Source organism: Leopardus geoffroyi, chromosome A1 (assembly GCF_018350155.1).
Source record: "Leopardus geoffroyi isolate Oge1 chromosome A1, O.geoffroyi_Oge1_pat1.0, whole genome shotgun sequence".
Classification (NCBI taxonomy): Eukaryota; Metazoa; Chordata; class Mammalia; order Carnivora; family Felidae; genus Leopardus; species Leopardus geoffroyi.
In genome coordinates this window covers 152,543,992-153,697,424 of record NC_059326.1, presented here as the reverse complement: position 1 = coordinate 153,697,424, position 1,153,433 = coordinate 152,543,992, and the positions used below count along the sequence as shown (strand labels likewise).

The window sequence follows — 1,153,433 nt, the reverse complement described above, 5'->3', positions numbered from 1 at the left end:
GAATATTAAGTTTCCCTACACGGACCACAATTCCAGTGTTTTAGTCCCAGATGGAAGTGGCCCGAGCATATAGTGACTATCAGTGCTGATACTGAAACAATTGGAGAAATTCTGAAGAATTTCTACCTTAGAGGAGGGCCTGCAGTTGCCATCACCCACAGCAACCAATCAGCTCCCACTAGAATCTGATAGTGTGGAATGCTTAAAATACCAACACTATAAAGGAAGCAACTTTGACTTCGAGTTGCAACTTGATTCATCAGACAATGGCAGGAGGAAGTACTGGGGTTAAAGGTGCTAAAATCAAAGAACGTTGAAGGAACACACACAACAGTCTGGCTTTTCTAGGACTCCTGTTTTCATTTCACTGACAGAGTTGTTCTCATTGGAGAAAAACTTCATAGGACTGAACAGTGCATCAAGATCATCCATGATCTTATAACAGAGTCACCCATCAAAGGATGTGCACAGCTTAACGATCCCAATTTTTATGATGAAACCTAGGATGGTTTTACAATTTTTGCTGACTGCCATAGACGTCCTGTGGGATTTCCCACGCAGGGGAAAGGCGGTTTTGACAGAATGCTTCCTGGTCAGGGTTGGTGTCCTATGCCTCCATCTAGAAGAGATTATGATGATGTCATCCCTCATCAAGGACCTCCTCAGTCTCTTCCTGAATGAGGTAGCCAGGGTTGAAGCAGAGCTCAGAATCTTCCTCTTCCTCCACTATCACCACCTAAAAGAGGAGATCTAATGGCCTAGGAGGACCTGGAGACCACTATAATGGGAATGTTGGTTTCAGTGCTGATGAAACTTAGAACTCTGTTGCACGGAGCCCATCAGAATGAAAGGTGGTTTATGAACCACAGGGTGGCTCTGGATAGGATTATTCCTATGTAGGGGTTGTGGCTCATATGGTTATCTTGGTGGACCTATTGTTACTACGCAAGTAACTATTCCCAAAGATTTGGCTGGATTATTGGCAAAGGCGGTCAGAGGATTAAACAAATCGTTGTGAGACAGGAGCTTCGATCAAAATTGAAGAACCTTTAGAAGGATCTGAAGATCACACCATTACAATTACAGGAACACAGGACCTGATACAAAATGCACAGTATTGGCAGAACAGCGTGAAGCAGTGTGCAGATGTGGAAGGATTCTGATGCAAGATATTTTTTCTTTTTTTATAGTGTGAAGCAGGATTCTAGAAAGTTCTTCTACAACTAGTGAAGAACTAGAGGAATCCTACATCTTGGTTTTTTTTTTTTTTCTATTTGTTTCTGTTTAAAAAGCCACCATTACTCTGCTTCATAGGTGTTCTGCGTTCGAGGTGCAGTGAAATCTTTGCTGTTCACCAGAAGAAATCTTTTAGGTTCTTAAAAAAAGGAAGGAGGCTGGGGAAGGGTGTGCAAAAATTAACATTAAAATTTTGAAAGAGCAGCACAGTGAATGAATTTTAATTTTTTCTCATTGTTGGTGGTTCTAAAGAAAAAAAAAACCACGTAATTATTGTGAACACTTTGCTTTGTGGTCATTGTAACATTTTGGGGAGTGAAACAGGGAGGAAAAGTAACAATAGTCCATATGTCCCTGGCATCTATTCACAGCAGTGTGCAGAATGTAATTCTCTTTTGTAAGAAATGTTCTGATTTTTTAAATAAATTTAGTGAACCTATTTTTGGTGTTCATTTTTTTAAGACTGTCATTTTTCAAATGGCTGGATTCCCCAACCCACCCCAAACTAAACACTAAGTTTTGAAACTAAACACTCTGTTTGATATAAATAAATACATTCTCTTCAACATAAGCATATCTTGGCAAATCTGTTTCTGGTGACTTCTTGATGATTTGAAAGTCCATTGCTTATGGGGCACCTGGGTGGCTCAGTTGGTTAAGCATCTGACTTCAGTTCAGGTCATGATCTCATGGCTTGTGAGTTCAAGCCCCATGTCAGGCTCTATGCTGATGGCTCAGACCCTGGAGCCTGCTTCAGATTCTGTCTCCATCTCTCTGCCCCTCTCCCACTCTCACACTGTCTCTCTCTCAAATATAAATAAACATTTAAAATTATTTGAAAAAAATTCGTTGCTTGAGAAGTAATTCTTTCATATACATTCATACTTATAGTAAGCTGGGGACATTGTTTTTGTTTTTGCAAATGCTTGTCCCTGCCCTGCAGCAGCTTTCGATGCTACTAACTGTGAAGGAGAACCAAAGTGAAGAGCAACTCCACAAATTCAGTAAAGGTATAGATATTTGCCAGAAGCCTAATGGCAGCAAGTTTTATTAATCAGAATAATACTTGGTTATGGAAGTGATTGATGCTAAATAAATGAGTTTTGTTACATAATTTTCTCACCTATAGTCAAACTGTCAGCCTGCTAGTGTTTTTTAAACTTTGTAAATATATATATATTTTTTCCCATTGTATTCAAATTGAAGTAAAAAGATGCGCCATTTCTTTGTGGTATATTGGATTTTATAGGAAATGTTTGTGAACAATTCAAAAAAATGATGAAAAAATTCCTGCAGATGTTTGGTGTAGTATCTTAGCATTTGCATTGATAGTAAAAAGTTCACTACCAAATAAATAAAACTCCCATAATGCTAGATTTGATGTGTGCCCAGTTTGAACAAGTTATGATTGACTACCTGTAAAATTTATTCTAACATTCCTCTTGTGAGGAAACATAGTAATCTTAAATGATACAGAAAAAAAAAGAGTGGACAAGAAGATAAGCTATATCTGCAGATGATATGACCCTGCATACAGAAAAAAATAATAGATCCACTAAAAATCGGCTAGAGGTAACAATCTCAGCAATGTTTCAGGATACAAAGTCAGTATACCACAAACAACTGTATTTCTATATGCTAGAAATAAAGAATTTGAAAATTAAATTATGAAAACAATGCCATTTAGCATAGTATAAAAAACCCTTAGGAATAAACTTAAAAAGTCCTTGATAGGAACTAAAAACTATAAAACACTGTGGAAAAAAATAAACAAGACCTAAATATATATGTGGAAATATGTATTACGACTATGTCACTCCCCAAATAGATCTAAAGATTCAATACAATCTCTATCAAATTCCCAGCTGATTTTTTTTCTTTACAGAAACTGACAAGCTGATCCTAAAGTTCATATGGAAATGCAAGGGATCCAGTACATGAGAGGGAAAATAAATTAGACTTCATCAAATTTTAAAGCTTTTATGCATGAAAAGACATGGCAATCCATTGAATGGGAGAAAATAATTGCAAACCACATATCTGGATTCAGTATCCAAAATACATAAGGAACTCTTTCAACCCAACAATAAATTGATAATATAATTTAAAAATGGGCAAAGGACTTGAATAAAAATTATTCCAAAAAAACACATTACAAATAGCCAATATGCCCATGAAAAGATGATCAACATCATCAGTCATTAGAAACATACAAATAAAAAACACAACAAGAGACCACTTCATACACACTAGAACATCTATTATCAAAAATCAAGTGTGGGATAAGATGTAGGGAAATTGAACTCCTCATACATTGCTGGTAGGAATGTAAAATGGTATAGCCAGGTTGAGAAACAGTTTGACAGTTCCTCAAAAAGCTGAACATATAGTTCCCACATGACCAAACAATTCTACTTCTAGGTAAATACCCAAGATAAATGGAAACATATGCCCACACAAAAACTTGTACAGGTATGTCTCTAACAGCCAATAGGTGGAAACAATCCTATTGTCTAACAATACATGAATAAACAAAATGTGATATATCCGTATAATGGAGTATTATTTAGCCATAAAAAAGAATCAAGGACTGGAGCACCTGGGTGTCTCAGTTGGTTAAGCATCCGACTTCGGCTCAGGTCATGATCTCACAGCTCATGAGTTCGAGCCCTGTGTCAGGCTCTGTGCTGACAGCTCAGAGCCTGGAGCCTGCTTTAGATTCTGTGTCTCCCTCTCTCTCTGTCCCTCCCCCACTCACTCTCTCTCTCACTCTCTCTCAGAAATAAAAAATAAACATAAAAAAAGAATTAGTTACTTATTCTTACTACAACATGGAAGAACATTGAAATCATTATGTTATGTGAAAGAAGCAGACACAAAAGGCCACATATGATTCCATCTGTATGAAATGTCCAAAATAGGGGTGACTGGGTGGCTCTGTCAGTTAAGCATCCAACTCTTGATTGTGGTTCAGTCATGATCTCACGGTCATGAGATGAAGCCCTGAATCAGGCTCCATGCTGAGCATGGAGACTGCTTAAGATTCTCTCTTCTTCTCCCTCTGCCCCTCCCTTGCTTGTGCTTTCTCTCAAAAAATAAAATGTCCAAAATAGTCACATTCATAAAAACAGAAGGCAGATTACCAGTTGCCAGTGCGGGGGCTGGAATGGGAGGAGAATGACTACTAGTGGCATCATGAAAACATCCTGGATTTAGACAATGGTGATGTTTATACAACTTTGTGAATAATACTGAGAAGCACGAAATTGTATACTTTAAAAGCGTAAATTTTATGGTGTATGATTTTTACCTAAGTAAAAGAAATTAAAGGCAAAAATTATGCTTTGTTGATACACAAACCACTGTGCACTCTACTGATTTGTCTGGGTTATCCAGGGGGCTCTCTGACCCAATATGTAGTTGCCCAAATTGCATACATTTCCTCAGTACAAGTTTACTCTTCTGCCTTCATAATTAGACACTTGATATGTTTTGAAAAATCAAGAATGATTCACGAAAGATCCTTGAAATTAATAAGTCAAGCTTCTGCTAGCTCTTTGCAAACCGGGTATCTGCTAGCTCTTGATAGTCTATGCCAATGTTCAGGGGTTTATAGTATATTCCTGCATGTGTACGTGCACAATTTCTTTCTCCAAAGGTCTTTCAGCTATTTTCAGAGAACTGAGCATGTTTCCAAATACCTAAGCCCTGTGATGTCCCTTAGAATCACCACCACACCTGCCCCTCCACATACTCCTTTCTCAGGGCTCCTGTATTCACTGTTGCCTCTGCCTGGAATGCTCTTCCCAAAGATACCCACAAGGCTTGCTACCTCCTTTCAACTGCTCAACTCTCAATCTCCTCTTTTTATGACCATCCCTTTTAAAAACAGAAACCCCATTATATTCTGTGCCCTTTTGGTTTCATTGTACTTTCCTAACTTTTATCTAACTGACTTAGAACACATATTCACACACCTACTTTCTCGTTTGTTAACTCTAAGTGATACACAGCAAAGTCCTTGTGTTTAGTCTCAGCATCTACAACTGTGCCTGGCATATAACGGATGCTCAAAAAATACTTGTTGAGGGGCACCTGGGGGGCTCAGTTGGTTAAGCCTCGAATTCAGCTCAGGTCATGACCTCATGGTTCGTGGGTTTGAGGCCCACTCAGGCTCTGTGCTGACAGCTCAGAGCCTGGAGCCTGCATCGGATTCTGTGTCTCCCTTTCTCTCTCTGCCCCTCCCCTGCTTGAGCTCGCTTGCTCCCTCTCTCTCTCTCTCTCAAAAAATAAATAATAAACATTTTAAAACATAAAAAAAATTGTGGAATGAATAACTGAAAATCTATCTTAACACAATCTTCAAAATAATTCTTATTACTTATCCATTGATATATTAAGAATTCTGTAGACAGACTTCCTTATCCTCCTGAAAAGGCATAAAACTGGTAATTACTTTTAGACTTCCTGTTTTCAAACCTGAGCCCTTCCTTCCTTTAAAAGAAGAGTTTGGGAGTTTTTGCCTCTCTAACAATAACTTTCCTAATCAAATGGTTAAGGGAAAAAAACTTAATAAAGCAACCCCAAGATTTCTAATATAATGTTCCCTATATACATTTATTGAAAAAGCACCAAACATAAGCACAAAACTTGATAAGCCAGGACAGTGTGTCTTTGGAGAAAATAGCATTTTCTGTAATCTTTCCCAGCATGTGTGTGAAAGATTAGAAAAGCAAACTACTAGTTTGGCTGACCACATGACAATATTCCTAAAAGTGCATCTCTAGAAAAGGGGAGACAGGCTTTCCTAAAAGAAACATGAGCATTTTATGCTAATATTCTGAACATGGATCTCCCTGTATAAGATGAATTCCCAGGGAATTGAATACAAACACATACATTAAGGGAAGCAGAGTAAAATGCACCATTGTATATATAGATTTCCAATCAGCAGAGAGGAATCTCTTATCTCTCAGCAGGAAATGTGTGAGATGAATTTCTCACTTAGCCAATTAATTTACACTTTAGTCACCAGTGCTGGAAGGTAGTTTGGCCGACTTAGTGGTCTAAAGCTAAAATGAGTAATAATAATTCACATTTATAAAGGGCTTCAGAATATTAATTATTTAATCCACATTATATTGCTGCATGATAATTCAGAATTATTGCTTGTGCTTTTTAGGCTGGAGAAACTGATCTAAATCAATTAAAATCCATGCTAAAAGCAGAGTTCCTGGCCTTCAAGTTGGTGCTCAGTCCATTTTGCCTTGCCACTCGGCCCTTTGGACTCTGTGATGGGTTAATTAACCTCTCTTGCTTTGAATTTGTCCATAAAATGGTGATAATAAGACTAACCTTACAGTAGTATATTGCACAAATTAATTGATTTTTGGAAAGCACTTCCAGATCTATGGAAGGAAAGTATTAGTTGTAAATATCTCAATTGATTTTAAATGATAAATGATCATTTTTCATATCATTTATCAACAGTGACAGAGATATTGAATAATATATAAAATGATGAAAAATTCTTTCCATCACTCAAAGAAAGGGTGCTTGAAACTCCCACCTCCATTCAACCAGCCATGAGTCATTCACTGGAAGAGAGGCTATGATTCATTCTTTCCACAACTACCCAGGCTAACGTGCATTTCCCAGTACAATGAGAATATTGTCTGTTCCTGACAATGTGATATCTCATTTATGGTTGTATTTTAAATATGTATACAGTATCTCAACTTCCTACACACTTCCATGCAGTTTGGAGTGTAAGTTGTCTGAGAAAAGGACACAATTTATTTGATTTATATTTTACAGTGCCCTGACCAGAGCTACAAAACATTTGTTTTAGCACTAATACCTTAAGTGTTACTATAAACTTGTTTACTTATAAACAAACATTACATGGTTTCAATGAAAATGCTATCAACATTGCAGATCTCAAAGAAGAATTATTTCATTTGTTTCTATTTTCTTAAACAAGTTTTTCTACATAATACTTCTATAAAAAGTGTTGAACTTGATTCTGGAAAAAAAAAAAAAACAACTAAGTTATTTCATCTTAAAACTACAAATAAATAAGTACTTCTTTTATTTCAGACATGACCCAAAGTTGAAGCTCAGAAGCTGTATAACCTAGAATTATATGGTGATAAAATGTTGGTGTTTAGTACAAGAAATGAAATACTAAACCTTAAAATGTATCTAACAGATGGTTTGTAGCTACCTTCAATCAAAACTTGATACCCATTGATTTTATTTCCCCAAAACAGGAAGACCAGTTCCCCTCTTAGTGATCTCTCTAATGTACAACTCTAAACCCAACACCCAGTCTCCACATTTCTCCCAGTTACAAGTATAGGGTTATGACAGCAAAATCTTTAATAAGGTACAAATTCCATTCAAATTCTGGCTTGAAAAGGAAAAAGCCATAATTGGAATGTGCCAAACAGATTCTACCTTTCCGTTAGTGTAGCCTCATAATACCAGTGCATCCTCTGTTGAAAACAAACCCTAAAATCTAAGGTCAACGAGGGTATCCCAAGTTTTGATATCTATGAGGATCCCATTTAATCTATTCATATCTCCTTTACAATAATCCTGATTACAGAGGTGTGTGTGTGTGTGTGTGCGTCTCCTATCTCAACCTACTTAGCAAACACACATCAACCTATTTGAAAAACAACAGAAATGCCCTGATTTTTAAGCTATACTGTTTCATCTCTTACATGCATTTACAAATTTTATTGCTACCTTATTTTATACACTAAGATAAAACTACTTATCCATTTAAGCTTTCACAAATGGTTAAACATCATTTATATGTGCTTTTTGGCATCACCTTTAAGCAAAGGAACTTTCCTATTCAGAGTCCTATTTAAAGTCAAGAATCAAGGAGATTAACGCAACAAATACAAATAATGGATGTAAATGAAGATTATTCTCAATTACCAACTTTGTGACAGTTTGCATAAAATTACTAACTAAAATATTTTCACAGGATTACTCAAAATATCTATTTAACTTAAACTCTTAAGGTTAGGGGCTCCTGGTGACTCAGTTGGTTAAACATACGACTTCAACTCAGGTCATGATCTCACGGTTTGTGGGTCTAAGCCCCACATTGGGCTCTCTGCTGACAGCACAGAGCCCGGAGCTTGCTTCAGATTCTGTGTCTCCCTCTCTCTCTGCCCCTCTCCCACTTGAATTCTATCTCTCAAAAATGAATAAACATTAAGAAAAGTTTTTTAATCTCAAGATAAACACCTACCAGGATGGTTATTATTTAAAGGGGAGGAAGGAGGAATATCATGTTTTGGCCAGGAGGTAGAAAAATTAGAACCCTCATGCATTGCTAGTGGAAATAGAAAATGGTACAGACACTGTGAAAAACAATTTGTCAGCTCCTGAAAAAGTTAAACATACAATTATATGATTCAACAATTCCAATCTTAGGTATATACTCAAAAGAATTCACAGCAAGGTATCTGATATGTGTGCCCCAATGTTCACAGCAGTATTATTCCCAGTAGCCCAAAAAGTCTCAATGTCCATCTCAATGTCCATGCCAATATCCACTAACAGATGAATGGATAAACAAAATACGGCATATACATACAATGAAATATTATTCAGTCATGAAAGGGAATAAAATTCTGAAATATGGATGAAACCTAAAAACATTATGCTAAGTGAAATAATCACATTAAATGAAATAAGCCAGACATAAAATGGCAGAAATTATGTCATTCCATGTATACGAGGTCTGTAGGATGGCAGAGTCATAGAGACAAAAAGCAAAATGGAGGTCATCAGGGGCTGGGCTAAGGGGGAGTTTATTATTTAATGGGGACAAGGTAAGTTGATCTGCTTAGGAAGATCAAAGGATTCTAGAAATGGATGGTAATGATGGATGCATGACACCGTGAATGTACTTAATGTCACTGAATTGTACACTTAAAAATTCTAAAATAAATTTTGGGTTATGTATATTTTACCACAAAAAAGGGGAAATAAAGAACACCTCAAAGCTGACTAGCAATCTTTTTGGTGTATTTGTTCAGAATTATTTGTTGTCACCTTAACCCATTATGTTTTTCATAGAAATTAGGGGTCTTAGTCCCAATACATGTAATATAAATGTGTATGTGTATATAAAATCCAATATCAGAAGATGGAAAAAGGCATGTGGCATTCTGATTTATGAGATGAGGGAGGAAACATAAAATTTACCTTTGTAATTTCACTGAAGTTTAGAGCAAAATATCCTTCTTGAGGTTTATTAAACTCTAATCATTTTCTTGAAAGATTAGCAGCAATTATCATTAAGGTTTAAGCATTTAACTGTGACTACTGCAATAAATCTTATTAAAATAACTGAAACATACTTTTTTCGCATGTGGCAACCTGTCTCTGAATCACAACCATCTGTAAGTGGTGATTGCCTGGTGCACACAGATGGGAGGAAAACAAGGATCAGGCTATACCATTCTTTCCTCATTGCTTGGTACCAAACAAACTGAAATCTGAGTCAGACTATTTGCATTTGAAAGATTATATGATCGCTGTAATTAACAAATACTTGCTAGCTTCCTGATATAAAAATGTGTGATAGGTACCCGATTGAAAATAATGCTTGAACTGTACAGCCTCTCTTTCTAATCTCTGACAGCCTATAAAAAAAATCAGACGTTAACAATAGAGGAGCAGGTTTCAAGTTTTTATAGCACACAATTCCTTTACAGATTTAAAATGACAGAAGAAGGGAACAGCATAATTTATTCTTTCTGGCTTGCGGCACAGAATCATGAAGGCTCTTGGTCCATAACTTCAGGGCTACGCTAAATTCCTGTCAGCCTAAATCAGTTACAAAGGTGAGCATCTGCCCTGCCTTGCTTTTCCTTCAAGGCAGGAAGAGACAGACCCATGTTATCACAAAGCCCAAATCATTAAGTAAGAAGAAAGGAAGCCAAAAATCAACAAGTTTAATGTCTTTCTATGTGTCTTTCTATGTGTCATTTTGGCTAATAACACTTACCCGTAATGTATTAAGAGTCAGAAAAGGCAAAGAGTTTTCAAGGCTGTGTAGTGACACAGAGCACTGAGTTTGGAGTTGAACAAGTCCTGCCTAGGACTGTGAGCTAATTAACCAACATTTACCAAGGCCAAATTACTTAAACTTTTATAGCCTCAGTTTCCCCATCTGTAAATTAGAAGAAACAAGATATTCACACACACACACACACACACACACACACACACGGTTCCTGTAAGGTCTGAGCAAGGAAATTTAAAAAGGTGCTTAGCACATTGGCAGGGAAACAATGCTTTTTTTGTGAAATGAATAAATACTATGTCTAGGGGTGATGATAAGTTACCATAACATCTAAGTGAGTAATTCTGTCAATGAGGTCTTTTTTGACCTTAACTTCAGATAATTTCTGACTGTGCCAAGAGCCCATTTCATAATTAAAACCATGGGCAGAGATAAAGTCAGATTGCCAGGGCCCAAATCCTGCTTCTTCCACTTAACTGCATGACTTTGGCAAGTTACTTGACTTCTCTGTGCTTTGCATTACATGTCTATAAAGTAGGGACAATAGTACTCCATTCAAAGTTTTGGGGGGAGGATTAAAAGGGTTAATATATTTAAGTAGTTTAGAACTGGGCCAGGCATCTATCACTGTCAATAAATATCAATTAGCCTCTATTTATATGTAAGCAGGTCCCTGGGTATATAATGAAGGACAGACGTAGTCCTTGACCTCATAGAGTTTACAGACTACTAGAAAGACAGACACTTTTAGAAAAATACAAAAACACATAACTCCAAGATGAAAGAAAGAAAGAAAGAAAGAAAGAAAGAAAGAAAGAAAGAAAGAAAGAGTATCTGAGTATGATTAGGGAATATCTCATAATATTTGAGCTAATTATTTCATGTCAAGTTCTTCATCTGGAAGATCTCAAAAATATTATGTACATGATAGCTATTGTGGGAAATACATAAGCATCATAACGTAAAGACCCTGGTAAAAGGAAAGCCTTGGTGCATGTCAGTTTCTTTCTTCCCTTTTCTCCATGGTATCTGATCGTTTAGATTAAGTACTTGCCTTTTTCACTGTTTGTCTGAAGATTATTATTATTATTATTATTATTGCAGGGAAAAGTTTCTTAACCTCAAATGACCTCATTCTTTGAGACGCCAGATGCTGAAGGATATTAAAATTATATTTAAAACAGTGCTACATTCAAATTAAGATGTATTTTCTGCTAGATTACATTTTTAAAAGACAGTCATCACATATTATATACACTTAGATATCAAATGACTGCATTTACATTTGAACCAAAATAAAAGATGAAAGTGGTTAATGAAGTTCTAATTCATTGCCTTGAATGTTTTTAGCCTACTACATCCAAATTATTTTTTAAATAACTACCACTAGAAAGGCTAATGCAGTGCAGATGACTCCCCAAATATTTGCAATAGGTCACGTGAACGCCGCCGCGGCATCTCAACAATTGACTATAATAGATTTAAGGGAGAATGATAGGCTGCCTTGACATTTAAATAGATAATATTTTCTATTAAATCTTTTTTAAAAAACCTTGATTAACACCAGAAATATTTCTCACTTTACCAAAAGAAACCCTCATTAAGGAAATTTTCACTGAGTTACATACAATATGCTCATCTGTGCACCATGAACTTGTTTTTACTCTATATTCAAAGCTGTATGTTTATTTCTCTGTTCTAGTTCAGTTCTAAAAGCCAAAAATATGAAACAGATGTGGTGACTTTCTGTGTACTGTGAAGCACAATTATGCTTCTTTGAATTGCTTAGGCTAAACAGTTGCCCTCCCTAGAGCATATCGAAACTGCTTGAGATTCTTTACAGCCAAGAATCCAGCTTGCTACCTGTCAGGAACTGGAATTGGCAGGCCACAGCTGGTTGATTGCACTGGATGCTCCCTTACTGTCCTCCCAACCAAAGTCTGTGAAACATAAAAAATATAGAGGAAAACTGCAGCTAAGTGGGTATGCTGTCTTCTCCTTAAGAAAAGATCAAGCTGTTTGATAGTGCATATCAAGGTCCACGTTATGTGGACCATTTAACAGCACTCAAAAAACAGTTTCGATTGTCCTGCTTCTGAGTTCATAGGCAACATGGGCAATAGCCAGGAGAAAATAAAGAAAACCTTCCCAATTATTTGTCACAGCCATGATGCCTTTAAACCTGTAGCTGCTAGATTAGCCTATGCATCAAAGTGCAAATGTTGATTTTTCTTTTGCTGAGAATAGTTTTAAAACATGTGGAAATTGCTATAATTGAAGGGAAAGCTTGAAACAAATGGTAATTTTTGTTCTCAAAAAGGAAACTTTCTTCAGGCTGTGGGAGGTGAGGAAAGGAAGTTTCCTTTTCTTCTAAAATGAGTGAATGCTGAAAATAATGGCATTCATAGACTTTTGCATTGATCTTGTCAGTGTACAACTTCAAAAAAGGTTTTAAAACAGAAGTTAGCAACAGACATATTGATATAGGAACATCGACAGAGGGCCATGCTCCTGGGGGGTCATAGGTTTGATATAAACAAGCAAATCAGCAGTCTCATAAATGTATGTTATTCCTCAAAAGGAACGATACATCACCATTCATTCATTCGGCACTCACTTATTCAATGGAGACCTGGGCATTACGCTGGATGCGGAGGATACTGAAATGAAAAGACTAAGAATGTGCTGCAAGATACGCATATGGAAAAGGGGGAAAGACATTTAAAAGACATGTGATAGACAAGTATTTTTACTACTAGTGAGGACTCATTTCCCCCTATATTAAGGCCTCTACATCTTGGGATAATAGAAATGAAGACACGGAAGGCAGAGACATTTGGCCTGTATCATCTTAGGAGTTTTTATTACCATTACCTAGGAATCAGGGCCATTGCAGACCAATGCTCAAATTACAATGACTTCTCTTATCAATTCCACCATACTCTCAACACACCCCTCATGTAAAGCTAAGAAGAGTGAGAGGTAACATTATCAGGATGGCTTGCCACCATTGCTCTTTAAACGGAGAGAGATCTGATCCTATATGGTCATTTTCAGTTTTATTGACATCTTATGATCCTTTCATCTACCTAGAAAAACAGAACAAAACTGGTACTCTTTCCCCCTCTAAATCTTTGCTGTGATCCAGCACTGTGCAGGCTATGGGCCCTGTATCCCATACCTACACTCCATCCTTTAGACTTTCTAGTGTCCTGGGTTCTTTTAAGAGAGGTTGTGTGACCATATTCACTCAAAAAGGATCAAGCGTCTTTAGAGAGTAAGAAACAATAAGGCACAATGCAGTGGCTGCCTCCCATGACCGAACATCACCTCCATCAATGAGGAGGATGCGTGTCATAATTCCCGGGAATGGGTTTTATATGGCTGTGATTCAAGCAGAGAATGGATTCATCTGAATGTTGGCTCTGCACTGTCTCAACAATTAGCCTTGGTGGGGCCAGAGGCTTTAGGGTATAGCCCAGAAAGACCAGTTCTAGAGCCTACCTCCACTCATCTCACTCAGAATTTTTCCTGTCTTAAATCTAAACCAATTCCTTGAACTCAGATGCAGATAATTTAATGCGTGTGTCCTGTATTCCACATCAAGGGACAAAGGAGAATATTCTTGGATGGAAAATCCTTCGTTTATGTAAACGAATCTTGAAGTGGTCAGTAGATCCAAATCAGTAAAACTGTAAAAGTATACTTGTTTAAAGTGACTTCTGTAAAAGAGTTCTAGTCTTAGAAGTAGGCTTACTGCACAACTAGTCTATTTCTACCAGTTGTGAGCAAAGAAACAATGACTCTTATATCAAAGCCACCTTGCCTTTAGATTCAGCAAAGGGTAGACAAAGTTTGCCTCAGTTCTTGGTCCACTACGTTAATATCACATCTTAACAAATTACAAATACTATAATTGCTGTGATCATAGTGTATGAAAAGTTCACCAGATCAAAGAGGAAAACATTACTCAAAGCAGCCAATAAAGTCCTTATCTAAGATGCTACACTAAAATGGAGACTTGAGTTTGCCAGGGACAAAAGCAGGCAGAGAGCACTGCAGATTGAGACAACAGCCTGTGCAAAAGCCCAGCAGTCTGAAAGCACATGAGAGCCTGGGACGTGTGAGTGACTGGGAATCAGGGAATGCAAGAGGTAAGGCATGTCAGCAGGCATGGGCATTGGAACTTCTCTCTCAGACCACGGAACATCATTTCATAATTTTAAGGAGTGGTGTAATGGGATCCGACAGTGAGCAGAGGTCGGAAGCACCATTTTCATTCCCAAGTGCCACCACAAATACTGCTCTGTGTGTATAAATATATAATCCTGTATGTGCATAATTTGCATCACAAGCTGTTAGGTGCATTTCTCTCAGAGAAGTTTGGAAACAGTAACTCATCAATTGAACAGACAAGGTAGAGAGACCATGGAAATATGCTGAATCGTTTCTACAGAAATCTCCAATTACAATGAACTTTAATTATTCAAAAATAAAATATGTTACTTAAATTCCAGGGATCTGAACTGCAGAACTATCCATGTCACCACCACATAAGCTATAAAGTATAGTGTTTTTAAAACACAAAAGGAAAGAAGTCTTTCGAATTGTAAAAATGTTAATTATTTAACATAATGTTTGCCACCCCCATAATAGTTTCTCCTAAAGTGTGTGGAATAATTTATATATAAATATGTAGATGTATACAAACTGAAATGCCAAACATTGAAAAGAAACTCAAATGAGTGGGTATTTACATATGGAATAGAGCTCATAAGAAACCGTGTTTTTGTGATAATGAGATGTTTTCCAAGCTCTCCTTCATTCTGGAAATTTACTCAGAGACAAGCCCATATATTCATAAGACAACAAAGAAATCAAAAAGGCAGACTTTGAAGCCTTAAAAGGTAAGATCTGACGTAAGAAATGGCCATTGTGCCATCTCAAATTCAGTGATGGGTCAAAGAGTGAAATGAAAATTCCCAAGCTAAAGAAGGGGGAAAATCCTTCAGCTAACCATTTCTGTAACTGACAGAGGAAAGATGCTCTTCCAAAGCCAGTGAAACTTTAAATGCATTTAATCATGTTTCCCCTGTTTGGTACATTCTGTAAGGATCGTTATCTATATACTCTCACAGGAAATAAACAGAGGAAAAGAAAATTTTCTCCCTAATATTTAGGAAATAGGTGCCAGGATTTATGATCCAAATAGAAAACAAGGTAATAAATGTGTCTTAAAATTTGTCTGAGGACTGCTTTGTTTTGAATTTTTAATTCAACACAATGGGGGCACCTGGGTGGCTCAGGGGATTAAGCATCCAACTCTTGATTTCAGCTCAGGTCATGATCTCAAGGTTTGGGAGATTGGGCTCTGAATGGAGCCTGCTTGGGATTCACTCTCCCTCTCTCTCTGCCCCTCTCTTCGTTCACGCACACACACATTCTGTCTCTCTCAAAATAAATGAGTGGACTTTAAAAAAAAATTCAGCACAATGTAATCAACTGCCTTGTTGGTAAGATAGAGCCTCCTCAAAGGGACATCGTTTTATATAAGGAAAACAAGACACATGGCTTTAAAGCCCTATGTTATTTCAACAAGAAAAGTAAGCATATCAATTACAAAACTATTACACTTCTCATCTAGAAGTTATATTCCAGTAATTGACTTAATTAGTCAAGCTTCTTTCCATTACAGAGGATAAAAACCAACTCAAACCAGCTTAAAACAAAAAGGGCATCTATTACCTAACACGGCGAAAGCATGTGCTGAATCCAGTTGCTCTAATGTGGATTCTAATCAGAGCCCTGTCTCTCTCTGTCTTAAGTCTATCTCCCTCTGTGTTGAATGTATTGTCAAATATGCCTTTCCTGAGAGGGGGTAAGGATAGCTACTAATAGCTGCAGGAAGACTTTCTACTGGTTTAGTAACCCAAAATAAAAGGGAGGGTCTTTCTCCCAAGAGTTTCTGCTAAAGACTCAAACTAACTTGGATCGAGTTGAGGAACATTCTCACCTCTGAATTGTTTGTTCCATCCAAGAAGGTGTGATACTCATTGGCAAAGCGTGGCCCACTCCTGGCACTATGGTGAGTTCAGTCCTTCTGGGTTATACTGACCAAGAATGAACAGTGGATAGTCCCCCCAAAGACATACTGAGTAGAAAAATACATATTTTGCATTCCACAGATAAAATATCATCATGGATTTCTGAGTTGTTTTGTACATGTATTTTTAATGAAACAACATTTCATAGTTTCAGTAAATTGTATTATCTGTAAGGACAGACACTCAACCATGTTTATGCCCTGGCTGATGCTCTAAAGCCAAGGGGAAATATGGCAATTCTCATTTGCTGACAAAATCAAGAGTGTTTCTTGGCCCCACAACAATTCCATGTACTTTGTTTCTTCCCTTCTATTTAGATTCAAGTAGCTTAAAGAATTCTTTCAGGAGCACCTGGGTGGCTCAGTTGCTTAGTATGTGACTTCAGCTCAGGTCATGATCTCACAGTTCGTGGGTTTGAGCCCCACGTTGGGCTCTCTGCTGTCAACAAAGAGCCCACTTTGGATCATCTGTCTGCCCCTCCCCCATGTGTGCACTCGCTCGTGCTCTCTCTCTCTCTCTCTCTGTCAAAAATAAATAATAAATAATTTTTTTATTATTTTAAAGACAGTCTGTTACACAGGAGCAGAAATAGGAGTTACATACAGGTAACTACATATAGGTATCCTGGAAATTGACATAGTAGCAGGGATGGTCATAAGAAGCCAGAGATAAAGCCCAGTAAGTAAAAAAACAGAAGCCCCAGGAAATCAATAAAGTCAGGAAGTAGGACTAGAAAGACAGGGTCCAGAATCTGGGAATTCAGAGGTTTAATAAGGACCATGGTAAGAATGGAAAAAAATGTGGTTCTAAAGAAGAGGATGTTTTTTGCAGTCTTTCAGAACTTCTGCTTAAAGCTGAATATTCAAAGACAAGTTCTCACCCACTAGAAATAGATTTCCATTCAGAAGTATCAATAGGGTTCCCCATGTGTGTTTTTATCCTATTTGAAGAAAAGGAAGAAGACTAGGGCTTTGTAAGCTTCAAATAGATGTGGCCAGGTGGCCTAAAAAGTCAATCCTAATCATGAACAATCATGAGATCATTGCCTCAAATTTTTTAAAAAATCTTTTAACACATTCCTATTTCTAGTATACCCAAAGATATGGCTGAAGGCCACACTGACTGATACTGCTTCAATCATAGGGAATGTAGCATGGCCAGGTTACTAGCAGATCTCCAATTGGCTCAACTGTGGGCTTCTCAATAATCACCCTCTCCAGGAGGATCAAGTGATTTGGGACAGATTCACAGTTTTATACTTTAGCACTGAATATTGTTGATTCATATATCCTAAATTAAGTGGGGGAAGTGAGCAAAGCTATAGTATTAAAATGTGAGAATTCTGTTTAATTCTCTATGTGAAAGCCTTGGGATAGCTGTACAATAACTATTAATGATGAGCTGATGACAATGTCAATTTAAGGTGGTTGATTAGTTTTGTAAATTTTCACTGGCTATAATGTTCCACGTACTGTGCTAAATGTTAACACAATACACATCAACAAAGAAATCATCAAATAATGTGATCACTGTTATTCACAAATTCATGAAAAAGCTCACATGGCTACAAGGGAGCATAGGAGAAATGTTGCTAACATTTGAACTAGATAGAAGGATGAGTAGGCATTTGTCCACTTGAAAACTTAAGAGAAGGGCATTGCTGGCAGAACAACACTCAAAGACACAAAGGGATAATATATTTGGTAAATAAAGAGTCCAGTGTTACTAGAGCACAAGCATGAGGCAACAGGTGACTCGTAATTTGACCCTTAACAGCATCTACAAGGAGCAATGTATACTAAAGGGTTTTTTTTTTAATTTTTTAAATTTATTTTTGAGAAAAGGAGAAAGGGAGTGGCCAGGGGAGGGGGAGAAAGAGGGAGGATGGAGGATCCGAAGCAGACTTCATGCTGACAGAAGACAGCCCAACGTGTGGCTCGAACTCACAAACATAAACTGTTAGCTCATGACCCGAGCCAAAATCAAGTCGGATGCTTCACCAGTTGAGCCACCCAGGCACTCCCAAAGTAATTTTGTTTGAAGTTTAAACTTAGTGAGTCATGATGTGTTTTCTTTAAAAAAGTGAAGATGATCTCGTCATATTTAGTCTTTGAGTAATACAGCTGTTCCACCTATGGGAAAGGAGGACCATAGGAGATAGGGAGATAGGTAGGAAGTAACTGGCCACACAAGGAATCATGAGACAGCAATAGAATGAAGAGAAACTGAATTAAAGAGATAGAATTAGTGGAATTTGGTGACCAATTTCAAATAACTATGGAAAGAGTGGAAATAATTGATAATATAGCAAAGACTTCTACCTTTGGAAGCTAAAAAAAAAAAATGAAACTACTAACTAAACTTAAGTTCTTAAAAAATGAAACATTATGTCTAAGACTAATCACTGTCCACCAAATCCATGCTCCCCTTTACCTAGGCATGCCAGTGGACTCCATTTTCCAAAGCCCTTTGCAGTTAACTGGATCTTAAAACCTCATCTATTAAGGTAATTAAAGATGGACTTAAAAATTTGAAGCTCAGGAGAAATATCAGGTGTGGAGATAGGACTGAGGACCAATACACTTAAGCCACAAAAATGAGTGGAGAACTCCCTTTAGACCACCATACCAGACTAATCCCTTACAAGGCACCAATATTATTTGATATTATTCCTCTAACATTAAACATAAGATTAAGAAACTTTGAAAATATAACTAAATACATAACACTGAAAAACAACAGCAAGGAAAAATCTAATAATACTGTTTATTATCTGTGATCAGATACAGGAAATACAAAGGACTAGACAGAAAGTAGCTCATGTTATTTTATTCCACTTTACAATCATGTAGCACATACGTACAGCTTATTTTCCCCGCTATGAGTACCTAGTAAATATAAAGCTCAGATACTGTTATATTTCTTTATATCTACCACTTTGCAAAACAATTTGAGGGATCCCAAACATTATATTCTGCAACATATGAAAACTTTACCCAACTGGTGAAGAGCTATATGTGGACCTATGTATAAACATATATGTAAATAGTGTAGAATTTACTCTATTTTTATATTTAAAATGGTTAGGATATACACTAATCTACTCTTTTACTCATCTGAGACCTGTGAACAGAAGGGGAAAATGGGAAAATACTGAAATGCAATCCTGAAAAAAAATGCCATTCTACTAACATTTAGAAATGTTTCCATTAATTTCCAGTAGGCATTAATTCTTAATTATAGGAATTAAAAATTCCTATCTTAGTCAAACTATAAAGATTAAATATTTTGTGTCCATGCAGCATTATTTTGTAGTATTACTTGATCTAAAAACTAAGTCTCCACCTGAAAAACTATTACTCCCAGAAAAACATTAACACTATACTAGGAATTGCTCCATGAAAATTCTAAGAATATAGGGGGGGAAATTACTGAGACTTTAGACAGTAATTCCCCTGCTTTTCCTTAGTTTCAGAGAGCCTACAGGCAAAAAATTATAAGGTGTCTGAATTATTTATCTTAAAACTTTAAAGGCATCTCCTATATTTTATAGACTTTGAATGGATCAGTGTCAACTACTAGAAATGTAGACTCAATGATCCTATAAGCCCAAATGGCCATTCTGTACCCAAATGAAAAATGCCACATGAGCCCTTTGGCCTTGGAGAATCTAACCCAGAACTGACTTATTTATGGGAACTATATGCTTTAGTCACTAATAAATCTTACAACCATAATCTATGAAGAAACAGATTTTCTTTATATTAAGTTATGGAAGTCAGCGATGGCTGTGAGGTGAGCTGCTTAGAAAGTAGTCTGTAAATCCAACTCTATTAGGTAAGACTTTTAAGAACATTTTCCTCTTAGCAACAGAAGGAACGGTACTTCGGTTTAGATTTTATTTCCTTATGGAACATATTCTAGTGGTAAAAATGACTGAATATTTTGTGACTCTGAAATGCATTAATTAAAACATAGTCTGTTCCTTAAGAACTCTAAATGTTTCTAAATTTGAGATGTACAACTGGGATATCCCAAACTGAGATTGTTTGAAGAGTAATTCCAAACGTTTCTGCAAAACTGATGCATGCACCTGCAGTATCTGTAGGACATGTGAATAACCTGAACATTATACCTACCTTCAGGCTCCAACCATTTAGACCCTAAAATTTAAGGTGCATTTAAACCCCCAAGGAAAGGCTTAACTTCATGGAAGGTACAATTTTATTGTTGACATCTTGTAAAAATTTTGGGTTTCTAGTTCAAGATGGCAGACTGTATACATTCAATGCCCCTCCCTCCTAGCATTACAGTAATAGAAATGAACAATAAGGACTATGCTGAGTAGTACTGAGACTGGGATAGGAGCCATCAGTGAACCAGAGAATTTTTGTAACCTAGAGGCAAAAATCAGATACTGCAGGCTGAAAAGCCACACAAGACTGCAGACAGGTGGAAGCTACTGTAATGGCAGAGTCCCAGAGGGGTGCCAGGTTTGGAATGAACAAGAACAGGGAATCGTAGAACTTGCAGGGCTATAATCCAGAAGTTGAAAGAAAGGTCTTTGCAAAGACCAGTCAAGTGAGCTCTTTTTTCATGCCTTTCTCTTCCTTTTCAGAGAGTATCAGGCAGCAGCATTTGCCCCAAGTTAATACCAGAGAAATGCTTTCTATACCAAGCGAAGGATCTTTTGGGGTGAGCTAAGATTCCAAGAAAGATGTACAGCAGAGATGGAGGTAAATCTGAACTCCATACGCAAGGCATATGGAGAGAAGAAACCATGTGAAGAGAAGCCAAATCTTTTGAAAGTAAAGAACTCTTTACTGCTGATAGATTTGTAATGCCCATGGAGCCTTTTTTGCAGGGTTCACGATTATTTGTGCTTTGTTTAGTGCCTAGCTTATTAAAAACATTTCTCTAAAGACAGATACCATATGTGTTCACTCTTATGTGGATCCTGAGAAACTTAACAGAAATCCATAGGGGAGGGGAAGGGAAAAAAAAAGAGGTTAGAGTGGAAGAGAGCCAAAGCATAAGAGACTCTTAAAAACTGAGAACAAACTGAGGGTTGATGGGGGGTAGGAGGGAGGGGAGGGTAGGTTATGGGTATTGAAGAGGGCATCTTTTGGGATGAGCACTGGGTGTTGTATGGAAACCAATTTGACAATAAATTTCATATATTAAAAAAATAAATAAAAACTTTGAAAAATAAATAAAAAAATAAAAACATTTCTCTAATATAAAACACTTTGCAAGCCAATTTTTCTCAAGCATTTTGACATTGGATCTGAATTTGATTAATTAAAATTCCTTTACAAATTTAAAATGCAATTACCAATGTAATATGACTAAACCTTTTACACACTTCAAATCCCTTAAACAAAGACGAACTTGCATAAACACAGTAATTATTAAACATACAACTTTACAATAAAAACAGTTACAAAATGCTAATGCCATTGGATGTAACTGCTCTCCTCTCCTGATCCCTCCACTTCTCTAGGTTTCAGTAATTCTATAAGATATTACTTATTTTAACTCCTAGGATTTTAATAAATTTTAAACCCACAAGTATAACAATACAGTTTTAGGCAAGACAAACTGTAGACCTAGATTGTCAACAGTTGACACTTGAGGTAGAACATAATGCCTGATGACACAGTTCAAAAAAGCATACCCAAGTCATTGATCACATAGTTGAACCCCATTTCCCAATGAAGTTCTTAAGACATTTGCCTTTCTCAGAAATAAGTTGTTCTTGAAGAGGTGCCTGGGTGGCTCAGTCAGTTAAGCAACCAACTCTTGATTTCGGTTCATGTTATGATCTCATGATTCATTGGGTCAAGCCCCGCATCAGGGTCTGCACTGACAGCATGGAGCCTGCTTGGGATTCCCTCTCTCTCTGCCCATCCCCCACTTGTGCACTCTTTCTCTCTCTCTTCAACAAATAGAATGTAAGTTCTGCTTACTTCATCATTTCTAAGACATTTCTTTTTCTTCCCCACATTTAACACCTTTAAAATGTGGGTACATCTTACAATGAAGGGAAACATCCAAGACCAACTGGGTCAACCAGGAGGAAGTTTAACAGTATTGTCACTGGTTGCTCATGTGTTTACTTGGTTGTTACCCCATGAAATAAGACTAGACAACAGCAAGCCTTTGACATTTCAGACAACAAAGTATTTAGGGATACTTTAAGGAAGAATTATCAGACTTGGATATTGACTGAAAATTTTCCATTGATAACCTGCTGTCAAAAACATGAAAAATCAGTATCAAAATTTGCTGAAGGAGTGTCATTGGCTTGGAAGAAAATCTCAGAATTAGTGTTGCATATTTCTAGAAAATACTGCATCACCAATTTTATGAATACTAAAAAAGATGAAATTAGGTAGAAGAACACAAACACTATTAATTTTGAGCCAATCAGTGGTTCAGAAGATTCAGAAATGTAAAAAAACTTTTAGTTATACCTTAACCAAGTATTTTGTTTACGTTTTCCTTTTTATGTGTGCACAGGATTAAAATTATGTCTAACCCAAGTCCAAATATTCTAAATGATAAGAAAGATCTTTGTTAGGATACAACTGGCAGTGATTATTTTTTTCCTGGTGGTAGAAAAAACAACGATGCACATTACACTCAAAAGAACCCTAGGTTTGGTGAGATACAGTTGGTATCATTTTAAGAAAACTTACCTGTTTTATCATTCTTGAAACACAATGTTCAACTCTCTCTCTTTTAAGTTTATTTATTTATTTTGAGAGAGAGATAAAGAGAGTATGTGAGCGGGGGAAGAGCAGAGAGGGAGAATCCCAAGCAGGCTCTGTGCTGTCAGTGCAGAGCCTGACGCAAGGCTCCAATTCACGAACCATGAGATCGTGGCCTGAACCAAAACAAAGAATGGGATGCTTAACCACTGAGCTACGCAGACACCCTTGAACTTTTTCTAATTAACATGTGTGACATCTGTAGTCTTGTCAAACTGGGCTCCTTATCTATGCAGTTACTCTAACCTTTCCCAAACTCTTTGTTATGATCCTGCTACATTCATTTTCCTCCCTTAATTGTAAGGCTCACTCGCCAGTATGATTCTCTTTCTTCATTACAGACAGAACAACTATATGTGATGGATCAAGTTGAACAAATAAAATTTAAAAATGACCCATGGGTGAAAAGAGGTAACTCTGGAAAAGAAGATATATAACAAAACGTGTAATTGGTTTTATCAGATTTGAGATAGCTACTATATCCACAAGGCAATACTAAGATGCTGTGGGCAAAAGGAGCAATCAAAGAACAAGAATCCTTATAAATTAAAAAATCAAAATGAAGATAACATGAATAAAAAAGAAGAAAATACTATTGATGAGTTGAGAAACTGAATAAAAGGGTTAAGAAATAGGCAACACTGGAAAGCAAATGAATGATCTGGAGGAAAAGTTCACAGAAAGTCTTTGAACATAGAAATAAAAAGCAAAAATAGAAAATATGAGAGAAAAGCTGAGATAAAATAAAATCATAAAATCTAATATACATCATATAACAATCAGAGAGAGAGAGAGAGAAACCAAAAAATCATAAGATAAAGATATTCTCAAGAAGATATATTTGAGCTGACGAAAGAAATGAGTCTTTAGGCTGATAGACCCTGACAGGCTGAATTTAAAATTTATATATAAATAAAATATAAAAACTTCATTCAGGCATATGTCAGAGAAATTTCAGAACTTTAAGAGGAAAAAAAATGAAGTTTACAGTCTTTGAAAGGAAAAAAATGTTATCTAAAGCAAAACCACTATTGGAGTTGTACTGTATTACTTTTTGGTTCTGAATGCTAGGCTAAATGAAAAAAAAAGTTCTAAGATTCTGAGATAAAAAAAATGTTTTCAGTCTAAAACCCTCTACAAAACTAGCAAACAACTATGAAAATAGACAGGAGACTTTTTCAGACATGCAAGGAGTCAAAACATTAACTTCACATGTAGCTTCTCTGAAGAAACTACTTAAAAGATTGGCAAATACTGTGAGATACTGATCCACCATCCAGTCTCTTCTTTATTAACAGATACCTATTTTATTAAGGGCGTCAATGCTGTAGCTCGTATTGGACACACTCAAAGTTAGATGTTAACAGAGACATCAGATGAGAATCCTGAGAACCCTCCTGAAAGACGTTAGGCTTAGCTTTAGGGAGCCTTTTTGCTCCCCCCTCCTCTGCTTTCTCCCAGCCTAAACTGTGGACAGTATGGAGTTTCAGTAAACATCTTAAAGAGGAGAACTTGACAGCAAAAAAGAATAATGTATATGTACATAATGTATATGTACAGTTTAATGAATCATAATGAAGTGTAATTCCACGTGCCCACTCACCATCCAGTTTAAGAATTAGAATATTACCATTAGAAATCTCTATATGAAAAAAAAAGCAATCTCTAATGATGTCCCTGGTCACATTTTTCTTCTTTCACAGAAATATTCAGCATTCTGAATTCCTATCAATTATTTCTTTACTTTTCCCTATAGTTTTATCACATATATGTATCCTTAAAATGTTTTATTTAGTCTTGTCTTTTTTCACATCATATAGTGTACATTCTCTAATGACTTAACATTCAGTCATCAACATATTCTTGAGAGTCATTCATGTTGACATGCACAAGCTGCAGGTAATTTATTTTTCACTGTTTTATAGGATTCCACTGTATGAACATACTCCACTTTATCCATTCTACTCTTGATAGAGACTTGGGTTGTGTTCAGTTATATTGTCGTTGTTGTTGCTCCTGCTGTTTGCTATTACAAACGACAGTGCTTTGAATATTCTTCCATCTTTATTCTGATGCTGATGTGTAAGAGTTCCTCTCTAAAGTCAGTCAGGTAAAATTGCTGAGTCATAAGATATACACATACTCCTCGTTACCCATAATGCTCTTTTCCAAACTGCACCAATTATACCCACTTAAGCAGTAGATGAGAGTGCTTAGTGCTCCACATCCTCTCCAAAACTTGCATTCTCTAATTTTAATCCACCTATGGTGGCTATAAAGTCATACCTCATTCAAGTTTTACTTTGCATTTCCTTGATTTTTAATGAGACTCTTAAGTATTTCACATTTTCATGGTTTATTTCTCTTTTTGCCTTCTGGGAAACATGTATTCAAGTGTGTTGTCCATCTTTAATTGGTTATCTATTTTTTATCCTCCTATATTCTGAAAACTAATATTTCAACCATATAGTTTCCCATACCTTCTCACAATTTGTAGCTTATCTTTTGACTCTATCTTTTGATGATGAAGTAATCTTACTAACATAGTTGAATATACCAACTCCAAAAACTCAAGGAATCTTAAATTTAAATTTTGTCGTGCAGGTAATTTTGGAAGGGTAATCATTGAAGTGTGAGAACAGAATGTATTTTTAGCTCAATCAATAATTTTTAAATATTTAGAAATACTGCATGTGGTCAAACTTTCCTGAGAGCAGGAGAATTTGCCTTGTAGGATGGAGTTTTGCAGCTCTCCCATCCTGCTTTTATCTTTTTTTTTTTCAACGTTTATTTATTTTTGGGACAGAGAGAGACAGAGCATGAACGGGGGAGGGGCAGAGAGAGAGGGAGACACAGAATCGGAAACAGGCTCCAGGCTCTGAGCCATCAGCCCAGAGCCTGACGCGGGGCTCGAACGCACGGACCGCGAGATCGTGACCTGGCTGAAGTCAGACGCTTAACTGACTGCGCCACCCAGGCACCCCACCTGCTTTTATCTTCTACTTCTCCTCCTCCTCCTCCTCCTCAACCAGGTTTAATGCTGACAAAAGCATCCTGTGCCTGGAGAATCTTAAAAAGGAGAGTTTCACCTAGAACAGCTCCATTATCAATCTGAGATTGTCTACTTTTCCAAAGTTTGCATTTACCCTCTGTGAGGAGCTTTCTATACTAAGACTCCCAACCATAGCACATAAGCAGACACACAGCAGCCAGACCAGTTCTCCTTTTGTCTTATAACTTTTTAAGTTTATTTATTTTAAGAGAGAGAGAAAGCACAAGGAGAGGAGGGTCAGAGAGAGAGAGAGAGAGAATCCCCAGCAGGTTCAGTGCTATCAGTGTGGAGCCGCATGGAGGGTTCAAACTTACAAATTGTGAGATCATGACCTGGGCTGAAATCAAGAGTTGAATACTTACCTACTAAGTCACTCAGACACCCCCAGACCAAAAGAATGATGGAAATCTCTTGCTCAAAACCTTCCAATGGTTTCCCATCATACCTAACATAATTAAAAGTTCCCTCCATGGCATCTAAACCCCATTTAATTTGTCCCCTGAGCACATTTCTGGTCTCTTAAAGTCCTACTATTCCCCTGTACTCACTCCACTCCAGGACACTGGCCTTTGTGAAATTCCCCAAAAATACTAGCTTTTTGCTGAAGAAACGTTGACTTGACCTTCCCTCTGCCTGGAGGTTTCCTCCTGAAGGTTCAGTTACAAGTTTCATTTTGGTTTCTACTTATCTTTCTGATAAAGGCCTTCCCTAACACTCTATCTAAAATAGATCATTTTGTGTATTTTATCTTTTATGGAATTTATCACTAATTCACATTTTATTACATATTTGTTCTTGTTTAATGACAATATCCCCTATTAAAACGTAAAATCTATGGGTCGCCTGGGTGGCTCAGTCGGTTGAGCATCCGACTTCAGCTTAGGCCATGCTCTTGCGGTTTGTGAGTTAGAGCCCTGCGTCGGGCTCTGTGTGGACAGCTCAGAGCCTGGAGCCTGCTTCGGATTCTGTGTCTCCTTCTCTCTCTTCCCATCCCCCACTTGTGGCTCTGTCTCTCTCAAAAATAAATAAATGTAAAAAATTTTTTCATAAAAAAAATAATAATAATTTTAAAATGTAAATTCTATGAAGACAGGTAATTCGCTTAGTTCGTATTTGTATCTCCTAAACCTAGAACATGCCTTTATATGGCTTCATGTAATAGGCACTCAATAAATAATTGTTAACTGAACATTTTATCCACTTAATTCTTAGTCACATATGTGCCCTCAGAGCAGAAAGATCTGGGTAACTCTTTGTTATCTACATCCATTACCATGAGCACATCCCTAGCTGTAAGTGTCAGATCCCCAGAAGCATTCCATTGAAAAATCCCAACATAAGGCTGAAGGCTCAAATATCTTGGTATCACAGGGCCCTACTGTGAGAGAATAGCAGCTCTCTTGATTTAATCAAATTCAACTTCAATAACAAGAATTAACTTCTGGTTGAGAGTTTAGGGGGTAACACACACACACACACACACACACACACTTTAAAAAGTATCTCTGAGTAAGATTAATCATAGACATTGGGGCAGGGTCAGAGAATGGTACCATTCCAGACTATCTGAATTATTTTATCCACATGCATGAATCACCATTGCAATTTAAAAAATAAACTTTACCAGAAGATAAAATATTTTTAATATCCTCTGAAAAAAATACATACTAATTTGTTAAAACCTACTCCTGTCCCTGACCACCACCACTTCCCTCTTACATGTAAAGGTAGCATCTCGTATCTTCAACAAAAGGGCTCTAACTCTCCAGAAATACAAGGGTTTATTTTTAGTTCATTATATCTCCCAAGGAAGTTTGAAATTTCTTATTATTTATCTTTCCTTCTTCTTACTGCAATATCAAATACTATGTATTTATGTACCTGCCTCTACTTTCAGACCATGCCTTCATAGACTATCTAATCAGAAAGTGCAAATATATCTTCGTTGTTAATTGCAAAGAGAAATCTAAATGAGCAATATATTCCAGGCACTTTGCATCTGATACTGTGGAACACAAGATTACAAGATTGACCATTAATGAAGGACAGTTACAAATTCACACAGCTATAAATCAACCCAAAAGAAAACAGAATAAGTTAATAATGATTGTAGAAATAATCATCTCTTCATGTGAGACATTATCTTAGTATTTCTAATAAATTTAATTTTTTAAAAGTACTTTATCCAATTTCTGCAAAAAATGAAATATACACAAGTATGTGTGTGTTTTTATGCAAATAAAGAGAAAGAGGATAGAAATTGTGCCCAAAAATTGTTGACAGTAAACTCCCTCAAGAGAAAAATGGAGGTGGGGGAAATAATAAAAGGAGGTTTCTAGATTTTCAAGACTATAGTTCTTTGTAGTTTGAGTTTTTAACAAAGAGATATATTTATGCTTTGTATAACGCGTGTATGTGTGTGTGTGTGTCTGTGTGTGTGTGTGTGTGTGTATCTGCGTGATATCAATGATTAGTATTTTTAAAGGGTTTCAGAACAATTAAAACTAAAATTTCCAAGGGTGCCTGAGTGGTTCAATGGGTTGAGCATCTAACTCTTAATTTTGGCTCAGGTCATGATCCCGAGTTGTGGGATCAAGCCCCTCATCAGGCTCCACACTGAGCATGGAGCCTGCTTGGGATTCTCTCTTGCTCCCTCTCCTTCTCTCCTCTGATTATGCATTTGCTTGCTCTCTCTCAGAATAATAATAAAAAAAACCTATAATTTTCAAAAAAAAAGCAAAAGAAATTATTTTAAGGTATTGAGAGCTTGGTATTTAAATGAAAAACATGGAAAATATATTTAACATTTAAAAATGAAACATTTCTTAAAATGAATGACCAATCTTCTAATTTTTATCTTTATACCCATATATCTACATTGATATAGGCCATAGCTAAATTGCAGGACACCCCTATTCCATTTTAACAATGAAAATAGTAAAACAAACCCGATTCCTATCATCTTATGATATTGCAATTCTTAGTCTATACACACTCAAGGAAGGGGGTTTGGGTAGAAGGAGGTAAATAAAATAAATTCACATACTCTTGACCTATTTCTAATATATTCATTTTTTTAGGGAAAAAAGGCATTTATCTCTTTTATCTTTTTAAATGGTGGAGAACTTTAACCACAATGATAGAAGTGCCTGGTTGGTTGCTTCCTTCCAAATCCATGACCCACTTCCTGAAACCTTGCTGATGGGCTCGCACATGAAACATTTCCCATCAGCAGTTTAAATTACCTTTCGGAATCTCCCCCATGTTTCAGAATCTTAGGATGAATAATTAATGCAACTGCACTCACAGACCTTTGTAATGAGCACATATTTTATAAGTAAATAACTAATGTCCAATACTGAATGAATACCAATGGAATAGAGATTTCTGGGAAGCAAGCTCAGTGTTTTGTGTGACACCTAAAATTGACACTGATAGGCCAATATTCACAAACTTCCACTTCTATTAGTTGGTTTTTAGACCCATTTACTCAGTGTGTCAGCTTAATTCTCATATTGGCAATTGAATGTTGTTTGTGGCTCATGAAAGAGAATGGAATTAGCTATATCATTTAACCACAGGAAGCCACAAATAATGTTAACTGATCAGCTGGCCATAAATTTATTCTTTTTAACTGTTGAATTATGCATTCAATTCTTTGCACCTGAAAGCAGTTTTCTTCTCCTTTCCTGTATTTGTGTCACTCTTTTCTACTTTGTGAATCATCTCCACATTTATAGATTATATTATGTGAATCAAAAGCTTGCATATATATATGTAATAGTTCAGCCTCATATGCCTGCATGACTTTGAAATATTTTTCCATTTAATTTAATATTTTCTTAAAAGCCAGACTTTATATAATCTAATTTAAAGGCCCTGAATTGCATAAAAGCACATAACAAAAAAAATATTTGTGGAATTACCATTTTCCCGGATAAATACCAAAAAACTATACTTCCTGAATTACATCTGTTTTTACAAGTTTAGTTTTCCTGAATCTACAGACTTTTTTCAGGTAAAATGATTTCAAACAGTGAGGAGGTTAAATTTTTTCTAGTCACTTAGGACACAGTTATGTCTCCTTTTCTGTTTGCTTTGAGAGAGTCTCAAACAAAAACAGGTAACTCTGACTTGTGTGAGAATATTCTCTCGTATTTTTATAGAAAATATTCATGAGGTGTACTAGCCTAAGGCAAAGGAAGGCTATTGATTAACATGAAAAAAAACTACCAGAAGGGTTAAAGCAACTAAAAGGAGCATACTGGGGTGAGACCTGGCTCAGTCTGGCACTGTCACAGAGAGAGCTTGGAGAAATCACTTCACTTCTCTGTTTCTCAGCTTTTTCGTGTGTAAATGGGAATAATAATTTCTCTCTCTTAGAGCTGTTCTCAAAATTAAACAATGTCTCTAATGTGCATGACACACAGTAAAGGCTCAATAAGCATAAGTTCTCTCCACAGCCTCTCCCATTCCTTTGTCCAATTATAACTATCACATCTAAAATTCTCAGAAACCAGGGCCCCTGAGTGGCTCAGTCAGTTAAGTGTCCAACTTCCGCTCAGGTCATGATCTCACAGTTCATGGCATCAGGCTCTGTGCTAACAACTCAGAGCCTGGAACCTGCTTCAGATTCTGTGTCTCTCTCTGTCTACCCCTCCCCCGCGCGCTCGCTCTCTCTCTCTCTCTCTCTCTCTCTCTAAATTAAAAATAAAAATTAAAAAAAAATTTAGGGGCGCCTGGGTGGCTCAGTCGGTTGAGTGTCCAACTTCAGCTCAGGTCATGATCTCATGGTTCGTGGGTTCGAGCGCCCTGTCGGGCTCTGTCCTCACAGCTCCGTGCTGACAGCTCAGGGCCTAGAGCCTGCTTCAGATTCTGTGTCTGCCTCTCTCTCTGCTCCTCCCCTTCTCACACTCTGTCTCTCTCTCAACAATAAATAAAGATTAAATTTTTTTTTTAATTTTTAAATAAAATTCCCAGATACCATCTCTCAGAAAGAATAGGGATGAATTCTAGTGTACAAAATCTGAATATTAAGGCAACCATGCTCCAATCACTCAGCTTCACCTTCTAACTCTACTCTTCCTTCATGACATTTATTACAGCTGAAATGAACTACTCTTACAACTACGTGTTTCATGTCTGCCCCTGTTAGGCTATGACTCCATGAGGACCATGACCATTTCTGTCTCCCATCAATGCAACCTCAGAATAGAGTTTTATGGGTGCTCACTGAATCAGTGAAGGCCCTAGTCTTTTCTTCCAGCAATAAGTGCCTTTTACCTAAATCACTGATGGCCACCACAGGCACAATTCATCATAGAAAACACAATTAAAAATAAAATTTCCAAGGGGTGCCTGGGTTGCTCAGTCAGTTAAGTGTCCAACTTCAGCTCAGGTCATGATCTCGGGGTCCATGAGTTTGAGCCCCAGGTCGGGATCTGTGCTGACAGCTGGAGATTCTGTGTCTTTAGATTCTGTCTCCCTCTCCCTCTGCCCCTTCCCTGCTCATGCTCTGTTTCTCTCAAAAATAAATTAATTTTTTTTAAAAAAATTTTAATGAAAATTAAAATTTCTAAGAAAAAAAAAATCCAACATGAATTTTTACCTATATATACTCAAAATAAAGTTCAACATTTCCATGTGTTTCAGATAGAATGTCTTTAAATGGCTTACTGTATCACATAAAATTGTTGGTCACTTCTCAAAAATATACTGATTCTATTTCAATTATTCTACAGCTATTCATACGTGTAGGTTTTGCCAAAAAGATCAATTGGCAATGATCTTCCTGGAAGAACATAAACATTATTCTTTGATTTGTTGCAGGAATAGTTACTTGCAGAACCTAAAGCTGCTTCAGACTTTACTTTAAAATTTTTTTAATGTTTATTTATTTCAGAGACAGAGAGACAGAGCACAAGCAGGGGAGGGGCAGAGAGAGCCAGAGACAGAATCTGAAACAGGCTTCAGGCTCTGAGCTGACAGCACAGAGCCTGACGTGGGGCTCGAACCCACGAACCATGAGATCATGACCTGAGCTGAAGTTGGCCACTCAACTAACTGAGCCACCACACTTTACTTTAAATTCAAATTTTACCTGAGACCTTTACTAAAGAAGGGGAAAAAAATTATTATTCCATTCTTTGAGTTGTCTGCCACTGCCATTATCTATATTAAACTAAATTTAATCCATTAAAAATAGTTTCAAAAATGATGACTCTTAAAAAAAACAGAAAACTAGTAAACAATTTTCACAGAGCCCACAGCAATGTGTTTTTTATTTTTACTGTATTTTAAGTGGAAATTCCAAAGCTGTGAGAGAAACCTTATACCAAGTTAGGTAAGGACCAAAGGGCTTGGCAGACTTTTGATGTATATAAAGGAATGACATGGAAAGATGTTTGTTGGAACAGCAATGGTGAAAACTGTTTAGTAAAGGGAATTCACAGCAGGAAGGCTTGCCAGAACTAGGTTTAAGGATGTGAATACTCAGGATAGGATTAATCTTAAATATTCCTTTAAGTCTTTTATTTATTAGGTATTTATATTTTGTCAGACACTTTATTAAGCATTTTATTTTTTTCCCTTTAATTATAACCAAAACCCAAAAGGTACCTAGGAATAAACCTTCCCAAAGAGGTCAAAGAGCTGTACGCTGAAAACTATAGAAAATTTATGAAAGACATTGAAGAAGACAAAAAGAAATGGAAAAATATTCCATGCTCATACTGTTAAAATATCTATACTACTCAAAGAAATCTACACATTCAGTGTAATCCCTATCAAAATAAAACTAGAATTTTTCACAGAGCTAGAACAAACCATTCTCAAATTTGTATGGAACCAGAAAAGACCCAGAATAGCCAAAGCAATCTTGAAAAAAAAACAAAAAACAAAAAAACAAAGCTGGAGGCATCATAATTCCAGACTTCATGCTGTATTACAAAGCTGTAATCATCCAAACAGTATGATCCTGGCACAAAAACAGACATACAGATCAATGGGAAAAAAAAGAGAACCCAGCAATGTACCCACAAATGTATGGCCAGTCTTCGACTAATCTTCAACAAAGCAGGAAAGAATAACCAATGGAAAAAGTTTCTTCAGCAAATGGTGTTGGGAAAACTGGACAGTGGCACGCAAAAAATTAAACTGGACCACTTTCTTAGACCATACACAAAAATAATTCAAAATAGATGAAAGACCTAAATGTAAGACAGAAAACCATCAAAATCCTAGAGGAGAAAACAGGTAGCAACCTCTTTGACCTCAGCCAGAGCTAGACATGTCTCTGGAGACAAGAGAAACAAAAGCAAAATTAAACTATTGGGACATCATTAACATAAAAAGCTTCTGAACAGCAAAGGAAACAATCAACAAAACTAAAAGGCAGCCTATGGAATGGAAGAAGATATTTGCAAATGACTTATCTGATAAAGGGTTAGTATGCAAAATCTATAAAGAACATATCAAACTGAACACCAAAAAACAAACAAACTAGTTAATAAACGGGTAGAAGAGGGGCACCTGGGTGGCCCGTTGGTTAAGCATCCAACTTCAGCTCAGGTCATGATCTCGCTGTCCATGAATTCAAGCCCCACATTGGGCTCTGTGCAGACACCTCAGAGCCCAGAGCCTCCTTTGGATTCTTTGTCTTCATCTCTCTCTACCCCTCCCCCACTCGTGATTTGTCTCTCTCTCTCTCTCTGTCTCTCAAAAATAAGTAAATGTTTAAAAAATTTTTTAAAAAAGAAAGAAATGGGTAGAAGACATGAATAGACAATTTTCCAAAGACATCCAGATGGCTAATAGACACATGAAGAAGATGCTCAACATCACTCATCATCAGGGAAATACAAATCAAAATCACAATGAGTACCATTTTATGCCTGTCAGAATGGCTAAAATTAACAATTCAAGAAACAACAGATGACGGGGAGAAGGGGGAGAGAGGGGAAAACTTTTATACTGTTAGAAAGAATGCAAACTGGTGCAGCCACTCTGGAGAATGGTATGGAGGTTCCTCAAAAAGTTAAAAATAGAACTACCCTACAACCCGGCCTTTGCACTACTAGGTAGTTATCCAAAAGATACAAAAATGCTAATTTGAAGGGGCACACGCTACACAATGTTTATAGCAGCACTGTCAACAATAGCTAAATTATGGAAAGAGCCCAAATGTCCCTCAGTGGAGGACTAGATAAAAGATGTAGCTCACACACACACACACACACACACACACACACACACACACACACAATGGAATATTACTCAGTGATCAAAAAGAGAGAAATCTTGCCATTTGCAACAATGTGGATGGAACTATAGTGTATTATGCCAAGTGAAATAAATCTAAGACAAATACTCATATGTGGAATTTAAGAAACAAAACAGATGAACATAGGGGGAAGAGAAATAAAACTAAAATAAGATAAAATAAGAGAGGGAGGCAAACCATAAGAGACTCTTAACTATAGAGAACAAAATGAGAGTTGCTCAGTGGGTGGGGGGATAGGTTAAGTTAAAGAGGGCACTTGTTGGGATGAGCATTGGGTGTTATATGTAAGTAATAAATTACTAATTTTTTTAATGTTTATTTACTTCTGAGAGATAGAGCATGTGCAGGGCGGGGCGGGGGCAGACAGAGAGGGAAAAACAGAAACCAAAGCAGGCTCCAGGCTCTGAGCTGTCAGGACAAAGCCCAACACGTGGCTCATACACACAAATCATGAGATCATGACCTGAGCCGAAGTCGGACGCTTAACCAACTAAGCCACCCAGGCACCCCAACCAAATTCTACTCCTGAAACCAATGCTACATTATATGTTAACTAACTTGAATTTAAATTTTAAAAAAAATCAGAAAAATAATAATTCCTATTTTAAAAAATGATTCCATAATTTAAGAATAATTATGCTTATTCTGTAGATGAGGAAATGGAGACCCTGTTAACAAAGTAAAATACCTGGGATCTTAAATGTACCTTTTCCCAAAACTTCTGGTTCTTAATCATTATGCTATGCTGACTATACAATCCTACGAGTTAGACAACCCCAAATTGAAATGCATTTCAATGGGGGAAACAATTTCAAAAGTACAAGTTCAAAAACTTCTGCTTATAAGTCACACAAATCTGGACACTTGTTGGGATGAGCACTGGGTGTTATGTGTAAGTGATGAATCACTAAATTCTATTCCTGAAATCATCATGACACTATATGTTAACTAATTTAGGTTTAAATTTTAAAAAATAATAAAAATAAGAAGTTTATTTATTTTGAGAGATAAAGAGACAAAGCATGAACAGGGGATTTTCTAAGATTTATTTAATTTATTGAAGAACCTAGCAGGATGGTAATGCTGATTCAAAGGACAGGGGGCCTCTGGGTGGCTCAGTTGGTTAAGCATCCGACTTCGACTCAGGCCATGATCTCATGGTTCGTCGGTTCGAGCCCTGCGTCAGGCTCTATGCTGACAGCTCAGAGCCTGGAGCCTACTTCAGATTCTGTGTCTCCTTCTCTTTCTCTGCCTCTCCCCTACTCGCACTCTATCTCTCAAAAATAAATAAAAACATTTTTTTAAAAATAAAATAAAATCTGAGCACAGGGAATCTTAGCACATACCCCTGATACACCTGCCTTCTATGATCCTACTAGGGTAGTTCAACAACCACAGCAAGCATGCTGGCAGATACTATAAGAAGTCTCTGAAGTCCCAAGGTCTACTAGATCTCCAAGGAGACCATGGCTTCTTTCTCCTAGAGGCAGATGGAAGCCAAAGGGGGGGGGAGGGGTAATCATAAAGAAAGAGAACAGCTTCTCTTCAAGGCCCAAGACAGAAACCTCAGTTTTGTTGGCTTTCCAAAGGGTTACAGCCAGCAAAAGTCAATGGAGACCATTAATCATCGAACAATAAGAGAAAGTTTCTCCTGGGCACTTGCTACATGGAATCCCTGGGTCATGAATACAATCCCATTTACCCCAGTTGTCCTAGAAGATAGCTAGTCACATGAAAAAACTAAATTGCTCACAGTCTCAGTAATAAGAAGACTGTTCTTACACCTTATAAATCTCAGAGCAGAGGGGTACCTGGGTGGCTAAGTCGGTTAAGTGCCTGACTTCAGCTCAGGTCATTATCTCAGGGTCCATGAGTTAGAGCCCTGCATCAGGCTCTGTGCTGACAGCTCAGAGCCTAGAGCCTGCTATGGATTGTGTGTCTCCCTCTCTCTCTGTCCCTCCCCCACTCACACTGTCTCTCTCAAATATAAATAAACATTAAAAATTTTTTTCTGGCTATTATATCTTCTAACATGTTATTATTTGTGTATATTAGGATCTTTCAACCTTGGCACTGCACTAATGACATTATGAGACAAGTAATTCTTTTTTTTTTGGGGGGGGGAGGCTATCTCATGCATTTTAAGATATTCAGCAGATCTCTGGCATCTACCCATTAGATGCTGGTATCACTACCATCCCCAGTCATGAAAACCCAAAATATTTCCAGACATGATCATATGTCACATAGGGCTGGGGGGGTGGGGGGTCAGTTAAGAAACACTGGCATATATGAAGGCTGTTGCTTTTTGTGTGCAAATTATGTATCTCACAATGAATCTGTCTGTGTCCTAAAACATTTCAGAAATAAGCCAAGAGTAAGGCAGGAGTCCAAAATATCATCTTTACTACTAGAAAAGTTATTACAGAACACAGCTCTTAACTATATGTTTTTGGGGCTTTCTAATGTTAAACCCTCAATTAGACATAGACCACTCGGTGCCCCCACCAAGTCACAGGTAGCAGAGGCAAACCACAGGCTCCCCCAGGTAAGACAGACAAGATCTGTGCTGCTTTCACAGGCTCTTTCCATTGAGAAAGTGGGGAGAGAGACGTTTCATTACTCAGTTTTTCCCTTAAAACTCCCCTAACAGATTAAGGGGGAAGAAGAAAAAAATCAAGAATAGGGAATAAATGTGCCCTTGAACATAAAGACATCACTCAGCATCTCTCCCAGTAATGACTGAGAATCAACAAAAGTGTCTCCTAGCTTCAGGAACAAGTCAACGGATTTCTCAGCCACCATCTTTGCCACCCATGCCCTCCACGAGAAGGCTGCTCTGTGGAAGACGGCTGTCACACTCCCAGCAGCCCAGACCCTCAGCATACTAACTTGCATTCTAGAGCTCAAAAGTGTATGATACTTTGTTTCCCAGCCTGTAAATGAGCCTAATTTTTCCCCAAAGTGTCACCACATCCCCATAACATGGTTCCTCATCTACTTCTCTCCTTGGGACTCAAAACCACTTCCATAAACCAGTCAGAGAAACAGGCTTCATTCCATCACTTGGTCCTCATCATCTTGGTCTCTTCTTTTTTGTTTCTTTTTTCCCCCAACTTGGTTTCTTCTTACCAAGAATCCATAAAGAATAACACTTCTTTGTCCCCCTTTAGTTACCAATCCTGCACCAGAAGCAGTAGGAATTTTCCAAATAAATGTCCCAAAGCATTAATACATCACCAATTCACAAACAACCAAATTCTGAATCTTGTTTTTACTATTTATGAAACACAACTACTTTCAAAAGTGTGCACTATTTAAAATTTGTCCTTAGTAATTCAACAGGAGTTATGAAGCATTTACCACCTGCAGGCATTACACCAGAACACTGATGACAAGACCTCCACTGACATGTATTCTGGAGTTAAAACCATTCTCTTGTGTATGTCTTGACACACGAGAATGGCACGTTTTAGAATCAGTATATATGTGCCTACCCACAATCCTATAAGATGCTGTTAGTATGTCAGGCCATTTGGCAACTCAGACTCCTTTTTATATGTTCTACCTCTCTGAAATTTAGAACTTTAACAGCTCACTATCTAAGCTTCAGGCAGACCAAATCACAGAAATAGCAATCAGAATTCTGGATAATGCCCTATCATCAAATTCCTGAAGAATTAAAGCCAACCTGCCACTTTGAGTTTCTGCCCATGGATGACTGGCAGGGATGGTGACCTTCTCTTCCCAAATCCGTCACTTTTAGAAATCATTAGACTGAAAGCACTCACCAGAAGCTTTATGTGGTAGCTTATAAATTACTTTAATATCATTTCCTTAAAACACATATCAAGCCCATGTATGTTAAATAATTTGAAACACACATATGTTTGGCTAGTAATACAACAAACATGAATTCACACAAAAAGAGAATAGAAGCTGTTCTACAAGTTAGGCCAACTTAGGCCCTGAGTTTCCTGGCAGTCACAGAAATAAAAGGAAAGATGATGAATCACTTATCTCTTACTGACCTTGAGGAATTTTCCTGTAAATATTTGTTAAGAACATTCAATTACATGAAAAGTGTACTCAGTTTGTCAGAGCAGGAGGCGGTGGCTGTGTTGGGCAGAGTGAGGAACAGTGGTGAAGGGTGTGGACAGGAGTAAAAGTATGTACTCAAGAAACAGTTCTGCAAAATATGCAGGACTGTTCTTTATAATAGCATTGCTTTAAATGGTAACAGCTAAGGGCTTTATTATTGTGTGCATTTGATGCAGTCTTCTTTTTAAATAATAATAGTGATTAAAGAGCCAGAGAAAATAATAATTTAAGTAGTCCTATATTTTTCAATATCAACCATTTCACCCATGCTTTTGGCAGGAGTGTGATGGTGATCATTTTAAGGCAGGGCTTTCAGATTAAGCCTGAGGAGGCAGAGAGAGGGTAGATATGGTTTCTGAAATTAATGAACCTGACTTGTGCTCTCAGCAAGGCAGAAGAGCATTCAAATTTTTGTGAAAGTGGCAACTTTAACTTTCTTCAAAAGCCCAGATATCTTGAAACCCCAGGGCTTCACACTCTTAAGCACGGAAGAAAAAAACTTTCAGGCCATAAAAAATAACTGTGGTGAGAATGGCCTTCTTTTTGCTCCATCAGAGTAAGTTGCTTCAGACTTGCCAGACTGAATTATTTTATTGGAACTGTAAGTGAACATCTAGAATGGTTTTGTTTGTTGTCTTGGTTTCACTGGTAGAGTAGAATCACTTAAGTAAGACACGTCTGTTCTCATTTTCGCCCTATCATTGCCTAATGAGACTGTGGATAGGTTTATAGCCTCTCTCATCTATAAAACAGGGATAATGATAGTTCCCACTACATGGAATTATATTAGGAGATGTGGCCACCAAACATGTCAACATCCTTATCCCTGATACACAAGACTATGTTACCTTATATGGACTTTTTAGAAGCAATTAAGTTAAGGACCTTGGCAAGTAGGGAGATTATCTCATAGTATCCAGGTGGATCCAAAGTAATTACAAGGGGTCCTTTAGAATCAAAGAAAGAGCTGTGACCATAGAATCACAATTCAGAGCGATGGAATCACTGGCTTTAAAGATGGAGAAAGAGGCCTGAAACCTGTTTGGACTTCTGACTTCCAATTACAAGATAATAAATTTGTTGGGTTTTTTTTTTTTTTTTTTAACAACTAAGTTTGTGGTAATTTGTTTGCATGAGCCATAAGAAACTAGTCTAGGGGCGCCTGGGTGGCTCAGTCGGTTGAGCGTCCGACTTCGGTTCAGGTCATGATCTCGCGGTTCGTGGGTTTGAGCTCCTCATAGGGCTCTGTGCTGACAGCTTAGAGCCTGGAGCCTGCCTCCAATTCTGTGTCTCCCTCTCTCTCTGTTCCTCCCCCCACTCGTGCTGTCTCTCTCTCTCTCCTTCAAAAATAAATAAAAACATAAAAAAAAACTAAAAAAAAAAAAAAGAAACTAGTCTAGAATTAAATGGAAAAATACATGTGAAATGTTAGTACAATGGTGGACACACTGAAGAACTCAGTAAATGCTATTAACATGATAAATGGATGATGATAGTGCCTATTTTTGTTCTGCTAATAATTTCCAGAAATTTTGACTATTAGGTTAAATTGCATGAAATTGCCAATATTTGATCATTTGACCTATAAAAATGATAATTTCATATGGCCCAACCAAACATTTCTAAGCTTACTATTGATTCAGGTGAATAAAAAAATCCATTAAAAGAAGATGCTTATCTCCTCAAAGTTTATCTTAATATCCCCGCTTAAATTACAACAACCTCTTGGCACAAAAACAGACACTCAGATCAATGGAACAGAATAGAGAACCCAGAAATGGACCCACAAATGTATGGCCAACTAATCTTTGATCAAGCAGGAAGGAATATTCAATGGAACGAAGACAGTCTCTTCAGCAAGTGGTGCTGGGAAAACTGGACAGCGACTTGCAGAAGAATGAACTTGGACAACTTTTTACACCATACACAAAAATAAACTCAAAATGGATTAAAGACCTCAATGTAAGACAGGAAGCCATCAAAATCCTCGAGGAGAAAGCAGGCAAAAACCTCTTTGATCTTGGCTGCAGCAACTTCTTACTCAACCCATCTCTGGACACAAGGGAAACAAAGGCAAAAGTGAAGTACTGGACTTCATCAAAATAAAAAGCTTCTGCACAGTGAAGGAAACAATCAGCAAAACTAAAAGGCAACCGACAGAATGGGACAAGATACTTGCAAACGACATATCAGTTAAAGGGTTAGTATCCAAAATCTATCAAGAATTTCTCAAACTAACACCCAAAAAACAAATAATCCAGTGAAGAAATGGGCAAAAGACATGAATACACACTTCTCCAAAGAAGACATCCAGATGGCCAACCAACACATGAAAAAATGCTCATCGCTCATCATCAGGGAAATACAAATCAAAACCACAATGAAATACCACCTCACACCTGTCAGAATGGCTAACATTAACAACTCAGGCAACAACAGATGTTGGTGAGGATGTGGAGAAAGAGGATCTCTTTTGCATTGTTTGTGGGAGTGCAAGCTGGTGCAGCCACTCTGGAAAACTGTATGGAGGTTCCTCAAAAAACTAAAAATAGAACTACCCTGCGACCCAGCAACTGCACTACTAGCTATGTATCCAAGAGATACAGGTATGCTGTTTTGAAGGGGCACATGCACCCCAATGTTAACATCAGCACTATCAACAATAATCAAAGTATGGAAAGAGCCAAAATGTCCATCCATGAATGAATGGATAAAGAAGATGTGGTGTGTATATATATATATATATATATACACACACATACATACACACACACACACACAATGCAGTATTACTCGGCAATCAAAAAGAATTAAATCTTGCCATTTGCAATTACATGGATGGAACTAGAGGGTATTATGCTAAGAGAAATTAGAGAAAGGAAAATATATGATCTTACTCATATGAGGACTTTACGTCACAGAACAGATGAACATAAGAGAAGGGAAGCAAAAAATAATATAAAAACAGGGAGGGGGACAAAACATGAGATACTCTTAAATATGGAAAACAGAGTGTTACTGAAGGGGTTGTGGGAGGGGGGATGGGCTAAATGGGTAAGGGGCATGAAGGAATCTACTCCTGAAATCAGTGTAGCACAATGTGCTAACCAATTTCGATGTAAATTAAAAAAAAATACAATTAAAAAAAACCTTCTATTAAATCAGTAGATGGGTGAAAAAAAAATTACAACAACCTCATGAGATTGTTACAAGGATGAAATGAAATATGTAAATAAGTAACAAGAGTACTAACAGTAAGCCTAAATACAGGTTAGCCATTATTATGCTTTAAAGCTAAGTTCCAGGAGAGCAGGGACTTTGTTTTATTCACTGCTATAACTTGTGCTCACGCAACAGGGTAGTTTTATAAAAAGTACTCATTAACTATCTTATGCAGTTTCTTGTAGTGCCTATCCAATATGCCTTTTTTGTTAGCATTGCCACGCTGTTAAAAAGTTTTTTGTCAATTGAAAATAGAACTACCCTATGACCCAGCATTAGCACTGCTAGGAATTTACCCAAGGGACACAGGAGTGCTGATGCAGAGGGGCATGTGTACCCCAGTGTTTATAGCAGCCCTTTAAACTAGCCAAATTATGGAAAGAGCCTAAATGTCCATCAACTGATGAATGGATAAAGAAAATGTGGTTTATATATACAATGGAATACTACTTGGCAATGAGAAAGAATGAAATCATGCCATTTGCAGCAATGTGGATGGAACTGGAAGGTATTATGCTGAGTGAAAAGGACAGATATCATATGTTTTCACTCATATGTGGATCTTGAGAAACTTAACAGAAGACCATGGGGAAAGGGAAGGGTAAAAAAATAGTTGCAAACAGAAAGGGAGGGAGGCAAACCACAAAACACTTTTAAATACAGAAAACAAACTGAGGGTGGGTGGGGGGTGGGGGAGAGGGGAAAGTGGGTGATGGGCATTGAGGAGGGCATTTGTTGGAATGAGCACTGGGTGTTGTATGTAAGCCAATTTGACAATAAATTATATTCATAAAAAATGAAATAAACATTAAAAAATTAAAATTAAAAAAAATAAAAATAAAAAGTTTTTGTTGGGGGCACCTGGGTGGCTCAGTCAGTTGAGCACCGAACTATTGATTTCAGCTCAGGTAATGATCCCAGGGTATAGGATCAAGCCTTGAGTCGGGCTCCATACTGAACTTGGAGACTACTGGTATTCTCTCTGTCTCCCTCTACCTCTCTCCCTACCCCTCTCAAATTCAAATAAAAAGTTTTTGTTGGATTAAAAATTATCACTTGGGTCACATTTGGTCTAGTATTCTGTTTCTCTTTGCATGACAATTTTTCTCCTTCTGTGTCTTACACATCATGTGTATTTTTTTATAGTACCTTACCACAGGGGCTTAAGAAAAATTGTTTTCAGGGGCACCTAGATGGCTCAAGTTGAAGTCGTCAGACTTCAGCTCAGGTCATGATCTTGCCTCGCCTTTAAGAGTTCAAGCCCCACATTGGGCTCTGTCTTGACAGCTCAGAGCCTAGAGCCTGTTTCAGATTCTGTGTCCACCCCCCTGCCTCTCTCTCTCTCTGTCCCTCCCCCCGCCACCTCAAAAATAAATAAACTTTAGAAAAAGAAAAAGAAAATTATTTTCACTGTTTTACTGACACAAATAACAATGTATTTTAACAAAGGTGTCTTCTTTCTGCCTCCATCCTGGTTAAATGAAATACAATAACCCACATCTGCTTCATTCATACCAGTGTGGAAATAAACCAGAAATCTAAAGGTACAAAAATACAGTAAGCATGTTATTGCCCACCAATACACAAATGCTCCCTCACACTTCCCTGCCCCCCTCTTGCTAGGTAATGCCACATGACCCATGGTTATGGGTCTGTGGAAGGAAATGGTAAAGTGGTATCTTCTGGACCAAAGCATTTCAAAAGCATTTCAAAGCATTTCAAAGCCCATACCGGACACCTCAACTCTCAACCTTCATCAAAGAAGCCACATATTTCAGCAGTGCAGCTTCAAGAAGCAGAGCCTCCTTGAGCTTGTGATGCTTTGCAACTGTGAGAAGCAATGCCACACACACTCTCATTAGGCTACTAGCATAAGCGAGAACTTAGTTTCACGTGTGGTAAGCCACTGAGATTTTTAACACTGTTACCTTAGGCCACTGTTATTTGAATAAAAAGAAAAATATGTATACTTAATAATGCAATGATCCAGATTATGAGTCGATTAGTAATTAGTTGTCCTTACTCTTATGAAAACAATTATTTTCAAAATAACTTTAAAGAAAGAAAGTTGGAGAGCAGATTGGAGATATACTGAAAAAGCAGGAGCCAACAAAAAAGCATTGGATAGCATAAATCAGACAACATCCATCAGAGATAAAGTTAGACAAAAAGTGAAATTTATGCCACTGGTTCAGACATAACACATAGAAAGAAACACTGTATTCTAGGTTTCATAATGCCAGAGAACACATCCCTTGTTCAACATTAATGGATACTGTATGTTATTATGTACTATTAATGCTCATGTTAGAATTATAGACAGATGTTCACCAGCTGACAATATAACTTTTGAGAATGTCAAATAGAGATCATGTGAAATACTAGACCATGAAAATGATACTCTTTATCAGTGATTCTCAAACTATAATGTGAATTAATATGAATCACCTAGAGATTGGGTGAAAAATGCAGATTCCTGAGCCCTGCCTCCAGCTATTCGTATACACTATGTCTAGAGAAATGCCACCCCACTGGCAATTTTAGCAAACATCCAGGTGACTCTGATGTAAGTGGTCCATTTACCAAAACTTTGAAAAAAGTATCCTTTACTAGGATTCCATTAGTAACTGGTTCCAACATAAGTGTAAAACATACTCTCTATACATACTCTGAGGCTTGCCCTTCCTCTTAAATTTGTTTTATTAGAATTAATTTTAATATTATGGGGCACCTGGGTGGCTCAGTCGGTTAAGCATTCAACTTCGGATCAGGTCATGATGTTGCGGTTTGTGAGTTCAAGCCCCGCGTCAGGCTCTGTGCTAACAGCTCAGAGCCTGGAGCCTGCTTCAGATTCTCTGTCTCCTCCTCTCTCTGCCCCTCTCATGCTCATGCTCTCTGTCTCTTAATAATAAACGTTTAAAAAAATTTTTTTAAAGAATTAATTTTAACATTATATTGGAGATATTTCTCTTTATATATATACATTTACATGTAATGTTTACATACATATATTTTTATATGTAACATTTATTTATATATTATAGTATTTATATATATCTATATTTTATATGTAACATATATAATGTTTTCTTACACTTTAACTGATCTCTACATATTTCTTCCAGTAGCTTGAATGTTTATTTGATTAAAACAATCAAAAACATTTTTCTAACAAGTACCTATTTCTAGAAGGATGGGGTTTCATGTTTACTATTAGTGATGGCATATTTTAAAGAGTTTTCTTATTATCTGTTCAATTAGAACAATTTATGAGGATTAAATGACATACCATATTTAAAATAATTAGAAGTGTGTTTAGAATATAATAAGCCTGAATAATACTAGATATTATTATTCACTAGAACATAAGTCTCATGAGAGTAGAGACTGCCTATGTTTTATCTACTGCTTTAACTTCTGCTCCAATACTTAGAGTACACTTGATAAATATCGGTTGGTTGGTTGGTTGGTTGGATGGATGGATGGATGAGTGGATGGATGAACGGGACTTTAACTATTCTTATTACTATCACCTACTTGGGTAGAAACCATTCAAAAGTTTGAGGGTTAAATCCTCACACCTGGTGCTATTTTTTTTTTTTTTTTTGGTTGTTTCACCATTTGTCTTCCCTTCCTTGCTCTCCTCACCCTTATCCTCACATTTTCACCACCCCAGCCAAGACACATAGTCCTTTTCATGCACTGTTTTCACAGGATGACGTTTCAGAGTTGCCTCCATCTAGACTTCCCTGAAGCGGAAAGACTATCATTGGAACCTGAGATGTTGCTCAGCGTCACAGAATGCACACACACAAGGCTAAGAACCAGTGGGTCCAGACGCTCAGCCTCAGGTGTGCCGGGAATCTGGAAGGTCATCCCGCACCTGTGTGGAGTTCAGCAGTCTCTAGTAGTGAACACACAATTGTAAGTAAGCCTACGAGTTCGGACTCACAGGATGCTCCTTAGACCATGAGCATATGGCAACCTGGGAGAATAATGGGCTGCCACAGCCAAACATCACCGAGTGTCAACAACCATCTCTGGGCTGCTGAGGAAATAACAAAGTTGTGCAGAACATTAGCTTAAATTTTTTCCAAGCTTCTATAGATGCCAGGCAGCTGGATTAAAAAAGATTTTGATTAAAAAATGTATAAGCCCTTCCAAAAAAAACCACATCAAATGCATACTATCAAAGGCTGCAACACTTCATCTAAAGAAATCTTGACTTGCTACACAAGTTACAACACATCTGCTAGTAATTATTACAATGATTTTATTCCCTAATTTTGAATAATGACCGTGTTCCTACCTTTTAAACCACACAGATATACATTGTACATGACATTAATGTTACATTTGTTTCTCATTATACGTGTTTCTCATTAACAACTAATTAGTCCTGATTTTCCCCCCTTAAATTACGTAGTATTAAAAGAAATAGACCTTAAAAAATGTCAACAGCAGTCAGAGTTAAGTCAATATTAAAGAAACAAACAGGGCTGACCTATAGTTAACCTTGCAAGCAAGAGTAAAAATTGACCAAATAGCATGTTTAAATTAACCAAAAAAGAGTGTGAAAAAAAAAAACAAAAAGAAAAACACGTTTCACACTACGTTTTCCGTTGTGGAGAAAAAAAAATGAAATACACTGCATTTGGGATGAAACTGGATTATATTAGATTTGAACCATGAAAATGTTTTTATCCTTCTTTCCTGAGTTGATGATCTGAACAATGTAGGTTTTTTAAACAAAGAAAAAAATTGCTTTCAAATTAATTATGCTGCAATTTTTAAATTTTAATATGTAAAATGTTATTTTTTATCTTTTTAATTCAAATATAATTAACATACAGCTTTATATTTCAGGTGTACAACAGAATGATTCCACAATTCCATGCTTTACTCTTAATGTTATATTTTAAAATGCTATTTTTGAACTCTAAAACATCGACTGCCAAACTAAAAATCCTAATCAAGTTAGACAATTTTAAACAATATGTTGGTATGATAAAACTGGAGAAAAAGTTTTTCTATTTTTCTTTGTCGTAAATTCTAAAATGTGTCACTTGTTAAAAATAAAGGTTATAATATTCATCCCCTATGCCTGACTATACTAAATTTTAAAATACTATCAGAACCCTGTGATGCCATGTCTAGCCCAGTAACAATTTTAAATAAATTTTAAAATTGTCCTAATTATTTGACTAGAAGCAGAATAGTTCTAATTACTTACCCAGCCAGCAACACGGCATCATGGGAAGAGACGTCTATAGTTGTACAGCTTCCTGTAGTGTGAGAAGGTACAGGATCCGCACGTCCCAGATTTTCCCTCCCCGTCAAGGGTTTATAGTAAAATAGTCCTGACATTGACGTCTCAAAGACCCAACAGCTAAAACCACCCTAACAAGGTATTAACACAGCAACATGCTCCATAAACTGTTACCACCTGGAATGGGGGGGAGAGAGGTGAGGCATGGGAGCAAGAGACTGAAGAAGTCATTTCACAGTTGGAAGGGACAGGAAACACAATAAGAAGTGAAAGAATATGAATTTAATGGGAGTTTTTTGTCTAATTGTTTTATTTGGGGAACGAAGTCAGATACAGAACAATGTTCAAGTAATGTATTAGCTACTCAAAGCATTTGGAGCTATTTTATATTTTCCCTTTCAGTGAATCACAATCTAGACCTGGGAAAAGTGCCTTTTTTTTTTCTGTTGTCTCAAAAAATTTTTGAAACTTCTTTCTTTAACAATATTCTCCAAAATGTTTTATGAAAACAAATAAAAAGGAGGAGGAGGAGAAAGAAGAAGGACTCCAGTATTCAAAACTTGAAGCAAATGAATTAAACAGATAAGGTAGTCTTAATTCTAACCATGACCTACACCAGTGTTTCTCAAACCGTAATAGAATCACCAGGTATGAGAATCACCTGGATATCTTGCTGCACTGCTACTTAGGATTCAGTAGGTCTGGAATGGGGTTTGAGTGACGTCTCAAAGGGTCCTCAGTGACGCTGATGCTGCTGGTCTGTGGGCCACGCTTTGAGCCACAATGACCTAGAGTTCCCTGAATGTTGACAGGAGTCTCTACTAGATGGATTCATTCCAACAGAAATTGTAATTGGTCTGTTTTACTCTAAGGTGTCTAAAGAAGACTTAAAAACAGGCTTTAAGGGCACCTGCGTGGCTCAGGCAGTTAAGCGTCTGAGTGTTGATTTTGGCTCAGGTCATGATCTCAACGTGAGATTGAGCCTCGTGTTGGGCTCCATGCTGGACGTGGAGGCTGCTTAAGCTTTTCTCTCCCTCTCCCTCTCCCTCTCCCTCCCCACTCACTCTCTCAAAAAAATAAAATAGCTGGCTGACTTTACTGTGTGATTTCTTAATTATTTCTCTTTTGTATACTATTGGTGATAGCTTTCATGTTTCCTGTATATTCTGCATATTGGTTATTTGATTATTGATAAAACATTCAAAACTTATTCCCTCTTATTTTAGAAGAAAGAAGGCAGTTTCAAGCTGACTGGTCAGATAATCAGGCTCGCTAACAAGCCAGCACCGGCCACACCTAAAAAAAGCAAAATGTTAGGGGGTCCTGGGTGGCTCAGTCAGTTAAGCCTCCAACTTCAGCTTAGGTCATGATCTCACAGTTCATGAGTTCGAGCTCCGCATCAGGCTCTGTGCTGACAGCTTAGAGCCTGGAGCCTGCTTCGAATTCTGTGTCTCCCTCTCTCTCTGTTCCTCCCCCACTCATGCTCTATCTCTCTCTCTCTCCTTCAAAAATAAAAACATAAAAAAAAGCAAAATGTTAGGTGAAATGACGTAGTCTCTAGGACTAAGAAAAAAAAGTGTATACTTATATGGCAGAAATCATATTTGGGGTGCTGATTCTTGTTCCTGCTAAATATCCCTGGGGTAAAAATACTGACAACAGCTAAATGCCAACATTCATTTACTCCAACCTTAAAAAAAAAAAAAAGAGAGAAGTTGCATAATTTGTATGTGTCATCTCTGTAGAACTTCTGTATGTAGACTATATGGAAGGAAAAGTTTTAATGTAGCCTTTCGGCGCAAAGTGAGGTTTTGCAAAAAGAGGGGAGGGATTAATCTGTATCTATATTAATCTATATTAATCTATTAATCTATATCTATAACTATACTAACCGATATCTAGATCTCAGGTATATTGGTTTCTTCCTATGTATGCTTGCAAAAAAGAAAACTCTGTGTAATAGCAAACTTGAACAATAGCCTTGATGAGAAGCCCTATTCTCATGTCCCGTGCAGTCCTAAAAACTCAGAACCGAAAGAAAGAAACTCCCCTACAGGCAGTAGGAAATGGATGGAACAACCAGCAGGTAGTAACAATTAAAAATTGGGAAACTCTCAAAAAAGGCTAATTCCACATGAATCCAAATATTCAGTCTTTTCACTGGGAATAAGTATCAACCCATGTGTTTGACCAGAAGTTGTAAAAACTAGCAGCTGGCCTAAATTAGTTTGTCAGCCAGTCATTTTGGTGTCACGTAGTCACAAATATGATATGAAAGGTAAATAGACGAAATAAACTATTGTTGTGTTTATCTTCTTTATTGTTATCAAAGGTTAATGAAAGATGCTATGAAAGAAAACCGATAAGAAAAGGATAAGACCACATGACAAACTAAATTTACAAGAGTGAATAAGGAGAAGAAAGCACTCACACTACTCATGTGGGCATGGCGAGCCATGAATACAGCAGAGAGGCCACTGCAATGGAAGTGTTCCACCAGCGAGCCAGACAGGTGAAGAGCAAAGAATAGCAGGAAATGGAAGGAAGGAGAGAAGGGACTCATGTATCTGAGCAGGGACAGAGCGATACTAACATTTTGAAATATTAAAAAATCAAATCAGGGGGCGCCTGGGTGGCTTGGTCGGTTAAGCCTCCGACTTCGGTTCAGGGCATGATCTCACGGTCCGTGAGTTCGAGCCCCACGTTGGGCTCTGTGCTGACGGCTCAGAGCCTGGAGCCTGTTTCAGATTCTGTGTCTCCCTCTCTCTCTGCTCCTCCCCTGTTCATGCTATGTCTCTCTCTGTCACAAAAATAAATAAACGTTTAAAAAAAAAAAAAAAGTGACTGCTTTCTAAAAAAAAAAAAAAATCAAATCAGAAATCCAAAATCCTGAATATTTTACCCTAAGTAAAATCTGTGTATTAATGCAAGGGCTATCACAGGGAAGGGGAAAAAATGAAGTTGGAGTCTTTTGAAAAATCTTCATCACATAATTTAGGCAATGAAATTCTGTGAAATTTAACAAAGCAAGTTATCTTTGAATAGCTGAGCTCCCTTTATTAAACTCACTGAAACTACAGAATCAAAAGAACATCTCACATGTATGTAAGTGATGAATCACTGAATTCTACTTATGAAACCAATATTGCATTGTATGTTAACTAACTAAAATATAGGCGGGGGAAGCGAACATCTCACAAACACCATATCACTCTGAAGATATGCTGTTCTCATAAATGTGGACAGCAGTAGTCACAGGACATGTCTAACATCTGCTTTCTTTTGATTAAAACCACAATTTAAAATACCATCTCAAATGGACAACCCAAAGACTAGGTCTAAAACTAAAATCCTACTTTGGGGTGAATGAATACATTTTTAAACCAAAATTAATTTAAAATATTAGCCCCAAACAGATACTTATTGAGAATCACTTTCTTTTTCTGCAATATAATGTTCTCCAAAGTAATGCAGTAGAATAAAAGATGTACTTAGGATAATATCATTCATTTTTTAACACCCCCCCCCTTTTAAATGTATCCTTCTTAATACTTTTTAATCCACTTATTCGCTGAAAAATAAATAAATGGGTGGAGGGTGCCGCAGGGGAGCACCAAGCAGTAATTTAATTTTAGTCTTACAGTGACATCTAGTGGTGAACACTGGGTAATCTATTGCAATTAAGTGTAAAAATAGAAATTGCTGTGTTGTAAATGAGAGGTTATTTCAATGAGTATCTCCCTATTTCTCCTATTTCTATGTAAGCATCCAAAGCCCTCACCTGACTCTGCTTCCACCACCCTGTGTGTGTGGTTTTTTAATTAAAAAAAATTTTTTTTAACATTTATTTATTTTTGACACAGAGAGAGACAGAGCATGAACGTGGAAGGCGCAGAGAGAGAGGGAGACACAGAATCGGAAGCAGGCTCCAGGCTCTGAGCCATCAGCCCAGAGCCCGACGCGGGGCTCGAACTCACGGACCGCGAGATCGTGACCTGAGCTGAAATCGGACGCTCAACCGACTGAGCCACCCAGGCGCCCCACCCTGTGTGTTCTTTAGGAGACTTAGTTTTCTATTGTGTTTAGTACCTGATGATTGGTTCGTCTCTCTTGCCTCTATGAGACAAATACAAGATCAAGGCTTGTGTTTGCTCTATTCACATTCTTTACCCATACCTTATGTTACAAATGTACAATGTGGGTGATTCATAATAAATATTCAACGTGCAGGAAAATTTTTTAAACACACAAGTGCACCAATCCTGCATAATAACAATCTCCTTTTGCCTTCTCCCTCCTCGTGAGCAACTGAGCAAACCTAAGGACAGATTCCTTAGCCTGTCTCTATTCAGCCTTTCTCTCCTTGGCTTCACCACACTGCAGAAGTTAAGAGCATGAAAACTGAAGTCAAGTAGATCTGCATGTTATTCCTATGTCTTAAATATTACCTGTGTGGTCAGAAAACACTGTTTAACCTTCATAGATTTCAGCTTCCTCATTGAAGAAACAAACTAGTCCCAACCTCATAGAGATTAAATTAAATGACGTATGAAAAGCACCATAAAGTTTGTGTTATATAAAGTGTTTAATATGTTTGGTAATTTGCTTTGGTAACCTTCTTCTACTAGATACACAACCAGCCAAATGTCTTCCCAATTCCCAAATATTCTGTGTATACTCCACGCCATGTAACTTTACCCATGCTGTTCCCTTTGCTTTTGGAATATTCCTTCAAGGGATAACTCAAGTGTATCTCCTTCATGAAGTTCCCTCAGTACTGCCTCTTCTGCTCTAATGTCTCCTTTCTCTGCTTTGGAGCAATGATTGAGTTCATGAAATGACTCATCTGGTTTCACTAATAACCCCTCCCCACCGGACTTTCAGATACTTTGAACAAGACTCCAAACCAGAGTAAGTCACTGAACAATTTCATGGAATAGGCACTCAGTAGTCACCAGCCTTTACAACCTTGACAATAGCTGGGAAGTGGATAAGTTCAGATGTGTAGCATTTCCTTAAGCAGAAATATAAATGCTAGCCTTCACTCCAGAGTCAGCTCACAGAGCCAGTTTTATTTGATGAAAATGGGATTTTCAAATAGTTGAGGGTAAATGAAGAATAGGGGCCTTCAAGTCATTATTGATGGAAGCTGGTCTCCCTGACTCCTTGTATCAGGTAGAGACCTCTGGTAGCACACCTCATCTCTTGCCCCATTTTCTTTCCATGAATCAGGAGTAACTGAAGCACTTGGTGGGTGGTGTTAATTTATGAAGATCTGTAAGGAATGAAGATCAGAGATTTTGGTTCCTGATGCCGCAAATCAATGCAAATCAGGGATCCAGGCAAATGGAACTCCCCTAAACACCGTCACTTTCCTCCCTTGAAGTGTGCTGTCCCACATGCTATAATCCAAAGCATGAAGGCAGATGTGGAGAAGCGTCAATGGATCATTTCTAAAGCACTTTCTCCAGGGGCGCCTGTGTGGCTCAGTCAATTAAGTGTCAGACTTTGGCTCAGATCATGATCTCCTGGCTTGTGACTTCGAGCCCCACACTAGGCTCTGTGCTGACAGCTCAGAGCCTGGAGCCTGCTTCAGATTCTGTGTCTCCTTTCTCTCTGCCCCTTCCCCGCTCGCTCTCTCAATCTCTCTCTCTCTCTCTCTCTCTCTCTCTCTCTCTCTCGACAATAAACATTAAAAAAACTTAAACCACTTTCTCCAAAAGCTTCATCTGGGGTTGGGGTGGAGGGGGGAAGCAATGTTTTTAAGTCTGTACTTTCTACCCAGTATCGAGCTCTCAACTAAACTCAGGCAAAGGAAGAGTATCAAATTAGCCTTTTTAAACCCTACCAAGTTGCATCCATGACTTTTACTCTTCTATTCTCCGCTTGCCCCAGACTTTTGAACAAAGTACGATGATTTTAAAGTATCTGTCCCTGTAATTGCATGACCCTGCCTTGCTCTCCTCACCCTATTCCCAGCCTCTCTGAATTCTAACAATTATAACCTGTCACATTGTAGTGCCCCCTCGCTCTGGCAAGAGAAAAGGTTTTGGTGCCAGCATTTAAGCAGGATGTAAGGAAGACCAGAGCCCTTTCTTAGAACTGGACTGGCAGAAAGGGGTTCTTACTAGGCTGAGTCTAGGAGGTAGGACTCTGGGGCTGCCAGCGGGCGTCTTCTCCATTATTTGAAAAGGGTTTCTATGCAGAACAAAGCCTATCAGAGACCAGCAGAGATAAAAGCTGGGTAGAAAAAGAGAGTCCAGAGGTTCTGAGACCCATTCCAGGATGTGGGGTTCTAGTTCCTTTCACTATTCCTTCAGGCATGTGAGCTATTCCAGCTGTAAGAGCTATCACATTTCCTTCCTGCTCCAAGTAATTTGAATTGAACTTTTTTCACAGATCCAAAAGAAACTTTAACAATTTTAGGATCTCATTATTAAAAGTTCTTTAAGGTCTATTATTATCACACACACACACACACACACACACACACACACACACACACCCTTTTCCTGAATTAGTTCAGCTGGTCTAATGCTTCAAACCTTCAGTTCCAGGAAGGCAGATGTTCTTACCTATAGAGGTAACTATTGTCCCATGACAAATGGAAGAGTATTTAATAGAGTGACACATGAGGAATTGCTACAAACTATCACAACTTTCCATTTAAAAACAGCCCCAAGAAAAGTTGGGAAACACATGATGTTTGTCATTAGTGTCCTAAAACTTCTTTCCAAATTCCTTTTTGTACTTTCAACAACGCGTCCTAGACATTGTGCCTCGACACATTCCTTAATATGTCTGGTTTTAAGAGCAGCTGTGGAATAACAAAATGACTACAAGACGTCTAGAACTCTCATCCTCAAAGTGTCCAGGAAGCTTAATAAAGCTAAAAGCAGAGAAGTCCTACTTTGAGTGAACCCTATCGAGAAAATTTATCTTCATAAAATGTCAGACACTTACTTTATTCAGGGAAACTGGAAGTCAGAGTTAATGGGGATACAGAGAAATTCTTCCTCCAAAGGTTCCTGGCCATGTCTGGGTTCCTTAGGCCTACACAGATGATAACAGGGCACTTGGCCTTGATTCCTCATAGAAGATTGAAGCCTCATTTATTTTTTAATTACCATAAACTAAGATTGCTTGTAATGGCTTTTAAATCTGTAAATTTTTATTTAAAAATGCTTAAATTTTGTTTAAAGATAGTAGTTTTGTATTGCCACCCACAGATCTCAGCAGAACAGGGTCCAGAGGGTTTATTCTGTTCTCAATGCTAGACTAGGCCCTTGGGAACTTCAAAAGACACAGGTCTCCCTCTGGTGGCTCAGAGTATGGAACAAATAAAGTCTAAGGCAGAGGTGAGAAACATGGGAGTCAGTCTATAGAAAATGCCAGGAGGCTGCCGTGTACAGGCTATACCCTGGGGAGGTGGTGCTGAAATCTGTCCTTTATTTCCCAAACAACCTGTGCATCCTGGCACCACTTTCTAATTGTCCCACCCAGTGGAGGATCCCTTTTGCAATCTGTCCAGGACAAAACGGGATATACTAAAGGACACCCTAGAAAATGACAGACCCAGTGTTTGAAGTTTCTGCTCTCAACGGTGCAAAGTTGCCGATGGAAGTGATTTGCTCATCAGCTGACCTTAAAATAGGGACAGTCTCCTGGATTATCACAAAGATCCTTTCAGAATAGCCCTGGTAAAAAAGAATCCTAGAGTTAAAAAGTCAGTGGGGAAAGTGGGAAATAACTTAGGTAAGTATAAGTAAGGTCATTAAAAACTTACATCTAGAAAATTCCAATGATCATATTTTCAATCAAGAGAAACTAGAAAAACATATATTATTTTCTAACTTGTGAAAACTTCATAGGCATGCATCATGTTTAGGTTTTTTCCTATGTATAAAATAATATACATTAGACATGCCATGGCTCAAGTCTTACCATATGTTAGCCAGTTTCTATGGTTAAAAAATCGACAAACTTATAAATCAGGGTTTTGTTTAGACGTTTATAGAGGACTAGCATGAATTCAATGAAGAACAAAGTATACACTGAACCTAAGTAGTAGAAATCCAAGGTGTATGAACTTAACCTATAGAACTGGGTCTATAGTTTTCTACACATATAGCTACTAATGTCTTCAATAAGTCTTACAAATTTAGTGAAAACACTGACACCATTACTATACATTATGTTTAGCCTCTTCTAATACATTTTGTATAGGATAGAGCTTAGTCTGTCAACTATTTCACAGTAGTATAATACAGCTACCTTCCCACCCATCCAGAAGTGACTACAGTAATGCACAGAGGGCTCTGAATTAACTCAGAACACTTGCTTCCTGACCCTATCCCCAGCTCAGCCCTGGATTGTTATACTATGATGAAAACAATATTCCTATACTCGTCTTCAGAGTAGAATGTGGCATAGGAGAATTAAAACATTAAAATCATTACAGATGGGAGTCTACAGTGACAATTAGGAAAAATATCATTCCCTTTCACTCAGGAAAATGTTTATAAAACTAAATATGCACCTTTGCTATGACCAGCCAGCCATTCCACTCCATAGTATATATGCAAGAGAAATGAAAACATACAACCACACAAAGACTTGTAGCGACTTCATTCATAATGGTCAAAACTGGAAACAGGTGTCCTTCAACAAAGGACAAACAAATTAGTCATTACATTTGAGGTAGTACTCAACAATAAAAATAAATGAGCCACAGATACTTATAACAATATGATGAAGTCTCAAAAACATGCTCAGTGAAAATCTTACAAAGAGTGCAGATATGAATGATGCCATTTTTATGAAGTTCTAGAACAACACAATTAATCCATCCTGAAAAAAATCAGAACAAGGTGGGTGGCTTGGGTGAGCCTGGGTGGCTCAGTCAGTCAAGCATCCAACTTCAGCACAGAGCCCACTTCAGATCCTCTGTCCCCCCTCTGTCCCTCTACCACGCGCTCTCTCTCTCTCTCTCTCTCTCTCAAAAGTAAGTAAACATTTAAAAAAAATCATAACAGTGGGGTACAAGCAGGGATTGCCTGGGAAAGGGTGCAAAGGAAATTTCTGCTGGGGTTACAAGGGAGTATACATTTGCCAAAATCATCAAATCGTAAACTTCAGAAGAGAATTCCACTATCTTTAATCATAACTGAAAAAAAAATACTAAATTCTAGCATGCATTATGTTAAAGTGCTTGGTTGATGAGGGATACTGATTGGAATCTATACCAGAAAATTTAATTTTGAAATGCATCAAAACATATAGGGTGGATTGATGTACGGATATAGTCTCAATTTTTAAAAGCAACAATTAATGGATATCAAGCATCCACATAAGTAAGCAATTAAAGAGGCAATTTTTAGTTCGAATTTCAGTATTCACCAATCCTATTTGCCCTGTACTGTTGACTGTTGGAACTGGGGAAAGTCTCAAATCATAGCCCACATCTTGTGTGAATACTAACATCCTCTCAAGAAGCTTCATACAGCATGTAAGTCGGTCCCCCAACACTCAAGAATAACCCTAGGTCAAGGAGAATGAAAACTTCCTCAGCTAATGCAGAATGAGAATTTATCAAACTAGAAAGAGCCTTTTTCAAATTCCAGACTTCTTTTAAGTTAGGATAAGATAGCCAAAGTCCCCGGAGTCCTTTAGAACTGATTCTTAAAACAAAGGTCTGGCTCATAAAAAATTATGAGCATATTAAGATGATCTTATTTATCTCCTTGGGAAGGCATAAGACTTCCCTCACAAATGCTAGCAATCCTGAACATTGGAAGGGCAATTTTAAGATCTCCTTTAGCATACACATCTCAACATCTGAAATTGTTTTTGTACACAGTGCATGATACAAAGTTCACATAGTTACAGGATCATCAGCTAACTCTCTTATTCTTTCTTTCATTTCACACAAATAAGGACTCCAAACTTTTCTTGACTTTGCCTTCTTTAGGATTTATTTTGTTCTAGAATTTAAAGAAGGACTGCTCAGAGAAAGACAAATACATGACTTCACTCATATGAGGACTTTAAGATACAAAACAGATGAACATAAGGGAAGAGAAGCAAAAATAATATAAAAACAGGGAGGGGGACAAAACAGAAGATACTCATAAATATGGAGAACCAACAGAGGGTTACTGGAGGGGTTGTGGGAGGGGGGATGGGCTAAATGGGTAAGGGCATGAAGGAACCTACTCCCAAAATCATTGTTGCACTATATGCTAACTTGGATGTAAATAAAAAAAAATTAAATTTTAAAAATAATAAATAAGTAAATAAATAAAAACTTAAAAAATAAAAAATAAATAAGGAAGGACTGCTGTGTCATACAGAATCCAAACAACCCCATCTGGTACTGTGAGTAAAATAATTTTGTGAACAAATAGAATTTGCCCTTGCATATGCCCTTGACCTGGAGTATTTCCCGCTTCTCCAAGGCAGAGCAGTATGGAAATGGCTGGGTTTTTCTCTATGCTAAACCCAAGTCCTTAAAAATGTGTCATAAGTCATCTCAATTCTCAGCAGTCCTTTTGTATGAGATGTGGACTAGGAAAGCTTCTTATCAAAAGGAACACAACCCTCCAATACAGACCACAATTCAGAATTTGTCCAAAAATAAGGATTTATTTTTGTAACTCCTAAGATGAACCCCAGATGAAGATCAGAAATAGAATTCTTTCTTTGCTACATGTTATTTTGCAGAATTGTTTATTCTGGCTCTGAAGGCTTTATCTCAAGGGAAAACAAAACCGAAAGTTAAAACAAAGTGGCAGGTGTGACTTTGATCGCTCTCACTGTTGGTCCTTCAGAGGTGGCTAAAATTGAAGAAGTGTCCCTGGCTTCAACTAATTGTCTCCTTCTTAACCTGCTCAACAGATATGTAATATTTCTCAGAGACTTCTTTTAAGATTTGATTTATTCAAAATACTCTTTAGCCTTTGATATTCAAGAAAATGACACTGATACAGAAAGCTCCATGTAAATCATCAGAGGGTCAGAGAACCTAGCTTCACACTAACCTTCCTTATCCTTGAATCAGAAAATGTTCCAAACATAAAACCTTTTTCACTTTTAATCCATGAATCTAGGCAAATGTGCATACCTAACTGTAAATTACTTGGATGCTGTCAGTGCCCCATTGCCCATGCAATTTTGAACCCCGAATGCTAGCCTCCTGCAATGAATTTTCCAGGACCAATTTTGATGGATATAAAACCTCCTTAATCAGATAACAAGGCTAATAACCCCTTTATTTAAGCATGAGTCTGAGAGTGTTATGTGTGGGGTGCAGAAGAGAAAGTTTCAGCAAAATAGAGTAGGCAGGGGCAAATAAAAGTCTATTCCCTTTTTTTTTTCACCATATCCCTTCTTTTAACTATTTAGAACTAACCAGCTCTGCAATCAAATCAAAACTCTCAAATGCCATAAGATTTTGCTGACTTGCTCTTCAAAAAGCACTTATTGAGCTCCTACTTTGTACCAGGGTTGGAAGAAACAATCACTTAAAATATGTGTATGGCCTTAAGAAATTATGATCACAGTGTCTGATTAGCCGGTAGAGCAAAACAAGGGACTTTGTTATTATCCTCTCTTGTGCTGAAATCTTCATGGTAAAAATAAATAGAAAAACATTTTGGTAAGACATCTCTAAATTCCCCTCTAGAGCTGAAATTCTGTGATCTTATAAATTGATTATATTTTCTTAGCTGTGTTAGATTTTTTGAAGTTGGAGGAAGAGTGAGAAGCCCAATTTAATATAGTTGAAGTTAGTTTGCCGTATGAAGAATAACAAACTAATAATAATAATAATCTCAACAGCTTTACTGTAGCAACCCAGCCCACTTTTAGTCTTCTGAAATGTCAAGTTCTAAATTCCTGATGGCTCCACTACTTTCTATTTCAGCTTCTGTAATATCTACTGCTCAATGACTTTGTTCTTATTTCAGTGGTTGGCTTTTGCATATGGCAGCTTTGGCAACATTATAGAGTCTACTAATCGCTTTCCTTTTGGGAGTCTCTATGCTTCTGAGTTGCTTTACCATTTGTGCGTCTCACCTTTGAATGCCTTCAGAAAGTCTAACAAGGTCCAGTCTCCTATCTCTTAGGCAGAATATCTCTCTTTCCTGAGGTTCTCATGCCTGACATACCTCCACACAGATCACTAGCCAGGATAGTGCTGCCTTTCTCTGCTGCAGGTGCTAATCCCTGGTCCAGATCAGCCGTGCTCCCAAACAAGGTCTCCCCTATGCCGGGCATAAGAAACTGGCTGTGCCTGTGTCCTTCAGAAACAAAATATGGAGACAGGTGGCGTTAAAACAATTACCTAATATACCTGGATGCTATAAATTTTCTCTGACTACACCTAGACCATCATCAATGTAATTCTCCTCTGGTATATACATCAGGATAAAATTCAGAAAATTTGGCTGAGCCATCTCTATAGCAATGGCAAAATAAGGAAGTCTTCATCTATAACTCAGAATACTGCCTCAAAAATGTTACATTTAAAAGCAGAAGTTAAAGGAAATAAAATTTTAAAACTCACATATTGCCTTTTCAAATTATAAGCTCAAAGTTATTAAGATAATAAAAATATAGACATGGCTTCTGATGAAAAACCTAAATGTTAAAAAAAATCTAGCCACAAAGATCAGAAACATTTATCAGAGGGGCTTATGTTTCTGATAAATATTTAAGTGTGTAAGGCAGAACCACTGAGAACAATAAATACTTTATAGCTGGCACTTTGTCAAACCTATAAGTGGCTCTGCCTTAGAATTTTACATCATCACTGAATTTACAGTCATTTGATAAGTGGAACAGGACAAGAATTACTTCTTTCTAAATCTAAACCAGGTAATAAATCTAACATCAGGATTCTTCTTATTGTCTGTTATCATCTGATGACAATGCCTTTTACCTTCATTGTCTTGGCAGAAATATGCTATGTAAAATTATAATGTCATATCACTCATAGTGATTTAACACTATCCAGCCCATACCATTTTAATCAATCAAAATTGTCGCTTTTTAGTGTAATGATTTTGTGGTGAATTCCCTGTGTTTAATATGATATACGGTCCTATCTACCCGTTGATTTACTATTCTCTTCCAAAGTCTAACAGCTCGGGAAGCTGTTCTTGCTTTTGGACATCTTTGGAATTAGCAAACAAGAATAATTTGTGGTAATAAAAATGCTAATTTACATGGCAATGAAAGCTGAAAAAAATATCTTAAGTGTTAGTAGCTGCAGCTACTTTTAAGTGCAAATAAAAGATGGCGTTGTGAAATAAAGTCACAGAAGACCTGGAGTTTTCCCTTCTGTATCCACATATGATCAAAGCATCTGTAATACCAAAACCACATACCTCAGTACATGATCATTCCTTCCATACAACCATGAAAAATCCGGAATACACAAAGTATTCCCCTTTATTAAATGCAAGCATACATTGCACAAATTTCTTTGTTCTTTAAAAAAAAATGGCAAGGTAGTTTAAAGTGATTTTATTAATATTTATAAATCTTTTCAACTCGACATAAGCTAATAAAAATCAACCCCAGCTCCTACTCCTCAACTATATTATGCATTTAGGATTGGCTACAATGCAGTAACAATCAACCACCAAATCTCAGTGGACAAAACTATAATTTCTGGCTCATGCTATGTTTCCCAAACAGATCCACAGACAGTCATTTAGGGACTCAGTGACTCAGGGACCCATGCTACAGACTCCACATAGGTCACCAGAGAGTCACTGAGGGAGCCCGGTTTATAGAGGTTCTCCCATCTTATGTGTGCACCATCTGGAATGTGTAGCCTCCTGAGACGCCACGGAAGGGAAAGAGAGAGCTGCAGGTCCCGAGCCAGTGATTACATGACAAAATTACAAGTCTCTTGTGCTCATAGCCCATTGGCCAGAACTAGTTACATGGCCCTTCCCAATTGCAAGGCTGAGGGAAAACATAATCCTTCTGTGTGCCTGGAAGGAGAAAAATATGATATGGATGAGCTTAAGAAGTCTAAAACTTACATATTTTTAAAGAACGAAAAATGTCCAAATTTATTACAGGCAACTCTCCTTGATTCTCCTTGTAGAATCTTGAATGCCACATTGCTTCCTCTGGAACTTACAATGTTATGCATTTACAGAGAAAGTGACCTGTATGACAATAAATAAGGTAAGGTTAACAACCGATTCTATTATTTAAGCTGCAATACGTATTTAAATAAGAGAAAGCAGATATTCTGCCTATAGGTTAAGCTAATGAAAGTGCTTGTCTTTAAATTGTTTAAACCTTATTCCATTTGGCAAAGTAATTAAAATAATTTAAAATAAAATGTTTCATTTTGGTGCCCAGTCATTCCAATTCTGGCTTGTTGAAGCATAAACGCAGATTTTAAGCACAAAAGTATTAATAAGTCTAAGATTCCAATATTTCCATTTAATAGCAGAGTGAGTTGAGCTTTTTCAAACTTGTTAAAGCTCCACACTGTTACCACGTCCACCAGCCAGACCAGGTGCTATTATTGTAGTTCCCAGTGGGCAGGATCAAGAGCTCCTGGGTTGAGCTGGTTGCCCAAGGCCCACCCAATGCTGATGGAGAGAGGAATATGAGAGCTCATTCATTCATTCAACAAAAAAACTATTGAATGTCTATGATGCACCAGGCATTTGCCATACTCTGAGAATACAGCAATAACTGAAATAAGCTAACCCTCCCCCCAAAAAAAAACTCTTCTTTCTTAGACTTCACATATTAGTGAGAGAGAAGGACAAACAAGATTAAGGGGAGCCATAGAACAAGCAAGCAAACAAATGAGAAAGATAATTCCATGTAATGATAAATGCTATGAAAATAAGTCAAATAAAAGGATAGAGACAGGAGTGGAGTTTGGAGTACTTTGGAGTAGGATAGAGACAGGAGTGGAGTTTGGAGTACTTTGGAGTAGATGGTCAGAAAAGATCTCTGAGGATATGACATTTGAGCTGAGAGAAGGAAGGTATGAAGGAGCCAGGACAGAAAACTTTGGGTTGAAGAAAACCTAAAGGCAAATCTTAAGGCAAGAAAAAGCTTGGCATAAGACAAGAAAACCACCAGCGTCACAGGGGTAGGAAATGAAGAAGACTGGTAGATGGGCCAAATCAAGACAGGATCAGAGAAAAATAAGAAAAGAGTCCCCAGATTTTCAAACCATTAATGTAGTGTAGAACAGAAAATTTCATGCAGTGATTAACAGTTGTTATTAAACAAGTTCAGTAGGGTTGCTAGGACAATGTAAAAACTCATCCTCCAATTCCAAAAAGCATTCTGTAAGAGGTTTAAGTAGTTAAAATCACTGAGTGATCAGAATAAACTTCAGGGCTGTAAAGGATTTGGAGAGTAAAAGACTGAGTCTGTCTTGAGAAATCTATAATTGAATGCAAAAAGCAGAGGATATGTCACTTAAAAATGAATCAAGGACTTTTGAAAACAAAATGTAACTAAGCGCAAATTAACATGAGACACATCATATCTCAAGTGCAAAAGCGAGAGTCAGAAACAAGTGAATTGGTAACAAAAAGAGAGTGAATTTTAGAGTTTTGAAGTAGAGGCCAGATAAAAGATTTGCTTCTGGAAGTCTTGAAAAGTATCAAAGACATACCATGCAGAGAAAAGTAAGTGTGCTAAGTGTGAAAAGATGTTAGTGTTTTGCCACATAACAAACCATCATCATAAAATCTAGTAGCTTAAGGCAATTTATTACACTCTCTCACAGTTCTACGAATTGACTGAGCTCTGCTGGTGGTGCTCGCTTGGGTTCTCCTATGCAACTGGAGTAAGACAACGGCTAAGGCTCAGCTGAGCTGCTCATTAAGATGGCAACTGATGCTGGCTCTTGGAGAGACCTCAGTTGGAGTGTTCACCTGGAGTGCCTACAAGTGTTCTTCCCATGTTGCTGGGCTTCATATAGCAGCAGCTAATTTCTAAAACAGAATGTCTCATAAGCGAGCATTACAATAGAACAAAGCAGAAGCAGTAAAGTGTATCACCTAGCCTCAGAAGTCCCATAAAGTCATTTTCATTTGCAGGGGTTCCAGGGTGACTCCGTCAGTTGAGTATCTGACTCCTGATTCCAGTTCAGGTCATGATCCCAGGGTTGAGGGATCGAGCCCCATGTTGGAGTCCATGCAGGCATGGAGACTGATTAAGATTTTCTCTGTCTCTCCTTCTGCCCCTCTACCCCACTCACATGCTCAATTTCTCTCTAAAACTTAAAAAAAATCATTTTCAGTGCAGTCTGTTGGTCAAAAAAAGCACTAAGTTCAGTCCAGATTCAAAGGGAAGGAAATTAGACTCTACTCTTTGACATAAGTAGGAGCATGTCTAATTGTGTAAAGAGGAACAGAATTCAGAAGAGTTTGTTTGTTTGTTTGTTTGTTTTACTATTTATCACAGTCTACCCTTGGGCCACCTAAATTCATGCCTCTCCCACTAACTCTCAACACTTCCAACATTTTTGTCCCATTGTATCATCAGGCTCAGACTCCAAGATCTTGTGGTCTGAGTCAGGTCCAGGTACAGTTGTGCTGTGTTTCCCTGGGTTTGGTTCCTCATGTATGGTTGCTGTCAATCTGAAGACTGTTAAAGAGACAAATGGCTGCCACCATATGCACCACACACAGTGATTAGAAAGCACAGAATAACTAAAATAGATACTCCCCTTCACAAATGGACAAAATGGGAAGCACACAGCAGGTCTGCATCAGTTTTGAAATCCATATGAGTGTGTTACCAGTTTCTTGTTAACAGTCATGCTTCCTGGGATTGTCTCACTGGAGCTTTGACTGCTCCTTCAAAGACGTTGGCTCTGCCCTCTGAATCATGCTATGCCCCTGAGAATAGCCATCCTTGTAACTAAGTAGTTATATTCAGCCTGGTTAAGGGAATAAAACCTTTTCATTTTATACTATCTCATCCTTCTCATACCAAGCTTATGTAATTCCTTTAAAAGCTTTGTGTGCTTCCTGTGTGTCAAATCATAATCCACTTCATTCAGCAAAAGTTATACTGCACTTTCTTTCCAAACAATACTGGGTCTAAGCAACAAGGTCCCGTGGGACAATGACATTAAGATACTTTGAAGCATTGTTGCCTGGTTGAAAATATCTAAGAGTCATACCCTTAAGATCCTTCAGGGCCTTTATTTTCTAGCAGAGAAAGCATACCAGAGTATTCTTAGAATACCTGGTAAGCACACTCTTAAGTTCTTCTCAGGTCACAACAAAGGGTCTCACAGGCATACTCTAGAGTTCTTCATTTGTACTAGCCTAGATTTGATCTTTGCTTGGATGTCAACACTGACTGAGAATCTTGCTGGGAGACACTGAAGATGAGAAACTATTTTTTTAACACAAGAAACCCTGAATACTATACATTTCCTCTAATTTTGCTTAAAAAGAATTCCTTAAATTCTCCCAATTCTATTCCAAACAGTTTCTTCTTGAGTTCATCTCTCTCTTCTCATTTTGTCTTTTCACAACAAAAATGCATACACACACAAAAACCTATTTGGCAATATCTAAGTCTATTCAGCCAGATTCATAAGTTCATTAGGTACATATATCAGAGCATAATAGCTACTGCTTCATTTTTGCCCCCCAAATCTCATTCATATATATTTCTCTTTTGGCAACCCTAATCCAAAACCACGCAGAGAAAAGAAAAGTGGGAAAGAGACCAAGAGTAGTTGACACAGTGCAAAACCATAGCAGTTACAGAAGCAGTAAAAATTATTTTCCTCCTTTTGCTATAAGCTTATCCCTTTTTTCCACAAACACTGTAAAAATTAAAAGAAAATATAAAAATCTTCATATTCCGTAACAAATTGTGATTTTATTTAACATGTCAATAACTTTAGGGAAGAAAAAACTATGAACAGTTGCTGCAATAGAGTCTCTTAGCATCTTCTTGTGCATATGGAAGACTCTTCCCCTTCCCTCTTCTTATCCCTCAGGTCTGACTGCCCTCCAGTCAGAAATCCTTCATTAGTTATTGTTCTGTTTATATAATCATAAAATGTGCTTTGCAAATGAAATTTAATCAAAACATAAAAGCAAAATGAAGCAAAAATCATGAGAAATTCAAAGCTGCAACATCCACTATTAACACTTTACTGCCCAGTGCCCACAATTATTTTAATGTGTACACACACACACACATACACACTTTTACATCCTTCAGGGTAATTTTTACTGTGAACTTTTATTAACTTTTTTATTAATTTTTTTAATTAACTTTTTATTAACTGCTTCTTTCTTGTATGTTTGTTTTTCTTGTCTTTGCTCTCTACCTTTCTTTAAATCATCATATCTCCACTGAGGTCATCAATGTTAGTAACCTAGAATTTAGTTTTTCTGTGGCTTTCACCCTGTGTGTGTGTGTGTGTGTGCGCGTGTGTGTGCGCGCGCGCACACGTGCACATATGTATGTGTGTATGTTCACATGACTTACCATGATTTATCTTTACTTTTGGAAAACCTCTCCAACTAGGTTCCTCGAAAAGTTGAAAATACAACTACCCCATAATCCAGCAATTGCACTACTAGGTATTTACCCAAAGGATACAAAAATATTAATTCAAAGGGATACATGCACCCCAGTATTTACAGCAGCATTATCTACAATAGCCAAATTATGGAAACAGCCCAAGTGCCCATTGACTGATAAATGGATAAAGAAGATATGGTACATAAACAATGGAATATTAGCCATAAAAAAAGAAATCTTGGCATTTGCAACAACACGAATGGAGCTAGAGAATTATGCTAAGCAAAATAAGTCAGTCAGAGAAAGGCAAATACCATATGATTTCACTCATGTGTAGAATTTAAGAAACAAAACAAATGAGCAAAGGAAAAGAAAGAGAGGGAGGCAAGCCATGAAATAGACTCTTAACCTTAGAGAACAAAATGATGGTTATCAGAGGGGAGGTCAGTGGGGGGAGAGTGAAATAAGTGATGGGGATTAAGGAGTGAACTTGTAATGGGCACTGGATATTATATGGAAGTGTTGAATCACCATAATGTACACCTGAAACTTATATTATACTGTATGTTAACTAAATGGAATTTAAATTTTAAAAAGAGCAAGAAGGGAAGGGAAGGGAAGGGAAGGGAAGGGAAGGGAAGGGAAGGGAAGGGAAGGGAGGAAGGAAGGCAGGAAGGCAGAAAGAAAGAAAGAAAGAAAGAAAGAAAGAAAGAAAGAAAGAAAGAAAGAAAGAAAGAGGAAGGAAGGAAAAAGGAAAGAAAGGAAAATAAAGGAAAAGAGAAAAGGAAAAGAAAAGAAAAGAGAAGAAAAGAAGGGAGAGAAGAAGGAAATCTCACCAACTTAACTGGTAGAAGGTAGAAAATTAACTTATTTCAATGAATTTGTAATGCATAAATCCTTACTCCTGTTGGGTTTTGTATCTTGTATATGATAAAAGGAATAAAAAGCCCATTTTTACACTCTTCCAAATGAATAGCTAATTGTATGAAAACCACTTACTACATAAAAAATTTGTTCCCATAAAATTTCCATATATTAAATCCCTTATATACTAACTTGAGCTTCTTTTTTTTTCCTTCCAGTATATATTTCTGGTACTATACTAATACCATATTGTTTATTAATAATAGATTAATATTTTAATATCTGTTAAAACAAATTTATTCCCACTGTTCATCTTTTACTAACATTTTTGGCTAACCATGTTGTTCATTCTTTCACATTTAAATGGTATCATTTTGTCCAAAGTGTTTTAAAAATATTGGGATTCTAGCTGGAGTTGTGTCAAGTGTATGTATGAATCTGGTATTACTGACGTTTTATATTATTGAGTCTTCCCAGCCAAGAGAATGGTGTCTTTCAGATTGGTTAAAGGATTTCAACAGATTTGATAGTTTTCTTCATGTAGGTATAGCTTCCTTCTTTATAAGTTTATCTCTAATATTTCATAGTTTTCCTACTTAATGTGGTAATGAAGAGCAAACAAGTCTAAGTCATAAACTGAATTTTTTAGCTCTTGGATAATTACCATGAGCCATGACCAAGTTCTTAAATGAGAATTATATTAAAGACCTAAGCTAGTGAGATCCCTGCATTAACAAAGACAAGATGACAGGACAATCACACTTGTTGACCCATTGCAACATCAGGCCAGCAAAAGGTACGAGCGAACCATAGCAAATCCACGGCCACTAACAGATACACACACACACACACACACACACACACACACACACACACACAAAGAGCATAGTATTTACCCCATGGGTTTGATTGGAACATTTTACAAGGAGTAATTTTATTTAAAAAAAAATATTACTTACATAGTTTAATGGTTTAAAATTAAAGGCTGACTATAAAATTTACATATTTACATTTCACACAATCTTCAGCAAACTGCCTCTGTCTTAATTAGAAATCACAAGTAACTTTAGTAATAAAAGAAAATGTTGGTTCTCCACCTTGGATATCAACTTCACAATTTTTAAAAATCTCATTCTAAAAGTCAAAAATGCAATCATTTTCACTTGGAAGATTCTATAATCAAGGATTAATACTAATCTTTTGAGAGACAGTCCAAATGGGAAGAACAATGCATGAATTTTACTGCCTGTTCTTTCTGGTAATTAGTCTGTAGCTATAATCATTTTGTCTTAATTTCAAGACACATACAAAAACAGATCAATTGGCTAGCTGAATAGTTTCAATCAAGATGTTTTTGATTTTCATGGTATCTAAATACCATCTTTTCTTTTGATATTTTATTATAGCATTTTAGAGTTAGGATGAACTTAAGAGTCTGTATCCCAGACATTTAAGTTCTACTTGATTTTATTATGTAGCTTTCCAATAAACATGCCATCCAACCAAAGTTGTATTAAGGAGCAGGAGCAGGTAGGCGCTGGACAGCCAGAATGCCAGTCTATAATGAACACCAAAAGTTCTTTAAATAAATTGAAAATATGGCACCAGTCAACAGAAGTTTTATACATTACTCCTTACATAACTGTCAAATTATTAGTGAATCCTGCTTCCATGTAGTTCCTCATTCCAAAAACATATTTTTTCTGGAATATATGTATATATTCAAAATATTTTTTCTGTATACTTCAACTCAGAAAAAATATATTAACATTATTCATAATCCCTACTGCCTTTAATGGAGAATGGATCCTTTCAATTGACAGATCTTTTAGTAGCTCTGTGAAAAAAAAAAAATCTCCCTCATTATAATAGCCTCAGACACACTTGAGGGAAATCTCATGTGGTAAACAGAGGCAGTGGTGAAATTCAAAATTTTTACTAACCAATATAGCAAAGACATCAGCTAACCAGAGTGTCTGTCTCAGGGAAAAAAAAAAAATTAAGACGACTATACATACGTCTATACCTTTCTCTCTCTAGATTAAACATTCTGGTGACTTTCAAAACGGACTTCTTTATCATGGTTTCAAATCCTCTCCTAGTGCGGGTCATTCTCTCCCTCTCCTCAAAGCCACAGCCCTCACTGGTGAAGACACATGTGCTCCCACCAACAGGAAACACAACTGCACTACCACCGAGATCTCCCCCAGTCTCTATACCATAATTTTTAAAGGGTTAAAAATTATCCCTTTTTGGCAGCTCATCATCCTATGGCTTTATGAGTTATATTTCTGTAAACAGTCTTTTAATATTACCTTATTACATTCAAAGTTTGTGTCAAAATACTTAATTAGAAAAACAGACACCTATTTGATGACTCTAAGAGGGAACCTGCCAAAGTCATTTTTCCCTCTATCCCGAAATACATGAATCAGAATACCCTTATGTGTAATATATTTATAACTGCTTAAATTAAAAATTGCTCAAAAGAAGCGTTTTTATACTTACCAATTTAATGAACACTTCCATAACTGTGAGAAGCATCTTTTATACCAATGTTTAATTCACACATCAGTAAGCACTAATGATAAGTGTATCACCATATCAACTTCTGGCAGTTAGGTATGTCAGTGACAGGCATCATAAAATTAAATAGATAACTAATATTCAAAGAGACTGCAATAAAAATATATTGTGGTAATTACCCATGTCGAAAGTGAAGAGTTTTAATCAAACCATTTTCTTGGGTGACCATATTTTCATTTAAATACGAGTTTAAGAAATCACAGAGAAAGTTGCTGCTTTCAACACCAAATGCAAGTCTAATTAGTGCCTTTTTACTGCAATTAATACTGCAGTTATACTCAGCATTCTTTACATCAGCAAAGATAAGTTCTTTCTGGTTTTTCTCTCTCCACCTCACTCTTTCCCTGTTAGGTTTCTGACTAATGTTTGGCAACAGAGAAGAGTGTTTATTTTGCTTGAAAACAAAACCGTTACCATTCCTAATGTCCCAGAGATTTCCTCATGACTAGACAGAATGGATATCTGAAGAGACTTCCAATTCCCTCTATTACTTATGTTGTTGCTTTTAACAGATTCTGAAAGATGCCATCAGTTTTGTATGATAGTAGCTTCCTACTGCAGGCTCATTGAAAACTTGCTCTCCATTAGAGCTCTATTTATGTGAGAATATAAACTTCCTTTTGTCCTCCTATTGAAACTGGATTTTCAGAAATAAACAGTTTTCTTTGAATAGTACTTCATAATTTTCTGGCTACATTTATATCCTCTGGTATTTGTGAGAGGTGATAATTATGAGCATTAAATCAATATGTACTAGTTTATTGAATTAACCAAGATGATAAAGAAGAATCTTTACTCATGCCCTAATACCATAAAATAGTATAACAAAAAGTATATTAGGGGTGCTTGGGTGGCTAACTTGGTTAAGCATCCGACTTTCAGTTTCACCTCAGGTCATGATCTGGTGGTTCATGAGTTTGAGCCCCACATTGGGCTCCATGCTGATAACTCAGAGTCTGCTTGTGATTTTCTCTCTCCCTCTCTCTCTCTCTCTGCCTCTCCCCTGCTGACTGACTCTCTCTCTCTCTCTCTCTCTCTCAAAATAAATACATAAACTTTTAAAAAATACATAATAGTAAAATGAAATAGCAATGGACTGGAAATGAGAAGACTTGAATTCGAATTCTGATGCCCCTACTTATTTTACAAGCTGTGGGATCATGTACAGAATTCTTAAACTCTATAAGCCTTCCTTTCATTATTTACAAAATGGTGGTGAATCTGTTGGCAACACTGGATGTAGCATGTGAGAGAAAACAGGAGGTCAAGGATGAGTAAACAAATTAAAGGATGATTTTGCTATTTATGAAGATAAGGACAATGGCAGGAAAACAAGGAAAAAATAGGGTTATTTTGATGTGTTAAATTTGAAACATCTATATTATACAAGCCAAGAGAGCAAGTAGGCAGTTCAATATACAAATCTAGAGTTCAAGGAAAGTATCTGAACCAAAGATACAAACGTTACTCATATATTAATAGTTACTTCCATTTACTATGCACCAAACAATGCAACAGATTCTATAGGTAAGTAATTTATTCCTCGAGACAAACTTGAGTTCACAATGAGTATTATTATCATAATTATTGTTATTTTCTAACACTTAACACATTATCTGGTTATGTATGTAAGCTACCAAAATGTTTCTTGAATGAATGTTCAGCTTACGGGTGAGGAATTCAAGACTCAGAAAAGAAACTTAACCACATCTAGTAAGTGGCAGAACCAGAATTTGAAATTAAATTTGTCTTGAGTAGACAGTGGGACGTCCGGCTTACAAGCCGTCACCTTCATTTCGCACACGTCAAAAGAGCAATTTTAAAATGGGCGATGTTGAGAAGGCAAGATGATTTTTGTTCAGAAGTGTGCCCAGTGCCATACCACGGAAAAGGGAGAGAAGCACAGTCTGGGACAAGCCTCCATGGTTTATTTGGGCAAAAGATAGGTCAGGCCCCTGGATTTTCGTACACAGGTGCCAACAAGAACAAAGGCATCACCTGGAGAGAGGAGACACCAATGGAGTATTTGGATAATCCCAGAAAGTACATCCCTGGAGTAAAAATGATCTTTGCTGGCAGTAAGAAGGCAAGGGAAAGAGCAGACTTGATAGCTTATCTCAAAAAAAAAAAAAAAAAGCTACTAAGGAGCAACAGTTGGCCTCTGCCTTATTTATTATAAAACAACAGCAACAAAAAAATGTCTGATGACTTCTTTCATGTGTCCTGTATTTGAATTGATCTCATACACCAGAATTCAGACCATGAACGGCTGAGAGAATACTTTTTTTGGACAGTGCTGATTTAAGTAATATTGGCTTGTAGTTAAAACATATGATCAGCTTTTTGAACTCTGATAGTGATTCTGGTTCAGCAGGTGCTGTCAGTGTTTTCCCCTTCTGAAGATACGACTGGAATTGATGAGCAACGTTCGGCTTTTCACACAGACGGTAAATGTCATCTCTAAACCTAGAGGAGATTAGTTTTATATTTAGATTTATATAAGTGGTTATATTAATGTATTTTAATACTGAGGAAATCCCTTCACTGTCTCAGAGAACAGCAAGACTCCGTTGTGTTTCAAGTTGCGTTTGTTAGCCTGTTAAAGGCAAGGGCTGATGATAAGCTGCCAATGTCCACTTTATCTTTTTGGTATTAACTATACCAGTTTAATTAAAATTCCCTACATCTAAAGAGTTGCCTTTTGCTTAATGAAAGGCATTTTAGTATGGTTTATGTACAATATTAAATACAGAATATTTAACATTTCTCACATTTTTATAGGTGATCTATAAGGTCAGATGTTTTTAAGATTCAGTGTGACAAGATACAGCAGCAAACTTGGCTTCCAAATGCTTTACTTAATCAGACCAAGTTATAATTCAGGATTGTCTTCTAAACACCTATTCAAAAACCCAATGGTAGAATGACCATATATGTATGACTGATAATAATGCTTTTGCCAACTCATCAGAAGGATTAAAATACAAAAGATACATCATCGGCACAAATTTGTAAATTATGTGAAAAGGCTTAGGATAATTAAAAACAAAATCACAGATCATTTAAAAAAAAGTTGTCTTCAATTCCAAATGATTATTCTTACCCTTACTGCAGAGGTCATATCAGCCACCAAGCAACTTCAGACTCACTAGTTTATTTAATGCACACAATAAACATTTCAGGTAGGGGCAGATGAGAGACCAACACTCAGAAGCTGAGTGGCTTGACAATGTTATGCATCTGTTCACTATGCCAGGACTCTCTATCACCCATAGCTAAAGATAATCACATAAGTTGACCATGAAAAACCTTCCAATATAAGGATACTTTGGCACACTGATTATAGAAAACCTTCTACTCCTTGCCTTTTTGAAGGCTGGTTCTGAGGTTTTAGTACGCACTATAGTCAATGAGACTTTAAAACATTTTATCATGTAAAATGTAGCAAAATAATCTATTACAATAACCATCTGTGATTTCTTTTGGCTTCTTTGAAGACCCAAAAAGAATGAGAGATGTTTTTCTCTTCCACCTACCAGACAGCAAATGGACATTAGAGTGCTGGAGGTCTGGAGATTCTCTTGCCAAAGGGGAAAGATAATGGGCTCCATTCAGAAATGCTTCTGCATAGGGGAGCCTGGGTGGCTCAGTCACTTAAGCTTCTGACTTCAGCTCAGGTCATGATCTCATGGCTCATGAGTTTGAGCTCCACCTCCGGTTCTCTGTGCTGACAGCTCAGAGCCTGGAGCCTGCTTTGGATTCTGTGTTTCCTTCTCTTTCTGTTCCTCCCCGGCTTGTACTCTGTCTCTCTCTCATTCTCTATAAATTAAACATACATTAAAAAAATTTTTTTCTGGCACAAAAACAGACACACAGACCAATGGAATAGAATAGAAACCCCAGAACTAGACCCACAAACGTATGGCCAACTCATCTTTGACAAAGCAGCAAAGAACATCCAATGGAAAAAAGACAGTCTCTTTAACAAATGGTGCTGGGAGAACTGGACAGCAACATGCAGAAGGTTGAAACTAGACCACTTTCTCACACCATTCACAAAAATAAACTCAAAATGGATAAAGGACCTGAATGTGAGACAGGAAACCATCAAAACCTTAGAGGAGAAAGCAGGAAAAGACCTCTCTGACCTCAGCCGTAGCAATCTCTTACTCGACACATCCCCAAAGGCAAGGGAATTAAAAGCAAAAGTGAATTACTGGGACCTTATGAAGATAAAAAGCTTCTGCACAGCAAAGGAAACAACCAACAAAACTAAAAGGCAACCAACGGAATGGGAAAAGATATTTGCAAATAGCATATCGGACAAAGGGCTAGTATCCAAAATCTATAAAGAGCTCACCAAACTCCACACCCGAAAAACAAATAACCCAGTGAGAAATGGGCAGAAAACATGAATAGACACTTCTCTAAAGAAGACATCCAGATGGCCAACAGGCACATGAAAAGATGCTCAACGTCGCTCCTCATCAGGGAAATACAAATCAAAACCACACTCAGATATCCCCTCACGCCAGTCAGAGTGGCCAAAATGAACAAATCAGGAGACTATAGATGCTGGCGAGGATGTGGAGAAACGGGAACCCTCTTGCACTGTTGGTGGGAATGCAAACTGGTGCAGCCACTCTGGAAAACAGCGTGGAGGTTCCTCAGAAAATTAAAAATAGACCTACCCTATGACCCAGCAGTAGCGCTGCTAGGAATTTACCCAAGGGATACAGGAGTACTGATGCATAGGGGCACTTGTATCCCAATGTTTATAGCAGCACTCTCAACAATAGCCAAATTGTGGAAAGAGCCTAAATGTCCATCAACTGATGAATGGATAAAGAAATTGTGGTTTATATACACAATGGAGTACTACATGGCAATGAGAAAGAACGAAATATGGCCCTTTGCAGCAACGTGGATAGAACTGGAGAGTGTGATGCTAAGTGAAATAAGCCATACAGAGAAAGACAGATACCATATGTTTTCACTCTTATGTGGATCCTGAGAAACTTAACAGAAACCCATGGGGGAGGGGAAGGAAAAAAAAAAAGAGGTTAGAGTGGGAGAGAGCTAAAGCATAAGAGACTCTTAAAAACTGAGAACAAACTGAGGGTTGATGGGGGGTGGGAGGGAAGGGAGGGTGGTTGATGGGTATTGAGGAGGGCACCTTTTGGGATGAGCACTGGGTGTTGTATGGAAACCAATTTGACAATAAATTTCATATATTGAAAAAAAAATTTTTTTTTTCAAAGAAATGCTTCTGCTTACAGAGGCCATAGACTCTGGTGAGGGGCCTAGGGATGACAGTTCTATCTGAGAGCATGAGGATATTTTCTCTGAGCCTGGAAAAATAAAAGGTATTGGGGATGTATAAGGTGTAGAGACCTCTCCTTTTTTGCACATAGTGCCTTGGATGAGGCGGAAGGTTTTGGAATGGACTTTGGGAGCTAAGTTAGTGGCTCTTCACTCTGCCTAGAACCTTCTCCCCCCAAATATTCATGTGGCTGGTTCCTCACTTTATCCAGTACTCTATTCACAGGTCATGAGCTTCTGAAAGGCCTTCCGGATCACTCAAAATTAGTCCCTCCTGACCTTCTCTCTTTTTTGTCCTTTATTACTTTCCAGTTCTAACGTCAACCTGAAATTTTATAACATACATGTTGTACCTATGTATTTATATATTTATTTATGTAGAGGCTTATTGTTCTTCTCCCCCACCAAAATTTATGCCCTTTGAAGGCAGGGATCTGGGGTTGTTTTTTTTTTTTTCAACATTGCATAATACACGGTAAGGTATCAATAAATACTTGTTATGTGATAAATTTACCATATACCTTGAAAGGACATGAAGCATTAAAATGTAATTTTTAGGGGCCCCCAAAATTTAAATTTTTGTAATTTTCAAATTTTTTATTAAAAATTGTGTGTGTGTGTGTGTGTGTTTCTTATACATGTTAGGTACAAAGAATAAAAAGAGCAACCACGTATCACTGAAGAATTGGCTGAAGACTTGGAACACTTCATTCTCTTCAAGGCCCCTTGTGAGCCCCTTCCTTATTCCACAGGGAATCACTGCCATGAATTTTTGTGTACTTTTCATCCACTTGCTTTTCTTTATAATTTTGAATGTTTATATCCCTTTAAAAATATTTTATTTTGTCTATTTTTAACTTTATATAAATGAATCATACCCTATGTATTTTCAACTTGTTTCTTTGCCTCAATATATTTGAAATGAACTCAGACTGCTGCTTTTAGCCATGGTCCCTTCAATTGTTTCTTCATTCCATTGTATGAAAAACAGCATAGTCATCGAGTGTTCTGTTGCAGGATGTTCACGTTTTTCCCAATTTTTTGTTATTACAGACAACATGACTATGAAATGCTTGTACACATCTCCCACACACATGTTCAAGAGTTTCTCTAATCTATATGCCATAGAGATGAATTTTGGCATTATAGGCACGTGTTTACTGAACTTCATAGGATAACACCAAATTATCTTCCAAAGTAGGTGTATGCAGAGCTATTGTTCAGCTAGTACACACCAATGTGGATTCGCCAGCTTTTAGAATATTGAAATAATTTCCACCCTTAAGAAATACTTGCTCCCCTGAGGGCCCCCTATAATTTCCATGACCATAGGATGACTAAACTATCTTGGTTTGCCTGGAGCTGAGAGGGTTTCTGAGACAAAGGATGTTCAGGGTTTTGTGTGTGTGTGTGTGTGTGTGTGTGTGTGTGTGTGTGTGTGTGTGTTTATTTGTTTGATTTTATGTTTATTTATTCTTAAGAGAGAGAGAGACAGAGTGAGCAGGGGAGGGGCAGAGAGAGAGGGAGACACAGAATCCGAAGCAGGCTCCAGGCTCTGAGCTGTCAGCACAGAACCCGACTCAGGGCTTGAACTCATTAGCTGTGAGATCATGACCTAGGCCAAAGTCAGATGCTTAACCGACTGAGCCACCTAGGTGTCTCAAGGATGTTCAGTTTTAAACCAGAAAAGTTCCCAGCAAACCGGGACAAGCTGGCTACCCTACCTAGGCCTCCTAGCCATCAAAGACCATCCTTCAATTCAATAACTAAAGGGTAATAATGCCTGACATTGGTTAAATATTATGACTGTTGTTTGTTGTTGCACCTTATACTCCCAATAACAGATTATGTGTTTCATTTCTCCCTCTCTTTGCCATCACCTGTTATAGTCCTAATGTTTCATTTTTATTATCCAGCAGTATAAAATATATTCTCATTTTAATATTTTCATTTTCTTAATGTGATGGATCATCTTTTCATAGGATAACTGGCTATTCATGTGTGTTTACAAAAGTGTTTCACCATGGCAGAGAGGGGCTGATATGACCAGGCTAAGTAAATGGCTCCAGGCTGTTCAAAAATTTCATTTTCAATAGTCTTTTAAAAACCAAAGCTTTGGAGGGGCTCCTGGGTGGCTCATTCAGTTGAGCATCGACCTCTAGATTTCAGCTCAGGTCATGATCCCAGGATCATGGAATCAAGCCTCACATCAAGCTCCATGCTGAGCGTGGAGCCTGCTTGAGATTCTCTCTCTTTCTCCCTCAGACTCTCTCTCTCTCTCTCTCTCTCTCCCTCTCTCTCTCTCTCTCTAAAAATAAAAACAAAATAAGAAATAAAAACCAAAGTTTTATAAAAATTCTCTGTCCCAGGCTTACCTAGAGTGACATGGCTCTGCATCTCCAAATTGGCCATAGTTTGCACCCTAAGCAACTATCACAATGGCAAAAAAAGGTAAACTGATAACCAAAAGCCCTTTCTTCCTTTTTTCACATTGTGTAGGCCACCTGAGCATCCTGTACCATAGTAAAAAAGAAGAGAGTGACAAATTATGGCTAATATTAAATACCTAGCCAAAGCAAGGTGGATAATTAATACATGGATTTTATTTTACTTAGAAACATACAGCAGTATGGTACTGTTGCTCCTTCATCTTGTGAGCCATATTTATACTCCCCGCACTAGACTCCTGTGACCACCAAAATAAACACAGTAGAGTCTGCTCTAAATGTGTAATCCATACAATTATATGTCCAAAGTCAGGATGATAACTAGTACAGTCTTGAAAGGAAAAGCAAATGTAAAGGCAGTCAGAGACTGAAAATGAAATACCATAGTTGGTCCTCTCATCTTTTAAAATGTTTTATGTCTTGAGGAAAGAGTTAGGCTCAAAGAAGGTAACTGAGAAGGCACCATGGAATTGCTGCAACCCATGTATGGTCTGAAAACAGTGACAAAACCTGGTTTAAAAAAATTTTGCCCAAGTTCCATGGCTGAAAGGAATAAAGCATGATTTTAACCTTGATAAACAATATTTCTGTGGCTTTTACGTCCTCTCAAATCATACATTCATGATCTGTTATACAGATCTTATATGTGACTTGTATAATAACAGATTTTTTGCTTGCTTTCATGATGTCCTATTTAAAAGAAAAAGAATTTCTTAGGCAATGTTTATAGTGCATTATTCACAATATTTTGGTACATAGATAGCGAGGGTGGAGGCAGTAACAGAGCTGGAGTAACAGAATAAGTGGCTCACAAAACTACTTAGAATAAGCTTACTCCTGAGTAACATAATTTAAGCTTGGAAAAGAACCATCCAACCCCAAATACCTCCTAACTCTTTGTTGCAATGCCTGGACCTCCATCATTTGATCCTAATCATTAGGCCTTGAAATTTTTCAACAAGAGTACCCTACATGTTTCTTTTTAAAGGCAACTATTTTCAGAATATGTAACTCAACAATAATACAGCAGGTGAGAAGGAAATGCCAAAGAAGCTGCATCATCCAACAGAGAAGTAAAGTTCTTATAATTCCTATAATGTTCCTTCTGCCCCTACTCAATGACCAAAGAAGTATGAAGGAATCAAAGGCAAGACCTATCTTCTTTACAGCCCACCCTGATCAATACTAATAATGAGTCATTTCCCTACCAGCCCCATTGCCACTTGTCATAGCCAAGTAATGATCTGTTCTTCACCACTGCATCTTAAGACCCCCAGAGGAGCCCCACCAGCATCCGACCATTCATTCACCAAGCCATGAAGATGGAACATCTGGCCTGCATGTTCTAGTTTGTAGGAAATCTTACACTGACTGTCTCATTTCATAAATACAACAAATGTGGGTTTTTTTTTTTTACTTTTTAAATATTATTTTTAAAATATACCTATTAACAGAAATAAAATATAAGGAAACAGTTAAGAATCAGAAAACTAGAGGGGTGCCGGGTGGCTCAGTTGGTTAAGCTACCGACTTCGGCTCAGGTCATGATCTCGCAGTTTGTGAGTTCGAGCCCCGTGTCAGGCTCTGTGCTGACAGCTCAGAGCCTGGAGCCTACTTCAGATTCTATGTCTCCCCCTCTCTCTATGCCTCCCCTGCTCACACTCTGTGTCTCTCTGTCTCTCAATAATAAATAAACATTAAAAAATTAAAAAAAAAAAAAGAATCAGAAAACTAGAATCAGAAAACGGTTAAGTGTCTGACTCTTGGTTTAGGCTCATGTCATGATCTCACGGCTTCATGGGTTTGAGCCCCCCATTGGGCTTTGCACTGGCAGCTTGGGATTCTCTCTCTTTCCCTGTCTTCCTGCACCTCCACCACTCATGCTGTCTCTGCCTCTCTCAAAATAAATAAACTTTTAAAAAAATACAAAGGAAAGAAAGAATTAGAAAACTACTTTTTCATTAAAACTTGAATTACTATTCATGCTGAACATCTGAAGAATTTTCATGACTAGCATGTAGCTCATTTACTATTCTGTTATTTTTATATGCCATATCTTTTCATTTAAAGAGCTAAATCCAAAGTCACTTGGAGCAGTAAGAGAAATAAGACAAATCTCTACACACATGTAAATATGGAAACTCATGTCTCAAAAGGAAACTCCTTTTCTCTTTAGATGGGCTTTACATGGGCTGATATTTGGGGGTGGGTCCGAGGCCTTTGGGAGGTAATTAAGTTTAGATGAGGTCATGAGGGTAGTGTCCTCATAATAGAATTAATGCTCATAGAAGAGAAGAGCATTCTCTCTGTGTCTTTCCATGTGCACACACTAAGGAGAAGCCGGGTAAGGACATAACCAGAAGACAGCCATGTGCAAACCAGAAAGGGGTCTCTAATCAGACACCAAATCTGCTGGTACCTTGACCTTGGACTTCTCAGCCCCAGACCTGTGAGAAATAATGCTTGTTGTTTCAGCCACCCAGTCTATGATATCTTGTTACAGCAGCCCAAGCTAACTAAGACACCATGTTATACAAAGGCAGGAGAATCGTGCAGTTACTAATATCTGTGGTTATACACACAGAGACACCTACACACACATAGGAAAATAAATGTCCCTCTATTTGAAGGGAAGAGATAAATCAGGCAATTTATAGTTTTTAAAATCAAAAGAATAAACAAAATCACATACATAGGATGAACACTCGGGGGGGGGGAATAAAGGATTTGGCATAAATATAATTAGTCATATCAGCAGAGAGAGGTACAGGTTGGTTTTAGTAAACACAGGGTGGTTTTTTAGTGGAAAGTAAATAAGTGTATTGAGGTACTGTACTAATCACATTTGTTCTAACATTGACCTTATAATAATTAAAAATTGATGCTTGCAACATAATACAGCTGTGCAATCATATTTAAACCTAATCATTTCATAGAGAGAGGAAAGTTGTACAAAAAGGTCAAAAACACTTTAATTTCATGACAGTAAATTTACTCTTTATTCCCAAAGTGAAAATGTCTAATTTCTAAAAGAGCAAACCAATAATTACTTATTATAAAGCTATTTTAGTCAATACTTAATTTCTCTATATTGATTACTGTTTAGACATTTAAAACGTACCCTACAGCAAGAATATGTGTTTACAATACTATTCTCTCTACTGATGTTTGTAAGTATTACAGGTATCGATTTAAGACATGTCTCAAAAATGCCAAACTTAATAGAATCATATAAAATGGAGTTTGATTCTTTCAAAACTGGAATTTAATTTTTAAATGTTTGAATAATAGTGTCCTTAAAGGTCTCTGTATCATGATCATTTCTTCCATTACATATTTTAATGACGAGTGCTCGATTAAACTGTGCGTTATAAATTCTGCCCCTCTCCCAAAAGTAATATGGAAAGAAAATATAAAAATGATCAACTCTACCACTCACAACTGGAACAAAATGTTTTCTCTTTATTTTATGTACTTCTGATTATAAAATAAGGACTGGGATATTATTCCCCCTTAACTTGCATTCTGTGTAACTTAGAGCTCTTTGCAATAAAACGAAATGATGCTTCATCAGGATGTTACTGGGAGTACCAAGGCAATTTACAAACTTTCTATCATTAAGTCTGAGAACATCACTGTGAGGCAGGTATTAATATAACACTTCTCTCTTGAGGAGTTCAATGCACTTTACATAACTTTACTTTATTAACTCTTCCTCGAGCTGGGCTAAAAGGCTAAGTAAGATACCTAACCATGCACCTCATATCCAATGTGTGCATAAAAATAGAGAAGACTCTATCTGGCAACATACTTTAAATTCGCTTTTACTTCTAATCTGAAATTACAATTTAAGATAAGGCCAATAGGATCACTCAATATATTTGGCTTTTGTTAATACTGATTTTTTTAACAGGTTTCAATTTCATAAATTTGAAGTCAGAGTTAAACACTTAAAAGATGATTAATCCTATTAATTCTTAAGCAGTAATTGTTTTGGAAGATGTATGAAATTCAAGGGTAACAGTCAACTTTTCCCTCTACTAAAATACATCAGAAATTACAAAAGCAGAATATGATCCTGCAGACAGTCATCACAACGTCTGTTAAGTAAATCTATGCCTTTCTTAGCAAGAGTGCAATGATGCACAAATACAGACACCCAGAAGACAGATATAAAGTGAAGGGTGGGGCGCCTGGGTGACTCAGTCGGTTGAGCATCCGACTTCGGCTCAGGTCATGATCTCACAGTTTGTGGGTTCGAGCCCTGCGTCCGGCTCTGTGCTGACAGCTCAGAGCCCGGAGCCTGCTTCCGATTCTGTGTCTCCCTCTCTCTCTGTCCCTCCCCCACTCACACTCTGTCTCTCTCTCCTTCAAAAATAAATAAACATTAAAAAAAAATTTAGGTGAAGGGTACAGAAATACTAATAATAGCTAATAGTGTTTACCAAGTGTCAGCCACTACTTTAATGAACCTACATGTATTAACCCATGTAATTCTCATAACAATTCCCTGAGGAAGGTAATTTTATCCCCATTTGATAGATGAGGAAACTGAGGCTCAGAAAGCTGAGGCTGCCCAAGATTATAAAGTTACTAAGTAGCAGAGCTGGGATACAACCCAGGAAATATGAAATACGGCCAATTATCTAGAAAGGAAGAAAGTTGTTCCCAGCGACCCAATCCATGGTATACCCTATCATAGTGTTCCAAGTCCATAATCTTTTTCCATCCAATTGCAACACTTCCCACCTTGAGGTCAACCTCACAATCAACATAGAACAAATGTTCGAGTTTGTGTATTGTGCTTTCAAAATAAGACACCGAGTATTTAGAAAAGGGTACAAGGAGACAGTATAGTATGATCAGGTGTACAGGACTTTAACAAGCTGCCATTAGATAATTTATTTCTACCCAAGCTTCATAAAATGGAGATCATGGAATTCGCTTCCTGATGCTATAGTCAGAATCAAACAGGTTAATATTAAGGGTTTAACACAGAGGCTCACATGTAGTAAGCACTAAGTAAGTGGTTGCTATTATATAAGTTACTATAAAATTATTCATGCCATTCTCAAAACCCTGAAATTCAGAACAATGAAATTTAGCCCATCACAATACTGGTGATAAATTGAACTTGAATGATTGTTTTATCAAATATATGTTCTAGGTATTATGAATGATCTTATTTAATCCTCAGAATAAACCTAAAATTGACATTGGTTATGTCCACTTTTTTTTAAATTTTTTTTTATGAGAGGGAGAGCATGAGTAGGGTAAAGGGGCAGAGAGAGAAGAGAGAGAATCTTAAGCAGGCTCCACATCCAGCGCAGTGCCTGATCTTATGACGGTGAGATCACGACCTGAGCCAAAATCAAGAGTCAGACACTTAACTGGATGAGCCACCCAGGTGGCCCATATGCCCACTTTCGATAGGAAAATAAGCTTAGAGATTTTACTTGCCAACTATCCTGACAGTAGTAATTAAATGATCAATCAATTACCTAGATGTTTCCCACAAAGCAGGATGAAAACAAATAAGCAGGGAGATTATTTGACAAACTCTTTCCTCTCAAAAAATAATGGAACTGAAAAAGTTCCTGGACTAAAGTTTCACCTTGTTTAGCTTCTCTATAATCAGAGTAAAGCTGCGCCCAAAGAGTAGTCAGAACAGAGATGATAAAGAGAAAAAACACTGCCCCAAAATATATCCTCCAGGCCCAGAACATACAAGGTGCTTCTGCTCCTTCCATCAGAGCCACCAAGGAAAACAGCAGGGGCCAAGGTTAGGGCTTTCACAGGGGACAGTGTTAGGGGAAGGCAGGCAAGAACTCTACGCTCAAGGGCTCAGGCCCCAGTCAAAGGGACTGGGACACTGTAAAGCAGATTTGCCTCAAATTAGCCTCCCCTGAACCCAAAGATCCTGTAGAAGTCTGCTTTTGGTCTAACTCATAGAAATCTGCAGAAAAAGAGAAGATACATTACATCAGTCTTTCTCTAACCTCCCTGAACCTTAACCTACCACTATTCTTTAAATTGGAAATGTCTTAGTTATGCAAAACAAAAATACCTCCTGCTGAATTAGGATACTATTCCCTTTCTCTTAATGCAAATAAAAAAGTTTTGTCATTTCCATAATATCTACTGTATACAGAAAGAAAATTATCATTTTCATTTAAAGAATATGATTCAGAACTGATTAAAATATATAATTTATTACTACAATGACTGAAAAAAGCTTGAAGTGAAGGAATGGAATTTCTTCTTTCATTGGCTAACATACAAGCCAATATGGAGGATATGGCACATATAATGTAATCAATATATAAAAACAGTCACAAGCATAATGACACAGGGTTCTCTTACACAAGTGTGAAAAAAAGTGAAAAATAATCAACCCATTGTCATCAAAACTTTAATTGAAAATATATCCATATTGGGGCACCTGGGTGGCTTGGTCAGTTGAGCGTCCGACTTCGGCTCAGGTCATGATCTCACGGTCCATGAGTACGAGCCCCGTGTCGGGCTCTGTGCTGACCGCTCAGAGCCTGGAGCCTGTTTCAGATTCTGTGTCTCCCTCTCTCTCTGCCCCTCCCCTGTTCATGCTCTGTCTCTCTCTGTCTCAAAAATAAATAAACGTTAAAAAAAATTAAAAATAAAAAAACAGAAAATATATCCATATTATCTCAAGAATCTCAAAGAGCTTGTGTTCCATTACCAACAGGGAGCATGCAACTTAACCATTTCTGCCACATTTAGAATATATGACCTCTCTCGATAACTCATTCAAACTTTTAATAATTGTCATATAAAAGTCAACCTTTTTTTTTTTTTTACCTATTTTCAGTCACTCATATGATATGACTGAAACACCTAGAATGATTGTGAGCGCAAACAAGGTACTCCAGAAACCCCTTGTTGATGCAATGGTGATTTTAGTCTATTTTCCTGTCCTCTGACCTTAGCGGAGACAGGAGAAATGCTTAGACAGAAACACTGTAGAGATAAGAGGAAGTTGATGAGGGACAAATGCAGAGTAGAACTGAGGAAAACAATGTGGAATGACTCACTGTGCCCTAGTACAGTATGATCCATTTCAGAAGACGCAGTCAGCCACCAACAAAATACGCATTGTAAAACAACACTCGCTAAAGCATACACTCAGAAAATCAACTACTTCACTGCTTTCCCACTCAATTCCATGCAAATAATTTCCAAACTATCAATCCCTTTCTAACCCTGACCACTTATGTAACTGTAGAGGTGTATTGGGTGATAAGATGGGATATTCTTTCTCCCCAATTCACTCTGTCCTTCCTCCATGGCTTTACTGCCAGCATGGAAGGCATCTTTGGTACAACCTAGTGAAAAGAATTGTTATGGGCTGCCGTCGTGACCCACTGTCATTTTAGTAGGAGAAGTAATCAAAATTAACAAGGAAAACTGTTTACTTGTCTTACAGATTCTTCAGTCTTTTGAATCTAACAACGTATAGAAAAGACCTGACAATGCTCACGCTGGAAGAAGTTACAGAAGCCTGGGGGAGAGGGGAGAGAACCCACTGGAAAAAGTGAAGTAAGCAACTGGGTAATAGTAGGACTCTCTGGTAATGGAACAGACTTGCCTGTTATCCCCTGCAACAAAGGATCCAACAAAGGGATTAAATTTGGATACCCTGAAAGCACCTCATACTTAAAATTTCTAAAATTAAATTTCCCCGAGAACCAGTTTCTGCTGACTTCCTTGTTTGTTAAGGGTACACTTGTTCTCTCAGGCTCCAAACATGAGTCATCCTGCCTCATTCCTCACCCACCCCCACCATATCTAATTAAACACTAACTTGGGTCTGTTTTTCTCTTCGGCACTTTTTTGCAACTTTCTGCTGCTTTCTTTTCCCATTGCTTCAACTCTAATTTAGTTTTGACCTCACACCTGACTCCCTGACTCTTCCAAACATTCTATCCAGCAGGTGGCTTCAGCTTTGAATTTGAGCTCTGCCTTGATTGGGTCACTATTCTTATCACAAATATTCTGGGGGCTCCTGGGGGGTTTAGTCAGTTAGGCATCTGACTTTTGATTTCGGCTCAGTTATGATCTCATGATTCATTGGTTCCAGCCCCTTAACAGGCTCCCTGCTGACAGTGGGGAGCCTGCTTGGGATTCTCTCTCTCTCTCCCTGTCTCTCTTCCCCTCAGCTCTCTGTCTCTCAAAATAAAGAATTAAACTTATTTTCTTGAAAAAAGTATTCCAGATCCCCCTTTGTCTGCTGTACAGATACTCCAAGCTACTTCCAAATGCACCCCGAACTGCCTTTCAGTCTTACTTTCTCCTGACTTTCTGGGCACCAGCCATGCTGGCTATAATTCTGTTCCCTACCACACTCTCCTGCCCTGACGCCCCACCGCCATTGCCTTCTCCTCTGTAATACAGTCTCCTAGCCCCAGCACATTCCAACCACACACACACACACACACACACACACACACACACACACACTTGTTTTGGTGTCAGCTCAGATGTCTTCCATCCCTGTTAAGTCTCACTTCACCTTCCCACAGATCCCCCAACAGAAGTTTTTCCTGCTACCTTCATTTTACAGCAAAACATATTGCTTCATACCATCGTTATTATTTTTATTCAAGGATCTCACTTTCCCTACTAGGCTATCTGCCCTTGAAAGGAAGAATCTTGTCTTGCTTGTCTTCTTATATCCCTCAGTGAATGGCATACTGCCCCTCACAGACAGAGGGTTCAGGAGCTATTGTATGTGAACAAATGCAGAAACAAAATGATTGCTCCATGTATTGTTTTCAAATAGTGCTTTTCAAGCTTTAGAGTGCCATGGAACTACCTGTGATGCTTATTCAGATATTCTGATTCAAAAGATCTGGTCTGAGAAGCAAGGATGTATATTTTAAATGCTTTTTAAACTAAAACTCCATTTGTTTCCATGGAAAAGGTGCTGTCTGTGCAATTTATAGTCTGAGATATTGAGATAGATCCCACACTAAACTATCATTCTAAAAAAAAAAAAAAGCTTTGTAAAACTGCACACCCCAAATCAACAAAACAATTGATGTGAAATAGTAGTAATAAACACAGATATCATCTGGGGTTAATACTGTTTTAAGGACCAATAATTAGGTCAAATAAATCAAGCAGGGTAATATTTCAGTTGATAGTTTCTACCGAAGATAATTTTTCATTCCAAGCAAAAAACTGTTCACAAATATTTACTATAATGCACTACCAAAAAGTGTACAAAAATAATAACCTCTTTCCTTACAGAAAGGGTTTTGGTTGGCAAAGAAATTTCGTTTCCCAAAAATTGAAAAAAAAGTGACTTTAAGACTATAGAATAATAGATAATAGAAAGGAAAAACCAAAATGATTATCCTTCTGTTTACAATAGAACAGAACCTTTACTTTGTCTATCTTCAGTCTAGCCTCATCTTGCTTTTTTGCAACCATTTCCCATGTGTGCCAAGTTTACTTGCACCTTGGATCCCCACCACACAATCAGAGTTCTTTAGCCTAGTTCAAGTTCTTAGGGAACTCCCTAGATCTTAGGGAAGACACCGTCCATGCAAGGTGAGTAAGTAAACAAAGAGAAAATTGGAATTTTTCCTTAAGAAGCCCAGGAATTCAGGAGCACCTGGGTGGCTCAGTCAGTTAAACGTCTGACTATTGATTTCAGTTCAGGTCATGATCTCAAGGTTACTTCCTGAGATCAAGCTCCGCATCCGGCTCTGCACTGACAGTGTGGAAACTGCTTAGGATTCTTTCCCTCCCTATCTCTCTGCACCTCCCCCTGTCGTGCGCGCGCTCTCTCTCTCTCTCTCTCAAAATAAAGTAAAAGAAAAGAAGAAGAAGAAGAAGAAGAAGAAGAAGAAGAAGAAGAAGAAGAAGCAGCCGCCGCCGCCGACATGGCCGTCCATGAATTCAGAAAAAACTATCTTTTCCGTAGAACTTAAGAGAGGGGCACCTGGGTGGCTAAGTTGGTTAAGTCTCCCACTCTTCATCTTAGCTCAGGTCATGATCTCATAGTCGTGAGTTTGAGCTACAAATTGAACCCCAAGTCCAGCTCCACATTGGGCTCTGTGCTGACAGTGCACAGCCTGATTGGGATTCTCTTTCCCTCCATCTCTTTGCCACTCCCCTGCTTGTGCTCTCTGCCTCTCAAAATAAACAAATAAAAAAAAAAAAGAGAGAGAACTTAGACAATATAAATTATATCTAATTATAAATTCTGACAATTTATATCCTATTACAGAAATTTTTTACAACTAATATAAAAAATGAATATTTTACCTTTAAAGCATTAATTCTAGTTCTAGAAATACAGCCAAAATAAATAATCATGCATGTAAAAATTTTGTGTATAAACTTTAATTATGATTTTTAATAGCAAAATAACTATAAATGTTAAAATTTTTTTAAATGATTAAATATACTATATTAATAAATCAGAATAGTATATAATCACTAAAAGTGCTGCTGTATAAATCTGCTCTATAAAATAATATATAAAAATTAGAAGCCAATTACAAAATACTATATAAAATATTATACCATTTTACAAGACCCATCCAATCATGGAAAATAAACACTAGAAAGACACTCACCAAAATGTCAGTCGTGGTTGTTTCTGGCTTTGCAGTTATTGTTTTTTTTTATTTTGTTCTTAACACTTTATTTTATACATTATAATAAATGCAGTATTTTTGTAACCAGTACACAAAGAAAGAAAAGTCTGGATTGTAGTGATAGCTGGGTCACCTTGACCAAATTGCTTAAGCTCACTCAGCCAGAGTTAGTTACTTCATCTAAAAAAGTGGGCCAATAATTGTACCAACTTTACAGGGTTGGGTAAAAATTGAAATAAGTGATATAATACATGTAAAATTCTTAGTACTGGAACATGAATAAATAGGAGTTTGAAAATACCAGTTAAAGGGATTGTATAGTAATTTCAAGTTTCCCCTCTTTTTTATTCTTAATCATTTTAACTATCAAGCCAATCTACCCTTGAGTTCAAACTCTCCTATATCAAATAATTGTCTCACTAACTTGTGGTGGTTTGTTGATCCAAAGAACATAACTATGGCTGTGGCCCAAGCTGGTATTTTCCACTAGCTGCATTACACACTGGTGATTTTAATAAATGGCCATAACAGCCAACAGGGGAAAGAAAAAAATTATCTTCCGAATCCATGCTCTTCGGGAATTCTATGAAGGAAACGCATAATTGCTAGAATTTGGCTGGCGTATTGAACCTGGCACGTTAAGAAAAGGCATGGGACTTCTAATGACAGAAAATGGTCCAGACTTCAGGTTTGTATGTCATCAAATAAAAATAAATCCTTTAAGCAAAGTACTCTAATGAACCCATGTTTTACTTCTGGGTACACTTTAGTCATTTTAACCGGAAAAATATATTGTTATTCTGCAGAATTATTATACTTTCATTTTTCTTGGATGTATGTATCACTGTTAATCAGGTAATAATCTGACTGAAAACATTCACAAGATCAGGCATACACTCCCTCCTTCCTTCCTCCATTCATTCACCCAACAAATACTTATCGGTTACTTACTATGAGACATTCATAATGTAGATAGTGAGGGCAGAAGGAAGATCTCTTCTCACAGAGCACAGAACACAGTGGGAAAAGATTATTCAAATGATTTCATGAAAATATGTCATAATAATGTAATTGATGCTACAAAGGAGAGGTGGTACAGTACCAGGTGAAGAGTACAGGGTGTGGAATTAGAAGCATCAAGCTGTTAAGATGCTGAGAGTTTTAGACCATGTAAGGAGGTTTCTCTCGTACCTCTCTCCTTCCCTCCCCTCCTTCCCTACCTCTCACTCTTGCCGTGTGTGTGTGTGTGTGTGTGTGTGTGTGTGTGTGTGTGTGTGTTGCCCATCATCCTGAATGCCCATCATAGACTATCTGTATGAATGCTTTAACTTTGTAAGTTGAAAATGTCAGAGGTGCACATTAGTTTGCCAGAGCTGTCATAGCAAAATGCCACAGACAGGGCACCTTAAACAACAGAATTTTTCTTCTCATAGTTCCAGAATGCTGGATGTCCAAGATCAAGGTGCTGGCAGGATTGGTTTCCTCTGAGGTCTCTCTCATTAGCTTGCAGAAATGGCTGATTTTTTGCTGCCTCTTCACATGGTTTTCCTCCTGTGCCTGCCACCCCTCATGTCACTGTCTCTTTTTGTGAGGACCCTTGGGGTGGATTAGGGCCCCACCCAAACACCTTCATTTTAACTCAATCACTTCTTTAGAAACCTTCCTTCTTTTTTAATTTTTTTTAACATTTATTCATTTTTGAGAGACAGAGAAAGACAGACTATGAGCGGGGAAGGGGAAGAAAGAGAGGGAGACACAGAATCTGAAGCAGGCTCCAGGCTCTGAGCTGTCAGCACAGAGCCTGACACGGGGCTCGAACTCACGAACCGCAAGATCAGAACCTGAACCGAAGTTGGACGCTCAACCGACTAAGCCACCCAGGGGCCCCTAGAAACCTTCTTTCTAAATACCATTATACTCTGAGGAATTGGGAGTTGGGATTTCAAAGTATGGATTTTACAGGGACGTGATTCAGCCCATAACAGGGTATTAGGGGACAGAGTTGCCACAAACAGTTATGACAGTTATATATACTGCACAACTCCAGGATGTGTCACCCACATCACAATTATAAATTTTTGTGTTTTTTATGGAAAATTTTCTCTCAGAAAGCTTTTTAATTGAAAACTTCCTGGAGGAAGATTTACCTTTTTCTGACTTTTGCAAAGGACCTCTTGGGCTAGCAGTGTTGCTCTGTGCTGGGAAACCCTTTTCTGGCCCCCGTTTGGCCCTCCCTCCATGCCTTCCTTGAAGAGTGATTTATTCTGAACGATTAATATGGAAGGAGCTCCATGAAGGTCCTATGTCTGCACTCCCATAATAGAGGCAATGTGGGGTAGGATTAAACAGACAACTTCTAGAATAACATGACCTGGGCTTAAAGACCAGTCCTACCAATGTACGACCATAGGCCTTATTTAACATACGTGTGCTTATGATTCCTCATGCATAAAAGTGGGAAATGTCTCTACTTTTTCGAGTTAGTGTAAGATTCCAAGATTACACCTATTATAAAGTGTAAGTGATTTATGAGAAGTGCTCCATGATTACAAATGCTTACAGTGGAGTTCTGGGCAGTGGTGATGGCTGCAAACAACATGACTATAGTTAATGCCACTGAACTGCACCCTTAAAAACCAGTTAAAACGGAAACTTTTCAGGTTATGCATATTTTACCACGACTTCTTTTTTCATGTCCACTGTGATTGTATGGTGAGAAAAAAGGGAAATTTTGCTACTGAAATACAAGGTTGTTTTGAGAATCAAGTAAGATACTGGAGTGCCTGGCACGTGGCAGAAACTTGATAAAAGTTAGTTCCCTTTTCCGTTAGTTCTGGATTGCAACTGCCCCTAATGGTAACAAGTCACCCAGAACGCTCTCTTTAGTTTCTACTTCCAGATAAAAAGGTTCTTCTGAGGGGAGAAAAAAATCTCCAACCCTTGTGATGTTTCTTGTCCTGATACTGCAGATGGTGGCAACGATCCCTCTGGAAGAAACCTTGCGGCTTGGCCTCTGTTATACTCAAATCTAACATCATAAATTATAAAGTATCATAGAAATGCTTGACACTATTCAAAGAAGACATGCCATTTACTATCCATTTTGGATAGGCAACTGTAACATTGGTTTCAAAGTAACAGATTTTTTTCAACGACAGCTCTAGGGAATTTATGTGACTCATGACAAAGTAATTCTGCAGGAGTTGAGGGATTAGAAAGTCATTAACTCTTTCTTCAGAGGAAAACCACAATAACCTACAAAGAAGGCATGAAAGATATAAATATGAATTTCATATTTAATACACAGCCAATAGTTTATTTTAAAAGATATATTCATCTTCACCTACTAATCATTCTCCTTGAATTTGACTATTTAAAAAAAAAATCAACATATTCTTGATTGCCTGAGTTTAAATAAATCATGCCATGATCCTGAGAACTTGGCAAGAACATCAATGATTTTACATCTGGTATCACACACCAGCTGCATGTTGAGGGAATGAAAAGCTTTTCTATTTCTTTACCTTGCTTCATTAGTGAGTATGTGGTGATGCATGCATTACCGCATGTATTCAGGCTCAGCTCCCCATATGGAGAGGCATCCAGCAAAGCCACAGAACCCAGGCATCATTTGCTATGATGTTGAATTTTCAAAAATACAAAGGTGGCATTTTTACTGAAATATTTTGATCTATAAATGGACATTTGTTTTTTATCAATAGGGCTACATAGTTAATGGATATTGGTAGAACCTGTTGCAAAAGTCTCTAATGGAGAAATAACTTTAGCTGTCACAGCTGAACATATGTACAGTATGGTACCCATCTTCAAATCATCATACAGCAAAAAAACAATAATTTCCTTGCCAAATCTACGTCCAACACATTTTCTACTTAGTTCTTGACAACTATACTACTTACTGGAAAAATATCTGCACTGCAAGCTCTGTGGTTATCCAATTAAAGAAATCTTTATGTGTCCTTATCCTCACCACAGTTACTTGCCTTATGTTTGCATATTGTAAGTTTAACAAACACTTGTTCTTATTATTTATCTATTGCTGTGCAACAAATTGCCCCAAAATTTAATAGCTTAAAACAACAATAATAGTTTATTATCTTTGGGTCAGGAAGTTAAGAGTGGCGTGGCTGGGCAATTATGGCTCAGAGTTTCACATGAGGTTACAGTCTAGGTGCCAGAACTGCATTTGTCCTAAGGTTTGACTGTGGCTGATGGATCCACTTCCAAGATGGCTCACTCAGGTGATTGGCAAGTTGTCGCTGACTCTTTTGGCAAGAGGCTATCGGTCCTGTCAATGTGGAACTCTCTAGAAAGTTCCTTAAATGTCCTCATGACATGACAGCTGAATTTGTCCAGAGTGACTGATCTGAGACCACATGGCAGAAGAGGCACTGTCTTTTACAACCTAGCCGTAAAAGTCACAATGCTGGCACTTCCATCACAGTCCATCACAGTCCATCACAGACAAACCAAACCCGGCACAGTATAGAAGGGGACTACACAAGGTCATGAATATCAAAAGTAAAAATCACTGAAGGCCATCTTGAAGGCTGGCTCCCACACTCCTAAATATTTTTTTTTTCAAATTTATAAGTTTTCATTGTACATATACTTTTGTTTGGCTGAAATCTGATTTTGCATATGTCCACTTTTCTGTCTTGTCAGAACATTAAAATAAAAGTAAAAACAGAGGTTCTCAACCATAATAACAATCTAAAAATTACAAACACATCCATATTTAAATAAAGAAAAAAACTGAGACATGCCTGGATGGCTCAGTTGGTTAAGCATCCGATGTCAGCTCAGGTCATGATTTCATGGTTTGTGAGTCTGAGCCCCACGTTGGGCTCTGTGCTGAAAGCTTAGAGTCTGGAGCCTACTTCAGATTCTGTGTCTCCCTCTCTCTCTGCCCCTCCACCACTCACACTCTGTCTCTCTCTCTCAAAAATAAAAACATTAAAAAAATTTTTTTAAGAAAAAAAAATTAATCTCATCTAACAGCGAAGCTATTTGTAATCCATTGAAAGCATTTACCTAAGAGTAAAACAAAAATCACTTTAAGTCATTGGTTAAACTTAGAGATCAGGAAATTATTTGGAGAGATTTTTCTGTTTTATCTTACTCGATATTCTGAGGTAATACCAATCATTAATCTCAAACTATTTTTTTAAATAAGATAAAGCTTCTGCATATGTTTTATCTTCTGAAAGTTTTTAATTAATGATACATTAAGGGAAGGGAATTATTTGTTTGGCTTTTTAAAGCAATGAAAAGGAAATATTCACGCAGAACTTATCACTAAGTTACTTGCAGAATCTTTAACTTGGTACCGACCTTATTCATTCAACAAATACGTCTGAGCACCTTTTGCTTTGAGATACTCTGGGGATATACAGAAATCTAAGCCACAGTCATTGCCCTCAAGAAGTTATACCTTGTTGGGTTGACAAGGTAGGTTTACACACCTTTTAATGCTAAACATTGTACAGTAATTTTCATAAGAGAGGGGGAAAGTGCAGTATGAGTTAGAAGAGGGAGAAATCAATTCTAATTGGCAAACCCAGAAAAGCATATGGAGTATTGGCATTCAAGGCAACTCTTGAAGGATGAGCAGCTTTTAACAGTGAGAGATAGTAGAGTGGTTACTACAATGAAAGGAGAAGCAAAATCAAAGTGTACATGGAGGAAATCATTAAGTTACTAACACACCTCGCCCTCCCCATTATAGGCAAATTCTCCCAATAGTCCCATATTCCATATTCCCACATTCTCCATATTTCAACTTGAGAAGCAAAGTAGATTCTGTTGCTCTAATGACTACATCCTAGTCCTCTTCGTCCTTCATCCAGTACAACATCATCATTACCTTCCACTGGCCTTTTGGTTCACATTTTCTGAGTCTAGTTTTCCTGACATTCCATCAGCACTATAATTTACACACTATACTTTCAATAAGCTCTTTTTTTATTTGTTTCAATTAACCAGTGAAGGCTTCTATGTAAGATTTAAAATTTAAACTATTCTGATACAGCTATTGTGTCAGATTGTATTTTCCAACAAGACCACAAAAATAGCCCGAGCTAAGGTCCCATTCTTAGCCACCATCTGAATGCCACCAAAAGACTGATCTCCAGTGGGAACTCCCTGGCTGAGCCCAGTCCACACCAGGTAATAATGAATGGACTGTTGTTGTTTTAAACCATTATGGCTTCGAGTGGTTTGCTTCAGAACAGTAAATATTAAGGAAAGATTCTGATACCCGGAAGCAGAGCACCGCTATAATAAAGTCCTAAGACATGTAGCATTATCGGTAGGACCAGATTGTGAGCAGAAAGTGGGATGACATTGAGAAGACTGTTAGTGGAAACTTAAAGAGCCTCCACAGAAGTATTAGGCTTCACGAAGGCTGTCAGCAAGGGCTCAGGCAAAGTAAGAAAAATGTCATTGGAAACAGAAAAGGCTCACTTGTTAAGCAGAGGCCCAAAGTATGGCAACACTGTTGCCTGTGGTCATGTGGAAGATGAGAAATGGACCTAATGAATTCCAAGATCTAGCTAAGGAGATTTTCAGGAAGTATAACAAAATCACCACCTGGCTTCTTCTCACTGCCGATGATAAAATGCCAAAGAAAGATAAGCTAAAGAATGAACTATTAAACAGAGGAGCCAAGACTTGCTACGCTTGAAAATAAAACTATTTCATACTCTCAGCCTATCTACACAGCAAATGATTCTAAAATTAAAAATAGTTTCATAAAAGCAGGGGTGGCACACACCTGGGTGGCTCAGTCGTTTAAGTGTCCGGACTCTTGATTTCAGCTCAGGTCATGATCTCATGGTTTGTGAGATTGAGCCCCGCCTGCAGGCTCCATGCTGACAGAGCAGAGCCTGCTTGGGATTCTCTCTCTCTGTCTCTCTCTCTCTTTCTCTTTCTCTCTCTCAAAAATAAATACACTTAAAAAAAAATAGTTTTGGGGCAGAGATGAAATCTAGTGCACTATCAGAAAAACAGTGTCTAAAAATGAAACTGAAGGCTTAATAAATTATTTGGTAGGATTTTAGAAAGATCTAATATAGTGCCTCACAGAACCTTCCAATCAGACCAGAAGCTCTTTAAGGATCTTCTCAGTAAAATAATAAGCCTTTAAGAATCTTACGGATGGTCATCCCACAGCAGTGTCATAGTGAGCCCAAGTTAGAGAAGTGCTTAGCTTGAAGAAATAAGATTACAAAGTGATACATTTATTTTTTTAATGTTTAGTTTTTTATTTTGAGAGAGAGAGACTGAGTAGGGGAGAGGAAGGGAGAGAGGGAGAGACAGAATCCTAAGCAGGCTCCGAGCTGTCAGCGCAGAGCCTGACGTGGGTCTTGAACTCACGAACTAGGAGATCAAGACCTGAGCCAAAACCAAGAGTCAGATGCTTAACTGACTGAGCCATCCAGGTGCCCCAAGTGATACATTTAAATACAAACACATTGTTTTTAAAAGAGTTATTCTGGTGGAACCACAGCCAACCTGTACTAAAAAGGACAAATACCAAATATTAAATAAAAAGAGGACTTTTTACTACTCTCTATATTACATGCAAAAAGCAGGCTGAGAAAGCTGCTTCATTGCAAACTCAGGATTTCTTTTTGGGAAAAAGACAAGGATGACTTTGAAGGCAGAACCAAAGGTCCAAAGGGTAGAGACAATAGCCATGACAAATACCCACCAAGCAGGTGGACTGAGCCCTAAGCCAAGCTCTGGAAACATAATTAGGGGAAAAAGAAGATTACCCACTCTCATTTAACAGTCCAGACATGAGCATTTCAAGGCCGGCAAAGTGGCTCTGCTTAAAAGGTTATCCAGGGATACAATCTTTTCATGCTGTTCCTCTTCCAGAAACCTCCTAGGGTTATCTTCATTGACAGAGTCAACACCACCATATTTACATTGTCACTTGCAGGAAGGGGGAGACAGAGCAGAATGGATGACAAAAAAAATTTCTTATTAAAATAGATTACAGAACTTCCACCCATTATTTCTCCTGTCCTCCCATTGGCCCAAACTTAGAGCCACCCTAGCTACAAGGAAGGCTAGAAAATATAAACTGTACTTGAGCAAATATATACTTAATTTTGGCACAAAAATTCTAAACATGCCCTGTGATCCCTGCTTCTTGGTATTCACACCCTTGTAAAATCTCCTCCTCTTGAGTGTGGGTGGGACCTGTAACTTGCTTCTAACCAATAAAATATGGTAAAGATAATGGGATGCACATGACCACATTATTTAAACCCATTAAGGCCATTCTGATAGGAGAATCTTTCCCTTGCTGTCTTCCAAGATGCAAGCGGCCATGTTGTGAGCTGCCATATAGAGAGTGCCACACAACAAGGAAGTGAGAGCAGTGCTTGTCCAACAGCCAGCATGGAAATGAATGCTGCCAACAACCCCAAAATCCTACAGGTCAAAAGACAGAGAGTAGTTCCACCCTTCAACAAGAGAGTAACAAAACACTGGTACCCAAAGGCAAACTTAAGGCAGTTAGTAAAAGACCACAATCACAGGGAACCAGCACTCAGTCTGCCCAGTGAGCCTAAGTCATAGAAGTCAAATTACAATTAGCAGGTGAGCATGTAATCAATATAAAAAAGCTATAGTATGAATCGAATGCTAACCAATGCCACAGTAACTTGTTGTGATGTGACCATGGCACAGTATGGACAGATAAACCCGCAAATCTGACTCCCCAGAACAAGAACTGGATGAACAATGTTAACGTTTTTTTCAGTGACTCTCTTCTGTTTGCTAGGTAAGCTGACCAACCTCTTTCTTTTCTGGATATTCTTGTAATCCAAACATGCCAGGTACGACCACAATGCAGTTATACACATTGTATGGATTGCACTGTATAGAGTGACCACATATAATCTGACAACATTGACTCTCATGTGAATTTAATATATTTGCATATTTATTATGAAATGTATCTGACAAGATGGAAATCATGTGTTTTGAGGAAAAGGTACCATTTTTGGTAGTTCACATAGAACTCAACAGAGGGTCTGAGCAACTGACTAATGAGAACATTTTCTAAAATGCATTCAAAATTTACTAAGTAGACATACTCTATCTGACAAAAAAGTATACTTACAACATTAAGGGAGGGGAACGAAGACAAACTTTTAGGGACGTGTCCCAATTGGATATTATCTTGCTTTCTAACTCTGAATCATATACTTTCTCATCAACCCTCAGCCTCAACTTGGGACCCCGCTCTGGTCCAAGGTCTCAAATACCCTCCTGAAGAATTTCTATCTATCCCCAAATATGAAAAGTCCCACACTACTGTCCTTTCCTGTGCCCCGTGAACTCTGATACCTCCAGTTTCCGTCTGATTTTAATGCTCATTTTTCTCTGCTCCAGTTTCTGCCTTCTCTGAAAAGAGCAGTGGACTTTGACCCCATGAGCACAAGGAAGAAAGTAGATGCCGTGATTCCATATCAATCTGTCTATACATAATAGCTGCAATATACTTCCTCCTGAATTATCTAAAGGCATACACACCACCTCCAACACCAAGCATATCAGTTCCCTAAGGTTTCCATGACAAATTACCACAAACTTAGCTGACTTAAAACAACAGAAATTTATTGTCTCACAGTTCTGGAGGCTAAAAGAAATTAAGGCAGCAGCATAGCCATGCTCTCTCCGAAAGTTCTGGGGAAGGATCCTTTCTTACGTCTTCCTAGAAATCACTCCGATTTCTGCTTCTATAATCACATGGCATTGTTCTGTGTCTGTGTCCTAATTTCCAACTTCTTATAAGGTCATCGGTCATTTGATTAGGGCCCAATGTAATCCATCTTAACTTGATCACATCTGCAAAGACTCTACTTCCAAATCAAGTCACATTCACGGATACTGGGGGTAAAGATTTGAACATCTTTGTGGGGACACAATTCAACCCATAACATCATCAAGGACTGATTTTCTTACATAGACAATGTAATCTAGTTTACCTGAGGAGAGTACACTCCTGCTATCAATGTGACTTAGACCCAACACCCAGCTAAATAATAACTTCAATTGATGGTGCTACAAAATTTACACCTTTTATAGGACTTGAGATGTTTTTTTGTCTGTATGTTTTTAACTGTCTAGCTCTCTGGAGCTGTTGAGTTTGCAACCTCTTGGATAGAGTCCAGTTTGTAGGCCTGGAACCAATCACACTTTTAAGGTGGCTATGTACATATCTGAAATATCCTCTTTTGTGTTGTTCTTAAATTTTAATTCTTAAAGGATAAATTTTATTTCAAACTTCTAAAGGAAATTACCTCATAATAACTGCCACATACTAACAACATGAGCTTTGTGTTGCTTTCTAGATTAATACATAATGGTTCAGTGGTGGAGGTTAATAGAGATGTAGATTTTACTAATTATGAAACAAATTTCTAACCATTAAAGTAATCTGAGGGGTGCCTGGGTGGCCAGTCAGTTAAGCATCTGACTCTTGACTTTGGCTCAGGTGATGATCTCATGGTTCATGAGTTCAAGCCCCACATCGGGTTTGCGCTGATAGTATAGAGTCTGCTTGGGATTCTCTTTCTCTCTCCTTTTCTCTCTGCCTCTCTCTCTCTCTCTCTCTCTCTCAAAGTTAAAAAAAAAAAAAGTAATCTGAAAAGGTACTGGAGACTGGTCTACAGTAGTGAGTAGTCTGCCCCATAGGTGTTTAGTCAGAGGGTCAACATGCTGTAGATTAAAGAGTGCACAGTGGCCAGCATATAGCAAGTACTCAATAAATAATAGCTGAAGCAGTAACAGAGAGAAGGTTCATCTGAGATCTCATCCAAATCTGAGACTGTCAGATTGTCTATTTAGAAGAAAGTTATAGTTGTATGTCTCAAGTAAATACCTATGCAAGGTAGCTATTATCATTCCCAATTTACAAGTGAAGAAATGAAGGCTCGGCCAGTTTATGTGATATATGGAAGGTCACACAGCTAATAAAATACAAAACCAAGACTCAATCCAAATCTGACTAGCTCTAAAGTCATATTTACCACTCATTACATTATTTCAAAGAACAAAATAACTGATTACCCTTCAGAGACATAATATTAAATGGATAATAACTTTCAAGTAAGGCCCAGACAAAGATGTCATCAAAGATACATATTTACATTTTTTACTTAAATCAAGGAGGTACTATTTCTCCTCTTTGAAGAGGTCTCATGAAGGAAAGGCATCAGATGACTAGATCAGAAGGGTATTTTACCTTTGCTGAGCTCCATCCTTCGGAACAAAACCCAAGAAAAAGTCTCACTGAGGCTTCCAGTGACCACTTTAAAGGAAGTTTGGAGCTATATACCAGAGATTACTGCTGGGAGAATTTGCAAACTTTGGAAAATTGTCCAGTTTATTTATCTCATTGAACTCTTTTTTCCAAAATGATTACTTGAAAACTCATAAAGAGAAAAGGACCGGGGTGCCTGTCTTAAGGCATATTAAAGAAAAGGGAGCTATGTTTTTGTTTTTTTGTTTTTTGTTTTTTTACCAACCATGCCACATGGAGAGAATAAAGACCTCTGATGACCCAGTTGGCAGTGGGAGGGTCTAAAAGAAAAGTTCAGTGTTAAGGGAACAAGTTAACTAAGGTAAGTGGCCAAACTATGTGGCAAAATAGAATTGAAACGACCTGGAGCTGATTGGAGCCTGTCTCAACAAACAGTAGAACACTGCACCATCTCCAGTGGGACACAGAGATGATTGACCAAATGACATGCACTCCAGTTGCTCCGTAGGAGTGGTTCTCAAAGTGTGGTTCCCAGGCCAAAACATTATCATCACCAGGGAGCTCATTTGATGTGCAAATGATGCAGCCCCATTCAGGACCTACTGAACCAAAAACTGGGGACAGGGCCCAGCCATCTGTATTTTAACAAGCCTCCAGGTGATTACAGTATCCGCTAAAGTTTGCAAACCACTAAGGAAGAAGATTTGGCTCATTATGGAATTTCACCTCAGGAGGTACTGTTCTCCTGATGCAAGGTAAAAACAAAAACAAGTTTATTAGGAAGTCACTGTGCTGAGAGAGCTAGACAAAATGATTCATTTCCTCAATATTCACCAACAGAAAGTATCACCAAAGAAGCAAGGCAAATAATTCATTGAACAATCATGAGTCATCACTCTCAATAACATCTATACCCTATGTATATTGCTGCACAATCCACATTTGTTTGCTGACAGTTTTACTTGTTAACCAAAACTCACTATAAATGATATAAAAATAGGACTTAAAATTAGTGAAACTTACCATATCAGTTAGCAATGAATTTGGCTGAAAACAACATATGCCTAAGATAAACACATATTATTCATTCCAGTCAGGCACATTAAAGAATAAAAAAAGAAAATTAAGAAAAAAAATCCAGACTGTGGTTATCAGTGAAGTATAAGGCACTGATGTCCCAAAATGAAAGGTTAAGTATTCAAATATACTCATGAACTTATTTCAAATGTGACAAATGCTACTGCTCAAGACACTGGTAAACATGTGTACATTCTAATGAGATGGAAAAATAAAGAAAAAACAGTACACATGTTCACACCCAAAACCATCTGAAACCATGATGTTTTGTTACCCAGATTGTGTTACATGAATTTTTTTATTTAAATTTTTCATAACAAATAACCAATGTCCTTATCATTATATCATATAGAGCCCAATTTGAAACTTTTTTCTTTCTTCAGACATTGAGTACCTCAGAAAAGGAAGAAATATTTTTAAACAAACATTTTTATTGAAGAAAAAGAAACACAAGGCCTCTCCCCATTAGTAGAAATAAATCCCATGAGGCTGCATAAAGGTAGCTAAGCCATAGATAAAAGCAGACTCCCGGCTGCAAAACATTACACAAATGTCAATGATGCTGGATTAATGCCAAAACTCCTCAGCAAGAGGTACTGACAGCATGAGTCACATAGCTTTGCACAGTGAGAGGGAAGAAGAGGCAGTCCTGGAATTCTATCTGCTATAACCATGGTAGGTGACAGCAGACATTCCTCATCTTCAAGTGCTTAAAATTTTTCTTTATTACAACAATGATAACTCAGAGAAGATACTAACGTTGGTGGGGAAGGTGGGGGGTGACACCAGAGCAGCAAATGGTTTCAATTTCGTTCATACATTTCTCTTTCCAACCTTGCTGTGTTCAGAGACACCTAATTACATCACCATATGTTTCGAAAAGAACATTTTTTCACTGCATCTAAAACAAACATATGGTGAAATGTTTTTTCAGTGTCATCTTTTAAATAAAGTGAAGAAGAATTGACATAGTATATAATACTTCTAATATACAAGAAGTTTGAAGACCTTTGAGATCTGACATCAGAATAGAAGGATTAATAATTTTCTTGACATATTTTTGCATGTTTGATTAATTAATTGGTGTCTTGAGACTATGTCATTTTATATCAAGATCTGAATGTACATGGGTTAATTTAGTAATGGAGATCATTTTAATTGGATTCAAAATTGGGGTATATGTCTCTGAGGATCTTAACTGGTCAGGGTAGTCAAAAGTATTAATTAATGCACTTCAGAATATTAACTTACTTTCTAACTGCTTTATGGTCCTCAGAAGTTCATAAAGTTTTTCTCTCAGCACCAACTTATTATGCCCATACATTTGGGTGTTATAAAAGGTTAGTCAAATGTAAAATGACAAAAAAAAAAGCAAAAATATGTTCATCATAGGCCTTCTGTTACTGATTTTTAAATTAGTTTACTAAAAATGTACTTGCAGCATCTGGAAGAAAGTCAACTGTGTGTTTCTTGGATAGCTAAATCTACTTTCTATCAAATAGCAATGCATCACCCAGCATTATCAAATTAAGCCATTTAAACAATGATTTTTGTCAATCTGTTTTGGAAATATATGTGTCAAAACACATGTCAAGTGGTTTGGAGGTCAGAAAACATGACAATTAGTTGTGGCTCTTCGAATGATTTTTGCAACTCTGACCAAGTTACCTGGTCTTTTTGTGTCAGGTGCCCTTATCTGTAAAATGCTGCTGCACTCTGACGCTGCCATGGTTCATTAGAGTCTGGGTATGTGAAGCCTGCAGAGGGAAGAGATTGGGCCTATTTGCTAACTCTCTTGTGCTTATTGAGATACTACCAATCACTTAAGGACACCAAGTACAAGGTATTGCACACCCTGCAGTTTGCAGACGTGAGGTTTAGAGAAATTCTGTAGCCATGTCAGTCCTAACAATAACCGGAAGCCAGCCTCACAGTGCTCCAATACACATCAGTGAATTCCAATTTATTCCAAGAAACCTCCTGAGGTAAGGCAAGTGGTCCAGGAATACCTTCCAGGCAACATGCAAGGGATGCTGGGCGTACCATGAGTCCTGCTCTATGAGAAAACAAAGCATAGTCCTTTATGCAAATTGTCCTCTGTTTTATATTCTTGTTGCATGGGTGAGTAAAGGCTCTTCATTATTATCTAGAACTAGAGGGAGACAAAGCCTCACCAGTATTTGACGCGACATATAAGGCCCTACATGGTTTGACCACCTGCTTACTCCTAATATCACCTACCTTGGCTAGCATTGGGGATCCCCTCACCCTCCATGCTCCAGTCAGAACAGCCATCTTGCCCTCTGCTTCAGGACCTTGGTACCTGAGGCTTCCTCTAGAAGGCTCCAATTACATGCTCCACAGGCTCCCACACAGTCTTGATCTAGTAACTCACTCAAATCTATTAAAGTATCACTTTCTCAGAGAACCCTTCCATGATCCCCAAGTCTAGATCAGATTTGTTTGTGATGGACGCTAAACAATGTGATCCTTTCCTTGACTTACCTACATTTGTAATTATGATTCATTGATGGGATTATTTCAGTAATGTGTGTCTCTACAACCCAATGGTAACATCCATGAGAGTGTATAGTTTGAGCCTTCTACTCACCAGTTCTGTCATTTAAGGTCATAGTTGCAAACATCGGAAACCAATTCTGAAAGATTTACAAGATGGTATAGATAGAGGTTAAAAACTTATGTCTAGCACCAAGCTCCCTGGGTTTGAATCCTGACTCTGCCATTTATTACTCTATGGCCTTGGACTCGTTCCTTAACCTCTGTGTGCTTCAGCTTTTTCATATGTAAAATGGGGATAATAAGAGAATCTACCTATTAGAACTGTAGTGAGGATTGAATGAGTTTATTCAGATAAAATGCTCAGTAAGAAGAGAACAAAGCAAATATTAAATACCCAATAAATTTAAGCCACTACTGTATAAGCAGAAAATAAAACGCATTAGTATTTATTTTAAGGGTTATTAATATAATAATTAAATACTGTCAAAAGGTTATTGGGTAATAGTCTATGATCCTGGAAAAGACAAAACCATAGGAATAGAAGACAGATTAGGGCTTGGGGTAGATGAAGAGTAACTACAAAGAAGTGGTATGAGGAATCTGAGGCATGATGGAACTATTCGATAGCATGACTGTGGTGGTGAGTCCATACTTCACACATCAGAATCCAGAGAAATGTCTACCATGAAGAGTGAATTTGTTGCATATGAATTTAAAAAATGAAGTTACTTGACAGCTCATATTTTTATCACTGCAATATTAGAGAACCAGACCTAGAGACTGAGCAAAAATTATTGAAAAGCAAGTCCACACTGAGAATCACAGCCCAAAGTAGTTCCATGGGGACAAGGTACCACCAGTGCTAGATGCTGGACACCAGAAGACACACTACCACTATCAAGTAGAGCAGGGAATGTGCTAAGCTCCACTGGGTCTCACTGCCCCCGTGTCCCTAACTGCCCTTGAAGACTGGATACTAAAACTTCCATGGCAACCACCGGCCAGCTGAGAGGATTTTCTGCCCTTACTTCTTGGGCCACTAGCTGCTGACTGAAAGTCACGGTGGGTGCAAAAAAATTAGCCAAGCCTAGATCACACAGACATATCTTAGCTGCAAGGGAGGATGGATACACGAGTGTCAGTTTCAGTTCTATAATTACAGGCAAGTGCCACCCCCAACCACATTAATAAGGTAGAAAATCATCCTGAACAGAGGGATGGGTTCAGATGCTGGGAATCCAAAATAAAAACTAATACAAAAGAAATAGGTCAATGATAGTTTTCAATAAACACTTGTTGAATCAGATTTATAACAGAGAGGTAAAATTAGGACTTTCAGAAAAGCAGTTCTTATTAACAAATAACTTAAGTGGTACCTAAGTTTTTCCTGTCCAATTTAAACATAAACCGGCATTTAACAGGAAGCAGTATGTTCTAGTGGAGAGGGAACCAGGCGACCAGAGATCTTGAATTCACAAACACCTTGACCCCCCTTAAGGCTTTATTCTCATCTCTACCAAACAAAGATTGTTTGATACTACACAAAATTGTTGTGATGCTGAAACAAGGGGAAAATGATGAAAGTTTTTAAAACTCTAAAATCCTACGTAAATTTATTAGGGAAAAAAATGGCACCTTTAAAATGATTTTAGTCTCTGTGTGCTGAAATGGTAAGGTCTCCAAGCTTTGTTTGCTGGAGAAGAAATCACTATCATTCTGCTCATATTTCCATGGCAGCCCACGGGACAGGGCACACTCCTCTGCCATGCTCCCAAGCCCCCTCTCCACCTGCTTCCCAGCCACTCTTCTGTGTCTCAGGAGAGGACGAATTGTTAGTGTCATCGGCCTCATTCCTGGATCAAATTTTACTGGTGGCAGGGCTACTACTCTTAAAAAGCTAGAAGACTTCCACTGGCTTTCTATCGCTTCCTGCTCCTATGCTGTCAGTTCACAGAGCAGAGCCTGGCTCAGGCACAGGCCAGCCATGCATATCCATGGACCAGCTAGGTAACAGGACTCAGACAGGAAGCAGGGAGCAAAAAGCCCTGCTTAGACTTCTTGGTCTCTCCCTCACAGACCACTGTCACTACATAAGGCAAACTTCCTTCTAAAGATAGGGGCACTTGCCCAGCTATCCTGTTTTAGAAGTCATTAACTGTAATTTGCTCCCCTCTTCCTCCCCTCCCCAATTGAGGTATCATTTCTTAGTCAAGAGTCCTTGAGACCACACCTGGAACTAATATAACGTTGTATGTTAATTATAGTGGGCTTAGGTAATCATCATCATCATCATCATCATCATCACCATCATCATCATCATCATCTCCAACTCAGAAAAAAAAGTCCTGGAGAGAAGGTGGATCAGTGGTGGGGTTTAGCATTAAAATTCCACCCAAAATAGCAACATTTTTTAGATGAAGAAAGGAAAGCTTTAGAACAATATCTATAATTCTGCTTCTGTCAAAGTTAAAATATCCCCAAACTCTTTGCATGTCCTTATATGATTATGAGAAGAATTTTGTAAAAAGTCAGGAAGGATGCAAACCAAACTCTAACCATGCCTGCCATTCAAGAGGAGAATGGGATGGAGAAAGAGAGGGAAAATGTGAAGAGAGATGTTGGCTTTTTCCTCTGTATAGTTCCGTATATTGTTACATTTTTACAATGAGCAGATATCCATATCTTATGTGTAAGGGTTTTAAAAGATAAGGTTTACTAGTTTTTAATACACAGAAAAATAACTTGCTATTGAATGTCAGAAATCTAAGAAACAACAAATCTTGTACACAAAGGATTTCCTTAAGCAAATGTACGGCCTTATCTAAAACACAATTTCTCCACCTACCCACCCCCCTGAAAAACCGTAAGAACTATAGGAATTTGTAAGAAAAGCCAGTAAAGATATGTTACAAAATAATTCCTATTTTAGGTTTTACCCTTGGTTTGCTTTACTTGCTGTCACTCTGTGTGGGCCTTTCCTAGAACCAGAGTGTCAAACAATAGCTATTTTGAGTGGTGGATGAAGGATTATGAATTCTCTAAGAACAAGAGAGGCCATAGTTTGCCAAAACAGGAAATGATGTTTGTCTTCTCTACCCAGGGGGTATTTGTACCTAATGCTACATACCAAATATATATACACATATATATACATATATATATATATGTATATGTATATATGTATATGTATATACACATATGTATATGTGTATATGTATATATGTATATGTATATATACATATGTATATGTATATATATTCTATATGTACATATATATATATTCTATATATACCTAGACACAGAGCACACATATGTACACATATATATTAATATAATTCACACAAAATGATACCTGACTCCTTGGCATCAACACAAATGTTGTAAACTAGGTAACAACATTTTAGATACCATTGATTGAAGACAATGCTGGCCAGTTAAATACGCTGTCATTTAACCTGTAACTTACTAGGTAGGTATAATGACCTGAACTATATCCCCCCCCCCCACCCCTTCATATGTTGAAGTCCTAACCCCCAGGATCTCAGAACATGACTCTATTTGAAGCTAGGGTCTAAAGTGGTTATTAAGGTAAAAATGAGGTCATGTGGGTGGGCCCTAATCCAATATGACTATTGTCCTTATAAAAAGAAGAGATAAGGACACACACATCGAAGCAATACCTTGTGAAGACACTGGAGGACAACAACCATCTTTTTTTTTTTTTTTAATGTTTATTTATTTTTTGAGAGACAGAGAGACAGAGTACGAGCAGGGGAGGGGCAGAGAGAGAGGGAGACACAGAATCTGAAGGAGGCTCCAGGCTCTGAGCTGACAGCACAGAGCCCCACATGGGGTTCAAACCCACAAACTGCAAGATCATGACCTAAGCCAAAGTTGGACGCTCAACCGACTGAGCCACCCAGGCACCTCGACAACAACCATCTTTAAGCCAAGGAGAAAGGCCTTACTTGGACTTCCAGCCTCTAGAATTGTGAAAATAAATTCCTGTTCTTTAAACACCCAGTCTACATAGTTTATTATGGCAGCTTTAGTAAACTAATACAGTAGGTTAGTTATTTTATCCTACTACCTGATTCTTCTGAGATTTACTCAAGTCCTGCTAGTGTAACGGATATCTGTTTTGGTAACAGTACCCTGTTCTTTCTAAGGGTTTCTATTCCATGGAGTCCTGAGAGGTCTACTACAACAAAGAGTAAGCACATGATCAAGACTATGCTATGTTAAAATTCCTCCCCACCGCAACTGGCCCAGGAAAGACTTCCAGCCCACGCTTTCAATCAGCCTTTCTCTCTTAGGATGTAAAACCTGAGTAGAGTCACACAAGGTGGAAGGACTTTGTCAACTCTAGTACCCTAAACAGACTTTCCATGAGTTTTTACCATAGAGATCCCTGAAGCCACCCTGGTTGTTGACCTTCCTAAGGCCTTACATTTTTAATTTTTTCTGTCTCTGACTCAATTCATTTCCATTTTTGGCCTAAGCTCACTAGACACAGTCTTAGTTCCTTAAAGCCAAAAACACCTCGGTGATACACATATTATTTTGTACAATGGAGTCTCTCACATGATAGTCTCTTAATAAATGGGATAATTGTATATTCTTGGGCTCCTTAAGGAAAAATGCTTAAAATATACTGCAAAATAGAACCCTTCATCACACCTATCCAATGTGACGATGCCATTTCACGGATGAGAAAGTCAAAGAACAGATGCTAACACACAAACAGACTTTTGCAACACATCAAACAGAACTTACTAAGAATATTAGGGGCAAAAAAAAACAACAACATGGAATTCTGCATTGAACTGCAGAAGTATACAATTTTCTCAACAACCAGGTACCTGTAGCACACTATGACACAGCTAATCACAAGCTGGTGAGTAAATGAGCTCCAGAGTTTTGCAATGATAACTTTGCCCTACTGAACTCTCACACAAAACCCAATGGTTTCTACAGAAAATCCACTTCATTACCAATCATTACTTAATATCATGACTTGGTAATACAATTTTAAGATCATTTTCAATAGTACTGTTTCCTGACATTCCTACACAAGTAATACGCAAAAAAGTTATATTTGCCAAAGCAGTGATTTACCACAGTGGAAACTACTTATTCTGCACTTATTACTTATATCACTTGCACTTTGTTGGCATAAAGTTTATAAAAAAAATACTCTCCCAATCCCCTATCATTTACAATTTTTAAATTGCCTAGATCCAGATAATACAATTAAATCTCTGAATTAACATAACCCTTTTCTGCTTAAATTTTAAAACATCAATATAGCTTTCATTTACTTTTCCATCCTCCTTCAATATTAGAAATTAAATTTCATTAGCTGGCTTTTTTTAAATACCTGGGAGATTTTTATTTGAGGTCTCTGCTTTTCCGTACCCAAAGAACTACTACAATACCTTTCAAAAGCTGCATAAGCCACAACTTAAACCGATTTGATCATTCATGAAACTGGTATCATGCACACTGCCAGCTTGCTACCTTGATTAGTAAGTATTAGGAATGACCTTTTTACATTCCAGGGAAGTAAATCACCTCCTGAGGTCGGTTAACTAATGGAATCAGCAGGAAAGCCTTATTATCATATCCTACACTTAAAGAAGTTTGCAGGTGTCCCCATTACTAGCTACTGAGCTAACAGTTATTTGCCCAACTGCAAATCTACAAATCAAACTCTCTCCTTTCCTCTCCCTCCCGCCTCTTTTCTCCCTCTCTCCCCTCTCATCACCTCTTCCCCCCCCCCCATGCCACCCCCTTTGGCTTCTGAATGTTTTCATTTCAATATTCTGGATCAGTCCATTTCAACTCAACTTAGCTTCCAAGTAGAGACAAACACAGGAAGAGAAAATGGCTATGACTTATGAGGTCCTAAAAGCCTCTGTGGTGCTTTTTCCTTTATGTAACAGTTAACAATGTCCCCAAATTCCCACACTAATTACCCCAGGAGAAGTTTAAGGCCTGGTATCTCCAGATCAACACTGTGAAAGTATACACAGCTGCAGTGGAAAGGTAGCACATGAATTGCCATTAACATGGTAGGCAATCATGTACTAGGGAAGAAAAACCCAAACAGTAAGCAGTATAGACAGACATTTAGCCCTGACATGAACCAGTCATCAATAGAACCACAGATTTAAAGACAGGAGTGAAGAAATAAGATAGTGTAAGGAAGTTATGATCTGGAAGGAGGTAAGGAAAAGTCTGCACACTACAGTAAACTGCCTCAGTGAGAATGACAGGGGCAGACTCATATTTGTATGGTCTGTAGAGTTACATATTTTTTTTTTCAAATGGCACAGAAGTATTTGTTTAGAATGAGAAAAGAAATAATGATGCATTCATTTTTAAAAGCTGACAAATATGACAGACTTTCAATATTGTTTTTCCACATTTTTAATCTGCATACTCCTTGACCACTTCTTCAAATGACAACAATTAAGTCATATTTTCTATAAAAAGAATACAAAATAATAATCTTCTAGCACAGTGGATAGATTTCAGGGTTGTTGTTTTGTTGTTGTTGTTTTTTTAAATCACTGCTGGATTCTAAAAGTTTCTTTTAATTTCACAATGCCTGATCTTTTTCTAATCCAACAAAGCCTCTGTCTTTTTCCTATATGATTAGTTTCTGGTTCTATACCTTTCAAACATTGTTTCTCACCACAGCCTACATACCTTCAGTGCCAAGAACACATTCACACCGCAACACGCTGCCCGGTCTCGCACCTTCAAATCCAGCTGCCACTGTCAGAAGCAGTTTTACACTTCTTATACAAGTAATACACTGTGTTTATGAGCTCCACGGTGAAACACAGAACACACATCAATTTTTGCATCATAAAATTTCTCTGTAACCAAGTTATGAGATACAGAAGCATTGAGAGTATCAGACAAATCTACACCCACTTTTAATTGTACATTAAATGGAGTAAAGAACATGAATTTGCTGATAATTTCCTCACCAGAGCACTTGCTTCTTGTGTGATTTGGCTTCCTTCCAGCCCTTTTTAGATAGTAATGCTGACCAAATTATCCTGTTATTCAGAAAACTCAATGAAACATTAGATCATATTTATTTCCAATAATTAAATTCATACCCAGCTGCCGAACAAGAAAAGCATTCTTTCTAACGCAAACCAAAATCAGTTTTTAAAAGACATTGGTCACAAAGAGTGCATGTAATGAACCAGAATATTCCACATTTAAAGCTACACATAGTCATGTAGACAACTATGGATTCATTAATTTGCAGGCAGTAAGGGGAAGTCCTATTCACATTATTCCATTCTTATAAAATGTAATGTTCTACCATAAACTAAACAGTTTACTAAAGAAGTGATAATCATCCCAGAGTGCCTAATATAGAAGCCCGATTTAAAAACCACAAAATAAAAACAATATTTCCATAGACTTAATTGAAAGCATCTATTCACCCTATTCGTAGGATAGCTATGAAATTTTTGATTTGTGTCACAATGACTTTATAAAATTAAAACGCTATATGGGTTTTTTACTCTGAATTTAATAATTTACTAAAATGGAAACCTAACAATACTTCTTTATCACTCATTTGGCCCTTTAGGAAATTCCCAGAGAAAAGAAAGCTTAGAAGTTCAAGACAAAATAAATATGTTTTAAAGCTTGCTTTAATTAAAAACAATCGTAAAATGTTAAAGACAGCTGTTTTCAATCATGGATGCATATTAGAATCACCTGGGGAGTTTTTAAAACAACTACTGTCCAGACCACACCCCAGAAAAATTAATTAGAAATTTCTGCATATAAGACCCAGGTACCAGTATTTGTAAAGTCCCAAGTGATTCTGGTATGTATTAAGAATTACAAACAATTGCTTTATAGGGACATCTGAGTGGTTCACTCAGTTAAACCTCCGACTCTTGATTTTGGTTCAGGTCACAATCTCATGTTTAGTGGGATCAATCCCCACGACCTGTTCTGCTGCGCTGACAGCACAGAGCCTGCTTGCGATTCTCTCTCCCTCTCTCCCCACCCCTACCCCTCCCTCAAAATAAATAAATAAACTTTAAAAAAAAGAACAATTGCTTTATACTATGTTATAATCAGCTGGCAGGCAAGAACAGACAACACATTTAAGAATATTTGCTATGATTTCATTCAGAGGGAAAAGCTATACAAAGTACCAAAGTGATTTGGTACCCAGCCTCTCCAGATGGCAAGAGGTCCTCAAAGCAGGAATAAGAAGGGTAAAGATTATTTCAATGTGGCTCTAAGACTTTTTGATAAGACTTCAGAAAAACTGACCTCTCCACTAGACAAGCAGGCTTCTATGATGAACATGGGCTTTGTCTCACATACCCTGACAGGCAGGCAGGCCAGGGAGGGACCTCTTACAGAGATTTGTGGATGTGGCTTTTATTTAATTGAATAAACCCCAACAAGATTTATAGAAAGCCCACAAAACTTTTAGAAAAATTGTACTAACAAAAGCACCCCCAACTTAGACTAAAGGGGATGAGGGAGAAGAGCCCATAGTGCTACCACTGTTCTACAGACGGTTGGGAGAGGGCTTCTCTGGCCACCGCCACACGGGCCATGGATGAGGAGGAATGACACAGAGGGAAGATCTGGTGCCCAGATAGATTTAAGAATTGTTACTGGTCAGAGTACGTTTCCTATCACTACCGTAAAAAGTTAGCGCACATTGTTTTTTAATGTTTATTTATTTTTGAGAGACAAAGAAAGAGCATAAGCAGAGGAGGGGCAGAGAGAGAGAGAAGGAGACACAGAATCTGAAGCAGCCTCCAGGCTCTGAGCCGTCAGCACAGAACCCAACATGGGCTCGAACTCAAGAGCCAGGAGATCATGACCTGAGCCAAAGTCAGACACTTAATCGACTGAGCCACCCAGGCGCTCCAAAAGTTAGCACACATTTAGTGGATAAACACAAATTTATGACCTTACAGTTCTCTGGATCAGAAACCCAGTATGAGCTTTACCAAAATAAAACCAAGCTTTCAGCAGGGCTCTGTTTCCTTCTAGTTCTGGTTACTGGCAAAATTCAGTACCCTAAGATTACAGGAATGAGTTCCCTATTTTCGTGCTGGCTGTAAATGGAAGGCCTAATCCAGCTTCTAGAGGTCATCACATTCCTTGGCTAATAGCCTCATTCTCCATCTTCAAAGCCAGCAGCAGCCTCTGGCTGGCTCACTTTTCTGTCTTCCTCTTCCACTTTTAAGGATTCAGGTTACTAGATTGGCCTACCTGGACAATCCAGAATAATCTTCCCATCTCAACTCCTTAACTTTAACATATCTGCAAACATTCCTTTTGTCATGTAAGGTAACAATACTCACAGGTTCTGGGAATTAAGATATGGACATCTTTGGGAGCCTTTTTTCTATGTACGTTGACCACTATTGATCACTAAGTGCTATAGGCTTTCTGTTGTCCTTTTGAATGGGAATGTCTACTTTGGTGATCCTATCTCTCTGTTCTACCAGGGTACATGTAAGGGTGGCAACAGGAAGGGCTGGCGTGGCAAAGAGGGACAGATAACTGCTCTTTTTAATGCACAAGTCTTCAGAGAAACTGGATCTGAACTCAAGGAGTTGTACCCAAACAACCTCAACCATGTATGAGGAGCCTCAGCCACATCTGGATCTGATTCAGATGAAGAGCTCTTTAATTTTGAACTGATGCTGTAGCAGAATAACATTTTGTAGGACCTTGGAATATTTTGCATGTGAGAGGGATATAAATAATCTGCAACCAGAAGGCAGCCTGTGGTAGACTGAAGATGACTGATATTTTTTGCTACTGCTCCCATGACAGGTGGAATCCACATCCCCTCCCTTTAAATCTTGTGACTGCTTTGACCAACAGAGTACGGCAGAACTGATGCAATATGACTTCCTCAGCTGATTATTGTGCCTGTCAATACCAATGCTCAAAAAACATGTGTCAAGTGAGTGGATAAACAAAAAGCCTACCCTTTGAAGAAGTCAAGGAAGAAGATTATCTTAAACATTAATAATTGTGTAAGGTCATATAACCACTTATTGGAGACTTATTATGTGCCAGGCAGTATGCTATGTGCTTTAAATCATGTATCATAATTTTATTATCTGCACTTGATAGATGAGAGCAGAGAGATTAAGAAATGTGAATATAATTACATGGTAAGTGGCTTCACAGGTATGCACACCTGGGTCCCTGTAATGCCAAGAGTCTCCTTCCTTTCTTTCCTTCTTTCCTCCTTTTTCTTTCTTTTCTTTTTCTTTCTTTCTTTCTTTCTTTCTTTCTTTCTTTCTTTCTATTTCTTTTCTTTTCTTTTTTCAATAGGGAGAGTGCGAGCAGGGGAGAAGAGCAGAGGGAGGGAGACAGAGAGAGAATCTCAAGCAGGCTCCAGGTCCAGCACAGAGCTTGATGCAGGGCTCGATCTCCCAACCCTGGGATCATGACCTGAGCCGAAACCAAGAGTTAAGACTCTAAACCAACTGAGCCACCCAGGTGCCCCTCTTTTATTTTTAAATTCCTATTACGTTATTCACATACATGGCAAAAACAAAACCACAAACAACACAAATCAGTGAAAAAGAGTGGAAACTATGTCTCCCTGTCATCACTAATCCTAGTCTCTATTCCTCTCCACAAAGAAAAGCACCACTGCTAGTTTCCTGTGTATCATCCTAAATATACACTAGGGCATTTTTTTTACACAAATGGTAGTATTTTTTTTTAATGTTTATTTTTATTTTTGAAAGAGAGGGAGTGCAAGCAGAGGAGATGCAGACAGTGGTGGTGGGGGTGTAAGGAGAGTAGAGAGGATCTGAAGCGGGCTCTGTGCTGACAGCAGAGAGCCTGATGTGGGTCTCAAACTCATGAACCACAATATTATGACCTGAGCCAAAGTTGGATGCTCAACTGAATGAGCCACCCAGGCACCCCACAACTGGTAGTATTTTAAACATAATAATTCAACTTTTTTTCATATAGCCATGTCTCCAAAATCTTTAAACAATATACTGCATCCACACACATACCTACAGAGGTAAAACCTGGGAATCTCAAAGTAATTTGAGGCAGTCTGTTTGTTTAGACAATAAAGCAATTCATGTGGCCAAAACAAGTATTTTATTCCTCCATTTTTTTTCAGATATTGAAAAAAATATCTTAAATATCTATTCCATACTTCATAATAGTTTAGGGGCATCAAGTAGTATGTTCATTAAGAAAATGAAAAAACATATGATGTAATTTAAATAGTAATATTAAAATTTTATTCAAGATATAGATGCCTATAGAATCTTGAACAAAGGATAAATGGAAGAGGTTTATGTCTGACACTATCTACTGATTTTTACTAACCACTAGGGAAATAATATGAGACATATATAAGGAAAACACATGGGCATTTTCCACAGAGTTAAGAAATATTTATTCTTAAACATCCTGTACCTATAGCTAATTATCATATGGAAAAAATTATCTTGGCCATCTTTTATGCTGTGTTTGTTTCCATCTATTATTGATGCAAAATAAAATTTGAGTGTTCTAAAGACATAGCAGAAAAGTTTTATTAGTAAAAAGAAGAAAATAAAAAATTCACAAAGGATGAAAGGAAGATTTTACAATATGAAAAATTAATTCAGTACTTCAAGAATAACTCCCCTGGAATAGGCATTTATATTGAAAAATATGAGAAAATTATCAAACTGCATCTTTCAGGATCAATTTGGCTGATAAATGTCACACATAATAAAACTATCAATTAATAAAACCTGTCTTTCCTTTAGAAGTAGGGAAACAAATGGCCCAAATGTTTGGTTGTAAATTTTTCATCACACCTGAGTAGCTTATACATCAAGGTGACACACTAAATAATAGATATACACAAATAATTCACATTTGTCTTAGTATGGATTTTGCCCAGAAACATACTCTGCATCAAGGATTCTCATGCAAGTAGCTCATTTGAGAAGAGATCCCAGGAAAAACAGTGGTGGGGTGGGAAGTCAGAGAGGGGTGTTTTATCAAGGCAGTTAGCACTGTGGGCAATCAGACTTGATAGCCCCTAAAAAAAAAAAAAACTCTGTTGGTGTTGAACATGCCTAACCTATCAGTATTTATCCACTAATTATCATGGTTGAGGACTGATCCCCAAAAGTGTTGATTGTGGACACTTTAGATCTGCTGAGAATACAGGCAAGGGTCCTCAGACCCAGAGAAACCCCTCAGTGACAAGGCCTTTGCACTACAGGGGTGGAACCTGAGGGAATATGAACAGTCTTGACTATAGTATTTTAAACCAGGGGCAGGCAAATGTTTTCTGTAAATGTCCAGAAGGTAAGTATTTCAGGCTTTGCAGGCCATTTGCAGCTGCTCAACTGTGCAGTTGTACCACAAAAGCAGTCATAGAGAATACACATACATAAACATGGCTGTGTATCAATAAAACTTTAGTTATAAGCACTGTCATTGGAATTTCATATAATTTTCATAGGTTACAAAATGTCACTCTTCTTTTAATTTTTTTCAGCCACTTAAAAACTCAAAAATTATTCTTAGTTTGCAGCTATACAAAACAGGTGGTAAGCTGTATTTGGCCCACTGGCCACAGTTTCCAACTCCTGTTTTAGCCTACAAAGATATTTACGGAACCTAAATAAAATCCCATGGGAGATAACATTCGATTTGTAAGAATATCATATAATATTTAATAACCAACCTAACATAAAAACTGTCCTAATGTTTTGAAAATAGTTTATTCCCATATTAGTTTATTGATCTACAATGAACTTACTAATGAGTTGTTAAAGGGAACATATGCATGAAAATCCACATGACATAAATGATCTCATGTTTGTTTAAAAGCAGAGAGGTCGGGGTGCTTGGGTAGCTCAGTCGATAAAGCTCAGGTCCAGCTCTCAAAGTTTGTGAGTTGGAGCCCCACACTGGGTTCTGTGCTGACAGCTCGGAGCCTAGAGCCTGCTTCAGATTCTGTGTCTCCCTCTCTCTCTGCCCCTCCCCCACCTCTCTCTCTCTCAAAAATAAATAAACATTAAAAATGTTTTAAATAAATAAAGTGGATAGTTCATCTAACCTGTTCTTTTAAGTCACAATCTTATATCTGATGACTGAAAAAGAAATATATATATATATACATATATATATATATTCCCTTATGACAGAGAGTTTTTCATCAGTCTTTAGTGCACTATATTAATCTTCATATTTAAATTAATTATGAAGTAGGGGCACCTGGGTGGCTCAGTCGGTTGGGCAGCCGACTTCGGCTCAGGTCATGATCTTGCGGTCCATGAGTTCGAGCCCCGTGTCGGGCTCTGTGCTGACAGCTCAGAGCCTGGAGCCTGTTTCAGATTCTGTGTCTCCCTCTCTCTGATCCTCCCCCGTTCATGCTCTGTCTCTTTCTCAAAAATAAATAAACGTTAAAAAATATTTAAATTAATTATGAAGTGTACATAACATAATCTAAATAAGCAAGTTCAGAATGTCATTTTATAGAAGGAACTTGGGTGAAATGCTTGGAAAGCAGGGCTAATCTTGGGCTCTGTTTGCATAAGAAGCATGTTATTTTTCTTTAGGTCACAAATTTGGGATTAATATATAGGACAGAGGGAAGAAATGCTGTATATCACAGAAAGGTATAAAATCTCCTCCTGAAAGTGTCTCTTTATGCCAACACTACACAAGGCAAAAGAGAGAACTTAAGTGCAAATCTTCCACACAAGGCATTTTAACTTGGGGAACCCATATGACGTCTCTGATCATCATTTATTTTTTAAAATAGTCATTAAACACCATAATGCAAAAAGCACCTTGCTTGATGCTGGAGTCAGTCAGATCCTGCTTTTTAAAGGCCAAATATTTAAAAGAAGATGTGGGGTATGAATATTACTGAGCCATAAAAATAACAAAAATCTTGCCATTTGCAATGACATGGATGAAGCTGGAGAGTACTGTGCTAAGTGAAATCAGTCAGTCAGAGAAAAACAAATACCACAGGATCTCACTCATATGTGGGATTTAAGAAACAGAACAAATGAGCAAAGGGAGGGAAAAAAGAGAGCGAGTGGAAAACCAAGAAACAGACTCTTAACTATAGAGAACTGATGGTTATCAGAGAGGGGAGGGGGATGGGTGAAACAGGTGATGAGAACTGAGGAGGGCACTTGTGATGGAGCACCAGGTGTCTTGTGGAAGTGTTGGATAACTATATTGCACACCTGAAACTTATATTACACTGTATTGTAACTAAGTGGCATTTAAATAAAAACTTAAAAAATAAATTTAAAAAATGAAAGTCCAATATTTAGTGGACAGATCACAATTCAATATCAGTGGTCAATTAAACATGTGCACAATGAAGTGTGGGAATCTCAGAAAAGAGAGTGACCGTCAAGCCTTACACTGAAAATATTTCAGCTAATTCCTAAAGGATAAGCATGGCAGGGCATGTTGTGAGAAAGAGTTTAGAATTTCTCCCGCAAACAAACAGATGAAAGTTCTCTGAGATGGACTGTGACAAGGAGCTATAGCATAGGCAGCAAGGGTATGATAAGGAATCAGATTGAGAGACATATCTGAGCTAACATTGGCTGTATTTCACTGATTAGATACAGGATGAAACAGAATAGTAGTGAGGACTCACACTGCTAGCAGATTTAGTGGACCAGGTGAACTGTGCTGACATCAACTGAGATATATTATATAGAATGAAAAGAATTTGTGAGAAAATCACAGTTTGCCTTTGAAAAAATGTTTAAGTTACCTGCATTATACCCAGAATACTCACAGTAACACTGCAGCCTAATATTAAAAGAAATGTCTGGGATAAAGGGTTAGATTTAGTAGTCTCTATTCCATGGAGAGCTGTAAGAGAAAATAAAAGAGGCTGAAGACAAAATTCTGGTAGACACAAAATAGTTCCTGTTTGTAAAATGGATATAATTGTGGGCTCCAGAGAAAGCATTCAGAATTCACAGGAATCCTTTAAGAGGTTCTGTTGAACATTATTTGTTGATTCAGCCAGTATCTATCATATTTGTTCTAAGTACCAAGCCCAGGGCTAGGTCTTCACAAGTTTGCAGCAATGAACTAGAAAGAGAAATTCAGTGAGTCATGGAACTTAGTCTATGTAAAGACACACTTAACAAGTAAACAAAGCAGTAAAATAAGTCCAGACTGTTTCAAGTACTAGGAAGAAAATGAACAGAGTACTATGATATAGAGAATAACAAGGGACATACTTTTTTTTTTTTAATTATGGCTTGTCAAGACCAAATTTTTCTGAGGAGTTTTCATTTAAGCTAATACCTGAAAGAAACAATGGAGGAAACATTCTAGGAAGATGATAGCAAGTACAAAATCCTTTTTTAAGGAAGAGCTTGATCCGTTCTCAAAACTACCAGAATGCCTGCATGACTAGCAAATGGGAAGCAAGATAGAAATAAAGATGGAGGCAGGGAACAGATCTTAAAAACTCAGGTAAAATATGAGGCTAAGATTTGAGAGAAGAAAGAAAGAAAGAAAGAAAGAAAGAAAGAAAGAAAGAAAGAAAGAAAGAAAGGGAAAAAGAAACAAAGAAGTTTTTTGATTTTATTAGCTATATTGATAGTTGTGTAATTTTCGGAGAAAATAAATACCCAAGAAAAGATACATTTGGGGCTAAAATCTAGAATTTTATTTGTACATATTAGTTTGAAGTATGTACAGGGTGCAAAGTGGGAATGTCAAAAAGGCATGCGGGTATACAAGTCTAGAGTTGAGAGGAAAGGTTTGACTGAAGAAATACTTTGGGGGTTATTTGTCCTATTTGTGATATTGTAAGGTATGAGAAGAAGTGAGGTTCTCCGAGAAGAAGGATACATCATTCAGTGAATGTTTGCTAAATGAATGAGTGAATAAATTTATATAGGTCTTTTAAATCAGGCAGATAAAGATTCAAATCTTGACTGTGCCACTTGTGAGTTGTGAAACATTGGATAAACAATTTAACCAAGCTAAGCACAATTTTCTCATCTGTAAATATGGAAACAATAAAAAATGCCTCACTTGGTCATTTTAGAAAGTTACACCTGTAACTTGTAAAACTTTTTACACGTGTAAAACATTAGCAAGTTACAGGTGTAAAGTAACATTTAGAAAGTTACAGGTGTAAACATCTAGAAAGTTACAGGTGTAAAGTGCCTAACAGTGCATGGCATATAACAAATTCTGATAAATGTTAACTCTTCACCACCTCACTTCCCCAATACCCCAATGTCATAGGTGAAACTTCTTACTGTATCTTTACCAAAGCCTTGTATGTGCCAAGCAGCAAATTATCTCCTCTCCCTTCTGCCTTTTTCTTCCTTCCTTCCTTCCTCTTTCCCTCTCTCTCTCTCTCCTTTCTCTTTCTCTTTTCTTTCTTTCTATTAAAACTCATTGAGCATCTACTTAACATTTAATGCTTCCTTTGGTTACTGAAGACACAGTAATGAACAAAAGTATGGTAGGAAAGAACACAAATGACTCTGCCTTTCACTGTCCCAAAAGTAAAATTAAATAAAATACCTACATACTCTAACAATGATAAAAGTCAGTCACTACAAAAGAAAAAGATCGAAAAAAATCTGTTAAATCAGTTTTTCTAGGATAACTTCATAAATGAGCAATTGCAATCACTCTGTTAAAATAAAGTTACCTTTCCCCCAAAACATTCACATTTGTGTCCTTAATGTCTTAGACTTAATTCCTGGGACAGTTAAAACTGAGTTGACACTGCCTAATATGAAGGGTGGCTGTAGGGAGTAAAGGAGACCACCTACCTAAAAGATCTTGCACAATGCTGAGTACAAAGGAGACACTAACAAAGTTATTTCCAGCTCCCTTCCCCTTTTTCTTAGTGTATTTAAAAAATTTCTGATATTAAACACACAAATACACACACACACACACACACACACACACACACACCTAGCTCAAACTTTTCTAGATCTGAAAAAATTAATTTAAATTTTATTGAACAGAGACAAATATGATTTATTTTTTGGAAATCTTTTATATTAAGAAAAAGGTGATCATTTTAACTGTGTAAGTCTCTCAAAACCAAGTATAAATATCAAAAACTCAGGACTGAAATTCTGTCATGTAACTAGTTTATACTGTACAGAAGTATGTCTTAATTTTATGTGCACAAGTTCTTTAAATTGCACTTGAAAAATTTTTACTTATTTAATTAATACTATTTATGAGCAAGTGTAAAGTTATTCACCGTATTTCTTGAAAAACAAGGTCACAAAAGGGAATCTGAAAAGCTGGTATTTGGCCAGCAGATGGCGCCAACCTCCCAAATATCTTTTGCTAGGCAAACAATACAGCATTCAAAAGTTAATTTAGAGCTCTGAGGTTAGTTGCTTCTTCTGTGTTTTTGTGGTATATGTACAACCATCCTAATTATTTCCTATGGGTCAAGACCCCTTTATGGGATTCTATCAGATTCCTGCTTTAGCTGTTCATATTTCTTTTTAAAAAAATTGTTTTAACATTTACTCATCTTTGAGAGACAGAGAGCAAGTGGGGGAGGAGCAGAGAGAGAGGGAGACACAGAATCTGAAGCAGGCTCTAGGCTCTGAGCTGTGTCAGCACAGAGCCCGATGCAAGACTCGAACTCACTCAAACTCACTGACTGTGAAATCAAGACCTGAGCTGAAGTAGGACACTTAACCGACTGAGCCACCCAGGTGCCCCATAGTTATTCATACTTTAATCTGTTGAGTTTTCAAGATACTTTTTCACTGCCAGAACTTTACCACATAGACTCGGTGAAGAATTTCTTCATTAAATGTTAGGCCATGAATGAAGTAAAAATTAAAAATGTTAAATAAAATTGCTCCCAGATGTTAAATTTTAGTTATTTTAAATCCACAGTAACATGATAGAAACTGATTCAAATCAGCTTTCTCAAAATCATTAAGGTTTGTAGTAGGAAGAGGAATTTTAGATGTATTAATGAGACTTGAAAATTTCATTCTTGAGGACTGCATAGCTGCTTCTTTTCAAAAGAGTTTAAACTTCCTATGTGTTTTAGTTTTCAACTTGCCAATTTCAATATACTCAGGTGTGTTTTTTAAATCTGTCCTACATGTTCCTGCATGTTGCTATGAGACTCTGAGTCTTTATTGTTGATCTCACTGAAAAGATTCAGGTTTGATTTTTAATTCCAGCATAATTAATATACAGTATTATATTCATTTCAGGTATACAATACAGTAATTCAACAATTCCATATAGTACTCAGTACTCACCAAGATAAGTGTACTCTTAATCTCCTTTACCTATCTCACCCATACCCCCATCCACCTCCCTTCCAGTAACCATCTGTTTATTCTCTATAGTTAGAAGTCTGCTTTTTTATTTGTCTCTTGTTATTCTTTTTGGTTTTTTTCTTAAATTCTACCTATGAATGAAATCACATGGTACTTACCTTTCTCTGACTGGTTTACTTCACTTAGTTCTATCCATAATACTCTCTAGCTCTATCCATGTTGTTGTAAATGGAAAGATATTTTATGACTGCATAATATTTCATTGCAGATAGATAGATAGATAGATAGATAGATAGATAGATAGATAGATCACCTCTTCTTTACCCGTTCATTATCTATCAATGGACATTTGGCTGCTTCCATAATTTGGCTACTGTAAAACTGCAATAAATGACGGGATGCATGTTTCCCTTTGAATTAGTGTTTTTCTATTCTTTGTGTAAATATCCAGTAGTGGGATTACTGGATCATAGGGCAGTTCTAGTTTTAATTTTTTGAGCAAACTCCACACTGTTTTCCAGAGTGGCTGCACCAGTTTGCATTCCTACCAACAATGCATAAGTGTTCCTATTTCTCCACATCCTCGCCAACACTTGTTGTTTCTTGTGTTTTTTACTTTAGTCATTCTGACAGGTATGAGGTGATATCTCATTGTAGTTTTGATTGGCATTTCCCTATGATGAGTGATATGAGCATCTTTTCATGTGTCTGTTGATCATCTGGATGTTTTCTTTGGAGCAATGTTTGTTCATGTCTTCTGTCCATTTTTAATTGGATTATTTGTCTTTTGGGTGTTGAGTTGTATAAGTTCTTCATATATTTGGAAACTAACTCTTTATCATATAGGTCACTTGCAAATATCTTCTCCCATTCAGTACACTGTCTTTCAGTTTTGTTGGTTGTTTCCTTCTTGTGCAGAAGCTTTTCATTTTGAATGGAGTCCCAAAATGTTTTATTTTTCCTTTTGTTTCCGTTGCCTCGGGGACACATCTAGAAAGATGCTGTTAGGATTGATGTCAGAGAAATTATTGACTATGCTCTCTTCTAGGATTTTAATGGTTTTAAGTCTCACATTTCGAACCTTAATCCATTTTGAGTTTATTTTTGCATCTAGTGTAAGAAAGTGATCCAGTTTCATTCTTTTGCATGTAGCTGTCCAGTTTTCCCAACACTATCTGTTGAAGAGACTGTTGTTTTCCCATTGCATATTTTTGCCTCCTTTGTCAAAGATTAAGTGACCATATAATTGCCGGTTTCTTTCTGGGCTATTATGTTCCATTGATCTTTATGTCCAGTTTTGTGCCAATACCATACTGTTTTGATTACTACAGCTTTGTACTATATCTTGAAATGTAGGATGGTGATACCTCCAGTTTTGCTCTTCTTCAATATTGCTTTGGCAACCTTTTGTGGCTTCATACAAATTCTAGGATTGTTTTAGTTCTGTGAAACATACTGTTGGTATTTTGATAGGGTTTTCTTTGGGTAGTATAGACACTTCAACAATATTTGTTCTTCCAAACCATGAGCATGGAATGTTTTTACATTTCTTTGCCTTTCAATTTCTTTCATCAGTGTTCTACAGTTTTCAGAGTACAGATCGTTAACCTCTTTGGTTAAGTTTATTGCTGGGTATTTTATTATTTTTGGTGCAATTGTAAATGGGATTGTTTTCTTAATTTCTCTTTCTGCTACTTCATTAGTAGTGTATAGAAATGCAATGCACTGATTTTGTTTTTTGTTTTTGTTTTGGGGGTTTTTTTGTACATTGATTTTGCATTCTGAGACTCTACTAAATTCATTTATCAGTTCTAATAATTTTTTGGTAGACTCTTCATGGTTTCTATATGTAGTATCATGTCATCTGCAAATACTGACAGTTTTGCTTCATCTTGCTGATCTGGATGGTTTTTCTTTTCTTGTTGCGGGATTGCTGTGGATAGGACTTCCAGTACTATGTTGAATAAAAGTATGAAGAGTGGACATCATTGTCTTATTCCTGACCTTAAAGGAAAAGCTCTCAGTTTTCCCCACTGAGTATGATATTAGCTGTGAGTTTTCCATATAAGGTGAAGATTCTTTATTTTTAAATGTAAAAAATAGCATATATTGAAATGGTGTGCATTTAAAATTTTAAATGAATTAAATTATGAATTTAATAAGGAAATAAAGAAAATTATAAATTTTTATCATTTTTTTTAATGAGGTTTGTATAGGTATCAATAGGTTATGCTTCTATAATCTACAATCTCCAAAATTTCAGTGGACTAAGAAACAAGGGTTTACTTCTCATGCACACTACAAGTCCATTGCAGGTTATTTGGGGTTCTTTCATACTACACTCATTTCAGGACCCAAGCTGAAGATCATTCACCAAGTGGAATATTCCTGGTCTCTATGGCACAGGAAAGAGGTAGTAAATCTACACTGGCTCAAAAGCTTCCAGCTGGAATTAACACATCATTTTCACTCACATCTAATTGGCCAAAAGAAGTCACATGCAAATACCTAAGACCTGGAGATCTGGAAAGCATTAAGCTAGAAATATATAGTGAAGAGTCACTATAATTCATAAATATTCAATCATTATACCCATATATATAACACATATTCAGGATTACTATAACATAAAACACTTTATATGAATTTTATGTCCTTACCACCAAATCCTCTTTGTATTAAAGGAAATGCAAAAAGTTCTTTCTTTTACAGACATTAAGGCTACCTAGAGAGAAAAAAAAAATATTTGAAAAAGAAAATTCTTATGCAACTAATGCCAGAGGTTTTAATAAATATTCTCATATGTGCAAAGGAAGATGGGTGAAGAGGTACAGGTGTTACATAAATAAGACGAACTGAAGGAGAGGAGGTTTGATCTTGGCATTACAGGAAGTGTGGAATTTGTAATGAAGTAACAGGAGAACACTAGAGACAACAGGAATGACTATGAGAAAAGACAGAGAAATGGGAAAAAACATGACTTTTGAGTATGCATTATGCAAAACAACTGAAATCATTATGTTTTCCTGAACTGCAAAAATGTGAAAAGAGAGAGCTAGAGAGAGAGAGAGAGAGAAAGAGACTGTGTGTGTGTTTCTGAGGTGGGGAGAAGTAGGAGGGGTAGGAAGAAGGCAGCCATAAAAGTTACCAACTTGTACTTTTCCCAAGAAAGATCTTTTTTAAAATTCTGTCATCAACTATCACTATTTTATGAAGAAATACATTTTACCAGAAAAAGCAGGAAAAAATCTCAAAAATTTACATTTGGATAATTTTAACTGCATATAATTCTAACCACATTATCCGTATTTTTATCATTTTACTGTGGTTGCTGAAAACTTTGTCACAAGCCAGCTTCTGTGAGTACTGGTCTAAAAAATGGACAGTCCAAATTGAAACTAATGACAAAGTAAGAACACCTTCAAAATGAAGCTGAGTGATTTCATCTGGCTGGCAATAAATAACTACTGGTTGTCTTTAAGTAGAGCACTAACCAAAATTGGGGAGTGGAGATGGAAGGGGGAGCTTAGAAGAGAGAACTTCCAAAATGACCTGTAGTAACCCAGAAAGTATAGGGATCTGGATTAGGAGGCAAACAGAGGAAAAGAAAAGGCAACAAAGATGAAAACCCAAGAAAAAAACCTTAAAAATAAGCTGATTCCCCTAAACCCCCATGCCCAGAAAAGTTAGTTTCGGGGTGTTATTTTTTTTTTCAATATATGAAATTTATTGTCAAATTGGTTTCCATACAACACCCAGTGCTCATCCCAAAAGGTGCCCTCCTCAATACCCATTCACCCACCCTCTCCTCCCTCCCACCCCCTATCAACCCTCAGTTTGTTCTCAGTTTTTAAGAGTCTCTTATGCTTTGGCTCTCTCCCACTCTAACCTCTTTTTTTTTTCCTTCCCCTCCCCCATGGGTTTCTGTTAAGTTTCTCAGGATCCACATAAGAGTGAAAACATATGGTATCTGTCTTTCTCTGTATGGCTTATTTCACTTAGCATCACACTCTCCAATTCCATCCACGTTGCTACAAAGGGCCATATTTCGTTCTTTCTCATTGCCATGTAGTACTCCATTGTGTATATAAACCACAATTTCTTTATCCATTCATCAGTTGATGGACATTTAGGCTCTTTCCATAATTTGGCTATTGTTGAGAGTGCTGCTATAAACACTGGGGTACAAGTGTCCCTATGCATTAGTACTCCTGTATCCCTTGGGTAAATTCCTAGCAGTGCTATTGCTGGGTCATAGGGTAGGTCTATTTTTAATTTTCTGAGGAACCTCCACACTGCTTTCCAGAGTGGCTGCACCAATTTGCATTCCCACCAACAGTGCAAGAGGGTTCCCGTTTCTCCACATCCTCGCCAGCATCTATAGTCTCCTGATTTGTTCATTTTGGCCACTCTGACTGGCGTGAGGGGATATCTGAGTGTGGTTTTGATTTGTATTTCCCTGATGAGGAGCGACGTTGAGCATCTTTTCATGTGCCTGTTGGCCATCTGGATGTCTTCTTTAGAGAAGTGTCTATTCGTGTTTTCTGCTCATTTCTTCACTGGGTTATTTGTTTTTCGGGTGTGGAGTTTGGTGAGCTCTTTATAGATTTTGGAGACTAGCCCTTTGTCCGATATGTCATTTGCAAATATCTTTTCCCATTCCGTTGGTTGCCTGTTAGTTTTGTTGGTTGTTTCCTTTGCTGTGCAGAAGCTTTTTATCTTCATAAGGTCCCAGTAATTCATTTTTGCTTTTAATTCCCTTGCCTTTGGGGATGTGTCGAGTAAGAGATTGCTACGGCTGAGGTCAGAGAGGTCTTTTCCTGCTTTCTCCTCTAAGGTTTTGATGGTTTCCTGTCTCACATTCAGGTCCTTTATCCATTTTGAGTTTATTTTTGTGAATGGTGTGAGAAAGTGGTCTAGTTTCAACCTTCTGCCTGTTGCTGTCCAGTTCTCCCAGCACCATTTGTTAAAGAGACTGTCTTTTTTCCATTGGATGTTCTTTCCTGCTTTGTCAAAGATGAGTTGGCCATACGTATGTGGGTCTAGTTCTGGGGTTTCTATTCTATTCCATTGGTCTATGTGTCTGTTTTTGTGCCAATACCATGCTGTCTTGATGATTACAGCTTTGTAGTAGAGGCTAAAGTCTGGGATTGTGATGCCTCCTGCTTTGGTCTTCGGGGTGTTTTTTTAATGATTTGTGTAACAGAGTCAAGTGCCTAACACATCAAAAAGCTCCATCCATCTTGAAAAAATGCTACATAAACAAAACTATAACTAGACAATGAGAAAGGAGAGTATTTCAACATCCTCCACGGGTGGGGCCTATCACTTAAACCTTCATCTAGCCCTCATTGGAGCCACCCAGGCACCCCTGAAAAAATAAAATCTTAAAACAATATAACCGTAGTGATTTTTTTCTGTTTTAATTGTAGAATATTTCAGGCCTATCACAACATATAGAGAGCAATAACAGAAATATCTAAGTACGTCTCTCCATGAGCTTAAAACAAAACAAAATCTAATTTGCTGTGCACTTCCATACACGTGCTAATCCTATCGTCTTCTTCTCATCCCAGAAATAAACAGTCTCAATTTGATATTTGTCATTATGATACTGCACAGTTGCTCTATATTTCATAATGTAAGCATCTATAAACAATGTGCAATATTGTTTAGTACAATTTAAAACTTCATACACATGGTATTCTATTGTACTATCCTTTCTCACTTTGTTACTCAACTTCATGTTAGGATTTAGCCACAGGTTGACACATACAACTATAGGTCATTCATATATTTTCCATCGCACGCTATTTGCTTATCCATTCTCCTATTGTTGGACAATTTGGTTTTTTTCTATACTTACATTATGAACAATGCTGCCATCAACCTTCTTGTCCCAATCCCCTCATATACACGTGCAAGACTTTGTCCAACCTCCACATCTTGATGCACACCCTCTCACCAGTAGTATTAGTTTTTGTAGATTCTCTCCCTCACCAAAACTTTTTATAAAATTTTCTGATTTTATGCCAGTCTGACAAATGTGAAATTGTGTTGCACTGAGGTTTTACTTTCCTTTTTCCTGGTTACAAATGAGATTAAGCATCTTTTTTTGTATCAATGGACACTCAGTTTTTGTCATATGTGAAATGCCTCTTCATAGCTTTGCCTGTTTCTCTACTGGGTTGCTGATTTCTTTAGTATTAATTTTGCAAGATTCTTTGTATATTTAGAATTATCACTTGAAAGTCAGTAATAAGCACTGCAAATATCTTCTTTCCATTTATGGCTCAAATTTTTACTTTTTACTGCTTTTTTCTAATGTACATAAGTACCAGGAATACCTACCAAGCAGCTTCATCTCTTTTGCTTTATGGCTTGTATTTTTTATATATTATGTCTTATTTAACATAACAATCACACCAAACTATGGAGAGAGCCCAAATGTCCATTCACTGATAAATGTACAGATATGTGTGTGTATACACACACACACATTGGAATATTACTCAGCCATCAAAAAAATTAAATCTTGCCATTTGCAACAACATAGATGGAGATGGAATGTATTATGCTAAGCAAAGTAAGTCAATCAGAGAAAGACAAATATCATATGATTTCACATATATGTGGAATTTAAGAAACAAAACAGATGAACATATGGGAAAGAGGGGAGAGAAGAAAGGGAAAAAACCACAAGAGACTCTTAATGATAGAGAACAAACAGGTTTGATGGAGGGAGGTGGTTGGGAGATGGGCTAGATGGGTGATGGGTACTAAGGAGGGCACTTGTGATGAGCATTGGGTGTTGTATATAAGTGATGTATCACTGTATTCTACTTCTGAAACCAATATTGTACTGTATATTAACTATTTTTAAAAAGAAAGAAAAGAACAATCACTATTATCAAGGCATAAAGAGATATTCTGAGCTTTCTATTATTTTTAAGCAGCAGAAAACTTTCAAAGAGCAAAGCTTTATCTAAATCTTTATCACTTATCTGAATTGTTTTTCTATAGGTGAATATAAATTTTAAGAAATTTTACAACTATGTGTTCAAAACATTGAGAAATGAAATTTATATAATAGGCCTATATTTTATCTTCACCAACTTAACCCCACAAATTTTAATATAAGACTGATTCTCAAAGAAATATTTCATATTCTTGGGGCGCCTGGCTGGCTCAGTCAGTAAAGCCTGTGACTCTTGATCTTGGGGCTGTGAGTTCAAGGCCCACATTGGGTGTAAAGATCACCCCAAAAAAAGATAAATAAACTTCAAAAAAAATATTTCATATGCTTATGATCATTTCAAGTCAAAACAATCAATTCAAGATTTTCCCCTTTCCTCTGGGATAGCAGTCAACATCATGAACCACTGTCAACAATGGTACAATTTGCTAAGAAAGAGAGAGAAGAAAGGAGAGGGGGAGAGAAAGAAAATGAGAGGGAGGTGGTGAACATGAGGAGAAGCCCCTCTGCCCCACACACACCACAGTTCAGTGCTCACCTTGTTTCTTGTCTCCCTGGTTCATCTGTTGTTTGCTTAGACTCTTTTTCCCATATGTCTTCTCAAATATGACAGCCCATTTGAGAGCCAACTTGCGTGATGATAAAGTGTGGTGCCTCTGTAGCTAGACCACTTTTGTTGAGCCCTGGCTCTGTCACTTTCTAGTTATGAGACCTTGGGCTTATGATTTAACCTCTGTCTGTACCAGTTTCCTCACAGGTAAAATGTAGATAAAAACAACTCCCACCTAGAGGTGCATGGGTGGCTCAGTGAGTTGAGCCTCCGACTTTGGCACAGGTCATGATCTCATGGTTTGTGAGTCTGAGCCCCACATCAGGCTCTCTGCTATCAGCAAAGAGCCCACTTTGGATCCTCTGCCCTCCTCTCTCTGCCCCTCTCCCACTCATGCTTTCTCTCAAAAATAAACAAACATTAAAAAAAATGACTACTACCTAACAGGGTTGTTGTGAAGAAAAAATGCATATAATTACTACTTCTAAGACACTTAAGAAGTATCATAAGTACCAAAATCAGAGATTTTATCATGACATACTAAGTATGTTTTCCCTCATCTCTCAAACGTAGAACTTGGCAAGATATTAGAATCTACAAGCTAATTTCTTTCTCCATCAAATGGAAAGTAACTTCCGTATTTGTTTAATTATTGTCTGACTTCCTAAAAAAAGTTGTCTGACTTCCTTTCTCTTCTTCTACTAGAACTCTCATTACATGTATCTAACTGCTTCCCTCAGATTCCCATCTCTTTATATTTTTACTCTGCCTTTAAGATACGTCTTGGCGTTGATTTCTATTTGACTATTCCAGATTTTAACTGTGTGCATCCTCTTTCCAAATTCCTCTAATAAATTATTTATTTGAATTTTTTGTCACAGAAATTCTCATTTATGCTGCATGTTTATTTCTTTGGGTTTATTTCCTTCTTACTTTTGAGTTCAGGATTTCCTTTGACTTCTCCAAAAAGCTCTATTACACTGATTATTCTGCCTGATCTTTCCCTCTCTGGCTTCTTGCCCCCTTGACGTACAATGTCATTTTTCTTTTGGCTCAGAGGGACTCAATTCTAGCTGGTAGAGAATGCTGCAGGTGAAAGGCTAAGCTCTCTCCTAGGCAGAGAAGCCGGCAAACTGCCATTGCCCAACTGAAGCACCTCAAGGAAGCTTCCATGTGATCTGTCCCTGCTGAATCCTCCAGCCTCAATGTCAGGGAAGACTCAGTCAGTCAGCCCATAAAACTTCTTCACTTTTCGGAAGCCAAGAAGACTGGATTTACTCCTGCTGAGCCTGTAATGACCTTGTCCCTCAGCGATCCAAAGTGTCCCCTGAATTCACTGCTTTCTGGTCCTCAGCTGCCTACTCATTCATTGGGCCTCACTCCTCACCTGCATTCATCTCTTAAGAATTTGGTTCAGGAGAAGCCCATAGACTGGAATTGGGAGTGGAAGTGAAGAAAGATGTTCTAATCACCCTCTTCCCAATATCTTTTTATGCAATTTATAAAACTAAAAGGAAAAAAGCTAGAAAAACACACAAATCACAAAAGTGTGCAAGATATCATTTTTATGGGTAGGCATATTATTTCCATAATTTCCAAATATTGTAAAACAAATATTTATCATTTAATAAGCAAGAAAGTTACATGTTATTATTCATCTTAAAGCCAACTGTTGGTCACTCTTATGCCATTTTAAAAGTCTAAGCTTTATTAATAATATAATTAATGATAATATAATTATAATAATATGTAATATTAATAATAATATAAATTCCAGCTAGTTAACATGCAGTGTAATATTAGTTTTAAGTGTACAATGTAGTGACTCAGCAGTTCCATACATCACCAGATGCTCATCACAACAAGTGTACTTCTTAATCGCCATCACCTATTTCTTACCCATCCCTCTACCCACCTCTCCTCTGGAAACCATCAGTTTGTTCTCTATAATTAAGAATGTGTTTCTTGATTTGTTTCCTTTTTTTTTTCTTTGCTCATTTGTCTTCTTTCTTAAATTCCACATATGAGTAAGATCATTGGTATTTGTCTTTCTCTGACTGACTTATTTACTCAGCATAATACTCTATAGTTCCATCCATGTGATTGCAAATGGCAAGATTTTGTGCTTTTTATGGCTGAATGTTTCATTGTATATATACCACATCTTCTTTATCTATTCATCTATTGATGAGCACTTCCATAATTTGGCTATTGTAAGCAATGGATCACTTTCATAATTTAGCAATGAAAATTTTCTATTTCAATATATGAAATAATATATTGAAAAAAATGGCTAAACATAACGATATTGAGCTCTATATATCCTTAACTTTGAACTTGTTCCTCTCAATTAAAAACTCCAGATGCATGATTGAAAAATTTAAAACAGTACAAAAGGTACACAGTGAAAATGAGGCTCAGGTCCCACCCAGAATCTCCCATCTCCCTCCCAAGTATTAACAGTTTCTTGAGTGTCAGTCCCCCCAAAAATTTATATATTAATACAAGCATATATGCACTTAAATATCCTTTTAAAAAATGCAAACATACATTACACAGTGTCTTGCACCTTACTTTTTTTTCAAGCAACAATTTATCTAGGCAATCATTTCATATTTTTTTATTTTCTGTGCAGTGTTCCATTTCTACACAATCATTAAATGGGTTTCATACATCACCGATCACCCATAAAGATAACTTTTTTAAAAAATAACAAGAGTTAACACTTGCAAAGCACTTACTATGTGTCAAGCACCTTCTATAAAATATGGATTATTATCTCCATTTTACTGATAAGGAACTGGGGTCCAGGTTTCACAGATAGGAGAGTCAGGATTCAGAAAAGATTTATTTTAATGTTTATTTACTTTGAGAGAGACAGAGAAAGCGAGAGCAGGGGAGGGGCAGAGAGACAGCACAAGAGAGAATCCCGAGAGGCTCCATGCTGTCAGCACACAGACCCACAAAGGGCTCGATCTCACTAACCATGAGACCATGACCTGAGCTGAAATCAAGAGTCAGAAGCTCAATGGACTGAGCCACCCAGGCACCCCCTGATTTTCAGCTTTATAACTTGAAAGTGTATTTAATTCAGTCATTATTATGCTTCTGTGAAGAAAAAAGATACCACAAAATGGTTCTATTTTACCAACTGCTACTATTCCTGGAATGATTTAGTTTTGCAGAATTCTTTTCCACTTCCACATGTCCTATCTTGCCTGATCTGCAATCAGCAGGACACTGGTACTGCCCTGCAGTGGACTCAACTGCTGAAGCTGAGCCTAGCAATACTTCCATTTCCTGGGCCATCTCCTTATGTGAAATCTTGATTTCCTATTCTCCAGCTCTGGAAACTCTTCAATCTCTTTCCTTTCCTTTTTTTTTTTTTTTTAATTTTTTTTAATGTTTAATTATTTTGAGACAGAGGGAGACAGAACATGAGTTGGGGAGGGGCATAGAGAGAGGGAGACACAGAATCCGAAACAGACTCCGGGCTCCGAGCTGTCAGCACAGAGCCCGATGTGGGGCTCGAACCCACCAACCATGAGATCATGACCCGAGCCAAAGTCGGACACTTAACCGACTGAGCTACCCAGGCACCCTTTTTTTTTTTTAAATCAATCTCTTTCCTTTCAACATAAGGTTAGAACACGCAGCTCTTCTTATAGGGTGGTAGGTACTAGACAAAGTTATCTGACTACAAGTGAAAGCAAATTTGGGTGGCCAGCATCTCTAGGCCATGTGCTTGTTTTCACTGTAATCTCTGGCTGCCTTGAGGAAAGAGCAGCAGAGCTGGTTCTGGTGGAGGGTCTGACAGTGGCTCTGGGGCCAGTGTGGCCTCAGGCAAAATGAAAGCCACCATTTCGTATTCCCCTTCCCAAAGGACACATCACTAATTGATCCCTGTACTCCAGGCTGCTGAGACCTATTCAGGATTCACAAGTGGCAGGCATTCCGAGTGACTACCAGCCAGGTTACACTATCCCCTCCCTGGTTGATGTTAAACCACAGATGAGGCAAGTTACATTCTTCCACAGTGACGTTACTTTCTCATTATATACGTAAAGTGGTTCAAATATTTTCTTCTTATTACCTCGCCTATTTTTTTTAACTTGAGTTTTGATAAGCATAATATTATTACTTTATTTTATTTAGGCCCCAGTCATAGACAATTTGTCTTTTTAATTATTTGATGCTGTTAAGTGTAATCTTACACTTTAGTTACTGTTTAGTTACTTAGTTTAGTTTAGTTACTGTTTAGTTACTGTTTAGTTACTGTTTAGTTAGTTACTTTAGTTACTGCATTACAGTTTAGTTACTGAGTTCTCATAGTTAATCCAAATAAATCTATTTAACTTGTCTGTGGTCAGGGCTTTGCTGATGACCGGCTTAATTTACCTGTGATCTCACTGGTAGAATTCTGTTCAAAGACGCACATTGGCAGGAATATCAAACGGTAGCTGCATTTGCTGTGAAATAATATTGTGCATTTTTATATCTTAGAAGGATAAAGTTTTTGTTTATTATAAGCATATAACTAACCATCCAACATACCCTAGATTCTGGACATGAGAGGATAACGTCTGAGCCTAAAAAGGTGAATGGAAATTTGTATTTCATTGTAACTGAAATGGAAACATGTCTATATAATTGGAGAATATTTATCAAGTTTTAGCAAAAGGATCATAGTCTAGAGGATCTTGGTTCATATAAGGCCCTAGTTTACCTCATAATGGTGTTGCTTCTGGAAGGCACTTGCCCAAAATATTAGCTCAGATTCTGACCCTGGGCAACAGTTGAAAGACCTTGGCTTTGGAATTAATCACTGCTCAGTGTCTTACTAGCTAAGACAGGTTATACTAATCCTTAAGTGCTTCAGTTTCCTCATCTGTAAGATGGAACTAATATCCCCTAACTTGCAAGGATGAAGTCATAAAGATTAGAAATAGATTTAAAAATTTAAGAGAATACTTTACTGGTTATTTACAGAGTTGTTGTTTCTGATGCCTTTATTAGAACTGAAGCTACAAAGACAGCGCTACACAGGCCTGCACCTGAGAAGTGGCCCCAGCACTAATTAGCAAGAAATCCATAGTGAATGGTTGCCCTCCTCTCTAGTTTGGATCTCTGACTTGGGCTCTCGGTCCCAGAAATTGGCATCTTCCTTCCAGGTAGAAATGCCTTCCCAGATGTTAACCTTTGGAATGTATACACAAAATATTTTTTTCCATTCTATCACCTAGGTGTCCATCGAAGCTTCCCTGTCACTCCAGACCCTGCAACTGCAAATGCTATCTTGGTACTTGATTCTCTTTGTAGCTTTTTCACTATTGACATTACACTCTAAGTATAGAAGTTAAATTGCTCATTATTTGACCCTAACGTTAAAAATACAAATTCCGAGGCGCCTGGGTGGCTCAGTCAGTTAAGCATCTGACTTCAGGTCAGGTCATGATCTTGCGGTTTCTGAGTTCAGGCCCCACGTCAGGCTTGGCCTCAGTGCTGACAGCTCAGAGCCTGCTGCTTCGAATTCTGTGTCTCCCTCTCTCTCTGTCCCTCCCCTGCTCATACTCTGTCTGTCTCTCTCTCTCTCTCAAAAATAAACATTAAAAAAAAAATTCCATGAAGGAAGGCAATTTGTCTCTTTCTTACCACTGGATCCTCAGTGCCTAGAACAGAGGCCAGAACATACAGTAAATTCAATAAATAAGTGTTAAGTGAATAAATCATCTATTTAAAAATTGTACTCTCTGTGCAGCTGAACATAAAACTCATTTATGATTCAAGAACTACTAAATAATTCACTTACAAAAAAATATTATTGGGCAATGTTGATTACACCAAAGATTTTGGATAGGAAATGGAGAAAGGATTTATACTGGCACTCCTCATTAAAATTGCTCAACCTCACTCATAACAACAACAAAAAAGCCTGAGTTGTTAGAGCCTATGAATAGTGAAGAGAACTTCTGCAGGAAATTATGGGAGAGAGAAGGGAGGTATCTGGCACAGGCCCAAGAAGACTGAGTTAAGTATTAATGTGGGAGAGGAGCAGTGATGGGAGATGTGTTACATAAAGGGGGTATCATTAAATATTTAAGGATAATGTGAAATACATTTCTCACTGTCAGAGAAGGGAATTAAAAATATGGAAAGGGAAATAACTAAAATGAATCATGTGATGTTGAGTAAGAAATGAAGTTATAGTATCAACTCATAGTTTTTAAAGTTTATTTATTTATTTTGAGAGAGAAAGAGAGCACGAGTGGGGAAGGGACAGAGAAAGAGATAGAGAGAGAGAGAATCCCAAGCAGGCTCCACACTGCCAGCACAGAGCCTGACACATGGCCTGATTCCACAAACTATGAAATCATGACCTGAGCCAAAATCAAGAGTCAGACACCCAACTGACTGACCCATCCAGGAGTCCCTCAACTCATAGTTTTTAATACAGAGAAAGGCAGGAAGTAAGGGAGGGAGGGAGGGAAGGAGGGCAGGAGGAAGGAATTGTTTATTAAGAGAGTCTAGGAACAAGACACCTCAAAAGCAAGGAACACACATAGCACCGTATCTTGGCTTCTAAATACCATTCTCCATGAAAAATGTCCTGAAGAAATGGATGACTCCAGGTCAGAGACAAGGAAAGTACAAGATGAGCCTGGAACATCTCTGAATGAGAAAGCAAGGAAGTGCTCACAGATGATGGAGAAAAGTCAAAAGAACAGAACAGCCAGCTTGAAGGAGCTCCCACTGACCAAATCTAGGACAATTTGATCATCAAAATAAATAATGATAGAAACAGACTATGACCTACTGAATATAATAGAAACCATGGGTCCACAATGACATTACTAAAAAGAAACAAATTGATAACATTGAAATTTTAACAATGAAGCTATATACATAATTTCAAAGTACTTTGTAAAACACTAATTACAAAAGGAAAAGACTAAATTTACAGTAGAGAAACTTGGCAGCCAACAATTTAATGAAGTGATCAGAATAACATCATCAGTAATGCACTAAATCAAAATTGTGAGTCACCTGATAGGTTGCAATGAGAGGAACACAGCATCATTTCTGTTATATTCCTGCCAAACATGTATAATCTGAATTGAGTCAAAAAGAAATGTCAGGCAAACCCAAATTGAGAGACATTTTACAAAATATCTGGCCTATAATCTTCAAAAGTATCAAGATCACAGAAGTGAAAGAAAGCAGAAGGAACCATTTCAAATTGGAAGATACTAAAGAGGACCAGCAGCTAAGTACAACACATGATTCTGGACTGTATACTTTTGCTATAAAGGACATCCTAGGAATAATGGACAAAACATGAATGGAGTCTGAGAATTAGACTGTACTAATGTATCAAAACTAATGCTCTCATATGGATGGTTTTATTTTGGTTACGCAGCAGAATGTCCTTGCTTGTAAGATATATACCCTACAGTATTCAGGAGTATAGGGTCATGATGTTGGTAACTTATTCTTAAATAGTTCAGTGGGGGCAGTGGGGAAGCATTCTTTACACTTGCTATTTTCCCCTAAATTTGAGATAGTCTGCAAATTTTCTTAAATTGAACTAAAAAAAAAAACAGTGCTAGAGCCAAGATGCCAATTGTCTCCTCTCAGGTTTGTGGAAATGTAAAAGCTTGACAATACATTGTGCTGGCAAAAATTTGAGAAAAGGGGGACTTATCTCTGTTGGGACTATAAATTGGTACAACTACTTAGGAGGGAAATGTAGTAATGTTTATCAAAACAACAATTACATATATCGTCTCCAACAATATCACTACTGGGAATTTATTCTATGGGTATACATACACTAATGCAAAGTAAGGTCTATATACATTTACATGTTGCAGTATTGTTATTAATGGAAACAATCACAAACAACCCAATGTCCATGAATAGGTTAAATTAATTATTGTTCTGTACCTTAATTTTTTTCTCTGTACTACATATTTTGGATATCTTTCCTATCAGTGCATAGTGAACATTGTAATTCTTTTACATTGTTCCAGAGTACTCCATTTAATCTATGTACCATAATTAATTTAATCTATTTATGGACACTGGGTCTCATAGAATAAATTCTCAGTAGTGGTATTTTTGGATAAGATACATGTAGCTATAGAGCTGTATTTTTTTTTCTTTTTCTTTTCTTTTTTGTTTTTTTTTCCTTTTCCTTTTTTTTTTTTAAGTTTTTAACTCCTGTTAGTTAACATACAGTGTTATATTACTGTATATCAGTAATCATATATCACTATGTGTTTATCACAACAAGTCCATTGACTGGACTCTCTTGCTCCCTTATTTTTTTTTTCCCTTTGCTTGTTTGTTTTGTTTCTCAAACTCCACATATGAGTAAGATCATATGGCATTTTATCTTTCTCTGACTGGCTTATTTCCCTTAGCATTATACTCTCTGGCTCCATCCATGTCCTTGCAAATGACAAGACTTCATTCTTTTTTATGGCTGAATAATATTCCTCTGTGTGTGTGTGTGTGTGTGTGTGTGTGTGTGTGTGTGTGTGTATCTCTGTCTCACATCTTTATCCATTCATCAGTTGGTGGATACTTGGGCTGATCCCTTATCTTGGTTATTGTAAATAACATTGCTATAAACACAGGGATGCATGTATGTATGAGGAACCTCCATACCACTTTCCACAGTGGCTGCACCAACTTGCATTCCCACCAACACCTGTTGTTTCTTGTGTTGTTGATTTTAGCCAATCTGACAGATGTGAAGTAGTATCTCAATGTGGTTTTGATTTGCATCTCCCTGATGATAAATGATGATGAACATCTTTTCATGTGTCTGTTGGCCAACTATGTCTTTTTTGGATATGCATTTATAATTTTTTGAATATTCTTTTTTTATTTTATTTTATAAAGACAGTAAGCAGAAAGGGGGGGAGAAGGAAAGAGAGAGAGAATCTTAAGCAGGCTCCACGCTCAAACTAGGGCTCCATCCCATGACCCTGGGATCATGACCTGAGCTGAAATCAAGAGCCGGATGCTGAACCGACTGAGCCACCCAGGTGCCCCTGCAATTGTAATTTTGATAAACATTATTACATTTCCCTCCTAAGGAGTTGTATTGATTTATACTTGAAACAGAAATGAATGAAAGTGCCTATATTCTCAAAGTTTTACCAACTCAGTGTATCATCAAACTACCCACCAGTAGCTTATCAAGTAATTTTTCTAAATACATTCTTTGCCCAAGAGAAACTTTAATGAATGAGATATCTTCCACCTCTTGAGGTATTCATTTACTCACTAGTGGTGCCCCTCTATCGACAAACATACCATTGTCTACCCTGTGACCTTTTTCTGCTCTTTGATTTTGGTGGGTCCTGATATACATGAGCCTCCATCCCCCTTATCTGATGTTGAACTAAGCAGCATCTATCTCTAAATAGGCAAAAGGCTCTGCCCAAATTTGGAGAAACATTTAAAACTAGTCAAAACTGAGGATTTTTGGCTCAAACTCAGGATGAGAAGGATAAACCCTGCCCAAATGGAATCTAGTTCTGATATATTTTCCCACCTTTCTAACTAAAGCCAAATGTTTGAATATTTCCTAAATTGCCTCTGAAATTCACTGCATTATTTTGCCTTTTAAAAGCAGACAAACTTACATTTTCATTATTAATAGATTTATTTTAACACATGCTTGTTTTTCAGTTTGTCATGGGGTGTTGTGAATCTCCACTGTGACAAGCCCAATGTGCTCTATTCTTTGGTGGACTGACATAAATCTGCCTGGGCTACACATGTACGAAAGAATTATGGGAGCTACAAGTGGTCAGAATGCCCACTGCCACAACTTTTTGCCATTATTTTGTTCCTTGACAATGATTCAAGGGAGCCAGGGAAAAGAATCCAGGATATTAGTGAACAGTTAACACCAAGAGGACAAAAAGTGAAATCTTCTGACTTGACTGTATTTCAAAATAATACTCCCAGTACCAAACATTTCAGTAGTGCATTTCAGAATCCACTATAGGTGTTAACCCATTTGATTTCTATAATTTCAGTGAATAATATTGATTCCCATTCTTTAAGTCAGGAAATGAAAACTCAGAGATGATAACGACATCTCCCCAAATCACACAGCTAGGAAGAAACAAGCCTATAAAGTACCTGAATTAGGCTAATCTTCAATGATCTCAGAGTAAATCTCTGTGATTATTAAGTTTAATAACTCTATCAGTAATGTATATTTCTAAATTCAAATGAGTTTAAAATTTCATGAGGCTATCTAATGCCTCAAGAACAGTGTCTACGGAGGCTGGGAATTCCAGAAAATAGGAGCTAAAAGGTTAATTTATTCTAACAGAAGGATGATTAACACAAGGTAAGATTACCTATCTCTAATTAACCTAGTCCATTATTGAGTTCTTAACAAGAAGGATATGGATAGCAGAAATGTCACTCAAAAAGAATTCAGCTGAGAAAGTCTGAAGACAGTACTGCTCTGGGAATGATAATCATTATACTTGTTAGCCATTGGGAATGCTTAAAACCATCTTAATGTTTAAGCCAGAACCTAAAATACTTCTTTATTCAAACCTCTCTGTTAAGGGGGCTATGAGGCATAAGATTAACAAGTAATCTTTGAAAAGGTCTCAAAGGAAAATATGTTTATTGTTTTTATTTTTTTTTTTTTATTTTTTTTTTTTTAAATTTTTTTTTCAACGTTTATTTATTTTTGGTACAGAGAGAGACAGAGCATGAACGGGGGATGGGCAGAGAGAGAGGGAGACACAGAATCGGAAACAGGCTCCAGGCTCCGAGCCATCAGCCCAGAGCCTGACGCGGGGCTCGAACTCACGGACGGCGAGATCGTGACCTGGCTGAAGTCGGACGCTTAACCGACTGCGCCACCCAGGCGCCCCTGTTTATTGTTTTTAAATAAACATCAGTCTTGCTTATTGTATTCAAAGCCCTACTAATAAAAAGTTAAACATTGTTACTAAGTGAGATATATTCTTGACTGATCAATGATTTAATAATAGGCCTAACTCCTCTCCCTCACTCTGACATCTATCTTACACCTGCTATATTCCAAGAGAAAGTCAGACAAAACACCTATAATATTTTCACTAATAATACTTCTGATGATCTTTGAAAATCAATGCTACTCTAAGCATACCTAACTTAAAATCTTAGGTACTGAAAAATTTGGTTTGCCATATCCTGTGGGTTAGTTTGTGTTTTGTTTTGTTTTGTTTTTCATTGTATAACACAATGTCATGTAAGAATGAAGTATATCATTTACTTTAGTTTTGTGCTATTATAATGGCATGTTAATGGGATTTTTCTTGTTGTCTTGGAATTGGTTATTCTAATTGAAACATGATGACAAAATTGTATAAGGATTCCATACTTTTAAAGGCCTCTCCAACCAATGGGGCCAAAAGTCTCCCTGAGGACTTACTCAGAGGCAAAGGAACCACCTCTCCCATTGCCAACCAGCATAACACCCCTAAGTGGGCAGAAAAATAGTTCCCCTCAACCCACCAGAAGTCAAGTAAAGAGGGAGTTTCAGTGAAATACAGAAAGTGATCACTGGCAAGGCAGAAAGCCTGACAGCCTACTAGTTAGCTAAATATTTAGAGTCAGGGAACTAGAGACCAACCTGAGCCTGCCTTCAAAGTGCAGTGAGCCCTATGAGGGAGTATGAGGGAGAATGTGACCTGTGTATTTTGGAACTTGGGAGCATATCTGAACACCAAGAACTGTGCCTCCTTCTTTTCTGGAGATTTTGAAGGAGGACTTGCTGACTGAGCCCAGGAGAATGGGACAAAAAGAGAGCACGTTATAGGGAAATTAGGAAAAAGGTGGAGGAAGTCTCCAACTTGATCCCAGTTTCTTTATCTATCAGAGAATGCAGAGGAGGACTTCCGGGTTTGACTCAATACAAAAGAATATAGAGAAGAGAGGAGAAAGCCCAGGCCCTAGAGTTACCTGACAGCTTGCTTTTTAAGGGGGGGGTAGATATGGACCAAAGGCAGGACTAAAGGAAGACATGGGTGCCTCCTCTGCCATATCCTCAGAGAGGTAGTGCACCAAGGTGAAGCTAAACAGCACTAAAAACTGCACAAACTTATGAGAAGATCATCACATCCTCAGTGACCACCAGCAGCAACAGAATCATGCACATTCTTGGGGGGAGGGGTACTTCCTCATCTTCAATAAGCAATCCTGGCCATCTCTTATATTCCTCCTCCACAACAAAGGAGTGAGATGCTATAGAGGGAAATGAGAGGATCATATTCGAATCAGATTTGAGCCTGGATTTTTACACTGGAGTGAAATTAGTTTGGATTTGCTTTGTTTTTTTTAATAACTGAAAGTGATGACAAAGATGCAGAATATGCTCAGGAAATTGTCTTGGGAGATTTCTACAAAGCACTACTGGGAATTGTGATCGGAGAAAAATAAAAACATTATTATGTTAATATCCACAAAGTAGAGTCTACTCAATAAAACTGTTTATACTAACATGCTGACTTTCTAAAGCAGGTTGGAAGGAGTTTTTGGGGGGAGGATGGGGGTCACACATCATCTCAAAAATAGTGGACAATAAAAAGAACAATAACAAAAAAATAAGTCAACTCTTACATGCAGGAATTAAGAAAGGAGACATTAAAAGAATAAAAAAATCATTCAGATTTGATTTTATTGTATAAGTTGAAGATCCCATACTTACTTGCTTATGTCTTTGTTAAAAGGAAACATTTTTAGTAAAAAATATCTTGGATTTGTATAAGACCTTTGAAAGTTTTCAAGATACTGGTTTGAGGGTTTTTTTGTTTTGTTTTGTTTTGTTGTTTTGATAGCATACAGTATAGTCTTAACTTCAGGAGTAGAAACCAGTTATTCATCACTTACATATGACATCCAGTGCTCATCCCAAAAAGTACCTTTCTTAATGCCCATCACCCATTTAACCCATCCCCCCACCTCCCCTCCAGCAACCCTCAGTTTTTTCTCTGTGTTTAAGAGTCTCTTACGGTTTGCCTCCCTCTCTGTTTTGAATTTTACCTTATGAGAAAAGACCAAAGTGTCATTATTCACTTTCATATCCAAGGTGTATGTAATGAACCTTAGAAAGTATTCAAACCATGATTTTCAAATCAATCTATCACCTTCTACCCACTTCTCCCTTCTGCTGTCTTATCTTCAATTCATTGAAGATTTGGGGGAGGGGGATAGTTTTAATTATTTTCATAAGATACGTGTATTATTTTTGTAATTAAAAAAATAAAACAATGATTAGCATTCTATTCATCATCTTCCTCTCCTATGTAATTATGCTTTATTCTATTTAACTAACAACTATTCATTTCAACATTCAACAATTATTTCCTTCAGATCAACCTCTCTAGCCGGTATCTTCAACTTATTTGCTCCATGTTTTTCTATTTAAATGTTTGCCCGATAAAAACTGCCTTCTCCACTCCTAGCACTGGGGCTAACGGTTGGTATCTCAACTCATTTTCGGTTTCGATTCTCAGATTTTCCATAACACTCAGAAATTTGTTTGTTTTGTTTTGTTTTTGCTCATTTCACTTTTTCATTCTCTACAGTGATTTCAGAACCCTCTCCACTGTCCTCAAACCTCCAACTAAATCTTAGCATGACTGCACAGAGAAAGTAAGAGCCATAAGATAGAAAGTCACTTCTCTTCCAGCCAGGAAACTCTCAAACCAACCTGCATTGAAGCTTTCTCCACTCCCAGTCTCTTGAAGTGGGAATTTGGTCTTTTCACATTCCTACAACTAATCCTGTCTCTTCTATATCTTTAAACTTGCCCTCAGATTGGCATCTTATCAAAAACAGGTCTTTCCTGGGGCACCTGGGTGGCGCAGTCGGTTAAGCGTCCGACTTCAGCCAGGTCACGATCTCGAGGTCCGTGAGTTCGAGCCCCGCGTCGGGCTCTGGGCTGATGGCTCAGAGCCTGGAGCCTGTTACCGATTCTGTGTCTCCCTCTCTCTCTGCCCCTCCCCCGTTCATGCTCTGTCTCTCTCTGTCCCCAAAAAACAAATAAATGTTGAAAAAAAAAAAAAATTTAAAAAAAAAAAAAAAAAAAACAGGTCTTTCCTGAATGAATAACCTTTTAGCTACCACCCTATCTTTTTCATTGACAGCTAAATTGAAATTGTTGCATATCTGCCCTGCTTGTGGAAGGGGCTGGGGGAGTAGGAACAGCATGGGAGTCAGAGCCCACCTCATAGAAGGTAAAGATGTCCTCACACAAAGATCAGTCTAGGGTAGAGAGGCCAAGCCTGAGTAGGATGAGGATTTGTCCATTTAGAGGGGCACAGTGTTGATGGCAGAGCCTGCACAGGGGAACAGTGCATCTACAGAGGCGAGGGGATGGCAGGAGAAAGGAGAGACTGATTACATACAGAAGGATAGGGCAAATAATCAGACCACTGGGAACCAGGTTTCTCAGCAGCAAGAAAGGGGGTTACATATATGAAAAGGGAGAAAAACAGAATAAATCCTGAAGAGATAGATTAAAACTAATAATATCAGTATGCATTCATGGTTTAATAGATAGATGGATAGATAAAATGCAAATATGTGGACATACATTAATATATACATGTGTCTATATCTTAGCTTTCTCTAATTGAGAAACTTTGAAGCACCATACTCCAAAAACAAAGAGCACACCTAGTGCCCAGACTTTGTTTTCTAAATGTTATTTTCCACTAAAAAGACTTGAGGCTAAAACGGCTAATTCCAGGACCAGGGTAGGGAAAGTACAAGGTGACCTTATTCTATCTTATGTCAGAAAGGAAGAAGTCAAAAAGTGACTTGAGATACGTCAAGAGAATACATAAACCACCTTCAAAGGGCTTCCATTAGCTAAACTGGGAACAGCTTGAACATCAAAATAAATGATAGTAAAGAATTAAGACCCATATTAATCACCAGTACTATAAATAAATAAATGAATAAATTGAAAGTTTCATAAGAAATGGGCTATTTGCAAAGTCTCAAAGAACTTCCTTACAAAGTACTTAACTAATTACCAAAGGAGGAAAAATTTTAAAAACTAAATAGTTGAGAATCCTGAAAGACACATTCTTAATCAAGTGACCATTAGTAATGGGACAAATCAAAATTGTGTGTCATCTGATAGGATTCACTAAGGAGAAAACAGCATTACCTTTGAGGCATTCCTGTCAAAATCTATTAATTCAGTCTTTTTCAACTGTACCACAGAACACACTATTTCCTCAACCCTCTCAAGAACAGTACATAATTAACACCATTCTAGATGTATTGAAAGAAGTTAATTTTTTCATACAATAGATGCCAATTGATGTTGGTATCTAACTCTCTCCAGTTGGAAAAGGCCCGGAGGTACATTCCATAAAATAACTGGTCAGTAATCTTTAAAATGTCAAGGTCACTAAAGACTAGAAAAGACTATTGCTGCTCTCAACTGAAAGACACTAAAGAAGTATTACAACTTTATGCAACAGGTGACTTTTAACTACAGCCTCCCATTCTAAAGGACAGTATTGAGACAAGTGGCAAACATGACTGGGATTTGAGGATTAGATGGTAATAACCCATGATTTGATTTTCACAGTTGTATTATGGCTATGTAGGCACATGTCCCTATTGGTAGAAAATACCTAGTAAAGTATTCAGGAGTGGTAGAGTATCATACTGGTAAATTACTTTCAAATGGTTCTGGGGGGAAATAATGGTTGTGTACATGCCTGCAAGTTTTTTTCTTTTTTTTTTTTTTTATTTGAAATTTGTTGTCAAATTGGTTTTGACAATTTGCTCATCCCAACAGGTACAGTCCTCAATGCCCATCATTTACTTTCCCCTCCCTCCCACCCCCCCATCAACCCTCAGTTTATTCATTTCTTGTTTCAAAATTTTAAAAATCAAAAAAATTAAAAATGAACAAAAATAAAACTGAACAAAAGTAAATTCATCATCATCTTCACTCCTCTGCACGTTCCTCATCTCAGCGAATGGCTCCACCATTCAGTCAGCAAGTTGCCTAATCCAGAAATCCAGGGTCATCCTTGACTTCCCTTCCCTTCACTAATATACACCCAATTAATGTGTCTCCCTCTGAACCCAGATCTAATCATGTACCAAGTTCTGGTGATTCTACATCCTAAATATCTCTTGAACTTAATCCATTTCCCTTTAGTCTCTCTAATACTATGGAATTCTGGCCACCATCCTACTCGACTGTATTACCAAAACAGCCTCTTAAAATAATCTACAAGCCTCCTCTAATCTATTTTCCAAGATCAGAGTTACTCTAAAACATAAATCTGTTCATGTTATTCCTCTTAAAAACTCTTCAATATTCCTTATTGCTTCTAGAATGAAAACCAAACTCCTTATACTGCCTTATATTTTGGTCTGCCCAGGATGATTTTTATTTCTATTGTACAAACACGGTTATTATTGGCCTCTCTTGCACTCTCAGTAGCGTCTCAACTAGGACAATGAATCATATGTTCTGGAAAGCTATAAAGTTCTGACAATTTGGTCTCTGTTTACTTCTCTAGATTGATCCTGACTTCTCTCTCATTTCTAGTAAATCTCAACTCTTCTGGGAAGGCTCTGCCTGAGCACTGGATCAGGATTCAGTACCTTTGCTAGACATTTCCTAATACTATGCAAGTCCTGTTAGCAACATGTATCTATTGCACACATATCCTTATTTAACTATTTGCTTATATTTCTCCTTAAATTGTAAATTCTGTAAAGGTAACTCTACCACTTGGGGGTGTGACCTTGAGCAAGTTACCAGATCTTTCTAAGCCTCAGTTTCCCCATCTTTAAAATGAGGATAATTGCATTATTATTATGATCAAATGATATAAAGCATGTAAAGGCTTAGCCCACCATACTCACCATTTTATGTTTTAAGAATTATGTAAATAGTCAAAAGCATTTTTTTCCCTCTAGAGCTCCTTAAAATTGTTTTCTTTTCATAACCAATCTTTTGATTTTTTTATGTATCCTACTTATCACACAGATAGACTGTTTCTTCTTAACATAAATCTAACAAGTCTCTTCATGATAGAGTTATTTCTCATTTTATTTATTTGCTTCTTTAAAAAAACGTATGTTCTGGGGTGCCTGGGTGGCTCACTTGGTTAAGCGTCTGACTCTTGGTTTCAGCTCAGGTCATGATCTCACAGTTTCATGAGTTCAAGCCCTAAATCGGGTTCTGTTCTGGCAGTGCAGTGCCAGCTTGGGATTCTCTCTCTCCCTTTCTCTCTCTGCCCCTCCCACACTCATGCTGTCTCTGTCTCTCTCTCTTAATAAATAAATAAACTTAAAAAAAAAAAAAAAGAAAAGGTATGTTCTAACAGAAAGTTATCTTGTGAGAAATGAGATAATACCAGAATCTATTAGCACTGCTCAGGCATGGAATATTTCTTTCCTCTCTGTCCTAGTGAGTAAGCACATATAAGTCCTCACAGGAAACTGAACACATACACTGTATGGTAAATATAGTATTATAAGAAAATATGCTTTTGAAATATTATAAAACAATGAAGGCCAAATACATAAATTCGTAGAAAACAGTGTTTCTATCATTTTAATAGTTGTTTTTTAACAACTAAACAATGTTTGGGAGAAAAAGCCCTATTGAAAAAAGAGTAATGATTCAATTAATTAATGGGCCCTACATTGACAGATTGAACACTGTATACCATACATTTAAAGCTCTTTTGAGTCCCATAATTGATATTGTGTTTCTTTTATAAATTTTAAACTAAAAGTTCTGGCTGCCAGAAATGAAAATTTAAAATTAATTACATGATTGCAATTTCTACTCACAGACCACACTCTTTCTCTAAATTTAACTATCATGTTGTACCTTTGTTAATTGTACAATTTTATCATTGATCTCCTTTGTTTAGTAAAATATGCAAGATAGCGGGGCACCTGGGTGGCTCAGTCAGTTAACCGTACAACTCTTGGCTTCAGCTCAGGTCATGATCTCACGGTTTGTGTGTTCAAGCCCCACATCAACCCCAGAATCGGGCTCCGTACTGACACTACAGAGCCTGCTTGGGATTCTCTGTCTCCCTCTCTCTGCCCCTCTTCCACCTGCTTTCTCTGTCTCTCTCTCAAAATAAATAAAACTAAATTTTAAAAAATATGCAAGATAATACATTAAACACATCCTCAGAGCTTTTCTTTCAATTATTAAAGGAAAATTAATTCACCATTCAGAAGTTAAATTTATACACATAAATTTAATCCACAGCCATTTAAGAAACAAAACAATCAAGCAAAGGTGAGAAAAAGAGAAAGGCAAACCAAGAAACAGACTCTTCACAGAGAACACACTGATGGTTACCATGTGGGAGGTGGGTAGGGCGAGGAGTTAAATAGGTGATGCGGATTAAGGAGGGCATTTGTGATGAGTACATAACTAGTGTTATGTGGAAGTCTTGAATCACTGTAACATACACCTGAAACTAATATTACAGTCTGTTAACTGACTGGTATTTGGATAAAAACTTTAAAAAAAATGTAATCCACAGCACTTACCATTGCTCATACTTTCTGCTCTCTTGTAAGAATCCAGAACGTTATATCTCATTTCCATTCATAAATCCACAAAGTTCTGTTTCTCCACAGCAAATATTGTAGTGTTTTCAATCTAAGTATTTCACTGTTTTTAAAAATAAAAAAATTTTTGAAAATATATGCAAAATAATTTTTAAATAATATATATTTTCATTTTTAATATTTTCTTTTTTTTTTTTTTAATGTTTATTTTTAAGACCGAGAGAGACAGAGCATGAACGGGGGAGGAGCAGAGAGAGAGAGGGAGACACAGAATCCGAAGCAGGCTCCAAGCTCTGAGCTGTCAGCACAGAGCCCGACGCAGGGCTCAAACTCATGGACCGTGAGATCATGACCTGAGCCAAAGTCGGATGCTTAACCGACTGAGCCACCCAGGTGCCCCAATATATTTTTTCAATGACCAGGTTTTCAAATACCTGACTGTCAAATTTACCAAACTTATAAATGAAAAGTGTTTGTCTTCAGAAATGTTTTTAGTGATTTTAATTTCTAAGATAGGTATCACCTACACATAATCTCAATATATATATAGCAAATAAAATATTACAAAATCAAGATCTTTGATTTCTATGACCTACTTGCAAATCTGTTCAAAATACTTCTATCAAATGGCAGATATGAAACTATATTAAAAATATAGATAAGCAAGTTTCATTTAAGTTTCCCATATTCTTATAGTCAGGTATTTTGCTCTCTGCTATGGCACACAACAGCATTTTTCCTAAGCAATCAAAAGCAAGCTGGAAGATTCTTTGTTCATTAATTGTAAATAATGTATCCAATAAAAGTAGAAAAATGCTGAAAAGTGATATATGTATTTTAATATGATTATTACTTTAAAACCATAAAACTTTACTTTAATAAAGGCAGTAATCTTTACTTTAATAAAGGCAGTTTACTTTAACTGGGATTGGACAATAAATACATCATGATGACGACCTTGAGGCAATCAGCACATACTTATAAAATGATGGTTTGACCTTATATCTTATTTTCTTTTAATTTTTAAATTTTTTTTAATGTTTATTTATTTTGAGATAGAGACACAGAGTGCGAGTGGGGGAGGGGCAGAGAGAGAGGGAGATATAGAATCCGAAGCGGGCTCCAGGCTCTGAGCCATCAGCACAGAGCCCAACACAGAGCTCAAACTCATTAGCTGTGAGATCATGACCTGAGGCAAAGTCAAAGGCTCAACCAACCGAGCCACCCAGCTGCCCCTGAACTTATATCTTATTTTTAATTCATCAGCCTCATGTGGTTTCATGTGGGTATCTAGAAAAACTTCCCATAAGATTCGACAATCTTTCAATGGAAAATTGCTTAAAGATAACATTCCTTTATCAACTTACCACATATCAGTACACAATTTATTAAGTGTGTATTATGTGCCAGGCACTATGCTAAGTACTGCAGATATAAAAATGATTAACACTTGAGCCCTAGATAAGAGTACCCCTGAGGAGCACCTGGATGGCTGAGACGATTAAGCCTCCGACTTCAGCTCAGGTCATGATCTCACAGTTCATGACTTCGAGTCCCATATCAGGCTCTGTGCTGACAGCTCAGAGCCTGGAGCCTGCTTCAGATTTGTCTCCCTCTTGCTCTGCCCTCCCCCACTCGCACTTTCCCTCTCATTCTCTCTCTCTCTCTCTCTCTCTGTCTCTCTCTCTTAGAAATAAAGAAACATAAGAAAAAAAAAAACTAAAAAAAAAGTGAGAGCATGGAGTATTATGGAAGAGACAGTAAAATAAACCACACAAAATATTGTTAAGAAACAAAGTTTTCAAAAGGTGTTGTGAGGGGCGCCTGAGTGGCTCAATAGGTTAAGCGTCAGACTTCAGCTCAGGTCATGATCTCACGGTTCATGAGTTTGAGCCCCACGTCGGGGCTCTGAGCTGACAGCTCAGAGCCTGGAGCCCACTTCAGATTCTGTGTCTCTCTCTCTCTGCCCCTCCGCTGCTTGCACTCTGTTTCTTGCATTGTCTCAAAAATAAGCATTAAAAGGTGTTGTGAACAAAAAGAGGAACGTATAATCCAAGCTAGGGAGGAGAGGATGGTTACAGAAGCCTTCTTGGAGGCTTACTGATAAATAAGTCTACTGCCTGGCTTTCAGCATGGCCTACTGATTAATAGAATTGATTCAAATCCTAGTACCATCTGTTACTAGTTGTGGGAGTATGGACAAGTTACTTCATTATTCCAAGCTGGTTTCCTTGTTTATAGGATGGATACAATAGTATTTACCTCATAGTGCTGTTAAGAGGACCAAATAAGATAATGAGCAGAAAGCACAGTGGCTGCCATAAAATATGCTAGTATTCTGATTGTTTTAACGGTGATCTCTTTCTCTCTCTCACACACACCCCTCACCTAGCAAAAAAGCTGGTGGTTTCTGGATTTCCTGGCCAATGTATGTATGTCCTATATACCTGTAAAAGAAAAACTTGTTTCATCCCACCTAGCCTGCCCCCCTGCCCCATTTTCAGTTATCAGACAGGCTTCCTGATCCCATGAAAAGTCTCCCTGACTTTCTTTAGTCATGCCTGTGCCATGTCCACTCTTTGAATGTGAGCCTGACCACTGAGAAATGTCTTGAGAAGACCGTAACTCTCCTGTCATCCTTCTCTGTCTCCATATCCTCCCAGAGACAGATCTCTTGCCCTTCACCCTCACACTACTCTCTGAAGATTTGGTGATTTTTTGGTGATTTTTGAAGAGTTCACTTACCAATGTTTTGGTGATTTTTCAAGAGTTCACTTAATTGGCTTTGTCCTCTTAACTATTGGCCACTGCTGTCTCCAAGCCAGCAACCAACACTTCATTTCATTTAGAGTGATCACTGCAGAGACAGAAAAAAATAATGTGATTAGAATACAAAATCATTGAAGTTCATGACAATAGAAAGGCTTGTGCTAGAAACAATAAGAGAATGACCATTTGTTCTTCTCATCTTATCCTTTTTAGGATCATGACTCTATTTGACAATCATTCCCCAGCCATTGGCCACTTATTTATCAAGCGACTCTTTCTAAAAGGTTCTTCTCTCCTTCCTCTTCATTTGCAGAAAAGCCTAAGGGGAGAGGTCAGGCTAAGTTCAGTATCTTCTTATATGTTTATCTTTCTAGAGCTTCTACCAAGTTTCACCAAAACAGATTGAAATAATACCAAAAGACAAAAATAAATGAAAAACTAGAGTTAAAAGGCTTCTCCCATTCAAGGGGCCCATTGGCAGAAATAAAGTATTCCTTATCTGTAAGAGTGTAAGAGATGATTTGGACATTAAAATTAGTAGGTAAAATTCAATCTACTTGAGCTTCCTAATTTTGTCTTTAACCTGTATGTTACAAAATTATTTTGACTTTACTAAAGCATTACTCCCAGTTTCTAAAGACAAAGATACACTGTATTATTTCAACTTGTAAATTACTCACTTTTTTTTTTTTTTTTTTTTTTGAGAGAGAGAGAGAGAGAGCATGAGAGCAGGAGCAGAGGAGAGGTTGAGAGAGAGAATCCCAAGCAGGCTCCACGCTAAGAACGGAGCTTCACACAGGGCTCAATCCAACTACCCTGGGATCATGACCTGAGCCACCCAGGTGCTCCAATTTGTAGATTATTCATGCTTTAATTCTGCTCCTCACTTCAGATGCTTTGTGCATCTTCACAACAGCATGTGTACCCCATATCCACAAAACTCTTCAAAGAGTTTTGAAGAGTTATATGTTTCAAAGAGATATATGTTTCAAAGTCTAAAATATTAAAGCATTAAGGTCCTACCAGACTCTCCACAGCAAAATAATTCGAAATTCATACACTCTACAAAAACCAATTATCAACTGACTATATCAATTACATATCAATTTTATATCAATTTGGGGCAGAAAATTTCAGTTCCCTCAAGTTTCCACTGAAATGCATTGATTTAAGTAGCTTATTCATAAACTAAAAGAAAAATGTTCATGTTACAAAAACAAAAAATATAAAACCAATTCCTGATTAAGCCACATGTGAATTTACTAAATCACAGATTAAATGTGTGATTTCAAAGCTTAGCTATCATGTAACTTGTTTCCTGACTCTGAAACAAAAGATCATTTGAAACACTTAGAGTTCCGGATGCAGCAAACTTTTAAACTGCCTTTCCTCCTTACAGCATTTCTCAACAAACTCTTCCTTCATCATGGCTACTTCTTCAATGGGATAACAAGTAAAATTCCTCAACAACAGGAAAAATAGTAACAGGAAAACTAAAATGATTCAAATGAATGAGAAGAAATAATTCTTTTTACAGTTTTTAAGTATGATAACATAATAATAAACAATAAATAAAACTAACCTTACATAACAGACCCTTGGAAAATGCTTCCATTAAACAGTATTGAAAAAATAGTGACAGTAAATAATAAGTTTCAAGTTTTAAAAATCATCAATAGGGGCATCTGGGTAGCCCAGTCGGTTGGGTGTACGACTTCGGCTCAGGTCATGATCTCGCGGTCCGTGGGTTCGAGCCCCACGTCAGGCTCTGTGCTGACAGCTCGGAGCCTGGAGCCTGTTTCAGAGTCTGTGTCTCCCTCTCTCTCTGCCCCTCCCCTGTTCATGCTCTGTCTTTCTCTGTCTCAAAAATAAATAAACGTTAAAAAAAAAAAAATCATCAACAATAAGGATCCTCTTCATCAACAGAAAAAATGGAGATGACTGGAAAGGCAATATTCTCTAAGTGAGATATCGAATATGAAATTCCATTTAGCAAAATATGAATTTGAGGTAAAAAAAAAACCTGAGAACTTGTTGCATTCACTTATACTTTCCAGTAAAACTCAGTAATCATCAGAAAATGTTAGCTATTATAATTAGATTTTTTTTACATTCATTACATAAAGTTGTGCCAGGTCAAAAGTCATAAAATAGTTCAAAAAAGAAACTTAGCATTTCTGATTCTCCCCATAGGCCCAATGCCACTCAAGCCTACATGAATAAACTTTACCAAGTCATCTAATTTAGCAGGACCTAAGTGTTACAAATTTATTCAAGAGATTTTCCCTTGGAGCCACTAATCAAATCTGTTGTCAGAGAATTCTAATTGATATGAATCATTGTGTTTACTTCACCAGCAATGCAATAATGCTTATTATTAATAATTCTTTATTAGTTGTATATCTAGATGGAAATGTAACAAAATGTTAACAGTGGTATATCTGGGTGGATAGAATTATGGATGACTTTACTGTAAATTAAAAAATCAAGGGGTACCTGGGTGGCTCAGTTGGTTAAGCACTGGATTCCTGATTTTGGTTCAGGTCAAGTTCTCATGGCTAGTGAGATAGAGCCCTGAGTTAGGCTTTGTGCTGATAGTGCAGAGCCTGCATAGCACAGAGCCTGCTTGGGGTTCTCTCTCTCTTCCTGTGCCCCTACCCAGCTCATGCTCGCTCTCTCTCTTTCCCTTTCTCTCTCTAAATAAATAACCTTTAAAAAAAAAACATACTTTAAAAAAAAAGACATCAAAAATAAAAGATCAACTGGTGTTCACATAACACATACTACATCTTAATGAGGAGCGAGAACAGAAATAGAAATTTGGAACTGAAATTTATGATGAAATTCAGAATACATCTGAATGTCTATTAAGTATGAAGAACATAAATACACCATCTAATTAACTATCAAATATAAAAAACTCACTTATTTTGCTAATAACATAGCAAATCTTGCCTCCAGTCTTTGCGCCAAAGTCATTGTATTTTGAGGATGTTAAAGAGTTAAGTCAGAGTCACAAAATCTTGAAATATGAAATTAAAACAAAAAGAAAACAAAAACCAAACACCCTTAGTTCTACACTACGTAAGACAATCAAGTGTTAGTTGAAATAAGGATTAAACATGGATTTCATTTTTTTTTTTTTTTTTTAAGAATAGGTCTGGCTCCTGGTGTGGTTTTTCTTACAATCATATATGAAAACTTTCTGTTGAGATGGCTTGGTGTTTTTTTTTTAATAATATTGAGCACTATGACACATTATGTAAAAATCTCCAGACCTGGCAGTAATTTTTACTTACCACATGAAAATATCTTGATAGTGATCATCATTTGTCAGTTTTAGATAGAGTTCTTGAGCTTGAGTTTAATCCTTTGTACAGTAAGGTGGAACAGCCATTGAATTTAAAATCCAAGGAACAAATACCATAAAGAGGGATTTCTACTTAAGCTCTGAAGAAGTTGTAAAAAGGGAAGGGGGAGCTAGTTATTCTGCCTACTTGGAATTTTATTCAGTTGTGCCCAACTGAGTCTAGTAGAGGGGTTAGAAGAAGGGAAAGGAGTTAACAGCAGTGAGATGTTGTTCTGGGCACAGAAAACAGCATGCAACTGCACACTGGCAACAGCGAGACAGGCTAACAAAGGGGACAGAAGATGCACTTGACAGGAGTATAGAGAGTCAGCAGAGGGGTAGGAGGAGAAGGCATACGAGACGTAGGCTGGAGTGCAGTAGGAAACAGCCTTAGTGGTAAAGATGAATACCTTAAACTTAATGCAAAATACAATAAGGGCCCAGTAAGACAAGTCCAGAAGACCAAGAAAACACCTAAAGTACAACATTTCAAGTTATCTCAAAGGCAGAGTTTTAGACAAGGAGTTTTGAAAAGGGGAGGTTACAAAAGCCACAAGAGAAAACATTTAGTCCAAAATTTAGTCAGTGTTTTTTTCCTTTTAGACACAAAAACAAAGGACATCTGGCTGGCTCAGTTGGAAGAGCATGAGACTCTTGATCTCTGGTTGTGAGTCTGAGCCCCATACTGGATGTAGAAATTACTTACATAAATAAATTTTTAAAAAACTGAAAACACAAACAGGAATTTAAAGGTGCCAGGGTTGTTTGTTTGTTGTTTGTTTGTTTCTGGTGTTTCCAGAGTTTGAACAAATAGGAGGAAGTAAACAAAATGAAGCAAGTAAACTCAAGTTTAGACACTTAAATAGTTATATGACCAAATCCAAATCAAAGAAAGGTGATAATTAGGATAAATGAGTAGAATCTTAAGTAAAAGTGACAGGGGATAAGAATTTCCTGGCAACGTGTCAATTAGTTTAAGAGGTGTTTAGGAAGTGTTTATGAAGACACAGAGAGAAAATAAAGAGAAACAGCAAAGTAAGTAATAAAGACAGTAATTTATAATATCCTAAAAGCTTCTAAGAGAAGGAATAATGCCCTATAGCCCCATGAATGAATCATTTAATGCGGTAAAACAATTTTCCAAACTACAAGTAAATCTCTTAGGGTTCTTTCTGATTAAATGCAATTCTAGTTCATTTAAAAAACTAATTCTTATTTTTTCAGATACAAGTTATATTACGACAAGAAAATTTTTACTTAAACTTCTGAACAATTTAACCATTGTTCACGAGCCCTGAGGTATTTAAAACAAATTTAGTAATGAAGGCCTCATTGTGTACTGCACTTTTAAATCCATTTCTTGCCCAATGTCATCTGAATGCTTCACAAGTATCATTTGACCCTAAAGCTGAGAAGCTGGCATTTTAGCAAATTCACCATTTTACCACTAGGTGGCAAAAAAACCCAAGTAGTATCTGTTACCAAAGCTAGTACAAAATTCCAAGTACTTGAACAACCAGAATGAATTTCCACCAGGTGTCAACCAAGAGGAAAAATAAGAAAAAAGGCTGTTTCCCACTTAGATACACAAATTCAGTTTTAAGCATAGCCATCTAAACTTTATTACAGATAAATGGCCTGCCCATTAACTCTCCAAATAATTTGTATATTTATATATAATGCTGAGGCCAAGATAACTACCTTGTCAACTAAAATCCAACAAAATTGTTCCTTCCCCAAAAAGCAAGAAAACAGTGACCAATGAGAATGGTCAAAAATCTTCCAGTGTATTTAATTATGAATATATAGTTCCAGATTCATATTTTTCCATCTACATTTCTCTTAGAAGCAGCTCTGTTGATTGCAAAAATCTAGAAAAGTTTATGCTGTTATGCCTTGAATCCCAGTGTGAGTTTATGAAAACATTGCCATTTGTTACCAAAATGTTCACAATATAAATTTACTTGTCTTTGATTAAGAGGATTACAATGTTGAACAGTCTAAGACCGTTGGACTTGTAAAAATTAATATGAGAACTTTACAAAATTAAGCTCTATTTATATACCACATCATGCTTTTTAAAAACCATTTTACAGGCTTCACTAATTTCTAACAGATTTTTGATTCTGTTGTGAACATGAGGTCAGTTAAAACACTATGTCATGTTGCCTCTTATAAAGTGGTACTTTTTAAGGCCAAACTCTATTTTTAATCCTCTGGACACAGGAGTTGTAATCATGTCATACCCTGCAAATCTAGCTGTAGGTGGTGTCTTTAAAAAGCCTCTTTTCTTCCTTCTAGGAAGTGGTCAGGCCTTTTCCCCCCTGGCGTCATCATGCAAACAACTTGGTTGCTTTTCGTTGCTATCTAATTAAGAGATGAAGAAAAAGCAGTCGAGGAGTAAGCAAAACCTATTGATTAAAAAAAGAAGAAAAAAAAAAACAAACTATTGATCATAGTTGCTCTTTCTTGCTCCTTCTGGTCTTCTCTTGTAAGGTTCCTTTGGCCTCGACTGAGTTCCCTTCCACTTCTGCCTACAACGCACTGGTCTTTTAAATAATCCAAGCCAAGAATGCTCTTGTCTACGAACATTGTTTCTTGTCTAGTTTTTATTACGTTTTCTTTTGAAATTCGTTAGATTATGCTCGGCAACCAGCCGCTTGCCCAACCGGTTTCTCCCCTTCCCCCATCTCTCTTCACACATCACTTTTTCCTCCCTCCATCCAAGTAGTGGGCAAAACCCTGCAGCGCCGGTAACGCTCGCTTCGGTCTGGTCACTCAGCAGTTTATCCCTACTTGGTTTTGCAAACATCTCCCCACCCGGCGCCTGTCCCCCAGTGCCCCACTCTTTCATTATCTATTAGAATGTGCTCGGTAAGGGGCTCCAGATAGCACGTCGAGGGTTTACGGTAGCCTGCCTACCAATAGGAGCCCACAATGAAGAGAAGTCAGGTTCAGCCTCCCGACAGCCCGTGTCTTCTTCCCTTAGCTGTACACCTACTGTACCCGCGAGCGAGCGAGGGAGCGAGCCGGGCGCGGGAGGGGACGCGCAGGGAGGGCGGACAGCAGCCGCGGCGTGCGCATGCGCACTGGGGTTGTTTTTCACAAAGCTGCTCTTAAAGTGAGCTGGCAGCCTCCAGCCGCCCGTCTTTGTAAGGAGACCACTGAGACTAGCAGAATCGTGGAGCAGCAGCCTCTGGGCTGCCCTGACTTTTTAAGAAATCTCAATGAACTATTTGTAAAGAATCACTGATCTTGCCTGCAAGCTTTTTGCACGGCAAAGACATCGATCAGTGTTAGGTGAAGATCACATTTTATATGTGATCTTGACTTTTTTTGTCTTACATTATATTTTTATAGATTTTGTTATAAACATGGTGCTGGGAAAGGTGAAGAGTTTGACAATAAGCTTTGACTGTCTTAATGACAGCAATGTCCCTGTGTATTCTAGTGGGGATACAGTCTCAGGAAGGGTGAATTTAGAAGTTACTGGGGAAATCAGAGTAAAATCTCTTAAAATTCATGCAAGAGGACATGCGAAAGTACGCTGGACCGAGTCAAGAAACGCCGGCTCCAATACTGCCTATACACAGAATTACACTGAAGAAGTAGAATATTTCAACCATAAAGACATCTTAATTGGACACGAAAGAGGTAAGTTTTTATATTATGCAGAAATCATTAGACCTTGATTTTCTTTGGAAAAGTACCTTTTCAATTTTCCTGAATTCGTGTTAGTTCTACTCCTGGCATAACACATAGCAGTTTGATAAAGATTAGCAAAGTTGGAAGATTGGGATTCTCCTTGACATTCATCGTGTGTTAAGCCGTAATGCATGCAGGCATCTGCAAAGTGACTGCAAACTGCACTTATTCAACTACCTCTGTCTATACCCGGCTTGGTCTGTGCCATACGCACTTGGAATACATTTCTATCTTACTTGTAAATTCTACTTAAATCTCATTCAATAATTTTACTAATAAGTTTTCAAATGAATTGCTAAAATCTGCAGTCCAATATTCGATTTTTTTCCCTTGTACTCTGCAACCTTAGATCTTAAAAAACTAAGCTTCAGTGAAGAAATGGAGTAACATTTTTAAGTGGGTAAATAGGTGGTTTTCATTTTTAGTATTGACACGCAAAATATTTTAAAGAATTGATCGTTGTTCTTTGATAAAGGATTTCTGTGGCTTATTTTGACATATGGCATCAACACCCCACGTGTTTTTTCCCTATTCTTTCCAGATCCTTTATAAATTTACATCAAGCATTCTCTATTTTAAAGGATAGTGTCTATCATTATGATAGGTTTCAAATCAGTTTTAGAAGCCATTTCGGGTCAGTAATTTTCTTTTCCGAGTATGATGCCTAACTTTGGAACGTGCATTCAATGAAACCGGTGCCAGTCAAATGGAATTGAAAAGTATTCGGCACATTGGATTTGATTTTTGGTTAGAAAGGGAAGATGAAGGGTTGTCAAGGGGAGAAGGGGTCCTAAGATTTCCAATCTATTGTTTAAGTGGTTACATTGTGGAAATATAGGAGACTCTAAGCTTGTTTTTCTAAGTTTCCACCCTTTGTTAGAAGCGGTTCAATCCTGTTTCGGACCAGTTCTGGGGGGTGGTGAGGAGGGGCGCTTGTTCTGCTCTCAGCAGATTGGTTACACGCGTCAGGTGGTGGCGATGACTTAATTCCTAGCCCAAGAAGAATATAATGTTAAAACTGGTTATGTAATTTTATGCTTCTCCTTTTTCATGCAGTATTTAGTTCAAATGTTGACGATTTTGAAAAAGTACAGGACATCTTTACCTTTTTTAATATTAAAAAATATACATCCTTGAGGAAGTGCTAATTGAACTAAGGCAAGTGTCGAAATGAAGGATGCTTGGGAGTTACAGCATTTAACTCATTTTTTTTTAATAGATTAAGATGAAATCAGTTCTTTGGTTGGGTTTTCACGGTTACACACAGGTCATTTGTATTCTGAAATAATTTCTAGTTAATCCTTCTGAGCAGTAAGACTGATGTTAAATGTAAATGCCTAATGACAGCTTTGGTATTTGTTGAGAAGCAGGCACACGAGTTTGTGTTTGAACCTTTCTGGACATTGCAGCTTTTTATCAAACGGTTAAGAAACAAAAGGTTTTTAAGGAGCTGAGGTTTGCAGTGGTATAAAAGTAGAATAACGACTTATGGGGGCAAACGCAGTTTGATTAGTTACTCGATGATTTCACGGTAAAGAAAACTATGTACCCCGTACCCCAACGAGATGCCCCTCAACCCCTGCAAGGCGCGGACGAGCTCTTAGCTGGAATAGTTTCAATGACTTAAAAGTGGGACCTCTCAAACTAGCCTGGTAACTGAGACCCCGCCCCGGGCGACCGGCGATAGGCGGAGCCGCGTTTGTTAGCCTGTTGCTAAGGCGATGCCAGGCTCTGATTGGATTGGGCGCGGGCGGGTGGGGAGAGTGGGCTCGCGCCGGTTGGGGCGAGGCTTGGAACCGGCGTGCGCCGGTAAAGGTCCCTCCAGAGTGGCCGCCCCCGCCCGTACGCGCATCCCTCCCCGAGCTTGTGGAGGCGCCGTGGTTCATGTCACGGAATGTTGTCGCCCCTCACCTCGGCTAGCTTGGGGACCCCGAAGAAAACGATCTTGGGTTTCAGCAGAGTAGAGAGGGAGAAGCTCCTGCTGGCCTTACAGGTGCCGAACGGCCCTGGGCGTAACTTCAGCTGACAATTCTATTCTGAAGGAACTTGGGTAGGCAGGGTTAGCAGGACCCCGTTTTCCTGTTCTCGGCTGGAAGATGTCAGCTGGCTTCTGGAAACGCTCATTCCCTGAGCTGAAACAAAGCGTGTTGTGGACCTATGCAGTCCCCAGACCGGCTACCTTGATTTGACCTGAGGGACAGACCGTAAAGGCTGGCCAGGAGGAAAGGGAAAAGTGCCACTGACAACGAAAGCTGGGGTCGGGGCCTTGGCGAGCATTCCCTGGCCCCTCCCCATTGTTTCCCGGGGACTATGCAGCCCTGCCCACCCCCACCCCGCCCCAGTTTCCCTCACCGCAACTGTAAAGGTGTCAGGGTGGCCCGAGCCAGATCGAACCGGTCACCGGCTGGGGCGTGTAAAGCGGAAGCGCCGCGGTGCGGTCGCCCCGCCCCCAGTCCAGCAGGGTAGGCTGCGCGAACGCGAGCGCGAGCGCCGCGCGACGTATGCCGTATGTATAGCGGGTCGCGCGGGCGGCGGCGGCGCGCGGGCGGGCCGGCTGGGATCTGCTCGCGCCGGTTTAGGCCGGTCCTCTCCTGCTCCGGTCTAGTTCTTGATTGACAGCCCGGCACTTGTTTACCACGGCGCGGCCGCCGCAGCTCGACTCAATGAGACTGCTGAGCTGGCACAAAAAGGGAGAGAGAAGGGAAGAAAAGGAGAGGGAGGCAAACTTTGGGCGCCTTCGAGGGGAGCGAGTGTACATGGCCCCCAACTCACCAGCCAATTTTCAGTGCTGAAATTCGTTCAGAGGATTTGCACAGGGGACGAGGAAAATAGTACTGAGATATGAGGGAATCATTGTGGGTTTTGAATAAAAGTATCCACATAGAGACGCGCTTTTTTCCTTTTCTCCCTTTGATGTAAGGGAAGCATCACATTTTTTGTGTACCTTCGATACTTTTTGGTGAGGGAAAGTTAAATGATTTTACCAATCTCGTCTCCTCTCGTGGTAAATGATGGTGTCTACACTAAAAAGTACGTTAATAATAAGACATTTATGTAATTATAATATTTAGAAGGCTAAGAAAAGTCATTTTAAGAATACAGAATCTCCGCCCGTGTTTTCATTAAGTATATTTATTATGGAGAAATTTTTAAAATAAGCTCTTTGGCCGAAAGAAATTGGTTATAAAATGAAAGGTCATTCATCTGGAAATTGGAAACAACCTAATTGGAGTTCATTTTTCAAGGATGTAGAACATGTTTCCCCGTAAGCAGGCAACCTTTAAAAGATCTTAAAGCTATTTAAGGGTTTTTTTAATATATGTATGCACATTTTTAGCTGTTGCTAGGGCAAACTGAGTGTGGTCATCGTTTTAGGGTCAATAAAGAATTTTTATTTTTAGCTTTGAAACTGACATTAAAATCACTGTTCCGTTTTTCTTTTTAACGTCAACATTTGACAAAGTTTTCTAATGGTTTTAGAATTATAACATTCATTTCATCTGTATCAAAACTGACAGACTTGAAAGGTTTACCCAGTTTTTATTATATGTCTCATAATAAGCTTAAACCATTGGAGACCAAGATAACAAACATCATAGTGTGAAATTTGAGCTCCTCCTCTTTTTGTTGAGCATGTACTGTATTGGATGCAGATCCTGTAGAGTTGGCTCATATACCATTAAAATACTTGCCTTTGGGGTAGAAGTGTTAATTATCCCCATCTTACAGATGAGGCAACTGAAGTCTCAGGATTTGTATTTCACCCAGGGGAAGTAACCAAAGTAAGAATTGGCATTAAGACCTCTCAGACTACAAAGCTTGTGGCCTTGTTATAGGAATATTTTTAAAGTTATGCCACTGTGAGGAGTGTGCAAAGGTTTAACGTCAAGCTTTTTCTTTTTCTGTTTGTTTTAAGATGATGATAATTCCGAAGAAGGCTTCAACACTATTCATTCAGGAAGGCATGAATATGCATTCAGCTTCGAGCTTCCACAGACGTAAGTATTGTAACAGGCATTCTTCATAAACCTCCATTCTTTTAAAATTAAAATTATTCTAAATTTAAATATTTTTAGTTTAAAAAAAAACCCTTTTCATTATTGAATGTTGCTAGAGGAAAACAATACACTGAAAGAAGTAGCTACTTTTTAATCTAGCTTGGCAAAATTATAGAAAGCAAAGCTCAATTCTTAGTACTTTGTCTCAAGATCTGTGAGGTTTTTAAAACTTGAATAGTATTTCACCTAACGTGAGTGAATTAGAAGATTCTGCTCAAATAGTAAGCATTTTATAAGTACTTTATTTATCATCAATTGGTACTAGCAGAAACATAGAACATATCAAGTCTTTTCTGCTAATGCTAACTAACAGCAGTAAATTAAAAAGATAAAAATAATTAGGAATAGATTAACTTTAGAAGTGATGTTCTTTAGATACGGATTCAGCTTCTGTGCAAAGAGCTGATTGAAAAGGTCCCAAAAGAGATACTGTATGATCTGAACTTAAAAGGAAACACCCATCATGTACCTAAATATAAGGCTTGAAATATAGTATGGAAGAAGAAAAGAAAGTGGTTTATTCTTAACATAAAAATAGATCATTAAAAAAAAATACTCCCCTCAATTTTTTAATATCTTTGATAATTCTAGTACTTGAGTTACATGCGAATAGTTCATAAATGGTATTTTTCAGAATATTCTATTTCCTCCATGCCCTAATCTACTTTTTAAGAGACATACTGCAAGTGTGAATATAATGCTAATACTGGGCCTGAATATTTTTCAGGGTGAAGGTAATTTAATATTTATATGTTTTTTAAAAATCTGTAAACCAAGGTCATTAACTTTTTTTAATGTTTATTTATTTATTTTGAGAGAAAAAGAGGGAGAGCAAATCCAAAGCAGGCTCTGCACTGTCAGCTCAGAGCCGGACATGGGGCTCAATTCCACAAACCGTGAGGTCTCGACCTGATCCAAAATCAAGAGTCAGATGTTTGACTGAGCCACCCAGGCACCCCAAATCAAGGTCATTTAAAATAAAGTCTGGAAGACTAACATAAATACTGCATTTTATTTTTCTGTGCTATACACATTAATACAGGAGTCTAAAATACAAAAATATCTGTAAAAACAACACTACTTCTCATGCTAATCTAAGTTAGCACTTTACCTTATACATAACTGAACCCTGGGCATTTTTCTAAGGAAATTATGAAAGAAGAAAAAAAAAAAAACTAAGCCTACCGAAATAAAACCTTCCACAATTAATAAAATTTGGGAGATTGAAAAACACTTCTGATTTTCTTGACACAGATTAACAGAAATGTTTCTTTTTCTTTTTAAACCTATAAAGTTAGAAAACCTGGCCAAAAAGAGTTAGAATATGAGTAAACTAGGAAATGGGAAACCAGCTTTTTAGAGTTTCAGTAGACCTATAAAATGCAAATTTTTTTAAATTATAACAAATGGCCTATGCCTTTTCTAAACCTTCTTAATTAGTTACTACAAAAAGAGATTTCTAGCCAGTGGGTAGAATTTCTTAATAGAAATACTTAAACCATTTTTAACTTCATTTTTAGATTATACTTTTGATCTTTCAAGAATTGTTCATTTCCAAACTTGCATAATTTTGCCACCAGTATTAAAAGTAGCTTCTTCTTACTTTAGAGGGATTGTATTCTTCTGGCTTTTTTAAGCAAAATTACTATATTAACTGTTAGCTATTGTCATTTGGAAAACAGAAGATTTTTTTTCCCCCAATGACTTATCCCTTTGGAAATTAAAAAAATTCTGTGTTTGATACCTCATTGATAATAAACAGTGCCCTGTAGTAACACTTCTATATGCTGACCTGCTGTATAATTATTAAAAAGAGGTATAAAATTAATATATTGAACTTTATATTCTGCACAGACCACTTGCTACCTCATTCGAAGGCCGACATGGCAGTGTGCGCTATTGGGTGAAAGCCGAATTGCACAGGCCTTGGCTTCTACCAGTAAAATTAAAGAAGGAATTTACAGTCTTTGAGCATATAGATATCAACACTCCTTCATTACTGGTAAGAATTGACTGAATTCTTCATTCTTGTTTTCAGCATATAAATATTAAAGAATAATCACCTAAACTATGCAATACGTAGAAATTTTAAATTGTGATTTATTTTAAAATTCATAACTATTTATTTTTTAATATTTATTTTAAAAATACAGTCAAGAGCACACAAATTAGCGAAAAGTATGCTCATATTTTCTGACGTAATAACTTCAGCATATGGTATGAAATAACTCTTACTCAAAAGATAACAATAACAAAAAATAGATCTGTTCCTTGGATAATTCTAGCAGAAGAGGAACAGTAGTATCAGTTATTATAAGACCATATCACTTACCATGAAAAGATCATAATCTAAAATTCGCATTGCATTCTTCCAACATAGGGATAGTTGTCAAATGTTGGGGAGATTTTGTCACTTTGATAAAAAAACAATTCCATTTTAAAAGCAATTCTTTTTAATTGCATTTTTCCACAAGATTCAAATTTGACTTTAAAAACTTTGTTTGGTTTAAACAAATGATAACATCTTTAAGCAAATAACATTAAAAATGAGAGTTTTCCTTTTTTTACATAATTGATTGTTACATTCTTAAAGAAAGATGTTAACATTTGGGATTATAACCAAACTGCTTTCTAAGCTGCCTTTTTTTTTTTAAAGGCAGTTTATGTGGAAAGGGTTTTTTTGTTTGTTTGGATGGTTAGTTTTTAATTACTGTATATGTAAAACTTTGTTTATGGAATGTGATGTTAAACCTTGTACCCCTTTTTTTAACTGAATGGAAATTTATATATAAACAAAAATAATTGTATAATTCAGGAGCCATCAGTTAGGTTTTTTTTGAAGTACATTTGGATACACTTAGAAAAAAAGCAACACTGCTTTTAATTTTAATTCTCCAAGAATTTGGGATTTTTATATTAAAACATTGTTACTGTCCCAATTTCATGCATTGATCTTTTTCTCCAAATTTATTTCTTACAGTCACCCCAAGCAGGCACAAAAGAAAAGACTCTCTGTTGCTGGTTCTGTACCTCAGGCCCAATATCCTTAAGTGCCAAAATCGAAAGGAAGGGCTATACCCCAGGTATGTATGAGATTGCTTCCCAAGGAAAACGATCCTTCATTTAGCTTTTATATATAAATTTATGGAATGTCTCTAAATGCAAACATAATATAGTATTCTTTAGTAAAGTAACTCAGTTTTCTTTCATATATTGGAATGTAGTGTCCATTTTTAAATAGCTACTGTAAATGAGTAGTTCTTTTTCATAATTCTAAATTACTTCCTGCTTTTGGGACAGTTTTTTGTCCATGTAGTCCATGTAGAGCAATGAACTTACATTTTAAGTTCTTAAGAATCTACATTTTGGGGTTTGTTTTACCTTTTTCTGCTTTTTTAACAGTAGATACATATTTTTTTTTCTCTAGGTGAATCAATTCAGATATTTGCTGAGATTGAAAACTGCTCTTCCCGAATGGTAGTGCCAAAGGCAGCCATTTACCAAACACAGGCCTTCTATGCCAAAGGGAAAATGAAGGAAGTAAAACAGCTTGTGGCTAACTTACGTGGGGAATCCTTATCATCTGGAAAGACAGATACCTGGAATGGAAAGTTGCTGAAAATTCCACCAGTTTCTCCCTCTATCCTCGACTGTAGCATAATTCGTGTGGAATATTCACTAATGGTATGTATAGAGTTAAGGGTTTGTTGTTGTTATTTAGTATTAAAGTCATGAGGATATTATTTTGTCTTATATCCAGGATTTGATTTTTATATTCCATATATGATATATAAAAATATATGTAAATACTAAGTTTGGTTTATAATTAATCGTTTACCTCACGTGTAAACGTACTATACAGTATTATACGTAACTAGAGAAATTTTTCTTGTACGTTTTACGTATATATAACTAAGAAACAAAGTAAATGAAGGCTTCAACATTAAGATAGGGTTATTAGTTTTTAAAAAAGAAATAATACTTGGAATTCTAAACCTAACATCTTTTTTCAATGTTTAGGTATATGTGGATATTCCTGGAGCTATGGATTTATTTCTTAATTTGCCACTTGTCATTGGTACCATTCCTCTACATCCATTTGGTAGCAGAACCTCAAGTGTAAGCAGTCAGTGTAGCATGAATATGAACTGGCTTGGTTTATCCCTACCTGAAAGACCTGAAGGTAATTTGATAATGCATGTTTAAGCTTAATCTCTTAATATTTTCAAGAACATAATTTTGCTTCTAATATTTTATAGATACACTTTTGTCTATACCTGCAGACAGTAGATGTGTCCCTAATGTTAGATTTAAAACCTATATCCCTGTAGTTTTGATCACAAAACAAAAAATTATTTTTTTTATCTTGACATTCTTTTTTAATATCTATTATTCTGTGTATTTTGACATGCATAAGAACATGCTGTTCGAATTGCGTGTATCTTTTTCCTTCAGCACCACCCAGCTATGCAGAAGTGGTAACAGAGGAACAAAGGCGGAACAATCTTGCACCAGTGAGTGCTTGTGATGACTTTGAGAGAGCGCTTCAAGGACCACTGTTTGCTTATATCCAGGAGTTTCGGTTCTTGCCTCCACCTCTTTATTCAGAGGTAATTAAGCACTAGCTCCTCAAGTATTAAATAGGCTAGCTCTCCTGGGAAATACTATTGTAGACTTTTTTAAAAACGTAGTTCAGTTTTGATTAGCATCATATTAATAAAAAAATAATTTGAAACAACAGGATTAAGCATTAAATTATGGTTGTCCAGATTTAAATAAGTTTCATTCTTAACTTTAATAAGTAGGACTCATATTATTGGGGAAACAGGGATAGTGATCCAGTCTCATGCTCACAGAATGTCAGTTAAAGGAATAATTCATTTTTTTAAGCTTATTTATATTTATTTTGAGAGAGAGAGCAAGCACATGCGGGGAAGGGGCAGAAAGAGAGCTTTACAGAGAATCCCAAGCAGGTTCTGCACTGTCCGCGCAGAGCCTGATACGGGGCTTGAACTCACAAACCATGACATCATGACCTGAGCCAAAATCAAGAGTCAGATGCTCAACAGACTGAGTCAACCAGGCACCCCAGGACTAATTCATATTTTAAGCATCAATAGAAGTGGCATTTTGCAACCATAAATTAATTCAGTGGTTTTAATTCATCTTACTCATCAGCCTTTTCAAGTTTAATTCTTGCATATTTTAACAGTCATAGGGGAAAAGAACATGTGCAAAAACATGTTAGACAAACATTTCTATTCATCTCCCATTGATGACCACCAAGCATGTAGGTGAATAAAACATGGCCCTTACTTGAGAGAAGCTCACAGACTAGTGAGAAGAACAAATTTAGAGATGAAATATTCCATAATAGTATGATAGGAATGCATGCAGTTGATTTGAGAACAGTTCATTAGGACTTGGGAATCAGGAAAGGCTTCCCTGAGAAGGTGATTATTAAGTCAGATCTTCAAAATAAGTAGTCCTCAAAAAGTAATATAGTCCAGGCAGGAAAAACAGCATGTGGAAGGCAAGGAGGCAGGGTAGAAAGCCAGCAATTTCGGGATACTTCAGAATATATCTTAATACATGTTTGAACAGGGGCGCCTGGGTGGCTTCGCTGACTTGGCTCAGGTCATGGTCTCACAGTTTGTGAGTTCGAGCCCCACGTCAGGCTCTGTGTTGACAGCTCAGCGCCTGGAGTCTGCTTCAGATTCTGTGTCTCCCTCTCTCTCTGCCCCTCCCTTGCTCATGCTCAGTCTCTGTCTCTCAAAAATAAATACACATTAAAAATTTTTTTAAAAATACATACATGTTTGAAGGGCTTTAAAGTTGCCCTTGATACCAGTATAATACCAAATAGTTTTGTAAATCACTGGAATCAACCTAATCCTTTTGGTTATCATAGTTTAGCAATTTTACTACATATTATTACTCTCAAATAAGACATAATGGGATTGTTTCACTCTGCAAGAAATTGCTCCTTTTCTCCCTTAACATCATTGCCAGAAGAGTGTGTTTTCCTTTGAATGTGGTTAATAGGAGATCCACTTTATTCATTGAAATGTAGAATATTTAGAATTTGTTTTTGTAAATTCTTATGGTTTTCTATCCTACTATTCTATTTCATAAAATTTCCCTTACAATGTTAAAAATGTTCTCCCACTTACAGATTTTATTACATTTTTACACTGATGTTTCTGTCTTAAGTCAGTCACTACTGATTTGATCTGAGGCCTTCTGGCTGTACAACAGGCATTTTAAAAGAATGACAATCTAAGCAATTTGTAGTAAAATTCTACTTCCTTCTTTTAAAGTGAACTAAGATAATTAAGGGAATTTAAAAACTTTTAAAACCCTAAATTGGTTCAAAGTGTGATTTAATTAATAGCCGCATGGGGGGAGGAGTTCTGGATTGTATTACAGTGATTTTTTTTTTGTCTCTTTTAAGTCATTAAAAGGTAGATGCTTTTTTTCCTCTAAAAATGTGTTTTACCTAAAGTTTCTAAGGCACTTTGGACTGTGCCACATTTAAATACAAGTAAAAATGGGTGTTGCCCAAACGATGTCTCACAAAAAGGAACGTATTAAAGGCAGCTATTTGCCTTCCTATGTCAATTCTCTTTCTAGCTGAGAAACAGCTGAAATATACTCACGTTGCTTAAATGTATGTGCATATGAAAGTCACTGTAGAAATAGAGAAGGTGGGAAGACTGTAGAGCATTTTGGGTTCAGCATTAGTTCTTGATACACTGTTTTTCTAGGCCCTCTGGGGTTTTACACAACTGCATTCTTCTCAAAGCCTAGAAAAGAGAGGAGTTGACTTTTTTGTAAAAGGATAAAAGGGATACTTCATAAAAGGAGATCATTGATATGAAGATGTTTTCCATTGTGTATTTGAGTCTTCGTTCCTACTAAGTGTGGAGTAAAACACCATTCTCTGATAAAATTTCACCATTACCTTCTGGAAAAGAGAACTATTTGGGCATACCTTTATAAATTTTATTATTAACCTAGTAATTAAATCTAAGACACTTTACAGATAATACTAGTATCCTTTCTTCCCTTAAATGCTGCGTATGTTCTTTGTGATTAAATTCCTCAGTGGTACTCAAAATGTTAGTCATTAGCTGCATTTTTACTAGACCTTATCAAATAACTATTTTTTTTTTCACTTTTCTTTTTAGATTGATCCAAATCCTGATCAGTCAGCAGATGATAGACCATCCTGCCCCTCTCGTTGAAGGAACTGTGTTAGATCAACTTGATGTGGGTTCTGAACTGTATCTCTTCCCAGCTGAGGACAGAGAAGTATCTTGGAGACACGTTTTCAGAGGAAGTGGAATTGCTTTTGCCCAGAAAAATGGCAGATACATGAAACAACCAGTGATCATGCTTTAGAAGCCTACAGCAACATTCTGGGACTGCTCCAACATGCTTGAAGATCTAAGCTTTTCTCCTTTAAAACAGGCACATATTAAGAGCAGTCTTCTTAGCCTATGGTCATACGTGTCAAGACACCACGTTGTAAAGAGGGATGATTTCCTTCTTTTGATTTGAAAATTTGCACATGCTCAATGCTTACATTGTGCAGTTCCGATGTCACTACAGCTTTTTTTTTTCCATTTATGCCAGACTCTTGATACTCTTTAAAAACTTGTTTGTGGTCAGCACAACAAGGAACAAAAGAAAGCTTTGAAAAAACTTTAACATGAAAAAAACGCACTGACTTTTTTTTTAATTTAATATAGCCTGGACTTTACCTGCGTATGCACATGCTCAGAAATGTCCTACTAGGCTGACCATGTATCACCTCTTCAGCTTGGATCCTATCGTGGATTTATTTACAAACATCAAATGCCTTCAAGCCAATCCTTCTTGCTGTATGTTTTGCAGCCTACTGTAGTAGATACGCAACAGATATGTGGGAAAAGAGATAAGAGGAGGAAGCTAATAAGAGACTTTGTCAAGATTGTATACCTTCTTGGTTTCTTTTAAGAATTTGTTGCCTTTCTACTATTACAGCAAAGCAGCATTTTGTTACTGACTGCCTAAAATCACTTAATCTCAGGTGAACGCATCACTTGCCAAACTGTTGGAATGCTATTTGTGTTTTGTTGCACTGTTGAGTTATTTTTTTGTTTTGTTTGTTTGGTTGGCTTTTTGGAGAGGGAAATTTGGAAAAGGGACATACACAAAAGTGATAACCCACCCACATTCCCTTTTTATCATTACATATAAGAAGAAACTAGCAGAGCTAAGAATGGAGTAAAGAAAGGCAGTATGGCAGGCACCAGCAAAGAGTTAAGGGCTTGTTGCTCTTAAAAATGATTGTTATTTTTATTATTTTAAGAGTATGAAAATTTTCCAGTCACTGGAAAGGAGGAGAAAGTGCATTTATTTTTGTACGGAGTTACTTAATTACCTCCAAAACACCTATGTTGGAAATCATTTTTGCTGGTGCAAAGTGTTTTAATGAGCAGGAATATGTACACACACACATACACACACACACACATACACATACATATTAGAGAGTTCAATTTATATATTTCGTGTCCTGCTCAAGCTTCTCAGAGCTTGAAAACCCAAGTTTATTCTAAAAGTGTATAACTTCAGAATTACAAGTATACTAGAATATGTGCTGGGATGATAACTGTTTTATATTTTTGTGGAGTTTTTTTTAATGAAAGTATTTTTTCCATTACCTAAAGAACATTTTGCTAAACATGAGAAACAACTCACTTTGAGTATATATAGATAAGAGCAACCACATCAGTAAATTATAGTTTATATTAAAGATAATTTACAGTTGGCTCATAACAAATATACCAGCATTCATGATGACACTTAAAAACTGCATTTTCCAAGGTACCAAGTTTACCGATCGTCTTACTTTGGAAGGAATTCAGCTCTGATGTTTTTAATGAAAATCAGCATCTCTGATATTGCAACATACGTGTGAAATGGGTGTTACATCTATCCTGCCGTTTAACCCCACAGTTAATAAAGTGGCTGAAAATAATAGTAACTCTGGCTTGGTGCTTGACCTGGTTAAATACTGTCTTAAAGCTTCATACAAAACAAATAGGCTTTTCCATAAGTGGCCTTTAAGAAAACATGGAAGACAATTCATGTTTGAAAAATGCTGACAGGGTGAAGAAAGCCCAGCGTAAAAATGAATCGCGTTTTAGGTGATTCAGTAAAGGGTTTGGGCTCCCGTAGCAAACTAATACTAGATAATAAGGAAATGGGGGTGAAATATTTTTTTATTGTTGTTAAATCATTTTGTGAATGTCCCCCTCAAAAGAAGCTAATGGAATATTTGGCATAAAGGGCATTTGGTGGTTTTATTTTTGTTTGGGGGGGGGGGGTGTCTGAAAATCCCTTTTCTTTTTTCTCTTATGTCTGACTAGGGAACAATTGTTGATATGCATAGCATTGGAATACTTATCATCATATACTCTTATAAATAACACATGAAACAAGAATGACCAATATTCTAATAATTGGCACTGGGTCACAAAATAAAATGTGATTAAATTTTGAATCTATAAAACTTTATCAAATAAAGTTTTATTTTCCCCATTAAAAGTTATTTCTTTACTTATTTAGAGGCATTACTTTACTCTTTTCTAAATATTGGTCAATTCCTGACATAAGATGTGAGGTTCACAGTTGTATTCCAGTATTCAAGATAGATTTCCTGATTTTTCAATTAGGAAAAGTAAAATCCAAAATGTTAGCAAAACAAAGTGCAATATTAAATGTTTGCTTTATAGATTATATTCTATGGCTGTTTGTAATTTCCCCTTTTTTTCCCCCTGTTTTATTTGGTGCTGAATATGTCCTTGTAGGCTCTGTTTTAAGAAAACAATATGTGGGAAATGATTTAATTTTTCCTATTGCTCTTCCTTGTGGAAAATAAAGTGTTTTGTTTTTTTCTTTTTTGTAAAATTGTTTGGAGATTTATTTCAATCTTAATCATGTTAGTAATTCGTCGTGCTTGCAAACATTAAGACTACAATTAAACCCTGTTTTAACCCATGCTAGGTAAGAATAGTTTCTAGATATCAAAGAAAATCACTGAAGACTTACAGGAATTTTTAATACTACTTATTAGTGTTTGCCTTAATAATTCACCAAGTTACGGATTTTTTTTTTTATGAAACATAAGTTTGTTAAATAATTTTAAGTTCTCTATATGAACCAAACTTAACCAGGTAAAGTAGTTTCACTTTGAGGTACCAATTCCCTCTTGCTGTGAAGTATCCAAGAGCACTTACATTTAAAAGGTGTATTAACTAACCTTACAAAAATATTTTTGCTAAATTTTAAAATAACAGTATTTTTCTTAATGTGTGAATTTTAGTGATTCATAACATTATAGGTACTTTGGGGATCACATTTAGAAAAAAAAACTTAAGTATTTATACATTTACAGATTAGCTATCAAGTTGTATATGATTGCCGCATATTCTCAAACATATACAGATAAAAAGTGTTTTACAAAGAAGCGTTTAGACATTATACATTTATAATCAATTTTATGGAAATAAGAGCAAGGAGCACCTAGGTGACTCAGTCAGCTAAGTATCCTACTCTTGATTTCAGCTCAGGTCATGATCTCATGGTTCATGGGCTCAAGCCCCAAGTCAGGCTCTGCACTGACAATGCCAAGCCTGCTTGGGATCCTCTCCCTCTTTCTGCCCCTCTGCACACTCTTTCTCTCTCTCTCTCTCTCTCTCTCTCTCTCTCTCTCAATCTCCTCTCAAAATAAATGAACATTAAAAAAAAAAACAACCCAATCTACACAATGTCTAGACAATAAGGAATAAAAATGACTGAGGAGAGAGGAATAATAGCATGAAAAAGAGAGTTCTATGTTTTGCTTTCTGTAACTTTAGATGTAGCCTTGAACAGGATGTGTGAATTTTGATGTCTTCATCCACAAAGTAGAAAGTAGCTATCCAAAGTCCCCTTCATCATTGAAGGCGCAAGGTTGTAATATATTTTTAGGTAAAGAAATAATGCTCTAAGTCCATTACAACACTGGAAGTTAACCATGTTGCTTCTAAATTTGCATTAGAATACTTTGAGGCTGAGTTAAGTACATGTCTCAAGTTATATACAATTCATTGACTGTTACTTGGCTTTGCTTTTGCATTGTCATCTATACTTAACCAAACCCTATCACTAATTAGGATTTACTGAATGACAAGCTCAGTATATTTATCAGGATTTTTTTACTGTAACAGTAAGAAACTCAGACTAGCTTAAGTGAAAAAACAAACAAACTGTATTAACCAGTAATTCCAAGGATGAACTATATATATTAAGCACATTTGGATCCAAAAATCCAAATAATGCTCTGGAGACACACTCTTGTCTCTCATCTCTGTTAACTTACCCTTTTTCATATTTGCCTTATTCTTTCATTTCAGATGGGCCAGGAAAGATGACCCCAGCTTCTATAGCTCCTGGAAGAAAAGCCATCTGGACTCTCCAAATCACTTGTTAAGGGCGATTCTGATTGGCCAATATCTGGGTCATGTCTCATGCCACATAGAATGGGTTTCCCAATAAAAAGAAATCTGTTTCCAGAAGAAAGGAGAAAAGAGGTTACTATATATTCTTGCTATTACAAGTGTCCAAACCAGCAGCAATGGCGTCACCTAGGAGTGCATTAGAAAAGCAGAATATCAAGGTCTACCCCAGAATACTGACCCAAAATTCCTGTTTACATGGTTCTCAGGTAATCTGTAAGTACAGTAAAATTTAAGAAGCTGTGTAGCGCACCAAAGAGACAAAGACAAAACAGGCAACTTTGTTTTCAGGAGTCCCAAGCTGTAACTGAGTTGAGGATTTGGAGTACTTGATAAGTGAAAAATAATTGTGGCATTTTAAATCTCAAAACCTGTTTATGGCTTGATATTTTTGAGATATAACTTTTTAACTATAATAATTGGTGGCAATTACACCTCCAGAATTCCTATATCAACAACAGTATTTCTCACAACATCCATATCTGAATGATGAAATATTTTGCCTTTTTATGTCTTGATTTCAAAATCAATAGGAGATACATTTTTCAATACATGAGAGAAAAACTTACTGATAAAATTAATTTGACTTAACTTACTGATAAAATTAATTTGACTTTTGAGGAACTAGTCTAAATAACCAGGAAATGCTGTGGTAAATACATGAATATGAAAAGATGACTTCAAATCCAAGACAGCTAGTAATATAGAAAGCGAAACACACCAGCCCAACTGGAAATAGAACCAGTATCACTGTCTTTACTGAATAGCACAAAACTAACATATAAGGACAAGAATATATTATTTTCAAACCAGCTTCACAGACACCAACTTTGGCAGATGGTGTCAAGATATTATAAAGCCAAAAAAGGGGGGAAACATTGCTTTAGAATAGGTTCTAGCATTTGTATGTTAAGGTGTATAGCCTAATGTGATTCAAGAGAACAAGTTTATGACATACTAGGAATTTCTGATACATTGTAGCTAATTCTAAGTAGAAATGGATTTTCCTACTTCTAAATTCAAGACTTACATAAGTTCTCAACATCAATTTCCAATCCAAACAAAATGATTATTACCTCTGGCACTGGTAGGTCTCTGGGAATGTTAATATATTAAGTTAAAATAGTGCATTAAAACATCTTGGTATAATTTAGAGATTTATTTACTAGTTACACAAAACAGTCTTACCAGTGAACAGAAGAATGTGAAAGATTAAAATACATTGTCCTAAGATGATAAATCTAACAGTTTCTTCTAACAACTGATGAAAGTCAAATTATTACATTCTTATTACTTTAGATGACATGAATTTTTGCCAAATGAAAAGCTATCTGATCCTTACTGAATATAGGAAAGTATATGAATTAGATCATCTTTTTCTAATGAATTAATAGTGTAACTAATGATAGAAATGCAAAAAAAAATTGTTAGAATAAGCATCCAGTTTCTGCTTTTTTTTTTAAGGAAATCAACATTTCTACCTTCTAGTGCAAGGCACACTTTTATAATGTACACATATACATGTGTACATTCTTAATAGGTCTGAATCCCAAAAGGTTAGTACTCAAGATGTTTAGATCAAAAGGAAAATAACAGGAAACTAAGATATAACACACTCATCATGTAAACAAACAGGATGCTAGCAGCCTACAAAAGTATATCCAGAGCCCACAACAACAAAATTGCACATGCATTCTTCCCCAAATTGTTAATTCCAAAATTAAAACAGCAAAGAAAAAAATGTTCACTCCGCTTACTATTCTTCCTCCTATGAGGAGAGTCAACTTTAGGAAACCCTTGTGAGGAACCAGCCATAACAGTGCATGCTGTGTAGAGAAGTAGTGGACAAATGCCTCAGACTGATAAGCTTTTATGAGTGCCTTGAGCAGACTGACCAGGAAAGCCCAATAAATTCCTTCATTACACTGTCCTCTGTATTAGTTTCCTACTGGCTGCCTTAACAAAGTACTTTAGACCAGGAGAGTTAAAACAACTAAACTTTGGGGTGTCTGGTTTAAGCATCCAACTATGGCTCAGGTCATGAACTCATTGTTTGTGAGTTCAAGCCCCATGTCGGGCTTTCTGCTGTCAGCACAGAACCCGTTTTGGATCCTGTGACACCCGCCCCCCTTGCCCTCCCCTGCTCATGTTCCCTCGCTCGCTCGCTCACTCTCAAAAATAAAATAAACATAATTAAAAAAAAAAAATTTATTCTCTCACAGTTCTGGTGGCTAGAAGTCCAAAATCATGGCAGGGCCATGTTCCTTCTCAAGTCTGGAGAGGCAGAGCTTTCCTTTTCTTGCTTCTGGTGGTGGCTGGCAATCTTTGGCAGTCCTTGCATTATAGATGCATCACTGGAATCTCTACCTCTTTATCTAATGTCCATCTTCTCCCACTGTATCTCTGTCTCTTCTGGCTTTCTCCTCTAAGTCTCTCCTCTTCTTATATAGACATAGTCATAATGGATTAAGGGCCCACCCTACTCCAATATGAGCTTATATTAACTATTTATATCTGCAATGACCCTGTTCCAAATAAAGTCATATTCTGAGATATTGGGGATTAGAGTTTCAACCAATCTTTTTGGGAGATGCAATTGAATGCATAGCAACTTCCTTTCCTCCAAAAGAGAAAACACGGTAACAATGTAGTACCTATAAGGAAAAGCTACCTATTTAGAGGAAATACAGTTAGCCATTATTCCTCACTTTATAGAGCAGATTTAGCCCTGAGCTGTAAAACCACTATAAATCAAAGGAAACATTCCCTCCCTCTCCCACCCCTTTTCCCTGATGAGATACTGTATCGGGTGAGCACTCATGTGGGAGACAAGGAAACTAAGTTCTGGTCCACAGACACTAAGTGGCTAAATGAACTTCAACAAGTCATCTGACTTTCCTGGGGTTCCATTTCCTATTTCCTAATTGAACAAACTCTAAAAAAAAAATAAACTCCTCTTGCAGCAATACCTTTCTATTCAGAGAACGTTATATAATTGAGTTAAAATACCGTAACCTTGTGCCCAGACTCTGGACTTCAAGACTTTATATTGTAAAACTTGTAATTTCCCTACATTTAAACCAACATGGTAGCTTAAAACTTAACACAACTGAGTTTCACTCTAGAAAAGAATGTATGTAAGCTGCTGTTTTATTTCAAAACAGTAAGAGCTCACCATATTCTTTTATAGCTAGCCATGATATCATCCAATATCCATGGTGTTTTAAAAAGTGCATTGTTGGGGTCCTGGCTGGCTCAGTCAGTTGAGCATCCCACTTCAGCTCAGGTCATAATCTCACGGTCCAAGAGTTCGAGTCCCACATCAGGCTTACTGCTATGATGTCAGAGCCCTCTTCAGATCTTCTGTCTGCCTCTCTCTCCGCCCCTCCCCGACTCATGATCTCCCAAAAATAAACATTATAAATAAATACATAGATATATTAAAAATAATAAATAAAATAAATAAATAGCGTATTATGTCAGGAATTAAGAATCCTAGACCCGCATCTTCCTCTAGGAAGCTGATCCCCTTGTACACATCAGTGACCTCTCTGGACCTCTGTTTCTTCAATCTTCACCATTTAGAATGAAACTTTACCATGGCTTCTGCAGTTTCTTCTAGTCAAATAGTCTACTAGGCTACCTCTTATTCAAAGGGATGACATTCATCTGAGACACTGCTTTTAGAATGCCATATAATCAAGCTATGGGCATACCTTGGAGATATTGCAGGTTCAGTTCCAGACCATATCAATAAGGTGAATATTGCAATAAAGCAAGTAAAATAAATTTTTTGGTTTCCTAGTGCATATAAAAGTTATATTTACACTACACTATAATCTATTAAGTATGCAAAGCATTGTGTCTAAAAAAAAAACCAATGTGTACACCTTAATGAAACAGTAATTTATTGCCAAAAAAAAAAGGTAACCATCATCTGAGCTTTAAGCAAGTAGTAATCTTTTTGCTGGAGGATGGGCTGATGGCTGCTGACCAATCAGGCTGGTGGTTGCTGAGATTGGGGTGGTTGTGATAAATTCCTTTTTCTTTTTTTCTTTTAATGTAAACTCTATGTCCAACATGGGACTCGAACTCACAAGAGTCACATGCTCTACCAACTGAGCCAGCCAAGCGCCCTTGGTTGTGGTAATTTCTTAAAATAAGACAGCAATGAAGTTTGCCACATCAACTGACTCTTCCTTTTATGAGTCATTTTTCTGTAGCATGTGAAGCTGTTTGATAACATTTTACCTATGGTAGAACAATCAAAATTGAAATCAATCCTCTCAAACACTGCCACTTCATCATCAACTAAGTTTACGTCATATTCTAAATCTCTTGTCATTTCAACAGTCTTCACAGCATCTTCACCAGAAACAAATTCCATCTCAAGAAACCATTTTCTTTGCTCATTCGCAAGAAGCAACTCCTCATCTGTTAAAGTTTGATAGTGATGCTGCAGCAATTCAGTCACATCTCCAGGCTCCACTTATAAATCTAGTTCTCCTGCTATTTCCACCACATCTGCAGTCACTTCCTCCACTGAAGTCTTGAACCTCTCGAAGTCATCCATGAGGGTTGGAATAACTTTTTTTTTTTTTTTTTCAATGTTTATTTATTTTTGGGACAGAGAGAGACAGAGCATGAACGGGGTAGGGGCAGAGAGAGAGGGAGACACAGAATCGGAAACAGGCTCCAGGCTCTGAGCCATCAGCCCAGAGCCTGACGCGGGGCTCGAACTCCCGGACCGCGAGATCGTGACCTGGCTGAAGTCGGACGCTTAACCGACTGCGCCACCCAGGCGCCCCTGGAATAACTTCTTACAAACTCCTGTTCCTGTTGATATTTTTACTTTTTCTCATGAATCACAAATGTTCTTAATAGTATCTAAAATGGTGATTTATTTCCAGAAGGTTTTCAATTGACTACCCAGATCCATCAGAGCAATCATTATCTTTAGTAGATACATACAGCGTAATGTATTTCTTTAATAACTAAGACTTGAAAGTTGGGGCTCCTGGCTGGCTTAGATGGCATGTGACTATTGATCTTGGGGTTGTAAGTTCAAGTCCCACATTGTGTATAGAGATAACTTAAAAATAAAATCCTAAAAAATAATAATACATCTTTGCATACACACACACACACACACATACACACACACACAATTACTTGAAAGCTCCACATGGTCAGCACAGAGTCCAATGAGGGGCTCAATCTCATGAACCATGAGATCATGACCTGAGCAGAAATCAAATGTCAGATGCTTAACCAATTGGGCCACTCAGGAGTCCCTGGAGTGGCACTTTTTAATTTGCTTCCAGAACTTTTTCTTTTCATTTACAACTTGGCTAACTGTTTAGCATAAGAGACCAATCTTTTGGCCTGTCTTGACTTTTGACATGCCTTCCTCACTAGGCTTATTTATTTCTAGTTTTTTATTTAAAGTGAGAGACCTGTAACTCTTTCATATGAACACTAAGAGGTCATTGTAGGGTCATTACTTGGCCTACTTTCAATAATGTTGTGTCTCAAGGAATAGGGAAGCCCGAGGAGAGGGAGAGGGAGAGGGACGGGGAACAGCCTGTCAGTGGAACAGTCAGAAGACACACAACATTTATCAATGAAGTTCACAGTCTTATAGGGGTGTGGTTCGTGTTGCTCCAAAAGAATTACAACAGCAACATGAAAAATTACTGATCACAGATCACCATAACAAATATGATAATAATGAAAAATTTTTCTGAGAATTACCAAAATGTGACACAGGGACAGTGAGCAAATGCTGTTGGAAAAATGGCCCCGATAACTTGCTCAACACAAGGTTGCCACCAACCTTCAATCTGTAAAAAACACAGTGTCCACAAAGTGCAATAAAGTGCAGTGTAATGAAATGAGGTGTGCCTATACGTAATTTGGGATTCATGTGGTTATTTAGGCAAAAATCTCTCTCTTACTTAAGGTAACTAAAATCTTCCCAATTCTAACATGAAGGTATGTATTTTTACCTATAGCATTGAACAACTGTAATATATACTCCTAATGCTAAGATATAGATCTAAAATATTTCATGACATGACTAGTAAATAAGGAATATATTTGGTTTTCTAAAACTTATCTAGCAAACATTAATCCACAGAGTAGCCAAGTCTTAGTTGGTATAAGGGTCAGAAGAGAGTAAAACTTCTAAGATCTGGCTCTTATTCAGGAGCAACTGCAAAGTCACCTGCCTGCTTACTTATGGGAAAGATACCAGTGACTCTGGTTTACATAAATGGAGGGAGGAAGATGGTAGGCAAGCTGAAACATTCCTTTGAAGGGAACTTGAATATTTCTCTGTTCACCTTAATGTTGTTTACTTCAAAGATAATCTCCAATTTAGTGTTAACACTAGATTCTCTCAAGACGAAAAAATGAACCTGGGATATTTCCATTTGGGACAAGGCTGCTAAGGTACACAGTAGAAAAACCTGGAGAAAAACAGCTGTATAAAGTTTGGACTACAATCCCCTCTTATTACATAGTGAAATTTTCTTCCAAAATACCCTGGGCTCAGCTCTAATGGAATACAACATAATAGAGTTTTGTTACCTTAGGGTATTATCTATACCATTCTATGCCTCTTTGACAGTTAGCTTTCTTGATTCAATAAAGAAGAAGAAAATTGGTCCAATTTAAGAAAAATCTATTAACTTGTTTAGTTCTCTAAGGTACTATTCTTCAGCACATTGAAGCACTCGCTAACAAAATAACATCATAGAAATCGAAAAGATCTGACCAGGTAGAACTGGGAGTATATATTCTTAAATTAGGAGAGAGAGTGTATGTCTGTCTGCCTTAATCTTCTTCCTCATAAGCCCATGTAGAGTGATTTGTGGAACTATGGCACATGTGTATTTTGCCTTGGCTTGTCATATAAAATACCATCCTATGAAGCTCCTATAATATGCCAGGTACTATGCAAGGTCTCTTCATGTACATCTACCTTATTGCTTATATGCTTACAGTCACTTTCAAAGACAGCTGTTACATGTATTTTTCAGTTGGGAAAACTGTTTTCAAAAACAGTTAAGCAACTGTCTCAAATCATACACCAGTCAAATTAAAGACTAACGATTCACATCCAGGACTATCTGGATTTAAAGTCCTGGTATTTTATGGATACCTGGCTAGCTCAGTTGAAAAAGCCCCGGACTCTTGATCTCAGGGTTGTGAGTTTGAGCCCTACATTGGGTGTAGAGATTACTGAAATAAATTTTTTTTACTATTTATTTTTGAGAGAGAGACACACACACAGAGTGAGTGGGGAAGGGGCTGAGAGAAAGGGAGACACAGAATCCAACGCAGGCTCCAGGCTCCAAGCTGTTAGCACAAGCCTGATACGGGGCTTGAACCCACGAGCCGTGAGATCATGATCTGAGCCAAAGTTGGTCACTTAACCAACTGAGCCACCCAGGCGCCCCTGAAATAAATGTTTAAAAGCTTAAATAAATAAAATCCTGGCATTTTATTATAACATTAAATATATTATTAAATATATTAAATGTATAATATGCATTTAAATTAAATATATTATTAACTCCTTATCTGACTCAATTCTTTGTCTTCAGAAAGCCCCAAGATAGCATAAAATTCATTGATCCACACCAGGACTCCACAAGAACTAGACATTAGAATGGCAAATACTGCTCGTAGAAGAGAAGAGGTTGGAGGATCTAAAATATTGGGTACAGTTGTGGGCAGCTCTGAGCTCCAAAGGGAGGAGTGAGAAATTCAAAGGCAGACCAACCACACGTTGTCTTCACAAAGGTAGACCCAACCGTTAGCTGCTAGTACAGGGAGAAAGGTCACTGAGAGCAGAACTGCCAAGAGAAAGCTGAGGTAGGCCCAGGAGAAAGGACCTGCTTCCAAAGGGAAAACTAGGTCATAGTGCAATGCTCTCCCAGGATCCCTGCCCACTGGGAATACCCCAGTGAAAGTACCTGGACTGGTATGACAGTCAGATGACTCCTCTGAAAACCGAGCTAATTAACCCCTTCATGTGATGGAAGGAATATTTCAGCTTATCATTTCTTCAGTGTATAAGTAATAAATGATGATCAAACAATCAATTAAATGGAAATGGGAAAGCTGCTGGACTTTAAAACATCTCTGACGCATAGTAGACATTGTGGATTTTAAACTTCTAACATTCATCCATTCTATCATCAACCAACAAATGATCATTTCACATGACACTTAGGTCTATGCATGCCCTGAGAAAATCAGAACTAAATCTATCAAAGTTTCAATAGTCTCACACCATCATGCCACTTGCTATTGCTAGATACTTCAGGGAAATGATGATTGTTAGCCCTTTTCTTTCCATCCATCTCTACATATTTTCTCAAAGAGATCATTCATTTCCTTAGCTTCAATTATCAACCCCATGATAAAAACTTTCTAAAAACTATTATTTCTAAAATAATTCTCATCCTTCTGCATGGACCCAATCCCACCCCCATAACTTCCCTCTTTATGGAATTTCTGGTCTCTGTTCAAAGTTCCATCCTCCTCACCCTTTCATTCCATGTCTCAGTTATGAAGTCCCCTCTATGCCAATCAGTTATGAAACTTTCTCAGTCTTTTCTGTAAGACCTCCATGGTACCTGGCCCTTTCCCTCAAGCCCCATTGCTACCCTCCTCATCTGGGTGTTTATCCTTTCACACACTTCATACTTCTTTCCACCAATTCCAAAATCCTAGCTTAAGCCTCAAATTCTCCATACAGTTTTTGGGCCATTCCAATCTTCAGTGATCCTGGCCACTCTGGAGTTCTCCCAGCATTACTCTACCTCACAGCATTTGTTCTAGTTTTTGATTGCCGCCCAGTGAATATTTCATCCCGCCCCACCCAACCCCCAACCATCACAATGCCCAGTCCACCTTGGACACAGAACTGATGCTCAAAAAATACTTGGGCAATGATTAACATCTCAACACTGCTATCTACTGAATAGCAGATAGCAGTGTTCCCCCCTCTAATTAATATGGTGAAGCCCTAATGCCCAATAGGACTATCTGAAGATAGGACCTTTAGATGGGAATTTAAGGTAAATGAGGTCAGAAGGGAGGTGTCCTAATCTGGTAGGAATATGGCCTTAGAAGAAGAGGATAAGAGAGTTCTCCTCCTGTTTGTCTCTCTGTCTTTCGCTGCCATGAGGACACAGCAGAAAGGCGGCCATCTGTAAGTCAGAAATAGAGCTCTCACCAGAACCCAGCCACACTGGCATCCTGATCTTGGACATGTCAGCCCCCAGAACTGTGGGAACATAAATATGTATTGTTTAAGGCTCCCAGTCTATAGTATTAAGGATTCATCCTCATAAAAGAAAAGAAGGACTACAACATGAAGTACTTTTTTTTTTCTATATGTGAGGTAGCAACTCAGAGGATGATCATACTTAACGAAGTTTCTTCCTAGCGGTGAAACTTCTAAAGAAGGTGTCTCTGTCCAGCTGTCTACATCTCCTTCAGTGTAATAATTTTCCCCACCGCACCCTTTTAGCCATGAGGTACGGATGAGCTAATAAAGAATAAGCCCTGGTTAGCTCAATCTTGTCACACTGGCCACATTTAAACATTTAAGGATGGGCAAATGACCCAGTGCTGACCAGAGATGTATATAAGACTTTTTTGAGGATTTCTGGGAAATTTCCTTGCTCTTACCAAAAAGTGATCCGGACAGATACTCTCTTTGTCACAGGAACTACTATATGTGGAATTGCTTCAGGTGTTTATTTACAGTGTAGGAAGCCAGGCTAAAAATGAAGCAGACAATCAAAGAGGGGCAGAGCTGAAAGACTCAATGGGAAATAGAATTGTAGTCTTGATCTGGTTATGCCTGAAGCCTGATCTCCCACTGCACTCTATTGAGCCAGTAAATTTCCTTCATTGCCAGTTTGAATCCGGTCTTCAATTACTCACAACCGGAAATATCTTTCTTATAGAAGGGAAAGCCAAGCTAAGCCCATTAAAATGAGGATATTATTATTCACAAGAGAGAATTCAGAACTTTTCATTCTTTGTGTCTCAATCTGACCCAATTCATACCTGAAATGCTTTCTAAGGACATTTGTAACTACTTTACAATACTGTATCTTTCTGTGAATGCTGGTCCATTCCACAGCCTAAGGCACTGTGAGTACACTAAATTGACATTACATTAATTTGTCCTCTCAGAACAACAAGCTAGAGCCTCTGATCGAATAGATAAAACAACAGAATAAACATTTGAAGATGCAATGCAAAGGCATATCTTTAGGAGGACCAAAACTCTACTAAGAAGAATTGAGGACTAATCATAAGACGACCGAAAAAAGCCTGGGTCCTACAAAAAAGCAGAAACAGAATCAGCAGTATAAAAACTGTGGAAGACAATGAAGTAGCAGGAGGTCCAGAGCCACATATTTTTGTTATGGTTGAGATAACACACTTTAGCTAAATTCTGTTTCTGGTTCCAAGCCTAATTTAAAAAAAAAAAAAAAAATCATTCTCAGTAGAAAAATTCAAAGAAGATCTAACAACCACAGATTAAGATCTATGAAGAAAAGTTTAAAGCCAGGATAATATAGCCCAGGGATCACAATACCAAATGCTTTCAGTGAGCGGGCAGGTACTGTGTATGAGCAGACTGTGTGTAGTGGGGAGTGGAGAGGACTGAGAATTAGTGCTCTGTTCAAAGTGCACAAGGGTTACTCCGCTTCAGTTGATTCCTGCCCTGTAGAAATATTAGCCTTGTGTTGTCAGATTTTCTATTTTTTTTCAAGAGGACCTGGAAATGTGAGGGTGCCTGGGTGGCTCTGTCGGTTAAATGTCCAACTCTTGATCTCAGCTTAGGGTCGTGGGTTCAAGGCCCACATTGAGCTCTGTGCTGGGCATGAAGCCTACTTAAAAGAAAGAGAAAGAGACAAAGAGAAATTGGAAATGTGGGTATATAGGGAGTATGTGTGTAAAATCAGCTAATCAGGAAAATAAAATAAAATAAAAAAACACTGCTCAGTCCAAAACAAGGAAAAAGAAAAAAGAAAGTCAGTGAGCCGTTTCTCTGAGCTATTCTGTAGAGAAGTCAACTTAAAGGTTTTTCCAGCTTTTTCTGACCACAACCTAAAATAAAAAATACATTTTATGTGGCAACCTAGAACAAATATACAAAATAAACATAACTGAATTAGAGAAAAAAAAGTTATTTTAAGGGTTGCACTTGATGGGGAACCTGGGTGGCTCAGTTGGTTAAGCATCCAACTCTTGATCTCGCCTCAGGTCATGATTTCACAGTTCATGAATTCAAGCCATACACCGGGATCCACACTGAGAGCACAAAGCCTACTTGGTATTCTCTCTCTCTCCCTTTCTCTTTGCCCTCCCACCTCTCTCTCTCTCTGAAAATAAATAAACTTTTAAAAAAAGGTTGTACTTGATATTTTTATTTAATTTTGTTTTATCTTATCTTATTGCATTATACTTTATTTTTTTAAAGCTGGTTGTGACTTATTAAATAGATTTTATAACTCATGAATAGATTATGATATAAAGTTTAAAAAACACTCCTATAAATTTTTCTTCAAATTCCTCTATGCATTTTTTAAATTTTTTTAGAGTTTATTAATTTATATGTGGGGAGAGAGGGCACAAACAGAAGGGCAGTAGAGAGGGAAGGAGAGAGAGAATTCCAAGCAAGCTCCAAGCCGTCAGCCCAGAGCCCAATGTAGGTCTTGATCTCATGAACCGTGAGATCATGACCTGAGCCTAAATCGAGACTGGGTGGGACTCTCAACCTACTGAGCCACCCAGGCCTCCCCCTTCTATATATTTTTTAAAATGTATCTTTCCTTCTCTTCAAAGAACAGCACAAGAAGGGATACAAACCTGTAAATGTTGCTTGAGGAGTGTAGGTCAGAAGAGATGACAGTAATAGCTACCAGGGGTTGAGCACTTTTCCAGGAGTATGGTTCAACCCATGTGCTCTAGGACCACCCTGCAGGATTCTAATCCCAGCATGGCCACCTACAAGCTGTGAAACCTTAGGCGAGTTACTTAACCACTCTGTGTCCAGTTTCCACATCTGTAAAAAGGAGATAACAATGATACAAATGCCTCATGAGGCTTTTGTGATGATTGCTGTAAACTTAAAGCTGTGCACGTATAAGACAATGTATCACACATAGCAAATACCATAGTAGAAGTGTTTGCCATTGTCATCAGTAGTACTTCATAGAAGTTATATTATTTAGCTTTCCAATAATCATCAGGAACAGTATAACAGAGCCGTTTAACAGTCCCATTTATAGCCGTTAAATAGTCCTGTTTATACTTCAACAAAGAAGTAGGTAGGAATGACTACCTTTTATTCAGGGCATCCATCCTTCATAGGTGACTCAGGGGTGAACCCTAGTTGGTAAGGTGATCACAATAAACCTTCTCCCTTTGTCGGTGATGGCTTAAGAAAGAGCATGTGAATTACTTCTGGCCAATGAACCACATGGCATCCAGGAAGTGTTTCTCCCTTAAAGTAAAATGGAAGGAGAAAACATCCTATCTTCTTCCGCTGCATGTTATTATGTCTAGATGTGATGCCAGAAAGGGCAGCATGCCTTTAGCAATCATGAGGGAAACCAGTAAAGAACAAAGGGAAAGGAACACTCGCGTATACAAGGAGGAAGGGCACCATCCCCATTACAGATGGGGAAGGTGAGGGATAAAATAGGTATAGGAAGTTTTCAAAAATGACACTCAGGGGGCGCCTGAGTGACTCAGTCGATTAATCTCATTTTCTCGGGGTCCGTGAGTTCAAGCCCCCCATAGGGCTCTGTGCTGACAGCTCAGAGCCTGGAGTCGGCTTTAGATTCTGCATCTCCCTCTCTCTCTGCCCCTCCCCCACTCATGCTCTGTCTTTCTCTCTCTCTCTCTCAAAATAAATAAACATTAAAAAAAATCACACTCACAAAGTTGTCCATTCTTTACCCATTATGCTACAACAGCCCTATCCTAAAGAACGTCAAATTTTTTTAGTTTATTTTTATTTATTTTGAGATAGAGATAGAGAGCTAACGGAGGAAGGGCGGAGAAAGAAGGGAGACAGAATCCCAAGAGGGCTCTACAATGATGGGCTCAGCGGACTCAGTGCAGAGCCTGATGCGGGACTTGAATTCACAAACCGTGATATCATGACCTGAGACAAAATCAAAAGTCTGACGCTTAACTAACTCAGCCACCCAGGTGTCCTGGAACACCATTTAAAAAAAAAGAAATGTTTATTTATTTTGAGAGAGAGAGAACAGAGGAGGAGCAGAGAGATAGGGAGAGAGACAATCAATCCCAAGCAGCCTCCACACTGTCAGTGCAGAGCCCGACACAGGACTTGATCCCACAACCATGACCCGAGGTGATATCAACAGCCGGATGCTCAAACGACTAAGTCATCCGGGTGCCCCAAAGAACATCATTTTTTGTTAAATGTCCTGAAGATATGGGAAACATTTCCAGAATCAGTTGTCCATCTCAAGACCTTTAAGGTTAGTTAACATGGTCATTTGTTAGGGGTAGGTAGGTTGTGATCCTGTCAATATGTACAGTATTGATATATTTACTTTATGCCATACTATGCTACTTAGTACATGTTGATTACTTTGCAGCTATTCTCTTCTTATTACATGTCTATAGATTAGTTTCTCTCTAACTAGGCTGTCGATTCCATAATTATTCTGATGAACAACCTTAAGCCAAGGTGTTATTGACCAATAATAGATTAACAAATCCCTGTTTCCAGACTATGTTTTTAACATGTGTCTTCACTAAGAGAATTTAAATACTCTGTAATTACAGAGACTCTGGCAGGGATATAAGACATATTAGGGGTGCAAAGTGACCATTTTGACCCCTAAAAATAACACCCCTTAATCAGCTGCCTTGGTCTCTGAGTCTGACATTTTTCTTCTAAAACCTAGCAGGCATAATATTCTCCATGGCAACCTCCCTTATTATTCCAGTGAACGCCAAGAATACCTAAATAAAAAAGTATTACATAGGCATGATGTTTAAGTACTAAGTCACAGGGCACCTGGGTGGCTCAGTCGGTTGAACGTCCAACTTCAGCTCAGGTCATGATCTCCCGGTTCACTGACAGCTCAGAGCCTGGAGCCTGCTTTGGCTTCTGTGCCTCCCTCTCTCTCTCTCTGCCCCTCCCCTGCTCACACTCTGTCAATCTCTCTCTCAAAAAATAAATAAACATTAAAATAAAATTCAAACAAAAAAAATGTACTAAGTCATTTCACAAAGCTAAAACAACCTCTTGGTTTTTTGAATCAATATTTTGATTCTAAGAAACACACTTTTATTTCACATTTTAACAAGTCTTAAATTGGTTAGTATCTTGCTACCTTTGTTGATTCCGGCTGGAATCATGATGCACTTGCTACTGACTGTACACAAACTTTTAGTTATTTCTGGAGGCAACACTGAAAACTCTAAACCCATGTCATCTTAGGACCCATTGTGTTGCACTTGTCCAAAAACCTTCTGATGATACCTTTTGGTAAGATGAAAAAAGCCACAGGGGCACCTGGGTGGCTCAGTCGGTTAAGTGCCTGACTCAGGTCATGATCTCACAGTTTGTGAGTTTGAGCCCCGTGTCGGGCTCTGTGCTGACAGCTCAGAGCCTGGAACCTGCTTCAGATCCTGTGTCTCCTTCTCTCTCTGCCCCTCCCCTGCTCACACTCTGTCTCTCTCTGTCTCCCAATAATAAATAAATTTTTAATAAAAAAATTTTTTAAAGATGAAAAAAGCCACAAGCATCAAAACTTATAAATAGTGTTAGAAGCTTGGGAGCAAAATGTAGAACAATCATAGTAAAGTTGTCTTTTTGAAAATGTTGCATTAACATCTATAGGCATTGATAAATGCAATTCAAGAGTAAATCTGAAAAGCTGGACTCCAAAGAAATTTTCAGAACACCCTAACTATTTGGTTTCTATTTTCCTTTTTCTATATACAAAAGTAAAATACAACAAAATGTATATCTAAGTCTAAAAGACCTCTTTCAAATGTCTTTAAGGTCGTGAATTTAAGCCCCACATTGGGCATAGAGTTTACTTAGTAATAATTTTTAAAAAGCCAACCTAAAAAACCACACATATCAAAAGAGAGCAATAATTCTACCTTATAAAAAGAACTAGGTCATAGTTTAACTGGCATCATTTTTTCTTTTTTTCTGTTTTTTTCTTAAGGTCATGTTTATTATTTCCAAATAAATATCCACATATTCTAACACCATTTATTTTTTAAAAAGCTATCCTTCATTGAATTACCTTAGTGTCTGTGTAAACAAACAAAAAAATCAATTGGTATTTTGAATGTGGGTCTATTTCTGGACTCTTAATCTTAGCCATTGACCTGATGTCTACATATATTTCTTTTTTTTTAAGTTTTTATTTTAATCACCCAGTGCTCATTACGTTAAACGCACTCCTTAATCCCCATCACTTATTTCACCCATCCCCCTACCCATTATTTTTTTTCTTTCTTAATGATATCTAAAATAATGGTGCATTTGCAAGTCAAAGACATCTTGAAGTCTATGAATATGTTATTCACAGAAGAGCAAACAGGATGAGAAAGGCTAAATGGCTTACACACACACACACACACACACACACACACAGTTTCCACAGGACTAGAAAATGCATCTTTTCCATGCACTGCAATATTTTGCCTCTCCTTTGATGAGTACCTGGGCATGAACTAGTTTCCTAAGGTTCTCTCTAATCCAAAGATTCAATTTGGAGAGTATATTTGCCACCCATAGACTGTTATGTGTATTGTTTCTATAAGACATAGTGCATATGAAATGGAAAATGACATGGCAGGGGTAGTTTTTTCTCTTAATGTAAATCACTCTGAAGGAAGAACTTGATTGTCCAGATTGTAGGCAGGGACTGCAGTCTGTAAGACACAGATTGTATATGTTAGAGGAAAAGCCACATTGCGCACACGTGCTCTGTCTGCTATGACACGTATGCTCCGTGGGGTCCTATCGGCCCCTGGAGAAAGTTGTGTGCTTTTGCTAGGCTGACGTGCAAAACACACAGTGCAAAATGTTCTGATGATCTGATGACTATGTTTCAGAGTTTAGCTTCAGTGATCAATTGTGTAAAGAACAGATCAAAATCTTCCAAGATCTTAAAATGTGAAAGTGCCTTAAGGGAATTCTAGTGTGATCCCACAGTGTTTGTTAGCTCAGATTCTTACGAGCTCCTGCTGGACTTGCAAGTAAACATTTCTCTGAAAGAAAAAATACCCTGAGGGAAAAGTTGGACACAATATTAAGAGTTCCTGGACTGTGTGATGGTGCTGAAGTACTTGGAGTTTAAGAGATGAGTCTAGCAAAGATTATATACCTCTTAGTCCACATGGAGAATGCAATGCTTTAAATTAAAAACAATAAATCTTCCTAAACTCCAGTTTTCTGCCAATAATGATCTGGAAACTGAAACACAGATCATTCATTTGAACAGATCTATGAAAGGGAAAGGACAAAATCCAAGAGAATTTTTCCTGTCATGAAGCCTTTGAGAGCAGTTTGCCAAAAGGACAGTTTCTGGTTACACTGACTATTGAAGTGGGGTCTGTAGGAAGTGGGGGCAGGGACAAGAGAAAGCCTCATGGATTGTAAAGAGACAAACAGATGGGCTCTCAATCAGACCAATGCCATTAACACCTTATTCTAATTTGATTTTACCTTCTTTTTTATTTATTTATTTATTTATTTTTAATGTTTTATTTATTTTTGAGACAGAGAGAGACAGAGTGTGAGTGGAGGAGGAGCAGAGAGAGAGGGAGACACAGAATCCAAAGCAGGCCCCAGGCTCCAAACTGTCAGGACAGAGCCTGACGCGGGGCTTGAACCCACAAACCTCGAGATCATGACCTGAGCCGAAGTCGGACGCTTAACCGACTGAGTCACCCAGCGCCCCTGATTTTACCTTCTTTAAAGCAAGTTATGAACTATTTAACAAACTAATTTAGGGTTAGATGTTGTGTCCACTGTGATCTCAGCAGCTAGTTGAATTTAGAGATTTTTAGATGATAATTTATTCAACACAATTTCTTGCCAGTTCTCAATTATAAAGTGTTCTGTGGAATCTCTAATAGCCTTAAATATGAATTATTTTTTGTGTGACTCTACAATATTCAGGCCCTGTACCAAAACATCAACTTAAGTTCTTTCATTTGTACCCCTCCTTCAAATAAAGTAATTTGGTACCTATACCAAAATAAATAAATTTTTTAAAAAATAAAATAAAATAAAATAAAATAAATAAAATAAAATAAAATAAAATAAAATAAAATAAAATAAAAAAGAGGCGGCTGCATGACTCAGTCAGTTAAGCATCTGACTCTTGGTTTCAGCTTAGGTCATGATCTTGCAGTTCATGGGATCGAGACCCGGTAGGGCTCCGTGCTGAGAGCTTGGGATTCTCTCTCTCCCTCTCTCTCTTCCCCTCACCTGATCTCTCTTTCTCTCCCAAAACAAATAAATAAACAAACTTTAAAAAAAATAAAATAAAAAACAAACTTAAAAATAAAATAAAGTAATTCAGGCCCTGTGTTCAAGAAGAGGAAAAAATAATCATCAGCCAAAACACTTCTAAGTTATTGTCAGTATTTGTTTGCAATTGGCCTACTTCCTCTTAAGGAAATGTTATATAAATAATCCGGAACATATCTCAGTTGTTCTGGGAGATTATGTCAGTTAAAAGAAGAAAACCTTGAGAAGTATCTTTTTATGAAGTTTAGGCAAAAAAAGTGTTTTTAGGAGTTCCTGGCTGGCTCAGTGGGTACACATGTAACTCTGGATCTCGGGGTTGTGGGTTTAAGCCCCACGTTGGGTGTAGAGATTACTTACAGATAAAATCTTTTTCTTTTTAAGGGTTTTTTGTTGATGTTGTTGTTGCTGTATTTTTCTTTCCTGTAGTGACAGAAGGCTTTTAGAAAGCATAGTTAAAAATAATGCAACATAAAATTTGATAATGGACAAAACCCCTTTTCTAAATCAGTTCCCTTTTCCCTTATTATCCATACAAATTGAAATTTTATTGTAGAATACTTCCAAAAGCATTCAGTTTTGCTGTGATTTTCGTCTCAATTATTTTCGGAGAAGCCAGTCTGGGAATTTTGAACATTTCTGAGATCAATTTCAAACAAATGAATATCTATGTTTCATAGAGACCAGTTTTCAAATGGGTCGATTTTGCATCTCCCCTACCCTTGCCAAACTCCAGGGGACATTTGGCCACGTCTGGATACAGTTTTGGTTGTTACAGCTGGGGGAGAGGCGGACGTGCTACTGGCATCTGGTGGGTTGAGGTCAGGGCAGCTGCTAACCATCTTACAACACAGAGCACAGCCGCTACAACACAGAATTATCCCATCCAAAATGTTCATAGTGCTGAGGTTGAGCAACCCTGATACAGACATATCTTTGTTTCTCTTTATTTGAAGAATGTGAAGATCTGTGTGCCCACAGATCTCTTGGGACACAATGTGGTGCACAGAAAGAGAAAACACTTTATCACACACACTTTCTGCCATGTGCACTGTTGGCACCCTAGACTATTCCACCATGAATTCTTGTTTGGACTTCAACGGCCTCCCCACTTCTGCTCCTTTTATTCCATTCCCTCCAGAAGCAGCCAGAGTTGCTTAAATGACAGGTGGTCTCCCTTGCCGTAGGCCACATTAAGGTCAATACCATCTGAGGCCCTGCAGGATCCCCCTCCTGCCTCCCTCTCTTGCTTAAGCCACACTGGCCTTTTAGCTGCTCCTTTGGCCCTCAGCCTTCCAGTTTTGTCCCCAGCCCTCTTTATTCCTTTTTATCTCACAGATCTAATCTCAGTTCCAGGAAGTCTTCTTTAATCCATCTGCACTAGATGAGCTCCATCTGCTAGAAACCCCACAGCCCCTCTGTACTTTTTTCTTCATAATCTTCATAATTTGCAGTATATGCTTGTGTATATTTTTTAATAACACCTATCTATCTATGCCAGTTGACTGTAAGTTTGTGAGTGCAGTCACTACTTAATTTGCTTGTTGTTACCTGGCCAAGGCCCAGCCCAGTACCTGATACAGGAGCTCAATTAAATGTTACTGAATGATTTTTTGCCTTCTAAGATAGTTGGTTGACACAACTGACAGGGTTGGAATAAATGTCTCTTATGTTTATCAATTTGCCAATATAATGCATCTACTTGATATGGAAGGGGAAACACTGAAAAGCATAGTTTACGTGAGAAGAACTTAAGTATTAAACTGCTTTGCAAGATAAAACAACAATTTACAAGGTTTGGAGACAGGGGTGACATGGGAGGGGCCAAAACTGGGGCCTTAAAAATATATAACTTGGGGCACCTGGGTGGCTCAGTTGGTTAAGCATCTGATTTTGGCTCAAGTCATGATCTCACAGTTAGTGACTTCAAGACCTGAGTTGAGCTCTCTGCTGTCAGCACAGAGCCTGCTTCAGAACCTCTGTCTTCCTCTATCTCTACCCTTCCCCCAAGCAGCTTGCTCTCTCTCTCTCTCTCTCTCTCTTTCAAAAATAAGTAAACATAAATATATATATACGTACATATATAAGTAGGGGCACCTGGGTGGCTCAGTCGGTTGAGCTAATGACTCTTGATTTCGGCTCAGCTTATATCTCATGGTTTGTGAGATCCGGTCTTGAATCAGGCTCCTCACTGACAGCACAGAGCCTGCTTGGGATTCTCTCTCTCCCTCTTTCTCTGCCTCTCCCCTACTCATGTGCTGTCTCTCAAAATAAATAAAAATAAAACTTAAAAAAGGTTATATATATATTTATATAGCTATGTATTTATATATAACTAGAAACAAGATGTTCAGGAGACATAGAAATTCTCTGATAGGAATTAACCGCTAGATTTTAGGAGTGATGGTAATGATGTTGAAGTTGTTTCCTGTACTGTGGAGCTCTGTAACCTTTTACTGTCAATACAAATTCCAATTCCAATAAAAATAAAATAAATAAATTTTTAATAAATATATACTTATATAGCTATATATTTATATATAACTAGAAACAATGTGTTCAGGGGACATAGAAATTCTCTGATAGGAATTAACTGCTAGATTTTAGGAGTGACGGTAATGATGTTGAAGTTGTTTCCTGTACTGTGGAGCTCTGTAACCTTTTACTGTTAATACAAATTCCAATTCCAATAAAAGCCTTTGTGCACTTGACCTTGTACCAGTGGTGCTTTGTGAAATGGGAATAATCCAGGTTGTGTCCAATGCTGGGAACAGGATGGAAAAAAGACATTGGAGAGGGGCAGAGTCTGAGATCTCAACAGAGAATAGAAAACTGGAGTAGAATGAAGAGAAACCTAAGCCCCTTGAGGATTACTAAAGACAATGAGATAGATGCTGAGTTTCCCCCATATTTGTATAAAGGGCTTGAGATGGATTTTCAATCCATTTTAGAGGTCTAGTTGCTCCTGAGCAAGTGACACCTTGGCACTGTGTCGTCTGGGTTACATAACAATGGAGAATGAAGAAAGACAGGGTTAAACTCAACAATATCTGTGTTTTCTTTTTTTTAGCATTTCCCCTCTTTATTCTAACATAATTAAAGGCTGAAGCATAAATCTGAGAATAACTGCTTTTGATATTAACATTTGAATGTGTGTACATTTCCTCTGGCATGTCCAAGTGTTATTTCTTTTGTTCCTTCAGCACTCCTCTGACAAACAGGCAAATGAAAATCATACGTAACCTTTATTCTGAAGTTCCCAGAAAGGTTTACAACTTCCTAACTAAAAGTTACCAAGTGACTCATTATGGAAAGAAATGGGAAAAAGAGTTGTGACTTCTTCACAGCTAATGTTTAAATAGTTCTGTTAGCTAACATACACAGCCAAGTTCTGTTTTTAAGTGCTTTCATACATGAATTCACTAAATCTTATCAACTCTATGAGGTAGGTACTACTGTTATCCCCATTTCACAGAGAAGTTAAGTGACTTACTCAAAGTCACATAGCTACTAAGTGGTGAGTCAAGATTAGAACTTAGGCAGTCAACCTCTGGAAGCTACACACTTAAGCAATGTGTATTCATGCCTCAATTTGATGAAGTTCATGCGGATCGGCTCTTGAACGTGGCACAGTGCTAGGTGAAACACAAGATGAAATCTCAGTTAGTGCTACTTCTGCCCTTCGTTTGCTCAATCCAGAGACGCATCCTTGAATTCTGTCTTTTTCTTACATCCCACATCTAATTTGTTGGGAAGCTGCCATGGCTAGGCCTTCAGAATATATCCAGACTACAACTGCTTCTCGTCATCTTCACTACTACGGCCCTGGTCTACTTAAATCACTGTCACCTCCTCACTGTCTCCCAACCATTTTCTGCACTGATCTCCCAACCATTTTCTCTGTTTCTAGCCTTGCCCTCTAGTAAGCTACTCTCAACACGACAGCCAGAGGGATCTTGCAAAAATAAAAGAGAGATCAGGGCACCTGGGTGGCTCAGTCAGTTAAGCATCCAGCTCTAGATTTTGGCTCAGGTCAAGATCTCACAGTTTGTGAGATCGAGTCCCACGTCGGGCTCTGCTCTGACAATGCAGAGCCTGTTTAGGATTCTCTCCCCCTCTCTCTGCCCTTCCCCTGGTTGTGCGTGTATGCTCTCTCACAAAAGAAATCAATAAACTAAAAAAAAAAAAAAAAAAAGGTGAGATCAAGTCAGTTCTCTGCTCCAACCCAGTTAACGGTTCCCCATTTCGTTCACAGGTTAAGTCAAGATTGTTATAGTGGTTTATGAGGGTCCATAGCCCCCAAGAGGAACAGGAACAATTGTAGAAAAATTACATGCAGGGAAATTTTGATTTTAGAACCTTTCATCCTCACTGTATGCTCAGCACATCCTTGAAAATGTTCTTCTCCCAGATAATCACTCCACTGAAGCCTTATATCCTTGGGATAACGCACAGAAACGCATTCAGGTGAGTGGTAGGAAGGACTCTGCCAGAAGGCATCACATTTGCTGTATGCTGGCTGTCCACGCCATCAGCACCGAAAGTGTGGTCCAGGACAAGATGCATCATGAAGCCTGGGACTCCAGCTATCCTTACTGAGTTAGAACCCCAGGAGAGAGGGCCAGGAGTTTATATTTTAGCTTGTTTCTGGTGTGTTCCTTAAATCACTCGATATTTAAAAACTACTATCTTAGTCTAGACTCTTCCTGATCTTTTTCCCAAGTCAAATTTGCCCTTCCCAATTCTCACTTTTTTGTGCCTGATTCTCTGCCACGGCTAATTTTCTGAGAGATATTTAGGCAATAATTATGGGTAATGTTTTAATGTGTTAATTCCCAAGATCTCCTCTCTGTAATTGCATTCAAAACCTTTCTGCAAACTTGAAAACTCCCTAACACCAGGAACTGTCTGCATCTTGCAGCCTTATAGGGAAAAGGATTTGTGACCACCTTTCTCCCACTCAAGGCAATTCTTGTTCTTTAATGTCCTGCCCTGGGTATGAGTTTGAGGGGAAGAATGCTTCTCTCCATGAGAAATTTTTCTTCTTTCAATGTCTTCTCATTTAAGTCATATATTTAGTAACAAAAATCATGTTCTTCTATACCCCATGTAGAGTTTATTTTACCACGTACCAGGTTGATCGAGACAAAACCAGGATAACCTTAGTTAGAGTGGCATAAATTATATTTGAACTTGATCCTTAATATTTGCTGAGTTATAGCAAATACTGACATAGGTAGGTACTTCTGGTATTTATAAGAATAAAGTGATTCTGAGAATTCCAATAGTCTTGTTTGGGTAGCATTCCACTACCTGGCAGGTTTGTTTGTTTTTTTTTAAGTTTATTTATTTTTGAGAGAGAGAGAGAGAGCAAGCGGGGTAGAGGCAGACAGGGAGGGAGACAGAGAATCCCAAGGAAGTTCCACACTCAGCACAGAGCCTGATGCTGGGCTCGATCCCACGAACCATGAGATCATGAGCTGAGCCACAACCAGGAGTTGGGTGCTTAACCGACTAAGCCACCCAGGTGCCCCTTTAAAAGATATTTTTAAAGCAAGACTTCAATATAAATACAGTTGATTCTCATTATTCAGGGTAGTTATATTCTATAAAGTTGCCATGAACACTGAATTAGTGAGCACTGAACCATTGCTTCTAGGGAAAATACAGTTAGGTTCCTGCAAGCCTTTGGTCGCAATATACATTTTTTTAAGTTTATTTATTTATTTTGAAAGACAGAGAAAGTGCGAGTGGGGGAGAGGCAGAGAGAGAGAAGAGAGTGAGAATCCCAAGCAGGCTCAGCACTAGTGCAAAGCCCATGCGGGGCCTGAACCCACAAACCATGAGATCATGACCTGAGCTAAAGTCGGACACTTTACTGACTGAGCCACACAGGCACCCCTGGTTGCAAAATTTTTGTCAACTGATCAATGCATAACTTTATTTACATATTTTCCATTGAAAGACAACTTATTTAATAATGTCATAGTCATCCACACTATAATTCATGCTTCCTTGAAGATTCTCGAACACATAAGACACATCATAGCCTTACAGCACTTAAAACCAGCACTTCAGTACTATTCTTGGGGGCTGTTTTAAACAGCAAAATCTCGGGGCGCCTGGGTGGCGCAGTCGGTTGAGCGTCCGACTTCAGCCAGGTCACGATCTCGCGGTCTGGGAGTTCGAGCCCGGCGTCAGACTCTGGGCTGATGGCTCAGAGCCTGGAGCCTGTTTCCGATTCTGTGTCTCCCTCTCTCTCTGCCCCTCCCCCGTTCATGCTCAGTCTCTCTCTGTCCCAAAAATAAATAAATGCTGAAAAAAGAATTTTTTTTTAAACAGCAAAATCTCAAAAAAAAAAAAAAAAGCACAAAAATGAGAAAAACATGGCACTAAATAGACTACAAAAACAGCATTTTACACTATAAGAGCTAAAATAAGAAGGTATAGTGTCACCTCGTTTGACTGTGGTTAGAAACATGCACTTCAGATAACTTGGTTTTCCATTCATTGCTCTGTGCATGCCCACGTCTGCAAACGATCATGGAAGTGTTGATTTTAATTTTATAAATAAATTGTAGAAGTCGGCAAAATCATAAATAGGGAATCCATGAATAAGAATTGACCATATTTTCAAGAATAAAACACTAATAATAATATACCTACCACTTACTAAAGACTTAATGTTGTGCCTAAGACACTTATTAACTTACTTAACTTAAAACAACCCAAATTTATAGCTGAAGAAATTGGGATTTAGTGAGATCATTAATTTTCTCAGATCACCACACTCTAAATATCAAAGCAAGACTCAAGAATTTGAGATTTACTTTAAGATGAGGCACCTGGCTGGCTCAGCCAGTAGAGCATACAACTCTTGATCTCAGGGTTATGAGTTTGAGCCCCACATTGTGTGTAGAGATTACCTTAAAAATAAATAAAGATTTTAAAAAATAATTAAATAAATAAATAATTTAAAAAAATATTTACTTTAAGACAACTTAAATATTTTAAGACATGAAACTACAAAAAGAAAGAAAGAAAGGAGAAAGAAAATAAATATCCCAAGACATACAAAGGTTTGTTTGGCCTTTTTTTTCTTTTTCCACATTTAAAATCTTAATTCAAACATTATTAGTCTGAATTTAATAGAAGGAATTTTTCTGACATTACTTTACATCAGTGGGAAAATCAAAGCACAAAGACATTAAATTACTAACCGAGCTCACAAATTCAATTTGTAAGAACAGGAGTTTCAACATCCAGGGGCACAGCCCAGGCATAATGACAATCATACTCTGTGGATACAAACAAATAGTACTTCTACTAAAATAAGTGCCATATGGATTAAATTTGAATTTGCCAAACTATTCCTAACTTCTTATTAAATTAGAGTGGCAACATTTTTCTGAGGATATTTGAAGGATCATTGTAGTCATAGCAGAACATAATCTTCACAATTTAGCACTTTTACTGTATCACAATATTAGATAATATATAATATTGTTAGTGAAAGAGGAAATTAAAAGTTTCACGAATTCCTCTCTCTGTGTCATTTCCATAGCACTTTGCAACAATCTCTATTTTACCACACACTGCATGGTACTATAATCATATGCTTCCATGTCTTTCTGTGCCACCACAATAGGAGTGCCTCAATGACTAGGACCCCATGTTATTATTCCCTTTTGCATTGTTTAGTATAGTACTTGCCTCAGGAGGTGCTCAGTGAAAGGTGAATGAATTTGTGAATGAATGGCTGGATGAATGAATTAATGATTAACTGAATGACGTTTGTCTATCATTATATATGAGGTCTTGAAGAATGAGACTGGGTCAACCGTTTCTTACTTGCGCTTTGTTCATACATTTAACATACTTGTTGAGCACTGCTATGTGCCAGCCACTGCACTAGGAGGGCATAGGAGATAACATAGTGCAAAAAATAAAAAAGGTCCCAGTCATAAGAAAATTAATATTTAATATCTTTAGTGGAGAAGAAGACACTAACTAAACACATAAATGACTTCATTTATAGTAAATAGTATAATGGAGGAAATAGTAAATAGTGTAATGGAGGAAAAACCCAACAAGGTCATGTGGGCACAGTGACTGGGTTAGGGTGAGGGTACTCCCTAAGTGGGTGACATTTGATCCGAGACCTGAAGGGTGATGGAGAATCCATCATGCAAAAATCAGAGGGCTCACTGCCTCAGCCCAGAAGTAACAGATCTCACTTATGCTCACATTTCATTGGCTAGTATTGGACGCATAGACTCAACCGACTGCAAGCATGCTAGGAAGCAGAGTCCAAGAAAAAAGGGGAAATCAGATTATGGTGAACCAGTAATGTCTACCCAGTGGCTCAAAGAAAAGGGAGCAGCTAAAAACTAACTTTACTCTTTGAAGATACAACCAATATTTAGCGTTTAGTATGGCTTTAAAAATCAGAGAGCGGCACCTGGGAGGCTCACTTGGTTAAACGTTCACAGACTCTTGATTTTGGCTCAAGTCACGATCTCACAATTTGTGACGTCAAGCCCTGCATCAGGCTCTGTGCTGTGTGGATCCTGCTTGGGATTCTCTGTCTCCCTCTCTCTCTGTGCCCCTCCCCCACTAGTGTGTACTATCTCTTTCTCTCTTTCTCTCTCTCTTTCTCTGTCTCAAAATAAATAAACGTAAAAAAAATCTGAGGGGGGTTGCCTGGGTGGCTCAGTCCATTAAGCATCCGACTTTAGCTCAAGTCATGATCTCACAGTTTGTGAGTTTGAGCTCTGCATCAGGCTCTGTGCTGACAGCTCAGAGCCTGGAGCCTGCTTCACATTCTGTGTCTCCCTCTCTCTCTCTGCCCCTCCCCTGATCATGCTGTGTGTGTCTCTCTCTCAAAAATAAATAATAAACATTAAAAAAAATTGTTTTAAATCAGAAGAGCTTCTAGGTGGCTCAGTCCATTGAGCATCTGATGCTTGGTTTCAGCTCAGGTCATGATCTCTCACTTTTTGGGTTCTAGCCCTGCATCAGGCTCTGCACTGACAGCACGGAACCTGCTTGGGACTCTCTCTCTCCCTCTTTCTTTTCCCCATCCCTGCTCATGCTCTCTCTCTCTCTCTCTCAAGATAAATAAATAAACTTAGAAATTTTGTTTAAAAATCAGAGAAACAATTGTTCCACGTAGAGGGATTGGCAAGCAGTTGGCACATAAAAAGAACAGAAAGGCCAGTGCACGGCGAATGAAAAGCAATGTTGCAGGATATGAGGAGCTACAGGACAAAAAGCACAATGTGGGCCAAGCCATGGGATATGAATTTTACTCTAAATGCAGAGAGATGCTTTTATAAGGACAGACAAGTAATCTGATTTAAATTTTTAAAGTCTCTCTTTGGCTATTGTGTGCAGAATAGATTGCAGGGGCGGGGGAAGCATTATGGTGGGAAGATAGTCAGGTTCTGCCCTACTCCAGATGAGAAAGGATGGTCACTAAGCCTAGGGGAGGGTATCAAAGAGGATGAAAGATCGTTAACATAGAAGAGATAGAACTTTGTGGTAAACTGGATGTGAGTGGGCAGAAAATAGAGAAATCCTCACTCATAGACAGTGCTGGACACTTGCCTGTCTTCCCATCTTTATCTTTATCCACAAACTTAAAGATGCAAGAAAACATGCAATACTCTCTTCATTAAAAAAGTTTTATGCATTGTACGAAATAAGGAAGATGAAACATGAGGTAGTAGTGAACAACTGTAAGCTTGAAAGTGAAACAGATTACTAGTCCTAGCCAAGCCAATTGTTCTCTTTAAAAAAATACAAAATATTCTTGAGTTTGGATTTTAAAATTTACCTCATGATTCAGGATACACAACTGCAGGGTAGAGTTTATATTGAAAGGTTTCTAGAAACTAATATGTGATTGCCTGATGTAGTCCAAGTATTACAGTAGCAATTAAATTGTATAAATCTCTGCATTCATTGTCAATGCCAATTACATGCTACAAATGCAATTTGTTAACTCACTACAATCACTGGTGGCTTTGTCATTACATTATAAGACCAACATTCCTAACCTTATTTTTAGAAATGCTAACTGCAGCCTTCTATTCTTTTACATTTCATATAGAAACACACAGGTTATTTTTACACAACATTTTTTTAATGTTCATAGCTTTTAATGAGTAGAGATGTAGGAAACAATGAAATGCAAGCATTGGCTCTTGAGATATAGTGAGATTTACCTTTTTGTTACGTTCTAGTCAAGAGTGAGCTGCAACAGAACAGACTATTTGCCATATGAACCAGAAATATACAAGACTAGTCTGAAGTAGAGTTATTGAAATATCTATTTTGTTGTGCAATGTGACTGGACATGTTTGAGACACAAAAAAAGCTGAGTCACGTCCTCCATAAGGTTGAACACCACTGTGAAGCAGCTGTATGGTGTGATCATAAGACAAGGCTCACAATAAATGGCTGCTTGTAATCTTTTATCTATTTTTCCATATTTTAAATAAGGATTCTTCCAGTTCTAGATCTATCTGTATACATTCGTCTGATGCATATTATGTACAACTTTCTTATCAGATGTGGAAACCACTCCAGGAACATAGAGAAGGTCCCAGATTGATCCAGAGACCCACTCTTCACTTGTGAGAACCTGGCTGATTTTTTGAGTGAGCAGGAATCATTCCATTAAAGGGACATATTATTGCCCTGGTTGCCTAGTTGGTACTGGTGAGACTAGACTGCCCTCTGTAACACTGCCTGTGGGAGAAACTTTTTTTTTTAATTTGATATAGTGAGGATCTAAAGGGATTTACCAAGATAAAAGATACACTGGAGAGAAAAATGGAATGCCAACAATGAAGAAAAAAAGAAAATTAGAGAAAGGGGACATACCAAGTTTGGAGGGTTTTGTTTTGGTTATTTTGAGAAATGATTTTGAAACTTTTGGGGGGGCATTTTATATCTTTCTCTTTTTGAGATTTGGAATGTGTCTTTCTGTGAGGTAAGAAGGACTTACTGTAAATGCATACATCTATTTCTCCTCTTTTTACTAAGAAAATTGCCATTAAATGTGCTGCTGCTGCTCCCTTATTTTGCACCAAGTAAATGTTTAAATATTTTAAAATAAACATGTTTCAGCTGACTGCTGGGTGAGATTCATTACAGCCAGGAGGAACTCAGTGGGACTGTTCAAGGAGATCTGGTTAATATCCCCATGATTTATGCTTGCGGTGGAAATAGCACTAATATTTACATGAAGGGCATGGTTTGGGGGCAATGGCAAGGCCTGATTGAAGTGGGAATTTGCAGTCAATACCCACTAATGAAAATAGCTACAGTTCAGTGCCCTTTCCAAAAGCATAATTAGGCCCTTCAAATGACATGTTATTTTCACATTTTTACTCTTAAGCTGCAAACTTTTTCTTGCTGTTCAGGGTCTGCACTGAGATTATTACTTTGCAAAAATAATTAAGCAAGATAATACTACACTACTAGGTAACTTCTTTAAAAAATGTACTTTGTTTTTTCTTTTGTAAGCTTTACCAATGGGGGAAAAACCATATTTTCTTGATATATACATATACATATATATTTTTTTTTTTTTTTTTAATGGTCTATGAGTTATCCTTATAGTGTCGGAGTGACATTGTAGAACTGCATTTCTTGGTATTCTATACACTTGAATGACTTCCACGTGGGTAAAGAAGAAACTATAGACCAAAAGTTACACTGCAAATACAGGGGTGCAAAGGTCCTTGTGGATGTCCTCATTTCACTGATCCAGTGGGAAATCTCTGACATTGGCTTTGCTGGGTTTCTATGTTTTCTTTTTCTTGCTTTCCAAGTTCAAAAGTTCTCTAATTTGTTTGGGAAGCAGAACATTCTGGAAGTCAAGGTGCTCTTCATGTCATATGACAAAATACAGATATATTTGTTTCGATCCAAAAAACTCTGATTTAGTACCAAAAGACTTATCTATATGTCTGTATCTAGATATAGATAACTATATAGATATATAAATATTTATGTATTTACTTTATGTTTCAAGATACTTTATGTTGGGTATTGTAAGTCACACTCCCCGTTATTATATTTATAAATAAAACAAGGCTACTTCCTGGTTTCCAGTTAGGGCTGTTTCCATCTTTTCCTATTAGTATTTGTTTGCTACTTGATTGCTCACTTTTGTCCTAACAGATAAGATGTAATCACTGATGTTTTAAGAACACTCCAAGAGAGAAAAATCCAAAATTTCAAAGGTTCTATCCAGTTAAGATTTTTCTGAGAGCTGGGAAAATCCATTGTTCGATTTTAGTTGTGAAGACGTTGGTCCAGTTCATAGTCCAGCACTAATAGATCAGAGCATAGCTTGCAAACTATTCTTCTAATTTTGAGAACCCATTACAATATCTAATTGGTGCTCAGAAGATAGATGATATTATTATGAGCCAAGGTTAACTGGAAGGCAGCTGCCTTTTTAAAAAAAATCTCATGGGTGTCTCAGTTGGTTCGGCGTCCGACTTTGGCTCAGGTCATGACCTCACAGTCTGTGAGTTCGAGCCCTGGGTCAGGCTCTGTGCTGACAGCAGCCTGGAACCTGCTTCAGATTCTGTGTCTCCCTCTCTCTCCGCCCCTCCCCCGCTCATCCTGTCTCTCTCTGTCTCTGTCTCTCTTTTAAAAATAAAAAAACATTAAAAATTTTTTTTAAATCTTTATTGAGCTGTAACTATGTGCCAGGCACTGATTTAAGCTCTCTGCATGTATTAATATTTTTAATCTTAAAAACTCTAAGAGGTAGATAATCATTTGTTCATTTATTAATACTTTTATACCAGGCACTATTCCATGTCCTGGGGATAGAAAATGAACAAAACAAAGTCCCAGCTCTTCTAGAGGGGTACAATTCTGTCTTTGTTTAAATCTCTGCCCACTCTTCCTTTACAAGTTCTGTGACCTTGGGCAGATTACATAACTTCTCTGTGCTTCAGACTCTTTATCTGTAAAGTGTAGATGATAACAGTTCCTACTTTAGGAGGTTGATACGAAGTGATATATGATAGTAATGAGTTAGTAGTTGTAAAGCTCTTAGAACAGTGCCTGGCAGATAGTAGGCATCATGTCGTGCATGTTTTTTGTCAGGATCATTGGCAACATAAAGTGCTTCCTCTGTGTCAGTCACTGTTTTAAACATGCAACACACACCTGGAGTGGTAATAAATGATATGAAGAAAAACTAGGTAAGAGAAATAGAGAATGACTAAAAACAGATGTGGGGGTTCATTTCATATAGGTGGATGGGAAAAGCCTCCCGGCAACAGTAACATATGATACCCAACAGAAGTGAGAGACCAAATCGTGGGGACCACATAGGGGAGGAGTGGCCTGGACAGAGGGAACTGCATGTGCAAAGGACAGAGGTGACAGTGTGTATGGTGTGTTCAAAGAACAGCGAGGAAGCCAACACAACAGAAAAGGAGTGTGATGGGAGATGAGGACAGAAGGAGCAAGAAATCAGTTTTGTTTCTTAGAAACTAATGAATTTCTGGAACAGAAAAAGAAACAAACTCCACCTGGCCTAGACAAAGTAGAGCTTGATCACCAGGGCAGTGCTTGTGAAGCTGAGCCATAAAGCGTCTAATAGTTACCTCAACTTTATTATAATTTTAAGATCCCTGCCCTGGGAGAGACGTAAGCTTTATTAACATAACGTATAGCGCACGTATAAGTACGTCGTCTAAGTGCACACATGCAAACCTATGCCCAACTTCTACATGCAATGCTCAAACTCCCCCTCTCTGAATAGTCATCCCAAACCCCAAATAAAAAGAACGCTTTGGGGTGCCTGGGTGGCACAGTCAGTTAAGCCTCCAACTCTTGATCTCATCTCAGGTCAGTCACCATCTCAGGGTTGGTGAGTTAGAGCCCCACATCGGCTATGTAGAGCGTGCTTGGGATTCTGTCTCTCCTTCTCTCTGCCCCTCCCCACTTGGTGCACATGTGCTCTCTGGCTCTCTCTCTCTCTCTCTCAAAATAAATAAATAAACTCAAAAATTGAAAAAAATAAAATAAAAAAGAACCCCTTTAGGCCTGCTCAGGGAGTCATGGCATTGGAAATCATTCCCCACAATCCCCTTATTTGCTGCAAATAAAGTTGACTTTGTGCAACAATTCCATTCAGTGTAGTCCATATCTGCAGCTCACTAAGTGAGCTCACATTAGTTCAATCACAGTATCTGGAAGAGCCTTGTATGAGAACTTTCTGTTTTAATCAGAACTTTACTCTGGGGGCACCTGGGTGGCTCAGTCGGTTAAGCATCCAACTTTGGCTCAGGTGGTGATTTCGTGATCTAGTGGTTTATGAGTTTGAGCCCCACATCAGACTCTCTACTGTCAGCACAGAGCCTACTTCGTGTCCTCTGTCCCCCTCTCTCTCTACCCCTCCCTTGCTATCTCTCTCTCTCTCTCCCTCTCTCTCTCAAAAATAAACATCTAAAAAAAGAACTTTACTCTGAATAAAGCTAAAAGCCTCAGAACAGACTCCCAATAAGTTGTACCCATCTTCCTGGCCCAGGTTTTAAATAATTGGCCAAATGAAGGAAGACATTTTTATCTGTTTTTCTCTTTCTCCCCCTCTCTAACGTACCCTGAGCATTGGAACAGTATCAAGCATATAGCAATCTCTCAAAAAATACCTGATGAATGAATAAAGGGAGAAATTCGGTCTCAAAGTAAAAATAGAAGCCAACAAATCAGCTTTATTACTGCTTGAGGTAGTTGTTAGATGCCGTTTTGGGTTCATTAACCAAAGTGGACTTGCTAATATGGAACCCCAATATATGAGGCAGAAAGAAGCGCTGATCAGTGTATCAGTTGGTGGGGCCAAGGCAGCCTAAGAAAGATCTACATGATGGCAGAGCATAAGAGAGCCCCTGCTTTCTGTTGGCTGTCACTCTCAGAGGGTGAAGTGCCATACCTGCTTTTCTGTCCTGCACTTATCAACCAGATAAGTCAATTCATCTTCCCAGGAGCAGAGTATCTAGAAACAGAGAGAAGCTAGGAATGTGTTTAGGAACTGCACCCTCCATACTGAAACCAGGAAGAGAGAAAGCATATCCTTCTGTGGAATGAGATGGGCACATATTCCAGGATCTGGGGCAGGGGAGGACATTCCCTGATTTACATTTTTAAAGGATTCTTTCCATTTGCCCCACCAGATCCACTCTTTACTCACCTCCTCTTGCTCAGTGCTCCTCAGAGGTGAATAGAACTGGACCCTAGGAGGGCATCAAAGAACTCAGGCAGGGAATTGTGTGTCTCCCTCTCTCTGCTCGTCCCCCACGTGCACTGTCTCTCTCTCCCCAAAATAAACAAACATTAAAAAAAATTTTTAAAGGGTGCCTGGGTGGCTCAGTCAGTGGAACACATGACTTTAGCTCAAGTCATGATCTCGTGGTTTGTGGGTTCGAGCCCCATGTCAGGCTCTGTGTTGACAGCTCAGAGTCTGGAGCCTGCTTCGGATTCTTTGTCTCCCTCTCTCTCTCTGCCTCTCCTCCGCTCACACTCTGTCTCACTCTGTCACTCTCTCAAAAATACATAAACATTAAAAAAAAAATTAAAAAAAAAAAAGACCAGTAAGGAGCCAGCGGTGGTGCGGGGCACCCAGGTGCCCACAGCAGAGGTGATGGGGAATGAATGGCTGGAGATGGGATTGAACGAATGTACAGGCAGAGCCAACAGGATTTGCTGATGCACTGGATATGGGCTCTAAGAGAAAAAAAAGTGTCAGAAAAGACTCACTTTACAAATCTGTGGAGTACCATGGTGCTCTTTAGAGGCCTGACAGACAGAGAATTAGCTGTGGTGGTTTCAGAGGTGGGAGGATATCCTCCAAGAATTTGCGAGATTGCTTTACCAAGTTTTTTCCTATTGGTATTTTCATCCCCAAACTGTAATTCCCAGAGCCTGCCCTGCGGCCTTCTGTGGCTTCTCCAGTGATCTCTAGACTATTGCAGAATTTTCCACTGAAGGGAATGAATTTTAACCTACTTTATTTATTTATTTATTTATTTTTAAAATATATTTTCTAAGCTTATTTATTTACTTTGAGAGAGAAAAAGAGAACGGGGCAGGGGCAGAGAGAGAGACAGACAGACAGGATCACAAGTAGGCTCTGCGCTGTCAGCGCAAAGCCCAACACCAGGCTCAAACTCGCAAACCATGAGATCATGACCTGATCTGAAATCAAGATTGGACACTCAACCAACTGAGCCACCTGGGTGCCCCAAATTTTAACTCACTTTAAGGAAAAAAGCAAACCTGTATATAAGCCATGTGGCCTTTTTTAAGGAAAAGAGGGAAAGGAGATATTTTAAACCAATTTACAAAGGGATGTTGCAATTGCAAAACTCTTGTTAACTAATGGCCAACAGAATAACGCCCCAAGTTTCTGAGCACTGAATCTTTTCACTGGACGCATCAGCCATGCAAACTTCTGACTACCACTGTCTTCATATGCTGAGCAAATAATACGCATATTCAGCAGTATCTTAATAATACACGGGTGCACGTGTGTGTCATGAAACAAAAACTGAAAAGACATGAACCAAATTTCTAGAACATTAGGTAACTTTTTATTTCCTCTTTATACTTGCCCACAGTCAGAGTTTTCTAAAATAATCAGGTATGAGTTTTAGAAATATCATCTATTTTGATATTGAATCTTTATACTTGGCTTCTCCGACATCTGTCTAAAATAGTGGTATGTCTACCCCACCCCTACTTTCACACAAATAAATAAACATACTGCTCTACTCTTCACAGCACGTATCACAGCCTGAAATTAGATTTGCTTATTGTTCAAAATCCCATCAATAAAATTTAAGCTGAAAATGTGATTTCCTGCCTTGTTCACTCTTTCAGTGCCCAGAGCTGTGCCTGGCACTTAGGATGATGATCAATAAATGTCTGTTAATTCACAGACAGACAGGCAGGCACACATGCATGCGCACAAACACACACACACACACACGCACGCACACACGCACTTTTCTTTTAAAGGTATTTTGCAGCACAGATTGTCATGGTGATTCTAAAAAATCTACACCACTTGTAGGAGTATAAATTGATACAAATTTTCTAAGGAGAATTTTACCACATATTAAAAAAGAAACCTAAGAAAAATCATGACCTGGATTCAGAAACTCTACATGTAGGGCTTGATAGGAAATTCAGACAAATAGTTATTTACAAAAGTATCTTTGTAGCATTTGTATAACAGTGAGAAAAATAAGGAGGCTTAAATATATTATGAAAAAGCCATAAAATAATTAATCACTATAGAAATTACACTGCTGTAAGAGGTATATCATCTATTATTAAATTTTAAAAATAGGTAACAAAGTAAGATATTCAGCATAATTTCTTAGGCATAGAAAAAAACTTGAGGAACTCTAGAATATTAATTGTGGTTATTTTTGGGTTGTGAGATCAGAGATGTTGCAGTTTCTTCCGGGTGTTTATCTACACACTTTAAGATGTCTATAATAAATTCATGAAATTAGAGACTGTTTTGTTTTATTTCACTTTTCAATAGTGTTAAAAATTATAAGCATTCCAAAGCGGATTTCCTAAGGACTCAAAACTATAGTACCTCAAAATGGAATTTCCAAGTGAATTGGAATCACAAACATTTCTATTTTCTCTCCTTGTTCTACCCATTTATCTGTCTCAAGTGGAACAACATTTCTCTGGGCTCAAAAAGGGACTTGTGGAGTTACTACCATCTGTCAACAGAAATTATTATTGCGAATAATAATTAGGTTGACAATGAAAACCTCGGCGGGTGGTGGGGGGGATGGGGGTCAATACAAAAGCCACAATTCACCATTCTTCTTGAGTATGACCTACAGAGGGTGGGCTCAAGTAGTGAGGTCCTCTTTCAAATTCAAATTGAATAAATGGAAGTAAGCACTGCTACCTGCATTGGACCCACTGAACCAAGCTCTGCAGAAACACAGAATATGTGATGACATTGCTCATCGGGGACTATATTGACTGATGCAACTGAGAAAATTCTCATTGGAAAAGCTGTTTTGAGTGAGCGCGTTAAGATGGCATTAGAGATGAAGAGTGGCGTTATGGGCAGTATGGGTTACGTCCTTAACCTGAGCCACAGGCTGCAAAAATGGGATCTGAAGGTTGGTATCAGTCCTGCAGACATGTAAACACTTAGAGTGCTTAAAAATAAAAGTTTAAAATCGTACTCAGTTCTTTTCAGACATAGATTGCACTTTGCAGGTAGCTCAATGCACAGAGTTCATTCATGGGCTCCAGCGGGTATAATTTTTGGTCCTCGTATCTGAGCTATTCTTGGATCCCTAATTGAAAGTTAACCAGCATTTGTCAAACAGAAAATCCAGAGAACACTGCTAGTTCCTGACCAGTAGGAAAGTCTTGTGCCATTAAATTTCAGTAATGGTTCAACTTCCATAATTCTCAGGAAATAGCTACTAGATAGGATTTCCTCCTGGGCCTGTTTCTTAAAGCTTTGTCCTGCTGCTGTTTATCTGCTGGGGATGAAAACTAAGAAACAAAAAGTAGCAAGCCAGTGTAAAGGGAAAACAGGAAACAAAAAGCATGGTAAGGGTCTATGGTGCTGGGAAAGCAGGTGTAGATCAGTTTCTGCGGGACTTCAACTGCCAAGATATCAAAATTTGACTTTATCCTGAAGATAATCAGAAGTCCTTGATAGAGAGATAGAAGAAAAATTTAAGAGCTGCCTCTAAATTTCAGAAACGGAATCCAATGATAAAAGTCCATTTTAAAGAGGAATCCCCACACTTGGGGCATGAGGTCATGCTCGTCAAACAATTTTTGTCAGTCTCCGGATTAGTAATGGGTGACTTGGCCCCCTGGCTGATGACCTGGCAAGAAAGGAGCTATCATGTGTCATATCACAGACCGCCACAGACACCCGGGGCAATGTGATTTGTCACTTCAAGGAGGAGGCAGCCTGAGAGTGTCCCATCCTCCGGCTGCTGAGTCATCCTACTCCAGTAGGTATTTAAAGAGAAGCCTCCGACAGACACACCAGCAACACCTCACTCGGACAATGCCCACACTTCCAGAAGTCATGTCTAGCTTGGACTGCCCACAAGTGCAATTTCCAAAAACAGCTTCTGTCCTCTTTTCCCCATATGGTCACACTAGGGTTCTGACTTCTGGCTCTTTTCCTCAAAACCAGCCTATCCAGCCAGTCCTCCTAGGACACCTTGGCCCCAGAGGCCATCAATTCCTGTGCAAGTTTCCTCATGGTCTCTCTGACTTCACTTTCTCATATTTCTTTGATGTCAACAAACACTGGCTGAGTGTCTGTTATGGGTTAGGCACTGAGCTATAGGTAAGGGTTGGTTAAAAAACAAGTAAGACACATTCCTTGCCTTTCAGGAGCTCCCAATCCAGTGGAAGAGACAGTCAGGAAACCAGGCAACCACAATGCACAAAGTGATGGCTCTAAGACAGGTAAGTACAAAATGGCATTTTGGACCTTAATTTTTTGTGGGCGAGGCACCACTAATCTTCTCTAAGAACCGTCAACCTCTCTGTATGGCCATCTGGGAGGAATTGAAGGGATGTGGAAGGATGCATGCTTTAGAAGGGCATTTCATATCTGACAGTGTATCCATATAGCCACCTGTCCACCAGCCTTTGCCCTGTTTGACCTGGGCCTGACGGCTTCTCTGTCTGGCTGTGAGGGCCGCCAGTGGTTCTTCTCCCTGCCCATGCTCTAGGTGCTGTCTTCGGTGTGTCAGATGAGGACTCCCTTCACATTTGGCTGTCATCCATCAGCCACAACTGCCCTGTCCAGAAGAGCTGGCTTTGGCTTTAGAGCCTGCTTCCTGGCCGAGCCTCTCTACCACTCCATTAAGGATACCATTTGACATCACATGTGCTGCAGGTGCTGTTGATGAAAGTGCTAAAGGAGCTGGATGTGACTGACGTCTTTGGGAAGGACAGGATTTACCATGCGCATGCAGTTGTTGTGTCCAAATGCCGTTCTTACCTCCCGATGGAAAGGTATTGTAAATAAAGAGAAAGGGCACTTGCTTATTTTAAACACCAAATATGAGCAAGGAGCTGTTCTTGGCACTATGTAAAAGCTTTATTTAGTTCTCACAGTCACACTGTCCTTCTACTAGAGTCCCATTTTATAGACTAAGGAAATTATGGCTCAGAGAGGTTAAGAGACTTATCTAAGGTCACACAGCTGTAGAGTTTTTTGTTGAGCTCGAATCTGAACACAGGTCTATGTGATTTTGAATCTTGTGTTCTTTAAACAATTGGAATAGTTCACAGAAGGAGCTGTAGAATACTAACATGGCAGTAAGATTTCTGATTCCAGTCTGATTATCAATCTTCCAAGAGTGATATAAATACAGGACATATAGCACGGATTTCTGCATCTTTGTTTTGAAACATGAAATCAATCGGAATGAACTGGGGTAGAAGGAAGCAACAAATCTATAGTAAAACCAAGCTCATCAGATGAAAATGTGGATGAAAATGTTTACATTCCCAGAACTGTAAATGTTGAAAAAGAAAAGACACACTGAGAAAATATGTCTGTTTTTATGACTTGTTGATATCCAGGGGGTTTTTCCTTAAGCCTCAAAACAATTTACAGCATTGCCAGCAGCATTCAGTACATTCAGAACAGGATCATTTCACCCACAGCTGAATGAGGGCCATGCTTGGGACAGCAACCAGAAGAGCCTTCCAGCAGACAGGCCAGGGAGGAAGCCAGGGTCAGTGAGTGAAGAGGAGAACAGAGCCATTTAAAGCAACACGGTTTATGTAAGTGTGATCTGACTGCTTCCACTGGAAATGGGTCAGATTGAGCAGAGAAAACCAGGGGCCTTGATGACCCCAGTGAAGTCAGATTATGGCTTTTCCTTCAGTCTCTTTGGAGAATATGGCCTTTGATGAAATAGTGGTGCTTAGATCCATTTCAATCTGCTGTGTTTCCCATCCTCTTCTTGCCTCCTCGTAGTTGATTTGCATTTTTTTTCCTTTTTGGTTAAACACATTAAACTAAACAGGATATGTCAGATGACAGACTGTGATAAATTTACTATTGGGAATAGGGGAAAAGTATGGGATAAAGAAATAGGTCTTTTTTGTCTCACGGCCATGATTCAGTTCTGACTCAAAAGGAAGTGTGCCACCTACTGAATCACGGAAACCACTTCCTGTAGCTGTTTGGTTTATTCCGGAGGGGCATTAGGCCAAGTACTGCCCTGCCCTGACCCTGACTGGCTCTTCAGAACCAAAGCGTTCACAACTTGAGGTGGTTTGGCCTGGGACGCTGAGAACATTACATATTAAATTACAAGTGTTTCGTTTCCTAGCAAAGAGTCTTTAGCAACATGAAAACGAACATGTGTTATTTGCAAAGTGAGTGTCATTACTCAACCTGAATATCCTTACTTTTTCATAAGGTATGTATTCCAGATGACCACTCTTAGGATCTGAATGTATACTGGTTCTGTTTTCCTGAGGGCAGTTTGGGCAGTCTGTAGGGTGGCAGTAACCAGATGAGGTTTCAAACGTACCCTTTCATTAGTGAAGCAATACTAGACTCGTATTCATTCATGCAATGTATTTTTGAGCACGTGCTTATTGCCAGGTCCTGTGCAAGGCAGGTAGAGAGAATACAGTGGCAAACAAGACCATATGGCTCCTGACCTCATGGTGCTTATGATCTGCACTATACAGAAATTATGTTCGCTCTGCTAGAGTCAAGGATCATGCTTAGTGCACAGTTCAAAGGAACATCAATTAAAAGAAAACGTGTTCCCTCTCTGCCCACAAGATATTTTTGACCCCAGATGTGTGTGGGTTTCTCTACACCAAGGAATTCTCCAGCTCTCAGCAACCACTGACTATCCTGCAATTTAACTGAATTCGGATCGTCATTGGCCAGAATTAGCACAGATCCCCAGAGTTACAGGCTCAGTCTCACAAGATTGCAATTTCCAGTCGTAAGACCCACATTGTCACCTGCATTTCTGATCAACTGGATATAAATTGAGCTTTTCCTCCATCTTCTCTTTGGGTTCGATAATCACCCAGAATAGCTCAGAGAACTCAGAAAAATACTTCATTTATATTTACCAGTTTATTATAAAGGATACAACTCAGGAACAGCCAGATGGAAGAGATACATAGGGTAAGGTATGGGTAGAGGGGGTGTGCAGCCTCCTGCCCTCTCTGGATGTACCACCCTCCCAGCATCTCCATGTGTTCACTGACCTGGAAGCTCTTTGAATCCCATAGCTTAAGGTTTTTACAGAGATTGCATTGTGTGGACATGATCGATTTAATTATTGGCTATTGGTGATTAAGTTATTCTCCAGCCCCTGTCCTTCCTGGAGGTCAAAGGGTAGGGCTGAAAGTTCCAACTCCTAAATTACATGATTGGATCCTCTGACAACCAGCCTCCACCTTCCAAGAGTCACCTTATTAGCATAAGCTTAAGTATGGTTTAAAGGGGCTTATTATGAATAATAAAGATGCTCTGGTCGCTCCTGTTGCTCAAGAAATTCCAAGGGTTTTAGGGGCCCTGTGCCAGGAACCAGGGAGGAAGACCAAAATATATATATTTCTTACTATACCACAATCATACAGCCCCAGCATCTAGCATGGGCCTTGCATGAAGGAGCCCCTCAACGCTTGTTTGAGTAGATTCACATGAAAGAAAGAACAAAAGACAGAAAGAAGGAAGGAAAGAAGGAAGGGGAGAGCAAAGGGAGGGAGGAAAAGAAGTCATCCCAAAATGATATTGTATTTGCAAGTGAAGATGTAAATATCCAGCTATCTGTTTTTCTTCTGTAATGTGAATGCCAAATAGACTAAAGGTTTGTGCCCTTACATGCATCTGGAGAGTCTGTGATGCTTTGTGATATATATATATGGGCTCCTAATCAGGGAAGTTCTAGAACAAAGGAGGCCCATTCTGAGAGCAGGTCAACATGACAAGTCCTGAGAACCATCTCTGAGTGTAAAAGGCTCTTTGTTCTCCTCCTCAGAATAGGCCAGAATCCTGGATGCTAGATAATCTATCATTGCTCTGGTAGTGCATGCCCAAAAGATGTGTCAAAGGATGGCTGTAAATCTGTGTAACACTGAGCAAGTACCTTACCCACCTCAAAGAAGAATAGTGAGAATTCAGTGAAACAATGTCTAGAATGGCCCTTGGCACACAGGAGGCTCCTATCACCACTACAGCTTCTCTTAATATCGTTACCATTATTACTTCCACTACTGCTACTTAGGTTACATCCGATAAGGCCAGCAGTTTTTCCAGAGTATGACCAATGGCTTTATGTTTAATGACAGAATTCTAAGGTTCAGTGTCATGGCCTCCCTAAACCCATGTTCTCCTTTTGACAATCGTTAAGAATTATAAATTGACCTTCAGTTGAAACTCATTGTGAAGAAGAGACTGTCTCGGTTACTTACTTATGTTTAATTTATGAGAGGAATATTCTCTAAACATCAAATTATATACTATTGAATCCTTTAAAAAATTATATGTAACCTAAATATAACTAGTGTTATAAGATAATCAGAGGCATATTACAAATTGTAAGAGTTTATTTGAGCAAAAACTGAATCTAACTGGGCTGTATCAAACCAGAAGTGGTCATGAGTGCTCTATGGACAAGAGCTAGGGGAAAGACTTTTCTAGAAAAGACCCAGAAACAAGAAAATTATTTGATTGGCTATAGCTTATGTGCTTGCCTTGCTGGGGTAAGGGTAACTGACTGTGATTGGTTGTCCTTAGGATTCAATTTCTTAACCTAGAGCAATACAGGCTTATGTTTTAGTTTGTTAGAACCAGTTCAGTCCCGGGGTGCCTGGGTGGCTCAGTTTGTTGAGCTTCTGACTTGGGCTCAGGTGATGATCTCGTGGTTTGTGAGTTCAGAGCCGGCTAGGGATCCTCTGTTCCCTGAGCTCTCTGTCCCTCCCCCACGTGTGTGTGTGTGTGTGTGTGTGTGTGTGTGTGTGCACGCGCGCGCGCTCTCTCTCTCTCTCAAAAATAAATTTAAAAAAACGTTTAAAAAAAGAACCACCTCAGTCTAAGGGCCTCTTCATTTAATTAGTTTAACACTAGGTTGTTTCGCCCCTGCCTTAAGACTATTCTCTGCAAGTTTGACTTACAATTGGAAGAAGGAAAAAAAGAAGACAAGTAGGATGGGATACAAAGAAGGGGGAAATCCCCACCAGAAATACTGAAAAGAGACGGAGGTTTTATGGAAGTTTCCTTAAGTACCGCTGAGGTGTTCGCACTGTACCTCACACCGCAAAAATAACTAGTGTCTTGTTCAAACCTTGACGAGTTTCCCTCAGAGTTCTCCTTTCTATACAAATTCAACATTTCCCTTCACATAGATTCTTGTTCACTCAGATGACACTTTTCTACCTGTCCCTCCAAATCACCCCAGAGTCTCCCTCTGTTTCACCTTCCCCTTAGCTTTCCTAGTTCCCTTACTGATCATTGGCTCAACAAACGATGGGAAGTTAAACCCTAACTGAAGTTTTCAAAATCAAGGCATTACAAAAAGCTGTTTAGCCAAGAATTACGATAACAATTACAGCAAGCAAATAAATTAGTTCACAAGTCTCAGAAGCTCAACAAGATTTTAAACCCTCATCTCTATGTACAGTTTCATTACCATTTTTGTTCAGTGATACATCCCAAGTGCCTAAAACAGTACCTGGCAAAAATATTTATTGAATAAATAAATTAGCTTAAGAGATAACATTTTAAGTAAAACAAAGTACCATTAGATTTCCCCTTCTTTTTCCTTTTTAAGTATTCTGTGTGAGACAAATAGTCACACATACATCCATATGAAAGAATATAATTTTCTGTCATTAATTTCTTATTATGTCACTTAAGGTCAAATGTCACAGAAAATTATATTGAACTCTTGACCAACCTGTCTATTTTTCCCATTGGAATATTGGCCTAAGAAATAACATCAAGGAAAAATTATTTGTTGGCAGGAAATTATCCTCTCTAAATTCTTGTGTGTTTTGTTTTGATTTTTCCTTAGTGACTAGAGGTCAGTTTCAATTCGCTGAAGCACAGATTCCAAATTTTCAATCTGGTTTTCTTGAGTACTGACTGAGTGCCAAGAATGAGGCAATGACACAAAATCACTACCAACACACACACACACACACACACACACACACTTCTAGGGCCTGTTCTGATGATTTGCAAGCTTCTTCCTCTCTAAAATTTATCCTTAAGTTCATACTTTTAAACCTGAAGTGGATCTATTCCCTCTCTCCCTAGCAAATTCTTATGATTTTTTTTTTTTTTTGGTCTAATACACTGGTCAGGGTATTCCACACCCTAAAAGACATAACAGAATCATCTATTAACCAAAGATTATGTGTCCTCTGCTTATCCTTTCTTGCTTCCTTTTAAAAGTTGAATTTTATATGCTTAAGGGTAGGTTAATGACTATAAATGTAGTTATTGAACAAACAATCATTTTGTATTCGCCTAGAAAAAAGGAAACTAAACATTACTTGGCAGCCCCCAAAACAATCACATGTTTAATGGAGTGGAGGGACAGTGCCCTAAAAGAAAGGGTGGCATGTTGGACAGCCAAAAGAACATCCACTACGGGTAATGTGACTACCAGGTTTGGATGAGATCCATCTCTGCTATGAGACAGGGGCAATTCACTTAATCCAAGCCCCAGTTTCTTCAGCCATGACTAGAGATATCAATACCTGTCTACCTCTTTTGTGAATCTCTTTACTAAAATGAACTGTTTTCTGTTGTTCTGTGATTCTATAAACCTCAGAATAATCTTTTCCTGTTATAGCCAAGTTCTCTATCTTGGTCAGAAATATTCACCTGGTTATTTTGGCTTCTCTAATCCTGCTGGTGAAAACACCTCCAAGGGAGCTTTTGGTCAGGAGCTGACAATGGCATTTAAGGTCACTTGTGCTCTTGGTAAAGGAGAATTTGAAAGGAGACCAGGATTTACCCACCAATAGTATACTTTTTAAATTTGGACCTAGTAACTTCCCTGACAAGGTTATTTAATTCACATTTGTTAAGTCCTTATTAATGCCAAGCTCTTTTTATGTATTATGTTATTTAATTCTTACAGTAATCCTTTGAGATAGGTTATCAGCTAGGGTGTTTGAATCACTGTAAATTACAGGAAAAAACAAAAACAAAAAAACCTCCAACTGACTAAAACAATACAGGCACTTGGTAGTCTAGAGAGAGAGCAGCTCCAGGATTGGTTGATGACTAGTGGCTTCCTACAGTCACCAGGTTCCCAGGTTCTATCTCTGTCCTTACATCCAGGGTTGGATTCCTCCTAACACCAATTTCCCTTTCTGGCATGGCTATCAGCCGGAAAACCATTTCCTTATTTATATCCAGCAAAGGTGACAGGGTGCCCCACAAACAATGAAAAAAAGTGAAAAACTTGCCTTCGCCTCCTTATGAGCCACCTTTACCCAGTTGCTTATCTCATAAATAGCTACTGGGGGTGAAGTTGGGGGGAAGAAAAATACTATGGTAGGATTAACTCACCTCCTGATCCAGAGTGTTAGGGTTATCTTGATTGGTTTGGATGAATTGTAATTTACTCCTGGTGCTGGGGTGATTTTCTGTACCACAATGCTGACTACACAGTGAAAAAGAAATAGATCAAATTTGGGAGAGCCAAGTATAATGCACACTACAGGTAAATATTGCTAATTCCCAATTTACAGATGAGGAAACTGAGGCATGAGAAAGGAAGGTAAAGTTAATTTGCCCAAGATGATAATTGAACTTGGGCAGTCTATATCCATTCTAATAGTCAATTATCTCCTGCATGCACTGTTTTTAAGATTTTATTTTTAGGTAATCTCTACACCTAAAATGGGGCTCAAATTTACAACCCTAAGATCAAGAGTCATATGCTCCACCAACTGAGCCAGCCAGGCCCCCCCTCTTGCATTCATTTCTTGAAAGCTTATGATGTATGTGAGGAATTCTGAGATAAGGAGAAGGTGTATAAAGGAAAGTCCACAGTACTAGGCATCAAGCGATAGGATTCAGTCTTGTCTCTTCTGCTTACTAGCTTTGTGACTTCTCTGAAAATGAGAATAATAAAACCTACTTACTGGAATAGTAGCAAATACTCAAATAGAAACCCTGCAGTGGCACCACCTGGGTGGCTCAGTCAGTTAAGTGTCCAACTTCAGCTCAGGTCAGGATTTCACAGTTTGTGGGTTCGAGCCCTGCATCCGGCTCTGTGCTGACAGCTCAGATTCTGGAACCTGCTTCAGATTCTGTGTCTACCTCTCTCTCTCTGCCCTTCCCCTGCTCATGCTCTGTCTCTCTCTCTCTCAAAAAAAAAAAAATAATAATAATAATTAAAGAAAAGAAAAGAACCCCTGCAGAAGAGTGGCATCACTTGGGAACTTACTTGAAATGCAAATTCTTCATCTCACCCCAGACCCACTTAATCAGAAGCTGGGGGGGGGGGGGGGAGAGTGGGAGGGGCGGGCAAGGAAGGAAGCAAGGGCAAGCAAGGAAGGGGCAGCAACAAATACTTCAATAAACACTCCAAGTATTTCTGATGCTTGCTAAAATTTGAGAATCACTGGTCTAACACACTGCCAGGTGCATAAACTTTTATTTGTTGTTAGTTCTAAAGACAATGCACATGTTGATGTCTATCTCTAAGAGCTCCAAGCTTAAGGAAACAAAGAAAAAGTTCCATATTAAGTTCTTTAATATAGGACCATATCTTTAATATAGGACCATTCAAATAATTGAATACAAACTTAATATCCTTGGAAAGCTTATAAAGGATTGAATTTATTTTTTTTAACTTTATTTACTTTTGAGAGAGGGAGAGAGAGAGAAAGTGCATGCATGAGTAGTGGGGGGGGGGGGGGGGCAGAGAGAGAAGGAGAGAGAATCCCAAGCAGGCTCCGTGCTGTTTGCAGAGTGGGGTTTGAACACACAAACCATGAGATCATGACCTGAGCCAAAGTCAAGAGTTGGACAATTAACCAACTGAGCCACCCAGGCAGCCCATGGGGTTGAATTTATTTCTAACAAAGTGAATCTCAGAAAATTTTATAGAAAAGAAATAAAAAGGGGGAAAATAGCTATAAACTGTAAATTATAAAGCAACTCAGATAATTAAACTTCCAGGGGTTACTGCAAAGTTGTATTTAGAAAGTTAATTTAAAATGTATCAATACAAACTAACAGATTAGATACCTCATGCTGTATGGGAATAAAAATCCATCAGAAGTCAGAAAAGGAGGATTTTATTCCTGATATTACACTTACTAGCTGACCCTTAATGTCCTATTTCATAAAAAAAAGCAAGAGGTTGGAGCACCTGGGTGGCTCAGTTGGTTAAGCGTCCAACTTCAGCTCAGGTCACGATCACAGTTTGTGGGTTCAAGCCCCCCGTTGGGTTCTGAATTGACAGCTCAGAGCTCGGAGCCAGCTTCGGATTCTCCCTCTGCCACTCCCCCCTCTCACGCATGCTCTCTCTCTCTCTCTCAAAAATAAATAAACATAAAAAAAAAAAAAAAAGAAAAAAGGAAAGAAAGAAGTTGACCTGGAACCCTGGTTCTTAATCAAGGGAAAATAAGGTGGGCCCAATAAGGTGGGGCATGTGTAGACTTAAGGTTTCCAAAAGAGAGTGTGAGCACAGCCTGGTTAAAGAGCAGTGCACTAAATTGTCTCTAATCTCTAACTGAAGATAAAAGAATCATCAAATGTAAAGGTAAAACACTGAGGAAGCATGCAAATATTATTTAAAACCTATAAACCAATCTCTGCTTTTGCTTTTCAAAATTTTTGCCTCACATCTCTGAAAATGCTACAGTACCTGAACACCTAATTAATCAAAGGGAAACATCTGTAATATGTAGCAACTAAAGTATCACCTTCCCTGTGTAGATCACAAAGTCCTTGGCAATCACTTCCATACCAGACTAGTGAGTATTGTTGTTCTCATTTTCCAGATGGATAAACAGAGGATAAAGGCCTTGTTCAGTGTCATACATTTCTGTCACCAAATGAGACACAATGGATGTCAGTCTTCTCATCCCTTCAACAATAAAAAGCTTTCAACCTCTTACAGTCAACAAGAACTTTTGGAAAGATTACACTAGCTGAAAAGCCATACCCGTGAATGACATCCACAAATAGGAGGAAAATTAACTTGAAGCTGAGTGTCTAACTTCACTGACTCTCAGTGGTAGAGACAGAAGCAAAGTAAAGTTTTAGCAAAGAAAGGTCTGAAAAAAAAAATATAGCTAATTATTATCAAGTGCTGTTTTTACACAGTAAACAAGTGAAAATGACTCTTCTTTACGTAGTGGTTCCTATCTCATGATTGAGTCATCCATTCATTCAATAAATACTTCTTGATTGGCTTTTCCGTGCAGAGTCCTCATTTCTGTACCGGAAATGAAACCACGGCAGAGCAGATAACAATAATAACAATCATCACTACTGTAGCAGGTACCAATAATAAATAATAACTGTTGAATAAAATGTCAAAACTAGGCGAACAAGCAGTCTCTTTGGGGCTGCATCCACTGACCACAACACAGCTAATCTACTTTGAGATTCTCCAGCTCTGAGGCTCTCTATCAGAAGAAGCTGTTGGTGGGCCTGCCTCTTGTCAACGCATCTACCAATGAGAATAGACTTACACTCACTGTCCTTGGAAAGGCAACCGGAACTGAGAGCATTATGACTTCACTGTAATTTTTAAGTTACTAGAGCCAGTTCTAGCTTTACTTGTTTCCTATGACTCAAATACTGAAAGGGATTGCAAAATAAATGCTATCTTAAGATTGTTTTAACACAAAACAAGTGTTCCTTTCCATTGTGCTTGCCATGTAATAAAACAGAAGCATATTTGAGATTAATTATCACCGGTCGATTCATTGCATATATGATTTTATGAGTAAATCCTTTGGGGGGGCTCTAAAAATCATCTCTTCATCTTTTTAAATGTCAGCGTACTCACCCTGATGGTGCTCTCAGATGTTAGGAAATCTTTTGAGACAGAAGTGGGAGGGGAATGTGGGGCGGAGGGGGTCGAGTGATGCAATATCCCTGAGTGTCATGTGATTTCACAATTTGTTTTTCAATCTGTTTGGATTTCCAAAAAGGAAGACTCTCGTATGTCAACAAGCACATAACTGAAGCTTAAAGCACCAGAAACAAAACCATAGAGTCTCAAATATACATGACATGTATATATTCTTAGTATTTGATGGGATGCTGGCTGGCATTAACATCTGATCTCTGAGAAATGTGAATTTTTCTCTGACAGATTTACTAACTTGCTTCATCTGAACAAAAGACCCATAAACAATACCTAATGAGAAAACTTTCTGCCTTCTCCAAGGTCAAAGTTGGAATGAGGGTAGGGAATTCAGTTTTCCTTACTTGACAGTATTCATCATTCTTGTACTCAGTATGCTCATGAAAAACACAAAGATCTTATAGTTAGCACAAAGACACAGCGAATTTTCAGAGATAAAATATAAACGGGTGAAACTAGAAGGATGTAAAAATATAGTTATTAACTTCTTATAGTCCCAGATTTCAAGTTTAAACTCTATGCTCCCATTGTGAAGAAAAAGTCAATTAATGTAATTGTAAACAAAAAACCAATCTTTGTTTATTCCTGTTCCACTAGTCTGAGCACCTGTGAGGACTTTTGCTGGTACTTAACTGTTGACCTGCTCATGCTTTTCCAAGTATCTGCGTGTTCTCCCACTTTCCGTTGAGCATTTCTGGTACAGTAGAGATAGCTCAATGATAATGGGTAAGTGAGAAGGAAAGAAAAAAAAAATCAAGTTCTAAAATGGCATTAAGAATAGCAACAATAAAACATAATTGTCTGGAAAAAATAACCTTGGAGGCAGATGGGTCAAATAAAATACGTACTTTGTTTGGAGTCAGGAGATGTTTCCAGTTTGTCTCTATTACGAGCATTTATTTGGTAAACTTCAGCCAGTTAACTTTTCTCTGACTCCTGATTTTCAAAAAAGGCTAAAAGCAAGTGAAGACATGAGCTTATTTTTTAAAGGAAATCTGATGATTAAATATAAAGTGGCATAAATAGACTCTATGGAAATGAAATGCAAATTATTTGGTTGCCAGACCCGGAATCTTGAGACCATCCTATTATAATTATAGAGTCTCTCACTATGTATCCTTCCAATAGTCTCAGAGTCTCCTCACCTTTCCTATACCACATCCAATTCATGGGCACCATAATCCTGTTGATTTAATTCAAGTGATAGTCAACATTTCCGTGTAGATCAAGAATGATTCCTCCATGCAGCTGTGGCCTTATCACAGCCTTTTAAGTCCCGTCCACTTAACACTTCTGTGTAGAAAAGGGACACCAGCACGCTAGAATTGCAATGATGGTTGATGAATCACATGTCAGTAGCGAGTTATTATATAAAGTTTGAAGCTTGTTAGAGCAGAAATGGTACTAAAAGTAAAATCCCTTCTCCCCTAAAACTTTTCTCATTCTCAGAGCTGTCATTTTTTTTAAATGATATTTTTTAATGTTTATTTATTTTTGAGAGAGAGAGAGACAGAGAGACAGAGAGAGAGACAGAGCGTGAGTGGGGGGAGGGGGAGAGAGTGAGAAGAAGACACAGAATCCGAAGCGGACTCCAGGCTCTGAGGTTTCAGCAGAAAGCCCGACATGAGGCTCGAACCCACGAACCGTGAGATCATGACCTGAGCCGAAGATGGACCCTCAACCAACTGAGCCATCCAGGCGCCCCGCAGGGCCATCATTTTTAAGTAAAGCTTGCATGTATTTCTTCCGTATCTCACTAGCATAAGTGTATTAACACACTTTGCAACGTGTGCAATTCATTACCAGGTAGTAACTCTAGCAAAGGGAGAAATCTGGCTGGGTCAGTGATGTGTCAGCAAGGCCTTGAATCACGGGGAGGTTGGTCTCTGGTGTATCTTCTTGGTCCAAAAAGTAGGAGGCGGTGGTCCACTGGGCCAGGAATTGTCTGGCAGCATCAACATCCTGGCTGTTGCTCACGGTAGGTTGCATTTTTTGGCTTATGCTCCTGAACCAAAAGTTCAAGTGTGAAAACTGGGACTGAAGCCTCATCTCGGCTGGAACCAGGACACCCCCAGTTCAGCCAGAAGTTAGTTTGAGGGTGTAGTGGCCCAGCATTCCAGGAGTGGCACATGTCACCAGGAGGTGTGCCAGGGCTGTGTCCCAACTGCAGAGCAGAGCTTGCCACACATCCTTCACTTCATTAATATACTGGATTTCTGGGCGACCCGGCAGAGGCGCTGTTGAAACAGAACCAAGATGTGACTTATATGCTGAGTCTATTATCTCAGCTGGGGTAGGCATGTATTTGAGAAGAGTCAGGCCGTGCCTGTAGATTTCAGACCTCCTTCTCCGCAGTGTACCAGAAAGTTTCTCCTTTGCCCTTTTGTTCCAACTTTCTTAAGAGCAAAGGGCTCATGGGGCGCCTGGGTGGCTCAGTAGGTTGAGCGTCCGACTTCGGCTCAGGTCATGATCTCGTGGTTTGTGAGTGTGAGCCCCGTGTCGGGCTCTGTGCTGGCAGCTCAGAGCCTGGAGCCTGGTTCAGATTCTGTGTCCCCCTCTCTCTCTGCCCCACCCCTGCTTGTGCTCTGTCTCTTTCTTTCAAAAATGAATAAACATATAAAAAATTAAAAAAAAAAAGAGTAAAGGGTTCATGGTTCTCCCTTGCTCCTTTTGCATTAACCAAATGCTTCTACAGCAGTAATTTCCAAAGGTGACTGCACCAGAAAGGAAGAAACACCTCCAAGTCTATGCTTCTGACATCACCTGTGGCTTTGATGTTTACCTTCATACAAATGATTTTTTTTTTTTTAATTACAATGTAGACTCTACTAAAGGGGGAAAAATCAGGACAGTGTTGGATAAACTGAAGGGAGAAGTCCACCTCATCACCCTCTATAACCCCACTCTCTTGCAATTTGGTGTGCTTTTGTGGACCTTTCTCTAAACATACGCAGACATACAGGAATACCAGTGTTTCCAAGAGTTTGTGCCTTTTGGGTTTGGTTTTGTTTTTACAAAAATGGTCTCTTGATGTTATCTTTATCTACTAAAAATGTGTGTGCCGATGGCTGTAGGATGGGGTGTAGAGGAAATTTGCCTTCCTCTTCTCCCTCCTAGCCTGGCTCCATGGGCTGACTCTGTGTGATCTCATGATGGAAGAGAGCTTTCTGATGTGGCATCTAGACCTGGACCATGCTACAGACGCGTGGCCACTGACACGAAGAACATCTGGTTTTCAGATACAAGTCAGGAAGCCAAGACTCAGGTACTTGTGTGTCAGAGCCCAACATAGTCCAGGATCAGACTAATTTTAACTAGCTAGCAAGAAATATGTGAATGATTTTGTGATATATGATTTAGCTGAAAATGTCAGTGATTTGAATGCAATGAAATTGGTTTGAAACTTGTCAGTGGCTAAAATTTTCTGGTTCACTTCTGCACTGTGTTTAGCACAAAGAGAAATTATGATAGGGGCACCTGGGTGACTCAGTCAAGCGACTGACTCTTGATAGTGGCACAGATCACAAGCTCATGGTTTGTGGGATAGAGCCCTGTGTTGGGCTCCACGCTTATAGCAAGGAGTCCGCATGGGATTCTCTCTCTCTCTCTCTCTCTCTCTCTCTCTGCCTCCCCCTTGTTCACACTCTCTCGTGCTCTCTCTCAAAATAAATAAACTTTTAAAAAATGTTTAAAAAAATAAATAAAGCAACTATGATATATGTGCAAAATAGTAGCCTGATTAGTTGTTCACACACACGTACACAATAGAGTGCTTTTCACACATCCTAATTGCTTTTCTGCTAAGGAGAGTACACTGCAAATCATAAAAGTACAGTATCCTCTTGCATGATAATTCCATTTCTTTATCATGTAATATATGTTGAATATGATTCAGAAAGGACTAAAAGATGCATATTTATAGGAAAAGTTAAGGTGAAGACACTTCTCTCCTAGAAGACAATTACAAAGACTTACTGTTCATACTCATTTATCTCTGTACAGAAACGAGGGACTATTTGAGATCATGTCCATTGTTCTTTTTTGCATTTCTTGTTTGCCCACATTAACCTGTACGTTAGGGGAAGGGAATGCCTCTGAAGAGGAAGAATACAGACTAAAGAAGTAAACTAAAGTACTCGATAGCTTTTCTAAAGGCTAAGGGAGGTAGAATTGTCTTAAAAGACAACACAAGAGAAGAAAGGATGTTTTAAACATCTTAAGACTGAGGGGCACCTGGGTGGCTCAGTTGGTAAGCACCTGACTATTAGTTTCAGCTTAGGTCATGATCACACAGTTTCTCAGTTCGAGACCTGCATCAGGCTCTGTGCTGACCAGAAGCCTAGTTGAGATTCTCTCTCTCCCCACCTCACTCGTACACTCTCCCTCTCTCTTACTCTCTCTCAGAAATAAATAAACTTAAACAAAACAAAACAAAAAACTTCTTAAGACTGAGGTCCTGAAGGAGCCAGAGCACCAGAGAATTTGCATTATAAGCCACAGTGTGGGTAAAACGGTTAGTTTTCCCACCACTGAGATAGGAGATAAAAGTTTCTCCAGCTTGAAGGAGAGAGAGATTCTAAAATGGCTAGTGTTCCCACCACTGAGATAGGAGATAAAAGTTTCTCCAGCTTGAAGAAGAGAGAGATTCAAAGGGAGATCTGGGCAGGGCCTACGTGCTGCCTGGGTTTCTGAGAGGGAGAAATAGAAACCCCATAAAGACTCAGGAAAATTAGAGGTGGAGACTGCAGGGAATTTTGCTTCTATTCTCAGAGGATAGCCTGAGGAGACTCCAAGACCTTTCAAAGGTCATATCCACTATGCAACAGAGCACAGCAAACCAGGGGGGAGCAGGGTGGGTGACCTAAGGGGGTGCTGAGAATAGCCAGGGGACTCAAAGGAGCCTGGGGTAGGATGAGGAGGATAAAGAACACCTGAGCATGACACGTGGAGATTATGAACTCTGAGCATCAACAGCAGAAGCCCGCAGAACCAAATAGACTGGATTCTTCTTCAAGGCCAAAAGGGATAGAGGATGACAGAAGACCAAGGGCCCCATTCCCACCTGACGTCAGGTGATACATATCCCCCACTCTCCTTCTCCCTTCATTATCTCATCCCTGAAAGAGAGGAGGGGAGAAGACAGAGAAAGAGCAATCCTGTGTTACGTGAGCATTACTTAAAATAAATAAATAAGTTTTGAATCCACAAAATGTAGTGTTTCATGGGCACTGGAAATAGGGCTCTTGAGCCAGGCTAAGATCAGAGATAGAGAAACACAGCTACATACAAGCACACCCAAGTTCGTGTCTGGATTTTTCATGCCCACTATCTACACACACAGATGTGCAGGCACGACTAAACAAGTATTTGTGTCTGTATTTTTCCATAATATCATGGGCCCTGGGGGCAAACAAACCTGGGATTGAATATTGCATCCACTTAATAGCTAGATGACTTTGAGCAAATTTCTTGATCCAAGATTTTGCTTCAGTAAACTAGGAATAATAGTGTCTTGCAGGCTTGTTGTATGGATTAAATGAGATACAAGTGTTACCCTTGGACTTGCCATGTGGTAAGCCCTTAATAAATGCTATTTACCATGATCATGACAACAATAATTATTGTGCATTTGCTCATTTCGACTGTAAGTATGAACTTCCGATTGGCAAGATTTAATTACTGTTGTATACAAAGCATAGCACATCCGGCTACTAATACTATAAATGCTTAGCGGCTAAGGGGACATTCACGCACAGGTCTTTGATGCCAGTATTTAAGGTGAGCAGTTTTTCACATGTTTATTTATGTTTATTTAATTTTGAGTTTGTTCTCAGGGAGGGATATATACGACTAGATTTGGGGAAATCTGAGGAAAAATTCCTTTTGAGCCAAGATGGAAATCTAAACTTTAGATTTAGAGGGAACATCTGTTTGCCAACCACACCCCCTTCCCCCTTCACTCTGATGGAAGTATGGTGGCCCAAAGGTTCACGTTTGGTTTTCTCTTTGCCAAGATCATCAGAGGCCCAGCACCCTTGAGCCTTACCCTAACACCCACTGAAGAGCATTACTATCTGCATGGCATCCCAAAGTCTCCTCTAAAAGATTCAGCCTTGTAGTGGTTTTACTAACGCAACAGCCCTTAAATAGCAACCAAGTATTTACCACATTTCAACATATATGATGTGGTAGCAATATCTTCAGCAACATCTCTGGGGCTTCCTTCTGATCTGATCTGAGAGATTTTATAAGGCAAAGCATCCAGATAACTCACCACACCTCTAGCCTAAGCATCCTATACCTGTTATTCAAGGGTGAGGGGGCAATCCTAATTCCACCCAGTAAAGCTATCAAAGTTCAAAGCCTGCAGAAAATCCTGTCCCCAGTAATAAAGCAACAAAGGTACTAAAACAACACAGCCTTAGGGGCTAGGAGCCCAAGCTGTATCTGGTAGCAGAGGCATTACAAAGTCTTTGCTTGATTTTTGGGTGGCCTCAAATAAAGCATCTAATCTCTTGACTCAGTTAACTTATCTTTAAGAGAGGGATAATGATATTGTGCCAGTTTGCCCCAAAGGGGAATTATCTAAAGCTGAAGATTGCACTGTTGAAGAACCAAGCACTGTGCTAGTGCTGTGATTATCATTAACCAGCAGTGGTTTTATTCATACGGTGAATCAGTTTGTTTACTGTTTACTGTAGCCACGCCCTATATTAATATAAACAGTGGAGAACAGCATTTTCACTGTGGGCCTCTAGATTTTCAGTCAGACCCATCATTCATTCGCTTTGGTCTTCGAGTCTTTCTCCTAGATCCTGAAATAAACACCATTTCCCATTAGAGAAAAGCTTCTGTCCTCCCAAGTATGAAGTTTAGAGGCACAGGCTTGGCCAGATGAACCCAGGCAGATGAGAGTTGACAGATGTCAGCTGAATTAGGTGCCCCTGACCCACAGATGTTTTACTTCATCTAATTATATTGTGTGAAAGTTGTACACATATCAACCTTTGGCAAATACTTTATAAGCAGAACTGTTTTCTTAAAATTATTAATAAGAATACATGCCCCTTGGCATATGTACATATTATCAGAGTATCCAGAAATTCCTGTATTCTTCAGAAGTCAACTACAAATATTGATGACTCATTCTCCAGTCACACTTATAAAAACATACGTTGAGCATGTTTGTGGAATAAATACACACAAAGCTGCAAATTATCACTTTTAACTCTAAAGGCAACTTACTGACATTTGAAGCCACAGGACAGATTGTTTTTTTTCCCTATCACTCAAGTTTCCTCTGGGTCCGTGGAATTGCTGAGGAGACTTAAAAGGAAGCCCTGGTCTACTGGGATGAGTGCCAGCTTTTGACTTTGGTCTGGCTGTGAAAAATCCCAGAGAAAATCCAGGAACATCCTTGTTTGGGACGAGTGTTGAGACCATCACCATCATCATCGTTCTGTGTAGATCCTGCCATTAAGTATTTTTCCTTTCTCACAGAGGCACCTCCACGCCCAGCCCCCTACCCCCACCCAGGAAGGCCCTCATCGTGTTAATGCAGGCCTCACCAACTTCAGAGCCGGGAGATAAGAAGGCTGAGTGGGGTTTACATGTGGTCTCACAGGGCACCCAGCAAGATCATATCATGGGGCTTATTTGAGGGACAGAGCACAGTCAAGAATAGTCCTAGGAAGTCCTAGAATTTCTCTCCTGACTTTGTTTCCTAAAGTATATTACAAATTCCTTCAAGTGGGGGTCCATGACTATTCCCTTATATATTTCATGGGAATCTATTTAGAGATTCTCCTTGCCTGAAGAAAGTGGGTTCTGGGATGTTCTAAATCACAATTTTAATCAGGGCAGGGAGCCATGTTTATTCTTTTTTGAAAATAAAAATGAAGTGAACTGTGTCATTTCTCCATGTGAATCTGATTAAGAAGGAATATACTTTATATTCTTCTACTTTTCTCAGTAAACTGCCTACCAAGACCGGTTCACATATTATAACAACTGCCACCTCTCACACCCAGTTGTATTCCCACAGTTATGTTACTGGAATCTTTATCAGATATTTGCCTTTTTTTTTTTTTTCTAAAAAAAAAAAAAAAAAAAATTAATTGTGGTTTCCTAAACTGTAGCCTATTGGTCTTAAATATTGCCAGAGTTTATACTGGGACCTCATCAAAATAAAAAGCTTCTGCACAGCGAAGGAAACAATCAGCAAAACTAAAAGGCAACCGGCAGAATGGGAGAAGAAATTTGCAAATGACATATCAGATAAAGGGTTAGTATCCAAAATCTATAAAGAACTTATCAAACTCAACACCCAAAAAACAAATAATCCAGTGAAGAAATGGGAAAAAGACATGAATAGACACTTCTCCCAAGAAGACATCCAGAAACAGTTTCATGTGACACATGAAAAAATGAAATCTTGCCATTTGCACGAACGTGGATGGAACTGGAGGGTATTATGCTAAGTGAAATTAGTCAGTCAGAGAAAGACACAAATCATATGACTTCACTCATATGAAGACTTTAAGAGACAAAACAGATGAATATAAGGGAAGGGAAACAAAAATAATATAAAAACAGGGAGGGGGACAAAACAGAAGAGACTCACAAATATGGAGAACAAACTGAGGGTTACTGGAGGGGTTGTGGGAGGGGGGATGGGCTAAATGGGTAAGGAGCATTAAAGAATCTACTCCTGAAATCATTGTTGCACTATATGTTAACTAATTTGGATGTAAATTTTAAAAAATAAAAAATAAAATTAAAAAATATACAGAGTTCAGGATATACTGCCCAAAAACAGGATATTGTGGCATACTGAATTTGAGAAACAGCAAATGTTGGAAGGAATCTCTGACTGTCCCCTAAGGCAGGTCATAAAACCCCTCAGGTGAGGGATGACCTCCTCATCCCTGGAGGAAAGATGCATCCTTATCTCTAAGATGCTGAGAAGAAGCCTTGCCGTTTCCCCCAATTTACCACACAAAGCTCATACCCCTTTTGGCCCTATTGCATTTTCCCATGACCTTCCACTCTGTCAAACCTAACCTAAAATCACTCGGGTCTAACATCTTCAGGCCTTCGTTTCCTTAAGAAGGCTCCCATGTCACATGAAACTGTTAATAAACAAATGAGTATGATTTTCCCTTTTTAATCAGTCTTTTGCTACAGGGACCCCAGCCGAGAACTCAGAAGTATAAAAGAAAAAGCTATTTTTCCTCCTTACATTAACAAAGTAGAAACCAGGTAACAAACTGTCAACAGTTTCCCCCAAGAAAGGGGAAATTTCTACAGGGTGAGAACAGTCACATTGTGTTAAGTATTAATTGTCAAGGAGAAAAAGAGTTAGTAGCAGAGGAATGGTACCACTCTGAGAAGTAAACTCGCCCGTCTCTGAAGTCTCCTAGCAGTCACTATTACGGTATCAGAACTGGCCCCATGGTGTTTTTTGTTTCTCCTAGGTACAATGTGACCAGTATATGTGGAGGCTTTGGTGCATTATATCTAGGAAGTTTTTCATAATCATTGAGTAATAAATAAGCTTTACTGAAGCCTTGTATCATCACATTACTAAACACAATGGCAGAATTTCTCAGGTTCTTGTTAGGTTTAATCTTTCTGTATCTAATGTCTAAAGATGCATTTTTTTTTTTTTTTAAACAGGAAAAGATTTTCAAAGTCTATTCCTCTATGGACTATCACAGATCTCTAAATCAGAGAACTAGGAAATGTTCCCCTCTCTATCTCCACATTCATAGATAATCTCCTGCTAATTGTTAGCAAGGTAAAAGAAATTAAGGAAGAAGCCATTTGTGGGGTATACGATGCTATTATTGTTTTAGATACAGTGAGCATACAGCATTTTATTCGTTTCAGGTGTACATTATGATTCTCTAATTCTTGGTACTTGCCTTTTCACTGACTTCTGCTTAGCACTGATGAAGCACATAGGTACTTTTCAAAACTAGAAGATAAATTCATTTCTTTATTCAACAAACACAATTGACTATATTCATTACTAAATTCTTTTCAGTACCAATATACTCATTGAAATAGGCTGGAACAACCCTATCCTGAATATTCTTTGATAAAACGGACACCTACAGCATATCATAAGGAAAAGAGAGCTGGTGTTGGAACTCAGATCAACCTCTACCAATTCCTGGAAGTGAAATTCTGGGTAAAATATCTAACTTTTCTCATTCACAGCCTGTCTATAAAAATGAAGAGTGTAGAAATGAGACAGAATGGCTACGTGATTAAGATCTCAGGCTTTGCATTCCAATCCAATTCTATTCTGCTGCTTGTTAGGTGAGTACCCTTGGGCAAGTTACTTAAACTTCTTATATCTTAGTTTCGTTATCTGTGAAAATAGAAATACCACCACCTCACCTCATGAAGTTGTTTTTACAAAAATCAAATAAAAGATATCAATGGTGCTTACTTAGCTCAGTATCTCGTTCTTAATATTCAGTAACACCGGTTTTAAAAAAGAAATCCTGAAACAACTTTGGGATCACAAGGCCTAAACCTTTTCGTTTTTTACATGAGAAATGGAGGCCCAGACATTAAGGATCTTGTCCCAGGTCACTGAACCCACATGCGTGTGGTATATATTCTCAAAGCTTTTATGAGTTCCATGATCTGGTCAGACTACTATCTCTTTGTGACCTAATCTCCTAGACACTAAATATATGGATTATCTAACTACGTGATCAAGTTACTGTGCATGTAAAAACGCCAGTGATTCCACTGCTGTTTGTTGAGGCCCTTCTGCGTTCAGGGCATGCTGCCAGATATTGTGGGTGTTATGATGGGCATATGAAAATCTGTCTCTGGTCTCAAGAGGGTTTACAGTTGAGGTGGAGAGACATTTAGGAGACATGTAAATCACTGGGATAGCCATGTGACATGACCAAAGTTCAAGTGTCATAAGAATTGTCCATGGGCAGTGAATGTACATTACAGGATCCTGCAGACAGTGAGATCCATTTGACCTTGGTGTCAGTGGTGGTTTCAGAGAGAAAATGGGACTGTCTCTGTGCATTAAGATTAAAGTGTAGAGGAGAGGAGAGGAGAGGAGAGGAGAGGAGAAGGGAGGAGAGACGAAGGCATTATGTTCCTCACAATAGTCTGTATAAAAGTACAGAGGTAGAAATGAACACCATTAACTGTGGGGCTTTCACCTAGGCACACACGGAGTCATTTTTATTAGCCACCTTAGTCCTATCCATGTGTTCTATTTTCACAAGTGGCAGTGGGTGTTTTCATAAGTGTGTGTATATGTGTGTGTGCACACAGGTTCACACATAAGTCTGAACTCTTGACTGTAAATATTGGCCAGGGAAACATCAAGGACTTGTGACTTCCCAAATGTTCAACAGCCAGGAAATTAGAGGTCATCTCTGAGGTCACTTGTTCTTGACTCTCACTCCAATCTATCAGCTCACTCTGGCTCTTCAACCTCCAGCATAATTCTCAGATTCCTCCACTTCTCTTTATTTCTACTACTAGACCCATCCCAATATCAGCCTTCATTCTCCACCGTTGTACTTACACTACAGGTGCCCCCATTCCATTCCTGTCTCCTGCAATGCATTCTCCACACAGCAGTCTTCGAGCAATGTGAATCACATCATGGAACCCCTTGCTGAAAACCTCTCAATGACTGCCAATTTTACAGAGCATATAATCCAAACTGTTTGTTATGGCCTTCAAGGCTCTGAAGGATCTGGCTTCCTTACTGCTCAGACATCACATCATGTTACCGATCCCCTCATTTGCTTGCTGTTCTTTGAACAAGCCAAGGTGCTTTCCCAACTCAAGGTCTTTGCGCTTGCGGTGGCTTCTGCTTAAAACATATTCCCCCTGCTTTCTGCAACCTTCTTGCCTTTCAAGTTTCAGCTTAAATGTTACCTACTCAAGAGAGATTTTCTTTGATCTATCTAAATAAATTCCCTCTGCTATTCTCTAAGACTGTACCTTATGAATTTCCCTTTCCAGCACTTATCAATTTCTTTAGAATTTTTGAAACCTACTCAACTTGTTTGCTGCTTAGCTTTTAAAACGTTTGTTTTCCCTACCAGAACATAACCTCTATGATCACGGCTTGTCTGTTTTGTCCATTTTTCAGTCTCCAGAGTCTAGTATTGAAAACTTCAGAGATTACGGAATGGATTTATAAAAGGAAATAAATGGAAAACCAGTATAGCAAATAATTCTCATAAAATGCAGTTGCTTTAGTGATGATATTCACCCTTGATTCTTTGAATAGGAGACTGCGGTTGTTTACAAAGCAGTTGCTCTAAGGGCACTTGGGTGGCTCAGTCTACTCAGCGTCTGACTCTTGATTTTGGCTCAGGTCATAATCTCATGGTTTGTGGGTTCTAGCCCCACATCAGGATCTGTGCTGACAGTGCAGAGCCTGCTGGAGATTTTCTGTCTCTCCCACCCTCTTTCTCTTCTCCTCCCCTGCTCACACACACACTCCCTCCCTCTCTCTCTCTCAAAATAAATAAATAAACATTAAAAAAAAAACACAAAGCAGTTGCTTTATTTGGAGGGTAATTCTAAAAGAAATATTTCATTATTTCAAAAGAATGACTGTTAACCTTTTATGAGTAGGGGACTCAGAGCTTTATACCTGAAAAAAACCAACTTTCTCTCTCTAAAAAATAACGAATTACGACATGGCAAGATAATTGATCTATAATTTAAAGCACAAGTGTTATATTCTCCCTGCCTCCTGAATGCTATTTTGTTGTAAAGTTGCTCTCTCTGAGAACAGCAGAAAAGGGCTCTTTCCTGGACATTTTGCATCACTTCCCATTTTGCTGGCCAAATGATGATTATAGGCATTCCCTTAATTTCACCCTCCCTTATTTCTCTTCCAACTTTTCTCATAATCAAAGATCATTAAACACTTGCCCGGAAGTTTTACAATCATACCCAAGGATCTTGCCCAAGGTCACAGAACCAATATATTTGTAATATATATATTCTCAAAGCTTTTACTGGTGCTGTGATCTAGACAAAATACATCTTTGTGACATAATCAATCAAGTTCAATAACAATGACAACAGGACATAATATTTCATTTACTGAGGGATTTTTTAAAAATGTGCCTGGCATTATGTTAAACCTTTTATAGGCATCTCTTTTAATCCTCCCTCAAGCCCATGAAATAGTAATTATAATCTTCATTTCACAGAGGAGGAAACTGAGGCCTGGTGAAGCTAAGAAACTAGCCCAAGTTCACACTGTTGTAAAGTGAACTTGGGTTGTAAACTCAACTTTGAGCCTGTAAGCGCCAAAGCAGTATCAACATGGATGGGCTAATAATGCAAATCAGAATCAAGCACTTTTTAAAAAATGTTTATTTACTTTTGAGAGAGAGTGCGTGTGCGTGTGCGTGTGCGTGTGTGTGTGTGTGTGTGTGTGTGTGTGTGAGTGGGGGAGGGGCAGACAGGGAGAGACACAGAACTCAAAGGATGCTCCAGGCTCCACCGTGCTGTCAGCACAGAGCCTGACGCGGGGCTCAAACTCACAAACTGTGAGATCATAACCTGAGCAGAAGTCGGAGGCTTAACCAACTGAGCCACCCAGGTGCCCCTAAGCACACTTTTTTAAAAATATATTTATTTATTTTAAGAGAGAAAGCTCATGTGAGCAGGGAGGGGCAGAGAGAGAGGGAAAGACAGAATCCCAAGCAGACTCCATGCTGTCAGCGCATAGCTAGATGCAGGGCTCAAACTCATGAACCGTCAGATCATGACCTCAGCCAAAATCAACAGCCAGATGCTTAACCAACTGGGCCACCCAGGTGCCCCAAGCACACTTTTTTTTAAATGTCAAATGATGTGTATGCTTAGTTAAGCATTTAAATATTTTATGTGAGAATAATTTGAAATGTCCTTTTTTATTTATTTTTTATTTTTTTTTAACAGAACTAAAAATATATATATATTTTTTTAATATATGAAATGTCCTTTTTTAAAAAAGGGTTGCACGTTAAGTATGTTTCTGGTTATAAACAATGCAAGTATATTAGATTCCATTTCTGGTCCATATAACTCATTTTGCTTTTCTGGCCTCTCAGCAACTATTTTCATGTTTCCTTATTTTGTTTGATTGGTAGCTTTTCCCTTCTTATACAAAATTGGGCAGCCTGCTTCTCTGCAACCTTGGTGGGTCAGTTCAACCTCTAATTACTCCAGTCTCCTTCCCTGCAAGAAAAGTTGTCAAAATACAAGAACTCTCGAATGTTTTGCATCATCTCACACGCACACAGGATAAAAAAAGGATATAATTCTTCCAAAAAACAACTGGCAACAGCTGGCACAACTTCTGAAGACCCAGTCTGACTCTGTCTTGAAAATCAGCCTCAAAATCAGAATTACCCCCACCTATACCAGGACTATCTCACTTACTAGCCACACTTAATGACATAATACCTGCAGTCAACTTTCAGTATAGATTTAATCATTACCATTAATATTTCATAAGACCAACAAAATAGTATTTGTACCTCAGGACAACTGGCTATTAGTGAAGGTATGAAAATCACAGATAGCTCCCCTGTTCTTTAGTAACCCCAGATGAAATTATTATCAAATATGTTCCAGTCTTTAGAATAATTTAGTTATTAGAAAAGCTGATTGGACAAAATAGCAAAAATTTGGAGGTTTTGTATTGCTACTAACAACAGGCAAATCAGAACAGATTTAATACATCTTTTCTCCTGTTACCCAGCATTCAAAGCTACAGCTGTAGCCACATTATAATTTTAGACTCCAAAGCAGTGTGACGATTTGATGCATAATTTTCAACACATGTTTTATTAATCCATTCTTCCTGTGCTTCACTTAAAAGCCTGGAAACTATAAAAAAAAAAAAAAAAAAAAAAAAAAAGATCAGCGTGTTACTCCTGTGCCAGGAAAAAAAAAAAGAAGACAGAAAAGAGAAAAGAGAAAGAAAAGAACAGAAAAGAGAAAAGAGAAAGAAAAGAATAGAAAAGAGAGGAAAAGAAAAGAAAAGACAACGAAAGGAAAAGAAAAAAAGAAAAAGAAAAAAGAACCTAACAAACACGTTTAAAAAAAAAAAAAAAAAAAAAGCCAGAGCAAATGGAATCTCAGTTTTGAGGAAACACATGGGATTGAAGCATCCGCCGCAACTCGGTAACCAACTGTCACATGTGACTCTTCCCCTCTGCGCTGAATCCTGCGTGTCACCAGGATGGAGCGAGGCCGTGCTTGCAGGCAAGTGTGCGACGGCGGGGGCCCCGCCGGGCGGAGGAGGTGACGCCGGCTCCCGGCGCGGGGAGGGTCTTCCAGGAAGCCGCGGGCCGGGCCGACAGCGGCCGCGGGTCGGGGCCGGGCCGCGCCGCCTTGGCCGGCACGTAGCGCCCGGCGTGACTCAGCGCTGACTCACCGCGGCCGCTGCCAGCGGATTTCCCCGTCAGCGGCTCCCGCTCGCCTGTCCTTGCAGCCGCCGGCTCCCCGAGTCCTTCCTTCTCTGCACGCCAGACCAGTCCCGTCGCTTTCAGCAGAGCAGGGCAGACTTTACAGCTTTTGAATCCCGACCAAACAGGGAAGAGACTGCCTTTGTTTTCTTAGACTTTAAGAGCTAAATGGCCCACTAATCAAATTCTTTCATCAAAGGCTTGTTGGAACAAATCCCGAACATCGTCCTTCCACGGTGACTTATAGATGACCTCCGCTCAGATTTTGCTTCTGTCGTGCTAAGCCTGCATCGTATTTTTATCCCGCTTTTTCTGAGGTTATCTTTTCAATATGTTTGATAACCAGTCTTGGCACAAACCCACAAGTGCAGTGACGCAAATCAGGTTGGAACTTGGCATTATATGCTGGCTTGAGTGACTTACTGTAAAAACCAGGGAACACTTCATAAAGACGTTATTATCTGTAATCTCAGTTGCTGATTAGATGCCATGCTCTTTTTTAGCCTGTCACTACCCTTTGAAAGGTCCTGGGACAGGCTGTTAAAATGCAGATTCTTGAGCATATTTATCTCTTCCTCTCCGGGATTCCACATGGACAGCAAGAGTACAGTACGGGAGGTCTCCACCTGCGGCCCATGGACCACTTGTGTGGAGAGTGGCTGGGATATGTGGCAAAAATGCAGGTTCTTAGACCCCACTCCAAACCACACACTCAGAATGTCTTGTGGTGGGGCCCTGAAATCCATCTTATTAGGCAGCCCATCAGAAATGCCTATGAACAGTTAAGTTTGAATACTACTGGCCAGAGGGTGAGGGTGGGAGACATTATGCTGTGAAGGCCCCAGGAAGAATCCTTACGGTGGAAAATACTTCGTTCTCAAATTAATTTTGAAGTTGTTACCAGGCAACCATATTTCTAAAATTGGTTTTATGTACAATATTGCTTAACTGTATAGTAATAGAAATATTTTTTTAATTAAAAACCTGGGTATAAAATAAAATGTCGTAAGAATATAGTAAATTTTCTTATTTCAGACCTGTTATTTCCTAAACCTGACTTTGCATCAGAATTACCCACAGAGTCTTTAAATGCTAATTCCTGGACCAGACCTCATGTATAGGGAAACACTATCTCTTAAGGTGAAACCTAAAAACAGGCAGGCCAATTTGAAAAGCTCTGAAACTTCGTCTCTGGACCTTTGCAAAAGGCCACTCTTCCCAAATACAATAGAAACTTCATCAACTTCAAGATCATTTTCTTGTATTGTTCTATTATGGTGCCCACTCATCTCTCAGTCTCTGTACTGTTCCTTTGGATATCACAATCTAAAAAATGCAATTAAAAGTGACCACATCAGATGGCAACTTGGTATTATATTGATAAATTTATGTCTTTAGAAAGCAAATTTGAAATCTTTGCATCCTTAATCTTTTGGGGGATGTGAGGGGAGTTGGAGGAGGTCAGGAGATGAAGAATGATCTGGGAGTCTATTCTGAAAATTTCCCTATCCTTCTTCCCTGGGATATTTTATTTGTTTACTTATTTTCTTTTCATCTCACTGGATAAGTTTTCCCACTTTATCCCCGTCAGCATTGTGCCAAAAAGCCTAGATCTGACAAGAGACCTCTCCTTGCTGACTCTCTTACATATGCGTTGCTTCTCCAAGTGTGGTCTTTGGACCAGCAGCATGGACAGCACCTGGAAACTTGTAAGAAATGAAGACTCTCAGGTTCCACCAGAAACGCTATATCAGAATCAACACTTTAGCAAGATCTCCAACTGATTTGTGTGCATATTAAAATATTGGCAGTACTGGTTTGTAGTAATGGTAAGTACTTGGTAATGGTAACAATCTGAGGCTGATAGAATTAAAAAAAGGAAACAGGAGATGGGGGTGAATTCATTTCCTGGGGCTGCCATAGCAGAGTACCACAAACTGGGTGGCTTAAAATAAGAGAAACTTATTCTTCCATAGTTCAGGAGTCTAGCAGTCTAAAATCAAGATGTCAACAGGAACATGTTCTATCTATGGTACTGGGTAAGACCAAAAGTCTACCACAAAACTACTTTGACCATAAAAGTAAGCCCTCAAATAAAGAAAAAAAAATTATAGCTAAAACTATGACCACATTGAGAGACAAACTGAAAATATCTTAGGATCAAGGCAAGAGAATCCTTATATTATCAGAAAGAGATAGGAGTAGGACCAGAGAGGCCTCTCCAAGATAGTAATGTCTTTTTAAAAGTTCTTGACAGTTGGTGATGGACATCTGTTTCTATTTGCCCAGCTCTTGTCATCCTCACTAACATTTCTCTGCAGGACGTCAACCAGCATTTCCCTTCCCCCTTCCTCCCAAGGGTGAAACACATGACTCTTTACTTTCTGTCCTGCACATCTGAATCTGGGTTGAGTCCCAAAAATGCAAAAAGTGGTTGAGGCAGAGTCATTTCAGTCGTGCTTGAAGACACTAACCAGATGTGTTTGTCCACTAAGAATACCAGAATAACTCTAGCTGCTGTCCTCCCAAGGCCCAATTGTTTAATTTCTTTTGTCCTAAGAGCTACCCAGTGTCTTTCCAAGTGTTATTAATTCATTGTTTTATTTGAAAGTTTAAAATTTTTAATGCTTCTTTTTAGCTATTTTGGACTATTTCTTACTATTTTATTATAATTTGTTGTCAATTGTTTTTGATGGGGCCAAGAGTTTGCCCCAGTTGCCTTCTATTGCTTACACAGAATGAACCCAACTGCTACGAAATTATTGATGGGAAGAACATGGTGCCCAGAGCCACACCACTAATATAACCTGATTGCAGTCTGCATCCATGACAAATATGTACTCCTGAAATATAACAAAGATCTTTCTGGAGTTTTTTTCAATTGATTTTACCAAACATCACTGCCCTGTATTTCAAGCTGAGTCATTCTTCCCTTGTGAACCAACCAAATTGCCAGAGGGCACAAAAGGAAGAATCACTCTTGTTATGCTGCTTGTAGACACCAATAATCTTTATGTTGCCTCCAACTCCTCATTGTGGTTTTCATGATATTTGCAATATTAAGGAGAGTAAAGAAAAGTACTCCAAAGTTTCTAATTAGAGCTACTTTACCAGAGGGCTTATTGGCAAACAGAGAGTCCCTGTTATGCCAGACTAAATGTGACCTTTTTTTTTTTGCAAGCAAAGATTAGCCTAAAAAGGCTTTCAAACTAGCCAACACAAAAAGTGTGTGTCGTTTGAACTCTACTGATAAAATTTAATTTGATCAAGGTATGTCAGTTTCTCAAAATCCATACTCCTTATTCTCCCCAATCTCCCTTCACATTAATTGTATTAATTTTATCTTGTGCCAGTGGTTGCATGGTGGATATGGTTTCATTTGGCTGGAGTAGGGAGCATATAAGGAAGAGTAAACCCAAAAAAGTACCTGTTTTGAAATTAACATGAATCATGAAGGTCATAGTGAGGACATTGTACTTAAATATAATTCTTTAATGGTTTTTGATCAAGATAAATATGTGACATTTACTGAGTGCATATTAAGTGCCTGGAACTATACTGTCCATTGACTTCCTGCTTATGATGGGTGAAGATTTAGCTCTCTTACACTACCCATGACTTGAAGTAAAATATGTAAGCTTCAGAAAAATTTTTTTTTAAATCAGTGACAGACAACATGAACATCTACGTTGTGAGAAGAGGATATATTCTCCTTGCTGTTCTCCTTTCTTTCTCTTTGTAGCTGTTAAATGCTATCATTGGTAGGTTTCTTTTTTACCTTCTTGGGATTGATAACATGTACATATCTAACTATTCTGGGGTTTGTCTAAAGGTTTAACACTGAAATAAAAAATAAATAACATTTGCATTATTAAGACTATAGGAATATTCTTCATGGCAGAGAATGTAATATACTTATGATTCAGATAAAGATTACATGTCTTTTGCTATACTCAGTGTTTTTCCTAAAGTTCTTGTCTTTCTGTTTTTCATCATCTCCCATAATTTCTTCCAAAACTGTCAAACATACTACCTGGTCAATGGAAACTTCTTCTTCTAGGAGATCTCTGTCCCCTGAAGCAAGCACACTCTAGGCCTGTCACACAACGCACAGCAATCACGGAGCCTCCTTGCATTGCAACACTAGGTGAAAGCCACTGTTTTCTAGGTCTCTTTGTGCCTAACTTATTCCACCCCCTCTCTAGTATCCTTTAAAGAGAGAGTATCTGGGAAATAAATGGATTGATTTTCACAATCCTGAAAATGTTTTTATTCTGCTTTTACATTTAATTAATATTTAAGTTGGGTATAGAATTCTGGGTTGAAAATCACTTTCTTTCAAAAGGTTTGACAGCATTCCCCCAATATGTTTTAATAGTACTGAAGATGAAAAATCAGATAGAAGCCTGAATCTCAATCCCATCTTTTCTTTTCTCTCACCTTGAATTTCTTCTCTCTATTCCCAGCTTTCTGTAGTTTCACAGTGTTGTTTCTACGTGGAGGCATTTTTCCATTTATTCTACTTACCACTTGGCAGAAACATTTAAGGTCTCAAGGCTTCCTTTAGCTCTTTAAATATTTCCTTTCTCCATTTTCTCTGACCTCTCCCCCTGGAAGATCTTAGATCTTGGATCTCTAAGACAATTCTTTATTTTTCCTATAGTTCCTCTGTCTTAGATTTTCTTGACTCTTTATACTATTTTGAGGTTTTCCTTAATTTTATTTTCTTATCTTTCTATTTATATTTTCATATTGAAAACTATGTTTTTAGTTTCTCAGGATTCTTTATTTTTTTAAGATTATTTTGAGAGAGAGAGAGAGAGAGAGAGACAGAGCATGAGCAGGGAAAGGGTGGAGAGGGAAAGAGAGAGAGAATCTGAAGCAGGGTCCACACTGTCAGCACAGAGCTTGATGTGGGGCTCAAACTCATAAATCGCGAGATCATAACCTGAGCCAAAAAGAGCTGGATGCTTAACCAACTAAGTCACCCAGGCACCCCTGGTTTCTCAGGATTCTTAGTGTCTGATCATTCTTTTATTATAATATCTTCTTGAATTTCTCTGATAAACTTATTAGGGCATTTTTTTTTTAATTTTTTTTTTCAATGTTTATTTATTTTTGGGACAGAGAGAGACAGAGCATGAACGGGGGAGGGGCAGAGAGAGAGGGAGACACAGAATCGGAAACAGGCTCCAGGCTCTGAGCCATCAGCCCAGAGCCCGACGCGGGGCTCGAACTCACGGACCGCGAGATCGTGACCTGGCTGAAGTCGGACGCTTAACCGACTGCGCCACCCAGGCGCCCCAGGGCATTTTTTTTTTTAAAGAATTCTTTGTTCTCTGAATTATTTGTATTTCCTTATGCCAAGTTTTCTATTGATGCATTTCTTTTTATTTGGCAGAATTTCTTTTTTTTTCTTCATTGTTTTATTTTTATTTTTTAAAGTTTATTCATTTATTTTTGAGAGAGAGAGAGAGAGAGAGAGCGTGCGCGAGCATGAGTTAGGGAGGGACAGAGAGGGGGAGGGACAGACAGAGAGGGAGAGAGAATCCGAATCCGAATCAGGTTCCGCACTGTCAGCACAGAGCCCCATGCGGGGATTGAACCCACAAACCGTGAGATCATGACCTGAGCCAAAGTCAGATGCTTAACCGACTGAGCCACCCAGGCACCACTCTTCTTTTTTTTTAATGTTTTTCTTTTTTTATTTTTGAGAGAAAGCAAGCATGCAAGCAGGGGAGGGGCAGAGGGGGGGTGGGGGAGAAACAGGATCCAAAGCGGGCTCCATGCTGACAGCACAGAGCCCGAGGCAGATCAGGGCCCGAGCCAAAGTAGGCCGCATAACTGACTGAGCCACCCAGGCACCCCTTATTTTCCAGGTTTTTTCCAAATGTCTAGGGATCTTGGTTGCATTTTTATATCCAAAAAGAGGCATCAGAAAGGCTTCAGTTTATAATACATAAACTTCTTGGTTCTTAAGTTCCAGGATGATTTTATTTTAGGGCATCAGCAACACACTGTGATACTAGGCTGCCATAGTTCCCCCAGACAGTATTTTCAGTGCCTCTAGATGAAAACCTTATTTGTGTTTTTGTTTTGGATTGGGGCAAAAGCCCTGATCATCAAATGTTTTGAACTAGGGGGCTGGAAGGAGGGAAAGGGGAAACATGGTCCACTGTGGCTCCATATTCACTGTAGGACCTTTAATTTATCTGGATGTCTTAGTTCCACTTCTCACTATTACCCTTTCTTACATCTCTCAGTTTTTGAGAACAGGTGTTATCTAGGTACTGCAAATAGGAAGCCTTCCCCATTTTCCTAGGAAGCTGTCGAAAAGTACAAATCCCTGGACCCTACCTAGGGATCCTGATTCAGCACCTCTGGGATGGGCCTAGATATCTGCTTTTTGTTGTTGTTGTTGTTGTTGTTGTTGTCTAATACTTTCCCTGGCTCATGTACACAACCAGTTTGAGGCACCACAAAGAAGTTAGTAGTGACATGGAGAAGAGGTAACTTTACAAGATAAAGCAGATGTGGGAGACTCATGACAGATGACTGGGTGAGTAAGGGGAGAAGGAAGAGGAAAGAACTAAAAACAACTACCAGGTTTCAAGCCTGAGTGACTCCAAAAGTGATAGTGAAATTAGCATAAATAAGAAAGTGATAAGGAGTACTTCCTTCTGGATTTCTTCTCCCAGATACTGTACTAAATGCCACCTTAGAATATTACCAGAGTGCTCCTTTTGTAGAAAAATTACTAGTAAGAATGGTGTTAGATTACAGTAAAATGGTAAATAAATAGACGTGTAAATACATTCTCAGGCTGGAGAACTAGTATTTGTATGCACAAGCTCAACAATCTATCTACTTTTCACAATTTATGAAGGTATTAAAAAACATTCATAGAGCATTCGAAAACTGAATGTGACTAATCTACTGATACAGAATTCCTGGTTTCTTTTCAACCAAGTGTCTTAATTTCTCAAATGTAAAAGAGCAAAATTCAAATATACAGTACCCCTTATGCTTAATATATCTGAACACAAGTGCAAAAAAAACAAAACACAAACTCTCACAATAGTATCTACAGCTCTTCATAAGGCTTATATTTTTACTAAAATATTGCTGTTCACACACTTCAATTTCTATTAATAGTAAAGCCTGATGACTCATTTTATACATTTAGAGTCTAATGAGGATTTTTAGATCTGCAATACCTGTGACAACCATTTATAGCTCTTTCACATTAAAATACATATTTTGGGCAGAAATACTTCTGTGAAAATATTGATTTTTTTCTTTTTTAAAATTAAGGTATTCATATAAAGTATTTAAGGTATTTAAGTATACATAGCATATAAGGGGTGTGTGTGTGTGTGTGTGTGTATATATATATATATATATATATATAAAGTAATTTTAGTGCTTTTAGTGCACAGTTCTGTAAATTTTTACCAACGCACAACGCACAATCCTATAACCACAAACAAATACAAAGTAATTTCATCAATCCTCAAACTCCCCCATACTTATTCGAAGTCAGAACCTAACTTCCCTCAAATCTCTGACAATGACTAATCTCTTTTCTCTCCTTTTATTTTTGCCTCTTCCAGATTGCTATGTAAATGTTATCAGGGAGTATGTAGCCTTTTGAATTTGGCTTCTTTCATTTAGCATAACACCTGTAAGATTCAAACATTTTCTTGCATGTATCATGAGTTTGTCCGTTGTCATTGCTCATAATATCCTATTGTATGGATGTACCACAGTTAATTTATCCAAGTAATGATATTTAACCATTTACCAATAACTTTATTTTGCAAAAGAGGATGGTTTAATGACTATGAAATTATGCATTGATCAAGAAGGGAAACATTAAATAAATTCCCTTTTTGCCTTGAATTCTTTAGTATTTGACTATATGTTAGGTATGCTATTTCAAAAAACATATTTTTTAGATAACTGAAAAAGTAGATATCTATTCTAATTGTGGGTATACATTTAAAGCAAGTGTTTATTATAATTTGAAAGGTTTTCTTTACCTGGAATGGGAATGATGACACATACTACTGTTATTGCTGATAACACCAGATAATGTTTTGCTAAAACTTCTGAAGTAAAATGCTACATGAAGGCCCTATTCAGCCCAGATCTCTGAAATGGCTCATTTCCCATTGCAACTCTGTTAATCTTTTAGCCCATGGAGGCAACAGGTGGGTTAGCAAATAGCCAATAGAAGGACAACTGTTGTCCTTCAGGATCAGTGCCAGTGGAAAAAAGTGACCTGAAATACAGATCTCAGGCCTGACATGATGAAAATCTAATGCCACAGCTGTTGTCTCTCACAACTGTCACTCATCATGTTTTTTTAATGTTTTTTAATTGAAGTATAATTGACATACAACATTACATTAATTTCAGGTGTATAGCATATTTGTATATATTGTAAAACGATCACTGCAATAAGTCTAGTTACCATCCATCACCATAGTTACATGTTTTCTTTTCTTATGATGAGAACATTCTAGATCTATTCAGCAACTTTTAAATATGTAATACATTACTGACTATAGTCATCATGCTGTATATTACATCCCCATGACTTATTTATAATTGGAAGTTGGTACCTCATGATCCCCTTACCCATTTCTCTCATACTCTTCCCCTCTTCCCTCTGACAACCACCAATCTGTTATCTATATCTATGAATTTCAGGGTGGTTTTTTTTTTTTGCTTTGTTTTGTTTTGTTTTTTGCTTTTTTATGTTCACATATAAGTGAAATCACATGGTATTGGTCTTTCTCTGTTTGACTAATTTCACTTAGCATGGATACAGTCAAGGTCCATCCATGTTGTCACAAACAGTAAAATTTCATTATTTTTTAATGGCTGGGTACTACCCCCTGTATATATGTGTACCACATCTACCTTATCCATTCACCCAATGACAGACACTTAAGTTGTTTCTATATCTTGTCTATTGTTAAATAAGGCTGCAATGAACATAGGGGTGCATATATTTTATTGAATGTGTGCTTTTGTTTTCTTTGGTAAATACCCAGAAGTGGAATTACGTGTGTATTTGAGTATTTATCCAAATATTTATCCAAATGCCTACAAGTAATTCTATTTTTATTTTTATTTTTTTAATTTTTTTTCAACGTTTATTTATTTATTTTTGGGACAGAGAGAGACAGAGCATGAACGGGGGAGGGGCAGAGAGAGAGGGAGACACAGAATCGGAAACAGGCTCCAGGCTCTGAGCCGTCAGCCCAGAGCCTGACGCGGGGCTCGAACCCACGGACCGCGAGATCGTGACCTGGCTGAAGTCGGACGCTTAACCGACTGAGCCACCCAGGCGCCCCAAGTAATTCTATTTTTAATAGAGAACAAGTAAGCTCTATTTTTAATATTTTGAGGAACTTCCATATTATATTCCATAGTGGCTGCACCAATTTACATTCCCATCAGCAGTACACAAGGGCTCCCTTCTCACTACATCCTAACACTTGTTATTTCTTGTCTTTTTGATTAATAGCCATTCTGTCAGGTGTAATATTATACCTCATTATGGTTTTGATTTGTATTTTCCTAATGATGAATAACATTGAACATCTTTTCATGTGCCTGTCAGCCATCTGTATGTCTTCTTTGGAAAAATTTCTACTCAGAACCTCTACCCATTTTGTAACCAGAAGGTTTGTTTTTTGTTACTGAGTTGCAGGAGTTCTCTATAATCTTTTGATACTAACTCTATATTGGATATATGATTTGCAAATATGTTTTCTCACATAGTAGACAATCTTTCATTTTGTTCATAGTTCCCCTCACTGTGCAGACCCTTTTTAATTTGATATAGTTTAATTTGTTTATTTTTGCTTTTGTTGCTTTTGCCTTTGGAGTCAGGTCCCAAATATCATCACCAAGACCAATGTCAAGGAACTTACCCCTTATGTTTTCTTCTAGAAGTCTCTTGATTTCAAGTTTCACATTTAAGTCTTTAATCCATGTTGAGCTAATTTAAGTTAGTGGTCCAGTTTTAACAATACTATTTATTAAAGAAACTGTCTTTTCCCCATGGTACATTCTTACCTCCTTTGTTATAAATTAATTGCCCATATGTGCATGGGTTTACTTTGGGGCTCTTTATTCTGTTTCATTGATCCATGTGTCTGTTTTTATGCCAATACCATGCTGTTTTGATTACTATAACTTTATAATATAATTTGAAATCCGGGACTGTGATGTCTCTTTGTTCTTTTTTCTCAAGATTGCTTTGCTGTTTGCAGTCTCTTGTATTTCCATACAAATTTTATTCATTTTTTTCAACAAGCAATGAACCATACTTTGCCCACCTGTGTTTTATTGTTTTTATTTTTTATTCTTTTTTTAATGTTTATTTATTTTTGACAGAGAGGGAGAGAAAGAGCAAGAACGCTCATGAAAGGGGGAGAGGCACAGAGAAAGGGATACAGAGGATCAGAAGTGGGATCTGCATGGAGCAGAGGGCTCAATGCGGGGCTCGAACTCATAAAACCCTGAGATCATGACCTGAGCCAAAGTGAGACACTTAACCAACTGAACCACCCAAGCACCCTTCCATGCAAATTTTAGAATTTAGGATTTTTTGTTCTAGTTCTGTGAAAAATGTTGGTATTTTGATAGGGATTTCATTTAATCTGCAGATTGCTTTGTGTAATATGGACGTTTTAACAATATTAATTCTTCCAATCTGTGAGCATGGAGTATGTTTGCATTTCTTCTTTAATTTCTTTCATCAATGTCTTAGTATTCAGTATACAGGCCTTTCGCTTCTTTGGTTAAAATTATTCCTAGGTATTTTATTCCTTTTTAATGCAATTATAAATAAGATTGTTTTTTAATTTCTCTTCCTGATATTTTGTTGTTAGTATATAAAAATTCAACAGGTTTTACATACTGATTTTGTACCCTGAATTTTACTGAATTCATTTATTAGTTTCAACTAGAGTTTTGGTGGACTCTATAAGGTTTTCAATATATAAAACCATGTTCATGAATAATGACAGTTTTACTTTTTCCTTCCCAATTTGGATGTCTTTTATTTCTTCTCCTGCCTAAGGACTTTGGTTAGGACTCCTAGTACTATGTTGAAAACAAGGGGTGATACCTCACGCCAGTCAGAGTGGCCAAAATGAACAAATCAGGAGACTATAGATGCTGGAGAGGATGTGGAGAAACGGGAACCCTCTTGCACTGTTGGTGGGAATGCAAACTGGTGCAGCCACTCTGGAAAACAGTGTGGAGGTTCCTCAGAAAATTAAAAATAGACCTACCCTATGACCCAGCAATAGCACTGCTAGGAATTTACCCAAGGGATACAGGAGTACTGATGCATAGGGGCACTTGTACCCCAATGTTTATAGCAGCACTCTCAACAATAGCCAAATTATGGAAAGAGCCTAAATGTCCATCAACTGATGAATGGATAAAGAAATTGTGGTTTATATACACAATGGAGTACTACATGGCAATGAGAAAGAATGAAATATGGCCCTTTGTAGCAACGTGGATGGAACTGGAGAGTGTGATGCTAAGTGAAATAAGCCATACAGAGAAAGACAGATACCATATGTTTTCACTCTTATGTGGATCCTGAGAAACTTAACAGAAATCCATGGGGGAGGGGAAGGAAAAAAAAAAAAAAAGAGGTTAGAGTGGGAGAGAGCCAAAGCATAAGAGACTCTTAAAAACTGAGAACAAACTGAGGGTTGATGGGGGGTGGGAGGGAGGGGAAGGTGGGTGATGGGTATTGAGGAGGGCACCTTTTGGGATGAGTACTGGGTGTTGTATGGAAACCAATTTGACAATAAATTTCATATATTGAAAAAAAAAACTAGTCATTAAAATTCAAAAAGAAAAATATTTTTTGAAAACAAAAAAAGAAAAAAAAAAAGAAAAAAGGGGTGATAGTAAACATCCTTATCTTGTTCCTAATCTTAAAACAAGAGCTTTCAATTTTTTACTATTGAGCATAGTGTTAGCTGTGGTCTTGTCATATATGGCCTTTACTATCTTGAGGTATGTTCTATCTATACTCACTTTGTTGACAGGGTTGTTGTTGTTGTTGTTTTTTTTTATCTAAAAGCATGCTAAACTTTGACAACTACTTTTTCTGCATCTACTGAGATCATTTTATTCCTTCGCTTTTTTTTAATGCTTATTTGAGAGAGAGTGCATATGCAAGTAGGAGAGGGGCAGATAGAGGGGGAGAGAGAAAGAATCACAAGCAAGCTCTGTACTATCAGCACACAGCCCAATACAGGGCTCAATTTCACAGACCCTGAGATCATGACCAAAATCAAGAGTCAGATGCTTGACTGAGCCACCCAGGCGCTCCACATTCCTTCACATTTTTAATGTGGTATATCATAGTGATTAATTTGCAGATTGTGAACCATCCTTGCATCACTGGAATAAATCCCACTTGATCACTGTGAATGCTTCTTTTAATGTATTGTTGAATTCAGTTTGCTTGTATTTTGTTGAGGATTTTTTTCATCTACATTCACCAGGAATAGTGGTCCACAGTTTTATTTTTTATGGTGTCTTTGACTGGTTTTGGTATGAGAGTAATGCTGACCTCATAAAATGAGTTCAGAAGCATTCCTTTCTCTTCAAATTTTTGGAAGACTTTGAGAAGGATTGGTATTAAAATCTTTGTTTAGTAGAATTCATGAGTGAAGCTGTCTCATCCCTGAACTCTTGCTAGTCAGGAGGCTTTTGATTACTGATTCAATTTTGTGGCTGTTTCGTAATTCTTTTTTTTTTCCTTTAATGTTTATTTTTGAGAGAGAGAGAGAGAGTCTAAGCATGTGCACATGCATGCACGCGAGTTGGGGAGGGGCAAAGAGTGACAGAGACATAGAACCTGAAGCAGGCTCCAGGCTCTGAGCTGGTTAGCACAGAGCCCAACGTGGGGTGTGAACTCACCAGCGCGTGAGATCATGACCTGAGTCAAAGTTGGATGCTTAACCAACTGAGCCACCCAGGGGCCCCTTGTAATTCTTTCTTCCTTTCTTCCTTGTGCCTTGATCACTTTATGTAATATGCTCAGACTCCTTTCTTATTATCTTTTATGGGTCTATTATAGGTTTTTGCTGTGTGGTTACCATGAGGCTCACATATAACAGCCTATTTGTACAATCATCTATTTTAAGATGAAAGCAACTTAAGTATGAACACATTTTAAAACCCTGCATTTTTACCCCCCCCCCATTTTATGTATTTGCCATCACATTTTATATCTTTTTATTTTGTATATCTTTTAACTAATTATTGTAGTTATATTTTTCCTATTTTATTTTAAACTTCATACTAGCTTTATAAGTGATTAATCCACTATCTTTTCTATATATTTACCTTTATCAGTGAGATTTTTACTTTCATATGTTTTCTTGTTGCAAATTAGTGTCCTTTTCTTTTAGCTTAAAGAATTCCCTTCAAAATTTCTTGTAAGACTGGTTTAGTGGTGATGAATTCCTTTAGCTTTTGCTTGTCTGGAAAACCCTTTCTCTCTCCTTCAATTCTGAATGATAACTGTGCTGGGTAAAGTATTCTTGGTTGGAATTTTTTCCTTTCAGCACCTGAATATATCATGCCACTCCCTTTGGGGCCAAAAAGTTTCTGAGAAATCTACTGACAGCTTTGGGGCAGGGGGAGTCTGTTATATGTAACAAGTTGTTTTCTCTTGCTGCTTTTAATCACTCATCATATTTTAATTTTACAGTTTTGATTTAATCTTTTCTAAATAAAGCACTGGATAAATACAGAATGAGAGAACAAGAGTCTGTAGCAAAGGAGCCAGATTGGTATTAGCACCACCACTCATCCCTTTCACCACCTCCCCAGCCCTTTGGGTTTTGTTTTTTTGTGATGATGGCATCTCTAGGACACTACTTGATGTTCATGAAGGCCAGAGCTTCTGCACCAGCTCAGAAGCTTAAGAGAAATTACAGAGTTTGGATTTCATGGTGACTTCTTAACCTTTCTTATCATGCTAACCAGGATGCTTTTTACCAGACATTTCAAGTTATAACACACAGTGGAGTTATATCTGAACAAAAACATGAGATTTTTCAATGGTGGGCCCTAAGATTCCCCCAATTTTCTCATATCTGTAATTTATGGGGCACTTGAGTGGCTCAGTTAGTTGAGCGTCCAACTTCAGCTCAGGTCATGAATCTGCTGTCCATGAGTTCAGGCCCAGCATCAGCCTCTGTACTGTCAGCTCAGAGCCTGGAGCCTGCTTCAGATTCTGTGTCTCCCTCTTTCTCTGCCCCTCCCCCACTCGCATTCTGTCTGTCTCTTTCTCTCTCAAGAAAATGAATAAACATTAAAAAAAATTAAAATACATTTTCCACCATGGGTTACATTATTTTTCTTAAAAAAAAAAAAAAAGTTTCCTTTTGAGAGACAGTGTGAGCAGGGAGGGGCAGAGAGAGAGGGAGAGAGAGAATCCCAAGCAGGCTCCACACTGTCAGCACAGAGCCCGATGTGGGGCTCAGACTCACAAACTATGAGATCCTGACCTGAGCTGAATAAAGAGTAGGATTTTAATGGACTGAGCCACCCAGGTGCCCCACATTCTTTCTCTTATGAAGCCACCTTTTTAAAAATGAACCCTATATTGAATTATAGCTTTACATATAATGAAATGCATCCATTCTAAGTGTACAGTCTTAACAAATACGTATACTTAGTGAGAATTCCATGACTACAAGATACAGAGCACCCTCCCCCCAACCAAAGTCTCCTTAATGCCCTTTTCAGTCAGTTTCCCCTCCACTCCCAACCTCAGGCAGTTGATCTGATTTCTATCATGATAGGTTAGTTCTGCTTTTTCAAGAATATTCTGAAAATAGTATGTATGCTTTTGGGGTCTGGCTTTTTTACTTAGCATAAGCTTTTTGAGGTTCATCAATGTTGTATGTATCTATAACTAGTTCTTTCTTTCCCCTGAGTACTATTCCATTTTATGGCTATAATGCCATTTGTTTATCCATTTTCATATTGATGGACATTTGGATTGTTTTCACTTAGGGGCTGTAATATACGCATACCCATGGCAGCTTTACTCATAAGTTTTTGTGCAGTATTCATTTCTCCTGGGAAAATATCTAAAAGCAAATACCTGGGTTGTATGTTAAGTACATATTTAAGCTTTTAAGAAATTACAAGCTACTTTCTAGAGTGGTTGTATCATTTTGAAAACCCACTAGTAATACAGCTGACCCCTGAACAATGTGGGGGTTAAAGGCACCAACCCCCAGTGCAGTTGAAAATCTGAGTATAGGGGCACCTGGGTGGCTCAGTCGGTTAAGTGGCCGACTTCGGCTCAGGTCATGATTTCGCAGTCCGTGAGTTCGAGCCCCGCATCGGGCTCTGTACTGCCAGCTCAGACCTGTTTCAGATTCTGTGTCTCCCTCTCTCTGACCCTCCCCCGTTCATGCTCTGTCTCTCTCTGTGTCAAAAATAAATAAACCTTAAAAAAAATTTTTTTTAATTAAAAAAAAAAAGAAAATCTGAGTATAACTTTGACCCTCCCACCACCAAAACTTAACTACTAATAACCTACAGTTGACCAGAAGCCTTACTGATAACATAAACAACTAATACATATTTTTTTATGTATTATATACTGTATTCTTATAATAATCTAGAGAAAATAAAATATTAAGAAAATCATAAGGAAAATGCATTTACAGTACTGTCTTATATTTGCAAAAAAATCCACATATGTATGGACTCACATAGTTCAAACCCATGTTGTTCAAAGGTCAACCGTATAATGTATTCATTGCGAATAAGTGTTACAGAGAAAAGTAAAAAAAAAAAAAAACCAAAAAACAACAAAAAAAAAGGGCAAGTAGATGTTATGGTGCTATTTACAGATGATGGTAAGAAAAGGCTTCCTAGACTATTGTGAGCCGAAACCTGAAGGAAGTAAAGGAGAATGCCATGAAAATATCTGAGAGAACAGCATTCAGAAGGCAGAAATAACAGCACATGCAAAAGGGTATTCCTTGGTGGGTTGGAGGAATATCAAAGGGGCCAAGGGGTTCGCAGTGGGGTGAGAGAGACAGAAAATAGGTAAACAGGTCAGAAAGGCAGGGAGCTCAGTCAGTTCATGGAGGGCTTTGTAGGCCAATGAACTTTGGAATGAATGAAATGAGGAATCACTGGAGGATTCTGAGCACTAAAGGGACACAACTTCTCTTACATAGATCGCTTATATAGGCTTACTTTGATGTGAAAAATAGACTATAGGATGCAAGCATGAAAGCAGGCAGGCCAGTTAGGAGGTCACTGTAATTGCCCAGACCGAAGACTAGAGCAGTGTGGTAGCAGTGCAGCTGGAGAAAAGTGGTGCGACTCTGGACGTATTCTCAAGGCAAAGCTGACGATATTCCCAAAGGATTGAAAGTGTCCTGGTGAAAGAAGAGTCAAATCTAATTAGGCCGATCTAATTCCACATCCATTCTTCCTCCAAGTACAGGAAATAATCTGTCTAAAGAAGAAAGAAGGGGGGGGGGGATGCAGTTTGTGTGGTTAAAAACCAGTAAGAAACTAAGTTGAAACTCATGGTCCCTGGCAAAGCCAAACTGCTTTAATCACCCAAATTATCCTCAATCTAAATAGCCCAATGTGTCTGCCTCAAATAAATGTAATTTTATGGAAAAAAAATGTAATATACATATTGTAGTGCCAATTTGTAACACTTTAAAATTCTATATATAGAATCTAATATAAAAATACTCCTCTTGAGGTTTAGAAAATAATAGTAAAGTAAAATGAGAATCACAGCAATCCTATGAAATAGGAGATGAGCAACTATTAATCCTACTATTCCATAGGTAATAAATTTTAACTCTAGATAAATATATGAACCCTTTGGGTCAAATCCAATGCATCAGCGACTACGATCGGTCTGCTGATTCAAAGTCTAGCTCAGATACACTCTATGATCAACTGTTGACTCCTATCCAGGACTGCCAATCTTTTCTGCCTATTTTATTTTTTTATTGTTTAACAAACTTTTTTGTTTGTTTGTTTTTTTGAGAGCGAGAGAGAGCAAGCAAGCACTCGGCTGCATGCAAGCTGGGGAGACGGGCAGAGGGAGGGAGAGAGAGAATTCCAAGCAGACTCTACACTCAGCACAGAGCCTGATGCAGGGCTCAATCCCATAACCCTAGGATCATGACCCGAGCCAAAACAGTCAGATGCTCAACCGACTGAGCCATGCAGGTGCCTCTCTGTGTATTTTCATTAAAGACATCAAATTCCAGTACCTCTGATACCCAAGATATATGTACTGAAACACTGATGGATGACTATAAGACATTTTACAAGATGTTCACAGATTTAGTAAGGTCCACCAAATGATAGGCCAGCAAAACAGAACTAACTTACAAGAATCAATTTCCACTCTAAGTATTTTCAAACATCTAATGCTACTATAGATGTGTGAATTTCCTTTTCGTATATTTTTCAATAGCAAAATCTGTTCAACTATATATGTCTATTGCAGGTAGGGTGTTGAAGGGGATGGTTTAGAAATTCACAAAGAAAGAATATTTGCAAACACATTTAAACAAAGCAGGTTTGGAAACTGTAATTTTTAGTTCTTTGATGCTGACTATATGATAATTACATTTCCCCTAAAATAAAAAATAAAAATGGAGAAGAGAGAGCTATAGAATTTAACTCTACCAAAGCATTTGGGTTGTGTGGATTCTTTTATTACACTGTAAATATTTTGCATATGTCTAGAGCAAGCACCAGTAATTAGACCATAATGGTAACTTGTCACTCATAAACACAACAGTGCATTTGGAAAGATTAAGAACTAGATTGTTCACTAATTCTGGGAGCCTTGTTTACCAAGCTAAGATGTCTAGCAAGACTCTTGTTTACTTGATATGATGTACTTGTTATTTTATTAAATATTTAAGACTGCATAGTTTAAAATTTTATACAGAAAGCTTTTTACCTAATTTTGAGGAGAATTAAAGAAGAACTATTCCTAGGGTGTAATTTTAATTTCTTTTTTTTAAATTTTTTAAATGTTTATTTATTTATTTTTGACAGAGAGAGAGAGACAGAGAGACAGAGACAGAGCATGAGTGGGGGAGGGGCAGAGAGTGAGGGAGATACAGAATCCGAAGCTGGCTCTAGGCTCTGAGCTGGCAGCACAGAGCCCAACACGGGACTCGAACTCACGAACCGCGAGATCATGACCTGAGCCAAAATTAAGAGTTGGACACTCAACCACCCAGGCGCCCCAGGAAAATACAGTTTTTAGAACTTACTCATTGTTTATATGGCATGAAAAAGCAATTTACTAAACATAGACAAAATATTTTGGTGAAAATAGATGTAAAAGTAAAGTAGACTACGTCTCAGTGAAACAATCTTCTATTGAATTCAAAATATGGAGCCATTACATGTAGAATAATTCAGTTTTAGGACCTGGAAAATGGAAGAGAGCTTTTTCTGAGTCAGTTTTAAAAGTGTAAAAACTTCTAGAGAAGTTAGTAACAGCTGAGTAAAATTGTGAGACCCAAATAGGAGTTTCCATGGTTTGCCTAAATCCGCTCAATCTAAACCATTTTAAAAGATACCTATCTTTAGATATTTCATATAAACCTAACACCTATAGCTTTAGAGTCCCTGCTGTAATAGCTAAGATAATGAAAAATGAAGACTTCTAGGTAAAAATAAAGGGTAAAATTCTTGTACTTGTGTATGCTTCCTTTCTATAATCTCATCAAAATGACAGAAAAGCAATTTAAAAAGAATAACCTCAAGGGTGCCTGGGTGGCTCAGTCAGATAACCGTCTGACTTTGGCTCAGGTCATGATCTCACAGTTCGCGGGTTCGGGCCCCGCATCAGGCTCTGTGCTGACAGCTCGGAGCCTGGAGCCTGCTTCGGATTCTGTGTCTCCCTCTCTCTGTCCCTCCCCCACTCATCATTCTCTGTCACTTTCCCTCCCTCTCAAAAATAAACATTAAAAAATTTTAAAAAGGAAAATAAAAAGAATAACCTCATAAGGCCAAAGAGGGCAGAAAAGTCAATACAAGAAAGTCTTAGAAACTGAAAAGCAGACATAAGAGTAATAACTACCTGTTAAAACTTTAGAAAGCAACTGTGGGTAAAAGTAAGAAATTAATTTATGTTTCTGATTACCTAAAGCCTCCAAATTGTTGGCAACAGTTATTTCTGAACTGTGGTACCTGTAAGGCTATCAACAGAAGAATGAGTGGGAAGTGTTTGTAGGGTGCAGTCAGACATCTTCCCCACCACCACCACCCCAGAACTATTCACCTACTCTGTATAATGGACCCACTGTGCAGGTAGACAGAACATGGCAGGTTTATTCTAGAAAGGATCTTTGAAATAGAGGACACTAGGCAAAAATCGAAGTTAGGGGAGCCATGCTACAAAGAGTGGAACTCAGTGAACTTTAACATATGGTGCTCTCAGAATGGCTGTGTTCTCTTCCTGCACTTGGTTCCTGTAATGCCTGCTTCCAGCCTCTACCTCCAAGGCCTAGGAATGGCAAAGTCACCTATCAGGAATCTGATCCAAGAAAACGTAAAAATTCTGACATTAGTGTTCCTTCAATGAAAGAGACCACCCAACTCACCAACAAGGGCAAAGCCCCCTTCAATGTACTATACCCAGAGGTACTCAGAGCTTCCCATAGCTGTCCAATCTCCCCACTCTTAGAAAACCAAAGGTCATTCTGAGGAAAGCCTCTAAGTGGAGACAAAGATGGAAAGGAGCAGACAGAAGCAACACTGAAGAGATGAATGGAGGGGAGGGAAGAAAATAGAAACACTATCTTTCATATCTATTACAAACAGACGAGAGAGTATAACTGTATCCACAGCATTAGAACCGCATGATTACCTATCATCTGTCTAAAACGATTAACAAAAAAAGAGCTTCTAAAAGTTCAAATTGTGAGAGCAGAAACTTTTCGAAACAAATAATAAAAGGCTGAAACATAGTTAAGGAAATCTCTCTGGAAGTAGAGCAAGAAGACAATGAGAGGATCGCAAGAGAGAAGATTCAGAAATCAGAGAACTAGAGGAACAGTCCAGGAAGCCCACTATCCAAGTAATTGAAGAAAGGGAGTTAAGAGGAAATGGATAGAAGAAAAATAATCAAATAAGTAAATCAAGAACACTTTGCATTGAAAGATATGAGTTTGCACATTAAAAGGGACTACCAAGTGCCCAGGGCAAAGATTTCTAAACCAGTGTTTGGGGGGTGGGGGGGAGAAGGGTAATTTCAGGCCATATTTCTGGATAATATATTTATAGTGCTGCTTCTTGATTTTGCAGAAGTGGGCATTATCTATTGACTTCCTAACAAGGTAGATGTGGATTCAGTATTGCTTTGCCATTACCCCTTCATATCTATCCCTCTTCTCATCCTCACATCTACCACATATAATTATATAGCAATTTTGGTTAAATCAATATTCATTGTTTACATTATTATGACAATATAAAAGCTAGTCACAGCTGAGCCATGTAGCATTTGATAATTTTTCTTTCCTGCATAACCTTTCATTTTCCTTAATCTTCGTTTCTTTTTAATAGTGTTTATTTTTTAACGTTTATTTATTTTTGAGACAGAGACAGAGCATGAACGGGGGAGGGGCAGAGAGAGAGGGAGACACAGAACTGGATGCAGGCTCCAGGCTCTGAGCCATCAGCCCAGAGCCCGACGCGGGGCTTGAACTCACGGACCGCGAGATCGTGACCTGAGCTGAAGTCGGACGCCCAACCGACTGAGCCACCCAGGCGCCCCTAATCTTCGTTTCTTTACTGGCAAAAGTGGGAAGTTCATGGTTGGACCGATTTCTGATAGAGTCAAACGTTATCATTAAAAATAATCCCCTCCTCTGATCTGCTCTGCTGGCTTCAGAGTTGCCTTCATTCTCAGGCAAGTACTCCCAGAAAGCAGGCTCTAAGCAGCTCCAAACTGACATATCAGCAGTTTAGAAACCTCAGCAGGTAAAGAATCTTTTTCTCAACAGCTCCAGTAAGAACCAATGTCTTGCTCAAGAGGATGTTGCTACTCTTTTTGCTCTCCTGACTCACCACTTTACCTAGGGGTGGAGTCAAGTTTTATTTCATTGTCATGATGGAGAATGGCAAAGAGGTTCCGCAAACAAAGAGGCTGAGAAAAACTGTAATGCATTTTATATTTGCTTCTGTACTGTAGCACAGTTCAAACGCAAAAAGTCCTAGAATTTTACAGGCTAGAAAGGACAAGAATAAGTGATGCCTCTGGGTTGAGGAGACATTATATAAACCAAGTTTTCAAGTTTAAAATTGTCTAAGGGATAATAGCATTATGATTTTAGAGTTAATTCAGGGATTTTATACTGATACTCAAAAAGCAGAAATTAATATATTAATCAAAAGTGAGACAAAATGAACTTATGGCATCTTTAAAATCACAAACATGTTTTTATATAGTTCAGCTGATCTTTTAAATGTTGGATTTAATATTATTTTTGATGAGTATTGTGACCTACGCAACCTGTTAAGTGAGGTAATGATTGACTATACAAAATTTAGTATTTAGGATACTTTACTGCTGTTTGAGACTTTAGCCATACAGTTTTGATTTTCTAAGGGGGCGAGGCTGTCTTCATTTCCCCCTCTTTTTTTTTGGTAATGTATATATATGTGTGTATATATATATTTACCAAACTAAAAGTCCTTAGCTGTACGTCAAATATTTTGCATTATAATAAGGATCAAAAGTTTTTCTTGGAAAAAAAATACCAGCAGGATTTCAAAAGTAACGAACACATGCTCACTTCAGCAGCACATATACTAAAACTGGAACAATTCAGAGAAGATTAGCATGGCCCCTATGCAAGGCTGACATGCAAATTCATGAAGTGTTCTGTGTATAAATATATACAAATAAAACAAACAGCTTCATAGTTCAGAGATGCTCTTAGTAGTGCTCTCTACTGATCTTTAGTGTTACCGTATTTATATTTCCTTTAGAATTCTTTTATTAATAACTCTGCAGTGTGGCTACATTTATATCTAAGCTTACAAGTAAAAATGTTCATTCTGTATTTCTTTATCAGGGTTAGGACTATGATGACCACTTTTAGTTTATGACAATACAACCCTACCGTTAGCAAATAGTGATAATGACAATAGCTAACATTAAGTTTCACAAAACCCCTACAAGTTAGACACTATTATTATTCCCAGTATACTAATGAGGAAACTGAAAAAGAAGATAGAAACTTTACTTAAGACAATACTAGTAAGTGGTAACAGCCCAACTGGTCTGAACCCAAAGCCTGCAAAAGGTAATAAACCATAAGACAGTATTGATGGAGTTGTGATAGCCAGCCTATTTCTAATAATACCTAAAAAAGAAAGACATCAACATACATTTTTTACGGTATTTGTAACAAGCCAAGAGGTCTATAATTTGACAGAAAAGGTCACGTTGTGGGGGGCACCTGGGTGGCTCAGTTGGTTGAGCATCCAACTTTGGCTCAGGTCATCATCTCACAGTTGGTGAGTTCGAGACCCTCTAACAGCTCAGACCCTGGAGCCTGCTTCAGATTCTATTTCTCCCTCTCTTTCGGCCCATCCCCTGCTCACATTCTCTCTCTCTCTCTCTCTTAAAGATAAACATTAAAAAAATTTTTTTTTTTTTTTAAGGAAAAGCTCATATAGCTGTTTATAAGTGGAATGGACTACTCATTGAGACCACCTGCTTAGTATTTTAAGTATAAAAATGGTAAAATAAGTTGGTAGGGATCAGAGCCCACCATGGAGAACACTTTTTATCATTCTAGAGAAAGAGAATGATCTTGTAGCATGCTGTCACTCATTCTCTTCTGCCATACCACCTTTCCACCCAGACTTCTAAAATTTTTTCTTAAAATATTTTATAATATACATTAAGTATGCAAAAAGGTATATAGACTAGCAGAACATACATGTACCCATCATTCAACTCCATCAAGTTCTAACATTTTGTTTGCTAACGTTTTACAAGCAAATTTGCAGTTTTGCTTGCTGATCTTTTGGGTTTTTTTTAATGATGTGATATATTAGAGTTTAAACAGCATATAGAACATACCTATGTGGCTTAAAGAATAATAAAATGAATACTCATACACCCTCCAGCAAATCTGAAAAATAAAGCATCACTCCTACCTCAACACCCTCTCTGTTGGTCTAATGTTGATAGTTTGAATACAGAGCTCGAAGTTGGAAATAATTTTACTCAGAATTCTGAAGGCACTGTGCTGACTTTACCCTCTGTTGAAGCTCTTTGCTCCTAGTGTTTTGAAATTTCACAATGATGCATCTTGTGGTAGGTTTATTTTTATCCACGTTATCAAGCACTCTGTGAACCCTTTCAATCTGGAAATTCCTGAACTTTCCTGCTCTATGAAATATTATTGGGTTATATTTTTTGATGTTTGTCTATATTCCCTACTCTTACTTGAAATTTGCATGTGATGAGCTTGTGTCTTCACTTTATTTTATTTTCTCTTATTTTTTATCTCTTTGCCTTTTTGCTCTACTTCCTCAAAGATTTTCTTAATTCTACATGTAAGCCCTTCTAATTTCTATGTGTTTACAATTTTCAGTGGCTCCTGTGAGATAACAGAAAATATATACATTGGTCTTTCCCCCTGGTTCCGGGTACAGAACTGCTAAAACCCTTGTAATTTCCTAATTGATAAGAGTAGTAGGAGCATCTTTTTTTCTAATGACGTGACTCTAGGTGGGCTCCTGGATGGGGTTTGGTCACCAGAAATACCAAGCAATGATTAGAAGCTTCGAATTGTCATTGCTTCTCAGCCTTTGAGCTCAGATCAAGTGTAGAAACTTGGAATTTTCAGCCCCGCTCCCACTTTTCTAGAGGGGAGGGAGGATGGAAACGGAGGTAATAATTGATCATGTCTACATGAGGAAGCCTCCATAAAATCCCAATAATATGGAGATTCAGAAAACTTCCAGGACAGTGAGTACATCCACACCAGGAGGGTGATAAACCCCACAGTTTCAAGGGACAGAAGCTCCTGCTCTGAGAACCCTCCCAGACCTCATCCTATGTCTCTCTTCATCTGGTTCTTTATCTGTATCCTTTATTCGATCTTTTAATAAACTGCTAAACGTAAGTAAGTGTTTCCCTGAGTTCTGTGAGCAGCTCTAGCAAATTAATCAAACCTGAGGAGGGGGTCATGGGAACCTCCAATTTGTAGCCAAATCTGACAGAAGTTGTGGGTAACTTGGGGACCCACTACCTGTGGTGGGCATCTGAAGTGGGTGGGGGGGGGGGTGTATCAGATCCTTAACCTGTTGGATCTGATACTCTCTCCGGGTAGATAGTGTCAGAACTGAGTTAAATTGCAGGACCCCCAGCTGGTGTCATGGTGAATTGCTCAGTTTGGGGGGAAATCTGCATACATCTAGTGACTTAGAAGTGTCAGAAGTGACAGAGACAAGTGTTCTATGTGAGTAGTAAAGGAGAAAGGCTCAGAAGAGAAAAACTGGATTGTTTTTCTTACACAGCTTTTTCCTATCCTTTCAATAAAGCATCTTATTTTTTTATGGCTGCACTATCTTATTTATGTCTCTGAACATATAAAATAAAAGTGTGTTTTTCTTCTCTTTGCATGGCTGTTTCTCTGAAAATGCTTTTTTCTGATGACTGCCTAGATAGCTCAGTAGGTTAAGCATCTGACTTCACCTCAGGTCATGATCTCAGGGTTCGTGTGGTCAAGCCCCGCATCAGACTCTGCACTGACAATGTAGAGCCTGCTTGGAATTCTCTCTCTGCCCTCTCTCTCTGCCCCTCCTTGACTTGCACTTTCTCTCTCAAATAAACTTAAAAAAGTAAAAAAGTAAAATTATTTTTTCTGTTTCTTTGTTTTCAGATCTGATATTCCTCAGTATCTCGTAGTGATCCCTGGCTGTGAGCTCTCATTTAAGAGTGGAGCATTAAAAAGATGTTTGGAGGGGCGCCTGGGTGGCTCAGTCGGTTAAGCGTTAGACTCCGGCTCAGGTCATGATCTCACAGTTCGTGAGTTCGAGCCCCGCCTCAGGCTCTGTGCTGACGGCTCAGAGCCTGGAGCCTGCTTCAGATTCTGTGTGTGTCTGTCTCTCTGCCTCTCCCCCCACTCATACTCTGTCTCTCTCTCTAAAAAGTAAACATTAAAAAAATTATTAAAAATAAAAAGATGTTTGGAGTTCCATATCCATGCATGGGGCCTGTTGGCCACAAGCTTATTTCAAGGTGTTCTGGTTAAACCATTTCATTGGGAAACCCCTGACATCTGTGCATATGGATGCCTTTGGGAGAGCAGGAAAATTCCCCAGGAGACATTCTTCCTTTCTCCTTCGTTGCCAGTAAAACCTAACTGCTAATGTTTCAGAGCCAAGGGGGCTGATGGAAGGATGGTGGTATTTCCACAGCCAGTATGTAAACATTTCATTTAATCAGTTTTCATTGTGGTGGCCACCTCTACCCTCAACTATGCGCTGAGCCCTCTAGTCAAGAAAACACTGTGGTCTATCCTCTCTGGGGGATACAATTCCAGTGCTCTGCTGACGGAGAAAAATGGCAATCCTGGTATATGGAGTTACAAGGCTTTGGGTATCTAATTCATCAACATTGAGTCAATCCTCCTTTATTAGGCCCAACTTTATTCCCATTTCCAAAATTATCAGACACTGCCATTGCTGAGCTGTTCGTGGATTTTGAAGTATATATTGGGTTGGTTTTTCTACCTTCTCTACTATTGTTTTAAAGTAGGAAGCTTCTTGAGTTCTGCTAAACCCATCTAGTTTCAGATTCCTGTTCAGGCTTCCCATTCTTTTTGTTCTTGTTAATAAACTTTGATTTTTGTTCTTGGTGTTCTACAGTTTAACTATGACAGGTTTAGGTGTGGATTTCACTGATCTTGCTTAGAGTTCCTTATGTACCTGAATGTGAAGATTTCTGTCTTTTACAGTCCTAGAATACTTTCACTTACACTTAAATATATATTAATATATTTATATACAAGTAGAAACACAAATATCTTCTAATAGCAGTTTTAATGTATGTATCACTGTGCAGTGTTCTGGAAAATTTCTTTAATCATCTAGCCTACTACTTCACTCTTCAGCTTTGTCTATAAACTTTTTAAATTGTATGTGGAGCTTCTATTTTAATTATTATATCTTATTTCTAGGATTTCTATTTAGTTCTTTTTTCTTTAATTTTTTTTAATGCTTATTTATTTCTGAGAGAGAGAGTGACAGAGTGTGAGCTGGGAAGGGGCAGAGAGAGAGAGACACAGAATGTGAAGCAGCTCCAGGCTCTGGGCTGTCAGCACAGAGCCCGACTCGGGGCTCGAACTCATCAACTGTGAGATCATGACCTGAGCCGAAGTTGGGACGCTTAACCGACTGAGCCACCTAGGCGTCCCTCTATTTAGTTCTTTAAAAGTAATTCTTTAAACATATTAAACATGCTTATTATCATATATTAAAACCTATAATTTCAGTATCTATGGCCTTTGATTTTGTCGTGGTGGTGATACTTTGTTTTCTTGTTTTTGTTTCTCCTACTCATAGTGGATTGTTTGTCCTGTTTTGAGGTTTTTTCATTCTGTACATCTGTTCCTTGGAAATTTATTTGTGAGAAGTTTGGGACTTAGATTTAAAACATCTACATTGTCTTCTATCCATTCTTCCCAGGAACTCTGCCAACCCAGGACCACATTAATGTAAATTCTGTTCGGGCATTTTGAGCCGTATACAGACTATCAATTCTGACCCTAAACTCAGGTTGAGGGCTAGCTTGAGGTTAAATATTATCAAGACTTCCTACCCTCATTCAGAGTTAATGTCAAGGGTAGCAAGTGTCTTTACTACTTTCCCTTTTTCTTAGTTATCTCATTGAGAGATTTTTGTTGTTGTTGAGGGACGGTCTTAAGTAAGAATTTCTACACCAAATGGGTCCTCAAGTTTATCTTTTTTCACTTCTATTAAGCTGTTAAATCTGAAACTGTATACCCTCTAGAATTAGATCATAGTCTGCCATGCACTTGCCCCGAGTGGCGGAAATTAGCCAACGCCTTGTTCTACATTCATGGCCCTCTTCCATATGTCACATTATCATGAATCAGATCACTTGCATTTTAAGGAAACCAGAAATGATCTCTAAACATAACAAGTTTTATCTCAAAAAGACACATAAAACACCTAAATACACACAAAGAAGTTACTTTGAAATCTCAATGTATGAATACTTGTTAAGCATAAAGGAGAGAAAGATGGAGCTGCCCGGTGGGAAAGGAGGCGCATGGCATGAGGCGAACGTACACAGGCAACCGTGAGAGTGTACCCAGCCTGGCTGTCCTCATTTACCCCTCAGCTGCATGCTGACGAAACACTCACTCCCTGTTTGGCAGCTGGAACATTTTTAGCAGCCGTGGAGTCCAGACATGCACACATTTAGCTCCTCAATGCTGCTCCTGATTGACAGTCCCTAAAATGGAAATCTCTGGAAATCTGGTCATTTAGAGTCTAATGTCTCATCAGAAAGAATTAAAAAGCCACGTGGATTGTTCCTTTTCCCAGCCAATATTATTCAATTGCATTCCTCTACCATACAGCCTTAAAATGACATGGTGCTAACCATGGATTTTTCCACTGAATGAGGAAATCCTAACTCTAGTGTTGGTCTCTTTTTCAATGACCCCAAGTGGTAGGGAATGGGATCACCATCTTTGGAGACGTGGTAGCGTAGTTAGCTGCTACAGAGAAACAACCTTATAGAAGAACTGAACTTATGAGAAGAAAATGGGGGGGGGGGATCTATTTTTTATTTTTCTTGCTTTTGCCTGATACAACTTAGCTGAACACAAATTTGTAGGTGTCAACCTTTTGGCCACTGTGCTTGACACATACCCCAACAAAATCACCCCAAATCTCTTCCTATTCTCTTTCTCTAGCACACTTTTCCACCTCCCATTCCAATTCATGTGTGTGTGTGTGTGTGTGTGTGTGTGTACAACTTGATAAAGCAAGTCTATCATTTACATGAAAATGCAAAAGGCCGACTGTGACTAAGACACAGACGGAGAAAAGGTAAGAGTTCTACTAGAAATTAAATATAATGTAAGAAGTGGAAATCTTCAAAACATCAAGACTTAAGAAGACAAAAGAAGAGCATTCAGAGGACACTTCTTATTACAACCTTAAAGTTGGGGAGGGGGGGGAAAGGCTCTAGAAAATAGAATCTGAAATATATGTGGTTTTCCAACAAGTGCTTAGAAAATGCTTTGCATTTATAGTAAAAATTTTAAAAAAATTTGCATTTCAGTTCTAACTAGTCACAGGTCACAAGCTTTCTTTCTTTCCTTATGTAAAATGGGGATAATTCTAATAATTCTAGAATCACTAGAGCAAACATCTTTAAAATGAAAAGCATTATTATTACTATTAAGCTCAGTTTCCTTTGAGATAAGACCAGTAAGAGTCTTAAACTAGTGACTTTGATGAACAATTGTGGCTACTTTGTGAGAAAATCATTTAAAAATTTTGCAGGTGGCAGGCCAATAAAGTTCAATGAAGAATTTTTTTTTCCATTTTGCAGATAAGTGTATAGGAGATGTATAGATGGAAATAATTACACATATTAATGCCTGTCTAAAAATGTGATGGAACATTACACACACTGGGTTTTGGTCTACCTCTGATTCATAGTTCAGGTAATTAATAGTTGAAATGAAAACATCTTGTATATTTCTAATAAGTGTGATAATTGCTTAACAAATCTTTTCTGAATAATTTCTTCATTGCCAGCTTAGCACATGCAACAACATTCTGTATGTTACTTGTGTTTGCATGCTGCTCTATCAGTGATGCTTACTCAAAACACATGGTCAGCCATTTATTCTCTCCCAGGCGTGTACAGGGACTACAGTTGGAAGGTCATGCATATCTGTGCAATGACAAAAAATTGTGTAATTTCATGTGTAATTTACAAGCATAAAATGGAACTTTTAATGTATTATGTAATCTTTTGGAAGTTTAAAATGTTGCTATTTCTGCTAACACTTGTTATTGGAGATTTTGTATAAAATTTCAAAATAGCTCATTTTGAGTTATCTTCAAGACAAACACACTTTTGTCCTTCAACGATGAAAACAACCCAACATCATTATAATTAAATATTGAGATGTTTATAATAGTTTTTATGTTAATCATGTGCTGGCCAACTGATAGTCAACTGGCTAGTATTTCTGTGCTAGGATGCCAAGAACAAAATTTCATAAAGCCTTTACCTCTCAATGAAAACCAGTAGTTTTTTTTTTTTTTAATTGATTAAGAATGGATGGGGGGTAATCAATTTAAGAATGGATGGGTGGCGCAGTCGGTTAAATGTCTGACTCTTGATTTTGGCTCAGGTCATGATCTCACCATTCGTAGGATCCAGCCCTACGTTGGGCTCCGTGCTGACAGGGCAGTGTGGAGCCTGCTTAGGATTGTCTCTCCCTCTGTATCCCTCCCCCGCTGGTGTGTGAGCACGTTCTCTCTCCTGAGAATCAGCTGTGAGCATGTCTTTGTAACTCCATTTTCAATGATGTCATAGTGATAGTTCAAAATCAGCTAAGGCAGGAGTACTTCTAGCACAGAAATGGAAAAACACTCTAAGTCAGGTCTTTTTATCCTGGAGAACCAGCTATTAAATGTTTACCAGCACGTCACTATTGAATAGGGAGTTGAGGGGGAAGAAAAGGAACCATGGATTGTAGAAAGGCAATGGAGTTTGGAACTGGAGTTTAGAGGTGCTAGTCAGATTTAGAATTGGAAAATGGTATTCAAAATGTCACGCAGTTGAGTATTTTCATCTTTTGTGAGATCAATTAGTTTTGGAAAATTTGGAAGCAGCCTACTAAGCATTTTAAGTTATGGGAAGTCCCGAGGAATCTAGTGTATTGATAAAAAGGATATGTAATATAATCAAATGAGTCTCTAATCAAGTACCTTGGCTCTAGTCTGCTCCAGGTTATCCTAATTTGAAACAAAAAGTCTTCCCTTAGAACCTCAGCCAAACCTCAGGTGGAGGGTCAAAAAAACTTCAAATGTACGGTGTGAGCTGATGTACCCTGGAAAGCAAATGCACATACACAGGCAGGGACCAGTTTACTGTATTCTCTACTTTGTAGAATCAACTTAAGCCAGTTTCCACTTCAGAGCAATGGAAACAAAGTTCTAAAATGTTATAATCTGACCCAGTTGAGTTCCACAGAACTCTACAAACAAAAACTCATTGTTATTATAGCTCAGCTTCAACATGTAACTTCATGATATACAAAACATAGAACCAATTATTTTGAATATTATGTGAACCCACAGGGCATCCTACCTATTAGAAATATTTACAAGTAACAAACAGATGTATATTCAAATATGTGAAGCCACTATGATATCCAGATGATAATAGAATCTATTCTTGTAACTACCATTTTATTATTAATCAATACACCAGTATCACCTTTCCTGAATTATTTTTTCTTCATGCACTTATCACCATATGTCCCACTATGCTTTCTTCTCACTGTTCTTATACTACTTCCATTCACTGCAATGAAGGCAAGGCCTTTTCTGTTTGTTCATTTTTATTTCCACTCCTAGGTCCTATCTCTGACTGGCACATGATAAATAATGAATATTTGCTGAATAAATGAATGAATTCATTAACAGAAAGATTGGTAGAGAAGGACCAGTGGTTGGAAGTTTTCAGGATTCTACTTGAGATTTCACAGTAACCACTGAAATTAGAAACAGAGACGATACACACACAAACCTGGCATAAAAAAAAAAAAAAATGTTACGCGTTGGTACCTAGTTTAATAAGCATTAAAAGCATTCAAGTATGTTTCAACTTAGTATAAATAATTAAGAAAATATCTTCCTAGAAGTTTGGCTAATAGAAATGGTAACTTCCCCCATAGTCAGATGGGGTTGCTGTTAGAGAACCTGATTTTAAGGAACAAACTGAATCATCCATAAAAATCCTGGCGATAGGACGCTTTTCAACAGTGCAGTGCCATAAGATGGCTTTCTTTCCTTATTTTGGAGATCCACATTCTTAGTGAGAATTTCTTTTAAAATATCTAAAGGTGGTCACAGGGAATTTATGTTCCCATGTAGATATGTTTCATATTTACTTTTTATAGTTACTATATATAGTTCATATAGTTACTATATTATAAAAGGAATGTAAGAAATCATTTTAGATCCACTGTAGAAATATACTAAGAGAAAACTGGTACCAATTTAGCAGATATGGGTTAGATAGTAGGAAGATAGCCAATTCAGATGAATTCAGTTAACCAGATTTACAATATATGGTATTTAAATCCATTAGAAAATGGTCTGGGTTTTTTCCTTTGACTTTGATTATATAAAGATAGTAGTAAATAACGCTGTACTCCTCTTTCTCATATGATATTTTAAAAATCGAGCTATCTTGGGCGGGGGCATATAAATTGCTGAATTATTAACAGAAAGTCTCTGATAGTCTAACAGTGAGTTCCTTGGAGGGCAATAGCATTGTCATCCATAACACCTAGCATGAATCTGAGATCACAATCAGTTCTCAATAAATATTTATGGAATAACATTGCATAACTGATGTAATAATGAAATGTCTTTGCAACTAGGCCTGTAGCTTTGAATTAAGAGCTAGACTAGACACTGTGCTCCCTAAAATTCATTTTCTTCATTGATCTCCGTTTATTCTTTGTCAGCTCTAGAGAAATTTAGTATCTGGAGCCAACAAAGGAAATAGAAATGTACAAAATAGTATTTTTAATACATGAGTCCATGTGACCTTTAAAAAGAGTCCAAACTCAATTGGCTGAAAAAGTTTTCTGTGGGCAAAGCATTTTCCCAAGGTCAGGAGAGTTCAAAGAACACAGCAAACTTTGAGGAACATGCCAATGAATTTTGTAAAAGTTGTTTTTGTGTGTGTGCAAAGACACAGGGTTTGGCTGGTCATTCTGGTCTCCAGATGGTCACAGGATGCAGCCAGTAATGACCATGGAACATCCTGAAACAGATTATTAGTTTAATCGAGCAACACAGTCTCATTTGTCTGCTAGTGAGAATTTGTTAAAAATATTGACTATTCTCTATCATTCCTATTACCATCCCAGGCTAAGTGACTATTGTTTTTCAGCTCAATTACTATAATGACTTTCTAGCTGCCTCTTTAATAATCCTGCTTCCCTAAAATCTATTTACACTGCAGCCTTAGAGATCATTTTAAAACCCAATTTGGATCCTGCCACTTTCAGTCTTAGAGAAGTTCTTGGTTTCCCTGGTAGTTAGGATACAACGCAAACATTTTTACCATAGCCCTCAAAGCTCTGCCTGATTAAGACTTTACCTTGTTCAATTGTTTTTTTATGCCACTGACTCTCTGACTTAGTGCTCCAGCCACACTGAGCTCTTGTGTTCCTTCAAAAGCCCCACGTTCCTTCTTATCTGAGGGCTTTCTTCCCATGCTCTTCCCTCTCCCTGAAACATGCTACTTCTTCACAGTTCGGTAGTACACGTGCGGTTCTACACATCTCTCTAAGGGTTAGGAGGCAGTGGTCAGTGGTAACTTTTACCAGGTCAGGCTGGTAATGCTTCATGACACAGGCAATTCTCAAACTTGAAGATGGTTAAGTATTCCTAGGCAAGTGGGACAAAAGTATAATCTCAATGGAGGGAAGAGAACAGATAAAAACACAGAGGCAAGAAACCATTTGGCATAGAAATAGCAGGGACATTTGTTAACACAAGGAAAAGAGACTGAGGATGAAGTTTTGAGATAAAGGATCTCTGCTTAGGACATGTTGAGCTTTATTGATCTGGGGATGCAAGATGGAGAAAGAGAGTGAACAGGCAACTGGATATGTGGTGAAAAATACAGGATAGTTATAGAAAATGCAGGGAAGGGGTGCCTGGGTGGCACGGTAGGCTAAGCATCTGACTTCAACTCAGATCATGATCTCACAGTTCGTGGGTTCAGGCCCCACATCGGGCTCTGTGCTGACAGCTCAGAGCCCGAAGCCTGCTTCAGATTCTGTGTCTCCCTCTCTTTCTTTCTTCCCCTCCCCCACCTGTACATGTGTGCTCTCTCTCTCTCTCTTTCAAAAATAAATAAATAAATATTTAAAAAAGAAAACAAAAGGCAGGGAAGGACATACAGATCTAGGGGTTATACACACATACTAATTCCTAGGAAAATATTGTAGAATAATAAAAAAGAAATTTCAACATTTAAATAGCAGGCAGCAGTAAAGAAGACAAAGAAGGAGTGGTCAGAGAAATTTTCTGGAAACAAGGAGAGTAAAGAAGGAAGGATCCATGGCAGAAGCACAATAGATAATTTAAATAAGGTAAGAACTAAAAGGACCAAGGGATCTGGAAATAGGAAAGTCTTTGATGAGTCTTGCCAGAGAAGTGTGAGAAACTGAGCTAAAAGGGAGGAAGCTGGAGACTGAAGAGAAAATGGAACATAAAGAAAAGTAACCAGAGATCGAAGACCATTCTTCTGTGAAGCTCAGCTGTGAACCAGAGGGTTGGGGTGGAGGAACAGGTTAGCCAGCTGTGAGGGGAATGCAGAGTTGAGGAAAAGTATTTTATTCATATTTTTTACAGTAGTGAGATGAAATCTGTTTTATAGAAGGAAGTAGGTTGATACTGAAACACAATTTTTTTAATGTTTATTTATTTTGGAGTGTGAGCAGGGGAGGGGCAGAGAGAGAGGAAGACAGAGGATCCAAAGCAGGCTCCAAGCTGACAGCAGAGCCTGATGTAGGGGTCAAATTCATGAACCATGACATCACAACCTGAGCTGAAGTTGAACATTTAACTGACTGAGCCACCCAGGTGCCCCTAAAATGTAGTTTAAAAAAAAAAAACAAAAAACAAAAAAACCACAATCCATGGAACAAAATACTGCAAGAGAGAAAAGGGGATCCACTTTTGAATCAAAAATAATAACTTTCAGTGAAGGAGCAAACTCTTGAGATGAGAAGAAAAAGGAGTAGTGAGCTGGTTAAACACCTCTTTACTGCAGCTCTCTGTGAGGTAGGACACATGGTCACTGCTAAGATGATCAGAGGATGTGAAAAGTAGCAACTTCATCTCAGTCACTTTACTGATATATCTGATGATGCAAAAACATAGTGATTTTATATATCAAGGGTTTCTGGTTAGGAGGACTTGGTCCACACATAAAATACTCAAGGCTGTGACATTTCTGCAGATATGTGCATGTGGCCTGGTCTATTCTCTCCTGGACCAGAAACAGGGGTGTCAGACCAGAGGAGGAGGTGTGAAAGTCAAGGATGTGAAAGTAGCTAGGACAATAGGTGAGATCCTCCTCAAGTGTGATAGGCTGTCACAGTGATGGAATCTTCTTGGATGGAGACCTTGATACTGCCTTCTTTTTGCCATCAGAGTGCATTTTAGGAATAACTAGAATTCCACGCACTATGTGATAATGCTTAACTGTAACTCACATTTGAACTTTTAAACATTTTTAAATAACTGTTTAATTTTGCAAAGATGAGAACATTTAGGGGAGGGGTGATCTATAGAATTTTCTGTGATTCAATAGCCATGCCATCCCTACCATTCTCACTGGGAAATAATAATTAAAACTTTTTTTAAAAATCTATTTATCCAGGGGCACCTGGGTAGTTCAGTTGGTTAAGAGTCTGACTCTTGCTTTCAGTTCAGGTCACGATCTCACAGTTTGTGGGATCGAGCCTGGCATCAGCCTCTGCACTGACAGCATAGAACCTGCTTGGAATTCCCTCTCTCTCTCTGCCCCTCCTTTCCTCCCTCCCTGCGTCTCTCTCTCTCTCTCTCTCTCTCAAAATAAATAAACATGAAAAAATAAATAAAATAGATTTATCTAATACATTTAGCATACATTTGGTAGACACACTTGGTTTAAATCAATAGATTATAGCTATACATGATTCCTTACTTCACATATCTGTAAAAGTATACTTATCTCTCAATGGTACTCAAGCTTTCTTCAGTGCAACAGAATTTCTTAATCTCACTTTTTGCAACTTTGCCTTTTTTTCCCCCCTATTGCCTCTTTCTGCCTCTGCCTGTGTCATCCTGCTGAGTTAACAGTGTTCGGTACCCAAAGTAAGCACTGGATAAATATGTGCTGATTGACTGACCCAAATCCCAAAGCAAGATGCTTCAGTCATGGGGTCAAACCAGGAAAATGACGTTGCCAATTGAAACTGTCTTCCTGGTTGCTTGAAGCCACCCACTCTTGGCTAAACTGTATGTGTGAGCAAAATGTCTTGCAGCACTGCTCCAGGCAGCTGTGGTGTTGCTGTTAGGAGTGTAGGAGGAAGGATTCACTAAACTGCAGAAATCTCTAGCTGAGGTTTTTTTGTCTCCAGCTCCTAATCTTAATTACACTGTCAACCGAAAGGCAGTATAGGTGCACTCCATTTCTTTTCTTTCCTATAGCTTCATTATCAGAAACAAAAATTCCTGAGATGAGGCCAAAGGGTTAAAGCTATAACCACAGGATGAGGAGTTGTTCAAGGCAACTATATTTCAACATCTATTTTTTTATAGTCCATTAAGAAGAGTTTTTTAGGTGTTTCTGTCATAAATAGTAAGCTGAGGGCTTTCCCTTTCTATGTATTTCTGGCAAAGCCATGCCATGTATTACTCAGCAGTGTCGTATTTTTAGCAAACTGTTTGACTTTAAATGTTATTGATTTTTTCTAGAAAGTTTTTATGATTCCATTTAGTATGTCATTTTTAAAACTTTGCCTGTTATTTCATGTGCAAGCTTGTTTTTAAAAAACCATTCATGGCTTTTTAAAAACAATGTCAGGAAGACTAGAACTTTCAATAAGAATGTGTCTAGGGGTGCCTGGGCGGCTCGGTGGGTTAAGTGTCTGATTTCAGCTCACGTCGCAATCTTACGGTTCACGGGTTTGAGCCCTGCGTCAGACTCTGCAGACAGAGCAGAGACTGCTTCTAATTCTCTGTCCCCTTCTCTCTCTGCCCCTCCCCTGCTCACTCGTGCTCACTCTCAAAAATAAATAAACATAAAAAAAAAAAAAAAGAATGTGTCTAGAATACAATGGTACACAAGACAGACTAGATTCTTGTCCACGTGGAGTTCGTCTACCAGTAGGGGAACACGTTTTAGAAAAATAAGTAAAATGACAAATACATAATTGTAGGTGAGGATAAACACTATGAAGGAGACAACAGGGAGAGGGTATAGTGATAAGGCATGAATGGGAGTCACTGACATGGTTTTAGGGATCAGACTGAAGCAAGGGGCTATGATGTGAGAAGGCCTGTGGAAGCCGACTTGACCAGAAGGAAAGGAACTGCACAGCCGTTGGGATGGGAATGAACTGGGCACGGTGTGTGTACAGAACACCAATAGAGTCCGGTACCTAGTGTTGACTGATTGCAGGAGAGGCTAGTGGCAGGCAAGTTAGGATAATGTTGGACCTTTTAAGTAATAATGAGAATTCTGGATTTTACTCTACATGTGTGAGTGGGGAGTTGTATTGATCAGCACAGGCTGTCGCAATAAAAAAAATTCTCAAGGCTATGGTTTCAACAACAGAAACTTAGTTTCTCATAGTTCCAGATGCTGGAAGTTCAAAGTCAGGGTGCGAGCATGGCCACTTTCTGGTGAGGATGCTCTTCTTTGCTTGCAGACAGCCACCTTCTCACAACGTTCTCATAGACCCTTTCCTCAATTTATGCTTGCAAAGGGGAAAGAGAGAGCGCAAGCAAGAGAGCACGTTCAAGTGCAAGCAAGCTCTGGTATCTTTTTTTTTCCCCCAGCTTTGAGAATATAATTGACATAAGATACTATTTGAGTTTAAGGAATACAACATGATGTTTTGATATACCTATATCCTGCAAAAGGATTACCAAAATAGGGGTAAGTTAACACCTCCATTAGTTCACATAATTACCATTTGTGTGTGTGCGTGGTGAGAACACTTAAGATCTATCTTCATAGTAATTTTCAAATATAAATACAATATTGGTAACTATAATCTCTACGCTATACATTAGACCCCCAGAATTTATTCATCTTCTGACCAGCAGGATGTACCCTTTGACTGACATCTTTCCATTTTTCATACCTGTAGCCTCTGGTAACTACCATTCTACTCTCAGTTTCTATGTGCTCAGCTTTTTTAGATTCCACATATAAGTGAGATCATACAGTATTTGTCTTTCTCTGTCTGGCTTATTTCAATTAGCATAATGCCCTCAAGCTCCATTCATGTTGTTGCAAATAGCAGGATTTCCTTCCTTCTTATGGCTGAATAACATTCCATAGTGCGTGTGTGCTCATGTGTGCACATACCCATACCACATCTTCTGTGTCCAATCATCCATAGACAGACACTTAGATTGTTCCTATATCTTGAATTTTGTGAATAATGCTGCAATGAACATGGGGGCACAGATATCTCTTTGAGATCCCATTTTCATTTCCTTTGGCTATTTACCCAGAAGTGGAATTATTGGATCATATGATAGTTCTGTTTTTATTTTTTATTTTACTTATTTATTTTTATTTTAGAGAAAGATAAAGTAGGGGAGAGGGGCAGAGTGGGGGGGACGGAGAAAGACAGAGAGAGAGAATCTTAAGCAAGCTCCAGGCTCAGTGTGGAGCCCGACATGGGGCTAATTCCCACAACTCTGGGATTATGACCTGAGCTGAAATCCAGAGTCAGACGCTCAACTGACTGAGCCACCCAGGTGCTCCAGGATAGTTCAGTTTTTAATCTTTCAAGGAAACTCCATAATGTTTTCCATGGTGGGTGTACCAATATACACTCCCTCCAGCAGTAGACAAGTGTTCCCTTTTCTCTGCAACCTCACCAACACTTGTTATTTCTTGCCTTTTTAACAACAGCCATTGTAAAAGTGTGAGGTGATATCTCACTGTGATTTTTATTTGCATTTCCCTGATGATTAGCGATGTTGAGCACCTTTTCACGTGTCTCTTGGCCATTTGTATGTCTCCTAAAGAAAAACATTTATTCAGATCCTCTATTCGTTTTTTATTTGGATTTTTTTTTCTGTTGCATTATATGAGTTCCTTACATACTTTAGATATTAACCCCTTATCAAATTATGATTATTAACCCCTTATCAAATTATGATTTGCAAATATTTTCTCTCATTCTGTCGGTTGCTTTTTCACTTCATGGTTTCTTTTGCTCTGCAGAAGCTTTTTAGTTTGATATAGTCCCACTCGTTGATTTTTGCTTTTGTCATTTGTACTTTTGGTGTCCTATCCAAAAAATCATTTCCAGGACCAATGTAAAGATGCTTTTTCCCTATTTTTTTTTTCTATGAGTTTTCAATTTCTGGTCTTATAGCTAAGGTTTTAATGCACTTTAACTTAATTTTTGTGATTGATGTAAGATGAGGTCGAATTTCATTCTTCTGCATGTGATTATCCAGTTTTCCCAACACCATTTATTGAAGACACTATCTTTTCCCCATTGAGTACTCTTGGCTCCCTTGTCAAGCATCTTTTGACTATATATGCAAGGGTTTATTTCTGGGGTCTTGACCTGTTACATTGGTCTATGTATCTATTTTTATGACAGTACCATATTGTTTTGATTACTATAGCTTTCTAACATAGTTTGGAATCAGAAAGTGTGATGCCTCCAGTTTTGTTCTTGATCAGGATTGCTTTGGCTCTTTTGGGGTATTTTGTGATTCTATATGGATTTTAGAATTTTTTATTTCTGTGAAAAATGCCATTGAGGGGTGCCTGGGTGACTTAGTCACTTGAGCATCTGACTCTTGATTTCAGCTCAGGTCATGATTCCAGGGTTGTGGGATTAAGCCCTACATCAGGCTCTGTACTGAGTGTGGAGCCTGCTTGGGATTCTCTCTAAAATAAAATCAAATCAATTTTTAAATACATTTTTTATTGTTTATTTTTGAGGGGGGGGAAGAGAGAGAGAGAGAGAGAGAGAACACAAGTGGGGGAGGGGCAGAGACAGAGGGAGACACAGAATCTGAAGCAGGCTACAGACTCTGAGCTGTCAGCACAGAGCCCGACGTGGGGTTCTAACTCATGAACTGTGAGATCATGACCTGAACCAAAGTTGGATACTTAATTGAGCCACCCAGGTGGTCCAATAATTTTTTTAATGCCATTAAAATTTTGATAGGGATTACATTAAATCTATAGATGGCTTTAGGTAGTATGGACATTTTAACAATATTAATTTTCCTAATCCATGAACACAGGACAGCTTTCCATTTGTTTCTGTCTTCTTTGCTTTCTTTCATTAAAGCCTTCGAATTTTTAGTGTTTTAATCTTTTACCTCCTAGGTTAAACTTTTTCCTAATTATTTTATTGTTTTTGATGTTATTGTAAACAGGATTGCTTTATTTCTTTTTCAAGTATTTTGTTGTTAGTGGCACCTCTTTTTTTAAAGACACTAATCACATCAGATCACAGCCCCATCCTTAGGACTTCATTTAACCTTCATTACTCCTTAGAGGTCCATCTTTAAATATCACCACAAAGGATTTTAAAACTTCAGCATGTAAATTTGGGGGGCAGGGAGGGGACACAAACATTCAATCCATTACAGGAACGATATGGTATGACTTCAATGTGTAAAACATCACTTTGTGTGCTGAATAGACCATATGGGGAAAGAGTAAAAACAGAGAAACCAGTTATAAATCTAAGGCAATGGTTCAGGTAAGGGATGATGAAGGCTGTGATGAGGTAGAAATTGAGATGATATATGGACTCGATCAAATTTTGAAAGCAAAGCTGTAAGAACTAGCTAGATGTAGGTCTATAAATGATGAAAGAAAGTAAGGAAGAAGAGACCATGGTTTGGAGTGTGAGCGACGGGAGCGTGCTGGCATCATAATACACAAACCTAGAGAGGGCTGGGGGAGGAAAAGTGGGGACATTTAGAGTTATATTTTGAACACGTTAAGACCCAGATGCCTATGAGATAACCATTTGGTGCTTTGGAGTCAGCAATTAGATGATATTCCATTTGTGGGATGTTGATTCATAGCTACCTTTCATAAAAGCATCTATTTCAAGAAGGCTGCTTATTTCTTAGTTATAAGCACTTCAACATAATGCTACCTGAACCAGAGAGTATGGTCGCATATAGAGTAGGTCACAGAATCACTGGGAGAGCTGAAGAACCAGAACTCAGCTTAAGCAACCAAAGCACCCCAAACCAGAACTGGCTCTGAGAAAACAAAACAAAACAAAACAAAACAAAACACTACATGTATTTTAGGATCCTACTGCCCCCAACTAGGCTTGAACCACCAACGCTTAAGTGTTGTCTGGAGACCAGCCTATTGATTATATTGGACTCCTTCTATAATGGAGAATATCATCTAGGGATTATGGTGATTACTGGATGATTAATTATTAATTAGATGAGTATTCTGTATTTTATTTGTTTTTCCTGCCCACCATGTTTCTACCAGAATTACCATTCATAGATCTACCAAGTATATTCTCTATATGAAGTATGATACAATGTAAATTCTGATCAAGAAAATTTTATGGTGAAAGAAGAAAATGGATTAATGTTTATGGAATCACTGGCTTTACCATGTATTCTCTTATCCAGCATCAGTTGACCTTACAAAATTTTGGAATGCCAGTTTGGAGACAACACTCTGTGAAGTTGGGTGCTAATCTAGGATATGGTATGTGCTCTGAACCAACACTGATAATTCCATAGCTAGAATATGTGAATCTGGTAAGCAAGAGGCAGAACTGGGAGTGGTATCTTAAGGAAATTCAACTGATGGCTCACTCACAAAAATTTGGCATCCTACTCCAGTCCTTTTAGGCTCCACTGGTTTAGGGGGCTCTTAGTAGTCAAGGGAGGGCCACTTCCACAGGGCATCAAGTAAAGACTGGTTTCATTGAATTAGAAGTGGAGATCGCTGCTTCTTCATTTCTGATTTTGAAACCAGAGATAAATAGTCAAAAAGAGGATTATGGTATGACAGGAATGATTGATGTTAGCTATAATGGGGAAATAGTGTTGCTATTATACAATGAGATCAAAAAAGCATTAACAGAAATCCAGTGATCTTCTGAGGTACTCTTAATACTGCCACTTCCATTGTTAAATGTTAAAGGAAACCCACAACAACCCAATATGGGAAATATGGGCCAGGAGTCGGTTTTATCGGGAATGAAGGGGCAGGTAACCCTTGGCTGAGGGAAAAGAAAGGTGAAATGGATGGAGGAGACAAGTCAGCAACACAAACAGAGCACAAAGATGAGTTGCAAAAATCTGAACTGTGGCATCTATCCATATTTTCTTTCATGTGTGTATTTATATATTTTATCAAGTTTTCCTATATTTTCCTGCATTTCTCCAATGATTTATATAGGATATTTTGGTGGTGGTTAACTTTTAAATATTAGGGCATAGTTTGCAGAATATTGAGACAAAACCATAGAACCACTCCAGGAGAAATGGACACCTTCCAGAAAGCCTGGATTGCAATGTGGAAAAGACTTCAGCTCACTACCTTTATATGGGGAAGAATAGTCACTTTAGGTTAAGAGCAAGCATTGCTTTTCTGTAACTTTAAGTATGGAGAGAAGCTTGTGAGTTGATTTTAGTCTGCCAAAAGCTTGGCTTATAGTGGACATCTGTGATTCATTCTGGCTACATAGCAACCAAGCCCCTTTCTATATTTGGGAAATTCTCCACTTATAAGTCTTGATGTGGGGCAGAGAGCCTATTGTTTTAGAGACTGAGAATACTAGGTCCTTAGGAGCTTCCTTTGAAGACAGAACACTTCTATCAGACTTGGGCTCAGAACTAGATTTGGACCAAGGAGTTTGTTATGCAAGAAATCAAGAACACAAGTCGTGAGAGAAAGACAGAGAGACAAAGACAGAGAGAGACAGAGAAAGAGAGACAGACCATGACAATGACAACAATTATTTCCTTGTGAAAAACAAGGCTGAGACATAGTTTGGAGCTTTTCCTTTGGATTCTTAGCCTGAAATTGGACTCTCCAGCCCTCCCAGTTTGTCTGTAAACTATTCAATATCCATTTAATAAACTTTTCTGTGTAATTCTAGCCAGAGTTGTTAGAAATCAAGAATTCCACTTAACAGCATCTGTTGAGCTAGTTCCCAATATTTTGCCAATGTTGTGGATCCCTTTTTGGAAATACCTTTCAAACAATCCTTTTTTAGAAAAACCTTTTTTTATTTTTTTAAGTTTATTTATTTATTTATTTTGAGAGAGAGAGAGAGCGCGTGCGCAAGCATGGGGGGTGAGGGCAGAGAGAGAATCCCAAGCAGGCTTCACGCTGTCAGCTTGCAGCCCAACTTGGGGCTCAAACCCACAAACTGTGAGATCATGACCTGAGACCAAATCAAGAGTTGGACGCTTACCCAACTGAGCCACCCAGACGCCCCTCCAACTTCGGCTCAGGTCATGATCTCAGTCTTCGTGGGTCTGAGCCCTGTGTCCAGCTCTGAGCTGACAGATCCTCTGTCTCCCTGTCTCTCAAAATTAAACATTAAAAAAAAAAAAAAAAGCCTCATCAATTCAAGCAAAATAGGAAAAACAACTGTCTACACCAATGTAAAATACAATTTTTAAATCAATGAGGTTTTATAATTTCCAAGTACTTATACTAAGTAACTGTATCTAAATACCAACAAAGCATTACTAGAAATGCTAAAAAACTATTAAAAATTACTAGAAATTTGCCAAGCTAGATTTATAGAGTACATGACGTATTAAGTTTGGTTGGAAAGGATCTACATTATCCAAGACTTTTTCGGTTTCAAATAATAGAAACTCTATTCAACTGGCTTAAATTTTAAAAAGGGAATATATTGGCACACAGAATTGAAAACTCCAGTTAGTCTGTCTCCAGACATTGCTGGATGTAGAAGCCCAAAAAGCACCAGGATCCAATCCACCTTTCTCCATTCCTGGGTATACTTTCCCCTTGTACAGGTTCCATTCTCAGGCAAGCCCTCCCCTAGTGCTTGGCTCCCTCCCCTAGATGGCTGCCAGAGGTTCTGGGCCTATACTTATCCTTTCAGCAATCCTGTCAAAAAAAAGATTTTTTTCCCCAAAATTTCCTTAACAAACTACTAGGACTGATTCAGATTTGCCTAGCGTGACCCATGTGCCATTTTTGGCCAAGAGTATGAAAAAAACTAAATGTCTGTATTAGAACTACATTCTCATTGCTGTAACCTGAGGATGATTTTAGCTCTATCAAACTTCAAACCTCATAGAAGTGGAAAAGAAGAGTTTCAACAGAGAACACTGGCAGGCTATTACCAAAATGAGGAACGGGAAGCTGGCCAGGCAGAAATAACAGCCGCTTCACCAGAGGACCTTGAATTCCCAGCACCATGGGGAGTACCCAGCTCCTCGCCAACACTACTGACTTGCCGAACTTTGACTTGCACACTGCTTGTGTCAATATGTTTTCTTTCTCATTTGGCAATCTATTGTGTTGCCAATAAGTGTTAAGACTCTTCCTTAAATTGAAAGGTTTTTTTCCTTGTATTTTAAAAACATGAATCCATCTGTGTTCTGCTCTCTGGAGTACAGCATTTCCCCCATCTTACTTAAAAATGTTGCTCATTCAAGTACTTGAGATCAGAGATCGTGCAAATTATGCTTCCCATCCAGGATTCTAGTTTCCTCAGCCATGTGTAAAAGGACACATTTTCCCCAACCTTCACTGTCTTGGACTCTTCCTCAAGCCATTTTCTCACTTATCTTTGTTTTCGTTTTTGACTAGGGTATCACACAAATATGCTTCTATAAAAGAATTCTGAGGGTGTACAAATAAAATAAGGAAACAAGATTATACCATGTAATACAGACTACCGGTTTTTAAACTATGACCCATCTTTCTAAGCAGTCCAATTTGGCTAACATACCCATCCTTGGATATGGAGGTAATTGGATACAATAGGCCACTTTGTATTTTGTCCTGAATAGAGTGATCACAGATTGCATTGCCTACGACAGTCCCAAATTATGCCTTTTGGGCTAGTGTAATTACTAATGGTGTCCCTTTTCACTTTCAAAATATCACTTGGTCACCCTAGTCTTGAACCACTACCTGTTACTGATGTGCCAGGTATCCCACAGATACAGATGTACTAAGCTGTGAACTACTTGAGAGACTATGTTTTATTTGACTTTGTATTCTGAGAATTTAACTCAGTTCCAGGTACAAAGTGGACATTTAATGCATGCTTACTGAATAAGGAGATGAATAAATCCAGTCATTTTGTTTTAAGCTTACACACAAAACTTTGCATGTGTCATTAAAAAATATACCTATAACTGGCAGATTCTTGGTTTCAAACAAGTGATGCTTAAGGGCTTAAAATAAGTCTCTATGTATTTTCCAAAACAACCCTAATATTTCATAGATAATGCCACAGTGAATAGCCAAATAAATGAAATGTAACTATAAAAATTTAATAGAGCATCCATATGGACAGTTTTCTAGATGGTATATATTAAATAAATATTGGTAGAATCAAAACTATCTTTAAAAATATCTAATCATCACTGAATAAAGTAAATTCAACCGATTTGGTTTTGTATCAGTGAGCTTAGCTTAATACAGTGTGGAACTTTAGAATCAGCAAAATGTCGGTTAAATAAAATGCTTTGAGAAAGTAGCAATCTAAACTCACAGAACTGTCACTCAAAAAGATGAGAGAGACCACTTACTTAGCTCAATCCACTCTTTTTTGCAAAGGAGAAAACTTAGATCAGAATACACTTGGTGTTCAAGGCTGCTGATTAGTTACTAGCAAAGATAAGAGCACAGGTCCTGAGGCAGAATTTACAAGTTACTTTTGTTTAATAGGATTTTCTGTGTTAATGGAGTTAATTAGAAGAATATATTAGAAATCTTTATTTTCCTTTTAAGTATGTTTATTTTGAAAGACAGAGAGAGAGCACCCGTGCACAAGCAAGGGAGGGACAAAGAGAGAGAGGGAAAAAGAGAATCCCGAGTACGCTCCTCTCTGTCAGTGCAGAGCCCAGTGTGGGGCTCAATCCCATGAACCATAAGATCATGACCCTGAGCCGATAACAAGAGTCAGCAGCTTTACAGACTGAGCCATCCAGGTGCCCCTGTTATTTTGCTTTTAAAGAAGAAAGGTTGATCAGCCAATTGACATTTTGATGACTTAATTTTCCTCAACACCTATAGGAGTGTTCTAAATGTTTTAAAGGGACCCCATTCAATCATGAGTTTTCCCTGTAGTGGCTGTAGAGGGAAAGCACCTTGAGTGGCCAAATAATTCATCAACCAACCAGAAACATTTTTGAGAGAGAGAGTTCTATTAGTAATTATGCAACAGGAATACACCAGGATTGTCCCAGGCAAACCAGGATTTATTGTCACCCTAGACAACTGTGTACTTGTTTTGTAGTTTGTTTTCTGTTAGGAAACTGTGGACAAGAATTCTGATAATCGAAGTTGGAGGAAGAAGCTTTGTTGTAGTTGCTGTATTTACTACATACCTTAAATAATAAATGAGTCTCAGGATTTGGATTTAGTCCAAACATATTACACATCTAAAATTAACATGTCCAAAAATGATACTCTGCTATATCATTCATGAGCATTAGGGTTAGTAACTATAACATGAACCAGGTCTCAAATAGGTTGGGAAAAGTACAAGTTGTTTTGAGACACCTCAAACCCTCTACAATCCCATTACTAATCATGAAAGCAATGCAAACGTTTTCGTTTTCTTCTTTACTTGGGTCACATTCCATTGTGGGATGATGTAAGAGTTTTAACCAAGCATAGAATAGTAATGAGCAATTTGGGAGATCCAGCTCTAAACCCTTGCCTTTGGTCACACATAACTAGCACTTAGAATCTAAGAACACAGAACCATTTGACTTACAAAGTTAATTATACACCTGTTTACTTTTGGCATATTTTCTAAGAGGTTAAACTGGAAAAGCAGAGCAGGTTATGGTCCACTTATCCAAGAAAAAAGCCTATAAGCCCACGAATCTTCTAGTATTTTTCCTATTGCACTGAAACATGGAAGTTTGGCCACTACAGCTCTCCTCCGCAAACAGCTGAACCCTCTTGACCTTTGCTTGTAGCCAGTAGTTTCCTGCTTGACCACTCAATAGAATTACTTGGAAGGTTTTTTAGAAATCCTGATGCACAGGCCATACCTCAGATCAATTAAATTATCAACTCTGGTGGTGGAACCCAGGTGTCAGTGTTTTTAAAACACTACAAAGATAATTCCAATGCACAGGCAAGGTCAAGAATCCCTACTATAGACTCAGCTCCATCCCCAGGTCTGGAATCCTCTAAGGGCTGACAGGAGTTCTAGTCCACTGCTCCGAGGAGTCACAATCAAATTACAAAGCTAGAATGACTTACTAGTTCCAGAAACTAATCTTTTAGAGTTGCAGGCCCAAGAAAAAAAAAAAAAAAAAGGAATAATTTTGGACATAGGTAGGGTTTCTTTTTTATTAAAAAAATTTTTTATTAATGTTTATTTTTGAGAGAGAGAGAGCACACAAGCTGGGGAGAGGCAGACAGAGAGGAAGGCACAGAATCCAAAGCAGGTTCCAGGCTCTGAGATGTCAGCACAGAACCTGATGCAGGGCCCGAACTCAGGAACCACCAGATCATGACCTGAACTGAAGTCACATGCTTAATTGACTAAGACACCCAGCCACCCTAGTAGGGTTTATTTTTAAACCTGGATCAGATACTTACATTATCTGTATGGTCTTGGACTTTTTTTCTCACTGAGCCTCACCTTCCTCATCTATAAAATGGACCAATGATACCTGTGGCCAGGTTGCTACCATTGCTTGTCTTATTAATGAAACCAAACCTTCTCTCCCATTTACCCTAGCTTTGGAAGCTTCTAATTTTAGAAATATCTAACATCCTATCTTGATAACCTTATATTCTAGAGCTTGGCCTCTGCCTCATTCATGAAGATGTCTTCTCAATGACTATAACCTTTCCTTGACACCAGCCCAATGCTGGTATTCTACTCCCTGCTGATAGATTGTCCTGATCTTATTTTTCCATGCACGTATACTGTGTGAGCTGCCCCATCTAGACTTTTTGTTTCTGGGCCTATGCACCTAACTGTTGGCACATTCCAGAACTTCTTCCTGCGTATCACTGATAGTTGTTGCCTCTAAGTACACATATAGGGCACCAAGTTCCATCAGCCTGACTAGACATTCTCTTGGTACCTCTAATTGGGCTATCATCCCAAATTCCACTTCAACCCTAAGGATTGTACTGGGTTTTTTCATTAAATCAGGATTTGTGGAGCATTTACCAAACCCAAACACTCTATCTCTGCACTCACAGGCTATTTGTAGAATAGTGGGGGGAGATCAACAACAAAAGGTGTAATAAGAACAGGGACAATTTTAGGCCTTCACCATCCCTTTATTCTCTTTTCTTGTCAGAGACTAATACTTTTATATTTATTTTTGTCACAAAATAGGATCACTGTTAATTTTTTATTTGGGGGGAGGGGATGGCAAGGAAAATGGTTATTGGCTACGTAAGTTAGGTTGGATCCTCCTGTTTTGCTCTACATAACTGGAGTTGGATTATTCATTTGTTTCGATAATTTTTCGAAGCTCACTTCCAACTCTTTGGCCTAGTGCAAGCACACACTGAATTCTATGTTGGGATCATCCTTGTGAATCTACAGTGAACTCCATACTTAAGAAACAATTTAGAATGCTATATGGAAAGGGTATCCTCTGGCTCTCTAAAAACGAATCTGGCTCCATCTGTCCATTTCTATAAAGCCCTTACAGCTATGTGAGCAAACAAGTCTCAAAGAGAAAAGTAATTTGGTGGCCTTTCCAGCAATCTACATTATGGAGCAACCAGTGAGGATGTTATATAAACCACCCCTGTGACTGTGCTCATCAGTCCTGATTCCCCTCTGTGCCTTTCTAATGATCTTTATGGTTTCCATGGTTGCCAGCAACTTTATATTACCCACAGGAGGAATGCAAATGACTGATTGTACGAGAGGCAATGGAGAAGTTACATATGGCTCATAGGGGTGTAGGTGATGATGACAATGACGATAATGATGATTATTGTTATTTTAGCACTTTACAGAATTCAGAAGTAATTGCTGCCTCCTGACCAGTCTACGTAGGACCAGTTAACCTTGAAGTTGTCTGACTTGCTTTGTGGTGATCAGGAAGGGCTAGCTTAGCAAAAATTACATGGGGGGAAAAGCTTAGGTTTAGTAAATCTGTCTCTACTGTTAGGCGTCTAGTGTCCTTGTGCTGGTTTCCTAGAGTGCCCTCTGCTGGGCTCCGACCAGGTCAGCTGATTCTGGGCAATAGCCCTTGAAACCCATGCCTCAACTCTCATTAAAATAATTACCACTTTATGTCATATGTCATCAAAATCCCAGTACTTGTTTTCCAAGCTGATAATTAATTCAGGTAAATTAACCTATGTCAATGAGTAAATACATATTATTGTATAACTAGGGGGGAAAAAACACAACAATGCCCCTTACGGATCACAGAAGTGTACACATTCAGAGTGACTTTATGGGAGATAACTCTTCTACTTAGTGTCTAATTCATTGGATTAATGGTGGGAATGGAGACCAGGCATATGGGGAGCGCTAGTTCCGAGAAATCAAAGGAAAACTATTCTCCAACAGTCAGGACCTTATGGCTTCCCTCATATTAAACAGTGTGGGCAGCTGTCTCCTCTGGCTATCTATATGCTCAACCCCCACAGAGGTAATTTTCATTCTGCCAGCAGGAAAAGAATGAACAACATTGTTTACTTTTAAGTTTTTATGGAGAATGCCTTGTGCTCTTTGGAGGATATTATCTAAATCCTGATAACAAGTATGTGGCACTGTTTAGTGGATTAGTCTGTTCATAAAGATGTGTATAGGGTATATATTCATTGGCATGACCCCTGTTGCCCTATGTACTTTCTTGTCTACTGAAATCAGTTGGGCAATCCCTGTCTGTAAGCACATTTCCCAAGAACTGGTTAGAGCCAGTCTTCATAAGAGGAACCTATTATGAAACCAGCTCCAGAGGATATTTACTTTGTTCAAGTTCTACTGAAAGATACACTTACTTGAAAATGAAATTGCTTTCTTTTGGCTCCCACCTAGCCCCTTGAAAACCAGAGACTCTTGGGGCTCATTAACAATCAGACACAGAAGGGAGAGGACAGCGGGGACTGATGTGTATTTTTCTGTAAGCTTTCTCATTGAGTAAGCTGGTATTTTCATTGAATATATGTTTCAAGGAGATCAGCTAAATTAATAGCATATTATAAACGTAAATATGCACCCCAAACTGAGAGCTTGGGGAACACAGCACAAACAGTTTGAAGCCTCACCTTTGGTCTTAAAATTAAATGTGAATTTTTTAAAAAAAAAGTTTTTTTTAACATTTATTTATTTTTAAGAGACAGAGAGAGACAAAATGTGCACAGGGGAGAGGCAGAAAGAGAGGGAGACACAGAATCCAAAGCAGGCTCCAGGCTCTGAGCTGTCTGCACCAAGCCCGACATGGGGCTCAAATCCACGAACTGCGAGATCATGACCAGAGCCCAAGTCAGACGCCGACTGAGCCACCCAGGCACGCTTAATGTGAAGTTTTTTGTGTTTTTTTTTAAGTCTTTCTCTTTAACATATCTGTGTTTAAGACAAAATAATATTTTAGGTTGCATTCCAGTTATTAAATCTTCAGCTAAATAAACATTGCAGTAAAAAATATTACCTTTATCTTAACAGCTCCTGATATAAAATTGTGTGTCCCCAGGGATATATGTATTCAAATTTGAAAAACACAAGCTCACAGAAATAGGTAGGGAGAGGATCCAGTCTGAGATAAATGTGTATTAATGATCAGGCAGTTGGTAAGGATTAGCCTCAGTTTTGTCGTGGATAACTTTCACAGGGAAACAGTGGCATTTGCTAATAAGATCCAGTGCATAGTTGTAATGACATAGGGATGTTAAGAGTATCTGGATACCACCAGAGTTGAAGAGAAAATCAACTCAAAATACAGAATGATCAAGATAGATATGGAAGAGGCAGAAATATGATTGAACTACGGCAGATTTCCTGGGTTCCTTAAAGATCTGCTGTTACTGCAGATGCACTAAGTAAAACAGCAGGGCAAATAAAGAGGAAAATTCTACATATTAACTTTTGCATGATACTATCTTCTCCTTCCTTTCTGAAATTTTAAAATGAATATCCTTTTAATCTTCAAAGAAGAATATATTTTTATCACTAGTGTTTTACAATTGTTATTTGCAATATATTTATTCTATAAGTTAATGTGTGTTATTTGAAATTCATAGCATGTTTTCCAAGAGAAAGGGTCTTATTACCAGTGAGTTTTCATGCCCACCTCCAAAGTATATATACAAGGTATCTGGAATAGGTAAGGGATAGGAGTAAGAGACTATCTGCATTTTTTTTTTGTAAACACATTTGATGCAAGTGATCTAAATAATACTATGAGAAATTCTATTATAAGAGGTTGACAACTCTTGTGATTAGAGCAAGAGACTGAGGGCACTGGCTGAAAGCTCAGGACAAGGTTGCAAGGGGATGTATACATGTATCAAGCCAGCTGTCCAGCCCATAATCCTTCCACTCTACTACCTGGTACCTTACCACACATCCAACAAGAGTAGTTACTTTGGCAACTATGCCAAAACTGGTGGAACCTTTGAAGGACACCTAACCTAAGGTAGGCCAACTACACATTTTAACTTGGGAATTTGCAACTGGAGACAGCAGGGTTATTTGAAATGAAGAGATTTCCAGGAGCCCCAGAGATCCAGTCCTGTTAAGAGAATGTGTAAGCAAAGGTCCAGCATGCACGGAAAAAGAATGAAAACCACCACAAGAAAAGAGATGAGGAATTCTGTGTTGGGGGTGGCAGGGAGAGTCAGAAAAATTGAAAGAGGGAGGGAGAAGTAGCAAACCAAGAAAACCAGAGGGAAAGAATTTTCCTCGGAGCCTGTCAATTTGCTACTTTAAAAAAAATTTTTAACTGTGTATTTTTGAGAGAGAGAGAGAGACAGAGACAGAGAGCGTGAGCAGGAGAGGGGCAGAGAGAGAGGGAGACACAGAATCTGAAGCAGTCTCAGGCTCCAAGCTGACAGCAGAGAGCCCAACGTGGAGCTCAAACTCATAAATCACGAGATCACGACCTCAGCCAAAGTCAGATGCTCAACCGACTGAGCCACCCAGGTGCCCCTCAATTTGCTATTTTATCTGCTAGTCCCTCCTGGAGTCTAACTATGTTTTGTATTAGGTATTTTTTGTGTCCTTCCGATAAACTTCTCTTTTTCACTGAAGCTAAACTGAATGTGTTCCTAAGTGAGAAGACAACTGAGAGTTTGGGGAAAGAAAAGACATAATGAGATGTATCTTACTCTCTCTGCAGCCTTCTGCCTCCCATCTCCATCCATTCTCCCCACCGCCTTCCTCTTTCTCCAGTTCCTTGATCTTTAGATACTCTTCCTTTTCTATTTTTTTTATATGTTTATTTATTTTTGAGAAAGTGCAAGCAGGGGAAGGGCAGAGAGAGGGACAGAGGATGTTAGCAGATTCTGCACTGACAGCACAGAGCCTGATGTGGAACTTGAACTCACAAACCAGGAGATCATGACCTGAGCTGAAGCCAGACACTCAATCGACTGAGCCACCCAAGTGCCCCTCCTTTTATATTTTTAACAAACTTGTCTCTTCCCTCCTGAAGAGGAAGAGGACTCCCTTTTCTTTTCTCACCTCTGGTCCTATCCAAGTCTTGAGGCTTTCCTGCCCTAAATAGATGCCTGGCCAGCATGCTAAGAAAGGGAGCAGAGGGCATTCCTAGGAACCACTTGGGCAGGGATAGGGAAAGAACTCCTGATACTAAATACAATAAGTGGAGTATAGTTATTTAAAATAGCACATTTTTTAAGCACACTAAATTTTAAGAAGCAGCTTCAAGCTGACTTGACAGTATTTACATGTAACATAAAAATGTTTATTACTCTCTTTGCAATTTAATCTTACGTAACGTTTGACTTGATGAAACACTTCTCTGTTCCATCAGCTTCAGATGCACTATAGCTTGGCCTTTAAAAATTAGATGCTCTTCACTGAACTGAGAAAGCATTGCAGATGAGGTCTAGATTTGTTACAAACTTAAAATATAAAAGGCCATACATAAGAGTTATGACTATCGTCAAAGTCCTCACTATGCTGTGAGGGCTGAGAGAAAAACGCTCCAGTTTAGGCTTGGGTTATTTTTCTGAAGCTGTGGGCTGAGTCACTGACAGCTCACCTGACCAAGGCAGACACCATATTTGCCTTGAAAGGAAGTTGGCTGGTTTCCCCCTGCCCCCCACTATTGTATGAGAACAGGAGAGATGTAGCTTAATGTGAACTGACAGAGTAAACAACTTGGATGCTACCTCAGCTCTACTGCTCACTGGATAGCTAGAGGAATCTGAGTAATTACAATTTCCCTAGGTCTCAATTTTCTCACATTTATTAAACGTGAAATCCTTTCTTCAAACAAAACCATAAAAAGTGAAGACTTTTTTTTTTTTTGATGTTTATTTGTTTTTGAGAGAGACAAAGCGCAAGAGGGGGAGAGGCAGAGAAAGGGGGAGACACAGAATCCGAAGCAGGCTCTAGGCTCTGAGCTGTCAGAACAGAGCCGAACGCAGGGCTCAAACTCATGTACTGTGAGATCATGACCTGAGCCAAAGTTGGTCACTTAACCGACTGAGCCACCCAGGTGCCATAAAAAGTGAAGACTTTTAAGTAGACTTGTGATCTAAGTGCTCTAAAAACAAAAACACTAGTAAAACATAGCAAATATCCTTTAGAACCCATAGCCGATTTCATAGGAAAGTAAGAAATTTCCGGAATTCAGAAGGAATCTGTGAGCCCAGCCGTTGTTTGCTATGCCCCCTGCATGCTCTGGTCAAGCCTCCATCATGGTTTACTGTGAGCCAATGTGCAAGGTCTTGTCTCCCCAGCAACTTGCCCCTCCAAACCATTCTCCTAGGTGCAGCCAGAATGGGCTAAGATATAAAATACAAACAAAATCAATTAACTTCCCTGTTTGAATCCCTTCTGTGTTCAGCCACTGCTATAAAGATAAAGCCTAAAATCTTATCATGGACCCAGCCTACCTCTCCTAGCCAGTATCCAGCTATACTGGTTTTCTCTGGGTCTCTGAACAAAGAAATTCCTCTGCCGGAAACAGACCTTACTCTGTTCGCCCCCTGCCCCGGCTTTCTCTCAGCTCATCATCCTCCAGTGCTCTACTCCATGGCAATTGAAAGATTTTCCCTGATTCCCCCCAAACCAAGACAGCCTCCCTTGATTATACTCCATCAGTTTTCTGTACTTCTTCCTAGCATTTATCACAATTCCAACCACACAAGGATTTAGTCGTTTCATATCTGTCTCTCCTGCTATAATTTAGGCTCCAGGAAGGGAGGGATTGTATCTATCTTATTCTCTATTATATATATAATATTCTATATATATCCTATATAATAGTCAATATAATAGAACATAATATACCCCCCGTAATGAGCATGGAATTTTCCACAGGTGATTGAAAATACATTGAGTGAATGATCTATGTGTACCTGAGGCTAATATTAAGTACTCTCCACCTCACCCCTAATATTCTGCCCACTACTTTATTATAAGGTAAGAATTTCTTTTCCTTTTTATTAAGAACTCTTTTTAAGTTTACTTTTATTTATTCTGAAAAAGAGATAGAGAGCAAGCTGGGAAGGACAGAGGGAGAGAGGGCAACAGAATCCCAAGCAGGCTCCATGCTGCCAGCACAGAGCCCAACAAAGGGCTGGAACTCACAAACCGCGAGATCAGGATCTGAGCTGAAATCAAGAGTCAGATGCTTAACTGAGGAAACCACCCAGGCACCCCAGAATTTCTTTAAATAGGGGAAATATTTGGGGTGCCTGGGTGGCTCAATTGGCTGAGGGTCCGAGTCTTGATTTTGGCTCCGGTCATGATCCCATGGTTATGGGATGGAGACCCACACTGGGCTCTGTGCTGAGCCTGATTAGGATTCTTTCTGTTTCTCTCCCACTGCCGCAGCTGGTGTGTGTGCACTCTCTAATTTAAAAAAAAAAAAAAAAAGTGCTTCTGACCATGCTCTGACCATGAGCTTAGAGAAAGACATTTTCTAGGACTAAAACCTCCACCTCAGAACTTTAAACCAACGAAGGTGTCAAACACTTTTTCTTCTAACTCTCTCATAACTGAGAACGAACTGATGAGAATCCTATAGAAATTCCACCCTAATTCATAATGCCTAACTTTTCTCATCTTTTATTATACACAGTAAAAGTAACCAGAAAAAGTAATTTTTGAATAGCATCAAGAGGGTAAATTCCTATTTCAGATTTGATTTTATTTTTTTAAAAAAATTTTTTGTTTATTTATTTTTGAGAGAGAGAGAGAGACAGAGTGTGAGTGGGGGAGGGGCAGAGAGAGAGGGAGACAGAATCCGAAGAAGGCTCCAGGCTCTGAGCTGCCAGCACAGAGCCCGATGCAGGGCTCAAACTCACCAACCATTCAGATCATGACCTGAGCTGAAGACGGACACTTAACCGAATGAGCCACCCAGGCACCCTTCAGATTTTATTTTTTAATCTGAAAAGTTAACTTTAATTTCTACAATTATAAAAAAAAAAAAAAAGATAAATATCTCCCCACCTGGCATTTCCAAAGATCCATAGATAAGGTATTACTTAAGATTTACCTATCATGACCTCCTTTTGCAAACCTCCTACAACCTACAAATTTTTTAACAATCACGACAGGCACTGTTTCATGTTAGAAACCCTAGTTATACCTCACAAAACCCTTTAACAACCAACCAACAAAGCTTGGTGGTAGAAATAAGCATAATATCTGGAGTACTTTCGTTAGCCTTTGCTAACTTTTAAGAGTATGATGACTTTTTTCTTAGGCTATTTTATTTCATGAAGAGCAATCCAAAACATTTAATTGTTCCACAGAGACCTCATTTTCAATTCCTTAAGAATCCCTTCTGGTCCCTCTCTGAATCTCCCTAGATCCTCTAGGGGCTATTTTATGGATTATTGGAATAGTCTGCTCAGTGCTGAGAATTTAAAGATCTATTATCTTTCATTTACTCATTCCTTCAACATCTACGGGTCAGGACTATGAGCAGCACTGGTGTTAGATAAAGGCAGTGCCCAGCTCTAGCAGAGACTAGCTGACTGCTCAGCTCACCAAGTCATTTGCTCTTTGCCCAGATACAGACCTGGACCACTTTCCCAGCCTCTCTATTTAGGTGTGGCCCCGTGTCTGAGCCCCGTGGCTTAGGGGAGTAGGGCATAAGTCCTATATGACAGTAGCAGACCCGATCTGACCCGATCTGCCACACTTCCTTCCCCTTTTTCTTTCTTCTTCTTTTTTTTAATGTTTATTTATTTTTGAGAGAGGGAGAGAGAGAGACAAACAGAGCACCAGTGGGGAAAGGGCAGAGAGAGAGAGAGAGAGAGAGAGAGAGACAGAATCTGAAGCAGGCTCCAGGCCCTGAGCTATCAGCACAGAAACCGACACGGGGCTCAAACCCACAAACCATGAGATCATGTCTTGAGCCGAAATCAGAAGCCTAACCAACTGAGCTACCCAGATGCCCTCTTTCCCTTTACAAAGTAAACATTTACTGAAACTGGCTGAACCACCAGATGGAACTTGAGACCCCAACTTGTGCTTGGAGTAGAGTCACCTGACAATCAGAAACGTCTCTTTTGGACTTCACTGAGGCAAGAAATAAATCTCTACTGCATTTAGCTACTTAGATGTAGGAGTTTATCTCCTATGCTAGCTACTAGTGCCCTAAAACACTGCAGTAAAAATCAAATGGGAAACTATCTTTAATAAGCAGTATACAGTACAGTGCTTTGGTAGTGGTGAAATGTGCTATAATCCAAGTTCAGAAGATGGCCTGGGAGTCAGGCATACAAAAGATGACATCTGAATTAAATTTTGAAGGCTAAGTGTCAGGCAAGCTAAGCAGGGAAAGGGTATTCAAGGCAGAATTTCAGGTACAAAAGCTCCCAAGCAGGAAAGAGCAATGTCAAAAGATTAGAAATTTGGGAAGCGTTTACTTTAAGGAGGATGTTGGAGATATGAGCCTAGAGAGGTATACAGAAGCAAGCTAATGGAGGAGGAATAGACATCTAGCAGGCAAAGAACAGGTGGGCAGAGGGCATTCTGGGCAGGAAAACAGAATGTATGAGACCCAGAGTTATTAAAGAGCACAGTGATCTCTGGAAGTTAAACACAAATTGCAGAAAAATAAGACAGGTGGGACGATGAGAATGGAGTAGAAGTTAAGACCTTTGTTCTCCTTCCCTTGATTCTGAAGACAATACAGCACTAAGGAGTCTTAAGCAGGGGTAATGGAACATATTTTCTCTTTATAAATATTACTCTGGTCAGAAGTCATGTGGAAAACAGATGAGGTTTTATGTAGTCTTTTAACCAAACAGTGCTGGTGGAGGGGTCTCCTACCAAAAATGTTATTGTGATGACATTGAATTCAACCTTAACATTTGATGACAGATAAGTTTTAATGCTAATAGATCATCATAAGGATGTGCCAGATTAGGAAAGACTAGAAGCAGGGAGACACATTAGGAGGCTCTCAAGATTGTCTAGGACACTGATGGTGAGAGTCTGAGCTAAAGTGGAGCCAGAAGAAATAAAGAAGAGGGCAAGCATTTGAGAAATACCAGGCTCTGTGCTAACAGCAAGGAGCCTGGAGCCTGCTTCAAATTCTGTGTCCCCCTCTCTCTCTGCCCCTCCCCTGCTCACACTCTGTCTCTCTCTCTCAAAAATAAATAAACATTAATTTTTTTTTTAATTTGAGAAATCAAAGAGGGGGACACAAACATCAGAGATGACTTGGGTTATCTTGGATGAGTAGAGACACGGTAATGCTAGTCACCCAAGAGGGGCACAACATAGAAGAAAAATTGGGAGGAAAAAAAAGTTTGGTTTTGGGAATGCTGATACTGAGGAGACCAAGGTACATCCAAGTGGAAATGGTGAGTCTTCATTTGGAAAGAAATACAGGCTCAGGTTGGCAAAGATCAGAAAAGGGGATAAGTTGCATTGTTTCATCAATGTATAGAGGTTCCAGTAGAAGCCTGAATGAAAGCAACAGAGATTGCTCAGTGTCAGTAGAAAGGAGGGCCAGGTATGGAAGCTTAGGGGACACTTCCATTTCAGCATCCAACCAACTAAAAAAAGAGATGGATGGAGTAGGAGGAAAGCACTTCCGAAGCAATGTCCCAAGTCCAGAACAGTACAATCATAACATGCAACCAAGCATGTTAAATACTGCAACAGTCAGACCCAGAGACTTCTATATTGGTGATACACAAGATCTTGGAGACATCCTGGGTAAAAGTTTAGTGGAATGGTGTCAAGAATGAAAGCCAGGTTATGGTGAATGTGGGGAAGGCAATGATGTGAAACCAGCAAATGTCACTATTCTTTTTAGAAATTTTGCAAAATGGCTGGAGATGGAAAGAAATGTAGGATGGAGGAAAGACTTTCCTAGGAAGAAGAAACATGAAAATGTCCATAAGCATGGGGGATGGTTGTGATGAAGGGGAAGACACTGAAGATGAAAAAGCCTGGGGAGAATGATAGCTATGGTTGTGCTGAGCATGGCTGGTGTAGAGACTTGTCAGATCACTGTGTTGTACACCTGAAACTAATGTAACACCATGGATCACCTATTCCTCAAAAGAAATTCAATCAATCTTTAGAAGGAAAAAAAAAAAAAAAAAAAAAGCCTGAGGATAACAGGCACCAATAGGATCCAATAGGATCCAGTAGGATCACTAGTATCACTAGTACCTAGAAAGAGAGATGTAAACACAACAAAGGTATTAAGCACTGATTGACTGGATACATGGGACTCATCTGAAAACCAACACCTTTTTAGACAATCTGTGGATACATGCTGTTTCAGTCCTACTTTCCAACTAGTTCTCTTTAGAACTTTGTTATCATTTGTAATTTAAATGAAGTATTTTGTATTCCAATGCCACTAACTTTGTGCCATTTCAATTGAGGCAATAAAAAAAAAAAAAAAAAAAAACTTTTTCTATTTTGTCTCTACTTCTCTATGTTTAAATCAGGTTATCTACTACTTATCTGCTTTGCTCAAGTAGACATTTAATAAAATGGGTGTTCTTCTAGTTTTGAATGTTTCATGGAACAAAAGGTGACAAAGGGATCTAGAGTCAGAGAATACAAACTGGAGTCTAGTTTTATCTTACACTAAATGTAAACAGGTTTAGTATTTGCATCATAGGAATTATAAATAAACTTCCTTATTGGACTATTATGAGATAACATCAATTAAAAAGTCTGTACAAATATAGACTTCCACAATTCAAAAAAAAATAATAATGTGATAATAATGTGGAAATGTTGGGGTTTGAAGCAAACGGTCAAGAAAGAATTCTTGAGATTTCTTTGGTGCAAAAAGGTAGTTTTATTAAAGCACAGGGATAGGACCTGTGGGCAGATAGAGCTGCTTTGGGGTTTTGTTTTGGTTTTGGTTTGTTTTTTAATGTTTATTCATTTTTGAGAGAGAGAGAAAGAGAAAGATCATGAGTGGGGGAAGGGCAGAGAGAGAGGGAGACAGAATCTGAAGCAGGTTCCAGGCTCTGAGCTGTTAGCAAAGAGACCTACTCAGGGCTCAAATCCACAAACTGTGAGATCAGGACCTGAGCCGAAGCTGGATACTTAACCAACTGAGCTACTCAGGGGCCCAGCACTGGAGTTTTAACAGGTGACTAATTACACAATTTTAAGTTGGGAGGGGGTTAGGAATGGAGTCAGTCTCTAAGTAATCTTGGAAGCAAGGTTCCCAGGACCTTGAGGGGGGTAGCTCTTGTTACAAAAAGGTCATTTATTACTATCTAATAAAACCTTAGTCATGAGACCCTTCAGATGTGTATCAATGAGCTATAAGCTTTGGGGATGATTGCCAACATAGACCTTGAGGGGTTGAGATAAAGGAAGTTTCCAAAGTAATTGTTATACGTTAAAAAAGACTTACAGGATCCTGGAGGGTCAGGATAATGTTAAGCTAAGATTGCCTTTCGTCCCTTAGCAAAGTGTCATCATCAAAACAGCTGAGCTCACAGAGGAAGGTCACTCTGCCTGCCTCAAGGACTTGTCAATGGGCTGTAAGTAGCAAGGAAATTTAATCTTTTCCTTTGCCTTTGTTTCCCACATCAATAATTCCCTTAAAGAACAAAATGTTCCCTTAAAGAACATTTCTACAGATATATATTTCATTCAGTAAACAACAAAAATCAACCAGCAAAGTTAAGTGAGATTGAAAAAAACTTTCCTTTGAGGTTCTCCAAGGGGATTATTGATTTCTGAGAACATATAAGGAAGGTATGTTTTGGACAAATAGCCCCTATCATTCAGAGTGAAATACTGACGGTAAGCATTTAAAGCATAAAGATAAAAATGGACACAATGATCGAAAGGAATTAAGCATATTTGTGGCTTGACATTTTATATTAATTTTTTATACATAAACAACAATTTAAATTTTTGTTTAACATTTATTCATTTTTGAGAGACAGAGAGAGACAGAGCATGAGTTGGGGGAAGGGCCAAGAGAGAGGGAGACACAGAAACCAAAGCAGCCTCCAGCCTCCAAGCTATTAGCACAGAGCCCAACGTGGGGCTTGAACCCACAAACCATGAGATGATGACCTGAACCGAAGTTGGATGCTTAACCAACTGAGCCACCCAGGCACCCCTATAGTGGATTTTGTTTCCAATTTGCTGTTGGTATTTTGCTCTTTTTGAGTTGCCTTTGTTACATGCTATGCGCTGCTTGTATATTATTATCTTTGAGAAATTATCATATAAAGTAAGGATTTTTTAAATTAATTTATGTTTTTTAGTCATCCCTACATCCAATGTGGGGCTTGAACTCATGACCTGGAGATCAAGAATTGCATGGTCTTCCAACTGGGCCAGGCAGGTGCCCCTAAAGTAAGGTTTTTTGATGAGAAAATAAGCTCTTGATTTTTAAAATAATTATAAGCCATTCTAAGGCCTAACGATATATGGAGACATTGAGCCTTACATTTATCAGCTTTGAAGAGTTACCACCCACTTGTTGGTATGAGCACTGGGTGTTGTATGTAAGCAATGAACCATGGAATCTACCCCCAAAACCAAGAGTACAGGGTACACACTGTATGTTAGCCAATTTGAAAATAAATTATATTTTTAAAAAAATGAAGAGTTAGCACCCAACATGAGCAAATCCCAAGAGAAAAATCTTCTTTAGACTCACTTAACCATTTACTGTTTTTATTTTCTTTTGTTTTTTTGTTTTATTCAGTGCTATGCTTTTGACTCTACTTGAAGATTCTTCAGGTAAGTCCAACCCACAATGGTCTTCTTAGATTTTGAATGTCTTTGTTAGAACCAATGTTATTTAGCCGTTTCATTCATTGACTATTTTACCCTTGACTCTAATAGAATCTCCTATGAATGTCATGTATACTCTTTTGGTGTTTCCCACAATTTTCATCCCACTGCTTCGTGTGTATGGTCAATAATGCATTTAACTGCAAGCATTTAACTGAGTTTTCCTGCCCATTAGTCCAAGCCTTAACATCACTACTAATTGAGCATGGTAAGACTACTACTTCATCAGTTTGGCCCACCACCCAGGGACAGTGCTGGAATACCAATTCTGTAAGGCAGCCAGAAGACTGGTCCATAGTAGTCAGGATCACCAGTGCTGGGAAGGACAGCACACAGACTCAAAAATCTCAGTGATTTAATATAACCAAGATACATATTTCTCCTTTCCTTGCTGGTCTCATATATATGTGATCACTTCTACCATTTTGTTGTTATACCACCACAACAAGACAGGGAACAGGCTGGGAATCTTAAGGGGCCAGGCCTGGAAGTGACCATGGTCCTTTGCCCTCATCCTATGTGCAGAGCTAGTCACATGGCCCAGACCTGTCAGGGAGGCTGGGGAATGTGGAAAGCATACAGGTATTTTGTTAAGCACTATTGTCTCTGGTCATCTAGTCTAAACCTCTTCTTTGTTTTTTTTTTTTTTCAACTAAAATTGAAAACAACTTGACCATCTCTGTCATTGTCACTCCTTAAGTCTGAGCAGCATTAGGAAAGTTTACTTTCCATCTCAGTGGGTTCCTTGAACAAAGGGTTTGGGAAGTAACAGAGACACAGTAATGCAGGGGTGCAATCACGAGTTCACAACAGTGTTAGGCTGCAACTGAGACTCTGAATTTTAGGGCTTTTTCGAGTTTTGTGGAGATTTCACTAGGCGAGCAAAGGTTGGGGTAGCATTCTCTATTTGAAGCTACTTGTCAGCTTCTCAGCTACTTCTGATAATGATCACTGTAGGTTCAGGTGACCAATGAATGTGTGCTGCAGGCTTAATAACCTCTCACTCTCATAGTCAAGGGGGCCACTTTGATGCAGCCCTGGGAAAGTAATTCAAAACTGGTTGTGATTCACTTAATATGGCAGGGGTAGGACGCTTTTCTTCAGTGATCCAGATTGAGAAATAAAACAGTACAGGTTCAAACATCCAACAAAAAATGGGTTGTTGTTTTTTCAGGCCTCTGCATTCCTCAGAAGGAAAAATAGACACTAACGCACTGCTGTGAAACAGGTATCCTAGGAATAGTCTAGCATGCTTGCAGTTTTGCTTCACTGGAAAATTCAAATAATTTAAAGTTAACTGATTTGATTTTTCAGTCTGATTTAGACGCACTCTGTTACACAGTCCCAGACAGGGACAGGCAGCTGGCACTTGTTTGTGCGATCACTCTCCAGACAGTAATAACTGTCACAGTATTACCTTTCACTCACAGCAGTTATCTCCAAGGAGCTCCAGCACCAAAATTCTGTTTGACGGGTAGAAATACGGCCCTTTCGTGTGCTCAGTGTAGTGAGAAACAATTGCAACATAACTGTGATGACGAGCAACCATTCTACAACATTGCACTATGGCTGCAATGGCGATCACAGGCTACCACTCATCAATAGATTTTTCTGGCTTGGAGGGATCTATTAAATACCAGCAGATGGAGTTGTGAGCGTCCTTGGAGAACTGACTAATTCCACAACCTGTGGAAATGCTCTCCTTCCGTTTATGGCTTGGTCTTTTTTGGAGACAGAAAACAAGTGTGATAGGGAAACTGAAAGACGGGAAAGGAGCTGCCAGAGCCTAGAAGATGTTCTCCTGTCTTCACTGTTCCAAGAGCTCAAGTTTAGTCAAAACCCCAGTGCTCTTGCCAGGGAAACCCTCTACTTTGATACACTGGAAATCAGAACTCTGCCCAGATTACTTACTCAGCAAGGGATAGGCCCTACCAACCTGCACAGGTCATTTTTTGCTTTTGGACTCTACTGGTCTTCTCAGGTTGCCATAAGAAATACCACAGACAAGTCAGCTTAGAGAGCATGGATTTTTCGTACAGTTCTAGAGGCTGGAAGTCTGAAATCATGGTGCCGGTATGATCAGGATTTGGATGAGGACCCTCTTCCTGCCTTGCCGATGGCTTCCTTCAGACCATGTCTTCACACTAGAGACAAAGAGCAAACTCTCTGGTATTTATTCTTATAAGGGCTCTAAATCCTAATTCTTATAAACGCTCTACCTTCACGACCTCATCTGCACCTAATTACTCCACAAAGTCCCATCTCCAAAGAGCATCACAGTGGGGGCCAGGGCTTCAACATGTACATTTTGGGTAGGACGTTAGTTTAGCCCATAGCACTAAAGTAGAAACAGGAGGATTCTAGTAGTATCTTGATGGATCTCCCTGTTCCTCACTAGATTCTACAAGCTCAACAGGTTTTTGAAAAATGGTAATCATATAACATCGCTCCCTATACAAAATCCTCTAATGACCTCCCACCATACTTAGAGAAACTATTCCATGGACTCTAAGGTTCCATATGATTCACACCCTTCTTTCTTCTAGTTCCTTCTTTGTTGACTTCACACCTGCCATACCAGGTCTCTCACTGTTCCCCAAGCATACCATGCTCACTTCTCCTTCAGGAACTTTGCAGTTGCTATCTCCCTGGTCGGGAGCACTTTTCCAGATCTTTGAATGGCTTGTTCTCGGTCTTTATTTTCACCTTAACTATCACCTTCTTGAGACACTCCTCTTTCTCCTGTTCTCTCTACCTGTATGTTCTGGTTCATGTAAGTACCATATCTTCGAAGGGCTTCATATATGAAACTTCACCTATTTTCTCTTTATAGTCTCAGTAACTAGAGCACTGCTCAGCATAGAATAGGTACTAAATTAGCATTCATCACAAAAAGTAAATTGACACACATGTCAAGGACTGCCTTGTATATATTGTCATCCTAATCCTCTCTTTTGATCTCCAGCCCTGTATACCTGCTTCCTTGATGTCCCACATTGACCATTTTATAGACATCTCAAATTAAAAGTTTTCAAAATTGATCACTCTATCCCTTAAAACCTACATCTTCTCCTATGTCCCTCTTCACATAGTGATCCAAGGAAAGTCTGGGCATCATCTTTAATTTTTTCCTCTTCCTCTCCTCCTTGCATGCAGTCAGTTATCAGTCTAATTATTCTATTTCTGAAACACGTCACGCCTCTTTTCCTCCTCGCCCCCTCTCTACCATGGTCACTTGTCCAAAATGCCACCATCTCTTGCTGGGAGCACAGCATCCTGCAACAAGTCTTCCCACTTTCATTCTTGGCACTGTCTCCCCCTGTCTATTTTCCACACAGCAGCCAGGGGTGCCTGGGTGGCTCAGTCGGTTAAGCGTCTAATTGTGGCTCAGGTCATAATCTTGCAGTTTGTGAGTTCGAGCCCCACATCGGGCTCTGTGCTGACAGCTTGGAGCCTGGAGCCTGCTTCAGATCCTGTGTCTCCCTCTCTCTCTCTGTCCCTACCCCTCTCACACTCTGTCTCTCAAAGATGAATAAATGTTAAAAAAATAAATAAATAATAAAATAAATAAACAGCAGCCAAGTGATGCAGGGCATTTATTTTAATAGCAACAGGTAATATGCTACTAACAGCTACTCTTTGGGAACCTGAAGACAAACCAAACCAAACATGAGTTTGGCCCCCTCAAAGACTAAAAATGCAAATCTGTACATGTAACTACTCTATATTAAAAGTTTAAAGGGGCCCATGGGTGGCCCAGTCAGTTAAGCATCCACCTCTTGATTTCAGCTCAGGTCATGACCTGCCGGTTGGTGAGATCAAACCCCAGATCAGACTCTGTGCTGAGACTATAGAGCCTGCTTGGGATATTCTCTCTCTCTCTCTCTCTCTCTCTCTCCCCTGCTCGCATGCATGTGTGTGCTCTCTCTCAAAATAAATAAATAAACATTAAAAAAAAAAAAAAAAAAGGTTTAAAAAGCGCTCTCACCACCCTTAGAATAAAAGCCAGTGTCTTCACCAGGCCATGAGTATCTGTGTGATCTGGCCTGTCAATTTCTCTCCTCATAGCTTGTACAGCCCTCCCCCTGCCTCTCTCAGCTCTGGTTGCAATGGCCTCGCAGCCCTTTGAAACTGCCTGCCACATGCTTTTCCCCTTCGGAGGTTTCATGCAGGATCTTCCCTGCCTGGGAAGGGATTTCCTCCACTCTCATCCTAAATAAGTAATCTCTGCTTCTCCTAGGACTCAACTGAAATGTCACTCTTCAATGATGACTCCCGTAAAGCACCTGTTCAAAACTGGGCCCCTCTTGTTAAACTCTCTTCACAGCACTTCCATCTGGTTTTAACATAGTTGGTAATTAGAGATTTATCTGTAACTGCTCAATAGCTGCTTTTGCCATTATATTGAAAGCTCCAGGAGCTCAGAAGTCATGATCTGCTGCTTGTTTGTTTGTTTTTTTAATGTTTATTTATTTTTGAGAGAGAGACAAAGTACGAGACTGGAAGGGACAAAGAGAGAGGGGACAGAAGATCTTAAGTGAGCTCCGTGCTGAGAGCAGAAAGCCCTACACAGGGCTCAAACTCATGAATCGTGAGACCATGACCTGAGGCCAAGTCGGACTCCTAACCAACTGGGCCACCCAGATGCCCCTATGGTCTGTTTTTTTTTTTTTTTTTACCTGCCTTTTCTTCAGAGGCTAAGCTTAATACCAGGTACACAGTGAGCATTCAATAAATATTATCGTAACCCAAATAAGTGGAACACTCTTTTCCACCCCAACAAGTACCCAATGACCTTTTATCTCTTGCCCCTTGAGTGGCTAAAAATAAAATGCACCAGCAGGTTACTACCATGTAGGATATCCCAAGTAACTGGGGAAAGAAATAGTATTTTAACCATGGTTTTCAGCGAACTTGTTTAGTCTTTTGCTCAAGAACAGAGGTTTTGGGGTCCCTGGATGGCTCAGGTGGTTGACTGTCCAACTTCAGATCAGGTCATGATCTCACAGTTCGTGAGTTTGAGCCCTGCGTCTGTCTCTGTGCTGACAACTCAGAGCCTGGAGCCTGCTTCAGGTTCTGTCTTCCTCTCACTCTGCCCCTCCCCTGCTCACACTCTCTCAAATATAAATATTAAAGAAATTAAAAACAAAACAGAATTAAAAAGTTTTCTGTAAATAGTGGAAAGAATCATGTTTTCTGGTAAGGAACTTACATTTGGTATTTATTTGTCTTCTATTGTTTGTAAAGCATACCTTTATTTTTTTATTTTTTTATTTTTTTTTTAATTTTTTTTTTCAATGTTTATTTATTTTTGGGACAGAGAGAGACACAGCATGAATGGGGGAGGGGCAGAGAGAGAGGGAGACACAGAATCAGAAACAGGCTCCAGGCTCTGAGCCATCAGCCCAGAGCCTGACGCAGGGCTTGAACTCACGGACCGCGAGATCGTGACCTGGCTGAAGTCGGACGCTTAACCGACTGCGCCACCCAGGTGCCCCTAAAGCATACCTTTAAATCTATTTTTCATGATAAACTGATAATTTATTAATCAAAGTATTGGGATTTTATAATTAAAGTGAAATTCTGCTACACAAAAAAAGTGTGAAGACACATGTGTTCTATCCAGTGATTCAGTTATTCTTAACTAAAATTACTCTGCCATACTTAACATAGGACTTAGCGTAGATTTTTTTTCCCTAAAGTTTTACTTGGATAAATAATTTCTATACCCAATGTGGGGCTTGAACTCATCAGAGCAAAAGTCACATGCTCTTCTGACTGACCTAGCCAGGAGCCCCACTGACATAGATTTTTAAAGTCCAAAATACTATTTTTTTAAACAATAACAATTATTATTATTACTAACAACCACAAAAGGCCGCACCTCTAAATCCAGGTATTTTTAATGGAAATACAAAGGATGAAGTAGTCATCATAACAGGAAGCTATTTTGGGATCAGGCCCGAAGCCATCGGCTATAACTGATTAAATCAAACAGAGGGCCAAAACCAAGATATCTCAATCAAGGCTGGCAATCTAGACAGGGCCCATGGGCTAATTTTCTGTATTTAAGTGGCTGAAAAGTAACCAGTAGAAAATATTTTATGATATATAAAAAAAACTGAATCAAATGCAAATTTCACACAACCATGCCTATGAGCTTACACAGTGTCTAGATGTACTTTCACACTGTGATGGCAAAGTTAAGTAGCTGCAACAGAGACTTCTCAAGAGTTTTTGACTGTAACCTCAGTAGTCAGTTTTACATGGAGCACTGTATATTCGCAGACACATAGCTGTAAAGCTTCCCCAGACAGTATTCACACTGCTACAATGTGCTCTACTGTGTTCTGTTCAATTCTATTTCACTTAAACCATATTTATAATGATTCCGATTCTGACCCACTAATGATAGCTACTCATAGTTTTTTTGTTTTTTTTTTTTAATTTTTTTTCAACGTTTATTTATTTTTGAGACAGAGAGAGACAGAGCATGAACGGGGGAGGGGCAGAGAGAGAGGGAGACACAGAATCGGAAACAGGCTCCAGGCTCTGAGCCATCAGCCCAGAGCCCGACACGGGGCTCGAACTCACGGACCGCGAGATCGTGACCTGGCTGAAGTCGGACGCTTAACCGACTGCGCCACCCAGGCGCCCCAGCTACTCATAGTTTTAAAAAAATTAATTTGGGTTTGCTTTCTCAATCCTGGTTATGTAATAAATCACTTAGGAAGCTCTTGAAAAAATACTAGGCCAGTCAAATCAAAATCTCTGGACACCTGGATATCACTCTTCAAAAACAGCAAGCAAATTAACAGCCCCTCTGGCTGACGCTGAGGAGCCTGGGCTGAACACTAATCCCCTTGCTATTCAAAGCAGGGGTCTTCAGACGAACGGCATCAACACCTGGCAGTTTCCTAGCAACTCATCATCTCAGGACCCAACCCAGACCTACTAAATCAGATTCTACTTTTTAACAAGATCCCCAGATAATGACATGCCTGTTGAAGTGTGAGAAGCACGGATCTAAACCAAGAAACAGTTTTTGATTAAGCACTGCAGCATTAGATTATGCTCTCCTCTTTGGGAAAGGAAAATTGCGTATTTGCCTCCGGTTATTATTGAATTTGGATCGGCAAGGGCAAAATGTGAAATGGCAGAAATAAAATGTGCCCAGAGAGAAAAGCTGTTTCATGTGTGGGAGTTTCTACCTGTAGAAGGCCATCCCACTCCAAAAAAGAGGGGGAGTGGAGCTGGAATCCAAAACTGTAACGTGAGTGACCTTGATGTGCCAAGCCCAACCAGACCTCCAAGTGGGGTCCAAGCATATGGCAGCCTTGCCCTCCTCCCCTCCCGCTGCTGCAGCCAGATCCGTTATACAGTTTCTCTAATCCAACCTTTGCACCTAGGCCAGAGCCAGACTGGCTTCTAGGAATCAGAGGACAGGCTCTGCTACCATCCACTTGATCAGAAACATCCGTGTTTTAGAAACCAAAGCTCTCTGGTGCGTTTCATCCCAGTAAGAGCAAAGGAGGAGGTTCTGAGTTTGCTCTGGTTGCCGAATAGGAGGCTTCCCAGGGATACAGTGAGTCACAGAGGAGCCACGGAGGGGTGAGGTCTCCAGCAACCTACACAAACTCCTTGGCAACTGGAACCTTGGGCGGAAAGTTTTCCCTCTGTAATTTCCTCAGGCCTCTTCCACAGTTTCAACTATTTGTGTTCTCACAGCATTTCCAAATGCTGGTTTTACCCTCTGCTGACCTGAGCAACTCTATTTGGTATCGTTAACTTTTTAAGTGCTGGTAAGAGACCGCAACATTGAGTTTAGATTTTGCTTTGTTCCGTTTTTGGTGGGGGAGAGAGGATGTAAAGCAGAGGTACTAGATTTAGAAGCATGTATTGATAGAAATTTCATCAAATATCACAAGGTCTAGGCATAAGTATCAGAAGACACCTTTTTTCTTCACTTCGTCCTTCCCCCGACAAATACCAACAGTAAGAACACAAACAAACCAAAAACAGACCTAATGACCACATGTTCATTTGCCACATGTTAACCTCTCTAGAGAAGCCTTCACAACTTGGATGTTATTGCTCTCAGTCCTCACCAGGGAGAGAGAACTCTTCCTAGGGCAGGGGTTCTCAAAGGGTGGTACCAGGAGAAGCCACTTCACTTGGGAACTTGACAGAAATGTACATTCTCGGGCCTTACCCCTACCAAAACTACTAAATCGTAAGTGCTGGGGCTGGGGCCCAGCCCTCCAGGTGGTTCTGAGGCATAAAATTTGAGGACCTCGGTTCTAGGGAATAACTAAATTCACAGCAGCTACAAATTAAACTGGTCTCAAAGATAGGTTGATCAGTTTCCGAAAACAGCTAGTTACTAACCTACCCTATCGCTAAAAAAAAAAAAAAAAAAAAAAAAGTTGAGTTTATGAAACAGGATTCTGAGCATAGATAAAGACTAACTTTTTATGGCCACCATTGGACTTTTCCAGTAAGGGCTTAAAAAGCTGTATGGGTAGGTCATCTTTTGTTGATGATGTACTCGGGCGGACATGAATCTGTCAAAAGGAAAAGAACACACTGTTCTCATTTTGCCACTGAATTATAACTTCCAGTCAATGAACTAGACAAATTAACGTCTACCTGGAACGAATTAAAATACCTCTAAAACAAGGTGAAGTTGACCTATCAAGATTCACTTACCACGAACAAACCTCTGTTCCCATTAGTGCTTTAAAAGGTAAATTAACACACGAAGGCACATGTAGTGCCTAAGGTATGTTTGCCCAGTGAACCATAAACTGTGGTTTAGCAGGGATTTCTGAACAAAGCAGACTCCAAGTTGCTACCCAATCCTCTGGGACAGCTGTAGTTCCTAGAGGAGCCCAAGCCCAACATCTATGTAGGCTCCAAGTAGAAACATCTTGAGATCACACTAATGTATATTAAGGGTTGCCAAACAATAACAAAGGGATTAGAGGCAAATGATTTTTCATTTAGAAAAATTTTTTAAAAAGGTTAAATTTTGGGTAATATTTTTATAACAACCCACATGGTTTACTGGAAGCAGAAAAAGAAAATTCCAAGTGGAGAAAATTTGTTTCTGCTTAAAATTTACATAACATGCATTTATTCATGCATTAATCTGTTACTTATTCTTTCTTCTCTCCTCTTCACACTTTGAGGTCTCTTTGCTTAAGGGATGGATAGTCATCATTAGTGAGGAGTGCTCTGACTTATAATTATTGATTACCAAGAAAACACAAAAGTTGTGGTTATTTACAAACTTGACCTTGGTAAGTTATTTCATTTTTTTAAAAAATATAATGTTTTATTTTATTTTAATGTTTATTTTGAGAAAGAACACTTGTGCACAAGTGGCAGGGGAGCAAAGAGAGACGGACAGACGGAGAATCCCAAGCAGTCTCCATGCTGACACGGCACAGAACCTGATGCAGGGCTTGATGTTGTGAACCATAAGATCATGACCTGAGCCAAGATCAAGAGTCAGATGCTGAATCGACTGAGCCACCCAGATGTCTGCCCCTTGAACAAGCTGTTTTAGCTCTCAAGAGCCTGTAATCATTTCTGCAACAAAATTATAATACTTCTTTTATACGGTTCTTGATAGTAGATGCCCTATACATTCTACCAATAGAATTTTCTCTTAATAAGGGGGAACACAGTGGAGAAACACACCAGACATTTATTTGGGTACTTTATTTTGCTTTGCAAACTAAATATCAACATGCCAAACTTCTTTGTTTATTCCAGATATCCTTTCAATTCAGAATGTCCAAAGAGAAGTTATTCCCCCATCCAACAAAGCCTCTTTTTTTTTTCTTTTTTTTTTTTTTAAATCAGGGCTTCCCAGCCACATTATTCCTATTAATCACACTAATCTTATCTTTTGCTTTCTTTATAACCTAATGAATCCAAAGAACATCACAGAGCTACTGTTTCTTTATTTGTAACTTCTCCCTTACCCTCCCTGTCTCCTTGCCTCATTCTCTTGTGTTTGGACCAATGCAATAGTCTTGTATCTTTTTCTGGGCTTTCAGTATCTTTTCCTAGTCAGTCTTAAAAGTGTAGTGAATGATCAGACAACCCTCAGCACTATCCTGCCTGGATTGGATTCCTAGCTCCACCCTTTCATTGTTATATGAACTCAGGCAAGTTATTTCAACAGAAATAGCTCCCATTTTTTCACCTGGAGAATGGATGTCACAAAATTATCTTACTTTTCTTTTAATTAAGTGATATAATTGATATACAATACTTAGAGTACTCAGTTCAGAACAAGCACTGTATAAATGTTAGTTTATTCTTTTATTCATTGGCCAATTAATCTGACTAAATCATATTTGATCATGGCATTGCCTACTCTGGAAAAATCCAGAACAGTTTCCCAGAGCCAATAAGTTATATTCTAGGGGCACCTGACTGGCTGAGTCAGTAGAACATGTGACCCTTGCTCTTGGGTTTTTAAGTTCAAGCCCTACATTGCATGTAGAGATTACCTAAAAATAAAATCTTAAAAAAAAATCGGGGACGCCTGGGAGGCTCAGTTGATTAAGCATCCGACTTGGGCTCAGGTCATGATCTTGCAGTTTGTGGGTTTAAGTCTCGCATAGGGCTCCACGCTGACAGATCAGGGCCTGGAGCATGCTTCACATTCTGTGTCCTCTCTCTCTGCCGCTCCCCAACTTGCACTGTGTGTGTGTGTGTCTGTCTCTCTTAAAAAATGAATAAACATTAAAAAAAACTAAAGGAAAAAAGTTAGATACTAGAGCAGAATGTTCATAAATGGCTGGTAATTTTATTGGAAAACAGGTATTCTAGATATTCCTTAATGTCTTTACCTTAAGCAACTACGTCAAATAACACAGAAAGGAAAGCTAATATTTGGATGCTAATACAAGGGAGAAAAACACTTGCAATCCAACCTGGAGGACTCATGTGTTTTAAGATAGCCTCTCTGTTTCTTACTGGTACTGTGTCATCTTTGCCCCTAATCCACCATTGCTTAAATTTCTGAATGTCGCCATTCTAAATTTCTTCTCCCATCACAACCTTATAGGTGGTTGGTTGTATTCCACCTAGTTCCAAACAATCTGAGAATGCTTACAAAATGTTTATAGCGGGGCATCTGGGTGGCTCAGTTGGTTGAGCATCTGACTTGGGCTCAGGTCATGATCTCACTTTTCATGAGTTCGAGCCCCACATCCGGCTCTCTGCTGTGAGCACAGAGCCCACTTCCAATCCTGTCTCCCTCTCTCTCTGCCCCTCCCCCACTCATTCTCTCCCTCTCTCAAAAACAAACATTAAAAAAATGTTTATAGCAAATTAAAACAAAATAAAATAAAAGCGTTTAGGGCAGGAGAAAATATAACACTCTGTTATATAAAATTTAAGTTTTCAAATGTACCCCAATGAGCCCTCTTAAGATCTGTAATAGTCAATCTATTGCATTGATCTACCTATAAATTAAGCAGGCAAATGACACCTTGGGTGGAAGCTGAAATTAAGTTAGTTCATGATATCTCAAAACGAACAGTAAATTGATGATGTATTCAGGTACTAAAAATTATTCTAAAAGGTGAATTCCATTGCTCTACTAAAATTGGAGAATGGTCCAGGGCAGGGGAAGAAGCAGACACTTTACCTCCAAAATGAACTTTGTAGTTATTCAAAATAAAACTAAATGTCTTTGAATAACTGTTGAAATAGTGGGAAGGCCTGCAGCTATTTTAAAATTATCTTCCAGAGGGTTCACAGAAATGTAGGTATGTGGAAAACCAACATCTCAGTTTTACAGAAATAAAATACACAATGAGACTCAAAACAAATTAGCTGAGACCTAGAACACAGGATTATTTTTCAAGAAAGTGGAACAAATTTACTTCTCAGTATAAAAAAGAAAGTGAACAATATCCTTGCCACTTGGATGTAATAAAAAGATTATGAGGAACAGAGAAAAACTGTTTCAAATGTTCACTTATGGGTGGGTTGATCACACGTCCTGTTTTGCCCTAGACAGTCTAGGTGTATTATCTGTTGCCCTGGTGTGATTGTTCGTAGCGCCCCCTTTACTTCCTTAAAGTGTCTTGGTTTAAATAAATTTTATGTTCACCCTATGTGTGTAAAATTAGATGAACATTTTACATGTTGATTAAAATGTTTATTTTCCTGATTTGCAAAAGTAGATCTCTAACTCCAACTATCTGCTTCAGAAGGAAACAAACCAGTATAACTTTCCAAACAGGTAATGCTCCTCGGAGGTGTGAGGGCTTCTCAACTTCTTCGTTTTACCATTTAATGTCAAATCTGTGTGGATTTGTAAATTCCTGTGTCTGGTAGGAATTACCATTTAGTTCTTTCCATTTCTTAAACCACCTGTACAAGGCTGCTGGGAAGGGCTTGGACTGCTGAGACCATTGGGCTAAACAGAAACGCTTTGAGGTAGAAATTAAGGGGAGTGTATCAATCTCATACAAGTTCCCTTTACAAACCCTAGAAAGATCAATATATTGATAGGTCACAAGACAAGTGTAAAGATGAATTAAACCCTTAGGTTAATTTTCCTGATCCAATTCTCCAATTTTCCATGCAAATGTCTTTCTAAGTCCTTGTAACTTTAAGATCTTTCTCATTCATGAGTCATCTAGAAGAGCAATAGACATTTCTAGGAGGTTACAGGGAGGGGTCTGACAGGCAGGAAGAAGGGTCCAATATTTCATTGTTATATTGACAGTTTGCATATATTGGGGGAACCTACCCATGGCTCTTTAGACAGATGTCTCCAGAAGCAGGTCTAGTTTGTGCCAAGTCCTTTCTCTTGCATGAAATCGCATTAGAAAACTATTAAAATGGACAATAAAGATAGGATTTTTTTTTTTAATCATGGTCTCAAGCTAACTTAGGGGAACACCATCCTCACTTTTCTCTCAAACTTCGCATACACTTTAATGAATAATGTAGTTGATTGTAAGAGATGACATGTGAGAATATTCTTTTTAAAAGTTGTACACATGGAAGGCATTATAATGGTTAAAAATTCACACGTCTGGGGTGTCTTGGGTGGCTCAGTCGGTAGAGCTTCCGACTTCGGCTCAGGTCATGATCTCTCAGTTCATGAGTTCGAGCCCCATGTAGGGCTCTGTGCTGACAGCTCAGAGCCTGGAGCCTGCTTCAGATTCTGTGTCTCCCTCTCTCTCTCTCTCTCTGCCCCTCCTCTGCTCATTCTCAGTCTCTCAAAAATAAATATCAAAAAAATTAAAAAAAAAATTCACGTGTCTGAGTCATCCAGGTTTCTTAGGGTGTTTGACCCCAAAATAGTACCGTGTTGAGAGCTGAAGTGAAACTAGATCAGTAGAGGGGATGTTTACCATCGTGTTCTCAAAGGAGGTGGGTAGGAGGTGTGGCAAAGGTGTTGCAAGGCTCATTTACTTCTCCCTCCTGAAACTTGTTTTGGCAGTCGGGTGAGCTAGCCAACTTCTTCTGAAGACAGTACGGTGGGGGAAGGGTTTGGTAAGGAGTAAATACTTGTTCTTATTGACCTGGCTTTTTTTTCCTTCTTTGCACAGCAATTTCACATTGACCAGGGCTATACTTGTCTTTTCTTATTTGAGTTCAACGTTTATGCTTCAAAGATTCTGAACTTCTTGCTTGTGAAGCCCAAAGAGGCAAATGAAAGGGAAGTCAAAAAAGAGAGAGAGAGAGAGAGAGAGAGAGAGAAATGAAGGTAGAACAGAAAGAAAGCTAGGAAAGCAAAGAAATAGAACGAGACTGAGTAGAAATTTCTATCAGGTAAAGGACTTCATAGTTTTGGATTTCAGTTTCCTCTTCTGTAACACAGTGATAATCAAGTAAAAAGGTTTTAGGAAAGTTAGGAGGATTCTATAAGATAAAGTGTATAAAGGACATGAAGCAGTGCCTAGCATATCGTTGGTGACCAAGATTATTATTCTTATGGTATTATTAACAAGAGACTTGGTAGTGTAAGGAATAATTTCTAAAAGTCACATTTGCATCCATCTATCTTTAGACAAAGACACACCATTTTCTTCTTTTTTTTTTTTTCTTCTTATGAGAAATAAATCATAATCCCTACCCTTCCTGATATGTATGGTAGAGGTGATCTGATCCTTACCACTGGTCACCATCTTTGGTGCTCATGACCCAAGTATACAGTGAATATGTACAGATCTACTTCCTCTTGACCCCAGCTATGAAGCTCTGATTCTTGTGTGTGTGGCCATAGGCCTTTTATCACCCTTAGTTTACATTTCAATAAAAATGACATGATTCATTAAATAACTCAGGGCCTTTTGCAATGGAAATAATTAGAAAGTAGTCAGAGATCCTCATGGGTTGCCAGTGAGCTCACTGAAGAGTCATGCCCTGGGTCTCAAGGGTTATTTGGTGCCAAGCCTGAACAGCTGCCACTTGGGTTCTGGAGTCAGCTGGTTTGACTTTGGATGGCGTAAGAGGCAATAGAAAAAGATAGATCATAAAAGGCCTTCAGAAATCCTTTTCAATTATAGGTGTGGTGTTTTCAAAATTATCCTGTTTTCAGTGAGCTCGGCTCCACCCAGAGGAGAGAAAAATCTGTATGTAGCCAAAGAGAAGTGACTTAGTTAAAGCCCTGCATATAAAAACACAGAAGGAAGGTTGGGAAGGAAGCCGAGACCTCTAGCTTTACCCTGGGGTGTAGTGTTTATATGAAGCAGGAAATCATCTAGTTATAAGCTCAGCCAGCAAACTCCAAGATATATATCTGAAGAATACCAAGTCCTCCCCCACAGCGAATCTCTGAGGCATCCTCTGTGGTTTCTTGAATTCCTCCTCCTACCCCAGCTGAGAGACATTCTATCCCTCATTTGGTTATAATCTTAGTCAAAATCTAGCAACTGAAATGGACTTAAGTGGTATCCAGGGCATTCTGTCAAAGAAAAGAATTAGTAATTGAGAATATAATTTTCATATAACCAAATACCTTAAAAAAACACTATGTGCCAGGAAGTCAAGAAACACCTATTTTCTTTTTCTGTACTGTCTTTTGGAACCCCGTGGGTAGATACATCCTTGTATACATCTTGCAAAAGGGAACAGCTGTAATGCCACAAGCCTCTTACAGAAGAGAATAAGTCATTGAAAATTGGAAGTGAAAATGACATCCAAAGTTATCTAGTTCAGCGGTTCTTATTGCTAGCTGTATTTAGAATCACCTGAGGAATTATGCAAAACGCCAATACCAAGCCCTACTCTCCAAGAAATTCTGAGTTAATAGTTCTAGGTTGAGACCTGGGCTCGAATAATCTGCCTATCAAAGATAAGGATAAACCTATTAATAAATGTATACCTAAGGCATTTTACTAATTGATACATTAATAAATGATAAACATAAATTAAAACTTTTCTAGAAAGTTGGAAACAAGAGCAAATATTTGGAGATACAATCTGGATTTGCTCCTTTTGGTGTTCTCAGCACCCAATTTTCCGACGTGTTGGGGGGTGTTCTCCGTACCACCAATTATCTGGGCACACAAGCTGGGTATCAACTCCATTCTGACACTTTACCCAGAAGTAGGGTCAGATTGCACAGGTTAAGGATTCAGCCCCACAGGACTACACCCCTCTCCCACCCCACTTCCCACGCCAGTAGCAAGCCCAGGTTAACCTGTGCTTCTGACCCACAGGCTGTAAACCAGAGGTTCTCACAACCTCCTCCTTCCTTGGGTTCCATTAATTGGTTAGTTTAGAGAGGCTCACAGAACTGAGAGAAACATTTTACTTACTATAGAAGGATATAATTCAGGAACAGCCAGGTAGAAGAGATGCAAAGAGCAAGGCAAGTGGAAAGGGCAGAGACCGTCCAGGCCCTCTCCGGGTGTCCCGCAGATCCCTAGCTGTTCACCAATCCGAAAGCTTTCTGAACCGCGTCCTTGGGCGATTTTTATGGAGACTTCACTACTCGGACGTGATTGCCTAAATCACTGGCCACTGGCCACGGACTCAACCCCAAGGCCCTCTCTCTTCCCCGGAGATTCAGGGGCGGGACTGAAAAATTCCAACCCTCGAAACACGTGATTGGTTCTCCCAGCAGCCAGCCTTTCTCCTCACCTTTAGGTGAGGTCAAAAAGTCACGTCATTAACATAACAAAAGACACCTTTGTTGATTTTATCCCTTAGGGAATTTGGGGGGGGGGGGGCGGTTGGGAGCTCTGTGCCACAAATGGGAAGGAAGACGGAATATATATTTCTTATTAAGGGGCGCCTGGGTGTCTCAGTTGGTTGGTCCAAGTCTTGATTTTGGCTCAGGTCATGATCTTATGGTTCCTGGGTTTCAGCCTCGTGTGGGGTCCATGCTGCTGTGTGGAAACTGCTTGGGATTCTCTCTCTCTCTCTTCCTCTCCCTCTGCCCCTCCCATGCGTGTGCGCTCTCTCTCTCTCAAAATAAATAAACATTAAAAAAAATCACAACATCACACTTCTATACCTCACTTTGGTAAATCACACATTCAACAAAAATAAATAAATAAAAATTGAGGACTGGGTCATAGGTAAACTCTGAAGATGCCATTAAAAAATTAATGGTGGTGGGGCACCGGGGTGGCTCAGCTGAGTCTCAGACCCTTGGTTTAGGCTCAGGTCATGATTTCAGGGTTCATGAGTTCAAGCCCCATGTTGGGCTCTGTACTGAAAGTGAGGAGCCTGCTTGGGATTTCTTGCTCCTTCTCTCTCTGTCCCTCCCCAGTTTGCTCTCTCTCTCAAAAGATAAATAAATAAGCAAACATTTAAAAAATTAAAAAATAAAAACTTTTTTAAATTTTAAAGATACATCCCTGAGAAGGAGGGGGGATGGAGGGAGGGGCTAGCTGGCTCAGTCAGTAAACCTGCAACTCTTTTTTTTTAATGTTTATTTTTGAGAGAGAGAGAGAGAGAGCATGAATGGAGAAAAGGCAGAGAGATGGAGACACAGAATCCAAAACAGGCTCTAGGCTCTGAGCTGTCACACCAGAGTCTGACGCGGGGCTTGAACTCAGGAACTGTGAGATCATGACCTGAGCCGAAGTCGGATGCTTAAAGGACAGAGTCACTCAGGTGTCCCAGTAAGCCTGTGACTCTTGATATGTGAGCTGTAAATTTGAGCCCCATGTTGGGTGTAGAGATTACTTTTTTAAAAACCTTTAAAAAAAAATAAAATTCAAATTCAAACATGTCCCCCAATCGTTCCCCCAATTTTTTGATACTCTTACCTTCAAGAAGCAGAGCCTAAGCTTTGCGCAGTGCCAGTATTGTAGCCAATGAAGTTTATCTGAGGTGCGATTTTTGCTAAAAGAGGTCAAGCTTAATTTCCCTCCCCTTGAATGTGGGCTGGATTTAGTGACTTGCTGCTAACCAATAAAATGAAGCAGAAATGGTAGTGTGGGACTTCAGAGACTGAGTCTTCAAAAGGCACTGTTGGCCGCTCTTCCTCATCACTTGCTCTAGGGAAAACAGCTGACGTACCGTGTGAGCCCTGCGAAGGCCACATTGTGATGAACTGAGGCCTTCTGCCACTAGCAATCTGAGCGAGCCATCTAGGAAGTAGATCCTCTAGACCTGGTCAAGCTATCAGATGACTTCTCATGAGGTTGTAGTCCTGGCCGACAGCATGCCGGCAACTTCATGAGATCCCTTGATTTAGAAGCTCCTAGCTAAGCCCCTCCTAAATTCCTGATCCTCAGAAATTGTGTGAGGTAATGGGTGCTGTTTTAAGATGCTAAGCTTTTGTACAAGACAACTATAGACAATGAAAATAGTAATACATGATCCTTTGCCTCCACAAGTTTGTCTCCAGCTGAAGAAGTAGGTTACAGCTCCGGAAACATAACAGACTATGGAAGCCTCCAGACGTCCTGTCATACAAAAAGGATCGCCGAGTAGTGGAACTCCAGATGATGTCCACATCATGGTCTTTGCAAATTGAGCGCACTGAAGCTAAGTAATTTAGAGCCTGTGTGGCAGGACAGATTAGGTGGATAGAAGCAGAGATAGGGAGACAGACTGACAGACAGATGGGTAGAAAGTTACACTTTGGGAATCCTCCTCAGTGTTGTGAGATGTCAGGGGAAACCAATGATGGAACTAATACGTCAACTTCGATCTCTAAGTAGCTTATTGAGATTGCATATAACACCCTACTAAAGCAGACGGTTAATCAGTCAGACTAATAAAAAAACTCAGTTAAGGGGTGCCTGGGTGGCTCCGTCAGCTGAGCCTCCGACTTCAGCTCAGGTCATGATCTCACAGCTTGTGGGTTCGAGCCCCACGTTGGGCTCGGGGCTGACAGCTCAGAGCCTGGAGCCTGCTTCGGATTCTGTGTCTCCCTCTCTTTCTGCCCCTCCCCTGCTCATGCTCTGTCTCTGTCTCTCTCTCTCTGAAAAATAAATATTAAAAAAAAAAAAATTCAGTTAAGTAGTTGATAAACCATTGTGCAAGCTTACTTTTCCGGGTGTTAATTCTAATGCTGTTCTTGCCATTTGTAATTGCTGTATATTGTGTTTTTCTTAAACTGTACCAGCATTATGCCTGCAATCTCCATTTGTATGAAATGATTCAGCCCCTGCCAAAGTTGATTGGATTAGAGGTTGACAACCCGATTCAAACTGGAACCTGAGATACATTTGCAGGAATTAAGAATTGGGACTTGGATGAGGTACTCTCTGACATGGAGGATAGGCTGGTATATGCTTTCAACCACATTTTCTTCCATTTCAATCCAGAAAGCACAGAAATCTAGTCGGGAGAGAAAGAAAAAGAAATAGAGAAGAGTTCTAGAGCTAACCAGTAATTGTATAATAAATTGCCAATTTCTCCTTATCACTGAAACTGGTTATGGGTGGATCTTTTCTGCAACCAAAATATTCCAGCTATTACACTTCACATTTTACAGTTTAGATTATTAACACTAAAAATGATCTGAACTTTGTCCATTACATATTATAATAAGGTCCCAATGGCAAAACATCTATTCTTTTGCACTTTAAATGATTTTTTTTCCAAATTGAAAAACTTCCCAGAGAAATGGTACAAGTAAAAGAATTTATAAACAACATCTGTCTAGCTCATGTTATTGCTTATTTGTGTAAAAATTTGTCTTATTACTCACATAAGATTTTTTTTTTTTTTTTTTTTTACCCTTTGGAAAAGAATAATCTATGATTTCCTGTAAGTAGAAGAGCCAGGGAATTCTTTAAATTCTGATCTAAGTTGTTTCTTCACTTTTATTTTTTTAATTTCTTTTTTAACGTTTATTTATTTTGAGAGAGAGAGAGAGAGAGAGGCAGAGCAAAAGGAAGAGAGAGAATCCCAAGCAGGCTAAGCTGTCAGCCCTGAACCGGACGTAGGGCTTGATCCCAAAAACCATGATATGAGATCACAACCTGAGCTGAGATCAAGAATCGGACGCTTAACTGAATGAGCCACTCCATTGCTCCATTTCACTTTTAATTATAATACCTACTTTGGACAATCCAGCAAGAAAAATTTGACTTGGTGTGAAGGTTTAGAATAATTTTTATTTAAAAATGTTTCATGGGGCGCCTGGGTGGCTCAGTCGGTTAAGCGTCCGACTTCAGCTCAGGTCACGATCTCGCGGTCCGCGAGTTCGAGCCCCGCGTCGGGCTCTGGGCTGATGGCTCAGAGCCTGGAGCCTGCTTCCGATTCTGTGTCTTCCTCTCTCTGCCCCTCCCCCGTTGATGCTGTGTGTCTCTCTCTGTCTCAAAAATAAATAAAAACGTTAAAAAAAAAATTAAAAATGTTTCAGTAGCAACAACAGGTCAGTTTAAGTTGAAAGGACTGTCATACTGCCATAAGTCATTGAAGAGATATAAAGAAGTTAGTACGATAAACCTAAAAATTGTTTGAAAAACTATAATATGTCCTGTAAAAAAAGGGGGGTATTATTATCATAATTAACTCAGTAGGAACATTTTTATTTTAATGTATATAATTAATTGGATGGATACCAGCGAAGACTAAGAAATACAGCAATACCTCCCTCTATTTACTTTTCCAACAGTATTTGGATGATTCTGAATTCAAGAGCAGTGAGGTCTTTTCATCACAGGCTTTTTTTCTTTTGTTTCTGGGGAAGAAAAATATCTGGTTTAGGAGTGACCATCTAGTGTAAGAGATTGTCTTTCAGAATTTTTCAACTCATCTTTGGGGCATTGACCTCAGGTCTGAAAATTGCAACATCTTTCCTCTTGCAGCTAGTTCTTTGGAGTACTCTTTCACATGTCTGATATCTACCCTTAGGCTATCTGTTCTGGCACAGAAGATTTATCTTTTTATCTCAGGGAATGTTTAAGGATTGTAAATATGTATGAGAGTATCAAAATCACTGTGCTAATTTTCGGAAAAACTCTAAGTTCTCATTTCAGCTTCCGTCTCTCCAGAATCTTTTGCATAACCTGGTATTGATGGTTCCTTATGGTAGCCGGTGTTTGATTTTATTTGCTTATTTCTCCCTCATTTTTTGTTCCTTAGAAATGTTGACAGGACCGACAAAATCCAAAACAAAGACATTAGCTTTGAAAGTGTTTAATTCCTATCTGGAACTGGAGGTAGAGTGGTAAGAGTTGGCATGAAGCAATGTACAGGGACTGTGGGAGGGCTCGCTGTGGGTGAGTTAAAATGATAATGTCAGAGGGGCACCTGGGTGGTTTAGTGCTGACAGCATGGAGTCTGCTTCGGATTCTGTCTCCCCCTCTCTCTGCTCCTCCCCTGCTCTCTCTCTCTCTCTCTCTCAAAAATAAGTAAATAAACATTTTTAAAAATATTTTTTTAAATGATAAGGTAGGACAGAGAGAGGGCAACCGGGTGGCTGGGATGGGAAGAGCAACCTGTGCCTGAAAACATGCCTGGATAAGGGTTGGTCCCTTGAGATGGTGTGACTGTGGAACCACTCTCCATGTGATGAGGCTGTTGGTGTTCTCCTGTATATGCTCCTTCATGGCACATAGCTCAACACGTTTCCTAGAAAGGGCCATCCGACTGAGTTCTGGCCAATGAACCTGTAGCTCTGATCACACGGTCCATGAAAGCTTCTGCTCTCTCTTTCCCAGGCCACCTGCTAAGAATGAAGGATTCTGAGGGTCGAAAATACGATACTAATGCAGGACAGAAGGAGCCAGGATGCCTGAATCATTGTGTGGATGAGAGTTATGTTGCACTTTGCACAAGAAAGAAAATTATGTTAAGCCACTGAAAGTTGATGTTTGTTTATTATAGTAGCTAGTACTAATTATTCTAATATCTTTTTGTTTCTGAACTTGGGTTTGATGTTGTCACAGTAAGAGAATAAAGAAAAGAATAAAGAAGGAGGAAAATGTTGCTCAGAGAAGGATATTCAGTGGTGGGGAGTGGAGGGGAAGAGCAGGAGAAAACAGATGGTATTGGGCATAGAAGGCCACCTGAGATAGAAAACATTTCATGGATGTACTGATCTCATTTTAGAACTGAGCAGGACACCTCTAAATGGGCCTCAATTTGTGTAAAAGTAAACTGACACATTTTGACAACTATAATTAAAAGCATATGTATACACATTATGCAACTATAAATGAAGCACAATAAATTGAAAATATTAAACAGGAAAAAATCAGAGATCAAATATCAAGTTCTTTTTTTTTTTTTTAATGTTTATTTTTGAGAAAGAACACAAGCAGGGGAGGGGAAGAGAGAAAGGGAGATACAGAATCTGAAGCAGGCTCCAGACTCTGAGCTGTCAGCACAGAGCCTGATGCGGGGCTCAAACTCATGAACCGTGAGATCATGACCCGAGTCGAAGTCAGATGCTTAACTGACTGAGTCACCCAGGCGCCCCTCAAGTTCTTAAACATATAAAACAGGATTTAAAAAATGAAGTATGCTTCATGTACTTCAAAATATCAGGGAGAGAAAGAGGCCGAAAGCCCTGACCTTCTTGACTGGAGGGCGCTGTGAGGAAGGGCACTGTGTGTGGATAATGTGTGGACTGTGTAATTAAATATGAAGCATGCTGGGCTTGGGATTCCAGAGAAAGTGGCAGGACAGGATGAGTTTTTCCCTTTGCTTTTTAGTACTCAAATATAGTGACTTAAATGTTAGTTTCTATGCAACAAAAGAAATATTTAGTGATCAGATCTGGAACAGTTATTTGAAGTTTCCAAACATCTGAAGAGTAAAAATTTAAAGCTACACTTTCCTTTGAAATATAGCATAGTTTTGGGTTTTTTCCTGAAACGTGGAGTAAATCCAGAAGTCTGAGATAATACCCCTAATGTTCGCTTTTCAGTGAATAATTCATTTGTGACCATCAAATATATGTTATTGTCTTTAAAATATGCTAACATTGTGGCACCCATTGATTGGGATGAAAGCACTCCTTTGTTCCTTCTGTAAACTGCCAGCGACAGACCTTTCCTGTGACTTGGGGCTTCCTTTCTCCCCCCTTCTTTTCTATGTCCAAATTAGAGATTTCCTCGGGCTGGGAGGGAAGTCTAAGAGTTTATGAATAGAGATCTCACAGACTCTAGCACCCACAGCTTCAGTGGTTCTGAGGCTCACGGTGGTCACTGTGAGTCAATCACTATTGTCACCTAATATCATCTGTGAAGCAGATTATAGAATCGCATCAAAGCACATCAGTCATTTCCACCAGGAACAGAGTGCCCAAGGTCCTGAGACTGAAAATATCACCAGCCAGGGATGGGGGAAGGATAATCAGGCAGAGCACAAAGGATTTTTAGTGAAAATACTCTGTACAATTTTATAATGATGGATTATGTCATTATGGATTTGTCTAAACCCACAGAATTACAACACCAAGAGTGAACCCTAAGGTAAACTTTGGACGTTGGGTGATTATGATGGGTCAATGTAGGCTCAATTGTAAAAAATGTACCATTCTGGTGAGTGATGTAGCCTATGCACTTGTAGAGGCAGAGGGTATATGGGAAGTTTCTACTTGCCTCTCAATTTTGTTGTAAACCTAAAACTCTAAAAAAATTATTGTAAAAAAAAATCTCGCTAACTATAATTGTTTCACTAGAAGTTGACTGGGCAAAAACAAATAGGTGTCTTAAAAACTACCTGTGCTACGGGCACCTGGGTGGCTCAGTTAAGCGTTTGACTTCAGCTTAGATCAAGATCTCATGGTTCATGAGTGTGAGCCCCATGTCGACTCTGTGCTGACAGCTCAGACCCTGGAGCCTGCTTCGGATTCTGTGTCTCCCTCTCTCTCTTCCCTCCCCTGCTCGTGCTCTGTCTCTCTCTCTCTCTCAAAAGTAAATAAACATTTAAAAAAAATAAAATAAAAAAAAATAAAAACTACCTGTGCTAAAATCAGGGCTTAAATAACTTCCACCAAAGTGTATATTTTTTTTCAAAGGTAACGCACGTTCTTTGTAGAAAACTTGAAAAATACAGAAAAGCCAAAGAAGAAATCGAGCATCTCTGAACACAATTAATAACTTGTTATATATATATTTGTGTGTGATGTGTATTCGTGTGAAGATAAATATAACTATAATGTATGTGCTATATATTTATATACATATAATATACAATTACAGGCTTTTTGTATTTATATTATGTATTAGCATACATGTAAATATGTAGAATTTTATTATACATATTTTGTTAGCTATAAACTTTGGTTGTATTATAAAAGTTGTCTCATTTATACATTAACATTTTTTTTAAGTAGGCTCCACACCCAACATGGGGCTTGAACTCACGACCCTGAGATCAAAAGTCGCATGCTCTACTGAGCCAGTCAGGCGCCCCTATTCATTAATATTTTTAACATACTCTAAAAATATTCTCTCTCAGATGACTTCACAAGAGCTTTCTTCCTACATTCATTTCATTCTCCAAAAAATTTGTACCTTAGAAGAGCATATATACTGTGTAAACTTTTAATCTTACCACTGTTACATTTTTCTTTTCTTTTTTTTAAAAGTGGGCTCCACACCCAACATGGGGCTTGAACTCTTGACCCCAAGATTAAGAGGCACATGCTCTACCAACTGAGCCATCCAGGCACCCCACACTTTTCTTTAAAACAAATTTATTCTCATCTGTGAAATGAAGCTTTAGAGTTATTAGGTGGATCTGTGAACTATAATTCATCAGCAGCATCAAAAGGAGGCTCATCAAATCTTTTATCATATGCATTTTTGCAGCCCATGAGCACACATACTGTCATTGGGGATCATTGTAGAAGTCATGTTTTTATTTATTTTTATTTTTAAAAACTGTATTCTCATGTTAGATAACATACAATGTAGTCTTGGTAGAAGCCATGTTTTTAAAAGTCTACCTATTCGGTAACAGATTTAATAATTTGGGCCATCACCTACGATTCCTTTACAGTCCTTGAAGGGCCAGTTATTGCCTTAGGGGAATCAGTGGTGTCTCTGTTTTTCCCCACAATGAAAATGATAAACCATTTTAATAGTTTCCTATTTCATTGGAAACCTTGGCACTCTCAAAATCTATTTATAAAGAAGGCTCTCATAAGTCACTTGTAAGTATGTGATGACATATGCTGAGCTTAATTTTTACTTTGCCTTGAAGCAGGCAGAGTGTGAGCACGTCCCCTCTTTGCTTTATATTACAGTTTAGTCCTACAACAGAAAGCCACTATTGTTTATTCCAAGGGCCCTACAGGGTCTTGGGTTCTACAGATTATTCCACATGACAACTGAAATCAAGCTGATGAAATGCATGAAATTTATTGTATTTCCAACTGGCATTTTCTACTCTGAAGGTCTAAGTTTTCAGCACCCATGCTTAGGAGAAGGTATAGATGGAAAGAGAGGTACAAATCACTGAAGCTAAAAGGCTTGTCACCTTTAGAGAGTTTCTAATTTATGGTAACAGTGTTATTTATTACAATCTAAATCCTGTGAAGAATAGTTGTTCTTCCAAAAGGAACAAAACTTTTCAAATAGTTTAAGTTCTGGAAAGTGAAGGAATCTTATAATTCCAAATGGACAACCTTGTATTCTAGAGACAGTATTTGAGCAAAATACAAAATCCACTGAACTCTGCCTATAGATTTCTATTGATTGGATGAGATAAAAGCATATAATCTCAAATGTACTACCAATAAACCAAGAGGAGTATGTAACTGTGTGTGTTTTGTTAATAGGAAATAAAAGCTACTCTCCTTGTGGCAATCAAGCAGCATCTGAGTTTACTTATATGGAATCATAAGATACTAGATCTAACAGAGTTTTAGAAAATGTTGGATTTTTGCCGAGGAAGTTTTCCAGAATAATCATTTAGTGAATAATTCTGTTTCTTAGTAAGATCAGCTTTAAGTAAAATAGGCTGGGACTCTAGATTGTACTATTTTCCAATCTTTTAGTGAATCTTTTGTGTTCCAGATTTCTCAAGTATTTTACACTGCTTGCGTCCTTTAATCCTTGACTTAGATATTTGTATTACAAAAGAAATCCAATTCATCTCTTGTTTTTAAGGCATATTCAATTCCTACTTTATTTCAAATAGCTGTGTCTACTTGTGACCCTTCAAAAAGTTATTTCTCAGGGCGCCTGGGTGGCTCAGTCGGTTAAACATCCAACTTCACCTCAGGTCATGATCTCGCAGTTCATGGGTTTGAGTCCCTCTTGGGACTCCGCTGACAGCTCAGAGGCTGGAGCCTGCTTCAGGTTCTGTATCTCCCTCTCTCTCTGCCCCTCCCTTGCTTGTCTCTCTCTGTGTCTCAAAAGTAAATAAATAAACATTAAAAAAAAGTAAGTTCTCTACTTGGATAGAATTCATTCATTTTATTTGTTTTCAATATTGTCTACTATGAAAATCCAATGTATGTTCTATATTTTTCTTTAGTTGTCGAGTCCAGAATTGGTCATATTAATGTGTATAAGTTCCTTTGTTTCATATCCGGGAAAGTAATTTCCTTTATAGGGTTTTCTAGCTATCACCAGGTGGAGTCCACCTGTCTGAACATCAAAGGGAACAAATCTGTGCAAATAAATTATCCTGGAACCTACCGGGGATAACTGTTTGAACTTGTTAAGTTGTTTACCCCTAACAACTACTTCAGACTACTTACAGCTTTTTGTTTTTCTGTTTATTCAAGAAAGAGGGGAGAGAGTCTCGAGGCACAGGGAGAAAAAGAGAGTGAAATACAAAATCTTCCTGAGTTGAGGAGAGAGCAAAAAGGTTTCATTCCATCTTGTCTCTAGCCCCTATCTTTTATCAAAATAATTCACCCACATACAGAAAAAACCTTTTCCCTGCTTTTGTCACAAATACAAACTGCACTGAGAAACTTGAGTGTTGAGTGTTTTTTACCTCATCTATGAAGGAAACGTACTTACTTCGTTGGTGAAAATCCTAGACAGAAGAAAATACGACTGCTCTCTACTTCCTCTAAAGGCATGAATAGAGCTGGCATTTATTAAATGACTTTCTAAAAATCAAGTATTAAATACATAACCCCTATTTCAACACTTGATGGGAAGGATTGAAGTGGGAATCATGTAAAGAAATTATCTGGTATTTTCAGCTACAGAGTGGCAAGGAGGTGAGAAGAACATGCCGAACATTTTGGTACTTGACTTAAGTTCTGACCAGAACTTAAGAACTCAGAAGTGGGACTTCTCTGTTCTGGAATATCGCAGAGTTCAGGGTGCATGCCTGCAGGTGCGACCCCGGGGGCGGGGCTGAAGCTGGCACAGGAGAGGTTCTCACTGGGGCGCTGCATGTTCACACTCAACCAGTTCTCTGGGGACCCAAGACGTTCCTCTCCTGGAATTTTTCAGTGTGACTGAATAATAGTGGTTCACTCCGGTAGCTGTTCCAATCTCCGTGTCAACACCTCTGGGCTAAGCACTAACTGAAACCTTTGAGAGCTGCTATCACTCTTTTTTTTTTTTTTTTTTTAGGTTTTTTTAATGCTTATTTTTGAGAGAGAGAGAGAGAGAGAGAGAGAGAGAGAGAGACAGAGCGCCTGAGCGAGCACGGGTGGGGAGGGATAGAGAGAAGGGGAGATGCAGAATCTGAAACAGCCCCAGGCTCCGAGCTGTCAGCACAGAGCCCCCACGCAGGGCTCGAACTCATGGACTGTGATATCATGACCTGAGCCGAAGTCAGTCGCTTAACCGACTGAGCCACCCAGAAGCCCCGAGCTGTTATGTCTTAAAGTCTGGTAGTAAGATAAAAACACAAAAAGTAACATTTTTCATCGCGCCACTTGCCTCGTGTGGCTCTGGCTAGCCTCTACTCCGTGCCTTTGCACATTAGTCTACACATCCATCTCCGGCAGCTACATCATTACGAGGTGGTGACTTAGACCCCGAGGAGAACTGACTAAACACCACCCATCTTTATTTTCTGATGGTGCTTTTTTTTCCTTTTGATGAGCAGACAGATGCACTTTCTCTTCTTAGCTAATCTTTTTACCAGAACCCTTATTTGTAATCAGAATTTCCCACGAGAAAAGAAAGAAAAGAAAAGGAAAGAAAAGAAAAGAAAAAAAAAAGAAAAGTGATATACTTTTATTTAAATATATGATTTTAGGGGTGCCTGGGTGGCCAGTCGATTGAGCGACTGACTTGTGCTCAGGTCATGATCTCCTGATTTATGAGTTCAAGCCCTGCCTCGGGCTCTGTGCTGATAGCTCAGATCCTGGAGCCTGCTTCAGATTCTGTGTCTCCCTGTCTCTCTGCCCCTCCCCTGTTTATGCTCTGTTTCTCCCTCTTTCTCGAAAATAAACAAACATTAAAAAATTTTAATATATGATTTTAATATAATTTTTCAGAAATTCCTTCTTACAAGAATAAGTTTGCCTTGTATGAGGAAAGGGGCAAATGTAAGTAAGAAGATAAAGGGTGAAGATCCCAAACATTCCGTACTATGTGAGCAGTCTTACATAATAAGACAAAAAGAGATTTTGTATGATTAAGCAAGTATGTTTTTTCTTTCTTTCAAAATATTCTATTCGGTCCTAGTTTATAGCATTTGAAATACCTGAACCAAAGATAAATTGAAATAAAATTTGCTTTTTGTTCCTCCTTTCATCCTAGCAATTCTGTTGTATATTGCTGTCATGTGTACACTGGAAAATTGTGATTTGGAGCAATTTATCTTTTTTTTTTCTTTCTTTCTGACTTTAAAATGTCTATTCCTTAAAAAAAAGTCACTTTTTCAGATGCTTTTTTTTTTTTTTTTTTCGTCCTTGGCCAGAAAGAAGCTCTACTTTTCGCAGTTCAGTCTTGGAAACCGGCAAAAAGCAATGACTTTTGACTCACAATCCTCAGGGTTGTTTTGAGGAATCACATTGTGACTGGATATGAAGTCTTGACTTTTATCAATAATTAGTTCCTAACAGCATGGAGTAGAGGCATTGCTGTTATGAAGATGATAGTGTGGTCTTCTGAACCTTGGACACTTACAATCTGGTAGACGTTGATTTCTCAGCTTCAGAGTACAATTAGTCTTATTCTCTTGACTCACTGAGATTAGAAATTACACATTATCTATGTTTGAGTGTTACAAGGCAGACTGTTATTTCAAATGTATTTAGTACAGGCATAATGAATCAACCATGAATGACACAATACACACTTCTTTGACTTCCTACTGTGGACCCAGATAAGTATGAGAGAGATTGAAGATTATAACCCTTTGGTTACAAAACATTCATGCATATGTAATTTTCCATACAAAACCCTTATGATTAACAGGTCATGGAATAATAATGAGATACAAAGAGTCACTATTGTCTCTTGTCTATTTACTCTGTTTGGCCTCCTCTCTGCCCCCACCAAGGAATCCTTAAAATACTATCCTACTTTGAAACTTGTTATACAGGCTACTGACAAATCAAATTAAGCTTTTCAGAGGTCTTCAGTGTTTTTCAAGACTCCTTGGATAACTAGGCAGCAAAATGGATAATTCAACAAATTACAGCTTTGAAAACGAAAGCTGTTTGGTAACATGAAGATGATATGGCATCTAATTTGTTCAATAATTGCTATCCATTTGGATTTTTAAAGGCAAAACATCTGTAACTAAATATATAAAAGATCAAGAGAAATTATTCTCTTCTTTAGTTATTAGGATAAAAACGATTTTTTTTTTTTTTCAGTTCCACATGTGTTGAGTGGGCATCAGTTTGGATCCAGGCATTGTGCTAGGTGCTTAAGACACCTAAATAAACAAGACACAGTCCCCACTCTTCATGAGCTTACAATCTACTACGGGTTTCTCAGTTGGGGTTCTGCAGATATTATTAGGGATTCATCAGGGGTTACTAACAGTTACACAATAGATTGGAAAACTTTATGTTTTAAAGTTTACATTATTTATTTGGGGGGGAGGGGCAGAGAGAGAGGGAGAGAAAGAGAATCCCAAGAGGCTCCATGCTGTCAGCGTGGAGTCCGAACCCACGAGATCATGAGATCATGACCCGAGCTGAAATTAAGAGCCGGACATTAACCAACTGAGCCACCCAGGTGCCCCACAGATGGGAGAACTTTAAAAAAATATATGAACCTCCTTCCCCATACAATGCCAGCACTTGCAGTGAACTATAGTGATTAAGCAGCTCTGTTAGCAAATTAAAAAAAAAAAAATTATTTTTATTGTGGTAAGAATGCTTAACAGATCTACCCTCTTAACAAAATTTTAAGTGTACAATAAAGTATTAGTGCCTCTAGGTACAATATTGTACAGCCTATCTTTAGAGCTTATTCATCTTGCTTAAGTAAAACATTATGCCTGCTGGTTAGTAACTCCCCATTTCTCCCTTCCCTCAGCCCCAGGAAACCACCATGCTATTCTTTGGTTCTATGAATTTGATTACTTTATTATTACTTAAAAAATTTTTTTTAATTTTTAATTTTTGAGAGAGGGACAGAATGTGAGTGGGGGAGGGGCAGAGAGAGAGGGAGACACAGAATCCAAAGCAGGCTCCAGGCTCTGAGCTGTCAGCACAGAGTCCCACGCAGGGCTTGAACTCACAAGCTGTGAGATCATGACCTGAGCCGAAGTCAGTCACTCAACCAACTGAACCACCCAGGCACCCGTAAATTTGATTATTTTAGATATCTTATCTAAGGAGGATCATGCAGTATTTGTCTTTCTGTCACTGGATTATTTCACTTATCAAAAGAGTGAAAAGACAACCTACAGATTGGGAGAAAATATTTACAAACCATATACTTATATACTTGAGAAGAGGTTAATCTCCAAAATAGAAGGAAATCCTACAACTCAAAAGCAAAAAAAAAAAAAAAAAAAAAAAAAAAAAAAAAAAAAAAACCAACCAAAAAAACAACCCCAAAAACCTAATGATGCAATTAAGAAATGGGCTAAGGATGTGCATAGGCATTTCTTCAAAGACATACAAATGGCCAACGGATATATAAAAAAATGTTCAGCATCACTAGTTACCAGAAAAATGCAAATCAAAACCATAAGATATCACCTCACACCTGTCAAGATGACTATTATCAAAAAAAAAAAAAAAACCCCAAAAGACCAGTGTTAGTGAGGATGTAAAGAAATTGGGAAACTTTGCACACTGCTCATGGTACTACAAAACCGCACAGCCACAGTGGCAAACAGCATGGAGATTCCTCAAAGAAATTAAAAATAGAACTCTCACGGTGTGCCTGGGTGGCTCAGTCTGTTGAGCATCCAACTTCGGCTCAGGTCATGATCTTGTAGTTTGTGAGTTTGAGCCCCACATCAGGCTCTGAGCGGACAGCATGGAGCCTGCTTCAGAGTGTGTCTCCTCTCTCTACCCTTTCCCTGCTCATGCTCTCTCTCTCAAAAAATGAACATAAAAAAAAAAAAAAAATAGAACTCTCATATGATCCAGCAATCTCACATCTTGGTATTTATCCAAAAGAACTGAAGTCAGCATCTTGAAGATATTTCATGTTCACTGGAGTTATTATTCACAATAGCCAAGACACGGAAACAACCCAAATGTCCATCTACAGATGAATGACTAAAAAACATATGGTATACACATACAATGGAATACTATTCACGGGTAAAGAAAAAAAAAAAAAAAGAAGGAACCTTTCTTCATGTGGTTCATGTGGTTGAACGTGGAGGATAAAGATCATTTTTTTTAAAAAATATTTTATTTATTTTTAAGACACAGAGAGACTGAGCATGAGTGGGGATGGGGCAGAGAGAGAGAGGGAGACACAGAATCTGAAGCAGGCTCTGGGCTCCAAGCTGTCAGCACAGAGCCTGACACAGGGCTTGAACTCACCAACTGTGAAATCATGACCTGAGCCGAAGTCAGACGCTCAACCGACTGAGCCACCCAGGCACCCCAAAGATCATCTTTTAAAAGAAGAAACAAGCTGGGGCACCTGGGTGGCTCAATCAGTTAAGCGTCTGACTTTGGCTCAAGTCATGGTCTCATGGTTTGTGAGTTTGAGCCCCGCATTGGATCCTGTATCCCTCTTTCTCTCTGCCCCTCCCCCACTTGCTCACTCTCTCAAATATACATAAACATTAAAAAAAAAAAAAAAAAAGAAACAAGCCATTTACTACATAATATCTATGCATTATTTGATGGAATGTTCCAGAAAGTTACCATAATGCCTCTGATAGTTCTTGAGCACCTAATTTGTTTTATTAGTGTTCTCTACTCCATCTAGTATTTTATTAAATGATCACTACTTCCCTCTTGTAATGTGGCAAAAGGCTTCAAAATGATTTTGATGGATGTACAGAGAGTAAAGATATATACTGTGGGGCAGGATGATGGACAGTTTCATACACTTCATTAATCAGCTTTTCAAAATCTTTTAAAATCATGCCTTGCGAACTGTAATGTATTATCGTGATTTTCTTGCTTTTCTTGCTCTGATTTTCCAGAATTCTTTCTTTCAGTCTCTTTCTCTCTCTCACACACATATACACATATATACCTTTACCTTTAAAATAACTATAATCAAAAAAATAAAAATAAAAAATAAAATAATAAAATAACTATAATCATACTCATAATCAAATCCAAAAAAAGTGATGTTGAAATGATTTGTGGCCTCTTTTCTTCATTAGTATCATGAAACAAATGTTGTCATTTCATTCCTATATATATTATTTAAATTTTATTTATTTGGGGGGGGGGGCAAGGGGCAGAGACAAAAGGAGAGAGAGAATCCCAAGTAGGCTCCACAGTCAGCATGGAGCCTGGTGTGGGGCTCGCCCTCACAAACTGTGAGATTATGACCTGAGCCGAAATCAAGGGTCAGATGCTTAACTGATGGAGTCACCCAGGCATCCCTCATTCCTATATTTTTAAAAAAGTCAAATTTGTGATTTTGCTCATAAACTCCTAAAGGTTAATCACAGGCAAAAAGTATGCTTTACCCCATTTAAGTTGGAATTATTTTATCTATTAGAAAACAGTGATTACCTATGTTTTCTCACAGGACTAAGATACTATTTCAGTCCTAGAAGTGCTAACAATTTCCTTGAGCTGAGTCATTTTTAGTGACTTCAGCTCTAAATTTGGTGCTCAGAGGGCAGTCAGAGCTGTTAGACCCAGCTGTTGAGTCCCCAGGCTGGGAACTGAACCAAAGCACTCTATAGGACTCCCAAGAACCATGGCAACAGTATTTGATAACTGCATCCCATTGTCAGAGATGATGGGAAACAGGGTTATTCTCCATTTGCTTCTTCTCCTACAATCATGAAATCTACTTAAGAAAATGATGTTTACTGGCCATAAATCAATGATACTGAAGCATTAGTGAGTATCTTGGTGGCTTTAAATATATTCCTTGTTAAACTCTTTTATCTCCAGTGTAGTAAATTCCTAATTAAGGGGGTTGCCAAACTTGCAAAGTGATTTGATTGCTTAAATAAATAAATAAACTTAATAGAAAAATTGGGTAGGTGAAATGTATTAAGAATAACATCAACGTACCAACATTTTATCAGTAAGAATATCATTCATCTGTCTTACTTATTTTATTAGTCAGCTGAAAAGACTAGAAGAAGATTCCAGACAATGGAAGAGTTCCTAGATTCAGTCACTTGGTTCATTCTTTAAATGCCACTTGGACAGTGTGGTTCTTTCACTTATACCCTGAGAGAGAAGCACTGGGGAGACTAGGTCCATGCCATTAGCCACTAAAAGACCATATGAAACATAGGAATGGCCTTGTTGATTTCTCTGTTCCTACCAAGATCAGGCTGTCTAGATGAAATCCACTCTGGCATCCAGGTGCTCTGAGAAGGTCAACACCACTTAACTTATCTGATTGAGACCTACCCTCAAACAAATCTATCCAGAGGCCTTACGGCTAAACTCAAAGAGCATCTTAAGTGCTGGTAAGCACAAGGTGAAATTGCTTGGGAGCTATTTTCCTAAATAAGCATTGTCTTTTTCCATTCATATCCCAAATTATGTGTTTAAACTTCTTTGATCAGATTTGGGAGACATGGAAATATTGATTAAACCCTAAGATTCCTCAGGGCACCTGGCTAGCTCAGTTGGTGGAGCATGCAACTCCTGATCTCAGTGTTGTGAGTTTGAGCCCCACTTTGGGTGTAAAGATTACTTAAAAAAAAAAAAAAAAAAAAAAAAAAAAAAATGACTTAAAAAAAACACACACAACAATCCTAAGACACCTCAAGAAACTGAAAAACAACTTAAAGCTAAAGTTCCAGAGTGAAATTCTTTCTGTTTTACTCACTAAGATTTTCATTTGCCTGCACTCCTATCTTGGTAGGAATTCCAACAGCAACAACGCTGCTCCATACCTCAGTAGCATGCCTGCCTGTGCTTGCATCCAGAATGAGAAAATCTTTTTTTTTTTTAATGTTCTAGAAAATAAAAATTGAAGAAAACCTGAGGCAAAAAGAACAAATTTAAGATCACACCCAAGGAAATGTTAGGTGTCTAGTGACAGAGGACAGAAAATGTCATGGAGATGAGAAAAAGAGTTTCTGTTTAGGGTGGTGAAACAGTTTTGGAAATAGAGGGGAGGGGTGAATAGCATTGTAAAAGTAATTAATGCCACTGAATTTAAAAATTATAATAAAAATGGTTAAAATGACAAATTTTGTATTACATATATTTTACAATAAAGAAACCCCAATAATCCAATATACCAAATACTACTGAATTGCACACTTCAAATGGGTGCATTGTATGGGATGTGAATTACATCTTAATCAAGCTCCTTTAAAAATGTCACAAAGGAGTGCCTGGGTGATTTAGTTGGTGAAGCGACTGACTTCAGCTCAGGTCATGACCTCGAGGTTTGTGAGTTCGAGCCCCGCATGCGGCTCTGTGCTGACCACTGGGAACCTGGAGTCTGCTTTGATTCTGTGTCTCCCTCTCTCTCTGCCCCTCCCCAACTCACACTCTGTCTCTGTCTCTCAAAAATAAATAAACATTAAAAAAATTTTTTTTTTACTGTCACGAAGAGGGGCGCCTCGTGGGCTCAGTCAGTTAAGGCATCCTACCTGGCTCAGGTCATGATCATACTCTTCGTGAGTTCGAGCCCTGCAGTGGCCTCTCACTGTCAGTACAGAACCAGCTTCAGATCCTCTCTCTCTGCTCCTCCCCCCACCTTTCAAAAATTAATTAATTAATTTTAAAAAGTGTCATGAAGAAAGAAGTTCAAACCCCCTGAAAAAAAGCAATTGCAACACAGTAGTCCCAACCCTTTCTTTAGTTTTCATTTTTAGGAATTTGATTTGATTTGTTTCTTCCTACACAGTATTATACTTCCCGGGCAAATGTCCCATTTTAATCTACAGTGAGAGGAAACAGGATGGCAAAATATTGCTGCTGTTAGAACATAAAGTTTATTTATTTTAGCACTGTGGCTTCTGGAAATTTTGTTTCTTTCCTTCCAATATTTAAAAGAATCCTGCTGAACAGCAGCAGGTAGTCCTTTTGATTCCTTATTAAAATGGTACTTTGGACAGCCATACAAATCCAATAACCTGAAGTAAAAAACGTATCCCATTTGTCATGTTTTAGGCCAGACTTTCCCCAAATTCTGACAATATGCTGAAATGAAAGTGAGTAGCTACTGGCAATTGCCTTTGTTAGAGAATTCCTCATTGGTAAAGTGATAGGCTTTTCATGAACTTTAAAGGTGGTGGTTGGAGCACCTGGGTTGGCTCAGTCTGTTAAGCATCTGACTCTTGATTTCACCTCAGGTCATGATCTCACGGTTTCATGAGTTCAAGCCTCACGTTGGGCCCTGCACTGACCCTGCAGAGCCTGCTTGGGATTCTCTCTCCTCTCGCTCTGCCCTTCTCCAGCTCCTGCTCTGTCTCTCTCAACATAAATAAACGTAAAAAAATTATTTTAAAAAATGGTGGTAACGAGACTGATTTTACCCTAAGTAAATTCCTTAAGAAAATACCTTAAGTGACAAATAAGAATCTAGTTTTCTGGGGAAAATGTTACAGTGACTATGACTTACAGATTCCACGCAATGAAATCTCACATTTCTATCATCATTACATAAGCCCCCAATTCATTAAAATCTATTAACAATTTCAATGTTACCAAGTCTAAAATTTTCATCTTAGATTTTGCATATTATAACCAATTTCATCAATTGCCTCCACCCTATCATGAAACAGACTGTATACAGAGCAGTGCTGGGGCTCAAAGAGACAACCAACTTATTTGTCACATAATGTAAATACAATCCTGTTACCACCTATTCTAAAGTTTCCAAAAAGGATTATAACTCCACCAAGGACGGAGCTTTGTTTGTTATGCTGTTTGATTTTGTTGGGCAGCTTTTTGTTTCCTACCTACAGTGACAATCCACCCATGAACACTCAATGTAAGAGGGAGGAGGTAGGAGTGGGGGAGGACTAACAGGAAGAGAAGAGTCATTTCACAATCTCATCAAGATAAATAATGCCACTCAGGTTTTATAAAAAGTAAATCCATGCTTAAGTAATTAAAGGACACTTAGAGGTGTTTCAATTATGGCTCTAAAGGAACAAAGTTTTCTCTTAATTATTTTTAATTTTAATTTTTTTGTTGAGATGATACTGATTTTCTCAAAAATACTAAAAAATTCAGAAACAAAAGGTCACAAAGGCTTCCTTAGGACAAATGTGTTCTGTTCCTAATGATTCTTCTGGAACCACAGTCAATGAAATCATCACAAACACAATAGTGTTTGTTCTGGGACAGACTTTCTGATTTCTCATTCCAAGACAAAGAAAGACTGAAAAATCAAAACCCAGAAATATTTCTCCTAAACAAACTGCACTGTTTAAATGCTCCTCTTCTTAGCTGTGCTAAAATGCTTGATGTAGTAGTTATTTTTAACTGGGAACAGAACATTTATTTTGGAAAATGTTCAGATCCCTAATTTTATAATGAGCAGAAATACATACTTTTGATGAAAGATGATGCAAACTGCAGTATCCCCGTCAACACGTTGTGTAGAATCTTTAACAGACGATAACATTTTATGGTTTTTAGGAATGAAAGTCTTCTAAAAGCTGTAAAGTCTTAAGTCTGGATGATCTGTGTCAATACTGGAAGAAAAAAGGTGCTTGACCACACTAGGTAAGCGTGTTTCTTTGCTCATACACAACATTTCCTCATAAATAACGAGCCTGGGTGATGTCATATGGATTCTATTGTTTTTATTGATCGTTATTACTTTTATTAAACAACGTTAGCCATGCAGGATGATTAAAAAAACAACTAGTATTCTTGGAATATATGGTATAAGGGATAGAAATTGATCCAGTCTTCTTCATAGCAATGAATTTTCAGGTTGCACAAAGATAAGTAACTCATATTCCCAACACAACAATCACTTCTGGGTTAATCATCCAGTACAATTCATAGGTTCCTATTATAGAGCTGTATGTAAAAAATTAGAGTTTTAGCTCAAAACCAATACAAATACGAAAGTATCATTCTAATGGTCACTAAGGCGCTAGAGGTGGGTGTCAGCAATGGGTATCCTCCTGAGTTCTACGATCTGGGAGTCAGTCAAGGTGCCTCCCTCCTGGCTCCCTTGACCCGATTCATTATCACTGACACTGAGACCAGCACCTGTAATAGAAAAAGAATAAACACAAAACTCCCAACTATTAGTGCAGTGTTTTGAGGGCCAAGTTAAATCAAAACAACACGTTTATTTCTATTACACTGGTAAACAGCGAGCTATACATTTCGAATAGATATCATTATTAATTTTTTTTAAGTAGGCTCCACACCCAATGTAGGGTTTGAACTCACCACCCCGAGATCAAGAGTTGCATGCTCTGAGAAGAAAGAGCTGCACTGACAACACCTGCTGTCATATCAGCGCCCAGAAGACACAGGCTCTGAATGACTCAGATCTGATCCCAATATAAAAATAATTGCATAACACAGAACCAAAACAGATCCATACACAAAACCCACAAGGCTAGCTGTTAATTACAGAGAGCGCCCAGAATCTCTGTTTTGAGGAAGCTCCACTGTTCACTCCTCGTTTTACAACTCAGAATAATTCAGAGAATTTAACACTGTGCTGGAGTAATACCTTGTTCTTCTCTTGTCTAATGCGCGGAGGAACACAAACTCTCATGTTCTCTCACACACACACACTCACATTCACACACTCACACGCAGAATGGGGATGTGGTCACAGGGTGTGCTGCTGGGCTCAATCACTACCGATTACAGGTCCCACTCCTCCCCCTCTGCTGGACACACACGCTGCAAACAAGAAGGAAAGTGAAAACCAGTTGCTGGGCAGCCGAGACTTCCCTTTCTGTTTGAAACGCAGGAAAGGCACATGTGCAGAGTTGGTAGCTATGAATTAGGTTCGTCTTAACCTAGTTGGGGATGGAAGGAGGAGCCCACCACTGCCTTCTTCTAGCCAAGCCCTCCTTCTTCTGGGTCTGTCCTCCCCACCCTCTCTGTGAAAGGTTGCTGTTGAAACCCCACTTCCACCCTTTGCTTCTGGGACACTACACTTGCTCATCTCATTCCCTAACCTGCTGGTTCTTTCCAGAGCTCTTCTGCTTTCTCCTGAATCTCTTCCTTCTGTCTCACCACTGGAGGCCTTGTCTTCAGTCCCGCTTCAAGGCCCACACTATCTGCGTGACCCGTTTTGCTCTCTAGCCTGCCGTCTCACTACTATCCCCCTGCCTGAGATGCCCTTCTCATCCCCCACCTCCTTAATCTGGCTGCCTCCATGCTTCCTGTCAGTATCAACTCAGCGGTTACCTTGGCTACCCACAGAAACCTGATGGTTCTCTTTCAAAATTTCTGACTCCCTCATTGCATCATATCCCTCATATCTTTGAATCTTCTAACTCACAGGACAGTGCTCAGCACACTGTGGGTGTTCAGTGAATGTTTGCTGAATGTATTAATAAGCTATGCTCTGCGTTCTAGTTCTCAACAATGTTTCTTCCAGCCTTATTGCCCATTCTGTTCCTCTGATCCTCTCTACATTTCGCTGCCCTCTTCTTCCTGATGTGTCACTAACACATCAAGTCTGGAACCGTCTGCATTGGCTTTCAGGACACTTCCTAATCAGGCTCTACCCTACCAAATAGACATACTTCAACATTTGCCTATTGGAAAGCTTTCTCAAAGTGATCAGGTCTCTTGTCTCGTCCTTCACGTGCCCATTAATTCCAGCCTGAGTATCTTCCTGCCCATCCATCAAGGCCCATTCCCACACCCTTCCACAGATAGCTCTTTCACCTTCCTTCAAAACAGGGAGGTAGAGAATGCAATATTTGAAAAGAAAAGTCCTAGTTTATACCTGAAAAAATATGAATCACATACCCTTTTTTCTCTTAAACTGCCCAGGTTTGGATAATAAATTATGTGGTATCTCTCCAGATAATGTATATATAAGTCATGGAGCGAAATGTATAACAAACACCCATGCACTCTTGGAAGTTAATAACTAAAATATTGCCAATGACAACATTTTTAGAAATTTAGTTGCCAAAACGAACACATTTAATGTGAAAAAAAAAATCAGATTTTTGGTTTCTCTTGAAAAAGCAGAGGGCAGCACTAGGCCTGCATTTTTGGAATGGAAAAAAAAAAAAAAAAAAGGAGCAAAAACATGGATCTGGCACTACCCTCTGGTTTGCCACTGTTTTCTCATCTGGTCCTCTTGCGTCATCTACAGCATCTGCTTGGCCCCTGAGGTAATATTTGAATCTGCTATTATGTCTTAGGAGGATAAAAGGTCCATGCTTCTCTGCCAGGGGAGCAGGGGAACTGTCCCACTTGGAAGAACCTGAGTGGATTGGAAGACCTTGGCCACTCTGTAAGGAGAAGGTAACTGAGGCCCTGAGGCCAGTAGCAGCCTCAGGTAAGGAGGAACCAAAGGGCTAAATAACAAAATTGCCCAATAGGAGATCAACTACAGAGAAGGAAAGGACACCATGATTACCATCAGGGCAGAGTGGGGCTTAATGAACAAACTAGTATGAGCTCCCACTGACTTTGTGCTGGTCTGCTCCAAATCTCCTTAGGATTACAGAAGGGTTTGCCCAGCATATTTACAAAGCACACCAGAGAGAAGTTCTGTACTGAAAGCCTGCTGAGCAGACAGCAAGGAACAGAGGGGACTGGGCTGGGAGGTTTAACATGGGGCGTAGCTTTCAAAGTAATGGCTGTCACCATCTTGTTTGTAACCCAGAGCCCTGTGAAATGTCAGGAAGTTGTAGATAGAGTCTCCCCTTGAATCACCACATCTACATGACCCAGCTCATCCTCCTTCTCAGTTTCTCCCAAGCTGAAATAAATGCATATTACTCAATTCTTAATCCCTCACTGAGGCTCAGAAAGGGCCCATATTACACACAGTAATAACATGACAGACTGGGAGCATAGTGCCAGGCTTCTGGGCTCTTTGTAATGCATAAGTAGTCTGAGAGGGTGTTTTGCAGTGAGTGTCAGGATTTTCTGAAAGGAATTTTTCTGCTTAAATTTTAAGCCAGAAATTCAAGAAAAATCCACTAACTGTGGTAATAGTCACCTTTCCCTATGGTAGAATAGGTAATATGAAAGAAACTAGATGTAATATTTTACATTCATCTAGTGCCTCTCCTTTCTTCAACATTTCAATACAGTTTAGTTAGGAAAGGATGATTATTAGTCTTGTTTTACAGATGCAGGGATTGAGTGGAGATCAGGGTGTTGACCGACTTGCTCATGTCACATAGCAGGGAAATCCCAGAGTGAAGATGTCCAATGGTCTTCTGACCCCAAATGTAAGGTGTTTTCTTCTATACCATACTGTCTTTTGTGGTGGCAGTTCTAATTGTGCTACTTTGTCCCTGGTCTAGAACACATTTTAAACCTTCTCGGCACATATTCAAGCCACCCCCATTCCTACCTCACTTAATAGTCATGATGCAATGAACACCCGGGTGTTTCAGAATACAGTATGGATATGTAAAATTGTTTTTAGGGGCACCTGGGTGGCTCAGTCGGTTTAGCTGCTGGCTCTTGGTTTTGGCTCAGATCATGATCTCTAAGTTCCTGGTTTCAAGCCTCGAATATCTGCGATTAAGGTGTGGGGCCTGCTTGGGATTCTCTCTCTCCCCCTTTCTCTCTGCCCCTCCCACACTTGCACTGTCTCTGTCTCTCTCAAAATAAATAAATAAACTGAAAAAGGGGCACCTGGGTGACTCAGTCAGTTAAGCGTCTGACTTCGGCTCAGGTCATGATCTCATGGTTCGGGAGTTTGTGCCTGGCGTTGGGCTCTGTGCTGACAGCTCAGAGCCTGAAGCCTGCTTCAGATTCTGTGTCCCCCTTTCTCTCTGCCCCTCTCCCACTCCTTCTCTGTCTTTCAAAAATAAATAAATGTTCAAAAAAATTTAATAAACTAAAGAAAATTGTTTTTAAGCATAACAATGAGCTGAACCAAACAAATAATTTATACAATGTGCTACTGAACTTAGACTGCCAGCTACTGATAGATTCTTTACACTAACAATCTCTAAACCCCAGGAAAACTTACCAACTACTTATAATAACTCTTATTAGCTAAATGAGGAAACTGAAAGCTTGAGTCACTTGCTGAAAATCACACAGATAGTGGACTGCAGAACTAGGTTGCCAACACTGGGCTCTCTGACCCCAAGGCACATTCCTATTTTCTGTGGATTTTTCAAATGTGACAGTAATACAAAGGTCATTATCCCTCAATCTTCTAGCTTTCCAAATTCTGCTCCTCCATTTTGATGCCCACTTAACTTTATTTAGCACACTGGTCTCTAGAAGTTTTTGAAGTTAAATAAGTCATTGTGATTTTATGTGATATAGCTGAAAGAGAAATTTATTAATGAGTTCTTAGAGCAGTTTGAGCATTTGGGCCTTGATTCTGAATGTTTTTGTTTCTATTCAAGGACTTGTTAATTTATTTTCTTCTGACTGAAAAAGAAATCATTTGAAGTTTTCAATAAAGAAATGTTTACCATGACATTTGTGTCCTTGGCCTGAGTAAAGCCAGGAAGCTAAGAGATGAGGGATGATAAGGAATCAGATTAGTCTCTCTGGGAGGAGTCCTCAGTGAAGAAAGACCCTGTTTCTAAGCCTAATATGTTCCAAGCCTGACATATTCTAGAATCTTGTCATTTTTGGATCAACATAAAAATCTGGTCACTCACCTCATAATCTAATACTATACAATGCTCCAGGTCAGTGCCTCTGATGTCCTTTACAAAGCATCTGAAGCATTGGGATTCCTTTACCTTTGGTACATGGCTTTTCAAAGGGTCTAGGGTGGTATGAGAAGGACAGCTTGAAGAAAATGTATTCCCAGATCTTTAACTTCTATGTGCACTCCTTTTTTTTTTAGAGTTTACTTATTTAAGTTTTTTTTTTTTAAGTTTATTTATTTATCCAAGGTGGGGCTTGAATTTAAGGCCATGAGATCTGACTGAGCCAGCCAGGAGTCCCAAGGTGCACTCTTCTCATGAGTTTTTGATAATTACTTATCAAAACATTTAATATTTTAAAATCAGTGCTGACTTACTCAACTGTAGATTAATAACTATAATGATAATAAAAGAAAATTTGGACACTTTACATATAGCCTTATGACCACAGAATAATTTTAAATTTCGATTTATATACATGTTTTGTGAGAGAGAAGTATGAGTAAGTGAAGATTAAATGAATTTCAAGCACAAAATACATTACATTAGGATAAAATTCTGTGGTGGGAGTGGAGTGGAAATACAAGTTCAAGGAGAAAAGACAATTATATAAAATTTCCAACTCTAAGAAAAAAGTCTGCTCCTATATTTTAAAAATGGAACGAATAACAATGGGTATCTAGTTGCTATGATATTTAGATTCCTATGAAATAGTTTAAAAGAATAATGTAAAATTTTCATTTTAAACTTATAATACAGTGGAAATTACATTATTTGATCCTATTTCAACTTATGAAAACCTTTACATTTTTATGCAAAGGGTTAGATAGCTTTTCAAAGTTGTTTAGTGGTTTAAATGAAAAAGGCTTAGAAGACCCACTATGCCCAGTATGAGAGCTGGAGTGAGCCATGGTTAAAGTGGACCTGTGATACATTAAGGTTTATGAACTCAAATGTCACAGAGACCAGGTGGGATAGCTTAGACCAGTGACCCAGGTCTAGTGAGCACTGGAGAAATCAAAGATCTCATGCTCTGTCTAAAGGGGCAGCCATTACACAACTCTAATCAAGGAGATTTTAGGATTGTGCTAGACTTTAAGCACTCTGTTGCTAGATTTTTCAAAAAAAGAAATTGTGGGGTTTTATGGGACACCTCTAAATTTTTTTTTTTTAAGATTTTTGTTTTCAAGTAATCTCTATACCCAACGTGGGGCTTGAAATCATGACCCCAAGATCAAGGGTTGCATAGTCCGACTGAGTCAGCCAGGCACCCTGGAATTTCTCTAAATTCTTAAATGTGTACTTAAAAAAAATGTTACAACACTATGAGAATCAAACAAAACCCTCTGTTGGGCCAAATCCGGCCTATGCATCAACTGTAAATTCAGCTGTAGGTGGAATGGTATGTGGACTGCTCCTCTGATTTGACCATATTCTACGATGAAGCGTCTAGGGGGTGGTGCTTTTCTGAAAACAGAGGGATCCAATGTTACAGACTGTTATTTTGGTCTTTTTAAGTATTTATTTCCTAACAAGTTTAATGAGCTCCAAAGAATGCTAAACTCATCTATAAGTAAGCAAGTCATTCCATACATTCCTGAACTGAATGCATTTAATACTTGTTATATATATAGGACCGACATCTAATTTAATTATCCTGCAAGAATTCATTTTATGTTTTCAGTGTCATAATAACAACTGACCACTTTGTAGTGCTGGGGACATAATCTTCCCTGAGAATTATTAGTAATCTGAAAGCCCCTTTCTAGTCCTAATGCTAGTGAGCATTTTGGGCAGTTGTTCATCACCTCCTTCATAAAACTTCCTTGTCTCTTTCCTTCTTTCTCAGCACGCTGCAGTTTCCTTTGTGGGACCCTCTTCTATTCACTCTTGAAAGGCAGATATTACCTAGGATGTTCTTCTTTCTCTTCCTCACCTCTTTTCTTCTTCTCTCTCTCCATCATTCTCCCAAGATCAAACTCGCCCATCCCTGCAGCTTCGAATATAGTCTCCGCATGGATGCATTTCAAACCAATGCCTTCAATCCTAAACCCTCAGCTTAAGATCCTTCAAGCCTGAATGTTTAAGATCCACCAGGCCTAATAACCAATAAGTCCAAATCTGAACTCACCAGTTTCTCGCTGCAAACAAATCAATGAACAAATGCTCTTTACATGATTCCTCAGCCTCTGAAGTGAGAAGCAGAAGCCTTTACTGACAGTCCTCTGAGTGTTCGCTCAGCCTTCCTCTTGTGCTCATCTTCTCTTTCTTATTTCCACTTCCTAAATCTGGGACCCAAACCCCATTCCCTTGGACAATTGCAACAATCTCCCAGCCTTTCTGGTTTTGCTTCTAAATTTACTCTTCATACTTTTGTAAGAGTTATTTTGCCTCAAAAACCAGTGGGAACATGCCATTCCTCTCCTCAAAAACCTCCATGGCTCACTAGGTTCTATAAAAATCCCACTCCTTAACATGGAATCTGAGCAGCATTTTAACATTATGTAAAATACCAGCAAGTGTTCTGCTCCCACAAAATGAATCTATTACTAAATGTGTTCCGGAAACACCAGGTTAAATTAAGTGAAGTGGGTTTCTTTACTCTAGGACTTTTCAGAGCTGCTAAAATGCTAATTGAATTGTGAATCTTTGCAGTTTCCCAAATAGACTCAGTCAGGGGATCCTCCCATTGAGGAGGGCTATAAATATCTCAAGGAGGTTGTTCGCTGAAACCCAGTTGGGGAACTACAGTAAATTATAAACCATGCAGGTTTCAGGCCTTCGTGCTGCTGCCTGGATGCAATCACCTTCCACCCTGGCCATGCTGCAGGCAGGGTCTCTTCTCCCCAGGCACCTATAAACTGAGCACCTGTAAGCCCCAAGGCATGGCTCATTCTACTCCCTCAGTCTGCAATGCCTTTCCTCCACCCTTCACCTATTTAAAACCTACATATTTTTCAAGATACAATTGAGAGCATTTAAAAAGATTTCCTTGATCTCTTCAATAATTAATATTTCTTTTCACTACTTATTTACTCTTCCTTATATCACGTTTGTGTGAATGTCTATTCCTCCAAGCAAACTCTTAAGTTTCATTTTTCTTTCATTCATTCATTTTTCCAACAATATTGTTGGATATGAATATTGGAAAGTATTCATTTTCCAAACACTATTCTTTTTTCTTTAATTTTTTTTTGATGTTTATTTGTTTTCGAGAGAGACACAGAGAGCAAGCAGGGGAGAGGCATAGAGAGAGGGAGACACAGAATCTGAAGCAGACTCCAGGCTCTGAGCTGTCAGCACAGAGCCTGATGTGGGGCTCGAACCCACAAACTGCAAGAACATGACCTGAGCTGAAGTCGAACCCTTAACTGCCTGAGACACCCAGGTGCCCCTCCAAGCACTATTCTTAATATAGGCATATATATATATATATATATATATATATATATATATATATATGATATATATGTGTGTATATATATGTATATATACGTGTATATATATATATGTATATATATGTATATATACGTGTGTATATATATATGTATATATATGTATATATATGTGTGTATATATATATGTATATATATGTGTGTATATATATGTGTATATATATATATACTATATATATGTGTATATATATATATATATACACATATATATAGTAAAATATACTTGGAATAATTATTTTAATAGGCTCATCTAAGCATGCACATATCTTCTTGCTTGCTTGCACATCTAGAAATGAAAATTTCACTGAAATTTTTATACTACTGGCAGTTCAAGATCTTTCTGAGGAAAAAAATAAAAAAAAAAAACTGCAGGGGCACCTACCTGGCTCAGTCGATAGCATGGGACTTTTGACCTCAGGGTCTTAAGTTCAAGCCCCACGTTGGGGTAGAGTTTACTTAATAATTTTAAAAAAAATGTTTAAAGGAAAGGAAAAAACCCGTATATTTGATTTGAAAACAACTATCTATTGGGGTCACAGGCTGAGTGGGGTTGAACATGTAGGAGGAGCCAGTGAGATACAATATGTGATGGTGCTTGGAAAACAAAAGAACTACATGCCGCCCATGATACTGCCTTTGAAATTCTTTGCTTCAAAGACACTCCAGGTCTCCGTGGCAGGTCAGAGGCAAAACTCTCTGAGTGAGATCCCTACCAGATTGTCTTACAACACTGAGATTGTTTCAATGGTATCTTGGTGTTACATCAAGATTCCAGGACAGAGACATTTACATTTAGAGTATGCCTTTTTCTTAAAAGCAAATTATAAATTATTTTTAGATTGTGTTATAGTTGGTGCCAAGAACAAAATATCCTAAAGTTTGGCTAGGATTAGGAATGGGTCATGAGAATCAGGATGTGCACTTCATGGGAAGAGGATATAAGTTGTAGCATAGCAAGAGTGCCTACTTCTAATGTGGTTTGTGGGTTCATACATACCAGTTTTTAATGCAAATATCAAGTCATCAAACTCCTGGGACTCCTCATCAGCTATTAGTGATCCCTGGCCATATCCTCCAGAGGAAGGAAATGTGGCGCCATTCTGCGGACTTGGCTTCAGGTCAGGGCTGGCCTGACTGGCTTGTTGGAAGGATGCTCTCTCCCAATCAGGTGGCACCTTTTTGGTGTAGGGTGGGGAGAAAAGGAAACAATAATATCAACACCTACATAGTTACTCTGATATCTACGTGAATAATTTATCTCCACATTCTTATTACAAACATCAAGTGAAGGGACTGCTGAACTGTTTAGAAGAAGACCTCTTTAATTTCACCTTTTGTCCTTAGAGACAACCTAATCTGGTGTTTCTCAACAATTTCTCTATTAGAATTACTTGTAGATTTCTATGTGGTCATGTGTGGGGAAAGAAAATTATTTTTTAAACCCAAACAACATGTTTTATTTTTTTGTGGATGTGTGGGAAGGAAACTGTTAAGAATATAATGGGGGGAGTTAATGGAGTGGTGGACAAAATAGCCTAAGGGGAGTAAAAGGTAGAAACTTCCAGTTACAAAATAAATTTTCACATAATCATTGGATTAAATGATTAAAAAGATAGTTCTAACCTAAAATGATTAAATGTATTCACTTCCCTCTGGGTCACTGATAAACAACCCCTTAATCCTTCCTTGCCTAATGCTTTCCCTTCTCTGCGTGGCTTTCTAGAATGTCACTGACAGTCCCTCACTGACAGCTGGATCAAGGCCAATTCTGAGCTTCTGAGGAAGGCAGGACACACTTGAAGGGTGTGCCATTGTGCAACACCCTACATGAACATTCAAGTAGTGGCTCAGGCCCAGGAACTGAATGGTCACAGCTGCTCCCTCCCGACACGGGGTTTTCTGAGAGACTACAGGGGAGCCTCCTGCTGAGAAAAGTGACCTGAGGACTGTAGGAATAATGTGAGAGAAGATTAAGCCTTAAAATATTTCAGTAAGAAGTTGACCATCTAGAGCCACACCGCTCAGCAGAGCTTTCTGTGATGACTCGGATATTTTAAATCCGTGCTCTCCTTTGCGGCAGCCACGGAACACATGGCTACTGGGCACTTGAATGTGGCCAGGGTGAGCGACAAACTGAACTTTTAATGCTGTTTAATTTTACTTAGTTTGAATTTAAATAGCCACACATGGCTAATGGCTATTGTATTGTATAGTTCAGATCTAGACAAATGCTAGATTGGATAAACAATCAAAAAGACAAAAAAACATTTTTTTTTTTTTTTTAAAGATTCACTCCTGAATCGTTGGTTCTAAAAGTACCCATTTCTGGGGTGCCTGGGTGGCTCAGTCGGTTAAGCGTCCAACTTCGGCTCAGGTCATGATCTTGCGGTCCGTGAGTTCGAGCCCCGTGCCAGGCTCTGTGCTGACAGCTCAGAGCCTGGAGCCTGCTTCTGATTCTGTGTCTCCCTCTCTCTCTGCCCCTCCCCCGTACATGCTCTGTCTCTCTATGTCTCAAAAATAAATAAACGTTAAAAAAAAGAATTAAAAAAAAAAGTATCCATTTCTATTGGTACCAACTACAATGTGAAAACAATTCCATTTTAACAACTTTGGGGATATAGAAATGGCACTAGATTTCTAAACATTTAAGGGTACTAAAGTCATATCCCAATTCTTAAATATACTTGTGATCACTTACCTATTTTAATTTTAACCTGACATGAATAAAATCCTTTCAACATTTAACATGGGAGACAAAAAATATCCCTGAGCAGGTAGATTATCTATCTACATACCTACCTACCTATTTACCTACTTACCTATCAATAAACCATTACCTTTTCAGACAGATGCACTTTGATTTCTTGCCAGATTTCAGGATGCAAACACAAATACTGTTTCCCTTGGTTTTCCTTTTTTAAAATGTTTATTTACTTATTTTGAGAGAGACAGAGACAGCACAAGCAGGAGATGGGCAGAAAGAGGAGAGAGAGAGAATCTCAAGCGGACTCTGTGCCATCAGCACAGAGTCCAACATGGGGTTCGAACTCAGGAACCGAACTCAGGAACCTTGAGATCATGACCTGAGCCTAAAACAAGAGTGCTTAACTGGCCACCACGCAGGTGCCCTTGCCCTTGGCTCTTTAATACAAAGACAGCAATGTGAGTTATGTAAGGAGCAATAAGCAAGCATGCTTCTGGCACTGTAGAAATGGTCAGGGACCTGCATACTATCTCTTCCTGGACAAATGTCTTCATGTAAGTTTAAACTCTGAGCATTGGTCCCAGTGCTATGGGTAGCATTACTGACAGATTGGTGGCAATGTGATTTAGACAAAGGAAAGCAAAATGATGAGGACAGAATGCAAAGAACAGTGGGAGGTGGATCTCACAGAGGACATCCTGGATAGATTTTTCTAGCAGTGCTGCTGAAGCCCTCTTCCAAGCTTTTGCCCTAAAATATTTTCTGGTACTTAAAAAGAGTTTTAGCCTCTTTTCTTTTCACTATTTGCTGGGATCCAAGTAATGAGCTGGGATGGGTGAAGAAAGAGAGTGAAGGACGTATTTTTAGGAAGAACAGTATTTAAAAAAAACATTTCCAAAGCACATCCAGTCACTGCCATTTTAAATTAGGAAGATTTTGAAGAAAGAGACGACAAATTATGTTCTGACTTCCCAGTACAAATCGCTGGTTAGTTTAGCTCACAGGGCAGGGAAAAAAAAGAATTAGGTAACAGGCATGATACCACAGTAAGCCAATCAAATACCACTGATCAGAGGCTGTTCCCAGGAGAGGGATTTAAAAGTCACACAGTACCTTTTAACCTGCAATCATCTTGAGGTGGAGGTGGACAGGGAAAGGGGGAGGGAGAGAGAAAGAGGGAGAGGTGGGAAGAGAGGGGGAGATGGGTACGGAAGGGAGAAAGGAGGAGGGAAGGGGAGGCAGGGAGGGAGGGGAGAACGTGAGCAGCTGCAAGAGCAAAGGCAAGAGCAGGCACCTCCTCCATAGCACTGATAAGGTTCTGCGTGGACTTGCTGATTTCCCCTCCAGCAGGAGGCATGCCACTCCCTGGTGTGAAGAAGGCTGTGCCGGGTCCAGGGTGTCCATTCATTTCCACTGTGTAGCTGGCCTTCATAGGGCAGCACGTCTGGTTGTGCAGAATGAAATAAACCACAAAAACATAAAGTCCCTGCAAAAGAAAATAACACTAGTTTGTTAAAGGAAATCCGGCTACCGCAGCTGAAAAATAAAGGTGGTCGTAAGCATAGCCGGATTTTCTACAAGCATTCAAGTTCTACCTGAAGCTGGGAATTACAGAACATGTTACAAGTCTAGCAAAGGGCCACTGTAAATTTCTGGATGTCACAAAAAAGTTTTCCAATGTTATTTGGGAAAAGTGCCCCCTCACTAAAAAACAAAAAAAAACAAAAAAACCCAAAAAAAACCAACACATTTTTTTTCTTGATTAAAACACAAGTGACTCTGAAATCTAGCCCTACAAATATGTGAAAACAAACTGCAGACGCATATCTGATTAGCCGTGTAGCTTTTTGTTATAGAAAGCAAACCTCTTGCCTTCCAGAAAAGTACTCTTTTCCCATGGATCTCACTTGTTCTCATTTTTTTCCTAGCAAAATGGTTGAACTGAGGTAGACTTCCAGAAGGGCAGTACTAATTGAGCCTTCTGATTTTGTTTATACAGCTCACTGACTTATTTCATTTGAAAACAGCATCACTGGGTAGGGACTCAGGAATTCTGTGAATTGCTTGGTATTTAGCGTGCCTTGCTTCTCAGCGAACGTCCCAGGAGACAACAAAGCTATCTTGTGAGTTCTTAAAGATCTGCTGGCCCTTTAAATTCTTTTGCAACCTAGTCAAGCTCTTGACAATTGCTCTGCTTCCGTCACAGAGAGCAACTCAGATTTTGCATTTGTGTTCCAGACATGGCCTACACTGGCTGTCCTTCATGATTTCTACAAGGGATCTACTGTATACTTCTAATGGTGCTTCTATAATGCTTGGTAATTTTGACCTTTATTCTCGGCCAATAAAATATGTTAAAGTGTGGCTTTTGTATCTGTTAATCTTGGTGTTTAAGTTTTGGAAGCAAATTAGAAGCCCCTTAGTTATGAAAATTCTTACATTAATCCACAAAAATGAAAGCAAGCTTATTAAAGAAGAAAAGGAATTAATGTTAACATTGTTCATGAAATACGAGTAAGTTTCTTCGTTTTGTGAAGCTTGCATTCTCACATGGTTCATGACATTTCTAGGAGTATGGAAGCAATAATGCAAATAATATACTTGTGGGCTTGAAACTTGTATCTGCTGGTATAAATAGCAAAGTGTCTGTTAGAAAATACTCAAGGCATAAGAATGACAATGAATTTTTGATAAAATGAAATTCGAAAACAGTCTGCATGATGGGCATGCTAGCATGTGAGCTATGTTGCCATTTCTAGAATACTGCCATAAATTAGGTCTTTCTCCCCCTTCCAGAGTTGGTATCCAATCTGTATAATTAACAGATATGTTTTAAAATCAGTGATTCACCTGCCAAAAATATTTTTAAGTATAATTACCTTAACCACGATATAAAGTTACTAACAGAAACATGTTTCCTTTTGAATTAGGTTTGTTTTGTTTGTTTTTGAGCAACATTAGTATTTTAAGTTATGTAGGTAAGTGAATTAGTTTCACGTGCAAATGATGATATAAACGTTAGCAGAAATAAATCTTCCTGAAAACACACACACACGTCCAAAATTTTTCTTGAACAAGTAATTTTTCACATGGGTATGACCTAATTAAATTGGCCACAGCAATAGACAAAACAGGAAAAAAATTAAACTGTCAGCCTTAAAAACTGTGAGAATGTCTCTGATTTATTTCAGGATTTCTCTAAGTGTTACGAAGTGATAGGGTAAAAGCTAGATCAGGAAACAAAAACCATGTTTTAAAATCCATCTCTAAGGACCCATTTGTTAAAACAGCACATTCTCTCTTGTTTGTTTTTATATCTAGCCTTTTGTGCTTCAGGAAAGGAACTGCCTGCTGAAAATAACTTGCATGTGAAAATTACATGTGTTTTTTTTTTCTTTTTCTTAAAAGAATACATATACAGCTAATACTTTGAATCTTTTAGATGTGCCCCCAGGAAACATAAACATTTTAGAAAAGAAAAGAATGTTTAAATGTAGATCGTGTGACATTTGCCTGGGTCCAGCCCAGGCTGGGCAAATACAGAAAAGGGAGCTTCTTTATCTAAAGTACCAGCCATGGAGATTTCTGACCTCAGAGTAAAAACAAGTTCCTTTCCCAAACACTGTGTGTTTCAATCCCAGGCTCTCCCTTATATGCTGCTCTGTAAAATAATGTAACAGAGAATCTAGAATCTCAAGTGTTCAATCCAAAATGCTGACCACCCACCAAATGTGCACGGTCAGGCACTGAGATGCAAGGAGAAAACATCAGATTCCTACTCTCAAGTTGCTCACAGAGACAACAATATCTTACAAAGTAATAGGTTAACTCTTTTAGAAGCAAGACCTATATAATCCATCCACCTGTTGTTCCTATGCTTTACTCAGGGAAGGGTGACAGAAGGGAATTCTTTCTGCGCATTGCTATTTTGATAATTTTGTTGGATCTCCTACTACAATGATGAAAAATGTTTTCAAAGTCTTTAGTTAGATTGTATCTGGATGAACCATACCTACTATGGCCAATTTTTTATTTTATTTTATTTTTTTGATTCAGGCATTTAAACTTACTGGCAAACATTCAGTGAGACACAAACAGACCATAATGTCTAAAGGAGTTAAAAGATTCTCCTAATATGATCAAAGAGGAAAATAAGTACAGGAGATGTGGCTGCTTAACTCAGTGATATCTATCAGTTCCATTAAGGTGGGAAAGAATCAACTTTGCTATTTGACAGATCTTCCCGAGAAGTGGTGGCAGAGGAGAACCGGGTAAAACAGCAAGTTGATTAAGCTGCCTGCTCCTGAAGGAAGTGAAGTCTTAGGGCTTCGCGCTGATTTGGAGAACTCATTTTCAATCTGAAAGTGCCTCCCTCTGAGGACTACGATACAGCCTTCAAACAGGAGCAGTTAATCTTGGCAGGACTTGTAAAAAGATCTCACAAGAGGGTAGAATCCAGATATTCAAACCGTAACTGCATGCAAGCTGTCACCGTCGGCAATCCCCTTTGTCTCTGCCTCGCCCTTCCCATAATTCCTTCAGGTTATAAAAAAGTGGTGAAAAAATCAAATGCATTCAATGAGCCCATTTAAAAACAGCTGCCCAGTCCCATTTCTTTAATTTTAAATCGGCTCTAAATAAAGCGAAACATCAGCTCACTATTTTTTCCACGTTCCACACAGTGTGACAGACCTTACACTGTGTCCTCCACCAGTGAACATTAACACACCCATCCAAAAAGAGCTCTCACAGATACTGAGCTAAATGTGTTCAGCAACCTGACATACTGACTCCACACAACCTCTACTTCTAATATTTATTTCAGTTTCTGGCAAAGAGTTTTGGCCAATGATACATGATAAAAATGTGCAGGTGATAGTGCCTAGCCTGCCATTAAAACACAAAGAATTAAATGTCTAGACACTAAAATGTAAAGTTTATAGAGGTGCCAGCACTTAAATATTTGAGGAATAAAAAGCTAGAGTTCCATAGGTAATGAGAAATTGGTCTTACAGACACCGCACATCTCACTGTAACCACGAAAGTTGAACTACTGTGCTGTTAGTAGTTGGCACTACTATGATTCAGGGAGTTTGAAAATAAAGGAGATTTTGCTAATATAAAGTCCAGTGAACTAAGATGAAAAAGACAAAGATTAAAGGAATTACAGAAGCTAATAGGGAAAAAAATACTCAAGAATTGTTCATTGCTATACTTGAAAAGGGGAATCCAAAGAATGATAACTGAAGATGAATAAAAAGACATAATATTAATATAATAATAATTTCTTGTAAAAGAAAAAAATAACTGAACCTTCAGATTGAAAGTATAATACCATGTACCAGGGAAATTTTGATGCAGATTCCTTAATACCAAATCATAGCCTTACTAAGTTTTAAACTTTAAGATATTCAAGCAGAAAAAAAGCCAGTCTGTGACTAAGTGGTAAATTTTGGGCTTTCCTCAGACTTCTTTACATCAACTAGTAGTGCTAAAAGACAATGGAACAATATCTATTAAGTTCTGAGGGGAAAAACTGGTCCAAGAATATTATACTCAGCCAATAGAGCATTTGAAATTATCAACCATTAAAAAAATATGCTGGGAATGCAACATCCATGTATCCTCTTGGGTGGAGGTAACCCAAACTACATGATAATAAAATATAACCAATAAAGAGATGAACTGCCTGTACAGAAGAAAAAACAGAATTCAGTACAAAGATGGCAAAAGGATCATGTGGGGTGCCTGGGTGGCTCAGTCAGTTGGGTATCTAACTCTTGATCTCATGGTTGGTGGCTTTGAGCCCTGTGTTGGACTCCGACCTAGCAGTCTGGAGCCTGCATAGGATTCTCTCTCCCTCTCTCTAAAATAAACTTGAAAAAAAAAGGATCATATAAAAAGACCTATATATCCATGCATTTAGATATAAAACCAATACTGAAGAAAATTATGAGAATTAGAGAGTCAAATGAAAAAGTTAAGTCTAGACAACCTAAAAAGATAATATTAACTAAGAAAGTTCCTAAGGTTGGGATAGAGGAGATGGGAGACATGATTATTCATGATTCCATCTTTTACAGCATGTAGTCAATCAATACTATGAAATTGAAATACCTAGGTAATAAAAAACAGTGATTCTAATCATTAAAAAATTTTTTTTAAAATTCTGAGATAGAAAGAGTGAAAGAGCTGGGGTGGGGGCACAGAGAGAGAGAAGAGAGAGAATCCCAAGCAGGTTCTGCACTGTTGGTGCAGAGCTTGACTTGGGCTCAATCCAACAAACCAATAGATCATGATCTGAGCCAAAATCAAGAGTCAAATGCTTAACTGACAGAGCCACCCAGGCACCCCTCTAATCCTTTAATGTATTTATAATTTCTTGTCTTCTTTTTTCTTAAAGTAAGCTCTATGCCCCAACTTGGGGCTTGAACTCACAACCCTTAGATCAAGAGTCACATGTTCCTCCAAAGGATCCAGCCAGGCACCCCTACCTAGTATATCTATATTTGTGGTATAGAACAATTTTTTGAAATTCAACAATTACTCCTCTTCCATTTTAGTTTTTCTAATTAAATTTTCAAATAAATTTAGTTTTGTATGTTACAGCAAATACAATATGGTCACATAATTTAAAATTTACTTGTAATTAGACATCCAATCGTATTTAGTATTCCAAAAAAGCTGTCTAGAATGATGTGCACTTAATGTTACTTTTATTTTTAAATAGCCAATTGTATTCAAAGAGACTTAATGACATATGTATGTATAAAGTGGGAATGATTTTAAAAATGATCCTTTGTTTTTAATGCCTCATTTGCTCTTTCTGGTGCCATTCATTCCTTTCTTTGGAACAGGATTTGCTCGTATCACTTCCCTTTCCCTCTAGCCTGCAGAACTTCTTTTTAGCATTTCTTAGAGTTTAGATATGTTAGAAATAAATTCTTTCAACTTTTGTATGCCTGAAAATGTCTTTATTCCATCTTCATTATTATTATTTTTAATGTTTTATTTTATATTTGAGAGACAGAGAGAGAGAGAGACACAAAGAGTGTGAATGGGGGAGGGGCAGAGAGAGAGGGAGACACAGAATCCGCAGCAGGCTCTAGGCTCTGAGCTGTCAGCACTGAGCCCGACGTGGGGCTCTAACTCACGAACTGTGAGATCATGATCTGAGCCGAAGTTGGACGCTTAACCGATGGAGCCACCCAGGCACCCTGCATTATCATTTTAGGGGAATATTTCCACCAGATACGGAATTCTAGGTTAACAGGTTTTTTGTTTGTCTGGGGACTTTGAAGATATCATTATACTGTCTTCTGGTTTCCAAGGTTTCTGATGAGAATAGTGTTTGCTTTTACCTTTTTTTTTTTTTTTTTTTGTATGCAATGTTCCCTTTACTTCCCCAAGCTGTCCCCATGATTTTCTATTTAGATTTTCAAGAGTCTGTGATATACCTGGGTATAATTTTCTTTGTTGGGGGTTCTCTTAAGCTTTTTGGATTTGTGTTTTTTGCTATAGAATTTTGAAAATTCCTGGCCATCACTGTTTCTGTTATGGTCACCTAATGTTAATGAGGATTATTTTTGAAGTCATTTTAAAGGTTTTTAACCTTGGGGTGCCTGCGTGGCTCATAAAGTAAGAGCAGGTGACTCTTGATCTTGCGGTCATGAGTTTGAACTTCATGTTGGCTGTAGAGATTACTTTAAAAAAACTTTTTAATCTTTATGCTTTTATTCTGTTTCAATTCTTTATAGTAAATATTTACCATTTTTTCCAAATAGTAATTTTTTTAACTATACGCAAATTTGTCAGTATATTAACAAAGATCAATTCTATATAATGGGTTAATAGAGATGAATTGTATATAATGGGAACATGGACATGTGGATAATTTTTTGTTTTTCTTTCCCACATTTTAAAAACTGAAACACAGAGATATTAAAATAATAGGTATAATGTTTTTGGAGCCACAGGGAAAATGTGCAATTTCAAAATCTCCACATTTTTGTGGAGGCTTTACAAATGGCCTATATAAAACCACTTATCTTTTAGATAGTCTAAGAAAGTGCAGAAAATGATGCAGGACAAGGGAATTCGAGAAATGAAATCTTCATTAAAATTCAGTTTTCAGCTGAAAAAAATCACAAATTTGTGATAAAAAAAAAAAAAAAAAAAAAGAGTATCTTCCATTAAACTTCACCCTCCTAGAAAGCAAGAGACTATGTCCAGTTCACCATTATACTTTAAATTTGCAGCGTGGACCCTGGCACACAAAAGGAACTTAAGAAATATTTTGAAGAGATTATGGTTTTTAAATATCAGCAGGGGTGAGAGTGGGATGGGGGTGGGGACAAACGTGGGTCTGAGGCATATGTTGATTTTAGCCCTCTGTTTCTCTCACTATAGTTAAGTGATCTGGTAGACGCTCAATAAAATTTTGTTTTGGTTTGGTCTTTCCATTTCACATGTTAGTTACATTGCCAAGACTCCCTCATGGGAGAAGCAAGCATCCACTCCTGGCTGGGTCTCTGCTTTTTTGGGCTGGTGCCCCTCTGGTGGTGGGCTTGCTTGGTGCTTAGCTCCCAGGTGACTTTCTGGCTGTCTCTGGCTTCTCTGCTGGGGCTGGTTTGTATATTGCTGCTGCTGCTTCTTGCGGCCACTTCCTCTCAAAGGACTTCACAGCTTTCTGCTTTTGCTCTTCCCTTGGCAGACAACCCTGAAAAGTCTCTGTTGATCTCTTGTTTCTGCCTTCGCATGCTCGTGGGCTGCAGACCTACTGCTGTTTCATATCGCTAGTGACTTGGCAGCAAAGACAATGGATTTCATGCCAGTGACAGCACTGAAAAGATAAATCCAGTATTTGTGCATTTGTACATTGTTTTAGGTATGAGATAAGTAGGAATTGCATCGTTCCTAGCCTCTTATTTTTTTTATCTCTTTTTTTTTCAGTTCCAGTGGTTTTTGTTGATGTTATTTATAATAAGAATCTACAATCTGATGTGTGCATTAAATATACAGAGAAAGGAAACAAGCAAGTTCATCTTGATGGACATTGGTTAGTCAGCACAATTGAAGTACTTAGAAGTCTACAGGAATATTTATTACCTGAATGTTTTTACAAATTATTTGGATGGGATAGGCAATGACCTAGTGTTCACCATGGGTTACCTTAGGTTCTAAAATTTCTTACTATTTTAAGGGACATTATCTATTCAGAACTAGTAGAGTCAATACATTTTCAGTTGGCTTACTTTGTTGACTTCACACATGTCTATGACTAAAATATTGGTTAGCAGGCCTTCACTTTCAAGGTTTGGACTTGGAAAGATGACTGTTCTTTTTTTTTCATGTTTTAAATTTATTTTTGAGAGAGCACAAGCGGCGAGGGGCAGAGAGAGGGGGACAGAGGATCTGAAGCGAGCTCTGCGCTGACAGCAGTGAGCCCGATGTGGATCTTGAACTCATGAACCACAAGATCATGACATGAGCCAAAGCTGGACGCACAACCAACTAAGCTACTGAGGTGCCCAGAAAGACGTCTGTTCTAAATTTTGTAATTCTTAGGAATAACAATTCTTTTTTTTTAAAAACAAGTTTCTTTTTTTTTTTTTTTTTTAACATTTTAATTTATTTTTGAGAGACAGAGTCAGATTGTGAGTGGGGGAGGCTCAGAGAAAGAGGGAGTCAAAGAATCAGAAGCAGGCTCCAGGCTCTGAGCTGTCAGCACAGAGCCGGATGCGGGGCTTGAGCCAACAAACCCTGAGATCATGACCTGGGCCAAAGTCAGACGCTCAACCGACTGAGCCACCCCGGCATCCCAGGAATAACAATTCTATATGCTTATTACCATATATATCTAGAGTACAGACAAGATTATTTTTTCAGGCAAAGTTTCTACCTACAGTTTAAGGATGTATTTCCCTGCATGTCACTTAATGGACACAAGAAACATTGGTCAGGTTTCTTTGTGATAAATATTCATGAAACAAAAGATAATTATTAGGTTTTGCCTCAGCAATCTTATCTCCAGACATGATCCCTGTTCCTTCAGCCTTTTCTCTTGAACCTTCTTCTGTAGAAGAAGGTTCATCTCTGACACTCTTATTGTTCATCATGCTTCTGTTAAGTTTCAAAGCATGGACCACTTATCAGTCATGATATTACTTATCAGGAGCCAGACTATTTCTGCCAAGACAGAAGAAAAATTAAGGTGTGTGTGGGTGTGTGTGTATGTGTGTGTGTGTTGTTATAAGAACACAAATCCCTGACCCCACTAACTCCCTGCTTTGAGAGCCCCCAGATTAGAAAAATTTCAGAAGTACAGATTGAATTGGGTGGTAGGACTGAGGGATAGAGAAGGCTAGAGGTGGTCATAATAGTAGAGAGATGGAACTAAATAATGTAGAAGAGGTTTGAAATCAGAATAATTTTTTTATGGTTTTAATAAGAAGAGGTGAAGAGAATCCAGATGGAAGAAATTTTGAATGTAAAACATATTTTTTTTTTTTTAATTTTTTTTTTCAACGTTTTTTTTTTTTATTTATTTTTGGGACAGAGAGAGACACAGCATGAACGGGGGAGGGGCAGAGAGAGAGGGAGACACAGAATCGGAAACAGGCTCCAGGCTCTGAGCCATCAGCCCAGAGCCTGACGCGGGGCTCGAACTCACGGACCGCGAGATCGTGACCTGGCTGAAGTCGGACGCTTAACCGACTGCGCCACCCAGGCGCCCCTTGTAAAACATATTTTTTAAATTAAGATGATAAAAATACCAAACTGCACCATGATTATTTATTTAAATCTTGTTATATCTATAAATACTCTTTAAGAATATAATTTGAACCTATTTTTGGTTTATTCTGAGAAACCTCTGCCACAGGCACTGGAAATACTCAAAGTTTGCACATGGAAATAATATGAATAATAATAACAACAACAGTAACAAAATAATCAGTAAATTGTCTTTATGCTCTCTGGTTGGTTTTTCTATGCAGAAAAGATTATTCAAAAGTTTGCTTTTAGTTTTGTCTAACGGTAAAAAGTTTGCAAAGTGTCCAGCCAACTATGGACATGAGTCAAAATGGCCCATTGCTGATGTGTATATGTATATCAAACTGCCATGAAATACACTTTAAATATCTTACATTCTCATTTGTCAATTATTATACAATAAACCTCAAAAAAAAAAAAAAAAGGAACAAACTACTGGGGCGCCTGGATAGCTCAGTCAGTTAAGCATCTGTCTCTTGATTTCAGCTCAGCCCACGGTTTTTGGGAATGAGCTCCAAGCTGGGCTCTGCACTGACAGCACAGAGTTTGCTTGGGATTCTCTCTCTCCTCTCTCTCTGTTTCCCCCTCCCCACTTGCTCTCTCTCTCAAAAATAAATAAACATAGAAAAAAAAACCTATTGATACACATAACAACATCAATGAATCTCAAAATCAATATGCTGGGTAAAAAAAGCCAGACACAAATGAGTACACACTCTATTGACACAAAATCCTAGGGGCGCCTGGGTGGCGCAGTCGGTTAAGCATCCGACTTCAGCCAGGTCACGATCTCGCGGTCCGGGAGTTCGAGCCCCGCGTCAGGCTCTGGGCTGATGGCTCAGAGCCTGGAGCCTGTTTCCGATTCTGTGTCTCCCTCTCTCTCTGCCCCTCCCCCGTTCATGCTCTGTCTCTCTCTGTCCCAAAAATAAATAAACGGAACAAAATCCTAGAACATACACATTTATATAGAGAGACAGAAAACAGACCAGTGGTTGCCAGGAGGGAGAGATGTTCTGCAGGTGGGCCTAGGAATCTTCTGGGGTGATGGAAATGATTGTAGTTTCATGGGTGTGTAACCACCTTGCTTTTTAAAAGCTTGAGGACAAACCAGAGTTTTGAATTTGTTGTTTTAACAAATTGGAAACTAATCTTTTAAACCAAGGGTCAGCAAACTTTTTCTGAGAAGAATCACATAGTAAACATTTTAGACTTAGGACATAACAGTCTTTGTCAAAAACAATCTGAAAATTTTAATTTCATACCATTTCCACATGTCACAAAATATTCTCTTTTCTATGTTTTCCCCAACATATATAAATGTAAAACCCATTCTTTACTAGTACTTTTAAACATGGCTCTTGTCAACATCCTTTAAAAAGTCTTTTTGAAGGATTTAAGAATCTAGCATTCAGAGATTGCTTAACCATTCTATAGATTAAGCTCAATTGCTTGGACAGTGGTAGTCGAACAAAGAATTGTGTTGATAATGATGAAAAGGGGGAAAACTGGGAAAACCCAGTGCCAATAAAAACAGGGGAAGGAATCACTTTACTGTGGAAACTAAGTTAAACATCACATACGTAGAAGTGAAAACATGTAAGATTATTTTAAGTACTAGACTGGAGATCAGGAGAGAAGGCAAGGTTAGAGGCATAAGTGTGGAAAAAGCTGTGCAGTAGTAAAAGCAGAAGCAACATCGTTATAGGATTCTTTTAAGGAAGACACGGTAAAGAGAAAATGGCTGAGTGCTCAGGATTAAAAACAGCAGGAGGACATTAACAGGAAGAGAAACCAGTGAAATAAACAAACAACTGATAGTCAGGTCAGGGAGGAGGACAGCTACAACTAACTATAACGAGGGAAGCCAAGAGAAGATTCTGTTCCAGAAGAGTGAGGTGGTCCACATTGTCAAAAAAAGACATCAAGAAGAAGCAAAAAGAGGCACTTGTTTATTTCAGGTATAACTAACATCTCTGGGGGAAACAATGACAAAAAAGAATAGTGAGAACAGACTGAAATATATATAATATATAGTGCTGTCCAGAAAAAGTACCCTGAGGATAGGGAATCACTGGATTCTTGAAATGGTATCAGCTAGTTTGTTAAGTATATGTGAAACTCGATGGGAGTGATTCCCCTCCCCCCACCTACTTCATTCATTATTATTCTTATTTAGAGCAAAAGACTATACAGCACAGAGGCCAATTCCTTTAAACTGAAAATTAAATCAGGTATTCCATCTGAAAATACTGAATGAATGTTCAATACATTTTCTACCATGATGGATTAATGTGGGTGTGCCTTCCTGTCAATTTTACATCTTCTCTGACACCAAGGTCCCTTCCGGAGATGCCCAATTTTTGTGTTCCTGACTTATTCCTGTTCCACAAGTTGCTGGAAGCAGATAGTCAGCCAAACACATAACTAGTGGACTTCTAAATCTTTTATATTGCTTTTTTTTTTTTTTTTTTTTTTTGCTACGACAACCTTTATTGTTTCCATTTGGTCCACAGTTTGGGCAGGGCTCCAGGGTGGTTAAAAAGCTGCCTAGTGGTTAAGGAAGAGGCTCAGGCAAAGCCCTGGCACCAGGGGGATGCCAGAGGGGCCTCTCAAAGGTTGCTGGGCTCCCAAGGTTCCAACTCGTTATACTGCCTTTTTTTTAATTAAAAAAAATTTTTTTTAAGTTTACTTATTTATTTTTGAGAGAGAGAGAGTGTGTGTGAGCAGGGGAGGGGCAGAGAGAGAGGGAAAGAGAGAGAATCCTAAGCAGGATCCACACCATCAGTGTAAAGCCCGATGCAGGGCTCAAACTCATGAAACCATGACATCATGACCTGAGCTAAAACTAAGAGTCTAATGCTTGACCAAATGAGCCACCCAGGTGCCCCTTGTTATATTGCTTTTAAAAAGGAAAAAAAAAAAATCTAGTAAACTTTTAAGAAATTCGTCATCACGACATGGTTAATCAAATATCAAAGACAATCTAAATGGCCTTGTTTTAGAAACAGGTGAATCAGGTGAATCAATTTCAAAATAATGACATAGGTTTTGTAGACTTTTATAGAAATGTGGAACTCAACATCCTATGTTTTGCTTTACTGAGACACACAGGTGTAAATCATGCACTGAGGAGACAGGAATAGCTTTCCAACTACAACTGGCAAAACTGGCAAATTCTGGGACCTCTCACCAGCATATAAAAATTCTTTACGGTATCACACTTCTGGAAATTTTCACATTTATAGATTTAAGGTAATATAGCATCTAAACAGAAATCAGAAATAATTCCAGATATTAAGAACCAGAATATATATTGTGAAATATTATTTGTTACGATTTTCAAATACTCTTGTGTCTGATGATTAAAGAGCTACTTAGTAAGGACAAATCATTTAATATCTTTTTGTTATAATTTTTCTGATCCGAGAAGGACACTAAAGTTTCTCCAGGAATGCTCCGGGAAATATTTGATTTACTATCAAAATTCTAAAAAAGTTCTATGGATATTTTAATTTTAAAGGGCAAGAATAGGGGCATCTGGGTGGCTCAGTTGGTTAAGCGTCTGACTTCAGCTCAGGTCATGATCTTGCGGCTTGTTAAGTTTGAGCCCTACATACAGCTCTCTGCTGACAGCTCAGAGCCTGGAGCCTCCTTCAGATTCTGTGTCTCCCTCTCTTTCTGCCTCTGTCTCTGCCTCTGTCTGCCATGCTCTGTCTCTGACTCTCTCAAAAATAAATAAATAAGTAAATGAATAAATAAATAGAAAAACATTAAAGGACAAAAATATAAAGCAGCCCTAATTCATTGTTAACATTTATTGCTGAGGGGAAAGAAGAAAGGAAAAAAAATACAGAGAAGCCAAAAAACCTCCAAAATTTACACCAAATCCTAACACTCAGAAATAACCACTCTATCTTGGATAGGAACTTTCTTAAAACTACAGTGTCTACAGAGGGTTTATTTTCTCCAACCCGTTAATTATGTAAGGACATGTTTTCATGTGTAAGCATTTTTTTTTTTTTTTTTTTTTTTTTTTTAAGCTGAAGATGGGATTTATAGTTGGGCAATTGCTAGGGTAAACCTGAGATCCTGGTCTGCCTGGGACAATCCTGGCTTGCTTGGGATTCCTAGTTTAGCCTCTTGTCTCAGCATTTTTATTAACATCACCCCCTTTCACTCAAGGGTCAATGACAATGCATTCCATGGCAGTTTAGCAGGGCTAGCTAGGGCTCACTAAGGGCCCAGCATTGTCAAAGCTATCCTATTTGACACAGAAGAGCTACTGGGTATATCCTAATATAAAACCCAGATTCCAGCCAGCCTTCTTGACATGAAGATGGTCTGCAATTTAAATTCTTTCTGAACCATCTTTGATTCCTTCACTGAGTGAATACGGAATAGCTGAGCGTCTATCTAGGAGGGCACTGTAGTTTCCACGCAGGCAGTTGAGCAGACAGGCTCAGTCCTCTCTCCAAGAGAACTTCATGTCCACAGCTCAGATCACTGCCTAATGGGGAACTGAGCGAAGCAGAAGATGGGTCCAGTGACTGGTCTTACTGAAAGCTGGGGATGCTCTTCCAAATATTTTATCTTTCTTCAACCAAATAATATTGTATAGCACTCTTTTAGAAGTTTTTCACTGTCCAATGCATGGGAAATTCTGTGATTCATACGATAAATATACATACTGTATTTATTTATTTGAGAGACAGCAGGGCAGAGATGGGCAGAGACAGAAGGAGAGAGAGACAATCCCAAGTAGGTCCCACACTGTCGGCACAGAGCCTGATGTGGGGCTCAAACTCATGAACCATGAGATCATGATGACCCAAAATCAAAAGTTGGATGCTTAACTGACTGAGCCGCCCAGTGCTCCAACAATGTAAAAGATGTAGTACCTGCTTCAGAGAACTTAGAGTTAAAAGTATGAAGTATGTAAATAAAATTAAGCTATGATGTAGGTCCACACTCTCCAACGTCTTTCTTGACGGAATTTTTCAACTTTGCAATACCAAGCTTCATATGTGAGCGTGCATTATCTGTCTTGTGAGTGAACTCAAAGGGAAAAAAAGATTTCGTTTCATGTATTTACTCCACAGCCAATTCTTCAGAAATGTTAAACGTGTTATAGTAGTGAAAGATAAACTTTCTAGTAGTGCTTCTTTTAATTACCAGAACCTCAAGTCAATATTCTTTTCCTTTTATTTTTAAAAAAAGAACATTTTGAATAGAGTATTTCTTTTCCTTAGCCCAAACAAACACAAAAAATAGCAAACAAGTATTATATTGTTTTATATTTGGAGTCCAAGGACATTATTATCTTCTACTATTTAAGGAAGTAGAGTGTTCAATTCTTGTGACTGATAATTTAACAAAAAAAAATCTAAACAAAGATTTTAGTATAGCCCTAAACTTAATTCTCTTTACTGCTTATAATCATTCTTTTGTGAAGAATGGGATTTAAAGTCAGATATCTTGGAACTGAATCTCTACTAAATAATATTAATATAGTAAGTATAATTATATACTAATTAGTATAAGTAGCTGGGCAGCTTGGTATAAATACTATTATATTGAGCTATTCTTTATTTATATGAACCTCAGTTTTTCATCTGTATAATAACAATATCAATATCAGTTACCTCAATAGATTAATATGAAGCTCAAATAAATATAAGATGTGTATTTTTAAGCTATACATACGCTTTATAAATATAGGGTGATATTTTTATTTTTATTTTTTTTTAAGACAGAGGGAGACAGAGCATGAGTGGGGGAGGCCCAGAGAGGGAGACACAGAATCTGAAACAGGCTCCAGGCTCTGAGCTGTCAGCACAGAGCCTGATGCAGGGCTCAAACACACGAACCGTGAGATCATGACCTGAGCCGAAGTCGGACGCTTAACCAACTGAGCCACCCAGGTGCCCCTATTTTATTGTTAAAAGGATTTTCACAAAGTTAGTCTCATCCTCAACTTGGTTGATTTCTTTGTACAGCACATTCCTACCAGTTGAGGTGGTCTGCCACCAGGTTGTGTTCAGAGAAATAACATTTTAAGGCCAAGCAGGATCTTTGCAGTTGAATATTTTACATGGCTAAGAACCACTTCTTTCCCAGAACTGATAGAGAATACAAACCAAGGTGCTATTCTGCCTTAAGTGTGATTCTAAATGTAACTCTTGACTATCTTTCTTAAGGCATGAGTAGCAGTTTCTTCACTGGCAGGGTTTATTTTTTATGGAGTCATTTCACAAAATGGTGGGGGGAGGTGTTAATGCTTCAGTGGTTCCCAATAACTTCAGAGTTCAGAATAAAATTTCATAACTTGGCTAATAAAGCCTTCTGTGTCTTGAGCCTCGCCTGTCACCACTCCCTGCCTGAGACTGCACACTCCAGGCATACTCAATCACCAGGCACTTTCCTTCCATTCCTCCACATGTTCTGTGCTTTTCTCTCAGGGTTGTCTTGCTTTTTCCTCTGCTGCTCTTTTGCTCCCCTGATCTGGCTAGCTCTACTCATCAGTCAAGTACCAGCTTCTTCCAGGACACAGATTCTTCTGTGGACACCCCACTAGCCCATACTGGGTTGGGTAACCCAACATTATCACCGCAGCCTGTGCACCTGCTTCATGGCACTTGTTATGCTCTATCATAACAGCTAGCTTTCTAGTTGGTCTCCTACATCACACTGTAGACTGTAAGCTTCCAAAAGCAAGACAGCGGGATTTATTCACTGAAACGAGCCCAGCTCAGTACCCTGCAAAGACCAAGTTCTTCATAAATATTTGTTGAGCGGATGAGTGAATATATGAAGTCCAAAAAAACCCCTGTATTACCTGGTACCTAGAAAAATAAGGGCAAGCAAAATCAGAATACCTTTAAGAACAGCTTCTACATCTTAAGGGCTTACTCTTAACTAAGAAATGAGTAAAATGGAATCATCTATGCCATTTCCTTACTACATCTTCCCAGAAATTCTGGAAGACTTGAACTGGGGTGCTCTTAGGCAGCTGCTCCATGACTCATCCCACATAGGTAAGTGTATGAGGGTGTGTAATAACAAATGTTTATAGGCTGTTAAGTTGGAGCAACCACCACCTATAGTGGGAGGAGATGAAAGGCATGTTATGGGAAAGACAATAAAAGCTGAACTCTGAGTGTGTGTTTAAAGCTTTGGGGGTATATATAAAAGCATGACACATTTAACTATTTTATTGGTTTGAAAAAAGTTTTAATGTAAGTATCTTAGGCAATAGCTATATCTAAAAAAAATTCTGATAAAATTAGCAAACTAAACCCCAAGCCCCAAATGTTGGTCTCCATTATGTAGTTTTGCAAATTTTTCATACAGATTGTGGTTTGTCCTTTTACTTTAAAATTTACCACCTTTAGGGGCGCCTGGGTGGCTCAGTCGGTTAAGCGGCCAACTTCAGCTCAGATCATGATCTCGTGGTCCGTGAGTTCAAGCCCCGTGTCAGCTGACAGCTCAGAGCCTGGAGCCTGTTTCAGATTCTGTATCTCCCTCTCTCTGCCCCTCCCCCATTCATGCTCTGTCTCTCTCTGTCTCAGAAATAAATAAATGTTAAAAAAAATTTTTTTTTTAATTTACCACCTTTATAAAAGAATGCACATTTTACATTATTCTTTTTTTTAATGTTTATTTGAGTGAGAGAGAGACAGACAGACAGTGTGAATGGGGGAAGGGCATAGAGAGAAGGAGACACAGAATGTGAAGCAGGCTCCAGGCTCTGAGCTGTCAGCACAGAGCCCATTGTCGGGCTCGAACTCCTGAGCCATGAGATCATGACCTGAGCCAAGGTCGGATGCCTAACCGCTTAACGGACTGAGCCACCCAGGTGCCCCTTTACAACATTATTTTAACCAAGGTTGTAATTTTTATAAGAAAAATGTAGCATTTATAAGATAAAGAAACAAAATTGCATATTTGAAAAAAAAAATCTTAAAATATAAGGAAACATTCTATATTTGTACGAGGAAATGTCTGTATGGTTAACGGTGAATCTGTGTATTCCCCTACATGGCAAAGGATGACGTGATCCTTTATATGATTTGTCAATAATTATAAAGTCTGGACACAGAAACAGCAGGCCATTTCTTTCAGATATGTTCTAAAGGGTACAACAGTTTTCTCTACCCTTGCTTACATTTTTCCCTAAAGAATTATGGACTGTTATCTCTGTAGTTTACATATTAATTTCCCTTTTCTACATTTTTTATGCATATGTGTGAAATTAATAGGATTGAAATATTGGTAGTTGGATCTTCTTCATTTTATTAAATCTTTAATATACAAAGTTGAAGTCGGTGGCATACTGAGCATTTGGGTTTCTTAATGGTTACTACATTTTAGGAAAGGGGCAGCCTCTTGGTGCTACAAGCTGATTGACTGCCTGTGATATTGTGATTTATAATAAGAAATATAGATTTGGTCTTCCATCTAGTTTCTGACACAAATCTCTGAAAGCCCTTGGCATTTCCTCTAGTGAGGAGAGCAATAAAGGTGTCTTTTGTTGTGTTCATGAGGCGACTTTTAGAAAGTACCTAAGGATAGGGACCAGCTGCCAGTGGAGCCAACCCTGTGATTAGACATTTGGAACTTTGAGTCCTACCTCTGACCTCTAGGGAGAGGAGAGGGGCTGGAAGTTGATTTAATCTCTGGCAGACAGTGATTTAATCAGTCATGCCCATGTAACGAAGCTTCCATAGAAACTCAAAAGGATTAGGTTTAGAGAGTTTCCAGGTTGGGAACACATGGAGATTTGGGGAGAATGGAGAGCCTGGGGAGAGCATGGAGGCTCTGTGACCTTACCCCTGCCTTGCCCAGTGCATGCCTTCTGTCTGGCTGTTCCTGTTATATCCTTTTATAATAAACCAGTCATCTAGTAAGTAAAATGTTTCTCTGAGTTCTGTGAGCTGCTCTAGCAGATTAACTGAACCCAGGAAGGGGTCTTTTTTTTTTTTTAAAGTAGGTTTCACCCCCAGGGTGGAGCCCAGTGCAGAACCCAATGTGGGGCTTGAACTCACAGCCCTAAGATTAGGTCCTGAGCTGGGATCAAGAGTTGGATGCTCAACTGACTGAGCCACCCAGATGTCCCCTGAGGAGGGGGTCTTGGGGACCTCTGATTTATAGCCAGTGACTCATGAGTATAGGTAACAACCTGGGCTAATGACCACTATCGGAACTGGGGTGGTGGGGAGCAATCCTGTAGGACTGAAGCTTTAGCTTGTAGAATCTAATGTTATCTCCAGCAGATAGTGCTAGAATGGAGTTCAGTGGCAGGGCACCCAGCTGGTGTCCTGAGAATTGCTTGTTGGTGGTATGGGGAAACTCCATCCCCACACACAAACATTGGAATCTGGACTCAGAACACCATTACCTGCCAAAGTGACAAAAAGTACGTATCCTTTTTTTTTAAATTTTTTAAAAACATTTATTTATTTTTGAGACAGAGACAGAGCATGAGCAGGGGAGGGGCAGAGAGAGAGGGAGACACAGAATTTGAAACAGGACCAGGCTCTGAGCTGTCAGCACAGAGCCCAACGCAGCTCACGGACTGTGAGATCATGACCCGAGCCGAAGTCGGACGCTTAACCGACTGAGCCACCCAGGCGCCCCAAAAAGTATGTATCCTTAATAAGTTGTATGATGGGCTTGACCTCTGTACAAAAACCTGATAAAATAAGTACTTTTTCCCCCAAAATGTTTATTTATTTTTGAGAGAGAGAGTATGTGTGTGCACTTGTGCACAAGCTCGAGAGGGGCAGAGAGAGAGAAGGAGACACAGAATCCGAAGCAGGCTCCAGTCTCTGAGCTGTCAGAGCAGAGCTCAACACGGGGCTTGAACTCATGAATTATAGATCATGACCAGAGCCGAAGTCAGATGCTTAACCTACTGAGCCACCAAGGAACCCCCTAAAATAAGTACTGTATTAAAAACATACTCATTTTACAGTGCCTGGCCAGCTCCATTTGTAAAGCATGCAACTCTTGATCTTGGGGTCATTAGTTCAAGCCCCACATTGGGCATGGAGTTTACTTAAAAATAAAAATAATAATAACAATATTATAAAAACATATTTATTATAGTAGCAAATCAGACAAAGTTTGTGGGATTCCCAGAAATATAAGATGCAAAATACAAGAGTCCTATAAATAGAAGATGCAAAAATGAGCACACAAAAAAGGAAAGGTATGGGCAGCTACAGCGTCTGACTCTTGATGTTGGCCCAGGTCATGATCTCATGATTGGTTGTGGGATTGAGCCTGGTGTGGAGCCTCCTTGAGAATCTCTCTCTCCCTCTGCCCCTCTCCCACTCGTGTGTATGTGCTCTCTCTCTCTCTCTCTCCCTCTCTCTCTCAAAAAAAAAAAAAAAAAAAAAAAAAAAGAAGGAAAGATAATTTCTGTCTCTTGCTCTTCTGAATGTGCCAGGCACATATTAGGGGCTTTGAAAACGTTGTCCAAACCTCTCAACAATCCTATGAAGTAGGTATTATCGTTCTGTATCCCACGAGCCTTTCTTCAGAAAGGTTCAGTAACTTTCTCAAAGCTGTGTAAGGTGGGTCATTTACACATACTGAAGTCACAAGAAAGGCATGGGACACTTGGGATGACCCCCTCTCCCTCCTCCTCCCCACCCTGCAATCTAGTCCACCCCAAGGGTAGGTAGTTTTACTCCGAAATATCTCTTGAACCTTGGACTTCTCTCCAAATCCACTGAGTGCTAGTCAGTCACCGTGACCTCACACCTTCACCGAGGCAAGAATCTCTGTATCAGTTCGCCTCTGCTCTCTTCCCCCCTCTCCTGCGATAATTCTCTGTGACAGAAGCTGCCACTTCACCGCTTACAACCCTTTAATGTTTACTCCTCTTCTAAGATAAAGGCCCCAATCCTAAAATGTCTCATAGGCCTCTGCAAGACCTGGATGCTACCCACTTTTCCAAGCTCTTTGCCACCACCCCGCTTGATTTTCCACATCCAGCTACACTAGCCTAATTTCAAGTCCGCCACCTCAAGGGCTTGGCATGTTCATTTTTCCAATCATTCCATGACTGTGTATTGCACAGGTAGGATGGCCAGGCAGGCTTCTAAGAGCTCCCTCACATGTGGCTCTCTCTGCCTGGAGAACGACGCAGAATTTCCCTTGAGACTGGCACCACTTACTCAGCCTTCTGACCTCACTTCCTCAGGAATCCCCCAATTCCATGCTTTTCTTCTGTTTATGCTTTCATAGCACCCAACACTGTTCTCTTGTAGAACTTATCATAGTTTTTAGCACTTTTGTGTGATTATTTTGTTAAAATCTGCCTCCCACAGGAGAAGTAGCCTCTGTGATATTTTATGTGCTCTGTTTGGGACTGATCCTGTTTCGTCCTCCATTGTACTCTTAGAACCTGATATGGTGACTGACTTATGAAATACTTTTGCATGAATAAGTGATAAGAAAGACTATCTGTTGAAATCTTTGCAGAAATAATCTAAAATATGATTTGTGAATATACTAATGAAGGTAATAACAAAACTCAAATTTATTGGAAACTCCAGAGAGACTTCTAATTAAAGACACATTGATTTACGATGTAAATAGTTAAAATAAATCTAACAATTTGTTGTGTAAAGATAAAACATTCAGGAAACTAATGACAAATGATCACTTAGGTAGCCAGTGAGTGTCAAGAATCTGTCAGAGATTCTTTACCACTAACCACTGACCCAGATGTTTTATTTCTTGCTGTCTTCTTCCATTTTTAAATTTAGAAATTTACCAGTCCCCCACCCAAAGTAGAGATAAAGGTGCTTTATCAGATGACTTAAGCTTCTTTTTTTTTTTTTAATTTAAAAAAAAAAATTTTTTTTTAACACTTATTTATTTTTGAGACAGAGAGAGACAGAGCATGAACACGGGAGGGGCAGAGAGAGAGGGAGACACAGAATCTGAAACAGGCTCCAGGCTCTGAGCGGTCAGCACAGAGCCCGACGCGGGGCTTGAACTCACGGACCATGAGATCATGACCTGAGCCGAAGTCTGCTGCTTAACCGACTGAGCCACCCAGGTGCTCTGCCTTAAGCTTCTTAAAAATATTTCCTTTTGAGGATTTTTTTCTCCTGTTTAATTTTATAGTCTCTAAAAAGATTCTTTTAAACAATCTTTTTAAAAAAGATTTTATTTTTTAAAGTAACATCTAGGGGTGCCTGGGTGGCTCAGTCGGTTAAGCGTCTGACTTTGGCTCAGGTCATAATCTCGTGGTTTATGGGTTCGAGCCCTGCGTCGGGCTCTGTGCTGGAACCTGCTTCGGCTTCTGTGTCTCCCTCTCTCTCTGCCCCTCCCCTGCTCGTGCTCTGTCTCTCAAAAATAGATAAGTGTTAAAAAATTAAAAAAAAAATTAAGTAATCTCTATACCCAATGTCGGGCTTGAGTTTACAACCTTGATCAGGAATTAAATGCTCTACTGACTGAGCTGCCAGGTGCCCCTGGGTCATCTGCAGTTTCAGCTTCTGACCACCCAACCCACTCCAAAATCAGGGAGGTAGCAGAGGTTGTGAAAAGTGTATAGATCTCTATCTGGTAGTCTTGGACTCCAGTCTCAGCTCTGTCACTAAACACTTCTGAAAACCCAGGGTCCCAGTTTCTCACTTGCAAAATCAAGATGTGCTGGAGACTGGATTATATGAGTCTTTTTAGAATTAAAGTTTGATTTTTTAAATAGTTGCAGAATATAATATACACAGTTGCATGTATTTTGTCTCCTCTTGGGGCTTATCACAAAGAAGGTTAAATTTATGAATTTACTTTCTGTGGACAACTGGTCCATTTCCCCAGCCACACACAAATCTCATTGTAAATTAATACCGCATGAATACTTGAGTAGTGAATCAGCTTTCTGGAGCCTTGTCAAATTCAAGTTTTTTTGTTTGTTTTATTTTGTTTTGTTTTGTTTTCAAGAACTTGTTTATTTAATTGCAATTACAAGAAATTCAAGTTTTTGAGGCTGTAAACTTAAGAATCAAACTTTGATCTACGGTGTCTACAAAGATAAAGGCAGCATCTAAAATACCCTTGAAAGAAAACCACCACCACCACATCCTATACAGCATTAAAATACTGGTGAATCCAGTCACGATACGTGATTACAGAATTCGTAGGAAAGGAAGAAGTGTACCTTCTTTCCAAATTGCTTTCTAAGTAAGTCCGGGTCATGGCTGCATGACTGACAAGGGTAGTAGAGAAATTTCATAAATAGATCTCTAATAGTGATTTTTGCTTTTCTTGCTACATAACAATTATATGCGGTAGAGAAGAAAGAGTGCCCCTAGTAAATGTCAACCATATTTGTTTATAAAAAAAGGAAATGAATTTCAGAGTTAGTTCTAGCCCATAAGTACAACAGCAAAACATTCTACATATATCTGTCTAAATCATTTTGATCTTAAAACACCCACAACAGTCTGCATCAACTTCTTAGTCCAGAGAAAATTAAATATTTGAAATCCAGGCTCTTTCTATTTTAGGGTGATTACTGCTTTTTCTCATCTATACTATAGCTTTTGGGTTTAATTATAGAAGTCTTGTTTTATTTTTCCAACATTAAAGAATCTTTGCCTCCCTGTTTTTATAATAATCCTCTAGGAACTTAAAGGGACATTTATTTCCCAGTGAATCCTGTCCTTTCAGATTTGCCTTGGAATGAACAATGGTGATGGTTCAAATGATAAGTACTGGGAACCAGGGACAGAACATTCTGGAATTAGTGTGGCCATTATCAGTTTACTGCAAATACAGCAGAATGGACCTTCACGTCTTTACTATTTTTTAATCAGTGTGTGTGTGGAGGGGGATATTAGTGGTAAAGGGTGATTTAAATTTAGGATACACCAATATAAGTCAACATATTGGAAAGGTACCATAAACCATTCATTGTTCTTAGCATTCATTCAAGTATTTATTCATTCATGGGTTCATTCATTCATTCAACATTTCTGAGAAGCAACATGGAGTTTGAAAAAGAAATAAAACATATACCACCTGTCTTCAAGTGGCTAGCGGGTCAGTGAGAGAAAAACAAAAGTAACAATATTATGGTATGTAAGTGTCATGATAAGGAAAAAAAGAATTTGTGGGAGATTTGAAGAAATACGTCAAAAAACGCTTGGGGCCAAGCAGAGAAGACCCCTTGGCAAGGCTTGACTTCCCAGCGAGTTTTCCCAAGACATACAGGAAACCAGGCAGCAGGCAGGAGGAAACAGTAGTACATCCAAGAAAGCTTTCAAGAAGACAAGACGTGTCCCTGCTGCAATAACCAACAGAGAAGAGCAGTAAAGCTTCTGATATCAGGCTGAATAAAATCTTCATGTAGCACTTTATTTTCAGTGTACAACTAAAGGGAATCACAGATGTTTACTTAAATGGTCCATATGGTTCCCAATGAGGACATTACAAACCCAAAATGAATCCTGTTGGTTGTTCAAAATTATAATACTGAGAAGAGTGATTAGATTTTAAACTATATTGTAGAGTGTTGCCTGAGGGGGCATGAGGAATGTGAAGAACCGTAAAGCTAGTATACTTGTAATGAGTTCAAGAATCGGAGTGACTTCGGGGCGCCTGGGTGGCGCAGTCGGTTAAGCGTCCGACTTCAGCCAGGTCACGATCTCGCGGTCCGGGAGTTCAAGCCCCGCGTCAGGCTCTGGGCTGATGGCTCAGAGCCTGGAGCCTGTTTCCGATTCTGTGTCTCCCTCTCTCTCTGCCCCTCCCCCGTTCATGCTCTGTCTCTCTCTGTCCCAAAAATAAATAAACGTTGAAAAAAAAAAAAAAATTAAAAAAAAAAAAAAAAAAAAAGAATCGGAGTGACTTCATTTTAAAAAGGGTTAACAAAGTTGTTGAGGTTGTGAATCAACAGCATGACAGTCTGTTGATTTTGAAAGCAACCCAGATTTGTATGAGGAAAACAGAGAGGACTTAAAGTGGTTCAGGCTAAGTCCTGGTGTCACCCACGAAGTTAGCTTCCTAATTTCTTATCCCAGATTATAGCTGTCAATAAGATCTTGCTTTTGCTGTGTCTACTGTGTGGTTACATGGACTATTTATCCAGCTGAAGAGATATTTTTCTATGACATGCACTCTTTGGTAGTTCCTTTAGTAATAACCCAAATCTCTGATAAGATAACTATTAGTTAACAAACATGAACTCTCAAATGCTTTATAGGCCTTGAGTAAATTCAAAGGATAATAACAGATAGCCCCAACTGGTGATAGCATTCCTTACTAGTGATGACTAGGTCATCTCTCACCTGAGGGAGTTTATTCCAAGAGTCAAAACACAGCACTCACAGGAAAGCATAAAGGTGTTCTTTGTGCAGGTTATGGGAAAGTCCGATGAGGTGATCCTGTGTACTACCTGGTTACTGTAATTCTGGAAACCAGTGACTATGATCTCCAAGATGGATACCTACTGTTCCGCAAGGCTGGATGCCTGCCTTTGGATGTCAGAAAATCAAAAACTTTATGAGTATGTCACTTGTTGGCATTCAAACGCCAGGCTTTTCTCCTGTTGCTTCCACACACCCTCCCTCCAGAAGTGGCCCATAAATGACAGAGCCAAGTCACAGAACAAATCCTGTTTCTAGTTCAATGCTGCAAACATAGATTAAGTCATATCTTGGAATTCCTCCATCGAGAAAACTTACAAGAAGCAAAGCAACTTTTCAAAGCATAGCAAAATAAACATTTACTCCATGACTTACTGAACTTGGCACGCGGAAAATATGCACTTCCAGTAAAGTTAGTGAGTTAACTAAGGCACCGACTTCACCTTCCTGGCTGCTTAAGGCCACAGACCGCTCTGGGAGGCTAATTTTACTTGTGTTCCTAATCCCACCACTAAGTCTATTATTTGAGGCAAAGCATGTAACCTTCAGCTACTCCAGCTCTTTGTCAATAGGACAATGCTGCTGGCTATCAGCACATTTACTGGGATAAATGCTTGATAATTAAACATGTTCTTTTAATATAAACACTGTTTTGATGGTACACACTGGAAAACTATGAAGCATGTAAATAATTTGAAAATGTCAGTTTGGGATGAGGTGCTAAAAATTGTGAGTCATTTCAAGAGATTTTCCTAAATTGAGGAGATTTGTGGGAGGGGAATGCAGGCATTGGAAATTTCAAATAAGAGATTTAACTCAACAAGAATTTACTGAGGACATTGTGCCAGCCCTGTAATTAAGCTTTCCGGGCAGTACAAAAGAAACAGGAGAGTAGGTCTTCAGGGAAATGGTTGGGGAACAGCCCCAGGTGGCGGAGGGTGTTCCAAATGAGTGGAAATATAGGCTACAATGCGGGGGCTGGCATCAGAAGAGATTATGGTAAACTAGTGAGGCCCAGAAGTTTTCACCGAAGTGCTACATTTAAAGCTGGATCCTTAAGAAAGGTAAGATCTGGAAAAATTTTAAAAAGGGGAACAGAATTACACATGAATGTAATGGCATGGTCTAAGGCAAGAAGATGGGAATGCAATAAAATACCTCTGTATCGTGTATGACCATCATCACATATTTGTTCATTCCAGCCAATATGCCCTAGCAATAGTACTTTCCATGCTTTGTTGATCTGGTTACCATGAAAAGCTCTAGCACAAAATGCATCTATTCAAAATAAATTTGGAGAATTATTTAAAGCCATGCAACTTTTCTCTGCCTCTCTTTCTCCCTTTTTTTTCCACTTTAAATAGTAAAACTACCCTGTACTGAGCGTTTGCTTATGTGCCAAGCACTGGGGCTGAGCACTTTACGTGTGTTACTTCATTTACTGGGACTCAGGCATGGCACCATACCTAGAATTCAAGCTTATGCATGTCTGATTCCAGATCCTTACTTCTGTGCTGTCATTTATAGACTAATGTTGCCTGATTCTCTCTGGGCAATCTTTTTGGGATTTTCAGTGCATTCTTATGGGTCAGATTATTCACCCTAGTAATTTTGCAAAGTGATGTTTCAGATTACAGCTTTCCCTGTATCTTCTAACTGCACTACAAGTCCTTTCAGAGAAGTATCATTTGGGCAAACTGCATTACATGACCTACTCAAAGTGAATGATATTTTCTTCTATTTTTTAAAAAGTTTTTAACTTATTTATTTTGAGAGAGAGAGACAGAGAGAAAGCAGGGGAGAGGCAGATAGAGAGGGAGAGAGAGAATCCCAAGCAGGCTCTGTGCTTATAGTGGGCAGCCCAACACAGGGCTGGTGGTGGGGCTCAATCTCACGAACTGTGAGATCACAACCCGAGCGGAAATCAAGAGTCAGAAGCTTAGCCGACTGAGCCACCCAGGCGTCTCAAGAGACCAGTGTTTACACATAATGTCAGCAGCAAGCACACAGTTTAAAGGATTATCTCAACACATCTAGGGAGCATCAGGTCCTCTATTTTTGCAAATTCAGGGGAGGTAGGACCTGAGAACTGAGGATACCTGAAAAGGGAAGCAGAGCGAAAAGTTAGCAAGTGACTTCCCTTCGTGCACTCCGTTGCTTTTATTCTAGATAGTCTTGTTGAGCTGGACTCTGATGTCTGCACTGCCCCCTGACAAAGCTGCTGAAACCCCAAGTCTCGGGGGGACCACCTCCTGCTCGTCCTCCTCCGTCTCTCCGAAACACAGACCGTACTGTTCTAGAGACTTTCAAACTTCACATGTGAAGTGATAGTGCGTTTAATATTAAATGATTAACATAGAGCTTTAGAAATTAATTATAAAAACACAGAGACTCATATTTAAGAGAGCATTATGGAAAACCTCAGAGTCACATATTTTCAGGCAATTTTCTGAACCAAACCAACCAATCTGAAGTTTTCTTTCTGTCTCTGTAATGAAAATGCTGAAGTCTGTCATGGACAGATTTTTTTTATCTTACTTTTATTTTTTTAATATTTATTTATCTTTTTTTTTTTTTTTAATTTTTTTTTTTCAACGTTTATTTATTTTTGGGACAGAGAGAGACAGAGCATGAACGGGGGAGGGGCAGAGAGAGAGGGAGACACAGAATCGGAAACAGGCTCCAGGCTCTGAGCCATCAGCCCAGAGCCTGACGCGGGGCTCGAACTCATGGACCGCGAGATCGTGACCTGGCTGAAGTCGGACGCTTAACCGACTGCGCCACCCAGGCGCCCCTATTTATTTATCTTTGAGAGAGAGCATGCAAATGAGGGAGGGGCAGAGAGAGAGGGAGAGAGAATCTCAAGCAGGCTCCTCGCTTAGCGACAAGCCTGACCTGAGCCCAACCTGAGCCGAAACCAAGAGTGGGACGCTTAACCAACGGAGCCACCCAGGCACCTCATGGACAGAGTTTTTTTTTTTTTAAAGAAGACTACATTTTGCTGTGATTGTTGTGTCCTACTTGTCATCACTGCAGTCCTCCATTATGTGAACTTTGGGGGTCTGCACTAGGGCTGGGGTTTTTTCCGCAGGCGTGTTAAAGTCACCACTGCAACCCTCAATGCCCAGATTGAGTATTTTCATCCTAGCTTAAGCAGTTAAGTTTTAACTTCCTTTTGATGCAGCATTACTAGGTGGGCCTGAAGTGAAAATGCGACCTTACATAATGAACCTAATATTAACCACACTTAACTGTGAGAGAAAAACTAGACAGACATTTTTAAAAATTAATTTTGTGGTGCTTTTGATAGATGAGTTCAAAATATACCAGAAACTGAATGCAACAGGGAATTTTAGGATAAAAAGCCAAAAAATAGGGCAAAAAAAGCTAGTTGAATAGATATTCACTTGGTGAAACTAATAGTGTAATGGAAGTCCCTGGTGGCTACTCAGAAATAATAAAAACAAAGTCTATTCAGGAAAAAAAAATTAATAAATATGTGAGTCAGACAAGGAAGTAAAAGCAACGGAAAATGGACTCTCAGGCCTTCCTTTGTTTCCTTCTAAATGTGCTTATCACTCGCCTCCTCAAAATGCTTCAGGACCAGCTATTTATGCAACCCACCTGCCTGCCTGTCCCTCTCCTGAACTTGGCATTTATCACCTTCTAATATGCTACATAATTTCCTTATGTTTATTTGTATTATCTATCTACCCCCCACTAAAATGCAAGTTTCTCAAGGATAAGCACTCTTGTCTGTTTTGGTAACTGATTTATCCAAAACACATAAAACAGTTCCTGGGCCAGAGTTAATTAATTAATCAATCAATCAATCAAAGTTAAGCATCTTCTGGTAGTAACTACAGCAAATTCATAGCTCAGGAATGGAGAAGTAATGACAAGTGAATTCAGCAAATGAGATTTATAAAACAGGAGTGGTAATATTGGGAAGAATAGTAATCACAAAAAAAATAACTACCATTTGTTGCGTGCTTGTTATGTACTACCACTCTTAAATGCTTTACGTCTAGTGTCTCATTCAACAACACTGAGACAGGATATTACTACTATTCTGACTTTGTGGATGAGGAAAGGGAGGTACAAGGATCATAAGTATCATAACATTAGTGAACTGGGAGTGGCTGGGCTAGGATTTTAACCCAAGAAGTATGGTGAAGAGTTTGTACTTCCTAATCACATGCAAGCACAAATCATCCTGGAAAGTGGATTACTAAAGCAAATGGGATTTATCACGTTTACTTGCTCTCCAGGAGAAAGAGAAATGGGAGTGAATCTGAAAGCCCCCCCCCCCTCTTTTAACTTCTTTTTTTTTTATTGGGATGCCTGGCTGGCTCAGTGATTAAGTGTCTGACTCTTGATTTTGGCTCAGGTCATGATCTCACGGTTCGTGGGTTTGGGCCCCACATCAGGCTCTGCACTGACAGGGCAGAGCCTGCTTGGGATCCTCTCTCTCCCTGTCTCTCTCTCTGCCTCTCCCTTGCTCTCTCTCAAAAAATTAATTAATTAATTAAAAAAAATTATTATTGAAGTATAGTTGGCATGTAATGTTATATTAATTTCAGGTGTACAACCTAGTGATTCAACAATTCTATACAATATGCAATCAAAGGAAACCATCCAAAAAATAAAGAGGCCATCTACTGAATGGAAGTCTCTTTTAAAGTTATTTTTGAGAGACAAGGGAAAGGGGCAGAGAGAGAGGGAGACAGACGATCCAAACTGGGCTCTAACCTGACAGCAGTGAGCCCCATGCGGGGCTCAAACTCACAAACCGTGAGATCATGACCTGAGCCGAAGTCGGATGCTTAACTGTCTGAGCCACCCAGGTGCCCCAGGAGTCCCTTTCAAAAATGTCAATATTGGGGCGCCTGGGTGGCTCAGTCGGTTAAGCATCTGACTTTGGCTCAGGTCATGATCTCACGGTTTTGTGAGTTCAAGCCCCGTTTGGGCTCTGTGCTGACAGCTCGGAGCCTGCTCGGGATTCCCTCTCTCTCTCTCTCTCATTCTCTCTCTCTCTCTCTCTGCCCCTCCCCCTCTCGTGCTGTCTCTGTCTCTCTCAGGAAAAGTAAATAAACTTAAAAAAAAAAAAAGTGCCAATATCATGGCAAGAAGCACACCTGAAACTGGCACTGTGGGACTGTCAGCAGGGGATTAATGGACAGTGAGCCAAGTTCAGCAAAAAAGCACAAATTGGGGTAGTGGGCAGGGGACATGAGAAGGAAAAAGACATGGGGAGCAGAGTGGGGAGCTACAAAAGATGAACTTTTATGTTAACTCTACTGGAATTAAAAAAGAGGAGCTTTGGCATATTCTATTTTGAACACGTCACCAGCATGTGTTCTGTCAGTGACAGCAAAACATTTCCTGACCTGCATGTTGCCAGACTACTCTCAGCCTTTGCAACAAGATTAGAAGATGCAATTTGAGTTAAATACTACCGTTTAATTATTTTTACTCTTTTTTTTTCCCCAAAAAGGGGTATGAGGTAGTAGTGTATCGTAAACAGAGCAAATGGTCCTAATAAATAACAACGGTTATTTGGAAATAACCTAGAACAAAGGGTACTTTCTCCTTTTCCAAACATGTGTGTGTGTGCAGTTGTTCATCACTGGTCATAAAAAGGAGATGACTTCTCTGAGAAGCAAGTCCCTGGTTACCATTAGTAAATGTCACTATGAAACGTATTTACCAAAAGAATTTTATTTCCCCAACTATATTCTGTTCAAGAACATCAAAGGGCAGAAAGCATAAGGAAAAAATTATGACACCCCATCCATGCAACATAATATATATCCCACATATACGTATACACAGAGTAATTATAAATAACTTTTGCTGTTTAACTTGTTTGCCCCTTTTTGTTTTTCACTGAAAGGCCCAGAAAGAAGAGGAAAGTAACACAAAGTCATTAACTTTATTGCAATCTAGTCTTTCTTGTTTCAGAGCCACCAAAACATTTTTAGATTTAATTTTACTGGTAAATAAAACACTTCTAAAGTTCAATAACAAGTTAACAGTCCAAGTTTGGTTTTTTTCCCCTTTCTCCTTAAGCCATATTGACCTTTATAGAAGCAAAAGAACAACATTTGACATTTCGCGGAAAATAAAGACACATAATTTAGTAATTTTTAACCAATCACCACGCGTTACAGCTTTAGAGTTGCTCAACTCTTTCCAGACACAAATGTCTCACAAGTATGCTTCATATTCTTTTAAAATCACAAGTAAATAAACAAAATTTTAATTAGATGAGCCTGTATCACATATTTGGCTGACGTCATGCTCTCCTCTCTGGGAAAAAAAAAAATCCATTAAAAAAAGAAAGAAAGAAACACAAGACCCAGATGACACTGGGCACGAAAGACTTGCTTTTGTCTTAAATCTTGTGCTTCATTTCTTTCTTTTTAAAAAAAGTTTTTAAAAAATGTTTATTTATTTTTGAAAGAGAAACAGAGTGCAAGAGAAACAGAGTCGGGGAATGACAGAAGGAGAGGGAGACACAGAATCTAAAGCAGGCTCCAGGCTCTGAGCTGTCAGCATGGAGCCCAACATGGGGCTTGAACTCACAAACTGCAAGATCATGACTTGAGTGAAGTCAGATGCTTAACCAACTAAGCCACCCAGGCGCCCCTAGTGCTGCATTTCTGAACTACAGCTTGATCAGGCCTGAATTGCAGGTCCTGACATGGTGGACAGACTTCTGGCCCAACTCTCACACCATGAGAAAGAAACACACCCATGAGCTTGGGGTCTGACATTTCTTTTGACTTGCCCCATGTTTTTATCTGCTTACGTAGCCTGTTCCTCCACTTGGAATAAAAATAGTCTGTTGCCATAGCTAAAGTATGGAAAGAGTCCAAATGTCCCTTGATGGATGAATGGATAAAGAAGATGTGAGATATATATATATATATATTTATATATGCACAATGGAATATTACTCGGCAATCAAAACAAATGAAATCTTGCCATTTGCAACTACGTGGATGGAACTAGAAGGTATTATGTTAAGCAACATTAGTCAGAGAGAGAAAGTCATATGGCTTCACTCATATGAGGAATTTAAGATACAAAACAGATGAACATAAGGGAAGGGAAGCAAAAATAACATAAAAGCAGGGAGGGGGACAAAACATAAGAGACTCAAATACGGAGAACAGAGGATTACTGGACAGTTGTGGGAGGGGGGGATGAGCTAACTGGGGTAAGGGACATTAAGGAATCTACTCCTGAAATCATTGTTGCACTATATGCTAACTAACTTGGATGTAAATTTAAAAAATAAATAAATTATTAAAAAAATAAAATAAATAAAAGTGCACTTTCAGCCAACCAAAAAAAAGAAAAGAAAAAAGAAAAAAGAAAGTCTGTTGCCTCCATCCCAGCCATTGGCACTGCTCCTATTTTTGGTCAAGATGTCCAACAGCCTGGTGGATGGATGCACATGTTCAAGGAGCAAGTTCGGAAGGGACACAGAGCATTCCCATGGTCTCGTTCTTCAGCTCTTCTACTTCTGCTTTCTATGGCTTGTTCTTACAGATGAGGAGCAGGAATAAATGGCTCTGCACCCTCCTTTCTATGTTTCCTTTATCTCTTCAGTCTCCCACAGCATCTCATTCCCCTCAGCACGGATGTACCTCAGCTTACCAGGCACAGCTGAGGAGGCTCTCACTCAACTTATGCCCATCATGTGCCTTTTCCCCAGTTATCGAGAATAACTGGATCTGTGTCTGCTCTGAGCCACAGATCTGAACAAGGTCTTTGCAGTCATCCAGAACAGGCTCAGAATGGCCAGCATCTCCTTTTTCCCCTCTTGGACCAGCCATGGACTAGAAGGTCACTTGAGGGGATGGATCATCCTGAGGCCACCCTGGAAGCTGGGGTTTGTTCCAGATTATGTTCAGAAAAGGGGTCCAAGAATTCTTAAAACAACTCTGATTTTTAAAAATGTTTGGTCTACAAAATTTGTCAAAGACAGAGCTGGAAAAGTCTCTTTTCCCTGATCCACGTGGACTACAAGGGAGGGCTCCAGTTCATTATGATGAAGCCTTCAGTGCGTGCCTACTAGGTGAGCCAGAGGTCCAAAACGGGCAGCTCGAACACTGCCTGCCAACAGGTTTTGATTGGCCTGCACAGTATTTAAAGGTTGTCTTTAAATAGTTGCCAGTATTAACAAATTAGGAGCTCTTACATAAAAATCCGGTTTCTGGCTTCTCTAGAAAAATCAGAAGATCTGGCTGACGCTCGATCTGCTTCCTGTCTAGCAAATGCTTAAGTGGAGCCAAGTAGCTGCTGACCCATTAGACAAGGCACTCTGGCTCTTGATCACAGGCCCTGCCTGGTCTGCTTTCGGCCTTCTATAGACATGGCCTGTGCACCTTCTGGCGTAAGCATGCTAAGTACCTAAGGAGAAGCTGGTAGAGGTAGTATGTTCTTTTCGGCAGATGTTTGGCAGGGTTTGGCTCATGCTCTTCTCTCACCTTTTTCTATCCCCTTTCTCCTCTGATCTGAACTGTCCTTATGCCGCATAGACACTTCAGGAGGCCAAGCAAAGGCAAAATGCCACCGCTCTCTGATGTCCTTGTGTCTGGGACTTCAATTGTTGCTCTGGCTGGAAAAGGCTTGTTAGTGACGAAGATATATAACTCACATTAATTGAGCCAACTCTGTGTCAATAAAAAGATACAGTCATGCCAAGGCAGAGAGTTCTGAGGGCCAAAGAAGAAGTGAATGTGCATGATTTTCTTTTTTCTTTTTTTGCTTTATAGCTGTAGATGAGCTTATATGTACTTAAGTAGCATTACAATAATAAAACCAACACTGGGGATCTGTAAGAATTTTTCTCAGTCCTGCCTTACAGAATCTTCCTTGGTTTGTACCATGTGCCTGACACTTGGTCTGCTCACTGGGGAGGCTTGTCCTTGACTCTGTTCTTGTCTAATGGCTGTTACTGGTGGATTTTCTTTCATTTCTTAATGCGGGCCCAAAATTGGGCTGCAAAGTTGATAAATAGAAGGGTGATGTCTGAAGTCAAGTAACAAGAGCTCTAAAACACTTCGTTTCAACCTGCAACTATGGAGATTACGCCCAGCCTCCGTATTTCAGGACGGTTGCCAGCTCTCTGCTTATAAAATAGCAGAGGCTAGCTCTTGGTGACCCGCAGCGGGAAAATCGCTGCGGGGCCAGGTGCTAACTTGGTAACACAGAGGCAAAAGACAACTCGGGGAGATTTTCAAAGCGTGTCAGGGCCTCCAGCGGCAAGGCGCCTGTGGACTGCCCAGCAGTGGTGCGGCTACATTTCAGTCTTTCTCACAGCTCTGAAAACACATGCGGCCAAGTCCTGGCTGACTTCACGGAGCCAGTTGCCCATCTAGGATTCCTCCCAGCACCTGCCATTATTAACTGCTACTAGGAATGTGCACTGCTTTCCGAAATGGCACAAAGCTGGATGTTTTATTTCTTTTCACCGGTTCTGAAGTGGGAAATTCACCGTTGTCTCCTAAAACAAAACAACAAAAAGCCCCTGCTGAACACTATTAGGTGGATTTGGGGGGGTTTTGTTTGTTTTTTTCAGGGCAGAGCGGGGTCCTCGGGTGTGGAAGGCTTGCTCTCTCAGGGGATAAGCCATACACAGTAATCTTTAGGATTACTGACAGAGTCCTGAATCTGTGAGAATGATCAAGACAGATAAAAAAGGAGAACAACGGGGTACAATAGAAAACAGATGTTGAAAGGGAAGGAAGGATGACCAGTCATTGCAGCTGATGAAACAGAGATGGTGATGGGAAGGGAAAGAAGAGAACTGCCAGCGATTTTAGAGGGATGCTAAGTTCAGGGGCTCTCTCCATGTACCTCCTCTAGACTTTAAGGATTAAATCAGCTTCCACTTCAGTGTCTAATGTGCAGCGTCCTAAGCCCCAAGTGCCCCTGATTCAACTCAGGAGGTTCTGCGCGCGTTAAGAGAGGCTATGAGAGGCTATGAGGTGAGACGCATGGGAGATTTATGTCAGGGCCCCTGGTCTCACGAAGATTACACTCTGGATTACAATTTTATTTAGTGCATTTATATATTACTTATTTATGGCAAATGACTTTCATGCTGCTCTGGGCTCGCAATGTCAGCCACTGTCGGTGGGAGGGGCAAGATTGCCCAGGATTAGGTCCTGTGTTTCAGCAAAAGAAACTCCCTGGTGGGTGGCTGTCTTTGAACTTGTCTTTATGGATGGAATGCAAGAGGTCAGGTGTAAAATTTGCTGTGGTTAAGGTATTTACAAAACAATGATTTTTTTTTTACTAAGCTTTTTTTTTTTTAAGTTCTTTAAATTGTTTTCAGTAGATGCCATAATAATGTGGCACAAAGGCTTTGCTCCTGTCACCCCTCCCCAACCCTACGCTTACCCCAGGGCCTTTTCAGTGCTATCTCCTTTCATTCTTCCACAGAAACTTCATTTAAGCTAGTCAAAGATAACCATGCTCTCTTCCATCTTGTGCCTTTGCCCATCCTTTTATCTGAAGAACATGAAAAGACCTTCCTCTCCTCCGAACGCATCCAAATTTGGTATACTCTGTGGGCCTGCTCTAAGACTCCATCTTTCACAAGGCCATCTCTGGCTTTTCAAGACCTTTCTATGCACTTCTCTATTATTATTACTAAGAATAATTGCAAATAATACTAGAAAACAACCATCACCATTACAATGAGAGTAGCTAATATTTTCTGAGCATCCTTTCAGCTCCACACACGTGGCCATGCTTCATGTTACTCATTTTACTCAATCCTCCCAACAGTGCTACGTAGGTACTATTTTTAGCCACAATTTTCAGAAAGAGAGAAACTGTGAGGCACCTGGGTGGCTCTGTCGGTTAAGCGTCTGACTCTTGATGTCAGCTCAGGTCATGATCTCACGGTTGGTTCGTGAGTTCAAGCCACGTGTCGGGCTCTGCGCTGACAGCGTGAAGCCTGCTTGGGATTCTCTCTCTCCCCCATGTTCTCTGCCCTTCTCACACGCTCTCTCTTTTTTTTCTCTCAAAATAAATAAACTTAAAAAAAAAAGAAAGAGAGAAACTGAGACATTAGAGAAATTAAGTGAGCTTCCCAATGATATCCAGTGAGTGATAGGGAATTCTTATATCATCAATTTAGCATGTAATTATGAAATAATCATTTGCGTCTCTTGCTATTTATTGCACAGTTATTCAAATATTTTTTTTTTTTTCCAACGTTTATCCATTTTTGGGACAGAGAGAGACAGAGCATGAACGGGGGAGGGTCAGAGAGAGGGAGACACAGAATCGGAAGCAGGCTCCAGGCTCTGAGCTGCCAGCACAGAGCCCGACGCGGGGCTCGAACTCACGGACCGCGAGATCGTGACCTGGCTGAAGTCGGACGCCCAACCGACTGCGCCACTCAGGCGCCCCTATTCAAATATTTTTAATATACTGATGAGGAAAGCGGTTTTAGTAAAAAAGCAAAATTGGGGTTTCAAATATAAAAATGTGCTGTTTAGTTAATCCTGTGATTGATATCTCAGAGTTTTGGCAAACTCATGAGAGTTCTGCGATTGAGCAGAGAGAAGCTTAGAGTATAGCTACGAATGAAGAAAGAAGCGTGATATCCCAGAAGACCACAGGACATGACCTGGGACCAGGGGTTGTTTGCAGGTTTAGTTCCCAGACGAAGCCCTTTTCCTCTAGAGCTCACCTCACTCTCTCAGGCCTCCCTTTTCAATTCCGAACAAAAGAATAGCAGAAAAGAACACGTGTACTTGCAAAATGAATGGCAAAAGCAATGTCTCTAAAACTTTTTGGCTTCTCAAATAGAGCATTATTCGTTTTTATAAAGTTTTGTAATAGAATCATCAAGTTCCAGAGTTAGGCAAATACTGTCTGGTTTCATTCATGTATAGATGAAGAAATTCCATCTGCATGGTTTGGTCAAAGTTACACAATTATTTAATGGCATTTCTGTATTGTTTAATGGCATTCCTAAATCCTAGTTCAAAGCTTTGTTCATGGGTCATTATGATCCACAAATACAACTCATTTCAGAGGCAAATTCATACATGTTTATTTATATTTGGGCTATAGATGGTCTTCTCCAAAGACAATTTTACCCCAAATGAAAATAAATAGGAAAAGTAGAATTTATTTATTTATTTATTTATTTGAGAGAGAGTGAGTGAGCGAGGGGCAGAGAGAGAGTGAGAAAGAATCCCATGACATGCAGAGAGAGTGAGAGAGGGCGAGAATGCAGAGCCTGGAGTGGGGCTCGAGCTTACCCGAGGGAGGGCTCCAACTCACCAAGTGAGGTCGTGACCTGAGCCAAAGTTGGACACTTAACCAACTGAGCTACCCAGGTACCCCAAAAGTAGAAATTTTTTTTTTATATTTTACATATATACGTTACTATTTTGCAGTTTTTCTTTTTTTATTTTCTTTTTTTAATTTAAATCCAAGTTAGTGAGCATATACTGCAACAATGATTTCAGGAGTAGATTCCTTAAGGCTCCTTACCAATTTAACCCATCCCCCCCTCCGATAACCCCTCCAGTAACCCTCTGTTTGTTCTTCATATTTAAGAGTCTTTTCTGTTTTGTCCCCCTCCCTGTTTTTATATTATTTTTGCTTCCTTTATGTTCACCTGTTCCGTGTATTAAAGTTCTCATGTGAGTGAAATCATATGATGTTTGTCCTTCTCTGACTAATTTCGCTTAGCATAATACCCTCTAGTTCCATCCATGTAGTTGCAAATGGCAAGATTTCATTCTTTTTGATTGCCGAGTAATACTCCATTGTATATATATACCACATCTTCTTTATCCATTCATCCATCCATGGACATTTGGGCTCTTTCCATACTTTGGCTATTGTTGCTAGTGCTGCTATAAACATGGGGGTGCATGTGTCCCTTCAAAACAGCATACCTGTATCCCGTGGGTACATACCTAGTAGTGCAATTGCTGGGTTGTAGGGTAGTTCTATTTTTAATTTTTTGAGGAACCTCCATACTGTTTTCCAGAGTGGCTGCACCAGCCAAAAGTAGAAATTTTAAAAAGAAAAATTAGTCACTTACAAAGTCAATTGGTCCAGCCCTGGTTACTTCACCAATAAGATGAAGTAGTTGATTTAAGGTCACTTAGTCAGTGAGAATGTGATAGAATGATAAAAATACTTTGGTGTCCACGAATGATCCAAGTTGTAGGGAAAGGGGCAAAAAAGGCGAAATATGTCATGGGAGACAGAAATCCAGAGAAGCGGGAAACAGAGGTTAGACAGGGTCTGGTGACAGCTGTAAATGGAAGAAGGGAATTACAAGTGTAATTGGATGCCAGTGGAGAGAAGTAGAGGATCTCTCAGAATGCCGGCTGTAGAGAATGAGAGATCCTCTTGCTAGATCTTCAGAAGATATGTGTAAAAGAATGAACAGTACTGGAATGAATCCCATGTATGGGATGGGTAGTAGTTGCAGCCAGGGAGGATTCTTGGAAAATTCAGAGGGATGAGCATAGCAGTGCTGTGAGGAGTATAGTGCAACAGAACTAGCCTCCTCCTCTCAGGTCCACAAAGGGAAACAGCAGATAGAAACAGTGTTAGTGTGCGCCTGGGTGGCTCAGTCGGTTAAGCGACTTTGGCTCCAGTCATGATCTTGGGGTTGGAGCACTGGGCTCTGTGCTGACAACTGGGAACCTGCAGCCTGCTTCAGATTCTGTGTCTCCCTCTCTCTGCCCCTCCCCCACTTGCACTGGGTCTCTGTTCCTCAAAAATAAATAACATTAAAAAAAAACAAACACTGTCAGTGAGCATTAAGATCAGGAGTAGATACCATTTTGCTAATTCATACTGATTAACGAACCCATTTGGTGATTCAAATAAAGCCAGATTTCAACCAGATTTTATATTTGGCTTTTCCTCATTTTTGCATTAAAAACATGCATTCCATGTTGAAAGAGAAGAACACAGATGAAATTAAGTATAAAGGACTGGTGAAATGTGGTTTTGTTTTGGTAGAGATGACCTTTCTGTTTCTCTGACTCTACTTTTCCTAATAAAATATTTGATTCACATGGTTTACAGGCAAAAAAAAAAAACCCAACAACAACAACAACAACAACAAAAAACCCCACAACACAACAAAACAAAAAACCGTTGTGGACTCTATCCAAAGAATAAAGTACTAAATTATAGTGTACTAAAAGAAACCAACAAGTTGCAAAGCACTGTGACTTGTATCACTTATACATAAATAACAACATATCGAAGCATGGGAAAAAAAGACAAAAGTGGATTTTACAAGCATGTGAAACATACAAAACTTTGGGTGATAAATACAGCAAGTCCAGAAAATTTGCAGCAATGATTCAGAGGCACCCATTCTTCAAGAGATCTCTTGCACTTGCAGATCCTATCTACATTATGGTCTTCTAACATTTTTCTGATTTATTTTTTGAAGAGGAGCTCATGGGTAAAGAAAAGAATGGGGAAGAGGTTCTAGTACAGAATCTATAGTCAACTATTGTAGTCAATCTTGGTTTACTTGTAGCATTTTATTTCATTTTACTGAAGACTGCACACACTAAAGGCATATTGCCACATATGAGAGACATCCAAACACTGTATCATAGGTCAGCATGTACTCAGAAATAAAACATAATTCTCAAAAGTGTATCACAGGAATACAATATGATATTGAAAAGTCTCCACAGGGATGACTACTTAAATTTGTTTCAAGCATAAACATTTCTAAAAGATACTGAGAAATGTAAAGGTATCATTGTTAATAATAGGAAAAATAATATAGATTAACTTGTTACTAATACGGTATTGTTACAATAAAATAACAAAGAAGCAGATTCTTCCTGGGCTCAGAAATGCTAGACCAAATTTAAAAAAAAAAATTTTTTTTTAATGCTTATTTACTTTTGAGAGAGAGAAACAGAGTGTGAGCAGCGGAGGGGCAGAGAGAGAGGGAGACATAGAATCCTAAGCAGGACCCAGGCTCTGAGCTGTCAGTGCAGAGCCTGATGAGGGGCTCGAACTCATGAACTGTGAGATCATGACCTGAGCTGAAGTCAGACCCTTAACTGACTGAGCCACCCAGGTGCCCCCCTGGACCAAATTTTCATACTTAGGAGGAGTACTGAAAAGGGAGACATCCCTGTATAACCTCCCTTTTATTTTTACAGTGATTCCTCATGAAAGTGAATAACTTAAAAGCATATCATCTGTGATCCAGTAGCATTTATAACTCTTATAAAATTTATTTACTAAGATATTGCCCCTCCAACTCACTGTACTAGGTCTGGTTACCCCATGCATGACCTGTTATTCTGCCAAGCCTTGAAGGGGAAAAGTATAGGAGGGCTTTTTGATGAAAAAAATCATAGGTACATTTATTCAGTTTTGATTTGCGTCTTTTAAATCTTCATTTTAAAAAGAAAAATTTCCTGGGTGCCTGGGTGGCTCAGTTGGTTGAGTGTCTGACTTCAGGCCAGGTCATGATCTCACGGTTAATGAGTTTGAGCCCCGTGTCAGGCAGGCTGCTGTCAGTGCAGAGCCTGCTTCAGATCCCCTGGCCCCCTCTCTCTCTGCCCCTTCCCCACTCCTGCTCTCTCTATCTCAAAAATAACTACTTTTTAAAAATTAGGAAAGAAAAAATTCCTTTGAAAAACTTCCTCTCAGTAAATGATCAGGTCAGTACTACAGTTGTAATAATCAGGACCTACAATTCCAGTAAGTTTTTTTCTATACTATTCCACTGGAGTTTCTCTCATGCTTGTAGTGCTGAAGATGGAGGTGGATATTCAGCGATGGACAAATCTTCAGTACAAAATGCTGCAACCACATCAACCAACGAGAGGCTGCATACATACTTGAAAGGGAGAGAAACCAGGCAAGCAAAAGGGAGACAATGTCAAGTACCAATGTCCTCACTTCATTTTAGGAGACCTAGGCACATTGAGGACAATTGCCTCCTGGATTGATCACAGCCAGTGAATACGAAGTTCTCCTTCTCTTTTTCTGTAATTCCATCGTTTCAGATCGCCCGTCTAGCCCCCATTAGAGCTAAGTTTACTATGTCTTTGTCTTCACACAGGAACAATCAATTAAGTGGAGGCACATAAAGCTAGACACTTTGAGTATTTTCTTAGAAAAGGTGAACTGGACTGTGCATTTGCTGCCATGTTTAAACTCAGTTGATACTCACTGAAAGGTAATGTGTGTTACAGACTTCAGAGAACAGTGGAGTTCACTGGTGAGAGTGTTACCAGAGGTTTAGAAACTCACTCTATCTGGTCTGTTTAGCTCAATGCATATGGCCTCTGGGTCTCCTTGGAACAGACATCCGGATTCCTAGATGCTTAGAGCCTGGGCCGTGCAATCCAATGCTTGATTTCCTCCAGCCCTGTCTTAGTATGTAAGTGTGTCTCCTACACAGGTTTTCTGTCCAAGAAGGTCTATGCAGTATTTAAAAAGACAGACGAGGGGCGTCTGGGTGGCGCAGTCGGTTAAGCGTCCGACTACAGCCAGGTCACGATCTCGCGGTCCGTGAGTTCGAGCCCCGCGTCAGGCTCTGGGCTGATGGCTCAGAGCCTGGAGCCTGTTTCCGATTCTGTGTCTCCCTCTCTCTCTGCCCCTCCCCCGTTCATGCTCTGTCTCTCTCTGTCCCAAAAATAAATAAACGTTGGAAAAAAAAAAAAAAAAGACAGACGAAGCAATTGATCTAGGTGGAAGGCAGTTCAGTTGCAGCAGTGGCTGGAAGTGTAGGCTTTAGAGAGTGGAGGGGACAGTGACACACAGGAACAAAAGGCAGAAAGGATGGGTATAAGGGAGCCACAGATACAACTTCACACTTTTTTTTTTAAAGTTTATTTATTTATTTTGAGAGAGACAGAGAAGGTGTGAACAGGGGAGGGGCAGAGAGAGGGGGAGAATCTCCAGCAGGCTCTGCACTGTGAGCACAGAGCCCAATATGGGGCTTGACCTCAAGAAACTGTGAGACCATGACCTGAGCTGAAATCAATAGACAGACTCTTAAACTGAGTGAGCTACCCAAGCGCCCATCTCCACACGTTTTTTTTTTTGTTGTTATTGTTTTGTTTTTGACCTTTTCCTGCCTTTAGGAATAGGAGTCACATTTTTTGTTTTCATTTCTGTTCTCTCAGTCCTTACAAATGTTCTCAGCAAGCAATAGGAATGTGACTTGCTAACTTGACTCTATGCTTAAGGTCACTTCTATTAAAACTGGCTACATTAGAGAACTAGGGAAATGAAGGATATAAGAACCTATGGGGAGAATATTCACTGTGGAACTCTCTGTCTCATCTGGAGCCTGCTGGATGTTGCTGCTGCCCTCCAGTTCCCTCAATAAAGATCTTCAACTAAGCCAAAGACAGACTGTTCTCTAGGAGAATGTGACTTTGTAATGAGCATCAATGCTAAAGTAAAGGAACATTTACTGCAATGCGTTAGTTTTTATAAGTGAAAGGTAACCAAATAACAATTCATGTTAATTATGATTATTATGCATTAATTTAATGTTTATTAATTCACAAGAGAGAGATACAGACAGATAGACAGAGCATGAGTGGGAGTGGGGCAGAGAGAGACAGGGAGATACAGAATCTGAAGCAGGCTCTAGGCTCTGAACTGTCAACACAGAGCCCAACCTGGGACTCAAACTCACGAACTGCAAGATCATGACCTGAGCCGAAGTCGGACGCTTAACCAACTGAGCCACCCAGAATGCATTTTAATTCATCTTGCTTGTTAATACATTTTAAGTCAGCAAAAATTTTAATTTAATAGGCATTTGTTGAATAGCTACTATAAGACAGCCTTCTGCTGAGGTGCCGTGGGATAAGTAAGCAAGAGGTCCTATGGTCTTCGAGCATTGCAAAGCCTAGTAGGGGAACTGATCATAGTACACAGGATCCCAGCTCATGACTTACTGGGAGTGTGATCTTGCCTAAGTTACTCAATTTCTCTAAGCCTCTGTCTCTCCGTATGTAAAAAGGCAAGAATAACAGTCCTTACTTTACAGGATTGTTGTAAAAATTAAATGATAGAAGTACAGTTCCAGATAATAAGCACTCAATAAATACTAGCTGTTATTGTTCTGATTTTTTTTCAGTTTTTTAAATTTATTTTGAGAAAGAGAGTGAGCATGAGACAGGAGAGGCAGGGAGAGAGGGAGACAGAATCCCACGCAGGCTCCACTGCCAGCACAGAGCCCGATGCGGGGCTTGAATCCACGAACCGTGAGATCATGACCCAAGCTGAGTTCAAGAGTCAGAGGCTTAACCGACTGAGCCACCTGGGTGCCCCTATTGTTTTGATTTTTATTATAATAGATATTCAGCATAGAGGCATGGGAATGTGCCATCTAACATATACATTCATAAATACATTTCAGAGAGATTAATGCTCTTCAGTGAATGAATACAAAATTTCCAGTGTTATGATTTTGGCTCAAACAATAAGGTAAAAATGTATATAATCTACCATATCACTCCTTTATAATAAGAGTTCCAAAATGTTACAGAACAAAGGACAAAATATAACTAATAGATTTTATGTCTACATCATACTTATATAGTATCTAAACACTGGGGATTGTAGCCAAATAAGATCACTGAGATGGTAGCTTAGCGAACGTGGCCTGTGACATCATCATCATTCTAAACTGACTGAATAATCAGCAATTACAGAAACACTGCTGATTTCAGAGATATGCTATGAAGATCTGAAGCTCAGGATTTCTGTTTATGTGAAAATAATATTAGAGGCGTCTGGGTGGCTGGGTTGGTTGAGTGTCTAACTTTGGCTCAGGTAATGATCTCAGAGTAAGTTTGAGCCCCGCATCGGGGCTCCCTGCTGTCTGTGCAGAGCCCTCCTCAGTCCCCCTCTCTCTGCCCCTCCCCAGCAAGCATGCATGAGTGCTCTCTCTCACTCAAAAATAAATAAACATTAAAAAAAAGAGAGAGAGAGAGAGAGAGAGAGAGAGAGAGAGAAGAATCTTTAAATGCAGGTATCACCTTAGGGGCAGGAGAAAAGTAGTTAACATTACTAAGCACCTATTATGTGCTAAAAACTTAAAATATTTTTTGTTGATTTCCACAGATGCCTTCTAAAGTTAAGGAGAAGTATCCATCCCCATTTCAGAGAAAGTAAAGAACGTGCCAAAAATCACAAAACTAAAAATTAGGACAGTATATGTACTCCAAAGTCTTTTAATGCCATTATGTCATGTAATTTCTCAAGCTAGAGAATGCTATTTAAAATACTGCAGAGGAGGGGCGCCTGGGTGGTGCAGTCGGTTAAGCATCCGACTTCAGCCAGGTCACGATCTCACGGTCTGTGAGTTCGAGCCCCGCGTCGGGTTCTGGGCTGACAGCTCAGAGCCTGGAGCCTGTTTCCGATTCTGTGTCTCCCTCTCTCTCTGCCCCTCCCCCGTTCATGCTCTGTCTCTCTCTGTCCCAAAAATAAATAAACGTTGAAAAAAAAAATAAAAAAAAAATACTGCAGAGGAAAACAGTGACAGAGAATTGTTTTATTCTAAAGGATGAAGACTGAATTTCCTGGATCTGTTCATCTAAAAAGATTTTTCAAAAACTTAGGTTTGTATGTGAATTCATGCCATTTAAAACTTTTTTCATCAAGATTTTAGTTGGCATTTTTTAAATCCACATTTTAAGAAGGTAGTCCTATTTCCTAGAGCAGTGACTTTCTGGAACATGCAGCCTTTAGTTTCTCTTCAGTGTGGATTATGTTTTTCTTTGGTTTATTTCAGTTTGCCGAAATAGGTGGGAAGATCTTGTTCTGTGTGTGTGCACACATGTGTGTGATATATAAAACATAAAGTACCCTCTTCATCAGCTGACCTTAAGAAGTTCCAGGCACAGGGGCCCCTGGCTGGCTCATTTGGACGACCAGGCAACTCTTATCTCAGGGTTGTACATTCGAGTCCCACACTGGGTACAGAGATTACTAAAACAAATAAACTTAAAAAAAAAGTTCCAGGGGCGCCTGGGTGGCGCAGTCGGTTAAGCGTCCGACTTCAGCCAGGTCACGATCTCGCGGTCCGTGAGTTCGAGCCCCGCGTCAGGCTCTGGGCTGATGGCTCAGAGCCTGGAGCCTGTTTCCGATTCTGTGCCTCCCTCTCTCTCTGCCCCTCCCCCGTTCATGCTCTGTCTCTCTCTGTCCCAAAAATAAATAAACGTTGAAAAAAAAAAAAAAAAGTTCCAGGTAGACATCTTCATCGGTGCTCCCAGGAGCACCAGCACAGTGCACATGTCTTAAAAGGTCACCCACTCCACATCTGAGGACTTGCAGTGGCTCCAAATCTCTTCACTTATCAACACGCGTTCAGTTTGCGCTAAAAATTTATTAGATACTTGTTGAAATAAATTTATGGGGATTTTTGCTCCTGGCTTTGATGGATTTTATATCAGATTAACCCTCACTGAGTGGAATTCTACAAGCTGGAGAAAACACTTTCAAACACACATGTACAATAATAAAACAACAACACAGACAGTAACCAAAGAGCAGATGAAAGTCATCCGAACAGCTAGTACTTGAGGAGCCAAGATCTTGTACAGAAGCAAAATCCATACAGCAGGGAGCCCTCCATTCACTGCCCCCCCCCCCACCCCGCCCCTTTTTCTTTCTTTAGGGAATTTTCCAATTCAAAGTGAGATGCCTAGAGGCAGAACAGGAAGTTGCAGCCTGGGACCTGCTGCAATCTGAGCAGGTTGGGGAGACGAAAAAATAGGGTACAAATCTACTAAGGCAATCAGGACTTGAGGGGCCAAGATTCTGAAGCAAAAGCGAACTACAGAGGCATTTGCCACTTCCAAAGCTGACTTTGTGTGGGAGGAAAGGTTAGGAAACTACTGGAATGCAGCGGCTTCCAAGGCTAAAAAGCTAAGCAGAGAATTCAGCAGTCTCCCCGCACCAGAGAATGAAGAAATGGAGTCCAAAGACTGCCATGCAGGACGAGTTCCAGTTAATACAGTAGGTTTTCAGTTGAGCCACTTGGATCCCCCAAACTTTTACTTTGCCCCAAGGGAGGGGGCAAACTATAAATAGATTAGCCACAAAGCCTGAAAGCCAGGTTCTGTTGGACCCTGGGGAATTTTCCCTGGAAAATCTTTTGTTTGGCCCACACCCTGTTTGCTTTTTTCATTTGCATGCTTTTCGGAAGGGGCTGAACTCTCCAGTTATACAGTCCCCACCAAACCCTAGATAGTCTCACAGTAAGCTTACATCACTCACGTGAGTTACCTGTTTGGACCTGAAGGCGTGTGCTACACATTTAAAAGCAGATCAGTGACTACAGCAGATTCATGTCACAAAATAAGCATTGTGATGATGGACACAGGGGATCTATGGCACCTGTATACAGGGAATACCTCTGTGTGAGTGGATGAGATCATTCAGTGATCAATCAGTGGCTTAACAGAGGATTTAAAGGCTAAGCTTACTAATCTCTTTTTGGCCTCTCATTTGTCTTTATGTAGTTCTGGAGATAACCCTTTCTTTTGCCCATTTATTCTTTTATAATATTTTGTATTTATAAACCATGTATTTTATACATTATATTTTGTACATATATTTTTATATCATCTCTAGGATAAAATTCAGGGCATATTTGGATTTTACCTCCATTTGGAAAGTAGGTAACTAAACCTTGCAGGTGTCAAGTCTTTTGGTACAACAGAGGTTTTAAGACATTTGGGGCGCCTGGGTGGCTCAGTCAGTTAAGCGTCCGACTTTGGCTCAGGTCATGATCTCACGGTTCGTGGGTTTGGGCCCCACATCAGACTCTGTGCTGACAGCTCAGAGCCTGGAGCCTGCTTCTATTCTGTCTCTCTCTCTCTCTCTCTCTCTCTCTCTCTCTGCCCCTCCCCTGTTCGCGTTCTGTCTCCCTCTCTCTGTCAAAAATAAATAAACATTAAAAAAAAAAAAGACACTTAACTGCATCCTCATTGCATTGCATCTGGCAGCTCAGCATTGAATTTTACCATAACATATACATATAAAATGTATTTACAAAAATATATATTGATCCCATCCCAATATTTGAGTAATACAAGAGATAGGAATAAAATTTTACACCCTGGAAAAATTATGAATTAACACAAAGGCAAAGAATCTGAATGACCAGGGGAAATATGGCTCCAAATGTTAACTGCTGGCTGTGTTCTCCCAAAACTGTTTTAACAAAAGGGGGTATGTGGCTTGTTTACTCTAATTCTTGTGGCATTGTGATTTCAAGGATCAGAGGAGTGCTAGATCTTTTCACTGGTGAGATAAGGGCCCTGCAAGTCCAGGAGGGCATACTATATGGTTGAAATGCAAAAAATGTGATCAGAAAGGGCACGGAAAAAGTTCTGAAATGGAAACATTAGGGCAGGAGAAATGGAGGCAGCTGTTTTGCAAGGATGAAGCCAGGTGTCAAAAGGTAATCTATACAGTCCCTTCATTAGTAACAATGTATTCGTGGAAGATACCCACTGGCAGATCAGACCCTGACACTTTTATTTACAAAACCTAGTACAAACAAAAGTGAAAATCCTGCAGTCTGTCTCAAGAGCCCTGCCTGGCCAATCAACAGGGTAATGAGAAGGCAACGTTAGATGTTGTCATTTATTGTCAAATAGAGTTAAGAAGTTTACTATAGGAAAACAGAAAGATGATTCCCAAGCCCAGATGTTACTGAACATTAGACAGTGGTATGACCTAATCAAGACAATTTAAATACACCTCCTTGTCTTAGCTTCTGTATATTTATTTGTAAAGTTATAGAAATGTTCTGGGATGTTTTGAAGAGCACACCAGGCATTCATTAGTCTCTCCATCTCACGCTACAAAAGGAGTGTAGCTATTTTTTTTTTTTTTTTTTTTTTTTTTTTTTTTTTTCACTTAACTTGACATGGCTCTGGGACAAATCAATGAAAGAGTCCCAACCTCCCCTGGCTTCAACATGTTTATTCCAGGGTTTTCTGGGAAGATTGCTTTTCCACTCTTCATGAATAGTTCATGTGCTAGTCTCCAATGGAAACAAAGTGACATTTCTTATTACTGTTGGCTGTTGGAAAGCAATTGCAAAGAGAGTGCCTTGAAACAATTAGTCCTCTGTAACTGATTATTTAACAATGTGTATTTCCCAAGAGCTGTTTATCCTCAAAAGGAAGCAGCCAAGACTAAATATGTACTGTATCTAAGCCGACACCTGCACTGAACCCCTCTGGATGCTCAGTAGGAATTCTCACAGAAGAAAATTAAAGGAGGATTATTAATTTTCTTCTCTATTCCGTTTGCAATGAACTCTGTGTTTCCTGAGCACAGAAACATGTTCCATTTCTTATGATACCTCAAGGACTATTTTCCTTTGGGAGAATTTCTTCATAAGAGAAGGCATTAGTTTTAAAGCTGAAATTCAATATATAATGACAAGAGATACGTGGAAAACAAGGAAGGAAGAAAGGACATAAGGGGAAAGAAGGAGGGAAGGAAAGAAAGAGGAGTAAGAAAATAAACACTATTTTTCTGTATTAAAAGAATATTTATGTGTTCAAAACAGTCTAGTTGGGGCACCTGGGTGGCACAGTCGGTTAAGTGTCCGACTCTTGATTTCGACTCAGATCATGACCTCACTGTTCCATTCCGGGAGATGAAGCCTGGCTGTTAGTGCGAAGGCTGCTTGGAATTCTCTCTCTCCCTCTCTCTCTGCCCCTCCCCTGCTCAAGCTCTCTCTCTCTGTCTCTCAAAATAAACATTAAAAAAACAAACAAACAAACAAACAACCTCTAGTTACCACCAAAAAAAAAAAAAAAAACAAAAAACAATAAAAAAGTAAAAGAAACTGTTTCTACCTTTGAGTTACTTATTTCCCAGCCTAATGTTTAAGACATGGGGTGAGGAATAAAAATGATTTTAACCAGCTGATCTTAAATTTGAACATAGGCTATATATTTTTAGCTACAAATTCCATGTTGTAACTCCCTTCTCTGAAATAGCGAATGGTTCAAAAATTGCTAGGGAACATCTCGAGACCAGATGCTTGTATAAACGAACATGTATAAGCCAGTTACAGACAGAGAGAGTCAAACAGGACTCTGAACAATGTGGTCTCATAACTCACATTCTGAGAAGTGTCATATCCCAATACTATGTAAAGTTCTGCTCCCTTGCCAGCTTATGCATTCCAAGAATGCATTTCAGTTTTTGGAAATGTTCTTATATGTATATGAATCTTTTCCAAAAACGTGTTTTCCAGCATCTTTAAGAAGCTCATGCCTGATATTGCTGGCTACCCTTATTATCCTATATGGGATTCCCTACACACGTGAAAAAATTGTCAGTTAGTAAGGCAGCCCTAGAAGAAAATCTGAAATAAATGCTGTATTTAAGTCTGAATCTGACTGGTTCCAGTTAAAAATAGAAAATACTTTAGAACGTAATTAAGCTAGGAGTGATATGCAAAATGTGTGATGAATGTGGCACCTACACTGACCAATCAGAATGGCTGGAGGTCTAGAGCTGGAGTTAGGATCCTGGAGGCTCCCTATCTGGCCACGCATTAACCTTTCAGCTGCTGGAAGTCTGGGGATTCTCCTAGATTAAGCCTGGGACATAGGCAAAGAGTTTAAACCCTAGCCATTTCCATATTTTAACAACTGACAGGGTTCAAGCAATGCCTAGCAGCTGAGGATAAACTCTTGTGATTGTTCCCATTATTGTTACACCATTTGGATATACCTTGGACTAAACAGTTTAAGAAAGCTGTGATGTATAAGCATGAACACAAATCTTGGAAATAAATTCAACTCACTTTTAAAAAAAACAAAGCTTATTGGATTAAGGGATCAGGGAATTAAAAAAAAAATTAAATGTGGTCCCTTATGAATTTCTTGTGGACTATAGAGACATTTGGTTAGATGACAGATAACAAGGATATTCATAATAAACTGAAGTCACATCAACGAAATATCCCAGTGATTTGACAATAGCTGTCTTTGGCCTTATCCCAACTTATATCAATGAACAAGAAATTCAGAAAATACGTACAGTGGACATCTGTTACAATGGCCCACCTACCACTGTTGCCCCTCTTTTATTGATAAAAGCATCATTTCTTCTGGTGGGAATTCCATTCTATGTAGTTTTTGCGATAACAATTGAACTCCTTCTACTGATGGAGACTGCTCATGACCCAAGTATGGCCAGAGTACCTTTCACATGTGACTGGTTTCTGCATAGTCGGTGATCCAAGGTGAGGGTAATTTAAGTCTTAAGGGATTTTCCTACTGGGGAATAAGCTCCTTCCATCCTGGGGTGAGAAAGCTGATAGGAGGTGAGTCTTGCACTGGTGGTACCACCATGGTCAATAAGATATTAAGCAATAAAAATAATAGCAGACAAATTTACAATAATTTTTCTAAACTCACTTTGCATTTGTATCCATCATGCTTTATAAAGTACTTCATACACATTTTCTTAAAAGCTCAAATGTATTAGATGCTTGGTAGCTCAACCCTGAATCTTCAGAAAGTGATCAAGAAATTCCTGATAATATTTCAAGGGATCAAGATTCCCTTATTTATTTATTTTTATTTTTAATTATTTTTGAGACAGAAAAACAGAGCATGAGCAGGGGAGGGGCAGAGAGAGATACACATACAGAATCCTTAGCAGGCTCCAGGCTCTGAGTTGTCAGCACAGAGCCTGATGTGGGGCTTGAACCCATGTCTATGTCCATAGACATAGGAGAAGGTGTGCAACATCACTACTCATCAGGAAAATGCAGATCAAAACCACAGTTAAGATATCACCTTATACCTGTGACAATGGTTATGATAAAAAAAAAAAAGGCAAGATATAACAAGTGTTGGAGAAGATGTGCAGAAAAAGGAACCCTCATACCCTGTTGGTGGGAATGTAAATTGGTATAGACACTGTGGAAAACACTAAGGAAGTTCTTCAAAAAATTAAAAACAGAAATCCCATATGACCCAATAAATCTACAACTAGGTATTTACCCAAAGAAAACAAAAACACTAATTTGAAAGATATAGGCACCCCTATGTTTACTGCAGCATTATTTACAATAGCCAAAATATGGAAGACTTAAGTGCCCACTGATGGACAAATGGATAAGGAAGATGTAATACTTATATACAATGAAATATTATGCAGCCTTAAAAAAGAATAAGACTGTGCCATTTGGACCTAGAGAGTATTATGCTAAGTGAAATAAGACAGAATGTGAAAGATAAATACCATATGATTTCACTTACATGTGAAATTAAAAAAAAAAAGAATAAACAAAGAAACAAAAAGCAGAACCAGACCTCTAAAAACAGAAAACAAACTGATGATTGCCGGGAGGGAAGTGGGGGTGGGAGGATAGGCATAATGAGTGAAGAGGAGTGGGAGACACAGGCTTCCAGTTATAGAATAAGTCACAGCAATAAAAGGCACAGCATATAGAACACAGTCAATGATATCATAATAGCGTTGTATAGTGACAGTAATTACACTTATGGTCAACACAGCATAATGTGTACAGAGATGTTGAATCACTATGTTGTACACTTGAAACTAATGTAACATTGTGTGTCAACTATACTCAAATGAAAAAAAAATTTTTTTAAAGATTTCCTTTTAAGGGTGCCTGGCTGGCTCAGTCGATGGAACATGCGACCCTTGATCTTGGGTGGTAGTTCGAGCCCCCATGTTGGGGGTAGAGTTTACTTTAAAAACAAACAAACAAAAAGATTCCCTTTTTAAAATTTCATCAAACAATAAATATACAAAAATTCAGATTATTATAAAAAGATAACTTTCATCTGTTAGTCTCTGGGCACCTAATCACATAATAATAGTCTGGATAAAATAATAGTCTCTATCACATAATAATAATCTGGATAAAAAAAATGAAGCAGTAATCCCCTTTGAGCAAAATACAGTAGCCAAGCATAAGATACACACTTTTGTGGGTGCAGATATTGACAAAAGCCAGTTAAAAAAAATACAAAGCCAGTAAAAAATAATACTAACCACTAAGTCTTCATGGAACATACTTGGAAGATCTTACTACCATGTAGCCATATTCTATGAAAATGCCCAAGTTGACGACATGAGACAGTTTACAAACTAAATGAACTCCAACAAACCGTAGAGAAATCATATTTTTCAAGTGTTTCTTTTTTAAAAAAAAAATTTTTTTTAACATTTATTTATTTTTGAGACAGAGAGAAACAGAGCATGAACGGGGGAGGGGCAGGGAGGGGGAGACACAGAATCAGAAACAGGCTCCAGGCTCTGAGCCATCAGCCCAGAGCCCGACGCGGGGCTCGAACTCACGGACCGCGAGATCATGACCTGAGCCGAAGTCGGATGCTTAACCGACTGAGCCACCCAGGCGCCCCTCAAGTGTTTCTTAACAGGCATTTCTTTTAGGAATGATTAACTGAGCACTGGTACCAGGAAGGTAGTGGTGTGCCAGAATGGCACATAAGCTCGTGGCTTCAAGAGTGTCACAGAGATGGAATGAAACTCATTAAATAGGCATTTGAGATGTTTTTAGTTTTTACATATACTTAGCTTTGATTAAGTTCCTCTAAGAAACAGGCCATAACAATCATGCTTATATCTCACCATGAAATATAGTTTAATGTCCAACAGTCCTCGTTTATTAGTAAATTTGCATAAGTGCTCCACAGACTTTTTCGTGTATATGTGGTTTGATAGGTGATACTGGCTACCATCTTAACCTTTTTATTTAATTGCTGGTGACTGGTTCAATCATGGATTTCAGATGTCTAACCTCTACTGAATCCCTCCAATTTCTCTCTAAGCAGTCTGTTTCTTGACCATCTATCTTCCAACCCACCATAGTTTGCTATTTACTTTCTGCCTAGAAACTTCTCTGAACTTTTTACCACTTTTAGCTCAAGCTTTCAACCCATTTTTCTCAACAAATGTCCTTGCTTCTTGACTTTCAGAGAAAAGAGAGAGCATTAGATGCAAATTCCAACTTTTCTCACTTCCAGCTTCCAAATGGTTTTCCATGTTCCTCCCTCTCTCCCTAGCCTCAGAGAGAGAAACATCTCTCCTCCCTCTATCACTTCTGTTCTTCCTGCCCTGTCCATGATCTTGCCACAGCAAAGAGTCTTTCTTTCCTCCGCTTGTCAGTTTCTCCTTCTTTGTTGGTTCTTTTCACAAGAAAACAGAAACAAAAAATCTCCTTTGAACCAACCAGCCAAACATCCTTCCTAAGCTATTACTTTCTTTATCTCTCTTTCTATACTCCATTAAACTTCTTGGATAAAAATAATTGCTCCTCGTGTGAGGTACAATTGCTTAATATGTTATGCCACTTAATTAAATCACACCATAATCCTAAATAGTATGTATTCCTATTTCACAGATGAAGAAAGTAGAAAAAAATTTGTATCCATGACTCAACTAAAGTCAGCTGGCTAGATTGGTGGAGTTAGGATCATGTTCACTATATCAGCAGTTCTCAAACTGTGGTCCCTAGCCTGGTTGTCTCAGCATCATCTGGGAAATTGCTAGAAAAGCAAACTTCCAGACCTGCTCAGATCTACTGTATCAGAAACTCTCGGTGTGGGGCCTGACAACCTGTGTTTCAACAAGCCCTTTACATGATTTTGCTGCAAGCCACAGGTGGGGAACACTGCACTGCACCACAATGCCCCTCGGTCCTCAGCCTATTTATCTTCTCTGCTGCACTTGACAGTTAGTTAGTATTGTTTTCTTCTGAAACTTTCTTTTCTACCAGAAACTCCAAACTCTTCTATTCTAGCTCCCTTTCATTAATTATCTCTTTCTGTAGCTCTCTCCTAAAACCTAGTTACTAAATTATTATTATTATACAATTATTAACTAAAATTAACTTTACCAATGACTCCCACATCTTACCAACTCACCAACCTCACTGCGTATTTCCTAGAACCCTATGCCTGATGTGATCTTCATGTTGACTAAAGATGTTGGTACCCAGCCATTCACCTGAGCCTGGCATTTCTAAATGATGTTGCTCTCGGATACTCCACATCCCTAGATTTTATTGGCTAACCAAATTCCATTAATGGTTATCTTTACAATTCTCAAACCTGTCACCTGCTCTCTATTCCCAGGTATGCTGCTGAAATATTATAGGCTGGACTATGATAGGAGCCCACCTCTAACTGGAGCTGTTCCACATTTCATTACCCTCCTAAATGTTTCCCAGTCATCCTTCTAAAAAGTAGTACAAGCAAGTCATTCCCAATCAAAATTTAAAAAATTTTAAAAACAAATCAGAGCAAAACAAATAAAAACTCCAACTTTGATGGCTTCCTACTGCTTAAAAGCTGAAGTTCAACATCCCTTCCGAAGCATGGTAACATGGCACTGAGGCCAACTTACCCTCGTCTGTCTCGGCTCCCAGCATTACCTTCCGAACTGCAAAGGCTTTCTTCTTGCCACCCTCACCCCAACTCTTCTCTAAATCTCGGCAAGATTAATCAGTTCCCTTTTGTACTGCCCAGACTAACACTGTTTCTCTGTCTGAAATACTCATCTCTAACCATACGCTCATCACTTACTTAACATTAAAGGTATTGCAAACTCAATGGCAGGTAAAGTGAATGAACGAAGTCTATCTCATGTATAGTAAGATCACATGCCCCATCTAAAGGGGGAAGCATCCACTTAGGACTTGCCAATTGCTGCCAAGCAAGTACTGCTATTAAAGAAAAGCCAGAAATTCAAGTTTTTATGTGAGATTTCTCAATTTTAAAAGTTTGCAGCAAATATTAAACAATTTTTTAAAGAGTATTTTTTTAATGTTTTATTTTTCTATTTTTGAGAACAGGGGGAGGGGCAGAGAGGGAGGGGGACAGAAGATCCGAAGCAGGCTTCGTGCGGACAGCAGCGAGCCTGATGTGGGGCTTGAATTCACAAACGGTGAGATCATGACCTGAGCTGAAGTTGGGACTCTCAATAACTGAGCCACCCAGCTGCCCCCAAATATGAAACAATTTAAAATACTGTTCTGTATACCACTGTGTGTCCACCAAATAAAATACATCTGCAGGCTGCCAGTGTGGACCTCCGTGTTAGTTCCGATAGACCCCTGGGATTCAAAGCTGACCAGACAGGGCCTCTGATCTGAAGGGCTCACTTCCGGGGCTCATCTCAAATGCCAGCACTTGCAGGAGTAAACAGGTGCTTCACTCAACCTTTACAACATTTTGTTTGCACGGCACCTGGCATAGTCTATTCTAACCGCTAACTGTTTACTCCCTTGAATCATCACATTGTAAAGGAGCAGGCCTGTCCCCTCCACCCTGGGACTGTAGCACTAACACAATGTGCCAGCAGCAGGTGCTTGATGATCTCTGTGGCTATACAGAGATGTCTACACACCTCCTTGTATCAACCTGATGCCAAACTTTCAAGTTACTTTGTATTTTCTGTCCTTCCTAAATCCATCTTATGATTTGCTTAGGCACTGGGCTGGAAGATATGCTGTCACTAAATAATTTGTTTCCTTAAAATCCTTAAAATGAAATCAAAATATGCTTTGAGTCTCGTTTCAGTTGTATGCTGTAATCCTAATAGGTTTTTCTACTCATGTTCCTTGCAACATGGTGGTCCAAATAAGGAGTTTTTAGAGAGATCTTTGGTAAATTCAAGATATTATTTTGGTCTGGGACAGACCTTTTCACTTTGGAAAATAAGGAAAATGAGTTCATTTGTTCCATTTGTTAATTTCAGGGTGCAACTTTTTTCCATTTAACAAAAGCACTAAAAAAGTCAGCTTTAATTTTTGCTATAGTTATATAATTCCTAGTTATGCTATCCAAGCACGCTCACAAAACTAATTTAAGCTGGGCATTGCCAGACTTAGAGGATGTCAATCATTTTTCAGTGAACCAAAACACTCTCATTTCACTAAGCACCAGGCGTAAGAGTGGACTGCTTGAACATTGCTATCTATTTCACTCTTCAATTGCTCTAACATCTAGACACAGCCACCGTCCACGGTTACCTGCTGCAAAGTTTATAAACATCAATCCTGCTGAAAAAGAAATATGTTTTTGTAGTTACTCAGATGTTATCTAAATAAAGGAGGGTAAATATTTCACCCTTTATATTATCAGTATAAACAGCAAGTTAGAAGCCCAGCCATATTTTAGGTATTAAAGATTTAGCCCTTCATCATTTTATTCTGCAACTCTGCGTGATGTTGTGTATAAAAATTCACCTACGTGTAGACGCTTGATTCCTTTACATTGAAACTCCATGCCCGTGTTCATGAGCATACATGTGTTCCACCAGCAACCAGATTGTAAGCTTACCTGTAGACTGTTGAAAATGACAAAGAGGACCAACATCCAGAAGTGTCTGTAAGCCATGTGCAGGCCTCCCCAAAGCCATGTCACAGAAATCAGGGCAAAGAGATATAAAACCAGCGGGACTTCTGGAAATAAAAAAAAAAAATTTTTTTGAGCTCTGGGATCCTGCGTAGTCACAGATACACACAAATGTATATTGGCTCCTTTCTTGTAACACTCTGTATGCCTAAGTACCCATTTTGAAAGAACAACCTTGGAAATCCCATTCTTATGCCAGAAAAGAGAGGGCACATTGCTGAGTCCACATTCTTTCTGTTTTCCTGATGGGGGTGGGGGGTGGGGTGGTGCAGAATGAGAACTGTTCCTCTCCTAGACTACCACCTGCTGGACTGTTCAGGAAGTGCCATGAACAACTGCAGAGATGCAATCACATTTCATCCCCAGGTAAATCCCCTTAAAAGAGCTTTCCACCAGAAAATGGCAGGCAGCGGTGTTGCTCTGGAAATTAGCGTAGTCCAAGCCAACAATTTAAAACACAAATGATATAATAACTAGCTTGTGTGTCATGGAAAAGTATGTACTCATCCCTTTTTTTTTCTGACAGAGAAGACACCAAACTTCATAGCTAATGTTAGACTAAAGGTGAAGTGACAGGTTCGCTAGTGTGAACACTAAGCTTATTCTGCCTGCTGTTTCTCGTGCAAGTTGTTTCAGTAGTTTTCAGGAGAGATCTCTTCAGGGCCAAGGACTTCATTACTCATTTGTCTTTGATATTTGCATTGGAGAATAATAACCTTAAAAAGGGGATTTTAGTATTTAAATGACTACCTATAGTAGACTTAAAAAGTGAATCAGATCATAACAGCTGCAAATAAACACATTTCAAGCTGTCCGAAAGACATCAGGATGGACCACACCATTGACAACTCTTAGGACAGACTTCAAGGTCCAAATACACCCACCATTTTATCAAGTAATGCCTAAAATCTACATGCACTCTGAAAATTTGAATAGTTAAATAATATGACTTTAGCAATTTTAAAATTTTATTTTGAAACAATGTCAAACTTACAGAAGAGCTGTAAGTACGACAACATAGTTTTTCTCTTCCCTGAACCACTTGAAAGTTGCCTTTCTCCATCACCTTCTGAATACTTTATTTTTTTAAATATATTTTTTAAGCTAACGTTTTTTAAGTTTATTTTTTTGAGTAACCTCTACATGCACTATGGGGCTCGAACTCCTGGCTCCGAGATCAGGAGTGACACCTCTTCTGACAGAGTCTGCCAGGAGCCCCAAAACTTAATTTTTCTGTTGTTTTCATTTTTCCCTCTGAAAACTTTAATGTGTATTTTCTACAAAGATTTTCTCCTACATAAACACAATAGGACCATCAAATCAGGAAATCAATACTCATATATTCCTGCCATCCTCAGATCCCATTCAAGATTTGTCCATTATTTCTGTTATCTTTTTTGCAGCGGAAAGGTACAGCTGACATGTTTCTGTAGTCTCCTTTAATCCCAAACAGTTCATCTGTATGTCCTTGGCTTTTATGACTGACACTTTTGAAGATTACTGGCCAGTTTTTCCTGTGGAGTGTCCTTAAATTTGAGTTCATCTGATCTTTTCCTGTGTTTCAGATTTAAAAACTTGGCAAAAGTCACAGAACTGATACTGGGTTCTTGTTATAGCATTCTTTTATTGGGTGGCACAAAAATTCCATTTGTCCCATTACTTAGGCTGCTCATTCAGGTCATGTGATTAAGGTAGTGGCTGCACAGATTCTCTACTGTGAAGTCAGTCTGTTTTCCTTTGTGATTACTAATTATCTGTGTGGGATTACTTTGAAACTGGATAAAACCCTTCCTCTTATCAAATGTGTGATTTATCCATTATTTATTTTTATAATATGGACTCACAGATTCTCAATTTATTTAAAGGGTTATTGGGGTGCCTGGGTAGCTCAGTAGCTTAAGTGTCTGACTTGATTTCCTCAGGTCATGATCTCACGGTTCATGGGTTTGAGCCTTGTCTCCCCTCCTCCACTCGTGCTGTCCCTGTCTCTCTCAAAATAAATAAATAAACTTGAAAAAAGGGTTATTACTGACTACTATCATTTTGATGCCCAAATTATCCTGAATTTGATTAATGGAAGCCCTTGCAAGATAAGATGGCATCTGTGCCCTTTGTGCCTTTTGTTATGTTCTCATGATTCTGTAAGTAATTCCTTGATTTCTGGCCCAACAAGATGTTTCAAACTTATCTTGTACTTTCCCTGATCCAGTTCTGGTTTCTTTTTGGGGAGAATGGCATTTAGAAACCAAGATTAGGTGGTCAATATGCTTGCTATTATTGGGGTGTTTCTACTCCTAAGCCCTCTCTGTAGACAGAGCTAGAGAATCTATGTAGGTACACATATGAACACACACACACACACACACACACACACACACGTTTACATCTAGATTACTGTAGCTATTTCTATATAATGAACATGATTAGTTCACACTAATATTTCCAAATCCAATCCAAACCACAGGGTTAATTCTCACTTTTTTCCTTTAATTTGTGTAAATCTCTTGTCTGTTGTTAAGAAATCTAGTTCTCGTTATTCTTAATATATTTATCTATTTGACCAATTGCCCTAGTTGATTGTATCTAATCTCTGGGTGCTGTTATTCCTTCTCTTGCACAGATGTCCCCTCAAGCTTATTTGGGTTCTGACATCTCAAGCTGGGCTGTACCCCATCCCTCACACAGATGCCCCCCTCATAACGAACAGGGTTCCCACACTCCATGCTTGAACATCTTCCTGTGGATGGTAATTGTGAAGAGGGCTTTGGGATGGAATTCTTTGAGAAGGGAAGGGAAAGGCAAAAAAAGAAACAGGACAAAAGAAAGGAAAGAAAGGGAAAGGGGGAGGGGAAGAGGAAAATGGAACCTGAGCATTCTTTTTTTTTTTTTTTGAGGAGAAAAAAGCCTTTAAAAGGACACTATGCTGGTATCTTCCCAAAAATACCCTTCATAAAAAAATATAAAATTGCCTGAGTTATTATAACTTCACAGAGAAAATAAGAATAATATAAGACATGGCTTATACAGATGAATAATTCCTTTGTCATTAATGCCTTACAGCAGGACAGGGGAAAATATATTAAGATTTATTTAAATTTTATAAAAATTCATTTTTGTTTAATGAAATCATACAATTTGATAAAGGGCCGGAGGCTCATTTTTACTAATGACAAGATACCCTAATATTTAGGAAACTTCCTATGCTATACTCATTAAATTTTTTAAAGATTAGGTATTAACTCTGGCAATTGCATTCTTTGTTCCACTGTGTAAGTACAAAATTCTATTTATGGCTCTGTGCAGAGTACAAAAGGACATGCATACTCTGCATGGACAACTAGGAACCCAATTTTCAAAATTTGGCCTTCATGTTCCTCTAAAGTGCCTAGCCCAACAAGTGCTGTGTGCTGACAGAGCTCAGTGGGGGAGCTGAGAGAGCATACAGGGGCCTGACCAGAAACACCCAGGCCTATGTTTTTCTGGAACTCTGCAGACAAGTGTGGTGGCTTGGCACCCCAGATCAGAAACTCTGCAAGGAAGAAAGCCAGGCATAAATAACTCAGCGAGTTGAACAATAAACCCCAGGCTGGTTATTCAGCAGTGCAACAACACTGAGGACATGATTTCAGGTGGAAGAAACCTATCTAGGGGTACATCCAGATTTTGCGGGCCTGAAGTTCATACAACTTGAAGAGATATCTTTAAAAAAAATTGCAAAAAGCAAAATTAGGCATAAAATCTTGGAAAGGGCCTATATGCAAGGGAGAGGCCCTAAAACTTAAACTTCATCAGCTTTATGCTAATCCACCTCTGAGGAGGTACCTTCACCCTCTTTGGGGCCTGGAGTAACTGACCACAGGGAAAAGGGCTGTTGGGAGTGGGTGATGGGGACAGACATGGGGTGGGGGGGTGGGTGGTGATGCTAAAAGCTACTGGGAATTCCATTTGGTAAGCAGAAAATTAATGCTGCACTTAGTGAAAATCATATCGGTCGTATATTTCAGAAGCTGACATTTCACATTTGGTGAACGACTAGTAACTTTTCTGTTGACTGTAAAAGTCAGTGCTTACCGAAACAGGTATTTACAACTGGCCACACTAGAAACTTATGTTTACAGGTGAATTTGTTAGAAAACAGAACTTCAATGGCTCTAGGTACTATCACCAGAAACATCTTTGCTGCAAGCATTTTGGGGGCAAACATTTTAGCAAAGTTAAAAAGACAAATGGTTGAGGGTTTGGTTCATTTTTCCACTGACACACTACACTCATTTTATATAAATCTTAGCCCTCAAAATGGTCTCTACACTGGCACCGAGTTTTGAACCAACATTTCCTATAGAACTTTAGGATGTCTATCAGTGAACTGTGACACTATGCCAATAACCAACAGTGTCGAAGGGCTTTTACAATGTACTTCAAAGCTCAGTTACAAATATGCAACCTAGTGTTTGGAAACTGGTAACTCTGGTAATAAAGGAAGAAATTTTAGTGAAACAAAAAAAGTGTGACGATGAACAAGGAGATGAATTAACAAACAAACAAAAGCCTGGCAGTATGAATGAAAGACTCTGAAGACAAATGCTTAGGTACAATCCACAAAATAAAACCTGATACCTGTTCAGGCAATCTACACACGTTTAAAAGGTATTCAGAGATGGGGGGCCTGGGTGGCTCGGTCTATTAAGCATTCAGCTCAGGTCATGATCTCATTGTTCACGAGGTCAAGCTGACAGCACACAGCCTGCTTGGGATTCTCTCTCTCTCGCCCTCTCTCTGCCCCTCTACTACTTGCCTCTTTCTGTCTCTCTCAAAATAAAGAAATAAACTTAAAAAAAAAAAGCACACAAAAAAATAATAAAATGTATTCAGGGGTTCCTGGCTGGCTTAGTACATCATGCGACTCTTGATGTTGGGGTCATGGGTTCAAGCCCCACATCGGGCATGGAGCCCATGTAAAAAAAAATAAAAAATAAAATGCATTAAAATATTTTGTATTCACAATAAGGTCTTTTTGATTTTGCTATTCATTTTTCATATTTCATCATGTTCTTAATAAATGCCCTCTTTTATTTTTCATGACTTTTATCTTTTACGGCCAAATTGCTTTATTGCCTATTAGTTATGTGGTGATTTTGTTGGCAGTGAAAATGGTTGCTATTGTATATACATACGATGGAATATTACTCAGTCTTAAAAAGGAATGAAATTCTGACATGTGCTGCAATGTGGATGAATGTTGAAAACATTGTGTTGATTAGAATAAGCCAGACAAATATTGTAGCATTCCATTTACATGAGGTGCCTGGAGTAGGCAAATTCCTCTAGACAGAAAGTAGAATAGAGTCACCAGGGACTGAGAAAAATGGGGAATAGGAAATTCTGTTTATCGGGTACAGAGTTCATGTTTGAGTTGATGAAAAACTTCTGGAAATGGATAGTGGTGATGGTTGCACAACATTGTGAACGTACTTTTTGCCACTGAATTGTACGCTTAAAAATGGTTAAAATGGTAAATTTTGTGTTATGTATATTTTACTACAATTTTTCGTTAAGGTCATGCTAAAAAAGATAGGCTGGTGTGAAGATGAAGTTTGATGACAGGGAGAGAAAAAAAGAATCAAATCCTCAAAGTACTTGATTTAAATACTTAAATTAGCACAGAGTCATTAATGTGAAAAACGAAGTAGTCTGAAAAGGTTTTAGTGAAAGAAATTACTTGTGGAAAGGAAAAAAAATCAGCAAGTGGATATGTCATTTAGTACTTACCATCATTAAGAAAGTCTACTTATGGGATTTTGTAGATTCCATTGAGAATACATAAAATCTCTTTATGTTTTAGTGGAAAATATGATTTCAATGAATTTAATTGCCATTTTTAAAGAAAGTATGGTGCTGTATTATCTCTTCTCTTTGTAATTGCAGCCTTGGCTTTATTGCTATGCACCAGTGACAACAATAATGGCTTTATTATGGAAATCACACCTCATTTACATGAGGCTGAAATTTATTCTGTGTTTACAATCTTCTAAAGTACTTGTTTTAATTTTACCTCACTGACCTTCTGATTCTAACAATTTGGATGTGCTACTAAAACAAACTCATCAATGTAAAACAAGGAATGCAGCTGTGAAATAATGTGTAGATTTAAGATATTTATGGGGCTATTTCCAACAACAGGCATGTATTATTTTTAAATGAGAAAAAAAGGTAATTGAAAACAAGGTATAGAAAGGCCTTATTTCTTTTTTTATTTTTTTTTATTTTTTTTTTTCAACGTTTATTTATTTTTGGGACAGAGAGAGACAGAGCATGAACGGGGGAGGGGCAGAGAGAGAGAGGGAGACACAGAATCGGAAACAGGCTCCAGGCTCTGAGCCATCAGCCCAGAGCCCGACGCGGGGCTCGAACTCCCAGACCGCGAGATCGTGACCTGGCTGAAGTCGGACGCTTAACCGACTGCGCCACCCAGGCGCCCCGAAAGGCCTTATTTCTAAATTATGGGCGTTTTATTCTGAAATTAGCAGATACTTGGAGGCAGAGAAATTTCATTGATCTGACCCATTTATTGGTGAGAACATATTAATTGCGTTCTTAAGCTTTCTTAACAAGGGACAACGCTAACCCCACAATGCACAGTCACCTACCAGTGTTCTCAGCAAATAAACCAAAAGTCCTGGAAGAATACAACAGGACACACAGTTCACAGAACTGCCAAATCAGCATTAGGATACTGTGGGTAGAACAGATCATGAATCTACAAACACTTACAACAGAATCTGGAGACAGGAGCCGCAGGACTTAGTTTCCCTGTTCTCTAAAGGGGTTTTTAAGAGCTCTTAAATGTTTGTTGCAGCAGGCTAGACTTTGCACATCTCTGCTCTCCGCTATATGCCAGGTTCTTCACTTTTCTTAGGCATCCTTTCTTTCTTTTTTTTTTTTAAATTTTTTTAATGTTTATTTATTTTTGAGACAGAGAGAGACAGAGCATGAACGGGGGAGGGTCAGAGAGAGGGAGACACAGAATCCGAAGCAGGCTCCAGGCTCTGAGCTGTCAGCACAGAGCCCGACGCGGGGCTAGAACTCACGGACCGCGAGATCATGACCTGAGCCGAAGTCGGATGCTTAACCAACTGAGCCACCCAGATGCCCCTCTTAGGCATCCTTTCTAAATTCATAATCTCCACAGTCACTTTCTTTCAATGAGCACTTTAGGGACAGCAATTTCCAAATATGCACCTCCATGTCCCTTGAGCTCTATAATCCCAGGTCTGGAGATTCCCCTTCCTCTCAGACTTTCTCTTCCTTCCTGGTACTAGTACAACCATTCACATAGATTGACCCTGTGCCTCATTTCCCCTCATGTGCTGCACCACATGGGACGTGTTGGGGGGGAACCATCCACGTTAAAGCGCTTGGCACAAAACCTGGCACAAAGCACAAGCTCAGTAAGCCTTACCCACTATCATCCTTATTCTCATGACCATTATGACTTTAGTCAAGTTAGGCAAATAGTGCATGGCTATACATAGCCCCTTCTTACCTATTTGAAGAGCCCAAAAATCAGGTAATAAAAAAACATGTTGAGCTTTTTTTGTACCTGAATTTCCCAAAACTATTTGGCTACAGAACCCTTCTGGAGGCACCTGAGTGGCCCAGCTGCTTGAGCATCTGACTCCTTAAATTTTCTTTTTTTTTTTTTAACATTTATTTTTGAGACAGAGAGAGACAGAGCATGAACAGGGAAGGGGCAGAGAGAGAGGGAGACACAGAATCTGAAACAGGCTCCAGGCTCTGAGCTGTCAGCACAGAGCCCGACGTGGGGCTCGAACTCACGGACCGTGAGATCATGACCTGAGCCGAAGTCGGACGCTCAACCGACCAAGCCACCCAGGCGCCCCAAATTTTCTTTTTTAACGTTTTATTTATTTTTGGGAGACAGAGTGTGAGAGGGGAAGGGGCAGAGAGACAGCTAGACACAGATTCCCAAGCAGGCTCCAGGCTCTCAGCTGTCAGCACAGAGCCCGAGAGCATCTGACTCTTGATTTTGGCTCAGGTTACGATCTCACGGTGCGTGGGTCGAGCCCCATGTTTGTGCTGACAGCACAGAGCCTGCTTGGGATTCTCTCTCTGCCCCTCCCCAACCCTCAAAATAAATAAGTTAACCAAAAAAAAAAAAAAAAAAAAAAACCCTTCTGTTTACTTGACATAATCTGAAGATCACACTTGGAGGAGGGTTGCTGTCAGAGTGTAGACTGTAATTTCCACCACATCCAAACTGTTACTGAAAACTTCCTGAGCAGCCTATTTATTTATTTCTTAAATGTTTATTTATCTATTTTTGAAAGAGAGAGAGCAAGTGAGCAGGGGAGGGGCAGAGAGAGAGACAGGGACAAAGGATCCAAAGCAGGCTCTGAGCTGACAGCAGGAAGCCTGATGTGGAGCTTGAACTCAAAAACCATGAGATCTTGGCCTGAGACAAAGTTGGATGCTTAACCAACAGAGCCACCCAGGTGCTCCCCTGCCAAGCCTATTTAAAATTTTTTTAACAATTATTTATTTTTGAGACACAGAGAGAGAGACAAAGAGAGAGCAAGTGTGAGTGGGGGAGGGGCAGAGAGAGAGAGGGAGGGAGAGAGAGAGAGAGAGAGAGAGGATATGAAGCTCTGCGCTGTGAGCCCTGAGCCCGACGCGGGCTCCAACTCACAACTATGAGACCACAACCTGAGCCAAAATCAAGAGTCAGACACTTAATCGAATGAGCCACCCAAGCTCCCCCTTACCAGCCTATTTAAAATGGACCTCTCAGTGTCTTCTATTCTCTTCCCTCTCCCTTTTCTATTCTAGCCTAACCCATCCAATCCCACTTAAAACTGATGGCAATGAGTCTCAAGAAGGTATTGTGATTCACAAGAATAAACTTCAACTCTAGAAGGTAATTTAAGTAGCCTGCAGGACATCTTAGACAATGGGTACAGCAAACACAACTAATAGTGGGAGCTTACACATACCACCTTTGGACACGGATTTACCCGGACCCTTAACTGATAGGTGAAGAAAGCAAGCCTAATTTGGAAGGATCTGTACAGGTGAAAAAATGGATCTGTAGGCAGAGAAGAGAGTTAATCAATATTGGTCTAGAGTATATTTTCCAGAGGCAGAGAGGAGGAATGTGAACAGGTTTTCAGAGGAGTCTCAAGGTCTCTGAGAACCTAAATAACGGTACTTTGTCACCAGCTGACTTAGGGCTGCCCTGGATGCTAAAGGACAGTCCAGTGTCAGGCCTACTTTGAGTGTGATTTATTGGGAATGAAAAAAAATAGTACAAGCCTAGAATTATGGTCTCGCCTTGCAAAAGCTATATATAATTTCCAATTTGCAGACTATAATTTTGAATCTAAGGAGAATAATCAAGTTAGATGAGACATACCCACATGGACCTTGCACAAACTGTTATTAGAGTAATTCCATTTGAACCATGTACTTCAAAGTTGCCAGATAATATCCTCCTGGGGGGGGGGGTTGTCAAATAGGTCTGTGATACTTAAGGAAAAGGTTAAATGGTCTGTTTTCTTCTTGTGAGGAGGATGTCTTGGAACTATGGGGAGAATTATCACTTGGGTTCACAGCCAACATAGTGATTTTTAACACACTTCATAAACATTTCACACAATGACATTATGACAGAAGTTTTTAGGAGGTCTAGAACAAACATGAAGCCAGCCAACTAACAACTGAAGACTGGCTTAACCTAGTTTACTAACTACACTACCAGTTACTCAGCCATTAAAGAGTTCAAAACACTCATCCCCAGGCATGCTCAGACACCTAACAGCAATTTCCAACACATTTAGCTTCTATAATACTATGAAAATATACAATGTGTCTTTCAACCTGCTTACATCTATATTTTGAATCTTACTATATGGCCTCATAATTTTTGGAAATTAGGTTACTATGTATTTGGCCATGAATAGCCAGTTATATTTTACAGATGGTTTGATAGGACACCACACAGTAGTCATTAAGAGTTAACAGGCTCACATTCAACACTGAAGTCTTGAGTCAATTCTGACACAATGTCTCATAAAAATTAATACTAAAGATGTGTTCAAGAAAATATTTTTACAGTGTGTTAAATATGTCAGTTCCAGAATTGTTTTCTGGTAGACCCTCAATCTGGATAAATGCCAGCTGACCTCACACTTATTTCCTTTAATTTGGTTCTCTAGCTATCACATTGCAAAACTGTAACACGAATTTAAAATTTTACTTTATTTTTATTTCGTTTGCCATGTCACTATTCTAAAAAGTCTACTTGAGCTAAATCCTTTGGATCTTCTCTGTCAATGTGATTAATTGCATCTCTTCTTCCTACGGCTGTCAGATTATCAGGGCATCGTCTGGTCTTTTTTTTTTTTTTTAATGTGTTTATTTATTCTGGTGGGGGGGGGGCGGCGCAGAGAGAGAGTGAGGCAGAGGATCTGAAGTGGGCTCTGTGTGGACAGCAAAAACCCTGACACAGGGCTCCAACTCACAAACAGTGCGTTCACGACCTGAGTCAAAAAGGGACGCTTAACCTATTGAGCCACCCAGGTGCCCTAGGGCATTGTCTCATCTTCAAAATGATGTAATGTATTTCACAAAAGCTTTGAGGATATTACTTACGCTCTGTTGTTAAATAATATCTGTAAGTAGAGAAAACTAACACAAAACCCACATACAGAGCTGTTTGCAGGTATACACAATAATAACAGACCATAAAGTGGTATAATATCTGTGTTACACACAGGCTTATCATTGTTCATGTAAGCAATGGCACAGTACCCACAGGTGTGGCCAGGAATTTTATCCATGTGGAAGTAAACTAATATCTTATTGCTTATTCTTACTAACAACCTTGGACCAAGCCCTTACAGAGAAAATAAGAGGAACCATTGTGTTTAAGAAAGAAAGGCAATATCCAGATTGGATGCCATGTGTATCATTTACAGAGAAGGAGGCTGTCCAAGACGACAGTAACATCAATATGGATAATGTTTTTATATTAGTGACCAAAGTGATTTGTACCCAATGATATACCATTAAAATTTCTTTGTATATTTGTCATATGTGTATTACATATTTGTAATGTCATATGGACAGCTTAAAATCTGTGAGATCTTAATTCCAACCTTTTTTCTCTTTTTCTCCTCTTTCATTGGGAATTCAAATTGTTAATGGTTAGACTGATTCATGGGTATCTGATATTAGTAGCAAATTTTGTCCTAGGCTCAAAATTATGTTTCCACATTTTTTTTTTAAGAGTAAGAGCACTGGATAAAGAAGATGTGGGAGGTACACACACACACACACACACACACACACACACAGGAATATTAAACAGCCATAAAAAGGATGAGATCTTGCCATCCACAACAACACAGATGTGCCTAGAGGGTAGCATACTAAGTGAAATTAAATCAGACTGAGAAAGACGTATGATTTAACTTACGTGTGGAATCTAAACAACCAAACAAATGAATAAACAGACAAACAAAAAGCAGATACAGATCTATTAAACCTGAGAACAAACTGATGGATGCCAGAGGGGAGGTGGGTAGGAAGATGGGCAAAATGGGAGAAGGGGATTGGGAGGTAGAGGCTTTCAGTTTCTGGATGAATAAGTCATAGGAATAAAAGTTACTGCATAGGGAGTGTAATCAATGATACTTATAGGCTTGCATGGTGACAGATGGTAGCTAAGTTTGTGGTGAGCACAGCATAAGGTATAGAGAAACTGAATCACTATGTCCTACACCTGAAACTAATGTAACATTGTGTGTCAAATATACTCAAATAAAATTTTTTAAAATTAAATCTCCCTTCCTTAGGGGCAAAAAAAGAGTGAGAGCATTGGAATTTTATTTAACTCTAGGTACCATGGTTTTGGCATTAGTAGATAAGACTAACGAAAGAGCAGCCATACAGTTTTTTTGGCCACTGCGCTTCCCAAGTTCCCCAAAGGAGCCATTTTTACTATTCGATTCTGTCTTTACTAGACAGGTCCTGCTACAGTTTGTGTTTGTTTCTATCCATTTGTTACTTTTTTTTTTTTTTTTTTAACCAGGTGGAATTTTGTGAAACGCATTTGTAAAAAACCAAATTTTTTTTCCTGGTTGATAAAGCAGCTTTAATATAACCATAGAATGAGTGTTTATTTGCAAATACTCTGGAATTTCCCTCTCCTTTCTCAGGAGAGAGGAAACCACCACACTTCTTAGAAATTGTATAATTAAATGAGTGTAAGGATCAAAAATTGTTCATTTCAATGACTTGTTAATTTACAACACTGATTTACACCAGCTTTATAGAACTGTGCAATAGGGCTTCAAATTGTTCTTCAACAACCTCAGTCTTTACTCCAATCCAATATCTACTTCTTTCTGTAAGTTGGTGCATCCTAATTATAAATCACATCATTTACTTTCCTGAAGGTTATTTATAATAAATTTTACAATTTGCTTCTGTCAAATTCCATTAAAAGAAAAAGATCTGTTTTGAATATGGGCCCTTGGCAAATTACATTTTTTTTTTTTTTTAAAAAAGCATGCACTGAGTTTGATTGGGTGGGATTTATTCATAAAAAAGGCAGAAGTGCAGCTATATGAGCAAGGACTCCGGAGTCAGACTACTTGAAGGCCATTTACCAGTTGTGTGACCTTGGTAAGTCACTTCACTGCTCTGAGACACAAGCTCCTCATCAGTAAAGTGACAATCATATTAGTATCTGCCAAATAACGTCTTGTGTATCTAGGGAGAATTAAATGGTTGAAATGCATAACACTTTGAACAGTGTTATGTACATTTTGGCTATTGCTTGTTATTAAGAAATATGTTTTAGCAAGCATCAAAAATATATTAGATAAAATGTGACAGATAAGAGGATGAATTACATATGCATATTCCTTCAAATAGCACACACACACCCACCCACCCCCCCCCCCCCCCACACACACACCCTATACTAAAAGGTAGAAGATAAGTATTAGAAGAGAGAGACCAAGTTACAAAAAAACCCAGGGAAGGCAGCAGTTAACTCCCACTGATAGTATTGAGAAGGGGAAGGAATTTCAGGTGGGCCTTGAAGATGAGATCTATTTCAGCACGTAAGTATTGAGATTAACGTACTGGGAACAGCCAAAAGAGAGCCGAAAGAGGCAAATGCATAAATTAGTGTAAATTAGTCTTTCCGCTTGGAATTAAAGGTCAAAGAAGGTGCTTAATGAGGAGAATGTTTGTAGCACTACATGGTGAAGGCATCTTGAGGGCTAGGTTAGCAATACAGAATTATTTTATAGGAAATGAAAGCCATTTAAAATTTCTGAGAAAGAGGTGTGGCCTTATCAAAACAAAGCTTAATCTCAAAGGAAAGTAAATAGATTGGCGGAGAGACTGCTGCAGGCAAGGACACCGGTTAGGCAACTACTGCTGTGGTCAAAGGGGGAGATAATGAAGGCCTGAGGCAAGGGAACGGCAGAGGAGAGGCCACCACAAAGGAGAGGACACAAAAATGTTACCGAAATAGAATCTAGTCATACCCCCAAATCACAAACCAATGAGAAACTTCAAAATTATGCAGATATTAGGACTTTACTGAAGATTCTAATTCAGTATGTCTGCAGGGAGACTCATTAAAGCATCATTTTTGAAAATCTGACTTTTTTTTTAAACTAGGCTCTGCACCCAATGTGGGGCTTTAACTCATAACCCTGGGCTCAACAGTAGCAGGCTCTACCGACTAAGCCCGCCAGGTGTCCCTCTGAAAGTCTATTTTTTTTTTAAATTATTTTTTTAAATGTTTATTTATTTTTGAGAGAGAGAGAGAGAGAGAGAGAGAGAGCGAGCATGTGAGGGGGTAAGGGCAGACAGAGAGGGAGACACAGAATCCAAAGCAGAGTCCAGGCTATGAGCTGTCAGCACAGAGCCCGACGCAGGGCTCAAACTAAGAAGCTGTGAGATCATGACCTGAGCCGAAGTTGGTTGCTTAACTGACTGAGCCACCCAGGCACCCCTCTGAAAGTCTAATTTTGATAATTGGTCATATTTGACAACTATTGACCTAAAAGTCTATGACTGTGGAGTTAAAAGAAATTGCACAGGCTTCAGTTAGGAAAATAAGAAAAGGATTAAAAGGAAGAAGAACAGGAAGAAGAAAGAAAAACATAGAGATCAGAGCAGTTGGGGAAGGCAGAAAAACAAAGCCGATGACAATTTTTGTACTTCCTGAGGACAAGATATTATTCTCAGAGAGAAGATAGGGAAGAAGTTGGGAAGAGAAGTTGGGCTCAAACTGACAGATTTGAAAATTACCACTATGATAATGAAAAAGGCAAAAGCAATCCCTAGAAACCATTTATACTCCATAGTTGTGAATCTCAAGAAGAATGACGCATGGCCTGGGATTTCGCAGGAAAAAAAGAAGAGAGTATCATAAAAACCAAGGGAGATGAACTATATTCAGTTAAGTTGTGGTTATCAGTACTGATCTATGTGGAAGAGTGTAGGATAAGGACAAGAGGAGAGAGGTCAGTAGATATGGTGTCCAAAGTTATATAGGTGATGAATGAAAGAGAATAAGCAATGTAGTCTCAAGGCTTAGCAGTGAACAGAAGGTGAGGAGTACAGGCAGTAGTATTCTTCAAGAAACTGGTTGGTGAAGGAGAGAGTCAGGGAAGTAATGTGATAAGGCATTGCGGGTAACCTTATTTATTTATTTATTTATTTATTTATTTATTTATTTATTTATTCAAGAGACAGAACTGAGGGGAGGGGTAGAGAGAATCCCAAGCAGGTTCCATGCTGCCAGCACACAGCCTGATGTGGGGCTTGAACTCACAAACTGTGACATCATTACCTGATCCCAAACCAAGAGTTAGATGCTTAATAACAGACTGGGCCACCCAGACACCCCTAAGCTCTTTTAAGTCAGTGAAAAGTGATGCATGTTTTTAGACGGAGAGGAGAGACCCAGAGGAGAGGGAGATACTTAAGAGGTAAGGCAATTGTGGAAAATTTAATGAAGCAAGTTCTAAGAAAAGGAAAAACAGATAAAGGACACAATCCAGAAGGTTAGCTTTGGTGAAAATGAGTTACCTAAAATGGGAGGAAAGTGGCAAAGAAGGGAGGCAACAAAGATAAATGATCAGATAAAAATAAGGACAGGTTAGTGAGACAGCATCACGCTGTGTTCACACCTTGCAGAGAGTGAGAGTAGAAGATATTAAGCACAAAACTTAGGGGCAGTGAAATCTGTTTCAAAGATTACTTAAAGATCAATGAAAGATAATCCAAATGATTTTTGAGATGCAGAGGTGGCTCAGTTAAGGTTACTTACAATAAACTCGTTTCCACTACAGAGTAGCACTAATCTAATTGGTTAATAACAAGGAGACAAGTGTGTGGCATAGACTGGACCAGTGATGGGCAAAATTGCTCAAGGAGGGAGCCAAATTGGTGAGGAAATCAAAAGTGCCAGTGAAAATATTCTTGGGACTGTCCCATCACAAGGTTGAGGGAAGGGAGGTCACAGTGAGAATGAAGAACAAGTAGGAGCAAAGAACTGGGAGAGAGAGACAGAGAGAAGTTGTGTTCAGAGGTGGAAAGGGAGATTGTGGACTAGGAAAGGAGGCTATCATGAGGGATGGCAACCACAGCACCATGAAAAGGAAAAGGAAGGCTAAGCAAAAAGCATAGATTTAAACAGGAAAAAGTGTTACCCAGGGACATAGTAACCTTACACAAGAGAGCAAAAATATATTTGACATCCTAGTAAATTGGAAGGAGTGGCCTCTTGTAACTGGTTGTAAGGAAAGTGATCTTTTATGGTAAGGTAACTGAAAAAGTACTTGTGTGAAAGGATGAGACTGAGTTTGTTACTGCTTCCTGGCCCAATGAAACCCAAACTTCTCATTTGATATGGTGATGGGGTACTTTTCTGAAAAGAAACCACTTACAAAGATGCCATTTTCAACTTCCTGGGTTTTATAATATGCAAACTATTAAGTACAGCATTATGATCACAGATGTGCTAATTTTACCTTTTTTTTTTAAAGTTTATTTATTTTGAGAGAGAGAAAGAGAGAGAGGGTGTGGAATGTGAATGGGGGAGGAGCAAAGACAGAAGAAGCAAGAGAATCCCAAGCAGGATCAGCACTGTCAGTGCACAGCCTAACATGGGGCTCGATCCCACAAACTGTGAGATCATGACCTGAGCCAAAATCAAGAGTCAGATGCTTAACCAACTGAGCCAGCCAGGCACTCCACCAACTATACATTTTAAAAGAAGTTTACAATGCAATTGAATTCCCCAGATTATCCATCCCTACTTCCTATTTTCCTAATTTTATCAGCCCTATTTTATTTCTGGATCTCCTTTTTTTTTTTTTTTTTTCAACGTTTATTTATTTTTGGGACAGAGAGAGAGACAGAGCATGAACGGGGGAGGGGCAGAGAGAGAGGGAGACACAGAATCGGAAACAGGCTCCAGGCTGGATCTCCTCTTTAATATCATACCAGTTGATTAATGTGGGATCTTGTAACCATATGTATTTTAAAGACCTATGTAGATACGGAATAATAAATTGGAACTTTTTCTAAATAATGAGAATGGCAATAAACAATACATAGAAAAAGCTGCAAATCAAGAATGGAATTTATAGTTAATTTGGGATTTGGCTGACTAGAGAGACTCAGGTGTATTACAGGATCACCATGTTAACACTGACTGAGGTGGCTCATAGAGCAGGTCAATGGGGAATATAATGTTCTCGATGCCATAAATAATCCAAGATAAAACAGCCTTGAAAACTGATTTTTATATTCTCTAGTAGAGTTTTATATATGTTTTTGGCAACTGTCTGAATACAAATTTGAGAGAGACACATTAAAAAAAAAAGAAGAAATTGTATTTTCATCAGCCAACAGTTAAATGGAAGACTTCAGTCATCCATTAAAAAAAAAAAAAAAGAATGTGCTGTTAGATCAAAGCAATAAACATGAATAACTGTTTTATGTAGCTTTCAAAGGAGAAGAAAGAAATGCGTCATTGGTAATTTTTCCAGGATAAATAAAGAAGGATTTGAGGAGAGGGGGAAGTCCTTTAAAAAGAGTGAAGTATGCCAGGAAAATTAAAATTTAAACTTTTTACTTATTTGGAGAAAAACTGCCAAGGAAATATATGGGAAACTCATTTAGCCTATGTATAAAAATTATAAACAATTGGGAAAGTTTCACTGATTCTCTGGGTCAAACTGAGGCACGGCAATGCTATGGGTTTGTCAGTAAGAGATGCCAACCACACTAAAGGTCAAAGAGTTTGCAATGCATCTAAGCAACAATGCCACTGTGATGCTCTTAGACACTGACCATATGAATACCACACTGACCATATCTTCCAGCGACACCCAGCCTGTTCATGATGTGCATCCAGAGGGAAATTAGTTTCGATGCAATTCCCTCTCTTCCTTGATCACCAAAACTGATGAACTCAGCAAGTGACCTTCCTTGGTCACCAGAACTGATGAACTCAGCAAGTGACAGTGAATTCAGTCGTGTTGTTTAAGTCCGGATTTACCAGGAATCACATCACTTTTAGGCAACAGCACTAGTGAAGTATGGCTGGAGTAAATCAAGAGTTTGTGCGGAGAAGTGGTGGAATTTTCCCTTTTTTAAAAAATATTTTGGAAGTTTATTTATTTTGAGAGAGGGAGAGAGAGCATGATTGGGGGAGGGGGAGGGACAGAGAGAGAGAGAGAGGGAGAGAGAATCCCAGGAAGGCTCCATGTTGTCAGTGCAGAGCCCAACGTGGGGCTTGAACTCACAAACTGTGAGACCATGATGTGAGCGAAACCGAGTCAAAAGTTTAACCCAATGAGCCACCTGGGCGCCTCTGGAATTTTCCTTTTATCCTATAGTCTAAAAATTGCTATTGGATGATTTAAACGATGTGATCAATTTTCACTTTTTAGATTGTTCAGTGCAGAACGGGGACAGATAAGAATTAAGAATATCAGTCTCAAAACAGTTGCAATTGTCTAAGTAAAAGATGATGAGGGATATAACCCAGGTACTATGGACTAAATTATGTCCCTCCAATATGTTGAAGCCCTAACCCTCAATGTAATGGTATTTGGAGATGAGGACTTTGAGGGGGTAATTAAGTCATGAGGGTAGAACTTTTGTGATGGGGTTAGTGTGCTTGGGAGATGAACTAACTCTCTTTCTTCATGTGAAGACACAGCAAAAAGATGGCCATGGTAAGCCAGGCAGAGGGCTTTCATTAGGAGCAGAATTGGCCAGCACCCAGACTGTGGGACTTTTCAGCCTCTAGAACCATGAAGAATAAATTTCTCTTGGTTAAGCCACATAGTCTATGATATTTTGTTATGGCAGCCTGAGCTAATACACCAGGCATAACCATGAAGAAAAAAAAAGGAGGCATATTTGAAAGACATTTAAAAAAACATGTAGGACAAAGGAGTTACATATCCAACTGTATTCCATATCAATTACATATTGGAAAGAGTTGTTATGGTAATAAAAATACCAACATATATTGAATGCTTAATATGTTTCAGAGAGTACACTAAAGACTTTATATGGGGGCACCTGGGTGGCTCAGTCGGGTGAGCGTCTGACTTTTGATTTTGGCTCAGGTCATGATCCCAGAATCACGGGATGAAGCCCTGTATCAGGCTCCACGATGAGCTAAGTATAGCGCCTATTTAAGATTCTCTCTCTCTCTTCCTCTGCCCTTCTCCTCTGCTCTCATGATCTTTCTCTCTCTCTCAAAATTAAAAAAAAAAAGGGAGCAGTGTTTCTTGGAAATTAGAAATTGAAGGAACAATCTGCCAGACCAGATCACTTCAAAGTCGTTCCGGGGAATGGAGTCTAATAATTTTATGGGCTTGTGTTTTCTAGGTTTAATTTAATGTTTACATGTTTTTCTCAATGAAACATTAACAACATTTTTTAAATATTTATTTTTGAGAAAGAGAGAGAGAGACAGAGACAGAGCACCAGTGAGGGAAGGGAAGAGAGAGACAGAGACACAATCTGAAGCAGGCTCCGGGCTCTGACCTGTCAGCACAGGGCCCACCACGGGGCTTGAACCCACGAACCGTGAGATCATGACCTGAGCTGAAGTTAGATGCTTAACTGACTGAGCCACCCAGGTACCCCTCAATGAAACATTTTTTAAAGTAATCTCTGCACCCAACGTGCGGCTTGAGCACAGACCCCAAGATCAAGAGTCATATGCTCTACTCATTGAGCCAGACAGGTGCCTCTCAATGAAACTTTTTTTTTTCCTAAAGATTTTATTTTTAGGTAATCTCTACATCCAATGTGGGGCTTAAATTTACAAACCTGAGATCGAGAGTTGCATTCTCCACTGACTGAGCCAGCCAGGTGCCCTACAATGAAACTTGTGATACCAAAATGGGAAGGGGTGAAATGCTAGCATTAGCAGTAACGGCATCTCTCGAGACCTTGAGAGTTCTAATCGCAACTGCACAATTTAACAGCTTTATAACTTGGACAGTTTTCTAAGCTTCTCATTTCCTTGTCTGATTGCAGGAATAAGAATACCTGCTTCATAGGATTCTTGTAAAAATTGAGATAATATATACAAAATGCTTAGCTCAGTGTCTAGCATGGTGAGCTTTAATTGGCACTGGTACTGAGGATGATTATGATCACCAGGGCATAATTCATACCTGCTACTTATATGTAGGTCAGCTCTTACTGTTCCTTCCAACCTTATCTTATCTCTGCTCACTGCTCTCTTCCACCTAGAAAACATATGCGAATTGAACAGTTTGATACTGAAATAGCCTCAGTAGAGAACTGCCCTTATCCTCCTAGTATTCAAGGAGACTAGGTAAAGGGCAGTTCACTGAGATAAAGATATTAAGAAAACTTGAGTTCTAGAAAGACCCAGCTCTGCTACAAATCATCAGTCCATTTTTTCCTTTGGTTACATGTGTAAATCAAGAGTTCAAACAGAAATTTAAGCTCTCAACTCTATTATTTTATTTTTTACTTTTAAATCTTTATCTATCTATCTATCTATCTATCTATCTATTTAAGAGAGAGAGCCTGTGTGGTGAGAAAGAGGCAGAGGGGATTTTAAGCAGGCTCCACACCCAGTGGGGAGACCCATGTGGGGCTCGATCTCATGACCATGAAATCATGACCATGAGATCACGACCTGAGCTGAAATCAAGTGTCAGATGCTTAACCGACTGAGCTACCCAGGCAGCCCTTTATTTCTCACTTTTTATGCGGCTATCCTAAGCCTTAGGAAACTAACTCCTGATGTTATTGTTCTAGTTTTTTTTTTTTTTTTTTTCAACGTTTATTTTTGTTTTTGGGACAGAGAGAGACAGAGCATGAACGGGGGAGGGGCAGAGAGAGAGGGAGACACAGAATCGGAAACAGGCTCCAGGCTCTGAGCCATCAGCCCAGAGCCCGACGCGGGGCTCGAACTCATGGACCGCGAGATCGTGACCTGGCTGAAGTCGGACGCTTAACCGACTGCGCCACCCAGGCGTCCCATGTTCTAGTTTTTTAAAAGCATTATCAAAGCCTGCAGAAAACATTCAGTGACTACACATCATCTTTCAGATTCAAAGATTTCTAATTTGAATCCTTGAAGACTGAGGTTATAGATATAAACTACACAGAGAAGGAGCATCCACAATGTTTCTTTAATCTTTTGGATTTTCCCTACCACTACTGGCAAATGTGGGAAGAATGAACTGTGCTCACAAAGCTTTTTCTAGCTCAAATGGAAGAGCTGTTTACTGTGTAGTGAGAAGCTCTGGGGTTTCCCTTAGGTCCCCAGGAACTGTTTTTTTTTTTATTTTCTTTTCAGCACTGGACCTGGGAGTAGACTGCAGACAAGCAGCTTACTGCCAAGGATGTGTGAAACCTGTTATATTGGTCATTCTGGATCTTATTTAAGCACATACTATCACTAGGTAAGACTACTTTTACTTTGCTTTAGTGGAAGCCTTCATTTTGCTTTAGGAAAAAAAAAATATATATTTTTCACATTTATAAACCATGTATGTTTCTGCAAGCAATAAAATTTGAAGTGACAGTGACATACTTAGAATGATGTGAGGATAATAAAGACACCAGAACCCGAGTGTTTCAGCTATTGATTCCTTCATGATAAACCACTACAAAATCTAGTGGCTTAAAACAGTTCATTATTTCTCACAGTCCTGCAATCTGGGCTGGGCAGTTTTTCTGCTCTGTGTGGTGTCTCCTCAGGCTGGAAACTACAAGAAGGCATCTTCACTCACATGTCTGGAATCAGAGCTGGGATGCCTGAAACAACTTGCCAAGCATGTCTATTCACATGGCTGCTCCGCAAGACTAGCTTGGGGTTCCTAACACCATGGTGGTCTCAGAGTAATTGGACTTCTGGTGGCTGACTTCCAAGAGGAAGGAAGCTGAAAGTGCTAGTCTTCTTAAAGGCTAGGCCCATTATGGGACGGCCTCACTGCCATCATATTATACTAGTCCAAGCAAGTCCAAAGCCAGTCCAGATTTAAAGGGAGGGGAAAGGCTCTACTGCTTTATGTGAAGAGTAGCACATATGCAAAGGGAGGGAAATAACTGATGGCGGCCATCTCTGGAGAATACCATACACAGTGTATTGCATTTACCAGGAGCTCTTTCCTTTTCTTCTTTTTCCTTTGTATTTCATTGGGTTTCTTGAAACTCCTTTTAGAATTTTCAAAATGTCCAGAGAGAAAAAAAAATCACTCAACTTTAGGGTGTATGCGATGATACATTAATTATATCATATAGTAATAACAACCAATTATATATTAATAATAATTTATATATTAATGTAATGAATAGTATATATTAACTAATTATTATATATTGATATGTTATATATTGTTATATATTATATTCATTATAACAACTTTTCAATGATTTTCATAATTGCAATGGAATCTTTATTTATTTTACTACTGTTGTTCACCCTAAGTATGAGGAAATGGAGTTTCAAAAAAAAAAATGGAAGCATTCATCCTCAAATATGCTCCCAAGTAGAGAAGCAGTTATTATAGTTCCAGAGATGCCACACACCTCAGATTTATGCTATCCACAGGTAGCTGGATCAAGCCACCTTTATGTAACATACTGAAACATACGTGGGATTTTTATAAGAAAGGGATTTGTAACCACCTACTTCCTCTTTTTATTCAAATTAATTTTCCTTCCCTGATCCATGAATCATTCTTCACATTGGAATTGGATGATGATTCAGAAAGAACCAGTAAATTCTAATGAGCCTAAAAGGAGAGACAAGCTTATCACTGCCAGAGATCAAAACCAAACCCTAAAATTATAGGCTTTGTTTAAAACGCTGTTTCAGACATTGAAATTTAGTTCAGGGAACATACCTTTTTCCTGACTCATTCTCACTCACACTCACCCCACTAAAGGGAGGAGGAGGAGGCCAGTGATTCTCATTAGGAGCCACTGACCGTCGAAAATTTGGTTCACAGCGGTCTGGCAGCAAAAGGGTCACAGAATGCCAAGCTGTAAGCACTGCCCCAGACCACACTCAGAAAGGGAAGGGATGGACTGTAGCCTTCTTTGGGAGACTACAGCACGGAGTGTATTGTATTCACTGGCAACTCCTTCTCTGTTCCTCTTTCCTTTAGATTTCCTTGAGTTTATCTGCACTCTGAAATAAAGGGCTATCAGGAGCAAAAAACGCACTCAGAACACAAAGTGTAAAGGGACTGATCCTTAGTAATCATAACCAAATGCAGTAGATTGACCTAAACCTGCTCCAGTTGTCCAATACATCTAATCTGCATAAGAGTGATTAGTTTGGAGAACAGTTCTATAGAATAGAGAAGACTCCAGGCCTAAAAAAATGACTGCTGCCAACTCGTTAGGTAGTCAAAGAGGTCTGATGCTGGAGTTAACTTATCACAACTGTTTACCAAACCTAAAACTCTACAGTAAGTAAATAATCACAGCCATCCCATTTACTTGAACACAAAACCTAGCTTGGCTGTAAGGAAACTACAAATTGACCTTTCCTTCTCATAATGCATCTTACTCATTGTTAAAAGTGATTTCAACTCTCGATTCACTACTTGAAAATACATTTCTCATGCTGCTATCTAATATATCTATAAATGCTCATCCAGTTAAAGAACGCAAGGCAAAATATACCTAAACTATAAGCCATCAGATCAGAGGTGCTTCGGGAAAAAAGGCTGCTTTCATAGATGCTTGGAATTGCAGAACCAAGCTGGATATGCTTCAGACTAATTAGAACTGCCTTCCTCCTCAGGCATTAGTGTACATGGGGTGTAAAAAGTGCAGGTTTCTCAGAGAGAAGCAGAGAAGAGTTTGTGTGCTGCTTTTAGAGCTCAGGTTTGCAGCGAGCTTAGTGGCATGTGTTTGCAAGGTGGCATCTGAACTCCTGTGTGGGGCTGGTGCTGCTCATAACAGTACCGGATATGAGAAGCGAAGAAAAGGTGCTCATTCTCCAGTTTTTCAAAAATACAGACATGGGAACTTTCAAAATGTACTTTATATTTTGCTAATATACTAGACTTCTCAGCATTCTCTCACCTCCCCCTGCCCCGCTTTTTACAATGTGTTTACCTTATGTGTAATTGTGTTCATTTTTTTCAATTCTGAAAAAGTCTCAAGCATTACCTCTTCAAATCTTCTTTTTCTCCATTCCCTATATTCTTGTCTTTTGTGATGTGTTCTCATACCCCTTAGCTTAGTTTTCATATTTTCTCTTTTTTGCACATGACCTCGGTGAATTCCTCAATCCTACCATCAGATGCTAATTCATTCCTCTTCTCTGTTACTCATCTAGGTTTACCTCAAATGTCAAGATATTTCAATATTTCAAAGAGTATATTTTTCATTGCCAAGATTTCTGAAATTATTTCATTTTCATATTTGCCTGTTTTTATATTGTTTATACCTATTTTTGTTTTTCATGTTTAAATGTTTTTAGTGGATATATGTTTCTTTATATCAGGGGTCAGCTGTTCAACTTTTTCTGTAAATGGTCAGATATTAAATATGTTAGGGTTTGTAGGCCACACGGTCTCCGTTGCAGCAACATATACTCAATTCTGCATTGTGAGAGCAGCATAGGATCCATGCAAACAAATGGGTGTGGCTCACTTTCAAACAAAATTTACTTAAAAAACAGGTCACTGTAGCCATTTTGGAAAATTGTTTATTTATTTAAATGTTTATTTATTTTTTAAGAGAGAGAGAAAGAGAGAGGGCACATGCACACGTGCATACACACATGCGCGAGTCGGGGGGGCAGAGAGAGAGAAGCTCAAGCAGGCTCTACAGGGTCGGTGCAGAGCCTGAGGGGCTCGATCCCATGAACCATGGGATCATGACCTGAGCCAAAATCAAGAGTTGGATGCTTAACAGACTGAGCTACCCAGGCACCTCCACTTCGGCAAATACTTTGGCAGTTCTTCAAAATGTGAAACAGAGCTGCCATATGACCCAGCAGTTCTACTTCTAGGTATATACCCATGAGGAATGAAAACCTATGTTAATATAAAAACTTGTATATGAATGTCCACAGCAGCGTTCTTAATAGCCCAAAGGTGAAAACAACCCAAATGTCCATCAACTGATGAATGGAAAATGAAAATGTAGTGTATCTATACACTGGCATATTATTTGTCAAAAAACCAAACCAAAACAAAACAACCAAAAAACTAAGTGGTGCTACATGCTATAACATATATGAACTTTGAAACCATGATGCTAATGAAGGATGCTAGACACAAAAGACCACATCTTCCATGACCCCGTTACAGGAAGTGTCCAGAACAGACACATTTCTAGAGATAGAAGGTTGATTAATGATTAGCTAGGGCTCAGGGAAGTGTCGAAAGAGGAATGCCTGCTAATGGATATGGGGTTTCTTTTTGAGGTGATGAAAATGTTCTAAAATTAGATTATGGTGATAGTTACACAACTATATAAATACACTAAAGACCACTGAAATGTAAATTTAAACAGATGAACTTTTGCAGGTAAATTAGATCTCCATGAAGCTACTAGAGAATAGATGAAATGGGGAAAGGTGAGTGGCCAGTAGGGCCACAGTTTGATGATTCCTGCTCTATATTTTCAGGGATCCTAACTTACTTATCAAACTTATTTATAGTTTATTCTATATGTAAACTTCTTTTCTGGCTTAAATTCATCTTTTTGATTGCTGATTTTAAAGGCTATCTGTTGGTTTTTTTCCAATGTCTGAAACATTTATACTTCAGCTAATCTTGAGTAGAAAACATCTGTTCCTTTGCTTACTCTCTTTGTCTGTCTGTGTTTTTCTAATGATTTTATGGTTGCCTCCACTCAGCTCTCCTATCCAAGGAGAACTAGTTTTATGTCTTGGGCCTCCAGCCCCTACAGTGACATGTGGATATGATAGCAAAACAGTCTGTAAACTCTGGAAAACTGGGCCAGATACTAGATCAAATGCTTGGTCTGCCTTCTCCTTGGCCTCCCAAATTCCTGTAACCCAAAGCCCAAGTTACTGTGGCAGGTGTTTCATGCAAGTGCTACTGCTCCAGTCTACCTGCCTTTGGTGAAATATTTTAGCTCCTAATTCACTCCCCCATCAGTGGAGATACTCCCACATCCACTGGCTTGTGGACCCAGAAAACCTTGGATCCATGGCTTCAGCCCAGTTTACTACTTTGTGTTCCTGTTCTATTTCTGACCCAAAGACATGTCCCTTTAAAAAATATTTTCTCTTGTTATATCCTGTCTGTACGTCCCAGGTGAGGGCTTCTATGGAGTAGGGCAGAGGGCAATAAATGAATTTACAGTGCCATCCTGACTGGACACTCTTCAGGTCAATGCAAAGTAATTTTAGCCAAAAGATTCAAACAGTATCAAATGCTCCTTGGTTGAGAAGACATTTTCTTTTTCTTCTAGAAATTTTGAATTTGAATTAAGTGGAATGTATTCAAATGGAGGTGGTTACAGTACATTGCAAGTAAAATATAAAAGATCATGCCAGCAGTCAAAGCTGAATGCATATTTTAGGGAATCACAGAAGTCAAGAAAAAAATTACAGTCCCAATGATAATAACTTTCAAAGGGATACCTACAATGAGATCAATGAGGTAAATCCTTTAATTTTTACTTTTGATGATATAACAGATTCCTCTTCTTTTTAATGCTATATTTACCTTAAAGATCCATACCTAAAAGATTTTATGGTACATTTATGATTATTAATTTATTCATTTAGTCAACAAATATTAACTATGCTCCTGCTATCTACTGAGCAATTTACAAGACTGTGCTGATACAGATAGAGATGAATAATAAATGGTCCTTGCCCTCCAGGAATTCATCATTTATTAAGGAAATCAACCACACACACCAAAAGAAGTCACCATCTCATTCTATGATAAGTGCTATAATGGCTATAGGGACAACGAGCTTTAAAGGCAGAGATGGGGAAAGGAGCAATTCTTATTTGATGTGGTTCTGTGAAGAGGCAACTGCAAAGGCTTCGGAGAAGAGGTAGCATGCTGGGAACTTTTAGAAAAAAAAATTTTTAAGTTTATTCATTTTTGAGAGAGAGAGAGAGAGAGAGACAGAGAGAATGACAGAGTGTGTGGGGGAGGGGCAGAGAGAGAGGGGGAGAGAGGATCCCAAGAAGGCTCTGCAATGTCACTAACTGTGAACTATGAAATCACGAACTGTTGAGATCATGACCTGAGCGGAAGTCAGATGCTTAACCGATTATGCCACCCAGGCAACTCAAACTTAGTAGTACCTTCTTGGAAGGGAGGGTCTAGGGGAATTCACTTGTGCTTATCTAGCATACTATTTTTACGGAAATGATGGGTTTATTTTAGACAGTTTTAGGGAGCTAATGAAGATTATGGGAGGATAATAAATGTCTTCCACCTCTCTCTCATCCACATTTTCTCATATTACTTACTAAACACATGGGTTCTGTCAGCTATTGATGAAGAGTGCAGAGCAGAGGTCTCCTTACATGACCAAAGATGACAGTATCAGGTAATTTTAGGAAAGAGAAAATACATGGGATGGTCAGAAGGCAGGATAAATATTAAGTAACTTGGGGATGAAAAGATGGCCTGGTGCGTGGACTATAGGAACTCCTGTATTGTAGGCTAAAGAGACTGGACTTCTCTCAGGCAACGAGAGAGAACAACAAGTGACTGTAATGCTGGAGTCAGGGAACCTACTTTACAGTTCTGAAATATACACATCTGAGAAGATGAGATAGGGAAGAAAAAGACTACAACTAGTGGCCAGTCAGGAAAATACTGTAAGAGTCCAAGTGTGAAATAATGACTATTAGACTGAATTGACATGGGAATAGGGGAATTAGAATTATAATAGTATTTTTATTTGAAAAGCTACAACAGAACAATGCTTCTATTAATATTTCATTGCACGAGAGGTTTCCCTAGTTGAGAAACAAGTATGCTGAAGCTTTTAGCATTATGTTTAATGCTTGAGGGCTATGTTTTTCAGATAATTGGAGTATTATTATCTACTGTATCCATGATGGATCATGTCCAAAAGGTAGTTAGCCATGAAAAAGAATTAACTCATTAGGTTAGGCCCTTATGTTATCACTGTTGAAAACATGCAAACACTAGCACTTTTATATCATATAGAAAACAAAACAAATCTTATCATTTGGGAAAAGAAAACAAACTTTCTGTTCAGAAGAGAATATTAATTTTACTAAAATGAATCCCAAGTTGAAAAAAAGCAGAGTTTCTGGATAAATCCTATGCCCCATGAAAAAGTAGGATTTCTACATTGAATATTACTTCTTCTATTAAAAAGTTAAGATTAATCATAACGTTATATAAAATTTCAGCCCACACAATGACTGCATGCTAAATGGGAAAGGGGAGACAAGAGCTGGCTAGAAACAGCTACCCTACAAACTACCTCACAAACTAACATCAAGAAGTTCCTTCTCTTTATATCATGAGGAAATCTTTTCATGTGTTCCCTCATCCATTTCAGGAACTAGAAGTCTCTTCATACATTAGAGGGTCTCCTTTTCTCATCCTGTGACAATTTCTGTTGAGCTGATAATAATGTATTAGATACTATTCAAGGGACTTTGTATATGGTAACTTGCTTAAACTTTGGAAAGCACTTAAAATGTGAAGAATTCCTCTTACTCATTTGGCTTTAGATCTGTAAAAATTCAGAAAAGAGACTTTTTCATTGGCCTAAGAGGGGTCCCCCATCCCCAGATCACAAGATTCTCTCTAATATCCCCATCACTGACACCAATTTAGAGAGAATTTTCTCTATGAAGGTGTATGGTTACTGTTCCTAGTTAAGAAAATTCCTAAGAGACTCTAATCTAACAACAACAACAACAAAAAAGAATCAGGTCATAAAAACCTGTGTTAAGTATGATTCAAAAGGAAAAAATGAGCTGCAGCGAAAGCCAACTTGCGCTGGAAAGACTTGCGCTCTTAAGTAACCAGACATGTGTAGCCAGTTATGAAGCTATCCCATCACATATGTTTTTAAACATCTGTCAGCACAATCAAAACCCCACAAGCAAAATACAGCACTCATGAGCATTAGGGAGGGCTGTCTGTGATGAAGGCTCAGAAGCTGAAAGAAACGAATAGATTTCACAGGTTGAACACAGGCTGTTCTTGCTTGGCTTGAAGAAAGCCCGGGGAAGCAGTTCCCAAGGCTGTGAGGCATTGACTTGAACATGAGTATCTTTTTAAAAAAAATTTAAAAATGTTTATTTATTTTGAGAGAGGGAGAGAGAAAGAGAGCACAAGCAGGGGAGGAACAGAAAGAGTGGGAGAGAGAAAATCCCTAGCAGGTTCCATGCTGCCAGCACAGAGCCCAACGCGGGCGTTGATCTCACAAGCTGTGAGATCATGACCAGAGCTGAAACCAAGAGTTGGTCCCTTAACTGACTGAGCCACCCAAAAGCTCCTGGAACATAAGTATCTTTTTTTTACCTTTTTTTTTTACATTTATATATGTATTTTTGAGACTGAGAGGGAGAGAGTACACAAGTGGGTGGGGCAGAGAGAGGAAGACACAGAATCTGAAGCAGGCTCCAGGCTCTAAGCTGTCAGCACAGAGCTTGATGTAGGGCTCAAACCCACGAACCGTGAGATCATAACCTGAGCTGAAGTCGGACACTTAGCTGACAGTCACTCAGGAGCCCCTTGAACACGAGTATCTTAAGGACAAAACTGGAACCAGCGATAAAACCTATGGCACCCTGAAGAAAGAGACATGTCAGGAAGTGCCAAGAAGCAGGTGAAACTGGAGAGCCATAGATTAACCTATGGCTTCAGTGCTAGAAGCTGAGTCTAACTTTTCTCCATTTTTTTTTTTTTTTTTTTTTTGGTAAACAATATTCAGTGACATTTTTCCCACCATTAAAAAGTTCCCATCTCAAAAGTACAAAAAGGGAAAAGGGTTCCTTTCAAACCTGCAGCATTTGTTCTTCCTCTGAAGATGTCGTCATATGCTTTCCACTGTGGCTTCACCTGGTAGGCATGGATGAACACCACAAACACTACCACAAGGCACGTTAAAGGAACAAGAGCCCCAGTGAAGAGAGCCGCATAGATGTTTGGGATGAAACACCTGGAGGACAGAAGAGACAAGACAACTCAGACAACTTCAATAAACACGTTTCTAAATTGAGAATGGGTTACATCATCACTTTATACTAGCTCTTTGTATCTAAATGTTGGCAAAAGCAAATTTTTGATTTGCCAAATTGAAGCCTGGTTTGAGTACAGGCTACCCGATTAAATCCAGCCCACTGCTTCACAAAGTAAGTTCTGTGGAACACGCATATCCTGAGGTGCTCAGAAGACTTCAACAAAGGTTATGGCAAAATAAATTTGAGAAATTCACATTCACTTTTCTAGCTCTGTCTTATTGGCCTATGGAGACCAAGGTCTTATTGAGGACCTCATAAAAGAAGGCATTGTTTTTTTGGTTTTGTTTTTAAAAATTTTTAAATGTTTTTATTTATTTTTGAGAGACATAGTGCAAGTGGGGGAAGGGCAGAGAAAGAGGGAGACACAGTATCCAAAACAGTCTCCAGGCTCTGAGCTGTCAGCACAGAGCCCAACGCGGGGCTTGGACTCACAGGCTGCAAGATCATGACCTGAGCTGAATGAAGTCGGTGACCCAATCAACTGAGCCACTCAGGCACCCCAAGGAGGCATTATTTAAACACAAGTTTGGGGCGCCTGGGTGGCTCAGTCGGTTAAGCGTCCGACTTCAGCCAGGTCACAACCTCGCAGTCTGTGAGTTCGAGCCCTGTGTCAGGCTCTGGGCTGATGGCTTGGAGCCTGGAGCCTGCTTTTGATTCTGTGTTTGCCTCTCTCTCTGCCCCTCCCCCATTCATGCTCTGTCTCAAAAATAAATAAACGTTAAAAAAAATTAAAAAAAAAAACAAAAACGCAAGTTTGAGGATTCCTAGGGTTCATTCTGTCATTTCTACAATCTTGTTTTTTGAGTGAATGACAGTTTTCTCATTTATAAGTTATACATACCTCCAAGAGCCATTAATTCTCTTGAAAATGATGACAACTTTCCACTTAGAAGTTCTACTACACAATTGTATTTATGATTCTGGAGTTTACTTAGATCAATGAGGTCCAAGGTAAGCTTTCCATGGGAAATGGTTTCTGAGATGTACCTGGAAATTTTTTTTAAGTGTAATTATTTTGAGAGAGACAGAGCAAGTGGGGGAGGGGCAGAGAGAGAGGGGGACAGAGGATCCAAAGCAGGCTCCGCACTGACAGCAGAAGTCAGATACTCAACCAATTGAGCCACTCAGGCACCGCTTTAACTGGAAATTTTTACTCATTGGTCATAAAATCCTCTTGCTCTTTACATCAAATCTTTCACAAAAAAATGTCAAAATGGAGGACTGCTAAAAATATGTTCTCAATATCTAAAACTGTGCTTTTGAGGTATTGCAAAGAACATACCTCTTACAACATAATACCGGGGCTTCTGAGTGGCTTAGTTGGTTGAGTGTCCCACCTTGGCTCAGGTCGTTATCTCCCAATTTGTGGGTTTGAGCCCTGCATTGGGCTCACTGCTGTTAGTGAAAGCCCATTTCAGATCCTCTGTCCCCCTCTCTCTCTGCCCCTCTCCTGCTTGTGCTCTCTCTCTCAAAAATAAATAAACCATTAAAAAATAAAAAAATAATACTATAATACTTTCAATTATAAGAAATCTTAATAGTATGGAGTGTCTCATTTCAAATATCTTTTTCCGACTTCTCCATTTTTAACACATAATATCTACAAACCTAGATTACATACAGCCAAAAATAATGGATTCTCAAGAAAACTCAAAACTCTGAAAAAAACATAAACTAGTCAGAAGGACACCTCAAAATCTAAAGTATAGGAAATCAGGAGAAACAGCCATTCTTGAAACTGGGAAAAATAGTGCCTCCATTTTATATTTAAAAAGAGATACATTATTAAAGACCTTACTCAGGTATTATTTCTAATTAACATGATCTGGTAAATGTATTCCTTAAGTAAACAAGACACATTTCAAGAGATATTTCAATACACATTCTGCATCTGCAAAGAGATGTCAGAATGATGAATATCCTGGCTTTTAGAATTTAATTTGGACACACAAAGCCTGAATCATTCCCTGCACACTCATCTTTATGCCACAAGACCTGTGTCTTCCAGGTAAAAGGCGTATGATTAAATAAAACAGGCAAACACCAATGGCTTTGATCTTGAATATATTTCTGCACTAAAAATAGTAGTCATGTTGGCTACTCATTTTACATACATTGGCTTTAAACAATTGTTTTCATCTGAATTATGGATTCACTGCCAGAGACCAGCCTAAAGTTGTTTAGACAAATACAGATACTGACAAAGGAACTCATACAGACTTCACTGCTTTCGCTCTACCTTGAAAAATGTCATAATTCAACTTCAGTCTGTAAAGTGGGGTTACTGAAGCTATTGTGAGCTGCTCGAGCAGTAATAAACATTTTGCACCAAGTGCTATAGCATAGGTTTGACTCTTCAACATCTGCATTTCCCAGCGGCTGACCACATTTGGTTGTCACATCTCTACTTGAAGCGCCTTCTGAAAAACTCGCCTTTCCTTTAGAAGACAACCTTTGAAACCAGAACCCCAAAGAATGGCACACTATCCTGGTTAAAAGAGGCAGAGTGGACCCCTACGAAGTTATAAGAAACTAGGCAAGTCTGCAGTGGCTCTTGGGAAGAGAAGGGAATTCTCTATGCACCACAGCTCTTAAAAATCTCCTTTGCAATTCTCCCTGCTTGTATGATGCCTTGGCCAAGCTGGCCTGTTCTTTCAGAAAAGGGGGCAGGAAAATTAACCAATGCTGAAGTGACCCAATTGCTCCATATTCTTTGGAGGCACACAAATCATGGCCTCTCATGAGTGCTGGGCTGCTGAGAGCGCCCTAAGTTTGTCTTCCGCATGGGCAAAATGGGGCCAGATCATTGATGAGGAGGGCTTTGGCTCCACAGCATGCCTAGTCCTGTCGCAGCACTTCCTGCCTTCTTGGCTACTTCAGCACTGCTAGACTGCACGGCCCTGACTGTGCCCACTTCTGTGTAGCTGTGACTCCATGTCGGTCTTTCCCCAACAATCTGCCTTATGCACATATCACCTTTCTTTGGGTCTAGGGAGCCAGACAACTCTTCTATAACGCTATCAAATGAGATACTTGCAAATGAGATAGGGCTAAAAAGGTAAGCCACTAGTGCAGACAGCAGTCAAGGACTCCACACTTCTGTGACCCTGTCCATGGAAGTAGGTAACAAGCTATGTCATTCCACATTTTCAAATTACTTTTAATGAAAGAATACCTTCTTTAAAATTCTCATTTACCTTTTCTCATTACCTTTAATGCTAATAGGTACTACTCTAATTTTCTAATCAGTAGTATCATAAAGGGATTTCTAGTGCTATAGAATAAAGCTTCTGACATATAATGCAAAGTGCCTAAGATGGGGGCACCTGGATGGCTCAGTCAGTTAAGCATCCGACTTCAGCTCAGGTCATGATCTCGCAATTTGTGGGTTCGAGCCCTGCATTGGGCTCTGTGCAGACAACTCAGAGCCTGGAGCCTATTTCAGATTCTGTGTCTTCCTTTCTCTCTCTGCCCCTCCCCTGCTCTCTCTCTCTCTCTCTCTCTCTCTCTCTCAAGAATAAACATTGAAAAAAAAACTGTTTAAAAAAAAAAGTGCCTAAGATAAATGAAGTATATTCTGCCCTTAAAACAACAGCAACAACAAATGAACCTCACCTACCCAAATTTCTTTCAGTCCAATCGATTAAGAGATACAGCATATCCAGGTAGTTTGAGGATTACACCACATGAGAGTGATGTGCAGAGTTAGGAAACAGTGAATACCATGTCAGAAATAGTTTCTGAAAGGAGGCTGGGAACAAATTCTTGGGAAAACTGAATGTAACGTAAGTAATGAGACTGAGAGCCAGGCACACACGAGAGCTGTAGAAGCAGCTGATTAGTGCCCTGGCAGCTACTGCTTCAGGAGCAGACCTGGCAGTCACCAGAAAATGAGACAAAGGCCATGTGGATCTGCTGTCTTTAAAACGGTAAGGAAAATGTGTTCCTTGTAATTACTGCCTCACCCTGCTTCAAAGTATTCTGCCAACCCTTCTCTCTTTTGGTGTGGAATACTCTTCTGGATTCTTGCAATCACATGACTCACTTTGGCTGTTCATTCCCTTTTAAACTTCCATGGGTAAATTTCCTTTCTTATTATAACCCACAGACAATCTAATTGACTTCAAAATCTAGTCAGCGCTTCACCCTTTATTGTATTTTCAGCCAGATGAAACAAGCAGATGCTATTTCATTATCTTCAGTTTTTCCCTTCTGGTCTGCTCTTAGAACATTCACGATGCTTTATGTCACTATCTCATTTAGGAAGATTATTACCTCCCCTAGATAGCACTTTGTACCTCTTGAAGTGTTTTCACTTGCATTACCCAACTTGATGTAAAAAAAAAAATATATATATATATGTATATATACATATATATGTTTATATTTGTATATATATGTTTATATTTATATATATATTTATATATGTATATATATTTTGTGCATACACACACACACACACACACACACACACACACACACACACACATATATATGGCCTGGGGTATTTCAGTTTCTTTTTTCCTGTATGAAATCAACATGAGAAGGAACTCAGAAGCAAAGGAGTCCAGGAGAGATGTAAGCTCCAAGTAAAACTGCTAAAAATACTGGGAGGGATGCTGGGAACTTCTTGTATGTGAGGCTGTGATTTGAGTTCATTTAAATTGTATTTTAAAGAACAAGTTGACCTTGGTATACTGGAGGACATCAAGAAATCCAGGGAGCTGCTATCTGGGTTACATCTGGGTCACATAGGTAATGAAAAAAGAACTAGGTAATGGAAGAATAATATCGCTGATACTTGAACAATGCAGGCATTAGAGGCACTGACCCCCTGTTCCAGTCAAAAATCCATATATAACTACTGACTCCCCCAAAACGTACCTACTGATAGCCTACTGCTGACTGGAAGCCTTACTGATAGCATAAACAGCAACTGACACACATTTCATATGTTGTATGTATTCTATATTGTACTGTTTGAATAAAGTAAGCTCTTAGAGAAAAGAAAACCATAAGGAAGAGAAAATCAAAAGGAAGAGAAAATACTTTTACAGTATATACTGTGTTTATTTTAAAAAGTGGCATATGAGGGGACCCGTGCATTTCAAACTGTGTTGTTCAAGGGTCAACTCTAAATGTTTATTTCTAAGGTCTTCTTTGTAAGTACTTCTTCTCAGTAAGATGCTGGTAACACTTATGATTCAGAGGCTCATGTGCCAACCTCTCACAAGGTAAGTCTCCTGAAGACTTCTTTAACAGTTGCAACTATATCAACAGCTACATTTGTTGCCCTGACCAACTTTTTCTTCATGGAAGCTCATGGTGATACTCTACTTTATGTGGGGATAAAGAAGATGGTCTGTCAGTTTTATTCTAGAAATTGATTGAGTGTATCATGAATGAAAAACTGTTCATTTATTGCAAGCTGGTTTCTATTTTGTGTGGGAAGTACAATATATCTGTTTATTGGCCTTAGTTGAAGAATACAGATGTTATTCATTATGTGGATGCTTATCATTTATAAATAAGATCTAAGCCAATACTTGTGATTTCAATATTCCTTTCACTGCATATCCCATTTACTTTCTTTCCAAAGATGATATTATTATTTAACACATTTTTTTATTCACTTGTGAATTTATGTATATATGCACGTAAATTTGTGTATACGTATGTATTTTCTGTCCCATCCAACATGGCAAGAGAGGTATAGAGAAACACTTCAAGCACATTAATTTTTTGACATCAGAGTGAAGGGAAAAATAACAGTTTGGGTTTAACCAGCTGCAATGTAGGAAAACATGTTTCTTTTTCTTTCTATCTTTCTATGGTAGTGCCTAAAGCAGTTTTGTACCAAGGGAAATCTACTGAATTCTTAAAATGCATGTTCCTTGAAGCTTAAACTTTAAACAAGAACAATATTAAGATTAAACTGCAGATAAGTCCTACAAAGTGAAATCGCACATTAGGGTAATATATGGACTTGGAGAGGAAAGGGAGGGACAAAGTATTTTCCTAGAGTGAATTAGCTGGATAATAAAAACTATCTTAAATATTACTGCTATTATTCTTAATTCCACCATCATTACTCATAAAACAGGAGTGATCATTTATTAAGTGACGACATTTATTATATGCATTATCACACATAAACATCCCAATAACTCCACTAACCTCACTGTATGTATAGAAAAATGACTTCTAAATTACAGAAGGTCAAATTGCTAGCAGCATAAACAGGCTCATTTACCTTAACTGCTACCCCTACAATTCTAAAATCATTTCCACAATTCCAGTAAAAATATATTAGAGTTAGTGGTAAACACACCAGTGTTCTCCTTGAGGACAGGAACTGTAATAGTCTCCTTATATTTCTCCTTAAGAAATGTTTATTGCATAATCAGATCCTAAAGAAATGTTTATTGATGTAACTGATTTTTAGCACTTTTTTTTTGCCCTCTGTTAGATTAACATTTATTTTAAATTCAGTAAATAAATATTTATTTTTTTTTCAATATATGAAATTTATTGTCAAAATGGTTTCCATACAACACCCAGTGCTCATCCCAAAAGGTGCCCTCCCCAATACCCATCACCCACCCTCCCCTCCCTCCCACCCCCCATCAACCCTCAGTTTGTTCTCAGTTTTTAAGAGTCTCTCATGCTTTGGCTCTCTCCCACTCTAACCTCTTTTTTTTTTTTTTTTTCTTTTTTCCTCCCCCTCCCCCATGGGTTCCTGTTAAGTTTCTCAGGATCCACATAAGAGTGAAACCATATGGTATCTGTCTTTCTCTGTATGGCTTATTTCACTTAGCATCACACTCTCCAGTTCCATCCACGTTGCTACAAAGGGCCATATTTCATTCTTTCTCATTGCCCTGTAGTACTCCATTGTGTATATAAACCACAATTTCTTTATCCATTCATCAGTTGATGGACATTTAGGCTCTTTCCATAATTTGGCTATTGTTGAGAGTGCTGCTATAAACATTGGGGTACAAGTGCCCCTGTGCATCAGCACTCCTGTAACCCTTGGGTAAATTCCTAGCAGTAGCACTTTTTTTTAAAAAACACTCACTTAAAAAAAAAAAAAGTAGGCATAGAAAACCCTGCATTTCATGTGTGCCTAGTTCAATGACCCAAGCAACATTTGAATTACGTCACATACGAGGCACACTGCTGAACATGGAAGAGCATACAAAGACACCCGGGCATGGTGCTTCCTATACAGAAGGCTGCATTTACAGTAAGGGCACAGCACTTCACAATCTAGCCTTCTACTGCAAGTATCATTCTTTTAACAGCATGGGCAGCAGCATGACCCAGGAGCTTGTTAAAAATGCAGAGTCTCAAACCCGACGACAGCTCCCAAGGCAACTGCATTTTAACAAGATCCCCAGGTGTTTCATGTGCACATTGAAAGTTAGAGAAGCACTCCTGTAGCACACTAGTGGAACATAAAGTAGCTGAATGTAATTAACAATTTAACTAATCTTTACATCTCTTTGGCAGCCAAGCCAAGGGCCTATGTAATCCCAAGGAGAATCATTCTCAGAGATTTCGTAGTACAGGGTGGTCACAGTAGCCTGAAGAGCCAAAAAGAAAGAAAAGTGGCAGGAAGCAAAAAAAGAGAAACAGATATCTGTCACATGTAGAAGCCTGGGATTAGCAACCTGAGCTTTCTGACTGTAGAAGAGCAGAGAGCTAGCAAATAACATGAGAATGGACACAACACATCTGCAGACTGGTAGTGTGAAATGAGATGGGAGTGTCAGAGCTGAGGTGGGTGTAGATGGGAGGTTAGATATTTAGTCCTGCTGCTTCTGAAAAACCCAGGAAGGAATAAAGTTTGTGAGTGTAAGTGCAATAGACAGGCTCTGCAACTGCCCACATTGCTCAAGCCTTCCTGAAAAGGTGAGCCCATGTGCCATGTACCTCTATCCCCACACCCCAGCCACAGATGACTAGCTTTGGGATGGATACCTGATCCAAAGATAGTCATTTCTCTGGCTTGCCCTTGACTTATAACTTGGTGCCTCTGCTCTAAAAGTTGAGCTGAGCCAATCAACTTTCTGCTCTTAAGAATCTGACATGGCAGGGGGGGCACCTAGATGGCTCAGTCGGTTAAGCAACTGATTCCTGATTTCATCTCAGGTCATGATCTTATGGTTCATGGGTTCAAGCCCCAAATCAGGCTCTGCGCTGGCAGCACGGAGCCTGCTTGAAATTCTCTTTCTCCCTCTCTCTGCCCCTCCCCCAATGCACATGCGTGCAAGTGTTCTCTCTCTCTCAAAATAAATAAATACTTGAAAAAACAAAAATAATTTGACATGGATAGGTGCCAGATAGTGGTGGACAACAGAGTCAATGTACATTCAGGGCAAACATCCACACTGGAGTAAATATACAATGAATATACAGAAAAAATGGACAAAGGGAGGAGAGAAGGAAGGAGTGGATGAGCATTGAGATACTCACAAGAAGATGTGGGAGACTCTGTGGTCCCTAAAAAATGAAAAGTGTGGTTTTGGTTTTCAGCACTCTAATTCCAGGTTCTCTGAGGTCCAACTATATCTCATTGTCTACTTCTGAATGTCCATGAGAATGCCCGAGACTGTCTATAACTCCACTCCCTTTACTCCAAGTAGCTTTAGTAGATTTTACATGCAACTATAATGGCCACAGTTAAAACACAGCTGGTGAGTGAGTGCTAGAGAAAGAGGGAGTGAACACACACTGTTGTTTGAAACAACACTGCTCCTGAAGATGGAGTAGGAGATCACTGTCATGTCTACTAGTTTTAGAGCTCAGTCTACACCATGGTGAGTGTTGCTATCTAATTCAATTCCTTGACAACTGCCTTCTAAGAAGTCCAAGGACCAAACTATAAGAATCAGTCTCACCTTTCAGTGTGTAAACTGTATCTACTTAAAAAAAGATTGAGCAAAGAAAAACATGCACATACTACAGCAATATTGTTTCATGTACTTCAAACAGAGCAGATATCTAAATTTATCAAATAATAAGCTGCCTAAAATCTTGAAGGTCAGATATATAAACCAAAAGATAGCTTTGTATCGTATGTAATTAGCTCTTGCTGAATGAGACAGTTGCCCACATCCCTAGCTCATTAAAAAGGTAAAATATATTTTTTACACATAAATTCCAAAGATGAACATTGGACTCAAAGTATTAACAAAGACTAGAGAAAGTTGAAAAAAATTCTGAAAATCATGATTTCCAAAATGACCTTTTTTCTTTTTCCAAGAAACTCAAGTCCAAACAGTCTGTTCTCTGAACAACGATAATGCTGCAATCACCCTATTGGACAGTGCTTGGGAACTTTGCTCCAGGTAGGTTCCAGTGAATCAAGCCCCTTCAGAATTTAATGAGAATAAGGTCAGGCTGACTTGTTATTTTTTACATGTACTATGCTCTATGTTCTCATAAAACAAAATTGTTTGGTACTAGAAAATGTCATTGTCCTACAGCATTCAAGGTATCCTGCCCTTACCTATTACTCACCCAGTCTCTGCATGGATGGCTAAATCAATTCTGACTAATCATATCACCTTCTTGTATCAGAAGATGGTAAAATGATACGTTTTCCTAAGTTTATAAAAGTAAGACTTACAGAGGTGACCATGGGAATACAAGATTAACGTCCAAAAAATATCTGTCTTTTTGTATCCCCCAACCCTCATTTTACTTCATGATTGCACCTGTGGACAGAGATCCTTGTAGTATAACCTTTAGCAGGAAAGCAGCTTCAGGTACAGCTAATCCCGCATCACACAGGCAGGAGGCAGTACTTTCCATCTTAGGTTAATATTGCAAATGTAGTTTTTTTGTGCTTTAAATCTGAGATTTCAATAAGCTCAAAGCATTTAGGAATAGCTTAGAGGATACTGGGGGTGTGTGTCATGTTATCACAAATATTACTTCCTTTTCCTGATGAAGACTTTGTAGAATTTGAGGTGTTCTTTCCCCAAATACTCTTACAATACCCCCGTATATGTTTCATTGGAGTCTATGAAAAATAGGAGAAAGGTAGAAATGTGATGATACAGATTTTTAAAAACTTTTTAATGTTTATTTCTGTGAGACACACACACAGAGCATGAACAGGGAGGGGCAGAGAGAGAGAGAGGGAGACACAGAATCCAAAGCAGGCTCCAGGCTCTGAGCTGTTAGCACAGAGCCCAACACCAGGCTCCAATCCATGAACCATTCTGACAGCAATGGGGGAGATTTCTCCAAAAAGCAAAAATCACTGGGTAGAAGGATAATCCAACTTAAGAAAAAATTTTTTAATGTTTATTTATTTTTGGCAGAGAGAGAGCATGAGTAGGGGAGGGGCAGAGAGATAGGGAGACAGGGAATCTGAAGCAGACTCTGAGCTGTCAGTGCAAAGCCTGACATGGGGCTTAAACCTGCGAGCTCGAGCCACAGGGACTCAAACCCCTGTGAGATCATGAACCTGAGCCAAAGTCAGACATTCAACCCACTGAGCCACCCAGACACCCCAGGATAATCCAGCCTTTAATCAATCACATTTTACTGATTGGTAGCCACATTACATTGCTTTGGGGATCAGGTCCACAGATTCCACTGACTGTATGTGAAAGTTGCAAACACTCCAAGAGAAAACTTCTAGAGTACTCCCTTGCAGAAGTGAGTGTTCAATCATACCAACATCTTGTATTACTACAGTCACATTAACATTTATAGCACACTGCAATAACTGATAACGTTCCTAAATGTTGACGTCAAATCATTAAGACACTGTTAAGTGGACTTAGTCAATGCTGTTTAAAATATACTATACAATTCCTTGTGGTATTAGTAAAACATCTTGATAACAACAGGGGTAACTTTTAACTACTGAGAAAACAAGTGAAACACATGAGGTGATATGTCAAGCATTTTAAGGTCATTATCGCCAGTTGTACATAACATAGTTATGTCTAACTCCAATGCTCAGCTCTGTTGCTGGGCCCATTTCAATTCTGATATCCTAAATGTTTTATTGAACAAATATTTAAGGATGTTGGTCTTCAAAGTAATAGGTTAGCACATCAAAGATGTGTTTTCGATATCTAACCCTTGATATGTTCATATCACGGTTGCTAGAGCTGGCCTATGACTTTACTATTAATTAGTATTTATTGAGTATTTATATATGTCTACAATTTGACAGGTATAGCTGGAAACAAGAAGTGTATGAGGTATAATTCCTTTCCTAAAGGATCTTGGAGCAAGAAAAATAAAATATAACAAAAAAAGATCATTATAAAATCCCATAATGCTCTGCTAACATGTAAAGCATATCTAATAAATATGTAAAAAGGTAAGAATATGTAGAAACAAAACAGATGAACACAGGGGAAGGGAAAAAAAAGAGAGGGAAGCAAACCATAAGAGACTTTTTTTCTTAAAGTTTATTTATTTATATATAGAGAGAGCATGCACACACATGTGCTTGCAAGCATGAACAGGGAAGGGGTGGAGAGAATTCCAAGTAGGTGCCATGCTGTCAGCAGAGAGCCTGACACGGGGCTTGATCTCATGAAGCGTGAGATCATGACCTGAGCTGAAATCAAGAGTTGGAGGCTTAACAGACTGAGCCACTCAGGAGCCCTAAGAGACTTTTTTTTGCAAATGAGTTTTTTTCTTTTTAAATATGAAATTTATTGTCAAATTGGTTTCCATACAATACCAGTGCTCATCCCAATAGGTGCCCTTCTCAATAACCATCACCCACCCAACCCTCCCTCCCACCCCCCATCAACACTCAGTTTGTTCTCAGTTTTTAAGAGTCCCTTATGTTTTGGCTCCCATCCTCTCTATCCTCTTTTTTTTTTCCTTCCCCTCCCCCATGATATTCTGGTAAGTTTCTCAGGATCCACATAAGAGTGAAAACATATGGTATCTGTCTTTCTTTGTATGACTTATTTCACTTAGCATAACACTCACCAGTTCCATCCACGTTGATACAAAAGGCCATACTTCATTCTTTCTCATTGCCACGTAGTATTCCATTGTCTACATAAACCACAATTTCTTTATCTATTCATTAGTTGATGGACATTTAGGCTCTTTCCGTATTTGGCTATTGTTGAAAGTGCTGCTATAAACATTGGGGTACAAGTGCCCCTATGCATCAGCACTCCTGTATCCCTTGGGTAAATTCCTAGCAGTGCTATTGCTGGGTCATAGGGTAGGTCTATTTTTAATTTTTTGAGGAATCTCCACACTGTTTTCCACAGTGGCTGCACCAGTTTGTATTCCCACCAACAGTGCAAGAGGGTTCCTGTTTCTCCACATCCTCTCCAGCATCTATAGTCTCCTGATTTGTTCATTTTAGCCACTCTGGTGTGAGGTGGTATCTGAGTGTGGTTTTGATTTGTATTTCCCTGATGAGGAGTGATGTTGAGCATCTTTTCATGTGCCTGTTGGCCATCCGGATGTCTTCTTTAGAGAAGTGTCTATTCATGTTTTCTGCCCATTTCTTCACTGGATTATTTGTTTTTCGGGTGTGAAGTTTGGTGAGTTCTTCATAGATTTTGGATGCTAGCCCTTTGTCCGATATGTCATTTGCAAATATCTTTTCCCATTCTGTTGGTTGCCTTTTAGTTTTGTTGGTTGTTTTCTTTGCAGTGCAGAAGCTTTTTATCTTCATGAGGTCCTGATAGTTCATTTTTGCTTTTAATTCCCTTGTCTTTGGAGATGTGTCAAGTAAGAAATTGCTGAGGCTGAGGTCAGAGAGGTCTTTTCCTGCTTTCTCTCTAGGGTTTTGACGGTTTCCTGTCTCACATTCAGGTCCTTTATCCATTGTGAGTTTATTTTTGTGAATGGTGTAAGAAAGTGGTCTAGTTTCATCCTTCTGCATGTTGGTGTCCAGTTCTCCCAGCACCCTTTGTTAAAGAGACTGTCTTTTTTCCATTCTTTCCTGCTTTGTCAAAGATCAGTTGCCACACTTTTGTGGGTCTAATTCTGGGGTTTCTATTCTATTCCATTGGTCTATGTGTCAATTTTTGTGCCAATACCATGCTGTCTTGATGATTACAGCTTTGTAGTAGGGGCTAAAGTCTGGGATTGTGATGCCTCCTGCTTTGGTCTTCTTCTTCAGAATTACTTTGGCTATTCGGGGTCTTTTGTGGTTCCATACAAATTTTAGGATTGCTTGTTCTAGCTTTGAGAAGAATGCTGGTGCAATTTTGATTGGGATTGCATTGAATGTGTAGGCAGCTTTGGGTAGTATTGACATTTTAACAATATTTATTCTTCCAACCCATGACCACAGAATGTTTTTCCATTTCTTTAAATCTTCTTCAATTTCCTTCATAGGCTTTCTATAGTTTTCAGCATACAGATCTTTTACATCTTTGGTTAGGTTTATTCCTAGGTATTTTATGCTTCTTGGTGCAATTGTGAATGGGATCAGTTTCTTTATTTGTCTTTCTGTTGCTTCATTGTTAGTGTATAAGAATGCAACTGATTTCTGCACATTGATTTTGTATCCTGCAACTTTGCTGAATTCATGTATTAGTTCTAGCAGACTTTTGGTGGAGTCTATTGGGTTTTCCATGTATAATATCATGTCAGCTGCAAAAAGTGAAAGCTAGACTTCATTTTTGCCAATTTTGATGCCTTTGATTTCCTTTTGTTGTCTGATTGCTGATGCTAGCACTTCCAACACTATGTTAAACAACCGCGGTGAGAGTGGACATACCTGTTGTGTTCCTGATCTCAGGGGGAAAGCTCTCAGTTTTTCCCCATTGAGGATGATATTAGCTGTGGGCTTTTCATAAATGGCTTTTATGATGTTTAAGTATGTTCCTTCTATCCTGACTTTCTCGAGGGTTTTCATTAAGAAAGGGTGCTGGATTTTGTCAAATGCTTTTTCTGCATCGATTGACAGGATCATATGGTTCTTATCTTTTCTTTTATTAATGTGATGTATCACATTGATTGATTTGTGAGTGTTGAAGCAGCCCTGCAGCCCAGGAATGAATCCCACTTGATCATGGTGAATAATTCTTTTTATATGCTGTTGAACTTGATTTGCTAGTATACTATTGAGAATTTGTGCATCTGTATTCATCAGGGATATTGGCCCGTAGTTCTCTTTTTTTGCTGGGTCTCTGTCTGGTTTAGGAATCAAAGTAATGCTGGCTTCATAGAATGAGTCTGGGAGTTTTCCTTCCCTTTCTATTTTTTGGAACAGCTTGAGAAGGATAGGTATTATCTCTGCTTTAAATGTCTGGTAGAACTCCCCTGGGAAGCCACCTGGTCCTGGACTCTTATTTGTTGGGAGATTTTTGATAACCGATTCAATTTCTTTGCTGGTTATGGGTCTGTTCAAGTTTTCTATTTCTTCCTGTTTGAGTTTTGGAAGGGTGTGGGTGCTTAGGTATTTGTCCATTTCTTCCAGGTTGTCCAGTTTGTTGGCATATAATTTTTCATAGTATTCCCTGATAATTGCTTGTATTTCTGAGGGATTTGTTGCAATAATTCCATTTTCATTCATGAGTTTGGTCCCCTCCCTTTTCTTTTTGAGAAGCCTGGCTAGAGGTTTATCAATTTTGTTTATTTTTTCAAAAAGCCTACTCTTGGTTTCATTGATCTGCTCTACAGTTTTTTTTAGATTCTATATTGTTTATTTCTGCTCTGATCTTTATTATTTCTCTTCTTCTGCTGGGTTTGGGGTATCTTGCTGTTCCGCTTCTATTTCCTTTAGTGTGCTATTAGATTTTGTATTTGGGAATTTTCTTGTTTCTTGAGATAGGCCTGGATGGCAATGTATTTTCCTCTCAGGACTGCCTTCGCTGCATCCCAAAGCGTTTGGATTGTTGTATTTTCATTTTCATTTGTTTCCATATATTTTTAAATTTCTTCTCTAATTGACTGGTTGACCCATTCATTCTTTAGTAGGGTGTTCTTTAACCTCCACGCTTTTGGAGGTTTTCCAGGCTTTTTCCTATCGTTGGTTTCAAGCTTCATAGCATTGTGGTCTGAAAGTATGCATGGTATGATCTCAATTCTTGTATACTTATGAAGGGCTGTTTTGTGACACAGTATGTGATCTAGGAGAATGTTCCATGTGCACTTGAGAAGAAAGTATATTCTGTTACTTTGGGATGCAGAGTTCTAAATATATCTGTCAAGTCCATCTGATCCAATGTATCTTTATTGTTAAAGCCCTTGTTTCTTTATTGATCCTGTGTCTAGATGATCTACCCATTGTTGTAAGTGGAGAATTAAAGTCCCCTGCAATTACCACATTCTTATCAATAAAGTTGCTTATGTTTGTGATTGTTTTGTATATTTGGGGGCTCCCATATTTGGCGCATAGACATTTATAATTGTTAGCTCTTCTTGATGGATAGACCCTGTAATTATTATATAATGTCCTTCTTCATCTCTTGTTACAGCCTTTAATTTAAAGTCTAGTTTGTCAGATATAAATATGGCTACTCCAGCTTTCTTTTGATTTCCAGTAGCATGATAGCTCTCCATCCCCTCACTTTGAATCTGAAGGTGTCCTCGGGTCTAAAATGAGTCTCTTATAGACAGCAAATAGATGGGTCTTGTTTTTTTTATCCATTCTGATACCCTATGTCTTTTGGTTGGAGCATTTAGTCTATTTACATTCAGTGTTATTATAGAAAGATATGGGTTTAGAGTCATTGTGATGTCTGTAGGTTTCACGCTTGTAGTGATGTCTCTGGTACTTTGTGGTCCTTGCACATTTCACTCACAGAATCCCCCTTAGGATCTCTTCTAGGGCTGGTTTAGTGGTGATGAATTCCTTCAGTTTTTGTTTGTTTGGGAAGACCTTAATCTCTCCTATTCTGAATGGCAGACTTGGTGGATAAAGGATTCTCGGCTGCATATTTTTTCTGTTCATCACATTGAAGATTTCCTGCCGTTCCTATCTGGCCTGCCAAGTTTCAGTAGATAGGTCTGTCACTAGTCTTATCGGTCTCCCTTTGTATGTTAGGGCATGTTTATCCTTAGCTGCTTTCAGAATTTTCTGTTTATCCTTGTATTTTGCCAGTTTCACTATGATATCAGTGCAGAAGATCGATTCAAGTTACATCTGAAGGGAGTTCTCTGTGCCTCTTGGATTTCAATGCCTTTTTCCTTCCCCAGATCTCAGCTATGATTTGTTAAAGTACACCTTTAGCCCCTTTCTCTCTCTCTTCCTCTTCTGGAATTCCTATTATATGGATATTGTTCCATTTCATTGCATCACTTAGTGCTCTAAGTCTCCCCTCATACTCCTGGATTTTTTTTTATCTCTCTTTTTCTCAGCTTCCTCTTTTTCCATAATTTTATCTTCTACTTCACCTATTCTCTCATCTGCCTCTTCAATCTGAGCTGTGGTCACCTCCATTTTATTGTGCACCTCATTTATACCATTTTTTAGCTCCTCATGACTATTTCGTAGTCCCTTGATCTCTGTAGCAATAGATTCTCTTCTGTCCTCTATACTTTTTTCAAGCCCAGCGATTCATTTTATGACTATTATTCTAAATTCTTGTTCTGTTATATTGCTTAAATCATTTTTTGATCAATATGTTAGCTGTCGCTACTTCCTGGAGTTTCTTTTGAGGAGAATTCTTCCGTTTCGTCATTTTGGATAGTCCCTGGGGTGGTGCGGAACTGCAGGGCACTTCCCCTGTGCTGTCTGGAGTAACTTGTGTTGGTGGGTGGGGCCGCAGTCAGACCTGATGTCTGTCCCCAGCCCACAGCTGGGGCCACAGTAAGACTGGTGTGTACCTTATCTTTCCCACTCTCAGGGGCAGGACATACTGTGGAGTGGTGTGGCCCCTGTCTGGGCTACTTGCACACTGCCAGGCTTGTGGTGCTGCTTTGATGGGATCTGGCATATTAGCCGGGGTGGATCAGCAAGGTGAGCAGGGGTGGCTTAGCTTGCTTTGCCATTGGTGGTCCCCCTGCGGAAGGGGCCCTGCAGCACTGGGAGGGAGGCAGGTAGACCCGTTGGAGGGATGGATCCACAGAAGCACAGAGTTGGGTGTTTGCACAGTGCAAGCAAATTTGGTGACGGGAACTGGTTCCCGTTGGGATTTCAGCTGGGGGATGGGAGAGGGAGATGACGCTGGCCAGCGCCTTTGTTCCTCGCCAAGGTGAGCTCTGTCTTCCGGGGTTTAGCAACTCTTCCTCCCGGTGTCCTCAAGCCCTCCCACTCTCCAAGCAGAGCTGTTGACTTATAACATTCCAGATGTTAAGCCCCACTGGCTGTCAGAACTCATGCAGTACGGCCCCTCTGCTTTTGCAAGTCAGACTTGGGGGCTCTGCCTTGCCAGGTGGGCTGCCCCTCCACTGCCCCGGCTCCCTCCCGCCAGTCCGTGTAGTGCTCACTGCCTCTCTGCCCTTCCTACTCTCTTCGTGGGCCTCTTGTCTACACTTGGCTCCGAAGAGTCCATTCTGCTAGTCTTCTGGCGGTTTTCTGGGTTATTTAGGCAGATGTGGGTGGAATCTAAGTGATCAGCAGGACAAGGTGAGCCCAGCATCCTCCTACACCGCCATTTTCTCTCTCTCCAAGAGGCTCTTGACTATAGAGAACAAACTGAGGGTTGCTGGAGGGGAGGTGGGTGGGGGATGGGCTAGATGGGTGATGGGTATTAAAGAGGACACTTGTTGTGTTGAGGACTGGGTCTTTTATGTAAGTCATGAATCACTAAATTCTATTCCTGAAAACAATCGTGCACTATACTAGAATGTTTAACTAACTAGAATTTAAATAAAAACTTGAAACAAAACAAAACAAGAAATATGGACCACAATACCTGGGGAAAACAAGATACAGTTCACGGATTAATTTAGAAAAGAAAAGTAAAACTGGAAGTGAAGGATATGGAGGCCAAAATTCTATTCACTCTATGGGAAACCTCCAGTTTTGGTGTGGAAATGACACATTTCACTTTCCTTGAAGTTTTGAAATCTGAAGGACTGGATTATACAGGTATAGAAGCAACAGTGAAAAGTCCCAAGTGGGAAAGCCCTAACAGATAGGTAGATATCTATCTAGATATATATAGATATAAAGTGATCTCCTTTATGGTTTATGTAAACAAGTTTCTCAAAGGAAAATAAATGATATCACTATTGAGGGTGTAAGTGGGAGAAGAATGGGGTAGGTAGAAGCCTCTTATTGGATTAGGAGAATACTGTCTACAAAAAGAGTATAAATTTAAGAATGAAAGCTCTGTGGTGCCAGATGTGTGTTGTGATTTTCCATAATCCCTGAAACACAGCTGCTACACGACCGCGTGAACTTTTTCTGGGGTGGGCTGGCAACCAGCCGCACATAGTCTCAGGACATCGGCAGCAGCAGTCCCACAAATGTTCCTGGGTGCAGCTGGCACTGGGCCATTCCTCAGTGAAACCCTCTCCCAGATTATCTGAGCAGGTCAAAGCTGCAGTCCCTCAGAAATGAGGGGTCAGGAAACACAGCCACATATGAGATAAAACTCAGGAGGGAGTTGCCGCCTGGCACCTTGACAGCTTGGTCACAGACAGTGTAAAAGTGGGGAGTGGACGGAAGCCAGAGACAAAGGACAGGTGCACGATTGCTGGTTGGGGAGAGCAAAGAGTTTCGATACTAGAGACGGGGTAGCTAGGTGATGCCATCTTCACCCCCCCGCCGCCCCACGCATGCACATACACACCTACAAGTGCCACAAGAATCCACTCCAGTAAGCTAAGCAGCGCCATCTAGTGGACAACGGAGATGTTACACTAAACCCCGCCCAACTGGGCCAACCTTGCTCATCAGGAACACCACAAATCTCTCTGCCTGCTTAGTATACAGACTATAAGGTGCTGCATAGTTTGACTTCTAGGGGAAAGCAATGTAATTTCAATTGTATTTCAGTCTGTTCGCTGGTCCATCTATTCAAATTTTTTTCTTTTTTGTTTCTTTTCTTTTTCTTGAATACAGATACAGAAAGAAAAAATTTATTTTTATTTTCAATTTTTATTAAAAATATTTTTATTTTTTTCTACTATTTTTACTTTTTTGGTAAAATTTTCAAATTTTATTTTTCTTCCATCATTTCATCTTATTCTATTTAATTGTATTCATTTTCTCAAATTTTCAACTGTTTTCTTTTTTTTTTGTTTTTCTTTTTTTTCCCCTTTTTTATCCTCCCTTTTCTCTCTAATCTTTCAAGCCCCTTTCAATAGCCAGACCAAAACACACCTAGGTTATAGCATCATTTATTTGATTTGTGTGTGTGTGTGTGTGTGTGTATGTGTGTGTTGTTTTTAATTTTTTAATTTTAATTTTTTTACATTATTAATTCCTTTTCTTCCATCAAAATGATAAAATGAAGGAATTCACCCCAAAAGAAAGAGCAGGAAGAAACGACAACCAGGGACTTAATCAGCACAGAAAGGAGCAAGGTGTCTGAACCAGAATTTAGAATCACAATACTAAGAATACTAGCTGGGGTCGAAAATAGATTAGAATTCCTCTCTGCGGAGATAAAAGAAGTAAAACCTAGTCAGGATGTAATAAAAAATGCTATAACTGAGCTGCAATTTCGAATGGATGCCACGACAGCAAGGATAGATGAGGTAGGGCAGCAAATCAGCGATATAGAGGACAAACTTTGGACAATAATGAAGCAGAAAAAAAGAGGGCGACTAAGGCAAAAGAGCACAATTTAAGAATTAGAGACTCATTAAAAAGGAACAACCTCAGAATCATAGGGGTCCCAGAAGATTAAGAGAGAGAAAAAGCGTAAGAAGGATTATGTGAGCAAATCACAGCAGAAAACTTTCCTAACCTGGGGGAAGACACAGATATCAAAATCCAGGAAGCACACAGGACTCCTATAAGATTCAACAAAAACCGACCATCGGCAAGGCATATCATAGTCAAATTCACAAAAACATTCAGGCAAAGAAAGAATCATGAAAGCAGCAAGGGAAAAAAAGTCCTTAACCTACAAGGGCAGACAGATCAGGTTTACAGTAGACCTGTCCACAGAAATTTGGCAAGTCAGAAAGGAGTGGAAGGATATATTTGATGTGCTGAACTGGAAAAATATACAGTCAAGAATTCTTTATCCAGCAAGGCTGTCATTCAAAATAGAAGGAGAAATTAAAAGTTTCCCAGACAAACAAAAATTAAAGGAGTTTGCGACCACTAACCAGCCCTGCAAGAAATTTTAAGGGAGACTCTCTGAGAGGAGAAAAGTTGAAAAAAAAAAAAAAAAAAAAGACCAAAAGCAACAAAGACTAGAAAGGACAGAGAACACCACCAGAAACTCCAACTGTACAAGAAACATAATGGCAATAAACTCATATTTTTCAATACTCACTCTAAACATCAGTGGACTCAATGCTCCAATCAAAAGAAACAGGGTAACAGAATGGATAAGAAAACAAGATCCATCTATATGCTGTTTACAAGAGACCCACTTTAGACCTAAAGACACCTTCAGATTGAAAGTAAGGGGATGGAGAACCATCTATCATGCTAATGGTCGATAAGAAAGCCAGAGTAGCCATACTTATATCACACAATCTAGACTTTAAAATAAAGACTGTAATAAGATATGAAGAAGGGCATTATATCATAATTAAGGGGTCTATCCATCAAGAAGACATAACAATTGTAAACATTTATGCTCCAAATATGTAAGCACCCAAATATGTAAATCAATTAATCACAAACATAAAGAAACTCACTGATAATAATACCATAATAGTAGGGGACTTCAACACCCCACTCACAGCAATGGCCAGGTTACCTAAACAGAAAATCAACAAGGAAACAATGGCTTTGAATGACACACTGGATCAGATGGACTTAACAGATATATTTAGAACATTTCATCCTAAAGCAGTGGAATGTACATTCTTCTCCAGTGCACATGGAACGTTCTCCAGAATAGATCACACACTGGGACACAAATCAGCCCTCAACAAGTACAAAAAGATCGAGACCATACCGTGTATATTTTCAGACCACAATGCTATGAAACTCAAAATCAACCACAAGAAAAAATTTGGAAAGATAACAAATACTTGGAGACTAAAGAACATCCTGTTAAAGAAGGAACAGGCTAACGAAGAAGTTGAAGAGGAAATTAAAAAGTACATGGAAGCCAATGAAAATGATAACACCACAGCCCCAAACCTCTGGGACACAGCAAAAGCGGTCCTAAGAGGGAAGTATATAGCAAGTTAGGCCTTCTTAAAGAAGGAAGAAAGGTTAAGATACACAACATAACCTTACTCCTTAAAGAGCTGGAAAAAGAACAGCAAATAAAACCCCAAACCAGCAGAAGACAGGAAATAATAAAGATTAGAGTAGAAATTAATGCCATCGAAACCATAAAAACAGTAAAACAGATCAATGAAACCAGAAGCTGGTTCTTTGAAAGAATTAACAAAATTGATAAACCACTAGCCAGTTTGATCAAAAAGAAAAAGGACCCAAATAAATAAAATCAAGAATGAAAGAGGAGAGATCACAACCAAAACAGCAGAAATAAAAACAATAATAAGAGAATATTATGAGCAATTATACGCCAATAAAATGGAGAATCTGGAAGAAATGAACAAATTATTAGAAATATATAAACTACCAAAACTGAAAAAGGAAGAAACCAAAAATTTGAACAGACCCATAACCAATAAAGAAATCAAATTAGTAATCAAAAATCTCCCCCAAAACAGGAGTCCAGGGCCAGATGGCTTTCCAGAAGAATTCTACCAAACATTTAAGGAGGAGTTAACACCTATTCTCTTGAAGTTGTTTCAAAAAATAGAAATGGAAGGAAAACTTCCAAACTCTTTCTATGAAGCCAGCATTACCTTGATTCCAAAACTGAACACAGACCCCATTAAAAAGGAGAACTACAGACGAATTTCCCTGATGAATGTGGATACAAAAATCCTCAACAAGATGTTAGCCAACCAGATCCAACAATACATTAAACAAATTATTCATCACAACCAAGTGGGATTTATACCTGCGATGCAGGGCTGGTTCAATATCCGCAAAACAATCAATGTGATTCATCACATCAATAAAAGAAAGGACAAGAATCACATGATCCTCTCAACAGATGCAGAAAACGCATTTGACAAAATACAGCATCCTTTCTTGATAAAAACCCTTAAGAAAGCAGGGATAGAAGGATCATACCTTGAGATCATACAAGCCATATATGAAAGACCCAACGCTAATACAACCTCAGTGGGGGTTCAGAGCTTTCCCCCTAAGGTCAGGAATAAGACAGGGATGTCCACTCTTGCCGCTGTTATTCAAACATAGTATTGGACGTCTTAGTCTCAGCAATCAGACAACACAAAGAAATAAAAGGCATCCAAATCAGCCAGGAGGAGGTCAAATTTTCACTCTTCACAGATGACATGATACTCTATATGGGAAACCCAAAGATTCCATAAATAACTGCTAGCACCGATCCATGAATTCAGCAAAGTGGCAGGATATAAAACCAATGCACAGAAATCGGTTGCATTCCTATACACCAACAATGAAGCAACAGAAAGAGAAATCAAGGAATCGATCCCATTTACAAGTGCGCCTAAAACCATAAAATACCCGGAAATACATCAAACCAAAGAGGTGAAAAATCTATACACTGAAAAGTATAGAAAGCTTATGAAAGAAATTGAAGAAGACACAATAATTGGAAAAATATTCCATGCTCCTGGATAGGAACAACAAATAGTGTTAAAATGCCAATATTACCCATAGAAATCTACATATTAAATGCAATCCTTATCAAAATAACACCAGCATTCTTCACAGAGCTAGAACAAACAATTCTAAAATTTGTATGGAACCAGAGAAGACCCCGGAATAGACAAAGCAATCCTGAAAAAGAAAACCAAAGCAGGAAGCATCACGATCCTGGACTTCAAGCTTTATTACAAAGCTATAATCATCAAGACAGTATGGTACTGGCACAAGAACATACACTCAGATCAATGGAACAGAATAGAGAAGCCAGAAATAGACCCACAAATGTATGGCCAACTAATTTTTTACACAGCAGGAAGGAATATTCAATGGAATGAAGACAGCCTCTTCAGCAAGTGGTGCTGGGAAAACTGGACAGTGTCTTGCAGAAGAATGAACCTGGACCACTTTTTACACCATACACAAAAATACACTCGGGGCACCTGGGTGGCGCAGTCGGTTAAGCGTCTGACTTCAGCCAGGTCACGATCTCGCGGTCCGGGAGTTCGAGCCCCGCATCGGGCTCTGGGCTGATGGCTCAGAGCCTGGAGCCTGTTTCCGATTCTGTGTCTCCCTCTCTCTCTGCCCCTCCCCCGTTCATGCTCTGTCTCTCTCTGTCCCAAAAATAAATAAACGTTGAAAAAAAAAATTAAAAAAAAAATACACTCAAAATGGATGGAAGATAAATGTAAGACAGGAAGCCATCAAAATCGAGGAGGAAGCAGGCAAATCCTCTTTGATCTTGGCTGCAGCAACTTCTTACTCAACACATCACTGGAGGCAAGGGAAACAAAGGCAAAAATGAACTACTGGGACCTCATCAAAATAAAAAGCTTCTGCACAGCGAAAGAAACAATCAGCAAAAGTAAAAGGCAACTGACAGAATGGGACAAGATACTTGCAAATGACCTATCAGATAAAGGGTTAGTATCCAAAATCAATAAAGAATTTCTCAAACTCAACACCCAAAAAACAAATAATCCAGTGAAGAAATGGGCAAAAGACATGAATAGACACTTCTCCAAAGAAGACATCCAGACGGCCAACCGACACATGAAAAAATGCTCAACATCACTCATCATCCGGGAACTACAAATCAAAACCACAATGAAACACCACCTCGCACCTGTCAGAATGTCTAACATTAACAACTCCGGCAACGACAGATGTTGGTGAGGATGCAGAGAAAGAGGATCTTTTGCACTGCTGGTGGGAATGCAAACTGGTGCAGCCACTCTGGAAAACACTATGGAAGTTCCTCAAAAAATTAAAAATAGAACTCCCCTACGACCCAGCAATTGCACTACTAGGTATTTATCCAAGGGATACAGGTATGCTGTTTCGAAGGGGCACATGCACCCCAATGTTTTTTTTAAATTTTTTTAACGTTTATTCATTTTTTGAGACAGAGACAGAGCATGAATGGGGGAAGGTCAGAGAGAGAGGGAGACACAGAATCTGAAACAGGCTCCGGGCTCTGAGCTGTCAGCACAGAGCCCGACATGGGGCTTGAACTCACGGAGCGTGAGATCATGACCTGAGCTGAAGTCGGACACCCAACCGACTGAGCCACCCAGGTGCCCCACATGCACCCCAATGTTAACAGCAACACTATCAACAATAGCCAAAGTATGGAAAGAGCCCAAATGTCCATCCATGAATGAATGGATAAAAAAGATGTGGTGTATACACACACACACACACACACACACACACACACACACACACACACACACAATGGAGTATTACTCGGCAGTCAAAAAGAATGAAATCTTGCCATTTGCAACTATGTGGATGGAACTAGAGGGTATTATGCTAAGTGAAATTAGTCAGTCAGAGAAAGACAAATATCATATGACTTCACTCATATGAGGACTTTAAGAAACAAAACAGATGAACATAGGGAAGGGAAGTAAAAATAATATAAAAACAGGGAGGGGGACAAAACATAAGAGAGTCTTAAATATGGAGAACAAACAGAGGGTTCCTGGAGGGATTTTGGGTAGGTGGACGGGCTAAATGGGTAAGAGGCATTAAGGAATCTACTCCTGAAATCATTGTTGCACTATACGGTAACTTGGATGTAAATTAAAAAAAAAAAATTAAATAAGAATTAAAAAAAAAGAGAGAATGAAGGCTGTCCCTCTCTGCCCTTTCCCCACTCACATTCTATCTCTCTATCTCCAAAAATAAACATTAAAAATTTTTAAAAAAGGGTGGCGGGCGCCTGGATGGCATCCAACTTTGGCTTAGGTCATGATCTCATGGTTTGTGGGTTCGAGCCCTACATCGAGCTCTCTGCTGACAGCTCAGAGCCTGGAGTCTACTTCGGATTCTGTGTCTCTTCCCTCTCTCTGACCCTCCCCTGCTCATGCTCTGTCTTTCTCTCTCTCCAAAAATAAATAAACATTAGATAAAAAAAAGAATGAAGGCTCTGGAATCAAACCATCTGAGTCGGTCCTAGGTATACCTTTTATTGACTCTCTGACTTGAGCCAGTATTGAGCTTCTCTCCTGACCTCAGTTTCCTAACAAGTAAAATGGAAAGAACAATAGCATCTACCTCAGAGAGGAGAGTAAGAACTCAATGAGTTAATATAGGTAAAGATCTTCAATCAGAGCCTGGCATGCTATAGGTGTAAGATAAAATCTATTTGCCATTATTATTATCGTCATCTATAATGAAGCCCCAAATCCTCTCATGTATATACAAGACTTAACCCCCATGTGAAGAAAAAGGAGATTCCAAATAGTAGAGAGAAGTGTAACATCTATCATGTTTATGTGCCAGGGAAAAAGTGCTGAACAGCTGGAGTTCAAAGAGAGGAACACCTTTTGACTGGGGTAGTCAGGGAAGTCTTCAGGGAAGAGGAGGGGTTTAATATCATTTGTTTCCCTTTCCAATTCCTTACCAATCAGTAGATATTTGGTGATTCAGTTATGCAAATCAGAAGATCTGCCTGTGTCCACAATGGGTCTACAAGAGGGGAAGGAGGAAAACTTTCCCTCTGCAGCTTTTCCCCATGACTCATATGTATTTCTGTTGAAACTTCGTTCTAACTTGAAAAGTCAAAGTACTTAGGGGACATTCAAAAAGAGGCAAGTCCTAGTGAAGGCAGTCCCATATAATGTGATGGCACCACCACAGGCTGACAAGCAGGCCTAGCCCTGAAGTGTCAGCAGTAGCAGACAGAGCTGTTTAGGGGCTTCTCTCAGGATCAGAATGGCTTCTTTCTCACTGTTCCTCAAAGCCCTCAAGGAGGGGGCAAAGGATGCTGAAGGGATAAAGTCAATTAGTTGATGGTTTTCTAGAGGAGGGAGTGTTTCTGGAAGCCTGCATTCTGGATGGGGTAGTTGCTGGAACACTCTCGGTGTTAACTGTTAGAAAGCAAGCATTGTGAATGTCCCCATCAACCTGCACAGCTCACCAGGTGGTTAAATGCACTTCCTCCTTTCATTTAAGAAAATGTTTCTTGATAGAATCTGAGAACCAGAAGGGATAGTAAAGGTCACCCATCCTCCCTTCAGCTCTGGTCAAGAAACCAAGGGGCAAGAACCTCCTAAGTCAGTGCTGTGAATGAGGCTCTGAAACAAAAGTGGGACTCAAGAGAAAAACAGCCTAAAATGTTTGCAAGGGTCACATTCTACTAAAAATTTAAAAATCCCTTTCTTAGGAAGTGTCTTCTGTGTTTTATTTTACTTTGCATATGAGTTCCTAGGAGCTAGGGGACTAATGAATAAATCATAGAAGAAATGATAAACACGCATATTTCTCAGCATAACACTCAATAGTCATGAGCCAGGCAACGTAGACCATAATTACTGCTCCCAGGAAAGTTTTTTCCCCCCTCCTATGAAAGTTTTTAATGACACCACATATTAAAATTTTTGTAAAATGTAAAATTTCATACAAAAGAATAAATTCCATTTAGTTGGAGATATAACAAAGGAATGAAGGGCAGTGAATCCAAAATCATATTCTGTCACTCATAAGCCCCTCTCCCACTGAGATCCTTCCACCGTCTACAAAACGAAATGAAACGAAACGAAACGAAACAAAACAAAACAAAACAAAACAAAACAAAAGCTGGCTTCAGTTGAAACAGTATTTTATCATAAGGAACTTATTTTTGACAACAGGATGTTCCTGTTATTTTCAACTCTAGTAATTTCAGCAACAGGATTTCAGAGCAGTGAAATGAAATGGGAAGAGCAGAGTGATATTAATTTCTGAGCATAATCATGAACATGTGAGAAAAATCCAAATAGCCTAAAACCTGCTAAGACTATCTCCTTCATGAGTGTTCTGAATTTCTTTTAATTAAATAAAAAGTCATGATCTAATATGCACTAAAGATTTTTGGCTGAGGTTCTTAACTTTTTAATGGTAGCAAAACTTAATTGTAGAGCTGGGCCATAAAAACTTCCTTTTATGACAGTACACTAGTTTGTTCTTTTTCTTTTTCTTTTTCTCTCTTCAAATAAAAGTTTCATGTGCCATGAAATGGAAATAATTTTTAAAACATGCTGGAAATTCAAGAGCATGATATACATACCATCTGGGAGGGTATCACGTACTTAGAAAAATTTTGTTTTCTTTTTGAATTTTTGAGGGAGAAAGAGAGAGAGAAAGCACACGTGTGAGTGGGTGAGGGTCAGAGGAAGAGGGACAATCTTGGGCAGGCTTCATGGTAAGTGAAGACACATTGTGTGGGGCTTGATCTCACAACCTCATCTGAGCTGAAATCAAGAGGCAGACGCTTAACTGACTGAGGCACCCCTCATGTACTTTTATTTTATTTATTTATTTACTATTTTTTTAATGTTTATTTTTTGAGAGAGAGTGAGAAAGAGAGAGAGAGAATGAGTGGAAGAGGGGCAGAGAGAGAGAGGGAGAGGATCGGAAGCAGGCTCTGCACTGACAAAGGTGAGCCCAATGTGGCGCTCAAACTCATGAACTATGACATCATGACCTGAACTGAAGTTGGATACTCAACCAACTGAGCCACCCAGGCGCCCCCGCCCCCCCCATCATGTACTTATCGAATCTTATCGAATGTCAAGACTCTTCTTCATAACTCATTTGGAAGCCTGTGACTCAGATATGTGGAAGGCAGTTAGGAGAGATCACCTCAAACATTTACTTGAAGATTCTGCTGCCTGTTATCACCAAAAACAGAGACTAATCTGAGTTTGATTATGGGTAGAAATGCATCAAAACATATTATTGTCTGGGATGTTTTACATCGGAAGAGGAAGAGTATGATGATTTCACAAAACACAGTGAGAAAGCCATGTGCTTATACATGTGGAGTCTGAATCAGACAGGTCTGGCTTTGAACTTTGGCACTGCTATTTAATAGCTATATGACTGTGGGTGAATGCAGTTATCACTCTGAGCCTCAGAATCTTTACTTATAAAATATAAATAAAATCTATTTTTTAAAATAAATGTGTTGTGAGAATTAAATGAGATTAAGTTGATGAAGGTGCTTAGGACAGTATGTAGCATGTTGTAAGAATTCAATAAAGAATAGCCATTATCATTTACTTCAGCTGTGAATTGGTTTAATTCTTTGCTGAAACACTGTTATGCTTACTCATGTATAGAAACTATATGTGGTATTCATAATCCATTTCATATGATACCCAAATATTTGGTTACTGTCACTGATTTTTTGCAAAGCAAGTTTATCCACAAAATCATCAACACCTCTAGCGTCAGATACCATTTCTCAGAAAAGCAAGCACTGGCATGAACACCCACAGCAATGACTTAAATGTGAAAGCCCAGGGTCAATGTTTGGCCACTTGAAAGCAAGAAAGACCTACCATCTTTAAAACATAGGTGTCTAAATCTCCATTTGGTTCTGCCAAAGTGACCCCAAATTGTGTATACAAAATCCTACATTTAAAATCATAGAAATTCTAGGTGAGGTGGGATTGAATCTTTATGTTGGGATGGAGATTACATAACTACTCAGGGATTCTCTACGGTTGCTTTTTGTTTTTTTAATGTTTATTTATTTTGAGAGTGGGGGTGGGGGCATGGGGGGAGCCTGGGGGGAGAGGTGAAGAGAGAGGGGAACACAGGATCCAGAGTGGGCTCCGTGCGGACAGCAGAGAGCCCAGTGTGGGGCTCAAACCCATGAACCGTGAGATTATAACCTGAGCTGAAGTTGGATACTTAAGCAGCTGAGCTCCCAGGTCCCTCTACAGTTGCTGTTTTGAAGGGTAAGGGAGCACACGCCATTACAGTGGCCTTCCTTACTTTGACTTAGCTGTTATTTTTGCAGCAATGTTACTGGACTAGGAAGACATTTTCTCTGGCAATTGAGGCAGCTTTGTTAAAGGTTCCTATCATGTAATTTCAGTATCTGAGTAACAGCAAATAGCATCCTCATGGTGTTTTTCCCCCATAGTTTCCCTCTCAGTAAAGAGGTACTAAACCTACCATATGCTTTATTTTTTCAATAAAATACTAAAGTTTACCTTATGTTCCTAAAAGGGTTTTAAGTAGCTTACAAAATATACTCTACATAAGCTAAAATGAAAATGAGAGAACTGAGGCAAATAAAAAATAAACTAAGATTAAATCAGGAATGGGGCACCAAAGTGTCATTTACTATAAATAGGCTATACATTCATACCAACCCGCTCTCTAGCAGGTGTTTCTGGGTGCATGCACACACGTGCTCACACACAAAGTAGTTCAGGAGAAGCACAACTGTTTCCAATATGGAGGAACATGGTCACTATGTCATATAATGGACAATGTTGCTGATCTTAAATTCAATGTTGCTGATCTTTCACATGACTGTTATTCATTCATTTAACATGTGTTTATCAGGCAACAACTATGTGCATACTATTTGCTATGCTCTCTGCATATAGTGATGAATAATACATGCCTCCTGACCTGGAGAAGATCAGGGTATAGCATTGAGGAGAGGCTCATGCCATATCTGAACGCAATGTGTTAAATGTGATAGCACAGTCACCTGGAGAGTGGCAGGAGCTCAAAGGAAGCAGTGAGTTATTGTGTACACGGGAGTTAGATGGTGAAATTATATTTGCCAAGAAAGAAATAAGAATTGAGAAGGACATTTGTTCCTTAAGTGACCTGAGAAGAAAATCATTTGGACAGTCTTGAGAAAGCCACACTCTCTTTCTCAGACAATGGCAAAGAAAAGGCAATACTCAGAAATTTCTGAGCTTTGCTTCCTGTTGGTTCAGGAATCATCTGTGCTCTTAAAAAGGGAAGCGTGGCTTGAGATTTTCAGGAAGATAACATAATTATGATTAATCTTTCTTCCTCTGGGGCTATAAAACTTTCAAGGCTAAGGATTTGTGTACATGCCCTGATATGGGGGGGTGGGCAGGCACCAGAATTAATAATCCCATAACATTAAAACACAGGCTTGACTGGTCCAAAGATACACACACCATTTTACTAACTTCACAAAAAAGGCCTCAAGTGAAAGGGAGACAAAACATTTTACAACCCTTCTAATACAGTCTGTGGAAAGGATAATTATGGAGGAAAACTCAAGAGAGCGCTATGTAAGAATTTCAAAAGTTCCCCAAACAGTCCAGAAATCACAGCTGTGCCAGGAAGGAAGTGGTTACTGAACCAATGCTCTCTTCTCAGGACCCTTCAACCCAGTGAAAATGTCAAGGTATGACCCATAAGATCAAAGCTGAGTGGAGGGGTTTGGGAAGTGGAGTTGTGGTAGAATTCACCCCTCTTTGAAATATTCCATTTCCCTTTAGTGCTCTGAAACTAACCAAAACTTAACTGAAGAAAGTATTCATATTGGATAAAAGTAGCAAAAGGATGAGCACTGAAGCAACTGTATTTCTGAAGGGAGAAGAGGGCTATTCATATGGATACCGCCTTTCTTCCTATCTTTTAAATGTAAATTTGTCTTCTACTGATAAATAAAATTATTTCCTAAAGTATAACTGGAATCTGACATAGGCATCTTTAACTAGACACATTATTTTTTTTAGTTTTTTTTTTTTTTTAATGTTTATTTATTTTTAAGAGAGAGAGACAGAGTGTGAGCAGAGGAGGGGCAGAGAGAGAAGGAGACAAAGAATCTGAAGCAGGTTCCAGGCTCTGAGCTGTCAGCACAGAGACCGACATGGGGCTTGAACTGACATAAACTGTGAGATCATGACCTGAGCTGAAGTCGGACACTCAACAGACTGAGCCACCCAGGTGGCCCTAGACACAAATTATTTCAAACACTAGGTCTAAGGCTAGACTCTCCTGGGAGCCCAATAGTAGGATGGCTGTCGGCATGCAGATATCTTGCAGAGAAACACAGCAGAGATGAGATTCTCCTGTATTTCAGTGCTATCAAGAAAACAAGAGTACAAAACACTACAATCCATCCCCTAAATGCTACACTACACAATTTTGGAAAGTTAGATTCTGAGATGGATCTTTTTGAGGAGAAAGTTTCAAGAAAATACAGAGGCTATGAGACTATCACACATGCTAAAATCAGATGTCTGATTCTTTGTAACTCTCTTTCTTTAATCCTCATAAAAACTCACACAAGGACCCTGATGTTGACATTTGCATTTGCCTGGAGTTCCAAGTGGTCTTTCTTGAGATTAATTAAAAAAAAGAAAAGCCAGTAGCTTCATTTTATAGTTGAAGTATAATCATTATTCAACAGTGCCAAGACACAGATCAAATATAGTCAAATATAGTCCTCAGTCTATGGTTAGGCACAATGTGTTATGTTCTTCCATCTGTTATGTGAAAGAAGGTTTTATCAGCTGACATAAGGCCAACTGCTGCTGAAGTCATGATGAAGTTCTCATCATCGTAAAAAAAAAAAATCACTCATTATGAAAACAAGGATAGTGATAATTTTCAAGAGTCAAATATATTTAAAACATATACTTCGTTAGTTTCTCCCAGTGTCTGGGTTGAAGTTCATACATTTAAGTCAGGTCTGGCATTTCTAGGTACCATATCGGCCCTTTTAGGGTTTGTGGATTCCATATCCCATGCTAGGTTGTGTTGTGCTAGGTATATTTTTACACACAATCTTTGGTTTAATTCTCATGAAGAATCCATAAGATGAGCATTAATATGTCCATTCTCTCATTTAATGAATATTTATTGAGCGCTTTGCAGATGCCTGAGATTGTTCAAGGCTCCAGGGTTAGAGTAGAGACTAAGCACCAGAGCAAGCAGTCCTTGCCCTCATGGAGCCTACACTCTAGTGGACAGTGCTGTTTCTCCTTTTTTTTTTTTTTTTTTTTAAGAGAGCATGAGCAGGGGAGAGGGAGAGAGGAAGAGAGAGAAACAGAGAGAGAGGGAATCTTAAGCAGAGTTCCCACTCAGTGTGGAGCCTGACCCAGGTCTGAATCCCACAACCCTCAGATCATGACTTGAGCTGAAATCAAGAGTTGATGCTCAACCGACCGAACCATCCAGGAGCCACTTAATTCTTTTAAATCCAACCTTGTCCTGAGCTAAGTTATTAGAAAGAAATTTAAGAGTAAAAACTTCCATTTAGACCACAGCTGGAATCTGACATAGACACTTGAGAGACAGAAAAATATGAAAAAAAACCACACACACAGTAAATAAATATATACCACATTTGATGGTGATAAAGCCATGACAGAAGATGGAATTGGATAAAGTCATTATAAAGTATTGGGAATTGCTAATATTCTGTGAGAAGGTCAGAGAGATAGTCTCCCTATAAGAAGCAAAACTGAGATTTGAGATTTTTTGATGACCAAATCAGTGCTAGATCACAGATGTCTCCTTTGTAACAACAGGAAAAAATAGTAATATTCTAGAGGTATAATCAGCATGCTATTGTCCAAATAAATAAATGCAAGTCCTGAAATGGTAGGATATTGCTCACTCACTATTTCACTACATTGGGAAAGAATCCTATTACCTTATTTCTGAAACAAAAATTCTCATTGTCACCATATGTACCCAGATAGGTATGGTTATTTTTATTTATTTATTTTTTTTAATTTATGTTTTTATTTTTGAGACAGAGAGAGCAGAGGGGGTGCAGAGAGAGAGAGAGGGAGGGGACAGAGGATCTGAAGCAGGCTCTGTGGTGACAGCAGTGAGCCTGACGTGGGGCTCAAACCCATGAACCGTGAGACTGTGACATGAGCCGAAGTCTGATGCTCAACTGACTGAGCCACCTAGGTGCCCCAGTATGGTTTTTTTCTTTTCTTTTCTTTTTTCATTTTTGAGAAAGAGAGAGAGAGAGAGAGCAAGTGAGCATGAATGGGGGAGAGGCAGAGAGAAGATGGAGACAGAATCTGAAGCAGGTTCCAGGCTCTGAGGTGTCAGCACAGAGCCTGATGCGGGGCTCGGACTCACGGACCACGAGATCGTGACCTGAGCCGAAGTCTGATGCTAAATCAACTGAGCTGCCTAGGTGCCCCAGTATGGTTATTTTGCTAATTCTTCATCAGCAGGATCTGTAGGAGGGCCTTGGGAATTTTAGTTTGATGAAAAGGCTCCTAGCTAAATATGAATAGAAATATACTGTATTTTTTAAATAGTTAAATACTGTACTTGCTAATTTACTAAAGCCCATGCCTCACATTCACTGGAAAACATGAATGCACAGGTGTAAGGATCCAGTTGAAGAAAGATGATAATTACATTTGTAAGGTATCAATAAACTAGTAAAATATGTTCTGGCCATTGGATGATCCTGGATTCAAATGGTTTGCTCTGGCCTTTCAGCCATGCTAATTTGCCCATTCTTATCTTTGCTCAGCCTAGTCTGAAATTCACTCATGAGTGGAATTCACTCATGGAACTACCTAGGAAAATTCTTTTCATTCTTTAATGCCTGGCTAAAATATTATCCTCTTCTAAAGTTTTCTTTGACCATATCTACCCACAATGATCTTTCTTTCATGTGAATTTCCATATTACTAATGATTTACTGATCTGTACTGACCTCTTATCATTTTTGTGTCTTATTGTTCCAAACAGACTATAAGCTTTCAAAAACAGAGCTCTAGTTTATTCCTTTTTGTATCATACTCACTGTTGAACATAATGGCACATGATAAAGGTTCAAGAAACAAAAAATATTTATTCTTCTACCTTTATGGTACTGCCAGTCTGTACTTAAATAAGATTTCAAAAAGCAACATCAATTTATTTTTAATTTGAAGATACCAAAATAACAATATCAAAGCAAGTGCAATTCAGTGTGGGTTGGGAGGTCTTTCATTTTTCTGACATCTCCATTTTTACTTAACCTGCTTAAAGAGACTTTGGCTATTTTACCGTGAAGTATGTTCCCAAGCAAAGCAACGGCTTTAACAACAATTCTTTGTTGAAGAATTCAAAATTGAAAATGAGAAAGTACTTTCAATAGTAACACTGGAAAAAATGTATACTGATTACTTAAAAAAACTCTTTCTTTACCAGTGATAGAAAGTATTGCCATCTTTGTGTGTGAGTGTATGGCTTAAATCTTTGAACTTGTACCATTTTCTTTCCCTGTTTCAAATGTATGTTAAACATCACGTATAATGAAAACAAAAATGACTTTGAGAAGTCAAACTAAAAGATCAGGCTTATGTTGTGAATCACTATAGACACTCTTCAGGGTTGGGTCTGAGTGTGGCGTTAGCACGTAACTCTCACATACTAAATGCTAGGCACTTAGTGCTAGGCACATACTAAATGCTTCTCAGTAGCAGAAGAGCAGAATGAGTAGAATAACTCATTAATCCTCACAATAATCATAAGAGGGTATTATGATCCTCATTTTACAAATAGGAGAATCAAGGCACAAAGAGGTTAATATGAGTTCTTCAAGGTTGAACTCTAGGAGGCAGAACAGCCAGATTTTGAACCCAAGTAATCAGTCTGGCTCCAGATTCCTTTCTCCAACCACTGTACCACACTGCCTCTCTCAACAAGGTGGCTGGGCATTGAGCAAAGTATCCTTATAAAATGCATAGCTAAATGGCTTAGTCGGTAGAGCATGTGGCTCTAATTTTTTTTTTAAATGTTTATTTACATTTGAGAGAGAGAGAGAGGGTGCGCACGCACGTGTGTGCATGTGCACGCGCATGAGTGGGGGAGGGGCAGAGACAGAGGGAGACAGAGGGAGCCAAAGCAGGCTCCAGGCTCTGAGCTATCAGCACAGAGCCCCATGTGGGGCTCAAACTCATGAGCCGAGCCATGAGATCGTGACCTGAGCTGAATTTGGACACCTAACCACTTAACCACCTAAGCCCCCCGGGTACCCCATAGAACATGTGACTCTTAATCTCAAGGTTTTGTGTTCAAGCCACATACTGGGTGTGGAGTCTACTTTAAAAAAACAAACAAAAACAAAAAACAAACATAAAAAACAAAAAAAACCCCCCAGAACCGCCCCCCCCGCCAAAACTTGTGGCAAAAACTTCTATAGCTTCAAAGAGTATCACCATCAAGGTATCTTTAAAAGAAAAAAAAGATTTGTCAGGGATGCCTGAATGGCTCAGTCAGGTAAATGTCTGACTCTTGGTTTCACTGGAGTCGTGATCTCCCAGTTCATGAGTTCAAGCCCTGCATCAGGCTCTCTGTTGTCTGTGCAGAGCCTGCTTCAGATCCTCTCTCTCCTTCTCTCTCTGCCCTTCCCCTGCTCTCTACCTCTCTCAAAAATAAATAAATATTAAAAAAAATTTGTCAGTTTGAACCAATACAATACTAACAGGACTATATCTGGGCTAGATATTCCTCTGGAAGGAAAATAAACACAGATGGATTTCTCCAGGCTATAGACAGGTCTATTGTATTACAGTCAAGAACACACCATAGGTTTCCTTCTTTGATTACATCTGAGATAATCAAGCAGAGATTAAATTTTGGTGTTTCTTCTCAAAAGAATTACATGTGCTTTTTCCAGATGCTTAACAGGAAACTGCCGACAGACACTGGTCTGTGGCTCAAGTAACCACACAAGTCTCAGGCTGTTGCTGAGCACGTTATTACTGACTCAAACTATAGCTTGTTTGTTCTCTTGGGAAGGAAAAAAATCAAGGAATCAAGTTTTGAGGATTTCAATAAAGAGCTGGAGCAAAACAGTAAACCCTTTCAGTACTTGGAATCACATGGAACACCATCATGGAGACCTGCTTCCTACGGTACCTCCCATTTATGGGTTTACAAGCACATGTTTGTTAAAGTCCTGACATACATAACTTTAGAACTGCATAAACGAAACAGGACAGAGATTGTCAGCTAATGTGTAGAGTCTTATTTTTTAAAGACTGCTGTATTTTCTAATACTGAAATTTTATTCAGATTAAATTATCTTGAGTTAGTATTTAAAGTTTAGCTCTCTGCGATGCGATAGGCTAAAAACCAAAATGTATCACAATGAAGCACTTCAACACTTATTTTAATATCCAAGGAGGTAGACATGTTTTGTGAGGTCCAAATGGGTAGCGCTGGCCCAACTGAATGAAATAAAACAGTTTACTTTGTGGTTGCAAGTATACTGTGATACTTATTATAATTCATTATCATTTAAGGTGACTCCCAATAGTATGACTCCTAGATTTTTTTATTATTCAAAATAAATTAAAACAACTATAGCAACACACAATTTCTTCATAAGGCATTAACCACTTAACTGATTCCACAGAAGTAGGCAGAGCTTGGAGAGCCTGCTTGAACTGAGTGAACATGTCTTCCCTGGGCCAATGGTGTATGGACTAGAGTAATAAGGTCTTAGGTAAGTCAGTAGAACTAAACTATGAGTCTCAAGCTTCAAACCTCTGTGAAGCAGCGAAATAACTTCCAGATTTCTTCATCCTGACAACTATTTCCTGATGGAGAGCTAATTTTAATTTTACTTATTATTTAATTATTATTTATTATTTAATTTTAATTTTAATTTTAATTTTTGAGTTCTCCTCAAATCTAAGGCACTCTGTGAGGTGTTCCTTATATATGAGAAGAAGGGAAACAAACATACTAAGTTTGGCTGCAGTGCTGAATGTGTTTGCAGGGCATCACAAAAACAACTGCAAGTCAATGAAGTCTCATGATGGTATTAAGAGATTATAGTAACCAACTGAAATTAATATTTTTCTTAAAAAATTTTTTTAACGTTTATTTATTTTTGAGAGAGAGAGAGGGAGAGAGAGAGAGAGAGCATGAGCAGGGGAGGGGCAGAGAGAGAGGGAGACACAGAATCCGAAACAGACTCCAGGCTCGTAGCTGTCAGCACAGGGCTCAACATAGCGCTTGAACCCACACCTGAAGCGTGAGATGACCTGAGCCACGGTCGGATGCTTAACCAACTGAGCCACCCAGGCACCCCTGAAATTAATATTTCTATTAAGTTATGACCTCTGAAAACTTTCCTCTGACTTCAGGAAATTTTCCTCTTTTAAGTGGTTCCGCTACAAGTTCTGCCTTAAAGAGGTAATTTTACATTGGCAAATCATTCACCTCAGCTGGGCCTCAATCTCATTGTCACTTAAATAATGACATGTCAACAGAAGGAGAGGTTAAGTAGAAGATGGGCCTTCAGTTTCTTTGTAAGCCTAAATTCCATCACTCAAATCCATTTTGACCTGAACTCAGTATTGAATCTATTCATCACGGTGTTATGACCATGTGCTTTTTATTCAGTATAACCTGTGATATTAATAAACTCCATCCTTCATAATTAGTGTTAGAATAAACTCTTAGTTGATAATAATAGATGGAGACAATGGATCAGCTGATCCCAAATTGCAGATAATTAGAAATTGTATCAGTACCACATTGTCATTAATCTTTTACTTGGATTAATAGCAGATCTCACTTCTATTCACTGAAAACACAGTAGCTAGAAAGCTGGCAGTCTAGGAGTCTGCTATGCATGATGATAACACCAGCCTAATACTTGTTTGGTAGATCCACAAAACAGATTCCATACACAGAAAATTAAGAATTGAGTGTATATATAAACTAGCAACAACACACATTGACTCAGCAAATATTTTAGAGTCTCTTATGCTCTCGCTCCTAAGATGCAAATTTGTGTAACATGTGATTCTCACCCTTGTGAAGCCAGCACTCCTGGAACTCTTGCTTCAACTCTGAGCAGTGCAGGACCTCCACCAATCGAAGAGACGAGAAGGAATTTTATTTTAAAAGATTCCAGAGAAGGCTCCTAATTCATACCAACACTTCATGACTTCTAGTTAAAACTTTCCCTATCTCTAATCCAAATATTTTATGCTTCTGCTCAAACTTCTTTTATTCTGTTTTATCTTGAGTACAGACGCAGAAAGAAAAATAGCCATTTTTAAAATGCACAGGAACATATATACATAAAAGTATTAAATTCGTATTTCCCTATTACAATAATTTTATATTTTTTATCCTCCTCAAAAGGCCTTACTTTGCCTTTTGAGCACTACAAAGCACTACATACCTGCTTATTGCTTTTTAAATTTCATTTTCTACCTGCTACTCATCTTTGTAGAACTCTTCTGAAATGTTTTCAGTCTATCTTTTTAGTTGAAGAGTCCCGGCTTAGAGACAAGCATCTGACTTAAGGTAGTAAAATAGTAAAACTCAATCATCATTCCCCTACTCTGCACATAGTTTTTAATGTATCTTTCTATTTCCTTGCTTTCAAAACTTTGGCACCTATTGATTCACAAGCAACACACTGTACAGTCTTTTCATCTTCTATTTGTGTTACTGCACAACTGCCTCTTCTTCATTTGTCCCTGTGCACCTTGTTTTACTCTTTCAGGTCTGCAGTTCTGCATCTGTCCTTACTGGAGTCATTCAGCCATGTTTCAGCATCTCCCCAGTTTTCCTAACTGAAATGATCATGTTGTTTGTTGGTATCTGTGCCCGTCCATCATCCCTTCCCCATGCTCTGGGGTCATATCCTCCTCTTCTTATGGAGCAGACATAACATGCAGTTCCAGTTGAACTAGCCAAGTAAACAGGTGACCCTAGTAGGACAGTCAGTGCTTCATCCTCTGGCCACACTGACTTAACTGGGTCTTCCCAGTTTTTATGACAGAAAAGCAATATGCTCTTCACTGCGAAACCAGAAGGACCACATAGGCTAGGATTTGCCAGTGGCCTCTTTTCCTGCCTCATGGAGAAAGCCTGCCAATAATGAAAGCAATAAGAGAACCCAGAAGTGAGTCATGGAGTGAGACAGAACCCTAATGTCATCTTCTGTCTTCACAGCTACCTGAATCCTACCTTGTTCTGAAGGTTTTTAGAAACACAAGCGATGTGTTTTCCTAGAAGAGTTCGAGTTGGATTTTTAGCAAATGCATTTTATATTTATTCATTTATTTTTTAGTGTTTGTTTATTTTTGAGACAGAGAGACAGTGTGAGGGTGTGAGTGGGGGAAGGGCAGAGAGAAGGAAACACAGAATCCGAAGTAGGCTCCAGGCTCTGAACTGTCAGCACAGAGCCCGACGTGGGGCTTGAACCCATGAACCTTGAGATCATGACCTTAGCCAAAGTTGGATGCTTAACCAACTGAGCCACCTGGGTGCCCCTAGCAAATGTATTTTTAAATACTTCAAGAAGATGCTTTTGGGAGTTCCTTAATCCCAAAAAATAACTTACACATTGTGAATAGCAGGCTCAATATATACTTGATATGGTTACATAACTCCTATATATTCAGAATGGGCATTAAGGGCATCCATGGCCATGAAGACAACATGACAAAATGAATACATTGGGAAGTGAGGGAGAGTTAATGATGGCATTACATCCTGATTTAAATTGTGCTATTTGGAAGGGATCATACTGCTAGGAAAATGTGAGAAGTAATATTTTACCAACTGATAACATAAGGATACTCTTTTCTTCAATGAATTCAAGCGAAACAGAGCTCTATATTGAGGTTAGGAGGTATATGTTGACATCTCAATTCCCTACAGCTCATCCTTCATCTGTACCAAAGTTAGTTGTTAGGGCTATAGAGACAAGCAGGTTCCTTATGTGTATATATCTAAAATGCTTGCTGCCACTGAAATAGAAGTGAATTTCTGAGATGAATCCCCAAGAGGCTAGATAATTCTTTCTAGGCACTCTGCCTGTGCAGTTTCCCATGCCAGAAATCTGAGAATTGCCCATGACTTTTTCTCCCTCTAAATATCAAATCAATCACCCAGGCCTGACAACTACATTTTATAGATATTTTGGAATCCATCATTTCTTTTCATCTACGATGCCAGTGTCTATACACAGGTCACCATCACCTCTTGTCTGGCTTATGTAAATAAATAAGCTTTCAACTCCCCTGTCTGAATTCATTGATTTCCCTATAATCTCTTACCAACAATAGTGGTGGTGGTGGCAGTGGAGGCTTTTACAATGCAAATATAGTAAGGGCGTGTTCTCTCTTAACCTTTGAGTGACTGCATTGTTATCAGGATCAAGTCCAAAATCCAATCTGGCCCCTGCTTTTTTTATTCCGATCTAATAATCCTGGCCCTCCTGTGTCCTGTTCCTCCAGTAATCCAGGCTTTCTTCCTCCAGGAAGATTTTCCTTTTACTCAAAATACTGCACTACCTACTCTTTTTTTTTTTTTCCTTAAAAATTTTTAATGTTTATTTAATTTTGAGAGAGAGAGAGAGTGGGGGAGGGGCAGACAGAGAGAGGGATACAGAATTCAAAGCAGGCTCTGTGCAGTCAGCACAAAGCCCAATGTGGGGCTCAAACCCATGAACTGTGAGACCATGACCTGAGCTGAAGTCGGACACTAAACCGACTGAGCCACCCAGGAGCCCACGTGTTCCCTACTGTTAACCTGATGATTCCTACTACTCTGGTAGGCCTTGTTTTCAAGTATTATTTCTTGGGGACACTTCCTTTGACGTCATCATAGATCAAGTCCCCCTAATGTACAATTTCATAAATCCATTTAATTTCTTCTGGTGGAATTTATCTAAATTGCAATACACTGTAAGGCTTATTTGTTTAAAGTCTGTAAGCTTCCCAAAGGCAATCACTATGTATACCTTGTTCCTTTCATATTTCTATTACAGTGAAGAGATTATGGATTATCTATCCATATAACTAACTATTCCCCCTCCGCCAACTAAAACCTGACAATATCTCTTCCACGATACATGGTGGGACACATGTTGGGACAAGGTCCTCCAAGGGTCTGTTTCTTTCTGTCTTGCAAGAGAGGCACTGACAGCTTTTGTTCTGGACTATCTTTTCAAGAAAGTATGGATAGCCTTGGAAGATAGAGAGAGCACTCTCCTCTGGAGCAGAAGGCAGACTTCTGTGCTGTTTTCTAGTATAATAAAGATGTGTCCTTCCAGTGTAAAGATCAGACAGATTTGCCTGCAGCCCATTATAAAAGACTGGAGTTTCCTAAGCTTGAGAATCCTCAGCTGGGATACAAATCCACTTCTGTACATAGCATCTGCCTAGGTTGCTTTGCACTGGCCCCTGAGTCTTGAGGGGGCAATGGAAATAGATGTGAACATGAGCTGCCCTTGCTGGGTCATGAATTGCTTTATCTCTAACCCAGAATTTTCATTTCTGCCAGTATTCATGCACTATAGCAGCCTAGTTTCTTAGCTAGCAAGGAGGGTAAAATTTCAGAAGCATCAGAGTTCCTAACAACAGGAAGTCATCTATGTCTTGTAATTCTCAACGTTAAAAACAGTTTAAAAAAACCTTTTTTCCCCAACTGATTTCCTACCAGAGACTCTTAAGCCATGAATTCTTAACCTGAGATACCAGGATGGGCTTCGTGGGAACCATGAATCCAATATGTAAGCACTATTGTTTTCACACAGTTATTGAAACAAGTAAATTGCTTTTATCAGATTTTCTAAGGAGCCAGAAAAAAATATTAAGAAAAATGTAAGGGTGCATGCCTTACTTCCTTATGAATAATTTAGATTTATTTGGCATATATTAGAATAAAGTTGAAAGATAGTGATTTCTTTATCAATTTTATACACACACACACACACACACACACACACACACACACACACACACATTCTTAAGTGTTTATTTATTTAAGAGAGAGAGCAAACAGGGGAGGGCAGAGAGAGAACAAATCCTAAGCAGGCTCTGAGCTAGTATTGATGCAGGGCTTGAAGTAATGAACCACAAGATCCTGATGTGAGCCTAAATCAAGAGTTGGACACTTAACCTACTGTGCCACCCAGGTGCCCCTTCACTGAGTATATTCTGCATGTCAGATATCTGTGACATTTAATCTAAAACCCTAATCTGTAAGCCTCCTTCTTTGCGTCATACTTTTGTTCTCAAATCCTTGAGATAACATATGTGGTGTGAGTATGTAAATCTTAGCTAACAAGATGCCAAGCATTGTACTAAGAGCTTTGCTTGTGTTAACTAAATTATTGCTTACAACATCCATATGAGGTAGGCATATTATTATTATTATTATTGTTGTTGTTGTTGTTGTTGTTACAGATGAGAAAACTGAAGAACAGAAAAGTTAAATTACTTGTTCAAGGTCACACAGTAAGTGATGAAAGAAGATTTGGAACTAGACAAGTAGATACATGAATTTATCTATGTATTACCTTGATGTCCAAGGTAATTTGGCTTTTCAATTTGATTAAAAATCCAAGATCTTTTTGGTTTCCTTTTGCTGTTATATATTGGTCTGCATATACTACTTGATTTGACCTCACTAAATTGGGCTAATTAATATATATTTATAATGTATATAATATATGTTATATATAATATATCTAATAATAACTTATCAATCTCATTCCTGAAAATTACATTCCTAAATTTTTGTTGTTTTTAATAAACTCAAAGTTATTAATCAAAGCATTTCAGAAAATTGGGGTGAGGTAAAAGTTATAAAATGCATCTGGAACATGTTGGGGAAGAAAAATATATTATTTCAAAATATGGTAAACAGAATTCTTTTTAGGCATATAATATGGTTAGCAAAACTCCTTAATAAGTCATTGGGGGGTAAATGCATGGGCCTCAAGAGAAAGAAAAGGTGAGGTCAAAGAAAAGTCGATTTGCTCTTCAAAGCAAGTGAGGAAAAAACTGTTCCTTTCTAGGGGTAGTTCCTTTCCAAGGGAGGCAGTGACAGCTGAGGACATAAGAAAGAGACCACTGAGGAAATCTCTCAGTTGCAGGTGACAGGAGAAATCCTTAAAAATAAGGATGCCAAGCAAAATGCTTCATATTCTGTTTTGTCTTCTCTTTACCCTGACTTGTGCTTGTTGAATTTGAATGAATTCAAATTTTGAATGAATTTGTTGAATTTGAAAGAATCAATGTTTCATCTCTTTGTTAATAACAAACAGAGAGAGGAAAACATGTAGAAGAAGCTAGATGCAGAAATCCAGAGCACAAGTGTTTGTGGAAAAGTGGGTGAAGACACTATCCCTTTCACCTTTCCTATGACAGGGAATCAGGTCAGGCTCTCAAAACCATATTATGGAAGGGTAACTCTGGGAGGACAGAGTACTTGACAATAAACCTTCTAGAAGGATCCTTTGCTAAAATAGAACTGATGAACGGGTGTTGATAATCTACTGTGTCACATCACCCTTATTGAATCTCTTTTCAAATGTTCAGAAATCCTTGTTACAATGCTGTCACAACTGAGGCAGATTCTTCCATGAGTTTTGTGTTACTCAGATGTTAACCTGCTCAAAAAGTTTACAAAACCTCATCTTATCAGATTGAAATATAATGTGTCTTCCATTTAGACTGACTCCAACTGTTTCTCACAAGCCTCAGAAAAATGTTTGTGTAACCTCCTGGACTTCCCTGGACTCAGTCTTCCAGCTTTTTTGGGAAGATTTAGAAAAAGCAATCACTGCTCATATGTTCAGTTAAAATGTTGAATATAAAGTTTAAAACTTTCTAAATTTTGGTATTCATATATAAAATCAAGTTATCGGGGCGCCTGGGTGGCGCAGTCGGTTAAGCGTCCGACTTCAGCCAGGTCATGATCTCGCGGTCCGGGAGTTCGAGCCCCGCGTCAGGCTCTGGGCTGATGGCTCAGAACCTGGAGCCTGTTTCCGATTCTGTGTCTCCCTCTCTCTCTGCCCCTACCCCGTTCATGCTCTGTCTTTCTCTGTCCCAAAAATAAATAAACATTGAAAAAAAAAATTTTTATAAAATCAAGTTATCACAAAACCAAAGTTGGTTAAGAATTTACGTGCTAAACTGTATTCCCCTTATATAAAGGAATTAAAGTATTTGGTGATTCAAAAAAAACAAGAAAAACAGAAATTTTAATTAAAAAAATTTTTTTATGTTTATTTATTTTTGAGAGAGAGAGAGAGAGAGAGAGTGCGAGCAAGTGGGGGAGGGGCAGAGAGAGAGGGAGACACAGAATCTGAAGCAGGCTCCAGGCTCTGGGCTGTCAGAACAGAACAGGATACGGGGCTCGAACCCACAAGCTGTGAGATCATGACCTGAGCCAAAGTCAGCTGCTTAACCAACTAAGCTACCAGGCACCCCAGAAAAACAGAAATTTTAAACAAACAGTGTCTTTGAGTAAGGCAGCATCAGAAATATAAATCAATATCACTAAGATTTTGAATATTAAAGTGAAAATGTGGAAAACAGACTTCAGGTCAATATGGTTGACTGTACTGATGTGTAATAACTTTCCTCTGCTCCAAACAAATAAATTTCTTAAAAAATAAACAAGATGGGCACCTGGCTGGCTTAGTCAGTAGAACATGCGACTCTTGATCTCATTGGGCATAGAGCTCACTTAAAAACAAACAAACAAAAAACACCAAGAATAATAAAAATTTAAATGTATAGTCTAATTCAACACATAAAACCACATTTCTTCATGTGTATAAAATAAAGCGACAGATTTGAGGGTACAGTCCTGTGGCTCACAGAGCAGTCAGAACCAGTTAATGCCTGTGTATGTGGCAGGACCCTGCCTGAAAGTGATAGAATGCAGTTAATGCAGGATTCTAGAGGCCATGAATGGCTGCCAGGATGAGAGGGGTACCAGAGAAGTCCGTGTTGACTGCTGTAAGGAAGTGGAAAATAGTTGCTAGACAGATATCTGAATTCCAATTCCTGCCGCCCATGAAGATGTTGCATCCAAATTGACATTGTTCATATAGATCAGGAATATCACGCTAAGAAATTAAGATAAAACTGGTCTGGAACCTGAGTTGTGCAGGACCCCATTAAAGGGCACAGGGATTTCCTATAAAAAAATTACCCTTACCTAGCTGGATTTACAACAACAAAAATTATAAACCTCACAAGGAAATACATGTCCTTCTATTATTAATGGAAAAATTAAAGACATTAACTTTAAAATTTTTACTAAGTGTATATTTTGCTAAGTGTGTATATATATATGTATATATGTGTGTATATATATATATATATATATATACTCAAAAACTATATTAATTTGAGAATACAAAATCAATATACAGAAATGGGTGGATTTCCATATACTAATGAAGAAGTAGCATAAAGAGAAATTAAAAAAAAATCCCATTTACAGTTGCACCAGAAACAATAAAATACTTAGGAATAAACTTAATCAAAGAGGTGAAAGACCTGTACTCCAAAAATTATAAAACACGAAAGAAATTGAAGTTGACAAATGAATAGAAAGATACTCCATGCTCATGGATTTGGAGAAAAAATATTGTTAAAAATGTCCACAGTACTCAAAGCAATCTACAAACCTAATGAAATCCCTATCAAAATATCAACAGCATTTTTTTACAGAACTAGAACAAATAATCCTAAAATTTGTATGGAACCACAAAAGACCCCTAATAGCCAAAGCAATCTTGAAGATTTCTTCAAAGCTCAACACAATCTCAGATTTCAAGATAAACTGCAAAGCTGTAGTAATCAAAACAATATGGTACTGGCACAAAAATAGACAAGGGAATAGAATACAGAGCCCAGAAATAAACCTACGATTATATGGTCAATTAATCTACAACAAAGGAGGCAAGAATATACAATGAAAAAAAGATAGTCTTTTCAATAAATGGTGCTGGGAAAAATGAGACAGCTATATGCACAAGAATGAAATTTAACTACTTTTTTTACATCATAAACAAAAAATAAACTCAAAAAAGAATTAAAGACCTAAACGTGAGACCTGAAACCATAAAATACCTAGAAGAAAACACAGACAATAATCTCTTTGACATCAGCTGTAGAAACATTTTTCTAGCTGTCTCCTTTGGCAATGGAAACAAAACAAAATTAAACTATTGAGACTACCCCAAAATAAAAAGCTTTTGCACAGCAAAGGAAATATCAACAAAACAAAAAGAAAACCCACTGGATAGGAGAAGATTTGCAAATGATATATCCAATAAGGAGTTAGTATCCAAAATATATGAAGAATTTATACAACTCAATACTAAAAAACCCAAATAGTCCAATCAGAAAATGAGCAGAAGACATGAATAGATATTTTTTCAAAGAAGATATACAGATAGCTAACAGACACATGAAAAGGTGCTCAATAACACTAATTAGCAGGGAAATGCAAATCGAAACCACAATAAGATATCACTTTAAACCTGTCAGAATGATGATCAAAGACACAGAAAACAACAAGTGTTGGTGAGAATACACTGTTCCTGGGAATGCAAGGTGGTGGAGCCAGTATGGAAACAGTCTGGAGGTTCCTCAAAAAAATTAAAAATAGAATTATCATAAGATCCAGTAATTCCACCACTGGGTGTTTACCGAAAGAAATGAAAACACTAATTCAAAAAACTATAAACACAGATGTTTATTGCAGCATTGTTTACAGTAGCCAAGTTATGGAAGCAACTGAAGTGTCCATCCATAGATGAATCGATAAAGAAGGTGTGTGTGTGTATCATAAAAAATGGAATATTAGCCATAAAAAAGAAATGAAGTCTTGCCATTTAAAACAACATGGATGGATCTAGAGGGTATGTTGCTAAGTGAAATAAGTCAGTCACAGAAAGACAAATACCATGATTTCACTCGTATGCGGAATTTAAAAAACAAAACAAACAACTAAGAAAAAAAAAAAAGAGACATCCAAAAAGACAGATTCTTAAATATAAAGAACAAACTGGTGGTTGCCAGAGGAGAGGTGGGTGGGGAGATGGGTGAAATAGGTAAGAGATAAAGAATATACTTATTGTGATGAACACTGAGCAATGTATAGAATTGTTGAAATCATATTGTACACCTGAAACTAATATAACACTCTATGTTAATTATAATTGAATTAAAAAAAAAAAACTATATCAACTTGTAAACAAAAAGTGGGTTGTTTAACCAAAGCAATGAAAAGACAGCGTAAAGAAAGTTATCAAAAAGCCTGATTTATAGAAAATATAAAATGAGTTAGTAGAAATAACTCTTGCTTACCAACAATTGCAATAAATATAACTGTATTAAACCCACTAGCTAATCGGACTATACATTTGATTTATACAAATCCAGATACATGCCACGGGAGATTTACCTAAAAATAATGACCCATAGAGTTTAAAGTAGAGTTAGGAAACGCCAAAGCAAAAAGTAATACTGATACCAAAAGAAGTAGAAGGTAAGGCTTATAAGCATTTGTAGAGACAAAAAGATGTATTACTTAGTGATAAAAGAACAATTTACCCTGGAAGATATAATAATGTGGAAACTACATGAACCCAACAAGACAGTCTCAAAATACATTAATGCAAACCCTGATATAAGATAAAATCAACACATTCACACTCATATTGTAAGAGTTCATTTCTTTCAGAAACTGAGAAATCAAGTTGACAGAAACAAAAAATGAGGAAAACAATGAAAGAATAAACCATATGATTAAGGTATCTGACCAAATACAACATTTAATTATAATGAATTGAACAAAATAGGTAAGAATAGATGGTATGTAACAATGTGTGTCAATTACGCTTCAATTAAAAAAAAAAGAAAGTAGAAGAAAGAAAATAATAAAGATATAGGCCAACATTGGTGAAATACAAACAAACAAAAACAGCACAGATGAATGTTACCAGCCTCATATCTACATCTCCAATGCTACCCATCTTGGGCCAAGGGCCAAGGGCCCATTATCTGTCTTGCCTCTATTTTGCATTAGCCTCCTAACTTCTCCACCCTGCTTCCCTTTACATTTGAAACTGTAACTCAGATTCTGTCATTCCTCCCATAGACTTCTCAGGGTAATCCCAGAGTGATTACACTTACCTATTTCCCTGACTTCTTTCCAATCTCTCTCACTCACTCTACTTGGGCCATACTGGCCTCTTTGCAATCCTCAGCCATCCCAGGCATGCTTTTGCCTTAGGAATTTTGCACTGGCTGCTCCCTCTGCCAGAAATATTCCTTTCCAGATACCCACATGACTAACTTCCTTGCCTCTTTTAAATCTTTGCTCAGATATCATCTTCTAAATGACACCTCTCCTGTCTGTCTTAAAAACCTTCTTTAAAATGGTGACCCACATGTCCTTTCATACCCTATAACACCTCTGATCCTGGTCACCCTGCCCTATCTTTCCCATAGCATTTTGTATCTTATAATATCCCATATAATTAATTATATTTAATGTTTTTTTTGTCTTTCCCTCATAAACTCCACAAGAGCAGGGATCTAAGGATCTACTTATTTTTCACTATTTTCACCCTGACCCCAGTCACTTAGAGCAGAACATGGCATACAGCAGTTACTCAATGAAGTTTATTGATCACATGAATGAAGGCATGGTTTAAAAACTACTTCTTTGAAAAGAAACTATCATTGGCATTATTGATCATTAAAAAGAAATAAGGCATAAGAACAACGTTAAGAATGAAAAAACGGACAAAGCAAACAATCAACAAAACTGAAAGGTAACCTATGGAATGAGAGAAGATATTTGCAAATGACATATTGGCTAAAGGACTAGTCTTCAAAATCTATAAAGAACTTATCAAACTCAACACCCCCAAATTAAAAAAAAATGGGCAGAAGACATGAACAGACATTTCTTCAAAGAAAACCTACAAATGGCTAACAGACACATGAAAAAATGCTCAACATCACTCATTATCAGAGAAATACAAATCAAAACCACAATAAGATACCACACCTGTCAAAATGGCTAAAAGTAACAACTCAGACAACAACAGATGTTGGTGAGGACACAGAGTAAGGAGGACCCTCTTACACTGTTGGTGGGAATGCAAACTGGTGCAGCCACGCTAGAAAAGAGTGTGGAGGTTCCTCAGGAAATTAAAGACAGAGGAACCCTATGATCCAGCAATTGCACTACTAGGTATTTGCCAAAGGATAAAAAAGTACTGATTCGAAGGGGCACACCCCTTCTGCTATACTGCTACACCCCAATGTGTATAGCAGTACTACCAACAATAGCCAAATTATGGAAAGAGCCCAAATGTCCACTGATTACTCATCCACGAAAAAGAATGAAATCTTGCCATTTGCAACAACATGGATAGAAGTAGAGCATATTACACTATGTAAAATAAGTCAGTCAAAGAAAGACAAATACCATATGATGTCATGCATATGTGGAATTAAAGAAACAAAAAGATGAATATAGGAGAAGGGAAGGAAAAATAAAATAAGGTAAAAACAGGGAGGGAGGTAAACCATAAGAAACTCTTAATTGTAGAGAACAAAGTGAGGGTTGCTGGAGGGGAGGTGTGTGGGGGGATGGGCTAAATGGGTGATGGGTATTAAAGAGGGCACCTGTTGGGATGAGCACTGGGTGTTGTATGTAAGTGATGAATCACTAAATTCTACTCCTGAAACCAATACTATACTATACGTTAACAAACTTGAATTTAAACAACTCTTGGAACTGGGGCGCCAGGGTGGCTCAGTTGGTTGAGTGTCCGACTTCGGCTCAGGTCATGATCTCACAGCTTGCGAGTTCAAGCCCTGCATCAGGCTCTGTGCTGACAGCTCAGAGCCTGGAGCCTGCTTCTGCTTCTGTGTCTCCCTCTCTCTCTGCCCCTAACCAACTCGCATTCTGTCTCTCTTAAAAATAAATAAACATTAAAAAAAAAAATTAAACACAATCTTGTAAGGAAAAAAAAAAAGAATGAAAAGAGGGATATGACTTTAGATATAAGAAAATAATACAAAGCATTTTATGCAAAAATTTTTGAAATTTAGATGAAATAAATGTTCTAGAAAAAATACCAAAAGTGACTCAATAAAAATACAAAATCCAAAAACTACTGAAGAAATTAGAGTAAAAACTCCCTCCAGGCGCCCCTGGGTGGCTCAGCTGGTTAAGCGTCTGCCTCTTGATTTCAGCTCAGCTCATGATCTGATGGATTGTGGGTGAGTTGGAGCCCCGCTACTACTCTGCACTGATTGTGCTTGGGATTCTCTCTCTGCCTCCTGCTCCCTCTCCCTCCACACTTCCCCTGCTTGCACATGTGCGCGTTTGTACATGCACCTATGCGTGCAGTCTCTCTCTCAAAAATAAATAAACAAACAAACAAACATTAAAAAAACCCTCACTCCATATCTTCAGGTCAATAAGGGGTTACAGGTGAGTGTTAAACCTTTATAAAAAAGATAACTCCATCTTATACAAATTATATCATAAAATAGAAAGTTCTCAACTTCATTTTTTGATGATACTATAATTTGGATCCCAGAAGACCAGAAATGTATGAAAACAATCAGTACAAACCAATCTTGCTTATGGATATGCATGGGGAAAAAAACCCTAAATTAAATATTAGCAATTTGAATCTAGGAGTGGACTAAAACAAAGTATTGTTTATCTAAGTACATCAAAGATGGCTTTACATGAGGATACCTATCAATATAATGTCATCATTAACAGATTAAAGGAGAAAAATATCAATTAAACAATTATGGTCTTAGTATAGAAATAAGCAAATGGAACAGAAGGAAAAGACTACCCACACGCGAATGGAATTTTAGTATATGACACATAAATAGGGGAAGAATACATTACTCAATAGATGGTATTACACAATACGTTACTATTTTTTAAAAAAATAGATCCCTACTTGACACTACCAATGAAAATACATTTCAGATGAATAAAACATCTAAATGGAAAAAGTGAAAGTTCAAACATTTTAAAAGACAATGTAAGATATTATGATGTTGGGATAGATTTTTTTCTTAAGCAAGGTACTGAAATGTAAACGTTAAAGGAAAAATCTGGTTAATATGACTACAGCAACTTGAATACTTCATCTGATACATAAAACTCAAAAGGCAGGACAAACTAGAAGCTTATAATTTGCAACACATTTAATTGAAAAATTGTCACTACCATGAAAAAAGTTATATAAACTCCCACAAATCAGTAAGAAAAAGACTATCAATCTATTAGAAAAATGGACAATAATCTGCAAGGACAAGGCACTAAGTGTTGGCACAGCTACGGAGATATGCTCCTACATGTCTCACATAGTACAAATTGCAGCAACCGTTTTCAAGAGCAATTTGTTAATGACTACTGTTTAAGATGTGTCTACATGAAGTTCAACAGTTTTATTTCTAGTTATATGTTCCAGAGAAATTTTTGTACACACACATATGCAAATATGTTCACTGGACCACTGTTTCTAACAAGAAGAATTAGGCGAAATCTACATGTCTATCTCTTGATAGCTAACAAATGGGAGAAATAAATAACATTATATTCATATTCATACCTGTGCATATAGAAGAACAGTTTAAATCAGTGAACTAAAGGTATAAGTAAGTATCAAGCTGGAATAACCATTATCAACAATAAACATGTTGATTAAATAAGCAAATTGTGGAAGGGTAGGTACATTTACAGAAATTAATACTCTGTGGCTTGTGAAGGGTATAAAAACATGGATGGAAAGGATACACACTAACCTTTATAATATGGAGGAGTAGGAAGGGGAGTTGCACTGTGCTTATGGTATATTTTTCTTTTGAGAAAAAAAAAAACTAAGGAAAAAAATCTAATGTTTTCACTTGTTGGACTTTGGCTCAGTCATGTTCAGTGACATAAGCCTGGAACAGGTTGTGCTTAAAGAGATTGGTCCTTGATGACAGAGAAGTCTTAACAATGGGGCAGGGCAAGGCATCAGCAGATGATTAGGATACATCCGATGTGTTAGATAAGTCTGGTCATGTACATGTAGACCTTATTACTGGGAAAATAAGGTTAGGCGCGGGATGTAGACTGGGTCAGACGAACAAAATGAAAAATAAAAGGATACTAAAACCAACTTTAAGGATATTAAAGTCAATTTAAAATCTTTTGGAAAGATAGCCACAAGTAAATAAGCAATCAATCAAGAAAGAATGGTGAAGCAGATCTTGGTAAGTACAATTTTCTTACAAAAACTAGGACTGTAATGTAGGCTGGCCTTGACTCTGTTTAGAACTCTAGGTTCTGTGGGGTAAGTCCTCCATCTAGCTTTATGTAGATTACGAGGTATGAGGGAGAGGAGGAAGAGTGGAGTTGTTCATAGTGTCAAGGATCTGGGTAGAAATCCTTCCCCACACCATGATCCATACAGCCTCAAAACAGATTCAGAAGCAGGGAAGTACAATGCTGATCTTTATTAATACATCTGTCTTTCTACTTCTTTTTACAAGAAACAAAAGCAGAGAAAAGTTGATATGCAGCCATTCACTGGTTTAGAGAGTTCAAAACAAAAAAACAAAACAAAACAAAACAAAACAAAACAAAACAAAACAAAACCCTGGATCTGAGTAGCAAGTGAGTCTCTTGGTCTTCCGGCACACATGCACACTGTTATTTAAGAAATCCTGATTTAGAAAACAAATTCTATTAATGACAAAAGACAGTCGGCTGTCTTGGTTAAGCTTAGAAATCAGCAGGCTCTTTAAAAAGTTCTTTGTAAGATTCAGTATTTGCCACAGCAACAATATTGTCAATAAATTAGACTTACTATTGTACAACACAGGAAAAAGCAGTGTTCCTTGTTTATCTTTGGCCACTGTTTACTTTTAGCTCTGCTGTGGGAAAGAGAACCAAACAATGCTAAGCTTTTCCTTAATGAGATCCTGATTAGATGGCCTGGACCAATGCATAAAGCACAATATACTAGAGCAGGAGAACAAACTTAAAATCCTTGTTGTCCCCTCCCCGGCAAGTCACTGTGTCTGTCCTCAGCACAGAGCAGTCTTTTCACATCAGGAACTTCCCTCTTTCCACCGAGCTCCTGTTCCAACTAACCCAATAACCTTCTTCACCCCCTTTCTCATACAGGTACCATATCTTTGCATATTCTGGGCAGGCCTTGCCTTGCTCCTGAACAAGGAAATCCACCTACCATATCTCAACTTGCCAGCATTGCAAATTAACAGAATCACCAAAGGAGGCATTGCAAAGAATGTGAGATTTAATCTATGTTTTTAACCTGGGTTCTATGATGAGGCTTAGGGGCTCAAGAACTTCAATGAATTTATGCCTGCACATTTCTCAACAGAGTGAGTTCTGAGCTTTATTAGATTATCAAAGAGGTTAGCAACCATTATTTAGTCCGTCAATTATTTTATGGTTTGGAAAATGAAGAACTGAGAGTGTTCCTCTCTTCTAGTTAGACAGTTCATTAATGGCAGAGAAAGGAATAGTTTCCTAGTCTGTGGGCTTTTGATCCTACCCTCATGCTATAAGAGCTGAGGTTAACTTGTTTTTATGAAAACATTTATTCTTATTGATAGATTAGGCATTTTAACTGAGGTCTTCAGTGTTCCCATCCTCCACCTACCAGGTGTTTCTGGCATCCCCCTAACATCCACTCACAGCACAGATGGCTGCCTATGAGTTCAGGAATTTTCATGTTCAAAGTGCTATTAAACCTCCTTAATAAGAGCTTCAACACTAAAAACATTCCCTCTATTAACTGAAATCCAAGGAGACGCCAATACAAATTGTATACTGTATACCAGTAATGTATACTTATTTCCTTCTACTCCTCAATATCAGACACAGAGGTTTAATCTTGAATTTTTCCATTTTCCAGGGCTTATGTTGAAATACAGGGAAAAGGCATTGTACCAAGAGAGGAAACGGTATTATTTAATAATTAAATTGACGGATTTAAAAATAGTAGTTTGGTTAATATTTACAAAGCACCAAAGTGGTTTTATGATCTTTGGCTGTTTTATTTTTTAAAGGCCATTGTTTTATGCCCTGCTCCAATAAAATACATTTCATTTGCTGGTATCACACCCAGTCTGCTGTAAAGCATTTGCAAACATGTAATCTTGTTTGTGAGGGCCATGCCTTAAAGCAGACCTTGAAGCAGGTTCGCATCCCAGCTAAGCCACATGCTGGCTGTGTTACACATGCAAATTTTACGTAGGTACTTTGTGCCTCAGTTTTCTCACTTCTAAAATGGGAGATGATAATAATCGTATGCACTTCACAGCAGCGCTTTGTACTAAGCACATAATAATTATTTATTTAATTAATATTTAAATTAATAATTATTATTAGATGGCATTTCTTTGGTTATCACTCATCAAGATAATGTGCCCAATTCTTCAAAATTGTCACCTCTGTCCTGTTAAGAACTGAAGAGCTTTCATGCATTGAAGCTAGCCTGCCAAGCTTTTCAATGCACTATGCTTTATTTTTTAATTTATTTATTTTTAAAGTTTTTATTTATTTATTTTGAGAGAGAGAGAGAGAAAGCACAAGCAGATGAGGGGCAGAGAGAGAGGAAAAGAGAATTCCAAGGAGGCTTCACTCTGTCAGCACAGAGCTGGACACCGGGCTCAAACTCATGACCTGTGAGATCATGACCTGAGCCAAAATCAAGAGTCAGATGCTTAAGTGATTGAGTCACCCAGGCACCCCAGCCTTATGTTTTAACAGTATATCCAGATTTCCTGTACCACTGCAGCAGAACAACACCACTAAAATAGGGTCATTTCAGTTCCCCATCTGGGCTATCAATGGAGATAACTGGAATACATGCAAAGGCCCACTATGGAAATGAGAATCCGGGTCTATGTAGTTGCTGACTGGTGAGGACCCTGGTTTGCAGGTTGCCATTCTGAAGGTGTACCGAGGCGTGGCAGAAAGGATGCACTACAGGCTCTCTTTAGCCCATGGCCCTCTTAAGAAATCAGCTAGAACAGCCACCTTATTTGAGAGCCTGCCTTTCCTTGATGACTCTCACTACAGAAAAAACATTGTATTCGAAAGTAATCATATCCACTGTTCCAACTACATGTCCACAAAGGTGACACATTAAATCAATTACACTACCTTTTTTATTGTAAATCAATCCCGAGTTCTTTTAAAAGGTACTTATGTGTCCCTTTTGATAACTGGTATTAAAATGATTCATTATCAGACTTAGGTAAGACATGGCCTCAAAATCTTCCTTGTGCCCCTAGGCAACTTTGTTTTTGCAATATGCAAGCTCCTGATTTTGTTCCTGACTAACTGTGTGATTTTTAAGCAAGTTAGTTGAGGTCTGCATGGGGAAGGAGACTATGTCCAGAAGAAGGAGCAAATGGAAAAACAGAAGAGCAAGGGAATGCTCCAGAGAGGAGAAGGAGAATGACGCAGGACAGGAGGGATACTGTAACTTAACGTGTAGCAGGTCTTTTACTCTGATGGGTTGGGGATGGTCTCAAGTTTGCCAGGGTAGGTCAGACAAGCTTGCAATAGGCAATCAACTTTCCTAGTCTAATAAGAGCTCAAAAAGCTGCAGTTTATAATTCAGAAGCAGCAATGGAAACTTTAAAGCCATTTATCTTGGCACAATTCCCAGGGAAGTTGACGTGGAGACCCACTGGCTCTGCACACCATTCTGTGCAATTTGATGCTTTTCATTTGGTAGAATTTTGTTGCCAAGGCTACTGTATCAAGTTTCTGAATTTTTAGTGGATGTAAATTGTCTCATCTGTCACTTAGCCTGGCAAAAAATTTAAAGGGCATGCTTTCTATTGAAAGGAAAGACTTACCCTCTTTAGCCCATTATGCAATAAGCAGCATTCTAAACACCATGGAAATGTCCATGCTGTAGTTTGCGTCTTTGAGAACAAACTGACTTTTTTTTAAACTAAAAAAGAAAAGTTTTAGTGGGACCTCGTTCCTCTTATTTTGAAATGCGCACACATTCAGAGGCATTTTCTAGGGATTAAGAATTTTATTTTATATCTTTTAATCATTTTGTGTAGTTGTTCAGTTTCTAAAAATTTGTGTGTAACTGGGGCGCCTGGGTGACTCAAATGGTTAAGAATCCGACTTTGGCTCAGGTAATGATCTTGCGGTTCGTGGGTTTGAGCCCCACATCAGGCTCTAGGCTGGCAGCTGGGAGCCTCGAGCCTGCTTCAGATTCTGTGTCTCCCTCTCTCTCTGCCCCTCCCCCCCCACTCTGTCTCTCCCCAAAATAAAATAAAAACATTTAAAGTTTTTTTAAAAAACTGTACGTAACTGAGTTACTTTTAGTTAAATCTCAGGAGAGAAATAAATCAGTGCTGATGTATAGAGGCTGTAAACAAAATAATGTTCTCAAACTCTAAATGTTGGTAGAGTAAGGAGAGTAGAGTTAGGGCTTATTAATCTACTAAAATAATTCAAGGAATACAGAGATCGCTTCCCTTTCTAAAACAGGGTATTATTAACATGGACTTCCTTTCTTCAACTAGACTGAAAGTACTCAAACCTTCTGTTTCATTGCCATTCTTCTCTGTCACAAAATGATCATACGCTAGACAAGGCTAGGAGCATGAAGGAAGAAATGGCTAAGATCAACAAGAGACTAAACAGCTAAGACAAAGTGATGCTACAGGCTTGAGTGTCTAGAGAAGAGGAATTCTCTGGCTGCATGTGAGAATCAGCTGGGGAGTTTTTAGAACATCCTCATGCTTGGGCCCTTGGTCCTAGGTGCAGAAACTGGGTTAGGATTGGGCCTATGCATCAGTACAGCAGTCTGCCCTTATCCATGGGGATATGGTTCAAGACCTCCAGTGGGTGCTTGAAACCATGGACAGTACCAAACCCTAAATATACTATGTTTTTTCCTACACATACATACCTCGGATAAAGTTTAATTTACAAATTTGGCACAGTGAAAGATTAACAATAACTAACAACAAAATAGAACAATTATAACAATATACTATAATAAGAGTTATGTGAATGTGGTCACTCTCTTTCTCAAAATATCTTATTATACTGTTTTCACCCTTCTTCCTGAGATGATATGAGATGATGAAGTGCCTACTTGATGGGATGGAGTGAGGTCTCAGTGATGGAGGCATTGCGATCTCGGGTTAGGCTACTAGTAACCTGATGATATGTCAGAAGGAGGATCATCCGTTTCTACACTGGGGTGGACCATGGTGGACTGAAGCCACGGAAAGAGAAACTGGAGGGAGGGCAGCTGTACTAGGTTTACACAGCTTTCTGCTGGTGTGTGTGCTTGGCTGAGGGGCCAATGCGCTGAAGTTACCCTCTGCAGGAGTGGGACTGAACGACTCTAATTCAGAATCCTTCCCAGGCAGGAGGATACAGGAGCGTGGGGAAGCCCTTGGTTGGCCTCACATAGCGGGTCCCCTTTTGGCCCTGCTGTTGGAATAGGGGTCCAGTGCAGAGACCCCCTCATCCCAGAAAACAGGACACGGTTGGAGACAGGACTGCCTCCTAGCCCAAGATACAAGGCACATTCATGGAGAACCTGGTGCTAAACCATTCAATGACCTGCTTCTGGGTCAAGAATTTGTACCTAGAAGAGTAGCTCCCTCACTGCAATCTGTTGAAAGTCAGAGTGGCCCCTGGCCATCAAGTCACCCCTGGAGCTTGGGTGTGGCCCAGGATCCCTTTGGGATTATGAGATAGAAACCATGGGTAGGAATATGATTTATGTTTCTATAGCAGATATCAGAAAGCATTTCCAAGTGTGTTTCACTTACTATTCCAGCAACTAAACCCTGAAATGTCCAGAAAAATTAACCCTAGCTCAGAAATTAAACAAAAGATCAGGAGAGAAAACATACACCTTTTTAATCTAAATATATAACAACAATTCTATTTCTGGTATCAGGTCCTTGTTTCCCATTAACGTCTTTATCAAGTCACTTTTATCACTTCTTCAGACTATCACACTTTTAACCTGGGCTCAGGTGTCCCACCCTCTCTTCTGTCCAGGAAGAGAGGCAGGTTAATCTAAAGGCTCAGAACATGTAAATGCTTGCAATAATCTCATAGTTTAGCCACCCACCCCCTACAGAGTTTTTCATCACAAGAGTGTTTTTAATATTTAAACACTGGCTTATTAACTGTAAAACTGTAACATGTAAGTTTGCTTATAAATAAGAGTTTCTGTTTAAGGATCAATCCCCCTCTAAAATCACTAGGTCTTAGTTTATCTGAAGGATCTTCAATAGGGAAAAAGAAATCATTTCTATTTTAACTCACACAAAAAGGAAGTAAGACCCGAGACAACAGGGAGTTTAAAAATTATAGAAATATCCATAGGACCCCTAATTTCCTTTCAAAAGTCCCAGGATTTCACACCTAAATTTAGTAATTTTTAGCTCTTTTGTCTCCTTTTAATGTAACACCTTAAAATAGCAACACAGAATGCTTCATGCTGAAACTGTAACTTGTAAACCTGTTGGAACAAATTCAGTCCTCACATTAAGCAAACTAAATTACTATATTCATCTACTCCTAAAATTCTCCCCACAAGTAATCGAGCTTATCTGTGACCCTATTCTAGTTACTCATAAGCGAGGGTGGGGTTCCATAAACCCACACAGTGGAAACACTTGAAGGATTTATGAGCCTATAAATGGATGTTAGCCATTTCAAGAAAACCCAGGCCAAGTCAAACTCAGCTGTCTGTATTTAGCCTTGATTACAGGGGTTACACAAATAAGAACCCAAATGTATCCAGGACTTAGAAAAGTTAGAGGTTTTCCTTTCCCTAAATGTTAAAGTACAGGGGTACTCTCTACTGAGCCTCTGAATCAATTTTTTCCCCCTTGTCGTATTTTCATGGCTGAGAGAGAGAGAGAGAGAGAGAGGAAAGTTCTTAGGAGTCACAGAAATTTTTTGTAGCTCAACTATTCAACTCTCCCAGATGATAATATTAGTGGTTCTTCCCATCTGGCTCCTTAGACATTCTACAAGCACCTGAGAGTACCTAAGCCTGGGGCGCCTGGGTGGCGCAGTTGGTTAAGCATCCGACTTCAGCCAGGTCACGATCTCGCGGTCTGTGAGTTTGAGCCCCGCGTCGGGCTCTGGGCTGATGGCTCAGAGCCTGGAGCCTGTTTCCCCCTCTCTCTCTGCCCCTCCCCCGTTCATGCCCTGTCTCTCTCTGTCCCCCAAAAATAAATAAACGTCGAGAGTACCTAAGCTTAAATCTAGTTTTAGCGGAAACATTATGCTGAACTTGGCTGTAATCTCTACTCCTAAGTATCTGTATCAGAGAGCCTAGATTGCATGATCTATAGAGCAGATAGCATCTGCTATGGTTGAATCAGGCAGAGAAGGCTAGGAGAAAGATGATTATGCCATTTTAACTAGTTCAAGTTGGAACTGTTTTGAGAACTGTGATTACCGTATGAACCATTCGATTTTTAGGGGGGGTCAATTTGAAAATATTTTGAGTTGTAGGCAGTATCAACTGCTTGCATGATTTTAGAATCCTTGTGATTACTGTATGAACCATTCCATTTTTTGGGGGGTCAATTTCAAAATGTTTTGAATTACAATTCAGCTATCAACTGCTTGCATGATTAGAATCCTTGACTATATTCATACCTTCAGTTGCCATTTTTTCCGACTGCAGAGCACCCTAATCATGGTGCTGAACCACTCTCATGAGTAGGCAGTCATTTGAAAAATAACCTTCACTGGCTTTTCCCTGGATATACATCATTGCTCACATAAAGCATCTAGACCTGGATTCCCAGTGTTCCAGCTCCTCCAGGTGCAGATGAGAGCACGCCTACTACCAAACACTACCCTTCTTTTACAAGACAATTTGGAACTGGCTGGTCTCTTCCAAAAAGCCAGGACAAGGGTGACTATGAATCTGTGCCACACAGATGTAATGATCTGGGAGTGCAACCGCACTTTATCTACTTGCGGCCATTCTTTCAGGAGAGCCAGTGTGATTTACGCTTACCTCTGTTTTGCACTTCCTTGGTAAAGACTCACATGAAAGCTAGTGAGATGAGGGAGGACTATTTCATACAGGAAATGTGGAAGATAAGCAGTCTCTCACCTGGTTCTCTTGTGGGCTTAATTAGGTCCCTGATTCTTTCATGGGCACAGAAATTATTAGTCTTGGCTTTGATTTCCCCACCTAATAGAAATAAAGCTGAGTTCATTAAACCATTTGATCTGCTTCCAGCCACTCAAATTGGATTTTATGGACTTAACTTTGTAAATACAACATCGTGAGAAGATTGAGAGAAAAATAATACCATCAAGAGGAAGACAGTAGGCTTCAGCTAGGATTCAAGTCATATCTTACATAATGATGAATGAAACTGACAGATTTATGCCATTTTGCATCAGAGCCCTTCAAAAAAATCAGTTGTGACAGTTGTAATTGACATTCTTGAAATAAGACAAAAATTACGTTAGATAAAATATTTTCTTTTGCAATTCAAAGTCCCAACAATAATTAATGGACTTAAACCACTAATTTCTGTCTCTTTCTGTAAGGAAATATTTGTTTTAAATTTATATTACAATTTTGAAAATATATACAAAGGACTTAAATGATAAAGCAAATTCTCATTTATAAACTAGTAAACTGAGAATAAATACACTTGAGGAAATACTGTGTATTCCAAATTAAGTGACCTTTAATGAAAAGATTTCTCTTATTTGAATTATGATACAGGTAGTACAAGAACTAACTTGTCCCCAAAATGAGTAGCTCTTAAACAATATCTCAGAGATTTAGATGTCAAGGCAATAACATTCAGTAGGTTTAAGTGTCCTTTACAATGTCTCCTACTGGTTCATTCTTCCTCCCCAGTGTCTTCTCAGTGTCTCAACTGCTATCAAGCCCCTCTGCCTTCCAACTAAAATGCCCGCCCATTTCTCAGTCTTGCAGACTTCCTGAGTGACATACGCAATGGCAGCTGGTCTTTCACACATGCCTTGCTCTGTCTCACAGTCTGCAAATGCCAGAATGGGTTCCAGGCAGTGGCAAGATGGAAAGAACACAGACTCAGTCCAGAGTCAAAGCCCTGATTCTGTCATTTTTTACTCACGTACCTTGGCACAAATCACTAAAGGTCTTTAAGCTCCAGTCTTTACCTGAAAACTTAGGATAATGATACCTCATCTATTTGAGGATCAAGTAGGATAATGTACATGAAAGTAGTTACCAAAGTGGAAAGTCACATATAAATGGAAGCTACTTAACAAGCTCTTTTCTCTGTGACCAGCTGATTAGATAATGAAGGCCAGTAAATATGCCAGTACTAAGAAAGCTGCATAGTTTAGAGGGCTGAGAATGGAACTGGACACATGTTGGATTCCGGGTCCCACTCTTCGGGATCAAGGCCAGCTTACAAAAGCACACACCCATGGCAGCCTGACAAGAACGATTACTGGAACCTGCCCAGAAATAACATAAACCAGCTAACATTAAACAGATAGTAGCATCATATGCAATCTAGGGGGAAGAAATCAGCCATCCTTCCATAACTATAAGCAATATAGTTAGAAACATTATCATATTTTCTGTCAACTTTTCTTAAATATGGCCTATATCGATCACCAAGGCTTAGATAGGTCCAATTATTTGAAAAGAATTTTAAAGTTCCACCTGCTTAAATGGTAATTATACAAGGAAAAAGTATCAGAAACCAGGGAATGGGAGAGGTACAGAGAGTAGGAAATGCCTAGCCAAATGAATGAGAAAATTCTCTGAGAAGAATTAGATTTCTTTCCATATGTATTTAGTTATGCAAATCTGAAGAGTTAAAATGTAAAGAACTACAAATATTTACCCTTTTATCATTTTTTCTTTTTGTTTATTTATTTTTGAGAGAGAGAGAGAGAGAGAGAGAGAGAGAGCGCACAAGCAGGGGAGAGGCGGAGAGAGAGAGGAAGGCATAGAATGAGAAGCAGGCTCCAGGCTCCGAGCTGTCAGCACAGATCCCCATGTGAGGCTTGAACCCACAAACTGTGAGATCGTGACCTGAGCTGAAGTCGGATGCTCAACCAATTAAGCCACCCAGGCATCCCAAAATATTTACCTTTTTAAAGGCAATGTGGCATTTTTACCAATAATTTTTACCAATAATTATTTTATTTCAGTGACATCTATCACTGAGAATCCCAGGAATTGTATAATTAAAAGAATAAAGCAGTTCATAATCATCAGATTCCAATGCAAAAAATGGAGACCTAATGGCATCATTTCTAATTTCCATTCAGAGAAAGAACCTAAGTAAATTAATGGCACAGCAACACGCAAGCCACCACATCTGTTACCATTAGCCAAGGGTGCAAAAGAGCAATCTTCAAGTTGGTTTCATTTTGCACTAAAGTGTGACATATTTGTCAAATAGTTTAAGGCCAGAAGAGATGATTAAAAGTGTTCTAGCTAAGAAGGGCCATCTATGCCAGATGAAAGTAGACAGCAATCCTAAGGATGGATGTCAGGGGCACCTGGGTGGATCAGCCAGTTAAGCATCCTACTCTTGATTTTGGCTCAGGCAGTGAGCTCACAATTTCTTGAGTTTGAGTACTGTGGCGGGCACTGTGCACTGACTGTGAGGATCCTGCTTGAGATTCTCTCTTTCCCTCTCTCTCTGCCCCTCTCCGCTCATGCTCTGTTTCTCTCAAATAAATAAACTAAAAAAAAAAAAAAAGGGTGGATGTCAGAAAGATCTCAACTAATTCCCCTACGCTTCGTAACCCTAGGACTGCATTCATATAGATTTTTACATACTACTTTCTTATTATCATAGCTGATCTCACTCTTCACTGATCTAAGGATGGACCCTTACCTGGGAAATCAATGTTATCTGCTCCTCTATTCACAGGGATAAGCTGTTCTCTTGACTCCATGAGGCCAATGAAACTCTCATTAAGGACTTTTTGGGGGAACTCTTGAAAGGAGAAAATCGCTTCCATCTGGATCGATAGGCTGAAAGGATGAGAGCCTGAAGCCAGGAGCCATCACTCTGTCACCCTGAAGGAAGTACCCTGCAGTGGTGTGATGACTGAAAGACAATCGCTGTGACAAGGACTCCACCCCTCCATGGTGAAAGTCAGCATGCAGTGACATCTGAACCCTTGGATTCACAATGCCTGAAGCCACTCATTCACAGACAATTACATTACATAATCTTTAAGGCTTACACCATGCCAGTTTGCACTGGGTTTGTCATCTGTATCAGCATGAATTCTGAGTAATCATATTTTGCCTCATAAAGTGTGGGGATTTTTACTGAATTGCTTTCAGTGTGCTTCAGGACACTGTCTTGGAAAGGAATCTCAACGTGACAATTTCATAAAAGGATTTAAAATTCATTTCTCAAGTTTTCTGTATCACGCTACGGTGCATTTTTTCTCTTAGCTGATTTAAGGCAAGTTTAAGAGTGTCTGCTACTTTTTAGAAGGGCAATTCACACCTACGAACCCAACGCAAACACTATCTGAGGTCAAGAGACTGAGTAACATAAATCTCCACTTGTTCTTTCAACACCTCTCTTGAGACTCTGCCAAAAACTTCATTCTACTACGCTGCTATGTAAACCTCCCATATCCAGTTTACTGATGGCACCTCCTGTGGCATCTCTGTCCAGGTCCTGGGACAGCAGAGGGACCTGTTTGTGAAGCTCTCCTGGCTACTCCAGCTGTCTGGAGCTTCAATTAGCAAGTATTTAAGGACAGGAAGAGCTGGCAGAGTATGAAATTGCATTCCAGGAAGCCCACCTGGGACTTCCTGCAGGACATCAGTCTCTTAAAGCAGTCAAGGTCAGGAGGGAAAGGAGAGAGTCCCGCAGAAAAGGTTTTTCTTTTCCTCGCATGCCAGGTTCTTTACTAAATCTCTGTATGTGGCTTACTTCTTCTAATAAATATGGAAAACCCAGCATATATTTGGTAGGGCTGAGTACAAATACTTCAATAAAATAAATTTGTTTTACACTGTGGCTCAGCATATGACATATATTTCGTACTTCTGAACATGTAATCATTATAGTTTTATTCCTATTAACAATTTAGTTATATTGACTGATAGGAAGAGATTTTTTTTCCTTTTAAGTGCATACATTTCAAACTTCAATTTGCATTAGACTCCTCTGAGGGATGGTTCAGAGCACTGACCTTCATGGCCCACCCCAGACCTGAGGAGTCAGAATCTCTGTAGGCAGAGCCGAGGAATCAGAAGTTTCAGGAGAAGCAGACAGTCTGAGAAACGCACACTGAGAAACATTATCCTGGGGGTACATTCACATCCAAGGGCACAAACCCATTTGTACTTTGTCAATCTAATTACCAGCAATTCACATCGCTGCTGCCATCTCCACAACTTGATGCTTTTATCATAAACTCTTATTTACCAAGAGCCACTGAGTTAAAAAGAGTATGCGACATTGCTCTGACTGGTTATTTGCTCTGCAGTCACCCCCTCTATCCCTGCCACAGGAGGATAAAGTGTTCCTGACTCACTGCTGAAGTGGCAGCCCAGTGTGAACAGCTTCAGCTTTCCCACAGGTGACCAACCAAAAGACATCACAGACCCCCATGGATCCGCTGATACATCTTAACTTAAAGAGTTCACAAATTTTATTATACTTCTGCATATTATATTTATTATTATACATTTTTACCACAGGACTACAGGAATTACCTGATGTATTCTACTTTCTTTACATGAGAACACATTCTGCCAGTTGTGGTCTAAATTTAGTTCACATAGTTTGGTAGCTGGTCAATGCTGCATGACAGAACAAGGTCTCTTATGAAAAACACGTATATATGTCAAAATTGGAAGGTTAGCAACAACATATAGAAAAAGGCTCCTCATGAGTCACATATACCCTTTCTGAAAGCCACACTTATAATAAATCATGCTTGAAATATATATTAATTCTCCTGAACTGCTGGGTAGCACTGAATGTAATGGAACAACAGTTTCATAAATGGTTTTCCCATTGGAACTCCTCACATTATATCCCAGACATACCTAGGGTTTACAATTATATGACAGTCTTAGGGGCACCTGGCTGGCTTAATTGGTAGAGCATGTGACTCTTGATCTCAGGGTTGTGAGTTCGAGTCCCCTGTAGAGTTTACTTAAAAAAAAAAAATAAATAAAGTCTCTTTAAAAAAAAAAAAAAGAGGCACCTGGGTGGCTTACTTGTTAAGCATCTGACTTTGGTTCAGGTCATGATCTCACAGTTCACGAGCTCAAGCCCTGCTTTGGGTAAGCACGAGCCTTGCCTCGGATGAGCCCTGCTTCTCTCCCTCTCTCTGTCCCTCCTGGGATTGTCTCTCTCTCCCTGCCCCTCCAGGGACTGTCTCTCTCTCTCCCGCCCCTCACTCACATGTGCCCTGTCTCTCTCTCAAAAAAATAAATAATTTTAAAAAGATATAATATATGACAGTTTTGATTAATGTCAAAGTCCTCTTCTCTGTTTTTCCCTCTTTATCCTTCCCTTTGCAACCCTGTACCTTCTCTCTTTTTACTATCACTGGGAATAATGTCTCAGACTGTTTTTATTACCATACATCCAATGACTCCTAATCCATTTTGGCATATAAAAGGTACTTAATAAATACTTATTGAATGAATGAATAAACGAATGAATAAATGAACAACGGTTCTCTCTGTTTTGGTCACATTATCTTTCATTCCATTTAGCTTTACTCGGTCTGTCCATTCAAGCTGAAGTGAGCGAGAGTACATTCGCATCATTGGCCACAGGATACCTAAAGCTCCTCAACCTGGCTCTTGGCATGCTTATGGGATTAATGTCTGATCTTGTGGAATGGAGAATGGTTTTCATAAAATAAGGGTCAGCTTTTCCCCTCCTCCCAAAGTTTTGAGGTTTTCTCTTCTTTAATAAATAATAGGCTTAAAGAAATTGAGATAGAAAAAGAGGCCAAGAAACATCCCAGGCTCACAAGTGTGGATCCATGTGTGGGGGAATTTGTCTCTGCACTTATGTGTACATGCGTCTGTGAATCTTTGCAGGGGCTGAGAGCTGAGGTGGTGGCTGTAAAAGCAAGCACCCTCCAGAGTCTGGTAATTAATTTTTTTCTTTTCTTTTCTTTTCTTTTCTTTTCTTTTTTCTTTTCTTTCTTTCTCTTTTCTTCCTTCCTTCATTCTTTCCCTTTCTTTCTTTCTTTCTTTCTTTCTTTCTTTCTTTCTTTCTTTCTTTCTTTCTTTCTTTCTTTCTTTCTTTCTTTCTTTCTTTCTTTCTTTCATAATGATTTTCTTTTTAAGTACCCTCTATACCCACTGTAGGGCTCGGACCTACAACCCTGAGATCAAGAGTCGCATGCTCTACCCACTGAGCCAGCCAGGCACACCCAGGGTCTGGTAATTTCTGAGGAACTTCCCACCACTCAGTGTCTAGAACCAAACAGATGATCAATAAATCTTTGGGTTGAATGGATAAAAGATTTTTCATTCCTGTTGTAAAGGCAAAGTATGCATCAAATCAGTCAATTAAAGGCTGATTAGAAATTACAAAGAGATGTACGTTTGAGCCATCTCAATGTTAAACATTTACGAACACACTTGATCACTTATCTTGTCTAAGGCAGGGAACAACTGCTTCTTGTTTTCTATTATTCCCTCAGCATCAGAGCACTACTTGACACATAGTAGGCAAGTAAAGTAACAGGGAGAGAGACAGCTACACAAACGATGCGAGCAATTCTGTAAGTGTCATGAGTATTCAAATAAACAGAAAGCTATTCATAGGAGAGAGAGCCTGCCTATAATGAAAAGGAAGCAAGGCTTCTAGAAGGTAATAGAATTAAACCCCAAGGTATACACAAGATTTTAACAGACAGAGAGGCAGGAAAGGAAGACTGAATGCGATTTATGAAAACAAACGGTATAAACAAATGGGTAGAGTAAGGAAAGAATAAGGTGTCGGAAGGGGAATAATAACAAGCATCCCAAGTAGACTGGAACAAATGAAATGTCTAACAGTCACAGACCAAGCTGAAAAGGTATCAAGGGACACTGAAAGTTAGGCTAAGGGAAATCACACTTTATTTAGGAGTAAGTAGGAAAGTGATCCCCAGAAGAATACCGGTAGGGGACGGCAGACCAACCTGGCCTCAATTACAGAAAAACTGGGGAGCCAGCTAAGTACTGGACTTGTTTTTATTTCAGTATTTCAGGTCATAGATTTAAGGGCTGGTAGTGGGCATGGAATGAAAAAGTCAAATGAGAGACATACCATAAAGAAAGAACCAGAAACAAGAGGGGATTTTACTAGATGTGAAGAGTGGAGGGTGGGGAATGGAGTCAGGTAAGTTCAGATACCTGGAGGAACTCACAATTGAAGGAGATGATGGCTCATTTCCCAGGGAGGAAAGTGTTTTAGTTTAAATGGATAGATCAGTTCAGTGCTATTACTATCAATGGAATGAGACTCAATGCTAATAAAGTGCGAAACCTGTCTGTTAGCACCACTTTTTTACTCCTTGCCCGACCAAATCTCCGTAGAAAAAGATTGTAAAAGGACAACATACGCCATGTCACAGACAAACAGAACAATGAGTGTAGTGAGAAATTTAACATTCATCATTTCCTGTAAGATGAGCAATGCTGTATACACACACAATACACAAAAGTAAATATTCTTTACGTAACAGTGTTTTACATGAATGAGAATATAGAGTGAACTCTCCTAGGATCTGGGCAGTCATGTTTTTTTACCACTCATTCACGTGATCGTGATGAACCTAGGAAACTATGGAAGAAGGGGAAGTGGATGCAGAATTGTAAAGGGAAGTTTAATCCAAGATATCAGGAAAGAACCAGAAATGACATGTTGGTTACCAAAGCGTTCAAATTAAGTTGTTCCTCCTTCAAAAACAAAATAAATGGAAATAAAATTCAGTGAAGACTTCAACAGAAAGGTAACAAGGAGTTAGATATTTGCCAAGTTCTCCCATTTATAAAGCTTTTAAGGTGCCACATTTTTTTGGCTTTAAACATTTTTTATTATGAAAGTAGTGAAGTTTGTGATAAACACAATCAGAAGACTCCAAAGCAGAAAGTAAAGGGCTTCTGATACCCACGCCCCACCCCATTCCCCAGAGATAAACCACTGCTAGTGGTTTGATGTATATTGTTACAAATTTCCTTTACGTATATAACATAAGTAATATAAAAGGATTTTAGTAAAATATGTTGCTATCTGTTTCTAAGAAATCATTCATTTATCAAACACTGAGTAATTGTGCACTATGCTGAGAATCCAAAGTCAAATAACGTCTGGATTTCATTTTCAGGGAATTTACAGCCTACTGGGAAAGAGAGAGAAGCATGTCAACTATTTCAAAACAGAACTTAGTACTGTGGGAATCATTACTTTGTCTAATATTTATTAAATATTTCAAACATTTCATAAAGTTTTCAGATACTAAGTTTAATATACTTCAGTTGAATGAAAGGTGATTTCTAGGATGCAAGCACAGATTGATTGGTGGAAGATTTTCAGCTTTCTAATGAAGCAGTATGAGTTAGCTAGGCACTTTCAGATATCAGACAAAGTCTCTTTATATTGTGGAGTCACTATCACTTAAGTGTTCATTTTCCAGTGGCTTTAGTATCTGAAAATATCTTTGACTAAATATTTTCATTTTGTTTTTGGCCCATCAAAAATCTATCTGATCAGGGGTGCCTGGCTGGCTCAGTTGGTAGAGCATGCAACTCTTGATCTGGGAGTTGTGAGTTTGAGCCCCATATTGGGCACAGAGCTTACTGAAAAAAAAAACAAAAAAAAAAAACCTATCTGGACAAATGTGAATAATGATTTTTCAACTTTGAAATATTCTGTCACTCAGGAAAACTAAACTTGACTTACAGTCCAGAAAGAACTACGTCTGGCCAGGGCAAGCAAGAGTCAATGAAAAGTGCCTCAAAGATCATCTCATCTCTGAGAAGAAGACTGGCTTTAACACAGGCTTTGTGCTCATTCAACCATTTCCCCTTCTTTTAGAAGATGGACAGATGTATGAGGTGGCTCTTTTGATCTGCCCTAGGAACTGTGTATGAAACCACCACTTCTCAGAAATGCCGAGTGAGACCATCTTTCAGTACTTTGGAAGCCCAGGTGTCCTGTTCATTTTATTCCTCTACTAACACCTATTTCTTAACCCAGCTGGTTTTTAGTAACTCACGTTTAAAGACTATTTTGTTTGTGACCCACTACAGACACATTTTAAAAAAGGAGAGGCTGAGATGCTGACAGTATATTACTAGGGTGACCCTGATCTAGTCAACATCCGTTTGTTTCTGTGATGCCTTAATGGAATTCAGAAACTGAAACAACTTGCAGTGTTTCAGAAACACATGGAATATATACTCATAATTCATATAACTACCCTTAATTTACTGAAACATATTTAAATGTATGTGCTTAATTTTCTGATGCTTTTATTCTTTCTCCTTGAGTCCAAATCCCTAGAGGGCTGTGATAGAATGTTTTGAAATCCACCCAATTTAGTGACATAGGCACTATAGTACAACTTAATACACACATTATATAACTTTATTTCATGACAGAACTGACTTGCCTCTCTTTTGCCATTATAAAATGGAAAAAGAAAACTTAACGTGGATTCTTTTACTAAAATCATATTCAAAAGCTACAGCTTTAACAAAAGAAAATTTCTAGTTACTTCCCAATTTTTGGCTCTAATTATCTATCACAGACAGATATTTATTGTATGACCAAGCACACACAAGCGGTGTGAACATTTGGAATAAAAAATAAAATGTATTCTGAAATCTACCAAGAATATCTTATTTCACGTCAAGGGAAGTCAGCAGTAGGTCATTCTTGGGACATGCCAGAACTATGTGATTCACCCTGTCTCGTTTCAGTTCTCTCCAGTGGGACCAGTAAGTGCAATCTGAGGGCCTGAGTGCAAAGATGGGTTAGCAAAAATGTTATCAGAGGAAGCATGGACAGTTCTGGATACTACATTTATTCTCTTCATCCTTTCCTTGATTAAAGATCATTTTGCAGAGGTTCTGAGAGTGGAAGGTCATAGCTACTTCCTTTCACCTCACATCTCTATGCCAGAAAAAGTCGCTTGGAGGAAACTTAGGAAACATGGTCAATAGACTTTGTGTTACCCTGTGATTTGCCCCAATGGGCAACACATTTTGAACATTTAAATGAATTGAAGACATAGCAAGTCACACACAGACGCAATAGATTATTTGAAGATAACATCAGTATCAACCTAAGGGAAGTATTAGTGTTCCTACACTACTACCAACATATTTTCCGCACTAGAATCCTCTGAAAATGATTGTTGGAGTCTGTTAACATTTACTTCTAAGGAGCATAGGCTATGCTGTGCAGAGGCTGCCTTGTGCAAGCTCACGAGAGCTGATCGTTCAATTTTTAAGAATTTTGTGAACCAGCTGTTAAACACAGCCAGTATTAAAAATTAGGCTTACACTTAATTATATTAAAAGCAAAGTTAAAACTCAAAACTCACCACTTTCTTATTATTTTACTAGGTCTTATTATCACCCATCCATCCACTGTGGAAATGTGGTGGACATGTCATATATGGGGTGCTACCATGCATCTATTTCCCTCTCCGTGTTTGGTGGTGTCGCATGGGTAGCTTGAAACCAGCCATGAAAACTAGCTAAGGCTACAAATCAGATGTCCCCTGCCCCCAGGAGGCAGTTGTTAAACATTTACCAGCATAAGACTGCAGGGTAGATTCCAGGATTAGAAGGAAGAATAAGACTTTGCCTTCATAGAAATTATGACCTAATTGGGAGACAGGTAAATACTTAACTATAAGACATCTTATCATCGATAAGAGGGGTTAAAGGTGTTACAGGAAAAGAAAGATGCAATTAATTTTCTTTGAGGTGTTCTGAGAAGGTCTCATAAAATAAACAGCCTTTGACTAGACCTTAAAAGTTGAGTAAAAATTCATTTAGTAGTGAAGAAGGAAAATGGTCTTCCAAAAAAGAGCAAAGTATGAAATGCCTTGGTATGTTCGAGAAAGGGCTAATTGAATGTCTACAACAGTGTTTCTTAGACTTCTCCACTGAGAACTATTAATGATGAATAATGAATGGGTAATTCTAGTGATTCTTAACATTGTGGCTTGAAAAGGCCTACCGCTCTAAGAAATTTCTTTAATTTTTATCTATTTCACTTTAAAAATTCATTGAGATTTTCCATTACCCCTCTTACATATTTTCACTTGGATAGGGTTCTGTCCTCTTTCCCTTCTCAACAAAACTACCTTTCTTCATTTAAATAAAATTAAACTTCAGGAAGATGAACCATGTCTATCCTGAGGCTTTATGACTCTGGGGTACTCTGTAAGTATCTTGGGTTGAAACTTGGTACTTAGTCTACAAGTACCTTCGATCCAGGGCTGAGTGTGCATGAGCTGCTATGAAGGGGCTGTTAGAATACAGGTTGTGGCCAGTGCATGAAGGGCAGTAAGGGAACTGCCTGCTGTATAAACAAGTTTGGATTTTTTTTCAGAGAGGTGCTGAAGGGGTTTAAGCAGATCTTGTTTTAGAATGGACTTTGGTGACGGTACAGTGAAAGGATTAAAATGGGGAGTAAGTAATATAATAACTTGGAGGCTATTGCAATAGACTTGGTTCAAGATCACAAGGACGTGAATTAGGCCTGTGAAATAGAAAAGGACAGGAGGGAACAGGTTTTAAGTGTTATCAAAAGGATCAATAGCCCTGTGACTAACAGCATGTGGAAAGTGGATGAGAGGGAAATGCCAAAGATGACTCCAAAATTAACAGCTTGAGCACCTACTTGATGATAAAGTTGGAGAATGCACCATCAGCAGATTTTTCACAACATAAATAGTACTGACAAACAAACTGGAATTGTTGCCTTGAAACTTTTTTGATATTATTTTAAAATATAATTTAAAATACCGCTAAATTTCTTTTTATATGAGTATCTTGGGGCATCTTTTTCCTTTACAAGAAGCCAATTTTTGGGTTAACAATTATATCCTATGTGATATTTTAGCAACAACTAGAATTTTTTTTTTTAACGTTTATTCATTTTTGAGAGACAGAGAGACAAAACGTGAGCAGGGGAGGGGGAGACAGAGAGGGAGACACAGAATCCAAAGCAGGCTCCAGGCTCTGAGCTGTCAGCACATAGCCTGACGTGAGGCTCAAACCCACAAACCGTGAGATTGTGACCTGAGCCGAAGTCATATGCTTAACCAACTGAGCCACCCAGGTGCCCCTACAACAACTAAACTCTTAAAGCAAATTGGTCAACCAAATTTATTTACTGAGTATTTATTGAGCATTTACTCTAAAACAAGCATAGAAAAACAATAAAGTTTAAAATGAATTCTAAAAAATTATACGAAGTAGGCTCCTTTAGTGTAGGATTGAATGTAGTAGTCTATTTTTAAAAACAATTAAAAATATACATCAGATTTAAAAATTTTTTCAGATTTATAAAAGAGAATCAAATTATAAAACACTGAGGGGAGAGGAACTTTAGAAGTCATTTACTTCCAATCAGTGTTTGACTCTCCAAGTTGACTCTTCTGGTCTCTGTTTTTGTTAAGTCAGTTCTTCACAGATTTGAAGAAAGCTGTGTTCTGTTACGCTTTAGAGACAAAGCATATCTATCTATGCTTCTATCTATCTATGAAGCTATGGACAGGTCCACAAACCTTCTCTGTGATGTCATGTGACATCCTCCTAAACATCATGATCAGTCTCCTACTGACATGCATGCCACTGTTTCCCAGCAATTTCTCTTTCTCTTTAGAATTCAAAACAAATTAGTAAAGCCATACTCTTTAGGTACACTGATTTAAGCAAGCATAAAACAACTCAGCTACATCCAGTCCATAGTTTACCATCATGTCATTAACAAACAATGGGAAAAAATGACACAGATTACAATGTCTATAGCATTCTCCTACAGAGAGTATACTGGTACACTCCTTATAAAGGAAATTGGTCCAATAGTATATGTTATCTTTTAGTTTGTCACCGGTTTCTTTTTTTCTAAGTGTTCTTAAGGCATCAATTTACGAAGATATTGGCAACTTTTTTCAGGACCAGAAAGACTGAGAATCCAATTTATGAAACTGGGGACAATATTCACTTATTTTCCATTTGTTTTCTATTACAGAACTGTCCTGCATTCCACATTCCTCAATGTTGGTTCCTCAAATTCTCTCATATTTGAATTTTATCAGTCAAGCAGGAAGAGAAATGTGAAGTGACTTAGAACGCCTAGATGCTCACATAACCAGCTCACTTTGAGAGTTCAGGTCTTTTACTGGTAGCTCTTTTCTTCCCTCTCTAGAGATTCTTTCTACTTGATGGAGAAAGTGAAAGCAAAATCGAACTGAATCATCTTTTCTTTTTCTAATATTAAATGCCTCCCTATAGAGGTTTTCTCCACTGTAGAGGGTATTTTTAATCTTAACAAAAACTTTCAATGGCCTCTCCTTTCCTCCACTTGTCATTTTATCATTTTTAACAAGCCTCACTTCATTTTAGTTTAAGTTCTTTTCCTACATTAGCCATTCTTTTCCTCTAGGATATATTTATACTTTCTTTCATTATGCCTGCCCTTGTTATTCTGAGCCCTCCCCAAATGAGAATACACACCCCCAGATTGATTCTGATGACTGCCTTCCTCTTTTCTCCCTCTTTTTAAAATTATTTTCAACCATTCCATTTGAAGTTCATTCTTAAAACTTTCATTCCTCTGCCACTGTTTTTCAGAATCTCCAGTAATGAAATGTTCTCCAATTTTTTATCTGTTTCAAAACTGATCTTCCTAAATTTTAGTGTGCACACATATCTACTTATATTCAGGATTTCCTTCTCTGTTTATCAAAAGCTCCATTTGGCGAGGGTTATTTTCTGCTGGATCTTATCATTTCTATTTCTAAAATTAAACAGAATTATGTCAAGCTGTTTGCCTTACTGCTTCCTCTACCTTCTGAATAACTGTCAGATTTTCAAATAAAATACATCAGTTACACTGTTTCAAGTAGACTAGGATTTCCAGTATGTGTGTGTGGGAGCAGCTATGGATCTACAGATAAGTCAGACACACTGGGTGTAATTCTGGCTATGCTACTTATAATTGTTCTGGATTTGCACCTCTTTGCACCTAAATTTTCCACGAAGAAATAATTTATCTAATGGTTCACATAAGTATTCATTTAGCTTTAAAAAGAGCTAGGATCTCTATCAACTAGGAAGCTGGGCAGATCACAGGAATTTCTTGGTGAGACAGCCACGGTTCCTTTTCTTCTGCCAGCACTGCACCCTTCAAGTTGGTCCTGATGATCTTTATCTATTACTTCCAAGGATGCAGTTCACCAAATCCACGGGGGCAGTAGGAGTAAAGGGGATTGTGTTTGGCTACGGCACTCGGAGAGGTATGGTTCCCAGGAAAGATACATTACAGAGGCAGAGAGACAGGAAAAAACTGGTAGCAATGTCTTTGGGAGCTCACATTTTTCATGTATTCAACTGATTTAAAGTTCCAGATGACTACCTATGTGGGTAGCTGAAAACTACACTTCTTTCTTATAGACCTACAGTAGATGCATGCTGTTAATTACCGTTAACTGTGCTATACACATAGACCTTACTATGTATGTTACTATGTAAATAAACCTTAAATCAAGATTTGTATTTAAAGAGATTCCCTATAATAACTAAGAACAAAGGTGTGCAAAACCCCAAATCAAAATTTCGTGTATTGAATAACACAAGGCTCCAGGGAGATCTCATTCTAGAATGAGTAAATGCTTTTTAAAAATAACCAACATGGGATACATGAAAAGAAAAAGTAAAACCCGCAAGTGCCAGAAAAAAAAAATGATGGTTTTGAAAATTATAATGGGGACCAGAACAAAAATTTTAGAAAAATGGCTTAAAACTCTAAATATAATCCAAAAAGACAAAGCCTAAGGAAAGAAGCAAAGTAAGGTGCAGACAAAAGTATTCTGAGGGAGGTATCAAGGGGACAAAAGGAGCGGGGAAATATGCAATAACAAGTCAAATCTGTATTGGAAGCAGGGATGAGCAGTATGGCGATGCAGAAACCCAAATGACTAAGAGGACACACAAACCTCAGTAGCTGTGGCAGGACGCATGGGAAAAAAGTCAGACTTGAAAAATGATTAAGAAAAAAAAAGGTGTGATTATTGTAATCATGTAGATAGAACACAAGGTCTAGTGATAAGTACTCAGGATACTTCGGTATCTTTGATTTTAAAACAATGGGAAAAAAGCAAATAAAATGTCTAAGATTGGACCACTCAACTGAGGCAGAGAGACAAAAGAAAACTAAGGATACAAACAGTTTATCAAACAGGTACAACTGGCCAATAAATACATAAAAGTGTATTCAAACTCCTTGGTCTCATTAAATAAATAGCAACAAAACATTATTTCATTGCATATGCTGGTTATATGTCAACTTGACTGGGCCATGAGAGGCCCAGATATTTAGTCAAACATTTCTCTGGATGTGTGTGTAAAATTGTTTTTGGATGAGACTAACATTTAAGTACATAGATAAACTGAGTAAAGCAGATTGCTCTCAATGTGGGTGGGCCTCATTCAATCAGCTGAAGGCCTGAATAGAACAAAAAACCCCTGGATCTTCCCCTGAATAAAAGGGAATTCTTCCTGCCTGATGGTCTTTGAACTGGACATTGGCTTTCTTCCTCCCTCAGACACCAACTGGAAAACTGGCTGCTCCTGGGTTTCAAGCCTCCTGGCCTTTAGAATGGAACCACACCTACTGTTCTTCTACCTCTCCAGCTTGCTAACTTTCCCTGCCGACTGTGGTAATTGCAGGCCTCCATAATCTCATAAACCAATTCCTTATAATAAATTTATATCCATGTATCTATCTATCTACCCACCTAACTATATTGTATTGATTCTTTTTCTCTGGAGAGCCCTAATATACCACATTTACCTATCAAAATCATAAAGCTCATAATCAAGACTAGCAATGGTGTTGGGAGACTGGTACTCTCAAGAAATATTATTAAGGGGGCACCTGGGTGGCTCAGTAGGTTAAGAGTCCAACTTTGGCTTAGGTCATGATCTCATGGTCGTGAGTGTGAGCCCTGCATTAGGCTCTGTGTTGACAGCTCAGAGCCTGAAGCCTGCTTCAGATTCTGTATCTTCCTCTCTCTCTGTCCCTCCCACATTCATGCTCTCTCTCAAAAATAAATAAATATTTAAACAAAAGAAATATCATTAAGATTATATTTTTGGGGTGCCTGGGTGACTTAGTTGGTTAGATGTTCAACTTCTGCTTAGGTCATGATCTTGCAGTTCTTGAGTTTGAGCCCCAAATTGGGCTCCACACTGGTAGTGTGGAACCTGCTTGGGATTCTCTCTCTCTCCATCTCTCTCTGCTCCTCCTCCACTTGTGCTCTTTCTCTCTCTCTCAGATAAACTTTTAAAAAAAGGATTATATTTTTAACATTTTAAAAAATGTTTATTTATTTGAGAGAGAGTATGTACACGCACATACACACAAGCAGGGGAGGGGCAGAGACAGAGAGAGGGAGAGAGCGAATCCCAAGGAGCCTCCATGATGTCAGCACAGAACTCAAGCAGGCCTCGATCCCACGAACTGTGAGATCATGACCTGAGCAGAAATCAAGAGTCAGACACTCAACTGACTGAGCCACCCAGGTGACTCTGTATTTTCAACCTTTTTGGATGACAGTTTTGTAATTTTAGTATTTCTAAAAATGTATCTTTAATCTAGTAATTTCATTTTAAGGAATCTGTGCTGTGGAAATGTGACATAGCACAATCACTGCAGATTTTTCAATATTAAAAATGGTGACACATAGATCAATGGAACAGAACAGAGAACCCAGAAATGGACTCACAAATGTATGGCCAACTAATCTTCAACAAAGCAGGAAAGAATAGCTAATGGAAAAAGGTGTTGGGAAAACTGAACAGCAACATGCAAAAGAATGAACCTGGACCACTTCTTAAAGCATACACAAAAATAAACTCAAATGGATGAAAGACCTAAATGTAAGACAGGAAAGCATCAAAATCCTCGAGGAGAACACAGGTAACAACCTCTTAGATCTCAGCTGTAGCACCTTCTTACTAGACAGTCCCTCAAGGCATGGCAAACAAAAGCAAAAACGTACTATTGGGACCTCATCAAGATAAAAAGCTTCTGCACAGTGAATGAAACAATCAGCAAAACTAAAAGGCAACCAACAGAATGGGAGAAGATATATGCAAATGACATGTTGAATAAAAAGTTAGTATCCGATATCTATAAAGAAATTCCCAAACTCAACATCTAAAAAATAAATAATCCAGTAAAGAAATGGGCAAAAGACATGAATAGACACTTTTCCAAAGAAGACATCCAGATGGCTAACAGACACATGAAAAGATGCTCAACATCTCTCATTACTGGGGAAATACAAATCACAACCACAAGGAGATACCACCTCACACCTGTCAGAATGGCTAAAATTAACAACTGTGGCAACAACAGATGTTGGGGAGGATGCGGAGAAAGAGGAACTCTTTTGCACTGCTGGTGGGAATGCAAACTGGTGCAGGTGCTCTGGAAAACAGTATGGAGGTTTCTCAAAAGTTAAAAATATTGTGTCCAGGACCCAGAGGCAAGAAAAAAAAATTAAATTAAATTAAAATAGACCTACCCTATGACCCAGCAATTGCACTATCAGGTATTTATCCAAAAGATACAAGACTGCTGAATCAAAGGGGCATATGCACCCCAATGTTTATAGCAGCACTGTCAACAATAGCCAAATTACAGAAAGAGTCCAAATGTCTATCGGCTGACAAATGGATAGAAGAGATGTGGTGTATATAAATATGGAATATTACTGTGATAAGAAAAATGAAATATTGCCACTTGCAACAATGTGGATGGAAGTAGAATGTATTATGCTAAGCGAAATAAGTCAGAGAAAGATAAATAATGTCACTCGTATGTGTAATTTAAGAAAACAGATGAACATAGGGGAAGGGAAGGAAAAATAAGATAAAAACAGAGAGGGAGGCAAACCATAAGAGACCCTTAAAACAAAACAAACTGAGGGTTGCTGGAAGGGTGGTGGGTAGAGGATGGGCTAAATGGGTGATGGGCATTAAGGAGAGAACTTATTGTAAATGAGCACTGTTGTGTTATAAGTAAGTGGTGAATCACTAAATTGTACTCGTGAAACCATTATTACACTACATGTTAACTAACTTGGATTTAAATTAAAAAAAAAAAAAAATGGGGACAGGGAAGAACTTAAATGTCCAAAGCTGGGAAATGATAAACATGATATGACAAATTCTATCATGAGAAAGACACTGTGATGCCAGTAAAAAATGGTGAGGTACACTTAATGGTATGGGAAATTCTAATGATATAACATTAAGTGAAATAAGGAGACAGAATTGTGTAATCCCAACTTTGTACTATAAAAACCAAAATATGTAAATCAGGACATAAACAGAAACATATCAACAATTAGAAGTGCTAATATAGGAATAATGGAAATATATCTGATTTTTATTTTTCAAAATTATATTTCTAAGTTTTCCATAGTTTCTAAAATAAACATTAATTTTATAATAAGAAATTATTTTAAGAAAAAGAAATAGCAAGCAGATAGCCTTGCCCTGAGAAGTTACAAAGTAAAAAATACAACCTGAAAATCAACTGTCAGAAAATCTTTTTAAGCAGGGAACGGTTTTCTTAGGTTGTACCAAGTATCCTCTTTGACACAATGTTTATATTTGTGGGCATTTCCTTTTTCATTAGAATTATCTTCAACAGAACTTCCGCTTTAAATAACTGATTTGTTTCCTGAACTAATACACACGTGGTCATTTGTGGTTGTATAAGCTTTTTCAGTTTTTCAAATGAGAATTTTTGAGATATTGCAAAATACCTTGTAATACAAAACATCTGAAAATGAAAGCTGACCAACTTTTGCATTTGGTCCCTAAAATTTTTAAAAGAAATAAGCAAGATAAAATGCAATTTTAGGGGCGCCTGGGTGGCTCAGTTGGTTAAGCATCTGACTTCAGCTCAGGTCATAATCTCATGGTTCATGAGTTCGAGCCTTGCATTGGGCTCTATGCTGACAGCTCGGAACCTGGAGCCTGTTTTGGATTCTGTGTCTCCCTCTCTCTCTGCTCCATCCCCGCGCTGGCTCTCTCTCTGTCTCAAAAATAAACAAACCATTAAAACAAAATTTTAAAATATGAAATTTCACAAACATCTCTATCACTACAACTCCATCTCCTACAGTTTTGCAATTAGTTATTTCTTAATACTTTATTTGGCTTGATATTTCAAATATCCAAGTCCTTAGCACTTTGCAGTGATAAGTAATCATTAGTCTTCCTGATTCTGCCTCTAGTTAATAAATTAGGATGAATTCAGACTGAGGGTCTTGTGGCAACACACTTTCACCATTTTGACCCTGAGTAAATCACTTTAAATGTTCTCAACGTACTATTATTGTACTCGGAAACTTTAATTAGCACACAAATGATTCTCTGAAATGATCTGATATCACACAAAAGCTCATCTCATACATTAAGATGTAAAATTTCCTTAAAAATGGATAGGAGCATGATGTGTTAATAGAGAAATGAAAATTCAAGGGAGACAAAAGTAATAGCCCTAATATAGCCAACCTCACCTTTTAAAAAAGAAAAAGAAAACAAACACTTCAAATTATTGGAAGACATGAACAATCATAAAAATTAATGCAGGGAGATGAACAAACAACTGACAAAAGAAAAATGCTAAATAAAGCTATGCAAAGATATATAAATGAGACCATGTACTTAGTATAATGTCTGGTACAAAATAAAATAAGCTATTAAAACATGCTGTTAAAGAAATAAAAATTTGAAAAAAAAATTTTTTATAAAATTTCACATCGGCAAACACTGAAAAAAAACTTAGGATACCCAGAACTGGCAAGAATGTGGGGCAACAGGCTCTGTTATAATTTGCTATTTGTTATTTTAGAAAACACTCCGGTAATATATTTTAAAGTAAAAAATTATGTAGGTGTCCTTTAAATGAGCCATTCCATTGCTCAAAATTCATCCTATGGAAAATATTAACAGAAGTACAACAAACATTATACTCTATAGGGATATTCATTACAACAGTGTTATTAAAAAAACCCAACTAGACATAGTTCAAAAGTCTAACGATAGAGGGTTGGTGAAATAACAAAACACTATAGGACAAAATATGATTAACATATACTGATATAGAAAACTGTCACATAAAAAGTAAACTGCAAAATAGTACATAAGGTATCCTGCTTTTATTGAGAATGTATATATTCAAATATATGTGAATGTATATATATATGTGTGTGTGTGTGTGCATATACATAGAAAAAAGGTTAAAAAATACACACACACACACACACACACACACACACACACACACACACACGCCCCAGAGGTGCACCTGGGGGCTCAGCTGGTTGAGTGTCTGGCTCAGGTCATGATCTTATGGTTTGTGGGTTCAAGACCTATGTCAGGCTCTGTGCTGATATCCCGTGGCTTGGTTGGGATTCTCTGTGTCCCTCTCTCTCTGCCCCTCCCCTGCTCACACTCTCTCTCTCTCTCTCAAAATAAATAACAAACATTAAATATATATATATATATATATATTTATCTCAAATTATCTTTGTGATGGAGTTATAAGTGATTGTTACACATTAATATACTGATGTTATTATAGTAAGTATTAAGACTTGGAAAGAGCCATTGTTGATACAAATGAAGTCGGTATAAGCAACAATATTTACAGGAAACTTTACTCTGAGAATAATTTTAGAATAACCCGGCTGTTTCTGGATACAGAAGAACACAGTTCTTCATCTTTCAACAAAAATGAGACTAAAGTTCTACTATTTTTCACAGCTTGTGGCCTGGTCAAAAATGATTCCCTGGAACTAAAATGGATACTTAATCATTTACTTCAGATTACATTCACATTTAGATAAACTTAAAAAAAAATTTTTTTAACATTTATTTTTGAGAGAGAAAGAGCACGAGCAGGAGAGGGACAGAGAGAAAGGGAGACACAAAATCTGAAGTAGGCACCGGGCTGTGAGCTATCAGCACAGAGCCCGATGCAGGACTCAAACTCATGAACCATGAGAACATGACCTAAGTTGAAGTTGGACACTTAACCGACTGAGCCACCCAGGCTCCCCTAGGTAAACTTTAAAAATACCTGCCATGGACTGAATATTTCTGTCTGCCACAAAATTCCTACATTAAAACCTTAACCCTCAAATGTGATGTTTTTGGAGGTGGAGCCTTTGAGAAGTAATTATTGTTGGATTAGGTCATGAGGGTGGGACCTCATGGTAAGATCCTGATAATACTGCTCCTGCATTCATTTATGACAATATTCTCTAATCTTAGACAATAAGTAAACAGGCTCTCTATATTTATGATCATTTTTTCATGATTCTCTTTTTAAGTAATTTAATAAAATAAAGACTCTCATGTGATATCATACTTCCAATAGACCACTATTACTTCTGCTTAGTTCTAATTTAGAGCATACATATTTGTCTTCTATATTAACAACAATGTCTCCTAATATAGCTAACTAAATTAGATTGTTTTCAGAAGATTGAATAATTTATAAAATGGGTAATTGAGCTCAGGATCAGGATAATCAGAAGAGGTTATAATTAAGATTTGTTAAAAAAAAGATTTATCAAAAATATCAAGAGTAAAATATGCTAAAATACTAAGAAACTGAAATTCTAAAAAGTTAAAAAACTGTAATCAATTTTAAAATTAAGTCATGCATTTTTTCACTACGAGCAAACAAATTCTTAGATTAGGAAACACAGGATCTCTCTGTGCATGCACCCAGGAAGGCCACATGAGGACATAACCTGCAAGAGGGCCCTCACCAAGAACCTGACCATGTTGACACTCTGATCTGGACTGTGAGCTTCCAGAACTATGAAAAATAAATGTTTGTTGTTTAAAGTCACCCCGTGTATGGTATTCTGTTATATAAAATATGGAAAGCGTTAGTTGTATTTTTCCCCTCATTTATGACCAAAACAAAACTCTTTATGTTAGGCTGATAAAAGCTTCTGAGTTTCAGAAATATTAAAGAATATACTGTTTGCAATATTAATGTCAAAGATGCAAAAGAAAATGATAGAAATAATTTAAATAATAGTATCAGAATATCTGGAGGTAATAAAATGATAAGCAACCCTTTAAGAATTTATAGGGCCAATAATATTTAGACGGGCTTATCTGATAGGTTACATGTAATTATTACTTCATATGAGACACACATTTACAGACTGATAAATTAGGCTTTCACAGACCGATAAATTAGGCTTTCACAAACTGACCCCTCCTGTGTGCCAGACACTGTACATTCACATGCATTTTTTTTTTTTACATTTATCATCTCAATCAATCCACATCACATTTCTAAGACACAGGTTTTTATTACACCTATTCTACAGATGGGGAACTTCAAGCTCTTAGAGGGTAACTTGTGCAGGGTCACAGAATCAGAATATGGCACAGTCAGTATTTGACTCCTTGTCCATCTACCTCCAAAGCTGCCTTTTCCACTGCACTCCAATCGAAGAAAAATCTACAGACACATCTCCTGACATATTTAGTATACTGAGGTTGCTGAAGTATAGTGTTTTATGTTCCCGCATTTCAGTACTTGGGTGTTCTAGAGTTAAGCATATTTATGTAATATTGGATTGCTTAAATATCAGAACTGGTCTCTAGTTTCATGTGGCCTTGAAAAATAACAACTCGCATTCCTGGCACAGTCTAGTAGCCACTAGGGAAGAAATTTGGGTGGGAGAATGCAGCTGTCACTCTTTGAAAGCTTCATTTCTAATGAAAGCCCTAATTTACAAGGATATTTCTATATTTGACCTGTCTCAGAGTCCAGCCAGTACAGAAATTCTGTTCCTTGGGTGGACGGTAAGAATGAGGGGGTGAAAGGGACGGGGTTGCTTATTAAAAACAATGTAAAGCAAGTGATTTAACTTCATGGCTTCCTGAACTAATGAATAAAAACAACTGGGGCAAACAGACAAACCAAGAAGATTGTAAGAAAAGCTGGGGTATGTGATGTCCACAGAGGCCTCGGAGGGGGCCAATATATTCCTGAGAATTTAGAAATTCACGTTCATGCCTAGGACTGTGCCCATGCTCAGGAAAAACCTGAGAAGGCCTTAGGCTCTCTCATCACTGGTTGACCTTGAAGGCCTACATAAGCAGGAAGTGAAGGCTAAGGGGTAGTTGTCAACTTCCTGGTGGAGTGTTGAAGTCATGTTCTAACATGCACATAGAACCACTTGGTAAAGAGTGGGAGATTTCTTGGTTCCAAGCATTTAAGGAAATAATTGTCAATCATTAATCACTAAACTAACAGAACACAGATCAGTGGCCACTGACAAAGAATATTTATAGAATTTAGTTTTATACATTTATAGAATTAGTTCATAAAACTCAATAAATGAAGAACTACTACTGAAATGAGCAGAAACAACAAACCCTGAGGAAAAGGGAGAATATAATTTTCAGATTTTCCACATTATATTATTTAGAATATCCAGTTCTATACAAAAATTACAACACATGCAAAGAAATAAGAAAGTATGGTCCATATACAAGGGGGAAAAAAGCAAGCAAAGTTACTATCACTGAGGAAAACCAGATATTAAATCTACTGCATAAAGACTTTAAACCAGCTACTTAAAATTTGTTCAAATAATAAAAGAAACCATGTGTAAAGAACTAAATGAGTGTATAAGAATGATGTCTCACCAAATAAAGAATACCAACACAGAGAAAGAAATTGCTAAAAAAAAAAACCAGACTCCCCCAAAACAAACAAATAAAAAAACCCAAATACCAACAGAAATTCTAGTGTTAAAAAGTATAATAACTATAATGAAAATTTCATTAGACAAGCTCAACAGCAGTTTTGAGCAGGTAGAAGAAAGAACCCGTAAATAAGAATATAGATCAGTTGAGATCATCAAGTCTGAGCAACAGAAAGAAAAATAATGAAGAAAAATCAACAGAACCTCAGAGCTCCTGGGACATCATCAAGCTTATCAACAAATGAATACTAAGTGTCCCAAAAGAGGAGAGAAAGGGGTAGAAAGAATATCTGGAGAAATAACAGCCAAAACCTTCCCAAATCTGATGAAAAACATTAATTTGCACATTAAGCTCAACAAACCTTAATTAGGAGAAACCAGTGACAACCATATCTAGACATATCATAATTAAACTGCTGAAAGACAAAGACAAAGAGAGAAACTTGAAAGCAGCAAGTTAAATCATATGACCCAACAATTCCACTCTTAGGTATATATCCAAGAGAACCGAAAACATGTTGGATGACACACAAAAACTTGTACTTTAATATTGTGTGCCATTTTTGCAAAACAAACAAAAAAAAAATGCACACTCTCCATATAATCATGGGAAAACATTAAATAAAACCAAGTTTGGAGACATTCTATAAAATGATTGACCAGTACTTATCAAAAGTAAAAACAAGGGAAGACAGAGGAACTGTCAGATTGGAGGAGACAAAGAGATGTAATCACTGAATGACATGTGGAATCCAGCACTGGATTTTGGAACAGAAAAAGACACTGTGGAGAAAACTGGGTAACTCTGAGCAAAGTCTGCCATTTAATTAATAGTTATTTATCACAGTTAATATCTTGGTTTAGATCATCGTGCCATGGCTACGTAAGTATGTGTGTCTGTACCCAGGGTGAAGGGTGTATGTAAATGCTGACAATTTTTGCAACTTTTCTGTGTTTAAAATTCTTTCAAAAATAAAATAGAAAAAGAAAAGACTGATATAGACAGAATAAGTTTAGAAGAGAGCTACTGAGATAGTGAAAAGATGCAAAAGCACACTATACGAGGACATATATATTTTTTAAGTTTATTGATTTTGAGAGAGAGAGAGAGAGAGCAAGCATAAGGAGCATAAGCAGCAAGCCTAAGCAAGAGAGGGGAAGAGATTATCCCAAGCAGGATCCATGCTGCCAGGGCATAGCCCAATCTGGGGCTTGATCCCACGAACCATGAGATCATGACCTGAGCTGAAATCAAGAGAGTTGGATGCTTAATGCTTAACCGACTGAGCCACCCAGGCGCCCCGTGAAGACATATTTGAACAAATCAGAAATGTTCAGCTTGGAAAAAAAAAAAAAAAAAAAAAAAAAAGAAAACTGTGACACTGAAGGATTATCACATGGAAAATACCAAGTTATTTTTTGTTTCTTGTTTGGTTTTTGGTATGAACTCAGCAATCAGACATTGACACAGAATCTAAGAGATTTTTTTACTCTATGTAAGAAAGCCCTGGGAGGAAATACATTCTTTTTCACAGATGAGTTCAACTATAAAATGAGTGAACATTGGTCTGCAATGCTGTAAAGATTACTCAAAGATTGCATGGGGACTGGATTCAATGCTTTATAAAGTTCTCTTTTGTCCAGGTTCCACCTTGCTTGTAAAGAGAAGAATCCAGGGACTCAGAAGCCATGAGGGATGTCACTCAAGGCACCAGGCAGAATGTTTCTCAGAGAGATAAAGTAGTAGTCACAAAAGCTAAGGTTGTTGCTAGGAGAGACAAAGCTAACACAAGATAAGGGAATGAGATAAGATTAGCGGAGTAGGTTGTTAATCAGTACCCATAAAAAGTCAAATAAACTGAATATTTGGGATAAGAAGTTCAAGATACTTTGAACAGGGGTTTTAATCATGATGTTTTTGAGGACTTTATTAAGGCAAGCTTGAAAATATTTTCCAACCCTTCAATTCTGGGATTCTAAGATTTTAAACGAAAGTATACTTCCAATATCGCTTTATTTTGGAGCTCTGAATAAATGGAAAATGCTAGTCTAAAGCAGCTATCTCTATGCTCATATATTATGTGCGTGTGTGTGTGTATGTGTGTGTACACCCATGTGTAATAATACACCCCCTACCTGAACAAATCTATGAAGAGATCCTGATAATACTGCTCCTGCATTCATTTATGTCAATATTCTCTAATCTTAGACAATAAGTAAACAGGCTCTCTATATTTATAATCATTTTTTCATGATTCTCTTTTTAAGTAATTTAATAAAAATAAAGACTCTCATGTGACCATACTTGCAATAGACCACTATTACTTCTGCTTAGTTCTAATTTAGAGCATACAGATTTGTCTTCTATATTAACAACAATTTCTCCTAATATAGCTAACTAAATTAGATTGTTTTCAGAGGATTGAATAATTTATAAAATGGGTAATTCAGCTCAGGATCAGGATAATCAGAAGAGGTTGTAATTAAGATTTGTTAAAAAAAAGATCAAAATATCAAGAGTAAAATATGCTCAAAACTGAGAAACTGAAATACTAAAAAGTTATAAAAACTGTAAGCAATTTTAAAATTAAGTTATGCATTTTTTCACTATGAGCAAACAAATTCTTAGATTAAATAGATGAGAATTCATTTAGGCCTTTGCACATAATAGTTATTCTATAGGTATATGCTGATTTTTTCTTAAGTTTGAATTCATATGAATTAGCAAGCAAGAAAGAAAAAAGCAAGTGTTTAGAAGTACAAACCAATCTATCATCATTATTATGTCAGTTTTACTGCTATTGACATTTATTGATGTGTCAGGGTCTTGCAGCTGAAAGGTAGGAATACTGAGATAAGAAAGCCTTCACTGTCTTCTTCTCTATATGGCATGACTTGGACACTGATTCTCAATCACTCTATCCGTTCATAGCCACAGAGTTGTAGACTCAAGTTAATGTTTTTTTTTTTTTTTTTTTTAAATCTATTTAGGGATAATTCTCAGGGCTATATTCCTTTTGCTTCCACCCTGGCTCTTGACTCAGTTCCATATTCTCTTCCCTCTGCCTTTTGCATGAACAGGCTAAAGATTTCTCTTTAGCTTGTTTCTTTTTTCTCAAGTAGCCAAGAAGTGAATCCAAGAAAAATGGGTGACTACTTCCAAGGATACTCTATAAACTACTCAATAGAAACTACCTCTGGGTACTCTCAATGGAATGACTTCTGGTAAACAATGGAAATCAATCAAAATGGATTCATTTCCTTTACTTTGACTTTATTTTATTTCAGCACTGTTCAATTATAAGATAAAAAGAAAGCTGGAAAAATTTCTAGCACTAATTTCAAAAAGTGATGAAGATGTCTTTAAGAAAATGTTAAAGGTATAGGAAGCCTTCTTTTGTTAACTTTGAGTATAGTATGATTCCTCATACAGTCATAAGATCATCTGACTCAGTGACAAAGGAGCAATAACAAGTCTATACTGGATTTTCTACTTTACAGACAAAAGCAAACTTACAATTTTATAGTCTCTGTAGGACCTTTCTCCAGATCATGATGTGTGTCTTAAACCTACATTAAAAAATCCATTAGTCTTGGTAAATTACAATTTGACCCTTTATGTATGTATAAGAAATTTTTTTTCTTATAAAATATCACCGTTCTTATGTAGTATTTAAAGTGTTGAGATACAGTATTATTTGGTCACTTCCAAGTACTTTTAGATACATTTTGATAATCATATGATTGTGCAAAATTTTATTATATACATGTTACTACATAGAGAAAGCACGAAAGTTATCTCTAAATCCTCCTTTGTATACACTTAGCTTGGGTTGTTAAGGCTTTCCTTTTTTTCGGTTCAGATATTTACATTAAAGAGTAAATTATGCCCTGTATCCTTCAAAAATTTAGTAGCTTTTACCATATGTTACCAATTATTAATCACTGATCTCTAGTGTGAATTTCAATGAACATGGCTGACATAATCAAGTGTTCATAATATACTATGGTTGCTAAGTCATAGGATTTATGACAGGTTCTGAGTCTATCAAGGCTACATATAAGAAGTAGTATTTTAATCTGAAACTAGATCCTCGACAGAGCTGATGTTTAAGTTGATGTTTAGAGGAAAATAATAGATATTTTCTAGGCAGACAAAAGCAAAGAAAACCATTTGAGACATAGAAGATACATTCAAAGGTATAGGCACAAGAGACCATTGGAGATATCAAATGAATGATTCGGTTACAAAGGTAATTGGGGGGGGGGCGCCTGGGTGGCGCAGTCGGTTAAGCGTCCGACTTCAGCCAGGTCACGATCTCGCGGTCCGTGAGTTCGAGCCCCGCGTCGGGCTCTGGGCTGATGGCTCAGAGCCTGGAGCCTGCTTCCAATTCTGTGTCTCTCTCTCTCTCTGCCCCTCCCCCGTTCATGCTGTGTCTCTCTCTGTCCCAAAAATAAATAAACGTTGAAAAAAAAAATTTAAAAAAAAACAAAGGTAATTGGGGAGGATGGGTGTGAGGGATGCTAAATGAAGCTGGTTCAGCAGGTTAGTGTCAACTATGGATGACCTATCAGTCCATGAACTTGAAGGTAATGAAAAGCAACTGTTGGGTTTCAAAGCATCAGAGTGATATGATCATTTCCATATTTCAGAATTTAGCAGATGGATTTAAAAAGGAAGAAATTAGAGATGGGAACACAAGCTAGGAGGCAACCCAGAAGACCAGACGAAGATGACAGAACTGAACTGAAGAGATGGTGATGAAATAAGAGATGAAGATGAAAATGAGAAGGTAAATTCGGAAGACACGTAGGAGTTAGGCTAGAAAATAATTTGTGACTAATAGCATGTGAAGTGTAAGAAAAAAGAAGTAGAAAAACTCTTAAGTTCACAGTTTGGGTACCTGGGCGGATGGTGGAACTTTCCTAGGAAATACAGGTCAAAGCACACAATTATAAGATCAACTTTGAACATGCTAAAGATAAGATAGCTATGCGTCATTCTGGTAAAGATGTTTATTGGACTTCTGACTATATAATATAGGTCCCTAAACAAACTCAGCTTTTCCAAAGCACATTATAATAAACTTGTGAAAAATCAAAGACAAAGAGAATCTTAAAAGCAGAGACAGAAAAGAAGCTTATAACTTTCAAAGGACTCCCCTTAATGCTATCAGAGGATTTCTAAGCACAAATCTTCCAGGCCAGGAGAGAGTGAGTGGGATGATATATTCAAAGCGCTGGAAGCAAAAAAATGTGCTAATCAGGAATACCCCACCCAGCAAAATTATTCTTCAGAAATGAAGGAGAAATAAAGATTTTCCCACACAAATAAAAGCTGAAGGATTTCATCACCACTAGGTCTGCTTTATGAGAAAAGGTGAAAAGAGGGGCGCCTAGGTAGCTCAGTTGGTTGAGCATCTGGCTCTCGATTCGGCTCAAGTCATGATCTCACAGTTGTGAGATCAAGCCCTGTGTTGCTGTGGGCTCTGTGCTCAGTGTGGAGCCTACTTAAGATTCTCTTTCTCTCCCTCTGCCCTTCTCCCCTGCTTGCATGTGTGCAGTCTCTCTAAAATAAGACACAAAGAAAGAAGAAAAAGGAAAAGAAAAGGTGAAAGGAGTTCTTCAGGCTGAAATGAAAGGATGTTAATTGGTTGCCTGAAAACATGTGAAAATATACAGTATACTAGTAAAGATAACTATACAGTCAAATTCAGAATTCTCAATAATATCATGGTATGATAATCATATAACTCTAGTATGAAGGTTAGAGAAAAAAAGGATTGAAAGTAACTACAGCTACATTAAATTTCAAATGAAAACACGATTTAACAAGAGGTAAGTTTTAACATCAAAACATAAAAGGAGAGGGGTGAAGTGGAAGGGCAGAGTTTGTGCAAGTGACTGAAGTTTTAAGGTGTCAGCATAAAATAGTTAAATCTAGATGAGGTTTTATGGAAGCCTCATGGTAACCATAAAACAAAAACCTACAGTAGATACACAAAAGATAAAGAGTAGGGAATCAAAGTGTACCACTAAGGAAAACCATTAATTAGTAAAAGAAGACAGCAAGGAAAGCAGAGAGGAATACGGGAACTACAAAACAGCCAGAAGACAATAAGATTGCATTAGTGAGTTTTTACATATCAATAAATACTCTAAATGTAAATGAACCCAATTCTCTAATTAAAAGGTAGAGTGGCTGAATAGATTGATAAAACAAGAGCTGGGGTGCCCGGGTGGCTCAGTCGGTTAAGAGTCAGACTCTTGATTTCAGCTCAGGTCACAATCTCATGGTTTGTGAGTTTGAGCCCCTGTCCAGCTCTGTGCTGTGTGCTGCCTGCTTGGGATTCTCTCCCTCCAATCTCTCTGCCCCCCTCTCCCACTCATGCTTGCTATCTCTCTCTCTCTTTCTTAAAAAAAAAAAAAAAAAAAAAAAAAACTTAAAAAAAAATCTCAGGGGGACTGGGTGGCTCAGTCAGTTGAGCATCTGACTTCAGCTCAGGTCATGATCTTGCAGTCCATGAGTTCGAGCCCCACATCAGACTCTGTGCTGACAGCTCAGAACCTGGGGCCTGCTTTGGATTCTGCGCTTCCCTTTCTCTCTAACCCTCCCCTGCTGGCACTCTTTCTTTCTCAAAATGAACAAACATTAAAAAAAAACAACCAAACCACAAGATTTAATGATATGCTGCCTATACGAGAGTCACTGCAGCTCCAGGGACATACATAAGCTTACAGTAAAAAAGTGAAAAAGATATTCCATCAAGTGGAAACCAGAAGTGGGCAGGGATGGCTACACTTATTTCAGACAAAATAAACTTCAACTCAAAATGTATAACAAGTGATAAAGAAAGCCATGATATAATAATGATAAAGGGTCAACTTATCAAGAACGTATATAACATCATAAATACATACAGACCCAATGTCAGGGCACCCAAATATATAAGAAAATGTTAACAGATATGAAGGGAAAAATAAACAACAATAGGATAATAGTAGGGAACTTCAATATTCCATTTTCAACAATTGATTGGTCTTCCATTAAGAAAATCAATAAGGAAATGTTTGACTTGAACTTTAGTCTATAGTTTAGACTAAATGGACCTAAAGACATACAGAACATTCAATCCAAAGTAGCAGTATATCCATTTTTGTCATGTGCACATAGAACATTCTCCAGAATAGACCATATATTAGGCTACAAAACAAGTCTTAACAAATTTAAGAATATTGAAATCATACCAAATATCTTTTCCAACGGCAATGATATGAAATTAGAAATCAGTAACAGGAAGAAAACTGGAAATTTCACAAGAATGTGGAAATTAAAATTATACTCCTGACAGCAAATGGGTAAAAGAAGAAATCAAAAGGGAAATAAAAAAATGTCCTGGAAAAAAAACCCCACAGCATCCCAAAACAATTCTAAGATGAGATTTATAGTGATAAATGCCAACATTAGGAAAAAATAAAGGTGTCAAATTAACAACCTAACAAATTAAGAACACCTCAAGGAACTAGCAAAAAAGAATAAAATAAGCACAAAGTTAGCAGAAGAAAGGAAAGATCACAGAATGTTGGTGGGAATGTAAACTGGCACAGCCACTAAAGAAAACAGTACTGAAGTTCCTCAAAAAATTAAAAACAGAACTATCATATGATTTAGCAATCGTAACTCTGGGTATACATCCAAAGGAAATGAAATCTGGATCTCGGAAGAGAGATCTGCACTCCCATTTTCACTGCAGTATTATTCACAATAGCTAAGATATGGAAACAACCTAAATGTCTGTCTCTAGATGAATGGATAAAGAAAATGTGATGTGTATATACATAACACACACACATACACACAAATATTTTTTTATATCGGTGCAATAGAATTTATTGAGCCATGAGAAAGAAGAAAATCCTGCCATTTGCAACAACATGGATAGACCCTGAGGGCATCAGGGATAGACAGAGAAAGACAAATACTGTATATTCTCACTTATATGAGGAATCTAAAAAAGATAAATTCATAAAAACAGAGGGTAGAGTGTTGGTTGCCATGGGCTGCGGTTGGGGGAAATGGGGAGATGTTGGTCAAAAGGTACAAACTTTCAGTTATAAGATGAGTCAGTTCTGGGGATTCAATGTATAGCATAATGACTACAGAGAACAATAGTGTATTATACGTTTGAAAGTTGCTAAGAGAGTAAATCTTAAATGTTCTTATCACACACATTTAAAAAGGTTAATTATGTGAGGTGATGGAAGTGTTAACTAAAACTCTATTGTAGCAGTCATTTTGCAAGTGATGTATCAAATCATCACCTTAAACTTACACAATAATACATGTCAACTGTACCTCCACGAAGCCCAGGAAATTTTTAACAAAATAAACAAAATAAATGCATACTGCCTGGCATACAATAAGAAGAAAAAAAAAAAAGGAAAGAAAAAAAAATCAGATAAAACCCAGACAGTATAAGTAATAAAAAAAATGAGTGTAGAAATTGATGAAGTTAGGGGCGCCTGGGTGGCGCAGTCGGTTAAGCGTCCGACTTCAGCCAGGTCACGATCTCGCGGTCCGTGAGTTCGAGCCCCGCGTCGGGCTCTGGGCTGATGGCTCAGAGCCTGGAGCCTGTTTCCGATTCTGTGTCTCCCTCTCTCTCTGCCCCTCCCCCGTTCATGCTCTGTCTCTCTCTGTCCCAAAACTAAATAAACGTTGAAAAAAAAAAAAAAAGTCTTTAGAAATTGATGAAGTTAAAATGAATTTGATGAAGTTAAAATGAAACTGACAACAAATGCATAATAGAGATTATCCAGTAGTAAAAAGCTAGATTGGGGAAAGAAAAATAATATTAATAAACCCTCAGCAAGACTGATGAAGAGAGGGGAAAAAAAAGTAAGAAAAGACACAAATTATCAATAACAAGAATGAAAAAAGTTTCATTACTGTAGATCTTATAAACATTAAAAAATTATAATACCGATGTGAAATGAAAGCATTCATAGAAAAAAGATTTACCAAAATGATACAGGAAGAACTAGATACAAAAAATATGAATAGTTCCATATAGTTTAAAGAAAATAAACCTGTAGTTAAAAGTGTTCCTGTAAGGTACCTGGGTGGCTCAGTCGGTTAAGCATCTGACTTTGACTCAGGTCATGATCTCATGTTTGTGAATTAGAGTCCCACATCGTGTGAGCTCAAGCCCTGTATTGGGTGAGCTCGTGCCCTGCTTTGGTCAGCTCTGCTTTTCTCTCTCTCTCTTTCTCTCTCTCTCTCTCTGCTCCTTGCTCACTTGCACCCCCCCCCAAAAAAAACAAAACAAAACAAAAAAACAAAAAACAAAAACAAAAACAGCCTAGCTAGCTTCATGTGCAAAGTCTTCTAAAATACGAAGGAAGAAGGGTGTGTTGGCTGGCTCAGTCAGTAGGGCAAGCAACTCTTAATCTCGGGGGTCACGAGTTCAAGCCCCGTGTTGGGCACAGAGCTTACTTTAAAAAAACACAAAAAACCCACAAAAACAAAGAAGAAATAACACTGAACTTGAAAACCTTTCCAGCTAATAGGAGAAAAGAGATAGATCGCTTCTCACCTGTTTTTATAAAATTATCATAATCTAGGTTCCAAAGTTTGAGAAAAACATTTAAAAATAATAACTGGATATATGGATGCATTAGAGAAAATTCTTCATAGAAAGACGTTTTTTGTTACTGTGAAGTAACCACTACATGATAGATGAGCAGCTATTTCCCATAACCACAAATCCTATCATTACCGCTAGATAAAAGTTTTTACATGATGTTATAAGTACAAAATATTTTGCATACATCGTATCATAATTTGTATCCTTATACTGAAATTAAAGTGATAATGAAAATACAGAGGTAAAAATAAACTATAACAAATTTACATAGGGATGATTTAGGAATTCTAAGTGAATGGAGGATCAATGTAACCTATAAGAGTGACAAAAGTTAGTCACTTTGGTCTAATAATCCCTAACATATGAAAACCAGGTAGAGGTTAATGTATTTTGCATTTACTTATAATTGAGCTGACAATAAAAAACTTTTTGCAAAAGCCTCAGAAAGCAAGTATTTTAACATTCAGTTGACTTGGACATTCTTGTACAATAGTTTATTTCTCTCTTAAAATTTTTTTTAATGTTTTATTTATTTTTGAGAGAGAGATAGAGCATGAGCAGGGGAGGGGATTTATTTTTGAGTGAGAGAGGGGCTTTTATTTATTTTTGAGAGAGAGAGGGAGACATAGAATCTGAAGCAATGCTCCAGGTTCTGAGCTATCAGCACAGAGCCTGATGCAGAGCTCAAAACTGTGAACCATGAGCCATGACCTGAGTAGAAGTTGGATGCTTAACCGACTGAGCCACCCAGATGCCCCTATTTCTCTCTTTAAAAATCCCTTTAGAAGCACCAAGAGAGTTCCTTCTAATTAATATCACTTTTATCAGGTTCCATTTACCAAGGCTGGATGGGGACATGTGTTAATGCTAACACTGCTGCCAAGTAAGTCCTGTGTTGCCAGGAATCTCATGAAAGGGATGGGCAGCTGGCAGCCAGGACTTGTCTCATGGTTGCTTTGTATTAGACAAAGAATGATGCCGAACTTTCTGACACTAATCCTGGCTGCCCAAGATTTAAATTAATGTCAGGGGTAACAAAATGTCACAACACAATTTTGAAAAGACACCATAATTCCCTTCTAGAAGATTAGGCTTTTAGAATTTTATATGCACAAATACGTTATAATGCTATAAGGTAAACAGTATGAGGGAATCTTACTGAATCTTAATAAAAAATGACTATATATGGCATCTCAGTGGGTGTGTGCATATCACATAGCTAGTTTCCTTGGTTGAATGTAGTGGGGGATATGTGTGTGTGTGACACACACAAATATATTTGTGAAATATATTTGCATACCTCAATAATAAGTATTTATTAATTATTAATAGATAATTATAACTGATCAGAGGCAATAATGGTACTGAAATGACTTCTGCTTATATACTACTTTTACATTTAAAGATTATTCACATCTATTAACTAGTAATAATAATAATAATAATAATAATAATAATAATAACCTGTGAGATAATTAGGTAATACTATCTTCATAAGATTGTGAATAAACTATTCTTTATTTAGAAATGTTACTTTTCCCCTCTAATCCTCATTACACCAAGGGAGCTGATTAAACTTTAATATTATAAAGGTTTTTTAAGTTTATTTATTTACTTTGAGAGAGCAAAGGAGCGTGCAAGTGAGGAAGGGGCAGAGAGAGGGAGAGCCAGAATCTCAAGCAGGCTCCACTCTATCAGTGCAGATCCTAGGGTGAGGCTTGAACTCCAGAACCATGAGATCATGACCCAAGCCAAGATCAAGTCGGATGCTTAACTGACTGAGCCACCCAGGTACCCCTAATTTTTTTTTCCCTGCGTGTGGAGTCAATAAAAAGAGCTGGGTGGTCCTCAAAGCCATAAGATACCAGATTCAGGATTAAGGCATGTATATATGTGTGTATATACAAATTTGTTACATTTTAAGACTATTAGTGTACTTTAGCAAGAATATACAAGAAGGTTGTAGTTGACCCTGTCTCTTTCCTGTGTACTTTTGCAGACACTTTCCATTCACTCTGATACAGTCTTTTGGTATTTAAGGATGTTATGGATGTCAGTAACTATCATTTTCTCCAATCCCCCCACCCCCAAATAAATATCAGAGTCCTTAGATAATATGCCATACTCCCTATTTTTCATTGATTCTATTCTTTATCAAAATTTTCATAGTTCCCTGATTTCACTAGGTATTTTTGTCTCAATCTAATAAACTAAATTATGCTAAAGTACAAATTACTGTGAACCATCTAATACATCAACTCACCTGAGAAAAGTGCATCTATCAAGGGAACTGGAAAGGTAATAGTTTCTTACTTAAAGGGATAATTAGAGGAAGCAGAGAGGCAGACAATCTGGGAGGAATGCAAGGTCTTCCTGGTATTCCTCCTTTAGTCATACCACCTCGTCAACTGTTTCACCATCTACTACTAAAGCTGTCTGGGTACAAAAGGCTAAAAAGGCTAAATGAGTTGTGCCTGGATGTACTTACAGGTCACCATGGATGAGTCCATAGATCTGTGGCATGCTCTGATGATAGATTCCTCTCAAAATAACTATGAGGAGAATCACCACAAAAGCTGGAAGTCCCCAACTCAGAAGGAAAAATAGCAGATATCGCCTCTCTGAGTGTTCATCGTTCATCACCAGTACGTACCAGAAATTCACAGACTAAAGAAGGAAACAGAACATAAAATGAACAGGTTCTGGTCTAATGGCACAGGACACAAACTTACTACTGACCAACAAAGGGCTACCATTACTCTATAATTATTTTTTATTTGATTTTTTTTAGTTAGTTCACAGAAATTCAGGATACCTCCCAAATCTTGAAATAGTGAAAAATATTTATTATACCTTTTATTTTTCTTAGTTTGCTTTGATTTATTGTCACAATCATCTATGATTGTTCTGTGAATGTGTCTTTGAAGAAACATACACTGATATTCAAACCTACTTCTCCCGTGAACAACTTCATGATGATAATGAAGCAAATAGCCCACTGTTCTAGACTATTGGACAATTTTTATTATGGCCTTTCTGACAGGGCTAGACACTTTTCTAGGAATGTGTACATAATTGTGAAGATCGCCCCATGTCAGTTCCCAGTACGGGATACAGATGAGTAAACAGAAAATGACTCCACAGAGAAAAAAGTACTATGATGGGGTAGTTTTTGTAGCTGTTTTTCTTTCTCAGTTTATACTCTTTTTCATTCATTTACCTGACAAATATTTACTGAATGCTTACTGAATTCCAGGGACCAGTCCAGGCACAGGGGATATAGCAGTGAAAGAGATAGGGGAGGTATTTGCTTTCTTGTATGTTAGTTTCCAAACAAGTGGCAAAGAAATATTAATGAAAATATTTGTTTTATATTTATATCATATTTTATATCCATTATTTCTTATTTAGATAAAAATATAAAAGATAAGCATATAGAGAATCAGGAAGATGAGGGGGAGCATCGGATAAACAGAATAGGAAAACAAAATGTTCTTATTGGCCCCAAATCCCACACTTTAGCTCCCACGCCTAAGCCAAATTTGGAGCTTATATATTCTGCCTTCTAGTGTTCTCTTTCCATTCGAGTACTTATGTTTAATTACATTTAGCAGAGCAACAACACTGAACGTCATTTCTCATGCAATGATACTTCTTTACTAAATAAATCCTCCTTCTCAGTTTCATCTGGTGGAAAACGTGTGAGCATAAATACATATATACACCTACACACACACACACACACACACACACACACACACACATACATACATAAGTATTTATACATATCAGAGAGCTAATCAGGAGCAAGCAACAATGCCATAGCTTTGGTCCCCTTATGCATACAATGAGGTTATTACAAAGATTAAATGAGATATTATGTATAAAGTGCTGAGCACATTGTCACCATTCGAAAATGTTACCACCTCCCTTAAATCTCCTTTTAGGATGTCAGACAGTGTGAAAGACAAAAGATAAACTGTCTAAGACCAAAAGTAAGCTGTGATACAATGGAAACTCTTTCTATGGGATAAATAAGCACGTCTAATGTTCATGGGAAGGCTTTTAGGTGCTGCTTACAGAGTCTTCCAAGTGAGGTTCTATCTGGACCCAATCAGCCTTGAGGGATTAGTACTGAACAGCCTAAGCCAGGAAAAAATAAAAATGTTTGGTTACTTGGAGATTTTTGTCTCTGAATTTTATTTCCTGTCAGCACTCCATATCTTTATGTATATCTGCGTATGCCTGTAATTATGAAGCATGTTTTGAGTTGTTCCTTATGTAAATTTGTTCTAACTTCTTTTTCAAATCATTGGGTCCAACAGGGTTTTCTCCCTTCTTTCCATAATTAGGACCGGGATGCGCACCCAAGTAAGTGGGACCGCATCAACTGTCTGACGCTGAGGTGATCAAACAGCCTGTTACAGAATAAAAATTCATGCAAAAGAAGGATGATTAGCCCATTTCCCAAGTAAAAGTATTAATTATTTACTTTAAATAGACGTTTGTGTGTATCCATATAAGATGGTAACTCAGTGGGATAGCTGGTGGAAGAATCAGAAAAGAGTGGGTTAAATGACTTCTAAGTTGGTTCATCATGATAGAGATTGGGATATTTCAGAAATGTCTGCTTTTATAAAGATGGACATTAGTTCCATAAGTTAGAATCGCCCAGTCTTTTGGCAACTGTCTGACCTTTACCAGAGGCTCAGATAAGACTGACACAAGTGTAACTGTTGGCTAGATTTGGACATGCATGGCTTCTGCTCCAAAAAGCTCAAGGCACAGTGCTGATGAACAAACAACACAACTCCTATAGTCACAAACTTTTGTTGACTTAAAAAAAAAAAAATTCTTTTCCCTCCCAAAAGAATCCAACCACTGACATGTACTTTAAGGACAGGATTTCCCACTGTAAGTTTTGTTTTGTTTTCTTCTTTTTGCTACAGAATTGAGATACAATGTAATGAAATGATGTTTAATTATCTTAGAAATACCATATGGCTGAAAGATAAAATCTGTGTTGGTGAGCTAACTTCAAGTTTTACTTGAATTTTAAGATATTTTAATATAGTATGGTAGGTACCTTTTGAGATACGACTGGGTCATGAGTTCTTCTCAGAACCCTATCTTTCCACTACGGATTCCACTCCCAAATATGCAGAGTGGATTCATGACCCTGTTCTTCCATTCATAGCTGATTTGATCTGGGACAGAAGTTTGACCCAAGCTGGGTCAATTATGAATCACTGAATTTCTTGAAATTCAGCGGTCAGCTGAAAAAAGAGGACATAGGAACTTTAGTGGTAGGAATAGGCAACAGCCCAGGGAAGAGAGAAAGCGTGTTTTCAGAGGAGACAATTCTTACAGTTCTTGGGTTCAGTAAGTTATCCTATATGCTTATTATTCCTTTTATGATTTAAATGTTTGCTCAAATTAGCTCAATTTAGTTTGTTGTTAAAAGAAAAAAGGAAAATGAGTGAGATATATAATGCTATTCAAAAGCAGTGGGATTAAAATCACCAGTTACCACCATTCTCTAAACAGAGAAGACAGTGGAGCAGTGACTACATTCTTTTCCTTGTAATCACGGTTCCTCTCTTGTAATCTGAGGTAAGAGGGTTTAAAGACCATCATGTTTGTATGATAATTTCATGTTGACAGATTCACAGCATATGCAATCTGTGTGCCTTGGTGTCTGTGTGATGACCCAATACTGGAACTAATGAAATTTTGAGAACTTAATGCAAGTTAAAGGGTGTCACTCTCACCCAAACATGCTTCAGGTGGACTGAGCATGGCTTACTGTTCACTGTCCATATGCCACTTTTTTCCTGCCAAACACTGTGAACTGAAAATTTCAATAGTTAGGTCTCTATTTACGTTTCTATCTCTAAGCTTTAAAATTTTTGTTAAAACCATCTTATGGGCCATCTCAAGACATCACCACTACGTAGTCATGCTATTTTTTAGCCAAAATGTTACTATCCCCCAATTTAGCCAACTGTATTAATCTAACTTGACTATACTTCATAACACACAGCTCACAGGTTCCTAGCATTAATGTAATGTAGGCTGAAGGCAAGCCCCAAATGATTCAAAACTATTTTCAGCTTTAGGAACCCAACAGACACTTCGAAAGAGACAACTGAATAAAATGTTTTGCAGTGTCCAAAAATCAGTGATGTTACCACAGTCACATTAAAAAAAAATTTTTTTTTTAAATCTTTATTTATTTTTGAGAGAGAGAGACAGAACGTGAGCAGGGGAGGAACAGAGAGAGAAGGAGACACAGAATCCAAAGCAGGCTCCAGGCTCTGAGCTGTCAGCACAAAGCCTGATATGGGGCTCAAACCCATGAACTGCGAGATCATGACCTGAGCTGAAGTCAGATGCTCAACCCACTCAGCTACCCAGGCGCCCCACCAGTCACATTTTTAACATCACCTCTAAATACTGCTACATTTACCACCTTCCGAGGGCACCTGGGTGGCTCAGTCAGTTAACTATCTGACTTTGGCTCAGGTCATGATCTCGCGGTCTGTGAGTTCAAGCCCCATGTTGGGCTCTGTGCGGACGGCTTAGAGCCTGCAGCCTGCTTTGGATTCTGTGTCTCCCTCTCTCTCTGCCCCTCCTTTGCTCATGCTCTTTCTCTCTCTGTCTCTCAAAAATAAATAAACATTGAAAAAAAAATAAAGTTTCAGGTAAATAATAATATAAATAATGAGTTTAAAATTTTTTTGAAAAGACACGTTGATTTAGTGACTTGATTTGGATTCTGACGTGGTTGTGCATGGATAAGCTGTATGTTTTTGGACAACATTATTTGGTTCCTCTGGGCTTCAGTTTCCTCCTCTGGTAAAGGGACAAGTTAAACTATTCTACTAACAATTTCCTTACTCATACTTTATGATTGAATCATTGTAGAAATTACAATTTCTTAAATAAAAACACTAATGGTATGGATGCTCAGACTGTGAATTTTAGAAGTTAATACCAACTTTACAGATCATCTTACCACACATACCCTCTTATTAGAGATGAGGAAGCAAGGGCAATGAGAGAAAAGTACAGCTTTTTCATATTTTGGTTAATTATAGAGCTGGGATTAGAAAATAAGTCCAAGGTTCCTCTGAAGACTGATTAAGATTTATTTCCATAGAGACTCACAAAAATATTGACAATATTTTTCACACGAGAGCTTTTTTTCCCCCTCTCATTTCCCCCAAACACTTCCTATGCCTGGGGAGATGCATTTTTCTTGTAAAAGTATGGAAACTACCCTTTCTCTTTTCCTCTCCATTTTTTTGCTAACACTAAAAGACAATTTACAAAGGTTTATCAGAAGATAAATTGTTCAAACATGACTGTAACATGTGGGAAATTAATTTTTGTATACCTCAGAGTATCTAGTAAATGCTTTGCATATAGTATTTGCTGAGAAATACCAAACAAATGAAGATCTATACAATTTGAGTTAATAAGTTTTGTTGAATTTAACAATTTTATAATTTGGTTTAGTTACTGAGTTTACTCAGTTATATACTATCTTGTCAGAAAAGATTGTTGGGAGGCTCAAAAATTTTAATTGATTTGCTTGAACTCCTAGTGACGAGGATCAAAGTTAACTGGTGCAAACTTTAAAATGTTAAATGCAATAATTTATGAGAGGAAGAATGGAACCAATATTTACTAATTGAGTAACAGACGTAGACGCCACTTTTCACTATATCTCATATAATCAAAACAATGGTTTTCCTAACTTCTTTTATTATAGTTTTTTTCTTTTTTTTCCTTTTTCCCATTTTCTTTTCTTTCTTTCTTTTTAACACACAGGAGGAAGCTGAGGATGGAAGAAGTAACTGAAGTTGTTAGAATTTAAATTCTTTTTTTTTTTTTTTAATTTTTAAATGTTTATTTATTTTGAGAAACAGAAACACGGAGTGTGAGTGAGGGAGGGGCAGAGAGAGAGGGGCTCCAGGCTCCAGGCTCTGAGGCTCTGAGCCTCCAGGCAGGCTCCAGGCTCTGAGCTGTCAGCACAGAGCCTGATGTGGGGCATGAACTCATAAGCTGTGAGATCATGACCTGAGCTGAAGTCAGATGCTTAACTGACTGAGCCACCCAAGCACCCCAGAATTTAAATCGATTCTGATTAAAATGCAAACCAACCCAAATAGCCAGATATAATCTAGGTCAAATATAGATAGGAATAAACTAAAAAATCGTGTGTCTGTAAGTATAGTTACTTATATTCTTATACAGACATATCTCTTCATTTTTATAGTAACATTTTCAGTGACTACTACTATTTTCCAATATCCACATAGGAAAAATGAAGACTTACCTTATTAATTATCATAGGCCATAATTATGTTTTCATATGCTCCATAAACACAAATTCATTAGTTTACTCATATAACATATATTAATATATCGGATATTAGTACATTTGTAAAACATAAAGGTGAAATTCTTTTTATTTTTTTACAATTAAAAGTAGGCTTCCTGAGCCCCATATATTTTTATGCTACATGGGATAAGACTGGTATCTTGCCTGTCATTTAATATTTGGTTATTAACTCTGTCACCAGAAACCTTAGACTGATTTATAGTATCAAGTTTACTCAGAGATCATGGATGCTATTAATTGTGTCATTATCATATGTTCTTAGTCGTTCATTTCAGAGAAGAGTCTAAGAAATGTTACCACATGTCCTTGCTAAAGTTAGCCTCCCTCTTTCTTAACAATTATGCATGAAATAAATTGCAAGGCTTTTTGAGGACTGGAGAATTCAGTATTTCCTGGGTATGTCATTTTTATCTTTATAATTACCAGTCCGTTGTCCTTAATAGCTTTGATGTCCTCCCAAATTAAATCAATGATGAAGGAGAAACACAGCTAGTTGTAGCATTTTCCTTCTTGTTGCTATGCCCTGGCACTAAATAGCCTTTAGGAATAAGGCCAAGGAATAAATAATATGTATATTTGCTTCTTCATAGCCTGATTTTACACAGAAATTAAGGCACAAATTACAATTGCTGAATGATTTCTAACTTTATCCAGCAATTAAAAAATATGTTCTTTGGGGTGCCTGGGTGGCTCAGTCAGTTAAGCATCTGACTTTGGCTCAGGTCATGATCTTGCAGTTCCTGAGTTCAAGCCCTGCATCGGGCTTGCAGCTGTCAGCCTGCCAGCATGGAGCCTGCTTCGGATCCTCTGTCCCCCTCCTTCTCTGCCTCTCCCCAGCTCACACTTTCTCAAAAAATAAATAAAAAACATGAAAAATTTAACAAAAAAATTTTTCTTCAAGTAAGCTTTAGTTTTAAAATAAAACATTATACTATTTCCCTAAGCATGAAATCAACAAACTGTAAGGGTAATCGAAGGTTTGGATATTGTTCATATCTGAAGTAGACTGCTATATGATTTTGGTGACAGGAAATGATCATAAAAGTGGGCCAAATGAATATACAGAAAAAGTAAGTTTCTATTTACCCATATTATATACTAACATCTCGAATAAGTTACTTGTGATTTACTTTCTTCATGGATTAACTCAGGGTCTGGCAGTTCATCTCACAGTACATTTCATGTAAATGTTAATAGTAAAGGCATAAGTTCTAGGAATTTATTCTAAGAATATTCCAAAAGTAAATAAATATTCAGAATGCAAGGATGCTCAAGGAAACATAGTTTATACTAGAAAATTAACTGAAATTAACTAGTATTTCATTAATAGAGACCAGAAAAATAAACTATGGAACAACCATATTATAAAATAGGAAAAAAAGTGTAACTGTATTTGGTAAATGTGTGTATAAATAAATTTATATGCACTATATATAGGTAAATAAACACACACACACAAGAATATACACATATGTGCTTTTTTATATATTTATAAATGTTTGTATATTTGTGGAATACTTCTGGAAAGATACACAGGAAACCACTAACAGTGTTTACATTTGGGAGTAGGGTTGAGGGTAAAGCAGAGGGTGGAAAGTGTGTGAAATAGGGAGAAACAGATGTACTTTTCATTTTATTTTTCTCTTCAGTGTTTGACTATGTTTTGTACCACAAGTATATGCTACTTCTAAAATGAAAGCAAATCAAAACAGAAAAAGGAAACGAAAATAGAACAATAGAAACTAGGAAAAGACAGTAAAAATCGTACAAGAGTTTAAATTCTCACTGTTCATTTTTCTGAAAGTAGACATGATCGGCTGTTTTAAGGAAGTGGAAGATTATTTCAGTAGTTTCATGGTTTTTGCATGATGAACAAGAATAATTCAGGTTCCATGGCCTAAAAGGGAATTTGTGAGTTGTTTGCTTGAAAAAAAAATAAGGGAAATAGTTTGTTACCCTATTCCAATCATTAGTGATACAACTTCCCTGTCCAGAAAGGGGGAAGCCTAAAGAAACAGAGTAAAGGTCACCAGTTACAGATGCTGTGATGAGCCATGCGAGTACGTCAATACAAGAGGTTAGAAGTTATTTATCTAGCTTGCTGAAGCTTCACAGCTAGTTGCTGTCTGCCTCACTCTGAGTCTCTCCCTACTATTCTCAAGCAAATTCTCTTTTGGGAATAAAAAAGTGGAAATTGTACTGGAAAAACATAGTTTGTAACGTGTTTCAAAATCCATGGAATATTAGCCATACATATTTGCTTAGCCAATAATATTGGGTAAATATGTATGGAACAGTCGGTGCCAGGCACAATTCCAAGCTCTTTTCACGTATGAATTCATTTTATCTTTCCACAATCCTCAAAGACGGGTACTGTTATTATGAATCTGATTATTCAGATAAGAAAATCTAGGCTCAGAAAAGTTATGTAACTTGTTTACTGATAAAATCTTTCATTAACTACTCTAAAATATAATCCAGTTTTACCATAATGTACTAAAAGTATATAATATAAAAGTTCAAGATAAAGTTAGTTAAATGCATTTTTTCTAACACTGAAGATATGAGGCAGGTCAAAATGAACAGTAATTCTGACATGCTAAGTCCAATGATTAAAAGTTAATGGTCAGGGGCGCCTGGGTGACTCAGTCGGTAAAGCGTCCGACTTCGGTTCAGGTCATGATCTCACGGTTTGTGAGTTTGAGCCCCACGTTGGGCTCTGGGCTGACAGCTCAGAGCCTGGAGCCTGTTTCAGATTCTGTGTCCCTCTCTCACTCTGCCCTTCCCCTGCTAGTCGCTGTCTTTCTCTTTCTCTCTCTCTCTCTCTCTCTCTCTCTCTCTCTCAAGAATAAATAAAACATTCAAAAAAAAGTTAATGGTTAACTTTTTGTCATAAGCTATGCACACACATACATAAGTCAAATTCTGCCCTATTCTGTTAAAAATAAGAAGTAGAATTACTAAAATGTTAATATTAAAAAAATTTTAAACCCTAATTGACTATCAGCACTGGATTAACAGCAATCTAATCTTTTACACAAAGTTTTAAAAATGGATTCTAGTTTTGGGGCGCCTGCGTGGCTCAGTAGGTTAGGCATCTGACTTCAGCTCAGGTCATGATCTCACAGTCCATGAGTTTGAATTCCACGCTGGGCTCTGTGCTGACAGCTTGGAGCCTGAAGCCTGCTTCAGATTCTGTGTCTCCCCCTCTCTCTCTGCCCCTTCCCCACTCATGCTCTGTCTCTCAAAAATGTATAAATGTTAAAAAAAATTTTTTTTAAATGGATTCTATTTTAAAAATAAGATTTTAGCAGGCAGTAGTTTACAAATAGGAAAACACATGTTGGTAAAGTGACAACCTCTTCCCACAAAGTAACTCATTAGAAGTAACCTACCTAGAATGAGAAATTATTGAATTTTCCCCTTGTGGTTGCACCACAAACCATGAAAAATGTGTGGTGTGCCATCTGAAATACATTAAACTTCACTGGTACTTTCAATACTTTTCCTAACCAATAGCCATACAGATATCTAATTACCTTACTAAATGTCCATCAGCCACAATCTTATTTACTTAAGACTGGAAAAAGAGTTAGAGAATACATCAGTCTCTATTGAGTTGGGTGAAATCTTATATGTGATCCCATCTAACACTGCCCCAAGGCAGGAAAACATGTTTGAAAGTTGTTCATTTATCCCTGTTTGAATATATTTCACTGACTGGTACTTTCTGTTTATAGAAACAGCCTCTTCAATTTTGACAGTTTTATTGGCTATCAAAGACCTTAAAGTGAATCAAAACTTGCTTCTCTAATTTTGGACCCATTTGTGCCATTCTTCCAACTAGAGCTACAGACCAGTCTTTATTTCCTGTAGTAGCACTTCCAGTATTTGTGGACAGCCATCACATCACTCTAAATTCTTTCCAAGTTAGTTATCTCCAGCTGCCTCAAAGTTTCTTACAAGACTGTTTCCAACTTCTCATTGGCTAGTTAATATTCCTGGTGAAACAGGATTCATGAAAGTGGTTACAGGGTCCCAGGGTTTCTTGAACATTTGCAGATTACAATGTAACCATGATTCCCTCAGCTACCTCTATGCTGTTATTAATGTAACCTAGGTCTGTGTTGTTTTTGTAGTTGCTGTTTTAAGCAATCTGGTTACACATTTGATTGCACCTAAGTCTGTGTTAAATTAATATTTCAGGTGGTTTATCTTAACCCCATCAGATTATGTTCAGTTTTCAAGCTTTCACAGCAGTTTCTCTATGTTGATTCTACCTGCATCGCTAATCCAGGCAGCTTTCTGTTTTAGCTGTTTTCTCAACTCTGTATCATCTGCATACCTCATAGAACAGTTTCCTGGGTCTTTATCTGACTCATTCATCAAAAACTGAGTAGGGCAGGGACTTGGACAAAGACCTTCCACACAACACTGAGGACCTCATTCCAAGCAGATAAATAACAATATATACATGGTACACATAAAAAGTTCAGCTTAAACTCTTAAAATAATTTTGCAGAGAATCTAGTAAATACTTTAATATCAGCAAATATTAAGTTTTATGTTATATGGTTTAGATTTAGCTTAACTTTTTTTATATTTCAAATTTTTTATTTTAATGTTTATTTATGACCTAGAAAGCAGGAGCTGGGGAGAGGAAGAGAGAGGGAGGGACAGAGGATCCAAAATGGGCTCAACAGTGCCAACACCGACAGCAGTGAGCCCAATGTGGGGCTCAAACTCACAAACCGTGAGATCACGACCTGAGCCAAAGTTGGGTGCTCAACCGACTGAGCCACCCAGGTGCCCCAAGATCTAGCTTTACTTTTTAATTATGGGGGAGGGGTTTGAGAACACCAGAAGCTTTTCATAATTAGAGCTGCTTAAAGACCTATGAAATAATAATTCTATGAAGAAGGAATTATCCTCGTATGCAGATTTAGAAACAAAACTTGGAAAAGGCCAAAAACTTGATTAAAGTTACAAAGATAGTGGCAAAATCAGAATTCAAACCCAGATTCAGGGCTTTAATTATTGCAATTAGTTCTATTAACTAAATAATTCAGTTCAGTTCTCCCAACAACTATAATATCATACCTTGCAAAATATCCCTTTCATGAGTTTGTATGGTACTCTCATATGCTTTCATTATTGCTGTGTAGTGAAAACCCCACATCCTTTTATTCAACAAGAAAAAAGAATATGCAAGCACTGAATGCATCTGTTTGCATGAAATAGTTCACATGCATACTCAAAAACACAAAAAAACTTTGTATCGTATGAAAGATTTAACAATATCAAAGCATTATCAAAGGCAACATTTCATTTAGTTGAGCCATTTAATGACATTAACACTACTTAAGTGGATCCAGCTTTCATATTTTTCTCTTTATCAAGCAAATCTGCATAGGACAATGAAGAGAACTTGGGATTTTAGGCAGAAAAGGAAGAGTTCACGTCTCTCTGCAATGTTTACTATTTCCTCAGGTGTATACTAGGACTGTTCAGGTCTTACTCTGTACTTTCTCCCAAAGCGATCTCTTCCAAAGCAATGCACTCATTTTCCAACTGTAAGTCAACAATTTTCTTAAGTATTTATATAGCATGGGCCTCTGTTCTGAGATTTAGTACTGTGTATCCCACTTCTCCCAAAGTCCCCACTGGAGGTCTTACACTGGAGAAACTTCACACTCAGCATGTCCTAAAAGTGTCATCATCCTTCCTGTAATTTCCAGTGGTCATTATTTCAGTTCAAAGCACCCCCATCCACCCATCTACTCATGCAGAAACTTGGGAACCATCCTTGGTTCCACCTTCTGCATTCTTCTTAACCATCTATACATTCTATTATTATAGTTTAAAAAACAAAAGAAAGAAAGAAATCTCAAAAGCTTCTTCTGCTACTCTCAGGTTCACACTGCCATGTTCTCTTACCTGGATGCAGCTAATGTAAACTTAATTAGCTCCCATGTCAACCCTTCTGTCACCAATTCACTACAAACAGGAAAATCTTCCTAAAATACAAACGTTGTCACGTCACTTGTTTCATTCTATGACCTCCCCTAGAAAAAAGTTCACATTTCTTACTGTGCTTTACAGGGTCCACATCACGAGCCTCATCTCCTACCACTTCCTTATTTCTACCCCTACTATGTTTCTTCCCATTTTCCCAATTCACTAAACTTTCTGATGTTGTACAGCTTACAAGGTTTTCTTTCCAATGATCTCCTAGGAATGCAGTGATAGATATATGGAATTACTTCCACTTCAGTATAAAGAATAGCAGATAGGAAGAACATTCCATGCAGATTCACTGCAACGCTGAAGGGGGTGGGAGGAGGAAATGAGGTACCAACCTGAATGAGCATCCAGCTGAACTGGCAAAGATACAGATAATGTGTGACAGCAGCCATGGCCGAACAGCTCTCATCTGTGAGTTGGGGACTTGCATATGCAGAAGCCAGGAACACAATCTGTAAGAAACAAATACCTGTATTTTGAAACCATGCTAAAAGTGATCAAGGATATTAAGAAAACAAACTGTTCTTATCAGAATCTAGGATTCAATGACTCAAAGGGAAAATAAGTAGGGGCGCCTGGGTGGCGCAGTCGGTAAAGCGTCCGACTTCAGCCAGGTCACGATCTCGCGGTCCGTGAGTTCGAGCCCCGCGTCGGGCTCTGGGCTGATGGCTCAGAGCCTGGAGCCTGCTTCCAATTCTGTGTCTCCCTCTCTCTCTGCCCCTCCCCCGTTCATGCTCTGTCTCTCTCTGTCTCAAAAATGAATAAAACATTAAAAAAAAATTTAAAAAAAAAAAAAAAAAAAAAAAAGGGAAAATAAGTTAATGTGTTGCTCAAACTGAGACGATGAACAGTCATTCTAAAAATGGCAAATACATAGAGTTTTATATTGCATTTATTTATTTATTTGAATATAGTTGACATAATGTTACATTAGATTCAGGTGTACAACCTGATCTGACAAGTTTATACATTTATAGCTGTGTTCATTAAGTGTAGCTATTGTAATACCAAAGTACCTGTACTACAGGCTACATTCTGTCAAGAGATAATTTTCTTTCTTTTTAAATATTTAAAAATGTTTATTTTTGAGAGAGATAGAGACAGAATGTGAGTGGGGGAGGGGCAGAGAGAGAGAGAAAGAGAGAGAGACAGAAAGACACAGAATCTGAAGCAGGCTCCAGGATCGGAGCTGTCAACACAGAGCCCAATGCAGGGCTTGAACTCATGAACCGAACTGTGAGATCATGACCTGAGCTGAAGTCAGATGCTTAACTGACTGAGACACTCAGGCACCCCAAAAAGTAATTTTCAAAGTAAACCCTTTTCTTATTACGAATGGACAAAAATCCCACAAAATGCATTTATTTTAGATAATTAGAAAAGAAAATACAGACATTCACTTAAATCAAAGCTACAAAGAGGGACAAGAAAGAAAAGCAAAGGGTGTGACTTTACCACCAAATGTATCTTCTTTTTGTGAAGTGACCTATGTAACAAAGTAGACTTAAATTTACAATTTCAGATCCTAGGATTATTCTAAACCTTGGACTTTTATTTCAACTGCCCCCAAGGCTTTGGTCAAGGGAAATCTTCAGAATGACAAGATGACCACACAAATTAAAATTATACCCTTTTCTTTTCTCCCTCTCCCACACGTGATGCCCCTACCCCTTTTTACTTTTTTAGTTTGAGAGAGAGAGAGAGAGAGAGAGCACACAAGCAGGGGAGGGGCAGAGAGAAGGAGAGAGAGAGGATCCCAAGCAGGCTCCACACTTTCAGTCAGAGCCTAATGTAGGGCTTGAACCCATGAACTGCAAGATCATGACCAGAGCTGAGATCAAGAGTCCAGCACCTAAGTGACTGAGTTACTGGGCTCCCCTACTTTTTTTTTTAATGACACTTATCATCTTGTAACATGCTTTGTAATTTGTTTACTTACTATGTTTCGTGGTTATTGTTCATCTCACCTACTATTGTTCACCTACTAGAATGTAATACTTATGAAGGCAGGATCATTGAACGTTTCAGTTACTGATATATCCTAATTATGCAGCCCAGAATCTGGCATACAGTAGGTACTCCATAAATACTTATTAAATAAATGAATAAATAAATAAAGGAAAACACTCTTGTGGTTTCTACCTATTGTTTTGTATTTTCAACAATATATGCCTACTGTGTTAAATTTTGTAATGAAAAGTGCAGATGGCAAGGGGAGATTTGGAACAACAATAGCATAACTTCTCAAGGAATAAACTCTCTTTTTAGGACAGTGACCAAGCCTTTTTGGTTTTATATTTTAATAAGCTACCACTATGCCAGGGATATACAAATATTCAATAAATTACTGTTGAGAGAAAGAATAACTGATGCCAAAAAGACAAAGGGTGTTGCAAGGAAAAAAACAGCTGACCTATATCTCAAAACCTACCTTCTAACAAGGAAACATAAATACCTTTGAGGTTGTTTGAAATTTTTAAAAAATAAATACTGTGCTCAAAACCAAATCAGAGCAATGGGACAAAGTATTGCTTTTATTTTCAAATGAAATATGTGCCTCCCTAATCCTTTTGTCACAAAGGTTGTGGCCATTAAACCTCCTTGAAAATTTCTATCCAGCAGTGTTCCTAGGGTACCATCACTATGGTGAATTTGTCAGGATCTAAGGTGAGGGCCTACATGCTTCAAATGTCTTCACTTCACAGGGTGACACTTAACCATAACCAGCCTACTTGGTCAACTAAAGAAAAGCCAAAATGCTCATTACTAAATTTATAGTAACATGTATCCTTTTTAAAAATTAAAAATTTAATTATTTTTGAGAGACAGAAACAGAGTGTGAGCAGGGGAGGGACAGAGAGACAGAGAGACACAGAATCCGAAGCAGGCTCCAAGCTCTGAGCTGTCAGTACAGAGCCTGATGTGGGGCCTGAACTCACGAACCGTGAGATCATGACCTGAGCCGAAGTCAGACGCTCAACCGACTGAGCCATCCAGGTGCCCCTACAATAATACGTATCTTAGGCTGTACTGAAGTGACTCTTTCCTCTTGGAAATTATTTATTGAGTACTTCTTGTACCAAGTATAGAAGAAAAAAAAAGGCTTTTTCTTTTTCTTTTTTAAAGCTATAGACACAACTCAGTTTATCCTTCTGAGACTAGTTTCTTCATCTGTAGTAGGAAGAAGATGGAAATGATAAATTCTTAAGTTCCTTTCTGTGCCAAGATTCCAGGATTATTTTTTAAATGAGAAGCATTCCTAACTCAACTTTTTGTTTATTTAGCCCTGGATTGGGAGCATTTGTAACACACAGTATTAGGGGGAAAAAGCAGATGCTAGAAATTAATGTCTCATTATTTCCTAACAATCTGGTACAAATGAGTTCCCTAAAAAAACAAAGTCAACAAATTCGCCCTTCCAGAACATATCACAAATAGCTTTTCAATTATTTTGAAAACATGCTTAGATCTTCCTAGATTTTAGCTTCTAACTTCTGAATTGTAACACACTATAGATCATAAATTTAACCTTCCTAAATTCCACAAATATTCACTGAACACTTTCACCAAAACTAACGTTAGTTTGGTTCAACTAATGTTGAACACTAAGCACCAAAACTTCCTTAAAAGCTGTTGGAAGAACAGACTGAGAGGTTCAGCCAAAGGAAAAAAAAAAAAAAAGGAGTAATTTTAACATCTTATTTTCCTTCTTTTTACAAAGCGGCATCTATTTCCACAAAGATTTTGTAAGTGTACCTATATAATAAGTTTGAACCTCTCTAATTCATATTCTATAATATGCATAGCGTTGAGGTTTACTTGGTAGTTATGTTCTAATCAACCTGAAGAGTTTGCTTATGTAAGACAATAGTGTAATCCAAACTTGTAATTGAACATGCTTAGTTTTAAGCATTCTATGAAACTATTTATAAATGGTATGCTAACTTGAATAATTGCTATTCTCTTAAAAACTCTTTTCTTTGAAACAAATTAGTAAAGGTTATTATTTAAGCTGCATTTGCTTTCAGAATACAGTTTTAACACCCAGAATTCTATTCTACAGATAGGACTTCTCTATATTTTATTATGTTTTACTCTCCTTTTCTAAGTCCTAAAAATACCAGTCACAAATCTACTTTTGCAAACTATGAACATTCTTCCAGAATGTTCTCTAAAGCACGAGAAATACTTCCATCTGTATGAAAGGAGGTTAGTCTGCAAGAAAAGGCTGACCTTTCACAGTGCACACTGCTACAACAAGAATGAGGTAAGAAAACTTGGGAGAACCAGCTATTACAAATAACCAGGCGCATTTAAAATTAAATTAACTTTAGCTTAAATACAAATTAAATGGTTATAGTAAAATAAAATGCCATCTCCTAGCATATTTAGCACATACATCTTTAAGGCACATTAACATAAGGAGAAAGGAGTTTTTACCATTGTTCTTTTACTTAATCATACAGAGTTGACCAGGAGAAAGGTTATTTTCACAGTCAGTTCTCTGGATGCATTAAACATAACATAAAAAACAAAAAGAATTTTTCAAAGGTCCTCAGTCATTCACGTTACTGATTCATTCAGTAAGCAGGCAAGTACCTACTACCAACAAAGTGTTACTATCTTTACGAGATAAAGAATATGGTGGCAAAAGGTGCTACATGCTTTCCCTGGTTTTCTTGTGAACCCACATATTAATGATGTGAAGTCATTATTAAGTTACACAAACTTAATAAATGATGAAAAAGGATCTGATACAGGAATTCACTTTTTGGAGGTAACTAAATGTGTTTGAAAGTTAAAGTGGGATTCAATGTTTGTTTATTATTATTATTATTATTATTATTATTATTATTAGTTTTTGAGAGAGAGACAGAGACAGAGTATGAGTGAGAGAGGGAGATATAGAATCAGGCTCCAGGCTCTGAGGTGTCTGCACAGAGCCCGATCCAGAGCTCGAACTCACAAACCACAAGATCATAACCTGAGCCAAAGTCTGATGCTTAACTGACGGAGCCACTCAGGTGCCCCAAAGTGGGATTCAAATCCTGGAGTTCTCATTTATATAGCATTCTCTCTAGAACACCATGCTGCAGCCTATAAAGCTAAAATCAAACTCAAGTCCTGCCTTAAAGTGCTGAACTTCTAGTTCACTCTTCCTGAATCTTTTTTAATCCATGGCCCACCACAGGTTCATAATGGCCATAGAATATAATGCCAATAGCAAATATAACACTATTCTCAATTCTATACTGATATAACATATACACATCTTAACTAAAGAGAAAAGAAAAATAAATATATGTCCCCAAAGAGAGTATCTGGTATGTTTTGTTAGTAACTTATAAAATTCTTTGCTTCTTCTGGTTGATGAGAGCTCTACTGTACCTATGTATAGTTTTCGTTTTAAATATAGAGCATGTGTTTCTGCTGGGCTAAATAATAATAATAAAAACTGATTTCACTATAAACATCAATTCTCAGTACTCCTTAGTATACCTCTCTCCCCACTTTACTATAAACATTTTCACTCCTCTCTATTAATTGCCCTTCTCTTTACTCTCCAGCTTATCCAAAACACCTACTCAGTTTTTACAGGATCAGTTCAAATTCCACCTGCCTACTTAGATCATGATACGCTCCTAGACTTTCCTTGTTTTTAAAGTGGGAAAGCACTTGTTACTCGGCATTTATAATGAGCCAAAATGTCGTCCTTTCTAATAGAAGAGTTCTTATGGCTAAAGCCATACGAAAGATGCAAAATGTGACAGGTGTTTTAACAGGGTATGGAGTAAAATACCAGGGGGACACATTCGAGATTGATTAGTTCCGCTTGTGGGACACAAAGAAACAAAGAGGAAACAGAATTGTCTTGGTTTGGCCTACAAGTCCCATCTGCCTTCCATACCCTTTTTCAACTTATCTTCCACAAGATCCTTCCAAACATTCGACTCTAACTATTTTGACTGCTATTCCCAAAACATGTTCCATCATCTTTCCAGTCTATTCTTCCTCTTTCTCCTACCTAGGATTTCTGTTTCTCATCTTCCTCTGCTGAAATCATGTCTGTTTTTCAAGGCATGACTGAAATGCCAACTCTATCATGAATACATGGCTTTCTTTCAACCACAAGCAAACTTTTCCTCCTCTGAATTTTTAAAATAGGATTTTATTGACATAAGGGTTGGTTTTCCTATAAAGCTCAATTCTCTCAATTGTTACATAATATCAGCCTTAATCTCTCAGAAAACTGTCAACTCCTTAAAGGCAACAATTTCATTTTATAATTATTTTGAAATAAATTTTTTAAAAAAGAAAATTCAGCAAATATTCATTATCCTCTATAGCTCCTATCATGGGTTTGAGCATATTGTTTTTTTTATTAAAAATGTTTTAATGTTTATTTATTTTGAGGAGAGACAGAGCACGAGTGGGGGAGAAGCAGAGAGAGAGAGGGAAACCTAGCCTAAAGCAGGCTCCAGGCTCTGAGCTGTAAGCACAGAGCCCGACACGGAGCTCAAACTCACAAACTGCAAGATCATGATGTGAGCCGAAGTGGGACGCTTAACCAATTGAACCACCCAGGCACCCTGAGCATATCATTTTTTAAAACAGCTTTATTGAAGTATGGTCAACAGAAAACAAGTGGCACATATTTAAAATGTGTATAATCTGGGGCGCCTGGGTGGCGCAGTCGGTTAAGCGTCCGACTTCAGCCAGGTCACGATCTCGCGGTCCGTGAGTTTGAGCCCCGCGTCGGGCTCTGGGCTGATGGCTCAGAGCCTGGAGCCTGTTTCAGATTCTGTGTCTCCCTCTCTCTCTGCCCCTCCCCCGTTCATGCTCTGTCTCTCTCTGTCCCAAAAATAAATAAACGTTGAAAAAAAAAAATAAAATAAATAAAATAAAATGTGTATAATTTAACAAGTTTTGACATATATACACCTGTAAACCATTACCACAACTAAGATAACATATGCATCATTCCCAAAAGTTTCCTCATGATCTTTGTAGTACCTCCGTAGTAGTGTTTTTTTTTTTTTTTTCCATAGTAGTGTTTTAATTATGTGTTCTTTCAAATACTGATGGATATTTGGGTTGTTTCCAGTTTTTTTTTTTTTTTTTATTTTTTACAAATAAAGCTGCTATGAATGTACAAGTGTTTTTATTTGTCTTGAATAAATATCTAGGAGAAGGAACAGGTGGATCATATGATAAGTGTGTATTTAATATTCTCTTGTGTGTGTATTTAATATTCTTAAAAATAGATAAATTATTTTCCAAAGTGCTTGTAACATTTCCATTCTCATCAGCAATATATTAGCATCTCACTAAAACTTGTCCGGGATAGTCAAAAAACCTTTTAGCCTTTCTAAGGGGCACACACAGTTCCTCATTGTGGTCTAAATTTGGATTTTCCTAATCAGTAATGATGTTAACATTTTTTCATGTCCCTATCTGCAATCCATGTCTTTTCTTTGAAGAAATGCCTCTTCAGCTCTCTTGCCTACTTCAAAAATTGGTTTGTTTTCTTAATGTTGAGTTTTATGAGTTCTTTTTATATTCATGATACAAGTCTTTCATCACATGTTTAACGTGCAAGTACTTCCTTCTACTCTGTGGCTTGTTTTCAAAAATTCTCTTAACAGTGTCATTGGAAGAACAAAAGTTTTTAACATTGGTGAAAACCAATTATGGATTGAAATCTACCTTTTTTGATCTTTTATAAATACTTCTGAATTACCTTTTGCATTTTTGTCTATCTATGTAGGAGTCTGCTTCTGGACTCTCTGATCTGTCCCATCAATCAATTTTTCTATGTTTACACCAATATCACATCGTCTTGATGACTGAAGCTATAATTTTTGAAACCAGGTAGTGTTAGACTCTGATTTATTCTTCTTTGTCAAAGTTATATTGTCCATTCCAAGTCACATGCATTTCCATATAAATTTTAGAACCAGATAGATGCTTACAAAAACAGAAACCTACTGAGGTTGTGATTGGAATTGGGTTGAATCTGAGAATGGACATACTAACAATATCGACTCTTTCTTCTTATGACCACATGGTGCCCTTCCATGTATTTAGGTCTTCTCTAATTCCTCTCAGAAGTACTTTGTAATTATCCATGTACAAGTCCTTCATATAATTTTTAAGAGATTCATCCGTAAGTATTTTATATTTTTGTTATTATCATAACTGATATTTCACTAAATTTTAATTCCTGATATTCACTGCTAGTATACAGAAATACAATTGATTTTTGTATATTGATCTTCATCTCGCCAACTTACAGAACATACTTATTAGTTTGAGTAGCTTTTTTGTAGAAAACATATTTTCTACATAAGGGATTATGTCATCTCTGCATAAATGGAATTTTACTTACTTTTTAATCAGAATGGCTTTAATTTCTTTTTCTTGCCTTATGGTACTTGTTGGCAATGGATATAAATATAGATATAATGTACACACACTCACACACACACAGAGTACTGAAAAGAGGTGGCAAAAATGAACACCCTTGTTTTCTTTTTGATCTTAGCATGAAAACATTGTTTTCACCATTAATTATTTTAATGGTCTGAATTGTGTCCCCCAAAATTCATACACTGAAGTCCTAACCTCTAGTTACTCAGAATAAACTGTATTTGAAAATGAAGTCAGTAAAGAGGTAATTAAAGTGAGGTCTTTAAGGTGGGCTGTAATCCACTATGAGTGATTTCCTTATAAGAGAAAATTTTGGATATTGGCAAGCACGTGTACAGAAGAAAGACCATGCGAACACAAAGGGAGAAGACAGACATCTGTACAGCAAGGAGAGATGACTCAATATGAAATCAACCCTGTCAACACCTTGATCTTGGCATTCTAGCTTTCAGAACTGTAAGAAAATAAATTTGTTATTTAAGCCATCCAGTCTATGGTAACTTGTTATGGCCGCCCTAGCAAATCATTACAACTATGAGGTTAGTTAATATAATTTCTTTTTGTAGATGGCATTGTCAAGTTGAGAAAGCTCCCCTCTATTTCTACTTGGTTGGAGTTTTTTTTTTTTTTTTATCAGGAATGGCTATTGAATTTTGGCAAATGCTATTTCTCTATTGAGATTACAAAACATTTTATTCCATTTTTGCTTGCTAATTAATACGATGAATTAATTTGATTGATACTGGAATATTAAACCAACTTTATACTACTTGGATAGTTATCACTTTTTGTGATGCATTATCATTTTGATTTGCTAAAACTATATTAAGAATGTCTGCATCAATATTCATGAGGAACACTGGTTTGTAGTCTTTCTTTGTCTCATTTTGCTATCAGGGTAATGCTGGTTTTAGAGAGTTGGGAAAGAGTTCCTCTTTTTCAATTTTCTGGAAGAATCTGTATAGAAGCGGTATTTTTTCTTAAATGTTTGATAAAATTCATCAATAAAACCATGTTAAGACTAAAGTTATCTTAGTGGCAAGATTTTTAAATATAAATTCAATTTCTTTAATAGATATATACCTATTCAGATAACCTAGCTCTTACTGAATGAGTTTTGGTAATATATGTCATTTTAAGTAACTTTTCTATTTAACCAAACCTGGAAAATTTGTTGGTATAAAGTGATATATAATATTCCCTTATTATCTTTTTAATATTTAGAATCTGTTGTGATGCCATTTCTCTTTCTTCATAATGGTAATTTAGAGCTCCTCTTTTTTTTTTTCTTGATCGTTCTGGCTAAAGGTTGGTCACTTTATTGATCTTAAAGAAATGGCTCTTGGTTTCACTGATTTTCTCTGTTGTTTTACTGTTTTATATTTCAGTGATTCCTGTTCTGTTCTTTATTATTTATTTCTTCTTTTTCTCCTATTTTTAATTTAAAAACGGTTTTTATATTTCTGTGGTCCTATTTTTGAAACCTTATTTCTTTTTCTAATAGAGGCATTTAGTTCTATTATATTTTTTCCTTATATTGCTTTAAGGATTCCTCAAATTTTGATATACTGTTTTCATTTTCACTCAGATCAAAATTCTTTGAAATTTTCCTGAATTATTTTCTGACCTATGGATTATCTATAAGTGTGCTAATTAGTTTCCAAATATTTGAAGATATTCTAGTGATCTTTCTATTGATTCCCAATTTAATTCTGTTGTGGTCAGAGGACATACTCTGTATGGCTTTAATCATTTTGAATTTATAAGCCTATGTTCCTTGCATACATGATAAAAACATGTGTTCTACTACTGTTGGTTTCAGTGTTTTATAAATCTCAATTAGTTCAGGTTGGATGATAACATGTTAAAATATTCTATATTCTAAAAAAACAAAACAAAATTCCATGTATTTACAGATTTTCTGTTCTTTTAAAAAATTTCTATCAATTATTGAAAGAGAAGTCTTTAAATTCCCAACTATAATTGTGGATTTGTCAAGTTTTCCTTGTAGTTCTATAAATTTTTGCATGGTATATTTGGAAGCTTAGCTATCAAGTTATTAAATTTAGGGTGATTATAGTCTCTCAATAAACTAACCCCTTTATCATTATAGAATGACTTTTTTCTCTGGTATAACTGCTCTAAAATCTACTATGTGGTGTCTGGCTTCAGCTCAGGTCGTGATCTCGCAGTTTGTGAGTGAGCCCTGCATGGGGCTCTGTGCTGACAGCTCAGAGCCTGGAGCCTGCTCCAGATTCTATGTCTCCCTCTACCTCTGTCCCTCCCCTGTTCATGCTTCTGTCTGTCTCTCTCTCTCTCAAAAAATAAATATTAAAAAAATATTTAAAATCTACTTTGTTAATATAGTCAATCCCAATTATTTTTCCATCTTTTTATTTTTATTTTTTTAAATTTTAGAGAGACAGACTGAGTGCGAGTTGGGGAAATGGGTAGATAGACAGAATCTCAAGCTGAGTGTGGAGACTGACCTCCTGATCAAGGAGCCTGATCAAGAGTCCGATGCTCAACAGGTATTTTCTCCTTCAGTACTTAAACGTGTTGCTCCACTTTCCCCTCACTTGTATTATTTCTGACAAGAAATTTGCTGTAATTCTTATGTTTATTCCTCTGTATGGATTTTTTTGTTTTAATTTTTGTTGCCTGTAAGATTTTTCTCCTTATACTAGTTTTACGCAATTTGATTATGATGTGCTTTCATACAGTTTCTTCATGCTTCTTCTGTGTGGGGCTCATCACGATTCTTGAATACATAAGTTAACAGTTTTTAAGAAATTTGGAAAATTTTAATCATTACTTTTTAAAATGCTCTTTCCCAACCATTAGGCACTTTTACCTCTCTTTCTGACATCTCAATTACACATATATGAAACACTTATTTTTTTCCCCACAGTTCAATGGTGCCCTGCTGATTTATTCTGACTCCCTCTTTTCTTTTTCATTTTAGAGTAACTGATATTGCTGTTTTCAAATTCACTTATTTTTTCTTCTGCTATTTCTTTCTTTTTTTTTTTTAATTTTTTTTAACGTTTATTTATTTTTGAGACAGAGAGAGACAGAGCATGAACGGGGGAGGGTCAGAGAGAGGGAGACACAGAATCTGAAACAGGCTCCAGGCTCTGAGCTGTCAGCACAGAGCCCGACGCGGGGCTCAAACTCACGAACTGTGAGATCGTGACCTGAGCCGAAGTCGGACGCTTAACCGACTGAGCCACCCAGGTGCCCCTCTTCTGCTATTTCTAATCCCAATCAGGGTATTTTTCATCTCACACATTGTAGTTTTCATTTCTTTTTTGTTTTAGTGTTTATTTATTTATTTTAAGAGAGAGAGTGAGAGAACACATATGCACAAGAGGGGTAGGGACAGACAGAGAGGGAAAGAGATAATCTTTTTTTTTTTAACGTTTATTTTTGAGGAGAGAGACAGAGTGTGAGAGGGGGAGGGATAGACAGAGAGGCACAGAATCTGAAGCAGGCTCCAGGCTCTGAGCTGTCAGCACAGAGCCTGATACAGGGCTTGAACTCATGAACCATGAGATCATGACCTGAGCCAAAGTCAGACACTTAATCAACTGAGCCTTCCAGGCACCCTGTGTCATATTTTCTTGCCTTTCACCACATCTTACAGTTTTTTATTAAATATCAAACACTGTGATCTTACCTCTTTGGGAGTTGGATATTTGTGTTCCTTTAAATATTTTTGAGCTTTGTGCTAGGATGCATGTGGAAGCAATTTGGTCTTTTCAATTCTTGCGGTTAAGATGTGTTGGGCAGGGCCTAGTGCTCAGGCCAATCACTCCATGGGGCTGAGGCAAAACCCGTCTGTATACTCTACCCAGGTGTTTATGGATCTTGAGGATTTCTTAGTCTAACAGCAGGAAAAGTTACTATTCGTGGCTCTGTGTAAGCACCTCACATTGATCTCTTTTGCCTTCTGGGGGACTCTTTCTCTAGCTTTGGGTAGTTTCCTCACAACATAGGCTAGTCAGAACTCAGCTGAAAAATAAGAACTCTGCCTATCTCCAGGGTTCCTTCTTTTTCAGTATTTTGGCCTCCAAACTTTAGCCACCTTGTTTTTCTCAGACTCTCATCTTTCTCCTTAGTTCTGTGAATCTGCAGACCACCTGTGTTCCTCCTTTTTGTGCCACAGCTTGGAAGGCAGTATTCCAGGGCAATTATTAACCTCTCCTGTTTGTTTCTTGTACTTCAGGGATCCTCATCCTTTGCTGCCTGATGTCTAGCCTATTGACATTATTTCATATAATGTTCCGTTTTTTTCATTTGTTTTAGATCTGATGGTAAATCTGGTCCCTATTATTTCATTTCGGCTTGAAGCAGACTCTTGCAGGTATTAACACCTTCTGGATCCTACTATTAACTTTCTTTTTTCCTGAAATTAAAATATTTACTATTATTATGGTGTTCTGTCTTGAGCTTAACTAACTACACTTGAATCTACAGTATCCATTTACTCTATTTTGTGAATTAAATGTTTATTTATTTTTGAGAGACAGAGCACGTGCAGGGAAGGGATAGAGACAGAGGGAGACACAGAATCCGAAACAGGCTCCAAGCTCTGAGCTGTCAGCATGGAGCCCAAGGCAGGGCTCAAATTCACAAACCACGAGATCATGACCTGAGCCAAAGTTGGACGCTTAACTGATGGAATCACACAGGCACCCCTAATTTTTGAATTTTTATAACTCACATTTTCTAATCCACTTAGCATCCCTGATCCAAAAAGTTTTTTACTCTCTTCTTCCAAAGTTAACTGATGAGCAAGCTATTTTAAACATTTGTTTCAATGACAAAAGCAAGATATGTTAAGCTAAAAAGATCACAAAATGCTGAGTTCCACATTATTTCTGCTACTTGTAAACCATTTATGTCTGCAGAATCCCTTTCATTAGAAAACTGTGTTAATAACCCATTAATCTGAGGCTAAAGACAAAAAGACCTTTCCATGTTGCTGTTGCATTGGCTATTGCCAATGTGCCAATGCCAATGATAATGGAATTCACAAAGTATAATGACATTTCCATGACTAATGTATTCTGTGGTTAACAGACTTCCTTTTGTTTAAGTTTTAATCAGCATTATCTGTGTAACTTTTTTTTTTTTTTTTTTGCCGTTTTTACAATTAGTGTTTGAGAGAGAGAGACAGAGAGAGAGCAGGGGAGGGGCAGAGAGAGGGGGAAACACAGAACTCGAAGCAGGCTCCAGGCTCAGAGCTGTTAGCACAGAGCCCAACATGGGGCTAACCCTCACAGACTACAAGATCATGACCTGAGCTGAAGTTGGATGCTTAATCGACTAAGCCACCCAGGTGCCCCTATCTGTGTAACTTTTAAAATTATTTGAAAGGGCTGCATCAGTCTCTATGCTGACAGCTCAGAGCCTGGAGCCCACTTCAGATTCTGTGTCTCCCTCTCTGTCTGCCCCTTCCCTGCTCACACTGTCGCTCTCACCTTCCAAAATAAATATTAATTTTTTTTTAAAAAAGTTACAAGAGTATTTGAAGAAACAAACTATCTGAAGAACTTCAAAAAAGTATTAAACTTAAAACATCAATAAAATTTAGTGATAATAGTTAATTCCTTATGCAAAAAGGTAGAAACCAGAAATGGAAAAACAACTACAAAGGCAAGGTTATCAGTATTTTTTTTTAGGTACGCTCAATAGAGACTGCCTGTAGCATGTTCCTATAAACAAAACACTTGGACTAATGCCATACTTAATTTCCTGTATCTTTTTTCATTATCTTGAAATCACATGTGTACTATTACAACCCCCCACCCCAGGCTAGCATCTTTTTCACTGGTGTTTCTACCTTATCCCTTAAGAGAAGTTTAAATACCAGAATCTGAATTTTTACTATTACTAAAAATATCATACTTAACATTAAAATTATTCTCACTGATTTCACACAGATATTCCTTTTTTTCCCCACATTGACTAGAAAGCTTTGAATATTTTTGGATGGCCCTCCTATGGTCTTCATGTCAAAGAACATAAAATCTATTATGCTCATGTTCATAGTTAGCTTGCTTTCCCCTTCCTTCTTCCCTTCCTTTCTTGCTTCCTTCCTTCTATTGGGAAAATAAAGTTATGCACCATAAGATGGCCCACAGGACTAACATAAGCTCTAGTTCCTAGCTTAGAGACTTCTCTTCCAGGCTCTTCTTCCTGCCCTGCTTGCCATGCAAGCCAAATTACTACTAATGCACAATGCGGAAGTAACAGATGATAAATTGTCCCCCATGCTTGTGCTCGGGACTCAGATCTCTGGAGAAGGATCTCCTCCGAGCTTGCCAGTGTAAAATAAAACTTGGATCCACCAAGATCTCCGAGTGCCACTTGGTTTTTCCACCAGTGATCCAGCCTGGTTCCATAACAAACTCGGTTCCCTGACCAGGAAACCCAACCACACTGGCCCATTGTTGCCACCGTTTTGGGAAAATGGCAAGGTGGTGACAGAATTAGGCATCGCAACAGAGAAAGCGCGCCCTGCCTGATTTTTGGCAGTCTTTCGCTTGGTCGCCTCAGGCCAGTCCTGCTCTGCCATTCCTGCCAGACTCGAAGAGACTTGGCAAGCAAGGACCTGGACCTGACATCGGAACCGGTAAAGCTGGGGCCTCAACCTAGTCAGACCCACTCACAAGAATGGAAGGGGGACGTGATCACTCCCTAGAGACTCCAGAGGTCTCACAGGTAGGAATTCTGTGGGAGGGAATGCAATAACCTCTGGTGTGTATATGAGTGCAAATGTCCGATTTGGTCTGGCTTGCCCTGAGGAGTTCGATTCTGTGGCACCCTTCAGGTTCCCAAAAGCCCACGTAGTCTGAGTGGGCCCATCTGCGATTCCACGGTGAACGGCATATAACCTATGGCAGCATCAGAATAGTTTCCGATCGTAAGTCACAAAGCAGAGACTGCTACGGCTAAGCATCACCTAAGCTCCTTAGGGATACAGTGAGACAGGCATCTGACTAGTCTCCTCTTTAGAGGGGGCACCCCTACCCCTCTGTCTTTGCAACTCCATCTCACAGGAACATTATGGGGTCAGGACAGAGTAAAGAAGGGGTTTTCAGGAGACTATGGAATTAGATGATGCCTGGCAAGTTAAGGACCCTATGTGAGTTGAAATGGCCCACTTTTGATGTAGGATGACTCTCAGAAGGCACATTAGGAGTCCAACTGGTCCGGCAGGTTTGGCAAATAGTCACTGGAAACCCAGGTCACCCTGACCAATTTCTGTATATTGATTCCTGGCTTGAAATTGCCCCAAATCCCCTACCTTGGATGCAATTTATCTATAACACACAGAGTCAGGCAAAGGTTTTAGCTGCTTCACCTGGAGAACTGAAGAAGCAGCCCACTGTTCCCGCCCGGCATCTGTGGGAGACCCAGAAGAGGACCCTGTCTTTCCACCACCGTACCCACTAAGGCCCTCCCTCCCCCTCCTCCCCCCCCCCCCCCCCCCCACCGGGGCACAGGGGCCTGAAACTCCTCTGTCATTCGTCTCTCCTCCATCCCCGGACCTGAAGAATCCTCTCTCACCAGGGCCAGCAGCCAGACTGCACCCCAGGCATCAGGAGAAAACTCCAAAAGCTAAAGGGCTTAGCCAGGATGAATACTATCCAGTTGACAGAGGTCGCCAATCAAGTTTTTGTGAACAGGGAAATCACAGCCGAGGGAAACTGAAAAAAGACTAGAGAAGAGGGTCACCCTTCTGGCAGTAGCACGGAAAGAAAAGGACAATGCAAAGACTGGGAAGCTCCAACCACCAAAGGGGGGAAAGCCCAGAGGCCCCTTAGCAAAAGACCAATGTGCCTACTGCACAGGAAAGGGACACTGGAAGAATGAGTGCCCAAATCGGAAGGGGCCCCCGAAACCCAGCTGATATCAGGAGGAACCTTGAGAAGGGGACTTTATTGGTCTGGCTGAGACAGAATCAGACTGAAGGGGACGCTTACCCTCTCTCTCTGTTCCTCTGCCTAATAGTTGTGAGGCCTTCTCCCTCATTCATTTCCCAGGTTAACGGCTATAAATGGAGCCAACTGTGGTTAGACTACTTCAGGACAGGAACTTTAAGGAATATTCCCAAGCAGCTGCTGACACTCCACTTGTTTCGAGGAAATTCCTGGTCTTCTCTGGTCTGATGTGGACTCCATATTTCCACTTTGGTGGAAGAAAACATGGCGTCTGCTCCTCTGTCTGGGCTAAGGTTTTGAATCCAGTTTTCCTTCTCTGCCTTCTGCTGGCACCTTACCTCTTCTGCCTTTCTCCCAACCCCCTTCTGTTTCTGTACCAACTTGGGTATGGTCTACATAACTGGTTCCTATACCATCCTCAGTGCCTCAAGCACCATTGGCTCCCGTCCACTCTCAAGGTCAAGAGGCAAAGAGCACCCCCTTGGACCACCCACTTCAGATACCCCCACTGGTGTCCCAGATGAAAACTGACAATGGGGAAAAATTGATTGATTTTAAGTGAATGCATGTGAAACATATTCCGTATCTAAACTATTTAAGTTTGTTGGACCTGTCTTTAAAGTTATCAGCATTAAAAATGAAACTTTTACTCTACCAAGGTTGACCTGAGGAAGATTATAGTTTTGTGACTCTTGTTGGAAATATTGCTGGTTCTTTAATGTTTGCACCTCCAGATTAAGGAAACTTTTCTCTTATGATACCTATGATAAACTGAAATGTCATAAAGTATTCATTTGTAAACTGAAGCATTTATCTTTTCTCTCTACCTAAATTCTCTGAAATTCAAAAACTCTCAGTGAGTATTCTTTTTTTCATGGCAATTACAATTGTTTACATAAGTTCAATAAGAATCTGTTCTCCTTGTAACAGGTCACCATTAGAAATACTGGTTATTTTACTAAGGCTTTTGACTGGAATGTCATATTTGAGAGTGACAAGCATAGACTCAGACATGACGAGACAGCTTTCAGGAACTAAGGTTGGCTTTATGAAACATGGAACCATAACGCCCCTTGGAAAGGTTGGCCTGATACCTTGCTTACAGAGTTCCCAGCAGCCTCACCAGGTGAGTAAAGGTCACTTCCTAGCAGGTGCAGCCACCTCAGGATATCTCGGGGACCTTGTGAAAAGGAATTCACCCAAATCTACCAGTATTGCAGGCCTGTCTGATGGCAAGTATTTGGCTTGGCTTCTGGCCTGGAGAGGCTACTAAAAGTTCAAACTGGAGATTCCTTATAAAAGGGTCCAGCAAAGCAAACTTTAAAAGATCCTCATGATCAATTGCTATTCTTGCTGAGCTTATGTAAATAATTAGGCCAGGTTTGTTAAGACTGGATTTGTTCTACAAATGCATTGGTCTCGATTTGGCTATCTCTGGAAATGCAGGTTTTCAGAGAGAAAAGCTATGTTTTAACAACGCACTGTTACGGGTGTTAAATTCTAGTTCTGATTGTCTTTAAATGTTTGTTGTTTGCCTAAACTAGACAATTTGAGGTAAATGTCAGAAGAACTGTCACAGTATTTCATGTAGACAATCTTTTGTGCTTGTTATTCTGTGGGAAAAATAATAAGACCCCATGGGCATACGATTATTTAAACAACTGGAAAACGGGATGGATCTCTATATATGCAAACCATATCCTCCCTGAACCTGATCTGACAGTTACTAGAAACCCACCCCATAAAAACCCAGGAGAATTGGTCCATTCAAAGGATGGGGGCCACCCTTTTTAAAGACTTGGAGGTGGACTTTACAGATATACAACCAAGCAACGGATTCAGGTACCTCCTTGTAATAATCTGCACATATTCTGGGGGGTTGAAGTCTTTCCGACCAGGACGGAAAGAGCTTTGAAGTGGCCAAAGCTCTTCTACAGGAAATTGTGCCTCAGTTTGGTATGCCCTTAACCATACACAGTGACAACGGACCTGCATTTGTGGCAGACATTATACAAACCCTGACCAGGTCCCTCAACATTACCTGGAAATTGCAACACGCATCTTAGCCCTCCAAGGATACCAACCCCTAGAACTAAAGGGTGATGCCTACCAAAAAGATTTTTTGAAAAGGCATAAAAGGGGGAATGTTGGGAAAATAAGTAAAGTTATGCACCATAAGATGGCCTACGGGACTAACATAAGCTCTAGTTCCTAGCTTACAGACTCTTCTTCCAGGTTCTTTTTCCTGCCCTGCTTGCCATGTGTGCCAAATTACTACTAATGCAGAATGTGAAAGTAACAGATGATAAACTGTCCCCCATGCTTGTGCTCAGGGCTCAGATCTCTGGAGAAGGATCTCCTCTGAGCTTGCCAGTGTGAAATAAAACTCTGATCTACCAAGATCTCTGAGTGCCACTTGGTTTTTCCGCCAGCGATCCAGCCTGGTTCTGTAACATTTCTTTCCTATACAAGTCCCAATTCTCTGTATTTTATATTTACTCTGGCTGTTACATAAGATGTATGTGTATATATAAGACCCTTGAAAATTAAATTAAATTAAATATGCCTCTAAATATCTTAGGTGTGTCAGGGAGGTATTTTACGCAATGCAATAGCTTTTGGCAACTCCTGAATGTCAGAAACCAGTATGAACAGGTTTTAATAATTATTACCTTTTTATAGTTGCCATAGTAAAAATACAGTACCAAAATCAATCAACATTCACAGTTTCCTGATGGCACATTCTGTGTATGTCCTGTCTTTAGTACACCCTTGTGCCTGCTGCTGTAAATAACACAGGGCACAAATCTCCTACTCACACTACACGTTACTGTCAGAACATGAAGCATGCTGTTTTCTCATCACATCTAATAATTAAAATATAAGAACACGTACCATTATGTAAATCAGCAGCTAGTCCTCAGAGTCAGAAGCAGATGGAGACTGGGAGGGTCCACTTAGATTGTATATGGACAGAGTCAGATTAAGTTATTTTAAGTATATGAATTAAGTAAATCAAATGTTGGCAATTATCATTTCAAAAAAGAACAAACCTCACATCTATACACATGTCCATTTTTGTCATAGCTCATTTTTGCTAAAGTAGACTGCTTGGGACAATCTGCCCCACAAATAAAGATATTCTAAAAGGCCATTCTGCAAGAAACAATGGTAGAATTTACCAAAAAACAAACAAAACAAACAAAAAACCCCAAAAAAGCAATTCAGCCCCCATTTCAGAAGTTTTTAGAGATACTTTATTGTTTTTATTTCTTTTCTTTTAAAAGTAATTTTCTTTCTGAGAAACAGATCTTTATGAGTCATGCATTAACACTAAGACTAGTCTTTTTCATCTGGTATATAGCCAAAAAAGCACTAACTTATTTTTATCAGCAATAATAACAATAATAATTACCCTTTAATGAATGGCTATTATGTGCCAGGTACTGTAGTAAATGCCCTACAAAACATTATTTCATATTATTCCTAAATAACTCACGCAATTTAGAGATCACTTGCCTCCATTTTATAGAGGAGGAAACTGAAGCTTAGTAAAAGTTAAAAAAAAAAAAAAAAGCTGGAAAAGAAGTCCTATGTTTTCCATAGGGTTTTACATAGTATATGGATATCTAATATATTATGTTCTCATTAAAAATCAACTTCAGTTTAACATTTAGTTACTATAATATATGTTTAAATATAAAAAGTAGTAGGGGCGCATGGGTGACTCAGTCAGTTAAGTATCTGACTTTTGCTCAGGTCATGATCTCACAGTTCGTGGATTCGAGCCCTGTATCGGGCTCTATGCTGACAGCTCTGAGCCTAGAGCCTGGAGCCTGGAGCCTGGAGCCTGGAGCCTGGAGCCTGCTTCAGATTCTGTGTCTCCTTCTGCTCCTCCTCCACTTGTGCTCTGTCTCTCTCAGTCTCTCAAAAAATAAATAAACGTTAAAAAAATTTAAATATAAAAAGTACTAGAAGTGGCACTTAGGTGGCTCATTCGGTTAAGCGCCCAACTTCGGCTCAGGTGATGTTCTCATAGTTCGTGAGTTTGAGCCATGCATTGGGCTGTCAGCGCAGGGCAGCTTCAGACCCTCTGTCCCCTTGTGTTTCTGCCCCTCCCGGCTTGTGCTCTCTTTCCCTCTCTCTCTCAAAGATAAACAACATTAAAAAAAAAAAAAGTACTTGCAATTACTATTGATAATTATTTGATCAGTCCATTGGCACAGTTAAAATTACATAAGCATCGCAGAAATCTAATTCACAATTAGGGAAATCAAACATTTTTTATAAGCCTTTAAAAAAAAGCTTTTATCTTTCATCTAGGTTTTTAAGGAAAAAGAAATGAAATAAATTTCTACAGCCATTACCATACTCTTTCTGTGTTATGTTATTTTTTGTACCATTTCTCCTCTTAGAATTACTCCAGAAAATTGTTATAATAATTATTAATAAAAAAGGCACACATTATCTTCATGGTCAGTTAGTTTCAATTCGTATTTTTACTTCAAATTAAGTCAAATAGCCAAGTTTTTGTTCTAATTCTAGTATAATTAACATAGTGCTATATTAGTTTCAGGTGTATACTACAGTGAGTCAACAATTCTATCCATTGCTCAGGACTCATCACCATTAAGTGTACTTTTTAATCCCCTTCCTCTGTTTTACCCATACCTGTACACATCTCCCCTCTAACAAACACTAGTCTGCTTATTTACTTAAATCATTTTTTTGTATTTTTCCCATTTCCATTAGTTTTGTTTCTTAAATTCCACATGTAGGTGAAATCATCATATATGTCTTTCTCTGACTTATTTAACTTATTAGCATTATATCCTCTAAATCCATCCATGTTGTTGCAAATGGCAAGATTTCATTCTTTTTTAACGGTTGAGTAATATTCTATTGTTTCTATATGCCACAAATACTTGAGTTGCTTCCATATCTTGGCTACTGTAAATAATGCTGCCATAAACATAGGGTTGCATATTTCTTTTTGAATTAGTGTCTTCATATTTTGGTTAAATCCCCAGTAGTGGAATTATAGGATCATATGGTAATTCTATTTTCAAATTTCTGAGGAACTTCCATACTATTTTCCACAGTGGCTGCACCAGTTTGCATTCCCACTAACAGTGCATGAGGGTTCCTTTTTCTCCACACCCTTGCCAACAGTTGTTGTTTCTCAAATAGCTAAATTTTTATACATAACTTTAAAATTTTTTCACTTGAATCATTATTCTTCAAAAGCTGGACAGGCAGCATTGACTTTATTTGCAATTTCACAGAGGTCATTAAAGCTAGTAGTAGCAACACAGATGCATCTGTGAGATTGAGAGCAATAAACAATATAATCTGCAAAGTGACATGATTGAATCAATTCTGGTTAGGAATATGAAGTGTGTAGAAAAGACAGCTCAAATAAAAGAAGTATGCCCCCACACACAGAGCATGTGGCCCTCTGGAAGAAACTAGGCACCTATGGTCCAACATGGAGGCTACCTGAGGTATTCCACCAGTTTAAAATGTCATTAGCCAGCCCACAAGAAGTAAAGGATCTAATCACTTGCCCATAAAGAACTTGAAAAGATTAGTATGATATGAACAAGTTGTGTTCATTTATCAGATATCATAAATCTATGATGAAAAAAATTAAGACTAGACATTTTACTCAAATTAAAAAGCAAGGGTGTGTGTTTAGATGTCTACACTGTGTGACCCCTCCAGTGAGACTACTAGCAAAGTTCCCCGCATGATGGAATGAAGGAAAGGGCCAGATTATAATGTAGATTTCATCTCAGTGTTGTCATGAGAATCTGTTAAAGACATTTAATATTTAAAATTAAAGAGCTCTGAGGGTTTCAACTTTTCAAATCCCCTAGTCACTTCATGAAAACAAACCAACAAAAACAAAAATAACAAAAAGTATAGTGATTAAGATCATGAGCTCTGAGCCAGAATGCTTAAATTAAATCTTGGCTCCATTCCTTATTAATTGTAGTGCTTTGGAAAATTATCTCTCTGCGCCTCTCTTTTCTCATGTATAAAAATGAAGAGATAGCACAGTATTCACCTCATAGGGTTGTTGTGAAATTAAAAGTATAAGTGTAAATTTTTATGTCAGTGTTCATCATAAAGAATGGGCAACTTGTTCAAATAGGTGTAGTTATTTATATGAAACTGGACAGGCTGATGTACTGTTAGCAACTGAAGACTCCTCTTGTTTCCAACTGGTAAATAACTTGGAAGTCCATAAGATCATTTTTTAAAGAAAATAAGGATTCTATGGTATAAATGGAATCAGCTTCTAGGAATTTCTGAGGTCTTGATCTGAGAATCAATCAGTGAATTATGTTTTACCTTTCTGTAATTTCTTGAAGAAGAAACATCAGGATGTTTATGAATTGCCAAGCATCTTCATTGTCTAAATGGGTCAGCTAAAACAAAACCAAAACCACTGATGACACTCAAAATAAACTAGGTCTTCCAAGAAGAACCAGTATTCCTGGACTTGGAAAAATGAGCATATGAATCCCTTTAGTGTCCTAAAATATTGAGTATTATGGGCACATTGGGCTATATTTTCACTCAATAAATGGAGAGAAAAGTAATTAACATTTATTGGGTGCCTAAGGTGTAATAGGCTTTTGGTGGTTTCTGTAAATAGGTCATATCATTTTAATTTTCGTAATAGTCCTATAAAGTTATTATCCCTGCATGGTATTAAAGAAACAGAAACCCAGAGGTCTTCAACTGATCAATGGCATAGTTGGGATCCGGCTTATCTGACCCCTAACTCCATTCTCTTTTTGCTATTCTCTCTTGTTTTTATGCTATTTCATGGAAACAAATAAAATCCAGGCAAAGGCAGCCATTAGTTCCTTGGATGTGAAAACAGAATTGAGATTTGCCACATGGCTTTCAAGAATATTTCTGCTGGGGCACCTGAGTGGCTCAGTTGGTTAAGCGTCCGACTTTGGCTCAGGTCATGATCTTTGCAGTTTGATTCCCGAGTCGGGCCCTGTGCTGACAGCTCAGAGCCTGGAGCCTACTCTGGAGTCTGTGTCTCCCTCTCTCTTTGCCCCTCTCTCCCTGCTCATGCTCTGTCTCTGTCTCTCAAAAATAAATAAACATAAAAAAAATAAAAAAAAGAGTATTTCTGTTAATATTAATGTTCCCATAAACATGCTCAATGCTGGCAAATCTCAAAAGTGATTCAAATTGTTCTTTTCAATTAACAAATTTTATTAAGCTGTTTTTAAGTTTATTTTAGGTTAATACTAAAATTTATGTTCTTGAACTGATAAAAAGTAGGTGATGATTATCAACAGATAATCCAAGTGCTTTTCTTTTAAAAATGTAAAAAATGAAAAATTCCTACCGTAGACAATCCAGTAGCATATAGGAAATAAAACAGGGCTCCATATAAGTAAACAGGTCAGATCAACACAAGTAGATCAAAATCTACATAAAAGTTGACTCTTGGACTCTTAAAAACTGAGAACAAACTGAGGGTTGATGGGGGGTGGGAGGGAGGGGAGGGTGGGTGATGGGTATTGAGGAGGGCACCTTTTGGGATGAGCACTGGGTGTTGTATGGAAACCAATTTGACAATAAACTTCATATATTGAAAAAAAAAAGTGGACTCTTGTATTTAAATGGTAGAAATCTGAAGTGACATTTTGATACTTCTCTCTCATTACTATCTACACAGACAGCTTAACTGAGTTCATGTCCCAAAGGAGAAAATGTGATTTTTCTGATAGTGTTATGAAATAAGATGTGGAATAAGACAAGGACTTGGGGAAGCTGACTTTGGTCATATTAGATATGTGGGATATCTACTGATCAGTCTGGCAGCTTCAAGTATCCAGCATGCTTAAACCTCAAAATAGTCGACCCTTCCACCAACTCAATCTTTTTCACGGCACCCCCCTGCAGGCACAAAAAGGATTTAACAAAAATGTATTACCTTTGAACAGAAAGTAGCAATGAAAATAAAAAGGTCTCAGAGTTAATAAATGGTAACCCATGACTGTCTGATTGGAATGAAGAGCACGGTAACTGACTAATGATGTTCATAAACATTAGCTGTTTTGAACTAAAGTAAAGACTCTCTCGAGAAGTGGTAGGAACCAAAAAAAGGCAGACAGAAAACAGATGGAGGCAGGGGTAGCAGCAGCAGGGCAGAGAGATCAGAAAGAGAGGCACTATTTGGGCAGCACTGATAGCCAGTACTAAAACAGAGAGAGCTTTTATTTATTTATTTTCTAATGTTTATTTTTATTTTAGAGAGAGAGGAGAGAGAGAGAAGGGGAGGGGCAGAGAGAAAGGGGGGCAGAGGGTCCAAAGAAGGCTCTGTGCTGACAGCAGCGAGCCCAATGCGGGGCTCCAACTCAACGAACCGAGAGATCATGACCTGAGCCAAAGTGGGATGCTTAACTGACTGAGCTACCCAAGCACCCCAAAAGAGAGATAACTTTTAAAGGCTCAGGGTAGACTGTGGGCAATTACTAGTTCTTGGTACAATGGAATTTTGGATATCCATATAAAATTTTCATTAGTTTTTAGTCTGTGGAGAAATTTTGACCCTTGATCTTTAGGAAATTCCTATTTTAACAATGACAAATAACCGACCTTTCCAAGTATTGCCACAGATTTACAGAAGAGTATTACAGCAAGTTACCCACTGTCTGAAAAAATTAAGATAGCTTTACATGCAGTATAAGTTATATCCTTAAAAATAGCTCCAATTCTACATAACTTGTATTTAATAAACTCTCAGTTCAGATTTAAGCACTTTGAAGGTAGGGCTCATGTCTTGGTTTTATGTATGTATGTATGTATGTATGTATGTATGTATGTATGTATGTATTTCCTTATTTTATCTTGCACTGGTTCATATGCCCCAGGCCTAGTCCTTGAAGTGTGATATTTGGAGATCCAGGTGTGGCTCAGGGTCCTAATACCACTCATCACCACATCCCTCTAGCTCTCCCCTCTCTTGTAACTCTGCCCATTGGAATGACAGCAGGCTTTCCAGCATATTGTCCCAGTGAAGGAGTTTACTAATGGGTAAACTGAGGCTGCCAAGACTGAATATTCTCTTCTTATGGAGATGAGAACTTTTCTAGAACATTAGACATATTTATTTAATATATATTATAAAGAGACCATTTAAAAAGCACAAAAAATATATTACAAGCTCAGGGAACATTTGGCTCCTGTGTGTCAAGAAGCATTTAGCTCCCAGGTGGTGTGTGTGTGTGTGTGTGTGTTTTAATTTAATAATTTATATATTTTTTAAATTTACATCCAAGGTAGTTAGCATATAGCGCAACAATGATTTCAGGAGTAGGTTCCTTAATGCTCCTTTTCCATTTAGCCCATCCCCCCTCCAACAACCCCTCCAGCACTGCTCCCTTTGTTCCCTATATTTAAAAGTCTCTTATGTACTGTCTCTGTCTCTATTTTTATATTATTTTTCCTTCCCTTCCTTTATGTTCATCTGTTTTGTATTTTAAAGTCCTCATATAAGTGAAGTCCTATGGTATTTGTCTTCCTCTGACTAATTTCACTTAGCATAATACTCTCTAGTTCCATCCATGTAGTTGCAAATGGCAAGCTTTCTTTCTTTTTGATTGCCGAATAATACTTAATGGTATATATATATACCACATCTTCTTTTATCCATTCATCCATCGATGGACATTTGGGCTCTTTCCATACTTTGGCTATTGTTCATAGTGCTGCTATAAACATCAGGGTACATGTGCTCCTTGGAAACAGTACACCAGTATCCTTTCGATAAATACCTAGTAGCGTGATTGCTGGGTCGCAGGGTAGTTCTGATTCTAATTTTATGAGGAACCTCCATACTGTTTTGCAGAGTGGCTGCACCAGTTTGCATTCCCACCAGCAGTGCAAAAGAGATCCTCTTTCTCTGCATCCTCATCAACATGTGTTGTTGCCTGAGTTGTTAATGTTGGCCATTTTGACAGGTGTGAGGTGGTATCTCATGGTGGTTTTGATTTGCATTTTCCTGATGATGAGTGATGTTCAGCATTTTTTCATGTGTCAGTTGGCCATCTGGGTGTCTTCTTTGGAGAAATGTCTATTCATGTTTTTTAGGGCTCATGTCTTGTTTATCGAGGTATACCTAATAGTACATTGGCTAAGATCTAGTGAGAATTTAATAAATATTTGTTGAATTATTTCTTTTTAAAAGAAATAAAATTTTAGTACAAATTAAATTTATTACTTATGAGAACATTTATAAATTTATTATTTAATGTAAGTAAATATTGTGAATTTATCATTTGCAGGATACCAACTTATTTGGAAATGTTTACAAACCTATAATTTAGAAACTAATTTAAAATGGAGACTTTTTCATTTAATTGCATGCACCATTAAAAGTATTCTTTTAATTGTATTCTATTCTATTCTATTCTATTCTATTCTATTCTATTCTATTGAGGAGCAGGGGGAGAGAGAGAGAGACAATCTTAAGCAGGCTTCACAATCAGCGCAGAGCCCAATGCAGGGCTAGATCCCACAACCCTGGGATCACAACCTGAGCCGAAATCAATAGCTGGATGCTCAACCACCCTGTTTTTGCTTTTTAAAATTAACTATGTGGTTAATTACAACCATGGCTTCTAATAAAACAGAAATTGCATTAACTTAAGTGAAATACTCATTTTTATGAGCAAAAATAATATTATGATATATATCATATTATGTTATGATATATATCATATTATATATATAATACATATATACGATATATATAATAATTATGAGCAAAAATAAAATTTGTTACTAGGCCTTATTTGAGATAAGTAATGATCAGATGGTATTAAATTTAAAACTTAAAATAGATTGATTATGAATATGTGAAATAATCAGAGATACATACTCAGGCATAATCACTCCCTACAAGACTCCACACTGAAATGTTCTCCTCTTCACTAAAAAGTACATCCAATGTTCTGGGTCCAGTAACTGATCCAGTACTCAAGCCCTTGACTTCTTTTTTTTCATCCTGTGTAATTAGTTCTCAAATTCTATCAGCTATACTTTTTAAATACCTCTTGAATATGTCAATCCCACATCCCTTTCCACTATTATCTCTCACCTGGACAACTACTTCTCCACAGAAAACAGTATGGTGTAATTACCTTAATATGCAGCAATATACTCGTTACTACATTTTTCACTGAAGTGACCACCACACTTTAATAAATGCCTTGCCAGTTCTCCTTCATTCATGTAGAAACATTCAATTGTTAAGATGCTGATAGGAATCATGGACCAACCATTGTACAAAGTTTGTGTTTAACAATTATTCTGGAAATGGTTAATCAAACATGAATAAAAGCATCTCTCCTTAGTCCAAGAAACTTCACATCAGAGCACTGTGTACTTTACTGAGTCACTTCCAAATACTCAACAGAACACAATCCATTTTAAAATCAGAGGGTAGGGTTGGATGAAAGCTAATGTACCTTACTATATTGCTCTAAAATACTATGATTTTTCAGCTTCCTTCTGACTTATAATTCAAAAACATCTCAGAATACATGGGTCAGAGTCTAAACCAAATCCACCTATTACATGCAAGGATGCTCTATTAGGCAGAGAGCCTCTAGAATTTCCTGGTGACGGGGAAACCCATGTCCCCTCGCTTTTCTTCTCCTGTGCTCATGACTAAATCCCTCTTCCTGGCTGGGAAGGTAGGAAATAAGATGGCATGGCTGACACCTGGCTCCCATCCTGCTATCTTCCCAGTTAAATTTCTCTCTCTTCTTACTGATTAGTTACAGCACTAAAGAGAAACAAGGAAAAAAGAAAAGAGAAAAGTTTGTCTTTGGAATAGGAAAAAATTCAGTTCATTGGCCGGGAAGTAAGTGCCTCATACAATTTTGCTTTTCATCTTCAGCATATACACAGGGCCTGGATTAAAATATGTCTATTGAATTGAACTGAAGTCATCTGATTTTTTAAAAACATTTTAACATAAGTAGAGTTGAGGGGCGCCTGGGTGGCTCAGGTGGTTAAGCATCTGACTTCAGCTCAGGTCACGATCTTGTAGTTCTTGAGTTCGAGCCCTGCCTCGGACTCTGTGCTGACAGCTCAGAGCCTGGAGCCTGCTTCAGATTGTGTCTCCCTCTCTCTCTCTCTCTGCCCCTCCCCTGCTCGCACTCTGTCTCTCTCTCAAAAATAAACATAAAAAAACCCCATAAGTTTGGTTGACATATGATTTTTAAAAATGCTTCTTTATATGGGGGGGGGGGGGGGAGAGGGAATCCCAAGCAAGCTCCATGATCAGCACAGAGCCCAATCAAGGCTTGATCTCACAAACCATGAGATGACCCAAAACCAAGAGTTGGACACCTAACTGACTGAGCCACCCAGGCACCCCAGTTGACATTGCATTTTTAATTGACACCAAAACTATGTCTATTTTGGTGATATTTCTAGCAAAATAAAAAACATTTATGAACAAGCTTTTACAGCATAAAGATATTAATATAGTCAGTTCTTCACCATTTTTATCACAGTTACGTTCCTTTTCAATTATAAGTACTTAGGAATCTTAGAACTGCATTTGTTTTGTTTAGAATTGCAACTTTAAACATTCTTAAATTTAATGCAAATAAAATCGTGTTTTAATAAAAAAAGTAATAAAACCCAGCCCATTTTCTCAGTAGCAGAATTAAGTGGACTTTTTTCCTGATGGCATTTAAAGGTCCCCAAGAGTATGTTTTAGCAACACTGTATTGTTAAAAGTGTCAAAACTGATGACTAATTTCCAATAATTTTCCAATTAAATAATTCAAACTGATAAATTAACTTTCATGAGAAATAACGGTCCCACATCTTTTTAAATTTAAAAGGATATGAATTATATTCCTATGAAATAACACTGTTTGAAATTTAAAAATGTCTTTTGGGGCATCAATCCCTCTGAATGTAAAACTGAAAACTGCTTGAAGTACATTTAGCTTTGGTGCCCAGTTTTCAAATATAACCCAGAATGAGTGTTCATTACACTTAAAGACACAATCTGAATCTTGGAAATTTGTTGGTCCCTTTTTATCAGGCCAACTAATTGTTATCTCAGTGTTCTGTGTTTTTTTTCCTTTCCCTTCAAGTAGAACTCTAAATGAAAGACACAGTGTAATCATAGTTTAAAAAAATCTTGTGCAAGCAAAGGCCAACTTGGTGTCACTGAGCATTTAGAGAAAGGGCAGAATCATGTATTATTTGCACTGTAAAATACTTTAAGGACCAACAATTACAAACCCATCATTTTTTAAGTTGATTTATTTTGAGAGAGAGAGAGAGAGAGCGAGCAAGCACATGCAGGGGAGGGGTAAAGAGAGAGGGAGAGATAGAATTCCAAGCAAGCTCTCTGCACCGTGAGCATGAAGCTCCTTGCGGGCTCGAACTCATCAACCATGAGGTCATGACCTGAGCCAAAACCAAGAGTAGAATGCTTAACTGACTGAGCCACCAAGGCACGCACCTCCCAACCCCATCTTTTTATCACTGAAGAAAACGAGCCCTGAGGAAAAAAGATTATTGAATTCATTGAATAAATATGTTTGATTAGCTTTTAGTTATCAATAATAATCTAGGCACAAATGGTAGGGAGAAACAAATAAAAGAGAGTTGAATCCTGTCCTTACAGAATTTTCATGTCAGGAAGATAAAGTAACAAATGAACATGTAACTACACATATGATCAGTACAACGGAGAAGAGAAAACAGGAATCTTGCAATGGTTTTAATAGTGTCACCCCAAAATTCATGTCCACTTGGAACCTCAGAAGTTGACTTTATTTGGAAATAGTGTCTTTGCAGATGTCATTAGTTTAGATGAGGTCACACTAGCTTAGGGTGGGCCCTGAATCCCATGACTTTTAAGAACTCTGTGGAGACACAAACACACACAGGGAAGAAGGCCATGGTGATAAGAGGGTCTGAGATTGGAGTCAGGTAGCTGCCATCCAAGGAATGCCAAGGATGGCTGGCATTCATTGAAAACTATGAAAGAGCAAGGGAAGACCTCTTCCCTAGAGCCTTTAGAGGGAGCATGGCTCCACTGACTCCTGGATGTCAGACATCCAGCCTCTACAACAGTAAGGAAAGACATTTCTGTTGTTTTAAGGGGCCCAGTTTGGCTACTTTGTTAGAGCAGCCCCAGGCTCCATTTAGAAGGCAAAATCATGGGAGGTCTCTTTGAAGAAGTAACATTGTAGCTGTCATCTTAAGGACACGGAAGTGACAGTCAGTAAATGTGAGAAGAAAAGTTTTGCTGGCCAAAAGAACACAGCAAGTGCCATGGTCCTGGGATGGGAAACAGTATGTCAGGTTCAAGAAGCTGTATGGTTTGACCAAGGTGCTAAGGCCAAGAAGTAGCAGAATGGTTCCAGGTTCTGATGTTCTAATTTAAAGGCCAGGGATGAAGCTTGACACTGCATCTAGAACTCAGAAGATCCTCAAGACAACCAACCAACCAACGAACTAACCAAGTCACCAACTCTCTTGCTCCCCACCCATGCCTCACTGTATTTGACAATTAAAAGCGAAGCATGGCTAGAGGCAAGCAGTGCGGATACTGCTGACAAAAGACATTTTTATGAGTGACAGGAGAAGGCCAGTTTTTAAGAGCTACTCTACAATTTTCCCTCCTACCCAAAGGGTCCTAAGGAAGCACATTAGGACTAGCTCAGTCAGTCTCCAAGTCTTGGGGACTATTTGTAGCTCCTAGTTGGAAAAGGCACAGGAAAGACTTCGTTGAGGCTGTAGCTCCTTCCCATTCAAAATCACCTATGGGCAACCACTGTGACATCCTTCTTAAAATATTCATCATATCTGTGGTGAGGAAAAGGCTGCAAGGCTCACCCTTTCCTACACAAATTGTGGCTATGGTATCACAGCCTCCAGATAGGTTTTGTTTGGCCTGCTTACTGCTTTAAAAGGCCAGATATTTCACACAATACTTCACATATTTGATTTTTCTTGAAAAGTAAGAAGTCCTTGCCACAGGGAATGATTAGTCAGTCCCTTGCACCTCACTTAAACAGGTTATCTGGCCTCTTAGAGGCATTTGGGTTTGTGAGACTTGATCTATAAGGATTAATTTTACAATCTCTAACCTCACCCCACTTTATCCGTACTCTCCAACATTTCACTCATTTCAAACTCAGAACCTACCATTAACTCTGAAAAACTCCTCAACCTCCTATAAATATCTCACATTCATTTCCCCTCCACCTCTCTTTTGCTCAGTTCTACCCCTTCTCCAGGGAACAACCCAAGTTATGGCCCTTTCTCCAAATGCACTTGGGCTAGTATTTTTCCAGAACTAACTCCTTATTGTGTCTGCTACTTAGTGTTCTTAATTGAATGCTGCCTGGCATTGTTAGTTAATTGTCAAGTACACATGTTTAGCCAAAGATTACAGTACTGTCAGGAACTTCTTTGCTGTCATCTTAGCACCTAGCACCTACAATACACAAGGTTAGCTTTAATAATGTGTTTCATAACATAGTAGGTGAATAGTGTCAATGAGTCATCACCAAAGAAAGAGTGGCCAGTTAATAATTCTAACTATTCCCTTTTGGATTAGCTTAGGTAGCTTTTTTGGTACACACTGTTATTTCCAGATGGTTTCTTACTCAGTGGATATCTACCAAAGAAGAGAAGAATATAGAAGGCTATGGTTTTCTTGTAAATCGTTCTAATATAAAGCTTTGTGAGAAGAAATATTGAAATTAATGGGTAATATAAGATTATTACATTACCCATCTATAAATAAAATGTCAAGATACAAGATAAGTTAGCTATGGGTTTTATTCCATATGCATTTGAATTTAGACTATCTCTAACTCTGCATGAGAGTCTGCTCTGAAGTTGAATTTTTAAATTCCTCCAAATATCTGTATGGCTGAGATTTTGGGTTAGATGATTCTTCCAGTTCTGTCTCTAATACCTGTATTCTCAATTGGGGGACAGGGTTGGCAGTGACTCAGAGTGGAAAGCATCTAGCAAGTTTTAAATGATTCTGGATTGCTGCCTAGTAGTAGTAAAACCCAAAATTAATGAGACAGAACTGATTTGAGTATCATGAGTTTGAAACATACCAGAAGCCTTATATCTACCTTCCTGCCCACTCAATTTAACTCATTCCTGAAAGTCATTCTTATTTTTTTTAATGGCTACTCGTATTATAAATTTTCACAAGGCTGATCATGTAATATCAACCAATTTCATTTCCTTTACCTAAGAAAATCTTTAGTGACTTTGATCCTCACAAGGGTTACGGGCGATTTCCTGTTTCTGGTGATTTAGAACAAATGTACATCCCTAACACATATTCTACAATATTGTAATTAGACAGTTTTTGAAGTATAGTTTTATTTGCTTTTCATGGTGATATCTGTTTACAATACTCGAAAGAAGTGCTTTTACGTGGCATGAATTTATTAGGAATTCTCTAGAACAGATTTTATTTATACTTTGTTTTTATTTTTTTCTTAGGAAATGTTCAAAACTAAGAATGCTACTTTACTAGTATTCATACTCTACCCTGATAAGGAGGGGGGGGAAAAGGGCAAATCCCAGGAGAAAAAATGCAGAAAGCTTTGCTGTAGTACAACAGCTGTTTCTGTGTTTCTTTCATAGAAGAATAAGAAGTTTGTGAGAATGTTATGGCCATAACCACACATTCAAATGAGAGCCTCTGAACTGCCTTACAGTGAACCTCTGAACTGAGGAATCGCTGAATATAATTCTCTTCCCAGTGCTCCTCCTCTCTGCCGGTCCCACCTCTCCTCTCCCAGCATTTCTAACTCGTGCCGGTTCAAACTGGCTGGCTCCAGTGTTCGCAGCACCCTTCCTCTCTCTCTCTGGGCTTTTGTTCCAGTTACAACAGAGCGTGGCTTTTTGCTTCCAAGTAACTTGTCTGATTAACTCACAGACTGAGAGACGTCATAGCGTATCATTCAATAACCCATTAATGGTGTCATTATCTGAAAAGATCATATTAATCTAAAGCAAATGTAATTGGATGTTTACTATTTATTATCAAATATATTTGTATTTCACTTATTCTCCTGGTGCTGGTACTTTAATAGCTTTTCTCCCTTGGCCAATGATAAGTCATTCTGTATATTTGTTCTGTTTGCTGTTTATGAAGTCCTATGGAAATATTTAAATAAAAAATTTGAAAACAATCCAAGGAAAGTTCATTCAAATATGCTTTTTCTGTTTTTCCATCGGACAGACAGGAAGAGTAAACAGAATAGTCCTGAGTCATCTAACGAAGGAAAAACCGGAAAATGTTCCTGATGCAGTGGCATTATTTTAAGCAATGTACTGCTTTTAGAATCAATTATTTTAAGTACCGAGTATGTCCCTTCTGTACCAGTACCTTTGGAAAGGAAAACTGTTCGAAACCAATTTTGTTTTCAGAATAAGTATATGCCACTACCAAAATATGAAGGACATAAAAGTGGCTCAAAGCATAGAAATATCATATTCTGATGAAATAAAAATTAACATTATTTAGTTACACCAAACAGCTACCACACCCCATATTAAGTGCAGTTTCTCTGCTTGGGTTGCAGACTAACATATCAACTTGATAGGAGCACGATTTTGGCCTCAGGCTTCTGCATTTCCAGGCCTGTTCATGACCGGGTGTACGTGCGTGCATGTGTGTATGTGTGCTGTGGGGGGAATGAGATGAACAGAGAAAAGATGAGGCCAATGGGATAGGGTCCGTGACTCTTTGACTCTTTCATTTGAGGCTTTAGAATCCCCTTAGATGCTAACACACCCTGGGCCAATCTAATGGGATCCACCAAACTAAACCAGCCAACAGAACTGAACTTGGCCTCACGGCAGGCGTCACACACTGGAAAGTGAACTTCTGCCTGCATATGTGTTTTCTTTGGCCAGCTCAGTGTTTTTAATAATTCGAATGAGAATGCCCTTAGGCAGGGCATGTACTCCCTATGTCCCCTCTGTCGCCATTCCCTGTTGCTTTACACTTGTTTTCTTTCGTATGCTTATGGTGTGACTGGCCCCTGAAGGCCTTTTGAGTTTGTGATGTAACCTCAGAAGCTGAGTCTTATGATCTGACCCAACACTTCCACTGGCTACATCCTAAAGCCTCCCTCCAAGCTCTTGACACAGGTTTCTCTATCTTAGGAATTCTGACTCAGAAACACATTCACTGTGGCAATAGCCTTGGCAGTGTATACAAATCCGTCTGTCTTTCCCCAGAGTATACGTTTACAATGAAACAGAGTACTGTGCTAAACTCAGCCAGCTCACCTGTGTACCATCCCTTTGCCAGTAATGGACAAACTTGGAATAAGGAGGAACGTCATCAAAATCACGGAAGACTCGTAAATTCAGAGTAAATGCCAACCACGGTGTGCCTTTTGAATTAATTTTGGATTCTTAGAGAAAACTAGAAGATGACACAGACGATGTATCTTCTCTTTGTGAAACAGTCTGAACACTGAGCATGCTCCTAAAGCAATTCACATTTCAGAGAAGACAGAATCAAATTTACACCCAAGTGCATAAAAGACAGTCGGTGGAGAGTGGAAGATTCTTATCCTATATGCATTGCTTCTGTGAAATAAAAGCAGCTCCTGGGCTGTTCTGTTAGTCTGCAGAAAAAGCCAGAAGCTACTCACAGGAACAGCTCTTAAGGAGAAAAGAAGTCAACAATGCCATTTCGAAGGCCTAAGGTAAATGAAAATACCAAGATGTATGTTTGGGAAATACGCTATTTCTCAATTGCATGAAGAGGTGAAGTAAGGTAAGAATGACAGGATCTCTTGTCTCTGTGGGGAATTCTAGAATGGCATCAGTGTTGAAGAGTAAGACAAATGTGTCCAATGTCTCGTAGGCTCTCTGAGAAAAGATGATTTTCGGCTTTTCATGAGGCCGCACAGAAATGGTCTAACTTACTGGGCTTTGTAAGGATCACATGAGATTCCAATGAGAAAGTGTTTAAAAAACCTGAAAACCACTGTTCAAATGTTAGATATGATTATATTACAACCAAGTGAAAGGAAATGCTATTCTTCCACCTGTACAGCAATGTATCTAAATTTCCAAGGAAAAGTTGCTTATCAATTATAAGTATTATTCCTAGGTGAACTAGAGATATTTTTTCCCCTTAATTATTATTGTTTTTTCCCACAGGTACTTTCACAGTACTTTATATCCTTGCCCTTTAAAGCATTTCATTCACAATAATATTAATCTACAATATCTCCACAAGGCAGGAAGAAATTCAAATTGCATGGAAAGTCAGGAGTAAGCCTAGAACGGAATCCACATTTCCTGATGTTCTGTTTAGTGTTCTGTTAAACCCTGGTATTTGAATAATGAACTCAAACTAACCTAATCACCATTGCTCAAAAATTCATTAATCAGAGCAGGAAATCAGAACAAAATGAGTAAGTCAATGGAAACCAATACCCTAAAACTGCTTTTAAGTGTCATTCCTCACATAGCTACCTAATTAATGAAACTCTCAGCCACATCTTGTACCTCATTAAAAATGGGCCTCTTCTTTGACTGCTGTGTTCTGAAACATAATTCCAAGGCTTATCCTGATCATATGCTTCTTTTATTGTCTTGACTTAACTTTGTATTCCAAGCTGGAAGATCTGAATATGGTTTTCTAAATATGGCACATTTGATTTACAGACAAATGAAATAATTATCAATCTCTAAATAAATTTTAAATCCATAACGATAGCATTAAAGTTACTGATAGTCTACTAGTGTAAACTTAACTAATAGAAAATATAAAGACACACACACTAATAGGGGTGGTGTTTCTTCTATCAGTGTCCCAGGCATATGCCACAAAGAATAAAGATGAGTTCCTCTGGATATAGTTTCTGAATTGAAAGATAATATTATGAAAGTGAATCCAAGAATCACCAACTATACTTCTCCCACCAGTAGTGCACATGACCAACTTAGAACTGTAACCTTCCCTAGTGTTTAGTGATTAATAAAAACCATGCTTGATCATAGCTATAATCAACAATAAACTAGAATGCAGGCTCAAGGAAGGTGGAGATTTTATATGATTTGTCTGCTGTCATATATTCATATTTTGTACACAGAAGAGTGTCTGGCATACAATAGATGGTCAATAAAATATCTGTTGAGTAAAAGGTAGTGGAGAATTAAGCAAAGGTTCTGGATGCTGGAGCAAAGTCACAGTCAGAGGAGATCGCAAAAAGCCCTAAAAGAAGCATTCAGTGGGGAAGCTTTTAATAAAATGATCTCTTCTGACACTGAAACATTATCAGCCTCACTGTTACCCTTTCCTTTCGAAAAACATATTCTTCAATAGTGGTGTATTAAATCAGACCACAAAATACAAGTCAAAACCAAGTAGTTCTAAGAAGGAGGAAATATAGATAAGAATAGCTTCAAGTCAATCAAAATGATTTTTTCAGAGCAGTATTACAACTGGAATAAAAGCCAGCAAATAAACAGCTGCTTTTGTTCTAATTGACATTAAGAATGACTGAATGACAACCCCAATAAAACTATTTTTTATTTCTCCCTTTTCCTCAAACAGACTGTTTGGGACTTCCAGTTCAAGATGCACAATGGCTTCATACAGGAAAGTCCATTCTAAATACAGACCAGTGATGGAGTTAGAGTGGAAGGAGCAAAATTCACAGTACAGCCAGGGTCAAATACAATCAAATACTTTGCGAACCAGAAAGGGAATAAAAATCCAGAGGGTAGGCTAGTACTAAAGTCATGATTTTGTTGGACTAGGAGTTTGGAAGTATGCTGAGACATCAGATATTTTGGCTGCTGTGGGGTAAAAACAAAAATGTTTCACAGGAAAGGGGAAACTGCAGGCAGCATGTGTTGGTGCTTCCTTACCTAAACTTCCTGAAAAAAAGACTAAAACAGTTTCTATCAACTGTGGCCCAAACTAGTGTCTTATGGAGCTGTAGGACTGAGTAGAACACCAATCCAGTCTGCTAATGAGAAACATTAATGCACTCCAGATAAAATTAGTTTCAGGACACAAGCTGACAAAGATATTAAAAGAGTATGTTAACAACGACCAGAGATTAATGAAGGCAAAGTTATCAGTAAAAATAGCAAGAGGCAGGGTAACTGGGTGGCTCAGTCAGTTAAGTGACTGACTCTGGATTTCAGATCAGGCCATGATCTCAGTTTGTGGGCACCTGGCTGGCTCAGTCAGAGGAGCATACAACTCTTGATCTCGGGGTGATGAGTTCAGGGCCTATGTTGGGTGTAGAGATTACTTAAATAAACTTAAAAAAATAAAATATTTAAAACACTTCTATCAGGTACTGATAGATCACACAGATAAAAATAGTAAGGATAAAAAAAAGTTTTAACAAACAAAAATTCTGGGAAGAGAAAATATTTACAGAAATTGACTAGGTACTACATTCCCCCTAAAATCTCAACAAATTTTTACAAATGATGTCATATGTAACTACATATGATATCATATGTAACTACATAATTTTTGACCCAATATGATTAAATTAGAAGTCAGTAATAAAAAACTAGTAAAAAAAACCAAATAGGGGTGCCTGGGTGGCTCAGTCGGTTTAAGCATCTGACTTTTCAACTCACGTCATGATCTCGCAGTTCATGAGTTACAGCTCTGCATTCAGCTCTCTGCTGCCAGTGCAGAGCCCGCTTCAGATCCTCTGTCCCCCTCTCTGCCCTTCCCCCACCTCATACATGTGCTCTTGCTCTCTTTCTCTCTCTCTCAAAAATAAACATTAAATAAACTGAGTAAAAAATAAAAACATTATTTAAAATTTTTTTAAAATGTGTTCCCACATTAATTCAAATAAATTAAAATGGAGAGCACAAAATGTTTAGAACTAAATGATAACAAAAGCACCAAAATTTACTGGAAAGCTGCTACAGTGATACTTAAAGGTAAATTTATAGATTTAATTTTCACTTACAAAAAAAAACCCTAAAAAGTTATTTAGTTCAAAAGCTAAGTAAATAAAAAAGTAAACAAATTAGGTAGAAGAAAATAAACGGTAAACTGGAAAAAAAAAACAAAAACAGTAAGCAAAACCATCAGTTTGTTCTTTGACAATGTCAATTAAACTAGATAAACCTTGAGAAAGGCTAATCAAGAAAAGAGGCACAAATAAACAATATTGGGTATGAAAAAAGGAAGATTTTTTTTTTTAATTTTTTTTTTCAACGTTTATTTATTTTTGGGACAGAAAGAGACAGAGCATGAACGGGGGAGGGGCAGAGAGAGAGGGAGACACAGAATCGGAAACAGGATCCAGGCTCTGAGCCATCAGCCCACAGCCCGACGCGGGGCTCGAACTCACGGACCGTGAGATCGTGACCTGGCTGAAGTCGGACGCTTAACCGACTGCGCCACCCAGGCGCCCCGGAAGATTTTTTTTTAAATTTCAGATAACTTCATTTATTTAAGTTCAGATAACTTTAAACAATTTATGTTTTTAAATGCAGGAAAATATTTCTGTGTTATTTTCTCCCAAACAGTATTTGCAATTATCTATTTACTTTGTTTTTTTTTTTTTCAATATATGAAATTTATTGTCGAATTGGTTTCCATACAACACCCAGTGCTCATCCCAAAAGGCGCCCTCCTCAATACCCATCACCCACCCTCCCCTCCCTCCCACCCCCCATCAACCCTCAGTTTGTTCTCAGTTTTTAAGAGTCTAAAAAGGAAGATTTTTAAAAAAACGTTTGTTTATTTTTGACAGAGATGGGGGGAGAGAGAGAGAGAGAGCATGCAGGGGAGGGGTAGAGAAAATGGGGTAGAGAAGATCAAAGTGGCCTCTGCGCTGACAGCAGACAGCCCAATGTGGGGTCAAACTCATGAACCTCGAGATCATGACCTGAGCTGAAGTTGGACACTTAACTGAGCCACCCAGGTGTCCCAGAAAAGAGGAAGATTTTTACATGTAAGTTACAACTCATGTGACTTTACAACCTGTAAAGTTACAACTCATGTAACTTTAAAAAAGTCAGAAAGATACAAAATATTCATATTATCAAATTTGAAAGTTGTAGATATGTTTAGATACAGATAGAACGTGTGTGTGCATGTGAGAAAGAACACCATGATTAATGCTAGAAATAAACAGAAAATTAAAAATTTAACAATCCCATAATAATTAACTAAATTAGATCCATAATCCAAAATATCTTAGCCCAGAAGAAATCACAAAGGTTGTTTGGAAGAACACTGCAGAACATGGTCATTGTCTTTTTCCATGACCTAGGACAATGGTTCACAAAATCTAGGGTACAAAAGAATCATCTTGGAAATGATTACAGGTGCAAACTAACAAGCTTCATCGTAAGAGATCTAACGCAAAAATTTTAGGGTAACTGATTTTTAACAAGTACTTGAGATAACAATAGAGTTGGTCCTGAAGTCACATTCTGAGAAACAGTACTTCAAGACACAAGACATTTGGATATCTATCTATGTAGCTCAGTACATCTTCCTAACCGTGGCAAACACATACCATAAATCTGTGTATAGGCGTAAAGGTACAGATTCTGTTGTACCCACAGAGTTCATAGCTAAAACCACCACCACCACCAAAAAACTATTAGAAAGTCACATGACTTTTTTTTCCCAGACTTTTTTTTTCTTTGAGACAGAGACAACACGCATACAGGGGAAGAGAGAGAATTTTTTTTAAAAGATTTTTAAAATGTTAATTTGCTTATTTGAGAAAGAGAGAGAGAAAAAGAGAGAGGGAGAGAGCACAAGCGGGATAGGGGCAGAGAGAGACACACAGAACACGAAGCGGGCTACAGGCCCTGAGCTGTCAGCACAGAGCCTGATGCGGGGCTCAAACCCATGAACCATGAGATCATGACCTGAGTCAAAGTCGGATGCTTAACTGACTGAGCCACCTAGGTGCCCTGAGAGAGAATCTTAAGTAGGTTCCTCGCTGGATGTGCGGTTTGATCCCACAACCCTTGGATCATGACCTAAGCTGAAATCAAGAGTCTGATGCTTAACCAACTAATTCACCCAGGTGCCCCTTCAGACTTTTTTTTCCTGTTGAAGATACAGACTCTGAATTTTCATAAGTTTCAAGAGCATCAACCATCTGCCTTCTCTGTATGAGAGAGCAAAACTTGCCCAAATACATTAAGCAATTCTGCTCACTCCACAGCTACCAGTCAGAGCCCAAGGAATACACACATGGGGAGTGAGTATTGTAGGGATACATACAGTCCAGAACTACTCACCCTGAGTAAAACTACTCACTCTCGGGGAGCAGAAGTGAAGACTTTAGTCCCTACTCCAGACCAGTTGCCTGGGAGACATCCAGGGCTGCCAGCCAGAATGAAACTGTCAATGGATGACCACAGAGGACCAGACTGAGGATGCCCTTGCCTTTTTCTCCCAGACGGCTTACTATTACAAAAGTCTCCAAGAACATAAAAGTAGAGCCTCAGAAAAAGGCCAAGGGAGTGCAGACTTGAGTTTCTACCACCCAGCAGAATGAGGCCCAATTCAGTTATGATCAAATAGAGTTATATTCCTCCTGTATCTGTGTGGACAGACTGAGATTCAGACTCTCGACATCTCAGGCAGAAAACCTAAATAAAGCAAAAGAGGATTGGAAAGGAGGGAATTTACAGGAAATAGCAATTTGGTGTCGCATACAGTAGGTGACTAAAGTGCAATACTGAAGGCTTTCAAAAACTAAATTCAGAAGTTCTGAATTTAAGCGAAAGTTACAGGGAGCCATCACAGGTTTGTGAATTGTGTATATGGCCAAAGAAGCATACTCAGAACTATGTTGAGAAATACAATTAATGTGGAAAATATATTTGACAGAAAAGACAAAGACTGGGAGAACACTAAGATGAATGACTTACAATAATCAAAGATATGATTCTGACTGTGTGTGTGTATATGTGTGTGTATAAAACTCTAATGGTGATCTTCTGAATGAATCAGCTCCACAAAGTCTTAGTCGAAAGGATCCAGAAGGTTCTGTCATTTAATCCTCAAAACAAGTTGACATATAGGTCTCACTATCCTCACAAGGGGAAATAGCCTCAACAAAGTTGTGGAACTTCCTCAAGTTCATGTAGAACCATCATCTCTTGCTTTTAGACAACTGCAAAATGACTTAATTTTCCTACTGTCATCTCACTGTACAGTCTAGATTTACGTCAGAAGTTAGTGACTAAGTCACTCAGGTAGCCCAAATCCCGCCAGTGGCTTCCTACGCTATCTGGAAGAAGACTCTACTAGATCCGTCACATCTCCCTGAACTTCTCTGCGACCAGACTCCCCAACATTCCAGACACATGCTTTCTTACTATGCCTCATGTACACCTCAGGATGGAGCTTGCTTTTTGCTTCCTTGTATCTGGAACTTCCCCCAGTTACATGCATGGCTTTCATCCTCATTTCCATGTCTGCTCAAATGATACCTTCTCAGAGAGCCCTTCCTTAACCTCTCCATGTAAAGTAGCTCAGCCTCTAAAACTTTCAATCCTTTTGTAACTGCTTTATCCTTTCCCACTGCACTTCATCTCAACCTGATATGTCCCCTTGCCCCCTGCCACCACCACCAACAAATATAAACATCACAAGGAAAGGAATTTTGTCTCTATGTTTCCGGTTCTAAACAAAGTCAGGAATAGGACCTGGCCAGTATACCCTCAATAAATGAATGAAACAATGGAGAGAGGTCTCTGATGCTGATGTAACAAATTGGAAAAATCATGCTTTTTAAAGTAAACCAACTGATTTCAATTGGAAGTACATTTTAAATGTTCACTTATAATCTCTAGTAACAGGAATTTGAAACTATCCAAATATTTAATAGCTGTATTAGTTGCTATAATCCAAAATGCCAAGTGTGATTATTTCTGACACAACTGATAACTCTTGTTTAATTTCAGGGAATCATTATTCCAACTGTGTATATCAGTTGTGTGACTGGCAGTGATGAAACTGATTTTCATGTGCCACGATGAAAATGTTCTCTAGGTTCTGGTCATTGTCATCTCTATGTATGTGTATACACCACACAGCAATCCTACAGTCCCTGATGACTTTTTCAGATCTGAAAGCTCCTCCCAATACAAATCACTGTTTACTTTTTGTAATGTTGCATTCTACTGTCACTTAATATCCTCAACTGCTCTTCCCTAAGACACATTTAGGCATCTCAATGCTGCTACCTCAGAGAAAAAAATATTGAGGAGAAAATCATTTATATTAAAGGTATTATTAAAACTTTTAATAAACATTTGATATCACAGAGATGTGCTTTTCTAACAAATTAAATACCTCTCTCCATAAAATAGCACTTGGAAAAGTAGATCCCAATCAAAACGTTTGGAAGTGCTTTCTTTTCTTTCTCTTTTAACAACCATCTCTACTAGCGAATAGACACTGAGTGCAAAAACATTTAGCTTAGAAACAAAAACAGAAAAGATGAATAAATACCCACAGACTTCATTGGGAAAAATTCTGGGCGCTCTGAGAACGAGAGTTTGGAAAGAGTGCCTCCTAGTGGTTAGACGTACTTGAGGTTGGAGCGATGGGACGGAAAAGTACCTTTTACGTAAAAATGAAATGGGATATTTGGGAAATCATACCATTAACGACAACAAATTCACAGCCTTGCAAACTCATTTCCTAGCAAGTCACCGCTTCCTTGAATTCTCTCACCTGCTAAACTGATTACATACAGATTTGTTCACAAGGAAAATAAACTAAACCGGCCGGCAATGCTTGAGAAATCCTTTCTACCAAATGGAAAATTTATAATAATTTATATGGGGAAGGAAAATAAAACAAAGTGAGTAGAGGGAACACATAAAGTTGAAGTTCCTGGCTCTCCTTGCTGCTCTTTGTACCTCTGCTCCCATGGATCACTTCTTTTATGACCACTAAATATTTAATTAAATTTTAAGATATCAGGTGTCTAAATTTAGATCAGTAACAAACTGCCAACGATTTTTTCCTGAATCAATATATAACAGAGGATTTTCAAGCACACGCTTGTCCAACAACAGTTATTTCATATCTGTCCATTAAGTAGGAAACATAGCTAATTATGGACTAATCAAAGAAATAGCAACGGACAACTATTAATAATACTTAATTATCCTGACGATTTTAAAAGAAACTGTGTTGTCAGTGTAATTGCATGTTTGCTGAATCACACTCTACTTTCTATACTTCAATTTTATCATTTATATAAAGTTTAGTACAAAAGAATTCAAATAGCAAAAAGTTATTTTTTCTCACACCTTTCTTAATTAGAATTGTATTACTCCTAGGAAAGCAAACATTTTGGACTAGTGAAGTTTATCGATTGTGGCAGCAAAGAAGACCTGAACCAAGAAACAAAATTTGTTTTATGGAAACTGCTTAGTGAACTGGATGCATTCTTGGATGAACAACTAATTGATCCCTTTCCTATCATTCTCTACTCTAAATCTTCACTATCTCCTCATCAAAGGTAAAATTACAAGCTTCTTTGACACCTGGCCTTTGATCATTAGCTCCTGCTTACCAGTCCAGCCTCAGCTTGCACTTCTGCCCTGTTTTGCTTTACACTCCAGTCACCCTAAACTGCTGTTTGATCCTTTCTCCATCAACACATGACACCATGGCAGCATTCCCTGTTTTTACCAATGCCACTTGCTCTACCTGGACTCATTTCAGGAACTATCTCTTCTCCCCCACCTCCTTTGCTTCACCTATCAAAAAGCTACTAATCTGTCAGTACTCAGCTTGGGTGTCATCTACCAAGTCACCTTGCAGGGAGCCACGTGGCCCCTTCTTGGAGCTCTCTTCGAGCACATTCATAAGTCTTACCTTAGCACTGACACCCTGTACTAAAACAATCTGTTTATGTTTCTCCTTCTCAAAATCAGGCACTGTTCATCCCTAGATCCCAGCACACATGTTGCCCATAGTGGACAGTCTCCAAGTGTTTACTGAGTTGCATAGACTACATTATATAGGTTCTTACATTGTGAAGGTTCTTACATTGTGAGAGATATTTTCTTTAATACCCAGGTAAAATCGGTAGACTTGAAATCACAGTATTTCCTCATTTCCATTAAATGGAGTCATTTATAAAATTGTAAGACCAAGTTGATTAGGGTGATAAAAAATTATCATGTATGCAAAGAAGAATTAGTTTCCACTCAGAAATTTGGATTCATGTAAACCTAGAAAGAATTCTCTAATATTTAAAAATTAAAAGTCTGGCTAACACCAACTTTTGGCCACTTTTTACTTGGTTGAAAAAATAAATGCTTACACAACAAAACAATACTATTGCATTTAAATTCAAAATAAATTCAAATTCATGGATTAAATACTGAGTTATAAAAACACATGCACAAGCCACCAGAACAATGAAAGGATATTACCATTTGGTCATTATAAATTTAGAAGATTGTATAGAAATGTTCCTGGACAATTAAGTCCCCCATAAAAACATGTTTTTATAAAGTTGGCATTCTCATCCACTATCTCTGAGTTTCAAATGTTTATTTATTTATTTATTTTGAGAGAGAGAGAAAGTGAAAGCAGGGGAGGAGCAGAGAGAGAGAGAGAGAGAGAGAGAGAGAGAGAAGAGAGAGAGGGAGGGACAGAATCCCAAGCAGGCTCCATGTTCACCGAGGAGCCCAATGTAATGCTCGATCTTACCATGGCAAGATCAGGAACTGAGCTGACATTAAGAGCCAGATACTGAACCAACTGAGTCACCCAGGAGCCCCTGTTTGTTTTTTATTCATGGTCTGCCAAAGGACCCATCACCCACTTCTAGCAACATATTCATTTTGTTAGACCAACACTGAAAGTAAATATTGGCATCAGTGATTCTAATGAGAAAGTTGTACATGTGACCCTGTAGCTCAGGAAGCTGTTGCATCAAGAATCACACCATGATCTCTCCTTAAAATAGTACTGATAAGAAATATGGCTCCTTGCCAAAGATTTTTAGCCAAACCATATTAAAGAAAAAAAGAAGCAAACAACAATTCTAAAGCCTGTGCACCAGCAGTATCAGATCACATGGGAGCTTGTTACAAATGCAGATGCTGATTCAGTAGGCCGGGCTGGGCCAGATATTCTGCATTGTGAACAAGTTTCCAAATGATACCAGTGCTACCGATCTGCAGATCATATTCTGAGCAGTGCAGGTCTAAATACTTGGCAACAGAGGTAAAGCAGCAATAAACTCTGCTTCAGTGGAAGGTTATCTAGGAAAGCTGTTGATAGGAGGTGACAATCATACAGAATAAAGGGACAAAGAGCTCTAGTCACAGGAGACTTCAAAACTAAGGACATATAGCTTTGAAAATACATAACATGGTTAAGTCACAGTAAGCCAGCACCAATGTTGAAAGTACAGAATACGTGGAAAGAGTGCCAAAAGGCCAGGTCAGGGAAGTAACCTGAGGCCAGGTTGTGACTATTCTACATACCTGTCATACACCTTGACATTTATTTCACAAACATTGAAGAGATCCTGTGGTGATATTGGACTTTCTTGCGTGTGTGTGTGTGAGACAGAGAGAGTGCGCAAGAGCAAGCAAGAGCGTGCGCATGTGAGCAGTGGGGAGGGGCAGAGTGAGAAAGAGAGAGAGAATCTCAAGCAGACTCCATGCTCACCACGGAGCCCAAACTGGGGCTTGATCCCTCAACCCTGGGATCATGACCTGAACTGAAATCAAGAGTCAGACACTCAACTGACTGAGCTACCCAGGCACCCCAGGATACTGGACTTTCAAAAATTGTTCTAATTGAATGTATTTGACATATAACATGGCATATATTTAAGGTGTACAGCATATTAATTTGATACATTTATATCAATTGTATTGCTATTGTAGAGATATTTAGCACTTTTACCATATTATATAATTATCCTTTCTTTTTAGTGACAGGGATAATTAACTTTTACTCTCTTAGTAAGTTTGATGATTGCACTATGAGATTGTTGTCTATACTCATTATATTATGCATTAGCTTTTTAAAAATTTTTCTTGAAGAAAAACCACAGAATGCCAATATTAAAAAAAAAAAAAAGAATTGTGACATTAGCATGGGAAATGGGCTGAAAGAAATAAACATAATCAGGCAAAAGGTTATTTGAAGTAATTTAAGCAAGAGATGTTGAAGCCTTGAACTACAGCAGTGGCATTTAAATGGGGTAAGAAAGGAAAGCCCCTGAAAGACATTTATGAATTTACGTGTGGCACAGATACGGGATTACCCACCAAAATCCATTCTCCCACGCTTTCATGGTGTAGAGTTATGGCTAGGGGGTGGCTGGCCACTTAAGAGAGCAAGAGAACTCCTGGGGCACCTGGGTGGCTCAGTCGGTTGAGCATCTGACTTCAACTCAGGTCATGATCTCGCGGTCTTTGAGTTCGAGCCCTGCGTCGGGCTCTATGCTGACAGCTCAGAGCCTGGAACCTGCTTCGGATTCTGTGTCTCCCTCTCTCTCTGCCCCTCCCCTGCTCATGCTCTGTCTCTCTTTCTGTCAAAAATAAAATAAACATTAAAAAAAATTTAGAAAAAGAGAGCAAGAGAACTCATTATAGCCTGCACAATGTTCATGAAAGTGATGTGAACTTAGTCTTACTTAAGAGTTAATTGTTGACCTTGGTCTTCCTCTGTGCCCCCTCCCACTACCTGGAACTGTAACCTTGGAGGTCATATGTTGATGACAGAAGAGGTACTGTGGTCTGAGTCTCTAAAGGGTTTCATGGAGATGAGCTGCCCACTGACTTGGGCACTCTTCTCAGGATGTTACATAAGAAAAAAAAACCTGGCAATGTTCTTATGTATATGTATTATTATGTGTTTTGTTCCAGCAGCTCAGTGTTTGCTTTTAACCTCTAGAGGACTTAGTGGTTTAAGGAGTGTAAACAGTAAAGAATACTAGGGATTTCAGAGTATCTAAACGAACAGCACGAATCACAGAGTGATGGTGTGTCCTTATTCAGATTAAAGAAAAGCAGAAGAGATTGTAGGTCTAGGGGAAAAAATTGTGAATTCACTTTTTGAAAGATGAAGTTTAGGATGCTTGCAGGATATCCTGTCGCAGATATCCAGCAGGTTTTTACACAAACAGGCCTGGATCTCAAGAGAATACAAGAGCTTTGAAAAAGCCAAGTGAGGCAAGGAATACACAGGGAGAGACTGTGCGGTAAGAAGAAAAGGCTGTCAGTTACAGGACCCTGGGAACAAAACCAATACAGGAGTGGGGTCCAACCAAAGGAGAATAGTAGGAGAAACATAGGTGAGGGCAAACAGAGAACAGTGTCACAGAATTATCTCATAAAACAATGTCAAGTGAAAAATAAAAAAACAAGTGCTGACAAACACACAAATACACTATAATGTCATTTACATAAAGGTTAAAAACATATAAAATGTAACATGACATATTGTGTAGGAGTACACAAATATATAGTAAAAGTATAAAAAATGAATGAGAATGTTCTATACCAAATTTTGGATAATGGTTACACATCTGTTTGGGCAGGATTACAAGCAGGGAGGAACATACAGGGAAGTTGAACGGTTGATAATGTTTTATTGAACTGGGAGGAGGCACATCAGTGCTCACATTTTTAGTAGTTTCATAATAAAATTTTGAAACTAATTAAAATGTCAAAAGAGTTGCACAAAGTAGGATGTGGTAAACAATATCATAAGAAGAAAAGAAATGGAAAAAAAATGGATTTGGCAGGTAGCAGTTTGGTAAAAACATTTTATAAGAGGGATTTTTTTTAAGTAAAGAGGAACTTAGGTTAGATTTTTTTAAACTTAAGGAAGCAAAATTCCATGTTGACATTTTATTTGTTTATTGCTTGTTTATATTTTATTTTAGAGAGAGAAAGAACAAGCAGACAGAGGGGGCAGAGGGAAAGAGAGAGAATCTTAAGCTGGCTTCACACTCAGCACAGAGCCCGATGTGGGACTTGATCCCATGAACCATAAAATCACAACCTAAGCCAAAATCAAGTCAGCTGCTCAAATGACTGAGCCACCAGGTGTCTCCTTTTGACATATGAAACATTAACTGCACTATTTCTGTTGAGTTATTCACTTTATAAGAAACTTATAACTGTTTATAATTGTTTTATAATGAGAAAAACTTGTTTTCTGCAATAGAGGAAAAGACACTAATGATATTATAACTCCAACTCACCTAACATAAATTTCTTTATGAGCTTAGCTCATGATAGAAATAAACTATAAAATGTTCATCATTCTCCATTAGCATATTAAAGAGAAGTCATATCTGATAAAAATTCTAGGGGCCAGCTGAATTTAGAATAATGAAAATAAATGAAGGGCAAAAACTGACCCTGAAAGGAAAAATGATCTTTTTTATTCAAGAAGCAATCGAACTATTTGCAAAATAACCCTTTTTCAAAATATTTATTCTAGCAGTGATGAGATCTCAAGCTATTGTCTCTATGTCCTCTAAGGGAGCAACACTCAAAGCTTATGCTAAACTTCACCTGAATCACAGATTTATACATTAAATAATTACAGTACATTTTAGCAAAGAAAGAGATTACTTTGAGGAAGAATTTTCATTTTTCCTTTTTTTAACTGTTCATTTATTTTGAGACAGAGGGAGTGTGAGCGGGGGAGAGGCAGAGTGAGAATGAGAGGAGAGAGAGAGAGAGAGATTGAGAATGAATTCCAAGCAGGCTCCGTGCTGTCACTGCGGAGCCCAATCCAGGGCTTGATCCATGACCATGAGATCATGACCTGAGCCAAAATCAAGAGTTGGCCGCTTAACCAACTGAGCCAGCCAGGTGCCCTAAGAATTTTCATTTTTCAAACTCCAGTTGTTTCTCATTTAATCTTCATAACGACCCTGCAAACTTGTGACTGTTATATACGTTTTAAGGACCAAAAAATTTAGGTACAGAGACATTAAGTACTTTAGCTGTCCAAAGTTATAAAAATAAGTAGTGGGGCTGGATTTCAAATTCAGATATAGCTACATTCAAAATTGACAGGCTTTCCACTAATCTTTGTATCTACCTCTCAAATGAACTTAGTGACTGATGGACATGTAAGATTCCCCCCCCCCCAAAAAAAAATTGCTGCAAGATTAAAACCTAGTGACGGATGGGGAGCATGAGTGGCTCAGTTGGCTGAGCATCTGACTCTTGATTTCCGCTCAAGTCATGATCTCACGGTTCATGGGATCGAGCCCTGTGTCAGGACCTGCCCTGACAGTGCATCCCCTTCTCTCTGGCTCTCCCCTGCTCACTCACTCTTTCTCTCAAATAAATAAACTAACTTAAAAAAAAACACCTAGTGATGAGTGGATGTCAATAAAAGAGGACTGGCCTCTGAAAAACAGATGTTTTAGATTATTCTCTCTAGATCTGGGCTTTCGTTCAGTCTAGTAGACATGTCCTGTCATAAAACCTCTACAGGTGTGCTGAAAGTCAAGAAAACCTTCTGGAGGATCATTAGAATCAGAATTGATTCAAAACTCTTGGACTACTTCCCACAAAAATTAGCACCTTCCACAACTATCAGATTGAGCCGATCTAGCGCCCAAACCATAGCATCTGTGAGAGCCAAATAATCTCTGCAAGTCCAGTGAAATGTTTGATTTCAGCGATGGAAGAAGGGACTCACTCTACGTCAGTCAAATTCCAGCTGCTGCTCTTACTGGTTGTACAACCAGTGTTGAATGGTGCGTTTTTTTCCTCCCTGCTCAGTTTCCTCATTTGAAAAATGGAGGAATAAAATACATCTCTCTAACAGCCATAATAAAGATTAAATAAAAAAAAAAGTACTATTCAATATAGTAACTACAAATGATCCACTTACAAAAAGGTGGTGATGATAAAAATGACAGAAGGTGAGGAACAGGAAGAGGAAGAAGAGGAGTCCAACTCAAAAGTTTAGAGATAGGGGCCTCTGGGTGGCTCGACTGGTTAAGCGTCTAACTTCAGCTCAGGTCATGATCTCATGCACTGAGCTCTGCATCTGGGTGCTGGGCTGACAGCTAGGAGCCTGGAGCCTGCTTCAGATTCTGTGTCTCCCTCTCACTCTACCTGTCCCCTACTCATTCTCTCTCTCTCTATCACTCTCAAAAATAAATAAACATTTTTTTACAAAGATTAGAGATATTCTCTGAATATCTGCATTTCAAGTCATTATTAACCAATAATCTACTTTCTGCTTGAAAGCATGCTTTCTATAGCCTACGGATAATAAACATAAGGTGAGGCTCTCTGGCTGATTTTTTCTTTTAAGGAAAGAAGTCTGGACTCTCAATTACAGAGATGATCAGGTTTGAAATTTATTTCCCCAGCAGTGTGTCAGATTCTGCGTGTGGTATAAACCTTAACTATGTGAAGCAGGTTACACCTGTTCATGTTGTTTTGATTCACCACAGTCCTGTTCACTCATTTTGAATATTCTAACTGCTAAACACACAGTTGGCATAAGTCATGATAGTTAATTTTTATTCATTTTTGGTTGTTGTAGGTAATTTACATTTTACAAATTTTTGTTGGTAATGATTTAGAAAGTCACTTTTAAATGAGAATAACCTACTGGTATCTATCTGATTATAGACACAGCACTATTTATATCCCCCAGCTTCCAGGGAATTATCCATGGCTTTATTTATAAATGTCGCTATTTGTGGTATTTTCCCTTCTCATTTCTGGAAGCCCTGAAAAGGATGGGGATTTAAAATGTGCTTTAGTAAATGATAATTCCCAATTCCAGGAAAGTTATGGTGAAACAAGCACTCGCTGCTGATAGTATTGGGATTGCCACATCCCTTCTTATGAAAGCAATGTGGCAACAATGAACAGCAAGGTTTGTTCATTCCCTTTGATTTGGTCGGGAAATGATCCAGTAAAAACCAAATGATAATGCATCATTGTCCTCCACTAACTTACAAATATGAGACTCAACATTAGAAGAATGATTCAAAAAATTATAATACATAAATATACAAACATTGTAATGAAAAATTTAAAGATTATAAAAGAGCACTGTAAGTATCTGTATCACATTAAGTAAAACAGAATATATAAAAAGAATATAAAGTAACATACACACTGGCTGAAACTATATCAAACTTTGGTTTTTCACCTGGGGTGCCCAAAAGATCACCTGCACACGTTCCTGAAAATTCAAATGGCCAGGCTCCACCACAAAGGGGCCTTATCAGTTTATCCGTTGGTGGCGGGACTGCTGAAAATATACATTTCCTTTAGATTTTATTTAGTGTAATGATGTTATCAATTTCAAAATGTCTTCATATTTTTAATGTTCTTAAATGACAGTATGGTGCCACTACAAATGAAAAGTTGTTATATTAAATCCATGTTTTGAAGAATTGTCATTGCCTTGTTACATGTAATTGTTACTTCCAATTAACTCCCTGGAACAGGATTCTAGAGGCAATCCCACAAAAATGTCATAAAGTGGCTACACTGAAAACTCATTGGGAGGCCAATGACAAACTCTATCCAAATGCCCCCTGAACATCTCCAAGTCTCCAAGCCCTGGGGCCAGTCCACACCTAAGAAAAAATCTGGGAAATGCTATGCAGAGGTCAAGAGTCCCTGCCCATACCCATTTAAACCGTAATCTGTCACCCCAAATATAAGACAATCACAAATGTACAAGGGCTTGTAAGTATCAACAAATAATGCTAAGTATGGCCCAAATCCTTATCATCACAGACTAAATATTTACACGAATGAGCTATGAAATGCTGAACTATTCGTTATGTGTATAATTGTAAGTAAAATAAACTGATGTGCTCTTTTGAAGTGAATTTGGGTAATTTTTCTAAGGATGAAGTGCACCCATGGAGTATACTATATAAGGGCAAAGTCTGTGAGCAGAAGGCTGGGCTCCTTGTCAGAGTGTCCCAGTGAAGGTGGGGGAGAGTCCTCTCAACCACAGGACAGCCAGCAGCCCCCCATGGGCAGCACAGTGATAACAGAGGCTAATTTTAGAACTCCATGTGTATTTTTTACTTGGTTCCCACCCCCTTTTCTACCAATCCCACAGTCAATGTTCATTTTTGCAGTGCTTTTTGCGTTCCTGAAAGAGTTTAGCCTTCAGACACAATGGAAAAACAAACAAATAAGGTCATGGACCTCATCATGTTCAGTTCATGTGGTTCTTCCCCAGATTTCAGAGCAAAGGCCATAGAGATTAATACGTAATACTCAAGTCTGGGGGACTAAATAGTATCTGAATTCTTAAGCCAAACTCCAGAGTCGCTCAACACAAAAAACTTCAAAGTAATTATTTTAACATCAAGGTGCTCTTAAATCAGAATATTGATTATTCTAAACTATTACTTTTTTGCAAATGATAAATACCTTATAACAAATAATTAAAAATAAGTTACCCTAAACTACATCTGAATATATTACATTTTCTAAGATTACTTTAAGAGTACTATCTTGTGGGGCGCCTGGGTGGCGCAGTCGGTTAAGCGTCCGACTTCAGCCAGGTCACGATCTCGCGGTCCGTGAGTTCGAGCCCCGCGTCAGGCTCTGGGCTGATGGCTCAGAGCCTGGAGCCTGTTTCTGATTCTGTGTCTCCCTCTCTCTCTGCCCCTCCCCCGTTCATGCTCTGTCTCTCTCTGTCCCAAAAATAAATAAACGTTGAAAAAAAAAAAAAAAAAAAATTTAAAAAAGAGTACTATCTTGAGAAGGTAGTATTTTCTAGGGAGTAATCCCCACAAATTAATAATAATGAATATCAAAAATAAAGTTTAATTATGTATAAAATTTTCAAAGTTAAAGAAAGAAAAAGAAAAAATTACAAACATCACAAAATCCAGTTATGAGGAAAGCACACAGGCAGAGACCATAACATATCTTTGTTCATAAATGTTCCAATAGTCACTTAGAGAATTCGTCTCTTAAGAGATCTTAAAGGTAATTAAAACATTGTGATCACATGAGTACTGTTATTTAGACGGGGTTTCTTGAAAAACAGGCTGCTTTTGTTTTTGTTATTGTTAATAAATAAACTTAGCTGGTGAATTTAAAGGTCTACTTAAAGATTATTAACCACTTGACCTATAAAGTTAATGAAAAGGATCTGGCAGCTGCTGGTAAGTGAAAAGGAAGGAGAAACAGGAGAAGTATCTCTTTTATTAAAGGTCAATTATTAGATAAAGTAATTATATTTACAAAATTTTTACTTACATAATTTTTGGTAATACACTAACCACACTAATATAGTTATGCTTCACTAAGCCTATTATCTATAATTCTTTGGTCTAGAATTAGGACAGTTTATCACCACGTAATAGTTTTGTGATCTTAGACAAGCTAGCTAAACTCTCTGAGCCTCAGGTTTATTATTTTTAAAATAGGGAGAGTAAGAGTAGCTCACTCAAAGATCTGTTGTGAGGTTAAATGAGACAGTCTCCATGTTAGGACAGCAGCTGGCACAACCTAAAGTTATTAAGATGTTATTACTCAGCTAAACCTGGGTCCATTAAAATAATCCCATACTCTACTGCACATACTGAAAAAAGGATTAGATTTTCACTGTTATGTTAGCATGTATTCATGCTAAGAGGATCTTATTAAATCTTCAAAATTCATGCCACGGTGACCAAACACTATATAGCATGATATTCACTTATAAAGATTTATGATGTTGAGGCATGAGGAAAGTATCATGTATCGATGAACAACTAACTTTCAATATTTTCAAATGAAATGAACACATGTATTTTGAAAGTGCCTTGTGGTTGGCTTCGTTCTTTCTGTGGACACTCACATGGAACTCATTTCAGAATGAGGTTTATGGACAGGAAGGTCTCTCTTTGTGATTATATTTAGAAAACTACTCTGCAACAAGAAGAGATCCATGAATTGTGATAAATGTGGCTTCTAAGGCACAGACTTGAACTACTTCAAATGGAGGATGTATCTAGGTTTCCTCATCAAATTTCAATTTCCTGCAATTGAGGAAAACTAAAATTTGAAGACAACTTCTTAAAATTTTATTATAATCTTAATACGACTAAAGGCATTTTACAATTTCACATGTATACTAATCATTATCTCTAAAAACTATTTTTATGTTACCACTTTTCCAAAGTAAAACCTCTATTAGACCTAATTGCTTAACTTCCACCAAATCAGAAAAAGAAGAATTCCCACTAGGGAAGTGGGAAATATGGATATAACAGGATAGTGTAGTAAAACGTCTACAAATTCAGGTTTATTCTTTGGGTTAGGTGTGAAATTGATAAGAGCACCGATTCTCTGATTACTGGCGTAATGGCTGCTCCTAGGAGAGGGGACACTTCCATTCTAGAGTTGGATAAACACAGAGATTGCTTCCACCCTGCCGTAAGCAATTACTGATTACTGAGAAGGCACTGGCCCTACATTTCTGCAGTGTATAATGCACATGACTTGCTGGGGACCCAATTACTTAGGCGAAAACACAAACTCCTAGTTAAATGTGGCACCGAATTTTTTACACTGAGCCTTTTAATCATCGGAAATACATGTGAACATAGAATTCACATAGAATTGACAGGACACAAGTTTAGGCATGAGCAGAGCTAGCTACTAAGCGGTTTACTAGATGTTTGTCGTTAGCAAAGTTAAACTGTTGGTGCCTCAATGTCTTCATCTGCAAAATGGCAACGATAACTACTTACTGAGGGCCATTGTGAGGATTAAAGAAGTCAGTATATATATTATATTGTATATATATTATACAGTATAATATTAGTATATATATTATATATATATGACATATATATTATTAGTCAGTATATATATTATAGTCAGTATATATATTATTAGTCAGTATATATACTGACTATAATATTAGTCAGTATATATATTATATATATATTATATATAAATATATATTATATTTATATAATAAACTCTTAATATGTGCTTCTAACAATACATTTCTTAATATTCCAATTCTCTTCACCAAATATAGGAATGGATTTTAGGGTTTGCTTCTGAATAATTTTTCTCGTTTCATTCAATATTGAAAATGGTTTTTTCAAGACCTGCTATATTTGTCTAGTCTTGTTTTTCATATAGTACAAACCTGAAAGGTTAAGGGGAATGAAAATTTGTTTTAAATGGAAATATAAAAGTCCCAAATTTCTACTACATAAAAATGAATGTGGACAATATAGATCTGAGAACTGGAATTAATTAACTTTTAGCAAAAGATAATGCTGGCAGAAGGTCAAGAGAAATGCTTGGTACTGCCACTTAAAATCATTAAGGCCAGTCAGGCCTCCAGTTGACTTAGGTCTTCTTATTCAGCTGTTTCCGGTTCTCCTTTTCCCTCCCGCTTCCTTCGTTATAAAAGGACCTGGTATCAGCATTACAACAGGCTTGCTGCTGTTTACCAATGGTCTTGAGAGGTTAATTACCTCTTTAAACACCCCTGTTGAACAAGGTTCTCTCCTCTCCGTAATCATAATGACAATAATAGCAGTTTTTATATATGAAGTCCTTACCGTGTATCAGGCACCTTGTCAGGATATTTATATACTGTTTTGCATTTTATGCTCATGACAACTCCCTGCGATTGGCTCAGTAAGTCAACTGCCGCCATCGTGCGGCTCAGAAATGGCAGAGTTTTGAAGCCAAGCAGACTTGAAGCACTGTAGACTTGGCAGTCTAATCATTATGGGGCCAATCAACAGGACACTTTGACCTGTTCTCTTAGGCAGAGGCGTTCTCAACCTGAGATACTGGAAGACACTTTTTGGAGAGATTTGGTAAAGTCCCCACTTAACTTCCTGACAGAACAAGGGGAAAAAAGTCCAGGACACTGTTTCTGATTCCAAAAAGTTTATACTCTTTGGGAGACTCAGAAAGCTGAGAAGGCTGAGGCCGAAATAAATACACAAATAAAGGAGGTAGGCATTATATATTTAGTATGTAATATTAAAACTACTAATATAACATGTGAGAAGTTACAAGGTCAACTTTTGTGCGATTCATTTCATATGTTTTGCATTAATAAAAATTACCATAAGCTAAAAAAAACTTTATTCTCCTAGGTAAAAAGTATGTAAAAACAATACTGTTGGACAATTTTTAGTTTCTATGGAAATATTAAGAGAATGAATCCAAATAACACCTTTTAATAGATTTTGAATTAACAAGGGTAACTAACTGATCACGGATTCGGCCTAGATGGGAATCTTTGGATCAAGAGACAAACTGGTGGTTCCTAACATTTACAGAATACAGAGAGATCAAAAGCTAAATGCCTAGTAGTCTAAAAGAGCCACACTGTTGTCAATACATGAAAGAACTTATGTAAATTAAAAACAGAACTCTCATTATGCTACCTACCTACTCCATTTTCCTAAAGAATTTCACTTAAAAATAGAACCACACTGATTTTATAGTTATAATTTTACTTTCCTTGGTAAACCCATCGAAGGTATTTAAGATGTTATAGTTCTCTTTTGTAACTCCTTTACTAGGTTTATTTGTAGAATGGAGAGAAATCCCATTAACTGGAACTCTATTTTTCAATATTAAATAAGATATGGCCACAACTCAGTTAATATAAGGACGATCTCAGACTACTTTAATGTCATCCTTTCTCTTATGAGTTGCCAAGTTCAAACACCTGATGAGAACTCTAATAGGAATAGAGAGGAACACTGACAAAAGAACCTGCCATTGCTGCTATAAAAAAATGTATTCCCATAAAAATTAGATTTTTGGCCAATAGTTTCTTGCTATTAAAGATAAAAATTGTGAGAAGTATATGAGCGTGTCTCTGTATATATATATAAACACACACATAATATATATATATATATACACATATATTCACACACACACACATATACAAGTTTCTCCCGGTATCTGAAAGTAGAGCATTCCTATTAAATCTTACATAAATTGAAATGGTGTTAAAGCCAAGAGACAGCTACCATTTTGTAAAAGTGAAAACCCTTTTTGGATTTCCCTTGGTTAGGGCAAACAGCTACTGTAGGTCTTTTGTAAAAACAAAGTGGCATAAAGTGAATTTTCAGATAGCAGGGAAAATGCATATATACATCTTGAAAAAGATTCTTGCCAAAACTTACAGACTGAAGGTACTCCTTATGATGTAATCACATGTCAAAGGTGATACTTCTACTCCTAATACAAACTTTTTCTTAACTACACTTAGAGCAAAAATCAATGGTATTTTTAATCAGTTGTAATAGAGATTCCACCAACAAAAACTGGTAATTTCCAAGACTATTTGAAAGGTAGATATAAAAATATCTTTGATGAAGAACCTCATCCTATGTGTATATTCTACCTGGAGATAAAAAGCACAGTGAATGAGCATGGTATTGTCGTTTTAAAATAGTGTTTATTTCACTTTTATACTTAACCTTTAAGATTTCTATGTATATAGTTGAGGAAGAGTTTGTATTAAGTGTATAGGTTTTGTGTTTCTAGTTCTCAGATGCATACGATCTGTAGTTCTTGACCAGAATCTTTTTAAGGCACTTGATCATTTTGTGAATGCTATTCAGGTTAAAGCTAAAAACACAATCTGTAAATCTAGGCACACATAAAATGCAATTCTTCAAATATGCTGAAAGTGAATAAACATGTAAGGTCCCCACTGTCAACTCTTACAAGATGTGGAGTTTGGATACCTCCCTCCAGAAACCTGTTGCCACACGTGGTATGTGACCATCTGGCATACAGAGTAAACTGGTCCATCTATAATTTAAATATTTGTGCTATTTATTTTTATTCTAAATATTTACATTTTTCATTTCTTTTGTATTTTAAATAATGGTAATTCTTAAAAAAATTTTAAGATAAAAACACAATGGACTAATCATTATAATAATTTCTTTCCACACCCCAATGGATCATCCTGTGTATTTTTGAAGTGCAAACCTCCTACTTCAAAAACTATTGGCATAGAGAGTGAAATAACAACTTCAACCTATCTTGGAAATCCTTTCATAAATTTATCCTATTTTTTCAGTCTTCCCATAAATGAATCACTCATGCCAAGTGAGTTGATAGTTATGACAGAACAAGACGCAGGGCAGGAAACTGAGACTACGCTATTTTCTGGTTGGAAATGCAGTCTAGATGGGTAGAAAGCCAACTATACTAAAAACTAGAGGTCAGCAACTAAATCGATGGCAAGCCAGATTCACTAACAAGCAAAGAATCTGACTGAGAGGAGCAAGTCAGGAACCTCGCTCAGCCAGGCAGAAAATGAGAACATACACGTCATAGGAGCTCAAAGACCAAAGGAAAAAAATAAAAATAAAAAAAAATCAAGCAGGCAGATGAGAACCCTGAGGCACAATGGCAAGGCTTCTGGAATGGTTACAAGGTCAAGGAGGCAGGAATCAGGAGATCCACTTGAACCAGCACAGGGGTTGGTGAAAGGACAAGGAAACAGATGTGAGGCCCAAGCAACAAAGCAATTTGATACTGAAGCAATTTTCTGTTATGGCCAGGAAGTTTCTGACATGTTTCCTACTGGATCCTTTCCCAGAACTTGGCTAGTGTGATCCTGTGCATAGCAGCAGACACATCGGAGTGTCTGGAGAATAGGTGAAGTGAGGAAGGGGGATCAAGCAAACATTCTCCAGAGCTCGGACCTCTGCTATGATGCCCCCAACCTCCTGCGGCATTCTGCCCCCTATTCGCCCTTAAAATCACACTCATATGCTACGCCTCCCCTAGTCCTTCTTTATCATCTCCACTCTGAATTTCTAGAGCAATTATTTTATCCTCTGAGCATTTTAACAGAACTGTGTACAGCCCTGCATTTTTTTGTTTGTCTCAAGTGTCAGCTTCCCCAGAGAGATTCCAAACACCCAAAGAGCTATGTATTCATGTCACACTTGGTTTTGAGTAGAATACTTCTTAAGTGCTTCTGAGAGTTCCTTGGATACTGTGATATCACTCTTTACCCAGGCAAATGTGCAGAAGGGCAAATGCACACAATATTTAGTATACAACTGTGTGAGAGCAAGTAATTTATCTGAGATAGAGTGAAATTCTGCCACTGAATTCACAGCAAAGGTGAAAAAAAAAAATGGCTTCTGTACCAAAATACAATAGGGACAAATTGTTTCACTTGTGTGAAATATGAAGAACTAGAAAATACTGGATACTAGTCATTAAAGTATTGATTAGTAGTATCCAACCACGGATGGATTACTATAACATTCATTCATTAATTTACTGACAAATTCCATAAATACCTTTAATATCCCTGCTGTCAAATACTTAGCACACAGTGGCGCAGGTGAACACAGGGATAGAGACATGAAAAAAGCATCATTTCGCCCTTAGAAAAACCCAGAGAATATAAAATATTTCAGGGGCACCTCATCAAGCCCAGAAAAACTACCCAGCCATTTGACGCTAGGCATGAAGAATGAGTAGTAATACATCAGGCAAAGAAAGAAAAAGTTGCAGGTGGCAGCAGAATCCCCAGTGGCAAAGACAGGAGAGCAGTGGAATACGGGTGAGGGGCAGGAGGGAGATTTGCCAAAGAGAAGGGATGCAAGGGGAGACTGAGCATCAGTGGGTACTGGAGCATAAGCTATGCCAAGGAGTTTAGACTTCATCTGGGATGCACTGAGGAGCCATGGCCAGTTTTTAAGTAGTAAACTAGTAGATTTTCCCTGGGTTCGTGGAAAAAAGTAACATTTATTAATTTAGGTGACTTTTTAATTGCCGACTGTTAATAAGATAATACGCAAATCCAACTTAAGTGATATATAACATTTGGGCTTATTCTTTTGTTTCCCAAGTTAGCTAGTTTGTTTTTTCAAAAGCCAGGTGATTTTCAAACTATCTTTGAGAAAAATTCAAAACACACACACCATTAGGTTGAAAGACAAATGTCCACAGTAGCACTATTTAATGTATTAAATAATGACGTACCTAATAACTAATTTGCTGATTAATTTAGTTTATAAATTATCCTACTTATATTTTGTGGATAGATCTTACTTACTTAACTTTGAACAGATTAAGTGCTGGCTGGATACCATCTGGGAATCATGAACCACAGCAGAAGTCACCTGCTGAAGTCTGACAGGTCCACCTGTACATCTCTACACTACTTGAGAATATAGACTACTACTTTATTATTTAAGTTATTCATGTACCAATGGATCATTAGTCTATCGATTCCACCTTTTTTGTATCAAAAAACAGAAAAACAAAGAAGAAAACACACCCCTGATCTGCTTCCCTCTCTCCATTTAGGGTACATTCTGATTTCTTTGTAAAGTATATCTGACAAATGACCCACAGTCCACACTGTGTTCCAAACAAAATATTACTATTCCAAAATTATACTGCAAGTTACTCAAGTACAAGAAAATACTGTTATTATTTAAACTCACAGAGACACTACTATGATTGTTCCATTTGAAAGAGATAAATGTTGCTCAATATTTAAAAAAAAATAAACTTTGGTGTGTATTATAAAACAAACATAAGAAATTTATCTCTATCTGAAATCACGCACAATATAATTTCATGGAAATATTTTGGGGTAATGACTTTGAAATGAATACAGGAAGAATGTTATTAAAAAGAACAAAGATTAGGAAATATACTGTAGCACATAATCCTGCAGTGGGGAAGGAACAGTCTCTTATGATCTAATAGGATTTTTCCATTCTTAACTTGGTTAATCTTAGACACAAAACAAAATAAATCATTCTTGGTTTCTAAAAGTCCATGGTGATACTGAAAGGAAATTAATTCCCTTTGCTAAACATGGTTCATAAAAACATACTATTAAAGTCAGCTCAATGGAAATTCTAGATTTATTAGTAAGTAAATGGGATGTCATTTTTCCCCTAAAATAAAGGACTTTCCCATCCCTTTCCAAAGAGTTTCTAACACAAAAGTGGCTTTCCAATATTGGGAAAGAGGTGTCGCATGTGGTAGAATGGTGACGGTATGATGTTGGCACGGTGGAAAGCTTGGTAAACTCAGTGTGGTAAAGAGGCCAGCCCTTGAAAAATGAGAGCAGAGTGCTGCTTTCAGAAAAACTCAGGTACATCATCACCTTAAAATGTGAGGAGAAAACAACCTGATTATGGGTGAAATTGTGATTATAATTCTTACCATACAAGCCACTGTCTACTACATTGGAATTAAAATGCTATCGTCACTTAAAAAACATTTATTTAGAACCTAATTGTAAAAGTATAAGGCAGGGATTGTCCTCTAGGTGTTAAAAATCAATGACAGGCACTTACATGGATGTACATATATTAAAACATGGGATTAAATGGCCAGAGCAAATATATTAGGGGAAAATGAGGCATTAGGATTTCTCAGTTAAAAGGTAGCACACTGTAGCCGGGAGGCAACATGTGTTACTGGGTTAAGAATGGAATAGCTATGGAAACTCTTTCTCCCAACTAAATAAACTATGTGGAAAGAATCTGGTCTTTGGTCAATCAGAAGAGTTTGATGAAAGATCAAGGATTTCAAAATCTGTTAGAAAGTTCACAGAACAGGTATAATCTGTAAGTTTCCAGAGGTGGGTGGTGAGAGAAAAGAGGACAAGCAAGTGAGTAATGGAGTATCTGCTCGAAGTTGATTTCTGAAAGGAAGAAATGACATGGAAAACTGGTGTGTTGAAGGAAAAGGAATCAATAAAGACTGAGAGACTCAAACCAGGGGTCTTCCTGGACTCTTCTTTTTCTCTCACAGGCCACATCTAATCCAGCAGCAAATCCTGTTGGCTTTACCTTCAAAATACAGTGCAAACCTGAAACTTCTTCTCCCCACTCCTGAGGCCCTAGTTCACGCCATCACTATCTCTCACCTGGACTCCTGCAAAGACATCTTCACTGTTGTCTTTTTTTCGTTGTCCTCCACCATCTACTATTTACCACAGTCCATCCTCCACCCAGCAGCCAAAACTTTGTCATGACTTCTCGTCACATTTAGAATAAAACAAAAGTAGGGGCGCCTGGGTGGCGCAGTCGGTTAAGCGTCCGACTTCAGCCAGGTCACGATCTCGCGGTCCGTGAGTTCGAGCCCCACGTCAGGCTCTGGGCTGATGGCTCAGAGCCTGGAGCCTGTTTCCGATTCTGTGTCTCCCTCTCTCTCTGCCCCTCCCCCGTTCATGCTCTGTCTCTCTCTGTCCCAAAAATAAATAAACGTTGAAAAAAAAAATCTTTAAAAAACAACAACAAAAACAAAAGTAGTTTATCATCAGCGAGCAAACATTACGTTACCTGGTCCCTACTTCTCCCTCTAAATCCACCCCCCTCCATTCTCCAGTCTGGCTTCACTGGGTTCTGCTGGTTCTCAAAGCAAAACCCCAGCTACCTGCTATTTCATGCAACTCTGAAACGGGGCCATGTACAGACCCTGTTTAATCTTGTGACTTCTCTTAGGGGAATTTGCTATTTGAACTGAATTACAGAAATTTGTATTCGGGAGTAACAGCAACAGTGATTTACCTGATTACAGACAAACAAAAGAGTATAATACAGGCATGTTCAAATTCATCTTTAAGATAAGAACAATAAGCATTTGCTACAGAAAGACACATAGAAGTGGCCTATGGCTGTAAGTGAATACATCCCTTTTAAAGTAAGAAATATGTTTGCCATTACTGCATGTGTGGGAATAAACAGAAGAGAAACATTAAAAAAAAGAGAAATAAGGAGAGAGCTGTGTCGCAGGTGCTGAAATGTGCCAAACATACCACATGGAGCTGGGAAAAGTGGAGGAGAAAGAGCTCTAGCCTGAGTTGCAAAGTGTGAGCAATAAGAACACTAGTCTGCAGACATCTATTGGCACAAATGGCTGTCACATAAACCATGCTCAGGGGTTGTGGCTGAGTAAGAAAGACAGATTCCCCGCATCCTTTTCTAATATGTGTATCACAGAGTGTGCTTTCCCATAGAAACATGCTATGAGATGGTGAGGCTTTCTGAATAAACCACAGAATTCTATCTAATCTACGATACTGCTGGAAAAATGCATAGAAAAGATAATGACATCAACTTTTGTACATCACAGCCATACTATGGATTAAGTTATTTCTTGGGAGAGAGCAAAAGAGTCTAAATCCTAATTTAAAAACAGTATTTGCATCCTAAATGCCTGAATATGCTCGAACTGCTAGAACTGCTAAAATACACAGCAATTACAAATCAGAAGCTGATAATTATGTAAGTAGTCTGAGCAAGTCAAATGGGTTCACACTCATTCCCAGGAGGACAGCTCTTGGGTGCAAAGGTTTGGAGGCAATGGAGGTGGGCCTAGAGATATCACACTACACAAAAAAGGCATCTGGATTTCTCAACTTTGGTCTAGATGAATAGTTGACTGTCTTCACTTCTTACTTCCATTGGCCTGAAGCTGACCAGAATCTGAAAAATACACCTTCCTAAACAGGTGAGGTCAGGACTAAGACAAACCCAACTGCCTTAAAATGTTCTACATTTATGAATACTCACAAATTAACTTGTTAAAAGTACTCAACAACTGTCCCTTCGTCCTATTTAAACCACTATGAAATCCATTGACAACGATGTTTTCTACTTGGGCCTAGTGGCTGGGAAGAATCCTTGAGTAGGAACCAGTCAAGTCCCTGATTTGGAGAAAGTCTAGTGCCCTAGTCACAAAGTGAATGGACTTTGCAAACTTGAAATTACTACATCTCCTGAGGAAAAAGACAGCAGGATGTTAAAGAACAAGGGAAGCTTGCTGAGGGAGAAATTAACTCCTGCACATTCTATTAAAATTCTATGGGGGCGGGGGGAGAAACTCTGGTGCTGGATGAGAGGTGGGGAGAATCCCTGAAAGGAAATTTCCCCAAACTTAACAGTGACTTATTCTGGGAGATGGTAATACAAGACTGTTACCTTATTCTTTGTAACTTTTTCTATGTTTTAATTCTTCAAAAAAGTGCTGCTGGGTGAAAATCTATGCCTTTATCTCTTTGATACCAACCATTCTTTTCCTTTTAAGACATATCACAAATTCAAATGCCTATAAGGCCCAACAGTTAACGTAAGTGAGTGAAGCTTGCAGGACAAGAATTGTGTCAAACCAACGAGCACACACCCATGTCAAGAGGCACCTGTTCCTTCCAATCAGCTCGCAGCTGCTGCAAAGAAATGCAATCAGTAGTGTTGCTACATTTAACAATTTTTTGAAACCAAAAGTCTGTTTTTTTTGGTTGAAATTGCCTGATTTTTAAATCTTGGCAAATAACTTAAGTTAAAAAAAAAAAAAAACAAAAAAAAACCACTTCTGTGAAGGGCCAAATAAAAGGGATTTTCAAAAGTTATTTTGCCCAGGAAGTTCAAGGTACATCTCTATTTGTGTTGTATACAAACCCATATTCGCATTAAAGTCTGAGAAGCATAGCTTTAGATCAAAAAAGAAAAGAAAAGAAAAAGAAATAACTGCATAGTCTGTATGCAGAAGTCTGGGCATCCAAGCAATATCTTTCAGAGAATTATTAAATCCTCATCTAAATGGAGAAGTCCCTATTTAAGAGAGGACATTTTAAAAGTATTACTTTCTGCTTGTAAAGTTTACTCCATTCTATTTATCATTAAGTGTCTATACCACGTTGAAAGATTAAACAAGATTAGTGGAGTGACATCTAAAACAGGGGCTAGGTGACATAGCTTTACTCAAATAGTAAATAAAAGAAGTACTGTGTTTTTCTTATATTGTCTATGAGACATGAAATTTGTGGTGAGAAAAAGTGCAAGGAATAGTCAATCAAAGGGAAAACAGAGGCATGGATCAGCACAAGGCCATATTCAGAACCCTCTCTTCCAAAGAGCTGATGGCATCACCCCGGGTGACAGACAAGTTGGTGAGGTCCCTCAGATGAAGGGGAATGGTGGCTGGCCAAAACTCTAGCAGGCTAAGATGCAGGATGCTCACTCTGATACCAGACTGCCCAATGAGGTGGATTAGATTAGGGAAATGGCACGGGGAGTGGAAGGAAAGGACAGTGGATGTCTGGAAGGTGCAGGAGGTTGGCACACCAGGCCTGGAGAAACCTCAAAGTCCATGCAAAGAAAGGCGAAAAGCCACACAAGTATCTGGTGTATAAAGAGTAGTAGTGGGGTGCAAAGAAAGAGGATTAAATGAGGCCAGGAGAGGCGAGTCCAAATTCCTTATATTAGAAAGCTGCTGAGGTCACAGCCAGCACAGAACAGGGTCTGAAGTCAGACCCTGGGAAACAAGCAAGAATGCAGGCAGCCTCCTGGTATTGGGGAAGAGGCAGACTAACAACAGGTTTCCAGATTCAGCCAAGTTTTCTCAGCTTTGTTGCTGTTGGCCAGATAGGGGACATTTACCTATTGAGGGCCAGACAGACTAGAGAACAGATAGGTATGGAGAGTGATCTGTTCCCTAAGAAGACTCAAGCCCAGAAACACCATCCCAAAGGTCTGGGGACTATCCTGGGACACGGCAGTGTATCTTCAACTGCAAGTGAAAAACACTGTGATTCATCTGCCAGTAAGTTTGCTATCTGATGTATTTATGCTAAAACCCAGCATCCAGGAAGTTCACTGTTCCATTTACTTTGCAAACAGGGTATGATCAGGAAACTATTTAAAGAAAGAGTTAAAAAAAGTTTTGCAGAAGCTAAATGCTCTTTTCTCTCTGTCATGTGTGACCTTTGAACTTTATGTTTACATAAAAAAGACAGGCAGCAGCAGAGTCCACTGTAATCTTTAACCATAACTGATTTCCAAGAATCTGTGATACCATCCCGTTCCTTTGGTTCAGTTACTTTCAATGAGTTACCGCTTTTAAATTTATTCAAGCATGCTAAAAATCAGACACAATGAAAATGCTAACCTACATGAAGTTGTGAAACTTTTTATTCAGAGCGAAAGTGTTTCAGCAAATCCCAAATCCCAGTGATGACATCTGCTGCAAAAGTGAGGATACAGTAATGACTCAACACTGACTAAGGAAATTCAACTGTGGAACTTGTCTGTTTATCAGGCTTTAAAAACAAATTTCTATGACCAACTTGAAATGGAGGAGGTAAGTTAAAATATGTTAACCACATAAGGCAATGAAAAGACCACTGAGGCCCCAACAAAGGTGAATTGCTGAGATCCTCCACATCTTGGCCCAAGCACAATGATTAAAGCCATTAGAGACTCTTCTGTTCTGGTTCTAGACAGAACATGTTATCCATTATTTTCTCTTTGTCTGCAAAGGATCTTCAGCCTCAAATAGTCAGACATGACAGAAGGAAGGCAACTTGAAATTCACACTAACACTCTGAAGTGTTTCCAGGGATTAATACATATAAATGTACCTAGGGACAATGAAAGTGGAAGCACTTGCAAAAGTAAAGCTGTGCCCACTTACACAAGCGCACTTATTAGGGGACATGGAGGGAAATGGATAAAGGCAAAAGCAAGCAAACCCAGGAAAGTCAGATTCATATCAGCAGGGGTCGGGTAGACAGGGCATGCCACCCTCTGACCTCAACCATCACTACTGTTAGGGGCTTGGGTAGTCACAGCCAAGTCCCTGAGCTCTGCTTCCCTCTCCTACGGTGTTAAGCTGCACGAGCACACCACCCCACCTATACATTGTCTAAAGGAAAGGCACAATAGAAAAAAGTTTCTCATCCTCTCACTTAGCAAACACAAGCCAGAGAAAGCCTCAGAGGCAAAATGACAGCCCTCAAAAAAGGAATACCTGTTGATGAACAAAGCCAATAAATGTAAAGGTAAATAAGTTCTCATCATCTGGGATCTCCTAAAAAAAGGAATGTCAATGTATTTCTCTCCTTCCCTCACTTCTTTTTTTTTTCTGATTGCTAATTGCACATAGATAAAAAGTTATTTTCAAGTTGCTTTAATCCTGATATAATATTAAGATAGTAGAATGCAAAACTGCAACTACCTTTTGGGGGTACAAAAAAGGGAAAGCCTGGCTATTAATGAGTTAACAATTTATTGAGTGCTGATGTTTTGCTAGGCACTGTACTAAGCTTACAGAATTTCATGGACTACTCATATAATGAATTTAATTCTAAAATATGTGTGAATTATGCACACATATATTTACATCCACATGTTACTATTCTAAACACTTAGCACTATATTATTCAAATTTTACAGCTGATAAAATAGGCAAAAAACTAACAAATAACAAGAGTAACAACTAAGGATATAAAATCCAGATCTACTGACTTCTCTATCAATACTCATAATGAATCACGTTTATATGTTGTCTTTCCTTCCATAGGATAATTTTCATGTCTGAACTAAATTAATTTATAAAAATAAATTTTAATTGATCTTATAAGTGCTTATATTTATACAAAATATATATTAAATGTGCTACACTTTCTGCTGGCTCAGTGGCATTCTGTATTCAATACTATTTCTCTAAGTTAAGACGTTTTCCTCTTTCAAACACATGTACAGGGACACCTGGGTGGCTCAGTCAGTTAAGTCTCCATCTCTTGATCTTGGTTCAAGTCATGATCTCATGGTTCATCTGTTCAAGCCCTGCTTGGGGCTCTGCACTGCACTCTAAGTAAATAAACTTAAAAAAAAAAACATGTACAAACAACAAAACAGAAAGAAGTTTAATAAGACAGCTATTTTGGAAATTCATATAAAAGAAATCGCTCCATAAAGCCAGGACTCAAATTTCATAATCTGTCCAAACTTTAGGTCTGTGTTTCCTGAGAATTCATAGTGCCCACACTGTGTTGGGCAGCTTGCCAACAAGACTGTACCATAACTGGCATTTCATTGAGGCCCAGCAGTCCTCTCTCCTCATGCATTTAACACTGTTCTGTGCTGGTGCAGTAAGTTCATGAGAAGGTTATTTTTCAGTTTCTTTTTCTGGAGAAATCATAGTGCTTACTTTTTCACTCACATGGGATATTTATTTTATTATGTTAGTTTCACTTCTAATATATATATATTGAAACCATTAGCAGTCAGGGGCCAAACACACTGAATGGCTGTCAATTGTCTCAATTCTGAAGAATGAACCCCAATGCTTAAATACGGAGTAGCAAATAATTCACTGTAACATCAGATTTTTTTTTTAAATAAATCACTTCAGGTGAAATTTATAAGTCCACTATAAGTCCAAGAAACATAAAAAGATAACTTTCCTTCCTCAGACTTTGAAATATCTCAAGAAAGAAATGCCAGATCTACTGCATTTATTTTTTTATTTTTATTTTTTTTATTTTTGGGACAGAGAGAGACAGAGCATGAATGGGGGAGGGGCAGAGAGAGAGGGAGACACAGAATCGGAAACAGGCTCCAGGCTCTGAGCCATGAGCCCAGAGCCTGACGCGGGGCTCGAACTCCCGGACAGCGAGATCGTGACCTGGCTGAAGTCGGACGCTTAACCGACTGCGCCACCCAGGCGCCCCAGATCTACTGCATTTAAACTAATTTATGATACTTTTAAAAAGTATTTACATTTTCAACTACGTAAAATCCATTTAATCTGATCATCTGATAGTCAACCATATAAGAAGCTGGGGTTCAAGGACTTATCTGCATCCCTATTGGCAGTTCTGAGTCTAGACATATCAGAGCACATCTAATTCTTTTTTTTTAATGTTTATTTATTTTGAGAGAGAGAGAGAGAGAGGGAGAGAGAGTGCACATGAGTGGATAAGGGGCAGACAGAGATGGAGATCAAGATCCCAAGCAGGTTCCATGCTGTCAGTGCAAAGCCCGTTGCAGGGCTTGATCTCATGAACTGTGAGATCATGACCTGAGCCAAAACTCAAGAGTTGGATGCTTAACCAAGTGAGCCACCCAGGAGCCCCGAGCACATCTCATTCTAATGAAGGGCACAAATCTATAGACAAAACAACTTACCATTCAACTATTAGCACAAAATTAATAGATAGATGCAGTGTTCAATTCAGGCAAAGTTCAATTAAGTCCTTTAATTTGAAATTTCCTCTGTTACAAAGAGTCAGATGGTCTATGTATTTTCTTACATTGAGGGGAAAAAAAGAAAATAAATTTAAAAATTTAAAGATGTGCTATATATATGAAGGCCCTGTCTACCACTTGACCCCATTTTCTAAGACTTCCTATCCTATGCACTAAGTGATGGCTACACCGTCCTTTCTGTTTGTTGTTCAAGCATGTCAAGCTTGTTCTTGTCTCTGGGTCCTTTTTGCACTTGCTATTTTCTCTCCCTAGAATGTTCCTGCCACAATTTTTGCATTTCCTCTCAGTTCACAGGTCATCTCCACAGAGATGCGTTCACTTGACTCCATGTTCCTCCAAATGATTTTCTCCATAACACTTAGCACTACCTGAACTGTTTCTTTACTCCTTTATGTCAGTCTCACATGCCAAGGTACTTATGCCCAGAGTAGAAACCTTGCCCTTTTCTGTTCACCACTGCAAACATGGTTGCCTGGCCTTTATTAGAAACTCAATGAATATTGATTAATGTGATAAATGATTAAAATTAATCTAATGAAAGCATTCTGATTGAAGGACCAGACTTAGGAAACAAGACCTTACTTTTTAATACTGACATTCCTAATTTAATTAAAATTTATCTTGAAGCAATTCAGGGTAAATAATAAATTAGGTTTGCATTTTCATTCTTGGGAATAGATACCCGATGCCCTGTGTCCTGCTGTGTGCTATGACCATGCCTGGGTGCTATGCCAGTTACACTCAGGAAGCCCAGTGGAGTCTGAGAAGCCAATGTGTCTCATGGCGTCAGTGACTGATGCATTCTTAACAAAGTCATGAAATATGAGTAAAATAATTACATTGGGAAAGAACAGTCAAAGGTTACTAGTCTACTCAGTTTTGCCAGCCAGCCACCGTATAGTGCCTCCCACTGAGGAATTGAGTGAGTGAGTCTTTGACTCACCAAGCAAAGGCAAGCTATTTCACCTATTCACCTTATATGCTGCTGTGTTTTGGGGTGCAGTTAAAATTACATGATATTGTGCAGGTATTCCTAAAGTTTAAGAAAGTGATCAGCAAAAGCAGATGGGGCAGGCAGGGGTATGAAAAGAACAATGATACTGAATACAGATCTGGGAGTCTGAAGGAGGTCTGAGAATGATGAGAACCTTTGCCAAAACTTAAGCTTCAGAACTTACTGCTTCTTCCTTGGGAACAGCATGTGCTACAGGGTGGGGCAAGATGATTTTACTGCCAGATTTTTGATGCTGTGCTCAATTTAGTTTTCATTGTTTGCATTGGGGGGCTTATTTTGAGTCACATACTCTATTACTGTTAACATAGGAGAACATCTATTAATACTTTGAGTCTTTATTAGAGTTTAAGAAAAAGCTATAATTTAGCTTTAGATGATCTTTTAAAAGTATGCTGAATTTCTAAGTGGGATTTATTTTTAAACTCAAATTTTCCTCTTTATGTCTTCCCATACCAGTTTTCAAGGCAGCACTGGCAAAGAATTTTAAAAATGTATCTATACCTAAAATATTGGAAATGCACTGAGAAGTGTGAACAATACACTAACAATCTTCATATGAACAACTTTTTGCTACATATGGCAGAACTTGTGAAAAATAAATATTGAATTAGTTAATCTTTCTTAATTTAATGTTTATTATTAATTCTTGAGAATAAAACTAAATATAATGGATTCAGATTCTTTTACATGCTGAAGGTATAACTGATACAGATGGTTCTCTTTTGTCCTGAAACTCTCATAAATACCTAAATATATACTTAAAAAAAAAGCACAGAGGATGAAATGTACCAGATTTAACAAAAAGTTCTTGAAATAGAGAGGATGCTTATTTATTTATTTTTAAAAGACTTTATTTTTTAAGCAATGTCTACACTCAACATGGGGCTTGCATCCATGATGTGATGATCAAGAGTCTCATGCTTTACCACTGAGCCAGCCAGGCGCTCCATTATAGAAAATATTTAAAGAAAATGCAGTATTGTTACTTTCAACTGCTGGTAGTAAAGTGGCAAGTGAATGTGCTTTTAAAATTATTATTCAAAGGGGTGCCTGGGTGGCGGTGCCTGAAATCAGGCAGTTGAGCATCTGACTTCAGCTCAGGTTCTGATCTCATTGTTCATGGGTTTAAGCCCCATGTTGGGCTCTGTGCTGACAGTCTGAAACCTGTTTGGGATTCTCCGTCTCATTCTCTCTCTGACCCTCCCTCACTCACACTCTTTCTCTCAAAAATAAACATTAAAACATTTCTGTGGGGGGCACCTGGATGGCTCAGTCAGTTAAGCATCCAACTTCAGCTCAGGTCAGGATCTCACGAGTTCGAGACTTATGTTGGGCTCTGTGCTGACAACTCAGAGCCTGGAGCCTGCTTTGGATTCTGTCTCCCTCTCTCTCTGCCCCTCCCCCACTCATGTTTTGTCTCTCTCTCTCTCTGTCAAAAATAAAAAAACATTAAAAATTTTTTTAATTATTATTCAATAAATTATAAGACTTTTACATAATCAGCCTATAAATTATAGGCAAATATATATGGCTAATGTGGATTTACGGGCGGATTACATAAATCTTAGAACTTGTTGAACAATCTGATTTTAAATAGCCTGAACATATTGTGGTAGCTAGCCTTCAAGATGGCCTCAATGACATCTAGCTCCTACCATGAATTAGGTGTGTACTCCCCTTCCACAGTGAACAGGGGTTGTTCTAAGTGACCAGTAGAACATGAGAGAAGAGATGGTATATGACTTCCAAGATAATTCCACTTTCATTTGGGTCATGCTCGTTCTCTCTTGTAACATTCTCTCTATAGGAAGCCCAACACTATGTTGAACAATCATATAAAAAGGCCAAAGCATGAGGATCTGATGCCTTCTGACAGCAGGAGTAGGCCAGCGAGAAATCTGGCCATCTCGGGAACAGAATTTCTAGTAAAGTCAAGCATTCAGATAACTGCAGCCCTCACCAATAGTGTGACTGCAACATCATTAAATAACCTGGGCCATCATCACCGAACAAAGTCACTCCAGGATTCTTGACCTTCAGAATTAAATGTCTGTCATTTAAACTGCTAAGTTTTGGTATAATTTGTTATGCAGCAATAGATAACTAATACACACATCTTCTTGCAACCTATCTGCCCTCTTACTCCATCTTGGTCAAAAGCCAAAATCAACTGGGTAAGTTTTGATTGAAGATTATAGTTACAAATAAAGCTGTGCTTTGCACATGTCTTTTTTGTTTCTCAATTTTTTTAAGACAGTGTGTGTGTTTATTTATTTTGGAACAGACAGAGACAGCATGAGAGCAGGGGAGGGGCAGAGAGAAAGGGAAAGAGAAAGAATCCCAAGTGGGCTCCATCCTGCCAGTGCAGAGCTTGACATGGGGCTCGAACTCATGAGAGTGTGAGAAACCTGAGCTGAAAGCGAGTTGAATGCTTAATCAACTGAGCACCCAGGGGCCCGTTCTGGACATTTCTTAAGATATGAATGAGTATATAAGAATAATTTAGATTTACTATCTAATAGTTTTATATCCTGGTTTGGAATTTACCCATGCAGTATTGATGAACAGTGTCAATATGCAAAAAATATATATATAAAAGTCTAGAAAATACAAACTCCTCTTTTGTGACAGCAAACAGATTAGTTGTTGACTGGAAATGGGGGAGTGGGGTGAAGGATTACCAAGAGGTCACAGGAAATTTTGGGGGGTGATGGTTATGTTCATTATCTTAATTGTACTGATTACTTTATAAGTATATATATGTGTGTGTGTCAAAATTTATCAAATTGTACATTTTAAATGTGTATAGGTTGTTTTTCAAATATGCTTCAATACAGCTGTTTTTAAATATCTGACTACTGTATTCACTATTTACCTAATTCTCAGACTGCCATGATTTTCAAATTATAAGACTGGAATGTTACTAGACTTTTTTACTTTGGGTTGTAGAAAATTAAGAGACTAATAGTTTTATTATATATCAATCTATCCTGATATCATAGAAACAGTTTCATAAGTTATTATAACCTGTGTTGGAAAATTTGAATCGCAGTACTAGTATAATCAAATCAAAAATCTTCTCAGAATAAAAATTTATTATGGGAAACATGTTAAGAAAGATGAAGGAAAGATAATTTCATGTTAACATGTAGCATTATAGTACTGAGAATAGTGGGAACTTCAAAGAAACTGAACAAATCTATAATGATCTTTTAAATCCACAAGATTACATTACATAGATTCATTTAGAGTTCTAGTCAACAACTGTCCAGGAAAATTCACCCTTTAGCCTTTAAATCCTAATAGGTAATATTTAAGTTGCATTTGTTGCTCTGAACTTACAACTTTTCACCATAGATAAGAAAACTGTCTAGATGATGTAATCATCTATGTCATTTGCCTATGTTAAAATCAAACTTTTCATATTAATTAAATGCAGTAATTATTACAAAAAATCACTGCTTGCACAAATTAAATATTAGACACACACACACACACACACACACACAAATGATAGCAGGTGGGTTTATGTCATTTGCCTCCTTATATTGACAAGAGCATCACATTTAACCTATTTTAATGGTGTCTAAAAAGATATCATTCTAAGATTAAGAAAAATGGTAGTTTTATAAAATATCCAAGTGAAATTTACTGACACAATTAATTTTGGTAACATAGTCGGTAAAACTTTTAAAATATAATGTTCCACAGGATATTTTATTATTTTATCACACCATAATCTTTTCTATTGTCAGTAGAAAAAAAAAAACTAGAAAATTTTCTCTCCAAATGTATTTTCCATATTTTTTAAATAAATGGAATGCTAGTATTATTTGAATTTTACTGTTTAACGTTTATTTATTTTTGAGACAGAGAGAGACAGAGCATGAACGGGGGAGGGCCAGAGAGAGAGGGAGACAGAATCTGAAACAGGCTCCAGGCTCTGAGCTGTCAGCACAGAGCCTGACGCGGGGCTCGAACTCACAGACCGCGAGATCATGACCTGAGCCGAAGTCGGATGCTTAACCGACTGAGACACCCAGGCGCCCCTGAATTTTACTATTTATACTTTTATGATTAAAATGTTCCTATAAGTAATTGCTTTTCTTATACTAACATATACATACTAATTGTCTTAATCAATAATCTTTAAAACAGTGCTATCACTCTTTAATTGCTGAATCCCAAACATGATTCCTGGCTTAGTAATGAAACCTAAATTGATTTTTTTAATTATGAAATATTGAAAACATCATGAAAATGACAAATAATACATAACCAGCTACTCATCACCCAGATATAATAAATATTTTCTTTAAATTGTTGTTGTTTAAAGAAATAAAATATTACAGATACAGCCAGGTCCTAGTCTTCCAAACCATTTCTGCCCCTTCTTCCTATATTTTAATTTCATATGCTTGTATCTAGTATTGTACATTTTGTTTTAAGCAAAGAGTATTAATGGAAATTCCCAGAAAGGCCAATTAGAAAAGATTTTCAACTTGACTCTTTATCAGAGAATGCAAATTAAAATAACAGAGAGCTACTCTGTCACCTATCAGACTGAAAAAAATTAAAAGTCTGACGATAAACTTGAAGTGGAGGACAAAAAGGAACTTATGCACCACAGGTATAAGTTGGTACAATATCTTTAGAGAACAATTTAACAATTTTTTGGTAAAATGAAAGATATTCCTAAACTATAGCCCATAAATTACCCTTCTAGGTATTTACCCAAGAGAAAGTGTCACACGTAAACACTTCAGGAGGCATGCAAGGGTACCGTATTAATAAATGTAATAGCTAACACTTGTTACCATGGCTCCTGTGCGTCAGGCACTGTTCTAAGTCCTTCCTGTGTTTTTACTCTGTTATGCTCATAAGATGCTTACCCCATAGGAAATATACTGCATTTAACAGATGAGTAAACTGAGGCACAGCAGTTTACAACCTGCCAAAGTCACATCACTAGTAAGGGTGGTAACACACACCCAAGCAGTCCAGTTCTGGAGTCTGTTAACCACTACGCCGTAAGGGTCACAGAAGCATTGTATGAAAGAGCAAAAGGATGGAAATCATCCAGGAGTCCATCAAGAGAGGAAGGAACAGACAGGCAACAGTACATTCATGCAGAGCAGAAGACCACAGCTAGTACAATGCATAAGCCATACTGCACAAAGGAGTCTGCATACATTTCAGAAACCTAACTCAGGAATAACAGGCAAGATGCAGGATGAGCTGTACTATATGATACCTAAAGTTATCTTCATGATTTATTTCCAACAGCTAAAATAGCTAAAGCAACCTTAGGCTATATTAATGAAATTAAAGAATCAAGAGCAAAAAACATGGAGGAATGAATCCTTTTTTCCCCTGGGGGTTAAAAACTGTTAATACCTTAAATAATGTGCCAATTCTGAGAACCACAAGACTGATCAACAACTACACTGGATTTTGAAGTAAGCAGCCGGAATGACGGAGGATTTTGCAGCTGTTTAGAGTATTTACGAAAGTCTCTCAAATGAGGGAATAAATCTGCATATGTGCAGGAAAAGACAACGCTCTCCATCATCCTTCTCTTTCCCCATAGCCTTCCTATCAAATGTGTGGGTACACACTACTGACAGGACTTAACTTTTTGACTTATGACAATCATCTTCATGGAGAAACACTAATAAGTACTATAACAACTCTGCTTAACTTTATATACATTAGATGTAGTTTCCTCAAATAAATGGAAGAATTTTAAATACTGAATTGTGGGGTGCCTGGGTGGCTCAATCATTTAAGCATCTGATTCTTGGGTCATGATGTCACAGTTCGTGGGATAGAGTTCCACGTCAGGCTCTGTACTGTCAGGGCATGTGGAGCCTGCTTGGGATTCTCTCTCTCCCTGTCTCTGCTCCTCGCCCACTCGTGCACTCTCTCTCTCTCTCCCAAAAACACAAACTAAACTAAAGATACCAAATTGTGCACAAAAAAGATTCACAGAAAACCATACAATGGTAAAAAAAAAATATGGTTGCTTTTACACGAACAAAAAAGGTGAAGAGATGACAAAAAAATAAATTTTAATTGTTTTTATATTATACAGTCTTACAAGATAGGTCTGCCAAGGAATTTCCCTCTCCTGCTGAAATAGACTATCCACAAAAAAGTACTTTCTTTAAGAATACATACCTAAAAGGAGATTTCAGCCTTGAAAACAATAATCTGTACAAGGCCATAGCAGTTAACTCTTTTTCCTCACTACCTAAATGAGCCTTCTCTGTATGATGAACAAGGGAGGACAGTAAAGAGGCCACAACATTGACATCAGCTCATCTAGACCATCAGCCTCCACAGAGCAGGATTACTCTATATAGAAAAGCAGTCAATCTAAAACAAAGATCTCTGCTGAGGAAAGACTGTTCTAACAAAGACAAACCTTTGAAAGATAAAGAAGTTAGAATGAGCACTGACACACATGGCTAAAATGTTTTCATGAAAACTTAATGGACAAATAAGTGGGGGTATATTAAATGTTAATTACTCTTAATCTTAGCTGTTGAAAAAACGCTTTAGGTTTGGGTGTGGCAACTCCTTCTGAAAAACGTGTTGGCACTCCGGTGTAGACCTTGCTATGATTTCTTTCCAGCATTGGACACACCTTGTTCAAAAGACAAGTGAGTCATAAGAGGCCACAACCCAAAATGTGGTATTCAGCATTTAACTTGCTAATGATACCCCAGAAGTAGCCACAGCTTCTGCTGTGAGAAAAACAGCAGAGGATTAAAAATGACGGCTTCTCTATTTCACTAGAATCAGTTGTGCAAGAATAGTAAAAATACAGTTTAAAGAGTGTCAGATAAGGTAATGAGGAGAAAGGCCACAGGCGGGTTGTGAAAGTGTGCCAACGTCAATAAATGTTACTCAATATTTGTACCACTTAACAAAAATAAGCCAAGCATAAAAGGTGAAAATGGATAGATAAGAAAGGAGAAAACATACACCTGAAACTAAAGTAACATTGTCAACTAGACTTCCATTAAAAAATAAAAGAAAGGAGAAAACAAAGGCACTAAATGTAAGAGTTGAGGAAGCAACTCTGAACTACATTGGTTAAAAACACCAAATGATTGACACCTGGTAACCAATTATCAAACACCTTTTGTATTATCAGTGAAACAAGGCCAATTAGAGTGATGTCTTTCTCCAAAGTCCATAAGCGGATTCATTCATGTTTTAACATCATTTCAATTGTTGTATAGAATTCTTTATCTTAAATTCTTGCACCAGCCACAAAAAGTTATTATTATATATATGATTTATTTACTCATTCTTTCAGTACAGTTTTGTGAATTCTATGATGTTCTATCCTAGTGATGAATTCCTTTTTGGCTCTTACGAGCTCACAGTGTGGTGATGGGCAGAAAACAACACAGATATTTCTGGTTAATAATAATATTATACTATCATAGAGTTATATGGGGATTTTACTGCTATCCAGTTCTAAAATAAAAGTGATGCAACAGATCACATGCACACTGAACTCAGATAGTGCAATGACCCTTTCATGTACATGATTTTAACAGAACCCCAAGAAGACAATATTCAAAATGGTGACATTTTAGGAACAACAATCAAGGGTTAATGAATACCTTTTAGTTGTTTTTGCTTTTATAACCTCTCTCAAGTCACAGTGTGTGGGCAAATGGTCATTTTACACCTTATCTAAGGTCAACCATGTGTTTGTTCTTTTGCCACATAAGTGAAAAAGATCACTATATCTGGAATGCTGAATTTTTAAAAATTATGGTAGAATGGGCACCTGAGTGGCTCAGTTGGTTAAGTATCTGACTCTTGGTTTTGGCTCAGGTCCTGATTTCGAAGTTTGTGAGCTCGAGCCCCACACTGGGCTTCACACTGACAATTTAGAGCCTACTTGGGATTCTCTTTCTCCTCTCTCTGCCCCCCCCCCCCCACAGGCGCACTCCCTCTCTCTCTCTCAAAATAAATATATAAACTTTAAACAAAATCATGGTACAAGAATCTTACTCTTGAATTATACAAGTTCAGTGCTGGCTAGTTAATGCTGTTACATATTTACATGAAACTATATAAAAGCATAACAGATGAAATACGGGACAGAGTTAAATTATTATAATTCCATGTTAGATTTTAGTATGTAGGTTTCCACTTTCAATATGAAATCAGTTATCATCCAAGCACTGTTCTGAGGAACGAGTGTGTACAGTAGTAATAAAAGCAGCCACGGTTCACACTCTTACACAGCATGTGGTCTCCTGAGGAAAACAGCAATGAGTGAATAAATGACCACAATGTACGAAGTACTATAGAGGAAAGGAAAACTGAACTGGGAGAATACTACATGCTGAGGATGAGGGAGATTTAAATAGAGCAAAGTAAATGGTGAGGAAGGCCTCCCTAAAAAGGTGACATTTAACCTGATCCCTAACATGATTGAAGAGATCTGCCGTGTGAGCAGCCAAGGACCAGGGAAAAGAGCATTTCAGGAAGAGGCTAGTGTACCCGTAAAGCTTTCAAGATAGGGAACCCTCAGGAAACCAAGGCAAAATCACTGTGCTGGAGCACAGTGAGCGAGGGGCAGAGTGCTAGGGCTGGGGAGAGACTGGTGAGGCCAACCAAGCTGGCCACGCACTGTTAGACCAGCCATACTAAGATGTTTGAACTGAATTTGAAGAGCAGTGTGAAGCCATTAAACGGTTTCGTAAGAGGACATATATGAAATTTTTAAAAGATGACACTGGACTCCTAAATATAGAGAGTAAGTTGCAAGCAACCTACAGGCGAAGCAGGCAGACCAGTTAGAGGCCAATTTTAGTAGTCACATAAGGCACGTGGTGGGCTGAAAAATAGGTAGTAGATGAATTTGGAAAAAAAAAATAGATGAAGTCATTGCATAATTTGGAGGTAGAATCAATAGACCTTGCTGATAGGTTGGATACTATGGGTAATGTGCAGGAAGGAATAAATAATGTTCAAGAAACCCTGGGAAAGATGGTCCCAATTACTGAGATACAGAACAATGTGGGAGGAACACATTTCGAGGAAATATTAAACATTTTTTTGGACATGTTAAGTTTGAGATACTTATAAGACATCCAAGGAGAGATCTGAGGGCAAAAAAGTATACAAGACCAGAGCTTCAAAGAGTGGTTTGCAGTGGAGATCTAAACTTGCAAGTAATGAAGCAAACAAATGGTACTTAAAGCTATGGCTAATGATGAGATCACTGACGGAGAGAGTATGGAGTGTTATATCTACAATTTCAGCATGCGGAAAAATTTCCCGGGGCAATTCTGATTCAGTAGGTTTGGGGTGGGGACTCTGAATCTGCATTTCTGTTCAACTCTCCAGGTCGGTCTCATTCTAGTATCATTCTGTTAAATACTTCTATAGAGACAGAAAATAAGTGAGCCCAGTAGTGAGCTGAGAAACTCTAGCAATTGGTAGCTGGCAGTAAGAGGAGGAGTTTGAGGAACTGAAGCCATAGACCAAGTAGGAGAGGGTGGTCCATGCAATCCATACCATGTTCAAAGGGGAACTAAAAGGTATCTGACTATTGGATACTAATAGGAAGACTCTGGTCAGAGTTCTTCTCAGAAAGTTCCTATAAAACAGTGCCAAGAGCAGACCTTCAGAACAACAGCTTGGCTCAAGTGCTCAGTGAATGTGTGCTTTGTCACTGTAAGGAGAAAACACAGACATTATGTGGAAGAGGATTGCTGATGCCTTCTAAGAATGACTACTGCTACACTAAAATCAGGAGAGGACATCATGGAATTGGTACTGGCCATGTTGGAGTTAATGAGCCCTTGGCCAACCCACTTCAATATTACTGAGGGTAGTAAGTGAGCAATACCACTCACTACCCTTGCCTCCTTTTCCGTAGCATACAACTAGCCTAAAGACCCTAGTACTTATTAACGCCTTAAACCAATAGGCTAAGACAAGTTATGAGGCAGATTCATTTCTTTTTCTCGACTTATATTCTGTTAACAACTCCTTTCCTAGACTCCACATCCCAATACTGCTCTACTTGCTTAGAACTGTCAATACTGAGTCCTTACCTGTGTCAGACAAACAAACTTCCTAACTCTCCCTTTGGTCATTTCTCAAAACTCATCTTATTTCATATAGGCTTTTGTAATAACTAGGTGACTGTACTATTATTATATGCTAACGAGTTTGTTATTGCTCACAAATGTGCATTTTAACTGGAGATCTGTGGATACAAACTTTATTTAATTTTATTTTTAGTTTTAGTTTTAAGTAATCTCTACACCCAATGTGGGGCTCAAATTTACAACCCCAAGATAAGAGTCACATGCTTTACTGACTGAGCCAGCCAGGCGCCCCAGTGGATACAAACATTAATTTGAAGGAGGTGAGCTAGTGTTGGAACATTCCTATATTATTATAGAGGAGATATACTAAGTATAGAGAAGATAATTTTAATAATCCTTAATCAACACCACACAGATTGCTATCTGTTTCACCTGTAAAGTATCCACAGTTTAAGAAGTCTTTGAGTGAATCGCCTGAGAGCAAGCAACCATTTAAAAAGACTGCCAAGAGATTATAAATTACTTCAGAAAGCTGATTTCATGTTATGGGATAGATGAAAGAATTTGTGAACCACAAATACATCTATGAGTTTGCCTTGTGAAAAATCTACACAAAACCAAAGATTTTCTTTACCAAATAATAAAGTGGAAAGCAGTCCTTAAATGAAGGGGTACAAAGCAAAGACCATCAGTACAAGGCAATCAACATAAACGTGTAGAGGAACCAGATATAAAACAACACAGGGCCAGGATCCATGGAAAACATTCAAACTCAATTTTTGGAAAACACTGTGAGACCACACATAACCTAACTACGGGCCCACCTCATTTCCAGGACCTTAGTGTCCCTGCACTAAATTCCCCATCCCACTGTAGAACAGAAATTAAGGTAGGACTAAGATGCTCTGATTGCAAGGGAAACAAAAAGAGTATCAAGTAGGATTTTGAACCATCATCTTAGATTTCTCACGACTGAAGGTTTACCAGAAGGCAAAACTTCCAGCGCTAATACCAGGGCAGTCAAAAAACTTGCTCTGCGCTTTGGCACTATGGGAACAAAACAATGATAACGTGGGGTCTACTTTCCACCAAAAAGTTGAAAGCAGTAGCTTGGTTTGAAAAAAATTAGCAGGTAGCATCGGAAGATAGAGTTATTACCAAGATATTCTCCAAAGAGTAGCTAGACTGAGAAGACAATCAACTGCATAGGTACCCGGTATAAGTCACTGACATTATTTTTTCACTATCTCACACCAAAACAACACTGTGAACATGTATTAGCAGCTCTTGAAGAGGCCATGATATGAAACAAAAAGAATCAGAGGCAATGCAATGCCAAGTAGTGTTGAAACCAACATCCTAAAGTGAAATAAGATCATTGTTCTCTAATTTAAAAACAACAGAATAATTTCCTAAAACATGTAGAAAGAAATGATGAAAGGAGTTAGACCAGTTATGTAGAGTAGTGGGCTCTCAAATACAATGCGGATGATTTTGGCCTCCAGGAAATATTTGATTACACCTGAAGACATTTTTAGATGTAACAGCTGGGGAAGTGGATGCTACTGGCATCTAGTGAGGAGGGGCCAGGGATGTTGCTAAACATCTTACAATGCACAGAACAGGCTCCCACAACATATCTTCTGCCTTAAAATGTCAATATGCTGAGGCTGAGAAATCCTAGTTTAGGGCTGTAAAATTTACACGAAAACCACTCGGTTAATGCCAATAAGGTTAGAGTGCATGAAAAGTACTTTTATTTTATAAATGTGATTCCAAGGTTGACAAGGGACAAAAAGGGAGAAAAGGAGAAAAGCAATGAGAAATCAGTAATGCTAAGGATAAGGGCTACACAAGGAGAAGGGGACTCATGTACCATCACACCACAACCACTCTGCTCATTACGACTCCCTGCCCTGCAAGTCAACACCAACAGAAACCTGTAACTTTATCCCCTCAAAAGTGTGTAGTTCTAGTTACTACAACTCACCTCTTCATGCCACAGTTCTGTTAATAAAAGGATAAAGTGCATATGGACACATTTTACAGTTACCAAGTGCCAGATAAGAACGCTGGCCTTAAGGTGGGGAGTTAGGAAAAGGGGGTGAAAGAAGGTGAAATACCAAATTAGTAAAAAATAGAGAAGTGGCAGTTAGAAAGAGGTATATTCTGCACCTATGCAAATAAATTTCAGGCTGGTGGAGCAAGCCAGCATTGTACCAATATTGCTTCCAGTTAAATATGTCAGCTGTGACAAGAAACCAGGTATGGCAAGAGTGACCAGTTCATAAGAGGATCATCATTTAAAATAAAAACGTTATGGGGCACCTGGGTGGCTCAGTCAGTTAAGTGTCCAACTTCAGCCAGATCATGATTTCATGGTTCGTGGGTTCGAGCCCTGCATTGGGCTCTGTGCTGACAGCTCAGAGACTGGAGCCTGCTTGGGATTCTGTGTCTCCCTCTCTCTCTGTCCCTCCCCTGCTCATGCTCTGTCTCTCTCTCTCTCTCTCTCTCTCTCTCTCTCAAAAATAAACATTAAAAAAAATTTAGTAAAGTAAAAACATTCCAAGTACTAAGTAGGGTTCTGAAGACCAGCATTTTCTATGTACCTTAACACTGGCTCTTATATTTACTGAAATAATAGGAAAAGAGAAAAAAACAGATAATGGTTTAAGAATGAATATATTTTGCTGCCTCTCCATAATGTCATCCTCTTCAAGGCCTAAAATACCATGTAGTTATTCCAGAAGACCTTCCCTCTCGTTCTCAAAGATGAACATGTAATTTTTAGTACAGTATCTCTATCACTAAAGATCTGTTAGGGTTTATCTGAAAATATATTTAAAAAGAATCACAATTCTCCACAATCATATCTTTGGACAAATAAAATCAATTCAGACATAACTGAGGTTGGCAGTAGTTTGAGGTATAGACCCATTAAGATTATGTTCAAAGCCTAAACTTCCAATGTAGACACAGAATTTTTTCATACTGAACTGCCGTTTTGATGAAAATATTACTATCAAAAACATTTAACTTAAAGATCTTGAGTTATTAATAGCACATAATATATAATATGGTCACAGACATTTTTTAAAGTGAGGATTTTTTTTTTTTAATTTTTTTTTTCAACGTTTATTTATTTTTGGGACAGAGAGAGACAGAGCATGAACAGGGGAGGGGCAGAGAGAGAGGGAGACACAGAATCGGAAACAGGCTCCAGGCTCCGAGCCATCAGCCCAGAGCCTGACGCGGGGCTCGAACTCACGGACCGCGAGATCGTGACCTGGCTGAAGTCGGACGCTTAACCGACTGCGCCACCCAGGCGCCCCTAAAGTGAGGATTTTTAATTTGACATGACTTTGAGGATATTTACTGATATGATTTTTAGAATTCTGAAAACTGTGGTTCATGTTAAAATCATTTATATATATTTATTATGTACTTATTAATTGATTAAGAACATCTATGTACTTTTGAATATTGTCGCTCATCTTCTGTAAGAGCTATGATCAGTATATGATACTGATCACAATACAATCCAGTAATTCCAGTACTGGGTATTTACCCAAAGAAAACAAAAACACTAATTCAAAAAGATATATGCACCCTTATGTTTACTGCAGCATTATTTACAGTAGCCAAGATATGGAAGAATCCAAGTGTCCATAGTTGGATGGATCAAGAAGATGGTACATACACACACACATATACACACAGAATATTACTCAGTGTAAAAAAGAATGAGATCTTACCATTTGCAACAACATGGATAGACCTAGAAGGTATAATGCTAACTGAAATAAGTCAGACAAAGACAAATACCATATATTTTCATTCATGTGGAGTTTCCGAAAGAAAACAAAACAAACAAACATAGGGAAAAAAGAAAAAAAAAAAAAGACTCTTAAACATGGAGAACAACTTCAGTGGTTGCCAGAGGGGAGGTAGGTAGAGGACAGGTGAAATAGATAAAAAAGATTAAGGCTACACTTATCATGATTGAGTAGTGAGTAATGTATAGAATTTTTGAAATGTTACATTGTGCACCTGAATCTAATATAACACTGTATGTTAACTATACTTCAACAAGAGATTTTTTTTAAGGCATTCATTGTGTCTATGTAAAATGCCAACAGAAAGAGCAATTTATCATGTCTAAGCAGGTAAGTAGTGAGTGCATCCAAAGGCCTGTCTGGGCACAGGTGGAGCTTTCCCATCCAGAACAACAGCTTTCTTGAAAATTTTAAATGGAAAATATCACAGAGAGGAGTTTTTAAAAGTTTATCATGAAAAATATAGATAGGTGTATGTGTAGTAAAAAAAAAATATAGTGTAAGTTTTAAGATGTAAGTTTTATTTACAGCTTCATCAGTTACTAGGCAAGAGACCATGGGTAAGTTTGTTTCCACATCTGTAAAATGGAGATTTAAAATATGTGATTCTCAACAGAGTATTCAATAATGTTATTTCCTATCCACTCCTCTAAAATGAATGAGAAATACAAATAAAGAAGCATTGAAGAGTTTTGTAAAACTGGTTTCATAAATGAGAAAAATCTTTGTTTTAAAATAATTCTACTTAATCAAAATATCAAAGTTTAAAATCTAGAAAAAGCTTTCTGTTTGGAGGCAAACATATTAATGGAAAAAGTAATTCCTTTAAAACCTGTGAGAAAATCTGTGATTTTCTCCCATACATGACTTTTAGAAGTTCTTCCAATGGCTTAATACTTAGTAAAAGTTAGCTTATATTCAAAAGTTAAAGATAAATTTGCCCCATGTTTTATTCTTGTTTCTTTCCAATCTCTAAGGTTTCCAGATTTGTTTTCCACAACTTGCATCAATACTATAAAACAGCAGATTAATATTACAAATTCTGAGCATCACTCACACATCTAATCTTCGTTTGTTACTGTGAACCACTGACCAAAGTCCATCTCTCTTGAATTATCCAATGAGATGAATTTTATGGAAAAATACAAGATTAAAAAAAAAACTTTTCTGAGACTTTTAATGAAGGTTTGTGATCAGACAAGTCTATTAAATGGTAGCACATTTAATGAGTGCCTAAATTATATTATTAAAAGCCCAATAATTAGATCTTTTGCCACACACACATGCACACACACACACACACACACACACACACACACACACACACAGGTCAAAGTAGTAAGGGCAGAACTTCCGGCAACACTGGTTACAGGTGCTCCGGTCTTAGCTGTTTTTTGTTCTTTCCCATTAACCTGATTAATCCAGAAATAATGAGCAAATGTGAACCCTTCCTGGAGTGCATCATTTAATTTCTTTTCAAAAATTGCACAGGTGGAACCCAGCAGTTTCTTGGCAATGTACTAATGTAGGATCCAAGAAATACAAAATATTCCATCAATTTTCAACTAACGAGATGCATAACAAAGTATGTCCATGTGATATACATATGTACACACACATTTATACATGTTTGTGGGTAGTTTCATGGATAAAAGAGATTCAGAAACACACGGGTTCAAATCTTAGTCTTGCTTCATAGCTATGGTTTCTTGGGCAAGTTTAATTATATTCTGTGAGACTCAGATTACCAGTTATAAAATGAAGACAATAATGCCCATGATAGCACTACTATGAAAATAAAATGAAGTCGCATATTTAAAGTCTTTGGATCACACCAAAAACTCAAAAAGAATATTATTAACAAGAATATTATATAATTCTAAGAATTATATAAATAAAAAGGAAAAAAACCCACCTGAAAATGGTTTCTTAAAAGAATTTATTTTAATTGTATTAAAACTTGAAATTAAATATATGCCACTTCTGTTTAGGAAAATAAAAGGAAAAAATCAAGCAAATCAAAGAAGCACAATTCTAAAAAATTAAATCTCAAGAAACAAGGCTAAATCTTATTCAGGAGTGGGAGAGAGGACATTCTTCCTCTGATGAGGAGAGTCAGGGCTTCCATAATCAAAATAATTATGTGTTACACATTTTAAAAGTAAAAAAATAAGTTAAAAAACTTTAAAAAAATATCTTAACTGTATTAATTATTTTTCTAAATGAAAACTCCTTTCAAGTCTCCTAGCTGATTTTGTTCACTGATACTTTCTTTTGTTTTCAAAATGTGCACATGGATTGCTCTTCAAAAGCCTATGGTAAGGGGGTTTACTTGTATCTAAGGGTCTGTCTTCCTTGTGGATCTCAAAACAATTTTTGGAATGACACTGGGAGGGGAAATCTGAGGCTCCACCCCACAAAGTGAGGTTGGAGTCCTTGCCCTTTTGCTGGTGGACGCTCCGTTCCCTTCCTCCTGCATGCAGAATGGGAGAATGTGAACAAAAGCCTTGTTTCCAACATGTATGAGTCTGTGACCTTCTTTCTTCAACACCTTCCCCAAGCCATTCTCCACTTAAAAGCTGAAGTGGGCTTATCCTGGGGAAAGAATTACTCACAGGCAGTTAGTCAATGGTTTCTTTTCCATTTGTTGCAGTTTGTCCACAGAAGGAGATCTAACAAACAAATGTGGTTAGAGTCCTTACCCTCAAGTAAATTATAATCTGTCAGTGGGAAAGTGTAAGTGTGCAGCAACAAAAAATGGGTGACAACTATACCACATTTATGTAGCCAATTTCAAACTCTTCTTTCTTTCTCTTGTTTCATATAGCTATATGTATACCCAGCACTCCTTAGATGATAACCTTCCAGAGGATGTGATTGTGACTACTTTTGGGGTTAGTCAGATTGACTGTGTAATCTCACACATAATTTGTAAATGACTATAAACTTAAGAAGGATTTACTGAAAATATGTCTTTGACTTTTCAGAATTACCCCAAGGAAGTGGTAAGAAGGTGCCCTTCTAGAATGAGATCCTAATTAACATGTAGGTCGAGATGTTCAGCAACTCTTGGGAATCACTGTCTTTTAAATTTATACAAAACAGCATTCCACTGGTGTTCTAAACCACTTACTTTAGCCTTCTAATTCCATATTAAACTCAAGTGGTAAACAATCTTTTCTTGAAGTTGCTTCCTCTCTCATGGCCACCACTGACGCAGACATCAGCTAGAAGAGAGGCCTCCGAGGATTAGACAGCGTGTGTTATACGTAGCTTGGCAGCCACTTGTGAACTCCAAAGAGAGTAAACCAAATATCAGTGACTGATTGTGAAGCTGAATTGCTTCCTCTTTTCTAGTTTCTCACAAAACTGTTTGAATTCGGCTTCCCTTCTCCCTTAACAGCAGCCACTTCTGACGGAAGTCTATTCTCTAGGACTTGCTTCTATTTAGGAGAAATTGCTTATGTTGTTGTTCTCAGGCCTATTAATAACTTAGAAAAGAGTTACACATGCTGAATTTTAAACAATGACACAGATATTTTCCTGTGGTATTTTCGCTGTATTTTTCTATGTTCTGAATTCTATCTTTTCCTCAAAAATGTTAATTCAATAGTAGATTCACAAAGGTAATATGGAAAATACACACAGGATATATTTCCTACGGTTACATAGTTGGAGCTAGCACAACTTCATTGTAGTGTTTTTCTGAAATTTGTCTTAATGACTATGTAAAAGGCATATAAAATATAGTGTTGTATCGATATTTTTATATAAGTTTAAATAATGTAATATATGAAACTACATTAATTTATGCCTTTATGGACCTTTAACATGATTGCAGTAGATTGCATTTGAAGTAACACTGAAAAACATACTTTATACTTGATTAGCTTTTTCCTATTTTTTTACTTAAACTAATAACAGAGTTCATTGGAGTTGTTTTCAAGAATTAATCCTGGGGTGCCTGGGTGGCGCAGTCGGTTGGGCATCCGACTTCAGCCAGGTCACGATCTCTCGGTCCATGAGTTCGAGCCCCGCGTCGGGCTCTGGGCTGATGGCTCAGAGCCTGGAGCCTGTTTCCGATTCTGTGTCTCCCTCTCTCTCTGCCCCTCCCCCGCTCATGCTCTGTCTCTCTCTGTCCCAAAAATAAATAAAAACGTTGAAAAAAAAATTTAAAAAAAAAGAATCTTTAAAATATGAAATAGCTTTTTATCTTAATGTATAATGAATGCTTCACTTTTTAACAGATATTACTTTGGGCATTATTAAAAGACAAAAAAACCCCACATGAAACCCCAGAGAACCTGATACCTTACAGAACAGAGACTTCTGATTTTTATCAGGGGTAGTATAGAACTGGATACACTAGCCTTTTCAGATTAGACTATATAACACATTTCTAAGAAAAATGCGCATGAGACATGAAAATATATCTGTGGCACCCAAATGCTTCTCCTTGAAAAACCTATAAGAAATGCTCATTTCTTGTTACCTCCTCAAATATCAGCTCTGCTCAGGTCTGGAGACTACTCTCCATCTCTTCCAAGTCTGCCACAGAAATAATTCTCCCTACCTCCCCAGCAGCCCTCAACCAGTTGAACCATCCCTGAAGACTTGCAAAATAAACAGAATATAATCCAATGTAGAACAATCCCTTTTGTATCATAATCCTGCCAGACACAGCCCCTTCCTCTGCCTTTACTAATGTCTGTATTTTAATTATGTGTAGATTCCACCTGGTGAAGATTTCTTATCTTCCAAGACAGCTTAAGCATTCTCATCTCTCTAAAGATTTTTCTGACCCCACCCCTCACCCTCTGGATAGAATTAATAATTCTCCCTTTCCTTCTTTATCCACCATATGCTGCCATCATAGGCCTATATCCCACACACTGCCATCATAGGCCTATAACACTCCATTGCATTCATTTATTTACATGTTTATTCCCTTCCTAGTAGACTATAAATTGTTCGAGGATCTAAAGGAAATCTTATTTATCTTTATATCTGTAGTTCCTAGCAAAAAGCTTGAAATAGTACATATAACACTAAGTATTTGCAGAATGGGAACAATGAATAGCTGTTGTATACAAAGAGATAAATTTAAATTGGGCTTCTACAAAAATTTCAGAAAAGATCTTCTTCTTTTTGTTCCTAGAGAATAAATAGATCTTTCTGCTGCTCTGATTGAGACTCAAACAGGAGGAGGTAGACAGACTTGCTTGCTCTCATCTGACTTTTCTACATTCACACAAGAGTCTTCAGTAATTAATCCTGACAAACACTGTCAAAATGCCAATCCCTAACTTACAATGAAATTCAAGTTTGGACTGTTTGTATAATACAGGCCATCTTTTACGGGGTCTCACAAGTACTTAACGAATTAACAGTAACGATGACCATGACCTGAGTGAAAACAGTGGGAAACCAGCTGTTCTGGCCTCCTAAGGCTAATCTCTTAGACTCCTCTGACTTTTGGACCTCTGTGGAGTAAAGAAACAGTGTAAGCAATACCTACATGCCTCTATATATAGAATTAAAAATGCTTACGTTGCCCTAGTACAACAAAATTTATCGAACATTTCTCTACAGATTCAAGAAAGCCAAGAAAATTAACTAACACTTTCACTTTTTAATCTAAAGATCTCCAAGGTATAAAACCATGTTCTTAAATGCAAAGACTTTAATTTTTAAAAATATATTTGGGGGAGGAAACAAGGTTTTATGATTGTTATGTCTCATTAACTCACTTGTTTTTAAAACAGAAAGCATTATAATGAATGCTTTCAGCTATTTGTAGGGTAAAGGGCTTTGGGGGTGTGGTATCCAATATAACAAACTCAGAAAAGATCAGTGGCTTCATCATAATTATAAACATGACCTAACCACAGCAGGATAGTTCATTATGTTCATTATGTTCATCATGTCTATGTCTGTTGGGATATTTCACCTCAGCCTTAGTTCCAACATACTATCAATATGACAACCTTGTTACTTAGATCCTTACTTTAATGGCTTATATTGTCTACTTTGGTACTATAGACATTTATAATTATTTATTGCAATTAGCTATCACAATTAGTTATTATCTATCCTGAACATCTAGACTCAATCTATCACAAAATGTTATTCTTGGTCTTTTCTTTGAGTCGGGGGTTAGACAGGGGAAGAGGGAGAGAGAGAATCCCTCCACACCCAACATGGGGCTCCATCTCGTGACCATGAGATCATGACCTAAGCCAAATTCAAGAGCTGGACACTTACCTGACTGAGCCACCCAGGCTCCCCTCACAAAATGTTATTCTTATGGAATACAGAAAGATGTTATTTGAGAAACCTCTTCTGTATACTCCAACATTTAGTTGTTCTCCCACCTCTAACTTTGCTTCTCAATAAGAAGTTAAAAAAGCTGCTTTAAGAACCAAATACCTGTCCTCTACCATTGCCACAAGATTCAGAAACCTTCATATCTGACATGCAAGTTATTCAAAGAAGCATCTCCCTGAACTCAGGAAGCAGATTTCCAGAAGTCTACCTCTGACTTCTAACTCCATTTCACCTGTCCCCACTGCTTCCCAATCCTGGGCCCTTCTGGTCTGCTTCTGTGGGCTTCTGAAGAAAGGACAGGCTGTGGGAACAGCAGCAAGGTTGACTGAAATTCCCAATCAGAAATTAGAATGTGTTTCAACACGAAGAAAAATTACAAAGTACAATTAGGATCCTTAAGAGCTGGATGAAGAGTTGAACAGGTTTTGGTGGCTGGCTTGGGATCTTAACTTCTCTATAGAACTATTTTTCTGGGGAAAAAAACATAATTCTGAGTTGAGTGCATTTAAATTATAAACCAAGATTTATAATGCACTTTGTCTGTAAGTTGTAGACCACTACAACATTACAAATTTTTAGTAATATAAGTAATTTTTAATTCTGATTTTTCTTCAAGGAATTGAGCTTATTTTCGTGAGAAAATGGTGATAACTTCATTTTAAAATGCAGAGGAATGTTTTTTTAGGAGCAAGCCTATAATTTTCTTTTACTTGATTGTTTTTTCTCATTATTTTAACTAGTTCTTATTGGAAATCTTGTATGTGCCAAAAAGCTTTTTATGGGCGCTGGACACATAGCAATGAACAAGGCAGGCAATTCCTGATCAAACGGACTTTATATTCTAGGAGATGAGAAGGAGGAAATGAGGAAGAGGACAGAAGATAATAAATAAACAAGAGAATCCAGATACTGATTTCATATATAAAGTAAACGTAACAGTGATGCGAGCAGCGGGGCTACTCAGGGAGCCTGTTCTGAGGTGATAACATATGTGCCAAGCATGAAGAAAGGGTGGATAGATGAATAAATATACGAATAAGCAGGGGCACCTGGGTGGCTCAGTCGGTGAAGCGTCTGACTCCTGATTTCCACTTGGGTCATGATCTCATGGTTCATGAGTTTGAGACCAACATGGGGCTTTGTGCTGACAGCATGGATCCTGCTTGGGATTCTCTCCTTCTCTGCCTGTTCCTCTCCTGCTTGTGCTCTCACCCTCTCTCTAAATAAATAAAAACTTTTAAAAAAGTAAAAAAATACATGGGGTGCCTGGGTGGCTCAGTTGGTTGAGCGTCAGACTTAGGCTTAGGTCATGATCTCGCAGTTCGTGAGTTCGAGCCCCACGTTGGGCTCTGTGCTGGTAGCTCAGAGCCTGGAGTCTGGTTCCAATTATGTGTCTCCCTCTCTCTGCTCCTTTCCCGCTCATGCTCTCTGTCTCTCAAAAATGAATAAACATTAAAAAATTTAAAAAGTAATAATTTTTAAAAAAAAATTATTGGCTGGTGCTGGGTGAATGGGTAAAGATGGTAGAAGGTAAGATCAGCACAGGCAGGAATGACCCTCAAGGAGTTTCTGGACAAAGGCCAAAAGTTCCTCTTTTTATGAGCAATAGGAAGTCACTGAAGGATTTCAGGTGGGAGAATGACTTGGGTTGATTCAGCCTTTGAAAGGACTACTCTGGCTACTGAGAAGAGAACAGATTATAAAGACCAGGGCCAGAGTAAAACCATGGGGAATAGTTTTGAGGCTACTGTAGAAGAAAGATGGTTTACAGGAACATGATAACAATTAGGATAAACTCTGGAAGCGGCAAGATAAAATACATTTAATTCCCAAATATAGTTAAGTCTATACATATTTTTGAAAAGGGAAATCCGTACTGAAAAAGTTTTAAAATATATTTAAAAAATGAGAATACGAACTCAGAGTTTCATTTCACCTCACTCACTCTTTCACCTCACTCACACTTTCATTTCACCTTGATTTCTGTATTCCTGAAGGTGCGGGGGACTAAACTGGATGGGAGTGGAGCTTAGAAGTGAGCCTGGGGTTACTATGGAATTTCTCAGTTTCCACACCTAATCCCCGAAGATCACATGCACACACTATCTTCTGCAGATGACATTTGGCAATGAAATACACTTGGTTGTTGATACATAACATGTCAGTGTTTCAATTTGGCAATAACATTCAGCCTTATAACCAAAACATAGCACCTGAAACCAAGTTCCTCCCATCCCTGGCAGAACACAGAGCACATGTTCCTGGGAGATTGGATCCAAATGGGGCTTTGCTAGAAAGGTGGTTCTAGGCCCCACACAGCTAACAAGCCAATAAGAAAGGCTGCTTCACTTTTATAACTAGTGTTATTCTGGCCCTCTTGTTTACCATTTGGCATAGCATATGACGCAAAAAAAGAGTTTCTTTGCTCAGGAACTTAAAGATCAGTTAGGCAGATAGGCGACTAAATATAAGACATTCTGTTGGTAGAGCAAGCAGCTGAAGCTCAAAACACAACTTCTAGGGCTTATAGATGTATTTGTAAATTCAAAAACCAATTTTGTAAGGGCCGGTCATTGAAAAGATTTACAAAAGGAAAGCAAGATACTTGAGAGCTAGAAATGAGACCGAAGGGAGGCCCACTAAAATGATTAGTATAATAGTAAATGTTGGCTATATCTCAATAAGGCTAGAAAAATAAATAAAATTGACTGGTGCTGCTTGCATGACTCAGCATATATATCGAAAGTCAAAGAACTGTACACCTTAAATGGGGGAAACGTATAGTATATGAATTGTGTTTCAACAAAGCTGTTTTAAAAGCCATCTCCAAGAGACCATGCTCTTATGTTCCATGGAAGTGGAGGAAGAAGGCACCACCCAGTTCTCTGGTTCCTTCCAAGAGGGGTGGAGATGGATAGCAGGGTTTTGGAAATGACAGACCTACTTGATATGGATTGGGGAGCAGGGGGTAACTAACAAAACCTTCTGGGGTCTCCTATTTTTTATGTGCAATCCAGGAGTAATAAAAATAATACTGATTACCTCACGGTGTTATAAGGATTACAAGGAATTTATGCATATCAGTGTTTATAGTAGGTAGTCCTTAGCAGTACCAAGAGTTTCATTACTTGTTGCTGTGTTTTTCAAATATAAGCCTATTTCAAATGTCAAATGTATGCACATACATGTGCACAAGCTCACACTACATACACACTAATATATACATATATGTGTTTTATATTTTTTACATATAAAGGCATATATAATTTTTAAAAGACACATGGATGCCCATTTAAATGTATGTAAGCATAGGGGTGCCTGGGTGGCTCAGTTGGTTAAGTGTCCAACTTCAGCTCAGGTCACAATCTCGTGGTTCGTGGATTTGAGCCCCACATCAGGCTCAGAGCTCAGAGCTCAGAGCCTGGAGCCTGCTTCAGATTCTGTGTCTCCCTCTCTGTCTCTGCCCCTCCTCCACTTGCACTCTGTCTCTCTCTCTCTCAAAAATAAACATTAAAAAAATTTAAAAACCATAAATGTATGTAAGTGTATATATATAAAGGCATATATATAGGTATGTATATATATGTATATATGTATGTATGTATGTATATATATATATATATATATGAAAGACACATACACATCTGTCTCCAGTTCTTAAGGTTTCAACAACTCAACACAAGCAAAAAAGACATAAGAACTTAGGAAACACTCAAGATTGGGCAGGGGGTGGGGGGGAAGCTCATTTAAAAAATATAAACAAAGCAAAATTAATACAGTGCATACACATATTGTGGCCCAACAGCAAAGCCTTTCCGGGACAGTACAGTGAGAAGTGTGGCAGCAGGCAAGACAGAGAGGGCTATTTTAAGGGGGTGAGCCTGAAAAACTTGTCACCTCCCTTGCAGTTGATTTAAGAAAACCTCTGGAATAGAAAATGGCGCTCGGTGCTCCAGAAGGCATTAGGGAGTGTTCGACTCAGAGCTGAAGCAAAGGGCCTCTGCCCTGCAGTGAGCAGCAGGGACCATCCTCCCCTTCCTCTGCTCCCTTGTTCTCAGGCCTTATGTTTCCAGCTTGTTGAACATGATCTATTATCTTCTTAACAACTCTGCAAGGCAGGCATTCTTATTTTTCCAAAGATTTTTCTGATACAGCTCAGGATATTACTCCATTTGTCCTTCTAAGCCCAAAACTGGGACTCTTCCCCCTACACTCCATATTTGTTAAAGTTCTTTACAGCCAGTACTAAATATTCATAAAAACAATTTTTCTCAGATGCCAATTTTCCCTAGTTAAGGATATCAAAAGAAGGCTTTTAAAAAGTCAAGGATAGTTTATGTTTCTGAGGCTGTAATAGAAGATTCCAAACTGGTATTTTCTGGTAAATTCTGGATTTGCCTCACAAATTTTCCTAGTAACAAAAGCCATGTTGCAAACATGATAATGTCACTGTAGCCTCATTCAGAATATTACTCACTCTTTCTGTTGCTTTGCTACTTCAGCACTTGGGAAAGTTTGAATTTCCCAGTAGTGTGACCATGATACTATTTTTGTATCTTCGGCATCCACTTATTTTCAATTTAGTGAGAACAGTCTATGGTTGAGCTGAATTTTGAAAGCATGCTGAAAAAAGGCTGGATTGTATTATTTAAATATTTAAGAATGAAAAATTTGATGCATAAAGAAAATGTGTACTCAAGAAGAAAGCAAAAATAAAATATATAATTTCTTCTGAAATTCAATGCCTGGATTGATACTCAAGTTTCACTTCATCTGAATACCAATATCATTTTAATCCCTCAAAGCACACACTTGTGAATAACATAATGCTAACATTTTTGGTTGCAGAAAAGATTATAAAACTATTTGATAATCACTAGTTACAAACTGACTTCACAACTGATTGCAGATTCACATGAAATTCAGTAATAATACCCAAAATATAAAGTCATCAAAGACATTTGGATTCAGGAAATAGGGGCGGGGGGAGTTCAAACTATAGCTCTAATCTCCCAGATGTAACATGATTAGGTTAGGCACACTAGCAGGGTGTCACTTGCCTTAGGCATAAAACATTTCAAAGCAATAAAAAAATATAAATAAAAACACAGACCAAAGAGAAATGTACTAATTTTTATCACCCTTTCATCAGTTTTCTATAAAAAGCTCTCTTTCAGGGGCCCTAGGTGGCTCAGTCAGTTAAGTGTCCGACTCTTGGTTTCAGCTCAGGTCAAGATCTCATGGTTCGTGAGCTCAAGTCCCACATTGGGATTCTCTCTCCCTCCCTCTGTCTCTGCTTCTCCACAGCACACGCACTCTCCCTGTGTCTCTCAAAATAAATAAACCTTTTTTTTTTTTTTTTTCAAAAAAGCTCTTTTTCAAAGGAGGAAAATACCAATCAAGAGGGTAGGGTGGGAGAGGGAGAAATCTGTCCTTCGGCTGGTGGTAGCTGGAAGCCCCAGGGTCCACCTTCCCTTCAGCAAGCTTTTTATGATCAGAGGCACCTGAATGGCTCCCCCTTCCTGAACCCTGACAGCCCCCTTCCTTCACTGTCAAACTTCTTTCAGGTATGGTGTGAATCAGCCTGTCCCATTTCTTCCCTACTCCTTTCTTCCCTAACTTTTTACGTCTCATGTTCATCCTCTCTCTCCAAGTTTCCAGTGACCTTGTTCTTGCCAAATTTGAGGACTAATCTCCCACTGATGCTCAGTCCTTCCATTTGAAATCTTTTTTCCCTTCCTTGGCTTCAGAAACTTTAAACTGTGCTTTAATTATCCACTCCTAATGATCCTTCTCATTCCACATGGCACAGTGTTTTAAACACATGGGTTTCGGAGCCAGACTGCCTTGAGTTGGAATCTTTCTTCCAGCTGCCACATTCTACCAATGAAGGTTAAGACAGGTAACAAAACTTAGTCCTATTTTTCCATCTGTAAAATAAGAATGATGGCAGTTCCCAGCTCGTCTGGTAGTTACAACAAGAAGGTAATACGTGTAAATCACTTAGTTCAGTGCCACAAAGGCAAGCCCTTAATGACATTAGCTATATGTATTCTATAATCACGGGTACACAACCTGTGTCATAGAACCTGTTTTCCAGTGTCAAGATTTCATGTTTATATAGGTAATATCTGAACCACTGGTTTAAATGTGCTATAGCAACTTTAAATCCCTAAGGCTGCAAACTGCATGTATCCCATCTATTAAACCTTTTAGCTTTTTCTATTTAAGTCAAATGAAACCACAAGTTCCACAGTTATCTTAAAATCATCTACCTCCTTTGGTGACAGAGTAAATCTCATTAATTCCTGATTTATGAGGCAGTATGCATAGTGGTTAAAGGCAAGGACTGGAGCCTGGCTGCTTGTGCTCAATTACTGGTTCTGTCACCACTATGTGACCCAGGGCAAGTAACTTCTATTCGTTCTGCCTTGACTGCCTCGTCTGTAAAAAAGGAGTAATATTAGTACCTATATCATAATCCTTACCTCACATAATACTTAATAGGTATTATATTAGCATTTATTAAATTAAATAAAATTTGCAATGTGCTCTTTTTATTGATTATAAAAAAAGAAGTAAGATTTCAAAGCTTTCATAAAGCAAAACAGGGTGTTTTTATTAGTTCTTATTTCTTCCTTTGGTTCTCATTACCCCTACCATTGTCCCAGCTCCCAACCCATCACAACCGGATAATGGTAAAAGCTGCCCTACCCAGCTTCTCTAAACCGATCTCCCTAATTCCACCTTCTCATCTACTTTAATTCACTTTTGATTTAATCCCTAATTGCCAGATTAATCCTTAAAAACACTGCTTTCATACTGTACCTTTTTGGACTAACTCCACAGGTGGTTCCCCGTGGTTCTCAGGCAATATGAAACTACCTCGCCTGTAGTCAGTGTATCTATCTCTTCCTGCGCAGGGGCGCACGGGCAGGCCTCGATTGAGTGGAACGCCCAGGTCCGTTATAACCTCCATGCCTTTATTCTTTCTCCTTCCCATTCCTAGAATGTGCGCATTCTAAGTCTTCACATCTCATACATCCTTCAACAACCCAGTTGGCTACGTTGCTACATGAAGACTTTCAAGCTGAGGCCCCCTGTTGATAGCTTATGGAATACTATACAGTACACTAGAGAAGAAGAGACCTACGTACACACTTGGTTCTTACAATGAGGTTGCTATTTTAGACTGTCATTTACATAATTCATGCGTGCATGTCTTGCTTGGAATTTCCCATGGCATAATCTCAATCTCAAAACTGTGCATGTGGTAGATGAGTTCCAAGTGGTTGATTTTATGGATGAATGATGATCCTCACCTGGGATAAGGAGAGTTTACTCAAATTTTTGGTTTTAATTTCACTAGTGGACAATGGAATGGGCATTCAGTCATGAATGTGCTAAGCCTTTGGCCATATTGAGGATCACACCTGAATTAAGACTCAAATACATAATAAACTCAACTTAAATATATATTCATATCTGGGTGCGGAATGCTCTTTATTCATGGTCACCATTTAATCTCTACATGAAGACAAGGCACAACTGAATACAAAATTTTTTGGACAAAAAATAAAAATAGAAACCTTACATACTTAATACCATTTAAATGGGGGCACACTCAAGGTCTTTAGAGGGAAGAAAGAATCGGGGAGGGACTGGCTACACTTTCTTTCTAGTGGTTTATTTTATGTCCAAAAACAACACTGAGAAGTTCTGCCAAGTATGAAATGCTATGAGAAAGACCAAAATAAAAACATAGTCTGTACTCTGAGTCGGACATTAGTTCTCTTGTCTAAGTACCTTTCCTTTGGGTACTTAGGGATGGAGTAGGGGAGGATAAAAACAAGAAAAAAGCAGCAGTAGTCTTTCCTTCCAGAAGGAAAGACAAGTATTTGTAAGTAGTTTCAAAGGCAATGACACTATGAATGAAAGTAAAAATTTAATTAATGGTATTTCTTAAATAATTTTTCACAGTAAGGAAGACAGGCTGACAGTGTGGGTTTGGTAATAACAATAATAACAGCAACAGCAGCAGTGGCCCCAACAGCAACAACCAGAAATGCACTTGGGTCATAATATGGTCAATCTAATCTCCTAACAAGCCCGATCTAGAAGCCCACCCCAGGCTTACTGGTTCAGTATCTGAATTTTAATAAGATGCCCACAATGAAGCTTAAGAAACACATTTCTGATCTACTTACATATGCACTAGCATATAATCACAAATGTTCTACTGGATAACGACCCTTTGTGTTTCTCAAGTTCCCAATCCTCAAAGCGAGACCCAATTTTGATCCTTGTACTTCAATTCTTACTTTTTTTCTTGTTTCTTTTTGTTTGTTTGTTTGTTTAGTAACAAAGCAGAAATAATATAGGATATTCTGGTGAGTAAGTAACTAACCCAAACTTCCAACTAAACAAAAATCTGTTCTGATTAGTTTATACTTTATAATTTGTCTCATTCTGCTTTAATTGATACAAATATACTTTTTAGATATGCATTTTCAGACTCTGCACACACAATGGCTTTCCTGAGCTGGCAGTCTCAACAAAACAGGGAAGCTGTAAGGGGAGAAACCGGGCCCTGTAGCAGCCAGAAGGAACCTGTATTTGAGAGTTTACACATGGCTTCTGGCTTCCTTCACATTGTAGTCAACGATTCTTAGAGTCCCAAAGATGCTAGATATTCAAACCAAAAGGACATTTCAGCATTAAAGCAGAACCTGTTGGCAGGAATATTTGGGCAGCATTCTACCCGGAAAACAAAATGACATGGCAAAATGACACCCCAAATGTTGCAGAATTAGAAAACTGGACAAACACTGATAGCCCATCTTCAGCTAAATGCCAGAGAACAAGCTTCTGAATTTTAAGGCAATTCCCTTGTCCTTTACTGAGGAGAATGTCTAAGTAGTTACAACTCCTGCACATCCAATGGCCACCAAAAACTTAATTTAAGTATTTAAAATTCTCAGATATTTAGTGTCTTCTGAATTCAGATAATATATAGACTGGCCAACAAATTTAATCATTTTTACATACATTTTTTTTCTAGACAAATTTACTCTTCAGTTTAAAAATATGTGCTTAAGCCATGTAAATAAACAAACAAACAAACAAACAAAAAAAACAGAGGGCAAAACCCCAAGTATTTCCCTTTGTTAAGTTTACCAACCAGAGAGTAAATGCAGTTCTATCTTATCATGTTTTCTATGAGAAAATTTCTGTTCTTTTTTTAGATTTGGAGAATTGCTTTTCCTGACAGAACCCCCAGAACTGAGAACCCTGAACTGCAAACTTGTCCTTTGTCCTAGTTGTTTACCAGCCTTATCAGGGCACACATGGGTTGGCAATGTGATTCTAAGATAAAAATTCCAAAGATATAATTAGATGTTTTTCCGAGAAATATCACCCAATACCATAAAAATTTGTTTGCTGTTTTTCACATCATACTTGAAGTGAATGGTCTCACAATTTCTTGCCATTTAGTAACCTTCTTTTAGGTAACTGAGACATTTTAACTTGGCACTGAAGAAAAATACATATTATTTTTTAAATGAATAATACTGAAAAAAGAGATCTTATCTCAAAACTTCTACCTGCAACATTTCAATGAACAAATATTTCTATATAAATAACGGACTTATTAAAACTTCCACAGCAAAAATATAAACAGGAAAACAATCTTTTGCCCCTGAATTTAACTATAAGTGATAAATGACACAAAGATATATTCTAAGCTAGTGATGCAGAACCTTGCTTATGGTATCCTACACTTTTATTTAGTATAATTCTGAACAAAAGAAATAAAAAGACAATGGTAAGAAGCCACAAACGTACATTTACTATTACAGAAGAATACTCTCTAGCCCAATCATGGAAGCACTGTAAAAATATCTCTCAAGTTTTCTGCTGAACTCCATTTTTGCTAGGGATTGAAACCATTAAAAAAAAAAAAAAAAAAAAAAAAAAAAAAAAAAATCTTCTACTGCCACCTGCTGGTAGTTTATAGTCAATGATTCTCAAAGATGCTAGAATGGCAAACCAGATTAATTTATAGATATAAATAATATAAATATATATTTTTACATATGTTTCTAGCAGAGAAGTAGAGCCAGACGAGCACACTTTGATTGCTAACTTGCTCACTGACTGACCTACAATGACAAAAGGAAGTCAAAGATGATCACATTTCCATTCTTCCCTTTCCCACAAAGGCCATTCAATCTCATTCTAGGTAAGCAATAAAGATTTGAGACTGAATGCTTTTGGCTGACCTGTATTTGAGTATTTGCAACCCAAACACTTGAGGCCAGCAAGGAAAGTTTCATTCTCTTAGCCAAAGAATGACTGGCCAAAAGTGTATTTTTGAAGACTTCTCAAGAGGAAACTCACACTCTAGAGATGTCAACATAATGTTGATGGAGGATTCCAAATGAGAGATCTGAGGTTGGAAATGGAATACCCCCATTGGCAAGATTCTGTAACTGGAGACATCAATACGATTTTAAAATTCAGAAAGAGCGGGCCCAAGTTCCTGCAGTCAGCTTCATTTCTTTTTTTGGAGAGTCTGAGGATTTAAAAAAGCCTTTGCTAAAAGATTTTCAGGGAAACAACTATTCTCTTTAATTTAGAGGGTATTTATGGGGCGCCTGGGTGGCTCAGTCGGTTAAGCATCCGACTTCAGCTCAGGTCATGATCTCACAGTTTCTGAGTTCGAGCCCGGTGTCAGGCTCTGTGCTTCCCACTCAGAATCTGGAGCCTGCTTCGGATTGTGTGTCTCCCTCTCTCTCTGCCCCTCCCCTGCCCATGCTCTGTCTCTCTATCTCTCTCAAAAAATAAGTAAATATTAAAACAAATTTAAACGGTATTTAAAAAAATCAAAGTAGACAGGTAAACCATTTTGAGGCAACAGTACTTATCGATAACACACCAATTCTTCCTACAAACTACAGAAATGCTTTTTTTAGATATTTTATGTCACAAGCTACATATTACAGAATATTTCATGGCACAATGCTTCATCTATTCTAAAAATAAACCAAAAAACATGGATTTGACTAACCTTCTTCTCTAAAATTAATGTTAAGTACAATGTGAATCAGAAAGCAGTGTCCCAACATATAAATCCTGGGTCCTTCTTTCACATCCCCAGACATGAGCAAATTTGTCTGCTAGGACACTGAAGAGTTGTCTGTAATTCTACAGTGCTATAATTAAGACTTGTACAAATTCTGCTGCCAAAAAATCACCAGAGTGGGTGGTGAATGCAGCCAAGTAAACTCTAATTATGGAAGGCGGGTTTTCTAAGATCTTACATACAAGAAGCAAAGGCAAGATCAGACAGCTAAGATAGGTTACCAAGGCAATATAAATAGCCTTGTCAAATTCAATGTAAGCCCCCCTTTGGTAACAGCTGTTACCTCCCAAAGCTCATAGGTACTTTAAACACGCAATCTGGAATCCTCTGCTTAGAATCCAGCACTTAACTGTTCCCCCAAAATAAAGTTATGAAATTTACACATGCCATTTTCACTCCTAGGACAATAAAAAGACAATAAAAAAAAAGACAATAGGAGTCCAATATCTCAGATAATTTTCCATCTTAAATTTCAGCTCCTCTACTAGTATTATTTTAAAAACTTCTGTTAGAGTTCAATAAAATGCCTTAAGCACTCTGAAACACAGCATGCAAATCCTAAATGTACAGCACAATAAATTTAAATAACTTGAACATATGCATATAACCAGCAGCACCCAATCAAGAAACAGTATTTTTTTGCACTCCAGAAGGGCCCAACTACCTAGAAAAGGGGAAGTTTTACTTTATAAAATAAATACAAAGTTCTCTCAATAATAATATTGTATAATGTCTTCCTACTGTCCGGATCTGTAATTACAGCCTTCAAGTAGATATGATTATGCCTTTCCCCCTTTGCTTATACAAACATCTGTGCCCACCTTTCCCCTCATCAACAAACTGCATGAACTTCTCATTCAAGTCTGACCACAAATATCACCTCCTATATGAAGACTTCCTGGACTTTCACAGAAAAATAAATTAAATCATCATCTACATTCACACAGTACTTTGCAAATAGTCCATGTTTGCACTTATCTATACACCTACTATTCTAGACTGTGAGTACTTCATGGACAGGAAAGGCATCTAATTTGATCTTTTGATCTGTTTTCTGTTTTAAACTGTGCTTTAAACTTCATGCTAATGGATGATGACATGTTTTTCATGTTCTATCTTCTGCAAGAGAAAACCTGAGTAGTTTTTCAGAAAAGAACGTTCTACCAAACTGTGTTCTATAATATTAAACCACGCAAAATACAGTTGACTCTCAAACAACCTGGGTTTCAACTGTGTGGGTTCACTTACAATGTGGATTTTTTTCAATAAATACAGTATATAGTGTTGGAAATGCATTTTCCTTATGATTTTTTAAATAATATTTTCTTTTCTCTAGCTTGCTTTACTTTAGCGTAAGAATGCAGCATTTAATACATACAACATACAAAACACAGGTTAATCAACTGTTTATGTTACCTGTAAGGCTTCCAGTCAACAGTACACTATCAGTAGTTAAGTTTTGGGGGAGACAAGAGTTCTATGCAGATTTGTGATTGCACGGGGAGTCAGTGCCCTGTACCCTCATGTTCAAGGGTCAACAGATAAAATATTAGCAGATATTTTAAAATACATATCATCTTAATGCCCTCCATGTAAAAGAATTTGTAACAAAGCATATTTTATTCAAACAGATTAAGTAAAATATGCTAATGTTAATACATGCACACATCAGTAATACATTTGTCACATATAAATTGAGAGTATAATGCTTTGTGATAAGAAGCAGCTATTTTCTTGTAAGGGAGGATATTACGGTACCTCTGTATAAAACAGTTCACAAAATACACTTTAGGTCCTAATACTGTCATTTCCTCTTACCACACTCTTCCACCCTCCCCTGCTATACAACTAAACAAGCTTACTTCAGCTACAATGAGATTACACTTTGCTCATATGTTCAATTCAAGGATCACAGAAGAAGAAACATGAACCTCTTGTGAAAGGTAGAAATCCCCGGGCCCTCTTACCTGTGTACCTAAGCTGGCTGCCATCATGTGAGCCAGAAGCTTAGCTGCAAACATGGAGTGCCTGGCACAGAAGATATGGGAAAGGACAGCCAGGCCAAGACCTGCAAGAACAAAAACGTTCACAGGTGGGTTTACAATCCACGAGCAAACAGTAGCGAAGCAAACTTCTTTGGAACAGGTAAGCATATAAGGCCTGTAGTCTCCCCATGCCGCACAGCACGGAAACGATCATATGTTAATTTTAATCTACTCCATTTTACACGACATATACAATCTTAGCAATTAGGGCCAAAGGACAACGTTAATTTTCAACAGCTACATGTTCACTCCCTTACCAAAAAGATAGCACAAATTAAGCAGATTAATAACTTCATTACGCTTCTGTTTTTCTATGTTTCCACTAGACAAGTTTTACTGTATAAGAAAAGAATCAAATTCCAATCTAATTTTCCAAGAACAGGTGGCTTGGCTAAATAGAGATATTTAGGGAGGTGAATTGGAGTTTTCAGGCAGAAAATTGTGAATAGTACTAACAAAACTCGGGCTTAGTAATTACTCCCTTTTTATCTACTAGGAATAGTTATGTAATTACAACAGTGGTAATTATGAATTTTGAGAGTAACCTTATGCTACTGGGTGCCAAAACCAAAGAACAAAATGTATTCTTTCCTCCTGAGATGACGTTTAACCTAAACATCTATATTTCTAAGTGAGGTAAAGAAAACTGTTCTTATTTTCTTTAAATGTACTTGAATTCATCTCTTTACACTACTTCAAGGGGATGATTAGAAACTTGGCACTAAAAAAAGTACAAAGAAACTCAGCATTAACCAACAAATCTTTTATCTTGCAATTCATATCCATAAATTTCTTTTAGTGCCATGTTTTAAATGCAGAGTATATACATATTTTTTAAATATTTCCTGTTCTAGAATTTAAATGTGCTTCAAATAGAAACCCATTTGGTTTTTCACTTAAGCCTTTTCATCCTTCACACCTTTGCTAGAGTTATTTTGTGTGAGAACCATCAAAACGTGACGATTGGCATGTATGTGCTGCTTTGCCATATCATTTGCATGTAGTTTTAACATAGTTTGAACCTCATTTATTAATGCCTCCTTTACAAACAGGAGATGCTGCATTTATTTAAATTTGCTTTCCATTATCTTCTATGAAGTTATGGAACAAACTTTATTTTTTAAATTTATTTTTAATTTACACATATATTTAAAGAATTTTTTTTAATGTTTATTTATTTTTGAGAGAGAGAGACAGAGACAGAGACAGAGCACGAGAGGGAGAGGGCAGAGAGAAAGGGAGACACAGAATCCAAAGCAGGCTCCAGGCTCCAGGCTCCGAGCTGTCAGCACAGAGCCTGATGCGGGGCTCAAACCCACATACCATGAGATCAGGACCTGAGTTCAAGTCAGACACTTAACTGACTGAGCCACCCAGGTGCCCCTATACATACATATATTTTTTTATTTTTTATTTTTTAATTTTTTTTATACATATATTTTAAATGTTTGTTTATTTTTGAGGAGAGAGAGACAGAGTGCAAGTGGTGGAGGGGCAGAGAGAGAGGGAGTCACGGAATTCGAAGCAGGCGTCAGGCTCTAAGCTGCCACCACAGAGCCCAAGGCGGGGCTCGAACCCACGAACTGTGAGATCATGACCTAAGCTGAAGTCAGATGCTTAACCGACTGAGCCACCCGGGCACCCCTGGAGCAAACTTTTAAAATATACCACATGTTGGCCTAAGTGGATTGGGCCTCTGCAAAGTGCCCACAGGGGGCTGATGACTAACTAGTAGTATTCCTTACAGCAATGCCTCTCCTAACTCCTTTTGGTAAAGTTTAGATTTTAATAAGAGTGTTTAGATTTTAATAAGCTAGACAAAGTTCCACATAGGAAGTGAGTCTCTGCATTAGACAAAGCTTTTGGCCTAGAAATTTGGCCAAGAAATCTGACATAATCCACTTTTCGGAAGGCTGCTCTAGGGTGTTCTGGGGCAGGTGTGCAGGTCTCAGGTTGCCTCCGAGATCCACCCACACAGGGACACAGAGTATCCAGAAACTGCAGTGTCATGCCTGACTTTGCATCTTTACTTAGTCTATAAACTACTGAAGCTAATGCTCTGAACGTTCACCAGGAATTTCTTATGGTGATCAAAGCTAGTTTAAACTCAAGGTTTGGTGTGTGTGTGTAATAAACTGATTTAAAAGCAAGGCCTCGCAAATTTTTTTCGATATAAGCCACATGATCACAAATATGTGCTTTACTGTACGTTTATTGTGGTAGATGCCAACAATGTGAGGCAAGGGGATTAGCGTTGGATAAAGGAGAAATAAACATGAGTCAACTGTTTTTTTTTTTCTAGATCACAAGAAGAGTTTATTCACAGCCTTTTCCCTTAACTTGGTAATTCTCCATTATATTCACTTTTCATGAGATAAATTTAGTACCGTTAAACTTGACCAGCTCAAGAATATTTAATTAAGTATATGAGCTGCAATTAAAATGCTAGCATGACACCTGGTGGTAGTCCAGGATTCAAAGCCAGTGGTAAAAAAATGGGCTAGATTCTATTAGCCTATAACTATAATACATGATAGTTGTCTGGATGCATTTTTTATTTAGGGAAGAAGAATGGTGCTAAAAAACCTCAAGTAGCCTGCTCCCCAGCCTTGACGGGCCTTGGGAAAGATGGTGAATATCTTATATTTAAAGAAATGCATGCTTCAGTTCTCAAGTTCCTGAAGCACTAAATAAGATGGTGAATATCTTATATTTAAAGAAATGCATGCTTCAGTTCTCAAGTTCCTGAAGCACTAAATGCTAAGTACTTAACTTTTATTTTCTTATCTGATATCAAAAAGCTGCATTTAGCATACATGATTTAAATTTACAAGTCAGTAGTTTCTTTTTTTAAGTTACAACAATGTTTGGTTTAAATTCAACATGTAAATCACAGGGTATAAAGTGTTATAACTATAAATAGAATGTTTTTAAAAAAATAATAAAGTGTAACAATTCCAGTTATTACCTAAAGGTACGCTAAACAGCTTTTTAAAAAATTGACTCCTTGGCCATTATGCGGAAATAACAAGCAGCTAACTGGATAATTTTCCTTTACTTTTTTTCCTAGCACAATGTAGGTTATATACTCAATTGGAAAAGAGCTATTAATTAGTTCCCTAACACAAATGACCTTTCTATATTATTAGAAAGTGAAGGAAAAGATAAATTACCCTTAACAAAGTAACACTGATAATCTTTGATTTAGAGAAGAAAAACTCTAATGAACTAACTAGATTGTTTTTCTAACATCAAACTGGACCAAAGATTTTATTGAGCTACACAATATCGGAATGTTTATAATGTGTATAAACATACATAATGTTTGTATATGAATATGCATACCCAGTAAACATATCTATCATTTGACATCCCTTAAGAATAGGGTATACCTTGGGAATGCAAGCTGGTGCAGCCACTCTGGAAAACAGTACGGAGGTTCCTCAAAAAAACTAAAAATAGAACTACCCTACAACCCAGCAATTGCACTACTAGGCATTTATCCAAGGGATACAGGTGTGCTGTTTTGAAGGGACACATGCACCCCCATGTTTATAGCAGAACTATCAACAATAGCCAAAGTATGGAAAGAGCCCAAATGTCCATCGATAGATGAATGGATAAAGAAGATGTGGTATATATATATATATACATACATATATGTATATACACATACATACATACATACATACATACATACAATGGAGTATTACTCGGCAATCAAAATGAATGAAATCTTGCCATTTGCAACTACGTGGATGGAACTGGAGGGTATTATGCTAAGTGAAATTACTCAGTCAGAGAAAGACAAAAATCATACGACTTCACTCATATGAGGAATAAGAGACAAAACAGATGAACATAAGGGACGGGAAACAAAAATAATATAAAAATAGGGAGGGGGACAAAACAGAAGAGACTCTTAAATATGGAGAACAAACTGAGGGTTACTGGAGGGGTTGTGGCGGGGGAGGCTAAATGGGTAAGGGGCACTAAGGAATCTACTTCTGAAATCATTGTTGCACTATATGTTTACTAATTTGGATATAAATTTAAAAAAATTAAAATTAAAACTAAAAAAAAGAATAGGATACACTTTCCAAGTTACTGATCTAAATATCAATGTTTTTTGCCATGAAATTTCTTTTAAGTGTTCATAACTTTTGTATCTACCTATGTATCTGTCTCTATCTTCTCTATGGATAAATCTCAACAAAACCACACGCTCACTATACATTATTAAATCAATTACTAGGTTGTTACCTTCATTTTTTTTTTCTATTTTCCCACCTAATGCTAGCTGTAACTGTTCCTTTTTTTAATTCTTGTGGCTCATCTCTAATGACTCCCACATTTCTCTCCTCTGAGCATGGTGCCTCTTGGTTACTGCTACTAATAAGCTAAAGGCAGGAAAACAAAATTGTCAAGACTGAAAAGTTTTCTCTGTTGAACAAAAGTCAATATGAACCACCTTAGAGAACACAAGTTCTATGTGTTTGGGGAGAGGATTTCTTACAGAGGGATGAGGGTCAGGAGACTAGCCTCCAGAAAATCAGAGTGTTAAACCTGAGAGGTTCAATAACCACGTGTTTATCTACATTTTAAATAGTTAAAATTAAATAGAATGAAAAATTCAGTTCTTCACTTGTTCCAGTCACTTGTTCCAGTCATATTCTGAAGGCTCAATAACACATGTGACCAGTGGCTACTATATTGGACAGTGCAAAGCATTTTGATCATTGCAGCGAGATACACTGGAGAGTGCTGTGTTTAAATGTCCTGTCCTGAGTGAAAGGAAAAAAAGACTATGCTGTATTTCAGAAGAATTTTTATTCAAAATGGCTAAAATGAGAGAAGGTTTGGGACTTGAAAGTAGGATGTTGACTTACATAGTCACAAGAACACGTAATTGTTGGAGGATGTCACATCAACAACATATATTCATTTATTTACTAATTTAACCACTAACTATAAACTGCTACACATCAGGGGCTGTGTTGGCAACGAAGACACAGTGTTGAAAAAGGTAGTTGCTTGCTGCTCTCCCACCTTATCTCTACATTTCTACCTGTACCTCCCCCCAGACACAGATTGGTTTATGAAAGGTCAGAGATCACAATTCTGTGCAAAGAGATGTGCAAGAAAACATTCTGGATGGTTTTCAGGGAAGTTTTCATTGCTCTTAAAACAAGATCAAGTAAGTGCTTTTCCTTTGGCAAGCCTAGACACTTGTGCAATGCTGAGAGTTGCGGCTAGCTCAAGATCATGTAGGGCAAGACAGAAAGCAAAATCTTTGAGGAGAGCAATACAGAAAAACAAGAAGGGGGTGGGCCTCTGATGACACCACTGAGGTCCTGAATTAATCCACCCTGAACTCTATTTATTTATTTAAGAAATTCGAATTGTCTTCTGCTAACTTGTGCCAAGTTCATCTTAAATATGTCCTGTATGTCTAGAGAAATCAACTATTTTTATGCCATATCAGAATTAAAACTAAGCTTTCTGACTCACTATCTGCAACTTTCTCTTCAAATGGCTTTAAAAAGATTCTTATTTATTGTTTTCTATTCATGTTAGTAACTCCCCCATCTGATAGTTAAAATGAAGCTGTTTTGATATACCTTCCCCCATAATCATAAGGCTATTTTAGGACAGTGATTATAGTGAATATAAACTTGATATTTTTGAAAGAATGTGACACAAATTTTTTTTTTTAAATCTCTAACTTTGAAAAGTATTTTGAAATGAATGGGTGGCATATGGTAAAGGTATTTTTTTTCTGGAAAAACTATCAGAATTTCAGCTTGTAAAACATAAAAGGCATAACTAGAATAGTCTTTCGTTTAATATACCTTGGACAAAAGAAAAAGCATGCTTCAAAGGACTTTGGATTGTACTGATTTATTTATCCTGTCTTATTATTTAGCAATTTATAGGCAATTATTTTGTTCCTTAACTGAAAAATTGACATTGTGCTAACATGTATATACTTAGTAATCTGTACAGTAAATAAAACCATTACCCATGTAAAAGGGAAAGCTTTAGTTTAATGTGCTAAATGATTTCTCCACTGTAAGAGAACAAAAAAAGAACAATGGAATAAACGTGAAGTCTGTAATTCATCTTTAATCTCAGCTTAAAAGCCCTCCAAACACAGGAGACTTAAGAGCAAGTGCATCACGTAAGACCTAGTTCACATACTGATATTAAAACTGAAATGGATTATGGAATGTTACAGGTCTTGTTAAGATCCCAAGGCCACAGGAATTGTATTTAAAGTTAAAATCAGAATGATTCCAATCCAATAGTCTATCCTACTACAACCTCAACAGACTTACAAGAAGCAGGAGAGGCTTCTTTGACATTATTCTCCAGATAGTACCATGTACTTCAAACCATGCTTTAGGTTCCTTAACAAGTACACTCTGAAAATTATGGTGTTATGGCATCATTATCTAACATTATTTTAAGTTGCATTTCTTCCAAGTCACCTTTCCAAGTGACTTTCATACTGTTATACCTAAGTGCACGTTTATGTTTTACTTGTCCTATCTTTTTGGCTTCAAAAGATAACCTTTGTTTAATTTCTTGGAATCTGTTAAACTCGTTTACAATTTTTAAAGCTGTGGGTATATATAAACCCTCATCTTTCATCTTCCAAAGCTGAAGATTACTAAACTTTTTGGCCTGTATGGCCATTTCACACACTTTGATCATTTAAGGTGTTCTGCTGGAGTGCAGTAAGCAGACATATAGAACTAAAACAGAAACACTGTGATCCATCCTGGCTTAAAGGATTTATTACTTCATATGTAATTGCATGTTAGCATGTTTCACGAAAAGAGCTGGTCAGACTGCTTCCAAATTTAGATGGATTTCTGATAGGCTCTGGCATAAATTATAAAATGTGTACGTAAGATACACAAAATTCTCATCTCTAGTTCCTGGGGGCCATCAGAAGGATAGATGGAAATCTCCCTCCCATAAAGGTAGAAACAGATACAAACACAGGACTTTATGTCTCCTGCTCTACAGAACACGCTGTATACATTACAATATGCTGTGGACAGGGGTGCCTGCGTGACTCTGTCGGGTCAGGCGTCCAAATATTGATTTTGGATCAGGTCATGATCTCACGGTTCATGAGTTTAAACCCCACATGGGGCTCTGCGCTGACAGTGTAGAGCCTGCTTGGGATTCTCTCTCTCTCCCTTCTCTCTCTGCCCCTCCCTTGCTTGTGTGTGCATGTGTGTGTACTCTCTCTCAAAATACATACATACATAAACAAACAAACAAACAAACATTAAAAAAATATGTTGTGGACAGAGGGGGAAAAACCCAATAATTTCAAATATGACTCTAAGTCAAAAGTAATAAAAGCAAATACTGATATTCAGGTATTGGTTCTCAAATACATGAGCAAATCTATGTGCTCTTTTCTAGACTGAATTGGGAAAAATATCTATTAACAATTCTTCTAGGAAATATGTTATTGTCCTGCTAGTCTTCTACAGAATCACGAGAATATTCTCTCTTTAGTTTTTAAAACTCTGTTTTGATGTTCAATACTTAGAGCAAGCAAGGGATTTTGTGGGTCATAGCAGCACTTGAGTTTATGTCCCTAAGGAAATATATAAAATTACATCCAGATTTTACCGCAGCATTTTACCTTTTGGCTTTATTTTATGTCTATGAAATTTCAGTAAATATACTAGCAATAAAATCAAGTAGGATGTCTCCATCTGATTTGGGAACTATGTGGACCTAGAAGAATCTATCAAGCAAGAAATGTTATCCTTATGAAAGATGTTATTAAGAATAAGAAAGTAGCTTTTGCTATTGAATATGTTAGACTTAAACTTAACATAAATTAAGGGAAATGTATATTCTTATAAAATGTAATTATAATGGAAAGATTTTTAAATCCTCAGGACAAAGAATATTAATTAATTACTTGTGTCTACCTCCACAAAAGTTTCATAATAAAGATTACTGTTTCCATACCAAGTAAAAAAGACACAAATGTAGTAATAATCACATTTACAGACAAAACATTACTAAAGTAGGAGATCAGAAATTTCTGAGTTAGTATGTTTACCACCCTATTATATTAATACACTTTAAAGTCATATATTATGGGCAGAGAAACCTCAGTATATAGAGAAACTAACTAATTTGCCCCAGATCCCACACCTGGCCACTGGCAGAACCAGGATTTGAACCCAGGGAATCTGGCTCCTATACCTAGTTGTCTGTATAACACACTGTTTACAGAAGCAGCAGGGGGCTGTAAAAGATGACTCAGGGCATGGAATAAGCAAGGGTAGGGAAGAGAAATATAGTTAAAGGAATTCTCAGACTCCTGCCCATATAATCAATACAGCAAATGAGAAAAGTTCTATACTTATTAAAAATTAAGGTACAGGTAAATAGTTTGACAGACATTAATACCAGTGAGGTTCCTATTCCTGCCAGAAAAGGGTTCTACATGTAAAAGATGAAAGACCTATTTTTTAACAGAGTGATTGAGTATATTCACAGCTCATAGGTTGTATGCGTGTTTTTTTATTCTTAAGTTTATTTATTTATTTTGAGTAAGAGGGTGTGAGCATTAGCAGGGGAGGGGCAGGAAGAGAGGAAGTGAGAGAATCCCAAGCAGGCTCCACACTGTCAGTGCAGAGCCTGATGCAGTGCTCAAGCCCACGAACAGTGAGATCATGACCTGGGCCAAAATCGAGAATTGGACACTTAACCAACCAGGCCACCTAGGCATCCCTATGTTTGTTTTTTTAATGAAAATACAAAATGCTTATAATTTATGTCCGACCACATCAAACACTGTATATTATGTCTCATATAATCCTGACATTCTACTGCAGAACCAGCCCTCTACATCATAACACTAAGAACTATATCCTTCCCTACTATCTTTTTAAAAACACTTTTTTACTGTTTATTTATTTTTGAGAAAGACAGAGAGAGAGAGACAGAGAGAGACAGAGTGTGAGTGGGGAGGGCCAGAGAGAGAAGGAGACACAGAATTTGAAACAGGCTCCATGCTCTGAGCTGTCAGTGCAGAGCCCGATGCAGGGCTCGAATTCATGAACCATGAGATAATGACCTGAGCCGAAGTCAGATGCTTAAGCAACTGAACTACCCAGGTGCCCCTATTCTTCCCTACTACCTAGCTTCTATCTCACACTGTCTTGTATATTCCTTATGAGTTGGAACTGTCTTGTTCTTTATAATATCTTATTACATTATTGTATTGTATCTTGTATTATACCTTTGTTATTCATTATGTCAGTACCAAGTTGGCCTTCCATAAATACCCACTGTATGAATTAATGAATAAGACAATGGTAAAATTCATTTCCCCCTAGTACTAATGAATTATAGTATGTTTGCATCTTGCAAACATGGGAAAACAGACTTTCATTCTTATAAATATACAAAAATTATTGACTCTAAAATACCACAACTGACCTGAGATACATATAAATCCAGAAGAGAAAAAAGCTTCATTGTATGAAGATAAGTTGTCAGTCTCGGCGTAGACCGCATGCATGGACATGTATGAACAGGCACATTCCACGTAGTCTGAAGTGTCCTCAACCACTTTGCAAAACTGACTGTCAGACAACCAGCTAGGGCAAAAACACAATGGTCACTACTGCTCTTTTATCAACACTTAGGATATTGAGATGGCTTTTAAAGTAAAAGTAACTTACTGAACTTAAGTGTTCTTTACTCAATCATTTAGCATACCAATTTTCAAGAAAAAAACACTGGAGGGAATATCTTGTCTAAGACATGACACAACAGATCCCACAAGATACCCCAAGAAGCAGCCTAAATACTAACCAAACCTGCAGAAGCATTCCTGATACCAAAGCAGCCAGTCCTCTCAAGAGAGCAGTGCCAGCACTTAATCTAAAGCAAACACACCCAAGTGCAGATGCACTCTTCCCTAGCATTCAAAAATACCAAAAGATGGACAGAGCCACTACATGTGTAGTCTTCACCCTTCTTCAAACAATTCCTTGTAATTTTTTTTTTTATTTATTTTTGAGAGAGAGAGAGAGAGAGAGAGCAAGAGAGAGAGAGAGAGAGAAAGCATGCATGCACGCTAAAGCAGGGGAGGGGCAGAGAGAGGGACAAAGAGAATCCCAAGAAGACTCCTCACTGCTAGCTTGGAGCCCAATGTGGGGCTTGAACTCAAGAACCGTGAGATCATGACATGAGCCAAAACCAAGAGTCAGCTGCTTAACCTAAGGAGGTACCCAGGCGCCCCAATTCCTTTGAACCACATAAATTACTTAAAAGATTTTCTACGTTTCTGTCTTCATTTTTGTTTAAATTTTGAAGCCAGTTATATTTCATAAATGTTCTCCAGCGTTCTTTCAAAAGTTTCCTTCTATAATATCTGGCTTTTAACACAAAAACTTTGTAATGATTACAGCAAATACAGGGTTAGATGCCAAGCCTTGTGATCATGCCTCAGTGACTCTTGGTTGAGCCTCCTCCCTTTGATAGTGCCTCTTGAATCCTTTACTTTTCTAAGGACATAAAACTTCTTAGCCACAACAGCAGATTCAAGTTTGAAGCATTCATTATTAGTTACGTATCAAGGATGGCACAGTATCTATGTATTAAGTTTAAGATCTCTCACCAGGCATTCGAAATTTCAACTAAAAGATTTTTACACAAAGAAAAAGACTAACCAGAATTTTGCTGTTTGGAGGACAGTTACCCAACACAGCTGTTAAATGTATTTAGAATTTTAGTCTGTGCAGGTGAAAGTCAGAAATAAATAGAGCCTAGTGACTAAGCCCTCTGGGCCAGCCATGCCTGACCCTACAGCACTGATGGAGCTTCAGGCATTAGAACTGCTCAGAAACTGGAGGCCCTAGGCCAAGGAGATTCTACAGAAGAATCATTCTCTTCTTCTCATTCCTGTGCATGATTTAATTCTAAAATGTACTCTAAGCCACATGTGGACTAGAATTATAAATTCCTGCTAATTCCTCTAAACACAGAGCATCAGATTCAGAACTATAAGCCAGATGTTAGAGGCAAAAAGAATCTCCTTTCCTGCCCAACAAATTAACCAATAAACAAAGGAAGGTTATGTGAATTGAGTAGAACTCACACTAGGTCCAATGAGAGCAGTTATAATAAAGAAGTAATGTGTTAAACACATCTTTAAATTGTTGGGCTACACTTGCTACCTGCATAATGCCAATTTCCAATGCTGCTTTGTCATTTTATTGCAGGGATTTTTCTCCACTCTAAAGTCTCACCTGAGGCTACCCTGTATGTTCAGTACAAAAATTGGGCTCAACGGTGGTAGAATGGGGAAGGACTGAATTTTTATTTTAAAGAATTATTAAGTACCTTGCAGCAGCCTGATTCCAAAGGAGACACAGAGACGTGTGGGGAATAATCCTGGGCTCAGCAGCATAAATCCTATAGAGAACTTCATTGTTGTCAGTCAAGAGTTGTGAACTCTGTCCTTTCACACTCAAAGATAGTACCTGTAATGACAAAAAAGACAGAAAAATGGTGTTTTAAAATCAAAGGAAAAATCAATTCTGAACTTTGATTCATTTTCCTAGTCACTTAAATCACTTGCTTACTGCCACTACTTAAATAATTAGCTTACTTAGGAATGCAGGGAATCTGACTGGGTTTTCATTGCAAACATTTTACCTCCACTTGAGTTACCGAGCCATCTTCTGCAGACAATGCTCACTTTAACTGTCTGGCTTCATCATGAGTGGGGAACAGAATATGATATAATATTAGTGAAGGCTACATTTTTCACTTTCCCCACTATATATATTTTCCTCAAGAAAACATGAAGGAGCTATTTCCAACTATATTTGAGACTGCACATTCTACAAATAAGTTCATGAAGATGGGACATGTTTCATAATTAGCTCACCATGTGCAGTCCTGACCACAAATCTGATCGAGCAAATGCATTCTGAGGAGTGTGTCTACTAAGGTAAAATCAGATTCCAACTACAGAATTCTTTAAGTCATAGATTACCTTATTTTTCAGGGCATGAAGACTGTTTCCAGTTATAAACCACTGCTGGCTGCTATACTCTGTAAACTGGACTAATTCACAAGTCCTTTTTCCAGCCATTATTTCTGCATCTGGAACCTCCAATAACCTCTCTGGAACTCGAATATAATCACCTTCTTTTCCTTCAAACTTGTGACCATTGATTTGTTGAGGATACCAGTGAAGAGCCAGTATGGACAAATAGGGGCAACTGTTAAGGATGGTCTTGCTTCTGTAACAGAGAAGCAAAAGGCTGTGAAAAAAATGGTACGCATTTACGTACTCATATGCACTTCTATCTGTTAAAATGCATTACACAGGGGCTCTGTTCTTTATGCACAACCATGACATTACCAACCCAGAAGCAGTAAAGACAATGTGCTTTCAGTTCTTTTATGGTTAACTGTCAGGAAGGATTGTTTTCCACAGAACTTTCGGCATCCTTTTCCTGATTCCCCTTGTAATCCAAACCACGGGTTTTAGAAAGCTGAGAGCTATTTCACGGATATCAGATACAATCTGTGTCTTTTCTGTGTTAGTCACATCAGCATTGGTGGAATGGGTTGAGGAAAGGGTGCGCCATTAAACTGAAACCTCTGCTTTATTTAAGAATATTGTAGTCCAGGAAGATGGCGGCGTAGGAGGACGCTGGGCTCACCGCGCGTCCTGCTGATCAATTAGATTCCACCTACACCTGCCTAAATAACCCAGAAAACCGCCAGAGGATTAGCAGAACGGAGTCACCGGAGCCAAGCGCAGACGAGAGGCCCACGGAAGAGGGTAGGAAGGGCGGCGAGGCGGTGGGCGCTCCACGGACTGGCGGGAGGGAGCCGGGGCGGAGGGGCGGCTCGCCGGCCAAGCAGAGCCCCGGAGTCTGGCCTGCAAAAGCGGAGGGGCCTGACGGACTGTGTTCCGACAGCAAGCGCGACTTAGCGTCTGGGAGGTCATAAGTTAACAGCTCTGCTCAGAAAGCGGGAAGGCTGGAGGACAAAGGGAGGGAGAGCTGCTGAGCCCCCGGACGACAGAGCTCAGTTTGGTGGGGAACAAAGGCGCTCGCCAGCGCCATCTCCCCCGCCCATCCCCCAGCCAAAATCCCAAAGAGAACCAGTTCCTGCCAGGGAACTTCCTCGCTCCGCGCAAACACCCAACACTGTGCTTCTGCGGAGCCAAACCTCCGGCAGCGGATCTGACTCCCTCCCGCTGCCACAGGGCCCCTCCTGAAGTGGATCACCTAAGGAGAAGCGACCTAAGCCTGCCCCTCCTGCCCCTGTGCACCTTGCCTACCCACCCCAGCTAATACGCCAGATCCCCAGCATCACAAGCCTGGCAGTGTGCAAGTAGCCCAAACGGGCCACGCCACCCCACAGTGAATCCCGCCCCTAGGAGAGGAGAAGAGAAGGCACACACCAGTCGGACTGTGGCCCCAGCGGTGGGCCGGGGGCAGACATCAGGTCGGAGTGCGGCCCCGCCCACCAACTCCAGTTACACACCACAGCACAGGGGAAGTGCCCTGCAGGTCCTCACCACGCCAGGGACTATCCAAAATGACCAAGCGGAAAAATTCCCCTCAGAAGAATCTCCAGGAAATAACAACAGCTAATGAGCTGATCAAAAAGGATTTAAATAATATAACAGAAAGTGAATTTAGAATAATAGTCATAAAATTAATCGCCGGGCTTGAAAACAGTATACAGGACAGCAGAGAATCCCTTGCTACAGAGATCAAGGGACTAAGGAACAGTCACGAGGAGCTGAAAAACGCTTTAAATGAAATGCAAAACAAAATGGAGACCACCACAGCTCGGATTGAAGAGGCAGAGGAGAGAATAGGTGAACTAGAAGATAAAGTTATGGAAAAAGAGGAAGCTGAGAGAAAGAGAGATAAAAAAATCCAGGAGTATGAGGGGAAAATTAGAGAACTAAGTGATACACTAAAAAGAAATAATATACGCATAATTGGTATCCCAGAGGAGGAAGAGAGAGGGAAAGGTGCTGAAGGGGTACTTGAAGAAATAATAGCTGAGAACTTCCCTGAACTGGGGAAGGAAAAAGCCATTGAAATCCAAGAGGCACAGAGAACTCCCTTCAGACGGAACCTGAATCGATCTTCTGCACGACATATCATAGTGAAACTGGCAAAATACAAGGATAAAGAGAAAATTCTGAAAGCAGCAAGGGGTAAACGTGCCCTCACATATAAAGGGAGACCTATAAGACTCGTGACTGATCTCTCTTTTGAAACTTGGCAGGCCAGAAAGAATTGGCACGAGATTTTCAGTGTGCTAGACAGAAAAAATATGCAGCCGAGAATCCTTTATCCAGCAAGTCTGTCATTTAGAATAGAAGGAGAGATAAAGGTCTTCCCAAACAAACAAAAACTGAAGGAATTTGTCACCACTAAACCAGCCCTACAAGAGATCCTAAGGGGGACCCTGTGAGACAAAATACCAGAGACATCACTACAAGCATAAAACATACAGACATCACAATGACTCTAAACCCATATCTTTCTATAATAACACTGAATATAAATGGATTAAATGCGCCAACCAAAAGACATAGGGTATCAGAATGGATAAAAAAACAAGACCCATCTATTTGCTGTCTACAAGAGACTCATTTTAGACCTGAGGACACCTTTAGATTGAGAGTGAGGGGATGGAGAACTATTTATCATGCTACTGGAAGCCAAAAGAAAGCTGGAGTAGCCATACTTATATCAGACAAACTAGACTTTAAATTAAAGGCTGTAACAAGAGATGAAGAAGGACATTATATAATAGTTACAGGGTCTATCCATCAGGAAGAGCTAACAATTATAAATGTCTATGCGCCGAATACCGGAGCCCCCAAATATATAAAACAACTACTCATAAACATAAGCAACCTTATTGATAAGAATGTGGTAATTGCAGGGGACTTTAACACCCCACTTACAGAAATGGATAGATCATCTAGACACACGGTCAATAAAGAAACAAGGGCCCTGAATGAGACATTGGATCAGATGGACTTGACAGATATATTTAGAACTCTGCATCCCAAAGCAACAGAATATACTTTCTTCTCGAGTGCACATGGAACATTCTCCAAGATAGATCATATACTGGGTCACAAAACAGCCCTCCATAAGTTTACCAGAATTGAAATTATACCATGCATACTTTCAGACCACAATGCTATGAAGCTTGAAATCAACCACAGAAAAAAGTCTGGAAAACCTCCAAAAGCATGGAGGTTAAAGAGCACCCTACTAACGAATGAGTGGGTCAACCAGGCAATTAGAGAAGAAATAAAAAAATATATGGAAACAAACGAAAATGAAAATACAACAATCCAAACGCTTTGGGACGCAGCGAAGGCAGTCCTGAGAGGAAAATACATTGCAATCCAGGCCTATCTCAAGAAACAAGAAAAATCCCAAATACAAAATCTAACAGCACACCTAAAGGAAATGGAAGCAGAACAGCAAAGGCAGCCTAAACCCAGCAGAAGAAGAGAAATAATAAAGATCAGAGCAGAAATAAACAATATAGAGTCTAAAAAAACTGTAGAGCAGATCAACGAAACCAAGAGTTGGTTTTTTGAAAAAATAAACAAAATTGACAAACCTCTAGCCAGGCTTCTCAAAAAGAAAAGGGAGATGACCCAAATAGATAAAATCATGAATGAAAATGGAATTATTACAACCAATCCCTCAGAGATACAAACAATTATCAGGGAATACTATGAAAAATTATATGCCAACAAATTGGACAACCTGGAAGAAATGGACAAATTCCTGAACACCCACACTCTTCCAAAACTCAACCAGGAGGAAATAGAAAGCTTGAACAGACCCATCACCACCGAAGAAATTGAATCGGTTATTAAAAATCTCCCAACAAATAAGAGTCCAGGACCAGATGGCTTCCCAGGGGAGTTCTACCAGACGTTTAAAGCAGAGATAATACCTATCCTTCTCAAGCTATTCCAAGAAATAGAAAGGGAAGGAAAACTTCCAGACTCATTCTATGAAGCCAGTATTACTTTGATTCCTAAACCAGACAGAGACCCAGTAAAAAAAGAGAACTACCGGCCAATATCCCTGATGAATACAGATGCAAAAATTCTCAATAAGATACTAGCAAATCGAATTCAACGGCATATAAAAAGAATTATTCACCACGATCAAGTGGGATTCATTCCTGGGATGCAGGGCTGGTTCAACATTCGCAAATCAATCAACTTGATACATCACATTAACAAAAAAAAAGAGAAGAACCATATGATCCTGTCAATCGATGCAGAAAAGGCCTTTGACAAAATCCAGCACCCTTTCTTAATAAAAACCCTTGAGAAAGTCGGGATAGAAGGAACATACTTAAAGATCATAAAAGCCATTTATGAAAAGCCCACAGCTAACATCATCCTCAACGGGGAAAAACTGAGAGCTTTTTCCCTGAGATCAGGAACACGACAGGGATGCCCACTCTCACCGCTGTTGTTTAACATAGTGCTGGAAGTTCTAGCATCAGCAATCAGACAACAAAAGGAAATCAAAGGCATCCAAATTGGCAAAGATGAAGTCAAGCTTTCGCTCTTTGCAGATGACATGATATTATACATGGAAAATCCGATAGACTCCACCAAAAGTCTGCTAGAATTGATACATGAATTCAGCAAAGTTGCAGGATACAAAATCAATGTACAGAAATCAGTTGCATTCTTATACACTAACAATGAAGCAACAGAAAGACAAATAAAGAAACTGATCCCATTCACAATTGCACCAAGAAGCATAAAATACCTAGGAATAAATCTAACCAAAGATGTAAAGGATCTGTATGCTGAAAACTATAGAAAGCTTACGAAGGAAATTGAAGAAGATTTAAAGAAATGGAAAGACATTCCCTGCTCATGGATTGGAAAAATAAATATTGTCAAAATGTCAATACTACCCAAAGCTATCTACACATTCAATGCAATCCCAATCAAAATTGCACCAGCATTCTTCTCGAAACTAGAACAAGCAATCCTAAAATTCATATGGAACCACAAAAGGCCCCGAATAGCCAAAGGAATTTTGAAGAAGAAGACCAAAGCAGGAGGCATCACAATCCCAGACTTTAGCCTCTACTACAAAGCTGTCATCATCAAGACAGCATGGTATTGGCACAAAAACAGACACATAGACCAATGGAATAGAATAGAAACCCCAGAACTAGACCCACAAACGTATGGTCAACTCATCTTTGACAAAGCAGGAAAGAACATCCAATGGAAAAAAGACAGCCTCTTTAACAAATGGTGCTGGGAGAACTGGACAGCAACATGCAGAAGGTTGAAACTAGACCACTTTCTCATACCATTCACAAAAATAAACTCAAAATGGATAAAGGACCTGAATGTGAGACAGGAAACCATCAAAACCTTAGAGGAGAAAGCAGGAAAAGACCTCTCTGACCTCAGCCGTAGCAATCTCTTACTCGACACATCCCCAAAGGCAAGGGAATTAAAAGCAAAAGTGAATTACTGGGACCTTATGAAGATAAAAAGCTTCTGCACAGCAAAGGAAACAACCAACAAAACTAAAAGGCAACCAACGGAATGGGAAAAGATATTTGCAAATGACATATCAGACAAAGGGCTAGTATCCAGAATCTATAAAGAGCTCACCAAACTCCACACCCGAAAAACAAATAACCCAGTGAAGAAATGGGCAGAAAACATGAATAGACACTTCTCTAAAGAAGACATCCGGATGGCCAACAGGCACATGAAAAGATGTTCAGCGTCGCTCCTTATCAGGGAAGTACAAATCAAAACCACACTCAGGTATCACCTCACGCCAGTCAGAGTGGCCAAAATGAACAAATCAGGAGACTATAGATGCTGGCGAGGATGTGGAGAAACGGGAACCCTCTTGCACTGTTGGTGGGAATGCAAATTGGTGCAGCCGCTCTGGAAAACAGTGTGGAGGTTCCTCAGAAAATTAAAAATAGACCTACCCTATGACCCAGCAATAGCACTGCTGGGAATTTATCCAAGGGATACAGGAGTACTGATGCATAGGGGCACTTGTACCCCAATGTTCATAGCAGCACTCTCAACAATAGCCAAATTATGGAAAGAGCCTAAATGTCCATCAACTGATGAATGGATAAAGAAATTGTGGTTTATATACACAATGGAATACTACGTGGCAATGAGAAAAAATGAAATATGGCCTTTTGTAGCAACGTGGATGGAACTGGAGAGTGTGATGCTAAGTGAAATAAGCCATACAGAGAAAGACAGATACCATTTGGTTTCACTCTTATGTGGACCCTGAGAAACGTAACAGGAACCTGTGGGGGAGGGGGAGGAAAAAAGGAAAAAAAAAAAAAAAAAAAAGAGGTTAGAGTGGGAGAGAGCCAAAGCATAAGAGACTGTTAAAAACTGAGAACAAACTGAGGGTTGATGGGGGGTGGGAGGGAGGAGAGGGTGGGTGATGGGTATTGAGGAGGGCACCTTTTGGAATGAGCACTGGGTGTTTTATGGAAACCAATTTGGACAATAAATTTCATATATTATAAAAAAAAAAAAAATTCAATAAAAATTTATTCAATAAATATAAAAAAAAAAAAAAAAAGAAAAAAAAAAAAAAAAAAAAGAATATTGTAAACCTTATACACCCAGAGCCACGTTTTCATCAAGGGTTTACCTCATCTCTTTCTGCTCCATCAGAGCATTTCAAATCCAACCATGTGACTGATAAGAGAAACTGCCTAGAGCTGGGATCTTTATCCATTCAACAACTCTGTTTTAAACACCCTAGGCATAAGATGGGCTTAGTGAAAGTGCTTCCAAACCTCAGTGTGTGTTGAAATCACTTGGAAGCTTGTTTGAAAATACAGATTTCTAAATCACATCCCAGACTTACTAAATGAGAATCCTTGCCTGGAGAGGAGGTTAGGTGTCCTACAAATCTTTTTTTTTTTTTTTTAAGTTTGTTTATTTATTTATTGTGAGAGAGCATGAGCAGGGGAAGAGCAGAGAGAAAGGAAGAGAGAGAATCCCAAGCTCTCTCTCCACGCTGACAGCACAGAGCCTGATGCAGTGCTCGATACCATGAGATTATGACCTGAGCTGAAATCCAAGTGTCAGATGTTTAGCTGACTGAGCCACCCAGGGGCCGGCCCCTCCAATCTTTTTTTAACCCCCAAAGAATGTAATAAATCTTGTCTTGGACCCATCATAGTTACAAAGAAGAGATACAAAGATGAATCAGATCTGAAACCTGCCTAAAAAAATTTGGAGAATATTATGATTTTAGGGTAAAAATTGTGCATTAAATGTTAAAAGTTATATGGGCCACAACAAGCAGAGAGTATGTATAATTAAATAATGGAGATAATGATGCCTTGTCAAAATCCCTAACCTGGGAGATGGAGCTGAGAATTTTAAATAGAAGATCTAAGGAAGAAAAGGAAAGGAGGGGAGGGCTTTTTCTCTAGTTATATTCTCTCTCTTAAAAAAAATCTTCCATAATTTTAACTACCACATTTGAATCAGTGCCTTCAAATATCTATCTTTAATCCAGTCATTCACGTAAGCTCTAGACCCCTGTTGTACAGGACTCCTAAATCATCTCAAGCTATGTAAACCACCCACACCTTCACAACAGCTCACCAAAACCTCACCTCTTAATATCCTCATTCAGCCTCTCACATCTTCACTGGTGACTCTAAGCTAAAAGCTGCAGCCCCTGCCCTGGTACAATGCCGCTGAGACCAGCGGCCACATGGCTGCATACCTTCTGCCCACTCTCCCTGGAATCTAATGAGATTTAGTCCATCAGCGTCATCCTGGATGCCATTACCTTGGGATGCTGAGACCTATCTAGCATGCACTGGCTCTACCCAGCTTTGACACTACAGTGCCAAATTCCTGGCCCATCTGTCTGGGAAATAACTATATTCCCCCTGATACTTTAACCTCCTATATCTACACCCTTCTACCACACTCACTTTAATCAATCCCACAGTCTGTTTGACACCCCAGCTGATGTGAAAGGGGGAGAACCCCACATTAACATGTAGAATGGTACCACTACAAATCCACTGACCAACTGCAGCTGGGCCCTCAATACACTGACATTGTTTTAACTTGGCTTCCAATTGTTCTAGATGCCATCATTCTCCTCAGCATCCCTGCTCAATTCCCAAATCCTTCACCCTCAGTAGCTGCCACTGAATACTGCTTAAGACAATGTATAAATAACACACATTGCTGGGGCGCCTGGGTGGCGCAGTCGGTTAAGCGTCCGACTTCAGCCAGGTCGTGATCTCGCGGTCTGTGAGTTCGAGCCCCGCGTCAGGCACTGGGCTGATGGCTCAGAGCCTGGAGCCTGTTTCCGATTCTGTGTCTCCCTCTCTCTCTGCCCCTCCCCCGTTCATGCTCTGTCTCTCTCTGTCCCAAAAATGAATAAACGTTGAAAAAAAATAAATTAAAAAAAAAAACAAAACACACACATTGGAATGGTCAACAACTTTAGAGTTTTCCAAGTAAAAAATCTGGTGTTGATTACTCTCTTATTTTTGAAGTTTATTTTGTCACCTATATGGTAATTTTACCACTAAATTGTTTTCAAAGTACCATCTTCCCCATGTCCCTGCTTCAATTTCAGGCCTCATCTTACCTGAGCAATCATCCCCTATGTAGTCTTCCTATTTCTTGATTTATCATCTTCTTCAGCCTTTGACACTGTCCTCGACATGATGGTTCTAAAATCCTGAGTCTGATTCTTTCAAACACACATGAATCCTACCTATCTTATTCTATATTGGGTCTTTTTTTCTTTTTTTAATGTTTATTTATTTTTGAGACAGAAAGAGACAGAGCATGAACGGGGGAGGGTCAGAGAGAGAGGGAGACACAGAATCTGAAGCAATCTCCAGGCTCTGAGCTGTCAGCACAGAGCCCGATGTGGGGCTCGAACTCACAGACCATGAGATCATGACCTGAGCCGAAGTCAGACGCTTAACCGACTGAGCCACCCAGGCGCCCCTATATTGGGTCTTTAAAGGTTGATGATCTCCCGAAACACACCACACTATTCTTGGCTGACTGCCAATGCACATGCTGTTTCCTTCTGGACAACTCAGAAGGGAAGATAAGTCTATGGAGAGGAAACACATGGCAAAAAACATATTGATTCATTTCTTTATTCTAGTCACTCATTATACCATAACCACTGAGGATCTACCACATACCAGAGACCATTCCAGGCCTGGGAATACATTAGGCAACAAGGCAGAAAGGTAACTCCTTTTGTGTATCCTATACTCTTTGAGTTCTCACTATGCCTTTGAGGTCACAAATATGGGAGCCAACATTCAAAGCAAGGTAGATGGTTCACATCTAAGACAACCTCAATATCATAATGATCTTGCACAAATATAGAAAAACAAAAGGAAAAGATTGGCACTATGGGGAATTATAAAGTTATAAACTATTTGATTTCATTGAACAACAGAGCTGAACATAATTCAAGAGAGAAAAACAATAAAGGATGTTTTTTAACCACACACACACATACTGGCCTCACTGCAAACTTACATGAAGTAAAGAAATGATCCATTTCAGAGGTTTCTGAAGACATTAGGGACATGTATAAAAGGTAGTGAGTAGCTGAACTAATCACTGGTCTCAGACAGATATTTAGGACCAGTGGTGAAGACTGGAGAAGGGGCCTCCTAAAAAGGTATGCAGAGCTTTGCTGATGAACTCCATTAAGAAAACCTCAATCCTTAGGACTCACTCATTAGAGTTAAGAGTACAGCATAAAAGGATGCTGGTTTTGTACCTTAACCTCAAATCAGACCCCAGCACTAACCTGGGATGAAAGTTGTGGGCACTTTATAGCCACAGGGGTGGCTTGTTACAAAACAAGTGGTTACAGTCTCTTCTGACCACAAGGCATAGTGGTCAGCAGGGGATGGGGAATTACGCAGGCCTGAACTGACATCTCACCACGACTAATCGTGTGACCCTTGACAAGCTGAGTTAAGGTCTCTCCACTTCTATACCTGTAAATGGGAATAATGAAAGTTCTAGCCCTATCTTTGACCAGCTGTTTACAATGATCTTTTATAAGAAGAAAATATAATTTTTAGTAAGGATTAGGTTGAACCATATGAAAAGTCCAATATATTATACTTTCTTTTACCTACAAAAAAGGCAACTTCGTACTGTTCAATCTAGTACAAAGTTGAGGACTGGAGCAGAGGTACAGTTAATACCAGTCTTCTCATTTTATTCCTTGATCTCCCTTGTAACCTTTTATATCTGGATTGACTATTTCTTTGAACCTCACGTGTCTTGGGATCTAAGAGCTAAAGCTAAAAGTTTTACATATTCAACCCATATATTAATTAATCTGTCAAAGTTTATAAAGGGCACTAAGTAGATGTCTGAAATTATTATCCCAGATTTTTAAAATATGGCCTCCAAAATATTCCTGAATTTCAATGTGACTTAAATGCTGATGAAGGCATTAAAAGGAATTACATAAACACTTTTAATCAGAGATGTTTCATTAAATAATAGTCACTGCTTCTTTTTTATTTCTATTTATTTATTTTATTTCCACCTTAATTTTCCAATTGCACTTATTCCCACAACTGCTCTCTTCTATTAAAGGTAAGGGCAATAATCTTCCTTCCTTCCTTCCTTCCTTCCTTCCTTCCTTCCTTCCTTCCTTCCTTTCTTTTACATCCAAGTTAGTTAGCAAATAGTGCAATACTGATTTCAGGAGTAGATTCCAGTGGTTCATCCCCTGTGTATAACACCCAGTCACCACTTTTTAAATAGCCTGTATTACTCTGTGAGAATTGGAAGGAAATCTCCATTTTTAACCAGCTTCTATTGTCAGCCATTTTTATATTAAATCAAATAGAAATAAAACATTTTTAGATCACTTTACTAGTTATCCAATTTACTTTCTGAATGTAATTTAAAATACCATGACTTCTGAAGAACACTAACATATAGTTACAAAATTAATTATATAGTTGATAATGAACATGAGCCACATTTTATTTTTTCCTTTTCCTCTTGCTTGCTTTCTGCCATGAAACAACTACTCCAAAGTTGAATAACACTGGGAGAGCTGCTTCCAAATACATAAAACTGGACCATAACTTCACCGCAACAGTACATCAGAACATGTCTAAAAGTTGGAATCACCTTCCTTTTTTTTCTCTGTTCAGAATATATCTTCTATTATATCATAAGAGTAAGCAATAAGCCATTTTTTTAATTCTTAAAAGACCTTTCAAAACAAGAGGAACGTATTGCTGACAGGATACATTCATTTTTCTTGATGTAGTTACTATGTTTTCTTCAAATAATTACTTCATTTGCCCATTAGATACAATGCATTGACTGTATAATCCTTAGTTACAACATTTAAATGTGAATTTGCATTGCATATTACTTTGTAAACTATGAAGGAATACATATCAAGTATGATTTAAAAATACTTACTTTTCACCAGGAGAGCCACAGGTAACATCAGCCAGCAGAGAAAAGGCAAAATTCTCAGTCACTTCAATGAAGTGACTGAATCCCCTAGTGTCTTTGCGCTTTGGGTTAATAAGAGCACAGAGTATTTCATAAAAAAGATTTCGATTTTCAATACTGAATGCCTGGCTTTTTCCTTCAATAGTTATCTAGAAAAAAAAATTCCAGTATGAAAAAAAGTCTTCAAAAATAACCTGCTTAAATGATATGTATGGTACAGTACATGTTCTTTAACACTTCTTTAAACTAGCAGAGGCACCTGGGTGGCTCAGTTGGTTAAGGGTCCAACTTACAGCTCAGGTCACCACCTGGAGGTTCGTGAGTGCGAGCCCCACATCAGGCTCTGTGCTGACAGCTGAGAACCTGGAGGCTGCTTCGGATACTGTGTCTCCTCTCTCTGCCCCTTCCCCGCCTCCCCCCTCTCTCTCTCAAAAATAAACATTATTTTTTTTTTAAAGTAGCAAAATAAGGAAGAATCTATGAAGAATTTAAGAAAAACTGGTATAAAAATATTTCAAATTTACTTGCACTTTAAAAAGCATAATCATTTCTTAAGAAAAGCCATGATCAGCAAAACATATTTTTTTATTTAATAGCTAGATGGTTGCATGGATCGCTTATTCTTAACTATAATAATGAACATCACGAATATTAAAATTAATCTCACTTTTGGATCTACCCGGGAAATAAAAATAAGTACAAGAATATTTGCCAATAAAAAAGCAAGATTATTCTTGATTACCTGGCTTTCAATGAACAGACATCACTGCCTATCACTAAATTTCTCAAACATCAAATAAAAATATCCTTTTCTAATCAAGAGTAGTCAGCAGCTCCTGGCATTCTTGCCTTTATCTGGAAGTATGAGGCTTCCTACCTTAAAAAACCAGGTTATTTGTTGTTTGAGGGACAAGGAGAGTAAGAGGAAAATAGCTTTCATGATTTATTTTGGTTTTCTTTGCCAGAATGACAGGGACCACATCTTTATTGTTAGATTAAGCACGGGTATAAAGCCATTGATTTGTTATTCCATTATTCTTATATACCTGAGAAGTCTCTATAAATTCTTCAAAATCCAGATTAGTCATCACTTTCTCTGTGATTTATACACTGTGCCCCACCTGTCAATAAACATCACTCTCTTTGTAACTTGCACATACCTTTATTAATGAATTTTTGACAACACTGAGATGATCTGTCTGTTGCTACTACCAGTGGAGTTTTAAAGTTTTTTAATTTACACAGAGCCAAACTGATAGCTGAACTCAAGATCTAAGTTTATAAGAATATCCATCTCAAAGATAGTAAGGAAGAATGGAGAAAAATCCACAAAGAAAAGATGATAAAAGATACAAAGTAAATTTATCTGGCAACAAAACCAAGTAAAAATTTAACAAATAAAAATTACAATGAAGAAAAGCAAACAGCTCACTGACTATTGAAACAATCAAACTGAATACAATGGAAAATCAGCTCAGGATATGCTTCCAGAACTCCGAGAAAATGTAACAGATAAATAAAACAAATCCATGAGATCCAACAAGCATATAAAAGAGCTGGCAGAAGCAAAAAATAAAAATAAAAAAAATAACCCCCCCCCCCCCAGAGTTCCTTGATAAGCTAAAGAAACAGTCATGTCTAAAAATGCAAAGCTTGTTATACTCAAAAAAAGAAACACCAACAGATGCACTGGGTGATTGTTAAATATTATTTCAAGTGTTAAAAAAAAATCCTACCAGAAACCAGATAGGAAAGAAAAATTACCAAAAGAGAAACAAAAATTCAGTTTGACATCAGACTTTTTTATAAATGAAATGCCAGAAGCCAACAGAGCAACATGTGCAGTTTTAAGAATTAAAGGTTGTCATCCAAGAAGGCTGGAGCCACCCAACCTTCCATTCATATTCAAGGGAAATACAAAGTTTCTTCTGGTAAAGCACTCAATAAGTAAAACAAAGTGGCCATTTATATAATCCCTGCTTTGTATGGGTGCTGTTGTCAGCACTGACCTACAACATTAGCTGTCTTTTCACTTTCCGTGGGGTGTATGCAGAAAGAAATTTTGTTTAACTTCAAACTTACATATTAAAAACGATTCATCCATGTTTTCTATGAATACTTTCATGGTATCAGTTTTACAATCTCTGATCTGTCTGAGATTTATTTTGGAATAGTGTTTAGGATAGAGATCCAGCTCTATTTATCTTACAAATGGTTAAAAACAGCTACATCAAAAACATTTACAGAATAAAAATTTTTAACCCATTAATCTGAAATGTCACTTTTATGATGTGTGGAGTTTTCATGTGTGCTTGCATTTATTTCTGTACTTTCTGTCCTCTTCCATCCTCTCAGTGTCTATGTCTGCACCAGTGTCACTGTGTTTTAATCATTGCAAGTTCATAATATAGTTTCATATTTGTGGTGTGGTGAGGTCCCTATCATTTTTCTTCTTATTCACAAAATTTCTGCCCATTCTCACATGTATATCCTCCAGGTCAACAATGACATCACTTTGTCCAGTTTAAAAAATACAAAATAACTTACTGATATTTTGATAGGGACTATATTGCTTTTATAGGTTTATTTACAGGAAACTGTTGTCTTTATGATGCTGAGTCTTCCTATGGTGGGACAAGGTATAAATTTCTCTTTACTCAAGTTGTTCAGGGGAATTCAGGAGAATTTTTCAGTTTTATTTATATAGTATTAAGTATAATATTATATAAAACATATTATAAAATATATAAAACTATTGAATAAGTCAGCTACTCAAATCACCAGAATTAAATAATGACATACATATAAAAATTGAATTTGAGAAGACAATATGCCATACATTAAAAAAATTTTAATAACAATACATTTTGAAAACAATGTTTGCTAATGATTACTCAAAAAGAATTACAAAAAAAGTTAATTATATTTTTTCATGAGTTTCTTTCATAATTCAGTTTTACTACTCATGACAGATCCAATGAAAAGCAAACAATATGTACTACTTGACAATGCTAGTTAAAGAAATGTTGATTCTACACCAATAATATACAGTTCTCTTACATAGCTTATTGAGGAAATAGAATGTCCTTATCTTCTCTAAATCACATGAAATAAGGTTCTCTTTTCTGAAATGGAGCTACTGTGCATTCTTTCCCTCTTCGTGGCCAAAATCAACATGTTATTGTCCTAGGCCATTTCATTATTAGAGAGTTTAAGTAACAATATTTCCCACTGTGAATTCCTTTTTTTTTTTAAGTTTATTTATTTATTTTGAGAGAAAGAGAGTGTCTACGAGTGGGGTATGGGCAGAGAGAGAGGAGAGAGAGAATCCCAAGCAGACTCCGTGCTGTCAGCACAGAGCCTGATGCGGGGTTCGATCCTAGGAACCGTGAGATCACGACCTGAGCAGAAATCAAGAGTCGGATGCTCAACCGACTGAGACACCCAGGCACCCCATCCCATAGTGAATTCTTATCTCTAGAACTTTCTCTGCATGAAATAGCAGTCACTTCTCTTTGTTTTAAAAGCTATTTGGCAAGACTCCCTCTTCTTGCCTATGTACTTTATAATTTTCTTTTCTACCCTTCAGGCATCGTATTTTAAGAGACCACATGAGAAGTAAAATAGGAATGATAATCTAAAACTCCGCTGTTAGTATTTTAAGTACTTAAAGGGTCACTATGTAAAAATACACCATTTATAAATTCATATGCATGCATTCAAAAATTTTCATGCTTGTACATAAATATATTACTAAGAAATATCTTGATTAAGAAAGTCCCAAATAAATCCCTATAGAGTCTTTTCCTTTAATAATAATTCTTTGCAGATCTCGTCTTTCATTTACATTTTTAGGATGTTGCATTTCCTTTTAATTTCATTACTGGCATTACTCTAAATAAATAAATGGGTTAAAAATAAGACCTGGTTGATCTAAGTCCACATCAATTTGAATGCCTGCAAATATTTGGTCATTCCTTATTTCTTCTTCTCTGAGAGAAGGTGCCCTGTTCAGTGCCCAGGAGGAGCAGAAAACAAGCAGAGAACAACAGCTCCTGTTCATGGAAAAACTATGTAATCTAGTCCAAGTCCTTTCTACGGGCTCAGAAAACTGAGATGAAATCTCACAAGATATTCGTCCAGCCTCTGGAGGTTAGCTTCTGACATCTGGTGCCCCCTTTCAGACAATGGGCTGTCCTTGCCACTACAGATTACTGATTATTCTCCGGGCTTAAGATTGAGCTTTCCAGACAGACATCGGCAAAATTACAGTGTCTGATATGATGAATTCCATTCTTATGTTCATAAATTTAACCCTATCATAATTTCTTGATAACTAACATTATTTACTGTTTTTTTTTTTTTTTCATTTTTTAAATGAAATTTTACTAATCCAGCTGCTAACGCTTGCAAGGGCGTCTTACCTTGTCTGTTAAATGAATCACAGCGCTTAGCTGTTCATCTGTGTTCTCCATTGCCACTTTCATGCTGATGCTGTGGAGTACTCTGTTAAGAATGTCACCATCCAGGGGCTGCTGTAACTGATCCGCAAGTCCCCAAAAGGACTGTGAATCCGCATCAGAAACGAGGGTGATGTTAGCAGTCCCATATACTTTATCAATTCTGGCCCCACCTTTTGGGTCAAAGAGCACAATCTGGAAGCGTTTAGGAAAAGGATTTAAAGACCCTGTGTCTGGTGTTAGGATGACATCCAGTACGGTGTTCCTCTGGCCAGGTTCAAAGACCAAAGTGCCTTCAGTTCTCACAAAATCCTTCCCTGAAAGAGCTGGAGAGATGAGCGTACGGCCAATTTTTTCAGCACTCCTCAACTCCTAGAAATTAAACAACACCACTGAAGTGAAACTGTTAACACCTCTGATTTTGTCCTGAACAAACTCTACCTTCTTAAACAAATCCTGTTTCTCTTAAACAAACTGATGGGCCATAACAACATTAATACTAAAACATGGGTTCTTACATTTGCTCTAATCTCCTAAGATAAATGAGATAAATACATAGTGATGAAGTTAGGAAAGACAGATGCCTTAGAACAGCTCAAGGAAGAGAACTAGAAAAGAGATGCCACTATTGCCTCATGGAATTTCTGCAGTTGTAAACACACTGAAAACTGTGCTTTATTTTTTTAACATTTATTTATTTTTTGAAAGACAGAGATGAGCGGTGGAGGGGCAGAGAAAGAGGGAATCACAGAATTCAAACCAGGCTCCAGGCTCTGAGCTGTCAGTACAGAGCCCGACGTAGGAGTTGAACTCAGGAACGGCGAGATCACGATCTGAGCCGGAGTCCGACACTTAACCGACTGAGCCACCCAACTGCCCCTGAAAACTGTGCTTTAAATAATTCATGCTGCATAATAGAAGTATGGAGGAAATGAGAGAATATTTATATCTTCCTTCTCACCTAAAAAATTTGGGAGGATGGAGTTTGGAGGAGTACAAAGAAGGAAGAGGGGAAGAAGGAGGAGGCAGAAAAAATTGGTCTCTTGTTGGTTACACTTAAGATACGAAAATGCCCTAAATATTAGGTCCTGGCCATATGTACTTCTGATTTTCTCCAAATTATGGTTATTAAAAGATTTTTTATTTTTAAGTGAAGCCTGAGAACTTAGGAAAGAAAAGGTAATGTACATTCATTCACAACTGAGCAAACAAATATTACACTCTCGTGTGTGCTAGAAAACTGTGGACGCAGATGTGAACACAGAACACCTGCATTCATGAAACCTGTTCTAGCAGAAGATATAGGTAGTACAAAAGTTAGAGAATCAACAACATAATTTTACATGAAGATGAATTTTTTGAAGAAAAATAAGACTACACAAGGGGATACAGGGTGATGGTAAGGGTACTATTTTAAAGAAGGTTGGTCATAGAAGATCCTGATGTGATATGTGAGCAGAGACCTCAGTGACATAAGCAAACAGGCCATAAGGGATCTGACGGGAAATATTGCAAAAGTCCTGAGATGGGAACCATCTTAAAATGTCAGATGAAGAACCAGGAAGCCAGTGTGATCAGAAGGATGAAATGAGAAGAAGCTGACATGAGAGAGGTGGGCAGGGTCAGACCATGTACATCCATTATACAGAGAATGGCAGGAAGACACTGGGGATTCCAGCAGTATAATGACACATTTTATCTCATATTTTCCTGAGTGTTCTGGCTCTTGTGCACAGGCTAGAGCAGGGGGTGAACATGGAGGCAAAGAGAAGAGATGGGACATTTCTGCATTACTTCATGCAAAACACAGCTATAGGCCTACCTAAAAATAACTGGAATTGGTGATGTTTTCACTCTCTGATATCTTTACATCCCTTAACTTTATGTCACAAATACATAGATATAAAGGAGCTTATGTTAAGACAATAGTATTCATGTACAGAGAATGCTGACCCACCAAAAGTATGCATGCTACAGCTACTATTTGACTATATTATTATAATCTATGTAAAGTAAAATGAAAATTGATATCTTTGTAACAGTATAGTAATTTAGTCCATAATTATTTTCTCATCCTTGCCAGCTACTAGAAAATAGAATTTTAGGTCTCTGTCTTCTACTTATGTCAGCATTCAGAGAGACAAAATGCAGTGGCAATGAAGGAATAGGAAAATAAAGTACCAGAAAGGTGAGACTTTCCTTTCTGTTTTTAAATTACATTTTTAATTTTGAGAAAACTGCAGATTCACATGCAGTTATGAGATGTAATAAAGAGTGATGCCCCGCACCCTTTATTCCAGGTCACTCTTTGGTAACATCTTCCATAACAATAATATATCTAGGATATTGACATGAATATAGTCAACATACAGAACATTTTCAACACAACAGGGATCCTTCATGTTGATTTTCATAGTGGTCATAAAAATGCTACGAGTTACATGCCAGTGACAGCATGTGTTTTTCAAGGAATCATTTATGGTGAATCGAGAAAGAATATAAATGAATGTGATAGATAAGCTGGCATTCAGATTCTTATTTTGGAAACTTCAACCTTACACTGTCATTTGAGCACATTGAACTAGTTTAAAATGTGCCTCACATCTCTTTATCATCTGTTCTTGTTCTCCAGTCTCTCTTCTTCTAATCTACAAAGTGGCAAGCATATGATAGTATCTATCTCACTGGAGAAGAAGAGAATGAAACATGTATTTTCCCCCATTCTTCTTTCTATCTTACTTAAATGCTCAAAAGAAAAAAAATACTAAAATCTTCCCACCATGAATCAAAATACCTCACTTTGTGTCCATACCACTTCGAGCCTATTTAGAATGAAGTTTCTTTCTTTTCTTAAAATGTTGATTTTTTATTATTTATTTCTTTGAGAGAGAGACACACAGAGAGAGAGTGCGGAGACTCAAGCGGGGGAGGGGCAGAGAGAGAGAGAGAGAAAATCCCAAGCAAGCTGCATGCTGTCTGTCAATGCAGAGCTCGACGAGGGGCTTGAACTCACAAACCGGGAGATCGTGACCTGAGCTGAAACTAAGAGTCAGACGCTTAACCGACTGAGCCACAAAGATGCCCCACAGAATGGAGTTTATTTCCAGAGTTTCGTATGATAGAGAGTTTCATCTTCTTGTTTGCCAAGCTATGGACTCTGTCATAAAGACAAGCTTTTCTGCCTGGCAAACTTCAGACAGCTCACCACCCACAGCTCTGAGTCTCATCTCTCATCCCTGACTCACATGATGGCTACAGAAACTGGCTACACATAAATTGTACTTTAAGCACAGAATGTTCTACATGTTTGAGCCACCCAAGAGTGATCCAACCAAGTACACGGTCTGGGGCACTTTGTAAAAACAGCAACAACAGCAACCACTTTTGAAACTGGGAGGCCTAAAGGGTCACCAGGTTTGGAATCTTGAAACAGGGGAAATGGCAGCTGTGAGCAGAATGATGGTTTTCAAATTGGGGATTTCGTAGAGTTCGATGAGTGAAGTAAAAAAAAAAAAAAGGAGGGCTACGGCAGGCACACTCTAACCCCCACAACTGTGCTTCAGGCAGAGCAGATACACTCTTTTGTTTTCATGTATTAGTGTTTTGCTACTAAGACAAAATTTAAAGAATAATGCCGGAAAGGTGTATGATGCTGTCTGGACCAATCCCAGGGTCTGGTCACTGAGTGTTAACCACACGGCTTTTCTGAGTCTCTGGGTACCCACCTACTCCCTCCCTTCTCCCCAGTAGGAGGGCTGTGAAAAGTGGCAGCGAGACCTCATGAACTTATGGATTTAAAGAAACCTAAAGGTCAAATAGAGCGTGAAGTTTTGGAGAAGTAAATTTTCAACCAGTTCAGATACAGAACATAACAAAGACTCTTACTTTTTGTTTCTGGTCTTTCTCAGTTACATTCTGAAAAAATTCTAACTCTCTAGAGATTTTATAGAACCGTTTTATGTAAGACACTTTGCATTGTATTATCACCTTTTTCAAAAAAAGAAGTATAAAAGACTATCACTTTAGAACATGACCTAAGTGAAGCCGAACTATTTCAAGGACAAAAAGCTTAATGTAATAAATACAGTGTGAATTAAAATGGTATCATGAGAAAATACTATATCAATTATTCTTTTTATGACATATGTTACAAATAAAGAAGGAAACCATAATGTGGGTTGATATATAGTCCATGCTCACCTGGGTACTGAAGTTAACAGACATCATTAGTCCTGTCCCAGCATCTCTGGCCACCTGCAAACTGATTAAAGTGGCCTTCTTATGAGCCACTGGCAGTCGAGAACCCACAGAAAAATACACGAGGCTTTGAGGTTTCTCACTCCGTAAGAATTTAATTTGTGCAAATCTGGCACTATTGTTTATTGCTGCCCCAGCACTTACTTCATACAATTCCACAAAAAAATGCATTTCAACTCGAGGTATCTGACAATTAGAAAAAGAAAAAAGGATGATTACTAATATGTTTCTATTTTTACATAATGATGATGTTCAGAAACAGTATTTATGTGCATAATTATAAAAACAAACATCTGGAGATACAGTCTGTAGAATTACAGGATCAAATTCTTACGTTAGATTACAAGAGGGTTTATGGTTTTGGTTTTTCTTTAAGAAACACCTTCACTCTCCTGGGTGAGCTTCTTACTAGGACATCAGTATCAGGAGACAACCTATGTGTACTTCAATAAGCAAAAAGATAAACATTCCTACAATGAAATGCTATTTAGTAGTTAAAAGGGGAATGAACCATTTCAATACTTTTCAACATAGATGGATCTGGAAATATGCTAATAAGTAAAAAAATCAAGTTACATAATGATATGTATAGCATGATACAATAAGCGTAAAGTATAAAATTAGATAAAGCTTACTACATAGTGTTAATGGATACACATTTACGTAAGGATTTGAAAGTAAAATAGGCTCCTAGTTATGGAATGAATAAGTCATGGGAATAAAAGGCACAGCACAGGGAATACAGTCAGTGGTACTGTGGTGGTGTTGAATGGTGACGTATGGTAGCTAAGCTTGTGAGCACAGCATAATGTATACAGACGTTGAGTCACTATGTTGTATACCTGAAATTAATGTGTCAGCATTAATTAATGTGTGTCAGCAATACTCAAAAAAAATTAAAATAAAATAATAAATGACAAAAACCTTACTATGAAATTTTTTTAAAATCCCCAAATTTCACTGTGACAGTAGTTGGCTTGGGTAGAGGGGTTGGGTTGGGGATAGGCAGGGCATGGAGCTGTAGAATCATGCTGGGAATAAAGGAAATAGAGAGCTTCAACTTTTGTAAGGTTTCATTTTTAAAAGGTTATACAGAAATATGACCAAATATTGATAACAGTCAATTCTGTAATCTTATGTATTTTTAAAAATTTTCCCAAATTCAGTATCAAGTAAGTCTAAATTTAGTCTGTTGAGTTATAGTTTGTCATGTTTCATCTCAGTTCTTCTTAACAATCTCAAAAAATTTATTCTCTAGAGCCTGAATCCATTTTGTAACATACTGTCACTCACCTGTTTTTACTTATTCACTCTTTCACAGTAATCTAAAAATCTTAGCAGTACCTGGCATAACTCTAAGAAGCTAAGCCAATACATTTCACAGCTAAATGTGTCATTGTCTAATTTGACATAATGCATTGTTTTTACCTACCAGGGGCTTTTTTCATCCTTTGTTTTGTGATCATTTTAATGAGAATCATTATGTCATGAAGCAATAAGATGAACTTTAATACCATCCAAGAGTAAGTTGAATCTTAGTCACCCAGTAAATGAACTTAATCTCATTTTATTATCTGAAGAAATATATTTAGCTTCCCCATGGCATATATCATTCTTTTACTTTCCCTGATCAACTGTCAGTAGTATTGAAATATAGAGAGAACAGTACTTTTCCCACCTTCGAGAAACTAAATTTGGCAAACACAATAAACTAAAACACTAGAAAAGTACGGGTAACTATCGTCAGGAATTATTATTCCCTAATGGCCAAGTAAACTTGAGTTCACAAACATTTCATTTAGTCCAGGATGTCAGCATATCACATTCCAACACAGACTCTTGTCTTTATTTTCTAGCGAAGTATTTCTTTGCTTTATGATGATGATTACAACATTACTTATAACCACTCAGAGTCAAAAGAGTATGTTATAATCTAAGAACCATCTAAAATGAACAGTGTACAGATGGGTGCCAGCACATAATTAGACCAGAGACAAAATGAATCTTCCAGTCTTATAAAATACTCTACTCAAACAATCTGCCTGAATTATATTCAGAATCCAAAAATTGCAGATCATATCTGAACTTCTCTAGACTTAAACATGACGTGGAGACTTCACAAGAACCCATTACATGTGTAACAGTCAAAAGTTCCTTTCTTCATCAGGTCAGAAGCATTCCAGGGTAAGGTTTTGCTCAACTACTGTAAAATTATTTTCCATGGGCCCAGATCTGCTCAGAAGCAGACAAACTAGTAATAAAATAATATCTTACTTACTTAAATATTTTTAAAAAATATTTCCAACAAATGTTTAAATCTGTTTACTTTAAACAGATTTTGTGGGTTAAGAGTACGCCTCCTAAGTGATTTAACTATCACCTTTACACATTTTGCTAACATAGAACCATTAAGTACAGCAGCAGGGGAAGGGGAAATGGTCTGGAATTCAAACGACATGTTCTAATCTTGGGCAAGTAACTAAGGAAAGTTACTTAAATTCTTCGTAACTTCAAAATGAAAGTAGTACTGAATAACTGTAGAAATGATAACTAGAGATATGACAGAGTAGAAAAACTTTATGCTGGGGGTCGGGGGACTCAAATGAATTTAGTAGAAACCACCATCAGTCAGTGAAACCACTCCATGGATGTCATTCCACGGTGTTAGGTTTGCAGTGTTTTAATAACTCTCTAACCACTAGTGCTGATGCACCTACTTCTCAAGTCACTGAATTGCCTCAGGCTCTATTCCCACCCACTCTGAATAACAATACAACCTTCTCTTATGAAGAGCCAACTCATTCCAAGAACTGTGCAAGGAACCTCTCTCATTCACAATCTCATTTAATCTGACAATGCTGTTATTTTTTTTATTTTTTTAATGTGTATTTATTTTTTAATATATGAAATTTATTGTCAAACTGGTTTCCATACAACACCCAGTGCTCATCCCAAAAGATGCCCTCTTCAATACCCATCACCTACCCTCCCCACCCTCCCACCCCCCATCAACCCTCAGTTTGTTCTCAGTTTTTAAGAGTCTCTTATGCTTTGGCTCTCTCCCACTCTAACCTCTTTTTTTTTTTTCTTCCCCTCCCCCATGGGTTTCTGTTAAGTTTCTCAGGATCCACATAAGAGTGAAAACATATGGTATCTGTCTTTCTCTGTATGGCTTATTTCACTTAGCATCACACTCTCCAGTTCCATCCACGTTGCTACAAAGGGCCATATTTCATTCTTTCTCATTGCCACGTAGTACTCCATTGTGTATACAAACCACAATTTCTTTATCCATTCATCAGTTGATGGACATTTAGGCTCTTTCCATAATTTGGCTATTGTTGAGAGTGCTGCTATAAACATTGGGGTACAAGTGCCCCTATGCATCAGTACTCCTGTATCCCTTGGATAAATTCCTAACAGTGCCACTGCTGGGTCATAGGGTAGGTCTATTTTTAATTTTTTGAGGAACCTCCACACTGTTTTCCAGAGTGGCTGCACCAGTTTGCATTCCCACCAACAGTGCAAGAGGGTTCCCATTTGTCCACATTCTCGCCAGCATCTACAGTCTCCTGATTTGTTCATTTTGGCCACTCTGACTGGCGTGAGGGGATATCTGAGTGTGGTTTTGATTTGTATTTCCCTGATGAGGAGCGAGGTTGAGCATCTTTTCATGTGCCTGTTGGCTATCTGGATGTCTTCTTTAGAGAAGTGTCTATTCATGTTGTCTGCCCATGTCTTCACTGGATTATTTGTTTTTTGGGTGTGGAGTTTGGTGAGCTCTGTATAGATTTTGGATACTAGCCCTTTGTCTGATATGTCATTTGCAAATATCTTTTCCCATTCCATTGGTTGTCTTTTAGTTTTGCTGATTGTTTCCTTTGCTGTGCAGAAGCTTTTTATCTTCAAGAGGTCCCAATAGTTCATTTTTGCTTTTAATTCCCTTGCCTTTGGGGATGTGTCAAGTAAGAAATTGCTGTTCCTGAGGTCAGAGAGGTCTTTTCCTGCTTTCTCCTCTAGGGTTTTGATGGTTTCCTGTCTCACATTCAGGTCCTTTATCCATTTGAGTTTATTTTTGTGAATGGTGTAAGAAAGTGGTCTAGTTTCATCCTTCTGCATGTTGCTGTCCAGTTCTCCCAGGACCATTTGTTAAAGAGACTGTCTTTTTTCCATTAACAATGCTATTATTAACCCCAGCAAACACGGGAGGCTCAGGAAGGCTAAGCAACTTGCCTAACGTCACTGAGCTAATTGAGGGAAGAGCTAAGATTTGAACCGAGGTGTTCTATCATCAGAGCGTAAACTCTTACCACTACTTTCCTAAATAAGTCCAGTACCCTTGAAGCCTGTTCTTTATTTAAAAATGAGGAGATGGTTGGTTCTTAGGTCTGCTAGGACCTCCAAATAGTCTCTCAAAGCCTACTAGAGAAGAACATGGTCACTGAATCAGTCTCATTTACATCTCTAGGTATCAGTTTATCATACATAAAAAGAAGAACTTGAACTGGAATGGTAAGAAGTTTCCTTCTAGTCACAAAATGTGAGATGTTAAAATGTGTATTAGAAGCTAACCATACATTTTGGAAAATTTTTTTTTTATTCTTCTAAGCATATAACCTTCTTCCTTCTTCACCCTTCTAAATTTCCTCTTACTGAAACTGGAATGTGTATTACTCTTACTTGTACCTTGCCTTTTGACAGCTGGGAAGACAATGAGAGCAAAATGCTTTGAAAATTAGCTGCTTCTCAGGATGCAGAAGAAAATTTAACTCTATGATTTGGGCATTATACTAGAGAAGTAAGGGGTGAGACCAAATTCTTTCTCTTATCTAACTGAAACTACTTAGATATGGGTTTAGTAGCATTGCCCTCATTAGGAAAAAGGATATACATAGCTAGCATCCTATGTACTGTCCACCACGTTCCCTTAATCCATAATTATAATATCTTTAATATTTAGGACTTCCCTTGGTATCTCCTGCCAGTTGAGCAAGCCCAGAGGAAGCAGTCTCTTCTCCCACCTACAACTCTACCCAGCCTATCTCCCTTCCTTTCAGCTTCTCCAAGACCACCTCTGCTTGCCTTTTTTCTTTTCCCTCTCTCTCCTGCAGGTAGAGACCCCCTTCAAATAGGATTAAAGCATAACTTCTCTATCTTTCAGGATCTTTACCTACTGTACCTGCCAGCTGTCACCAATAAGGTATTTCTACTCCATGAAAATCATTTTTATCTCTATATACTGACTAGTATCACTTTACAAGAATGAAGTCAGCAAAAGACTCATAAAGACATTTATCCAAATAGCAATATAGGATTGAACTCTGATCTCAAAAGATTTTTCTTACAATTATAAGATTGACATCTGTGTATGAGATACAAGTTTTAAGTCTAGTGAGATCTAGTCAAGATTGCAAATTACCAAAAATCCTATTTGAAATAAAATGCACAACAGACTTGTCAATAACTCCTCTATGCAACACATATTTATGGAAGATGATGGGAGGAATGTAAAGATGAATAAAATCATCTTCTAATTTTCAATCAGTTAAGAGTTCAACTGTCAGGATAAAATATGCATAAGTTTTAACCCTACATATAACCAGTAACTTCCATAAAAAAAAGGTACCAAGTCTGTAAATTTAGAGACTTAAGAATTCTTTTTTTTTTTTTTTTTAATATTTATTTGGTTTTGAGAGACAGAGAGACGTGAGCGGGGAAGGGACAGAGAGAGGAGGACACAGAATCTGAAGCAGGTTTCAGGCTCTGAGCTGTCAGCACAGAACATGACATGGTGCTCGAACTCACAGGCTGCAAGATCATGACCCGAGCTGAAGCTGGACACTTAACCGACTGAGCCATCCAGGCACCCCAAGAGACTTAAGAATTCTAACTGGAGATATCAGGGAAGGCATCATGGAGTTAGCAGTATTTTGATTAGTCCCTAAGGGACAGTTAGGAAATATGGGGTTGTTGGGGGTTGAAGGCATGAAACTTTTTAAAAAAGGCCTAGAAGAGGACTTACATGTTTCCAAGTAGAATAACATCAAATGTTTTGAATACTGAAATTTTGGTGCAACAGAAACTATTAGCAGCTAATGAAACTCCTCAAGAAAAATAAAGTATGATAAAATGATATGTTAAATTAGATAAAATCAGTGGGATTTAATATTTTTAAAATATTTTCTAGCTCTATCACTAGTAAGGTGGCCCACAGCAGCGGCACCTTTGCCAACCATCAACTCCCATGTGTATCTAGAACGTATATTTAGATCTCTACAACTCTTCTGGATGAAATAAATCAACTCCTTGGATGGTAGTTGATTGGATGTCTTAGATCAGGAAAAATCAGAATGGCTAAGAGATATATGTTATTGCCATAAAGCAAAAATACTTCCGGAGTTTTATTTTGTTTTTAAGTTTATTTATTTATTTTGAGAGAGAGCATGAGTGGGGGAGGGAGACACAAAGAATTCCAAGCAGGTGCAGCGCTGTCAGTGCAGAGCCTGATGTGGGCTCGAACTCACGAACTGCGAGATGATGGCCTGAGCCGAAATCATGAGTTGAAGTTTGACTGAGCTACCCAGATGCCCACAGAACTTTAAAATAATAGGAAAAGACCAAAAAACGGTCTTATTAGGACTTTCAGTGGCCATGCCATGGCTATTTGAGGAGTGAAAAGAAAGTCATTCAGTAAGTAATTAAAATTAGTTGATAAACCTAGAGGGTATTTATGTTAAGAGAAATAAGTCAGATAGAGAAAGACCAATACCATATGTGATTTCATCACTTGTACGTGGAATCTAAAAAATGAAACAAATGAACAAACAAACATAAAAGCCGAAACACACCCATAAATACAAAGAACAAACTAGTGACTACCAGAGAGAAGGGGGATAGGGGAACTGGGCACAACAGGTGAAGGGGAGTGGGAGATACAGGCTTCCAGTTATGGAATAAGTCACATGGGTGAAGGGTAGAGCATAAGGAATACAGTCAGTGATACTGTAATAGCATTATATGGTAGCTAAAGATAGCTATACTTGCATTGCGCACAAATATAAAATAGAGACTTGCCAAATCACTACACCATACACCTGAAACTATACTTTGTGTCTACTATACTTCAATAAAATTTTTTAATTGAAAACAGTAGTTGAATTTGAGTCTATAATGATACTTAAAGGAGAAAAGTTACCATAGTGTGTAAAAAATGATTATAATGGAAAATAAATGTGAATATAAAGTATGTACTGAATATTTTATTAACTTTAATGTGAAGGAGACTGTTAACGTACCTGGATATTTGTGTCTTTTATTAAATATGTGTTCATTTATTAAAGAATGACAAACATTCTTTGCATACGTAAGTAGCAAAGAGCTAATAAAAAAATGTGAATAAGACAACATTCCTAGAAGGAGTAAGAACTGTACCAATAATAGGAATAAATTGTTCGGACCTATGAAACACATATAAATAAAGATGAAAAACAGTCAGAAGGTAAAGAATGCTGGTAGTCACACACAAGGTGAAAGATTATACAACTGTGTGGTTCCAATGTCACAGAAGAGAGGAGCTAAAGAGATGCCCTAAGAACACAGGCTGGTTATCTCATCTTCTATGAGATGAAGCCTCCAGATTGCCCTCCTAAATACAACAAGACACTAACAAGGCATATATTCCCAATACCTCTAATAGACCAGCTCCTGTCACAAGAATGATAAAGCAATGATTAACGTAAAGCTGGCACTGCAAAGTTCAAAGAATAAAGGATTCTGGAAGAAAAAGATGGTGTTAAAAAAAAAAAATCAACCTCTGAGGCATGAGCTTAAAAAAAAAAAAATCTAATGATCTAACAAGTGAAGTCATAAAATAGATCCCAACCAGATGACCAGCAATTCTTACGTGAAACAACTTTAGACAAGAACCAGGACCCATAATACCAACAAAGAACAAAGTAGTGATAACCAAGAATACATAACCTCCTAAAATAAGTATTATTTCTCTTTTGGAGCCAGTAAAATTATTACAATTCCAGGAAGGTATGAAAATAAATACTAGTGTAACCTTAGGGAAGATCAATATCACTGGTACAGAGATCCTCAGTGAAAAAATAAGAGAAAAAAATGCAAAAAAATTTAATCTGCAACATTGCTATTTAGAATGGATTTAAGCACAGTTACACATTTTGGAATAATTGCATTTGTGCATACTTTTTCTGCTGTTTGAAGTGTGTGGCATGGAGAAAGAAACCATGATACTTAAAAAAAATTTTTTTTAACGTTTATTTACTATTGAAAGACAGAGACAGAGCATGACCATGGGAGGGACAGAGAGAGGAGGACACAAAGAATCTGAAGCAGGCTCCATGCTCTGAGCTGTTAGCACAGAGCCCCACACGGGGCTCAAACTCACAAACCGTGAGATCATGACCTGAGTCAAAGTTGGACACTTAACCAACTGAGCCACGCAGGCACCCCAAAAACCTTGATACTTTTGAACATTCATAATATTATGGCTAGTTTTTATGTTAAATATTTGACTGTAATAAATTAAGTAGTGGACAAAAAATACTGAGTGCTCCTTAGGCATTAAATTATCACCAAACAGTCATTAAAAAAAAAAAAAAAGGTCACACACATTTACTAAAAGACTTAAGCTCTGGTAAGTCATCAGTGACTAATACCATGTGAATAATGCAGATTCCTATGGAAAGATAGGGCCTGCCTGTCTCCTAAGTGCCATGCACAATACAAATGCATAGAAATTTATCCAAACATTCACCAAGAATGGTAGATCAAAAGTGAACTCTCTCCTTATATGAATAAAGAACGAGATTGGGGCGCCTGGGTGGCGCAGTCGGTTGAGCGTCCGACTTCAGCCAGGTCATGATCTCGCGGTCCGTGAGTTCGAGCCCCGCGTCGGGTTCTGGGCTGATGGCTCAGAGCCTGGAGCCTGTTTCCAATTCTGTGTCTCCCTCTCTCTCTGCCCCTCCCCCGTTCATGCTCTGTCTCTCTCTGTCCCAAAAATAAAAACAAACGTTGAAAAAAAAAAAAAAATTAAAAAAAAAAAAAAAAAAGAACGAGAGAACTTTCATTCTATGGATGAAATCTATGGATATAATATGATTTAGGCAAAATTATGGGTATGATAAGAGCAAAACATTAAACATTTAGACTGAAAATGATTCAAGGCATCATTCACACAATGAGCATGTGGCCCCAGAAGAACCTCGAAAATGACAAGAAACAGAAATGGAGAAAACTGATGAGATTTTTTGGTATTATTGAGATAAAATTGACAAATAATGTATTAAGTTTTAGGTGCGCAACTGACGAGCTTATTAAAAAATTCTTAATATAGGGGCACCTGGGTGGCTCAGTTGGTTGAGCATCTGTTTCTTGATTTCAGCTCGGGTTGTGGTTTCATGGTTTGTGGGTTGAGCCATATCAGGCTTTGTGCTGACAGCATGGAACCTGCTTGGGATTCTCTCTCTCTCCTCTCTTCTCTCTCTCTCTCTCTCTCTCTTTCTCTGCCCCTCCCCCTGCTTGTGCTCTCTCTCTCTCAAAATAAAAACATAAATATTAAAAAAAATTCATTATGTAATAATTTGTAAGTCCCAAGTCTGTTACCTAGAAAAGAGATTTAGATATTATGGCTAGGCGAGACACAAAGAATCTCCACATAACCAATGTGTAAATTGCAATAAAGTGACTCTTAAATTATTAATTCTGCAGAAATATAATTAGAAGTTGAAAACACAGTTCCTCATCATTTCGTACCTTCCCCAGTTTGAGCTCAATGGTGACAAGGCACTTTGTTTGACCCACTGTACAGGTTGTGGTCCCTGATACAGATAGAAGTTCATCCATCAGGTTCACACCATCTTTCTGGAGTACGGCAGCTGTTTTGTTAAATGTGACTCGCCAAAAGATCCTGACATCTTCAAAGGCCCTAGGAACAAAGCAAAACCTATGCAAATGCAATAGCAGAGAGTGTTATCCCTGTGTCTAATGCAGAACGTATCATTGCGCTTAAGTGTACCTCTTCACCCAAAGCATAGCACTTCCTTGACCACTGATAAAGCTGAAGGTAACCAATTCACCGAATCATTACCCTTAAAAAATCAAGGCCAGAGTTTACGTGGCATTCTTTGACCACACTCTATTCAAACCTGAGTAAGTACTTCTTAAACTACTATGTATCAAGAATGTGGAAACAAATAATATCTCTCTGCCTAGTATGCTCACTTACCCCTGCCTTCAAGTAAGTGTTCTTTGTCTTTTCACAACAATTCTTCTAAGGGAAACACACTACTGCTAAAAACGATCGTTATTATAAAAATAAAGGGCAAGAGATGACCGACATTTCCAGAGAATTTAGGCCAAAATGGAAAAGATAATTTACACCCATGTACATGGGTGCATAACACATGTATGTCTGTGATGAGCATTCAGAAGATGTGTACTGTGGAGTATTAAGTTGCAAGCAAAATTTTGATACTCCATGTTTCCCTAATAAAATAGTTGTGTACGTGGAGTGATCAGAGAATAGTAAATTTGCTGAAGTGATGACTTTCCATAATCTTCTGTCTGTATGGTACTTTATGAAGTACAAAATATTCAAGGTGGCCCTAAGTCACACTCATTAACCAAGTGTGTTAAATCACAGATTAGGAACTACAGCATCCGAACACTGACATACCAAATTCCACATGACCTTCTATCAGCATTTCATCCTGTTTTTACCATTTTATGAATTCAAATCAGGTACTATACAGACACATAGGATGTTATATCTGCTACATATATATGTATCAACATACCTGTTTGGTTGCCGTGTGACAGTAAGATGCAGTCTGTTCTTATCAGCTCCTTCACCCAGCTCCAGTCCACTCTGGGACTCCTCACTGAATCCGATGATGCCATTGTGAAGATCACTCCCTGATAAGTAAAAAGGAGGGTTATAATATACTCAAGACTCTAGAAGATCTCCAATGCTTTGCTAATCTTTCCAGCTCAGACGGTGTAGAAGTGAGAAATATTAAGTGAGTAGGGGCAGTTACAATTTTTAAAGATCTTTACTCAAAGTAGACTAGAATCAAAATGATAATACCAAGGTAGGTGACACCTTGAGAACATAAGACCAGAAGAAAGAAAACATAATTTCCTATATTCCACACTGACACATGCTCATTTCTCTCCGATGAGACTATTTTATGTTTGATAGCCCTTTACATTTTACATATGTTTACTGTTGAAAGTTAGTATATTCTACCACAGTAGCAACGTTTCTGTTTACTGCTGTATTCTCAGTATCCATAACAGTGTCCAGCATACTGTAAGTGTTTAATGAATATTTGCTGAATAATGAACTGCATTTAACTGATCTTCCTTCCTATAAGACCATTCATGTTATGCATTTGGTTATCTCCCCCAGAGAAAAACACAACTCCTAAGTATCTCTGAGTAAAAGAACTCCTAAGTATCTCTGAGTAAAAGAAACAACTCTGAGCAACACTGGAGGTTACATGCACCATCATACTACAAACTGTGTTTAAACTCGAGCAAACCAAGGACCCACACTGCACTAAAACAGTCACTCCAAATCTTTGCCAGCATGTAAACTAGCTTCTCAGACTAGAGATATGCCAGTAAACAGTTCCTGCCTGCTGCTTTCTATTTCTCAATGACCCAGTTTTGCAAAGTGATCCTAAAAGCAATGACCCCAAAGCAATTAGCTTCAAAAACCACTTGTGCCCGTCACTGTGCAACCTCACTGCTGGGGTTCCAAGGAGACAGAACCTCTGAAGTTAGGGGTCAGGGTAAGGAAACAGCAAAGCACCTAATGGTCCCAATGAGGGAGCTCCAGGAGTCACCAGCCCCTACTTTGCAGGTGTGAAGTGTGAGTAGATGTGGAGCCTATTAATTAGGGACATGCAGGTGATGAACCATTTTGTCCTGGTGTCTCATGTGTGCCTCGTTTCAGCCAGACTGCCAGTCTTCATCCTCACTCATTAATCACTGCGATCACTTCTTAGCCCTGCATCCGAACCTGTCAGCAACTTTTTTCTTTGGTAGCAACAGTTTCCTTGTCATTTTGGTGGGGATTTGTCTCTCTAAATAGAATATAAACTTCTCACAAGCAGAACCTTCATTTTCTTTTCCAGCGATACAGCACTGAGCATGGTTCTGATGAACACAATGCTTCCCTTGCCACATCTACGATCATAAAATGATGTCAAGTTTCTAGTAAGATGAATTAAGACTTGTAATATGCTAATGATCACACCCAAAACTAAATGATAAACTATTTTCTCCTGATATTATTTTGAAAGTTTGTTCTAAAGTCTAAATGTGAAAAGACTATGCAGATTAGCGAAAGATAAGAAGAATGGGAAAAACTAATGCCGTTAAAAAGGAAATATTACTTTAAAATAAAAAGCCAGATGGGGCACTTGGTGGCTCAGTCTGTTGGGCATCCGACTTTGGCTCAGGTCATGATCTCGTAGTTTGTGAGTTTGAGCCCCGTGTCAGGCTCGGAGCTAACAGCTCAGAGTCCAGAGCCCCTTTCAGATCCTGTGTCTCCCTCTCTGCCCCTCCCCTGCTCATGCTCGCTTGCTCGCTCTCTCTCTCTCTCTCAAAAGTAAAAAAAAAAAAAAAAAAAAAAAAAAAAAAAAAAAAAAAAACATTAAAATAAAATAATTTTTTTTAAATAAAATAAAATTTAAAATAAAAAGCCAGGAGAAAAGAAGACAAATAAGGGAACCTGGGGTATATGACCATGCAAATGTACTTCAGATGTTGTCACGTAGATTACATCATGTGACAGTAAGAGGTAGGTATGGTGAGGAGTTATCATTTGCCCTATGTGTATCGTCAGTGTACCCTATGTAGGGAATAAACATTAGAGAACCTCATCAAGGTTCAGCTGAGTGACTGTTTGCCTGGTGAGTTAGGCTCAGGGCTGGTATATGGGTAGGCACTGGTATGTCACATCAGTATGGTGTTGGCATGCCACATGGCTATTGGTATTGGTACGCCATACTGGTATTGGTACTGGTATTGGTATGCCATACTGAGTGAGGAGCACCTCCATTCCACGTGCACACAGCTGCTTTTCTGAGCACCCGAAGCACCCTCTCCTGACACTGTAACCAGGGCCACAAGATGTCTCCACAATCCAGTAACTACTGGGGAAACGCTTAGGATATCAAGGAGCCTCTGGCAACCATTTTGACCGGTCTGGGCCTCTGCCACACTAGCTGCTAAATATTTTGATGGATCCCTCGTCATATTCAAATAACTATAATTAAATATCTATCCTATAGCATGGGGGAGGAGGATACTGAGTGTCAAAATAATTTTGATAGAAAAATACAGATGCATTAACCTAAACTGAATCAAAATCAGTAAATAACTTGGTGAACAGAATTACAACTTACAATACTCAATAAACTAGAGGAAGAGGAATAAATGACAATTCTGGCTGGGTATAAAAGGAAGTTATACAATTGCAAAATTATGATTTAATTACTACTGAATGGCTAAAATAAAAATTCTAGGAGGCATCAAATCCTAAAAGGGTAATAAAGATGTTTATTCTAAAATTTTCCTTTTATAAAATAGAAACATAAAGAGTAGACACTAAATGATTTCATCAAGTCTCCCAATTAATGGTTGATGTGGTCCATAAATATAGGAGCCATGACATTTAGTTTCCTTTCCACTACACTATTTTATCATAGTGTCATCTGAAACTCTGAAGCACTGTGTAAAATTCATAAATGTTTATAAAAAAGAGCAGAGTAGGTAGGAATCATAAGATGGCCTCGTCAATACTCTAATTAGGGTAAGATACTGACAAGCTGAGCTAAACAACTTTAAGAAACACAGTATGATTTCAGAGGAAACTACCAATTATCACTGAAACATTTTATAAGATGCACAAGAAACTCTTAAAAAATCAGTAAATTTTTAATCTATTGTAATTTATATACCCAATAGTAAAGAAGTTATAAAAACTGCAATGGTTCAAAAAGAGAACAAAATAAAAGAGTTTTCATCTATTTCCCAACATAAAGAATTTCCTAGCATTGAGACTTAGATTTAGGGATGGATTATTGAAAGTGGTTCAGAAATGCAGAATGAGGTTTCACAAAAGGATATGCAATCATGTGTTTGGATAATTAAATTAAATATTTTCCAGCAGAAGAACATGGCCTTAAGCATTTTTATGGTCCTCCTAATACTGTGAAAGTATAAATTTATAGATTGTTTAACTAGATCTGAGCTAAGTGACATTTACAGTACAATTAAATTCAAGCTTGGCGCCCCAGAATAATATCATGAGTTCATGTTATGGGTTCCTGCCACAAGAAAACAATGGTTTAATGAATAACTATGAGCAATTCAAGTAAGTCACCCTCTCAAATTAAATTTAAGACAGTAATATTATTACAAATTTTTTACCACAAAAGTACATTTTTATCTCCATTATACCTGTAATAATGACCATGGCAAAGGCTGCAAATCCACCATCATCCTTCCCCTTCACAATCTGTGCTCCTCCTTGAGGGTCTGTGAGAAACACATAGAAGAATTCTTGCCCCTCGGGCTCATCATCATCCAAAATTTGAACCAATACTTTATGTTCTCTTTCTCCATCTACAAATGTAAGGGTAACAGTTTGTTCTTCAAAATCTTCTTCTTCAGTTGCCCACGTTAGGTTGGAAATTCCATAGATATCATGAAAGGGCAATGCATTTGGTTCCTTCTGAGAAGATCTTTCACCAAAAGTTTTAACTGTTATGCTGACGTTGCCAGTAGACCCACCAGTTCTTCGGATCAAAACTTCTACAGCATTAGATGTACCATTTTTCACCTCTTCTTCAACATAAACAACAGGTGGCCCAAGACTAAATGTTCCATGGATGGAAACATTTGCATTCACAGTGGACACCTCGGGCTTCCCAGGCAAGGCAGATGTATCAGGGACAGTGACAAGTTTCTCAGGGATGGCGGATACACCAGTTGCCTCAGGAACAATGGCAACCATTTCAGAGGGCTGTGGAACAGCATTTATCGTGGTTGTGTCAGGGTATGTGCTTGAGAAGTCAGTTTCTACAGGAATGAGAGCTGTGTCAACTGCTATGGCCACAGTTGTCTCAGGGAAAGAAACACCCATTCCCGCCAGGTCGTCATTATCCAATATTGAGATCAATGCCACACTGAAATCTAGATTCAGGCGTGGTCTCCAATCAGCATCAAACTTTTGTAATCCTTTCATTTCTACTGAAGTAAGATTAATGTAAAACATTTCTTCTTCCTCAGGAAGCTGATCGTTAATAATGATTATTTCAATATTGACCTCAGGTTGGAATTTTTCAAAAAGTAGTTCCCCATTCTGAACAGGCTCAAAGTCTTCCATGGGCTTTGCACTGCCTGCAGTTGTCTGATAAGAAACTTTAATAAGATCGCCGTGGAACCCAAAGAGTCTTTGGACATATAATCTAATCATCTGTGTATCCTCTGACACGATGACATTTCTTGAACTAGGGGAAAATTGAAAGACTCCCATTGGTTCAATTTCAGCAGAGGTGAACCCTGATCTGGAAAAAAACAACATGAAAGAACAGATGAAAAAAAGGAATACTATTGTAGACATTCATTTTTCAAATATTTAAGGTGCTTCTCATGAGGGCATCTTAAGTTTATTTATGTATTTTGAGAGGGAGAGTGCATGTGCACATGCATGTGTGCACTGGGGAGGGACAGAGAGAGAGGGAGAGAGAATTCCAAGCAGGCTCCACATTGTCAGTGCAGAGCCTGATACAGGGCTCAATCTCACAAACCAGGAGATCATTACCTGAGCTGAAATCAAGAGTTGGACACCCAACCTACTGAGCCACCAAGGTGCCCCTCATGAGAGGCACCTTAAAAATGGCATGCCCTTTCAAATTCCACAAAACCCTATTTACACATTAGTGAATACACCAGAACACAAGAAATGGAAGAAGAGAAGCTGTGATCATGGGTGACAAGCCCTGACAAGTTTTATTAGCCCAGTGAAGAACATACAGGTCTTTGGCTTGTATATCTAGTTTATCCCAGAGCAGTTCTCTGAAGAATTTGAAACAGGAGGCTCTCTCTTATGATAAGTACACAGGGAGCCAAAAACTCAGGATGCTCTGGATGTCAGCCAGATTTCTTATCTACCAAATAGAAATGGCCATCCCTATTAAATGCAAAATCCTTGCTTCTTCCAGCTGGCCAGTAATGGGACTATTCTCTCACACAGTTTTTGCTAAAATTTTTCATGTGAATTTGAAGAAACATCCATAAATGAGTGATTTATCTTTAGCTTTTTCTTATGGAGTTTTGTTGTGAATTAACGGTTATGCCAGAGGTAACACAGGTGGCCCATCAAGAGAATTTAGACCACAGACATAATTTCTTTGGCTAACAGTTTTTTTTCTTTTACCTGTTGTTTAATCAGTTTTTTTAATCCTTTGGGGAGGACACCCCAGAGCCCATCACTCTCTAGTGTCAAGCACCTATCTCTCAACACATAGCATAGCGGTTAAGAGCTCAGAAAGTAGACAGGCAGCCTGGGTTCAAATTATGGTCCCAACCTTATAAGCTGTGTGATGGGGGGTACATTACATATCTATGAGTTCTTTCTTCATCTAATGGGACTAATAATAGTATCCATGTCATATGGTTGTTGTGAAGTCATAGTAAACATACATGTATACGAATAAAATATAATTAAGACATATATAACACCATATATACAAATTATAAAATATATCTTTTTTTAATGTTTATTTTTGAGAGAGAAAGAAATAGAGTGTGAGTGGGGGAAGGGCCAAGAGAGAGGGAGACACAGAATCTGAAGCAGGCTTCCAGGCTCTGAGCTGCCAGCACTGAGCCTAAAGCAGGGCTTGCCCACGAACTGTGAGATCATGACCTGAGCTGAAGTCGGACGCTTAACTGACTGAGCCACCCAGGAGCCCTGAAATATGTATCTCAAAACAATGCCTGACCTATCATAAGCACTATAAAACTGTTAACTATTGTTATTGTTAAAAGCATTTAAATTTCTTACCCAGCATTACATTCTGTGGCCAAACATTTTTTAAATATTTAAAAAACATTTTAAGATACTTTTTAAATATTTGATTGTGCCAACCAAGATCTCTTAAATCTAAACATGCATACAAACATACTTGAACACACGCTGGTTTTGCCCACACCTTTCCACCATTTTCCTAGTAAGTAAAGTGAAGAGAAGAAAGATCAAGTAACTTTCCCAAAGTCACACAGCAAATAAGTGGCAGGGCCAGGACTAAATCCATGAGTCTACCTTAAAGGTCTGCCCTCTCTATTCTGATCAACCCCATCGCAGGTATGAGACAAGTAAATTGCTTTTGACTGGGACATATTTATCTGCAAGTGTACTGATTTAAATTAAACTCAAAAGAGCCACCAGTACAAGTCACATTATAACCCTGCTATGCCTATTCTTACTCTTAATCCCTTGGGAAAATTAGGTATTTTTTGGCAAATTCTCAGGAGACAGCCTCCTTTAATAACCGATGATTTGCCATCACGGTTTTTGTTGGAGGCGTTACCCAGGCCAACACTATGGAGTAAGAGGACAGGAAGAACTCTCTTCAAAGCAAGCAGAGGGCGGTGACTCTAGGAGAGTCAGCCTCCCTCTGTGGCATCTTTGGCATGCAGGCCATGTGTTGCTCTACACTAAAAGTGTTCTCACATCTGCTTCAAGGAAAGTGATCCTTGTGTCTTCTTCTGTTTCAACTGCTAAATTCCACACTATTCCTCAGAGATTTTATTGGTTGAGAATTGGGTTGAAAATTCCCTTTGTTTTGCTGGTTGAGGATCTTACCGAAGTTGAGCCCCACCAGGGGCACTGCTCTGCACCCCAGAGAGGTGAATAACAAAGGCCTCTGGGCGACCAGGACTGGGAAATGTCCACAGCAAGACTCCTTTACTCTGTTCTCCATGAGAAAATGAAAGGCTCCCTGGAAGGGAAGAGGACAAGAGAATCAGGGTATTATTTATGAGTTCTTACACTGGGATACAACTCTAAAAAATGCAGTAAAATACTGTCTTTTCCAAAATTCTGTGACAGTCTACAAAAGGTTAAAACATTTAAAAAGGCAGAAGGGGAAGTAAACTTAGAGAAAGGTCATTACGCCACAAGTTCTGCCTTCAATCCCTGTCTGTTCCGCATGGTAGAGGTCACATCATCTAACATTTAGGTCTCAGTGACACTCACAGAGCTAACGGTATAATTAAAAAAGAAAGAAAGAAAGAAAATGAAGCAACAGCCACTCTATTGTGAGAAATATTCAGGTGAACACATAAATGAATACAAAGTTCTACCTTTTTTTAATATTATACAGGCACATTAAGTTTTTAGAACTACTTTTAATAAACTAATATATCGACAGAATCATCTGCTTAATGACCACTATTTCCAGGTGAGGTATGAAGTTTTTTTATTTTGATTGAATAAAGTTTCTCATTTTTACCAACTCTGATCACTCAAATATGAAAGCAGTGTATTAGAAAACAAATGGTGGGGCACCTGGAAGGCTCAGTCAGTTAAGCATCCGACTTCAGCACAGGTCATTAATTATCTCAGGGTTTGTGAGTTTGAACCCCACTGACAGTGCAGTGCCTGATTGGGAGTCTCTCTCTCTCTCTCTCTCTCTGCCACTTCCCTACCCACACTGTCTCTCTCTCAAAATAAATGAACTTAAAAAAAGAAAAATAAAAAGAAAAGAAAAATGGTTCAGGGCGCTTGGGTGGCTCAGTCAGTTGAGTGTCCAACTCTTGGTTTCAGCTCAGGTCACGATCTTGTGGTTTGTGTGGTGGAGCCAGGTCAAGCTCCACACTGATAGCACAGAGCCTGCTTGGGATTCTCTCTCTCCCTCTCTGCCCCTCCTCTGCTTGCTTTCTGTCTCAAAATCGATAAATAAACATTAAAAAAAAACAAGGGGTGCCTGGGAGGCTCGGGTCATGATCTCGTGTTTCATGAGTTTGAGCTCCACATCAGGGTCTCTGCTGCAAGCATGGAGCCTGCTTTGGATCCTCTGCCCTCCCCCCCCCCCCACCTGCCCCTCTCTGCCCCTCCCCAGCTTGCTCTCTCTCTTTAAAACATAAACATTAAGAAGCAAAAAACAAAAACAAAACACAGTTCATTATCCAGAGTAACAACAGTCCAAGAAAATGAGTGGCCAATTATACATCTTCATGTCCTATAGGGCAGATCTTAGAAAAGCTACAACTCACCTAATTTTGGGGTCATATTGCCAACAACAATGAATTCGGGGATTTCTAACCCAGGAGCATATCCAGCCACCCAGGCAACCACGAGAGAGCCATATGTGCCTCTCCTAGAAATCACAACGTGGCTTGTTCCCGCAGTGACGTCCGTGAGTGGAAAAGAAGTAGATTCAAATCCAACCTGAGAAAAAACATGCTTAGAATATTTTATTTCTTTCTAAACATTCCTGTTTTCTAAAGAGTGGGTTATAAGTCAACTTTCTCTTTGTTTATACAATCTATTTTCTTGTTTTGAAAATATTCAATTCAAGAGTAATGCTTAAGAAATGACATCTGAGGGGCGCCTGGGTGGCTCAGTCGGTTAAGCGGCCGACTTCAGCTCAGGTCATGATCTCAGTCCGTGAGTTTGAGCCCTGCGTCGGGCTCTGTGCTGACAGCTCAGAACCTGGAGCCTGCTTCAGATTCTGTGTCTCCCTCTCTCTCTGACCCTCCCTCGTTCATGCTCTCTCTCTGTCTCAAAAATAAACATTAAAAAAATAAAATAAAATAAAATAAAAAGAAATGACATCTGAGATTTGGAAATTTATTCAATTTTGTAACTCCAATGATAGTTTATACCTTTTTTTAAATCAAAATATAATCCTCTGAATTTACAAGACCCAAAAAAGACAAATGTAATTTGTTAAAAATGAAAGCAAAAGATTAAAAATTTTAATGATTTGTTCATGGGTTTTTATAGAATCTCGTTTATCTAGAACTGAAATCTGACTTCTTTCCAAGATATAATAATAAATTCTTCATTTGTAAAATGAGCACCATACACTAGATTTTCTATTAAGATTCTTTCCAGCTCTTTGACTCAATTTAATATTTTTTGAGGACCAGAAACCTCCAAAGATTTTTTTAAAATAATCACCTTCTTCATCCATATCAAGTAAGATCTTGTTTTAAGGGTAACCTTTTCAGGGAACTCTGGGACTTAAAAATGATTTATAGATGAAATAAGTTCTGGCCAATAAGCGAAAATAAAACCAGATTCCTGGCTTCACACTGTGATTTGGATAACTCAGTTTACCTCTTTTGGTCCCAATACCAATAAATTGGGATACCATATGATTGACAGCTCTATATTAAGACTCATTTGCCCCATTTTATTTTTCTTCAATATTCCAGACTTCTTTTTTTTTTAATATTTATTTATTTTTGAGATCAAGAGAGAGAGAGACAAAGAGCAAGCAGGGGAGGGGCAGAGAGAGAGGGAGACACAGAATCCAAAGCAGGTGCCAGTCTTTGAGCTGTCAGCACAGAGCGTGATGTAGGGCTTGAACACACAAGCTGTGGGATCATGACCTGACCTGAAGTCGGACACTTAACTGACTGAGCCACCCAGGAACCCCTCATTTTCCCCATTTTAAATCGGAAAGGAAAGTAGCAGAAAAGTGTAAGAAGGTACCACAGAAGAGCCTCTGGAGCTACAGAAAAGAAAAAGGAAAAAACAAAAACAAAAACAAAATTTCAATTTTACACCAGCCTAGATTCTCTATTATAGTGAGGTTTCTGTTTAGCAATTGTCAAAAGCTTTGACATATTTAAGATCATACCTGCTCCAAACAGCTAGTGGCTGTTTGAAAGTGTTCTAGTCACATGGGGCACCTGGGTGGCTCAGTCAGTTAAGTGTCCGACTTCAACTCAGGTCATGATCTCAGTTTGTGAGTTTGAGCCCCACGTCAGGCTTTGTGCTGACAGCTCAGAGCCTGGAGCCTGCTTCAGATTCTGTGTCTCCCTCTCTCTCTGCCCCTCCCCTACTCACACTCTGTCTCTTTCCCTCTCAAAAATAAACAATAAAAAAAAAAGTCTTCTAGCCACAACACACACACACACACACACACACACACACACACACACACACACACCCCACATACAAACACTGGTAAGGAGTACAGAAGATACATCAAGGACAGGAGTACACCATGAGTGGCCCCAATCTTGCCCTTTGAAGTGATACATGTCATGACCATGTGCATGGACAAGGAGTAGGAAATATTTTGCTATGCCAAATAAATGGTTCATGTTGAAAGCAATCTTTTTTTTATAACGACCTGTGAGTAACAAGAAGACAACAAAACTTCAAAGTATTACTTATTAAGTTATAGTCCTCCATTCCCTCTTGAGCAGATGAGGTGCAGAAGAAAGAAAACTATTCTTCTCAGTTATTTTTTAATGCTGATGGATTCCACTTAGGGGATAACCAAATCCATCCCCTGTGGAGAAGCAGCCCAGGAGGGAGTTTCTGAAGAGGATCTGCTTGATGGTCAGAGACCCTGTTACACAAGCTTCTGGCCAGCTCTATCAGCTGCAGAGACTACATGTCTACACATTGGTCTAGGCCCGCCTTAATCAATCAAAGCTGAAGGAGCTCCCATCTGAAGGAAAAAGATGCAATGTTATCTCAACATCGTCTAACAAATACACACATTACCATGAGCCAGAGACAACAGCCCCTGCCTTGCTCGTATACTGACAGAATCTGCCTACATAGGAATTAAAGCCCTCAAGTTATTCTTTGTTCTCCTGTGAATTTACGAAGTGATTAGGAAACACTCTTTCCCACACTGAACTCCTGTAGAAGATTCAAATATGCAGGAACAACCAAGTCACAGGATCCTATCACGATTTATCTCCATCAGCACAAACGTGGCACAATAAAAAGGGCTCTCAAAATGAAAGAAAAATATTCACAATGAGTAAATGAAGAAGTCTGAAATATTAACTGATGTTTTGTTCTAATTTTAATTTTTTAGCATAAAATATCTCAACATGAAATATTCACTAACAACAACAACAAAAACCTGGAAATTTTTATTCTAGGTGATGGTTATTTTCAAAATTCTTATATTCACGTTCTATGAGACACAAACTTTCTAAATCTCCTTTTCCAAAAAGGAAAATGTCAAAAATTGGCAAATTACTTTCATAAAATGCATCTATAATCAATGCATCTACTTTGATACTGATTTAAGGAAATAATGAATCTTGAGCAATTTTATGTCTAAGAATCTTTTTAATCCTTCCTGTGAAAGCTGCCCTCTAGTGGTTCTACGACGGTTACACACCCTGGACCCATTACCTGAGAATTGGCGGCTTTGTCAGGGACAGGAAGGACAGTGGATTTTGCTTCCTGGAGAATTTTTGGCATGCCGTAGAAACGCCCACTGACAAGCATCACAGTCAGCAGTTGCAAGGTGAAATTAGAGCCCAGGGATAAGAAGACCTATAAACAATCAGTATCAATGACTTCTTTAGTAGTATAAAAAATAATTTTCAGAGAAAAATACTGACATTTGACAGGAGTCATTAGCAAAACATCTCACGGTCCTTTCATACAGTTTCATCAATATATGTCTTTTCCCTCAGGTCATAAAACAAATCACAAGTACAAAGACTATGGGGTGAAGAGTGATCGAGTGTAAAAACACAAATTTGCAAATCTTCCATGTGTGTCCAAATGCCTCAAGAATGATAACAATCACAGAAGTCACATTAGTAATGGAATCATGTACCACAGGAATAAAAGAGCGCACTGGTGAACAGTCAGCATCTAAAACTCACTTTCGTCTTCTCCATCGAGTGATAATTACTACGCTAATAAGATTTACTCAAAACGGATAATGATGTAGGTGTACTGATCATCCGAATATTTTGGATAAATAAAAATTACTAATAAAATGTATTAGGTTACAAAGTTTTAAAGTTTCAAATCTAACTAAAAAAGGGAAATTCTGAATTTAAAAATTAATGTTACTCTAAAATGGATTTTTTTTAATTTACAAAGCATTTTCTCACAGAAACATGGTTGTTGATAATGGATAAGCCTCCAAGTCGTCTCATAATCTGGACTATTACTAAAAACTCTGTACATCTTTATTGAATGCAAAAATAACCATTTTTGTGGAGTCTGTTCTTCTTTTAAATATAATGTACTTAAACATACACCACAGTCCTCCAAATGTGCAAAATATGTACCCTAGTAGTTTCAAATGTTATGTAACATGAGGATAACAGATGCTTCAATCATGCAATCAATCTTCATTTTTTCAAAGTGACACTCACTGAATATGACTCATAGATCAAGTGCTAAGGAAACAGAAATAAATCAGTGTCCTCACTTCAAGCATGTGCCTCCCACCTCTCTTCTAGGGGTGCACCCTTCCTCCACACAGTTCACTGGCTGGGCCGTTAAGGTGGGGCATGTGCATAAATCGAGGGTTAAGATTTTTTCAGTGGTCTCCTTTTTCCCTTATGCTCTAGATATAATGCATTGCTCTTTGAAGACTGGGATATTAGTTAGAAGAAGAAAATATGCACATAACTTTTGATTCTCCAAAACTTAACTACTGATGGCCTACTGTTGACTAGAAGCCTTAGTGATAACATGAACAGTCAATTAACACATATTTGATAAGTTTTCACATATTACTACTGTATTTTTGCAATAAAGCAAGCTGGAGAGAAGAAAATGTTCTTAAGAAAATCATAAGGGAAAATACATTTACAGTGCTGTACTATATTTGCTGAAACACATCCACATGTAAGTGAACCCGCACAGCTCAACTCATGTTGCTCAAGGGTCAACTGTATAGCATTCATCTTTTCAAGTGAAAGGAAAAGAAGACTAACATCCTTCAAAATGTTCCAGGTACCATGCACTACAAGAGACAATCTAGGAGTTAGGCAGATCAAGGCTTTTAGTCCCTGTAATACATATCACTTATTTTGGATTTCCTACACATAGTCTGAGAATAGTTTTGTACTATCCATATGGCTTAGTAAAATAACAGAATAATCAAATCTTCACTGTGGCAGGTCTTACTGTCAAGTGAAATCTCACTATAAAATAATAGGAAGCTATTCCTAGAAAAGCTAAAGGAATGTCCCCTGGTGTTCATTAACAGAAATTAAAACTTGAATGCATTCACAAGGTGATATTACATAGATAGGTATAAGAAAATGTTTTGTTACATAATTTAGGCACACTGTATTTTTTTAAAAACTCTTCTAATTTGTCAGTGAGACTTAATACAATCATATTCTGGTTAAGTTCATCCATCTCCCACTTCCCCAGCTTTGCAGTCTTTATTCCAGTCTGGAAAATTTTCAGAAACAGGAAATGGAGGCTAGAAATTAATACAACAGGGTCAGGGCATCGAGTCAATTTCCCAAAGAACTGTAGGAATGTTAGAAATAAGTGCTGCATTAAGTGTCAGCTGCATTTAAACAAAAATACGTTATTACCAAATGGGAATATACTAAATTCATTTATAAACTGCACATGTCTCATCCAATAATTATTATGCATTTCTATGTCATTTTTTTATGGTTATATTTAAATATCTCAGTAAGATTTTAAGCTGAAAATGAGATAAGCCAGGACTCTCCTTGAAGCGGTCAGGAAACTGAAGAAATGCTACAAACCTGACTCCTCACTGGCACCAGGTCCACTTTATATCTGGCACCGTCTTTGACCACCAGCTGCCTCTCTGAATTTTCACTAACAACTAGCTGCTCCTTTTGGTCAGAAGAGATCCGAAACCCAACAGCCACGTCTCCAAATGTTCCAGCAAGCCGGGTTACATTAATTTGGATGAATCTACTAAGGTTTTGCCCTACAAGGATTGACTGGTAATCTGAATACAGAGCAAATACTCCATGTGGGTCATCATTTGCAGAAACAGAGAACTGGGTGATGCATTTCTCTGGATCCAGTTCTGCTCCTCCCTCTACAGAAACAAGCCGGATCACATAATCTTCTTCAATCTCAGGTATATCATCTGGCAGCAGATGAACATCAAATCTCACTTCACTCTCTCCATCAGCAATAGTGAAAAATCCTTTTGTAGAAAGAAAGTCTCCAGTAATGTCAAACTCACTGCTTATTTCCCAGTAAACCTAAAATAAAAGGAAATAATCCAACAAAGTCACATAATTCAGTATATTGAATCAAAAACCTTTATATTTCCCCCATAATATACAAAAACTAGCTCTGAATTGTGCAGCATCATAGTCAAAGCCAGACTCTCCAAATAGTTTAGAAAGTATGGAAGAATGACATTAGCATCATGAAAGTATATGAACTCTTTCAGACTATCGTATGCAATTTGCAGGACAAGATTACAAAATCTCATTTCACTTCTAAAATAATAACACGATTTGAAGAGATAAAGCAAAGCAAAGTTAACTTTGGAATGGCAGTTCCATAAATACATTCTAGAGTTCTGAATATGTATTTGATAGGAATTTGAATCACAGACAATACTTGAAGATAAAAAGCGAGTAGAGAATCTGATGCTTCATACTGGAATTTGTTTGGGTTCACTTTTAACAAAAAGGGAGTATCTATAAGATTTCAAGAATTAAAAGTTCTTTTCCAAGAATTTTTGTACCCCTAACCATAAAGTTTCCACTGAGGAAGTACCAGTTAATCTCCAATATGTGAAAAGAGTTAAGTTCATAAAGAAACTGCAAAGTATGTTCTGCTAGCAAACAAACAACCTTGATCTGTTAGACAAACATCCCGATGATTTACAAGAGCATCCCCAAACAGTCTATGTCAATATACATGCAAATGCAACCTCTTAAAAATCAGTTGGTAAATGAGAAAATTATACTGAGAAATAAAGCTCTAAAGAATAGATTAAGCAATTTACAAAACTCATTGAGGGACTTAAGTAGGAAAAGTTAAACATCAGAGCAAATAAGAAAATACAAAATAATTCAGTCACACCCTTCATGACTAAGTGTGAGAAAGATCTTTTCAATCTAAGTATAGCTGGGTTTAGAGAAACAGCTAGAGGTTGATGTTGGCTGGAGAACCCAAAGGTGCTGAATTGAACCTTCTCGGCTTCTCTGAAACTCATGTTACTTCTAAAATTTTTACCATAACATACAGTTTCTCTGTTCTTCACAATCACATTTGTTAGGCAAATTGTCACACTATTTAAAAATCAAATGAAAAATAGTACCATAATTTCTCCAAAAATGCCCTTGACTCTTTTGACAAAGAAAGTAATGATCAGGGGCCCTTCCAGAGCTGACGGCTCTGAATAGGTCTTCTCAGATAAAGACTCAGGAGCAAACTGAACAACCCCATTTGGATCACCAAACTTCTGTATCTAAAAACAGAAAAAGATAGCAGAATGAATAATATAACAACTACAGATGAAATTACAGTACCTAACATATCAATATGCAGATAAGCTGAAGAAATGAAAGAAACACAGAAATAAGTCTTGAATATAATCTGCCTAGCTACCTGATTTTTCAAAAGCTTCTTCAGTACACTGATTGTTATCTAAAACAAGTAGGTTCTTATTCCCCAAGGGTAATGGGAGTGTCTGGAAAACTGTAATTTGTAGAGTCTCAGAAGGATAGTACTTCAATGCCTGAATTTGATTTGATTTGCCTCATGTTTGCTTCACTTTACCAGGCCTAATTGTTCAGTCAAACACTAGCCCAGATTTTGTTGTGAAAGTATTTTATAGATGTGATTAATATTTACAATTGGTTGACTTGAGTGAAAGAGATTACCCTTGATATTGTGAGTGGGCCTCATCCAATCATCTGAAGGCCTTTAGAGCAAACACTAGAGCTTCCCAGAAGAAAAGGAATTCTGCCTCAACACTGCAATTTAGGAATCCGGCTTGAGTTTCCATTCTGCCAACCTGTCCCACAAAATTCAAACTCAAGATCACGACTGCAAGTCTTTCCTAACCTTCCTACCAGCCTGCTCTATGGACTTTGGACTTGTCAACCTTCACAAACGTGTGAGCCATTTTTTTTTAGTCAATCTTTCTCTCTCTTTGTTTTTCTGGAGAAGTCTGACTGATACAGACCCCAGACTATTTTCTAAGCTTAAAAAAAAAAAAGAATATCTCTCTAGATCATTTTCACAGTAGCCTTGGTCCCCAGCACTTTCTACCCCTAATGGACTAAATGGTTCATTCATATAAAATACACTACATTCAGAGTTGATGCAACACATCATTGTGCAAATTGAACAAATAACCATTCTTTCTCCCAACAATCTGCCTTGTGACTGAGTTAATAACTTTTATGTACTTTCACAGCAAGGACACCCAATGTTTAGGATGATGTAACAAACAGCTCCTGTCTAAAAGTGCAAAAATATTTCCAAAACACCAAATTTTCTCAGGGAGCAAAATAAGTATTTATCACACTACATGAAGGCCACTTAAAAAGTAACTACCAATAATCAAGCTATATAATGAACTAATATAATAACCTGGAAGTCTGGTCCATAGGAATTATTCTGACTTCATCTGGTTTTATGACTTTCGATACATCTTAAGCCCATGGAGTTTCAACAAATACAAAATGCATTTTTTGATAAATTCATTAAATCCAAAATTCTGTGGGAAAAATAAAGTTGGACTTACTGTTATAGTAATATCTTTAGATCTGGAGTCTAATTTAGCTTCTCCTTTCACAAGTTCAAGTTTAATAATGAAAATCTCTTCAACTTCAATATCTTCATGAGGATAGATTGTCAGAGTGATGGTTCTCACACCACCTTCTCCCTCTCCAAAATAGAAGGATCCACTCACTGGGTCTGCAATGTCTCTGTTCTGTGGTGGTAAAGCTTCTTGAGAATTGGGTCCTAATATCTCCCAGTTCACCTGAAGGGTATTGTGTTTTTAATAGAGATGACCAATTTCAAGTTTTTTATTTATTTCTTTATTTTAAAATTTTTTAAAAAGTAATCTCTACACTCAATGAGGAGCTCAAACTCACAACCCTGAGATCAAGAATGGCATAATCTACTGACTAAGCCAACCAGGTGCCCCAGAGATAATCAATTTTAAACAAAGAATTACTTTGCAGGGTATGTAGTGTTAGAAACAAATATATCTATGTATGAAAATTATTCTATGATATCTCCAGCAAATTCCTCATGTCTTTTAAAAAATACTAATATTTGAGGGGCATCTAGGTGGCTCAATCAGTTACACGTCCAACTTCGGCTCTGGTCATGATCTCATGGCTCTTGAGTTCAAGCCCCACTCAGGGCTCTGTGTTGACAATTCAGGGCCAGGAGCCTGCTTAGGATTCTATTTCCCTCTCTCTCTCTGCCCCTCCCCTGCTCACACTCTGTCTCTGTCTCTCTCTGTCTTTCAAAACTAAATATTGAAAAACAATTTTTTAATTAAAAATTAAAAAAATAAAAATACTAATATTTGCAAATATAAACTACCTAATTGCAGGATATAAGTTTTCAGGGATAACAATGTATATGCTTACTAAGTAAAGAAAAATATGAATACCTGGTCATTTGTCATCACCACAGGATAACAAAACTATAAAAGCATGTATTTTAAATATATATTTTAGAGAAATAAAAACTTAAATAGTATGAATACAACACTGTCTTGCTGTATGCACAGGTTCTGTCAACCAAAACCCATTTGAATAAGATAATAAAACCATGTGAAAAATCTTATGGGTGTGTAACTTCTTTTAAATACACCTAAATAAATTCCTAGTGTAAAACAAACACAACTTTTCTTTAATTGTTATAAAAAACAAAATTATATTCTAAATGCCTTTTTAAATATTTCTATAATATAAACTCAGATACTTTTCATATCTGCAAGGAAAGAAAATTGGGAATTTCTCTTTGCTTCTTTCCTCTTTCCACAGCACTGGGCATGCAGCTGACCATTGCCTCTTTCTGGCAATGCTGCATCCTGTCTTCAGTGGCCTCCATGATACATACCTTCCCAGTTTTCCTCCGCCTCTACATCTCAGGTTTCTTAGCTGGCTCTCTTTCCTCAGAGAGTTCACTGCTGGCAGCTGGGGACTTCAGACTGTCTCCTTCACGTCCCTATCTACGCACCTTAGGCCACATAGTTTCATATGCCTCCACACGTAAGCAGCTTCTCCCCTCCCTGCAACTGCAACCCATACTTACACATGCCCCTGCCTGCCCGACCCTGCACTGGGACGTCCGGTATCAATCTCCAATTAACATGGCCAAAACAGAACTCTTGGTTTTCTGCCAAGCTTCTGCATCTCAGTAAACAGCACTACAATTTAACCAGCTGCTCAACTGAAATTGCAGCAGTTATTCTTCATTCCGCCTTCCCTCAGCCTCCACTAATCTAGTGTTTTCTCCAAAACATACTCAATATCTATTCACTCCTCACCATCCCATCTCCACCCGTCTGAGCCACTGTCATCTTGACCCTGGACGACACAGGGCAAGAGCCTCCTAACTAACCTCCCTGCTTCTACTCTGGCTTCTTGACATTTCATTTTCCTTAGAACAGTCAAAAGGGAGCTACTTAAAATGGCAATCCAGGGACATCAACACCATCCCCCCACTTCAAACTCTCTAATGGTATCCTGTTTGCACTTAGAATGCTCTTTAGTCTGGCTAAGGAGGGTCGCTGTGATCAAACACCTCTCGACCTCTCTGATCTACCTTGTGCTGCTACCCCCGACCACCCAAGCCCACTACCACATGGAACTCTCCGTACCTCAAACATGCCAGGCTTGTAGATACACACTTATTCCTTCTCCCCAAATGCTCATCCCTCTAACAATTACGTGACCATCTCTTTCTCAGCATCCAGTGTTCAGCTTAAATATCACGTCACCATCTAATCTAGAGTAGTCAACAACTCTAAGTCTAGAGTAGTAGAGTAGTCAATCTAGAAGTAACTCACGATTGTGTTTCCCAATTTTACATCCTTGCAGAGCACTTAAGTGCTATCACATAATTTTCTTTTTGTTTGTTGCTCTGAAAACTCTAAGAGAACAGAGACGAGGCCTGTCTAGGTCACCAGTGTATTCTCAGTGCCCAGAAGAGGACCTGGAACATGGAAAGCACGCAACAAGTACTTGAACTAATGCGTTTTATAAGAATTCTTCATTTTAGGGGCGCCTGGGTGGCGCAGTCGGTTGAGCGTCCGACTTCAGCCAGGTCACGATCTCGCGGTCCGTGAGTTCGAGCCCCGCGTCGGGCTCTGGGCTGATGGCTCAGAGCCTGGAGCCTGTTTCCGATTCTGTGTCTCCCTTTCTCTCTGCCCCTCCCCCGTTCATGCTCTGTCTCTCTCTGTCCCCCCCAAAAAAATAAATAAATAAACGTTGAAAAAAAAAATTTAAAAAAAGAATTCTTCATTTTATTTCTAACTTACTCTCGAGAGATTCTGAGGACAGCTTGTCTCATACATTTTTATGGACTTATAGGACCTGGAAGCCCCTTTACCCCTATTAGGTAATTAATAAATATTACTGCAAATACATAAATGGATATATTTGAATAGTAAGAAAATCCAGCTCCATACTCAAGCTATCATTTTTCAAACCATGGGAAGAAGAACTCTACCTGAATCTCTCCCAAGAGTCCTCCAGCCCGCTCCAGCAGCAAGGATAAAATCATTGTGGAATGGGGATTAGGAACAGAAATGTTGCTTTCATTAAGAAATCTTATAACGCCAAACGGAGGGTCACTCTTGGCAATTGTGATTCTGCTCACTAGGTGGCGCCCAAGGACCGCTCCTCCAGTCGCTCCAATGAGCAAAATTTCAACGTGCTCTGCAAATTCACTGCATAGCAAGAAGGAGCAATTCTGAGTTTAAACATATTAAAATGCTTCTAAAACCCAAATAACTAGTCATTTTCCAAATTGGTCATACATATTCAAGGCACAGCATTCATACACCAGTGGTACGAAGAGGGTGCTTAGCTAAAAGCATGAATGATCAACTTCAATATTACATAACCTGCAATAGTTATTAGACGTTCTTCCTCTCTTTTGAATTGCTTAATGCATTAAGGAAGTGAATTGCAGGATGCTTCTACATTCTGATTAGACTTTTCAAATCTAAAAGAACAAAAATTTATTGTTTCCCTCTATATGCAAAAAGTGACAAAGACAATCCTAATGGTCTCCTGATCCCTTCTTCCCTACCCCAGCCCCCATAAAAGTTTCTCATGAATTTCTCAATTGGCCCATGTATAACCTAAAATCCCGTTATCAGTGCAAAACATGGGTAAAGACTGGAACACAAAAATCCTGCTTTACATATGCCCAAAGTATTTCCAACATTACTAAATAGTATTACCTTTCATTATCATCAATGATGGAGACATTTATAAAACTTAAATTCTGTCCATGCTGAAAGGTGATTGAACTGCCATGCAGTATATAATCCACACCGGCAGGAACTGTAGAGGAACTCCGAGAGATGAAATCAGCAGTCACACGGCCATAAGTCCCCTGCAGCCTCACCACTGGAATCATAATCACTCCAACATCCTCCTCCACTATGGCAGGAATATGTAATTAACTGGTATGCCAGACAAAACCACTATCTTTTATAAGACTCAGTCAAATTAAACACAGCAATTAAATATAACAGTACAGTTGTGCAAGCCCTCAATGTTTCCATAGTTCATTTATCATTTAAAAAATATTAGTGAAAATTTCAAGACATTTTTTATGAGAAATGCAGTTTGTCATAAGTTAAAAATTATAGTGAGCAGTGTAAGTTAGAATTGAAATAACCTATTTAATCATTAGCACAGGAATTCTTCCTCTGTGTGCTACATACAAATAAATGATGCTTGCTTTCCAAGACAATGCTAGATGAATATGAAAAACCCTTAGACAATGCTAGATGAACATGAAAAACCCTTAAAATATGTGTACTCAAAGGAAAGTATTCTGGACTGCTGCTACATTTAGTTGAAGTCTATGTAATATAAATAACTGTGGTTAATGTTAATTATATCATATGAATGTTTTAGAAGTCCACATGTAAATATAATTCTATTACTTCTTGAGTTCCGATGAAATATATTTGAGAATGTGAAAATGTATCCTCAAAGTTTAATTTCAACTTAGAAATTCTTTTCAAAAATTTACTTCCTCTTAAGCTATGCCAACCTCTGTAAATTAAAATGTCATTTAATAGTTTACACTAGCTATGTTTACATCAGCCAACAGTTCATGTTAGCTATAGCTAAATAGTGCTGAATTTACACTGTAGTTATAAATATGCATTGCTCCAAAGACAACAAATCAAACAGAAATCACTGTACACAAAAATTCTAAGTGATTTATTTATTTCTTGGTATGAAACTGAAGCATGACTTCTATTAACTGTAGACTGAAGTTCACAAAAGAGTGATGTCTTCCATATCTGTAAAGTCGATATTAATCAATTGCAAAATGATTTCTGATGAGCTTTAAAAATGGGTACATAACCAATGAATTTGATGGAGGCAATGAAGTCAAAAAGTTAATTGCAGCAAGAAGATAACATGATTATTTTGAAAGGGATGTTCATATTCTACCTTTAAATAAAATAAAAAAGCAGCCCCTTTTTCCCCAGGAGGGATTACAGCCATAGATCATGCATTCTGCTTCTAGGGGGGTGGGGAACAGGCAACAGTAGGTGGCTGCTGTTAGGAACTATCACAAGAAAGTACGAGTAGTGCCCAGATACCACCTGCATTGTATCTGCAGTCCAGTAAAATGGTCATTTCAAAGCTGATTAGTTATTAGAAACTGAATATTCACTGATTTCTAATCACAGAGGAAATGATTTCATAAATGAGAAAGATACTTTATGAAGATGACTGAAATCTAAACATTGCAATAATCCTAAGGTTCAATGGATTTTCTAAAGCCTCGTTCCTTACCATTCAGCTTTGCCACACACGAGTAAGGTTCATACTGCCCAAAGATAACTCAAAATATATTTTACAAATAAAATATATAAATATATGTAAATACATATAAAGGTGTACATGTAGGGGCACCTGGGTGGCTCAGTCGATTAAGCATCCAATTCTTGATTTCGGCTCAGGTCATGGATCTCACAGTTCACGAGACTGAGTCCCGCTCAGGTTCTATGCTGACAGGGTGGGGCCTGCTTGGGAATTCTCTCTCTCTGCCCTTCCCCTACTCCCATCGTCTGTCTGTCTCTCTCTCTCTCTCGAAATAAATAAATTTAAAAAACCTTTTTGAAAAAAGAAAGCGGCAAATTTATAAGATTACTGAAAACTTACCTTCAAAGGCAGTGTATCTTGGGTCAAATTCAATGACACCCTCTACATTATCATTTTTCATTATTATGATTCGAATAATGGAGATGTTTCCTATTTCAGGAGGTTGATCTATCTGAAGTCCATTTTCTTGAATGGTAAAATCATACCCGCTTGCGAAGTCATAAAAAAAATAATAAAAGAAAAGGAGTAAATAATTGTTCATTGAAATGCCCTCTTAGCTCCTATAACTTAGTCCTATTAAGTGTTCTTATATTTTTAAAGATCCCAACACTAAAATATTTCTTTTTCCTGAAATGATGTCTGAAACAGACTTCTGTGCTGCTCCCAATTATCACTGCCTGCATGAAACCTAAACCAATATAAAGTTATTAAACGAGAAAAAGACTATTGGGAAATTGGGAAAAAGTTGTAAAATGAACCTCTGGGTGACGAATGCATTGATAAACGCATCCAACAGTGATGGGCCAAGGAAGAGGATGTACATGAAACTGTAGTGCACTCTGAGACAGGAAACCAGCTGGGCCACAGCCACAGTGTCAGGATGAAAGGGTTACTTTAAAATTTTTTTATGTTTATTTACATTTTGAAAAAGACAGAGAAAGAACAAGCGAATGCATTTGTACGCGGGGAGGAACAGAGAGGGAGGAAGAGAGAGAATCTCAAGCATGCTCTGTGCTATCAACACAGGGCCCAATGAGACTGCAGAGCTCAACATGGGGCTCATTGCCACAAACCGTGAGATAATGACCTGAGCCAAAATCAAGACTTAACTGACTGAGGCACCCAGGCTCCCCTAAAAGGGTGACCCTAACTTTTTTTTAATGTTTATTCATTTTTGAGAGAGAGAGAGAGAGACAGAGCACGAGCAGGGAGGGGCAGAGAAAGAAGGAGATACAGAATCCGAAGCCGGCTCCAGGCTCTGAGCTGTTAGCACAGAGCCCAAAACAGGGCTCGAACTCACAGACTGAGAGATCATGACCTGAGCCGAAGTTGGACACTCGACCAACTGAGCCACCCAGGTATCCCTGAAAGGGTTACTTTAAGGAAAAAAAGGGTGTCATGCCACTAAAGAAATTTCAAACTATAAGAAAATATCTCTGTGGACACCAACTGCAATCAATGCCTCTATTCTTTAATACACATGGTAGTTCACTTGGCTAATGACATATTTCTGCTGAGGAAGTCACCTTTTTTTTTTTTTGATTGATGTTTTTCCCCATGAAGAAAAGTTGTGACCTCCAGAGTTTTATATCACTTTAATTCCTGAAACTAAAAAATGTCACAAAACCATTTCAGTCTTTTCTTCAATTCTCAAATTCTATTTGCCTGGTGTTTTTATGCTACATAGTTTCAAAAGGTTGAAAGCTGATTAATAAGATTATTTGTAAGGCAACATTAGAAAACTGGGGATTAAACTATTAAATAAGAGTCAATGTTAACAGTTGTCTGAGATGGACTGTAGATGACCTGATTCCCTTAATCCCAAAGAAGTAAATTTTCTAGCAACTAGGCAAAATGAGATCATACAACTTTGCTTTTTCAAATCAAAGGAAACCTAGAAATTCACCTAGAAGGAAAAACTTGGTTTTCTCAGAATTAAACTTAAGCAGGAATTGCTTTTTAAGGCCAAGTCATAGTTAGCCAATAACACAGATGTTATCTCCACACTTAATGAGTTAATTTGACTAAATTTCACTTACTTAATGAAAACAGCAAGGAGCTCAAATTTTAACACATTTAATGTAAGCTAAAATTCATTCCCATTGTCGGTTTTCCTTTTTTCAGATGGCCAGGAAGATGGTGGACATTCAGACTAAGGATGCCTACCAAAAGCATGTAACCACTTTCAAAGTAAGAAGAGGGTCCTGCTTGGATAAACTGGCAAGGAGACACTCTTGTGATACTGCAAAAACATTGGTCTGGGCTTCAAGATGCCCAAGGAGGCCATTGAAGGCACCCATTTGACAAAAATGCCCCTTTCCTGGTAATGTCTCCATCCAAGGGCAGATTCTGTCTGGTGTGGTGACCAAGATGAAGAAGCAGAGGACCACTGTCATCCACTGAGCCTCCCTCCACTACACTCAAGAGTAGAACTACTTTGAGAAATGCTTTAAAAACTTGTCTGTGCACCTCTCCCCATGCTTCAGAGATGTCCAGATCAGTGACATTGTCACAGTGGGTGCATGCCAGCCCCTGAGCCAGACTTGCACTCAACAGGTTCAAAGTCATGAAGGCTGCTAGCACCAGGAAGCAATTCCTTGAGTTCTGATATTAGACATCTGTCCACACCCCTGAAGAAAATAAAGTTATTTTTCCAGTAAAAAAAAATTAATTACAATTGCCAGACACAGAATCATTTCTGGGAAATTTAAGGCTTGAAGTGTACACATATCCACAGTATTTTTTTCCAAGTGGAATGATATACACTCTACCTAAGTCACACAGTGAAAAATTTTAGCTGGAAACAGCTTTTAAAGCATGGCATGCATATAACAGATGCAAAAACATATTCATGCACAAGAAAAATTCCTTTGAGACTCATAAATGTAGGGGCGCCTGGGAGGCTCAGTCCATTGAGCATCTGACTTGATTTCAGCTCAGGTCATGATCTCAGGGTTTGTGAGTTCAAGCCCCACGCCGGGCTGTGCTGACAGTGCAGAGCCTGCTTGGGATTCAATCTCTCTCTCTCTCTCTCTCAAGATAAATAAATAAACATTTAAAAAACTTACATAAATGCAAACATTATTCTAGTTGCAGGTTTTGTGTAGTCTGTCAGAGCAGACGTACTCCCTGGGCTGCTACAGCATGTGTAAGGAGTTTCTGTCCTCGCTCATCAAGTCTGCTCCCACCAAATCAGGGAGTGAGACAGGCTCAGTATGGTTAATTCTTAATCTTCAATTAAATCCTGGTGCACAGCTAACAACTATCTTTGACTCAAATTTTTCCCCAGTCAGAAACTGCTGATGGGCAAGCAACCACCTCCTTCCCCCACAGAAGATAACACGGCCTTCAGAGATACCAAGGAAAGAAATCTCTCACTCAGTCCTTTCACAGGTGTAGAGATAGAGGTTACCAAATTATTACAAGCCCATGCCATGTTCAATTCCCTGACTACCCAGAGTGAATTCTCACAAGAAAAACAACATACTTTCAACTTTAGGAGAAAAATAATACTTTAGAACACTGTATAATTAACATCCTTTATCATAATTTCCCTTCTATGTCCTGTCCCACTGTCACATAAATCTGAAAAAGAACAAGTTCAGTATTAATCCCCACAACAAATATTCTTCTCCCTCTCTCTTTTTTTGTTTGCTTTTTCCCAATTTTCTTTACCTTCCCAGGAGTTCCACCTTTGTAATTACTAGAGAAAATTCCTCTGGGCCTTCTGGAAGACCATCATCAAGTATTTCAATCAGCACACTTTTTGCCATCTCCTCTGCTTCAAAGAGCAGCTCCCCCACCGCAGGGATAAAATCCAAGCCTGCCTCTGCTGTCCCACTCACGGTCTCATACCAGAGTCTCACAGGACCCAATGATCCACCTGAACGGATGACTGTGATGTTCACCTATGCAAGAAGCAGTTTTTATTTAATTTGGATGTTTTATCTACCAGACAATACTTAATTTTTATCATTTCTAACTAATTTTCTATGTTTATCAGGGTTATGTTAAGATTGTAAATAAATATATAAAAGTTTATAAATTATATGTTAAAATAATGATATTAGCAAATTAGTTTGTGAAAACTATGGAAAATGAACAAGGAAATGCTTTGTCAAGATCACTCACACTATAACTTGCTACATTAACTCTTAATATTTAAATTAAAGCTTAATCAAGCTTGCCAAAAAAAATCACTCACTCACAAAAAAATTGAAACTAAAATGGTATTTAAGATTTTAAGCATTTTACACTCTACCCTTTTGGCTTCCTCTGACACTCGAAGTTGCTCATGTGAAAAGGAGAATCGGCCATAGGGAAAGTCACTGGCCACCACTGTGATACCAGCAGTGCTGCGGGATTCACTTAGTATCCCCCCCTCACTGACCCCAGTGAGCTGAAACTCATAGAAGCTCTTCTCCTCAGGAATGTCATCATTCAAAGCCTAAAGAAGGACAGAAAGAGACGTTATCAGTAGGATCTATAACATTTAAAGAAAAATGCCTATCACGTAAACAACAACAACAAACTCAGGGATATCAACAACCCCCAACCACCCCACCCCCCCAACACACACAGAACAAAGGGAATAATAGAAATGAGTAATATTGATTGATACCTGTATTATTACAACTGCTGCAGACTGTCCATCTCGCAATGTCAGTTTCCCTGATATTTCAGCAAATTCTCCCACAGAAGGAGGGAATATCCTCCAGTACACAGTGACCTCCCCCCAAATCGCTGAACCACGAACGAGGCTATAATATACAAAGGTATAATGAGTACGATTTTGTTGAAGTAATTTTTCCTAAATATATTTCCTAAATATTTTCTGTGTCTTTCAACAACAATACAGACAAAACCTGTATTCTTTTAAAGGGATTTAAAAGAAAGTATTTATAGACTTTTCATGTAATACACAAGGGCCAAAATAGGGATAGTTTACCACAGTTCTCTTAAAAAACAGCACTTGATACAAAGAACACTAGAGGAAAACTACAAAAAAGATAAAGTATTAACCCAAATTCGGTTTTTTTCATTGATAGCTGTCCCTCTCTTCATGAGAAAATTTGTAATAAAGAAAACTGCCTATGATCATACTACTTTAATAGGCCCTAATTATATATAGGGCCTAATTTTAGAACACTTAGAATCATAAAATGTTTGATCCAGAGGATTTTCAAAGGAATGATTTTGTAGCTAAGACACGAGCTTACAGACAGGAAGTAACTCTCTTATTTGACACGGTGAGTGACAGAACAGGGTGAAAGCATCAGATCTCCTGATGTTAAGTGAAGGTGCTTTCCTTGTCGTAGGTTGTGCAAATCACCCAAGTAGCAGTCATGATCATTAGATGTCAAGATTCATGAATATGCAACCGTATGATCAATACATATCTGTTGAAGAAACTTTTCCTAAATATTCTTCATCATCTAACTTCAAGATAGGTCAGGATAGGTCTTTAATTTTTAGCAAAACTTTTTTCTACTTTCCATAGGATGTTACTAAAATATAAAATGATGATGCCTGAAGAATATGTATGTGATGAAAACAATGCACTTACATAAAAATGCTAAGGATTTTAAATAAAAGTTCAAAATCTCCACCTAAGCAAAGAAAAAGCATGAAGCCCATACCTGATGATAGCAGTACCATTGTATTTTCCTGAGGGTTCCCCGATGAGGACATGCTTAGATGATGGAGCAATCCCAACTTCTCCTGATGTTCCCTTATCTCCCCGAATGATTATTGATGCACTACCTGAGTTGAAGATGATACGTAACATGAATGAAACAAACATATGTATTCACTTACTATATGCCTGGCAAAATTCTCAGCACTTCACATATATACTAATCCTGTGAGTCAATGGTCATGGAAATCATATGAACTAGGTGCTAACATTATCCTCATTTATCCTCATTTTCCCAATGAAATTATTTAAGCACATTGAGGCACTCAAGACAGTGAGGCAAAAAAACTTGCCCCAAATCATATTTTAATGAAAGGGTGCAGGAGAAAGTGGGCAATAATTCCACTATCACTCTCATAATAAGAGAGTACTCTTCTACCATTTGCATTAATTTATTTCTGCAATGACCATTTTGCAGTTCACTAAAACTGGCTATGTGGCAAAAGTAAGAATTCTTGGGGTAGTTTTTAGTTTTAATTTTCTGACTCCGCTATTTGCTTACAAGCATTTATAAAAAGCGAGTTCAATAATAGAAAGAAAAATTATAAGAAGTAATATGAGTATTCATATTATAATTTAGCACTAACTTGAAGGAAAGTGTTTCCAGAAGCTAATATTAGGGTTTTATGAAACAAAGGACTGAGTAACTATACTCTCACTTTCTTTGGCAATGGATTAATAAAACTAAGAGTGGTCCGTCATGTCCAAGTATGCCACAGTTCGAGATATATTTTTATATTAATAAATTATTCATCCTGAACCATAGGTATATTCTTAGTCTTATGTCTAGTTAGTCTATATGACATCAGTCTGACATCTAATGTGATGTAGACAACTGAGCTAACTTAAGATGTATGGAAGAATATGGTGTAATCATATGATTCCCTCAGAGGTTTGTTGGAAAGTACTCTAGAGAAAAATGAGAAAAGAACTACCTTAAGTACATACAGTGATATTCTCTACAATTTTGAGAATCTCTTTGGCCTAGAATTCTGCTTTTTTGGCCACAGACCAACTCCACAGGATGGAGCTACTGATGTTAAAAAAAGGGCACGTATGTCACTAAGCTTTCATATCAAAGTTGCTGGGCCATTTTTTTATGGTTATTATTGTCTGTACCACAATGCAACCATTTTAGGACCATTAACCCTTTCTCTTCAGATAGGAAACAAATTTTCATAAGGACCATAGACAAATGAGAATTACGATGCCTATTTCTGAAATGTCAAAATATTGAAGTAATCACTTTCAGATGAAAGACATAACTAGCCTGAAACAGACATAATATGCTAAGTTTTAAAATAATATTTTATTATAAAAGCCATATGTGACAATTATAAATGTGTAGAAAATATAGCTAATCAAATCACACTATCAACATTTCAAGTAAGTAATTCCAAACACACTTATAACATGCACGTGAAAAAATGGGATAACTCTGAACATGTTATGAAGCCTGCTATAACACAGCAATTATCCACGTAACTAAGAGTTTTTAATGTTTAATGTAATTAAAGCTTTTTCAGCTATATCCTTTTGAATACTTATATGGTACTCTGTCATATTTAACCAGTCTCCTATTCATGGACGTTTTAGGAAGCTTCCATATTTTACTTTACAAACATCACAACAACAAACATCTTTTAAAAAATCACAGAGCTAAGTACTGTAAAATCTTTGATATATAACTTTACCAATTCCAATACCAATCAGGTATTAGAATTTCACTTTTAAAAACTCTTTGGCTGTCATACAAGCGGGTTAGCTTATGTTTCAGCAAGCATTTTAGTAATTATAAAACCTAACTTTGTAACTACTCATTATTTGGTTATATTTTCCTGAGTATCTACTTTCTAATTTCCAAACATGTGAATTTCTCTTACCTTTCACTGGAGATATTTCTACTTCATCAGTTGGTATCAACTGAATGGTAAAACGCCTGTCCTCCTCCAACACAGTATCATGAAGCGTGTGCAACACAATGGTCTTTTCAGACTCTGTCTACATCAAATGAGAAGAATAATAAATTTTCTGGATTGATAAAAGCCAAATTTTGAGTGTTCTCATTAGCAGAATAATGTTTATGCCCATAAGTATTTTTTCAAGTGTCTTTTTGTACCTTAGAATTATGAGTTGCTTCTAGAAAAATTACTATATAAAAATTAGCTCTGACCAAAAATCCCATGTAAGTTTTTAATTGGAAGAAGGGGGAAAATTAACATAACCTCTAAACTGTCTAAACATTGACGAGACTTGGGATCAAATAAGAGTTACAGAATGGGTGGAAATGGGGATAACTCCCAGATGTCCAGCTTGGTTGATGGGTTTTACCCTCAGTCAGGAGAGGAAACGTTGAGGGATGGAGGCAGTGTCTGAAATTAAGTTAGATTTTAGACATCAGGTATGTGTGTGATTTTCCTCCAAAGTGCCTATGATTTCAAATAAATTCCACACATAGTATATACTATCATACGAATTCATAAGCAGTACTATGGGAAAAAAACAAACACAAGTTTGAGAAAAACTACAGGAGTCCTGATGCTGACGATACCTCATCAAAAAGAAGCGTCCCATTCAAAGGCCTGAGATCATTTTTAGCTGTCTCATCTATGGTCCACTGAAGTCGAACAGCTCCTTTTCCTCCTAGGGACCGGACAACTGTCAATGTCACATATGAATCAGGGTCATCAGACAAAAGAGATTCATCAACCATTACCTAAAAGAAAGAAAATCCAGTAAGGTGAAAAAAGAAAGGAGCAGGAAAAATAATCTTATTTCTATTTGCAAAGACTGAAACTTTTCAATTCAGAACTCTGTTCATGGCATGTTACAATCATGTGGCAGAAAAAAAAAAAATACTTCACCAAACCCCATTTCCTTTTTGTCCTAGACACTCTGCTACTTGGCATCTCCTAGCCTTTCCTCATCTCCTAGCAATTAGGTAGAGCATGTGACTAAATTCTGGCCAACAGTAACACATGGGAAGTGAAGTATGATCCTAACAGTCTGCATCAACTTCCCACAAAACATTCCACATTCCTTTTTTCTCCATGTGCTGGGTGACTAGTGAGGATTCCCAGGAACCAGGACAGAGTCAAGAAGGAAAGAAGTGGGTGCCTGAGACGCCAGTTGGACAAGAGGTGTCCCTAAGACCCCACGAGGACCATGGATGTAGGGCTTCTGAAGGAAGAAAAAAATAAACTCTTATTATCTTAAGGAAGTAAGATTTAGGGGTTCTTTGTTAATGGAGTCAGGCTCCCCAGACAATACAGACTGCAAGTGTCCTCCTAATTATGTGCAGTTTGCCAATTTTAGGAAGTCCAAATTTACTTGTTTTATTTTGTTTTTTTTAATTTATTTTCAAGTTACTTAACATACAGTGTAGTCTTGGCTTCAGGAGTAAGCCCAAATTTAAAAGAGGTTTTTATTAACCTGACAGAAATAGAGAAGGAAATTCAATACATTAATTTACCTGTACTATTTATTTTCTACACAAGTTCCTTATTAAGAGAGCTGGTTCAACTGAATTGCATATACTGACTGGGGAAGCAAAGTCCAAACTAAGCCTATAATAACCACCTGTTATGTAAATACAATAATATAAAACAATGCTTTCCATTTTCAAGACAGATACCTAAGTGCCCAACACAAATTTGTTTTGCTTTTTTTTTTTTTCATGAGATTTGGTAATGGTTCCAAGAGCAGAGCTTTAGAGCTAACTAATATTTATTGAGCTTCTAGTATATGTCAATTCTGGCATATACATTATCTTATTTAAGCTTCACAGAAGCTCTAAGAAATCTGGGGGTTGGATATATGCACATATATGGAAAAGAGAAGCCTTCTCTTCTGGTTCAGATGTTCTGACTCCATAGTCAGTGCTATTCATGCCACCCCTCAGATAACAGAAATATTAAATAAGGAGCAAAGTGAGAAAGAAGATACCCATTATAAACTTATCATTCATATATAAGTCCTTTTTCTTTCCATAGATAATAACATTGTAGCTTCGGTTTCACAAGGAGATTTCTTGAGCCTGTGCTATTGCCAGTGCTTTGGTATACTTACCATATTGCCCTCGTGAGCAGCTTATTTGTTCTGACAGATTTATATTAATAAACTTTCCTCAATATTGTTGACTTCTAAATCTAATCTGTCATCAAATAATGCTAACAAAATGTTCACTATATGCACAATACTGTGTATCTTAGATACATGTTAAAACAAAAAATGTTGTGTTATCAAGAACCTTTGGCAGTAAGAAACACAACATAAAAAAGTAACCACAAAGGCTGGAAAACAAGCTGCTGCTGATACTACTAATTATAAAAATAGCAATTGACACCTACTAAGTGTAAGACCCAGTTCTAAGTGCTTTACATATATCAACTCATTTGTTCCTCACAGCAAGGCTTATAAGAAATAACACAATAGGAATTGGGTGACCTCACTCTCACTTTTAGATTGCAAGACAAATTGGAAACTTGAGGTTACTACAGTAAGATATGAGTTCTCAGGCCAAGGGTGCACTAAAGTTTACAACAGTAGTTAAGATAAAATAAATGAAAGTTATTTATGAATAGTCATATAAGTCTTCATTTTCCCTAACAGTGAGAGAAACTTATACACATACCATTTAATGCCTAGGAGTCCAAAAGCATGACAAAGTTAAAAGCAACATTTATGTTAAGGTTTTACCACTGAAGATTTGAATGAAACCCTGAACCTTTTATCCAAACTCAGAAGTTAACTGACATTTTATAAAAACTGAATTATATTTATATCAATTAAAATATTTCTTTTCACATATGCAAAGAAAAAAAGCATAGATGGAAATAAAAAAATATCAATGATGTCCGTATCTTAGGTTAATAACATTATGGATGCTTTTTACTCTCTTCTTTATACTAATAGTTTTATGTTTTCCAGACTTTTCATTTTGCTCAGGAAACATTCACAGCCACTCTTGTGACTCTACCACTCCTTACAAACACTTAATTCTGCTTATTCATTTCCCAAGAAAGAGAGACTCATAGGGCTATAGCAGAAGTGTCTGTGTCCTGTCCCTCTCATGGTTCCCATTCTCTTATGAAATTAAAACTTCAATGATGGGGGCGCCTGGGTGGCTCAGTCGGTTAAGCGGCTGACTTCAGCTCAGGTCATGATTTTGCGGTCCGTGAGTTCGAGCCCCGCATCGGGCCCTGTGCTGGCAGCTCAGAGCCTGGAGCCTGTTTCATATTCTGTGTCTCCCTCTCTCTGACCCTCCCCCGTTCATGCTCTGTCTCTCTTAGTCTCAAAAATAAATAAACGTTAAAAAAAAAAAAAAAACTTCAATGATGTAATCATTAGGTAATTATTAGGATATATTTAAAGTTTGGAGCATCTGGGAAGCCCAGTCTTAATGGGCAAGTTAGAAGTCTAGCCTTTCATCCACAAAATAATAAAGACAATGAGCATTGGGAGCAATCTGTTTATTATTTAAAATGATCTATTATGAATTACTAATTATCTATAAGTGCTCAAATAAAGGGAAAGGTGACCTATAGACCAAGAAAACTTGTGTATATCAGAATTATCTAAATATATGATTATTTCATCTTGGAATTTCCTTTGAAAGACAGCCTTAAAAATGGTGATATAAAATCATGTACTAATTGTGATAGAGTTTTAACAATTTTTTTAATATTTAAGATGTAGAGATAATTTAGCATTAGTCACCAAATCTGGCTTTATAAATGGTTAAGTTTTTTTCTCCCTTAGCAATTAAACCAATAATAGTAACTGGCTTCCCTCTTCCAGGTCCTGAAAGTAGACAACCAAAGGGAAGTAAGAGGGAGGAAAGAACAAATACAAAGAAACATTTCAGCTGGGTTGACTGTGGTGTCTGTTCAATATGAGACTGAGTACCAGAAGGGAAGGTAAAGTAAATCCCTCTGTGTTTTGTTCAATATGAGACTGAGTACCAAAAGGGAAGGTAAAGTAAATCCCTCCCCAACTAAATGTATCCTAGGATGTAACACTTAGATTCACGATAAAATCTTGCCTTGTGACCAGGATGGTGGTCTGGTAGCAAGACAGGCTGAGAACAAAACGTATGGACAAAAACTAACTCTTGGTCTACGATACCCAATAAGTAAGATTTTCCCCCCTTTGTAATTGTCTGATCTTAGATGACTCGTTACTGTCAAACACAGATTAGAGGACTGACCCTTAATTCAACAGCCAACTTCAAGGACTCTTGAGCAGAAAATCATGAGTGAGAGGTAAAAGTTTTTTAAAAAATGAAAGATATCTTTCTTTTAAACCTACAAAAATAATTAGCTTAGGGGAAGACACCCTCCCCCTGGTATTCAACTTACAGTCTTTTCTTCAAATCCAAATACTCCAAATGGGGAGTCATTTTGCGGAATAACAACAGTTACCACAACATCATCACCAAGTCTGCCACCTCCAGCCACCCTGATTAAGGAAATAGTGAACGTCTCCATGAGTTCAAGTTCAGCATCATCAATTATGGTAATTTCTATCATTGCAGTAACCTACAAAAGAAAAGGGAGAAAGAAGGAAAAGGAGGGAGAGAAAGAAGGGAGGGAACAAGGGAAGGAGGGAGGGTAAGAGGCAAGGAGGATATAATATAATAGCAATTTTTGATCACATATATTTAAACTTTTAGTTGACAGAAATATAGTACAAAAATATAGTATTTTTTGGCCTGTTATGTTCATAATACTATTTTAAAATTATACACACTATTTAGTATTTCAAATCAGAAATTTACACTCTATTATTTTCAAGATAAGGGAATTACATATGTAATAAAATATAGTGATATTTATGTATACAAAAACTAATGAAGCCTGATCCTTGAACAAAAGTATTTAAAATGCCATATAGGCTCTAATAACCATTTCGCAAATATAAACATTAGTATACTTAGCATTAATATCACATGATATACAATGGTAACATAGAAATTACCATTGTCTTCAGCAGTTAGAATAAATCCCTTTGGCTTCAAATGTCACTCTTAAAATGTTAAAGAAAGGCAGGAAGAAAACCCAATTCTTCTGTTCTCAAATGTTGGTGATCAGGATTTCGTACATTTGTCTGGGTCTATGTTAAACATTTTTATAACTTATAAATAAGTAAAACTTGGCCCAGCATGTGATTTCACTACTGGTCATAAAAATATTCTAGCCATATCTCTACATTTAAAATGTTTTCCGTATCTTGGAGGGAAATTCCAGTATTTTGACACAGACGTTTACCGGAAAATGAAGTTTTTCTACATAAATCTACCTAATACCTTTAATAAAAGAGAAAAGTGAGAAATCTGGATTCATACTCAGAAGCGGAAACCTGAACAAAATCAAATGTTAAAATGGAAGCTTATTAAAATGTAGGCACCTCAACTCTATACTGTAAAATACAGAATACTTGCTTAGAAGATGTTAACTTTAAGAATGACAATGATCTTAAGGTACTGTTAAATAACAGGACTTCAACCTTATGTACAAAATAAAGTGCTAGTAATATAAGGCAGAATGCTACTTTGATGAAAAATATATGTATTTGTTTCTACTGTTAGTGTAAAGACCTCTCTTTTCCCTCCTTTTAGTAGGAAATGTTTGAAGTTCTAAATTTGTTAAAAACTCATGATTTCAAATATTAATAGACCATTATGTATAGGGATGGCTAACCTGTATGCTTATTTTTCAGCAGCAACTAATAGGCTGATGCATACTGTACAAATCTGTCTCAGCAAAATCAGGCTTCATACATCATATTACAAAATGTCCAGTTTCCAAAACTTATAACTCTTAGAGAATACTTTGGCCCAAATCTAGAATACTGTTTTTCAATTTTTCAGATTTGATTATTTTGTCTCTTCTCTATCATTTTAAAAAGTCTTGTTTTTAGTTGTAACAAAAAGTTCTGGATATTAAGCAATAAAATGTGCACACTTTCAGTGCAAATCCTAAATAAGTAAGTTATCTGTATTGATAAGCATTAAGAAATCAATAGAATAAAAGAACCTAAAATTTATAGGAATAACAAAGTTCATGAGGCAATTTTTTATACATTCTTACATTCTTAGGCACTTCTAAGCCATTCATTATCCTCCTTTAACTTCTCCTTAAAATTAAATGAGGTAGGAAAGTTCAGAAAAGGGTGAGATTTTTGTTTCTTTATATTCTCTTCCTATGTCCACCAATAAATTATAACATATTAATTAATAAGAGCTCTGTTTGGCTTGATATACAAACAAAAAGTATAATACATTTAGCAGTCACTAATGCACCCATTTGGTGGGTATCTATAAGATGTTTGAAGTACAATGAAAAATTGCTAATACATTTGTAATTAGCATACTTGTTTATCTGCAAATTCAAGAATCCCATGAGATGGCTTAAAGTCTTCCAGGCCAGCACTATCCAGTGTTGCTTTCCAATAAACATTTACTGCCCCAAAGCTTCCAGCCATCCGGACTACAGGAATTTGAATAATATTCAGTGGTGGAGGCACCTCATAGGCAGTAATAACTCCACCAAAATCCTTTAAATAAAGAATATAGTTAAAATACAAGAGAAGATTAATATCTTACATGTCATCATCACTTTCCTTTTTTTTTAAACTTATTTATTTATTTGGGGGGGAGAGAGAGAGAGAGAGAGACAGAGAGAGAGACAGAGAGACAGAGAGAGGAGGGACAGAGAGAGAGGGAGGAAGAGAATCGTAGCAGGCTCCCTGCTATCAGCACAGAGCCCGATGTGGGGCTCGAATAAACCATGAGATCATGATTTGAGTTGAAATCACGAGTCAGACAGGACACTCAGCCAACTGAGCCACTCAGGCACCCTATCATCATTTTCTAAATTTATTATTTCTTCTTACATTTCTTGTATTTCACACTTCAAAGTAGAAATCAATAGTCGGATATAAATATGCATAATAGGTGTTTTCAAAATTCTTTTCAAATTTAAATTTGAAAATATACTTGCTTAACCTCTTGGTCTAGCACAAAGAGAATTAAGAATTAGTCTATAAGACAAATTTTAAGGCACATACTTATTTTTTAAAGGCTTTTTTTAATGTTTATTTAATTTTGAGGGAGAGAGAGAGACAGAGCATGAGTGGGGGAGGGGCAGAGAGAGAGAGGGAGACACAGTATCTCAAGTGGGCTCCAGGCTCCGAGCTGGCAGCACAGGGCCTGATGTGGGGCTCGAACTCACAAGTTGTGAGATCATGACCTGAGCCGAAGTCGGACGCTTAACTGAATGAGCCACCCAGGGGCCCATTAAGGCAGATATTTATAAATATCTGTAAGCAAAGCCAATTACTCTGCAGAAAATATATAACATTGAGCAAATCAGCAGGTAGAAGTGTCTGTATTGCTATAAATATATTAAAGTTTATCTCACTGTGGTAACATGAAACTTAAAAATTCCTCTGGGATCATCATTTTCTTCAATCATTATCTCAACTATTTCCATCCCAGGTCTCCGCACACTTGGCTGTCCTGCAGAGAAGTCAGAATTCACCAGGTACACCTCAGTGATGTTGACAATAAATCCTTCTTCCAACTCAGGAGCATTATCCTGAGGGGGGTGGGGCAAACAGGAGAGACATGGTGTTCCATTTTTAAAAATATACTGAATTTGTCTTGGAAACCTGATTATTTTTCAGTAAGGAATAAATGATTGACCACAGGAATGGGCACCTTTTTCACAAATAAAAAAGATTCCTTTTTATATTTTAACACATTCCCACTGACAAATTTCAGAATCTTAGGGAATATTCAAGCTTATCAGTGAAGTTTTAACCGAAGCCTAATACTCATTAGCAAATATTTTTTTTAAATATACCACACAATTTTGATCATATTCTATCAAATATGTTTTATGCACATAATACCCCACCAAATACAGGAGAAATGGTAAATGCTACATACATCTTAAAAGTAAAAGCTCTAGACTTGCAACTCTAGATACTATCCTATATTCTACTTAACTTTTTAAAAACTGTTACCTTATTTTGGAATAGGTGATAAAAAATTTCCAAAGATAGAAATAATGGACACTGAACAGGAAAGGAAACTTCCGTTCTGCCTCATCCCTTACATATTTCCCAGAATGTCCTTTCTAGAGGCCACTATTATTTTTTTTTTTTTCTAATTTTTTTTTTTCAACGTTTATTTATTTTTGGGACAGAGAGAGACAGAGCATGAACGGGGGAGGGGCAGAGAGAGAGGGAGACACAGAATCGGAAACAGGCTCCAGGCTCTGAGCCATCAGCCCAGAGCCCGACGCGGGGCTCGAACTCAGGGACCGCCAGATCGTGACCTGGCTGAAGTCGGACGCTTAACCGACTGCGCCACCCAGGCGCCCCTCACAATTTTATCTTTAAGAGCATATTCTTTTATTTTACATCCTATTTATTGCACCCTAAACTCACCGGCAAAATGGCAACTTTGATGTAAGTTTCTTTCATGTTTTCTTTCATCATTATTATTGTTTCTTGTACCACAAAGTCTTCATTCTCAGTAGCTTGATTATCGATGTGCAGTAAGAAATTGGGTTTAGCTATCAAGTGAATGGCAATGTCCCCAAACAGTCCTTTATCTCGAACAATGGGTAACTGAAGAACGGTGATGTTCTCTGTGAGATACACATACCTCAAATAAATAACCTTTCCTATTTGTGGTCGACACCATTCCAAGCACTTACTTGGAATGCCCTGCACTATCCCAATGTATGGTCCCAAGGAAGATTTTGTGCTTTGTCCCCCTTGTCCCTAAAGTTGTGCTGGCAATCATTATATATTATATCCCAGTTCTAAACCCTCACTTTGGGTTCTCTAATCACCCTGCTATGTTGCACACTATCATGTACCTTAACAAAAACTGCTGAAAATCTTGGGTAAGTACATATGTGCAGGTTGACAGAGGTGCTAATTGCAAATGTAAATATTTTTCAAAAATGAAAAAGTAAACACCCAAAGTCGTCATTTAATAACTGAATCATTAGACGAACAGTCAGTAATTTTGTTCTTATAGTCAGGTGTTTACCACAAGGATCAAAGTATTTCACAGCACCTATTTTTTATTTCATTTCTTAGATTTTTAACATTAAATTTGCCCTGTAAATGGACCAAAAAAATGCTTGCCAATCTTCCTCACTGGTCTGTGAGTTTCTAACAACCTAAGACTGTGTCTCTGTTTCCAGAACACACAGCACAATTTGTGGCACTTGCTAGGTGCTTCAAAATGTTTGTTGAATGAATAAATGAACATATTCTAAGTCTACTGCTTCTGTTCCCATATATACAGACATATAAACGCCCAGATATATAATTATATGTCATTTTTTTCAGTCAACTATCTAAATGAAAGGTCCTTGAAAGATGTCCATGTTCCTGTCTGAAAATTTTAGAGCCTTCACACAGCATATTCTAAATAAATACATATCATATATGTTCAAATATATTTGTTCAAATAAGTCAAATGGCATTTATCTAAAAAAATCTATATATCTTATACCTATATAAGTAGTTATTTGGGCAGAGATTTCAGCACTAAGCTTAAAGGAAATAGGGACTGATTACTTACACTTCACAGAAAAAATATTCTAATTACTGATTTGGGATTTAACAATACCTTGAGTACTATATGCATTTCACTGTGTTGCTTACTGTTCCCTATAACTGTTGAAAATCTGTGTAGAGGAAATCTGAGTATGGAAAGACAACAAATAAATAAAGGATGAAAAAGGGAAAGTAAAATAAAAACCAGTCACCTTTACTGCAATGATTTACCAAAATATTAACGTTTTTATTTTGATAGTAATGTCTCAAAAGAGTAAAAGTATTTCTCGTAACACTACTGTTAAGTGATTATATGATCATAAAATTTAATAAACAAATAAAAAGTAGAAAAGATTAAATATGATCTGTCAAACTGAAAATATGTATGTATATGTATATATATATATATATATATTTTTTTTTTTTTTTTTTAATTTTATTTATTTAGTTTGAGAGAGAGAGTAAGCAGGGGAGGGGCAGAGGGAGAGAGAGAGAGAGAACAAATCCCAAGCAGTGCTCTGGAGCCAGACACAGGCCTTGAAATCACAAACCGTGAGATCATGACCTGAGCCAAAATCAAGAGTTGGATGCTTAACTGACTGAGCCCCCAGGCACACCTGAATACCCACACACACACACACAAAGGGACTTATATTCCTAGTAAACATTACAATTAAATTACCCAATAAAAGTTACTAGAACCTGAAAAATATTTAACAAGACTTACCTTTAGGCTCTGCTACTCTAATGAAGAGAAACTCAGCATGCCAACCCACTAAGCCATAAGGTGAATCATTGGGCAGAGTCGTTATCACAGATCTGTTTCTTTTCCGATCAATGGTAGCACCTTTAGATAGGTCTTCAACCCCTTCTGTGGTAACACGAACGAGTGTTACAGTCACAATTTCTGATAACTCTGGTACATCATCAGCAATAACAGTCAGAGTGATTGTAGATAGTGCCTGCCCTTCAGAAAATGAAATCTAAAATTTTAAAGAAAGAAGATTTTATTTATTTTGTAATTATCACTGTGCAGTAAGAATATCAGATTAAATTTTCTTTCAATATGAACCACAACTTAAATAACAAGAGATATTTAAGCAACACAATATGATTCTACAAATCAATCAAATTCTTTTCATATTAAAAGTGGAAGACTGTTAGGAAAAAGAAAAAAGTAAACAATTACTGAAACTCAACCTGATAAAACCTGTAGCCAAATTGTCACATCCTGAATCCTACATTCTATTAAAATATAGAGTATATAGTCTCTCTGGGAGTCTAAGTCCCAGATAACATATTGAAAAATCTATAAAAATAAAAGAAGGTTGGGGCGCCTGGGTGGCTCAGTCAGTTGAGCCTCTGACTTCGGCTCAGGTCATGATCTCACAGTCTGCCAGTTCAAGCCCTGCATCAGGCTCTGTGCTGACAGCTCAGAGCCTGGAACCTGCTTCAAATTCTGTGTCTCCCTCTCTCTCTGACCCTCCCCCGTTCATGCTCTGTCTCTCTCTGTCTCAAAAATAAATAAACTTTAACAAAATTTTTTTAATAAGTACACAAATAAAAGAAGGTAACATACTAGTTTAAACATTTTTCTCTACAAAAATGTTGCCAGGATTGCTATTTCTTTTGGCTAAAATAGATGTATGATTTAACAATCAATGAACCAAAATAGAGGTAGAGAAAGACAAAAAGAGATACAAATCAGAGCATCTCTCTCCTCCTGTTGTATCTGCACTGTCTAGAGTCAAATCCAAATTTGCTAAAAGGCATCTGAAATCCTTTCTGATAGGGCTTTCTTTGTTCCCTGAATGTCATTTCCCATTGCTCCCCACCATATACCCTATTCTCTAGCAACATGACCTCAAGCTACAACCATTCAAACTAGCATTCCAGGCCCATTTTGTTGACGCTCATCTCTCCACCTCAGAAGGCACTTGAAGATATAAACTGAAGAGCTTTATTAATAAAATCAGGGATCAGATCACTACTACCCTTTGGTGAAATCCATTTTTTAAATTAAGTTTTACTGGCATACAGCAAAGTTCACTTGATTATATATCATCTAACATTGCCATTATGCTACAAAGGCAAAGTTGAGAATCTGAGAAAGAGACCATAACAGCCCATAAGTCTAAAATATTTACTATCTGGCCCTTTACAGGAAAAGTTTATTGGCTCTTGAATAAAATAATTAATTCTTCCAAATATAGTCTACACTTAAGATACTATTATACATTTAAGTTAGAAATCATTTTAATCATTTATGTTAAGAAATATTAATTGGTGAAATATAATTCACAACACACATAACCTGATAGATACAACTTATAGTTTTGGTAACATCCATAAAAGTAAATACTCAATGCAATAAAATTTGCCAAAACATTTTTAAGGCACTAAAGCTCTAATCTTTGAATGGTACAAAAGCCTAGAAATGGTAGACCTAACATACACCCATCGTTTTTTTTTGAGATAATTCCATGAGAGGCCTTTTAAAGGAACTCTTCAGAGAAGGATTTGGGAAAAATTTTATGGATAAATCTGTGAAACCCAAGGTGAGTCAAGAACACCACCCATTTTCTAATTAGGAACTAAAGGTTCTTAAAACCCTCTCTTTGCAAGTCATTTACCTTTCTGACCCAAATCTGATTCCATTCTTCGATCTCTGACCCAATTTTATACTATCTTCCAATAGTAGATAAAGTGATCTTCTGCCCAGATCCCTTCTTAGAGCTGGTGTGCCCATATCCCAATTGGTGGGAATAAGAGCTTTTGTGTTTGTCACTGGGACCTGCCTTCAGCTACAGTACACTTCCACTGAAGATTATACTCTACCCAGAAGATGGTGTGAGGTGAAGGATACCCAAAATAGGGATGCAAAATCTCAGCCTCCTTGTTCCCACTGGAAAACAACTCTGGAGAACCAGTTCACCTCCAGAACTTCCTCACACACTCAACCTCAGGTGTAACTACCCAAGGACCAACGGCCCCTCTGCACATTCCTACCTTCCTTGTTTCCTTATGGGTGTGTCTCCTCAGTAAACTACCCACAACTCTTAATCTCGGAGTCTATCTACAGAAAACTAAACCTACATCACTCAGCAATTCTGACCTACTTTTTCATATGCCTATCTTACATAGATTCATTCCCTATTTACTGGTTCCATTTTATACAAATTTTGAAACATTTCCATCTCCAGTGTAATTGGTTTTATCTTTCTGACAGTGTAACACATCCACAATCTGGCCAAGTGATGTACTGAACCTAAAAAGGGATGACTTTTTTATAGATAATTTTGGTATTAAAGAAAAAAACTAACAAAAATCACAATAAAACTAATCTTAAATTGTATCCCTCTCTACAGTGATTAGTAGGAATCCAGGGCTGACATGGTCAAACTCAAACACTTCATCCATAAGGCAGGCATCAACAGTAACCATAATTTAGAAGTGACTCTCCTATAATTTTGTAAATTACGTACCACTCCTGAGGTAGGAAATACATCACTAATACTTCCGTCAGCTTCCCATGCTGTGGTTATACGACCATATGTTCCTTTTAAGCGCTCAACATTCAAGGTTACTAAGCTATCTTGCTCCATTTCTTCCACTTGCTTATATAATGAATTCTGAAAAACACACAGGAAGTCACAAGGGATTAATGGACATTACCTAAGTACACTTTTATTTCGTGCTGTTATGCATGTGCAAACTTCATAGTACTAAGCAATACTGGGTAACACAAAAACGTGATAAAAGGAAAAACAATAGTTAAAAAAAACAGCAGTATAAGATAGCCATGATTTTATTTCAAAAACATACATGTGTGAATAGGTAAAAGGCTAAGTTAAAGTAAACTAACATGTTAATTTTTAGACGATTATTTTTTACTTTGTCTTCTGTAATTTTCAAATTTATTCAACAAACATATGTTATATTCATATCCAGAGAGCATATACTTTTTGACAGTATTATACATAGTATATAAAATTTGTAGAAATGAATGGACATAGAGTCAGGAGATGAAGGAAATCTTCTCCCCCTGTGCAACTTCTGGCAATCCCTCTAGGTCTTGTTTCCTTCTTGTAAAATAAGTTTTTGATCTACGTGGACTTTAAGGTCCCACCCAAATGTAGAAACAACAGTGAGAATCAGGGCATTCTTCCTGTTCACTTACAAACGTCTTTTATCCTTGAATTCATACACTCTGAAATGTGATTATCCTTGAATTCATATACTCTACAGCCTGTGCTGTTTCCACTGATGATGTTTCATCCTTAGTCCCTAGTCTTTACAACTATTTTTCCTGCCAGAAATAGCCCCTTCTCTGGTATGAGAATCTCACACTCTCTTCTCACCTAAGCTTCTTGGTGTCTTTCCTTCGTCCCAGACTGATTTCTACCTTAGTGTGACTGGAACTCCTCCTCCAACACTTGCAGCATCTCTTGCCAGCTGCTGAATGAGCTTTTCCTCAAAATCAATATTCAAAAGAATCCCTTCTCACAACACCCCTAGTTTATCTATAAGCAATAAAGGAAGAATATGGAGTATAAAGATTTTTAACAATCTTCCCAGTAATAGTTTTCTTTTTCTTGTCTTTTTACTATGGTAATCTGAAAATAAATTCCTCCATGAATTTCTTAAAGCTTCTATTTAGAAGGCTAATTTGAGTAGATAGCCTTTCCTTTGGCAGTGTTTTACACTGCATTTTTAACATATTGTTACAAATGTTACATAGTAATAAAATCTTGCTCAAAGCATTCAAACATTCCTACAGAAAATATCTTGATTTTAAAATATGCATATGGGGTGCCTGGCTGGATCAGTCAGTAGAATACGCAACTAAATCTCAGGGTTGTAAATTCGAGCCCCATGATGGGTGTAGAGATTACTTAAAAATAAAATCTTTAAAAAAATAAAATAAAATATGTATATAATTTGTACATAAAATACAATGCCTTTCAAAGAGAAGCCTCTCAGGCTCCATGCCCTCTACCAATAAGGGTTAGTAAAACAAGGATTTAATACAGCCAGAAAATTATGAAGAAACTCTCTGACAACTAAATCTTATCTTACAACAAGCTGTCCAGACACAAGAGGCCTGTACTGAGAAATTCTAGTGAATGGACTGAAAGAACCCAGGATATTATCTACTGGGAAAGATTAAACCACAGTACTTTGATGTTTCTATGATAATTTTGGAGTAAGCTTCATAAAGAGAAATCTGGGGCACCTGGGTACCTCAGTCGATTAAGCATCTGACTTCAATTCAGGTCACGATCTTGTGGTTCATGGGTTCGAGCCCTATGTCAGGCTCTGTGCTAACAGCTTGGAGCCTGGAACCTGCCTCGGATTCTGTGTCTCCCTCTCTCTGTCCCTTCCCACTCATGCTCTTTCTCTCTCCCAAAAATAAATAAAAATTAAAAAAAAAAAAAAAAGGAAATCTACCATGCTTAAACAGTTAAGGAATAGAATGTGCTCTCCATGCGCAGCAAGGTTTAATGACAAGAGGATGAGACCACACAGCAGAGCATGTTGGTTCTTGCTCCAAGGTCTCCAGCTCTGCCCTGCCAATATCTATGGCCCGAGAAAGCCATGGGAGTGTTCTGTCCCCTCCCCTGAATTATGAAAGCTTCATATCAAACACTTCCTGTGTACCAGGCATTTTTCTGGCATAAAGCTGTGAACAAAACAGTATCTCAGTTCTTGTAGCCTTGCATTCTAGAAAAAGAAACTTGACAATAGACAAATTAGGCCACTATAAATTCCATAAAGAAGACTAAGGCAGGATAAAAACGGTACAGAATGATGGTGGGGAATTAACAATTTTCAATCAGGGAAGGCCTTTCTGGTAAGTTGTTATTTCAACAGAAACTGGAAGAAAGTAAGGAAACAAGTCATGTTTCCACCTGGTGGGGAAGGTAGTCTTCTTTCTTTCTAATCTTCTCCACCACAATTCACGCCTTAGAGCTGTACTGTCCTACACAGTGGCCAGTGGCCACAGGTGGCTACTGAGCACCTGTAATGTGACTGGTCTATAAGTGCAAAATGCACTGGAGGTTTGAAGACAAAGTATGAAAAAAAGAGTATAGAGTATTTCATCAGCCATTTTATGTTGGTTAATATATCGGGCTAAATAAAATAAAATACTAAAAATATTTTCACCTATTTCTATTTTTTTTCTGGAGCTAAAAAACTAAAATTATATATATGGCTCACATTATAATTCTTCTGGGCAGAAGTGCTTCAGGAAAAGCTGACCTGCCTGTAGCTGCAGAGATGGGCCAGAATGAGGAACATGGTGATCCTACAACACTTGCAAGGACTCATTCAGGACATTAGCACATCCAAAACTCCTCATCTCAGCTCTCAAACCTGCTCTTAATAAGTTGTACATCTCTCACTGAAAGGAAAATACCTGCTTCCTGTAATTCTGTGGTTTATTGCTAAATTACTGCACTAGTTTCCTGTCAATTTCTGTCCTTACCCACTTACAATCTAGTGTCAATTCTATGGCCAGAGTAGTTCATTTATTTTATTTAAAAAAATTTTTTAATGTTTATTTATTTTTGAGAGAGACAGCGCGTGAGCAGGGGGGAGGCAGACAGACAGACATAGAAGCCGAAGCAGGCTCCAGGCTCTGAGCTGTCAGCACAGAGCCTGACACAGGGCCCAAACACACAATGAGATCATGACCTAAGCTGAAGTTGGAGGCTCAACCCACTGAACCACCCAGGCACCCCCAAAATGGTTATGTGAGCCGGGTCATGTTGCTCTCCCACTTCAACCCATTCCCTCAGTGGCTAACTTCATGATGGTAATCAGCGGCTTATGCAGGAGTAAGTTCACACAGTAGCCTCCCTGCTATCCTTCAAAGGCTGCTCAGAGGTTGGCCCTTGCCTGGTGTCTAGGAAGCTGGATTTCAAGTGGATTCTCGCCATTCCAGGAACTCATAGTGGCTCTCCGTGCCTGTGCTATACACACAATGTAGTTTTTACTGAACACCTGTTTTCACTCTGGGAGTCTGGAATTGTGACATGTGCCAGGCTGAGAGGGCCTGCATGAACAGTTCCCAGGGAAAACCCCAGGCACGGAGTCTCTAATGAGCTTCCCCGGTTGGTAACACATCTCACATACTGTCAGCATTCACCTCAATGCTGGGGGAATTAAGTGCATCCTGTGTGATTCCCCTGGGGAGAGCTCTTGGAAGCTTGCACCCAGTTTCCTCTGCACTTCACTCCATAAGCCTTTTCCCTTATGACTTTGTTTTGTATCCCCATCACTGTAATAAATCACAGTATGAGAATGACAGAACCCTGAGTCCTTTGAGTCCTCCTAGTAAGTCATCAAAACTGTGGGTGCTGCTGGGAATGCCTGAAACAAGGCCCTGGCCCTTCAATTTCTTTGGCCTCATCTCTACCTGACTGACTTCGGCCACAGTGGCCTCCTTGCTACACCAGATAGGCAAGGCTTATTTCAGGGCTTCGGCTGTTGCTGCTGGTTCCCCCTGCCTCGAATGTTCTTCCCCCATCTCCTACACACCTTCGTCCTCATATCACTTCCTCAATGCCACCCTCCCTGATAGCCTATGTTTTACTTCTCTGCACACAATCCCCACCCCCTCCCTCACAATCTCCATCTGTCCTTCCTGCCTAACGTTCTTCCATGGCACATACTACCATCAGATACAGTACAGATGTCTCTTGTCCACTGTCTCCCTTTGCCTCGTCTACAATTTAAGAACAATGAGGATAAAGAGTTTTACTATTTTACTTTTTGATATATCTCTAGCACCTGAAAGAGTATCTGGTACACAGGTGTTTGTTTAAAAAAAACTGCTACACAAATAAATAAATTAATGAACAGTTGCATAAGTGGCCTTGTTAGTTCAATGAGAGATGAGAAGAGTTTTCCAGAAGCTTTTGGGAAATCTCTTCCTTACTCCAAGAGCCACATTTCTCTCTCTCCCCAACTGGACATGAACAAGAAAGCAGTAGACCTAACAGTAACATCAGCTTTCAAACAACCAGATGAAGAACCAGCTTTATGCTGGCAAAGTGGAGAGATGAAAGAATCTGAGCCATGTTGACATAGTATCCACCCAACTCTGAAGTTTATCTTCTCTGTGGACATGTTCTTGGTGTTTAAGACAATTTGAGCTGGGTTTTCCTTACTTGCAGAAGATTTCAGAGAACGATACATGATAGTTGCAGCTATAACTCTAGTTAAGAAATAAGGATAAAAAATAAACTCAAAATGGATAAAGGACCTGAATGTGAGACAGAAAACCATCAAAACCCTAGAGGAGAAAGCAGGAAAAAACCTCTCTGACCTCAGCCATAGCAATTTCTTACTTGACACATCTCCAAAGGCAAGGGAATTAAAAGCAAAAATGAACTATTGGGACCTCATGAAGATAAAAAGCTTCTGCGCAGCAAAGGAAACAATCAACAAAACTAAAAGGCAACTGACAGAATGGGAAAAGATATTTGCAAATGATATATCGGACAAAGGACTAGTATCCAAAATCTATAAAGAACTCACCAAACTCCACATATGAAAAACAAATAATCCAGTGAAGAAATGGGCAGAAAACATGAATAGACACTCGTCTAAAGACATCATCCAGATGGCCAACAGGCACATGAAAAGATGCTCAACGTCGCTCCTCATCAGGGAAATACAAATCAAAACCACACTCAGATACCACCTCACGCCACTCAGAGTGACTAAAATGAACAAATCAGGAGACTACAGATGCTGGCGAGGATGTGGAGAAATGGGAACCCTCTTGCACTGGTGGTGGGAATGCAAACTGGTGTAGCCGCTCTGTAAAACAGTGTGGAGCTTCCTCAGAAAATTAAAAATAGATCTACCCTATGATCCAGCAATAGCACTCCTAGGAATTTACCCAAGGGATACAGGAGTGCTGATGCATAGGGGCACTTGTACCCCAATGTTTACAGCAGCACTCTCAACAATAGCCAAATTGTGGAAAAAGCCTAAATGTCAATCAACTGATGAATGGATAAACAAATTGTGGTTTATACACACAATGAAATACTACTTGGCAATGAGAAAGAATGAAATGTGGCCTTTTGTAGAAACGTGGATGGAGCTGGAGAGTGTTATGCTAAGTGAAATAAGGCAGGCAGAGAAAGACAGATACCATATGTTTTCACTCTTATGTGGATCCTGAGAAACTTAAGACCATGGGGGAAGGGAAGGAAAAAAAAAGTTAGAGAGGGAGGAAGCCAAACCATGAGAGACTCTTAAAAACTGAGAATAAACTGAGGGCTGATGGGGGTGGGAGGGAGGGAAAGTGGGTGGTGGGCATTGAGGAGGGCACCTGATGGGATGAGCACTGGGTGATGTATGGAAAACAATTTAACAATAAATTTCATATTAGAAAAAAAGAAATCAGGATAGAGTTTGCACACAGGGCTAAATGGTACAATATAAAAGGGTGTCCTTTTGCTCATGAATAAAGGAATATGAACTCTGAGATGGAAGTCAACCTGAGAATATCTGAATAGTTCTTTTTCTTCAGGGGAAAGCACCTCCATGTGTACAATGCAAGTACAGTTATAAATCTCTCTCTCTCTCTCTCTCTCTCTCAATATACATAAGACAGTAATATATTTGTAGGTGATGTGTGTGATGAAACACAGTATATAGTCTATTTGGGACTTGTTTCATCATTACCCTCTAGAGATAAGGCTAATAGCAGAGCCAAACTCCAGGACTAAGGCCAACTGGGAACATTTCAAATTCAATCCTATAAGAGTAATCAGCACCAAAAAAAATAAAATAAAATAAAAAAAGTTTAGGACAAGATGATTCAGAAGGTTCAGCGTGTAGGACTATAAATTATAACACATTAGTTAAGTACACCTTAAAATGCACAGTCAGGGTGAAACAGGGAAAGAGAAGGAAGAGAGGCTTAAGATACTCAAAGGAGGACTAAGTGCTGACAACATCTAACATATAAATACAATGAATAAATCATTTTGACTTTTAAGTGTGGGATCTATACCTGAGCAAATCCAACGACTCCATAGGCATCATCATTAGACAGAATAGTTATTTTTACATAACCATTAATACCAATCTCTGCTCCTCCTTTGGGATTTTTAAGCTCAACTCTGAAGAATTCTTCTTCTTCTGGAACTGTATCATCAAGGACATTTACCACTATTACAGCTTCTCTGTCACCAGGTTCAAATATCAGTTCACCTGAACTAGCATAAGAAGCACATCAAATAAGACAGCTGAAACAAATCTCAGGCATATACATAGTAGATTACATATAAAATTCTCAGAACACTAATTAATACTAATCATTTGGAAAAATCACATTTCATAAATAAAATTTTAATCCAAAATGTTTAAAATACTGATTAGCTCGATAGAATATATATAAGTAATATGGAACATAACCAAATTTCTAGATTATAAATTAACCTTATATTTTATATTTTTTCAGTCATTAAATAAACACTTAGAAATTAGGTACCCTATAAAAACTATGGTAAGCATAAAGAGGTTCCGTATAAAATGGTGAACGTACCTAGGAATAAAGTCAGACTGGCTGGAGATGTAGGCCAGCTCATATATGTGTGAGTGCCTGGTTCCCACTAGAGCAATTAAATTCTTGCTTGAATTAAGGGACTTTACTGTAACAGAAGCTGCATCATGAGCAGAAGGTGCTTCCAGAATAAAAGAGAATTGATTCAGCTCTGAATTCCAGCAGTAAAGTGCAGACATATCTTGGCCAATAAGAAGTATGTGGACTGTGGAAAGGAAAGAAAAGGCAACTATAGTAAAATGTGAATGTTATCTCACATGCTCCCTATTGTAGGACCAAAACAAAATCTTTTCAACTCTCAAAGTTTCACTTTGGTGTCTGAATTAACTAAATATGATCTGATTTCTGAAAATCAAAATATTATTTGAAATGAATGTAAATAGTAATTTTTTAAATGCTGTGGAATGATCAAACCAGCCTAACAATAAACCTATTTCCACTTAAGAAATCACTGGATAGGGCAACTGGGTGGCTCAGTTGGTTAAGCATCTGACTCCTGACCTCGGCTCAGGTCATGATCTCACGGTTTGTGAGTTCGAGACCCATGTCAAGCTTTGCGCTAACAGCATGGAGCCTGCTTGGGATTCTCTCTCTCTCCCTTTCTCTCTCTCTCTCTGCCCCTCCTCAGCTCTCTCTCTCAAAATAAATAAATAAACATTAAAACAGAAAAAAAAATCACTGGAGAGTGAAACCCAAATGCATTGTGGACTCTCTGCATTCATCAGTATTTATGTGCTGGGTAATATGGGAGGATATTTTTAAAAGTGAAAAAGATGTATAATCCCATCACTAAATGCTTCATTTTTGTATTTTCCTTTCCAGCCACCATCCATATGAATTCATGATGAACCATGAGTACACAGACTAATTACAAAAAAATTCTTAATTATAAAGCTTAACCTTAAATTTATACAGCATTTCTTAGGTGTTATTACAAAGCACTCAAATTTATAGTTTTAATGCATATATAATCTACAGGATTGATCTTTAAAATATGCGTAAATGTTCATGGGTGACTGGGTGGCTTAGTTGGTTAAGCGTCCAACTTCAGCTCGGGTCATGATTTCACATTTCGTGGTTCGAGCCCCACGTTGGGCTCTGTGTTGACAGCTCAGAGCCTGGAGCCTGCTTCAGTTTCTGTGTCTCCCTCTCTCTCTGCCCCTCCCCCACTCGTGCTCTGTGTCTCTTAAAAATGAATAAATGTTAAAAAAATTATTTAATAAAAAAATGCCTAAATGTTCTCTACATTGAATGTTTATTATTTTCATTTAACTTTTCAAGATGAATTAAAGACAGTTATTAATTTTTTTCATTTGATAAATTCTTAAAGGTGGTAATTAGGCCAAAGGATATGAACAAATTTATGATCTTGCTGCCAATGCTTTTTGAAATGTTAGTAGGAAAATGTGCTCTTAATGATTCAATGCAATGGTACATATTAGCAAACATGGAGGGTAAAGGGGCTTAGTACATTGTATAAGGGGAAATTCAGAGAAAGGGAGCTTATTACATTGTATATACCATTAAGCAATCTTCAGGCTTAAAACTGAGAAACCATCCAGAAACATGCACAAATTCTAGTACTTGAAGAAACACATGGGAACATAAAGATACCAACTAAGATGGGTTGGGTATTAAAACAGCACTAGAACCAGAAACCATGAACATTTCAGCCTATAAGGTTACAATGGAAGATTCCAAATCCTTAAATATCAAGAATTACTCATTATGTTTCTTTATGGTAATTATTTAAGTGCTATTGCAGTCTAATAAATGTTGTATAAAAGGTAAAAATCAAGAAAAATGTTATCAATAAACTTGTATGTTAACAATGATGACATATTTTTCATAAAGCTTTGTTAAACTGGGGACATTCAGTAAAGAGCAAATTTCTCAGACAGATCTCAACATCTCCCAAGTTTAAATGATTCTACGGGCTCAATCAATAATTGTTTCTACAGGCTCAACCAAAATCATAAACTAAATTACTCTGAGCATCACTGATTGATTATGTATCTTAATCGTTGGAGATACACTCTATTCATTTCCTCTCAATCTGAGAAATATGAGAAGGCAACAAAAAGATAATCAGACATTCAGAGTAGGAAACGTAGGGGGCTCAAATCTGTAGAGTATGTATGCAGAAAGTGTTTTCTCAGAAAATAGACATTTGTACTGTTCAAGATCACAGAAGTGGGCCAGGGAATTTAAAAGAAAAAAAATCCTAAATCTCTCCTCTGGAGAACAAAATTTTAACTGGTACTGATTACAGAATTTCCTTCCAGTTATCAAAACCGTAAGCAAACAAATAAGAGTATTCCAAAGGAAGGCAACTGGCTGAGATCATTTAAGGAGTGCAGATAGAGAAGTCCCAGGACTGAGTGCTGAGTGCTAGAGCGAGGTTCCAGGGCAAAGCGGTGAGGGAAATTACGAGAAAAGTTGGGTCTGTTCTGGAAGGCACTGTGGAAGGGTGTAGGAAGTTGGGGGAGGGAAGAGTTGTGCCCCCGGTCTGGAAATTAGGGCTCATGGGATCTAGGACACACACAGATGAGATGACAGCCGCTTTCTCTAGAGGAGGCCTGGGCTTCTTATAGTCACTCCGCAGGAATGAAGAGAATGATGAATTCATCCAAATGATTTCCAAAGATGATGGTTTTTCAAAGGTGATAGTGAAGCTGAGAGTATTGGGGAGTTAAGGAGAAAGGGAGGGATCAGTGTCTTTCCAGCAGCATTAATTAAATGCCTCTTCCTTAAAGAAGCTTTCTGGACATCCCTTAGACCTGGTCAAGTCTTCTCTATTTTGTGTTATGAGAGCACCGTATCCTTGGACAACAGTTATGTTTGTACCTAGAAGCTTTTTGTGTGTGATTATATATCATGTCCCCCATTCCCTATTGTATGTTAAACTTCTTCAGAGCAGGGACTAGAACTCATTTTGTTTGTCCTTGTTTCCTCAGGGCCTACCACTATGCCTGGCATAACCGGCATTTTAAAAACTCTATTAAGTAATGAAGGAGAGAAGGAAGAAAGAAAGATAAGTGTATATGTCCTTGCCTTCTCTGTCATATCCATTCTTCCTCTTGCATTTAAAGAATTCTGTCACCACCCAATAATCTCTGTCAAGTCATTAACCAGAATAAATATGTAATCCTCACAGTCATGGCTCCAATCTAATATTTGACATATTCAAAATAAGAAAGTCCTTGAATATTATTTAATGCATAATTTCAGCTTTCAGGGGATCTATAATAAGCCATTCTAAATAATTACTTACAATCTTTTCATACTTCTACAACCTCAAGTCACAGAAACAAAAGAAATAAAGAGACCTCACAATGGGTCCCCTAACAAGTCTCTGGCAGAATTTTTCATAAATACTTTTAGAAAGTGTGCCTATTCTATTTCTTTAAAAATCTTTAAAGAGAATTCTATAACTTCAATTAATAACCCATTCAAGCAGCACTTGTCATCCTTAAAAACATTCATTAGGAAACTATTTTGAATTATAATAAGTGATTCAAGTAGATACTGTGAGTCCACTTGAAAACTTGAGGTGTAAGAAAAGCAAAACTAATAAAGGAACAAAATTAAAGGACAAGTAGACACAAACAAATACACGGTGAAAGATACATAATTTATTTACTAAATCAACTGCTGAGTGAATAAGAAAGTCACAGCTACGACCCATCAGAGAGGTGTCACGACAAGTCAAGAGAAGTTATTTACGAAGAGGATGCACAGAACAGAGACACACACAGGGCTCTGACAGCACAGTGAGCCTAAGGTAGAGGCCAGACAATGATGTAATGGTCCAGATGTCAGGTGGCCAGGGTCTGGGAGAAAGTAGCATGGACATGGGACCGAGGAGGGAAGAGGACACAGGGAAACAAAGCACAATGAGATAGATAATCCGTAAAAAAATGAGAGATAAATAATGCTGATTCCGGCTCAGCAGGTGAGGTAACTGAAGGAGACAGGGCCTAAATCTTACAGTGCCTGAATGAGAAAACTGCAGTCAGGCACCTAAGAGAGAAACTGCGAGAACAGATTCCTATATTTGTGCTAAATCCTCTACTCTTCTCAGTATCCTAAGTAGATTCTAGCTTTTATGAGTTCAACTACCTGAATGCATTGATGTCTCCAAAATCTGAACCTCTGGCTGATTTCTTCAGTGCCACATCTCTAAACCCTGCAGAGGCTTCTATGTTAACTCTTGTCCGTGAAGGTGCAAACTCTGCATCCAGCATATTACATACACCAAAGCTAGGTGGAATTAGAAAACATGTTTTTGATCATCATTTGCTTTTGCTTTTGAAATGCCTTCAAGGATTTCTCTACCCTAATAATGCTCAGAGTGTAGTCACCAGACCCCTAACAGTCACTGAAACACTTCAAGAGGGTCTGTGAGGTCAAAACTATTTTTGTAGTTATACTAAGATGCCGTTTCTCTACATCATTCTCATTCTTTGTTGAGTGTATGTGGGATTTTCTGGAGGCCATAAGACTGATAATATTGCAGTAGACAGAATACAGACACAGACATAAGAAACAAGACATTAAAGGAATTTGTAAAATAAGAAAGTAATACCATTCTTTGTACAAAGGTTTTTCTTTTAGAAAATACTTTTTTTAAAAAAATAAAACATGTTATTTTTGTTCACATGTAGTAAGTTCATTGCTCTCATTCTTAATTAAGAAGTATCTTTAACATTTCTCCTTTTTAATTTCTAATACAATAAATATTAGTAAATAGAACCCACACAAACAAAAGCACTCTGAGTTCCTTAACATTTTAAGAGAATGAGAAGTTCCTAAGGCAAAAATATTGGGGAATCACTGAACCATCCAAACACATATCAAATCCTGAACCTGACATTCCAGACCTTCTTGTATAGATGCTAGTGTGTTTCCAACCTTACCACCACTACGCTGAGTCAAATCCTCTGTCCCTACCACTCTGGTTGACTCACTGTGCCCTCAGCATCATGTCTACTTCCACTTTTCTCTTCTGCTCACACCTTCCCTCCTGCGCACAACATTTCCTACCAGCCCACCCAGGCCGAGCTCAAGCTCCCCTCTGATACCCCTTACCCACTTCAATTCCACCAATGACAGAGCAAATAGGACTGGAATTCTATCTTGAATTATTATCTTAATATTTTTCTTGCTCCTCCAACCAGACCTTTGAAGGTACAGAATTCTTCATAACTTTAGGGGTGCCTGGGTGGCTCAGTCAGTTAAGTGTCCAATTCTTGATTTTGGCTCAGGTCATAATCTCACAGTTCATGGGATCGAGCCCTGCATAGGGTTCTGTGATGACAGCACAAAACTTGCTTGGTATTTTCTCTCTCTCTCTCTCTCTCTCTCTCTCTCTCTCTCTCTCTGCCACTCCCCTGCCCATTAAAATAAATAAATAAACTTGAAAAAATTTTAAAAAAGAAAGAATTCTTCATAACCTTAAACAATAACTTACAAATAATGGCTAATAATAAATGGTGCTGTTTGATCCATACAAAATTCCTATGTCTCAGTTTAAAAGTGAGGCTTTGATCCAGACTCACCTGCTGAGTCACTTGGTTTGGCTTCCAAGTTCCTCTGGGCACCCTTAACAGGAGACATGATGACTCAGTGAGCCTGCTCCCTGCATTGTTCACACCTGTTCGGGGAGGCAGCCCCACAAGCTCAATAGGCCAAGTGCTGCTGGCCTCTATGCCTTGTTGCCACTGGTCCACCTAAATGATTCTTCACCAACCCTGCAATAACCAACCCCGCTCCTACAGCCTCCAGACAACATTCACCCCTTGGTTTCTCACTAAGGGACTTTTGTTTCTGAAACAACTGTGAGTAAAAATATTGCTTATGTTTCTGATGTGTATATTAAAGCACAGAAAGCCAAGAAAGGATCAGACTGGAAGAAGGATGGGAGAGTGAACAGCCATTTTCTGACTTTTTAAAAATACTTCAATGCAGATACCTGTTATCCTTTTATACTTTCATATTTAAAATATACACTATATGCAATGTGACTCTTCATTTTTCTCTAGACAAAATAAATGTATTACTTTATCCTTCACTAATGTTGTCTGCTCACTAATATGTTCACTAATGCTCACTATTATGTCTAAAATAACACATTTCAGTTATTCTGATTCTTCTCAAGCACAATTCCCATTTAAAAATATTAGTCCTTTTGAATTTCTAGGATTTCCAGAAATAGTACTGTTAAGATCTTGATTTTAGATCCTTATTAAAAGACCCAGTGTCTGGCAAAGTGATACTATCTCTAACTCAACAAGATTAAAATTATTCTAGCTTTCTACATTGCATTTCAGACTAGTTTAAACACCCTTACCTATTCCTGAAGCTGGTGTAAAGGCGTAGATCCTATTAATGGTAGTAAAATCCAGGGATTGAAAATATCTGAAAGAAGACTGTCCTGTCTCCCAGATGAAAATATCAATTGAATTCTGATTTCCTACAATAATGGAATAAAAGCCAAATCTGAAGGCAAAAGTTACAGGAAAAAAATGACGAAATTACACAGTAAAAAAATTATAAAAATATTTAATTTAATTTAAAAACAAATTTAGTTAGGACATTCCTCCAAATTCATTTATTTAAATAATAACACAACTTGGTAGGAAACACTTCAAATGTTTTTTTGCATTTACTACATGAAGTATGGCCACTGCTAAATCAAATCATGATCTGATATTAAAGAACAGTGACACACGTTTGTTTTTTTAGGAATGCTTAAGTTTTACCTAAGAAAGTTCCACTAGGCAAAAGAAAGCATATTTATACTCAGAGAATATTTTGAAACAGTCTTATCAAAAGTCACTGAGCACTATTTATTACTACTATAAATTACCCACGGCTCCCCAAGTACAGTCACATAAAATGTTATCTGTCTTCTGATATAAGATCTTCATAGATCTTTCCACTTTACATACCCATCCCAAATTTTAATATAACTTTAATGTGATAGCTTGTCATCTAAAGATTATACATATAACACTTAAAATCTGTTTTTCCCCCTAAAATCCATTTGTAGCTGACAGTCAACACCTTATCCATCAAGAAATGGATTAGCTGGGGCACCTGGGCAGCTCAGTCAGTTGAGCATCTGACTCTTGGTTTTGGCTAAGGTCATGATCTCACGGTTCATGCGATGGAGACCCGCACTGGGCTCCACATTCACAGTGCAGATCCTGCTTGGGATTCTCTCTTTCCTCCCTCTCTCTGCCCCTCCCCCTGCACACGTGTGGGCACATGCTCTCTCTCTCAAAATAAACATTAAAGAAAAGAAGGAATGGATTAGCTAAAAAATTATTCCAAGAGCTACGTGTTTTCATAAAGATCCTACTATATGAATGCTATATAATTTCGACCACAATGTATATATGGCAAATGCTAATATCTTCTTACCTAGAGAGAGAGTTTTAGCAAAGATTAAGTAAATATCATCTCCTGAAGTCAAGGCCTCAACTTGTGTTGTCCCACTAATTGGCACTTCTTGAAACTTAATAAACTCACTGCCAGACCATCTGAGTAAAAGGGAATTTAGCCTGGCATTAACCTGGGAAATGGCTAAGAACACAGAGCCTCTTCGGGTGAACAAGGCTATGCTCAGCACACCTCGGACAGGAAGTGTCTGATGCAAGGTGAAGCTTTCTCCGCTCCATCTGAAGACCTGTGGGAAATGTTCAAATACAAAACCCTTCATGAGTCGGAATTTAGTACTTGTGTGATTTTAACCAATATCATTTATTTACTCTCCTGGTACCCTTTATTTAGTTAGGAGGATACTTTCATAAATGAGAAAATATCAAAACTGACGCTCTCTCACTGCTGTGTGTGTGTGTGTGTGTGTGTGTGTGTGTGTATAAGCACACGCAGAGAATGAGTGAAAAAGAAGTTATATGAAAATAAATCAATTTCAAATATACATCTGGGTAGGGGCAAGTCACAGAAAGAGAAAAGGAAAGCTAAAAACAGGAGAGAAGTTACTTATATATGAAAATTTCAGTTGTGGGTAAGAAACCTTCTGATGCTGTAATATCATTCCTTATCCACTGTTCAAGCAATAGAATATAAAAAGAAACACCAAAAATTTTTAGTCCTGAAGGTGGCAATGCATACAAGGTTTTAAGGTGAGTGTTCACATATTTAAAATTAAAAGAAGATCCTGAATCTACCTGGTTTCTTACACAATCTGGTCAATTGAAGAATTATATTTATTCAGTCAACAACTGGAAATCTTATGTGAGACTGGCATTATGCTAGGAATTATGGATAGAGTGGCCTCTCCCTTATGGATCTTACTAACTGTTAGGAAAAGGCAAACAATAAACACACTGATAAATAAATGTACGATTATTCAATTGAGACAAATGCTGAAGATAACAACTGGGATGATATGATAGAGAATTATGGGTGTACTAGGGAAATAAAGTTGGAAAGAATGACAATGAATGACATGGAAAAATTTCTAAGGCAAAAAATGTTTGTCATAAGCTGAATGAAGAATGGTCCAACTAGAAGGAAGTTGATAGTGCTGAGGAATGAAGACAGTAAGACTGGAGAGGTAAGATCATGAGATATCTTTTGTGAAGATGACCATATAATTTATCACTGGGATCCTTTACAGAGCAAAAGGGACAGTATTGACATAATCCAGTCCTGTGTTGAGTGGATACAGAAATATAGTTATGCTACTTATAGTCCATTATTAAATAACTTAGAATTTATTTTACATATAATTAGAAATCACTGAATAGTTTTAAAATGAGGAATAATATGAAATATTATTTTTAAAAGGCTACTCCAGCTACTTGATAGATAAGGGATGTGAGGAGTCAGAGAAGTTCTGAGAGCAGCTGGGAGGCTACTCCAACAGTGTGGGAGAGAAATGACAGGACCTGGACTAGGCAGTGAGAATAAGAGATGGAAAGAAATGTCTGTATTCAAAACATTACTAGGAGAAATAATCAAAAACAGTTATAAATTAGATGTGAATGAATAAAAATGAGTAATCAAGAAAGATGAATGCCAGCATTTGGTCTTGAGCAATTGCATTTATGAGGTTGCTATTTCCTGAGATGAAAGCAAGCATTGCAACAAGTTTCAAAGAGAAAATCAAAGTTAAGTTTGGGATATGTTATTAAACTTAGGTACTTACGGAGTGATGCCAACAAGAAGTTAGATATGTAAGTCTAGAAATTAGAGAAAAGGCTACCAAGAAAATTGGAAGACAGCCTATAGCTGACACCTAAAGGCACAGGATTGATAAATGTACCTGGATTGGACAAAAAGAAAAAGAAATTTAAACAAACACTAAAACTGAAAAACGCCAAGATATCTAAGTTCAGAAAAGGGAGGAGGAACTCGCGGTGGAAACTGAAAAGGGTGACACAGAGAGACAGAAGGCAAACCTGTGTGGTATTTCAGAAATGAAGAGAAGAGGGGTGTCTGGGTGGCTCAGTTGGCTAAGCATCTGACTTCGGCTCAGGTCATGATCTCATTGTTCAGTCTTTGTACTGCTGGCTCAGAGATTAGAGCCTGCTTCGGATTCTGTGTCTCCCTGGCTCTCTCTGTCCCTCCCCTGCTCATGCTCTGTCTCACTCTCTCTCTCAAGAATAAATATTAAAAAAATTAAAAAAAAAAAAAAGAAATGAAGAGAAGAGACAGTTTAAATTTGAGGATGAGGTAACTGTCACATGCTAATAGGAAGCAGCATAAGACAATGACCAAAAAAACATCCAGTGAATTTGCAACCCAGCTGTCATCAATGACCATGAGGAAAGACAAAAGCTGGTAGACAATTCTTTTTCACCGTGTCTTACTACAGAAGGGAGAAAAGAAATGAAACAGAAAGTAGAAGGGGGTGAGATCAGGAGAGAAATTTATTTTGAAACTTGGAGATTCTGCATTTACACTGATTGCAATAATTTGACAGAGAGAGACACTAGTGATGCCAGACACAAAGGGAATAACTAAACCTTCTTATGGCAAGAGAAGCCTGGTTGTTATAGAAGGAAAACTTTTTCCATAACGGGATGGAGGAACAAGACTGGGTTTCAAGAAGGTTTCTGAATTTGGTCTTGGCAAGATGACTAAGCTCCTTTCTGGTAGATTTCATTTCAACAAAGTCATCAGCTGAAAATGCAATGAGAAGCAGGTAAGTGAGTCAGAGGAGTGAGAAAATTATCAAATAAGTATTATTAGGATTATGAGATGTAGTTAATTAGAGAAATGTGGAATTTCTGGGGGTGATGTTAAGCGCCCATTTGGCAATGCTAATCATGAATTATTAGTGATACCATCTGTCCAGTTACATGATTTTTCTGCATAATGTTTTCCAAAGCCATTAAACTCTAATTAAATGTTCATGCTTATTACTGCACTTGGTCTGCCTCTTGAAGACAATATTTATAATTCCAATGTTTAAAAATTAACTGTGAATAATTAATATCTACATTCTACTTTACTATTTTACCACCATCAAATAGTGGGGGTTTTTTTACACTAAATTTACAGACTACACCTTTGACGAGTTTCAAATAGAGTATTTTTAAAAAATTCATTTTAAAAGAATCAAACCTGAGTTAATTCAGAATCATCTCTTTGACTGGCAACAATTAAATAATCTTGATTGTCTGAACTAAAATATTTTACTTGAGAACTTTCCGAAATAATGATCGTTTGTACCTGCAAGGAAGATAAGACCATGGAAAAAAATATTTAAAGGCGAATTTAACTAGGAAAGGCTCTAATACACTAATAGTATGAGTAATATTTGAAGTTCAAAATTTTAAAAATCATTCTGAACACTAGGAATGCATACTTAGGTGTCATTTCAAGACAGACAAAAATATCCCGGATAAAGTCACTCTGCTAAAATGTGTATCAACTTGCAAGAAGCTTCTTTTCATATTAATATAGAACATATATTATCTTCCACTTAGATCTTACAAATCTGATTTTCCTTTTAAATAAAGCAATCTACAAAAAATGAAGACATTTTTACCAAGAATAATTTGAATCCAGATGTGAATGTATACACACTGATAACGGAAGGCTTTTCTTCATTTCTTTCTTCATGAGTAATCACAAAGTAAGGGGAAACACCAATATTAAATGCCTCACAAGTTTTAGGATTTTCTATATTTAAATCCTAGGAAATAAGGAATAACAGTAATTCATGAGTCATCTGATTTTTACATGTACATTTTATTTTATGTACTATAAAATGACTAATGTTTACCTCAAGTGGTATAAAAATCCCTTGCCATCGATAAATAGTAGAAGACACTTTTCTTAACATTACACCATAAATTGAATCTTCCAAAATAAAGAAACACCAACCAGAAGGTGATGCATCCAAAAAACTCTGAACTATGGAAAACACAGCATCCATTCCCCCTGAAAAACATAAATCATGATTTGCTAATGTAAAACCCCTTCAAATCTTTATGCCAAGTTTATTGTTTAAACAGTTCAACTAGTGAGTTTGTTACAAGACATAAATGGTGTGTGTGTATAAGACAAAAAATATAAGCCAGAGAATTTAAAAAATAACTAAAAATAACAACTTTTAAAAATTGTTAAAACTCTATTCTAAATCTACATAGACCTTTCCAAAGTGCATTTAAAATACTAAATGTATATTTAAAAATGTTTTAATGTTTATTTATTTTTGAGAGAGAGAAAGAGAGACACAGAGAGTGAGTGGGGAAGGGGCAGACAGAGAGCGAGGCACAGAATCTGAAGCAGGCTCTAAGCTCTGAGCTGTCAGCACAGAGCTCAACGCGGGGCTCAAACCCACGAACCGCGAGATCATGACCTGAGCCGAAGTCGGACACTTAACCGACTGAGCCACCTAGGCACCCCTAAAATACTAAATGTATATTTTAAAGGGAAATATGCTCAACATGATTTTTATCAACTTTCATAAAGATGATGAAAATATAATTGAGAAATGTTTAAATAATCTCGTTTTATAGAAACACACTAAATGTTCAGTTTTAAAAACTTACACTGTTAATTTGAAACTATGCCCATCCACTGATTTCTTGATTTACACATTATATATTTAAGAACATCAAAACAGACTCACCTACTTTAAACAGCTGTCAAGTTTTTAATCAACTTATCACAGGTACATGTCCCAAAATTTTGCACATTTAAACAAAGACAAAAAAAATCCCTATCCCATGAACAATAATTTTTAAAAAGCTCTACGTTTTATTATCATACCAGTTTCCCAAAGAAATTTCTTTTTATACTTTAGCTAATGTGTGAACAATAAAAATAAATGTCAAGGTTGAAATCTAGGCTCCTTACAAATTATTGATCATTTTCAGATTACCAGTTCAAGAAGTCATGTCAATGCCTCAAAGTGATTTTCTTTCCTAAAAAACAGGTATTCTAAATTCCTACTGTCATCTTTTAAAGGTACACCACAGCTTTCGCATTAAGAGTCTGAATGTTTTACATTAAGGTCCTTACCATCTGGCCTAATCCTACCCTACCATAATGCAGGAAGATGGTGAATGAAAAATAAATAATGCTGACATTTAAGAATCTCCAACATACACCCTCACAAGTACTTCCAAAAACACATGCAGATTCCAAACCATAATGGGATAACTGAATTAGAAATCATACTCTTTCCTTTTTGGATCCTATCACCTCCTGTCTTTTAGAAAATTATACCGCTACTAACCCTTTCCATTTTAAATATTCACTCTTTCTCTACTTACTAGGTCTTTTCCGTCAGCATTTAAATATGCTTAGGTCTCTCCAAACTAAACAAATGAATAAACAAAACCCCTTGAGTCCTACACCACATCACTACCTTTGCTAGGTCCTACCTTCTCAGTCAAACCTCAAACAGTTACATATATTTGAGGTCTCCATTCCCTTACCTCCATTCAAAATGTTATTTCAGTTCCTATCCCTCTATACAAATAGCTCTTGCTATTTTATTCCTTCTCTATTGCTAACCACAATAGACATTTTTTTGGTTTTTATCTTACTGGGCTTCTACACCAGCAACTAACACAGTTACCACTCCTTCCTTTTTCAAACACTCTTCTGCTGCTGTCTGCAATCCCACATTCCCTTGGGTTTTTCACACTAGGTCTTCTATGTCTCCTTTGCTTCATCCTCTTCCTCTCCCTAGTAACTCAATTTGAGCCTTCTCAGAGCTCAGTCTGGGTCCTCCTCCCTTCTCTACCTACAGTCCGTCTTTCCAGGTTTTTACATGAATTTCCATGATTTTAAATACAACATACATACTAAAGATATCCAAATTTATCTCTGCAAAAGTTTCTGTTCCTTTGAGTCTAGAGAAATGTCTTCTCAAAAGTAACTCATATTAAAATGTGTTAAATCACATATTTAACTCCCTCTCACCAAAATAACACCTAGCCCTCATCCATTACTCCTTTTCTTACTGGCAAGTATGACTCTCCATGCAACCACAGAAGCTAAAAATCTAGTAATTATCTCTACAATCTCCTTCATACACAATCCATCACTTTCTCCAAACGACCATAGGCTGCCCTTTTGTTTGTCTCCTTTCATCCTCTCTTTGCTTCTTTGCCAAATCATTCTCTACACAGTACCAAGAATGATATCTTTGAAATGCAAATGAGATTATGCCACTCCACAAATATACCTGGCAACCCTCCTGTAAGCATGAACCACTCAGAGACTTTCCATTAACCCTAGAATAAAGACTAAAGTACCTAACATATTCTTCAAGCTCTTCAATGATCAGGTCTTACCTAGTTCTTCAAAGTCAACTCTCCCACTTATTTCTAACTCCAATGTCCACTCTACAGTTCATCATTTCTACACTTTTTTATGCCTCTAGACTTGTGCCTCAATAGTTTCCCACCTTCCCTCCATGTTCCTCCAACTCAGATCTTTGCAGAATCAACATCACTCATCATTCAATCCTTGTTCAAACACTGATACTCTTGGGAAGCACTCCTTCGTGTTCTCACAGCACTTAGAATTACTCCTTTAAAACATTTATTACAGTTTTAAACTACATCCTGAGTTTTACTTACTGAGTTTATTTTTGTCTCCTCCTAAATTCTAAGCATCATGAGTTCAATATCATGCCTGACACATGATAGACTCTCAATAAATATTTGCGGCTGCAATAAAAGAATTAGACATCTGTTCTCCATTTTCAACAGATCCATAAGATACAATTCATGGGGGGAAATTAAATCTGATAGATGCGATCTTTCTCAGTTATAAAATTTTGTGCTTACAAGAAACCAAACGTACTCATGCCAAAGGCTGTTTCAGATACTGTCTCCCACTCCACACTCACAGCTAAATCAATGCCATTAGTGCGTGACACGTTTAAATATACAGTCCTGTTGGCTTCTTCAACGTCTATAAACATGGTTCTAAAAAAAAAAAAAAAGATTACAGAAAGCAGAATATAATTTCTACATATTGAATATATATATATCACATTGCTAGAATATATTTAATACACTTTTAAATTTACATAAGCCAAGGTGAGATCCATCCACAAATTTCACACAGCACAAAAATTAGACCCCTACAGCTCAAAATATTAATTTATGAAGATTAAAAAAGTACTATGATCTGATACTGTGGTTTTAAAAATATACTAAGTACATTCTTAAGTATTAAGAAATACCCAGAGTCAGTAACTTCATACTATATATTCTAAAAAATAAAGCTTTGTCACTCCTAAGTTTCCTCTTATATGAATCAACAGCATATCAAAGAGAAAAAAATGAATCCAAAAATTATTAGTTTAGTACTAAAACTAGATCTACTGGAGTATTTCTAAGAAATAGAGTATTTCTAAGAAATAAAAAATCAAATATGTGTCAGCTTCCAGCGGAATTTCAAACTACAATCATGTTAATATATGTATGAAGAGTCATTCATTTGGTTTGAACAGCTAAATATTTTTATACCATTTCTTGCTTTTTACCATCACTGAAAATACAAAATTGTACAAGCCTTCACTTGAAAGTGGGAATTCCAAGGAAATAAGAATTCTAATAATACCATTATACAGGACATGATTAGGTTTTGGATGTTCCTTGTCACAAGAGGGCATAACGCCTCTCTGGATCTATCTGCTGGAGCTCATTTTAAAAGTACCCTTTAAAAGAGTCAGAGATCAATTTCCCTCTGCATTTTCTTTATGTCAAAAGATATTTCCTACTTGACAATTTCCTTATGAATAAACTATACCTATTTGCAACTGCAGAGATACTGAATAACCCCAGAGGGGCCTGGTTTTGCAAAACTGTTATCAGGGTTTGAACATGTGCCCCCAGTCTAGCACCTCCAGTCGGATTAAACAAGGTGCATACAAAATGCTCATCCATCTCTGGTTCAGTGTCCAATATGGCAGAAATGTGTAGGGCCTGAAAACAAAATTAAAAGGTAAAGTTACTAGACTTCAGTATTTCTGCAATACACATACAAAGAAATCTGCTAAACATTTTTGACAACAAGATTATACATTTTGGAAAAGATCACTTCTTTTTTATCTTAATCCTGATCCCCATAATATGTAATAGTTATAAGTGTTTCAAGTTACCACTTTCAAGATTTTCAACACTGTGATATATTGCACTGAAGTCTCTAAAAATAAATTTTATGACATTTAAAAAAACGTTGAGATTAAAAAAATAAATTTAGGTCTTGATGTTTGCTAACTCTTATCCTGCCTAGCTACATAACTGCATCAGTCTCATTCTAGTGTAAGAGTCACTGTAAAAAAAGCAATTATAGCCATAGTAGGCACAAATTAGAAACAACCCACATGTTTATCAAAAGAAAGACGGATAAACAAATACTGGTCTATTCAGTGCAGTGCTACTCAGCAATAAAAAAGATGCTTAGCTGGCTAAACATCCAACTCTTGATTTCGACTCAGGTCATGATCTCATGGTTGTGAGATCAAGCCCCACATCGAGCTGCACACTGAGCACAGAGCTTGCTTAAAATTCTCTCTCTCTCTCACTCTTTCTCTGCTACTCTCCCCTGCTCAAGCTCTCTCTCTCTCTCTCAAAAAAACAAAAAACAAAAAAACACCACCAACAAAAACCCAAACTACTGATGCAACTCAATAGATCTCAAAAACTACGTAGGCCAAAAGAAGCCAGATACAAAGAGTACATACTATATGGTACCTATTTATATGAACCTCAAGAATCAGCAAAACGAGTCTTCAATGACAGAAACCAGAAAGTAGTTTCTCTGATGAGGGCAAGAGAGAAGAAAGAAACTTCTAGGTGATAGTAATACTCAATATATTAATCTGAGTGTGGTTACACGGGTGTATATATATTTTGAAAGTTAATGACCCATGTACTTAAGACTTTTGAATTTTACTGTTTATACCTCAAAATAAAAACATGGGGAAAAAGACCATTAAGTAAAAGAAAATTCTACTTAATCCAATTTTCTCTAATGTTTAATTTGACTAATTAGCAGAAAGTTCTTGAAACACTGTAAAAAAGAATCTTTTAAGAAAAAAAATGTTGGGGCGCCTGGGTGGCGCAGTCGGTTAAGCGTCCGACTTCAGCCAGGTCACGATCTCGCGGTCCGTGAGTTCGAGCCCCGCGTCGGGCTCTGGGCTGATGGCTCAGAGCCTGGAGCCTGTTTCCGATTCTGTGTCTCCCTCTCTCTCTGCCCCTCCCCCGTTCATGCTCTGTCTCTCTCTGTCCCAAAAATAAATAAAAAAAAAAAGTTGAAAAAAAAATGTTAATATAATAACTTATATTTTAATTATTATATTATATATTTATTATATTAATATAATTCATAATAATGATCAATTATTATAATTAGGAAGATTACATATTTTATATAGATGTGTATTTATTATAGACATCTATATATTATATATTAATATTTATATAACATATATTTTATATAACATATATATTATAATTATATATTAATTATAATGAATAATTTTTATAATTTAAAAAGATAATAAAAATAAAAATGTTTATTAAATTAATTAAATTAAAAACATTTTTAAAAAGAGGAAAATGCCTGTGAATGTAAAGCAATGGAAAATTCATCAAATACTTAAAATTTGAATTCTTTTATATCTATATCAAGATATAAGTATTCTTAAATGATTAAACTTTCAAATTTCCAAAAACATGAAAAAATTGACATGTAAAGAAGTACGAATTGAAAATGAGTTAAAGTGTACACAAACTGATCACAAAGAAAAGTGATTACCAGGTAGACTGTTTTTAGATAACATAATTTTAAATACATTACTTTATAATTATACTTTATGTCAGGCTTGAAAAATCTTGGGCAAATGTAGTTAGCAATTTTAAGCTTTAACTGTGTTTTAAAACATAAAATTTAGGGGCGCCTGGGTGGCTCAGTTGGTTAAGTGTCTAACTCTTGATTTCAGCTCAGGTCATGATCTCACAGTTCATGCAACTGAGCCCCGTGACAGGCTCTGTGCTATCAGCGCAGAACCTGCTTGGGATCCTCTCTCTCCTTCTCTCTTGCTCCTCTCCTCTCTCTCTCTCGCTCAAAAATAAATAAATAAACTTTAAAATGAATGAATCCGGGATAGAAGGAACATACTTAAAGATCATAAAAGCCATTTATGAAAAGCCCACAGTTAACATCATCCTCAACGGGGAAAACTGAGAGCTTTTTCCCTGAGATCAGGAACACGACAAGGATGCCCACTCTCACCGCTGTTGTTTAACATAGTGCTGGAAGTTCTAGCATCAGCAATCAGACAACAAAAGGAAATCAAAGGCATCCAAATTGGCAAAGATGAAGTCAAGCTTTCGCTTTTTGCAGATGACATGATATTATACATGGAAAATCCGACAGACTCCACCAAAAGTCTGCTAGAACTGATACATGAATTCAGCAAAGTTGCAGGATACAAAATCAATGTACAGAAATCAGTTGCATTCTTATACACTAACAATGAAGCAACAGAAAGACAAATAAAGAAACAGATCCCATTCACAATTGCACCAAGAAGCATAAAATACCTAGGAATAAATCTAACCAAAGATGTAAAAGATCTGTATGCTGAAAACTATAGAAAGCTTATGAAGGTAATTGAAGAAGATTTAAAGAAATGGAAAGACATTCCCTGCTCATGGATTGGAAGAATAAATATTGTCAAAATGTCAATACTACCCAAAGCTATCTACACATTCAATGCAATCCCAATCAAAATTGCACCAGCATTCTTCTCGAAACTAGAACAAGCAATCCTAAAATTCATATGGAACCACAAAAGGCCCCGAATAGCCATAGTAAGTTTGAAGAAGAAGACCAAAGCAGGAGGCATCACAATCCCAGACTTTAGCCTCTACTACAAAGCTGTCATCATCAAGACAGCATGGTATTGGCACAAAAACAGACACATAGACCAATGGAATAGAATAGAAACCCCAGAACTAGACCCACAAACGTATGGCCAACTCATCTTTGACAAAGCAGGAAAGAACATCCAATGGAAAAAAGACAGTCTCTTTAACAAATGGTGCTGGGAGAACTGGACAGCAACATGCAGAAGGTTGAAACTAGACCACTTTCTCACACCATTCACAAAAATAAACTCAAAATGGATAAAGGACCTGAATGTGAGACAGGAAACCATCAAAACCTTAGAGGAGAAAGCAGGAAAAGACCTCTCTGACCTCAGCCGTAGCAATCTCTTACTCGACACATCCCCAAAGGCAAGGGAATTAAAAGCAAAGTGAGTTACTGGGACCTTATGAAGATAAAAAGCTTCTGCACAGCAAAGGAAACAACCAACAAAACTAAAAGGCAACCAACAGAATGGGAAAAGATATTTGCAAATGACATATCGGACAAAGGGCTAGTATCCAAAATCTATAAAGAGGTCACCAAACTCCACACCCGAAAAACAAATAACCCAGTGAAGAAATGGGCAGAAGACATGAATAGACACTTCTCTAAAGAAGACATCCGGATGGCCAACAGGCACATGAAAAGATGCTCAACGTCGCTCCTCATCAGGGAAATACAAATCAAAACCACACTCAGATATCACCTCACGCCAGTCAGAGTGGCCAAAATGAACAAATCAGGAGACTATAGATGCTGGAGAGGATGTGGAGAAACGGGAACCCTCTTGCACTGTTGGTGGGAATGCAAATTGGTGCAACCGCTCTGGAAAGCAGTGTGGAGGTTCCTCAGAAAATTAAAAATAGACCTACCCTATGACCCAGCAATAGCACTGTTAGGAATTTATCCAAGGGATACAGGAGTACTGATGCATAGGGGCACTTGTACCCCAATGTTTATAGCAGCACTCTCAACAATAGCCAAATTATGGAAAGAGCCTAAATGTCCATCAACTGATGAATGGATAAAGAAATTGTGGTTTATATACACAATGGAATACTACGTGGCAATGAGAAAAAATGAAATATGGCCTTTTGTAGCAATGTGGATGGAACTGGAGAGTGTGATGCTAAGTGAAATAAGCCATACAGAGAAAGACAGATACCATATGGTTTCACTCTTAGGTGGATCCTGAGAAACCTAACAGAAACCCATGGGGGAGAGGAAGGAAAAAAAAAAAAAAAAGAGGTTAGAGTGGGAGAGAGCCAAAGCATAAGAGACTGTTAAAAACTGAGAACAAACTGAGGGTTGATGGGGGGTGGGAGGGAGGAGAGGGTGGGTGATGGGTATTGAGGAGGGCACCTTTTGGGATGAGCACTGGGTGTTGTATGGAAACCAATTTGACAATAAATTTCATATATTAAAAAAAATAAATAAAATAAAATAAAATAAAATAAACAAAAAAAATAAATAAATAAAATGAATGAATAAATGAATAAAATTTAGTTGTGGGGACAGAAAATTATCAATATACAGAAAAGGAAGTTTCAGAAGGTAAACTTCCATAAGTATAGATCACATTTATAATTAACCCCAAATCCAGCATTTCTTCTCCAATAAGCTATTCCTATTCACACAGGATACAGGCTTCTCAAATAAGCAGGCTAGAGTAAGCAATTATATTTTGTTTAATGAAAATGTGGCCAAAAGGATGACTGGCTAGGGCTTAGTGACTATAATAAATGGTTTAGAGTTTTTTAGCTTTTGTTTTAAAAATAATATAAAGTGAAGTATGTTACCTAAATAGTTAACATTTACAACAGCAATATGTACATTTTCCTTATTACTTGCACATTCCACTACCCTATTTGCAGAACAAATTTCTCCACCGGCACTCTATGCAGACTATATAGCACTGTAACACTTTCACATGGTAATGTAATCATCTTTGCCTGTCATCTAGTCTGGGAGAACTTTTTTTTTTTCTTTTTAGGACCCAGGGTACTCCCCTAAGAGAAAATTATTCATAAATATTACTTATTCCGATTAAAGAACATTAGAAACAACCCACATGTTTATCAACAGAAAAATGGATAAACAAATAATGGCCTATTGAGTGCAGTGCTACTCAGCAATAAAAAAGAACCAACTGCAGGGGCATTAAAGCCTCATACTATACCTTGAAACGAACACCTTCTTCTAAAACAATGTAGCCTTTGACAGGGGTCAGATCTTTGGACTCCACTGAGGAGTTTACCTCTGTCACAATGAACTGAACTGTCACAGTTCCAAAGAGTCCTTGTGCAGGTTCCCGAACAACATACAATAGTGCACTACTCTCCTGTATGTAGAGAGCTGTCGGTTCTCTTAGGAAAAAGTGCTCACTGTTGTTAAATGATAGGACTCCAGGGCCATCATCATTAGCAAGGATGGTAATTAATGCTGTTGAAATAAAAATATTAAAGCACTACATCAAAATAGGGCAGGTTATAAGTACTGGGAAGTATGGAGATGTTTCATTATAAACTAAGACAACTCTTTTCTAGATCACCTTAAAAATAAGGGGAATTTTAAAAGGCATTTAATAAAATTCCATATTCACTCATGATATAAAAATAGTCAGTAATCTTAGAATAAAAGGCACCTTTCTCATCAACCTCAAAAGCCAATAACAAAGACCTAACTCAATGTTGAAACATTGGAAGGGTGCCACTAAAAACAGAAAGATGACAACAATACCCGCCATTACTGCTACTATTCAGCATTGTCCTGGAGCCAGGAGCCAGGTAACAGGTATGAAAACAATGGAAAGGAAGAGTCAGAACTAACACTATTTTCTAGACAACATGATTGTCTTCTTAAAAAAAAAAACAGGAGAAAAAACTTCTTAGAACTATTGTAAGAGTTGAAAATGTAAGCTGAGTAACCTTCAAAAACTAAGAGCTTTTTATTTTTTACTACCACTAATGATAATATGAATAATAGCAGTGGAACAACTAATCCTACTGAGAACTTACAAATTGCTTAACCTGTGTTAACCCACTTAATTCTCACAACCCTAGGAGGTTGATTTTATTACTATTTTCACTTTACAAATCCAATGGCTGAAGCACAGAGAGGCAATCTGTGGAAGTACACAAGCTAGCAAGTGGCAGAACTGGTGCTCAGAGCTGGGAAGTGTGCTATGGAACATGCATCTAAAATATTATTATAATATCTCTATGTATAAGCTATAACTATTAAAAAAAAACAACAGAAAAGGGACCTCACTCACAATAGCAACAATACCTAGGAATCAAAGTTAAAAATACAGGACCTATATGAACAACGTATACAATGTTAAAGTGTGACTGTGACCAATGCTATCAGTGTCTCTTCCATGCCGCCTAGGCCCTTTCAAGACCACTTCAAGAGTTTCTTTTGCCAACTGATCTTTCTACCGGAGGACATCATCAGCTGATGCAGGAAGAAAGCCAGAACTGCTGGAGACTTAACACCCAAGAGCATACTCAAACAACGAGGGACAGGAGCGGGTGAATGAATATCCCAACTTCTTTTTAGGACGATCACCCTGAGCTTTGCTCAACTTGGTGTCTAGGAAGGACCCCAGCAGCACTGAGCTCCAGTTGCCCAAAGCAGTACCATTCGTCAGCCCATCTTTTACCAGCCTTCTTCTCTCTCTCTGTCTCACTTCTTCACTTCTCACTATGTCTCCAGAGATCACTTCCTCCAATAAACTACTTCCATCCAAATCCTTGTCTCAGGGTTTGCTTTTGAGGGAATACAAATTAAAGCAATGATACAAAAGATGATCTAAATTAATGGAAAAGTATATCATATTTCTAAATGGAAAAACAATATTATAGTGATGTTGAGTTTTTTCAAATTAACCTAAAACTTGAATTCAACCCCAAAACTATCAAAATAGTTGTTTTATGGAATTCAGTTCATTGATTCTAAAGTTCATATGGAAAAGATACTTGAAAGAATAGGTGAGATGGTACAGAGAAAAAAAATAAAAAGTATTTGGCCTAAAAAAAATAAAATGTATATTAAAGCTAAGATAAATAAAACTGCTATTAGTACATAAACAGGCAAATAGAACAGAATTAGAGGCCAGGAAAAACAGATGAAAGAGAGAGAGAGAGAGAGAGAGAGAGAGAGAGAGATGTTAAAATCCAAAGAAATTCCTGCTGAGGATGTGAAGAAATAAAAATTTTATATATAACTTTGGAGTAGGGGTAATAAGAAGGCAGCTGTTGTCCTTTCCACTCAATACCCAATGTACTCAACAGATGATCTTAATTACTCATATATACAAAGATTTATATATAAGAATATTTATTGATATTTTATGGAATTTTTGAAATGGTCTAAAGGCTGATTAATGGGGGCACAGTTTAAGAAATCATCCACTATCAAAGCACTGAGGACTGTTTTTAGATTTAAAAACAGAAAATTACAAGTACAAAGTAAACCTGACAGAGACCAATAAGATAGTCCGTCCTCCTACTCATGGTGGGCATATAACCTACATAATTCCAAACAGAATTGTATTAGGCCTTTTTTAGGAATGCTTAAGTTTGAGTGCTCTTCTTTCCTATTATGTGGAATGTAAAAGGAAGATGCAGATAATCATCTTGTGACAAGTAACATTAGCCCTGTGTGGAAGCCAATATTCCAAAAGGCAAGAAGAGGCAGAGAACAACAAGGTCTTTGGTGGCATGTTAAGTCCTGGTACCACTGCATCTAAAACTGTGTATGCCTCTGGACCCTCAGATTAAATGAGCCAATAAATTACCTTTAAGTCCATTTGAATTGGGTATTCTATTGTTTCCATAAAAGATTCTTAATCAACACATCATTTCCATTCCTACAACCCTTTACATACAACCCACTATGTTGTATGTACAAAAAAATATATATTTTAAGAGTGCCTGGGTGGCTCAGTTGGTCACCGTCCCATTCTTGATTTTGGCTCAGGTCATGATCTCACAGTTTATGGGATCGAGCCCGCATCAGGCTCTATGCTGGCAATGCGGAGCCTGCTTGGGATTTTCTCTTCTCTCTCTCTCTCTCTCTCTCTCTCTCTCTCTTTCTGCCCCGCCCTTGCTCATGCTCTCTCTCTCTCTCTCTCTCTTTCTGCCCCGCCCTTGCTCATGCTCTCTCTCTCTCTCTCTCTAAATAAACATTTTTTAAAGTATATTTTCAACATACTCTTTGAATTTGAAACAATGGCTGTAGACTCAAGAAAGGTTCTAAATACACAGAAATATCAATCTGTTTTATTAATATGGCAATAAAAGTAAAACCCAGTTCTTGAATTACTCAAGATTCTTTCATGTTTTTTATTACAAATCAAAAATTTTTTCACATATAGACCAATAATTTAGGAATATAAAGGTTAATTAAATTAAGGGAATCCCAAAGAACTCTCAGCCACTAGCTAAAACAAGAGGTTGATGAGTCAGTCAACTCTTGGTCTTCTAAATGCACCTGACATATCACCACAGAAACTAAATTAAGTGACTTTTAAAGAGACCTGCTAATCCTACAAGCTCTATATTTCCATGAAGTTTTCTCCTCTCTTTTTTACCCTCTCTAAGCAGTCAGTATCATATCTAACAAGTAGTAAATTAGTATGACATTTCATAACAATGTCAAACTGCTCCAAAGAATTGTGGCTCCCATAATGTCTTAGGTATCAGTATACTTCAACTTTATGTGAAAATACTATAGCAATAAAATGATACTAAACAACTTGTCATTCCCTCTATTGGTAAACAGGAAACCAGAGAAGAATTTAAATTCTAAATGAAAGACATTTAGTTATTTAATTTGTAGCTACAGAAATGACTTAATATAATTGTTACTACCAACCTACTTTTTTGTTTTACACACACACAAACACACACAACTACACAAGGCTGGAAGGACTATTATACTGACATAGGGATTCCAAAATGTTGAATTTAAAATGCTTTTTATAGAAAACTATCAAGACTTTAATCCCTGTACAACTGCCTCCATGTTAGGAAAACATCATGAGTGAAAGTGAACTGTATATAAGAAATTGTTAATTACCTATTGTTTTTTCCCCCAGCTCTAGTCCAGGAGAAGGATTTGTTAAAACCAGCTGAAATGTTTCATCTCCTTCTGGAATGTCATCATCAAGAATCACGATGTCAATATTTTTATACCTTTCTCCATCAACAAAACGAAGAACCTGGACAAGAAAGTGAAAGTAGGTGGTATTATATATAAATATATGATTGATTTTTCACAGAATATTTGGCAAAAATACAATATGGCTGGCAATGTGAAATAAACTTTTTAATAAAAATAAGGATTTTTCCCTTATTTTTTATTGACCTTTTTTATTTAAATTGACAACATGAAGTTGAAAAAGTAAAATGTGTGGAGAAAGAGAAGAAAGTAAATATTTGACTAAGGAATAAAAGGCACCAAGAGACAAATTAAAAAGCATTTTAAAACACTAATTGTGTTTCAGTAAATTAAAACAAAGAAATAAAAGACTTAAAATTTTCAGCATGCCTGACTGGGTCAGTTAGTAGAGTATACAACTCTCAATCTCAGGGTTGTGAGTTTGAGCCCCATGTTGGGTGTAGAGATTACTAAAAAAAAAAATAAAAACTTAAAAACTAAAAACCTTAAACTTTCAAGAAGCATAAGAAACACTCCAGAAAATATGTTTCTAATGATATAAATATAATGATATAAATTCTTTGACACAATAACCTGTGTTCTCCATTATCATATATTGCAATAAGACAGTGAATAAAATAATATCAAATATTAAAACAAAATAATAAATGAATAAAATAAGTAGAGAATAATGTTTAGAACTAAAAATTTACAAATTTTACTAAAATAGTGAAGGGAGCTATTCCATAACGTAGAAGTCTTCTACCCTAATTTAATATGCAAAACATAATAGTTCATTACTTTCAGATTTATTAATACAAGACCTAAGTCACTATAATTCACAAGGAATTCACCGATGGGGTGAAGATGTAATCCAGCCCCAGCTGTGCTTCCAAATTCTGGGCATATACAAACAAGGAAACATGGCCAAGAGTCCTTTTGCTTCGCTGAGCTACCAATGTTAAACTTCCTTTGGTTTCATTTACTGCAAACCTAAAATAAACATAATACATTAATCTTTTCCTTGTAAGATTTTATTCAGTAGATAAAAAATCTGAAACTCAGAAAAGGACTCTTACACAGCTTTGGTCTTACCTGCTATGTTGCCATTCGATTACACCTCGTGCACCATCATTGGCATCGATAATAATTTGTGCAGTCAAGCCCTCTGAATCTGAAAACAACAAAGAAATATATTTTTAAATAGAAACGATTAAAAAAGAATGATTTGACACAGAAATTAAAGACCATCCTTTGAGATCATATAATTTCTAATATAGAGATATCATAGGCATTACTCAAAGATGTTTAAGAAAATAAAATATAAATGCTTATAATATTTGAATAAGAAAACTTCTTCCTAACAAGAACACCAACTTACTGAAATCTAATGAACTGAGAACAATATAAAATAAGCAACTGAGGTTATGGTTTTATTTCTATTATTTTAATCCATTTCAAGAGGAAAGGAAAATAGGGACCACTGGACGAAGTAGAAAGAGCAAGAAAAGAGAAAGGAATGGGAAGAGAAAGGCGATAAGTACTGCAGAGAAAAGTGCAGGTTTAAGGAGAAGCAGGGAGAGACAGGGATACAAGGTGAGACAAAAGGGAAAGATGGGTGAAGGTTAGGTGGCACAGAGACTAAGACTGAAGTAAAGCTCTTTTATCCCTTTTTATCTTATACTCTGTCTACCAAGTTCAGTATATTCCCAGTATTCATTATTCAGTCTTGAAATATTAACCATGTCCCTGTTTAGTTTTTTAATATTTTGTCCTTTCCCCTTTAAAATTTGAAGGCTCTACCTTACTCTTATGATACTTCTAACAGTGGCCTAGGTGGGGAAGGGATATGGAGGGTGTAATTCTCTCTGAGCGAAGAGAACATTGTCAAGAAAAGAATATAAAATCAAAATTTGTGTCCATCAGACTAGAGACTTCACAGCATAAGCCCAACTCCACCATCTCCTCACTGTGTGACTCTGGGCATGTTACTTAGCTTCTCCTAGCCTCCACTCCATCATCTGTAAAATGCTCAAGTGTAAGGAATGATGGTGTACTGACATATAAAGCACTTGAAACAGGGGCATTGGAAGCACTCAACAGAAGTCACACTATTTAAGTTACCTCTAATATGAGTATAAAGAAATATGAAGTATTTTGTTAGTTTTCTTAGCATGAACAGTAATTATCTTATAACAAATACTGGATATAAACAGCTTAGTCACTGGAGTCATAAATTCCTTTTGTAAAAGAACCAAACCTTTTCACATACAGTAAAACCTTGGATTGCAAATAACTTGTTCTGTGAGTTTTCTGCAAGATGAGCAAACATTTCTCATAAATTTTAACTTGATAAACAGGCAATGACTTGCAATATGAGTAGTATATGACGCCAAATGTCACATGATCACAAATGAGCCAATGGTTCTTGAAATTTGCTTTGATATTTGAGTGCTTTGGATTACAAGCATGTTTCCAGAACAAATTACACTCGCAAACCAAGGTTCTTACTGTAATATGTTATAAACTAATTATTCTCTTCTGTTATTTTCAAAGTTGTCATACTGAGTCTCACAAGTCAATGAGGAAAACTTATTCCTTAGGTTACTCCTCTCGGCCATGCTTCTCTTCCTTGAACCCAGGCTAATTTCCCGCCATCCAGCCCATCTTCTAACCATGGGAGGGGGAACAGGCTACCACAGGGCTCACAGCCCACACTTCCCAGGCCATCATACCTACAAGCTTCAGACAAAATTCTCAATACTAAATGCCCAAACTGCACACTAAAGATTGTGTTTTAAAATAAGAATACACCTTGTTAAAGTAATCTACGTAAATCTATACTAAGGTTCAAGTTTTACCTTTCAGTCTGTAATGAATAAAGTGAATCTTTTCTAAAGCATGAAAAGAAAGAGGTAAAAGGTCAAAAAAGAAGCAGAGAACACAATAAACAAACAAAAGTACTGCTTACCCTAAAGAAAAATAAAATCATCTGACAGTTTGGAGATCTAATAAAAATAGCAAATTAAATTTTAACAGGAAAAATGCCTAAGAACTAATTCTATTTTTAAGATTACAAATTTCATCATAGTTGTAAAATTTAGAAAGCATCACACAATAAATAATTCTTGAATGTGTTTATGACGTCCAATGTACAAAAATGCAACAGATGACCATCTCTAAATTAAAATAAACCTAAAAGCTCACTATATTTTCTTTCATAGCTGAGATTAATAAGTATTATAAGCGATTACTTCTGATTTAAAAATGAATAACTTTACTTCATTTGCAGTGAATAAACGGAAACAAACAAAAATCATACCTAGTCTAGGAGGAAATGAAGTTAAAGGAGCCATGATAAGGTCAACATAAGTTAAATTCACAAGGAAATATTCTTCTAGCTCTGGTATGTCGTCCTGCAAAAATTATATCCATTAAATTCCCTATAGTTATGCTCTCAAAGTCATGACCTCTCACAAGCAGTTTTTTAAATTATCTGGTAAATATATACACTTAAGTAGTATATAGCAAGTATAAAAATGCAAAGCTAGAATAAAAAATATTTAAAATTTTAAATAAACATTCTTGGCTATGATGTTTTTTTTCAGATTTGACACCAAAAGCAAAAGCATAAATAACCAAGTGGGACTACAACAAACTAAAAAGCTTCTGCACAGCAAAGGAAACCATCCACAAAATGAAAAGACAACCAACGGAATGGGAGAAAGTATTTGCAAATCACATATATGATAAAGAGTTAACATCCAAAATACATAAAGAACTGCTACAACTCAGCAGCACCCCCTCCAAAAAAACCCCACAAATAATCTGATTTAAAAATGTACAACAGATCTAGTTATTTTTCCAAGAAAGATGTGGCCAACACATACAGGAAAAGGTGCTCAATATCACTGATCATCATGGAAATGCAAATCAAAACCAGAATGAGACATTACCTTACATTTCTTAGAATGACTATTATCAAAAAGACAAGCGATAAATATTGGTGAGGATGTGGAGAATAGGGAGCCCTTGTGTACTGTTGGTGGGAATGTAAATTTGTACAGCCACTATGCGACACAATATGGAGGTTCCTCAAAGAATTAAAAATAGAACTACCATATAATCCAGCAATCCCACACCAGGGTATATACCCAAAGGTAGTAAAAACAGGGTATCGAAGAGATACCTGAACTCCCATGTCCGCAGAATTATTCACAGTAGCCAAGATACAGAAACTTAAGTGTCCATCAATGAGTGAAGGGATGGGGAAGATGTGGTGTATATATACATGATGGAATATTATTCAGATACAAAGGAGACAGAAATCCTGCCATTTGCAACAACATGGATGGACCTAGAGGGCATTTTCCTAAGTGAAATAAACCCAGACAGTGAAAAACAAATACTGCATGGTATCACTTATATGTGGAATCTGAAAAGAAAGAAAGAAAGAAAGAAAGAAAGAAAGAAAGAAAGAAAGAAAGAAAGAAAGTTAAACTCACAGAAATAGACAGTAGCAAACTGGTGGCCAGGGCCAGGGGCTGGGAGGATGGGAGAAATAAGGAGAAGTTGGTAAAAGAATACAAACTCAGCTCTAAGATAAATAAGGTCCAAGGGTCTCATGTAAAACACAGTGACTATATAGGTAATAACACTGTTATCATATAATTGAAATTTTAAAAATTCTCAGACACAAAAAAAGATAAACAGGTCAGGTGATAAATATGTCCATTAAATAGATAGGAGGAATCTCTTTCACAATGTATACATGTATCAGATCACCACAGGGGCACCTGGGTGGCCCAGTCGGTTAAGCGTCTGACTTGGGCTCAGGTCATTATCTCACAGTTTGTGAGTTTGAACCCCCGTCAGGCTCTGCACTGATGCTGCAGAAAGCTGCGTGAGATTTTCTCTCTCTCTGCCCCTTCCCCTGCTCATGTTCTCTCTCTCAAAGTAAATGAACTTTTTTTTAAAAAAAATCACAATATACATTTTTTTAAATGTTTTTTTTTTTTCAACGTTTACTTATTTTTGGGACAGAGAGAGACAGAGCATGAATGGGGGAGGGGCAGAGAGAGAGGGAGACACAGAATCGGAAACAGGCTCCAGGCTCTGAGCCATCAGCCCAGAGCCCGACGCGGGGCTCGAACTCACAGACCGCGAGATCGTGACCTGGCTGAAGTCGGACGCTTAACCGACTGCGCCACCCAGGCGCCCCCACAATATACATTTTAAATATCTTACAATTTTATATATATTTTAGATTCTGCATAAGTGATACCATGCAGTATTTAATATTTCAATAAAGCTGAAATCTAAAAAAAAAATAATAAAAGTATAAACTTACACCTATTGTATGATAAGTTATTAGGTTCAACACACAAAACTGCTAATATATTTTTTCCTAAACTGATATGTCAACCAATAACACAAATATACAAAACTGATAAAATTTAAATATAATGGAAGAAAAGAAGGTTTTAAATTACCTTACTATCCAATGATTGGAATGTGGAATACAATACCATGAAAAAAAAAAATACAGGCTTCACAGTCAAGGAGACCTAACACCAAATTCTGTAATTTTAAGTGAGTTACTTAAAGCCTCAGCTTCCACCATGGGGGAAACAATTCGGGACTGTAATAATGATTAAAAATAATGAGTATGGAGTGCCTGGCCTACATAGAGTCTTTAAAAGTGATAGCTATTTGTGATGGTTAATTTTTTAATGTTTATTTATTGATTTTTGAGAGGGAGAGAGAGAGAGAAAGGGCATAAACAGGGGGAAGAGTAGAGAAAAAGGGGTAGACACAGAATTCGAAGCAGGCTCCAGGCTCTCAGCTGTCAGCACAGAGCCCAATGCAGGCTCGAACTCACAAACTGTAAGATCATGACCTGAGATGAAGTCAGATGCTTAACCGACTAAGCCATCCAGGCACCCCTGTGATGGTTAATTTTTTTTTTTAAACGTTTATTTATTTTTGAGACAGAGAGAGACAGAGCATGAACAGGGGAGGGGCAGAGAGAGAGGGAGACACAGAATCTGAAACAGGCTCCAGGCTCTGAGCTGTCAGCACAGAGCCCGACGCGGGGCTCGAACTCACGGACCGCGAGATCATGACCTGAGCCGAAGTCGGACGCTTAACCGACCAAGCCACCCAGGCGCCCCTAGTGATGGTTAATTTTAATACACTATTACTTTTAATCACTAGTGCCCATAACAGCATTGAAAATAAGGCAGGTATCCAAAACTTAAGGACTAGCAAAACCCCTGTCAATCATGACAAGACAGTCAACAATATTTACATAAAAACCCAAAGTCTGTGTGTGTGTGTGTGTGTGTGTGTGCGCGCGCGCATAGTGTCAGTACATACATTTTGTATTATTCATTTTATTTAATGGAGATGTATTTCATTGTGAAAAAATAGGAAACGGTCTCTAAACTATCTTCTATAATATACAGACCAATGGGAGTTATAGAATCAGTTATGTAAAAGGGACAGTTCCTCACTCATCCCAGCAGCAACTCTCATGCAGCTCCCTGCACTCTCATGCAGCAACTCCCCTATCACTGCTCACCCTGTCCCCCATCCCAGGCCTGGCTTATTTCTGTGTACAGGCCTGCAGTCTCTTAACCTCATGCCACTCAGGGAATAGAAAGGGCTACAAAGACCTAAGGAGGAAAAAAAAGGTAAACTGGAAACTCTATGTTCATAAAACTAGACTCTGCAAGGAAAAGAAGGGTTGGCTACATATTTTCTGTTTTAAAAATTATCATATCTAAGGAATAATCCATTTATTTATATTTACTTATAGTATTAATAGGTTACATATTTGAAAGAAGACTTGGCTTAATGTTTTGTTTTGTTTTTACCAAATCGTGTTAAATGTCACATGCTGAGTATTACTTTTTATCTTAAGGCTCTAGAGATCTCATACTACTATATTAGGTCACTATGCAATGGTAATCAACAAAGTGTAAGAGTTACTAACTTCAGATGATGAATGGTTTACACTACTTAGAATTTTCTAAAAGTAAAAAGCTTCTGAGCAAATAAAACCTTTTCAAAAACAGAAGCCCCAAAATACAGACTAGTTGAAAATTATTTTTCTAAAGCAGTATTTATGGTCTTCCCTCCAACACACATACATACCATCTCCTACCTTCTCCATACATACTACTTTCATAAACCTTTCGGAAACGTATTCAGGTAGCTGAAGCACTGGGTCCCAAAACAGCATGAGGTTTTACAAGATGAAAAATCATTTAAAATGTAATTTCAGTCACCAGTGATAACTTTAAGTTTGACCGTAATCACATTTTATGCCATCAGCCTCCAGTGAGTTTCTCACTATCTCTAATTTAACCAGTCCTAACAACTAAAATGCTGACCTACATGGATTTGCTGGTCCAACGAATCCTTTGGAGTAATCAAAATGCTTCCCTGGAATCTCGTAAGACAATGCCTATCTTAAAGGGGACTGCCCTAAGGAAGTTCTCTTTATCAGGAGATGTTTCTATAACAAAATACACAACAACAGACCAGCCTATTTTGACAAGAACAGAAACCCCAGTGTGGTTGTAAAAAAATCACAAAAGGAAATAAGCTGATTTAAAGGCACTAGAATATTCCATCAATTTCTACTTTCTTTGTGGTTATTTGGATTTAATATAACAATAGCAAAATAGTTTTACCTCAAGTATAGTAATGTTGATGGCTGCTGCTGTTTCCCCTTCTTCTAAAATCAGAAAGCCAACTACTGAGACAAAGTCAACATCTGGCTCAGCAAGGTTTCCTTCTGTTTGGTTCTTTAGACTCAACATTCCAGGAACCGTGGTATATGTGACATTAATGGCTCCTAATTGAATTGGATGAGAAGAGATTTTATAATTATTTAAACTTTTAAAATGATATCTTAGTGTTAACTTTTTGACTTTCCTAAAAGCACCTGCAGTACCTTGTATTCTTGGCCCCAATTCCTTACCTTTTCCTATAACCTTGGCCTTGTAATACCTCAGTGATATTCCATTGTGGGTAAGGTATACTGAGCTGCCTTCAGACTTTGAGTTTGGCTGTGACTTGTTTTGGCTGTTAGTACAAGGTAAAAGTGATTATGTGCTAGCTCTGAGTTTAGACCTCAAGGAGACTGGCAAGCTTTTGTTTACTTTCTTGGGCCTCTAATGATCCCAGGAGAAGAATAAGAGACATCTGGAGTAGGGCCATCCAGGCCAAACCCAATCTATGGTAGTGGACCCAGAACAAGTCTATTACTACACACTGCTGAGATTTTATTGATTGTTACACAGCATTTCTGTGATGATAGATAATTACTTTAATCTTTCAAAAATAAGGAAGTTAGGAGCATCTGGCTGGCTGAGTCAGAAAAGCATGTGACTCTATAAAGAACTTATCAAACTCAACACCCAAAAAACAAATAATCCAGTGAAGAAATGGGCAAAAGACAAGAATGGGACACTTCTCTGGATGTAAAGAAGACATCCAGATGGCCAACCGATACATGAAAAAAATGCTCAATATCACTCATCATGAGGGAAATACAAATGGAAACCACAGAAAAACATTCTGTGCTCATGGACTGGAAGAATAAATATTGTCAAAATGTCAATACTACCCAAAGCAATCTACACATTCAATGCAATCCCAATCAAAATTGCACCAGCATTCTTCTCGAAGCTAGAACAAGCAATACTAAAATTCATATGGAACCACAAAAGACCCCGAATAGCCAAAGTCACATTGAAGAAGAAAACCAAAATGGGAGGCATCACAATCCCAGACTTTAGCCTCTACTACAAAGCTGTAATCATCAAAACAGCATGGTATTGGCACAAAAATGGACACATAGACCAATGGAATAGGATAGAGATGCAAGAATTGGACCCACAAATGTATGGTCAACTAATCTTGGACAAAGCAGGAAAGAATATCCAATGAAAAAAAGTCTCTTTAACAAATGGTGCTGGGAGAACTGGACAGCAACATGCAGAAGGTTGAAACTAGACCACTTTCTTACACCATTCATAAAAATAAACTCAAAATGGATGAAGGACCTGAATGTGAGATAGGAAACTATCAAAACCCTAGAGGAGAAAGCAGGAAAAAACTCTCTGACCTCAGCCACAGCAATTTCTTACTTGACACATCTCCAAAGGCAAGGGAATTAAAAGCAAAAATGAACTACTGGGACCTCATCAAGATGAAAATGTTCTGCACTGTAAAGGAAACAATCAACAAAACTAAAAGGCAACCAACAGAATGGGAATATATTTGCAAATGACATATCGAATCAAGGGTTAATATCCCAAATCTATAAAAAACTTACCAAACTCCACACCAGAAAAACAAAGAATCCAGTGAAGAAATGGGCAGAAGACATGAACAGAAGACACTTATCCAATGAAGACATCCAGATGACCAACAGACACATGAAAAGATGCTCAATGTCACTCCTCATCAGGGAAATACAAATCAAAACCACACTGAGATACCACCGCACACCGGTCAGAGTGGCCAAAATGAACAAATCAGGAAACTATAGATGCTGGAGAGGATGTGGAGAAACGGGAACCCTCTTGCACTGTTGGTGGGAATGCAAACTGGTACAGCCGCTCTGGAAAACAGTGTGGAGGTTCCTCAAAAAAACTAAAAATAGATCTACCCTATGATCCAGCAATAGCACTGCTAGGAATTTACCCAAGGGATACAGGAGTGCTGATGCATAGGGGCACTTGTACCCCAATGTTTATAGCAGCACTCTCAACAATAGCCAAATTATGGAAAGAGCCTAAATGTCCATCAATTGATGAATGGATAAAGAATATGTGGTTTATATATACAATGGAATACTACTTGGCAATGGGAAAGAATGAAATCTGGCCATTTGTAGAAACATGGATAGAACTGGAGAGTGTTATGCTAAGTGAAAAAAGTCAGGCAGAGAAGGACAGATACCGTATGTTTTCACTCCTTGTGGATCCTGAGAAACTCAACAGAAGACCGGGGGGAGGAGAAGTCACAGAAGTCACAGAGAGAAAAGGAGGCAAACCATAAGAGACTCTTAAATACTGAGAATAAACTGAGGGTTGATGGCGGGGGTGGTTAGGGGAAAGTGAGTGATGGGCATTGAGGAGGGCACCCATTGGAATGAGCACTGGGTGTTGTACGGAAACCAATTTGACAGTAAACTTCATTTTAAAAATAAATAAAATTTAAAAAATAAAAATTAAAAAAAATGGAAACCATAATGAGATACCACCTCACACCTGTCAGAATGGCTAACATTAACAACATGGCAACAACACATGTTGGCAAGAATGTGGAGAAAGAGGATCTCTTTTGCATTGCTGGTGGGAATGCACACTGGTATAGCCACTCTGGAAAATAGTATGGAGGTTCCTCAAAAAATTAAAAATAGATCTACCCTACAACCCAGCAAATAGCACTACTAGATATTTATCCACAGGATACAGGTGTGCTGTTTCGAAGGGGCACATGAACACCAATGTTTATAGCAGCGCTATCAACAACAGCCAAAGTATGAAAAGAGCCCAAATGTCCATCGATGGATGAATTGACATTTGCAATTACGTGGCTGGAACTGTAGTGTATTATGCTAAGCGAAATTAGTCAAAGACAAATATCATATGATGTCATTCACATGAGGAATTTAAGATATAAAACAGATGAACATAAGGGAAGAGAAGCAAAAATAATATAAAAACAGGGAGGGGGACAAAACATAAGAGACTCTTAAATACAAAGAACAAACAGAGGATTGCTGGAGGGGTTGTGGGAGGGGGAATGAGCTAAATGGGTAAGAGGCATTAAGGAATCTACTCCTGAAATCATTGTGGCACTATATGCTAACCAACTTGGAGTAAATTTAAAAATTAATTAATTAATTAAAAAAAAAAAAAGCATGTGACTTGAGCTCAGGGCTGTGGGTTTGAGCCCCACGGTGGGTGTGGAGATTACTAAAGAAATAAATAAATAAACTTCAAAAATAAAAAAGTTATAAAGTCTTGTTCTGAATTAACAAATAGTAAATTGTCTCTCCTGTCTCTGATTTATTTTAGCAATGGCTTTCATCCACACACGTAAAATACTGAAAGAGCACCTGCCTGGAAACCCCATTCACTCTACAGTAACACAAACCTAGAGATCCAAATTCTCTGTTGATGAAAAGCTGAACTGTCATGTTAGCCTCCTGTAGCAAAACAAATCTTGATGAAAGAGCAAAATTTAAAACTCCATGCGGTTCATCACTGGCTTCTACAGTCAGGACAGCTGCATATCCTTGAGCATCCAACAGAGCAATTCCTGCTGGTGGAACCCCTAAAAACATCAGGGATCACAAGAAATCTAACAGTGATTTGGCATTAACTTCTAAATACTTAAATTATAACCCCACCCTCTGAAATATATTGAAGCGCCCAAAAAATGTTCTATTTCATTCAACCCTGTAACAGAAATCTTCACGTTGACAAACAGAACCTACATTTTAGTTTTCTTTTCCTAGAAAGTAAATCATAAAATATTTTCACTTGACATACTATCATCATTTGCTATAATAATCATCCGAATTACAGAAATTGAGTAGCAATTAAAGGAAGTACCCAGATAATATATTCAAAATGATTAGATTGGAGCTATCTATATAACTGGCCCAAATCCAAATTGGTCTCCTAATATAAATTAATTACAGAAAAATTATTCTTTGGAAATTTATTTTATTCCAGAAGAAAATATTTAGCAAAACTTCTAGAGGTATTTCCTGAATCCACAAAGAGAAGAATTCCCATTTTGAGCTGATTGTTTTAGATCTAACATTTCTATGAGACCAACAATATTTAAAGAAATACTTTCAAAAAATAAAGTAATATTTCTTAATTAGTATGCATCTAGTTGTTAAATATAGACATAGCAAGTATTATTTTCTAAAAAGAACAATCTGCTAGAAAAAATTTTAAATTGAATTTTGAATTACCTTGTGTCCTGACATCATAGAGAAGGACTTGGTATACTTCTTTCTCTTCAGGAATGTTGTCATCAAACAAATGCACAAATATCGTTTTATTCAATGACCCCTATGACAAACAGAAAGAAGCTCATCCTTCCATTGCCACTGAACACAAAATATCTCTTGCTTTTATTGGCTTTATAAATTGTGCATCTAAATAAATTTTCATTTAAACAAGCAGCCTGTGGATTAAAAAATAAATAAAAACCATTGACTCATGGGGAAACCAGGCTGAAAGTAGACAGCAGCTAATTACAGAGGATCCTGAATGCTGAGCTACTGAATGTAGATCTTATCGAATACGCAATGTAGCTCTACTAAAAATGTAAGACAAAGCAATACGTTGGGGAGATTTCTATGGCAGTGGTGAATAGGAAAAAGGGGAACGATGAAAAAGGCCGTGTTGCAGGAAAAGTAGGTACGAGAAGGCCAATGCAGTACTCGAGGCAGAAAGTTATGGAACGTGGCTTAATATCAAGGGAGTGGAAATGAGGAAGAAAAAGAATGAAACGCACTATCAAACAAGAATTCATACTGAGTACAGAAAAGAGGTGAAGATGGGAGAGTTATAATTAAATGGTGCTGATTTTCTATCCAAGAAATGCTCTTATAGTTATTTTCCACCAATCACCTTCTTTCAATCTATCAGAAAGAGCTTCTAAATGGAACCTCAAAAATTCAGTGTGAACAAGACATAAAAAGATACTTAAGAGCTAAATTTGTTACTGTCTTGCATTTAAAGTTCCAAGACAGGGAGGAGTAACAGAAAAGGACAAGCACTATCCATCCTGTTCAGAATGACACGGTGGACACCAGAAGTGGGAGGGCAGGAGAGCAGCAAGAGAGCTTGGCTCAAATACAAAGTTGATATATACGATTTCCTTCAAGTAAGTCTGCCAAAGACACAGGAAAAACAAATACACTTTCTAAAATATATTTATTTATTTATTTTGAGCGAGAGAGAGAGAGAGAGAGAGAGAGAGCGCACGCGCATGTGCAGTGGAGGGGCAGAGAGAGAGAATCCCAAGCAGCGGTCAGCGTAGAGCCAGATGCAGGGCTCAATCTCATGAATCGTGAGAAGATGAACTGAGCCAAAATCAGGAGACAGAGCCTTAACTGACAGCCATCAAGGCACCCTGCCCCGGGCACTTTTTAAGTCTTAGATATTCTTCGAGTAATGTTCTTCCTCTAGGTTTCAAAGAGAACTCTCACATCAATCTCTGTTAATCCTTGTTTTACATAATAAGAGTTTTCCCATTTTCTTCAAAATATAGTAAAACCCTGGATTGTGAGTAACTTGTTTTGCAAGTGTTCCACAAGTAAACATTTCTAATAAATTTTAACTTGATAAATGAGCAATGTCTTGCAAAACGAATAGTACATGACGCTGAATGTCACATGATCATAAGTGAGCCAATGGTTCTTGAAATCCACTTTGATATATGAGTGCTTTGGATTATAAGCATGTTTCCAGGACGAATTATGCTCGCAAACCAAGGTTTTACTTACGTTGTTTTCCCTACATAACTGTGTTAAATCTTTTCTTTGTAGTAATACCTCAGGAAAGAAGAGTTGTCCGGTAGAGTTACCAAAATTGAGTTCTAGATTTTCCCCAATAATTTTCCAGTTAACAGAAACATTTCCTCGACCAGGGGGTGTTCTTACCACATGGAATTGCAAAATTTCTCCTGCAAATGAAATGTAAAGATTGATAAATGTTTAACAGAAAATAAATAGCACTTGAACCCAACAAAACCCCAATTCCAAACATGCAACTATTACAGCACCTTTTCTATGAACATTAAAAGGCTGTCCTGTTTTGAATTTTCCAGAAGCTTTATACATGCTTATTGTTTATTAACATAGGGATCCCACTTTTAAATACTTTCATTTGGTAGAACTTCAGGAAGTTCAATATGTAGAAGTTACCAAAAGCACATGCTAAAATGGGAAACACAAACTTTCATACACTCCAAAACATGCACCAGAACATAAATGTTCTGTAAATTAAAGGGGAAAAAAGTCCTATGGTCAAAACTAGTAATAACACAAGTAAATTCTTCCTTTACTTCTCAAAAGGACACAAATTCCTTACACTGATATGCAATGTGATTTTACACAATGCATGCATAAAAATGCTTGCAAATACCTGAAAATCACATTTCTTCAAATTGTAACTTACATATACCATCAATGATTTTGTTTTATAAAAAGAAATACAAAGGAAAGGTGTCAAATTTGTACATCAGCCTCTGTAACTTCACCAAAGTTACGGTCTTCCTTCCTGGATGATTGAGGTATTTTAGATACTTTCCATTCTTGGCTTTTATCCTTACATAATACTTTGTAAAATTGAAGAAAATCATGACAATCATTTCTTTTCAACTACTCAAAGAGGAAAGTAAGTTCCTAGGAAGTATTGCTGATGGCCACATTGCTTGTTGAGAACATATGCTCAATTCAAAAGTCACAGATGATGATGAACACAAAGTTAATGAACTATATCACTAAAAAAATAATTTTTAATGAAAAGATAAATGGAATGGTGTTCCAAAGACTTTAAAAGAACACGAGTTATTTAAATTTGTGGCATAGACTTATAGTTGAAATCCATGCATATTCACTGCAAGTATCACTTTTACTTAGTTATCCAATAAGCAAACACTTCTAACACTCTTTAAACAAGGAGAGGAGAAATAAGACAAAATATGTTTACATTTTCTAATATTTTTCTAATAGTTTTTAAATTACTACAATGTTTTTTTATTTCTGAAGGTATTTTCTAAGAGAAATGTTTCGTAAAATATCATGGATTAATTAACTTAAAGTTTATCTTAATTCCAGTTACTAAAAAACAAAATAAAAATTTCATGCTAAAGTTAAGCACTCATAACTAATTTTAGGGCAATTAATTTTCTGGGGAGAGTGGAAAACATAAGGCAAAAGTATCAGACTTCTAAATAAGATTTCCCAGATACTTTAATGTATACATTTTTCAGTGTTTTAATACAAGAAAAAATTAATCACCATTACATTAGTAGACTATGTCTGATAACAATTTTTTTTTTTTTTGAACGATATAGGGACTGCTAGTTAGGAATCAATTTATCTCAAGGTTAGTGAAAGAAAGCCTGTAGAATGAGCCATAACTGCCAAGATATCATTCAAAATTTATATACTTGTAGAATTCATATGAACAAAAGACAGGCACCACTATGAAATCCTAGAGTTCCTCTATTGTATACCTTCTAGAATTTCTTATAGGGCAGCTCTGTATTCAAAGAAGGGTTTATTAACTGAGAGACATAAAGAAAACCTTGGAGTAATTAAGCAGTTTCACCTACAGTGTGCTCTGGTGACACAAATAAAAAGGTTTATAGTCATGGTTTTTAAATTTTTTTTAAGTCCCAAAACTTACTAATAGTGAAAGAAGAAAATTACAGAAGTTTGATCAAGTGCTAAAAATGCATTATGAACACAAGTGGCAAGAAAACAAAATGTAGGTCAATAAAGATCCACGTTTAAGGGGAACCTATAATCATAATAATAAAATATATGACTACAAGATTGTACACGGAGATCTGTGGGAAAATATACCATTAAAAAGTGAAAATAAAAATGAAATGCTAAGGAGAGAAAAAAAGTAAAGTCCTCCTACAAATTTAATGCATGTAAAATGCTCAAAGTCTAAAAACACCCATTTGATACCACCTTTAAAAATTTAACAAGTTACCATGCAAGTAACTTGCAAGACAATACTGCAAGAAACACAGCTTGAAGCAGGATACACACACAAACACACACATATAAATAAATGGTAAAGAAAGTATTCCTTAAATACAATCATGTAAGCCCACTGTAAATCATGTGAAAAAGCATAAAGAGTGTGAAAATTTTCCTAACAAATAATCAAAATGACAGTAATGATATTGCCTCTTTAGGAAAGACTCCCAGGAACCAGATCCATTTAATATGCTTCCTGGGAAAAATTATCAGAGTTACCCTCTACCTGGATGAGGAGTCAAGAAACAGTCACAGGAAAAGGAAGACTTAGAAACAGGTGCTTAGTATTTTAAGAATAAAAGGCAAGGACAAAAGGAATGCAAAAGGAGGGCAAGTTATAATTGTCATATAAATATTTTGCTAGGTGCTATGCTACAGTGCCTTCTAGTTTTTGCCCAGAATGAAAACCTAAGCAATGCCCTTACCTACAGGAGAGTCTGATGACATTCGCAGAAGATCATTTTGATATAAAATGCAGAGTCCACCAAAAGTTGGTGATACCATAGAACTCTAAAACAGAAGATCTATCATATAGCATCTAGGCCTAGCCTAATGCAGATTAAGAAATATAAAATGTAAAATGTATTTTAACAACTTTAAGTGTTTTGTTTCGTCTACCTGTTCCCAAAACAAACCAGGAGTCTTTCTAAAAGATAATCATCAACTATACCGTGTCCAATAATAATGGAAATTAAAACAAAGGAAATGTATTTTAACAGATACATGTACACATGCTATATATATATATATGGACCATCCAAATTAACTGCCCTCTACCATAAACAGAAAATGATTTAAACTAATTACATAGGGATATGAATCATGTGCAACACAAACTGTCAATATGAACAATTGAGAAAAACGTTGAGTGTGTCTACTCTATAGCAGCTCTGTATGTTTAAAAATTGCATTTCTTGTTCAAATCTCTCCCTAAAAAAGATTCAAACTGTCTCTGAAAAAAGGCACAATTTTAAATCCATTGAATATGGCATGATGATTAGGATGCTGCTGAGTTGATGACCAAGTGACACATCTAACATGGATTTATAACTGGCACACATACAGTTTTCAACCACAGTAAAAATCAATTGCCCCCTATTTTTAAATTTGTCCATTCCATTTGAAAGAAAGTAATATTTACCATAGGGCATCTGTCCAATTGCTTTACAACAAAAAGAAGAAATAGAATTCTACAGAATTCAGTACATTGTTAAGCACGGAGGCAACTCCTCTCCACGAACTAAAAAGGTATTCCAGAGCCAGAAGTTCAGGATAGTCCACATTTTAAACCTAAACACATAAATGAAACTCCAACACTAGGCCAAAAGCAGGGTTAACACTAGTTAAGTCCACATGGCATGATTTTTTTTTCCCTGTTTAAATTTTTTTTAATGTCTATTCATTTTGAGAGAGAAACAGAGCCTAAGTGGGGGAAGGGCAGAGAGTGAGAGGGAGACACAGAATCTGAAGCAGGCTCCAGGCTCTGAGTTGTCAGCACAGAGCCCGACACAGGGCTCGAACCAACAAACTGCAAGATCATAACCTGAGCCGAAGTCAGATGTTTAACCAACTGAGTCACCCAGGTGCCTTTTACTGTTTGTGCAGCAGTTATCTTGAAGAATCACCATGAATTTCTCATTAATTCACTTTGGTAAACATATATGGTTGATACACATTTCTCTGTGCAAGCTTATGGTAACATACACACAAAATTCTAAATTCTTGAGGCTCAATATAATGTTTTTGAAAAAAGAAAATAGGGACACCTATGTGGCTCAGTCAGTTAAGCGTCCGACCTCGGCTCAGCTCAGGATCTCACAGTTTGTGAGTTCGAGCCCCGCATCGGGCTCTGTGTTGACAGCTCAGAGCCTGGAGCCTGCTTCGGATTCTGTGTCTCCGTCTCTCTCTGCCCCTCCCCTGCTCATGCTCTTTCTCTCTCTCTCTCTCAAAAATAAATAAACATTTAAAAAAAGGGAAAAAGAATTAATTTAGACTCTTGAAAAAACTTATGAATAAAGGTTTAGGAAAGCATGTAAAGGAATCGAATTCACCTCAAATTTTATTTACAAAATAAGAAAAATCTAGGGAGCCCTCATGCAAGCAGTGAAAGTAAGTCAGTGTTTTATTTCCAGTACCAAACTCATGGCTTCAGAGAAATATGATAATGCACATTTTTGACCAATAACACAAGTGGCCTACTGATTTTAATTACTAGTTCTTTTTTCTCTTTGCAAAAAAAAACCCATAAAAACATACAAATTACAAACCCACAGACAATGCTTTTGGTTATTAACAAAATGAAAATGTTTTAAAAGTTTCTAGAAGGGCTTATTTCAACTTCTAAACTTATCTTGCCACAAAGCAAGCACTTTGTGGATGGGTACTGATTTGAGGACCCTACTTGGAGGAGCACTGCCCGAAGACTTCCACGTTCTTAGATATTTGCTTCCCATCCCAAGTTGTCCTTTAAAATCCTCTACATTTACTACTGTTTCCTCCAGCCCATTTGGGAATCTAATCTCACTTGCTCCCCATGTTACTTTCTTCTTCTGATAATCAATGAAAACACACTCTTCTCTCAGTCTCTTCCCACCTCGGGGAGAGCCTTCTCTCTCTCCCAAAAGGTCTTTTTTCTTTCCCAGCACTTCAGCCTGGTGTTCCACATGGCTCCATCTTTAACACCTTGCTTTTCTTCCTCTATCCACAAAGATCTTATTAATTTTCCTCATTTCAACTATTATCTCTAAAAATCCAATTTCCACCTATAAGCTGAGATGGAGTCAGGTTCTCTGATCAATTTGCTTCTCTCACATGGACATTGGTACTCAAAGTCATTATTCTTTCAACTCATATCATGTGAAATATTTACCAAAAGTTCCTACAACGTCAAGTTATGCAGCAGATTAAATTCAAGTAAAACATGTTTTCTTCTCACAGATTTCCCTATACACTAGTAATGGACTTTGAGTTCACACAGTATTGTGTTTAAGCTCCACTATGAATAATTGTGTGCTACTTAATTTATCAGAAATTCAGTCTCCTTGTGAGAATATGAGGTGTATACTATTATACCCACTTTATAGGACTAGTGTTCAAATGAAGTATAATAACGGATGTTAAATGTCTGGCACACAGAAGAGACTCACTAAATGTTATTGCTGCTGTCATTATTATTAAGATTAACTTCTACAATGACTTTTATATTACAAATATTTTTTTGAGAGTTGATGATCTGTCTTTAGACTGCACTTACAGCAACCTGTTAGTCATTTTTATTATTGCTATGACAACATGAGATTCTAAACCACAATAAAAGGGAAGAGTGTTGAAAAACAGCTCACACACTTGTACTGGTAAGTTAAATAAACTCCCGTGTTTACAGTAAGGTAAAAGGTAATGCACACTAAAACATATGTAGTTTCCAGCACAGCAATTAACTAGCTGTATGACCTTGTCAAGTCACCTAATCTGTGTCTTAGTTTCCTCATCTGTAAAACACAAGTCCAAATACATGAGCTATATCCTTGTCATTTCTTATCTTTCTGAGGTACAGTTATTTATTCTTCTAAATACAAACTATAGGGAAGCAAGTTATAAATACCAGTTTTATCTCAAACAGGCTTATTCAAAGACAAAAGACATTGCTAAAATGTTTTAAGTAAAAATTAGCTCATATATGCAAAACCCTACCTATGATATAAAATATTAAGTGAGGATTCAAGAAAATCTTTATTTTTAAAGAAAAAATGGACACATTCTAATTTTTTTCTAGTTTGGCACTTCATTCATAAAATACATCAACACAATATAAAATACACACTGAAATATTCTCCAACTGCAAACTACTATTAGTTTTGAACAAGGAGCCAGTGTTTCACAGTTTAATATCAACAACTATCACTAAGTACATAGACACTTGCTAGGAACTATGATAAGCACTTTACATTCATTAACTCATGTAATCCTAAAAAAACTATGACGTAAGTAGTATTTCTTGTCATTTAACATACGAGAAAGTTGAGCACCCCAAGTCTGACTAACTCCCTTAAAATCACACCAGTGTGAGGAAGCAAGCTGGAATCTTCAAGGCTCCTAAGTATTTGCACAGTTCACTATAGAGCCCTCTCCCAGCTAAGTTCCATGCACCCTATATACACAGCTCTACAAAATAACGAAAGGATAAAAAAGAAACACCGGAAACTTTAAAAGAATAAACAAAAAATGACTTCCATGGAAAAGAGAATGAATGTGCTGAACAAAAAAAGGAACCCACCTTCATGGCCTATGACAGATCTCGAAGTTGTGTGAAAACTAACAATTCCCGCCACGTTGTCATTGGCCAAAATATTCACTCTAACAGTGCTGGAGCTGGGCAAAATTCTACTTCCCCTTCAGTGTACACCAAACTAACTATGATGCTTTCATCATCCTCTGGCTCGGAATCATCCAAAATGGCTAAGACGGCCGTCTTTTTGGTTTCACCTATTAAAAAAAAATTAGTACAGTAAAAACCGAAGTAACAAAATCACCAACATACAGAATTCACGAAAGTCCCAAATTACTTCCATTTTAAAAAGGTAAGGGGCACCTGGGTGGCTCAGTCGGTTAAGCGTCCAACTGTTGATTTAGGCTCAGGTCATGATTTCACCATCCATGAGACGGAGCCCCGTCTTGGGCTCTGCAATGGCAACGCGGAGGCTGCATGGGATTCTCTCTCTCCCCCTCTCTCTCTGCCCCTCCCTGCTCAAGTTCTTTCACTCTCAAACAAACATTTTTAAGAAGTTAAGTAAAAACATGTAAGTGAATATCATGAACAGTATTAGTGCCACTATAAGCAAAAGTTGTATGTTAATCTGTATATCCTTTCACATATAAAACCCTGTAAAATTTTATTAACATGGACAGATTACGGAGAAGGACATTTTGAATTATGGAAAAAAATTTTAAAGGGTAGAATTATTTCAAAGAATCACATTTTTATTCCTGGTCTTTGCCTAGAACAATGACCTAGCCAGGGAAAGGATTTCTAAAGCATGTTCTTTCAGAAACACCTCTCTCTCTAGGTGAGTGGAGTCTCATTCTCATTCTGCCATTGCTGTGAATAGTTTTCTTTAGGTAATCGGGCCAATACCTCCCTAAAAGACTAGGAACACTTAGGAAATAGCAGTCAAAGAGTGGCAAACAGAAAAGGGATGGCAAATTCTGAGTGAAAAGAACCAGCCTGAATGAGATGAGTCTTTGGATAACTAGATGACAGCATCAAATATCAGTTTCCAAGAGGTGGGGAAATGAAGGAAAAATGCAAAAGAGGAATTCAGAGGGTTGTGTAACAATGACAAGGCTCAAGCAATCTATTTTCCCATTTGCACTAGGATCCCACTAGTGTGCATGGAGCAACACTAAACACCTCTAAACATGACACGGCTTCTGCAGTTCAGCCTATTTTCCTCCACCTAATTCTTTACCACTTTCTGGAAAGAGGATGAAAGGGTGAGATGAGAAAAGGCAGGAAAAAGGAGAAAGGGGATACGAATGCATGTTCTCTCATGACCCTGTTACATTTCATCAATTCACAGTATCATGACTGCCTCAAGAGACTACAGATTATCTAAGAATCTGGGTTAGATATTAAATAGAGTCCATTTTGTGTGATGCTAAAATTATAATTCAAGGTAATACTAACTTGTATATTACTTTTTAAATTTTGGTGGGGGGGAGAATGAGTGGAGGATGGACACAGTGAGAGGGAGAGAGAGAATCTTAAGCAGGTTCCTCATCCAGTGTAGAGGTGAATGTGGGGCTCGATCTCACAACCAAGAGATCATGACAACAAAATCAAGAGTCAGACGCTTAATCCACTTAGCCATCCAGGCGCCCCAATGCTATTACTTTATATAACTTTCTCTGTAGTTACTAAAGCTGCTGGAAAATCTAACTTTAAATTTTCATCTCCAGTCATCCTCATTATGTTTTCATTATTTCCTTTGAAATAAGGAGAAATGTTACCAATTACCAACCTGTGGTCCCCACTCCACCAAGCATATCATATTCCATTATTCTCAAAATCATTTACTAGGAAATAACCGTTATAGAAATGTGATGTACTATTTTTAAAATTTCCTTTTAAATTTTAATAATTTACTTTTAAAATTTATTTTTAAAATTTACTTTTAAAATTTATCTTTAAAATTAAAACATAATGCTTATTAGATATGTCAAAAAGTATACTACATATGCATCATGATCATGACCTCCAATTACTGTTTCCAAAAACAGCATATGCAAAAAAGTTAAACAACAAAAGATGTAATCAATTGCTCTAATACATGGAATTGTGAATAATATTTATTTCCTTCATTTTTTTTGTATATTGCGAGGCTTTTTTAAGTGTCCATTTTTTCATTCAGGCAAACTCTATGCTAAAAACTATATGGAATCTATAATTGCCCAAATCAGGATTTAAACAATGATCTTAATAAAGATATCTTTCTCCCACCCAAAGATAATTATTTTAACATCTAAACATTCCAAATCTAAATATCATGATTCAATTAAACCTGAAAAAGAAAACCCATGAATCCAACCCTAATTCTAATGTGTTGGCCAAGTTACCTATAATTATATTGTTCATGAAAATTTACAACAGTTATCCCATCCAAGCCTAAGAACATTATTATAAGCTGTTCTATAACTAGGCTTAATTTAATATCAATGAAGTCATCAAAGTTCATACTGTTTATACTTACAAATTATTTTCATTGAAAATTCTCATGGGTAAGAAGTATTGATAGATAGGAAAATGAGTATTAACTGAGAAGCTTTTTAATATGTACTAGAAAATCAGGATAAATCTTCATGCCTAAATAGTATGAAATTTGGTAATTTCCCTTACAAAATTAGAACTTGCCTTAGAGTTGCCTCTTTCCTTAAAGGTACTGCTGTAACTATAAAGGAATAAGATACACACATTCCCTGAAAATCTTTTTTGAATAAACTAAAAGAGATACAAGTCACTCTACATATGCCATGTCAACTACTAACAAGCTAACTTCTTTTTTAAACCATACTGCACTTTCATATATTAGCAACAATCTACACAGTAAGAATTCTTATGAACATTTTCATAAAAATGGACTAGAATGACTTTACCAGGGGAAACCAAACCTCATTTAGAACCATCACTTACCTTCAGCAAAAGTCAGAATATCTCCAGCACCTACAAAATCTAAACCTTCAGTAGCAGTTCCACCAACAACACGCCATTCGACTGTCACCTGACCTAAGCTGCCCCCCGTCCTGAGGATCATCAGCTCCACTGTGGTTTGGGGCTGTTCCTGAACTTCGACATATAAGCCATCTTCTGAGGTATTGGGACTAATACTGTAGATCACAAACACTCCAAAGGCATCACCATTTAATGCTATGACAACTGTAGAAGTATTTGGCTGTCCTATGGTTGGTTGGTTTTCAAAACTGGCTGTGATGTTCATGAGGTGAACTTCAAGGAGAGAAATTAGAAAACTCTCATCCATCTCTGGGAAATCATCAGGAAGAATAGAAACTGTGAGATTTGCAAATTCATCACCTTCCAGCATTATGGCCCATTGCCTTGTCACAGGCTCATAGTCACTCCCAGCCACAGCCTGACCACTAAACAGAGATGCTACCCTTGTCATGTTTTTCCTGTAGGTCCAGGAGTCTGAGATGTTAACCAGTGGACTGATCCATGATGTCATCCAAAAACAGTGGGGGCCCTCAGAAGCACTGAAAAATGAAAATGCCAAGCATGCATGTTCTTTGAGACACAAAGTGGCACAGGTATACTGGGGTTCCTCCCTTGCAGAGACATTCACCCAAGTTCTCCACAGTGGGTCAGGCACCCCTTGAATTGGCGATTCATAGTAGGACAGTAAATCTTGACCTTCCTCCACCGCAAGAGCCACTACATCAATATCAGAAGTACTGTAGAACAACAACAGCCGACCAAAGTGCCCTCCGCTAAAACATGGAGTGACAATTAAAAGACAGGTTAAGCACTCAAAGCAATCTGTGGATTAATTAGAAAAGGAAAATACTGACTGGAGTTTTTACTTTTTTTAAGTGTAAAAGTAATAGTACAAATGCAACCATGTTTCTTAATTATATTTGCCATTCAACATTTTACTTTCTCATGTAAGGGAATCCTGCTGGTTTGCAATTAAACAATAGTTACTCTTAACCAAGCTATTCAAAGATAGCCAAATCATACCCATTTCAGAATTATTGAACAGAATTAGAAAATGAATTTTCATTACCAGATTTCACAGAAACAAAGTAATAACGATAATGGCATGAGTTCATTTTAAGGAAATGTAATTACTTGCCACAAATTCCTAACACCTCATTTTTCTATTTCTGAAGGAGCTCGGTGAACTGTATGCTGCCTCACACACACACATGCAGAAAACACAACCACTTCATACAGCATCTGAATATTCTTTAATTTGGAAGCTAGTTGTATTTAAGTTCTAATTCAAAAAAACCAGAGATTAAAGCAGTAACTTTCTGTGGTTAGAAAGCCCAATGATGTATAATCTATTATCCATTTCACTAAGAATAAGTATGATAAATATATTGGGTTCTTCATATTAATAGGCATAATTCAATTAACAAATTACCATAACCTAGAAAATAATTTATATTTTATAATAACCACAAAACCTAAATTATTTAATTGCACAAGAGGTCACTTCCTACCACCCACAAGCCCCATCCCCCCCACAGACAGAAGCCATTAGTTCATATACCTTCGCCTGACAGTTATGTTAGCACAGGAACTTCGCTCCAGAGGCTCTTGAACACGATAAACCGACTGAACAAAGGCTACTGTACCATAAGGATTATCATTGGCAGGAATAATAATATTTGCCACTCGATCTAACCCAATAGTACCTCCACCAGAGGCATCAGTTAGCTGCACTTGGATAACCTAAAAATACAGTGAAAATTTCCTTAACAGAATCCCAGTTCTGAAATTAAAATAACAATGATGCAGTGGGAGAGGAGGGGGAATCAAACATATAATCCATACAAAAACAAGGACAAAATATAATGTAATATGAATGGACTCAAAGAAACTCCCATTACATTTATAAACCCAACATGTAACAGAATAATCCATTATCAACTTTTAATAATAAAGCACAATTATATATAATAAACACAGGCTACTTAAATTCCTTAATATTCAGTAATATAATCTTGGGAATCAATTTTTAGATCCTTGTTTATAGTTACCATTTCAGTAATACATTTTATGTTCATTATATACATTTTTTTTTTATTTAGGGAAAATATTGCATGTATGTTTTATAAGTAATCTATTATGCTTTATTTTCCACATTATCTTAAATGGAAATTCTCTAACAAAATTTAAAACAAAAGACATCATATCATAATGCCACCTAATTTAGAGAGAAGGAAAGAGAAATGTTTTATCTGTATTAACTAATATCCAATATTTTAGAACTGAATAATGACATAATTATCACTCAAGTGAAATGTTATGGACTTCCTTTCTATAAAAATCTGACTCTATTACAGAATAAATGCCATTAAAAGTAATTTAATGAGACCTAGGCTTTAATAATACTTGAATTTCATAATATAAAATTATCTTTAGCTAATATATATTAATAATGAACCAACTTTCCCACTTAGGCTCTATTTTTATTTGCCACCTAGCTTATTTACCATGAAATATCAGGTAGATATGTCTAACGTGGTATCTGCCATATACTAAATTCTCAAAACCATTAAAGAATAAATAAAGAAGTAGAAAATCAAAATCTAAATTTAATTAACATCAACTGGCTAGCACTCAAGCTAAAAGGGAATCTAGATACAAACAAATTAACAGTTTATATGGAAAAATGTATAAATATACATGTTAAATCTATAAATATGTATATTTAATCATTCAATGAAAATGTTGAAAATACAATGTAATTGCACAAAAAACTTATAAAATGCAATATGTACAAGAACTTTTTCTAGAATATTCTTGCTTTTGTTATCTGTAAAAATCACTACCATATTTTGAAAATTCTTGTAGAAATAATTAACTTGACATTCTCTATAAATGCCACAATAAGAGCCATCTGTTCTAGTCACTATAAGACAAGGTATGATTTACAGTGTCATTCTATACTAGCCATTCCTCTCACCTCTTCGATCTCCGGAACGTCGTCAGCCAGGACCTCTAACAACAAGGTTTGAATGGTTTCCCCAGGGGCAAAGGTCACATTACCTGAGACAACTTGCAGGTCACCAGTAGCAAGCTGTCCATTAATGGTGGCGACCCACTGAACAGTAACATTGCCGAGTGTCCCAGAATTTCGAATTATTGGCAGGTTTACCTTCACTGAGTTAAACTCAGGTTCCTCTACAATAAATTTAGTAATCTGAAAACCTGAAGGGCAGAACAGAGTTCATTTCAAATACAAAGTGAAACTGAGGCAACACAGAGCTAACCATTATTACCCTATAGTTGATTCTTTTTTTCCCTTAAGCAGTCTTTCAAAATTTCCAAATTATTGTTCTCTATGATAGAAACAGAAACCACAAACTCAGGATCCCACAGGGCCAGGCATATTCACCAGTCATGAGTGAAGTGGGTCTACTAAGTTCTGTGGCTAATTGCACAGCAGAAGCCTGGATCAAAGAGGCAGCTGTTAGTTTGTACCCACAACTGATGCTATGCAGGAAAGGAGGCTCAGTGTTGTCAGATTTCCTGCTAATCATGAAAGCCCAGAAATCCAAACTTTTGTGTAAATTTCTGCAAGTTAATTTTTGAAAAAATTGTCTAAGATCCACAAAACACATCTCGAGGTCATATTGGCCTTAAAAGCCTAAAAGTTTGTCCCTTACATATTTATGCTAAGACGTTGGTTCCTTTTAATAACCACTAAGCACTGCGAGTGAGGGTGTACAGGTATCCTATGTTATCAGTAACAGCAGGTTAAAAAGAGAAACATGATCAAATTAATCCTAAGTCCCTAAAAAGAAAGAAATGTATGATCTATATCAATGAGTTAAAACTAGTTTGGTTACCAAATAATCCATAGGGGTCATCAGAGGCCTCAATGATAATGATCGCCTCTGTTAACACCCCTAGTTTGGCTCCTCCTGTTGTCTCATTCAGCAGTTGCACAAGAAAAGATTCTTCCAGTTCAGGGTAGATGTCATTAATGATGTATATTGGCACAGCTTTACTGGTTTCCCCTTCTAGCAAGACCACATCCGATGAAGCTATGCTATAATCTTCACCTATAAAAATAAATAGCAAAATGCTAAGACAATTCCCTAATATGGTAATAAACATGCCATATACTAGTGAAATATTATGATGTATCAAATTTCACGGACATACTTGTAAAGCTTTTTTAAGGACAATGACTACATATACTCTAAACAAAATGATTTTACCTCTCTTCCCATAAAAAATGGGTTTGAGATCATAAAATAATGAAAAAGACCTCCAAAAGATGTTCAAGTTTATCCTTTCCCTTTTAGTAAAATGCATACATAATTTCTTCTATTTGTCACTACAGACATAAATGTCAATACAGACAAAAGAGATGATATGGCTATGGACTCAGACAAAGATACACAGTCATCCATTACCACAAGATAACCCCTTATCTACAAAAGCAAAAGAAAATGTGTACAATACTTTTAAAACGAAAAAGAGAACTAGAATCCTGACCTCACTAGAAAGAAATTATACTGTGTACAGATACAGGCATGTCTGCATTATCAATGTTACAGCTGGAAACTATGGGCTTTCCTATAAAACTGGATTAAAAGCTGCTACTGCATACTGCTCAGGATGGCAGAAGCTTTGTTCCTGGTCAAAGCCTGGGTACGGAAAGGAGAGAGTCTTCTTATGAAGCCTAAGGGCTAATTTCCTAGAACACTGATTCATCCCCACTGTTTGTCAATATGTAAGGCCCTGTATAGACAGTCAGGTATTCCTCAGTCAGACTACCTAAGATATATGTGTGCACATGCGCACATATGCACACACACATGCATACACACACACACACACACACACACACACACACACACACCACTTAGGAACTAAGTGAGCCTTGTTTATTACCTTTTCAAGCAAATATCATATCCAAATGATTTTTTCAAAAGGTCAAGCATGTTATCCTGTCCATTCACACGCCCGTTCCTCTGAGTGCATGCTAGAAAGATTCTAACTGAATAGCTCTCTGGCAAATCTCCATCTAGATGCTGTAACCGCACCAACAAAAAAGGCAGTCCCCTAATGCTTGCATTTGGCAATGAAATCATTTTGCTTACCCAGAATAGTTAATGCAAGCCATTGCCTCTTCCACATTCTTCATAAATAAATAAACAAGCAAGATAAATGGGTTGAGAGTCAAGACTGTTGCCAAGCACTGCAATCATGTGGCTGCACATTTTATCCTGCATTCCTCAGGATCATTTACACATGAATCCCTTTCAAAAAACTAAAAAGTACACATAGAGAAAGCCTAACAATATTTTCCTTAGTTTACTTTTCGTTGGTATGTGCATATTTTGGTCATTTTAACTTTAAAATTCATATATAATTTTGCTAACATTTCTCAAGAATTCTGCAAAACTGGTGCCATAAATGCATGATAAAAGCTCTACATGTATGCCTTTAAAAAGATGCAAGAGAACTATTGTTTTCTAGTTGATTTTTCTCACTACATCTCTAAGTGGCTTTGTTAATTAAGAATATAATTTCCCTCTAAAACACTTCACTGCTCCTTGGATGTCTCTTCTCACCCGCCACTGCAGTTATTGGCACGGCTTTAAACTTCACAGAAACATCTGCGAATGCTCCTCCTGCTCTAGTCACATTGATAATGGGTCCAACGTGATTTTCTGCCACTCGAACAACTGGTGCCGAGAGCTGAAGAGTTCCAAATGCATCGTCATTGGCAATGATGATTAGATGAGCAATGGTTTCGACCTTAGGCCCAAGGCGTGGGGAATTTGGAACTGAAAGAAGAAAAGCTAATGTATCAAAATTCTACAAACTGGCCAAAAGTTACCAGGAAGCCTCAGCAGCAAGATCAGCCAAATGAGAGCTTCATTTGGTATTTTCTCTACTATGTATATCAAAAAACATTTACTGACTCTTATGTACTGGCACTCATCTAGACACTAGGGAAACAAAAATAAATTAAACAGAAAGTCCCTACTCTCTTTTAGCTTTACATTCTAGAGAGATTTTTATTATAGAATCTCTAGCAGAGGAATAGTCACCCTGCAGGAATAATTTAATAAGTATTGGAAATTTGTCAAAAGGCAAAAAATGGTTCGAGTGTGACTAATCATCACTTTGCATAATATTAAAACAGATAATGATGACACCTACAGAATTATGCTCTTCTAATTAGTTACCAGCATGCCATAAAATTTTTTTAAAAACAGCATTTCAGTTACAAAATTGAGTAGGAAAGTAATTAAGCTTCGTGCCCTCAAAGACCAGCTGCAAATCATCATTCTCTAATTAAATTACTGCCTCTCTGTGTCCCTGTCCTTGCTCACAAACCTGTTCCTCTCTGCCCCCTCTCAGTTAACACTCACTCAACTACCTTGGCCAGAAAGCAGTCAGCCTCAATGCTATCTAACACTGATTCAATCAATTGTGCTCAGTACTTTCAAGGCTTTCTTCTCACTTGCCCCTGATTTTAAACACAGGACCTTCCACAACCCTGCCTAATTTATTTTCTAGGTTCAATATCAACCAGCACCCTTGACAAAACTACATAACAAGAGACCTTTCAACACAAACGAAGCATCAACAAACTCTTACTAGCAGTAAACAATTTTCAGTTGGTATTTAAACTCTCTAACGATTGTAGTACTTGGACGTGTGTGATAATAATAAAATTTAACATTTTCTGAGAATTTAATCTAAAAACAATAACACCATTTAATTTCAGTGGTATAGGCCGAGACCATGCTAAATTGTATCACAGTTAAAATCAAAATCAAAAATAATGATTTATTGATAATGAATCAATATAATATAATTAAATTCAACTAGATTAGGCAAGAATTTGCCTGGCATTGTTTTAAGCATTTTTCTTGTATCAAGTTATTTAATCCCCACACTCTATGGGGCAGCTAACATTGTCCACATTTTACAGATGAGGAATCAGAGACACAAAGATGGGGAGGGAGTCAGATATCATGCTAGCACTTGGCGGACACATCAAGAGGCATCCTGCAAGGGGCTGTCTAAATCTCTCATTCCCCACAGACAATTCCACATCAAACCAGGTATAAAACCTTCAATTACCCACAACTGTTCATTCTGTGCTGTGCTCTTACCCACGTGCTGATCACCTCTTGTCTTACTGCTCTCCTCAAAATTAATGAGTATACGCAGAGCACAGCAAGAGAGACCCTGCTGGGTCCTACGCTGATTTTGTCTATTAAAATTTAGTCATTATCACACAGATTTGCATTTAATTGTTCTTTAATTATTTCACATCGTATCTTACACCTATTGTGAGTTGCCCCAAGTACGCTGTCTGGTTCCAGGAACATATCAAACATAAAACACATAGTGATTGTTTCTCCCATCCTACAGCACATTGATATTCTGCATATACCATGCTATTAACAATAATTGTTCATACCTACTGAATGCTTACCAGGTGCCAGACACTGTATTCATTTTCACATATATGATTGTATTTAAGTCCCATGTTATTTCTGTACAATAGGTAAGGAAACTGGGGGCCACAAAAAGATTATGCCCAATAGTTCATTACTGTACATTGGAATATAAGTTCTCTTAACACCAACGCCCAAAGCCCTAGCTACCACTGTATGTGATACTCCCTTCCAGGTTTATTTCTATCTTATTCAATAAACTGTGAGTTCCTTGAAAACAAGGCATTTTTTAAATTCTTAATTAATAAGATTAATCACTGGGTTGTATTACAAATTTTAATCTTAAATCTTGTTAAGAAAAAAAGGGGAGGGGGTATTGTGTGAGAATTTTAACCTTGACTGTAATCTGAACATTTGTGAGCAGTTGTCCTATAAAGTAAATTTCCTTCTATAATCCTGGACTACAATTACTTACATTGTGGACAAGAATGCTGCTCACTATATAGTATATCCATCTAGGTATTACAGTAAGGTGAAGAAATTTATTTATGAGAAAACTTAATTTATATGGCAAAACACAGTCAACATGTAGCTCTTGGAATATTACTTTTGGAATACGTAATTCCAGCTTCCTTAAGAAGGTTTTATTTGTTTTCTTATAAATATTGCTGTAAAACTGATGTTAAATTAATATCAAATTAATGTCACTAATCTTCCTTGTTCCCTTATTCCAGGAATTCTAGATTTTTCTCTTTATTTAAAAACACGTTTCTAAAAGTTACATGGCCGCTTAGAGAGATATTAACACAGTAACCGCTTTCAGCTCGGCAAGCATCAGGCATGCTCTCTACCAGTAGCCACCAGACTCTCTACAAAGCCACTGAGCCACAACCCCAAGGGGAGTGGCTGCTACTTTTCAAAAGAAGTTGCTGCACCAGATCCTCTGCCCAACGTGCGTCACTCCTCATTCTTATCCCCAACTAGTGCTTTCTTCTCAACTCTCAGTGACTCACAAATTTACAGGATTTCTTACTGCTACACAATCCTGTCCCCCTCCCCTCATGCAGTTGCTGGATCTACATACTCATCACCAAAGAGGCTACATGAGTTAGGGAATCTTCCAGAGTGGATCAAAGTGAGGGAGGCTCAGGATCTTACTTACTACCAGGACTGTCCCTGAAATCCCCTGATTAATTCTAGAATGATTTTGAAGCTGTAATACATAATACAATAGTACTAAAGGTCACTCGCACGGGATTACATAGAAGCTTTTAAAAATTTAGTCTGGGAACATTAGAGACCTGTAGAACATGACTTCTTGTTTTCAAGTGTCCCACTTCCATTTGCCTTATAGATCAACTTTTGTATGATGATGCTTTCAGAGTCAGAGTTTACTATTTTTAGAGAATTTTCTGCTATACCCAATTCTTATTATTTTAGGATTCTTACCTCAATAATAATAATAAAAACACACTAGTGGTTACTTACTTGGGCGATTCTGTACTTTCTCTATTAAAGTAGAGTTGAGGAGTTCAACAAACACAGACTCCGACCTTTCTGGTTCATCGTCATCCAAAACTGAAATAGTTATGGTTGCCTCACTCTGATTGGCTCTGAAAAGAGCAAATCCAGAAGCTGGCATATAGTCTCTTCCTTGAGTTGCTCTGGCTATACTGGGTGGAAAATAAGGTGGTTTTTCCATATCATCCAGTGTTGCATATGTGACTATGACTTTTCCCATGAGGCCTTTTAACCTTATCACTGATAGTGTGATATTCTGGGTTGCTTCTTCAACTTTGATAGGCCTATTTTTCTCGGAAAAGATGAAGACCCCACAAGGATCATCACTAGCCAAAACTGTTAATGTGGCATTAGTGTGAACTCCCAAAGAGCCACTGGACACACTGATGATTGACACAGAGAAGGCCTTATCCAGTTCTGGATCTTCATCCGGAAGTATTTCCACTGTGATGTTGACACTCTTCTGCCCAATCTCAAATGTGACATTGCCAGAGGTGAAGGCAAGATCGCCATCAGGATCAGAGTCTATGCTCCAAAGCAAAGTCACTTGAGACAGAGCTCCATGGTTTCTCAGAATCTAGAAGATATTTAATGGTAAAATGTATTAAAAGAGGGATTAAAGTCATTGATTTAGAGGTTTTTAAATATAGAATGATAGCAGTATATTCAATTTTTATTTTATTCTTTATAAGTTGTTATCAATAATATAAGATTCTAGGGGCACCTGGGTGGCTCAGGTGGTTAAGTGTCCGACTTCAGCTCAGTTCATGATCTCCCAGCTTGTGGGTTTCAGCTCCACGTTGAGCTCTGTGCTCACAGCTCAGAGCCTGGAGCCTGCTTCGGCTTGTGTGTCTCTCCCTCTCTCTCCCCCTCCCCCTGCTCATTCTCTGTCCAAAAAATAAATAAACATTAAAAAAAAAGAGACTATAAGATTCTTGATGGCAGGGAAGAAGTACTACCCATCTTTGAAGACCCTCAGAGAGTCAACTTAAAAAGTGATGTTGCATTGGGGCGCCTGGGTGGCGCAGTCGGTTAAGCGTCCGACTTCGGCCAGGTCACGATCTCGCGGTCCGTGAGTTCGAGCCCCGCGTCGGGCTCTGGGCTGATGGCTCAGAGCCTGGAGCCTGTTTCCGATTCTGTGTCTCCCTCTCTCTCTGCCCCTCCCCCGTTCATGCTCTGTCTCTCTCTGTCCCAAAAATAAATAAACGTTGAAAAAAAAAAAAATTAAAAAAAAAAAAAAAAGTGATGTTGCATGAAGCTACAAATTGACTGAATATTTTTAGCTTCTAACTAAACTACCTACAGCTGTATCTTTTCTGCAATATTAGTAATGAAGCAAATGTAATTAATAATTTATTATATATGTATATATTTTTTACAGTTTATTTATTTATTTTGAGAGAGACAGAGAGAGCACAAGCAGGGGAGGAGCAGAGAGAGAGGGAGAATCCCAAGCAGCTTCCATACCACCAGTGCAGAGTTCAATGCGGGGCTCAAACCCACAAAATGTGAAAACATGACCTGAGCTGAAATCAAGAGTCAAATGCCCAACCAACTGAGCCACCCAGGTGCCCCTATAATTTATTATATTTAAATACATTCATGAATATTTTTGTTTTTACTGCAAGATGGTATACCCTTCATTGTAAGGAATAATGAATGATATTTTCTGAAAAGTTAGACAAAAACTCATTTCAGAAAACAAATTATTTCCTTTTATCTTCAATGTAATATGGAAAACTCACCAAAAAAAGTATTTCACCCAAGGTTTGATAAAATATATTTAAGAAGAAATGCTTTTGCCAGTAACATGTTAAGAAGAGTAAAAAGAGGTTTAAAATTACTCCAAGTCCCAAATAATAATTTTTATTTATACTTAAATCTGAATGTTAATCAGAGTAACATTCAAGACAACAATTTTATAAAACTTGATCCCTTTTCTTTTTTTCTTTTTTGAATAGTTATCCTTTCTAATATTGAATATCTGCCACAAGAGTGCTAAGGGATGTATTTTGAGTGATCTTTCTTCATTATTTACATAAAATTTGAGGAAGGTGAGCAAGCTTCTAGCTCATGCCAGTTGCTTAACAATAGAATTCTGCTTAATTCCTAACTGGAACAAAGCAGTGTAGGAAGTACACCTACACACACACACACACACACACCTACACACACACACACACACACACACACACACACACACACACTACAGAGAGTTTTCATTATTAGTGCTGTTCATAAATGTTTTGGATTTTCTTTCTCTTTGGGAGAGAGATGAGATAGGATTGCATCTTTCTACCCGTTAACATTAGGCACTGCCATGTAATTTGCTTTGACCACAAAAGTGTAAATGGAAATGTTATGAATCACAAGAAACTATAAGAGCCAGTATGAGGTTCTCTACATCCACATTCCAACCCCTCCCTACAACCCTCCCACCCCACCAACCACCATGAAGACAGAAGGACTCACTGAGCTGTTCCCTCTGTATCCTTGATCCTTCAATGACTGACAACTGCTAAGTTAAGTTGCAGATATACCATGAGTGGAAAAACAAATCTTTGTTATATTAAGCCACTGAGCTTTAGGAGACATTTGCTACCACAGCCTAAGCGAATTAGTACAACATCTATATAAAATATCACTTGTATAGCTCCACTATATTCCTTAAAGAGTTATGATTCCTCAGAATCACAAGATAAATTTATATGCAAAACTACATAAAAAGACAAATCTTTATTCAAATCCCTATTCAATGATCAATTTGTATTGTATGTACCACTAGGCTCATTCCCCTCTACCTAAAAAGGAAAAAAAAAATAACATAAAGGACACCTTCATAATACAATAAAACAGTTCTAAAAGAAGACAAAGTGGGGGTGCGTAGGTGGCTCAGTCGGTTGAGCATCTGACTCTTGGTTTTGGCTCAGGTCACGATCTCATGGTTCATGGGTTCGAGCCCTGGGTTGGGCTCTGCTCTGGCAAGGAGGAGCCTGCCTGGCATTCTCTCTCTCCCCCTCTCCACTCCTGCCCTGCTCACACACTCTCTCTCTCTCAAATAAGTACACTTCGGGAAAAAAATAAAAGTAGGCAAAATGTCTAAGGCTGCAGGGAAAAAAATGTACTCACATTTAATGTAACAGTGCTGTACCCATCTTCTGGTTCAGTTCCACTGACAAAGAGTGACTCAGGGCTAAATTCAAATACACCATGAGCATGGTCAGAGGCTGCAATTGTCACTAGAATTTGTGAAGCCACTCCTAGACTGGCTGCATGAATAAGTTCCAACAAATAGCAAGAAAATGTTAATAAGTAATTTGCAAACCAAAAGAAAAGCTAAGGAACAACTTTTTGAAAAGAGTTGTTCCATTCATTGAGTACGTTCTAATTTGTTTTAGAAAGAAAGGCAGACACAAATGGTTGCCACACATATTCATGCTTTTATGACCTTTCTCTATTTTGGCACCAACGTGATATACAAGTGCTGTATAAGCACTTGGAGATGAATAAGGAAAACTTGTTTTTCTTTTTCTCCCCTATGAAAGAGAACATTCTTCCACACGGAGTATATGAGGAAAGTCTCCCACAACCTTTGCTGACCTCAGAAGAACATGAGCCAAATGACTTTTGCCTTTATGAAAGAGTTTCCCTATGATTTTTGTCAATCTGGCTAAACAGATTCTTGAGGCCTATTTTTTCAACATATTATAATACTACAGATCTACCTCTCTTGGCCCCAAATATTCTAATCTTGTAACTAAAGAGGTGCCAATATCTAAAGAAGTACTGAATTATTTCCTAAGAAGTATGTTCAACTTTTATGTTGTATTAATATATGCAGATGAGAAAAAATGAGGAATTCCAAAAGTAACAGAGTAATGAAATACAGTGGCTCCATGAGGCATTGATGGAAGTTAGGAATGAGAGGGGTAGGAACATGAGTTCTGACCCTAAAATATAAAACCTGAAATTGTGAAAAGGAACATCTGAAGATTAGAAAGAGTTCTCCCTCAAGAAATAAGTATTCTATTTGTTTTCTCCCAATACAAAAAAAAAAAAATGTCTGAGGTAAAAACCTGAATCATGCTGGCATATGAATCTACTTCAAATGCATTCTCTTTTCAGTATATCCTCCCAATGATTGGCAACTAATTCTCCCCATTTATTGCCTCCTTGATTTCTTTTTCCCATATATTTTGATTAAATGCTACATACAAAGACTGCTGATTCTTTTTGCAAATAAACATGATACATTTAACACGAAAATATAAATGTTCTATTTATCTCTCTTTAAGTATTCAAAGCTATGTAAAAGATTTTCAAAAATCATTTTATAAATGATATTCAAGCAAAATTTCTATTGCAAGCAGAATCAGGAAACCGACTGTATTGGGTTCATATAAAGAAAAGTCTGGGCTTTGGAGGCAGGCAAGGATTTGATTCTGGCTTGATCACTTGCCTAGCTAGGTAACTGTAACACAGAGCAAATAATACTTCAAAAAGTTGCTGTTAAGGTTAATGAGAAAACATGTAAAGGACCTGCACATAGTAGGCATAAATAATTGGTTAGTATTGTTGTCTCTACAAAGTTAAAATAAAATGTAGACTAGTACAGGACCTTGGAACAGCTGCTTACCATGTTTGTGAATAGTTGGAAGGAAGAATTCCATGTCCCCGTCACCACTACCACTGCCATCAACCCTAAAGAATTCAGTCACTTCACAAGGAGACACAGAGACACACACACCCACACAATACACATTGACACAGTGAGAAAATGGAGAGCTCTTAAAACATATCCAGAAAAGAGGAAAATGTAGTAATATTCACCCAATGACATGCATTCTTCCATAGAAAATAAATTATTTTAAGTGGTAAAAGTATAATACTAGTCAAGCTACCAATTTATTAAAAATTCGTCCAGAGCTTTAGGAAATATTCCATGTCAATAAGTTGTAAATTGGTATTTCTCATTTCTGCCAACTTGACCAGTTTTCTTTTTAAATCACTTACTTAAAGCAATGTATATTGTTTTTAACATTTTAAATATTTTTAAAATATTTGTGGTTGTGTATGACCACAGTCAGGCCTATACGACTATGACAGAGTCACCTTACCATTCACAAGAATCAAACTCAAAATTAGGGAAATGCGCCCAACGTTTTCCTCCAGCCATACGTTCAAATTCCCACTTTATTTTCCATCCTCAGACTTGAGCACCCTTTTGCCACTGACATGGTAGAAAGAAGCCTCGGCAAGTGGTGTAAAACAGTCTACTTCACACCTGGCTGTGAGAGATACCCACTGGAAAACCTTCAGCAAGTCATTAAACCTCTTGGTATCTCAGTTTTCTCACCTATAAAATGTGCTGCTTTGTACAGAACTGTTGTAAAAACCAAACAAATAATGTAAAGAATAAAGTACTTCAGCAATATGTAAAGACTATGATAAAGAGAAAGTAGCATTACCTTCACTTCCAATACATCTTATACTCCCCTCATTAATTTATCAAATGTTTACAAACAAAGAAGAAAGGAAGGGTAGTAATGGTAGCAGTAGAAAAGAAGAGGAGTAAGAGAAGAAAGTCCACATCCATACCTATATGCCTGACTGACATGCTATTTTTTTTTTTGACATGCTATTTTAAAATCTGCCCTGCTCTTCTGTTCTTCCCCTCAACAGGAATGGGATACACTAGACATGAGAATTTACAACATCACACATCTGAAATCACCTTAGAGACTGAAGAGACAAAATGAATTTTAGGGAATATCCAGTGCATCCCCTATATTACCTACACATCATGAGAGATGGTGAAGTTCAACACCAATGTACCTTGAATAACATAAAATATCTATGTGGGTGGCTATCAAAAGAATTTAACTCCCCACAATACTGCACTTCTTAGGCAGTCCCTAGTTATGACTCAGGGAATAGAAGCTGGTACCTAGATCCCTTTACCTCCAATCCCAACTCACTGAGGGGAAAATGAAGACTGTCTGCCACTATTGCTTACTAAGAGAATGCAAGACTGGTTTTCAAATGAGTACCCATGCCCAATTAACATGTAACAGAACAGTGCATATTCTAAACATATGGGGAGAAGTTTCTACATAAAATCACTATGGTGACAAATATTACTTCTGAAGATATTTAATGTTATTTACTAATCAATAATGATCACTAACATTTTCTCTATTAAATACATACTATTAGCTACAAGTGATACAAAGAACAACTTTCCACCTGTTTTATAGTGACCTCTAATTAATGAAATCCTGTCATGAAAATAATGATTCAGACATGCGAGTAATTGTCTCTGGAGGACAAACAAGGCTGGCATTTTTACATGTCGCTCTCCAAAAAGAGCCATTCAGCATATTTATACTGTTCTATGCAGTCAACCAACCTGTGGCACTATTTAGTCCCTTTCCTGGCTTGGCCTCCTTTGCTTTCACCTTGGGCTTTGTGAACACAGGGAAAGGAAATGTGGGGAAATTCTGCATACTTACTCCAAAGTCTCATTACACAGTAAAAGACAATTTTAATATTTCTATTTTACTCAATCTCTCCCTTTGGATGGCTTATACAGTATTGTAACTTTCTTCACTAAAACATGAAGATAATAACAAGATGATAATACAAGGTTTTGTAACGGAAGAAAATGTCCTGCTGATTCCATACCAACTCTCAATTTCTTACATTTATAAAGGGAATATGATGCACATCATATATATTCTATAACACCCCAAGCAGTACCTGAATATCAAATACATTAACACTTCTGCAAAGAAATCTATATAAATAGTTCATCCAAATGGGATAAAGACTATAAATAGCCTCTCTCCAGCGCAGATGGGTTTTGCCACAAAATGAATTCTGACTCCAATAATCTATGAAAATTGGAGATTTTGAATATCATAATTGAAGACAAAGTACTGCTGATCTGTTTTATTGATAATCACCTCATAATAAATTAACTGAAAGGACTAGTTTTTACCTGGGCTACATGTGGAAATAGCTCTGAAGGAGCTACTATGAAAATCCAAAATTGGGAGAAAGGAAAGATGTGATTTTAGGGGCACCTACTACAAATGACAACTATGATTTGGTGAATGAGAACAATTATACTACTTCATGCTAAAAGCACATCTACTTTAGGAAAAGACCAATGGATAATAAAAGGGGAAAAACAATACGAACAGATGGTGTCCTTATAATAAACGTTAGAAATATTAACTCAGAATTAACCAACCTCACAGCAAAAGTCTATGTAAATAAAACTATGAGTTGAATATTGATTTCTAAAACCAATATTCTAACTTTATGTGGAAAGATGGAAATTTTCTTTTTACCAATAAAAGAAAGGGACTCTCCATCAGAAACTGTCTACCATACAATTATTAGTATATTAGTAATTATTAATCTTCAGGGTGCTCTTTCCAAAAACTAGTAATTCACTCATTTAAAAAAAATGTTACATTGATTCAAAGAATTGCATTTCCTTAATAGAATCTACTATCATCAAGGTGAATGGACAAGCAAATATATGACACTTTTGAGTCACCAGCTTACCTCCTCCCTCCAAGTTCAATAACTCAACTTTAAAAGATTTTTCCAATTCAGGGACAGAATTATCAGTGATGTTAACAGAAATGTACTTGTATCTTTCTCCTGGTTGAAATTCTAAGGTACCAGAAACACTCTGAAATACAAACAAAACATTTATCCATTAGATTATAATTATTCTGAATATTAATGTGCACAATGAGTATCTACTATGTCCCACATTGTTGTAAATACTGAAACAGAATAACATAATAAGAATATAAACCTCAAAATCCTTAGGTGGATATGGATAGTGTTCAATACAAATTCTAAAAAAATATTCTCCACAACTAAATAAAGCAGATAGATTTTTATTTCTCTTGTTTAGCTATTCATCAAAAAGACAGTCAAGGCAAATGAGATATCTGAATATGTGAAAACCACAAATTCCTAAATTAATTCAATGCACATGTCTCTTGACAAGTATATTTAGACCTATTCAAATTATATCATTGAGTAATGTAATTACTCAGTGCCTAACAACAGCATTTTGGTGTTTTCATTCTAAGGATTTCTCCAAACAATAAATATCAGTCTATTGGGCATCAACATTTTCTTGATTGTACTTGCAACTGCAATTCATCATCCAGATAGATCTCCCATCACAAAAGTTCACATACTACAGGAAAAACAAAAAGTTATTTAAATTCAAAGTCTTACAGTCCTTTTTTACTCCCATCTTCATTATCTCTTAAAAAAAAAAAAACACTGTCCCCTCAAGACATGAGAATACACCTTAAAGTTGTTCAAATTTTTCTAGTGTTAGTTTGCATGGACAAACTATATTACATTCTCAGGAGCCATTAATGGCCTTAAAGCTAAATTAAGAAACCCAAGTACCAATTTACTTATTCATTTATTTACTTTTTAAAAATATTTACCAAACGCACAGCGTGTACAATGGCACCATTTTAAATGCGTGGAATTCAAAAATAACCAAGACAAATCTCTAGTGAGATGGAGAAGATTCTATCAGGAATGTTAACTGTGTAATATAATAATTCAAATAGAATAACAACAGCTGTAAAATACATATAGTTTGCTCAAGAAGGAAGTAATTAACTTTGCCTAGAGGGTAATCATCAATAGAGTAATTCTATAAGTGTTAACAACAGAGATAATATTTGACTGTCTAAGGAAACCATCTTAACTTGACCTTTGTAATATCCTACACAATTAGCCATTAACTCTCCAGAAATATGTTCTTCTCTGGTATTCCATATCACACTCGCCATTTTTCCTTACCTTTCTAACTCATCCTTTTTAGTATTCATTACTGATTTTAACAGTCTCCTTATGACCTCTAAAAACTGCTGTTTGTTAGACTCTCTCTAGACAAGGATACCATAGGCTTAGGCTTTTAATATTATTTATATGCTCCCAACTCTTAAATTCCTCTCTCCAACCCCTATATCTAGACTTAAATCTTAATGCCTACTTCAAAGTTTTCTTATAATTTCTGTCAGAATTTTTAAGTCATAATTTTCCCTTAAAAAATCTATGCCTTATCCAATCCTCTCCACAGTACTAAATTATACAGCAGCAAGTTGTTCATGCCCGGAACTAGGGGGTCACTTTTGACACCTTCTTCTTTTTATCCTTTACAATAAACAACCTTCACGTCCTGCCATTTCAACTCTGACACACTTCTTGAGCCCACCTACTTCTTTACATCTACACCAGGATCTACCTAGTCCAAAATACTAACACCTTTTGCCTTGTTCTAGAAAATGGACTCCTTACTGGCCTTTCGGCATCCAGTGCCTATATCTTCCAATCCATTCTCCCCAGTTCAGTTTCATAATCTTTCATAAATATATAACACCTTTCAATTACTTCTCCTTGCTATTAAAATATAAGGCACAAATATAGCATGAGATCTAAGGCCTAGGAAGATTCAGGCCCTTGTTTACCTTATCTTTTATCATGACACCTATCTGTCCACATTCCAGAAACATTGGTCTTCTTTCTGCTCCTCATTAGGGCCATTTAACCATTTTACTCATGCCATTTTACCATGAGATCTCAGGTAGTTCTTCCCTCCAGCTTCATCTAGTTTGCTAGTTTTCTCCTCTTTAAACTTCAGAGCTCAGCATAACTATCACTTCCCCCAAAAAAGGCCACCTCCACTACCCTATGTCAATATCCACTTCTCTCCCATAGTACCAACCTTGAACATTTCTGTAACTGTGATTCAGTCATTAACTAGCTATTTAATATCATTCTCAAGAGCTGGGAGTAAGCACCTGGATGGTGGGGACCACGTGTACCTCAATATATGAGAATAAGCTTAAGAACAGTGATATCTGATATGCAATTGTCTCCTCTTCAGTAGAGGATCCCTCCTGGCACTTTCCCTCCTTCCCCTGACACTTGCATACTCACACACATAGCCTAAAAAGTCTTCCTTTTATATGCTAATGCAGACCAGAAAGAGCTAACCCATCATAGAGAAGTGAAGAAGTTACCAGGTTTTCAGGGAAAAGCAAAGATTACAGTTCAAAGTGAAAACCAGTGACAAACAGGACATCCAAGTACCCTAAAAATCATCAGAAATGTCTTCAAGGGTAGTAGTTTTCTGACTGTCATGAAATATAGGGGCATACGTTTTGCTTTATTTTGTTTTGGTTATTAAAGAAAATGATAATCCAACTGGAGATTGGGGATTTCCAGAATAACTAGAAATTGGAGACCACCAATATAAGGACTAAAGTATTTCTTTAAGAGAATGCAGAGAATATTAAGCTAAGCTGTAATGTCTTATGGAATATGTTATATATCAAATTAATTAAAAATACAATAAATGTCAAGGCAAGAGAAATAGAACTTGCCCAAGAAAAAGAGTCTAAGAAAGAAGAAATCTGAGAAAACTTTGCCCACTGGACTACAGCCAAAATTAATTGAATTCAATTAGGCAAGGTTTCTGAGGTTTGAACAGAAAACTATATACAAATTACTGAACTCCAAACTATTGTGCAGGTCTTATTAGGAAGAAGGAGGGAAACTAATATTAAATTTAAAATTTTTTTTAACGTTTATTTATTTTTGAGACAGAGAGAAAGAGCATGAATGGGGGAGGGTCAGAGAGAGGGAGACACAGAACCTGAAACAGGCTCCAGGCTCTGAGCTGTCAGCACAGAGCCTGATGTGGGACTCGAACTCACGGACCGCAATATCATGACCTGAGCCGAAGTCGGCCGCTTAACTGACTGAGCCACCCAGATGCCCCTAATATTAAATTTTAAAAAGAGGACTCTTTGGGAAAATAAAGATGTTGAAGGATAGAAAATACATCCTGAGAAGTACAGCCAAGAAGAAATCATGAGCATTTGCTTAATATGAACGAATACTGGTGATAATAAGAATAGGCAGTGGTAACAATGTCACTGTGTATGTGCCATGTATACTACATGACACTTAAAATGCTGCCATCCATCCTCAGAGCAATTCTGCCCAGTAGACATGGTCTCCTCTTAATGATAAGGACACTAAGGTTAGGAAGATTTGAGGCTCCCAAGGTCACACATTTAGAAGACCAGTTGAAACCCAGTCTGGTCCAGCTCAAAATCCCAAGCTTCTGTTTGCCAGTGCCACACTACTTCTCACTTGGAGAATAACATAATTCAAATGGAAAAGACATGGATATACAATTTCGTTACAATTTTGGACCTGTTTGATGGAAGCATACAAGAGGGTTTAAAATGTTTAAGGGACACCTGGGTGGCTCAGTCAGTTGAGTGTCTGACTTCAGCTAGGTCATGATCTCACAGTTTGTGAGTCCAAGCCTCATGTCAGGCTCTGTGCTGACAGCTCAGATCCTGGAGCCTGCTTCAGATTCTGTGTCTCCGTCTCTCTCTGTTCCTCCCCTGCTCATGCGCTCGCTCTATCAAAAATAAATAAACATTAAAAAATTTTTAAATGTTGAAGAAAGAGGGGTGCCTGCATGGCTCAGTCGAGTGAGTATCCAACTTCAGCTCAGGTCATGATCTCGCAGTTCTTGAGTTCAAGCCCCACATCAGGCTCCGTGCTGACAGCTCGGAGACTGAGGCCTGCTTCAGATTCTGTGTCTCCCTTTCTCTCTGCCCCTCCTCCACTGGTGCTTGCTCGCTCTCTCTCTCCCTCTCTCAAAAATATAAACTTTTTAAAATATTAAAAAAATAAAATGTTTAAGAAATAGAATTTTAAATATATACCCTATATATCAAAATCTGTGACATTAAAATAAGTAAAATAAGTGAACACTATGACAAATATAACACACAAGAGAAATTATCAGTATGAGAGCTACTTAAGTGTCAGGCGTTAAAGGACTGAAGTACTTGAATTCGTAGAAATCAACAGGCTAGAGAGCAATCCATCAACGCTTATTTTGCTTGCTGAGTATAACAGGGGACCAGTGCAAGTCTCTTCCACTCCCGCAAGGGAAGGACTGAGTCTCTTTGATAAATATGGCTTCCAAAGGATTAAGTGATTTACCTGGTAGTCCTCAGGACTAAATGCTGTCAGTGACACCGTCCTAAATTCCGCCAGAACCCTCCCCAGGAGTCCTTGTGCCCGGACGACCAATAGTCTCACTTCTCCATCTTCCTCCTGCACGGTGACGTGAGGCATGCTGCTTGCAGGCAGGGTCATCGCGTCCTCAGGCTCAGGGGGCAGCCCTGTGGAGAACTGCAGCAAGCCTGCAAGACACAGAGAGCCATTCTGACCCCAGTGATCTGTGGAAGAATTTCTTCTGAAACATCTTCAGAATTCATCTGAAACAATCTTGCACAATTATTTTGGCCACCAGAATAAAATTCGGAGAGCTTTCATTTAGAAAGACTTCAGTGAAGATTTGATTAACATGCTTTTGACACAGAATGTGTAAAGTTTCAATATAAGTTAAAATTTTCTTTGTCTCTACCCAAAGCATCTCATATTTGAGTCTCTAGAATTCATTCTTAAACTTAGAGCAGAACATAATAAATGCCTCCCTAAAGGATTTGCAACCCATTTAAGAAAAATTTAACTGTAAAATCAGAGTTCAAGAGCCTCACAGGTTCCCTACACAGAACTCTTACTAGTTTTTCTTGCTTTATTCCCCCGCCCAAAAACTATTAATTTTCAATATAGAATAACAGTCTCAATTTGTTAGGACAGATATCTGTGATAACTCCACAATTAAGAAAATTATCACTTTGCAGCACAAAAAGAAATTAATATAAACAGACAGTGATAACTTCACTTCTTTAAGCCAGTAAAATATAAATTACAAAGTATTTCAATTAATTAGTTGTTAACATATCACTAGAAGATAATTTTTTAAATAAAAAAATTTTGAAAGCCATGAATGAAAGTACTTTTTTTGTTTTAAATAATCCTGTATATACCTTTCAAAATATATTTGTAAACTTCAGAAATTGATCTTTGTATTTTCTTTTATAAACAATGTCCCTCAAAATGGCAGCTTAGAATTTCAAGAGCCCACAAGTTAGAGGACCCAAAGGAGTTCAATTGCAATCATTTGCAAAATATCCCTTCAGAAGTTCTTAACTAGACCAAATATGCCCAGAGAAGAGAGCATTCTTCTTCCAGGAGGGCTTGGTTACCATATGGGTGATCACTAGCTTTGATGGTGATATCTGTTGTTTCCTTTTCAGGGTCTATGCTTGCACCACTGGTGGGGATGGATCCCAGCTTCCCATCTCCAGGAATTGCAGAAACCAGGGTCACACGGAAATACTCATTAAGCTCAGGAATATCATCATCAACAACATATATATTCAGAACCTATAAATGTAAAAATCCAGAGGCATGAATCAATGAGGCATACAGAAATTATTTACCACTTACCAGAAGAAAATAAAATAGCCAATTAAATTATATTTAATTGAAGTTACTATTTAACATGATCCACTTCCTTTTTAAAAAATGTTTATTTACTTTTGAGGGAGAGAGAGACAGAGAATGCAAGCATGCATACACAGGTGACCAGGGAAGGGGCAGAGAGAGAGGGAGACAGAGAATCCCAAGCAGGCTCTGTACTGACAACACCTAACATGATCTACTTATTAAACATTAAAACACAGACAGAGAAGGACCAGAGAAATGAATTCTTAAACAATAATGGGTGCCGAGTATGAACACTTTCTGTCTAAAAATATCATGTTGAGGGGCACCTGGGTGGCTCAGTTGAGTAACCGACTCTTGATTTCAGCTCAGGTTGTGACCCCAGGGTCAGAGGATCATGCCCCACGTTGGGCTCTGCACTGAGTGTGGAGCCTGCTTGGGATTCTCTCTCTCCTTCTGCCCCTCTTTCCTGCTCACATTCTCTCAAATAAAAAATAAGTAAAATAAAATAAATAAAATGAAAATACCATATTGATGTATTAACATCATACCATACATGACATATTAATGTATCAATGTAATATCATATATTGCTTGTACCAATGACAGTGGTATGACCAACCTCAGGGTACAAAGTTCATAAATAAGGAACTGCATGTTATCTGATGGGATGTGCAGGGGGCAGTTGAACGGACAACATATACATGTCTAGTTCCTGCCTAAGGAATACCTGACATTCTTAGTAGTAGCATTTTTAAAAAGAGATTCAAAACGGACTTTGAAAATCTGGTGTAAGTAATCTTTCCAAAAAAGTAGCAATAATTCAGCCAAGCTCTACAAAATTTAAGTCAAAATCTGAAGTGAAAAAACAATTCCCCTCCCTTTATTAACTGAATAAGCATGCCGTGACACCCACAATGTGCCAAGATTGGAAAATGCCCCAATCCCAAAGAGGCTCATGGGCTATTGTAGGAAAGAGATGACAAGGAAAACATTTAAAACAATGTAAACTGCCAGTTAGTAGGTTACTGGTCTGGTTTTGAATCATTAAATATAGTTATTATAGTATTTAATTAATATATTCCATATATTAAAAATGTAACAAGATATTAATTTTTCAAATGCAATGTAAAATGTCATAATAGGGTTATGCACAAAGTACACATAAAAAGAACAACTAACTTTACCTACTAACGGTTTTACAACAGACACGTTTTAAGTGTCTTAATGTGTTAGTTGTGGTTGTAAATAATAATGGGAAGGACATTCCGAGTAAAAGAAACAGCACTTGTAGAGGAACCCAGTGTGAAAGAATAAGGCATACAGGGAAACTGAAATTAGACCACCATCATTGGTGTGGGAGATAAGGCTAGACAGATAATTAGCTCAGTTCAAAGGGACCTTTTATGCTAACACTAAAAAAAATTTTGACTCTCAGGCCCATAGCACCAGCAGGATGGGCAAGATGGAAGTGCCATAATCAGTACAAGAAAGCCCAGTTGGGCACAGCCCTGAAGGCCAATACTTTTGAAGACGCGACCTGTGCAAAGGGAGTTATGCTGGAAAAAAGGGGTGGGAGACAAACAGCCAAATTCTGCCATCAGGAAGTGTGTCAGGGTGTAGCTGATCAAGAATGGCAAAAAAAAAAAAAAAAAAAAAAAAATCACAGCCTTTGTATCCAAAGATGGTTAAATTTTATTGAGGTAAGAGTTTTAGTCTATTGTAGTTTCTGTTCTTAAGATAGTTTCTCCCAGTTTTTTATGTAATGAACGGGTATTTTTAGTGATAGTTGCTGACACGAGAAGTAAACTGTTGATTCTGTTCCAGGAAAATGATGAAGTTCTGGTTGTTGGATTTGGTCACAAAGGTCATGCTGTTGGTAACATTCCTGGAGTTTGTTTTAAGATTGGTGAAGTAGCCAGTGTCTCTCTATTGGCCTTACACAAAGAGAAGAAAGAAAGACCAAGATCATAAGTTTTGATGGTGAAAACATGACAGTAAAAAATTTTCAAATGCCAAAAAAAAATTGGACTTCATTCCACAGGCAGTGGAGAGAACGGAAGAATCATAAGCAGAAAACAGACAAAATGAGAATTTTGTTTTAGACTCAGTACCAGGGCAGAGTGTAAACAGAGTGGACAGGGCAAGATAGGATGCTAGGGGCTGAGACAAGAGGTGAATGACGAGAAAGAATGAGATTCTGAATAATGCAGTGACAGTGGAGACGAAGAAAAACAGATGGATTTGAGATTTGTTCTAGAGATAGAAGACCCAGACCCTGATGACTCACTTAACATAGCAAGTGGAGAACAGAAAGGAATGAAGAGGCCTTCTTGGTTTCTCCCAGAAAGAAGGGTTACAACATTCTGACAATGCACTCTCACTCCAAATGCAATCTCCAAATTACTAATCTTTGGGCTAAAACCATTTGGAGGACTTTTTTATAATGTAGTTTTTCTTAAGAGTTTGATTTAGTAGGTCTGAATTTGGTTTTAATGTTCATTTTAATCAAAATTTTAAATAAGAAATTAACGTATGGCACAGCCAAAATACTCAAGGGGAAGTGCAAAAATGATACCTACTACCCAAATCATGTCATTGTTCCTAAACTAAAAGTAACAATATGCAGTCTGAAGACTTCAGATATCTTGCCCCTACAAAGCAAGCTAACAAATGTTGCTATAAAAAGTAACACCAAAACATCATAATGTACATGCAAAATTAAGCAGCAAATATTTTTAAAGGGTTAAAGCACACCAAAGTAGTCATTCATTTTAGTGAAATGAAGGGTTTGAAACTGAAGACCCTATCAAGGTATAAATAAATGTATTTTTACATGGTAACACAGTAAACAAAAATAATATTTACGTTTACTTTATTTACTATATGTTATACACTCTGCTATTTTCTATTCTATTTTTACTTTTTTAACGATTATTTCTTTATTTTGAGAGAGAGAGAAAACAGGGGAGGGGCAGAGAGAGAGAGTGGGGACAGAAGATCCGAAACGGGCTCCGCACTGACAGGAGCAAGCCTGATGCAAGGTTCAAACCCACAAACCGTGAGATCATGACCTGAGCTGAAGTCCGTCAACTGACTGAGTCACCCAGGCATCCCCATTCTATTTTTAAGCTCTTCATCATAAGTTGTTTAATTTATTTCACAACTAACAGCCCATTAAAAAAAAAATACTGAAAAACACATTTCCAGTATACTTTCCTGTACTTTAGGGAAATACACACACACACACACACACACACACACACACACACACACACACTTTCCTAACTCCCTCGCAGCTAGGTTTTTAGATGTGATTAGATGTGTATATTTAGTTAGCTGACTCCCAAGATAGTTGGAAGGCAGCAGCAAAGTTGAGGCTACCTTATTACTGTTTGTGCTAGAAAGCACAATTATGGAGCATTAGTGACATCACAGTTACCTATCACTGGCTTTGTAAGACTAAGTGATTGGTGTAGATCTAGCAGACATGGTATTATAAACCAACCCCACTAGTCAATGTTACTATTTTGCAATAAAGATCACTTATTGCTTAAAGAAACTAAAAATTATAGAAGAAAATATTTTAAATGTAACTTCGCAAGAGCTTATTTTCCAAAATCTGATTGACTCTTATCTCTTCCAAAATGTGTTTATAAAACAGTGGTTCCTGGTTATATTTTCACCTCATAGTTGGTAAATTTCCCAAGGAAAATCTGGGGAATCAACTCTGTTTTCCAAGTAGAAACATAAAAAACTGACTAAATGCCACCATTATTACTTGAGTAAAAAAAAAAAGAATACTTTAAATCCAGAAAAGTAGTGAAAAAGACAACATCAGATTAAAATAGAGTTAAGTAGCATTGTTAGCCTTATGAAAACTTGCTTAGTTTTCATAATTTTCCTCACTTTACCAAAAAAAATCAGCAAAATATTTACCATGGATCTATCTGCAGCCTGTTATTGGAGAACTTTTGTTATAAACTATTTAATTTCCTTCTTCCCAAAATTATAGAGATTTGATCATTCTTTAGTGTTAACTCTTTAAATCTTAAGCATATTTTAAGTCTTCCCTCAATTTTATCTTTTCCAACCAATTAACTCCTAAATCCCTTAGATATTTTCTCAAAGATTATATTTGCAAGCCTTATTTTACTGTGTATCACTAATGACATATAAGCTACTTACATTTTTAATGAAAAATTATACTGATGTGAATATTCTAACATGGTAGACTAGAAGAATGTTTTAAAAAATTCTGATAGAGGGGGTGCCTTGGTGGCTCAGTCAGTTGGGCATCCAACTTCAGCTCAGGTCATGATCTCACAGCTCGTGAGTTCGAGCCCAGCGTCGGGCTCTGTGCTGACAGCTCAGAGCCTGGAGCCTGTTTCAGATTCTGTGTCTCCTTCTCTCTCTGCCCCTCACCCGCTTGTGCTCTACCTCTCTCTCTCAAAAATACATAAACATTAAAAAAATTTTTTTTAATTTTGGTAGAGGACACAGTCTCACCTCGATGTCACTTACAAGAAGTGCCATTTATTTCTGGAGCACCTATTCAGAAATGAGACGATAGTTCATGGAAAGTTTTGATAAAACTTGAGATCACTTGTACTTTCAAAACAAAGAAAAACTACCTCATTTTTTCCATGTTTAAAAACAAAGTGAGATTATAGTTATAAGAATTCCTCATTGGCTGATTAGAAGAGTACCATTAAGATCTCTGCAGTTTCCCATTGTATCAGTAGTAATAACAACAACAACAAAAAACCCACAATGACAAACTTTCAAGTTATACCATTTTTATTATATAGGAATTAAAGAAGATATAAAACTATAAAACTATAATAATACTATAATCATTCAGAACCTTTAGTTTTTATTTTGCATAAATAAATTAAAAAAACATTTTAGACCATGATATTTACCTAATTACCTGAATACTTTACATCGCTTTAAACAGCAAGAAGTTGCAAATAAATTACAGAACAAACAGGAAAAGCTTTCCGGGAGACTTTCAAGGAAACAAGGTAGAGTTTACCTCAGATCTCTGCCAAGGAAGGAACGTGATAGTTCCACTGGCATTAGCAAAATCATCAACAAGGTAATTAATGCCTTCAGATTCGATCTGTGAGATGGTATAAAAAACATGCACATAATCCAGAGCTCCTCTGGTTCGTTCCACCACACATGAAATGGTGGATCCCTCCTCTGCAATCTGAAATTGAGCATAAATTATTTATAAAAACATACCGATTTAAGTCAGTGATAAAATTATAATGCTTTCATGTAATTACCATAAACTTAATTCTGTAACTTTCTAACACTCTGAGGAAGCTTCTCCATTCCTCCAGACATAGTTATGACTGCTAAGAAATACTCAAAACCATGCATTTTTGTCTCACACTTTTAGAGATTTTATAAAAATACAAAAATGCAAAATATGAAAATTACAACAATTATAATCAGTTAACTGTCCATGTAATTCATTCACTGATACTTCATATATGCCAGCCACTTCTCTGCATGCTATGGTACAAAGCATCTATTAAAAAAAATTTATCCGACAGTCTCGGATAAATCCAAAAAGGAAGACAAACTCAAAGTTTTAGAAGTTGAACACGGACAAGCCAAATGGGGAATAGAAGTGTGGGGTAGAGGGTAGAAAATGACATGAGGGAGAACATTCTAGGCATGGACATAAAAAGTAATAGAGTGGATTTTATGAAATCATTCTGAGGACAGCACAAAGTGACAAGTGGCGAGAGCCTTGAGAAACATCTGGTGGGGAGACAAATGTCAGGTCAAGGAGGGCATTTTCTATTATGCTCAATATTTTTTGATAGTCATATATACATATGTATACATATGTATACATATATACATGTATACACATGTCTGTATGTATTTTTCACATGGAAAATATTTTTATCTAAACACTTAAGATAAATGCTTAAAAATTACATGAAGTTAGATCTTTTAGAATAAAGTCTTGATGCTCTTAAATTCTCAGTCTTTTAACTCAATTTTATTTTTATGTTAGCAAGCATATATACAATTCATAGAAAAAAGAACCAAAACTAAAGGAATAGAACTCAAAATACAAGTTCTAACTTAGATGATGTCACTCTTTTTCATGTCAATCATGATCACCTCTGTCAGCATAAGATAGAGTCATTTTGGTGCCAACACTGGGGCTGGTAAGAAAAGATTTAAAATGTATTCACAAAAAGCAATAGTCAACATAGTTATCAATGAGCGTGGAAGCACCAAGAAATCCTGAGTTTCACCAACCATCAATACCTCTACTTCAAAGGGTAACAGCAACCCTAGTGCCTCATAGTAAACAAGACTAAGCATTTCTGGGACAATACTATAATTCTTTTATTTGCCTGCAGGGCCCCTGGAATGAGAAACCCAAAACTACAGGTATTGTTCAGCAGAGCCTCCAGTGCGACTCCTGGTGGACAGCCCCTCACCCAGACAGAGCCAGAACTTACAATCCAGCAGAACCTAAAGCATGAGAATGAGAAACACAAGTTCTAGCAATTGGTGACTGGGAGTGATGGAGACAGGGCCACTCTTACTTTCTACCTCTTGTCTCCTGAGCCCATGTAGCCTAGGTACTGTGGACACTGACCAGTTATCAGCCACTGGATACATACTAGATCACCCCCACCCTACAAGATGTGGTCCTTGAGATGGCACCTTAGCTGAGTCTTTATCAGGCCATCCCATTATTGTAGTAAGCCAGCTGATTCAGGTGATGTGGTTTATAGTAAGGGCAGGGAATCCTAGGACTGTAAGCCCACTGTTAACACCTCCTTCACATAAAATAAGTCCCTCTGAGGCAGGCTTCCCAGTGGACACAGCAGGCATTTTTTCAGCCTTCAGATGATGGTCTGGTAGATCTACTAAGAACATAAACTCATTAGGTAAGTATTAATTCCAATAATAATTCCAATATAATAATAATATAACTCCAACATTAATTCCAATATAATAATAATAATAACAATAATAACAACAACAATAACTCATTAGCTAAGGTAAGTATTAATTCCAGTAATTACTCACTCTGGAGTAAAACAGCCAGATTGGGATCAAGCTACCACTAAAGAGCTTATTGGAAAGCAACTACCTTTGGTCTTTGCTGCTTGCTATTTGGGCAGTCAGCAGCAAGAGTTTCTAGATCCATCTTGTTAAGAGGGAGCTCATAATGGGGTGGCTCAGTTGGTTAAGCATCTACTCTTGATTTCAGCTCAAGTCATGATCTCATGGTTCGTGGGATTGGGTCCTGGTTCATTGGATCGAGTCCTGGTTGGTGGGATCGGGCCCCACACCAGGCTCTGAACTGACAGCATGGAGCCTGCTTGGGATTGTCTGTCTCTCTCTCTCAAAATAAATAAATAAACTTAAAAAAAAATAAGAGAGAGTTCATGTTGTCAGGCACATGCATAGCCTCGATTCTTGCCATCACTCTGTTAATGGCACTGTGCTGGCAGTGAAGAGTCTAGTTGACATCTAGTGGATGCCTCATCCTAATTTCCCAGTTGTTGACAGTGTTTTCGGAAATGTCCCCTTACACTTAGTGCCCATATCCTTCTATCTATTAACATGACTCTTCCCCAAATTTTCTTGTCTCTAGTCTTGATGAATTTAAGTCCCTGTCAGACCACTATGTCATTAGCACTGCTCAAACATGTACTTCATAACTTCAGACCATTTCTCCCCCCACATAAAATGACTAGCTAAGTAGGCTGGCTGTTTACTGCTCTGTCCTCATCCTTCAGAGCCACTCCTGAATGGAGCAACAGAGTGGTGGTAGCCCACTTTCAGCAAACACCAATACATCAAGACACGTCAGGCTTGTGTAAAGCAGGCTTGATTTTGCCACCTCCAACAGTCAGTTACAGGCTTTACAGTAAAGGTCCAAGAGTTGACTGTTAAATAAGCTCAGTTTGAAATGTCTACATAGCCAAGAGATGTGTCAAGTGAGCAGCTAGAAAAATGAGTCTGGAATTTTGGGGAGAGGCCAGGATTGACATTATAAATTTGGGAGGCATCAACATATAAATGGTATTTAAGGCCACATACAAATGGTATATACATATAACATTATATAAATGCTAAAGACTGGAAGAGATGACAAGAGAAGTAACTATAGATGTAAAGAAAAGGATCAAGTATGGTCAGTTATGCTGTAACACTGGTTTTGAAATCATAAAACTGTTCCAATGCAACGGACCTATCAGAGAGCATAATGTGAATAATCCATAATCTGTTATAATCCATAATCTGTTATAATGTGAATAATCCATAATCTGTTATTTTATGACTTCACATTTGCTTATGTGATTTCATCTATAAGAAACATGGTGAACACAGAAAACTGCGATGACCTGAAACAAGTCATGTGGAAACACACAAACACCCCTGAAACATCTATCAGCTGCCTCAGTGCAACATGTGTGTTGCTAGCCACACTTAACTGCATCTAATGTGGCAACTTTCCCCCTTGGATGTCAGATAACCCTCCTCTCACTTAACAAGAATACACAACCTGCAACTGTGTACTGCTTGCTTCTTCAAGCAATCAAGGGTTTTTCCCTAGGTATACACCATATTTCTTTTAGTATATGAGTATTTCACATTTATTGTGTGAAACTTTTTTTATTGATTCCCTATCTTTCTTTTTACATGCCACTGACCAAGTTTTTGAGTAGTGTTCTCCTAACCCATCATTTCCTTAAGTTCTGTGTTCTCCTCATCCAGTTTGGCATACTGCAGTGATTTTTAGGAGCCCATCTACCACATGATGGAAGAACTGACTGCTCTGAAGGTGGGGCGCTCCAATCCTGAGGCTGGAGAGAAGGGGAAACAGAAGAGACACCCAAGTGCTCAATACGCATCTAATTTAATTCCCACCTGCCACCTAGATATTTACATCAGCATTTTCATCACAGCCACTGGTACATAAATGTGTGATGAAAAGAGTATATGGCTTTAAGGTCAAACATTCCTAAGCCTCTTCACGCTACCATTTATCAAACATCTCAGTCTCAGTGATTTCTTCTGAAAATGAATATCATAATGTCTAATGGATCTGGGTGATTAAACAAATGTCTTAGAAGGTACCTACAGGAATATATTAAGTACTGAAAATTTTTTATATTTTTTCTCCTTAACAAACATACAGATACATACACAATTCCAAAAAAAATGCTACATTCCCATTTTATCAAGAAATATATATGCTTACGTATTGAAAAAAGTAAATCCCTACATATTTTGATTCCTATCACAATGGGAACACATTTGCCCCAAATTTTAACCAGAATGAACACTTTGAATGAGCGAAATTAATAAGCCATTAATCCCAACATATGAATATTCAAATTTTCCCTTTTTAGCAGGAGACAAAAATGAAATAGATCCAAAGATGCACTCGGGACTCTGACATATTTCCTTACAACTACTTACTTACTAAGTCAATGAGCATTACCAGGCAGCACCCAGGACTAAGAAAGGAGCTTTTTACTTGTAGGAATCACACAGGGAAAAGCTATTTAACCATGCTTTCATTTGGTAAAGCCCTAATCAAAATCTATCAGCTACTATTTTCAGTTTCTTTTTTAAAGAAAAAGACTATCCATATTAACAATTTATTCAATAAAGTAAACTATAAATCTCTAATTAGGGAAGAAGCTTCAAATGTCAAAGGTCCATAAAAAAATCACCTCGAATGCTTGGTAAAAATCCATTTTTCATACTTATGAATTTACAGAGAAATGACACAATGTCTGAGATTTGCTTTAAAAATGACTTCAGCCCAAAACAAGGAGATGAAATTGGCCAAAGTCTGATAAATGTTGACGCTTAGGTGGTGGGTCACTGGGGTTCATTATTCTGTCTTCTCTTATTTTTATGTATGTATGAAATTTTCCATTTAAAAAGATTTTTTAAGTTCAGGGTTTTGATTCCCAACTCATCTCCCTGCCAGAGATTCTGATTCAGAAATGGAGTCCTCAATCAGGAATGGTGCCCAGGAATACGCATTAGACATTTCTTATTAAGGTCATCATGTGCAATCCCTGGGAAATACTGAACCAGATGAAGGAATTATTAATACCAGAAAATAATGAAGATATGGAGAATAGACAGTTAAAATAGTTTTTCTATTAAAATATTCAACTAACTGACTTTGGAATCAGGATACGAGCAAACGTTTAGGCCAGTATACGAGAAGCATAACATCAAGAAGTAATCATCAAAAACCACCATCACTCAGTTTTTCACAATAAACAGCAGTAGCCATTACTATTTCCTCTTTTGAATCAGAAATGTGCTCAATCTTCAGAACTACAGAAGAGTAATTATAAAGGTTAACAACCAGAAAAGTTTTTGAAACATATTTTCCCAGAAAAAAATAATGCACTGAGCCATAATTTGGCTTTCTGTATTGGAGTAGAAGATTAAAGCTAACACCTAATAATTACACATCCAATTAATTTTTTATTTTGTTTCACGCTTGGGTGAAGATCTATGATATCAGATTATATCAATATCACTTATATCTAAAGGAATCTATTCACATAGCATATGGCAGGCACTTAAAAAGAAACACAGTCCAAGTTAAATAATATTCTCAGTTTTACAAAGATCCTCTCAAAATATCTCTAAATCTATTCTTAGGCTGAGTTCATAAATATAAAATTTAATCCAAGTATTAGTTATAAAAATAAAATAATGAGACTAGGAAGTTCTATGAATCATTATGAAGAGTAATCTCATTACTTTAAAATTATCTGATATACAAGACTGTAGGACATACAAAAATAGTGCCAAAATAAGGTGCAGAGAAAGTAACATTAAAGAATACACAGAATACCAAAATACGGGTGGAAAACATGAGAATGTGGTTGCTATGCTACAGATCCAACAAAACTCAGTCATCTGTTCAGTATAGACACCACCTGGAATACAGAGAACTACTTGGCATGGCCCCATCAGGGCTCTCCACTACATACAGGTTTATTCATTCTTTCAATTACAATTTATTAAGCACCTGCTACTTAGTACAAACAAGATGGCGTACCAGGCTAGGCGGTAACAAATCACAAAATAATTATTTTCTCTTTCAATATGCCAAGTATAGACTATGTCACGTTCTACATTTTTTCATTATTTAAGATGTGATTATACTTTCATTTTAACCTTCATATTATTTTATTTCATATGAATCTATGAAAATGTAAAAGCATAACATAACTCATAGAGAAGTCTTTAAGGATCACTATTGCCTTCAACATTTTTGAAGGGATAAGAAAAAAATTAACTTTTCAATGTCACCACAATAACACAATAGAGAAGAATCTACGGAAGTGACAGTGGTTTTTATTTCTAAAAATGAAGCAAATGGCCATAAAATTTAAACCCTGCAGACAATTCCAAGCATAGAATAAACCAGGGGTTCTCACATAATTTTGTTTCATTAATTCCTGAACACTCATAAAAATTCTTAAGAACCCCAAGGAGCTTTTAGCTTATGCTAGTGAAATCTGCTGATATTTACCATTTTACAAATTAAAATTGAAAAGAATTTAAATATTGATATAGTAACTCATTTTAAAATAGCAATAATAAACTCATTACGTGCTAACATAAGCAACGTATTTTATGTGAAACAACTGTATTTTTCAAAACAAAAGAAATTAGTGACAGAGGGGCATTGTTTAAATTTTTGTAAATCTCTTTTAATGTCTAGCTTAATGGAAGACAGCTAGACTCTCATATCTCCTTTTGCAATCAATTTCTCTGTTGCTACTTGTTATTTTGGTTGAAATATATGAAAATATCCATCCTCACACAGATATGTAACTGGGAAAGGAGGAGGATTTAGACAGTCTTGGCAGATAGTTATGGATATTCCTCCTCCACATTATACCAATTTGACAAGTGGTAGTTTCTTAGAGTTGAGCTGCAAATGTAAAATCGTACTCTAGTACATTAGAACCCGTTGATCTACCTGCACTTTGAATTACAACTTCAGCAAGCAATCAATTAGTATTACTGATGATGATAAAAATACTTCATATTACTCCTCAGGAGAAATATGAAAAGATGAAAAAAAGATGAAAAGATGAAAGAATTCTATACTTATAGTCTTAGTAATTTCAGAAACGCAAATTCTATAATATTCCTGAGATTCCAATGTTCTTTTAGACTCAACACTTCCCTTTACTGTCTAAATTTTACTCTTTCCAATATAGATATATTCTATTTCTCTCTCCTTTGGGCTTGGAGAATGTTTTCTTTTTCTTTCCAGAAGTTCTAATAGTATAGGTGTTGTGGCCTACATTGCGAAGTTCTCTCTTCTCCAATTAAAGACTTGACTGGTCCTGTTCAAATTCTGAGATTTCTATGAACAGGCAAAGCTATATAACTAAGTGGGGGCAAACCCACACCAATGCAATCTATCAGTGGGACTTGTAAAACAAGCCAGCATTGAAAACTCCAGCATTGAAAACTCACTATCATAGCCCACAAAGCCAGAAAAACAATCAAAAACTATTCCTCACTTGGGGTAGATTTTTAACATTTATGTATTTTTTTTCCAGTTTGGTTGTTTATGCCAGTTTGGTTGTTTATGTGGCTAACTGAACCTAAATGTGTTTGTTGTTTGAAGTATATGCCTTTTTAGGTCTTAATTATTAGAATACATTTGTAAACTCAACAAAGACGTATTAAGTACCTACTATATTCCATTCTAGGTGTTGGGAGATACAATAATGAACAATAAGACCTTATTACACTCAGGGTTCTTTCATCCGTATGGTGGAAAGGGCTAGCCAATAAATATATGAACTTATAAATAACAAAGGGAATTTAAGAGTGTAATAAATATTATAGAAAAATTAAAACTAGATGAAGGGATGGAGAAAAACTGGTTGGGAGAAGGAAGGGGGGGCTACTTTAAATAAGAAAGTCTTCACTGAGAAAAGGTCTTAAAACTGAGATTTGAATGACTGATTCTGAAGATCTAGAATGGGAGTGTTCCAAATAGAGAGACTACAAAGCCCTGATGCCCAGAGACTGTAATTGAAACAGGCAAGTGTGACTGAAACATACTGATCAAAGAGGAGTCTGACCAACATACTGACCAAGAAGCTAGAGCCATAGGCAGGTGCTGAGTCATAAAAGGAATTAAAGGGAAGCTGATTTTACATGGTACCCTAATGGTTCTCACGGTCTGACGGAAGCCACCTGTCTTTTTAAAAATAGAGATGATGATATTAAAAACACAGGGGGAAAGACAAAGGTTAGAAGTCACAAGACAGATTCAAATTTCAGTTCTTCCCACTGTATCTTAGAAGAAAAAAAAGTAAAACTCATATTTATTTAGTGTTGGTAACTGCCAAGCCTTGAACCAGGTATTTGATCCTGTCTTATTTAATTCAAGTTAGGTTATTTTTTTCAGGTTCTCTAACCCTCAGTTCTTAATCTTATTGGGTGGTGAGAATAATAACTAATATTTGTTGCCACTGTATTATGGATTGTCAGAAAGGCATATCAAAAATTTAACATGTAAAATTCTTTAATGATTGAATATCTATTTAAAACTATTATCATTATAGGGACGCCGGGGTGGCTCAGTCCATTAAGCATCTGACTTCGGCTCAGATCATATCTCACAGTTCACAAGTTCGAGCCCTATGTAGGGCTCTGCACTGACAGCTCAGAGCCTGGAGACTGCTTCAGATTCTGTCTCTCCCTCTCTCTTTGCCCCTTCCCCACTCATGCTCTCTCTCTCTCTCAAAAATAAACATTTAAAAAACATTTTTAAGTATTATCATTATAGATAAACACAATTCTTTTTAAATTACAGATTTGTATGACATTTCTCCTCCTTAGTCTAAGATATTCTGGTATTTCTGGTATAGAAAAAGCCCACTATTTGAAGATCTCTTATGATTATCGCCAAACTAAAGAGCTGAGAAGGGCAGTAAGACACTCCTGAGAGCTAGGCTCCCCAATTTGAGCTAAATTGGGCCTATGACCAGGAGACTGCTTTTCACCTGGTATTAATTCATGGTTTTCTTAATTGCTTCAATTTACAAAAAAGCCCTTCTAAATCTACAAGCATCAACTTGCAAAGGAAAAGACTCTTGTTACTTGGCATCCTTTCATGGGCATGGAGCTGTTGTTGTCACAGTCAACACCTGTGAAGTGGTGTCATGAGATCTCACATTACTGAACAGGAAACCAAGATGATTAGAGATCTTTGAAAACCTGGAAAGAACTGATAAGGACAGTAAAACAGCCTAATGAATTAAAGCTGGCCAAGAAGGGTGCTAAGGAAGGCATTACACCCAACATGGAAGAATGTTGTAACTACTCACAAATACATTTCACACGTGGAAAAAAAAACCTCAAAAAATCATATTTTAATAAAGTTTCAATTACTATTATTCATAGAAGCTTTCAATATGTATTATTTCATTTACCTATGTAGTATCCAAAGAGTAGACAAAGTACATTACATGTGGAGTATTCTGGGCCTTCTGTGAAATACATTAACTTTACAGATAATTGCTCAAGTTTCATTTGTTAATTTATTACTTCTATCAGCTGCTAAAGCTTCTAATTCAAACTGTGAACTTATAAAAGCAAGGACCTTATACTTTACTTTTGCAATCACTTGTTCTAGCATACTTCTGGGCTTAGAGTAGATACTTAAGCACATTTACCAAATGAAAGAAAGTCTACCCCCAAACAAATCTACCTACAGTGAACTTTTAACTCCAAAATCCCCCAAGCGCACTACTTACCTCTGGGATACAAGTTCCTGTGAAACCAAACAAGCCATTGGCGTTGTCACTTTTTTGTATTATTAATCTTGCTGTAGTATTCTCTTCAGAAATGCGAGCTCCTCCATATACAGAGACTAGTTTAAGAATGAATAATTCCTCTCCCTCCTCTTCATTATCATCTCTTGCAGAAATAATGAATGATTTGTTAGTTTCTCCTTGTCTGAACTCCAGATATCCAGAAACAGGATGTAAGTCACTCTTGGCTGGCATAGCATGAAGTTCATAAATTTCTTCAACAGTCAGTTTCCGCTCATAGGACCTCACATCCTGCATCAAACCTGTAAATCTGTCATTGCCATTCATTCCTGCCCCAATCCTCAGCATTCCAGGCCCTGAAATTAGAAGTGGGTTTAAACACTACAATATCCACTACTATCCTGTACCAAATTACAAAGTGTGATTCAGAAAGTGGAACAATTTTGTTAAGAGGTTTTATTAGATAAATAAAATACCTAAAGCAAATATAATCAAATGAAAGCTCTTTTCTGATATGAAAACGGAATCTAATCGCTGGGATGTAAGATATATTACACTAAAGGATATCTTGTACATGTGTGTGTATATATGTGTGTGTATGTGTTTATGTATATGTGAGTGTATACTTATATAGACATTTCTTCCAGAAAATTTTAAAATCTCCTTGCACATCTAAGAATGGAACAATTCAATTCAGTCACAATTTTTTTAACTGTTTCTATTACTGTTGTTTGAGCAAATCAAGGCTTAATCTGTTAGAAATGCATCTTGAGTCAAATAAAGCTGTGAGAATGCAACAAAAGTTTTCACAGACCAAATAGTTTTACACCAATAATTAATGCAAAGGATATACAAAAAAAAGTATTCTTCCCCAGGAACAATATCATATGCAAGTCTTACAGATTTTTTCATGAAAATAACAACATGAAGCTCCAATTATATTACTATGTATCAATAATCATGACTATTTCTTTAAAGCTCTCCCTTTTCGAAAATTCACTAGTTCTTATTTCTTTACTTATTCCCTCTCCAATAACTCAACTAGGATATTTATATAAGATGACAGCTTGGCAGTACTTTGGGAAAAAAGTACAAGTAATACTGTTTATAAAAATCATCAACCAAGGCAGAACCCAGGTAGTTGTTTTAGGGCAGTCACAAGTATCCTGCAATTATTATCTCAATCGCCCCTGCAGCAGTTCTGGACTAACTATATAGTAAAGAGAGTGAAATATCTACAACAGGCAAAGATATGATGAACACTAGAAACAATACTGGGCAAAAGAAGCCAGGCACTCAAGTATACACACTGCTCAATTTGATTTACATAAAAAAAAAAAAAATAGGAGAAGCTACTCTCGTGCTCTCAGAAATGGCAACAGTAGGTGGGCAGGGTGGTGAGTCAGTGACTGCAGAAGGGCTAGGGGGGTTCTGGAATGCTATTTCTTGATCTAGTTAGTTACATGGGTGCTGAAATTAATGAATTTAAAGTTTTAAAACTTCATCTATCTGTACACCATATGGAACATATACTTTTATGTATCTTGAAATACCTAACATATACTATAGTTCATTAATATATTTTAAATATATAAATACTTTGAAATTTTTTTTCCAAATTACAAATTACGGAAACAATCTAAGTTCCTTGCAGTACGCTAAACAGAGAAAAGAAACACCAGCTCTTGATTTCCCCAATCCTTCCCACTCTCATTCTACCACCATGCCATCACCAGATGAATCAGTGGTAACAGACATATGCATATATTCACACAATCAAAAGGGGATTGATTTAATGCTACAGAATGCTGTAAGCATAATCCTTGGAGGTGAAATCAGTAGCGTGTGCATGTTGTTTCTTTTGGGCATCATTTTTTTTTCTACTAGAAAAAAAATACAAGCAGATACCCAATGCAAGGAGGTTCAGAAGGAAAATAGTCTAATAAGCTACAACCATATAAGCTGTGCTCTACTTTCCTACTAATTAAAAAATAATCACATCCTAGGATGGAGGGGCTGGGAAAGAATTGGTGATTATAACGGAAATAACCAGTATTTCTCAAAGAAACAATATATAATCCAGATTGAAGACCACAAAGCCTATTTCTTCAAAGCTCTCCACAGAATTCATCAATTTACCTACTAATGTTATAAACTTCTGTAATTGCGGGGCATTTTAAAGTAATTTTTCTCTTTCAACTCCTCTTTAACCTTACACCCACCACCCTTCACCTCCAGCAATTCACCAAGCAGCAGTTCCCCAAATTCAATAGGCTGTTTCATGTTTCTATACCTCTGCTCTTTTTTCTACCTGGAATCCTCATGCCCCATCCCTCCTACTGCCTATGGGGAGATAAATATTCTGCCTTCATAATTTTTCTTTCATCCCACAATATTGAGGTGATCTGTTTATACATACACATCTCTCTCCCAGAGCCTATTTTAAGTACATCAAGGATAAAGACTTTCCCTGATTCATTTCTGCAACACTCAGTACAGAATTTATGGTTTTGGTAGGCATAGCTTTATTACAGAAATTAAACCAATACACAAGCAGATTTTTAAATACCAGTTGGCCTTTGTAAGAAATCAAAATTTTTAAAAATTCAAAATTCAGTGTCCTAGTCATAAAGATGACACTCACCATCAATAATGGCTTCTCCTTTCAGACTCTTGATTCCTCTGGGCATCGCATTTCCATCAAGGTAGAATTCAATTATACCATCATCCAGGACAATGAGAAGATGAAGCCAAACATTTTCTTCTAAATATTTCGTGACTGTTGTCTTGGCAATATATGTAGCATTGGAACCCAAAGTTTTGTAATGAAGAGAAAGTGTCACATGGGATTCATTTGTTTGAATTTTTACCCCATAGTAGATGCTTCCATTACCATCATCCTTTGCTATAACAAATCCATTTGTATTGGCATCGGGGATTACCCAAGCTGAAAACGTAAAGTTGGCAATTGAGTTGTTCTTGGAAGGATGGTATTTTGGATGAACAGTTCCAAATGCACCCTCTACTCCACTGAAGTACAAAGCATCTGTTCCACTGTGGTGACGCCGCATGTGCGGCTGTAAATGCACAGTGCTGGGGAAAATTCCAACTAGCAAAAAATCTATCATTGGGGGCAAACCATCAGTGAACTCACTGGACAGTATTTCCCAGCCTACTCGTACATCACCAAACACGCCCTGCTGCCTCAAAATGGTAAAATTGGTAATATAAGACATATCGTCTTCTGACAGGACATCTTCTGCAACTTCTCTCTCTAAGCACTCTGGATCCAAGATGAAAATTCCAAAGGGATCATCATTAAATGGAATCATTACTGTCACCTGGAGGTTGGTTCCTGCTAGTTGGCCCCCAGGACCTGGAGATCCACCTGTAATAAGATTGACTTATAATAAATAAGAAATCAAAATCTGAAGTACTTTCCAGTATGAGGTGAAGACAAAAGGAATTTGACTAGCAAACTTCTGGCTAAATAATATAGTCATTAATCACTGAACAACAATGTCACCATATGTTTTTTACCACATTTTCAGAGGTATTTTGGCTCAGAATAATTTCATTAATAACCAAAAAAGCATGAAAAGAGAATATTAACTAGAAAGTTTTAATTCCTGTGCTTAAAACCACAAGTAATGGGGAAACTGATTGTCTAAATTGTTTCAATGGCACAAGACCAAGCTTTAAGCTACCATGAATCTGTACTTCCTAACTTCCATTAATATTTTGTTGGAGATACTCTATTTAGTGAGGAAAAAAATCTATTTAAGTTTAAGAATGAACGTAAGTCTCCATCCATAAAACTTAGCCGAGCCAAGACCACAAAATGAATGTTAAAAATAATGCTTCTATCAAAAAGGGTATTTTTGACATTTAAAGTTGGACAATCAAGATACACTTACTTCTTCATTAATTGTATTTTTGGTACAGCTCGAATTACTTATGTATAAAACATCAAATTTCAGCAATAAAATAAAAAAGGTGGAAAAACACAGCACCTGAAATGTTTACAAGCTTTAAAATATAAAATTCATTGAATTCAGGAATTTTATCTGGAAAAGCATGGAGAATTATTGGTTTGGCTTCTTCACCATCCATAAAATTAACAATCCCTGAAGTTTCATAGAACTCCTGTCCAGGCTGCAAAGCAGAATCATTCTCAAACAGCTGCCAAGCCACAGAAACATTGCCAAAGTGTCCGCGATGCCTCAAAATCCTACGTAACAAATTAAAGAAAATTAATTTTTATGAAAAATATATAAGTAGTGAATTTAACTCCAATGATAGCTTTCTGTGTTATCTCAGCAATAGACTTTTTCTATTTACCATCTTTAATATAAACCAGCCAGCTAATCCTTAGTGAGCACCCATGATTAATCTCACGGTAAGAGAATGGGGCAGAACTTTATTTTTTTATTTTTTTTATTTTTTTTTTTTAACGTTTTATTTATTTTTGAGACAGGGAGAGACAGAGCATGAACAGGGGAGGGTCAGAGAGAGGGAGACACAGAATCTGAAACAGGCTCCAGGCTCTGAGCTGTCAGCCCAGAGCCCGACGCGGGGCTCGAACTCACGGACTGCGAGATCATGACCTGAGCCGAAGTCAGCCGTTTAACCGACTGAGCCACCCAGGTGCCCCGACAGAACTTTAAACAACAAAGAGAAGCCATCTTAAAAGTCATACTCTTCAAAGTACAAACTGAAGGGTAAATTCTAAACCCCATCGAAAAATATTTACAGAAGAACTGCCAAGAGTTCTTCAAAAGCAAAGGATGGGGCGAGGGTAGTCACATATCATTTGAAAGAAGAGTTGCAGAAGACCTTGGATAACTCAAGTCTCTCAGTCCTGATGATGGAAGCTGAGGTGAGAAGGGTACGGATAATAATTTCTGTTCACCAGCTAACGTGTTGTTTTTTGTTTTTTTTAAACAAGTGGCAACAGCATAAACAAAGCTTATCGTTCATTTTGAAATTTTGAAACATTAATAATATTTCAAATTTGTGCATACTTAAACGTTTTATTTTATCCAATTATGATTTTACCTTATTCAAATATGCTTACCAAAATGCATTAGTCTTTCCTTCTTCTACTGCTTTGTCTATGGGCTCCAGAGAAAAAATGCCATTTGGGTCATCATTAGCTTCAATTATCACTGTAGCTATTCCATATTGATATACTACTGTATCACCTAAATTAAAAAAATTAAAATAACAAAGAAGTAGTTAACTTGCTATTAAATTCATATTTTAAAATTAAGGAAAAGTTTATAATGAAGTTCAAATTTCAGCAAGAATTTCCACAATGAAGGTCATAAATAAAAGAGATGCCTAGATAAGTTTAATGTGACTTGTCTTTGTGGAAATGTTTAATTACAGAAGACCTACTTCACTGAAAAACATAGAAGATACTTTTCTTCACAACAGGAATATTGCTTTAGTAGTTTAATTAGAAATCAAAAACACAGCTTTATGTAATTCAAATTTTTGAGGTATATTCTTTCTTTTCATAAAAAGTGTGAGGATTACCCCATAACATAAAAATATTCCTGTTCAGGGGCACCTGGGTGGCTCAGTCGGTTGAGCTTCCGACTTCGGCTCAGGTCATGATCTCATGGTCTGTGAGTTCGAGCCCCACGTCAGGCTCTGTGCTGACAGCTCGGAGCTTGGAGCCTGCTTCAGATTCTGTGTCTCCCTCTCTCTCTCACCCTCCCTCATTCATGCTCTCTCTGTCTCAAAAATAAGTAAACATTAAAAAAATATATTCCTGCTCATATTAATTAGAATGGTCTGAACATTTCCCTTTTTAATATTAAAAATTTTTTATTTTAGAGAGAGTGCATTAACAGGGGAAAGGAGCAGGGTGGAGGGGGGTGGAGAGAGAGGAAGAGAATCTTAAGCAGGCTCCTTGCTCAGTGAGGAGCCGATGAGGGCTCAATCCCACGACCTGGGATCATGACCTGAGCTAAAATCAGGAGTCAGATGCTCAGAATGAGCCACCCAAGGCATCCCTTGGGCATTTCCATTTATTTATATTTATTTTTTTAATATTTATTTTTGGGAGAGACAGAGAATGAAGCCTCGGGGCGGTGGGGGAGGGGTGGGAGGGGGAACGACACAGGATCCGAAGCAAGCTCCACACTGACAGGAGCAAAGCCAATGCAGGGTTCAAACTCACAAACTGTGAGATCATGACCTGAGCCGAAGTCAGACACTCAACTGAACGAACCACCCAGGCGCCCCGTGTATTTCCCTGTAAGTCTCTGTTTTCAGGAAGCAGTTTGCTTCCTGAACAAAGCAATCTTTATGGTGTTGAACTTGATTCCTCTACTCCAATTCCATCCAAAGTGTGTCAGCACTGTTATTGCCAATAACATTCTCATTATTTCCCAGAGATCTAAAGCTCTTTTCTGTTCCTGCTATTCCCAAAGCAAGCAAAATCCTCCTTATCTTTACACTTATTACTCCTCAGGACCCGGCTCAAGCGACACATCTTCCAGGAATTCTTCCTTGAATTCCAAAGTTAAGGTAAGAGAACTTCCACCATGTTCCTACAGCACTTCCCACTTTGTCAGTGTATCATAACAATCATAGCATTAATTTAGTACACACACCCACACACACATACAATTCTACTGTGAGCTCCTTGGACAAATACCTCAAAATATCGAATCATAAAAATCTAGGAAAAACAAAAATAATAAAATCTAATTTTGGCAGGATACTGATGCCATGTGCATTTGTCATACAACATATCACACGTGGTACTAAAAACTCATTCCGTCCCTCCACAGGGAGAACTGACAGTATTTAACAAGGGCTCTGAGCATGGCCACATCCTTTGATTCAATAATTCAATCTCGGGCTATATACTGTGAACAGTAACTATCAGGGACAAATATCCATTGCCAACACTAGGTCCTGTTAGAGATGCTACCCATCCAGCCCTCCTACCGTTGATCCCTTCAGGGCTCGATGTGTTGACATCATAAAAGAGGAGAGAAGAGTGGAAGAGAAAGAACTAAGAGGAGATGTAAAAGCACAAATTATGTCATCCAAGTCTTCATAGCTAAAGTCACTACGTCCTCAGATGCCATGACATCTGGGAAAATATTGAAAACAAATGCAGTGGCAGTATACCTCAGGCCAGTCATCCAGTGACACCGCTTCCTCTTACTTGTTCTCTCTCCAAATATCAAAATATATTTCCCCAATGATACATTTTACAAAATAAACACAGTCATTTCCTTGCATAGTCATGTTACATTCTCTATGTAAGAGGTTTGGATGTTTTGGGGCACCTGGATGGCTCAGTCGGTTGAGCATCTGACTCTTGACTCTGGCTTAGCTCATGATCTGAGGGTTATGGTATCGAGCCCCATGTTGGGCTCTGTGCTAAGCATGGAGCCTGCTTAAGAATCTCCCTCTCTCTCTCTCTCTCACTCTCTCTCTCTCTCTCTCCCACTCCCCCATCCCTCCCTCTGCCCTTCCCCCACTTATGTGTGCATGTGTGCTCTCTCTAAACTTAAAAAAGAATAAAAAATTAAAAAGAGGTTTAGCTATTTTGATCCACCATAATCATAGTGACATTTTGTTCCTGACAATAGTTAAACCCCAGTGACATTTTGACCCCAAAGATTTTGGGGATACAATAATTTTCCACAAAATGACACCGAATTAATAAATGGAATTAAGAACTTATTTCTACAGCAAACTATTAAGACCATGTCATTTCTTCATCACGACAGCAAAACTTTTTCACTTTTACATCACCAAGATTATTTTTATCTATAGCAATTTCTTTCATTTAAATTTTAGGACAATTAATCAAAATGTTTCTGGTCTACATAATACCTGATTAATAATTGTGGGGGTTTTCTGTAACTGTAAAATTTATTTTGTGGACATTACTCTACAAAGTTAATTTTTTCCTCATAAGATAAGAATTTTTCATTTTTACTTTTTTGATTTTCTTATTAAGCTGTGTGGAAAACAAGAAGGGAAACAGGAAGAGAGACACAACTGAAGAGAGATAAAGATAGGGAAAATGACAGAGAAACACAGCATAAACAAAAAGTGATCTCTTTCTTTTCCTTTTCTTCTTTCTGAGTATTTCAGTCCAAAAGACACAAGGTAAAGCACAAGGCAGGTATTCACAGTAAGGGCAGACGGTTATGGCACAACAGTGACCGGAGGCCATCTCCACAGAAGAAAACCTTGGTGTTAGATGTTGGAACCTGAGTGGAGTGGGAAGGCATCCACACAGGGAATTGGCCTAACATAGGAAGCTAGAACCCTAGAGGGGTAAGAAAGGTAACCTCCTTGTGTAAGGAGGATAAAAGAAGCAATGGGGAAAAGTGGTTACAGAGGGAATTAATCAAATAAGTAAATATATTAATGATAACAGCTTCTAAATTTAACAGTATCAGAGAAAGAAGGGACAAATACGGAAGGAAAGAAACCTGGAAGCTTATAACAAATCACTGAAATAGAAATAGAAATATTGGTATGAACTAATGGTTTTCACATAGTTGGATACAGAATTACAGATAGACAAGTGCATGTGTATGTATATAGAAACAGATACATAAATACATGCCTAATTTCTGTACACAAACAGGGCCGAGGAGGAACATACGCTGAGAACAAATATGCCCACCTAATGCCCAGATTCTGGTTTCTAAAAAACATCCTTCACTGAAAGAAACCAGGCTTCTTGGAGAAATGACGAATTTCAGGGTTGTCACAGGAAAAGTATAAGATGAGTTTATAACAGCTTGCTGTGCCAGGAAGTAAGAAAATGCTCACAGAATAATATGGAACATGTCAAAAAGACAAAAAAGTCATCTCAAATAGGCTACCATTAGCCAGATCTGGGAAAATCTGACCACCAAAACAAATAATGACAGTGAAATATAACCCACTGTATTAAAATAAAATCATGAGTCAATACTGATATATAGATCAGTGAAAAAAAATGAAAGTTTGGTGAGTTACAGGATATTTACTAAAGTGTGTTCCCCACAAAAATATTTATTAATTACAAAGAAAAAAGTACAGTAGAGAAGCCTGGCAGTCACCACCTAAATTATGGTCAAAGTAAACACTGCCATCAAGGGACAAAAAACAAAATCATGTGTCAACTGAAGAGATGGTTAAGAACACAGTATAACTTCCATGAAATTCCTGTTAACGATGTAAAACCTGAAACTAGTAATGGGGAAATATCAAACAAACCCAAAATGGGCGATGATCTACAAAATAACTAGCCTGTAATTTCTATATTATAACGGTCATAAAAGTCAAGGAAAGACTGAGGAGAACTATTCCAAATTGAAGAGATTAAAGAGACAGGACAACTAAAATCAATGCATGATTTATGAAAGGATCATTTTGCTAGAAAGGACATTATTGGGACAACTGGAGAAATCTGAATGGGGTCTGAGGCAATGACTACGTTGATGTTATATTAATGGTTATACTACATTATGGTTATATTGTGGTTATGTAAGAGAGTGCCCTTGTTTGTAGAAAAAATGCACTAATGTATTCAGGGGTGATGGAGTATCCTATCTTCAACTTATTCTCAAAAGATTCATAAAAAACTAGCTCTTTGTACACTTAAAAGAATAAATGTAGAAACAAGCTATAGCCTCACCAATTGACTAAAGGTGATATCAGGACCCAAACAGTGGGGTCCAAACATCCTGCTTCATTTATGGTATAGAGAAGAAGAAAGAGCCTATCTTTTCCTTCTTGCAAAGTATCATTCATCATGGCTATACCTTCAGAGAATTATCAAACAGCCAGTTGTATTCAGCCATCTACAGACTGCAGCTTCCTGGCCAGTATGTCCAACACCATGCTAGAATGGCAAGGGGTTACAGATACTGATTCCCTAAGCCCTTGGGTTACTAAACAAGGCTGAGGGTAGCTTTAACTAGAAGATTTCTATTCCTTACATAGTATCACAATTTTATACATGTGCCACATTGTGAAAAAAATTAAAAATAATGCCACAGAGTATACCAGGCACATGAAGATTCAACGCGTATATTCTTCATTCTTTCCCTCAAAAAAGCAATAAAAGAAACAATTCTGCTCTTGAATAGTCATAGATGACAGTTACGTACTTAATGTCATCTTGATAAAGGTACTGAAACAACAGATCCGCCATAAAAATATAATTTATTTACCTGTTGAATTAAAGAGGATTATATAAAAAGACTCATCTGTTTCTGGGATATCATCTTCATTAATGAAGACAGATATCCTCTGCTTCCTATTTCCAACCGCAAAAACGAGCGCTTCTCCCTTTTCAACAGGAACAAAGTCTCCCTCTCTTGCGGTAGCCTTCCCATCCATGGTAGCATATTGGACAGTGCAGGCAACATCCACAGATCCATTTCTGAGAACGGTAAAGTTAGCAGTCTCACCTTCCTGAACTCTCACCACACGAGGTTCTGAAATATTTATGAAGAAAAGAAGGAACATGTGAGCTTTTCTGATCCCATCTACATATCTTCAAATCACTTTGTTTCTCCCTGCCCAAACAAGAACTGTCCTCCATTGTATCTTTGCTTAAAGATTCAACTCTATTGCCAAGTCCTACATGAAGCCTCTTCTGATTACTTCTAGGTTAGTAACCTTCCCCTTGTCTTCATTCCTACAGAATTCATGGTCTTCAACTCTCAAGCTGTCAGTAAATTACATGCTGAATCCTCTGCCTACTGTTTCATATACCTCATATCCAAATTCAGATTGTAAGTTCCTTGAGAATAAGCCCAGCTATCTTATGTTCTATTTTTGCCACAGCAATTAGCAGAAGGCTGAACACAGGACTAATTCATTATGTACATGTTATCTGAATGTTAAGAATAGTAATCAATAAAATTCAAGAGCTTTAAAAGATTCCTGCAGTTATAAATTGAATGGCTTGCAAAAAAAGGTTTAAGAATTAGACACCAATTAAGCTCACAAATCAAACTAAAAAAGGTCAACTGCAGAGAACAAACCAATGGTTCCAGGAGGCAGAGTGGGAAGGTAGGGATTGGGGATAAAATAGGTGATGGGGATTAAGGAGTGCCCTTGTCACAATGAGCATGGGGTGTTGTATCGAAGTTTTGAATTACTATATTGTATACCTGAAAGTAATATCACACTGTACGTTACCTATGCTGGAATTAAAATTACAATGAAAACTAAAAACTGTCTAGAGTCCCCAAAGAGACTTCTAAAGAAAATTAAAATGCAAAAAATAGGGAATCCTTAATTTACAGATCCAATAAAGATTAGTTATTACAGTAAGTGAGCATCCATTAGGCAAATAATACCCAGACCCTGAACTGGCTACATTGTGTACTGGAAGAAGTTTCGTGAAGTGCTCTTTACAGCACAAAGGCAAAAGAAATACCTTGGAATCTGAAGGCAGAGGGAGAACAAAGCTAGTAAAAACAGTACTTGTTTTATTTCTTTTTCCTTCCGACAACCTTTAAAAACATTTCTTAAAATATCAAACAGATTAAATAATGATCATTCAAACAAATCAAGAAATCATATTTAAATAAGCATCAGTTGTGTTTTATTGAAAATGTTCAGTTAAAAACGTTACTGAAAACATACCTATCTACTGTTTAAAAAGATGTAAAGTCACTCAAAAAAGACAGAAATACCACCTGCAAAATAAATGGGGTCATCATTTCTTCTAATCCTCAGAGTTGCAGTAGTTCTATTTCCTATTTTAGCTCCTCCAGTGGCATTAAGTAGAGTAATGGTGAATTCCTCCATTTCCTCTGGAATCTTGTGGGAAATGTTATACATGTTATAAGTCAGGTGATTTGCACAAACAATTCTATACTACAGTCCTAAATTATGTTTTATCTTTTAAAAAATGACTCTATTATGGCAGTACTAACATTCACTGCCATTTGAGGCAGAAGCACCCTAATGATTCAAGTAGGATTCAGACCCAAAAAAACATTTTAATATGCATTTCATCCAAACAGCCATTTTATTCTAACTCATAAAATTTAACAGAAATCCAGTTATTTTGTTTTATATATGCTAAAAATATAAATACTACACAGCTCACATTATTTCTATAAGAAGATATGTGTCGTTTACCAAAAAAAAAAAAAGCCAGAAAAATAACTTTTGGATGCATTTAGAACAGAGGTCATAATAGTAACAAGAGTGTGGGTAGCTCTCAAAGGCCTCTCACAAACCTTACTGAAGCTTCACCCATAAAGACCTCATTCCCATGTCCTACCAAGATGAGATTCCCTACCATCTCTGAGTCTATATAAATCCATAGGTGAACACCCTTTCTCTTTCATTTCATCCATGCAAGCTAGTGTTCTCTGCATCCTAAAATGGAAGCATGTTGGAAGTCTTTCTCTCAAGGAACAAGCCTGAGGGAAAGTAAACAGGCTTCGTGACTGTTTAAAGCACAGCTCAGTTCAGAAAAGTCCACTCCCATTGTTACTAAGTTCTTTCTCTTCACTACCAATAACATGAGCACCACTCTGGGTCCATGATCCATCTGGTCCTTTGTTCCGATTCTGAGAATGCACCAAGAGCATACTTAATAGATGGTACACCCTTGTCTTCAAAGGCCCAAAGCACAAGCGGCACATTTAACCTCAACCTAACCTCGACACCTGTGCATGTTACTGGCAACCGTGAGTTCTAAGAGTTAAAAATGCCTTCAGGGAAACAAAAAGTATTTCTCTTTTGGTGTCTATTCAGACATTATCATGCCTGCATTCTTTTTGACATATCTTCATGACAAGATGTATTGCCAGATGATTAATTATTAAATAAAAACTAATTATTAAGCAATGACAACACATAAAGAGAGTTAATATATGCAACATTTACCTCATCTGGGAGGGAATAAATGGTGATATTTTTCGAAAATTCCTGATCTCCAAAGAAAATAGTCCCTTGGACAGGAAACACATCTTGTGTAAAGTCTGGACAAACCACCCATGATACACTAACAACACCAAAGATGCCTCGATTTCTTACTACATCATAAACAGCTGTGAAATACAAAGGTGTATAATATACATGAATATATATTGAACAATTATAAAATAAGTAAAGAAACTGCTTAAAAAACAAAAGTAAATATAAGACCTCTTTTTAATAGAAGCCAATCATTTGCTTACATGGGTTCAAAGTATGTATCTAAATGTGGTAACCTAGTTTTCTTTCTGCAGGTATAAAATTTGTACAATAAATGGACTTGATCTTATTTACCACAGTTCAGGGATTTAAAAGTCATTCACCACAGGGAACAAAATGGTGATTAATCAGGTTCACCTATCATAAAGTTCTAAAAGGATATTTGCTAAAGCTGCTAGAGGAAGCTGTACACTCAAAAGTAATTTTTTCACCTACACAGACGCTGCTCTAAAAATAAGCTCCTTCTTATTTAATGCCACTGCACTTAGCTCCCAAGCACTAATTCTCAGTTTTAAAGTCTCTCCTATTTGAATCCTATCGTTCAGATTCTACCACATGTGGTTAACTGAAATCAAAATATAACTGAGACCATCATTATCATTACATCATTATCATTACAATGCTAAGGTAAGAAATAAAAATAGGAATCCTAAACGTCATTTTTAAAAACACCAATGTCTGCACCACATGTAATTTTAAGGCAGATGGACAAGTAAAAATAACTATTTGCTAAAGAAATAAAATAAAAAGTGGTTAATTTCCTCTTTAGTAAACAATACTAGAATATGAGAAGCAGATCAAATTACCACTATAGGTATCGTCTCCTTTACTTTCATTGATCATAACAATTAGATCATCAGAAACAAACTCTATAATCCCATGAGGATCGTCGTTTTTTAGAATCGTTATGTTGACAACCGTGGCACTTCCCAACTTGCTTTCCCGTTCACCATGGCTGCTGAGGACCACCCAGTAGTGTTCATCCAACTAAAGTGAACATGTCAAATTAGGAAAGATATAAAGTTCAAATCTTCAAAGCAAATAAAATACAGATAATCAGGAATACTACTACTACCTTTTTTTCAGAAACATACCACTCACTGAGAAAACAAAAGAGCTAATATTATTTCTAAAACAATTGTTTAACATTCTCCTGTCGGGTAAGGGAGACATCAGATATAAAAGTACATATTATCCAAAAAGAGAAAAGAGAAGCCATGAGACTATACTGAAACAGTAAGAAGACTTGGACATATCACTGATGATCTAGTCATTTAAACTAGCACATGTAAATAAAATAAAATTAATTTCAAAGCTACATACACACTGGTGTGCAAACATGCTGGAACAATATGTGGTTCCATTAATACAAAACTTAACTTTATTTCCTTTAAAAATGTGATTTTACAGAAACACTTCAAACCCATATCACTACACGTTCAAACAGGTTACATACAATAAGGCTTAACATAAGTAAACTTATGAAAACCGATCACTGAAAGTTTCAGATCATTTGGTATTTCTTTATGTAGGACAAACATGCAATTCAAAGTTGAATGAATCTTCTTTTGCTTTTTAAACTTGTTTTTCTTTTCTTTTCCAAACATAAATACTTCTCAATCTTTTCTTGCTCACTTCCATTCCTCTATCTCCTTGTCAATGTTCAAAATATCTACACTCATAATGTACTAGATACTATCAGCTTTCCACAAAAGCACAAGAAAAAAAAATCCTGTACCTCCGGTATCCCATCCAATCTTGATAACAATGTGATTACGATCTCTCGTTCCCCAGGTTTAAATTCTAGCACCCCTGTGTTTCCGTAGAATTCATTGCTATCTCTCGGCTCTACTCGGTAGTGTAGAAACTGCTTAACCAGAGCTCCCCTGGATCGGGTGATATGGAGCTCTACAGATTCCCCTTCCTTAAAAAAAATGAAAATCCACAAAAGTTCAAATCCATCAAGACTGTTCTCCTCGAGTTGTGAGTACAGAATAGATGGAAGTTTCTCTAATACTTACTTTTATAACATAGGGTCCTCTAGATGTAGGAGAAAATTCAAAAACTCCCCCAGGATCATCATTTTCCAAAATAATTAGGTCACGGCTAGTATATCCAGATTTTAGCACTTGATTTTCCACACTGACCCTGTAAAAGGCAAAGGGGAGAAAAAGGCATCCGCCACCTATAATCTTACTTCTCAATTTTGTAGCCTTACTTATAATATTTACAACACTTTCAGAAAATGAATATGAATGTTACTAGGAGTTAAACTGAATTTAAGTGTATTAAAATCACTTAGGATCAAAATAGTTTTACTCATAACATTTATGGAAGAATTTCTATTTCTGAATTCTTTATATCTTTCATATTTGACTGAAATCGCATGTTGCCTAAGTACACCAAAAATACAGTAATCAAAGGCAATAAATATATTTTTATAAAGTACCAAATCTAGAAATTTGTTCACAGTTTTAGAAAAATTTAATTTGTAACATGTAGTTAGAAAATATATTTAAATAAAATTGTTTTGACTTTACATACACTTGAATTTTTTTTTTAAATAACTCATGACATTAGATTATACTAACTAAATAAAAGTTGGGTAACTGCATGGACTAAAGCAAACCACACAGATAAAAAATAAATGAAATTATGATTAGATTTTAGAAATATTTTGTGACCTTTCATATGGTTCTATTCACTTCAATTTTAGCCTCATAATTTTTTGTTATTATATAAGAAAATATAGGACATACACCAAAAAATATGGAATAGAATGGAACTGAGATGTATGACTTGGTAAACAATTCCAATACATCTCTCAAAAGAACATATTTAAAACCAGATTATTTTTTTCATTTCTGGTTTTTATGCTCAATGTGTAATTAGAATGATCAAAGGGACTGGGAGGCAGGGCTCTGGGGGTTTAAAAGCCAGCATACTCTGAGAATTCTCAATCCTGCAATCTGCTCTAAACCTTCCCAAATGTCACTGTCTGCTAAACCAAAAAGTACTCATGATCAGACCTCAAAATTACAATGAAGCCACAATTAATATGTAGAAAAGACAGCTCACTTCCTACGTAAAAGAGAATCAGAATTAACATCCTTCTCTAGCTTTTGGATATCAGACAACCAACACCTAGCATACTCATGGCCACAGAAGAGACAGTCCAAATAATAGGACAGCTATTTGTTATATTGTTAATGCAGTCATATGATTTTCATAACAAATCTGCCCATATTTCATACACGCTCCTCTTACCATTAGAAAATGAAACTACACACAAAACATGCACAGGCATCAAGCAAAATTTCTCAAGACCTGTGGTCATGCAGAACCACGCAGAACCACAGCCTTGTCCAAAACAATGGCTGGAAAAGCAAAAGGTTGAAAAACCAAAACCAAAAACAAAAAACAAAAAAAAAAAAAAACCAGTCATTATTTTTTCACTTACCCAAAAAACACGACAAACCTTTTGGTTTCTACCCTGTCAACACAGAAAGAAGTATGGGACGGACGAAAAAGGAGACAGAGACACCATTTGCCAAAATCTCACTAATACTGCTAGGAATTTGAATGACAGAGTAAAAATAAAGCTCAAGAAAGCCTTTCATTTTTCCCCCATGAGCCAGTAATGTACACTTTATGGGAATTCTGCACATTGGTTTCTTTGCTATTGACAAATGCTAGCAAGAGGTTCAGCAGTTCCCACTTGGGAAGGATGACCCCATGGCCAGCCAGCATGTCAACACCCATTGAAGACATTCCTTTCCAGGCCTGCTCCAAGGCGCGGAGGCCTGCCAAGCACTGTGCATGCTCACAGACCGCAGCAGCTGAGCAAATCTCATTCAGCCTGACTTATAATTACTTAGTAGCTTTAATGAGGTTTTTAAAAAAACAAAAATCTTTGTCCTCAGATCTAAAGCCAACTGTTCTTTGAAAAAATTAAAACTCTATAAGCAAAGAAATACATACCTTTCCCATTTGCATAGAAATATATTCAAGAAGCCATAAGACAGCAGTTTGTCTTTTAATTTTGACAACTATTACTTACAAAGAACTTAGTATCAGGAAATCTAAACACTTTCAAATATACAATGTATTGCATTTTCAAACAGCCTCAAAAAACACATGTCAACATGTACAACACAAGGGCTTCATTTTTAAAGTCAAATAACATTGTAAAAATGGGGTTATACACCACATATACAAAAAGTTTTCTGAAATAAATTGGAAAAATAATTTCTTTTTCTGATTTGGGGAAAACTAAACAGTAAAATATTTTTTACCTGATAAGATATTGAAAGCATCATAAGCTGTTTAACTCCAGAGCAACTTTTATCTGTACTACAGAGAACTTGTATTTGAATTTGACTTTAGAGAAAGTGTATAATGTACCACAATAAAGTGTTAATTATTTTTGTTGCACTATTATATCATAATAATACTACCATTCATTCTTTCATTTTAGTTTTGTTAAAAATTTGCAAAAGTGAGATGGAGGTTTTGGTAAAATATATTATTTCCAATCAAAGATTTTATTCTCATATTTATTTAATTAAATATGTCTTAGAACACTCAAAGGTACTTTGCTCATTCTTGTTCACGCACAACTAATACAAGTAAGCACTAGTTGCTAATTGAATTAAAACATTTTAATATAAAATTGAAATAATTTCCTGTATTTGAAAAGAGAGGAACTAATAATTCCTGAAATTCTCTACTCCATGATTTGTACTTCTTGTGTATTGTTTTTGCCAATGGGAGACAGAGAAATAAACACATAAAAATTATATTTAATTAAAGGTTTATATTATAAAGTTAAAATTGACTATTTTGATGGAATTATAGTCACTATAAACTTTCAGAGATGAAATTTAAATCATTCTTTAAACATTTGGCCAAAGTGGAAACTCATTAACAATTTCTATGAACTGCTATATGTCTGGTTTATAACTGCTGTTCATTTTCTTTCAGTTTATTTTTGAAGACTGTCTATTGATTTAAGAAGTACTCAAACCTAACTAAGAGAAAAAGAATTAAGTGAAAAAATCATTTTCAGTTTTCATTTACATTATTTTTCACTGATTTTCTTGAGTCATTTGAAACACCTTTCCATAAGATTTAATGTGAAATACGTATTTAAAACATAAGTCATTTGGACAGTGTGAGTGTTGCATTTGGTTTTTGCTTTTTTGTTTGTTCACTTTGTTGTTGTTTTGTTACTTTTCACGTAAAAAAGTACACATAAAACGGTTATGAAAACAAAATGCATAGCAGACATTCTGTAAATTTATTCCATACATTCTTATTTTTCCTCAACATAAAAATAAAGAAAAGCTACTAATCAGGTTTATGGAATATGTTTATGCAAAATACCTACAAAGGAAAACCTAATGGTAAAATATAGAGGATCAGGGCTTCCATAAAATAATGATTACTATTTCACTCCTGATTCATGTAATATAAGATAATGCCAATTAAATTTATCTGTGAATTTTGTTTATAAAATATGAATTTTACAAAGCCCTCCAATCACACTAACCCCCTCTAATATGTATCAACTTTAATATAGGGAATTACAGTACATAAGATTGATCTTGATTTTTTTTAATTAACTGACATCAGTTAAATACAGTATTCTTTTTCATTTTTGGAGATTTTTTGAATTGCTTAAAAAAATTCTCTTTAGGAGACTGTAATATTTTCCTAATACCAATTATCCACTGAGAAATATTAAGTAAATTCTCATTATTACAGAAGAATACCTCTTAAATTTGTACTTTTGATTCTCTAAAAATATAAATACTATTTAGCGTTCACATTCTATGCTAAAAGAGAATTTCATTATATAAAGATTAACGCTTTCTTTTTACTCACTCAAAATAAAGCTCTAATCCTCTACCCTGTTGAAAATGAAGCCAACAGAGCTGTTTGCTTAACCCAACATTTTAGATTTGTTGCTGCCTACTTTTTTAATATAGCAACATATTACCTATGCTTGTGATGTATCTGATACCTTTCATAAATATTCCCTGTAATGTTTCCTCATAATGAATAGCAGGGTAAAAGTTCACTATGTCATAACACTCATAGTTACCATCAACAAAAAACAAAACGTCAGAAGAGGAGCAAAATGTTATCCACTCAGTTTTTTCTTTTTACTTTATATGGAGGAAATAATTAAAAAATTATTTCAGAGACCTTGAACATATAACATATACATGTTACTAGATAAACATAAACTAAACGGGTTATTACCTGTCTAGAGAAAGTGTTACCGTCTCATTCATTTCCGGTGTATCATCAGCTTTGACCGTAATGTTGATTGTTGTGTCACTTTGCCCAGATAAAAACACAACAGAGCCATTAAAGGGACCTATATCGTCCAGGGTCACTGCTTTTGAATTAAAGCCAGAGGGCTTCAAACTCCAATAGACAGTAGCCTGGCCATCAGTTCCATCTCGATGTAAGGGAATGTAGACCTTATACAAAGAAAAAAAATGGAACAATTTCTTCTGAAACATATGCTAACAAATTATATAAGCTTTCAGTTAGGGCATGCACATGTTATTATGTGAATTATGAATATATGCATTCTGCATAGAGAAGCCAACTATTAGATGACATTAAAAATACAACTGAACAAGCCTTCTGTTTAAGCATAAAAATAATTTTAGATATAGCTAATTCTTATTAGTATTTGCTAATCAAATTTATCTACGAAATTGCTCCCACCCAAAAGTATCCCTAACCTGGGATTTGTCTTAATAAAAAGAAAAATATTTTAAAAGTCAAAAAATCATGAAAAACAGAACAATCTGCCTGAAGAATACATTTCCACTGCAGTTTCTCTGAAAAAAGAATTAACGTAATATCACAATATAAACTGAAAAATGAGCTTTTGTAAGTAAAACTAGAAAATTATGTGAGAGGCATCCTAAAATGATGAGGGCAAAAATACAAAGTAATACCATAAATAAATGTTTCTAACCCACACAATAAATGCAGTAGAAACAAAATCAGATACTCAAATCATAATTCTGGGTTACTCTGGACAAGTTACTTAACCTCCCTGACCTCAATTTCCACAAGTGAAATGAAGCTAGAGTTTCCCTATTTTGTAAGTTTGTGGAGAGGATTAGAGTGCCTCTCCATTGTAGGATCTAAATAAAGGATATTATAATAATTCTGAAACAAATTATATTTGGTAGTTTTAAGTGTAGTATATTTTTCAAATATACATAATAAAAGGATAAATTATAGATAATGATAAAGTTTTTTCAAATAAAGAATATAAATGAATACTTAATGGTAGATATGCCATTTTTTAAGCCCCTAAAAAAGGTACTTTCTTTGTTCTTTGCTTTTTTAATACATCTCATCTTGAAAAATGGAAGATATTTTCCTTACTAACCATTCTGCTAATTTGACTAGCAATAGTCAGGGCTGGAGACTAGGGAGCAAAATAAGATATTTAGGAAAGACAAAAAAAATTAACAGAGGGCTGAGCCTTTTAATCACCCTGAAGAATGGGTGTGGCCTGGGCTACAGATGAAACACAGAGAAACAGAACCAAGGGAAATTTCCACCCTTTCTGTTTCCCAGAAGGAGAAGAATTCAGGTTCGTAGAGCCCAAAATTTTCCCTCAAAACTTACTTCTCTCAAGGGAAAAATATGAAATGGTACAATGACAGATGAATGAAAGAAAGCAATCCACTCTTTAATTTTTTTTTTTTTTTTTTTTAGTTTTTAGAAGGAAACAGAGTATTAAGAAAAAATATAAAAAATCACAACCATCTTAAAAAATTAGCTTCTCTGCCTATTTATAGAATGAAATATACAAACAAAGGAAGTTGCAGACACCCCATTTTGACATGAGGCTTTGATAACAAAAACAGTTATCTTCTTTTCTGATCTGAACCCCAAACTACTTTAAATCAAACAGAAGTGTGAGAGACTTGGAAAGGGTCTCAGGGATAGACTGTGACTCAGAAAATGGTAAAGCTGAAGGTTAGAGCCATCCCTGGATAGATGGCAGGAAAATTCAATTAGGGTAGGGAGCAGGTAGGGATGCTGAATATATGAGTATGCTTTTGTGTGTGTGCGCATACACAAAAATTTGCCCATATATATAATATAAAATTCCTAGGATTTCGCATTCCACTACTTTACCATCATCACTTCCATCACCAAGCAGAGAACCCAAGGCAGCCACCCCAGTCCTGCCCCAGGAGGCAAGCATAAGGAATGCTAAGAAATGGAACAGGCCAAGGATACCTGAGGTACACATGACTTGGCAACAAAAAAATATATTTGGCTATCACTCTGTCAAATGTCATAGCACTACCTAAAAGTAGCCACGTCAAAATACTCAATTCTGGCCATGAGCGATTAATTCTAATTTTATTTTTTCAAATATGGCAAAAGATGATGGAAAATCACATCCTCACCAGTTATTTATATCAAATGACATATTGAAGACTTGCTGTAAATGTTGGTGCTTTTCAAGATCTGTTGCTTTTGTATGTTAATACTAAAAAAGAAAAATAGTGTCTGTGCATTATCTCAAGACTCATTAGGCTCCATCAATTAGAATAAGCCTACTTACCACTTCAGCAGCAGAATCTTCTGGTTCATGCAAAATGATTGGAAGGTTGCTAATGAAGCCAATTTCTCCATTTGCAATGTCCGGAGTAACCGCTAAAGAAATATTTTGGATTTTCCCAAATCTAGGACTTATAGGTGGGATTGGGGGAATTATGTTCACCAACTCCACAGTTTCCAACTATAATAAACAAAGAAACAAACACAATGAAAAATTTTAAAGAACAGAAATTTTTAAATTGAAAAAAAAAAAAAGTCATAATAGCAAGGGGTACCAAAGTAAATACGGCTAAAGTTCACAAATAAACTTGGCAATTTCACCTCCTCTTTCATTCACCATCCTATTTCAATCTCCTGCACTGGCTTCTTGGGCTCTTTTTGCTCTTCAGTTATTATTCCCCAAGGTTCTTCCTAAGCCCTTTATCTTATAATTTCATACACTCTCCTTAAAAATCCCTAGATCTCTCCTTCAAATTCTAAATCTTTATAATCAACTGTCACAGGACATCATCTAAATGTCACACAGACACCTTATAGACAGAATGTCCAAAATAGAAATCAGTATCTCTGTTCCATGTCCCGTCACCACTAACATCACCAACACTGCCATCTTCTTTACCTCCTTATCACTTATACCCAACTATCTTGACTTTAAAGCCAAAAAGAGTTGCCCATATCTCATTCTTCTCTTCCACTCACCACACCTCCAATCAGTCACCCACTCCCCCTTCCCTGACAGAGAAAATTCAGTATCAGAAGATCATTCAGAACTCCAAATGTAACTTAACATGTCTTTCTGTTCAAAGAAAAACAGCCTACGTATAACACAAATTATCCCTGTATGTACTTAATGAACATGGCCACTAGAATAACTTTCATGGTGTTCTTCTCATCTAGAATGGCCTCTCATCATCTCACAAGTCCAAAGTGTACCTACTCTTAAACACCAGTTAAATCTCCCTCTCTTTCCAGAAGATTTCCTGGTATCTACAGTCATCTTTATTCTATCTCTTTCTGAATTTCTACTATTAACCTCACTGAACTTAGAACTTTATCATAAATTTCACATGTTTCTTGCTCATCATTTTATGCACTCCAGACTTTTACTTTCCAGCAAAGTCCTTGTGAGTCTGTGGTCTTCTCAGCCTTTTCCCAGCCATGACATAGACCCAAAACTGCAGCTGAGACACAGTAAATGTTTGTCGACTCATCCCTCCAACACAAGATGAGCTCTATAGGAATCTTGGTATGTTACAAACCTTCAACATCTTAATATTCTAACTTTCCAAAATTCAGCTGATCAACCCATGCAGTGTTCACTTGAGAAGTATAGGAACAGACAATCACTACAAGACTGGAAAAATCATAGAGATTTTAAGTTGAAAAGCAATTTTGAACTTAGTAAGACATTATGGACCTCCCACTCTATAGAGCCCTCTGTTAGGCTTTGTAATGTGGAAACGATGCAAGTAAGTACCATCAGAAGAGACTTGCAATTTAAGATGATTTTCCACAAGTGGACAGGACTAATTCTGATCCGACATACAACCTCCCATTTTATGATAAACAATATATATTTTATAGAGCAAAAGTAAACGCCTTTTTTAAATGTCATACATTTTGTTTTAAAAATCACATACAGGAAGACAAAGATAGGAAAAATCACATATTTGGTAAATAAGTCATTTGAGTAAAAGAAAACAAATTGGAGATTGGAGAATTGGAGATTGGAGAATTGGAGATTGACCAATTCTCCCGCAAATATGGTATGTAGACTAATTCAAGTAAAATAGAACATGTAAGTATACTGCACTTACTTTATAAAATAAATACAATGTAAAGGTAAACAGTAAAAGACACATAACTGTCATTCTTTCTAGAGAAAAGGATTATATATGTGCACATATAAATTACTATTTATCTTAAAAAATATCACAAAGAAGAAACACATAAAATTTGTATATTTGAATCACATATAAATATAAGTGCATTGCTTGAAGGCAAAGATGTTTCTAAAATATATGGCCATGTGTGAGTCAGCATGTGTTTGTAAATGAACAATCTCATTCCCATACGCTCAGAAAGAGCTAAACTAATAATACTGTTTATATCAAGAAAAAAACTCAATGTATTTTTCATTCAAAACTTTCTAAAAAGAAGGAAAATAAGTCATAGCTTACATTTATCAAAAAAGCTACAGAATTCATTCTAAATATAATATTTTTGAAAACACAAAGAAAGAAGATATAGAAGGCTATGAAATGAGCTGATCCAAAGGAAAATGCTAATTTTCCAAGGCTTATTTCCTAGTCTCTAAGCCTTTTTGTCTGGGTTCCTTAAGCATCTGCTAAATCAAACTGCCCCATTCACAAAGAGTCGTTCTTTGCTTTCAGATGGTTTGCAACTGGGACAGCACATTAGCAAACCCTAAGCCTGCCAAAAGTTGTATCTCAGACTAATGTACTCAGCTGAGAGGGTTGGTGAAGAATGAGGAGCTCATGTCTCAGATTCTCCTTTCTTCACTTTCATTCAACTTTCCACACAGAGACTGATGCCTCCTATTCTTGAGTTGCTCATCCATTATGTACTATACAAACTATACAACCTTCTAATTTCCACCAGCCTTCCACAACCTACAGCTGTTTTGAACCTTGAGGAATTGTGTCCGTGACTAATAATGTCTCTTTCGCCCTATAGTGTTAAATTAACTGTCTGTGCTGTAAGACCTTTTGTTTTTTAACTGAATACAGAAGAGATAAAGAATTGAGTCTGGAATTAGTGGTGCAAACAGATTTCTAAACTGGCATCACCAAAATTCAGACATTATACACTTCTTCAAGCTTTTCCTTACTTTTCAAGTATTGTCAAGAAAGGAAATTCTGTCATGTTCGTATGGAAAGATGAAAAATAGCTTGGATAATATCTGATCCAGAGAACGTTCTGAATAAGCTTTTGCTTACAAAGAGATTTTCTGCAGCTACTTGGATAGAGATATTGGATATTTTCAAAAGACTAAAAGCTTACTAATATTGGCACAGACCCTATATAGATATAGGGTCTATATCACAGTAAAAAACTAGTTTTGAGGAAGCATGAGGAAAAAAATCAGAAAGCTAAAAAGGGCACAGAAAAGTTGTCTATGACTCAAGATCAACTTTACTGCATCATCAGTCCCAAACTCAACTCCTGCCACTACACTATTACCATGATGCCAGGAGGACCAGGCCTCCATGAAAGCAAAAGTAACTGTGTAAAACTTCTGCTCATTTCACTTGGGATAATAATTCAGTGCACGTATCATTTGTGCCCTGTGCAAGACTGGGGGCAGACAGAGGGAGAACTGAATACTGACATACACTGAAACATATGTTATGAATTTAAATGTTTGTGTTCCCCCAGAATTCACATATTGAAGACCTAATCCCCAGTGAGATGGCATTTGGAAATGGGACCTTTGGGAGATAAGTGGGTCATGGAGTAGAGTTCTTGTGAGATTAATGACCCTATATGAAGGGACATCAAGGAGCTTGTCTCCTCTCTCTCTGTCCACTATGTGAGGACACAGCAATAAGACACTATTAGTCTGCAAACCAGGAAGAGTGCTCTCACCAGACGCTCACCATGCCCAGCACCCTGATCTCCAACTTCCCAGACTCCAGTACTGGGAGACATTTATTTAAAATAAATATCTGCTGTTTAAGCCACCTAGTCTACGGTATTCTTTACAGAAGCCTAAGACAATGTCTATTAATAAGAAAGCTCTGAATCCAGACAACAACAGCAGAGAAGGCAAAGGACAGAGTTCACCCCAAAAGTGAAAAAAAAATTCCATTAAATTATGAAATTCTTCTTGAGAGGTTATTATCGCCCAGAGACTCTTGAAAACTCCTAACTTGGGAAAATACTGCCCTAAGCGCAAGCTGGTGAAGTCAGTATGTATTTCAATCTATTGGGACTAATTTTAAAAAGTTGTGACAGGGCACCTGGGTGGCTCAGTTGGTTAAGTGGCCGACTTCGGCTCAGGTCATGATCTCACAGTCTGTGAGTTTGAGCCCCGCGTCGGGCTCTGTGCTGACAGCTCAGCGCCTGGAGCCTGTTTCAGATTCTGTGTCTCCCTTTCTCTGACCCTCCCCCATTCATGCTCTGTCTCTGTCTCAAAAATAAATAAACGTTAAAAAATATATTAAAAAAAAAAAGTTGTGACATTTTTTATAAGGCCAAACTCACAGCTTTCTAAATGTATCTCTAAATGTGTTCTAGTAGCCACATTCTTGTCACTTTAACTTCTTGTTCAACAGGGCCAGGGCCACAGGCTCAACCATGCACTCAATCCACTTCACAGATCCAGACCCCTCCCCGCAATCTGGCCAGTCATATCACAAAAGCATCCCACAAGCCAAGGGGAGGCAGATACAACTGTATATAAGGCCATGTTCTCCTCACCCATCACTCCAAGAGAAATTCATGGGTGCTCCGAAGAATGCATTATCCTCATAGACAGAAGTATGCACCACATCATAAGTACCCCATTTTGAGGGGACATAAAATAATAATAATAATAATAATAATAATAATAATAATAATAATACAGATAAACAGGCAGACTCTCATACCACTAGTGACAAAATTTCTGGGAATAGTGCCAAAAGGTCTCCCTCTGGGTACACATATTACAAAGAGGCATCCTCTATATACTGATAAATCATATATCTCCGTAACAGGTAACCTAGACCCCTCCACCAGGAATCCTCAAGAAATACACAAACAATGGGGTGCTTGGCTGACTTAGTTGGAGGAGTGTCCGACTCTTGGTTTCAGCTCAGGTCATGATCCTAGGGTCCTGGGATCAAGCCCCAAAATGGGCTATGCACTGAGCATGTAGCCTGCTTAAGATTCTCTCTCTCTCCGTGTGCCCCTCTCCCCTACTCGCATGCATTCTCTCTCTAAAATAAAAAATAATAATTATTTTTTTTTATTTTTTTTAACGTTTATTTATTTTTGGGACAGAGAGAGAGCATGAACTGGGGAGGGGCAGAGAGAGAGGGAGACACAGAATCGGAAGCAGGCTCCAGGCTCTGAGCCATCAGCCCAGAGCCTGATGCGGGGCTCGAACTCACGGACCGCGAGATCGTGACCTGGCTGAAGTCGGACGCTTAACCAACTGAGCCACCCAGGCGCCCCTAATTTTAAAAAGAAATACACAAATGGGACAAGCATGAGCAGTGGCCCAGCTTAAAAAAAAAAAAAAAGACAAAAGTCTTCAGAATAAAAGAGCTATCCCACCAAGTGCTAATAAGCAAGGTGGGACACAACCCTGCAGAATTCAGAACACCAAAAACATTTAAAAAAAGCCTTCAGAGATAATGAGCAAGTTACCTAAAAAGGTAAATAATGTCTTTCCCCTCAAATTTCTCATCAAAAACTGTGGAAGCTAAAAGACAATACTTTCCGAGTGCTGAAGAAAAAATTAATCTAAAAATTTCTACCAAGCCAAATTATCAATGTTGAGTTTGAGATTTTGTTTTCAGCTGCTCAAAGACTCAAAAGTTTACCTTGCATATTCCTTTTGTGCACATGTATTTGAGGAAGATATACTACAACAAAACTAAAACACAATTCAAGAAGGAAAAGGCAAGAGATCAGGAAAATTCAGGAGCTCAGTAAAACCCATCCCAAGTAGCAGGTGTGAAGCAAGCATAAAAAGCAGTTAATATGGCTAATCTCACCATCCAACATATAAGACAACTGGAAGCTATAACATGGTAAGGATGGCATATAGGAAGACAGCAATTACAAATACCAGAGAAAGCAACAACAAACCACAAAACAAACTCTAGGCAAAAATATGCAACCAGTTTAAAGGTGCATGATTCAAAAAAAATTAATGGAATATGCTATTTCATTTGATATATATTTCGGTTAGCAAAATGTGTGGTGACACAGGATTATAAACTCTTTATCCATCCATTCATACTACCTAATTCTGTATTAAATTTATACATAACCAAAATTTGATAAGCACCAATTTTATTGCTAATTTTCAGATGCAACCAAAACCAAATGCATGGAAAATGAGCCACAGTATCACAAATGAGTGCAGATTTTTAAAATTTTGGCAATAAGGGGCGCCTGGGTGGCTCAGTCAGTTAAACATCCAACTTGAGCGAAGGTCATGATCTTGCAGTTTGGGAGTTCGAGCCCCACATCAGGCTCTGTGCTGACAGCTCAGACCCTGGAGCCTGCTTCAAATTCTGTCACTCTCTCTGCTCCTCCCCGGCTCGTGCTCTGTCTGCCTGTCTCTCTCTCTCTCAAAACTAAACATTAAAATAAATAAAATTTTGGCAACAAAATAATATTTTGGCTAATAAGAGTTAAGAAATAAAAAAAAAACACACAACATGGAAGAATATGTTATGGGGCCCTAACTTCTTATTATTAAAGAGATGAAAAGCCAGAGATTGTATCTATAGTTAATAGACAAAAGAATCAGATTTCAGTATATTATTTAAAAATATCTACAAAATTTTTCTCATATTGCTTTTTTATTTCTGGAATGCCTTCCCTGCAGCAGCCATCATGAAAAACAGTATTTATCCTACAAATCCCATTCTTATGTCACATTAGCCCAAATCAACTCCAAGAATGGCAGATCTCTCACTCTATCTCCCCACTCCCTGGCCCTTCTTCATTAAACAATCTGTGTTACTCGATTGTGTCACCCATTATATTCTGACCTGCATTTCAAGTTGGTGTACTTTTATTATCACTTGATTACAATATTAACTTTAGTAGGATCCTTGTTTTATTCATCCTTATATGGCTTGGGAACAGACACAGTCTCTCTTTGGACCCCCTCAACAAAATTTAGTAACCAATGGTAGAATCTAAACCATAAATAAGGGCAAGGTAATGTTCAGTTAACTCTCTCACAGAGACAAGTACATGTGCAGGTTAGCCAAAGTTTAAACTGTTTTAATCATTAAAATACCTTTACTAGAAAGTGGGCCCCATTTTGAAGGAATGCATCATTTCTTATTGGTAATTTTGTAGTAACTTGGGTTTTCTGCTCTGGAAAAATGAGGTTATTTCTCCTGGATGTATTTAAGATGCCATCTTTTGCTCGCAAAGGGTCTACAGCTCCAGCAGGAATATAAAGTGCAGAATAAAACATGTTCACATCTCCTTTGGTTCCTCCTAGTCTTGTAAAACTCAGGGATAAATATCGTTCACCCGGGCTGCTTTCAATCTTCTGGTGTTCCATAGGAAAAAATATTATTAGGCCATAAACATCATCACTATCCTGAATGTAGAACAAAAGCTGCAGATAAAAATAAAATATTAAAGTACAGAATTCTCACGTCTGACAATACCAAACTATTTATTTTCTAGGCTATTCTGATTTTTAGTATTCATTTACAGATCATGTCTAAAGATGGTCACTTTTTATATGTAACAGAGTAAAATATGAATCAAAAACAGATTTGAGAGGCACCTGGGTGGTTCAGTCGGTTAAAAGTCTGACTTCAGCTCAAGTCATTATCTCGTGGTTTGTTGAGTTTGAGCCCCACATTGGGCTCTGTGCTGACAGCTCAGAGCCTGGAGTCTGCTTCAGATTCTGTATCTCCCTCTCTCTCTGCCCCTCTCCCACTCACAATTTGTCTCTCTCAAAAATAAATAAACATTAAAAAGAATTAAAAAAAATAGATTTGACGACCTTACTAATGTACTGTTCATAGGATCTTTTTGAAGAGTGAACTTCTTATTTACAGAAGAGACAGTCTTGAGCAAAAGAAACAAATGTCATTTCCAAAACCAGTGTTTCTCCTGTTGTATCAAACTAAACATAAAAGTGATTTGCGCATCAAACTAAGCATAAAAGTGATTTGTGTGACCAAATTCTTTGGCTCCTCTGTAACACAGAAATATTCACAGAAGTAAAACATAACAAGTGATCTACCTCTGCTGGTTCGCTCACTTCTGCACCTCCTCTTATAGTATGAGGCAGAATCCGAAGTAGATAAGCTTCTGCCTCTTCCGGAAAATCATCATTAATGATAGTAAGAGGAATTGATGCCAACATCTGCCCTTGTGCAAAATGGAGAACTCCGGAACTTGGTCTGATATCTGCTATTACCGGTGAAGCATCACTGCTATTCCGTGTCAATTCCCAGTTCACAGAAATATTCCCATGGGTGCCACCATTCCTAACCACTGTAATGTCTTCAAATCTAGAGTTTTAAAAGAAATATATAAGGTCACATATTATACTATGTTTCCCTTAGCTAGGTTTTTCAATGTCAAACTGGCCATCAGATATTAGTAAAAGCAGAATCCATATCACAAAGAATGAATGTTTTTAATATGAGGGGGTAGATATGAAGATGTGTCCTTGGAATTTATCATAATGTGAATTCACTTGCATATTTAAATTACTCTGAAAATAAGAAGAAAAAACAGCAAAACCATGGTGAAGAAATGGCACAGTTTGGCACTATGTCCAACACCACAAATACTAAATCTTGGAATAATATATTCAAATAACGTATTATTTTAAAATAATAAAATAGGGGCGCCTACGTCAGTTAAGCATCTAATTCCAGCTCAGGTCATGATCTCACAGTTCATGGGTTCGATCCCCACATTAGTCTGTCTGCTGTCAGCACAAAACCCACTTCAGATCTTCTGTCCCTCTTGTTCTATGCCCTTCCCCCCTACCTTTCAAATATTAAAAACATTTAAAAAATAAAATAAGTGTAGCAAGGTTTAAAATCAACCATACCTTGATGTTGTATCTTCATCAATTACCACTGTCCTTTCAAACAAGATACTGTTGAATGAGAGGACTCCATAAGGTTTGTCATTTGGCTTAATTGTGACCTGCACAGTAGAAGGGCCTAAGAGCACAGCATCTCCCTGCAAGGTATCTTTTAATAATACAACATGAAATGATTCAGCAATCTCTGGAATGGTGTCATCAACTATGTGAAATTTTAGGTGTGATTCATGAATAAAAGGTGGAAAAACAATAGTTGTGGTTGGCTGAAGATCAATGAAATCTAAGTTCTGCTGGGCATGTGCTGTTGAATTCCCGGTTATAACAACATAACTGATTGAAACTTCGTATTCATCAGATCCAATCAGATTCCCACTGTCATCTTTCCCACGAACCACTGGAATTATGAGTATGTGATCTTCCTCGGGTACCAAATAAACACTTTGAATGAATCTCACGGGACTATCATTTTTCTTAATGATTATCTCAACTGAGCTCCTAGAGATGTTGATCTCAGCTCCTCCTTCTACACTTTTCAGTTGAATCAAAAATATTTCATCATTTTCTGGTACCTGTCAAATAAATATAAACAGGAGCAAAAATATCAGTAGCCAAAACATCTGCAAAGAAACCAAAGTATACAAAGTCACTATGTTTCAATACAAACATAGAAACAGAAATATTTTAACTGGAGGGAGGAAACAGAGAGGCCTGTTTAATAGCTATATATTAAAATATTTTCCTAAGTTAAATAATATATTTTAGATAGGTAAAGAAAAGTTCATAAAGCAATTGTCTGGACAAGTATTAAAGTATAGGTATATGTCTTTAACTTTGACCAATCTCTACATAATGCTAATGATATGACAGTAAAACTGGACATAAAATTTTACTAGTTTTATCAGACTAGTAGAATCAAAAGCAGCATTGTGGTAATCTAATAATAAATATAAGAATATCTAAGAAGCTGTAATAATATTATAGATATATAATATCTAAGAATCTGGAAAACTACATTAAACATCATATACAAATGGTTAATTTTCAACCATGTGAATTATTCTTGCTTCTCTCTAAATGGTTTCTAATTCAAGAGGTAAATGTACGAGACCAATCATGATTTCCAAAATACACAATATGCCTCTCTGGAGAACAAGTTCTAAGAGTCACTATCACGCAAATGTTCACCTGGTTAAAGTGAAACTTTTTTTTGCAACTGCACAGAAATCCTAGGGATTTCTTCTTCATTATACTGCTTGAGCTTTTTCTATAAATTCTACATGATGGTTTGATATACATACACATATTTGAATGATTGCCAAGATCCAGAGAATTCACACATCCATCACCTCACATAGTTGACTCTTATAGGTGTGTGGCTGAACACTTACGATCTACTCTCAGCAACTTTCAAACATACAACACTGTTTTATTAACTGTAGGTACCATGATGTACATTATCCTCAGAAGATGATCTTTTAGGTTTATAGTTAAAATGTATAATTAATCATTGCCCTAAATTATAACCTTTCCAAGGATCTAAAAACCAAAGGTTTTTATTAGTTTACATAACCAGATCAACTAGAGTTATCAATGCTAATACCACTTCACTTTTTTCAAGGAGAGAGTTTCTAATAATATCTTCTAATTCATTTGTTTTTATACTCTTAGGATTTGTTGTGATTTGGTTTCTTGATTTTTTTTTTTGGAAAGTAGAAGCATGGTTATAAATTCCCAGCTATTCTCTCTTCTTTTTTCTGACAATACTAAGATTGTTTCATTAAAAGTTATGTTTTCTCAATCATGTCTCAGCTTTTTGGCTAAGATCAAGTGTAAAAGTTATGTTTTCTCTCATTTAGCTCACGGAGATATCCTTGCACATTATTGTTCAAAATCAATTCTCTCCCTAGTTAAGTTAGCTATCTCATTTATCTCAATCCTTGGTAGCTTCAATGTGAAATGTAAAAATAACTAAAGCTTTCCCATGAATGTGAACATTTAAAATATCCAAACAAGGGGTGCCTGGGTGGCTCAGTCGGTTAAGTGTCCGACTTTGGCTCAGGTTATGATCTCACAGTTTGTGGGTTTGAACCCCACATCCAGAGCCTGGAGCCTGCTTCGGATTCTGTCTCCCTCTCTCGTGCTCTGTCTCTCTCTGTGTCTAAATAAATATTTTTTAAAAATTTTTAATTAAAAAAAATTTTAATTAAAATATCTAAACAAAAGGATATCAATTACAGTAGAATTTTCTTTGCTTTTATAGTAAAATACTTATGCTGGGTAGGTAGGACTATACCTACTCAAAACTGCAATCACTAACAAAAAACAATCATCAAGGTTTACCAAATACTTAAGTTACTGTATTACGTGTGGTTGCCAGTTATATTCAGGTTCATCAGCTTTTATATACACAATTGTGAAATAAATAAGGTAAATATTTACCAGATATCCACCAAAATGGCTATTTATAGCTAAAGTATACACTAACTAGTTAGTACAATACACTAGCTTTACATAGGACTAAGTTCTTGAATAATTTCAAATACTGAACACAATTTAATGCTTGACATAATGTTCTAACATGTCTATACTGCAGACAGAATCTCTGTCCCATTGAAGCATTTATATTATCTCACCTCATCGTCAAGTACTGTCAAGTTATAAACTACTGTTGCTCTGCCAGGGGGAAAGGTGATATTTCCTTTAACTGGGCTCAAATCTTCTTCAGGTGGATTTGGGCCACCCTCTACCTGAAAAGAAACACATAGTACCATCCATAAATGCAAAATATTTCACTAGAGTAAGAAAGCATTATTGTGATGTTAAATGACAAAAAATCTGGTTTTTACTTAAAAATGTTTTATAAGAAGAATTATAGAAAACTGTATATAAGTTTGCCCTTGTAATTAATAGTCAAGGCCTGTAATTATAGATATGGACTATAATCACATTAAACTACATGATTTCTAAGAGTTTTCTCTTTTTTATTTTTTCAAGCCATTATATTAAACCTGAGAAAAAATGTATTCTTCCATGAGAAGAAGGTATTCAAAATTGGTAAATTCTCTTAAGTCATAGAATCACATGGCAATTCCACCAGTGACTGTTTAACACTGGGCAAGTATTCAGCAACTCCAAGCAGCACTTTCCCCATCTTTAAAATAATCATAACAACATACTAACAGGCTAGATATAAAGATGTAATAAAATCATTCCTTTTGAAAAGTAGTTAAGTACTCTGTGCCTGACCTCTTTTAGGTGCTAAGGATACAACAGTGAACAGGTAAACTCCTTACCCACAAGGACCTAACATTTAACGAAAGGAAAAACTGATAAAGAAATACATATTTTTCAGATGACAAGTATTATGGAGAAAAAAAACTAAGAAGGGCACGGGGGAGACTGAATTCTGAGAAGAGATGCTGTTTATACACTTAAGATTCTCTCTCACTCTCCCCCCTGCCCCTCCCCAGCTCGCTTGCTCCCTCTCGCTCTCAAAAAATAAAAAAAATAAAAAATAAAGTGATTGCACAGTACACTTACCTCAAAAGTCACAGTGACCATTCCATAAGTTCCTTTTTCTCTGATGAGAGTAAGAGGCACAGATTCATTTCTGCCCCTAGGTTCACTCACTGTGATTGAAAAAGGCTATCGGGAAGAACAAAGACAAATCAGGCACTCATCAACCAGAGGTAGAGTGGTGCAAAATATTACCTTAGAAATACTAAATTTCCACAGATAAATTAATTCACCTGGTGCCCTGAGAGTGCTGTACTTCCTAGCATTAATTAGGTGTATCTAATAAAAATGCTAAAAAATAATAGTGTAAAGGGAACATAAAACTAGTCAGGCAAAAGTTGTAAGTTCTTGTTCTGGTTCCATCAACTAGCTGTTCTGCTGAGGGACCGTAAAGATTATCTAGTTGAAAGACAACAAACTCAAATGCCCCAGAGACCCAAGAGGTCACAAAAACGAGTTGCTTCTCCAGATGAGAGCAGTTCATTTGCAACCACCCACTGGAAGTACCACCCACAGGCCTTGCTCCCAACCACTGTTCCCTCCTCAGTGGTCAGCCTATCAGCGAAAAGCAGAGAACTGCTAATGCTTTCAGGACATGATCACTGAAGCAAAGAAGAAGCCAGGACTTCAAATGCTGAAACACTCTGGCTTGGCTGCCTGAAACTCCAGCTAGAAGAAGAGGAAGAGGGAAGCAGCCAGGTGCATGGTAACTAGGGCAGCAATGCCCATCTTTCCTGGTGACACCAAGTCTCAGTGTTCCCATCCATAAACAGGGATAGGAATGCCTGTCCCAAAGACATCTAACATCATCAGTGCTATCTTCATCATCAGTATAATCATCATCCAGGCCAGGAACCAAATCCAGCCTATTTACTAACTACTGTGAGCTCAAAAGCTAGTTAATTTAATTTTAACCACATGATGCAGGTGCCCAGTCAGAGGCTGCCTGGCAGCACTGTGACCACAATAGTCAGGGACCTGTGACCAATGCAAAAGATTAGGATTCATTCCCAGAAGCTAAGACAAAAGAAGAAAAGAAAAGAAAAGAGAAAAAGAGAGAGAATAAAAAGAGAGAGAAAAAGAAAGAGAGAAAGAAGAGAAAGGGAGGAAGAAAGGAAGGAAGGAAGGAACCTTTAAACAAGTCAGTATGAGGATAGTGGGGATAGGTTGGGAGTAAATATAAGAGAAAAAAGAAAGACAATAAGGAGAGAAATTAAGCAATTAAGTGAGCCTGCCTCATAATTAACTGATAATTCCCTATAATTTAAATAGAAATGACTGATTAATTAATTTAATTAATTTTGTATATGACAATATAATGGAGGTCACAAAATGTCTACTACATTGATACTATCCACATATCTTTTTTAATAAAGATACTGCAATTAAAAGATATTTATCTATAGCCCACCTTGTTTCAAAGATAATTTAAGGTACTAAGAAAATGACATACATTCTACCAACTGCAGCAGCAATCTAAATTGGAAAATAAATAAAAAGCTGGGGAGTACCACATCATCTTTTAGTAATGATAATTAGTAACATGATTCAAAAAGACTCCATATCAGGAAGGTTATTATAGTCTAAAACTTCATGGCAAAATCCAATTGTACCCAAGATAAATTTTGTTTTATTTTAGGAGCTGGAAACAACTTCTCTCAGTGGGGGACCTAGCTTGTGGGTTTGTTTCTAAAGATAAAACTCTATGAACACAGAACTGGTCGGGAACATAGGAATCTGGCGATCAGAGAGAATAAAATGAACTGCTCAGCAAAACTAAGGGGGATGACAAGGAATTTCAACCTTTAAGAAATATTAATAAATGGGAAAATCTCAGTGTAGGGATTGAGTATAGAATTTTTAAGAACTATGTCTGCTACTGAATTTTCAGTTTACTGTAGGTTTTTCCAGTATTCTTTCAATGTTTTTCTCATCTCCCAACTTTCAGAGAAGGCTGACAAACAAGATTTTCTTTAAGAGGCAGCTGAGAAAATCAAGCAAAAGGGACTAGATTACAACATCTGCTACAAGACTAAATGTTTGTGTCCCCACCCCCCCAACGTCATGTTCAAACTGTAGGAGCAGGGCCATTGGGGTGATTAGATCATGAGGGCAGAGCTCTCAAATGGGATGAGTGCCCTTATCAGAGAGATCCCAGAGAGCTCCTTGCCCCTTCTACCTTATGAAAGCATAAGAAGACCCCTAGGAAGCAGGCCGTCACCAGACACCAAATCTGCTAGCACCCTGATCTTGGACTTCAGCCTTCAGAACTGTGAGAAATACATTTCTGTTGTTTTTAAGCCACCAGTCTACAGAATTCTGTTACAACAGATGCAAAAGAATAAGACAACATCCAAGTTACAGACCACCAACGGAAGTAACGAATGAATCAGGTGGAATGATCAGCAGAAGAATAGGACAAGAGACAGCCAAGATCACATAGGCCTCCTCAATCTGAAGAAATCTCAGGCAGAACAAATGGACAGTCTACAGAATATGGGATATGGATGGAGTTAGAGCGAATTTTATTTAAATTTCAAATGGCAAGATGATACCAGGTAATATCATGAAAAATAATTTAAAAATTTAATAACTACTGTGGTGCCTGGGTGGCTCAGTCAGTTAAGTGTCCGACTTCAGCTCAGGTCATGATCTCATGGTCTGTGAGTCTGAGCCCCACGTCAGGCTCTGTGCTGACAGCTCAGAGCCTGGAGCCTGCTTCAGATTCTGTGTCTCCCTCTCTCTCGGCCCCTCCCCTCCTCATGCTCGATCTCTGTCTCTGAAAAATGAATAAACCCTAAAAAAATTTCTTTAATTTAGTAACTCTTATCTAGCAACCACAAGATTGATCAGTTTGTAACCATACCATATTAAATGAAATAATTCCAAATGCATTGTCATTTGATAATATTGTCACCGTAACAGTCCTTGGCCATCCAAGCTTCACATTTGCTGAAGGTTTCTAAAATAAAAGCCCCAAGGTAAGTTAATAAATTAAAAATAAAAGGAAAAAAAGAATGATTTTAATAGAGTTTCTGTCTTTAAGTAATTGTTCAGACTATGAATAAAAATACAAGCATACTTTTAATGCAGATTTAAGAAAATGTTTTCAAATTAAGTCAACATGGTAAAGAAGTCCCAAATAAAAACTTTTCAAAAACTTGCAAAAACGATTAATCACTAAATCATTACAATGATAAGCAAACACTGGCTAGTAATGCTATATTATAATTACTCCAATCTCATTACTAATATAACAGAGAATTAAGTAAGCAGTATAAAATTCTATTCAAACGTGTTTTCTTCTCACTATAGAAGGTGCTGACACTTAAGAATTATTTACTCTATAAATTATAAAGCCAAATTAAAGATAAAATATTAAAACATTTTTTCTGATTAATAAGGGAAGAGTTTTCTACAACATTTCTATTGATATTCTACGGCAGCATAATATGCAAAAAAGTGATATACAAAGGCAAAACAGGATTATTTCAAGTATCATTTTCATAAAAATTTTACTCATACCAATATAATCATTCTGAAAAGAATTCTCAATACCCCTCAGAAAAATTAACTACAGCAGTGTTAGCAGTCATTACCTCAACCTAATAGATCAAGCCATAAAGGACAATTAAACCTTAGGCTATTCAAACATTTTTCCCAGAGCTACTCCAAAATGATTCTAAGGCACAGGGACCTCCCACTTCCAAGCCTGCTTTTTGTATCCCTCTCCTTTGAACTCAGAAGTCTCGGTCATTCTTTGTGCATCTGGTAGCAGGGGAGGGATAAAAGAGAAAAGAGCCAAAGGGAAGACAGGTTTTTCTTGAGCATCTGTCATGGCAATTCCTAAATAAGCTGAATGGATCCAGAAACTAACTGTAGAATCTTCTAAACAAGATTGTCTGAGGAAAAATAACCGGACCATGGAATTGCCAAAGAGACTGTCAGTCCTGACTTCTTTGAAAACCACCTCCAGTCTCTAGATTGGCTTATCTCTAGAGAAACAGATTTTTAAGCATTGGGAGGTTTCTGTGAGTTCAAGGTGGGCAGCAGGGCAAGAAGGACTTACCTGGAATGTCAAGTGAAAAGTAAAAGTTTCGTCGGGCTCTGGCAAGTCATCATCACATACTGCTATGTACACTGTTCTATTTGTTTCTCCAACAGGTATAAAAGCTGCAGCATATGTGTCAAAAAAGTCACCAGTGTCATCTCCATACAGCTATCAAATGCAAAACAGAGACAGTTCTTAGGACAACCAAACTGATGCTAATTGGAGCCATCAACAGAAAACACAGTAGTCATCAACTGACACTGATGTTTATATAATGGATGTACAAAAACAAAACAAATATTTAACAACCAATAAAAATCAGCTTCAAAACACATGATTAAAAATGATTCTAAACAGAAACATTTGTTTATGCTCTAGAAGGTAAAGGAATCACGACACAGAAAAGTAATAATTGCATAGCAAGTATGGATGTGAATTTTTTTTCTCTGCCTCTTGAATGATCTCAAGGGGATTACAGCAAACCTGACAAAAAAAAAATTGTAGCTAAAACTCCCTCAAAGAAGAAGTGGAAATAGCCTGTCAAAATACATCAGGAAAATAAAAATTACTTATGCTATCAGTTTCAAAGAAGTACTTTTTCCAGAACTGTCAAATGAAGTTTTATTTATATTTTCCCATAGTACCAATAAAGACTCAATTCTTTCAGCATTCCAAATTATTACTCATCACAAACTTTTCCTTAAGTTTTTAAGGCTTCATTCTACAACATCAGCATTGCTAACAGATTTTCAAGGGAGCAGTAATGATGAAATTATAAAGGAACAACTTCTTGTGCAAATCTAAATGAGGTTTATTTTGCCAAAGAACTCAGAATGAATAACCTATCTACTAGAAAAAAAACCATGATTTAGTGCAAATAAAAAATGATGAACATGTTTGGGAAATTATAGTCAATTTCTAGTTTTCATTTGTAAAAATAAAGGTTAAATACTTGAGATATCCGAGTAAGTTAAGGGTACCGAAAAACTTGTACTTATACCTTAATATAAAAAGTTGCAGTCTTTTACAAAGCATTAACTATTAAGAGCCACTGAAACAAATAAAAACACAGGAACCCAACCCCAAAAATCATTTAACGATCCAAAATATGCAAAAATCAATGCATATGTAAACATTTTCATCAGAGCAGCATTTACAGCAACAAAAATTGGAAAAACCTCAGTGAAAGCCAGGTGAAAAATAATTGGGAAATGATGATGCCACCATGGGGAAAAGCTGTGAAAAATGACAGAATCACCCCACAACATTCTTATGATACAATAAAAATTATGCATAAAAGGTTATCAACTATAATGTATACTCGTTAAAATGAAATAAGTAAAGATATACACACATATTATCAATTAAAAACTAAAAGCAATGCACAAAGTTATAAAACTGGGTTTGTTTCATATTTTTTTTATATCTTTCTTTTCCTTTTTTATCTCTTTTTTACAATGTTTCACAATGTGATAATTTAACCCACTACTTCAAAACTTATTTTTAAAAAAAAATTTCAAGTATTTTGGGCCTCAGATACAGCAATATCCTTAGTGGTCATATGACATTACTTTCTGGTTACACGTAGACATAGATATATGCACACTGAATCCATACAATAACTAAACCGTGTGCAAGATAACCTGACAGTTTAACAAATTCTACCTAACCTGTACTTAAGTTAATGAACTTAATTTCTCCCAAGCTTTCTGACAAAATTCACTTTTAATCTGCCATTACTTTTAAAAATTTTATGTATTTTTCCCTAAGCCACCTGAAATATATATCTGAGCAGAGATAACTGGAATCCAAATTACCCGAAGTAAATGTTATTTTACCTAGGAATACTTACTGATATCTTTTTTATTTGTTTTAAAATAAACATATGAACATTTAAAAATAATCAGTCTATATCTTTACTATTATTGCCACGTGCATATGCTAATTGGTGCACCCTATAAACCTACAGGAAATATGAATGGAATAGTGTACCTACAAATCATTTATCATAATGAAACAACTCAGAATCTCAAGTTAAAAAAAATTTAGGAAATATGAAAGGAATAGTATACCCGAAAATCACTTATCATAATGAAACTACTCAGAATCTCAAACAGTTAAGAAAAATTCTTGTCGCTGAAACTAAGAAATATCATATCATCTACTTCAGTAAGAACAGAGCTACATCATTTCTTACCGATACAATTGCAGTGACATTTGCTGGCTCTCCTATCCTTTCGATGACAAGACGAATAACCGTTGTACTTGTTTCATTAACTACAAATGTTGTCTGTCCGGCAAACCTTATTTCTGTTTCTCCAAACACATAAGAGATGGATAAAGCTGAGAGGAGATTTACTAATAAAGATGCAGAGGGCATCCCTATTAGGAAAAAAAGAAAAAAGCTTTGTTCACAAAACATACCTAATATATTTTCATTAGACCATGTTGTTACAGATATAAACAGAGTGAAGATCTAGACAGTAAGGAACTAAGACATAAATACATCAAATATTAAACCATCCAACTTAAATATGGGATCAGAGAAATAAGTTTAAAATCACAATCTCTTCTATGATTATTTTTTACAATTCATAACTACTTTTTGTTCTTTAACCTATATAACAAGATAATAGTTATCAGTAGTCTTAAACTTATTTATCAAATTAGGGTTTTTAAATTTTTGACCCTCTAATTTATCCTAAGAAAAACATAAATCAGTACTTTGGAAATGGAATTAAAGCCCATCTTCTCCCCAAAATGAAACTGTAAAATACAAGCCAACACTAAAAAATTATCAAGTCGATCAATGATCTTAATAGGGCCTCTTCATCTATTTATTTATCACAAAACTATGAGAGAACTCTTAAAACTGGGATATAAAAGCAGCTGAAGCTGAAACTTTATTAATAAATTGATTTCTTGGTTGTGTCTACTTTTTCCTGACATTTGTCTTACTTGAAAATGCTTTTTAAAATTTTTTAGTTATTGCAAGGAAATGCTAATGCTTTCAACATAAATTTCCAGGACCTAAATTTCTCCCATTCTACTACCTAAAATACTAACATCGTTTCTTAGAAAATGTCTATGTTGCTTTAAAAGTAAATTTGGCAAAGTGTGTATTTCCTTCTTTTCCATAACTGTACTGTTTTCTTCTTACTAGAATGTGTGTGTTTATGACGCATAAATAGTGTTCCTACTTGCAGCCCTGTGTGATTCAAGTGCTTTCAAAAGCACGACAGTGCAGTGGCCTCTTGAAAGCAATGTTGTTTTGTAATGTAGATGTACCTCTAAAAACGTGAACAATTGATCTCACGGATCATTAAGATTCCAATGGATTATGTGACCAGTCACACGAACATAACAAGTTCATGTGTTTTAAAGGAGAGTTGCATTATGCACTCAGTGAGCCAAAATGCTTCCTATTACTCTTTACCTTGGTCAAGAAGTAATAAAATTTTCATGTATGTGGTACTGCCACATGGCTACACGTGGCTTTGTATTTAAAAACCACCAAATACATGAGATCTTGATATATTTTACTTTAAATTCAATTTTCTCAGTCAAGTATATTCAAACAATGCAATCTGAGATTGCTTAATGACGTCTCACGTAGTTAAAACTGCAAAATCCACAGGCAGGGATGCAGAGGTCAGATGGAGTCCAGGAAAGAGGCATGGGCCAACAGGACCAGAGATTCTGGAAGACTAAAGCATGTTCTACACCTGTGCCTTCTCTCTAAGAATGTTTCACCTGCCATGGGGATAAAGGGACTTGCAAGAAGAAATAAAACTTCTCTCTTCCCTGACTTCTAAGGCAGTAATGTTAGCCCAAAGAAAGGAAATGAAAAGAATGAGAGAAAGGGAAGGAAAAAGGCAAAGCCTGAGTGAGGTAGGAGATTAGGAGCAATTCTGGGCCACCAAAGACAACTAAGATTTTCTGTGGAATTCTAAAGCCAAAATGATTTCACACCTCACTTATGACAAATAGTGGGAAAGAAATGAACTAGGAATGAGAAAGAGAATACAGAATGGAGGGGTGATGAGGCAGCGATGCGTAAGAAAAAGATCAACTGTGGTCTACTGTGATTTCGAAAGAAAAAAAACCCCTTGAACGTGAGATGTGATAGAATTTTGAGCTGACAGAAGTAAGAGGACACCTGAAGTTCTGAGTGAGAAAGAGTGTAAGTGAATTACAGCACGACAAGGGGGAATCATGAACAGCTGGAGATGTAACTTCTCAAAATTTGTCTTCCATAAGAAACAAGTCAAATGTTTGTTAAAATGCTAACTCACGGACTCAAAAATTCTGATCCGGTGAATTTGATTGAGGCCCAGGAATCTACATCTAACAGGCAGCCCTTTCACTCTAAAGTAACTGATCCTTAACATACATTTTGACATACACTGAATTAGAGTGTGAGGAGCATGTTTTGAAATGGATGTACAACAGACCACATTTGGAGCTATGAGTTAATTACTGAATTTTTCAAGGCAATATGCTTGAACTTACTATAGAATTCCCACATATATTTCTGTGTGTGTTACTATATTATATTCTAGGATTCCATATATCCTGAAGAAAAACTGCAATTACCTATAGAAAGAAACCAGAAAAGCTAATGCTTATGTAGTGTTGTTGTAGATACTTTTATACATGAAAACACGTTTAATCTTCACAACCTTCTGTGAAGAAGGTACTAGTAGCATTAATCCCACTGATAGCTAAGGAAACTAAAGCACAGACCATCTAGTTAACACACGCACTGTTATTTAGTTAAGAGGACAAGGGGGATTTGAACCCAGCAGTCTACTTGCAGACTCTCTACCCAAAAACCATACTATATTGCCTCTTATATTCTATTCTTGCAAATCACATGTCACCATCTTGAAAAATTTAGTAGACTGCTTATGCTATATATTTTTACACATTCAAATATTTTAAATTCATGCGCCAAAACTACCAAAAAGCTGTATAAGTATCTTAAAAGTTGGCACATTATTATTCTAATAAACACTATATTTACTTAACAGAAACTGCAGTTCTCTTGACTACTTTAAATATTTAACAGCATCTTTTAATGTCAGGACCAATGAGTTCAAATGGTGCATTCTTGCAGTTTCCCAGGCAATTAGAGCTCCAAGATCTTGTGGTTAAGTCAGTAAATTCATTTTAAATTGGTGCACATCAGTGAGTTTTGAGATTATGTGAAATGAACAAACAAGCATGATTGGAAATGCCTCAAATTCTGTGACATCATTGATAATTGAATCTCCCCTGCTTTCATCTTTTCAACCTGTAAGAAAAGTTGCTGAGGCAAAGTTGGCATTCAATAGAAATTTAAAGATGAAGAAAAAGCTTTAGAAGTGAAGTTCCCATTAGAAGACAGGCATAATTACACAAATGCTGAAGTTTCTTTTTTAGGGTAACTAGGTATATTCTCCTCTATCATGCTAAAAATCCAGTCTTTGGAACTCCCTATATTAAACTCAGAAGATTAGCATTAGTGACTGACACAACACATAAGTCTTACATCTATTTCAGGTCTTTCTTATTGGATTAAAGAAAAGTCTTACATGACCCATCAGACTACCTATTCTAAACTTCTTTATAAAATGAATTTCAAACAACATGTGTTTAAAGATGTGCTGAACTCATATTCTGTCATAACTGTAAAAAAAAGAACTTTAGCATTATGAAGGCATTCCTCTGCTCTGCAGTGGCATGATATTCCAATATTCAGATCCTCTCTTTTCTAACTATCGTCCATGTTCTTCTCTTACCTCGCTCAGTGTGATTCAAAGGAAATCAAAGCTGTTCCTGCCAAAGATCTCTTATCTCTGAATAGATTTCTTATCGTGTTAAAACAATATGAGATTTATGTTACTTTCTTGCTTATTTCTTGATTTTACTATGAAATTTTGATAGTCCTGATCACACACAGGCACAAAGTCTTTAGTTTTTAGTAATCACTTTCAGCCTATCCAACAAGTCATCTAATTCCACAAAAAAATATTTTGAAATTAAAGTCAGGATTATATTAGAATAGTTGCTACAATGCAAATTGTTTGCTTTCAGAAGAGCAGATTAAAATTTGGTATAACATTTGTATACTGAGCACCTACTATACATTGTGCAACAAACACCCTGAACTAATCACTGAGGATATGAAGATCCACAAGATATGGTCCTTAGCTCCACGATAATCACAGCAATGGGCCAAAGTCAACAAAACAATTCTGAGAATCCTGCTTAAGCATAAGTATGCAGATTCCCCTCACTGCTGGATTCGGGATCATTTTGATAGGGGCCAGTTTCTTCTGAAGCCTGGAAAAGAAACCAACACAGCCAAAGACAGAGCCAAGAGGTAGAGAAGAGCCAAGTCTTGACAACCAAGCTTAGCTTCCTGAATCCAGCTTTACCCTGGCCTTTTCCAAAACTGGGCAATAAATTACATTTTTTGTGACAGCCAGCTTAGGCTGGATTTTTCTGTCGCTTTGCAACATCAATATTTATCCATTAATCTCCAATCTGTGACACTATGAATCCACATCAGGATATACCAAGTGGAAGATCCCTTCTCCTCTGCTCCGACATTCAACAGTCTTAGTCTTTCTAATCTTCTGTGAAAGGATACAACACTAGCTATCTTTCCTGTTCCCATGTAATTATTAACACCATCTATGATAGCTTTCCTTCCACTTTATTTAATTTTTTAATGTTTATTTATTTTTGAGAGCGAGACACAGAGTGTGAGAAGGGGAGGGACACAGAGAGAGAGAGACACAGAATCCGAAGCAGGCTGCAGGTTCTAAGCCTGATGCAGGGCTCGAACTCAAACCAGAGGATCATGACCTGAGTTGGACGCTTAACCGACTGAGCCACCCAGGCGCCTGCCCCTTCCACTTTAAACGTGACAATGACTAGTAAGGAAATTTAGGACAGGCAGACAAACCAAAGAGGTCTTTACAATAATAGCAGGACAGAAGACAACACTGACTCTGTTCTAAAAAGTTAATGCATTCTGTCACAAGGAACCCCAATATTATGCTTCTTTAAATTTGCCTGGCATTAATTTTTTTCTCTGCTTTTTTCCTGAATGTCTAACTGTCCTTTCTCTTTGGAAAACCTACTGGTATTCACTAACTTTATTCTCCATTTGGGTCACTTAGCACACAATGTATTAAATGTTATATATTATTATATTATATTATTATATTATATAATAATATATTATATAGTATTATAATATAATAATATAATATATAATATAACATTATATAATATAATTATTATATTATAATTATATAATAATATATTATATATTATTATAATAATATAATATATTATATAATATATGATATAATAATATATAATTATATTATATTATATAATTATAATATAATAATATTATATATTACTATTATGTCATGTATAAAATTAAAAGTCATATATACGCCAACACAGTATGTCATACTAACCACAGAATTCTAAATCCTGTTTACCTAGGATATGACCTTCCTCCTATCTCGCCTCTTATTAATGGGTTCCTTAGGAAAGGTAGCAAATAGAGTATATTTTGAGGAAATGGGAATAGCCTTCTATTTTAAGTTTCAATAAGTCTGTAGAAATAGAATAGGATAAAGAATAAAATAAAGTACACAAATAAGAATCAGGACTCAACCGATGACAATATAAAGAAAAACATATTAAAAACAGATTTTGCTGATTTTGCAGTAATCAACTTTCTAACAAAACCTTCAGTCAATTTAAAAGTTAACTTTGCTGGGGGCGCCTGGGTGGCTCGGTCAGTTAAGCACCGACTTCAGCGCCGACTTGCAGTTCATGGGTCTGAGCCCCGCGTCGGGCTCTGTGCTGACAGCTCAGAGCCTAGAGCCTGCTTCAGATTCTGTGTCTCCTTCGCTTTCTGCCCTTCCCCTGCTTATGCTCTGACTCTCTGTCTCTCCCTCTCTCTCTCTCTCTCTTAAAAATGAATAAACATTAAAAATTTTAAAAAAAAGTTAATTTTGTCTTTTTAAGTTTCAGAATAAACAAGGGTACAACCTCTACGAGTGATTGGACAAAGTAAGATGACAAACATTATCAGTGTGGAATTGAAAGGATGCATTGACCTTTTGTTTCAGCTGCTGCCTTGTCTGGGCTGTAGCAAACATCTTCCCACAGTGTGACCACCAGGTAACTGATACTGAAAATATGATCCTAATGGCGAAAGGTTTTCTAGAATAGAATTACTTCAATTCTATTACATTTACTAATGGGCATTCTAAAGCTATAGAGTTTCTCCTATGGAACAAGAGAAGTTTCATCACTCATATCATAAATTATTCAGCCTCTAAGAATTCTTAATCTGTGTTATTTATATTTGGGTGAGTACTACACAAAAATGTTTTCCTTCCTCCATACCAAAACAGAATTTAAATTTGCAACTTTCAATAAAAAGTAAGCTGATGTTACACATAGAGGAAATGTCAGATATTTTTAAGTGAAAAGGGGAGTAGTCTCTTAAAGTTATTTATATAAAGTTTATTAGCTTTATTTATTCAAGATTTTTATTTTATTCATCTTTAAATAACATATATATCCTGGCACAATATTAAGAAGGGACAAAAAAGGTAAATAATGAGAAGTAAGTCTCCCTCACACCAGCCCCCACCAGCCATATGCTTCTGCTATCCAGTCAATTACAATGATCAACTTTGTCTCTTCACAAGAAAGAATCTATGCGTATAGTAAGATGTATGTCTGCAGGAGAAAATTCCTGTGACAGATTGTTTTCTTCTGCATACCGACTACAGGAATCAGCACATTTTCTCAAGATGGTGGTTAACAGAGAGATAGATACTAGGGTTTGATGTAGACATTCATAATGCACACATATAATTGCCTCAACTACATGCCATCACAATTGCAGATCTCATCAATTAAATGATTGTGTCCACTGACTTTCATGATACCCACTGATTCACCCTCTAGGGTGAAGAGACATAAATCTGGCAACTTGTACTTTCCTAGACAAAACATTGTCAAGTCTTTATTCATCAGGACTTCTTCACCTCTACGTGTGAAACACAAGAATCATCCAGGGATCCCTTTGATTTTTCCCCCTTTGATCTGTTTGCTGATTCCATGTTTTCTTCCTTCTTGGTTTACTTGGTTTATTCTCTTGTTTTGATGGAGAGCACTCTCCAGTAACTTCCTAAGAAAGGCTGTGTAGAAATAAACCTTTTAAATCTTGTATGTTAGAAATTATTGTGTATTAATCTTCCACTTAACAATACTTCTATTGGGTACAGAATCTCTGGTGAAAACAATTTTCATTATTTTCAAAGCCTTGTTCCATGATTTTCAAAATTCCAATATTGCTGTTAAGAAATCAAAACTCATTTTGATTATGAAGTATTATACATGTTTATTTGCATTGTCTTGCCTCTGGAAGCTTTTTCTCCTTGTCCACAGTGTTATGAAAATTTCAAAGGATTTTTCTTGGAATGGGTTTATTTTTGTTCATTTGTCTGAGTACTCAGTCAGTCCCCCTTCAGTCTGACACTCATCCTTCAAATCTGGACATTTTTCTTATATTACAATGATTTCTCCTCCTTCCATTTTCACTGTTCTTTCATCCTAAAAACTCCTATTTTTTTCTTGATATTCTGGGATTAACCCTTTCATTTTCTTATCCTTTATTCTAATTTCCAAATCTTTGATTTTTTTCCCTGAGAATTTAATTCATCATTAAATTTCAATTCTACTAAAAATTTTTTTATTCATACTATTGTGCTTTCAATTTCCAAGAATTTAATGGTATCCTGTTCTTTTTCCATTAATCAAATACCTGCTTTTATCTCTCAGAAAGTATTAATTTTTTAAAACTTTTCTGTTCTCTTAATGGTCTCTGATACCTCTAAGTTGCTTTGTTACTTAATCCCTGAGATCTATCTTCTACATAAAAAATTTCTTCATACCTCTGGTAATTCTTGGTTATCTGTATATGCTTAAAAGTAAGAGACAAAAATAATGATTGAATGCTCTGAATATCTGGGTCTGTTTATCTGCCCCATGATTAACAATCAGAGAACAAAATGAAAATTCAAAGTTTTGAGCATATGTGGGAGAGTGTAGCTTGTTAACTGGGGTGAATTTGAGTAAACTTTTTATTAGAAATTTTCAATTTTGGTACCTTCAGAAAAGACTAAGGGTTGATCAGGTTCCTCAAAGAAAAATCTTCCATTCTACTATTCAGAAGATACAGATATAACTACGAAGATTTCAGGAACCAAGGGCAGGAAAAGGACTAGAGTCTCAGCAATCAGTAATCATATGGTCATTTAATTTCCTGTATCTTTAGGGATCTTCATCCTTCATACATGCCTCAGAACCCCAACCAAGAAACCATGTTTAATCGTTTCTGGAGGGTAAACAGTAAAGCTGCAAAGAGGTGGAGGTGGGGAGGAGGGGTTAGGAACAGTATAGAATGGATGATAATTCTAGGAATCCGACTACTCCTGGAACAGCTTTCACCCTATCTAGTTGTTTACCCAGCCCCACCCCCATAGTTTTAGAGGTACATGTTGCTACCACTTCCCTATACTTTTCGAGAATTCTGTGCAAACTGGCTATTTCTTGGCCTGCTAGCTTATAGAGTTAAGCCAATTACTACTCATCCATCTGCCTTCTGGCTCAAAAACCACATTGGTATTGTCTCCTATCCTCTTCTATCTTTGTGGGTTTATATAATTTTTTTAAAGCCCTCTGCTGTGAAGTTTTAGGTGGTTTGGGAAGACCCAATATTAAAGTGTATATCTAAAGTTTTTATTTTCTTAAATATTCAATTATCACTTTAAATCCTGTCGTGGCTCTAAAAAAACATTTTGGCATCTCCCATTAACTGCTTCCAACGGTTTATTTTCATCGCCTTCATATTTTCAACAAAATTTTTTTTTTTTTTTTTTTGCTTTCACTCTTCCACCTACTTTTGTATCAGTCACACATTAGGAGCCAAAATGCCTGGGATCTAGTCCCAAACTGGGTGATGCGTTCATTTCGTTTTTTTTTTTTTTTTTTTTTTTTTGTATGTTTAAAGTTTTCCATGATAAAAAAAAGCTTTTGCAAGAAAAATCTTTAAAAACTCTTAAGTGTACTCAAAATAAAGTGCAAACTCCTTACCATGGACTGCAAGACCCAGTATAAACAGACCGTATCTATTCTATCAAGTGCCACTCTCCCCCTCACTCACAGCCACACTGGGGTTCCAGATACTTGGATGAGTCAAGCCCTTTCTCACTTCTGGCCACAGCTGGTTACTCCCCACGCCTAAAACTCTCTTCCCTCCCACCTTTCACATGATCCTTTCTCATCCTTTATGTTTTTGTTTAAATGTCATCTTCTCAGAATCATCTTTCTATTTTCTGTATGTAAAGAAATTTGTCCTCTGATATCCTTCTCTCAGCTTTTTGCTTATTTCATTGCAGTTAATCACAATTTGCATTTATTCCACCTCTACCCTTAGAAGAAACGCACTCAGGACAATGACCTCACCCATTTTGGATACCTTTCGCATTTTCAGCACCAAACATGGATACAGACATAAGGCTCAATGATATTGATCATTTTTAAGAAAAAGTATCCAAAATTTGGATAAAAGGCAAAAAAAGCATGTGGCATAATTTCAGTATCATACAGACACACACCGATGCAAGATTTAAAGAAAAGTACTTTGTTCAACTCAACAATTCTTTACTATTGATAAAAGGTTTCAGACTTTGTGAATTTAAATGCAAATCTGGAAATTTTCATGCAGTAAACATGCAAATAATTTTTGTCCAGTGAAAGAGATAATCCAGAGGCCATAGTTTTATTGCCCAGGAGGACAGTAACCAGTTTTATAACTAACCTAAAAATCTTATCCCAACATTCCTTTATTAATTTTCTTATAGTTAGCTCCTCAAAAGCTCTTTGAACCAGCATTAACACTTTCTTCGTTTCCTCACTAATGAGTTGAATAAAACCGTTGACATGTGCTCATCTTATACTTTTATGAGAGTAATATTTACCAGCTTGTGCAAAGTGTAATTCAACACAATCTCTCTCTTTTTTCTTTTTTCATTCTTTTTCTTATTTTCTTTTCCAAAAGAATAACCATTATAGAACAAATCACCCTGGCACATGCATAGGACTCTGGTTCCACAACAACCATTTCAGTAAACAATTGTACAACTTGAACCAGAATTTCCTGGAAAAGTAACATATTACTAAACTTACTAAATGATGTAAGTAAATGCTTGATAGAAGACATAAAATCTTTTAAATAATGTATGTGGATTTCTGATTTCTGATTCCCAAAATAGTTAAGCTTAACATTTTCCATGAGACCATACAGTCCCATTTGCATGAGTCATCAACTAGATCACAAAAGCCATTCAAGCTGCTCATATTTGAATTACAAATGCTCACCAAAAAAACAGGAAGAACAGTAGGCAGAAGCTTCAACTCTAGGATATGTGGGGCTCTAGAAGGTTATAGGTTTCAAATGGGTTGTCTCTATCCCACTTTGCCAAAGCACAAAGTGAAAATTTCACTACACAAAATACTTTGAGGCAAATTCAGAAGCAATAAAGTCAGTCAGGATGTGTTCACACAGATTCCACATCTGAGTGTGTTAAAGGTAACTCTGTCAAGGAGAAGACACGCTTGCCTTTTTGCTCCTTTGAAATATATGGATCATGTGTCCAAATGAAGATTTCATGAACTACCATTAGATGGCACCCCTCCATCTTCAAAAACATGCTCTCTAATGATGAAAAAAAGTCCTAAGAATTTAAAGATAGATTTTTGCCATTTAAAACTCTCTGTAAAAATTAAATTTGCAATTCCTCATAAAAACCAAAAGCAAAAGTCACAAAACAATTTTACCGAAATTAAGACCTCACTGAAAACAGCTATAATTCATTTGTACTGAGATTCAGTATTACCTTAAAAAAAAAATTCTCTCAGCCACTTTCTGTGAGTTTCTTTCTATTCTGTACCTATTTCTTGAATATCATTTGCATTCATTGGAGAATCCAGATGCTGTCATTTCTAAAAAAAAAAAAATTGTATGTACTCATGGCAGGTAAGGAAAAGAAAAAGTACAGAGTTTCATGTTTCATGCTGAAACCCAGAGGTTTCACGCAGAGAGGTCTAGAGACATGTTTTTAGGCCAAACTGTGTTTACAAAATAATACTAAAAGAGTTTTTTCCAAGATTTAAAATTTAAGGATGTCACATTTTTAAAAAATGGGTTTCTAGATTATTTTGAAAAAACTGAGTTCACATTTCTACATGACATCAGCTGGCTGGAGCTGAGCAGCCAACTGCTAATTAGAAAGAGAATTTGAACTCCAGTACCATGCCAATGTCTCCTCTAAGTGGGACCAAATAGAAAAGTAAAATATTTCTTATATTCATGTCATTCAAAGGCAGAAAAATACATGTATACATGTACAGACATACATATGCACACATACACACCTTGCAGGCTTCCCCCTAGAGAGTCCCAGGAATTTGATTTTAGAGGACAAAGGGAAAGCATTCCCAGCAGTACCTACTTGGGGATCCTACAATATTTGCTCTGAATCCTCTAGTTAAACACTGCCAGTGCCCCTGGGGATGCTGAGCCCCCAGTCACCTCTAGTCTCTGTCTTCTTCCATCTTTGCCATCAATGGACAAGTTAATCCACCTCTCTGGGCCCTGAGTTCCCTCAACTGTTAAAGGGGGGGAAAAAGAACAGCTAAAGCACTGGGGTATTTGTGAAGCACAGAAAAATTCATTCCAGTACACCATGAAGTACCAGATTCCAGGCTCTGGACCTTCAATGTCCACATGGCCAAGAGACCAAAGGAAATAGGATTGGGCATCTTAGACTGTCCTGTGTGAGGCTCTCCTCCCACCCATCCACTATCACAATAACAACATTAGAATGAAAGAAGGATGTCTGAGGTAAGATGGAAACATCCAGAACCTAGGAAAGTTTGAAAAGCACAATGAAAACCCGCAACGGCACTTCAAGGTCTGAGGGGAAATGAATTACAATAATGTATTTGAAGAACAAAATGGTGGGATTCCTGATGTTCCTGGAATACTTGCAAAACTCAAACCAGGGGCACCTGCGTGGCTCAGTTGGGTTAGGCATCCAGGCATCCAACTCTTGGTTTTAGCTCAGGTCATGATCTCACGGTCATGAGACTGAGCCCTTCATCAGGCTCCATACTGGGTGTGGAACCTGCTTAAGATTCTTGCTCTTCCTCTCCCTTTGCCCCTTCCTCATTCACTCCCACTCTCTCTCAAAAACAAAAACAAAAACAAAAAACAAACCTCAAACCAGAGTACCTCTACACACTGTACCCGGCATGGAAAGCACAGGTAGAAGAGAGAGCTGGGAACTTAGGAAATGCCTACCTACCTGGTTCCACCTATCACCCCAGAGAGGGAGAACAATACTTTTCAGAGTTAGAAAAACAAGTTTGTATTCTATCTGTAATGACTTGAGGTTCCTCCTGAATAACAAAAGGGTATAAAACACAAAAGACAGACTACTGGGCCTAAAGGTGTTGAGGTCAAAACTACCATCACAACGGTGCTGTAGCAGAGGATCACCACACTTAAACACCACAAACGTTTATTTATTTTTTCAATTGAAATACACTTGATATATTGTACTCATTTCAGGTATACAACATAGCGACTCAACAATTACATACATTACAAAATGCTATGATAAGCATAGTCAATATCTGTCACCACCGCAAGTTACCACAATATTATTGACTATATTCCTCATGCTGTACTTTTACATCTCATGACTTAAATTTTATAACTGAAGTTTGTACCTCTTTATCCCCCTCACCTATTTTGCCTATCTCACCATCCTTCTCCCCTCTGACAACCACTAGTTTGTTCTCTATGAGTCTGTTTTTCTTTGTTCATTTGTTTTTCAAATCCATTATCTAAGTAAATCATATGGCATTTGTCTTTCTCTGACTTATCTAACTTAGCATAATACCCTCTAGGTCACACTGTCCTGAATACCAAGACTTCATTCTTTTTCACGGCTAAGTATTTATATTGCATATATATACCACATCTTCTTTATCCATTGGTCTAATGATGGATCCTTGGGTTGCTTCCATACCTTGGCTACTGTAAATGATGCTGCAATAAACATAGGGTGTTTATTTTTCTATTTCTCTATTTTTCTAGTGTTTTTGTTTTCCTTGGGTAAATACCCATTAGTTGAATTACTAGAGTATATGGTACTTTGTTTTTAGTTTTTTGAGGACCCTCCATACTGTTTTCAACAATGGCTGCACCTACATTCCCACAAACAGTGCATAAGGGTTCCCTTTTCTCCAAATCCTCACCAACACTTGTTATTTCCTGTCTTTTTGATGCTAGCCATTCGGCATTTTTTCATACATCTGTTGGCTGGCCATGTGTGTGTCCTCCTTGGAAAAATGTCTAGTCAGGTATTCTGCCCATTTTTTCATCAGATAAGTTGTTTCTCTGAAGTGCTGAGTTGTAGGAGTTCTTTGTATAATTTTGTATATTAATCCCTTATCAGTTATTATCATTTGCAAATATCTTCTCCCATTCAGTAGGTTGCCTTTTTGTTTTATTGATGGCTTCCTTCACCATGCAAAAGCTTTTCAGCTTGATGTAGTCGGTCTCAATTGTTTATTTTTGCTTTTGTTGCCCTTACCTGAAGAGACAGATTCAGAAAAACACTGTTAAGACTGATGTTCAGGAGATTACTCCCTATGTTTTCTTTTAGGAGTTTTATGGTTCTAGGTCTTACATTTAGGTCTTTAATCCATTTTGAATTTATTTTTGTGTATACTGCAAGCAAGTGGTCTATTTTCATTCTTTTGCATGTAGCTATCCAATTTTCCCAAAACCACTTACTGAAGATACTGTCTTCTCCCCATTGTATATTCTTGTCTTCTTTGTCCCAGATTGACTATAGAAGCGTGGATTTATTTCTGGGCTCTCTATTCTACTCTATTGATCTACATGTCTATTTCTGTGTTAGTACCATAGTATTTTGATTACTACAGCTTTACAGCATATCTTAAAATCTAGTATTTTAGGCTTTGTTTCTCCAGCTTTGTTCTTTCTCAAGATTGCTTTGGCTATTCAGAGTCTTTTGTAGTTTAATACAAATTTTAGGATTTTTTTTTCTCTAATTCTGTGAAAAATACTATTGGCATTTTGATAGGGATTACATTGAACATGTAGATAGCTTTGGGTAGTATGGACATTATTAATTCTTCTAATCCATTAGCATGATATATCTTTCTATTTATTTGTGCCATCTTTGACTTATTTTATCAATGTTTTTAATTTTCAGAGTATAGGTCATTAACCTCTTTGGTTAAATTTATTTCTAGCTATTTTATTCTTTCTGATGCAACTGTAAGTGAGATTGTTTTGTTTTTTTTTTAATTTCTCTTTCTGGTATTTCATTAGTAGTGTATGGAAACACATTTCTGTATATTGATTTTGTATCCCACAATTTTGCGAAATTAACTTATTAGTTCTAATAGATTTTTTTGGTGGAGTCTTTAGGGTTTTCTATATACAGTATCATATCAACTACAAATAGTAAGTTTTACCTCTTTATTACCAATTTGGGGGCCTTTTGTATCTTTTTCTTGTCTGACTGTTATGGCTACAATTTCTAGTAATATGTTGAATAAAAGTGGTGACAGCAGGCATCCTTGTCTTCTTCCCGATCTCACCAGAAAAGCTTTCAGCTTTCCATTATTGAATACAATGTTATCTGTGGGCTTATCATATACAGCCTTTGAGGTATGTTCCCTCTATACCCACTTTGTTGACAGCTTTTTACCATGAATAAATGTTGGATTTTGTCAAATCCTTTTTGTGAATCTATTGAAACAATCATATTTTTATCTTTCATTTTGTTAATGTGGTATATCACATTAATTAATTTACGGACATTGAACCATCCTTGCATCCATACACTAAATCACAGCTGGTGGTGAATGAACCTTTTAATGTATCACTGAATTTTGTTTCCTAATATTTTGTTGAAGACTTTTGCATCTATGTTCATCAGGAATATTGGTCTGTAATTATCTTTTTTTGTAGGTCTTTGTTGGCCCTTGGTATCATGGTAATGCTGGTCTCAAAGAATGCATTTGGAAGTATTCCTTTCTCTAATATTTTTGGAAATAACTTGAAAACAATAGGTATTAACTCTTTTTTAAATGTCTGGTAGAATTCATCTGTGAATCCTATACTTTTGTTTTTTGGGGGGCTTTCTGAATAGTGATTCAATTTTGTTACTATTACTAGTCTGTTCAGATATTCTATTTCATCAGGATTCAGTCTGGGAAGATATTCTTTTTTAAATGTTTGTTTATTTTTGTGTGTGTAAGAGAGAGACAGAGAAGAGACAGGGTACAAGCACACAAGCAGGGGAGGGACAGAGAAAGAGGGAGAGGGAATCCCCAGCAGGTTCCATGCTGTCAGCGCAGAGCCCAATGTGGGGCTTGATCTCACAAACCAAGAGATCATGATCTGAGCCAAAATCAAGAGTCAGATGCTTAACTGACTGAGCCACCCAAGCCCCCTCCAGAAGATATGATCTTTATTTATTCATTTCTTCTAGGTTGTCCAATTTGTTGGCATATTATTTTATTGTAATAGACTCATAATTTTTTGTATTTCTGTAGTGTCACATATAACTTCCCCTCTTTCTTTTCTAAGTTTATTTATTTGAGTCCTCTCTCTTATTTTCTTGGTTAGTTTGGCTAAAGGCTTATCAATTTTGCTTATCTTTTCAAAGAACCAGCTCTTAGTCTCATTATCTTCTCTATTGTTTTTCAATCTCTATTTTATTTCCACTCTGACCTTTATCATTCCCTTCTTTGTACTAACTTTGGGCTTTGTTCTTTTTCTAGATCTTTTAAGTGTTCACAAACCTTTTAACAACCCAGCTTGTGCAGAGCCACCACTATGATTTTATAACATGATTTTTTTTTTCTCAAAAAATTTTTTTGATGTTTATTCTTGACAGACACAGAAAGAGACAGAGCATGAGCAGGGGGAGGGCAGAGAGAGAGGGAGACACAGATTCTGAAGCAGGCTCCAGGCTCTGACCTATTGGCACAGAACGTGACACGGGGCTCAAACCCACAAACTGCGAGATCATGACCTAACTGAAGTCAGCTGCTTAACCAACTGAGCCACCCAGGCGCCCCTTATGATTTTTTTTTATTTTTTATTATATTTTATTAATCCTTTTAGAGAGAAACAGAAAGCAATCTGGGGAGGGTCAGAAAGAGGGGGAGACAGAATCTGAAGCAGGCTCCAGGCTCTGAGCTGTTCAACACAGGGCTTGAACTCACAAACTGCAAGATCATGACCTGAGCCAAAGTCACACGCTTAACTAACTGAGCCGCCAGATGCCCTATATCATAATTTTGTTAAATAAATATTTACTATTTTCACAATAAAATGAGAAAACCACAAAATATAGTTTGACTAAAGTCAATACTTTGTTTAGGTACCTAACGTCCTTTTTCTGTTCCAGGATCTCATCCAGGATATGTTCCATTTAGCTGTCATGTTTTCTTAGGCTCCTCTTGGCTGTGACAGTTTCTCAGACTATTTCCTTTTTGTTTTTTAATGTTTATTTATTTTTGAGAGAGAGGGGACAGGGGCAAAGAGAGAGGGGGACAGATGATTCAAAGAGGGCTCTGTGCCAACAGCAGAGAGCCCAATGTAGGTCTCAAACTCTTGAACTGTAAGATCATGACCTGAGCCAAAGTTGGACACTTAACTGACTGTGCCACTCAAGCGTCCCTCTCAAACTTTTCTTATTTTTGATAACCTTGATACAGTTTTGAAGAGTACTAGCAGGTGTTTTGCAGAATGTTCCTCAACTGAGACTTGTCTGATGATTTGTCTCATAATTAGACTGGGATTATGGGTTTGGCAGGAACACCACAGAGGTAGATTGACATTCTCATTACATGATAATAAAGGTATGTACTATCAACATGACTTATCACTCCTAGCTGAGATAGTGTTTGTCAGGGTTCTCCCCTGCAATGTTACTTTCCTCTCTCCACCCTTTCTATAATATACTTTTTAGAAGGAAGTTACTACGTGCAGCCTACTCAACCCTTTTTAAAATAACTGTATTGCTTTCTTTTAAAGGAAACAAGCTCAACTTCCTTCCATCCATCATCCTATTAAAAACTGTACCAACACCAAAACATTATATATATTTTGTAATGTAAATCTATATAACATAGCAGTGGAACCTAATCAAAATATATAGGGACTATATATGGCAGTCTGATAGAATTAATGGAATACAGATTATGCTCCTCAATTTCTCTGAAGTCATATCTACCTAAACTCACTCTGTCTTCTGTTAATAAAACTCTTGATTATATTATCCCAAGTTGTAGTAATGCTTATGTGCCCTTATTTCCCAAGGTTCTAGCAACCTCCAACAGACACGTGATTTCTACCATGTTTTTTGCAACCAGTAACTTCAAACAATTGTAACATCTCCAACAATATCACTCGCAAGCCATTTTCTAGCCTCATAGGGCCTACACTGTCACCAGAATTCAGACTAATGGACCGGTTGGTTAATGCCAATCTTCATGCTAAAGAAAATACATCAGGGCCTATCAGCTGTGTCCTTAGAGTACTCTGCCGCTTACTAGCTGGGCAACTTTAGGTAGTCATTTAACTTTGTGAGTTTACTTCCTCATCTGTAAAATAAAGTAGTAAGACTACTGATTTTGGTTATTTTGGCCTTGGATTTATTTACCAAGTCCACAAATTTCCAGCTTTCTAATTCACCAGTTTCTTCTTCAGTCTTTAGCAATTTCTCTATCCTGATTGGTTTATTAAAATATTTTCTTAAGATTCATAAATTGATACTACCCAAAGCAATCTACATATTCAACATGATCCCTATCAAAGTAACACCAGCCTTCTTCACAGAGCTATAACAAATAATCCTAAAATTTGTATGGAACCAGAAAAGACCCCGAATACCCAAAGCGATCTTGAAAAAGAAAACCAAAGCAGGAGGCATCATAATCCCAGACTTCAAACTATACTACAAAGCTGTAATCATCAAGACAGTATGGTACTGGCAGAAGAACAGACACTCAGATCCATGGAATGGAATCGAGAACCCAGAAATGGACCCACAAACGTATGGGCAACTAATCTTTGACAAAGCAGGAAAGAATAAACAATGGAATAAAGACGGTCTCTTCACCAAGTGGTGCTGGGAAAGCTGGACAGTGACATGCAGAAGAATGAACCTGGACTACTTTCTTACACCATACACAAATATAACTCAAAGTGGATGAAAGACCTCAACGTAAGACAGGAAGCCATCAAAATCTTCAAGGAGAAAGCAGATAAAAACTTCTTTGATCTTGGCCACAGCAATTTCTTACTCAACACATCTCCGGAGGCAAGGGAAACAAAAGCAAAAATGAACTACTGGGACCTCATCAAAATAAAAAGCTTCTGCACAGTGAAGGAAACAATCAGCAAAACTAAAAGGCAACCGACAGAATGGGAGAAGATATTTGCAAATGACATATCAGATAAAGGGTTAATATCCAAAATCTACAAAGAACTTATCAAACTCAACACCCAAAAAACAAATAATCCAGTGAAGAAATGGGCAAAAGACATGAATAGACATTTCTCCAAAGAAGACATCCAGACGGCCAACCGACACATGAAAAAATGCTCAACATCACTCATCATCAGGCAAATACAAATCAAAACCACAATGAGATACCACCTTACACCTGTCAGAATGGCTAACATTAGCAACTCAGGCAACAACAGATGTTGGTGAGGATGAGGAGAAAGAGGATCTCTTTTGCATTGTTGGTGGGAGTGCAAGCTGGTGCAGCCACTCTGGAAAACAGTATGGAGATTCCTAAAAAAACTAAAAATAGAACTACCATACGACCCAGCAATTGCACTACTAGGCATTTATCCACGGGATACAGGTGTGCTGTTTCGAAGGAACACATGCACCCCCATGTTTATAGCAGCACTATCAACAATAGCCAAAGTATGGAAAGAGCCCAAATGTCCATCGATGGATGAATGGATAAAGAAAATGTGGTGTGTGTGTGTGTGTGTGTGTGTGTATATATATATATACATATATATATATGTATATATATATATATGTATATATATATATATATATATATAATGGAGTATTACTCAGCAATCAAAAAGAATGAAATCTTGCCATTTCCAACTACGTGGATGGAACTGGAGGGTATTATGCTACGTGAAATTAGTCAGAGAAAGACAAAAATCATATGACTTCACTCATATGAGGACTTTAAGAGACAAAACAGATGAACATAAGGGAAGGGAAACAAAAATAATATAAAAACAGGGAGGGGGACAAAACAAAGGAGACTCATAAATATGGAGAACAAACTGAGGGTTGCTGGAGGGGTTGTGGGAGGGGGGATGGGCTAAATGGGTAAGGGGCAGTAGGGAATCTACTGAAATCATTGCTTCACTATATATTAATTTGGATGTAAATTTTAAAAAAATAAAAAATAAAGTTAAATCATAAAAAAGATTCATAAATTGAAAATTAATTTAGTTTTCATTATGCCTTCCCTAAAGCTATGGTTTTGCTCCAAGTGCAGCTTTGACTGTATCTCACAGGTTTTGATAAGCTGAGTTTGTGCTGTTGTAGTCTAAAAAGTTTATTACTGCAGATATTAGTTTCTTATAATGCAAGTATTACTTAGAAGAGTTGAGGTTTCTCTCATTTCCAAGTAGAAGAGTAGTTTTTTATTATTTATTTTTGTTTAAACAAAAAGTAAACTTTAATTTTGTTCTTAACATTCTGTTTTCTGGTGATTACTTTCACTTATTAACTCTGACACAAAACAGAATTGTTTGTTTAACAATGATACATGAAAAAAAATTTTTGTTCTTTGGTCTTGCTGAATTTTGTTAAGGTAAAGTAGTTTCTTTAAAGTAACCACACTGGCTAAATATATGATATTCAGATGAATTAGGTAAAGTGCTAGACAATCACTTGTGATCCAGCTAAGTAATTCCTCCTCCATATTTGCAAAATACTTATGTGTCATACAATCTACTGTCACTGCAGGGAGCCATTTTCCTTTTATTTTTTAGTATTTATTTTTGAGAGACAGAGAGAGACAGAGCATGAGTAGGGTAGCAGCAGAGACAGAGGGAGACCCAGAATCCGAAGCAGGCTCCAGGTTCTGAGCTGTCAACACAGAGCCTGATGCAAGGCTCGAACCCATAAACCATGAGATCGTGACCTGAGCTAAAGTCAGATGCTTAACCAACTGAGCCACCCAGGTACTCCTAAGGAGCCACTTTCCTAATTTAAACAACATACTTTTTATTGATTTTTATTCAAGTAATCTTTACCCTAATGTGGCATCCAAACTCATAACCCCAAGATTAAGAGTTGCATACTCTTCTGACTGAGCCCTCCAGGCACCCTTAAACAAAATACTTTTTAGATATTCAATCCCTTCACTGGACAGTTTTCAAATTTTCCACAGGGCCTCAAAAACTGTACAAAATTCTAATATTAATAAAAGCCTTAATTTGAAGCCAAAATATCTGAACACCCTTTACTTTTTCCCCAACTTCTTTTTTTTTTAATTCATATTCATTTTCCTTTTTTTTTTAAGCTTATTTATTTATTTTGAGAGAAAGAGAAAGAGAAATCATGCTAAAGTAGGGTACAGACAGAGAGAGAAGGAGAGAGAGAATCCCAAGCAGGCTCCACGCTGTCAGTGGAGAGCCGGATGAGGGGCTCGATCCTGCAAACCACAAGATAATGACCTGAGCTGAAATTAAGAGTTGAAGGTTTAATCAACAGAGCCACCTAGGCACTCCTACCCCAACTTCTATAATACTCACGGCTTTGAAACCTATAAAACCTAAGCTTGAATTACAAACATTTCCATCCAAGGAAGTTTGAAACCAATGACCTTACAATATTATTTCTCTACCTGTCTCATAAACATTGAACTTGTGAGAAATAGATTTACTGTCATTTCAGTATACCACAATGCTTTGTCAATATACTTGTATCCCTAAGGAAAATCACTGAGATTGAGTTTCCCTTGCTGTCCAGTTACATAAGTAGTTTACAAATAAAAATTGTAAGATAAAGCCTAAAATCCATTTTTGATAAACCTCTATAATGCTTGGTACGATTACAGAAGTACCTCTACCCAGCAGGTCAAAATTTCCAAATGCTAAAACACTCCACTGACTCAATTAAACCCTGGTAAACACGCTTTGAAAGTGCCACTAACTCCAGAGCAAACATTTCAGGCTGGTTTTTTGTTGTTTTTTTACTGATAAAAAAGTTAATAACATCTATCAGAATACTCAAAAATTCTATGGCAAAGTTTGAAATCTTTCTGGTTAAGGAAGGCATAGGAGTTTATCAGTAACAGATCAATGGAATGGGTCTGAGCTGTATAAAACATTTTACAAGATGTTGTGGTTTTTCATTTTATTTTTTTCTGATTTTTCATTTTAAATAAGATATTTTGTAGGTTTGACTTAAATTCATCTTTATAGAAAAGCAAATGCCTAATAATATATTGGCTGTACTCTCTCTTATTTTTTTGTTTTATAACTATTATCTGTACTTTTCTCATAACATCTACTCTAACTTCTCTTGTTTTTTTTTTTGTTTGTTTTGTTTTGTTTTAATTTCTTACTTTAAATGTCCACTCTTTCAGGTGTTTCATGGTCATCATTTACTGTCTACACATATTACAAAGTTAAATGTTTTTCTTCTTTTCTTCCTCTTAAAAGATAGTGTTTATTTTTGTTGTTTTAAATGTAGTCCAAACTCTGTTTTAGTACTATGCTGAGTGATGACAGGGTTAAATTTGATTAAAATTTTCTTATAGCTGTGATGTAATGAAAAATATTAATTCCTTGGAATCATCAGTCTGTAACAAGTATGAACTAGTCCACAACACTTATGGTTCAAATATCTCACCAGGACATTATTTCTCCAAATTAAATTAAATTCTACTCAAAACACCTTGCATCACGCTGGAAGGAAATCCAGCTTTACCTCTTGGAGGTCCCTTATTGCATGCTCTAAGAATTCCAGGGCCATATGCATTCCTAAAGGAGGTATGGTATCTCCCAGACAACAGTGATCCAGCTGCCATGGAGCCTCAGCACCCAGTGCCCTGTCTGAACCCGGTCCTCCTCCATCTGCCTAGGCCTGCTGGTGTCTGTGGCCCTCACGCCACACTGACCTCAGCTCCTGGCATACGTCAGCACTATCTTTCAGATGAGGGCCACACAACTGCCTAAACCATTCTTTAATGTGGTCGTCAGGCCACACTGTTCCTAATCAGCTCACTCCAGCTATAGAGTTTAGCGCAAAGCCCTTCAAGAGCTTAGTCTTTTCGTTCATGCACACAAGTTTTAAAGAGCTTAAAGTAAACCCATGTGTGGCATGCGGACCCTACTGACAGTCTTAGCTGTGGCTGTATCTAACATTCATTCATCATTCGGCAGCATTCAAAAAGTACTCGCTGAGTGTCTACAATGTGCCCACTGTCTAAGGCCTGGACACGCAGCAGTAAACATGACCAAAATCAAGACATTAAAATAGAATTTCAGGGGCGCCTGGGTGGCGCAGTCGATTGGGCGTCCGACTTCAGCCAGGTCACGATCTCGCGGTCCGTGAGTTCGAGCCCCGCGTCAGGCTCTGGGCTGATGGCTCGGAGCCTGGAGCCTGTTTCCGATTCTGTGTCTCCCTCTCTCTCTGCCCCTCCCCCGTTCATGCTCTGTCTCTCTCTGTCCCAAAAATAAATAAACGTTGAAAAAAAAAAAAAATTAAAAAAAAAAAAATAGAATTTCATCTTGAATAAGTTTTTTTTTCCCTAGGTAAAGACAAGTTAAATCCTCTCTATATCAGTTTTTACCTCCCAACTGTACCCTCCAACACAGATATATGAACAGTTACTGGGAAATGAATTGTACACATTTATACATGAGAAATCAATGTTTATTCAGAATTCCCATTGATATTAACTGTCCACTTCTGAACGTTTATATTTCAGAATTTTCCTTCCCTCAGAATTCTCTCTTCCTCCATCTCCATAGACTGTCTCCAAAAATGCAACACCCATACTCCTAAGAGTAACACACCATCCATACTTCTAACTCATTCTTTCACGTTTCTTGAAGACTTTATTCTCTTTTATCTCTCTACCTCTTCTCTTCCTCTTCTCTCCTCCCTCCCTCCCTCTCTCCAGTCCTCCCGGTCTTTCAAATTCAGTCTTCTTACCTGCGAACAATCCCACAATCTCAGCCTTGCATCCTCTTCAAGCTTCCATCTCAACTCTATCCATCCTTTCAGTATTAAATTTAAACTTTCTGTCTGAGAAATCTCAGCTTTTCCTAGTCCCTATAAAAAGACTTTAAATTCCAACTTTTAAACTTTCACATAAGCTCTCAGAAGTATGTTTTCCAAAGTGTGTTCTATGCAAAGTTATGCCACATTCTGGCCAAACTAAACACGGTTTGTGAACTATGTTTAGGAAATAATATTTGTATGGATACAATATAAACTTTCTTAAATGTTCGAAATACTTAAAGCAAAAACAAGTACTAAGAAGGCCTAAACACAGACTTAACTTTAATCCATCATTTTTCAAATCTATAATGACCACAAAGCAATTTTCCCCCATTGGTATCTACTTACGTCCTACAGAACTAGACTCATATTGTGAACTACCCAGACACTTCCATGTAGCTACCCTACAGTATCTAACAAACTCTTTTAACTACAGTAGGTAATAATCCTTGTTTTCTAAATTTGTTTTAATGTTTATTATTTTGAGAGAGAGAAAGGGGGGGAGGGGCAAAGAGAGGGGGAGACACAGAATCTCAAGCTGGCTCCAGGCTCCGAGTTGTCAGCACAGAGCTTGACATGGGGCACAAATCCACAGACGGTGAGATCATGACCTGAGCTGAAGTCGGACGTTTAATCAACTGAGCCACCCAGGGGCCCCAATAATCCTTGTTAAATAAAGCCCCAATTCTACATGTGGACCTCAAGACACTCTCAACTAACTGCTGGGTATCTCCATACAGATGTCCTACCAGTCCCTCAACATGTCTCAAACCAAAACAAAATGCTATACCTCCCAACCTACCCTCTTTCTCTATTCCCTGACTCTACATCCATATAGTGGAGATGAGTTGAGTACTGCTCTCTTATAAATGACTTATAATATTATTTTTTAATCTACAATTGCATCAAAACTGCAGTATATTTTGGTCTCCTTAAGAAGGGGTGTTATGCTTTATCTATCTTTGCATCCCCCTCTGTACCGAGCCTAGTCCCATTCCAAATCATTAAAACTTTTTTTTAATTTTAAAAAAGAAACTGTGTTACAGAAAATTATAAACAACTGTTTTGAGGTCGTATGGCCTAGGTCACATCCATGCTCTGTCCCTACCATCTGTGTTAGGTTGGCAAGTGGCTGTCTCTAAAACTCAGCTATATCTCTAAACCTCAGATTTCTCATGAAAATGTCGGTTTAAATCATCTACCTCAGAGGGCAGTCATGAGGTTTAGAAGAAATAAGATACGTGACACTCTTATCACGCTGCTTAATGTTTACTAACCAGCCATAACTCACTCAATTCATATTAACAAAACCAGTTTCCACAAGCACTGTCAAGAAGTAGGAATCTAGGAAAAAATAATTTTTAGCAACTTGCTCCAGCAATGCTTGTCTTAGAAGAAGCCAACCACAATGTAGGGTATCTACCACGTAAGACTATCATACCTTGAGGAAGTCCAAGCTAGCCACTTGGAGGACCTGCATAGAAAGAGATACTTGGACAACTGCCCACACGTCATGTATAGACATGACATCACAACCCAGACATGGGACTGATTAAGCATCAGATGATTTCACAACCTCAGCAACTCACTGGTTATAATTCTATGGTTGGCCCCAAGGAAGAAGAGTCCACCTAAGCCCTTCAAACCCCAGAGCTATATGAAATCAACATAAATTAATTTCAGCTACTAAATGTTGGGGTAGTTGATTTATGCAGAAATAGATAACTTGAACATTTCTTTTTTGTAATTTAAGAAAATTTTTTTTGACAGAGAGAGAGAGAGAGAGAGAAAGCAGGCAAGAGGGGCAGAAAGAGAAAGCGAATCCTAAGCAGGCTCCATGCCTAAGGCACGAGGCCTTATCTTACAACTGTGAGATCATGACCTGAGCTGAAATCAAGAGTCAGATGCTTAACCGAATGAGACACCCAGGCACCCCTGAACATTTCTGTTCAGGATCCTGACATTTTAATATACATTAATTTCCCAAATCAAACATAATGCATCACTTTAATTTTTATTACATACTTACTTAACATAATGAAGAACATATTATGAAATATCATAGGTTATATTTTAAATGAATTTTATGATGTAATATGTTAATCTAAAATAAAACACATAAAAAGTAAATACTAAATTATTTAAGTGTACAAGTGAATATACACTTAGAAAATGCAGGAAGAACACTGGTCATCCTTAGGTAAATAAGTTTCAGGCAGGTTTGCTGTTTCTTTACACCTTCCATGTTTTCCATAATCACTTCACTGAATATGTTATACTATAGTCACTCCTGATACTGTTTTTTCAAAAGCAAAATATGAAGAATTCGAACTCTGAAACTAAATCCCAAAACTAAAATTATGGATATAAGTCCTCAGAGCTTAATCAGAACCTAAGGATTACATTCTTAGAATCAGAATTGTATGAATGTATTCTCAATCCATTATCAAAACTGGGAACTTCTAGATATGTTTAGTACACAACTGTTTGTATAAAATTAAAAAAGCAGAAATATTATTTAATCAAAATAAGAATACAAAAAAAATCTCTCATCATCTTTTACTTTTCCTAAACTGTTTTCTTCTTTATTTTCCATTCCTCAATTTCTTCTTTCAGCTGCAATGCATTCCTCAAGGACAGAACACAGTCCTCCCCATACACATGTATCCTGCATCCTTCTATGAAATTCCTCATACCTAAAACTTAGCTTTGAAGAAAATTCACAAGTGAAAAGGAAGCTTTTAATAGAATTCATTGTGTGCATCAACTACACTATCTTTCATCTCTTAACTCTGCCTTAGGAGATCTGGTGTCATAAACTGAAATAAGACAGTTTTTTTCTAAATATGAAATGACTCCCTCAGACTTTCTTCTTTCATTAGTTTGCCTTTGATGAATGTGTTCAGGGAACAAAATACTTTGAAGTTATACCACCCACTCTGTCCTCACTTCTATCACAGTAAGTGTGACTTCATTCAATCATAAAATTTCAGCTAATCAACTGGCTTTAAAAAAAAAAAAAAGAGAGAGATCTGTATCATTTTCCTCTGTATTTTATTACAACTCATGCAAGATAATTTTTTTGTTTATTTTTATTCCTCCAACTTTAACTCGATCTTATTTTAAATCCAGAATTTCACTTAAGTTTAACACCACCAACTGCAAGGGTTGAAGGTATCCGAAGGTTGGTAGACTAAGAGTGAAAATTTTGTGAGAACTGGCTTATTTGAAAGTCTCTTCTAACTTGGACTTGCTTTCCCATTATCAGATCACACTCCCACTCTAAGTATCTCCCATTTCCCTAACTCCAGTTGCTTTCTATAACTTTAAATATTCACCTGGGGCTTAGGATAAACTAGAAGGATGGTAATAGGAAAAGTGACTAAAGGGTGCCTGGGTGGATGAGTCAATTAAGCATCCAACTCATGAGATCAAGCCCTGTATGGGTGCAGCACTGACAGTGTGGAGCCTGCTTAGGATTCTCTCTCCCAATCTCTTTGCCCCTCCCCTTCTTGTGAGCATGCATTCTCTCTCTCTCTCTCTCTCTCTTTCAAAATAAATAAATATTTTTAAAAGTGACTGAAAGGGCAGATAGTCACTTCATTTTTCTTCATTTTAATTTTTCTTTTTAAATAGGCTTCATGCCCAGGGTGAAGCCCACTAAGGGGCTGGAACACACAACCCTGAAATCAAGACCCGTGCTAAGATCAAGAGTCAGACGCCCCAAATGACTGAAACACCCAGGTGCCTCCACTTCCTTCTTCTTAAGTCAGAAGAAATAAGGCTTACTGATGTCATCTGGGTTTTCCTTCTCACTCACTAGATACCCTTCAGCCTCTTTGCTGGATCCTTGTCTTCTTCCTGACCTCTGCATGATAAACTATTCTAGTTCTCAGACCCAGACCTCTTCTCCACTAACTCTTACTGTGATCTCATCCACCTCACTGCTTTAAACATAATCTTCTAAATTTACATCCCCAGCCAAACTTCTTCCCTAAATTCCAGACTCACATATCCAACAGACTGTTTGACATCTCCTGGTGTTGATCATTTTTTAACCTAATTCTCTTTCAGAATATGTAACACATGTACATAAATCCAAACTTAAGCCTATATAACAAGGTATATTCAGATAGTTCTCACTTCCATCCACCTATTCCTTTCCTCTCTTCTATAGACAACCATTTTTACTAGCCCTTGATTTATGTTGCCAATGTTTCTTTTGCAAAAATAACTCTATATAGACAAACTGAAATAAAGCAACTATATATCAAGTAATGATAATAACCACACAGACAAAAAAAATTATTTCTAGTGACTCTAGAACATAGTATTTTGACTATCTGACCGTAGTAAAATAAATACTAAAGACAAATGCAGCTGCAAAGAAAGCTTATACTTCATCCAATATTCTTACTGTCAGTGACAATCAGTATTATTATGTTTAAATTATATTTTTATATTATAGATTATACATTTTGGAGCCACATTTTATATGTTGTGGAATATATCTTTTGAAAGTACACATGTTTACAGGATAAAAGAATAAGTAATTACATAAGACAAAAGACAAATGCCAATAAAACCAAAGAAATTGTGTATCTGTAAGGTTAAAGTATCTGTAAGGTTAAACTTAAATTCGACATACCAATATTACTTCATAACTTTTTTCTTTGTGAAATACGCATATCCTGACTCTATCAAAAAGGCTTAGAGTGGGGCGCCTGGGTGGTTCAGTCAGTTAAGAGCCTGACCAGCTCAGGTCATCATCTCACGGTTCACAAGTTCAAGCCCCACGTCGGACTCTGTGGTGACAGCTCAGAGCCTGAAACCTGCTTCAGATTCTGTGTCTCCCTCTCTCTCTCTGCCCCTTCCCCATGTGCACTCTCTATCAGAAATAATAAACATTAAAAAAAGGTAAAAAAAAAAAAAAAGGCTTAGAAGTATTGACAACTCAGTAACAATGCATCACTGGTACTCAGATTTTTGTCTCTAAACACCATTCCCCAGTAAAACCAGGGTTTCTTATAGGAATAACTGATGTCTGGGGACAGAAATATGTGAAATGAACCTGAACATCTTGGAGTAAGGAAGTTATTAAAGATTAATGAGGTCACACCAATGGGACAGAGGAACATGAAAGGGTTCCCATTTGCCAAAGATTAAAAGTTTTGTGAATCTAGAAGGTAACGATTGCAACTCTCTGAAACATACTCAATATATAAATCCTTATGTTCATAAGGATACTAAAATAAATTAATTAAATAAATAAGTAAATCTCACTGGTTACCACTGAAAGTAACTAGAGCATCAATGGCTTACTCTGAAATTAACATTTAAAAGGGAACAATTAAATATTTATCCTGTCTATCCTGGGTAAACTCCTTTTCAGGGTAACCAAATAGCCTAGCTCTTAAGGAAAAGTTCCTCCTTAAGAATTCCAGCTAATGTGGCAAGAAGAACTGAGTTAGAAAAGCACATGTTTGCAACTCCTAATAAAAAAAAATTTTTTAAATAACCATTTGTGGATGAAACAAGCACATAAAAACAATTCAAAATGAATCAAGGACTTGAACATAAGACCTGAAACCATAAAACTCCTAGTAGAAAATATAGGGGGTAGGGTCCTTGTCATCAGTCTTGGCAATGATTTCTTGAATTTGAAACCAAAAACAAAAGCAACAAAAGCAAAAACAAGCAAGAGAAACTACATCAAACTAAAAAACTTCTGCAACACCAAGGAAACCATCAACATAATGAAAAGGCAGCCTGCAGAATGAGAGAAACTATTTGCATATTCTATACTGATAAGGAGTTAATATCCAAAATATATAAAGAGCCCCTACAACTCAATATCAAAAGACAAACAATCTGATTTAAAAATGGGCAGAGAAACTGAATAGACATTTTCAAGAAGAATACATACCAATGGCTCAAAAGGTACAGGAAAAGGTATGCAACATGATTAGTCATCAGAAAAATGCAAATCAAAACCACAATAAAATATCACTTTCCTTCTATTAGAATGGCTGTAATCAAAAAGAGATAACTGTGCCAACAAAACCCTACCCAAGTTGTAGACTTAGGGGCAAAATAAATAGTTGTTTTAAGCTATTAAGTTTTAGAGTCATTAGTTACAGCTGCAGCATACAGAATGTATGGCTCCTTTCAAATAACAGTGTACAAAATTAAATACCAAATTGTTAGAGGCTGTTATCCCCTCTGCATTCTCTTGCTTTCAACCTTTCTATGTTCTTTTGCCTAATGCATATTCCTTACAAATAACATGTAATTGACTTCTATCATTTTTGGTCTTCTCTGATAATCTCTGTGCTCTTACTTAAGAGTTTAATTTATATTCACTTATAGTTTTACATTTAGATCTTTTTCTGCTATTTTATTTGTACTTTTTGCCCTGCTCTTACTCAGTTTTATTTTTTCTTCTTTTGTTTCCCTTCGCTGTGCTTGTGGATTGATGTGTTTGTTCGTTAAAAGATTTCATTTTTGTCCTGTAAGCTTAGAAAAGTTTAAAGTTAAATATCTTCACCTAACTATAGAACAATGTAAGTATCTTAGAATACTTAAAACTGGTCATCTGTCACACAAACCCCACTAACATGCTAATTTTATAACATAAGCTGTGCCTGATTTTGCTTGACTCTTAATGTATAACATTAGAATTACAGGTTTTAATCATTAATATTCTTTGTTTATCCAAACGTTTACTCTCAATTTCAGTCAACATTCCTCCCATCTTAGACCCTTCTGGGCTCATTTCCTTCTTTCTGAAGTTCATGAGATAACAGGCAAATCCTCCTGAAATGTTACTGTTGTCTGTTAGAGACAAAACAGACTGGAAAGCAAAAAGCATATAAAGACAGTCACTATAAAATAACAAAATGTCAAATGTCACATGTCAAATCTCCTGTTACCAGGAGATAAGCTAAAACAGAGCTTCAAAATATGTAAAGAAAAAACTGCTACAACATCAAAGTGAGGGATTTTAATATTCTCTCTCTTTTTCTGTAGTTAATATATCAAGCACATAAAAATTAGGAAGGATATGGAGGGTCTGAACCACACAGTTATTAAGCTTAATCTATCTGATGGGCATACAGAATATAACCCAACAATCAGAGAAGACAATGTTGTTTTGAGGAAACAAGAAAGGTTTATAAAACCTGACAACAAATTCCAACATTGGATAGCATCTAGCATTTGTGTTCTGAATAAAATAAAATTCATTTATGAATCAACAACACCAAAAAACAAAACTAAAGCAGCATCACTTGGAAATTTGTTTTTAAAGCCCTAGAAAAACTCATGGGTCAAAGCAGCAATTACTACAGAAACAGGAACCTGAATGATGTAAAACCTAATTGGAGGGTTGAGGGAGGACTTCCCTAAGGAAGTGCTTATATTAGAAAATAAAACAGCTGTAATATTAATGTGCTAAGGATCCCAAAGAAGTCTACAAAAGTAAGAAAGAAAAACAAATGTTAGGGGCTGAAGCCTGAGCTCTGGTAGCTTCAAGGTAAATTTAAACCCTCTTCAGAAGTCTACAGGAGACATAAGGAGCAAAGGAAGAAGGTATCCTTTATGTAGCCTCATCATCAAAAATTTGGATTCCATGTGTGACAATATTAGCTAATAGCAGCTAAAAGCTAGGCTATTCTAATTCCTTCACATGTGTTAACTTCTTTCATCCTCACAGCAACCATTAAAAACATAAGAGAGGTACTATTATTATGCTCATTTTCTGATGAGGAACCTGACATACAGGCTAAATGTATTTGTCAAGATTAGACCTCAGATATCCAAAGCCAGGATACAAACCTAAGCTCTCAAGGTCTAGATCTCATGCTTTTAACTACATACCATGTTAATATTCTCCATTAAGAAAGGAATCTTGCTCATAGTCATGTAGAAAAGATCATTTTAAAAGTCACACTATCTATACTTCCTATCATAGAAACATGCTATTAAATGACAAGTGCACATCTTTATTCTCTTCTCTCTATAATCAAACCTAGCCTATTGGCAGCACCGCCTACTCACCAGCACAGTCTAGTGAACAGACCAGCCCTACACCTAATGCTTAATGATGTAATAAGAATGGTCATATTATGCACAATTTCACACTCACAGTGATCTTCCATTTGCAAGGTAATTAGGTGTCGGTGTAGATTTTATTTGTGGCTGACACAATCAATACTCTAGTAAGAGCAGAAGCAATGAAAGAAGGCAGTATGCAGCCCTAATTCTCTCCATGGTTACATTCATCTCCTGTGTTGAAAGATATGAGCTGGGGAGGGAGAGGGGAGGTGTTAGCTCCCTAAAAGAGTAGGGTTAAGAGTTCTATACATGGTGCCAGTGAAATCACTGCGATTTTAAAATGTGAAAAATCACTATAAAATCTGAATTTTGAGCTCAGTAGCTGCAATAAAATGTAAAAGGAGAAATCACCAACTCAGTGTGTTTCAAGTTCATGGCAGAGTGCTTCAGTAAACGCTGAATGAATGAGTGAATGAATGAACAACCCCCAATACAGTATCACTCATGAATATTAGGAAGAAATTTTAAAAAAAGATGAAGTAAAATCCCCTAAGCTAAAACAGCTTCTGGAAATTCTATTAACTATATTATTTCAAGGTCTCAAAAGGTAGGTATAGAACTGACTTATAAAAGCTAAGTCATTCTAGTCACCTAAAAACAGGAACAATTTCCTAAGTTTGCTGACTTTCTCCAAGAAATGTACTTAAATGCTATGTAAAACGGCCACTCAGGATCAAATTGCTTTGCAAGGGTATTTAAAGACTACCTCAAATTATTTATAATTTTGGTAACAAATGTTCAAAAGAAGTGAAGTCCTCCTGGTTGAGGTTTAGAAATATTTTTATTAGTGTGAGGTTTTCAATGCCATCCTACCTGATGAAACAGATTTATTTATATTAGGAAATCTAAGATAAGGAGTTAATTCATTTTAAAATTAATAGAAATCTTTTCGTGAAACATCAAAAAATATTAGATTATGATCATTGCTGTGATTATTAATGACTGGACAAGTTTTGGGCATTAAATTGAAGATCTGAGTTTGTTGCTGTTTTTAATTAATTTTGTTGACTATTATGAATCTTCATTTCATCCAAAAAGTAAAACAGTTAATAACTTACAACCACATGGTTATTAGGATTCCATGAATTAATTCATGTGAGCCTATGCTGCAATTCATAAGGTACTAATGCAAGTATAGTTTTTTTTCTTTTCAAAAAAGTTTAAAATGTAGGGGTGCCTGGGTGGCTCAGTGGCTAAGTGTCCGACTTCGGCTCAGGTCATGATCTCGCAGTTGGTGAGTTCGAGCCCTGCATTCGGCTCTGTGCTGACGGCTCAGAGCCTGAAGCCTGCTTCGGATATTGTGTCTGCCTCTCTCTCTGCTCCTCCCCCACTCACACTCTGTCTCTCTCTCAAAAATAAATAAACATTAAAAAAATTTTAAGAAAAAAGCTTAAAATATTTTGCCTCCACCAAAATTAGACAAACTTAATCAAATTTATTTGTTTCAATTTGTTCATTTTATAAAGTACATCAGACCTTTCAGGAAACTAAAGATTCAGATAAATGTATAAATGCACACACACATACGAGAATTATTGATTATCTGACAAACTAACATTAGTGAATTGGACTTGTCTCTTATTTACTTAAAGCCCAATTCTCAATCAAGGGATTTACTGAATTACCTTCATTAATGAAATAACATTTTAAACTTTCATTAAACTGGCTTAGAAGAAAAAATATTTTTTTCTCATTTTGGTTGTTCAACCAGTATCATTTAGATGAGTTCCTACCGAAAACACAGAAGTCATCAGAGAATTGAATTCAGTGTGTATCAGACAATATCCAGTCACATTTCTGACTTTAGTATATCCTAGACAGGTTAATCATAATGCCAACCCGGACCACACTTCTTTCATAGGAAAAACTACAGCCAGTGGTAAGGGAGAAGTCACTGGCTCCAAGTTGTTCCTTTACTTTGTTTTCTCACCATTTGGTCATGTCTTAAATGTCTTAGTTAAGTGGCAGGGGTCTATGCAAGGAGAGTTCCTAGTTACAAACCTTTAAGCCATACTTCACACATGTGCCCCATAATGTGACCCTGAGCTTAAAAGCATGTATAAAAAGAAAAGGGAAAAGTATCTTCTGAATGCACACTGGCTATTTTATCCACTGTCCCAACTGACCCAATAATTCCACTCCTAGATTCAAGAGAACTGAAAATATACATTCACACAAACATTTATATACAAATGTCTGTCATACAATAGTCAAAATAGAAACAACCCAATGTCCATCAACTGATGAATGGATAAAGGCATTATATTTATATATACATACAAAGGAATATTACTCAGCCATAACGGGGTGCCTGGGTAGCTCAGCTGGTTAAGTGTCCAACTTCGGCTCAGGTTGTGATCTCCTTGTTCGTGAGTTCAAGCCCCACGTCGGGCTCTGAGCTAATAGCTCAGAGCGTGGAGCCTGCTTCAGATTCTCTGTCTCCCTCTCTCTCTGCCCCTCCCCTGCTTGTTCATTTTCTCTCTGTCTCTCTCCCTCCCTCCCTTCCTCTCTCTCTCCAAAATAAATAAATGAATAAACATTTAAAGAAAGAATGAAGTAGTGATACAAGCACGGTAAACTTTGAAAACATTATGGTAAGTGAAAGAAGGGAGACACAAAAGGCTACATACCGTAAGATTCCAGTTATACGAAATGCCCAGAACAGGCACAACTCTAGAGACACAGACATTAGATTGCTTGCCGGGGACTTGGGGGTAGGAGAGGCTGGGGAGTGAAAGCTACTAGATACAGAATTTCTTTTTGAGGTGATGAAAATGTTCTGGAAAGATGGTGGTGACAGCTGCACAACTCTGTAAATATATTAAATACAACTGAATTACCCACTTTAAAAGCTGGGGATTTTTTTGATGAGTGAATTGTATCTCAATGTTTAAAAAAATCTAACCAACCCTGCATTTCCAGCCATCTCTTTCTCTCCTTTCAACCTATGTACTCAAATTGATCTAATGTGTATCTAGGACAAGACACCTGGTTCACTCCTCCCTCTGCACCTCTGACCCAAGCTATTCCCTGGGCTCTTCTCTCTACTCTCCACTCCCTTCTCCCCACCACTTTGCAACATCCAGATCAAGTCCAACTTTTTCCACAACATTTCCCATCCCTAGCCGACTAGTCTGCCAGAGGACAGATGAGCCTTCTTTATCTCATCTGTGCTCACCAACACTGCTGAATTTAGTTGAATATTATACAAATGACTCTAATTATAGCTATAGATAGGGCTTTCTCTCTATAACACAGGTTGGAGATATAAAAGATAATGTAATTCTTTCATATACATTCTCAAAATTATATTGATCATTTGCCAGGCTTATATCTAAAACATTTCTATTATGACTCTTCTCAATGAAGTGTTATTTGAAAAATGAAACATGTATTACTTTATTTCCCAATATTTACATAAGTACAACTCTGCAAAAACAGCACTGCATAAAAAGATGAGCTAAACTGAATTACTGCCCTATGACATGGATTAAAGGATAATATCCTTCCAATTATCCTAACAAAAGGATTATCAAAACACAGAGTGGTTCCTTCTGAAGAATATGAGTTTACACAGGAAGTATATTAATGTTACCTAATTATCAGAATTCATGACTAAAGAAGCTAACAAAATCTTACCTTCGGTTAGCACACAAATACAAACCCCTGAATTATTTCCACAATATACTTCAGAGCACGTGATCACGTGTTACAATACTAAAAAAAAAATCTTTTCTTTTACACCTATTCCCCACAGAATTCTTTCTTGCAGAGAGACAGCAAAGTCAATATTAACAATTAAGAACTGATTCTTCTTCCTGAAGCCAAGAGCACACTGTATACACCGTATGTTAGGTAACTTGACAATAAATTATATTTTTTTAAAAATAATTGCTTCTTCTCTGTTAATTTTGAGTCATCTCCCTTAATTCCCTCTATATAATATGGATACCCTCTGTTCACCAGGCCTACTGCATGCAGAAATAAACTATTAGGAGTGCCACACAATGCCTTTTTTTGAAGTTGTATTTTGAAGCCATTCCATTTGAAGCTATTCTGTATCTTTCAACCTGTGCCACGTTTCAATAATGACTATTTAATAATTACAATCATCCCCTTATTAGCTTGGCATTTCATTTTCCTTGCCTTATGGCACCCCACAGTTGAAGGCAAGAAAACTCTGTTGATTAGTTACTTACGACCAGCAACAATAACTATGCTGGAGAGAAGGCTACTTGGAGAGGATTACATAAGAGCTGGAGCTCAAATGCCTCAGACAGAGAGAGCAGCAAATTATAAACCCAAGTACTTCATTGCATGTAACCAAATTGGCTAGTTGAAATGCTAATTGCCTTTCAGCAAAACTAAAGACAGACAGGGGACCTTGTGCTTCAGAGAATGAAATGCATTTTTACTCCACTTCTGCACTATTGTCTTGCTGAGAATCATTTGAAATCTATTCATAAAGGTAGTTCTTTCCCTAACCTTTAAAATGTGGGAAATTTATTTAGCCCCTACCAGCATCTCCAATGTGCTGATGTGCCAAGATGAGAACAGATGGCTGGATTTAAGCCATGTTAAGCCCCTAATAAAGTAAGGCATGAAAGAGTTCGATGTTCAAATATATAGCACAAATCAAGAAAATGTGCCCAGGGAAAAGGAATTTTGAATAACAAATAAACATATAAATTAAAGTCATCAAATAATATAATCTTTAAAACGTGAGTATTCTTAATGTAATTATACTCAAATGCATATAAAAATAGCTATCATAGCAAAACTCAAAGAGACCCCCAGTCTCCCTTTATAGCTAATAATTTTGTATTAGTTCAAAACTCATTTATGGAGAATTATTCCAACAGTCAGTTTTCCCCCTTTATATGAAAAAGAGTCTATTCGGGTTTTTCAGAATGCTGAATAAATGAATGAGAAATGTCCTATCAGCATCCTGCCCTCATTCTGAGGTATAGCCAGCCTTACGCCTGACTGCATCAGAAAGGGCCCCATGACCACCTGCCCAGCAGCTGGGGGCGGGACTTGGTCTGGTACATTTTAAAGTGTATAATGTGTCACAGTGGAATCAGAAAACATAGCTTTTGTATTACCCCAGCCTCCTGTGTCCCAGCTCCACCCTTCTCCTCCTCTACCACACCTCTATCAGGGCAACAGAGCTCGGGTGCTGTGGCCTCTTGTGTGGCCTGACATCCTGACACATTGGGGAACCCTCCATACATGCAAAGATGCCTCCTGTCCTCCGAGTCCTGCTTTGTGAAGGGAGAAAAACAGGCATGCATGCATGGAGAAAACAACTTTCTGTACTTCTTCGTTCTGAATGAGACAGTCTTTTTATCACTTCTCAATAAGTATCTTTACTTAAAGTCTGAGCTGCCCGGGGGTGGTAGAGTACTAGGACTAAGTAGAGCTTTAAATCGTAAACAGTTCCAATAAATAATTCAACAGGAGTTATGGGGGAAAAAAAACAGCTTTCTGGCTGGATGTTCACCAAAATCCTCGGACGGTGGAGTTCTGGGTGATTTTTCTTTTTTCTGTACTGTTTGAATCTCCTACATGATTCTCTATTATCTTTACAATCAGAAAAAAGACATTATTTCCAAGTCAAAGAGAGAGAGAGAGATACACTCAACTGCATGTAATACTAAGCTGTTTGACTTTTCCCACAAAACCAAGGAAATGCCCATCCAAACCTCTCTGTGGTAACACACCACATTTTATGATCAAATTAAGCAATCATCATCTAAGGAGCTCACTATGCTTTAAAAGCATCTGTAAATTATCTGGTTGCCCTCCATGTGAAGTAAAAGTAATAACAGCACACTGCTTGTACTGCACAGATTTCTGGACGTGGTGTATAAGACAATGAGCTATCACAGGTAAATAAGTAACAAAGCCCATAAGAAATTCAATATATTAACCACTTGGCTAAATTCTAAGAGATACTAGAAAAATATATAATATAGTCACTGGCCTCGAAGATTTACTACCCTAATTGGGCAAACTTGAAATTTTCAGGACAGAAATATTAAACCAGTGGAACAGATATACACACACACACACACACACACAAAGCATGAGGCAGTATTTGGTTGCCTGTCAATAAATCAAACACATAATGACTAAGTTATGTACTTATTTATCATGCTTCTCACTTATCAGTTTATGGGAATATCCAGGTGTCTAAGGTCATAAATGGGAAAAAGAAGATGTGACTTTAAGTCTCTCAACTTTTCTATGTTTCAATTTCCCCAAACATAAAATAAAGGGGTTGATCCAGTTTGGCTCCAAATTTCCTCCCAGTGCTTAAGGATTGCAATGGTGTATTCACAGCCTATGACTATCTTACCATTAAAGGACCATACACCTAAATCTAAGGACAATGTATTTTCTTTGTGGGTCCTCCCAGGTCACAGATCTTTCTGCCTCAGTTCTTTCATCTGCAAATCAGGATAATAATATTTGATGATTAAATAACAAAGCTTCTCTTTTTAAAGGCCTAGAATTCCTGTCATGGAGTGCACTTTCAATAAATATAGCATGCTATTATCATTCATTGTGGGTACATGAACACAAGAGTTTAGCCACAGCTCATTCGGCTGTATATACTCTTTTTCTCTGGGTGTAACATGGCCAAGGGCACCTGCAAATAGAAAGATCTCTTTAATACTTTAACACTTACCTTACCATATTATTTCTAATCATTATTTTCATTACCATGAAAGCATTTGTGTTCCAAATACAACTCATGTTATCATTTTCTGATGATAAGTGCAATTGGCATTCAATATTTGATATATATACAATATAAAACTATAATTGCTCTTATTAAAACACAATAAATGTTGACTGATGCATTATTTCCATTTCCGTAGATATCAAGATTCAGTGTTGTTCCATAATTTACCTTCACCACATTATGGACTTACATTTTAGTCAAAGATTATTTCTGAGCTGATGTTTATAGGTGGTTTCAGCTTTTAATCATCACATGCAGTATAGCAGAGATGCTTACAGCATTCAGGAAAGATCCTTCATCCAGCTCTAACTGGGGAACTTTGGCAAGAAGTTTAAACTCTCCATGGCTTAGTATCATTATCTGTACATTGGGATGATACTATTTAATTTATGGTGTTGTCCTGAGTGTTAAATCATCTATATAAAGGGCTTCTCAGAATTCATTACATTACATTACATTCAGTATGGGGTGGCTGCCATCATGATTCATCATGAAAATAACATGTTTATTTTTAGCATATGCATGTTGGGTACTTTTTTTAAAAGTTATAATGTTGAAAAAAAAACTTATAATTTTGAGACCCATCATTTCAGCCTGAAATAACTCTTTTCAATCACCAGGTCTAATTCATTTACTTTGTAAATAAAGAAAAATCAGGACCAGAAGGATGGATGAACGTCTAAAGTCACTGTAAATTAAAGGCAAGCCAAGACTCCTATCTAATTGCATATATTTAAAAGATTGTATTATATCACAGTTCAGAGTGTATTTGGCACTCCCTGTGGTAACTCGCCAAAAAATTAACTGTTGGTGTTCATGTGTATCTTGACTAGAATATCTTTTTTTAGTGACTTTTTTTTTTTTGGTTCTATCTAGCTGTTTTGATAAATGACACACAAAGGGGAGGAAAAAGCACTTTAGTAATTTAAGGTAATAACTTCAGAAGGAATTTTCAAATAATGCTAAGGTATATTTTTTTGAGCTTTATCCTAATGGTTGGTAATTATGCCCTCTTAAGATGTGATATGAGTAATTTCTAAAATAGTCTGCAGCCTACATATAAACACATTACACACATTTCCCAAGGTTGTGGATTTCATGAAATGTTAAAAGCTGGTTTAAAATAAGAGTTACAACGAGTAAGTTAATATTGCACCTTAAAATGAGTTTTTGCCCCTCATGAACACTAGCAAAATTTCTTAGTTTTAATTTTAAGAAAAAAAATCAATTTTAAAATAGTTGAAGACATTAAAAAAGTCTAAGCTTTTTAAAAAATATATTATCCTACGGCTCCAGGATAATTCCAAACTCCCTGAAATCAACATATCTCACTGAAAGTTCTGGGACCTAGTGGTTATTTTTTTAACATAAGACTCCTTAGGTTTATTTCAACGTTCCCATCATTAATTACTGCCATTGATTATTAATTATCACGGCGCGCCGTTCTCGGTCTGTTACTTTCAAAGCGGATTTTTTAAAATTAAAGCTAGGGGTTCGGGTTTCAAACAGGCAGAAAGAGAGAAACTTTTCCATCTGCCCATCCACATCTCACCTTCTTTGAGATCAAACAGTTTGGGAAGGGGCGGCTGGTAGGGACGCCAGGTTCCCTGCACCGCCGCAGCCCGGGCAGAGCGGACGCCGAGGCTCTGCAGGATTAGCCGCAGCGCGCGGCGCCGGGTGCGCGCCCTGCCTCTCGCGCCCACGCCTCCACCTCCCGCAACAGGTGCGGGAGCAGCGACCCAGCGTGTCGCGCGTGCCGCGGCGTTCCCTTCCAGCAGTGGGATGTTCGCAGCACCATCCCCCAACCACAGCCTACCTAGCCCTGGGGACACCGACATCCGCGCGCGCCCTGCGGTCGCCGCCGGTCCCTTTCGCACACCGTCGTTCTGCCTCTCGCTCGCGTCCCCAGGCTTCGCCGGGGCTGCTAGTTCTCACTCCCGCTGTGGGGTCAAGACTGTGGCTCCATTCTCCTCCCCCCTTTCTCCTCCCCCTTCATCCTCGGTCTGCTCCAATAGGACTCGCGGCTCCCCGGGCTGCGCTCACCTGACCAGCGGAGCGGGGGTGGCTGCCCAAGGCAGCGCGCCCTCATCTGCTCAGCGGGCAGTCAGGTCCGGGCTCCGGCGTCGAGAACACCCTGCCTTGGCCATCCCTAATGGTCTGTTCCGGCAGTGAGGCGCCTAAACTGACCTGCCTGCGCGCCGGAACCCAGGAGTCGGCTGGTGCAGCACAGCAGAGTGCACGGTTCGCTCCTTCTAGTTGTACCCCTAGAGTAAACTTCTAGTTTGTCCCCTTGGGCACAAGGACTCCCTCCACCCCCAGACTGGCGGGCACTCCGCCCTGGGTACTCCACTGTAAGCCATTCCCGGTTTTCTTTCCGGGGAGAAAACCCATTTACTACTGATTCCTGTTCCTTTCCTGACGATATTTATTTAAACTTTGACTGAAGTACCCCCTGAGATGTTCAAATGAGAATTTGAGCATTAATTGATGAAACATTAAAAATAAGCACTCTACAGTTACATGTACTTATAAACAGAGACTAAGGTCAACATCTAGGTAAATTATTTGCCTCATTTATAAACGAGGGTTAATTCCTACCTCATACAGTTGTTAGAGGGATTCGATGAATGAGATCGTGTGTGAATTGCAACGCTACATCTCACGCGTGGTAAACCCCAACAGAGGTTGGCAATTACTCCCAGGGTTTAAAAGTAAAGCTCCCAAGGTCAGACCATATCATCAGCACGTGCAAACGCCCATCTGCACCAGAGATTTTTAAAGTACGTGCAGCATTCTTAGAAGTTTCAAATCAGGGAGGAGGTTAAAGATTAGCAATTAGCAGTCCAACACCACCTCGCCTCTGATTTTATGGACGAAAGAAATTAAAATACACGCTGACTGAATAGCTTAAAGGCGGAAAGAGAACTAAGTCTTACATCTCCTAATTCCAAATACAGGGCATATGGGTACCCTTTGTAACGAATCTCAATAGGAATAGTTACTTTGAGTTGCAAACTGCTATCCAGCAGTACTGATTTAGAATTGTTATGGGTTGTTGCTGAACATCTCATCTCACAGCTGCAACAGTCAACAAACAGCTGGGCACTAAAGCAAAGATTATTCAGGCAAAAGGGTTCTGACACAGAAACTGTGTAGGAACGCAAATACTGCACTTGAAAGCGTAAGAACAGGTAGTGAGAAGAGCGACCTAAATGATCAAGGTGATTGAATAGCTTTCCTATGATGCTCAACTACAAAGGTGGATCTGGGTCTAGAAACTGTAAATCCATGGGGTATAGTGAAAGAGTCGACACTCATCTTCTTACTATAACCTACGGTAAGGAAACTGAAACATGGAGACAATTTATAGTCAAAACAGTGAATCAATTATCCATGCAGTGATAATGTGAAACAGAAAAATGTAATATTAGAAAAATGTTCTCTTAACATTGTTTTAAACATGTGTTCACTATTAATATGCCCCATGAATTTACAGCTTGTAGATTATTCAATATTCTGTATTCAACCCACAGTTTTATCATTTTAGTCATGTGCTTAAAAGCTTTATTTGTGACTAAACGTTACTTTAGTTTATTAAGACCCTGATAAAGTCAGTGTCTATCAAACTACTCTGGCTTAATCATTGTTTCACCCAGTCCCATGATTAAACACATTCTCCACAACTGGACTTATTCAACATGCATTTTCACTCTGCGTAGGATACCACCTTAGGCACTGTGATGGATTGAAATGAAAACTTACATCCACTCTCCTTCTCAAAGCTACCTCAGGGAACTAAGTAATTCATTAACAATTATTACTGAGTGTTTAGGAAGCAGAAGACACTGGAAGACACTGTGGGAAAAGCAATGATCCCTAAAACACAACCCTAAGTTCACTGAACTTTCACTCTCTAGGGTGAAAGTTTAATGAACCCAAATAGGAGAAGATGCCAGGCAAAAAATGAGCATCCCAGAAAGTGCTAGAGATGTTCCAAGAGGAAGAGATTATACAGAATGGTGAAAGTTTCTCCAGAGAGCTGATGATCTTCGCCTTGAAAAATAAAACTCCAGGAAACAGAAGAAGTGGTTTTTTTTAGCACCAGTATGTGACAAGGTGGTGTAGATGCTATCAAATGCTGAAAGTTTTCAATGGATGCTCAACATACTTCAATCCAAACTCCTCACAGGGACTAAAAGGCCCATATGATTCTGCCCCCACTTTCCTCTCTAGCCTCATCTTATACCATTCTCCCTCTTTTCGCTGTACTCCTATAATACTGACCTTCTTTCTGTGGCTCAAACACATCAAAATCATTCCTGCTTCAGAACTTAGGCACAACTTTCCCCTCTGCCTGGTACACGTTGACGGAGATCTTCATATCGCTGCCATCTCTATCATATCCTTCATTTGAGGGGTAGCTCGACTATCCCTTCCTCAGAGGCATCTGCCCTGACAACTTCCACAGGCACTCTTACCCATTACCTTGTTTTATTTTCTTTATGTTATTTACCCTAATAAATAGCTTATTTGCTTATTTAGGTGTTTTTGTCCACCCACAAGAACAAAAGCTCCATGAGGGGTTCTATGTCTCTCTCATTCACTACTCTATACCTAGATTAATTTTTTTTTTCAACGTTTATTTATTTTTGGGACAGAGAGAGACAGAGCATGAATGGGGGAGGGGCAGAGAGAGAGGGAGACACAGAATCGGAAACAGGCTCCAGGCTCTGAGCCATCAGCCCAGAGCCTGATGCGGGGCTCGAACTCACGGACCGCGAGATCGTGACCTGGCTGAAGTCGGACGCTTAACCGACTGCGCCACCCAGGCGCCCCTCACTACTCTATACCTAGTAGCTAGAATAGGCTCTAGAACATAGTAGTAGAAATTCAATACATCCGGAAGAGAAGAAGGGAGGGCAGGCAGGACTTAGGGTTCTGCAAAGAACCTGGAAGGCTGTCATATAAAAATGATTGCCAAAGCCTGGGGTGCCTGGGTGGTTGGTTAAGCGTCTGACTTTGGCTCAGATCATGATCTCGCAGTTTGTGGGTTCGAGCTCCGTGTTGGGCTCTGTAATGACAGTTCAGGGCCTGGAGCCTGTTTTGGATTCTGTGTCTCCATCTCTCTCTGCCCCTCCCATGCTCATGCTCGCGCTCTCTCTCTCTCCCCCTCAAAAAATAAACACTAAAAAAATTTTTTTAAATAAAAAAAAAAATAGTACCAAAGCCTACGTCCCTGTACTTCACAATTTAATGTAAAAAAAAAAAAAAAAAGACTAATCCTATATTAAAATACAAATACAACTGAATCAGATGGAAACGTCTTCCATCATTTACAGCATTGAGAGATTTTGTGCTTCAAGTCATACTTTGTTAAGGAAAACAGAAAGGAAGTAGATTCCTGGGCATGTGGACGTGGGAGGTGGCAGGTGTTGCTGAGGTGTTGAAAGTTGAAAGTTCTGAAGACAAAGGTGGCCTAATTCCTAATTCTGCTTCAATACAGAACTGATGGAGTGTATTTTTCCCTGTAGTAATCTCCATCAAATCAATTTTCAGTAACTAAATTTCATGGACTAAAAAGTAATTAGTTTCCTTAAACTCTATAAGGAAAGAACTGATGTCACACAGTTCTTCCTTCTTCAAGTTAGTTAGCCCTGCATACTCAGTAAGCCTTACAAATCTCCAAAGATCTTTGCAGTTCCTTGAAAAAGCTATTTCTCATATTTGACATTCTGAGTTCAGATATCTAAGTTTAGGCACACATAAGGGAATTTTATCAAAGGAACAAAACCAAGTTTAGGCAGTCTCCAGTTTGCTAAATTCCAAAGAAGTAGACGTAAAATGTTATCTCAAGAGTGCCCAAATCTGTCTGCCAGAGGCTTCTTCTGTTTGGGCTCCAGATCTCAGACAGGGAACAAATTAAGACTTGTCAAGAGTTTGCCAGACTTGGGCCCCTTTTTCTCTCCACAGTCCCATCAGACCTGCCTAGGCTACTAGTGCCCCATCTCTCCTCCCTTGCACACCAACATGTAGCAAAGTTCTCAATAACAGGTAGTGTTTATTATCTTAGCACTCCATAATGGAAAAACAGAGCTTAAATCCAAGTTCTCAAAGATCCTGGGTACATAGTAGTAGCTCATTAAACATTTGTTGGATGAATGATGTGACTAGACAGGTAAGTGAGGAGGAAGCCCCACTGTCAGACCCAGAATTAAAATTTGTGAGTGACGGTGATGACAGCACAGGGCCTGCTTGGGATTCTCTCTCTCTCTCTCTCTCTCTCTCTCTCTCTCTCTTCTCATCTCCCTGACTCACACTCTTCCTCTCTCTCAAGATAAATAAATAAGCTTTTAAAGAAAATTTAAAACAATGAGCCAAAGAGAATAATTCCTGCCACAAGGGTATTCGAGAATCCATTTAATAACTGAGCATACTTGAAGCTGTTATTCTATTTCTAGGTCAGAAAAAAAAAAAAAAACATTCTTGAGCCTTTTGGAAATAAAAAGCCTCAGAAAGTCTGAGTGATTCCTTGTGAACAGTGTCTCACACAGGGCTACCCTTTAGTGTTACTACCTATTTGAACACTACTACAAACTGATTTTCATTTAACTGATCTCTTGCTTGCTAATACATAAAGGCGCACAGCCTCTGAGCTGACAGACCTTGTTTTTCCTCTTTTTCGGATTCTGCCCTAACCCTACTCGTTACAGTGCATATTTGAAATAAATGCCTATTTAACCAGAAGCATTATTAGCCAAACAGAATATGAACATGGACAAAATGCAGAAACTTTCTTAGCTGAATTTGCTGTCCTATTCCACAAGGACATGTATTCTACAAGGATATGTATTCTAGCCCTGATTCTTTGCAAGAAATCTGGAATGTTCCATGTCCTAAGTCCTCATTTTTATAATGTGCTGTTTCTTTTTTTCTCTGCCTAGCTTACAATCAATATTTTAATCTGAAATTCACAACATCTGTATATTAAGATTCTGGCTAAAGCTCTTGCATGCTCTAATCCAAAATCCTTACCCTTAACAGTCTTGCCTAGAGTTTCTCATTCTCACCGTCTTTGAAAACAACAACAAAAAGGAAAGAAAAGAAAAAAAGAAACAAAAAGAAGCAGCTAACAACTATTATCAACATATGTACTAACTGGGGCTTCTGGCTTACTTGCTATGAACATCTTACAATTTTATAGATCAACGTACTAATTGGGCCATCTCTCCTAGAACTGGTGAGTTAGTGCAAGCCAGGACCAAAGAGATAAGTACCTGACTTTTTTTTTTTTTTTAGTTTATTTATTTATTTTGAGACAGAGAAAGAGAGAGAGAGAGAGAGAGAGAACATGAGCAGCGGAGGAGCAGAGAGAGAGAGACAGAGAGAGAGGGAGAGAGAATCCTAAGCAGGTTCTGTGCTGTCAGCCCAGAGCCCAACATGGGGCTCAGTCTCACAAACTTCAAGATCATGACCTGAGCTGAAACCAAGAGTCGGACACAACCGACTGAGCCACCCAGGAGCCCCAGTACCTGACTTCTACAGAAAGCTGCTAAACACCGACACCAGATTCTGCCACCAGGGCTTTTTGAGAGGTAAAATTACAATATAGCACAATCACCTACCTCCATCCTCACCCCAGAGGGAAAGAAAAATCAGCCATGAGACAAGGGAGGGTCTGGCTTTTCTCTCTGCTCCTCTCTGGAGAGGGAGGCCTGGTAACTTATCCTGCTGTTGACTACTGGTTCAGGTCAATAGGTTCCTTGGTCTGCCCTGACCTTACCACTAAGAGGAAGGAGAACTGGGAAAGAAAGATGCTAGGCAAGAGAGAAAGAGTGCAGGTTAGCAGACTCACTCTCACCTTTGTATGAGAATGTATAGATCTCCTACAGATTGTGATACCATAAAAGCTGCAGTCTAGCATAATATTGCTAATGCTTGACCTTAGAGAATAGCCGATGCAGTGAGACGATTCCAGAAGCAAGAAGTAGTGTACTTCCAGGTAGTAGCTGAAAAAGGTGGTTAAGGAAGAACCCACTTCAAGGAATCATGCAAAGGGGAGGGCTCACAGAATGCACTGAACTTACTCATGTGCCCTTGAGAAAGTTAGCATGCCAGGCACACAGGGGATAGCTCATCTGCATTATCCAGAGATCAGTTACAACCATAAAAAAGGGCACTGTGCCCATAAGCAGTCAAAGAGATAATTGTCCTTCTATTCTCCCTCTCAACTCTCAGTATTAGAAGAGTTAAGCCCTGAAAGACGGCCAATTCCTAACCACTAAACAACCAGTGAGACCCAGAAGAGTTAAACCTTGAAATGGAGGAGGTAAGAGAGGTATTCTAAAATTAGAATCACCACACACACACACACACACACACACACACACACGCATGTGCACGCTGCACACGTCAACAACTAACCATGCCTCCATCCCATTTCAGGTAATGAGCAGGAGAAAGCTTTGGATATGATTTGAGATTGCCATACATTGAAGTTGTGGAATCACCCCCAAGACGGTGGAAAAGAATTACTTACTTGACTTGGAACAGATGGGGAAGAGACTGGAGACAATAATATTTTCATGTCCATGTTTTAAGCTCATGTTTGAACCACACTGAATTAAACCTCCCAGTCAACTAGTTAGATAGGCATTTTGAAAGTATGTACTGTGGGTTTCATTTTGCCAAGCTTTGCAAAGGGCAAAACTCTTAGCAATTAAACCATAAATATGGGATGTTTCCTTGGAAAATCACTAAGCCCGATAAAATAGTAAAAGACCTGAGTATTATCATAAATAAACCAGTTTAAATTTGTTTAACTCGCTGTTTTATTTGATCACAGAACTTTTTTTTTTCTATATGATTTCCATTGATAATCTTCAAAATACACTTTTGTTCCAAGAAGGATGAAAGCCTGGCTATGGGTCTAAAATCAAAGTCAGAAAAACACAGTTTTTGGGCAGTTAGTGGAAAGAGACTTGCTTCTTTCGGGTTTGGGATCCTTACAGGTTGGAGCCATTCTTTCCAGGGCTGCAGGAGTTGTGCAACTTGTGGAACGCCTCTGGAGTTGTTCCCACCAATGAGGACCCCAGGAAAAAAACAGACTTTATGATGGGGTTGAAAAGCTGGGGGAGGCTTGGAAAAGTGAGAAGTCCTTCTAGATGACAAAAATTTTATATCAGAAAAGAGCTTAACATTGGAAGCCTAGAGGAACTGGAAGGTTTTAATCCCATGGCTCCTGACCTGAGAGACATTTTTCACATCTTCCTATCCATGCAAGACTTCCAGTATCCAACTTCTGCAGTTTGAAAACTGATACTAAAGCCCCAGGAAAACAGACATATTTACAGTTGTTTGAGGGAGGAGCCAGGACAAAGGAGAATGCGCTCACACACAGAAAGGACTGGCACACAGCTCCAGCAGGAGGTGATTTCACATCCTCAGAAGGAAAGAGGAGCGTGTCAAGCCCTGGTTGATTCTGGTTTGGCAAGTTGGGGCCGCTGACCACTGGGGTCCAAAAAACTATACAATAAGCCAACTGGAACAGGCTGAACAGCTCATGAGAGTCCTGGGTTCCATATTTTACTCTCTTGCCAAAGCCTTTGATTTTCCTGGACCTTTTCTAGACTACTTATGAGTTATCTATAGGTGAACAATTTGTTATAATGTGTCATGACCGTTTTGAAATCTCTAACTTCTGTGTCAGAGGCTTCTCGGTCCTTACATACACGAAGTGTAAAAAGAGTACTTCCTCCTTAACTTAAGACTGTGGTTTTGACAAGGTAGGGGTCAAGCCAGACTCTCACAGACAAGAGAAGTTGAGGTGACATTTTAGGATTTTAAACCAGATATATGATGACAACAAAACAAAACCCAATAACAACATGAAAACTTTTGTATCATTTGTTATTTGTGTGTGAAATTAATATTTTATTTTTTTAACATTTTTATTTTTTATTTTTGAGAAACAGAGACAAAGCATGAGTGGGGGAGGGGCAGAGAGAGAGTGAGACCCAGGATCCGAAGCAGGCTCCAGGCTCTGAGCTGTCAGCACAGAGCCCAACATGGGGCTCGAACTCGAGAACCTCGAGATCATGACCTAAGCTGAAGTTGGACGCTTAACCAACTGAGCCACCCAGGCGCCCCTGAAATTAATATTTTAAATAAAAATGTTAATTTTTTGTACTTAGTTATGTCTCCCTTTTAGAAATCTCTATAATCTCGGGGTGCCTGAATGGCTCAGTCAGTTAAGCAACTGACTCTTGGTTTCTGCTCAGGTCATGATCTCATGGTTTCATGAGTTCAAGCCCCACATTGGACCCTGAACTGACAGTGTGGAGTCTGCTTGGGATTCCCTTCCCCCTTGCACTGTCTCTGTCTCTCTCCAAATAATAAATAAGAACTTAAAAAAAAAACTCTATAATCTCAATATTTAATTTTTCTAAAATTAATAAGTAAAAAGCAAAGGATGAATTAAGTATAATTTTTATGTTCTATTGTAAATCTTTTAAATCTTTATCTTCCTAAATTAAAAATGTTTTCCCTGAAGAAGTCTATTTACAAAACATATCTGAGATTTTGTAAAATCAGTAGCACATTTTCTATTTCTAAAGCCGTAGAAGACCAGAAATGAAAGCATTTTCCTATGATTGGGCCCAGATGATGCAAAGAGATACTATAGCGTAGGTAAATTGAGCAAACTTAGATAAATTTATTACTCTTTCATACTTCAGTTTCCTTGTCTATAAAATGGAAATTCTTATGATACCTACTAAATAGAATTGTGCACAGATTGAATGACATAGTAAATTCTGGTACATAGTAAGATTTTAATAACTGGCTGAAAAACATTGAAATAAAATAAAAAAAAATTATTTCCTTTTAGCTGTATTATAGTACAGTTGAGAAGGTTTTTCTTCCAAGTTAACCATTCCAATAACAACACCACCACAGTAGTAATTATATATAAATTAATTTATAAATTTATAATTATATATTTTAAAGTTTTTTCCCATTAAAAATTTTTTTAAATTTTTTAAAATGTTTTTATTTATTTTTGAGACAGAGAGAGACAGAGCATGAGCAGGGGAGGGGCAGAGGGAGAGGGAGACACAGAATCTGAAGCAGGCTCCAAGCTGAGCTGTCAGCACAGAGCCCAACGTGGGGGGCGAATTCACCGACTGTGAGATCATGACCTGAGCTGAACTCAGATGCGTAACCGACTGAGCCACCCAGGCGCCCCTCCCATTAAAATTTTTAAACCACTTCTCTTCATGCTATAATGTGGTTGTATCTGTCTTTAACATAACTAGATCTCATTTATACTAGTAAGGAAACCCATACATATGTATTGTTAATAGCTCCATCAAATGAATATTAAGATCAAGTAATAGCCAAGTGTACATATTGCTTTGTAACAAATAGTCCCATCTCTTTATAAATTGTAAACATATGCAATAATAGTATTTTATTACAGATATTGTATCTTATTTTTATTATGGCCATACGCAATATTTTATTACATTATTTAGCAAAGAATATATTTAGTACAATTTTATGTCCAGTGGGAAATATTTTAATTCTTAACTTCCGAAGTTAAAAATATTTCTTTCTCAAGAAATCTGTTTATAAAACATTCACCAAAAATGCTACCCGAGACTTTTTTAGATTAGTAATAGTTTGTATTTCTTAACAAGAAGTATTTATCAGACAGTTTTTCTCCTATTTTAAAAAGAATTTCTCCATAAGTCAGCTATGAATGCATATGGAATCTTTAATCCTTTAAGAGCAGCTAATTAAATCTTTCGTTCCTTAGTTGCCTCTGGGATAGGCCCGCTGTGTGTGGTACTTCCCATGGTTGGTCATTTTGTTTTAATGGCAGGGGGAGGAAACCAGCAAAGCGCCGTAACCACACTGCATATCAAAATGTCACCATGGCAGCATTTGTCCACTTGTCAGAGTCCTTCTGAAATGACTCAGCCATTCATTTTGTTGAATCAATATTAAAGCTTTTGAGATTTATTACTTGAGGTTTGGGAGCAGGCGAGGCAAACAAATCCTTCATTCCTAACATTGAGTTCTAGTTGGGCCAAGATTATGATTTCTGCCTGCACATGAGGATAGATTGTAAGGTTTCCACTACTTGCATAATTATCTTGTAATAAGCTTGTATTTACATGTCTGACAGTACAGTGAAAGAAGAATTTAAAGTTTCCAAAAACATTCTGTGGGCTGCGGTAAACTTACCAAATGCTAAATTCAAATAGCTAATTCCCTGAGAGGTGTCAGGGAGGAGGGCAGAGAGGAGAGATGTAATGCTTTTGATATAAAATCTTTAAATCTTTGATTTAAGATTCTTTAAATTCCATTTATATATATCCCACCTTGAAGCATAATTAATAAGAACCAGGATAAGCATGTTATCTATTAAATCTTTCTATTTAATAATGTCCATTGACTAATACTTTCTCCATTCATCAAATATAAAATTCTAAAATTGGCTTCTTCTACTTAAAAATACCGAGATTCCAGGATGCCTGGATGGCTCATTCGGTTAAGCATCCTCTTCGGCTCATGTCATAATCTCAGGGTTTGTGAGTTCAAGCCCTGTGTGGGGCTCTGTGCTGACAGCTCAGAGCCGAGAGCCTAGAGCCTAGAGCCTAGAGCCTAGAGACTAGAGACTAGAGACTAGAGACTAGAGACTAGAGACTAGAGCCTAGAGCCTAGAACCAAGAGCAGAGAGCCTGGAGCCTGCTTCAGATTCTGTCTCCCTCTCTCTATGCCCCTCCCCCAACCCACGCACGCTCTCTCTCTCTTTCTCTCTCTCACAAAAATAAATAAACATTGAAAAAAATTGTAAATAAATGAAAATACTGAGATTTCTTCAAAGACAGTTTGGTAATTACGTAAGTTTAGTTTCTGGTGGTTTGGGTCACAAAATGAGCCTGCTTTCTCAGTCCAAGCACTCACTGGGTGTATTTTCAATTATCACTGCACTAAATTCAGTGCATAGCTCACTGATCCTGTCCAAAGATGAAACTGTGAGAACTTTTCATAAGTATAGATCTATCTAACGAGTTCCTGAAGTGTCATTAAAGCTTCAGTGACAAATCAGGCCAACCTAAAATGAGAGAAGGCAAGCTTCTCTTCAGTGTTTCTCCTTCAGATCTCTTCCCAGAGCAGAGGAGTCTTTCATTTAACATCACATGATCTAAACCAGTCCTACTGGGAACTGCACAGGATGCTGCAATGCAATTATCCTCAATGGGTTGAGTCAACACCAGATAACATGATGAAGTCATCTGTGTGGGGTTATAGGATCTGCTCTCCCAGGACCCCCAAACTCTACCAAGGACTTGTGCAATCTGAGGTAATGTTTATTTTACCAATGGCTGCAAGCAAACAAAGCCACTGCAAACAAAGCTCCCACTGTCTATTTCCCACATGGGTGAGAAAATCAAGCCCAGTGGGAAGAGAGGTTTGACTGATGGTATGTTTGGGCATCATGCAGGGCCTTGCAAACTTTATATATGTAGGGGTGCTTGATCCACTTAATGCAGACATCTCTGCCATCAGCTTTAGACTTAAGTTCAGATTTTCTACCTTTCCAATGTCCAATAAGCTTTCTTAAACAATTTAATGCAACCATGGCAATTTCAAATCATACTGAAAGACATATAAGAGTACTGTCTGTAGTTTCTGCCTAAGGTGATGAAAAAATTTTGGAAGTAGATAATGGCGATGGTTATACACCACTGTGAATGTAATAAGGGCTACTGAATTGTACACTTAAAATGGTTAAAATGGCAAATTTTATGTTCTATTTATTTTACCACAATTTTTAAAATTTTATTTTCTTATACATAAAAAGCTGAATGGCACATTTTAAATGAGTGAATTGTATGCTATGTGGTTTAAGTCTCAAGAAAGTAGCTAAAAAGAAGAAAAAAGAGCACTCTGCAGAAAGCTTTAACGCTCTGTCTGTAGCTTATACGTAAGTCAGGTCATATCAGAAAACTTATACTGGAATTGTCTCACTTTTCAGAAAAGCAAACTCCTTTTTGAGTTTTTTTCTTTGTAGGGTTCTGAGGAAGTAAAAAGGTTTTTAAGACCGTGCTTGAAAGAGTACCATGCAGACAAATACAGCTTTAGCATTCCATTAGAGCAATCCCACATGGAATACTCCCAAACAAAATGGAGTTCTCTAATACTTTTTAGTTTTTCTTTTCTTTATGCTTTTCTTTTTTTTTCTTCAAAAAAGCAAGGAAGTGCATTGTGAGTATTTCCTACAAGAAATGCTGAGCTGGTTAATTTCTGATAATTATAAAATCACGGGTGGTCACTAGTTCAAAGAAAATCTTTCCCAAATAAAACCAATTATGAGCAGAGACTTTAACTGTGTTCCTTTATCCGCTGCCAAAATGCAGTATCAATAGAACAGAATGTGAAAGCTGCAGCTTTGATATGAAAGGTACTGAAAGTATTCATCTTTTGGTACTTGTTCTGCCACCATATGGAATGGAATAAAAGGAAAAAAGAATTATGCAGCATCAACTCGAATTATGCAATTGGAGAAAAGGAAAAGCAAATCATAACCAGATGCATCTATGCATACATTTTATTATAAAAATTTTCTTTGATATCACCAGGCACCCAATGCACTCTACTGGTAGTGTAAAGTAATTGAAAATAATATAAAAGAAGAACTGGGACTAACATACATTATCATTCAAATGGAAAAGCATTTACAGCAGAGAAATACTATCAAAGATGTCTTTAAAACATTAATATTAGGCTGAACCACACGAAATTGATATTTTCTTATGTTAAAATGGTCAAACATGGGCAAAATGGTTGAATAACAGCAGTTTCGTGTGATTCAGCCTAATACATAATTTTCCTCATCATTTCAAATAGCCTGTTCTCTTCATCATCATCACTCAGTAGAATAAAAGACATTTATTTAATTTTATTGTTTTTTGTGATTTATATAATTTTAAGTTATTTAATATTTTTAGCCACCTCATGTGGAATGAATCCATAAACACATGAGTCAATTAATGTCCCTTTTCTCCTCTCAATGAAGACATTTTTTAAAGTTAGATATACCAAGATTTCTCACTTGTCAGTGTGTTGGGGCCTATTCTCAGCCAGTCAGGAGGCACTTCAATGGAAACCCTTCCTTATTTGAGATGATGATAGGAGGGGGATTTTCTTCCCCAGCCAACTCTGCTTCTATATCCTTATATCCCAAGCTAAATGTCAGGCATCCTTCCTTGGAGATCGGAGAGGGAGGTCTAGGGCTGATGGACTAGAACTGAGTGAAGCTTGATACTAATGAAACTAGAAGCCAGAGGCAAATCCTACCTATGGATGATCATCCTATCTACAATCAGAAACACTGTATTTCCTGCAGGATCTAAAGAGAAAGTGCTGGAAAGAGAAGGTAAGTCAAAAAAAATTAGAAGCTAGTTCACCTTGGGACCAGTATAGAAGGAAGAGGAGGAGAGAGGGAGGCAAGAAGAGACACAGAATGGGATTGAGTTGAAAGAGAAAAAGAATTAGGCCACTGAGGGATGCCCATATCATCCCTAACTGAAATATACAGCACTCCAAGTGGGATGAAGAAATGGACAGGCACTCTATGCCAGAGCGCAGCAGCCAGAGCAGAATCAATATCCAAACAAATTGTGGGGCACCTGGGTGGCTCAGTCTGTTAAACGGCTGACTTTGGCTCATGTCATAATCTCAGTTTGTGAGTTCAAGCCCCACGTCAGACTCTGTGCTGACAGCTCAGAGCCTGGAGCCTGCTTCAGATTCTGTGTCTCCTTGTCTCCCTCTCGCTTTTCCCCTTCCCCGCTCGCACTCTGTTTCTCTCTCTCTCAAAAATAAATAAACACTAAAAATTTTTTTAAAAAAGAAATTATTTAAAAAAATATATCCACAGGCGCCTGTGTGGCTCAGTTGGTTAAGGGTCCAACTTCTCCTCAGGTCGTGATCTCAGTTTGAGTTCTGGCCCCACATCGGGCTCAGTGCTGACAGCTCAGAGCCTGGAGCCTGCTTCAGAGTCTGTGTCTCCCCCTCTCTCTGCCCCTCCCATGCTCATACTCTGTCTCACTCTGTTTCTCGGTAATAAATAAACATTAAAACATTTCTTTAAATATATATATATCCAAACAAATTGCAGTTGGCTCCCATGGCAGGGGCAGAATCTGAGTGGCATTACTGAAAAAATTTCATGTTGTCAGTGATAATCTACTCCACCCAACAGTTGGGAAGGTTCTGTTTGCAGTTCACACAAAGGAGCATAATACAATTCTGCATGATTTCATAGGACAATAACCATTGAACAATGTCTCCTAAATCAGAGTCAAAGGTCAGAGACACTCTGGTAGTGAATAAGAAAGCAGTTCTTTTCCAGTGTTCCACATAAGATTAACCTGAAGAGGAAATACTGGAAAGGGGCTCAATATCTAAGAAGCCAGTTTACTGAATTAACACAATTCTGTTCTATCTTATCAGTGACTCATTAAACCTGCATTGTTCGAAATTCTTTTCTGTGCCCAGGATGAGATTTTGGGTGGGCCCCATGTTTCACATTCATTTTCAGTTACAGTATTAAAAAATAGTCTCATTGTCAGATAGTACAAAGCAAAGCTTACCCTCCCATTTAAGTTTTGTGAGTCAGTTCTTCTTTGGCTTGAGCCCGATCCAGTTTATAATGCCTGCAGTGAAGAAGGAGGACACGGTCACTCATTTTCTCTACTCCTTCCAACTCCTCTACTTTTCACTATGCTCTTTAATGGCTCCTTCAGGGTTGAGAAGCAGACAAGGAGAGGTTAAAAAAAGGCTCTTTTCTGAATGAATTCTTTAGAGACTCTCATCTATGGGGATACCTGACACGGGCTATGTTTCCCTGGGCATACCACTGGTAATTAACCTTCCAGTCTCTATTTTCCGGTAGTCAGCCGGGGTTGCTTCCTCCCTCCAGATAGGTCTCTTGGTTGTGGTCTCTTTAGACAATTAAGACCCGTCTGATACATTTTCAACTGACCCTCAGAATACCACATCTTTCCACAGTCATGACTCTAACGGTAGGGCAGGGTCAAACTCACCTTTTGACTTTTTCAGGATGAGTCGGGTACCAGCTCCTCTATTCCTCAAACTCCAAGTCAAGCTCTCCAAGTGATTCTCTGTTTCTCCACCACTTTTGCCTAGAGGTGGGAGAGGTAGAAGGCAAAGCACAGGGACAGCTCTCTCCAAAATAATTCTCACTACAGGCCTCAAGACCAATCTCCTAGCCTTATATACCCTGAAAGTAGGTAACGAATTAAGAAATAAGTTGCTGGGGTGCCTGGGTGGTTCAGTGTGAAGCATCCTACTTCAGCTCAGGTCATGATCTCAAGATCCGTGCATGAGTTCCAGCCCCGCATCAGGCTCTTGTGCTGACAGCTTGGAGCCTGGAGCCTGCTTTGGATTCTGTGACTCCCTCTCTCTCTGTCTCTCTCCTGCTTGCTCTCTGTCTCTTTCTCTCTCTCAAAAAACAAATAAGAAACATTTAAAAAAAATTTTTAAAAGAGTCTTTAAGTTGGTTATCAGTCTCTTTACAATGTAGTAAATGGTTAATCTTGCAGATTTTGGAACCACTGAGTTCAGAACTCTGCTCTACTATTGCTAAGTGACCTTAGACAGGACACTTAATGTCTCAGTGTCCTTATGTACAAAATATTGAAATCTGTAAAAAGTAACAACAATAGCCACAGCCTAGGTTATTGTTTCTTAAGAAATTTTTAATGTTTATTTATTTTTGAGAGACACAGAGTGTGAGTGGGAGAGGGGCAGAGAGAGAGAGAGAGAGGGAGACACAGAATCGGAAACAGGCTCCAGGCTCTGAGCTGTCAACACAGAGACCAAATGGGGGCTCAAACTCAGGAATGGTGAGATCTTGACCTATGGCCAAAGTCAGATGCTTAACTGACTGAGGCACCCAGGTGGCCTTACAGCCTCACTGTTTTAAAATTAAATACATTAAAAGAGCAGCTCTCGGTTTGGGCTCAGGTCATGATCTCATGGTTTCGTGAGTTTGAGCACCACATCAGGCTTTGCACCATGACGGTGTGGGATTCTCTCTCTTCCTTTCTCTCTGCCCTTCCCGTGTGTGTGCTCTCTCTCTCTCAAAATAAATAAACTTAAAAAATTTTTAATTAAATACTTTAAGTACTTAGTTGCCTGGTCATCAATAATGAAGCAAACAGACAAGTGTGCCTTTTGATCCAATGCACTGAGAAGTACCCAACATCACCAATGTAGGATTCTTGCCCAATAACATTTACCCTGAATGTAATCATGAGGAAATAATCAAACAAATCCAAATTAAGGTGCACTATGCAAAGTGACTGAAGTCTAGATTTTTCAAAAATATCAGTCACATAAGGCCAAAAACTGAGATGGAAGAGGGGAGCTTGGGAACTCTCTGGGGAAAAAACAAAAAAACCCAAAAAACCACCAAAAACTAAAGAGGCATGATAACTAATTCAACCCAGAAACTTTAATTAAATTCTGGGTCTCATTTTAAAATAAATAAATAGGGGCTCCTGGGTGGCTCATTCAATGCAGAGCCTGCTTGGGAGGGACTCTCTGCCTGCTTCTCCCCTGCTTGTAATCTCTTTCTGTCTCAAAATAAACATGTAAAAAAAAAAAAAACATGAAAAAACATGAAAAGAAAACCAGATAAAGAACACAATCAGGGCAATCTTGGCTATTTAAATATAAACTGAATATGTGAGAATAAGATTTTATCAGCATTACACTTGGGTGATGGTTATATTGTGTTTTTGTACAAGTATGTCTTTGTTCTTTGGAGACATATGCTGAGGTATTTGGGGTGAAGATATCTGTAACTTATTCTCAAAATATTCCTCAAAATATTATATTACAAATGAAAATAATAGTGTCATACACATAATAAATCTCTTAGAATAATACCTGGCGCATAATAAATGATTTTGTAAGTGTAAATTAGGTATTATTAGCAAAGAAAACTAGACAATAGGAAAAATCTTGTTTAAAATTATTATACACTCGTCATTGAATTAATGTACTGAATCATGAATTTCCCCTAAGATCCTCTTCACCTACCGCTCACCTTTCTCAACCCCCCAAATACCTGTCTTTCTTTGACTTCCCCACTCTTCCGTTCAAACCATGTCTCCCACTAATAAGCTAGTTTCCAACCTTCTACCTTACATTGTGGTAATATGATTAGAAGGATATTTTTTTGAGTTCTGCTTTAATCTGTAACACTTAGGTTCACAATGGACTTATATTAGAAAATCTTTGGACCTTAGAATTCACACTGTAACTTGGCTTAAATAACATCAAGGCTTTATCATATAGCACTGCTTAGGGGTTCTCAGATTTTTTTTCTTGATATTTAAAAATTTTTATTCTATATAATATTGCTGAACTGATTTTTTTGGTCTTTTTTAATTTTATTTTTCATTTTTTAAAATTTACATCCACATTAGTTAGCATATAGTGCAACAATGATTTCAGGAGTAGATTCCTTAATGCCCCTTACCCATTTAGCCCATCCCCCCTCCCACAACCCCTCCAGTAACCCTCAGTTTGTTCTCCATATTTATGAGTCTCTTCTGTTTTGTCTCCCTCCCTATTTTTATATTATTTTTGTTTCCCTTCCCTTATGTTCATCTGTTTTGTCTCTTAAAGTCTTCATATGAGTGAAGTCATATGATTTTTGTCTTTCTCTAATTTCACTTAGCATAATACCCTCCAGTTCCATCCACGTAGTTGCAAATGGCAAGATTTCATTCTTTTTGATTGCTGAGTAATACTCCGTTGTGTGTGTGTGTGTGTGGATATATATATGTATATATGTATATATGTGTATGTATATATATATATATATATATATACCACATTTTCTTTATCCATTCATCCATTGATGGACATTTGGGCTCTTTCCATATTTGGCTATTGTTGATAGTGCTGCTATAAACATGGGGGTGCATGTGTCCCTTCGAAACAGCACACCTGTATCCCGTGGATAAATGCCTAGTAGTGCAATTGCTGGGTCGTATGGTAGTTCTATTTTTAGTTTTTTCAGGAACCTCCATACTGTTTTCCAGAGTGGCTGCACAAGCTTGCATTCCCAAGGGGTTCTCAGATTTTTTAAAGTCAGGACTCCTTTAGTCTCTTAAAAACTGAGGACTCAAGCTTTGGATTATAGTTGTAATAGCTATCAATATTTACAGTATTAACAAATCTAAGAATGATTCAAAATACGTACGTATTCATTCAATTAAAAGTAAACTAATTTCAAGCTAACATCAATAATATATTTTTATGAAAACTGTATTTCCCAAAACAAAAATATTTAGTGACATCAGTGCCATCATTTACCATTTTCCAAATTTCTTTGATTACTGATTACAGCTGTATTTGTTTTGTAATCGTGGTAACATTCATATAACATAAAACTTACCATCTGTACCATTTGAAAGTATACAATTCAGTGGCGATTAATATGTTCAGTGTTATGCAACTCTCATGACTACCAGAACATTTTCAGCGCTCCAATAGGAAAACCTGTAGCCATTAAGTAGTCACTTCCTATTCCTCCCTTCCCCAAGCCCTTGGCAACAACTAATCTGCTTTCTGTCTCTGTGGATTTGCCTATTCTGGATATCACACATAAATGGAATCATACAGTATGTGGCCTTTTATGTCTGGCTTCTTTTACTTAGCGTAATGTTTTCAAGGTCCATCCATGTTGGAGCACATAGCAGTACTTCATTTCTTTTTGTGGCTGAGTAATATTTGATTTTACGCATACACGACATCCTGTTTGGAGTGTCTGTGTACACCACATTTTGTTTGGTGTCAAGTGGCATCTCACTGAAGTTTTGTATTTCTCTAGTGACTAATCCTGTTGAGCATCTTATGCTTGTTGGCCATTCGTATAGTTTCTTTGGAGGAATATCTATCTGTTCAAGTCCTTGGCCTATTTTTTCATTGAGTGTTTGTCCTTTTGTTGTTGAGTTATGAGTTCTTCATATATCCTGTATACTAGATCAGATGTGTGATCTACAAATATTTTCTCCTATTCTGCAGGGTGTCTTTTCGCTCTCGTGATAGTGTCCTTGACGCCCAAAAGTTTTAGTTTTAACTAAGTCCAATGTACCCTTTTCTTTTGTTGATTGTGTTTTTGTGTCATATCTTTAGAAATCATGTCAAATTGCAGATCATGAAGGTTTATTCCTATGTCTTTTTAAAAAGGTTTTTATAGTTTTAGCTCTTGTATGTAGGTCTTTGATCCATGTTCAGTTATTTTTTGTACGTGGTGTCAGGTCCAACTTCATTCTTTTGTGTATGGATATCCAGTTGTCCCATCACCATTTGTTGAAGACATTCTTTCTCTATAGAATGGTCTTGGCACTTTTGTCAAAAATCAACCTATCTATAAATTTATTTCTGAGCTCTCATTTTTCTTCCATTGACATAGGTCTTTCCTCATGCCAGTACCAAACTGTTTTGATTAGTGTAGTTTTGTAGTAAACGTTGAAAGTGTGAACTCTTCAACTTTGCCTCTCCTTTTCAAGATTTTTAAAAAGTTTTTATTTACTTATTTATTGAGAGAGAGAGAGAGAGAGAGAGGGAATGAGTGGGGGAGGGGCAGAGAGAGAGGGAGAGAGAGAGAGAATCCCAAGCCAGCTCCATGCTCATGGAGCCCAACATGGGGCTTTTTCAAGATTGTTTTGAGTAGTTGGAATCCTTTGCCTTTTGTTATGTATTTTGGATCAGCTTTTCCATTTCTGTTCCAAGTCTGTTAGGATCTTCATAGAGATTGCATTGAAACTATAGATTGCTTTGGGCAATATTGCCGTCTTAACAATATTAAGTCTTCTAATCCATGAACACAGGATGTCTTTCCATTTACTAATATTCTTTTATTTCTTTCAGTATTGTTTTATAGTTTTCTGTGAGCAAGGCTTACATATTCTTGGTTAAATATATTCTTAATTATTTATTCTTTTTTGGTGCTATTGTAAATGGAATTATTTTCTAAATTTTCTTTTCAGGTTGTTCATTGCTAGTGTATAGAAATACCAGAGATTTTTATGTGTTGATCTTGTATCCTGCAACTTTGCTAAAGGCATTTATTAACTGTAATGACAGGTGGATTCTTATATTTGCTTTACATTCAATCTGTTTCTATATATTGTTTTGGTTGAAGTATATAAAGAATATCCAGACCCTTATAAATATTACATTAAGACAGGGAGAAGGATTTTCATTGGGTTTTCAGATAATTGTGGATATTCACTCTTGATACTATACCAAGACTCAGTAAGTGATAGTTTCTTAAAAGTTAATTGCAATGTGGCATCTGAAGCATATCAAACATTTTTCACTTAGTCACGTTAATATCCTTTGGACTCACACTTCGAATGGATCTTTTATCTGTGCATGATTTTATAACATTGTACATTTGGAAAATATGGTTCTCTGAATTATGCAGATTTTCCAAGTGTTGACACATTTCATTTGATGGTATTTGAAAAACCACCTTATTATCACCATAAATTTTATCACACATTCTTTCAGCTTTGGGAAGCCTATAGAGACAATAAAGTTTTCTAAAATCTAATTTTTGCTTGAGATAAAACTTGAGTTTTATCAATGATAGCAAATTCTGTCTTGTTTTCCTTGCAGTAACTGACTTACTCTGTTCATTTTCAAGAAAATGGCTACCATATATCTAATTCTTATAGACCACAGTTTTTCTGCTAATCATTCTTTCTATTAAAAGTTGTGCCCTATGATAAAAATGGGTTGTTCAGCTCCAGAATTAAACAAGAGCATAAGAGTTTTTCCTCCAGACGACCATTGGATTTTAATATGAAGTAAAAGAGATTTATGCATATTTTGCATTTCATCAGAAAGAATAATTTTAAAAAATGTAGTCAAGGTTTGAGATTTAATAATCAAGGAATGTTCTCAAGAAAACTTTTTTTTTTTTAAATGCGTTTGCAGCATTGGGCAATACATGACTACTAATATAGTTTGGTGCTACTGCCTTCATTTATGCTAAAGTTTCACTATGAGTGCAAATAATGACACAGTGAGCAAGGCAAACAACTTCTTAGAATTATTACAAAAATACTTTTGACCTTGAGGACTTGAAGGAGTCTCAGGAACTGACAAGACCACACTTTGACAAAAAGTGTGGCAGACCACATTTTGACAATAGTTGGTATGGCTATTGAAATGTCAGTTTTACAGACTGCCTCGACTTCAGAAATATTGAAAGAAGTAGATGTTACCATTCTTATCATAATTTCCTTGATGAAGTTTTCCAATCCCTTAGCAATGCATTTGGGTGCTCTCATTACACACAACCAACCAGGATCAGCAGGCCCTACATCCAGTTCTAATGAAACCAGAATTTTAATGGATAAAGGGCAGACATTAAGAGAAAGGTGAATATAGTTCATGTAAGGTAGGATAAGGCAGGAAGAAAAAATAATTTACTATAAAGCTTTTTGTTTATTCACATCACATTCACTTCCAAACTATTCCATCCAGTTGCTAAGACCAAATAAAGTAGAAGGGCTGGCATATCTATTTTAGGAGACTAGTTTAGGTAATGGTTTTATGGATTTTGCCTTATGAGTAACCACAATATTTTGACACAAAGAATCATTCTTTCTCAAGCTAATGCCTTCTTTTGCATCCCCATTAATTATAAAGCCTATAAAAATTGTTTTTCACAATGCCAAAAAAAAAAAAAACACCCAGGAATTTTCTTTTGAGGCCTGGTGTACTAAAATATTTATTTTTCAGGGTGACTGGGTTGCTCAGCCTGTTAAGCGTCTGACTTCAGCTCACATCATGAATGATCTCGCGGTTCACGAGTTCGAGCCTGTGTTGGGCTCTGTGCTCACTGCACAGACAGCTGAGCTGTCAGTACAGAGCCTGGAGCTTTCTTTGGATTCCATGTCTCCCTCTCTCCCTCTGCCCCTCCCTCACTCGTACTGCCTCTGTCTCTCTCTCAAAAATAAATTTAAAAAACAGTAAAAAATGTTTTAAATATTTATTTTTCAATGAAATGAGTGAAATCCGTACAAGCCAAGTATTCATTTACATTATATTATGCTATAGATAACCAAATCTCTAGTACGACCTTAAGGAAAAGGTAATGAAAGGAAAGTTAATCGAGTTTCTATTAATATACATTGATTCTCCTTCAAAATAACAGATTAGATTTATAATTGAAAAGTACTGCAAAGGAAAATAGGTCCTTTTCAAAACAACAAATAAAAAATGTTTCAGTGCATTTCTTCTTAGCAGACTGCTCACTGATTAGCATATATTATTGCCAAACACACTATTCTGCATAGAAAGGAAGAAAGGTTTCACTACTCTTGCTATATACCCCACCAAGTAAATCCAAGTGTGAAATACTCTTTGAAGTCAGCAGGCATTCTTTGCTTCAAATAATTCTGAAGGGATTTAGAAGCCAGATAGGATTAAAGCTTGGGAAAAAAAGGGCGGGGGTGGGTTGAAAGTGGGGTGGGGAACAGCTCAACCTTAACTGTAAATAAATGAAAACATGGTGAAGAGGGAAAAGGAAAACTTTATTTAGATCCAACAATTGTTAAGGTGATAAATCTGGCTTATTCAGAATTAATGGTGGGAAAAGAGACCCTAAGGACAGACTCACTAATCAAAGTATGCAAGAAGAAACCAATGCAAAATATCTTTAAAATCAAAATTGTACAACCTCCTAAATTTAGATCCTTTGCAAAAATATTTTTAAACCAAATGTATTTAATCCAAATCTGTTGGATGAATTTGACATTCTTTCTGATTCAAGGCAACCTCCCTCTTGCCTGAGTTACTGCAGTAGCCTAACTGATCTCCCTGCTTCCACCCTAGGCCTCCTAAGTGATCCTTTTCGAAGGTAAATAATGTTCTCCTCTGCTCAAAACCCTCCCATGCATGGTTTCCCATTCTTACTCAGAGTGAAAGTCTGAGTCCTGTAATGGCACACACATTCTCACCCAATTTTGCTCCTTCTTACTTCGTCTCTGGCTGCTCTCTCCCACCTTGTGCAATCCACTTGAGCCCTGATGGTCTTCTTGCTATTTTGCCAATACACAAGGCACACTTCCTCTCAGGAAAGTGGTACTTACTTGGTTGTTCCCTCTGACTAGCAGGTTCTTCTCCTAAGTACCAACATGGCTCATATACTTTCTTCAGCCCTTTTTAATCAGGCCTTTTCTCACCCACCCTATCACAAACGCAAGTTCCCCTCACCTAGAACACTCCAACCTCCTTCCCTACTAAATTTTTCCCCATTCATTTATCACCATCCAACGTAGCAGTGTTTCATTTATTCGTCTTATTCTTCTCTGTCTTCTACCACAAAAATATAAGCTCCATGAGAGCAATGACTTGGACTTGTTTGGGCACATATTCCCAGGGCTTAAAACAGTACCTTAAACACAGTAGGTACGTAATTAATATTTGTCAAGCAAATAGATATAATTTCTGTCTATACTGTCAGATAAGCACTACTTCAGTTTACTGCTCTATGATTCTTTTTAATTTTAATTTTATTATTATTTTTTAATTTTGGAGAGAGAGAGAGCACAAAAGCTGAGGAGAGGGACAGAGAGAGAGAGAGGATCTCAAGCAGGCTCCACACCCAGTATAGGAGCCCAATGTGGGGCTCGATGATCCCATGACCCTGGGATCATGAACTGAGCCAAAATCAAGAGTGGGATGCTTAACAAACTGAGTCACCCAGAAGCCCCTGTTCTATGATGCTTTATATGGGAATGAAAGTTTTGCTTTTGAACCTCTAATTTGGTTTTTCAGGTATTGTTGGTCAAGCTGACAATTGTCAAGAAGTGGTCTCTACCCACTGGGAGAGAAGCAGACTAGAATGGAAAGACATTGTTGCCTCTTCGATTCTCCCCTTTTGTTTTCCTACCCCCTAATCTTCCTGACTCCATGAGCACACTATTGAACATCTAAGAAATCTAACTGGATGTCCACCATCTGGACTCTATTTTGACTTACTCTCCACTTTGGATAATCACCTTTTGCTCTCACCCAATTCCATAGACTGGTTTATCCTTTTAATGTTTTCTTTTGGTGAAGTGGGCTTAATTGAATTCTGTCTGACCATTTAGGTCTTTGGAGGAGTAGGCACAATAGCAAGCTTCTAGGTTACAGCTTCTAGGGCATTCACCTGCACCAATTTACTTATGTATCCATAGAGATTGTAAAGATTATGGGAAACAAAGCATTTAAGTTACAGTCTATTGAATTATAAACACACAACCCTTCATTTTTATATGTACCAACTACTTAGCTAATGAACTTAAGAACAGTATTTGTGAGACTAGTTTTCATATAGTAATGCCTGTATGGACAGAGGGATTGGAATGCTTGTTTTCTTTCTTTCTTTTTTTAATATTTATTTTTGAGAGAGAGACAGAGAGACAGAGAGTGAGTGGGGGAGGGGCAGAGAGAGAGGGAGGCACAGAATCCAAAGCATGCTCCAGGCTCTGAGCTCTCAGCACAGAACCAAACATGGACCTCAAACTCACGAACAGTGAGATCATCACCTGAGCTGAAGTCAGGTGCCTAAGTGACTGAGCTACCCAGGTGCCCCAGAATGCTTGTTTTCAAGTCATATTTAATATTCCTGAATTACTTACTAACATTTATAAGCAACTCTGGATTCATGAAGTACCCCTGACTCTTCTTTTAACTGCATTATGGCAGAGCTGTGATTATAATAACCACTATGTTTAAAATTTTTAATGTTTCTTTTTTTTAATTTTTTTTTTTTAATTTTTTTTTCAATGTTTATTTATTTTTGGGACAGAGAGAGACAGAGCATGAATGGGGGAGGGGCAGAGAGAGAGGGAGACACAGAATCAGAAACAGGCTCCAGGCTCCGAGCCATCAGCCCAGAGCCTGACGCGGGGCTCGAACTCATGGACCGCGAGATCGTGACCTGGCTGAAGTTGGACGCTTAACCGACTGCGCCACCCAGGCGCCCCAATGTTTCTTTATTTTTGAGAGAGAGAGAGCAAGAGAGAGCCAGTAGGAGAGGGGCAGAGGGAGAAGGAGACACAGATTTAGAATCAGGTTCCAGGCTCTGAGCTGTCAGCACAGAGCCCTATGGGGGTGGGGGATGCTCAAACCCACAAACTGTGAGATCAAGACCTGAGCTGAAGTCAGATGCTTAACCGATTGAGCCATCTTGGCGCCCCGATAATCACTATATTTTAAAATCATAGGGTGCATGGCAACTAGAAAGGTCATCTGGTTCATCTCTAGCAAAACATATCTAAATCATGTGCTTTGTTTTTTCTCCAAGACTTCTAGAGAAGAGACACAATATTTTCTCTCTATATGGATTCTATATATACAGATTCAAATATATGTATACACACACACACACACACACACACACACACACACACACAAACCACCACCACCACATATATACATAATGATGAGAGACGAGGGGATTTTTTTTAAGTTTCATCCCAGAATATAGTTTTTTTTTTTTTTCAACGTTTATTCATTTTTGGGACAGAGAGAGACAGAGCATGAACGGGGGAGGGGCACAGAGAGAGGGAGACACAGAATCTCGGAAACAGGCTCCAGGCTCTGAGCCATCAGCCCAGAGCCTGATGCGGGGCCGAACCCACGGACCGCGAGATCGTGACCTGGCTGAAGTCAGACGCTTAACCGACTGCGCCACCCAGGCGCCCCCAGAATATAGTTTTAAATTCATCTGAGTTGAAGTATTTCCTTAGTGTACAGAGGTCTTTTTCAGATTTGCTTCTAGAAAGTAGAATTAAAAAGAAAGGTTGATAAAAGGACATAGGAAGGAGCAGACAGTAAAAGCAGGGATGAAAGAAATCTGCCAGAGAGAAATAAAAAAACAAAAGTAAAAATAATTCAGTGTTCTGTTACCTTTCATTTATTTTTTATTTACTTTTTTAAAAGTCTCCTTTAAAAAAAAAATTTGTTTTGTGACAGAGCAAGAGCACGAGTCGGGGAGGGGCAGAGAGAGAGAGAGAGGGAGAGAGAGAATCCCAAGCAGGCTCCACACTATGAACGCAGAGCCCAATACGGGGCTCAAACCTATGAAGTGTGAGAACATGACCTGAGCTGAAATTAAGAACTGGACACTAACCAATTGAGCCACTCAGGTGCCCTGCCTTTCATTATAAAAATTTTTTTTTTTTAACATTTATTCATTTTTGAGAGACAGAGAGTGAGCAGGGGATGGACAGAAAGAGAGAGGGAGACACAGAATCTGAAGCAGGTTTCTGGCTCTGAGCTGTCAGCACAGAGCCTGACACGGAGTTCGAACCTACGAACAGAGAGATCATGACCTGAGCCAAAGTCGGATGCTTAACTGACTGAGCCACCCAGGTGCTCCTCATTTTTTGATTACTAAGGGACTTGATATGGTTCTTTTCTCCAGGCACTTATTATTTGAAAATAAAAGTACAAACAGACTCTGGAGTGATTAAGAGTTGGATGGTTGATTATTGGTTAAATGTAGATAAAACAAGTCCAGTTATTCAATAATAAAATGTGTTCAGTCTTAATATTGTTTAATAAAATAAAATCACGTGGTAATAAAAATTTAATCTATATAGAGAGGGCTAAGAAGAAAAGGCAGAGTCTTCTATTCTCCTGCCACATCTAGTCCTTTTTAACCACTGTTCAAAATTCCTTCCATAACATTCCAGAAAGAAAGATTAAATGTATCTCCCTGCATAGATACATGAATGTGTGTGTGTATGTTTGGGGGGGGGTATACATATAAATTCCATTCCAAAGGAATAACATCATACCTCTTATATGTAACTTACCTTTTTCTCTTTAAAATACATTTTGGAGATTTTTCCACGTGCCTAGACATGGAAGCTTTGTGAGTAAGGAAACAGTCTTCTTAAACACTGTATCCCCAATGGCTTGAATAAAGGTCTTGCATATACTTTTCCTCTAATGAAAATCTGTTAGGTAAATGAAGAAATAAATCAGAAAATATAGATTAATTGCATTTGTTGGAGTTAAACATTAAAAGCATAACATTACAATATTCTGATATATAAACGTATCAGAAGTATCCAGTCTGCTACTGATGAACATTTAGAATATTTTCAGATTTTTGGCTATGACTGTAGTAAACATTCCTGAACATATCTATTACATTTTACATGTATGTACCTGTAAGTGCATCCAAGGTAATTACCTAGCCATTTAATAGTTCAGTCAATTGCATTTTTAACTTTGATAGATATTACCAAGTACCACTCTCAGCCAGCTGCATCAACTTATACTCTCATTACAATACTGTTTTTATTCTGGAGCAAATCACAAAACTTGAATGCTAGTGACAGAAACACACATTCCTAAAAACTAAATATTCTTTCATCTGCAGCCGTCTAATGAAAACTGTGTCAGATGAGATCTCAAAAACGGAAAATCCCTTTGGCTTTGCTCAGCTGTGGGGACATCCTTTTTCTCAAAGACAAAGTACTTGTTCCTACTGGCCAGCTTTTTGGAACGTGGCCAAAATTCATGGCTAACTGCTTCCTTTGTATATTTTAATAATAAAATATAGTTCTATTATTGTCTTTAGATAAAGTTCAATAACTGCACTTTTGTTAAACATAAATATTGATTCAAGAACATGCAGATATCATTGAAAAAATATTTATAGAAAGAAAACAGGTAGCAGTGTTGTAGAAGTGCTTGAAATTCTATCACTTAGGCTCTCACATGGATTCCACTGCCTATTGACATTAAAATAAGAAAAGTAACCTACACGCAGAAAGAAGGTTGTATTCACATTAACATTCATGAAGGCTGAGCAGCTGAAGCCCTACATATCAAGTAGGGAATATATCTTTTGTCTACTGATGAGAAAATGTCTCAGTGATAAATGGTTACAGACGGGTGTCACAAGGGCAACAGCACACAGAACAGCTCTGACAAACTTAAAAAAAAAAAAAAAAAAAAAAAAAGTCTTCTCCTGCAGTTCTTTTTGTAGCATTGTGGACCGCAGTGTCTACCTCCTCAAATAAAAGAAAAATATTGCAGTGCAGAATTCCTAACCTTTACTGAACACACTTCCCAGAAAACAAAAACACTCTTTGAAAGTAATTTAAAACACAGCTTCAAGGTCTTCATGATGCGTAAATATTCAGACATTCTGAAAAGAAGTGCTCTGCGCCCTGCATCCCAGCTGTTTGGGTCGAACACGTACATTGTCATAAGACAGCATGGTCATCAAAGGGCAAAGTCTGTAACATTAACTTTGGGAAACAGGAGGCATATCATTAAAATGCTTTACAGTCATTTACATAAATTCAAACACATTATCATACTCATTTAGCAAATTTGAGAAAAATAATATATTAAGTAAGGAGTTTGTTATTTAACAAACTGTATCTCATAGACCCCAACAGTGACTACCAGTGACTTTCAGTTAATTTTCAAAACAAAGTTACAATTTGTACACAGCCTTGACTCCTTGAGAATAACAAGCTGAGAACCAAAGCCTGAGGGCAAACATTTTCCGGGGCCTGACTCTAGGTGGCCCACTTTCCTCACCTATCAACACAAAGACTGAGGCAACCCTACCCCGCCAACCAAGGACTTCGCTCCAGTATTTTGTCTCTTCTGCAAAAGTCTAGAAGCTTCCGCATGAAAAGTAATAAGCACAGTACAATTTTCCAAAACATGGATGTCAACACTAAGCTTTTGGGCGACCTTCTCCACCCTAGACAAACCTCCAGATGCAGAGCAAGAAGAAACGCTCAACAGTAACCGTCATATCCTTAAGCATCTCTCTCCTCCCGACTCCCACCCCTGGGTATTTTCTAGACAGTCTTTGCCAGCACTGTGTGCACGAAGGACAAAGGCGCAGCGGGCACGTAGCTCCCGATCACCGGGTTAACCAGAGGGGTTGGCCCTCGGAGCTACAATCACGGAGGGTGAGGGGCGGGGTAGGGGCCAAAGGAGAGGAGATATGGGCGGAGCTGGAACTCGGACCCCGCCCCCGCGGCCCTGGCGGCGTCTCTGCGCCTGCGCGCCAGGCGCAGGCCAGTGGTTAAGAAGCCTTCGGGTCTGGTCTCGCCTTCGCGTCCCCGCCCTCCTCCTTCCCCGCCCCTTTCCACCTCCGGCCTCCTCCTCCTCCCCCTCTTCTGCCCACCTCCGCCCACTTGACGCGATGACGCACGGCAGGTTTGCGGACGTGGCGGCGGCGCACGGTCCGGAAGGCAGAGACGTTGGCGGCGGTGGCGGCAGAGGGCAGGGGCAGCCAAAAGCGCAGGGTTGGTCATGAATTTGCCCGGGACAGGAGCCGCGGCGGCGGCGGACCTGGCAGCGGGCTCCTCGTTGCGTCCCCGCTGCTAACCGAACAGGTAAACATGGCGGTCGGCGGGATTGGGCCCTGCTACACTCTCGCTGGAGATGGCGGAGAGCCCTCGGCCGCAGGTGTAGCCGGGGCCGCCGGTTGGGACTCGGATCCTGGCCTGCATGTAGGAGACCTCAAGGCAGAGGAGATCTTCGCCACCAACCCCACCGAAGCCCCTCTTTACACTCTCGGGGAAACAGGGTCAGAGGAAGGAATCCTACCTGTTTGGTTCTCAGAGCCACGCATTTAAAACCTAAACACTGTATTTACCCCACGACAATATATGCTGGCAACATCTCGTCCACACCGTCCAAGTGTAACGGTGTGGCGTAAAAACCTGAGATTTAATCATCATATAAACAGGGAAAGAAAAAATCTAGGTGTGTGGAATAGAGAGGAAGAGAAGTTTTTAAAACCTGAATTGCCCCTGGCGGATACAGTCCCTGTGTTACTACTATCCCAGTGCTGAACTACCTTGTGCCCTATGACCCTATGGCCCTATCTGCTTAAAGAATGTCAAAGCAAAACACCCAACAACAGTTACTATAAAGTATGAAGGTGTTTGGGAAACAATTTACAGTTACAGAGTGAGCTGGTTAAATGCTTTAATAACGTATCCATTGGTAATTACTTTTTGCCATGGTTTGTAATCTAGGTGGCATGCAGGGTTTTTTTTTCCCCTAAGAATTAAGACAGGTGAAGAAAATTGAGCCAGATGAGATGAATATTATGTACTTTCTGCTCTCTGTATAGTCGGCTTAGATAATTATCTGCTTGGGCCTGTGACTAGCTTTCCACTTCCATTGGAGTCACAACCAGTTCTTGATTATTCAAAAACAGTATCCACTTTGTGGTAGTCTGCTGCCTGCATTTCATTACACAAGAGAAGAGATAGTGAGATGAAGTTCTAGTCGTATTATTTAGTATTTAGCAATAGACTCTGGAGAAAGTTTGATGTCAATATGTAAAATGGCTTTGCACATTGCTCACTGAATTTCAACTGTTCTAAGCCAGTTTGGGATTCTAACAACAAATTATTAGGGAGGAAGAATCTAAAGGGAAGTATGGCCACATTTAAATTAGTGTATAATGGGGCGCCTGGGTGGCTCAGTCGGTTAAGCGTCCGACTTCGGCTCAGGTCACGATCTCGCGGTATGTGAATTCGAGCCCCGCATCGGGCTCTGTGCTCACTGCTCAGAGCCTGGAGCCTGTTTCAGATTCTGTGTCTCCCTCTCTCTCTGACCCTCCCCCGATCATGCTCTGTCTCTCTCTGTCTCAAAAATAAATAAATGTTAAAAAAAAAAATTAAAAAAAAATAAATTAGTGTATATTAAGTGGTTCTTAACTTTTAAGTCTACTTAACATGTAACTATTAGTTATCTAGGTTGGTCTAATAAAAACCCTTGAGTTCTTAAAGCATTGCATTGTTGTACAGCAGAGTCAGAGAGTTGTTTTTTGTTTTTTTCTCTTTGTCACTTCATATTTGTAGTATTCACAACTGAACTAAGTCCTTTAAGACACCATTTGGGCTTGGCTTCCATGACATAATATTTTTATGGTTTCTTCTTCTGAATATTCCTTTTCCATATTCTTTGCAGGCTGATTTTCCTTCCCTCACATACTACTACACGTAGCAAGCAGTTCTTCAAGGCTCAGTCTTGGCTCCTCTTTTCTTATTCTGTACTTTTTCTAGGTAGTCTCCTTTATACCCATACGGCTTCGGTTTCTACCTATGCACATGAGTCATTAAATTATATTTCTAGCCCAGACCTTTCTGAATTTGACTATGTAGCCTGCTGGGCTACTTCACATTCTTTTGGGCTGTCTTAAAGGAATTTATAATCATAGTCTAGCCTCCCACTTTTCTTCCAGTGTTCTGTATTCTAGAGAATGGCATCACCATTTCCTCAATGATGCAAATCTGAAATCTTGGCATAATTCTTAACTTCTTTTGCCTCTTGATATCTGAGTCACAGTATTAAGTCCTAAGTATTTTATCTCCAAAATGCCTTTTACTCCTTGTCTACTTCTTTCCATCTTTCACAACAATAACTGAAAGCAATCTACTATACTTTCTTTCTTATGTGAACATGTAATATGAAGCAAGAACTGGACCTGTGGAATTAGTTTTTTATTTTTGTTTTGTCTTTAATGAGAATAGGCCAGCTTGTTGAAGATCAGTTGAGAATGCATATACAAGTAAACAGAAAGTACTCATTGATACACGCTTATTGATGTATGCTTTTAATTTAGGCCAGTGCTCATTCTTAACAGTATATTTTCTGATGTAGAAATGAATGTAGTGGCCTAAGCTATATTCAGACTTTATCGACCATAAATTGAGTTGGATGAGGACTTTGATAAATGTTGGTGAAAAACTTTCAAAAAGTAAGAATCCTTGGTCTAGGGCAAAATTATGACCTATATAGAAAGCACATGCTATATATACTAAACATAAATACTGAAGTCCACTTGATCCAAGGAGGTAGATAGGTAGTACAAAAGATATATGAGCTTAAAATGCTGAACAAGCCAGAATATTTGGATTTATTAAAGTGTTTTGTTTGTACATATAAAACCTGTACTTTGATTTATCAGAATTATAAATTGCACATATATGATCAGAAGTTTCCTTAATTTTATTCGCATACTCAGAATAAGGGGAACGTAATTTTTTGACCTTAAAAAAATAACTGTTTACTTCCGTGAAAATGTTTATCACCTCCACTTTTGGTGATACATAGTTTATAAGAATGGATTACCTCTTCCTCCTCTCTCATTGTTTCTGCTGCCAGATATGTTCTTTGCACTTTAACATCTCTAAAACTCAAACCTAAATTTTTAAATAACTAAAATCACTCTTAAAAATATATGTATAATGTGTCCTGAATGTAAGATTCATGTAACTCAGTCATATGCATCAGCTACATTCCAGAGTTTTCTCTTTCTTTCCCCCTCAGATTTTGACATGGCAGGGAGACATCAGAATCGTAGTTTTCCTCTTCCAGGAGTTCATTCAAGTGGTCAAGTACATGCATTTGGAAATTGTACAGACAGTGACATGTTGGAGGAGGATGCCGAAGTGTATGAGCTTCGATCCAGAGGAAAAGAGAAAATCCGAAGAAGTACATCAAGAGATAGACTTGATGACATTATAGTATTAACAAAAGATATACAGGAAGGAGATACTTTAAATGCAATAGCCCTTCAGTACTGTTGTACGGTAAGTTTGAAAATTTGATTTTGCATAATGCTGTCCAAAATAAATTATTTGTTCATTAGCACAAATTGAAGTAAGTTCTGTGCTTTTATCTTGTCTTTTCCTTTCTTTCCGTAGAAAACTGTATTATGTTGGTAGATGTTAACTTTTTAAATTTTTAAGTGAATACTTGGATTTCCGTTTATTTCTAAATCCATGAGTCTAGTTTCAATATTAAAAGACACCCAAATGTGTTATCTTGTCTCCTTACTCAGGTTTTAAGAGAATATAGAAATATATAAGGAAAAATTTTTTCTGCCTCATCTTCCTGAAATAACACACTTTGGGGTGTTTCTTTCCATACCTTTTTTTGTGCTTATAAAAATAATATGTGTAATATATAAATATAAATATGTATTATCTAAAATACTTGCGGTGTTGGTGATTTTTTGTTTTTCTGTTAAAAAAAAACAAAAAACAAAAAAAAAGATAAATAAAAAAAATTTTAAAAACCAAAAAACAATTTTCTTAATGTTTATGTATTTTTGAGAATGAGAGAGACAGAGTGCAAACTGGGGAGGGGCAGAGAGAGGGAGACAAAGAATCCGAAGCTGGCTCCATGTTCTCAAGCTGTCAGCACAGAGCCTGACATGAGGCTTGAACCCACGAACTGTGAGATCATGACCCGAGCTGAAGTTGACTGCTTAACCGACTGAGCCACCCAGGTGCCCCAATTTTTGTTTTTAAAAATTGGTTTGGGGCACTTGCATGGCTCAGTCAGTTGAATATCCAGCTTCGGCTCGGGTCATGATCTCACAGTTCGTGAGTTCCAGCCCCATATTGGCTCACTGCTGTCAGGGCAGAACCCTCTTTGGATCCTCTATCGCCCTTTTTCTCTGCCCCTCCCCCGTTCATGTGCACATGCACACGTGTGCGCTCTCTCTCTCCCCCATCCTTCTCTGTCTCTCAAAAAAAATACATAATATAAAAACATTAAAAAAATTGGTGTATACTGTGCCTATTACTCTGCAAGTTGCTTTTGTCTTTTTTATTTCTTCCTTTTTTTTTTTTTTTTGTAATGTTTATTCATTTACTTTGAGAGAGAGAACATGAGCAGGAGAGGGACAGAGAGAGATTGAGAGGGAATCCCAGTCAGAAAGCTGAAAGCTTTCTGTATGGAGCCCGACAAGGGGTTCAATCTCATGAAGCATGAGATCATGACCTGAGCCAAAATCAAGGTCAGACACTTAACTTACTGAGCCACCCAGGCACCCCTCATTTCTTAATATATCATAGACATGCTTCACTGTCTTACACATCTAACTCATTTTATATAGTTACATAGTATTGCATAGTATGGATATACCATGATATTAAACTATTCTATCATGTACTCAAGATTTTCTTCATGTTTTGAATTGTGTGGTGAATATCATCAGCACTGTATCTTTAAACTGTATCACCTAGGTGGCTAAGTCGGTTAAGTGTCCAGCTTCTGCTCAGGTCATGATCTCAAGGTTCGTGGGGTCAGGCTCTGTGCTGACAGCGCAGAGCCTGGAGCCTGCTTCAGATTCTGTGTCCCTTTTTCTCTGTGTCACTTGTGCTCTATCTCAAAAATAAACATTAAAGAAAATTTTTTTTAATTAAAAATAAATGGTGCTACCTTTATTTCTGTGGAGTAGGTTCCCCAAAGTAGGACTGATAAAAAGGGAGGTATATTTTTATTTTAATAATACTAAACTCTTTATATCCATTTTATATATGTGTCATTATGTCCATCTTGCATCCTTAGTGCGGAATCTGTTTTCATGTAAACACGTTGATACGGAAACTGTTTTTTGAACTTTATGTTGTCATACTCCTAGTAGAATTTTGAAATGTATTTACTGTGTACCTCCTTGCACGTTTTAAAGTGAGTTTAAATAATTCCTAATGACATAAAGGATATAATTTCAAAAATGTTGTCACTATTGATATTTAAAAATAAGACTGTTAGAATACTCTTTATATGCTCTCTCTCTCGCTCTCTCTCTCCTTTTAAATGTTTATTTTTGAGATAGAGTATGAGCTGGGGAGGGGCAGAGAGAGAGGGGGACAGAGTATCCCTAGCAGGCTCTGTCCTGACAGCAGTGAGCCCAATGTGGGGCTCGAACTCACAAACTGAGATCATGACCTGAGCTCAAGTTGGACCCTCAACTCACTGAGCCACCCAGGTGCCCCAGTGTATAAGCATGAAACTTTTACTAGCATAAAAGTTTTATCATTTCTTTTTCTCCTCGATTAAAATTTTCATCCTCCCTCCACAGTCTTCCATAATGTATATTTTTGTACTTGAGAGCCTTTTATTGGTTACCTGTCATAGTTCTCTACAATAATATACATATTTATAAACTTGTTTATACAAATACATACAAATTTATTTTACTTATTTTTAAATGTTTATTTTGAGAGGGAGTGAGAGCGTGAGTGGGGAGGGGCAGAGAGAAAGGGAGAGAAAATCTCAAGCTGACAGGTTGGAGCCCATCATGGGGCTTGATCTCACGAATCATGAGATCATGACCTGAGCTGAAATCAGGAGTCAGATTTTTAACCGACGGAGCCATACAGGCACCCACAAATATATATAAATATGAACTGAATTTTTAAAAATTTCCTGTGACCCTAAGGTTCTATGTATTTTTTTAAAATAATTACTGCAATTCATAGTTGTTCAAAACAGACACATTAAGAATTTTTATTTAAAAACTTAATAAAGTATTTTAGTGAAACACATTTCTTGATGAGATAAGAGCTGGATTTTGGGCGGGGGGTTTGCAACTTGTTCATGGAGGCAGTACCATTTATTATTATATCATAGTATATCTGGTTTAATTTTTAACATAAACATGTGAATTCATGTTTTGTAGAGAAATAATTTACAAAATGTGCTTTAGAAGGTTGATGATGGATAGTAACTAAGATTACCTAAGGGATACAGGAGTGCTGATGCATAGGGGCACTTGCACCCCAATGTTTATAGCAGCACTTTCAACAATAGCCAAATATCTCCTATGGAAAAAGCCTAAACGTCCGTCAATTGATGAATGGATAAAGAAGTTGTGGTTTATATATACAATGGAATACTACTTGGCAATGAGAAAGAATGAAATATGGCCTTTTGTAGCAACGTGGATGGAACTGGAGAGTGTTATGCTAAGTCAAATAAGTCATACAGAGAACAGATACCATATGTTTTCACTCTTAGGTGGATCCTGAGGAACTTAGAAGACCATGGGGGAGGGGAAGGGGAAAAAAAAGTTACAGACAGGGAAGGAGGCAACCCATAAGAGACTCTTAAAAACTGAGAATAAACTGAGGGTTGATGGGGGGTCGGAGGGAGAAAAGTGGGTGATGTGCATTGAGGAGGGCACCTGTTGGGATGAGCACTGGGTATTGTGTGGAAACCAATTTGAAAATAAATTTCATATTAAAAAAATAAATAAATAAAATTAGGGGCCAGGCTGAAATTACCAAGGTGGAGATTCAAGAGAAAAGTGTGGTCCACTAGCTTTACTAGAGAAAGACATGGATTTTTTTTTTAACGAACCTAATAAATTGTCTTACAAGAAGAGAAGTTTGAAATGCCATCTATATGAATGATTAAAAACAGATTATATTTCCAATGAGGTGAAAAGGAAAAAAATATGACTAGAGTATATGAGGAGAAAGGTATAGGACAGTGATATGGAGAAGATTTTAAGGAGAAAATAAGGTGAACAACAGAGGAAGTTTAATAGATGTTTCAAAAATGAGGGGCGTAGACTGATTGGGATGAAGCACTTTGAGAGAACGGAGGAAAAGTTTGATCTATACAGTAAGAACACTGCTATAAGGTTTAACAAGAGTACTACAAAATGGTAGGGAAACCTGCTGGTGAGTTGGAGGGGACCCAGTAAGGAGGTTGTTGGAATAATTCAAGTGAAGATGATCAGGGCTTGGACTAAAATATGTGTATTAATGATAGAGAAGAAGTTTACAGAGATTATTTGGGGGTATTCAGCTGATTCCTTATTTAAAATGAAGAATGATGAAAGGGCAGTTAGCTTAACATTAGAGGAAAGAAGGTCTTGTCTACAATAAGGAAGATTGATACAACAGTGTTAGGGAGTTAAGCAATGCTCCCTTTTACCAGGAGTTGAACCAGCAAAAAAAGGAAGAACCTTACAAAAGGATTTATCACTTTAAAAATAGGGTACTTATGGGGTGCTTGGGTGGCTCGGTTAAGAGTCTGACTTCAGCTCAGGTTATGATCTCGTGGTCTGTGAGTTTGAGCCCCATGTTGGGCTCTGTGCTCACAGCTCAGAGACTGGAGCCTGCTTCGGATTCTGTATCTCCCTCTCTCTGACCCTTCCCCACTTGCACTTTGTCTTTCTCAAAAGTGAATAAACAGGGGCGCCTGGGTGGCTCAGTCGGTTAAGCGGCTGACTTCGGCTCAGGTCATGATCTCGCGGTCCGTGAGTTCGAGCCCCGCATCGGGCTCTGTGCTGACAGCTCAGAGCCTGGAGCCTGTTTCAGATTCTGTGTCTCCCTCTCTCTGATCCTCCCCCGTTTATGCTCTGTCTCTCTCTGTCTCAAAAATAAAGTTAAAAAAAAATTAAAAAAAAATGAATAAACATTAAAAAAATTCTTTTAAATTCACTTCACATAGTTTATAAAAAAGTAAATAAAAATAGGGTACTTAGTACTGTATTCCTCTTGTAAGTACTCAATTTTAGAAATTATTAAAAACATGCCAGTCATAAAACTGACAAGAGCATAAAAATTGTAAGGTTGGAATCCTAAATGCAACCAAAGAAGTTAGTATAATGGAGAATATAGGGATAATTAGAGTGAGAACCTAGGTAGACACTAAGACTTGGAAGCCTGGTTTAGTAAGAGTATGGAGTAGTTACTAGTCAGAATAGACAATACCAAACAAACATTTAAAGAGAATGGGGTCAGGTTTTGGAGTTTGTCAGTGAGTCTTCATTTGCCTTAAACAGTCTTGAGGTCATAAACTTTCAAAGCATCCTTTATTGTCTCATCTAATTACTCCTCAGTCTTCCTCTCCATCCTCTTCCCACATATACATTTCCAGGGAGTTGATTTTTCCAACAGGAACTCTCATTCTTCAGTGAACTTGATCAGAAATCTGCAGTTGATCAGTCACCACCCCCTCCTAAAAACCGTCTTTGTTTGACCTCCTTGATTCTTCAGCTTTCTGATTTTCCTACTAGTAATATTTAATAACAGCTAACATTTGCATGTACTATATATTGCTATTTGAATGTTCATATGTTTTAATTTATTAATCTTTGCAAAACCTTATGTGGTAGGTACTGTTATTACTGTCATTTTACATATGTGGAAATTTCATATGTTAAGAGGTTAAACAACTTGCCCCAAATCATAGAGCTAGAAAGTATCATAGCCATCCGTCAAACCCAGATAGTCAAACCCACCATTGTATATTGCTTTCTTGGCCACTCTTTGCTTTTAAAATTTTATTTTTAACTAATCTTTGTACCCAATGTGGGGCTCGAACTCACAACCCCAGGATCAAGAGTCACACACTCTTTTGACTGAGCCAGCCAGCCACCCCTTGGCCATTCTTTCTTAATCTCCTTTGTAGATTTCTCTTATTCAACATAACCCTCAAGTGTTGGCATTCCTCAGTCATCTTTCATTTATCACCTTTTTCTCCTAGTCTTTTTTAGTGAATCTGTGTACACTTGTGACTTCTTTTACCATTTTTTGCTGATAATCCACAAGTCAATATTTCCAGATGAGATCATTCTTTCAAATTTCAGACATATAAACTCCCTGTTGGATAACTTCCACCTAGATATTTCAGTCACCTCAAAGTCAACACGTATATAATCTGTGTTTATTTTCTTTTCTCCCTCCAAAGTGTTCTATATCTCAGTAAATGACATTATTATCCATTGAGTTGACCAAGCCAGAAAAGCTTTATTCTAGACACACTTTACCTCTCTGACATCAATCGAGTGATAAATGACTAGGGCTTAGGTTAAAGCATTGATGGAAATCATGAATGGGACTAATCACTCAAAGATTATGGGAGGCCTAGCATAATAATGGGTAATCTGAGGAATACTCCCATGCTCTACCTCCTCACAATGGCAGGTAGATAGGGTATACAGACAGGTTGAGGACTGTATAATACATAGGGAAAGCTTATAAAAAATGACTCATCTTGGGGGTGGTTGAATACTGCATGAACACAGAAGTTAGGGAAAATGTCATTAGAAGACAAATAAGGGAAATACGTTATCTAAGGTGCATGTTTTTTGATACATTTTAACATCTTTGTAAGTGGAATGGTGGCACCCTCAATATTTTTTTTCCTTAGTGATAAATAATGGCACATCTTAGAGTTGATGGCATCTTAGTTTTGATAAAATATGGTAGTTTTAGTTGGATAAGTTGATATTTGCCTATATTCTAATTGCAAGAATGAAAGAACATAAATAACTGTAATTCTTCCTTCTCATTGTTTACAAACAGCAGAAGTGTGATATTTGTGCATGATGTACAAAGAGAAATATCAAAGGATTCCAGGATCTACTTAAATACCTAACATTTGTGTTAATACATGAGTGACAGTAAAAAGTAATTAGTGATTTCCTAAGACTGGTAGATCAAGAGTGGTATAGAACTGTTATCCACAAATAAAATCTCTCTGGGTGTGATAACTTAATACTACTAATAATTAAACTCTACCTTTTTTTTTCCTTCCAAAAGTAATGAGATGAATGAATACTGTTACCTCTGTTTTGATTGAAAATTCAGTTGAATGTTGTTTGTTTTTTTTTTTGTTTTTTTTTTTTACAGGTAGCAGATATCAAGAGGGTTAATAATCTCATCAGCGATCAAGACTTTTTTGCCCTTAGGTCTATCAAAATTCCAGTTAAAAAGTTTAGTTCATTGACTGAAACACTTTATCCTCCAAAAGGAAGACAGGCTTCACGTCCGTCATCTGTCCAGTATGTTCCAGAACAACAGGAAATTTTGCCACCTAATGATTCTCTTTCTTCCAGTGAGTCAGCTGGTAGCTTTTTAAAAGAAGTAGACCGAGACATAGAACAAATAGTAAAATGTACAGACACCAAAAGAGAGAACCTTAATGAGGTGGTATCTGCTTTAACAGCACAACAAATACGTTTTGAACCTGATAACAAAAACATTCAACGTAAGGATCCTTATTATGGAGCAGACTGGGGAATAGGGTGGTGGACAGCCGTAGTGATAATGTTGATAGTAGGTATAATAACTCCAGTATTTTATTTGCTGTATTATGAAATTTTAGCTAAAGTGGATGTTAGTCATCATTCAACAGTGGATTCCTCCTCACATTTGCATTCAGGAGTCACACCTCCATCACAACAGAGAGAAATGGAAAATGGAATTGGTCCAACTAAGGGAATACCCTTTGGCCAACATGATCATAAACTATATAGTCAAGATTCTCAGTCACCTGCTGCTCAACACAAAACATAGCAGTGAGCTCATATTTACAGTGTTAATGATCACGTGAATCTGGAGTGTGATGAATCAATTCTATTCAATAACCACTTTAAAGGCAGAAGTTAAGGAGGATGAAGATGCTTTTGTTTTTCACCCTTTTTTGGAGCCATTTATAAATAGATTGAGTATGAAATTCCTACAGTTGGTCATTGATATTGAGAGTTGTAAATCCATATATCTTGTATCAATGCTTAAAGCAGAAATGAATTTAAATATGGGTCTAGGAAGTTCTTAACTTGGAAAATGTATCATTTTTTATATTCAAGACTGGTTATGTTTAAGTTTTATTTTTCAAGTAATTATTTTTTGGCTTAAGGTTGTTAATATTAAATATATTAGGCAAAATAACTTTTATAAGCCCGTAAAATAATGTGTATGGTTGGGAAGTTGCCATTTGGTCCCTGGAACACTGGATTAGGTCAAGACCTAAAAGTGATCTTTGTCTCTTAAAGCTTGGTGCCTCTGCTTCTGTTTTTTAAGTGACTATATTTGCCTCTGTTATTTGAAAGCACTTTTGTAATTCTTTAATGAAAAGTGTTATACAGATTAGCATTATTTAGGAATTAAATCCTCACATACTGTGATAAGTTGTTGCTGTGTTACTTGTAGTAACATGCCTTAATTACATTTAATGCCTTATAATACTACTTATGTAAGCTAATTTAATTTTTAGAATTAAAATTAAGTATTATTTCAGATGGTCCAATAGGATTCATAACATAGGCTGTATAAATTCATCTCCACCTTCACTATCAAGCACAACTTCATGGGGTTAAAACAAATTTTCATTGTCTGCCTCTGAGATCTGTTGTAGAAATTGGTTCATGAATCAAAAGCAAAGATGAGAGAGACCTTTTGCATGAAAGTAACAGACAAATTATTGATTGACCCATTAACCTATATTTTTCAAAGAGAAAATGTTCAACTTAAACCTTTTTTTCCTCTGAACTATAGCATCAAATTGGGCAGCAGAGGCCAAAGGTGTGTAGATCAGTTGAAAGGGCTTGATAGTGCTACTTCTTAAGATTTGCTGTGGATCAGATACAGTCTGGCTAAGTAAACATCATTTGTATACTAATTTCCATCATTTAATTTCTTAAAGTGTGTGTTTTAAAAATGTAACCAAAATGATTAATTAGAAGTAAGATTTGGTGGAGTCTGGATTGCCTGTTTTGTGTATAATAAAGTATGTACCTTTAGGTATATAATACCACTTCATTTTCTGGGCATTATTTACTAATTTTTAATGTTTCAGCTTTAGACCAGTGATTTTATATTTCAAACTCCAATATTGGTAACAAGTGGGGTGAAAAAGTACATATGGTACATGAGGTTTTATGTACTTTCAGGAGCAAAGTATCATAAAAAGACAGGACAAAGAAGTCAAACATTAAAGCTCTTGCATATATTAAAGGACCTTAGACAATTAACGAAAAATGTTAATATTGGAAGTTGTAGCAAAATCATTTTTTGAGTAACTTTTTAGTTTGAAATTTTAAAATTATTTTAATGTGCCTTAGCATCTTGAAAATATGTATGATCTTTCGACTTTATGCTGTGTTAACTTGGTTTACATTGTATTTATTACGCCTGCTGAAAAATCAAGTTTTAGGAAAGAAAAATGGATTATTTTAGAGTGGAATGAAGAACTTTGTTTACATCGAATTGATGAAATTACAGTCAAGTGATTCCTTTTTGCTAGTGGTACTTTGAAATCATGGTAGGTCTGATTTCAAAATAAGTTACGTAAGGTAGTGAAGTGTACTGTGTACTTGATTAAAAACCATTTCAGTCTTGTAGAATGGCCTCTTGAAGGAAATAGAACATATCCTTATGACACAATCAGGCAGTTTCCTTTTTCTATATATTTGAATTATATCTAATTCTATATATACCTTATATATAGACTTTTAGATTCTAATCTTTAAGGGTCATTTTAAATGAAAGAAAATTTCCTAAGCATTTAACAGGTCTCGAATAATTTTAGCTTTTAAAAAGTACTAGTATACATCAAAATTTGTGGCAAACACAGATTAGTTTATAAAACTTAATAAGAGTTATTGTTTGATATTGTGGATTTTAATTGTGTTGAAACTCTTCTTTGAATTTACTTGGATGCTTTACATTAGAAGGTATATATGTGATATATATATGTTAGCAACCGCAAATGAGTTTGGTTCACTTAAAAAAAATGGAGTTGTAAGTGAAGAAAAATCTGCTATTTTTAGAGCAGATTATTATTTTTTTTTAAGTCTGGGTACAAATAGGGTTGTTTTGAACTATTGGATGCCATTTAAAGTTTTTGCCGTCCTACTCCTAGAAAATTATGGGATTCATGTCTTCAAAAGATAGATTAAAATGGATTATACAGTCGGCTGGCCACATTAGAATTATAAGACTGTAATGCTAAATGAACTTTTCCAAAGGACTTACCGTTTAAAGCTTTTTTTTTTTCTGGACTCTACTTGCTTGTTCAGTGGCTTGAAGAATTCTTTAAATGAACCACTACTTAATTATTAGTTCTTTTTAAGGTATCTATTTCTAAAATTACCTACTTGGGAATATGAAGGATGTTTCAGAAATACTATGAAGAAAGGATCCAGTCAAAGAATTACAGGGTAAAGGTGGAGTTTTTAGAAGTCTATTTAAATGGTGCATTATGATGGGTATCATTCTTATTTTGAATTACAACACCGTTACTCAGGAAATCAGTATTTTTCTTCCAAGTATATGCATATTGCACTGTTAGATCATAGAAATATCTGAATGCTTTATTTAATTCTTTTTATGTATGCAAATACTATAAATCTTTTGTATAATGTATTGGATACAAATGCAAAATGGAATTGTAGAACATTGTTAGCATGTACATCTGTAAAACTGGTTTTTAAAATTTTCTGCCCCATATTTTTTGTATTTTAAGATATGCAAAATGTAATAAAGTTTCTATTTTATTATTCAATGTAAAATGGAAGCTGGTGAATTTAATTGAATAAAAGCAAACGTTTTCTCCTCTTCTTTCAAACTATTTAAAATAGAGATACTATGTAAGTTGGATAGAATTGCCAGAGGTTTAGTAATTCATATTTCCTCGTTGTTAGAATGAAATAAAATCCACTGGATTATTTAGAAGACATAAATGAAAACAAATTTCAGATGAGTGTTCTTTGGATGCTCTTTGATATCAGAGATGACCTTAAAAGGCATGATCCATGACTTCTTAGCAAGTTGTGGGTCAGATATTTAACAAATTATGTGTAAATTTTATCATAAAACCACCTTTCCATTTCAAGGATATTTTATTTTTAAAAGTTACCAGTAGCAAAAAGAATTGAAAAAGTTGGTTTGAAGCTTTTATTTATTTAGTGGAAGAATTTGTGATGTAATCCTTACTTTTCCTTAAAATTGTACTTAAAGTTACTTTTTAATAAAAAGTTCTTACTAACTCCAGAGCCTTTAACCATATTAAGGCAAAGTCATTGACACTGTACGTTATGGTGGGGATGGAAAGTTTAACAAGATCCTCCAGATTTCTTAGCATTCTGTTGTATCCAGTGTAGGTCTGTGATACTAGTGATCACACTAATATTACACTGTCTGCCAAATCTTAATTTATCATGACTTTAATCACCTTGAGTTTTCTTTTTTGTTGGTGTTTATTCAAGAATATTTGATAGTGTCATTCTTGCTCAATAAATATTTTACTAGGTAGAATCTGTATTTTCTCTATCAAATATATTTAAGTAGGCTCAAAATAAAACGTGTTCATATAAAACAAAAGGACACAATTTTGTTTTGTAAGAATTTAATGTGTAAACAAAAAATAAGCATTGTAGCAAAAAGGTATGCCTGTTAATATAGCAAATTTAAAGACACTTCAAGTACTTTTTTATATATAGGAGGCTATCTTTGCATTAAAGTTTACCTTCTTATGGAATACCTAACTTCACAGTCCCTGAGAATTTAAGCCAGAAAAACAAGACTCATGCTGGTAAAGCAACCTGCAAATACTACCTATCTGTTCTCACGGTTGGTCAACCTTAAACTTCTACAAAGATCTTCCAAGGGGGGGGAAGACAATGCACTTAAGGCAGATGGCTGGAGCCTCCTGGAGCTAATCCTTGCCTAAAAGGGCTGTCTTACCATCTGCTGGACTAAAATTGTGGAGGCAAATTGAAAGCTAGGAAAAATACTTCAGTGCATTTGCTCAATTCACAAAGTTATCTGCAGATTTATAATAAAGCAAGTAAATAGAACCATTGAGATCAGATTTCTATAAATTAAGTGGTATTTGGCTAAGGTACTAAGGAAGTGAGAGAATGAAACAATATTTTTTAAATTTTTATTTTTTGAGAGAGCGCATGTGTGCAAGCACACACAAGTGGGTCAGGAGCAAAGGGAGAGGGAGGGAGAGAATCCCACACTCAGTGCAGAGCCCAGCGTGGGGCTCCATCTCATGACTGTGAGATCGTGACTTGAGCTGAAATCAAGAGTCGATGCTTAACCGAATAAGCCACCCAGGTGCCCCTAAAACATCAATGTTTTAATAATCCTAAGTGACTATTTGCCCATTACAACTGGAAACTTTATGACCTTCTAAGTCCAGTAGATTGTTGTTTTAATGTGGACTTTTTTATTCCTGTTTTCCATTTAGAATGTTTACAATTTCCCAGAAGCTTATTTCAATAATTCACATATGATCAACACAGCACTGAACTAATGGTCTTCACACGCATCTTGAATTAACTGAGGAAGTATTAAAATTGAAAGTGATCTTTCTCCTGAGAAAGTCACATTACAAAATGGCACAATATAAATTTTCTCCAATCTTCCCCTCCAGAATACACGATGGGAAAATCAGATTATAATATATTTTTTGATGAAAATATGTTTGATTTTTAAAACTTTTAAATCACTTACCAAGCTACAATTTTTTAGAGGGTGATGACCAAATTAAAATTAAGTGATCATTTATATAAGGTATGAATGAATACATACAGCAAATTTTGGTGTTTAAGCAATTCTTGTAGGAAATAGTTTACAGGTGGAGAAACTAAGGCACAGAAAACCAAGCTCATTTTCTTTTTTTTTTTTTTTTTTTAATTTTTTCAAAGTTTATTTATTTTTGGGACAGAGAGAGACAGAGCATGAACGGGGGAGGGGCAGAGAGAGAGGGAGACACAGAATCGGAAACAGGCTCCAGGCTCTGAGCCATCAGCCCAGAGCCTGACGCGGGGCTCGAACTCACGGACGGTGAGATCCTGACCTGGCTGAAGTCGGACGCTTAACCGACTGCGCCACCCAGGCGCCCCACCAAGCTCATTTTCAAGACTGAGTCTAATGGTAAAGGCAGAAATAGAATTTGGCTGTGATTCTCAAGGTTAGAAGGTAATAGGTAATACCTTCCCTAAAGAGAAAATTTATTCCTTTTGGTAGGTAACATTAATCATCTAAAAATACATAATATGAATTCCCTTGAAAATCTTTGGCATTTGTGTGTCTTTGGAGGCTGAGGGTTTTTAGGTATTTTCCCTGCCAAAATAGAAAAAAAGCAGGGGAGCTAGTTTTTAATAAACAAAAAAGATAGATCTTGATTTTAAAATGACCTGAGTTTTATTCTGCACTGTGATATAAATCACTTGGGTAACTAGGAGTCCTATGAAATTTAACAGCAGCCACTACACCTCAAAAATCTGGCATTTTCCCCAGCGTGTATGTTTTTGATCACAAAACTTCCAATCTCATAAATTACACCGTTGTGAACTCAGGTAGGTTTATGTAGTCGTAGCACAGAACATACCATGTAAAAGTAAAAGATAAAATTATTTTCAAGTTTCTTTGTTTTTAAAGTGCTCCTTGTGCAGCATTAATCAATGTTCAGATTACAGAAATCCACTATGATGGCCAGTACTAGTTTTACAACAGATCAAGTTAAACAAGAATAATTTGTTCAAGTATGAAAACATAGATTAAAAGATGCAAAAACTCTAGGCACATTCAAATCTGAATAATACAAAAAAAAAAAAAAAATCCACCTGAACACATAAGAGGCATGACAGGGTGTTGAGAAGGAATGTCAGAGCATCAGAGACTAACTGGTAAGGTACCTAGTATGTAAACTCAATGTGGTTCCGAGTATTTTGACAGCAAATATTTGTCTAACAAAACAGGAACAAAAATACAATACTCATTCCTTATCAGAAATAGAAAACAAGTCTCTCCAAATATTTAGAAGCTGTATCATAAAGATATTTTTGGAGACATTCCATAGCTAATAGGTTGCTTCATCCATGTTGTCATCACTGTCTGCACCAAAATCATCTCCATCTTCAAAGTATGAATTAATGTAGTCATTTTCCTAAGTGAAGTGAGAAATTTCTCAGTTAACATTAAAATGAATTAGTAACATTATTAAAAAACATAATTTAGGCTGTCCCTTTAATCTTAATTTATGAATATCAAATCTGGATAATAAGAAAATATATCCCGCTTTAAAAAAGTCTCTGCTATTTCATCTCCTTAAAAAATATTTTTCACTCCCATCTACCTGTGCTGCTTTCCACAAGACCATCACCTCCTACTATTCTCAGGCACCAACTAGTTAAGAGAAAATGAAGGAATGTCCGTTACTCCTCAGTAGAATGATACATCGAATTCATTATACCTCAGTAAGATGATACAGGATTTAGTTAGCCAAACCACCAATTAGTTACTCCAAACAAATGTACAATCAAGAAACAAAGCCAATTTACATTAACATTCAAGTACACCAGAACTGAGGTTTTCAGTCCTGATGTGTAATTGAGCGAAAGTAGAGGGATTTTTGCTTTCTATCAAAATACAAGCCTCAAGATACCAAAAAAAAACCTAGAAAATGCCATATTCCATCCGGGAGCCCTCAGTTTCCTTGAGGTTAAGAGGGATTAAACTCCTGGGAACATTTCAATTATTAAGACAGGGTAAGACTATTATCCAAGTAAATGATTCCTGATATTTCTGTGCTTTCTATCAAAAATTTAAAAATCCATTTTGGATATGGATTAAAAGAAATTTAAGAGCATTATTAACCAATTCCAGTGTATGAGATGTATCTGGATTTCGACTGGAACAAACAAAAAAAAATTGGCGGACAATTGAAAATATTTGAACATTGGCTTAATATTTGATGATATTAAGGATATTAGGTGTACTAATGATGTTGTGATGTTGTTAAAGAGTCCTTATTTTTTAGTCCATACTGAAATATTTATGGATGAAATGATACAATGCCTGGGATTTGCTTTATAATAATCCAAGGTGGATGGGGAATGGAAGTGGGGTGGGATAGGAGTGGACTGGGTGAATGAATGGGTGGTTGAAAGACTGGCTATAAACTGATGATTGTCAAAGCTGGGTGATAAGTCCATAGATGTTTATTTTACTAGATACTAGATTTTTGTACATCATTGAAATCTGCCATAAAAATATTAATCTGCATTTCTACTCTCTATAACAGGAGTTACGATACAGTAACAAAATAGAGACTATTCTCTAAAGAAAGGCATCTGGATTTCAGCTTTATAAGTATCTATGTGGTGGGATTTTTTACTATGTAAGTTTATATAAATAATGCAAGACAACTTGCATTATTCAGATATAGATTTCATTACTTTGTCTTCCCTCAACACTGTAAGTTTCTATATCCAGTAAGTTTCCATATCATCTCCAGTAAGATGGCCTGGTTTCTCTGTTGCCAAGAAATCTAATGATGTCTGGAAATATGGCTGAAGCCTGGGGCTAGTGTACAGGGGAGGTGTGACATGGTTGAGAGATCAAATGAACCTCACTGTAAATGAAATTGGAAGGGATACTCCACTATTCCAAATCAAGCACATGCAATTTATGCTTTAGACATGAGCACCTCCAAGTACATTCAGTGATTCACAATAGGTAATTTCGTGATGTTAATAATATTGATACAGGTACAAAGTGAGAACTTGTTGAAACTGATGGCTTAAATGGTTCTTGGCTTTCATTTGAACGCTTGATTTTTTTCTTTAATAACAATATTCACAAGACCGAGGAAAGAAAAAGTCTGTATTTCTTGAATTTTACATAGAGGTGTTATATAGATAGTTTATATATATATATATAACTATATATAGTTGCTCCATTTACTCTTCAGAAACAATGCTTATCAAATCCTCAATACATCAAGTAAGTTAATTAGCATGATTTTTTCATTAATTGACTGCTAAAAAGAGTAAAGAATAAATATAGAAAAGTCTTTAATCTCCCCTCTTCATCCTTCATCCAGCCTCATACTCAAAACAGGTATCATTTCTCTATTAGAGTGGAAATATATTTATATAAACTGTTTAGTGCTTTGCTAAGGCCTAACACAGAATTCTGAAACTACTAGAATCCTGATGTCTGTTATTCTTGTTAGGGAAGATCTTACTCTCAACAGAGCTCACCTCAAGCAGACTTTATAAGCAGAGCATTCCAAAAGCCAGCCTTGTCTAGAAAACAAGCCACTAGCCACTAAAAGCTAATAGCACGCCATGACCCCCAAGACCAGTTATGACACTCAAAAATGTCTCCAAATATTACCAGATATACCTCAGAGGGCAAAATTACCACTGGTAGAGAACCACTGGTTCATAGCAACAAACTTTCAAACATGGTCTAACCATGGCTCCTTCCAATCCAAGCAACTGGGCTTTCTAAAATACAAATATGGTAAAACTACTCTACAGCTTAAAACCCTTCAATGGCTCCCCACAGCACTCAGGGTAAGGTAATATTGTTCAGCCTGGTACTTAAGATCCCCCCCTTTTTTTGTCTCCGGCTTCATGTCTCCACACACCCCCACTTACATCCTCCAGCCTAGCCATACTGACTCACCTGGTCAATTACACTAGTATGCTATACCCTCCTGCCTGCAAGCCTTCTCCACACTCTTTCCTCTATCTGTAATTATCTTCCACTCCATTTTTCATCTTGATGTGATTTAGTCTTCAGATTGTCTTTTTCGAGATACCTTCTTTCATATCATTAAAATGGAGTTTGGTGCCCTTCTTACGTACCCCTGTAACATCCTGAACTAGATATTACACCATAGCATTATTCATTATATTATAATTGTCTCTTCTCTTGTGTGTCTCCCCACTAGACCAATATCCTTGATGGGAGAACTGTATCTGATCCTGATATTCCCCGTGTCTAGTACAATTCTAAGAACCACTTAGTATAAAAACACACTGAATGAAAGAAAATGAGTAATAGGTATATATAGGGCAACTAAAACTTTGGATAAGGATGCATACAGGGAGACTGTAGAGAGAAAAGGAATTCCAAAGGAAGAACTCTGAAGAATACTAACATTTAAAGATGAGAAAGAAAAGAACTCAAAAGAGGCCACGAAAAGGTACCAGACTAGGAGAAAAACAGGAAGTGTTGTGTCACAAAAACCCAGAAAAGCAACAATGTTTGCCTATGTCTTAGCATCCAGCACAACACCTGGCTTATAGCTGATGCCATAATTGCCTTAATTTGTTGAATTTAAATAAAGGAATAATATTTTAATCATGATGTTCTGAGAGTGTTAAATGTTGCAGAAAAGTCCAGTGAAATAAGGACTAAATTTTATTTATTGGTGAACTTGGTGGCAACAATTTTAAGAGCATGTAGGTGGAAATCAGATGAAAAAGAACTAAAAGCAGGAGGTTACAGGGCAGTGAGCAAGTGAAGCAAGCTAAACAACTTCCCAGGACACAGCAGCACACTTGGAGCGGAATCATAATGAGAGATGAACATGTTTTTGTTTTTTTAAATTTTTTTTTTAAACATTTATTTATTTTTGAGAGACAGAGACAGAGCATGAGCAGAGGAAGGGCAGATAGAGAGAGAAGGAGACACAGAATCTGAAGCAGACTGCAGGCTCTGAGCAAGCTGTCAGCACAGAGCCCGATGTGGGGCTCAAACCCACAAACCATGAGATCATGACCTGAGCTGAAGTCGGATGCCCAACCGACTGAGCCACCCAGGCGCCCCGAGAGATGAACATGTTTTAATGCATGAATGGAAAATATGAGTAGGAAAAGAGATTGAAAATATGAAAAGGGAAATGACATGAGGATTATGGTTCCCACCCCCAAAAAGGCAAGACAGTTAGTTCCAAATACGATGAAGCCTATTTCTTCCACTGGAAAAACAAACAAACAAAAAAACAAAAACAAAAACAAGGAGGAAAGACATTTAGTCTGAAGGCAGAGGACATGAAATTATGGGAGTATCTTCTTGATGGCTTCATTTTCTGTATGAAGATGCTATTATCTGCTAAGAGTGAAAGGAAAGGTAGTCAAGGAGAGGGATTAAGAAGAAAAGAGATGATCTAAAATAACTGCTGTAGACAGAGGATTTGACAAGAGAAACAGAGAAATCATGTAAGCCAACAAAAAGGGGCTAGTGTTGTTTTAGTGGCATGGGTTCCTGTGATTCCTCAAAAAAGCTCAATAGGCAGTTTGGAGGGGAAAAGCGGAGACAGTGGAATTGATCACAGGTTACTTTGATCTCAAGTGGGTGCTGGGAGGACAAGGGAAGAGAGGAATGGCAAGAAAGCAGTTAAAGGGTGAGCAAGGGTCTAGGTCCCTTAGGGAAGGAAATTAAGACAAGGAACCAATGAAGGGGAAATAGAGAATCAGAGAGCCTGGCAGTCTCAAACATGTCAGAGTGTAGGAATAAAAAAGTGAATGATCCGGAAAGAAAGCTGGAGACAGGTTTAATTTTAAAATGTTTAAATTTAAAATTTATCTGGAAGAATAAAGAATACTCAGGAAAATTCTTCCAAAAATGTTAATAATCAGAAGCTTCTATTAATTGCATCAGCAGAGTGATGGTTCAAAACCAGATCTCAGAAATACATCTAAGTCAAAATGAGAATCTGAGAGCTGATACAGGGGAATTTCAAACCAGTGAAGAAAGAAAAGTGTTTAATAAATGAGGTTAGCGGCTGGCTAGCCATTTGGAGATAGATAAAAATGGATCCAGACCTCTCCCTTTACACCAATGTAAATTTCAAAAAAAAAAAAAAAATCCAAAATTTAATGTAAACTAATTAAAGCATATAATAAAGATTTCATAGCTGTAGCAGTTTCAGGTAAAGAAAAGATTTGGTGGCATGTGAGGAGCTATAACGGAGTGAAAACAAAGTGCACTGTCATGGAGAAGAAACTCTCAGCCTAAGACTACTGCAAGAGGTATCTAAGTCCCAAAGATGCCATAACCAACAAAGTTAATCTACTCAAAAACAAATAATCAAAAATGACTGTCTCTATTTTGAAATGCACCATGTTTCTAAAAGTGAGAAATCCCAAACCCAAACCGCTAAGTCCTGCCTCAGTCAGATACTTGAGGTTGGATCATACATGTTCCCGGACAGGGTCCACATGCACTTTGGGATTTAAAACATGATGGTATGCATTGCAGGGATTTCCTCTTCAGACTCTGAATTTAGTGACTAAGTCCTTAATTACTGTCATTGCTGATTTAAAATTTTATGTAGATAAATCTTAAGCTAATCTGATCAATTTCCTTAACTCGTGGACTTCTACTTACAAACTTGCCTCTGGAGTTATTTTTACCTCCTACATTCAGTTTAGTATCATTATTTCAATGCAATAATAATTCTCTTGACACTAAGGAATTGATAGCAGTGATAATGATACATCCCTGGTACCCATCAACTTGGTTTTGGTTTGTTATTATATAGCATATATCTGAATCTTATTAGATAATCCTTAAACTTAGTAACTTTGTTACCATCCTCCAATAGACCATTACCTCTTCTTGCTCTTCTTCATCATACTCCTCTTGTTCTGCAGCATCATCATCCTCATCATCATCGCCTTCTTTATTTTTCTCTTTGCTTCCTTCTTTCTCTTCATTTTCCTCATCTGATTTTTCACCATCACCTCTCTTTTCCAATTCCTGGTATAAATGAACTTCATTAATTAAAAAATTTTTTATTTTATTTTATTTTTTTCTGAGAGAGAGAGAGAGGGAGACAGAGAAGGAGAGCACATGAGTAGGGGAGGGGCAGAGGGAAAGGATCCAAAGTGGGCTCTGTGCTGACAGGCTGACAGCAGCAAGCCCGATGTGGGGCTCGAGCTCAGGAACTGTGAGTTCACGACCTGAGCGGAAGTTGGATGCCCAACCAACTGAGCCACCTAGGTGCCCCTGAACTTCATTAACTTAAATGGAATTCACTAGACTTTAACCTCCCTGCTTAGCTCAGGAGAACATAGTTAACCTATCATCTTATTCTAAAACTCCAGGCCACCACCTAGGAAACTGTGAGTTCACTCAAGAAAGGAGGAACTCTTGGGGCACCCAGGTGGTTCAGTCAGTTAAGCGTCCGACTTCGGCTCGGGTCATGACCTCACAGTTTGTGAGTTCGAGCCCCACATCAGGCTCTGTGCTGACAACTCGGAGCCTGGAGCCTGCTTCAGATTCTGTGTCTCCCCATCTCTCTATTCCTCCCCTGTTTATGCTCTGTGTCTGTCTCTTAATAATAAATAAACATTTTTAATTTTAAAATTTTAATTTTTTAATTTTAAAATTTAAAAATTTTTAAATTTAAATTAAAAATTTTAAATTTAAAAATTTTTAAATTTTAAAAAATTTAAAAAAAAAGGAGGGACTCTCTGTCTTGTCATTACACTAGCATTTACTTTGTTTTTGTTAGTTCATAACTAGATCTCAGGTATTGCTATGGTATCAGCTCTAATGCACAATGCTTTATTTTTATGATTTCCTTCATACCTCCTTCTAAAATATTGAGTTGATTCAGTTTATGGAGAGACACTTTCAGGATGTTATTCTCTTGTCCTTCCAACATGAAAGGAGAAAAGAGAATATAATGATAACATTTCAAAATGCCTGTTTAATTTATTTTGAGAGAGAAGGGGCAGAGAGAGAGGGAGAGAGAATTCCAAGCAGACTCCGCACCAGCAGCACAGTGCCCAATGCAGGTCTTGAACTCACGAACTGTGAGATCATGACCTGAGCCAAAGCAAAATCAAGAGTCAAATGCTTAACTGACTGAGCCACCCAGGTGCCCTTTATTTATTTATTTTTAAAGTAAGCTTTATTCTCAACCTGGAGCTTGAACTCAGGACCCTGAGATCAAAAGTTGAATGCTCTCTGGGGTGCGTGGGTGGCTCAGTCGGTTAAGCGACTGACTTCAGCTCAGGTCATGATCTCCTGGTTCATGAATTCGAGCCCTGCGAATATAAAATAGTGTTTATAGATCTTTTGAAGTGTCTGTAAATACGTACACATATACACACATACCCACATATAATGATGCTATGTTGACATTAACATATGGAGTTTTTTCTTTTCTATTTTATTTATTTATTTATTTATTTTATTTTATTTATTTTTTTTTTTAACGTTTTATTTATTTTTGAGACAGCGAGAGACAGAGCGTGAACGGGGGAGGGGCAGAGAGAGGGAGACACAGAATCGGAAGCAGGCTCCAGGCTCTGAGCCATCAGCCCAGAGCCCGACGCGGGGCTCCAACTCACGGACCGTGAGATCGTGACCTGAGCTGAAGTCGGCCGCTTAACCGACTAAGCCACCCAGGCGCCCCTCTTTTCCATTTTAATCATATTGCAGTAAAGAGGCCTACAACCCATGAATATTGTGTAGTTAAAAGAAAACTGTGCTTCTATGTTTATTTAACTCTGTGCAAAGTATACACTGTATCTGAAAAATCCTTCTATTAGCTATTATTTCACAATTAGATATACACTTATTCAGGCTAATTAAGGAAAATATTTTTCAAATATAGAATTCATTCAGTGCTGTGTATGACTAGGAAGTCTTTATTTCCATTACTGCCACCTCAAATATATTTAAATAAATAACAACTTTATTTCTACCACGTAGATCTAAATCAAACCCATAAAATACTTAAATCGGTGAACTATTGCAGATAACTGCAATTTAAAAAAATGATCTCAGAGCCACACACATTCTCTCACTACTTTATTCTTTTTGTGTTAAACTGCTATTTTTGGTTTGTCTGCTTATTAGTCTCCATTTTCTCCTCTGTGAGATTTAACTATTTACCCCTACTATCTTACAGATTTGTTGTAAGAATAATGTGATTGACATAACATGAAAACACTTTGCAAACAGTTAACTTCTAGAAAGGGAACAGTTCTTCTAGTTTAAATAATACATAGCTACCCTACAGAGAGGCCTTCCTGTAAATCAAACAGATACAAGCTCAAATATTAGTTTACTGCTGTCTGATTATTCACACATTAATCATGAGATCTGACTGTATGTTACTCCTTCTCCATCCACAGAAGCTTTTTTTTTTAAGTTTATTTATTTATTTTGAGAGAGACAGCACGAGGATGGGAGGGGCAGAGACAGAGGGAGAGACAATCCCAACCAGGCTCCATGCTGTCAGCACAGAGTCCCATGTGGGGCTCAATCCCAGGAGCTGAGAGATCATGACCTGAGCCAAAACCAAGAGTCAGACGCTTAACTGACTGAGCCACCCAGGCGCCCCCAAATAAGTTTTATTATAATAAATTTGCAACTACTTTTGCTAAAGAAATGAAACAATAATAGAGTCATCCAGAAGCTAATTTTACTCTTTAACTCAGAGTTAATAAAGCTAACTCATTTAGATTTCTAGATTTAAAACTCTAATTTTAACAATGTGCAAAATGAAAAAGGTGTTTAAATGTAGAAAACCTGGAAGCATCATTTGTTCTGATGAGACTACATTCAGATCAATCTTCCTTATAGCACATGTCATATGCAGTTTTGAGAAGCTTTGACAACAGTCTGAATCTGTGTTCAGTTAATATAAGTTGGCAAGTTCTGCAACCTCATCCATCATTCTACCACAGTTAAACCTGACAGTTATCACTTTTCCTTCAATATCCTCCTGGCTTTATTTTCATACATGTTATCTCCAGCTCAAGTACTAGTTAAAAAATAAAATAACAAACATGAGTTTCTGTTACCACATAGCTATGCCAACTTGACCAAACAAGTAAAAGTTTTCTTTATTTTTATTTTTTAATGTTTATTTTCTTTTTGAGGGAGAGAGAGAGAGAGAGAGAGAGAGCGAGAGAACGTGTGCGAGCCAGTGGGGGAGGGGCAGAGAGAGAGGGGGACAGAGGATCTGAAGCAGGCTCCATGCTGACAGCAGAGAACCTGATGTGGGGCTTAAACTCAGGAACTGTGAGATCATGACTTGAGCTGAAGTTGGACGCTTAACCAACTAAGCCATCCAGGTGCCCCAACAAGTAAAAGTTTTAAAGCCTTGACTTCCTCAATTGGTATAACCTCCATTGAGAGTGATCTGTCAATATTCATCCCTATTTTCTAATACACATAAGAATGGATCCAAGAAATGCACTTCAAGAAATCTACTTTACATATGTATAATGACATACTTAATATGAATTCACTACAGCACTGTTAATAATAGCAAAACACTAGATGAAACATTAAGTCCATCAATCGGGTATTGGTTCAATAAACTATGGTTCATTCTTATAGGGTAGGCAAAAAAGGAGAAAAAAAAAAAAAGGATGAGGCAAGTCTATACAGACTGACATAGAATCATCTCCAATTGATTACAAGTAATAAAATGAAAATGCAGAAGAGTGTAATATGCTAACTTTTGTCTTTAAAATGAAAAAGAAAAAAATCTGTATTTGTTATACATAAATTATTTCTGAAAGATCTGTAAGAAACAGGGAATACTGATTGTCTGCAAGGGGGGAACTGGATGGTTAGGCGCGAGAATGGGAGGAGAAATTTTCAGTTTATTAACCTTTTGGATACTTTCTCTTTTTTATTTTTGAAATATTAAAAACAATGAAGATATAAACTTAAGTTCCGTAAGATGTACTTCTCTCTCAAAGCACTCAACATGAGACAGAAAAAAAGCATTAAAAAAGTACATATACAATAATAGGAAAAAACAATGAGAGGTTTTTAAAAGAAATACATTTCAGGGGGTGCCTGGGTGGCTCAGTCGGTTAAGAGTCTAACTCTTGACATTCGCTCAGTTCATGATCTTGCAGTTGTGAGACGAGCCCTGGGTCGATCTCTGCAGTAAGCATGGAGCCTGCATGAGATTCTCTCTCTCCCTCTCTGCCCCTTCCCTTGTTGTGCGTACGCACTCTGTCTCTGTCTCTCTCTCACAATAAATAAACTTAAAAAATAATTTAAAAATATTTTTAAAAAATACATTTTAGGTATATAACTCTTTTGTGTTTCTTTCCAATACATAATTCCAATGCCAGGGGAAAATAAGAATACACAGACATTCAAGGGGAAAATAGGATACATGGAAAAGGAAGTAGGCGACAGAAGGTAAGGTAAGTTGACAGGTAAGTGGTAATGAAGGACAAGATGGAGCCTCCTTATCTACCAGCCAACAATGTTCAAATCCTTCTAGTTACCCTGTGTGCTGGGATTGGTTGTGCCAAATCTAGGTACGATTAACAAGTGAGAGAAGGCGTAAAGAGTGAAGAAGGTGAAGGAGGCATGATACTTTTACAGCTTGCTCTTACGGTAAGAAGAAAACCTTACCTCGATTTTTTTCAATACATCTGCAGTATTAGTGAGTGACGCGCCTTTGCCCGTAGCCTTTGCTTTTTGGGATTTGGGGCCTGCTAAAGTAAAACTGCTGTTAACACATATTTCTATAACAGAAACTGTGTATTATATTTCATATGCTGTCTAGCATAGTGATATGTCCTACTGGGCAGTCACCCAATCTGCACACTGAATTTTCCAAAAGAATAACAAAATCAATCAGCATGCCTCCCCAATTTTCCATGATCAGGAGTCAACGATAATCACTTAATAGGAAGTTTTTTAAGACCGTAACCACATATCTTTTTACTAGTACTGAAAATCTGTACTGGCAATTAATGTTATTAAGCCCAAACTGCTAAAATGTTACTTCAGGAAGAAGCACCAGAGGACCCGTGAAAGAATCTCACAAATATATCATCTGCATTGGCTTCTTGGTCACTGATTGGTGTACTTTGTTTTAAGTAGGGCAATTTGACCAGGTTCGGAAAATAAAAAAACAAGTGCAGAATAAATAAATAAATAAATAACCATTTCTCAATGGTTAAGGAAATGAGAAAGAGGTTATAGTCACGCAACATAAGCATTATCTTTGGAATGAAGATTAAAATGGCTACCCTGAATATGCCCATTATATGAACCTGAAAAGTCAAAGCAGTATAAATGTTTTAATGGCATTGGGGTAAATTTTTTGAGCCATATAAAAAACATTGCATTTTCGGGGCGCCTAGGTGGCGCAGTCGGTTAAGCGTCCGACTTCAGCCAGGTCACGATCTCGCGGTCCGTGAGTTCGAGCCCCGCGTCAGGCTCTGGGCTGATGGCTCAGAGCCTGGAGCCTGTTTCCGATTCTGTGTCTCCCTCTCTCTCTGCCCCTCCCCCGTTCATGGTCTGTCTCTCTCTGTCCCAAAAATAAATAAACGCTGAAAAAAAAAAAATTAAAAAAAAAAAAAAAAACAACATTGCATTTTGAAGCTATTGTAAAACTTCAGGGCATAGAGAATTATTTCACATATAGATCCTTCCAGTCAGTCACCAAGGCATTATGATTCGCTACAAAATTGTCCCATTGTGATTGAAAGTATTATAGTCCTTTCCCCAAATCAAGCTAAATACCTAGAAATTACTTGGCAACACAGGAAAATATAGCTCAGAAATATGTAATTTTGTTAAAGATTAACATTTAACTTATAAAAGAAGAAATTTCTAGATTGTGGTAGATGACCCATAACTGATGGAATTACAATTTACTGTGTTACATACCAAATTGCCCCTCAGGGAGTCACTGAACTCAGAACCCCAAACATATTTATGTGAAGTTTTGTTCAAAAAAAGGTAATAGGTAGATTTAATCATGGGTAACTTTTTCTGTTCCCCTTGAGGGTAAAGACTGTTTAATTTGAACTGTAGCACATAAAATATAGTGTCATATATGAACTAGATTTCAATATATATTATGATATCGAAATCAGAAAACATTAGCTAAGAATGTAATTTACTCACATAATGAAGTCTTTTTCTCTAAGAATCTTCTGTTGAATTATTTAAATTTCATAACACATAAGTCTGTTTAATGGGTATTATAGAACATGGTCAGGTGAATGAACTTATTAAAAACTACTGATTTCTTAACCAAGAAAGTCAGTTGCCAAAAGGCAACTAAGTATCTTTTGCTATTTATTAAACTGTTTTTACATAATCACTAATTCTTTTATGTACAAATGGGGGAGAAGTGTCAAATTTCCAAAATTTGTTAAAAGACTGTTTTAACCTCAAAACATTAACAGGCATTTTTCCCTCATCTTTGGCCAAATACATGCATATATTTGAATTTTTGTTTGTTTGTTTCTTTCAATATCTGCCAATAGCTGGTTCTTCAAGAAAAAACTTTTTCAGCCTTTGGCCCTTTGGGTCCTATTTACTTGCATGTAAATCAGTTGAGGCCATCTTAACAAAAAGGAGAGTATAAGTTTACTAGGAATAAAACACAAAAATTATACAATATGCAAAAAAAAAAAAAAAAAAGCTCAGAATGGAAACAAAGTTTTATGGTTGTTGTTTTGTTTTTTAACAAATGGAAATTCTGACACACTGGAAGTTTTAACTAATAATCAATGTGTATATAAAGTTCCAGGGATGAGGAGTCAGTGGGATGTATTTGAAAAAATTAATTTTTCCAAATCAGATACATTCTTTTTGGCTCTTTAAAGTCTGCTACAAATTTACGATCCACTAGGACATGACCAGTATCATTAATGCACATGTTATTATATTGTAAAAATAATAGATTTGCCCAATAAAAGCCAAAGGTATAAAAAAACAGCAGATAAAACTATTATATCTCAATGTACAATATTTTGGTTTTTAAAAAAAATTTTTTTTTAACATTTATTTATTTTTTGAGAGACATAGAAAGACAGAGCACAAGTTGGGGAGGGGCAGAGAGAGAAGGAGACACAGAATCCGAAGCAGGCTCCAGGCTCCAAGCTGTCAGCACAGAGCCTGACGCGGGGCTTGAACTCACAAATCGTGATCATGACCTGAGCTGAAGTCGGACACTTAACCGACTGAGCCACCCAGGCGCCCCTATTTTGGGTTTTTAACATAATATTTTGTACTCAATCAAGCTAAATATTCTTATATACTGTAGCTTTGAAATGAAACAAAATAGGAATACTTCCACTTTAAATACATGTGTCAGAATTTACCAAATTATATATTCAAATATATGCATTTTATCATATGTCAATGATACCTCAATAAAGCTGTTAAAAAGGGGAGGGGGATCTCTTTCAGCAGACAGGAGATGAAGCAATACTTCCTAACTCATTCTGTGAGGCCAGCATTACCATAATACCAAAACCAGACAAATATTATAAGTAAGGAAACAGAAGATCAATCTCTCATGAACATATAAGCAAAAATTTTCAACAAAATATTTACCACATCTAATCCCACAATGTATAGAAAGAATAATACATCACAACTAAGTAGGATTTATCTCTGGTATGTAAGGCTGGTTCAATCTTCCAAAATCAATTAACTTAATCCATCAAATTAACAGGCTAAAGAAAAAAAATCACATGATCATATCAACAGATGCACAAAAAGCCTCTGACAAAATCAAACACCCATTCATAATGAAAAACTCTTAGTAAACAAAGAATAGAGGGAAACTTCCTAAACTTGATAAAGAATAGCCACCAAAAAAACGATAGCTACATCTAATGGTGAAAGGCTTGACGTCATTAAAGGTGAAAAGTTTAACACTTTCCCACTAAGATTAAGAACCAGGCAAGAAAGTTCCCTCTCACCACTGTTTTTCAACATTGTACTAGAAGTTCTTGCTAATGCCATCAGATAAGGAAAGGATATAAGAGGTAAACAGATTGGGAAGGAAGAAATAAAACTATCTTTGTGCACAGATGACATGATCATCTATGCAGAAAATCTGAAAGAATGAGACCAAAACTCTGGAAACTAATATGTGATTACTGCAGGGTTGCAGGATACAAGGGTAATACACAAGGTCAATAGCCTTCTTATATACCAACAATGAACAAGTGGAATTTCAAATTAAAAATCTACTACTGTTTACATTAGCACCCCCAAAATGAAACACTTAGATAAAATCTAACAAAATATGTACATAGTCTATATGAAGAAAACTATAAAACTCTGAAGAATGAAATCAAACATCTAAATAAATGGAGAGATATTACATGTTCATGGATAGTAAGATTCAATACTGTGAAGATGACAGTTCTTCCCAACTTCATCTATAGATTCAATGCAATCTCAATCAAAATCCTAGTAAGTTATTTTATAGTATCAACAAATTGTTTCTAATGTTTAAATGGAGAGGCAAAAGATCTAGAATAGGCATCGCAAAATTGAAGGAAAGAACAAGGTTGGAGGACTGACACTACCAGACTTTAAAACATACTCTAAAGCTCTGATAATCAAGACTTCCCAGTAAAGGTGAAAGAATATACAAAGGTCAATGGAATAGAATAGAGAGCCCAGAAACAGACCCATAAAAATATAGAAAAAGAAGCAAAGGCCATACAATGGAGAAAAGAGTCTTTTCAACAAATGATGCTGAAACAACTAAACTTCCACAAGCAAAAAAAAGTGAATATAGGGGTGCCTGGGTGGCTCAGTCAGTTAAGTATCCAACTCTGGCTCAGGTCATGATCTCACAGTTTATGAGTTTGAGCCCTACATCAGGCTCTGCACTGATAGCACGGAACCAGCTTTGGATCCAGCTTCGGATCCTCTGTCTCCTTCTCTCTCTGCCTCCCCCTTTCTCTCTCAAAAATAAACAAACATTAAAAAACCTTACACTCTTCACAAAAATGAACTCAAAATGGATCACCACCTAAATACAAAACACAAAACTATAAAACTCTAGATGACCTTGAGTTTGGCAATTACCTTTTAGATATAACACCAAAGCCACGATCTATGAAAGGAATAACTGATAAGGTGGACTTCATTAAAATTAAAAAATTCTGCTCTGCAAAAGATAATGTCAAGAAAATGAGAAGAAAAACCACAGACTGGGAGAAAATATTTGCAAAAGACGTATCTGATAAAGCACTATTTGAAATAATACAAAAAAATATTGGTCTCTCTTCCCGGTTCCTTGCACAGAACTCCTAAAACCCTTATAATTTCCTAAGTGATAAAAACACTAGAAGCATCTTTTGTTCTAATATTTAGTCTTTGACCTTAGTTCCTGGCAGAGTTCCTAATCCCTTGAAATTTACTGCGTGATAGGAGTGTCTTTTGTTCTAAGGAGACAACTCTTGGGGGGCTCCTAGACAGCTTCAGGATAAGGGCACAAGACAGATCAAACCATGATTAAAAGCCTGGAATTTTCAGCTCCATTCTCCATTCTTCTGGAGTGGAAAGGGACTTGAGACTGAGTTCATGATTGATCATACCTATGTGATGAAGCCTCTATAAAAATCCCCAAAGTATGGGCGTTTGAGGAGCTTCCAGGTTGGTAAACACATTCACATGCTGGGAAGGTGGGGCACCCCAGCTCCAGGGAGACAGAAAAGTTCCTGTGTTAGGAATCATTCTAGACTTTACCTTACCTACCTTTTCATCTGACTGTTCATCTGTATCCACTATCATATCTTTATTAAATAATAAACCGGCAAACCTAAATGTTTCCTAGGGTTCTGTGAGCTGTTCTAGTAAATGAAATCCAAGTGGCAGGAGGGTCATAGGAACCCCTGATCTGTAGCCAAGTCGGATAGAAATTATGGGTAATCTGGGGAACCTACTACTTGTAATTGGCTTTTGAAGTGGGGAGCTGGACTGAGTGCTTAACATGTGGGGTCTGTGCTAATTCCAGTTGATTTTGGAACTGAATTAAATTGTAAGACAGCCAGTTGGTGTTGCAGAGAACTGCTTGGTGTGGGGAAAAAAAATTCCATACACCTGGTGTCAGAAATGTTGTGAATATAGTAGTGGTAGGAGACTAAAGGAGATACAGCAGGAGTAAGCTTTTCTTATAGACTGTTATCCAAGATATACAAAGAACTCCTAAAACTTCACAATAAGAACACACAGACACACACCCACACAAAACATTAAAAAATGGGCCACAGACCTCTTTCCAAACAAGATATACAAATGGCAAATATGCTCCACATCATAAGTCACCAGAGAAGTGCAAATTAAAATAGTAGTGAGATACTTACTATGCACCTATTAGAATGGCCAAAATCCAGAACACTACCACCAAATGCTAGCCAGGATATATAAAATCGGGAACTGTCATTGGTTGCTGGTGGGAATGCAACATGGTAGAGCAACTTTGGAAGACAGTTTGGTGGTTTCTTACAAAGCTAAGTATACTCTTACCATACAATCCAGCAATCATGCTCCCTGGTATTTACTCAAAGGAGTTTAAAACTTATGTCTACACAATAGTGGATGTTTATAGCAGCTTTATTCATAACTCCCAAATCTTGGAAGCCATCAAGATGCCTGTAGTAAGGAAATGGATAAACAAACTGTTGCACATCCAGACAATGCCATATTATTAAGCACTAACAAAAAATGAGCTGTGAAGCCATGAAAAGTCATGGAGGAAAATTAAATGCTTATTATTAAGTAAAAGAAGTCAATCTGAAAAGACTACATACTGAATGCTTCCAACTATATGACATTTTGGAAAAGGCAAAGCTATGAGGACAGTAAAAAGATCAGTGGTTGCCAGGGGTAAGGAGGAGAAAGAGATGAATAGGCAGAGCACAGAGAATTTTTAAGGCAGTGAAAGTACTCTGTATGATATTACAATGGTGCACGCATATCATTATACATTTGCCTTTACCCACAGAATGTACAATACCAAGAGTGAATCCTAATGTAAACTATGGAGTTTGTGTAAAAATGGTATGTCAAGGTAGGATCCGTAATTGTAACAAATGTATCACTCTGGTGGGGGATATTAATAATGGGGGAGGCTATGCATGTATGGGGGCAGGAAGTATAAGGGAAACCTGCACTTACCTGCTCAATTTTGCTGTGAATCCAAAACTGCTCTAAAAAATGAAGTCTATTTCACTCAGATCAATGGAACAGAATAGAGAACCCAGATATGGACCCACAAAGTATGGCCAACTAATCTTTGACAAGGCAGGAAAGAATATCCAATGGAATAAAGACAGTCTTCTTCAGCAAATGGTGCTGGGAAAACTAGACAGCGACCTGCAGAAAAATGAACCTGGACTACTTTCTTACACCATACACAAAAATAAACTCAAAATGGATGAAAGACCTAAAAAAACAGGAAGCCATCAAAATCCTCGAGGAGAAGGCAGGCAAAAACCTCTCTGACCTTGGCCACAGCAACTTTTTACTCAACATGTTTTTGGAGGCAAGGGAAACAAAAGCAAAAATGAACTATTGGGACCTCATCAAAATAAAAAGCTTCTGCACGGTGAAGGAAACAATCAGCAGAACTAAAAGGCAACCAACGGAATGGGACAAGGTATTTGCAAATGACATATCAGATAAAGGGTTAGTATCCAAAATCTATCAAGAACTTATCAAACTCAACACCCAAAAAACAAGTAATCCAGTGAAGAAATGGGCAAAAGACATGAATAGACACTTCTCCAAAGAAGACATCTAGATGGTCAACTGACACATGAAAAAATGCTCAACATTACTCATCATCAGGGAAATACAAATCAAAACCACAATGAGATACTATCTCACACCTGTCAGACTGGCTAACATTAACAACTCCGGTAACAACAGATGTTGGCAAGGATGCGGACAAAGAGGATCTCTTTTGCACTGCTGGTAGGAATGCAAACTGGTGCAGCTACTCTGGAAAACAGTATGGAGGTTCCTCAAAAAATTAAAATCGAACTACCCTACAACCCAGCAATTGCACTACTAGATATTTATCCAAAGGATAGAGGTATGCTGTTTCAAAGGGGCACATGCACCCCAATGTTTATAGTGGCACTATCAACAATAAAGTGTGGAAAGAGCATAAATGTCCATCGATGGATGAATGGATAAAGAAGATGTGGGCATATATATATATATATATATATATATATATATATATATACACACACACACACACACACACGCACAATGGAGTACTACCCAGCAATCAAAAAAGAATGAAATCTTGCCATTTGCAACTACCTGGATAGAACTAGAGGGTATTATGCTAAGCGAAATTAGAGAAAGACAAATATCATATGACCTCACTCATATGAGGACTTTAAGATACAAAACAGATAAACATAAGGGAAGGGAAGCAAAAATAATATAAAAACAGGGAGGGGGACCAAACATAAGAGACTTTTAAATATGGAGAACAAACAGAGGGTTGCGGGAGGGGGGATATGCTAAATGGGTAAGGGGCATTAAGGAATCTACTCCTGAAATCATTGTCACACTATATGCTAACTAACTTGGATGTAAATTAAAAAAAATAAATTAAATAAAATGGTAAAAAAAAAATGAAGTTTATTTAAAAAGCAAAATGCAAAATACCAGGCCTAAAAAAAAAGAGAGGGGTAAGGGAGGAAATCTCTTCTGCTTAATTGCTAACCCTACTGTTATTAACCTGTCTGGCTACTTCCCTTTTTCTCTCTTTATTCTTTTTTATAAATTTTCCAAATGTTTATTTTTTATTTATTTTCAATTTTTTTCTAATGTTTATTTACTTTTGAGAGAGAGAGAGAGAGACAGAGCGCAAATGCAGGGGAGGGACAGTGAGAGCTGTCAGCACAGAGCCAGATATGGGGTTGAATCCATGAACTGTGAGATCATGACCTGAGCTGAAGTCAGACCCTTAACGGTCTGAGCTACCCAGGTGCCCCTATGTTTATTTATTTTTGAGAGAGAGAGAGAGACAGAGAGAGACAGAGAGACAGAGAGACAGAGAGAGAGAGTCAGCGGGAGAAGGGCAAAGTGAGAGGGAGACACAGATCTGAAGTAGGCTCCAGGCTTTGAGCTGTCAGTACAGAGCCTGACACGAGACTCGAACCCACAGACTGTGATATCATGATCTGAGTTGAAGTCAAGACACTTAACCGAGTCACCCAGGCGCCCCTCTTTCTTTCTTTCTTTCTTTCTTTCTTTCTTTCTTTCTTTCTTTCTTTCTTTCTTTCTTTCTTTCTTTCTTTCTTTCTCTTTTTTTCTTTCTTTCTTTCTCTTTCTCTCTCTCTCTCTTTCTTTTCTTTCTTTCTTTTTTCTTCCTTTCTTTCTTTCTTTCTTTCTCTCTCTTTCTTTCTTTCTTTCTTTCTTTCTTTCTTTCTTTCTTTCTTTCTTTCTTTCTTTCTTTCTTTTAATGTTGATTTATTTTTGAGAGACAGAGACAGAGAATCCCAAGCAGGCTCTGTGCTATCAGCACAGAGCTACAAGGGGCTTGAACTCAAGAACCATGAGGTCATGACCAAGTATCAAGAGCTGGACATTCAACTGACTGAACCATCCAGGCACCTCATTTCTTTAGTCTTCATATCCAAATTTCCCAAACTTTCATCTATGCTCGCTGTCCCTTTTTCCTAAATTCCCATTTACTGTTTAATCCATTCCAATCTGAATTCCATGCTTACAAATCTTTTAAAAAGCTCTCCCTGAGGGCAACGATGATCAATAAGTCAAAAATTAGTTTACATTTTCCAATCTGTATCTTACTTGACCTCATAGCAATTTTGTTTAACCTCCTTTAACACTGTTGATCACCATTTGAAATGGTCTGTATTTCTTGCATACTCTTGCTTCTGTGACTCCACTCTCTTCTGGTTCTCCTCTCTCCCTCCCCATCCTTTCTCCTTCCATCTCCTTTCTTTGCTGATTCAACCTCCTCTACCAGCCCATTAAATTTTGGCATTCCTCCAAGTTTAGGCTTAGGCCCTCATTTCTTCTAGTTCTCTAATTTCAGCCTAGATAATCTCACCCTTCCTCACAGTTTCAATTATAGTACCTATGCTGATCTCTATCATCTCCATTTTGAAGTCCATCCCCCTGTATCCAACAACATGCTCAACATTTCTATTTGTACATTTCAAAGGAAACTTAAAGACCACTTCTAAACTGTAACTCATGATCTCCCCCCACAAACCTGGTCTTTCTCGGATGTTCTTCTGCCAATTCCATCTTAGTAAATTTACTCATCATGCAATCCGGGCTCCAATTACATTTCTTCGAAGAAACTTCCCTGACCTCCCACTGAGGACAGTGTGTTTTTATTTAATGTTTTTACTTCATTTGGCTGTAAGCCCCATTAAGGCAAGGACTATTCCCACTTTGCTCACTGTTTCATTTCTTTTAGCACAGTGTCTGGCAATAGTAGATTCTCAACAACTATTCACTCAGCGGAATTATGAAAAAACACCACACTGGAAATTTTCACTTTGGTATTTTGTGTGCCACATTAAGTTCTAATCTACCAGTTCCCAAATTTTACCAGTTCCAAATACATGAGTTAAAAACTTAGAATATAGATGGTATAACCATCAAATACATTTATATGCAAAATTTCAAATTTTCAGAAGTAAAATGTCTACAATACTTGAAAAGTCTTCTCTAGCACATCAAAATTCCATAATTAAAGAACGGAAAAACTAAACAAAGTATCAAAACAAAGCAAAAAACCAACAACAGAAAGTTTTAACACGATAATCAAAATGTCAAACATATTTTAAGAAAAAGCATTCAGAATGCTGAGTGTAACTTCAGATTGAGAATTCATTCCATAATTAGAATTTGAGCAATAACCTTTTATTACCTGGATTATTACATTAGTCAATGTACCTTTTTTGCACTTTTTCCTTGGCATCATTTCTCTTGGGAGTCTTCTCCAATCTGCATGTACAAAAGAAAAAAAAATACAAAAGTTGCAGTTTCCTCTGGGAATTAGTGGCACTGAATATGACTATTTAAAGGGACATGACAGTTGGTTAATCAATGAAAATAAAATTTCTTAATATCTGACTGTAGAGATTTAGCCTAAGTGATATATTTTCTCCTACGAAAAAAAGAGAGTTCATTAAAAAGAACTTTGGTGGCTCCCAGCTGGCTCATTTGGAAGAGCATGAGACTCTTTATTTCAGGGTCATGAGTTCAAGCTCCACTTTGAGTATAAACAGTATTAAAAAAAAATAAACATTAAAAAAAAAACTTTGAAATAGTGCTATAAAATTTCTACAACTTTCTGTCAATAGTTATATAGTATTTATCTAATCAATTTTAAATGTGGAAATTTTCATAACAAGAAAAATAATGTAGAAAAATTTTGTTAATCATGACATACTGTTGAATAAGAAAAAGTTTCTCAGATAGTAAGTACAGGGGCACCTGTGTGGTTTGGTTGGTTAGGCCTCTGACTCTTGATTTTGGCTCAGGTCATGATCTCCATGATCTCATTATCTCATGAGATTGAGCCCCACATCGGACTCTGCGTTGACAGCATGGAGACTGCCAGGGATTCTCTCCATCCCTCTCCCATCCCCAGTCTCAAAATTAATAAATAAATACTTAAAATAAAATAAGACATTACATATAGAATCCCAGTAAAAAATAAACCTAACATACAAATATTTTCATATATTTAATTTTTGTGCAGAGAAAGCTCTAGGTTGGGAACAAAATATTATAGTAATTCTTTATGGGTATTAGGATTACAGCTGCTTTTCTTATTTATTATTTATGTATTATTTGACCATGCTGTATTTTGTAAGTTTTCTATAGTTGATACGTGTTTCTTATGTAATAAGGAATTTTTTTTCAAAAGTTAAAATATATGACCACAATCCCAACACATGCAAAATTAAGCAATTCTAATAATTAACCCAAAACTTTATAATTAAAACAGCTGTGGAAAAGTAAATTCACTCTAATAAATAATTTTGACTGCAGGAGGTAAAGAATTTCTCTAATTTATCACTTTCTTTTAATTTTTTTAAATGTTTATTTTTGAGAGAGAGAGAGAGAGAGAGAGAGAGTGGTGTGCACATGTGTGCGTGTGAGTGCGAACAGGGCAGGGGCAGAGAGAAACAGAGACAGAGGATACGAAGTCGGGGCTCTGCACTGACAACAGAGACCCTGATGCGGGGCTCAAACTCATGAACCACAAGATCATGACCTGAGCTGAAGTCAGGTGCTTAACAAACAGAGCCACCTAGCTGCCCCACTTTCTTTTAATTTTTAAGCATAGAGTTAATCAGAAAAATGAAGCAACATAAAAATGGATTAAAAAATACTGCCTACTAAAACAAACAAAAAAACAACAACCTCAGGGTATTTTGGAGAAAGCATTTATATCTCAAGCCATTTTACCTGAATTAATAAATTTTGCTTTGAATATATTTCTGCTTTTATCAATGACTCATAGGTGATCACGAAAAAGTAGGTAAAGAGAATCCTTTAAGGAGATGAATATGATGTGGAAGATGGGAGAGATCTGATATAGGAGACAGGAGAGTATTCAAGGGGAATCCAACCTTAACAATGATGCACACTGAAAGGACCATTATTACTCGTGAAAGCAACAATTCTGTAAATGCCATTTATATTCTTACTAAAGGCAGTTACCACAACAAGGACAGAGATGTCAAAGGGAAGTGAGTTAAAATGAGAAGGCCCAGGTTCTAGAAGTACTGTCCCAGTCACCCTGATAAGTCACTTCATTTTTATGGCAATTACTTTTTTGTCTGTAAAATGAATGAGCTGGATGAAATCTCTCCAGCCTCTTCTACTTTGCCTGTGTCCAAGGAAAATCTGTGAATGTTGAAAAAATCTCTCTTAGATATGGTTCTGTTGAAAAAGCTTCTTAGCAAATAAAAATAGTCTATATCTGCTTGAAAGGAAGGTCCAAGAGCTTGGCTTCAATACTGTCTGCCTGGATTTGTTTTCTCTTCTCAAGCTGAAATCACTCACAAACATGGAAGTATAATTGGTACTGTAGATTAAAATGGTGATTGTGGAAAATTAAGTGGAAAGCCCAAATGCATTTGGCAAGTCCTATTTTATAAAAAAATATTTTAAGAACTTCAAAAACATTTCAACTCTTCCTTGTTATGGTATAAAAATCTTTTCATCCTAGTTTTCAAAAGATATATATTAGTAATTAATTATAGGAAAAGAGCCAAACTATTTTCCTACAGTGAAAATTCCTAGGGTAAAAGTAAAAAATTTGCCCTAAAAAAAATAGGGGGTAGGGAGATAAACTTTAAAAATTATTTTAATATTTTCAGTTTTATAATTACCTGGTATCCACTCCTCTTTGTATACCTTCATATATCTTTTACTGTATCTTTCAATATCTAGAAAAAAAAGAAAAAGTGTTCATTAGAAAACTGCAGAATAAGCCTGCATTTAAGCCATTCCTTTAAAATAACTGAAAACACCAGGTAACATCTTTTATTTCACACACAGTTTCCTATATTTGTGCCTAAAGTGTTTCTGAACACCTACTGGAAAGTCAATTAGTATCACACGTTTAAGGAAGTGGCAAGAAGCAGGTGGGTATGAATGGCTGGGAGCGAGCAGAAACCCTAAGCATGTTTTTTTAGAATCAGACAACCTGACTCATTTCTGAAAATATTCACAAAAGCCCAAAGCCAGGTCAGAAAGCCACTTAAATACCAGGAAAGAAAGTCACTTGGCATCTTCTATTTTCTTCTTGTGACACTGGCCTCCAGCTCCCAGTCTTTAAATCTTGTTTAACTGGGATGTATTAACTACCTAAGCAGAGATGGAGAGCTGTTTGCTCACCTCCAGTGCTTGATACATACATTAATACACAGTTAGGTTTCTCAGTGAGCTACTTTTCACAATCCATTGAGGAGCAGAATGGGGAAAAGGGTAGGAGTAGGTAGGGTTGGACTTGAGCAAGCCAAAAGCCTTCCATGTCAATTGCTGACAACTCTGCAGGGACCTCCTGGGCTTGCCCAAAATGGGAGAGCCATAGCTGTGGCTCTTGTTTCTGCTTTGCCCACTATGCTGCAAGAAACTCCCTCAATGAGGGCCCAAACCCTTTCCTAGCAGTGTAAGTTGGCATCATGCCATAGCTTGAAACCATAGTTGGCAGCGTAAGTGACAGCATCATGCCATAGCTTGAAACCATGGTTCATCATAAAATGTGGTTTTAGGAGTACAGCCATGAAAAAGGGAAGTTAAACCAAAAGATGAAAACATAAAAAGCAAGGCCCAAGTATGTACTTTTTCTTCCATGTTAAGAAAATGATCCCAAATAACAGCAAAACCATGGTGTTAGACAAAGATAACCAAAATAAATAGTAGACCAGAGAGACCAAGAGACCAAGCTTTTCTAGGTATTTAACTGTTTTGACTTCAATCTTGCTCTTAAGCTTTTCACCTGTAAAGAGAGGTCAGCACAAATTCCCAGAATTCGCATTTAAAAATTTTCTCCACAACAGATTGCATATTTTAGATAAATTTAACCCTTAGTAGTAAACTTCTAGAAGAATGAGCGATATTGAAAAGCAACTACTGAAACCCAGTTAAAAAGAGGCAAAGGATTTGAACTGGCATTTCTGCAAAGATATGCATGGAAAAAAAGCACATGATAAGATGTTCAACATCATTGGTTGTTTGGGAAATTCAAATCAAAACCGCAATGAGACAGCACTTAATACCCAGTAGGATGGCTACAACCAAAAAGGCAATGACAAGTGCTAGCAAGGATGTGGAGAAACTGGAATCCTCATATAACACTGGTGATGCAAAATACTACAAGAACTTTGGAAAATAGTTTGACAGTTCCTCAAAATGTTAAATACAGTTATCTTATGATCCTAGATATACACCCAGTAGAAATAACATGTGTCCACCCAGTAGAAAATACATGAATGTTCAAAGCAGCATTACTCATGACAGCTCCAAAGTGGAACTGACCCACATGTCAATCAACTGGTGACTGGGTAAACAAAATGTGGTATATATAACCAATGGAGTATTATTCAGCCATAAAAAGGAATGAAGACTGCAGTACCACAGGTGACCCATGAAAACATTATGCTAAGTTAAAGAAGGCAGTCACAAAAGTCACATTTTATGATTCCATTTCTTTCAAAGATGTTATCTTTAAGTAATCTCTACACGCAATGTGGGGCTTGAATTTATAGTCCCAAGATCAAGAGTTGCATGCTCCACCAACCGAGCCAACCAGGGGTCCTTATGATTCCATTTATATGAAGTATCCAGAACAGACAAAACACTACAAAGCAGATTAGTAGCTGCCATGGGCTAGAGACAGGAGAGAATAGAAGCCTATACTAGTGGGTATAGGGTTTCTTTTCAGAATGATGAAAATGTTCTAAAAATTAGACAGTACTATTGACTGTACAACTCTGTAACTACACTAAAAGCCACTGAATTGTATACTTTAAAAAGTATATTTTTATATATGTGAATTTTATCTCAATAAAACTGTTATTTAAAAAGAAAGAAAATTATTACAAGTTTTAAAAAGAACTTAAGTACAGTAAACTCAAATTTATGTTCCATTATTTCCCTGGTTTTGAAGGCCATTTTTTTTTTTTTTCTTAGAGTCTGTGAGCAGGGGAGAAGGGCAGAGGGAGAATCTTTTAACTTTATTTATTTTGAGAGAGAGAGAGTGAGCAGGGGAGTGGCAGAGAGAGAGAGAGAGAGAGAGAGAGAGAGAGAGACAGAGAGACAGAGACAGAGAGACAGAGAGGAAGAGAGATAGAAAATCCCAAGCAGGCTCCATGCTGTCAGCACAGAGCCCGATGTGGGGCTCGATCTCCCAAATGGTGAGATCATGACCTGAGCTGAAATCAAGAGTTGGTTGCCATCAACTGATGAATGGATAAAGAAATTGTGGTTTATATACACAATGGAGAACTATGTGGCAATGAGAAAGAATGAAATATGGCCCTTTGTAGCAACGTGGATGGAACTGGAGAGTGTGATGCTAAGTGAAATAAGCCATACAGAGAAAGACAGATACCATATGTGTTCACTCTTATGTGGATCCTGAGAAACTTAACAGGAACCCATGGGGGAGGGGAAGGGAAAAAAAAAAAAAAAGAGGTTAGAGTGGGAGAGAGCCAAAGCATAAGAGACTCTTAAAAACTGAGAACAAACTGAGGGTTGATGGGGGGTGGGAGGGAGGGGAGGGTAGGAGATGGGTATTGAAGAGGGCATCTTTTGGGATGAGCACTGGGTGTTGTATGGAAACCAGTTTGACAATAAGTTTCATATATTAAAAAAAATAAAAAATACATAAAAAATAAATAAAAATTGAATTACTTAAAAAAAAAAAAAAGAGTTGGTTGCCTAACTGACTGAGCCACCTGTGTGCCCCAAGAGAGAGAATCTTAAGTAGACTTAAGCCTGATGCAGGGCTCAACCCTATGACCCTGGGATCATGACCTCAGCTAAAATCAAGTATCAGATGTTCAACCAACTGAATCACTCAGGTGCCCCAGCAAGTCTTTTGAATGCAGTTAACTGTGCATCAACTGTGCATTTTAGGAACACATGTACATTTTTCATGTACAACCTTTGAATATATGCATTTCATATATCCTGATTCCAGATTTTAAATACATTTTATTAATAAGTTCTAACTTCTTACTTCTGATTCTTCTCACATTTGCACCATCCAAATGATTCTAGATTAGAAATACATTCCTAATAGGTTCCAGAATTGTAAGAAGTGCAATTCTTCTTACACTTTCATCATCAAAATACAGTACTTTAAAAAGCTTTGATAGCTCACATTTGTAATGAAGTGAGAATGGCCCAGCCATCTTCTTTGGTCTATAATTGTAAAACATTTTCATTATTAAATTTATAATTACTAATTAACATGATCATTCCAACAAACCGTTTCATTCCTACACAACCTATTGCCTTTCGATCATCTTTGTCTTTGCCTTCAGCATTTGTCCAGTCACAAACTACACCAAATAACTTTTGGTACATCAATATAAAAAAAGAAAAATATCATCACATGTCATTTTAATGGACTAGATGTTCCAGGTTCTTATCACAAAATAGTATGTAACGAGGTGCTCTTCAAGAAGAATACCATATTTCCTTTTTATTCTTAGAGATATATTGTTTACCCACTGACTCTTGAGTTTGAGAAGATTCATCTAGAATGTTGTCAGATGAAGACTCAGTTTGAGATTTTACTTATACAACAATTTCATGATCATCGTTGGCGCCCAAGGAATTACTGCCTCTACATTCATCTTTTTTGTCTAGTGATCGTGTCACATCTTCCCCTGTCAATTTTCTTCTCTGCACCATTATGGGCAGAAAATGAACAATTCTGAATTCTCAATTGCATTTTATGAAAGCTAAAACAAAAACAAAACAACCACAAAGACAAGAGTCTCTCTAGACTTCTTTTCTTTTTATATCTTCTTTTTTTTTTTTTTTTTAATTTTTTTTTCAACGTTTTTTATTTATTTTTTTGGGACAGAGAGAGACAGAGCATGAACGGGGGAGGGGCAGAGAGAGAGGGAGACACAGAATCGGAAACAGGCTCCAGGCTCTGAGCCATCAGCCCAGAGCCTGACGCGGGGCTCGAACTCACGGACCGCGAGATCGTGACCTGGCTGAAGTCGGACGCTTAACCGACTGCGCCACCCAGGCGCCCCTCTTTTTATATCTTCTTAAACATTACTGTAATACTTTGGGCAACACAATAGAAACACGGAAGGATAATGTGACCGTGCTGACTTATTTCAATGCTGTACCATCCTTCCGTGCAACTTCACCACTTTTCCATTTTGTTTCTGATGTTTTAGTCTCTTTTTCCCAGGGTAGTGGGGGATAACTGATAAGTAATGATGAAAGAGTATCTGTGCTGATAAAACAGCAAAATGTTTACAGATGAAGGAAAAGTGAAATCACTAAGATTCCAAAACGTATTTAAATTTATAAAAGGATCCAATGAGCTGATATGGTAATGCTCAGATAAAATGAGTTTTGTTTTTTTTTTTAAATGAATTCTCTTTGTTTTTTAGAAGATCTCTATTAAAAAATAAAAGTTATGGGGGCTCCTGGGTGGATCAGTTGGTTAAGTGACTGACTCTTGATTTCAGCTTAGGTCATGATCTCACGGTTTGTGGGTTCGAGCCCTGAGCTGGGTTCCACACAGAGCATGGAGCCTGCTTGGTATTCTCTCTCTTTTCTTTCTCTCTCTTTCTCACTCTCTCTCTCTCTGCCCCACCCCTGCTCATGCTCTCTTGCTCACTCTCTTTCAAAATAAACAAATAAACTTAAAAAAAATTAAAGTTATGAATATCACTGCTCAAAAATAAACTCCAGCAGTGCCTGAGTGGCTCAGTTGGTCAAGCATCTGACTCTGGATTTTGGTTCAGGTCATGATCTTGCAGTTCATGGGTTCGAGCCCCACATCGGGCTCTGCACTGGCAGCACAGAGCCTGCTTGGGATTCTCTTTCTGCCTCTCCCTTGCTCACTTTCTTTCTCTCTCTCAAAATAAATAAACAAACATTACAAGAAAATCAAAAATCAAAATAGGGGTCTCATGGACCCTGATGGCACATTGACAGTTAACAAAAACCAAACTCCATTTATTCAACAGCAGATCTTGTGGCCATATTGCAGGTAAATGTTATGATTTCCACTAAGCTTTTGAAGTTCTAAAAATGGCTTACAGAATGATCGCCACTGTCACTCCTGTTTCTACCTCAGAGGACCCCAGTAATGCAGGAACCCGAGCTGGGAACAATTGGATCAGATCCTCTCTATATATCCTTGCAGCTACAATTCATTAAAATAACAATATTGGTGTTTTTCTTTTATTACAAAAATAATAACTTTCCTTATAAAGAAAATACCAGTCATTTCTATAATTCTACCTGAAAGCATTATAAACAAATTGTGAAAACATCACGATAAGAAATATTTTTATTCCATGTCCTCAGTTCTTTGTGATTTCAATGTCCTGAGCCACTAGCCACAAGGTTATCAGGAAACCCGGAAATCTCCTACCCTCATTTAGTTCTTTACATTAATTCCTAAGTCTCTCTTTCTTAAAGCATATAGGTGATGAGTGATGGGAGAAGGCTGATAAAGGTACAGTGATAGAACACCATCCAGAATGTAGCTTCCTCTGACAGATGCATACTGCTGTTCAGTCTGGCCAATTCTTTCTCATTTATGGTGTGCAGAGTACATAAACATTATGTGTGTGTATATATGTATATATGTGTATTTATTATATTAACCCATATTCATGCATATGTATGTATATATATATTTTTTTTCAACGTTTTATTTATTTTTGGGACAGAGAGAGACAGAGCATGAACGGGGGAGGGGAAGAGAGAGAGGGAGACACAGAATCGGAAACAGGCTCCAGGCTCTGAGCCATCAGCCCAGAGCCTGATGCGGGGCTCGAACTCACGGATTGCGAGATTGTGACCTGGCTGAAGTCGGATGCTTAACCGACTGCGCCACCCAGGCGCCCCTGTATGTATATATTTTAAAAACATTTTCTTTTTTTTCTTTTTTTTTTTTTTTAATTTTTTTTTTTTTTTAACGTTTTATTTATTTTTGAGACAGCGAGAGACAGAGCGTGAACGGGGGAGGGGCAGAGAGAGGGAGACACAGAATCGGAAGCAGGCTCCAGGCTCTGAGCCATCAGCCCAGAGCCCGACGCGGGGCTCGAACTCACGGACCGTGAGATCGTGACCTGGCTGAAGTCGGACGCTTAACCGACTGCGCCACCCAGGCGCCCCTTAAAAACATTTTCAACTATAGTTTTTTAAAACACATTACATCAGAAAAGAAAGGTAAACATGAAGATTTTGAAGGAGAATATACTTGTATCAATTTGGAAAATCCTATAGAAGTGTTTTTTTCCAGAAAGAAACAGAAACGATTCCTTGTATTCTTAAATACCTCCTGTAGTCATCAAAGATAAAGAGCCTCTTAATCCAGGTACAAGCCAACCACTCCCAGAAACCAGCAATGAAATTGTGTTCCCTGTTTAAAAGACTCCCAGATATGTTTTAATGATATGATATACTTGCAAATTAGACCTATGCTTTAATAATGACCACATTTAGTTAAGTCTGTTCCATACTCTAGAGAAAACAATAATTTTTAAAAGATTAAAGTATACCCTACACTATAATTTTTTCTAATAAGAATGTTTATTAGTTCATTTAATCTTTTTAAAAATCTTTACAATTAGAGCTTTAATTTCATTTTTGAACTCAGATAGATAAAAGCATGTAACATAATCATGAAAGTAAAAAAAATCCGCACTTTTGAGATAAAAATATACCTTTCTAAACCACTATATAAACTTCAAGCAGCTATGTTTGAAAAATAAATGAACTTGTCTAAAATGCTTCTTATAATTATAAGCACATGTAATATTACTATATAAGACTTTCTTTTTGACTCTTAGCCAGTTCTAAGTCTTTTAGAGAGAGAGAAAATGGAATGCATTTTTAATACTAATGGAATGAGATGATACTATATGAATTTCTCATGCTTTAATGATGTTGTTTTGGGAACTCAAGGATGATATTGATCTCTCTAATTTCAACATTCGAGGGCAGAAACTGAAAATCAATACAGATCTAATGTGCTAAATAACTACTCAGGAATGGGTTCTCTTCCTCTAAAACCACTTCCCACTCCCTCTCTGAGACTTTCAAGCCTTCTCCAATGGTAATTTCTCCTCTCTGTCCTTGGCATAACCAAGGAGTACACACTTTATGTTTTCTTATGTACAAATCATAAGTCAAAAATATATTTATGGCTTCTAAAAGTTTTCACCAAAATATTAAATAATCATATTTAATTTTAAATACATTTTAAATTTAATTTTAGATACAAAAAATGTATGTGTAAGGATAACCATTGCATTATATACATATATGAGCAAAAAACTAGAAAACACTTTAAAGCTAACAGCAGAGAACTACGTACAATTAATAATGTTATATACAGATCATGGAATACCACATAATGATTAAAAATCTAATTTTCCAAGAATACTGAGGACATGTGAACATACTAATAACATGCTATTGGGTAAAAAAGGAAGATGCAAAGAATATGAATCCAATTTTATAAAAACCATACACATGCAGAAGAAAAAAATCTAGAATGTATAATAAAATATTAATAGATCTCTAGCCGTAAGCATTAGAGGTGATTTTTACTTTTCACTGTTTCTGTTTTTTGTAATTTTCAACAAGCCTATGAAATTTCTATTAAAAGGTAATTTTAAAAATATCAGAAAGTTTAAAATACATTTTCTGTTGAATCAACAGAACTATGCTCTTTTATGGTAGTTGATAATTTCTGATGTAACTAAATCAATCAGCACCAAATTACTCTCTATCTTATACACAAACACTGTCTCGTCTGTACACATTCAACCACATAACCAAAGGGTCCAAACCCACCTTGTTTTTCTTCAGGTGTTTCTAAATAATAAGGCATCCTTTTCATAGTTTCTCTCAACTCCTGTTTCAATGCCAGCATGTATTCTTCGCCCTCTCCTGCTTTCAGTGGCACCGGTTTATAATCTGTATCCTGTTTAAAAGACAATGTGTGTGTATGTGTGTGTGCCTTTTTAATAAAATAAGTTTCTTAACACCCTTTTCGTCTATAATCTGGAAAATTTCATTTTTATTGAAAAACTACATTTCCCAGGTACTAAGTTTTACAATCAACTGAAAAGACGTTGAGCTTTTGTAATCTATTTAACTTTTTAGCCTATTTCCTACTTTGCTCTCATTTTAGACAGTAGGAAAGATTCTTAATTTTCCTACTGACCACACCAACAAGTATTTTGTTATATAGTCTGTTGACTGTGATTACATGTTTTAGAAGTCAAGGCACCCAAATGAGAGTAACTGCTTTAGTCCCCTAGTAACCTCAATTAGTAGTGGTGGTATTGGTGGGAGAAGTAGCATTAAAAAAAAAAAAAAAAAAAAAAAAAAGATTACAAGTAGCAGTTATCATGTACAAGTGGTTACTCTGACCAGGATGTCCTCATCACTCAACATCCACGATCCCACTTAAAGTATCATCAGTACTTCCCCTTTTACAGTAAATAAACTGAGACGTGAACAATCTATAAGCTCATAAACCATGTAAATGACAAAGCGGGAGTTTGAATCTACATCTTCAATTTTATAAAATTACACACACATGTATATAATTCATGAAATACATATATTTATTAAAAAGTGGGGTCTCAGGGTATGTAGTAAAAGACATTTCTAAAAGAAAAAGACATTTCTGGTATCAGAACTACGTACAGGGTACATTTTCAAAATTTCACTCTGAGTTTATTCATTCATTCTACAGCTATTTATTGGGTGCTTACTATAAGCTAGACATGGCTAGACAACAAGAGATACCATGATGAACGGGTCAAACTTCTTGCCCTTAGGGAACTTACATACTAGAAGAGAAAAATACAAGAAATAAGTAAACAATGAGGAAATACGCAATTTGAGGTAGCGATAACTGGCATAAAAAAAGTGAGGCTGGGTAGAACAAAGTGTGACTGACAGAATACATGGAGGTTGGAGGTAGTTGGTCTAGACAGGGTAAGCACACAGGACCTCTCAGGAAATCACATCTGAGTACTGCTCCGGATAAAATTAGGAAGTCATCATGCAAAGACTTGCGAATAGATGGCTCCAGCCACGGAAACTGGCAGAGGAAAAGGCCTGAGAGAACAAGGAGGCCATGATGGCTAAGGAGCGAGAAGGACAGTGGTAGCAAGAGTCAGAGAGACACCAGCAAGGCCATATCAAACACAGCCAGTTTGCCAGCAGCAAGGAATTTCAATTTTATTCCAACTATACAACAACACAGCATGTACTACTATTTCCAGTGTTTAGAAGTAACCTCACACATGGAGAAGAGTTGTTTTCAAGGAAATCAATGTATAAAGTGATTCACATAATGCACAAACATGAGGTATCTGTCATTGTTTCAGGCTATACTAAATATCGGAAAGGCAAAATATCAAGAGCAAAAAGTAGAGACTCCCTGTGTAAGACATCTAGATCCCTAGATACATTTGTCCAGCGTCCTCTACTTACACAAATCATTCGACAAAAGATTTTTCCCTTCTGAAATAGGGGAGAAACTGCTGGATTGAAGGATATCTGGTCATTTATGAGTTTTTCATTTTTTATATTGCAGCACATACACATCTGGAAATGTAAGCTCAGGTTTCAAACTAAATGTAAAGTGAAAGCATTAAATTAAACATTATGCCAATTAGGTTTACAGCATACTCATTAAATTTAAAAGCAACACTAAATGTAGCAGGAACAACTAGATTTTGAGAAACAGCAACAAAACTCAAACTGACTTTAACAAAATAGAGAAATAAGCAAAAACCAGAAACAGCCGAGTGGGGAATCAAAGGCAAAACGGTACACTAGGGAGCAAAACCAAATTCTGTAGATACAAGATGAGAAGAAAATCATTAAGTGAAAGTATAGTAGACTGAGGACCACTAGGGAGCACTGTAAAACCTAACCTTTTAAAAATATTATTTTGAGGGGCTGGGAGACATGATCTCACAGCTCGTGTAGTCGAGCCCCACGTCACACTCTGCTAACAGCGCAGAGTCTGCTTGGGATTCTCTCCCACTCTCCCTCTCTCTCTGCCCCACCCCTGCTTGCCTGCATTCTCTCTCTCTGCCAAAATAAATAAATAAACAAACATTAAAAAAATTTAAAAAACAAAATATTATTTTGTTATTGGAATACATCAAAAATAGCAACAGAAGAAATAGGAAATGAAAAAATTCTTTCTTAGTTCATTTTGTACTGAATGTATTCACGGCAAGTTGTATACAGTTTTTTTGTTTTTAGAAGGCAGTGTAAAAATTAGAAGAGGTTCAGGGAAGAACAGTGGCCGTGAAGCACCCTCTTTTTTACTTTCTTACACTTAAGATATTATAAGGATGTTATATATTCAGTCCTGTGCAGAATTTTAATTTTCTTTGAAAGATGAAAAAACCAGCCGTGAGAAATCTGCTGTTAATGTACTTACAGGAAATAGTGGGGGTGGTTTCAGGACTACATCGGGTAGCTTTTCACCTCTGCCAAATCCAACTGCCTCAATATTAAAGGTGTAAGCTGCACGTCCGCGTCCTTTGTTCCCAGCCATTAGAACTAGTTATACCAGCAAATTCTGAAAGACATCACATAGAAAAAAAAGGAAATCAACATTTTAAAACAGAATATAAAACTCTGTCCCTTAAGTAGCGTGGCTAATGGAAAATACTTCTGGAAAGCAAAACTTGTGAAGAAATAATAAACATACGCTAAACTGATTTCTGAACTCCTCACATCTACTCAGGTCTGGCAGGTGACATGATGATGGCCTCAATTACCTCACCAGGCCCTGGGTGAACAGCTCACCCTGGGTCCCCTTTGAGATGCTGCCCAAACCACTGCACACAGCCAGTTGATGCAATTCTCTCCACCCCTCTGTGATTTGGCATCAAGATTTCAGACATATGTAAGAAGTGTGGACAAGGAAAGGTCTGGCTGATGAAGACAGACCACCTAGCTTTTTCATTCAGCTTGAAGACTACCACGAGTCATATACACTTTAGATTTTTAAATGATAAAAAACATCTGAAATAGTTAAATTAAAGGTATGATAAACCTGTACTCTTTCAACTTTGGCCACAGTAGAGATGTCACATACTCAAGTTCTCTACTGAACTTGTGAATTGTCTGAAACAGGATTGATCTCTACAGTGTGAGAACTGAGCCGGCAGTATATTAACAGGGATCCCTACACCAAGGCTCTGTCACTACAAGAGTGCAGTTGACTGTCGTGGTGATTATGATACACATCTTCTAAGTCTCTTTTCCCACTGATAATACTGTGTATCAATCCTGCAAGTCCAAGAAAACAGCAATATATCCTCTCCTACCGACTTAACAGTTCCCCTTCCTTTCTTTCCTTACCGTTATTTTTTGAAAAACTGAGGTCATTTCCTATACAATGCTTCTCCAAATTTAAGGCACACGAGAATTACCTAGGAATCTTGTTAAAATGCAGATTCTGATTCAGCTGGCTGAGAACCTGCATTTCTAACAAGCTCTCTGGGATTATCCATGCTACTGGTATGCATGCTACTGGTATGCGGGCCACTGTTTGAAAGTAGCAAGGTTGTAACATTCTCCCATTTCTGAATTTGAGGAACTGAATACATGAAATGCAGTATAACACAGTCCTCTTCGCTGTATTTTCTATTTTCTAAATAGGTGAACTAGAGGCTTACTCAAATTTGAGTTTAATTTTTTACAAGGACACTTAAAAGAGTTGCTCTGTTCCTATTGCATCACATCAGGATGCAAACAAAACCAATCTCTCTTTCTTTCTCTCCCTTTCTCTCTCTCACTGATGTTCTCTGGTCAGTGGGTTCAGGTGCTAGTAGTCTGTTTCATCTAGCATACAGTTCCCCATCACTTTCCACCTAATGATGTCAGCAGCCATTGATGATCGTAGCCTAGATTTGTTATTCCATCATGGGCTGTAATTTTACTCTTTCTGTATCTACTAATTGGAATTCTATCATGAATCAATTTCCTCATTCACTATTTAGCTACAATGAAGCACAAGTTGTAGAGGAAAGGTACCTATTCTAATACCGAAGCTCATTCCATGTGTGCACACTAAAAGAGAGGAGGATATCTAAATGGCCGTGTTTCATTGCTGAGTCACTCAAGCATATGCTGAGCATGCAGAAAGCAGGTCTTCAAAGTATAAAAACTGCTGAGCAAAAAGACACACTCACTCTAAGAAATGAATTGTGAGAGCCCTGTAGGCATGGTCAAGACCACTGGGCTTAATTCCAGTCTGGGATTTGCCCACCAGTAAAGATGAACAATCCCAGGCAGCATTTCCCAAACTTGCCTGATCATGAGAACTGGCCAGAGAACTTGTTAAATATACATATCGAATCCCATGCAATCTTCAAGTATTCAAACCTACACCAGAATCTTTGGAGGTGGGCTCTGAGAAACAGCTGGGAAAACTCACCCTAAAAAGAGAGTATGTCAGCTACCATTGTTTGATGGAAAATCCCTTGAGAAATACCAGACGCTGGAGCCTCTAAACTTCCGTATTTATCAAGTACCTTTGGGTGTATAAACTGGTATCATTAGTGAATGGATTGCCCTTGGCAGAAAAATCAATCCTAGCTCTTGAGACACCCTCAATGATTACATGGCCTTCTGGCCTACAAATCCATCTCTTTTTAGTTTGGCTATTATGAGTCAGTTGTGTACCTACAGAAGCTGCCAAATTCATTTTCTTCTCTTGGAGAGCTGAGAGGTACTTCTTGGACTCCAGTAACTGTCTCATAGGGAAAATGGCTCACAAGTGAGGCCTAAGCATCAATCTCTGGTATCCTCTGAGTCAACCACTGCCATGTTCCTCTTTCACCCTCCCAAACTGCTTGAATGAAAGGTTTTTTATAAGCAGCTTTCCCCATTTCCTTATTATCCCAATCTTCCTCTACTTCATATAGGCCAATTTCATTGAGTCATTCATTCGACCAATATTGAGTATTCCAGGCACTATGGCAGAACCCATGAATAAAACCATGTCCCTGTACTAAGGGCAAGTATTTCAGTGGCTGAAAGAACACAAACAGGTAAACAAATAAATGTGTAACATAATAGTATGTATTCTTGCTGTGGGTTGAATTGTGTCTCCCTCCTACCCACCCCATACCTGTGAATGTGATGACCTTCCTTATTTGGAAATAAAATCTTTGCTGCAGATGTAATCAAATTAAGATGAGGTCATAGTGAATCAGGGTGAGCCCTCTTCCAATGATGGGTGTCTTTCTAAGAGGGAAATGTGGACAGAGGGAAACACACACAGAGGGAAAACACCATGTGAAGATGGGAGGCAGAGACTGGGATGCTGCAGTTGCAAGCCAAGAATACCAAAGAGTGCCAGGAAGCACTGCAAGCTAGGAGAGGCCTGCAACAAATTCTCCCTCAGAGCCTCTGGAAAGAGCGAAACCTGCCCACACCTTGATTTCACCTTGTTTTCAGACTTTGGGCCACCAGAACTGAGAGAGAATAAATATCGGCTATTTGAAGTCGCCCAATTTGTGGCAAAATGTTATAGCAGCCCTAGAAACTCATCAACACAGCTCTTGAAAAAAAATAAATGATGGCAAGGGGACAGAGAATAATAAAGGGGTATGTTAGCTTTTCACACAAGGAAGGTCTTTCTGTGGAGGATAAATCTGAGCACCATGCCGGAGAAGGCCTGTAAGCCACAAGGTGAAGGGATGAGGTAGACACGGCTGCACAGAGAAGGAGGAACAAGTGCAGAGAAAGAAGCCAAATGCTGGGAGTGTGTGAGGAACGAGAAGGCCATGTCCCTGGCGAGGAGTAAGGAACAAGAAGAGGCAGGTCAGGGCCGGATTTTGCGGAGCCCTGTGTAAGTTGAGGTAAAGGGTTTGGCTTTTTACCTCACTTGTGATGGGAACTGGTTTCACAAAAATGTTGAAATGCAAAGGTCCCAATGGCTCCCAAGAGCAAAATCCACTGGCATTTTGTCCTCATTCATGTCTTGGACTTCCAAAGCACATGACTTGCTATGGCCTCCTCCCTTTTGAAATTCTCTGCTTCCTAGGCTTTATTAAAACTCTGGGGGTTTTTTGTTGTTATTGGCTACTTCTCTTCTTAAACCTCCTAAATATGGATTTCCTTAAGGTTCAATCTTTGGTCTTCTGCTTTTTTTTTTTTTGGTCTTCAGAAAACACACCCGCACGCAGGGTTTGATGACCTCTCCCATACTATTATCTCCAACACTGACCTTTGTCTTGAGTTTCAGCCCATGTTCCCACTATCAAAAGAATATTTGGAAAGCACTTTAAACTTAAAATACTGAGGTCATCTTCCCCCTGCACCAACTGGCTTGCCTTTTAGGTATTATGTCCCTGCTTCTATCCACAGAATGTTATTTTCCCAGTCACCAACACTTGATGACTTGGAGTGCATCAATATTGATTCCTCACTCTGTTCTACCCCTCCTATGGAATCAATCACCTAATTCTTCCTTCAAAATGTCCCTTCATTTCCATTTCCTCTACCATAATCCAGTTTAACCTCTTTCTACATCACTTTTGAGTGACTGCAAGTTTTGTGGTATCCCTTGTTCTTCCTATTTGTTTTAATTTATTCTTCCACATTATTCATCCTAAGGCATAGTTCTGATCATGTCGGTCTTCTCATCTTCCCTCTTGGCTACAGGATTAAATCCAAACTTCCTACCCAAGTATTCAGGGCCCTTTTAAGATGCCTGCACTCCTGACTCCTTGTATCATCATGTCTTGTTTACCATTCTCTCCACTACAATCCACCCCATTTTCCTCCCTGCTTAACAGTAGCCCCTTCCACCTGAAGATCCAGTCTAAGTCCAGTCTCCTTGATACCCTTATAGAAGAATATTAGCTGTATCCTCTTACATGTTCACCTTCCTTGACCTCTGCTTTTGTTCAGGACTTTACCATCTCTAACCTGGATCTCTAACACAGAACAAATAAATTCCCATTGCCAGCCTCCCACTTTCAACCCACTCTCCAGTCATCTCTCTAGAACATAAACCTTGATGTGTCACTCTCCTTACCTAACAAAATCCACAGCAGTTGCTTCACCCCACTTTACTCTTGTAAAGATCCTCCAATAAAATAAGTGCATTTTAAAAAATTGAGGTGTTAATATTGCTACTCTTCAATTTTGGAAGAAATAGAGACAATGCACCTTTTGGGAAATGGGCCTTTTCCAAAGGCAAGGAGTTTCACTTACATTTTGTTTATTTCTTTGGCCGTATTAACAGAGATTTTATATCCCCACTGTCTAGCACAGTGCTCTCTATATAGCAACAGCTCCACAATTAATGTTAAGCTCTCTTTCCTTCTCTTTCTTTTCCTTCCTTTCTTTCATATGGTGTCATGAGCAAAATCTACCCAAAGAAGTACAATTCAGTCAGCCTACTATTAACATTGTTGTTTTCTTTTAAACTTCCAGAACTATAAAGTTGGAGACCTGGAAGTACACTGGAAGCATCAGAATGTAAAAACAAAACTCAGGCTTCATACCAGAACAACAAAATGAGAATCTTTAGAGATGGGATTCAGGCATTAGGACTTTTCAAAGCATTCTCAGAGTTTACAGCATATAGTGTAAATTAAGATCCACTGCTTTCTGGGCTGCCTGGGTGGCTCAGTATGTTAAGCAACTGACTTCAGATCAGGCATGGTCTTGTGGTTCAAGTCATGTGTCAGGTTCTGTGCTAACAGCTCAGAACCTGGAGCCTGCTTCTGATTCTAAGACTCCTTCTCTTTTTGCCCCTCACGCTCACGCTCTGTCTCTCAAAAATAAATATGGTTAAAAATTTTTTTTAAAGAACCACTGCTTCCTATTAAACTTCACATTTTGTAAAAGAGGAAAGTGAAGCCCTGAGAGGTTAGTTGACTGCCTAAAGGCACACAGTTAATTTCTAACAAAGACAAAACTGGGTTAAAGCCTCAGGTACTTTTCCATTCTCCATTCATCCACATTACACTACCTGAAACACATTCCCAGGCTAGCTGAACACTTTTTTAATCCCACAGATACTTTTATTAATCTTTACAAGGAAGTGAATTAGCAATGGCAAAATTGACTGACTTTCAAAGTATAAAATCAGAAGCATCATCCTTCCATTTTGTAATGCTTCCTGAAAATTCCTGTTCAGAACTGTTCTGAGCTGGTTTGATGGGTGTTGTTCAAGCATCCAAGAGCTGAAATGCAAAGTCCATTCTATTTGACTGTAGAGACAACACTACGTCACAGGCTGAGGTAATATCTGAAGTTCCTCCTAGTGCTAACATTTTATGAGTTGTGATTGTGGCCTAAATGTATTGTCTTCCACATCTCACACTGTCCCTTGTACATAGTGGCTACGTGAATGAATGTACAATCTGATGTAAGTAGGCATGGAAGCTGGGGGAGGCACCAAAAGACAGGTCACAGCATCTTTCCTGATAAATGACACCTCAATTGTCCCAGTCAGAACCTGATAGTCATGCTGTCCTCCTCTCCACCTTCCTTGATACCCTTCTAGAAGAATATTAGCTGTATCCTCTTACATATTCACCTTCCTTGACCTCTGCTTTTGTTCAGGACTTTACCATCTCTAACCTGGATCTCTAACACAGAACAAATAAATTCCCATTGCCAGCCTCCCACTTTCAACCCACTCTCCAGTCATCTCTCTAGAACATAAACCTTGATGTGTCACTCTCCTTACCTAACAAAGCTTTGAGTCTAACTCTCTGTCTCTTGCCCCCTACACACCACACTCTAGCCACTCTCTACTCTGCTACATCAGCTCTTGCATGTAGCGTTCCTTCTGCCTGGAATGCCTTCCTCCCGCATCCAACTACGCAACCCCTGGTACCATTTAAGATGCTGTGCAAATGACACCTCTCTGTGACCATTTTCTCTACCCAACAAGGAGACAGATCTCTCCCTTGTCTGTTTCCCAAGTACTACAGTGCTTTTATTACCCTTTTAAAGATCATGTTGTGATTGCCAGTTCTTGTCTGTCTCTCCAGTAAGCCCTTCAATTAACTATTCATCAAGTATTTATTAAGCACCCTCTGTGTCAGACCATCTTCTGCACACTGGGAATATAGCAGTGAACAAAACAAAGTTTCTGCTCTTGTGGAGCTCATAGTCTAGCACAGGAAATGGAAAGAACCATGTCAAGAACTAAGAAAATATGGACATCCAGGGGAGTGTGATACAAGCAGATGGATCTGTAAATATGAAGGCCTCCTTGAAGACTTACATTTCCATGCTCTATCACTTACCAGAGCCTGGCAAAAGTCCAACAAATACTGGGTGAATTATTGCTGAGCTCATGGCCTAGTAAGGATATCCCTCCATTTCTCCTACAGTGGTTTCCCTCTGCCTATGGGAAAAATGTCTAAACTACAAAAAGCTCTGTGCTTCCCAGCTGAGAGCATCCTAACAAACAGTGGTCTTTTAAGCCCTGCTCAAATGCTACTCTTCAATAATCCTTTTCATCTGTATCCTTATAGCACCTAGTTTTTACTTCCTCTGTGGTATATACACCATACTGTTTTATATTGCAAATAGTTGTGCATAAATATCATCTTCCCTCAAATTCTTGAGAACCCAAATCATGACTTCTTTTTCTTTTTTTTTTCCACTCAATACTATTCTCACAGATCATCTAGCTCAGGGACTTGCATGTAAGGATAGCCCCAAACAGTGGCTGAAGATTAGGAAAATATTCAGAAAAGCTACATCTCCACCAAAGGTTTTTAGGAGTGTAGGAGAGGACAGTACATCTCTCCTATGAAGGTTTATTAGTAGCTGCCACAATAAGGGTTTTCATAATTATTTTTTACAAAGCTAGCTCATGGGTATCTTTATAATTAATCAAATTCTCAAGGGAATTTTTGAAGCCTAACTTGATGTTTCAATAGCTGGGAGGTGCTAGGTGGATACAGGGATCTGGTGTTCATAGTGGGGGTGATTTATATGGCTGGCTGGGCCACACCCAGATATTATCCACGTTTTCTGTTCTCACAAGGTGCGACTGCCTCCACCTTTACTTAGTTGAGCCTTTTCTACCAACTTTCTTTGCTCTCTTTCAAGAGCTGACAAACTAACCAAAAAAAAAAAAAAAAAAAAAAAAAAAAATGGAGGGTAGGGAAAGGAATACAGAATTTCATTTTTTATAAGAGCATTAAGATGTTATTAACAACCCTTCTCCCCACGATACAGGTTAGAGTGCCAAGAGTTAAGAAAACATACTGAATAGTCTGTCCTTAGCAGCAAGTCTGCGGCAATGACTCGTGTCTAAACCAATCACAAAGTCCCCAGATTTGAAAATCTACCATCGGTTACAGCATAAATCCTCTTCTAACTCACTGCAAACAGTCCAGGAAGTGGAGCCTCGTTAAAATCGGGAAAGGGCGGTTTTCAAAGATTCTGAAGGGATTAGAAGGAAAGGTAAAGCTATCTCCCAACTACCCTCAACCCTGAAGCGCTTTATTGAATCTCCACCTCTGACTTCCCCCACCTTCTCCATGTGCCCCTTTAAATTCTCTCTACCCTCTCCATCGCCTCCCAACCCCTCAATTGCTCCCTCTGTTACCTGCTCACTGTCTCGAGGCTTGGGTAAAACTGTGCACCCAAAGTGCCGGCCGGCAAGGAAGGGGTGCACACAGAAGGCGCGAGCGCTGGGATACCGGTTCCACCTCTAGAGAAGTGCGCTCCGCCCTCCACGCGGGCTCAGAGCCTTGTTCCGATCCCAAACAGTTAGCCCCGCCCACTCTCTCTCTAGGCCCCGCCCCCTGGGCAAGGAGCTTTTTAGCCCTTGGCAGGCGCCGTACTTCTCCATCCGGTTTGGCCTGACTCTTTCGGCGCTGGCTGGAAGTGCGCTTGACAGAGCGCAGTGGGTGGGAGGACCTGGCACCTCCCCTGGCCTCTGCAGTCAGACCCCCGGGGTGAAGAGCGATTCCTTCTGGGTCTCCAGTCTGCTGCAGTGCCCCTGCGTTAACGCTCCTTTGTGCTGCAGCTACTGAAGCCGAGATTACTCCAGCGCCTAGGTGCGGGCAGAGCAGCCGCCACTCTCTGCAGACCTGGCTGGAGGGTGCGTGCAGACTCTCCAGGCCGCGACTCGGCGCGTCCTTCCTCCTAGTTCTCCCCCACCCCATCCCCCAAACCCGCACCTCCCGAATCCCCCGCCCTCTCCGCGCTCTGCCCCTCCTCCCTTGCTGCGGGCTGACCGCTCCACACCGCCGCAGCGCCTCGCGTCTGGACGGCTTGCAGGAGGCACACACCCTTACACCCACTCGGCCAGACCGCACCCCTGCCCAGCATGTCCGCGCTGGAGTGGTACGCCCACAAGTCCCTGGGCGACGGCATCTTTTGGATTCAGGAACGCTTCTATGAGTCGGGCAACCGCGCCAACATCTGGCTGGTGCGTGGTTCCGAGCAGGATGTGGTGATCGATACGGGCCTGGGGCTGCGCAGCCTCCCGGAGTACCTGTACTCCTCCGGCCTCTTGCAGGATCACGGGGCCAAAGAGGACGCGGCGTGCCGGCCACTGCTGGCCGTGGCCACACACGTGCACTTCGACCACTCCGGCGGCCTCTACCAGTTCGACCGGGTGGCCGTGCATCACGCCGAGGCCGAGGCGCTGGCTCGCGGGGACAACTTTGAGACCGTGACCTGGCTGTCCGACAGTGAGGTGGTGCGGGCGCCCAGCCCGGGCTGGAGGGCCAGGCAGTTCCGAGTGCAGGCGGTGCAGCCCACTCTCATCCTGCAGGATGGTAATGGGCCCTCACGGGCGCGCGCTCTCTTTAAGGGAAGGGATTGGGAAAAACTGTTCGAGGGATGCATGTTGCAGACGTGCGTGGCTGTAAACTGGCTTGTTTTGTCACATCGCAGAAACACCACTACTGTTTCTCCCTTCCCTGAGTAAACGCCTACTCTATCTGAGCCAGGGCCCTCGAAGCCTTCCTTACCACAGACCAGTTCTGGCACTGTGTGGCAAAGCCAAGTACTCAAATGAAAGCCGGCCCCACCCCCTAGTCAGATTCCTGTGTAAGGTATAGTAGTAACACTACAGAGGCTTGTGACTAGGGATTTTACATTCTTTTCCCGAACACTTGCCAGATTTCCAGGCGCTTTTATAGCGAAAAGACTTCTAAGGACTGAGTCCTCACCGAGTGCATGACAGGCTCTATGCTTTTGAGAACAGCTGACTTCATCCGCTCTCTGTTGGCGTCACTACTAGATATGAACAATTCCCACCTGTAGGTTTAGAAAGCCATTAGGGAGCAGTGGTTCTTATCTACTTGTGCATCCTTATCTTCCAGATAGATTTCTGTTCTTGATGTTGCCTCATTAGAGAAAAAGCTTGATGGTGAACATAAAAAGAGAATGTGAGTCTTAACATTATGACAGATACATGGTCTGGTTTAAAGCAAGGCCTGAGAAAGATTAATGAGGTTATTTCCGGTGATGGTGAAGTATACCGACTAATGCATGGGTAGCCTTGGGCCTCTGGCTCTGTAAAAGAAAGGATGGGGATCAGAGAGAAACTAATGGAATAAAATACAATAGAGTAGGGTCCCAGCCCTCTCAACGCCAAGCAGGCACTTAAATAATTGAGTTAATTAGCCACAATGGCAATATTTGTATATTAAATTTCCTTTTTTCTTTTTAGAATATTTTTGTTGATTTCATTTTATCTTCACAACACATTTGAAGTGAGGTGGCTGACCCCTAATTAAATGGCTTGCCTAGAGTCCACAGAGCAAGATAGTGACAAAAGCTAGGATTTGAACCAAGGCACAATAGATCAACGCATGCAGATCATAAATTCTATCCCATAAATATATTGTAATTATAAGTAGGATATGAAACACCCTTCTCTCATTTTTATCTTGAAACCATTTTAATTGCCAATTTAATTTATTAAAACATTCCTCTAGGAGATAGAAAAATCCTGTTGCTGCAGTACAATAAGCTTACTTTATGAAAGACCAATATGACAAATAGTGAAATATTTTACAAAAATCAGTTTATCTTATAGATGAGATCTTGAACACTTGAAATATAAAAAATAAAAAGCAAGATTCTGTACCTCACACTCCACCCACAACGCCTCTTCATTAAAATTTCAAATCTAAAGATTAAAAAAAAAGAGACTGATTTAGATGGGAGTCTTATATCATGTGACAATTTAAGATGAAAGAAAAGTACATTTACAGTATTCTTTGTATTTCTTGATAAAAGTGATACTTTTTAGAGTTAGGATTTCCATGTAGTTGATGGGTATTAAGATTAAATTAATTGTGGCACTGAGACCAAAAAATGTTTAAATTAGTATTTAAAATACATTACAGTTGTCTGAATGAATAAATTACTTCTGATTTATTCACTTTTCCTTCTGTGCCAACAATAGGAAATCAATGGTGAAAGAACGATAAGAATTATTGTTTTATAGATGAAGAGTTCAAGCAGGCCTGAATTATCATGCCTGAGATCACATAGCCAGTTTGGAAAAGAGCTGAGACTAGAATCCAGGTTTCCTAAATCCCAGTTTATGATAGAATTATAGCATTTTGGAAATACAGGGGGCCTGCAAGCTATCTGTGTGCTGCTTTAAGCCTCTGAAGGTGTGAAGAAAAAAAAAAAAGCTTAATATTTACCAAACACTTAAAGCTGAGAATATTGTGTTATATCAAAAGTTGTTTTTCATTAGAAGCAGAATGCCTCATCCTCTCAAATAGTATCTAATTTTCTCTTTTCTCAGGAATATTAATTTCCTTTCTCTTCTGAATAATGTGGCCAGCTGACTTGCTGTTATCATAATCCAGATGGCTGGAAGGAGATATAAAATATTTATATGAAAAATTCATACACGGTTACACATATACATGATGAGCCCATATCTGAACAGCATACAGCTGTTGCTTTGGTTAGAACATAAGGAGCCTGAAGTCATTAGTTTATTACATTTCATTTAGTGAATTGATGATCACCTGTCATGAGGAAGCATAAATCTGTGCTGTATGACTAACCCAAAAACTAACTTGCAAAGGAGGGACAGGGAGAGATCATCATACAGTGTATCATCTTTGATGGAAAAATAACTCCCCCTATGAATAGTGAAATAGTATCCTCCTATAAGAAGATAGATAAACCCTAGGTTAATATAGTACCTTCTATAGTACTATTCTTAATATAGTACCATACGTCTTTTTATCTATTTTCCACAATAGTCAAATGATATGAAGTGGAGACATTTTGGCCCCTTATGTATGTTTAATTAATTTGCCCAGAGTCACCAAGATAATTACACAGTTATGACAGGCAGACTTAAGTCACTTGGGGAGGTTAAAAACAAAAAATAGACCCTAGAAAGGTAGCAGATTAAAAACTACTCCATCCGAAACCTAAGCCTGTAATAAAAGGACCTTGGTTTGTCTGTTTTAAGTATAAATCCATATTGAACTATTTTGAATGCTGATGTAAATGTAATGACTGAGTCAGCAGTTTTATCTTCTGCCAGCAATGGGAAATCAAGAGCCAATCCAGTCTGCACTGTAGGAGCTTTAAAAGGCTCGGGAATTAGCAGTAGATGGTATCTTAGTGGGGGCAAAGGAAAGATAAATAGTAAAATAAGTAGAATTGGTTGAAAGCCATTTAAGAAGCTGTGAAAACTCTGGAATGTCCATGCACTTAGTTTGTTCTCTGGGGAGAATAAAGCAGAGGAGTGTTGATTAAGGGATGCCAAGTACTACTGAGCTCAGCATTCAGTATGGAAAATAGGAGGAGTGTGTGTGTGTGTGTGTGCGTGTGTGTGTGTGTGTGTGTGTGTGTGTGTGTGTGTGTGTGTGTGTTCGCGTGCTCGCGCTCGTGCGTGCAGGCGTATAAGGAAGAGAGAGTGAGAGAATGTATGTGTGTATGTGTATGTATGTTCCTTGTTAGTTTCAAGAAGGATGAGAGAGCCAGGTCTTTACCCCGCCAAGTAGCAAACTGGAAGAATCTTACCTGGGAAATGTGACCAGCCCTAGAGGAAAAACTAAGATGCTGATCCCTAAGCAATCTTTGGCTTCGTCTGTCTACAGCACAGCCTTGATCATTAAGCCCAATGCATGTGCTTCAAGCAGCCTTTTCACCCCCCCATTCTCAAATAGGCAACCAAGCATTATAAAAAATCCTAGAAAATGGTCTAACACGAGATCAAATACTAAAACAAATAGCATAAAGCAACTTGAGAGGGGAAGACAATCATTAATAGCATCAGGGGATAACAGAAGCTATTGCATTCAAGGTATTCAAGAGACATTAGGATGCTTTAAAAATAAGCAACAGAACAGTATGCACATGCACGCACACACACACACACACATACATGAGTTCTTTAAATTTAAAATGGTAGAAGTTTCTTAGTAGAAGAACTGAAGATAAAGTTGGAAAACTTTAAAAAAAAGGAGAAGAAAGGTAAAATGAAAACGAGAAGAGAACCAGTAGAGGACCCGTTTGGAAAATTCAACACTGGAATAATAGAAGCACAGATAGAGTAGAGAAAATGGAAGAAAAGAAAGCATAATAGTGATAATTCAAGAAAATATCCCATAATTAAGAGATGTAAAATTTCAGATTAAAAGAGCCCACAGAGTTCCTAGCGTGATGAATGAAAACACATCCAACCCAAGGCACATTATTGTAAAATTTAAGAATACTGGAAGCAAGCTTCCAGAAATTAAAATGTCATCTATACAGATCATAATGGCTTTAGAGCTAGAAAAGAAGAGCTATGCCTTATTTGAATAAAATTTATTTCCAACTTAGAATTTTACATCCATTTCACTAACAATCAGGTTATCAAAAAAGATTGCTGTTACTTAGTTACCAAGATATAATTTTATCCTATTTACTACCTTCAAAATAAGGAAGTAAAGCAAGAGGAAGATATGGAATACAGGAAACAGGAGATCAAATACAAGAAAAAGTTGAAACATCAGGATGATGGCAAAAATGACGTTCTGAAAATGATACTATGCCAGGCCTAAAGAGCTCCACATTGGAGCAGTTAAATCGTTAACTCTTTTGGACAAGAAATACATACAAGAGTGGTGTTGGTAAGTGGAGAGTGAGGGGTAAAGAGAGCTAAAGATTCTTATATTTTATAGTGGAAGTCAACAAAATCTAAAATTTAAAAACCAAGAAATGGTAATATGTGAATGAAATCAGTATAGTATATCTAATTAGTAAATCAAGAAATGAAATATAAAAAATTTTTAGAGATAAATATATGTAGTAGAGGCAGCTACCGGAAGAAATAGCTAAAATTGTTAAAAAGTGGTTGATTCTTGGTAGCAGGATTGTAGCTAGAGTCAGAATGGGGCAAATAACTTTTTCTTACATTTTAAGCCCTTCTGAAATATTTTGAGATGTGTACATATGTTTCTTTGATTAAAAAATGAAATAAAAATATGGGGTTACCAAGATAGGAAAGGGTATTTGGGAAGCCAAGAAAGGTCTAGTATGGCTGGAATCTAATGACAACTGGGTCAGGGTGAGGGCTTGGAAGCATAGGGTGTGTGTGTGTGTATTATATGCTTTTCTATGTGATATTTATTTATATATGGATATATGTCATAGGCAATTTTGAGTCTTGTAGGAGAGGTCTTACTGAAATTCTGCAAGTGAGCACTATAAGCATAGGGGAGGCATTTACAAAGCTATAAGGTATTGGAAGAATCTAATACTCACCCATGATGGCCTTATCAACTGCTTACAGTTGGTATCCATTTTGATAGGTGGGCACTCACAACTTATCTGTTGCTAAATATTTTGAATACCACCTGGATATAACCAAAGATCAATAAGACTTTATCCCTGCATTGGTAATTATCCACAGCTTCTTTTTTTTTTTTTTTTTTTTTTAGGATTCAACTTCCTTCACTTTCTTCCTTCCTCCTTTCCTTTCTATACACTTATAAAAAAAATGGGTCTCCAACAGCTCTATTATTAAACCAACCTGGCTATAATTTCTTTACCTTACCTGCCAGTCATACGGTAAATGAGAGTAGTTTGTGATCCTCAGACGCACTTTAATTCTGGAACAATTATATTGTAAAGGAGTCTGGCCCGTTAAGACTGGAATGCAGAGAAAGCTGGGAGTGTCTGATTCCATCTTAACATTCTTACTGGGATTCACGACAAGACTAGGACAATCCCTGCTCCCACTCTTGGCCTCACTGATCTGTTTTGTATTGCTATATATATTTTTTCTTAAAGTTTCTACAAATGCAATCATATATGGTCTTTGTGTCTGTCTTTTTCATTTGGAATGGTGTTTTGGAGATTCGTCCATGTTGTATCTCTTATTCATTCCTTTCTATTGCTGAGAAATAATCCATTTATGGTTATAACATATTTTATATCCTCACCTGTTGAAGGAAATTTGAATCTTTCTAGTTTGAGGCCGTAATTAATAATGCTGTCATGAACATTTGCAGGTAAGTCTTGTGTGGATGCATGTTTTCCTTTCCCTTGGTAGATACCTAGGAATGGAATTCCTGGATCTTACAGTAGTGGGTGTTAATTTTTAAGAAAGTGCCTGTTTTCCAAAGTAGTGATACGATTTTATATTCCCAAATGCAATGGATAAGACTTCCAGTTTCTTCAGCTCTTCGTCTACACTTGCTTTTGTCAGTCCTTTTGATTGTAGCCATTCTAGTGAGTGTGTAGTGGTATTTCATTGTGGTTTAGCATCTCCCTAATAACTAATGATGGTGAGCATATTTTCAGGTACTTATTTGCTAGTCAAGTGTCTTCTTTGTTAAAGGATCTATTAAAATCTTTTTTCCTTTTTATTTATTTAAAAAAATTGTTTTAAGTGTATTTATTTTGAGAGAGAGAGAAGGGCAGAGAGAGAGAGGAAGAGAGAGAATCCCAAGCAGGGTCTGCAATGGCAGCATAGAGCCCAATGTGGGGCTTGAACTCAGGAACCATGAGATCATGACCTGAGCAGAAACCAAGAGTCAGACACTTAACTGACTAAGCCAACCAGGCACCCCTTCTATTTGTTTTCTAGAAACTTTCACATTTAGGTTTATGATCCATTTTGAGTTAGTTTTTGTTCATATTGTGCAGTGATGGTTGAAAGGTTCTTTTTTGCTTATTTGGATATGGATATCCAAAGTGTCCCAGTCCATTTCGTTGAGAAGACTATCTTTTTGCCCACTGAATTATCTTGGTTGACACCATTTGTCAAATCTCCTTTTGGACTCTATTCTCTTCCATTGATTATGTCTCTCCTTTAGCCAGCACCACACTATCTTGATGATTATAACTTTATTATAATTCTTGAAATTAAGTAGTGTAAGTCCTCCAACTTTGTACCTCTTTTTCAAAATTGTTTTGGCTATTCTAGACCATTTGCATTTTCATATAACTTTTATATGAGTGAGATTTTCAATTTCTACAAAAAAATTCAAGATTTTGATTGAGATTGTATTAAATCTGCAGATGTACACCAGCCATTACCGTAGCCCCTAGCCACATGTGACTATCTAAATACAAATATAAATTAATTAGGATTGATTAAAATTAAAATTCTAGTTCTCTAGTATACTAGCCTTATTTCAAATAACCATATGTAGCTAGTGGTTACCATATTGGACAGTGTTGATACATAATACTTCATTAATCTCAGAAAGTTGTATTAGACATTGCAGCTATGGGAAAATCAAATTTAAATGCCATCTTAACAATTTTGAGGCTTCTAGTTAAAAGACATGGCATATCTCTCCTTTTGTTTAGATCTTTAATTTCTCATGATGGTGTTTTTATACCTTTCAGTATAAAGATATACATTTTTCCTAAGTATTTCATTCTTTTTGATACTATTGTGAACAAAATGGCTTTTTAAATTCACTTTATGATGTTCATTGCTAATATATAGAAATACAATTTATTTTTGTATTCTGATCTTGTACCCTTGACATTGCTAAACTTGCTTTTTTAATTCTCTAGCTTTTCCCCACATTTCTTAGGTTTTTCTACAAATAAGATCTTGTTATCTGTGAATAAAGACAGATTTACTTCTTTTCCATTCTCTGTGACTGTACTCTCTTTTTCTTGGCTTACTCCCTTGGCTAAAATCTTTAGTGTGATGTTAAATAGAAATGGTTAAGAGTAAACTTCCTTGCCTTCCTTCCATCTTAGGAGGAAAGCACTTAAGTGTTTCTACTCAGTGGTAAGTTAGCTGTAGGTTTTTCATAGATGCCCTTAATCAAGTTGACAACCTTCCCTCTACTTCTAGTTTGCTGAAAGTTTTTACCACCAGTAAGGTTTGGATTTTGTCATATGCTTTTTCTTCACCTATTGAGATGTTCATATGACTTTTCCCCTTTATTTTACTAATATAATATAGTATGTTACCTGATTTTCAGAAGTCAAACCAAATTTATATTTCTGGGATAAACCCCATTTGGTCATTATCCTATTTATAAATTGTTGTATTTAGTTTGCCAGTATTGATAAGGATTAATAAGGATTTTGAGACTACTTTCGTTAGGAATATTGGTTTGTAGTTTCCTTTTTTTTTTAGTTTATTTATTTATTTTGAGAGAGAGAGAGACAGAGTGAGTGGAGGAGAGGCAGAGAGGGGAGGGAGAGAGAGAGAATCTCTTAATTCACAAAACTGAGATCATGGCCTGAGCCGAAACCAAGAGTCCAACGCTTAACTTACTGAGCCATCCAGGCACCCCTGTAGTTTTATTTTTTTTTTTACATTGCCTTTGTCGGGCTTTTATTAGGGTAAAATTGAATTAGGAAGCTTTTCCTCTTCTTCTATATTCTGAAAGTCTATATAGATACTTTCCCTGTCTTGAGTGACTGACAGAAACCATCTTTGAGCCTGGACTTTTCTTTGTGGGGAGATTTAAATTATTAATCAATTTCTTTGCTTGATATAGGTCTACTTAGATTTTCTTTTTCTTCTTCAATCACTTTTGGTAATTTGTCTCTTTCTAAGAATTTGTTGATTTCAACTAAGTTGTCAAATTTGTTGTTCATAATATTCCCTTATCCTCCTTTTCATTTCCTTAGGGTCTATAGTGATACTCCTTCTTTCATTCCTGATTTTTGCAATTTATGTTTTCTCTAATTTTTTTGTCTAGCCAGTGGAGTTTATCATTTTTGTTGCTCTTTTCAATGAGCCACCTATTAGTTTCTTTTATTTTTTTCTATTGTATTTGTTTCTTATTTCATTTATTTCTGCTCTGGCCTTTATTTATTCCTTAACATTTTGTGTTTGATTTGCTTCTTTTCCTAACTTCTTAAGATAGAAACTTTGATTTTAAACAGTTAATCCTTTACAAATAAGCATTTAAAGCAATAATTTTTTTTCTAAGTATTGTGTTACCAGCAGCCGATTAGGTGTGATATATTTTGTTTTTATTTTCATTCAGTTCAAGATATTTTTTAATATAATTTATTGTCAAATTAGCTAATATACAGAGTGTAAAGTGTGCTGTTGGTTTTTGGCTTAGATTCCCGTGCTTCATTGCTTACATACAACACCCAGTGCTCATCCCAACAAGTGCCCTCCTTAATGCCCATCACCCATTTTCCCCTCTCCCCCACCATCCCATCCACCCTCAGTTTGTTCTCTGTATTTAAGAGTCTCTTATGGGTTGCCTCCCTTCCTCTCTGTTTATAACTATTTTTTTCCCCTTTCCTTTCCCCCATGGTCTTCTGTTAAGTTTCTCAAGATCCACATATGAGTGAAAACATGTGATATCTGTCCTTCTCTGCCTGACTTATTTCACTTAGCATTATACTCTCCAGTTCCAGCCGCGTTGCTACAAAGGGCCAGATTTCATTCTTCCTCATTGCCAAGTAGTATTCCATTATACATATAAACCGCATCTTTATCCATTCATCAGGTGATGGACATTTAGGCTCTTTCTATAACTTGGCTATTGTTGAAAGTGCTGCTATAAACATTAGGGTACATGTGCCCCTATGAATCAGCACTCCTGTATCCCTTGGATAAATTCCTAGTAGTGCTATTGCTGGGTCGTAGGGTAATTCTATTTTTAGCTTTTTGAGGAACCTCCACACTGTTTTTCAGAGCACCTGTACCAGTTTGCATTCCCACCAACAGTGCAAGAAGGTTCCTGTTTCTCCACATCCTCGCCAGCATCTGTAGTTTCCTGAGTTGTTCATTTTAGCCACTCTGACAAATGTGAGGTGGTATCTCAGTGTGGTTTTCATTGGTATTTCCCTGATCATGAATAATGTTGAGCATAATTTCATGTGCCTGTTGGCCATCTGGATGTCTTCTTTGGATAAGTGTCTATTCATGTCTTCTGCCCATTTCGTCACTGGATTCTTTGTTTTTCTGGTGTGGAGTTTGGTAAGTTATAGATTTGGGATACTACCCTTGATTCGGTATGTCACTTGCAAATATCTTTTCCCATTCCATCGGTTGCTTTTTAGTTTTGTTGATTGTTTCCTTTGCAGTACAGAAGCTTTTTATCTTGATGAGGTCCCAATAGTTCATTTTTGGTTTTAATTCCCTTGCCTTTGGAGATGTGTTGAGCAAGAAATTGCTGTGGCTGAGGTCAAAGAAGTTTTTGCATGCTTTCTCCTCGAGGGTTTTGATGGTTTCCTGCCTCACATTTAGGTCTTTCATCCATTTTGAGTTTATTTTTGTATATGGGCAAGAAAGTGGTCTAGTTTTATTCTTCTGCATGTTGCTGTCCAGTTCTCCCAGCACCATTTGCTAAAGAGACTGTCTTTTTTCCGTTGGATACTCTTTCCTACTTTGTCAAAGATTGATTGGGCATACATTTGTGGGCCCAATTCTGGAGTGTCTATTCTATTCCATTGGTCTCTGTTTCTGTTTTTGTGCCAATACCATACTGTTGATGATTACAGCTTTGTAGTAGAGGCTAACGTCTGGGATTGTGAGGTGTCCCACTTTGGTTTTCTTCTTCAATATTACTTTGGCTATTCGGGGTCTTTTGTGGTTCCATACAAATTTTAGTGTTGTTTTTTCTAGCTTTGAGAAGAATGCCAGTGCAATTTTGATTGAGATTGCATTGAATGTGTAGATTGCTTTGGGTGGTGTTGACATTTTAACAATACTTATTCTTCCAATCCATGAACATGGAATGTCTTTCAGTTTCTTTGTATCTTCTTCAATTTCCTTCATAAGTTTTCTATAATTTTCAGCATACAGATCTTTTTTACCTCTTTGGTTAGGTTTATTCCTAGGTATCTTATGATTCTTGCTGCAATTGTAAATGGGATCAGTTTCTTTATTTCTCTTTCTGTTGCTTCATTATTGGTGTATAAAAATGCAACAGATTTCTGTGCATTGATTTTGTACCCTGAGACTTTGCTGAATTCACGTATCAGTTCTAGCAATCTTTTGGTGGAGTCTTTCTGGTTTTCCATGTATCATGTCGTCTGTGAAAAATGAAAGTTTGGTTTCTTCTTTGCCAATTTTGATGTCTTTGATTTCCTTTTGTTGTTGGATTGCTGATGCTAGCACTTCCAACACTATTTAAACAACAGTGGTGAGAGTGGACATCCCTGTCGTGTTCCTGATCTCAGGGGGAAAGCTCTCAGTTTTTCCCTGTTAAGGATGATATTAGCTGTGGGCTTTTCATATATGGCTTTTACGATGTTTAAGTGTATTCCTTCTATCACAACTTTATTGACAGTTTTTATTAAGAAAGGATACTGTGTTTTGTCAAATGATTTTTTTGCATCTGTTGACAGGATCATATGGTTCATATCCTTTCTTTTATTAATGTGATGTATCACATTGATTGATTTGCGAATATTGAACGAGCCCTGCAGCCCAGGAATGAATCCCACTTGATCATGGTGAATAATTCTTTTTTATATGCTGTTGAATTCGATTTGCTAGTATCTTGTTGAGGATTTTTGCATCCATGTTCATCAGGGATATTGACCTGTAATTCTTTTTTGTGGGGTCTCTGTCTGGTTTGGGAATCAAGGTAGTGCTGGCTTCATAGAATGAGTCTGGAAATTTTCCTTCCATTTCTATTTTTTGGAACAGCTTGAGAAGGATAGGTATTAATTCTGCTTTAAATGTCTGGTACAATTCCCCAGGGAAGCCATCTGGCCCAAGACTCTTCTTTTTTGGGAGATTTTTGATAACTGATTCAATTTCTTCACTAGTTATGGGTCTGTTCAAATTTTCTATTCTTTCCTGCTTGAGTTTTGGTAGTGCATGGGTGTCTAGGAATTTGTCCGTTTCTTCCAGGTTGTCCAGTTTGTTGGCATATAATTTTTCATAGTATTCTCTGATAATTAGTTCAAGAGATTTTCTAATCTCCTGTGATTTCATCTTTGATCCCTAAGTTAGGTAGAAGTGTGATGCTTACTTTGTGTATATTTGGATATTTCCCATATTTATTTTTGTTATTAATTTCTAATTTAACTATGTTATAGTCAAAGAACATATTTTTATGACTTTATTCCTTTCATATTTACTGAGACTTGCTTTATGGCTGTGTAGCCTGGTGAATATTCCATGTGCAATTAAAACGAATGTGTACTTTACTGTTTTAAGATAAAGTGTTGTATAAATGTCACTTAGGTTAAGTTGTTTGATAGTGTTGTTCAGGTCTTCTGTATTCTTACTGATTTTCTATCTACTTGTATTACAGATTACTTAGAGAGGAATATTTTAATCTCTAAGCATAAACAGTTAATTGTTTATTCTTAATTCTGTCAGTTTTTACTGAAATTTTTTTCATGAATCTTTAGTGTCTGTTTTAGGTACATGTATAATTTTTTAGTATGTTGACTTAATGTATATCCTAATAAAATGTACCTCTTTTCTCTACTAATAGTCCTTATTTTGTCTAATATTAAAATAGCCACTCTAGTTCTCTTACTAATATTTATATTGCATAACTTTTTCAACCTCTGTTTGTCTTTGATCTTATAGTTCCTCTCTTGTAGACTGCATATGTATTCTGCTTTTTAAATCTAGTTTGGCAATGTCTGCCTTATCCCATTCATATTCAATGTAATTATTGATATAGTTGAATTTAGGTCTGCCATTCTGTTATTTGTTTTCTATGTCTCATTTCTTATTTAGCTCTCTTTTCCTCTTTCGTTGTCTTTTAGGTTTCATAAATTCCAATTATTACACTGTTTTTATTTCCCATTAACTTTTTAACTCTATGTCTTTGATTTTTTCTGTGTATATGTGTTTGCACTAAACATAACAATATGGAACTTTTAAATTATGATGATTTACTTAAGTTAGTACTGATGTAAAACCAGTGAAACAGTAATTTTGCATTTATACCTCAATTTCCTCTCACTATCAAATAACTGGGAAGAGTGTGAGATTTTACCTGATTTGCAAATTAGCCTGCCAGGGTTTAATAGATTCTGGCAGGAGACTAAAGATAATTTATTACTCATAGCAACAACAATAGCCAGAGCATGATCATTTGTATTGATTCTTCAAGGCTTAATTTTCACAGGGTGACAAAAGAAGAGGCAAAATATAGAGTAGCATTCATGAATCGTGTCATCAGGATACTGGTACCAAGGATGTACTAAAAAATAAGTGTTGTGGTCAAATAAGTTTGAGAAATGGTATAACCCTATCTCCCTTGTGTATATCTATAATGTACATTAGTATATTAAAAAGTTCTCAGAAGCCTTGCAGAAAAAAAGCTACTTAACTTTCTTTGAAGGAAGGGTTTCCAAATTATTTGACTACAGAATCTTTTCTTTTATGTATCATAACAACCTGAAAAAATAGTGTTCCACATAATTCACTTTGACAAACACTGGTTAAGCAAACAATAGAAGTGAAATATATGCAAATTATTTTTAAATCACCATTAAGAAATACTGTATTTTTGAAATAAAAGTAAAATAAGTGTTATCCTTCCCGACCTTTTTGAAAACATTTAATGTTCTTTTCTTTTATTCTTTAAGTGATTGAAGTCAAGTATACAACATGTTTATCTGTAAATTCTGTTTCTGTTTGTAGGGGATGTGATCAACCTTGGTGACAGACAGCTCACTGTTATGCACATGCCTGGTCACTCCAGGGGCAGTATTTGCTTACATGACAAAGACCGAAAGATTCTCTTCAGTGGAGACGTCGTGTATGATGGATCACTGATTGACTGGCTTCCATACAGCAGGATAAGTGACTATGTTGGAACCTGTGAACGTCTGATAGAATTAGTGGACAGAGGTCTGGTAGAGAAGGTGCTTCCTGGGCATTTCAATACCTTTGGTGCTGAAAGGCTTTTTCGATTGGCTTCTAACTATATTTCAAAAGCTGGCATATGTCACAAAGTTTCTACTTTTGCCATGCGATCTCTTGCAAGTTTAGCCTTACGTGTAACAAATTCTAGGACCTCACCCTAGTATCTACACTGATAACCTATTTTGATTAATTCTGTAAATTCAATTCATTTTGTGCTGTTTAAAATGAGTAATAGCGAGCATTTCAAGAAATGCTTTATTAGAGAAAAAAAAGGTTGAGAATGAGTAAGCCCAAAAAGGAAGCTCTTCATTAAAAATTTTTCTTTCTTTCAAATAAGAAATCATTTAAATAAGCTTATAATTTGCCAAGCTGTCATCTTGTAATATTCGTCATCTTGTAATATCCAGAAACAACAGAAATATATGGGGAAGTAAGGAGGCATAGTAACAGAAAGAACTATCATCCTTACTTCCCATTTCTCTTATTTTATTTCCTAGATGACCTAGAAAAAGAGGCATAAAGTTTTATGTTTATACTCCAAACTTGATATTTTAGTATATTATTTAAAGATAAAGGTTCTTGAGTTTAAAATACATTAGAACTCAATACAAACATATAAATTAATATTTAGAATGACAGCTAAAACAATCCATTGGTATAGCACAGAATTTTTATGCTTCATTTATTTATTCTTAATGTAATTATAGCGTATTATATGCTGTGTAATTTTACTTACAAAGAGTACAATGAATTTTGTTTTGTTGCAAAGCTTTAAATATAAATTGCAGAGTGCTTCAGTCAAAAGCTACCACACAGTGTTGTTTGTTATTATGTGCGTGTAATATTTTCAATCATAAAAATGAAATTCAAATGTCTGTAATATAATTACAAATTGTCAGATTTCTCAAAAGGACACTGTCAGGGAAATTTGAAAATATACACATTGAAAATAATTTTTTATTATATCCTATTTTAATATTAACAGCTATTATAAACAAAATTTTTCTTGTTAAATAGCAGCTTCAGTATGTGTCATATTTTATAATATCACAACAACTATAGAGATCTACGACATTCTGATATGAATCATTCTTTTACTTACCATAACATGCATATGTACCATGGAAGGCTTTTCAGATTAACTGCAAAATGTGCATTAGATATTGACTTAGAGTGAATTGCCTTTTTTATCCTGATTCACAACACCTATTCCTGTTCAGTATTCTTTGTCTTGAATGAAAAGAACTCTACATTTATAAAGTTATAGGAAAGGTTAGCCCACTATTTTAGTGAAATGTTTTGGTTTGGTGCTCTTTATAATTTATTAAAAAGCCTTTTGGAATATTTCATAAAGGTTTTTTAAGCAGTTTTCTCACTGCCTTTTTATTATTGACATGTCCAAAACCAAACTGAGATAGCTTTGGAAATCAGATTGTTTAGTATTAATAAAGTTTAGCAACTTTGATATCTGAAAAATTATAAAATTTTTCCACCCTTAACCCACCCAGGTTTTTTTAGTCTTTTTTTAATTCAACACCCACACACATATCCCACATTCATACACACAGTCACATACATACATGCACAGTATTGTGCTAAACACTGTGGAAGCTTAAAAAGTCAAAGAGATGAAATCTTAGCTAGAAGGCAAACAAAACATGAGTAATAATATATGTAGGTTGAAGTAATACAAATTACACATGAGTATCAGGGACATACATGGAGGGGTGTGGAGTTTGGTTAGGAAGAGATTCCTGGAAGAGGGGTTTTTCAGTTGTATTTGGAAAGATGATTTGTTAGGTGGTCAGGGTAGGGGACAAAAAGATCCAAGAACGGGGATGGAAGCATTGCTATCCTAAGTAGGCTATTCCTTGTGACAATTTAAATTTAATTTTCAGGAATCTTAGATCCTCCAAATACCAAGTATTTAGCATGAGACAGGTGGGTTTGTGATGGTGTATATGAGTCATCTTCAGTGACAGACAAGCTGTCCTGCCACATGCCATCGAAGGAATCTACTCATATAAGGCTGTAGGTTTCAGTTGATATGCAGCATGAAGAGTATAGATTTGGTTCAGGGCAACTACAATCACTTAATGAGCCTTAAATATAGCCATTATTTTTATATCAGTAGCACAAAAGAAAACCAAAAGTCCTTAACCATTGACCATTTTATCATACCTTAGGACTTAAAAAAAAATCAGGGTATAGTAGGCACTAAGTTTTACTGAGAAATATTTGAACCTGATGAAGGCTTTCTTTATTTCTTAAAAGTACAATTTTTCAAAACATGTTAGTTTTGTTTTTAAATCTCCAACTTTTTTTTTTGTTTTTCAAATTATACAAACACATAAGACTGTGATATTTTGCTTTTGCTTCAGTGTGAATAAATTGGGGAAAGGATCTGTCATCCATTTAGTGCTCATGCTATGCATTTTAAAATATGCATTATTCAGTTTAATCCTGGCCCCAGTGCCAAGAAGTAATTGACCAGCCAAACACAACAAAACTTTGGACAAAGCTGGTAATTGAACACAGGTCTGTCTTCCTCCCAAACTGTGCTCTTTCTCTTATATCTGCACAATAACATAAAATTGGCAAAGTGTATTTTTACTTTCCCAGATGCCACATGTGCCAAGAGTAAATCAAGTGATGTTAAGCCTAATAATAGCATATTTTAAAAGAAGCTTTAAAAAATATATTTTCACCCTGACAGTGACCCGTATTGTAACTTATGATTTTTGGAAATAATAGTATGTAAGTATAATTCAGAGTTGTCAAATGTAAGACATTTAGAAATAATTTTTATTTATATTGTTAATAACTTAATCTTTGGAAACTCATTTTCCTTATTTGGTGTTTCCTTTTAACTAAGAAGTCTAAAACAAACAAAAATCTTGTGTTATCCTGATATAGTTGAGTAAATGATTATGTGTAGTTGTTCTTATATGAATAGTAATATGATTGTGACATGTACACATTGTCTTCTTATAATTTTCAGATAAGTGTAAGTAAAAATTTGTGTGATAAATATTAAAGTGGACATTTTATTTCAATCTCTAGTTGGTACTTTTTTCTAACAGCAAATTCCTATTTAATTTCTTATAAATATTCCCTATGTGAAGTACAGTTTTGAAAATGTATAATAAATAAGACATCAAATCCATGGACACGAATGGAGAATCCAGAAAATGCCCATATAAATTTTTGGTAGTTATAAATATTGCATTTTAAATCAATGGATAAAAGATGAGTTATTTGGTATATATTCCAATTGTTGATGTGAGAAAAAAGGTCCCTGACAACATAAAAATAAATTCCAAATGGATTAAAGACCTAAATTTGAAAAATGGAAACACATGTGTATTGAAATTTTAAATCGTGTTTAAGACATTAGGATAGGGAAGATCTTTATATAGGAATAAAAAAAGCAAAATCATCAGAATTTAAAATGTCCTAGAATTCAGATGCCATAAAGTTAAAATGATAAATTAGAAAAAAATATTCACAAATTGTGTAACAGCAAAATTTTTTTAAACAACCAAAAAGAATGCCTACAAATCAATAAGAAAAAAGTAAACTGCTATAAGGGTGGGAACACCTTTCTTCTCCCGTCTTAGGTCCTGTGGCTGGGCCCAAGGATTACATTTACAAAAGACAAAAGGAGCATATAAATTTTATTTGATATTAAATTTTTTATGTGGATGAGGAGGCTTTTATGTATAAGAAATGAAAACCCAAAGAAGTGGATTGGCGTGAGACTTTACATACCATTTTAACAAAGAACAATAAATTGTGGAGACTGACCAGGCAGGAGAAGAGTGTTTGGACTAAGGTTAGTAAACTGTGGGAAAATGACTAGGAAATAGATGAGGGAAACTAATGAAAGACCAGGGTTATTCTAGCAGGTTTGTTCATATAGATTAATCTTGGTGTCAACTCTCTGTTTCCAGTGATAAAAATGTTCCAGTCTTCCTGATATAAGGAGGACACTTTTCTCATGGGAAATTTTATGCCCTGTTTTAGGTAGAAAGGGAACCCTTACTATATTTGTTTTTTTTCTCACTTGCCTCAGGTCAATCAGTATGCCAAAGTGGTATATTTTGAGGTGTCATGTTCTAATCTCCTTTACTACCTATTACAAAAATGGGTAAATTATATAAGCAGGTTATTCACAGAAGATGAAACACAAAGGCCATTAAACATTCAGAATTATGCTGAACCTCAGTAGTAATCCGGGAAATGCAAGTTTAAATAATAAGATAGTTTACTCTAAAACTGGGAAATTTGAGAATGTGAAGTATTAGTATAAGGGTAAGTGTATATTTTCATGCTGTGCTGCTAAAAGTGTAGAGTGCTTCCAGCCATTTATGGGGTGGGAGGGTGCAATTTTGGGCTGTGATTTGGTGCATTCTGATTTTGGGTTAAGAGTGATAGACTGAGCATGCAGCTTTACCTCTGCTCCTTTCTGAAATTCAGTGAAATGACGGGAAAATCATTTTTTAATGGCACAAACTTACAAGACCAAAAATGGTAAAGGAGACAACAGCATCATTCTGTCCCTGAAAGGCTGATAGATGAATGAAAACTAATTTGGTAAACCCAAGAAAGCCGCAAACAGGAATGAGGAAAGCCAAGAAACAATCATCACAACACAACCCTCCCCCCACCCCCCAACCACCACCAACTGCCCCACAAAAGGCTTAGAAATTGATAGCACCAGGTACCTCTAGGAGTCATGGTAAAGGTCTTTTTTATTTAAATCCCTCCTTAACTACACTACTAAGTAATTCCACCCCCCCCAATTCAAGGATGATTGGAAGTTATTTTAGATTTAGCATGAAGTTAAGTAATCTTTAGCTTTAGTGCCTAGTACTTTCATAGGCCCCTTCCAAGGCCTGAGAGGGGCCTAAGAAATGTGTTCAGATGATCATTTTTTGGTTTTAATTTGTAAAACTAAATTATTTTTTATTTTTTCTCTCAAAGCCCCCAAAGTGCATGCTTCAGGTCCCACAAGAGTGTAATCTGCTCCTGTCTATAGGATTGTTATGCAGAGACAGTAAAACAGAATCTCTATTCAGAAGATACTGGACCTTGGGTCCTATTTTGAAAAGAAAGGGATTTAGGAACAGGTTTTCTTTTTTCTGTTTTTGTTATCTTTTTTTTTTTTTAATGTTTATTTAGTTTTGAGAGAGAGAGGCAAAGTGTGAGCACAGGAGGAGCAGAGAGAAAGGGAGACACAGAATCCAAAGCAGGCTCCAGACTCTGAGCTAGCACAAAGTCCGACACAGGGCTCAAACCTGTGAACCATGAGATCATGACCTGAGCTGAAGTCAGAGGCTTAATGGACTGAGCCACCCAGGCACCCCTTGCACCCCTTAGCAAAGGTTTATGTACAGTGAAAGTTTGTATACTTTAAGTTCACACTTGCAGAGTCCTCCAACCTAGCTCAAAGAATGTTGGCAGTTATGACAAATCTATCCTCCAGGCAAGATCCTTTTCTTAGAAATTTGACACCTGAAAGACCTGATGATACTGACTCTGGGGTCCCCAAAGAAAGGGCCCAGTGAAATCATCTTACAATGTAGTGTGCAACCACAGGGCCTCCCTTGCCTCTCTTGCACATAGATTTCTAAAGTGTACTACTCTTAACTTTTAATATATACACCAAAGCCAGCATCTTGTGGAAAAAACAAAAGAATAGATGGAAATAAGTGGAAAAACCACTTCAAACAGTAAGACAATTTACCAAAATAGCAATATATGAAATTAACATTAAAAACCTAGAGTCTTCACCAAAGACATACAGATGGCAGATGAGTAACCAAGATATCCTTCAATAGGTAAATGGATAAACTCTGGTAGATGTAGAAAATGGAATATTATTCAGTGCTAAAAAGACATGATCTATCGGGGTGCGTGGGTGGCTCATTTGGTTAATTGGCCGACTTCAGCTCAGGTCACGATCTCACCCGTTTGTGAGTTTGAGCCCCGCATGAGGCTCTTTGCTGCCAACTTGGAGCCTGGAGCCTGCTTCAGATTCTCTGTCTCCCTTTCTTTCTGCCCCTCCCCCACTCACTCTGTGTCTCTCAAAAATAAACGCTAAAACAATTAAAAAAAAAATGAGCTATCAAGTCATGAAAAGATATGGAGACAACATAAATGCCCATTACAAAGTAAAAGAAGCCAATCTCAACAGGCTACTTACTGTATGATTCTAATTATACAACATTCTGGAAAAGGCAAATGTTAGAGCTAATAAAAAGACCCATGGTTACTAGGGGTAGGGGTTGGGGCCAAGGATGACTAGGTGGAACGCATAATGATGGATACAAGTCATTATACATTTGTCCAAATCCAATGAATGTATGTCAAGAGTGAACCCCAAGGTAGACTGTGAACTTTGGATGATTATGATGTTTCAGTACAGACTTATCAACTGTAACAAATGTATCATTCTGATGGGGGATGTTGATGAAGGAGGCTATGCAGGCAGTGGTAGCAGGCTTAAGGGAAACCCCCATCTTCTCAATTTTGCTGTGAACATAAAACTGCTCTGAAAAAAATATAGTCTTAAAAAAATAGAAAAAAATAAGAAAGTCATTAAAAAATATATAGTCTTCATTTATATGAACAAAAATGAGTTCCAAAGTATAGTTTATAATAATATGTACTTAGAATAATTTTTAAATACCGAAGCATATATACATATATATAGTTAGGCATATACACCTAAGAATAATTTTTAAACACCTAGGCATATATGCCTATACATATAAATAGGCATATACACCTAAACTATATAAGGAAACATATATAAACATCTATAAGAAATATATATGGACAAAAATATGTCCAAAACATATATAAGGAAAAGTATGTTTTAAAAAATACTATGTACTCGGATAGAAACAATGGGAGACAATTCACCACAGGTCTCTCATGTTTCTGCCCAGCTGAGAAACAGATGCACTGACTGCCTTTGTTCTACAATGTCTTTTAAAAAGTGTTTATTATTAAGATATTATTCACAAACTACAAAATTCACCCTGTTAAAGTGTACAATTCACAGCTGTTGTTTTTATTTTTTTTTAAGTAGGCTTCATGTTCAGCGTGGGGGCCTAATTCCAGGGCTAAGTGTGGGCAGAACTCATGGCCATGAGGTCAAGATCAGAGTTGAGATCAAGAGTGGCACAGTGAATTGACTGAGTCACCCAGGCCCCCGTACATTTCAGTGGTTTTAAGTATATTCACTAAAATGTATAACCAACACCACCATCTAATTCCAGAACATTTTTATCACCGCCCCTTCCCCCCCGAAAAATCTTTGTACCTACTGGCAATCTTTCTGCATTTTCTCTCCCTGCCAGAACCAGGTAACCACTAATCTACTTTCTGTCTTTAGGGATTTGCCTATTCTGGAAATTTCAGAAAAATGGAATCACACTGCATATGTCTTTTGAGTCTGGCTTCTTTCATTGAGTATAATGTTTTCAGGGTTCACCCATGTTGTAGTGTGTGTCACTGTTTCACTTCTTTTTATTTCCAAATAATATTTGATCATATAACATTTTGATTATTCATTTATCAGTTAATAGACATTTGGGTTGTTTCTACCTTTCGACTATTATGAAAAATGCGGCTACAAACTCAAGAAATATTTGTACGTTGTTGGAGACATTAGAGACTAAATGGAACAGAGGGCAGCCGAGACAGCAGAGCAAAACACAAGTTCATTTGATAGGTTACTTGCGATGAGTTACATGAAGCCTGTCGTCCAATCAGAAAGACATTTTACCTTCCCAAGATTAAATTTTTATATACTTCATGGGATGTTCCTGGGATTTGCCAATGCCTCATTTCCCATTATGTGTTTTAACTTTAGGTAAAACACTGATCAAAATGCCGATAATATAATTCTATTGACTTTTTCTATATTTGTGAGGGACCTGGCAGAGTGTTGCCTAATGAAAGAAGGCAACACTGTATTACCAGTAATAATTTCAGTTATGCTTTTAAATGCTACTTGCCAAAATCTTACTTTATAATTTGAATCTAGCGTCATATGGGCCAGTGGTTTTCAATTTGGCATGCATATAAGACTTATCCAGGGAGTTTTAAACAAGTAAATAAACCAGGACCTATACCAGACATACTGAATACCTTCAGTTAATATTCTTGGTATACAATGTATATTATTTCTCAGGATTATATGTTATAGTACAATATTTAAAAAAAACAAACTATGATCACCTATTTTTTTGTGGATCAGGTGTAACATTCACTGACCTATTTGAAAATAGGCTTAATCATTGTCCTTAAAGACATTGGCAATTTTTTTGGAAATGGCTTTATTATTTGGTTTTTCATGTTATAGAAACAGCCAATTTCTGTGTCAGTTACATTAGCCTTATATGAACTTTCATTAGATCTTTCAAATTTGGAAATTATTAGTAATAAATTAGCCATAGCCATTTTAAGTCTCTCTCATCTATGAACAGTTTTGTTTTATTCTATGTTTGCCTCAAGCAATCTACAACCAGCTACAGGCCTGTGTTTGTGTATTTAACAAAGAAGAATCATTTCAGAGCCCAGTAGAAAAGGAATGTGCCAGCTACTTCAAACTACTGATGCTTCAAAGACACGACTCTTGGGTATAGGATTTTCATGATATCACTTAGACAATTTTCAGAGCATACTGGGGGCTGGAATCAGAATTCTAGAACCCTTTAGTTGAGAAGCAGATGGCTTCACAAAACTGACATCTCAAGATCTAGTAAAAAAGAATTTCTTACATTGTACTAAATAAAGTGATAAGGGAAAATTTTATTGTGGCTATTTGTTTAAAATATTGTTGATATTGTCTTAAGGTTCTATTTGCTAGACATATAAAGAAGCCTTCTCTTTCCTTCTTAAGCTATCTGTAGTCCACAGCAATTAAAGGAAAAATTTTTTTGACATTTATTCATTTTTGAGAGGGAGAGAGAGACAGAGAGAAAGAGAGAGAGAGAGAGGCAGAATCTGAGGCAGGCTCCCTCCAGGCTCTGAGCTGTCAGCACAGAGCCCAACACAGACCTTAAACTCACGGACCACGAGATCATGACCTGAGCTGAAGTTGGACACTTAACCAACTGAACCACCTAGGCACCCTGGTAGACCACAGCAATTTAATAAACTCTTCTTGTAAATTTAAAACATTACAAGAAACAATTGAAAACATTAAAAAAAAGATATCAGCTTCTCATCGACCAGTCCCAATCCCAACATTCAAACACTCTTATTGATATACACATTTTGCATGGTGATATATAGTTATTTGCGTGGTTCCAGTGACACTTTGTCCCCCTTTTTGCTAGGATAATTGGCATTTACAAAAGCAAGGCTGTGCCTACAATGTCATATTTGAGAATAGTGCTCATTTAATCAGATATTATAAGCCATTTTAAGGGAATTAAAATTGACCTTACTTATGCACCCAATGTCTACTGAGTCCTTCAGGAAAGCTGTCCTGTGCCTGCCGTACAGAGTCCCTACTATAGATTGAAATCTTTGTCCCTCCAAATTCATATGTTGGAACCTAATCGCTAATATTTTGGTATTTGGAGATGGGGATTTTGGAAGGTGATTAGTTCACAAGGGCAGAATCTATATGAATAGGATTAATGCCTTTATAAAAGAAATCCCAGAGAGTTCTCTCACCCCACCTGCCATGCAAGGATGCTGTGAAAAGGTGATTGTCTATGAACCAGGAAGTAGGCCTTCACCAGACATGGAATCTGCCTTGATCTTGGACTTTACAGCCTCCAGAATTGTAAAACATTCCTACTGTTTATAAGTCACCTAGTCTGTGGTATTTTTCTAACAGTAGCCTGAAGGGACCAAGACAGTTCCAAACTTACAAGTGGTAAGAAATTTGCTTCTTGGCAGACCAGAAACAATAGGACATTTTGGATACTTCAAAAATGAAGGATTTTCCTGAATTAATAGGTACTGTTAATAAAACTACTTCCAAAGAATAGGCTTCCAAGAGTAAATATGCAAATAGATTCTTTCTGGCAGAAGGAGAATAGAGATGCTTTCATCCCAGAAAGCAAGTTTTAGGTCTCTCTACAAATTCATTTCAACATTTTTTGTCTATAGGTATCTCTGTTCTTTGAGTTTTCCTTTTAACCAGTTGTGACATTTTCTGGTTCTTTCATTAAGAATATGTCAAATAGGGGTGCCTATTTGAAGAGCATATGATTCTTGATCTTGGGATCTTGAGTTTGAGCCCCTATATACATACACATTGGGTGTAGAGATTAAATAAATAAACTTTTCTAAAAAAGGGTAAGTTAAATAGAATCTTTGAAACACAGTCATTTTAAATCTATATCAGAGCCATGATTTTAACCATTTCTGAAAATTTCCCTTTAAAATAACTTATTCTCATACTGGCCTGCTTAACATTTATCATATGCCTAAAATTGTTTTGTTTCACTTACATTATTTGTTCCTCACAACAAGGTACTATAACACAGACACTACTAAGAGCTTGCCTCCCTCCACACCTTTGTTGGCAGATGGGGACTATAAAACAGAGTTTATAGATAAATGAACTAGGATTAAAATCTAGGTAGTTTGGTTGCAAAGTCCACACTCTTAACATTACTCTATACTCACTATAAACAGAGAAAACTTTAATTTTTATGACTAATTTTGAGCCTCAGAGACAGAGATTTCTCAAGGTAAACCTATAAATTTTTTTCCAACTTTGATTTGGTGCCCCTTGGTGCTTGAAAATTAGGAAAAATGTGCTAATTGTCATAACACCAATATTTCCAGTGATACTGAAAAATGTGGGAGAGACATACAAGTTTGGCATTATTACACCATCCCTCCCCTCCCCCCATAAACATCTTATAATTTTAATCCTATATGATCACTGCTCTGGGTCATGTTAAAAACAAGACAATAGGCTGAAAATGGAGTTGCTTATGCTAATCCCCATGTCAACAAACTGAGACTGAACCTAATTACAGTTTTGGCTCTCCCAGAAACAGAATCTTAGACTACTCAATCAGGAATCACCTGATCAGCACTAGTTTGGTAACTTCCCCAAGAGATCCCTCATCCTCCTAAAGAAAAGTAACTTCGGAATAACCAATCTGTTTTGTTTAGTTTTGTTTTTGCCTGGTATAATTTTCTTGTTCCAGCTCCCTTTTGACTATAAAAGTCTTTCCTTTTGTACAGCTCCTCAGAGCTCCTTTCTATCTGCTTAGATTAGATCTAATCTATCAGATTAGCTGCTGCTTTATTGGAACCGATTTTTTGCTCAAAGAACTCTTAAAATTTTTAATATGCCTCAGTTTATCTTTTAACAGCCATGGTTGGAATGAGTCTGGGCCTTCAAGTTAGAACTGATAGTGCCATTATCAACAATAGCCAAATTATGGAAAGAGTGCAAATGTCCATCCACAGCTGAATGGATAAAGAAGATGTGGTATATATACACAATGGAATATTACTCAGCCATTAAAAAGAATGAAATCTTGCCGTTTGCAATGATGTGGATGGAACTAGAGTATATTAGGCTAAACAAAATAAGTCAGAGAAAGACAAATATGATACGATTTTAGCCATATGTGGGATTTAAGAAACAAAACAGATGACCATGAGGGAAGGGAAGAAAAATAAAATAAGAAAATAACAGGGAGGGAGGTATGCCATAAGAGATTCTTAACTGCAGAGAACAAACTGAGGGTTTCTGGAGGGGAGGTGGGCAGGGGGATGGGCTAAATGGGTGATGGGCATTAAGGAGGGCACTTGCTGGGATGAGCACTGGGTGCTGTACGTAAGTAATGAATCACTAAATTCTACTCCTGAAACCAATACTACACTATACGTTAACTAACTTGAAGTTAAATAAAAACTTGGAAGAAATAAAAGAACTGATGGTGACAGTCACTTTGATTGGTGAGAGGCTGAGGAGCAGCCTATGCTTGGCTGAAGGGTAGCTGGTGAACAACCAGCTGCATTCCTGGTGATACAATCTCTCATGATCCTTCTTCTTTTTGTTTTTAAATGTTTATTTATTTGTTTTGAGAAAGAGAGGGAGAGTGCACGCATGGCCAGGGGAGGGGCAGAGAGAATCCCAAGCAGGATCTGCACCGTCAGCGCAGAGCCGGATGTGAGGCTCAATCCCACGAACCGTGAGATCATGACCTGAGCTGAAACCAAGAGTCAGACACTTAACCGACTGAGCCACCCAGACACCCCTCTTTTTTTCTTTAAATCTTATCTGCCACCAGCCTCTTTGTCTTCCTGCCAAGTTCTTTTTAAACTTTATTTTTTGGTGCCAATCATTATAGACAGAATAATCTCAAAACTTGGAGATTCACTGAAGCTTCACTCAAGAGGCTTTTCTGACAAGCAAGGGAGTTGAATTTCTTTGTTTTGAATTACAGTAAATATGGTGAATACAGTAAAGCTGTATTAACCTAGATTCCACCAAGTCACAATACGTGGTTTTTTAAGGTACCTGTTTGGCTTATGCTGAATAATTCTATATGTGTATCTTAAATGTATGTTATTTGATGGTAACTAAGACTTTTTGGGGGAGCTAAAACTTGCAATTTTGCCAACTCACTCCTGATAGTGAAGGACCATTTGCTCAATTTTATCATGGCTTCATTTTTTCCAGCAGACAAACTGCAATGTGAAGATGGACCTAAGGTTCCAAATCACCAAATAAAAATCCTGTTCACAGAACTATCTACCTGATTTGTGGGGTCTTTTGTTCAGAAGTTATGAAAAATTTCAAGATGGCAAAAGCAGAGTATTAAACAAAGTGTAGAGCTCTTCTAAATGTGTGCCCTTCTACTTGTCTGAGTGTGGTGCATGTGAATGTATACACATAAGTACACATAAGCTTTTAGGCATAAAATTGAGTTTTTAAGAAAAAATCTCAAATATATATGCTTTACACACACACACACACACACACACACACACACACACACGTACAGATACAACTCTTCTTTCTTAAAATTTTCATCTGCTCTTAAAACTTACACTATTGGGGCGCCTGGGTGGCGCAGTCGGTTAAGCGTCCGACTTCAGCCAGGTCACGATCTCGCGGTCCGTGAGTTCGAGCCCCGCGTCAGGCTCTGGGCTGATGGCTCAGAGCCTGGAGCCTGTTTCCGATTCTGTGTCTCCCTCTCTCTCTGCCCCTCCCCCGTTCATGCTGTGTCTCTCTCTGTCCCAAAAATAAATAAAACGTTGAAAAAAAAAAATTAAAAAAAAAAAAAACTTACACTATTGTTTCTGGGGTGCCTGGATGGCTCAGTCAGTTAAGTGTCTGACTTTGGCTCAGGTCAGGATCTCACAGTTTGTGAGTTCAAGTGCTGAGTTGGGCTCTGTGCTGACAGCTCAGAGCCTGGAGCCTGCTTCGGATTCTGCGTCTCCCTCTCTCTTTGTCCCTCCCCCACTCACAATCTCTGTCTCTCAAAAATAAATAAACATTTAAAAAATTGAAAAAAAACCTTACACTATTATTTCTAAGAAGATGTCTGCATTTGTATCTCTATTGTATTCATTTAGCAAATATTTATTGTTTGCCAGAATTCTGTTGGAGGCATTTAAAATGCATGTAGGGGTGCCTGGGTGGCTCAGTGGGTTAAGTGTCCGACTTCAGCTCAGGTCATGATCTCACGGTCTGTGGGTTTGAGCCCCGCGTTGGGCTCTGTGCTGACAGCTCAGAGCCTGGATGGAGCCTGCTTCGGATTCTGTGTCTCCCTCTCTCTTTGCCCCCTCCCCACTCATGCTTTGTCTCTCTCTGTCTCAAAGATAAATAAAAACATTAAAAAATTAAAAAAAAAAATAAAATGCATATAATGACTGCAGGTCCCAAAGCAATCTTGCACCAAAGAGGGAACTTGGGGACTGAAAAACACCTGGTGGGGCAACAAGACAGAAGGATCCTGGCTTAATGACCCTGTGGAACATCATGCCTGTCTGTGTCAGACTTTTATGTGTTTATGTTATTTTAGCCATTGACATTTAGGACTTTTCTATTACTTTTACCGAATCCAATCCTAACTAGTAAAATAGACATCTCAAATTCAACATATCCAAAAACGAACTGTGGATTTTTTCTCTCAAACCTCAATAATTGCATCCATGTCCTTCCAGTTGCAGAGGCTGAAATTTTTTGTAAAGGGGTCCTTATCCTTGGATTCATGAAGTTTCAAGGGATCAAGGAGACTATAAAATTGGATGGGAAAAAGTGCATCTATAATACCACAAATCTATAACTGAAATTCAATGTTTCCTCAATTATTATTATAGGGAATAAATAATAATATCTGTGATTTGTCACCAACAAAAATCACAGATATTTTTATATTACATTACAGTTGTTACAGAGTTCTCAAAATACCTTTAATATTCATTATTGCTTTGTGGTTTTTTTTTTGTTTGTTTTAGAGACAGAGCATGCACACACGTGCAAGAAGGGGGGAGGAGAGAAAGAGGGAAGAGCGAGAATCTTAGGCAGGCTCCACATCCAGCAAAGAGTCTGACATGGAGCTTGATCTAATGACCATGAGACCATGACCTGAGCTGAAATCAAGGGTTGGATGCTTAACTAACTGAGCCACCCAGGTGTCCCCAACATTGCTTTGAATTATAGGAACAACTGTGAAGAAAGCACATGTGTTTATCACATGTTTTATTATTTTGATAATGATATTTCAATATAAGTGAGTTCCTTTGTAATTTTAACTATTTTAATTCATATTCTTAAAACAATGCTCTGAGAGGGCAGGTCATAACCTTCATTGAAGGGCTACCAGGGGTCTATGACATATAAAGGGTAAGAGTCTTTTCCTGCTAGTCACCCTTGATCTCTCAATTTGTCTCATATCCACGTGGCAAAGGGTGCTAATTGCCACCAGTATCCATTCTTCCTATTTTCCTGAGTAACAGAACACCAGGGTTTTTGGGGGGGGGTGGACAGTAATAATGTTCTCAACTGAAAGACTATATTTCCCAGACATTCCTTGTAGGTAAGTGTGGCCTTGTGAATAAGTTCTAGCTAAAAAGTTCTAAGTCAAAATGTTGTATAGGATTCCTTGGAAAGGTTGCTTAAAAGGTTCTGCTTAGCTAAATAGAAAACATTTTTGGCTTCTCCTCCTCCCTCTTTTCTCCAGTCATGAAAAAGGACCCAATGAATGGACTTTTTAGTCATCTATGCCCTTGATAATGAAAACTGTGGTGGTAAAGCAGAAAATGAGAAGGAACTTGAGTTCCTGATAACTGTAGAGAGCTACCATGTCATCACATGTTTGCCTACTTCTGGAATTAAGAACAAATGGAGGGTCACTTGAGGGGTTGTGGCAGGGGAGGTGGGCTAAATGGGTAGGGGGCATTAGGGAATCTACTCCTGAAATCATTGTTGCACTATATGCTAACTAACTTGGAAGTAAATTAAAAAAATAAAATTAAAAAAAAAAGAAAAAATACTCTCTAGGTAGATTTCAGTTGTTAACTACTAAATACAATTCCTAACTGATATACCCCAATTATGACAAGTCCTACTGGTTCTGTCTTCAAAAATCGAATTCAAATTCACAGTTTGAGTATTTCTATCTCCACCATTATTACCCTGGTCCCAGCTTCTATCAAACCTCACCTGAATTGTTGCAATACCAAGTTCCTATTGATCTTCCTTCTCTTCCCTTGGCTCCTCACAGTGTATTCTCAACCAGGATCCCAAATGAACTTTTAAAATTTATAAGGTGGATCATATCACTTCTTTACACAAAAACTTCAAAAAATTTTTTCCTCATCCCCCATAAAAGTTAATTCCTAATGAAGGGCTATATAGTTTTATAAGATGTTACCAATCTACCCCCCACCTCTCTAATCTCTTCTATTACTCTATTCCAGCTCACTCAGTTCCTACCCCACTTTACCCCTTGTTGCTCTTTGTATATGACAAACATGCTCAAGGTAGGTGCTTAGTAATATAGGAAATGAATAGCTGAGGAAGCCAGCAGAAGGCTATTTCAGGGGGCAATCTTTGTCTAGGCTAGAATTATTCAATGTGGCAAGCCTAATTATTCCAAACGATTGAATTCTTTTTTTTTTTTAATTTTTTTTAACGTTTATTTATTTTTGAGAGAGAGACACACACAAAGTGCGGTCTCTGATGAGGGTCAGAGAGAGAGAGAGAGACAGACAGACAGACAGAATCTGAAGCAGGCTCCAGGCTCTGAGATGTCAGCACAGAGCCTGATGCAGGGCTTGAACTCATGAACCATGAGATCATGACCTGAGCCGAAGTCGGATGCTTAACCAACTGAGCCACTCAGGTGCCCCCAAATGATTGGATTCTTATGTACACTGTTGATATTAATAACTAATCCTGACCTGAGCACCACCATTAAAATAATTTCCCTAAAACACTGCTTTCAATAGTACTTTCCAGCTCAATAACATTTAATACTTATACACTTCACTTATAGTTAAAACTAATGTCTAGTGAAGCTTGTTACTAGCAGTAGAGAAGCACAGGAGTCTGTTTGTTCTTATTGCTATGCTGCAAGTTCATAGCAAAATAATAATAATGAAATTTAATTATGTATAACATAATTGTCCACATAGTTGATATAATTAAATATAATTATAAAGCTATTGTAAAAGACCTGAAAACACCGTTTTAAAAAAACTGTTTTAGGGGTGCCTGGGTGGGTCAGTCAGTTAAGTATCTTACTTTAGCTCAGGTCATGATCTCACAGTTCTTAAGTTCGAATCCTGCATTGGGTTCTTTGCTGTCAGCACAGAGTCTGCTTCAGATCTTCTGTCTCCCTCTCTCTCTCCCCCCCTTCCCTGCTCACTCACTGTCTCCCATAAATAAATTTAAAAAAAATTAAAACATAAATAAAAAATAAAAAAACTATTTTAGGGGCACTCAGCTAGGTCAGTTGGAAGAACATGTAACTCTTGACCTTGAGGTCATGAGTTTGAGCCCCACCTGGGGTGTAAAGATTACTTAAATAAATAAAACTTAAAAAAAAAAAACTGTTTTAGGGCACCTGGGTGGCTCAGTCAGTTGAGCATCTGACTCTTGATTTCAGCCCAGGTCATGATCCCAGGATTGTGGGATCAAGCCCCATGTTACCCCAATGGTAAGCCATTGTAAAAAATGAGATACAATGAGGAAAAGAAAAAGAAAGTAATTGCATCATTGATCAAGGAATCAAGGAGAATACATTGTATTGAGGTGATTTGTTTCCATTGAGCTATTATAGGTTATTTAAAGCTTTTAAAACTGTCTCACCATTAAGTAGACAATAAAATGGACTAATTTTTAGATATTAAAATGATGTTTCTTATGGCTAAAACTGCAAAAATTACAACCTTTACATGTAGACCTGGCAGTTACCAAGAGTTTGATATTTTTAATAGAGATACATGTATACTGAGAGAAGTACATAGGAAATGCCAAGGAAAATTCAATTTGACCCTGAAGTTCTATTTCATTTCTTTTTAGGAACATCTAAATTAACCTTCAGAGTCTTAGATAAAAAGTGCTGGAGAATCAGTTGTAAGAATCACCATGGAGACCACACTGTGTTCTCAGGTCACATTAACAAGGTCTCTCCAGTCTGCCAAGGACGGGTTTCCTGCATCTGGCAGTGCTGTAACTAGTAGACAGGAATTATGAATTGTGTGGTTGTGAGTAACAAATATACACTGAAATTAGCTTCAGTAACGAGAGGTTTATCTAAGGGAGAAAACTGACCATTTCAAAAACCCAACATTTCATTTCATCTCCCTCAGAGTTGCTTGGCCTCTGCTTCTCTCTGTGCTTCTGGGTTTACTTGTGGCATTCCCCCCACCCAAATTATCTTGTTCTTGGCTTTGATTTGCTGTCCTTTATAGGTCTTGCCCTGACCCTTCGGTTGTATTTAGCATCTTCTGACTAATTGGCTCAGTATATGTATTCAAAAGTCCCAAGAAAAAGAATCTGATTGGTTCAGTTTAGGTCAGGTATCTGCAGGTGGACCAATAGGCTGTAGTGGTGGTGGATGGATACCTAGTGTTTGTCTTTACAGAGGCCCTGTCCAGTTAAAGTACACATCATCTACAGTTTTGTGAAGTCTTTAGGGGATAAAGGAGTAAAGCAGGCTGTGGTGATAATAAATCCCCAGTTCCATTCTGGAATCTGTTAACAATTCATTTACACCTTCCCTTCCCCACTAATTTTAGGGAATTAAGACAGTACACACACACACACACACACACACACACACACACACACACACACAGAGTGTCTGAGTTACAAAAAAAGTTGACAAAAAATAAAGGTTATATTGATCCTTCCACTTCACTTGCTACCTGAATGACAAGTCAATCAGCAAATATTTATTGATTGTATTTAGTGAACTCAGCACTGTGCAGCACTGAGGCCAGGAATGAGAAGGACAAGAAGTACATAAATGGTCTTTGATGCTCAAGGTTTTCCTAAGTTATGAGAAGTCCAAGCCCCCAAAGGAACCCCATTTCTGTTGTCTCCCAGACATCTGTCCAGTTGGCTCCCAGATACACACTTTACACATACTTACTGTCTACCTGGTCATCACTGCAGTTCAATTCTTGTCACTACATCTCCAACCACACTCTTACTTCCCAGAGTTTGCCCCTTCAACAGACTTCATAGGGGAGAGAGATGCTAGAAAATTCTCTTAGGGAAATTTTTTTGGGGAAGAAAAGACACATCATGTTTATTCATGTATTTATGGATATATGTATTTACTTACTTATATATTTATTAGTTAAGTGGCCAGCATCTAAAAAAAAGTCAGGAGAAACTATATAACAATGTGATTTTCTTATTTCTCTTCAAATATCTGAAAATCTGCTTTTGGGATCTGTATTTCCATATAGCACCAATTATTGGACCCAAATAGTAATCTCACTCTGTAGATAGGGCATGAGTTTCTCCACCTATCATAGTTCTTCTACTGTGTGCTGTGATATATCCTGCCTGCGCCGCCCCCTCCCCCCTGCCGCTTTAGTCATTTTTATCTGCCTTTCCCTTATAGGCATTTGTGGTTGCAAATCACTTAGTTCATGAGATATACTATATTCTTACTTTTTTCCAAATATAATCTCTGGAGGAATTGGGAGACATCCCCACATTCAAGTATATTTTGTGGCACCACATCACACTTAAAATATTGTGAGCCAAGGCAGAGACAAGTCATTCCTATTCTTCTTTAATTTATGGACAATTCTTTGCTCACCAACTCTGACATCTGCTTCTAGAATTAAAGAAGCCCATTGTCTGCTAATGGGCTTATTCCAAATCTTAATGACAGTGTCCCCGATTTAATCATTGGTCCTGGTCACCATTTGTGCAGGAAATCTAGTGGGGGGAAAAAAGCCTCCTTGTGGCAGCACATGGAATAAAGCTCTTTCTTTACATACCTCGTCCCACAACATAACTGTTTTTAAAAATGGTAATGTTAGGAAAAATTGTCAATTACTTGGAAAGGAACAGAAGATATTTGAGTTTAATAGATCTTCTGGAGATTATCTGATTATATAAGGTTGTGTATCTTTGATCACTTTCTCCTGTGGAGGTTATTTTACATTTCCACACAGTAGAAATTAAGTTGTACAAAACTAATAGTAATGCAAATAATTCTTGTACATGGCAAGGCAAATTATTTTGTCTTGTAGATATAAAATTTATTTCTTCTTGTGGAAAAGATTACCACAAGGATCAAATTTTATTGCCCTGTAGGTTATTAACCAGTTTTGCAGCTATTAGCAAATTCTTTTCAGCATTCTGAATTGTATGTGTATGTATGTATATTTAAAAACTTTCTTAAACTGATTCTCTCATTACTAATGAGTTGAATAAAATCTTTCACATGTGTTCATTTTATATTTACATGACAGTAAAAAGTACTTGTTTCTTTTTGAACATTATACCATAGCAGTTAAAGACCTGATGTTTTGATTACATTTCAATAGTTCCAAATAAGAAAGAAATTCAGACAGGTTACTAAATATGTAAACTTAAATTACACAAAAATTAGTGGTGGTAATCTTGATGTAAAAAGGATATTTTAAGTATAGGGACTATCGTTTTTGCATGTAGTAAGCAAAATTATCTGTGGTAAAGGAATCTCCTCCAGAAGGTTTATCTGCCCTCAAACCCTTCCTTCCACCCTTGGCTGTGTTTTTTAATTCACAAGGAGGAAAAAGAAATTTTAGAGATGGTGAAATTAGGTGATAAATAAAAAAAAAAAATAAGTGGAAAGTAATGAAGACAGATTCAAGAATGCTGTTTCAGTAGTGTCTTTCTGTACCTAGTCTGCTTGCAAGCCTAGAATCTTGAAAGTTTGTGTGCTACAAAGTAAAGCTGTTCCTTTTCCACTTGAGTGACCCAGTGGTTCTCTGGTTATTAAGGAAGAACATTAACTGACTACAACCCAAACACAATATTCTTTAACTGGACCGGAATTTTCTCTTCTGCAGTTTTCTCTCTGTAAAATTTAGGAACAGCAATTTGGTAGCTGAGGTCAGAGCTTTCAAACATATGATTGTTTGACAATCATATGACAAGAGCCATTTGTCTAGTGTAATCACAAAGAAACAAAGATATTGCCATCTAGTGGTTTAATTGAAGAAATTCAGAAAAATAATTTTTCTCTTAAAATTTCCATTAATTTTTTCTTTGTGTAGCACTAAATAAAAAAGCATTCATTTTTAGAAAGCAATTATTAATATGTATTTTTTTCAAATTAAGGTTCTAGACGTGGCTACTTTTTTTTTCATTTTAGGTTATATTCCCTATTTATTAAGCTCAGTAGGATTAGGATATGAATTAGAACAGGGAAAGATCCTTTCATAATTGAAGAAAATACATTTAAAGGCAATGTTTCACTGAAGGAATTGTTAAATACCCAAACCAAATCATAAAATCAAGTGATCAAATTAATAGTTCATATCAAATTTTAAAAAGGTACAAGATAAAATAAATAGGTATATATTATGTATGGTCTAAAGGTAGAATCTTATACCAAAAATCCTTTGCTTTTATTTAATAGTTCCATTACAGCAAAACTAGCTTTTAAAGAATATTCCATTGAATAAAATATTATTTTATCATTGGCTTTGATTACAAAATAATAATTGGATTTCTAGAAAACTCTCCAATCCAAAAAACTTTGATATTTAAACATATAAGAAGTATACTTATAAGTCCAGCAGAATTTTACTTACAATACAGATAAACAGAAAATCCACAGATATTACCATCTATTTTCTGCATTGATATATTTTTATAGTCTTATGTAAAACAGATTTGCTCTGTTGTATTAAAGAACTATTTCATTTCTAATAACACCATGGAGACGATAGTTTACAAAGATATTCTGACTCCATCTGACTGTGGTAGAGATTTTTCCAGGTTCCCCTTGAATTTTCAGATCATCACATACCTAGTATCTTGATTAAAAAAAAAAAAACTTAAAAAAAAATTCCAAGTATTCTGATTCCACTTTTAAAAAGCATTTTTATGCTTAGGGGACCATAATGACTTGTGCTGAATTTAGCAAAATAGAGATCCTTTCTCATCATTGGTCAAGAAAGTAACATGATGCGGGGCACCTGGGTGGCTCAGTTGGTTGAGCATCCGACTTCGACTCAGGTCATGATGTTGTGGTCTGTGAGTTCAAGCCCAGCCTCGGGCTCTGTGCTGGCAGCTCAGAGCCTGGAGCCTGCTTCTCTGTGTCTCCCTCTCTCTCTGCCCCTCCCTGCTCATGCTCATGCGTGCTTTCTCTCTCTCTCCAAAATAAATAAACATTATTTTAAAAAACTTAAGAAAGTGACATGACGGAATCTATCCCAGCCTGGGACAACTAAAAGATGTCTTTTTATGATATCTTCTGTGGTAGATATAAAAGTCCAGAGGAGAGACAATAAAGTAGACAGAGGGACAGATACAGTTTATAAACCCTGTATAAAATGATAAAACTTCTATTCTGAAAAGGGTTCCATGGCTATGATGACCATGCCACCCCTGGGCAGTGTACAAGAGGTAAGAAGGATGGGGTATAACTGTGCATACTCATCCTCATTGAAGTAGCCTCTCCCCCAGTTGTTGTCAAGGGTTCAGGTAACTACAGATCCTGCCGTCATTGTTATGGAAAATAAGAATAGATTCAAATTTTGGATTAAGATTTGTCATCTAGTAAAAAGGTTGTGTGCAGGAAGAACATTATGTGGGCACAGACACAAGACGGAAAGAAGAAAATTGACAATGGGTTTCCTTTAGGTACATTAAGTTGCTAGACAAGCCAATCAACGCAAAAAACAGCAACGCTAAACTTAAAGAGCAATTTGTAAAGTGTGCTGATAATTTCTTTCAAAACAGGTCATAGTATTTCTTTACAGGAAATAAAACATAAGTGTCTATCAGTTTGTAGAAATGTCTACCTTTTCTCTATATAATATGTAGATCTATTTTTATAGGAGTTAATTTTTCTCCAAGATCTTATTAAAAATAGAGATCCTTTCCTTTCTTCTTTCAAATACTGAATAGAATCTATGAGATTGGGGCTCAGTCTTCTCTATTTTTAACAAGCTCTCCAGGTCTTTTTAGTATATTAAAGTTTGAGAAACATTCTTCTAGACTTCATTAACAAAACCATTGAGACTAAATACTTTTCATGGAAAAAGTTTAAAGACAATCAAAGGTAAAAAAGTGGAATACCAGGTCAAATTTAATAGTCACTTAGCTGGAAGACTGGCAGATCACCAATGAGATTTCCAATTTCCAATATCATCAGCAAAGGGACTAATTTTAAAATGAGACTTATTACCATAGGTGGCAGCCTGATAAAAATGTCTGTGAAAGGGTAGACATACTCAAAACTTAAACACTTGTATTAATTCAAGAGTTACTTATTGAATATCAACTACATGTTAGGTGCTATGTTAGGTACTAGGATTGCAGAGAAAAAAGTTGTTCTCCTTAGAAAGCTCTTCATATAATAAAATGATTATTAGACTTCAGTGGGAATACAAATTACCTTGGGTACGTGTTAAGAATGCAGATGGTCAGTATGTGATCATGAAGAATACCGGTCTAATTTGTAAAAAGAAAGTAAATAGACATTTATAAGGTAAGTGGTAAGTTTTAACATATATACAGATATATTATTTGATCACTGATTCAAGCCAACATTGAGAGGTAAATATCCTTGAATTCCTGAATGAAAACCAGTAGTTTTCTAGATGATGAAAGGTAGGGAAGAGCATGGAACATGGCATTGAACAGTGAGAAAGTGTGGTGTATATCAGGCATTAAAGACGGTTTGTTTCTATCTGGAATTTAAAAGTTGAGAGTGAGGCATAATGGACATGGGAATGGAGAAGTAAACTCGATTATGAAGAATCCTGTATCTTAGAGTTTTCATTTCACCCAGAAAAAAGTGGTGAATCTCTGAGGTATTTGAAGTAGTGAAGTAGAGGATGACTGCATCAGGGCTGGGTTTAAGGGAAAGCATTCTCATAGTAGCTAATGAATGGGTTGAGTGGGGGTCAGCATGAAGCAACAAAGACTGGCAGGAAGGCTAGTTAGAAGACTGCCATGATAATTCAAGCAAGAAATTTGAAATGCCTGCTTTCAGATAGTGCTGCTGGGATGGAGAAGAGAGAAGGGAAGTATTGTTAAAGTAATTAAATTCATGGAATATGGAGAAAAGGTGGGGGATGGGAAGAAGAAAGTAATGTGAAGGATGACTGGGTTTTTGGTTTGAATCTACTCATTTCATTTCCTTGGTAATGGTATTTCCTCTTTCCAGTTGGGAAGACATTTCTTTTGCCATCTCAGTAATTAGTATTTTGTACTTTAAGCAGCTATATCCTTTCTTCAGGGCTTATTATTGTTCCAAATGCCACTATGACAAACATATCTCACTATAGAAGATGCTGCCAATGCTATGCTCATATTCCCCAAGCCCCTCCAGAAATCATGTGGAGTCTTTGCGGACAGTTCCTGTGAAAACCAAATGCTTCTTACTTCAAGCTGTAGTGAGGGCTTCTGTGTGAGGGCTTTCTCTGTGCCCTGCAGTGTGTCTGACTTGTGCTCAGGGTAAGCCGGAAGTATCTGTGAAGTAATAACCCAGGAGCAACCCTCAACCAGTGAGGAATGGAGATTGGGGTTAACTACTCATCCTAGCTTTCTAGCACTGTGATGGATTATCCCCAGTAGGATTCCCTTCTCTGTCTAACTTTGTCACACCCTCACCATGTTTCTGGAATCACCTCCCAAATAAACTATTTGAATCCAAATCCTTGTCGCACAGTTTGCTTTGGGGAAAACCCAAATTTAGTTACTCAGTTCTGATAACACAATTTTATATATCTGCACCATTTTATATATGTGCAAACTAATGTTTGGAGGGGTTAAATAAATTGCCCACATCACTTAGCTCCTGGATTCAAATCCAAAGCCTTTGGTTTCAATATTATGCAATAGCGCCAGTCTCAAATTCTAAGATGTGAACCAGGTATCACCAACTGTGGAATGAAAGCCAGAGATAGTCTGTCAAGCTCTTTTACACAACATTGAAACTGACCATTATTTTCAGATTCCAATCTTTATTATTATAAAGCCTGAGCCTGAGCCTTGCCTGCCAGAATGTTTCCTTTCCCTTACTGAATATGGTAGTCATGTAGAATTTAGAAGCTGGGCAAATCACTCTTGAATGAGATGAAATGCAACGGCATAATGGCAGAGAGTGGTATGATAGATCAATTACTCTTTTTTTCTTAAGATTTTATTTTTCAGTAATCTCTACACCCAATCTTGTGCTAAAATTTATAATCCCAAGACATAGAGTCGCATGCTCCACCAACTGAGCCAGCCCAGGTGCCCCTAGATCAACTACTCTTAACACTTTGCTCAAGTTGTCAGATTCTCTGAGTACTTTTATAGTTTAATTCCTGGTTAAGAATTTAAAATTTTAAATGAGTGATGAAAGGAATTAAATTTTAAATGAGTGATGAGGTCATTAAAAATAATATATCTAGAACTCAGCGACAGCTCATATTTTCCTCTCCTCTCTTATAATGTAAATAACTCATCGAAGGGAAGTATCAAAGAAGGACATGCAAAATCAGAAGGTCTAATCTCAATTCCTTCACCAATTAGCTATGTGCCATTAAGCAAACCACCCAACTTCTCAAAATCTTGGTTGTCATCTATGAGAAGAAGGCTCTTTCAAGCAATCTGATCTGCAGGCTCCTTTCTAGTATTAGCATTTCTATGGTTCTATCCAATTCCTGAGTTAGAGTTGCTTAGATGAAGGAGCATGAGCTTCGCATATACTAGCCCGCTTTCCCACTCCCTGCACATATTTTGCACTTTCCCAAATTCATGCCTTTCTCCTTTGATTTTTTTCTATCTCTAATAAAATTTCAACCCAACTTTTAAAATTCTTTGTCTTAATGACTGCAGAAATAATTGTGCCCTCCTCAGAATTCCTGAGCATTTATTATCACACCACTCATTCATATGGCACTTAGCAGTTACAGCAAAAGAAAACTCTGCACAAGACATTACAATAGGCACAGAATACAGGATTAATTGCTATAGAAGTGGTTTTGACTGTAGTTCTCAACATGTGGTGGACAAATCACATGGGGTTCTATGACTATTTCTTTCTCTCTTACTGATCAGACCCACACTAATATGTCATAATACTCCAGGTTGAATATAATTAGTATATAAATGAACTCAAATACTTACACAGGCCATAATTCACAAAATGAAGCAGTGCCTTTGCCATAAAGTAATGAGTTCAGAGGACTCTGACAAAAAGGAGAGCTCAGGTCCCACAGAAAGGGGGCAGCAATGCCTTGGTTGTGAAGGGGTGCAGCATCTGTGACACTAAAATGTTTGCTTCTTTAAGAGAAGTCAGAAGTCAAGAGTTTTTGTTCTTTGTTCATGGTTTTTAAATTTTTCAGTTTTGTAAAAAATTTTTGAGAGGGAGAGCACACATGTGAGGGGTGGGGAGGGGTAGACAGGGAGGAGGGAGATAATGCCGAGCAGGCTTCACGTTGTCAGTGCATGGATAGCTAATAAGGTTCCGTCCCACAAATCGTGAGATCATGACCTGAGCCGAAACCAAGAACTGGACACTTAACCAACTGTGCCACCCAGGAGCTCCATCTTTGTTCACAGTTTTTAAATGTCAAAAGCAAAATCAAACATTTAAGTATATCTCCTGTAGGTCTTATTTAGCTGTTAAGAAGTCTCTGGTCTCTGCTCATCTATTTCTCAGCCCACTACAGCGTGGCTTTTTCAGTGAAATTACTCTCCCAAAAGGTACCAGTTACCAGCTTTGTGACCCAAACAAGTAACTTAACTTGTCCCTGAACCAGTCTTTTGCCTACATCACAGGATGTATGAGCAGTAAGTGAGAAAATATCTATAAGACATAGCACACAGAAATATGCACAAAGCAGTCCATGCATGTTTGTTCCTGCTATGCTTGAACCACACTGCAATCTGGCTTCCTCCATCAACATGGTACAGCTTTAAACACCTGTGTGCCTCCTTCTCTCTGCCAGTGCACACTCCTCTCCCCTCACTCTCTGAGTTTTAACTCTTTGAAGAAAGTGCCTTCTCAAGCTGTATGTAGATTTCTTGATGGTAAAACTATCCTAGCTTTCTCCCCACATTTAAGAATATTTTTAAAACATTAAAAATATTTTAAAAACAGTTTTAAAATATTAAAAAATATATTTTTATTCTTGGGGCACCTGGGTGTCTCAGTTGGTTAAGTGACTGGCTTCAACTCAGGTCATGATCTTGCAGTTCACGAGTTCAAACCCCGTGTCAGGCTCTGTGCTGACAGCTCAGAGCCTGGAGCCTGCTTTTGATTCTGTCTCTCTCTGTCTCTCTGCCTCTCCCCCACTTGTACTCTCTTTCTGTCTCAAAAATAAATAAAACATTTAAAAAAATATATGCATATATATATATATATATATATTATTCTAGAAAATTTCAATCACATACAAACATAGAAAGAAGAGTATAATCAACCCCTTAGTACACATCCATCCTCAACGATTTTCGACATATGGCCAATTTTGTTTCATCCACATCCTTACCAAATCCCTGCCCTCCCACCATTGCACACAGAGTGGATTATTTGAAGCCAACTATAAATATAACATCATCTCACTTGTAAATACTTCAAAGTTTATACAGTTTTGTAAGGAATGTGTAGGAAACAGAATGGTCTTGTGTAAAGATTCTTAAGGGTGATGGGGGAAGGGAAGGGCAAGGAGGATGGGACACACAAGTAATATGTATTCCTAAAAGATAGGGATTCCGCTCTTTTCAAGTAGAAAATCTCTGAGCCAATACTAATTAGCTGAACAAAAAACATCTATGGGCAAAATCTGGTCATAAGACCACAAATTTGCAACCTTATCTATAAATAACAGCTGTGGAGAAGGACAAATAGAAAGGGTTGAATTCATAATAGAGTCAGGTTAAGGGAAGAAATTCTTTCTCCTTTGTTGCATCCACACGACTCCTGAAACAGAATGCTACGGGCACCAGTGACAGTCGCAACAAAGTTTATTACAATGAGAGGCAAGGCCGACCGACCGATCGGGACCAACACTCTTGATAAGAGTGTGGCTCCGAACAGCCGGGGTACAGAGTTTTTAAAGCCGATCACATCGTTTTTTCATTATCTGGGAACAGAGAACAGTTCCCAGATGAGTTAGAAACAGTCGCCAGATGAGTCAGAAACAGTTATCGAATGAGGTGAGTATTTTGGACTTTCTGCTGCTAAGTTGCAACCAGTGGCTCTCCTTGACCTTGTCTCTGATGCTCTTTTTTTTGAGCTTTTGTTTCCTTCATTGGTAAAGCCTGATTCACAAGAGTATGAAGTATGATTTACAAGAGTAAAAAGCAAGGCTGTTATCTTTTGACCTTCAGTGTCAGAACAAAGTTGTTATCTTTCAAGCTAAGCGTTAGCCCTACACTACAATTTAACCCTTACACTATTACCAGATAAATCTCTGAGTTTGGGGAGTTTTCTACCTTGTATTTCTCATAGTTAGAAGAAAATTTCAAAATGCATTTTGCATAAATCTTAATTGACAATGGAAATGCTGACTATTTTATCATATTTGTCTCTAAAGATTTCATTTTATTAGCCATCTTTTATACTTCCATCCAGATTACTTCAGCTTAAAATAGATCACTAGTCTTTCGCAGCTATTTAGTAACTAAGAGCAATGAATTAAATTCATACAACAGTTCAGAAAAGTTCACATCACCATCAGTTCAGAACATCTGATTCACCAAGTATAGATTATTTAAAAAGAATGACCAGAAATTAAATATCACAAATAAGATTTTTTATTTGTCACCATTAAATGTCTGAATTTTAAACAGATTCTTGGGCTGGTGGCTCATATCCATCAGCTTGTTCAACTTTAGCACCAGTCTCACTCCCAGTAGCTTTTCCAAAACTACTACCTTCATCATGAAGCTCCATGAGCTTTCCCAATTCAAAGTTAGGTTTTGTCAGCATTTTTACTTTTCTAATGAAGACATCATGGAGTGGATAAATAGACTGACAAATCTTTTCTATGTCATCCCCGATGTTGTCTGGAATCAATTTATTGACCACTCTTTTCAAGTCATTTGTCTGCACCTCTTGGGTCATGATTTCCATCATCTTTTTCCAAATTTGGTGGATTTGTTGGTGGTGAGCATAACAGGTCTTCCAAATCTGAATGTTGCGTTTCGTAGTAAAAGCAACACAAAAGAGATGAAGCAAATAACCATTGGCAGTCTTGACATTAACAGGAGCTTCAATCATGATCTGACATTTTTTGACCATGGAGCACATTTTGTCATGGGTAAGATCCATGCCACAGAAATTAGGCAGTTTTTGCCTTGAATATCTTCAGTAATTAGCTTGAACTTTCTAAATGCAACTTCATCATTCTGCAGATCAGCAAGGCTCACTTCGAAAACATGACCCTTAAGGTCATAGGATGCGATTTTGGTTGCTTGAGTTCTTGTGACTAGTGTTTTTCTGATATTTCTTATATTAAACATAGCTGGCACTTTTACATCACACCAACCTTTCTTTGAAAATGGATCAACCACTTTCTTCTTGGCTCCTTTTTTGCTGCCTTTCATAAGGTGCTTGGTTCTTGCTGACAACCAGGGAGCCAAAAGTGCTATGTCTATTTTAAATTCATCCAATCTGGCTTTGGACATCAACATTCCATTAAATGTGCCCTTGTTGAAGTTACCAATTTTTCCAAGTCCAACTTAGTTGACTACTTCTTCTTACTTGGTTTCCAGCACAGCATTTACTCCTGTTTTCCTTCTACCACACTGGCAATACCATTTTTCATGCCCAGGATTTGGTCTTGCACTTTATTTTTGTTTACACACACTTTTCCTAGTTGATTTTATCTGGTTAAGCGGCTTTAACTGCCATTTAAATACTGATGGCTCTTAAATATATTCCTAGGCTTCACTTTTCTTTGAGGCTTCACACACCCACACACATTTACACATACATACATTCTAGAATAACTTTTATTAATATAAAGGATATGTTGCACAAACGTAAATAATAAAATAGATAATATTCCTTGTTGTAAATTCCATATGGCATTTCAGTTTTTGCAGAATTCTTTCATTGATTTTTGCTAAACTTTTGTATCTGTATTTAACTTATGGTTGCAACTGATGAGTAAGCAAAGATCCAATATGAATGTTGGCTAATTCTTTTCATTATGCCAATAAGTGAGATGACAGCTCCAGTATTCCATGGATACTAGAATTCCCTCTGTTTCTGGATTATGCCAAGCTTATTTCTATTTCAGGTCTTTTGCATTTCCTCTTCCTCTTTTCTTCTTCAGTTCTTTACAAGACTGGTTTTTTATTCCAGCTCAAGTGTCACAGAGAGGTTTTCCCTGACCGCCTTAACCAAGAAGCTTTTCTTACTTCAGCCACTCTCTATCCCAGTGCTTTCCTTTATATCCTTCATAGGGATTCTGCAGTGATTAGTTCTTAAAAAGCAAAGTTTGTATCTATATGTATTTACTTATTTGAATGAATAATTCATGCTTATGGCAAAAAAAATTCCAAACAGTGAAAAAACATCTATCCAGGGATTTCCATTCCAGGAAGATTGAGTAGATGCACTTTCCCAATTTATAACTAAAAATTCTGGGCATAATATAAAAAGCAAACATATGAGAAAGCATATCAGCTAAAGACTTCAAGATCCAATGAACAATCAACATGGTGATGAGTTCCCTGGGTTTTCTTTTTGCTGAATATATCCCAGAATTGGTGCTAGAGAAGCCAGAAAGCCTGGAAATACCAATGGGCACCTACAGAAAAGGGCCCAGCGAAAACTGCTCCTTTGAGCCAAAGGACCAGGAAAATGGCAGCCGACAAAGGCAGAAAGCTTTTGGGAAATAACCAATTTACTATAGAAGAAACTATAGCCCCACCCCCATCCCTGCCAGCAAAGACCAAGTGGAGCCTAGACTTTATCCAATTATAGCTTTATCCTCCTAAAGGCTGCTCTCTCAATAGACAAAATTTGTTAAGATACCCAATGATATAGTTGTCCTCACTTCCTTGGACCCCTCAAAATCACCCAACCCAAGCCGAGTCTTTTCTCATACTCTCTTTCTAAGAGAGTACCCTCATGATGTTTGAAGGAAGAAAAAAAAATAAACAAACAATTAAACGTGGTTCAACTACAGGTATTTTTGGTACTTTTTGGCTGAAGAGGATTAATATTGTAAAGTAGCTGCAATCTCCATTAGTATTATTATTGTTGTTGTTGTCGTCGTTATTTCAAATTCAAATTGATCACGTTACGTACACTTCTCTGTACTTTTTCTCTCATTTAATGATGCATTCCAAAAATAGTACATGATAGTATCTATAGGTATGTTTTATTCTTTTTAACAGGTTTATAATAATTCCATGCTATGGATGTAAACTAATGTATTTAAATTGTCATCTGGGGGTACCTGGGTGGCTCAGTCTGTTGAACATCCGACTTCAGCTCAGGTCATAATCTCGCAGTTCATGAGTTTGAGCCCCGCATCGGGCTCTGTGCTGACAGCTCAGAGCCTGGACCTACTTTGGATTCTGTCTTCCTCCCTCTCTGCCCCTCCCCCCACTCACACTCTGTCTCTCTCTCAAAAATAAATGAACATTAAAAAAATAAATAAGCTGTCATCTGTTCATGGACAGATGTATTTTTCAAATCTTTCTCTCTTCCTTTTTTTTGAAAGACAACTTTTATTACTTTTATGTACAGAAGATTCAATAGCGTACACTTAGCCCAGTTTGGTGGCCAGTTTTAGCCTTTGCCTTTTCCAGCTTGGCAATGCAAGCCACTGACTTTGGACCCAGGACACTGCCTCCCCACTGACAGCAGATCTCATCATATCTGCTGTCATATTTGGTCCTGATCGCTTCCACCAGCTTAGCCAGATCTCCTTTGTATTCAGAGTTAACCTGTGTGAAGATGACAGTGGTGCAGGTCTTCCTGTGGACCAGATACCCCAGCCTGGCCTTCCCCTTGATAATACAGTAGGGAACCCCCATCTTACAATATAGGGCAGGCGGGAAGACAACCATCTCCATGGGATCCACATCATGTGCAATCACTACCAGTTGAGCCTTCTTGTTTTCCACCAAGCTGGTGACAGAATTAGCTCCTAGAACACACAACCAGCTTGCATAAGGACTACACGAGGGATGCTTGGTTCACAAAAGGAGCTCTACTATGGGCCCAGCTATGACTCAGGGTTAAAAAGCTTGAATTTTACTCTTCACAGTGATTCCATGTGAACCAATCTTTTTCTTTTATAAGCTGTAACGAATAGCTTTGCACATACTTTATGTACAAGTACACCTACAGAGTAATTTTTGAGAAGTAGAAGTGCTCCTCAAGTGTATGTGGATTTAAAATTTTGATACATGTGATCTCCAAAGTTCACCAAAAAGGTTGCCCTAAATTGTCTATCAACAATGTTTAGGGAAACCCTGCTCATTCTCCATAGTAAGTTTGTAATTCCAAACTTAGATCTTTGCAAATGTAACAAGTGAAAATTTGTATCTCACTGCAGTGTAAGCACTGACCTTATTTTTAAAGAAGCTGAACAAGTCATATGTTTATAAGCTATTTGTAGATCTTTTTACATGAGCTGTCTTCTCATATACAGATGATGCTTGAACAACACAGGAGTTAGAGGCACCACCATCCCTCCCACTCCCATGCAGGCAAAAATCGGTGTTTAACTATTGGCTCCCCCAAAACTTAACTACTAATCACCTTCTGTTGTCCAGAAACCTTATCAATATAAACTATCTGTTAACACATATTTTATATGTTATATGTATTATATACTGTATTCTTATAATAAAGTAAGCTAGAGAAAAGAAAATGTTATTAAAAAACCATAAGGAACAGAAAATACATTTAAGGTATGTACTGTATTTATTTTTAAAAAATCCACATAAAAGTGGACCCCAGAGTTCAAACCTGTGTTATTCAAGGGTCAACAGTATTCTAGGTTCTGTTATAATATAGAAACATAGTATATATTACATAATTCATAACATACAGTACATTAACATTAAAACATATAACATGTTATACAACATGAAATCTTTGATTTTCTTATTGTACATAGTATTTTATAGTCTGTGGAATTTCCACCTGCAGAGTTTATGTATTTCCTTAGCCTATTTTATGAAAACTATTATTGTGATTTTTAGCTTCTTTTATCTACATTCACAAATTTACCTTTAATATTCAGATATTGACTGGTTTAAGCCTTAAAGATAACTTTTTCAGTGTTTCCTTTCTTTTTTAGTTAGCAGTTCCCACATTTTGTTCTTCAGTCAAAATACTTTTTTCTTTTTGTTTAATAGCCTAATTCATTCTCCCTCCCTCCCTGTTTTCCTTCTCCCCCTCCTCTCTTTCTCTTCATATCTAAGCTGTTGCCACAGTAATCACTTATATAATTAGATGCCCCGATTCTGGGAGGAAGAAGAATTTTTCAGGAACATTATGATTTATTAAAGGAACCATTATTTCCTTCTTGCTCTTGATGTTGTCTGCTTATAGTATGTAGGTGGTAGCTAAAAATAAACCTATTAATTTTCACCTCTACATTGTATTCAGGAGCATGTTTAGTGCCTCATTACTAATGAGAACTCATAAAAAAAAAAAAAAAACCCAAATCCTTTGTTTTTGACTGTTGTGATAAGGACACCACTTGTATTCAAAGACATCCTATGAATCTATAAACATGAGTATCTAAATACAACTTGTTTGATTTTAAAAAATGTAAGGCCAGACAAAGAGGTTATGAAAATTCATCTTTAACCAAAGCTTGCAAAAGCTGGTTACCAACCATGGCCACCTACTAAATATTTTGATTTGAAGAATAGACCTGAGATTAATAAAGCATCTTCAGTTTTATGCAGTGCTTCATAGGAAAGCTATCAATCCATAAAAGTAACTCAAAAGGCTAGAGAGCTTACTTTTAGGTGGAAAGCAGCCTCTTAATAAGGACTTATAGACTCTACTTCATTTTCATTATATTTCCAGCATATTTTTGTTTTGAATATTTTGCTCTTTCCTGTTAGCAGTATTGCAGTCTACCTGTGTTCACTTCTGGAAGCAGGAAGTGTGGATAATCCTAGCCCTAAATGCGACTATAAGCACTATAAAGAATAAAAGGAGTGTAAGGTCCTTAGCTCTGAGCACAGGAGGTATTGCTCAGAGGCCAGTGCTTTGGAACCCACTCTGGCCCTCCTACACTGCATTCCACATGAGGTGAAGAGTTCCAGGCACCTTAGGAAATATATCCACCTGAAGGATAGCAAAATATGCTACCACAAAATATGCCTTTTTGACATAAAAAGTATTTTGAAGTGAACGCAACTAAGAAGAAACTAAGAAGAACTAAGGGTTCTCTCTACCCTACCCCTTTTCTGCCTAAAGGCAGGATACAAATTCTCCTTTTACCAGAAAAAGACTCTTATTAGCTCAGAGATGGCATTAAAGGAATCTGCAAACAAACCTTATTCCATTAGTTTCCTTCCATATATTCACCTGCCCACAGTTTGCTGCCATTGGAAGCCTAAATTTGCTTTCCACTCTCCTGTCACAAATTTACTGTTCTTTGTTGAAGATGCCATATAAGCTGGAATTCTTTTTTTTTTTTTTCATGTTTAACAATCTTTAATTCAAATATGAAAGTTCAATACAAGCCATTTGTAGGGCTTGGGACTTGTTCTTTTAAAAACAAGAATGGAGGAATGTAACAAAATGATCCTTCCACTTTTTTCTGCAGAAACTTTCGAGGAAAGGATAGATCATAGGGCTATAAAGATCCATTTAGTCATACCCACTTTCTCCCCCTACCAAGTCTTTCACCCGTTCCATAATAAGCTGGAATTCTAAGTCACCTCTCTGAATTACTCGTTTTTCCCTGGGTATCATCCACATATAGAACAGGTAAACATGTTAATAAAGTTCTGTTTGATTTTCTCTTGTTAATCTGTCTTTTATTACAGTGATCTCAGACAAGAACTCAGAAGGGTAGAGGAAATATTATTTTTCTTCCCTTATAGACCCAAAGCTCATATATTCCTTCTAGACCAAGCTCTAGATACTTGGGACCTCAGAATTCCCCACCCAAATGTCTCTAAGCCTCCCTTTAGGGCTTTTGCATAGCAAGGACAATGCCATTGGAGTACACAGCCCAAGCCTAAAAGTGGCCAGATGGCTGCTATTTGCCAAAAATAGGAGTGGAGCTTGGATTTTCAAGCTGGCATATCCACCCATGTACACTGGAGGCCCCTCCTGGTATGGGACAGAGTTGGAAGAAGAAAGAAAAGTTTGACTTGGTCTGGCTCTTCCAACATTCCCAGGATTCAATGTGGAACACCAAGAATTCAGAATTCTAATTTCAAACCTAAACTTCAGTCATTATGAAGCTATATTTGTCAAAGTAGGAGGACAGAACATATTTTATTTAACAGCTTATTAGCTTGATTTATAACTTTAAAATATTTATACATAAGGTATATGACACCTCATTTGCACTAGCCCCTACAGATGTTAAGGAAGTGCCTAGGTTCCTTATCCTTCACTGGTTCTTTTATTCTGACTCCAGATGATTCTATTTTTCAAGCTCTTTGTGGAGGGTAATTTCCAGCAACTCTTTTTTTTTTTTTTTTTTTTTTTTTAACGTTCATTTATTTTTGAGACAGAGAGACAGAGAGAGACAGAGCATGAGCGGGGGTGGGGAGTGCAGAGAGAGAAGGAGACAGAATCTGAAGCAGGCTCCAGGCTCTGAGCTGTCAGCACAGAGCCCAATGCAGGGTTCGAACTCACACTGAGAGATCATGACCTGAGCCAAAGTCAGACACTTAACCAACTGAGCCACCCAGGAACCCCTTAATTTTTTTTTTAATGTTTATTTATTTTTGAGACAGACAGACACACACACACACACACACACACACAACGTGAGTGGGGGAAGGGCAGAGAGAGGAAGACACAGAATATGAAGCAGGCTCCTGGCTCCAAGCTGTCACCACAGAGTTTGATACGGGGCTCGAAACCACAAACCGTGACATCATGACCTGAGCCCAAGTCCGATGCTGAAAGGACTGAGCCACCCAGGCACTCCTCTACTCCTTTTTAAAGGGGAACTAACATTTATTGATTGTCATATGTGAATACTTTATATACATCAGCTAATTTAATCTTCATAACAACTCTGTGAGTGGAATCCCTAGAGGAAACTCAAAAGGTAAAGTTGCCGAGATTTCAAATCTAATGAAACAGCTGACTGGCTTCATCAAGCCCTCTACCTCCAGTCATCCTTTCCTCCCAGCTCTTGACTTTTATTGGATGTCCTTACTTCGTATTTTCCTAAGGAGGTGGAGAGAAAGTCCATGAAAGAACCTAAATTATCTTCTATTTCACAATCATTTAGTTCCTTCACCCTACTTTTCTTTATCTTTCTTCTCTTTAAATAATTCTCCACCTTTGACACCAAGATATCAAGTCTTATCAACTTTCTCTTCTCTTCCCTCAGTCCCATCTTCAACCTGTACCTTTCCACTGGCTTCTCCTCTAATAAAGCATTTCCTATTCTAAAAGAATTTTAAAAACAACCTTCTTTCACTTGTGAAAATCTTTATTAATTCCTTAATTTTCTGCTTCTCTTCACAAATTTCTTCAAAGTGAAGTTAATTCTTACTGCTTCATCATTCCTTAACCTTTTACAATCTTGACGATTATCCTTAACTCTACAAAAATTGCAACCAAATGCCTTGTGAGAACCTAATATTTTTGATGGATAAATTACCTAGTAAAATGCATAAAGTGCATTAATTTTAAGTATGCAATTAGATAATTTTTACATGTGCATACACCCTTCAAACCACCATGCAAATCAAGATTTGGAACATTTCCAACACCCTCTAAAGTTCCATTTTGTTCTTTTTCAATAAATATCACCACTATTACCCCATTTCTGCCTGCCCAAAGGTACCCACTGTTCTGAATTATATGAATATTGATTAGTTCTGCCAGTTGTTGAACTTTATATAAATGGAATCATGTGCAGCATACTCATTTGCATGTATTCTTTTGTATCTGACTCATTTCACTAAAAACAATACCCACGAGTATCAATCTTATTGTTGATGTTACCGTTAATTTTGTGTTTTTTTTTTTCTTTATCACTGGTAGTATTCCTTTATATGAGTATACCTCAATTTGTTTCTCCTTTTACATGTTAATGAAAATTTGGGATGCTTTCAGTATGGAGTTATTATGAATAAACCTGCAGTGAACATTCTCGTGTAAGTTTTTCTGGGGGAATATACCACTACTTTTGGATTCATACCTACAAATGAAATTGCTGTGTCATAAGGTAAGTGAATTTTTAACATTTGTAGAGATAGACACTTACAAACTGATGTATCATTTTACATTCCTATCAGCAATCTTTTAAGAGTTGGTCCACATCTTTTGCCACTATATGATATTGTTAATCTTCTAAAAATTTTTTATTTAATATTAGCCATTTTGGTGTGTTTGCAATAACATTCATTGTAGTTTTAACTGATAATTCAAATCTTTTATACAATGTTCTTACTGGGCTTTAAGACTTTTTATAATTGATTTGTAACGTTTTATCAGATATATGTGTTATAAATGTTTTCTTACACACTTTCACTTCTTTTCATTGTATTTTTTTTAATGTTTATTTTTGAAATAGAAAGAGAAAGAGACAAAGTGCGAGCGGGGAAGGGCTGAGAGAGAGGGAGACACAGAATCTGAAGCAGGGTCCAGGCTCTGAGCTGTCAGCACAGAGCCCAACATGGGGCTCGAACATATGGACTGTGATATCATGACCTGACCTGACATTGGATACTTAACTGAATGAGCCATCCAGACACTCCGTCTTTTTACTTTTCTAGTGGTGTCTTTGATGAGCAGAAATTTTTAATTTTGAGGATGTCAATTTATCAGTTTTTATTTTTATGATTAATGCTTTTTAAGTCCTGTTTAAGAAATCTTATCTGTCTCAAAGTCATGGAGATATTATCCTATGTTTGCTTTTAGAAATTTTATAAGATTTTCTTTCACATATAATTCTATGATCCATCTCAAGATAATTTTTGTGTTGGTGAGAGAAAAGAATAATGTTCATTTATTTTTATGTGATATCTATTTATTGCAAGGTCTTTTCCCCACGGACTTGGTGTCTTTATAATTAATCAAATGACTGTTTGTATGAATAGGTCTACTCTATTGATACAGTTTTCTATCTTTTCTTCAATGTCATACTCTCTTAATTATTATGTTTTACTAAGTATGAAAACCAGAAGCCTTTCTCAAATCTTAATTCTGCTCATTTTCTGTGCACTACTTAAATTTGCCTACCATTCACATTTTTCACAGGGAACAATAGAGGCATTGGAGTCAGGCAGATTTGTCTTTAAATAGCTCCATCACCACATGATGGTGATGTGGGATCGTATAGAAGAAAAACCATCCAAAACTCGGACATGATGCCAAAGGATGGCCGTATGTCATTCTGGAATATTGTTTAATTTAATTTAAGTTATACTCAATGAGAATTTCTCTTGGAGGTTTGTTTACCTTTGTTAGTTGCTACTGATTAGGGCTTAGACTGTGTAAAACATTAACTTGTAGATTTTTGCCCTAGAGAGATGCATATCATGTTTGTTTGGTAGAGAGTGCAACTCCAAAGGCTACAGTTTATTTTGACTTGTATGACATTGTAATTTAGCCAACCTATCTCAGCATGCCTTCAGGAACTACCTAGATATACTCAGTTTTTCTACTTTTTTCTGTGAACTAGCTTTATCATCTGGCTGGGTTCCTCATTAAAAAAGTTAAATAGATCTTAGAAACATATTCATTCTATATTTTTATAATAGTCCTGTGTTTAAATTTTGAAAATTATACTTCGATAATAGTGAGGAGTTAAATATTATTCCAAGGAGTTATATAAACTGGGTGACTGGTAATGGCATTATCCAGGATGCAGAACATATAAGAAGTATTTTAGAAGAAGATAATTATTTTTGTTTTGGTATATTCTTTTCCATATAATGGAAATGCATGACATAAATGGAAGTCTATGCTCATACTGCGAGTAGAGGGTTATCAGAAAAAATGTGAGAAATTTTGGAGTCATCAGTATGTGATTGTTGAAATTTAGTAGGTGAGAGTGCTTAAGAATAGCATGAAAGTATTAAGAACATCATTTTGAAAACAAACAAACAAACAAACAAACAGGGAATGAATAAAAAAAAGCCATCAAAGAAAACTAGGAAGGAGTAGTAAAAAGCGGTCATGATGGCAATTTTAAGGAGTGGTCAACATGCAGATGCAACCGAGGGGACAACAGGATGAGAACTGAAAAGAAGCAATTGAACTAGCAATTAAGAAACCTAGTAAAAGCACTTCCAGTAGAGAGGTGAATGTAAGTCAGATTTGCTGTGGGTTGAGAGAAAATGAAACATGAGGAAGTGGATGCTGTGAATATAGATTGTTTCAGGAAGTTTGGCTCCAAAACCTAAATCAGATCATAATAATTCACTGCTTAAAACCTGCTGATGGATTTCCATTACACTTGAAATAAAATTTATCCTTCAACACGAACTACTAGACTCTACATAATTAGGACTCTGTTTATCAATCTGACTTCTTATACCATTCTGCTATTCTCATTATACATCAAACTTATTGAAATCTTTCCTGTCCTTGATTATGCCAACCTTGTTCCTAACCTGTGGCCTTTGCACCTTTGTCATTTCCTCTTTTTGGTATATTCTCCCTTCAGAGCTTTGCCAGGCTTATACAACAGTATTGAAGGTATATTGGTCAGATCTCCCTCTGTGTGAGTAGGTCATCAAAGGTCTTCCTTACTAGGTCACTTCTTTACTAGGTCACCAAAGACTTCTTAATTGCTAAGTTCAATTGCTTCTTTTCAGTTCTTATCCTGTTGTTCCCTCAGTTGCACCTGCATGTTGACCACTCCTTAAAATTGCCATCATGACGGCTTTTTACAACCTTTCAGCTGCCATGTTTTCAGACCACTCACACTGAGGCCACATTTCCCCTAGCCTGTGTCTAGCTGGTGACTGAGTACAGAATGGATACTAGAGCTCCACTATTCCTGCCTAACCCAAGACTCCTCTATAGGGCCATTTTTGCTTTGGGGCTCCTCAGTGGCCTGAAATTATTTCACAACTGCATTGTACTGTGAAGCTCTTCCTACCCAGTTTTCCTTCCTTCCCCTTTCTGTTCACAAGTGTGAGGACAGTATTGTAGTTTGAAGACTCTCCTGCCTTCTGCTTACCACACCTTTATCCTTCACTGATGTTTCCTAGTCTCTTTCATGACTGATCCTATGTTGTCAGCTGCAATTCAAAGGACCTAAACTGACACAGCTGTCAGTCATTTAATATCACAGTTCAAAAGTCACTTTATCATGGACCTTCTCAGTTCTGTAGTACTCAACTTGTGGTTAGCTCCTCATTGACCTGTCTTATTTTCCTCATAGAATTTAACATTGTACCTTTTTAAAAAAATTTAATGTTTATTGTTAAGAGAGGCAGAGAGAGAGCAGGAGAGGGGCAGAGAGGGAAACACAGAATCTGAAGCAGGCTCCAGGCTCTGAGTTGTCAGCACAGAGCCTGAAGCGGGGCTCGAACCTATGGACTGCGAGATCATCATGACCTCATCATGACCTGAGCCAAAGTTGGACGCTTAATGGACTGAGCCACCCAGGTGCCCCGGTACCTTTGAAGTTTTTAAACTGATTTTTATATGCTAAAGTAAATTACTGACATTTTGAACATTTTACCTCAAACATTTTACTTTGTTCTCTAAAAAGGAGAACATTTTCATAAATGGACAAGATGTTATTAAAATGCCTGATGAAATTACTAGTAATTTCTTTAGAACATGTAATCTCCTGTCCATATTCAAATTTCCACAATTGTCTCCATAATGCCTTTTACAGCTGCTTTGTCCAATGTTTTAATCCAGGACAAGGCATTTTATTTGGAGGTAATGTCCTTTAAGTCTCTTTTAATCTAGGTCAATCCCTTTTTTCATGCACTGACTTGTTGAGGAGAGTGGCCATTTGTCCTACAGAATGTGTTACTCTCCGGATTTGTCTGATGCCATGGTACTTTTTTTTTTTTAAGTGGTTTCTCCATCTCCTAATTTCCTATACATGAGAAATTATGTATTAAGATTTACTTAAATTCAAGTTAAACATTCTTGGCTAAAAGATTTAAGAGGTTAGGTGGAGTACTTCAGATTGAATTACATAAGCAGACATATAAAATCTGGTATACTCCAAATCGAGTTGGACTCTTAACGAGCTGAGCCACCCATGTGCCCCTGGAAGTTAACCTTTTTATTTTTGATGTTCTGATGTTTTTATGTTTGAGGCTCAGTCAGTTAACCATCTGACTCTTGGGTTTCCACTCAGGTCATGATCTCCCAGTTTGTGAGTTCACACCCCATGTTGGGCTCTGCGCTGACAGTATTGGAGCCTGCTTGGGATTTTCTTTCCCTTCTCTCTCTGCCCCTCCACTGCTCGCTCTGTCTCTCTCAAAATAAGGTTAAAAATATTTTTAAAAAATGAAGTGTCTTACTGATAAGTCGATTCTTTTACCATTTTAGTTTGCTCAGTATGAGGCATGTCCTACCAATCTGAAAACTTGTACTAATTTTTAGGTTCTTAGAATATTTCTTCAGTTATATTTTTGATATTTTTCTGCCTCTTCTCCATTTGTTGCTGCTTCTGGAATTCTTATTAGTCATATGATGGATCTATTGGGTTAATTCTCCATGTTTTTCCAATTTTTCCATGTTTTTGCCTAAAAGCTTTAAGTTCTGGAATATTTCCTCAGTGAAACCATCTCATCATTCTATTACATTTTTTACTTCATCGATCACATGTTTAACAGGCTTTTATTATTATCAGAATGTTACTGTTTCAGAGTATGCTGTTCTCTAAAACAGTTTTTTCTTGACTACCTCTTAGGAAGCTTAATATTATGAATTTTGATTCCTAAGCTGACTCTGAGTCTTCCTAGATAGTTGTTTTCCTTAGTTTTATCATTCATGCTGCTGATTTTCTTCTTATTTCTGACGGTTTTTGATTCTTCATTCATTCTTAAGATTGGGGTTCGAGGTAGACATGAAGAAAATACTGGGGAGGGGAATCTGGAAGAATTCAAGTGCAGTAGTTTTCCTAAAGAGCTTTTAAATTCTGTATTCAGCCCTCTTCTCATTTCCACCCTCTACTGTGCCAGACAACTCTAAGCCTAGCGTCTTTCCTGGACTGTCAGGCAGATCAACTCTCTGTGAAGCTTTAGTCACCTGCAAATTCTGAGGAGTTGCCACTTTGATGATCTACCTCATTTGTCAACAGGCTTCCATATTGCTTGATCTTTCAGATATTTTTTGAAATACCTATTATGCTAATGGTAGCTCTCTAGATCACTTCAGTATTAGAAATTATTTCTCAGGGTGCCTGTGTTGCTTAGTAGGTTCATGTCTGACTCTTGATTTTGGCTCAGGTCATGATCTCCCAGTTCATAAGTTCAAGCCATACATAGGCTCTGTGCTCACAGCACAGAGCTTGCTTGGGATTCTCTCACTCACGCACTGCCCTTCCCCCTCTTGCTATCTCTGCCTGCCTCAAATAAATAAAATAAAACTTAAAAAAAATTATTTCTCAGCTACTGTTTTATTAAAGTTTCAAGAGGAAGACTAAACAAATACTAAGGCTTCTATTTTCTTAAACCACAAGTTCTATCTACTTTGGTTCTGGCTCTGGATTTATTATTTTGATTACCATAGCAGCAAATACATTTTAATATCCTGTAGAGTGATTTTTCTATTACTATTCTTTTTCACCATTTCGTAACATTTTTATGCAATTTTTGAGATGATCCTTACAAGAACTTTTATTACATTCAAGAAAAAAATTGAGAATTTTCATTTTGATTATATTAAATTTACAGATAAATCTAGAGTATAATCAACATTTTTACAATAATGACTCATCCCATCTAGGAGAAAAGCTTCTGTATCAATTTATTCAAATCTCATATTTTTTAGTAAAATTTTGTGATTTTCTTCCTTCTGATCCTACAGATTTCAAGTTTATTGGTAGGAATTTCATAATGCTAGTATTAACTTGCAATTGTTTGTTGATTTTGTAAGTTTTTCTGAAAATCATCTACTTTATTCAATTCTTTTTTAAATTCTAATAGTTTGATACTCTTGGATTTTTCCAGGTAAACATATTATCCACACTTAATGTTAATTTTATATATCACTTCTTTTTCTTGTTTATTATATCATTGATTAGAATTTCAAAGACAGTGTTGCTAACTATTTTAATGGTGTCTGTGGCAGAGTTGCTAATCCCCTAGCTTAGTTTAGTAATAGATGATCTGACCCTTAGTTTTATCAGGGTGCATGGTTTTTCACCTAGAGGTTTTTTTTCTCTTATAGCAAGGAATGGAATTGTCACTAATTCTCACTACTATGCAGAAGTGATGATTAACTTTCCTGTCATTCTGTCAGTAGGATATCCTGTAGCAAACATTTTAGTTTAACATTTAAAAATCTATTTTCCCAAATTATTTGCCCACAAAACTCATTCTTCATGAAATGACCATAAACATCCCCCAAATTTTAGTGTTTCAGGTACCATGTTTAAGAAACACTAGCCTTTGTCAAGTATGTTGCTCAGGTTAAAAATGTACCTTCTAAAGCTGATTAATATGTATTTTATTAGAAATGGATTCTGAATAGTTTCCCGTGCTTTTTTGGAGGCAATCTCCTTAATGTAGCATTATGATGAATACAGATTTATATTTTGAACTATCTTTGTGTTTTTTTTTTTATTTAAAAAAATTTTTTTTTAATGTTTTTATTTATTTTTGAGACAGAGAGAGACAGAGCATGAGCAGGGGAGGGGCAGAGAGAGAGGGAGACACAGAATCCGAAGCAGGCTCCAGGCTCTGAGCTGTCAGCACAGAGCCCAACGCAGGGCTCGAACTCACACACCGGGAGATCATGACCTGAGCTGAAGTCGGACGCTCAACCGACTGAGCCACCCAGGAGTCCCTATCTTTGCATTTTAAGAATAAACTGTTTGGTTATAGTGAAATGTTCCTTTAAGACAATACCAAATTGATTTTGCCAACATCTAAAATTTTTGCACATGTTCATCAATGAACATCAAATATGAGCTAGGCACACACAATGGTGAGCACCACATACACTCTCACTGTGGGGCATACAGTGATTTTAAATGCTTTTGAGGATGCTATGGGTTGTGCTAGCTTCAACACTCAAACTTTTCATCGTGTTTTGAGTTTAAAGCACAATAATTAGTTCCTCACGAATTTTTAACTCGCTCATAACTGAGTGGGCTGGATACCTTTTTATTTTGTGGCATAAATCTTTGGTGGCATCCTATCATTCAGTCCTATCTATATTTACTGACCTAATTCAGTTTTCTACCTTTTTTAAGTTATGTTTTCCTTGAAAAGTGAGCATTTCATTTTGATATTTACTGGCAGCATGAAGATGTATCAAGTATTTTAATAATTTGTAAACCTCTCTTTTATTTTTAATTTTCTTAAAGTTTAAGTTCCATGCCCAATGTGGGGCTCGAACTCACCAACCCAAGATCAAGAGTCATATGCTCTGCAGACTGAGCCAGTCAGGTGCCCCAAACTCCCTTTCAAAGTACCAAAAACCTTTTTAGTGGCAATATTCCCTTTCCATTTAGACTCAAAGGTGATTTATGAAAGTACTTTATTTTTTTTTTAATTTTTTTTTTTTTCAACGTTTATTTATTTTTGGGACAGAGAGAGACAGAGCATGAATGGGGGAGGGGCAGAGAGAGAGGGAGACACAGAATCGGAAACAGGCTCCAGGCTCTGAGCCATCAGCCCAGAGCCTGACGCGGGGCTCGAACTCCCGGACCGCGAGATCGTGACCTGGCTGAAGTCGGACGCCCAACCGACTGCGCCACCCAGGCGCCCCTGAAAGTACTTTAAAAGGTAAGTTTTCTACTTTTGTTTTTTGGGCAGCTATCCTTTAACTTTTAATTTTAATTTTTATTATTTTTTAAAAAGTTTATTGTATTATTTGAGAGAGGAAGAGAGAGAGAATCCCAAGCAGGCTCTATGCTGTAAGCTCAGAGCCCAACTCAAGGCTCCCTCCCACAAACCTTTAGATCATGATCCCAGTCCAAATCAAGAGTCCCACACTTAACCTGCTGAGCTACCCAGGGGCACCTAACCTTTAATTTTTAGAGTTATACTATCATACTAGTTTTACTTGTTCAAATTTAGCTTATCCTTCTAGGCCTAACACATATGTCAAATCCTTCAAGAAGACTTTCTTCTGTCCTATCTTCCTTTAAACACATATATATCTTTCATACATACGCCATAGTGTTTACATATCTTCCCCCTTCCCCTGCTCTACCCCCACATTCAAGCTATTTTACTTCCTTATGAAGTTTACAGTTTAGTTCAGTGCTTTGTGGGTTTTCACAGCAAGATTCCATTGAAGGCAACAAATATTTATTGAGCACCTACGCATCAGGCATTGCATTAGGCACTAGGAATAGCGTCAAATGAAAGATGAAATCCTGCATTTTAAGGAAGTCAGCTTTCCTTAGGAGGAGTGTCGAACAAGTAAACAAATTAATTACCCAAATGAGCTTCAAGAAGTTAGTTTTGAAGTGAAGGATAATGTGTATAAGCAGCTTACAACCCTGGAAAATAAAGGACATTATCGAAAAATCAAGGAGAAAGAGAGCTAAGAGAAGGTGAAGTACAGCTTCACCGTAAATAGCCCAATAATCCAACCCAATAATTACACAAAAATAATCCATAGCAACTGATTTAGAATCACTTGGCCAGTTTGTAAGGAAAAAATAATGCAGATTCATATCTACTAAAATCAGAATGGGAGAAAAGGATGTTTAAGCCTGTGTTTTAGAACCCCCACCCAAAGTTTTAGAACATGGCGAAGCCAAATTTGGCAGACCTCATTCCCCGGCTACTCCCTCCTTCTAGACTGAGGATAGCCCACAGCATGCCTCTTCTCCCTTCCTTCCTTTCCCTCGGAGCTGTCCGTCTTGTCTCCGGACAAGCGCCACAGATTACAGGCCTCCTTGCGTGAGGCGAGGTCCAGCTACCAACCTCCCTCTACCACGCAAATATCCAGACCCTCGCTCCGCAAAGGATTTGGGGAAACCGCAACAGGCCAATCTAAAGGGCGGGAGGAGGGGCAAGAAACCAAGAGGGAGGAGAGGTTTCTTTGATTGACGCGAGATACACCCAATGAGAGAAGAGGACGAATGACGCTTCCGCCTCAAAGGGCAGGACATTAGCAATGTCAACCAATCCGGCTCAGAAGTGTCTACCTTGTGGGAGGTCCTTGAGGCCGCTGAGGTCGTTGGTGTCTGTTGAACGGCTCTTGGAAGTCGTGCTGCCTTGGGTAGGGCGTTAAGGTCGTTCTTGAGAGGAACGTCTCTGTCCGAAGAGAAAATGAGTTTAGCTCTGAGGTCGGTAATGAGGAGGCCGCAAAGCTCTCCACACCTCGCAGCGGGCCCCAGGGCGGGTGTGTGTGGAAGGGAGGCAGTTGGGGCCGAGGCGAGGAAGGGGATGCAGTTTGGGACGAGGGAGAGGAGTCTCGGCCAGCGTTCCCGGGCCCAGACCCCTCACTCTGGGGGCCGTGGTGTGTCGCAGGTGATGAGCCCCGTGCATTTCTGCTGAGGTAGACACGTCTATCAGTGCGTTGGGCTTTGCACCACCAAAAAGATGGGCTGTTTTCGTTGGCGAGGAGGGAGTGAAATATCGCGATGTTTCTTCTCGCGGTTTTTCTGCGAGAAATCAGGCCATGGAGCATCCCTTCGTTCAGCTCCTCCTTCCTGGTCTACGGCCCCACCTCAGCGGCGGTGCTGTCATCATATTTAACTATAAAATTTGGGAATAACATTAACCCCTCACTGCTCTTCTGCTAGGGCCCTATATTAAGGTATAACCGGAGACCCATTTTAATGACTTTAATTGGTAATCTCTTAAGATTTTTCAATTTTTTTAGTTTCTTTACCTTTCCTTCACTTGCGACCTCTAACCCCCTGTCTGTTGCCCCCAACCCCATGTAGACGTCAATACCTTAAAAATAGCTAGATAACGCCTCTGTAAACTGGTGCCGCCTTCGGCTAGGAGATTCCTGTGGGAGCCTTGCGTGGGGTCAGTTGTAGGTCTGTTGTGGACTTGGCCTTTTAGAGAAAATGACCCTGGGAAATGTTCGAGCTGGTATAAACCGATTTTCCTCAGCTTTATTTATTGTACGTCTTCGGTCACTTTCTAATCATCTCTTGGCTTTGTTGTAGATTTTAGAGAACAAAATACAGGCAAATAGATAACGTGTTTTACTGAAATCAACCCGAGTTTTATGAGTTTGTTGGGTTTCAAAACTGGTTTTTATGCAGATGTTGCAGCGGCATTTGAAATTTTGGAACGCTAAGATCAATATCTCTTAAGGAGGACATTTCTGGCTTTTAAAATAAAATTTCCTTTAAAAAAAAGTTGCCAGAGTTTATGAGAAACTAAATCTAAATTTACAAGTGAGATTTACAAAACCATAGACTCTTCACTTTATTATAGAAAATTAGCACAAATACTCTTTTTTTTTTTTTTTTTGGCGTTTTCATGGTTTGTTTAGACATATCAATGAAACAAATTATAAATAAAGTGCCAAACTTATGTGTAATCTAAATCACTTGTAACCTACCACGCTAAAATACTTCGTAAGTTAATTGTTAAATTTTAAACTTTTTTGGGTAAAAATTTAGGTAACTTATAAGTGATATCAGAAGTAAACCAAATACATAACGATCATCAGTTAGGAATTTTCCTTTGATTTTTTAACACTATGTTTAGAGCAATGTAAATAATGAATGCTTTGTTCTTTTGTTGGCGATTTTTTGTCATAAAAACAATGTTTTTAATTCAAGTTCTGATTTTTTCCTCTGTAATATCAGTGAGAATAAACACAAAGGTAGAAGGAAAGAAAGTTAGGTCTTCATTTCTTTGATAACTTGTAATACTTTTCACTTTTGGAAAGTGCAAATTTATAGCAGCTTAGACTATGGAATGAGCAAGGCTCATGTACGGAAGACTTCTGATTCTCCCACATAACTTCCTTTTTAGAAATTTAAAAAATTATTCAATCGGTTAATTTTTTTGTTGCATTTTAATCATCTGGATGCATAGGAGAGTAGAATTAAAGTAGGCTAAAAAGACTTTCTTTCTTTTCATTTTGTAGAAATGAGCTTGTGGTAGACAAAACAAAGAGGAAAAAAAGAAGAGAACTCTCTGAAGAACAGAAACAAGAAATTAAAGATGCTTTTGAACTATTTGACACAGACAAGGATGAAGCAATAGATTATCATGAATTAAAGGTAATAGTGTAATGTAAAATATATATTTTTCTGTTAAAATGATGTTCATTTTTGATAATTGGTTAAAATACATTTCTAAAGTATTTTAACTGACTGGTTTTGGAAATATGAAACCGTTTTCAATGTTCACAGTTAAATGCTATAAGAAAATTGAATAATACTCCTAACGTCTTTTTAGAAATTCCTTTTCATATTGTAAAATGAATAGTGTTTTAAATAGAAAAATAAATTTCTATGTAAGGCCTTATTTTTCATTCACATAATTAAAAGATTTCAAACTATAAGATTTAAACAGTTTTTACTGTATTCTTCTTCCCACTGTTTTTTGTTTGGTTTTTGGTGACTCATTCTTTTTTCACATTGTGAGAGTGTTATTTCTCTTTTAATTTGAACATGTTAGTAGTATATTCTTTGTGTACTTTCTCTGGTGCAGGCAACATAAATGATGTCTGATGTTGACACGATGCTAATGGGGAAAAATGTCAATTTTAGGGCCTAGAATTATTTCTAAAGATGCAAGGGAAAATTGGTGTTTAGGGTAGTACTGATCTCACACTTAGCACAATGAGAAAGGTAACATTTTAATAGCTCTTTAGTTCTTTTTTTATTTTATTTATTTATTTTTTTACTTACCCAGCTTTGATCCATTCTTGCTTTATAATGTCTCTTCCATTTGTTGCCATTGTTATTATTTTGGTTTGGGATCTTATTTCATACCTAGAGCTTCTAGTTAACTCTGTATAGTACCATTAGGTTCATCTTTCTAAAATTCTTTCCTCATTTTGTTCATTGTTCATAAAACTAGTGGCTCCTCGTTACAAACTGCATAAAGTTCACATTCCTTTAATTTTTATTGAATGCCCTCCACACTTTTACTACTAGCTCCTTTTCTCATTTGCTAGCCACTTGCTTCCACCTGAGCTCTTCCTGTTCAGGTAAGATAAGCTACTCTCTTCACTGTCCTCAAACCTCTTTTTTACGGTATCTGTTTTAATACCAGTCATCCTTTTCTTACTGCCCTTCTACTTTGTTTCATCCATACATCAGGGAACAAATGGAACCTCTCCAAGTAAGACTTATTTAGTCAGTGTCATTTCTCTCTCTTCTTGTTAACAGTAACAGGATCTTGGATCTTTTCTGTAAACTCAGGGACTTGAACTACTTACTTAACAACTAATTGTGTAGATTCTTATGGTAATTCTTATTTTCATTCTTTTATCTCTTCTGTTGTATAAATTTTTAATATTTATGCTATGCCTTTTTTTTGCATTTTGGTTGTTAATCATTTGAGAGCAAATAACTTGTTAAAATGATCTGTATACTGGGTGCCTAGGTGGCTCAAGTCAGTTAAGTGCCTGACTCTTGATTTTAGCTTAGGTCATAATCTCATAATTCCTGAGATTGAGCCCCACATCATGCTCTGTGCTGACAGCGTGGAGCCTGCTTGGGATTCTCTCTCTCAAGATAAACATTTAAAAAATAAGTAAAATGATCTGTACACTACGTCAGCCTATTGTATAGTGTACTTTATAAACACTTGATTGGTATGTCCTATAAAAGATATATAAATGAAAAAAATTGCCATTTAATTTCAGTAGTGAAGAAAAACTATCACTTTTTTTTTTTAGAGATATAAAACATGCAACAGAATTAAATGTTTCATTAATGTGTTTACCTCTCTTAAGTTCTGAAAACTTAAGAATTAGAAGTCACTTCTTTTGAAAGAGTGCTTGATAATTTGCTTTTCCCTTTTAATCCAAAAGGTGGCAATGAGAGCCTTGGGGTTTGATGTAAAAAAAGCTGATGTACTGAAGATTCTTAAAGATTATGACAGAGAAGCCACAGGGAAAATCACCTTTGAAGATTTTAATGAAGTTGGTGTGTATTTTAATAGTCTTTGTAATTAGCACTTGTTAGGAAATTATCTGGTTAATATTAGTATTTTTTTAATTCTCTGGGTTATGGAATTTTGTTATAGAACATTGTGGTATAATGTGGATCTCATATGGGGGCCGGGGGACACTCTTTTTACTTAATTTCAAAGAAAATATAAGATTTACAGCTTCCCTGTGGAATTTATCATTTTGTCTTTAGTTCTGAAGATTCTAAGGAACTATTGTGTAGCTTTTTGTGGGAGGATGTTTTTCTAAGTAATATGTGTTTATATTATATGATAAAGGATGATCAAAAAATTATTTTCTTAGAGTAAAACAGAAAATTTGGTATCCTTTTGTATGGAAAATATTTCCTAAGACCATTCTGGTGTGTGATTTTTGTTGGCAGAGTGGGAGAAGAGAAAACCTGTAGCATTTGTTATCTTTGGCTCTAGATGAAGGGCATGCCTTCAGGTTGACAAAGCTTATGAAGGTCTACATACTCTGAGTGACTTGATCTTGGTGAATAAAGTCATCTGTTTAAAGTTGCAAGTGGAGAGAAGATTGTGGTAAAGGAGGCATTTGGCAGACTTAAGCAGGAAAAATCATTGTAGAACAACCAACTAAGCATAATGTGTCATGAGCTTAATATGATTGAATTTTATACAGTTGATTTTCGTGAATTATTTACAGCATATATCAGGCTTTTTAGTATAGAAGATTCTGGAAGGCAAGGACTTTGTTATTATAATTTAAATACATTATGTAGAATATTATACGTAGAATGTATGTATATTCAGGTTTTTATTAAATAAATTTTCTAAACCATTGATAACCACTTTATATGGGTCATGATATATACATTTCATATGTTTTTAGAGATGTAAAAAATTTAGGAACAAATCCAGTTACACATACACACAAACTTTTTGTGTAAATATTCAGCGAGAAGCAATACACAAAGCAAAAAAAATGGCAGTACATATGGAAAAGATAGAGTCCTTTCATAAATCATTGTTTTTATTTTTTTAATCTGAAAACTCAAAATGAAAGTGAAGAGAGAAGTTAAAGGATGAGCCTAAAAGAGAAAGAAAGCACAACACAGAAGAACTTCAATTTATACACTGAGAAATGACTGTTTAGAGAAGCAGGTTGTCCCTTTGGGAAGCATATTGCGTGTGGTTTTTTGGTTTTGTTTTGTTTTGTTTTGTTTTTTCTAATTGGTAGATTTATTGAGAGGAGGAGAGCCATCTGTATTCTTTCAGTCTTTCAGTATTGAAGCTCTTGTATAGTTCATGCTCTTAGTCCAAGTTCCAACTTAGATTATTTATAGACAGGTGTTAGGATATAGTGACAATGATACCATTAGGAAAGAGCTGCAATTCAGGCACATTTGATACAATGTAGTGGTTTGGCATGGACAGTTTGAAACCAGATTGCTTGGGTTCAGATCTTGGTTTTGCCACTTACTAGCTGTATAATTTGGTCATTTTACTTCTCTGTGTCTCAACTATAAATTGGGGCTATCTTGTGGGTTGTGAGGAATAAATAAGTTAATAAGTAAAGTGCTTAGCAAGTGGCCTAGCTATAGTAAGTACTATTAAGTATTTGTTAGTATTACTTTAAAAATTGTCTTTGTTTTATTGTGTTTTAGTGCCTCGTAATAATTGTACATGCATCACTGGAACATAAAAAATATTGTATTCCATGTATTTGTATTTTTCTGATTACCCTGTTTTCATAGTTGCAGGCTATTTTAAGCATTATATCATTGTCATTAATAATTTTATGTAGCACATGTCATCTTAAGTAAATACAGTTTTAAATTTGTGATCTTATTAGCATTTGAAGCCAAAGTCCCATGCCATATTCACCTTTTCCTGACCCTCCATCTTTTCTGTGTTAATAACAGGGTATGAGGGTGGCTCAGTAGGTTAGGCCTCCGACTCTTGGTTTCGGCTCAGGTCATGATCTCACAGGTCCATGAGTTAGAGCCCCGCCTCTGGCTCTGCACTGACATGTGGACCCTCCTTGGGATTCTTTGTCTCTCCCTCTCTCTACTCTTCCCCCCTCTCTCTCTGTCTCCCTCCTTCTGTCTCAAAATAAATAAATTAACTTAAAAAGAGAGCATGATTACTGGTTTTTTTCCAGAATTAATGGCCATGGGTAAACTTCTCTCTGACTTTCAAAGATTAAACTTTTGACCTGCTTGAAAATACCATCAGTCAAATAAAAATTTGTTACTGTTTAGAAATTGAAGTCAAGAGCTCTGTATTCTCTCCATTTGTGGATTATTTTTCAATAATAACTGACCACAGATGAAGGTATGTTTTATACTTTGGGACAGATAACTCCAAATCAGAACATTTGAGTCTTAGTTTTATGTATCATCTATTACTAGTGAAGGATACTGTTCCACAGATATTTCTGGATGAAGTCTGACACGTAACCAGAATATTTGGGCACATTCCATTGCCTCTTTAGAATAGAATATTGTATTACCATTTTGCTTTGCTTATTTAACAAATATTTGCTGATTTTCTTGGCATTAGGTACTGTGTTGGGTTGAGGGAGGGGAATTAATTAGAAGTTACCAAGAGGGTCTTTCAAGGAGCTTACCATTTAAATGTAAGTAATAATAAGCTGTGGTGTTCTGTGGTAAATTATAATTTTGTTTAAAGCAGGAGTTGGCAGAGAAAGTAGTTTAGACAGAGACCTTATGCCCCCACAAAGGCTAAAATATTTACTATCTGTTTTTTGACAACAAAAAGAATTGTCAATTCCTGGCCTGGAGCAATTGAAGAAGACCTTGCAGAGGGGGTTTTTAATTTAGGCCTTTGGGAATGTGAATAGGATTTCATCCTAAGGAGAAGATTGTGGGATGCAGTAGAGAAAGACATTGGAGGCAGAGAAAACAGCAACAACAGAGTGGTACTGGAAGTATAGTATGTTTGAAGTGGAAGATAGTATTGGGCCAAATAGGTAGTCTTGCATCACATATAGAGCTTGGACTTTAGTCAGCAGATGATCATTGTCAATTTCTGTGGAAGAGAAGATATATTTTAGAAAGGTAACTCTGTTGAGAGTATTAAAGATGGGTTGAAGGGCAGAGAGACTGAAGACAGAAAATAATAGACTTTTTATGCTGAGGGTGGTGAGAATGAAGAGAGAGGCCCATTTAAGAGTAAAAAGGGTAGTATCCTTAGCACTGTAGTAATAAATCGCTGATTAGGTTAACCAGCTTAAAAAATGTTCAGACTTCAAATATGAGAGATTATTTGTTAATGATGCTGTTATCTTTTTTGAGATCCGGCATCAAAACAAGAGCTATCTTGGTGATAGTGGGAGGAATTTGAATTCTGAAATGTTGAGTGTAAAATGACTTGTATTTTTGGGTAGAAACCCCCAAAAGGCAGTGAGAAATATAGTTGAAGCTGTATTTCTAGCAGCACCTTTAATGATTTTTTAACTTTTAATGTGATGTTTTCTAATGTGCTATGTTCTTAAGTGATTTTTATAATGTGTAAGGTCTAACTATTTTTAGGAAGTATATTTATGGTAGTATAATTTGAAAATAAAGTTACATGGACAGCAATTTGTGAATTAGATTGAAGTCACGTAAGTGTATATTAGTTGATTTATTTTCTTTGGGAAAAAATGTATTTCTTACAATTCTACTTTGTAGAATGGGAATAGAGCATGAAGGCATGGAGGAGAGTCACCATAAAGATACCATGTTTTAGCTGTCCAGAATTATGGGTATTTATAATTCCTGAGAAAAGTTGTATTCTAAGGCAAAGTATTGATAAAAGATTATATATACACATAAGTCTGAAGTAACTAACACAATTAAAGCACTAGTAGGATAAGAATTTATACATCTTGGAGCCCCATCTGTTCCCCACATCACCCTGTTGCTTCTTTAAGTACATTAATACTTTCAGCAAGCTGCTTTTTTGGTTCACCTGTCATGTAAATTATTTAATTGGTGAAGAAAATTTCTTAACACTTTTTTTTTTCCTTGTCCTGCTTTTTTGTTGGGACTAAATTCAAAATAAGTTGAGTATGTGCCATAGAATTAAGCATGGTATTTTATTTTGGTGTTATGGCTGTGTATATGCCAACTCCTTTTTGACTGAATATTTATGAGCTTGGGTGATTTGCATACTTATAGTAGTATACTTCAATTAGTTACTTGAAACACTTTTTGGATACAATTAACGGGTAATAGAAAACTATTAAATGTATATGTAGATGATTTAACGTTAGCTTAAATAGGTACTTACTCTAAAGCTTACTTAACCAAATACAGTGATAGTACAGCAAAACAACAATAATTTTATGTGGGCTTGAATTGTATTTTTCCTTTTGAGTGCATTAAACTTTCCATCTATAAGCATTTGCAAGTTTTTAATGATTCTGTCAACCTTACTAGAACTGAATTATTTTTAATGGCATGATGAAAGTCATAAATAATTTTTGTTATAGTAGTAGACTAGCTTGTAGAATTACTTCAGAGATGTTTACTTAGATATTTTCAGATTTTTATCTAGTAACTGAAAAAATTTTATACCACAGATTGTTACTTTAATTTTTATTGTTGTGGCTATTGATTAATGACTGTGAATATTAAAAATAGTGTTTAAGTTTACTACATTATTCTATATTACTACCTTTAATCTATTAGAATATATTATTGCTGTTGAAGTCTGATATTCCTCACTTTTAATTGTAGTTTTTTGAGAGTTATTACCTTGGTGAACAAAATGGGCATGATTTTAGAGAGATCTTTCCAGACTTTCTTTTTTTGGGGGCAGAGGGGGAGAGGTGGTTCTTGCTACAGTCGTATTCAGTAACGACTTTTCATATTTTTAAAAACCAAGAGTTTCCTCAAATCATGAAGCTATTGGTAGAATTTTCGTCTGTCTGAAATTGTATCTCTGTCAATGATGGCAGTGAATTTGTCAGGAATTTTTGGTCTTTATTACAGGGTTAAATTTAAGGAACCATAATGTGCTCAAGTTCAGCCATCAGACAGCTTTTATCTAAGTAGCTTTAATTGTTTTGTTGATATACCATCTCTATAGCTAAGTTACAAACTCCTAGACTTTTTTGTTTGGTGTTAGTGGAGCCTAGTACAATTCTTGATAATGGTAGACCTTAAATAAATATGGTATGTAGTCCTTTTTATTTTGCCTCTTTGTGTGATAGTTTTGCTTACTCTTATAATAGGATGAATTGTTGATAACATAAAGATTAAATTTTAAAACCCAAATTTGATTTTTATAATTTGAGTTTTACCTTTTGGGTTTTCGGGCTCTGATTTGGCATTTTATTATCAAACTAAATGTTGAAAGATTCATGACTTTAATTGTCATCTAGTACTTTTTGATTTCACGAATGCATTTGTGATTATGAAGTGTTTTTAAATTTTTTTTTAAATTTCTTTTTAACTGTAGTGACAGACTGGATATTGGAAAGAGATCCACATGAAGAAATATTAAAGGCATTTAAACTATTTGATGATGATGATTCAGGTAAAATAAGCTTGAGAAATTTGCGACGTGTTGCCAGAGAACTGGGTGAAAACATGAGTGATGAAGAACTTCGGGCTATGATAGAAGAATTTGATAAAGATGGTGATGGAGAAAGTAAGTTTTGAGTAAAACACATACATATTCTAGGTATTATTACTGATATATGCATATAGTAAATTTTTCTAAAATCAAATGATTTTCAAGACTCATTGCAAAGTATCTCTATTTGGTATAATTGTTGTTCACCCTATAGTGGGGTTTTTGCATAAACATTTCACATAATTCAATTTAGAATGAAGCAGACCTCTAAAACCAAATAAACTGGTTGTAATATCAAGTTCCACACTTCAGGAAGGTACTTTACTTTTTGAGCATCACCAAAATCTTTCCTCGAGGATCACCAAAATCCTTCTTGAACATCACCAAAATTTCAGCTACTTGGTAAAAAATGTCCACTTTTTAAAAAGTGTTTATTTTTTTAGAGAGAGAGTGAGTGACTGTGTTCATGTGTGTGAAAGTCGGGAGGGGCAGAGAGAGAGGGAGAGAGAATCCCAAGCAGGCTCTGCGCTGTCAGCACAGAACCTGTCATGGGGCTCTGTCCCACAAACCATGAGATTATCATTGGTGCTGAAATCAAGAGTCAGACGCTTAACCCACTAAGCCACCCAGGCACCCGTAAAACATCAGCCTTGAATGACTTCTTCCTTAACCTACATGCTCTTCTAAACTGTAACTAAGTTCTATTGTTTCTACTCTTTAAATGTTTTGAAACTGTTTTATGTCTTTGTTTACTGCTGCTGCCCTAGTTCTGGCCCTAATTTCTTTGTAGGACTGTTATTATAGCCCCATTCATTATTTCCTTGAATGCCTGCTGGATATGGTGCCTTATGTGCAATCTGGTGCTGCTACACAATGAGGAAGGCAGATGTGGTTTCTGCCCTCACTGACTGTACAGTCCCTTTACCCTCCTAATTGCCCTCTATGCCTATGAGCCTCTACCCTCTAATTTAGTTTCTTGATAACATTCTTTTCTTAAAATACAGGTTTGATGTCATTCCTCTCTTCGAACACCGAATGATTCTTCACTACCTACAGAGTAAATTTCAAAGCTCTCTAAGATAGATTCTGCCCTAACTATCCAGTTTTATTTCCTACTGAGCTCTTCAGTGTCCTGCTTTAACTTTCACCTCCCATACATACATGCCTTGACCAAATATATTCTACCCTGAAAACACTTTTTTATGCCATGCCATTCCTTAATCCTAGAATATTCTAATTGCCAGTTTCTGTCTGCTAAAATGTTAGTCTTTCTCTCTGATTCATTTTAAAGTTCCATTTTCTCAAGCCTCCTCTGGTGGCCTCTGTATGAGTTATGAAGACTGCCATTGAGGGTCCATAGCATTTAGAGGAACACGGTATTTTGACAGTTCTGTACAATGCCTTCTGTTAGTTATTTACATGTGTAACTCTCCAATATATTGTAAGTTCCTTAAGAGCAGTATGGAATTCTATAGGGTGAAAGGCCTGAGGCTTTGGAAACCTACAGATCTGGATTTGAATTGAATCTCTGCCACTTACATAGTTGCTCTGTAATGTGCAAGTTTTCAGTGTTTTCTGAGTCATGGTTTCCCATTTATTAAAGTGAGAATGGTAATACCTTCCAGGTGGTTGTAAGTATTTAAAGGAAGATATTTGAAGGTGCCTATTACTAAATGGAAACTTGTTTTCCTTTTTTTGTATCTTTACTCATCTTTATATTCTCCTGCATTTTCTTGAACACAGTGAGTGCTCTGACGTTGGTTGATTTAAAGCCCTGACCCAGGAGTGTGTATTACAGTAGATACATGTTGATAGAGTATCACCTATACATACATACATAAATATGTACATAATACACACTTTACTTTGGCAATACTGTCATGCTTTAATAAGGAGGTAAGACAGTAGCTATAAGTTCAGGTTTGTAGATTGTACTTTAGAGTTGTGTATTATACTTTCTCATGTTTATGTAAATATTATTCAAGGAATATAAAACTTTTTTTTTAATACTAGTTCTTTGAAGGGTATTGATAGATTTATATTTATTTATTTATTTAAAATATAATTTATTGTCAAATTGGCTAACATACAGTGTGCACAGTGTGCTCTTGGTTTTCGGGGTAGATTCCCATGGCTCATTGCTTACACACAACACCCAGTGCACATCCCAACAAGTGTCCTCAGTGCCCATCACCCATTTTCCCCTCTCCCCCATCCCCTCAGCAACCCTCAGTTCTCTGTATTTAAGAGTCTAATTATTTTTCAATGTTTATTTTTGAGAGAGCGAGAGAGAGGTGGGGGAGGGACAGAGAGAGAGGGAGACCCAGAATCTAAAGTAGGCCCCAGGCTATGAACTGTCAGCATAGAGCCCAACATGGGGCTCAAACTCAGGAACCGTGAGATCATGACCTGAGCCGAAGTTGGATGCTTAACGGAGTCAGCCACCCAAGTGCCCCTGTTTATATTTTAAAACAAAGATGGTTTTTAAAACAAAGATAGTATCCACTGCCTTCATATTTAAAAAATTTTTGTGTCTTACCAAGCTGTTGGCTGTTACCCTAAACTAATTTCAAAGCAGCTCTGTTTTATAAGGGTACTATCTTAAGTAGCATAGAAAATCTTGGTATGTCTATTTCATAAATCGTCAGTAACGGCTACTACCTGTGTCAAAAGATTAGAGTTATTTTCTTTTCCTGTGTTACGCACATGCAAATTAGGTTTTGGTATTGGCTTAATTTGACATTAGAGGAAAATATTAATTATGAAGCTGCCTCTTAAATTTAAACAATGCGAAACTTTGCGTAGAAAATGTGTCCCATTTCTTGCATCTCTTGTTAGTCCGCTCTGTTTGTTGCTTTTGAAACTCAAGAGTTCAAGCCCCATTGCTTGAAGATTTTAGTGCATACTTACTTAAAACATTACTTTGGTTCTCAATGCTAACTTTAAGTCACTGTATAACTGTTGCTTGGGCATCCTACTGTCATTTGTTTAAATGACTAACAGGCAAGTAACATTTTTTCTTTTTTTTCTAAGAGATTGGCTGCAAATATAATACAGTGGTGCATAATCTTTTATTGTTAAGATTTGTTTTTTATGCAAGTGGAGGAAGGTGTTCTTAACATATTAAATTCATCTAATCTAGTATCCAGTCTGGCATTTGAATTTCTGGGGGGTGAGGAACTTCTGAAGTATTACATGGGGTCTAGGTGTATGCATCAAATATTGTCTTTGACCATATGAATAATAGTCTTGCACATGCATACATATACTACTGTTTTTTATTTATATCTATAAATGCTCTTGTAATTGATAAATATACTTTTTCAGAATTCATAGTAGCTATTTTATATTATCTGTTTCTCAAGCAAGATGTACTAAGTTTAACTATTATTGTGGCAAGTCCAGGAAATCATTGTTGAAAGACATTTTCATATTCAGAAACAATGAACTGTAATCCATTTTTAGTCTGGCTTTGGGATATTGCCTTAACTTACATGGGTCTCTGTAGCTGTACGAAAACCTGCCTATTTTGGAAAAAGTATGAGTGGCATTTTAGAAAAACTTGTTAATTTGATTAATTTGGATTCTTTTGGCTGCAGTTTTGTTTAAATATAACCTGTTTTCTTTGTATATGTTAAATTAGTAAAGATCATAATACTTGCTGTCTTTTTTTGTAGACTCTGGTAATTCTTCTGTCTTTATGAATTTTTCATACTTTAGTATTTAGGAGCAGTGAAAATGAAATGTTTATTGTGTATTTAGAATAATAAATATGGTGAAGGAGTTAAAGGAAAAGAAGATATAATGCAAGATCTAAATAGAGCTGTGCTAATGATACAAAAAGAATGCTTTCCCAATTATCACTCCTAAGATCTGTAAAACACAGTAAATATTTTTGGAAAAATCAACATTTAAAAACCCAAAGTGGACAATCTTTTACATAATTATGATAAGTATTAACACTTATTTAGTAGTTAATACTTGTTAGATTCTGTGCTTGGCATTCACATTTTGTATTATGTCACTTAATTTTCATAATGGCTTTTGTGAAGTAAATATAGTATTATCTATATTAATGCATAGGATAGATGGATGCATCTATAAATGAAGAAACTAACGCTCCGAGAGATTTATAACCTGTTTATGCTTTTATCCGTAACACTGTGTTACCTCTTATGCTAAAAAATAAAATTAGGTTTCTATGTTTATGGAGTTTTAAAAATTACATGCTATTTTAGTATATAAAATATTCAATACTCAATATTCAATAAAATACTCAACTGTCACTTCAAATGCTAAAATTTGTCTAAATTTTGCTAAAATTTTCCTCTAAAGCCAGATAGTCTCTAAGGTACTTAATCTACTTAATTTGTAGATAATTTATCTTTATTAGGTAATAAAGTCTTTATTTAAAATAACCTGTAATAAGATTAACCCAATGAAGTGATTGATTTATGAAAATTTTGTTTAAAGAGATAGTGTAGGAGGGGCGCCTGGGTGGCTCAGTCGGTTGAGCGTCCGACTTCTGCTCAGGTCATGATCTCACGGTTTGTGGGGTTTGTGAGTTCAAGCCCTGCGTTGGGCTCTGTGCTGACAGCTCAGAGCCTGTATGTAGCCTGCTTCGACTTCTGTGACTCCCTCTCTGTCTGTCCCTCCCTGCTCATGCTCGCTTGCTCTCTCTCTCTCAAAAATAAACATGAAAAATAAAATAAAATAAAGAGGCAGTGTAGGAGAAAAGTGTTATATTTGTTTGATTCAATAAATATTTTATCAGATGCCTATTTAAAGGTGGGCATTGTGCTAGATTTATTAGTATAGAGACTCGATATATGATTGATGGAGAAAGTTATGAAGCTATACGAAAGTCAAAGATCACTACTAGAATTTGTAAGATCATTGAAAATATTACAGGTCATGTGTTCTACTGTGTCATAATGTCTTGCAGATGTTTAGTATTGAAATGCATGGATTCATGGTTCATTACCAGCTTCTGGCCAACTTATTCTTCTTAACTTCTTAGAGCTTATTTTTGCACTATTTTCTTTTTTTAACTATGTTGCTGAAGGTATTCTCATACCTTAGCTTTCTTTCCACTTCCTGTCAAACCAAATCCTATGTTTTATTTTAGAGCCCAAATCAAGAATTATTCTTGCCTAAGTTTTTCTCAGAAGTAATGATTTTTCCCATTATGATGGAATTTTTTTCAACATAGATATGTGTATTATTTTAATAATAGATCATGTTTTGTCTCATACAGCAGTTCTCTGTTTCTGGTATGAAACATGACTTACATGATTATTAAAACTGGAACCAGTATATTTTTTTCATTCCTGATGTACATATTTCATCTCCTCAATGTGTTTTAATTGGTTAATATTTTTCTAACTTTTCATTATGAATTTTCTCAAACATAGAGGGAAAAAATATTAGTTTAGTACAATACGCACCTTTATACCTTCTACCCCTTCTACCTAGATTCAGCAATTAACATTTTACTATATTTGCATTGTCCGTAGTGTGTATTTTTTTTCTGGATCATTTGAAAAATACGTCCTGAACTTGACCTCCCTCACATTTTAGCATGCATCTGCTAAGAATAAGGATATTGTTTTTCAAAATTATGATACCATTGTTACTCCTAAGAAAACTAAAAATAATTTTATATTACCTAATATCTTCTTCACTTAAATTTCAAGATACTGTAGATTAGGAACGCTGGTGTCTGTTTTGGTATATTACACAACTCTTAGGATGGTGTAGGCATTCACTAGGCAATTAAAAATATTTGAGTCATTGGAATGTTTTCATATATTACCATGTAGAAACAACCTAAAAAGATAATCTTGTAGTTCAGTATTTTCAGATGAAAAAATTAAGACACAGAACTGTTCTGTATCAGAGATATGACTGGAATCCAGATCTTTCTTTTCCTCATTCAGTGTTATTATTATTATCAAAATGATCATTCATAACCAGTGTTTTGTTAAGGTATGTGTTAAGTTTTGGACCCCATGAAATCACCTGTTTTACAAAGAGGGAGCATTCTTTTCTGAACATTTCTATTAGTAATTGTGTATATTTGTATATGTTGGTTTTAAAAATTATATTTAATAAGATTATTACCTATTTATTTCTAGGTTGCCTTAAATATGGTGCTTTATAAACTGTAGGTTCTTACTGAATTTTATTTATAGTTTTGGTAACATTTTCTCTTTATGAGTGATGGTTTCTGCATTTACATCTATATTTTATAGTTGCTGTATTATCTAGCTAATTAAGACTAAATTTGTATCCTTTAAAATTACTATTACTGTAGATGTTTTCAAATTTTTTTAAGTGGCTTTTAAATATATAAAAAATCAAACAACAATTTGACTTTTTAAAAAATTCTATATTTTCTTCCTTTAGAATTCTAATGTACATGTATGGTAGATTTAAACTTGTTTATGAAGGAAGGGATTGCTAAATGAACTCATAGAATAAAGATTATAAAGAGGCTTTAACCATTTAAAAAATTTTAAATTTCAAGCTTTAAAACTATTTTTGCTAGTGTAGGTAAATGTTGTCATTATGATAGACTTTTTTGTAACTTAAATGTCTTTTCTGTCATTAATATTATGTTCATATTTATCACATTATGTATTTTTGTATTCATGAGGTTCTACTTAATAAACATGGTCAACTTCCTATCAAAGAAGTAAAAGCAAAATAATATGTCTTAATTTATTAACAATTTTGTATAATACAAAATTTAAAGATACTTAGTATAAAATAGTACAATTGTCCTGTGAAAAATTTGTATTTCTGACTTATATTTTCTTTCTTACTGCAGTAAATCAAGAGGAGTTCATTGCTATTATGACGGGTGACATTTAAAGAATTACAAGGATAAACACTAAGAATGTTGCAGTTACATCTCATATTCTATTTTTGTGCTGGAGCCGTGTTAAAAAGAAACCCAACTTAGTTCCCTTTTTCCAAAAGGACCAAAAATAAGTGTCTTATGTATTCATATTTTACTACTGTTAATTTTCTTTGTATGAGCAGTATTGTTAGCACTCTAATAGTTTAGCTTTGTATTTATAATATAGCTTTTATATATATATATATAAAATTTAAAAAATTGAATCACGTGGTACACATTCTCTGAAAGTTTTTTATTCGGCATCAGTAGTCACTTTTGTTTTGATGTACACATTATACAGACTTTCATTAATAAAGTCTTTATTTTAGTAGTACTTTAAAGTATGGTAAATTTTCTGTTTTATTTTGATTCCGAGTGTCTGTTAACGCTCAGTAGTATGTTTCTTAAATCTTTTCTCTTTGAACTACTAGTTTCAGAAAAAAAAATTGAAATACAAATAGCAACAGAATAGCACATTTTTCCATTACAGGTTTGACATTTTATATTTCAATACAGGATGATGACTCAATACACGCATAATTCCTTTTTTAAGAGTCATGTCTTGCAGTTTGGAAGGAAAAAGTGTGCATATAGACCCATTTATTACGTTCGATAGCACTTCTCGTGTCTTAACGTAAGTTGTGACAGTTGAATCTGGATATTTCCTTAAACTAATTGAGTACAGTTTGAATCGTCTGATTTCTTGACAAAATGAAAGATTTAAATTTTGGAATTGTGATCTGTTAAGATAATTATCACTCAGTTAAACGTCACAATGATGAAAATAGAAAACTAAGCCACAGAAATATTTAAGATTATGTTTTACCTGTATAAAGGAACATTTTGTGATTTAGCAGGAAACAGTAGAGACAGACTTTCCAGGTATTGGTGGGCTCTTCTGCCTTGTAGAAATGTATGTTAGGGGGGAGACAAGTGGTAATGGGAGATAGGTTGTAGGGAATTGGTACCCATTCTGATCCTTCACTAATTATCTGGTTCCTGCTGGTAGGGACTCTCTGGAAGAAAGTTGTCTATTTCAGTGACCTTTCTTTAGATTTCTTGCTTTAAATTTAAAGTACAGTAATAATTTGATGCACTTGAAATATTGTGAGCTTCCTAGAGTATTCCATAAAGAGTTACCCACTAGAAATTTAACAAACAAATCAGTACGGAATAATAAAACAGTGGTGACACTTCTAATAGTTAACTAGAAAGTAAGATAATTGCTCACCATATTAAAATTTAATTTTGAATATGAAATCAATGCTCACAGTAGTAACAATATCCAGGGCAACAAATATTCTTTGAAATTAAAAAAAATTTTATCACCCTTATTGATGAATTGCCTTCTATGTCTTGATCACAAAATATGTTGATTTCCAGGAAATTAAAAAATAAAAGTGAAGAGTAAAACACAGATAAAAATGAATCTAGGCTTGCTTGTCTTCTGCCACTTTATTAGAACAAATAATCCAAGCTACTTTTTGTCACTTACTAAGATAACTCCTTTATTCTTAATATAAATACTTATTCTTTGGGATACCAGCAGTTTTGTTTCTTCCCTTCTTACTGTGGGTTGAGGGAAGAGTGCCCACCTTAGTTCGTAATGTTTGTGGAAGTTTTCTCCTGCAGAAGGGTGTGGATAATTTTTTCACTGTTAACAGTAACTATAGAGTTGAAAGGCCAATAAAATGGCTAGTAGAGGTGGGAATAAAAAGAAAAGAGTGAATTTGCTTTAGGAAAGAAGGAAGTGGAGGTAGATATTCATCTCATTTATCATATTTATTGTCATATTTCTCATGAAATGGCATTTTGTGATGTGTAAAAATATTTGTTTTTGCTAAACTTGCCTGCTTAATTGCTGTTCTGGCCTTGATAGTTTGGGATTTGTCAGCTAAGGTCTTTTCCTTCATCTTTGTTACAAGCTAATGAGCCTATTCTCTAAAGTATGTGTCTATTAGCAACCCTTAGGTTAGAGTGGTGGTAAGTTTTTGAGATGTGGAGGAAATAAACATACTTGTTATGCACTTAGTAAATGATGGGTACTGTGCTAGGCTTATTGAATTCTTTGTTGCAGAAAATCCATACAGTACTTCTAATAGAAGACTTCATTTTTTTTAAAGTTTATTTATTTTGAGACAGAGTGAGTACGAGAAAGGCAGAGAGAGAATCCCAAGCAGTCTATGCTCACAGCATGGAACCCAGAGCCTGAAGTGGGACTTGAACTCATGAATGGTGGTATCATGACCTGAGCCGAAATCAAGAGGCAGGCACCTAACCAACTGAGCCCCTCAGGCACTCCTAATGGAAGACTTTAAAATTGAGTTGATGTGCCTGTGTTAATGGCCTTACATCAGCAAACACCACAATAAGTAGATTATCCAGTTGAGTGGCTAATGGCTTCAACTTCAAAAGCCATCTTTCTGATACTAGTCTCTGGAAATAAATTTTCTGGGGGATTTACTAGTGGTGTGTTCTTTAAAAAGATTACAATGTTTTGAACACCAGTGTGAAGAAGGCAAAAGAATTTTTTAAAAATCACTTAAAAATTACATAAGTAATGCATAAAGATGTTATATAAAGGCTAAAAAAATTTTTTTTTAGCTCCTATCCCCACCCCTCTGAATAATATCAGTGTCAGATTTCAGACAGGAGGAAGAGTACAACTAGATGTTTTAATAGTGTAGTAAGAGGAATAGGTTAATTTGATACTGGAGAACAAAAAACTCACAAAGGGAACACTGACATAGATAACTATAGGAAGCAAGTACCATGTCGAGCTGAGGGAATGGAAGATAGAGGTTGAGATTGCCAGAAACTAGAAGCTTGGAGGAAAGGTTCTATAGAGCAGGGACTTGGGGACATTTGAGGAAAGGGTTTTGTCAGTATTGGGTAATGATGAGCCTCCACTTGGAGGCTGGAACCAAGTGCTGCCACTGGAATGATGAATTTTTGCCCTGGACATGCGGATAGGAACAATAAGCAAACAGGAAACAGCAGGATTCTTTGCCCTGCTGCCTTTTTCACTCTTCTAGTCCTCCCTAGTGAAGCCCAAGAAAAATTCAGCTAGCAAAGGAGAAATGTCGTTTACAGAGGTCCAACCCCTGTATTTTATAGTTAAGTATAGAATTGTGGTTTGGAGCTATGGAGAAAAGATAGCTTAATAACCAGCACAATTGGCCGTATATATCTTTTATCATTGGAACTAGGTTATTAGTGTTGGGGGTTGAGGGAGACTGTCATTTATGTTTGGGGCAAAAGGTGTTCAAAACTGGCTTAGGCAAAGTCTGAGATCTGGATACTTGATCTTTGAGGATAGTTACCATTGTTAATTTAGAGAAGATTATGTGTTTTCCTTTACACTTAGAAGAAACTATAGAAATAAAAGTTTTTTTTTTTTTTCACATGAATATTGTATGTATGCTGTGTAGCTAAGTTTTATAAAGGAAATATGTCTTTTTAAAAATTTAGTAACATTAAGTGCTGCTGTGTTCCAGACACATAGGTATGTACATATATTATAAATTTTAATCTTAATAAACTTCTGGGATAGATACTATTAGATTGACTTTATTCTACACACAAGAAAGCCAAAAGCTTACAGGGTTTAAGTTATTTGTTCCAGGTAACAGAAATTGGAATTAGAATTTGGTCCTAAGCTTTTTCTGACTCCAGGTCTATCCAGAACCACTAGATTATACTTTCTTCTTACAGTAACTTTTATGGAGTATCTCAAGGTATAAAGGATCACACTTTAAAAGATATAAAACTAAAAGAATCTGGAATTCAGAAGCTCAGTAGCAAAAGCATTGATTAAACATGTATGCTTAATCTAGCATGGCATTCATTTTATTATGTATTATTCCTTGGGAGTTAGTATTTGGTGCCATACCTCTAGAAGCTAATAATCTTAGTTGATAGTTATAGGGCAGCGCATTGAAAAACTAGATGTTTGGGAAAGAAACATTAATCGAAAATACAATATTAAGCAAATACTTATTGAGAAAGTACATGTTGACTAGTGAAGACTCAAAGCATTGTCATTTTGAGAGTGGTGCCTGGGTGGCTTATTCCATTAAGTGTCCAACCTCAGGTCATGATCTCAATGATTCATAGGTTTGACCCCCTGTGTCAGGCTCTTTGCTGACAGCTCAGAGCCTGGAGACTGCTTTGGTGTCTGCCTCCCTCTCTCTATGCCCCTCCCCTACTCGTGCTCGGTCTCTCTCTCTCTCCCTGAAAAATAAATATTAAAAAAAATTTGTTTTTAAAAACGTTGTCAATTTGAGAGTAAAATTTAGAACATTTTTTTCCAATTTGCCTTTGTGGAAAAGATTGGGGGAGGGAGAATTGCTTGAATGAAGAAAGAACTCTTAAATTCTTAGTAGGGAAAGGAAGGAAGCTTGGGTTTAGGAGTTCGGTTGGTAAAAGTATGTGTGGGAGGGTCTTTGAGACATCAAGCTGGAGAGGAGGAGGGTTTATGGATTGGACATGATACTCTAAAGCAAAGCTCTTCTAGGTCTCAGTGGAGGTGCATGTGTTAGAGAAGGGGTCAGTAAAGGTCATTTTAATAGCAGAATGGTGAATTGTTCAGGATTTGGGTTGCAAGCAGGAATTCTTGGAATGCAGCATGGCAGTCATGTGGATGACAGTTTAGTTAGGTCTTGGAGATCGTGGTTAATTAAGCAGGCTAGGTTCACCCATATCCAGTTGAAATAGATCATTTGTTTACATTTCCTGATTCTGTGTTCAGTATCTGTTGTCCTATAGTTAAAGCATTCATTGAAAGCTTCATCTAAGACTGAAAGTTTGCCAAGTTAAATATAAAACTAGTGAAATCAAATCTTTTATCTGAGATAATATATTTACATTCAAGTTACCTCTGTGAGGTGTGCTCTATTAAGTAAATTATTAATAATATTATCTGCCTACAAAAACCCAAATTATCCTTTTCTTCAGAACCCTGGAAACCTGTATGTCTTGTGCTAGTCTGAGAATATGTAAGATATTTTTTTCATTATATGATAATTTTAGGAAGATTACTGACATTTTATAGAATCAAAGATCAGCAGGGTTACTTTCATCTTATACTTAATTAAAAATATTTTAAAGTGGGTTTTTATTCTGTAATGAAAGAAATAAGGATACTTAATGGAATCCCTGGAGTCCGACATTTCTGCTTTTAATATGCTTGTAACATTTGTCCAGCACACCACTGTGTTCTCTGAAAAGAGCGATCATTTTCACTGTATGGCGTTACGATAGACTATATCCCCAAGGTCTTCCAAAAGGTCTATGTAAGCCTGACAGCTAGGAAATGTGTACTGTTGTAGAACATAAATTCTGGCAACTTACTGATGCAAGCCTACTCCTGATGGATGGCTCTTTAGAGTAAAAATCACTCTACATATATCACCTAAATGCTAAGTGATAAAAATATTTCCAAATCATATTCTGTATCATTGAGGACCTCCTTAAATTTAACAGCAGGTTAAAGATTTGGGGTTGTCCTACTGAGGAGCAATCTTTTGCTAGAAAATATGCATTTGCTTGTCTTGAAACTTCATTCATTGAAAGTCCCTGCCAACCAGGTAGATCTAACCATATTTTAAGCAAGATCTGTTTTCTTTTTTCATTTTCCTTTAAGATAAAGTGTTCAATTAAATCTGAAATAGCTGGCCCTAAACTAAACTTTCCAGGGGACCTTTTCTATACCAGTCTTGCTGGGAGATAATTGTTATTAATCTAAGTCCTAAGGGATGGTGGAACATTGTTCAACATTGGCAATAAAAAACAAAATAACTCCCTCAAAGGGGAAAAAAAAAAAGCAAGATTTGGGTTCTAAAATTTTGTATGAAGAACCCTTCAAATCTAATTGGTTGGTTTCACTGCTATAGCAAAGATTTAAAAGATAAAAACTGGGAAAGATTTAAAGCAATTAGAAAATGTAATATCTATCCTACCTATTTATTTGGTTTTGGGAAAAATAGATTATACTTGTGAAAAAAATTTTACTGTTCTTTTTTGAGAGAGATAGCATGAGCCGGGGGGGGGGGGTACAAGAGAGGGGGACAGAGGATCTAAAACAGGCTCTGCACTGGCAGTAGTGAGCCCGATGTGGGGCTCAAACTCCTGAACCATGAGGTCATGACCTGAGCTGAAGGTGGATGCTCGATTGACTGAACCACCCAGGCCCCCCAAAAATATTTTTTAATTGCAAAATTAAAATATAAATTGTTATAATTAAGCTTGTCCTATAGTTAGAATTATTGGTCTATGGGTCCAAGTGAACTATAGTTCTGTAATCTTATACTGGTAATTCTGGAATCTGCAAGGCCTCTTGGGGACTCTTGGGTGTACCCAGACCCAAGTAGCTAGGATATGCTGGGACTAAATTTTAAACCCACATTACTTTATTCTTTGGAGTATTCATAAGCATATAAGCAAGCCAAGTGGAAGTCTGTTTGAAGGAAGTATTCTTAGAGAACCCGGGTATCTCAAAGTAGAGAATTATATAAATCATATACTGTTAACATCTGGTGGAAATAATACTGTTAACTATTTCCATTTGGTCAAAATAAGCTTAAAAATCATAATTTGTTTCTCTACTAAGTTACTACAGTCAAAAGACTTTTTAAAAATTATCTTAAAACTTAATCTTGATTTTTATCAGCTATTGGGGTCTTCACATCTAAAGGGTTAATTCATGTGAAAAAGAGAAAAGGCAAACCTTTTCTGAAAAGAGCTTTGTTTATTTAAAATTTGTATCTTGTCTTTTTCTAAAGAAGTACCTATAACAAACTTCTCTAGACAAATACAGTAAGATTATTAAGTTCGAAAGAGTAGATCACAAACCAGATAGAAGGAAGAAGAGACAAAGTCAACCAGTTATTTGAGGTTAATTTAAACCCTGAAATTAACTGTGGCTAAAAGCAGAAACATTGGACTTATATTTTCATTACAAATTGCTGCTTTTTACCACTTTTGCTGTCTCCTTCTTCCCTTGCCCTCCCCCCCCAGGATAGAGAAGTGTTGAGTTAACTGAAGCAGCTTTCATTGAAGTGAGGGTCAGAACCTATAGCAGCCCCCCTCATTCTTCAGCATCCCCCTGCCCCAACTCCCAGCACCATAAGGAAGGGAAAATGCTAGTCCCTTGCTATATACCTTAGTGTTGTTAATCTAGTTAAGAACAGATTCAAGAAACTTGTTCTAGGAATCCACACTGAGGTTAAAGATGAGTGAGGGCCAAAAGGTGAAAGAGCGCTTGACTTAGAATATGACTTACAGTATTGATGTAGAAGTTTCTAAAGTGCTGATTAATTCACATACTCATTATTTGCGTAATGACCCACTCCATATTCTAATTTCTAAGGAAAATCTAAAAACATGAAATTAAAGGAAAGTAGAATTGCCATATTGTTTGGCCTTGTATCTTAAAACACGGCTTAAGATTCTGAGAAATTAAGCATTGAGGAATGCACTATATCAATAGTTGGTCAGGGGTTCCTAGGCCTCAAGGAAGCCAGAGATTTGGGAGTGCTGTGGGAGAAACTGGCAGGAGTTGGAATGAGGAGTGGCAGAAAGACACTGATGGCAAAGGACTGCTGAGTAGTTACTGGCTTGTGTGTTCAAGTGATTTATAGATTTACAATCTGATCTTGGATGTTCTGGGATATCCAGGACCTCAGGGTGTGGGGAAACAGCTAAAGAAAGACTGTATCTTCTAAATTTGTTTTTGCCTTGGTATTGACTCTGATTGACCTCAGTTTTCAAAAGGTCACAGAATGAAATCTGAATTTCATACTGTTCTAAGGTGATTGTGGGTGGCCATCTACTGATGGAATTGAACAGGAACACGTGATTCCGGTTTCATTTCAAGACCTGTTTCATTCCTGCATCTGATTGTGCTTTCAAGCCTAAAGGTCTCATTTGTCTTGTGTACATTAATAGATACAGGCCACTAAGAGGAATCATTAGCTAGATTCATGTAACTTATGAATCTAATTTTTAAAAGTGTTATTGTGTTGCATATTCAATTATGTTAATCTATTAACTAAATCTTTGTTTTGAGGCGCCTGGGTGGCTCAGTCGGTTAAGCGGCCGACTTCAGCTCAGGTCATGATCTCGCAGTCCAGGGGTTCGAGCCCGTGTCGGGGTCTGTGCTGACAGTGCAGAGCCTGGAGCCTGCTTCGGATTCTGTGTCTCCCTCTATCTGCTCCTCCCCTGCTCACACTCTGTCTCTCTCTCTCAAAAATAAACATTAAAAAAAAAAAAATTTAGATCTTTGTTTTGAGGGTGTTCTTTTTTGGGGGAAGGGTTTTGATTCTGATAATTATGAATGTATTAAGAACAGATTTACACGTAGAGCAGATGACATTCAATCCAGAGGCCTTCTAATCTCCATCTTTAATCAGCCAATTCTTCTCTTAAATTTTTCCCTATGCATTTTTTTCAAGGAAGGATGTACTTAATCTCTTAAAATTAGAATAGTGATTTAGAAAGACAGAAAAATGGGACAAAATATATTTTCAACCTCCACCAGGGGGACCTATTGCTGCAACTAAAAAATTAAATCTGAGAAAGAACATGCATTTCATATACCAGTTACATGACAGTAATTTTTATTTTTTTTAGAACTATACATACATTTGAAAAATGCTACTATATTCCACACAATGGTATTTCTCATAATTCCTTTTTAAAATTATATATAAAATTAAAATATAAAAATAGGTATATGAGGGGCTTTTTTGATTTGTTAACCTTTTTTAGAATGACTATAAAATGAAAATATAAAGTCTTTATCAGAAATAATTTATATATAAAATACCTAGGATAACCTACAGAAAAAATCTTTTTCACAAAACACATTTCTAAATTTTTTCAATTCAGTTTATTTTATTCCCTACTCTGGCTTTTGTTTGGGATCTCAAGGTTTACAGGTTTTATGAAACATTTTTGTTCATACTATAATATTCATAATCACAAAACAGGTAAGTTTTATAATCACAAAATTGGGAAATCTGTATTTTTGCTTCACTTCTAGTTGTGAGGACATTCTATTTTGTGCTTTCAAATTATACATGCTTTCTTAGCTTCAGTTATTATTGTATTTGTTTATACTAATGTCCCTTAATACTGGTTAATATTTTTTATGGTTCAACTAATTCCATTTCTATAATTTTAGCTGTTTTTATCTGACTCAACTATCTTCTTTTTTATTTTATTGATTAGAAGTAATTTAATGGTTCTCACTGGTGAGCAGAGTTTACAAATTTGTGGGGCAGATATTACTATTCCTATTTTTCAGATCAGAAATTGAAGCTGACAGTGATTACACTACTTAAGTAGTGTAAGGTACTCTGCCTACTGATTCTAAGCTCAGTATTCTTTCTGCAATACCATAATTGATTTTAACATATTACAGTTATGAACATTATAAACATTGTCCCAAGCATATTTCCTCAGCCTAAACTAGTGAACTCATAATTTGAGTTAGTGTGCCTTCTAATCAGATATGTTCTTCTGTAAGAGAAATACCTTGCTCTAGATAACACTTCAGATAATTTCCTTTGTCCTTAATAAATGTCAACATATGGTATTTTACGTACAGTAAGAGATATTTTTTGTAAATACTGGAATAATACACTTAGCTCAACAATGTTGTAATGATGCCTTTGAATTTTTGCTTATAACACACACACACACACACACACACACACACACACACACACACACACACCATTTTTCTCTCCAAAGAAAAGTTTTAACTCTACATTACGAAGAATGGAATGCAACTTAAGCAGAATGAAATGAAAATGTATCCTAGACAGGAAAATGTTTACTTGTACTAAGAGAAGTGCATGGTAAAGTGCACTGAGATACAATTTCATGTGTTTGGTTACTTTTGTAATAAATTATGTTAAATGCTGGGATTTGGGAGAAATAAGCAGACATTTCTCCATGGTTGGGATTGAAAATTGATACAACCACCATGGAGGACAATTGATAACATCTATCAACACTATAAATGATAGACACCACCTGGCTCAGCAACATGTTCTCTGGAATTTAGTCTATGGCTATACTTGTACACACACAAAATTATTTTTAAGATTATTCATAAGTTTTTTATAGCAAAAATTGGAAACATGTTTCTTGATAGGAATTGATTAAATAGAATACTATACAGCTGTTAAAAGAATGAGAAAGCTCTATACTGAGCTATACTATGTAAAGAACTTTAAGCAACATTAAATGAAAACTGCAAGGTACAAAACAGTCTTATGTTACCTTTTGTGTAAAAAGGGAAGAATAAGAATATGTATTTTTCCTTGTACTTACATAAGCTCTTGAAAGATGTACAAAGGATTAATAAGAGTGATTACCTGCTTGGGTTTGGAGGCAAAAGAGGCAACAGAATAGCTGAAAGATGGGTAGGAGAGACACATTTTCTTCAGAATCATAAGAATATTTTACCTATTTTTAAAATACATGTGAGAAAGAATATATAAGCCAGAGACTAAGTAGGCACATACACTTTTGCTTCCTAAAATGACAGTAAAGGGATATATATTTTTAAATGCATACACTTGTAAGGACAGAGAATGGAAGAGGAAGAAACAGCAAGTTTTTTAAAGCTGGAAAGCAGGTGAATGAATGATACTGACTCAGCAGACCTGGAAAGCCAAATTCTTTGCTGACGATGGGAAAAACTGAGACGCTTTCACATTGTAAATTCTCCAGAAGGTTCAGGAATTGGTTTTACCAGTTACCTCAGGAAATGAGATTGAAGGTGGGGCTAAAAATAGGAGGATTGGATGACAGCCTCTTTAAGAAGTAGTTAAGTCCCCAGTTGCACAGCCAGGCAAATTCCCTTTTCCATTCTTCAGGTTTAGCTTTGGAGTAGAAGGGGAAAAAAAAAAAACAAAAAACAACAGAAACTAAACAAACTCCATGAAGCTTTCTGGATTGAGATGTACCAGGAAGTGGTGGGGATCAGAGGGGGCAGTAACTTGATGAAAACGAATGATTAACTGATCATTTGCATACTGAATACCGAGACCCTCTCCTTCCCCTCTCTTTTTCCTCTTGGTACTCAGATTGTTGACAATCCAATCTAGACAAAAGATGCTTCATTATGAAATCTGACCAGTCAAGAGAAAAGTCATCTGGGGAACCCAGTGAAGTTACCAGCCAGAACACCCTACTGTAAGGCTCACAGTTGACAAATGGTAGCATGAACTTAGAGGTTTTATTTATTTATTTATTTATTTATTTATTTATTTTCAATATATGAAGTTTATTGTCAAATTGGTTTCCATACAACACCCAGTGCCCATCCCAAAAGGTGCCCTCCTCAATACCCATCACCCACCCTCCCCTCCCTCCCACCCCCCATCAACCCTCAGTTTGTTCTCAGTTTTTTTTTTTTTTTTTTCAACGTTTATTTATTTTTGGGACAGAGAGAGACAGAGCATGAACGGGGGAGGGGCAGAGAGAGAGGGAGACACAGAATCGGAAACAGGCTCCAGGCTCTGAGCCATCAGCCCAGAGCCCGACGCGGGGCTCGAACTCACGGACCGCGAGATCGTGACCTGGCTGAAGTTGGACGCTTAACCGACTGCGCCACCCAGGCGCCCCTGTTCTCAGTTTTTAAGAGTCTCTTATGCTTTGGCTCTCTTCCACTTGAGCCTCTTTTTTTTTTTTTCCTTCCCCTCCCCCATGGGTTTCTGTTAAGTTTCTCAGGATCCACATAAGAGTGAAAACATATGGTATCTGTCTTTCTCTGTATGGCTTATTTCACTTAGCATCACACTCTCCAGTTCCATCCATGTTGCTACAAAGGGCCATATTTCATTCTTTCTCATTGCCACGTAGTACTCCATTGTGTATATAAAGCACAATTTCTTTATCCATTCATCAGTTGATGGACATTTAGGCTCTTTCCACAATTTGGCTATTGTTGAGAGTGCTGCTATAAACATTGGGGTACAAGTGCCCCTATGCATCAGTACTCCTGTATCCCTTGGGTAAATACCTAGCAGTGCTATTGCTGGGTCATAGGGTAGGTCTATTTTTACTTTTTTGAGGAACCTCCACACTGTTTTCCAGAGTGGCTGCACCAGTTTGCATTCCCACCACCAGTGCAAGAGGGTTCCCATTTCTCCACATCCTCGCCAGCATCTATAGTCTCCTGATTTGTTCATTTTGGCCACTCTGACTGGCGTGAGGTGGTATCTGAGTGTGGTTTTGATTTGTATTTCCCTGAGGAGCAGGGACGTTGAGCATCTTTTCATTTGCCTGTTGGTCATCCGGATGTCTTCTTTAGAGAAGTGTCTATTCATGTTTTCTGCCCATTTCTTCACTGGATTATTTGTTTTTCAGGTGTGGAGTTTGGTGAGCTCTTTATAGATTTGGGATACTAGCCCTTTGTCCAATATGTCATTTGCAAATATCTTTTCCCATTCTGTTGGTTGCCTTTTAGTTTTGTTGGTTGTTTCCTTTGCTGTGCAGAAGCTTTTTATCTTCATGAGGTCCCAATAGTTCATTTTTGTTTTTAATTCCCTTGCCTTTGGAGATGTGTCAAGTAAGAAATTGCTGCAGCTGAGGTCAGAGAGGTCTTTTCCTGCTTTCTCCTCTAGGGTTTTGATGGTTTCCTGTCTCACATTCAGGTCCTTTATCCATTTTGAGTTTATTTTTGTGAATGGTGTGAGAAAGTGGTCTAGTTTCATCCTTCTGCATGTTGCTTTCCAGTTCTCCCAGCACTACTTGTTAAAGAGACTGTCTTTTTTCCATTGGATGTTCTTTCCTGCTTTGTCAAAGATTAGTTGGCCGTACGTTTGTGGGTCTAGTTCTGGGGTTTCTATTCTATTCCATTGGTCTATGTGTCTGTTTTTGTGCCATGAACTTAGAGGTTTTAAACAACTTTTTAGTATCGCTACTTTTGTATATGAAAAGAACCAAGATCACTAAGTTCTAAAGGAGAGCTTTTAACTTGAGAGATAAAGACTATAGTGGATGCTGTGTTGCACTGCTTAGCTCTGCCCTTCAAGGACTGAGGCATTCTTTCCTTCAGCTGCTGTTAATGTTGACTTAAAGGCTCACAGCAGAGCGGCTACGTAGTGTCACTTTACCTCAGGGTTACATCCCTTCCCCAGAGTAGCCCATATGCAGTCTGGCTGAGATTTAGGGTTTGAGTCATGGGCAGAAAGGTGTGTTTCGTTTGCCTCAATTAGGAACGCCTCTAAAGCATCATCCTAGCTCCAGAGCTTCCCGTGGGATTTCCTGTTGGAAGTGCCTCACAATTCAGTTTCTTAGTCTCTTAAGGTTATTTCTCCTGAAGGCACTCCCCAATTAACAATCTGCCCCTAAATCTCAGTCTCAGGAAACCCTACTTACAACAGGATCCAAAATGAATCAATAGAAAAAAGTGGGAAGAAAAAGATCAATAACTTCAGGTATATAAGATATTAAATCCTTGAGATAAAAACAAGATACCATAGAAGAAACATTGAATGAACATAAAAGAGCTTATGGAAATTAAAGAAAACATATGATGGCAGACATGAAAAAACTTGATATGTAAGTTGAAAGATAAAGTTGAGAAAATCTCAGAAAGTAGAAGAAAAAGACAAAGAGGAAAGAAAAGACGTTTTGAAGGTCAGTCTCATTATCTGGCATCTGAATAAAAGAAGTTTCAAAGAGAACAGAGAAGTGGTGTCATGGGGAGGATAAAGGGAAAACAATTATCAGTAAAATAATTCAATAACACTTCTCAGAACTTAAGAATTAGTTTCCAGGTTGAGTACGTGGCCCATTTATGAATATAGGGCATCTCACAGCAAACTTTCAGAATCCTGAGGGGCATAAAGAAGATTCTGGAAGCTTCCAGGGAGAATATATAGGTCACATAAAAAATATTGCAAATCAGAATGACTTCTTAACAACACTGGAAACTTGAAGACTATAGGTCTATAGGTTTAAAATGGTGAAGAAAAATGACTTCTAAGCTAATACTTTATACCTAGCTAAACTATTAATAAAGTGTGAGATAGAATAAAGACATTTGCAGACCTACAAGTTCTCAAAAAATTTACCTCTCTGCTTGTATTTTCTGGAAGCTCCTGGAAGATATACTTCCATAAAAGGACGGAGTGTAACAAAAAACTTAAAGATATGATGTTCATGAAAGAACCATCAACACAGAAGCAAGGCAAAATCTCTATGATGTGGATTAAGAGCAATACCAAGATGCTAGCTCTAGGCTTAGGGAGTGATAGCCAGATTAGAGCAGGTCAGAAAGGGGTGGCAGAAATTATTCAGGAAGATCAAATTACTAGAATACCTGATGTGAATAAAACATTGAGAAGAGATTTAATAATTCTCAGGGAATTTGGGGTTAAATTTGTGATAACTACGTAGAAAACTAAGCAAAAGTAAAAATAATTCCATTATTAACTCCAGGGAAATGAAAATCTATGCAAGAAAAAAAAGTAATAGTGTTCTTTATTGCTTGACTACAAAAAACACATCATAAAAGGTAAATTTGAACACTGATCTCACCAAAATTTATGAAATCATATTGGGAGGATGAAGGAAAGTGTGTTTTGTACACATGTGTGTATATGCTCCTGCATGTGTATTTGCTGGAGTTAGAGAAATAATGTTCCTCTTCTAGAGATAGAACTAGCAATGTAAGAATGGAGTGTACTTTAGTAATAAGAGCATAAACCAGGTCCAGACTACCTAGGTTTGAATTGTGACTCTGCTACTTTCCAGCAGTATGACCTTGGGCGAATTACTTCTCTGTATATCAGTACTTCTACATAAAATGGAGATCATAGTAATAATACATATTACACAGGGTTATTGTGAGGATAATACAAACATGAGTTTAGAACATCACCATACTGCTATATAGTAACTATTATGTAAATATTTTCAATTTATGTTATCTGTTATGGACTAAACGGTGTCTCCACAAATTCATATGTTGAAGCCCTAGTCCCCATTACCTTACAACTATAGGGAAGCCTGTATGTGGGGGGAGTTTGCCGCACATGCTTTTAAACAGGTAATTAAGTTAAAATGAGACACTTAGGATGCACCCCAATCTAATCTAACTGGTGCCTTTGTAAGAAGAAGAGATTAAGACATACAGAGAGAAACACAAGGAATGCATGGACACAGAGAAAAGACCATGTGTGGACTCAGCATGTCCTTCTCACAGATGGCACACAGAGAAGGTGGATGTCTGCAAGCCAAGGGGAAATGCCTTAAGAGAAACGGAACCTGCTGACACTTTGATTTTGGATCTTCTAGCCTCTAGAACTGTAAAAAAATAAATTCCTGTTACTTAAGCCACCCAGGATATGATACTGTGTTACAGCAATCCTGGCAAACAAATACATTATCATATTATTGAAAGATTTTTAATTGAACACCAAAAGATTCAATTTAAAGAGCTGAGAGTGGTTGCCTCTGAGAAGCAGGATATGATGGTAGGGAAGAGACACTGCCTTTTTGTGTTTTTTAAGTGAAAACTTTGTAGAGGTCATCAACTTCTTAAACTATGTATATTTATAACTGACAAAAGCACAAACAAAAAAATGGAGGGCAGTGTGAAAAAAATCAGAGTTATCTCTTGCCTTTTTTGATCTGAGTGAGAACTCTCTGAAGTTTTCTTTCAAGCACTGTGGACATCTGGGGTTCTATCAAAGATGCCATCAGATGGGGACTAATGGCACTTTGGGCACTCTTTATTTTTTTTTTATTTTTTATTTATTTATTTATTTATTTTTCAACGTTTATTCATTTTTGGGACAGAGAGAGACAGAGCATGAACGGGGGAGGGGCAGAGAGAGAGGGAGACACAGAATCGGAAACAGGCTCCAGGCTCTGAGCCATCAGCCCAGAGCCTGACGCGGGGCTCGAACTCACGGACCGTAAGATGGTGACCTGGCTGAAGTTGGGCGCTTAACCGACTGCGCCACCCAGGCGCCCCTGGGCACTCTTTATTAATGCAGGCTAGGTTTAGTTGAGCCTCAGTACTATCCACGTAGCTAATTGGGACTCATTGCTCCTGGGTAGGAGCCTGACTTCACCAATAACTCTTGTAGTTGAGCCCCTTCAGAGAGAATTTGAAGCGATACTACATAGTTCTCACAGCACTTGATAAGGGATACTATATATTTGTTATGGGGATACTTTTTAATTATATTTCATATAGTTTCCTTCATCTGGCCTCTGTTTTCAGGGAAGATATAATCAGTTAGTAATAGAAAAGCCAACCGGAAGTGTTTGACCATGAGGAAATATTCTCATACACAAAAAGAAATCTTGAGATGGTTGGTTAATAAGTGGGGTATCTTGTTCAATGGCTCAGTAACATTATTAAGGACCTGGGTTTCCTATCCTCATTCTGGGCTGCAATTTGTAGCATGTTGGCCCCTCTCCTTTTAGGTGCAAGATAACTGACTGCACCAGTTCCAGGCCTCATGTCCTCATAAACATTACCCAAAGGCTGCAGAAGAGGACATCTGTATTCATGTCCCTCTTTAAGAAAGGAACCTTTTGCCAGAAGTCCCCAGCACATTCTCCTTACATCTCAATGACCATAATTGCATAATGTCATCTCTAAACTAAGTAGCCAGAGAAATGGAATCATCAGCGTTGCCTTAATCCAAATAGTACTCTGAAGATGAAGAGAGACACAGGCTTTCCTAAAACACACCCCTGACTTATACTTGAGTAAAGTCGGGATGATTTTAGCAAGGAATAAGTATTTTAGCAAGGATTAAGGGAGGAGAAGGGCAAATGCCATGGAATAGGGAAGAAGAAATATACATTTTAGCAGCAGTCCTGGTGTGATAGGAAGGGAAAGTAGAAAATTCTTTACTGGGAAGGGGAGAGAGAAAGGAAACCGGTAGATCAGAAATGAACATTCTGGTTCCCTACCTTGGGGTTTGAATTTAGGGAGGGGTGTTTTGGGCAGAATTTAAGGGTGATAGAAACACCCAGATTCCTGGTGAAGGGAACATTAGTCGTGGCTTCTCAAGACATAGCCTAGGAAATTGTGAGCTTTTTAGGGAATCCTGAAATTGGGATGAAGCCACAGTCCATCTAAGCCACGGTGTCAGATATTAGATGGTTGAAGAATGGGGCTAGGTGAAGGGTCTGATATTGTGTTTGAGTCCCATATGGTCTGAAGTTTTTGCAGAAAGTGGATTTTATGCCTAGAGACTCTGGCTGAGGCCAAGGACTTTCTGGACTGTATCCAAAAGAATTGACAAATCCTGCTGCACTACAAGGGAGCTCCCTTAAGTGACAACCTGAGGATATGAAGACTTCAGTCTGCCTTTACTTTTCTCAGAAAGGAAAGGGGAAGAAAAGGGACTGAAGGGAAGGTGGAAAACAGGCCTAACATGTTCTTGACATTTGAACTTTGCATTGACTGAATATCCACAGCTTAAGATGCAAATAGATGGAATTATATTTAATTGGTAAGTTGCTCTCAACTGGAGGGATGTGACTCCAGAATAAGAGAACAGCTAAGGAGAAAAATAATCATTGTTCCTCATCTCAAAGCGTATGAGTTTTGGCTTTGCTATATTTTACATGTTTCAGGATTATCTTTCTTTTTTCACCTTTTGAGGAAACATTCTGGGGAAGTGGAAAGACAAACAATGTGAAGATGAAGATGGATAGGATCCTCTTGAGAAAGGGCTAATTGCTAGATTTACATGAACATCAATTTATAGAACATTAATTAGCATTTATATAAAAATGATGCAAAATTATTTAGCTGGCCACTTTCAAAAGTTAATATGGTTAGTGTAAGTAAACCAAACATGATGTCATTTAACTGGGTTTTTAAAAATGCATGTGTTAAGATTTTTTTTTTTACTCTGTAAAGATAACCATGATTTGATACAGAAACAAGCAACCGGGTTACTTACATTTATTTTGTTTGCATTATGTTTTCTCTTTACTGCATATGTTTAACCAGGTGGAAAACAACAGAAAATTTTCATTTTCAAAAACAAATATAACCTGGTCGGGAGTTGAATTTACATTCTAATTGCATTATAATAAATCAGGAAATGTTTATGGTTTCATCTAGCACCCAGTTAAAACTTAACACATGTACAACAATAATAAGAAAATTTGTTGGCCAAAATGTTACAATAGCTACTAAAAATACATGAATAAATTTTAATATTCAGACAAGAAATAACAGACATACAGAGTTTATTTGAGGCACATGTATCATTTGAACAAGAGCCAGAGTTATGTAGCTAAAGATTGAAGTGTGATTTAGAGATAGATTCCACAGCGTATGCACGTGCATCGCCTCCATTAACATTAGTAGAATTTACATGTACACAGAAGAGAAAACTGGAATTTGTTGAAAGGCAAAGGACGAATGATTTTTAACTTTGCCTGTAATTCTAGAAGCATGGGACTGCATTATTAAAAGCTCTGTGAAAGGCCTTAATTTAAGAACTGAGATATAGAAGCTCTATATCAAAGTACTACTTTGTATACAAGTGTACTACATGTATACTTCATTTGTATTATTAGAAAAAAGCGAGCCAGGCAGGCTAAAGAATTTGTCAAAGACTGTTCTGGAGTCATAGGGCTTTGTGGGAAACAGTATATGCATTTTGTTGTAGATCAATTTGAGGAGTATGAACAATTTTTAATCTGAGACAAAATGTAATTGATGTTATTGTAAGCCATTAGCAGGCACACGCGCACGCGCACACACACACACACACACACACACCCACCAGATACTTATATTACCTATATATCTCTGTAAGTACATGTTTCCTACCCAGGTTTTAGGAGAATATAAATATTTTCAACAAATTGAGTATATATTTTTTTCTTGCTGCAAGAGTTGTTGAGTACTAAGGTTGAGTCCTAAGATTCCAGGGAAATTTTGGAGGGAATTGGAGGGAAGGTAAATTTGTATCCTTCTCCCATGTACTACTTACCAGGAAATGACTGTCATTAAATATACCTATTCCTTTACTAAGTATCAGGAAGAAATAAATTACCTAAATAATGAATCAGACCAAGATGGTGACAAGTGATAGACTTAACTTTCTGTGGGAATAATTGTATTTGAATGTACAGTTTATTTTGGAAAGCCCCTTGGCGATATATTCATTCATTCATTTGGCACATTCTTAGTGAATGTCTACCATGTGCCAGTTACTTTTCTGACTTTGCTGAAACAGAGGCAAATAAGATAAACTTCCTAACTTTGTGGATTTCACAAGTGAGCAATATGTGTTAAGGACTTTAACAAAATTTCCGCGCTTTTTGATTGTTAATATATTTGTATTAATTCCATCTGATAAATACTTAGAGATTTGCACAAAGATTAGTGCATGTTAATTCCATTGTATCATTATTAAATGCCTAGGTACTTTTGCATATGTTTTGAAATTCTCTATAATAAGAAATGTTTATTTCTAGCTGGTAAAAAGGAGTTATCTTACTCGTCTTGAGTTTTTTCTGTTATTTTTGAAATTTCTGAGCATACATTGCCTTTTTAATTGTAAATGTTTTTTTAAATGCCCTTTTAATCTAAAGATGCAAAACTGATAAACTTTGGGGGTAGAAGATATTTGTAAAAAGCAGATCCTCGCTATTTCCCTTGCTTACACAAATCATCTTCCCCTGATATTTGAAATATTGCTAGTTCCTGTGCCAGAATCCCTTAGTGGATTCCTCTGTATCATAAGAAACTAGCTCAGAAATGTTTGAGGTGCTGGCTATGAGTAGAAATATTTGGGCCAGAATTGAGCTTTAAGTGAGAAGAAACCATGGAAGGAGCCTGAGTGTTTTCCTACTTCTTACTAAGTAATGTGAATTGTCAGGTACTCAAATACAAAATATGTCATAATGTATTCACAGATTTTCCATTCTACTTCCAGGCAATGGAAGGATTGAAAGTCTCACCCCGGTGGACTATGTCACATGTTTTGGCTAATGAAATCTGAGCGGAAGTGCTATGTATCAACCAGAGGTGGGAGTAGTAAGAGCCTGTCTGCACTTTATGGTGTTCCCCTGCTGTGATGATCATGAAACTCTGTGCTAAGATGGAGATTCTTTCCTTTCTTTCTTTCTGTCTCTTCTTTCTTTTTTCCTCCCTCCCACACTCCCTTCCTTCCTTCCTTCCTTCCTTCCTTTCCTTCTTTCTTTCTTTCTTTCTTTCTTCCCTTCCACCCTCACTTCCTTCCTTCCTTCCTTCCTTCCTTCCTTCCTTCCTTCCTTCCTTCCTTCCTTCCTTTTTAATGTTTATCTATTTTTGTGTGAGAGAGAGAGAGAGAGAGAGAGAATCTGAAACAGGGTCCAGGCTTTGAGCTGTAAGCACAGAACCTGACACAGGGCTCGAACTTACTGATTGCGAGATCATGACCTGAGCCGAAGTCAGATGCTTAACCAACTGAGCCACCCAGACACCCCTACAGCCTGGGTTTCTTAGGGACTTCATGATAGTATTGAAATCTCCTGTGTTCCTCTTTTCATATTTAGTGTGGAAAAATTAAATGGGTTAAGTTGCTACATTTTAGAAGTTGTTTATTATCACATCATAGTACAGTCCTGTTGAACTAATAAAAAAGGTAAACAAAAATTATGATACTTAGTTATCTTAACCACACAGATTTCCATCCACAGATTGCTCACTGCATAGTTGGTCTTTCAAATGAATTATTTGATTTTTTTTAACCCAAATGGTTATCATACACTAATGAGTCAGAAAGAATTGAAATCTCAGACATCAGGTCATTTATACTTTCAATATTTACCCCCTCTATAACAAAGAATGTCTCTAGGTTTTAACTTTAGCTTTCTCCATGAGCCATATCAGTCACAGGCAGTTCATAGGATGGTGGGGCTTGTTCCAGAATGGCTGTAAAATAATAACAAATACATATATTGTTCTCTACCCCCCCATCCCCATTCCTGACACAGAGCTCTCAAAACCCTTGTAAATGGGGTGCTAAGAGAATCTTTTTGTCCTAATATTTATCTTTGACCCTAGTTTCTGACACAGAGCTCTTAAGACCTTTGTAATCAATCTCCCGAGCAGTAAGAGTGTCTGCCACAGAGCTCCTAAATTCCTTGGAATTTCCTGGGTAATTGGAATGTCTTGTTCTAATGAGTTGACTTGAGATGGACTCCTGAGTGGGGCCGGTCACCAAAAAGGCCAAGTCATGATTTGAAGTTTGAAACTTTCAGCACCACCCTTCATTCTCTGAAGACAGGAGAGAGGCTGGAAACAGTATTCCATCATGCCTATGTGATGACACCACAGTACAGGATTCATGGAGCTGCTGGGTTGGCAAATACATTACTGCTGGAAGGAGGTATGTCTTCATGGAGAATGAATCTCCTATGCTTGAGATCTTCTCAGGTCTTGTCCTATGTATCTCTTCATCTGACTATTCATCTCTGTTTTTCTAATCATATCCTTTATCATATTATAAATTGGTAGACCTGTGTGTTTCTCTGAGTTTTGTGAGCTATTCTAGCAAATGATTGAATCTGAGAAGGAGGATCATGGGAACCTCTAATATGTAGCTAAGTTGGACAGAAGTTGTGGGCAACCTGGGATCCTACTACTTACAATTGGCATCTAAAATTGGGGGCAGTATTGCAGGACTGACCTCTTAACCTGTAGGGTCTGCACTAACTCTAGTTAGTGTCAGAGTTTAATTGAATTATAGGACACACAGCTAGTATCACAGAAAATTGCTTCATATGAGAAAAAAAAACTGCATACGATGGGTGTCAGAAGTATTGTGAGTGTGGTAGCAGTGTGAGAGTAAAAGAGAAAAACACAGAAGTGAGTTTTTCTTTACAAAGAGCCCATTACCTATAATCAGATCTGCCCATAGAGGGTCAGAGAGCAGCATGTGAGTTCTTTTGTGGCTCAGCCACAAAGCCATCTACAAAGATGGGGCCATTGCTTTAGATGTGGGCAAAGATTCCAAGATGTAGGATCTTGGAAACTTTGACCTTGGAGAATGGAGAATTTTTATTTGTTTACTTATTTTTATTTATGTTAAACTAGAAGTTTCTAAGTATGATCCTGTGACTCACAATTTATCTATTACTTTGTAACCATACTGTTCTATTTTAGGTAAGTAGTTACAAACTGAAGGGACTTTTCTTTGTTAATTCTGCCACGTATCCATTATAAACAAGTGCCATAGTTTTATAAAATAGATAATTAGGAAGCACCTTTCTAAGATCACGCACCTTTCTAAGATCATGGAGTGTATGTTTTATTGGTTTTCTCCACAGATTGATTTTTTTCTTTTTCATCTAAATAGTCTAAAGTTTTCTTTTTCATCTAAATAGAACCCCAAAGTTCCCAAATTTATATGGGCTCAGTTTTTACCACCAGCAGAGACAAGCTAGAATTGTTTAATCCTAAATACAAATTCCTGGAAAGAGAATCTGATTGGACAAGCTTTAGTGTAGTATCCAAATCTGGCCCAATTAATTGTAGCCTACGGCAACAGGTTACTGAGTACCACATTGGTTCCATGACCCATCTGTGGATGGGGTGGAATATTTGTTCTCAGAGAAGGAGGCTGACAACCTACAATGTGTAGGCTGCAGTGCAGAAGTTGGAACACAGTAATATTGGAAGTCATTGCCCTAGTGTATTATTAGTATAATTAAATTATTAGTATACTCCCAAAGGATTTAACTATCACAGTCATTTTTATATAATTTTTCCCTTGAACTGTTGTAGTTGTTAAAATATTTCTGTATGGTTTTTACTTAAGTTAATAATATATAGAGAATGTATGTGATTTGGGGAATGTAATTTTAACAACCAAGTTGTACTTATAGTAAAAACAAATTACTTTGTACACAATCATAATACCAATGAATATATAATAACATAGAGATAAGAATGATATTGAGTTAAGTTTATAGGAAGTATATGAAATACTGATTTAAAAGATTTAAATATAACCAGAAGAGATATTTTATAAACCAAACAATACACTTTAAATTTCAAATTCAAAGAAGTAGAGAAATCATTAAAGATTTACACTAGGGCAGTGTTTTCTAGAGTATTAGCTTTATAAGTGGCTCCTCCCAAAGGTTCTATGCTGTATGTAATAGAATCGTTCATTACATTCACTTCTTGAAAATTCACATTTCACATTAGTATATCGAAAGCTCTGATATGTCCAGTAGGAATGAAAATTGTTTAACTTTGTAACCCCAAATCCTTGGAATACAGACTTTTCATTTAGCTAATTAAAAATGCTACAGAATTAATATTATGAACTGTCTTATTTTGAGGGCTTCATATCACTACCTGTTAGTTTTTGTATACTCATATAATCAATTAGAGTTACCATTTTATGAATAATACATATTTTAGAATTATAAGAACAAATGTCAGGCAAATGTTAGCATTTGCCAGCTTTCTCAAATCCTCTTTTGGTATTCAAACAGCCCTTAATAAGGACCATATCACTAGGGGGACATATTGTTGATGGCTGGTAATTGATGGATTATCAGTTTGTGTTGAACATCTTCACAAACCACCTAAGTGAGCATATGTTGTAAAGTCAGGCTTAGTCATTTTAATCTATAGTTTTATATACTACCAGCATCTCATCTCCATGGATACCATAACAAACAGATGTTCTTAGCTGAAGTCACTTTGAAAGAGTTCAAGTTCAAGTGATGATAAATAGGAAAGAAAAAAAAGATAAGACTTCACTTTACTCTTTACCAAATAATGGTTATGTATTTAGTCATTCTTATAATTATCCAACTAATTTTTTTTTTTTTTAATTTTTTTTTTCAACGTTTATTTATTTTTGGGACAGAGAGAGACAGAGTATGAACGGGGGAGGGGCAGAGAGAGAGGGAGACACAGAATCTGAAACAGGCTCCAGGCTCCGAGCCATCAGCCCAGAGCCCGACACGGGGCTCGAACTCACGGACCGCGAGATCGTGACCTGGCTGAAGTCGGACGCTTAACCGACTGCGCCACCCAGGCGCCCCTTATCCAACTAATTTTTATTGAACATTTATTATGTGCTGGGCACAATGTGGAGATAGGCAGTCTCTGCCCTTTCAGAGTTGATATTTTGTCATGAGAAAGAGGTTTGTCTACAATCTCATGCTAATATTATACTATATTCCAAGAATAAATACAGGTTTCTTGGGAGGTAGGAGTTGGGGCTGGTATTAAGGAGGTTTGAGGTTAACTGTTAGCCAAATTACTGAAGACTTAGCATAATGGTCCTCAAACTTTAGTATGAGTATGCATTAGAATCATCTAGAAGGCTTGTTAAAACAAATTGTAGCCCCTCAATCCCAGAGTTCCTGATTTAATAAGTCTAGTGTGGAGCCTGAGAACTTGCATTTCTAGCAAGTACCTAGGAAATGCTGATGCTGCTGATCTTGGGACCACATTTTGATAATCACTGACATGGGGAGTTTATTACTTACCTATTGCTACTATGACAAATTCTCCCAAATGCAGATGACTTAAACAGTAAGTATTTACTATCTTACATAGTTTCTGTGGGCCCAGGAAACTGGAAGTGCCTTAGCTGGGTGGTTCTGTCTTGAAGTCTCTCACGGGGCTGCAGTCATCTGAAGGCTTGGCTGGGACTGGAAGATCCACCTCCTACGTGGCTCACACACACGACTGTTGCAGGAGGCCCCAATTCCTCACTGGCTGTTGGCAGGAGGGTTCAGGTCCTTGTCACATGGATTTCTTCATAGGGCTGCTTGCAGTGTCCTCATGTCATGGCAGCAGGCTTCCCCCAGAGCAAGTGATCTAAGATCCAGAGCAAGACGAAGCTGCGAAGACTTTTATGACCAACTTATACGTGATTACTTTGATCACATTAAAAGTAAGTCACTAAGTCCAGCTCACATTTAAGAGGAGGGGAATTAGGATCCACATTTTGGAGGGAAGAGCATCAAGAAATTTCTGAACATATTTTAAAACCAGTACAGAGATTATACTCTAGTGCGTAAGCAATTATTAGTTGTTAATTAATTATTAGTGAATTAATCAGTGATTAACTCTTCAAGGATGATAATATGATAGAAGTAAAGATGCTGAGGAATGGGAATTCAATATCCAGAATTTATTATTGTTATTATTTTTATTATTTAATTTTATTTTTTATATGGAAAGAGAGAGCACAAGTGAGGGGGAGGGACAGAGGGAGAGAGCATTGTAAGCAAGCATCCACCCCACAACCCTGGGATCATGACCTGAGCTGAAACCAAGTCAGTCACTCAACTGAATGAGCCACCCAGGTGCCCCAACCCAGAATTTATTATTACTGTGCTTTTACTTTTAGTGATTTTAAAATATTTTGAAAATTATAGCAGTATAACAATGTTATCCACATTTTGAATATTATTCATATTTTGAATATTCCTATTTTATAAAAATGTATTTTGTTTAAGTAAAGAGGCACTCAAATAAAGAGACTAGAATGTCTCTTTTTTTTATGTATGTATCTATGGATGGATGAGCCTATTTCGCTCCAAACATATGTTTGAACCAGGAAAGGTTAGGAGCATGGGGTCTTGTGTTTGAATTCTGGCTCCATCACTTACTACCTGTGTAATCTTAGGTAAGTTATTTAGCCTCTCTAGAATTCAGCTTCCTCATCTGTAAAATGCACCTAATAATAGTACCTACTTTATAGAATTGTTTTGAAGATTAAATGAGATAATAAATGTTAAAGAGCTTAGAGAGTACTTGAATATTATTGTTTCATTATTTATGATACATACATTAAAAATGGAACAATTCAGAAGGGGTTAAAAGGAAAAGTATAAGTTTCATTTAGAGTAGAGCAGCCTTCAGTGAATGTTTGGAGAGATAAAAATAGGTTTATATCTAAGCCAAACAGATAACTTTAAATTGTATTAAACACTGCTATACTTAAAAAAAAAAAAAAAAAAAAAAAAACCCAAAAAAAAAACAAAAAAAAACTTGGCTATTTCTTATAACTGGTACTCTAGCCCTTGCTATACTGTTTACCTTTATCCCTCTCCATCCTTCCTCCATTCTTAAGGAACACCCCCTTCCCCAAATTTCTTACATTTTTCATGCAGAGAAATTCAGTCCTCCCTTTCTTCTTTTTTTCCCTTCTGACATGAATATTCCCGCCCAAATGGGTCAGCAGGATATTTTCCTAAACAAATGTTCTTTCTCTAAGAAGAATTTTGGTGCCAGCTATTTAATATATATTTTAAACTGTGTCACTTACACATTAATTCTTTTTTTTTTTTTTTCAACGTTTATTTATTTTTGGGACAGAGAGAGACAGAGCATGAACGGGGGAGGGGCAGAGAGAGAGGGAGGCACAGAATCGGAAACAGGCTCCAGACTCTGAGCCATCAGCCCAGAGCCCAATGCGGGGCTCGAACTCACGGACCGCGAGATCATGACCTGGCTGAAGTCGGACGCTTAACCGACTGCGCCACTGAGGCGCCCCACACATTAATTCTTAAAATACGTATTAGCAACCATGGCTACTGATCACGCACTGTTTGTTGTAACCGTGAATAAAGTGAGCCTATGAGCTACTCAAATAGAAAGGTGTGAAAAAGTAGTTCTGGCGTATACCATGTGTGATGCTTGCGTATATTTTTGATAAAACCCGAAGAAGGATGTATCACGAACATTGCTTTTAGTAATGTCAATTGTGACTTTGTATTCCATGTCACCTAATTCTGACTAATGAAAATCTAAAAACCTCAATTTATCAGAAGGCAATTAACCTCCGTTTGGAGTTTTAAAATACACTTTCTTTAAAGGGCAAAGGTAAAAGCCAGGGTTATTGACTCTTAGAATCTGGCCCAGGATTCTGTGCCTTTAACATCAGAGGTTTAGAAAAAAAATGGTAAGTGGTCAGGATGATGACTGAGGTGTTATCAAGTCTTGTCATCAAAAAAGGCTTTAGTATGTTCTATATCCGTTACTTAGTGCTTCTCAGTTTCATCTTAAGATCGGAATCAGAATCACTCCAGAATTACACACATACGTATAGTGTATAGTCTCTTAATTCAAGTGTAGTCTTTGAAGATAGAGCCCCAGAATCTACTATAACAAGTTCTTCAGTAATTCTTCTGTACTATAAAATTTGCTCTGCTCAGTAAAAGAGTTTTTGATAGATGTCCAATAGCAAAGTTGAATCTACAAAAAGGATTTTCTATTCATGATTAGTTAACCAAAGGTTATATTAAACAATCTCCTAATTGTTCTAGCTAATTGAAATTTTATCATATGGTGGGTTGATTAATTTTGTTTTAAAGATTCTATTTGTACCCTTTAGTTAGATGTGAGTGAGTCAATGAATATTTAATGTCTGGTTTTAATGAGCCAGGTATTAGAAGAGTGGAGAGGTACAGCATGAGAAAAAGTCCAGAACCAAGGTCTCCCCACTTCTAGTCCAGTGCTGTTTGTGTTGGTTTTATCTAAGATTTCTTTTTTGCCTCTCATGCTCTGTTTTTTGTTTGAGCATAATTAAAACTTCACTCAACTGTTTTGATTTTATCTTTTTCAGATTTTATTAGGGATGTGTTGGAGGGGCGGGTACAGTTAGAAAGATCATTGGCTTTGAAATCACACTGAATTGTGAACTCCAGTTCTGCCACATACTTGCCGAATTGACTGTGAGCAAATGTAGTAAGTTCTGAGTCTCAATCTATTAAATGGGATAATTCCTACATTATAAGGTAATTGTAAGGGTGAAACAAATAGATGCATACATTTCTTAGAGAAATTCTGCCCAATATAAAAAAAATACTTAGATTAATTTAACTTGACTAAAGGTATTTATCATTTTCAAATTACCATTTGTGTTTACTTTTTTCTAACAGGCAGTTTGAAGATAAGTAAAGGTGTTTTTCGGATTAGTTGGTTGTCCTTTCAATTCATAGTACGTAATATTGATCCCGCTTCTTTGTACGGAAAGCACGATTCAAAGTTGCAAGGTAACGAACAGTCTCATACTCAAACTGTATCTCTTTGAAGCAAATACCATGATACATGCTTTAGGAAGTGCAAAGGAAGGAATTTTAAGTTAAATTCAGGTGTGTTGGATTCACTAGTAGAGAGACACAATAAATGGATGGAAAGGTAAATAAAAAATAGAAGGTTAAAATAACATTCAGAGCAACTTTAGAAGAGCTGACTCAGGCAGTGACTGACTAGTTGTTAGAATACCCACCATTAGCATGAATATGTGCTAATGCAATTCTCTGAAGAATTGTCAACTTTTACATAAAATAAAAAGCATCCACCTGAAGCTGATGTTGACAACCAGAATTATATCCCCACTCCCCGCCGATCTCCAGGGCAACCCAGGGAGGGCAAAGGAATGCTGTCTATAGTTATTTATCAATCTCTACTGTAAGTTCCTAAGACATAAAACTGGACCTTACTTTTAGTTTTGGAAATTATTCTTGAGAACAGCATTGAAGTATGCAATATTTAACCTTTCTTTGTAATGATCATAATAGAAAAAGAGAAGAGGATTAAAATGATCAAGTGCATAGAATGTTTCCTTTGTCCTGCTTATGGTATTAGAGCACGTGATATAAATTATACCTTATATTTTTATTCTAAATACTCATTAATAAGTGAGTGGGGAAGCTGGATATGTGTACCTAGACAAAGTAAAATAAAAAAAATCAAAGGCTAAATTAATTAATTTTAGGCATCTAATTTGAATATTTCAGGTATTTTTCTCCATATTTTCCCTTGCCACCAGTGATTTTTTAAAAATTTCATATATTTTCCTTCTTTATTTCATTTAATTTAGGTTTTGTGCAATTTGTGTGTGTGTGTGTGTGTGTGTGTGTGTGTGTGTGTGTGTGTGTGTTATCTCTATGAACACTTCCATATTTTCTGGTTCCATTGAATGTCCCATACCCAGACAGAATTTTCTCTGCTCCAGCCTGGAATCAGCCATTTTTCCAACGAGTCTTGGTTCCTTTTATTTATGTCTTTAGAAACCAAGATCTGGAGGCTAGATGTGTTCATTACTACTCAGGTGTCATTGCTTCTAGACCCTATTAATAGGCATCACAGAGAAACACATTCTCTCTCTTTCCTCATCTCACTGTATAATAAAAACCATGATTCAGTCCATCACCACTGAATCCATTCTAGCCTTCCCCCTTCCATTATTTGTAAATCCTTTTTCTAAAAGTGAGATAGATATCACAGTGTATTTATTTGCTCAATCCTAGAATAGATACAGTTTCAGAATAATTTATTAATTAGGGTATAGTACTTCTATCAGTTTCTTTTGTCTTTAAAAGATTTTTCTTTTACATTTATTTACTTTTGAGAGACAGAGACAGGGCACAAGTCGGGGAGGGGCAGAGAGAGAAGGAGACACAGAATCCGAAGCAGGCTCCAGGGTCTGATCTGTCAGCACAGAGCCCAACGTGGGGCTCGAACTCACAGATCATGAGATCATGACCTGAGCCAAAGTCGGACGCTTAACCAAGTGAGCCACCCAGGCGCCCCTCTTTTGTCTTTAGAGTTAAAATACATATATTAAAAGTGTTGTTATCCACAATGACTTGGATTAGTTCTTTTTTTTCTTTGTCTCCTTAAATAGGGTTATGTTATTCATTTCTAATAGAATTAGGCTCATTTGTTGCTGTTTATATTTCCATTATGACTTTCTCCAAGTCTTGCTTAATTTTTAACATTTATTTGTATTTTGTGTATGTGAAACAAGGTCATTGTTCTAAAAATCAGAACTGTGTGTGAAGATAAACTTAGAGATAATCCCACTCTTCCATTTTACCTGTTCCTTTTCCTCCATTCCTTCCATTCTGTTCCTACCCCTGTAGTTTCCCAATTTCATTTGTTTCTAGTTTATCCTTTCTATGTAACTTTTTGCTAACGCTGGCAGATATATATATATATTTCCTTATATTTCCCTTTACTTTTTCTTACACGCATGGCAAAATACTATAGTTACTCTTTTGCATTTTGCTGTTTTCTCTTAACCATGTGTTATGGATGTCACTCTATATCAGTTCATAAAGATTTTTCTTATTCTTTTTTTAATAGCTGCATAATTCTCTGTGGATGTAGCATGATTTATTCATCACCATTCTATTCTATTTATGGGCATTTAAGTTGTTTCTAATATTTCACAATTATAAACAGTGCTGCAATGAATAACCCTGTACATGTATATTTTTCTATTGTTGTAAGTGTATCTTCAGGGTAAATTCCTAGAAGTGGAATAATTAGGTCAAAAGGTAAATGTATATATAGTTTTATTAGACATTGTCAAATTCCTCTCCAAAAGGGTGTACCAGTAATGTATGAAAGTGCATGCCTTTCCACAGTCTCACAACAGAATGCATTCTCATGCTTTTAAATTTTTATTAATCTGGCTTGTGCAATACACTTTATATTTCTTGATTTTTAAACCATGTAACTAACTGCATTACCTATTAAAATAAAAAATAAATTAAAACCAAAAAAATCTTGTTTGTGCAAACCTTCTTTTTAATTCTCTTAAAATTTACTGTTGATTTGGAACTAACACTTTAAGAATTCCTCAAGGCACCTGAGTGGCTCAGTCATTTGAGGGACTAACTTCAGCTCAGGTCATGATCTCACAGTTTGTGAATTCAAGCCCCGTTTTGGGTTCTGTGCTGACAGTGTGGAGCCTGCTTGGGATTTACTCTCTCCCCCTCTCTCTCTGCCCCTCCCTTGCTCACACACTCTCTCTCTATCAAAAATAAATAAATAAACATTAAAAAATAATAAAATTATACAAAAGAATTCCTCTTCATTGTTTAGGGTCTATCAGATGATTTTTTGAGATCTTGTCATTTTATGATTTTTTTTTTTGTCAGAATCATAAAATTTGCTCTATCCATTCACTGACTACCTATTGAAAAAATATCTTGAGTGGCCTCTATTTCCCAGACTATATGGTAAGACATAGTACTTGCCCTCAAGTTGCTTACTGACAGAGAGGAACATGTTAGCAAATAAATGGACAATTATGAAATAGACACAGCTCTACATGGAGAAGCCCTTCCAGTGAGGGAAGATAGCCAGGTATATTCTGAAATTGCAAGTAGTTTAATGCAATTGGCATATAGAATTCAAGTATGTGCTCATAGATGTGGTGCAGTGAGAGAGGAGCAGAGAGAAATATGGTTCGAGAGGCATGTTGAGAAGCTTAGATATCATCTAGAGGACAAAGACTTACTAAAAAGTTTTAAACAGAATAGAAGTATGATCGGGATTTTTATTACAGCAAGAACAATGAGGGGTTGCCAAAGAACTTCTGGTTTATCCTCAAAGGGCTAAACTATATCGTATACACAGAGTTCTGCTAGGTCATGCGAAAGAAAGGAATAATCCCTAAAACCAGAATTGACTGTGATCTTCTAGAAGGAAGTAACCTCTTTAAGAAAAAATGGTTCCATCAGAATGTCATCGGCAATGAAACAAGGTAAAGGAAGATGGTATCTGAGAGGAAGCCTTTGCCTGCTTTGGTGGTTTAAAGTGTGTCCTTTATTCAGGAAAGGAGCTGCTCTTGGTGTCTGGGCTTTTCCAGTAGAATTTCAACAACACTAGCGATTAAGGTGTTGAAAACCAAGACCATCTATACCTGTAACAGCTTATGGTTTACATTACCATGACTTTAAAATTCAGATGCTTCATAAATGGGTAAGGGGCATTAAGGACTCTACTCCTGAAATCATTATTGCACTGTATGCTAATTTGGATGTAAATTAAATAATAAATAAATGAAAAAAATAAAAAAAATTCAGATGCTTCATTAATGTGACTTTATTATTCCACTCTCTTCATCAAACTGATTTTACTGTTTCAGAAATTTGCCTGGGAAGATCAAGTTGCTAATAACTTTAGTGTTCATTTCAGAAAGTTCCTGAAAATCCTTTTAAACTGATATTAGGCTACTCAAATAAAGCAACATTAAAGGACTGTTTACTCCTCAAAATTGCTTTGAAGCCCTTTCTTTTTAAACCTCCCCCATTTTGTGTCTACCAATCTTAAACTATTAGATCGTAGATTTGCCCAATCATAATGAAACCCCTCTTCTCACACCAAAAGATCCATCTTAAACCAAACTTCCCATATCTTATACATATCTGATCTTTATTTTACCTCTTCTGAAACTCCACCAAGATTCTTGTCAAAGTAGTGGTCTCACTTACTGTGGCAAGCAATAAACTCAAGTTTGCTTTATGAAAAGGTTATTTTGGTGATGTTTTCAGGAAATAAAGTACCTATGAGAGTCATTTCCTATTCTATCTACAAATGATGCTTTTTGCAATAAATGGTGACCAGTAGTTTGGAACCATGAGCCTAAATTGACAATCCAAGAATATCTCAGTTAACTTACTAATTTTTTGTCTTTCTTTCAACCTGGCACGTGACATTTATAGCCAGAGACCTCAAGGAATGTCACTGTGCCCCCCTCATAATTATTGTTTTTCAAATTAGTGAATTTGGAAATGTATAATCATTTCAGAAAGAAATAAGTGACCTATGCATCCTAGCCAATCAGCCTACACCAACCAAGAAAGATTTTTGAAAAAAAAAAAAAAGCTGCATAGATTTTATGTAAATTTGGTATTTATGAACACCAAAGTTTTAGCACTGACATCTGCCTGAGAAGAAACTTCATTTACAGCAGTGGCAGAAATGAAGTTCACTGTGAACTAGTTTTGGATACCATATGCTTTAACATGCAGAAGAGGAGGGGAAAAGAGGCATCCTACAAACAGATTTTTCTTGCTCTCACTGTGTATGATGTTGCGTGACAACATTGTGACATCATAACTTAGGCTATTTTATTTGCTGTTGCACCAATATAGCGCCAAGGCGTGGAGTAGCACCTTTGGATGTATACGGTGCTTTCCTTTCATGAAACTTAAGGCACTTCGCAGGCATTTTCTTTCTAAACCTCACAACATCTCTCAAAGGTATTGCCAAACTGGAGACAAATTTCACAGTTTAATCATGTGGAACACATTGGTAAATATAGATGTGCCTTTTAGAAAGTTGCTTCAAAGTGTATTTGCAGCTCACGCGCCGTTCCTCAGGGTGTAAACCAGTGGTGTCATGTAAAGCTTTCGGCCCTCCCGCACGCGAGCTGGGAGGGTAGACGTGTTTGGCAGCGAGCAGTGGTGCAGGAGGGAAGGAGCGTGGGGCAGAAAAGGCAGGCTGTTTCGTTACCCGTCCTTGCCTTTTCTTCTTGTCTCCCCACAGGGGTGCCTCCTTTTCCCCTCTTTCTTTTCCTTTCAGCATCAAAAAGAAGACTGAGTTATAAAATTTCACTTGTAATTAAGAGTTTGGTTAGATTTTCAGGGCAGAACACAGCTGTCCATTTAATTCACAAGGCCTGTTGATTATAATCCTGGCAGTCTGTCTCTCTCCCTCTCCCTCTCTCTTTTTTTTTTAGTATATGTGCTGCCGAAGCAAACACTATAATCCTGGCAATCTAACCAGTGCAGATAATATACCTTTAAGGGAATATGAATTCTTTTGAAATGGGAAGTGGCAATATTACAGACCTGTTTCTTGCTCTAATCTCTTCAAATCAAGTATGAAAGGGAATGAGCCTTTTCTCAGGATATTTCTGCCTCTCAAACCCACACTTTTCCTTCCCTCACCCCCACACCTCCTAATCCCCTAGAAGGGATCTCTTCAAGTGGAGCAGAGATCTGGATGTGAATCCTAGTTGCGTCACGTAATAACTGTATGAACACTGAGTCGTTAAACCTCCCTGAGCCTGTTCCCGCATGTGTAATTTATACATACTACTAACTCCCAGGGTTGTTATGAAGATTAAAATAACATGTATGGAAGAGCTGAAGGGCTGTCTGTAGAAGACAAGAGTATGTGGTCAATGAGAAATATCTTTGACCTTCTGGTTTTCTGGGGATGATTAGCTCCAGCCTTTTGGGTATGATGCAAACCAGGACATTCTTGAGAGTGAAAGAGGGAGCCTCAGGACAACAAGAGGTATAAACCGGGACTGTCCCAAGCAAATTGAGATGTGTGATTGGTCTGTATAGAGAGAACTTTCAGATGGCAAGTGCCTGTGCCTAATTGCAAATGTAATTATGGAGATGGGTTCCTGTATTTTATGAATAAGAAGACATCATTTACTGCCCACATACAAGTTGAACTTCACTCCTATTTTCATAACTCTTTGTATACCTTGTATTTCCCCAAATGTGCCACATAGACAATAGCTGGCACATGAGACTGTTTCAAGTAGTATACAGCAAACATTATTTTTTTCTAAACTATCAAGTCAAATCTATAATTTTGGAAGTAAATTTTTAAAAATAAGTTCATGTAGACCAACATTTGAATTGATTTAAGGAAAACGAATCAAACTAAAACTGGATTACAGATATAGGAAGTTTGACCCGGAATGACTGATAGGTGGGAAAGCCTTTCTTGACAGGGTACAGCCAGTAGCATGAAAGAACAAGCTTCTCAGGATTTGGATAAACAGTATTATATCACCTTTCATTCCAGGAAAGGTGCTTTGTAAGAGTTGGAGCTGAGGTAAATACCCAATTGTGGCCCAGGTGAGGGGAATAGAAATAGAGTAATCACAGTTGAATATTAGCCATGGATACATTTTCTTTTTCTTTAAAAAAATTTTTTTTATGTTTATTTATTTTTGAGAGAGAGACAGAACACAAGTGGGGGAGAGGGAGGAGCAGAGAGAGACGAAGACACAGAATCTGAAGCAGGTTCCAGGCTCTGAGCTGTCAGAACAGAGCCTGACGCGAGACTCAAACTCAGAAACCGCGAGATCATGACCTGAGCCGAAGTCAGACACTGAGCCACCCAGGCGCTCCTAGCCATGGATATACATTTTCTGGTGAGTCTGGGGCTTTACCACACCATTTTTATACATTATTAATGTAAACCATGAATGAAGAATTGATAAAACTTGGCAAAATTTAATACATACACTGTTTTAAATTTTGTGGGGATGTTTTATTTGTGTTTATTTTTTGAGAGACATAATTTAGGGTGGAAACTAGTTTGTCTTGTCTTGAGAATTTCAGGAATAAAGACGCCTCAAACTCCTCAAATTAAGTGAAAAGATCATTTAATTCCCTGGTAATCAAAAAGGAATTTCTGATTTCTAGTCCCAATCCGTTTCTAGTTTAAGCGCATCTCCAAAGAAAGAAAAATCGGGAAGGTGTTGCCACTCTGCCACTCAATATTTGTTACAAAGACCACTGACAGCAGTGGACTTCCTAATCTTCACCAAAGTTGTTTATACTTTGTTTTCTTTTTATTTGTGATGCCTTTCATCAGACTTGAATGCTTCTTATTCTGTTTGTAAAATGGAGACAATTTAGCTAATGTATCAAGACACCTGAGTATGAATGATTAGAGGTTAGTCCTTAGCAATTATATTATACTTTTTCCTAAAACACATAGAAATATTTGATAGATGATCATTCACAGATATCTGTGTGCACTTGAGCTTAGGGTTTGTAAAGGTTTACAAGTATTTATGTATGATTTTATGTGTATTTTCAGAGATTTTTTTTTTCTTGTGGAACTTTGAAAAATGAAGAGAATTAAGTTGTTTCTAAAAAGCCAAAGCAGCCTGCCATCTCTTTTTCTTTTCTGGGCTACGGTCCAATTTGCACAGCAGTTGCAAAGAAAAAGCAAACGCATCACTAGATTCAGCGAGAAATATTGTAACAGTATGTAATCTCTGTCAAGATAAAATTGCTTTGTGATTTACATTACAATAAATCCTGACCTTTAAGTGCTGCAGACTAAGCTAATCTGTGAAGTACTTTATTCCAACACTGAATCAGCGAGTGAAGCTCAACCAAATGGAGTGTATTAGTCCCACTGTGGTGTGGTTAAAGAGCCTATATATATCGAAGCAGATTACAGTGCATTGTTCTATGTGTACTATAATAAGTAGAATAATTGAAATATTCAATCTGTTTCATCATTGTGAAATAATAGAATTATTTTAACCTCCCTTCTGTTTGCCTATTATGGGAATTACAAGTAGCTTCATTTAAATATCATTAGGGCCTGATTTAGATCGATGAGAACAAGGAAATTCAGAATTCAGGCTAAAGTACCACATGACATTTCAACCTTAATTCACTTCTTATGGCTGTTAATTATTTTCTTTCTCTCTCTCTCTCTCTTTTTTCCCCCTTGATAACACAGTTAAGACATTGTGTTGAATTTCTCAGTACTAGCTTTGAATTTTTGGCTTTTTGTCTCCCCAAGTCAAGTGTTAGGTTTATCAATCATTGGAGAATAGAATTTTCAGAGATACTGTGAATTTAAAACTAAGTAGAATTTACCAACTTTGGGAGATTTTTAGCCATTATTTCTTCAAGGATTTTTCTTTCCTCTGTACTCTTGGCTTTCGTCTAGACTTTGATCACACACATATTATGACAACTTGATATTATCCCAGAGGTCAGTGATACTTTTCTTCCCGCCCCCCACCCCCAGTTTTTTTTTTCTCCGTGCTTCATTTTGGATAGTTGCTTTTGCTTGTCTTCAAATGCGCTCCCCCTCCCCCATGCAGCTCCTAATTTGCTGTTAATCATACCCAGTGTATATATTTTATTTCAGGTACTCAACTTTTCATCTCTAAGTGTTCCATTAAAAAAAAAACACACCTCATTTCTCTCCTCATCACACTTGTGTTTGCTAATTCTATTATCTCTCATGTATGCTTCTTTTCCTGTGTGGTGAGTATTGATTGGATACTGGATATTGTGCTTTTGTTTTTGAGTGCTAAATGTTTTGGCATTTCTATAAACAGTGTTGTATTTTGTCCCGGCACACAGTTAAGTCTTAGGAACCAGATTCCTTTGAGGCCGAGTTTTTTTGTTGTTTTTTTTTTGTTTGTTTGTTTTGCTTTTATTATTTATTTTTGAGAGAGAGAGAGAGAGAGAGAGAGAGAGAGAGAGAGATGGGGGGAGGGGCAGAGAGAGAATGAGGCAGAATCCAAAGTAGGCTCCAGGCTCTGAGCTGTCGCACAGATGCGGGGATCCAACTATGAGATCCTGACCTGAGATGAACTTGAGGCTCACCCGACTGAGCCACCCAGGTGCCCTGAGGCTGAGTTTTAAGCTTTATTAGGCAGATCCAGAACAGCCTTTAAACTAGGGCTAATTTGGCCTGGCAACAAAAGCAGTATAACCTGAAGATACCTCCTCTTGTTTCGAGTATTATGAGTCTTCTCACCCTGGTTGGTTGGGACAGGCACAGTTTCTGGCCCTGTCGGAATGGAAAATTGGCCTTCTGCTTTCTGCTGCTTCTTTATTTGGTCAAAGGCACTACTTTCTCTTGCACGTACAGATTGGTACTCAGCTAAAGATCTTTGGGAAATCCTCCACTGATCTCTGGAAATTTCTATCTGTGGAGCTCCCTCCTCTCTGGCACTTTGCTATGGAAATTCTACCTGTCCTGGCTGCCCTGAATTCCAACTTCTGCCTCCTAAACCCATCAAGACCACAGGGCTCAGTCTGGGTTTCCTTGTCTTCTCCGAGAACTGGAAACTGCCTTCAGGGAGTAAGGTGGAACGATAGTAGAGTTCACATTGTTTCCCTTTTCTTAGGTTGCACACTCCTGTGCTGCCTATTGTTCAATGTCTGAAAACAATTCTTTCCTGTATTTTTGTCCTGTTTTCTCATTGCTTAAGGTGGAAGATTCCCTGTTTCTCTATTATGGCCAGAAGCAGATGTCACTAGAGTTTAAACTAGAGTTTAAAAGACAGTTTCAGATTTTTATTTAACTATTTGTCCAACCATTCTTGCCAACATACATTTCTGGAGATGTCAAAGTAAGTGATAAGAAGGCTGTTAAAACAAATTCTGGACACAATAAACTGTAACAATGTTGATGCTCATGTCTAACCACAAAGCAATATAATGATTGCAAAGCACATAGGGCGCCGTAATCACTTCAGCAACTTCAGATTTGAATTTTTTTTTTTTTTACTTCTTTCAGAGTTATATACAAGAAACAAGTGCTTCTTCCTAATAAAATGGAATTTCCTAATAAAATAGTGCTAGAGGCCTCTTCCATTGGTTCTTATGGTAACTGTTGCTCTGCTCTATTTTAAAGTTACATTGAGTTCAGGGGAATAGTTTTCGTTTTAGTAAGACAAACTTTTTTGTTATTTTGTGGGTTTTCATTTTAGATTTTTTATAATAAATTTATAGGGTGCCTCGAGGGCAGCCCAATTTGCATCATAGGGGGCCACCTAAGAAAGTCACTTGGGACAGACCACTCTGTTCTGCCTTGGAGCACTATTGCCTAGAACCAGAATTGTTCATGAGATACCCCACATTATAAATAGAGACATCCTCGGGGCACCATATCAATGTACACTGGACATCTTCTCATGCATTTTGAGAGGAAAATAGCAGTTTTGATATCAGCAAGATGAGAGCAAGTATTCCTAATGCTAAAAGGATACCTGAGCACTTGGCTGAAACATTAGTATTTTTAAAGGTCAATTTCATAGTTCCAAACAATTTTAAAATTAAAATGTAGTGACTTTTCTAGAATCATTTGATTTAGTGCAAAGAGTACAAAGCTAATAGTTTGAAGGAAAGATTATTTAAAAATATCAATACATTGATATATGTAAGTTTACACACACACACACACACACACACACACACGAATAGTCTTTCAAACTGCTATTTATTTTCTTAGCAATGTTTAAAAATTGCCAATTGATGGACTGGTATAACCTGATGACTTACCAATATTCAGATTTTCTCTGACGCTCCACAGACTAGAGTGTATGAATCTTTTGTGATATCAATGAAATCAACATATACCTCCAAAATAACAATTTTATTTTTATTAGAAAGAAGCCTTGATCTTGGTCTGCAACACTTTCTACTGATTTGGGGGTTTTGTTGTCCTCGGGTCTGTGAAGACACCCCTCTAACTCCTTACACAGAAATGCTGACTCCACATTGATTGTATTGCTGTTGATGTTTTGTTGCTATTTGTTTTGGGGGTTCAATAAACTAAATACCTTATCACTGGAGTGCCTGGGTGGCTCAGTTGGTTAAGCGTCCGACTCTTGATTTTGGCTTAGGTCCTGATCTCTTGGTTTGTGGGCTTAGGCCCCACCTCAGGTTCTGCACTGACAGTGTTGAGCCTGCTTGGGATTCTCTCTTCTCTTTCTCTGCCCCTCCCCTGCTTGTGCTCTCTCTCAAAATAAATAAATAAACTTAAAAAAACCCACAATATCTTATCACCTATTTTGTTTTACATGTTGGTCTGCAGGTTTTTGGTTTTGCTGTCATGCTGTTTTCTGTTTTTATGACAATTTGAGGTGATTTAAAACTACCCCAACTGCCACCACTGTCTTCCCAGAATTTTCCCCTACCGTGACTTCTTAAAGCTTTTGTTTCTTCATCTGTTAAAGAGAACAAAACAATCTCCTAATGTCCCTTCCAACTCTGAGATCTTTGACTGCATAAGATAACCGTGTTTGAACCCAAAATTGTGGAGGAAGGAGTATAGAAGGTATTGCCTCACTCTCATATTTTTGGCGCCTGTGTGTCTAAGATTAAGTTGCTGTGTGCCATATTTGTCTCCCGAGTCGATACTTGTCCTTACATCCATACATCTATCCATCTGTCCTAATAAAAAGCCCTGAGCCTCTGCTCTGTACTAGCTTTGTTTCTCCAGGTACTTATCAGGTTTGCTTGTGCTGTTTGAAGCTGTAAATAGCCTCACTATAAATGTCATTTCTCAGATACATGGCCACCTAAGCAGACTTGATTGGAGGTGGAATGTGAGTTTTATACTGTTGTTGTTGCTGTTGTTGTTTGGTGGGGGTAGGGGGAGGGATAAACTATTCCAGCTTTTTAACATAGACGATTTCTTGCCTGCCACCACAATCTGGATCAAATCAGGGCTTGAAGTTTCTCTAAGATTTAATAATCCAAGGAAGAAAGCCAATTGACCTTACTATTCGGTTAGTAGCCAGACTCTATGAGCTTGGAAGAACTGAAAAATCGAGGCCTCAGGAAGTTCATATTATTCATTTATAGGCATGTGACAATTCAGTGTTATCAACCAGCTTTGTGTAGGCAGCTGCTTTCTCTTCTCTGAGGCGGGACAGTCCTGCTGAATAGTTATCAAGAGACTCCAGCAAATGGGGGGGGGGTGGTGGGGAAGGGAGAAGACACTCTCAGGCAGAAGATGCACTCAGGGCAGAATTTCAGGCAATGCTTCACTCCTCTGTAAGGATCCTGAGCTCAACAAATTGTTGATGACTTACCTTTTACCACACTCCCTGATGTCTTACAATTTATATAATAAACATTTATGGAATACCTACCATACACCAGTCATTTTATTTTCTTTAACCTTTTTATCTTAATGTATTTTTTTTAAAAGTCATACTTGCATATGCTTAAGAAATCAAACAATACTTTAAGACTCATAAAAAATAGCTGGCTCCTGTTTTATTTCTCTTCTCTACAAATTCCTTCTCTCCAGACGCAACTGCGTTAAGTTACTTTTGGCTGTTTTTTAAAAAAATATTTGCTTCCATATATCGAAATAACAGCTTTTATCATTATTTTTTGATTTGTCAGGCTTTTTTAAGGTTTATTTTATTTTATTTATTTTGAGAGAGAGAGAGAGAGAGGGAGAGAGCGTGCAAGGGGGGAGGAGCAGAGGGAGAGGGAGAGAGAGAGAATCCCAAGCAGGCTCCGCACTGTCATTGCAGAGTCTGATGTGGGGCTGGAACTCACAAATTGTAAGATCATGATCTATGCTGAAATCAACAGCTTAACCAGCTGAGACACCCAGGCACCCCTGATTTGTTCGTTTTAAATATTATTCATTGACTTTTTGCTCTAGAAGATTATGGTTTAGCTTTCTTATATCCTATCACTTCAACACAGAAATATTTCTCCATTCTCATCCTTTCAGTAAAATTGTACACTAAAACCTTGGTTTGTGAGCATAAGTTGTTTAGGAAACACGCTTGTAATCCAAAGTACTTGTATATCAAAGCGAATTTCAAGAACCACTGGCTCAGTTGTGATCATGTGACATTCAGCATCATGTACTACTTGTCTTGCAAGATATCCCTCACGTGTCAAGTTAAAATTTATTAGAAATGTTTGCTGGTTTTGTGGAATACTCACAGAATAAGTTACTCATAATCCAAGATTTTATCCTATATGTTTTATTTAAGTCAATATTTGTTTACATTGTTATGATCATATATTATGCATAGCAAACCATATGTTATACTGTATTTCATTGCCTTTCTGATATAGCTTATGTTTTCTTTGAAATAAAAAGTCTCTTTTTAAAAAAATTTTCTATGTAAATATCACTGATTCATCACCAAATGTCTGACAGAACTGAAATTCTAATACTTTGAATGACCACTGTATTCACTCTGTGTTAGAAATAGCTCCTCTAGGGGCGCCTGGGTGGCACAGTCAGTTAAGCGTCTGACTTCAGCCAGGTCACGATCTCACGGTCCGTGAGTTCGAGCCCCGCGTCGGGCTCTGTGCTGACAGCTCAGAGCCTGGAGCCTGTTTCCGATTCTGTGTCTCCCTCTCTCTCTGACCCTCCCCCGTTCATGCTCTGTCTCTCTCTGTCCCAAAAATAAATAAACGTTGGAAAAAAAAAATAGCTCCTCTAGAGATCTGTTCTCCAGCCTTCATCTGCACTGGTTGCTCTATAGGCTTGCCCCATAGCTGTCATCCTGAATATTCCACTTACATGTCTGTTACAACTTTTTACTGTGACCCATTTGACTCTAATGCCTTTTCTGAATTTTCTGCTCTTTTATTCTCTTTATGTGTCAGTTTGGATTTTTTTTTTTTCAAATGAACTATTTTCTAATTCATTAATCCTTTCTTTTGCTTGTCTAATGTGTTATTATACCCATAGATAGATTTCTTATTTTGAGTTTTTTTTTAATTTTTTCATTCTAAATTTTCAGTGGATTGTTTTTAATATAGACTGTTCTGACAAAATTATTCATCTTGCCATTTATTTTCTTGAATGTTAGTGTAGCTATTTTGAAGTCCATATTGATACTTCTGATACCTAGACTAACTGTGGGTCTGTTTCTGTTTTATTTATTTATTTATTTATTTATTTTTTGCTCTTTGTTTTGAGTCATTTTTGTCTTTCTTGCATGCCTGGTGATTTTTGACTTAATGCTGGACATTGTAAGTTAAAACTTATAGAGGCTCTGGATGATTTTTATCTTTTTCCAGAGACAATTTTCTCTTCTTTAGCAAGCAGTTAAAGGAGGGATGGATCACCTTGGTACACTTGCAGATAGTCTATTTCCAGTCTGTTCTTGCTTCTAGAGTATTTTCCTTTTGGGGATCTTGGCTAAAAGTCTGGAACTATTTATCAAGATCTCTTATCCTCGGTGGGCCTTGAACTTTAAGTTTTGTCTTCTTGACACTGTGGTTAGTTAAATATTCTGCTTCATTTTTAGCTTCTAACTGCAGGTTTCTGCTTGTTTTCTTTGCTTCTAATCCTGAAAAGTTTAAGAATCTGCAACTACCTTAAAGAGAAAAATTCCAAGGAATGTCAGGTTTACTTCTCCCTGTGGTCCTCTTTTCTTTAGGATATTGGTTCCTCAAGTTTTGGAAGCCTGGGTATCCCTGAACTTGAATTTGTGTCTCCCCAAACCATTGACACTGACAACAAACTCCAGGCCAACCCTTTTTTTCAGTTTCAAAACCACACAATACAAATTAACAAATGCTCTGAGGACCATCAATGAATGTAAGGCTTACTTCAATGCATTTTCCTTTCTCTGTGATCTTGGCTCTTCAAATCCTGCCTGCCTTAGTTGTCTTTAATGCTTTAAAAGAACTGTTTTTACCCAGATTTTAATTTGGAAATCCTGACTTTCATGATTTGAATGTTTTTTGCTTTAGTTCTGTAATAATTTATTGCCTTCAATTTTAGGTTTTATTTTTTTCTTTCAGCAATTCCTGGTATTTTGATATTGGATCTGTTAGATGGATCCCTAAATGTTTAACTGCTTTCTCTCTTCTATTTCTATATCTTTTCCCTTGGGCTAATTCAGAGAAAAATCTTTAATCTTATGTCTTGGGGTATGGGATAAGTATGGTTGCTGGTGTTCTGAGAGCCAAGTAGAGGATGGAGTTGAGGGAGAATGTTGTTCCTAAAGTAAACTTCCCCTCAAAGCTCTTGTTGCAACTTGATACCTTTCCCATGCCTTCAGCTGTAACCTATCCTTGGATTCAGAACTTCCCCTAGTTTATCCTCTCCAATGGATGAGAAAGATTTGTCTATAATTTTGTTTGAAGTCCCCCTGTATACCTACCTTCAGAAATACTTGGTGCTGCCAGTTGTCGAGGCTTTCCAAGTGCTGTGGCACGATTAGATCGTAGACTTAGTTTTCAGCTTTCTCTGATAGGTTGAGACACTTCCCTTTTTCCTATTTGCTTTTTAGTTTCTAAAATTATCATGTCATCTCTTGTCTCCTACATTCTTCTCACTCATTTTTATTGTCCTTATGGATTTATACTTAAAAGTGTTTTTTTTTTTTTTGTGTGTGTGTGTGTGTATGTGTGTTTTAAACTTTAGAGTTTTGGGGAAGGGCCAGAGAATAGGTGTGTTTAATCCACTATACTTAACAGGAAATTTTAGGTTCTTTATATATATCACAACAAATTTCCACAGCATGTATTTATATAAAGAAAATATGGAAGGAACATGGTAAATGATAAAGTTAGAACTAAAACTCTGTTATGAAAGCCTGCATTTTTGAATGCGGTATTTTTGTTGTTGTTTTACTTTGAAATTTTAGGTTTTACTTACAAACATGAAGAAATCCAATTCTTTTCAAAACTGAGTGATTCATGAAATAGGAATTTTTGCAACACACCTTTACCTTCTATTTTGTGCAATGAATTCTTGTATTTTCAGCACTCTATAATGAATTGTAAATTTTCAAAATCTAATGTAATTTTATTAATACATTTTTTCATTATAGTTTCTATTTTATGCTTGAAATTATGAATACTACACTCTGGAGAAATTATTTTTTAATTGAGACTTTTCTCTAAGTCAAGATTATTCTTCCCAATAGACTATATCCATTTTATTTCATAGAGACTAAAGTTTCTTGTTTAACTCTCATGTTGTGTTTTTGCCTAAAGCCTGAAAACTTCTGGGAAGTTTCTTATTTTGTTTTCTTTTGGGCTGCTCCAAAAAGCTGTTCCCTTTTGCTTCCTCTCAACTTGTCTTTGACCCTGGAGAGCCTTGGTAAAAATTTCCCCGTGTGTTCACCACACAATTAATGATTTACTTTTTCTTGATGATATATGTGAAACAAGTAAGATTTTTTTTCAGAAGACAATTTAGACATTTTGTAACAAGTGTAACATACGTATAATGCGTAGAGAGTTTCTGTAAGAAATCTCCATCTAAAAATCATGCCAGCTTTACTTTCATATTCTTACTAAAGAATGGAAAGGGTCCTGCCTATCGGGCAATTTCACATGAGGAAATAGAGTTATGGTGGGCTGCTATCACTGCTAAACATTTTTGTTCCATGAGAGTTATAAAGGACCATATTTCCCTTTTGAAGCTGTCACCTACTTTCAGGCAAAAACTCTTTGTTTGCACTTTCTTCCCTATTTTCAAGAGGTAGGGCAGTTATATCAGCTAAAAATTTGCAGGAAAAATATCCAGATAATTAGAGAACTAAAACCAATGTGAAAGCTTCTGATGTTATATAATATTATTTGAATTGAGAATAGAGTGGGTCCCAAACTATTTCATTGGTCTCTGTGTCTCTTGGCTCTCTGAAACCTCCATATTATTGCTTGTTTGAAATAATCAAAATTAGTTTCTTTTGTTAAATGCCTACCAGATTTTTTCACTTGTTTAAAAAATTTCTACTCCCTAGGAACTCTTTCATCCTATTTGATCAGAAGCAGTCAATTGCTCTGTATCCTCTTTGAGTGATTTGTATATTCAGTTTATCTGCTTTTCCTTAAAATTTGCACTTAATTTTTATTTACTTATTTATTTATTAAGAGAGAGCAAGCAGGGGAGGGGCAGAGGGAGAGAGGGAGAGAGAACTCCATTAAGGCTCCATGCTTTCAGGGCAGAGCCCAATGCAGACTTGATCTCACCAACTGTGAGAATACAACCTGAGCCGAAATCAAGAGGTTAAGGAAGCTTAACATACTGAGCAACCCAGGTACTTCTTGTACTTCATTTTTTTGTGTGTGTGGTGATCCTTGAACCATTCCATGGCATTTTTTCTCTCCCAACTAGATTACAAGCTCTTATAGTTAACAAAGGAGTGTCATCCCAACACATTAAAAAATATGCTCCATAACTGTTGTTCCCCTAAATACAGGAAATACATGCTTGTGTTTTAATTCTGGAGTGTGTGTTCTTTGGTGAAGGAACTGATGCGAGATTTCCATTTCCATGCGGGATCCTGGGTGGTCTGCCATGAACAAAGAGACAACAGGTGGCTATCATATGGGACTCTTTTTAAATTAGGATAGTGACATGTAGGATATTCTCCCTGTTATCCTACTGGTATACACAGCCCAGAGGAAGATAAAAATTAAATAAAAGGAACCAATTTCAAAATAAAGTGATGAAATTCTAGCTGAGTAAGTGATCAATTAGCAGATAGAAGTAGATTGAAGAATTTCCCAAAACAAGTAAGCAAAGGGAAATCTAGAAACCACAAAAGAATATGTATCTAGATCTATTATAAATCATGGTAACCTCTTCTATAACAAGGGCAGTTTCCAACAGGCAACTCTGGGTAAGAATTTAAAAACTAGTGTTAAAGCCAAAAAGAGAAAAATAAAAGCATGAGCAAGAATAGCTTCAAAATGACTTTGTTTCAAAGCCTTTTAATGATAACAAAATAGTAGCAAAGAGGAACAAATCCCTGAAGGAAGAAAGGTACATGTAAGTATTAAATTTACAAATGTTAGAAAAAGAGAATCACAAATTAATGATGCAATTTCCCCCCAAGAGAAGCTGAAAAGGAAATTTAAATCATTTTGAGGAAATGACTCTCTCTGATGTTGAAATTACCTTTCTCTTTTAATATATAAACTATGTAGAAATATAAGTTATTGGTTCAAATGTGGGTCCTCTGTACCTTGAATCATGTCTGTCTTCCTTATATCCTATTATTTGGTCTATTATGAAGAAAGTTTGTATGACCATGTGGTGGCATGCATGTGAGGTCTTGCTGACATTTTAGCCCAGACTGAAGGGCAAGACATCAAAGAACATAGAGAACAGAGAAAAAAATTGAGGAATAGCAACTGATTCAATGTTTAGAATAAGAGATGGGAGATATGGTAGAAGAAGTTGGTTACCAGTATCTCCTACATGGCAGAGGCCAATAAATATTTCAAGGAAGAATGACAAGAATAAATACAATTGTAACATTAAATAAATTTGTCCCCCACCAAAATAGATAATAAAAATAGCTGCAATGTATCAAATGCTTTACACATGCCAAGCACGGTTCTACATATTTTTATTTCTTTTTTCATTTGTAAAACACCTTTAGAAGCTAAACATTATCCTCAGTTTACCAATGAAGAAACCAAGGCTCAGAGTTGTCAAGCGTCTAGCCCAAGATCTCTTAGCCAGCAGCACTGGAGAGAAGACTGTCTTCCAGACCATCTAACCATAGAATTTGAACTCTCAGATATTATGATAATACCTCTTCTTGAACCAAATATTTATGCTCAGGATGTTCCCAGTGTTGTTTGTAGGATGAACTAGGTTTCAATATAGCACAGTATAACATTTTTGTTTTTGTTTGAATATTAAAATTGCCTGGCAAACATCTTCATTTGGATGTTCTATAGGTCAGAGTCAGCCATTAAATGGTCTTAAACTAGAGCTTCTTGTCTTCCCTGCAAGCTGCTTCTTTCTTCTCCTTCTCCTTCCCCTTCCCCTCTCCCCCTCCCCCTCCTCCTCCCCTCCCCCTCCCCTTCTTCTACTTCTTCTTCCTCTTCCACCTCTTCCGCTGCTTCTTCGTCTTCTTCTCCTCTTTCTCCTCCTCCTTTTTCTTTTCCCTCTCTTCCTCCTCCCTCCTCTCCCTCCCCCTCCCCTCCTCCTCCTCCTCCTCCTTCTTCTTCTTCTTCTTCTTCTTCTTCTTCTTCTTCTTCTTCTTCTTCTTCCTCCTCCTCCTCCTCCTCCTCCTCCTCCTCCTCCTCCTCCTCCCTTATTATATAGTTAATAGCACTATGATCTACCCAGGGACCTGTGAAGAGTTCACCGTTCCTTCTTTCACAGCCTCCACAGCCGGTTTAGTCACTAAGTCCTAGGCTCTCACCTTTACAATATCTGTGTGATCTGAACCCTCTTTCTGTTTCGCTGCTCATGCCTTTGTCAGGCCCACATTTCTTTCTCTTGTATTATGTCAAGAAGATTTTGATTTGTTTTACTGTCTCCCATCATGGTCATTTCCAATTCACAGTAATGCAGCTGGAGTCATGGCCCTGTTTAAAACCTGCTTCCCTAAAAAAAGAATTCTCTTTGCTCCCATGACTTCATTCATGATCTATATGCTGATAAATCACAAATTCATATCTCTAGCCCAGATTTTGCTTCATAGCATCCGTATTAATGTTTCCAATTCAATAAACCATCCACCCAATGCCTTGGACTTTCTCACTCTAATAATTAACAGTTACAAGTTCTCACAGTTCTACTTCCTGAATACCTTTTCTTTTTTTCATTTTTCTGCTTCCAAACTGCCATGGTAATGGTCCAGTCTTCAACTTCTGCAATAGCCTGAGTCACTGAAGCAGCCATGATAATATGCTTCTAACTAGTTGCTCTGTACCCATGGTTTCCCACTTTTAATCCATTCTCCACACATTATATTTCATTAATGACAATACACACTTTTTTTTTTACATTTGGACTTCTTTGAAATCAGGGTAAGTCTTACAACTGATTTTGCATCTGCAGTTTAATTAGTAGCATTTTTAAAAAATAAGTCACATAAAATGATGATATATTTTATATTCAGTGGTTCCTTAGAGTTGATGAAATATGATAATAGGAAAAATCATCTTTCTGGATGTTACTATCCTGCACAGGATCTTCAGTGATTTCCCCTTTTAGGGTAAAATGAAACATTCTTAACATGCCTCTGAGGTCCTGCATATCTGACCTTTATTTACCTCTGTAGAATCATTTTGTGCTGATCTCCTCTTAGTTATCTATCCTTGAATCACATTAACTTAGTAAATATTAATTGGCTGACCACTGTGTACTAGGCACTAGGATATGTCAATGAACCCAAAAAACAACACGGCAACTGCTGGTATGGTGCTGACTATGCACTTGAAGACTCTTGGCTTATCCTGATTTATCATGTTATTTCTCACCACAGAGTACTTAGTCCCTCTCTCAGGAAGGGTCCTTCCTCCTCCCCTTACCTTTTGTTCTTCTACCTTTCTAAGCCCTACCTCTTACACATCCTTCATGGCTTATGTGACACAGCTCTCCCCCCACAGTCATTCTGTTCAATACTCTCATGGTTCCTGCACTTCTTTTCATGGCCCCCACAGCACTTGCTTTCTTGGGATCTGTCTTCCTTTCTGGGCTAATAGGCCCATGAAGACAGAGGCCACATCTCTTTAACTCATGGCTTTCTCCCCAGCTCTTAGTCTAGTGCCTGGGTCATATTAAGACCTCTTTAAATATTTATTGAATGAATAAGCAATGGAATTGGAAACATGTATTCAATTTCAAACCACCTGGAGATATTCTGAATTTCTACTACTTGAATATATTATTAAAACAAAGCACAGCAATAACAAAAATAGAACCATATACATATGGGGTAATGTGAGAAGTTTTAGGTTGACAGGCAAGATGAGAAGAAAATATAATATCAGTTTCAATCTGAGATGCACAGAAGTTGATATTAAATATCATAAATATTTTCTTCCTTAAAGTGCCATAGTACTCTAGCATCATTATTTTGATTACGCATGAATATACTTACAACATTTGTACAGTAGTTTTTGTGTCTTGACAGATTATGTCATATTCTTTCTCTGCTAGTCTTAAAAGCTTCCTTCTCTTTGGTCTATTCTTTGTATTAAAAAGGAGCTGCCTTTGTGAGTCATGGATTTGCTCAGTGGATTATGCTTATGAGCTAGTTGTACATTTAATTCCAAGTGGTGAATTAGCCTAACACTAGACATAGTCTGCTGTTTTGCAAACATGGGTCCGGTTATATGCCCAAGAAAGCAATTAAAATAGAAGCTCACTAGTGTCATTGTACTTTTAAAGTAGCGTGTTTTCATTAGTGTTCAAAGCAATTTTTAACCGCTTACCTATTCTTTGCTTTAGGTATAAAGTTTCTTCAACTATATGTACTCTAGTTCATTATGTATGTTTCTTGTAATTGCCTCTACATTTATATTAGCATAATCTTCCTCAGTTACCAAAGAAAAATTTGAGAAATAGTGAAGAAAAAAAAATCTTACTTTTTTGTAAGAAGAAAAATGTTCCACAATAAGTAGAGAAAGAACCACGATGTTAGGTTTTCTAGTTATTGAATTTTAGCTCTCTTATTTTTAGCAACATTTCCTAAATCCTTGGATGAAAAGGCTATAAAATGTGAAGTATTATTACCATAACCTATAGCAACAAACTACCTCAACATAGGTATAATCAGAAGGAAAATTCTTATAACCACATTCATATTCAAAGATCTTGTGATATAAGCCAACCCCTGTGGGGGTATTATTTTCAAACATAACAGGTTGACATTATATAATTACACACTGCTGGATATTGAAATAGCAAAAAAGGAAAAAGTGCTTATAGTAGTACTCACAGCACACTATTATGAGTATTCACCTTTATCCACACATCTTTAGAAAATTATTTCTGGTTACATATTATAGACTTTAGCAAAGATTTAGTGATTTATTTAATATCAATATTAGGTTTTGACATTAATGTCTTAGCAAGCATAGGGAGGTGTGGTCCTAAGACTCCCTTCCACTCAATTAAGGGGCCTCAAAGTGAACCTCTTCTCCATTATTCTGCATTCAGTTTGTTAAACAGACATTCACATATGTATGTGTAAATAAATATTCAAAATCCCATTTTTTAAAAGTTTATTTATTTTGAGAGAGACAGAGGGAATGTGAATAGGGGAGGGGCAGAGAGAGAGAGGGAGAATCTCAAGCAGGTTCCACACTGTCAGTCAAGAGTCCATGTGGGGCTTGAACTCACAAAACTGTGAGATCATGACCTGAACTGAAATCAAGGGTTGGATGCTTAAACGACTGAGTCAACCAGGTGCCCCCACAATCCCATTTAATTATTTTTATAATTTGCAATTCCTCTCTACTTAATTTTTCCCTTTATTGACTTTTCTACTTTTGATGATAACGTTCTTTTCTAAGATAAATTCCTGTTGTTTTTTTTTTGGTCCCTCTTTCTACTTTTTATTTATGCTGATTGGAGAAGTGATGGGGATTTGTCAGTATTTTTGATTTCTCAGATTTCTTTCTAATTATTCTCAGTGCCACCTTCCTCCCCTTTAATCTCTGGATTTTAACCAGCTTATACCTTTCTCCCTTTCATATGTCAGGTTTCTCATATTTCCATTCTCTTCAGTTAACATGAGCTTTTTGGTCAGTGTGATGCACTGTGAAATGTGGTTTCACAAATATTTAGGCTCCAAATACTGTCAAATCTTGGAACTCTGCCTAGTCTCTCTCTCAAATTGGTCAGCTTACTATCTTACATCTCTTCTTTCTACTCTGTTATGTAAGTACAATCTATTGGTTCCTTTTGGATTTCTCCTATCTGGTCTTCTTTTCTAGAATGGAATGCATATAATTGTAGGGTGTATAATTTCATATTTAATATTCTCAGCTATTTTTTTTTTCAAAAGTGACCTACCTATGGTAAATTAGAGAAGATAAGAGAGACAGAGAGCTAGAATATGAGACTGAAACACAAGTATAATATATTTTGGGGATAGCATTAATAGACCATACAAGAATAGTCACTATTTAAGAGTAAATGCTAGTAGAGCCACAAACTAGTAGTATAAATAGTAGTCTAGAGAGTAGTATGCTTCCTTCCTCAACAACAAAAATCAACCAGTCAACCAACCATGCCATAACAGAGTAGGCTTGTCCTAATTAACAAGCTCAGATTTAAGTGGGTACATGCTCAATAAAAGTGAACCAAGACCCTTCATGTGGTTATAAGAGGCCTAAAGGGGTCTTGGAGTTTACTAAGTTAGCTTCGGTCACTGACTCTGTCCTCTCTCCTTAAATCTCTTGCTCTTTCTTTCTATTGGCACAAGGCAAGGATCTAGATGCTAGGATGCAAGATGGAGGTCGTTTAAATACCACTTCTTCAACCCCTACTCCTCACCCATGCAGGGACTGAGTAATAACTACAACAGGTTTTCAGTAAACATTTATGGATAGAAATGATAACTTACAAAAGAAATTCAGTTAGCCTAGTTTGTTCATCTGTTTGCTTGCTTTTAATAAATTATACCTGGAGAATCCATATTAGGGGCACCCTAAAACTTCTATAGGTGTCATCTTGAGGTATGCACTTACAATCATGATCTTTCAACTGAAATAAATTTGGAAAATATCGATACCACTATAAAACTAGAAATCAGTATAAATAGGCATCAAATAAAATCCAAATGCAAATTCTCTGGAAATATAGTGTGATTATTCTGCTTTATCTCCCATAAAATCTGCTCTTCACACCTTTTATGGCCTCTTTGGGGTGTTGCTGTTTATGAATAAAAATATTACTTTAACAACAAAACAAATTTCTTTGCTCTAATTAGGCAAAATGAAAGCCTTCTGTTACAATTTATATTATTAAAATTTTGACATTTTCTAATGGCATAAAACAAGTTTTATTTTTAACAAAGTCTTATATTGGAAAAGTGCTTTGAGGAGATTTCCAAGTTCTAGTGAAGCTTAAGTTTTTGTAATTATTTGATACCAAAAATTATGGTGTAATAAAATAATTTTGGTAGTCCTTTTTTCCATTTTAAATAATTGACCTCTAGAATTATATGCACCAGAGTAATGTTACTAGTGATTAAAATGTAAAAAGATAATGGGGCGCCTGGGTGGCGCAGTCGGTTAAGCGTCCGACTTCAGCCAGGTCACGATCTTGCGGTCCGTGAGTTTGAGCCCCGCGTCGGGCTCTGGGCTGATGGCTCAGAGCCTGGAGCCTGTTTCCGATTCTGTGTCTCCCTCTCTCTCTGCCCCTCCCCCGTTCATGCTCTGTCTCTCTCTGTCCCAAAAATAAATAAACGTTGAAAAAAAAAATTTAAAAAAAAAATGTAAAAAGATAATAATTATTAAAAACTTCATGCATAATAGAACTCATCATTTCTGGGCAACAGAGTCTTTAGGGTAAAACAGTTAAGTAGGATTTGCCTATATCAAAACTACTTGGAAGGATTCTTTAATCTGGACCTTTATTTATGAACCCTACAAAATTGTTGAAAATGACCAAACTATATAACTGTATTTAAAACAACGAGCTATAAAAGCCTTTCTTCCATAGTTTATGTTTTTTTTAATATATCTGTATCTATATAACTTATAGCATATGACAAGATATATCTTTTTCTTGCATCAGGACCTTTATTAAAGCTTTTGAAATATGCAATTACAAACACTCAAAATTGATCTTAAAAAAAGTCTTTTTTGGAAATTTTGTTTTTTCCAAAATGTTTCCTATTTAATTTTCTTTTTTTAATATGTATAATTTTTTTTAGTGTTTATTTTTTTTTTTGAGAGAGAGAGAGAGAGAGAGAGAGAGAGAGACAGAATACGAGTGGGGGATGGGCAGAGAGAGAAGGAGACACAGAATCCGAAGCAACTCTAGGCTCTAAGCTGTCAGCATAGAGCCAGATGCGAGGCTCAAACCCATGGGCCATGAGGTCATGACCTAAGCCGAAGTTGGATGCTCAACTGATTGAGCCACCCAGGTGCCCTCTTTTTTTTTTTTTTTTTTAAAGATTTTATTTTTAAGTAATCTCTACACCCAACATTGGGCTCTGGGCTTGTTGGACTCAAATTCACAGCTCTGAGATTAAGAGTTGCCAGCTAGCCACCTCATCCTATTTAACTTTCTAAAAGGAGTGGCTATTTTATGCTGCAACTCTTGTTCTATTCAAAGCATTCCAGGCCTGTGTTTATTCTGCAAATATTTCTAAGCACCTGTGGTGAGTAGGCATTGCGCTAGATACTATGGATATACTAGTGAATTAGATGGCTGGCCATCCCAGCCCTAGGGGTTCTTACATGCTAGTGGAGAGTACGAATAAACAAAAAGGTAATTGCCATATAATAGAGAGCTGGGATTGGGGTAAATTGAGAATGCTATGGTAACATGTAAGAAGGGCATGTAGTTTAGTCTTCATGGGTCCAGGAGAAGAGGCAGTGAAATTGAACCCTGAAGAATGAGTGGGACTCAGCTAGATCAGGTGGAGAGGAAGAATGAAAAGACTCTTCCAGGAAGATGAAATAAGAGGTACTCTCTTGAACGGATTAGGTTTTCTTTACATAAATACTTTTTGTACACTGGTGATGGGAATCTTGTTTTAAATTACTCTTAGCTGGGAAAAGTCACTATTTGCTTTGTGTAAGCAGGTGCTAAAAGAAATATCTTCCTATGGAGATGAGTAAAACCTTTTCATGGTTGACTATCCCCCCTAGTAACAGCAACTAGCTGGACTACCTACTTGCATATAGTACAGTGAATGCAAACTTGACTGTTTGACCTCGCTCTTACCTATTTAACAGGTCTACTCATTAAGAAGCTGCACAAAGTAAAAGAATACTCGAAAAGAATACGGCTGTTAATACTTGCAATGTGTTTGGCTGTATGTAACAACAAATAAATCCAATCTGAATTGTTAAACAATAATTGGTTGCCAATTATATAATTGGCAAGTCAGGAGTAAGGCAGCCTTTTGTCATACAGTTGCTGGTGTTGAGTCATTGAGGACCCAGCTTCTTTCTGCCTGTGTGTTCGGCCATACATGGCATGAGCTTCATCTTATTCCTGTTTCTCCCTTGTGGTGACCATCAGGTCCATCAGAGCCATATGATTTCTTGTTGACATTGAACAGAAGAAGGTGAAATCCTCTGCCTCAAGTATGGAATCAAGTTGTTTCTTTTAGTCTGACATAGTTAAAGACATATTCTACCCTGGACCAAAAACTGAGACCAAAACACAATGTTTTGTTTGCTCAGGGGAGAAGTATACTTAAAGCAGTGGGGAATCAGGATATCCTCCCCTGAGTCATGGAGAGGAGGCATGGATACATAAGAAAAATCATCTTTTTGCTAGGAAGGAGGAGGGGAGAAAGGCTGTGGGACAGAGAAACAGCAGTGTGTCCAACCACGTTGTTTGCTACTCCTTCATATTTGTTTAATTCAAATTCGGCCTCCTGACCAGAGAAAAAAATACTTCCATATCATTGGGAAAAAAGGTCATAATTCTAATGGATTCTAACTCTTTGAACCATGTGTAGCTTGGTAATTAGGGGGCGATGAAGTAAATGTTGAGTTGTGGAGACCACTGTTTTATCTTTCCTTTCCTTTGCTTCCTGAATTGTACTTTTGAATTTCTATATTGGTTTTTGTGGTCCACGTTTACCATAGAGTAGAAAGAAACTGCAGGCATTTATTTTGCTGTAAAAGTATTTTTAGATGTTTTGTGGGCTCTGTATCAATTACTGTATAACATAGAGTTAGGAAGGAATGTGCAAAATATATTTAGCAACCTTTGATAATATTTTAAGAGCATTTGATTCTGACACATGCTATATAATTTATAGAGATGCAGGTTACATCATTATAAGGTTACATATTGGGAAATCTAAAAAAAAATCCTTAACAAAAATACCTTCTTGAAACACAGACTGAGGAATGTTGCCTCAAAGGAAAAATATGCAATGATTGCTCAGGTTTTTGTTTTTCTTTTCTCTTAATTTTCTTTTTGAATATCTTATGCAAGTGTAGTTTTGTTCCTTCTCATCGTGACAAATAGGTCCCCGAACTTGAAGAAATTTATGTCACTTGAATGATTGACCCTTATTTTTTATTCAGGACTATTCTTTCCCTCTGGCTACACAGGGTGGAGTGATGTGCTTGCCAGAGGCTGGACTAAGATAAACATATTCTCCCATGGAAGTAGCAGAGAGAAACTACATATGCAAACACAAAAGGTTTCCTTTTGCAAGTTGGTTCAGGGCGACCTTTGATGGACAGAAGGGAGCATAAAATTAATAGTTTAACTATAAGAAAAATAATGATTTCCACCTAATATTTGCATAGTGACACATTTTTCAGAGCACTTTTGTAAACATTAACTCACACGATGAAGTGGCTCTGTGATAAGAGAAGGATGGTAGTGTTATAACCATTTTGCAGATTAGGAAATCAATATATATGAAGGTTAAATGAATGGCCCACGATCTGAAGAAGAATGGGGTTGAGAAATTCAAACTTGTTTTTCCTCTCAGTGTATGTTTCTGTGTGTGTGTATGCTCTAGTAAAACATTTTACTTCCCCCTTAAAGTAAGAGAACAAAACAAAGTACAAAGAAAAAAGAGAGCTGAACAACAACCACAAAACCTGCTATGTTAAACATTCGTAATGATCAATTTCTGGAGAACACACACTTGCTGCATTAGGAACTCTTGCAAGGTAGCTGTTGTGAATTGTAGTTGAATGACTTAAAATACTTTAAAAAATACCCTTTCAAATACAGTATTTCCATTTTTGCTCTTCAATTTCCTATCAGACAGAGGTCTCACACCCCCAGTTCAATGTCCCTCAAGTGCATTTCTTCCTCTTAATGCTTTTATCCTCTTCCTCCCCCTCCTCCAAATCTAAACTCATCCCTCTTATGAGGATGTTTGGGCCTGAAATTACTTGTGAAGCCTCCACTTAAAGCCTAGAGACCCTTAATGGGCCCTCTTACATTATTTACAGTGTAACTGTTTAGGAAAGTACGTTAAGGGGAAGGATTTTTGTTGGGAGTCTTTGAAATCATGTATAGTATATCATATGCTGGTTACCCATTCCTAGGAATGACCCAGATACAATCTTAAGGATTTGGTGATTGGCACATAGTTGGCCTTCAATAAACAGCCATAGATAACTGTAGAATTTGCTGCTGGAGTCACTGTGTTGTGTGATTTCATGCTTTCTGAATACAAAATAAATTTTTGTGTAAGGTATGCTTTTTGACAGCTGCTGATAACATCTGAGAGACAATTTAATTCGTCTACAACTTCAGCAGCAGCAGCAGCAGCAAAAAAAAAAAAAAAAAAAAAAAAGCCAATAGTCTCCATCACTACTCCTGCTTCTTTGATGAATATCAATAAATATGGATGAAACACCTGAAGGAGCACACAAATTCATAGTTAGCAAATTTGCCAAGTATGCATACAATGGGTGTACTGCATGATTATGTTTGTTGAAAATAAGAAAGAGAGACACATAAATAGGGCTAGTGAGAATGAAGAGTCAGTGACAGCATCGCATAAGGCTCATAAAGTATCTTTTATCTTGGGTAGTTTAAAGCATTTGAAAATGTCCTCATGACACCCTCTGCTACTAGTAGATGGTAAAGAAATATCAACTCCATTTAAATGAAAAAAGGATGTTGAAATGGGAGTTGAAAAGTTAAGCAAATTGCTTAGTGCCTTGGTCTCAGAAACGGTGGCTGAATCTATCTGTGGCAAGTATATTGTGTCATTTGCCCCTAAGCAATCTTTTTCTAGCTCTGTATAAATTATCTACCTGGCAAAAAGAAGACTGAAGCTGGGAGCAAAAATATACTTCTGTGGGTGTAATTGTATTCGTGGCCAAATAGAATTTGGACTTCTTCCATCAGCAGGAGTGCCTGGTGGTAGTACTAACTTTAAAACCCTGAATTGTCAACAAACAGAAGGAGCCTAGTTGAACAGGATTAGAGAGGAAGAAATGAAGAGATGGGATAAATACACACACACATCCAAGGATTTAACCTGAAACTTCCTTGAGGAAGATGAATTTGTGGGAGGGATCCTTTACCCTGGGGCAGATCTCATTTCTTTCTCTCTACTTCCTCAACTACGGTTCTAGTCCCCCTTTGCTCCTTGCTTTTCCCAGAAGTCCCACAGTCAGAACCAGAACAACCAGGATCTGGGGCAGGTTTCTTCCTGGTGAGGAGTAGCTGTACTGACAATATTCCTTCTTCCTGCTGAGGACACTGAGCGTTTTCCTGAAGCACCTCACTGGGTCATAGTTGCCTCTCCTCTTTTACTTCTCTCACATCTTTCTTACACACCACCTCCAAGCACACCAGTCCTTGCTCTTGCTCAGGCAAACAGGGTGTGTTCCTGGCTCAGCCTTTGCACTTCCCATTTCCTCTACCTGGAATGTTCTTTTTAGTCGAATAATAGCTTCGTCATATGCCTTCTCTGGCCCCTCAGTGTAGATTTAGAGTGACAAATTATACTGTTTTGCCCAAGACTGAAGATTCTTAAGGCATTCTTTAGTTTTAAAACTCAGTCCCATGCAAACTATGATGCTTTGGTCACCCTATTTAAACCACAGCTTCTTCTATCTGGTTTCCCTCTTTTATTGTTTTTCTTAGCGTTTATCGCCACCTAATACATTATACACTTTACCTACTTATCTTGTTTACTCCAATTGGTTTGCTTCCTCCCCCAGAGCTTTCTCCAAGAGGCCAAGGATTTTTTAAATTTGTTTTGATCACTGTTGTATCCCCGGTGTCCAGCATAGTTCAGAATAGGTACTCAGTAACTGGTTTTGAATGAATAAGTAAATGAATGAGCAAAAACTTTAGAAAGTGTTTGTCATATACAAAGAAACTATGTCAGAGATGTATTTCCTGAAGTGAATTATTTGAATCCATAAAGTCTTGGTCAAATGTAGTTTGATTCTCAAAATAAATGCAATATTTCCTCATGAGTAATACATTTCTTAGGAAATGTAAATAATGTCTTTGTTCATAATTTAAAATCAAACTATTACTTAATTCATTTTTAAACTAAATTTTTGCAAAAATAGACTATTAGTAGAATTTAGTGTTACACCCAAATATATTGGTGGATCATTTGTGTTGGTTTAAGACAACTGATTTTAATCTTTTGGAATGTACTTGTAGTGGAAATTCAGTTAGTTTTAACTCATATAAATCTCTTATTCACCCCCATGAAAACTTAGGCATATGCTTGGTTAACAAACCTAACATTTCTCTTACTATCCAGTTATCATTGACTGGATGAATGGAGGTTGACTTCAACAGGCAAATGTACAGAAAACCAAATGAATTATTATCTGTCTTCACCAGACAAGAAATCAGAAACGATGAGCTGCCATATATGTAGGGTGGCACTCTTAGGTGTCTGACTTTTACTGACCTTGGGACCTCACCTGGAAAGCCTGGCCAAGTTGTCCCATTGTTGTATGGAACATTGTTGACAACTTGGGTTGTCACTCACATTTCCATGTTAGTGACATGCCATGGGGAGAACACTGCATCCGGGGACAGAAGCCCTGTGTCTTCATCCCTTCTCATTATTTAATTTTGTGTGTGGTCTTGCATGATCTCTTAACCTCTAAGAACCTGCATCCCATAATCCAGAAATGTGTATGATAAAGGCCCATCCACTTTAGTGGATTGATGCAAGCTTGAAATAGGAGTAGAGATGCTTTGAAAATCATTGGGTGCTGTGTAACCATGTAAGGTAAGGTAAAGTGAGGAGAGGTGAGGTGTTTCCTGGGTGCATATGTTGGAGGTGATTGAGCAGCCACTGCCAGATGGGGCTGAGTTTGGTTTTTATTCATATCTATTTTCCACCTCGCAGGTGAAGGTTTTTCTCTCACCAGTCATATCCAGAGAGCATCAGGAATGGAGCCTGTGTTCTTTTCCATTCAGATCTAAGAGTCACTTAGATTTTATTCTCAAAGTACATGGTTAAGGAACTATTCTCCTAGTGGCTTCTTACCAGTTTTAACCAAGTCACCTTTATGGAAGCAGACTACTCACTGAGAGTAGGGTTTTGTTCTTTCCTTTAAAATGGGAATCAGGGGTGCTTGACTGGCTCAGTCAATGAAGTATGTGACTCTTGACCTGGGGATTGTGAGTTCAAGCTCTGCATTGGGTATAGAGCTTACTTAAAAAACAAAAACAAAAACAAAAAAACTTAAAATAGGCATAAGTCCTCCATTTTCAAACTAGATTCTATCTTGGGAAATTGATTATTAGCTACAAAGATTCCAAATAACATAGTGGTTCAAACAGACTCTGGAGCCAGGCTGCTTATGATCAATCCCATCTCTGCCATTCACCGAATACTTGGCATTGAACAAGTGACTTATTCCACATGTGTCTCCATCTCCCTTACTTCACACAGTATCTGAGAATCAAGAGTAAATAATGGAAAGTGTTGAGAACAGCTCCTCATGTGCAGCAAGTGCCATGTAATTGTTACTGTGTTATTATACATATACATATAACATATATGGGGCTATATATATACATGTAACATACCATTATTATGATAATCTAACTGACTCCTCACTCAAATGGGGTGGCTTGGTCCTTACTCTAGACTTGGCTTCTCTCTCGTATTCTTTTTTTAAGGATCTGCTAAGAACACATTGATTATACTACATTTCCCTTCCATGAACTTTAGGGCACTTAATACAAATTATGTATTATCTCTAAGGGTAGGGATATTCCCTCCTGCCAGTCTATTCTTTCCTCTGCAAAAATCCACCATGGACTTCAGGTATAATTTTTAGATTGTTACAACATGCAGAACAGGACAATCACAGTTCTTACCAATTACTGTGCCATCGAAGGGAGATTGCTCTGCTCATAGGAAGCCCTCTGTTAAGGGAAAAGCTATATCTGGTTTCTCACCCATATCTTGCAATGATGGAATTGCCTGTCTTGTCTTTAGGTCAGGGTGGTTGACCCGAGGAAGGACAACTGGCTCAGTGCAGCTGGTCCAGTGAATGGCCTATGAGGTGACTTTCATGAAAGTTCTGTTGAAACATGGATGATTATTTAGGCCAACTCAGATGTTGTATTTAGGTGCATCTTACTGAAGATATATGGAGAGAGTAGGAGTTATTGTATTAGCAGCAGTAGGGCTGAGTGAGCTGAAGTAAGCAATTGTCACTTAGACAGTAGGCTAAGAGCAAGCAGAAATCACACATCATAAGCGGCGGCAAAAGACATAGTATAGCACAGAGTGAGATAGTTGGCTTGGTAGTAGCAAGAGCAGAAGAAGCAGAGGTTGGAAACATACATCTGTACCCATACAAGTGGGTAACAGAAAGAAATTGACAAAATCCTTCTGTTGAAGGGGTGATAGGCTAACTATCTCCCATATCTAGTTTGAGTCCTTCAATTTTTGAATGGTTCCATATTCCAGCGGTCCATTCTATGGTTGTTACTGGATTTTCTGGAGATTATGTGAGTGTGCATGCTTAAAATATATAATTATTATTTGAAGTAATCTGAATGAAGTTCTGTTCTTTACCAGCCAAAAAAATGTAAGGATCACTGCAGATACTTACTAGTCTTTCCTTTAAAAAAAATTTTTTTTTATGTTTATTTTTGAGACAGAGAGAGACAGAGCATGAATGGGGGAGGGTCAGAGAGAGAAAGGGAGACAGAATCTGAAACAGACTCCAGCCTCTGAGCTGTCAGCATAGAGCCCGACGTGGGGCTCGAACTCACAGACCGCTAGATCATGACCTGAGCCAAGGTTGGACGCTTAACCGACTGAGCCACCCAGGCGCCCCTTTCCTTCTTTTTTTAATAGAAGGAAATAATAATGAACTTTACGATCCTTGGTGGCATTTATCATTACAGGTCTATCTTAAAATGATATGTAAATATATTAACTTTACTCAAGAAATGTTTTTGAATAGATAAATAAAAAATAACCATTGTTAATTCCCCCCCTTTTTTGTTGAGATATATTTCTCATCCCCTTCCAAAAAAGGTAGAATAAAAAGTAAAATAAAATTTAATGTAAAAAAAAAGTAAAATAAAATGTTAAGTGTTCAGTTTGATGAGTCTAATAATTGGATTCACATGTTTAAACATCACTACAATTGAGATTGAAAAACATTTCTGTCATCTCCAAAAGAGCTCTATGCCCCCTTCTAGTCACTCTTCCAACCCTCCAGAGGTGGCCACTTTCTGATATTTGTCACCATGGATCATCTATTCTTGGATTTCAGATAAAAGGAATTACACAATAGATATTCTATGTGTCCTGTTTCATTTGCTTAGCACAGGATTTTTGAGATTCATGCATGTTGTATGTGTTTCAGAGGTCGTTCTTTTAAATTACTGAATAGTATTCCATTGTATGAATATAAAATAATTAGTTTATTATTTCCCCTGTTGATGGATATTAGGATTACATCCCATTTTTTGGCTATAAATATTTCTGTGTAAATCTTTTTGTAGACATTTGTTTTAATTTCTTGAGTAAGTACCTAGGAGTTATGACAGTATAGATGTATGTTTAATTAGTAGCTGTCGACTCATTTTTCAAGGTGGTTGTACCATTTATACTTCTATGAGCAAAGTATAAGAGTTCTAGTTACTCCATATACTCACCAACATTTTGCATTGTCATTTAAAATTTTTTTGATTATTTTAATGTGTTTGGAGTGATAACCTTATTGTGGTTTTAATTTGAATTTCTCTAAAAATTAATAATGTTAAGCCCTTTTAAGCTTATTTATTTATTTTGAGAGAGACAGAGAGAGTGCCAGCAGGGGAAAGGCAGAGAGGGAGGGAGAAAGAAAGAATCCCAAGCAGGCTCTGCACTGGCAACAAACATCTGACATGGGGATCAAACTCATGAAACCGTGAGATCATGACCTGAGCTCAAATCAAGAGTCAGACATTCAACCACGTGAGCCACCCAGGCATCCTATGTTAAGCCCTTAAAAAAAAAACAAACAAACTTTTTTATTGACCTTTTGCAAATCTTCTATGAATTGTTTACATCTTTTACCCATTTTTATTAGGTTACTTGTGGTTTTACTATTTATTTACAAGAGTTTTCACATAACTTGAGTCATTTTTCAGATATGTGTAGTGTGTGTGTGTGTATGTATGTATAAAATTTATTTATTTTCTGAGCCATTGCCTTACCTATTCATTTTCTTAATGGTGTTTTCCTGATGAGCAGACATTTTTAATTCTGACGCTGTGAGCTTCCTCAAAAAATTTTTAGGATATTTTATGAACCAGAGTAACCAGTTTTAGACATATCTGATAAAATATTTCAGGATACCATAGGGAAATCAGATTTTCTGAAAATACTTTTTTTCCCCCCAGAAAAATCAGTAGTTCGGGATCAAGAATATGAATTGTCTATGTGATGTCTATACTTTCTGATGATCATGACTCTAATAGTCAGTGGTGGTTGTTACAAAATTAACTAGGTTTTCTATTTAAAATTTGGAGCACATCAAGTCATTGCCATCTTGAAGTGAACCATTTACTTTCTCAATTAAATGACTATCTTCCATATTTGAATTTTTACCTGTTGGGTTCTAAAGTATGAGAAGTGTTTGGTCTTAATATATATGTGCAAAGCAAAGTTTCTCTGACATATTGGCCTGTGGCTTACTTGCATTCACAGTAACATCATTGCTCAGAGGTGGCTTTGGGTATGCATCCTAAGAAACTGAGGAAGTAGCTTTCTCTATTTAGGACACTTTAAAACTCAGCTTTCCTAGGGGTGCCCGGATGGCTCAGTCAGTTGAGCAAATGACTTTGACTCAGGTCATGATCTTGCACTCCCTGAGTTTGAGCCCTGCCTTGGGCTCTATGCTGACAGCTCAGAGCCTGGAGCCTGCTGTGCAATCTGTGTGTCCCTTTCCCTCTGCTTTCCCCTGCTTGCATGCTCTCCCTCTCAAAAATAGATAAATATTAAAAAAAAAAAATTAAAAAGTTGGATTTCCTGAAGATGTCTTATCTTTTACAAAACGTTTGACAGATACAGATCCCACACTGGTCAGAAGCAGGGAATTTGGAAGCCAGTGGGTCTGAATCTCAGTTTTACTGTTCACTAGCTGTGTGATCTTTTGTAAATTACTCATACTTTCTGTGTCTCAGTGTTTTTTGTAAAGTAGGGATAAGAGCACTATCTCATAGTGTTGTGAGAGATGAATGAACTGATATACATAAAACACTTAGGACAGTGCTTGGCACATAGCAGGTACTCTGTGTTAGTTGTTATTGCTGTGATTATTATTATTCTACTCCACAAGAACTTGCAGGAATGCCTGACTTTGCTTACTAGTTTCACAAATAATAGTAATAGCAACAACAACACATCATGTATTAATTTGGCTGTTCCACATTGCAGATATACTCTCTGACACCAGCCTTCTTCCACTCAGAATACTTTCTCTAGTCTCAGATGGCAGCCCCCCCTCAGGCTACTAACAGTAGCCTCCACACCTTCTGTTTGATACTATACACGAGCACAGGTGCTTCTCTTAGTTTTCTAGAATCCGCCAGAGACCTGGTTGTTAGTTTTATCGAAATGAACCGAAGGTTCCTGGGTGACGCAAGGGAACAACAGAGATGATAACTTGATGTTTATACTAGGGGAATTCTGGATTCCAGTAAAAACAACAAAAGGTCACAACAAAACAAAACAAAACAAACAACAACAACAACAAAAACACAACACCCCGCAGCCTACTCCTGCAATAAAATGAGGAGAGTTAGGAAGACCTACAAACTCCAAATAAAATATAAGTTGGGGGAAGAACATATGAAATCAGAACAGCATGGGCTGCCAAATGGTGTAGGGTGGCAGGTGCTGTGGGAAAGAACTGGGAGCGAGATTTTATAGCAGAAGCAGAACACAGAAAATAACAGCAAATACTCACCCCCAAAAGGAAGGAGCCCTACCTGAGTGAGACCTGCTGTGGGCATCAGGGCTAGGAGAAGCAGGGAGAACAGATGTGTACAGCTGTACTGCAAGACGCTAGAGAAAGTGCCTGGCACAGTAACAACACAGGACAGATCCCCTGAGCTAAAGAAACTGGGAAAGCAATCTTTACCTCTCTTCCCCCTTCACTAGGTTCTTTTGGTCATAGGGAAGCCAGGAAAAAAGAAACTCGTTCAATTATGAATAAAAAAGTGAAAATGTTACAGCCACACAGAGAAGTCATAAGGAAAGACGGAAAAGTCAGCTTAGCAGTGGAATAAAAACACCATCACAATTACAAGAAAATTGCAGGGGCGCCTGGGTGGCTCAGTCAGTTAGGCTCCCGACTTCAGCTCAGGTCATGATCTCATGGTTTGCGAGTTTGAGCCCCACATCGGGCTCTGTGCTGACAGCTCGGAGCCTGGAGCCTGTTTCAGATTCTGTGTTCTCCCTCCCTTGCTGTCCCTCTCCCACTCACGCCCTGTCTCTCTCTCTCAAAACTGAATAAACGGTTCAAAAAAAAAAAAAAAAAGAAGAAAATTGGAAACAATGTTCTTCTTTTTTTTTTTTTTTTTTTTAATTTTTTTTTTTCAACGTTTATTTATTTTTGGGACAGAGAGAGACAGAGCATGAACGGGGGAGGGGCAGAGAGAGAGGGAGACACAGAATCGGAAACAGGCTCCAGGCTCTGAGCCATCAGCCCAGAGCCCGACGCGGGGCTGGAACTCACAGACCGTGAGATCGTGACCTGGCTGAAGTCGGACGCTTAACCGACTGCGCCACCCAGGCGCCCCTGAAACAATGTTCTTCTAAGGAAAAGTGATATGCATATAAAGCAATCCCATCTATAAAAAAATCACAAAATAGAAATAAAGGAACTTAGAGAAAAGATGGCCAGACAATAATAGGAAGACGAAAATGGGAATTGACAGAATTCAGGAAAGAAACTGGAGAAACAGATACAATTATTTCAGAAATGCAAACTAAATTACAAAAAGCAAAGAGACACTAAATGTCTTGAAAACGTAAGGGTATGGGGAAGAAAAGAAAAAAGAAAAAGCGAAAAATAAAAAGCTAGGGAGGAAAATGGTAGAGAAGATCAGGAAGATGTACAAACATATAACTAGTTTTTGAGAAAGGAAAACAAAAAATGTAACATAACACATATTTAAAATTACAGTTCATGGGAACATCCCTAATATCACACAAAATTTGAATCTACAGATTGAAAGGACATATCATATACCTCCAGAAAACTAATCAACAATGATTAATATTAAGACTTGAGATAAACTGATAAAATTTTTGGACTTTAAAGAATAAAAAATAATCCTCTGGGTAACTAGGTGAGAAGTCCAAGTAACTTATGAGGAAAAAAAAAACAAGTTACACCAGACTTTTCAATAGCAATATTTAATGCTGACAGAACATTGTAGAGCTTGGTACTCCAGAAATAAAGTCGGAGCCAAGGAATATACATCTAGCCAAACTCTTCTTCACATGTAGAAGTTTCAGATAAAAAGTATAGAGCAAATAAAAACTTGCAGGTGCACTTTTCCAACCAGGAAGCAGTCAGTGGCAGAAGGACCATCAGTAAGTAATACATAGATATAAATATAGTAGCAAGAATAGAACAAACATATAGGGGGATAAGGGTGATGTAATAGTGTACAAATGTCGTATGCCTTGATGATGTAAGAAGTGAACACCTGAGGAAAAATGGGAGGAGAAGGAAGGCAGATGGTAGAAAGTAGAATAAACTCAATCGTGCTCTGTAAGTCATAACTGGAGGTAAAGTGATATCATTTAAAGGTGGCAAATCAGGAAGTAGAATTGCAAGCAGATATATAAGGTTTTGAAAATAAGCATTATGAAAAAGAATTGTTGACTTGGAGGATGAGAAAAAGGAAGGTAGGGGGAAGAAGAGTTTAGGAAAAATAGAAAAATCAGTCAAACTGTTATCCCTTAAAATATTACTATGGCTAGCTGTTACAGTTTAATAAAGAAAACATAGGAATGTGCCCAAATTCATTAATGAAGTAGGTATAGCATGGATACCAAAACTACTAAAGTTGCACAAGACAAAAAAAAAAAAACCCAGAGAACAATATCAATTCTAGATATTGATGCAACTCTATTCAATACAATATAAGCAAACAGTATTCAACAATACATTAAAAAAAAGAACATTTCATGACCAAGTGGGGGTTTACCCCAGAAAAGTGAGGATGGTTTGATATTAGTAATTTAAAAGAATTAAGGGGGGAAAACATTATTATGTCTATAAATGCTCAAAAAAGCATTTGCTAAATGGGTAAGGGGCACTAAGGAATCTATTCCTGAAATCATTGTTGCACTATATGCTAACTAATTTGGATGTAAATTTAAAAAAATAAAAAATAAAATAAAAAAAAAGCATTTGACAAAATTCAGTCTCCATTTCTGCTTTTTAAAAAAATAAATTGGCAATCGATAAACTATATGTAGAAATGTATGTATGTATAGATATAAACATATATACACACATATGTACATATTTGTATCTATCCCCAACACAACATCTTACATGATAAAGAAGCATTGGAGGTGTTCTCAGTAGTCAAGAATAAGACAATGACACTAGTTTTCAACATTACTCTTTAAGATTTTACCAGCAGTGTTAGCTAGCACAATTAGATAAGAGAAGAAAATTAAAACAAGAATGGGAAAGGAAAAGGCAGTCTGTGAATGAATAATTGGAGAATTGCAAGAGAAACTGTTAAAAAAACAACTACAAATGAAACTCAGAAAGGTAACAGGGTATGAAATTAACATACACAAATAAATAGCCTTGCTAGACACAGAAAATGAGTCAGAATATATCATTGAAGACAAGACCCCATTTACAATAGCAAGAAGAAAAATAAAATACAGTACCTAGATAAAAGTTAACAAGAAATATGCAAATCTTATAAATTGTTCTATATATTTATAAAAACCCAAGTTGTTTCTCAATTTGTAGAGAAAAACAAACAAGCAAAATGTACCCAAAAACCCCAGCACTTATTGTCTATTTCAGAAAAAAAAGACAAATCTATTGGTATTTTTATTGGACTTGTATTACATTTGTAAGCTAATTTAGGGAGTGTTTAAATTCTTAGAAATTGAGAAGCAAAAGACCAGCAACCCAATAGAAAAATAAAGCAAAGGGCATGAATAGACACAACACAGGAAAAAAACATTCATGTAATCCTTAGATATATGAGAAGATACTCAATCTTAACTCATACTAAGTGAACGATATGTTAAAATGACATCAAGGTACACGTGTCACTTATCAGATCATCACATAAAAGTCTGGTAATACATTCTGTTGGCAAGCCTGTAGGAATAGGCACTTTCTTACACTGCTGGGGGAAGAGGATGTAAAATGGTATAATTTCTTTGGAAGGAAATCGGTAGTATCTAACAAAATAACAGTTGACTTTTTACCCAGCAGTAGGAATCTTATGGATAAGTCTGTGCAAATTGTTAAGTCTGCCTATGGCCATGGGAAAATTCATTGTGTCAGTTTTAGTTGTGAGACCCATCAGCCAAAACAAGAAGGGTCCAACAAGAAGGGTACTTTGTGCATTATATGGCACAAAAATCACTAAATATCGTGGACCCTGCACGTTTCATTTCAACATGTTAGTTTTCAGTGTACACATACAGATATTAAGGTGATACACTTCCTGTTTACATGAAATGTAGCCTCATCACTGAATCTGAGGCTACCCGCAAAGTCATCTCCATTGTCCATCTGAATCTGAACATGGTAGCAGTTGCTGGTTTCCACACATCTGCTTCTGTCAGGGCCTGGAGCACGTGCAAGCACCTGCATTTCATCTTGAGATGTTGATGGAGAAGGTGTTGAATGCAAAGAGATGCCAGATAAAACTTTTCTGCTCCCTTTGTTTGTACCTGGTGTCAAGGATATTGTGAACTAGTAAAGATTTGTAATATCTTGAATCATCTTTGTACCAAAGGGCAGAATAACATGTAGCAAACTCCAACACACACACACACACACACACACACACACACACACACACACTCACACGAGAAATAGACAATATTGTGCAATATGGTGCAGTATTGTGCAAACTCCACGCACATGTGACCTAGTACCTGAGTGTAGGTGAAGCCGACAGTGCTCTGTCCATCTCCGTGTGCTTTCTAGTCCAGCTCCTGGTCTGTTTTCACAAATGAAGTTCAGCTTATCCATAACCAGGAACACCTTCCAGTCTTAATGCTCCCAGATCCTGTGCTCTGAACTCTAAGGCTCAATGTGAACAGAGACATTTTTGCCATCCCATTCTCACTCGTGTCTCAGGTGGCCTCTCCTGTTCCTGAATCTTCCTGCTTGCACTTCTTTGTAGGGAATCCCTGGTCTTAGAACATTTCTGGTGTGTCTTTGCTCCAAACAATCACATCAGAACGTAAGAGCCCAACCTCAGAGTATTTTCAAAGTCTGGGTTAATCTTAATTTGAACTGTGAAGGAGTTTCCTACAATCCGTTGTAGTAGAAGCCTTTTGCAACCTGGCTGTGCTTCAGAAGCATGTTTGGAACTTTCTATAAATATTGACGTGCAAACTCCATCACCAGAGATTCTGACTCAAGTTCATCTTTATATCCTTGAAACCAATATAATATCAGGTATCTTTCTAATAGTTCTGAATCTTAGTTCCTCCTCTTCCATGAGCACACTTCCTCATGTACAAGGAAAGCAAGAGTTTGCAGGTATGCTGCAATGAAAAGGGAGATTTAAGGGAATTTTTCTTTAAAGAAAAGAGTCTGCAGGGGTCAAATAGAGCCTTTTCTGTGATCTCATTGAATAATTCAGCTCTTTGGAGCCACAGCTTCCCAACCATTGCTACTTTATATTTGTATAATGAAGGGACTTATTGTATTTTTTCAAAGACAAGGGAAAAAGTGGTGTATGATTTTCACATCTTATGCAACATAAAGTTGTTCACAGTTTTCAAATGGCAGTTTTTCTAGCCTCAAGTTTCCAAACAGCTTAGAGCATCTTAGAGAAATCTTATAGAATAAACCTGAGAATTGGTTTATATTGATTTAATTGGTTTATATATATAAATATATATTTATATATTGGTTTAAAGAATATTGAGAATATTCTTTAAAACTTTTGGATTGCCTTATAACCTATAGCAGAAATTTTAATGAAGACCTGAATTGCTTTGTGATGCAAAGTTCTCTTTACCTATACAACATGTGGCATTTTAGGCCAGTTAATCTCTACATATTGTACTTGTACCATAATTATATTGTTATATCAATTCAATTAGTTTTCTCTAGAAATCTATTCGTTTATTTTGTTCTCTTTGAAAAAAAGTGTCTTATAATAGAATCATTTTTATAAAAAGAAATCTTAAAAAATAATTGAAGAAATAATTTATGTCATTTTTATAATTTTAATTACGACTTTCAAAATGTTGCATGTAGATAGACCACTGTCTCTGAATCGGCTTGTGATGTTTCTGTATGAGTCTGCAGAATTTCTGTTTCTGTATTAGTTTCTGTATTAATCTGCAAATTAGATTGGATTTCAGGGGGTTTATATCTCCCTATTAAAAATTAAAAATTCTTTTGGAATTGAGGCACCTTGGTTTCGGCTCAGGTCATGATTTCACGGTTCATAAGTTTTAGCCCCCTGTAGGGCTCTGCGCTACAGAGACTGCTTGGGGTTCTCTCTCTGTCCTTCTCTCTCTCTCTCAAAATAAATAAATACACTTAAAAAAATTATTTTGGAATAAATTAGCCAACTCTGTCCAAGAACTTGTGTGAAAGATTTGGGTGCTCTTGTCTCAAGTCGTTAGTGTATCTCTTTCTCACTGCCTCTGTGCCCCTCTCTTAGTGAATTCACTTTCCCACTATAAGCCACTTAAGGAAAGAACTTATTCCCTAATAAATAGAATTAAAAGGGAAATTTGTTAGTAAGCAAAAGTCTCACTCCTTCTCCCCCATCTTTCTCTTATTTATTAGTTCATTCATTTGCTTACCATAGGTACTATCATAACTAAGGAAGAGCACTTTGTGGCTAGACTCTTCCCCTATTTGCCAAGAAGATAAAAAGTGTTAACAGAAGAGAAGTCATTTAAAAGCAAATACACGTGCAACTTTGGATAACATTACTAAGATCCCTGTTTAAAAGAAGCCCATCTTCTCCAGAGTATCTTATGTTATTACTACGCTAGAGATAGAGCTGGATAGAATGCAGATGTAACTGAAACTGAGGAATCCTACCAGAATTCTGTTTCTTCCTTTGATTGCTCTTAGAAATTTCATTGGTGTTTAGGATTTTAAAAATTTCACACTTCAGAACAGTTGAATTCCAAATTCTAAGGTCATATGTGTGGATACATATCATTTTTTTGGTGAAGAAATAAGTTTGTACGTGGTATATAGAAATGTGAAATATAATCTCTGGGTGGCAGCATGTATTCACCAGCTAAAAGTCCCTCTTAAATAATGCCGTTTTCATTTCTCTTATGGGTTGCTAAATTGATGGGTCAGCAATATTCTATGGTATAGTGTGGCTTGGTCATTTGACAGCCCCCGTTATGTACTTTTTGAGCAGGTGATAAAATATAGAATTAGTGATAATGCAATTGACTGGATTTGTATGTGATTGTACAACTAAATGCAAAGAAATTTGATTAATGCACCCATATCAATTTTTAAGACTCTCTCTAGTGAAGTTTCATAATGCTCTAGTTTCCCTATTAAACATTTTTTACTGCTTTGGAAACAGTACCCAACCTTATAAAAATTACAATTAATATAAACTTTGAGGTACAATGAATATATCGAATAACAGAATTAATGCTCATTGGAAAGATGGAATAAAACCAATTAGATAAAATTTTGCAGATATTAATGTTAAGTCCTATGGTTATTAAAATAATATAAATAGAAAGTATAATATTGCCAAGACCTTATTGGCATTGTGGTTAATCCTAAATGCAATATGAGACAAAGAAAATATGTTTTGACTGTTGAGGCATATAATTACACGTTGCATTAGTTGAGGCATGGCGTGATCCACATCAAGAGAGATCCTTTTTTTGGGGTAATGTCGGCTGGTTAGACCAAACTTGTGTTATAGTCAATTCTAGGTGCCCCCCTCTAAGAGGGGCATTGGTGTACTAGAATATCAAAGAGAAAGGGGGAAGGTAGAAGGTGGAGAGTCTGGAAAGTACAAGAAAACACTTGAATGATGTGGAGGTGTTTTATTTGGAACCCAAAAGAACCTGGATACATGGCAGCCATGTTTGAATATTTGAAAGGCTGCCATGTTGGGGAAAGAGACTTTTTTTTTGTGGTTTATTTTGGAATAGTTGGTATAAGTTATGGGGGCTATTATTGGAATCAGGAAAACTTTTCCGGTAAGAATTAGAACTATTCAGCAAGGAACTTTTGGCTGTTAATTTCCCATCATTGCAAGCGCTCACCCAATTATCCAGTGTGTGATCATCTGTCAAGGATTGTTGTACTACTAAAACCTCTAAGAGCCTTCTAGTCCTCAAGAGTTTTTACTTTTACTTTCAGATATTTAGTGACATACAGGCAGAATATCAAGATGAGTGATTGTAGTTGTGTTCTGCATTTGGATTTTTGTTTGTTTGCTTGTTTTGTTAATGCTGGCATACCCAAATTGTTAAACAGAGTCTTTTCTAATTTTCTTAAGTTGCCACTACTGACAGCTACTTGCGTACAAATTTGAATGATATTAGACAAATGAAATAATGTCGTCTATGATATGCTATGGTATGGGTTTTAGGAAAGATTACTGATTTAAAACAAACCTCGAGATCATATATAGAAATGAGATATCTTATAATAATATTGTTGAGACATGTTTTCCACCTTGTTCTTCACTGCAGTTTTTCATACATCTGATATCCCACAAACACTGAATTGAAATGACACTCAGATTATTAACTCATGTTTCTGCTTCTCTGGGTCATTTGGAGAGGTTCCAATCTTCCCAAGTATATTTTCCCCGATTTTAAAAAGTGATTTTATTTTTAAATGAAAGATTTTTATGTGAATCACAATGTGGAATTATTTATCACTTTAAGAAAACATTATGGCTACATTATACTGATTTACATTTATAATTAATACCTTATAAATTAAATAACAAATAACAAATATAATAATGTTAGCTGGTTTATCATTTATGCTCGTTGCATTTTGAAGTGTATTATTGGCTTATTTCTCATTTAATCAACATTCAAAAAAGGTTTGGTGATTTTCTTAAATAATTTTTTTAATAAAAAAGGGTAAAATGAAGGCAACAGCGGTACTTGAATTTTGTGTTTTGTTTTGTGTTATCATTAAGAGAGAAGGCTACATATTGCCTTGATAGAGACCTTAATACAGCTTTTATTTCCCCTACTACTGTGAGTACTTATTTTCAAAACAATTGAGAAATAACAGAAAATAAAGATGCAACAAAAGGTTTCAGGAATTAAGTTAAAAGTTTTAACAGAGGCCTTTAGGCATTTATTCTTTGGCTAGGTTGTAGCTTCAACAATTTATTTTCCCTAGGGACAAGGGGCAGAGTTGCCCTTTATCCCACACTTTTATTTTCTATGGTAATAGGGCCTTTGGGTGAGGCCATCTATATATTCCATAAATATAACTGTTATTGACATAAATGGAGTGAAGCATATAAACTAGCATTCATTGTTGAAGATCTTATAATGTTTGTCACTCACCTAGACTTCTTGTTTACAGTCTCTGTGGACACAATTGAGGTTTTAGCATTAGTCTGACTATATGTATTTTTCTTCCTCTAAATTGTAGTCATTCCCTTGTGAATTCAGTTCTACCCCTGAGGTTACATCTTTCATTTTACATTAGCAACTCAGCATTTCAAATATTTATATATTCAGGTTATCAGCTGTCTAGGGAAAAATAGGGTATTGTACACTTAAATCCTTTTACCTGCTCCAATTTTTTATTTATTTATTTTTTATATTTTGAGCTGATCAGGAGAGGCAGCATGGCCTTCCTTTTGTAGTACTTAGAAGGATACGTTAAAAAAAAAATCATCCTAAAAAAGAAATTTGGCCTGAAATTGATTTTAAGCTTTAATAGAGGTTTAAATGAAAGTTCACTAAAAAGAACTTTTTAAGTTAATTTATTTGTGATAGAGTGGAGGGGGTGAAGAGGGGTAGAGAGAGAGGGAGACAGAGGATCCGAAGCAGGCTCTGCACTGACAGCAGACAGCCTGATGTGGGGCTCGAACTCATGAACTATGAGACCATGACCTAAGCTGAGTTGGATGCTTTAACCAACTGAGCCAGCCGCCCAGGCGCCCCTCATTAAAAATATTTTTATAGGGGCGCCTGGGTGGCTTAGTCAGTTGGGCGTCTGACCCTGGCTTTCAACTCAGGTCATGATCTCACGGTATGTGAGATGGAGCCCTTCGTTGGGCTCTGCGCTGACAGCGTGGGGCCTGCTTTGGATTCTGTTTCCCCCCCACCCCCCTCTCTTTCTCTCAAAATAAATAAATAAAAACTTTAAAAAAGCCCCCCCCAAATGTTTTTAAGAGCTATGTGATTCAAAATGAGAAACTATGAAAAACTATATATTGAAAAGCAGCCCTGCAATTCTTACCTTTCCCACGCTCAGTTCCCACTCTCTGCCAGTTAGTAGAGTTTAGTTTATGCATATACTTGCTACAAATACAGATATTAATCGTTTCTTTATCAGAAAACTGGCATTATATTACACACATTATTCTGTTTTTTTTTCTAAAACTTAACAATGTATCCCTCAGATCTTCTCATAGCTGTATAGAGCACTTTTTCATTCTTTTTTTAGTTACATAGTGTTCCGTTGTATTGATGGGCTATAAATGACTCAATCATTCCCCTATTGATGGATATTCATGTTGTTTCCAATATTTCACAATTACAGAGCATAAGGACTTACTTTATTTTTATACCTGTTTCACACTCGAGCAACGATATCTGTAGGATAAATCCAAAAGAGATTTAAACATTTTTGATTTTCTTTTTAAGAAACAGTTTACTAATACTAAAAGATTCTGCAAGATTGATGCCAACACTTTCCCCCTTTTTAAACTTGGGCATGTGGAACTCAAAGTTTTCTGTCCCTTTTATAAATGCCTGGCCAAATCTTGCATGCTTTTCTTCTATATGTGCTCTAGAGAGCCTGGGGCTTTCAAAGCAGAACCCCTGGCTGGGCCCAGCAGTGTCTTCATTCCATAACCATGTTTCTTGTTCGGAGAAATACTTTTACAAACTGGCTCTCTGCTGCTACATGTCTCCTTCAATTATCATTTCATTGTCTAAGAACAGGTCTCTTCTAAGCATGAGAGGAGGAGTTCTTTATTCTTTTACTAAATTGGTCAGCCAAAGAACAGCTTTTGGTGAATAAAAGATATTCTCATTTTAGCAAATGAAGGGGAAGTTCTATTCCCTCCAGTCCAATGCAAAATGTTGTTATTCCTTAAAAATGTTCTAAGTGCTCAAAGTGCTGGAAACTGTTCAGAACGTACCACAGAACCCAGTTCCTCCCTACATTCAAAATGTTTACATTCTAAAAATGACAAGAGAGGGAAGGTTGGGAAGGTAGCTAGATCCGGAACAGATGGGCACATATGCCCTCTCTCCTTACCAAATGCAGTCCTATGGATGGCTCAACAGTTAATGTAGATTTCTCTTTACTAAGTTTTGTAAGTAACTCTGCTGTGCACAGCCAAATGACTTGAAATGTGAAGATGTAATGCCTCTTTGCTGTGCCCTGCTGTTCAAATGTTCTCAGCTTTGACAATTTATCTTGCTGGAAAATGTCTTCAGAATGTCAGTCACTTTGGTTTCCATGCTTGCCATTTGCATGTTGCACACCTGCTGGTATCTTCGGTTGTGTTCTATTGTTATTTTTCTGCGCGGATGGGGAAGGTGCAATATTGCATTTTCAGACTTGGAGTTCAGTTTGTGCTCACTTTGGAAATAATTCTCATAAGCTCGGCTTTTCTCCTTAACATCAGTATCACCTACAAACCACTGTTTACTGAGTGCCTGGTGAAATTTTAGTGCCACATTATCCACTTGGGGAGATAATTATAGGTGATTGCAAAGACAAGTTCTTTGTGCCAAAAGGATTAGGTCCCACATGAGGATATACGTAGATACAGAGGAACATAGAATCATAAAGGAGTACTTGCAAACAGCATTATCTAGGCAAACATAGGAGCAGATTTAAATCAAAATGTGTTAATAGTGGTTGCATCTGATAAGGAGTAAGCGTTTGGGGGGGCATGAAAGGGAATCATAACTCTGTGCCTATTCTATCGTGTGTTTTTTTTTTTTTCCAAAGAGTAGGTAGTAACTACTTTCAATGAGCATGTAATTATTTGCTTAATTAGAAAATAATTTTTAAAACAGCAATACAATAATTTTATGTAACATTTAGGATAACATAGGATATTTTTGGCTGCGAGTAATAGAAAACTTATCTTAAAATTATCTGAAATAATAAAGCATTAGTTACTTGACATCGTCAAATCACAGAGTAGAATACTTTCAGGGTGAGTTAATCCATGGCTCAGTGATGTTATCAATGAATGAGTTTCTTCCATTCTCTCTGTTCTGCCATAAATACAGTTGCCTGTCAGGGTCATAATAATGTTCAGAGGCTGGAAACAGGAAGAGGGTGCTTTCTTTCTTTCTTTCTTTCTTTCAAAAATTTTTAAATGTTTAATTTTTTTGAGAGAGACACAGAGTGAGAGTGGTGGAGGGGCAGAGAAAGAGGGAGACACAGTCTGAAGCAGGTTCCAGGCTCTGAACGGTCAGCACAGAGTCTGATGCGGGGCTTGAACCCATAAACTGTGAGATCATAACCTGAGCTGAAGTCAGATGCTCAACTGACTGAGCCACCCAGGCGTCCCATAGGGTGCATCTTTTCTTATGTCAGATTTTTCCCATGTCTCTAAAATCTTTCAATATTAGAAAATTTCAAGCATACACCCTTTACCCAGCTTTAATAATTATTGACATTTTGCCAATCTGTTTCATTTATTTCTTTTCTCTACTTTTTTTGGCTTGAGTATATTCAATCAAGCATTACATATTTTGCCCGTAAACATTTCAGCATGCATTTAGCAAATATAGGCATTTTTTCTTAACCATTGTATCTTTATCACATATAATAGTCATAATAATTCCTTAAAATCATTTACACACTAATCTATGTTCTATTTTCCCCAACTATGTGAAGAAAAAAAGAATAATTCAAATAAGGTCCTTAAACAACATTTGGTTGTTGTATTTCTCTAAGCCTCATTTAGTCTTTAACCATCTCTGTCCACTTATTTATTGAAGAAACTGTGCTATTTATCCTGTAGACTATCCACATTCTGAATGTGACTGATTGCTTCCTTGTGCTGCATTTACCTTGATCCTCTTCCTTATATTTCCAAAAATAGAGGTTTAAATATAGAAACTTGAATAGATTCAGGTTTACTTCTGTTTTGTTTTGCAAGAATATTTCATAAGTGATACTGTTTACTTCCTAAAAGTTCAAGTTAGAGCACAGGTAATGTTGTTCCAGTTTTAGTGATATTAAGATTCATCAGTGAATTCAGAAGTTTTCAATAAATTCCATTCTTTATAAAATCCCATACCAACTTTTGCATAATATTTTGGCCTCTACTGATGCTTGTTGCCTAGCTTCATTACCCCTTAATGGCTGTATTTATTAACTGGAATTCTTGAATAAAGAAGAATTTTTCCTTATCAACTATTTGGTTACACAAAATTCAGGAAACAGAATAAATGCTTTATACTTTCTTTTCCTTATTTTTTATTTTCTCCTCTTCTTTTTTAAGAGTGATGAAATTCGCCCATTTAACTCTCTTCAAAAGTTTCTCCTTACTTCCTGCTTGCTACTTTTGCAACACTTGTCCATTTTTAGAGCCATTATCTGCAAAGGAAATGGAATTGCCACAATTGACTTGAACCACAGGAGCCCAGTCTTTTGAGAAGAACATGGTTGACTTAATGTTTGAATGAACTGGGTGTATTTAGTAATGAAAAGGAAGAAAAGTTGCTAGTGGGTAGGCAACAACAAAGCACAGTGGAACACCACTATCTGTATGCATGTGATTGTTACTTCCTTGATTTTTGATCACTAGCAAGTTAACAGAATTTACTAAAATAAACCTTACACTTTACCTATATACTCTGAGTACTCTTCAGATTCTTTGAATCTTTACTTTTACATGTTAACCAAATCCATTGTAACTTGTAATGGTAAATTTACCTCACTGTGTTACTTCCTTCTCTTTCAATGGCCTGCCATCACTTTATGATTCCTATGAATCCTTTCCTGGGGTCCATCTGAGAGCCATTGAGTTCTTGCTACCCAAGGCACTTGATTAGTATTTGAAACCTCTGTGTGAAATTAAAGCTTAGAAGAACACTGGAAAGATAATTTTTACTATAGACGAGTCAAATTTCCATAAGATAGGGTTTTATCCCAAGTTAGCTATATTCTAGCCCCAAAGAGCTGGTGATTTTACTACCCACATTGATGACTTCTAATTATTATGATCTTTTCTATACAACAGGAGGTTGATGTCTTTAATACCTAGGGTCAGATTCTTTACTGGTTTGCTTACATATGTGAAATCATAAGAGATAAGACTAAGAGATTGATTATGGGGTAATATGTGGGCAGAAGAAAATAAGGTCTAACCAAAAGAAGTGTTCTATGTTGGTTTTCTGAGAGATGAAGCAAAAAAAAAAATATGGTTCTGAGGAAAGCCAAGTTCATTGTCTAGAGAGATTGGTATAAACATAAGATGAAAAGATGTGGGGTGACTATAAGGGTAGAGTTAATAACAGCAGAGTTGGGACAATAATATCCAGCTGATTTTTATTGAGCATTATGATGGTCTAAACCATGTTCTAAGCACTGTACATATATTAACTTATGTAATCATATACAACCCTGTGAGGTAGGAAAATTATTCCTATTTTTTTTTTCTTCAGGTAAGTTCTAGGACAAACACTGTAGATTCCAAGTTTATGGCTTTCTGGAAAAGGTAAAACTATGGAGAGAGTAAAAAGATCAGTAGTTGCTAGGGTTTGGGGGAGAGAGGGACGAATAGGTGGAAAACAGAGGATTTGTTAGTGGAATGAAACTACCCTGTATGTTACTATGATGGTGGATACATGCCATTATATGTCTGTCAAAACTTGTCAAATGTACAACATCAAGAGTGAACCTTCATGTACTCTGCACTCTGGGTAAAAATGATGTGTCACTGTAGATTCATTGATTGTAACAAATGTACCATTCTGGTGGGGGCCATTGATAATGGGGGAGGCTATGCATAGGTGAATGCAGGCAGCATATGGGAAATTTGTACCTTCCGCTCAATTTTGCCATGAACTTAAAACTTCCTTAAAATATAAAGTTTATTCTTTTCCACTGGAGCTTTTTAATTCTTTGGGAGCTTCCTAAAGATTCTAACCATGAATCCTTTATTCCTGAGATCCCATGGTTGGCCTTCTCTTTTTACCAAGAACTAATTGTTCAGGTTTTTAAAAATTCTGTGAACTCTCCCTTACCTTTCATTAAATTACTTCTTATGTGTAAGTTATCCAGAGTTGGCTTCTATTGCTTAAAACCAAAGAACCCTAACTACATATCCACACATACTCATCCACATTTTATGGTTCATTTTTGAAAAAAGCATTTGGCTTACAAATTTAGTCACATCTTGACCAAATGCAAAAAAGCTTTAAAGTTATTCAAAACCAGTTGAAATTTCAACACACTTTGAACATGACTTTGCAATGTTACCAAAGTGAAGTTACCTTAATTTTTCACCAACCTAAATTAGTAAGAGCATTAGAAGGTATCTGTAGTAGTTGTAGGTAGACATACTGTTATAAACATTCTGTATATTTTGTTTATGTAAATTTTTCCTACAAAATGACAATTTCATGTGGTTTAATTTATTACACACATGAAAGAGAATCAATACTTTTCTGCTTCTTTTCATGTTTGCATTTCTGTGTTCTTAAGAGTAATATGTGTAGGCAATAAAATGGATGAAAGGGAACTTGTGAAAATATAGGAAAAGAGGAAAGGGTGAGGATAGGATGTAAGTAGGAAGAGGTAGGTCAACAATGCTTGAAGAGAGAGTGAAAAGAAAAGAAAGTTGAGCTGCAAGAGGGAGAGAAAGGAGACGTGTGGAAAGTTTAGCATTTGCCAGGCTCTCCCAGTTTCTTTCCATACCACCAGCACACTGGATGAGTCTCTGGTGTGATTATGTCCTCTGATTGTGCCTGGTTCTTATAACTTCCCTATGGATATACTAACTTCTAGGAGGAAACATGTTTTCAAATAATTTTTTTCTTTCAAATAGTTATCAGTCAAAATTTCAAAGCCTGTTATTGTTAATAACGTGGTTACATTTACTCCATTTACCGAGAAGCAGTAATAGGCTAAGAACTCACTTAATCCTCCCAACAACCCAGTGTGCTAGGTTCTATTGCTCTGACTTTGCAGATACGCAGTCTGTAATTTAAAGGGTTTAGATAACTTTCCCAGATCTTTCAGCTCGGTGTTAGCTGAATAGAACTGGAACCCTGGTCTTTACTTTCACTCCTTACTCTCTCATGGGCAGCTTCCCCAATAGCTTTTTTCTTTATCCTCTCTTTAAAATCTCTCCCAGAATGACTCCTTAATGCCTCATGTGTACAGATTCTTTGCTTCTCCCTCTGTGTCTCACAACCTTGTGATCTCTACTGATCTACTGAGTAAATCCTAACTTTTCCAATGCAAGGGAAGAGGATGCCCGGGAAGCAATGATAGAGTTTTTAGAGTCAGGCAAAGGCTCTATGAACTCTCCTCATACATTAATATTTGTTCCTGTTACGTTTGTTTGTGGATTTTTTCATAATTCTAATCTTTACTGTTTTAAACCATTGACCTAATTAAAAACTTGACACTTTATTGTTTGCACCTCAATGTCTGAGTTTTCTATATATTTTGATAACTGTTTTCATTTTTTACTACAGAGTAGTGAATGCTTCCATTCTGTAAGTCTCCACTTTTTTTTGTAATCTCACAAAGCCCTTTTGTTAACAGGCCATCTTAGAACAAATCAAATTGTCAAGTACTTATCAAGTGTATATAATAATGTCTTCACTCCTGTAATGAGTATTGTGGAGAGGCAGAAGTTTTGGTTGCAAGGTAGCTGGGATTATAAAATTAACCAAGGGGGAAACAAGAACAAGGAGTATGGGACAACATCTGCTAAAGTAGAAGGTGGAGATTAGAAAAAGTATAAGAATTCATAGAAATAAGAGGTTGCTGGGGCTGGGAGTTGCCATGGGGGACACAGGATTTCAGCTGGCTCTTTCAGGAGAGCATCCCTTGGGGGGGATGAAGAGGGGAGAAAACATTCCAGACCAAGGGAGCATGAGTAAAGGCAAAGAAACAGAAATGCACGAATGTCAGAGAATAAGGCTGAAGTGATAGATAGAAGTCCTTCTGTTTTCATGCTTGTTGAGTTAATATTTGATGTGTGTCAACAGTTATCTTTCTGTGCCGTGCATGTTTTGGTAACTGTCAGCCACAGTTCTCTTGCTTTTCAGTGTTTCTAACTTGCTTTGCTGTTGTACAGGTTACACTGTTTGGACTTTATTATTTTACCTCGTGGTAATGAAGTAGTAATATTTTTTTTTGGTTCATAAATTGTTTCATGTGTAGATCCCAGCATTTAGCATAATACCAGGCATATGACTGGTGCCCAGTTAATGTTATTAGTGGGATGATTGATTACATGTGGTGTATAAGGCTTAATTAGGTTTTAAAAAAATTATTCCTGGGGCGCCTCGGTGGCTCAGTTGGCTGAGCATCTGACCTCGGACTCTTGATTCAGCTCAGGTCATGTCCCATGGTCATGGGATTGATCCCCACATCCACCACTGAGCATGGAGACTGCTTCAGATTCATTCCCTCTCTCTCTCTCTCTCTCTCTCTCTCTCTCTCTCTCTCTCTCTCTCCTCTCTGTCTCTCTGTCTCTCGGTCTCCCCCCCCCTCTGCCCCTGTCCTGAAGTCAGGCATGTATTCTCTCTCTCTCTTTAAAAAGAAAATTATTCTCTGAAGTCTTTATATAATTAGAGTGGTGTAAGAAGGGACAGACTTGGGTATATGTCACCATCCCAGGGATTTGTAAGAGTGGATTGAAATATTTTCCTTTCTCCTGTGTCTGTGATGAAGAGGGAAGGTGAGGGCAAGAAAAACATTGTCACTTCAGAGAAAACACCAGGAAAGATCTAAGTGTGAGAAGCTTTCCAAGTGTAAGGAGGATCACTCTGCTTTGCTTCCCTTTCACTAACACTGCATTGTTGTGACAAGATCCTAGATACCATGGCAGACCTGTGGGTGGCCTCACTTGCAAACACCTCAGAGATGTGCTTTCCTTGTAACCAAGCCATGAAATCAAATTTTGTTTGGAAACTGACTGGCTCTTACTTTCCTTTGAGAGTAAGCATGTCACAGGTATTTATTTCCGGCACAACAGCTTCATCGCCATAACTAATAAATTCTTTACACTGAGACCAACTTTCCTAAGCACTGGCATGGTTAGGAAGTGCTCCTGGAGTGAAGACATTTCAAAGACATTTTAATACAGTGGCACCATGCGGAGGGCATTAATCTTTCTTGTGATTTCCTCTTATTGTAACAATGGAAAAGGCTTCTAATGTGCAAACCTCGTTAAATCAATCATCTTGGGAATTTAGATGCACAGTGTGATAAAGGCAACAACTTTCTCTACCTTAAGGCAATTTTCCATATGCCTTGGAATTTGGGATTTAAGGAAAATAAGTTCTTTGATGGATTTATGATTCAGCATCAAATATAATATCTGAATTATTCTCTTTATTAGCGAAAAGAAATAGAAAGTCCTAAATAGCCAATAAAGTGAGTTTCATTTTTAGATAATATTTACTATTTACACTGCTGCTTTGGACAATCCTTTTCTATCTTCTAAGCTGTAACTACACTGACAGAATATAATAGGAAATGTATTAATTTGGAGCAAGGAACTATTTAACTGTTCTTGATTTATTTACATCTCTCTGCTATTTTTGTTAAGAATTTGACTGCTTTTATTTGACAAAACAATTTTATGAAGAAGATTAACAAGTGTGAGGAAAATGCTTAAGACAAAATGTCCTATGTTAATTATACCTCAAAAAACAAAACAAAAAAAAGACAAAAATATCTTAAGAGATGCAGATTTCGTCTAGGCTTGACTTCTTCCTGTTTGTATATGGAAATGTACGTTGAAAAGGAACACTAACTTCAATAATATTTTAAATTTGGACCTAACTGCGCATGGGTTATGCCTGTATAACTACAACGTTAGTCCTGGCAGGTGGGAGTGACAAAGTTGTGGGAGGCACTGTTTTAATGTTAGAATGAGATTGGCCAGAGGAAATGCACAATTAAAGCATTTGCTTTAAATTTCTGCTGCTATATTTGGGAAAGAAATTGATTCAAAATGTTAAATTTGATTTGCTTTTATTAAATGTCATCTATTATTTACCTGGCTGCTGGGGTTTATCTGGACATTTCACAGCAAGACGGATAGTACGGGAAGGTCTTTGGGCTTCCAGAAGCACACTAGCACCATTGTTTATGCATCTGTATCGAAACCATCCTGGGATTAATTTGGTCAAAGGTTAGAGATTGCTGGATCTCTAGTAAGCTCTGTCTGAACTATGGATACTGGTTCCAGGAATACCTAGATCTATAGACCAAGTGGGGAACTCTTGGTTTGAACTCAAGAATTCCACAAATCGATATCATATTGAACAAGTTTTCTCACTGCTTTCCTATAGTCCCTGGTTTGGTATTTTTGGAAGTTACATTAACTCTTTCAGAGACATTGATGCTATACCCTTGTGAAACAATTATACTGATTATCTAGCTCTATTTCAGTTTGAATTGTACTTATTATGTGGCACTAAGGTGTTAAAAACAGACAAAAGAATTAACTGAAACACAAGAACTCTATTGTTTGCAATTAATTCATGCTTAGTATTAGGAAATTAAAAATGTCAAGCAATCACATTTCAAAAATTATATACGTACATACATATAAACATTTTGTAGAACTGAGATTATATTTTGTAGTCTCAGAAAGGTTAGTGTAGCACCATTAAAAAAATCTTAATTGGGGGCATCTGGTGGCTCAGTTGGTTAGGTGTCTGAATTTGGCTCTGTTTGTGATCTTGTAGTTCATGGGTTCTGGCCCCGCGTTGGGCTCTGGGCTGACAGTTCAGAGCCTGGAGCCTGCTTCAGATTCTGTGTGCCCCTCTCTCTGCCCCTCCCCCACTTGCACTCTATCTCTCTTTCTCTCTCTCTTTCTCAAAAAAAAAAAAATGAATAATCATTAAAAATTAAAAAAAAATCTTAATTGTATTACTTCTCATCCTGAAGGATCACTGACTATAATCTTTAAACATTTGTTAAACACTGGTTTTGCTTAGAAAACCAAGATGTGAATAAGCACTATAGCCTTGGAAGAGAAATAGAACATTGCAAGTATTTGTACATGGCTAAAAGCTCATATGACATTAGGTAAACTTGCTCTCTCTCTTAATTGACAGTCTATATCTCCATGGCTCAGAGGAAAGTGACAGGTGTGGGAATGAAACAAGCCATCAAATAAGTGCTTATCTAGTGTCTAACTGAGCAGTGGTCATTTTCCATATATACTTCATTTCGTAAAGTGGATTTACATATAGGTGGTATCATACGCATTTTCGAATAAGAATACCATCATTTTCTTCCTTCTCCTCCTCTTTGTCCCTTTCTGTCCATTACCACCACCTCCATCTACATATTTATCTGCCTTTCATGGAGTTTGAACCTAAAGTTATCCCCCATAAGCTCTTCAGTGGCTTTTGCTTGCCATCGAGCTTTGACAAAGTTTTCCTCTGTGATGATCTATCTCTGTGGTTAAATGAAGTTGCCTACAATGCAGGCTGTATTTCTTTGCTGTAGTTCTCTGAGGAAGCTGGAATGAGCAAGTCCCTGTTGTCTATTTATTTATTTTTTGTATAATTTTTGAGATTTGAAAATGTGAACTGATGTTGACCTGGTCACTTTCAGGAGACTGTGCAAAAGAATTTTTGGTTCTATTAGGAAAGCTTTGAGAGTGGATGAGAAAAATGAGCAGAATATGTCCCTGAACACTGATGCTTGGATAATAATGGGGCTAGAGAAGTAAAAGGCAGCAGTACCCTCAGTGGCTACAGGGCTGGCTTCTTTTCTCAGCAGTGCAAAGAGCAGCCACAAAGCAAGGTCTTCACTGGGTAGAAAGGAAAGGACTCTTACAGTCCAATCACAGATAAGGTGTGTGAGGACCTTAGAAGTATAGGGGAGATGGTAGGTACTTTAATGGAAGGCTTGGAGGAAATACCGTTTTATGGTACTGGTTATTATAGCATATATATATTATTGTATATAGTATAATTTTTATTATTATACTATGTAATAATAAAATACCATAGATTATATACTATTCATATTACAAAATTAACTATTTTTTTTCAAAACCATGAAATAAAATACTGTATAGATACAATGGTGGTGTTATTATTGTACTCTTACGCCTTCCACCTGCTGCCAAAGATGCCTAGGAAACTTTCATATATAATATAGGACATAGTTGTTCTATGCGTGCAATTCTGATTTAGAGTAAGAATGAATTGTGTAATAATTGGATAAGAGTATGTGTCAGTCTATAACAACGAAATTCCAGATTTATATTAAGAGGAGCATGATTCATTAATAATGTGGCCTTTTTAAAACGTTTATTTATTTATTTTGAGAGAGAGAGAGAGAGAGAGAGAGAGAGAGAGAGAGAATGAATCCCAAGCAGGCTCCATGCTCTCAGCATCCTGATGCAAGGCTTGATCTCATGAACTGTGAGATCATGACCTGAGCCAAAATCAAGAATCAGGCTCTTAATCAACTGAACCAGCCAGGTGCCCTGTTAATAATGTGGTCTTATTTCCTCTCCTCACTCTGCTGTGAGAGTAGAGGCCTTGGCACTTAGCTCTTGACTTAGCCAATCCTATTCATTCTACCCTTGTCATCACCCTGCATCGCTGTCATCTATAGCTCAGCTCCATCTAAGGAGGGACATGCCTTTACTCCCACCCTGCTCTATGCGTGCCGTCATTCTGGTATACCCAGTTTTGCTCACTGCTGCCTATTTTGTGTACTCGGAAACTTTTCCTAGAGACTGATGCTACCTTTTACACCTTGTTTGATGAATATTTTAAATGTTTTCCAAGATCCTCATGAGCACAATTTGATATCAGTAGCCTTTTTTCTTCCTTTGTGCCTTTGACATTTAATACCTGTTCCTTT

General features: G+C 37.6%; 7 protein-coding genes, 3 long non-coding RNA genes, 1 other non-coding gene and 4 pseudogenes across 21 annotated transcripts; 9 read left to right on the top strand and 6 right to left on the bottom strand.

Annotated features, from left to right (window-relative positions):
* LOC123603383 overlaps positions 1-1,192 on the top strand; it is a 1,478-nt pseudogene extending 286 nt beyond the window's left edge.
* A 69,726-nt stretch (positions 1,193-70,918) lies between these two features.
* Positions 70,919-71,274, top strand: LOC123580756 (annotated as a pseudogene).
* A 29,026-nt stretch (positions 71,275-100,300) lies between these two features.
* Positions 100,301-156,034, bottom strand: LOC123608253. The gene is made up of 5 exons (XR_006717147.1): positions 155,935-156,034; positions 149,640-149,751; positions 146,874-146,997; positions 102,501-102,546; positions 100,301-101,945 (listed from the first exon to the last, which is right to left on the bottom strand). It is a non-coding gene; the product is annotated as an uncharacterized LOC123608253 (long non-coding RNA).
* Positions 156,035-156,130: 96 nt separating this feature from the next.
* ARRDC3 (arrestin domain containing 3) lies at positions 156,131-170,735 on the top strand. Of its 4 annotated transcripts, none has more exons than XM_045497898.1 (8): positions 156,131-156,666; positions 160,634-160,715; positions 162,630-162,777; positions 163,756-163,858; positions 164,203-164,459; positions 164,796-164,958; positions 165,231-165,385; positions 167,966-170,735. In XM_045497898.1, exons 1-8 carry the CDS (start codon positions 156,387-156,389, stop codon positions 168,020-168,022), a joined length of 1,245 nt encoding a protein of 414 aa, XP_045353854.1. In that variant the 5' UTR covers positions 156,131-156,386; the 3' UTR covers positions 168,023-170,735. The 4 variants fall into 4 exon arrangements, with proteins under 4 accessions (XP_045353854.1, XP_045353863.1, XP_045353880.1 ...); XM_045497916.1 differs by lacking the exon at positions 156,131-156,666 and adding an exon at positions 159,249-159,747; XM_045497907.1 differs by lacking the exon at positions 167,966-170,735 and having other exon boundaries at positions 165,193-165,378.
* An 86,691-nt stretch (positions 170,736-257,426) lies between these two features.
* On the top strand, positions 257,427-269,582 carry LOC123603345. Its single transcript, XR_006714850.1, has 3 exons — positions 257,427-257,529; positions 266,821-266,824; positions 269,571-269,582. It is a non-coding gene; the product is annotated as an uncharacterized LOC123603345 (long non-coding RNA).
* On the top strand, positions 257,431-257,537 carry LOC123581631. The gene has a single exon (XR_006703876.1). It is a non-coding gene; the product is annotated as a U6 spliceosomal RNA (small nuclear RNA).
* Positions 269,583-333,002: 63,420 nt separating the features above from the next.
* ADGRV1 (adhesion G protein-coupled receptor V1) lies at positions 333,003-901,616 on the bottom strand. The gene is given in 91 exon segments (XM_045497872.1): positions 333,003-333,435; positions 342,459-342,636; positions 345,460-345,651; positions 401,725-401,846; positions 431,375-431,532; positions 527,664-527,842; positions 539,945-540,061; positions 643,470-643,570; positions 653,034-653,194; positions 654,945-655,084; positions 655,603-655,852; positions 667,132-667,316; positions 671,592-671,999; positions 675,828-676,070; positions 685,665-685,836; positions 686,708-686,825; positions 690,384-691,492; positions 693,793-693,928; positions 695,205-695,379; positions 698,326-698,469; positions 700,671-701,144; positions 702,218-702,367; positions 703,652-703,891; positions 706,603-706,822; positions 707,342-707,543; positions 709,293-709,441; positions 712,629-712,861; positions 713,215-713,400; positions 713,575-713,713; positions 714,593-714,716; positions 716,532-716,649; positions 717,200-717,364; positions 721,008-721,187; positions 723,022-723,204; positions 724,071-724,247; positions 725,104-725,306; positions 726,959-727,214; positions 729,717-729,863; positions 736,271-736,475; positions 736,805-737,027; positions 743,175-743,297; positions 744,251-744,515; positions 747,425-747,532; positions 747,852-747,998; positions 748,089-748,246; positions 751,130-751,254; positions 752,084-752,259; positions 757,392-757,654; positions 761,297-761,438; positions 762,232-762,370; positions 762,473-762,551; positions 764,700-764,793; positions 769,078-769,241; positions 772,559-772,738; positions 773,391-773,490; positions 774,981-775,111; positions 781,480-781,596; positions 781,599-781,688; positions 784,393-785,204; positions 785,993-786,174; positions 787,412-787,656; positions 788,298-788,513; positions 790,035-790,250; positions 793,368-793,977; positions 796,530-796,669; positions 798,037-798,117; positions 800,976-801,105; positions 805,485-805,687; positions 806,597-806,777; positions 811,876-812,052; positions 821,666-822,039; positions 824,328-825,071; positions 825,697-825,914; positions 826,761-826,887; positions 831,892-832,158; positions 833,371-833,494; positions 834,575-834,738; positions 835,471-835,651; positions 836,403-836,588; positions 836,686-836,812; positions 840,932-841,155; positions 843,282-843,458; positions 850,266-850,595; positions 851,235-851,505; positions 852,057-852,622; positions 854,687-854,800; positions 855,594-855,698; positions 858,436-858,531; positions 859,639-859,788; positions 861,818-862,002; positions 901,532-901,616. Coding segments are annotated over 90 exon segments (18,903 nt in total). The 5' UTR covers positions 862,001-862,002; positions 901,532-901,616; the 3' UTR covers positions 333,003-333,316.
* Positions 710,296-711,917, top strand: LOC123608226 (annotated as a pseudogene).
* Positions 901,617-912,782: 11,166 nt separating the features above from the next.
* LOC123608211 lies at positions 912,783-931,058 on the bottom strand. Of its 4 annotated transcripts, XR_006717139.1 has the most exons (5): positions 929,876-931,058; positions 928,917-929,060; positions 917,094-917,192; positions 916,641-916,703; positions 912,783-913,099 (listed from the first exon to the last, which is right to left on the bottom strand). It is a non-coding gene; the product is annotated as an uncharacterized LOC123608211 (long non-coding RNA). The 4 variants fall into 4 exon arrangements; XR_006717136.1 differs by lacking the exon at positions 912,783-913,099 and having other exon boundaries at positions 916,097-916,787; XR_006717135.1 differs by lacking the exon at positions 912,783-913,099 and having other exon boundaries at positions 916,097-916,703.
* A 107-nt stretch (positions 931,059-931,165) lies between these two features.
* LYSMD3 (LysM domain containing 3) lies at positions 931,166-945,202 on the top strand. The gene is made up of 3 exons (XM_045497843.1): positions 931,166-931,475; positions 934,429-934,691; positions 941,541-945,202. Exons 2-3 carry the CDS (start codon positions 934,437-934,439, stop codon positions 942,204-942,206), a joined length of 921 nt encoding a protein of 306 aa, XP_045353799.1. The 5' UTR covers positions 931,166-931,475; positions 934,429-934,436; the 3' UTR covers positions 942,207-945,202.
* A 2,754-nt stretch (positions 945,203-947,956) lies between these two features.
* On the bottom strand, positions 947,957-1,051,482 carry POLR3G (RNA polymerase III subunit G). 5 transcript variants are annotated; one of them, XM_045497795.1, is made up of 8 exons: positions 1,051,375-1,051,482; positions 982,417-982,557; positions 979,797-979,926; positions 971,612-971,668; positions 969,159-969,209; positions 958,848-958,930; positions 954,057-954,203; positions 947,957-948,591 (listed from the first exon to the last, which is right to left on the bottom strand). In XM_045497795.1, the coding sequence occupies exons 2-8, from the start codon at positions 982,531-982,533 to the stop codon at positions 948,505-948,507; spliced, it is 672 nt and encodes a 223-aa protein (XP_045353751.1). In that variant the 5' UTR covers positions 982,534-982,557; positions 1,051,375-1,051,482; the 3' UTR covers positions 947,957-948,504. The 5 variants fall into 5 exon arrangements, with proteins under 5 accessions (XP_045353751.1, XP_045353760.1, XP_045353776.1 ...); XM_045497804.1 differs by lacking the exon at positions 1,051,375-1,051,482 and adding an exon at positions 990,818-990,924; XM_045497820.1 differs by lacking the exon at positions 1,051,375-1,051,482 and adding an exon at positions 990,818-990,924 and having other exon boundaries at positions 958,848-958,927.
* On the top strand, positions 991,094-1,008,296 carry MBLAC2 (metallo-beta-lactamase domain containing 2). Its single transcript, XM_045497770.1, has 2 exons — positions 991,094-991,759; positions 1,005,016-1,008,296. Exons 1-2 carry the CDS (start codon positions 991,306-991,308, stop codon positions 1,005,399-1,005,401), a joined length of 840 nt encoding a protein of 279 aa, XP_045353726.1. The 5' UTR covers positions 991,094-991,305; the 3' UTR covers positions 1,005,402-1,008,296.
* Positions 1,033,668-1,035,156, bottom strand: LOC123608165 (40S ribosomal protein S3a-like). The gene is given in 2 exon segments (XM_045497757.1): positions 1,033,668-1,034,221; positions 1,034,224-1,035,156. Coding segments are annotated over 2 exon segments (849 nt in total). The 5' UTR covers positions 1,034,570-1,035,156; the 3' UTR covers positions 1,033,668-1,033,718.
* Positions 1,036,660-1,037,092, bottom strand: LOC123580697 (annotated as a pseudogene).
* On the top strand, positions 1,051,402-1,068,108 carry CETN3 (centrin 3). Its single transcript, XM_045497830.1, has 5 exons — positions 1,051,402-1,051,515; positions 1,053,285-1,053,420; positions 1,055,184-1,055,298; positions 1,060,754-1,060,945; positions 1,067,703-1,068,108. Exons 1-5 carry the CDS (start codon positions 1,051,499-1,051,501, stop codon positions 1,067,744-1,067,746), a joined length of 504 nt encoding a protein of 167 aa, XP_045353786.1. The 5' UTR covers positions 1,051,402-1,051,498; the 3' UTR covers positions 1,067,747-1,068,108.
* The last annotated feature ends 85,325 nt before the right edge of the window (positions 1,068,109-1,153,433 follow it).

Bases quoted from the DNA above. Each gene is read 5' to 3' on its own strand.
- MBLAC2 (XM_045497770.1), top strand. From the start codon at position 991,306: ATGTCCGCGCTGGAGTGGTACGCCCACAAGTCCCTGGGCGACGGCATC. The intron at 991,760-1,005,015 runs GTAATGGGCCCT...TTCTGTTTGTAG, and splicing joins CACTCTCATCCTGCAGGATG to GGGATGTGATCAACCTTGGT.
- ARRDC3 (XM_045497898.1), top strand. From the start codon at position 156,387: ATGGTGCTGGGAAAGGTGAAGAGTTTGACAATAAGCTTTGACTGTCTT. The intron at 163,859-164,202 runs GTATGTATGAGA...TTTTTTCTCTAG, and splicing joins AAGGAAGGGCTATACCCCAG to GTGAATCAATTCAGATATTT. The intron at 164,460-164,795 runs GTATGTATAGAG...TTCAATGTTTAG, and splicing joins GTGTGGAATATTCACTAATG to GTATATGTGGATATTCCTGG.
- POLR3G (XM_045497795.1), bottom strand. From the start codon at position 982,533: ATGGCTGGGAACAAAGGACGCGGACGTGCAGCTTACACCTTTAATATT. The intron at 979,927-982,416 runs GTAAGTACATTA...TCTTTTAAACAG, and splicing joins AACCACCCCCACTATTTCCT to GATACAGATTATAAACCGGT. The intron at 954,204-958,847 runs GTAAGGTTTTCT...CATTTATACCAG, and splicing joins ATGTATTGAAAAAAATCGAG to GAATTGGAAAAGAGAGGTGA.
- CETN3 (XM_045497830.1), top strand. The intron at 1,055,299-1,060,753 runs GTGTGTATTTTA...TTTTAACTGTAG, and splicing joins TGAAGATTTTAATGAAGTTG to TGACAGACTGGATATTGGAA. The intron at 1,060,946-1,067,702 runs GTAAGTTTTGAG...TTCTTACTGCAG, and splicing joins TAAAGATGGTGATGGAGAAA to TAAATCAAGAGGAGTTCATT.
- LYSMD3 (XM_045497843.1), top strand. From the start codon at position 934,437: ATGGCAGGGAGACATCAGAATCGTAGTTTTCCTCTTCCAGGAGTTCAT. The intron at 934,692-941,540 runs GTAAGTTTGAAA...TTTTTTTTACAG, and splicing joins CCCTTCAGTACTGTTGTACG to GTAGCAGATATCAAGAGGGT.